This window comes from Bufo bufo, chromosome 4 (genome assembly GCF_905171765.1).
Source record: "Bufo bufo chromosome 4, aBufBuf1.1, whole genome shotgun sequence".
NCBI lineage: Eukaryota > Metazoa > Chordata > Amphibia > Anura > Bufonidae > Bufo > Bufo bufo.
Window position 1 is genome coordinate 447,938,166 of NC_053392.1, and position 852,056 is coordinate 448,790,221.

The 852,056-nt window shown below is 44.3% G+C and overlaps 2 protein-coding genes across 3 annotated transcripts in view; both read right to left on the reverse strand.

Annotated features, from left to right (window-relative positions):
- Window positions 1–171,261: 171,261 nt before the first annotated feature.
- SMOC2 (SPARC related modular calcium binding 2) lies at window positions 171,262–671,579 on the reverse strand. Its single transcript, XM_040429405.1, has 13 exons — window positions 671,120–671,579; window positions 566,255–566,426; window positions 514,884–514,990; window positions 490,829–490,928; window positions 439,324–439,371; window positions 430,450–430,497; window positions 424,686–424,760; window positions 400,588–400,774; window positions 359,012–359,094; window positions 305,204–305,306; window positions 254,678–254,925; window positions 205,832–205,878; window positions 171,262–174,116 (listed from the first exon to the last, which is right to left on the reverse strand). Exons 1-13 carry the CDS (start codon window positions 671,210–671,212, stop codon window positions 174,096–174,098), a joined length of 1,332 nt encoding a protein of 443 aa, XP_040285339.1. The 5' UTR covers window positions 671,213–671,579; the 3' UTR covers window positions 171,262–174,095.
- Window positions 671,580–847,016: 175,437 nt separating this feature from the next.
- The window catches only part of GALNT2 (polypeptide N-acetylgalactosaminyltransferase 2), a 121,835-nt gene continuing 116,795 nt past the window's right edge, over window positions 847,017–852,056 (reverse strand). For both annotated transcript variants that reach the window (XM_040429407.1, XM_040429406.1), the window contains 3 exons: window positions 850,563–850,689; window positions 848,642–848,761; window positions 847,017–847,851 (listed from right to left, as the gene is read on the reverse strand). In XM_040429407.1, coding sequence (XP_040285341.1) covers window positions 847,696–847,851; window positions 848,642–848,761; window positions 850,563–850,689 — 403 coding nt within the window. In that variant the 3' untranslated portion in view covers window positions 847,017–847,695. The remainder of the gene's footprint in view (window positions 847,852–848,641; window positions 848,762–850,562; window positions 850,690–852,056) is intronic.

The following is an 852,056-nucleotide window of genomic DNA, read 5'->3' on the forward strand; positions in this document are numbered from 1 at the left end:
GTAAAACAAATTCTCATCACCATATTCTAACCCCCATAAGTTTTTTATAGTTATTTCTATGGAAATGTGTGAGGACTCATTTTTTTGAGGGGCAATATAATTTTTGTTAATAACTAGGGTTGAGCGAACCCGAACTGTAAAGTTCGGGTTCGTACCAAACTTTAGGATTTTTGGACCCCAGACCCGAACCCGAACAATTCAGTAAAAGTTCGGGTTCGTTGTTCGGTGATTTCATGGCGCTTTTTGAAAGGCTGCAGACCAGCCAATCAACAAGCGTTTAACTCTGTGCCCTTAGAAGCCATCACAGACATGTCTACTAATGGCATGGCTGGGAATGGCCAGTGCAGCATGTGACCCAGCATCTATATAAGCTGGAGTCACGTAGCGCTGCACGTCACTCTGCTGTTACTAGTGAAGGGAGAGGTGTGCATTGCGCAACGCCATCTGTGGCCCATTTAGGGCAGAAATCATAATTTTGCAGCCTTCGCTGCATCTGTCATTGTGAGATACACCCTTTACATACTGCTGTGCTATTCTGGTATTAAAAAAACACCCATTTAGGGCAAAAAACTTAATTTTGCAGCCTTTGCTGCATATGTCATTGTGAGATACACCCTTTAGATACTGTTGTTCTATTCTGTTATTAAAAAAAACACCCATTTTGGGCAAGATCCTAAATTTGAGAAATATGAAGAGAGCGTCAAATAAGGGACGTGGCCTGGTCATGGTGCTGCTGGTGGAGCTCCTTTTGTAGGGAGAGGACAATGGTCGATCTGTTCCAGCTACACGCACAAGTGAAACCCCTTCCTCAGGTGCGAGTAGGCGACAGAACCTTCAGCGGTATTTGGTCGGGCCTAATGCGGCTCTACGAATGGTGAGGCCAGAACAAGTACAGGCGATAGTAGATTGGGTTGCTGACAGTGCCTCCAGTTCCTTCACATTGTCTCCCACCCAGTCTCCTGCTGAAAGATCAGAGTTGGCACCTGCAGCCGATGTCTATCAGTCTTTCACCTCACCACCTTGCAAATCAGCCAAGCAGTCTGAGCCCCAAGTCATGCAGCAGTCTCTTCTGCTTTTTGATGACTCTGTTAGCAGGGTTTCCCACGGCCATCCACCTAGCCCTGCCCGAGCAGTGGAAGAGATTGAGTGCACCGATACCCAACCACTTATGTTTCAAGATGAGTACATCGGAGGACCATCGCAGCACGTCTCGGATGATGACAAAACACAGGTGCCAAATGCTGTGGCTTTCGAAAGTGTGCAGACCGACAAGAAGGGCAGGGGTGAAGACTGGGTGGAAGATGATGTGGAGAACGATGAGGTCCTCGACCCCACATGGAATCAAGGTCATGCGAGTGACCTGTGTAGTTCGGAGGAAGAGGCGGTGGTCGCACAGAGCCAGCAGCACAGCAGAAGAGGGAGCAGGGTGCAAAAGCGGAACGGCTGTCCCCTAGACAGTACGGATGCTACTGCCCACCGCAGCAAGAGACCGAGCACACCAAAGCCAGCTCCAAGGAGTTCCCTGGCGTGGCAGTTCTTCAGACAATGTGCTGACGACAAGACACGAGTGTTTTGCACGCTGTGCAATCAGAGCCTAAAGCGAGGCATAAACGTTCTCAACCTGAGCACAACCTGCATGACCAGGCATCTAAGTGCAAAGCACGAGCTGCAGTGGAGTAGATAGAGATCATGACTAAGAACAACATCGTTCGAAACGCGTAGATCGTGGGGATAAGTGGGCTCCAGTGTCACTGTTGCTGTACACACCTGTATTTTGGTGATTCAAATAAAGACCGGGATTTTTTCACTATGTCCGTCTGGTGCCGGAGCTTCTTTCTATTTTGTGCATCTACCTCCGGACTGGCTTGAGTCCGCCCCGTGCACCGTCACACAGGATCGGAAGGTGAGCTGGCTGTAACCTTTACCATACAGTGGAGTAGATACCTCAAAAACCAAGAAAGGTCTCTGGCTCCTCCTGCTTCCTCTTCTGCTGCAGTCTCTGCCTCTTCATCCACCTCTGGAGTGACAGTGCCACCTGCCACCCCGCAAACAGAGGATCTGCTAGCAACACCACCATCTGGGTGACCAAGCTTTTCCACAATGTCACAGCTCTCCATCTCCCAAACACTTTAGTGGAAGAGGAAGTACCCCCCTACCCACCCACGATCCCTGGCCCTGAATGCCAGCATTTCAAAATTACTGGCCTTTAAAATGCTGTCATTCCGTCTGGTGGAGATGGAGAGTTTTAAAAGCCGTATGGCGTTGGCTGTCCCACAGTATGTCGTGCCCAGCCGCCACTACTTTTCCAGGGGTGCCTTCCCTTCCCTGCGCAACCAAGTGGGGTACAAAATCTGGTGTGCATTGCGCAACGCCATCTGTGGCAAGGTGCACCTCACTACGTATACGTGGACCAGTAAACACGGTCAGGGACATTATATCTCCATAACAGCACACTGGGTAAATGCAGTGGCGACTGGACCTGAGACGGATAGCAGTTTGGCGCATGTCCTTCCACAATCGATGATTGCAGGGTGCTTCAGTTTGCCTCCTGTTGCTTCCTCCTCCTACTCCGCTTCCTCATCCTCTACCGGCTCCTCATCCGGTCAGCGTAACACCTTCACCACCAACTTCAGCACAGCCTTGAGTAAACGACAGCAGGCAGTTTTAAAACTTATCTGTTTGGGGGACAACCTCACACCGCGCAGGAGCTGTGGACGGGCCTTGAACAACAGACCGATGAGTGGTTTGTGCCAGGGGGCAGTGGTGTAGGGATCGCTATAGCAGCCATAGTAATGGCTATGGGGCCCTACACCACTGGGGGCCCGGGCCGCCGGCTGAGGATTTAAAAAAACTAAAATTCATGTGGCGAGTGGGTGGCGGTATGATATGGGGCGGCAGGTGGCAGCGGCAGTTCCAATCAGAGTCCCAGCAGTGTAATGCTGGGGCTCCGATCGGTTACCATGGCAGCCAGGACTGTCTGCCATGGCCAGTTACTCTGCAGCAATCTACTTACATGCGCTGTGGCCACCCGGCGCTCCTTCTTCTTGTAATTCGGCACAGGTCTGTGCGGCGCATTGCTATAAGCATAAGCAATGCGCCGTACAGACCTGTGAGTTACAAGAAGAAGGAGCGTTGGGCGGCCACAGCGCATGTAAGTATGCTGCCCACCAATGATTTTAATACTGGGGGGTGGAGCACTGCCCAGCAATGATTTTAATACCAGGGAGGGGGGAGGGCGCACTGCCCACCAATGATTTTAATACAGAGGAGGGGGAGAGGGTGCACTGCCCACCAATGATTTTAATACCGGGGAGGGGGGTCGCACTGCCCACCAATGATTTTAATACCGGGAAGAAGGGGGGAGGGCGCACTGCCCACCAATGATTTTAATACCGAGGAAGGGGGGCACAATGCCAACCAGTGATTTTAATACCGGGGAGGGCGCACTGGGGGCTGATGGAGAGGGTACTGGGGGGCTGCTGGTGAGAGGCACTAGGAGCTGATTGAGAGGCACTGGGGGCTGTTGAGAGGCACTGGGGTTGATTGAGATGCACTGACTGGGGGCTGATAGAGAGGCACTGGGGGGCCGCTGGTGAGAGGCACTGGGGGCTGATGGAGAGGCTACTGGGGGCTGCTATGAGGCTACTGGGGGCTGCTATGAGGCTACTGAGGGCTGCTATGAGGCTACTGGGGGCTGCTATGAGACTACTGGGGGCTGCTATAAGGCTACTGGGGGCTGCTATAAGGCTACTGGGGGTTGCTATAAGGCATGGGGCTCTAATCTGAGGTCTGATTGGGGGTCATTCATATTGGGGTCTGAGCTGAGGTGTTATCTGAGGTCTTATTGGGGTCTTATTAACATTGGGGGTCTTATTGGGGCTGTTAGCTGAGGTCTGATTAACATTGGGGGTCTGATTGGTGGTCTGACCTGAGGTATAATGATTTTTTTTTTTTCCGGAGCAGCTTGGAGAAAAAAGGCCTCACAGTCTCCCACACTCCTTCTTCCTGGCCAAGCCTGCCAGCCCCCCTGAGGCCATGCCAGCCAGCAACCCTTAGGCCAAGCCAGCCAGCACCCTTGAGGCCAAGCCAGCCAGCACCCTTGATGCCAAGCCACCCAACACACCTGAGGCTAACCCAGCCAGCACCCCTGAGGCTAAGCCAGCCAGCACTCCTGAGTCTTCGGAACTGTAAGTAAATTATATATAGGGGAGCTTATAGTCTGAAAGAGACTAATTATGTCTGAACAGACATATAGCACAAATTCAAGTTTATCTTTATGTTGCACTGAATTTTCTGCGAAATATATATATATATATATATATATATATATATATGTATATATATTTTTTTTTGGGGGGGGGGGGGTCGGGGTGGCAGTGGATCTTGGATAAGTTCCCACACTTTTGTTTTCCCAGGACCTGACCCCTGGGGTGGTCCCGCAGTCCGGGCAGCAGTTCTGACTAGTCCTACTTTAATACACAGACATTTAGATTTATACATTTCCTACACTGGCACAAATGCGTTGCCAGTGACCAACTGTCTGTGCTCAGTCCTACGCGTAACTGTCGCAAGTGCATGAGGAGCTGCTATGGGGCCCAGTCATTTCTAGCTACGCCCCTGCCAGTGAGCCTCAAGCCCGCCTGGTGGTGTGGGGCCAGTCATTTCTAGCTACGCCCCTGCCAGTGAGCCTCAAGCCCGCCTGGTGGTGTGCGATAATGGGCGATATCTCCTAGCAGCTCTGGGACTAGCCGGTTTGATGCACATCCCTTGCCTGGCGCATGTGCTGAATTTGGTGGTGCAGAGTTTCCTTAAAAATTACCCAATATGTAAGAGCTGCTGCATAAAGTGCGGGCCGTCTGTGTGCGCTTTCGGCGTTATCACCCTGTTGCTGCTCGCCTGTCAGCGCTGCATCATAACATCGGCCTTCCCGCTCACCGCCTCCTATGCGACGTGCCCACAAGGTGGAACTCCACCTTGCACATGCTGACCAGACTGTGCGAACAGCAGCAGGCGATAGTGGAGTTTCAGCTGCAGCACGCATGGGTGCGTTGCTCTGCGGAACAGCACCACTTCACCACCAAAGACAGGGCCTCCATGTGAGACCTGTGTTCCTTGTTGCACTGATTCGAGTACTCAACCAACATGGCCAGTGCCGATAACGCCGTTCTCAGCGTTACTATCCCACTTCTATGCCTCCATAAAAAAAGCTGCTGGCGATGATGGAAGAGAATGTGGCATAGGAGGTGGAGGAGGAAGAGGGAATATTTAATAGGGTTTCCGGCCAGTCATTCACAAGTGGCTCAGAGGGTGGGTTCCTGCACCCATAAATGCCAGGTACACAATTGTCCAGCCAGGGCACAGTTCTGGAGGATGATGAGGTGGAGGATGAGGAGGAGGAGATGGAGGAGGAGGAACCATGTTCACAGCAGGGTGGCACACAGACCAGCAGCCTAGCACACATGAGAGATTACATGCTGCAGTGTCTCCGCAATGACCGCCGAGTTGCCCACATTCTAACTTGGTCTGATTACTGGGTGGCTACGCTGCTGGATCCCCGTTACAAGGACAACGTACCGTCCTTAATTCCCTCACTGGAGCATGATCGTAAGATGCGCGAGTACAAGAGCATGCTGGTAGACGCGCTGTTTGTGGCATTCCCACATGACAGCAGGGGCACAGTGGAAGCACAAGGCGAAGGCAGAGGAGGAGGAAGAGGTCGCCAACACAGCTGGGGCACCGCCAGCACCTCATAATGCAGGGTTAGCATGGCCGAAATGTGGAAAAGCTTTGTCAGCACGCCACAACAACCAGCACCACCAGCTGATATGGAACGTCTTAGCAGGAGGCAGCATTTCAGCAACATAGTGGAGCAGTATGTGGGCACACAGCTACATGTACTGAATGACGGGTCTGCCCCCTTCAACTTCTGGGTCTTCAAATTGGGCACGTGGCCTGAGCTTGCCCTTTACGCCTTGGAGGTGCTGGCCTGCCCTGCAGCCAGTGTATTGTCTGAACGTGTGTTTAGCACGGCAGGGGGCGTTATCACAGACAAGCGCAGCCGCCTGTCCACAGCTAATGTGGACAACCTCACATTCTTTAAAATGAACCAGGCATGGATCCCACAGGACTTGTCTGTACCTTGTGCAGAATTGACATGTATACCGGCATTAACCAGCCATTGTTATACTACAGCACAATTGCTCATTCTTGTATTTTGGATATTTCACACTATTTTGGAGTGTATCCTAATAAAAAATAAATAAAATTAAAACCAAAAACCAGTGTTGGCTACCTCGTCCTCCTCCACCGCTGCTTCTACCTACACCGCTACGTCTACCGCCTCCTCAAACTCCTACTCCATATGGACCTCCACCTCATAAATACATTTTTTTTTTTTTTTTTTACATATTTTATTTTAGGCCATTTTATGTAATTTGTCTGTTAAATTTTCGGGTGAAATTCACCAATTTTTAGGTGTAATATACCACTGCTATACCTAGTAGATAGGTAAAAAATATATATATAATTTGTCTGTTACATTTTCGGGTGAAATTCACCAATTTTGGGCTGTGATATATCCCTGCTCTACCTAGTTGATAGGTTAATAAATTTCACTAATTTTTCTGTTACATTCTTGGGTTGACATTTTACAGTTTTTGCCTTGAATAAACCATTAATCTGCATAGGTGACAGGGACCGAAATTTTTAAAAATAATGTGTTCCAATGGTGGGTGACATTAACCCATTTCTGGCAATGAAAAACCCCTGCTCAGCATAGTTGACAAGGACTTAAATTTCTAAAATTCGTCTTTAATTGGCCCATTCATTTGATCCTTCTGCTTTAAAAACTTGTCCACATTTCCGCTTCATCCCATTGCAGCCATTAGACTCTCTTGGATGAGGTCTCTCTTTCTCACGCTCCCTCTCCGGCGTGGAACCCTGATTTGCCGATAACCGTGATCAACATGGTAGGCTCAGAAAAGAACATCGAAAGTTGATAGAGAAGATATCCAAATGGATCGTGGACGTCACAGGGACGTGCGATCAGGCAGAAGTTATCTAGAGTCAACAAAGCGGCAGCAGGGCCTCTCCTGGCTAACGTTTCCAAATCCAAAATACCCCAATGACATTCCCTATAATTTTGTATTAATCATTCCAATAACAGGGCATCTTAAGAGTCCTGTATTGTTATTTATCGTCACTACCTCCTGAGTCGGGAGTGGGTAATTGCTGCACGCCCCCTCCTTAACTTGGAAGCTTATGCTTCAATACTTTGTCCCACATTTCCACTCGATTACATTTAATTTCATCCATTGACCTCCCTTGGATGTGGTATCCCTTTCTCAGGCTCCCTCTCCGGCCTGGAACCCTGATTCCCTGCCACCCGTGATCACCATGGTAGGCGCATAAAAGAACATCAAAAGTTGATATAGAAGATATCCAATTTGATCATGGACATCATGGGGACGTGCGACATAGTGGAGCAGTATGTGTGCACACGCCTACACGTACTGAATAATGGGTCTGCCCCTTCAACTTCTGGCTCTCTGCAGCCAGTGTATTGTCTGAACGTTTGTTTAGAATGACAGGAGGGGGTTATCACAGGTTATATTTCCCAATGTTTTGGGGTGTACCCTAACTTAAAAAAATATAAATAAATTTAAAACCAAAAAGCAGTGTAGGCTACCTCCTAATCCTCCACCGCCGCTTCCACCTACACCACCACATCTACCGCCTCCTCAACCTCCTACTCCATATGGACCTCGTCCTCCTAGATCAAGATTATAATTTTTTTGTGAAGTTCGGATGAACCCGTCGAACCCGAACATCCAGGTGTCCGCTCAACTGTATAAATAATACATAATTAATAATAAGTATAGTTGAGCGGACACCTGGATGTTCGGGTTCGACGGGTTCGGCCAAACTTCACAAAAAAGAACCCGAACCCTTTGAAGTCAATGGGGACCTGAACTTTTGAGCACTAAAATGGCTCTAAAAATTTATTTTAAAGGGCTAGAGGGCTGCAAATGCCAGCAAAATGTGGTTAAGAGCATGGCAAGTGCTCTGCAAACAAAAGTGGATAGGTAAATGACTTTAAATAACATAAAATATGTAAAAATAAAAAATAATAATCTTGATCTAGGAGGACGAGGTCCATATGGAGTAGGAGGTTGAGGTGGCAGTGTAGGTGGAAGCGGCGGTGGATAAGGAGGAAGTAGCCTACACTGCTTTTTGGTTTTAATTTTTTTTTTTTTTTTTTTATTAGGGAACGCTCCAAAACATTGGGAAATATAACCTGTGATAACCCCCTCCAGTCGTGCTAAACAAACGTTCAGATAAAACACTGGCTGCAGGGCAGACCAGCACCTCCAAGGCGTAAAGGGCAAGCTCAGACCATGTGCTCAATTAGGAGACCCAGAAGTTTCAGGGGATAGAACCATCAGTCAGTTCGTGTAGGCGTGTGCAAACATACTGCCCCACCATGTCGCATGTCCCCGTGATGTTCACGATCCAATTGGATATCTGCTCTATCAACTTTGGATGTTCTTTTCTGCGCCTACCATATTGATCACGGTTAGCGGCGAATCAGGGTTCCACGCCGGAGAGGGAGCGTGAGAAAGAGATACAACATACAAGGGAGGTTAATTGTTTCAAATTAAAAATTATAGAGTGGAAATATGGGACAAAGTATTGAAGCGCAAATTTGGGACAACTTGTTAAAGTTTAAGCATTGAATGAAAAGAGGTGGCGCGCATCAATTAAAGAAGAATTTCTGAAATTTTATTCCCTGTCACCTATGCAAAGCAGGGGTTTCTATCAGGCAAAATGTCACCTGACAATGTAACAGACGATTTTCTGAAATTTATGTTCCTGTCACCTATGCAGAGGTGCCCCAGTGACATCCACCATCCATTTGGATATCTTCTTTCGGTGTTCTTTTTTGAGCCTACTATGTTGATCACTGTTATCGGCAAATCAGGTTTCCACGCCGGAGAGGGAGCGTGAGAAAGAGAGACCACATACAAGGGAGATAAATGGTTGAAATTTTATTTTGATCGAGCGAAAATGGGGGAAAAGTTATTAAAGCAGAAGGATCGAATGAAAGGGCCAATTAAAGACGAATTTTAGAAATTTAAGTCCCTGTCACCTATGCAGAGTCCGTGTCACCTATGCCAAAGAGGGAGTGTGAGAAAGAGAGACCACATACAAGGGAGATAAATGGTTGAAATTTTTTTTTGATCGAGCGAAAATGGGGGAAAAGTTATTAAAGCAGAAGGATCGAATGAAAGGGCCAATTAAAGACGAATTTTAAAAATTTAAGTCCCTGTCACCTATGCAGAGTAGGTTTCATCGCCAGAAATGGGTTAATGTCACCCACCTATGGAACAGATTATTTTTTAAAATTTTGGTCCCTGTCACCTATGCAGAGCTGGGGTTTATTCACGTCAAAAATTGTAAAATGTCAAACCAAGAATGTAACAGAAAAATTAGTGAAATTTATTAACCTGTCTACTAGGTAGAACAGGGGTCTAATCACAGCCAAAAATTGGTTATTTCACCCGAAAATGTAACATAAAAATTAGTGATTATTATATATTTTTTTACCTGTCTACTATGTATAGCAGTGGTATCTCACACCCATAAATTGGTGAATTTCACCCTAAAATGTAACAGACAAATTAGTGATTTTTTTTTACCTGTCTACTAGGTATAACAGTAGTATATCACACCCAAAAATGGGTGAATTTAACCCGAAAATGTAACAGGCAAATTTGTGATTTTTTTTTTTACCTGTCTACTAGGTATAGCAGTGGTATATCAGACCCAAAAATGGGTTAATTTCCCCCGAAAATGTAATAGACTAATTTGTGAATTTTTTTAACCTATCTACTAGGTAGAGCAGTGGTACATCACACCCAAAATTTGGTGAATCTCACCCAAAAATGTAACAGACAAATTAGTGAAATGACATAAAATAAAATGAAATACGTACAAATAAAAAACATAAATTTGATTTCATTGATTTATGAGGTGGAGGTCCATATGGAGTAGGAGTTTGAGGAGGCGGTGGACATAGCGGTGTAGGTGGAAGCAGCGGTGGAGGAGGACGAGGTAGCCAACACTGGTTTTTGGTTTTAATTTTTTTATTAGGGTACACTCCAAAAGAGTGGGAAATATCCAAAATACAAGAATGAGTAATTGCGCTGTAGTATAACAATGGCTGGGTAAGGCCGGTATACATGTCTATTCTGCACAAGGTACAGACAAGGTTCATTTTAATGAACGTGAGCTTGTCCATATTGGCTGTGGACAGGCGGCTGTGCTTGTCTGTGATAACGCCCCCTGCCGTACTAAACACATGTTCAGATAATACACTGGCTGAAGGGCAGGCCAGCACCTCCAAGGCGTAAAGGGCAAGCTCAGGCCACGTGCCCAATTTGGAGAACCAGAAGTTGAAGGGGGCAGACCCGTCATTCAGTACGTGTAGGCGTTTGTACACATACTGCTCCACCATGTTGCTGAAATGCTGCCTCCTGCTAAGACGTTCCATATCAGCTGGTGGTGCTGGTTGTTGTGGCGTGCTGACAAAGCTTTTCCACATTTCGGCCATGCTAACCCTGCCTTCTGAGGTGCTGGCCGTGCCCCAGCTGCGTTGGCTCCTCCTCTGCCTTCGCCTTGTGCTTCAACTGTGCCCCGCTGTCAGGTGGGAATGCCACCAGCAGCGCGTCTACCAACGTGCGTTAGTAGTCGCGCATCTTACGATCACGCTCCAGTGACGGAATTAAGGACGGTATGTTGTCCTTGTAATGGGGATCCAGCAGCGTGGCCACCCAGTAATCAGCACAAGATAGAATGTGGGCAACTCGGCGGTCGTTGCGTAGACACTGCAGCATGTAATCGCTCATGTGTGCCAGGCTGCCCAGAGGCAACGAAAAGCTGTCCTCTGCGGGAGGTGTATCATCTGTGTCCTCTGTATCCCCCCAGCCTCGCACCAGAGATGACCATGAGCTGGTCTGGGTGCCACCCTGGTGTGAACAAGGTTCCTCCTCCTCCATCTCCTCCTTCTCATCCTCCACCTAATCATCCTCGAGAACTGTGCCCTGGCTGGACAATTGTGTACCTGCCGTTTGTGGGTGCAGAAACCCACCCTCTGAGCCAATTGTGAATGACTGGCCGGAAACGCTACGAAATGATCCCTCTTTCTCCTCCTCCTGTGCCACATCCTCTTCCATCATCGCCAGCAGTGTTTTTTCAAGGAGGTATAGAGATAGTAACGCTGAGAACGGCAATATCGGCATTGGCCATGTTGGTGGAGTACTCGAAACAGCGCAACAAGGAAAACTGGTTTTGCATGGAGGCCCAGTCATTTGTGGTGAAGTGGTGCTGTTCCTCAGAGTAACTCACCCATGCGTGATGCAGCTGAAACTCCACTATCGCCTGCTGCTACTCGCACAGTCTGGCCAGCATGTGCAAGGTGGAGTTCCACCTTGTGGGCACGTCGCATGTGAGGCGGTGAGCGGGAAGACAGAAGTTACGCTGCAGCGCTGACAGTCGCACACAGATGGCCCGCACTTTATGCAGAAGCTCTGACATATCAGGGTAATTTTTAAGGAATCTCTGCATCACCAAATTTAGCACATGCACCAGGCAAGGGATGTGCGTCAAACTGGCTAGTCCCAGAGCTGATATGAGATTTCGCCCATTATCGCACACCACAAGGCCGGGCTTGAGGCTCACTGGCACCAACCACTCATCGGTTTGTTGTTCAAGGCCGTCCACAGCTCCTGTGCGGTGTGGGGTTTGCCCCCCAAGCAGATAAGTGCCTGCTGTCGTTTACCCCTGGCTGTGCTAAAGTTGGTGGTGAAGGTGTTATGCTGACTGAATGAGGAGGCGGTAGAGGATGAGAAAGCGGAGTAGGAGGAGGAAGCAACAGGAAAACTGAAGCGCCCTGCAATCCTCGGTGGTGGAAGGACATGCTGCAAACTGCTATCTGCCTCAGGCCCAGCCGCAACTGCATTTACCCAGTGTGCTGTAATGGAGATATACTTATGCTTACTGGTCCACGTATCCGTAGTGAGGTGCACCTTGCCACAGATAGCGTTGCGCAGTGCACACCTGATTTTGTCCCCCACTTGGTTGTGCAGGGAAGGGATGGCTCGCCTGGAAAAGTAGTGGCGGCTGGGCATGACTAATGTGGGACAGCCACCACCATAAGACCTTTAAAACTCTCCGTCTCCACCAGACGGAATGACAGAATTTCAAAGGCCAGTACTTTTGAAATGCAGGGATCGCGGGTGGGTAGGGGGATACTTCCTCTTCCACTCCAGTGTTTGGGATATGGAGAGCTGAATGCTTCCGTGGGACATTGTGGAGATGCTTGGTGACCCATGTGGTGGCGTTGCTGACAGATCCTTTGTTTGCTGGGTGGCAGGTGGCACTGTCACTCCAGAGGTGGATGAAGAGGCCGAGACTGCAGCAGAAGAGGAAGTGTAAGACCGTGAACCGGGGAGGGACCCCCAGGATACAGCAAAGTCATGGAATAAGGAAAGCGACACGGACACAAGCTCCTGATGCAAAAACAGTAACTTTACTGAACAGGGGAATAAACAGTAGTATTAACAGTAATGACAACCGTGGTTACAAAGAGTATATATCACATATATATCAAATACAGTAAACACCTCACATTCCTTTCTCTTGCCCCCAAATGACACTGTTCATGTGCCCTGAGTACTCCCAGCCTGGACGCTGGAGTGGCCTTGTAGTGTAGCAACAGTGGAGTGTCCAGAATACCCTATACACCAGGCTCAGAGTCACGGTACCAGCCCAAATGAAAAACCGTACCCAAAGCGGCGTACACAGCAGAGCCCGCAAGTCGATACTGTGCCGCAGGGTAACGGACCTGACCACTGGCGCACACGGCATAGCCTACAAGTCAATAACCGTGCCGCTAAGTCACTGACCTGGGTATGTCCTATGTTTACTGGTTGCTCCAGACAGACAGCAAGTCCCTGCCACAACATGTGACCCTGCAGAAAGAACCTGTACTCTGACCCTCTGTTCCGATCAGCTTCCTGACGCCGATACTTATTCCTGCGAACAGAATCCGGATCCACACGGTTCTCTCATGCAGCTCACAAAATGGCAGACTAATTCTTCTCCAAGCTAAGCAACTCCACCTCTCCTGGTAGCTCCAATAGTTCCACGGCTCTTACAGCCTTCCAGGACCCAGACCTCTCTCTCTCTCTCTCTCTGGGAAGCCTTCTGGATTGCTGACCCTGGCCTGGTCCTTATCCGATGGGGACTTACACCAACTCGCAGGTCCTTCCATCCACCATGAGGCCTCACAGGGTCTATAACCACATTCCACAGTCCAACTGACCTTCTGGGAACCGATCCTTTCTCCCTTGGCAACATCTGCATTGCTGACAGGCATCAGTCACTTCTGACAGTGACTTTGACCGCTCTAAGTCCCACAGACCTGAGGATGGCCCTCAATCCCGTATACAGCCTCTGCACAAGCATGTCTCCTCATGTCACCATTTCCTGCTCAGTCTGGCACACAGCAGCATGAGTCATCATTAGAGTTGAGCGAACACCTGGATGTTCGGGTTCGAGAAGTTCGGCCGAACTTCCCGGAAAAGTTCGGGTTCGGGATCCGAACCAGACCTGAAATTCGTCCCGAACCCCATTGAAGTCAATGGGGACCCGAACTTTTCGGCACTAAAAAGGCTGTAAAACAGCCCAGGAAAGGGCTAGAGGGCTGCAAAAGGCAGCAAAATGTAGTTAAATCCCCTGCAAACAAATGTGGATAGGGAAATAAATAAAAATAAAATTAAATAAATAAAAATTAACCAATATCAATTGGAGAGAGGTCCCATAGCAGAGAATCAGGCTTCATGTCAGCAGAGAATCAGTCTTCATGTCATAGCAGAGAATCAGGCTTCACGTCAGCCAAAACTGGAACAGTCCATTGTCATATATTTAGGCCCCGGCACCCAGACAGAGGAGAGAGGTCCCATAACAGAGATTCAGGCTTCATGTCAGCAGAGAATCAGTCTTCATGTCATAGCAGAGAATCAGGCTTCACGTCAGCCAAAACTGGAACAGTTCATTGTCATATATTTAGGCCCCGGCACCCAGACAGATGAGAGAGGTCCCGAAACAGAGATTCAGGCTTCATGTCTGCAGAGAATCAGTCTTCATGTCATAGCAGAGAATCATGCTTCACGTCACCCAAAACTGGAACAGGCCACTGTCAGATATTTTTAGGCCCCGGCACCCAGACAGAGGAGAGGTTCATTCAACTTTGGGTTGCCCCGCAATATAATGGTAAAATGAAAATAAAAATAGGATTGAATGAGGAAGTGCCCTGGAGTACAATAATATATGATTAAGGGGAGGTAGTTAATGTCTAATCTGCACAAGGGATGGACAGGTCCTGTGGGATCCATGCCTGGTTCATTTTTATGAACGTCAGCTTGTCCACATTGGCTGTAGACAGGCGGCTGTGTTTGTCTGTAATGACGCCCCCTGCCGTGCTGAATACACGTTCAGACAAAACGCTGGCCGCCGGGCAGGCCAGCACCTCCAAGGCATAAAAGGCTAGCTCTGGCCACGTGGAAAATTTGGAGACCCAGAAGTTGAATGGGGCCGAACCATCAGTCAGTATGTGGAGGGGTGTGTACACGTACTGTTCCACCATGTTAGTGAAATGTTGCCTCCTGCTAACACGTTCCGTATCAGGTGGTGGTGCAGTTAGCTGTGGCGTGTTGACAAAACTTTTCCACATCTCTGCCATGCTAACCCTGCCCTCAGAGGAGCTGGCCGTGACACAGCTGGTTGGCGACCTCTTGCTCCTCCTCTGCCTTCGCCTTGGGCTTCCACTTGTTCCCCTGTGACATTTGGGAATGCTCTCAGTAGCGCATCTACCAACGTGCGCTTGTACTCGCGCATCTTTCTATGACGCTCCAGTGCAGGAAGTAAGGTGGGCACATTATCTTTGTACCGGGGATCCAGCAGGGTGGCAACCCAGTAGTCCGCACACGTTAAAATGTGGGCAACTCTGCTGTCGTTGCGCAGGCACTGCAGCATGTAGTCGCTCATACGTGCCAGGCTGCCCAGAGGTAAGGACAAGCTGTCCTCTGTGGGAGGCATATCGTCATCGTCCTGCGTTTCCCCCAGCCACGCACCAGTGATGGGCCCGAGCTGCGTTGGGTGCCACCCCGCTGTGAACATGCTTCAGCCTCATCCTCCTCCACCTCCTCCTCATCCTCGTCCTCCTCGTCCTCCAGTAGTGGGCCCTGTCTGGCCACATTTGTACCTGGCCTCTGCTGTTGCAAAAAACCTCCCTCTGAGTCACTTGGAAGAGACTGGCCTGAAAGTGCTAAAAATGACCCCTCTTCCTCCTCCTCCTCCTCCTGGGCCACCTCCTCTTCCATCATCGCCCTAAGTGTTTTCTCAAGGAGACATAGAAGTGGTATTGTAACGCTGATAACGGCGTCATCGCCACTGGCAATGTTGGTGGAGTACTCAAAACAGCGCAACAGGGCACACAGGTCTCGCATGGAGGCCCAGTCATTGGTGGTGAAGTGGTGCTGTTCCGCAGTGCGACTGACCCGTGCGTGCTGCAGCTGAAACTCCACTATGGCCTGCTGCTGCTCGCACAGTCTGTCCAGCATGTGCAAGGTGGATTTCCACCTGATGGGCACGTCGCATATGAGGCGGCGAGCGGGAAGGCCGAAGTAACGCTGTAGCGCAGACAGGCGAGCAGCGGCAGGATGTGAACGCGGGAAGCGCGCACAGACGGCCCGCACTTTATGCAGCAGCTCTGACATGTCGGGGTAGTTGTGAATGAACTTCTGCACCACCAAATTCAGCACATGCGCCAGGCAAGGGATGTGCGTCCAACCGGCTAGTCCCAGAGCTGCAACGAGATTTCGCCCATTATCGCACACCACCAGGCCGGGCTTGAGGCTCACCGGCAGCAACCACTCGTCGGTCTGTTGTTCTATACCCCGCCACAACTCCTGTGCGGTGTGGGGCCAGTCCCCCAAACATACGAGTTTCAGAATGGCCTGCTGACGTTTACCCCGGGCTGTGCTGAAGTTGGTGGTGAAGGTGTGTGGCTGACTGGATGAGCAGGTGGGAGAAGAGGAGGAGGAAGCCGAGTAGGAGGAGGAGGCAACAGGAGGCAAAGAATGTTGCCCTGCGATCCTTGGCGGCGGAAGGACGTGCGCCAAACAGCTCTTCGCCTGGGGCCCAGCCGCCACTACATTTACCCAGTGTGCAGTTAGGGAAATATAGCGTCCCTGGCCGTGCTTACTGGTCCACGTATCTGTGGTTAGGTGGACCTTGCCACAGATGGTGTTGCGCAGTGCACACTTGATTTTATCGGATACTTGGTTGAGCAGGGAAGGCATGGCTCTCTTGGAGAAGTAGTGGCGGCTGGGAACAACATACTGTGGGACAGCAAGCGACATGAGCTGTTTGAAGCTGTCTGTGTCCACCAGCCTGAATGACAGCATTTCATAGGCCAGTCGTTTAGAAATGCTGGCATTCAGGGCCAGGGATCGAGGGTGGCTAGGTGGGAATTTACGCTTTCTCTCAAACGTTTGTGAGATGGAGAGCTGAACGCTGCCGTGTGACATGGTTGAGATGCTTGGTGATGGAGGTGGTGGTGGTGTTGGTGGTACATCCTCTGTTTGCTGGGTGGCAGGTGCCAATGTTCCTCCAGAGGTGGAGGAAGAGGCCGAGGCGGCAGCAGCGGAAGAGGTAGCAGGGGGAGCCTGAGTGAGTTCCTTGTTTTTAAGGTGTTTACTCCACTGCAGTTCATGCTTTGCATGCAGGTGCCTGGTCATGCAGGTTGTGCTAAGGTTCAGAACGTTAATGCCTCGCTTCAGGCTCTGATGGCACAGCGTGCAAACCACTCGGGTCTTGTCGTCAGCACATTGTTTGAAGAACTGCCACGCCAGGGAACTCCTCGAAGCTGCCTTTGGGGTGCTCGGTCCCAGATGGCGGTGGCCAGTAGCAGGCGGACTCTCTTGGCAGCGGGTGTTCTGATTTTGCCCACTGCTCCCTCTTTTGCTACGCTGTTGGCTCGGTCTCACCACTGCCTCTTCTTCCGAATTCTGAAAGTCAGTGGCACGACCTTCATTCCACGTGGGGTCTAGGACCTCATCGTCCCCTGCATCGTCTTCCACCCAGTCTTCCTCCCTGACCTCCTGTTCAGTCTGCACACTGCAGAAAGACGCAGCAGTTGGCACCTGTGTTTCGTCATCATCAGAGACGTGCTGAGGTGGTATTCCCATGTCCTCATCATTAGGAAACATAAGTGGTTGTGCGTTAGTGCATTCTATCTCTTCCACCCCTGGGGAAGGGCTAGGTGGATGCCCTTGGGAAACCCTGCCTGCAGAGTCTTCAAACAGCATAAGAGACTGCTGCATAACTTGAGGCTCAGACAGTTTCCCTGATATGCATGGGGGTGATGTGACAGACTGATGGGCTTGGTTTTCATGCGCCATCTGTGCGCTTTCTGCAGAAGACTGGGTGGGAGATAATGTGAACGTGCTGGATCCACTGTCGGCCACCCAATTGACTAATGCCTATACCTGCTCAGGCCTTACCATCCTTAGAACGGCATTGGGCCCCACCAAATATCGCTGTAAATTCTGCTGGCTACTGGGACCTGAGGTAGTTGGTTCACTAGGACGTGTGGCTGTGGCAGAACGGCCACGTCCTCTCCCAGCACCAGAGGGTCCACTAACACCACAACGACCATGTCCGCGTCCGTGTCCCTTACTAGATGTTTTCCTCATTGTTACCGTTCACCACAATAACAAAAAAATTATTTGTCCCAATGTATTGAATTCAAATTCAGGCCTTTTTTTACAGGCACCTAACATTTTATTATTTAGGCGCTGGGTGACAGGTATACGTTTACGGACAGAATTAAACTTGGAAATGCACAGTAGCGTGTGAAGTTATTGAGGATGACACTATCCGCACCTTAAATCTAATGTACCCTTTTATGGATCGATTTAAACTTGGCCTGATACAGCAGAAAAAAATTATTTAGGGAATTGCTAAGTTGGGAATTGTATTCAACCCAGAACAAAAACTGTACTTTGGCGGACACTAAATGAATTGACCAGCCTCAGCAATAAACACAGATTTAGCTGAATATAAATTTTAGGCCTATTATTTAGGCGCTGGGTGACAGGTATACGTTTTCGGACAGAATTAAACTTGGAAATGCACGGTAGCGTGTGAAGTTATTGAGGATGACACTATCCGCACCTTAAATCTAATATACCCTTTCATGGATCGATTTAAACTTGGCCTGATACAGCAGAAAAAAATTATTTAGGGAATTGCTAAGTTGGGAATTGTATTCAACCCAGAACAAAAACTGTGCTTCGGCAGACAGCAGACAGTATTACAATTGGCTAGCCACAGCTGAAACACCAGATTTAGTGTACTGCTATTTTGGCAATTGTATTTTACCCCTCAATAAAATAGCAAGCACAGCCAAACCCCTGATGTAGGATATAGCAAAAAAATAACCACACTATTGATGGTTAAATGGACTTGGTGGCAGCTTGTGCTGGCGCACCACAAGAAAAAAGTGACATAAAAACACTCTGGGCAGCCTAAAAACGGTGAGCAATTAAATAGCAGCAGTTCAATGATCCACAGCTGTAGATCGGTCACTGAATTAAGTGTTTTTGCAGAGTTAATCACTGTCTAATATGGCCCTAACAGCAGCTGCAACCTCTCCCTACACTGATCAGAGCAGAGTGACGTGCGGCGCTACGTGACTCCAGCTTAAATAGAGGCTGGGTCACATGCTGCACTGGCCAATCACAGCCATGCCAATAGTAGGCATGGCTGTGATGGCCTCTTGGGGCAAGTAGTATGACGCTTGTTGATTGGCTGCTTTGCAGCCTTTCAAAAAGCGCCAAGAAAGCGCCGAACACCGAACCCGAACCCGGACTTTTACGAAAATGTTCGGGTTCGGGTCCGTGTCATGGACACCCCAAAATTTCGGGTTCGCTCATCCCTAGTCATCATCTGTTTTGCATATCTAGATCCGGCAGTAACTTTGCTATGTGGGGAAACAGCAGCCTCTTGTGGCAGAAAAAAACGAAATGACAGTCTCAGAAACAGCATTCAAGAATCAGTGGCTGTTTCCCCATCTTACAGAAGCAGGAGGAGCCAGAGACCTTTCTTAGTTTTTGAGGTGTCTACTCATGCGCAGCTCATGCTTTGCACTTAGATGCCTGGTCATGCAGGTTGTGCTCAGGTTGAGAACGTTTATGCCTCACTTCTGGCTCTGATTGCACAGCGTGCAATCCACTCGTGTCTTGTCATCAGCACTTTGTCTGAAAAACTGCTACCCCAGGGAACTCCTTGGAGCTGGCTTTGGTGTGCTAGGTCCCTTGCTGCGGTGGGCAGTAGCAGGCGTACTGTCTAGGGGACGGCAGCTCCGTTTTTGCACCCTGCTCCCTCTTTTGCTGTGCTGGTGGCTCTGTGCGACCACCGCCTCTTCCTCCGAACTACACAGGTCACTTGCATGACCTTGATTCCATGTGGAATCGAGGACCTCATCGTCCTGCACATCATCTTCTACCCAGTCTTCACCCCTGCCCTTCTTGTCGGTCTGCACACTTTCGAAGCCCCAGCAGTTGGCACCTGTGTTTCGTCATCATCCGAGACGTGTTGCGATGGTCCTCCCATGTACTCATCTTGAAACATAAGTGGTTGGGCATCGGTGCACTCAATCTCTTCCACTTCTGGAGCAGGGTTAGGTGGATGGCCCTGGGAAAGAGACTGCTGCAAGACTGCTTGGCTGATTTGCAAGGGGGTGAGGCGAAAGACTGATGGACATCGGCTGCAGGTGCCAAGTCTGATCTTTCAGCAGGAGACTGTCAGCAACCCAATCTACTATCGCCTGTACTTGTTCTGGCCTCACCATTCGTAGAGCCGCATTAGGCCCGACCAAAAACCACTGCAGGTTCTGTCGCCTACTTGCACCTGAGGAAGGGGTTTCACTTGTGCGTGCAGCTGGCACAGATCAAACACGTCCTCTCCCTGCAACAGGATCTCCACCAGCAGCACCACGACCTGGGCCACGTCCCTTATTTGACGCTCTCCTCATATTTCTCAAATTTAGGATCTTGCCCTTAATGGCTGTTTTATTAATTGCTGAATAGAACCACAGTATGTAAAGGGTGTATCTCACACATACAGATCCAGACTAGGCCGCAATTTAAGTTTTTTGCCCAAAATGGGTGTTTTATTAATAACGGAATAGAACCACAGTATCTTAAGTGTGTATCTCACACGTACAGATGCAAACTAGGCCGCAATTAAAGATTTTTGCCCAAAATGGGGTTTTTATTAATAGCAGAATAGAACCACAGTATGTAAAGGGTGTATCTCACACGTACAGATCCAGACTAGGCTGCAATTAAAGATTTTCGCACAAAATTGGTGTTTTATAAACCACCTCCGGACCGCCGAATGCAGCGACGCGTCCTGGAGGTGGTTGTTTCATTCCGCTTGGACGCGCCGGCGCGTCCTCTCGCTAGACGCGAGATTTCGGTCACAGCCGGCCCGCGCATGCGCATCGCGGGCCGGCAAAAGTTCGAGGACAATTGCATCAGCAACCTGCCAGCCAATGATAGTCGCTGGCAGGTTGCTGATTTTTAAAAAATCGAATCACAAGCCATATAACAGATCATATTAGTAAATATGATCTGTTATATGGCTTCTCTGCTCCTCTGCTGGTCCTTTTCGTCGGTTGGATCCAGCAAAGGAGCAGACTTCACAGTGAGTAGCACCAACACTACACCATAGCCCCAGATCACCCCCCTGCACCTCAATTAACCCTTTGATCACCCCTTTGATCGCCCCTGTCAATCACTAGTGAAAGACAAAAAGTGATCAGTGTAAACTGTCATAGTAACATAGTAACATAGTACATAAGGCCGAAAAAAGACATTTGTCCATCCAGTTCGGCCTGTCATCCTACAAGTTGATCCAGAGGAAGGCAAAAAAAACCCTGTGAGGTAGAAGCCAATTTTCCTCACTTTAGGGGAATAAAAAATTCCTTCCCGACTCCAATCAGGCAATCAGAATAACTCCCTGGATCAACGACCCCTCTCTAGTAGCTATAGCCTGTAATATTATTACACTCTAGAAATACATCCAGGCCCCTCTTGAATTCCTTTATTGTACTCACCATCACCACCTCCTCAGGCAGAGAGTTCCATAGTCTCACTGCTCTTACCGTAAAGAACCCTTTTCTATGTTTGTGTACAAACCTTCTTTCCTCCAAACGCAGAGGATGTCCCCTCGTCACAGTCACAGTCCTGGGGATAAATAGATGATGGGATAGATCTCTGTACTGCCCCCTGATATATTTATACATAGTAATTAGATCTCCCCTCAGTCGTCTTTTTTCTAACGTGAATAACCCTAATTTTGATAATCTTTCAGGGTACTGTAGTTGCCCCATTCCAGTTATTACTTTAGTTGCCCTCCTCTGGACCCTCTCCAGCTCTGCTATGTCTGCCTTGTTTACAGGAGCCCAGAACTGTACACAGTACTCCATGTGTGGTCTGACCAGTGATTTGTAAAGTAGTAGGAATATGTTCTCATCACGGGCATCTATGCCCCTTTTGATGCAACCCATTATCTTATTGGCCTTGGCAGCCGCTGCCTGACACTGTTTTTTGCAGCTTAGTTTGCTGTTTATTAAAATTCCTAGATCCTTTTCCATGTCAGTGTTACCGAGTGTTTTACCATTTAGTATGTACGGGTGACTTGCATTATTCCTTCCCATGTGCATAACTTTACATTTCTCAGTGTTAAACCTCATCTGCCACTTATCTGCCCAAGCCTCCAATCTATCCAGATCCCTCTGTAGTAGTATACTGTCCTCTTCAGTGTTAATTACTTTACACAGTTTAGTGTCATCTGCGAAAATTCATATTTTACTATGCAAGCCTTCTACAAGATCATTAATAAATATATTGAAGAGAATAGGGCCCAATACTGACCCCTGAGGTACTCCACTAGTGACAGTGACCCAATCTGAGTGTGTACCGTTAATAACCACCCTCTGTTTTCTATCATTGAGCCAGTTACTTACCCACTTACAGACGTTTTCTCCGAGTCCGAGCATTCTCATTTTATATACTAACCTTTTATGAGGTACAGTGTCAAATGCTTTGGAGAAGTCCAGATACACGACATCCATTGATTTGCCGCTGTCAAGTCTAGTACTTACCTCCTCATAGAAACTGATTAAATTAGTTTGACATGACCGATCCCTCACGAAGCCATGCTGATATGGCGTTATTTGCTTATTTCCCATAAGATGCTCTAACATAGCATCTCTCAGAAAACCTTCAAACAGTTTACCCACAACAGATGTTAAACTTACCGGCCTATAGTTTCCAGGCTCTGTTTTTGGACCCTTTTTGAATATTGGCACCACATTTGCCATGCGCCAATCCTGTGGGACATTCCCTGTTAGTACAGAGTCCGCAAATATCAGAAATAAGGGTCTGGCTATGACATTACTTAATTCCCTTAGGATACGGGGGTGTATGCCATCCGGTCCTGGCGATTTGTCTATTTTGATTTTTTTAAGTCGCTGTTGTACTTCTTCCTGGGTCAGACAGGACACTTTTAATGGCGAATTTATTTCAGCATTCAGCATTTCATCTGACAGTTTATTTTCCTCAGTGAATACATTGGAGAAAAAAATATTTAACAGCTTTGCTTTCTCCTCGTCGCTCTCTGCGACTCCCCCCTCATTACTCTTTAAAGGGCCGACACCTTCAGATTTATACTTTTTAACATTTATATAATTGAAGAACATTTTAGGGTTAGTTTTACTCTGTTTGGCAATTAATCTCTCGGTCTCTAGTTTGGCCGCTTTTATTTGTTTTTTACATGTTCTGTTTTTTTCCTTATAGTTTTTCAGTGCTTCCGTGCTACCCTCCTGTTTTAGGGTTTTATATGCTTTCTTTTTGTCATTTATTGCTTTCTTTACAGTTCTGTTTATCCACATTGGTTTCTTTTTGTTCCTTAACCTTTTATTCCCATACGGTATGTACCTCTCACAATGAGATTTTAGGATGTTTTTAAAGATATCCCATTTTTTGGCTGTATTTTTATTTTTGAGGACTTTGTCCCAGTTAGTTAGGCCTATGGCCTCTCTTAGTTGGCTAAATTTAGCTTTTTTGAAGTTTGGTATTTTTGTTTCTCCCTGTAGAAACGCTCTTTTGAATGATAATTGGAAGGTTATTACTTTATGGTCACTATTTCCCAGGTGTCCCCCAACCTGCACGTCTGTTGTTCTGTCAGGTCTATTGGTTAATATTAAGTCCAGTATGGCCGTCCCTCTAGTCGGGTCCTGAACCAGTTGGGAGAGATAATGGTCTTTGGTTATTGCCAAGAATCTGTTTCCTTTATGAGATATACAAGTTTCAGTTTCCCAGTCTATATCTGGGTAGTTGAAGTCCCCCATAATAACCACCTCATTATGATTTGCCGCCTTGTCTATCTCGTTTAGTAGTAGATTTTCTGTGGACTCTGGTATATTAGGTGGTTTATAGTAGACTCCTATTAGTAATTTATTGTTGTTTTTAGCTCCATGTATCTCTACCCACAGTGACTCCACATGTTCATGTCCCTCACTTATATCTTCACGGAGTGTGGGCTTTAGACAAGATTTTACATAAAGGCAGACCCCTCCACCTCTCCGGTTTTGACGATCCTTTCTGAACAGACTGTAACCTTGTACATTAACTGCCCAGTCATAGCTATCATCCAGCCATGTCTCAGTTATTCCCACTATGTCATAGTCCTCCTCACACATCACTAATTCCAGTTCACCAGTTTTATTAGTCAGACTTCTGGCATTAGTATACATACATATGAGAGGTTTATGTATATTTTTTACCCTACACCTTTCCTTCTGAACTGTTCTTGTCCCTCCTTCCATTTCTCCCCCAGTCCCACTACCTTGCCCCCGGTCTCTATCTGCACTATCTTCCCCTTCTATAGTGTAATTACCCTATGTCACTTTTTTTTTTTCACTAGTATTGGCTGTTAGGTTTTAGGGATAGTTTAGGCCCCTTGGTTAGGTAGTTAGCGTCAGTTAGCGCCCAGCCCACCGCACCGCAGTCACTTTTAGTCGCTGATTAGCGTATCGCTAATCAGCATTTGTACTTTTATAGTATCTGTAAGTGATCAAAACTGATCACGGTCAGATCTATAATTGTATTAGTGTCACCTTAGCTCGCCCTCCACCCAAAACGCAGTGTTTGCCCGATCAGGCCTGATCGGTCGCCCCCACACGTGCGTTCACCCCCGCCCGCCCCACCGCAGTGACAAAAATTATTTTTTTTTTGATCACTGCACATTCACTTTACACGCACTGCGGCGATAAAAAAAAAATCAGTTTTGATATTTTTTATCAACCGCAGCGGCCTCCGGTACTTCGCTAGCCTCCCCTTTGTAAGACAGGTTTGCTTTTTTTCTTGGGTAGTCTCAGGGAATACCCCTAAATTTAGTAGTCCAAAATGTCAAACAGGGGGTATTCTTCTGAAGAGGCCTACAGGATTCTGACCCAGTCGGATGAGGAATGGGAACCCTCATCTGACGAATCTAGCGGGTCTGAATATGAACCTGTGGAAAGCAGTGGCTCTCTGACCCAAAGTTCGGACGAGGAGGTGGAGGTCCCTGATAGAACCAGGCGTACCCGGCCCGGTGTCGCTAGACCACAGGTTACGCAGGATCAGCTTCAAGAGCAGCAGAGTGGGGCTGTCGCTGCCGGATCACGTGGTGAGGCATACACCAGCAGCGCAGCCCTTCCTGGACCTAGTACCAGCACTGCCGTACAACCTGGTGAAGTAGCGAGCACCAGAAGGGCAGTTGAAGCTGGTACGGTGGCACGTGCAGTAGTTACCCCGTCGCAGCCACCGCACAGACAGGCCCGTAGAGCCCCTAGAATCCCTGAGGTGCTGGCAAACCCTGATTGGCAGTCACCAACTTCAGCCGCACCATTAGTTCCCCCTTTCACCGCCCAGTCTGGAGTTCGGGTTGAGAGGGTTCAAATCGGTTCGGCCCTGGGATTTTTTGAGCTGTTCTTGACTGCGGAGCTCTTGGACTTAGTCGTGGCAGAGACAAACCGGTATGCCACACAATTTATAACCGCAAACCCAGGAAGCTATTATGCCCAGCCTTTCCGGTGGAAACCAGTCCAAGTTTCCGAACTTAAAATTTTTCTGGGCCTTCTCCTCAACATGGGTCTAACTAAAAAGCATGAATTGCGGTCATATTGGTCCACGAACCCAATTCATCACATGCCCATGTTCTCTGCTGCTATGTCCAGGACACGATTTGAGACCATCCTGCGTTTTCTGCATTTTAGCGACAACACCACCTCCCGTCCCAGAGGCCACCCAGCTTTTGACCGGCTCCACAAAATTCGGCCCCTTATAGACCATTTCAACCAGAAATTTGCAGATTTGTATACCCCTGAGCAAAACATCTGCGTAGACGAGTCCCTAATACATTTTACCGGGCGCCTTGGCTTCAAACAATACATCCCAAGCAAGCGTGCCCGGTATGGGGTCAAATTGTATAAGCTCTGTGAAAGGACCACAGGCTATACCCACAAATTCCGGATCTATGAGGGAAAAGATCAGACCCTGGAGCCGGTCGGTTGCCCTGACTACCTGGGGAGCAGTGGGAAGACAGTCTGGGACTTGGTGTCACCCTTATTCGGCAAGGGGTACCATCTTTATGTGGACAATTTTTACACAAGTGTGGCCCTCTTTAGGCATTTGTTTCTAGAACGGATTTGCGCCTGTGGCACCGCGCGAACTAGTCGCGTGGGCTTCCCCCAACGGCTCGTTACCACCCGTCTTGCAAGGGGGGAGAGGGCTGCCTTGTGTAATGAAGAACTGCTCACTGTGAAATGGAGAAACAAGCGTGACGTTTACATGCTCTCCTCCATTCACACAGACACGACAATCTAAATTGAAAGGGCAACCCGTGTCATTGAAAAGCCCCTCTCAGTCCACGACTATAATGCGCTCATGGGAGGGGTGGACTTCAATGACCAGATGTTGGCTCCCTATTTAGTTTCCCGCAGAACCAGACGCTGGTATAAGAAGGTGTCTGTATATTTAATTCAATTGGCTCTATATAATAGTTTTGTTCTCTACAGTAAGGCTGGGAGAACACGATCCTTCCTTAAATTCCAGGAAGAGATCATCGAGAACCTCCTATATCCAGAAGGTTCCGTGGCCCCATCCACCAGTGTAGTTAGCCGTCTACACGAGCGACATTTCCCCAGTGTCGTTGCTCTTACCTCAACCCAACCGCCACCCCGAAAAAAATGTCGTGTCTGTAGCAGGAGTGGAATAAGGCGTGACACCCGCTATTTCTGTCCTGACTGTCCTGACCACCCTGCCCTATGCTTAGGAGAGTGTTTCCGGAAGTACCACACACAGGTACACCTAGCATAGGGATTGCATCTCACAGGACAGGCACACAGGGCTATTAGGACCCTTTTACTCACAGCTGCTGCAAACCTCTCCTTTCACCTGGGATAAAGTGCATAACGTACTTCGCCACATCTTTGGGCGATTTGCGCTTTGCACATTGTCCCATGGGGAAGGAGAGGTTTGTTCTGTAAAGGTAAAAAAAACTAAACAAAAAAAAAATTACCGGTAAGTAAAAAAGTAAAAAAAGTTAAAAAAAGTTAATATGTTCTGTTCTGAAGTTAATAAATTTATTGCGTTGCGGCCTGGTTTTTTCTTTTTTGTTTTGTTTTTTTTACCTTCCAGGTGGACCAACCGATCGACTAGCTGCAGCACTGATGTGCATTCTGACAGAAGCATTGCGCTGCTGTCAGATTACACGCAAGTCGGTGTATGCGGCGCTGCAAGACGAGATTTCTCCTCTGCAGTAAAAGTTACGTTTGCCGAGGCATATGAGCTGAGGAGGTGGCGGTGTTCATATACTTTGGCAAACACTTTATATATATATATAAAAAAAAAAAATCCCGGCAAGGATTTATTCATCCACATCGATTGATGTGAATGGAGAAATCTGGTTTGCCAGGGCATACGAGCTAAGTGGGTATGGATGTTGGGCGGAGCTCCTATGTCCTGGCAGACACCTTTCCCCTCCTTTTTCTTTTTTTGGCAGAGATTTTTTCATCCACATTGATCGATGCGAATGAAGAAATCTGTGGCGTTCATTTTTTTCTTTCAGCCCAGAGGCTGAACGGAAAAAAAAATCTCATTACCCGTATGCTCAATATAAGGAGAATAGCAGAAACTCCTAATGCTGGGCATACATGTAATGATTGCGGAGACCCTCAAATGCCAGGGCAGTACAACCACCCCACAAATGACCCCAATTTGGAAAGAAGACACCCCAAGGTATTTGCTGAGGGGCTTATTGAGTCCATGAAAGATTGAAATTTTTGTCCAAAGTTTGCGGAAAGGGAGACTTTGTGAGAAAAAAAATCAATTTCCGCTAACTTGTGCCAAAAAATTTTTTTTTTCTATGAAAGTCGCCATGCTCCTCATTGAATACCTTGGGGTGTCTTCTTTCCAAAATGGGGTCACTTGTGGGGTATTTATACTGCCCTGGCATTTTAGGGGCCCCAAAGAGTGAGAAGAAGTCTGGTATCCAAATGTCTAAAAATGCCCTCCTAAAAGGAATTTGGGCCCCTTTGCCCACCTAGGCTGCAAAAAAGTGTCACACATGTGGTATCTCCGTATTCAGGAGAAGTTGGGGAATGTGTTTTGGGGTGTCATTTTACATATACCCATGCTGGGTGAGATAAATATCTTGGTCAAATGCCAACTTTGTTTAAAAAAATTGGAAAAGTTGTCTTTTGCCAAGATATTTCTCTCACCCAGCATGGGTATATGTAAAATGACACCCCAAAACACATTCCCCAACTTCTCCTGAATATGGAGATACCAGATGTATGACACTTTTTTGCAGCCTAGGTGGGCAAAGGGGCCCATATTCCAAAGAGCACCTTTCGGATTTCACTGGTCATTTTTTACAGAATTTGATTTCAAACTCCTTACCACACATTTGGGCCCCTAAATTGCCAGGGCAGTATAACTACCCCACAAGTGACCCCATTTTGGAAAGAAGACACCCCAAGGTATTCGCTGATGGGCATAGTGAGTTCATGGAAGTTTTTATTTTTTGTCACAAGTTAGTGGAATATGAGACTTTGTAAGAAAAAAATAAATTAAAAAAAAATCATCATTTTCCGCTAATTTGTGACAAAAAATAAAAAGTTCTATGAACTCACTATGCCCATCAGCGAATACCTTAGGTTGTCTACTTTCCGAAATGGGGTCATTTGTGGGGTGTTTGTACTGTCTGGGCATTGTAGAACCTCAGGAAACATGACAGGTGCTCAGAAAGTCAGAGCTGCTTCAAAAAGCGGAAATTCACATTTTTGTACCATAGTTTGTAAACGCTATAACTTTTACCCAAACCATTTTTTTTTTACCCAAACATTTTTTTTTATCAAAGACATGTAGAATAATAAATTTAGAGCAAAATTTATATATGGATCTCGTTTTTCTTGCAAAATTTTACAACTGAAAGTGAAAAATGTCATTTTTTTGCAAAAAAATCGTTAAATTTCGATTAATAACAAAAAAAGTAAAAATGTCAGCAGCAATGAAATACCACCAAATGAAAGCTCTATTAGTGAGAAGAAAAGGAGGTAAAATTCATTTGGGTGGTAAGTTGCATTACCGAGCAATAAACGGTGAAAGTAGTGTAGGTCAGAAGTGTAAAAAGTGGCCTGGTCTTTCAGGGTGTTTAAGCCATAGGGGCTGAGGTGGTTAATAGCAGAATAGAACCACAGCATGTAAAAGGTTAAAAATTATTGAAGTTTTTAAAACTTGTTTTTAACAATCACAGATGCAGCAAGGGCTGCAATATTAAGTATTTTGCAAAAAATTTTTTTTTTTACTAACAGAATATGAAAGCTGTATATAACGCTTAAATTTAACACGTACTGATGCAGCAAGGGCTGTAAAATTGTGTATTTTGCCCAAAAAGGGTGTTTTATTAATAGCAGAATAGAACCACAGTATCTAAAGTGTGTATCTCACACGTACAGATGGAAACTAGGCCTCAATTAAAGATTTTTGGCCAAAATGGGTGTTTTATTAATAGCAGAATAGAAGGCTGCAAAATTAAGTTTTTTTGTCCAAAAGGGGTGTTTTTTTAAATAACAGAATATAAAAGCTGTATATAACGCTCAAATTTCACAGATGCAGATGCAGCAAGGGCTGTCAAATTGTGTACTTTGCCAAAAAAGGGTGTTTTTAAAAACCCAGAAAATTATAGCTGTATTTCTAGCTTAAATTGCACACTGACTAATCTTGCAAAGGCACCAGATGTTGTATATTGCCAAAAAAGGGTGTTTTAAAAAAAAAAGATTATTATTGCAGTATTTCAAGCTTGGATTTGAATGTCACAAAAGCACAGATGCAGTGCTGGTGCATTGAGCTTGCATAAAATGGCCGCCGCCGCCCACCTAACTAACAGACGATAAAAGTTATTTTTCTCTGTCACTGGGCTCAGGGTAGGGTAAAAAAAGTGTTGTAACGACAGGGTACCAGATAAACAGAAAATAAACAAACAAATGTCTAGGCGAGAAGCTGGGGATCAAGGTCACCTCCTGACAAATCCCTACCAGCTCTCCCTATACTTCTGTGCCCACGTTCAGACCCTGAAGGAGGGAATAACGTGTCATCGTGCCTGGGCTAAAAATTCCCTAAAATCCCTAAGATGGTGAAAGGGGGATAGAGGCAGCCTGCTCCCTCAGAACCTGAAGGGGGCAGGCATCTCTCTAACAGCCTAGACAGCCAACCACAAGAAAACAAAAACCAACTTATCTTTTCTGAGCAGGAACAGCAAATCCTTCATTCCTTCCTTTCACAGAGCCAGACAGAAGCTATAACCCACACAGGACGTGGGTGTAATTTAAACTCAAACCAACGACCCCACCCAGTGCACCTGAAGGGAGGCGGATATAGCTCAACTCCAAAACAAAACAAAAGGCTACACACGTGCTGCTAATCTGGCAGACCTCCGCACATAGCCTGAGCAGGGCATGACAGTACCCCCCCTTCTACGGGTGACCTCCGGACACCCCGGCCCAACCTTATCCAGGTGGGATCTGTGAAAAGCCCTCACCAGTCGGCTGGCACTAACATCCAGAGCCGGAACCCACATCCTTTCCTCAGGGCCGTATCCCCTCCAGTGTACCAGTTACTGAAGGGAACCCCAAAGAACTCTTGAGTCGAGAACCCTGGAGATCTCGAACTCTAAATTTCCATCAACCAGAACAGGGGGAGGAGGCAATGGCGATGGTTCCACCGGTTTCACATATTTCTTCAGTAAAGACTTGTGGAACACATCATGGATCCTCCAAGTCTGCGGAAGATCCAGACGAAACGCTACTGGATTGACCACCGCAGATATTTTGTAAGGTCCAATAAATCTTGGACCCAGTTTCCAAGATGGTACTCTCAGTTTAATATTTTTAGTAGATAACCACACCAGATCACCCACACACAGGTCCGGACCAGTCATACGTCTCTTGTCAGCCATTCGCTTATACCTCTCACCCATCTTCTCCAAATTCACTTGGATCCCCCTCCAAATAGAATACAAGGCAGAAGAAAATCTCTCCTCCTCTGGCATCCCAGAGGAACTAGTCCCAGAAAAGGTACCAAACTGAGGATGAAAACCGTATGCGCCAAAAAATGGTGACTTACCCGTGGACTCCTGCCTACGGTTATTCAAAGCAAACTCTGCTAGGGACAAGAATGAGGACCAGTCATCCTGATTCTCAGCCACAAAGCACCTCAAGTAGGTCTCCAGGTTTTGATTAGTACGCCCTGTCTGCCCATTTGACTGTGGATGAAAAGTCGAAGAGAACGAAAGTTGAATGCCAAGCCGAGAGCTGAACGCCCTCCAAAACCTGGAGACAAACTGCGTGCTCCTATCAGAAACCACATCCGAAGGAATGCCATGCAATTTCACAATATTATCAACAAAAATCTGAGCAAGAGTCTTGGCATTGGGCAGACTGGCTAATGATACAAAGTGAGCCATTTTACTACAACGGTCAACAACCACCAAAATTACTGTTTTCCCGGAGGAACTCGGCAGATCCGTAATAAAGTCCATAGACAAGTGCGTCCAAGGACGAGACGGAATAGACAAAGGAAGAAGTGAACCAGCAGGTCAAGTATGAGCAACCTTTGACCGTGCACAGGTTTCACAAGCTGCTACGTAATCCTCAACACTCTTACGTAACCCGGGCCACCAGAACCTCCGGGACACAAGATCAAAGGTGGACTTACCACCAGGATGTCCAGCAAGGACAGTATCGTGATGTTTCTTGAATACTTTGCATCGCAGTCCATCAGGAACAAACAACCTCCCTGGGGGACAAGAACCAGGAGCCCCCTCGTGGTCTCCCAACACCTCCATCTCTAATTTGGGGTACAGAGCGGAGACCACCACCCCACCAGCCAAATTCGGAGCAGGATCCTCTGAATCACATCCCCCAGGAAAACTGCGAGACAACGCATCTGCCTTGACCTTTTTAACCCCTGGGCGAAAAGTAACCACAAAATTGAACCTGGTACAGAACAGTGACCATCTGGCCTGTCTAGGATTCAGACGCCTGGCAGATTGCAGGTAAGCCAAATTCTTATGATCCGTATATACTGTAACGGGGTGAGATGCCCCCTCCAACCAGTGACGCCATTCCTCAAAGGCCAATAGTGACGCCATTCCTCAAAGGCCAATTTGATGGCCAGCAATTCCATATCTCCCACATCATAATTCCTCTCGGTGACCGAGAGCTTCTTGTAAAAAAAAAAAGAACACGGAACCCATTTGCCAGGAGATGAACCCTGCGACAGCACTGCTCCAACCCTCACTTCTGATGCATCTACCTCCGCCACGAATGGCTGAGACACATCGGGCTGCACCAGAATGGGAGCAGACGCAAAACATTCCTTAATAGCCGAAAAGGCCTGCAATGCCTCATCCGACCAGACAGAGACGTCGGCGCCCTTCTTAGTCATATCGGTCAGAGGTTTTACAATGGTAGAATAGTTCAAGATACATTTTCTATAATAATTAGTAAACCCCAAAAACCGCATCAAAGCTTTCTGATTCTCCGGTCAGTCCCATTCCAGAACCGCCCGGACCTTTTCGGGGTACATACGAAAACCAGAGTCAGAAAGCAGATATCCCAGAAACGGAAGCTCCTGCACAGAAAACACACATTTCTCCAATTTGGCATATAATTTATTCTCCCGAAGCATCGTTAAAACCTGCCTCACGTGATCCTGATGGGTCTTCAGATCAGGAGAGTAAATTAAAATGTCATCCAAGTAAACTACCACGAACCTCCCCACAAAATGATGGAAAATGTCATTGACGAATCGCTGAAATACCACTGCCGTGTTAGTTAACCCAAAAGGCATAACCAGATTCTCGAAATGACCCTCGTGCATGTTGAAGGCCGTTTTCCACTCATCCCCTTCCTTGATTCTGATCAGATTGTAGGCCCCTCTTAAATACAACTTGGAGAACACCTTGGCTCCAACCATCTGATCAAAAAGATTTGAGATCAAAGGAAGGGGATACGGATCACGGACCGTAATACGGTTCAATTCCCGGAAATACAAACAAGGTCTCAGCGATCCATCCTTTTTCTTTACAAAGAATAAACCCACTGCCACCGGAGACTTAGATGGCCTAATATGACCTTTTGCCAAACTCTCGGCAATATACTTCCGCATGACCTCTCTTTCAGGTTGAGAAAGATTGTAAAGCTGAGACTTTGGCAATTTAGCCCCTGGGATGAGATTAACTGGACAATCATAGTCACGATGAGGGGGCAATTCCTGAGCTCCACCCTCCGAAAAGACATCCGCAAAATCTGAGAGATACTGAGGTAGAGCCGTAGTAGACACACCAGAGATAGATGTGCCAAGACAATTATCCGAACAAAATTCACTCCAACCAATGATCTGTCTTGCTTGCCAATCTATAATTGGGTTATGTTTTGTCAACCACAGTAACCCTAAGACTATAGGAGCGGGCAAGTCCTTCATGACAAAATAAGACATAATCTCAACATGTGAATCACCCACCCTTAACAGAATACCATGAGCAATATGAGTGAGACTCCTTTGAGAAAGAGGGGAAGAATCAATTGCGAAAACCGGAATCTCTCTTTCTAAAGTGCAAGTACTTAGACCCAGATTTTGAAGAAAAATGTTTACCTCAGCACCACAGTCAATGAATACTTCAACAAAAAAAAATTATGAGTCTAGCGCCACCATATCTGGAAGGAGAAAATGAGTATTACAGGGAGCTTGCATACCTGCTTGCTCCACCACTCTATTCACACTACCAAGAGTCAGGGATGTTTTTTTTTTTTCTTTAAGTAAACCTCTTAGTGATTCTTTCTCATCAACATGCGGTTTAACAAAAGGACAAGCAAAAATAAAATGACCACTTTTTCCACAGTAATAACATAGTTTATGCACCCTCCCAAAGTTCCTACTACCAGAACGGAAAGATACCTGACCCAGCTGCATGGGTTCCTCCCCTACCCCAGAGTTACATGTCATATCACCCTGGGGAGCAGGTGAGACGAAACCACTCACCGAAGGGATCCCTTGCGTGGAGGGAACCTTACACCTCTCTCTAATACGTCTATCTAACCGTACTGCCAAAGACATAGCATTCTCCAATGAATCCGGGTACTCATGAAAAGCGAGGGCATCTTTCAATCTGTCAGATAACCCCTGACAAAACTGACTACGGAACGCGGGGTCATTCCACTCTGACTCGGTAGCCCATCTCCTAAACTCAACGCAGTAAGCCTCTGCAGTATGTTCACCTTGTAATAAATTACGCAATTTAGGCCATCGAGATCCGATCTGGTTCATCATAAATTAATCCCAAGGCTTTAAAAAATTCTTCCACCGACCCGAGGGCCAGAGAACCGGATGGCAGAGAAAAGGCCCAGGATTGTGCGTCCCCTTTAAGCAGAGAAATGATTATCCCTACCCTCTGACTCTCATCACCAGACGAAGATGGACGCAGCTGAGAATACAACTTGCATGACTCTTTAAAGCGGATAAAGTCATTTTAAAATTTGACTTCCTCCTATTGCACCTGATGCCAGAGCATTCTGACACCGTGTGACCGAATTACGCAGATCCGCAACCTCTAGGGATAATCCCTGCATGCGATCAACTAGCGCATCAATTGACTCCATCTTAAAACCACTGAGCAATGGCAGTCAAAGTATTGGCGGGTTATAATGTCACGGCGGATAGGATACCAGATAAACTGAAAATAAACAAACAAATGTCTAGGCGAGAAGCTGGGGATCAAGGTCACCTCCTGACAAATCCCTACCAGCTCTCCCTATACTTCTGTGCCCACGTTCAGACCCTGAAGGAGGGAATAACGTGTCATCGTGCCTGGGCTGAAAATTCCCTAAAATCCCTAAGATGGTGAAAGGGGGATAGAGGCAGCCTGCTCCCTCAGAACCTGAAGGGGGCAGGCGTCTCTCTAACAGCCTAGACAGCCAACTACAAGAAAACAAAAACCAACTTATCTTTTCTGAGCAAGAACAGCAAATCCTTCCTTCCTTCCTTTCACAGAGCCAGACAGAAGCTATAACCCGGACAGGACACTGGGAGTGGGTGTAATTTAAACTCAAACCAACGACCCCACCCAGTGCACCTGAAGGGAGGCGGATATATCTCAACTCCAAAACAAAACAAAAGGCTACGCACGTGCTGCTAATCTGGCAGACCTCCGCACATAGCCTGAGCAGGGCATGACAAGTGTGCACTGCACCCACACAACTAAATCTATATAGATCGCTGAGTTCAATTGGAGTTCTGATAACAGATTCTGTCCTATTCTCTCCCTCACAGCAGCATTCTCTCCCTCACAGCAGCATCCTCTTCCTACACTAAGCACAGCAGAGTGAGGTGCAGTGCTACGTGACTCCAGCTTATATAGAGGCTGGGTCACATGCTGCACTGGCCAATCACAGCCATGCCATTAGTAGGCATGGCTGTGATGGTTTCGGGTTCGGGTCCGGGGTCCAAAAATCCTAAAGTTCGGCACGAACTCGAACTTTACAGTTTGGGTTTGCTCAATCCTAATAATAAGGCCTTTCTATATTGAGAATATATATATATTTTTTTTTTGTTTTGTTTACTAAGACTTATTATTGTTTTATTCATAAACACTATATATTTATAAAGAAACCAGCAATATTTATTAGCTTTCTAAAAAACATTATTCTCAATATGACAAGGACATAGAATTTTCTTATGGGATAAGTGTGGAAGAAAAAAAGTCTATTTTGAGATTGAAACCTAGGATCTCTAAATGTAAAACCAATAGCTTAACCTCTAAACAATAGCATAGCCACACCACATAGTAATATATTTATTTTCTATTTTGATAAGCTAACACAGTGGTGGTGTCTATAATCATATATTGTGCCTGTGAATAAAGCCGTAATATATAGATTATCTTTCTGAACAGATCTCAATGTGGTGAAGCTATAGTACAGTGTGTATAAAACACATACATACAGTAGAGATGTATAAGCCAGGACACAGCTCTGCCCTCAGCCTGATGTCTAGTCCTATCAATCAATGGGAGGGGAAAGTGTGTAGAGTACAGGGGGTGTTACAGAGCAGTGCTCAGAATATTAAACCCCACCTCCTAGTGCTCCAATTGCTCATTTGCATATGAATAAAAATGCAGTATGCTGTTTATTATACAGACAAAAAGGCATAGTTTTAACCAGCATTATGAGACCTAACAGCCAGTATGTCCAGTTTAATAGGGTTGATCCTGGCGAAAGAGCCTCTTCAAAGGGGTTGTCCCATTTCACTAAGTTGCTTATTATTATTATTATTATTATTATTATTATTATTATTATTATTATTATCAATAATTATGTATTATTTATTATAATATATCCTATTAACCACTTAAGGACCACAGGTTTATACCCCCCTAGTGACCAGGCCCTTTTTTACAAATCGGCACTTCACAAATTTAACGGTTTATTGCTCGGTCATGCAACTTGGCACCCAAATGAATTTTACCTCCTTTTCTTCTCACAAATACAGCTTTCTTTTGGTGGTATTTGATTGCTGCTGACATTTTCAGTTTTTCTGATATTAATCAAAATAGACCGCAATTTTCTCAAAAAAAGTGTATTTTTAACTTTTTCTGGTAAAATTGTTCAAATACAATTACATTTCTATACAAGTTTGTGTCAGAATTTATTGTGCTACATGTCTTTGATAAAAAAAAATCCAATAAGTGTATATTTATTGGTTTGCGCCAAAGTTATAGCGTTTACAAACTATGGTACAAAAATTTGAATTTCCGCATTTTGAAGCAGCTCTGACTTTCTGAGCACCTGTCATGTTTCTTGAGGTGCTAGAATGCCAGGATAGTATAAATACCCCCAAATGACCCCATTTTATAAAGAAGACACCCCAAAGTATTCGCGGAGGGGCATGGTGAGTTCATGTATGATTTAATTTTTTTTTTCACAAGTTAGCGGAAAATGACACTTTCTGAGGAAAAAAAAATATAATAAAGTTTCCATTTCTGCTAACTTCTGGCAAAAAAAATTTAAAAAAAAATCTCCCACGGACTCACTATGCCCCTCAGTGAATACCTTGGGGTGTCTACTTTCCGAAATGGGGTCATTTGTGGGGTGTGTTTACTGTTCTGGCATTTTGGGCGGGGCTAAATTATGAGCAACCCTGTAAAGCCTAAAGGAACTCGTTGGACTTTTGGCCCCTTTCACGCACCTAGGCTGCAAAAAAGTGTCACACATGTGGTATCACTGTACTCAGAAGAAGTGTTTTGGGGTGTATTTTTACATATACCCATGCTGGGTGAGAGAAATATCTCTGTAAATTGACAACTTTGTATAAAAAAAATTTAATAAGTTGTCATTTACAGAGATATTTCTCACACACAGTATGGGTATATGTAAAAATACACCCCAAAACACTTCTTCTGAGTACAGTGATACCACATGTGTGACACTTTTTTGCAGCCTAGGTGCATAAAGGGGCCCAAATTCCAATGAGTACCTTTAGGATTTCACAGGACATTTTTACGCATTTGGATTCCAAACTACTTCTCACGCTTTAGGGCCCCTAAAATGCCAGGGCAGCATAAATACCCTACAAGTGACCCTACCACATAGAGAAACCTGGTTTCTTCATGCTTATAAGCCATTGTGACGCTGACACTGACCAGTGAAGAAAGTCAGATATCACATCACTTGAATTTGTCTCTTATCTAGGGCTTAATAAAATGCTATTTTTTTTAAAGGGGTTTTTAACCCTGGAACACCACATATGAGGCAACTGCCTTACCACTGAGCTATAGGCTCGCCTAATGTTAGTTTGGGATTTTCTTCATCTATGTGATTTAGCATACAAAAATATAGTAATCCTAAAATTCATTGTGACGCTGACTAATCAGGAAAGTAAGACATCAGGGTCACACATCACTTGAATTTGTCTCTTATCTAATGTTTAAAAACAATTACTTGTTGTTTTAAGGTTGCTAATGGGTTTTGAAGCCAAAAACTCCAATGTACAAACCAGTAACCTAACCACTGAGCTATGCACCCATATAACACTATAACATGTTAGCTTACAGCATTTCAGACACGTAGCCAGAAGCTCAGCTATAGACTTTCTTTCTTTGGGTGATTTAGCATACAAATACACAGTACATCTTTAACTCATTCTAACTTTGACCCTGACCTATGAAGAGCATAAGTCAAACTCAGATATCAGATATCAAATATTAAAGTCAGAGTCAGGTTTCAGGGTCAGGAGTCAAGGTCAGGTGTCACTGTCAGGGTCAGGTGTCAGGGTGAGTATTTTGCCTCACACTGACATTTTTCTGATATGTGACTATGATAACTGACCATGTCCTAATGAACACTGTACTGTTGAGATAATTTAATCCCACTGATCAAGAGAAAAAGCCTCAGTACATCATCTACCCTCCTAAAATTGTAGCTGTGGTTCCTGGAAACACATATGTACCCAAGTCTAAAAGTCTGATTTTGTTAATGCAGTTTCCTTCTCCACTGTATTGGAGAGAGATATAGCTATATGGTTTTATACATTTATAAGCAAGGACAAATAAATAAGACATGTCTGAACCACTTCATGGGATTCACTGTCAGATCATTATGGGAATGAAGAGAGCAAGAGATCTATTGGTCATATAGTGTATGTCCACCATTGAAAGCACGAGAATGAGGACCAGAAATTTGACCACAAAAGAAAGGGATCACTACTAGAGAGAAGAATTGAAAATACATTAAAAAACTTTACACATATAAGCAATAAAGCTGAGAAATAGGGATCATTCTAAATTAAAGTGGTATTATACCTACTATAAATGGAAAAATGGAAACTCTTAGCGCACATTTTTGATCAAACGTGTGTCGGGCCCATCTACCAGGCGTCAAGGTGGCTTCCGCAGACGGGTACCTAACACTAATATACCGCCTCTCTTGGACTTACCTAAGCCTACATTTTCAGGGCAGTGTAGAAACCAGCTACATTTGTACGCTGCTCAGAAGCCCCAGGCAGATGGGCATTGCTCAGTCTAAAAAAGGTGCTACTCTCAATATATACAAGAAAATTTTGACTAGTATACATAGTCACAGGTGCATATCCATTAAGCAAACATGGTTGATAAAAAAAAAGGCTGCACAACTTTACACATACAAACAATAGAGCTGAGAAATGGGGATCATTCTAAATTAAAGTGGTATTATACCTACTATAAATAGAAAAATGGAAACTCTTAGCACACATTTTATTGTGTGTAATATTTCATTTGAAATACCCTATTCATTGCATAGTAACACTTTTCCTTTGATAAGAACCCCTTTAAAAAAAAAAATCCACACATGTATCTGCTGCAGTGCCCATCCCAGGTTTTTGACAGGAGTATTTCTCAAAGTAAATCTTGGAACTATGCATTTAACAGATGTGTTTGAGTGGTATCAATCATGGTGTCCATGTGAAAAACAGATACTGCACTATATATATATATATATATATATATATATTTTTTATATATATATATATATATATATATATATATACAGTCCTGATCAAAAGTTTAAGACCACTTGAAAAATGGCAAAAAATCATATTTAGCATGGCTGGATCTTAACAAGGTTCCAAGTAGAGCTTCAACATGCAACAAGAAGAAATGGGAGTGAGACAAAACATTTTTTGAGCATTCAATTTAATAAAAACAACGAATAAACTGAAACAGGCTGTTTTTCAGCTGATCGAACGTTTAGGACCACATGCCTTTAAAAGGCCAAATCTGTAAAAAGATGCGAATTCATTGTCATTTTCTTTCAGGTAGTCACACGTCGTGATGGCAAAGGCAAAAAAACTCTCCCTTTTTGAACGTGGTCGGGTTGTTGAACTGCATAAGCAGGGTCTCTCACTGCGCGCCATCGCTGCTGAGGTGGGACGCAGTAAGACAATCATTTGGAATTTCTTAAATTCTTAAATGATCCTGAGGGTTATGGAACAAAAAAGTCAAGTGGAAGACCCCAAAAAATTTCATCAGCACTGAGCCGGAGGATCCAATTGGCTGTCCGTCAAGACACTGGACGATCCTCGACCCAAATTAAGGGCCTTACTAGTGCTGACTGCAGCCCCATAACCATCAGACAGCATCTGAGACTAAAGGGCTTCAAAAACAAAAAACGTCTTCAAAGACCTCGTCTCCTTGAACGCCACAGAACTGCTCGTTTGGACTTTGCAAGAGAGCACTAAACATGGGACATTCAAAGGTGGAAGAAAGTTTTATTCTCTGATGAGAAAAAATGTAACCTTGATGGTCCTGATGGTTTCCAACGTTACTGGCATGACAAGCAGATCCCACCTGAGATGTTTTCTACGTGCCACAGTGGAGGGGGCGCCATAATGGTCTGGGGTGCTTTTTCCTTCAGTGGATCAATGGAGCTTCAGGAAGTGCAGGGGCGTCAAACGGCCGCTGGCTATGTCCAGATGTTGCAGAGAGCATTTCTCATGACTGAGGGCCTTCGTCTGTGTGGTAACGACTGGGTTTTTCAACAGGACAACGCTACAGTACACAATGCCCGCAGGACAAGGGACTTCTTCCAGGAGAATAACGTCACTCTTTTGGCCCATCCTGCGTGTTCCCCTGATCTAAATCCAATTGAGAACCTTTGGGGATGGATGGCAAGGGAAGTTTACAAAAATGGACAACAGTTCCAGACAGTAGATGGCCTTCGTGCGGCCGTCTTCACCACTTGGAGAAATGTTCCCACTCATCTCATGGAAACGCTTGCATAAAGCAGGCCAAAACAAATTTTTGAAGTGATAAACAATAATGGCGGAGCTACTCATTACTGAGTTCATGTTTGGAAGTTGGATTTATGTTTTGGGGGGGGGGGGGTTAGTTTTTTTTGGAGGTGTGGTCCTAAACTTTTGATCAGCTGAAAAACATCCTGTTTCAGTTTATTCATTGTTTTCATTAAATTGAATGCTCACAAAATGTTTTGTCTCACTCCCATTTCTTCTTGTTGCATGTTGAAGCTCTACTTGGAACCTTGTTAAGATCCAGCCATGCTAAATATGATTTTTTGCCATTTTTCAAGTGGTCTTAATCTTTTGATCAGGACTGTATATATACAGGTCCTTCTCAAAAAATTTGCATATTGTGATAAAGTTCATTATTTTCTGTAATGTACTGATAAACATTAGACTTTCATATATTTTAGATTCATTACACACAACTGAAGTAGTTCAAGTAGTTTTCTTGTTTTAATATTGATGATTTTGGCATACAGCTCATGAAAACCCAAAATTCCTATCTAAAAAAATTGGCATATCATGAAAAGGTTCTCTAAACGAGCTATTAACCTAATCATCTGAATCAACTAATTAACTCTAAACACCTGCAAAAGATTCCTGGGGCTTTTAAAAATTCCCAGCCTGGTTCATTACTCAAAACCACAATCATGGGTAAGACTGCCGACCTGACTGCTGTCCAGAAGGCCATCATTGACACCCTCAAGCAAGAGGGTAAGACACAGAAAGAAATTTCTGAACGAATAGGCTGTTCCCAGAGTGCTGTATCAAGGCACCTCAGTGGGAAGTCTGTGGGAAGGAAAAAGTGTGGCAGAAAACGCTGCACAACGAGAAGAGGAGACCGGACCCTGAGGAAGATTGTGGAGAAGGACCGATTCCAGACCTTGGGGGACCTGCGGAAGCAGTGGACTGAGTCTGGAGTAGAAACATCCAGAGCCACCGTGTACAGGCGTGTGCAGGAAATGGGCTACAGGTGCCGCATTCCCCAGGTCAAGCCACTTTTGAACCAGAAACAGCGGCAGAAGCGTCTGACCTGGGCTATAGAGAAGCTTTTTTCGGATGAAAGCAAATTTTGCATGTCATTCGGAAATCAAGGTGCCAGAGTCTGGAGGAAGACTGTGGAGAGGGAAATGCCAAAATGACTGAAGTCCAGTGTCAAGTACCCACAGTCAGTGATGGTCTGGGGTGCCATGTCAGCTGCTGGTGTTGGTCCACTGTGTTTTATCAAGGGCAGGGTCAATGCATCTAGCTATCAGGAGATTTTGGAGCACTTCATGCTTCCATCTGCTGAAAAGCTTTATGGAGATGAAGATTTAATTTTTCAGCACGACCTGGCACCAGCTCACAGTGCCAAAACCACTGGTAAATGGTTTACTGACCATGGTATTACTGTGCTCAATTGGCCTGCCAACTCTCCTGACCTGAACCCCATAGAGAATCTGTGGGATATTGGGAAGAGAAAGTTGAGAGACGCAAGACCCAACACTCTGGATGAGCTTAAGACCGCTATCGAAGCATCCTGGGCCTCCATAACACCTCAGCAGTGCCACAGGCTGATTGCCTCCATGCCACGCCGCATTGAAGCAGTCATTTCTGCAAAAGGATTCCCGACCAAGTATTGAGTGCATAACTGAACTTAATTATTTGAAGGTTGACTTTTTTTGTATTAAAAACACTTTTCTTTTATTGGTCGGATGAAATATGCTAATTTTTTGAGATAGAAATTTTGGGTTTTCATGAGCTGTATGCCAAAATCATCAAAATTAAAACAAGAAAAGGCTTGCACTACTTCAGTTGTGTGTAATGAATCTAAAATATATGAAAGTCTAATGATTATATATGAAAGTCTAATGTTTATCAGTACATTACAGAAAATACTGAACTTTATCACAATATGCTAATTTTTTGAGAAGGACCTGTATATATATATATACACTCACCTAAAGAATTATTAGGAACACCTGTTCTATTTCTCATTAATGCAATTATCTAGTCAACCAATCACATGGCAGTTGCTTCAATGCATTTAGGGGTGTGGTCCTGGTCAAGACAATCTCCTGAACTCCAAACTGAATGTCAGAATGGGAAAGAAAGGTGATTTAAGCAATTTTGAGCGTGGCATGGTTGTTGGTGCCAGACGGGCTGGCCTGACTATTTCACAATCTGCTCAGTTACTGGGATTTTCACGCTCAACCATTTCTAGGGTTTACAAAGAATGGTGTGAAAAGGGAAAAACATCCAGTCCTGTGGGCAAAAATGCCTTGTGGATGCTAGAGGTCAGAGGAGAATGGGCCGACTGATTCAACCTGATTGAAGAGCAACGTTGACTGAAATAACCACTCGTTACAACCGAGATATGCAGCAAAGCATTTGTGAAGCCACAACACGCACAACCTTGAGGCGGATGGGCTACAACAGCAGAAGACCCCACCGGGTACCACTCATCTCCACTACAAATAGGAAAAAGAGGCTACAATTTGCACGAGCTCACCAAAATTGGACTGTTGAAGACTGGAAAAATGTTGCCTGGTCTGATGAGTCTCGATTTCTGTTGAGACATTCAAATGGTAGAGTCCGAATTTGGCGTAAACAGAATGACAACATGTATCCATCCTCTGATGGCTACTTCCAGCAGGATAATGCACCATGTCACAAAGCTCAAATCATTTCAAATTGGTTTCTTGAACATGACAATGAGTTCACTGTACTAAAATGGCCCCCACAGTCACCAGATCTCAACCCAATAGAGCATCTTTGGGATGTGGTGGAATGGGAGCTTCGTGCCCTGGATGTGCATCCCTCAAATCTCCATCAACTGCAAGATGCTATCCTATCAATATGGGCCAACATTTCTAAAGAATGCTATCAGCACCTTGTTGAATCAATGCCATGTAGAATTAAGGTAGTTCTGAAGGCAAAAGGGTGTCCAACACCGTATTAGTATGGTGTTCCTAATAATTCTTTAGGTGAGTATATATATATATATATATATATATATAGTGTACAGTTGTGCTCAAAATAATAGCAGTCAGACATCACTAACCTGATCAGTCACTGTTTTTGGTAGTAATGATATTTCTACATGGCAAATAATTTACTTGCAGTTGTAGTAGTGTAATAGAAATCCAACAGACCCAACAGTCATAACATGCATGGTGCCGATTCTGTGTAATTGAATCATTAATTGAAAGGAGCATGTTCAAAATAATAGCATTGTGGAGTTCAAAGAGTGAGGTCATTCATTCTTTGAAAAGCAGGTGGCAATTATTGCCCTTATTTAAGGAAGGAAGGCAGCAAGGCATGCTGGTTACAGTGCATTTCTCTCTGAAATTCTGAGGAAAATGGGTCGTTCCAGACATTGTTCAGAAGAACAGCATACCTGTTGATTGGAGAGGGAAAAACATAAAGAAGAGCAGAAAATGATAGGCTTCTCAGCTAAAATGATCGCAAATGCTTTAAAATGGCAATCAAAACCTGAAAGACGAGGAAGAAAACGAAAAACTACCATTCAAATGGATAGAAGAATAGGTAAAATGGCAAGGACTCAGCCAACAATCAGCTCCAGGAAGATCAAAGAAGGTCTGAAGTTACCTGTGAGTACTGTTACAATTAGAAGACGCCAAGCTAATTGCAAGAAGCCCCCGCAAAGTCCCACTGTTGAAAAAAGACATGTGCTGAAGAGGTTACAATTTGCCAAAGAGCACATTTAATGGCCTAAAGAGACATTTTGTGGACTGATAAAAGAAAGATTGTTCTTTTTGGGTCTAGTGGCCAGAGACAGTTTGTCAGACGACCCCCAAACACTGAATTCAAGCCACAGTACACTGTGAAGACAGTGAAGCATGGTGGCGCAAGCATCACGATATGGCGATGTTTCTAATACTACGGTGTTGGGCATATTTATTGCATACCAGGGATCATGGATCAAAATACATCAGAATACTTGAAGAGGTCATGCTGCCTTATGCTGGAGGAAATGCCCTTGAAATGGGAGTTCCAACAAGACAACGACCCCAAACACACCAGTAAACATGCAAAATCTTGGTTCCAGCCCAACAAGAATTACGTTATGGAGTGGTCAGCCCAATCCCCGAATCCTAATACAATAGAAAACTTGTGGGGTGACATCAAAAATGCAGTTTCTGAGGCAAAACCAAGAAATAGAGAATAACTGTGGAATGTAGCCCAATCATCCTGGGCTGGAATACCTGTTCACAGGTGCCAAAAGTTGGTTGACTCCATGCAACACAGATGTACAGCAGTTCTCAGAAACAGTGGTTATACAACTTGTGTTGAGCACGAATATTCAAAAAGCAAATTTTTATCTCCAATTCGTGAATATTTAGAATATAGTGTTATATATTCGTTTTTCGAATATTCGTCATTTTTTCCATCTGAACACATGATTCCTCCCTGCTTCTTGCTTATGGGCCAATGAGTCAAGCAACTTAAGCAAGGAGGAATAATGTGTTCAGATGGAAAAAATGACAAATATTTGAAAAACAAATTTATAGCACTATATTCTATAGTGCTATAGATTTGTTTTTGACCCACGCCTGTATTGATTGCATAATATTAGCATATTACGCGATCATTACCTTGCCGATTTTCGAAAAAAAAAAAAAGAATGTACAGGGTGGGCCATTTATATGGATACACCTTAATAAAATGGGAATGGTTGGTGATATTAACTTCCTGTTTGTGGCACATTAGTATATGTGAGGGGGGAAACTTTTCAAGATAGGTGGTGACCATGGTGGCCATTTTGAAGGCGGCCATTTTGAATCCAACTTTTGTTTTTTCAATAGGAAGAGGGTCATGTGACACATCAAACTTATTGGGAATTTCACACGAAAAACAATGGTGTGCTTGCTTTTAACGTAACTTTATACTTTCATGAGTTATTTACAAGTTTCTCTTTGTTTACAGCCATTGACATGTCGCCGAGGTTAACACGTGAGGAGCAGATAGAAATTGTGTTGATGTCTGGTGAACGCAGTAACAAGGTCATTGCAGCAGATTTCAATGCAAGACACCCTACGAGACCACCCATCTCCCATGCTACAGTTAGCAAACTGCTTGCTAAGTTTCGTGAAACTGGTTCAGTGTTGGATTTGCCAAAATGTGGACGCATGAAATCTGTCTCTAATGAAGAAACATCAGTGGCTGTCCTAGCTTCTTTCAGCAAGAGCCCACAGCGTAGCACTCGCCGCATGTCACTGGAGAGTGGCATTAGTCGAACATCCCTTCGGCGGATATTAGCTACTCACAAATGGCACCCTTACAAACTCCAGCTACTGCAGCATCTCAACGAGGATGACCCAGATCGGCGCACTGAATTTGCAGAATGGGCAAAACAAAAATTGGAACAGGACCCTCAGTTTACGCAGAAGATTTTGTTCAGTGATGAGGCAAACTTTTATGTGAATGATGAAGTTAACAAACAAAACCACCGCTATTTTCTGACACTAACCCACATTGGATAGATCCCTCCAAGACTGTTGGAAAAAAAAATTGATGGTATGGTGTGGTATATGGGGTACAAAGATAATGGGGCCATTCTTCATCAATAGAAACCTCAAGGCCACTGGATATGCGAAATTGCTACATGATGATGTGTTTCCCTCTTTATGCACTGAAGCTGGCACGTTCCCTGAGTTTTTCCAGCAAGATGGTGCACCACCACATTATGGGTGTCAGGTCAGAGCAGATCGGCGCACTGAATTTGCAGAATGGGCAAAACAAAAATTGGAACAGGACCCTCAGTTTACGCAGAAGATTTTGTTCAGTGATGAGGCAAACATTTATGTGAATGGTGAAGTTAACAAACAAAACCACCGCTATTGGTCTGACACTAACCCACATTGGATAGATCCCTCCAAGACTGTTGGAACAAAAAAATTGATGGTATGGTGTGGTATATGGGGTACAAAGATAGTGGGGCCATTCTTCATCAATAGAAACCTCAAGGCCACTGGATATGCAAAATTGCTACATGATGATGTGTTTCCCTCTTTATGCACTGAAGCTGGCACGTTCCCTGAGTTTTTACAGCAAGATGGTGCACCACCACATTATGGGTGTCAGGTCAGAGCATTCCTAGACGAACAGTTTCCTGGAAAGTGGATTGGTCGTCGTGGGCCAGTTGAATGGCCCCCAAGGTCTCCCGATCTGACCCCCTTAGACTTTTATCTTTGGGGTCATCTGAAGGCAATTGTCTATGCTGTGAAGATACGAGATGTGCAGCACCTAAAACTATGGATACTGGAAGCCTGTGCTAGCATTTCTCCTGCAGTGTTGCTATCAGTGTGTGAAGAGTGGGAGAAGAGGGTTGCATTGACAATCCAACACAATGGGCAGCACATTGAACACATTTTATAAGTGGTCAGAAACTTGTAAATAACTCATGAAAGAATAAAGTTATGTTAAAACCAAGCACACCATTGTTTTTCTTGTGAAATTCCCAATAAGTTTGATGTGTCACATGACCCTCTTCCTATTGAAAAAACAAAAGTTGGATTCAAAATGGCCGACTTCAAAATGGCCACCATGGTCACCACCCATCTTGAAAAGTTTCCCCCCTCACATATACTAATGTGCCACAAACAGGAAGTTAATATCACCAACCATTCCCATTTTATTAAGGTGTATCCATATAAATGGCCCACCCTGTAGAATATAACGAATTTTTCGAATCCACGAATATTCGACGAATATTCTACAAAATATTCTCGAAATATCACAAATTCAAATATGACCCCTGACGCTCATTAACACATATACAACTAAATATTAGTTAAGTGATTCACAGGAAAGCAAAATCTTCAAACATTTTTTTTTTTCAGTTTATATAGTGAATGTTTGAGTTTGTAAAGAAGGATACAATCACTATTTTTTTCATCAGTCTAATATTCACTTTTCTTAATTTTTTTTAGAGAAACAACCCAAATTTATAAATTTTTCTTCATGTTTTGATTTGGAATAGAGTGTTTAGTGTTCACAATTAGAGTTGAGCGAACACCTGGATGTTCGGGTTCGAGAAGTTCGGCCGAACTTCCCGTAAATGTTCGGGTTCGGGATCCGAACCCGAACCGAACTTCGTCCAGAACCCGAACCCCATTGAAGTCAATGGGGACCCGAACTTTTGGGCACTAAAAAGGCTGTAAAACAGCCCAGGAAAGAGCTAGAGGGCTGCAAAAGGCAGCAACATGTAGGTAAATCCCCTGCAAACAAATGTGGATAGGGAAATGAATTAAAATTAAAATTAAAAAAATAAAAATGAACCAGTATCAATTGGACAGAGGTCCCATAGCAGAGAATCTGGCTTCAAGTCAGCAGAGAATCAGTCTCTTCATGCCATAGCAAAGAATCTGGCTTCATGTCAGCAGAGAATCAGTCTCTTCATGCCATAGCAGAGAATCTGGCTTCATGTCAGCGCAGAATCAGTCTTCATGTCATAGCAGAGAATCAGGCTTCACGTCACCCACCACTGGAACAGGCCACTGTCACACATTTAGGCCCCGGCACCCAGACAGAGGAGAGCGGTCCCGTAACAGAGAATCTGGCCTTATGTCAGCGCAGAATCTGTCTTCATGTCATGGCAGAGAATCAGGCTTCACGTCACCCACCACTGGAACAGGCCACTGTCACACATTTAGGCCCAGGCACCCAGGCAGAGGAGAGAGGTCCCGTAACAGAGAATCTGGCCTTATGTCAGCGCAGAATCTGTCTTCATGTCATAGCAGAGAATCAGGCTTCACGTCACCCACCACTGGAACAGGCCACTGTCACACATTTAGGCCCCGGCACCCAGGCAGAGGAGAGAGGTCCCGTAACAGAGAATCTGGCCTTATGTCAGCGCAGAATCTGTCTTCATGTCATAGCAGAGAATCAGGCTTCACGTCACCCACCACTGGAACAGGCCACTGTCACACATTTAGGCCCCGGCACCCAGACAGAGGAGAGCGGTCCCGTAACAGAGAATCTGGCCTTATGTCAGCGCAGAATCTGTATTCATGTCATAGCAGAGAATCAGGCTTCACGTCACCCACCACTGGAACAGGCCACTGTCACACATTTAGGCCCAGGCACCCAGGCAGAGGAGAGAGGTCCCGTAACAGAGAATCTGGCCTTATGTCAGCGCAGAATCTGTATTCATGTCATAGCAGAGAATCAGGCTTCACGTCACCCACCACTGGAACAGGCCACTGTCACACATTTAGGCCCCGACACCCAGACAGAGGAGAGCGGTCCCGTAACAGAGAATCTGGCCTTATGTTAGCGCAGAATCTGTCTTCATGTCATAGCAGAGAATCAGGCTTCACGTCAGCCACCACTGGAACAGGCCACTGTCACACATTTAGGCCCAGGCACCCAGGCAGAGGAGAGCGGTCCCGTAACAGAGAATCTGGCCTTATGTCAGCGCAGAATCTGTATTCATGTCATAGCAGAGAATTAGGCTTCACGTCACCCACCACTGGAACAGGCCACTGTCACACATTTAGGCCCCGACACCCAGACAGAGGAGAGCGGTCCCGTAACAGAGAATCTGGCCTTATGTTAGCGCAGAATCTGTCTTCATGTCATAGCAGAGAATCAGGCTTCACGTCAGCCACCACTGGAACAGGCCACTGTCACACATTTAGGCCCAGGCACCCAGGCAGAGGAGAGCGGTCCCGTAACAGAGAATCTGGCCTTATGTCAGCGCAGAATCTGTATTCATGTCATAGCAGAGAATCAGGCTTCACGTCACCCACCACTGGAACAGGCCACTGTCACACATTTAGGCCCCGGCAACCAGACAGAGGAGAGGTTCATTCAACTTTGGGTTGCCCCGCAATATAATGGTAAAATGAAATTAAAAATAGTATTGAATGAGGAAGTGCCCTGGAGTAGAATAATATATTGTTAAGGGGAGGTAGTTAATATCTAATCTGCACAAGGGATGGACAGGTCCTGTGGGATCCATGCCTGGTTCATTTTTATGAACGTCAGCTTGTCCACATTGGCTGTAGACAGGCGGCTGCGTTTGTCTGTAATGACGCCCCCTGCCGTGCTGAATACACGTTCAGACAAAACGCTGGCCGCCGGGCAGGCCAGCACCTCCAAGGCATAAAAGGCTAGCTCTGGCCACGTGGACAATTTGGAGACCCAGAAGTTGAATGGGGCCGAACCATCAGTCAGTACGTGGAGGGGTGTGCACAGGTACTGTTCCACCATGTTAGTGAAATGTTGCCTCCTGCTAACACAATCCGTATCAGGTGGTGGTGCACTTAGCTGTGGCGTGTTGACAAAACTTTTCCACATCTCTGCCATGCTAACACTGCCCCCAGAGGAGCTGGGCGTGACACAGCTGCGTTGGCAACCTCTTGCTCCTCCTCTGCCTTCGCCTTGGGCTTCCACTGGTTCCCCTGTGACATTTGGGAATGCTCTCAGTAGCGCATCTACCAACGTGCGCTTGTACTCGCGCATCTTCCTATCACGCTCAAGTGTAGGAAGTAAGGTGGGCACATTGTCTTTGTACCGGGGATCCAGCAGGGTGGCAACCCAGTAGTCCGCACACGTTAAAATGTGGGCAACTCTGCTGTCGTTGCGCAGGCACTGCAGCATGTAGTCGCTCATGTGTGCCAGGCTGCCCAGAGCCACGCACCAGTGAAGGGCCCGAGCTGCTTTGGGTGCCACCCCGCTGTGAACATGCTTCATCCTCATCCTCCTCCACCTCCTCCTCATCCTCGTCCTCCTCGTCCTCCAGTAGTGGGCCCTGTCTGGCCACATTTGTACCTGGCCTCTGGTGTTGCAAAAAACCTCCCTCTGAGTCACTTCGAAGAGACTGGCCTGAAAGTGCTAAAAATGACCCCTCTTCCTCCTCTTCCTCCTGGGCCACCTCCTCTTCCATCATCGCCCTAAGTGTTTTCTCAAGGAGACATAGAAGTGGTATTGTAACGCTGATAACGGCGTCATCGCCACTGGCCATGTTGGTGGAGTACTCGAAACAGCGCAACAGGGCACACAGGTCTCGCATGGAGGCCCAGTCATTGGTGGTGAAGTGGGTCTGATCCGCAGTGCGACTGACCCGTGCGTGCTGCAGCTGAAACTCCACTATGGCCTGCTGCTGCTCGCACAGTCTGTCCAGCATATGCAAGGTGGAGTTCCACCTGGTGGGCACGTCGCATATGAGGCGGTGAGCGGGAAGGCCGAAATTACGCTGTAGCGCAGATAGGCGAGCAGCGGCAGGGTGTGAATGCCGGAAGCGCGAACAGACGGCCCGCACTTTATGCAGCAGCTCTGACATGTCGGGGTAGTTGCGAATGAACTTCTGCACCACCAAATTCAGCACATGCGCCAGGCAAGGGATGTGCGTCAAACCGGCTAGTCCCAGAGCTGCAACGAGATTTCGCCCATTATCGCACACCACCAGGCCGGGCTTGAGGCTCACCGGCAGCAACTACTCGTCGGTCTGTTGTTCTATACCCCGCCACAACTCCTGTGCGGTGTGGGGCCTGTCCCCCAAACATATGAGTTTCAGAATGGCCTGCTGACGTTTACCCCGTGCTGTGCTGAAGTTGGTGGTGAAGGTGTGTGGCTGACTGGATGAGCAGGTGGAAGAAGAGGAGGAGGAAGCTGAGTAGGAGGAGGAGGAGACAGGAGGCAAAGAATGTTGCCCTGCGATCCTTGGCGGCGGAAGGACGTGCGCCAAATAGGTCTCCGCCTGGGGCCCAGTCGCCACTACATTTACCCAGTGTGCAGTTAGGAAGATATGGCGTCTCTGGCCGTGCTTACTGGTCCACGTATCTGTGGTTAGGTGGACCTTGCCACAGATGGCGTTGCGCAGTGCACACTTGATTTTATCGGACACTTGTTTGTGCAGGGAAGGCACGGCTCTCTTGGAGAAGCAGTGGCGGCTGGGAACAACATACTGTGGGACAGCAAGTGACATGAGCTGTTTGAAGCTGTGTGTGTCCACCAGCCTAAATGACAGCATTTCATAGGCCAGTAGTTTAGAAATGCTGGCATTCAGGGCCAGGGATCGAGGGTGGCTAGGTGAGAATTTACGCTTTCTCTCAAATGTTTGTGAGATGGAGAGCTGAACGCTGCCGTGTGACATGGTTGAGATGCTTGGTGACGCAGGTGGTGGTGTTGGTGGTACATCCCATGTTTGCTGGGTGGCAGGTGCCAACGTTCCTCCAGAGGTGGAGGAAGAGGCCGAGGCGGCGGCAGCAGCAGCAGAAGAGGCCGAGGCGGCAGCAGCAGAAGAGGTAGCAGGGGGAGCCTGAGTGACTTCCTTGTTTTTAAGGTGCTTACTCCACTGCAGTTCATGCTTTGCATGCAGGTGCCTGGTCATGCAGGTTGTGCTAAGGTTCAGAACGTTAATGCCTCGCTTCAGGCTCTGATGGCACAGCGTGCAAACCACTCGGGTCTTGTCGTCAGCACATTGTTTGAAGAAGTGCCATGCCAGGGAACTCCTTGAAGCTGCCTTTGGGGTGCTCGGTCCCAGATGGCGGCGGTCAGTAGCAGGCGGAGTCTCTTGGCGGCGGGTGTTCTGATTTTGCCCACTGCTCCCTCGTTTGCTACGCTGTTGGCTCGGTCTCACCACTGCCTCTTCCTCCGAACTGTGAAAGTCAGTGGCACGACCTTCATTCTATGTGGGGTCGAGGACCTCATCGTCCCCTGCATCGTCTTCCACCCAGTCTTGATCCCTGACCTCCTGTTCAGTCTGCACACTGCAGAAAGACGCAGCAGTTGGCACCTGTGTTTCGTCATCATCAGAGACGTGCTGAGGTAGTATTCCCATGTCCTCATCATCAGGAAAAATAAGTGGTTGTGCGTTAGTGCATTCTATCTCTTCCACCCCTGGGGAAGGGCTAGGTGGATGCCCTTGGGAAACCCTGGCAGCAGAGTCTTCAAACAGCATAAGAGACTGCTGCAAAACTTGAGGCTCAGATAGTTTCCTTGATATGCATGGGGGTGATGTGACAGACCGATGGGCTTGGTTTTCATGCGCCATCTGTGCGCTTTCTGCAGAAGACTGGGTGGGAGATAATGTGAACGTGCTGGATCCACTGTCGGCCACCCAATTGACTAATGCCTGTACCTGCTCAGGCCTTACCATCCTTAGAACGGCATTGGGCCCCACCAAATATCGCTGTAAATTCTGCTGGCTACTGGGACCTGAGGTAGTTGGTTCACTAGGACGTGTGGCTGTGGCAGAACGGCCACGTCCTCTCCTAGCACCAGAGGGTCCACTAACACCACCACGACCATGTCCACGTCCGCGTCCCTTATTAGATGTTTTCCTCATTGTTCCCGTTCACCACAATTTTGAGAATGGCAAATTTGGGAATACTTTTTCAACCCAGAACAAAAAGTCTGCTTTTACGGTCACTACAAATAACTTGACCAGCTAAAACTGTGCAGATTTGGTTGAATAGAGATGTGAGACCTGTTTTTTTTTTGCGCTGTGTGACAGTTATAGGTTTAATCACAGAATGACACTTCTATCAGCACGCTAGCGTGTGTCTTAGGTTTTTCTGAATGACACTATCAATACCTTCAATGTAAGATTTTCTTTTTGGGATAGATTTTAAGTAGGCCTCAAATACCACAAACTAGTTATTTTCAGAATGGTAAATTTGGGAATGCTTTTTCAACCCAGAACAAAAAGTCTGCTTTTACGGTCACTACAAATAACTTGACCAGCTAAAACTGTGCAGATTTGGTTGAATAGAGATGTGAGACCTGTTTTTTTTTGCGCTGTGTGACAGTTATAGATTTAATCACAGAATGACACTTCTATCAGCACGCTAGCGTGTGTCTTAGGTTTTTCTGAATGACACTATCAATACCTTCAATGTAAGATTTTCTTTTTGGGATAGATTTCAAGTAGGCCTCAAATACCACAAACTAGTTATTTTGAGAATGGCAAATTTGGGAATGCTTTTTCAACCCAGAACAAAAAGTCTGCTTTTACGGTCACTACAAATAACTTGACCAGCTAAAACTGTGCAGATTTGGTTAAATAGAGATGTGAGACCTGTTTTTTTTTGCGCTGTGTGACAGTTATAGGTTTAATCACAGAATGACACTTCTATCAGCACGCTAGCGTGTGTCTTAGGTTTTTCTGAATGACACTATCAATACCTTCAATGTAAGATTTTCTTTTTGGGATAGATTTCAAGTAGGCCTCAAATACCACAAACTAGTTATTTTGAGAATGGCAAATTTGGGAATGCTTTTTCAACCCAGAACAAAAAGTCTGCTTTTACGGTCACTACAAATAACTTGACCAGCTAAAACTGTGCAGATTTGGTTGAATAGAGATGTGAGACCTGTTTTTTTTTCCGCTGTGTGACAGTTATAGGTTTAATCACAGAATGACACTTCTATCAGCACGCTAGCGTGTGTCTTAGGTTTTTCTGAATGACACTATCAATACCTTCAATGTAAGATTTTCTTTTTGGGATAGATTTCAAGTAGGCCTCAAATACCACAAACTAGTTATTTTGAGAATGGCAAATTTGGGAATGCTTTTTCAACCCAGAACAAAAAGTCTGCTTTTACGGTCACTACAAATAACTTGACCAGCTAAAACTGTGCAGATTTGGTTGAATAGAGATGTGAGACCTGTTTTTTTTTCCGCTGTGTGACAGTTATAGGTTTAATCACAGAATGACACTTCTATCAGCACGCTAGCGTGTGTCTTAGGTTTTTCTGAATGACACTATCAATACCTTCAATGTAAGATTTTCTTTTTGGGATAGATTTCAAGTAGGCCTCAAATACCACAAACTAGTTATTTTCAGAATGGCAAATTTGGGAATGGTTTTTCAACCCAGAACAAAAAGTCTGCTTTTACGATCACTACAAATAACTTGACCAGCCAAAACTGTGCAGATTTGGTTGAATAGGAATGTCAGGTCTATTTTTTAGGCGCTGGGTGACAGGCTCAACTTGCCCCTGATGTAATATATGGCCAAAAAATAACCACACTGTTGATGGTTAAATGCACTTGGGTGACACAGGCTCAGCCTGCAGCTGATGTAGTATATGGCCAAAAAATAACCAGACTGTTGATGGTTAAATGCACTTCGGTGACACAGGCTCAGCCTGCAGCTGATGTAGTATATGGCCAAAAAATAACCAGACTGTTGATGGTTAAATGCACTTCGGTGACACAGGCTCAGCCTGCAGCTGATGTAGGATATAGCACAAAATAACCACACTATCGATGGTTAAATACACTTGGTGATAGCTCGTGCTGGCGCACCACAAGTCACAAAATGGCCGCCGATCACCCCAGAAAAAAAGTGATCTAAAAACGCTCTGGGCAGCCTCAAAAAAGTGAGCAAGTCAATAATAGCACTTCAATGATCCACAGCTGCAGATCGATTACAGAATGAAGTCTTTTGGAGGAGTTAATCTGCCTAATCTCGCCCTAATGTAGCAGCTGCAACCTCTCCCTATACTGATCATAGCAGAGTGACGTGCGGCGCTACGTGACTCCAGCTTAAATAGAGGCTGGGTCACATGGTGCACTGGCCAATCACAGCCATGCCAATAGTAGGCATGGCTGTGATGGCCTCTTGGGGCAAGTAGTATGACGCTTGTTGATTGGCTGCTTTGCAGCCTTTCAAAAAGCGCCAAGAAAGCGCCGAACACCGAACCCGAACCCGGACTTTTACGAAAATGTTCGGGTTCGGGTCCGTGTCACGGACACCCCAAAATTCGGTACGAACCCGAACTATACAGTTCGGGTTCGCTCATCCCTATTCACAATGCATTGGTGTGTATGGAAATAAAAGCTATTAGAAGGATTTTGAGCTTTATTCACTTTTTTAAACACTGCTATTATTTTGAACACAACTGTATATATATATATATATATTTTTTTTTTACTGGATGCCTCAGCATGGAAAAGCACATTCTGCTCGAATACAGTAAATGGAATAGCATCCCTGAGTAGTGATGGATGAACAACGGCCGGGACGGTTCGCGAACCGCAAGTTCACGGCGGGCCCCATTCACTTTAATGGCAGATGAACCTGAAAAACCTTCAGCTCATATTTGCAGCGACCAAATACTTAGTAGAAGTGTGCAAATAGACTCACAACATGGACAGTGACATACTAGAGGGGGATCAATGAAAAAAATTCCAACAAAAAATATGTATCTTAATCAGGGGACATATGCGTCTTAAAGGGAAATTCTCTGAAATGTGCCCTGTTGGAGCCTAGAAATTTTTTATTTTAGGCCACAGGAGTACGGGCCTTAAAAATTAGGCATTCACCTGACATAAAATACATTCTGATTATGTGGCTCGAGGTACATTATGCGGTTACTGAATAACAATTTTACTGTAGCCCACTTTTTTCACTTTTTTGGGGGGGCAACTGGTATATCACACCAGTAGAAATTATTTTTTCCAATGTAGTTTGTCACTATCTGTCGCTGAGGTAACGCAGCAAAACCGCTAACCAATGCTGCACTACCCAAATGCAATATATAGAAAGTATATTATTGGTATATCACACCCCTGCTTCAATCAGTTTTTTTGGGGGGCAACTAGTATATCACACCAGTAGATATTATTTGTTCCAATAGCGTTTGTCACTCTGTGAGCTGAGGTAACGCAGCTAAACCACAAACAAATGCTGCACTACCTAAATGCACTATATAGAAGTATAGAATTGGTATATAACACCCCTGCTTCAATACGATTTTTTGGGGGGGCAACTGATATTTAACACCAGTAGAAATTATTTGTTCCAATAGCAATTGTCACTCTGTGAGCTGAGGTAATACAGCAAAACTGCAAACAAATGCTGCACTACCAAAATGAACTATATAGAAAGTATATAATTGGTATATAACACCCCTGCTTCAATCAGTTTTTTTGTGGGACAACTGTTATATCACACCGGTAGAAATGATTTGTTCCAATGGCGTTTGTCACTATCTGTAGCTGTGGTAACACAGCAAAACTGCAAACAAATGCTGCACTACCTAAATGCACTATATAGAAAGTATATTATTGGTATATAACACCGCTGCCTCAATCAGTTTTTTTGGGGGGGCAACTGGTATATCACACAGGTAGAAATTATTTGTTCCAATAGCGTTTGGCACTCTGTAGCTGCAGTATCGCAGCAGAACCGCACACAACTTCTGCACAATATAAATGCACTATAATATACTTTCTATGTTAGAAAGTATAAGTATATCACACCCCTCAGTAAGTCACACCTATCAATAGCACACCTGTACCAGTCCTTAAAAGGACTTTTGTGGTCCTATTAGCTAGCGTTTGGTGTCCCTGCTCCACAGGCGGTCAGATCAGGTTTATTTATAAGGTGGGGGTATGTCCATGTGCTGAAACGTCTCAATTGGCTGTCCTGTACCACCTTATGGATATGTCATGGGTCAAAGTTCTTCGCAATGTAAAAGAATATGACGCCGGCGGACATCGCCAAATGTCCGCCCATTCGGCGAACCTCGAATGAGCAAAGTTTGCCACTAAACAACCGTCGGGCGAACCGCAAGGCCATCTCTATCCCTGAGGAAATGGGCCCAACAGAGGCCATTGTAGATATTTTAACACATGCATAGGGAGTTTACCCAAACGGATGACACAGAGTAAAAAGACCTTGCCTAAGACTATAGAATTTAAAAGATTAAAGATATTTGTTTTGGTACATTCAGACATTGTAAAAGAATTGGAATTGAATAACGCTAAAAAAAATACCTGTCATGTTAGGAAATAAACTAGTGACTGTCTTCCATCTATAGTGCTGCCCATAATTATTCATACCCCTGGCAAATTTTGACTTAAAGTTACTTTTATTCGACCAGCAAGTAATTTTTTGACGGGAAATTACATAGGTGTCTCCCAAAAGATAATAAGTCGATGTACAAGAGGGATTATTGTGGAAAAAATAACATTTCTCAGCTTTTATTTACATTTGAGCAAAAAGTGTCCACTCCAAAATTATTCATACCCTTCTCAATAATTAATAGAAAAGCCTTTATTGGCTTTTACAGCAATCAAACGCTTCTTATAATTGCAGACCAGCTTTTTGCATGTCTCCACAGGTATTTTAGCCCATTCATCTTTAGCAATGAGCTCCAAATCTTTCAGGTTGGAGGGTCTTCTTGCCATCACCCTGATCTTTAGCTCCCTCCACAGATTCTCAATTGAAACCAAGTCTGGACTCTGGCTGGGCCACTCCAAAACATTAATGTTGTTGTCTGCTAACCATTTCTTCACCACTTTTGCTGTGTGTTTTGGGTCATTGTCATGTTTCTCTGCAGACTGCCTGATGTTGTCCTTGAGAATCCTCATGTATTGCTCTTTTTTTCATGGTGCCGTTTACTGTGATTAGGTTCCCTGGTCCATTGGCTTAAAAACACCCCCAAAGCATTAGGTTCCTACCACCATGTTTGACAGTGGGGATGGTGTTCTTTGGGTTGAAGGCTTCTCCTTTTTTTACGCCAATTGAAGGAAACATCATTGTGACCAAACAATTCAATTTTTGTTTTATCTGACCATAACACAGAAGACCAGAAGTCTTCTTCTTTGTCCAGATGAGCTTTTGCAAAGGCCAAGCAAGCTTTTGTGTGCCTTATCTGGAGAAGTGGTGTCCTCCTTGGTCTGCATTGTGCAGTGTCCATTGGATTGACTGCCTTGAGACATTGCCACCAGCAGAGCCCAGATTCACCAGGATGGCCTTGGTGGTGATCCTTGGATTCTTTTTTACCTCTCTAACCATCCTCCTGGCCAGCACAGGTGTCACTTTTGGCTTCCGACCACGTCCTCTGAGATTTTCCACAGTGCGGAACATCTTGTATTTTTAGCTCAAATGTAAATAAAAGCAATAATTTTTTCCACAATAATGCCTCTTGTACATTGTCTTATTATCTTTTGGGAGACACCTATGTCATTTCCCGTCAAAAAATTACCCTGCTGGTTGAATAAAAGTAACTTTAAGTCAAAATTTGCCTGGGGTATGAATAATTATGGGCAGCACTGTACTTCACATTAAATAGTGATATTGGATGGTATAAGCTATTCTTCCATTTGTTACTTGCAATCAATTTGCTTACAGCGCTTGTCCAGTGTTCACCCTACTTATAAGCATAGCATCCAACATATTTGACATCCATATATTGTCCACATTCAACTACCAATCATATATTTGTAGAGTAAATGCAGATCTCTACAGGCAAGTCATTTAGCAACTCATCTAATAAATAAAATGCCTACTATGTTATAACTTACCTACTTAAATGTGTGATTTATCCAGAGACCACAGTATAAATATATTTTTTTTAAATCGGTGTAAGTAGCAAATATGTACAAGTACATAATATAAAGATTTGTCTGTATTTGTATAGCAGTTGAGCACTGGTTTCTGAGAAATACACACTTAAATAATTCCTTAACGCCAAGTCAAAGCAGTTTGTAAATAAAGTTATGCTTTAGGCCATTGATTTGAAAACTCCCTTGTATAAAGCAGGTGTACAAAGTCACGTGAAAACATGATTAATGCTATCCAAATAAACCTTCCTACACCAGTGCTTTCATTGCCCATGTTGGCATCACATTTGGTTGTAGCTATAAATGGCTGAGTGTGGAAAATAATCATTATATAAACAATATATAACATTCTGAGGTTTGGCCAGCTATTTAAAACTCGATTAAAAAAGTAACATGTTTAAACAGTTAATTGATTTCAGTACATTTTCAAAATCTTGGAAAATATGTAATATTTCATTATGATTCAAAATCCAGAAAGAAGGCTTGTAAATTGAAATCAAATAGTTACTTATGAGCTGTTCCCAGTGGTCAAAATAGGCCTCCTGCTATTTAATTTAGCTTGTTTGAAATTTACAAGTTTTGCAATACAGTTATAGCAGATCTGCAATGTTAGTGAAACACATGAAATTTGAATCCTATACACTTGTGTTTACAATGCCAGTATAGGCAGATAATCCACTTGTAGGGTAATCTGGCAATATGCATTGGATAAATGTTGCTTGGGCCCAACGAGTTTGACAGGACCAGCTATCTATTTACTATTTATAGAAGCCTCCTGACTCTCCTCCAATGGCAGATGTCAGAAAAAGATTGGGCAACTGGATTTCAACTGCCCATTCCTTTTGTTCTTGTGGGAATAAGTCAACACCTATCATGTCTGAGATGGCAGGTAACAGACGTGCGGCAGAGAGTGGAGGGAAGAGGAGTACCTTTCCACTAGGGAGAGGGAGAAGTGGTGACCCCAAGCTCACCTGGCACTGGCACCAGGCTGCCCTGACGTCTCTAGATGGGCCGGTAACCAGTACACCGATCACGTGCCTCATCCCTGGCTTACCCTGAAATAACCCCTCGGTAGCGACTAGGGCGGTGGGAGCACTAGTCCTCACCACTGATACCTAGGGTAAAAACAGGGAAAGGACAAAAAACACAACCACAATCAGCAATTCCCGGAGGGAGACAACAACAACAGGAGACAACAACAGGAGTGAACCGGAGAACCAACAGCTCCAGTTCCAACGGCTACACAGCAAGTTATCCATCTGAAGTCAGAATAGAAGATCTGGAAGGAAGGTCTATATCTGGCAACAAGAGAAGCAGAAAGGGAGAATATATAGTAGCTCAGAGTGGCTGACAGTGAACAGCTGAAAGGAAAAGCTACAGATTCCTACATGGGACAAAAAGGATCGTAAACCTAAGCAGCAAAACCTGGACCAGAATCCATTCTCACCATTTGGTCATGTAGCGATCCCTTGAGAAACTGAGCGCGTAGCCACCCGCTGCGACTTTCTGACCCCAGGTACAACAGGGTCAGCGATAGGTCATGACACCCTCGTGACAGTACCACCCTCTCTACGAGGGGCCACAGACACTCAGGACCAGGTTTCTCCCGGTGAGAAATATGGAAAGAACGAATTAACCTTTTGGCGTTTACTTCCAAAGCTGGCAACCACATTCTTTCTTCAGGACCGTAACCCCTCCAATGCACCAGATATTGAAGGGAGCGACGGACGAAACGAGAATCTACTATTCTTGCCAACTCAAATTCCAAATTGCCATCGACAATGAATGCAGGGGGCGGGAAAGTTGATGGAGGTGCAACATACTTTTTGAGCAGCGATTTATGAAAAACATTATGAATTTTCAAAGTTTGAGGTAGCTCTAGGCGAAATGCCACGGTGTTAATGACGGCGACTATTTTATAAGGATCTATAAACCTAGGACCCAATTTCCAAGAGGGAACTTTTAACTTAATATTCCTAGTTGACAACCACACATAGTCATTCAACCCTAGGTCAGCCATACGTTTATATCTGTCTCCCATATTTTTCAAGTTGCTTTGAATCTTTCGCCATACAGAAGAGAGTGATGACGTAAACAGTTCTTCTTCAGGGTTCCCTCAAGGGTCCCTGTCACTGAAAGTGCAAAATTGCAGATGAAAACCATATGCAAAAAATCGTGACTTACCAGTAAAGTTGAGCGGACACCTGGATGTTCGGGTTCGACCGAACTTCACAAAAAAGTTCGAGTTCGGGACCCGAACTTGACCTGAACTTGACCACGAATCTGAACCCCATTGAAGTCAATGGGGACCCGAACTTTTGAGCACTAAAATGGCTCTAAAAATGTCATGGAAAGGGCTAGAGGGCTGCAAATGGCAGCAAAATGTGGTTAATAGCATGGCAAGTGCTCTGCAAACAAATGTGGATAGGGAAATGACTTCAAATAACATAAAATACGTACAAAAATAAAATAATAATCTTGATCTAGGAGGACGAGGTCCATTAAGGAGTAGGGGGTTGAGGAGGCAGTTGATGTGGCGGTGGAGGTGGAAGCGGCGGTGGAGGAGGAGGTAGCCTACACTGCTTTTTTATTAAAATTTTATTTTATTTTATTAGGGTACACCCCAAAACATTGGGAAATATAACCTGTGATAACCCCCTGCAGCCGTACTAAACAAACGTTCAGACAATACACTAGCTGTAGGGCAGGCCAGCACCTCCAAGGAATAAAGGGCATGCCCAGGCCATGTGCCCAATTTGGAGACCCAGAAGTTGAAGGGTGCAGACCCATCAGTCAGTACATGTAGGCGTGTGCACATATACTGCCTAAACATGTTGCATGTCCCCATGATGTTCACAATCAAATTGGATATCTTCTCGATGTTCTTTTCTGCGCCTATCATGTTGATTACGGTTAGAGGCAAATCAGGGTTCCACGCCGGAGAGGGAGCGTGAGAAAGAGAGACCACATCCAAGGGAGGTTAATTGTTTGAAATTAAATGTGATCGAGCGGAAAAGTGGGACAAATTATTGAAGCGCAAATGTGGGACAAGTTGTTAAAGTTTAAGCATTGAATGAAAGCAGGGGGTGCGCGTCAATTAAAGAATATTTTTAGAAATTTATGTCCCTGTCACCTATGCAGAGCAGAGGTTTAATCATGGCAAAAATGGTCAAATGTCACCCAAGAATGTAACAGAAAAATTAGTGATTTTTTTTTACCTGTCTACTAGGTATACCCTGTAGCAGGGTTATATCACAGCCAAAAACTGGTGAATTTCACCCGAGAATGTAACAGACAAATTTGTGAAATTTGTTTACCTGTCTACTTGGTATAGCAGGGGTATATAACAGCCAAAATTTGGTGAATTGCACCGGAAAATGTAACAGACAAATTATTGAAATTTTTTAACTGTCTAAAAGGTATAGCAGGGGTTTATCACAGCCAAAAGTTGGTGAATTTCACACGAGAATGTAACAGACAAATTAGGGAAATTTATTTACCTGTCTGCTAGGTATAGCAGGGGGATATCGCAGCCAAAAATTTGCAAATTTCTCTCGAAAATGTAACAGACAAATTAGTAAAATGTTTTTAACTGTCTACTAGGTACAACAGTGGTATATCACACCCCAAAATTGGTGAATTTCACCCAAATATGTAACAGACAAATTAGTGACATTTTTTACCTGTCTACAAGGTAGAGCAGGGGTATATTACACCCAAAAATATTTATATTTCACTCGAATATGTAATAGACAAATTAATGAAATGTTTTTACCTGTCTACTGTCACGGGGCGCCAAATGCTCACTTGGTCTCCCATCAGCCGCAGACCTGCTGCTTAGCTTCGGGAGCGAGGATCTGTGTTTGGCCTCATTCCCAGGGCGGCTTTGCTAGCTGGGAGGCTCCCTGCTCCTAGGTATGCCTTGAGCACCGAGCTGATCACTCGGTGCTCGACTTGTCTGTCTGTCGGTCATGTGACGCTGGCAAAGTCTGTCTGTCATGTGAAAAAGTTCTCAAAATTTCAAGGCCGATAGGAGACGTTCAAGGGGGGTGAACTTTCATGTTGGGGATAAAGTATGGTTGTCCTCCAAGAATCTATCTCTCAAGGTAGCTTCTAGAAAGTTTGCTCCTCATTTTATTGGACCGTATAAGATCACGGAGGTGATTAATCCGGTATCGTTTAAGTTGGAGCTGCCCGATTCGTTCCACATTCATAATGTATGTCATAAATCTCTACTTAAAAAGTATTTTGAACCTGTTGTACCGTTGTAAGCCTTGCCTCCGCCGATTCTTGTTAGTGATGCTGTCGAGTATGTGGTGTCTAAGATAGTGGATGTCAGGAGAGTGCGTAATTCCTTACAGTACCTGATTCACTGGAAGGGGTATTGACCCGAAGAGAGATCTTGGGTACCCGCAAGGGAGGTTCATGCTCCTAGACTTGTTTGAAAATTTAATTTAGAACACCCTGAAAGGCCATCGCCTGATGTCTTAGGTCCGGTGGCTCCTCGTAAAAGGGGGGGTACTGTCACGGGGCGCCAAAGGCGCACTCGGTCTCCCGTCAGCCGCAGACCTGCTGCTTAGCTTCGGGAGCGAGGATATTTGTTTGGCCTCGTTCCCAGAGCGGCTTTGCTAGCTGGGAGGCTCCCTGCTCCTAGGTCTGCCTTGAGCCCCGAGCTGATCACTCGGTGCTCGACTTGTCTGCCTGTCGGTCATGTGACACTGGCCACGTCACATGACCCTCAGACCCCACTGTAAATACAGGCAGCCTGCTGGCCACAGGTTGCCTGTTAATTCTAGGTTCCTGGCTATTTGTTGGACTACTGAATACTCACCTGATCCTGTTCCCTGACGATCCTTTGCCTGCTCCTCCTGTACTGCGCATCCCTCCTGGTATTGTGACCTCGGCTCCCACCTGACTACTCTTTGCGGACTCCTCTGGTACTTCTCTACTCTCCTGGTATTTGACCCCGGCTTCTCCTGACCATTCTTTGCTTAACCCTTTGTACTGCGTAGCTCTCTTGGTTCTGACACGGTCCGTTCACGTTCCGTATTTTGTCTTGTCTGTCTTCCCTGCACATATCCTAAGTAAGGGACTGTCGTCCAGTTGTCCCCTGTCATCAGGACTCGAGAGGCAAGTAGGCAGGGCCATGGGTGAGGGTGGAGCGCAGTGGTCACTATCCTTCCCCCTGTGTGTGTGTGGACGTAACCGTTACAGATTAACAGGCCCAATAACCACTGTATCATGAATCCTCTTGTGACCCTGACTGACCATGTCTCTAACCTGACACAGATGGTGCAGGAGCTAGGAGAGAAACTCCGTTCTTTTGAGTTAGGGCAAGGTTCTTCCACTCCTCAGCCCCCCAGTCCACATTTTGAGCCTCAGATCAAGCTCCCAGAACCCTTTTCTGGAGACCGGAAGAGGTTTCTCTCCTTTAAGGAGAGTTGCAAACTCTACTTCCGTTTGCGTCCCGTGTCCTCCGGTCCCGAGAGCTAACGCGTGGGTATTATCATTTCTCTACTACAGGGTGATCCCCAGGACTGGGCATTCTCGTTACCTCCTGGGGTCAGTTGTCTAACTTCTGAGGAGGTTTTTTTTCAGGCCCTGCGTACCCTCTATGACAAACCAGACAGGGCCCTTATAGGCGAGACGGCTCTTAGGGCACTGGTTCAGGGCCATCTCCCTGCGGAGGAGTATTGCACCCAATTCTGACGGTGGTGTGTCCCCTCAGGATGGAATGAACCAGCCCTGAAGAGTCAGTTTAGGTCTGGTCTGTCTGATAATTTAAAAGATCTATTAGTCAGTTATCAAATTCCAGAGACCTTAGAGGAGATGATGACCCTAGTTGTCCGACTTGACCGACGAGTTAGAGAGAGACGACAAGAACGACAGTTCTGTTCTCAGATGGTGGTCCAGCCAGAGGCCTTTTCCAGGGACAACACTGAGGTCTCCACGAGGAACCCATGCAGGTTGGCATGACCCGGGGTAATCTTTGTCGCAGACACGGAGAGTGCTTCTACTGTGGAGATCCTGGCCATTAGATCAACAAGTGTCCTAAGAGCGTCCTCTCTGACAAGTCTCCTAAGGCAAGACAATCTAAAGACCAGGTACACCCTGATTTTTCTAAATGTAAGCTTTTGGTACCCATAACAATTTCTCTGGGGGTTAATAAGTGGCCGGGTAAGGCCTTTATTGATTCCGGTTCAGCAGCCAGTTTTATTGACTTTGAATATGCTAGTAAATTGGGTATTCCAATGTTTGCTTTACCTACACCTACCCATGTCATAGCTATTGATACTACTCTCCTGATTCGTGGTACTGTGAGGTCATGTACCTCTGAAATTTCTCTAACCGTGGGTGTGTGCCACTCTGAGAGATGTTCTCTTTTAGTCCTGTAGAACCTACCAGTTGAGGTGGTACTAGGGTTGCCTTGGCTCCGTTTACATAACCCCACAATAGATTGGTCCAAAGGAGAGTTGGTGAAATGGGGACCTAAGTGTGACTCATGCTTGTCCGTGGTCCAGGCTGGGGTTTCAGTAAGGGAAAATACATTACCCTCAGTTATTAAGGAATATTCAGATGTATTCTCACCCCCTACTCCAGAGGTTCTACCCCCCCCCCCCATAGACCTTATGATTGCATCATAAAGCTAATAGAGGGTGCCAAATTTCCTAAAGGGCGAATTTATAATCTTTCTAAGCCCGAACGCAAGGCTATGGAAGATTATATTTAGGAGAGCCTTGCTAAAGGGCATATTAGACCTTCAGTCTCTCCTATGGGAGCAGGGTTTTTCTTTGTTAAGAAGAAGGATGGTGGTCTTAGGCTTTGTATTGATTATCGGAGATAAAATAAAATCACTGTCCAAAATAGATACTCTCCCCCATTGATTCTGGATTTATTTAACCAGGTTCTGGGGGCAACCTGGTTTTCCAAGATTGACCTGAAAGGGGCATACAATCTAATCCGAATCAAGGAGGGAGACGAATGGAAGACAGCGTTCAATACTCCAATAGGACACTTTGAATATCAGGTGATGCCTTTTGGACTCAGCAATGCCCCAGCTGTGTTCCAAAACTTAATGAACGATATTCTTAGGGAGTTGTTAGGTGAATTTATTATTGTCTATCTTGATGACATTTTGACATTCTCTCCTGATTTCGAATCTCATGTGTCTCATGTCAAACAAGTATTAGAGGTGTTGAGGGAGAACCAGCTATCCGCTAAGCAAGAGAAATGTGTCTTTGGTGTACAGGAGATACTGTTTCTAGGGCATGTTCTGACTCCTCATGCCTTTAAGATGGATCCTGGTAAGGTTTTGGCAATTAAGGAATGGGTAAGGCCTTCATCCTTAAAGGCCTTACAACGTTTTTTGGGTTTCGCTAATTACTATCGTAAATTTATCATGAATTTTTCTGTAATTGCTAAACCATTGACCGACCTTACTAAGAAAGAGGCGGATTTGGAGAATTGGTCTACCAAGGCCATTTCTTCATTTGAAACATTAAAAAGGGCATTTAGTAGCGCTTCCATTCTGATCCAGCCTGATCAGGAGAGACCCTTTATTGTGGAGGAGGATGCGTCCGTGGACGGCGCAGGAGCAGTCCTTTCACAAGGTAATGCTAGCTTCACTAACCTGAGACTGTGTGCCTTCTTCTCCAGGAAATTCTCTCCCACGGAGAGAAACTATGACATAGGGAATAGGGAGCTGCTGGCTATTAAATGGGCATTTGAGGAGTGGAGGCATTTTTTGGAGGGGGCAAGGCATCGGGTAACTGTCACTGACCATAAAAACCTAATGTTTCTCGAGTCTGCTAAGAGGTGGAATCCCCGGCAAGCCCGATGGGCTCTGTTTTTTACCCGTTTTGATTTCTCCATTATGTTCAGGCCGGGAGGTAAAAATGTGAAGGCAGACGCATTATCTTGGAGCTTCCATGCTTTTCAACCCACTGAGGCACCGCCTGAATCCATCCTACCAGCAAACATCTTCTTAGCGGCACTAACCCAGGATATCTCGGCTCACATTAAGGCTGAACAACATTTGGCACCGGCATCCACCCCAACAGATAGGTTGTTTGTTCCCGTACAATTTCGTCTCTAGCTGTTGGGGAAGTGTCACGATTCTGCCTTTTGTGGACATCCGGGTTTTGAGGGCACTAAGGATCTGGTTTCTAGATCATATTGGTGGCCCACTCTGACCAGGGATGTCAAGTCCTACGTATCAGCCTGTGAGGTTTGTGCCAGGTCTAAGACACCTAGGACTCGCCCTGCTGGTAACCTACGACCCCTACCCATTCCCAGTAGACCCTGTTCCCATTTCTCGATGGACTTTATAACTGACCTACCACTGGTGGAGGGTAAGACTGTGGTTTGGGTAGTGGTCGATAGGTTTAGCAAGATGGTTCATTTCATTCCCCTGTCTAAACTTTCGAATGCAAAAACCCTGGCGTCTATTTGTGAGAGAGATTGTTCGTTTACATGGCATCCCGGAAAATATTGTTTCTGACAGGGGTGTGCAGTTTGTGTCCAAATTCTGGAGGGCCGTCTGTCAAAGATGTAAAATTTAATTGTCGTTTTCTTCCGCCTACCATCCTGAGAGTAATGGGCAGACTGAACGTCTTAATCAGTCTGTGGAACAATTCTTGAGGTTGTATGTTGCTGATGACCAGCAATTGTGGGTCAAATTCCTTCCGTTGGCTAAATTTGCTTTGAATAACCGTGTCAATTCTTCTGCTGGGGTCTCCCCTTTCTTTTGTAACCATGGTTTTCATCCCCGTTTTCATTCTGGGTCATCCGTCTCCTCCTCTAACCCTGAAGCGGATAAACTCTCCTACGAACTGTGCACAGTTTGGGTCCGGGTTCAATCGAACCTAGAAAAGGCTCAAAGTTCTCAAAAACTCAAGGCCGATAGGAGATGTTCAAGGGGGGTGAACTTTCATGTTGGGGATAAAGTATGGTTGTCCTCCAACAATCTATCTCTCAAGGTAGCTTCTAGAAAATTTGCTCCTCGTTTTATTGGACCGTATAAGATCACGGAGGTGATTAATCTGGTATCGTTTAAGGTGGAGCTGCCCGAGTCGTTCCACATTCATAATGTATTTCATAAATCTCTACTTAAAAAGTATTTTGAACCTGTTGTACCATTGTAAGCCTTGCTTCCGCCGATTCTTGTTAGTGATGCTGTCGAGTATGTGGTGTCTAAGATAGTGGATGTCAGGAGAGTGCGTAATTCCTTACAGTACCTGATTCACTAGAAGGGGTATGGACCCGAAGAAAGATCTTGGGTACCTGCCAGGGAGGTTCATGCTCCTAGACTTGTTCGAAAATTTCATTTAGAACACCCTGAAAGGCCATCGCCTGAAGTCTTAGGTCCGGTGGCCCCTCGTAAAAGGGGGGGTACTGTCACGGGGCGCCAAAGGTGCACTCGGTCTCCAATCAGCCGCAGACCTGCTGCTTAGCTTCGGGAGCGAGGATATGTGTTTGGCCTCGTTCCCAGGGCGGCTTTGCTAGCTGGGAGGCTCCCTGCTCCTAGGTCTGCCTTGAGCCCCGAGCTGATCACTCGGTGCTCGACTTGTCTGTCGGTCATGTGACGCTGGCCACGTCACATGACCCTCAGATCCCACTATAAATACAGGCAGCCTGCTGGCCACAGGTTGCCTGTTAATTCTAGGTTCCTGGCTATTTGTTGGACTACTGAATACTCACCTGATCCTGTTCCCTGACAATCCTTTGCCTGCTCCTCCAGTACTGCTCCTCCTGTACAAATTAATGAAATTTTTCTACCTGTCTACTAGGTATAGCAGTTGTATATCACACCCAAAAATTGGTAAATTTCACTCGAATATGTAACAGACAAATTAATGAATTTATTTTACCTGTCTACTAGGTAGAGCAGGGGTATATCACACCCAAAAATTGGTGAATTTCACCAAAAAATGTAACAGACAAATTAGTTAAATGTTTTTACCTATCTACTCAGTAGAGCAGGGGTATATCACACCCAGAAATTGGTGATTTTCACACGAATATTTAACAAATTAGTGATTTTTTTTTTTCCTGTCTACTAGTTAGAGCAGGGGTATATCACAGCCCAAAATTTTATCTGTCTGTTATATTTTAGGGCTGGCACATCTGCGCACATCGCCCTCTGAGGGGAACATTATGCACCGCTAATATATACATATATGCATGCCCCAGTAGGCATGCATATATATCTATGTATACCTGCCACCCTTCCTCAACAATCCCCCTGTTGTCGGTAATACGACAATATCCTGGGGGGAAGGGTGAAGGCATCTTTGCCCCCCCTCAACCCCATCCTCGGTGATGGTCCAGGAAAACCGGAGTGCACCCTGTCTCTTAGGTACCTAGACATCATCTAACCCAATGACTTCCTCCGACCTGCCCTTCACCGTAACCGACTCCTCCATCCACAGGATACACCGTCATCTTTGTTTCCCAGGAACTCTCTTCTGCCTTGATTGTTACGGTGTCAGCCCCTCCTACTGTCATTTCTTTCTGGACTTCCGGAGTGGCTTGACTCTCAGTCTTTGACTTGTCTTTCTCTCACTCTTCCAGTGTCGGTCACTCCTGATAAGTTTAGAATGACCACACCCTCGCTGTCTCTCGGCATTGCTGTCGATCTTCAGGTGTCGTCCACGCCCAAGAAATCTGGAGTGGGTCCACCCTTACAGTCTCAGTCTCTATTCTGCGCCAACTCTCCTTAAGCATGTCTTGTTCCATCTTGATCGAAGGATGGGTGCGGTTCTCCCATGGACAGCTGAATCGGTCTTTACAAGGCAGGTCAGATATATATATTTTTTTCAATAGAGGTGATGTCACGGTACCTAAATTCTAACAACGGGAATACCTCCGTTACACTACACATCCAGGTTATTCCCTTATGATCCTTACCGTTCAGGGGTCAAAGTGGCAAATGGCAACCATCGGGGGCCTATCCCTATCGTGCCCTAATCTTATCCCCATTCACACCACCTATTTACACAATAACCCCCAACCCCCCCTAAATCCAAGAGTTCAGTCCAATTGTCTTGTTCTTTGGGCGATTAGGCCTCAGGACTTTTTGTGACGTCAAGTCCTGAGCCTTCGGCGGTTGTTTTCGTGAAGTGCCGTCTGGTTCTGGTTTAGTTGGTCCGTTAGTCTCTTGACTCTCCGATACATCCACCATAGTCCAAGGTACATGAGTCCAACCAGAACCAGAAGCACTATCACCGGGTGAATCAATAAATTGAAAAATGACGTTGCCTTTGGACTGTATCCGAAAAGACTCTCCCACCACGAAACCTTTGAGTCCTTGTCCAATGCGGTGGCAACCGCGATAATCTTTGTTCGGTCATGGGTGAGTTGAATGGTGGCTTGCTTTTCCGTCTCCCGAAGACGTTGTATGATCTCTTCCTCTTGGCCGAAATCCATCAGGAGATGTCTAAGTTCTTTGCCGAAGCCAAGAGGAATCTTCTGAAGTCTTACAGGAACATCGGGGCGGATGTCAAGTCTTTTCTCTGGGGTAATCGGGGTTCTTCCCTGCTGCTCTGCGACGTTCAAACCTAAAACGGGACTAAGGGTGCAGTACGCTCCGGGGCGGAGTGTTCCTCGTTCGGTACAGTTAAGCCCAAAAATTGCATACGATGGGTCACTCCCTTGGTACCAACACCAATACCCCTGCCCCAAATATTTCAAAGAGGATGAGGGCATTGGGTTGGCCTTCATCTCACAGGACCCCTCGGTGTTCCAACACTGGTGTCTGAGCATCCGCTCCCGACTACCCTGACAGAGGATGACATTCTCCCTTATCCGACATCCCTCTGTATCAAACAAAGAGGGATGGCCCTCCTCATAGGTTAGAACGCCCGAGGGGAGCTGGGGATGAAGCACCGTCTGGTTGTTAATCATCGTTCCTAGATTGATGACACTGTATCCTTGTCTGATGCGACCGGATACAGGTGCCAGGGACGAAGCAGTGCAGGTTAAATTTTGACATCCATGCCACTGAACCACCCACCAGTTGGTGTGATTAATAGCAAAAGGAGAAATCAGTGGACTTATTCGCTGACGGAGGTTGAATGGGAAGTGGCCGTTGTGAAGTGCCGTGACAATATGTTTAAGGTTGTCCGAGAGTTCACTTTGGACCTGCGTACACGCCAGAGCAAGCTGAGCCCGATCCTGCTCCTCCAAAAGACCCACAACTAACCTCCTTAACTTCTCACGTATAGCAGAAGATAGAGAGGTAGTGGCATCAATGTGCGAGTGTTGTAAACCCTCTAAGACATGGTCTACATCAATCTGGGTCTTGAATCCTTCCCCGGCGTGTCGCACAACCTCCCCAAGCTTACTTCTCAAGACTTCCATGTCCATAGTGTTCAGGGCACCCACTCCCAAAGCACCTCCGCCAAGTCCCATAGCCACCAGGTCTCTCCTCCCCCTGTTCTTCCTGAGTCGAGAGTCATCTTTCCTGACCTCTTGACCCGCCTCTATCCAACCTCTTACCATGTCAATTTGGTTCCTAACGAACTCCTCACACCTGTGATCCCAGTGATCAACTCGGAAGTCATCTACGGAAATTCTCCAGGTAAACAGGATGAATTTTGCATCCGTGATGATCTTCCAGGGGGATGACAGTTGAGGAGCTACAGGGTCTGCCAATTGATGGATAGGGGTGGTGCAAGAGTCCGAATGTGGTCTTACTGGTTGGAGACCTTCTGTTTCGTAGGGGACCCTTACTATAGTAACACAGACCCGTCCCCGTCCTTTGAATGGATACCATTGATCATCTTCTCCAGCCTGTAACACTAGTTTCCCTACGGGTTTGGTTTGAGACAGATAGACCCATTGAGTAAAGGTCCAGCACCCTTCGTCGGCCTCCTCGCAAAAAGGCCACTTGAATGAACCATCTATATTGATGTCAAAGTTAATGTCCCTGCCCCTGGGGTCTGTCCAATCGGAAGGCACATACCTACCCCAGTATTCCTCAGTCATAGGGGTACCATCCATCCATACATCCACTGTAGGGGTGTCCACCCCATTGCACACTAAATCCCACCTCCAGGGATTCGTGTCCAACATCACCATCTGGGTATCCTGTTCCCAGTGGGCATAGGTGACGAAATAGTATCCTGTCACGTCAGGAACGCAGTTGTCTCTCATGATCGTGATCATGAAAGACCGTATGGATGGAGACCCCTCTAACTGCGCATACCTTGGGTCCTTGGCATCGGTCCGTACATTTAAAACTGTGGCTCGATACAAACCCTCCAGTTTTACCGGGCCACTCTGATCATTCCAAATAGCCTGATCAGAGTCACTGCAGTTTAACTTTAACATCATTATGCTGGTTCGCACGTAATCTGTGGATACATGACCCTGTACATAAGTGGATTCCCTGGTGATAATCATCTGGGAATCCCTCAACATACAATAAGCCTTTAGGGTGCCTTTTACCGGAATGGGCCTATCGAAATATGTCCTAACCCTCAACCCGTCTCTGCTATCCTTCCCTAGGAAGGTAGCTTTCAGGATATACCAACCGCTGTACTCTGCCCCAGTGACATCTTCAGGACTCAGCAAACCCTCCTTGGTACACAACACTGTGGTAGTGTTGGCTCTCACTTGCTGGTAAGGGTGCAAGTGTGGATTCCTAGACACCCATTTTAAGGATTTGCTAGGTACAGGGTCCAAGTCCTGAAAATGCCTGTATTCCTTGAGACAGAGGGCGTGCAAGTCATGTTGTATGGCAGACACATTCTCCACCGGGGTATAATGCTGAATTACACCATTGGCAAAACCCTCTCTCTGGAAACCATACAGATACCATTGACCTGGTGTAAAGGTAACGTTCTTGTATGGTTCCAGGATTTTGCCATCCAAACATTCCACCATTAAAAGGCCGGGTCCATCAAGTGATATGCTGGCCATACCAATATTAGTCCCCAGGTCCTCCCCTGAAGAGGCTGAGCCCGCCATCAACATGCTTACCACTAGTGTCACAAGCTAGATACGTATCTCATTCAGAGGATACCTAGCTCTTCTCTGGCAGTGTGGTCCCATGGAGTGTCTCCCTCTTGTGTTCTGCAATGAGATGGAATGTGTTAAGTGGATTGGATTCACACTCGACCCACCAAGCCCTCCCCCCCCCCCTCACCCAACTCGGAACGGTATGCGTTATTGAGTTGGGGAGGCTCGGGTGTCTTTGGCCTGGTCGATGTGAATCCCAAAAACTTCCTGGCGTCTACGGGATTTCTTCTTGCTCGTGATAGGCCTTTGTACCTTCAGCATGGTGTTGTCACAGCCAGACAGCTGAGAAGCGCTCACAGGAGCTTCTCAGATCCTCCTCCTTGAATTTCTTTGTTTTGGTTTAGTTTCTCATCTCGTTAGTCTATCTCAGCTGTCATGCAGTCAGACTGATCGCTACCCTTTAAGTTCCTCCCCATAATGCAGTAGTGTGCGGCTGATACAACTTCCTGGAGTGTGTGTGCATGCTGTTCCCAGTTCCCAGTCCCCAGTCCTCAGTCGTCAGTCGTCTGCAGATAAGTGCTGTTTATGTATTTATGTTTTTGTCTTTTCTGGATCCAGGTGACCCTGACTCCCTCCGTGTCAGTGTAGGGAGCCGGTGGTCGTGTCCCTTCACTATTGTAGGGTCTTCAGGTAATAGATAGCCGAGGAACGTGGATATGCGGCCATCCACCTTTGGGGTGTTCGCATAGGCTGAGCAGTGAGGGAGAGCGGCAGCTCTATTGCAGGGGTCTCCCTTTGTTCCTTAGTTGTGGATCCAGAGAGACATTGTTTATATGGTATTGTCTTGTTTCCTGTACACCATCCGTGACATTATCAGCCGCCAAAACCGTCTCAAGCATGGATCCGGTTTCACTTTTGGCTGAACGCCTCCAGGGTCTTTCATTGGAGGTAGCTGATCTCCGTAGGATTTTTTCTCAGTTTCAAGTGACCGGTTCAGCTTGCGTTCATGGAGTTTGTGCTGAGCCCAAGGTCTCGCTCCCAGATACGTTCTCTGGGGGTAGTGAGAATTTTGTGCGTTTTAAAGAGGCTTGCAAACTCCATTTTCGCCTTCTTCCCCATTCTTCTGGTGATGAAGAACGGAGGGTGGGGATCATTGTATCGCTGCTCAGGGGTAACGCTCAGTCTTGGGCCTTTTCGCTACCGGAGGGGGCACGGCCCCTCCGCTCAGTGGACGAATTCTTTTTAGCCCTGGGTCAGATATATGATGATCCGGATCGTATTGCTCTGGCTGAGTCTAGACTACGTCTGTTATGCCAGGGTAAACAATCCGCAGAGATATACTGCTCCGAATTTCGGAGATGGGCAGCAGATACTGGTTGGAATGATGCTGCACTCCAAAGTCAATTTTGCCATGGTCTTTCAGAGGGATTGAAAGATGCATTTTCTTTTCATGAGAGGCCTATCTCCTTGGACTCTGCTATGTCTCAGGCCGTTCGTATTGACAGGCGTCTTAGAGAGAGACGAGAGATCTCTCCTTCCTGTCCTACTCAGTCTCGGAACAGTGCAGCGGTCTCATTCTGTGCGCAGGAGTCTCAGTCGCTGTCAGCCCCTTCTGAGCAGGAGCCCATGCAGCTGGGGTTGATTGCCTCTGACAATAGAAGATTCAGCCCGCATGGGAGGGTTTGTTTTTGTTGTGGAGGTATAAATCATTTGGCAAATGTTTGTCCCTCAAGGAGATTCAGGCAGTTTTCTGGGAGTAATAAAGAGACAAAAAGGAAAAAATCTTTTAAAAATGTTCCGTCTGTTACTATTGGCAGGGTTGAGGCGGAAATTGAAGGTTTTCCGTTTGCTTGTAGTTCCCGTTTTGTCCTGCCTGCTAGGGTGGCGCTAGAGAGCAAGAGCATTTTTTGTGAGATTTTTATGGATAGTGGAGCAGCTGTCAACCTCATTGATAATCAATTTGCAATAACTCATGGTTTCCAGGTATGCACTTTGGGAAGGGATATTCCTGTTTTTGCTATTGATTCAGCTCCACTTTCTCAGAAATCATTAAAGGGCATAGTTCACAATATCCGTTTAATTGTGAGTGATGCTCATGTTGAGGATGTGTCATGTTTCGTCCTTAGCGGTTTGCCTACTCCTCTAGTGTTGGGGCTACCCTGGCTCACTAAACATAACCCCACCATTGATTGGCAAGCGAGGCAAATAAATGGTTGGAGTAACTTTTGCAGAGAGAATTGCCTCATAACATCTGTTTCTGAGGTTTCTACTAAGACTGTACCACCTTTCCTCTCTGAATTTTTGGATGTCTTCTTTGAGAGTGGAGTTCAGGGTTTGCCTCCGCACAGGGAGTATGATTGCCCTATTAATCTCATCCCAGGCGCCAAGCTGCCTAAATCTCGTTTATACAATCTCTCCCAACCTGAGAGGGTCGCTATGCGGGCTTATATCTCTGAGAGTTTGAGAAAAGGACACATACGACCCTCGAAGTCACCTGTTGCCGCTGGTTTTTTCTTTGTTAAGAAAAAAGATGGTTCTTTAACCACCTCCGGACCGCTGTACGCACAGACGCGTCCTGGAGGTGGTTGATTCATTCCTCCTGGACGCGCCGGCGCGTCCTCTCGCGAGACGCGAGATTTCCTGTGAACGCGCGCACACAGGCGCGCGCGCTCACAGGAACGGAAGGTAAGAGAGTTGATCTCCAGCCTGCCAGCGGCGATCGTTCGCTGGCAGGCTGGAGATGTGTTTTTTTTAACCCCTAACAGGTATATTAGACGCTGTTTTGATAACAGCGTCTAATATACCTGCTACCTGGTCCTCTGGTGGTCCCTTTTGTTTGGATCGACCACCAGAGGACACAGGTAGCTCAGTAAAGTCCCACCAAGCACCACTACACTACACTACACCCCCCCCCCGTCACTTATTAACCCCTTATTAGCCCCTGATCACCCCTGATCACCCCATATAGACTCCCTGATCACCCCCCTGTCATTGATTACCCCCCTGTCATTGATCAACCCCCTGTAAAGCTCCATTCAGATGTCCGCATGATTTTTACAGATCCACTGATAGATGGATCGGATCCGCAAAACGCATCCGGACGTCTGAATGAAGCCTTACAGGGGCATGATCAATGACTGTGGTTATCACCCCATATAGACTCCCTGATCACCCCCCTGTCATTGATCACCCCCCTGTCATTGATTACCCCCCTGTAAAGCTCCATTCAGACGTCCGCATGATTTTTACGGATCCACTGATAGATGGATCGGATCCGCAAAACGCATCCGGACGTCTGAATGAAGCCTTACAGGGGCATGATCAATGACTGTGGTGATCACCCCATATAGACTCCCTGATCACCCCCCTGTAAAGCTCCATTCAGATGTCCGCATGATTTTTACGGATCCACTGATAGATGGATCGGATCCGCAAAACGCATCCGGACGTCTGAATGAAGCCTTACAGGGGCATGATCAATGACTGTGGTTATCACCCCATATAGACTCCCTGATCACCCCCCTGTCATTGATCACCCCCCTGTCATTGATTACCCCCCTGTAAAGCTCCATTCAGACGTCCGCATGATTTTTACGGATCCACTGATAGATGGATCGGATCCGCAAAACGCATCCGGACGTCTGAATGAAGCCTTACAGGGGCATGATCAATGACTGTGGTTATCACCCCATATAGACTCCCTGATCACCCCCCTGTCATTGATTACCCCCCTGTAAAGCTCCATTCAGACGTCCGCATGATTTTTACGGATCCACTGATAGATGGATCGGATCCGCAAAACGCATCCGGACGTCTGAATGAAGCCTTACAGGGGCATGATCAATGACTGTGGTGATCACCCCATATAGACTCCCTGATCACCCCCCTGTCATTGATTACCCCCCTGTCATTGATCACCCCCCTGTAAAGCTCCATTCAGACGTCCGCATGATTTTTACGGATCCACTGATAGATGGATCGGATCCGCAAAACGCATCCGGACGTCTGAATGAAGCCTTACACGGGCGTGATCAATGACTGTGGTTATCACCCCATATAGACTCCCTGATCACCCCCCTGTCATTGATCACCACCCCTGTCATTGATCACCCCCCCTGTCATTGATCACCCCCCCTGTCATTGATCACCCCCCTGTCATTGATCACCCCCCTGTCATTGATCACCCCCCTGTCATTGATCACCCCCCTGTCATTGATCAACCCCCTGTCATTGATCAACCCCCCTGTCATTGATCACCCCCCTGTAAGGCTCCATTCAGACATTTTTTTGGCCCAAGTTAGCGGAATTATTTTTTTTTTTTCTTACAAAGTCTCATATTCCACTAACTTGTGACAAAAAATTAAATCTCACATGAACTCACCATACCCCTCACGGAATCCAAATGCGTAAAATTTTTTAGACATTTATATTCCAGACTTCTTCTCACGCTTTAGGGCCCCTAGAATGCCAGGGCAGTATAAATACCCCACATGTGACCCCATTTCGGAAAGAAGACACCCCCAGGTATTCCGTGAGGGGCATATTGAGTCCATGAAAGATTGAAATTTTTGTCCCAAGTTAGCGGAACGGGAGACTTTGTGAGAAAAAAATAAAAAATATCAATTTCCGCTAACTTATGCCAAAAAAAAAAAATTTCTATGAACTCGCCATGCCCCTCATTGAATACCTTGGGGTGTCTTCTTTCCAAAATGGGGTCACATGTGGGGTATTTATACTGCCCTGGCATTCTAGGGGCCCCAAAGCGTGAGAAGAAGTCTGGTATCCAAATGTCTAAAAATGCCCTCCTAAAAGGAATTTGGGCCCCTTTGCGCATCTAGGCTGCAAAAAAGTGTCACACATCTGGTATCGCCGTACTCAGGAGAAGTTGGGGAATGTGTTTTGGGGTGTCATTTTACATATACCCATGCTGGGTGAGATAAATATCTTGGTCAAATGCCAACTTTGTATAAAAAAATGGGAAAAGTTGTCTTTTGCCAAGATATTTCTCTCACCCAGCATGGGTATATGTAAAAAGACACCCCAAAACACATTCCCCAACTTCTCCCGAGTACGGAGATACCAGATGTGTGACACTTTTTTGCAGCCTAGGTGGGCAAAGGGGCCCATATTCCAAAGAGCACCTTTCGGATTTCACTGGTCATTTACCTACTTACCACACATTAGGGCCCCTGGAAAATGCCAGGGCAGTATAACTACCCCACAAGTGACCCCATTTTGGAAAGAAGACACCCCAAGGTATTCTGTGAGGGGCATGGCGAGTTCCTAGAATTTTTTATTTTTTGTCACAAGTTAGTGGAAAATGATGATTTTTTTTATATTTTTTTTTTTTTTTCATACAAAGTCTCATATTCCACTAACTTGTGACAAAAAATAAAAACTTCCATGAACTCACTATGCCCATCAGCGAATACCTTGGGGTCTCTTCTTTCCAAAATGGGGTCACTTGTGGGGTAGTTATACTGCCCTGGCATTCTAGGGGCCCAAATGTGTGGTAAGGAGTTTGAAATCAAATTCTGTAAAAAATGACGAGTGAAATCCGAAAGGTGCTCTTTGGAATATGGGCCCCTTTGCCCACCTAGGCTGCAAAAAAGTGTCACACATCTGGTATCTCCGTATTCAGGAGAAGTTGGGGAATGTGTTTTGGGGTGTCATTTTACATATACCCATGCTGGGTGAGAGAAATATCTTGGCAAAAGACAACTTTTCCCATTTTTTTATACAAAGTTGGCATTTGACCAAGATATTTATCTCACCCAGCATGGGTATATGTAAAATGACACCCCAAAACACATTCCCCAACTTCTACTGAATACGGAGATACCAGATGTGTGACACTTTTTTGCAGCCTAGGTGGGCAAAGGGGCCCACATTCCAAAGAGCACCTTTCGGATTTCACTGGTCAGTTTTTACAGAATTTGATTTCAAACTCCTTACCACACATTTGGGCCCCTAGAATGCCAGGGCAGTATAACTACCCCACAAGTGACCCCATTTTGGAAAGAAGAGACCCCAAGGTATTTCGTGATGGGCATAGTGAGTTCATGGAAGTTTTTATTTTTTGTCACAAGTTAGTGGAATATGAGACTTTGTAAGAAAAAAAAATAAAAAATAAAAATCATCATTTTCCGCTAACTTGTGACAAAAAATAAAAAGTTCTATGAACTCACTATGCCCATCAGCGAATACCTTAGGGTGTGTACTTTCCGAAATGGGGTCATTTGTGGGGTGTTTGTACTGTCTGGCCATTGTAGAACCTCAGGAAACATGACAGGTGCTCAGAAAGTCAGAGCTGCTTCAAAAAGCGGAAATTCACATTTTTGTACCATAGTTTGTAAACGCTATAACTTTTACCCAAACCATTTTTTTTTTACCCAAACATTTTTTTTTTATCAAAGACATGTAGAACAATAAATTTAGAGCAAAATTTATATATGGATGTCATTTTTTTTGCAAAATTTTACAACTGAAAGTGAAAAATGTCATTTTTTTGCAATAAAATCGTTAAATTTCGATTAATAACAAAAAAAGTAAAAATGTCAGCAGCAATGAAATACCACCAAATGAAAGCTCTATTAGTGAGAAGAAAAGGAGGTAAAATTCATTTGGGTGGTAAGTTGCATGACCGAGCAATAAATGGTGAAAGTAGTGTAGGTCAGAAGTGTAAAAAGTGGCCTGGTCTTTCAGGGTGTTTAAGCACTGGGGGCTGAGGTGGTTAAGACCTTGTCTGGATTTCAGGGAGCTGAACAGTATCACTATTCGTGATCCTTATCCGCTTCCTCTGATCCCGGACCTGTTTAACCAGGTTGTTGGGGCTAAAGTCTTTTCCAAATTAGACCTAAGAGGGGCATACAACCTGGTTAGGGTCAGAGAAGGAGACGAATGGAAGACGGCTTTCAATACCCCTGAGGGCCATTTTGAGAATTTGGTTATGCCTTTTGGTTTGATGAATGCCCCAGCCGTTTTTAGCATTTCGTCAACAGCATTTTTTATCATTTAATGGGAAAATTTGTATTAGTGTATTTGGATGACATTTTGATTTTTTCTCCTGATTTCAAGACTCATAAGGAACACTTACGTCAGGTCTTGCTCATTCTGCGGGAGAATAAATTATATGCGAAACTGGAAAAATGTGTGTTTGCGGTTCCAGAAATCCAATTTTTGGGGTTTCTTGTCTCCGCTTCTGGTTTTCGCATGGACCCCGAGAAAGTCCGCGCTGTGCTTGAGTGCTAGCTTCCTGAGAACCAGAAGGCGCTGATGCGTTTTTTGGGCTTTTCCAATTATTACAGGAAATTTATTTTGAATTATTCCTCTGTTGTTAAACCACTCACTGATATGACCAGAAAGGGGGTAGATTTTTCTTCCTGGTCGGTAGAGGCGCGTAAGGCCTTTTCTAATATCAAGGAGAGTTTTGCTTCCGCTCCCATCCTAGTACAACCTGATATTTCGTTACCCTTCATAGTTGAGGTTGATGCTTCTGAGGTAGGGGTGGGTGCGGTCTTGTCTCAGGGTTCCTCTCCTGCCAAATGGCAACCGTGTGCCTTTTTCTCAAAGAAACTCTCCTCCGCAGAGAGAAATTATGATGTGGGAGATAGGGAATTGTTGGCCATCAAGTTGGCTTTTGAGGAATGGCGCCATTGGCTAGAGGGAGCCAGACACCCTATTACCGTGTTTACTGACCATAAAAATCTGGCCTATTTGGAGTCAGCCAAGCGTCTGAAAGAGTATGCTTTCCCTTAGTGCTGAATGCGGTGTTTTTCACAAAAATAATAATAACTACTAATGTCCAAAGGACTAATATACACCTATTAATTCAGCACCTATTCCAAAGTACCTAATACTTAACTTTTATTGGTGTACTAGTAAAATAAACTGGTAACTTGATTAAATGTTAAAAATTCCAGTGCGTCGCAGTCCTCATTTGTCTATTACAGTTACTATAGTGTTATACAGCCTCCCCTTTCACAATGTGGGGTACAGGTCGCTCCTAATCATCAATGATGCAGCTGGCTGCGCGCTGCCAGCATGCTATAGACCTAGTGTTGCGATTCCCCTTATGCTGTTTGGGGCTGCACACTGCACTGTATTAAAACTGAAGCCTCACGCTGCCCCCCGACATGTTTCGCCGTGACCGGCGTCTTCAGGGGTTAGGGCAGAGTGCCCTAACCCCTGAAGACGCCGGTCACGGCGAAACATGTCGGGGGGCAGCGTGAGGCTTCAGTTTTAATACAGTGCAGTGTGCAGCCCCAAACAGCATAAGGGGAATCGCAACACTAGGTCTATAGCATGCTGGCAGCGCGCAGCCAGCTGCATCATTGATGATTAGGAGCGACCTGTACCCCACATTGTGAAAGGGGATGCTGTATAACACTATAGTAACTGTAATAGACAAGTGAGGACTGCGACGCACTGGAATTTTTAACATTTAATCAAGTTACCAGTTTATTTTACTAGTACACCAATAAAAGTTAAGTATTAGGTACTTTGGAATAGGTGCTGAATTAATAGGTGTATATTAGTCCTTTGGACATTAGTAGTTATTATTAGCCAAGCGTCTGAACCCGAGACAGGCCAGATGGTCTTTGTTCTTTTCAAGGTTTAATTTTGTTGTTACGTTCCGCCCTGGGGTTAAGAATGTGAAGGCAGATGCCCTGTCACGTTGTTTTCCAGGAGGTGGGAATTTTGAAGACCCGGGTCCCATTTTGGCTGAAGGTGTGGTGGTCTCTGCTCTTTTTCCTGAATTGGAGGCAGAGGTGCAGGCAGCCCAGTCAGAAGCTCCTGATCTTTGTCCTCCTGGGAGGTTGTTTGTGCCTCTCGCTTTGAGACACAAGATTTTTAAAGAACACCACGACACGGTCCTTGCTGGGCACCCGGGGGCAAGAGCCACACTGGATCTCATCGCTCGGAGATTCTGGTGGCCTGCGCTTCGTAAGTCGGTTGAGGGTTTTGTGGCAGCTTGCGAGACTTGCGCTCGTGCCAAGGTCCCTCATTCACGGCCATCAGGTCCTCTCCTTCCTTTGCCCATTCCTTCCCGTCCTTGGACACATCTGTCCATGGACTTCATAACGGACTTGCCTCGTTCCTCGGGGAAGTCTGTGATTCTGGTGGTGGTGGACCGTTTTAGCAAAATGGTGCATTTTATCCCTTTCCCTGGTTTGCCCAATGCTAAGACGCTGGCGCAGGCATTTATTGACCACATTGTCAAATTGCATGGGATTCCTTCAGACATAGTCTCTGATAGGGGCACACAGTTTGTTTCCAGATTCTGGAAGGCTTTCTGTTCTTGCTTGGGGGTTCGGTTGTCATTCTCTTCTGCTTTCCATCCGCAGTCGAATGGCCAGACAGAGCGCGTCAATCAGAATCTGGAGACATATCTGCGCTGTTTTGTGGCGGAGAATCAGGAGGATTGGTGTTCTTTTTTGTCCCTTGCTGAGTTTGCTTTAAATAACCGTCGTCAGGAGTCCTCTGATAAGTCACCATTTTTTGGTGCATATGGGTTCCATCCGCAGTTTGGGACTTTCTCGGGAGAGGGCTCTTCTGGTTTGCCTGATGAGGACAGATTCTCCTCGTCTTTGTCATCTATTTGGCAAAAGATTCAGGATAATCTAAAGAGCATGAGTGAGAGATATAAGCGTGTGGCGGATAAGAGACGTGTGCCTGGTCCGGACCTGAATGTTGGTGATCTGGTGTGGTTGTCTACCAAGAATATCAAATTGAAGGTTCCCTCCTGGAAGTTGGGTCCTAGGTTTATTGGGCCTTACAAGATCCTGTCTGTCATCAATCCTGTTGCCTACCGTCTTGATCTTCCTCAGACTTGGAAGATCCATAATGTTTTTCATAAGTCTTTATTGAAACCTTATGTTCAACCTATTGTACCCTCGCCTTTGCCTCCTCCTCCGATTATGGTTGATGGAAATCTTGAATTTCAGGTCTCTAGGATTGTGGATTCTCGTCTTGTCCGCAGTTCCCTCCAGTACCTCGTTCATTGGGAGGGTTATGGTCCTGAGGAGAGGATGTGGGTCCCAGTGACGGACATTAAGGCCTCTCGTCTCATCAGGGCTTTCCATAGGTCCCATCCTGAGAAGGTGGGCCCTGAGTGTCCGGAGTCCACTCCTAGAGGGAGGGGTACTGTCACAGCCAGACAGCTGAGAAGCGCTCACAGGAGCTTCTCAGATCCTCCTCCTTGAATTTCTTTGTTTTGGTTTAGTTTCTCATCTCGTTAGTCTATCTCAGCTGTCATGCAGTCAGACTGATCGCTACCCTTTAAGTTCCTCCCCATAATGCAGTAGTGTGCGGCTGATACAACTTCCTGGAGTGTGTGTGCATGCTGTTCCCAGTTCCCAGTCCCCAGTCCTCAGTCGTCAGTCGTCTGCAGATAAGTGCTGTTTATGTATTTATGTTTTTGTCTTTTCTGGATCCAGGTGACCCTGACTCCCTCCGTGTCAGTGTAGGGAGCCGGTGGTCGTGTCCCTTCACTATTGTAGGGTCTTCAGGTAATAGATAGCTGAGGAACGTGGATATGCGGCCATCCACCTTTGGGGTGTTCGCATAGGCTGAGCAGTGAGGGAGAGCGGCAGCTCTATTGCAGGGGTCTCCCTTTGTTCCTTAGTTGTGGATCCAGAGAGACATTGCTTATATGGTATTGTCTTGTTTCCTGTACACCATCCGTGACAGGTGTCCCCCATCACTTCAAGGACCTTGTACGGTCCCTCCCAGTTTGCGTCCCATGGGCCGACCCGACGAAAGACTTTCACCATTACCATTTCTCCTACAGAGGGCATAGGCGTTTCCCCCTGTAGATACGGTTTGTGTAACCGTATAGCTGCATGAGGCAGTAACTCCTTCAGGTTCTGCTGAACCTGTTGAAGAAACAAGTCTCTGGCGATGGCGTTCTTCGTGGGCTCCGACACTTGGGATTCGTTTGGTAGACATAGGGGCATCTTACGTCCGGTCATGAGTTCAAATGGGGAGATACCGGTACTAGAGGCCTCTGTGGCTCGGATACCCATTAGCACCGCTGGAAGGGAGATTACCCAAGAGGAACCTTTCTCCAGCAGTGCCTTGGAAAGCCGGGTTTTGATGGTCCGGTTCATCCGCTCCACGATGCCCGCTGACTGAGGGTGGTAAGGGACATGAAACCTTTGCTTTATGTCTAGGAGACCACAAAGCGCTTTCATGACCTTACCCGTGAAATGGGTCCCTCTGTCGGATTCTATCAATCTGGGGATCCCCCATCGTGACAGAACTTGTTCCCAGAGAACACGGGCAGTGGTGGAGGCCGAATCATTGACCGTAGGGATGGCTTCTACCCACTTCGAGAAGACATCCACTACCACCAGGGCGTAACGACAGTTACGACTCCCAGTTGGCAAAGGTCCGATGAAATCAATTTGGATAGCGGACCATGGACCATCAGCAGGAGGAACCCGCTGTAACACCGGCTTCAGGGCAGACGCCCTTGGGTTAACCTGCGCACACACCAGGCACTGTTGCGTGACGTCCTCTACTGTGTTGGACATTCCAGGCCAGTACAATTTGTCTCTCAGGAGAGGCAAGAGCTTATTCCGGCCAAGATGTCCAAACATTTGGTGGTTCAACCGTGTCAGCTCTGCTTGCAGATGCTGTGGAACCACCGGGAGAGGAAGCGACTGTGTACCGGTGTCGTAACACAGGATCCCTTGTTGTAAGGACCAGGGATGCTGTGGTACTTGGATGTGTGTCATTAGAAGAGGATCCTTAGCTTGTTCCTCCTCGAATGACACCGGGCTGTCACTCAGATGGGTATGCGCTGCAATCCGGTATGCAGGCAGTGGCTCAGTGCCTGGTTCCCTAAAGGTCCCAGACACTGCTGCTAGTTTTGCCAGTTCGTCTGCCTGGTTGTTACCTGCTGTCAAAGGTTCATCCCCTTTTTGATGCGCCGGGATTTTTATGATGGCTGCTTCCGCCACGTGTGCCATACCCCACTCCCACAGCTCCTTCAGGACTGACACATGAGCCAGAGGTTTGTTTTGGCTGTCCACAAATCCTCTTCTCTTCCAAACGTCCAGGTGCAATGTGAGGGAGCGAACTACATATGCGCTGTCGCTATATATAACTGAGGAAGGGGTGATAACAGACCCCGAAACGCGTTTGGTGCTAGGATCCCCCCTGATGGACATTGATTTTCCGTGCTAAAGTATCACAGATACCCGGATTAACTGTGTCTCACTGCAGACCTTATGTGCACTCCAAAAGGACTTTTCTGAGGAGTATCATACCCTCATCCACAAATCAAATCCAGCGCGGAAAAAGGAGCCTGCAATATCCATCGAGCGCCGGCTCTTCTACTGATAGAGCGGCGCCTACGAGACAGAGAGGGGAACGAAACTCATATGTGATATCCCTGAACTCAAAGTACCGGCATAGCAGCGGAATAAAGCATTTCAACTGAACAGTGAGTAATAGCGGGACGCCGCACAACTAAATCACTGTATTGAAAAACTGAGATTTCATTTCATTTGTGGAGGAGAAGTTATATTTGGGCTATCAATACCCTAAAGAATATTTCTACAGTATACCCAAACTCAAAGTTGGAGGAACATTTATTTACAAAGACTTTTTATCCCCGAACAATCAGAGGCGATCTTATTCCTATATATATTTTTAGACTATTAGGAATCTAGTTTTATATCTATATTTTAGTATATTTATCCGGATTTTATGTTATGGTGTTTTAATGGTATTAAATGAACTGTCTATATGTCTTATTGATAATAAATTGTGAGGTTCCCTGTATTCTAGAGAGTGCCCAGTATCTTTTTTCATTTGCACATTTTATCAAAGGAAGGGTGATTCCTTTTTACTGAGAGCACCTCTACCATAATCTGCTCCAGATCCAGTGCGTCACCTCTCTTTAGCTATATATAACTTGTTTCCCTGGAGGGTAGAGAAGCAGAGCCTGTTTAACAGCCTCCAGCTCTGCCCGCTGTACTGACATGTGACCTGGTAACCGGACAAGACTCTGGGTACCAGTGGTCTCGTCCAGCACAGCAAAACCTGTGACATATTCCCCATCCAGATAGAACCGAGAGCCATCAACAAAGATGATTCTGTCATCTGGATGCTTGTCAGTCCTGAACATCTGTGGAGAGTCGTCAATTACCGGTTGGCCACAGTCATGTTCAGTTCCAGTCAGGTTCAGCAACTGGGACAGAACATACTTGGCCTTGTGGTCCACCTGCAGATTCCGGCCGCTGAGATCCATGATCCATCTCCCGAATCTCTGTTGGGAGACTCCAGGGAGAGTATCACGGAGCAAAAGGGTCAGCGGTGAATGTGGAGTCTGCAAAGTGAGGGGCCGGAAGCCAACAATATGCTCTGTGGTCTTAACAGCATAGTGTATGGCTGCCAATTGTTTGGCGCATTCATCGAACCCTCGTTCGACGGGCGAAAGCAGCCAGGAGAAATATCCCAGCGGTCTGGTCTCGTAACCTACTTTCTGTACAAGGACCGCTGAGATAGACTCCATCCCTGCATGCGCCTGTATGGCCATTTCCCCATCTGAATGTGGAGTGGCCAACACAGGCGCCGAGGAGAGGTCCCTTTTCCGGGTTGAAAAGGCCTCCTCCTGTGCATCGTACCACCCTTTGATTGAGGGTTCCTCTCCTCGAAGGAGTTCGTAGAGAGGTTTCGCTTTGGCCGCGAAATCCTCTATGAATTCCCTCATGAAGTTGGCAACCCCCAGGAATTTTCTCAAATCCTGTAGGGTGCCAGGCCTGGGTAACTGTACCATGGCTTCCACGGGACATCATGATTCCTTTGGTTCCACAGGAAATTTGGACCCCAAGGAAAGTTACCTCCGCTTTAGCCAAATTTGCCTTATGGGGACTCAGTTTGAGTCCTGACTTTGCCAGGAGTCCCAGCAGCTCTTTCAACAGAACCAAGTGTTCCTCCAAGGTTTCTGTATGCAAAAGCAGGTCATCCACGTATTGTAGGAGGCATTCCGGCCGTGAGAACACACTCAGCACAGCCGCCAATGCCTGATGGAAATACGTGGGGCTGCTATGGAACCCCTGGGGCAGTACAGCAAACATGTACTGTTTGTCCCCCACCGTAAAAGCAAATTTGTACCGACACGACTCCGTGAGTTCGATGGAGAAGAACCCGTTGGCAACATCGATGGTCGAGAATACGCGGCTTTCGCCACTTATTCTGGCCATGATGTCGGGAGTTTGGGCCACCACTGGGGCTGACATTGGGGTGTATTTGTTAAGGACACGGAGGTCTATGGTCAGCCTCCATGCGTTTGTGTCCTTTTTCTTAACTGGCCAGAGGGCATTGTTGCACTTCGAGTTGCCCTCAATGACCACACCCCTAGTCTTCAATTCAAGGACAGTGTCCATAATTGAATGGGTGGCCTCTGGTGGAAATCGATATTGGCGTTGAGGTGGAGGGTCAGGACCCTGTATGTCCACCAAAACGCCAAGCAATCTGCCACAGTCATTCTTATTTTGGGCCCACAGATCAGGGTGCTTGTACACAATAGGCTCAAGGTCTGGATTGTGTGAGACTGTATCAGAACCGGGGTAATACCACATGGGTATCCTGAGGGTAGTGCACCTGGTAATCTGAACGATTACCTCATCAATTCTGTGGGCCTTCACCCCCCCCCCTTGCTTCAAATCCGATCACCACACACTGAGGGCTGTTGGGGAGTAGATCATGTTTGATATTGGTAATGGAAATTTCCGCCCCAGTATCAAGCATGATTTCCGTTTCTTTATCTTTTATCGTGGCTTTTATATGGGGTCTCCCTGAAGGATCCAGTATGATTGGACATACTGGTGCCAATTCTTTAGGGACCCCTAATCTTCAATCGATATCCACCAGACTCCCAGTAGGTATTTGTGTGGTACATACTGCCACTCTTGCGCTCTGTTCCTGATCCTTAGGTGTGGAATCTCTTGATTCCACGCCCCCTGGGACATTCATGACCGCCAAGCATTTTGGTGCTTGACCTGATGAATGTCCCAGATTCATATCAACCTGTTCCCCCACGGGCCTGGCAAAATTAGGTTTCATCCGGAAACCATTATTATTGCCATTTCTCTCCGAATTTGTCCGGTTAATCTTTAACCACTGTGGACAATTTCTTTTTATGTGCCCCTCTTGTAAGCACAGGAAACAACGAAAGTTTCCTGCCCTTTCCAACGGTGGGGCCGTGGGGCGGACAGTTGATGCATACCTCGTGTGTTGTACCCGGTCGTCTTGCGACCTACCGTATACAGGCACACGCTCCCTCACTTTCACAGACTTCTTACTGAGCAGTATGTCTTGTCTACACTGCTCAATAATCATGGCTGCGTCCGTGAGGGATGGCTCCCTAGCTGCACTCAGCCGGATTGCAGTATCAAGATATGGGAACTTTTCCACAAACATGCGCACCATGCCCTGTGGAATCCCAATACCCTGATCTTTGGTGACACTCCTGTACATCGCTTCAAGCCGACTACACAATGACAAGGGTTCATCATGTATAGTAGGCTTGAACTTTGACAGGACCTCTGGAGTGACATCCCAATGACCCGTGGCCAGTCTCGTGAGTATGGAGAGGCGCTCCTCCTTATCATGAAACTGGCCATTCGTGGGTCGCATCCTCCCCGTTACCTCATACCTTTGATTAAGGTGTGTTGGTAACCATAATCTGAACAGCTCCATGCGATATTCCGGAGCCACTGAATATTTGTCACAGTGACCTTCGAAAATATCGCATGAAGCAAACGGATCTACATGGGGATCATATTTCGGGATCTCCTTGCAGATCCATAACAGGAAGTTTATCCTTTCCATACTGGAATGGTTAGGATACACCTCTTCCTGTTTCTCCGGACGTGTTGGCGGATTGGAAGCGGAATATACCCCTCCACTTTCCTCTCCCCAACCGTTGTCCTGGTAACGGTTGCTACCCCTATTCTCCCCGGATGACGAGGTGAATTGTAGAGACCGTTCCACCTGTCCCCTAGTGTCTACCACTGCGGATGTATTATCCGTCGAAGACCCTGGCGCTGCCGCTGCTGTCTCCCCCTGTGCCGTTTCTGAAACACAAACTTGTTTCGTGGGCACCATACCGTTGGTACTAGTCCTGGACAAATTGGAGATTGCCCGCTGCAAGTCTGCAATGGCTTGCGTCTTTGCAGCCAGGTCCTCCCTCATCTGAACAATCAGGGAATCCGTAGATACCGTATTGTTCCTGTACTGATTAATCTCAGTGTACAGCCGGAGTAGCTCTCTGTCCATGTCAGAGTAGAGACTGTCCTTATCCGAGAGTCTCGACTCTAACACACAGATCTCTCTGCCCCTCTCGACTGTACACTGGGCTTCCTCTTGTAATTGAACCTCTAGTGTGTGAATTCTTCTATAGTTATCAACACAACAATTGCAGTGGAAGTTTGCTTTGTCCGCAACCTCCCCTGCCTTTCTTGTGCTGGCAAGTATCTCTGTGTGTTCCGCCCTCCAAATGGTATCCTCATAGGAAAGAACCAATTTGACTAGCATTTGGAGGCGTTTGGTGGTCTTGTTAAAGACACTCCTACTAATACAAACCGGGTCATGAGCGTACACCTGGTCCAGTAAAGCGGACCACAACAGCTCAGCGGATTTATATGTAGTAGGAACAATGGGATTAAAAGTGCTGTTTTTGGCTAAGTGTTGGAGTGTGGAGAAGTTCATACTCACATTTTTCTGAGCCTCCATCTTCTTGTTGGTGCTGTACTTTCTTGTCCCTTGCAGCTGCTTGAAAGAAGTCCTTTTCTTGCGGATCGCTTCTTTCCGACCAGCTGGACTTTTATGTACCTCCAACGAAGATGGATCTCTTTCCGTGATGTATCCTTCTTCTCTTACCCCAGCGACGGTGACCGTGTAAAGCAAATACAAAAATATTAATTCACAGAACAGATTATAGATTCTCTGCAAAAGATTTTGTTTTATTTCTGGTACTCTAAGGGAAGTATCGCTTCTCCTGTCCGAATTATCGGGTCCTAGACGCTCAGACACTCCGCTGACCGCGTCTCTCCTGCCCGCTAATTCACAGTACTAGCGACCCTCAGCCTTAAGACCAAAAATAAGCACAAAATCCACGCAGTGGGCCTGGCTCGCCAATGTAAAGGGGGAATATTAATCACCAATATTTATGCACATATCGATAATTAATATTCATAAATGGGAGGAGCAGTCTATTGATAACTCCGCCTATTTATGCCTTTATATAACAACAACAATACCTTCGCTATGCTTTACACTAGTCACTTATGCTAACTGCATGCGCCTTACTAACTAACTATCGCCAATAACTACACGTTACACAGATACAAATATAACTGTATTTATTAACAATACACTACGCAATACACTAACAATACAGCACTAAATATACAGTACTCAACTACACTACACGTTCCCAATTCCACCCATAAACTAACTATACGATACACACATTCAATATTAACAGCCCACCCACCTAGTACTATATACTATCCCTATGGGGTAGACGAAGGTTGACGGTGGTCTTACAAGGGTGTAAGCCAACCACAAAACATAAATATACCGTGGGAGGTGATTAGAGTAAATCAGGGATCAGGGCAACAAGGGGCGTAAAGGGTTACCAGGGGTGTAGGATTATCAGGGGTAATAGGTAGGGACCAGGGGTATGTAGGGTAGGGTTACCAGGGGTATATAGGGTAGGGTTACCAGGGGTATATAGGGTAGGGTTACCAGGGGTATATAGGGTAGGGTTACTAGGGGTGTGTATATCAGGGGAGCAGGGGATAGGGTTACCAGGGGATATATAGTGAGGGTTACCAGGGGATAGCAGGAGGGTATATAGTGAGGGTTACCAGGGGATAGCAGGAGGGTATATAGGGTTACCAAGGGATAGCAGGAGGGTATATAGTGAGGGTTATCCGGGGATAGGGTTACCAGGGGATAGCAGGAGGGTATATAGGGTTAGGGTATATAGAGGCTCAGGGAGGTATATAAAAGATACTTAGGGTATAATGCTCATTGTCCAGGGGGGCTCGTTGGTCCAGGGGATGATTCTTCTGGCCGGTGGTAAGCTGGACTCCTGGACGGAGCGCCGCCAGCCTATTTAAACTTGGCAGCGCCCACTCGCAGTCCCTCCATTGCCGCCGTGCGCATGCGCACCACCGGCCTGAACTCGTTGGCCGGCGCGGTGATATGACGTCACCGCGCCGGCCCGAGGATCTTAGAGCGCGCTTCCAGGAGGGGGGATCCTTTGATCCTCCCGCCTGTGAAGCGGACACCTACCTCCGGCACTGTAATTACAGCGCCGGAGGTCAGCCACTCACAGGGGCATGGGAACTCCTTGTTCCCATGTCTCTGTTAGGAGCATCATCTCCGGCGCGGCCGGAGATGGTGACAAAGGGCAGAGGATCTTATTGATCCTCTGTCCTTTGTAGAGGCCGACGCTGGACATAATTGTCCAACTGTCAGTCTCCTCCACCACCGCCAGCAGACGCATCTGAGCGGGGATTTGGGGCACCAGCAACTGCCATATATGTTTATGGATGCTTGAGGCACATCCATAAACATATATGAATGGAATCACATACATATAGGGGGCATATATATATCTATCTATATGATAAGGGGGCATATATTAAGGGGGCACAAACATATAAATCTGTATGATAAGGGGCGCATACATATAAATCTATATGATAAGGGGAATATATTAAGGGGGCACATACATCTATATCATATATTAAGGGGGCATATATTAAGGGGGCACATACATATGAATTCCCACAGGGGCATGAATGAGCCCCTGGGGAATATCAGAGGCGGATGGGCGCAGGTGCTGGGCACATCTGCGCACATCGCCCTCTGAGGGGAACATTATGCACCGCTAATATATACATATATGCATGCCCCAGTAGGCATGCATATATATCTATGTATACCTGCCACCCTTCCTCAACAATGGCGTTATCGGCAATGGCCATGTTAGTGAAGTACTCGAAACAGCGCAACAAGGAACACAGGTCTCGCATGGAGGCCTAGTCATTGGTGCTGAAGTGGTGCTGTTCTGCAGAGCGACTCACCCATGCGTGCTGCAGCTGAAACTCCACTATCACCTGCTGCTGCTCGCATAGTCTGGCTAGCATGTGCAAGGTGGAGTTCCACGTTGTGGGCATGTCGCATATGAGGCGGTGAGCGGGAAGGCCGAAGGTTACGCTGCAGCGCTGACAGGCGAGCAGTAGCAGGGTGAGAACGCCGAAAGCGCGCACAGATGGCCCGCACTTAATGCAGCAGCTCGGGGTAATTTTTAAGGGACCTCTGCACCCGGACCACAAAATTCAGCACATGTGCCAGCCAAGTGATGTGCATCAAACTGGCTAGTCCCAGAGCTCCTACGAGATTTTGCCCATTATCGCACACCACCATGACGGGCTTGAGGCTCACTGGCACCAACCACTCATCGGTCTGTTGTTCAAGGCCTGTCCACAGCTCCTGCGCGGTGTGGGGTTTGTCCCCCAAACAGATAAGTTTGAAAAATGCCTGCTGTCATTTACCCCTGGCTGTGCTGAAGTTGGTAGTGACAGGATGAGGAGCCGGTAGAGGAAGATGAAGCAGAGTAGGAGGAGGAAGCAACAGGTAGTTTAAAAAATGCTGGCATTCAGGGCCAGGGATCGCGGGTTTGTATGGGGGTACTTCCTCTTCTGATCCAGTGTTTGGGAGATGGAGAGCTGAACGCTTCCGTGGGACATTGTGGAGATGCTTGGTGACCCAGGTGGGGGTGTTGCTGGCAGATCCTCTGTTTGCAGGGTGGCAGTTGCCACTGTTACTCCAGAGGTGGATGAAGAGGCCGAGACTGCAGCAGAAGAGGAAGCAGGAGGAGCCAGAGACCTTTTTTTGTTTTTGAGGTGTCTACTCCACTGCAGTTTGTGCTTTGCACTTAGGTGCCTGGTCATGCAGGTTGCTCAGGTTGAGAACATTTATGCCTCGCTTCAGGCTCTGATTGCACAGCATGCAAACCACTTGTGTCTTGTCGTCAGCATATTGTCTGAAGAACTGCCACGCCAGGGAACTCCTTGGAGCTGGCTGTGGTGTGCTCGGTCCCGTGCTGCAGTGGGCAGTAGCAGGCGTACTATCTAGGGGACGGCCGCTCCGCTTTTGCACCCTGCTTCCTTTTCTGCTGTGCTGTTGGCTCTGTGCGACCACCGCATCTTCCTCCGAACTACACAGGTCACTCGCATGATCTTGATTCCATGTGGGGTCGAGGACCTCATTGTCCTCCACATAATCTTACACCCAGTCTTCACCCCTGCCCTCCTTGTCAGTCTGCACATTTTTGAAAGCCAAGGCAGTTGGCACCTGTGTTTCGTCATCATCCGAGACGTGCTGTGGTGGTCCTCCCATGTACTCATCTTGAAACATAAGTGGTTGGGCATCGGTGCACTCAATCTCTTCCACTTCTGGGGCAAGGCTAGGTGGATGACCCTGGGAAACCCTGTAGCAGAGTCATCAAAAATCAGAAGAGACTGCTGCATGACTTGGGGCTCAGACTGCTTGGCTGATTTGCAAGGGGGTGAGGTGAAAGACTAATGGATATCGGCTGCAGGTGCCAACTCTGATCTTTCAGGAGGAGACTGGGTGTGAGACAATGTAGAGAAACTAGAGGCATTGTCAGCAACCCAATCTACTATCGCCTGTACTTGTTCTGGTCTCGCCATTCGTAGAGCCGCATTACTCCCAAAAAATAATGCTGAATGTTCTGTCGCCTACTCTCTCCTGAGGAAGTTGTTTCACTTGTGTGTGCAGCTGGCACAGATCGACCATGTCCTCTCCCTGCAACAGGAGCTCCACCAGCAGCTCCACGACCGGGCCACGTCCCTTATTTGAGGCTCTCCTCATTTTTCTCAAATTTAGGATCTTGCCCAAAATGAGTTTTATTTAATAACAGAATATAACACCAGTATCTACCGCGTGTACCCCACACTTACAGATGCAGCAAAGGCTGCAAATTAAGTATGTTGCCCAAAATGGGTGTTTTTTAATAACAGAATAGAACAGCATTATCTAATGTGTGTATCTAACACTGACAGATGCAGCAAAGGCTGCAAAATATGATTTTTTTATGCCCAAAATGGGTGTTTTTAACACAGAATATTATTGCAGTATTTCTAGCTTGTATCTAACACTGACAGATGCAGCAAAGGTTGCAAATTAAGTATTTTGCCCAAAATAGGTGTTTTTTTTAAACCCAGAATATTATTGCAGTATTTCTAGCTTGTGTGTAACACTAACAAATGCAGCATAGGCCCCAGATGTAGGGTATTGCCAATAATGTTTGTTTTTTTTAAACCCTGAATATTATTGCAGTATTTCCAGCTTGAATCTCACACTGACAGATGCAGTCAAGGCCACAAATTTACTATTTGGCCCAAAATGGGTGTTTTTTTAATAACAGAATATAACACCAGTATCTAACGAGTGTATCTCACACTGACAGATGAAGCAAAGGCTGCAAATTAAGTATTTTGCGCAAAATGAGTGTTTTTTTATAACAGAATATAACACCAGGATCTAACGTGTGTATCTCACACTGACAAATGCAGCAAAGGCTGTAAATTTAGTTTTTTGCCCAAAATGGGCATTTTTTAAACCCAGAATATTAACATAGTAACATAGTACATAAGGCAGAAAAAAGACATTTGTCCATCCAGTTCAGCCTGTTATCCTGCAAGTTGATCCAGAGGAAGGCAAAAAAAAAACCTGTGTCACGGGGTTCCGAAGGTGCACTCGGTCCCCCATTGCCCGCAGAACTGTTGCTTAGCTTTTGGAATGAGGTTCTGTGTTTGACCTCATTCCCAGGGCGGCTTTACTAGCTGGGTGGCTCCCTGCTCCTAGTCTGCCTTGAGCGCCGAGCTGATCACTCGGTGCTCGACTGGTTGGTCTGTCGGTCATGTGACACTGGCCACGTCACATGACCCTCACTCCCCACTATAAATACAGGCAGCCTGCTGGCTACAGGTTGCCTGTTAATTTCTAGGGTCCTGGCTATTTGTTGGACTACTGAATATTTATTTGATCCTGTTCCCTGACGATCCTCTGCCTGCTCCTCCTGTACTGCGCATACATCCTGGTATTGTGACCTCGGCTCCCACCTGACTACTCTCTTAGGACTCCTCTTGTACTTCGCTACTCTCCTGGTATTTGACCCCGGCTTCTCCTGACCATTCTTTGCTTTATCCGTTGTACTGCGTAGCTCTCTTGGTTCTGACCCGGTCCGTTCATGTTCCGTATTTTGTCTTGTCTGTCTTCCCTGCACATATCCTAAGTTAGGGACTGCCGTCCAGTTGTCCCATGTCATCAGGACTCGTGAGGCAAGTAGGCAGGGCCAGGGGTGAGGGTGGAGCGCAGTGGTCACTACCCTTCCCCCTGTGTGTGTGTGGACGTGACCGTTACACCCTGTGAGGTAGAAGCAAATTTTCCTCACTTTAGGGGAATAAAAAATTCCTTCCCGACTCCAATCAGGCAATCAGAATAACTCCCTGGATCAACGACCCCTCTCTAGTAGCTATAGCCTGTAATATTATTACGCTCTAGAAACACATCCAGGCCCCTCTTCAATTCCTTTATTGTACTCACCATCACCACCTCCTCAGGCAGAGAGTTCCATAGTCTCACTGCTCTTACCGTAAAGAATCCTTTTCTATGTTTGTGTACAACAATATTATTGCAGTATTTCTAGCTTGTATGTCACACTAACAAATGCAGCATAGGACCCAGATGTAGGGTATTGCCAAAAATGGGTGTTTTTTTAAACCAATAAAATTATTGAAGTATTGCAAGCTTGTATTTCACACTGACAAATGCTGCAAAGGCACCAGATGCAGGATATTGCAAAAAATTTGTGTTTTTTTCTAAACCCAGATTATTATTGCAGCATTTCAAACTTGTTTTTCACACAGAAAAATGCAACATAGGCCCCAGATGTAGGGTTTTGCCAAAAATGTATGTTTTTTAAACCCAGAAAATTATTGCAGTATTTCAAGCTTGGATTTCACACTGACAAATGCGGCAAAGGCCCCAAATGTAGGGTTTGCAAAAAATGGGTGATTTTTTAAACCCAGATTATTATTGCAGTAGTTCAAGCTTGGATTTAAATGTCACAAATACACATATGCTGTGCGGGTGCACTGAGCTTGCATAAAATGGCCGCCGCCACTCACATAACTAACAGATGGATAAAAAATATTTTTCTCTGTCACTGGGCTCAGGGCAGGGTAAAAAGATTGTGCACTGCACCCACAAAACTAAATCTATGTAGATCGCTGAGTTAACAAGCACTTCTGATTAAAGATTCTTTCCTATTCTCTCCCTCAAAGTGTGAGTGACATGCAGCGCTATGTAACTCCAGCTTAAAAAATAGGGTGGGTCATATGCTGCACTGGCCAATCACAGCCATGCCATTAGTAGGCATAGCTGTGATGGCTTCTAAAGTCACAGAGTTAAACGCTTGTTGATTCTCTTCTCTGCAGCCTTTTAAAAAGCGTCATTAACTCCCTTATCACCGCCAGTTATTTAGCTACTTGTTAGGTAGTTAGCTCCCAGCCCACCGCACCGCAGTCACTGCTTAGGTCGCTGATTAGCGTCATCTCTGTCGCTAATCAGCACTAGTACTATATAGTATCTGTAAGTGATCAAGACTGATCGCAATCAGATCTATATCAGTACATTAGGGTCACCTTAGGCTCTACAAAAAACGCAGTGTTCGCCCAATCAGGCCTGATCTTGTGCGCACACTTGCGTTCAGTCCGCCCCACCGCAGTAACAGAAATATTTTTTTTCTGATCACTGCAAAAACACCGTAAAATCGGTGCGGTGCTATAAAGATCACTTTTGAGCTTTTTGGATCTTTATTAGAGATTGCAGTTTTTTTTTTTTTGGCAGAGATTTTTTCATCCACATTGATCGATGCGAATGAAGAAATCTGTGCCGTTAATTTTTTCTTTCAGCCCAGAGGCTGAACGGAAAAAAAAATCTCATTACCCGTATGCTCAATATAAGGCCTCATGCACACGACCGTGCCGTTTTTTGTGGTCCGCAAACTGCGGATCCGCAAAAAACGGAAGGCGCCGGCAAACGGAAGGCGCCGGCAATATAAATGGGACATGTTATATTTTTTTAGCGGGGCCGCGGAACGGTGCCACGGATGCGGACAGCACACGGAGTGCTGTCCGCATCTTTTGCGGCCCCATTGAAATGAATGGGTCCGCATCCGAGCCGCCAAAACGGCGGCTCGGATGCGGACCCAAACAACGGTCGTGTGCATGAGGCCTAAGGAGAATAGCAGAAACTCCTAATGCTGGCCATAAATGTAATGATTGCGGAGACCCTCAAATGCCAGGGCAGTACAAACACCCCACAAATGACCCCATTTTGGAAAGAAGACACCCCAAGGTATTCGCTGAGGGGCATATTGAGTCCATGAAAGATTGAACTTTTTGTCACAAGTTAGCGGAAAGGGAGACTTTGTGAGAAAAAAATAAATAAAATCAATTTCCGCTAACTTGTGCCAAAAAATAAAAATCTTCTATGAACTCGCCATGCCCCTCACGGCATACCTTGGGGTGTCTTCTTTCCAAAATGGGGTCACTTGTGGGGTATTTATACTGCCCTGGCATTTTAGGGGCCCTAAAGCGTGAGAAGAAGTCTGGAATCCAAATGCCTAAAAATGCCCTCCTAAAAGGTACTCGTTGGACTTTCGGCCCCTTTGCACATCTTGGCTGCAAAAAAGTGTCACACATGTGGTATCGCCGTACTCAGAAGAAGTAGGGCAATGTGTTTTGGGGTGTATTTTTACATATACCCATATTGTGTGTGAGAAATATCTCCCTCCCTCCCTCCCCTATATTTAACTCAATGGTGGCCAGTGCGGCCGCCCCCCCCTCCCCCCCTGTTTTTAACTCATTGGTGGCCAGTGCGGCCGGCCCCCCTCCCTCCCCCCCCTGTTTTTAACTCATTGGTGGCCAGTGCGGCCGACCCCCCCCCCCTCCCCTAATTAAAATGACGACCCCCCCATCATTGGTAGCAGCGGAGAGTTCCGATCGGAGTCCCAGTTTAATCGGTGGGACTCCGATCGGTAACCATGGCAACCAGGACGCTACTGCAGTCCTGGTTGCCATGGTTACTTAGCAATTTTAGAATCATTATACTTACCTGCGATGTCTGTGACCGGCTGGGCGCTCCTCCTACTGGTAAGTGAAAGGTCTGTGCTATAAGCAATGCGCCGCACAGACCTTTCACTTACCAGTAGGAGGAGCGCCGGGCCGGTCACAGACATCGCAGGTAAGTATAATGCTTCTAAAATTGCTAAGTAACCATGGCAGCCAGGAATGCAGTAGCGTCCTGGTTGCCATGGTTACCGATCGGAGTCCCAGCGATTAAACTGGGACTTCAATCGGAACTCTCCTCTGCCACCAATGATGGGGGTCGGTCATTTTAATTAGGGGGGGGAGGGGGGCCGGCCGCACTGGCCACCAATGAGTTAAAAACGGGGGGGAGGGAGGGGGGGTCGGCCGCACTGGTCACCAATGAGTTAAAAACATGGGGGAGGGAGGGGGGGCCGTACGCACTGGCCACCAATGAGTTAAAAACAGGGGGGGAGGGAGGGGGGCCGGCCGCACTGGCCACTAATGAGCTAAAAACAGGTGGGGAGGGAGGGGGGGTTTGCCCCCTGCTGCCTGGCAGCACCTGCCAGGCAGCAGGGGGCAGTCATGTACACAGTTCTTTTAGTATATTCTAACTTGAAGCGTCCCCATCACCATGGGAACGCCTCTGTGTTAGAATATACTGTCGGATCTGAGTTTCATGATCTAACTCAAATCCGATGGTGTATTCTAACATAGAGGCGTTCCCATGGTGATGGGGACGCTTCAAGTTAACATATACCATCGGATTGGAGAAAACTCTGATCTGATGGTATATTAATAGGAACTCCTGACTTTACATTGAAAGTCAATTGGGGACGGATCCGTTTGAAATTGCACCATTTTGTGTCAACGTCAAACGGATCCATCCCCATTGACTTGCATTGTAAGTCTGGACAGATCCGTTTGGCTCCGCACGGCCAGGCGGACACGAAAACGCTGCAAGCTGCGTTCGGGTGTCCGCCTGCTGAGCGGAACGGAGGCCAAACGGTGCCAAACTGATGCATTCTGAGCGGATCCGCATCCACTCAGAATGCATTGGGGCTGTACAGATCCGCTTGTGAGAGCCTTCAAACGGAACTCACAAGCGGAACCCCGAACGCAAGTGTGAAAGTAGCCTTACAGAGATATTTATCTCACCCAGCATGGGTATACAGGGAGTGCAAAATAATTAGGCAAGTTGTATTTTTGAGGATTCATTTTATTATTGAACAACAACCATGTTCTCAATGAACCCAAAAAACTCATTAATATCAAAGCTGAATATTTTTGGAAGTAGTTTTTAGTTTGTTTTTAGTTTTAGCTATTTTAGGGGGATAGCTGTGTGTGCAGGTAACTATTACTGTGCATAATTATTAGGCAACTTAACAAAAAACAAATATATACCCATTTCAATTATTTATTTTTACCAGTGAAACCAATATAACATCTCAACATTCACAAATATACATTTCTGACATTCAAAAACAAATCAGTGACCAATGTAGCCACCTTTCTTTGCAAGGACACTCAAAAGCCTGCCATCCATGGATTCTGTCAGTGTTTTGATCTGTTCACCATCAACATTGCGTGCAGCAGCAACCACAGCCTCCCAGACACTGTTCAGAGAGGTGTACTGTTTTCCCTCCTTGTAAATCTCACATTTGATGATGGACCACAGGTTCTCAATGGGGTTCAGATCAGGTGAACAAGGAGGCCATGTCATTTGATTTTTTTCTTTTATACCCTTTCTTGCCAGCCACGCTGTGGAGTACTTGGACGCGTGTGATGGAGCATTGTCCTGCATGAAAATCATGTTTTTCTTGAAAGATCCAGACTTCTTCCTGTACCACTGCTTGAAGAAGGTGTCTTCCAGAAACTGGCAGTAGGACTGGGAGTTGAGCTTGACTCCATCCTCAACCCGAAAAGGCCCCACAAGCTCATCTTTGATGATACCAGCCCAAACCAGTACTCCACCTCCACCTTGCTGGCGTCTGAGTCGGACTGGAGCTCTCTGCCCTTTACCAATCCAGCCACGGGCCCATCCATCTGGCCCATCAAGACTCACTCTCATTTCATCAGTCCATAAAACCTTAGAAAAATCAGTCTTGAGATATTTCTTGGCCCAGTCTTGACGTTTCAGCTTGTGTGTCTTGTTCAGTGGTGGTCGTCTTTCAGCCTTTCTTACCTTGGCCATGTCTCTGAGTATTGCACACCTTGTGCTTTTGGGCACTCCAGTGATGTTGCAGCTCTGAAATATGGCCAAACTGGTGGCAAGTGGCATCTTGGCAGCTGCACACTTGACTTTTCTCAGTTCATGGGCAGTTATTTTGCACCTTGGTTTTTCCACACGCTTCTTACGACCCTGTTGACTATTTTGAATGAAACGCTTGATTGTTCGATGATCACGCTTCAGAAGCTTTGCAATTTTAAGAGTGCTGCATCCCTCTGCAAGATATCTCACTATTTTTGACTTTTCTGAGCCTGTCAAGTCCTTCTTTTGACCCATTTTGCCAAAGGAAAGGAAGTTGCCTAATAATTATGCACACCTAATATAGGGTGTTGATGTCATTAGACCACACCCCTTCTCATTACAGAGATGCACATCACCTAATATGCTTAATTGGTAGTAGGCTTTCGAGCCTATACAGCTTGGAGTAAGACAACATGCATAAAGAGGATGATGTGGTCAAAATACTCATTTGCCTAATAATTCTGCACGCAGTGTATGTAAAAGTACACCCCAAAACACATTGCCCTACTTCTTCTGAGTATGGCGATACCACATGTGTGACACTTTTTTGAAGCCTAGGTGCGCAAAGGGGCCGAAAGTCCAACGAGTACCTTTAGGCTGCGTTCAGACCTGAGCGTACGGGATGGAGCGCTCTGTATGCGCGATTGTATGCGCGTTTACAGACGCGGCTCCGGAACAAGCGAACGCCCATTGTCGCACGTTCCCGCTGAAGTCTATGTACGGGAACGCGCGACAAGACGCCCCAAAGAAGCTTCTGTACTTCTTGGGGCGTCGAGCGTTTTACAGCGCGATCGTATGCACTGTAAAACGCTCAGGTGAGAACCATGCCCATAGGGAAGCATTGGTTCTTGCCTGTTGAGCGTTTTACAGTGCGTAGGAACGCGCTGTAAAACGCTCAGGTCTGAACCCAGCCTTAGGCTTTACAGGGTTGCTCACAATTTAGCCCCGCCCAAAATTCCAGAACAGTAGACACCCCAAGGTTTTCACTGAGGGGCATAGTGAGTCCGTGGGAGATTTTTTATTTTTTTTTGCCAGAAGTTAGCAGAAATGGAAACTTTATTTATTTTTTTCCTCCGAAAGTGTCATTTTCCGCTAACTTGTGAATTTTTTTTTTATCATACATGAACTCACCATGCCCCTCCGCGAATACTTTGGGGTGTCTTCTTTCTAAAATGGGGTCATTTGGGGGGTATTTATACTATCCTGGCATTCTAGCACCTCAAGAAACATGACATGTGCTCAGAAAGTCAGAGCTGCTTCAAAATGCGGAAATTCACATTTTTGTACCATAGTTTGTAAACGCTATAACTTTTGCGCAAAACCAATAAATATACACTTTTTGGATTTTTTTTTTATCAAAGGCATGTAGCACAATAAATTCTGACACAAACTTGTATAGAAATGTAATTATATTTGAACAATTTTATCAGAAAAAGTTAAAAATACACTTTTTTTGAGAAAATTGCGGTCTATTTTGATTAATATCAGAAACAAAAAATCTCAGCAGCAATCAAATACCACCAAAAGAAAGCTGTATTTGTGAGAAGAAAAGGAGGTAAAATTCATTTGGGTGCCAAGTTGCATGACCAAGCAATAAACCGTTAAAGTTGTGAAGTGCCGATTTGTAAAAAAGGGCCTGGTCACTAGGGGGGTATAAACCTGTGGTTCTAAAGTGGTTAATTTCACATTAATACACACAGGTCGATTATTGCTACACCTTGGGTATTGATGCAGAAATGAGGTATATATGCTTCTTAATTCATTTGAATGCCACAAAAAAAAAGGATTTCTATGGAAATGGGGGAAAATGAAAGTATTTGCTCGCAGGTAGCTGTGTTAGAGATCTGCGCTGCAGCACCTCCACTTCGGATAGCAGGTATAGCCAGCCACAGCTCTTGTTTTCTCTCTCCTTGTCTGTCAGCTGGCCTGCTTGACCCTATTCTACACAACATGCACAATTCTTCTTTGGAATCCTAGCTTTTCACTTCACTTTCCTTGGAAATAAGCTTGATTGATTTCGGACAGTCTCTTATTGATTTCTGACTCTCCATGACTGCCTAAGATTGTTTTCATGGCAGACACTATAACAGCCAACCACCCTCATTCATAGACCAGAACATAATGCTCATTCTGCTAGGGCACTTACCTGCCTTATGCATCATTGATTGGGTCATCAAGGCTGTCTGTCAGCCTGGGAGCCAATCAGGGCAATCCCTAACCCTCTCTTCCTCTCAGTGTTATATGAGAGCCCTTCTTCTTCCTCCCTAGTACTTTTATACCCCAACATGTGGACTAAAATGGCGCTATATGCAGTTTTAGTGAATTTGTCTAAAGTAAACCCGGAAAGATTTGAGTTTGTCTGCCATTCGAAAAATAGCAAATATGGACTTTGGTCCGAACTGGCTTGCTCATCCTTAGTCTCAGTGTATAGAGGATCAGAAAATTAAACAATTTGCACAGTTAAAATGTGACTTAGATATTGATACCAAAGATTTTTCAAAGTATTTTCAGAGTAAGCATACTATGGATGTCCAGTTAAAGGTGTTATCCAACCCCTATAATGACCACCCCAATGCCTGGGCATTATGTACCCCGCTACCTGGCACCCAAATGTCTCCTGCTCCCCGCACGGCCACTGTTGCATCTTACCGTCATGTGGATCAAAACATCCAGCGACGGGGGGCAGCCAATAGCAGGCCGCGTCGGGGACGAGCCTACCTACAGATGTAGCAGGGTTAGCACTCAAGCTCTTAACTCAAATTTCTTAACTCATCGCGTTATCTTGAGACAAAAGCCATTGAAAAGCAATTGAAGGTGTTTGCTTAGATTAGATAACAAATCTCAGAAAACAGGAGTGTTAACTCTACTCCATTCGTAGCATCGCAGGTGCAGTTAGGCAGGCTCATCCCCATGGTAGGTGAAGATTAGTGTTGATCACGAATATTCGAATTTCAAATTTTTATTGCGAATATAGGTACTTCGAAAATTCGCGAACATTTCAAATATAGTTATATATATTCGTAATTTCGAATATTCGAATAAATCTTTTAGATTTTTATTTATTTATTTATTTACAATTTTTTTTATTTATTTTTTATCAGTACACATGATCCCTCACTGCTTCTAGCTTGTGGACCAATAAGAAGGCTGCAATATACTTGACTTTAGGCCAGTGTTTGCGAATTTTGCTCTATATTAATTTTTTTTTAATATTCGCTATATTGCTAAATATTCTTGTTTTAGAATATTACGAATATTCGAAAAAACTAAGTTATAGCAATATAGAGAATATTCGAAAAAAATCTAATATAGAGCAATTTTGCTAATATAGTGCTATAATCTTCTTTGTCTAATAGTTGTAAGTTGAAAAATTCGCAATAAAAAATTTGAATCCGAAAATTCGAATTCCAAAAATTTGCATATTACACAATCATTACCTTTCCGATTTTTGGAGTAAAAAAAATCGCGAATTTTCGAATTTGACCCCTGCCGCTCATCACTAGTGAAGATCTCCAGATTTCAAGCTCCTGCAAGATTAAAGAAATTATATTTGGGCTTTAAGTATAATATTGGAAAAATTCGCTCATCTGGCCTCTTGGTTCCATCTTATGACAAAGCAAGCTATATTGGAAGATATAAATTGTAAGATACTTGGTATTGATTTTCACTTACTTTGGCAAAAAAGTTGGATATTAAGATATAAGAAATGCTGATTGAACCTTTTTTAAATCTTTTTCTTTTTTACCTCTATCACCAGTGGGGTGGTGGAGGGCTGTACTCATTGTCCTTGTTTGGTGTTTTATGTGTTGTATTTTGCAGTTCTGAAAAAAAAAATGTTTGGTACATTCATGAATGTGAGATACTTTGCCTAACTGTATATTTCTTTCTGAAATACTGTTACAAAGTTCAGTGCAACTATGACACATAAAAATACGGCAGCCAGTACATTTATGGATTTTTTATGATAATTTGGCTGGTAACTGGCTCCTACAAATTAATATAGTAACATAGTTTATAAGGCTGAAAAAAAGACATCTGTTCAACCAGTTCAACCTGTTATCCTGCAAGTTGATTCAGAAAAAATTGAGTAATGTAGCTTTAAATATTGACGTGCAGTCTCACTAAATGGCTGAAGGCTAGTGACGCACGCTACTACACTACAGTTGTATCCTGTCCCTGTCCTGTCCTTAAATTCCATTAACACTGTCCCTGTTTGACTATAAACTTTACTGTATTCTGTGTCTAAAGATAACAGACATCCTGTTACATTACTGTACAAGCTCAGAATATACATGGCTCCCCTGGTTAGGGTCACATATAGTGCCATAGTGCCTAGGACACATGTCAATATCGTCCCTCTTGATTGGCTGATGCTGATTGCAAGGCATTGTCGGCAAGCCCAATGGCAAGGACCCCACCCAGGCTCATGTGATCCTTCTTCTTCATCTTCCTTGTCCTGCTCTGCTGTCTTTTGATCTGTAAAATGACAGACACAATTTTGAGTAATTCTCCCCAATTAAATTGCCAAAGCTTTGGATTTGTTGGGAAGCCAAATGGGATATTATAGGGATTATAAACAAATTGGATTAATTAAGAATCCGTTCACATCATTTTGTTGACAATAGATATGTTTTAGCCAGCATTAAAGATCTGGCAATAGATGGCATAGCAATGAAACATAATACAATTAACTGGTTAATTATTCTGAGGTATCTATTTTTCTGGTGCATAACATAAAGTTTCTGAAAGAATCCAAATTGCTATTGTTTTTTATTTTCCAACTGCTCTCCTTCATTCTGCTATCAACACTCAAAGTTGTGTAATATAATAGTGATCTGGACTTCTTATTTTCAGTACTACTCATGTAGTACTACAGAAAATAGTCCTATTTGAGACAATAGTCTCCCTTTAGGTGCTCTACTTTGTAAGGGAACTGGACAGTACTAAACCGTTTAGACCACAATCATAAATCCTTCTGCTTCTGTTGTATAAAACTGAATGTTGTGACATTGATATTATTGATGGATGAGCTCGATACTGGAGTCGGATTAATTGTGCCATTATACCAACTGGCCATTTCATTGATTGGACTGAATGATCAGGTGTGCTAACTGCACTAAATGAACTGTGAGTGGGATTGTTATAGACATACACATATACAAATGTAATCTCCCCCAAGTCTGTGTGGGTAGTTTATTGGTGCCTTCTGTGACCGGCTGCCCAATAACTGAAGGGAGGGTTGCTCGTCATCAACGGAGCAATACATCCTTTATTGCATAATTGGGCTGTGTCTATGGACAGCCTGTCACAGGGGGCCTGAGTGAGGAATATCCGCATAAAGACAAAAGGACGTGGGCATGAAGAAGTTTTGTTCTAAGCAGTGATGCCAACCTACGGCCCGCGGGCCAAATGCGGCCCGCGAAGCCGTGTCATGCGGCACGCGCAGTGACCGGACTTTATCAGCGCAGGGCGCGCTGCGAACCGCACAGGCAGCAAAGCGATGTTGCCTGTGCCTGCAATCTCCCCGCCCAGCGCCGCTTCCTAGCTAATTTATTTACTGCACTTGCCTCTGTGAAATTGAAGAGAAGCGCCGTAATCTCGCACAGGTGCACTGGCAGAGGCATTGAAGTGCGCATGCACAGTCTTCCTGGCCTCTGCCAGTGCGCCTGTGCAAGATTACGGTGCTTCTCTTCAATTTCACAGAGGCAAGGCAAGTGCAGTGAATAAATTAGCTAGGAAGCGGCTCTGAATGGGGGGGGATATCTGTGGATGACACTGTTGGGGGGGATATCTGTGGATGACACTGATGGGGGGATATCTGTGGATGACACTGAGGGGGGTTATCTGTGGATGACACTGAGGGGGGGATCTGTGGATGACACTGAGGGGGGGATCTGTGGATGACACTGAGGGGGGGATCTGTGGATGACACGGAGGGGGGATCTGTGGATGACACTGAGGCGGGGGGGATCTGTGGATGACACTGAAGCGGGGGGGATCTGTGGATGACACTGAGGGGGAGGGATCTGTGGATGACACTGAGGGGGGGATCTGTGGATGACACTGAGGGGGATCTAGGGAGGGGTGTGGGGATGTTGGGGTGGGAGCTCTGGAAGGGGTGGGAGGTCCGATAGGTACGTGGGGGTGGGAGATCCGGGAGGGGTGCCCATAAATTTTTTTGCTATGGGGCCCAGTCATTTCTAGCTACGCCCCTGATTGGTAAGATTGGGTGGGCACTGGAGCGATAGAGCGCCCTGCTGTAGGAGAAGCCGGCGGGAGATGAAAGGATGAGGGGCCAGCTCCTGGTGGTGTTGGGCACACGGCGCAAGCATGGCGGTGGAGGATCTGACTGAAGCCTAAAGACCAGACATCAAGGTAGACCTGCAGAAGAAGGTGACAGCGCAGTATGTGATGTATATATGTGTGTAATGTATGTAGTGCAGTGTGTGATCATCACATACTGCACTACATACTTTACACACATGTATACATCACATGCCCCCTCACAGTAATAATGCCAAGATATGTGCCCTCTTCACAGTAGTAATACTCACACATGCCCCCTCACAGTAGTTATGCCCAGATATGTGCCCCTTCACAGTAATAATGCCAAGATATGTGCCCTATTCACAGACGTAATGCTCACACATGCCCCCTCACAGTAGTTATGCCCAGATATGTTCCCCTCACAGTAATAATGCCAAGATATGTGCCCTCTTCACAGTAGTAATGCTCACTCGTGCCCCCTCACAGTAGTTATGCCCTGATATGTGCCCTCTTCACAGTAGTTATGCCCAGATATGTGCTCCCTCACAGTAATAATCCCAAGATATGTGCCCTATTCACAGACGTAATGCTCACACATGCCCCCTCACAGTAGTTATGCCCAGATATGTGCCCCCTCACAGTAATAATGCCAAGATATGTGCCCTCTTCACAGTAGTAATGCTCACTCGTGCCCCCTCACAGTAGTTATGCCCTGATATGCCCTGGAAAGGAGTCAGTTCATTGAAGTAAAGAAAAAGTTGCGTTTACATAATGTACAATATTCAATAATGTTTCTAGCTAAGTTACGGGTTGAATGGGAGAACAGAACTTGGTTTTTTGATACTGCAGAGGCGGCGGGAGATTGGATTAGAGAAAAAATAAAGAGCTGAGGTGCAAAATGGACTGGGAGGGAGCAGTGCTAAGGAAGAGAGCCAGGGCTAAATGCCATTCTGGGTCATTCAGCAAGGGTGGGATAGGGGTTGTTTCAGCTGCTTTTCCCTTTATTTACTTTTTCTCTTCCACTGCCTTCTCTCTCCCCTTCCTCTCGGTTCTCCAGCTATACTTTGGATATGGATAAACATACAAATAGGCCTCTATGAGAATCATTTCTTGGAATATTAGGGGCTTGAGTAGGGGTGCAAAGAGAGTGGCGGTTTTTGATGCAATACACAGAGCCCTACCTGCTATAGTTTGTTTACAAGAGACACATCTGATAGGTGAAATGATAAATGGGTTGTTTAGACCGTGGATACAGCACTCCTTTCACTCAGTTTACTCATCATACTCTAAAGGCATGAGTGTGTTAATATACCGCGATATAGATATCAAAATAGGGGAAACAGCTATAGAAGGTGAGGGCTGATATGTCTTGATTGACTGCTTATTGGAAGGAAGACCATGGATAATAGCAAATATTTACATACCGCCACCTTTTAAAGTAGATGTCCTATTAAAAATTCATGATTTTGTGTTAAAGGTAGGGGATAAGCCACTTTTATTTATGGGTGATTTTAACAATGTTATGATAGTAAAATAGACAGATGTAGAGTAGGCAACGATCAAATTTTTTGCACGAGATCTAAATTAAAAAATGGGTTGGATTGATATTTGGAGAGTAATGCACCCTAAATTTAAAAAATGATTATGTTTTTCAAAGACCCATAGGAGTTTATCATGAATTGATTTAGTTTTCACTAACAATAAAGGTTTGTTCGATATTGAGCAGGTTAAATATGGACAGCGTGGGATTTCAGATCATAATCTAATTATTATTACTATAAAAATAAAAAAAAGAGGCATGCACATAAATATATATATATATATATATATATATATATTTGTGGGAGGAGCTGGGCGAGAAATGGAATAGGCATGCCTATAGACTGTCCCCACCCGACTGGCTGGAGTGTGCCCGATGCCAGCGACGAGGTAAGGCCTGAATAAGTGGGCCACCCAAGAGGAAGGAAAGAAGAAAGGGATGGGAGGGAGGGCAAGAACCGGGCGCCCTTCTGCTTGTGGGAGGGGGTTTAAATAAGGTAAGTGCGCCCCTCCCACAAATACAGGCTGCAAGCAGCCTTCAATACTTGTGGGAGGAGCTGGGCGAGAAATGGAATAGGCATGCCTATAGACTGTCCCCACCCGACTGGCTGGAGTGTGCCCGATGCCAGCGACGAGGTAAGGCCTGAATAAGTGGGCAAAAGAGAACCGGCAAGTGCAGGGTATAACATATTTATTGCAGTATGGTGCGACCTATAATGCCAAGGAACGGAAGGCTCGGGATACTTCTGCCCGTGGATTCGGGATGTACCTTGAGAAGCAGGATGACCTCCACCGACCCATCTTGCGGATGATGTGCGCTGGTACCTGGTGACCGGAAGCTGCGGACGCGGCCCCTATCCGAAATGAGTGCCCGGATATCGTGCTAGGGTTGTAACCCAAACCTGCGGCCAGGGTGCGGATGTTGGAGATGAACATGGTAGAAGACAGGGGTTTCCCGTTGACCGGGAGCAACAGGCCATCTAAGGCGGGAGATTGAAGGGAGGCCAGGAGGTCCTGGAGCACCTTGATAGGACACCAACAGTTAAATGTAGGGTAGAATTCCACCTCCGTGGGGAGACCGGTTTGACTGGTCTTGGAAAATAGAATAGACAAAATAAAGTGGTCGGAGTGCCATGCGAGATGTCGCCTTAGCAGGGTCGTTCGGGAGATGGTGCTGCAGGTGAATTCCCCGGGCCTGAGGAACCCATAGAACCCGAGATACATGGCTGCCTTCGTGACGATGCTTCGTGATTGGCCAAAAGGAAGACCATCCAGGGCTACGGATAACCTGCGGAAAAGCTCACCTGAGACCGGTTGCCTGCGCACCTGGACTGCCGTGCTGACTCTCTGAACACCCCTGAGGGTGGCTTTGATGGCTTGATTTGAAAAGATGGATCCGGCAGAGGGGTTGCTGAGCATCCGGTGGTGCTGGATGCCTGCCAAATACAGCTTGATGGTATTGTATGAGAGGTGGCGGTGGGAGTGGCAATGGGCTATGAATGCCATGATGAAGGTGACCTCGTCTATGTCCCCCTGCGGATGAGTGTCAGCAAAACGTCTAAACATGCTGAACCCGGTGTCATAATTCCTGGCGGTGTTGGTGGCTAGCGACCGCCGGACCAATGACTGCGCGGTTGCAATCAGGGGCTCTAGTCCAGCAGGAGGGCGCTGTAAGATGGAGCTGGGACGCCGACGGGATCTGCCTCTGGGAGTTCCTGGAAGAAAATATCGAGGTTAAAGCGGGACAGGGCGTCCGCCGCCACGTTCTGCGCTCCCTGGATGTGGACCGCAAAGACGTGGAAGTTAAACTCCAAGGACAGCCAGACAAGCCTACGTAACATAGACATCATCCTGAGATTTCTAGCCCTCCCCTTGGATATCACTTCCACCAGGACCTGACTGTCTGTCCTCAAGACGACTGATTTGTTTGCCCAGAGCGGACCCCCACAATGGGGTATAATTCTAATAGCGGCGAGGACCTCATGGCCCCTGCCTCGGACAGGAGCTCCACCGGCCAGCTGCCGACCAACTAGTGCGGATAGAAGATTGCCGCGAACCCACGGGAGCCCGCGGCGTCAGTGTAAACCGTGGGGGAAGCCGCATTTGGGGATGGCACGAACAAAGAAATGCCATTCCACCCAGTCAGGAAGGTTTGCCACATCTGCAGATCCGCCATGGCGGGACCGTCCAGCCGGACGGTGGAGTCCTGATCCGGAGCAGTCGGGAGGAGATTGAGAAGCCGCGAGATGAAGGACCTCCCCTGTGGCATGATCTGGAAAGGTACAAGTAAGGAATCCTAACAAGGACTGGAGCTCCTGCCTGGACAAAACTCCAGAAGAGGCCGCGGAGGAAACGGCGGCCCTGACCTTGGCCAGCTTGGTCGCGGGGAGGCTGGCCTCCATGCGGACTGAGTCCAGAGTAATGCCCAAGAAGGTAACCCCAGTGCCTGGACCCTCTGTCTTGGCGGATGCCACCGGAACCTCGAGCCTGGCGAACAGTTGGAGCAAGTTCCTTAAACCTGATGGGGGCCCCTGGGGCCTCTCGATGATTAGGAAGTCATCCAAGTAATGAATGACCATGTCCATCCCCCCATGATGGACAAGGATCCAGTGTAGGGCACAGGCGAACTTGTCGAACAACCACGGGCTGCTTTTGGATCCAAATGTGAGGCGGTTAGAAAAATAAAACCCGTCTGCCCAATGCAACCCATAATACTGCCATAACTGAGGAAGGATGGGGAGTAGCTTGAAGGAGTCCGCAATGTCGGCCTTGGCCAGCCAAGCCCCTTCCCCAGCCAGCAGGATGAACTGAATGGCCTCGTCAATGGATGAATAGGACATCGAGAACTCCCCTGATGGGATCAGGGAGTTGAGACTGGGGATCGGCGACATGTGTGGAGCAGACAAGTCGTATATTAGACGCTTTTTATTTGATGCCTGTTTGGAGACTAGGCCGATAGGATTGATCCTCCACTCGGCAAAGGGAATCATTTCAAACGGGCCTAGCAGGAACCCTTTGCGGACCTCGTCCTGTAACAGAGTGGTCACGGCCTCCGGATCCTGCATGGCCGACTGTAGGTTCCTTCCCTCCCAGGAAACCTGAGGGAGGGCAATGAGCCCTGTATTGAAACCCTTCTCGAAACCGGTGATGAGGAACTCCACCGACCGGCGATCGGGGTGATCCTGCAACAGGATGCCCAGGAGCTCGACGTTGACGTCGGTCAGTCATAGAGCCTTACGTTGCCTCTTCGGGCAGCTGGAGTGGGGGTGGGCCCTGAAGCAGAGGGAACACACATGCAAAGCTCTACAACTGTTGAAATTACAGCCCCCGGCATTAAAGTTGTTGCAGACCTGACTCTGGCCTAAGAAAGTAATGGGCCTGCCCAGCTTGTCAGTGGAACCCTGGGACCGTTGCGTGCCAGAGGGGCCTGGCTGGGAGCCTTCTCGGGCCGGGATGGGAAAGTTGGGGCACCAGTCGGCCGTGTGCTGGATGGACTGGCACGCCGCGCACGTAGGGGCCTGCAACCCGGCAAAATGGCGGCAGAACAGCTCCATGTCTATGTCCGCCCAGTCCGTGGTGAGCTGGAACTGAGCGAGGGCGGCTGCCGCTTTGGCTGAAAAAGACCTATGGTAGTCATAGAAGTTCTTTCCCCCGTATTTGTAGCCTAAGTCGGTAACTTGGTATAGGTAGGAGTCCAGCTCCTCCCGTCTGTGTGGCTGGACGCCGCAGATGGTATCCCGGTAGAGGCTGAATGCCAGGACGAACTCGGGGATCGACAGCTTCCGATTCAGGCGGGTATCCTTGGCCCGTAGGACCACCGAGACCTCCCCGCAATTGATGACCTTATTCTCTGCTACGTGTAGGGACGCAATGAGAAGGGACGCGAGGTTGACGTCCCTCCCCGCCAGGATGTCCTTTTTAAGGTTTTCTGGGATGTAGTGCGAGGGGGCAATCTTGGGTCTGACATGGACTGTACCTGGCGCCAAATCCCGGGACGTAGATGGCAAGACCGGAAGGGCTGGAGAAGGCAGGGCCGGAGGAGTCCGGGATTCCCACTCCCACATCCTAGTCTGGATGTCCGCGACCGAACCTGCCAGACTGGCGATGGTGGCCTGCAACTGCAGGAGGGTCAGCTGTATCGATGAGGGAGAAGGCTCCTCACTTGAACCCGCTGGTGCCGTCATCAGGAGCCGGTACAGTTCCGCCTTTCTCGCGGTGGCAGGATAGTGAATCCCTCTGCGTCTAAGCTCTGCTATCAGCTTCGGAATGGTCCAGCTCCTCAGGGAGGGGTTGCTGGTGCGGCCTGACACGGAGGTCCCGGGCAAGGACAGATTATCCTCTGACTCAGGGACCTGCGACATCTTCAAGCTGCATGGAGGAGGTATGAAGGTGACAGATGAGACTTCCTTCCCCCTCCCCCGGGTGCCCGACCGAGAGCTACAGGGGAAAATAGTTCTCTTGACCGAACGGTGTTGACCGCTACTTACCTTAAATGAAAGGGACCACGCTACCGACTTCTGTACTGAGGCAGAGACCTATGAACGGGAGCTTATGACAACGAATAGCTAACGCAGTGACAGGTCGCAGCACAGCCTTGGCTGTATCTTACCTGAACCGAGAAAATAGGCGCACCGACCGTGGTTTGCTTGAAGCTCTGGTGGACGCGGATCTGCTTTATAAAAAGATAAGCCGTGTTTTACCGATGCACGGCGAGAGCCGTGACCTGCTGGTCCCTTAGACAGTGATCCAAACAAAAACAAAACACCTGAGCGATTCAGGGAGGTATTGCCCTGAGTGGTTCAAGGCGACACTGTCACGAGCGATACAAGGAGACCTTGCCCCTGAGCGTTTCAGGGGCCATTGCGCTCGAGCGATTCAGGGAACCATTGCACCTGAGCGATTCAGGGCACCTGAGCGATTCAGGGAACCATTGCACCTGAGCGATTCAGGGAACTATTGCACCTGAGCGATTCAGGGAACCATTGCACCTGAGCGATTCAGGGAACCATTGCACCTGAGCGATTCAGGGAACCATTGCACCTGAGCGATTCAGGGAACTATTGCACCTGAGTGATTCAGGAAATTATTTGTGCCTGAGCGATTCAGGGACCATCTGCCTGATGGAATCGAGAACCATAGCACCAGAGCGACTTACGGACACTTGCACCTGGGAAACCCGAAACATTGCCCGTGAATAAACAGGGAAAACATTGCACATGAGAATCAGGAAAAACATTGCACATGAGTGAATTGAGGGACCTCCCTGGGTGATACCTGGACGAATTGTGACTGAGCGATTCAGGGACGACTTTGCGCCTGAGTGATTCAGGGGAGACATTGCGCCGGAGCGATCCGGGAAGACATTGCGCCAGAGCGAATCAGGGAAGACATTGCGCCAGAGCGAATCAGGAAGACATTGCGCCAGCGAATCAGGGAAGACACTTGCGCCTGAGCGATTCAGGGAAGACACTTGCGCCTGAGCGATTCAGGGAAGACACTTGCGCCTGAGCGATTCAGGGAAGACACTTGCGCCTGAGCGATTCAGGGAAGACACTTGCGCCTGAGCGATTCAGGGAAGACACTTGCGCCTGAGCGATTCAGGGAAGACACTTGCGCCTGAGCGATTCAGGGAAGACACTTGCGCCTGAGCGATTCAGGGCACCATTGGACAGATGCGGGGAAACTACCAACAGGGTAGCCGGGGACCCCACCCACAGAGTGGCCCGGGTAGGGGAAATGCTGTTGCTTCCGGTGCCCAGTCTTAACAGAGGATCAAAAGTTCCCCTTTAAATTTTTTTTTTTTTTTCACCCCCCCAGCCGGTATTTAGCAATGACACAGTGTTGAGCGGCAATTTAATAATTTGCAGTCTGACACGAAATGTAACTCCCCTTGTTGCTGGCAGCAACTTTAGACAGAGGGTGTACTCATATGGCAACGTAACACCCCCTGATGACCGTCCGTTCTGAGGCGCAGACCCAGGGATATTGCGGACCGCCCCCTTCCCGGTATGACACCACGGACACTGGCCGTTGCGCTGTGGCACCCCCCCTCCTTTTCCGGTATGACATATAGACACTGAAACCCCCCCCCCCCTTTTCCCGGTATGACATTGGACACTGTAACCCCCCTCCCCGCCCCACAACATGGTGACCGCCGTAATGTTTGCCACCTGGTGCGCAGCGAACCGCGTGGAGCCCATGTGAATAGCTGTGCGTATGGCGGCGCCGCCGCAGCTGCAGAGCGGGAACCGGCAGCCGCCGCGCTGTCAGCTCACCTCCCGGATGCGACGGAGTTGCCGGTAAGTGAGGGTGATACGAGGTGCCGGTGGCAAGCGTGTCTGGCCGGGCCGCAGAGCGGTGATATTTACGACGGCGATGCTGCTGGAGGCACGGAATGACGAACCGACGGAGACGCGACCGGAAGTGACGTCAGGCGCTGGATGCTGCAGAAGCAAGAACCGGGCGCCCTTCTGCTTGTGGGAGGGGGTTTAAATAAGGTAAGTGCGCCCCTCCCACAAATACAGGCTGCAAGCAGCCTTCAATACATATATAATGGGGATACAGGATAGGGTTTTGAAAGAGATAACAGAGTTTTTTTGACATGAATGAAGGTTCAGAGGTATTTAATATAGTAGGGAGGCCGCAAAGGCTTATATTAGAGGGATTTTTATAAAATACACAGAAATATATAAGAAAGGGACAAGAAAAAAAATTATGGATTTGGAACAATAGGTGGGTAAATATGAAAAAATGTATATTGAAAATCCCATAGAAAAAACTATGAGAACTGGATAGAGAAAGCTTCCAAATTGGAAGATGAGAGGCTCTTGATGGCGGAACAACAAAAAGAAAATTATGTGAGGGATAACTATATCTACGCTCATACAGTACAGACCAAAAGTTTGGACACACCTTCTAATTCAAAGAGTTTTCTTTATTTTCATGACTATGAAGGCATCAAAACTATGAATTAACACATGTGGAATTATATACATAACAAACAAGTGTGAAACAACAGAAAATATGTCATATTCTAGGTTCTTCAAAGTAGCCCCCTTTTGCTTTGATTACTGCTTTGCACCACTCTTGGCATTCTCTTGATGAGCTTCAAGAGGTAGTCACCTGAAATGGTCTGCCAACAGTCTTGAAGGAGTTCCCAGAGATGCTTAGCACTTGTTGGCCCGTTTGCCTTCACTTCACCAGTCCAACTCACCTCAAACCATCTCGATTGGGTTCAGGTCCGGTGACTGTGGAGGCCAGGTGATATGGCGCAGCACCCCATCACTCTCCTTCATGGTCAAATAGCCCTTACTTTCAAAGTTTTCCCAATTTTTCGGCTGACTGACTGACCTTCATTTCTTAAAGTAATGATGGGCACTCGTTTTTCTTTACTTAGCTGCTTTTTTCTTGCCACAATACAAATTCTAACAGTCTATTTTAGCAGGACTATCAGCTGTGTATCCACCTGACTTCTCCTCAACGCAACTGATGGTCCCAAACCCATTTATAAGGCAAGAAATCCCACTTAATAAACATGACAGGGCACACCTGTGAAGTGAAAACCATTTCAGGGGACTACCTCTTGAAGCTCATCAAGAGAATGCCAAGAGTGTGCAAAGCAGTAATCAAAGCAAAAGGTGGCTACTTTGAAGAACCTAGAATATGACATATTTTCAGTTGTTTCACACTTGTTTGTTATGTATATAATTCCACATGTGTTCATTCATAGTTTTGATGCCTTCAGTGTGAATCTACAATTTTCATAGTCATGAAAATAAAGAAAACTCTTTGAATGAGAAGGTGTGTTCAAACTTTTGGTATGTACTGTATATAGGGATAAGCGAACCCAAACTGTACAGTTCGGGTTCGTACCGAATTTTGGGGATTTCGTGACACGGACCTGAACCCGAACATTTACGTAAAAGTTTGGGTTCGGGTTTGGTGTTCGGCGCTTTCTTGGCGCTTTTTGAAAGGCTGCAAAGCAGCCAATCAACAAGCGTCATACTACTTGCCCCAAGAGGCCATCACAGCCATGCCTACTATTGGCATGGCTGTGATTGGCCATTGCAGCATGTGACCCAGCCTCTATTTAAGCTGGAGTCACGTAGCGCCGCACGTCACTCTGCTCTGATCAGTGTAGGGAGAGGATGCAGCTGCTGTTAGGGCGAGATTAGACAGGGATTAACTCAGCAAAAACACTTAAAGAAGTGATCGATCTACAGCTGTGAATCATTCCACTTCTGCTAGTTAATTGCTTACTGTTTTTAGGCTGCCCAGAGCGTTTTTCTGTCACTTTCTTCTGGGGTGATCGGCGGCCATTTTGTGTCTTGTGGTGCGCCAGCACAAGCTGCCACCAAGTCCATTTAACAATCAATAGTAGGTTGTTTTTCTTTTGCTATATCCTACATCAGGGGCTTGGCTGTGCTTATTGTCACCCCTAGAAACTCAGGATAGAATTTTCTATATTTTATTGAGGGGTGAAATTCACTTGCAAAAATAGCAATCCCCTAAATCTGGTGTTCCAACTGTGTCTAGCCAAGTGTAATACTGTCTGCTGTCTGGCAAAGGATATATTTTTTTATAGTGTCCGTCAAAGCATAGTTTTTGTTCTGGGTTGAAATTCAATTCCCAAAATAGCAATACCCTAAATCAGTGGTTTCTGCTGTTGCAGGCCAAGTGTAAATCTGTCCGTAAAAGGGTATATTACGCTCAGCGTGCATCTCCAAGTGTATTTTTTTCCGTAAAAGGGTATATTACACAAAGTGTTAAATTACAATTGCTGAAAGCATAAGCCTTTAAATTTGCACGCACTATTGTGCATCTCATAGTGTATTTTCTGTCCGTTAAAGGGTATATTACATTCAAGGTGCAAATTCAAGTGCTGATGGGGTCATCCTCAACAACTTCACACACTACCATGCATCTCCAAGTGTATTTCTTTCTGTTAAAGTGTATATTACAATAAGTGTTAAAATACAAGTGCTCAAAGCATAATCCTATATATTTTTTCACACGCTACTATGAATCTCCAAGTGTAATTCTGTCCGTAAAAGGATACCTTTCATCCAGGGCCTAAATACTAGGCCTACAATTGATATTCCCCTAAATCTGTGGTTACTGCTGTGCCTGTACAGTATTAGTGTAATATGGTACATAAATAGATAGCCAGACAGTGTTAGGTGCCTGTAAAAAAAGGCCTGAATTTGAATTAAATACATTGGGCCAAATAATTGTTTTCTTATTGTGGTGAACGGTAACAATGAGGAAAACATCTAGTAAGGGACGCGGACATAGTCGTGGTGGTGTTAGTCGACACTCTGGTGCTGGGAGAGGACGTGGCCGTTCTGCCACAGCCACACGTCCTAGTGAACAAACTACCTCAGGTCCCAGTACCCACCAGAATTTACAGTGATATTTGGTGGGGCCCAATGCCTTTCTAAGGATGGTAAGGCCTGAGCAGGTACAGGCATTAGTCAATTGGGTGGCAGACAGTGGATCCAGCACGTTCACATTATCTCCCACCCAGTCTTCTGCAGAAAGCGCACAGATGGCGCCTGAAAACCAAGCCCATCAGTCTGTCACATCACCCCGATGCATATCAGGGAAACTGTCTGAGCCTCAAGTTATGCAGCAGTCTCTTATGCTGTTTGAAGACTCTGTTGGCAGGGTTTCCCAAGGGCATCCACCTAGCCCTTCCCGGGCGGTGGTAGACATAGAATGCACTGACGCAGAACCACTTATGTTTCCTGATGATGAGGACATGGGAATACCACCTCAGCACGTCTATAATGATGACGAAACACAGGTGCCAACTGCTGCATCTTTCTGCAGTGTGCAGACTGAACAGGAGGTCAGGGAGGAAGACTGGGTGGAAGACGATGCAGGGGACGATGAGGTCATAGACCCTACATGGAATGAAGGTCGTGCCACTGACTTTCAGAGTTCAGAGGAAGAGGCAGTGGTTAGACCGAGCCAACAGCGTAGCAAAAGAGGGAGCAGGGGGCAAAAGCAGAACACCCGCCGCCAAGAGAGTTCGCCTGCTACTGGCCACCGCCACCTGGGACCCAGCACCCCAAAGGCAGCTTCAAGGAGTTCTCTGGCATGGCAGTTCTTCAAACAATGTGCTGTCACAAGACCCGAGTGGTTTGCACGCTGTGCCATCAGAGCCTGGAGCGAGGCATTAACGTTCTGAACCTTAGCACAACCTGCATGACCAGGCATCTGCATGCAAAGCATGAACTGCAGTGGAGTAAACACCTTAAAAACAAGGGACTCACTCAGGCTCCCCCTGCTACCTCTTCTGCTGCTGCCTCGGCCTCTTCCTCCGCCTCGGGAAGAACGTTGGCACCTGCCGCCCAGCAAACAGAGGATGTACCACCAACACCACCACCTCCGTCACCAAGCATCTCCACCATGTCAGACGGCAGCGTTCAGCTCTCCATCTCACAAACATTTGAGAGAAAGTGTAAATTCCCACCTAGCCACCCTCGATCCTTGGCCCTGAATGCCAGCATTTCTAAACGACTGGCCTATGAAATGCTGTCATTCAGGCTGGTGGACACAGACAGCTTCAAACAGCTCATGCCGCTTGCTGTCCCACAGTATGTTCTTCCCAGCCGCCACTACTTCTCCAAGAGAGCTGTGCCTTCCCTGCACAACCAAGTATCCGATAAAATCAAGTGTGCACTGCGCAACGCCATCTGTGGCAAGGTCCACCTAACCACAGATACGTGGACCATTAAGCACGGCCAGGGACTCTATATCTCCCTAACTGCACACTGGGTAAATGTAGTGGCGGGTGGGCCCCAGGCGGAGAGTTCTTTGGCGCACGTCCTTCCGCCACCAAGGATCGCAGGGCAAAATTCTTTGCCTCCTGTAGCCTCCTCCTCCTACTCGGCTTCCTCCTCCTCTTCTTCCACCTTCTCATCCAGTCAGCCACACACCTTTACCACCAACTTCAGCACAGCCCAGGATAAACGTCAGCAGGCCATTCTGAAACTCATATGTTTGTGGGACAGGCCCCACACCGCGCAGGAGTTGTGGCGGGGTATTGAACAACAGACCTACGAGTGGTTGATGCCGGTGAGCCTCAAGCCCGGCATGGTGGTGTGCGATAATGGGCGAAATCTTGTTGCAGCTCTGGGACTAGCCGGTTTGACGCACATCCCTTGCCTGGCGCATGTGCTGAATTTGGTGGTGCAGAAGTTCATTCACAACTACCCCGACATGTCAGAGCTGCTGTATAAAGTGCGGGCCGTCTGTGCGCGCTTCCGGCGTTCACACCCTGCCGCTGCTCGCCTGTCTGCGCTACAGCGTAACTTCGGCCTTCCCGCTCACCGCCTCATATGCGACGTGCCCACCAGGTGGAACTCCACCTTGCACATGCTGGACAGACTGTGCGAGCAGCAGCAGGCCATAGTGGAGTTTCAGCTGCAGCACGCACGGGTCAGTTGCACTGCGGAACAGCACCACTTCACCACCAATGACTGGGCCTCCATGCGAGACCTGTGTGCCCTGTTGCGCTTTTTCGAGTACTCCACCAACATGGCCAGTGGCGATGACGCAGTTATCAGCGTTACAATACCACTTCTATGTCTCCTTGAGAAAACACTTAGGGCGATGATGGAAGAGGAGGAGGAAGAGGGATCATTTATAGCACTTTCAGGCCAGTCTCTTAGAAGTGACTCAGAGGGAGGTTTATTGAAACAACAGAGGCCAGGTACAAATGTGGCCAGCCAGGGCCCACTACTGGAGGACGAGGAGGACGAGGATGAGAAGGAGGTGGAGGAGGATGAGGATGAAGCATGTTCACAGTGGGGTGGCATCCATCGCAGCTCGGGCCCATCACTGGTGCGTAGCTAGGGGGAAACGGAGGACGATGACGATACGCCTCCCACAGAGGATAGCTTGTCCTTACCTCTGGGCAGCCTGGCACACATGAGCGACTACATGCTGCAGTGCCTGCGCAACGACAGCAGAGTTGCCCACATTTTTAACGTGTGCGGACTACTGGGTTGCCACCCTGCTGGATCCCCGGTACAAAGACAATGTTCCCACCTTACTTCCTGCACTGGAGCATGATAGGAAGATGCGCGAGTACAAGTGCACGTTGGTAGACGCGCTACTGAGAGCATTTCCAAATGTCACAGGGGAACAAGTGGAAGCCCAAGGCGAAGGCAGAGGAGGAGCAAGAGGTCGCCAACGCAGCTGTGTCACGGCCAGCTCCTCTGAGGGCAGGGTTAGCATGGCAGAGATGTGGAAAAGTGTTGTCACCACGCCACAGCTAACTTCACCACCACCTGATACGGAACCTGTTAGCCAGAGGCAACATTTCACTAACATGGTGGAACAGTACGTGTGCACACCCCTCCACGTACTGACTGATGGTTCGGCCCTGTAAAGGGGGAATATTAATCACCAATATTTATGCAAATATAAAGATAATTAATATTCATAAATGGGAGGAGCCATCTATTGATAACTCCGCCCATTTATACCTTTATATATTAATTATACTTTCGCTATGCTCTACACTGATCGCTATGCTAGCTGCATGCGCCTTACTAACTCGCTACCGCTAACAAGTACACGCTACACAAAAGGGTACAAATATAACAGTATTTATTACACCACGCAATACATTAACAATACACTACGCACGCAATACTAACAATACACTACGCACGCAGTACACTACAATACAGCACTAAATATACAATCCTAAACTACACTACACATTCCCAATTCCACCCATAAACTATCTATACAGTTCACACATACAAGTATATAACAACCCACCCCACCTGACTATTCACTGTCCCTATGGGGTATGACGAAGGGTTAAAAATGATTGTTTGCAGAGCAGAGGCATGCTCTACAGAGGATTTGTTTGCAGAGCAGAAGCATGCTCTACAGAGGAACCAAGGCAGGGAACCAGGGCCACCAGGGTACAGGGGTCTATGGGGGGTGTACCAGGGGAGAGCAGGCACACAGGGAACCAGGGGTTAATCAGGGCTAACCAGGGGTGTGGGGTTCCAGGGGTCAATAGGGGATCAGGGTATTTAGGGTTTGGGTTACAGGGAACAAGGGGTGTATAGGGTAGGGTTTCCAGGGGTTCAAGGGTATCAGGGACCAGGACACACAGGGACCAGGGTCCATAATGGCAGGGAAGGGGTTATATCAGGGATGAACAGTAGGGGATAGAATACCAGCAGGGGAAGGGGTTAAGGACAGCACAGAAGGGGTATAAGAGGGGGAGGTTGATACTTAGGGTTCAGCCAGGGGGGGCGCTCCTGAGCGCCGATTGCGCTCTTCTTCAGAGGGGCCGGTCGGGGTCCTTCAGGAGGGGGGGGGGTCCGGACACGGCCTGAGCGCAGGATGCGCTCTCCTCTCCAGGTCAGTGGGGGTAGGTGCGGCTGGGTCCGGTCAGTGGCCTTGTGGGGGCCGCGTTGTCCAGAGCGCCGATGCGCTCTCAAGGTGGGGGCCCCGATCCTAAACTCCGGAGTGCCGGGGGGCCGCCGGATATTTAATCCCCGGCGGCCCGCAGTCCCGCGCCACCAGGGGGCGCGCGCGCGCGCACACACCACAGTGCAGGACATGTGGGCCGGCGCGGTGAGATGACGTCACCGGGCCTGCCTGCGCATCCCTGCACGCGCGCCGCAGGGCCGAGTGCACTTGCTGACAGGCTGGACATCCTTTGATCTCCCGCCTGTAGCTCTCAGCATTCCGGACATCGCAATGGTAATTGCGATGCCAGAATGCACATAACAGAGGGAGCGGAGGTATCTCCTCTCTCTCTATTATGCTTAATTATCTCCAGCAGGACTGCAGATAATTAGAACAAAAGGATTCAAATTCTATTGAATTTGAATCCTTTTGAGTTCACCAGAATGACCGGACCTTGTCCGGTCATCCTGGCGCCTTCACCCAGATTACATCAATGTAAATGCTTGGGGCACATTTACATTGATGCATCTGTGTCCAAGTAAGGGGGGGGGGGATTTATATGGTATGGGGATATGACAAGGGGGCATAATATGATACCTATATATCTATTAAGGGGGCACATACATATATATATATATATCAGGGGGCACAAGCCCCTACAATATAAGAGGGCACAAGCCCCTACAATATAAGAGGGCACAAGCCCCTACAATATAAGGGGGCACAAGCCCCTACATTATCAAGGGGCACAAGCCCCTACATTATCAGGGGGCACAAGCCCCTACATTATCAGGGGGCACGGCTCCCAGGGAACACATATTTCCCACAGGGGCCAACATGAGCCCCTGGGGATCACCATGGGCAGACGTGCGCAGATGCTGGGCACATCTGCGCACATCGTCCCATGATGCTGTGGTTGATGTATGCACATATATACCATACATGCCCGTACGTGTTTGCAGGCATGCATGGATATATATGCATACGTCTCAACCGTTCCTCAACAGGCCCCATTCAACTTCTGGGTCTCCAAATTGTCCACGTGGCCAGAGCTAGCCTTTTATGTCTTGGAGGTGCTGGCCTGCCCGGCGGCCAGCATTTTGTCTGAACGTGTATTCAGCACGGCAGGGGGCGTCATTACAGACAAACGCAGCCGCCTGTCCACAGCCAATGTGGACAAGCTGATGTTCATAAAAATTACCAGGCATGGATCCCACAGGACCTGTCCATCCCTTGTGCAGAATAGACATTTGTGGTCAGGACCTAAACGAGTGGAAGATGCCCAACCACCACCCCCCTACCTAATTGGCCTGAGGTGTGCCTTGGCCCTCACTAGGTCGTATGCCTGAAAAAGGGGGCATACCCTGAATGTGATGGTTGAATGACTGAATGAAGAATGGGAATGGGTGGGCAGGGGACGTCGAATGCCGACGTGCTGCCTGGGAGAGCCAGACTGCTTAAGACAGGTACCGGCCCCTCCCACAAATCCAGGCTAGCCTGCGGCCAGCCTTAACACTTGTGGTCAGGACCTAAACGAGTGGAAGATGCCCAACCACCACCCCCCTACCTAATTGGCCTGAGGTGTGCCTTGGCCTCACTAGGTCGGTATGCCTGAAAAAAGGGGGGCAAAAACCCACCAGTGAGGGAAGGATTGGCCTGAGGTGCTACTCTGCCAATGTACTGAATGCTTGGACCAGCTCCGCTTGTGGCTCCGGGATATACCGTACAAAGCACCCCGAGCGCCAGTGCCCCAAGTGTTTAATGATATGCACAGGGACTCCATGCTTGGACGCTGCGGATGCCGCACCGATGCGGAAAGAATGCCCCGAGAATTGAGCCGGATTCAATCCTACACTGGTCAACAGGATGCGAATATGTTTGATGAACTGGCTGGACGTCAATGGACCAACAGGGAATGGAAGTAATGGGTCGGTGAGGTTGTGAAGACTAAGGGCCAGCAAGAGGTTGTCCAAGACTGTCACTGGACACCATGCGTTTGTGGTCTGGAAGAACTTAACTACATGGCCGGGACCTACCTGCCTTGTTTTGTTGTGAGGCAACTGCGAATGAGTTACTGCCCATCCTGACTAAATCTCCCCTTGTGGGAGAGCCACCGCCCCTTGTCTGGCCTGTGTCACTTCACCTGGTCTTAAAAACCCGTAAAACCGCCAAGTACATCGCCGCCTTGATCACCAGGCTGGGAAGGACTCCGAATGGTGACAATGTGAGAACTTCCGACAGGCTACGAAACGTGTCCCCCTTAATAGGTCGACGGACCGACTTGACCGGTGACCTGGCTTTTTTGAATGCCTCTGAGGATGGCCTTGATCGGGTGAGCTGAAAATATAGAGGGTCTGTCTGGCTCTTGAAGTGCCAAAAAATGCTGCACCCCAGCCAAATGTAGCCTAATGGTGTTGTAGGATAAAGCCAATACCGAATGACAATAAGACACGAAAGCCACCATATACTTGACCTGACCTGTGTCACCTCTAGGATATGCCAACTTAAAGTTCGAAAAAACCACCCACGCTCGGCGGTACTACCGCAACGTACTGGCCGACAAAGACTTGTAATGAGTGAACTGGCGACCACCATCAGAGAGTCTAATCCAAGACCAGCAGCCGCCAGTCCGGTACCGGGGTGCCACTGAGTCTGCTTCTGGGGTTCTGTAAGAAAAAGCGAGAAAAATCAAAACAAGATAAAGCATCAGCTGCAACGTTGCTGCCCCCGTCCAAAAACAGGGCATGAAATGAAACCCCTGTTCCAGAGCTATCCAGGTCAATCTACGCATGAAAGACATGATGAGTAACGATTTAGATCTGCCCTTGTTAATGATCTCAGCGGTCGCCATGTTGTCAGTGTGGAAAACCACCGTGTGACCCGACCACCTATGCCCCCAGACTATAGCAGCTGCTACAATAGGATAGATCTCGAACAATGCCGACATCTGAGAAAAACCCCGGCAACTGTAGCACGTGTGTGGGCCATGAGCCGGCGAACCAATGTGAGCAAAATATGGCCGCGAAACCTACCGAGGCAGCCGCGTCTGAAAATACGTGTGGAAAATCAGAAGTGGCCCTCGGAATAAACATGGAAATGCCGTTCCACCCACTGAGAAATCTGTCCCACATGAACAGATCTGCTCGGGCGTTCGCATTAAGATGCACTGATGCGTCCAAATCACTGGTCTGTTGTAATAAGACTAGCAATCTTGAAATGAATGATCTACCCTGAGGAATGATCCTCATGGCAAAGTATAACATGCCCAACAGAGACTGCAATTCTCTCTTGGTGCAAACCTGAGACATGAGCAAGGAACGGACACCTGATTTGATTCTGTCGAGTTTGTCTTGTGCAGACTGGCTGACATGGCACGTGAATCCAGAGAGATCCCCAAGAACGTGACAACCTGCGCAGGCCCTTCTGTTTTGTGTTCGGCCACTGGAATGTTTAACTCCTTGAAGACCTGCAAGAGAACCTGAAAGTCAACAGGTGCCTGTGAGGGTTCTTCGATCAACAGAAAATCATCCAGGTAGTGAATGACATTCTGGCAACCCTGTTCCAACAAATCCATTCCAGTGCCTGCGCTAACCTGTCAAACAGACTGGGGCTGCTCTAGGAACCAAACGTCAACTTGGTGGCGAAATAGTACGCATCTCTCCATTTGATGCCATGCCACTGCCAGAGAGATGGGCTAATGGGCAGCAGTTGAACGCATCAGAGACATCTGCTTTGGACAGCCAAGCCCCATGCCTGTCTGAAGAATGACCTGGATAGCCTGGTCTACGGAGGTATACTTCAAGGAAATTCCTCGGACGGAATCAACGAGTTGAGACTAGGAACGTGGGAAGAATGTGGAGCAGACAAATCATAAATCAAACAAAATTTATTGGAATATTTTCCCTGCACCACCCCCACCGGCTCACCCTCCAAGTGCAGAAAGGAGGGGACTGGAAAGGACAATGATGAAACCCTTGTCCAGCTCAACTGCCAAGAGTGAATCCACCAGACCAGCATGTTTAGAAGCCGACTGCAAGTTTGGGCATTCATGAGTCTGCTGGGGCAAGGTGATGAGCCCAGTGTGAAACCCCCGTGAAAACCCTTCCACCAGGAATGTACGGAACGGCTGAACCGGATGAAGCCGCAGCAGCTGGTCTAGTGCCTCCACATTTACCCGACTCAGTCACGCCGGCTTCAATGTGCAGACAGTGACCGGATGTGCCCTAAAACATGTGGCACAGACATGCAGGAGCCTGCACTGGCTGAAGTTGCAGATGGCGTAGACCACTGCAAACACAACAAACATCACAAAACAACAACAACAAAAAAAAAAAAACGAAGAAAGAAAAAAAAAAAAAAAACGAGATTGAACGAAAAGCCTTCGAGGCTGACAGGGAGTATGATAGTCGTTTCCACTGACGTATGAAGCGAGCCCGAGTTTGTGTGAATCTGTGACGTGCAGATTAATTAAAAACGAATACTGCGGGCTAAAGAACCTACAGACGTGGTAGGTGATGTATGTAAGTATAGGATTTGTGGAAAACAGGACCGTATGACGTATGACACTAGTCTACGAGATGAAACGGGGTGTGTATGTTGTGCGAGCGTGTAGCTGTATTGGCGGATGTACCTATGCTAGAGGTGTATGGATGAAGCTTGGTGGATAAATTTTTTTTTTTTTCCTTTATTTGAAGAACCCACTCTTTTTTTTTTTAAACTTTATTTAACAATCCACTTGTACCCTTTTTTTTTTTTTTTTTTTTGTCAAACTGCCTGATGTGCGAACTTGTGTCTAAGGTATGTATGTAGTGTATGTGATGAGTGTCAAACATGTGCACAAGCAGCAACCTTGTAAGTAATCAACTCAGTAATGGCACCAGGACCCAGCTGCCAGAGTTTAACCTGCTGAGCCCAGATGACTCGCAGCCCCTGTATGAACTTAGATACAGGTTATGCTGAGACAGGCAATGAGCTCCAACTATGTGACAATGCTGCCCATTGGTGCCAAACTTGAATTGCATGTGCCTGAACGCAGTGAGGAGAAGCGATCCTCCGGCACACTTCCCCCTCTCTACACACCCTTCTACCCTCCTCCACGTTGCCACGCTCCCCAAACAAACCAGTTATCTTGGAAAACGACCTGAACAGCTTGCAGACTGAAGGGAAAGGTACACCCGGCTTCTTTGAGATCCGACTCGTGCAGGACGCTTGCTGATGACGTCACACCCGGAAGTAGCAGACGTCCGAATGCCGACGTGCTGCCTGGGAGAGCCAGACTGCTTAAGACAGGTACCGGCCCCTCCCACAAATCCAGGCTAGCCTGCGGCCAGCCTTAACACTTATAACTACCTCCCCTTAACCATATATTCTTGTACTCTACTTCTTCATTCAATCCTCTTTTTTTAATTTTACCATTATATTGCGGGGCAACCCAAAGTTGAATGAACCTCTCCTCCGTCTGGGTGCCAGGGGCCTAAATATCGTAAACTGGCCTGTTCCAATGGTGTGTGACATGAAGCATGAGTCTCTGCTATGGGACCTCTATCCTCTGTCTGGGTGCCGGGGCCTAAATATCTCACATTGGCCTGTTCCAGTGGTGGGTGACATGAATATAAATCACTGAAGAAAATGCACCAAAAGGATAAGGTCACTGACTATACTAGCTGGTCATACAAGCAGATATTAAAAGCTGAGACTTTCGCCAATATATTTCCTGTCAGGAAATATCGAGCCCATCATTGCACCACGTCACGGTCACTCAGCATGGCAAAGGTCCTACCACTACGCTAACTGTGGTGTGAACACGGTTTGAAGGTGATGTGATCCAGCTCACAGCCCAGCCTGCCCCCAAATGCCTAGCAGGACAGCCAGTGCAATGTGAACAAAGCAAGACTGTGAGCCCCACCCATATCAGACCATGTGATGGAGGATTCCAGGTGCAAAGGATTGTTCAATTGCCAAATGAAGGCACATTCAAGACATATAAAACAAAATCACTGTAGAATTGCAGTGACCAATATGCGGAACTGTTCAGACCCCAACACTGTAGCCGTGTTTCTCATTGAGCGAGCAGTCCCATCGCATGTGAACCACAGAAATATCGTGGCAGATATGGAGGAGCTGCTCAAACCCCAAACACTGTAACGTGTTTCTCATTGGGTGAGCAGTCCCACCGCATGTGGACCGCAGCAAACGACCATCCCGAGCAATTAATGCGTACAAAGGAGGACGCCAGCGCGGTCCACATGCATCACAAAAGCATCCTGCACAGGCCAGAGCATTGTGCGGATGAAAATACAATTATATAAATCACTGAAGAAAATGCACCAAAAGGATATGTCACTGACTATACTAGCTAGTCATACAAGCAGATATTAAAAGCTGAGACTTTCGCCAATATATTCCTGTCAGGAAAATATCGGAGCCATCATTGCACCACGTCACGGTCACTCAGCATGACAAAGGGTCCTACCACTACGCTAACTGTGGGTGTGAACATGGTCTGAAGGTGATGTGATCCAGCTCACAGCCCAGCCTGCACACAATGCCTAGCAGGACAGCCAGTGCAATGTGAACAAAGCAAGACTGTGAGCCCCACCCATATCAGACCATGTGATGGAGGATTACAGGTGCAAAGGAATGTTCAATTGCCAAATGAGGCACATTCAAGACATATAAAACAAAATCACTGTAGAATTGCAGTGCCAATATGGCGGAACTCCTCAGACCCCAAACACTGTAGCGTGTTTCTCATTGAGCGAGCAGTCCCATCGCATGTGGCCTAAATATCTCACAGTGGCCTGTTCTAGTGGTGGGTGACATGAAGCCTGATTCTCTGCTATTGACATGAAGCCTGATTCTCTGCTATGGGACCTCTCTCCTCTGTCTGGGTGTCCGGGCCTAAATATCTGACAGTGGCCTGTTCCAGTGGTGGGTGACATGAAGCCTGATTCTCTGCTATGGGACCTCTCTCCTCTGTCTGGGTGCCGGGGCCTAAATATCTGACAGTGGCCTGTTCCAGTGGTCGGTGACATGAAGCCTGATTCTCTGCTATGGGGACCTCTCTCCTCTGTCTGGGTGCCGGGGCCTAAATATCTCACAGTGGCCTGTTCCAGTGGTGGGTGACATGAAGCTGATTCTCGCTATGGGACCTCTCTCCTCTGTCTGGGTGCCGGGGCCTAAATATCTCACAGTGGCCTGTTCCAGTGTGTGGTGACATGAAGCCTGATTCTCTGCTATGGGACCTCTCTCCTCTGTCTGGGTGCCGGGGCCTAAATATCTGACAGTTGCCTGTTCCAGTGGTGGGTGACAGAAGCCTGATTCTCTGCTATGTGACCTCTCTCCTCTGTCTGGGTGCCAGGGCCTAAATATCTCACAGTGCCTGTTCCAGTGGCGGGTGACATGAAGCCTGATTCTCGGCTATGGACCTCTCTCCTCTGTCTGGGTGCTGGGGCCTAAATATCTGACAGTGGCCTGTTCCAGTGGTCGGTGACATGAAGCCTGATTCTCTGCTATGGGACCTCTCTCCTCTGTCTGGGTGCTGGGGCCTAAATATCTCACAGTGGCCTGTTCCAGTGGTGGGTGACATGAAGCCTGATTCTCTGCTATGACATGAAGCCTGATTCTCTGCTATGGGAACCTCTCTCCTCTGTCTGGGTGCCGGGGCCTAAATATCTTACAGTGGCCTGTTCTAGTGGTGGGTGACATGAAGCCTGATTCTCTGCTATGGGACCTCTCTCCTCTGTCTGGGTGCCGGTGCCTAAATATCTCACAATGGCCTGTTCCAGTGGTGGGGGACATGAAGCCTGATTCTCTGCTATGACATGAAGCCTGATTCTCTGCTATGGGACCTCTCTCCTCTGTCTGGGTGCCGGGGCCTAAATATCTCACAATGGCCTGTTCCAGTGGTGGGTGACATGAAGCCTGATTCTCTGCTATGACATTAAGCCTGATTCTCTGCTATGGGACCTCTCTCCTCTGTCTGGGTGCCGGTGTGTAAATATCTGACAGTGGGCCTGTTACAGTGGTGGGTGACATGAAGCCTGATTCTCTGCTATGGGACCTCTCTCCTCTGTCTGGGTGCCGGGGCCTAAATATCTCACAGTGGCCTGTTCCAGTGGGTGGGTGACATGAAGCCTGATTCTCTGCTATGACATGAAGCCTGATTCTCTGCTATGGTCCTCTCTCCTCTGTCTGGGTGCCGGGCTAAATATCTCACAGTGGCCTGTTCCAGTGGTGGGTGACATGAAGCCTGATTCTCTGCTATGGGACCTCTCTCCTCTGTCTGGTGCCGGGGCCTAAATATCTGACAGTGCCTGTTTCCAGTGGTCGGTGACATGAAGCCGGATTCTCTGCTAGTGTGACCTCTCTCCTCTGTCTGGGTGCCAGGGCCTAAATATCTCACAGGGCCTGTTTCCAGTGGTGGTGACATGAAGCCTGATTCTCTGCTATGACATGAAGCCTGATTCTCTGCTATGGGACCTCTCTCCTCTGTCTGGGTGCCGGGGCCTAAATATCTCACAGTGGCCTGTTCCAATGGTGGGTGACATGAAGCCTGTTTCTCTACTATGACATGAAGCCTGATTCTCTGCTATGGGACCTCTCTCCTCTGCCTGGGTGCCGGTGCCTAAATATCTCACAGTAGCCTGTTCCAGTGGTGGGTGACATGAAGCCTGATTCTCTGCTATGGGACCTCTCTCCTCTGTCTGGGAGTCGGGGCCTAATTAATCTGACAGTGGCCTGTTCCAGTGTGGGGTGACATGAAGCCTGATTCTCTGCTATAGGACCTCTCTCGTCTCTGTCTGGTTGCCGGGGCCTAAATATCTTACAGTGCCTGTTCCAGTGGTGGGTGACATGAAGCCTGATTCCTGCTATGGGACCTCTCTCCAATTGATATTGGTTAATTTTTTTTATTTTTATTTTTTATAATTCATTTCCCTATCCACATTTGTTTGCAAGGGATTTACCTACATTTTGCTGCCTTTTGCAGCCCTCTAGCCCTTTTTGGGTTATTTTACAGCCTTTTTAGTACTGAAAAGTTGGGTCCCAATTGACTTCAATGGGTTTCGGGTTCAGGGCGAAGTTCGGGGCGAGTTCGGTTCCCGAACCCGAACATTTTCGGGAAGTTAGGCCGAACTTCTCGAACCCGAACATCAGGTGTTCGCTCAACTCTACTCATATACCAGGCAAAAAGTTAGCTGCCTTGGTAAGCGACCCAGACAAAAAAAAACAACTATATCCACTGTCTAGTAGATAAATAAGTTTTTGGAGGAAATTACCATCTTTACCTAACATTAGATCAATGTTAAACTTTGGAAGCTCCTTTAATTGCTCTGGAAGTGGATAAAATATTATCCAGGATTACAAAGAATAAGACTCCAGGAATAGATGGTATTCGGTTTGAAGTCTATGTCCAAGATAAAGGAATATTAATCCCGAAATTATTGACAATGTGGGATGACTCAAGTATGGCCAGGGAAACTGCCAACTCTTTGAGAGAAGCCCTAATTACACTGATTTTAAAACCAGGAAAAGATCGAACTTTTTCCGGTTTCATATCGCCCTATCTCATTAATTAATACGGATAATAAAATATTGGCCAGGATTCTGGCAGCTAGACTCAGATGTGTGGTCTTGGGGGCTTGTTCATAAGGATCAGATGGGATTATGTCAGGCAAAACTACAACTGATAATATTATGCGCTATTTGTGAAACACCCAGCTTGAACCCACAAACTGCGGGAACGATTGATTGTTACCATAGACGCCTCAGGCGTTTTGATACTATAGAAGTGCCCTTCTTGATTACAACATTGAAGAAGATGGATTTTGCGACAAATTGTATCATGGGTAAAATTGTTATATACTGAAATCTCAGCAAAAGTGATATTAAATGGGGAATACGCTGATAACATAAAGATCTTCAGGGGGGTTGGACAGGAATGTCCTCTTTCCCCTCTGCTTTTTGCTATAGTTATGGAGCCATTAGCTGAGATGATCAGGCAAGATTAATAATTGTGGGGTTCAAGTTCGGTGAGCACCGGGAAAAAATTACTCTATACGAGGATGATTCTATGCTATTCATAGGCTCACATAGCTCACTTTTCCAGGGTATTTGAACAGTACAGCAAACATGCTGGGGCTCAATATAAACTGGTCTAAATCGCCTGTGTCCCGATTGATCCGTTGAACAAATTTTATACCAGGCGCACTGGAATTAAGAAGTTTAATGAACCTTTAAATATCTGGGTATTCAAATAACCCCAAATCCCAAGGACTATGTTGAGTTGAATGTGGTCCCTAAAATACAGGAAATTAGGAAGAAAATAGATGTATGGAAAAGACTACATGTCTCGATGGCAGGTCGTAGCTCTTTGGTGAAAATGTGTCTACTACCTTCCCTGAACTATACTATGCGGAATTCACCGGGTAATAATCCCCCCAAAAATATTTAAAATAATAGCTAGCCTCTTAATGGATTTGATATGACGAGGGAAGAAACCAGGATAAAAGCACAAATATTGTGTATTCATGAGAGGAGGGTGGATTTTCAGTCCCCAGATTTGGAACTCTACTTTATTTCTGGTCATATAAAAAATATGATAACACGGAGTAACACGCAAAGATACAAGTCTATGATTGCAGGGATAAATGTGAGGGTTAGATTATTGCAGCTGAGTAGAAGTGGGTGTCTTGGTACAACAGGGAGGCAGAAAGATACCGTTATTTGAGCTGATGGATAGGGGTTTGGAAGAAAGTAAGGGCATTGAGGAGCCGGGTTGAACTCCATGTTGACACCATATTGTGGGGAAACACCCAACTTACAGAATTAAAGTCAATCGAACAGAAAATTTGGTGGCAACATGGTGTCTACAATCTGGGCCATGTATGGAGACAGGGGGATATAATATTATATGAAGATCTTAAAAAGGAGTATGGACTGGGTAATATAGAACCAAGGTTTTTCTATTTACAATTAAAACAAGCACTGCGATCGTTGCTAGGAAAAGGTACACAAATCGTTACCCTTCCGCAGCCGTTGGTGAACATCTCCAAACTAACAGCAGGGGGGAAATTAGTTTCTAAAATGTATTAATGTCTGCTACATCAAAAGACTAAGGAAAGAGCAGTCAATAGCTTATTGTACAAATGGCAAGACGCTATAAACTCCCAGTGTGAAGAGTTTTGGGAGTTGGATATACAGGAAAAAAATAGGCTCACAAAGAACTTTTCTCATAGGATTACCCAATTTAATATACTATACCGACTTTACTACTCCCCTAAGATATTAATGAAGTGTTATAAATAGTGATGTCGCGAACATAAAATTTTCAGTTCGCGAACAGCGAACGCGAACTTCCGCAAATGTTCGCGAACTGGCGAACCGGGCGAACCGCCATAGACTTCAATAGACAGGCGAATTTTAAAACCCACAGGGACTCTTTCTGGCCACAATAGTGATGAGAAAGTTGTTTCAAGGGGTCTAACACCTGGACTGTGGCATGCCGGAGGGGGATCTATGGCAAAACTCCCATGGAAAATTACGTAGTGGACGCAGAGTCGGGTTTTAATCCATAAAGGGCATAAATCAACTAACATTCCTAAATTGTTTGGAATAACGTGCTTTAAAACATCCAGTGTGTGTATACGATCAGGTATGATGTTGGCACTGGCAGTGGGCACACTACAGTCAGTGGAAGAGGGCCTGACACACTGACTGGCAGCAGGCAAGCAACTGAATTTAGACTACTGTCTAAAAATTAAATGCCTTATTTATCGGCAAGCTACTGTGCCACCCGGTATCAGTGGTTGGCACTGGCAGTGGGCACACTACAGTCAGTGGAAGCGGGCCTGACACACACTGGCAGCAGGCAAGCAACTGAAATTACACTAAAGTGTAAAAATTAAATGCCTTATTTATCGGCAAGCTACTGTGCCACCCGGTATGAGTGGTTGGCACTGGCAGTGGGCACACTACAGTCAGTGGAAGAGGGCCTGACACACACTGGCAGCAGGCAAGCAACTGAATTTAGACTACTGTCTAAAAATTAAATGCCTTATTTATCGGCAAGCTACTGTGCCACCCGGTATCAGTGGTTGGCACTGGCAGTGGGCACACTACAGTCAGTGGAAGCGGGCCTGACACACACTGGCAGCAGGCAAGCAACTGAATTTAGACTACTGTCTAAAAATTAAATGCCTTATTTATCGGCAAGCTACTGTGCCACCCGGTATCAGTGGTTGGCACTGGCAGTGGGCACACTACAGTCAGTTGAAGTCGGCCTGACACACACTAGCAGCAGGCAAGCAGCTGAAATTACACTAAAGTGTAAAAATTAAATGCCTTTTTTATGCAAAGTCCTGTGCCAGCCGGTATGAGTGGTGGGCACTGGCAGTGGGCACACTACAGTCAGTGGAAGTCAGCCTGACACACACTGGCAGGCAACTAACCTTAGATTAAAGTGTAAAAATTAAGTGCCTATTTTTTAAGCAAAGTCCTGTGCCACTCGGTATGACAGGGGTGGGCACTGGCAGTGGGCACACTACAGTCAGTTGAAGTCGGCCTGACACACACTAGCAGCAGGCAAGCAGCTGAAATTACATTAAAGTGTAAAAATTAAATGCCTTTTTTAAGCAAAGTCCTGTGCCAGCCGGTATGAGTGGTGGGCACTGGCAGTGGGCACACTACAGTCAGTGGAAGTCAGCCTGACACACACTGGCAGGCAACTAACCTTAGATTAAAGTGTAAAAATTAAGTGCCTATTTTTTAAGCAAAGTCCTGTGCCACTCGGTATGACAGGGGTGGGCACTGGCAGTGGGCACACTACAGTCAGTTGAAGTCGGCCTGACACACACTAGCAGCAGGCAAGCAGCTGAAATTACATTAAAGTGTAAAAATTAAATGCCTTTTTTAAGCAAAGTCCTGTGCCAGCCGGTATGAGTGGTGGGCACTGGCAGTGGGCACACTACAGTCAGTGGAAGTCAGCCTGACACACACTGGCAGGCAACTAACCTTAGATTAAAGTGTAAAAATTAAGTGCCTATTTTTTAAGCAAAGTCCTGTGCCACTCGGGATGACAGGGGTGGGCACTGGCAGTGGGCACACTACAGTCAGTTGAAGTCGGCCTGACACACACTGGCAGGCAACTAACCTTAGATTAAAGTGTAAAAATGAAGTGCCTTTTTTTTAAGCAAAGTCCTGTGCCACACGGGATGACAGGGGTGGGCACTGGCAGTGGGCACACTACAGTCAGTTGAAGTCGGCCTGACACACACTAGCAGCAGGCAAGCAGCTGAAATTACACTAAAGTGTAAAAATTAAATGCCTTTTTTATGCAAAGTCCTGTGCCAGCCGGTATGAGTGGTGGGCACTGGCAGTGGGCACACTACAGTCAGTGGAAGTCAGCCTGACACACACTGGCAGGCAACTAACCTTAGATTAAAGTGTAAAAATTAAGTGCCTTTTTTTAAGCAAAGTCCTGTGCCACACGGAATGACAGGGGTGAGCACTGGCAGTGGGCACACTACAGTCTGTGGGCCTGCAGCTCCTCACACACAGGCAGGCCAGGCAACTGCAATATGTATATAAAGGAAAAAAAAAAAGCAGACTAATGTTGCAGCCCTAAAAAGGGCTTTTTGGGGTGCTGTCAGGACGCTGTCCTTACAGCAGAGATCAGATGAGTCTTTCAGGACTGGAGTGGACACTGAATTCACTAGCCTAGCTATCGATTTCCCAATTAAATCAGCAGCAGTTACAGTCTCCCTCCTCTCACTAAGACTGCAGCTTCAGAATGAATCTAAAATGGATGCTGTGCAGGAGGTGGGAGGGTCTGGGAGGGAGGGTATGCTGCTGATTGGCTGGAATGTGTCTGCTGACTGTGAGGTACAGGGTCAAAGTTTGCTCAATGATGATGTATAGGGGGCGGACCGAACATCGCATGTGTTCGCCCGGCAGAGGCGAACGCGAATGTTCGCCGGGAACTGTTCGCCGTCGGATAGTTCGGGCCATCTCTAGTTATAAACCTAAAGTTTTTAGTTGCTTAAAATGCTGGGAGGTAGGGGTGAACGATGTCCATATACTCTGGACATGTATAAAGACCCAATAGTTCTGGGGAAAGGTAAATGATAGAATAGAGCAATACCATCGGTTCAAAGTCCCCAGGCAATTTGAGATATGTATATTGGGGGTGATGGACAAAATAGACACCCCCCAACATTGAGAAATAGCATCTAAACTCCTTTTCCAAGCTAGGAAATGTATTATTGGACATTGGGGAGGTAGTGCTGTTCCCACGGTTAGGGAATGGGAGAAGCTTACTAGAACCTCACTTGCCAGAGAGGAATTTCATCTGGCAAATATTAACCACCTCCCGTCCGCCCATAGACTATAAACGTCCGGGAGGTGGTTCTCAATTTCTGAATGGACGTTCCAGAACGTCCGTTCAGAAAGTGCAGCTGCACGCTAATCGTGCAGCTGCTGATCGGGTTGCCCGCTGTCAGTGACAGCAGGGCAACCCAGAGAGAAGGCAGGGACAGTTCCCAGGTGTCTTTGCCTTCTGGATCGCTGCATACACAGCGCTCACCGAGCGCTGTGTATGCAGAGCAGGAAGCGCTATGCGCTTCCTGTTCTGGCCCGGCGGTCATGTGACCGCCGTGACCGGAGAGTGCAGGAGCTGTGTGAGGTCAATCAGCCCTGCTCTGAGGCTGTACAGCGCAGAATTATGCTGTACAGCCTCTCTGGGGGGTGTATTTCTCCTGTAACTGGGGCTACTATGTCCCAGTTACAGGAGAAATCAACAGTGAAAAAAAAATGAAAAAGTGAAGTAAATGTCCCCCAGAGGTCTTGTATGGCCTTATGGGGGACGAAAAGTGTAAAATAAAAAAAATAAAAATAAAGGGTTGAAAAAATAATAAAAAAAAAGGTTTCACATGTAAAAAAAAAAATTCCCAAAGCAAGGAATAAAAAAAAAATAGAAAAAATAAAATAAAATAGACATATTTGGTATTGCTGCGTCCGTAAAAACCAGCTCTATAAAAATATCACATGACCTAACCCCTCGGGTGGACACCGTAAAAAAAAAAAAAAAAAAACGGTGTCAAAACAAGCAATTTTTGTCACCTTACATCACAAAAGGTGCAACTCCAAGTGATCAAAAATGCGTATGTCCCACAAAATGGTACCAATAAAACCATCACCTCATCCCGCAAAAAATGAGCCCCTACATAAGAAAATCTCTCAAAAAATAAAAAAACTTTAGCTCTTAGAACATGGAGACACTAAAACATATTTTTTTTGGTTTCAAAAATGCTATTATTGTGTTAAAGTGAAACAAATAAAAAAAAGTATACATATTAGGTATTGCCGCGTCCGTAAAAACCAGCTCTATAAAAATATCACATGACCTAACCCCTCGGATGAACACCGTAAAAAAAAAAAAAAAAACAGTGTCAAAACAAGCAATTTTTGTCACCTTACATCCCAAAAGGTGCAACACCAAGTGATCAAAAATGCGTATGTCCCACAAAATGGTACCAATAAAACAGTCACCTCATCCCGCAAAAAATGAGCCCCTACATAAGAAAATCTCTCAAAAAATAAAAACATAATTTTTTTGTTTCAAAAATGCTATTATTGTGTAAAACTGTAATAAATAAGAAAAAGTATACATATTAGGTATCACCACGTCCGTAACAATCTGCTCTATAAAAATATCACTTGACTGAACCTCTCAGGTGAACGCTGTAAAAATAAATAAATAGAAACTGTGCTAAAACAGTAAATTTTTTGGTCACCTTGCCCCATAAAGTGTTATAATGAATGATCAAAAAATCATATGTACCCAAAAATAGTAGCAATTAAACTGGCACCTTATCCCCTAGTTTCCAAAATGGGATCACTTCTTGGGCGTTTCTACTGTAAGGGTGCATCAGGGGGCTTCAAATGGGACATGGCATCTAAAAACCATGTGGAGTTCCTTTTATTCTGTGCCCTGCCGTGTGCCCATACAGCAGTTTATGACCACATGTGGGGTATTTCTGTAAACCACAGAATCTGGGTAATAAATATTGAGTTTTGTTTGGCTGTTAAACATCGATGTGTTAAAGAAAAAAATTTATTAAAATGGAAAATCTGCCAAAAAAGTGAAATTTAAAAATTTGATCTCCATTTTCCTTTAATTCTTGTGGAACGCCTAAAGGGTTAACAAAGTTTGTAAAATCGGTTTTGAATACCTTGAGGGGTGTAGTTTCTACAATGGGGTCATTTATGGGGGTATCCGCTATGTAGGCCCCACAAAGTGACTTCAGACCTGAACTGGTCCTTAAAAAGTGGGTTTTGGCAATTTTCTTAAAAATTTGAAGAATTGCTTCTAAACTTCTAAGCCTTCTAACGTCCTAAAAAAATAAAATGACATTTCCAAAATGATGCCAACATAAAGTAGACATATGGGGAATGTAAAGTAATAAATATTTTATGAGGTATCACTTTCTGTTTTAAAAGCAGAGAAACTGAAATTTCGAAAATTGCGCATTTTTCAAAATTTTGGGTAAATTTTGGATTTTTTCATAAATAAAGGTGAAATATTTTGAGTCAAATTTATGACTGTCATGAAGTACAATGTGTCACGAGAAAACAATCTCTGAATGACTTGGATAAGTAAAGGCGTTCCAAAGTAATTACCACATAAAGTGAGATATGTCAGTTTTGCAAAATTAGGCCTGGTCAGGAAGGGGGTAAATGGCCCAGATGGCAAGTAGTTAAGAAAAAACATAGATTTGTTAGATTATCGCAGAAATGGCTAATATAGTAAATTCCTTTGAAATGATGGGTAATATGAGTTGGGGCAGTGGGGTGAAGGGGTGAGAGAGGGGGCATGGGGTTTCTATATGTATATATATATATATATATATATTTATTTATTGTTTCCTCTTTAGGGAGCAGCTAATGACTAAGGGAGGGGTTGGTATATAGAATGTTATAAAAATAAAAGACTGTCATGACTTTTTTGTATGATGTTAAAAAATAATAAAGATTTATGTATAAAAAAAAATATCCTTCTGCTGCCTACACCCATCCTCATAATGTTCTGTGACAGCCAATCAAGTGCTGCAATCCAACAAAGAACACCAAAGAGGGGCTATATAGTCACTGTTCTGCCCAGCAGGGTTAGAAAATCATTATAGTTCACTCTGCCAGAGTCAGGATATTTCAGAGTGTTTAGTGTGGTTATAGTACAATCTAGCGGAGTTAAAGTGTATTACAATTTGTTTTCTTGTTACAAGACTACTGCATTGTGGGTAGTGCATTGCATTGTGGGTTATTGCAAAGCATCCTATGAAAGAGTCTCCAGTATCACACAGCTATCTTATGTATGTCTCCTTATCAAAATCTACCATCCTTGTAAAATCATATCTGGTAAGAGATCTGATTTGTTTCAGGATATGATGTTATGCAGAACTGTTCAGTTAGTTGAAATTGTTTCTCAGGGAGTTGCCTTCACTGTTAATGTAATGTTATAGTACATGCTGTCCTATACTTAATACTTATATATGCTATTTGTATTCTTGTAGTTTTACCACACATATACAATCTCTCACTCACGCGCACCGCACAGAGAGTACAACCTGTTGACCAATAAACAAGTTAGACTATAAAGAACAGTGCTCATATTTGGAAGACAGGAAAGGTTTATGCTATATGTCAGACTGCACACTGTGTGAACGTGTAAGAAGACACAACAGTATCCATACTTTCCCTATACCATACCTTGAAACACTGTATACCCATGTCATACTTAAAAGGGTTTTCTCACCTTAGACATTGGAAACATATCTCTAGGATATGTGCCCAATGTCTGATAGGTGCAGGTCCCACCTCTGGGACCCACACCTATCTTTAGAATGGCACCCGCATAGTGAAAGAGAGTGTACCGTGCATGCGTGGCTGCCCTCCATTCATTCATATGGGTGCACTGAAAATAGCCATGCGGCTAGCTCGGCTGTTTTCAGCAGTCTCATTGAAATAAATGGGAAGTGCACCACGCGAGCATGGCTACCACTCCATTCACTTCTATGGGGCTGGCGGAAATATTTTTTGGTATTCCAATATGAATGAATGGAGGATGGCCGTGCATGTGCTGTGTGCTCTCTTTTAATTTTCAGGCTCTGTTCTAAAGACAGGTGTGGGTCCCAGTGGTGGCGATATGCCTCCAATGTCTGAGGTGAGAAAACCCCTTTAAGGGGCATGTATATTTGGTAAAACAGGACCTAAATTACATCTAGTTTTGTAAAAATTAAAAGTAGATCCACATTCAAATTTTATACATTTCTAAATGTTAGACTTTTTACCACATATTTTTCTATATACTTGTTACTTAGTAAAAAAAATATTAAATTTGTTGAACTGTCATTATATTTTTAACTACTTCTTACATATAAGGTACATTTTAATCTGGAAAAATATATAGTTTTCATTTTACATTTAATTTCTTTTATGTGTATCTTGTGATGATTCATTTTCATAATTATTTTCATTATTTATATAACTTCTAAATACCTGTTCCCTCTAAAATGTTTAAAGACGGATTAAAACTATGTACGCATGAATGTACTGTATTTCTTCCTATTACTTTTGTTCTAAACTAACAATGACATGCTTCATGGGAACCATGTGCACCTGGTCCAGGAACAGATGGCAGTATCAGTTTGTCAGCAATGCATCCTTCCTTGCATTCCATATTAAAGCTGGCCTCTTAATCCCTAGACTTTAAATAAACTGATAGGTGTGGAGAGATTAAAAAGATCTGGTTTAAATAGGTTTTCTAGAATGATAATGTATAAAACTTTCACATGAAATAAATGATATGATTTTGTGCTCTGCATTGTTTCTTCCACTCCAAGTTCTGTCTTACAAATACAGTTGCAAAATACTGACCAAAATACTGGCTTGTGAAAGTTGCCTAAGAATTTAAAATTTAGGAAAGTTTGAAAAAGTGTAAGTGAAAATGATCATTAATGTTTAGTTTAGCAAATTCCCAAATGTGTCACAAAGTGTGAATGTTTACAAAGAAGGAAAATCGGATTTTTAAAAATGTTTACTGTATTAAATTATGTAACTAGAAATAAAAATACGGATACCGTCCATGTTGCATCCGCATTTATTGTGGACTCATTGACTTCAATTTGTGGCTAAGTATAGAAAATTTTCTATTGTTTGAGAAACGGACATACAGATGAGCAAAGTACACAGATCATTGTTGTGTTTTCCACATCTGTATGTACATTTCACAAAAAGATTGAACCTTTGAGATGCATTCAAATTGAGTAAACTTAACGTATATACATCACAAAATCATGAACAGCCCTGTTTGTGATGTCACTAATAGACATGAGCGAATTTCTCAATAATTTGATTCGGAAGGTTTCGCAGAATTGTCAGAAAAGATTTGCTTTGATCTTAATTTATTTGTGGCGAATCATGCTAAAATGACTTTTTCCGGCCTGCAGAAAGCCTTTATAGGGGTGTAGAACACTGTGCCTTGCAGTAATACGCATAGGGAGTGTGCGGTGGTAGTGAAATAATACTGATGCAGATGACAGGCGTTGCTCTTAGAATCACTGCACACTTCACTTATTTGGGCAGTCATGGGGCCAAAACAGACAAAATAACTCAAGTATGAACTCAGCCTTACAGGTTGATGTTAGAGTCAAGAAGAAGTGCACTCCTTTTACACCATTGCCAGCTAATTACACATACAGTAGCAAGAAAAAGTATGTGAACCCTTTTGAATGATATGGATTTCTGCACAAATTGGTCATAAAATGTGATCTGATCTTCTTCTAAGTCACAGTAGACAATCAGTCTGCTTAAACTAATAGCACACAAAGAATTAAATGTTACCATGTTTTTATTGAACACACCACATAAACATTATTAGTGCAGGTGGAAAAAGTATGTGAACCTCCTTTGGCAGCAATAACTTCAACCAAACGTTTCCTGTAGTTGCAGATCAGACGTGCACAACGGTCAGGAGTAATCCTTGATTATTCCTCTTTACAGAACTGTTTCAGTTCAGCAATATTCTTGGGATGTCTGGTGTGAATCGCTTTCTTGAGGTCATGCCACAGCATCTGAATAGGGTTGAGGTCAGGACTCTGGCTGGGCCTCTTCAGAAGGCGTATTTTCTTCTGTTTAAGCCATTCTGTTGTTGATTTACTTCTATGCTTTGGGTTGTTGTCCTCTTGCAACACCCATCTTCTGTTGAGCTTCAGCTGGTGGACAGATGGCCTTAAGTTTTCCTGCAAAATGTATTGATGAACTTGGGAATTTATTTTTCCTTCGATGATAGCAATCCATCCAGGCCCTGACGCAGCAAAGCAGCCCCAAACCATGATGCCCCCACCACCATACTTCACAGTTGGGATGAGGTTTTGATGTTGGTGTGCTGTGCCTCTTTTTCTCCCCACATAGTGTTGTGTGTTTCTTCCAAACAACTCAACTTTGGTTTCATCTGTCCACAGAATATTTTGCCAGTACTGCTGTGGAACATCCAGGTGCTCTTGTGCAAACTGTAAACGTGCAGCAATGTTTTTTTTGGACAGCAGTGGCTTCCTCTGTGGTATCCTCCCATGAAATCCATTCTTGTTTAGTGTTTTACGTATCGTAGATTCGCTAACAGGGATGTTAGCATATGCCAGAGACTTTTGTAAGTCTTTAACTGACACTCTAGGATTCTTCTTCACCTCATTGAGCAGTCTGCGCTGTGCTCTTGAAGTCATCTTTACAGGACGGCCACTCCTAGGGAGAGTAGCAGCAGTCAGCTTTATGCAAGTCAACAATTCTTAATCGTAGGTCTTCTGAGAGCTCTTTTGTGCGAGGAATCATTCAAATCAGGCAATGCTTCTTGTGAAAAGCAAACCCAGAACTGGTGTGTGTGTTTTATAGGGCAGTTCAGCTGTAACCAACACCTACAATCTCATCTCATTGATTGGATGTCATTAGTCTAGGGGTTCACATACTTTTTCACCTACACTGTGAATGTTTATGTGGTGTGTTCAATAAAAACATGGTAAAATTTAATTCTTTGTGTGTTATTAGTTTAGGCCGACTGTGATTGTCTATTGTGACTTAGATGAAGATCAGATCACATTTTATGACCAATTTGTGCAGAAATCCATATCATTCAAAGGGTTCACATACTTTTTCTTGCAACTGTATGTGTTGAAAGTATGGCTGGGATTCAGAAGGGTGGCAGCAGTGGGAAGTCGGGAGCCAAACGTGCCTGGGGTAGATCATCAAAAAGATAATATGCCTTTAAAATTCATTTTGTAATGAAAGGTAATCTCAGTGACACAGCAGAAACAACAGAAAGTATAGTGTTAATCTGTTGTTGCTGGGCAGAAGTGTAGATCAATCACAGCCAGCTTCTCACACAGCAAGAGTTTTCACCAATCACAGCCAGCATCACACACAGACTGTCTGGGAATTCCCCCTGCTCCTAGAATCATTATTCGCCAGAGACAGGAGCTGAAGAGACATTCACTCCACTGAGAGTTGAGTTTTATGGGAACAAGAGGCCAATATAGGTATTTAAAACAGTTATATAATGTTCATATTGTTAGTATTGTGTTTAGAACTGTATACTGAACTATATATATATGTGTTTACTTACAGTTCCACCAATTGCAACCATACAATTGCAAAGTACAAATACAAGTTGCAAATTGCAAGCTGTGAACTACTACAAATACTATACAAACATATTGCAATCCAAATTGCATACAACCATACCAGATCATACTCAACTAATCTGCAAATAGTTACTGCTAACTGCATACCGCTATTTTGTGATATTTTTTCAACACGTGTTTTGTACATGGACTATCTGCTGTGGAGGCGGCAGTGTTATATATGAAGAAAAGTTCAAGTTAATAAAGAAATTATTTTTAAGTATTTGGTGTGCTCTTTAAACCTACTGTTTCCATAGAACGGCGCTAGAAGAATTACAGAGTAACAGACAGTCTGGTTAGATTAAAAGTCAGAGATATCAAAATTCTTCTAATGCCACAGCGCAAAAGGCACTTGATAGTGCTGCACCTGCCACAGTGGAACTATATTGCCCTCAGAGGGCGAAATGATAGCGCTACTCAACTTGTACAGTAAAGAGCGCATTAGAGCAGCGGAGTGCCAGCATATACCGCCACGCAGCAACTGTTCCCTGAGTGAGCAAGCAAAGACACCTCAACGGAACTACTATAAAGGCCATAGAACGTAGAATGTGCATTAGTCAGACTTCAGCTGACTCTTAAAGTGGCAGGACGGCAAAGGCAAAATAGTCAGAGAAAGAGCGCCAACCCTCCTGCGATCTCCAGAGAGAGATAGAGACCATTGGTGCGAGGCCAAAGTCCAGAGCTAGAGTGCCTGCACTTCTATCCACGGAGAGACCACGTACTGTACTCAGCTAGTTTCCCGCCACTAGGCCCAAAGCCTGCAGCAGTGTATACAAGCCAGGGCATCGCAAGTCAGCACAAAGCATCGCAAGTCTGCACAGAGCATCACAAGTCAGCACAAGCATCGCATCCTATCAAGAAAAGACACGTCTCACTTAAGATTGACATTTGTTCCTGCTTTTCAAAATAAGGTCAGAGCTTTCCTTTTATTACTTATTATTGCATATAGGCTTTGGCATAAAGAGACATTTTCGTGTTCAGGAATACAAGACAAAGGACAGTTTGTAATACATGGACTCTATTGCATTTAAAGTGAAAGTCATTTATTGCCTGCATTTATCGCTGTTACATTTAAGGTGAAAGTCATTTGTTTCTGCATTTGTCAATATTGCATTTAAAGTGAAAGGCATCTTATTATTCATATTGATTGTGATAGCATTGAAAGTAAAATGTCTGAGCCTAGTATTACCATGCCATTGTTAAAGGATGCAAAGATACATAGAGTAGAAGTTGAAGAGCAAGGGAACCTTTCTCAGGTAGAAGAGTCTGATGCAGCATTAGTCTTGCCTCAAACAAATATAGCCCAAACAGATGAACTAAGAAGTTCATCATGTGCCAAAAAACCGACCTCAAAGATGCTGTAAAATTTGGAGCAAGAAGCAGCATTAAAGGAGAAAGTTTTCCCGGATGTTTGATAGGTTGAAATCATACATTAAAGACATTTGTAGAAATCTAAAGCGAGAAAGTATAAAAAGGAACTCGAGTGATATGGTAGAGACGGTAGAAGAATCTGAATCGGAGCTTATGGCAACATATGTCAACCTGCGGTTTACAACACCTTCCCAGGGCATTGTAAGGAACATGGACACATGTACTGCGGTCACTAAAGATTTGGTAAAGCTTATGAGAGAACTAACATCTGCGGAAAACTATGATGAAGTTAAAGAAAGGAAGGAGAATAAATGAGCTTTTTATGAGAGATTATGCTAGGTCTTTAGGTGGAACCACAATCTCAAGTGTGACTTCTTTTGCTAGCAGAAGTGCCACCCATATATCAGAGTCCTCAAATACTTCAGCCAAAAGAAAGGTATTAGCTGAACAACTTGCTGAAAAGAGAGTAGAAATTGAGATGGAAGCTGCATTGAGGCGCAGAGCGCCACAGATAGCTCAAATGGATGCACAACGACATCAATGGAATCTGAAAGGGATGCACAGCGCCATCAAATGGAAGCTAAAATTGAGCACAGTGCCAACAGATGAAAAGTCTGGAAAGGCAGAAAGAAGTTAAGATCAAAGAAGCCAGACTCACAGTACACGAAGAGGATATGAATCAGAGTACTCTTAGGTTCAAATCTGTACTAAGTGTTAGAAACAGACACCTACTTTCCTACATAAGCCTCATATTTCCTACATATGCATGTAGTGAAGAAATAAGAGAGAGGCCTAGTCCAGTGTTAGGAAAGAGGTGTGTGAATTTACCTTCTATCTCTACTTAAAAATGAAGAAAAGGACTCCGCCGTAATTTAGAACTAAGTGAGAAAATAGAACCGGATGATTCTATTCCTAGATGCCATGGGCAATGCTCAGGGAGAATGTTACAACCATTGTCCCAGCAAGACCACAGAGAACAGTCCCTAGCTAGACTTCCCGTTCCGGAACCTACTGTATTTTGAGGAGACGTACTGAAGTTCATAGAGTGGAAGGCAAATTTTGAAATGATTATTAGCATCATGCTTCAGCCCAGTTGACAAGTTATTCTACATTCAGAGATATGTTGGTGGAGAAGCAAAGGAAGTTCTTGAAGGTAACTTCTATAGAAAAGACGAAGTAGCCTACAAACAAGCTTGGGAAAAAATTGAATACAAGATATGGTCATCCATTCTTAGTGCAAAGAGCCTTTAGGGAGAAACTGAATAACTGGCCTAAATAGGCCCTAAATAGGGTTGAGCGAACCTGAACTTTAGGATTTTTGGACCCCGGACCCGAACATTTCAGTATGGCGCTTTTTGAAAGGCAGCAGAGCAGCCAATCAACAAGCTTTAACTCTGTGCCCTTAGAAGCCATCACAGCCATGCCTACTAATGGCATGGCTGTGATTGCCAGTGCAGCATGTGACTCAGCCTCTATATAAGCTGGAGTCACGTAGCACTGCACATCAACTCTGCTGTTACTAGTGTAGGGATAAGATGCTGCAGCTGTGAGAATAGGACAGAATCTTTAATCAGAAGTGCTTGTTAACTCAGCGCTCTACCTAGATTTTGTTTGTGGGTGCAGTGCACAATCTCTTTACCCTGCCCTGAGCCCAGTGACCCCAGAAAAAAAACTTTTATCTGTCTGTTAGTTAGTTGGGCAGCGGCGGGCGGCCATTTTATGCAAGTTCTGTGCAACAGCACAGCATATGTGCATTTGTGACAGTCAAATAGAAGCTTGAACTACTGCATCTATATTCTGGGTTAAAAAAGTCACCCATTCTTGGCAGACCCTAGATCTGTGGCCTTTGCAGCTTAGTCAGTGTGCAATTTAAACTAGAAATACAGCAATAATAATTAAAAGAAAACACCCTTTTTGTGCAAAATACTCAATTTTACAGCCCTTGCTGCATCTGTCAGTGTGAAATTCAAGCGTTATATACTGCTGTCATATTCTGTTATTAAAAAAACACCATTTTTGGGGCAAAGTACTTCATATTGCAGCCTTTGCTGCATCTGTGATTGTTAAAAAACAAGCTTGAAATACTTTAATAATTTTCTGGGTTTTAAAAACAGGGGGCCTCTGCCGCATTAGTCAGAGTGCAATTTAAGCTAGAAATACAGCTAAAATTTTCTGGGTTTTAAAAAACACCCTTTTTGGGCATTATAATAAATTTTTACAGCCCTTGCAGCATCTGTCATTGTGAGATACACGCTTTAGAGCCTGCTGTTCTATTCTGTTATTAAAAAAACATCCATTTTGGGCAAAAAGCAAAATTTACGGCCTTGTCCTGCATCTGTCAGTGTGAGATACAATCTTGAAATACCGCAATAATATTCTGGGTTTAAAATAACACTAATTTTGGGCAAAGTAACTTAATATTGCAGCCCTTTGTCATTGTGAGATACACGCTTCAGATATTGGTGTTCTATTCTTTTATTAAAAAAAAACACCCATTTTGGGCCAAAATCTTAATTTGCAGCCTTTGCTGCATTTGTCAGTGTGAGATAAATGCGTTAGATACTGCTGTTCTATTCTGTTATTAAAAAAACAACCCATTTTGGGACGAAAACTAAATTTGCGGCCTTGTCTGCATCTGTCATTGTGAGATACATCCTTTAGATACTGTTGTTCTATTATGTTATAAAACAACCATTTTGGGAAAGATCCTAAATTTGAGAAATATGAGGAGAGCGTCAAATAAGGGACGTGGCCACGGTCGTGGCGCTGCTGGTGGAGCTCCTGTTGCAGGGAGAGGACGTGGTCGATCTGTGCCAGCTACACGCACAAGTGAAACACCTTTCATCAGGCGCAAGTAGGCGACAGAACCTTCAGCGGTATTTGGTCGGGCCTAATGCGGTCTGAAAGTACAGGCAATAGTAGATTGGGTTACTGACAGTGCCTCCAGTTCCTTTACATTGTCTCTCACCCAGTCTCCTGCTGAAAGATCAGAGTTGGCACCTGCAGCACTGTCCATCAGTCTTTAACCTCACCATCCTTGAAAATCAGCCAAGCAGTCTGAGCCCCAAGTCCTGCAGCAGTCTCTTCTGCTTTTTGACGACTCTGCTAGCATGGTTTCCCAGGGCCATCCACCTAGCCCTGCCTTAGAAGTGGAAGATATTGAGTGCACAGATGCCCAACCCCTTATGTTTCAAGATGAGCACATGGGAGGACCATCGCAGCACGTCTCGAATGATGACGAAACACAGGTGCCAACTGCTGTGGCTTTCGAAAGTGTGCAGACCGACAATGAGGGCATGGGTGAAGACTGGGTGAAGATGATGTGGAGGACAATGAGGTATGCCTGCTACTGCTCACCGGAGCAGTTCAATCAGAGCCTCAAGCTAGGCATAAACGTTCTCAACCTGAGCACAAACTGCATGACCAGGCATCTAAGTGCAAAGCACGATCAGCAGTGGAGTAGACACCTCAAAAGCAAAGAAAGGTCTCTGGCTCCTCCTGCTTCCTCTTCTGCTGCAGTCTCGGCCTCTTCATCCACCTCTGGAGTGACAGTGCCACCTGCCACCCCGTAAGCAGAGAATCTGCCAGAAACACCACCACCTGGGTCACCAAGCATCTCAACAATGTCCCACGGAAGCGTTCAGCTCTCCATCTCCCAAACACTAGAGTGGAAGAGGAAGTATCCCCCTACTTACCCGCGATCCCTGGCCCTGAATTCCAGCATTTCAAAATTACTGGCCTTTGAATTGCTGTCATTCCGTCTGGTGAGATGGAGAGTTATGGCGGTGGCTGTCCCACAGTACGTCATGCACAGCCGCCACTAATTTTTCAGGCATACCATCCCTTCCCTGCACAGCCAAGTGGGGACAAAATCAGTGTGCACTTCGCAACGCCATCTGTGGCAAGGTCCACCTAACTACAGATACGTGGACCAGTAAGCACGGTCACGGATGTTATATCTCCATAACAGCACACTGGGTAAATGCAGTGGCGGCTGGGCCTGAGGCGGATAGCAGTTTGGCGCATGTCCTTGCACCACCGAGGATTGCAGGGCGCTTCAGTTTGCCTCCTGTTGCTTCATCCTCCTACTGAGCTTCCTCATCTTCTACCGGCTCCTCATCCGGTCAGTGTAACACCTTCACCACCAAGTTCAGCACAGCCAGGGGTAAACGACAGCAGGCAGTTTAAAAAAACGTATCTGTTTGGGGGACAAACCCCACACCGCGCAGGAGCTGTGACGGGCCTTGAAAAACAGACCGATGAGTGGTTGGTGGCCAGTGAGCCTCAAGCCCAGCCTGTTGGTGTGCGATAATGGGTGAAATCTCGTAGCAGCTCTGGGACTAGCTGGTTTGACGCACATCCCTTGCTGGTGCATGTGCTGAATTTTGTGGGCAGAGGTTCCTTAAAATTTCCCCGATATGTCAGAGCTGCTGCATAAAGTGCGGGCCGTCTGTGCGCGCTTTCGGCATTCTCACCCTGCTGCTGCTTGCCTGTCAGCGCTGCAGCATAACTTCGGCCTTCCCACTCACTGCCTCATATGCGACGTGCCCACAAGGTGGAACTCCACCTTGCACATGCTGTCCAGAATGGGCGAGCAGCAGCAGGCGATAGTGGAGTTTCAGCTGCAGTGCGTACGGGTGAGTCGCTCTGCGGAACAGCACCACTTCACCACCAATGACTGGGCCTCCATGCGAGACCTGTGTTCATTGTTGCGCTGTTTCGAGTACTCCCCAACATGGCCAGTGTCAATAACGCCGTTCTCAGGGTTAATATCCCACTTCTATGCCTCCTTGAAAAAACACTGCTGGCGATGATGGAAGAGGATGTGGCACAAGAGGAGGAAGAGGGATCATTTCATATGGTTTCTGGCCAGTCATTTGCAAGTGGCTCCGAGGGTGGGTTCCTGCACCCACAAACGCCAGGTACACAATTGTCCAACCAGGGCACAGTTCTGGAGGATGACGAGGTGGAGGATGAGGAGGAGGAGATGGAGGAGGAGGAGGAACCGTGTTGACAGCAGGGTGGCACACAAACCAGCTCATGGCCATCACTGGTGCGTGGCTGGGGGGATACAGAGGACACAGACGATACACCGCCCACAGAGGACAGCTTTTCATTGTCTCTTGGCAGCCTGTCACACATGAGTGATTACATGCTGCAGTGTCTCCGCAACGACCGCCGAGTTGCCCACATTCTAACTTTTGATGATTACTGTGTGGCCACGCTGCTGGATTCCCATTACAAGGACAATGTACCGTCCTTAATTCCATCACGGGAGCATGATCGTAAGATGCGCGAGTACAAGCGCACGCTGGTAGACGCTCTGCTGGTAGCATTCCCAACTGACAGCGGGGGTACAGTGGAAGCACAAGGCGAAGGCAGAGGAGGAGGAAGAGGTCGCCAAAGCAGCTGGGGCACCACCAGCACCTCAGAAGGCAGGGTTAGCATGGCTGAAATGTGGAAAAGCTTTGTCAGCACGCCACAACAACCAGCACCACCAGCTGATATGGAATGTCTTAGCAGGAGGCAGCATTTCACCAACATGGTGGAGCATTATCTTTGCACACGTCTATACGTACTGAATGACGGGTCTGCCCCCGCCCCCTTTAACTTCTGGGTCTTCAAATTGGGCACATGGCCTGAGCTTGCCCTTTATGCCTTGGAGGTGCTGGCCTGCCCTGAAGCCAGTGTATTGTCTGAACATGTGTTTAGCACGGCAGGGGGCGTTATCACAGACAAGCGCAGCCGCCTGTCCACAGCCAATGTGGACAAGCTCACGTTCATTAAAATGAACCAGGCATGGATTCCACAGGACTTGTCAGTACCTTTTGCAGAATTGACATGTATATCAGCCTTAACCAGCCATTGTTATACTATAGCGCAATTGTTCATTGTTGTATTTTGGATATTTCCCACTCTTTTGGAGTGTACCCTAATAAAAAAAAATAATTTAATTAGAAAAACAAAAACCAGTGTTGGCTACCTCGTCCTCCTCCACCGCCGTTTCTACCTACACCGCTACGTCCACCACCTCCTCAAACTCCTACTCCATATGGACCTCCACCTCATCAATCATTTTTTTTGTTTTTCATTTGTACGTATTTTATTTTATGTCATTTCACTAATTTGTCTGTTATATTTTTTGGGGAAAATCACCAATTTTTGGGTATGATATACCCGGCTCTACCTAGTAGACAGGTAACATTTCACTAATTTGTCTGTTACATTTTCAGGTGAAATTCACCAATTTTTGGGTGTGATATACCACTGTTATACATAGTAGACAGGTAAAAAAAATATATTAATTTGTCTGTTACATATTCGGGTGAAATTCACCAATTTTTGGCTGTGATATACCCCTGCTCTACCTAGTAGACAAGTAAAAACATTTCACTAATTTGTCTATTACATTCTTGGATGACATTTGACCATTTTTGCCGTGATTAAGCCTCTGCTCTGCATAGGTAATAGGGACATAAATTTAAAAAAAATGATCTGTTACATGTGACATTTTAATCAATTTTATCAATTTTGCATAGGTGACAGGGAATTCATTTTCAAAAATAATTTTTAATTGATGCGCGCCCCCTCCTTTCATTCAATGCTTAAACTTAACAACTTGTCCCACATTTGCACTTCAATAATTTGTCCCACTTTTGCGCTCGATCATATTTCATTTAAAAAAATTAACCTCCCTTGGATGTGGTCTCTCTTTCTCACGCTCCCTCTCCGGTGTGGAACCCTGATTCGCCGATAACCATGATCAACATTTTAGGCTCAGAAAAGACCATCAAATGTTGATGGAGAAGATATCCAAATAGATCATGGACGTCACGGTAAACGTGCGATCAGCAGCATTTATCTAGAGTTAACAAAGCGGCAGCAGGGCTGTCTAACATTTCCAAATCCTAAATTCCCCAGTGACATTCTCTATAATTTTTTGTTATTAATCATTTCAATAACAGGGCATCTTAAGAGTCCTGTATTGTTATTTATCGTCACTACTTCCCCAAGTCGGGAATGGGTAATTGCCGTGAGCCCCCTCCTTTCCTTCAATTCTTCCGTTTTAAGTACTTTTCCCACATTACCGCTCGATCACAATTAAATATCATACATTGATCTCCCTTGGATGTGGTCTCTCTTTCTTACACTCCCTCTCCGGCGTGGAACCCTGATTCGCCGCTAACCGCACTGCTGCCAAGCGTTAAGATGACATACTTGAAAGATTAACCAGATGTTCAAAATGGAATGCAGTTATAAACGTAGTAGCTCAAATTCAACGTTTAGCAAAGGGAATCAGAAAGAAGGAATCATTGAATGTAGAAGAAAGACTGAAAGCTGAAGAAACAGTCATAAGACTCATTCAACAGAGATTCAACATGGTAGGTGCAGAAAAGAACATCGAAAGTTGATAGAGCAGATATCCAATTGTATCATGAACATCACGGGGACGTGCGACATGGTGGGGCTGTATGTGTGCCCACGCCTACATGAACTGACTGATGGGTCTGCCCCCTGCATCTTCTGGGTCTCCAAATTGGGCACATGGCCTGAGCTTGCACTTTACGCCTTGGAGGTGCTGGCCTGCCCTGCACGACTGGATCTCAATTATGATCATCTTCCAGTTCAGAACGTATTTGGATTGAGATGGAATGTAGAGAATGACAAGTTCTTCTTTGAAGTATCTATTGAATAGAAAGTTGCAACTCGACGAACCATTATTTCCGCAGTGGCTTTTATATTTGATCCATTGGGATTCTTGGCCCCAGTAATCCTCAGAACAAAAGAAATACTGCAAGAATTATGCAGACATAAATTGGGATGGGATGAGCCGATACCTGAAAATTTGAGGCCAAGGTGGGAGAGTTGTATAAGAGACTTGCAAAACTTGAGAGAAGTTGGGATACCCAGATGTTTTGTACCTCATGATTTCGGAAAGTACAAGAAAATAGAACTTCATCACTTTTCAGATGCCAGTAGTTATGGTTATGGTCAGTGCTCCTACATCAGAGTAATAGGAGAAGAAAATATATACTGTCCCCTGGTTATGTGGAAGGCCAGAGTTGCACCTACCAGTATTCAGACAATACCAAGACTTGAACTAAGAGCAGCTGTTGTTTCAGCATCAGTAAGCAAGTTTCTGAGAGAAAAATTCGAATTGAAAATAGATAAAGAATACTTTTGGACAAATTCACAAGTTTTCCTAGGATACATAAACAACGAAGCTCGAAGATTCCATATATTTGTCGCCAACAGAGTTGAGAAAATTCAGGAAATAACAAATCCGGAACATTGGCATCACATTGACACAAAGCATAACCCAGCAGATCATGCTTCAAGAGGCCTGAATGTAACTGAATTGAATAATTCAAATTGGTTCACAGGTCCAGAGTTCCTTTGGGAAAAGGAAACCACGCACAGTAAAGGTTACACAAAATTGTCTATGGGTGATCCAGAAGTAAAAGTAGTGCAAACAGTGAGCACTGCTGCCAAGCGTCAAGATGACATACTTGAAAGATTAACCAGATGTTCAAAATGGAATGCAGTTATCAACGTAGTAGCTCAAATTCAACGTTTAGCAAAGGGAATCAGAAAGAAGGAATCATTGAATGTAGAAGAAAGACTGAAAGCCGAAGAAACAGTCATAAGACTCATTCAACAGAGATTCTACAGTGAAGAGTTGAAGAGACTTAGTTAAGAAAAGGCTTCCAAACAACCACCCATTGTACAAGCTTAATCTTGTTCTGCAGGATGGTATACTGAAGGTGGGAGGGAGACTGGAAAATGCATAGTTACCTAGCAGAGTGAAGCATCCAGCAATTCTACCCAAAAACTCTACCTTCACAAGATTGATTATTGATCACTAACACAACATATCCTTGCATCAAGGAAGAAGCTTTACCCAAAGCTGTTTGAGAGAAATTGGCTAATGGATTGTGAAAGGAAGCAAAGTTATAGCAAAGTATATAAGTAAATGTGAAGTCTGCAGAAAGGCACGTAGACTTACCGAAGAGCAAAGAATGGCAGATTTACCGGCAGATCATGTAAACCCATTACCACCATTTCTTTATAGCGGAATGGATTGTTTTGGCCCATTCATCACCAAACATAGCCGCACTGAGTACAAGAGATATGGACTAATATTTACATGTCTGAGCTCCAGAGAAATTCACTTGGAAATGTTAGCGGATATGTCAACTGACGCATTCAAAGAATGAATTGAAGAAAGCTCTAAAAGAGATCGATAGGGAAAAAGTAACTGAGTATTTGTTAGAGAAACAGTGTGATTTTCATATGAATGCTCCACATGCAAGCCATACAGGAGGAGTTTGGGAAAGACAAATCAGAACTGTGAGAAATGTGTTAAGTTCAGTGTTGTAAAAGAACGCTGGAAGAATAGATGATGCCCTAGGACCCTATTCTATGAAGTAATGTCTATTTTTAACAGTCGTCCACTTACAGTGAATAACATCAACGATCCAACAAGTTTGGACCCTTTAACTCCCAACCATCTACTTCACTTTAAGTCAGATTACTCACAGCCACCGCCTGGCAAGTTCACCAAAGAGGATTTATATGCTAAAAGGAGATGGCGAAGAGTTCAATATATATCAGAACAGTTTTGGAATAGATAGAGCAAAGAGTACAATCTTATGCTAAGAAGTAAATGGCAAACACCCAGAAGAAATGTCCAAGTTGGTGACATAGTGTTAGTGAAAGAAGAAGATTTACCTAGAAGTCATTGGAAATTGGCCAAAGTTCTAGAAGTTCAAAAGGATGTTGTTACAAATAGGAGACTCAAAACTTGACAAAAAAGGAAAACGTCTCACTACTCCACTTAGGTTGGAACATCCTATACAGAAGTTAGTTGTTCTACTTGAGAGTGCTAAAAAATACTTGGAAGTTGAGAACCTGATGAAAAATTCCTCAAATTCATGTTCAAGTCCTACCACTAAGAACATAGAATTACAGGGAGTGCAGAATTATTAGGCAAGTTGTATTTTGAGGATTAATTTTATTATTGAACAACAACCATGTTCTCGATGAACCCAAAAAGCTCATTAATATCAAAGCTGAATACTTTTGGAAGTAGTTTTTAGTTTGTTTTTAGTTTTAGCTATTTTAGGGGGATATCTGTGTGTGCAGGTGACTATTACTGTGCATAATTATTAGGCAACTTAACAAAAAACAAATATATACCCATTTCAATTATTTATTTTTACCAGTGAAACCAATATAATATCTCAACATTCACAAATATACATTTCTGACATTCAAAAACAAAACAAAAACAAATCAGTGACCAATATAGCCACCTTTCTTTGCAAGGACACTCAAAAGCCTGCCATCCATGGATTCTGTCAGTGTTTTGATCTGTTCACCATCAACATTGCGTGCAGCAGCAACCACAGCCTCCCAGACACTGTTCAGAGAGGTGTACTCTTTTCCCTCCTTGTAAATCTCACATTTGATGATGGACCACAGGTTCTCAATGGGGTTCAGATCAGGTGAACAAGGAGGCCATGTCATTAGATTTTCTTCTTTTATACCCTTTCTTGCCAGCCACGCTGTGGAGTACTTGGACGCGTGTGATGGAGCATTGTCCTGCATGAAAATCATGTTTTTCTTGAAGGATGCAGACTTCTTCCTGTACCACTGCTTGAAGAAGGTGTCTTCCAGAAACTGGCAGTAGGACTGGGAGTTGAGCTTGACTCCATCCTCAACCCGAAAAGGCCCCACAAGCTCATCTTTGATGATACCAGCCCAAACCAGTACTCCACCTCCACCTTGCTGGCGTCTGAGTCGGACTGGAGCTCTCTGCCCTTTACCAATCCAGCCACGAGCCCATCCATCTGGCCCATCAAGACTCACTCTCATTTCATCAGTCCATAAAACCTTAGAAAAATCAGTCTTGAGATATTTCTTGGCCCAGTCTTGACGTTTCAGCTTGTGTGTCTTGTTCAGTGGTGGTCGTCTTTCAGCCTTTCTTACCTTGGCCATGTCTCTGAGTATTGCACACCTTGTGCTTTTGGGCACTCCAGTGATGTTGCAGCTCTGAAATATGGCCAAACTGGTGGCAAGTGGCATCTTGGCAGCTTCACGCTTGACTTTTCTCAGTTCATGGGCAGTTATTTTGCGCCTTGGATTTTCCACACGCTTCTTACGACCCTGTTGACTATTTTGAATGAAACGCTTGATTGTTCGATGATCACGCTTCAGGAGCTTTGCAATTTTAAGAGTGCTGCATCCCTCTGCAAGATATCTCACTATTTTTGACTTTTCTGAGCCTGTCAAGTCCTTCTTTTGACCCATTTTGCCAAAGGAAAGGAAGTTGCCTAATAATTATGCACACCTAATATAGGGTGTTGATGTCATTAGACCACACCCCTTCTCATTACAGAGATGCACATCACCTAATATGCTTAATTGGTAGTAGGCTTTTGAGCCTATACAGCTTGGAGTAAGACAACATGCATAAAGAGGATGATGTGGTCAAAATACTCATTTGCCTAATAATTCTGCACGCAGTGTATAGGTAATTTTGGTGGGAGTGTAGCTGGCCGGCTAAGACCTGTCTTCGGTCGCTAATATAGTTTGTATGTTTATACAGCTAGACCTGCTAATAACCTTAATACAGTCCCTATGTTTATGTGTTAAAGACAAAAGGAAAGTTATTTACTGTGCCTTCATGTTTTGAATGTCATATAACTGTTATATATGTTGTATTCACAGAAGAAGAAAAAGATAATATGCCTATAAGATTTATTTTGTAATGAACGGTAAGCTCAGTGACACAGCAGAAACAAGTTAATCTGTTGTTGCTGGGCAGAAGTCTAGATTAATCACAGCAAACTTCTCACCAATCACAACCAGCCTCACACACAGCCTGTCTGGGAATTCCCCCAGCTCCTGCAGCTAGAATCATTATTCACCAGAGACAAGAGCTAAAACAGTTATATAATGTTCATATTGTTAGTATTGTGTTTAGAACTGTGTGCTGAACTAGATATATCTGTGTTTACTTACAGTTCCACCAATTGCAACCATACAATTGCAAAGTACAAATACAAAATGCAAATTGCAAGCTACAGTTGCAAACTGTTAACTACTACAAATACCATACAAACATATTGCAATCCAAATTGCATACAACCGTACCAGATCATACTCAACCAATCTGCAAATAGTTACTGCTAACTGCATACCGCTATTTTGTGATATTTTTTCAGCACGTGTTGTCTATATTGACTTTCTGCTGTGGATGCTGCAGTGTTATATATGAAGAAAAGTTTGGTGTGCTCTTTAAACCTACTTTTTCCATAGAACGACACTAGAGGAATTACAGAGTAACAGACAATCTGGTTAGACTAAAAGTCAGAGATATCAAAATTCTTCTAATGCCACAGCGCAAAAGGCCCTTGATTGTGCTGCGCCTGCCACAATATCCACACTATGTCACCTTGCCACTCTGTGGCCTACTGATGCTGCTGACATATCCACACTATGTCACCTTGCCACTATGTGGTCTCCTGATGTGGCTGCTGTTACTGCCATATCCACATTATGTCACCTTGCCACTCTGTGGTTTCCTCATGCTGCTGCCATGTCCACACTATGTCACCTTGCAACTCTGTGGTCTCATCATGCTGCTGCCATCTACAGACTCTGTCATTGTGCCACTCGGTGGCCCTCTCATGATGCTGCTGCTGCATTCGCCACCTCCAGACTCTGTCATTGTGCCACTCTTTCAAAGTGTTTCGTTTCCGGTAATGTTGATGGGTGACTGCAAAACTCCTTTTGTTGTATGAACCGAATTACATAGTGGTGAAATGTTTTCTTTCAAATTAGATTTTTTTTTCGGTAAAAATGAGGGGTGACTGAAAAACTCCTTTTGCTATATGGAGCGAATGATGTCATGTGAGGTCATGTGACGGCTGAAAGTGTTAGGAAAATATACAGTATATTATAAAACAACAAATATATAAAAAGTACATGAAAACAATGCCAACCTCCTGATGCTGCTGCCACCTCCAGACTGTCATTGTGCCACGCAGTGGCCTCATCATACTGCTGCCATCTACAGACTCTGTCATTGTGCCACTCGGTGGCCTTCTGATGATGCTGCTGCTGCATCCGCAACCTAGAGACTCTGTCATTTTGACAATTGGTACCCTTCTCCTGATGCTGTTGCTGCATCTGCCACCTCCAGACTCTGTCATTGTGCCACTCGGTGGCTTTTCTCCTGATGCCGCCAACACCAGACTCTGTCATTGTGCCACTCAGTGGCCTCCTCATACTGCTGCCAACTCCAGACTCTGTCATTGTACTACTTGGTGGCCTCCTCATACTGCTGTCAAATCCAGACCCTGTGATTGGGCCACTCTGTGGTCTCCTCATGCTGCTTCCACCTCACCACTATGTCACAGGTCCACTTTGTGGACTTCTCATGCTGTTCCCACCCTCCCCAGTTCATGACTGGTCCACTATTTTGCCTTTCAGCCTAGCTGATATCATCATTTATTTGACTTTTCTTCTGATCTGTCAGAAGGGAAAAAAAATTAGATGCACAACAGATCCTGTCTGTGTAGCAGCTATAAGGCCTGTATGGTCCCATCAGAATTGGCTTGCGATTTGGTAACCAAAAGCAGGAGTGGGTAGAAAACACAGAAGACATGCAAATATTCCATTCATGTGTCATCTCTGTTTTACATCCACTCCTGTTTTTTATTGCATTAGCAATACTGATGGATTATTGAGCAAATTCTGTCCGAGTGAAGGTGAAGGCTCCACAGAAAGGATCCGTTTTTTGTGGGTTATTGTTCTGACGGATCAGAGGAAGGGCAAATTAATCAGTGACTCTGTCTGGGAGTCTCTACTTGTATACTAGTGTTGATCGAGCACCAAAGTGCTTGGCTGCTCGGGCCGAACACATCGGGATGCTCGGGTGCACAATGGAAGTCAATGGGAGAACCCGAGCATTAAACTAGGCACCCCCTGCTCTGAAGAGGGGAGGGTGTCTGGTTCATAAAAAAAGGCAGAAATTGATAGAAACACCACTGAAATGGTTCGGAAACAGCATGGGGAGGATGTCTGAATGCATCTTGGACTCCCAGGTCTCTGCTGGGAATGAAGTTGTCCGAGTAGTATGCCACTTTTACAGACTGACAATAATACGCACAAAACCGAAGATAAAATCGATTTTATCCTATTCTTTCCTATATATTTACTTATATATAAAGTGCAAGTGCTGCCAAAAATTACAAGGAAGAGGCACTCCAATACAACCTGTATATCACATAAAGGAGGGCCTCATTCACATTGTGGTACAATTGTTCAGGTAGTGGGACTCCTACACTCATAAAGCCTAAGCACTGAATGAAAGGGCTGCCAAAAATTACAAGGAACCGACTCTCCAATACACCCTTTATTACACATAAAGGAGGGCATCATACACCTTTAAAAATTATGATTGATGGCCTGCTGGTGAGCTCACCCTCTAAAACACTATATGCGAGGGCCTGCAGGTGAGCTGACCCAGTAAAAGATTGTAGGTGAGGACCTTCTGGTGAGCTGACCCTCTAAAACATTATATGTGAGGGCCTGCAGGTGAACTGACCCTCTAAAAAATTATATGCAAGGGCCTGCAGGTGATCTGACCCTGTAAAAGGTTTTAGGTGCCGGCCTGTTGGTGAGCTGACACTGTAAAACATTATATGCGAGGGCCTGCAGGGGAGCTGACCCTGTAAAAGATTGTAGGTAAGGGCCTGCTGGTGAGCTGACCCTCTAAAAAATAATATGCAAGGGACTGCAGGTGAGCTTATCCTGTAAAAGTTTTTAGGTGCGGGCCTGCTGTTGAGCTGAAACGGTAAAATATTATATGCAAGGGCCTGCAGGTGAGCTGACCCTGTAAAAGATTGTATGTGAGGGCATGCTGGTGAGCTTACCCTCTAAAAAATTATATGCGAGGGCCTTCTGGTGAGCTGACCCTGTAAAACATAATATGCGAAGGGCATGTATGCGAGGGCATTATATGCGACGAATAAGCATGTTAATATGATAGAAGAGGAGGAGGAGAATGAGAAAAGGAAGATTCAACCATATACCCTAGTTTGTGGAGGAAGGGGTGCATGGGAATACAGTGTATTAAGTATATTATAAATAACACATTTAAAGTGCCTGTATGTTCATCAGCTTTCCTCTGTTGGAGTCGAGAAGTCATGGTCAATCCAGGCCTTGTTCATTTTTTTAAGAGTCAACCTGTCAGCAACACTGGCAGCAGGGCAGGCCAGCACCTCCAAGGCATAGAGCGCCAGTTTGTGCCACATGTCCAGCTTGGACACCCAGTAGTTGTAAGGCACTGAGGGATCATTGAGGACGCTGACACGGTCTGCTATGTGCTCCTTCACCATCTTCCAAAATTTGTCCCTCCTTGTGACACTAGGCCATGCATCAGGATGAGGGTGCTGGCGGGGTGTCATGAAACTGTCCCAGGCTTTGGAGAGTGTTGCCCTGCCTCTGTTGGAATGGCTGTGTGTTGCCCTTGTCTCCCCTTCTCGGTTGCCCAAGGAACTATGGACTCTGCCGCCAGCGTTGCCAGAGGGAAATTTTTGGAGCAAATTTTCAACAAGGACCTTCTGGTTTTGCTCATCCTCTCCACCAGAGGAATGAGAGATAAGAAGTTCTCTTTGTATCGGGGGTCGAGAAGGGTGAACAACCAGTAATCCGTGTTGTCTAAAATGCGTATAACACGCGGGTTGCTGGAAAGGCAGCCTAACATGAAGTCAGCCATGTGTGCCAGAGTACCAACAGGCAAGACTTCGCTGTCGTCATCAGGAGGATGACTAACAATCTCCTCATCCTCTTCTTCTGCCCACCCACGCAGAACAGATCGAATTAAACTTCCATGGGTACTACCCTCTGTAGCGGAGGCAACCATCTCCTGCTCCTCTTCATCGTCCAATTCGCGCTGAAAAGATAAACTGAGGGTGGTCTGGCTATCACCCTGTGTACTTTCTTCCCCCATTTCCACCTCTTCCACATGCAAAGCGTTGTCCTTAATTGTGAGCAGCGAGCGTTTAAGTAGACACAGAAGTGGGATGGTTGCGCTCATAATAGCGTTATCACTGCTCACCATCTGTGTTGATTCCTCAAAGTTTCTTAAAACCTCACAGAGGTCAATCAATGCCCACTCCTTGCTTGTGAATAGCGGAAGCTGACTGGAAAGGCAACAACCATGTAGCAGCTGGTATTCCACTACTGCCCTCTGCTGCTCACAAAGCCGGGCCAACATGTGTAACGTCGAGTTCCAGCACATGCTCACGTGAAGCGTTGACAGACCGGCTAAAGCTGTCGATCACACGCGGCACCTTCACCAGTAGCTCAGGCAAATTGGGGTAGGTTTTGAGAAACCGCTGAACCACTATGTTTAAGACGTGGTCTAGGCATGGGATGTGTGTGAGCTTGCCGAGCTCCAAAGCCGCCACCAAGTTAAAGCCATTATCAGACACAACCATGCCTGGTTCTAGGTTTAGTGGCGAGAGCCACAGCTCAGTCTGGTCTCTTATCCCGTGCCACAACTCTGCGGCGGTGTGCTGTTTGTCCCCCAAGCATATTAGCTTCAGCACAGCCTGTTGCCTCTTCCCCACTGAAATGCAACCCTGCTTCCAGCTACATACTGATGGCTGACTGGTGCTGCACGTGGAAAATTTGGAGGTAGAAGTGAGAAGTGGGGGTTGGAGCCACTAACGTAGTGTCACTACGAGAGCTTTGAGACGTTCTCACAGCTCTGTTTCTCCACCCCTGTGATGATGTCACTACTAGAGCTTGGAGGAGTTCTCTCTGCTCTGTTTCTCCGCCCCTGTCTTGAGGTCTTTACTTTCTGTTTCCTTTCTCCCAGCTGTCCCTCCTGTGTTTGATTTCTCTGCCTTTAAATCACCCCTCCTCCTTTGTAGGGTGCGGATTATACTTTTCATTTGAGCTGTATCTCTCGCTTGAGTATCTTCACTTGTGTGATATCTTTCAATGGACCTGAGTTCTGCTGAAGCAAGTACTTCGGATATTGTCTGCTGACTTTGGATCTGTTTTCACTGCTGCTGCAGCTCCTTCAGTTAAGTGTGCAGACATTGTGTGTTTCTGTTTGTTTGCTGACTGGATCCGAGGCGACCCCGGTTCTGTCCATATTCTGAGCAGGGCACCGGTGGCCGTGCCCCTTCCACTATTGTAGGGGTTACAGTGGTCATCAGCTTTAGGTACGCGGGCATGTCTCGATCCACCATCTGGATCTGGACATGTGCTTAGCAGCATAGGGAGAGCTTTTAGGGTCTGACAGGGGTCACCCTTTATCCTCCCTAGTTTGGGTCCGGTCAGTAGCTAATTCACTGTGTATGCTCTTGTTGCTCACATACAGCCATGACACGTAGGTGCTGGCAGAAACCCTGATTGACGTAGGGCCCGCAATCCTTGGAGTCGGTAGCTCCCGACCTCCACAATGTTCACCCAGTGAGCGGTCAGCTAAATATAGCGTCCCTGGCCAAATGCACTTGTCCATGTGTCCGTGGTCAAGTGGACCTTCCCAGTAACTGCGTTGGTCAGGGCACGTGTGATGTTACGGGACACAAGTTGGTGTAAGGCGAGCACAGCACACCTTGAAAAATAGTGGCGGCTGGGGACTGCATAACGCGGGATGGCCGCCAATATCAGACTGCGGAAGGCCTCAGTGTCAACAAGCCTAAATGGCAACATTTCCAGAGCCAGTAATTTTGAAAGTTGTGCATTTAGTGCTATGGCCTGTGGGTGGGTGGCTGGGTATTTGCACTTGCGTTCAAAAGCCTGAGGTAAGGACATTGGGACGCTGCGCTGGGACACGGAAGTGGATGTGGTCGCTGATGGTGCTTGCGAACGTCCAGGTGCAGGGCGGGAGGCATCCGGGCCTGCGCCTTCAACAGGGCATTGGCCAGCACATAACACAGGGGAAGAGTAAGCAGTGGTGTTACCCGCAGACACAGATTGTGGACCCAGATGTTCGTCCAACTTATTACGGTGCTTGGATGCCATGTGCCGGCTCACTTTTGTACGGCACAGGTTGCAAACTACTATTCTTTTGTCATCCGCACTTTCCTCAAAAAACCGCCAGACTGAGAAACACCTACCCCTTGGCAAGGGAGATTTCCGCAAGGGGTGCTCCATGGAACAGTTGCAGGCCAGTTTGGTGTGGCCCGCCTTCTCCCTTTTTCCACCCCACTGCCTCTTCCAGCCTGTTGGGGTGCAGCAGATCCTTTCCCCTCTGTACTGCTGTCCTCGCTCGGCTTTCCACCTTCCCTGGTTGGGTCAGTGACTTCATCGTCCACCTCCTCTTCCACTTCCTCACTCTGCTCATCCTCCTGACTTGTTGACCTAACCACAACATCAGTGATTGATAACTGTGTCTCATCCTGTTCATCAACCTCTTGAGACAGTAATTGCCGTTGAGTTATTGGCAACTGTGTCTCATCATCATCCACCTCATTAAACAGTAATTGCCACTCCCCACCATCATCTTCTTGTGATTGTGGATGCTCAAGAGTTTGGGAATCAGGGCACAAGATCTGTCCCTCTTCAAGCGTGCTTGGCGAGAGGGCAAAATCAAGGAATGGCGCTAAAAATAGCTCCTAGGAATATCTGAGTGTGGGATCGCTTGTTTGCCCAGACTCTCCATGGTGGGAGGAAGGAGGATCATGGTGAGGATTGAGTTGAGCAGACTCTTGGCTACTGAAACTGGACTTGGTGGAAGACATGGTGGTGTTTAACCGACTGGAAGCATTATCTGCTGCAATCCAACCGACCACCTGGTTGCACTGGTCTGACTTCAAGAGTGGTGTCCTGCGCTGCCCTGCAAACTGGGACATGAAGCTAGGTATCGTGGATGATTGTTTTTCTTGTGCTCTGGCAGCAGGCACAGTCACCTCACCCAGGGCCAGGGCCACGGCCTCTGTGTGCACCATCAGCATCACAGCCACTGCCCTATCCCTTACTGCATGCCTTCTTTATATTAAGTATAAGCAAGATATTGCTGCATTTGTGGGAGGGGAGGCTGATTACAAGGCTATTCATACGTACCTGTGGGCCCAGGCTAGCTGATTACTAGGCTATTTATAGGCACCTGTGGGCCCAGGCTGACGGCGATTCAGCTGATTTCACCCACCCACCCACACCATCTTACAGTCACTTCACATTAGGGTGGCCCCCTTTAGGCTGCCCTACCACAGCAGTTATGGCTTAACTCTACTGCTTGTTGTAGATGGGGTTAGATAGGTTAGGTTTACCTTTCTGATAGCCGATCCGACCACAAATGTTATATATAATTGAAAGTCTGTCACACGTACAGTTGCGTAGGATTTGGAAGTGTATGTGCAAACAAACTTAAAAAGGTATTTGGGATGTGGAAACGTCCCACAGATAATGTCAATGCTGTCACCAGCAGCTAATATAAAATTACAGGGAATGTCACAGGTATTTGGGATGAGGAAACGTTATACAGGAGAGGTATCTCCGGTAATGTCACTGTCTGCAGTGTCTACGCAAAAAAGTACACTGTATGTCACAGATGCATTTTTTCAGCGCACACATTACACTGCAGATGTGGCTGGTAATGCCACTGTCCGCATCAGACACAGTCTACGGAAAAAGTACACTAGATGTCACAGTAGATGTCTCAATTTTTTTAAGCGTACACGTTACACTGCAGATGTGGCGCTAGTAATGTTACTGTCAGAAGCGGACACCGTCTATTGAAAAAGTACACTGGATGTCACAGATAAAAAAAATTAAGCGCACACGTTACACTGCAGATGTGGCACTAGTAATGTCATTGTCCGCAGCAGACACCGTCTACGGAAAAAGTACACTGTATGTCACAGATAAATATTTTAAGCGCACACGTTACACTGCAGATGTGGGTCTGGTAATGTCACTGTCCACAGCAGACACTGTCTACGGAGAAAGAACACTGTATGTCACAGATACATTTTTGCAACACTCACGTTACACTGCAGATGTTGGCCTTGTAATGTCACTATCAGAAGCGGACACCGTCTATTGAAAAAGTACATTGGATGTCACAGATACATTTTTTAAGAGCACACGTTACACTGCAGATGTGGCCCTGGTAATGTCACTGTCCGCAGCAGACACCGTCTACGGAAAAAGTACACTGTATGTCACAACAAAAAATTTTTAAGTGCACACGTTACACTGCAGATGTGAAACTGGTTATGTCACTGTCAGAAGTGAACACCGTCTATTGAAAAAGTACACTGGATGCCACAGATATTTTTTGTATGCGCACACTTAACACTGGAGATGTGGCGCAGCTAATGTCACTGTTCGCAGTGTCCGCAGCGGACAGTCTGTGGAAAAAGTACACTGGATGTCAGATATTTTTTGGATGCGCACGCCTTATATTTACTGCCTAAATAAAGTACGCTAAAAACAGTTTATTATTTTCATATATTAAAAATCTCCACAAAATAGGCTTGGTAGGGTGAAAGGGGATATCTCAGACTAATGATGCTGATCCCTACTAACACTACTACCACTAGAACTCCCAATTATAAGGAGTATATTGTGTTGGTATAATTCCTCTACCAGCAATGGGGATAGATGGACATCCAAGATCAGTATACCTGATTGAAACAGTATATAGTGTGTCAAGTCTCCTTGTGACTGGGAGAACATGCACAATACATAGTGTCAGGTTACACTGTGAGGATAGACCACCCCTAAACTGATAGCTTTCTACACAGGAATGAACCACTGGGCTCCACTAGTATCGGCAAGAGTCAGTCTGCATGCATGATTACAGAAATGTATTGCTCGACGCGTTTCTCTATCCAACTACTTGTTGGTTCATCAGGAGCAAATCACTAAGTCACTGTTACCGCTGAACATCACCCCCTCACACTGGGTGTGCAGCAAAGTAACAGAGAACTTAGAAATATCTGACTACAAATATGCGCACGCCTTACACTGGAGATGTGGCGCAGTAAATGTCACTGTCCGCAGCGAACACCGTCTATGGAAAAAGTACACTGGATGTCAGATATTTTTTGTATGCGCACACTTTACACAGGAGATGTGGCACTGTCTGCAGAGGCCTAACTATTGCATGCTATTTAGCGCAGGATGCGCTAAAAATAGATATTGCTGCCACACACAACAGTCCTTAAAAGGACTTTTGGGTCTTTAAAGTTTTAGCTATTTATCGCAGTTTGCGCTAAAAATATATATTGCTGTTGCCACACACAACAATAGTCCTTAAAAAGGACTTTTGGGTCGCTGAAAAGTTTTTCTACAAAAAATATTCATATATCACTCCCTACACTGTCTGTCCCTTCCTCAGCACAGCTCTCCCTGCCTAAGGGTCCATTCACACGTCCGCAGACCCATTCATTCTCTATGGGGCAGAAATGGATGCGGACAGCACACAGTGTGCTGTCCGCATCCGCATTTCCGGAGCGCGTCCCTGATCTTCCGGTCCGTGGCTCCGGCAGAAAATAGAACATGTCCTATTCTTGTCCGCAATTGTGGACAAGAATAGGCAGTTCTATGGGGGTGACGGCCGGGTGTATTGCGGATCTGTAATTTGCAGATCCTCAATACACTACGGACATGTGAATGGACCATAAGATCCATTCACACATCCGCAAATGGGTCCGCATCCGTTCCACAATTTTGCGAAACAGGTGCGGACCCATTCATTTTCAATGGGACCGGAATGTGTTGTCCGCATCCACATTTGCAGACAAGAAAAGGCATTTTCTATGAGAGTGCCGGCGGTGTGCGGTCTGCAAAATGCAGAACGCACATTGCCGGTTTCCGCGTTTTGCAGATCCGCAAAACACATACGGACGTGTGAATGGACCCTATGGCCTCTTGCACACGAGTGGGTTTTTTTCCGTTTAAGTTCAGTTTTTTGCTTTCCGTATACGGAACCATTCATTTCAATGGTTTTGCAAAAAAAATGGAAGGTACTCCATATGCCTTTCGTTTCTGTATTTCCCTTCCGTTCAAAGATAGAAAATGTCCTATTAATGTCAGCAAGGATGGTACTGTTCTATCAGGGGCCAGCTGTTCCGTTCCGCAAAAAAACTGAATGCACACAGACTTCATCCGTATTTTTGGCAGATCCATTTTTTGCGGACCGCAAAATACTGAAAAAGCCATACGGTTGTGTGCAAGAGGCCTAAGACTGAGCCGAACACGCGTCATCAGGTGCTATATAGCACCCGATGATGCGTTCCGGCCAGCCAATCACAGTAACCGACATTACACTGAGGGCAGTTCTTAACTGCACGTTTATTGGTTGCGTAGCAGCCAAGAAACGTGCGGGGAGAAGACTCGAGCATTTTGCTCGAGCACATGCAGTATTCGGCCGAATACCGCCATGTGCCGAGCATCGAGATGCTCGAGCCGAACTGGTGTTCGGCCGAGCATGCTCAATCAACACTATTGTATATGCGTTTAATAGAACAGGGTCTGATAACATCTATGTGGAATCAGCTGGCGACGGTGTAAAAGGAGTGTGCTTCTTCTTGCCACTAACATTGACCTGTAAGGCTGAATACATACTTGAGTTATTTGGTCAGTTTTGGCCCTGTGACTGAGCTAATAAGTGAAGTATGCAGTGATTCTAAGAGTGATGCCTGTCATCTGCATGTCATATGGACTCACAGTATTATTTCACTACCAAAGCAGACTCCATATGTGTGCAACTGCAAGGCACAGTGTTCTGCACCTCTATAAAGGCTATCAGCAGCTAGGTAATAGCCGTTTTTTAACGTGATTAGCGGCAAATAAATTTGAATCAAACAAAATTTCTCCCAAAAATTAGGTGAACCGGCTGAATAGAATTTTTGAAAAATTTGCTCATCTCTAGTCGCAACCATGGAAACAAGCAGGATATAATGTGATTTAAAAATGAAACCAGCCAGCAAAGGAGGCAATATGGATAATATCAATACATTATTAAGTGGTTTGTATTAACTTCCTCTACATAATAAATGCTATTTGCTGAAGTGAGATAACACTTTAATGTTTGCCAAGTCAGACATGACAGGTTTTAAAGCCTGTAAGAAAACCTTTTTTCAAAAAGGCCTTGGAGATAGGTGCTACCGCAGAGTCCTGCTCGCCATCCATTACACTTTCCATTTCTGAATCTTCGATTCGGTTCGATCTGAGTTTTAAGGGCATCACAAGCTCAATCTGACCATTTGGAAGCAAGTGCCATGCTCTGTGTTTTGGTTACCCTGTGCTTGTATGACGTAGTTTCAGGCTCATGCACCCATCAGACAGCGATCAGGCTCCATCCCCCTTTTTTGTGGCAGGTTTTGATGCATTTATTTTTTTATTTTTTTGAGCCAAAGCCAGAAGTTGATCTAACAGGAAGGAAAGGATTAGTCTTTCCTTTATAATTCTCATTCCACTTCAACCCAAATATTGAGGGGTTTTGTGTACGTATTTAGTTTTTTTTTATTGCTGGCTTTTCTCACTCCTGTGATTTTTAAGTGGAAAATGCCAGAGCCAGATGTTTCATGAAAGTCTATAAAAAATAACTGCAGGACAAACAAGAGTTTTCTTGTAGTGGTATGTTTTCACTGTTAAAAGGAAATTTTCAGTGTCAGTGGAATTTTTTTTCAAATTGCAGCAACAATTGATTCTCTTTTCTCTCTCTTATGCCGAATGCACATGGCCGTGGAACACGGCCGTGAGCGGTCCGTGGTATCCTGTCCTGGCATCATGCTGAGAGCAGGAGCGCGCGGCGTCATTGGTTGCTATGACGCCGTGCGCTTCATGCCGCCGCTGCACTACAGTAATACACTCGTATAGATCATACGAGTGCATTACTGTAGTGCAGCGGCGGCATGAAGCGCACGGCGTCATAGCAATCAATGACACCGCGCGCTCCTGCTCTCAGCAGGATCCCAGGCCAGGATACCACGGACCACTCACGGCCGTGTTCTACGGCTGTGTGCAGTCGGCCTTACCCTTTCCATAGTTATTTTTTGGTTTGTTTTACTGCTTAAAAAAGAGCAATTTGTGTTGGCATTTTCAATGCTTTTTTTCCTCAAACAGGTTTCCAGAGAAAGGGAAGGGGCATGTGAAAAGCACTATTCAAAAATAGCAGCTTCTTAAAAAAATATATAAAAATGCAGAGCAAGTATCATCATTCTTTTAAGCTTTTTAGGCCAAAAAAATAAAACACCAGGGACAAAACTTTATGTGAAGGAACCTTTACAGAAAGAAAAAAGGATGGCAACTCCTAAGACCTCTTCTACTTTTTAGTTTTTTACTAATGCGGGCTGACCCGTTGATTTGAATGTGTCTGTTCAACATCAAAATCATGGAGACATACACTACTTTGGTCCGTGATGCGGACCAAACACGGATCACGCAAATCACGGACACGGACACAACACGTGTTGCGTCCATTTTTCACTGAAGACTGATAGCAGATGCTCTGGAAATTAATTTTCAGCTGAGCAACATCCATGAATTATGGATGACAGAAACAGACCAAACACTGATCGTTCACGGACATCCTCCCGGATGAAACAAGGACGGCCTTTTCACAGACTCAATTTTTTTTATTTAAAAATAACATTTTGAATGCCGCGAATGAGAGAACTTAATATGTACTTCAGAGTAGGCATTTTTTTAAATCAATTTTTATCAAACAAGTTTAATAAAATATCACACAAAGTTAATGTAAAAGCATTAAAAAAAGAAAAGAAACAACACATCATAAAGCTGAAATGTACTGAATGAACATTTCTTTTTACGTTAGGATTACCTCTGTATTTAATCCTCTAAAAATGTTAACAATAGCAATGCATTTCAATGCACTTGATCCTAACAGCTGACAAACAATATCATGTTCTTAATCTCACTAATTACAAGTATAAAAAATATAAATGTAGAACCTAGAAGATATGTACAGAAGATACAAAAATAGGGTTTTCAGGTGACATATGGCTAGACATGATTTACACAGACAAGTCAAGATGAATGCTAAATGGCTACAATTATTACTGTTGCTGCTAACCATAAGCAGTATAAACATGAAGTTATGGTATTAGGTGTCTTTAGATGGAGCCAAAGGGCTGGTTCACATGAGCTCATGGAAAACAGTGAAAGTCTGGGAGTTTGTATTTGTTAATGAAAACAGTGCAATTAACGGCTTAGGTATTGCTGCAATGAGTTTTGATTTTAGTTTAAAGTACAATTTATTTGAACAACGTATACGTAATTTAGTATTTTGTGACAACTTTGTAGTTGTTTATGTGTTTCACTTTGTTTTGTGTTTATTGTCTCATTAGGGGACCTTATTTTACATTATGCTTGTGTATTATAATATGCAGAGGCATGTGACATAATATGTCAGGCATTATAACCTGTTATATACCTTAGCTGCCTGTATATTAATGTGAATAATCATAAAAATTCTACAGCAATCAGGAATCGATTTGAAACATCTCTGGATGTTGAAGTATGACTATTAGGGCTCATGCACATGACTGCATGTAGTTTGCGGTCTGCAAAAAACGATCTGCAAAAAATACGGATGATGTCCCTGTGCATTCCGTATTTTGTGGAACAGAACAGCTGGCCCCTAATAGAACAGTACTATTCTTGTCCGTAATGCAGACAATAATAAGACATCTTGTTCTATTTTTTTGCAGAACACACAGACATACAGAGTAACTTCAGTTTTTTTTAAGGACCCATTGAAATGAATGGTTCCGCATACGGTCTGCAAAAAAAAGAGAACGGGCAAGGAAAGAAAATACATTTGTGTGTATGAACCCTTAGGCTGAGTTCACAATTCAGTTATTTGGTCAGTTTTTTTTTTAACATATCCTATTATTGTTCACATTACGGACAAGGATATGACTATTCTATCAGGGGCCGGTCCATTTCGTTCTGCAAATGCGGAATGCACACATCCGGTAACGATGTTTTGTGGATTTGCAATTTGCGGGTCGCAAAACATTCGACAGTTGTGTGCATGAGCCCTTATTGTGAGCCAAAACTAGGCGTGGGTCAAAAACACAGAACTGAAGGAAATTTTCCTATTATATGTCATCTCTGAGCAGGCTTCACTACTGGTTTTGGCTCACAATAAGGACTCATTCACACGGCATCGGCCGTGTGCATTCTGCAACACGGATGCGGACCCATTCACTTGAATGGTTCCGCAAATCCAGAGATGTGAAACGGAACGGAACCACGGAACGGAACCCTACGGAACCACTACGGAGTCCTTCCGTGGGTTTCCTTTCCGTGCCTCCGCACCACAAAAAGATATAACTTGCTCTATCATTTTGCAGAACGGACGTATCGCGGACCCCATTCAAGTGAAAGGGGTCACGATCTGCATGCGGCAGCCCCACGGCCGGTGCCTGTGTATTGCGGACCGCAATTTGCAGTCCACAGCACGGGCACGGAGGGGCAACGGTCATGTGAACAAGCCCTTACTGGAAAGAACTGACCAAATAACTGATGTGTGAACTCGCCTTAGGCTACATGCACCGCGCAGTGTTTTGCAATCCGCAAAATACAGATGCCGGCTGTGTGCATTCTGTAATTTACAGAAATATATATTCTTGTTTGCAAAATGGACAAAAATGTTCTATTTTTTTTTTTTTTGCTGGGCAACAGAAAGGAGTGATGGATGCAGACAGCACAAGGAGTGCTGTCCCCATGTATTGTGGCCCCGTTGAAGTGAACCCAAAAATTGGTCGTGTGAATGAACAGCATGCACAGCAAAATTGACCGATGGTGCAAATTTGAAATGGATCATGCATAAAATAAAGAAAGAGTGGAGCACCTCTTGTGCAAGAATGTAATAAGGTATACGGAAAGTAAGGCATACGTGAGTGCATTAATTTACTTTGTTGTACAGATATGCACAACAGTTTATTAAGTATATAGGTGGTCATTTTTCATTTAAGGTTGTTTTTGTGTCAGTTTTATGTCTGGCTTTGCTAGGGTGCCTGCACCAAATTTATTAAGTGGTGCACCTTAAAGGGGTTTTCCAGGATTTTAATATTGATGACCTATCCTTAGGACAGGTCATCAATATCAGAACGGCAGGGATCCAACACCCCCGCTGATCAGCTGGTTAAGGAGAATGGGAAGGCTTGTAGTTACACCTGCTTACCACTGTGATGTCAACGGTGAGCAGATAAACAAAGAAGGGAAGGCTGCGCTTGCACGTAGTATGGCCTTCTCTTCAACCAGCTGATAGGCGGGGGTGCCGATCTGATACTGATGATCTATCCTGAAAATAGGTCATCAATATTAAAATTCCAGAAAATCCCTTTAATATTACATGTGATGTGAGTGTAATTCGGTTTACACACACAAATGTAAGGGCTCTGTATCTTGCGGATCACTGACCCATTCAATTCAAAGGGTCCGCATCCACAGCACAGAGTGCACACAGCTGGTGCCCGCGCATTGCCGACCTCTATTTGCGGTCTGCAGCACGGGCACCAGCTGTGTGCACTCCGTGCTGTGGATGCGGACCCTTTAACCTGAATGGGTCTGTGATCCGCAAGATACAGCAAAAGATGAGACCATGTCTGATGCGGAGGCACAGATCTGAAAGCCCATGGGAGCACTTCAGAGTGTCAAGTACTCATGTCCTCTGTCCTTTCATATATGTATATATATATATATATATATATATATATATATATATAAAAGGAAGCACTTCATTAACAATATGATAATACTGGATTTGTAAATGCATTTAAATGGGTTCTGTATGTTCTTGTCTATCTGTGATCTAACCATGCTTCAATGCAGCCATATAGTATTCATACTACATGAGTCTGGGTAATCATAGATATATCTAGAGCAAACCATAATAGCACATATCTTCATAACATTCACTGTGCCGTGCCTATATAAAGTATAGCATTTGTAATCTGCTACTAAGTTGCATAGTTATAAAGCTAAAAACACTGTAAAAAACAAGACTGTGTCTAGAGTGTGTGTAATGAAAATATGAAAAAAGCCTGCCCTGCTATTTATTGGCTGTTGAAAACCATATGTGAGTCAGTTTCTGCGTTTTTGCCATAGTAAAATGAAATCTAAAAAATGTTGCAGTTTTTCAGTGTCTATGAACTGTGTGCTCTGAGGTGGAGGTTGCAACAGATGAATATAATTTATTAAAGTCCAAATTCTTGAAAAGTGTTTTATGCACTGGGGCTATAAAGTTCACATCTGCAAATAATTTGTTCCTTAAGGCACCTCAAAGAGAATTAAGGGGAATGCATTAATGCCTGTTCAAACATCTCCCAGATGGTAAGGAGAATGCTCAAGGCAATACTTACACACTTTGCTCCTCCTGAAGGCAAATGTTTATAATTTGTTCAGGTGATAGCATTTGCTATATGCTGACCCCCAGGCACTGGGAGGAGGAGGAATGAATGGGTACATGAAATCTGAGCCAGGTGTAATGAAAAGATTTTGTTTTGACAGTCTTCTTTTAGGCTTATTAGTCTCACAACACAAAACAAATCTTTAATGATTGTATGACAAAGACTGTGTGCCTAGAGGCGTGGATGAATTAGTCAATTATTGGAAAGCTTCTCTTTGTGTTACTATTTCTATAAACACATCAGGTAATGCACGAAATGTAAAAAGAATAAAGGCCTGTTCACATTTCAGATTGTGACACTGGCAAAATCTGCCACATATACAGTGGCAAAAAACGGTGTAAGCGCACTTTGGAAGTTGCAGGCTTGCTTGTGGCTTAGCGCCATTGAATGGAGCTAATAAGTAAGTGGACACCCAATTGGAGGCAGAAACCACACGACCACCGCCGGAATGTTGGCGTGGTGTCCATGCCAAAAATTCTGACAGATAATTCCACCATGTAAACGGGCCCTAAGAGTCCTAAGCTCATTAACTTTGTGGTTGAAAACTGTCAAATCATCAACAGAAAAACAAATACATTGTTTTGATCAGCACAATTAAAAAATATGCAAAATAAAAACATATTTAAAAGACAACTATTAAAAACATCATTCAAGGATAGTGAACACAGCACATAACAAAAAACAGCTAAAGGATATAATGTGCTAAAAAAAATGAGTCATGATACATGAACATTCACCTACAAAGCATCTACCTACATTCAAAAAGAGGAAAAGAATAAAGAGAAAATGCCAACCGTTTACATCTATTATAGCTAGAGTGCCAGGCACATACATTGTATGTGTAAATTTCCACAAGTTCATTATGTTTCACAGATTCAAAAGTCTGCTTAAATATCACAATTCTACAAAGTGATTTTACATTTAAAGTACAAAGTGCAAATACTATTTCTGTATCACTGCCTACATGGCATTGAGCATCAGCTTCTCAAATAAGATTGTTGACGGTCTTAAAGCTTATTCATCCTTGTTTTCTGGAGATCTGTAGGAAACAAGCAGAAGAGCCATTTATTTAACACTGATGAAAAAACACATGTCAGTTATATACTGGAAATCTAGGTTAGCAATATTCACACGTTTTACAGCCAGTTTGCCTCCACTTTTTAATCAATTATTTAGTTCCTCTTGCTTGCGTAGATTTAAGCCATTTTCCAAGGAAAAAACTATGTGGAAAATAATAAATAAGCCAGGTTTGTCGGCCCACCTGCTTCCTCGCACACGCCATGCTCCCTTTTTGAAAAAGTGGCATGAGCGGGGAAAAGCCACATATTTTACCGCACATCACACCGGACGTCAAAGTTTGCAACCCATTTACGCCTCAAAAAGATTATAAATAGATTAGTAAATGTACCCCATAATTTAAATTAAAACCACACTTTCAACAGACAGTTTATATGCTGGGCAAATCTCACAATGTGCCTACAGAAATAGTAACATTTGACAGACTTCAACATGCAATCACAATTGTGTCAAAGGGGGTGGGTTTTTGGAGTTTTGAGCAGAGACAGAGGGACTACTGACTATGGCATATGAGGAGTTAAATAGCTGGTATTGGAGTTATCTATAATCATAACTAGAGATGAGCGAATTTTTCAAAAATTTTATTTGCAGGTTTGCTGAATTTTTTTCGAAACATTTGGTTCGATTCGAATATATTTGCCGTAAATTTTGTAAAAAAAAACGGCTATTTCCTGGCTGCAGAGAGACTTTATAGGGGTGTAGAACACTGTGCTTTGCAGTAAAATGCATAGGGAGTCTGCTTTGGTAATGAAATAATACTGTGTGTCCGTATGACATGCACATGAAAGGCGTCACTCTTAGAATCACTGCACAATTCACTTATTAGGGCAGTCACCGGGCCAAAACTGACCAAATAACTCAAGTATGAACTCAGCCTTACAGGTCAATGTTAGCGCCAAGAAGAAGCGCACTCCTTTTACACCGTCGTCAGCCGATTCCACATAGATGTCTGCAGAACCTGTTCTATTAAACGCTTATACAAGTAGAGTCCCCAAAAGAGTGGAGAGGGTGTCAGCAGTAAGTTTGTGTTGACGTCACTGATTATTTTGCCCTTCCTCTGATCGGTCAGAAACATAACCCCCCAAAAAACAGATCCTGTCTGTTGAGCATCCTCCTTCACTTGGTCAGCATTTGGTCAGCAATCCATCTGTATTGCTAATGCCAAAAAAACAGGAGTGGATCCAAAACAGAGATGAAACGTGAACTGAATATTTGCATGTCTTCTGTGTTTTGTACCCACTCCTGCTTTTGGCTACCAAATCATAAGCAAATTTGATGGAACCATACAGGCCTTACAGCTACTACACAGAGAGGATCTGTTGTGTGTCTCATTTTTCCTTCCTTCTGACAAATCAGAAGGAGGGTCAAATAAATGATGATGTCAGCCAAGCCAAAAAGGCTAAATAGTGGCCCAGTCATGAAGTGGGGAGGGTGGGAACAGCATGAGAAGTCCACAGAGTGGCCCTATAACATAGTGGTGAGTTGGAAGCAGCATGAGGAAGACACAGAGTGTCCCCATGACAGAGTCTGGAGGTGGCGGCAGCATCAGGATGCCACAGAGTAGCACAATGATAGATTGTGGAGGTGGCGGCAGCATGAGGAGGCCACAGAGTGGCAAGGTGACGTAGTGTGGAGGTGGCGGCAGCATCAGGAGGCCACAGAATGGCAAGGTGACATATTGTGTAGGTAGTAGCATCATCAGGAGACCACAGAGTGGCAAGGTGATATAGTGTGGAGGTGGCAACAGCATGAGGAGACCACAGAATGGAAAGGTGACATAGTGTGGAGGTGGCAGCAGCATCAGGAGGCTACAGAGTCGCAAGGTGACATAGTGTGTAGGTGGCAGCAGCATCAGGAGGCTTCAGAGTGGCAAGGTGATATAGTGTGGAGGTGGGTGGCAATACGAGTACCAGCTGAAGATGGTGGGTGAAAGAAGGAGCACTTGGCATCAGATGTGTTGCATCAGGCGGGTGGCAGCATCAGAATAGTAGCTGAGGCAGGTAGCCAGAAGAAGCTGGTCTCTTTTGTCAAAGTGTTGGTGTGGCACCATGGATGATCTAGTCTGATGCATTAGGCATTGGTCGGTGGAAATACTGGCTGATCCACGCCTGAATCATCTTGACAAAGGTCAGTCTCTCCACATTTAGGGTGGACAGACAAGTTCTCCTTGAGGTAACTATGGCCCCTGCCGCACTAAACACCCGCACTGATGCCACACTACTGGCTGGGCAGGACAGCTTTTCCAGGGCAAACTCGGCCAGTTGCGGCCACAAATCCAGTTTGTCTGTCCAGTAGTCTAGCGGATCTTCAATGACAGCTGGCAGGGTGCACTCCAAGTTTGCCACCACCTGCCGCTTCAAGTTCTGCTCTATGTCTAGCTGCTGGTGAGTAGTTTCTTCACTAGGCGGGTGAAGAAAGCTGCTCATCAGCGACTCTAGCCTCAGGCTGCTGCTGATGGAGCTGGTACTGCTCCTGTCACCCCACCCCTCCCCTCCCCAGCAGCCATGGCAGTGGAATGTGAGTTCAGAGGGCCCCACCGGTCAGACCTGCAAGAAGATGGGCGATGGCGCAGATAGGAGGCGGCCAACTGACTACATAGGATGTCTCAATAGTAGTTTAGTTTGTCCTCCCTCTCAGCGGGTGTAAAAAAGGCCCCCATTTTGGACGGGTAGCGAGGGTCCAACAAGGTGGAGAGCCGGAAGTCATCCTTCTGCCGAATTGTGACAATTCGGCTGTCACTACGCAAGCAAGTGAGCATGCAGCGGGCCATTTGTGCAAGTGACTTGGAGGGACTCCCTGCCTCCATCTCCACTGCATACTGCCACGGTGTGTCCTTTGCCTCGTCTTCCCCATCGCCCTGTAGCTCCTTCGGCTGCTCCTTCTCTCCTGTCACCTTTGTAGAAAAACCACCCATTTCACTACACATTACTTGTGCTCCAATGTCCTCCTCCAATTCAGCCCCCACAGGGCTCATGTGGCCGTGAGATGTAGGCGCCATGTCTCCAGTCCCCTGACCATCCATATTTGAAAGCATCTGTTCCAGGACATGAAGCAGTGGAATGACATTGTTTATCCCGTAGTCCTGGCAACTGACAAATAACATGGCCTCCTCAAAGGGCTTGAGCAAACGGCAGGTGTCACGCATGAGCTGGCACAGGCTGACATCGAAGTTACACAGGTGACTACTCCTGTCTACTTGGATCATCAAGAAATCGTTGATGGCCTTTCTCTGTTCGTATAGTCAGTCCAACATATGGAGGGTGGAATTCGAACTGGTGGAAACATCGCATATCAGCATATGTTGGGGGATGCCGTTCTGCCGCTGAAGCTCAAGGACAGTGTGTTTTGCAGTGTACGAATGGCTGAAGTGTATGCAAAGTTTCCTGGCCATTTTTAGGATGTATTGCAGATGGATGGAAGACTTCAGGAACCGCTTGACAACCAGATTGAACACGTGTGCCATGCAGGGCGCATGACTCGGCCCTTCTTGACGCAGTGCCGACACCATGTTCTTCCCGATATTGGTCACCATGGTTGCGATTTTGAGTTCTTGCGGAGAAAGCCAGGATTCAATTTCTAGCTGAAGGACACGGAGCAGTTCCTCCCCTGTGTGACTCCGTTCGCCCGGGCAAACCAGGTGCAGAACAGCGTGAGAGTGATGAGAGGGGTCGCACATGGCTTGCATACACTACATGCCTCCAACACAATTATTGGATCTCTACATGAAAATAATGTATTTGCTGTAAATCTCGAGAGGTACATAGTTGGAGACATTGAGTTTGCTTTGAAATTAAAAATTTCACCACTGCGTAATTCGGCCCATACAGCAAAAGGAGGTGTACAGTCACTCATCAATCTTCCAGAAAAAAATAATTTCACCGCTACGTAATTCGGCCCATACCGCAAAAAGGGCTTTACCACATATAATTGCACCTCTGAACAGCAAATAGGCCCTTATTTTTTTCTACTTTTACACTACACAAGGCTTTTCAAAATATAAGTGTAACGCTGAACGGCGAATGTTTTTTTCTTTTGCCTATGGAGTCCTTTTGTTATGGCTTTGCACAGGAAGCCAGAATGTTACACAAAATTCTGATGGTACTCCTTATCTTAAGAAACAGGACTTGGACTCCAAAGCAGAGGCTCTCCTGTCTTGTGTGCTGTGGAGGTCGAATACAGACAGAGCAGATAAAAACACATGAATATTTTCAACTTACTGAAGCTGCTTGATTTAATTGTGAATAGATGGTAAAGGCAAAGTCTGCTGGTGTGTTGTCATCAGCATCTTCATTATGTTTACTGCAGGACCCACGACGACGTATTTCGGCCCATACATCAAAAGGAGGTCTACAATCACCCATCAATGTTCCTGAAAAAAGTCTGTTTCACATAAAAAATTTCACCACTACGGAATTCGGTCCATACCGCAAAAAGGGCTTTACCACATAACTGCACCGCTGAACGGCAAATAGGCCCTTATTTTTTTTCTACTTTTACACTACACAAGGTTTTTCAAAATATAAGTGCAACTTTGAACGGCGAATATTTTTTTCTTTTGCCACTAATACAGGGCAAAAAGGGCTTTAGAATATATAACTGCGCTGCTGAGCTGCAAATATTTTTTTTCTTTTTCCACTAATGCACTTCACAAAAGGCTTTACAACAAATAACTGCACCATTGAGCAGCAAATATATTTTTTCTTTTTCCGCTAATACACGTCACAAAGGGCTTTTTAAACTGCACCGCTGAGCCCAAATTTTTTTTTCTTTTTCCGCTAATACATTTCACAAAAGGCTTTATAGCAGATAAATGCACCGCTGAGCGGCAAATATATTTTACTTTTGACACTAATACATGACAAAAAGGGATGTAATTTTCACACTTCACGCAACGGCTAATAAGCCATTTTTTCCCACTAATACAAGCCAAAAAATGCTTTAGAACATATAACTGCACGGCACAAGGGCATATAAGTCATATAAATATTTCCTTGTAATAAACCCTGTTAATGCCTGTATCAAACAGCACTTGCACCCCAATAAGAATAGTATGCTGGAATTACAGAGCTGTATAATGGCAATTAGAATCCCCAGTCAGTGCTGTAAGGTGTAATAGGAATTATCCAGGCTGCATCCTTCCCTACTGAACCCTTTTCAACATAAAAGCTGTGGAATGATTCCTCCCTATCCTTTCCCTTGAATAATCTTTCCCTGCACTTGTAAATCGTTTTTTTTAGCACAATGAAATTTTTTCTAACACTGTCCCTAGCGCCTGCAGACGTCTCTCCCTGCACTAAGTACACTGGTAAACAACAGAATCTAAGATGGCTGCCGCTATTTATAGGGCTGTGACATCACAGGTCTTGTTGGCTGCATGCATGGAATTATGAGTGATCCCGCCTTCCCAGAGTTCCTATCTCCATGTCCTCACACGTGCAACAGCCATTTTAGGAAAAAATGTGATTCGTTACCACGAAGCACGAGGAAATTCGGCTTCGGTGCGAATCAAATTTTTCCTGAAATTCGGATCAAATTCCACTTCGTCAGCTTCAATTTGCTCATCTCTAATCCTGACTGTTGCATAAGGGTGTTACATTTATAACACAGCTGACATTCGCTGAGTATTGAGTGTAAGGAGAAATTAAGAAAATAAACAACAGGAAATCTTCCTGTCACGGCCATGGCTATGACCGTGACTCCTCAACCGCATGCGGTTGTCAGCGGTTTAGTTTGATTGTCAATCACAGGTGAGGGCTGTGGTATTTGCCTCACCTGTGGTTGCCGCTGGCAACGGTATGTTGTGGCAGCATAGCACTCTGAGCTGTATTGTGGCAGCTTGCTATGTTGTGCATGCGGTTGCACCTAGCAATCTTTCTGTTAGATGTGTGTGTATGTATGTCTGTGTACACTCTGTGTTATGTGTGGTGTGCATTTTCATCTTCCCCTCACTGTGGTTGCCCGTGGCAACGTTTGGTCGTTGTGTGTACATGTGGTGGCAGTGTCCCGGCCTTCGGGCTGACTCCCCAGACATGAGTGCCACCCATGTCGTTGCCTGCGGCAACAGCCACAGTGTGTGTGTTGTTTGGACACTTCTCCTTTTAAGTGTGTGTTTCCCTTCTTTGGTGCTGGAAGGGTTAACTCCCTTCCCAGTGTGTTTGTGTTTCACTGGGTGTGTCCGATTGTGGGGTGTGGCTTCTTGGCCTATATAGCCTCACTGTTTTCCCAGGGCTGCAGGTTGCTTCAGCCATGCTTAGCTGTAGCAGCCTCCTGTGTTTTATACCTGCCAGTGAGAGCCACCCCTGTGGTCATAACCATATGTCAAAACCATAATGTCACATTTAAGTTTGTCTAGTTATGTGTGATGTCTATTTGATGTTTTCTTGTGATTTTGTGCAGCTATGGATCTGGGTCCCTGTGTGGGGATGCGTTGTGATCTGCACCCTGCCAGCACAGGGATCCAGTCAGCAAGGCTGTGGCAGGTAGGTGGAACTCCTTGTTCACCTGCCATATCCATAGAGCTGTTTATGTTCCCCCTTTTCCAGCAGCTGGGCCATTGAGACTCCTGCTCCTCCGTGCCTAGGAGGAGTGGGTTGTCTTACCCTGCTCCTTAGCCCAGGGACCGGACGGAGGGTAAGTCAGGGCTCCTAGGTTCCTGCGCATGGGTCCTCCTACCTTTAAGGTCGGCCCATGCAGATAGGAGTTAGGGTCAGGTTAGGGACGCTGTAGGAGGTGACCTGCTCCCTTATCCTGTCTTCCTGGCCGAGCAGCCTAACATCAACTGGCACCGCACGGCTGAGGATTTCCCCCATCCTCAGCCGTGATACTTCCCCTCTAGGCAGTGGCAGTCTTTACCAGCATGCAAACCACACAATTGTGTGGGGACCCCCGTCTCTTATCTGTGGTGCTACATAGGACTCCAGGAATCATCTACTACATTATCTGTACTCAGAAAGAAATCATTGTGATATCTGTGGTGTTACATAGGACTGCAGGTGACATCTACTACTTTATCTGTACGCAGAGAGTTACCACTGTGTTATCTGTGGTGTTACATAGGACTGTAGGCCACATCTACCACACTATTTGCCCCGATGCCGCAGATGATTGTTGGAAGGGAAGCGTTCCCTCCTAGTAATCGTCAGATAGCTAGTGGAGGATACCGCTGCTGTTAAATGCAGTGATGGCCTCCATGGCATGGGGAGGAGCGATCCCTATGCCATTGCTCTTCCCCATGCAGGGCAGCGGTGCATTATGTCAGTGTATGTAACTAACCAAATAACTGAAGTATGAACCATAGCTGATCAGGGGGAAGGTCTGGGTGTCAAAACCCCTAGATGTGATCTTTAAGATAGGCCCTTAATATGAAAGTCCCAGAAAAACCCTCAAACTCTCACATTACTTTTCTTGCAATGCTTCAGGCATTTAGCTAAACTATGTAGGATATGTCTGACAACATGGTTAATGACTCTAGTGAGAGCAGAATTGTTAATTTGGATTCTGTGTGTGTGTTTGTGTGTATGTGTGTGTATTTGTGTGTGCGCGAATAGATTTTAAATGAACCAGATTCATTCTGAATTTCACCCAAAAAAATCACCAAATGAATCAAAAGTTTTGTTGATTCATTTTAATCATATCAGACAGACAGGTGGCAATTAGAGATGAGCGAATTGAATCAGCCGAAGTGGAATTCGATCCGAATTTCAGGAAAAATTTGATTTGCAACTAATGCAAATTTCCTCGTGCTTTGTGGTAACGAATCTCAATTTTTCCTAAAATGGCAGCTACAATGGTGGCTACATGTGTGAGGACATGGAGCAAGGAACTCTTGGAAGGCGGGCTGACCCATAATGCCATACATGCAGCCAACCAGCAGTCAGCCAGCCCTGTAATGTCACAGCCCTATAAATACGACGGCCATCTTAGAGTCAGACATTTTCCAGTGTTCTGACTGCAGGGACAGACATGAGACGGTGCTAGGGACAGCAAAAGGAAAAACCTCATTGTGAAAAAAAAATATATAAAAAAAACGATTTAGAAGTGTAGGGAAAGGATAAGGAGGAATCATTTCACAGCATCTTCGTGCAGGGAGAGACGTCAGAAGGCACTAGGGACAGTGCCAGAAAAGCGATTTACAAGTGCAGGGAAAGGATAGGGAGGAATCATTTCACAGCGTCTCAGTGCAGGGAGAGATGTCTGAAGTCGCTAGGGACAGTGCTTGAAAAACCTCATTGTGAAAACAAAATAGCGATTTACAGGTGCAGGGAAACATTATTTGGGGATCCAAATAGCCATTCTACAGCTCTGGCATTCCAGCAATTTGTTCTTGTTATTGGGGTGCAAGTGATATGTTGAAAAGCCTTTAGTGGCCTATTTCAGTACAAAAAGGAAAAATATATACGCAATTCACTTCTGCAGTTAAATGTGGTGAAAGCGTTCAGTGTCCTATTTCAGTACAAAAAGGAAAAAAATATATGCACTTCACTGTTGCATTTATTTGTGGCGAAGGAGTTTAGTGGCCTATTTCAGTACAAAAAGGAAAAATATATACCCATTTCACTTCTGCAGCTATACTGTATGTGGTGAAAGCGTTCAGTGTCCTATTTCAGTACAAAAAGAAAAAAAATACTTACTTCACTGGTGCATTTATTTCAGCTAAAAGAGTTTAGTGGCCTATTTCAGTACAAAAGGAAAAAAATATATACGCACTTCGCTAATGCATTTATTTCTGCTAAAAGCATTTAGTGGCTATTTCATTACAAAAAGAAAAATATATTCTCAGTTCACTTCTGCAGTTATTTGTGGCAAAAGCGTTTAGTTGCCTATTTCAGTACAGAAAGAAAAATATATACGCACTTCACTGGTGCATTTATTCATGCTAAAAGAGTTTACTGGCCTATTTCAGTACAAAAAGAAAAATATATTCTCAGTTCACTTTTGCAGTTATATGTGTTGAAAGCATTTAGTGGCCTATTTCAGTACAGAAAGAAAAAAATATACGCACTTCACTGGTGCACTGATTTGTGGCAAAAGCGTTTAGTGGCCTATTTCAGTACAGAAAGAAAAATATACTGTATTTTTCGCCCTATAAGATGCACTCCCCCCCCCCCCCATTTTTACTCTGCTAACACTGATACATCGCCGGCCGCGATGCTGCACAGCGGGGAGGGAGGAGGGGCTGGAGGCCGGCAACTGGTGTTGAAATCGCGGCGGGGCCCGATGCAGTCACTGTACTCTATTACACCGGGCCCCGCTCATAGCAGTATTCATATGTAAGGTTAAGTCATGGGTTAAGCTTTGTTAAGGTATTGCAATCCTCTACAGCAGTAGCGCAATCCACGTAGTACTCACTATGAAACTCCCGTAGCAGGCAGGCTGGCCGGTCACTCATTTCGTCACGCGTCTGTCACTCCCACTTTATTCATGAAGCAGGCGGAGCAGGCATGTGATGAAGTGAGTGACGTTATGCTGCCGGCCAGCCTGCTTGCTACGGGAGTTTCATAGTGAGTACTACGTGGATTGCACTACTGCTGCAGAGGATTGTTATACCTTAACAAAGCTTTACCCATGACTTCACTTTACATATGAATACTGCTTTGAGCAGTTGCCGGCCTTCACCCCCTGTATTGGGGGTCACTATTTACACAGGGACACTGTTATGGGGGGGATCTGTGGATGACACATATATAGCATAAGATGCTACATATGTGTCATCCACAGATCCCCCCCAATAGCAGTGTCATCCACAGATCCCACCTATAGCAGTGTCATCCACAGATCCCCCCATAACAGTTTCATCCACAGATCTCCCCCATAACAGTGTCATGGAAAGATCCCCCCATAACAGTGCCATCCACAGATCCCCTCATAGCAGTGTCATCCACAGATCCCCCCATAACAGTTTCATCCACAGATCTCCCCCATAACAGTGTCATGGAAAGATCCCCCCATAACAGTGCCATCCACAGATCTGCCATAACAGTGCCATCCACAGATCTCCCATAACAGTGCCATCCACAGATCTCCCATAACAGTGCCATCCACAGATCCCCTCATAACAGTGTCATCCACAGATAACCCATAACAGTGCATCATCCACAGATACACCATAACAGTGTCATCCACAGATCCCCCATAATAGTGTCATCCATAGACCACCATTAGTTCAAAACCCACCAAAAGCACACCTTTTCCAAATATTTTTTTTCTTATTTTCCTCCTCAAAAACCTAAGTGCATCTTATAGGCATACAGTATACGCATTTCACTGCTGCATTTATTTCTGGAAAAAGAGTTTAGTGGCCTATTTCAGTACAAAAAGAAATAAATATATATACGCATTTCACTTCTGCAGTTACAGTGCCTTGCAAAAGTATTCACCCCTTGACTTTTTTCATATTTTGGTACCTCACAACCTCGAATTAACATGGATTATTTGAGGATTTGCATCATTTAATTTACAGAACATGCCCACAACTTTGAAGATGTTTTTTTTTTTTTTATTGTGAAGCAAACAACAAATAGGTCAAAATAACAGGTGCATAACTATTCACCCCCCTAAAGTCAATACATTGTAGAGCCACCTTTTGCGGCAATCACAGCTCCAAGTCGCTTTGGATAAGTCTCTATGAGCTTGCCACATCTTACCACTGGGATTTTTGCCCATTCCTCCTTGCAAAACTGTTCCAGCTCCTTCAAGTTGGATGGTTTGCGCTTGTGAACAGCAATCTTTAAGTCTGACCACAGATTTTCTATTGGATTGAGATCTGGGCTTTGACTAGGTCATTCCAACACATTTACATGTTTACCCTTAAACAACTCAAGTGTTTCTTTAGCAGTGTGTTTGGGGTCATTGTCCTGCTGAAAGGTGAACCTCCGTCCTAGCCTCAAATCACGCACAGAGTGGTACAGGTTTTGCTCAAGAATATCCCTGTATTTAGCAACATCCATCTTTCCCTCAACTGTGACCAGTTTCCCAGTCCCGACTGCCGAAAAACATCCCCACAGCATGATGCTGCCACCACCATGTTTAACTGTGGGAATGGTGTTCTTTGTGTGATGTGATGTGTTGGGTTTGCGCCAGACATAGTTCTTTCTTTGATGGCCGAAAAGTTCAATTTTACTCTCATCAGACCAGAGCACCTTCCTCCATACATTTTGGGAGTCTCCCACATGCCTTTTCGCAAACTCACAATGTGCCTTTTAGTTTTTAGCTGAAAGTAATGGCTTTATTCTGGCCACTCTACCATAAAGCCCATCTCTATTGAGTATACGGCTTATTGTTGTCCTATGTACAGATACTCCAGGCTCTGCTGTGGAACTCTGCAGCTCCTCCAGGGTTACCTTAGGTCTCTGTGCTGCCTCTCGGATTAATGCCCTCCTTGTCCGATCTGTGAGTTTTGGTGGGCTGCCGTCTCTTGGCAGGTCTGCTGTTGTGCCATGTTCTTTCTATTTGGTTATGATAGATTTGATGGGGCTCCTGGGGATCATCAAAGATTTGGATATTTTTTATAACCTAACCCTGACTTGTACTTCTCAACAACATTGTCATGGCAGTGTTTGGTTAGTGATGCCTCTTGTTTAGGTGTTGCAGCCTTTGGGGCCTTTCAAAAAAAGGTGTGTATATGTAATGACAGATCATGTGACACTTAGATTGCACACAGGTTGACATCATTTCACTAATTATGTGACTTCTGAAGGAAATTGGTTGCACCAGAGATTTTTATGGGCTTCCTAACAAAGGGGGTGAATACATACGCACATGCCAATTTTCTGTTTTCTACTTCTAAACAATAGTTTTATTTATATATTTTTCTCATTTCACTTTACCAATTTAAACTATTGTGTTTTGATCCATTACATAAAATTCAGATTAACAAAACATTGAACTTAAGGCTGTAATGTAGCCAAATACAGAAAAAGTCAAGGGGGTGAATACTTTTGAAAGGTACTGTATATGTGGTGAAAGCGTTCAGTGTCCTATTTCAGTACAAAAAGTAAAAAATATATACGCACTTCACTATTGCATTTATTTGTGGTGAAAGAGTTTAGTGGCCTATTTCAGTACAAAACGAAAAATGGTCTTACCCAACTCGGATGAATAAGCTGTGTAGTATGTCTGTGCCGGATGCTGTCCTTTGACTTGATTAAATCATCATCCGGCAGAAGATATGACTGGGACAAAAAAATCCTACAGCCTGGAGCCAGATGGATTTTTTATTTGAAAACAACATACCCTAATGGCCTTAATGAGCAACAATTGCTGTTTCATTTAATAGATAAATTGCCGGTATTTATCCCCATATTCTGCATGTCAAGGAGTGTGATCAATAAAATAGCCATTAAATATTGCATATGTTAATGTTGTAGAACTATTTGTACTGCATTGTGGCCGGCAAAATGCATAATACCAATACCTTCAATGGCATATGCAATAATTCTTTATTATCATTTTCATTATTTGCATAATTCCCTTTGCTTCAATTTCTAACATTCGCTAATTGATCAGATTACTTTCCCTTTTTATCCTGCCTAAATCTTAAATCAAATGGCTATTTAGCCTTTTTTCTACTTGCGCTACTATTTATCGGTAGCCAGTAGGAGCAGGCCGGGGTGTCCTTAGTTGCCACTCGACGCCTGGCTTCCACTCTTCCTGGGCGTCCTTGGTCGTCACGAGACGCCTGGCTTCCTCTCTTCGCCGTATGCACCAGCCCCCATTGCCCATGTGTCTCCTCCTTTCTTCCCCTCGGTGGAGCGCGCGCTCTCTGATGTGCGCTCCATGAGTGTTCCACGAATAAGCTGGGGGAGGCGGGGTTTAGTACAGGGCGCGTACAGGCGGTGTTTTAAAATGGAGTATGGAGCTTATGATTGCACTCCCCTCCCCATACTTACCAGCGGTGAGACTGTGGTCTAGTAAGGATACATCCTCCACCTTTCCACATTATATTAGGACCACTGTCTGTGGTCTATATTAGGACCCTGACTGTGGACTACTGTCCTTTTTTCTGGTGCTCGACTGGCAAACTAACTTGCATGTGTCTGGTCTTGGTGCTATTGCTTTACACACCTTAGCAGGCACTGTTTCTATTTATATTTTCTTTTTGCTTGTTTTCTTTTGTCCTTGTTGAGAATATAGTGTTCACTTTCACTGCCCCTGAAGAGTCCCCTTGTGGGACTAAACATGGCATGTCGGGATATTAGTGAGGGACAGATTGAATTTTAGGCCCCATTCAGGGACAGGTTCCTGACGGGGTCACCCCTATCGGGGCGGGTGCTCTGTATGTTGGCAGGCAGGGACCACTAGCCCCCCTTCCCTTTCATTAGGCAGGGACTTCAATTAGAGCTATTTAGGACTTGCCTCAATTCAAATTATCCTACCTTTGAACCTGCCTGCATCCAAGCAATTTTGAAAAGAGCACTTGACTACCTCTGCTAACAAAGGACAGCCTAGCACAGACATACTAGAAAGCTTATTCATCCGGGTTTGGTAAGACCGTTCCATTTAGTACCTTCCTGGAGCTATATGTCTGAAGGTGTATTCATTATTGGGGTATATGCTATTTTGTCTGTGAAGGTTCTCATTTATCCGGGTCATGGTATATCTTGTAAAGAATAAATCAAGGCAACTGGACTTACTGTAGATTTCTTGGAAACGTTTCACTCGTTCTTCCAACGAGCTTTCTCAATTCTGAGTGACTGTACAAGAATTCTCTGGGAATAAATATGTAACTGAATCAACATCTGGTAATTATACCCAGCATGGGGTCAGAGGTCATTATACCCAGCATGGGGTCAAAGGTGTTGATCCCATTATCCTAATTGGAGTCAGTAGGTGATAATGACCACCCAGAAAAAGGTGTCAAGATAGCATTGTATGTGGCAGACAATAGATGTCTAACCCCCACGCCTCGTTTGTACCAATCGGCCTCCTTATCCAAAACACATACTTGACTGTCTTCAAAGGTGTGACCTGTTTCTTTTAGATGTAAGTACACGGCTGAATCTTGACCAGAGGTTTTGAAGTGGTGTGAAGGAGGCCATCTACGTATAAATGGAGACGCCAAGCTTGAATAGAGGCGGGGGGGTTAGACATCTATTGTCTGCCACATACAATGCTGTCTTGACACCTTTTTCTGGGAGGTCATTATCACCTACTGACTCCAATTAGGATAATGGATTCAACACCTTTGACTCCATGCTGGGTATTATGAGCTCTGACCCCATGCTGGGTATAATTACCAGATGTTGATTCAGTTACATATTTATTCCCAGAGAATTCTTGTACAGTCACTCAGAATTGAGAAAGCTCATTGGAAGAACGAGTGAAACGTTTTCAAGAAATCTACAGTAAGTCTAGTTGCCTTGATTTATTCTTTACAAGATATATGCTATTTTGGTATTTTCACCGCGTCTTTATGTTTGAATTATGTGCACATGCATTTTAACCGAATTTAGTAAAAGTTATGCTTTAAAAATATAGCCCAGGTCTTTTTGTGGAGCATTGCATAAAATTGTAGAAAGACCATCTCCCCTTATAGTGCATCCTTAAATTGGGGTTTTCAGTGGTTGTTGACAAAACAAAAAATATATACGCATTTAACTTCTGCAGTTATTATTATTTCAGTACAAAAACAAAATATATTCAGCGTTCATTGTTGCAGTTATATTTGCCAAAACCTCTAGTGATGTATTTTGGTTGAAAAACAAAATATATTCAGCATTCAGCGTTGCAGTAATATTTGTGGTAAAATCTTTAGTGACGTATTTCGGTAGAAAACTATACATTTATTCTGCAGTCAGCGCCGCAATTATACATGGTAAAGCCTTTAGTTGCGTATTTCAGTAGAAAACAAAAAATGTATTGTTATAAAAATTTATCCTTATTAAGGAGGGGTCCAAGGTTTCCCAGAAAGCAGCGGTGGTAGCAGTCAGTCAGTGCGTAGTGTTGTCGGTAAAACCACCTACTCTGCTGTGTTTTTTGTACAGCCTCCAGAGGAGGTGAACATGGCCATATGTAGAATCTGTGTGCAGAAGGTGAAACATGGCCAGTGTGCCAATGTTGGCACCACGGCCCTGCGTTACCATATGCAGTGTCACCATAAAGTGGCCTGGGAGAACTGTGGCTCTGATGTGGTGGTCCAGCCTGCTGCAGCAACCGCTACATCACCCAGTGGCACGCCACACCCGATTTCAGGCAGTCAAAGCTCCACACCTCAGGCGAAGGGAGCTGGCTGTCATTCCCATCGTCTTCTGGTCCTTATGGTCCTGCTCCTCATATACATAGTTAATACGGTTGAAAAAAGACATACGTCCATCAAGTTCAACCTGGTCAATCATTTCATCAGCAATCGTTTACCGAAGCGATTGCCAAGAGACAACAGTATGCGTGCACTCATCCAACGGTGCAGAAGCTGAACGTGCTGCTGTCCAAGTTGCTGGTGCTGCAGTCCCTCCGTTTTCAAGTGGTGGACTCTGCACCTTTTAGAGAACTGATGTCTTGTGGCGAGCCAAGGTGGAGAGTCCCAAGCCTTTAGTGACGTATTTCGGTAAAAAAACGAATTTTATTCAGCGTTCAGAGCTGCAGTTACATGTGGTAAAATCTTTTGTGATGTATTTTGGTCAAAAAACAAAATTTATTCAGCGGTCAGCGATGCAGTTATATGCGGTAAAATCTTTATTGAAGTATTTTGGTAGAAAAACAAAATGTATTCAGTGGTCAGCACTGCGGTTATATGCGGTAAAATCTTTATTGAAGTATTTTGGTCGAAAAACTAAATTTATTCAGCGGTCAGCGCTGCGGTTATATGCAGTAAAATCATTAGTGACATATCTTGATGAACTTTGCGACTCTTCTAGGCTCAAAGCTATCTTGATCCTTTGTTTTCTCATTGTTCATGCCAGGCAAGTTCCCCCAGAAGTATCTGAATCGATGAGCAGCTGATACTGCACTTGCATCAATCTTGACAGGATTCATCTCCAGGTGGAGAGAAATTGTTTTTTGGAATGATTTCTCCATCGTAAGTAACCACATCGTTGAATAAACTGAAGACTGGCGGATTATTTTCTGTCTTAGGCAATACTTAATTTTTTATTATGGACCGCATGGTGGCTCAGTGGTTAGCACTGGTGCCTTGCAGCGCTGGGGTCCTAGGTTTGAATCCGACCAAGGACAACATCTGCATGGAGTTTGTATGTTCTCCCTGTGTTTGTGTGGGTTTCCTCCGGGTACTCCAGTTTCCTACAACACTCCAAAAAAAGACTGAAATGGAACTTAGATTGTGCGCACCATTGGGGAAATGTCTGTAAAGTGCTGTGGAATATAGTAGCGCTATATAAGTGCATAAAATAAATAAATAATTAAATATTGAATATTAACCCATTCCCGACCTATGACGTACTACTAAGTCATGGAAACCACTGCGTTCCCGCAATTTGACATAATAGTACGTCATAGTCATCACATGGGCACCGCAGCGGTGCTTGCACGATCACTGCAGGGGCCCGGCAGTCCGTGGTAGCCGGGCCCCTGCTGTATCCGCTGGCATCGCTGTAAAAGCCGATGCCGGCGGATTAGCCCCTTCTATGCCGCGATCCGCGCTGACCACGACTTAGAAGGGGTTTGTGTCGGATGAGTGTCATACACTAACAGGCAATGCATTACAATACAGATGTATTGTAATGCATTGCAGAGGGGATCAGACCCCCAAAAGTGAATGTCATAAATAAAGTAAAAAAAAGTGTTTTTAATAAAATTAATAAAGTAATAAAATTAATAACGTAAAAAAGAAAAATAACGCCCCTTTCCCCTTATTTTATAAGAAAAAACAAACAAAACCTACACATATTAGGTATCGCCGCATCTGTAATAACCGGCTCTATAAATATATCACATGATCCACTCTGTCCGATAAACACCTTAAAAAAAAAAAGGTGTAAAAAAAAAAGCAATTTTTGTCACCTTACATCACAAAAAGTGCAACACCAAGCGATCAAAAAGGCGTATGACCCACAAAATGGTATCAATAAAACAGTCACCTCATCCCGCAAAAAATGAGACCCTACCTAAGACAATCGCCCAAAAAATCAAAAAAACTATAGCTCTCAGAACATGGAGACACTAAAACATAATTTTTTTTGTTTTAAAACTGTTGTGCTAAAGTGAATACATAAAAAAATATATACATATTAGGTATTTCCACGTCCGTAACAACTTTAAAATAAAATGGTGTAAAAAAAAAAGCAATTTTTGTCACATTACATCACAAAAATTGCAACAGCAAGTGATCAAAAAGGCGTATGCCCCCCAAAATAGTACCAATCAGACCGTAACCTCATCCCGCAAAAAATGAGACCATACCTAAGAGAATCAGTCAAAAAAAAAAAAGCTATCAGTCTGAGACAATGGAGACACTAAAATATTTTTTGCTTCAAAACTGCTATTATTGTGCTTAAGTGAAAAAAAAAAAAAAGTATACATATTAGGTATTGCCACGTCCGTAACAACCAGCTCTATAAAAATATCACATGACCTAACCACTCAGGTGAAAACTGTAAAGAAAAAAAAAAAAGTGTGTAAAAAAAAGCAATTTTTGTCACACTATATCACAAACATTGCAACAGCAAGTGATAAAAAAAAGGCATATGCCCCCCAAAATAGTACCAATCAGACCGTCACCTCATCCCGCAAAAAATGAGACCCTACCCAAGAGAATCGGTCAAAAAATAAAAAAGCTATGGAGACACTAAAATATCATTATTTCGGTTTCAAAAATGCTATTATTGTGTAAAACTTAAATAAATAAGAAAAAGTAGACATATTAGGTATTGCCACGTGCGTAACGATCTTCTCTATAAAAAAGTCACATGACCTAATCTCTCAGGTAAACGCTGTAAAAATAAAAAATAAATAACAGTGCCAAAACATCTATTTTTTGGTTACGGTACCTTGCCTCACAAAAAACGTAATATAGAGCAATTAAAAATCATATGTACCCCAAAATACTACCAATAAAACTGGCACCTTATCCCGTAGTTTCCAAAATGTGGTCACTTTTTTGAGTTTCTACTGTAGGGGTGCATCAAGGGGGCTTCAAATGGGACATGGCATCTAAAAACCAGTTCAGCTAAATTTGCCTTCCAAAAACCATATGGTGTTTCTTTCCTACTGAGCCCTGCCGTGTGTCCGTGTTATGATCACAAGTGGGGTGTTTCTGTAAACCGCAGAATCAGTGTAATAAATATTGAGTTTTATTTGGCTGTTAACCCTTGCTTTGCTACTGGAAAAAATTGATTAAAATGTAAAATCTGCCAAAAAAGTGATATTCTGAAATTTCATCTCCATTTTCTATTAATTCTTGTGGAACACCTAAAGGGTTAACAAAATTTGTAAAAATCTGTTTTGTATACCTTGAGGGGTGTAGTTTCTAAAATGGGGTCATTTTTGGGTGGTTTCGATTATGTAAGCCCCACAAAGTGACTTCAGACCTGAACTGGTCCTTAAAAAGGGGGCTTTGGAAATTTTAAAAAAATTTCAAGATTTGCTTCCAAACTTCTGAGCCTTCTAACGTCCCCAAAAAATAAAATTTTATTTTCTAAATGATCCAAATATGAAGTAGACATATGGGGAATGTAAAGTAATTACTTTTTGGAGGTATTACTATATATTATAAAAGTAGAGAAATTTAAATTTGCAAATTTTTTACATTTTTGGTAAATTATGATATTTTCTTATGAATAAAAAAGATTTTTTTTTTACTCATTTTTACCACTGTCATGAAGTACGATATGTGACGAGAAAACAATCTCAGAATGGCCTGTATAAGTAAAAGCGATTTAATGTTATCACCCCATTGTCACTACCAGAGCTTTGAGACGTTCTCACAGCTCTGTTTCTCCACCCCTGTGATGATGTCACTACTAGAGCTTGGAGGAGTTCCCTCTGCTCTGTTTCTCCGCCCCTGTGTTGAGGTCTTTACTTCCTCCCAGCTGTCCCTCCTGTGTTTGATTTCTCTGCCTTTAAATCACCCCTCCTCCTTTGTAGGGTGTGGATTATACTTTTCATTTGAGCTGTATCTCTCGCTTGAGTATCTTCACTTGTGTGTTATCTTTCTATGGACCTGAGTTCTGCTGAAGCAAGTACTTCGGATAGTGTCTGCTGACTTTGGATCTGTCTTCACTGCTGCTGCAGCTCCTTCAGTTAAGTGTGCAGACATTGTGTGTTTCTGTTTGTTTTCTGACTGGATCGAAGGCGACCCCGGTTCCGTCCATATTCTGAGCAGGGCACCGGTGGCCGTGCCCCTTCCACTATTGTAGGGGTTTCAGTGGTCATCAGCCTTAGGTACGCGGGCATGTCTCGATCCACCATTTGGATCTGGACATGTGCTTAGCAGCATAGGGAGAGCTTTTAGGGTCTGACAGGGGTCACCCTTTATCCTCCCTAGTTTGGGTCCGGTCAGTAGCTTATTCACTGTGTATGCTCTTGTTGCTCACATACAGACGTGACACTATAATCCACCATAACCGTCCTTTTTGACATGGATCCGCTTTCTAACCTGGTTGACCGTATGCAGGGTCTTTCTTTGGAGGTAGCGGATCTCCGTCAATCTATGACTCAGCTTCATGCATTGGGCTATGCTCCGGCCCATGGAGTCTGTTGCGAGCCAAAGGTCTCACTTCCGGAAACGTTCTCCGGGGGCAGTGAGAATTTGTTCGCTTCAGAGAGGCATGCAAACTCCATTTTTGCTTGTGTCCCCATTCCTCTGGTAATGAGGAGCAGAGGGTGAGGATTGTCATCTCCCTGCTCAGGGGTAATGCTCAGACTTGGGCTTTTTTGCTGCCATTGGGGGACCCCTCCCTTCGATCCGTAGAAAGATTTTTTGTGGCCCTGGGGCAGATATATGATGACCCGGATCGTGTTGCTCTGGCTGAATCCAACTTAGTTTTTTATGCCAGAACAAACTGTCTGCGGAGCTTTATTGTTCTGAATTTCGGAGATGGGCAGCTGATTCAGGTTGGAATGATGCTGCACTCCGGAGTCAGTTCTGTCATGGTCTCTCAGAGAGATTGAAAGATGCGTTTGCTTTCCATGAGAGACCAACGTCCTTAGAGTCTGCCATGTCATTGGCGGTACGCCTTGACAGGCGTCTAAGAGAAAGAAACGAGACCTCTCTGTCCAGCCATTGTCAGTCTAGGGGCAGTGGTGCGGACTCATTCAGTGTGCAGGGGCCTCATCCTGTCTCGGTCTCCTCTGAGGAGGAGCCCATGCAGCTAGGTCGACTTGCCCCTGATAAAGGAGGATTTAATCCTCAGAGAATGGTGTGTTTTTGTTGTGGGGGCATAGGTCATTTGGCAAATATTTGTCCGTCTAGGAAATTCATGAACTGTACTAAGAGTGATAATAAGAGAAAAACCTCAAAAGGTAAATCATCAAACTCTGCTTCATCTGCTACTTTGGGCAAAGTTGATGTAGGAATTGATGCTTTTCCTCTGACCTGCAGTTCCTGTTTTCTCCTTTCTGCCAAGGTGGCGCTAGAGAGCAAAGTCATTTCTTGTGAAATTTTTGTCGATAGTGGAGCGGCCGTCAATCTTATTGACACTCAATTTGTAGCCATGCATGGTTTTCAGGTTTGCACATTAGAAAAGGATATACCTGTTTTTGCTATTGACTCTGCTCCACTCTCACAGAGATCCCTGAAGGGCATTGTTCACAATATCCGGTTAGCTGTAGGTGACACTCATGTAGAGGATATTTCTTGTTTTGTCCTTAACGGATTGCCTTCTCTTCTAGTTTTGGGGTTACCCTGGCTCACTAGACATAACCCCACTATTGATTGGCAAGGAAGGCAAATAAATGAGTGGAGTGAGTTTTGTAGAGAGAATTGTCTCACAGCGACTTTGACAGAGGTGTCTACTAAAACTGTGCCATCATTTCTCTCTGATTTCTCGGACGTGTTTTCCGAGAGCGGTGTTCAGGAGCTACCTCCTCACCGGGAGTTTGACTGTCCCATTAACCTCATTCCCGGTGCCAAGCTGCCAAAAGCACGCCTCTACAATCTCTCACAACCGGAATGAATCGCAATGCGAACCTATATCTCTGAGAGTCTTGATAAGGGGCATATTCGTCCCTCAAAATCACCTGTTGCCGCTGGGTTTTTTTTTTGTTAAAAAAAAAGATGGCTCTCTGAGACCTTGCCTAGATTTTAGGGAGCTGAACCGTATCACGATTCGCGATCCCTATCCCCTTCCTCTGATCCCGGACCTCTTCAACCAAATTGTTGGGGCCAAGGTTTTTTCCAAATTGGATTTGAGAGGCGCGTACAACCTAGTCAGGGTCAGAGAGGGGGAATGGAAAACGACCTTTAATACCCCTAACGGGCATTTCGAGAATCTCGTTATGCCTTTCGGCCTGATGAATGCTCCGGCCGTCTTTCAGCATTTTGTTAACAGTATTTTCTACCATTTAATGGGGAAATTTGTATTGGTGTATATTGATGATATTTTGATTTTTTCCCCTGATGTTCAGACCCATCAGGATCATCTTTTTCAGGTTCTGCGGATTCTGCGGGAAAATAAATTGTACGCCAAGCTGGAGAAATGTGTTTTTATGGTATCGGAGATTCAATTTCTGGGTTTTCTCCTCTCTGCTTCTGGTTTTCGCATGGATCCGGAGAAGGTCCGTGCTGTGCTTAAGTGGGAGCTTCCTGAGAATCAGAAGGCTTTGATGCGCTTTCTGGGTTTTGCGAACTATTACAGAAAGTTCATTTTGAATTATTCCTCTGTTGTCAAACCCCTCACTGACATGACAAAAAAGGGGGCAGATTTTTCCTCTTGGTCGGAGGAGGCGCTTGCAGCTTTTTCTAAGATTAAAGAGAGTTTTGCGTCTGCTCCCATCTTGGTGCATCCCGATGTTTCCTTACCTTTTATTGTTGAGGTGGATGCTTCCGAGGTGGGTGTGGGTGCGGTATTGTCCCAGGGCCCTTCTCCTGCCAAATGGCGACCCTGTGCCTTTTTCTCTAAAAAAACTCTCCTCGGCAGAGAAAAACTATGATGTGGGAGATAGGGAGTGTTTGGCCATCAAGTTGGCTTTCGAGGAATGGCGCCATTGGTTGGAGGGGGGCAGGCACCCTATCACCGTTTTTACCGACCATAAGAATCTGGCGTACTTTGAGTCGGCAAAGCGTATGAATCCGAGACAGGCCAGATGGTCTCTGTTCTTCTCCAGATTCAATTTTGTAATTACATTCCGCCCTGGGATCAAAAATGTGAAGGCTGATGCTCTCTCTCTCGCTGTTTTCCGGGAGGAGGAAACTCCGAGGACCCGGGTCCCATTTTGGCGGAGGGGGTAGTTATTTCTGCTCTGTATTCTGATTTGGAGGCCGAGGTCCAGGCTGCCCAGACTGAGGCACCTGCCCATTGTCCTTCTGGGAAGTTGTTTGTGCCTCCTGAGTTACGTCACAAACTCTTCAAGGAGCATCATGATACTGTTCTTGCTGGTCACTCCGGGAGTAGAGCCATGGTAGATCTCATTGCTCGGAGATTTTGGTGGCCGGCTCTTCGTAAGTCGGTGGAGGGTTTTGTGGCTGCTTGTGAGACGTGCGCTCGCGCGAAGGTCCCTCGTTCACGGCCTTCAGGTCCTCTTCTCCCGTTACCCACACCTGTCCATGGACTTTATCACGGATCTTCCTCGTTCCTCAGGGAAGTCGGTGATCCTGGTGGTGGTGGACCGTTTTAGCAAGATGGCTCATTTCGTACCCTTCCCTGGTTTACCCAATGCTAAAACGTTGGCGCAAGCTTTTGTCGACCATATTCTTAAATTGCATGGCATTTCCTCTGATATTGTTTCCGATAGAGGCACGCAGTTTGTGTCCAGATTCTGGAAGGCTTTCTGTTCTCGCCTGGGGGTTCGGCTGTCCTTCTCTTCTGCTTTTCACCTGCAGTCGAATGGTCAGACTGAATGTGTCAATCAGAATCTGGAGACATATTTGCGCTGTTTTGTGGCAGAGAACCAGGAGGATTGGTGTTCATTTCTCCCTCTGGCTGAGTTTGCTCTGAACAACCGTCGTCAGGAATCTTCTGATAAGTCACCATTCTTTGGTGCATATGGGTTCCATCCGCAGTTTGGGACATTCTCGGGAGGGGCTCCTTCTGGTTTGCCTGAGGAGGAGAGATTTTCCTCGTCTTTGTCTACCATTTGGCAAAAGATTCAGAGTAATCTTAGAAAGATGAGTGAGAAATATAAGCGTGTGGCTGATAAGAGACGTGTGCCTGGTCCGGACCTGAATGTGGGTGATCTGATGTGGTTGTCTACAAGAAATATTAAACTGAAGGTTCCCCCCTGGAAATTGGGTCCCAAGTTTATTGGGCCTTATAAAATCTTGTCAGTCGTCAATCCTGTTGCCTTCCGTCTTGATCTTCCACAGGTTTGGAAGATACATAATGTATTTCACAGATCTCTCTTAAAACCATATGTTCAGCCCACGGTACCCTCCTCTTTGCCTCCTCCTCCGATTTTGGTTGATGGCAATCTGGAGTTTGAGGTTTACAGAATTGTGGACTCTCGCATTGTCCGCGGTTCTCTTCAGTACCTCGTTCATTGGAAGGGTTATGGTCCTGAGGAGAGGATGTGGGTCCCGGTGTCGGACATTAAAGCCACTCGCCTCATCAGGGCATTTCATAGGGCTCATCCTGAGAAGGTGGGTCCTGGGTGTCCGGAGTCCACCCGTAGAGGGGGGGGTACTGTCACTACCAGAGCTTTGAGACGTTCTCACAGCTCTGTTTCTCCACCCATGTGATGATGTCACTACTAGAGCTTGGAGGAGTTCCCTCTGCTCTGTTTCTCCGCCCCTGTGTTGAGGTCTTTACTTCCTCCCAGCTGTCCCTCCTGTGTTTGATTTCTCTGCCTTTAAATCACCCCTCCTCCTTTGTAGGGTGTGGATTATACTTTTCATTTGAGCTGTATCTCTCGCTTGAGTATCTTCACTTGTGTGTTATCTTTCTATGGACCTGAGTTCTGCTGAAGCAAGTACTTCGGATAGTGTCTGCTGACTTTGGATCTGTCTTCACTGCTGCTGCAGCTCCTTCAGTTAAGTGTGCAGACATTGTGTGTTTCTGTTTGTTTTCTGACTGGATCCGGCATGTCTCGATCCACCATTTGGATCTGGACATGTGCTTAGCAGCATAGGGAGAGCTTTTAGGGTCCGACAGGGGTTACCCTTTATCCTCCCTAGTTTGGGTCCGGTCAGTAGCTTATTCACTGTGTATGCTCTTGTTGCTCACATACAGACGTGACACCCATAAAGTGAGAGCAAAAAATGGCCTGGGCAGGAAGGTGAAAACCAAAACTTGATTAAAATTATAAGAAAGTAAACTTAAATTTGCCAATATATTATCCCAATCTTCGAGGGAAATTCACAGGCAATCAATTTGCCAAGCCTTTTGTGCCAGAGTAGGTGTGTTATTAAATTGAGTTTTAACCCTTTCAACCCCGGCCCAGTTTTCACCTTCCTACCCAGGCCATTTTTTGCAAATCTGACATGTGTCACTTTATGTGGTAAAAACTTTAAAACGCTTTTACTTATCTAGGCCATTCTGAGATTGTTTTCTCATCGCATATTGTACTTCATGATAATGGTAAAATTGAGTTAAAAAATTTCATTTTTATTTATGAAAACTTTGGAAAAATTAGCAAATTTCAATTTCTCTACTCTTATAATAAGATAGTAATAACTCCAAAAATAGTTATTACTTTACATTCCCCATATGACTACTTCATGTTTGGATCATTTTGTGAATGACATTTTATTTTTTGGGGACGTTAAAAGGCTTAGAAGTTTAGAAGTAAATCTTTTTTCAGAAAATTTCCAAAACATTCTTTTTAAGGACCAGTTCAGGTCTGAAGTCACTTTGTGAGGCTTACACAATAGAAACCACCCAAAAATGACCCCATTTCAGAAACTACACTCCTCAAGGTATTCAAAACGGATTTTTACAAACTTTGTTAACCCTTTAGGTGTTCCACAAGAATTAATGGAAAATGGAGATGAAATTTCAGAATTTCACTTTTTTGGCTGATTTTCAATTTTAATCCATTGTTTTCCACTAACAAAGCAAGGGTTAACAGCCAAACAAAACACAATATTTATTGCCCTGATTCTGTAGTTTACAGAAACACACCATATGTAGTCGTAAACTGCTGTACGGGCATACGGTATTGTGCAGAAGAAAAAGAACGCCATATGCTTTTTGGAAAGCAGATTTCACTGGGATAATTTTAAGCTGCCATGTCACATTTGAAGACCTGATGCACATTTGAAACTCCAAAAAAAGACCCCATTTTGTAAACTATGGTATAAGGTGACAGTTTTGTTGGTACTATTTTAGGGTACATATGATTTTTGGTTGCTCTATATAACACTTTTCTTGGGGCAAGGTAACACAAAATAGCTGTTTTGACATCTTTTTATTTTTTGTTATTTACAATGTTCATCTGACAGGTTAGATCATGTGGTATTCTTATAGAACAGGTTGTTACGGACGTGTCAAAACCAAATACGACTACTTTTTTGGTTTGTTTCAGTTTTACATAATAAAGCATTTTTGAAAAAAAATATTTTTTTGTGTCTCCATATTCTGAAAGCGATAGATTTTTTTTTATATGTATACTTATTTATATTTTTTTTTACACAATAACAGCATTTTTGAATTAAAAAAAAATCATGTTTCAGTGTCTCCATATTCTGAGAGCTATAGTTTTTGGGCAATTGTCTTAGGTAGGATATCATTTTTGCGGGATGAAATTACGGTTTGATTGGCACTATTTTCGAGTGCATATGACTTTTTGATCGCTTGCTATTTCACTTTTTGTGATGTAAGGTGACAAAAAATTGCTTTTTTGACACCGTTTTTATGTAATCTTTTTTACGGTGTTCACCTGAGGGGTTAGGTCATGTAATATTTTTATAGAGCCGGTCGATAAGGAGGCAGCGATACCTAATATGTATACTATTCTTTTTTCCCCTATTTAAAAAATAATAATAATTTACTTTATTTTGGGAAAAGGAAGCTTTTATTTTTTTTTACTTGAAACTTATTTTTTTGTAAAACTTATTTTTTACCTCATTTTTTGTCCCACTCTGGAACTTCAACTTTTGGGGGTCTGATCCACTTTACAATGCATCAATATACTTCTGTATTGTGATGCATTGGCTGTAAGTGTATTACCAGTGCAATACACTTACAGCCTGCTTGCCTGTGAGATCCAGGGGGCTTGATCTCACAGGCTAAGAGGGAATGCAGCCACGATGCATCGGGGTGCCTTTCCTGCCATCGGGTCCCCGTCACAGCAGTGCAGGGACCCGATGGCTGCTCCCTCCCTCCCCATACATCGCACATGCCACGGTCAGCGCTGACCACGGCACATCAAAGGGTAATGCGCCGGCATCAGTGTTTTCACCAATGCCGGCGCATACAGCAGGGGTCCGGCTACTAGTCACTGCTGGACCCCTGCCGCTGATGCGGTGCAGGAGCTGCACCTGCCCGATCAGCCTGCCGCAATAGTACGGCGCTGGGCGGCAAGTCACGTCCCGCTGTGCAGTACTATTACGGCGGTGGTCGGGAAGGGGTTAAGCAACACTTTAGAAAGTTGAGACATTTTAACCTTCTGTTCTGTTCTATATTCCCTATAAATGAATAGACTAAGCGGCCACTCTGTGGCCCCCTCATGCTGCTGCCACCTCCAAACTATGTCACCTTGCCACTCTGTGGCCTCTTGATGCTGCCGCCACCTCCACACTATGTCACCTTGCCACTCTGTGGTCTCCTGATGCTGCCGCCACCTCCATATTCAGTCATTGTGCCACTCTGTGGCCTCCTACTGATGCTGCTGCCGCCACCTCCAGGCTCTGTCATTGTGTCACTCTGTGGCCTTCTCCTGATGCTGCTACTGCCACCTCCAGACTCTGTCATTGTGCCACTCGGTGGCTTTCTCATACTGCTGCCACCTCCACACTCGATCATTGCGCCACTCGGTGGCCTTCTCATACTGCTGCCACCTCCACACTCTGTCATTGGGCCACTCTGTGGTCTCCTCATGCTACTTCCACCTCACCACTATGTCATACATCCACTTTGTGGACTTCTCATGCTGTTCCCACCCTCCCCACTTCAGGACTGGTCCATTATTTTGCCTTTCAGCCTGGCTGACATCATCATTTATTTGATAGTTCTTCTGATCTGTCAGAAGAAATGAAAAATGAGATGCACAATGGATCCTGTCTGTGTAGCAGCTGTAATGCCTGTATGGTCCCATCAGAATTGTCTTATGATTTGGTAGCCAAAAGCAGGAGTGGGTACAAAACACAGAAGACATGCAAATATTCAATTCCTGTGTCATCTCTGTTTTAGATCCAGTCCTGTCTTTTTTGGCATTAGCAATACTGATGGATTATTGAGCAAATGCTGACCGAGTGAAGGCGTATGCTCCACAGACAGGATCCATTTTTTGTTGGTTATTGTTCTGATGGATACAGGGCTGTCTTTAATATTGATTGGATCCTGGGCAAGAATTTACTTGGGCCTCCTGGATCCTGCCTTCTCACACCCTAGCATGCAATCACGCCCTCCACTACAACACATACACACACACACACACAAAAAAAAGTAATCTATATAATATAACTTACAGTGAATTACTTCCATAATGAAAGCGCTGATTAGTATTCACCCCATAAGATGCAGGGGCCCTGCATTAAAGACGGCCATGGACGGATCAGAGGAAGGGCAAATTAATCAGTGACGTCAACACAAACTTACTGCTGACACCCTCTCCGCTCTGTCGGGGGGGCTCTACTTGTATAAGTGTTTAATAGAACAGGTTCTCATAACATCTATGTGGAATCAGCTGGCGATGGTGTAAAAGGAGTGCGCTTCTTCTTGGCACTAATATCGACCTGTAAGGTTGAGTTCATACTTGAGGTTTTTGGTCAGTTTTGGCCCGGTAACTGCCCTAATAAGTGAAGTGTGCAGTGATTCTAAGAGCGACGCATGTCACCTGCATGTCATATGGATTCACAGTATTATTTCAGTACCAAAGCAGACTCCCTATGCGTGTTACTACAAGGCACAGTGTTCTACAGCACTATAAAGGCTCTTAGCAGCCAGGAAATAGCGTTTTTTTTACATAATTCGCAGCGAATATATTCAGATCGAACCAAATTTTTACCGAAAAATTTATCGAACCGGCGAATTGAATTTTTGAAAAATTTGCTTATCTCTAATGTCAATATTCAGCTTGATCCTTCTGAATTGAAAGAGGAATCACTGTTCTGTGTTTAACTAGCTACCTAAAAGTATGCCTTGTAGAAGTCTCTGACAAAAAGTTATTTCACAGACACAAGCCACTAATCTAGTATGATAGTGAGACTGTAAGCAGAGTACAGGGAGAGAAAAGTGAGATATAATTGAGTATATTTTAGGGATTTTGATCAGGAAAAGAATATAAAGAGTGTGAGGGAGTTGAGTGTTTCATACAGTTTGCTGGGAACAGTTCTGCATTACAAAATCCTGCAAGAAAATCATATTTTCCTGCATGAACATGTATGAACTTTTTATTTTGTAAAACATTTTCTACAATTCATTGACTTACTGCCAACATCCCAGTAGCATACATTCTGCTACAAAGTAATTGAGCATTTTTTCCTAAAAACCTGTTTAAACTTACCGTTTATAATTATGCTTTTTAATGCGCTATATATGTGTTACTGATTGTATTGTATATTACTGCATGATAACTGGTAGTTACAGCAAAAACATTTTGTTGTAGTTCAAAGTAATTTTACTGCAAAAATTGCATTCTTATACCTTTGTTAGTAAAGGCATTATTGCAAACAACACGTAGTTAAAAGACATTTTACTGCAAATTTGCATTCTTATACCTGTGTTAGTGAGCATATTACTGCATCATACCATGTAGTTAAAAAACATTTTATGAAAAAAATCCATTCATATACTTGTGCTTGCAAACACATCACTGCAAGATACTGTTGTAGTTCAAAGATATTTTGCTAAAAAAAATTCCATTATTAAAACATGTTAGTGAATATATTATTGAATCTTTCCTGTAAAAAATAATGTTACTGAACGCATCACTACAAAAGATGTGTAGTTAAAACACATTTTACTGCAAAAATTATTGTTATACCCATGCTAGTGAATACATTACTGCATTATATAATGTATTTCAAAGACATTTTACTGCAAAGACTGCATTATTACCATTGTATGTTGTCATTACCAGTGCGCAATGTACATACATCACCAGTTTAAACTAGTGACAGATCACCTTAGCTAAATTCTGGGTCAGTTTTCTTTAATTGACTGAGCTATTTTAATAAACACTTGTGCTTAACAGCTCCAGCGCATGTCAAACAGGTTCCTTTATTCATGAGCACATAGCTCTCCCCATCTACCTGCTACTGATTCATATGGATATAAAAAACATCAAAGACATGTGGGAGGGGACAGCCGTGAGCTCATAAATATCAGGATTTGTTTGGCATGTGCTGGAACTGTTAGAACTAGCAGCATAAAACTGGTGACAGATTCCCTTTAACTGCACCTCTGTTGCTAAATTACAGTAAAAAATACTTGCAATTTTGCCAGTCACGTTTAATATTCTGTGTAACAAATCAGTGACTTTATTTTATGATAGCATTTGTGGAAAATAGAAGAATGCAAAATGAAAGACTGCCTCGTCATATATGAATCAGAATGTGGAAACAGCAGTAGCAACACCAACCATGCGGCTAGTAATACTAGTAGAAGCAGCAGACCACAGTTCTCCCTCGTTGCTGATAAGCACCACATTATTATTGAAGACAATAATGATGAGATTGTGGACTTGGTGGCTCACTCCCCCAGGGGGAGATGGGAGCCCCATGTATAGTTGTGTTGGCGGTGGTCATGGTGGCACTTAAAGTCATGGTGGTGGCAATAGGGGCTGTGGTAGCTGCAGTGACACTTGAGACAAATACAGAGCAAGGAATCATTGCAGTCTATCTAAAGAAGAGATCTAATGATTACATGTTAAAATCCCCTAGGGGGACTTAAACTGCAAAAAAAAAATATCTGATCACCCCCTTCCCCATATTAAACATAAAAATAACAAAAAAAAAAACAAAACATCATTAGCATTACCATGTCCTAAAATGCTCATGCCAGCAAAATATGTGTATTTATCGCCTAAACCAAACAGAAAAAAATGGCAAATTTGCATTTTATTTTGTAGCTTCAACTCCAAAAACACTGAATAAAACGTGATCCAAAAGTCATACACACTCCATATTGGTATCACTAAAAACTATAGATTGCCCCACAAATTACACAGCTCCATACACATAACTATACAAAAAGTTATGTGGGTCAGAATATAACGATGCAAAAACAAAATCGTTTTTTTAAAGTTTTTCTTTTTAACTATTAAAAAACAAAAACTAAATACATGTGGTATCATTGTAATTATACTGATCTATAGAATGAGGGAAATAGATCAATTTTACCACAAAGAGTACACTAAAACTAAATCCATAAAACTATGGAATTGCTTTTTTTTCCTAATCCCTTCCATTTGGAATTTTTTTCCTAGCTTCCCACTACATCGCATACTATATTTTATGATAGCACTAGAAATTACAACTTGTCCCGCAAAAATCAAGCCCTCATATGGCTATGTAAACAGAAAAATAAAAAAGTTATGGCTTCAGGAATAAAAAACATAAATGCGAAAATGGCAAATCACAGGGTTTTGAAGGGGTTAAAGGAATACTAAGCATCAATTCGCAATGAATTTCACAAAAATTTGTCCGCAAAACTAATATGAAGATTTTTTTATTTATTTCGGATGAATCGCATAAAATTGTGTGTTAGACAGAAGTCTAAGAGTCAATGTACGGACAAAACCTCAGAAAAACTGGGCCAGATCTGCTTCTCTTGTGGTCAGCTCGGGAACTAGCGATTCCGCTGATACTGTGGGCGCAGGGTCCAAACGCACCATACCTAGGCCAAGCTCAGCTGTCTCTAGTTCTGTGCAAGCACAAAGGTTATTTGCGCCGCAATCTGCAAATTTCCCCCCGCTCATGCCAGGTCTAAAAAAATGGTCTGAATTTAAGATAGCAAGGGAGCTGGCTTACATTTAGACCGGCTGTGGATACGTTGAAGTTATGTAGAGGCCTATGGCTCTACATAACTTCAGTGGAACCAATGCTAGCTAAAGGGCTTATTAAGACCAGTGTCTAAAATGCTGGTCTTAATAAATGACCCTCTTTATATTTTCGAACACAAGAGAAGTTATACATGTTACAAAGGAATGTAAGCATACTTAAATATTTTGGTGGGATTACCTTTGAAAACATTTCAATGAAAGCAGAAAGTGTAACTTTGATGGTATATATTGTACAGAAAACCACACAAACATTACAGCTCTCCTGCATTCAGTATGTTCTACATCCAGATGGGTGTATTGCACCCATATTTAACTTTCCATACCTGCTCACCTTGTATTCTACTATACTAAACAAATAGCTACAGTTCCCTCATATGAAGGCAGTAATAACTTTCTGACACCAGTCAGGGCTACCAAAAATGCAACAAGGAGCACTTAAATGGAACAAAAGACTGATATTACACTTGCCTGTTTATAAGATGAGGGATTCTCTCCAATACCTTTAGGAGTTGCGCCTAAAACAGAAAAGAAATCCATTATTTTTTGTGAAACATGGCTAAAGTCAAAGAAAAAGCCAAAATTTATGATTTTTTTTATACTGAATGAAAATTCCATTTGCAGATGCAGAGGGATACTCAGCTATGACAAAGATTCCAGAAAGAATATACTGATAGGGACCTTAGGCCAGCATAACAGATTGGCTCTGGATGAGTTCAGTGAAACTCAAACAATTTTGCAAGCAAGTTCAGTCAGTTTTGTCTGAGATTGCGTTCAGTTGTTAAATTTTTCCGCGCGGGTGCAATGCGTTTTGATGCGTTTTTCACGCGCGTGCAAAAAAACTGCGCAGACCGGAAGGACGGATCCGGCATTCCAGTATTTTGAATGCCAGATCCGGCACTAGTACATTCCTATGGAGGAAAATGCCGGATCCAGCATTCAGGCAAGTGTTCAGTTTTTTCGGCCGGAGATAAAACCGTAGCATGCTGCGGTTTTATCTCTATCCTGATCAGTCAAAAAAAACTGAACTGAAGACATCCTGATGCATCCTGAACGGATTGCTCTCCATGCAGAATGCATGGGGATAAAAATGATCAGTTATTTTCTGGTATTGAGCCCCTAGGACGGAACTCTATGCCGGAAAAGAAAAACGCTAGTGTGAAAGTACCATAACACAGTTAAAACTCAGTAAATAGTCTGAAATAGATTCTAAAACATTGAACGTCTCAGATAGCAGCCATTACAGCTGTCCTACTTTGCACTCTCTCTGAACCTAAGTATTGCATTCCTGTTTCTGACCACTCCACAAAGAAAAGGTCTCAGCGGAGCATGCAGCTGAGCAGAGTCAATTCATAGCTGGTGCTTTCAGTTCCATGAGAATAATGATAATTTCACATATTCTGAATGCTGAACATTTTTTCAAGGTGCCTTTTCCTAAACTTCAAGATTATGGTAGCACGTTTCTATGGTCATTTTGTGTAATCCTTTACATTTGCCTGAAAATGTTATTTAAAAAATCTATGTATTTATGCTGTAGACTCTTTCCAATGCAATAAAGTACTGACATTGCACTCACTCCATTTTACTGCAATCAGACTGTTTATATGCATTTGAACTGAAATAAATGTTAGCTGTGAAATGGTAGTCTCAGGAAACTACATCATATTTCTAGAGTATATAAGATAACATGACTCAGCAGTTCACTTTAATAAGGTTCTTTTTCTGTCTGTTTTGCTCTCCATTCCTGAAAGATTTCTCAAAAGAAAGTACAAAAAGACACTTTGAAGAGCTGGAATATTTCCAACTCAATATCCCAACCTTGCCTGGAGAATGTTTTCATCCACTCAATTACTGTTAGAGACTCATTTATTTGTGCCCAGTGTTAAATTTCTAATCCCTTCTAGGAATAAAAGGCATTAAGATAAAATGACCGTCTGGTTTTACCTTTTCAATATAAGCAATGCCACTAAGTGCAAGCCTGCATAACCATTCTACTGGGTGCTCTCCATGTATGGGTGTCACATTTAACAGAACAGGTTTACAGCAAGTGTCTGGTTTTACTTTAATTTGAAATTTAAAAAATTCTATTTTGCAAAACAAACAAACTATTTATTTTACAACAAACACACATTTATAAAACTACTTGTGTGTGAAGTGTAATAAAATTTTCATGGAACATTCAATAAAAAATGTAATGCAAGAGTAGATGATTTAAAGTGAACCCAGGAAATTAACTGTTAAACTAGGCACAATGACTAGTAGGCTAGCTCAGCTGAATGTAATGATACATTTCCCTTATTGATCATTGCTTCATTCTGGAGGAAAAAATAAAACTTTATATGCAAATTAGCAGTTATGTGAACCAATGGTGGGCCCCGTGCTCTCTTGCTCTTCCTCACATAAAAAGCAAAAAGATTTACTACTAAACTTGCTTCTCGTGCTTCCATTTCCAGCCCTTCTATGTCCTTCTTCATTGACTAGACTAGACATGAGTTAATTGATTCTAAATGAATTGGATAAAATCACAAACTCACAAAAATTCTTCAAAACTAATCCAATGTTTTGGAGATTTGCCTTAGGCTACTTTCACACTAGCGTTTTTGCTGAATCTGGCAGGGTCCAGCAAAAACGCTTCCGTTACTGATAATACAACCATGTGCATCCGTTTGAACGGATCCGTTTGTATTATCTTTAACATACCCAAGACGATTAGTCATGAACTCCATTGAAAGTCAATTGGGGACAAATCCGTTTTCTATTGTTGGCAGATTGTGCCAGATAAAACATCTCAGACGCATCCCCAGGACGGAAAGCAAAATACAACATATTGCGGTTTGCTCTACAGTCTGGGAATGCAACTAAACGGAACGGAATGCATTTTGGAGCATTGTGTTCTGTTTAATTCAGTTTTGTCCCCATTGACGATGAATAGGGAGAAAACTGAAGCGTTTTTTTCCGGTATTGAGCCCCTATGACGGAACTCAATACCGGAAAACTTTAACGTTAGTGTGAAAGCACCCTTAGACGAATCGCGCAAAACAGTCCCTGCCATTTTATATTTAAAATTCAGTACACTAGTGAGGGAAACAGAGCAGGAAACATGAAGACAGAAGAGTACATGACTCTGGAGAGGTTAGTGTACTGGTATATTTTGGTCAGACAGGAGATATAATATTTTTTTTCAAAACTGTTGAAAATTTTTGCACAAAAATTCTATTTAGCACAGTTACCATATTTATTTTTATTGATTTTATGCACTATAGAGCTACTATATTCCGCAGCACTTTACAGTTTACACTTTACTAACATTAGCATCAAGCTGTCCCCAATGAGGCTCACAATCTAAATCCGTATGTCTTTGTAGTGTAGAACAAAACCAGAGTACCTGGAGGAAACCTACGCAAACACGGGGTGAACATATAAACTCCATGCAGATGTTGTCCTTGGCTGAATTCGAAACTAGGACCCCAGCGCTGCAAGGCACCAGCACTAAACAATGAGCCACCGTGCTGCTCTGTATATAGTAATACATATTGAAATCTGGGACTCTAGCAGAAATTATGTGATTGTTGCTGGTGGGGAGCTCTGTGAGAACATCTGCCATGCGAATATTATTCCACAGTGCCAGCCATTATTGTATTTTCCAATTGCAACTTTTGTTTTTCTAAAAAAATTTATGCGAATTATCCTCAAGTTTCAGATCTTCATCAAAATTATTTGATGGTGGGGAGCTCTGTGAGAACATCTGCCATGCAAATTTTACTCCACAGTGCCAGCCATTATTGAATTTTCCAATTGCAATTTTTGTTTTCTAAAAAAAATATATGCAAATTATCCTCAAGTTTCAGATCTTCATCAAAATTATTTAAAATTGTCTTGTCCTTCAAAAAGTTTATGAAAATTGTCTTGAAGTTCTTGGCCTTCACCAAAATTGTTTTTAAATTCTCTTGTCAGAAAAAAATTATCCACATGACTGATTAGCTGCAGAATTTCTGCTTGTAAAAACTCATTCACTCTGTCGTTTCTGTACAACACTGTAGATTTGCCACATGAAAATCCATGATGGCAACTCCGGACCACAGCTAATCAGACATGTGTGGATATACTTTAGCTGCAAAATTGTGTTTGAGTTACTTGTCTTCACCAAAATTGTTTAAAATTGTCTTGTCTTCCCAAAAATCTGTTTTATAGATGGGCAAATCGATTCTGAACTATTCAGAACTGTTATGAATTTCACAAAAATTTGGTAGCCAAACGAATCTAAATCTTCAGACGAAACATGTACATAAAAACCGAACCCAGTGTCTTTTTACTGTTAATTTTGGCAGAAAAAAAACAACAAAAAACATGAGATATGAAAAAGACGGAGGATCACATGATATAGAGGAAATAGGGTTGGGTGAGGACTTGCCTTGATTGGCTGATTGACTCTACTGTGTTCAGTTTCTGACTAGGAAGGAGTGTGTCTGCAGAGTCACAAGCAACTATTAGTGTAGTGTGCTTAGGGACAAAAGCAAGGAAAGCATAGGAAAAGAATGGAAACATAATTATATATATTAGGGAATTAGATCAGGGAAAACTTTCAGTAAGTAATGGGGTAATAACACTGCTTAACCCCTTCAGGACACAACAATTTTTCACCTTCAGGACGCAGCCTAATTTTGCTAATCTGACATGTGTCACTTTATGTGGTAAAACACTTTTACTTACCCAGGCCATTCTGAGATTGATTTCTCGTCACATATTGTACTTCATGACAGTGGCAAAATTGAGTGAAAATATTTCATTTTTATTTATAAAAAATTACCAAATTTACCAAAAAATTTGAAAAATTGCAACTTTCCAAATTTCAATTTCTCTACTTTTATAATAGATAGTAATTCCTCCAAAATTAGTTATTACTTTACATTCTCCATATGTCTACTTCATGTTTGGATCATTTTGAAAATGACATTTTATTTTTTGGGGATGTTAGAAGGCTTAGAAGTTTAGAAGAAAATCTTAACCCAATTTTTTCAGGACCAGTTCAGTTATGAAGTCACTTTCTGGGGGCTTACATATTAGAAACCACCCATTAATCAACCCATTTTAGAAACTACACCCTCAAGGTATTCAAAACTGATTTTACTAACTTTGTTAACCCTTTAGGTGTTCCACAAGAATTAAAGGAAAATGTAGATGAAATTTCAGAATTTCATTTTTTTGGGCAGATTTTCCATTTTAATAAAAAAAAAAAATTTCAGTAACACAGCATGGGTTAACAGCCAAACAAAACCCAATATTTATTGCCTTGATTCTGTAGTTTACGACCACATAAGGGGTGTTTCTGTAAACTGCTGTACGAGCATACGGCAGGGCGCAGTAGGAAAGGAACGCCATATGGTTTTTGGAAGGCAGATTTCACTGGGATCATTTTAAGTTGCTATGTCACATTTGAAGATGTAAGGTGACAAAAAATAGATTTTTTCCGCACTTTTTATCTTTCACGGTGTTCACCTGAGGGGTTAGTTCATGTGACATTTTTATAGAGCATGTTCTTACGGATGTGGCGATACCTAATATGTATAATTTTTTTATTTATTTAAGTTTCACACAATAACAGCATTTTTTAAACAAAAAAAAATCATGTTTTAGTGTCTCCACATTCTGAGAGCCATATTTTTTTATTTTTTGGGTGATTCTCCTAAGTAGGGTCTAATTTTTTGCGGGATGAGATGACTGTTTGATGCGTATGACTCTTTGATCGCTTGGTATTACACTTTTTGTGATGTAAGGTGACAAAAAAAATAGCTTTTTTTTACACTTTTTTTTTTTTACGGTTTTCACCTGAGGGGTTAGGTCATGATAGATTTTTATAGAGCAGGTCGTTACGGACGTGGCAATACCTAATATGTATACTTTTTCTTATTTATTTACGTTTTACACATAACAGCATTTTTTAAAGTGTCTCCATTTTCTAAGAACCATATTTTTTTTTTTGGGTGATTCTCCTAGGTAGGGTCTCATTTTTTGCGGGATGAGATTACTGTTTGATTGGCATGATTTTAGGGTGAGTATGACTTTTTGAACACTTGGTATATTCAACAGTGCGGAACATCTTGTATTTTTTGCTCAAATGTAAATAAAAGATGGGAAATGTATTTTTTCCACAATAATGCTGCTTGTACATTGTCTTATTATCTTTTGAGAGACACCTATGTCATTTCCCATCCAAAAATTTCTTTCTGGTTGAATAAAAGTAACTTTAAGTCAAAATTTTCCAGGGTATGAATAATTATGGGCAGCACTGTATATAACTGAAGTACATTTTAGGGTTAATTTTACTTTCCTTGGCAATTTACCCTTCTGTCTCCAGCTTGGCTGCCTTTAACTGTCTTTTACATATTCCACATATGTCATTTTGCAGCTGCATTTTTATTTTTGAGGACATTGTCCAGGTTAGTGAGGCTGATAAACGCTCTAGGCTGGTCAAATTTGTTCAGTGTTTTTGTTCCCTATTGTTTATTATGTTATGGTCACTATTTCCCAGGTGTTGTCCAACCCAAGTCTATTGTTCTGTTGGGTCTATTGGTTAATACTATGTTCTGTATGACCTTACCTCCAGTGGGATCCTGTAGCAGTTGGGAAATAAATTGTCTTTGTTTATTGCCAATAACCTTTTTCCTTTATGAGATCTATAGGTTTCAGTTTCCCAGTCTATATCTGGGGAGATGAAGTCCCCCATAATAACATAGCATAGCAACATAGCAACATTATTATTGAGGTCCCCAAAGGATCACATTGTGGACTTGGTGGCTCCTCTCACAGTAGAATTATGTTGCAGTCATCTCTGAGTATGACACAATGCTTTGGAGCCAAGGGTCACAGCATTCCTCTTCCTTTTTTCACCAAGCAAGCACTACGATACTCAAGAGAATCTCCCTGTTGGTGGTGGTGGTAGCAGCACCCATAGCCACTGTGGCGGCAGGGACAATGGTACTTGGACAAATATAGAACAGGGAATTGGAAGGGTAGCCAAGGAGCCCACAATGACATATCTGTTAGGCTGGTGGCGTATGTCAGTCGCTGTCCTGTTTTCCTGGACAGGTGCAGTAATCGCTTCAATCACCACTAGTAACATAGTAACATAGTTTATAAGGCTTATAAAAGACATCTGTCCACCCAGTTTAGCCTGTTATCCTGCAAGTTGATCCAGAGGAAGGAAAAAAAAAGAAAAACTGAGGTAGAAGCCAATTTTCCTCACTTTAGGGGGAAAAAATTCCTTCCCAACTCCAATAAGGCAATCAGAATAACTCTCTGGATCAGCAACCCCTCTCTATTAGCTATAGCCTGTAATATTATTACATTCCAGAAATACATCCAGGCGCCTCTTAAACTCTTTTAGTGAACTCACCATCACCAACTCCTGAGACAGAGAGTTCCATAGTCTCACTGCTCTTACCGTAAAGAATCCTCTTCTATGTTTGTGTACAAACCTTCTTTCCTCCAGACACAGAGGATGTCCCCTCGTTACAGTCACAGTTACACTGTTAGTGTTAATCCTTCCAGCTGCTGACCAAGGTACTGATTAGCCTTCATATTTATCTGGGCTGTGGTTCCACCTCCTTGTTTGAGCTTTGAGGTTTTCTAATGTTTAGTAACTAGTGAAGGTGTGATCTCTTGTCTGACTTCCCCTACACCATACCTTGCCTACTAATTCTGCCCCTTGCCAACTGCCCTGACTAAGGAATTGCTATCTGTGCTATGCACGTACTCAGCCTGCCCTCACCTTGGACTGTGTTTAGACTACTCCTTTTTCCTGATCCCTTGGTGCTTCATACTGGTGTTCCTGACCCCCATGGGTCAGCTGCCAACTATAACAGCACTACTTCAAGAGGTCGTGACCTGGTTGGTTCCCTGTAAAGTCAACATCTGTCACGGACGTACCCGTGGCAGGTACGAGGAGATCAGAGAGACTGGCAACCCGTGGGTTAAATTGACAAGTTCACTGTGGATCTTATTGTGTCTTTGTTTTGATGAATGCCACACCCCTTGCTTCAGGTGTTGCTTATTGGTAATTTACTTTTCCCATAAGTAGCTGCTTCTCTCTCTTGGAAGTGCGGTTTATAGATTTTCTTCTTGCCTTCTAACTAGCTGGCCGGTTGTACTCTGTGGTGCTTCTGGAGTTGCCAGTTTTCTACTTTCAGATAAGTCTTGTCTTTTCTTATTATTTTGTGTTTGTTATATTCCCTGTTGTTTGTATCTGGGCCTGAGACAGTGACTTCCATTCGTCCATCTGGGGAGGAATGGGTTGTCTCATAAGGGCCTAGGTATCCAGCATATGAATATTCCTACCTTCAAGGTCGAATCATATTGATAGGTAGCTAGGGACCGGATTAGTGTTGTTTAGGAGGTGACCTTTTCTTTTCCTAGTTTCTAGGCCCAGTTACTGTTCCCCTTCCCTCCTGTGTTTAGTGTGGAGTTTTTCCCCCACACTGATCGTGACATTATAAACCGCTGAATACCGTCATTTTGTTGTCTGTATCAGTTCAGCCATGGATGTTATCGCTGCACTGACCGAACAGCTACAGGGACTGTCTCTGGAGGTGGTTGACCTCCGCACGACTGTCTCACAGATGCAGAGACCACTGTTGGCTGATCCTAGTAGTGGTTACCTGACCTGTCCTGAACCTAAAGTTGCTCTCCCGGATAGATTCTCGGGGGGAGTGATAATTTTATTCAGTTCAGGGAAGCGTGCAAATGGCATTTTAAGTTGCGTCCACACTCATCTGGGGACAATAGCCAGAGAGTGGGTGTGATCATTTTATTGCTTAAAGGGGACGCCCAATCTTGGGCTTTTTCTCTGCCGACCGGATCACAGTCTCTCCGATCAGTAGATGCATTTTTCTGAGCTTTAGGTCTCATCTATGATGACCCAGATCGAACCTCCCTGGCCGAGACTAAATTACACGGCCTGTGTCAGGGAGAGCGTTCGGCGGAGATCTATTGTTCCGAATTTAGTAAGTGGGCTACGGATACTGAGTGGAATGATCCAGCTCTCCGTAGCCAGTTTCATCAGGGATTATCTGAGAGGCTGAAGGACGCTTTGGCCTTTCATGAGAATCCTGAGGTTTTGGAAGCCGCTATGTCTTTGGCTGTACGTATTGATAGACGCCTGAGAGAGAGATATAAAAGTCCACTCTCTCATGACGTACTATTACATAACTTACCGCATTCCTTTGACTCTTTAGGTGAAGAGACTCCTGAGCTTATACCTGGAGATGAAACCATGCAATTAGGGGTAGCGACTCCGGGATCTGCTTGCAAAAGTAGGAGTCGCAAGCAGGGAGTATGTTTTTTCTGCGGTCAAAGGGGACATTTTGTCAATATATGTCCAAGCATTCAGAGGCAAAAAGAGAAACAAAAACGGGTGTCTAAATCCCATCTATCGGAGGTGTGAGTGGGGAGTCAGAGAATGTGCATTTGTCCTTTGCTGGTAGTACCCGATTTCCCCTGACTGCCGAGGTGGTGCTAGAGTCAAAAACTGTGGGAATTGTAGTATTTATCGACAGCGGGGCTGGGGTGAACCTGATTGATGCTCAGTTTGTCCGCATGCACGGGTTATCACCAAGTACATAAAAAAAAGACATTCCTGTATTTGCTATTGCTTCTGCCCCTCTTACTCAGAGGTGCTTGCCGCAAGTTTTGCATGATATCACATTAAGAGTGGGTGACTTTCATCAAGAAGTTATCTCATGTTTTCTATTGGAAGGTCTCCCTGCACCTATGGACCTGGGTTTACCATGGCTTGCCAAGCATAATCCAACTATCGATTGGCAAGCTAGGCAGATTCTTCATTGGGGGGACTATTGCATTGATAATTGTCTCAATACATCCTTTTCTGTGGTTACTACTAAGGCTGTACCCTCTTTTATATCAGAGTTTTCCAATATGTTTTTTGAGAGTGGATGTCAGGATTTAACTTCCCATCCGGAATATGTTTGTCAATCTTATTCCCGGGGATAAATTGCCTAAATCTAGGCCGTATAATCTTTCTGAACCTGAAAGGCAGGACATGAGAGAAAAAAATGAAGAAAGGGCACAAAAGACCTTCCAAGTCTCCAGTGGCTGCAGGGTTCTTTTTTGTAAAAAAAAAAAGATGGAGGTCTTCGGCCATGTTTGGATTTTTGTGAACTCAATCAGATTACTATCCGTGATCCTTACCCTCTTCCTTTGATTCCCGATTTGTTTAACCAGATAATTGGTGCCAAGGTGTTCTCCAAGTTGGATTTAAGGGGGGCATATAATCTGGTTAGGATCAAGGAAGGGGGTGAATGGAAAACGGCTTTTAATACTCCTGAGGGGCACTTTGAGAACCTGGTCATGCCTTTCGGGTTGACCAATGCCCCTGCAGGGAGGTTTGTGATCGTGTATTTGGATGACATTCTTATTTATTCTCCTGACATGAAAACATATTAGAATCATGTGAGACAGGTGTTACAGATTTTAAGGGATAATAAATTGTTCTCAAAATTAGAGAATTGTGTTTTTGTGGTACACGAGGTGCAGTTCTTGGGCTACATGCTGTCATCTTTGGGTTTTTGAATGGATCCCGAGAAAGTCTGTGCTGTATTGGACTGGGATCGAATCAAAATATCTGAAGGCTCTTATGCGTTTTTTAGGATTCACCAACTATTACTAAAAATGTATTAAGAATTATTCGACAATAGTAAAACCCTTAACGGAGATGACTAAGAAAGGGACGGATGTCTCTGTATGGTCTGATTCGGCGTTGCAAGCCATTTCTGCGATTAAGGAATGCTTCTTTTTGGCTCCCATATTGGTGCAGCCAGATGTGTCACAACCGTTTATTGTGGAAGTAAACGCATCCAAGGTGGGGGTAGGAGCAGTTTTGTCACAGGGCCCATCACCTGGTAAATGGTAACCATGTGCGTTTGTCTCGAAAAAACTATCCCCTGCTGAGAAAAATTATGATGTGGGTAACAGAGAGTTGCTGGCCATTAAATTGGCTTTTGAGAAATGGCGTCATTGGTTGGAAGGGGCGATTCATCCAATCATGGTATTCTCTGATCACAAAAATCTGACTCATCTGGAGTCGGCGCAACGACTAAACCCAAGACAAGCCAGATAGGCCCTGTTTTTCACCAGATTCAATTTCACTGTCACCTATCGTCCTGGGATTAAGAATGTCAAGGCGGACGCTTTGTCACGTAGTTTCCCCGGAGGTGGTGATTTAGAAAACCCGAGTCCCATACTGTCGTAAGGGGTGGCGATATCCACCATCTACCCTAACCTTGAGGCGAAGATGTTAGAGGCTCAGGGAGACGTACCGGACTCGTGTCCCTCTGGGAAAATATTTGTGCCATCGGAATTGCGTCACAAGGTTTTGGAGGAACATCATTGTACGGTTCTTACCGGACATCCTGGGAGTAGGTCCACTGCCAACCCTATATTTCGTAGATTCTGGTGGCCGGGGTGGCGTAAATGTGTGAAGTACTACCTGTGCACATGCCAACGTGACACATACTTGATCTTCTGGATCTTTACTTCCGTTACCCATTCCATCCAGACCATGGACTCATGTAGCCATGGACTTTATCACTGATCTACCTAATTCTTCAGGAAAGACAGTTATTCTGGTGGTAGTTGATAGCTTTAGTAAAATGGTACATTTTATTGCATTACCAGGCCTACCTAATGCTAAAACCTTTGCACAGGTATGGTATTTGTTGACAACATTGTGAAACTTCATGGCATTCCCTCTGACATGGTCTCAGATCATGGGACTCAGTTTGTTTCCAGATTCTGGAAGGCGTTCTGTACTCGTCTGGGAATTCAACTGTCCTTTTCTTCGGCTTCTCATCCTCAGTCGAACGGACAGATGGAGCACACTAATCAGAGTCTGGAGACTTACTTGAGATGTTTTGTATCTGAGAACCAGGAGGCGTGGTCTGCCTTTTTGTAATTTGCCATAAACAATCGTAGTCACTGGAGTCCACTGGTGAGTCGCCGTTTTTTGGGGCCTATGGATTTCACCCGCAGTTTGGCACATTTTCTGGTTCTAATACTTCTGTATCCCCGAGGAAGAACATTTTTCGTCATCATTGTCATCAATATGGCGAAAAAATTGAAAATAACTTGAAAAATATGGGTAACAAATATAAACGTGTGGCTGACAGGAAACGTATGAATGGTCCTGACCTAAGTGTGGGTGATTCTGTGTGGCTGTCCACAAGAAACATTAAGTTGAAGGTACCTTCCTGGGTCCAAGTTGGGTCCAAGGTTTACTAGCCCATATAAGATCACGACCATTATTAATCCTGTAGCTTTCCATCTTGAGTTTCCTCAGGCCCTGAAAATTCATAATGTGAATGTTTTGGTGAATGCCACACCCCTTGCTTCAGGTGTTGCTTGTTGGTAATTTACTTTTCCCATAAGTAGCTGCTTCTCACTCTTGGAGGTACAGCTCATAGATTTTCCTCTTGCCTTCTAACTAGCTGGTCGGTTGTACTCTGTGGTGCTTCTGGAGTTGCCAGTTTTCTACTTTCAGATAAGTCTTGTATTTTCTTATTGTTTTGTGTTTGTTATATTCCCTGTTTGTATCTGGGCCTGAAACAGAGACTTCTATTCGTCCATCTGGGGAGGAATGGGTTGTCTCTGGTCCTAACCTCATTCCAGGGCATTATAGGGATTATAAGGGCCTAGGTATACAGCATATGAATATTCCTACCCTTCAAGGTCTATTCATATTGATAGGTAGTTAGTGCCTTGATTAGGGTTGTTTAGGAGGTAACAAAATAATAGCAAAGACAGGTGCACTCTGCGGTCTTACTAAACCCTCAAACTGATTTTAAAATTGAGAGATTAGCCAACATATCTTACGGTGTAGGACATGTCTAAGCCCGAGCACCGCGCCAAGGTTTCACCTGTCTTTGCTATTATTTTGGTATATTGTTATATTGATTATCACATCCACATAATTGCTATCTTGTGTAGGATGTCTATTGTGGTACTTGTGGTTCACTGCGGTCATCCTCCACTGTATGCATTTTTGCTGGGGATCGTCATTAGCAACGGGCCACAAGTGCAGGATCTGCTCCCCTATATATATGCACAACTGCATGTGGGTTTGAGCACGTCCTGCTTGTTTAATACCACGCCATTCTTTTCAGTTTGTATATATTGTTTAGGAGGTGACCTGTTCCTTCTCTAGTTTCCAGGTCCAGTTAATGTTCCCCTTCCCTCCTGTGTTTAGTGTGGAGTTTTTCGCCCACACTGATTGTGACAACATCCCTGTATAACGCCCTTAGATTTAGCCCAAAGTCAAACTGGTTAGTTGGCACAATGGGTCCACAGCCACTGTTAATTACAGTAAGCTCAGGCTATGGGCCCCACTGACCCAAACCTGGGGCATCACTGAAATATTCCAAGAACTGTCTCAATGGGAATGTCAAGAACAAATACTGTTAAACTTGTATAATGTTAACACTTGTTTGAATACTCTGATAAGTACAGCAGCGGTACCGCAGTCCTCTGCAACACCCACAACACCACCACAGGCTACTTCTGTGGCAGGCACTGACCACTCCAAAGTGGTCTTTATGATGTCACATCTCTCAGAAAATGTGATGGCCTGGATAAACACTCCTTGGGAAATAAATGATTCAATTACTAACAACCAGTGATGGTCAGTTCGCTGTGTTCGCCAGCGAACACATGCGGGCTGCCATCTTGACTCACCTGTCCGGCGATGCACACGTAAGCCCTCACCTGTGCCTGTGGCGGGAGCCGCTCTGAAATCAAATGCGGTCACCGGGAGCAGGCAGTTCCGAGAACAGCCGCCGAGGGCCTTCATCGGGCTGTTCTCGGAACTGCCTGCTCCCGGTGACCGCAATTGATTTCAGACCGGCTCCCGGCACAGGCACAGGTAAGGGCTTACCTGTGCATCGCCGGACGGGTGAGTCAAGATGGCAGCCCGCATGTGTTTGCTGGTGAACACTGCGAACTGACCATCACTGCTAACAACCTGTTTTTTTTGGAGACCTTCTGAAGAGTGTTTGATGAACCAGGATGCACTACTTCTGCTGCCTCCTTCCTACTGTGTCTACATCAGGGCACTCTCCCTGTGGGTCAATACGCTATCCAGGGGTGAAAAAAAAGCTTTGGTCATCGCTTTTTAGAAGGTCTGGCAGGCTGAGTGAAGGTTGTGACATTCCTTTATGCCTAGATTCCTTGATTTCTCTGGTCACATGAATCAACCTGTGGTTACGGAAAGAATCCAAGAGGCGGTCAGGGAATGAAGACCCCTATGGCACTAAAGTTACAGAGGCCACTTTCGCTCTCTCCTACCACCTCCTCAGCTTTGGGAGCAGAACCTATGCAGGTAGACAGTCTCAGGCTAACGGAGAAGTAGTACATGCAAAGGTGCTCCAATAATCTGTGTATGTACTGTGGAAACAAGGGGCACTATGCCTGTACCTGTCCTCTCAAGTCAGAAAACTCTCAAGCCCACAGTCAGTAAAAGGAGGCTCCGTCCTCTCCAAGATTGGCATTAGGTGTTATCATGTCGTTCTCTGATACATAATTTATCTTGACAATATCCTGATTTTCTCTTCAGACATTAGCTCACATCTCAGACATGTCTGTACAGTGCTCCAGAAGGTAAGGGAGAAGTGACTATATACCAAATTTGAGAAATGTATCTTCGATAGAAGCTCCCTTCCTTTTCTTGGATAGTTTCAAAACAGTCCCTTAAAATAGATCCTGACAAAGTATCTTCTGTATTAAACTGGCCTTGTACATCAGGTTTAGGTGCAATTCATAGATTCCTGTGTTTTTTGTTTTTTTTTTCCCGGATTGGTTACGAATTTCATTTAAAAAATCTGCTACCATTGAAGCTTTTCAGGTTAGCTTCGGACACAGCTTTGTTTTACTGCACATGCTAGAGGGAAAAACCACGAGGGAGGAAAAAGGATCTTCACAAGACCCTTGGAGAGAAAAACAGCCTCATCAGCCAATCAGGCAGCAGGCAGGGAGATGACTGTGCAGAATGAGCAGACGTCATTCTGTGTTGAGCTGTTGATGAGGGTGGATGGGGTCTATGCACTTTTTTCATTTAAACAGAGATACAGTCCCCCCCCCCCCCCCCCCCCAAACCTCAGGTTTCTACATAGACTTACTGCCAGCTTATTGCCATTCTGCTGCTGAGCAATTCCACACTTTTTCTTGTAGACATCGTAGACAGAAATGTTACTACATTTCCTACATCTTAATATTGATGGTTTTTAACAGCAAAAAAAGGTGTTCTTTAAACCTGCATTTTTATAAACACAACAAGAAATCTTACTGGTATTTCCAGCATTATTATATTGGTGGTTTTGGGGGGAAATAAATGCATTACAAGTTTGCAACGTGTGCCTTAAAAGTGAAGAAAGATCTTTTTCCTAAATTGCATTTTTAAATGCAAATAACACACTAGGCAGGGATCTTAAAGCCAATACTGCAAATTTCCCAAAGTAAATTGTCACTAGCAGTAAGTGTTTTGTAGAAGTGGAAGGACACTTAATTGCACTACTGTCTTTAAATTACAAAAAACACACTTGCAATTTTGCTATAATCATACTATATGTAATGTGAATGTCAACCAAACCCATGACTTTTCATTTAGGAAAATCATTTTTCGCTAGTTTTCATATTTCAGACATAAATGTCCAGACATATTCAAGGCGTATCCCAGGCATAATAAAATGTCTGGAATATGGAAGAGTTCAAAAGGAAAGACCTAGTCCCTCTCCTCCCAGAGTCAGAATGTGGGTAGATGACAGCAGCAACCATCAAGGCAGTAGTAGCAATGATAGGCCACAGTTCCCGAACTTCTGAGAGGTGCAACATTATTATTCAGTACATTGTGGACTGGATGGCTCACTTTTCCTCTTCTCTGGCCACCTCTGAGTCGGAGACCGTGAGAGCAGTCATTGTTTGGACTGCTAGGGGGAGGAAGTTCAGAGGGGGGCAGGGGATTCCATGCACAGGTGTTGTTGGTGGTAGTGGTGATGGCACTTGCAGCCATGGTGGTGGCTGCAGTAACAGTGGCATTCTGAGTAAATACAAAGCAGGGAATCGGGAGGGGGGCCAAGGATCCCACCTTGAGATATCATAGTCTGATAGTGGCAGTGAGGGTGAGGACTGTAGTGATTATTGTGTGTTGGACAGTATCTGGGTGCTGAGGAGGAGACATCAGAGAAGGGAAGTGGCCACAGTGGCCGAGGCAATATACAGCCAAAACCTCCAAAGGAACTGGCAGGGCCAGATCTGTTTATCTTGTGGTCAGCAGGCTCACAACGTCACAGACCTAGGTCAAACTCTGATGCCTCTAGCTCTGTGCGAGCTACTATCATATGGCACAAGGTTGGCACACAAAACCACAGCTGTGTGTAGGATCTTCAGGAAAAAAATAAGCCATGGGCATTCAAAACAAAGGTATCAAGTCTGTCCTCCTTCCGGAGGACACAGTGGATTGGCCATAGACTCTATAAAGAAATTTCACAGTGGGCTGATACCCAGGGGGCTGCCTGAGCCCTCCTCAGCCAGCCCAGCCAAGTAATGATCTAACGCTAACAGTGTAATTTAACTTTGGGGGTGTCAAATACAGTTAGGTCCATATATATTTGGACAAAGACAAGATTTTTCTAATTTTTGCTCTTTACATTACCACAATGGATTTTGAACAAAACAATTCAGATGCAGTTGAAGTTCAGACTTTCAGCTTAAAATCAGTGGGTTGAACAAAATGATTGCATAAAAATGTGAGGAACTAAAGCATTTTTTTAAACTCAATCCCTACATTTCAGGGCTCAAAAGTAATTGCACAAATAAAATAATTGTAAATAAAATGTTAATTTCTAATACCGTACTTGGTTGAAAACCCTTTTGTTCGCAATGACTGCCTGAAGTCTTGAACTCGTGGACATCACCAGACACTGTGTTTCCTCCTATTTAATGCTCTTCCAGGCCTTTACTGCAGCGGTTTTCAGTTGCTGTTTGTCTGGGCCTTTCTGTCTGAAGTTTAGTCTTTAACAAGTGAAATGCATGCTCTATTCGGTTCAGATCAGGTGACTGACTTGGCCATTCAAGAATATTCCACTCCTTTACTTTAATAAACTCCTGGGTTGCTTTGGCTCTATGTTTTGGGTCATTGTCCATCTGTATTATGAAACGCCGACCAATCAGTTTGGCTACATTTGGCTGGATTTGATCACACAGTATGTCTCTGAAAACTCCAGAATTAATCTGGCTGCTTCTGTCCTGTGTCACATCATAAATAAACACTAGGGACCCAGTGCCACTGGCATCCATGCATGCCCAAGCCATCACACTGCCTCCGCTATGTTTTACAGATGATGTGGTATGCTTTGGATCATGAGCTGTACCATGCCTTCGCCAAATTTCTTTCTTTCCATCATTCTGGTAGAGGTTGATCTTGGTTTCATCTGTCCAAAGAATGTTCTTCCAGAAGTGTGTTGGTTTTTTAAGATATTATTTAGCAAAGTCCAATCTAGCCTTCTTATTCTTGAGGCTTATGAGTGACTTGCAACGTGCAGTGAACCCTCTGTATTTACTTTCATGCAGTCTTCTCTATATGGTAGATTTGGATATTGATACGCCTATATCCTGGAGAGTGTTCATTTGGTTGGCTGTTGTGAAGGGGTTTCTCTTCACCATGGTAATTATTCTGTGATCATCCACCACTGTTGACTTCTGTGGGCATCACCAGTGCTTTCTTTATTTTTCAGGATGTACCAAACTGCAGATTTTGCCACTCCTAATAGTGTAGCAATTTCTCAAATGGTTTTCTTTCTGTTTTAGCAAATGAAGGATGGCTTGTTTCACCTGCATGGAGAGCTCCTTTGACCGCATGTTTACTTCTCAGCAAAATCTTCAAAATGCAAGCACCACACCTCAGATCAACTCCAGGCCATTTATGTTCTTAATTTAGAATTAAATAATGAAGGAATTGCCCACAGATGAAGGATGGCTTTGAGTAAATTATCCAATTACTTTTGTTCACTTCAAAAACATGGGGGCCACATGTAAAGGAGCTGAATCTCCTAAACCCTTCATCCAATTTTAATGTGAATACCCTCAAATGAAAGCTTAAAGTCTGGACTTTATGTCCATATCCATTATATAACTATAACTTGAATATGTTTTAGTAAACAGGTAATAAAACAAAATATGACCTAACTGTAGTTATGTACCTAGCTGGTGACCTCCTGATTCTTGAATTCAGCTGTATTACCATCCTAAGGCAACTCAAGTAGGAAGACAGAACATGACAGCTGGCGCTGGCTACCACAGAGGGGCAACTTCTGAGTAGGTATTTTGTGCTACACTGTGGTTTTTGAGGCTGATTGGGCGGTTTATTGTGTTGCACTGCGGTATTTGGCTCTGATGGGGCAGTATTTTGTGCCAGAATATAATATTGCTGCTCAGCATACTTAAGTTGGCCATGTCTTCTGTCAATTTGAACCCTCTTACAACATGGGACCACTTTTAGTTTTTTTTTAATAGGGTCTCTAAGGTCCCAGTCCATCCCTGCTACTAGTCTTCTTTGTGGCAGCCAGCCACATCCCCAAGAAGTACAGTGTTATTGTCATCATCATCAGCTGCTTCTTCTCCTGCTCAGACTCCTCCTCCTTGTCCCCTGCTCCATCGTGAGACATCCATAACGGAATGTGTGGCAATGAGAAAACTATTCTTGACCATCAATTAGCTTACGTGAAAGCTGAACTTTCACCTGGCAAAGTTACTGGTTCAGTTGCTGTCGTACCATGTAGTTGTTAGTGTTGAGCGCGAATATTCAAAAAGCAATTATTTTTTTGCGAATATCAGCACTTTGAGAATTCGCAAATATTTATAATATAGTGCTATATATTCGTAATGACGAATATTCATTTTTTCTTTATAACACAGTACATATCAGGTAATCATCCCTCCTTTCTTCTAGCTTGTGGGCCAATGAGAAGGCTTTGTCACAGCTTAGCAACATCCCTAGCAACCAATGGAAAAGTTGCCTACCCCACGCTGGTATTTCGAGTGCATTACATGAATAATACATTGCCGATTTTCGCAATCAAGAATATAATCTCAAATTCACAAATATATGACGAATATTCTACTAAATATTCGCGAAATATCGAGAATTCGAATATTGCCCCTGCTGCTCATCACTAATAGTTGTGATAAATGTGGCGCACTTCCATGCCTTCACTTAAATTTGAATTTTTTGGAAATGTAGTTCGGGTGGAGAACGTTCCCCCTTATAAGACATTTGAACCGGAGTCCAAAAGGAGACTGGTTTTGTCTTGGGGACATCATTCCAAGGTAGTAGGGCATCATGGTAAATGTAGCACTGCAAATTTAATCTCTCGGTGATATTGGTGGTCTTCCGGATTGAAAATATCCATAATATTTTTTCTGCTTGCACCACATGAGTTCAAAACAAGACCCTGAAACTAAAATCAACTGGTCTTCTTTGTCCATTACCCATTCCTGAGGCTCTGTTGCAGCACATAGGTATGGACTTTATCATGGACTTGCCAGCCAATGGATGCCCAGTATCAGTATCTGGGTAGGTGTTGATCGGTTTTCCAAGGGCTCAGTTTGTCCCTATGACTGGATTACCCTCTGCCAGTAAGCAGGCTAAGAAATTTATTTATAAGACCTTCCAACTCAATGTATTTCCATTGCATATAGTGTCCGATTGAAGGGTTAAACTCCTGGATGTGTCTCTGGATTTTTCTTTCACATACCAACTACTGTCGAATGGTCAGGTTGAGCCTACCCATCAGTTCTTTACTTTACAAGAAGACTGGGCTGATCTGCTTCCTTGTGCAAAGTTTTGTCCTAATAATCATACCAATGAGTTCACAGAATGTGATGGACAAACATCGGCCAGGAGAATTCATGAACGCGATCAAATGTTCACTTTAATGGCAGGCGAACCTGAAAAACATTCAGGTCATATTTGCAGCAACCAAATAATTACTAGAAGTGCACAAATTGTCCCACAACATGGACAGTGTCATACCAGAGGGAGATCAATGGCAAAAATTCCCACAAAAAATATGTATTTTAATGAGGGGACATTTTTATGCGTCTTAAAGGGAAACTGTGAAAAATGTGCCCTGCTGGAGCCTAGAAATTTTTTATTTTAGACCACGGGAGTACAGGCCCCAAACATAAGGCATTCACGGGACAGAAAACATCAAGTGATTATGTGACTGGAGGTATATTAGATGGTCAATGGATATCAATTTTACTGCAGGCCAGTGGACTACAGGCCCCAAAAATTATTTATTCACCGTACAGAAAAGAACAATTGATAAGGTGGCTGGAGGTACATTAGGCAGTCACCGTATAACAATTTTAATGTTGGCCAGTTAGATTACAGGCCCCAAAAATTATGCATTCACCGTACAGAAAAGATCAAGTGATTATGTGGCTGGAGGTACAGTACAGACCAAAAGTTTGGACACACCTTCTCATTCAAAGAGTTTTCTTTATTTTCATGACTATGAAAATTGTAGATTCACACTGAAGGCATCAAAACTATGAATTATCACATGTGGAATTATATACATAACAAACAAGTGTGAAACAACTGAAAATATGTCATATTCTAGGTTCTTCAAAGTAGCCACCTTTTGCTTTGATTACTGCTTTGCACACTCTTGGCATTCTCTTGATGATCTTCAAGAGGTAGTCCCCTGAAATGGTTTTCACTTCACAGGTGTGCCCTGTCAGGTTTAATAAGTGGTATTTCTTGCCTTATAAATGGGGTTGGGACCATCAGTTGCGTTGAGGAGAAGTCAGGCGGATACACAGCTGATAGTCCTACTGAATAGACTGTTAGAATTTGTATTATGGCAAGAAAAAAGCAGCTAAGTAAAGAAAAACGAGTGGCCATCATTACTTTAAGAAATGAAGGTCAGTCAGTCAGCCGAAAAATTGGGAAAACTTTGAAAGTAAGGGCTATTTGATCATGAAGGAGAGTGATGGGGTGCTGTGCCAGATGACCTGGCCTCCACAGTCACCAGACCTGAACCCAATCGAGATGGTTTGGGGTGAGCTGGACCGCAGAGTGAAGGCAAAAGGGCCAACAAGTGCTAAGCATCTCTGGGAACTCCTTCAAGACTGTTGGAAGACCATTTCAGGGGACTACCTCTTGAAGCTCATCAAGAGAATGCCAAGAGTGTGCAAAGCAGTAATCAAAGCAAAAGGTGGCTACTTTGAAGAACCTAGAATATGACATATTTTCAGTTGTTTCACACTTGTTTGTTATGTATATAATTCCACATGTGTTAATTCATAGTTTTGATGCCTTCATAGTCATGAAAATAAAGAAAACTCTTTGAATGAGAAGGTGTGTCCAAACTTTTGGTCTGTACTGTATATTAGACTGTCACTGGATATCAATTTTACTCCAGACCAATGGACTTCAGGCCCCAAAAATTATTTATTCACCGGACAGAAAACATCAAGTGATTATGTGGCTGGAAGTATATTAGACGGTCATTGGATATCAATTTTACTTCAGGCTAGTGGAAAACAGGCACCAAACATTATGCATTCAACGTACAGAAAACATCAAGTGATTATGTGGCTGGAGGTATATTAGACGGTCAATGGATATCGATTTTACTGCAGGCCAGTGGACTACAGGCCCCAAAAATTATTCATTCACCGTACAGAAAAGAACAATTAGTAATGTGGCTGGAGGTACATTAAGCGCTCACCGTATAACAATTTTATTGCTGGCCAGTTAGATTACAGGCCCTAAAAATTATGCATTCACAGTACATAAAAGATCAGGTGATTATGTGGCTGGAGGTATATTAGACGGTCATTGGATATAAATTTTAATGCAGGCCAGTGGAATGCAAGCCCCAAAAATTATGCATTCACAGTACATAAAAGATCAAGTGATTATGTGGCTGGGGGTATATTAGACGGTCATTTGATATCAATTTTACTTCAGGCCAGTGGAGTACAGGCCCCAAAAATTATTCATTTAACGTACAGAAAAGAACAAGTGATTATGTGGCTGGAGGTAAATTAGACGGTCATTGGATATCAATTTTACTGCAGGCCAGTACAAATACATGTCAAATACATATGTTTAAAAGAACTAAAAATATAAAATTAGATTAAAAACATGGCTAACGAAATCCCCCCTGTTGAATAAACCCTAAATGATAATAGGTGAAATTCGATAACACTTGGTCGTCACAGGTGTTGAATTCCTCCGAGGCCCCCCCAAAAAAGTGGCCTACAGTAAAATTGTTATTCAGTGACCGCATAATGTACCTCGAGCCACATAATCAGAATGTTGTCACAGGTGTTGAATTCCTCCGAGGCGCCAACAATTAGGCATTCACCGTACAGAAAAGATCAAGTGATTATGTGGCTGGAGGTATATTAAACGGTCAATGGATATAAATTTTACTGCAGGCCAGTGGACTACAGGCCCCAAAAATTATTCATTTACCGGACAGAAAACATCATGTAATTATGTGGCTATTGGAACAAATAATTTCTACTGGTGTGATATACCAGTTGCCCCCCAAAAAAACTGATTGAAGCAGGGGTGTTATATACCAATAATATACTTTCTATATAGTGCATTTGGGTAGTGCAGCATTTGTTTGCGGTTTTGCTGCATTACCTCAGCTACAGATAGTGACAAATGACATTGGAACAAATAATTTCTACTGGTGTGATATACCAGTTGCCTACAGTAAAATTGCTATTCAGTGACCGCATAATGTACCTCGAGCATAATCAGAATTTATTTTATGTCAGTTGAATGCCTAATTTTTAAAGCCCGTACTCCTGTGGCCTAAAGTAAAATTTTTCTATGCTCCAACAGGGCACATTTCAGAGAATTTCCCTTTAAGACGCATAAAATTGTCACCTGATTACGATACATATTTTTTGTTGGAATTTTTGTCATTTATCCCCCTCTAGTATGTCACTGTCCATGTTGTGGGACTATTTGTACACTTCTACTAAGTATTTGGTGGCTGCAAATATGAGCTGAAAGCTTTTCAGGTTCGCCTGCCATTAAAGTGAATGGGGCCTGCCGCAAACTTGCGGTTCACGAACATCTGGTCGATGTTCGTCCATCACTAGTTCTGGACCCCGGGGTATTTGGCAACGAATTGCTGCATGACTAAGTTCAGGATGTGTGCCATGCATGGCACGTGTGTCATTTTGTCCTGTTTCAAGGCGCTCAGCAGATTGGCACTGTTGTCGCACACCACTTTACAAACTGTCAAATTGAGCAGGGCTAGCCACTGAACGGCCTGTGACCGCAGAGCCGAAAGGCGTGCAGGACCGGTGTGGCTCTCGGCTTCCAGGCACAACAGCAGCAGCACAGCATGGCAACGTCTCACCTGGCACGTCGAATAGGTTCTGGGAAGCTGGGGGGTGCAGCGTGTAGCGGATTGTATTTAGCCTGTCCTGTTTAACCACCTCAGCCCCTAGGGCTTAAACACCCTGAAAGACCAGGCCACTTTTTACACTTCTGACCTACACTACTTTCACCATTTATTGCTCGGTCATGCAACTTACCACCCAAATGAATTTTACCTCCTTTTCTTCTCACTAATAGAGCTTTCATTTGGTGGTATTTCATTGCTGCTGACATTTTGACTTTTTTTGTTATTAATCGAAATTTAACGATTTTTTGCAAAAAAATGACATTTTTCACTTTCAGTTGTAAAATTTTGCAAAAAAAAAGAGATCCATATATAAATTTTGCTCTAAATTTATTGTTCTACATGTCTTTGATAAAAAAAAAATGTTTGGGTAAAAAAAAAATGGTTTGGGTAAAAGTTATAGCGTTTACAAACTATGGTAAAAAAATGTGAATTTCCGCTTTTTGAAGCAGCTCTGACTTTCTGAGCACCTGTCATGTTTCCTGAGGTTCTACAATGGCCAGACAGTACAAACACCCCACAAATGACCCCATTTCGGAAAGTAGACACCCTAAGGTATTCGCTGATGGGCATAGTGAGTTCATAGAACTTTTTATTTTTTGTCACAAGTTAGCGGAAAATGATGATTTTTTTTTTTTTTCTTACAAAGTCTCATATTCCACTAACTTGTGACAAAAAATAAAAACTTCCATGAACTCACTATGCCCATCAGCGAATACCTTGGGATGTCTTCTTTCCAAAATGGGGTCACTTGTGGGGTAGTTATACTGCCCTGGCATTCTAGGGGCCCAAATGTGTGGTAAGGAGTTTGAAATCAAATTCTGTAAAAAATGGCCAGTGAAATCCGAAAGGTGCTCTTTGGAATATGGGCCCCTTTGCCCACCTAGGCTGCAAAAAAGTGTCACACATCTGGTATCTCCGTATTCAGGAGAAGTTGGGGAATGTGTTTTGGGGTGTTATTTTACATATACCCATGCTGGGTGAGATAAATATCTTGGTCAAATGCCAACTTTGTATAAAAAAATGGTAAAAGTTGTCTTTTGCCAAGATATTTCTCTCACCCAGCATGGGTATATGTAAAATGAAACCCCAAAACACATTCCCCAACTTTTCCTGAATACGGAGATACCAGATGTGTGACACTTTTTTGCAGCCTAGGTGGGCAAAGGGGCCCATATTCCAAAGAGCACCTTTCGGATTTCACTGGTCATTTTTTACAGAATTTGATTTCAAACTCCTTACCACACATTTGGGCCCCTAGAATGCCAGGGCAGTATAACTACCCCACAAGTGACCCCATTTTGGAAAGAAGACACCCCAAGGTATTCGCTGATGGGCATAGTGAGTTCATAGAAGTTTTTATTTTTTGTAACAAGTTAGTGGAATATGAGACTTTGTAAGAAAAAAAAAAAATCATCATTTTCCACTAACTTATGACAAAAAATAAAAAATTCTAGGAACTCGCCATGCCCCTCACGGAATACCTTGGGGTGTCTTCTTTCCAAAATGGGGTCACTTGTGGGGTAGTTATACTGCCCTGGCATTTTCCAGGGGCCCTAATGTGTGGTAAGTAGGTAAATGACCTGTGAAATCCTAAAGGTGCTCTTTGGAATATGGGCCCCTTTGCCCACCTAGGCTGCAAAAAAGTGTCACACATGTGGTATCGCCGTATTCAGGAGAAGTTGGGGAATGTGTTTTGGGGTGTCATTTTACATATACCCATGCTGGGTGAGAGAAATATCTTGGCAAAAGACAACTTTTACCATTTTTTTTATACAAAGTTGGCATTTGACCAAGATATTTCTCTCACCCAGCATGGGTATATGTAAAATGACACCCCAAAACACATTCCCCAACTTCTCCTGAGTACGGCGATACCAGATGTGTGACACTTTTTTGCAGCCTAGATGCGCAAAGGTGCCCAAATTCCTTTTAGGAGGGCATTTTTAGACATTTGGATACCAGACTTCTTCTCACGCTTTGGGGCCCCTAGAATGCCAGGGCAGTATAAATGCCCCACATGTGACCCCATTTTGGAAAGAAGACACCCCAAGGTATTCAATGAGGGGCATGGCGAGTTCAGAGAATTTTTTTTTTTTTGGCACAAGTTAGCGGAAAGTCTCCCTTTCCGCTAACTTGGGACAAAAATTTCAATCTTTCATGGACTCAATATGCCCCTCACGGAATACCTGGGGGTGTCTTCTTTCCGAAATGGGGTCACATGTGGGGTATTTATACTGCCCTGGCATTCTAGGGGCCCTAAAGCGTGAGAAGAAGTCTGGAATATCAATGTCTAAAAAATTTTACGCATTTGGATTCCGTGAGGGGTATGGTGAGTTCATGTGAGATTTAATTTTTTGACACAAGTTAGTGGAACATGAGACTTTGTAAGAAAAAAAATAAATAATTCCGCTAACTTGGGCCAAAAAAATGTCTGAATGGAGCCTTACAGAGGGGTGATCAATGACAGGGGGGTGATCAGAGAGTCTATATGGGGTGATCACCCCCCTGTAAGGCTCCATTCAGATGTCCGTATGTGTTTTGCGGATCCGATCCATGTATCCGTGGATTCGTAAAAATCATACGGACATCTGAATGCAGCCTGACAGGGGGGTGATTAATGACAGGGGGGGGTGATCAATGACAGGGGGGTGATCAGGGAGTCTATATGGGGTGATCACCACAGTCATTGATCACGCCCCTGCAAGGCTCCATTCAGACGTCCGTATGCGTTTTGCGGATCCGATCCATCTATCAGTGGATCCGTAAAAATCATGCGGACATCTGAATGGAGCTTTACAGGGGGTTGATCAATGACAGGGGGGTAATCAATGACAGGGGGGTGATCAGGGAGTCTATATGGGGTGATCACCACAGTCATTGATCACGCCCCTGTAAGGCTCCATTCAGACGTCCGTATGCATTTTGCGGATCCGATCCATCTATCAGTGGATCCGTAAAAATCATGCGGATATCTGAATGGAGCTTTACAGGGGGTTGATCAATGACAGGGGTGTAATCAATGACAGGGGGGTGATCAGGGAGTCTATATGGGGTGATCACCACAGTCATTGATCACGCCCCTGTAAGGCTCCATTCAGACGTCCGTATGCGTTTTGCGGATCCGATCCATCTATCAGTGGATCCGTAAAAATCATGCGGACATCTGAATGGAGCTTTACAGGGGGTTGATCAATGACAGGGGGGTAATCAATGACAGGGGGGTGATCAGGGAGTCTATATGGGGTGATCACCACAGTCATTGATCACGCCCCTGTAAGGCTCCATTCAGACGTCCGTATGCGTTTTGCGGATCCGATCCATCTATCAGTGGATCCGTAAAAATCATGCGGACATCTGAATGGAGCTTTACAGGGGGTTTATCAATGACAGGGGGGTAATCAATGACAGGGGGGTGATCAGGGAGTCTATATGTGGTGATCAGGGGTGATCAGGGGCTAATATGGGGTTAATAAGTGACGGGGGGGTGTAGTGTAGTGTAGTGGTGCTTGGTGCTACTTTACAGAGCTGCCTGTGTCCTCTGGTGGTCGATCCAAACAAAGGGGACCACCAGAGGACCAGGTAGCAGGTATATTAGACGCTGTTATCAAAACAGCGTCTAATATACCTGTTAGGGGTTAAAAAAAACACATCTCCAGCCTGCCAGCGAACGATCGCCGCTGGCAGGCTGGAGATCAACTCTCTTACCTTCCGTTCCTGTGAGCGCGCGAGCCTGTGTGCGCGCGTCTACAGGAAATCTCGCGTCTCGCGAGATGACACGTATATGCGTGATTGTGCGCAGCGCTGCCACCTCCGGAACGCGAATCTGCGTTAGGCGGTCTGGAGGTGGTTAATTCATGTAAAACGGCATTCGGTTAATTGTATTGCTATGTATTGTAAACTGTATATATCTTGCTCTTACTGTAATGTTTACTATGTTAAATGCCTTGCTTTTCTGTGCCGCTTCCCCTCCCCCTTTTTCCTGTCCCATTGTTTCCCCAGCAAGGTGTTGTCTCAGGGACACTGGGAGACCAGTAATCTAGCTGCTCTGTCCCTCCTCCATCTCCCATCAGCCCTGGCTATTGTCTGGCCCCACCCTTCCTTGTACCATAGTCATCTATGTGCCCTATTGTATGTAAATGGGGCTGTTGGGGGGTTTAAAGTAGGTGTGCTATGTCTAAATAAAGTTAGTTCTGCTCCTGATGCTGTGTGTCGTCCAGTCATTGGGATTGCTGTTGGGATATTATTGGATTATTTTGCCAACTGGAATTACTACTCTATGGATTTATAATACTTGTTCCTGAGCCTCACTGGGATCTTAAGTGGAAATTAGCTGTGGAATATCAGCTCTCCGCTACACAGCGGAAGAGGCGGTAGCAGTGGAAATGGAGGAGTCAGCCGAGGAGGAGACAGAGGATGGAGTAGGGGGAGGAGAAGAAGAGGCAGGTCTGCATGCAATCCGTGGCGGTAACATCAAATCCACACGAGTGCCACGGGTTGCATTCTTGACATCCATCAAAAGATTCACCCAGTGGGCAGTAAAAGTTATCTACCTTCCCTGCCCGTGTTTGCTAGACCACGTGTCTTTGGTCAGATGTATCTTGGCACCGACACTATGTACCAGAGATACATTCACTTGCCGCTGAACATGGCCATATAGCTCTGGGATGCCCTTCTGGGAGAAATATTTACTTCCGGGGACCTTACATTGCGGTGTACCAATGGCCACAAATTTTCTAAAGGCCTCCGAGTCCACCAGTTTATATGGCAGTGTTTGGCGGGCTAGCAGTTCTGACAAGCCTGCGGTCAGCCATTGGGCATAAGTGTTATCCGGCGTCATCAATTTTTTACGTTGGAACAATTGGGCCACGGAAGCCTGCCTTTTGCCAGATGAACGCGATGACGGCATGGTGGAAGGTGGAGTGGAGGACAAATCGAAGGAGAAGAGGCAGGACGTGGAGCACCAGGAGTGTGGCTTTGTGGGTTCTGATGCTGCTGCTCCCACTGGCAGTGATGGGAGGCCAGGTGTCTTCTTAAGGCGGTCGTCCCTAGGTGAGTGTTGGGCTTACCGCGACTTATGCGGTGACAGCACAGGCTGCAGATGGCAACACTATTGTCAGCAGCTGACACGTTAAAAAAAGCTCACACTGCAGAGCCATGGGCCAGCTTTCTGGGAGCGCCAGATGTGATCGCGCATGGTGGATGGCTCGCTCCAGATACATTTGCAGTCTGCTTTTTGCCCTCTGTGCACCGCACACAACTGCTGCACAATACATATTCCAATAGCGTTTGCCCCTCTATCTAGCTGCTGTATCTCTGCAGAACCGCACACAACTGCTGCACAATACAAATGCACTATAATATACTTTGTATGTTAGAAGGTATATTATAGGTATATCACACCCCTCAATCATTTTTTTTTTTTTTTGGGCAACAGGTATATCACACCAGGTGCAATTAGTTATTCCAATAGCGTTTGTCCCTCTATCTAGCTGCAGTATCGCATCAGAACCGCACACTAATTGCTGCACAATACAAATGTACTATAATATACAGTACAGTAGGTGAACCCGATTTTGTGTCAATCTCGCTGTATTTCTCGGCGAGATTGAGCACATACGAGCCCCATCGCGGGAGCCAGCGCCGAGCTGGCTTGCCGCGATGGAGACAGAGCCGTCATAGAAGCGACGGGAGATCCGACTTGGATTCCCGCCAATTCTACACGTGTGCGGCGTTTGTTATGAATCCTGAGGGGGAAGTCCCCGCCGGATTTTAAATAAAAATCCGGCCTGGGTCCCGCCCTCAGGAGCATACCGGGCCCTTAGGTCTGTTATGGGTTGTAAGGAGAGCCCCCCCTACGCCGAAAAAAACGGCGTAGGGGGTCCCCCTACAATCCATACCAGACCCGTATCCAAAGCACGCTACCCGGCCAGCCAGGAAGGGAGTGGGGACGAGCGAGCGAGCGCCCCCCCCCCTCCTGAGCCGTACCAGGCTGCATGCCCTCAACATGGGGGGTTGGGTGCTCTGGGGCAGGGGGCGCACTGCGGCCCCCCCACCTCAGAGCACCCTGTCCCCATGTTGATGAGGACAGGGCCCCTCCCCGACAACCCTGGCCGTTGGTTGTCGGGGTATGCGGGCGGGAGGCTTATCGGAATCTGGGAGCCCCCTTTAATAAGGGGGCCCCCAGATACCGGCCCCCCACCCTAAGTGAATGAGTATGGGGTACATCGTACCCCTACCCATTCACCTGCAAGAAAAGTGGTAAAAACACAAATAAACCACACAGTGTATTAAAATATTTTATTTTTCTGCTCCGGAGGCCGCCCCCTGTCTTCTTTATTAGCTCTTTTACCAGGGGGGGGCTCTTCTTCTTCCGATATCCCGACGGGTCTTCTCCGCTATCCGGGGGGGTCTTCTCAACTCTCCGGGGTTCTCCTTCTGTCTTCTCCTTCTGTCTTGTTGTCTCCTTCTGTCTTCTCCTTCTGTCTTGTTGTCTCCTTCTGTCTTCTGTCTCCGGGGTTCTCCTTCTGTTTTCGCCTCTCTCTGTTGTTGACTCGGCGCACCCCGGTTCTTCGTCTCGCGAGACTCGGCGCACCCTGATTCTTCGTCTCGCGAGACGTCTCGCGAGACAAAGAACCGGGGTGCGCCGAGTCAACAACAGAGAGAGGCGAAAACAGAAGGAGAACCCCGGAGACAGAAGACAGAAGGAGACAACAAGACAGAAGGAGAAGACAGAAGGAGACAACAAGACAGAAGGAGAAGACAGAAGGAGAACCCCGGAGAGTTGAGAAGACCCCCCCGGATAGCGGAGAAGACCCGTCGGGATATTGGAAGAAGAAGAGCCCCCCCCTGGTAAAAGAGCTAATAAAGAAGACAGGGGGCGGCCTCCGGAGCAGAAAAATAAAATATTTTAATACACTGTGTGGTTTATTTGTGTTTTTACCACTTTTCTTGCAGGTGAATGGGTAGGGGTACGATGTACCCCATACTCATTCACTTAGGGTGGGGGGCCGGTATCTGGGGGCCCCCTTATTAAAGGGGGCTCCCAGATTCCGATAAGCCTCCCGCCCGCATACCCCGACAACCAACGGCCAGGGTTGTCGGGAAGGGGCCCTGTCCTCATCAACATGGGGACAGGGTGCTCTGAGGTGGGGGGGCCGCAGTGCGCCCCCTGCCCCAGAGCACCCAACCCCCCATGTTGAGGGCATGCAGCCTGGTACGGCTCAGGAGGGGGGGGGGGCGCTCGCTCGTCCCCACTCCCTTCCTGGCTGGCCGGGTAGCGTGCTTTGGATACGGGTCTGGTATGGATTGTAGGGGGACCCCCTACGCCGTTTTTTTCGGCGTAGGGGGGGCTCTCCTTACAACCCATAACATACCTAAGGGCCCGGTATGCTCCTGAGGGCGGGACCCAGGCCGGATTTTTATTTAAAATCCGGCGGGGACTTCCCCCTCAGGATTCATAACAAACGCCGCACACGTGTAGAATTGGCGGGAATCCAAGTCGGATCTCCCGTCGCTTCTATGACGCGCTTGCTGGGATGTGCTGTCACTATCCCAGTGAGTGCGAGATCTCGGCACCATGTTGCCGAGTATCAGCGCTACGCTGTCGTGCTAAAAACACAATGTCAGAAACACCTACTGTATTTTCTATGTTAGAAAGTATATTATAAGCATATCACACCCCTCTGTATGTCACACCTATTGATAGCACACGTATACCAAGGATTTTTGTGGCCCTACTAGCTAGCATTTGGTGTCCCTAACAGTCTGTCCCTGCTCCACACAGCAACCTCTCCCTACACTGGCAAAAAACTGAATGTAAAATGGCTGCCAGATCAGGTGTATTTATAGGGTATGGGGTGTGTCTATGGGCTGTCCTGTCCCACCTGATGGATCTGTCATGGGTCAAAGGTCTGCACAATGCAAAGAATATGGCGCCGGCGGACATCGCATATATTTGCCTGTTTGGCGAACTGCGAACGAGCAAAGTTCGCCGCGAAACGATCGCAAGGCCATCTCTATTCACACACAAATCCCCTTTCTTGATTGTTTATTGCTAGGGATGAGCGAACCCGAACTGTATAGTTCGGGTTCGTACCGAATTTTGGGGTGTCCGTGACACGGACCCGAACATTTTCGTAAAAGTCCGGGTTCGGGTTCGGTGTTCGGCGCTTTCTTGGCGCTTTTTGAAAGGCTGCAAAGCAGCAAATCAACAAGCGTCATACTACTTGGCCCAAGAGGCCATCACAGCCATGCCTACTATTGGCATGGCTGTGATTGGCCAGTGCACCATGTGACCCAGCCTCTATTTAAGCTGGAGTCACGTAGCGCCGCACGTCACTCTGCTATGATCAGTATAGGGAGAGGTTGCAGATGCGACGTTAGGGCGAGATTAGGCAGATTAACTCCTCCAAAAGACTTCATTCTGTGATCGATCTGCAGCTGTGGATCATTGAAGTGCTATTATTGACTTGCTCACTTTTTTGAGGCTGCCCAGAGCGTTTTTAGATCACTTTTTTTCTGGGGTGATCGGCGGCCATTTTGTGACTTGTGGTGCGCCAGCACGAGCTATCACCAAGTGTATTTAACCATCGATAGTGTGGTTATTTTGTGCTATATCCTACATCAGCTGCAGGCTGAGCCTGTGTCACCGAAGTGCATTTAACCATCAACAGTCTGGTTATTTTTTGGCCATATACTACATCAGCTGCAGGCTGAGCCTGTGTCACCCAAGTGCATTTAACCATCAACAGTCTGATTATTTTTTGGCCATATACTACATCAGCTGCAGGCTGAGCCTGTGTCACCCAAGTGCATTTAACCATCAACAGTGTGGTTATTTTTTGGCCATATATTACATCAGGGGCAAGTTGAGCCTGTCACCCAGCGCCTAAAAAATAGACCTGACATTTCTATTCAACCAAATCTGCACAGTTTTAGCTGGTCAAGTTATTTGTAGTGACCGTAAAAGCAGACTTTTTGTTCTAGGTTGAAAAAGCATTCCCAAATTTGCCATTCTGAAAATAACTAGTTTGTGGTATTTGAGGCCTACTTGAAATCTATCCCAAAAAGAAAATCTTACATTGAAGGTATTGATAGTGTCATTCAGAAAAACCTAAGACACACGATAGCGTGCTGATAGAAGTGTCATTCTGTGACTAAACCTATAACTGTCACACAGCGCAAAAAAAAACAGGTCTCACATCTCTATTCAACCAAATCTGCACAGTTTTAGCTGGTCAAGTTATTTGTAGTGACCGTAAAAGCAGACTTTTTGTTCTGGGTTGAAAAAGCATTCCCAAATTTGCCATTCTGAAAATAACTAGTTTGTGGTATTTGAGGCCTACTTGAAATCTATCCCAAAAAGAAAATCTTACATTGAAGGTATTGATAGTGTCATTCAGAAAAACCTAAGACACACGCTAGCGTGCTGATAGAAGTGTCATTCTGTGACTAAACCTATAACTGTCACACAGCGCAAAAAAAAACAGGTCTCACATCTCTATTCAACCAAATCTGCACAGTTTTAGCTGGTCAAGTTATTTGTAGTGACCGTAAAAGCAGACTTTTTGTTCTGGGTTGAGAAAGCATTCCCAAATTTGCCATTCTGAAAATAACTAGTTTGTGGTATTTGAGGCCTACTTGAAATCTATCCCAAAAAGAAAATCTTACATTGAAGGTATTGATAGTGTCATTCAGAAAAACCTAAGACACACGCTAGCGTGCTGATAGAAGTGTCATTCTGTGATTAAACCTATAACTGTCACACAGCGCAAAAAAAAACAGGTCTCACATTTCTATTCAACCAAATCTGCACAGTTTTAGCTGGTCAAGTTATTTGTAGTGACCGTAAAAGCAGACTTTTTGTTCTGGGTTGAAAAAGCATTCCCAAATTTGCCATTCTGAAAATAACTAGTTTGTGGTATTTGAGGCCTACTTGAAATCTATCCCAAAAAGAAAATCTTACATTGAAGGTATTGATAGTGTCATTCAGAAAAACCTAAGACACACGCTAGCGTGCTAATAGAAGTGTCATTCTGTGATTAAACCTATAACTGTCACACAGCGCAAAAAAAAAACAGGTCTCACATCTCTATTCAACCAAATCTGCACAGTTTTAGCTGGTCAAGTTATTTGTAGTGACCGTAAAAGCAGACTTTTTGTTCTGGGTTGAAAAAGCATTCCCAAATTTGCCATTCTCAAAATTGTGGTGAACGGGAACAATGAGGAAAACATCTAATAAGGGACGCGGACGTGGACATGGTCGTGGTGGTGTTAGTGGACCCTCTGGTGCTGGGAGAGGACGTGGCCGTTCTGCCACAGCCACACGTCCTAGTGAACCAACTATCTCAGGTCCCAGTAGCCAGCAGAATTTACAGCGATATTTGGTGGGGCCCAATGCCGTTCTAAGGATGGTAAGGCCTGAGCAGGTACAGGCATTAGTCAATTGGGTGGCCGACAGTGGATCCAGCACGTTCACATTATCTCCCACCCAGTCTTCTGCAGAAAGCGCACAGATGGCGCATGAAAACCAAGCCCATCGGTCTGTCACATCACCCCCATGCATATCAGGGAAACTGTCTGAGCCTCAAGTTATGCAGCAGTCTCTTATGCTGTTTGAAGACTCTGCTGCCAGGGTTTCCCAAGGGCATCCACCTAGCCCTTCCCCAGGGGTGGAAGAGATAGAATGCACTAACGCACAACAACTTATTTTTCCTAATGATGAGGACATGGGAATACCACCTCAGCACGTCTCTGATGATGACGAAACACAGGTGCCAACTGCTGCGTCTTTCTGCAGTGTGCAGACTGAACAGGAGGTCAGAGATCAAGACTGGGTGGAAGACGATGCAGGGGACGATGAGGTCCTAGACCCCACATGGAATGAAGGTCGTGCCACTGACTTTCACAGTTCGGAGGAAGAGGCAGTGGTGAGACCGAGCCAACAGCGTAGCAAAAGAGGGAGCAGTGGGCAAAATCAGAACACCCGCCGCCAAGAGACTCCGCCTGCTACTGACCACCGCCATCTGGGACCGAGCACCCCAAAGGCAGCTTCAAGGAGTTCCCTGGCATGGCACTTCTTCAAACAATGTGCTGACGACAAGACCCGAGTGGTTTGCACGCTGTGCCATCAGAGCCTGAAGCGAGGCATTAACGTTCTGAACCTTAGCACAACCTGCATGACCAGGCACCTGCATGCAAAGCATGAACTGCAGTGGAGTAAACACCTTAAAAACAAGGAAGTCACTCAGGCTCCCCCTGCTACCTCTTCTACTGCTGCCGCCTCGGCCTCTTCTGCTGCTGCTGCCGCCGCCTCGGCCTCTTCCTCCGCCTCTGGAGGAACGTTGGCACCTGCCGCCCAGCAAACATGGGATGTACCACCAACACCACCACCTGCGTCAACAAGCATCTCAACCATGTCACACGGCAGCGTTCAGCTCTCCATCTCACAAACATTTGAGAGAAAGCGTAAATTCTCACCTAGCCACCCTCGATCCCTGGCCCTGAATGCCAGCATTTCTAAACTACTGGCCTATGAAATGCTGTCATTTAGGCTGGTGGACACACACAGCTTCAAACAGCTCATGTCACTTGCTGTCCCACAGTATGTTGTTCCCAGCCGCCACTACTTCTCCAAGAGATCCGTGCCTTCCCTGCACAAACAAGTGTCTGATAAAATCAAGTGTGCACTGCGCAACGCCATCTGTGGCAAGGTCCACCTAACCACAGATACGTGGACCAGTAAGCACGGCCATGGACGCTATATAGAGCTATTTGGCGCACGTCCTTCCGCCGCCAAGGATCGCAGGGCAACATTCTTTGCCTCCTGTCTCCTCCTCCTCCTACTCAGCTTCCTCCTCCTCTTCTTCCACCTGCTCATCCAGTCAGCCACACACCTTCACCACCAACTTCAGCACAGCACGGGGTAAACGTCAGCAGGCCATTCTGAAACTCATATGTTTGGGGGACAGGCCCCACACCGCACAGGAGTTGTGGCGGGGTATAGAACAACAGACCGACGAGTGGTTGCTGCCGGTGAGCCTCAAGCCCGGCCTGGTGGTGTGCGATAATGGGCGAAATCTCGTTGCAGCTCTGGGAAGAGCCGGTTTGACGCACATCCCTTGCCTGGCGCATGTGCTGAATTTGGTGGTGCAGAAGTTCATTCGCAACTACCCCGACATGTCAGAGCTGCTGCATAAAGTGTAGGAAGTAAGGTGGGTTTTGCGGATCCGATCCATCTATCAGTGGATCCGTAAAAATCATGCGGACATCTGAATGGAGCTTTACAGGGGGTTGATCAATGACAGGGGGGTAATCAATGACAGGGGGGTGATCAGGGAGTCTATATGGGGTGATCACCACAGTCATTGATCACGCCCCTATAAGGCTCCATTCAGACGTCCGTATGCGTTTTGCGGATCCGATCCATCTATCAGTGGATCCGTAAAAATCATGCGGACATCTGAATGGAGCTTTACAGGGGGTTTATCAATGACAGGGGGGTAATCAATGACAGGGGGGTGATCAGGGAGTCTATATGTGGTGATCAGGGGTGATCAGGGGCTAATATGGGGTTAATAAGTGACGGGGGGGTGTAGTGTAGTGGTGCTTGGTGCTACTTTACAGAGCTGCCTGTGTCCTCTGGTGGTCGATCCAAACAAAGGGGACCACCAGAGGACCAGGTAGCAGGTATATTAGACGCTGTTATCAAAACAGCGTCTAATATACCTGTTAGGGGTTAAAAAAAACACATCTCCAGCCTGCCAGCGAACGATCGCCGCTGGCAGGCTGGAGATCAACTCTCTTACCTTCCGTTCCTGTGAGCGCGCGAGCCTGTGTGCGCGCGTCTACAGGAAATCTCGCGTCTCGCGAGATGACACGTATATGCGTGATTGTGCGCAGCGCTGCCACCTCCGGAACGCGAATCTGCGTTAGGCGGTCTGGAGGTGGTTAATTCATGTAAAACGGCATTCGGTTAATTGTATTGCTATGTATTGTAAACTGTATATATCTTGCTCTTACTGTAATGTTTACTATGTTAAATGCCTTGCTTTTCTGTGCCGCTTCCCCTCCCCCTTTTTCCTGTCCCATTGTTTCCCCAGCAAGGTGTTGTCTCAGGGACACTGGGAGACCAGTAATCTAGCTGCTCTGTCCCTCCTCCATCTCCCATCAGCCCTGGCTATTGTCTGGCCCCACCCTTCCTTGTACCATAGTCATCTATGTGCCCTATTGTATGTAAATGGGGCTGTTGGGGGGTTTAAAGTAGGTGTGCTATGTCTAAATAAAGTTAGTTCTGCTCCTGATGCTGTGTGTCGTCCAGTCATTGGGATTGCTGTTGGGATATTATTGGATTATTTTGCCAACTGGAATTACTACTCTATGGATTTATAATACTTGTTCCTGAGCCTCACTGGGATCTTAAGTGGAAATTAGCTGTGGAATATCAGCTCTCCGCTACACAGCGGAAGAGGCGGTAGCAGTGGAAATGGAGGAGTCAGCCGAGGAGGAGACAGAGGATGGAGTAGGGGGAGGAGAAGAAGAGGCAGGTCTGCATGCAATCCGTGGCGGTAACATCAAATCCACACGAGTGCCACGGGTTGCATTCTTGACATCCATCAAAAGATTCACCCAGTGGGCAGTAAAAGTTATCTACCTTCCCTGCCCGTGTTTGCTAGACCACGTGTCTTTGGTCAGATGTATCTTGGCACCGACACTATGTACCAGAGATACATTCACTTGCCGCTGAACATGGCCATATAGCTCTGGGATGCCCTTCTGGGAGAAATATTTACTTCCGGGGACCTTACATTGCGGTGTACCAATGGCCACAAATTTTCTAAAGGCCTCCGAGTCCACCAGTTTATATGGCAGTGTTTGGCGGGCTAGCAGTTCTGACAAGCCTGCGGTCAGCCATTGGGCATAAGTGTTATCCGGCGTCATCAATCTTTTACGTTGGAACAATTGGGCCACGGAAGCCTGCCTTTTGCCAGATGAACGCGATGACGGCATGGTGGAAGGTGGAGTGGAGGACAAATCGAAGGAGAAGAGGCAGGACGTGGAGCACCAGGAGTGTGGCTTTGTGGGTTCTGATGCTGCTGCTCCCACTGGCAGTGATGGGAGGCCAGGTGTCTTCTTAAGGCGGTCGTCCCTAGGTGAGTGTTGGGCTTACCGCGACTTATGCGGTGACAGCACAGGCTGCAGATGGCAACACTATTGTCAGCAGCTGACACGTTAAAAAAAGCTCACACTGCAGAGCCATGGGCCAGCTTTCTGGGAGCGCCAGATGTGATCGCGCATGGTGGATGGCTCGCTCCAGATACATTTGCAGTCTGCTTTTTGCCCTCTGTGCACCGCACACAACTGCTGCACAATACATATTCCAATAGCGTTTGCCCCTCTATCTAGCTGCTGTATCTCTGCAGAACCGCACACAACTGCTGCACAATACAAATGCACTATAATATACTTTGTATGTTAGAAGGTATATTATAGGTATATCACACCCCTCAATCATTTTTTTTTTTTTTTGGGCAACAGGTATATCACACCAGGTGCAATTAGTTATTCCAATAGCGTTTGTCCCTCTATCTAGCTGCAGTATCGCATCAGAACCGCACACTAATTGCTGCACAATACAAATGTACTATAATATACAGTATTTTCTATGTTAGAAAGTATATTATAAGCATATCACACCCCTCTGTATGTCACACCTATTGATAGCACACGTATACCAAGGATTTTTGTGGCCCTACTAGCTATCATTTGGTGTCCCTAACAGTCTGTCCCTGCTCCACACAGCAACCTCTCCCTACACTGGCAAAAAACTGAATGTAAAATGGCTGCCAGATCAGGTGTATTTATAGGGTATGGGGTGTGTCTATGGGCTGTCCTGTCCCACCTGATGGATCTGTCATGGGTCAAAGGTCTGCACAATGCAAAGAATATGGCGCCGGCGGACATCGCATATATTTGCCTGTTTGGCGAACTGCGAACGAGCAAAGTTCGCCGCGAAACGATCGCAAGGCCATCTCTATTCACACACAAATCCCCTTTCTTGATTGTTTATTGCTAGGGATGAGCGAACCCGAACTGTATAGTTCGGGTTCGTACCGAATTTTGGGGTGTCCGTGACACGGACCCGAACATTTTCGTAAAAGTCCGGGTTCGGGTTCGGTGTTCGGCGCTTTCTTGGCGCTTTTTGAAAGGCTGCAAAGCAGCAAATCAACAAGCGTCATACTACTTGGCCCAAGAGGCCATCACAGCCATGCCTACTATTGGCATGGCTGTGATTGGCCAGTGCACCATGTGACCCAGCCTCTATTTAAGCTGGAGTCACGTAGCGCCGCACGTCACTCTGCTATGATCAGTATAGGGAGAGGTTGCAGATGCGACGTTAGGGCGAGATTAGGCAGATTAACTCCTCCAAAAGACTTCATTCTGTGATCGATCTGCAGCTGTGGATCATTGAAGTGCTATTATTGACTTGCTCACTTTTTTGAGGCTGCCCAGAGCGTTTTTAGATCACTTTTTTTCTGGGGTGATCGGCGGCCATTTTGTGACTTGTGGTGCGCCAGCACGAGCTATCACCAAGTGTATTTAACCATCGATAGTGTGGTTATTTTGTGCTATATCCTACATCAGCTGCAGGCTGAGCCTGTGTCACCGAAGTGCATTTAACCATCAACAGTCTGGTTATTTTTTGGCCATATACTACATCAGCTGCAGGCTGAGCCTGTGTCACCCAAGTGCATTTAACCATCAACAGTCTGATTATTTTTTGGCCATATACTACATCAGCTGCAGGCTGAGCCTGTGTCACCCAAGTGCATTTAACCATCAACAGTGTGGTTATTTTTTGGCCATATATTACATCAGGGGCAAGTTGAGCCTGTCACCCAGCGCCTAAAAAATAGACCTGACATTTCTATTCAACCAAATCTGCACAGTTTTAGCTGGTCAAGTTATTTGTAGTGACCGTAAAAGCAGACTTTTTGTTCTGGGTTGAAAAAGCATTCCCAAATTTGCCATTCTGAAAATAACTAGTTTGTGGTATTTGAGGCCTACTTGAAATCTATCCCAAAAAGAAAATCTTACATTGAAGGTATTGATAGTGTCATTCAGAAAAACCTAAGACACACGATAGCGTGCTGATAGAAGTGTCATTCTGTGACTAAACCTATAACTGTCACACAGCGCAAAAAAAAACAGGTCTCACATCTCTATTCAACCAAATCTGCACAGTTTTAGCTGGTCAAGTTATTTGTAGTGACCGTAAAAGCAGACTTTTTGTTCTGGGTTGAAAAAGCATTCCCAAATTTGCCATTCTGAAAATAACTAGTTTGTGGTATTTGAGGCCTACTTGAAATCTATCCCAAAAAGAAAATCTTACATTGAAGGTATTGATAGTGTCATTCAGAAAAACCTAAGACACACGCTAGCGTGCTGATAGAAGTGTCATTCTGTGACTAAACCTATAACTGTCACACAGCGCAAAAAAAAACAGGTCTCACATCTCTATTCAACCAAATCTGCACAGTTTTAGCTGGTCAAGTTATTTGTAGTGACCGTAAAAGCAGACTTTTTGTTCTGGGTTGAAAAAGCATTCCCAAATTTGCCATTCTGAAAATAACTAGTTTGTGGTATTTGAGGCCTACTTGAAATCTATCCCAAAAAGAAAATCTTACATTGAAGGTATTGATAGTGTCATTCAGAAAAACCTAAGACACACGCTAGCGTGCTGATAGAAGTGTCATTCTGTGACTAAACCTATAACTGTCACACAGCGCAAAAAAAAACAGGTCTCACATCTCTATTCAACCAAATCTGCACAGTTTTAGCTGGTCAAGTTATTTGTAGTGACCGTAAAAGCAGACTTTTTGTTCTGGGTTGAAAAAGCATTCCCAAATTTGCCATTCTAAAAATAACTAGTTTGTGGTATTTGAGGCCTACTTGAAATCTATCCCAAAAAGAAAATCTTACATTGAAGGTATTGATAGTGTCATTCAGAAAAACCTAAGACACGCGCTAGCGTGCTGATAGAAGTGTCATTCTGTGATTAAACCTATAACTGTCACACAGCGCAAAAAAAAAACAGGTCTCACATCTCTATTCAACCAAATCTGCACAGTTTTAGCTGGTCAAGTTATTTGTAGTGACCGTAAAAGCAGACTTTTTGTTCTGGGTTGAAAAAGCATTCCCAAATTTGCCATTCTCAAAATTGTGGTGAACGGGAACAATGAGGAAAACATCTAATAAGGGACGCGGACGTGGACATGGTCGTGTTGGTGCTAGTGGACCCTCTGGTGCTGGGAGAGGACGTGGCCGTTCTGCCACAGCCACACGTCCTAGTGAACCAACTACCTCAGGTCCCAGTAGCCAGCAGAATTTACAGCGATATTTGGTGGGGCCCAATGCGGTTCTAAGGATGGTAAGGCCTGAGCAGGTACAGGCATTAGTCAATTGGGTGGCCGACAGTGGATCCAGCACGTTCACATTATCTCCCACCCTGTCTTCTGCAGAAAGCGCACAGATGGCGCATGAAAACCAAGCCCATCGGTCTGTCACATCACCCCCATGCATATCAGGGAAACTGTCTGAGCCTCAAGTTATGCAGCAGTCTCTTATGCTGTTTGAAGACTCTGCTGCCAGGGTTTCCCAAGGGCATCCACCTAGCCCTTCCCCAGGGGTGGAAGAGAGAGAATGCACTAACGCACAACCACTTATTTTTCCTGATGATGAGGACATGGGAATACCACCTCAGCACGTCTCTGATGATGACGAAACACAGGTGCCAACTGCTGCGTCTTTCTGCAGTGTGCAGACTGAACAGGAGGTCAAGGATCAAGACTGGGTGGAAGACGATGCAGGGGACGATGAGGTCCTAGACCCCACATGGAATGAAGGTCGTGCCACTGACTTTCACAGTTCGGAGGAAGAGGCAGTGGTGAGACCGAGCCAACAGCGTAGCAAAAGAGGGAGCAGTGGGCAAAATCAGAACACACGCCGCCAAGAGACTCCGCCTGCTACTGACCGCCGCCATCTGGGACCGAACACCCCAAAGGTAGCTTCAAGGAGTTCCCTGGCATGGCACTTCTTCAAACAATGTGCTGACGACAAGACCCGAGTGGTTTACACGCTGTGCCATCAGAGCCTGAAGCGAGGCATTAACGTTCTGAACCTTAGCGCAACCTGCATGACCAGGCACCTGCATGCAAAGCATGAACTGCAGTGGAGTAAACACCTTAAAAACAAGGAAGTCACTCAGGCTCCCCCTGCTACCTCTTCTGCTGCTGCCGCCTCGTCCTCTTCTGCTGCTGCTGCCGCCGCCTCAGCCTCTTCCTCCGCCTCTGGAGGAACGTTGGCACCTGCCGCCCAGCAAACATGGGATGTACCACCAACACCACCACCTGCGTCACCAAGCATCTCAACCATGTCACACGGCAGCGTTCAGCTCTCCATCTCACAAACATTTGAGAGAAAGCGTAAATTCTCACCTAGCCACCCTCGATCCCTGGCCCTGAATGCCAGCATTTCTAAACTACTGGCCTATGAAATGCTGTCATTTAGGCTGGTGGACACACACAGCTTCAAACAGCTCATGTCACTTGCTGTCCCACAGTATGTTGTTCCCAGCCGCCACTACTTCTCCAAGAGATCCGTGCCTTCCCTGCACAAACAAGTGTCCGATAAAATCAAGTGTGCACTGCGCAACGCCATCTGTGGCAAGGTCCACCTAACCACAGATACGTGGACCAGTAAGCACAGCCAGGGACGCTATATCTCCCTAACTGCACACTGGGTAAATGTAGTGGCGGCTGGGCCCCAGGCGGAGAGCTATTTGGTGCACGTCCTTCCGCCGCCAAGGATCGCAGGGCAACATTCTTTGCCTCCTGTCTCCTCCTCCTCCTACTCAGCTTCCTCCTCCTCTTCTTCCACCTGCTCATCCAGTCAGCCACACACCTTCACCACCAACTTCAGCACAGCACGGGGTAAACGTCAGCAGGCCATTCTGAAACTCATATGTTTGGGGGACAGGCCCCACACCGCACAGGAGTTGTGGCGGGGTATAGAACAACAGACCGACGAGTGGTTGCTGCCGGTGAGCCTCAAGCCCGGCCTGGTGGTGTGCGATAATGGGCGAAATCTCGTTGCAGCTCTGGGAAGAGCCGGTTTGACGCACATCCCTTGCCTGGCGCATGTGCTGAATTTGGTGGTGCAGAAGTTCATTCGCAACTACCCCGACATGTCAGAGCTGCTGCATAAAGTGCGGGCCGTCTGTGTCAGCTTTATGTCAGCGCAGAATCTGTATTCATGTCATAGCAGAGAATCAGGCTTCACGTCACCCACCACTGGAACAGGCCACTGTCACACATTTAGGCCCAGGCACCCAGGCAGAGGAGAGGTTCATTCAACTTTGGGTTGCCCCGCAATATAATGGTAAAATGAAATTAAAAATAGTATTGAATGAGGAAGTGCCCTGGTGTAGAATAATATATTGTTAAGGGGAGGTAGTTAATATCTAATCTGCGCAAGGGATGGACAGGTCCTGTGGGATCCATGCCTGGTTCATTTTTATGAACGTCAGCTTGTCCACATTGGCTGTAGACAGGCGGCTGCGTTTGTCTGTAATGACGCCCTCTGCCGTGCTGAATACACGTTCAGACAAAACGCTGGCCGCCGGGCAGGCCAGCACCTCCAAGGCATAAAAGGCTAGCTCTGGCCACGTGGACAATTTGGAGACCCAGAAGTTGAATGGGGCCGAACCATCAGTCAGTACGTGGAGGGGTGTGCACAGGTACTGTTCCACCATGTTAGTGAAATGTTGCCTCCTGCTAACACGTTCCGTATCAGGTGGTGGTGCACTTAGCTGTGGCTGTTGACAAAACTTTTCCACATCTCTGCCATGCTAACCCTGCCCTCAGAGGAGCTGGGCGTGACACAGCTGCGTTGGCGACCTCTTGCTCCTCCTCTGCCTTCGCCTTGGGCTTCCACTGGTTCCCCTGTGACATTTGGGAATGCTCTCAGTAGCGCGTCTACCAACGTGCGCTTGTACTCGCGCATCTTCCTATCACGCTCCAGTGTAGGAAGTAAGGTGGGCACATTGTCTTTGTACCGGGGATCCAGCAGGGTGGCAACCCAGTAGTCCGCACACGTTAAAATGTGGGCAACTCTGCTGTCGTTGCGCAGGCACTGCAGCATGTAGTCGCTCATGTGTGCCAGGCTGCCCAGAGGTAAGGACAAGCTGTCCTCTGTGGGAGGCGTATCGTCATCGTCCTGTGTTTCCCCCCAGCCACGCACCAGTGATGGGCCCGAGCTGCTTTGGGTGCCACCCCGCTGTGAACATTCTTCATCCTCATCCTCCTCCTCCTCCTCATCCTCCTCGTCCTCCAGTAGTGGGCCCTGTCTGGCCACATTTGTACCTGGCCTCTGGTGTTGCAAAAAACCTCCCTCTGAGTCACTTCGAAGAGACTGGCCTGAAAGTGCTAAAAATGACCCCTCTTCCTCCTCTTCCTCCTGGGCCACCTCCTCTTCCATCATCGCCCTAAGTGTTTTCTCAAGGAGACATAGAAGTGGTATTGTAACGCTGATAACGACGTCATCGCCACTGGCCATGTTGGTGGAGTACTCGAAACAGCGCAACAGGGCACACAGGTCTCGCATGGAGGCCCAGTCATTGGTGGTGAAGTGGGTCTGATCCGCAGTGCGACTGACCCGTGCGTGCTGCAGCTGAAACTCCACTATGGCCTGCTGCTGCTCGCACAGTCTGTCCAGCATATGCAAGGTGGAGTTCCACCTGGTGGGCACGTCGCATATGAGGCGGTGAGCGGGAAGGCCGAAGTTACGCTGTAGCGCAGACAGGCGAGCAGCGGCAGGGTGTGAACGCCGTAAGCGCTAACAGACGGCCCGCACTTTATGCAGCAGCTCTGACATGTCGGGGTAGTTGCGAATGAACTTCTGCACCACCAAATTCAGCACATGCGCCAGGCAAGGGATGTGCGTCAAACCGGCTAGTCCCAGAGCTGCAACGAGATTTCGCCCATTATCGCACACCACCAGGCCGGGCTTGAGGCTCACCGGCAGCAACCACTCGTCGGTCTGTTGTTCTATACCCCGCCACAACTCCTGTGCGGTGTGGGGCCTGTCCCCCAAACATATGAGTTTCAGAATGGCCTGCTAACGTTTACCCCGTGCTGTGCTGAAGTTGGTGGTGAAGGCGTGTGGCTGACTGGATGAGCAGGTGGAAGAAGAGGAGGAGGAAGCTGAGTAGGAGGAGGAGGAGACAGGAGGCAAAGAATGTTGCCCTGCGATCCTTGGCGGCGGAAGGACGTGCGCCAAATAGCTCTCCGCCTGGGGCCCAGCCGCCACTACATTTACCCAGTGTGCAGTTAGGGAGATATAGCGTCCCTGGCCGTGCTTACTGGTCCACGTATCTGTGGTTAGGTGGACCTTGCCACAGATGGCGTTGCGCAGTGCACACTTGATTTTATCAGACACTTGTTTGTGCAGGGAAGGCACGGATCTCTTGGAGAAGTAGTGGCGGCTGGGAACAACATACTGTGGGACAGCAAGTGACATGAGCTGTTTGAAGCTGTGTGTGTGTCCACCAGCCTAAATGACAGCATTTCATAGGCCAGTAGTTTAGAAATGCTGGCATTCAGGGCCAGGGATCGAGGGTGGCTAGGTGAGAATTTACGCTTTCTCTCAAATGTTTGTGAGATGGAGAGCTGAACGCTGCCGTGTGACATGGTTGAGATGCTTGTTGACGCAGGTGGTGATGTTGGTGGTACATCCCATGTTTGCTGGGCGGCAGGTGCCAACGTTCCTCCAGAGGCGGAGGAAGAGGCCGAGGCGGCGGCAGCAGCAGCAGAAGAGGCCGAGGCGGCAGCAGCAGAAGAGGTAGCAGGGGGAGCCTGAGTGACTTCCTTGTTTTTAAGGTGTTTACTCCACTGCAGTTCATGCTTTGCATGCAGGTGCCTGGTCATGCAGGTTGTGCTAAGGTTCAGAACGTTAATGCCTCGCTTCAGGCTCTGATGGCACAGCGTGCAAACCACTCGGGTCTTGTCGTCAGCACATTGTTTGAAGAAGTGCCATGCCAGGGAACTCCTTGAAGCTGCCTTTGGGGTGCTCGGTCCCAGATGGCGGCGGTCAGTAGCAGGCGGAGTCTCTTGGCGCCGGGTGTTCTGATTTTGCCCACTGCTCCCTCTTTTGCTACGCTGTTGGCTCGGTCTCACCACTGCCTCTTCCTCCGAACTGTGAAAGTCAGTGGCACGACCTTCATTCCATGTGGGGTCTAGGACCTCATCGTCCCCTGCATCGTCTTCCACCCAGTCTTGATCTCTGACCTCCTGTTCAGTCTGCACACTGCAGAAAGACGCAGCAGTTGGCACCTGTGTTTCGTCATCATCAGAGACGTGCTGAGGTGGTATTCCCATGTCCTCATCATTAGGAAAAATAAGTTGTTGTGCGTTAGTGCATTCTATCTCTTCCACCCCTGGGGAAGGGCTAGGTGGATGCCCTTGGGAAACCCTGGCAGCAGAGTCTTCAAACAGCATAAGAGACTGCTGCATAACTTGAGGCTCAGACAGTTTCCCTGATATGCATGGGGGTGATGTGACAGACCGATGGGCTTGGTTTTCATGCGCCATCTGTGCGCTTTCTGCAGAAGACTGGGTGGGAGATAATGTGAACGTGCTGGATCCACTGTCGGCCACCCAATTGACTAATGCCTGTACCTGCTCAGGCCTTACCATCCTTAGAACGGCATTGGGCCCCACCAAATATCGCTGTAAATTCTGCTGGCTACTGGGACCTGAGATAGTTGGTTCACTAGGACGTGTGGCTGTGGCAGAACGGCCACGTCCTCTCCCAGCACCAGAGGGTCCACTAACACCACCACGACCATGTCCACGTCCGCGTCCCTTATTAGATGTTTTCCTCATTGTTCCCGTTCACCACAATTTTGAGAATGGCAAATTTGGGAATGCTTTTTCAACCCAGAACAAAAAGTCTGCTTTTACGGTCACTACAAATAACTTGACCAGCTAAAACTGTGCAGATTTGGTTGAATAGAGATGTGAGACCTGTTTTTTTTTGCGCTGTGTGACAGTTATAGGTTTAGTCACAGAATGACACTTCTATCAGCACGCTAGCGTGTGTCTTAGGTTTTTCTGAATGACACTATCAATACCTTCAATGTAAGATTTTCTTTTTGGGATAGATTTCAAGTAGGCCTCAAATACCACAAACTAGTTATTTTCAGAATGGCAAATTTGGGAATGCTTTTTCAACCCAGAACAAAAAGTCTGCTTTTACGGTCACTACAAATAACTTGAAACTGTGCAGATTTGGTTGAATAGAAATGTCAGGTCTATTTTTTAGGCGCTGGGTGACAGGCTCAACTTGCCCCTGATGTAATATATGGCCAAAAAATAACCACTCTGTTGATGGTTAAATGCACTTGGGTGACACAGGCTCAGCCTGCAGCTGAAGTAGTATATGGCCAAAAAATAATCAGACTGTTGATGGTTAAATGCACTTGGGGGACACAGGCTCAGCCTGCAGCTGATGTAGTATATGGCCAAAAAATAACCAGACTGTTGATGGTTAAATGCACTTCGGTGACACAGGCTCAGCCTGCAGCTGATGTAGGATATAGCACAAAATAACCACACTATCGATGGTTAAATACACTTGGTGATAGCTCGTGCTGGCGCACCACAAGTCACAAAATGGCCGCCGATCACCCCAGAAAAAAAGTGATCTAAAAACGCTCTGGGCAGCCTCAAAAAAGTGAGCAAGTCAATAATAGCACTTTAATGATCCACAGCTGCAGATCGATCACAGAATGAAGTCTTTTGGAGGAGTTAATCTGCCTAATCTCGCCCTAACGTCGCATCTGCAACCTCTCCCTATACTGATCATAGCAGAGTGACGTGCGGCGCTACGTGACTCCAGCTTAAATAGAGGCTGGGTCACATGGTGCACTGGCCAATCACAGCCATGCCAATAGTAGGCATGGCTGTGATGGCCTCTTGGGCCAAGTAGTATGACGCTTGTTGATTTGCTGCTTTGCAGCCTTTCAAAAAGCGCCAAGAAAGCGCCGAACACCGAACCCGAACCCGGACTTTTACGAAAATGTTCGGGTCCGTGTCACGGACACCCCAAAATTCGGTACGAACCCGAACTATACAGTTCAGGTTCGCTCATCCCTACTCAGGATTACCATTTTGGGGTACGGTATATCATGTGATATTTTTATAGATCGGATTGTCTCTATTATTTTTGTTTTACATGGTGTGGTAATGTGCAGGGTACCGTAATGGATGGCAGGTACGTGTCACAGAGGTTCCTGGCCTCGGTGAAGTAAGAGCCAGGTTTTGTGTGTTAACAGCAGAGGCTGTTGACACCTTTAATACTTAGTATGGCTGCAAAGCCAATCCGGGCCGGCTTTTATTGGGAGTAGGTAAAGAGTTGGGCGGGTGCCTACTCCCCACGTTCCAGAACCAGGTTTTGGAGCTGGGATTTAAATTCCCAGGCAGCAACCTCAGTTGTGGGTGGTTTTTGAAGTGTGTGGAGCTGAGGCCTGGACCCCGACACAGGCGTACAGAGCACCTAGCATCTTGTGTGAATACTTTATGTGGCTGTGCTATCGGCCAGTACAGGACTTATTCAAGTAAAGGCGTCAGGTGAAGCTCTGTTTTATTTTGTGTGTGAACTAACACCAAGTGACTGTTTTGCTTTTCTGTTTGAGCGTGAAAAATAAATGCTCTTTTGCTTCATTACCTGGATTCCATTTGCCTCTATACTGCACCCGCACCCCTGTCTACCGGAGTAATTGCCCACAATGGTAAAAACATTTTTGAAGAAAATAAAATCTTGTTTTTGTGTTGCCATTTTCTGAGAGCAATATTTTTTTTATTTTTGAGCGATTGTCTTATGTAGGGTCTCATTTTTTGTGGGATGATATGGTTTGATTGGTACCATTTTGGGAGACATATGACTTTTTGATCACTTTTTGTGAGTCAAGGTGACAAAAAAAAGTTTTTTTTGCAGTTGAATTTTTTTTACATCATTCACCTGTAGAGGCATAACATGTGATATTTTTATAGAGCAGGTTGTTATGGATGCGGCGATACCTAATTAGCGCGATTGTCTTATGTGGGGTCCCATTTTTTGGGAGATGAGATGATGGTTTGATTGGTACCATTTTGGGGTACATAAGATTTTTTGATTGTTTGGTATTACACTTTTTATGAGACAAGGTGACACTTTTTTTTACTTGGAACTTTCATTTTCTATTATGTAAAACACTTATTTTAACATTTTTTTAACTCTGTGGGACTTTAATTTTTGGGGGTCTGCTTGAATGATGGCGGAATTGCAAGGGTTAATGTGCCGGCATCCGTGCTTTCACCAATGCCAGCGCATACAGCAGGGGCTTGGATGTCAGTGACTGCCGGGCCCCTGCTGCTGATCGGGCAGGCGCAGCTCCTGCACCCGCCCAATCAGCGCATTGTACCTGTACGGCGCTGGTCAGGAAGTCACTTCTCGCAGCACCATACTATTACGGTGCTGGTCGGGAAGGGTTTAAGGAGCCTCTGTGTTATAGCTTGCAAATACAACTTTTTTTGTTAGCTAATAAAAGTATTAATGTTATAATAATTTTGAACTTTGTCTCTAAAGCATGACTAAGCATGGGACTTCTGGGTTCATACTGGGTTGCTCTATTACGGACTCTAAACTTATTAACATATAATCTCTCATATGTATAGGATATAAATGTTTCATACATTTATCAAAAATTTGATCTTACCTTCATCTTTTGTAACACCAAGACATCCCATTAATTCATGGACAGATAAAGACTTGTCATTATTCACATCACAGTATTCAACAAACTTTTTCACACATTTTTTGGGCTTCGATTTTTTCCGTAACAATCTCTTGAATGGCTTAATTTCCTTCTTTCCAATGTCCCCACTTGAATTTTTATCGAGTTGCTTGAAGTACCAGTGTACAACTCTTTCTTCCAAAGTATGGTTTGGATCCGGTTCTGAAACCCTAATATAAATGAAGAACACAAAAATAATATGTCTGAGACAGTATATAGTGGTGTAATGTCAAACTAATTTAATCAATTTCTATGAAGAGCTAAGTTCTAGACTTGACCGGGATGAGTCAATGCATGTCATATATCTTGACTTCTCTAAAACATTTGATACTGTGCCACATAAAAGGTTAGTATATGAAATGAGAATTCTTGGACTGGGAGAAAATGTGTGTATGTGGGTAAGTAACTGGTGTAGTGATAGAAAAGAGGGTACTTATTAATGCTACATACACAGATTAGGTCAATGTCACTAGTTGGGTACTTCAGAGGTTAATATTGGGCCCTACTCTTTGCCATACACTAAACTGTGTAAAGTAATTAACATAAAAGCGGACAGTATAGTGCTACATATGAATCTGGGTAGATTGGAGGCTTGGGCAGAAAAGTGGAAGTGAGGTTTAACACTGACAAATGTAAGGTTATGCACATGGGAAAGAATAATACAAGTCACCAGTGTCTTTTCTTGCATAATCCCCATTTAGTATGTTTTCATTATTGACAGCGCAGTCCAGTGCACATCTTTTCTAATGTATGCAGTCCTGGAACAGCCGTTTGAGGGTGCATATCTTTGTTTAAAATATGAGCAAATTGCCCGTTTGGAATCGCACATGGTGTATCTAACCAGGCGAGTTTCAACACTGAGAAGCATTGGCAATTTGGAACAGAATTTGCTGTTTACTGAGCAGACACTCTATAGTGTAGATGTGGAGGACGGTGGTAGCATGGAGGCTGAGGAAAGTGATGTAGCTAGCTGGGTAACAGTTAGAAAGCGGGGTAGAGGGAAGAGTGTCAGGGAGGCTAGCTCTGATCTGACACAACCCAACAAGATTGCAAGGTTGGCAGATGAGGGGGATGTCAGTTCAGGGAGAGCACTGCTGCAGCCAAGCGCTTCCTCTGCTAGTCAGGGGAATGTCAGCTCCAGTAAGGAGGGGACCAGGAGAGAAGGGCAGGCCAGACAGGTGCTGGTAGTGGGAGACTCAATTATTAGAGGTAAATATAGGGCGATCTCTCACAAAGACAGGGATCTTCGAACGGTGTGTTGTCTTCTTGGCGTTCGAGTTCGACACATCATGGATCGGGTTGACAGATTACTGGGAGGGGCTGAAGAAGATCCAGCAGTCATGGTTAATGTTGATCGAGCATGCTCGGCTGAACACTAGTTTGGCTCGAGCATCTCGATGCTCGGCACATGGCGGTATTCGGCCGAATACTGCATGTGCTCGAGCGCAATGCTAGAGTTTTCTCCCCACACGTTTGCTGGCTGCTATGTAGCCAATAAACATGCAGGTAAGTACTGCCCTTCACAATAATGCCATAGCCATGTTGGTTACTGGCATTACAGTGATTGGCTGGCCAGAACGCATCATAGGGTGTTATATAACACCCGATGACACGTGTTCGGCAAAGTGTTAGTCAGGGAGAGCTGTGCTGAAGAAGGGAAAGATAGTGTAGGGAGTGAAGTTTTTTTTTTTGTAAGTTTAAAAACTTGTCAGAGACCCAAAAGTCCTTTTAAAGGACTATTGTAGTGTGTGGCAGCAGCAATATATATTTTTAGTGCAACTTGCGCTAAATTGCTAAAACTTAACAGACCCAAAAGTCCTTTTAAGGACTGTTGTGTGTGGCAGCAATATCTATTTTTTGCACATCCTGCGCTAAATAGTGTGCAATAGTTAGACCGCTGCAGACAGCGACATTACCTGCACTACATCTCCTGTGTAATGTGTGCGCATCCCAAAAATATCTGTGACATCCAGTGTACTTTTTCCATAGACGGTGTACGCTGCGGACAGTGACATTAGCTGCGCTACATCTCCTGTGTAACCTGTACACATCCAAAAAATATCAGTGATATCCAGTGTACTTTTTCTGTAGATGGTGCCCACTGCGGACAGTGACATTACCTGGGGTACATTTCCTGTGTAACGTTTCCACATCCCAAATACCTGTGACATTCCCTGTAATTTTTTATTAGCCGCTGCTGACATCAGCGACATTATCTGTGGTATTTATCCTGTGTAACGTTTCCACATCCAAAATACCTGTGACATTCCCTGTAATTTTATATTAGCTGCTGCTGACATCAGCAATAGTTAGGCCGCTGCAGACAGCGACATTATCTGCATTACATCTCCTGTGTAACGAGAGCGCATCCCAAAAATATCTGTGACATCCAGTGTACTTTTTCCATAGACGGTGTCTGCTGTGGACAGTGACATTAGCTGCACTACATCTCCTGTGTAATGTGTGCACATCCCAAATACCTGTGACATTCCCTGTATTTTTTATTAGCCGCTACTGACATCAGCGACTTTATCTGCACTATTTCTCCTGTGTAACGTTTCCACATCCCAAATACCTATAACATAGCCTGTAATTTTTTAGTAGCCGCTGGTGACATCAGCGACATTATCTGCGGTATATCTTCTGCATGACGTTTCGACATCCCAAATACTTTTTTAATTTTTTTGCGCATACACTTACAAATATTATACTACTGTACGTGTGACATACTTTGAAGCATATATAAAATTTCATATGAAGAAGGCGAGCAGTAAGGGACAGGAAAGTGGCCATGATGCTGATGGTGCACACAGAGGCCGTGGCCCTGGGCGCGTTGAAACTGTGCCTGCTGCCAGAGCACAAACTCTTGAGCATCCACAGTCACAAGAAGATGACGGTGGGGAACCCAATTAGTTTTTCACGAGGTGGATGCTGATTATGAGAAACAGTTGCCAATAAGTCAAAGGCAATTAGTGTCTCAAGAGGTTGATGATGAGACACAGTTGTCAATAACTGAGGTTGTTGTTAGGTCAACAAGTCAGGAGGATTAGCAGAGTGAGGAAGTAGAAGAGGAGGTGGTGGACGATGAAGTCACTGACCCAACCTGGGAAGGTGTCAAGCCGAGCAAGGACAGCAGTACAGAGGGGGAGGGATCGGCAGCACCACAACAGGCTGGAAGAGGCAGTGGGGTGGCAAAAGGGAGAAGGCAGGCAACACCAAACAGACCCGCAACTGTTCCCCGGAGCACACCCTTGCGGAAATCTCACTTGCCAAGGGGTAGGTGTTCCGCGGTCTGGTGCTTTTTTGAGGAAAGTGTGGACGACAAAATATTGTAATTTGCAACCTGTGCCATACAAAAATGAGCAGGGGCGTGAAACACTAGCAACCTCACCACCACCAGCATGATCCGCCACATGGCATCAAAGCACCGTAATATTTGGGCCAAACGCCTGGGTCCACAATCTGTGTCTGCAGGTAACACCACTGCCTCCTCTTCCCAAGTGTTATGTGCTGGCCAATCCCCTGTCAAAGGCGTAGGCCTGGATGCCTCCCGCCCTGCACCTGGACCTTCGTAAGCACCATCAGCGACCATATCCACTTCCGTGCCCCAGCGCAGCATACAAATGTCCTTACCCCAGGCATTTGAACGCAAGCGCAAATACCCAGCCACCCACCCAAAGTCCATAGCACTAAATGCGCAACTTTCCAAAATACTGGCCCTTGAAATTTTGCCATTTAGGCTTGTGGACACTGAGGCCTTCCGCAGCCTGATTTCAGCAGCCGTCCCTCGTTACGCAGTCCCCAGCTGCCACTATTTTTCATGGTGTGCCGTGCCTGCCTTACACCAGCATGTGTCCCAGAACATTACCCGTGCCCTGACCAACGCAGTTACTGGGAAGGTCCACTTAACCACGGACACATGGATAAGTAAATTCCTCTTGCAGCACCAGTCAGCTATCAGTTGGTAGCTGCATGCAGTGTAGCACTGCAGTGGGGAAGCGTCAACAGGCCGTGCTTAAGCGGATCTGCTTAGGTGACAAACAGCACACCACCGCAGTGGCAGGGAATAAGAGACCAGACTGAGCTGTGGCTCTCGCCACTTAACCTAGAACCAGGCATGGTTGTGTCTGATAATGGCCGTAACTTGGTGGCGGCTTTGGAGCTCGGCAAGCTCACACACATCCCATGCCTAGCCCATGTCTTCAACTTAGCAGTTCAGCGGTTTCTCAAAATCTAACCTAATTTGCCTGAGCTACTGGTGAAGGTGCGCCGCATGTGTGCCCATTTCTGCAAGCCATCGACAGCTTCCGCCAGTCTGTCAACACTGTAGCAGCGCTTACAATTGCCAGCTCACTGACTGTCGTGCGATGTGACCACACTCTGGAACTCCACGTTCCATATGTTGGCCAGGCTTTGTCAAGCAGAGGGCAGTAGTGGAATACCAGCTGCAACATGGACGTCGCTTTTCCAGTCAGCTTCCGCTCTTCACAAGTGAGGAGTGGGCATAAATGTCTGACCTCTGTGAGGTTTTAAGAAACTTTTAGGAATCAACATAGATGGTGAGAGGCGATAACGCTATTATCAGCGTCACCATCCCACTTCTTTGTCTACTCAAACACTCGTTGCTCACAATTAAGGCCGATGCTTTGCATTTGGAAGAGGTGGAAAAGGGGGAAGACATTACACAGGGTGATAGCCAGACCACCCTCAATTCGTTTTCTCAGCGCAAATTGGATGATGATGATGAGGAGGCAGAGGAGGAGCAGGAGGGTAATACCCATGGAAGTTTAATTCCATCTGTTCAGCGTGGTTGTTATACACTTCAAGAGGCCTAATATATACACACTCTGTTTCTTATTATCATATGTATTTGAATATCTGGTTTAAGGATTAAAACTTTCAATGTGTCAATTTTAATGATTTGGTCAAGGTAATACCAGTGCTGTGTAAGGGACTGGGCACCCTCCACAAAATATTGCATTGTCCTGTGGGTTGGCGCATTAGCGTTTCATCACTACTGCATCTCTCGAGATGTCACACCCATTATGCACTCTTCCTGCTTGGGGAACGCACATTACTTTCCATTGTTTTGAGCGTGACTTTACTTCTTGGTGGAGCGCATTTGCGTTCCACTGACCGGATGTCCGGGATTGGAGCTGCACGTGTATCAGGCATGCTCTCCATTCCCGGGATGTTCCACAACCCGTTGCACTATAAAGTGGAGGTGCGACCCGATATGGTGTTGGACATCCAAATCGAGGTGGACCATGTCGCTATTGCTATGGCAGCTAAACATCCACTGTACACGTGAGAGGTCCTTGTGACCAGCAGTTTTCTTGGATCGGACTTTACCTATTGCGGCCTCCAAAATAGACCCTCGGCAATGTTGTTGAGCACTGTAGGGATACTCCATATACTTAAGGCCAGCAATTAAATACATGTACCGAGCTGAGATATATACCGGGCTTTCAGGCTACAACTTTTTATTTGTCCTGAGCTATGAATCAAATATACACTCACCTAAAGAATTATTAGGAACACCATACTAATACGGTGTTGGACCCCCTTTTGCCTTCAGAACTGCCTTAATTCTACGTGGCATTGATTCAACAAGGTGCTGATAGCATTCTTTAGAAATGTTGGCCCATATTGATAGGATAGCATCTTGCAGTTGATGGAGATTTGAGGGATGCACATCCAGGCACGAAGCTCCCGTTCCACCACATCCCAAAGATGCTCTATTGGGTTGAGATCTGGTGACTGGGGGGCCATTTTAGTACAGTGAACTCATTGTCATGTTTCAGAAACCAATTTGATATGATTCGAGCTTTGTGAGATGGTGCATTATCCTGCTGGAAGTAGCCATCAGAGGATGGATACATGTTCTCATTCTGTTTACGCCAAATTCGGACTCTACCATTTGAATGTCTCAACAGAAATCGAGACTCATCAGACCAGGCAACATTTTTCCAGTCTTCAACAGTCCAATTTTGGTGAGCTTGTGCAAATTGTAGCCTCTTTTTCCTATTTGTAGTGGAGATGAGTGGTACCCGGTGGGGTCTTCTGCTGTTGTAGCCCATCCGCCTCAAGGTTGTGCGTGTTGTGGCTTCACAAATGCTTTGCTGCATACCTCGGTTGTAACGAGTGGTTATTTCAGTCAACGTTGCTTTTCTATCAGCTTGAATCAGTCGGCCCATTCTCCTCTGGCCTCTAGCATCCACAAGGCATTTTTGCCCACAGGACTGCCGCATACTGGATGTTTTTCCCTTTTCACACCATTCTTTGTAAACCCTAGAAATGGTTGTGCGTGAAAAGCCCAGTAACTGAGCAGATTGCGAAATACTCAGACCGGCCCGTCTGGCACCAACAACCATGCCACGCTCAAAATTGCTTAAATCACCTTTCTTTCCCATTCTGACATTCAGTTTGGAGTTCAGGAGATTGTCTTGACCAGGACCACACCCCTAAATGCATTGAAGCAACTGCCATGTGATTGGTTGACTAGATAATTGCATTAATGAGAAATAGAACAGGTGTTCCTAATAATTCTTTAGGTGAGTGTATGTACCCAGCTTAATTATGTACCGGGCTTAATTGATTGAGGCTCTCTTGACTATACCTCAGGTAATCTGGCATTGTATACATCTATACCTGAAGGTTTCTCTATTTGTCTTGGGCCAGCTATCAATTTTAGGTGTATAGTTTTGAGTATTGATTTCTGAAACTATCAATTGATTGTCTCACAGATGTGTATTAACTGCCTATGGATTAAGAGCTACACGGTCTACTGGGTTCTTACACAATTTTCTATCAGATTGGGAACTGTTACAATCAATGTTTCTTGAGTTTTAGGCCTGATCACGTGTATTGATTGATGTGTGTGCAAATAGATGCTTCGGATATTTAATGTATTAACAACCAGATTTAACTGTATCGTTAGCTTTTGATGGTTTGATTATTAGTTTGTTACTGTGTAGTTTTTTCTGGACCAATTTGTTTAGTACTTTTCACTTTTTGCCCCATTTTTCCCCCTGATGAACCAGTTACTGGGGAAACGCGTCGGGAATATTTAGGGCATTGCGAGGGTGAGATAGGGCAGGAACGGGAACACAGGCCACCATCAGGGTGTTCCTATGGGTAAGGCATTAGTTAGGGACATATTAGGGATTTTTTCCCCCCTAGCGCACATTACCCACCCTCCCCTCTGCATACATTTGTATAGGTCTGTTTTTGTTTGGTCCATCATGATCAATGTTTGTTACACTTTAGAGGTCTACTTACACTCTGGCCTGTCTCTGGCGCATACCCTGACCTCATTGACCTCTGGGAAGGCATACGAACAGTGGCCCAAACTAGCATAGTGCGATCTCTTTCTTTATTGCCCAGCCTCCAGTGTCATTTTGGAAAGGGTTTTCAGCAATGCAGGGGCTGTGGTGACAACCAAACGGACCAAGTTGTCCTCTGCCAGTGTCCAAAACATCACTTTTGTAAAAATGAACCAAGCCTAGATTCGGGACAATTTTCACACTCATACGGCTGAGGATGATAAATAACTCTGGCATTGCTGATGGTGCCCCATCTTGCTACTGTTGCTCTCTGCCTGCTTTTCTGCCTACCATTATGTTGCTTACTTACCATCATGTTCAGTATGAACTTAGGTAGAGGGAGAGAAAAAAATATATAATTAAAAAAGAATGAAAAGAGATCACATTTTCCTTAAATTTCTGAGTCCTAGGAGACTAGAGCGTGTTATATAACAATTTCCAGGGCAACTGGAGTCAATTTGGTTCGGCCCAGCCAATACTACCTGACCTTGCCAGTGTCCATTGACTATGTTTCTCTGCCAGAAGAATTTACCACTAATGTGAAACTAGCCTTACCTCTGTAGCCCCTTCACAGTTTTCCACAATGAAAATCTATGTAAAAAGCATTTGCATTTGATTTGTGCTGCTGTTAGAAACCCCAAAACACATCTAACACAACCATAAACTCTAGCAATCTGCTTTTTTGCACATTAAAGTAATGTACCTGTTGTTTCCTGTATTTGAAGAGGACCACAGCATTGCCTCTTGTTCTACATTATAGATAACTTATAACATCAAGGTGCTCAGCCTACAGGCAAGCAAGACATCACAGCTAAGTGCACCTATCATCATCCCTGACAACTGCCTGCTAGTTGTACAGGTGTGCTAGTGCCTGGTGGATACCAAGCAGCTGAAGAGACAAGTCTGGTTGTCCTAGGAGAGTGAGTGCATCCACAGACTTCAATGTGTGCTGTAGCATTTTAAATTATTACTAGCCAGTATTACACTATACAGGATTATAAACAGAGATATGTATCTCTCCTATGGGACAGGACAGTATTATATGCACAGAAGGTGAACAACCTATCAAGTCTGCTATCTGGAAATGTAATTAACATCAACAGTACTATTATATACATTGGAGTCTATTGTGAGAGTATATATTGAAACAGCATTCATATTTGGGATAACATTTATGTGCCTTTTATGATTTCTTAGATGTTGTTTTATATTGTGTTTTTTGGATTTTTATTTTGATCCTTTTTATATTTTTAATAATAAATATTGCCAGATTTAATATACCTTGAGTGCTAACCGCAACAGTGTGCAGCTTCCTTTTCTTAAACTGTGACAGTGGCTGGAGGCATTCAAATGTCACCCAGCTTTCCTACTATCCTGCACATTCCATGTGCAGAGGCATGAGAACATGTGAGAACTGTAACTGGATTTGGTCTTTAAGAGAAGTCATGCTCATGCCATGGATACATCCCACTGGGCAGTCAACCTTTAAGCTGCAGCATTAAAGTGTTTCTTCAAAAATGGGCCTGTATAAAAGAATTTTAAAAAACATTACCTTTAAAATGTCCAACCGATCCCAATGGGCCTGCATCAGTCATGTGCTGTTCATCGTTCAGGTGATGCTGCTGCTAGTCATTGGCCTTAGCGAACAAATTTCCATTCATGAATAGACATCACTGCTGAAGCCATTGACTGGTGTAAACTATGAACATGATGTAACCACTCCAGGCCCAACAGGGACCGGACTGTCATTGTGGAAATAGAAGAAGATTTAAAAATGTGAATAGGGTTTTTCTTAATTTTACACAACCCCATGATCTCTGTCTAATTTTAAAAACTTTTGGGGAACCCATTGAATTGGTTATGTTACCATAACTAAAGTATGTGTTGATGTAAACTTGTTTTTTTTTACCATGTCTAGACAGCAAACATGGTTCTGTTACTGTATCTATGTAGTAAGCTTGGTTTGCTACCCTATCTATGCAGCAAACTTGGTCCTGATACCTTTTCTATACAGTAAGCTTGGTACTGTATCTATACATAAAGTTTGATTCTGCTCTATGCGATAAACTTTGTGTTGTTGCTGCTTTTGGCACTTGTGTACCTACAGTATGTATTTAGGGTTCATAGTAGAGTCAGTCGAGGACCTCCAGGTACAATGAGACTATCGAGTATGGGAATGTGAAAGCCAGGGTGACCAAATGGAGATAAACCTCAACCTAATAATATTATCCAAATCTGCAGAGTTGATTGACCTTATCTCTCCATTGCTGATGGATGGAGGGTCAAGTGCCCAGGCATCTCATTAGGGGTGAAATTGAGCTGTGGGAAGCCATAATACAATACAGTAGTTTCAGGTTGAACAGTTGTATTGGTGTTCCATATCATATTTATGTAGTTGGCAGTGCCATCCCAGAACTGAAAGATCCAGGGCAGGTAAACAGATAGGGAGATATGAGCACATCAAGCCTTCACACCTCAATTACACGATCATATTAACACAGATACACTTTAAGGAAAAGAGGTATGGACCATCTGTTGAGGAGTTTAAATAAGTATTGAATTCTAATACAATGTGAAAATCTGTGTGAATGAGAGTATAAGTTTAACTTCACTATCTGAGAACTGTTTCCCCAACTCATTTTCCCACTCCTGAACATAATATGGTTTTACTGGAAAGGAATGCAGGATGAAGAGAGAATAAATGTTAGAGACAGACAGGGCTTTAGGGGTGGATGAGATAGTTTTGCTAGCTAATGTAAATCTCTTAATTGGGTTTTAATAGTGTGAAAATAGTCTACAGCACCCTCAAAAGGTAAATAAGTACATAAAAGACATATATTTGCTTGTGTGTTTTGCGGTAATAAAAGGGAAATGTCTATCTGATGATCATGAGGTAAAATATTTTGTGGAGTGGAACGGAAGTGTGTCCATGGAGGGGCCAGGTCAATCAGTATATAAGAATGCCAGATAGGGCATTAGTGGAAAAGGTTTCTCTCAGAACCCAAAGTGGGATACATAGCCCGCTAAGCCTTAATTGTGCCCTGGGTGAGTATGCTAGTAATATCAGATTTTTTTTACTAGAGGTTTCAAGAGCCAGAGAAGAGCTTGTTGAGCAGGGATGAGCAAGTGATGTTCCAAATCAATATGTATGGAGGAAGTGAGCTTCTTAGGCAGTAAGAATAAATCTTAACCATCTAGAATCGCTCTACGATAACAATGTAGTCACAGGTCTCCTAAAAAAAAAGGATTGGGGTAAATTAATGAGAATAGTCTGCATTACCTATAGGAATCTAAGAAGAATATAGGATTTCAGGATATTTTTTGCATCCCATCCAGATGTATGGAATATGCATTTGCTTGATTTGCTCTTTAACCTAGAGGAGTAGAGGATGGAAGTTCAAGGAATTTGCAGGCATCTGCAACCTTAAAACTTTGAGGGACTAATTAGGACTTACAAAGGGAGTGAAGGGTTTAAGGGATTGAATTACTGCTGGGAGGACTGAAATATTTAGTGTTTCTGATTTTCTCAAACTAATCTTGAAGTTTTAAACATTTGCAAAATGTGCATAAATCTAAAGTTCTGGTAAAGTTTCAGTTGGATTTTTAATTAAGACAACTAAATTGTCCGCAAAGGCAGCAGTTGAGTGAAAAAAGTTACCTATCTGAAGGCCCTTGATTATGGGGAGGTGCAAATCATTTGTATAAGTGTTTCCATCACTAAAATAAAAAGGGCAGTGGAAAGGGGAAAACCCTGCCTGGTCCCATTCCCAATATGGAAGGGGCCAGACAGGGAGCCAATAATGCTCACCCGTGGACTAGGGTTTGTGTAAAGAGAAAATATAGCTAGAATAAAAGGTGTGGGGAAACCAAGTTTCTCCATTACTGCTCTAATTTAATCCCATGGCACTCTGTCAAAGGCCTTCTCAGCATCAGTACCGAGAAGGACCAAAGGGACATTGTGTTTTTTATTTTTTTAAAACAGTTAGTAATTTCCCTTCCTTACCAAGTCCAAACTTACCAAACCTACTTGTTCAGGTCCTATCAGAGTGTCAACAACTACTGCAACTTTAGTGGGCAGAAGTTTTGCCCGCCATTTCAAATCTGTGTTCAGTAGAGGGATAGTGTTAGCTGACGCAAGTTCAGGATCTTTTCCCTCCTTACAGATAAAAGTGATGACGGACTCCAGAGATTTTGTGGGCTATAGAGCACTTGAGAGGTGAGATATACAGACTCCAAGAAATCTCAGAAAAAACTGATCTTAGAATTTTTTTCAATAACTGATTGGGAAGACATCTGAGCCTGGGCTCTTGGTGGAGGGGATGAAGGTGAGGACCTTATAGAGAGCAGTGAAAGGAGCTGTAAGTGCACAACTGGCTTTGTCTGATAAAGTTGGGAGGTGCAGGGTGTCCAGGAAGGCCAAACTTGCTAATGATTTAAGAGGTCCTATTGGGAAGAAGCATTAGCTTGAAGGTTGTACAGAGCATCATAAATATCACAAAATGTATCAGCTATTTGTTTTGTGTCCTTTAAGCTATCTCCTGTAGAAGCGCTAATTGAAGAAATGTATGTTCTGTTCTTTTGCAGGTTCTGAAATAGAATTTATGAACCTCTATCACCATGGGCATAATGTTTGTAATGACATACAGTATACGTAGAACTTTGACAGTCTTAATGTTAAGAAAATGTTTGAGTTGGTTTTTAAAACATGCATAAACTTATAAAAGTGCCAAGTACCATAATACGGCTTTGTGCATTTCTTAGAGAATTGTCTCAGAAACGTTGGGAGTTGCGTTTATTTAAAAAAACGTATTTAGAGAGAGACAGGAAGAGAGTTTAAGAGTAATGTAATAAGCAACTGGAGGATGGTCTAAGATGGTTATGCTACTAATGTTCAAATGAGTTACTGTAGGCATCATTGGCTTATTAATAAAATGTAATCGAGCCTATGGTACAAGTAATGGCTATTAGAATAAAAAGTATATGTGTCTGGGTGTGCCACTCTCCAGACATCTGACATGTAACGCAGTTAGAGTGGATCTGAGTTTGTGGATTGATCTAAGTGAGAGAGAGGTAAAAGATTTTGAGGAGTCAACGAATGGGTATAGTTAGAGAGAAGCGAATCAAAGCTGACGAAGTCGAATTACAGATGTAGCAGGGGTAACACACACACTCTTAACTCAAATTTCTTTCTTTCTCATTTCGTTATCTTGAAATAAAAGCCATTGAAAAGCAATTGTCTAACTCATTTAGTTGCATTAAGTTTAGATAACATGTCTCATAAAAAACATGTCTCATAACATGTCTCGTGTAATGAATTGCAATTTTTACTAACATGGCGGCTACAATGGCGGATAAAATGGCGGCTACACATGTGAGGACATAGGGCAAGGAACTCTTGGAAGGCGGGATGACCCATAATGCCATGCATGCAGCCAATCAGCAGCCAGCCAGCCCGGTGATGTCACAGCCCTATAAATACGGTGGCCATCTTAGATTCTGCCATTCACCATCATACTTTGTTCAGGGACCGACGTTTATGCAGGCGCTAGGGAGAGTGAAAGAAAATCTCATTGTGAAATTAAAAAAAGCGTTTTATAAGTGCACGATAAGGATAAGCAGGAATCATTTCACATCATCTAAGTGGAGGGACAGACATTTCAGGCTCTAGGGAGAGGGATAAAGAAAACATTGTGAAAAACAAAGCCGTTTATAAGTGCACGTTAAGGATAGGGAGGAATCATTTCACAGCATCTTAGTGCAGGGACAGATGTTTAAGGGGCTAGGGAGAGTCGTACAGAAAACATCATTGGGAAAAAATATGATTTGCAACTGCAGGGAAAGATTATTTGGGGATCCAAAGAGCCATTATACAGCTCTGTCATTCCAGCAATTTGCTGTAGGGGTGCAAGTGTTATGTTGAAAAGCCTTTAGTGGCTTATAGCTGTGGAAAAAGAGAAATATATATTCTGTTCACTTCTGCAGCGATATATGGTGAAAGCGTTTAGTGCCCTATTATAGTACAGTACGAGATAAATAGATGCTGTTCACATTTGGTGTTATTTGCTCTAAAAACATATATTGTCAGTTCAGTACAATACGAGAAAAATAGACGCTGTTCACATTTGGTGTTATTAGCGCTAAAAGCATTTCTTGTCATATTTCTAGAGAAAAAGATATAGACATCTATGTGGAATCAGCTGATGAGGGTGTAAAAGGAGTGTGCTTCTTCTTTACACTAACATCGACCTGAAAGGCTGAGTTAATACTTGAGTTATTTGGTCGGTTTTGGCCCCGTGACTGCCCAAATAAGTGAAGTGTGCAGTGTGATTCTAATAGCGACACCTGTCATCTGCATGTCATACTGACTGACAGTATTATTTCACTACCCCAGCACACTATGCGTGTTACTGCAAGGCACAGTGTTCTACACCCATATAAAGGCTCTAAGCAGCCCAAAAATAGCAGTTTTTTATGCGATTCATCGCAAATTAATTAGGATCGAACTGAATTTTTCCGGAAAATTTGGCCATCCAGCCGTATCGAATTTTTGAGAAATCTCATCTCTAGGTATAGTGCAAGATTCAATCCCCATCAAAAACGTATGCACCTTCGAAAAAGAGGGACAAGTCATCTAAAACTGCAGTCGCCCACTTGGTTTGTGAGGAAACCATACATTGGCAAACGTAAAAGTCGTATTGGCAAAGGTAGCGGCCATCTGGTTCATGGAGTTCAGATTTAAATTGAAAAGGTACATGCCGTCAAAATCCTATACTAACCTCTATAGAGGCAGAAGAATAGGTACGGTGGAACCAGTATGGGAAGGAAGTATGAGAAAGTGAGGGCAGGTGATTGTGTAGGAAGTGCATTTTGTACAAGAATATGATGTCGGATTTAAGCTTTCTTAATAAGGTAAAGATCTACTCTTTTGTGGTGTGTTGAATTACCATATTTTAAAGGTCGTTATTCTAAGGGTACCCATCAGGGGTAACACACAGTAAGCTGTTTCAAGAAGTATCAAAATTCTCTTCGGAGTGAGTTTTCCTGATTTCTTCTTATTCTTTGACCCCTTGCCAGGGCCCACCTGTTCCCACTGTGTAGGAGGAGGAATAGATGGTAGCTCAGTAAGACCTTGAATTTTGACCCAGTCAGGGACTTGTAGATCTGATTCTTCTAGTTCTAGCATTAGGGAGATTAGTGTTGAGCGTGAATATTCAAAAAGCAAATTTTTATTGCGAATATTGGCACTTTGAGAATTCGCTAATATTTAGAATATAGTGCTATATACTCGCAATGACGAATATTCGTATATACACTGCTCAAAAAAATTAAGGGAACACTTAAAAAACACAATGTAACTCCAAGTCAATCACACTTCTGTGAAATCAAACTGTCCACTGTCCAGGAAGCAACACTGAGTGACAATCAATTTCACATGCTGTTGAGCAAATGGGATAGACAACAGGTGGAAATTATAGGCAATTAGCAAGACACCCCCAATAAAGGAGTGGTTCTGCAGGTGGTGACCACAGACCACTTCTCAGTTCCTATGCTTCCTGGCTGATGTTTTGGTCACTTTTGAATGCTGGCGGTGCTTTCACTCTAGTGGTAGCATGAGACGGAGTCTACAACCCACACAAGTGGCTCAGGTAGTGCAGCTTATCCAGGATGGCACATCAATGCGAGCTGTGGCAAGAAGGTTTGCTGTGTCTGTCAGCGTAGTGTCAAGAGCATGGAGGCGCTACCAGGAGACAGGCCAGTACATCAGGAGACGTGGAAGAGGCCATAGGAGGGCAACAACCCAGCAGCAGGACCGCTACCTCCGCCTTTGTGCAAGGAGGAACAGGAGGAGCACTGCCAGAGCCCTGCAAAATGACCTCCAGCAGGCCACAAATGTGCATGTGTCTGCTCAAACGGTCAGAAACAGACTCCATGAGGGTGATATGAGGGCCCGACGTCCACAGGTGGGGGTTGGGCTTACAGCCCAACACCATGCAGGACGTTTGGCATTTGCCAGAGAACACCAAGATTGGCAAATTCGCCACTGGTGCCCTGTGCTCTTCACAGATGAAAGCAGGTTCACACTGAGCACATGTGACAGACGTGACAGAGTCTGGAGACGCCGTGGAGAACGTTCTGCTGCCTGCAACATCCTCCAGCATGACCGGTTTGGCATTGGGTCAGTAATGGTGTGGGGTGGCATTTCTTTGGAGGGCCGCACAGCCTGACTGCCATTAGGTACCGAGATGAGATCCTCAGACCCCTTGTAAGACCATATGCTGGTGCGGTTGGCCCTGGGTTCCTCCTAATGCAAGACAATGCTAGACCTCATGTGGCTGGAGTGTGTCAGCAGTTCCTACAAGACGAAGGCATTGATGCTATGGACTGGCCCGCTCGTTCCCCAGACCTGAATCCAATTGAGCACATCTGGGACATCATGTCTCGCTCTATCCACCAACGTCATGTTGCACCACAGACTGTCCAGAAGTTGGCAGATGCTTTAGTCCAGGTCTGGGAGGAGTTCCTTTAGGAGACCGTCCGCCACCTCATCAGGAGCATGCACAGGCGTTGTAGGGAGGTCATACAGGCACGTGGAGGCCACACACACTACTGAGCCTCATTTTGACTTGTTTTGAGGACATTACATCAAATTTGGATCAGCCTGTAGTGTGTTTTTCTACTTTAATTTTGAGTGTGACTCCAAATCCAGACCTCCATGGGTTGAAAATTTGATTTCCATTTTTTTATTTTTGTGTGATTTTGTTGTCAGCACATTCAACTATGTAAAGAACAAAGTATTTCAGAAGAATATTTAATAATTCAGATCTAGGATGTGTTATTTTTGTGTTCCCTTTATTTTTTTGAGCAGTGTATTTTTTTAAACACAGTACACATCAGGTTATCATCCCTCCCTTCTTCTTGCTTGTGGGCCAATGAGAAGGCTTTGTCACAGCTTAGCAACATCCCTAGCAACCAACAGAAAGGTTGCCTACCCCTTACTATATAAGAACCTCCCCAGCAGCTATATTCTAAAGTTTATTGCAGTTATGAAAGAGACAGCAGTGTCTGTGCTTTGTGTTATTACATTAGACAGTTAACTTTTATATATTTATATATATATATATATATATATATATATATATATATATATATATATAATTCAGATAGTCAGTGTAGGTTAGATTGATCTATAGTGTAGCAGATATTGCCGAAAATTCGCAAGCGCGAACATATAGGAGCACTCTATCTACATATAAAGCTATTCTAATGTTCTGCTGTGCCAACCATTTTCTCCAGTCTCAGAAAACTTATACCAGCTTGAAAAATGTAGCATAAGTGACCCTGTATTTCGCGCGCATTACGCAAATATTACATTGCCGATTTTTGCAATCAAGAATATAATCTCGAATTCTCAAATATATGCCGAGTATTCTACAAAGTATTTGCAAAATATCTCGAATTCGAATATTGCCCCTGCCACTCATCACTAATGGAAATCAGAGTGATGGTGAATAAGGAAGGTCTGACTTAACACTTAAAATGAAAGTCCAAAAGGGAACCGCCATCAATATTGAATATTGCAGTTATGAAACATATTAGAGAGAGGTTGAATCTTCCTCCTTTTGGACAGAGTAACAGTGAAGAGATCTTGAAAAATAGACAATTGGGAGCCTTCAAATTTAAAAGCACCAGACTTTCCTATTTTGTCAAAATGTCATTTTGAACATGTGAACAGAAAAGATGGCAGATAATGTCCCTCGTATGATCCGAAGGGAAAAACCCTATGTGCTCTCTCAAGAACAATTTTCTCTGCATATGTATCCCCCAACAGTTGAATAAAGACTTGCTTCACAGTTGTAAGTAAGGTTTCAGAAAGGAAAACCTTTAATCCGCAGATTTACACCTCCCCCGTTGTCTTGATTTTCTAGCCAGTCGACCAAGCTGTTTAGATGGTTTTGACAGGTTTGAAAGGATCTGGATGACGCATCGACGCTTCAGTGTAAAAGATATTCTGACCGTTGGTGGTTTATAAAGTGTCCATTCTGCTTCCAATGTGTTTAACCTCCTGTTTAATGTTCTGCAGTTCCTTGACCACTGGTTTTAGAACCTTTGCTAAAGTCTTGTTTTCCATTCCTCTGAATAAGTGATAGGTTTCTAGATTTACTCTGTCAAATTTTAACCATGTTACTAGAATAGCTGAAGATTGAAGACCATCAGACCACCAGTAGAAGGTATAGGTGGATTACATTGTGGCTATAGGGTTTAGGGGGAGGCGTGGGCACAGACACCAAGGTATGCTTTGCTTTTGAGACAAAATATGATTTCAGCTCAGTTATCAAATCAGATTTTAAGGCAGTGAGAATTACAGATCTGAGGCATACTGTAGTAACGACCAATGAGTCAACTTGCATGGACACTCTGGGGGCTCCGTATTGTCTCTTGGTGTGGGATAAAAGCAACTCCTGTGAGGGTGTTGTGGAGAATGGCAGCTTTTCTGTTGGTCATTCAGGTTGTACAGTGAAGAACAGAAGTATTTGAACACCCTGTGATTTTGCAAGTTCTCCCACTTAGAAATCATGGAGGGGTCTGAAATTCACATTGCAGGTGCATTCCCACTCTGAGAGACAGAATAAATAAAAAAAATCAGGAAATCACATTGTATGATTTTTAAATAATTTATTTATCTTGCACTGCTGAAAAATCACACAAGAAAAGAGGTAATGCGATATCTATATAACAAATCAGTGATCAATTATTACACGAAAACATAACTTTTAATTCAACAATATTAAAATGATAGGCAATTAGGTGATATGATAGAACCAAGTAGCTACTCATAAAGAGTCACAAATGATAACAACTCAGGTAAGAAACTGAGTGCACGGCGGCACTTAATAAGGAAACCTTTGTTCCTACCGCTCTGTCAGGATCCAGAAAACAGCCAGTATCCAGGTAAGCAGGAATCAACTCCCTGATATGGCCCTATCCTAATCCCAGTACCTACATGCACGTTTCATATTCCAAAAGAACAATCATCAGGGGAATTAATCAGGATACTTAGGCAGAAAAACTAAGAGAAGATTGTGGTGAGGATAATAATGATCCCAGCTCAAACCACTAACCATCAACTGTTCCCTCTAAGGATGGCAAGATGATACCAGTTATAACACACCTATATGACCATTTAAAAACTGTAAGGAGAAGATATACAGTGGGATGCAAAAGTTTGGGCAACCTTGTTAATCGTCATGATTTTCCTGTATAAATCGTTGGTTGTTACGATTAAAAATGTCAGTTAAATATATCATATAGGAGACACACACAGTGATATTTGAGAAGTGAAATGAAGTTTATTGGATTTACAGAAAGTGTGCTATAATTGTTTAAACAATATTAGGCAGGTGCATAAATTTGGGCACCACAAAAAAGAAATGAAATCAATATTTAGTAGATCCTCCTTTTGCAGAAATTACAGCCTCTAAACGCTTCCTGTAGGTTCTAATGAGAGTCTGGATTCTGGTTGAAGGTATCTTGGACCATTTCTCTTTACAAAACATCTTTAGTTCATTCAGGTTTGATGGCTTCCGAGCATGGACAGCTCTCTTTAAGTCACACCACAGATTTTCAATTATATTCAGGTCTGGGGACTGAGATGGCCATTCCAGAACGTTGTACTTGTTCCTCTGCATAAATGCCTTAGTGGATTTTGAGCAGTGTTTAGGGTCGTTGTCTTGTTAAAAGATCCAGCCCCGGTTTAGCTTCAGCTTTGTCATTGATTCCTGGACATTAGTCTCCAGAATCTGCTGATACTGAGTGGAATCCATGCGTCCCTCAACTTTGACAAGATTCCCAGTCCCTGCACTGGCCCCACAGCATGATGGGACCACCACCATATTTTACTGTAGGTAGCAGGTGTTTTTCTTGGAATGCTGTGCACTTTTTCCTCCATGCATAACGCCCCTTGTTATGGCCAAATAACTCAATTTTAGTTTCATCAGTCCACAGCACCTTATTCCAAAATTAAGCTGGCTTGTCCAAATGTGCTTTAGCCCACCTCAAGCGGCACTTTTTGTGCTGTGGGCGGAGAAAAGGCTTCCTCTACATCACTCTCGCATACAGCATATCCTTGTGTAAAGTGCGCCGAATGGTTGAACGATGCACAGTGACTCCATCTGCAGCAAGATGATGTTGTAGGTCTTTGGTGCTGGTCTGTGGGTTGACTCTGACTGTTCTCACCATTCGTCGCTTCTGTCTATCCGAGATTTTTCTTGGTATGCCACTTCGAGCCTTAACTTGAACTGAGCCTGTGGTCTTCCATTTTCTCAATATGTTCCTAACTGTGGAAACAGACATCTGAAATCTCTGAGACAGCTTTCTGTATCCTTCCCCTAAACCATGATGGTGAACAATCTTTGTCTTCAGGTCATTTGAGAGTTGTTTTGAGACCCCCATGTTGCTACTCTTCAGAGAAAATTAAAAGAGGGAAACTTACAATTGACCCCCTTAAATACTCTTTCTCATAATTGGATTCACCTGTGTATGTAGGTCAGGGGTCACTGAGCTTACCAAGCCAATTTGAGTTCCAATAATTAGTTCTAAAGGTTTTGGAATCAATAAAATGACAACAGTGCCCAAATTTATGCACCTGCCTAATTTTGTTTAAACAATTATAGCACACTTTCTGTAAATCCAATAAACTTCATTTCACTTCTCAAATATCACTGTGTGTGTCTCCTATATGATATATTTAACTGACATTTTTTATCGTAACAACCAACGATTTATACAGGAAAATCATGACTATTAACAAGGTTGCCCAAACTTTCGCATCCCACTGTAGCTCCCTAGTCTCTCATAGGGGCATGATAGCAGCCGCAGGCAATGGATCGCAACCACGCTAATAAAGGCGCCAGCTTTTAAATGCTTACCAACTTCAGACCGAGGCCATGACTGCCGCGTACCCTGCGTCCTCACATCATCATGCGACCCGGACGTTGTCAGACTACAAATGCGCGAGGACGCAGGTGCCTGAATGAGAAGCGTGATGACGTTAGTATCAAATGAACACGTCCTAACGTCAGAACGCATTGAGTGACAGTGCGATCAAAGGTGAGTCAGGTTGCTGAGCAACCAGGGTGCGTCCCCAGCAACCTACACCAGCACGGTCCCAACTCAGGGCCATGTTCCATAGAAAAGGCATTTATAGCGTCAAATAAAAATCAGAGACCGGGTCTGGGGTATAGAACAGTCAGCTTGTATATACACAATACTACAACTGATTATTCATTGAAGGATGATTACTTCACAATGAAAAAAAGAAGACAATGGAATTTAAAGAGGAAAGAGGATTAACATATAAACCAGCACAACAGGATAAATATAAGGAAGGTTTCTGTTAATAATCCTAAATCATAAATTAGAGAAATATATCTTAGGGGGAATGTTCATATGAAGCAGCTAAAATTCAGCTGCTAATTTAATCCGGCGGGTGAAATGGTGCGCAAAATAAACGTCCACCGGGCCTCTCGTTCTACACCTACAACACTAATGCACCGCGAGTCTCCCTGATGATGTTCATGTACATGTCTCGACACTGCCGTGTCTCTCACCAAGGTGCTCTCCAACACGTCTTCGCAACTCCCTTCTCGTTTTGCCTATATACTCCATTTTACAGTCATATGTGATCTTATAGATCACACCACGACTTCGGCAGGTAATAAAGTCACGAATACGGAAGGTACGTTGTAGGTTGCTGCTGAAAAATGTCTTAGAGGTCCTCATTGTACCACAGGCAACGCAGCCACTACGCCAAAAACAACCCTCCGGTTTTCGATCTAACCAAGTACCGGATGTGGGTCCCGAGGAGTAGTGGCTATGTACCAAAATATCCCTGAGACTTTGACCCTTTCTAAATGTTATTTGTTGGTAATCATGTACAGTCTCACGGATATCAGGGTCCATAAGGAGAATTGGCCAGTGTTTTTCAATATATTCCTCACTATTAGAGATGAGCGAACCCGAACTGTATAGTTCGGGTTCGTACCGAATTTTGGGGTGTTCGTGACACGGACCCGAACATTTTCGTAAAAGTCCGGGTTCGGACTGGGTGGAAGACGATGCAGGGGACGATGAGGTCCTAGACCCCACATGGAATGAAGGTCGTGCCACTGACTTTCAGAGTTCGGAGGAAGAGGCAGTGGTGAGACCGAGCCAACAGCGTAGCAAAAGAGGGAGCAGTCGGCAAAAGCAGAACACCCGCCGCCAAGAGAGTCCGTCTGCTACTGGCCACCGCCATCTGGGACCGAGCACCCCAAAGGTAACTTCAAGGAGTTCCTTGGCGTGGCAGTTCTTCAAACAATGTACTAACGACAAGACCCGAGCGGTTTGCACGCTGTGCCATCAGAGCCTGAAGCGAGGCATTAACGTTCTGAACCTTAGCACAACCTGCATGACCAGGCACCTGCATGCAAAGCATGAACTGCAGTGGAGTAAACACCTTAAAAACAAGGGACTCACTCAGGCTCCCCCTGCTACCTCTTCTGCTGCTGCCGCCTCGGCCTCTTCCTCCGCCTCTGGAGGAACGTTGGCACCTGCCGCCCAGCAAACAGAGGATGTACCACCAACACCACCACCTCCGTCACCAAGCATCTCAACCATGTCACATGGCAGCGTTCAGCTCTCCATCTCACAAACATTTGAGAGAAAGCGTAAATTCCCACCTAGCCACCCTCGATCCCTGGCCCTGAATGCCAGCATTTCTAAACTACTGGCCTATGAAATGCTGTCATTCAGGCTGGTGGACACAGACAGCTTCAAACAGCTCATGTCGCTTGCTGTCCCACAGTATGTTGTTCCCAGCCGGCACTACTTCTCCAAGAGAGCCGTGCCTTCCCTGCACAACCAAGTATCTGATAAAATCAAGTGTGCACTGCGCAACGCCATCTGTGGCAAGGTCCACCTAACCACAGATACGTGGACCAGTATGCACGGCCAGGGACGCTATATCTCCCTAACTGCACACTGGGTAAATGTAGTGGCAGCTGGGCCCCAGGCGGAGAGCTGTTTGGTGCACGTCCTTCCGCCGCCAAGGATCGCAGGGCAACATTCTTTGCCTCCTGTTGCCTCCTCCTCCTACTCGGCTTCCTCCTCCTCTTCTTCCACCTGCTCATCCAGTCAGCCACACACCTTCACCACCAACTTCAGCACAGCCCGGGGTAAACGTCAGCAGGCCGTTCTGAAATTCATAGGTTTGGGGGGACAGGCCCCACACCGCACAGGAGTTGTGGCGGGGTATAGAACAACAGACCGACGAGTGGTTGCTGCCGGTGAGCCTCAAGCCCGGCCTGGTGGTGTGCGATAATGGGCGAAATCTCGTTGCAGCTCTGGGACTAGCCGGTTTGACGCACATCCCTTGCCTGGTGCATGTGCTGAATTTGGTGGTGCAGAAGTTCATTCACAACTACCCCGACATGTCAGAGCCAGGGCCGGTGCAAGGATTTTTGCACACACAAGCGAAGCTACATTTCGGCGCCCCCCCACACAACTCGGTGGGGGTGATGTAAAAAAGAGGGTGTGATGTGACATGGAGGGGGTGGAAATGTGACATGGAGGGGGTTGAAATGTGACATGGAGGGGGGAGAAATGTGACATGGAGGAGTGATGTGACATGGAGGGGGGAGAAATGTGACATAGGGGGGTGATGTGACATGGAGGGGGAGAAATGTGACATTTCTCGACCTCCATGTCACATCACCCCCTTTGTGTCACATTTATCCCCCCCATGGCACATTTATCCCCCCCATGTCACATCACCCCCCCAACATGGCACATTTCCCCCTCTATTAATGTTGTATAAAAATGTATGCTCCTCACCTGGGCCTGTTCCTGTCTGCAGCAGCTCCCCTTCTCCTCTGTGTCCTGGTATCTTCTCTCTGTGCTCCCGACAAGACTTTGAGGACCTTTCCCACTCAGCCAATCAGTGGCTGCAGCTGTGTCATGTGTCAGAACAGTGATTGGCTCATCGGGAAATCACTGCCCTGACACGTGACACAGCTACGGCCACTGATTGGCAGAGTGGGAAAGGTCCTCAAACAACTTGTCAGGATTCGGGAGCCCAGAGAGAAGATATGAGGACCACCACACAGTGGAGAACAGCCGTAGGAGGCCGGCGGCATGCAAGTGATTAATGAAAAAAAAAAGTTTCATTTTTCCGCCCCCCCCCCCCCCTACCCTTCTCAGTGTCCTAAGGCGGCCGCTTGGTCTGCCTTATTATAGCACCGGGCCTGGTCAGAGCTGCTGCATAAAAAGCGGGCCATCTGTGCGCGCTTCCGGCGTTCACATCCTGCCGCTGCTCGCCTGTCTGCGCTACAGCGTAACTTCGGCCTTCCCGCTCACCGCCTCATATACGACGTGCCCACCAGGTGGAACTCCACCTTGCACATTCTGGACAGACTGTGCGAGCAGCAGCAGGCCATAGTGGAGTTTCAGCTGCAGCACGCACGGGTCAGTCGCACTGTGGAACAGCACCACTTGACTGGGCCTCCATGCGAGACCTGTGTGCCCTGTTGCGCTGTTTCGAGTACTCCACCAACATGGCCAGTGGCGATGACGCCGTTATCAGAATTACAATACCACTTCTATGTCTCCTTGAGAAAACACTTAGGGCGATGATGGAAGAGGAGGTGGCCCAGGAGGAGGAGGAGGAGGAGGAAGAGGGGTCATTTTTAGCACTTTCAGGCCAGTCTCTTTGAAGTGACTCAGAGGGAGGTTTTTTCAACAGCAGAGGCCAGGTACAAATGTGGCCAGACAGGGCCCACTACTGGAGGACGAGGACGAGGAGGAGGTGGAGGAGGATGAGGATGAAGAATGTTCACAGCGGGGTGGCACCTAACGCAGCTCGGGCCCATCACTGGTGCGTGGCTGGGGGGAAACGCAGGGCGATGACGATACGCCTCCCACAGAGGACAGCTTGTCCTTACCTCTGGGCAGCCTGGCACACATGAGCGACTACATGCTGCAGTGCCTGCGCAACGACAGCAGAGTTGCCCACATTTTAACGTGTGCGGACTACTGGGTTGCCACCCTGCTGGATCCCCGGTATAAAGACAATGTGCCCACCTTACTTCCTGCACTGGAGCGTGATAGGAAGATGCGCGAGTACAAGCGCACATTGGTAGACGCGCTACTGAGAGCATTCCCAAATGTCACAGGGGAACAAGTGGAAGCCCAAGGCGAAGGCAGAGGAGGAGCAAGAGGTCGCCAACGCAGCTGTGTCACGGCCAGCTCCTCTGAGGGCAGGGTTAGCATGGCAGAGATGTGGAAAAGTTTTGTCACCACGCCACAGCTAACTGCACCACCACCTGATACGGAATGTGTTAGCAGGAGGCAATATTTCACTAACATGGTGGAACAGTACATGCAGTGTCGGACTGGGGTACCTAGGGCCCACCATACGGATACATTCAAATATAATAAATAATTTAACAAGTTTTTTATATGAACATAGGCTGGTTGAGGTGCTGTACATTGAATATATGTATGTAGTGCAGAAAAATCGAATGTGTTATGTTCCACTTGTGCAGGGGGTGGGAGAATAGGGGCCCACCTTGCTCAGGGGCCCACCGGGGGATTCCCCTGTACCCCTGTGGGCCAGTCCGAGCCTGAGTACATGTGCACACCCCTCCACATACTGACTGATGGTTCAGCCCCATTCAACTTCTGGGTCTCCAAATTGTCCACGTGGCCAGAGCTAGCCTTTTATGCCTTGAAGGTGCTGGCCTGCCCGGCGGCCAGCGTTTTGTCTGAACGTGTATTCAGCACGGCAGGGGGCGTCATTACAGACAAACGCAGCCGCCTGTCTACAGCCAATGTGGACAAGCTGACGTTCATAAAAATGAACCAAGCATGGATCCCACAGGACCTGTCCATCCCTTGTGCAGATTAGACATTTATAACTACCTCTCCTTAACCATATATTATTGTACTCCAGGGCACTTCCTCATTCAATCCTTTTTTTATTTTCATTTTACCATTATATTGCGGGGCAACCCAAAGTTGAATAAACCTCTCCTCTGTCTAAGTGCCGGGGCCTAAAAATATCTGACAGTGGCCTGTTCCAGTGTTGGGTGACATGAAGCCTGAATCTCTGCTATGGGACCTCTCTCCTCTGTCTGGGTGCCGGGGCCTAAAAATATCTGACAGTAGCCTGTTCCAGTGTTGGGTGACATGAAGCCTGAATCTCTGCTATGGGACCTCTCTCCTCTGTCTGGGTGCCGGGGCCTAAATATCTGACAATGGCCTGTTCCAGTGGTGGGTGACGTGAAGCCTGATTCTCTGCTATGACATGAAGCCTGATTCTCTTCTATGACATGAAGCCTGATTCTCTGCTATGCCATGAAGCCTGATTCTCTGCTATGGAACCTATGTCCTCTGTCTGGGTGCCGGGGCCTAAATACCTGACAATGGCCTGTTCCAGTGGTGGGTGACGTGAAGCCTGATTCTCTGCTATGACTTGACGCCTGATTCTCTTCTATGACATGAAGCCTGATTCTCTGCTATGGGACCTCTCTCCTCTGTCTGGGTGCCGGGGCTTAAATATCTGACAATGGCCTGTTCCAGTGGTGTGTGACGTGAAGCCTGATTCTCTGCTATGACATGAAGCCTGATTCTCTGCCATGAGACCTCTCTCCAATTGATATTGGTTAATTATAATTTATTTTATTTTTATTTTAATTCATTTCCCTATCCACATTTGTTTGCAGGGGATTTACCTACATTTTGCTGCCTTTTGCAGCCCTCTAGCCCTTTCCTGGGCTATTTTACAGCCTTTTTAGTGCCGAAAAGTTCGGGTCCCCATAGACTTCAATGGGGTTCGGGTTCGGGGCGAAGTTCGGGTCGAGTTCGGATACCGAACCCGAACATTTCCGGGAAGTTCGGCCGAACTTCTCGAACCCGAACATCCAGGTGTTCGCTCAACTCTACTCACTATGCCAAACATCCCATCAAATGTACCAATGAGGCGAATTTTGGGAGCCCCTAACATTTTCTCTTTAGGGGTCAGAAGTTCAGTATGAGGTGTTGATCTGGCCCTCTGATACGCCTGTCGCAACACATTATCTGGAAATCATCTAGAATGGAACCTTTCCATGAGATCCTGAGCCTGTCTCGCAAACTCAGAGTTCTCAGAGCAGTTCCAGCGGCGTACACGTAGGTACTGCCCTCCTGGAATACCCTTTTTGAGGGGGGTAGGGTGGCTGCTAGACCAATGTAAAACTGAGTTTGTAGAAGTGGGTTTTCTATGGATTGTGGTACAAAGTTCGTCCGATTGTCCTCTAGAATACAGATGTTCCATAATGGTAAATGAGTTGGGTCCACCTCATAGGTAAATCTTAGGCCAATTTCATTACTGTTAAGTTTTTCAACAAACTGTGTGAAGGCAGAACTGGAATCGTTCCAAATGATGAACATGTCGTCGATGTACTGGGCCCACAATAAAATGGCCCCAGTACTCGACGACATGCCCTCACCAAAAACAATGGTGGATTCCCACCAACCCAGGAGTGGGTTGGCATAAGATGGTGCACAAGAACATCCCATCTCTGTACCCCTGAGCTGGTGGTAAATCCTACTGTTAAAAAGAAAGAAATTGTGCGTGAGCAAGTATCGTAATAATCTTAGCACAAAATTATTATGCTCAAAGTATTGTTGACCCCTGATACTCAAAAAGCGTTGGACTGCATTCAAATCAGCTTCGTGGGGAATTAAGGAATACAACGCCTCAACATCAATGCTAGCCAGCATTGAATGTTTATCGATAATTATGCCGTCCAGCCTCTTGAGAAGATCCATCATGTCCCTCGTGTATGATGGAAGCAATGTCATAAAGGGCATAAGGATCTGATCGATATACATGCCTTCTGGATCCTGACGACAGAGCAGTAGGAACAAAGGTTTCCTTATTAAGTGCCGCCATGCACTCAGTTTCTGAGTTATCATTTGTGACTCTTTATGAGTAGCTACTTGGTTCTATCATATCACCTAAGGGACTATCATTTAAATATTGTTGAATTAAAAGTTATGTTTTAGTGTAATAATTGATCACTGCTTTGGATGGTTTTCTTGCACTACTGAACATAAGTATTTGAACACCTGAGAAACAGCAAGAATTCTGGCTCTCAAAGACCTGTTACTGTGCCTTTAAAAAGTCCACCTCTACTCCACTCATTAATCTAACTTAGTAGCACCTGTCTGAGCTCTTTAAAGACACCTGTCCACCCCACAGTCATTCAGACACCAACTACTACCATGGGCAAGACCAAAGAGCTGTCAAAAGACACCAGAGACAAAATTGTGGACTTACACAAGGCTGGAAAGGGCTACGGGGAAATAGTCAAGCAGCTTGGTTAAAATTTATCAAGTGTTGGAGCAGATGTTAGAAAATGGAAGAGGCTAAAGATGACTGTCAGTCTCCCTCGGACTGGGGCTCCATGCAAGATCTCACCTTGTGGGGTATCGCTGATGATAAGAAAGGTGAGGAATCAGCCCAGAACTACAAGGGAGGAGCTGGTTAATGACATGAAGAGAGATGGGAACACAGTTTCAAAGGTCACTGTCGGTAGAACACTACGCCGTCATGGTTTCCAATCATGCATTGCACGGAAGGTTCCCCTGCTCAAGTCATCTCATGACCAGGCCCGTCTGAAGTTTGCCAATGACCATCTGGATGATCCAGAGGAGGCATGGGAGAAAGTCATGTGGTCAGATGAGACCAAAGTAGAACTTTTTGGTCTAAACTTCACTCGTCGTGTTTGGAGGAAAAATAAGGATGAGTTGCATCGCAAGAACGCCATCCCTACTGTGAAGCATGGGGGTGGTAACATCATGCTTTGGTGGTGCTTTTCGGTGAAGGGGACAGGACGACTGCACTGTATTAAGGAGTGGATGAATGGGGCCATTTATTGTGAGATTTTGAGCAATAACCTCCTTCTCTCAGTCAGAGCATTGAAGTCATGGGTCATGGCTGGGTCTTCCAACATAACAACCCGAAGCACGCAGCCAGGATAACAAAGGAGTGGCTCTGTAAGAAGTATATCAAGGTTCTGAAGTGGCCTAGCTAGTCTCCAGACCAAAATCCAATAGAACATCTTTGGAGGGAGCTGAAACTCTGTGTTGCTCAGCGACAGCCCCGAAACCTGACAGATCTAGAGGAGATCTGTGTGGAGGAGTGGGCCAAAATCCCTGTTGCAGTGTGTGCAAACCTGGTCAAGAACTACAGGAAACATTCGACTTCTGTACCAGGCTTCTGTAACAAATATTAACACGGATTTTCCCAGGTGTTCAAATACTTATGTTCAGCAGTGTAAGGCTACTTTCACACTAGCGTTCGGGGCTCCGCTTGTGAGCTCCGTTTGAAGGGGCTCACAAGCGGCCCCGAACGCATCCGTACTGCCCTAATGCATTCTGAGTGGATGCGGATCCGCTCAGAATGCATCAGTCTGGCAGCATTCAGCCTCCGCTCAGCAAGCGGACACCTGAACGCTGCTTGGGGACGGATCCGTTTGAATTTGACACTATATAGCTCAATTTTCAAACGGATCCGTCCCCCATTGACTTTCAATGTAAAGTCTGGACGGATCCGTCTGAAGCTACTTTCACACTTAGAATTTTTTCTACAATATAATGCAGACGGATCCGTTCTGAACGGATCCAAAGTCTGCATTATATGAGTGGATCCGTCTGGGCAGACCCCAGACGGATCCGCTCTGAACGCTAGTGTGAAAGTGGCCTAAGACAAATAAATTCTTTAAAAATCATACAATGTGATTTCCTGAATTTTATTTTTAAATTCTGTCTCTCATAGTGGGACTGCACCTACAATGTGAATTTCAGGCCCCCTTCATGATTTCTAAGTGGGAGAACTTGCAAAATCGCAGGGTGTTCAAATATTTCTGTTCCTCACTGTAGATACCAGGAAAAGCAGCTGCCATGTACCAGTGTGAGAAAAGCACAATGGATGTTCTAATCGAGGCCCAGGCTTTGGCTTCAAACTGGACCTTGATAGATATTTTTCCAAAACCCCTTAGTTTGCTTTACGCAGACTTGGGGAGCAAGTGTTCTGCCATACAGGATCCTCATTTGCACTGACTGTGAGGGAGAAAGCAGGAGACACGTCCTTTCAACAGTGCACCAGGACATGCCCCTTTACACATTTTTTTTTAATTCTAAGGCATAGAGTGTTATATAGTTGACTATATTTATATTGACACAATATTTAGCAACACTATACAGTTTAAGAAGAAAAAAACAAGTACATTAAAAATAAGTCAAAACACAAGTGAAGAAAGAGACAAAATTATAGGGTCACCTGACCATCTAACTTACAGTTCATAAGATTGATAAACATCCCATTCCAAAACCATGGACAGTAATATGGTGGCCCCCCTTTTGTGGGAGGAGCCTGCAGCCTGAGTATCTGCTTGTTCTGCTCCCACACAGTGCTGCAGCGCGATATGTGTCTGCAGGGGAGAGCTGGATCTGAACATCAGGAACGGGACAAGGTAAGTAGGTACAATTTTTTTCTTTTATTAACACAGAGGAAGCACAGAGAGCTTTATGACTGTGAAGGGGGCACAATTGGCATTACTACTGTGAAGGGGCACAGAGGGCATTACTACTACAAATGGGCACAGAGGGCATTACTACTACAAAGGGGCACAATGGCCATTACTACTATGACGGGAGTACAATGGGCTTTATTACTATGAAGGGGGCACAATGAACATTACTTGTCACGCCCTGCCCTATGAGAGGCCTGAGAAGATCTGACAGACTTGCTACACGTGAGTCTATCTGACAGATTGTTCTGTTTCTATTTGTTGTGGTTTTGGGCAGGATCCCACTTCCCCACAGGTTCTAGCTATTTAGTGGTGCTATTTAAACCCTGCTTTCACTATAGCCCTTGCGGTTTATATTTTCTTCTGGAGTTCTCAGCTGGTGTTTGGTGGATCTCCTGCTCCCCGTCCGTCTTAAGCTAAGTCCTATTCCTTCCCTTTTGTTGTTTGTTCTGGCTAGGCCTCAGGAAGACGCTGGTTCCTGCACCAAGCGCTAGGAACCGGTTGTCGTATCCGCTGCTCCCTAGCTGAGGGTTTGGTTTCAGTTTCAGCTAGGCTTAGGATTCAGCGCATGAGCACTTCCACCTTTAGGATTTGCTCATGTTGTCAGCAGTCAGGGAAAGACTCAGAGATTGTCAGGTGGAGACCTTTCCCTGTTCCCTAGCTTTGGGACCTAGCCTGGTGTGTTGTTGCTCTTGTTGTATTTGGTTTACTTCCCTTCCCTCACCTACCATGACTTTATAAACCGCCCATAACGTCAATTCTTTTTCCTTGCGCTGTGCGAAATAGAAGCTGTTGATGCACTGGTGGATCGCATGCAGGAATTATCTTGGGAGGTAGCTGACCTCCGTAATTCTGTTGCACTGCGTCAGAAATTCCTGGCATCTGGCTCCACTGGTGGGAACCAGGCCAGCCTTGAACGTAAAGTCGCTCTCCCAGATAGGTTTTACTGGGGGAAGTGATAACTTTGTTCGGTTCAGGGAATCTTGTACATTGTATTTTTGTCTACGTCCGATCTCATCTGGAGACGAAAATCAAAGAGTGGGGATTATCATTTATCTGTTAAAAGGTGATACTCAGTCTTGGGCCTTTTCTCTGCCGATCGGTTCTCTGTCCCTCCGATCGGTGGGTGAATTTTTCAGAGCCCTGGGCCTGATTTATGATGTTTCAGACTGGCTGAATCTAAGCTGCATAGCTTGAGTCAGGGAGAACGCTCTGCTAATCCATATTGTCCTGAATTTAGAAGATGGGTGACTGACTCGGAGTGGAATGACCAAGCTCTCCGTAGTCAGTTCTGTCAGGGGCTGTCTGAGAGACTAAAAGACGACCTTGCATTTCATGAAAACCCAAATTCTTTGGAGGCGGCTATGTCCCTAGCCGTATGGATTGATAGACGCCATGTGGAGAAATTGTTCCTCCTGTCCCTCGAGGCACAGCAACACTTGAACCAATACCTGGGGATGAACCTATGCAGTTAGGTCAGGTCCCTTCTTGCCCTGGTAAAAGGAACTCTAGAGGTCAGAGAAGATTCTGTTTCTTCTGTGGTAAAGAAGGACATTTCATTAATGTGTGTACTTTTAGGAAGCTTAAAAGTGGGGGGAAAAAAAAAAGGGGGTTCTTTTTTTCTAATAAAACGAGTTCCATTACCCTTGGTAGCGTGAATGGGGAGTCAGAAAAGGTATATTTGTATTCCACCTGCAGTATCCGATTTCTCCTGCCTGCCATGGTGGTGCTAGACTCTGAAAATATTGAGTTAGAAGTATTTGTGGATAGTGGTGCAGGGGTTAACCTTGTTGATTATCAATGTGTTCAGAGTCATGGTTTTATAACAAGCACATTAAGCAAAGAGATATCAGTATTTGCTATTGATTCCACTCCTCTCTCGCAAAAGTATCTAACTCATATTGTGTAGGATTTTCATTTGAGGGTGGGTTATTCTCATGTTGAGTCCATTTCTTGTTTTGTTCTGAAAGGTTTGCCTGCTCCTCTGGTACTGGGTTTACCATGGTTGATCAAACATAACTGTACCATTGATTGGCAAACTAGACAAATCAGTAATTGGAGTGATTTTTGTGTGGACAACTGTCTCGGCACATCTATTTCTGTGGTTTCCACTAAAGTGTTACTTTCATTCCTTTCTGATTTTGCTGACGTTTTCTTTGAGGGTGGAGATCAGGAGTTACCCCCTCACCGAGAGTATGATTGTCCGATCATTATTATTCCCAGGGCTAAATTGCCAAAATCTTGGCTATATAATCTTTCACAACCCAAAACAGTAGCTATGTGGGAGTATATTGCCAAGAGTTTGACAAAAGGGCATATTAGGCCATCTAAGTCACCTATAGCAGCTGGCTTCTTTTTTGTTAAAAAAAATACGGGACCCTTAGACCATGTCTAGATTTCCGGGATCTGAATCTCATTACTGTCCGTGATCCTTATCCTCTTCCCTTGATCCCGAATTTATTTGATCAGGTTGTCGGAGCCAAGGTGTTTTCTAAATTGGATTTAAGAGGGGATTATAATCTGATAAGAATCAAGGAAGGGGATGAATGGAAGACGGACTTCAATACCCCTGAGGGCCACTTTCGAGAACATGGTCATGCCCTTTGGTTTGACCAATGCATCGGGCAGTCTTTCAGCACTTTATCAATGACATTTTTCATCATTTGGCGGGGATGTTTGTTGTTATTTACTTCGATGACATACTAATATACTCACCTAATATGGAGACTCATCAGGATCATTTAAGACAAGTATTATCGATCCTTCGGGAGAATAAATTGTATGCTAAGTTGGAGAAATGTGTGTTTGCTGTCCAGGAGCTGCAGTTTCTAGGTTACTTACTTTCTGCCTCAGGTTTTCACATGGATCCTGAAAAGGTCAGTGCGGTACTGGAATGGGATCGGCCGGAGAATCATAAATCTCTGATGCGGTTTTTGGGCTTTACTAATTACTACCGAAAATGTATCCTGAATTATTCTACTTTTGTCAAGCCTTTGACTGATATGACTAGGAAGGGTGTGGACTTCTCAGTCTGATCGGAAGAAGCATTACAGGCTTTTTCTGCTATAAAGGAATGTTTTGCTTCCACTCCCATTCTGATACAACCAGAGGTGTCTCAACCCTTCATTGTGGAGGTTGACGTGTCAGAAGTGGGAGTCGGAGCAGTTTTGTCGCAGGGTCCCTCTCCTAGCAAATGGCACCCGTGTGCTTTTTTCTCAAAGAAACTTTCTGCTGCCAAAAGAAATTATGATGTTGGGAATAGACAGTTGCTGGCCATTAAATTGGCCTTTGAGGAGTGGCGTCATTGGCTAGAAGGAGCAATTCATCCGATTACGATAATTACTGACCATAAGAATCTGGCTTACCTGCAATCAGTAAATCGTCTGAACCCTAGGCAGGCCAGATGGTCATTGTTTTTTACCAGATTTAATTGTGTAGTCCCTTATCGCCCTGGGGTCAAAAACGTCAAAGCGGATGCTTTGTCACGTAGCTTTCCTGGGAGGGGATTCGGAGTATCCCACTCTGATTTTGGCTGATGGGGTGGTTGCATCCGCTCTTTATCCCGAACTGGAGGCGGAAGTGTTGGGGACTCAAGGTAAGGCACCTGATTCCTGTCCTTCAGGGAAGTTGTTTGTTCCTTGTGAACTTCGACACAAGGTGTTTAAGGAACACCATGATATTGTCTTTGCGGGACACCCTGGGAGTAGATCCACGATGGATCTTATTTCTCTGAGATTCTGGTGGCCAGGTTTGTGTAAATGTGTTGAGGGCTATGTAGCAGCTTGTGAGACCTGTGCACGTGCTAAAGTGGCTCACACTCGGCCTTCAGGATCTCTTCTTCCTTTGTCCATCCCGTCTCGTCCTTGGACGCTTTCGTCCATGGACTTCACCACTGATTTACCGAGTTCCTCTGGGAAAACTGTGATTTTGGTGGTGGTGGACCGCTTCAGCAAAATGGCTCACTTTGTACCATTGTCAGGTCTGCCCAATGCTAAAACTCTTGCGCAGGTGTTTGTTGATAACATTATGAAATTACACGGCATCCCCTCTGATGTTGTGTCTGATAGGGGGGACGCAATTTGTTTCCAGGTTTTGGAAGGCGTTTTGTACTCATCTGGGTATTCAGATGTCTTTCTCTTCGGCTTTCCATCCTCAGTCGAATGGACAAACTGAGCACACTAACCAGAACCTGGATACTTATTTGAGGTGTTTTGTCACCAAGAATCAGCAAGAGTGGTCTTTGTTTTTGTCCTTGGCTGAGTTTGCCTTGAATAAGTCACAATTCTTTGGCACATCTGGTTTTCACCTTCAGTTTGGTACTTTTTCTGGGACTGAATCTTCTGGTATACCTGAAGAGGAGAGATTCTCTTCTTCGTTGTCTTCTATCTGGCGGAAGATTCAAACTAATTTGAAAAAAATGGTTGAAAGATATAAACGGATGGCTGACAAGAGACGTATGACTGGTCCAGACCTGTGTGTGGATGATTTGGTGTGGTTGTCCACTAAGAACATTAAGTTGAAAGTACCTTCTTAGAAGTTGGGCCCAAGATTTATTGGTCCTTACAAAATATCGGCCATTGTTAATCCGGTTGCGTTTCATCTGGAACTTTCGCAGGCCTGGAAGATCCATAATGTGTTTCACAGGACTTTGCTGAAGAAGTATGTTGAACCTGCTGAACCATCTCCTTTGCCACCTCCTCCTGTCTTGGTAGATGGTAATCTGGAGTTTCAGATCTCCAGAATACTCAACTCGGGTGTTCTTCGTGGCTCCCTTCAGTACCTTGTGCATTGGAGGGGATACGGCCCTGAGGAAAGAATGTGGGTTCCGGCGACTGATGTCAATGCTAGTCGTCTTGTGAAAGCCTTTCACAGGACACACCCGGATAAGGTTGGTCCTAGGTGCCCGGAGGCCACCCGTAGAAGGGGGGTACTGTCACACCCTGCCCTTTGTGAGGCCTGAGAAGATCTGACAGACTTGCTACACGTGTCTATCTGACAGATTGTTCTGTTTCTCTTTGTTGTGGTTTTGGGCAGGATCCCACCTCCCCACAGGTTCTGCTCATTAGCTATCTAGTGGTGCTATTTATACCCTCCTCTCACTATAGCCCTTGTGGTTTATATTTGCTTCTGGAGTTCTTAGCTGGTGTTTGGTGGATCTCCTGCTCCCTGTTCGTCTTAAGCTAAGTTCTAGTCCTTCCCTTTTGTGGTTTGTTCTGGCTAGGCCTCAGGAAGACGCTGGTTCCTGCACCAAGCGCTAGGAACTGGTTGTCTTATCCCCTGCTCCCTAGCTGAGGGTTTGTTTCAGTTTCAGCTAGGCTTAGGATCCAGCGCATGAGCACTTCCACCTTTAGGATTTGTTCATGTTGTCAGCAGTCAGGGAAAGACTCAGGGATTGTCAGGTGGTGACCTTTCCCTGTTACCTAGCTTTGGGGCCTAGCCTGGTGTGTTGTTGCTTTTGTTGTATTTGGTTTGCTTCCCTTCCCTCACCTACCGTGACATTACTACTATGAAGGGACACATTGGGCATTACTTCTATGAAGAGAATTGGCATTACTACTATGAAGGGGGCACAATGGGCAATGCTACTATGAAGTGGGTACAATGGGCATTACTATGATGAAGGGGCACAATGGGCATTAATACTAAGAAGGGGGCCCAATAGGCTTTACTACTATGAAGGAAATTGGCATTATTACTATGAAGGGGGCACATTAGGCATTATTATTATGAAAGGGCACAATGGGCATTACTACAATGAAGGGGGCACAATGGCCATTACTACTATGAAGGGAGCACAATGGCCATTACTACTATGAAGGGAACTGGCATTACTACTATGAAGGGGGCACAATGGGCATTACTACTATGAAGGGGGCACAATGGGCATTACTATTATGAAGAGAATTGGCATTACTACTATTAAGGGGGCGAAATGGGCATTACTACGATGAAGGGGGCACAATGGCCATTAATACTAAGAAGGGGTCACTATGGGCATTACTACTATGAAGGAAATTGGCATCATTAGTATGAAGGGGCACAATAGGCATTATTATTATGAAGGGGCACAATGGGCATTACTACTATGAAGGGGGCACAATGGCTATTACTACTATGAAGGGGGCACAATGGGCTTTATTACTATGAAGGGGGCACAATGGGCTTTATTACTATGAAGGGGGCACAATGGGCATTATTACTATGAAGGGGCACAATGGGCATTACTACTGTAAAGGTGGCACAGATAGGATTACTACTGTGAAGGGGCATAACTGTTATGGGGGCACAGTGAGAGCATAACTATTTTGAATGGGGGCACAATGAAGGGATAAGTACTTTAAAGCGAAATTTTCACCTGCATTTCACTTAATAAACTATCAAAAGTACCTTATTGATCATCCTCATTGTGTTATCATACAGTAGCAGTGACATGCCTATGCCCCCCCAATACTTAAAAAAATCTGTGCCACCTCACAGTAGCATTGCCCTCATTGTACAACCTTCACAGTAGTTATGTCCAGATATATATATGCCCCTTAATAATATCTACATCGTGCCCCCTCACTGTAGTTATTCCCACACTGTGCCCCCTTGCGGTAGATATGCCCACACTGTGCCCCCTCACAGTGTTTATCCCCTCATTGTACAACCTTTACAGTAGTTATGCCCTTATTGTGCTCCCTTAAAGCGAACCTTTCACCTGCATTTCACTTAATAAACTATAAAAAGTACCTTATAGATCATCCTCATCGTGTTATCATAAAGTCTTGTCCCGCTTTTCTGCCATTTATATGCATGAAAAAATCGCCTTATAAAGTACTCTTCTCCAGCTCCACAAGTCACGTTAGAAGTCAAGGGGGTAGCCCTTCCCTCACTCCAGGCTGTAACTCCCCTGCCCTAACCCCGCCTCTATACAGTCTAATTGACACCCGGATCAGTCGCCGGGACTACGCTTGTACAGGCGGCGCATGAGCCGTCGGACTCAAGCGCGATCCTGTAACTGAATCGTGCATGTGCCGTTCACGATGCCTGTACAAGCGCGGTCCCGGCGACTGAGCCAGGTGTCAATTAGACTGTATAGAGGCGGGGTTAGGGCAGGGGAGTTACAGCCTGGAGTGAGGGAAGGGCTACCCCCTTGACTTCTAACGTGACTTGTGGAGCTGGAGAAGAGTACTTTATAAGGCGATTTTTTCATGCATATACATGGCAGAAAAGCGGGACAAGACTGTATGATAACACAATGAGGATGATCTATAAGGTACTTTTGATAGTTTATTAAGTGAAATGCAGGTGAAAGGTTTGCTTTAAGGGAGCACAATAAGGGCATAACTACTGTAAACATTGTACAATGAGGGGATAAACACTGTGAGGGGGCACAGTGTGGGCATATCTACCGCGAGGGGGCACAGTGTGGGAATAACTACAGTGAGGGGGCACGATGTAGATATTATTAAGGGGCATATATCTGGACATAACTACTGTGAAGGTTGTACAATGAGGGCAATGCTACTGTGAGGTGGCACAGATTTTTTTTTAAGTATTGGAGGGGTATAGGCATGTCACTGCTACTATACATATCAATCTGCTCAGCTCCTCTTGATCTATAAGCTGGAACCTGTAGCTTACTTTGTATTTTCATGGTGACAGGTTCCCTTTAATTTTTCCCTGAAATGGAGGAAATAGCCAAACCCCTTAAAAGTGGCCCATACTACACACTTATGATATCTCTAGTCATTTGAAACAACAGGAATTTTCAAGCTTCATTTTAAGTTCCTTTTGTGCAAAAACCACATTAAAATGTTTCTTGTAACATTCTTTAGGGATCAAAACATAGACCAATTCAACAGACTGGCAGTTGAGCTGATTTTACTTTTAGGGCATATTTATAACCCCTTGTCCCCTGATGAAGCTGGTGAAACACGCTGGAAAGGAGGGGATAGGAGGGGATATGCTATACATTTTAGAGAATCAGTCACTTTGATAAAAATACTATTGTGTGTGGGTTTAGTGTGCTGTATACATTCTGCCTAATGCATCAATGATAGAAATGGAGTGAATGTACTGTGTGTAAAGGGAATCAACAATCTATTGTGAGTGTGTGGATCAGACTCAGAACCCCCCGAGGGGGATACCCTCTAACTCAAGCAGGAGGACAGTTCACAGTGCCTCTGATATACAGTAATATACGGTGGTTGTGAATCCACAGCTACAATATATATCAATGCAATCTCCAGCTATCACTGCGCCAGAGTCAAAAGCGGGTATCACCGCTGAAGTGGTTAGACCTAGATACTGTAGATAGATAAATGGCGATACCACTGGTTTCAAGACCAAATCAGTGTAATGCCAGGTATTGACAGTAGTGGCCCCATGAGAGAGTGGGGAGGTTGACAGCAGCAGTGGCAGTACAAGTGACAACAATGGCCCCATGATAGAGTGGGGAGGGTAGTAGCAGCAGCAGTAGCAGTGACAATGGTGGACCCATAACAGAGTGAGGATGGGGGCCAACAGCAGTGGCAGCAACATGGACAATAGTGGCCCCATGACACAGTGGGGAGTGAGAGCAGCAGCAGTAAGGCACACTGTTTATTGTTTATTTTTCTGTTCTTCAGACCCATCAGAATAACAGAAAACTAAAAAAAAAAAAACCTGTATTTTGAGCATCCATAAAGCCTCTTTCAGACGGTCATTATTTGAAAGCCAAAACCAGGAGTGGGTCCAAAACAGAGAAAAAATGTAATTGAAATATTTGCATCTCTTCTGTGTTTTGGACCAACTACTGCTTTTGGATTACAAATACTGATCAAACACTGATGCAAAATACTGACCGTCTGAAAGAGGCCTTATGCTCAATTTGCATCCATTTTGGTCATTTACATCTGAAATTAGTTATTTTAACAAGGAAAAAAAGTCCTGCATGCAAGACTTTAATGGCCTCTTTCACATGTCAGTATTTGGTCAGTATTTAGCATCAGTATTTGTAAGTAGAAACAGGAGTGTGTCCAAAACAGAGATAAAATATAATGGAAATATTTGCATCATGTCTGTGTCTTGAACCAACCCACTCCTGCTTTTGACTTACAAATACTGACCATGTGAAAGAGGCCTGATGAATGCTCAAAACACAGGTTCCTTATATATATATATATATATATATATATATATATATATATATATACACACACACACACACAGTATTTTTCACCCCATAAGACGCACCTTTTGCCCCCCCCCCACTTTTTGGCAGTGAGTCTTATGGAGTGAATGCTGCCTTTTTACCATGCAGTTGCGATGCTGCGATGTACAGTATTAGCGGGGAGGGAGGAGGGGCTGGATGCAACTCGCGGCGGGGCCCAGTGCAAACACTGTACTTTTACACTGGGCCCTGCACACACAAGTATTCAGATGTAAACTGTGGGAAATTGATATGTTAACTGTAGGCAATCCATATTTAAACTACAAGGCAGCGCAATCCGCGTACCTTAGTACTTACTATTGAACGCCCGTACTTGCAGTCAGGCTGGCCAGTCACTCACTTCCTTACGGCGCATGCTCCGCCCACTTTATTTATGAAGCAGGTGGATCATGCGCCGTGAGGAAGTATGTGACTGGCCAGTCACACGGGCATTCAATAGTGAGTACTAAGGTACGCAGATTGCGCTACTTTGTAATTTAAACATGGATTGCCTACAGTTAACATATCAATTGCCTACAGTTTACATCTGAATACTGGTGTGTGCGGGGCCCAGTGTATTAGAGTACATACATGTGCTCTACATACATTTGTCATCCATAGATGCCCCCATAACAGTGCCATCCACAGATGCCCCCATAACAGTGCCATCCACAGATCCCCCATAACAGTGCCATCCACAGATCCCCCTCATAACAATGCCATCCACAGATCCCCCTCATAACAATGCCATCCACAGATCCCCCTCATAACAATGCCATCCAAAGATCCCCCCATAACAGTGCCATCCACAGATCCCCCTCATAACAGTGCCATCCCCTTATATCAGATCCATAATAGTGTGTCATCCACAGACCACCATTAGTTCAAAACCCACCAAAAGCACACCTTTGGTTCAAAATATTTTTTTTCCTCCTCAAAAAATGTCTCATGGGCAGGTGCGTCTTAAAGGGCGAAAAATACAATATATATTATATTTTTTTATTTTTTTTATTGTTCTTCTGACATAAGAACAGAAAAATAAATAGTTATGTCAACAAGATAAAACAGGGACAATAGTTGCCCCATAACATGCTTATGAAAACGTGTAGAAATCTGAGTCTCATTTCCTTCTGGGATTCGCGTCCCCACCTATCCCTTGGTTGAACTGGATGGACTTATATCGTTTTTCAACTATTAACTATGTAGCAGCGTAGGGATGGAGGCCAACAATAGTGGCAGTAACAGGGAAAAAATTGTGGCCCCATAACAGAGTGGGGATGGGGTACAACAGCAGTGGCAGTAACAGGGACAATATTGGCCAGATGACAAAGTGGGGAGGGGAGGCAGCAGCAGTGGCATACAGCAACAAATGGTGGCAGATCTGTCACGGAACCATGAACCAGACGTACAACAAGAGATAAGTGAAAATAAGAAGGCTTTATTGAAAATAAAGCTGTAAAGCAAAAGTCCAAACGAATGGTGAAACCGAAGCAGAGTCTTTGAGAGGCCAGAGATCAGGAACCAGAAGGGTAGTCAGACGAAGCCAGGATCAGGAACCAGCAGGGTAGTCAGACGAAGCCAGGATCAGGAACCAGCAGGGTAGTCAGACGAAGCCAGGATCAGGAACCAGCAGGGTAGTCAGACGAAGCCAGGATCAGGAACCAGAAGCAGCAGCAGTCTTAGAAGCATGGGAACACAGGAGGACCAAGCAAGGAACTGAAGCCACAGACCTCCTATATATATGAGCTAGGCATCCAGCTCCTCCCAGAGGGAAGGAGGAGCCGCAGGGTGGAAGGCTACAAGAAACCCAGAAACCAAGATGGCCGCCAGCACATGTCAAACGAAGGAGAACAGCAAGAAGGTAAGACCATGACAGTACCTCCCCCTCAAGGGCCCCTCCTCCGCGGAGCAAAAAACGGTTTCTGAGGGAAGCGTGCGTGGAAGGCTCGGAGCAAGGCAGGAGCATGGACATCTGCGGAGGAAACCCAGGAACGCTCCTCTGGACCATAACCACGCCAATGGACCAAAAACTGCACCCGACCGCGGACCAGGCGTGAGTCCAGGATATTGCTCACCTCATACTCCTCATGATTGCCCACTCGGACCGGACGAGGCCGAGGAACCGAGGAAGTGAAACGATTACACACCAGTGGCTTCAACAGGGAGACATGAAACACGTTAGAGATCCGCATGCCAGGAGGAAGCGCAAGGGCATAGGCTACCGGGTTTACCCTGCGAAGCACTCAGAAGGGACCAACAAAGCGAGGCGCCAGCTTGGGAGTGGGCACTCGAAAGTTGAGGTTGCGGGTGGACAACCATACACGGTCTCCGACCTGGTAGGAAGGAGCAGGCGCTCGTCTGCGATCAGCCTGGAGTCTCTGGCGCTGCGCAGAGGCCTCAAGGGACTTCTGGATCTGTACCCAAGAAGCACGTAGGACGGAAAGGTGATCCTCCACAGCCGGAATATCCTGGGGAGAGAATACCTCCGGTAACACGGCAGGTTGGAACCCATAATTGGCCATGAAGGGAGACGTCCCAGAGGAAGAGTTCACCGCCGTGTTCCTGGCAAACTCAGCCCAAGGCAGAAGGTCAACCCAATTGTCTTGGTGATCGGAGACATAGCAACGAAGGAATTGCTCCAAGGCCTGATTGGATCGTTCTGCGGCCCCATTGGACTGAGGGTGGTAGGCCGAGGAGAAGGAGAGATGAATCCCCAACTGGGAGCAAAAGGCGCGCCAGAACCTGGACACAAACTGACTCCCCCGATCCGACACAATCTCCTTGGGCAAACCGTGCAACCGGAAGACCTCCCTGGCAAAAATCGTGGCCAACTCTTGTGCAGAGGGTAACCTCTTGAGAGGAACACAGTGGCACATTTTGGAAAACCGATCCACAATCATGAGAATGACCGTATGGCCTCGGGATGCAGGGAGGTCCACAATGAAATCCATCCCCAGGTGTGACCATGGGCGCTCCCCGGTGGCTATGGGTTGCAGAAGGCCCAACGGAAGGTGCCGAGGGGACTTACTCTGGGCACAAACGGAGCATGCCGCTACATATGCGGCGATGTCGGAACGTAGGGAAGGCCACCAGAACAGACGTGAAACAGCCCAGGACAGCTGATTCTTTCCCGGATGCCCCGCGGTCTTGGAGTTATGGTAGGTTCGCAACAACCGAGTGCGCAACTCCTCAGGCACAAAACATCTGCCGTTGGGTCTCCCAGAGGGAGCACCAGATTGAGCCGCCAAAATCTGCTCACCCAGGGGAGAGGTCAGGCTGGTGCGAATGGCGGCCAGGATCTGATTCGGAGGTATGACCGAAGTCAGAATCGACTCCTCCCTGGACAGCTCGGAGTACTGCCGTGATAGGGCATCCGCCCTGATGTTCTTGGAACCGGGTAGGTAGGAGACCACGTAATTAAAACGTGACAAGAACAGAGCCCATCTGGCCTGACGTGGTGTCAATCTCTTGGCCTCAGAAAGGTAGGTCAGATTCTTATGGTCCGTCAGGATGAGAACCGGAACCACCGAACCCTCGAGCAAGTGCCTCCATTCTTTAAGGGCCTGCACGATGGCCAATAACTCCCTGTCACCAATCTGATAGTTGCACTCCGCGGAAGACAGTTTCCGGGAGTAAAACCCACAAGGAAGCAGAGGACCCTCTGGTGTTCTACGCTGAGACAGAAGGGCGCCTACTCCCGTCTCAGACGCGTCCACCTCGAGGACAAAGGGCAACCCAGGGTTAGGATGCGACAGAATCGGAGCCGACACAAAAGCGGACTTTAGGGCCTCAAAAGCTCGGATGGCCTCGGGCGGCCAGACCTGGGAATTACTGCCCTTCCTGGTCAGATCCGTGAGAGGCTTGGCCAGCATGGAAAAGTCCCTGATGAACTTCCGATAATAATTGGCGAAGCCCAAAAAGCGCTGCAGGGAACGAAGACCACTGGGCTGGGGCCACTGTAAGACAGCCGAAACCTTCTCAGGATCCATGGAGAACCCCTCAGCGGAAATGATGTAACCTAAGAAGGTTACCTGGGATCGGTGAAATTCGCATTTCTCAAGCTTACCGAACAGCTTGTTCTCTCGTAACCGTTGCAACACTCGTCTGACATCCAGAATGTGGGCCTCCATGATTCAGAATATACCAAGATGTCATCCAAATAGACTACCACACACTGCTGCAACAGGTCACGGAAAACATCGTTGATGAATTCCTGAAAGACTGCGGGCGCATTGCACAACCCAAAGGGCATAACCAAGGATTCATAATGACCGGTCCTGGTGTTAAACGCGGTCTTCCACTCATCGCCCGCCTTGATCCTTACCAGGTTATATGCCGCCCTCAGGTCGAGTTTGGTAAAGATCGTGGCCCCTTTAAGGCGATCGAACAGCTCGGAAATCAAGGGTATCGGGTAAGCGTTCTTGATCGTGATGCGATTGAGACCCCTGTAATCGATGCAAGGCCTCAACTCACCGCCCTTCTTTTTCACAAAGAAAAATCCAGCCCCAGCCGGGGACGAGGATTTGCGAATGTGTCCGCGTGAAAGCGCCTCCCTCACGTACTCCTCCATGGCCTCATTCTCCGCTACCGACAGTGGATAGACTTTGCCACGAGGAGGAACGGCACCAGGTTGTAACTCTATGGCACAATCGTATGGGCGGTGCGGAGGTAGGGCAACCGCGCGCACCTTATCGAATACATCCCGGTACTCCTCGTATTCAGGAGGCAACAGAGAGTCCGAGGAAGTACACAGCAACTTGACAGACCCATGGATGCAACTAGCCCCACACTGCGGTGACCACGAGAGGATCTCGGCCGATCTCCAATCGAAAGTCGGATTATGCTTCTGGAGCCAGGGGTACCCCAAGACCACCGAGTAGTGTGGAGACGAAATAACCTGGAGGCAGACCGACTCTCTGTGAACGGCACCAATGGCTATCCCCACTGGAAGGGTCTCATGAGTCACGTGTGACGACAGAAGGGGTCTGCCGTCTATCGCCTCAAGAGCCAGTGGGGAACCTCGAGCCTGCAGAGGAATGGAATTGGCGGCAGCGAACACACTATCAATGAACAAACCACCAGCACCAGAGTCCACCAACGCCTGGGTCGTCACCGAGCCCCCGACCCAGGAGAGGACAACAGTGATCAGTGGTTTGTCAACACGGGAAACCGGGGACGAGGAGACTCCACCCAAGATCTGCCCCCGACAGGATCTCAGGGTACGAGCGTTTCCCGGACGGTTCGGACATGCCAACCGAAAATGCCCACCGAGACCACAGTACATGCATCGACCCTCGCGTCTCCGGAGTACCCTCTCCCCCTCGGACAGGCGAGCAAACCCCAGCTGCATGGGTTCACCCCCAGACAAGTCATCCCCAGGAGGCGTGGGAGGAGAGGGAGGCACGGGTGGGACAGCAAACGTAGGCGCCAATCTGTTAGAAGACCTCCGCAGGCTCTCCTTAAAGGAAGGTCTCTCCCTGAGTCTGGTGTCAATCAAAATCAGGAAAGAAATAAGAGACTCGAGCTCCACTGGTAGGTCCTTAGCTGCAACCTCATCCTTCAAGGCATCCGAGAGACCATGAGAGAAAGCAGCGACCAGAGCCTCATTATTCCAGCCCACCTCTGCTGCCAGGGTACGAAACTCAATGGCGTATTCAGCTACGGATCGTGAACCCTGTCTGATGGACATAAGGAGCTTCGCGGCAGAGGCAGCACGAGCCGGCACATCGAATACCTTCCGAAGAGAAGCAACAAAACCGGAAAACTCGGCAACCACCGGATTGTTGTTCTCCCATAAAGGGCTGGCCCAGGCCAAGGCCTTGTTCGAGAGCAGCGAGATCAAGAAGCCCACCTTTGATCTCTCAGTAGGAAAGGCATGTGGCAGCAACTCGAAATAAATGCCCACCTGGTTAAGGAAACCTCGGCACTGAGTTGGCTCTCCCCCAAAGCGCTGTGGAAGAGGGGCAGAACCGGTCATACCCCGAAACACCGCAGGCGCAACAACAGGTGTCGGGGTAGACTCTGGCGCAACAACCGGAGCGGCAGTAGGAGCGACAACCGACCCATCGGCAACGGGAGCGAAATGAGCCGTGCGTTCAAGCAGGGTTTGCAACGCCACAGCGAACCGACCCAACAGGTGATCCTGCTGATCAAGTCTGGCAACCAGCATGGGTAGCGAGGATGGCCCTGTACCGTCAGAACTCATGGCTTGGTCCTAATGTCACGGAACCATGAACCAGACGTACAACAAGAGATAAGTGAAAATAAGAAGGCTTTATTGAAAATAAAGCTGTAAAGCAAAAGTCCAAACGAATGGTGAAACCGAAGCAGAGTCTTTGAGAGGCCAGAGATCAGGAACCAGAAGGGTAGTCAGACGAAGCCAGGATCAGGAACCAGCAGGGTAGTCAGACGAAGCCAGGATCAGGAACCAGCAGGGTAGTCAGACGAAGCCAGGATCAGGAACCAGAAGCAGCAGCAGTCTTAGAAGCATGGGAACACAGGAGGACCAAGCAAGGAACTGAAGCCACAGACCTCCTATATATATGAGCTAGGCATCCAGCTCCTCCCAGAGGGAAGGAGGAGCCGCAGGGTGGAAGGCTACAAGAAACCCAGAAACCAAGATGGCCACCAGCACATGTCAAACGAAGGAGAACAGCAAGAAGGTAAGACCATGACAAGATCACAGTAGTTGAAGGACCCAATAACAGCAATTGATAGCAAGGTCCAGTGGCATGCATATTCTTTTAAAATTTTTATGTAAATGTAAATATCAGCAGGCCAAGAAGCCCCATTGTAGGAATGGCAGTCGAGGCAGCAGGTGTGTGGCATCAGGCGGGTGGCAGCAGCATGTGGCCAGAAGTAATGGCTCTTTTTGCAGAATATTCTGGTGAGGCAGCACACTACAGTATGATTATTAGTGACAGAATTACCTATTCTGTTGCATTAGGCAACGGCATCTGGAAATCCGGGTTGATCCATGCCTGATTCATTTTTATGAAGGTTAGTCTCTCAACATTTTGGCAGGAAAGGCAAGTTCTCTTAGGGTAACTATGTCCCCCGGCGAACTGAATACCCGTTATGATGCCACACTACTGGCTAGGGGCAGGAAAGCATGTCCATGGCAAACTCGGCCAGTTGCAGCCACACTTCAAGTTTGAATGCCAAGTAGTCCAAGTATGCCACCTCCTGCTGCATGTCCTGTTGCTGCTGGGTGGTTTCTTCAGTAGGTGGCTCATCAGAGACTCCAGACTGAAGTTGCTGCTTATGGAGCTGGTGCTGCTCCTGCCCCCCCTCCTTCCCCCACAAGTCATAGCCTTGGAGCATGAGCACAGATATTCCCCCTGGTCAGACCTTTCTGAGGACGCAGTGTGGGCAGCATTCGACTACACAGCATGTCTCTATCGTGGTCCATTTTTGCATCCCTCTCAGAAGTTCTAAAAAATGTCCCCACTTTTGACCGGAAGCGATGGTCTAACAATATGGATAGTCAGTAGTCATCCCTCTGCCGAATTACGACAATGCGTCTGTTAATACTAGAACATGGGAGTATGCATTCGGTTATTTGTGCAAGGGACTCAGGTGACAACAAGATTGAAGACATGCACCATGCAGGGCGCATGAGTCAGCCCTCCCTGATGCAGCGCAGACAAAATGTTCTTCCCGTTATCAGTAACCATGGTTCATATCTCCAGTTGGCAAGGAGACAGCCAGTGTTCAATTTCTTTATTGATGATGTGGAGCAGTTCCTCCTCGGTGTGGCCCTGTTCACCTACGCTGACGAGGTGTAGAAACATGTGACAACTCCTAGCTTTGCATAGGTGATATGCTGGTGTGAACTTTGCATAGATGGGAGAGTGAGTGCAAGGTGGAGAATGAGGAGGCAGAGGAGGACATTGGTGCTACAATCACAGCATGAGAATGTGAAGGTGGCATTGTCATCACCTGGCCAAGTTGCTGGTGTGTCTGGGCAGGAACAGCATTTACCCAGTGGGCTGTGAATTACATATATTGTCCTTTACCATAGTTACAACTCCATACATCAGCACTGGCATGCATTCTACCAGACACAGAGAGGCCCAAGGACTGGTCCACTTTCTGCTTATTGTACGTGTGCAGGGCTGGTACAGCTTTTTTGGAAAAGTAATATTGGCTTGGGACTCTTTACCTTGGGTAGAGACAAGCCATCAGTTATCTACATGGAGTCAACTACATGGAAAGGAAGGGACTGTAGTACCAGCAACTTGGCCAGGAGCACATTCAGCTTCTGCGCCGTTGGATGAGTGCACGCATACTGTTGTCTTTTTTTCTTTTGAGTAGCACGGTTTTCCTATGCCATTTTATGGTGATGCTCCATGCGTTGACGCAGGGCCATTGGGTCAACATTTGCACCCTGGCCACGCCTCACCTTCTGCACACATATCCTGCATATCCACACGACTTTGTGAAAAATTCCCACACTTGAGAGTATGGCATTTTCCCTCCACCACTGCGTGATGCCTGCCTGCCGCTGCTTTTATGAACCCATGCACTGCTAGTGTCTTCCTCACAGGTAGTCTCCTGAGTAGCAGTTTACCGCTTCCACATTTGTAACCAGATCTCCCACTGTCTCACGGGCACGCTGCCACCCTCGCCCCTGATGATGACGATGACCCATCTTCACCAGGCTCCCACGTACGATAGGCTACATCATCATCTACATCTGTTTGGTCGGCACTTGTGTTAACCTCACCTGTCTCTTGTTCAGGTCCCTGACCTCTCGCAACATGTGCTCCCACCTGACTGTCATCATCAGTAGTCACACGCTTAAAAGGGTCTGCAGCGGACCTCTTCCCTAAGTCTGTGCTGGCTTATAACTGCTAACTGTCCTCACAATTCTCATTCTAACTGAAAAGCAGAGCAGAGCTGATGGCATACATTACTTGGCTGGCAGAAGGAGCAGCAAAAGCAAGAGGCGGGTTCTGGAAAGGTGAGGGCACACCTGGACCATGCCAACTAAGTGTGGTCTCAAAGGAACCCACCGATTGCCAACTGTGTGTATCTGTTCTCAGTGGCAGCTCTGGTCTGTTGCCGCAGCTGCTGTTACCACCAGCCCTTCTTCTACTGTTACTTGTGCCACTTACAGCAACATTGTTGCCACTGCCTGTTTCTTTTGTCTGTTGGCCATAGTGTACATTAACTGTATCAGTAATGTAACAGATTAACTAAGAATGTGGCAGCAATTCAACAAGATAAATGTGGTGATATATTAGACCACCCTTTAATACTGAGGCACAGTAATTCTATGTATAAACTAACAGATTAACAGGGATTGTGGCAGCAGTTCAACCAGATACACATGGCGATATATTAGACAGCCCTTTAATACTGATGTACAGTAATTCTATGTAGAAACTAATAGATTAACTGGGATTATGGCAGCAGTTGAACAAGATACATATGGCGATTACACTCAACCTGCACTGTCCCTGCAGTCACCCTATAGTCTCTAAAAACTCTCCCTATGATCGCTCTACACTGTCCCTGCACTCTGCTGATTGGCTGTCTGCATGGCATTATGGGTCATATTGCATTAACAGGCTTCTTACTTTAACTTTTCATGTGCAGCAGCCATTTTAGAAAAAAAAATTGTTACCACAAAGCTCAAGGAAATTTGGATTTGCAGCGAATCTAATTTTTCATAAACTCTGTGTATGAATTTGGCCTAAACCAAAATTAAAGGCTTTTGAGGATTACAATTTTCTAAATCACATATTTCAAGACCTAAATTTTGAATGAATAGAAGTTATTGCAATTATTCTTAGAAATATACTTGGTAGTATTTAATTGTTTGGCTTTAGGGGGATAATAATGTTTTTCAAGGTCAAAACTTAGTTGCACAGGATTAGTTCAGAAGCTCATTTGCATTTACCTTATCTGTGTCTGTCTTTACCTCCCTATAAGCTGATGTTTTTCTGACTTTTTTTCTCATTTTGTTGACATCTTTTTATTAAATGTATGATACAGTATGTCTCAAATTGTTTTCTATTAAAAGGGAGAGGTCATCAGTATCTGATCTGTAAGGGTCCGACACCTAGGACCCCCACAGATCAGCTGTTTTGCGAAGGCAGCAGTGCTCCTGTGACCAAACACAGTGCCGTACATTGTATAATGGCTGTGCTTGGGATTGCAGCTACACCCCATTCCCTTGAAGTTCCCTCCTAGTCCACATGACCTATGTCATGTAGGAAAAGGCCTAGGAAAAGGTGAGAGAGAATTTCAAGGGAATGGAGCTGAGCTGCAGTACCAAGCACAGCTGCTACGCAATGTATGGCCCCGTGCTTTGTAAGCTGCAAGAAGGCAGCGACGCTCACAGATGCCCCGGCGTCCTTCTCAAACAGCTGATCGGCAGGGGTCCCAGATGTCAGACCCAAATGGATCAGATACTGATGACCTCTCCAGTAAAAAAAAAAATCTCAGAAAACCCCTTTAATTACCTCCAGGTAATGAAGAACAGCAATGATGATGGACTGACAGATAATGCCACTACCACATGTTGTTTATTATTGCATTAGTATACAACATAGTTGATACATCAGGAAGACATCAGTTCTTACTACAGATTGGGCAAGCATCCATAATTTAATGCTTTCCTTTAGCTTTTTGACATAACTGTTAAGTAAATTACTATACCATTACTATAACTTCATTTTTCCAGCTTGACAACTTTATATTTAGTACATTTCTCCCTCACCTTTCCACTGGCTGCCATTTTTGAATATTAAGCCAGCTGGACTCCACATGTTTTTTACCTTGACACACAGGCGCTCACTCTTAAGAGGCTCAACAGAATGATTCAGTGTCTTGCAGCAAAAAAAATCCTTCTGGCACTGAGTCTGTATTTTTCCATCCTGTCAGGATTACTTTTAAGATAGACGTCCCAAGCCAAATGCTTTAGCCTTGTTTATCTGTGTGTCTTAGTGAGGTGCTACAGGTTTACTTTTGCACCAGAGCATGACTTATGACAGTGTCTGCATTGTTACAATATTTATTTAATAAATCAATGTTTTAAATTAGAGAATGTTTTGGTCCACATGGATAAAACTCCCATATTTTTAGTCACTTAGTGTTGCGAAAAGCAAGAAAAGTTTGTAATTTATTTCACTCTTTTCCAGCAAATACCAAACTGTAGTAATGTTTGCAATGCCCACCCATCCAATCATAATATATACGTCTCTTATTTTTTTCTTTAAAGAGAATGTTCTGTAAGTCTGGCAAGTTTTGCTATAATATTCCAGAATGTTATATTCATAAAAATGAATGCTGTAAACTTTTATTTTAACAAATCTAGTCACTAGCTTACCTGCTGGAAGAGGATGTTAAGTCAGAAACCGCATGTACCATATCTGTAGTTAATGCATCCAATACACTTGTAAGGAATTCATTCTTTTTTGCTCCAGGACAACCTAAAATAAAATAATTAAATATTGTACAAGCATGTGTAAAATGTATGCACAAGCCACCATTTAAAAAAAAAAAAAAAAAAAGTATACCTGTATAAGCTCTTACGTGATCACAAACAATAACATAAATGTTAATGAAATTCTAACGGCATATGGTTTTTTTTTTCAGTTGATTATATATTAAATGAGCATTTTATGATTATATATTTTCAAAACTGTATAAAAAATCTACAATATATCTCTTAAAAGTGTAAAAAATAATGGCCCTTATTTATCATACCTTCACTCCCGAATTCTGGTGTCAAAAAGTCACAAAATAGGGCTTTTGCAACTTTTTTGCACTTGCTTATGCAAAATGTAAGCACTTGCGCAAAAAATTGCGACTTTTTACATGCACGCAAAAATTTTGCGACTTTTTGCATTTTTACACCACTCACTCCAGTTTTGTAATGTGGGTGGAAAAGTGGGTGTGGTTAGCTATGTTAATGAGTTTTACTCCAGATTTATCATTGCAACTTTTTTAAAAAGTCACAAAAAAGTTGCAATCTCATTCCAGGAGGAGGGTGGAATAGGAAAACAGGAGTAGCTTCTCTAGACAGAAGTGTTAGGTTTAAGGAAAAGCCAAATTTATCAAACAACCTGTGACATTTGATAAATATGGCACAAAGTGCTCCAAAACAGACTGACTTCAAATATTCTTCTCATGATAAATTCCCCCTATGAGTGCAGTATAAATATATTAAATATCTAAAAATCACATCACACAGAAAAACACATAGAAAACGCATATGTATTACACTATATTGTCATTTGTTTATATAGCTTGCATTATTATTTATCATTCATTGTACATGGTGGAGAACAATGTGAGATTATTATATAGAGTACACAATGGAGACTTCAGTCCGAGAGAAATTTATAATTGTTTTGAGCCACCTTATGGTTTGCACAGTCAAACAGTATAAAACAATGGAAGGAATTGATTACTGTATTTGATAGCCACTGAAGAAGAAGTAAGCTATACTCTGAAACGCATCTGCTAGATTTTACAGTTTGGACATTGAAACCACCAACTATACTCCTTCAACCACACAAAGATCAACCATACCGGTTTAAGTGAAAAGATCTATGTCTACACACAGGCACTCGCTCTAAATACAAACCGCGAATATATATCTGTGGAGGAGAGCCACGTGGACATTACACTAACAGAAGATGTTGCTACAACTTGCAGCCACCACTGGGGATTCAATTGATCATATTAAAATCAGAAGGTTTGGCAGACTTTGGTTATGTGTCCATAACCCATATCCATAGCCTTCCATGTCCATGGCAGCACATTTTGTTTAACAGAACCTGGCCTAGATTTAGCATGCAAATTACAAAACATGGATGACTAAATTATCATCAATAGAAATAAAATGTATACATAAGTGTTATACCCTACAAAAATATAGATAGTAGCAGATACAATCATCAGCCATAAAAACTCAGATTGATATTATGTGCACAAAGCAATTGACTGGCCATCGGTGATGCATTCCTATTCATCAGGCATGTCAGAGACAACAGAGTTTTCATTTTAAATTATAAGCTATAAGATTACAAAGCAGGCTTTAAAAAGGGATAAAATAGGAATGCTGGGAAGAATAGTTCAAGTATTTAATCAATGAGAGTAGAAATAATTAGATTCTCCCTCTACTTACATTTCGGGAGACTAATATAATGTTAAGAAGGACGTTTTATTGAGCACCTTGAGGCACATACCCTACACAGCTCAGTTGTCATGTTTTTCTAGAAATGAGTTTAGGGATTGCAGTCACTAGTTTTTACAGTCATTGCAATTTCAAATGTGCAGTTTCTAATATGTATAGATTACATGGAAAACCTACAAACCAAGTAAAGAAGACCACACAAGCTAGTTGGAGGAATTGGTTGTCAATCTTGGCATTCAAGACAGACATTCCATTGTAAAAACTGGTATGCAGAAACTGAGCTAAAATAATCATGACTAAACAAGGCTAGACGGCTGAGAAAGTTTTCTCAGTAGATTCACTTTTATTCCATTTCCTGCATGTTGACAAGAATTATTCTTAGCATCTGTGTAAATAACACAGAAAATGAAAAACATGATTCAAACAGCTAAAGCGGTTGTCCTGGTTCAGATCTGAACCTGGACACAACCCGATCTGCACTCATTCAGCATGAATGAGTGGAGCATCTAAGCAAGGGAATTTTCCTGAGATCCGGTGACGTACCAGGCTCTCCATGGGTAAGCTAGGCGGAGGCTTCCACCTAGCAGTGATCCCGGTGACCACACCAGCTCTGATGGGCGATCTTTAACGCAGCCCTAGCCTGTAAAAACAAGCCTCCATCTAGCTTACCCATGGAGAGCCCACTATGTCACTGGATCTCAAGAAAATTCCCTTGCCCGCACGATTCAGAGCAAGGGGGAGCATTGGAGTGTCAAAACACTCTGATGCTCCAATCATTCATGCTGAATGAGTGCAGATCGTGTTATGTCTGGGTTCAGGACTGAACCCAGATAACCCCTTTAATGTGATTGGCTGAGATTTAAGAGCGGGAAATGGTAGAAAATGAATGTTAATTCCCTCAACACTACAGTGGCCCTCACTAGTCCCTGCCAGTCTTGCATGTGACCACTATACCCAATCTCTGACCTAAACGATTACATAACATACATGCAAGCGTTACCACTGAAGCCAGTGATTGGCTGCATGATATATAATAATAATAATAATAATAATAATAATAATAAACAATAATGGTGGTTACATCCACACAGTTTGCTAGGTTAGTTGTTAGTTTGTGATACTTTTTCGCCGGTCTGTAGTAACTTGAAACACGCAATGGCCAATATCAGGTGGCTCACTTATCATGCACATGTATAGCCATGATGTGAAGTTTCACAAACTAACAAGTAAGGCTACTTTCACACTCGCGTTTGGTGCGGATCCATCATGGATCTGCACAGACGGATCCGCACCGATAATACAACTGCATGCATCTGTTCAGAATGGATCCGTTTGTATTATCTTTAACATAGCTAAAATAGATCAGTCTTGAACACCATTGAATGTCAATGGGGGACGGATCCGTTTTGTATTGTGCCATATTGTGTCATAGAAAACAGATCCGTCCCCATTAACTTACATTGTGTGTCAGGACAGATCCGTTTGCCTCCGCATCATCAGGCGAACACCGAAATGCTACAAGCAGCGTTTTGGTGTCCGCCTCCAGAGCGAAATGGAGGCAGAACGGAGGCAAACTGATGCATTCTGAGCAGATCCTTATCCATTCAGAATGCATTGGGGCTAAATTGATCAGTTTTGGACCGCTTGTGAGAGCCCTGAAATGGATCTCACAAACGGAAACCAAAATGCCAGTGTGAAAGTAGCCTAACCTAGAGAACTGTGGGGATGTAACTACATAATTAAATAACAACTAAAAACATTAATTACACATCCAAAGTAAGGAAACTGTGTTTTACATTAATTATTTTTCATGTACACCATTTTTTATACTGAATTATGAGTGAGCTCCTCATTTAAAGGGACTTGGTTCATGAAACAGATAAGATGAATTGTGTTTCTTAAATCATGTGTTTTTGAATTATGTGTTTTTGGAATCATGTGTTTAGCTTTTATAGGTGTATCTTTTAATGGATTGTGATATTAAATAGTGAAACTATACGCAAATCACTGTGAGCCAGCCATTATTGTTTATTATTATTATTTTGCATTATACTGAGAGGTGGTCAGTAGGCTGGGCTTCAGATATATATATATATATATATATATATATATATATAAAATATATATATAATAATGGCTGCAGAACCAGTGTGGACCATGTCAGTGATGCTGAAGGGTTTAACCTTTTCTATTCAGAATTTCACCTTTTTTTCTGCCCTTAAAGGGGATGTCCGAGTTATGAAAAAAAATAATATATAGCACTGTAACGCTGATGGGCAGCAATATATAATGGAACTAAGCAAGTTTTAGGTAAAAAAATATATATATTTCCTAATTTCCGTGGTTCTCTTCTGGCCCTTTGTTTACCTGCAATAACAACAATCTCTGCCCCTCCCCCTGCTCTGCAGAGGGAGAGAATACAAGTGCTGCCCTGAGTGACATGTCTGCCTGCTGGGAGACTCAGCACCATGTTGTATGTGTAGGACTACAGGTCCCAGCTGTACAAGGACACTGCTGATACACACAGGATCTTCTCCCTACCTGTTCTTCTGCAGAACTCCTCTAGTCTGTCAGCTCCTGTGCCCAGCATTTGTCTCCTCACTGCCTGCAGCTACTCAGTAAAGCCTTCAGCCCTGAGTCTGTGCTCCCGAAGGGGTTAATCTTTCCTGAAATATCCAGTGGGAGGGAGACACAGTGCAGACAGCAGCAGCTAAGCCAGTGCAGGGGGCGTGGCCAGCACAGTGATGTCTCATGTACAGACACAGATCTGCTTGCTCAGGCTTGCGCACAAAACATCATCAGAGCAGGGAGATAAGAAAACATCACAGGTCATGTGACCCTCAGTGAAATCTGAGAAAGGAGCAATTATAGATGCAGTAAGTGCATGGTAAAGCTGTTACATATGATTAGTTAGAAACATACAAACATACAAAGAACAAAAAATAACTCAGACAACCCCTTTAAAGAGAAATGCATATAACACCTTCTATAAAGAGCCATTATTTTCTTGCTGAATGATTAACATTGTCAATGGCCAATGTTATGTAGGCACTAATAGTCACATAGAGCTCACTTACATTCCTCTTGTGCTATATACTCTGTGCAGATCTTAGCCATTTGAGTGCTGGGATGCTTAACAACCAGTACAAGGAAGTCCAATAGTATGTAATGAATATAGTTTAAATCCCAGACATCTTGTCCATAAAAACATTCAGCTTTATTAAATATACATTCAAAAAGGTTACAGCATGTATCCATTTATCCTATACAAATTCTTAGTCATAGCATAAGTTAGGTTAGAATTCAAAGCACTAACACCCTATGTTACCCCTAAACATGATAGGTAAGTATTGCAAATATACGTGCTACAATGCACAGGCAATAAACTGGGTATATATTCTCCTACCTGTAGTCATGATTCCCGCTATGTTTCTTCTTGTTCAGCTATTGGTTTAGTTTTGTATACAAGGTGATGGATTTTCATCCATTATAGTCCACCATGTAGATCCAGTCTTAAATGTGATGAAGCATGGTCTCCTCAGAGCGTGCCCGGCCAGTAGCACTGCTCCTTGTACTCATATCCTCGCTCAAAATGAGCACTCAATGATGTCACTTCTTCAGTTACAGATACCTTCCAGGACCAAAAAGCATGATCCAACACGTTTCGGAAAGAGACGCTTTCCTTTTTCAGGGATGCACTCATGCTTTCAATCTCTTTTTATATACGCTCATTCACTGACCTACAGTACATATACATGGCTCACTATTATTCTCGTTTTACGTCCCCTCCCGCACTTTCCTACTCACCCTAATCTGCATCGTTCCCCAATATACCCTCCAGCCATCATTGTATTATTTGTCACTTCATCAGTTACAGAAGGAACGGTGAGGAGATTGGAAAAGGAAATGATAGGAAATGAGAGAAACATATTAGATTTTAATTAAATACTATGTATCCAATGAAATTAATATATAGAAATGACCTAATCTTTATTCACTAAATACTGTTCCTATAGAAAATCCATTTCAGGTTTAATTGGTAACTAATAGATGGTCCAAAAGTTACGTAACTGATGAAGTGGCAAGTAATAATGATTTCTAAACAGGTGTAAGCATATAATCTAATTCATACTATGACTAAGAACGTAACTGTTCAAAAGCGCAGGCTAAATGGAATCACCTTTTTGAAAGGTGAAAATTTATGAAAATTTCATAAAACTGAATTCATTCCACATTCCCAGATTACAGGGTGACTATTACAAGAGGGACAACCACCTAATAGTTCTATGTACCTAAAACCATATATCAAAACAAAATATTATAGGATACACAATGCATATACAATATAAATACATAAAACCTTCAACTTTATACATACAGCTCCTATACAGACCCACCAGTTTGCATGATGACTGACCCTAAACATGACCTGGCCTGAGCTACTGTTTATAGGAAGATGCCACATTCAACAGCAATTTACTTTATTCTGCATTTAACTCCTTCCTGACACTGCTATTATTCACCTTCTTGACCAGACCAAAGTTTGCAAATACTGTCATGTCCCACTTTATGTGGTAATAACTTTGGAATGCTTTTACTTTCCCAAGTCATTCTGAAATTTTAATCTCATGACGCTTCATACTTCATGTTAGTGGTAAATTTGGGTCAATATGTTTTACTTTTATTTATTAAAAAAATCTAAAATATACTAAAAACTTGAAAGAAATCGCAATTTTTTTTAAATTTGAACTTCTCTGCTTTTAAGACAAATAGTGATACGTACCTCAAAATATTTATTAACATTCACTATGGGGGTCATTTACTAACCAGAAATACACCAATCTGCGACTTTTCCCTGCTCACGCCAGGTCTTAAAAAGTGTGCGTGCGTGGGTGGGGAAGGGGGCAGGCCAGCAGCATGTATTTGTGTTCCCATTTTCTGAAAGCCATATGTTTTTAAATTTTCTAGCAACACTTTTATTGGTACTATTTTGGGGAATGTAGTACTTTTTGATGGCTCAATTTTGCTTTTTGTGAGGCGAGGTGATCATAAATGGCTATTTTTGAACCGCTTATTTTTTTTTTTACAGTGTTCACCTAATAGGGTAGATCATGTAATATTTTTATACAGCATCTCATAATGGACGCTACGATACCTAATATGTCTTTTTTTTTTATACACTAAAAGCATTTTTGAAAAAAATATTTTTTTTACTTTGCTGCTGCTTGTCTTATTTGAGGGCTTTTTTTTCTTTTTGCAGGATGAGTTTGCATTTTCATTGGTACCATTTCAGGGTACTGTACATAGTACTTTGTGATCACCCGACATTACGCTTTTTATGAGGTAAGGTGTAGAGATGAGCAAATGTCATATTTTTTAATTTGTTCACGCTTCATTTGGTGGTAAAAGCAGAATTGCGTTTTGGATTCCGTTACCAAAAGTAATAATCTCTGTGCTTCATATGTCCTAGGTGATGTAGCATGGGGAGAGTCACTTATAGAGAAGGATTTGGGTGTCCTTGTGGATGGTAGATTAAATTACAGCATACAATGTCAATCAGCTGCTTCTAAGGCCACCAGGAAATTGTCATGCATTAAAAGAGGCATGGACTCGTGGGGCAGGGATGTAATATTAGCACTTTACAAAGCGTTGGTGTGGCCTCACCTGGAATATGCAGTTCAGTTCTGGGCACCAGTACATAGAAAGGACGCACTGCAGCTGGAAAAAGTATAGAGGAGAGTGACTAAACTGATAAGGAGAATGGAGGGTCTTAGTTATGAAGAAAGATTAAAAGAATTTAATTTATTTAGTCTTAAGAAGAGATGTCTAAGGTGGGACATGATTAACCTTTACAAATATATAAGTGCGCCATACAAAAAATACGGTGAAAAGCTGTTCCATGTAAATGCACTGCCTCCGATTGGAGAGGAAAAAGTTCAGTTTTTCTTTCTCGTTTTTACAGGTTTTCATTTACTAATCAATTTTTTTATTTGTACGTTTCTATTGTTGTAATCCATTATTTTTTATTTTTTTTCCTTTTTCATATTTTGGCATCTTTTTCAGTTTTATTTATAGTCATTTTTGTCTATTTTTGTTTGGGTATTTCTTTGATTCATTTATATTTAACTTTTTCTGCAGTTCTATATTCGATCTTAGCATACTTTTTTCCTTCTATTTCTCTTTTTCCAAGTGACAGTTCTCCACTCCAGGACTCTTCTCTCTTTAACAACCAGAGATTAACCCCGTATTTCTTTTTACTTTATAAGCAGGAGATTGGACTAGAGGAGCCACATTGAGCTGGAGAAAAGCGGGTCTCATTTATTGGGTAGCCTTATCTGGCCAAACACAGGCATAGCTCAGCTATGTGTATAGCCTTTTAGCATACTGGGAATCCAGCAAAAGGAGCTTTGGCCTAAAGGCCCTGTGGGAGTGAAAATAAAGGCCCTGTGGGAGAGTAGCAATAGACCGCTCTCAGTGCATGAGATTTCTAGCTGTCCGACAAAGGCTGTGTAAAAGTCGGGGTCGAACAGACATACCGTAAGAAGGAATCATGCGGTACCCTTCATGTACGGTCAAAAGCGTGTCCCTGGACGCCAGCACTCGGCTATTTTCGGCGGCTCCATAGAAATGAATGGAGGGTGGCTACGCATGCGCAGTGCGCCCTCCTTCACTTTCTCCGCTCTCCTTGTAGGTGCGGGTCCCAGCAGTGGGACCCGCACCTATCAGACAATGGGGGCATATCCTAGCGATATGCCCCCATTGTCTAAGATGGGATAACCCCTTTAAGCACAGACATGATTTTCATCATATCAGTGACTGAGAAAAAAAACTAGGTGCGGGTCAACAACACAGAACATGCACAAATTTTCATTATACCTTCTTTATGTGGGCTTCACTCCTGGCTTTGGATCACAACCTCTGATGAAAATCACTGACCAAGCACTGACTGTGTGAAAGCGACCTTACACTGACAGTTCGCTTATGAGACCCAGCCTGGGGGCTGGGACTAATAGGACTCAATAGCTGGCAGGCCCCTAGGCCTTGCACAAGGTGGGGCTACCATGGCAACTAGTGATGCACAAAGTTTTAAAAATTCAATTTGGCTACTTCGCCGTGTGTGCAATGACAGGAATCGGCATTTGTGCCACTCCCCATCACTCTACCCCTCAGAGGCCGCATTTAGAGATGTGTGAATTTTTCAAACATTCTATTCTGCCGGTTCGCCAAATTTTCTGAATTTTTTTTGTTTGATCCGAATTTATTTGCGGTGAATCACAATAAAAAAACTGCTATTTCCTGGCCGCAGAGAGCCTTTATGGTGGTGTACCACACTGTGCCTTGCAGTAACACGAATAGGGAGTCTGCTGTGGCAGTGAAATAATACTGTGAATCCATAGGACATGCAGATGACAGGCGTCGCTCTTAGAATCACTGCACACTTCACTTATTAGGGCTGTCACAGGGCCAAAACTGACCAAATAACTCAAGTATGAACTCAGCCTTACAGGTCGATGTTAGAGCTAAGAAGAAGTGTACTCTTTTTACTCCACATAGATGTCTACAAAACCTGTTCTATTAAACGCTTATACAAGTAGAGCCCCCCGACAGAGTGGAGAGGGTGTCAGCAGTAAGTTTGTGTTGACGTCACTGATTATTTTGCCCTTCATCTGATCCGTCAGAACAATGACCCTCAAAAAGCGGATCCTGTCTGTGGAGCATCCGCCTTCACTGGGTCATCGTTTGGTCAGTAATCCATCAGTATTGCTAATGCCAAAAAAAAACAGGAGTGGATCCAAAGCAGAGATGACACGTGAATGGAATATTTGCATGTCATCTGTGTTTTGTACCCACTTCTGCTTTTGGCTACCAAATCATAAGCCAATTCTGATGGGACTATACAGGCTTACAGTTGCTACACAGACAGGATCCATTGCTTCACCTTCTGCCCACAGATTCTATATATGGTCATGTTCACCTCCTCCAGTGGCTTAACAACAAACTGCCACACCACAAGGAAGGTGATTTTACCCCCAACACTATGCACTGACTGACTGCTACTGCTGCTGCCTCCGTGATTCCGTGCACGGCTCCTGTGAAGCGGGTGGTCTACCCCGGGCATGTTTGGCTCCCGATCTCCCACTGCTGCCACCCTGCTGACTCCCGGCCACGCTACCAACATGCTGGCTCCACTGCTGCCTCATGGACAAGCTGCCACCCTCTTCTCCCAATGGTGATGAAGCCCCTTTGTCACCCGGCTCCCAAGTGTGATCAGCTACATCATCATCATTGAGTACTGTCTGCACGTCACTGATGTCCTTCTCAACCATCTCTAGGTCAGGAGCCTGACTGCTCGCAACACCAGCTCCCACGCCACTCTCCTCATCACCACTTTCCCGCCTAGTGGAGGAAGCGGGGGATGTCTCCTTCACATCTTGGCTTGCCAGTAGCTGCTGACTGTCTTCTACAGTCGTGGCCAAAAGTTTTGAGAATTACATAAATATTGGAAATTGGAAAAGTTGCTGCTTAAGTTTTTATAATAGTAATTTGCATATACTCCAGAATGTTATGAAGAGTGATCAGATGAATTGCATAGTCCTTCTTTGCCATGAAAATTATCTTAATCCCAAAAAAAACTTTCCACTGCATTTCATTGCTGTCATTAAAGGACCTGCTGAGATCATTTCAGTAATTGTCTTGTTAACTCAGGTGAGAATGTTGACGAGCACAAGGCTGGAGATCATTATGTCAGGCTGATTGGGTTAAAATGGCAGACTTAACATGTTAAAAGGAGGGTGATGCTTGAAATCATTGTTCTTCCATTGTTAACCATGGTGACCTGCAAAGAAACGCATGCAGCCATCATTGCGTTGCATAAAAATGGCTTCACAGGCAAGGATATTGTGGCTACTAAGATTGCACCTCAATCAACAATTTATAGGATCATCAAGAATTTCAAGGAAAGAGGTTCAATTCTTGTTAAGAAGGCTTCAGGGCGTCCAAGAAAGTCCAGCAAGCGCCAGGATCGTCTCCTAAGAAGGATTCAGCTGTGGGATCGGAGTGCCACCAGTGCAGAGCTTGCTCAGGAATGGCAGCAGGCAGGTGTGAGCGCATCTGCACGCACAGTGAGGCGAAGACTTTTGGAATATGGCCTGGTGTCAAGAAGGGCAGCAAAGAAGCCACTTCTCTCCAAAAAAAACATCAGGGACAGATTGATCTTCTGCAGAAAGTTTGGTGAATGGACTGCTGAGGACTGGGGCAAAGTCATATTCTCCGATGAAGCCTCTTTCCGATTGTTTGGGGCATCTGGAAAAAGGCTTGTCCGGAGAAGAAAAGGTGAGCGCTACCATCAGTCCTGTGTCATGCCAACAGTAAAGCATCCTGAGACCATTCATGTGTGGGGTTGCTTCTCATCCAAGGGAGTGGGCTCACTCACAACTTTGCCCAAAAACACAGCCATGAATAAAGAATGGTACCAAAACACCCTCCAACAGCAACTTCTTCCAACAATCCAACAACAGTTTGGTGAAGAACAATGCATTTTCCAGCACGATGGAGCACCGTGCCATAAGGCAAAAGTGATAACTAAGTGGCTCGGGGACCAAAACGTTGACATTTTGGGTCCATGGCCTGGAAACTCCCCAGATCTTAATCCCATTGAGAACTTGTGGTCAATCCTCAAGAGGCGGGTGGACAAACAAAAACCCACTAATTCTGACAAACTCCAAGAAGTGATTATGAAAGAATGGGTTGCTATCAGTCAGGAATTGGCCCAGAAGTTGATTGAGAGCATACCCAGTCGAATTGCAGAGGTCCTGAAAAAGAAGGGCCAACACTGCAAATACTGACTCTTTGCATAAATGTCATGTAATTGTCAATAAAAGCCTTTGAAACGTATGAAGTGCGTGTAATTATATTTCACTACATCACAGAAACAACTGAAATAAAGATCTAAAAGCGGTTTAGCAGCAAACTTTGTGAAAACTAATGTTTGTGTCATTCTCAAAACTTTTGGCCATGACTGTAGTAGCTCTCCCTCGCTGTATAGTGGAGCTGAGCCCACAGCATACAATACTTCTCTGGCTGAGGGAACAGAAAAGGACAGAGACAGATGAGGGCACAGGGCCTGCTCCCGGGCCATGCCAACTAAAAGTTGTGTCTGATGAACCCATTGACTCTTGGCTGGGGGTGTCTAATATCACTTGCGATGAAGTCGAAGATAAAGTCAACTATTCAAGAACCACTGGGTTGCTGGTCAAGACACCACTGCTAGCTGACACTGGGAGCTCAGGCCTCACAGAGTGACCCCTGCTTCCACGGCCCCTTACACTACTGCAACCTCTGCCTGCGCCAGAAACATTTAGGCCTCTGCCAATCACTGTGCAGGGCCTGGCACTTCTCTGTCTGACATACTGTTAGATCAAATAAATAAATAAAAAGGAATTTAAAACACTCCAAAAAAGTCAGCTATTTTCTCACCACACAACGGCTAATAAGCCCCTTTTTCACACTAATACACACAAAAAAGGGCTTTAGAACATATAACTGCACCGCTGAACGGCAAATATATTTTTCTTTTGCAACTAATACACACCACAAAATGCTTTAGAACATATAACTGCACCGCTGAACAGCAAAAATATTTTACTTTTGCCACTAATACACGACAAAAAGGGCTTTAGAACATATAACTGCACCGTTGAACGGCAAATATATTTTTCTTTTTTCCACTAATATAGGACAAAAAGGAATGAATATGTTGGTTTGTGGTGGCTCACCCTACTATTGTATATGGAATAGTGCCCAAACTGATATAGACACACCCCGTCTATACAAAAGGATCAATGTAGAGTATAGAGTAGTTGTGCACACCTCATTTGGAATAATACAACTAACGCATAGAGAAATATATTGATTAAAATTTAATCCAATAATTATATGGCAATATATAAGGAGTCTCAGAGATACTTAAGGGCGGGCCAGGATCAGGTAAGCCAATGGGTGTCTTAGATAGTCCCCATATGATTATATACCTCTAATCATTCAGAGAGAGTACTATAATGGATATTATTGTAGATATAAGGCAGTATATAAGGAGTCACAGAGACATTCAAGGGCGGACCAGGGTCAGGTAAGCCAATGGGTGTCTTAGATAGTCCCCATATGATTATAAAACTCTGACCATTCAGAAAAAGTACTATAATTGATAATGTTGTAAATATAAAAAATAAAAAGTAAATATGTAAAATATGGCAATTCTCTTCAAACACGTATGATCATTAATATGAATTCATCAATATAGTAATCGGAATTCAACCACAATTCGGCCAAGTGAAAACAATATCCACAATGGGACCACAAGATCAAAATAATTAAATAGAAACGTGAAAAATATAATAAATCATGAAATTATAATAATTAAATAAATATAGTGAGTCCACCTATAAAAATATATATAAAACGTTCATTTAAATATAGGATGTTTCCACCTATATATGGAGAGTTCCGCCTGTAAGATAAAAGGAAAAAGAGAGGGAGGATTCCACCTCTATATGATAGAATATTGTGTGAACAGATCCTTCATCCACAGTGGAGTTGCACTGGTAAAAATATAATAAAAAGTTCATCCACTATAAAAAACAGCAATAGCTATTGCAGTAAATGGCTTCAAATGATTCCAATTGTATAACAAGGTATCGCCACAGTATTGAAATTAAGTATCATAACCTGGAATACATTAGTGGTTGTTGCAACTTTCAGCGGTTCCTGCAATTGTAAGTAATCGGGCTAGGAGGCAATGTCCTTACTTACAGTTTGATGATTCGACTGGAGCACAGCCTGGCAGTATCGCAGTACAGCCGAGGCTCAGCCGATATACTATGTATCTGCCGCGGGTGATATTTTTGTAATCCCGGTGTTTGGAGCAGTAAGTTAATGTTGCTTATGCCTGTGGCCGCGGCGTCCCACGTGCCTACAGCGCTGACGATGTTCTGACTTTCCGGCGTCTCCTTCTGGTCAGGAGTAGTTACCGGAGTTGCAGGGTCCAAATGCTCGTGGTGTTGGATACCGCTTGAATAGTAGAAGTTAGAGCGCTCTAACAAGGAACTTCAAAATGATGAATAGCGTCTGGGGGTCCTCATCATACGCGTTTCAGAGATCTCTGTCTCCTTCCTCAGTGGTTAGGAGACCCCCAAATGTAAACAGACCTTATATAGTCTTATTCAATTGATGTCTTCAGTTTAATGGATAACCTGGCATGGAATCGGTATTCCATCGATCTTCATTGGTATTAATATAATGGAATCACCTTGCGTTTTTCATGCGTCTTTTCCAAATGGTGAATAATACTACATATCTTTTGGAATAGTTAACAGTCCTCCCGATTATTCAAATAGTAAATATTATTTTTCAGATACTAAACAACATTACATATATCATGACAATATATAGTGATATTATTAGTATAAATCTATAAGATTAGTATATGAATACATATGTGTCCATATGTATATTGTAATCATACCAAATTAATTACTATATGGATTTTCACAGTGTAACTTGACCATTGTGTTTTTCATGCGATTTAAATTTTAAAGAAAGTTTTTTTGCAGATAAATGTATGAAGGGGTAATTCTATACATGATGGTATATATGTCATTAAAAAAATATTTCTGCTAAGGAAAACATGTGATGGAGAACATGTAATTTCTGCTATGGAAAAAATGGCTATGGAAAAAATGGCTTCTACTGTGAAGTACGTATTTGATAGAAGTATGGATGTGTGCACTAGACGTCGAGGAGGGATAGCAGTGCTGGTAAAAAAACAGCCTGACTGCTATCCCGCATCGACGAAGAGCGCACCACATCCTAATCAATTTATAAGAAAGCAAAAATTTCAAGGTCAGCATTCAGTCCATTGGGGAGGAGGGTACCAAACTCATATATTCTTTTGGATTCCAATCTGGATATCCTAAGAATATGGTTGCCTCCTCTCCAAAGTATAGGAACTTTATCAAGTGCAGTAAATACAGACCCTGTGGGATCTTGATTGTGGGCCGTTTTATAGTGTTTTGATAAAGTGTGATTATCGTATCCCTTTTTGATATTATTCATATGTTCGGCTATACGCTTCTTAAGGGGCCTCTTGGTCCTTCCCACATACTGCATTTTGCATGGACATTGGAACATATATATCACACTACTTGTATCGCATGTTATGAAGTCTCAAATTTTATGTATATGACCATTAGTAGAAGATGTAATAGAGTAGGTAGTTTTCGGAAATTTGGTCAAACGACATCCCATACATCTCCCACACCGATGGAAGCCCGAAAGGCCCATCCATCCGCTTAGGGTGGGTGTCTTTATGCTTGTGATACTTTTCATTTTAACTGTTGGAGCTACTAATAGATTTAAATTAGGAGCTTTGGTAAATGTAATATTTGGTGTATTAGGCATTAGTGGTCCTATCACTTTATCAACCTGAATAAAATGCCAATGTTTTTGAATAATAGATTTAATTTTTTTATATTGAGGATTGAAAGGTAGAATTAATCTGATGGTGCTGTCCTCAACATTGGCTGTCAATTCATCATTTCTGTCTTCAAAAAAAGTCTGACGATCTAACTGGCATACTTTATCCACTGATTTATCTAATAATAGTGGCGGATATTTTTTCTTTTGAAACTGATCTTTCTTTTTTGTGCTTCTATTTAGAAGGTTTCAATGTGGGTACAGTTTCTTCTAATACGCCTAAATTAACCCTGTGGAATATTTAGCAGCCATTGTGGTAAGTGACAACTGTCAAAAAGTATATAATTGTTTTTGGAGACTTCTTTCTGATAGGTTTTATAGATCAGGCTCTTGTTGCCCACTAAAATTTCTATGTCTAAGAATATTACTGATGTTTGACTAGTAGTGGCTGAAAATTGTAAATTGTATATATTATTATTAATTTCCTCCAAAAAGGAAATAAGGGTAGTTACATCCTTTTTCTATACAAAAATCACATCGTCGATGTATCTATGCCAGAGTACCAGGTCCATCCCCAGCCTCAGTGTTATAACTTCATCCTCCCACTGAGCCATAAATAAATTGGCATAGCTGGGGGCGAACCTGGTACCCATGGCGGTCCCGCGTGTCTGCAGAAAGAAGTTTGACTCATAATAAAAATAATTGTTATTAAATATAAAGGACGCACATTCCATCAAAAAGTCAATTTGTTGGATGGGCAGATGACCTTCTTTCTGTAGTTGTTTTCCCATACATTGGATACCGGATTGATGTTTTATCACAGTATATAATGACTGAACATCTAGTGTTCCGATAATCCAATCTGGATCATAACTGATGTTTTCTAAAATCTGAATCACTTGGGTGATGTCTTTAATATACGATGGAATTTTCTTAACTGTGGGTTGAAGGATTTTATCGATGTATTCGGATAGATTAGCTGTAATAGACCCTATCCTGGAAACAATAGGCCGTCCTGGTGGGTTTATGGCGTCTTTGTGTAGTTTAGGTAAACAGTAAAAAACTGTGATGCGTTGTTGCGTAGTTTGAATGTATTTACCCTCCTGTTCTGATAGAATGTTCCCTTGTATACCCTTTTCACACAATTTTATGAGCTTTTTGTGGTATTCTTGAGTAGGATCAGTCAATAATTTTCTATATGTGTCTACATTGGATAACTGTCTTAGACACTCCTGATTATATTTCTCATACTCAAAAATGACTGTCGCACCTCCTTTGTCTGCCGGTCTTACAACTATATTGTTATCACCTTGTAGTTTTTTAATGGCGGCTATCTCGTTTTTCGATAAATTGTGGTATTGATATTTGTCTGTAATTTTCTTAACGTCATTGTCTACGGATTGACGGAAGGTTGACATTTCTACACTTTTCTTGTCTAGGGTATTTTTTTGTTTTGATCTTAAGGTTTGTATGTCTAAAATTATCTTCTATAGGTACATGATCTAGTACAGTAATTGGATTTTTCATATAGAATTTTTTAAGGCATAGTTTTCTTATAAATTTCTCGATGCTAATATATACTTCAAACTTATCAAGTTTATTAGTCGGCGCAAATTTCAAGCCTTGGTGTGACAAACTGCCATTTGCCACTGGGCATTGTAGAGGACTTATGGCTAGCCTCCTGCCCTACGACTATGGCCCGGGGACATATTACCCTTCAAGAACAGAAATATGCCGCATGTCTGGACTGTTATTAGGACCGAACGCGGTCAGCGGTGTATAGTAAAGAATCTATGGAACTGTTTTGGGCAGGAAATTGTGCTTGCGGTCGGTCATAAAGGACTTCACTTAACTTTTGATCCACTGGAGGGATTTGTGTGATTTTTGGAAGTGTTTATGTTTGATGTAAGCTGAGTTTTAATATGTAATTTTTATGGAGATGGAATGTATGGTTTTAAAGTTACAGTGTATGTTTAAAAACTGTATTTTTACTGTCTGTGATAGTTATGTTAATCCATAATTATATCACAGACAGAAAGGGAGGATTTTGTGTGTTTGGGTGGGGATTCCTGTCCTGTTGTCTCTCTGTGTGTATTGGCAATGTCCTTTGTCCTGAGAGATAATTGAATTACTTCTCGGTTGTCTCCAGGACAGAGGATATTGTGTATTTGTCTGTCTGTGGTGATTGCATCCACCCAGTGTGAGGTAATTCTATCACGGACAGAGGGGAGGATTTTGTGGGGATGTGTTGTAATATATTGATTGGTTGTATTTTAAACCCCTGTGGGCAGTACTATGTTTTTGGTTTGTGAATAAAAGAGGCTGTACGTGAAATACAGGGGGTTCCTGTTTTAACCCTTCAAAACGAAGCCTCGTCTCGTTATTGGAGGGAATTGCTGCATCACGCTGGGGATTGCTATGCTTTGCATATTCCCTGGAGGAGAGATCTTTCCCACACGGTCCTGAATGCTGGAGGTTCGTTCAGGGTGGAAGGAAGACGGCGCGGCTCCAGTTAAGCTACGGCGGTTGTGGAGTCTGCGAAGGTTGTGGTGTCCAGTGCGGTGCTTGTGGTCCTCGGCGCAAGCTAGGAAGCGTCCATTAACGGAAGCGGATCCGTTACACTTGGTTTAACAAATCAGTTTCTGCTGGAGTTAAAAAATTTTAACTTAAATTTACAATAGAGTTTGTTGTTCCATCTGTTAATATTGGTTATTTTGGTATTTTCCATCGTCTCCCTCTCCGTAATTTCTTCTTTCTCTGTATTGGTGGGGTGAGTGGATTCTCCTTGGTGTCTGGTAATGTGTCTTTGAATTTCTCATCCCCTGAGTGTTTGGATATTGTTCCGTATTGTAATGGGAATCTTGATTGTGGTGACGCTGTCTCAAATTGTATGGAGGATTGTGCCTTGGTGGTGTTTGTTGTATTCTTGTCTGTATTTGTAGTGTCGGGGATTGTCTCGATGTTTGTCGTGTCCGTGTCCTGTGATGGGGGGGAGTGTAGTCTAAAAAATGGTGCTCAGATAGATTCCCATTACAATACGGAACAATATCCAAACACTCAGGGGATGAGAAATTCAAGGACACATTATCAGACACCAAGGAGAAACCACTCACCCCACCGATACAGAGAAAGAAGAAATTACGGAGAAGGAGACGATGGAAAATACCAAAATAACCAATATTACCAGATGGAACAACAAACTCTATTGTAAATTTAAGTTAAAATTTTTTAACTCCAGCAGAAACTGATCTGTTAAACCAAGGCTTGAAATTTGCGCTGACTAATAAACTTGATAAGTTTGAAGTATATATTAGCGTCGAGAAATTTATAAGAAAACTATGCCTTAAAAAATACTATATGAAAAATCCAATTACTGTACTAGATCATGTACCTATAGAAGATAATTTTAGACATACAAATCTTAAGATCAAAACAAAAAAATACCCTAGACAAGAAAAGTGTAGAAATGTCAACCTTCCGTCAATCCGTAGAGAATGACGTTAAGAAAATTAAAGACAAATATCAATACCACAATTTATCGAAAAACAAGATAGCCGCCATTAAAAAACTACAAGGTGATAACAATATAGTTGTAAGACCGGCAGACAAAGGAGGTGCGACAGTCATTTTTGAGTATGAGAAATATAATCAGGAGTGTCTAAGACAGTTATCCAATGTAGACACATATAGAAAATTATTGACTGATCCTACTCAAGAATACCACAAAAAGCTCATAAAATTGTGTGAAAAGGGTATACAAGGGAACATTCTATCAGAACAGGAGGGTAAATACATTCAAACTACGCAACAACGCATCACAGTTTTTTACTGTTTACCTAAACTACACAAAGACGCCATAAACCCACCAGGACGGCCTATTGTTTCCAGGATAGGGTCTATTACAGCTAATCTATCCGAATACATCGATAAAATCCTTCAACCCACAGTTAAGAAAATTCCATTGTATATTAAAGACACCACCCAAGTGATTCAGATTTTAGAAAACATCAGTTATGATCCCGATTGGATTATCGGAACACTAGATGTTCAGTCATTATATACTGTGATAGAACATCAATCCAGTATCCAATGTATGGGAAAACAACTACAGAAAGAAGGTCATCTGCCCATCCAACAAATTGACTTTTTGATGGAATGTGCGTCCTTTATACTTAATAACAATTATTTTTATTATGAGTCAAACTTCTTTCTGCAGACACACGGGACCGCCATGGGTACCAGGTTCGCCCCCAGCTATGCCAATTTATGGCTCAGTGGGAGGATGAAGTTATAACACTGAGGCTGGGGACGGACCTGGTACTCTGGCATAGATACATCGACGATGTGATTTTTGTATGGAAAAAGGACGTAACTACCCTTATTTCCTTTTTGGAGGAAATTAATAATATATACAATTTACAATTTTCAGCCACTACTAGTCAAACATCAGTAATATTCTTAGACATAGAAATTTTAGTGGGCAACAAGAGCCTGATCTGTAAAACCTATCAGAAAGAAGTCTCCAAAAACAATTATATACTTTTTGACAGTTGTCACTTACCACAATGGCTGCTAAATATTCCACAGGGTCAATTTAGGCGTATTAGAAGAAACTGTACCCACATTGAAACCTTCGAAATAGAAGCACAAAAAAGAAAGATCAGTTTCAAAAGAAAAAATATCCGCCACTATTATTAGATAAATCAGTGGATAAAGTACGCCAGTTAGATCGTCAGACTTTTTTTGAAGACAGAAATTATGAATTGACAGACAATGTTGAGGACAGCACCATCAGATTAATTCTACCTTTTAATCCTCAATATAAAAAAATTAAATCTATTATTCAAAAACATTGGCATTTTATTCAGGTTGATAAAGTGATAGGACCACTAATGCCTAATACACCAAATATTACATTTACCAAAGCTCCTAATTTAAATCTATTAGTAGCTCCAACAGTTAAAATGAAAAGTATCACAAGCATAAAGACACCCACCCTAAGCGGATGGATGGGCCTTTCGGGCTTCCATCGGTGTGGGAGATGTATGGGATGTCATTTGACCAAATTTCCGAAAACTACCTACTCTATTACATCTTCTACTAATGGTCATATACATAAAATTTGAGACTTCATAACATGCGATACAAGTAGTGTGATATATATGTTCCAATGTCCATGCAAAATGCAGTATGTGGGAAGGACCAAGAGGCCCCTTAAGAAGCGTATAGCCGAACATATGAATAATATCAAAAAGGGATACGATAATCACACTTTATCAAAACACTATAAAACGGCCCACAATCATGATCCCACAGGGTCTGTATTTACTGCACTTGATAAAGTTCCTATACATTGGAGAGGAGGCAACCATATTCTTAGGATGTCCAGATTGGAATCCAAAAGAATATATGAGTTTGGTACCCTCCTCCCCAATGGACTGAATGCTGACCTTGAAATTTTTGCTTTCTTATAAATTGATTAGGATGTGGTGCGCTCTTCGTCGATGCGGGATAGCAGTCAGGCTGCTTTTTACCAGCACTGCTATCCCTCCTCGACGTCTAGCGCACATATCCATACTTCTATCAAATACGTACTTCACAGTAGAAGCCATTTTTTCCATAGCCATTTTTTCCATAGCAGAAATTACATGTTCTCCATCACATGTTTTCCTTAGCAGAAATATTTTTTTAATAACATATATACCATCATGTATAGAATTACCCCTTCATACATTTATCTGCAAAGACCTTTCTTTAAAATTTTAATAAATCGAATAAAAAACGCAATGGTCAAGTTACACTGTGAAAATCCATATAGTAATTAATTTGGTATGATTACAATATACATATGGACACATATGTATTCATATACTAATCTTATAGATTTATACTAATAATATCACTATATATTGTCATGATATATGTAATGTTGTTTAGTATCTGAAAAATAATATTTACTAATTTGAATAATCGGGAGGACTGTTAACTATTCCAAAAGATCTGTAGTATTATTCACCATTTGGAAAAGACGCATGAAAAACGCAAGGTGATTCCATTATATTAATACCAATGAAGATCGATGGAATACCGATTCCATGCCAGGTTATCCATTAAACTGAAGACATCAATTGAATAAGACTATATAAAGGTCTGTTACATTTGGGGGTCTCCTAACCACTGAGGAAGGAGACAGAGATCTCTGAAACGCGTATGATGAGGACCCCCAGACGCTATTCATCATTTTGAAGTTCCTTGTTAGAGCGCTCTAACTTCTACTATTCAAGCGGTATCCAACACCACGAGCATTTGGACCCTGCAACTCCGGTAACTACTCCTGACCAGAAGGAGACGCCGGAAAGTCAGAACATCGTCAGCGCTGTAGGCACGTGGGACACTGCGGCCACAGGCATAAGCAACATTAACTTACTGCTCCAAACACCGGGATTACAAAAATATCACCCGCGGCAGATACGTAGTATCTCGGCTGTACTGCGATACTGCCAGGCTGTGCTCCAGTCGAATCATCAAACTGTAAGTAAGGACATTGCCTCCTAGCCCGATTACTTACAATTGCAGGAACCGCTGAAAGTTGCAACAACCACTAATGTATTCCAGGTTATGATACTTAATTTCAATACTGTGGCGATACCTTGTTATACAATTGGAATCATTTGAAGCCATTTACTGCAATAGCTATTGCTGTTTTTTATAGTGGATGAACTTTTTATTATATTTTTACCAGTGCAACTCCACTGTGGATGAAGGATCTGTACACACAATTTTCTATCATATAGAGGTGGAATCCTCCCTCTCTTTTTCCTTTTATCTTACAGGCGGAACTCTCCATATATAGGTGGAAACATCCTATATTTAAATGAACGTTTTATATATATTTTTATAGGTGGACTCACTATATTTATTTAATTATTATAATTTTTAAAGGTGGACTCACGTTATAATTCTTTAAAGGTGGACTCACGATATGGATTGGTCACAATATTTAGGTGGTTTCACGATTTATAATATTTTTCACGTTTCTATTTAATTATTTTGATCTTGTGGTCCCATTGTGGATATTGTTTTCACTTGGCTGAATTGTGGATGATTTCCGATCACTATATTGACGAATTCAGATTAATGATCATACGCGTTTGAAGAGTATTGCCATATTTTACATATTTACTTTTTATTTTTTATATTTACAACATTATAAATTATAGTACTTTTTCTGAATGGTCAGAGTTTTATAATCATATGGGGACTAACTGAGACACCCATTGGCTTACCTGACCCTGGTCCGCCCTTGAATGACTCTGTGACTCCTTATTTACTGCCTTATATCTACATTAATATCCATTATAGTACTCTCTCTGAACGGTTAGAGGTATATAATCATATGGGGACTATCTAAGACACCCATTGGCTTACCTGATCCTGGCCCGCCCTTGAGTATCTCTGAGATACTGCCATATAATTATTGGATTAAATTTTAATCAATATATTTCTCTATGCGTTAGTTGTATTATTCCAAATGAGGTGTGCACAACTACTCTATACTCTACATAAAAGGGCTTTAGAACATATAACTGCACCGCTGAACGGCAAATATATTTTTTATTTGCCACTAATACACGACAAAAAGTGCTGTAATTTTAGCACCTCACCACACAATGGCTAATAAGCCATTTTTTCCCACTAATACAAGTCAAAAATTATTTTTAACATACAGTATAACTGCACCGCACAAGGGCAAATAAGACGTAGAAATATTTCCTTGTAATAAACCCTGTTAATGGCTGTAACATCCCAATATCAAAAACAGTTTGCTTGAATTACAGAGCAGTATAATGGCAATTTGGGTCCCCAGTCAGTGCAGCAAGGTGTAATAGTATTGTTCCTATTACCCACTCTGTAACCTCCCCTACTGAACCCTGTTCTACATAAATGCTGTGGAATGATTCCTCCCTATCCTTTCCCTACACCTTGAATAATCTTTCCATGCACTTGTAAATCGAATTTAAACCACAATGAAGATTTTTCTAGCACTGTCCCTAGCGCCTGCTGACTAGAGAGGGCCTTGCGGTTCGCCGGGCGGTCGTTTTGCGGCAAAATTTGCTCGTTCGCGGTTCGCCGAACAGGTAAACATATGGCAAAGTCCGCCAGCACCATATTCTTTTACATTGTGAAGAACCTTCACCCATGACACATCCATCAGGTGATACAGGACAGCCAATTGAGACATTTCAGCACATGGACATCCCCTCTACCGTATATATAAACCCGATCTGGATGCCATTTTACATTCAGTCTTTTGCCAGTGTAGGGAGAGGTTGCTGTGTGGAGCAGGGACAGAGTGTTAGGGACACAAAACACTAGCTAATAGGGCCACAAAACTCCTTTTAAGGACTGGTATAGGTGTGCTATCGATAGGTTTGATTTACTGAGGGGTGTGATATGCTCATAATATACTTTCTAACATAGAAAGTATATTATAGTGCATTTGTATTGTGCAGCAGTTGTGTGCATTTCTGCTGTGATACTGCAGCTATACAGAAGGGGAAACTCTCTTGGAACAAATAATTTCAACTGGTGTGAGATACCAGTTGCCCCCCAAAAAAAGTGATTGAGGCAGGTGTGTGATATACCAATAATATACTTTCTATATAGTGCATTTGGGTAGTGCAGCATTTGTTTGCAGTTCTGCAGATACACAGAGTGACAAATGCTACTGGAGCAAATAATTTCAAGTGGTATGATATACCAGTTGCCCCCCAAAAAAACTGATTGAGTCAGGGGTGTGATATACCTTCTTCCACAAATACTGCTTTTCTATAGGGACTTTGTCACAGGGTCATTTTGAAAATGACAGGCAGAGGAAGGGTCAGGCCATTCCGCAGGGGTGGTAGTGGTCAGGCAGGTGCACCAGGCAGGGGCCTAAGTGGGACTTTGCATAAGGACGCATCAGAGTTGGTTGAGTGGCATACTCAGCCTTCTGCTTCTGCACCCTCCTCATCCTCTCTATCTGCACCCTCTTCACTCTCTGCTGTGTGCATGACCAAAGACACCACCACCAACACAACCACCACCATATCACCTCCGCTCGAGTGAGAGGAATTATTCCAAGACCTTACCGATGCGCAGCCATTCTTGGCATCGGATCAGGAAGAGGAGGTATCAACGGTCACCAGCCAGTAGTCTGACTACCCAGATCAGCCCAAGGAGGGTGGCCCCCGCTTTGCTGCCTACTCCGAGATCTCTAATGTCATTGGTGGTGAAGGTGACGATGATGATGTGTCGATAGACATCACATGGGTGCCCACAATAGAGGAAGAGGAGGGGAGTTCAGAGGGAGAGACAGAGCAGCAGATAGAGAGGAGAAGGAGGAGAAGAAGGCAGAACTTACAATGCACAGGAGGCAAAAAGCAGACTGCTAATGTATCTGGAACGAGCCATCCACCATGCACGGTCACATCTGGCGCTTCCAGAACGCCGGCACATGGCTCCGCAGTGTGGGCTTTTTTTAACGTGTCCGCTGCTGACAATGGTGTTGCCATCTGCAGCCTGTGCTGTAAACGCATAAGTCGCGGTAAGCCCAGCACTCACCTAGTGACGACCGCCTTAAGAAGGCACCTGGCCTCCTATCACTAAGCCCAGTGGGAGAAACACAGTCAGAACCCACAAAGCCACACTCCTGGCGCTCCACGTCCTGCCTCTTCTCCTTCTCCTCCCATTTGTCCTTCACTCCACCTTACACTGTGCTGTCGTCCGGTTCATCTGGCAAAAGGCAGGCTTCCGTGGCCCAAATGTTCAAGCGTAAAAAAGATGATGACACTGGATAACCCTCTTGCACAACGGCTGACTGCCGGCTTGTTGGAACTGCAAGCCCGCCAACTACTGCCATATAAACTGGTGGACTCAGAGGCCTTTAGAAAATTTGTGGCCATTGGCACACCGCAATGTAAGGTCTCTGGAAGTAAATATTTCTCCCAGAAGGGCATCCTGGAGCTATATGGCCACGTTCAGTGGAAAGTTAATGTATGTCTGGCACACAGTGCCGAAGCCAAGATACATCTGACCTCAGACACGTAGTCTAGCAAACATGGGCAGGGAAGGTACATAACTTTTACTGCCCACTGGGTGAACCTTCCGACGGCTGTCAAGCATGCAACCCGTGGCACCCGTGTGGATTTGGTGTTACCGCCACGGATTGCATGCAGGCCTGCCTCTTCTTCTCCTCCTCCTACTCCATCCTCCGTCTCCTCCTCGGCTGACTCCTCCTCTTCCAATGCTACTGCCTCTTCTGCTGCGCCCCCCAAGCTCCCCAGAACCTATTCGATGAGACGTTGCCATGCTGTGCTGCGGCTGTTGTGCCTGGAAGACAAGAGCCACACCGGTACTGCACTCCTTTCAGCTTTGCGGTCAGAGGCAGATCAGTGGCTAACCCCGCTCAATTTGATAGTTTGTAAAGTGGTCTGCGACAACGGTGCCAATCTGCTGAGCGCGCTGAAACAGAGCAAAATGACACATGTGCCATGCATGGTACACGTCCTCAACTTAGTCATGCAGCGATTCTTTGCCAAATACCACGGGGTCCAGGACATCTTGCGCAGGCCAGGAAAATCTCTGGCCATTTTAGAAGATCTTACATGGGCATGGCTCGCCTTACTGACGTCCACCTGCCCGTCAGACGTCTGATTTGTGACTGCCAGACGAGCCACCTTGTATATGGTTTATACGCCTCTCCAGCAGAAACGTGCAGTTAACGACTACCTGTATGAACTCTGCGGCAGGACAGGTTCTGGGAGCTTGTTTTTTTTTCACCGCGCCAGTGGCTGCTCATGCCCGACGCATGCAGACTTCTGCGGCAATTTGATGAGATCACTAAACTGGTCAGTCGCAGCCAGGGCGCTATCAGTGACATCGTACTTTACGGCTTCTTTCTGGAGTGTGCATTGCATTGTGTCATTGATTAAACCGTCGAGGAGCAGCAGGAAGAAGATGAGGAATTTGCAATGCTTAATTAATTCCAAGGGTGGGCTACTCCATCTGAGACAAGTCAACAGGAGTCTGAAGAGGAGTCAGATGGTGCCGGGGCGAAGGAGGAGGAGGAGCAAGAAGAGCATGCTTTAGGCTGCGTTCACACGGGCGAGATTTCCGCGCGGGTGTAATGCAGTAGGTGAACGTATTGCTCCCGCACTGAATCCCGACCCATTCATTTCAATGGGGCTGTTCAGATGAGTGGTGATTTTCACGCATCACTTGTGCGTTGCGTGAAAATCGCAGCATGTTCTATATTCTGCATTTTTCACGCAACGCAGGTCCCATAGAAGTGAATGGGGTTGCGTGAAAGTCGCAAGCATCCGCAAGCAAGTGCGGATGCGGTGCGATTTTCACGCACGGTTGCTAGGAGACGATCGTGATGGAGACCCGATCATTATTATTTTCCCTTATAACATGGTATTATTTTTACACTAGTTTCACATCCCCGTTTCATTTTCCGTTCTTCTGATCCGTCAGAAGAACAGAAAAAAAAAGGAAACTTTATTTTTAGCATCTGTTGTATTCAGTTATGCTCATTTTGCATCTGTTTTAGTCATTTCCGTCTGAGATCCATTTTTTTATATGGAAAAAAGTCCTTCCAGAAGTACCTGCTTTCCCATCTAAAATAATGGATCTCAGATGAAAATGGCTAAAACAGATGCAAAATGAGCATAACAGACTCTCAAAATAATGGATCCTTTTTTTCCTTTGTTTTCTGTTCTTCAGATCAGAAGAGAAAACAAAATGTTGATTTGAATCTAACCTTAAGGCTACATAAAACAGTATTTATAAAAAAAAAAGTCAAAAAGTAACTAAATTTAAAATGTCAAAAAGTAAGTAAAGTGCCCATATAAAAATTATTGTCATTGTGGCAATACAAACAGTTAATACCTGTAGAAAATAATACAGTGAGTAGGCCTGTATAAAATCTAGCCCTGCTATCCATTTAGTATAATAGCAAGTAAAATTAAACACGCCAAATAAACAGTCCAAATAAAAACACTCATAGTGCCAATATGAAATAAAGAAACACATTCTGCATACAAAAAAGCAGTTATGTGGTGGACAAATTACTTGAATAAATATGTCAAGCATTATGCCCTAATAAAAACCCAGCAAAAGTCCATAAAATTCATACCCACCAAACTTTTTCATGCACCCCTGCTGCCCCATTTATTGACTATTTACATTCAGTATCCCAATCTTAGTTATTAGAGACTTGAACAGTGGGAGCTACCTTAGGCCCCTTTCACACGGGCGAGTTTTCTGCGTGGGTGCAATGATCCTGACGAAGCTTGAGGCGAATCCCGGGTCGGGCGTGCACAAGGCTGCTGTGTTTTACCTTTGACTTGCCTGTATTTTTATGGACGTTTGTGAGTATAATAAATACCTGTTTATATATACATTGGAGATGGTGCTTCACTATTAGAGCGAACTCCTTGTAGGATTACCTATGGGAAGGAGGACCACGAGATGAGCTTGTAAGGATAGCGCTGGTCTGATGTGTCTGCATACCAACGTGCGCTTGTGAGTATATTATCAGGAGTGCATGCAGCTAATAGTAGCAGTACTTCACTATCAGTGTGATTTTCTGACATTCCATAGGAACTAGTGGAGGAGGAAGACACCTGTGAAGACATCCTGATGCATTCTGAACGGATTGCTCTCCATTCAGAATGCATTAGGATAAAACTGGTCAGTTCTTTTCCGGTATTGAGCCCCCAGGACGGAACTCAATGCCGGAAAAGAATAACGCTAGTGTGAAAGTACCCTAACTTTTCCATAAAAAGACGCCGAATGCTCAGAAAGTGGAGCAAAAGCTTAAGAGGGAGGCAGGATCATAACTCCTCTACTCAGTAGTAAGGCAAGAACACCACTTGTCCCCTTGTCTTATGGACGGTGTCTATTTGGGCACAGTACATTTTGATTTATCTTAGTTTTACTAATTAAAGGGATTCTGTCACCTCGTTTTAGCCTATAGTGATGCGGACATGCACGGCTAGATCGCCGCTAGCATGTCCGCAATATACTTGTCCCATAGCGCTGTGTCCTTTTATTGTGTTTAAAAAATGATTTTATAGATATGTAAATGAGCTTTGTAAGGAGCCCAAGTGGCTGTACTAACCTTCTTGGAGCCCAGCACCGCCTGCGTCCTCCGAAAATCCTCCTTGCTCACAGTTAGATCGCCGTAATCTCTCGATGCGCGAGCTCGCGCATGTGCAGTTCCTTCCCTGAAGCTGATGCCAGCACAGGGAAGGAACACTATGCCGGCACTGCGCACGAGAGTACGGTGATCTAACTGTGAGCAAGGAGAAGATTCGGAGGACGCAGGCGGTGCTGGGCTCCTTCACTGGTATATTGCGGACATGCTAGCAGCGATCTAGCCATGCATGTCCGCATCTCTATAGGCTAAAACGAGGTGACAGAATCCCTTTAAGTTAATAATAACTAAAGTTTTACTGAACATTCTGTCCTTACAGTCATGTATTTTATCAGTAGTAGTGCAGGTGTAGGGCAGTTTCAGGACACCAGAGCACAAATGTTTTCTGTTTTACTGGCAACTAAAATAAATTGGCACATGGTCTTTTAAAGGAACAATAAACAACGTCATAAAAATTGCCAAGGTCCCTCTAAAAATGAACAGCTGGATGTTTATTTTATACCTTTATGTAGAAGGCCAATTTAACCTGCTAGGGTCAGTTAAAAGTGCTTATTCTACACGGTGACAAGAATTAGCTGGCATCTGGTTTATTTTTACAGCAACAACCCCAATACTCATAGGCAGAATGATAATATTCCTTATTTATTCTGCATTCAAAGATTCAATATACTACAGTGAGCCATCCAATGAGGTAAGTTTAACGTTTAAAGTAATACTTTATGTTTGAGCAAGCTTAGTAAATGAGTAATATAACAGGCTTTATTAACATATTAACAGTAAGCTGTTTGCGTATATGAGGTTGACATTATCCAAAATAAATCAAGAAAATCCAGCTTCCCATAAAAGCATAGTTCACCTTTATTCTTCAAATTAATAAAACCCAAAAGTGACACAATGCAGAAAAATTGCACTGTAGTCTACGCATTTGGTATATTAAACAAATGTGTAATCCTTACTTATGACATTTTCTTTTGGACACTGTTGAAATGCCAGATCCAGGCATATACGTGCCTCCCAAGCGTATACACAGGTGAGCGCCGCAATCTTCTCTCCTGATGTTATGAGTAAGGATTACACATTTGTTTGATATCCGAAACGCGTTGACTTTTTCTGCATTATGTCACTTTTGTATTTTTCTATTTTTCTATTTGAAGAATAAAGGTTAACTACGCTTTTATGGGCAGCTGGACTTTCTTGGTTTTTTTTGGACACTGTTGAGACACCAGATTCAGGCATATCTGTGCCTCCCAAGTGTATACACAAGTGAGCGCAGCAATCTTCTCTCCTGTTCATGGGGTTGACAGTAAAATGCTGGTATTTTTGATTAAAAGAAAAAAATTAACTGAAAATATGGGGAATAATTATTCCTTTCCAGGAGTAAGTACTAAAAAGATGCTAAAATGGAATTGTTAGAGGTGTGACTACTAGAGTTGAGCGAACACCTGGATGTTCGGGTTCGAGAAGTTCGGCCGAACTTCCCGGAAATTTTCGGGTTCGGGATCCGAACCCGAACCGAACTTCGTCCCGAACCCGAACCCCATTGAAGTCAATGGGGACCCGAACTTTTGGGCACTAAAAAGGCTGTAAAACAGCCCAGGAAAGAGCTAGAGGGCTGCAAAAGGCAGCACCATGTAGGTAAATCCCCTGCAAACAAATGTGGATAGGGAAATGAATTAAAATAAAAATGAAAAAAATAAAAATGACCCAATATCAATTGGACAGAGGTCCCATAGCAGAGAATCTGGCTTCACGTCAGCAGAGAATCAGTCTCTTCATGCCATAGCAAAGAATCTGGCTTCATGTCAGCACAGAATCAGTCTCTTCATGCCATAGCAGAGAATCTGGCTTCATGTCAGCACAGAATCTGTCTTCATGTCATAGCAGAGAATCAGGCTTCACGTCACCCACCACTGGAACAGGCCACTGTCACACATTTAGGCCCAGGCACCCAGGCAGAGGAGAGAGGTCGCGTAACAGAGAATCTTGCCTTATGTCAGCACAGAATCTGTCTTCATGTCATAACAGAGAATCAGGCTTCACTTCACCCACCACTGGAACAGGCCACTGTCACACATTTAGGCCCCGTCACCCAGACAGAGGAGAGCGGTCCCGTAACAGAGAATCTGGCCTTATGTCAGCGCAGAATCTGTCTTCATGTCATAGCAGAGAATCAGGCTTCACGTCACCCACCACTGGAACAGGCCACTGTCACACATTTAGGCCCAGGCACCCAGGCAGAGGAGAGAGGTACCGTAACAGAGAATCTGGCCTTATGTCAGCGCAGAATCAGTCTTCATGTCATAGCAGAGAATCAGGCTTCACGTCACCCACCACTGGAACAGGCCACTGTCACACATTTAGGCCCCGGCACCCAGGCAGAGGAGAGAGGTCGCGTAACAGAGAATCTTGCCTTATGTCAGCGCAGAATCTGTCTTCATGTCATAGCAGAGAATCAGGCTTCACGTCACCCACCACTGGAACAGGCCACTGTCACGTATTTAGGCCCAGGCACCCAGGCAGAGGAGAGAGGTCGCGTAACAGAGAATCTGGCTTTATGTCAGCACAGAATAAGTCTTCATGTCATAGCAGAGAATCAGGCTTCACGTCACCCACCACTGGAACAGGCCACTGTCACACATTTAGGCCCCGGCACCCAGACAGAGGAGAGGTTCATTCATATAATGGTAAAATGAAATTAAAAATAGTATTGAATGAGGAAGTGCCCTGGAGTAGAATAATATATTGTTAAGGGGAGGTAGTTAATATCTAATCTGCACAAAGGATGGACAGGTCCTGTGGGATCCATGCCTGGTTCATTTTTATGAACGTCAGCTTGTCCACATTGGCTGTAGATAGGCGGCTGCGTTTGTCTGTAATGACGCCCCCTGCCGTGCTGAATACACGTTCAGACAAAACGCTGGCCGCCGGGCAGGCCAGCACCTCCAAGGCATAAAAGGCTAGCTCTGGCCACGTGGACAATTTGGAGACCCAGAAGTTGAATGGGGCCGAACCATCAGTCAGTACGTGGAGGGGTGTGCACAGGTACTGTTCCACCATGTTAGTGAAATGTTGCCTCCTGCTAACACGTTCCGTATCAGGTGGTGGTGCAGTTAGCTGTGGCGTGGTGACAAACTTTTCCACATCTCTGCCATGCTAACCCTGCCCTCAGAGGAGCTGGCCGTGACACAGCTGCGTTGGCGACCTCTTGCTCCTCCTCTGCCTTCGCCTTGGGCTTCCACTGGTTCCCCTGTGACATTTGGGAATGCTCTCAGTAGCGCGTCTACCAACGTGCGCTTGTACTCGCGCATCTTCCTATCACGCTCCAGTGTAGGAAGTAAGGTGGGCACATTGTCTTTGTACCGGGGATCCAGCAGGGTGGCAACCCAGTAGTCCGCACACGTTAAAATGTGGGCAACTCTGCTGTCACTGCGCAGGCACTGCAGCATGTAGTCGCTCATGTGTGCCAGGCTGCCCAGAGGTAAGGACAAGCTGTCCTCTGTGGGAGGCGTATCGTCATCGTCCTGTGTTTCCCCCCAGCCACGCACCAGTGATGGGCCCGAGCTGCTTTGGGTGCCACCCCGCTGTGAACATGCTTCATCCTCATCCTCCTCCACCTCCTCCTCATCCTCGTCCTCCAGTAGTGGGCCCTGTCTGGCCACATTTGTACCTGGCCTCTGGTGTTGCAAAAAACCTCCCTCTGAGTCACTTCGAAGAGACTGGCCTGAAAGTGCTAAAAATGACCCCTCTTCCTCCTCTTCCTCCTGGGCCAACTCCTCTTCCATCATCGCCCTAAATGTTTTCTCAAGGAGACATAGAGTGGTATTGTAACGCTGATAACGGCGTCATCGCCACTGGCCATGTTGGTGGAGTACTCGAAACAGCGCAACAGGGCACACAGGTCTCGCATGGAGGCCCGTCATTGGTGCTGAAGTGTGTCTGATCCACAGTGCGACTGACCCGTGCGTGCTGCAGCTGAAACTCCACTATGGCCTGCTGCTGCTCGCACAGTCTGTCCAGCATATGCAAGGTGGAGTTCCACCTGGTGGGCACGTCGCATATGAGGCGGTGAGCGGGAAGGCCGAAGTTACGCTGTAGCGCAGACAGGCGAGCAGCGGCAGGGTGTGAACGCCGGAAGCGCGAACAGACGGCCCGCACTTTATGCAGCAGCTCTGACATGTCGGGGTAGTTGCGAATGAACTTCTGCACCACCAAATTCAGCACATGCGCCAGGCAAGGGATGTGCGTCAAATCGGCTAGTCCCAGAGCTGCAACGAGATTTCGCCCATTATCGCACACCAACAGGCCGGGCTTGAGGCTCACTGGCAGCTACCACTCGTCGGTCTGTTGTTCTATACCCCGCCACAACTCCTGTGCGGTGTGGGGCCTGTCCCCCAAACATATGAGTTTCAGAATGGCCTGCTGACGTTTACCCCGGGCTCTGCTGAAGTTGGTGGTGAAGGTGTGTGGCTGACTGGATGAGCAGGTGGAAGAAGAGAAGGAGGAAGCTGAGTAGGAGGAGGAGGAGACAGGAGGCAAAGAATGTTGCCCTGCGATCCTTGGCGGCGGAAGGACGTGCGCCAAACAGCTCTCCGCCTGGGGCCCAGCCGCCACTACATTTACCCAGTGTGCAGTTAGGGAGATATAGCGTCCCTGGCCGTGCTTACTGGTCCACGTATCTGTGGTTAGGTGGACCTTGCCACAGATGGCGTTGCGCAGTGCACACTTGATTTTATCGGACACTTGTTTGTGCAGGGAAGGCACGGCTCTCTTGGAGAAGTAGTGGCGGCTGGGAACAACATACTGTGGGACAGCAAGCGACATGAGCTGTTTGAAGCTGTGTGTGTCCACCAGCCTAAATGACAGCATTTCATAGGCCAGTAGTTTAGATATGCTGGCATTCAGGGCCAGGGATCGAGGGTGGCTAGGTGGGAATTTACGCTTTCTCTCAAATGTTTGTGAGATAGAGAGCTGAACGCTGCCGTGTGACATGGTTGAGATGCTTGGTGACGCAGGTGGTGGTGTTGGTGGTACATCCCATGTTTGCTGGGCGGCAGGTGCCAACGTTCCTCCAGAGGCAGAGGAAGAGGCCGAGGCGGCGACAGCAGCAGCAGAAGAGGCCGAGGCGGCGACAGCAGCAGCAGAAGAGGCAGCAGGGGGAGCCTGAGTGACTTCCTTGTTTTTAAGGTGTTTACTCCACTGCAGTTCATGCTTTGCATGCAGGTGCCTGGTCATGCAGGTTGTGCTAAGGTTCAGAACGTTAATGCCTCGCTTCAGGCTCTGATGGCACAGCGTGCAAACCACTCGGGTCTTGTCGTCAGCACATTGTTTGAAGAAGTGCCATGCCAGGGAACTCCTTGAAGCTGCCTTTGGGGTGCTCGGTCCCAGATGGCGGCGGTCAGTAGCAGGCGGAGTCTCTTGGCGGCGGGTGTTCTGATTTTGCCCACTGCTCCCTCTTTTGCTACGCTGTTGGCTCGGTCTCACCACTGCCTCCGAACTGTGAAAGTCAGTGGCACGACCTTCATTCCATGTGGGGTCTAGGACCTCATCGTCCCCTGCATCGTCTTCCACCCAGTCTTGATCCCTGACCTCCTGTTCAGTCTGCACACTGCAGAAAGACGCAGCAGTTGGCACCTGTGTTTCGTCATCATCAGAGACGTGCTGAGGTGGTATTCCCATGTCCTCATCATCAGGAAACATAAGTGGTTGTGCGTTAGTGCATTCTATCTCTTCCACCCCTGGTGAAGAGCTAGGTGGATGCCCTTGGGAAACCCTGGCAGCAGAGTCTTCAAACAGCATAAGAGACTGCTGCATAACTTGAGGCTCAGACAGTTTCCCTGATATGCATGGGGGTGATGTGACAGACTGATGGGCTTGGTTTTCATTCGCCATCTGTGCGCTTTCTGCAGAAGACTGGGTGGGAGATAATGTGAACGTGCTGGATGCACTGTCGGCCACCCAATTGACTAATGCCTGTACCTGCTCAGGCCTTACCATCCTTAGAACGGCATTGGGCCCCACCAAATATCCCTGTAAATTCTGGCGGCTACTGGGACCTGAGGTAGTTGGTACACTAGGACGTGTGGCTGTGGCAGAACGGCCACGTCCTCTCCCAGCACCAGAGGGTCCACTAACACCACCACGACCATGTCCACGTTCGCGTCCCTTATTAGATGTTTTCCTCATTGTTCCCGTTCACCACAATTTTGAGAATGGCAAATTTGGGAATAGTTTTTCAACCCAGAAAAAAAATGTGCTTTTACGGTCGCTACAAATAACTTGACCAGCTAAAACAGTACAGATTTGCTTGAATAGAAATGTGAGACCTGTTTTTTTTTGCACTGTGTGACAGGTTAAGGTTTAATCTCAGAATCAGACTTCTATCTGCACGGTAGCATGTGTCTTAGGTTTTTCTGAATGACACTATCAGTACTTTCAATGTAAGATATCCTTTTTGGGATAGATTTCAAGTAGGCCTCAAATACCAGAAACTAGTTATTTTGAGAATGGCAAATTTGGGAATAGTTTTTCAAACCAGAAAAAAAAATGTGCTTTTACGGTCGCTACAAATAACTTGACCAGCTAAAACAGTACAGATTTAGTTGAATAGAAATGTAAGGTCTATTTTTTAGGCGCTGGGTGACAGGCTCAACTTGCCCCTGATGTAGTATATGGCCAAAAAATAACCAAACTGTTGATGGTTAAATGCACTTGGGTGACACAGGCTCAGCCTGCACCAGATGTAGTATATGGCCAAAAAATAATCAGACTGTTGATGGTTAAATGCACTTCGGTGACACAGGCTCAGCCTGCAGCTGATGTAGGATATAGCACAAAATAACCACACTATTGATGGTTAAATACACTTGGTGATAGCTTGTGCTGGCGCACCACAAGTCACAAAATGGCCGCCGATCACCCCAGAAAAAAAGTGATCTAAAAACGCTCTGGGCAGCCTCGAAAAAGTGAGCAAGTCAATATTAGCACTTCAATGATCCACAGCTGCAGATCGATCACAGAATGAAGTCTTTTGGAGGAGTTAATCACTGCCTAATCTCGCCCTAACGTCGCAGCTGCAACCTCTCCCTATGCTTCAATCAGCAGAGTGACGTGCAGCGCAACGTGACCCAAGCTTATATAGAGGCTGGGTCACATGCTGCACTGGCCAATCACAGCCATGCCAATAGTAGGCAAGGCTGTGATGGCCTCTTGGGGCAAGTAGTATGACGCTTGTTGATTGGCTGCTTTGCAGCCTTTCAAAAAGCGCCAAGAAAGCGCCGAACACCGAACCCGAACACGGACTTTTACGAAAATGTTCGGGTTCGGGTCCGTGTCACGGACACCCCAAAATTCAGTTCGGGTTCGCTCATCCCTAGTGACTACCTTTCTAAAGTGGTGCATAGTGTACATGAGAAGTCTTGGAAACAGTGGGGAGAGACTGTGCTGGGGGATGACAGCCGTATATAATTGAAAAACTGGACAGTAAGAGTAGTTTTACTAGATGGTGGTCAAAGCTGATGTAGGTAGGCATAGGTATGTGGAATGGTTTGCAAGTGGTGAACTACAGCAAGAAGTAGAGTAGAAGAAGAGTGGAAGTGGGCTGCCACAGTGAAGGAGAGTGTGTGGCACAGTACATGCCACAATGCAATTTGCTATAATACAGAGGCGTGTGAACAACTCCTATTAGAAGAAGACCCATACTTTCTGTGCTCTAATTTAAGGTCAGAGCAACTAGAAAATGAATGAAAAAACTGCATAAAATGAAAAAGTACAGACAATGATGAACTTAAGATATGATTTTCAAGAAATATCTTGATGCTATTATTGAATTACTTCTGCCAGTACATTTCTAAAACTATAAAAATTAAGATAATGGGGGATATGAACATTTACATTATTTATACCTATACCCCAGTCTTGATCCCCTTGCACTGGAGTGAGATGTGTCAGATTTTTTTACGAGGCAGATGCCTTTTAATTTGTTGCATCTCTGCCCTGTCGTGCACCAGATACTGAAGTCTACACCAGCCAGGGGCAGGCACAGACTCCAGGTATAGCTTATACCAGTTTCTGGCAAAAGTTATAGTAAATCCAGCAGGCCTTGTGAAGCTCCACCCCTTTACCTAAGCCCCACCTTTCCTTGCAACTTCCGAAAAGTGGCAAGAAGCCTAAAAAGTCACCAAATATGGTGCTCATATGGCACGCGTCATCATGTGCGACTTTTTAATGCCACAATAGTGGTTTAAAGAGCTTAATAAATGCCCCTAAATGGGTTTTTCTCTTACTTACAGCATGATTATTCTGGCTCAGCCGGACCCATCATAGAACTAGAGAATCCTGTGTTGCTTATGCTCAATAATAAGTCCTATGAATAAGTCTCTCAGTAGTTTTCACCCTGCATAATTCCTAACAGCACTAGAAAGAGGCCAGGGCGAGGTGAGTAAACATACCTTCACAGTGAGGGAACGTGTGAGAGAGGAGGTCAACAGAATTAAACTTCCGTTTTTCAGCCCTGCCCCTGTCCAGCGCTGTCAGACATTTTGTGGGGTAAAAACTGCTGACAAACTCCCTTTAATATAACAAGGCTACACAGGTCCAGGAAACTTTGAGTAGGCCCATACATCGATCGTTTATCCTGGATAATAGATTAACATTTCTTCAATGGAGGGAATAATTTTCTCTCATCTTGATTATATTTTATTTATCTGTCTCTGTATCTTTATACCATTGGGCTAACAGATCTAGACTTGGGCATCTTTAGGGAATATCAACCCTTTCTACTTAAGGTCAGTTGCGCCTCAATGTACCTATTGCGTATGCACGCTTGCCTTCCGGATACCAAACTGATCCTCTTGTGGTGTCTGCACAGGTGAGTGTCTAACAAATAGACATTAAACATTACAAGAAAGTTTAGACTGGCATATTCTTATTCATAATCATAGTCATGGGTGCACATCCATAAGGCAAACATAATAAATAAAAAAAATAATAGCTGCACACACATATAAGCAGTAAAGCTGAGAAATGGGGATCATTCTAAATTCAAGTGGTACTATACCTACTATTTTGATCAATGGAAGCTCTTAGCGCACATTTTGATCAAACTTGTGTCGGGCCCATCCACCAGGCGTCAAGGTGGCTTCCGCGGACGGGTCACTATCACTAATATACCGCCTCTCTTGGACTTATCCAAGTCCACATTATCAGGGCAGTGAAGGAACCAGCTACATTTGTACTTTGCTCAGAAGCCCCAGGCCATCCGCGGAAGCCACCTAGACGCCTGGTTGATGGGCCCAACACAAGTTTGATTAAAATGTGCACTAAGAGCTTCCATTGATCCAAATAGTAGGTATAGTACCACTTGAATTTAGAATGATCCCCATTTCTCAGCTTTACTGCTTATATGTGTGTGCAGCCATTATTTTTTTATTTATTATGTTTGCCTTATGGATGTGCACCCATGACTATGATTATGAATAAGAATATGCCAGTCTAAACTTTCTTGTAATGTTTATCTGAGGGTGGCGCCTCTTTTAGACTGAGCACACGCCCATCTGCCTGGGGCTTCTGAGCAAAGTACAAATGTAGCTGGTTCCTTCACTGTCCTGATAATGTGGACTTGGATAAGTCCAAGAGAGGCGGTATATTAGTGATAGGGACCCGTCCGCGGAAGCCACCTTGACGTCTGGTGGATGTGCCCAACACAAGTTTGATCAAAATATGCGCTAAGAGCTTCCATTGATCCAAATAGTAGGTATAGTACCACTTGAATTTAGAATGATCCCCATTTCTCAGCTTTACTGCTTATATGTGTGTGCAGCCATTATTTTTTTTATTTAAATAGACATTAAACATCAGACGTCTAATTGACATGTCTGCCTGAGCAACCTATCCAAGCGCTCCTGCATTTACACGTCTATAGGAACATCATTTAGATTTTCTGACAGTAAAGGAGCCTCCACCATCCATTGGTTGGTACCATCATCTTTTTTCTAAACTAAATAACAGTAATTTTAATAATCTTTCTGGGTACTCTAAGTTTGCTGTCCACTAATATTTCTAAGTCCTTTTCCATGTCAGTGTTACCCAGTGTTTTACCATTTAGTATGTACTGGTTACTGGCATCGTTCATTCCCATGTGCATAACTTTACATTCGTCAGTGTTAAATCTCATCTGCCACTTCTCTGCCCAAGCCTCCAATCTATCCAGATCCCTCTGTAGTAGTATACTGTCCTCTTCAGTGTTAATTACTTTACACAGTTTAGTGTCATCTGCAAAAATTTATATTTTACTATGCAAGCCTTCTACAAGATCATTAATAAATATATTGAAGAGAATAGGGCCCAATACTGACCCCTGAGGTACCCCACTAGTGACAGTGACCCAATCTGAGCGTGTACCATTAATAACTGAGCCAGTTACTTACCCACATACATTTTCCCCAGTCCATTTTCCCCCAGTCCAAGCATTCTCATTTTATATACTAACCTTTTATGTGGTTCAGCATTAAATTCTTTGGAGAAGTCCAGATATACGACATCCACTGATTTGCCACAGTCAAGTCTAGAACGTACCTCCTCATAGAAACTGATTAAATTACGTAGGACCACTGTGACTCAAGGGCACTACACAAGGTCATATTATACCACTCACAAACCTCAACATGAATATACTGGGGCTCCCCAGGGTGTACGCTGCAAAAGGAGTGATGCGATCGAGGGTGAGGGAGTAAAGAAGTCATCACATATCTGTCAGGATATGGTCGGTGTATACCAGAAGTGATTCAGAACAGAGGCTATTTAAACCAATGCACACCCACACACTCGTGTCATTGCCCATATACCCTGAGGACACCAGGTATCTGGTGAAAACTTTAGGGGGCAATGCATGAGCACAATTTATTAGCGGACTAGCGTTATTGAAAGATAATATGTGAGAACAATCCACACGCAGAGAGTTACAGAGAGGCACAGACAAGGACTAGGCAGGTGAAATATGAATACCATTGACTCACCCTAGGAAAATGCAAGATAATTATTACCAAATATTCTGTCAATTGTTTAATAAAATATCAGATTTCTGTACTATGATAAAAAAAAAAGGTTTTCCAAACCTTTTGGGATAGTATAACATGCATGAAATGAGAAAGTATTCATGACCTAGAAATTACCTCTATCCACAATCTATTAATTTGAGAAATTGCATGCAGGCTTCCCCACAGCAAACCTAACACAGTGCTGTATATTGTATAGCAGCTGTGCTCTTCATGATCCAACTTAAATAAGCTAAAGGGTTCTGGAAGGTTCTAAGAAAGTTATGTGTTTTTGATGCAGCATGCATTTTATAACTACTGAAACTAACTGCTGAGGCGCTGCTTCTCATTCTGCCTTTCATCACCCCTGCATTTCAGTCGGCTTCTCATCTCCCTGCATGTGCTGTCTAAAATAATACTGCATGTGGCCCATAGTAATCAATCACAAGTCAGCTTTATTTTTGCCCATATCACAGCACAACTTTCATTCTACTAGCATACGTCTCAGCTACTTCTTATCTCCCTCCATGTGTTGTCTAAAAGATGAACTGTTTGTTGCCCATAGCAACCAATCACAGTGCAGCCTTTATTTTCCCATAGCAAGCAATAACAGCAGAGCTTGTATTTTCTTACAGAATGTCTCATTCTCCATGTTGTCATAAAATAAGATCCTTTGTGATTCAGTGTGGTGAATAATTTAGGTAAAAATATAGAGTTCGGACCGCGCATATCATCAAGGTCAGTATGCAAACAATTTTTCTTTCTTCCTTCTCCCTGTTGACAGGGAACCAAGGGCTGCAAATACCCTTTTGTATGGATATCCTGCAACTAATAAAAGTTTAAGATAGTGTAAGTCCGTATGATTAGGTGACCTGCACTGCACAGATTATACTTACACAGCGCTATGTCAACCAAGGTGTGTATATAATCCCTCCGTAGCTTGCTGCTCTTATTTTGGCGGAGATCCACGTTCTCATGCAATACCGCAGGATCTGCACACGGACTTAATTCAGATATACCCCAGGTGAATCTGCTGTTTTTTCTTTCGATTTCTTTTCCTAGCGGTTTCTGTGAATAAAAGTGGCTTCTGCAATAGTGAAGCTCCGTTGGTGTTTGATTAAAAAAAAATTATTTGCACATACTCACAAACACGCTCTTTAAAATTGGCATTTAAAAATCCCAGCGTCTTAAACTTTTGCCCGACCCGGGTTTCACTCCTTGAGCTTCGTCAGGGGCACACTTCATCTATCCCTCCCCCTTCTTTTTATTTGATAGACGGAGTTAATCAAGCATCAGATGTGCTACTCCAGACAACTTACCTAGTGCTACTTTAACCCTATACTTCTATCACCTAATCCTCAGGAGAGAAAACGGATGCTATTAGGTCCCAATTCACATGGACATAATTATTCTATCAGTTTTATATTCTAATTTAGCACAGCTTGCAGGTCAAAGTCTACATTCAGACCTCCTGGTTGTAATGTACCTAAATCATATCGAGTTACTCTCTTTTTTATTAATTTTTTCCAAAAAGCTTCCTCCCCTCTAGTGCTTTTGTACAGATTCTACCCCCATAAACTTTAGACCTTCTGAATTTTTTTGGTGATATTTTTTATAATGAACCGATACACCATGACTTTCAAGTCCTTTTTTGATGTTTCTTATATGCTCCTGCACACGGACCTTGAGGGGTCTAATTGTCCGTCCTACATACTGGAGGCCACAAGGACACTCCAGTACATATACAACCCCTTTACTGTGGCATGTCATCTCACCCACTAGTTCTAACTGTTTCTTTTTGCTGGTGCTCATGATTATAGTGCTCTTTTGTAACCTATCTGTTCTTTTCCTGTTTTTGCAAGCAATGCAAAAACCGCACCAGTTAAAACTGTTTTTTTATTTTTATTTTTATCTTCCAATCGGTTGGCACTGTGTACTAATTTATTTTGTAAATTGGGTGCTTTTTTATAGATAACTAATGGTTGTTCAGGAATCACCGGTCCCAGTACTGGGTCATTTTTTTAAATCGACCAGTTTTTTTTAATTGCGTTTTTCAATTCCCCAGAGCACTGTGTGAACTGGGTTATAAATGAAAAACGAAAATCCATGGTTCTTTTAGATGTTTTTGGTTTATTAGGGGTTCCCTCTCGTTGTTTGATTACATCTTATATACATCTGTCTAAATTGTCGTTCTCATAACCTTTTTCAAACCCACAGACGTTAACGGGTATATAGATCTAACGAGCTGCCACTATGCCCCTTGGTTGCATAACATACCGAAGGGACAAGTCCAGAGAATCCACCGAAACTGCACTGATCTAGCTATTTTCAAAAAGCAGAGTAATGTAATAAAAGAACGGTTTTTGGAAAAAGGTTATGAGAACGACAATTTAGACAGATGTATAAAAGATGTAATCAAACAACGAGAGGGAACCCCTAATAAACCAAAAACATCTAAAAGAACCATGGATTTTCGATTTTCATTTATAACCCTGGGTCGATTTTAAAAAATGACCCAGTACTGGGACCGGTGATTCCTGAACAACCATTAGTCATCTATAAAAAAGCACCCAATTTACAAAATAAATTAGTACACAGTGCCAACCGATTGGAAGATAAAAATAAAAATAAAAAAACAAAAAACTGTTTTGAATGGTGCGGTTTTTGCATTGCTTGCAAAAACAGGAAAAGAACAGATAGGTTACAAAAGAGCACTATAATCATGAGCACCAGCAAAAAGAAACAGTTAGAACTAGTGGGTGAGATGACATGCCACAGTAAAGGGGTTGTATATGTACTGGAGTGTCCTTGTGGCCTCCAGTATGTAGGACGGACAATTAGACCCCTCAAGGTCCGTGTGCAGGAGCATATAAGAAACATCAAAAAAGGACTTGAAAGTCATGGTGTATCGGCTCATTATAAAAAATATCACCAAAAAAATCCAGAAGGTCTAAAGTTTATGGGGGTAAAATCTGTACAAAACCACTGGAGGGGAGGAAGCTTTTTGGAAAAAAATAATAAAAAAGAGAGTAAGTGGATATATGATTTAGGTACATTACAACCAGGTCTGAATGTAGACTTTGACCTGCAAGCTGTGCTAAATTAGAATATAAAACTGATAGAATAATTATGTCCATGTGAATTGGGACCTAATAGCATCCGTTTTCTCTCCTGTGGATTAGGTGATAGAAGTATAGGGTTAAAGTAGCACTAGGTAAGTTGTCTGGAGTAGCACATCTGATGCTTGATTAACTCCAGTCTATCAAATAAAAAGAAGGGGGAGGGATAGATGAAGTGTGCCCCTGACGAAGCTCAAGGAGTGAAACCCGGGTCGGGCAAAAGTTTAAGACGCTGGGATTTTTAAATGCCAATTTTAAAGAGCGTGTTTGTGAGTATGTGCAAATAATATTTTTTTAATCAAACACCAACGGAGCTTCACTATTGCAGAAGCCACTTTTATTCACAGAAACCGCTAGGAAAAGAAATCGAAAGAAAAAACAGCAGATTCACCTGGGGTATATCTGAATTAAGTCCGTGTGCAGATCCTGCGGTATTGCATGAGAAGGTGGATCTCCGCCAAAATAAGAACAGCTAGCTACGGAGGGATTATATACACACCTTGGTTGACATAGCGCTGTGTAAGTATAATCTGTGCAGTGCAGGTCACCTAATCATACGGACTTACACTATCTTAAACTTTTATTAGTTGCAGGATATCCATACAAAAGGGTATTTGCAGCCCTTGGTTCCCTGTCAACAGGGAGAAGGAAGAAAGAAAAATTGTTTGCATACTGACCTTGATGATATGCGCGGTCCGAACTCTATATTTTCACCTGTTTAAACGTGATTGATCCCACAACACTTTTCGGACCTGCAGCACAGCATTGTTGCGGACTGGTGACTAATTTCTTTTATGGTGAATAATTTAGATGTCTGGTGGATCCGAAATGCCTCCAAAAATGGGAAACCAATTGGACAAGTGAAGTCCAAAAGTAATGAAAATAAAAAGTGAGTGACTGAGACAACTGAACAATATGACCAACGACTTAAGAATGAGAAGGAAAGAGTCAGGACATCAAAGGCAGCAAAACCCACAGAACAGAGTGAGGCCTGGCTTAAAACATTGTGGGAAAGACATCCGGTACATCAAGAGCTGCAGACAGGGGTGCACCTAGCCTTTCTGCTGTCTGAGGCAAATAATGCCAATTTCTTCCCATCATGCAATCACCTCACCTCGCCTCATTGGTGGTGAACCCCTGGCTGCAGATACTCCATAACAGCATCAGGACTGAAATCAAAAAGAGAGGGAAAGAAAAACAAAAATGGAAGCGCTCATTGCCCATGGCCCTTTCGCTGCCCTCCTACCTAGCGCTGCCTGAGGCAATCACCTCACCTCGCCTCATTGGTGGTGAAACCCTGGCAGCAGACACCCTGGAACAGCATCAGGCCCAAAATAAAAAAGAGAGGGAAAGATCCAAAGCATCAAGGGCTGTAGGGACACTGAAACAGCATAATGCCCGAGTTCACAAAGAAAAAAAACCCCGTCAAGGGTGACATAATTTGATCCTCACAAGGACTATGATCAAAATCCAAACGTTATTATTGGATGAATACATGAACTATGCAGCTAGTTCTGTAAGAGTGGAAGAAACAGTTCCATCTTTAGAATCACCATCAGTTTACCATCCAGTCTACATATCTGGAACTTCAGAATCAAGACATTTCCTAAAGAACATAAGAAGATACAGTTCATGTTTACAAATTACATCATTTTGCCAGATATACAGTATAGTTGAAGAAAGTGTCTTTCAATGTGCAAGGTCAGATATACCACAAGGCAGGAGAGGTAAACTAATGATGCAATTACATCCCTGGTGTGAGACATAATATTGAGTCAAACTTACAGTGGATGTTTCATCAACACAACCACCTTATAAACAAGTTCAAAACAGTATGAGAACGCATGCCGATGAATGCAAGGTACTTATCAGGCTTGATAAACGAGCACTGGGTGAACACAAACATTACTTTAATGTTCCTCAAATAAATGAAGTCGCAGTCTTTATAACAGGTGACACATTTCATCAATGTCATACCATCATCCAAAGGCAAAGTGATTCACCGCAAAGCATTTCAGAAACAAATCAGTCTTCAGTTTCATCAATGGACTTCAATGACAGATTAATCATCAGAGAAAGACTGGTGCAAAGGAAAACTGGCTAAGTATCCTATAGCAACCAATCAGATTGATCCTTTCTAGTGTTGATCGAGCACCAAAGTCCTCGGGTGTTCGGGTGCTCGTGTCGAACACCTCGGGATGCTTGGGTGCTCTACCGAGCACAATGGAAGTCAATGGGAGAACCCGAGCATTAAACCAGGCACCCCCTGCTCTGAAGAGGGGAGGGTGTCTGGTTCATAAGAAAAAGGTCAGAAATTGATGCAAACACCACCGACATGGCTCGGGAAAAGCATGGGAGGATGTCTCGATGCATTTTGGACTCCCAGGTTGCTGCTGGGAACGATGTTGTCCGAGTAGTACGCCACTTTTACAGACTCACAATAATACGCACAAAACTGAAGATAAAATCGATTTTAGAGGGAAAATTGTTAGGAAACATTCTTTCCTGTATATTTACTTGTATATAAAGTGCAAGTGCTGCCAAAAATTACAAGGAAGAGGCACTCCAATACAACCTGTATATCACATAATGGAGGGCCTTATTCACATTGTGGTACAATTGTTCAGGTAGTGGGACTCCTACACTACTAAAGCCTATGCACTAAATGAAAGGCCTTCCAAAAATTACAAGAAACCGGCACTCCAATACACCCTTTATTACACATAAAGGAGGGCATCATACACCATAAAAAAAATTATGATTGATGGCCTGCTGGTGACCCTCTAAAATATTACGGGCAAGGGCCTGCTGCTGAGCTGACCATCTAAAACATTAGGGGTGAGTGTCTGCTGCTGAGCTGACCACTGAAAAAATTATGGGCAAGAGCCTGCTGGTGAGCTGACCCTGTAAAACATTATGGTTGAGGGCCTTCTGGTGAACTGACCCTCAAAAGCATTATATACAAGGGCCTGCTGGTGAGCTTACCCTGTAAAACATTATGGTTGAGGGCCTGCTGGTGAACTGACCCTCAAAAACATTATATGCGAGGGTCTGCTGGTGAGCTGACCCTCTAAAAGATTAAAGGTGAAGACCTGCTGGTGAGCTGACCCTGTAAAACATTACGGTTGAGGGCCTGCTGGTTAGCTGACCCTAAAAAACATTATAAGCGAGGGCCTGCTGGTGAGCTGACCCAACAAAAACATTACGGTTGAGGGCCTGCTGGTGAGCCGACCCTCAAAAACATTATATGCGAGGGCATGCTGGTGAGCTGACCCTCTAAAAGATTGTAGGTGAAGGCCTGCTGGTGAGCTGACCCTCTACAACATTAGAAGCGAGGGCAGACTGATAAGCATGTTGATATGATAGAAGAGGAGGACGAGAAAAGGAAGATTGAACCATATACCCTTTTTTGTGGTGGAAGGGGTGCATGGGAATACAGTGTATTCAGTACATTATTAAAAACACATTTAAAGTGCCTTTATGTTCAGCCACTTTCCTCTGGTGGAGTTGAGAATTGAGGGGCAATCCAGGCCTTGTTAATTTTATGAGTCAACCTGTCAGCATTTTCAGTTGACAGGCGGATGCGCTTATCAGCTATTTTGCCCCCAGCAGCACTAAATACCCGCTCTGACAAAACGCTGGCCGCAGGGCAGGCCAGCACCCCCAAGGCGAAGAGTGCCAGTTCGTGCCACGTGTCCAACTTGGACACCCAGTAGTTGTAAGGCACAGAGGGATCATTGAGGACGCTGACATGGTCTGCTAAGTACTCCCTTACCAGCTTCCAAAATTTTTCCCTCCTTGTGACAATAGGTCGCGCATCAGGGTGAGGGTGATGGCGGGGTGTCATGAAACTGTACCAGGCCTTGGAGAGTGTTGCCCTACCTCTGTTGGAACTACTATGTGTTCCCCTCATCTCCCCTTCTTGGTTGCCCAAGGAACTACATATTCTGCTGCCAGCCTTGTTAGCTGAAAATTTTTGGAGCAATTTTTCCACAAGGACCTTCTTGTATTGCACCATTTTGCTCATCCTCTCCACCACAGGAATGAGAAATGAGAAGTTCTCTTTGTAGCAGGGGTCGAGAAGGATGAACAACCAGGAACTGGTGTTGTCCAAAATGCGTAAAACGTGTGGGTCACGGGAAAGGCAGCCTAACAAAGTCAGCCATGTGTGCCAGAGTCCCAACAGGCAAGACTTCGCTGTCATCATCAGGAGGATGACTCTCAATCTCCCCATCCTCTTCCTTCTTATCTGCCCATCCACGCTAAACAGATGGAATTTAACTTCCTTTGGTACTACCATCTGTAGCAGAGGCAACAGTTTCCTGCTCCTCCTCATCATCATAAACTGAGGGTGGTCTGCTAATCACCCTGTGTAATGTCTTCCCCTATTTCCATCTCTTTCACATGCAAAGCGTTCGCCTTCATTGTGAGCAGCGAGCTTTTCAGTAGACATAGAAGTGGAATTGTTATAATAACGGCATCGCCGCTCACCATCTGTGTTGATTCCTCAAAGTTGAGTAAAACCTCACAGAGGTCAGAGATCCATGCCTACTCGTCGCTTGTGAAGAGCGGAAGGTGACTGGAAAGGCGATGATCATGTTGCAGCTGGTATTCCACTATTGCCCTCTGCTGCTTACAAAGCCTGGCCAAAATGTGGAACGCGGAGTTCCAGTGCGTGCTCACGTCGCAAACAGTCGGTGGGCTGGCAATTGCAAGTGCTGCTGCAGCGTTGACAGACCAACGGAAGCTGTCTATGACTAGCAGAAATGGGGCACACACACGGCGCACCTTAACCAGTAGCTCAGGCAAATTGGGGTAGGTTTTGAGAAACAGCTGAACCACTAAGTTGAAGATGTAGGCTAGGCATGGGATGTGGGTTTTCCAGACTCACTAAAATATCGTGCCCCCTCAAAGAAGATTTTTTGTTGTGCCTTATCAGCTAAATATTTTTTTAGTGCAATTTTAGCCTCTTCTAGTTGATTCTCCAATTCCGGTAGATTATTCACAAGAAGTTCCTCCTGTATTTCCTTTATTTTATCTCGCAGCGCATTCTCCTTTTTAACAAACTCACGTTTCAGCCTCTTAATTTTACCGTTAAGGATACCACGCAAATACGTTTTGAACGCGTCCCACACGTAGCCTATCTGCATGGATCCTAAATTAATTCGCCAGTACTCCTTGATATCCGCATTAATGCCTTCATCATTATCAATTAAATTCAACCAGTGCGGATTCAATCGAAACTCTCGGCCTTTTATCCTACAACTTTTCTATTTGAATGTGAGGCTAATAGGGGAATGGTCTGAAATACTGTTAACCTCATACCTCATACCTGAGATCTGATGCAGCAGTTCCGGACTAACTAGTGCCAAGTCTATTCTGGACATTATTGTGCTTCCACGACTAAAACAAGAGAAAGCCCTTTTATTATCATAGAGGATCTCCAAACATTTATTAATGACAATTCATGGGAGATACTTTCAAGCAGTGTCTGTTGATTTGTATCATATTTATCATTGGAGGTAACAGAGAATCTATCTAACTTCATATTCATAACATTATTAAAATCTCCCATTATTAATACGGGGCATTTACTTCTGGAGTCTGCAAACTCAACCAGGCGATGTATAACATATAAGGAAAATGGCGGGGGTATATAGACAAAAGCCATAATACAAACTATACCATTCCACTGACAGTGAAGAAATACATATCTACCCCTCTCATCTATTTTCTGATCAAGCGGGAGGTAGTCTACGTCACGATGGATATAGACGCTGACCCCACATGAGTTAGTAGAGAAACATGAATGATACTGGTACTTAGCCCACTTCTTCATAAACAAATTCATCTTATCCTGTGTGTTATGTGTCTCCATCAATCCTACTATCGCCGGGAGATGTCTGGTAATAATATCAAAAACTATAACCCTCTTAACCTTATCTCCCAGTCCACGAACATTCCATGTCACAATCTTACTCATGCGGGCCTCCCACCTGATTTTTCACATATTTCTTCCAAACTATATATACTGGGTCCACCAAGACAACCATCCCACCCTTTTCCCCCCCTTCCTCCCCCCCTAGCCCCACAACTAGTCGGCAGAGATCGAACATCTCACCCACCTTTTACACTCCGCCCATTCCCGCCCCTTCCCCTTCCCATCCCGTGTCCTCCAATTTAATTTCATGAGCCTATCCCTTTAGCATCCAGCCACTCCACTGTTTCATCTGGGGAGCTAAAAAATAAGACTTGATCCCGATATATTACACGCAGCTTAGTCGGGTATATCAGAGAATATTGTATCTGGGCAGCGGCTAACCTTTTCTTTACTTCTCTAAACTCGCGTCTCTTTGCTTGAGTTGCTCTAGAATAATCTGGGTATATCTCTATATTACTTCCATTATACTCTATTGTCTGCATTCTCCTTTTAGATCTCATTATTACATCTCTATCCTTGGAGCTTAGTATTTTAACTAAAATTACTCTGGGCGGGCTACCTTTAGGCGGGGGCTTCCCCGGGATCCTGTGTGCTCTCTCAACTAGAAACCAGTGGGATAGGACCTCTGTATTAAAGCTATCCCTCAGCCATTGCTGAATGAACCCGGTTGTATCCTCTTTTTCCACTCCTTCTGGGAATCCCACTATCCAAATATTGGATCTCCGAGACATATCCTCCATTGTAGTAAGGAGGATTTTTCTTTCATTATCTATAACTTCAACTCTATTTTTTATTCCCTCAACATACTTTTTCATTCCTTCAGAGGATATCTGCAGCTCTTTAACTTTTTCCCTAATTTTGTTCATCTCTTCTTTAATAAGAGTGAGGTCCACCTGTGCTGAAGCAATCTTAGTAGTCAGCTCCTCCAAACTATGGTTAGATTGTTGTATCGCACCCAGAATTTCCATAAATTTTTTGTCTACTGAATTTATTCTTTCCTCCATACTTTCTCCACTACCTGTCCTTTCTACACCCTCTCCACATTCCTCTGATACCAATAAATCCCCACCCTCTTTCTGACTTTCTTTATTTCCCTTCTGTGAACTTTTATTTTTCTGGGGGGATTTAAGATATTTATCTAATTCAGTTATTGTACTATTTCCCCTTCCTCCACTTGGTGAGGAGATACCTGCGGATTTTCGATTATATGACTTTGGAGGCATATTTACGGCGAGGAGAATTCCGACTAAGAGGAAGAGGAAGGAGAGAGACAAAAAAAAACAACCCGGACTTGGATTTTCCAATCAATCAAAAAGCTATACCCCCACCTCCTCCCCCTCATTTCCCCCAAAGTCCCCCAATTCTCAAATCCTATACGGTCAATTTCCACAAAAACAGTAAAACAATAATTCTTCTATACTGGATCAGGTCACACTTATCCGTTTCCACAATTTTTCTTCGTTTTCCAAGTCCTGTATTATCCAATGTTCCAGGGGGAGAAACAAAAAAAAAAACAACTGAGGGATATCACAGTCCCAGTCTTTCAGACACAAAGCAACTGGAATCAAATAGCTCTTTACTCCTCATAAGGTATATCAGCCAGAGCCATTAATAAGACCGTGTAGTAGATCAATTAGTTCTGGGAGTGTTGCGCCCTATCTGTCGCGCGACTTATTGTCGTCGTGTAGACCTAGCCTAAGTCTAGATATTTACTGCCAAATATTATGGCCACCAGATATAAACACATTTAACTCCACATCTGATAGTCCTTTCTTCTGTTATACTTTAAGATAGACATACACCCATCTACTCTTGGTAGGAGTCCCAGCTGTTCATACGATGCCTTTTGTCAATTAGGTAACTTTTTTTTTTTTTTTTTTTTACCTTCAGATCTATAACAGCTTCAACCACTTCAGGCTAAAAACAGAGAGCGACTCCTTTCACAGGACCCTTTTCAACAAAACTTCAGACCCCTTTAATGCTTTTAATGGATTTGACGGCGTACAGGCCCTTTTAACAAACAGCGCACTGCCAGTCCCCTAGGCTGTAAAAACTGTAGAGGTACCTGCAGATCACCACCGTACCGCCATCCTCATCTTCAAGGTGAGAGGGGTCCCCTTGCTTCCACAGCGCCGCTCTTCTCATAGGGAAACACCCAGAGCACACGTGCGGTGACGCCGAGTCCTGTATGCCCCGACCCAGCACTGGAGCTGGTCCTCAGCCACTCCCGCTCCTGATCAAGCGAATCAGGTCTGTTTCATCCGTCTTACACAGAGGCGCGCCAGCCAAACATCCTACCAGCAGAAAAACTGTGGAGAACCGCTCACGACTACACACCGGAGCCCATAGTACACGGATGGGGAGGGAGGAGGGAGTGCGGCACGTCAGCGTCTTCACGTCATACCGCTACGCTCCTTCTCCAACACAAATGCAGACTCTTCAGATGAAAGCAATAGAAAAGGGGAACCAGCCCAGATGGAAAGGTGACTGGAGGGGGGCTCTCCTCCGCCGCTAAGCTTTCTGGATTCTGACCATGGGGAGTCAGCATCCTGATGGCTTACACTTACGTTCAGTTTTGGCATATTTTTATAAATTATTATATCACATTAATCTACAGTAGATGTTCTACTATAAAACATAGTAACATAGTATAATAGGCCAAAAAAAAATACATTTGTCCATCCAGTTCGGCCTGTTATCTTGCAAGTTGATCCAAAGGAAGGAAAAAAAACTAACTGTGAGGCACAATCCAATTTTCTCCACTTAAGGGGGAAGGACTAACTCCCTGAATCAACAACCCCTCTCTAATAGCTATAGCCTGTAATATTATTACACTCCTCAAGAAATTCACCCAAGCCCCTCTTGAATTCTTTTATTGTACTCACCATCACCACCTCCTCAGGCAGAGAGTTCCATAGTCTCACTGCTCTTACCGTAAAGAATCTGTAATAACATGCTTTTTTGTATTTTTAGCGATTTAGACACTATGGAGGTCATTTATTAAGACGCCGGTCTTAACAAACCCTATATGTGAGTTAGGGCTCATGCCCACGTAAGGGGCTGCAGCATGCGGATCGCTGACCCATTCACTTGAATGGGGTCTGCGATCCGCATCCCACAGTCAGCACCGCAAAAAAGTAGTGTTTCCGTGGGGTTCTGATCCATGCTTCCACACCGCATCTCTGGATTTGCGGACCCATTCAAGTGAATGGGTCCGCATCCGTGATGCGGAATGCATACGGCAGGTGATCCGTGTATTGCGGAACTGCCGTATGCGGTCCTCCACACGGGCACAGAGCTCTTACGTTCGTGGGCATGAACCCTTATGCAGAGGCGCAGGACCAGCGCCAGTCTAAATGTAAGTCAGTCGCCTAGCTGGCCTACATTTAGACCATTTTCTACGCCTAAAACAGGCATAGAATATGATGAATAAGACAGGACTGCCGGCCTGCCCCTTCCCCACCCATGCCACGCCCACTTTTTCAGACCGGACATGAGTGTAAAAAAGTTGCAGATTGTGGTGCAACTAACAGTCATCTGCACTTGAAATAGCCTAATATAGGTATATTGTAGTATAATAAATGACCCCCTATATATGTGTATATTGATACTGAAAGAATACTGCAATCCATTCCATGTTTTCCATTATGCTCTTTTCCCACTAAACCTGTGTATGTTTATGAATATAAACTTGTTTCTTATTCTGACATTTTATGCTATGACTAAGGGTGCTGTGGTCACCATTCTGGAGTAATGGACTGTCAATTTAATTTTCTGAATGGTAATGGCAGTAGGAGTAATTGAAGTAGTGAGATAGGCAGTGGGGAATTGCAGATGCGGCAGTGGCAGCAGCCAAACTGTACAGAACATGATGGTTGGAAGGCGACAGTGTAAGTGGCGTGATGCGTCCGGCAATAAATAGCCACTGTTGTAAATGGCAGATCTAGCCACCTGGTTCAGCACAAGGTGTGTGAAAATCCTCATGGCTCAATGCCTCATTCATTATGATGAAGGTGATGATTGGAACACTGGCAGAGGACAACTTTGTTACTTTGGGTATGACAATGTCACCTGCCATGCTGAAAACTCTGTGAGATGACACTAGAGGCTGGACAAGACAGTACAGAGAGAGCAAATTGGACCAGTTCTAGCCACTGTTGCCTTCCCAGAAGACCATGGGGTCAGGAAACATGGTATGTGCCGGAGAAAGGCCACAGTACAGGTAAGACTGAACCTGGCTGTCAGTATGTTGCTATTTGGTCAGCCTGGAGCGGCACAAATAAAAAACTGCTCCATCATGTTAATGACATTGAACTGGCTGCTGCTGCTTCTGTTGTTTGTGGTAACAGACAGTGGGAGGTGGGTAACTCAGAGGGAGGCAGAGAAAGACCCTTCAATGCAGGGGAGCCGCCAAGCTGCTACCACTTGGAATAGCCCCACTGTGGTTGACCCAAAGTGAGGAGATCAGAGACACTGGTGCGAAGCAACGAGGGGTAAGGCAATACTTGTAGTCAGGAAACGGGCTAAGGACATGGCAGGCAGAGTACCTGCAAATATGTGACACTAGTGCCAGGTTAGGGCAGGCACGAAAGAGTCAATACGTAATAGCCAGTAGTCAGATCAGGTGGCTGAGGGTCAGTCAGCAAACAGGCAGAGGTCGGTACATGGGCAGACCTTACGCAAGGAATAGCAAGATAGAAGCATCTATTACTGAGGCACCTCTCCCTTGGGAAAGATGCCGTAAGTACCCAGAGGTGGCAGCCATAGAACGCTGATTTGACACTTGGATTCTGCTTTCTGGCCACAATACTATTGTTCTGCAACAGAAATATGCAGGACATAGGTGATAAATTGGCAATGTATTTCAAAATGAAAGTGTATTGTTGTAGCATATATCAAAGACCTACCACTGTGAAGACCCCACTGGGCACCGGATTAAGGAATAAATGCAGTTGACTGGTATTTGGGAGGCATACAAAGGCGATGGGGTGACACACAGGGACAGTGATGGCACACAGGGAATAGAGTGGCATACCCGGGGGACAGTAAGACGTTTACAGAGAACAGTGATGACATCCAGGTAGCAATTATGCTATATTAGAGGACAGAGCTTTCTAGAGCTTGTTTAATTTTGTTTTCTTTTTTAATGAACGTGCTTTATTGAAAGTGCTCTAATGACGTTAGTGACGGGCAAAATATTATTTCACATAGATGCAATTGAGACATTTTTACCTTGAATTTGTCTTCCTTTATACATATCTTTTGTTTTGGTTGGATGGGCTCTCGCTCCATTGTCACACTTTGGTTGTTCATACCTAGGATAGCAAAAGGATTTCTTCCATTACAATCATTACTATATACCGGAGCAAATGTCCTTGTTCCCCAAGAACAGTACACAACCATTAGTCTTGGCACCATAAAAAAAAAAAAAGACACACATGCTTTTTAATAAATTTGTCACATATTATGTACTTCATGTCCACTAACTCACTATGACTGTTAACCAATTACCTGCCATTGAATTGCTGTTTTGTTTGTATTAGTTCTAACTAAACGGGTGCTGTGTGCTAAACTGCAGAGCCTAAAACACACCTTTATACAATGCCAGCAATAGGGATGTGTGTGTTTATTAGTAGAGATGAGCAAAGTTATCAAAAATTCGATTCGGCTGCCTCGCCAAATTTCACAAAGAAATTTGATTTGTTACTAATGACTTTGTCACAAATTGCATTCCATTGTATGTAGCGGGTGCAATGCCAGGTGAATGTTGATTCATTACCACGAAACGAAAGACAATTTGGCTTTGTGGCGAATCAAATTTTTCCTAAAATTATGAAATACTGTATGTTGCACTTTGATTCGCTCAACACTATTTATTAGCCATACCATCAACCAATCATCAACTTTTTTTTAGCAGGGAATGTATAAAGGAAATGTGTGCTGCTTAGCTGTTCTGTACACTAGCATGAGGAAAGTCCAGACCAAGTAGCAAGCACAAATTACAAAGTAGCAGTGAAATTATATAGCTTTCATATAGTGACTGGCTCAGCTACAAAGCTCTGTTTAAATCTTTTGCCATTCCAAAATTGAAACAGACACGCAACCATAGAGCTCTTGCAATCTCCACACCAAAAAAACCACACCAAAATAAAAAGTCTCTCTTAGATTCTAGACCAAACAACAGGGCAAAAGTGTCATCAATTCCATTCGCATTTTACAAGATTCTCTTGTAAAATTGATTTTGCTTTTGTGAAATCTAAGTGGATAGTAAAAAAAATTCTAGAGAAGCAAAGTCATCAATTTCCTCTGCTGTAAACAAGGACTGTGATGTAAAAGAATTAGAAACCACTGACTGATCACATTTTCAACTATCATTCCACTCTACTATATGCTGGCAATCTGACCACTCATTAAGAGTAGTGGTGAGTGAAGCAAAGTATCTTAAGCGGAATTCGGTACAAAGTTTAGGAAAACTTATTTTCTAAACAAATCTGAATGTCCTCGCACTTGTGGTAACATCATTTTTCTTAAAATAGCAGCTACATGTGTTAGAATGTGAAAGTAAGTATAGAGGAGACAAGCCCAGGAACGTGAGATCACCCATAAGGCCGTGCAACCAGCCAATCCGCAGGTAGCTATTAGTGTTGATCGCCAATTTTCTAATCCCAAATTTTAATTGCGAATATTGGGACTTCGAGAATTTGCAATAGCTAAAATATAGTGCTATATCTTCGTAATCGTGAATATTCTAGATATTTTTCCTTAGTACCCATGATCCCTCACTGCTTATTGCTTGTGGGCCAATCAGAAGGCTGTATAATCTTTGACTTTAGGAGTAGTGTTGATCGCAAATTTTTATCGTGAATTTTCCAATTGACGATTTTTGCAATCAAGAAAATAAAGACTGGAGATCACAAATTCGCGAATATATGACGAATATTCACACAAATATTTATGAAATATTGTGAATTTGAATATTGCCCCTGCCGCTCATCACTGGTAGCCATCACCCTGTGATGTCACAGCTAGGATGAGCTCTACAAAACCCTGATTCCACGTTGTTGCCGCCATTTTCCTGTGAGTTGAGCATAAGGAAAGATGTGACAAGATGCTCATGCACTAGGGACAGTGTTGGTGCAAACTGTTAACAGAGAGTGAAGGGCAATATTGGGGAGAGAGATGCAGGGAGAGTGGAGGGAAAGCATAGGAAACTGCTGAACTAAACTCTGCTACAATTTATCGCTGTGTACATAATTGTGCAGTGCACCAAGACTCATAGCTAATCCATTCTGTTAGCTGTAGAGATACTGTGCCATCAGTATTATAGGCAGGTCTAATTTATCACCAAGTACATAAGTATGCAGGTTGTCCGGGTTCAGAGCTGAACCCAGACATATCCATATTTTCACCCAGGCAGCCCAACTGATAGCATCGGAGCTCTTTTGTTTACAATAACACACTGCCTGGCAGAGGCTTCCGCCCGGCAGTGTGTTCGGTGATGTCACCGGCTCTGATGGGCCTGCTTTAGCGCTGCCCTAGCCATTTTACTGGCTAGGGCAGAGCTAAAGCCTGCACATCAGTGCCGGTGATGTCACCGGGCTTCCTGGCAGCCCCATGGAGAGCCCGGTTTGTCACCTTTGCCCTGCGCGATTTAGTGCAGGGCAAAGGAAAGCATTGGAGCATGAACTGCTCTGATGCTCAAGTCAGGGGGGCTGCCTGGGTGAAAATGGAGGTACTGTAGGTCCGGGTTCAGCTCTGAACCCGGACAACGCCTTTAATCCATACTGTTAGCTGTAGTGTTACTGTGCATCAGCATTATAGGCACTGTTAATTTTAGACAGATTGCCTGCATATACCTGATTTATAGTAATTTGAGATGAAGTAAGTCTCCATTTACTACACACACTATGAGCAGTCTATCACCTAAAGGGAAATACCAAGGGCATGACGGTCTACCCATCATGTAATACTGTTCATTTCAACTAACTTTTCTCCCATATTTACAGATGCAGAAGAGTTAACAGTTACACTTGGTGCATTATCACATCTAGTTAATGCGTTATGACTGTGACTGTTAAAGGAAATCCATTTTTCTAAAATCTTTTGTTAAACAGTTCCAGCGCATGCCAAATGAGTCCCCATAATCATGAGATGGAAAAAAAAAAACTGTCAATCAGATGCAGGTGGGCGGGGTGAGCAGTGAGCTCATGAATATGGGGACTCATGGCATGTGCTGGAGCTGTTAGGGACTAGCAGCATAAAGATGGTGACAGATTCCCTTTCTCTGCTACATCTATATTATTAGTTTGTAATCAATCTCTATCTAGCTCCCCTTTATCTACAGATATGACTAGAGCACATATTTCTCTAATTTCTAAGGAAGGAAAGGACCTAATCCAGTGCGTTAATTATCGTCCCATATCTTTACTCACCTTTGCTACCAGATTGTTGGCCTCTTTTAGTTCATAGAAACCAAGGTAGGGAGGGTAGGGATAACACATCTAGAGTTCTAAATATTATTTACCATTCTAAACATACAACTTGTCCCCTAGTCATTCTTGGCATGAATGCTGAGAAGGCTTTTAACAGAGTCAATTGAGATTTTATGCTTCAGATATTATGAAAATGTAACCTTAATGACCCTTATACTGGTGCTGTTTTCTCTATGTACTCTAATACTTCTGCATCTGTTTTGCTTAATGGGACACTTTTATCCCCCTTTCCTATTTGCAATGGTATCTGCCAGGTTTGTCCCCTTTATTATTTGTAATGGAATCTCTTTTACAAGTCATATGAAAAGATAACCTCATTAAAGGTGTTTTGCTTGGTGATCATGAGCATAAAGTGGCAGCTTATGCAGATGACTTTTTGAATATGACCACAAAACCGGTTGTCTCTGTTCCTGGAATATACTCTACACTGAAACATTTTCACACACTCTCCAACTTTAAAATTAATATGACAAAATCTTACGTTATAAGCATGAGACTCTCCCCTTCCAATATAATCTAGCTAGCAATTCTCCATTTAACTGGGACTCACCTTATATTACTTATTTGGGAGTGAAAATGTGCTCAGACCCTTCTGCTCTCTCAACTACACCCCTCTTCTGCATTCATTGTAAAAGAGTATAGGCAAACTGGATTTCCCCTTAGGCTACTTTCACACTGCCATTTCAGGGTCCGCCTGTGAGATGCGTTTCAAGGCTCTCACAAGCGGCCCCAAACGGATCAGTTTAGCCCCAATGCATCCTGAATGGATGCGGATCCATTCAGAATGCATCAGTTTGGCTCCGTTCTGCCTCCATTCCGCTCTGGAGGCGGACACCAAAATGCTGCTTGCAGCGCCATGGTTTGGCTGAAAGAACCTCATTACTTCCCTAATAATACCACAGTTGACTTACCTTCAAGAAGTATTATCTATTCCTGTCCCTAGGTTTTATTATATGGTCCTATTGAAGAAAATTTGCACTATCATCTGGGAAGGCAAAAATGCCTGAATTCTATCCAAGTTCTATCCAAACCTACACATCTAAGTGGTATTGGTTTACCTTATCCTGAACTTTATGGTAGGGCCATCTTCATGTCAAAAGTGGTGGACTGCCTAATATTCCTTGCACGCAAGTCCCGGGATGCTAAGGAACGATTATTACTTCACAGTTTCTTTTGTTCCCTTTTTCTTAGCGATGATACTCCTGAATATAGCTACATTATCTTTCAGTCCTATGATCAGGGCCATTGTACAGTATGGAGATGGTTTCAAACTTCCGTATGAGCAGTCCCCTTCCCCTCCCCACTGTTACAACTGTGAGATGCAATTAACATGGCCCCATGCACCCTTCGTGAAGGTCTACCTACATAGCTCTCAACACCACAATTTCTATTTCCCGACATTTTAACAAGGATGGCGATGTCCTTATTGCAAACAACCTTGATCCCCACCTGCAGCAATGCAGGTTTCAACTCAATATTGTTTCTTTTTTATGTTCCTATCTAACCTGACACATACATAAGAAGGACCTTATCTATCCTCTTACCTGGTTTGAAGGCTTAATACCTAACTTATTGCCTTCCTCTAAGCTCAGTTAACGATTATAAAAAAGGCTCAGCTCCCCAGTTCCTTTCCCGAAGCCAGCTTTTGTAGGTCTGTGGGACCAGGATTTGAATGTCATATGCTCACACAGACTTAACTCTACTTTTTCTCTCCCTGCATCATTCCTCCAAATGTGTGAGAATACAGGAGAATGGTAAGAAGGTTCTTACACCTGGTATACAACGCCGGACAAAACATGTTTATATAGTACTTCAGCTTCTGACACCAGTTGGCAGTGTGAAGCAGATTAGGAATCCTTCTACCATGTTTGGTAGACCTCACCATTAATTCAGAATAGGTGGTTCAAGATGTTCCAACAGAGCAATAAGATTTGTAACTTTTCTGTGTCCTAATTGAAAGCCTTGAAGACTTTCAGACATTTCTAATGTTCCTCCTTTCACTTACACATATTGTGACACTGGAGCTTAGGTTCCAAGTAGAGATAAGTGAATTTCATATTTTGAAATTCGTTCACGCTTCATTTACTGGTAAAATGTGAATTGCATTATGGATTCCGTTACCACGGACCATAACGCAATTCTATGCATGAATGCCTTTAGAGGCATTCTGTTATTCATTCCATCATAATAGAAGTCTATTGGCTGCATAACGGATCCGTCTCGTTTCCGTTATGCAGGGGAGTCCTCTCCTGTATAACGGAAACATATGGGTCTGTTATGCAGCCAATAGACTTCTATTATGACGGAATGAATAAAGAAGCGTGAACGAATTACAAAAAATTAATTTCATTAATTCATGGTTCCTAGGACTCTGTCCATTCATTTTCCATATATGTCGACACACACCTGTAATCATTATACTTGTACTGTTTATTTTTTTAACTGTTTATTGCATACAGTAACTTGATTTTGGCTATCACTAAAGTATATTTCTTCATAGGTTACTATGATATTGTGCGCATCGGGCCGCACAGGGGACTATTGTCCTGCACTCATATGATCACATGAGTGCAGGACAGTAGTCCCACAGGTGGCCCGATGCGCACAGTATCATAGTAACCTATTAAGCTGTGCGCTCCCGTGCGCACGATGTATGCTGCTCCGGGACATATGACCCGCTCACAGACCGTATGTTTCGGAGGGCATACAGTCGTGTGTATGAGCCCTTACTTTAAAACACATCAAAATGAAGATTTCAAACTGTCAAAAAGCATACCATACTGTACACAAGGTAGCTTTTGTGCAACAAAACACAACACACTAAATCTCCACGCAAAATACTCCACTAGATGTCACTGTAGAATAGTCTTTTTAATGGCTAGTTTATAAATATGTATATGCAGTTAGAAAAACCAAAGCATAATAAACAGTGCAGTAAGCAACTCTGAGCAAAGAAAGTAATGGTAAACAAGAAAAAAAATGGAAGAAAGATATCAGATTTAGTAGGTATTCGGCAATCTGCCAGTAACCACATTAGCACTCAATTTAGGGATTTTGCTTTCATTATAATCTTAAATAAAGAGGTCATCCATTAGGTATCAAAATACAAACCTAGCCCAACTGTAATAAAAGCAGCTTCTATTCCCATTATTGTGAAAAGATCTTTTTCTTCTTGAAGCTTTTTCCTCTTTACTGGCATTCTGCTTTGCATCACTTTAGTTTGTTTTTTTTTACAAAAAAAACAACATTTAAGCTGTTTGTAGGCCTTTGAAATTCTGATTTTGTTCTTATAACCCACAAATTTTTTTTGTAACTAACCTACTGTTATGGGCAGTGGGTGTGGAACTACACACCCACCAAGTGGATGTAGGGAACAAAGTTTCCATCCAAATACAGCAAACACAGATCTTGAAAATGGCAAGAGATTGAAACACAAAGGATATAAGAAATGTGGATAACTTTCATTACCTCAAGCAAAACGTGTTTTACTTGTAAATTGCTTTGTTTGCTCTCCCTAAAAAGTGCACAAATAATTACATACAGTATAGATGAAATAAAGCCTGATTTCCCCTTTTAACATTGTGTTCTCCTTTATATCCCTTTTTACATTTAGCCATCATTAAATCACACATTCCAAAGTAAGGACTTGGCTTTTGATCACATTTTATGTTTTGCCACATAATTTGAACTGTATGAAAAATAGAGACACTTCCTTTGACTCTAAGTCTTGGAATGTTTTAACTGTGCATCTTCCCTTGAATTGATTGAAATAAAAGTGTTGGTTTCTGAAATTCTTAGACGCTAAAGCAACGAAAGGAAACATCAGGGTGGCCACTTGGAGAAAAAGTGACAATCCCATATTTAAATTTTCTATTGCCAATCTTTCCAGATTACATAAAACCGGAAACATATGTGATTTAAATTAGTCTGGCTCTTCCATGTCATTTTAGAAGGAAGCTGGTTTAGGACTTAAAACTGTCCTGTGCTTTTTATGCTTACTCTTGTTATTATCTGCCAGGGCTAATATTATCTCTAAGAGCATGAAGAACAATGGGACAGATATATTGATGGGTTTATTCTGCGCCAGAATATTGTGCCCGCACTACTTTTATTTTGTACCAAATGTATTACGTTATTTGGATTGTTAAATGTGTGTAAATCTGTGATGTTGTTTTAGAAAGTGATAGAGGGAAGATGTCACACCTTGCACCACAGGGCATTATCAGAATGTTAACTTGTATTGTTCTAAACATGAGCCAAAAACCAAGATTGTGACAAAAGAAAGTGCAGAAAAAATCATGGCACCAAAATTGGCAAAAAACAAAACAAAACTTGGCTCTAGCATGTCGTAAATGAAAGACAATTATGGTGCATGCACTTTATATAGAGTATTAAGCATAGAAAGCATGTGCCAGAAATTCTGGGAAAATCAAGACACAAACAAGGCGTTGTTTATAGGGTTGAGCGAACCCGAACTGTAAAGTTCGGGTTCGTACCGAACTTTAGGATTTTGGGACCCCAGACCCGAACATTTCCGTAAAAGTTCGGGTTCGGTGTTCGCCGCATTCTTGCCGCTTTTTTAAATGCTGCACAGCAGCCAATCAACAAGCGTCTTACATCTTGCCCCAAGAGGCCATCACAGCCATGCCTACTAATGGCATGGCTGTGATTGGCCAGAGCAGCATGTGACCCAGGCTCTATATACAGTACAGACCAAAAGTTTGGACACACCTTCTCATTCAAAGAGTTTTCTTTATTTTCATGACTATGAAAATTGTAGATTCACACTGAAGGCATCAAAACTATGAATTAACACATGTGGAATTATATACATAACAAACAAGTGTGAAACAACTGAAAATATGTCATATTCTAGGTTCTTCAAAGTAGCCACCTTTTGCTTTGATTACTGCTTTGCACACTCTTGGCATTCTCTTGATGAGCTTCAAAAAGTAGTCCCCTGAAATGATTTTTACTTCACAGGTGTGCCCTGTCAGGTTTAATAAGTGGGATTTCTTGCCTTATAAATGGGGTTGGGACCATCAGTTGTGTTGAGGAGAAGTCAGGTGGATACACAGCTGATAGTCCTACTGAATAGACTGTTAGAATTTGTATTATGGCAAGAAAAAAGCAGCTAAGTAAAGAAAAACCAGTGGCCATCATTACTTTAAGAAATGAAGGTCAGTCAGTCAGCCGAAAAATTGGGAAAACTTTGAAAGTAAGGGCTATTTGACCATGAAGGAGAGTGATGGGGTGCTGCGCCAGATCACCTGGCCTCCACAGTCACCGGACCTGAACCCAATCGAGATGGTTTGGGGTGAGCTGGACCGCAGAGTGAAGGCAAAAGGGCCAACAAGTGCTAAGCATCTCTGGGAACTCCTTCAAGACTGTTTGAAGACCATTTCAGGGGACTACCTCTTGAAGCTCATCAAGAGAATGCCAAGAGTGTGCAAAGCAGCAATCAAAGAAAAAGGTGGCTACTTTGAAGAACCTAGAATATGACATATTTTCAGTTGTTTCACACTTGTTTGTTATGTATATAATTCCACATGTGTTAATTCATAGTTTTGATGCCTTCATAGTCATGAAAATAAAGAAAACTCTTTGAATGAGAAGGTGTGTCCAAACTTTTGGTCTGTACTATAAGCTTGAGTCACGTAACGCTGCACGTCACTCTGCTGTTACAAGTGTAGGGAGAGGATGCTGCTGGACTTGTGATTTCAGGGAGAGCATAGGAGAGAATCTAACTCAGCGATCTACAGACAAAAAGTTGTGGGGGTGCAGGGCACTATCGTTTTACCCTGCCCTGAGCTCATTGACCAAAAAATACTAAGTTTTAGAATTCTGTTAGTTAGGTGGGTGGCGGCAGCGGCCATTTTATGCATGCTCAGTGCACCAGCACTGCATCTGAGCTTTTGGGACATTGCAAATCACCATTTTTTGGGGGCAAACTACAACATCTGTATTAGTCAGTGCGTAATTTAAGGTAGAAATACATCCATCATTTTCTGGGGTTTGAAAAACACACTTTCTGGGGTTTGAAAAACAGTATTTTCCAGATCTGCAAGTGTTAAATTCAAGTTTAATATATACAGCTTTCATATTCTGTTAGCAAAAAAAGACTTTTTGGGCAATCTACAACATCTGTATTAGTCAGTGTGCAATTTAAGGTAAACACACTCTTTTGACAAAAAACACTATTTTCAGGCCTTGCAGCATCAGCACGTGTGAAATTACAGGCTTATATACTGCTGTCAAATTCAGTTTTTAAACAAACACTTATTTGGGCACAAACAATTTAGTTGGCAGCCTTTGATGCAGATGTCATTGTGAGATACACCCTTAATACTTTTGAGTTACATTCAGAGATTTTAAATACCGCCATTTGGTGCACCAATATTGAATTCAGGCCTACACTGGTTCAGGCCCTGTGAGATACCCCCTCTACATACAGGGGTTTGAATTAGGCATTTGAAATAGAGCCATTTGAAATACAGCCATTTTGTGCAAAGATATATTTACTTCAGGACTACACTGGTTCAGGGCGTGTGTGATCCCCCTTATACATAGAGGGGTTTAAATTAGGCATTTGAAATACAGCCTTTTTGTGCAAAGATATATTTCCTGCAGGCCTACACTGGTTCAGGGCGTGTGTGATCCCCACTATACATTCAGGGGTTTGAATTAGGCATTTGAAATACAGCCATTTGAAATACAGCCTTTTTGTGCAAAGATATATTTACTGCAGGCCTACACTGGTTCAGGGCGTGTGTGATCCCCCCTATACATTCAGGGGTTTGAATTAGGCATTTGAAATACAGCCATTTGTAATACAGCCATTTGAAATACAGCCATTTTGTGCAAAGATATATTTACTTCGGGCCTACAGAGGTTCAGGCCCTCTGAGATACCACCTCTACATACAGGGGTTTGAATTAGGCATTTGAAATACAACCATTTGAAATACAGTCTTTTTGTGCAAAGATATATTTACTGCAGGCCTACACTGGTTCAGGGCGTGTGTGATCCCCCCTATCAGGGCCGTCTTTACCAAGGGGCAAAAGGGGCAGCTGCCCCGGGCCCAGTTGCTCCTGGGGGGTCCAAGGCAGCTGCCTCTTGAGTCCTGCTAGCCACTGCCCCGGGTGTCAGGCTGTCAGTTGTGATCTAGGACCTTAGATGACATCATCACCATGTGACCAGTAACCTAGCAATATTACTGGTCACATGGCTATGAGGTCATCAAGGTCCTATCAGGAGTGTTGCAGGAGAAGTTTTTAACTGTGGAGCTTTTTTTGTGGAGATTACATCAGAAAAAGGTGACAGGGGCTGTTATGCTAATATACTGTAAACTACTGTATAGTGGGGTGCTGTATACTGTGGGGGGCCTGTATACTGTGGGGGGCCTGTATACTGTGGGGGGCCTGTATAGTGTGGGGGGCTGTATACTGTGTGTGTGGGGGGCTGTATACTGTGGGGGGGCCTGTATAGTGTGGGGGCCTGTATAGTTTGGGGTGCTGTATACGGTGAGGTGCTATACTGCTCTACTGTATACTGTGAGGTGTTGTATACTGTGGGGTGCTGTATACTATGGACTGCTATACTGCTCTACTATATACTGTGGGGTAATGTATAGTGTGGGGTGCTATACTGCATACTGTGTGGTGCTGTATACTATAGGGTGCTATACTGCATACTATGTGGTGCTGTATACTATAGGGTGCTATACTGCATACTGTGGGTTGCTGTATACTATAGTGTGCGATACTGCATACTGTGTGGTACTGTATAGTGTGGGGTGCTATACTGCATACTGTGGGTTGCTGTATACTATAGGGTGCTATACTGCATACTGTGGGGTGCTGGGGTGCACTGTAACACTAGGGTGAGCAGAGCCCTGGTCTCCTTCCTGCAGAGCGGTGCCCACTTCCAGCCTGAGCCCAGCTGCCCAGAGCACTGATCCTGAGCCGCTGGAGTCTTCAGAACTGGAAGTATTTATATCACTGTACTCTACCAGATGTGTGGATTTTTTGTTTGTGTGTTGTGGTGGAGGGCGTGATTGCCTGCTAAGGTGTGGGAAAGCGGGATCCAGGGGGCCCAAGTAAATTTTTGCCCAGGGTCCAAACAATATTAAAGACGGCCCTGCCCCCTATACATACAGGGGTTTGAATTAGGGATTTGAAATACAGCCATTTGAAATACAGCCATTTTGTGCAAATATATAATTACTTCAGGCCTACACTGGTTTAGGGTGTGTGTGATCCCCCCTATACATACAGGGGTTTGATTCAGCCATTTGCTATACAGCCTTTTTGTGCAAAGATATATTTACTTCAGGCCTACACTGATTCAGGGTGTGTGTGATCCTCCCTATACATACAGGGGTTTGAATTAGGCATTTGAAATACAGCCATTTGAAATACAGCCATTTTGTGCAAAGATATATTTACTGCAGGCCTACAGAGGTTCAGGCCCTCTGAGATATTACCTCTACATACAGGGGTTTGAATTAGGCATTTGAAATACAGCCATTTTGGGCAAAACAATCTTTTATTGAGGCCTAGTCTGGTTCAGGCCGTGTGAGATACATCCTTTACATACTGTCGTTATATTCTACTATTAATTAAACACCCATTTAGGGCAAGATCCTAAATTTAAAAAAATATGAGGAGAGCGTCAAATAAGGGACATGGCCCAGGTCGTGGTGCTGCTGGTGGAGCTCCTGTTGCAAGGAGAGGACGTGGTCGATCTGTGCCAGCTACACGCACAAGTGAAACCCCTTCCTCAGGAGCGAGTAGGCGACAAAACCTGGTATTTGATCGGGCCTAATGCTGCTCTACGAATGGTGAGTACACCAACCAACGAGAATAAACTGAGATTAAACGGGTATATCATCAAAAATAGATACTTTATTGAATAAATGACACATAAACAAGACATGAGACAACAGATAAAAAATGGCTACACCTGAGGAGGCATATTAGCACAGGTGAAACATGGGGGGAAGGGGTGAAGTATAAAAAGGAGGAGGTAGAAAAAAGGGAGTACAATACCTCACTAATTTCGCATTGTATTTCTGCAACCACAAATATTCAGTATATAGGGGCATAAAAGCCCCTTAAAAATACTAAAGTGAAAATGCTGAATGGTAAAACACCATATCAATAAATGGTTACAGACTACACCGCAACATATGGATGTGTGATGGTTCCAAATATGGGACCATACAACAACCAAAAGAAGAAAAGGTTAAAGTGCAAGTGCATGAGAAGTCACCATATCAATGGTCAAATATCACAATTGTAACTATGGTGACAACTTAAACCTCCATATACGTACAAATATGGCTCAGGTGCACAGCAACAACCATCTATGGATAACCCAAGTGGGTATAGCTAGACACCTAGAGCCAGTGAACACATCCCCCAAAGTTCACAAAAACAAAGCATATCTACATACCCATGATATGGGGATATACACCTCAGGAGAGCCACTTAACCCCGACGCGCGTTTCGGCGGATGCCTTCCTCTGGGGGTGAGGATCTCCTTGTGAATGCGCTTCTTATAAGGAGCCCTGCACACCTGTGTCACATTGAATTAATCTAAAGTTTAAAGGTAATTAATTTATCTGATCATCACCTCTCTGACACGGATATGTCTGTTTTACAGAAAGGATTGACCTTTTCACTTTGTTCTCTCCCTGATATATTTACAGAGGTAAAGGACCTCCATCTTTTTGGAAGCCTACTGGTTTTTAAAAAATGGTTCCATGTTTCTGAGGAGGATCCTGTTTTTAACACATCAACTGAGAAGGAGGCTCTCAATGTCTTGGAGAGCCTTTTACAAGAACAACAAACTGACACATCAGGTGAGATTCCTATGACATTGAGGAAATGCTCTGAAAAATTTCCCCCCTTGACTATCTGTCCAGCTGTGGATCTCTTTGTGAAATCTGTCACTAATGAACTCCACAAGCTACCTCAAAATAATACACGGAACAATTTCACATCAAAACAACGTGTAAGTTTGAGAAAATTACAGTTCCTATCGGACGTAATTTTCAAACCGGCAGATAAAGGCGGCAACATAGTTATCTGGCCCCGTAAAATGTACGAGTCAGAGGTCTACCGCCAACTTAGAGATACATCCTGCTATAAAAAACTCACGTTTAACCCTCTCTCATCCTACAGCAGCTCTCTACAGGATCTCCTAAATAGAGCAGTTGATGATGGTACTATCTCCAAACAATTACAGGAAGCACTAACTGTGAACAGTCCCACAATACCAACTTTGTACCTCCTACCAAAAGTCCACAAGAGTGTGAAGAGGCCCCCGGGCAGGCCCATCATATCTGGCTGTGGGGGACCATTTGAAAAGGTGTGTAAATTCCTGGATCATAAATTGAAACCAATGGTTGAGTGTCTCCCCTCATACACACAAGACACTCCTGATCTACTCGAGAAAATTGATGGGGTCCACTTAGACACGGATATGTTACTCGTAACATGTGATGTAGAGTCTCTCTACACTAACATCAGACATGTAGATGGAATAAAAGCTACATCCTATTTTCTGTCTATGAGTGACAATGATAGTGTGATGTCAGGATATCTCACAGACCTATTGCGGTTTGTGTTGACACACAACTTCTTCACATTTAATTGCTCCTTCTACCTGCAGCTCCAGGGCACGGCTATGGGGGAGGCCTTTGCGCCCTCGTATGCCAACTTGTTCCTGGGGCTGTGGGAGAGGGAGCTATTCATGTCAGATCATGGTGTGTCGATGGACCGGGTCATTTTTTGGACCCGGTACATCGACGACATCCTCTTGATCTGGCATGGGTCATTGGATGGGCTTCAAACCTTCATCAATGAACTTAACAATAATGGATATAATATCCATTTAACTTATAAGCATGACCCCAAGACAGTGGATTTTTTGGATGTTAAGATTAAAGTCGATGAATGTGGTTACTTACAGACGGATGTACACAGGAAAGAAACATCTGTGAATGTCCTGTTGCACGCCTCCTCGTCACACACTAAACAGACCGTTAGGGCAATCCCGACTGGCCAATTTATTCGAATAAGAAGGATTTGCTCCAGTGATGCTGATTTCGAACAACAAGCAGACACCCTGAGAAAACGGTTCCTCGAAAGGGGATATAGTAAGAGGTCCATTAAGAAGGCATACAACAGGGCCAGACACACACTACGGGAGAGCTTGGTACATCCGAAGCCAAAGAATCAACCTACTACTGAAATGGTAAGATAAATCACCAAATATCACTCACAATGGGAGGACATATATCAAATGTTAAAAAGGTTTTGGCCCATCCTTAGGACGGACCCAATTTTGGAAAAGTTTCTGTCCCCCACTCCATCACTGGTTGCAAGGAGATCAAGAAATTTGAGGGATCACATGGTGAAATCATACTATACTCCAGGGCGGGCAGGGACAATTTTTGGGTCAAGTGGACCCAAAGGGGGCTGCTCCCCATGCAGTAAATGTGTGGCGTGTCCTAATGTGGAGAAGGCCACGGATTTTCGGAATTCAGCCCAGACAAAAGCATATCCTGCACCACAAAAGCAGTGATTTATTATGCAACATGCCCGTGTCAAAAGATCTATGTAGGCCTCACTCCCAGAGAACTAAAAATGAGGATTAGGGAACACGTCTGGGACATAGTGAAAGCAAGGGATACTGAAGACCTGGTTAATTTAAAACCGATTCCCAAACATTTCAGGAAACATCATAAGGGCAATCCATCCCTCTTGAGGGTACGTGGCATTGATCACGTGGACTTGGGGATGCGGGGTGGTAATATAGCGAAAACCCTGGCTCAACGTGAGACCAGGTGGATCTGGACCACACACTTTTGTTTTTAATATAATTTTTTAAGTGTAGGTATCCTTGTTTTTTGCGTCTTAGTTTATTTCGTGATTACTCACATATGTGTTTTTTTATTCTTTAGTATATCTGGGTCTTTCCACACCCTTACCATATGGAGCTTTTAGGATATTCTGGGATGAGAAGATCCCCTTTGGACGTCCATCGACGTGGAAGATTTATCACTCATCTCTGTATTGTATATAGGATATATTGGGGGGATAAGAATCCTTTGGACGCCTGTCGACATAGAGAATTTACTTTATATTCTTTTACTATATATACCTTATGTATTTGTGCACAGTGTGCACTGTCACATTAATTCTACACATGTAACTTATACTTTGTCTTTGCATTATAATAATAGTAGTTACATATTTACCCATTCCTTTGGTTTTTTGTCAGTATTTGCTGTGCCCGACCGCGGCTAGCTTCCACCCCAATACTTTTGTTTTGGGGGGATGCTGTCCATGGTTGGACGTGGCTGACTGGCAATCTGACCTTGAAAGGAATGGATTCACATTTATTTTATTTAACACATTTTTTGATCATGTTTTCCCGGCTTATGTATTGACTGCTCACTTATATCACTATTTTTGCTTTCCCTTAATCATGTACCACAGAACTTATATATTATATATTACATAATATGTCACACCTTTATGACCCTTCACTTTTTGTTTAGATTTTTCTATATATAGTCCTCCCAGTGTAATATTAATATATATTGAGTATATACATGCTGTTGAATATTTCGACTGTTAGGGATTTCCATGGACGCATTTGCCTTCTCAGCTAAATGCTGCTTAATGATCTACTTTGTCTGAAGGACCTTCCTGGGGGAGTGGCTTACCGTCATGTGGGTGGAGAGGGGTGTGCAGCCTCGTGACTGGCCATCGGGGGGCCACGCCTACCTCCCTGCCTTTGTTTGGGCGCTGCCGGATACGCGATTGGCCGTCGCGGCTCTGACGCGTCACATGGGTGGGGCGAGATGTGCGGCCGGCTAACTGGCCATTGGCCGGCTATGCTACTTCGCCCGCCCCCAATTTTTCCTCCTCCCACAGTCCTGCTTACAATGGGGCGTTTTTAGATTAATTCAATGTGACACAGGTGTGCAGGGCTCCTTATAAGAAGCGCATTCACAAGGAGAGCCTCACCCCCAGAGGAAGGCATCCGACGAAAAGAGCGTCGGGGTTATGTGACTCTCCTGAGGTGTATATCCCCATATCATGGGTATGTAGATATGCTATATTTTTGTGGACTTTGGGGGATGTGTTCACTGGCTCTAGGTGTCTAGCTATACCAACTTGGGTTATCCATAGATGGATGTTGCTGTGCACCTGAGCCATATTTGTACATATATGGAGGTTTAAGTTGTCACCATAGTTACAATTGTGATATTTGACCATTGATATGGTGACTTCTCATGCACTTGCACTTTAACCTTTTCTTCTTTTGGTTGTTGTATGGTCCCATATTTGGAACCATCACACATCCATATGTTGCGGTGTAGTCTGTAACCATTTATTGATATGGTGTTTTATCATTCAGCACTTTCACTTTAGTATTTTTAAAGGGCTTTTATGCCCCTATATACTGAATATTTGTGGTTGCAGAAATACAATGCGAAATTAGTGAGGTATTGTACTCCCTTTTTTCTACCTCCTCCTTTTTATACTCCACCCCTTCCCCCCATGTTTCACCTGTGCTAATATGCCTCCTCAGGTGTAGCCATTTTTTATCTGTTGTCTCATGTCTTGTTTATGTGTCATTTATTCAATAAAGGATTTTTTTTTGATGATATACCCGTTTAATCTCAGTTTATTCTTGTTGGTTGGTGTATTCATGTACACTGAGTGGGTTTTTACTTACTCTTTCCGAGTCTATTTAAGATAGTATATTCAGTTACCGTTTATGTGTATGTCTATGTTTTGTGTAACCTAGTTGTAATAATCTACGAATGGTGAGGCCTGAAAAAGTACAGGCGATAGTAGATTGGGTTGCTGACAGTGGATCCAGTTCCTTCACATTGTCTCCCACCCAGTCTCATGCTGAAAGACCACAGTTGGCACCTGCAGCCGATGTCCATCAGTCTTTCACCTCACCCCCTTGCAAATCAGCCAAGCAGTCTGAACCCCAAGTCATGCAGCAGTTTCTTCTGCTTTTTGATGACTCTGTTAGCAGGGTTTCCCAGTGCCATCCACCTAGCCCTGCCCCAGAAATGGAAGAGATTGAGTGCACCGATGCCCAACCACTTATGTTTCAAGATGAGTACATGGGAGGAACATCGCAGCATGTCTCGGATGATGATAAAACACAGGTGCCAACTGCTGGGGCTTTCGAAATTGTGCAAACTGACAAGGAGGGCAGGGGTGAAGACTGGGTGAAAGATGATGTGGAGGACAATGAGGTCCTTTACCCCACATGGAATCAAGGTCATGCGAGAGACCTGTGTAGTTCGGAGGAAGAGCCGGTGGTCGCACAGAGCCACGAGCACAGCAGAAGGAGCAGGGTGCAAAAGCGGTCCTTCCGTCTTCTAGACAGTACGCCTGCTACTGCCCACCGCAGCAAGGGACCGAGCACACCAAAGCCAGCTCCAAGGAGTTCCCTGGTGTGGCAGTTCTTCAGACAATGTGCTGACGACAAGACACGAGTGGTTTGCACGCTGTGCAATCAGAGCCTGAAGCAAGGCATAAACGTTCTCAACCTGAGCACAACCTGCATGACCAGGCATTTAAGTGCAAAACACGAGCTGCAGTGGAGTAGACATCTCAAAAACCTGGCTCCTCCTGCTTCCTCTTCTGCTGCAGTCGCAGCCTCTTCATCCACCTCTGAAGTGACAGTGCCACCTGGCACCCCGCAAACAGAGGATCTGCCAGCAACACCAACACTTGGGTCACCAAGCATCTCCACAATGTCCCACGGAAGCGTTCAGCTCTCCATATCCCAAATAGAGATGTCGCGAACATAAAATTTTCCGTTCGGGAACGACGAACGCGAATTTTCACAAATGTTCGCGAACGGGCGAACCGCCATAGACTTCAATAGGCAGGCGAAATTTAAAACCCACAGGGACTCTTTCTGGCCACAATAGTGATGGAAAAGTTGTTTCAAGGGGACTAACACCTGGACTGTGGCATGCCGGAGGGGGATCCATGGCAAAACTCCCATGTAAAATTACGTAGTTGACGCAGAGTCGGGTTTTAATCCATAAAGGGCATAAATCACCTAACATTCCTAAATTGTTTGGAATAACGTGCTTTAAAACATCAGGTATGATGTTGTATCGATCAGATAGTGTAAGGGTTACGCCCGCTTCACAGTGACAGACCAAACTCCCCGTTTAACGCACCACAAACAATCGCAAACAGTCCATTTGCACAAGGATAGAAACCAAGCTAGCCATGTCCCGTTCCTTGTCCTCACTGACGTCATTGAAGGTCTCTTCCTCCACCCAGCCACATACAACACCAAGGGTCCCTGAAAGGTGACAACAAGCCCCCTGGGACGCCTGCTGTGGTTGGTCTTCCACCTCCTCAAAGCCACATTCCTCCTCTAACTCCTCTTCTTCAGACTCCTCGCTCTGCGTTGCCGCAGGTCCAGCAATCGACAACGACAAGGCTGCTTCTGGTGGTGATGTGACCACAACTCTTCCTTTTCATGCTCATCTACGGCCTGATCCAGTACTCTTCGCAGGGCACTCTCCAGAAAAAACGCATATGGGATGAGGTCGATGATGTTGCCTTGGGTTTGACTGACCAGGTTTGTCACCTCCGCCAAAGGACGCAAGAGCCTACAGCCATTGTGCATGAGCGTTCAGTAACGCGGCCAAAAAATACCCAGCTCCGCAGAGGCTGTCCACTTTTTTTTTTATTAAGAACCGGGAGATGGAAAAAGATACTTGGTCGGTCCTCTTACTTCCAATTCGGGGCACTGCGTGTACGCCTTGCAATGTACTGTGCCACCAGATATGAGTGGTGTGTTAAGTAGTACTATTCCTATCAGTTTAATCCCTGTTACATCCCCTATCAGGAGACGTGTATGGAATAGATTTTAGACAACCGCAAAGAGTTGTCAATAGTTGACACACTTATGACATAAATTTTATTCCTCTATGCGTCAATCTTGGTGTAGTGATGACTGTGCTCGTGCGCACGTTTGGGAGATTGCAAGCGATGGGGTTTTTTCAAAGTCTATGGTCGTGCTGACTGAGGTAGTTCAGTGACAGTTAAGTGACCCAAGAAAACAATGATTCTGCAGTGTGGGCCCATTGTTGGCCTAGTAGGATTTAATGATCACCTTAGATGATCACAAAGAAAATTAATGTTTTTTCTATGCAAAATTATCCAGCCGATCGCTTTTGGTCTGTTCACAATGAAGCAACGACCTTATCATCTGGGGTGTGCCAACATTGCCGTTGCCAACACACTCATAGAGGTGGTCGCTTCATTGTGATACGCAAGCCCCTTCACCACAACAAGGTAACAATCACGAAGGGGAATTGACACATGTATGTGCCTTTTTTTTTGTTTTGTTTTTGCAGCCACAGTGCAGCACCAGAGGCCAGAAAATTAGGCATGTACACATGCCTGAAAAATCAGGTATTGTTGAAGCCGCTGCTGTAGCAGCGGCCAGAAAAAATGATGTTTTCCAGGCAAAAAGTGCACTAAAACGTTTTGGCTTGAACCCTAGTTGGTGGCAGATAAGTCACGTAAGTCATCCGACATGCAGAGATAAAATACAGCAACGTGAGGACCATTTTTAGCCCAAGGCAGCTCATCTCATCACCAGGCCTTTATTAGTCAAATGTATCGCCCACTGTCAGTACCTTCGGGATCCATGCCTCATTCATCTTAATAAAGGTGAGGTAATCTAGACTTTTTTGACCTAGGCGACTTCTCTTCTCAGTGACAATACCTCCTGCTGCACTGAAGGTCCTTTCTGACAGGACACTTGAAGCGGGGCAGGCCAGAAGTTCTATCGCAAATTGGGATAGCTCAGGCCACAGGTCAAGCCTGCACACCCAGTAGTCAAGGGGTTCATCGCTCCTCAGAGTGTCGATATCTGCAGTTAAGGCGAGGTAGTCTGCTACCTGTCGGTCGAGTAGTTCTCTGAGGGTGGATCCCGAAGGGCTGTGGCGATGCGTAGGACTTAAAAAGCTCTGCATGTCCTCCATCAACATCACGTCTGTAAAGCGTCCTGTCCTTGCCGGCGTGGTTGTGGTAGGAGGATTACTTTCACCTCTTCCCCTGTTAGATTCCCGTTGTTCTGTGACATCACCCTTATACGCTGTGTAAAGAATACTTTTTAATTTATTTTGGAACTGCTGCATCCTTTCCGACTTGCGGTAATTCGGTAACTGTCACGAGGGTGTCGAGGACCACGCCTGACTCCGTTATACCCGGGGTCAGGAAGTCGCAGCGGTTGGCTGCACGCTCTATTTAAGATAGGGCTGTTTTCCTTATGGTAGCTTTCTGGGTTTGCTTAGCAAACCCTTTTGGCTCACTCAGGGATCCGTAGCTCCTTCTCCTCAGCTGTTCCTTGTCCAGCACTTCCAGACCTCCTTATATTTCTCTCTCACACTTCTCTGGTTGCCAGAGATAGAGCTTCCTGCCTGGACATCTATTCTGACCTTCTGGAGCTGTGTTGCTGCGTTCGCTGGTAGTTGGTCCAGTACGCTACCCTCCAGATCCCTGTTGGACCTTTTTGGTTTATTGTGGTCGCCCACCTGGGTGTATGTGTTTGTATGTTTTGTCTGTCCTCTCCCTGGTGTTTCCCTCTTAGTGATAGTGGTGTGGACTAGCGATCCCACCGGCCTGTTCACTATCCAGGGCTCATATTAGGGAAAGCCAGGGTTTAGGCACGCGATCGCCGCACGGGTGAGGAACCCGTCTAGGGACGTCAGGGCAGTTAGGTGCCAGCCGCAAGGTGAGTTAGGGGTCACCACCTTTCCCTCTCCCTTGGGCAGGGCTTTCCCTGTTTTCCTCCCTGTGCGTGTCGTCGGTCATTACATTATCTCTGGCCTTCTTTCCTCAGAAACAAAAGACCGTCGGAAAAACTACTAACCCCAGGCTGTGTGGAGGATGTCAGCCGGGGGGTATACGTTTCCTCCATACGTACATCGCAATTTGTGTTGCCAGCGGTTATTATTTTTGGTGATAAGACGGAGACTATTTCTTTCTTTCTAGACAGTGGAGCAGGGGTAAATTTGATAGATGCCCATTTTGCCCGCACTTTGGGTTTGTCTCTCTGTACTTTACAGAGACCCATTCCCATATTCGCTATTGATTCTGCTCCCCTGTCTCAGAGAAACCTCACGCACATAGTTCATAATTTACACCTTCGGGTAGGGGACCACCATAACGAGATGCTTTCAGGTTATGTTCTGGAGGGGCTTCCCACTCCGGTAGTGCTGGGTCTTCCCTGGTTGGTAGCGCACAATCCAGTGGTGGATTGGCAGGCCAGGGAGATATTGGAGTGGAGTGAGCAGTGCAGAGAAAATTGCTTAAATAGCAATTGCTTAGTCGCCTCCATAACTACCCTACCTACATTTATTTCGGACTTTGAGGATGTTTTTTCTGAAAAGGGTTGTCAGAAGTTACCACCTCATCGTCCTTATGATTGCCCGGTTAACCTTATTCCCGGCGCAAAATTACCCAAGACCAGGTTATATAATCTTTCGGGTCCAGAGAGACAAGCCATGAAAGATTATATCTCCGAGAGCTTGGCTAAGGGACACATCAGACCCTCTTCTTCACCCGTGGCTGCAGGGTTTTTCTTCGTTAAAAAGAAAGATGGGGGCCTGCGTCCTTGCTTAGATTTTCGCGAATTAAATCAGATAACCATCCGAGACCTATACCCTCTTCCTCTCATTCCTGACCTGTTTAATCAGATTGCGGGTGCTAGGTGGTTCTCCAAACTTGATCTTAGGGGTGCCTACAATCTGATTCGTATTAAGGAGGGGGATGAGTGGAAGACAGCGTTTAACACCCCTGGGGGGCATTATGAAAATCTAGTTATGCCTTTCGGTCTGACCAATGCTCCTGCCGTCTTTCAACATTTCGTTAATGACATTTTTAGTCATCTAATCGGCAGGTTTGTGGTAATATACCTAGATGATATTTTAATTTATTCGTCCGATCTGAAAACACATGAGGTGCATGTCAGACAAGTACTGCAGGTCCTACGGACGAATGAATTATATGCTAAAATTGAAAAATGTGTCTTCGCCGTTCAGGAGATACAATTCCTGGGTTATTTTTTATCTGCGTCAGGTTTCCGTATGGATCCTAGGAAGGTCCAGGCAATTTTAGATTGGGATCTTCCTGAGAACCTCAAAGCACTACAACGGTTCTTGGGCTTCGCGAATTTCTATAGGAAATTCATTAAAAATTATTCACTTATTGTAAAACCGCTTACTGACATGACTAGGAAGGGGACTGATTTTTCTAAATGGTCTGACGCCGCTAAAGTTGCTTTTTCCTCTCTAAAAGAGAGGTTTACCTCAGCACCTGTACTGGTCCAACCTGATGTCTCTCAGCCTTTTATTGTTGAAGTCGATGCGTCAGAGGTGGGAGTGGGGGCGGTGCTGTCTCAGGGTCCGTCTCCTGGCAAATGGCGTCCTTGTGCTTTCTTTTCTAAAAAACTATCTGCAGCAGAAAAGAACTACGATATTGGCAATAGGGAACTATTAGCTATTAAACTTGCGTTTGAGGAGTGGCGTCATTTCTTAGAGGGGGCAGTCCACCCCGTCACTGTAATTACGGACCACAAAAATCTTCTGTACCTCGAATCAGCTAAGCGTCTCACCCCTAGACAGGCTAGGTGGTCGCTATTTTTTACCAGGTTTAACTTTGTGATTACCTATCGTCCTGGGGCAAAGAACACCAAGGCTGATGCACTATCTCGTTGTTTCCCTGGAGGGGGTAATGTGAGTGATCCGGTACCCATTCTTCAAAGAGGAGTGGTTGTTTCTGCGGTACACTCTGTTTTGGAGGGGAAGGTGTTAGAGGCCCAGGGGGACGCCCCGGTCTCTTGCCCCTCAGAGAAATTGTTTGTACCGTTGAACTTACGTTTCGAATTATTAAAGGAACATCATAATTCGGCACTTGCTGGGCACCCGGGTAGTAAAGCAACCTTGGAACTATTGTCTCGTCGTTTTTGGTGGCCAAGGTTGCGTCAGGATGTATTGGATTTTGTGTCTTCTTGTTCTACCTGTGCGCGCGCAAAAGTTTCACATACACGTCCTGCAGGGTCTCTATTACCACTCGTCATTCCCAATAGACCGTGGACACATCTGTCAATGGATTTTATCACTGACTTACCTTTGTCTGCGGGTAAAACAGTTATTTTGGTAGTAGTGGACAGGTTTAGCAAAATGGTACACTTCATTGCGTTAGCCGCACTACCTAATGCTAAGACTCTTGCTCAGGTATTCGTCAGTGAAATCGTGAAGCTTCACGGGGTCCCCTCCGATGTTGTTTCGGATCGGGGTACCCAGTTTATTTCTAAATTTTGGAAAGCTTTTTGTTCTCGTTTGGGGGTACACTTGTCCTTTTCCTCTGCTTTCCATCCTCAGTCGAATGATGGAACCAAAACCTTGAGACATATCTAAGATGTTTTGTGTCTGAAAACCAAGAGTTGTGGTCATCATATTTACCGTTAGCTGAGTTTGCCATAAATAATCGTCGTCAGGAATCCACTGGCAAGTCACCATTTCTTGGTGCATATGGTTTTCATCCCCAATTCTGTACTTTCAAAGAGGGGGGGTCTTCTGGGGTTCCCGAAGAGGAACGGTTTTCGTCATCTCTTTCATCGGTATGGCAGAAGGTGCAAGCTAACTTGAAAAATATGGGAGGTAAATACAAATGCATGGCTGATAAGAGACGGTCGCCAGGTCCGGACCTAGGAGTGAATGACTATGTGTGGTTGCCTACTAGGAATATTAAATTGAAGGTTCCCTCTTGGAAACTGGGTCCTAGGTTTATTGGCCCTTACAAAATTGTAGCCATCATCAACCCTGTGGCTTTTCGCCTGGAGTTACCTCAGACTTTTAAAATTTATAATGTTTTTCATAAGTCGTTACTCAAAAAATATGTTCCACCTCTTGAACCATCACCGCTGCCACCCCCTCCTGTTGTCGTGGATGGTAACCTAGAATTTCAGATATCCAAAATTGTTAATTCTCGTCGGGTCCGCCGCTCTCTTCAATATCTGGTGCATTGGAGAGGTTACGGTCCCGAGGAAAAAATGTGGGTTCCTGCGTCTGAGGTAAACGCCGACAGGTTAGTTCGGGTTTTTCATGCCTCTCATCCTGGGAGACCTGGTCCTGAGTGTCCGGAGGCCCCTCGTAGAGAGGGGGGTACTGTCACGAGGGTGTCGAGGACCACGCCTGACTCCGTTATACCCGGGGTCAGGAAGTCGCAGCGGTTGGCTGCACGCTCTATTTAAGATAGGGCTGTTTTCCTTATGGTAGCTTTCTGGGTTTGCTTAGCAAACCCTTTTGGCTCACTCAGGGATCCGTAGCTCCTTCTCCTCAGCTGTTCCTTGTCCAGCACTCCCAGACCTCCTTATATTTCTCTCTCACACTTCTCTGGTTGCCAGAGATAGAGCTTCCTGCCTGGACATCTATTCTGACCTTCTGGAGCTGTGTTGCTGCGTTCGCTGGTAGTTGGTCCAGTACGCTACCCTCCAGATCCCTGTTGGACCTTTTTGGTTTATTGTGGTCGCCCACCTGGGTGTATGTGTTTGTATGTTTTGTCTGTCCTCTCCCTGGTGTTTCCCTCTTAGTGATAGTGGTGTGGACTAGCGATCCCACCAGCCTGTTCACTATCCAGGGCTCATATTAGGGAAAGCCAGGGTTTAGGCACGCGATCACCGCACGGGTGAGGAACCCGTCTAGGGACGTCAGGGCAGTCAGGTGCCAGCCGCAAGGTGAGTTAGGGGTCACCACCTTTCCCTCTCCCTTGGGCAGGGCTTTCCCTGTTTTCCTCCCTGTGCGTGTCGTCGGTCATTACAGTAACATTTCAGGCACTTTCTGCTTATACCGGGGGTCTAGTAGCGTGGCCACCCAGTACAGGTCGTTCTCCTTCAGCCTTTTTATATGAGGGTCCCTCAACAGGCACGACAGCATGAAAGACCCCATTTGCACAAGGTTGGATGCAGAGCTACTCATGTCCCGTTCCTCGTCCTCAGTAATCTCACTGAAAGTCTGTTCTTGCCCCCAGCCACGTACAACACCGCGGGTACCAGATAGGTGACAACGAGCACCCGGGGATGACTGCTGTGGTTGGTCTTCCTCCTCCTCCTCAAAGCCACATTCCTCCTCTGACTCCTCTTCCTCACACTCCTCTTCCAGCGTTGCCGCAGGTCCAACAAGTGATGCTGATAAGGCTGTTTCTGGTGGTGATGGTAACCACAACTCTTCCTCTTCACGCTCATCTACGGCCTGATCCAGCACTCTTCGCAGGGCACGCTCCAGGAAGAAAACAAATGGGATGATGTCGCTGATGGTGCCTTCGGTGCGACTGACTAGGTTTGTCACCTCCTCAAAAGGATGCATGAGCCTACAAGCATTGCGCATGAGCGTCCAGTAACGTGGCAAAAAAATTCGCAGCTCCGCAGAAGCTGTCCTAGCACCCCGGTCATACAAATACTCGTTGACGGCTTTTTCTTGTTGGAGCAGGCGTTCGAACATTAGAAGTGTTGAATTCCAACGTGTCGGGCTGTCGCCAATCAAGCGCCTCACTGGCATGTTGTTTTGCCGCTGAATATCTGAAAAGTGCGCCATGGCCGTGTAGGAATGCCTGAAATGGCCACACACCTTCCTGGCCTGCTTGAGGACGTCCTGTAAGCCTGGGTACTTATGCACAAAGCGTTGTACAATCAGATTCAACACATGTGCCATGCACGGCACATGTGTCAACTTGCCCAAATTCAATGACGCCAACAAATTGCTTCCGTTGTCACACACCACTTTGCCAATCTCCAGTTGGTGCGGAGTCAGCCACTGATCCACCTGTGTGTTCAGGGCGGACAGGAGTGCTGGTCCGGTGTGACTCTCTGCTTTCAGGAAAGTCAACCCCAAGAAGACGTGACACTGTTGTATCCGGGATGTGGAATAGCCCCTGGGGAGTTGGGGGGGTGCCGTTGATGTGGAGCAAGATGCAGCAGCAGAAGAGGACTCAGCCGAGGAGGTTATGGAAGAGTATGGAGTAGGAGGAGTAGAGGAGGTGGCAGCAGGCCTGCCTGCAAGTCGTGGCGGTGTCACCAACTCCTCTGCAGAGCCACGCATTACATGCTTGGCAGCCGTCAGCAGGTTTACCCAATGCGCAGTGTAGGTGATATATCTGCCCTGACCGTGCTTTGCAGACCAGGTATCAGTGGTCAGATGGACCCTTGCCCCAACACTGTGTGCCAGACATGCCATGACTTCCTTTTGCACAATCGAGTACAGGTTGGGGATTGCCTTCCACTGCGGTGTCCCAATAGCTACAAATTTTTGGAAGGCCTCAGACTCCACCAGCTTGTATGGTAAAAGCTGGCGGGCTAAGATTTCCGACAAGCCAGCTGTCAGACACCGAGCAAGGGGGTGACTTTGTGACATTGGCTTCTTACGCTCAAACATGTCCTTGACAGACACCTGACTGTGGGCAGATGAGCAGGAACTGCTCAAGGCGAGAGACGGAGTGGCGGATGGTTGAGAGCGGGCAAGGAGGACAGCAGTGGTTGACGTGGCTAAAGATGCTGGACCAGGAGGAGGATGGCGGCTTTGAGTTTGTGTGCTGCTTGTATGCGTTTGTGATTTGAGATCATGTGCCTTCGCAAAGCAGTTGTACCTAGGTGGGTGTTGGACTTCCCACGACTCCGTTTCTTTTGGCACAGGTTGCAAATGGCATCGCTGGTGTCAGAGGCAGAAAAAAAATGCCACACTGCTGATCTCTGCAATGACGTCATTCTGGTGGTGGCAACAGCATGCGTCGATTGGCGTGCTGTCTGGCTGACCCCGGGTGCCGATGCGTGCTGTCTGACTGTGCCACTAGCTCCTTGCGACGACCTCCCCCTGCTTCCAACTCCTCTCCTCCTCCTCTCTGTCTCCCCATCTGAACTTTCCCCCTGTTCTTCTTCTCTTCGAGCGGGCACCCACGTGACATCCATGGACACATCATCATCATCAACCGCTTCACTTGTATCTGACAACTCAGCAAAGGAAGCAGCAGCTGGTACAACATCATCATCATCACACCGTACGTCCATGTGTGTAATGTTGCCTGACTGAGACATATCCCTGTTATCTACATCCTCTGGCAATAATGGTTGCGCATCACTCATTTCTTCCAACTGATTTGTAAATAACTTCTCTGACAGATCAAGTGAAGAAGCTGTGGTGCTAGTGTTGGTGGTGGCGGCAGGCAGGCGAGTGGTAACTTGAGAGGTGCCCGAAGCTGAGCTGGAGGATCGTGCATCAAGGTTCCGAGCGGAAGCTGTAGAAGATTGGGTGTTCTGTGTTAGCCAGTCAACTATGTCCTCAGAACTTTTCGAGTTCAGGGTAAGTGGCCTCTGAACACTGGGCATTATTCTAGGGCCAAAGGGAATCACAGCACCACGACCACGACGGCCCCTGCGGGGTGGCCTGCCTCTGCCTGTCATCTTTTTTTAGATTTGTTTAGTTGTACTATGCGCGCAAGCTACTGTGACACCAGATTTGAGTTGCGCTGGTGACACTATGCACTTGCAGGGCCTTAAACACGTGCCGGCAACTGACTGCTATTTATTCACAGTCAAAATTATTTTATTTTTTTTATGCAATCTACTGTGACACCAGATTTGAGTTGGGCTGGTGACACTATGCACTTGCAGGGCACGAAACACACACACACACACACACACGTGCAGGCAACTGACTGCTATTTATTCACAGTCCAAATTTTTTTTTTTTAATGTAATCTACTGTGACACCAGATTTGAATCGCGCTGGTGACACTATGCACTTGCAGGGCACGAAACACACACACGTGCAGGCAACTGACTGCTATTTATTCACAGTCAATTTTTTTTATTTTTTTATGTCATCTACTGTGACACCAGATTTGAGTTGTGCTGGTAACACTATGCACTTGCAGGGCCTTAAACACACACACACACACGTGCAGGCAACTGACTGCTATTTATTCACAGTCAAATTATTATTTTTTAAATGTAATCTACTGTGACACCAGATATGAGTCGCGCTGGTGACACTATGCACTTGCAGGGCACGAAACACACACGCGCGTGCAGGCAACTGACTGCTATTATATTACAGTCAAAAAAGTTAGTTTTTTTTTTTTTAAATGCAAGCTACTGTCACACCAGATATGAGTGGTGGCACTGGGCAAGTGGGCACAGTATACGATGTGAGCCTGACACACACGCTGGCAGGAAACTGCAATTAGATTACACAGGAAAAAAAAAAAAAAGCAGACTGATGTTCTAGCCCTAAAAAGGGCTTTTTGGGGTGCTGTCCTTACAGCAGAGATCAGATGAGTCTTTCAGGACTGTAGTGGACACTGAATACACTAGCCTAGCTATCGATTTCCCTATTAAATCAGCAGCAGCTACACTGTCCCTCCTCTCACTCTGAATGCAGCTTCCGAATGAATCTAAAATGGATGCTGTCCAGGAGGTGGGAGGGTCTGGGAGGGAGGGTATGATGCTGATTGGCTGGAATGTGTCTGCTGACTGTGAGGTACAGGGTCAAAGTTTACTCAATGATGACGAATAGGCGGCGAACGCGAACAAGCTATGTTCGTTGGGAACTGTTCGCCGGCGAATATTTCGGGACATCTCTAATCCCAAACGCTGGAGAGGAAGAGGAAGTACCCCCCTACCCACCCGCGATCCCTAGCCCTGAATGCCAGCATTTCAAAATGACTTGCCTTTAAAATGCTGTCATTCCGTCTGGTGGAGAAGGATAGATTTAAAGGCCTTATGGCGGTGGCTGTCCCACAGTACGTCGTGCCCAGCCGCCACTACTTTTCAAGGCAAGCCATCCCTTCACTTCACAACCAAGTAGGGGACAAAATCAGATGTGCACTGCGCAATGCCATCTGTGGCATGGTGCACCTGACTACGGATACGTGGACTAGTAAGCACGGTCAGGGCCGTTATATCTCCATAACAGCACACTGGGTAAATGCAGTGGCAGCTGGGCCTGAGGCGGATAGCAGTTTGGCGCATGTCCTTTCACCACCGAGCATTCAGTTTGCCTCCTGTTGCTTCCTCCTCCTACTCTGCTTCCTCATCCTCTACGAGCTCCTCATCCGGTCAGCGTAACACCTTCACCACCAACTTCAGCACAGCCAGGGGTAAACGACAGCAGGCAGTTTTAAAACGTATCTGTTTGGGGGACAAACCCCACACCGCGCAGAAGCTGTGGACGGGCCTTGAACAACAGACCAATGAGTGGTTTGTGCCAGTCAGCCTCAACCCGGCCTGGTGGTGTGCGATAATTGGCTAAATCTTGTAGCAGCTCTGGGACTAGCCGGTTTGACGCACATCACTTGCCTGGCCCATGTGCTGAATTTGGTGGTGCAGAGATTCCTTAAAAATTACCCCGACATGTCAGAGCTGCTGCATAAAGTGCGGGCCGTCTGTGCGCGCTTTCGGCGTTCTCACCCTGCTGCTGCTCGCCTGTCAGCGCTGCAGTGTAACTTCGGCCTTCCCGCTCAACGCCTCATATGCGACGTGCCCACAAGGTGGAACTCCACCTTGCACATGCTGGCCAGACTGTGCGAGCAGCAGCAGGCGATAGTGGAGTTTGAGCTGCAGCACGCACGGGTGAGTCTCTCTGCGGAACAGCACCACTTTACCACCAATGACTGAGCCTCCATGCGAGACCTGTGTTCCTTGTTGCGCTGTTTAGAGTACTCCACCAACATGGCCAGTGCCGATAACGCCATTCTCAGCGTTACTATCCCACTTCTATGCCTCCTTGAAAAGACGCTCCTGGCGATGATGGAAGAGGATGTGGCACAGGAGGAGGAAGAGGGATCATTTCGTAGGTTTCCGGCCAGTCATTCTCAAGTGGCTCCGAGGGTGGGTTCCTGCACCCAAAAACCCAAGGTACACAATTGTCCAGCCAAGGCACAGTTCTGGAGGATGAGGAGGTGGAGGATCAGGAGGAGGAACCATGTTCACAGCAGGGTGGCACCCAGACCAGCTCATGGCCATCACTGTGCGTGGATGGGGGGATACAGAGGACACAGACGATACAGCTCCCACAGAGGACAGCTTTTCATTGCCTCTGGGCACACATGAGCGATTACATGCTGCAGTGTCTCTGCAACGACCGCTGAGATGCCCACATTCTAACTTGTGCTGATTACTGGGTGGCCACGCTGCTGGATTCGCGTTACAAGGACAACGTACCGTCCTTAATTCCGTCACTGGAGCGTGATTGTAAGATGCGCGAGTACAAGCGCACGCTGGTAGACGCGCTGCTGGTGGCATTCCCACCTGACAGCGGGGGCACAGTGGAAGCACAAGGCGAAGGCAGAGGACGAGGAAGAGGTAGCCAACGCAGCTGGGGCACCGCCAGTACCTCAGAAGGCAGGGTTAACATGGCAGAAATGTGGAAAAGCTTTGTCAGCACGCCACAACAACCAGCACCACCAGCTGATATGGAACGTCTTAGCAGGAGGCAGCATTTCACCAACATGATGGAGCAGTATGTGTGCACACGCCTACACGTACTGAATGACGAGTCTGCCCCCTTCAACTTTTGGGTCTCCAAATTGGGCACATGGCCTTCACGCCTTGGAGGTTCTGGCCTGCCCTGCAGCCAGTATATTGTCTGAACGTGTGTTTAGCACGGCAGGGGGCGTCATCACAGACAAGCGCAGCCGCCTGTCCACAGCCAACGTGGACAAGCTCACGTTTATTAAAATGAACCAGGCTTGGCTCCCAAAATACATGTCTGTACCTTGTGCAGAATAGATATTTATACCAACATCAAACATACATTCTTGTATTCAAGTCAAGTGCAATGATTCTTTGTTTTCTTTTTTTTTATTTGTCCCAATATTTTGGGGGCTACCTACCCCAATAAAATATAAAAAAAAATATTGTTGGCTACCTCCTTCTACTCCATTGCTGCCCCACCTACAACATCACAATCACCGCCTCCTCAACCTCCGACTTCATATCCACCTCCATATTGCTGGGTGACATGAACCCCCTTTTGCCGTGAATGAACCCTTGCTGTGCCTGGGTGACAGGGGCCTAAATCTCTCAAAATCCTCTGTTCTATTGCTGGCTGACAAGAACCCACTTTTGCCGTGAATGAACCCCTGCTGTGCCTGGGTGACAGGGACCTAAATCTCTCAAAATCCCCTGTTCTATTGTCGGGTGACATGAACCACCTTTTGCCGTGAATAAACCCCTGCTGTGCCTGGGTGACAGGGGCCTAAATCTCTCAAAATCCTCTGTTCTATTGCTGGGAGACATGAACCCACTTTTGCCGTGAATAAACCCCTGCTGTGCTTGGGTGACATGGGCCTAAATCTCTCAAAATCCTCTGTTCTATTGCTGGGTGACAAGAACCCACTTTTGCCATGAATGAACCCCTGCTGTGCCTGGGTGACATGGGCCTAAATCTCTCAAAATCGTCTGTTCTATTGCTGGGTGACATGAACCCCCTTTTGTCGTGAATGAACCCCTGCTGTGCCTGGGTGTCATGGGCCTAAATCTCTCAAAATCCTCTGTTCTATTGCTGGGTGACATGAACACCCTTTTGCTGTGAATGAACCCCTGCTGTGCCTGGGTGACAGGGGCCTAAATCTCTCAAAATCCTCTGTTCTATTGCTGGGTGACATGAACCCCCTTTTGCCGTGAATGAACCCCTGCTGTGCCTGGGTGTGAGGGGCCTAAATCTCTCAAAATCCTCTGTTCTATTGCTGGGTGACAAGAACCCACTTTTGCCGTGAATGAACCCCTGCTGTGCCTGGGTGACATGGGCCAAAATCTCTCAAAATCGTCTGTTCTATTGCTGGGTGACATGAACCCCCTTTTGCCGTGAATGAACCCCTGCTGTGCCTGGGTGGCAGGGGCCTAAATCTCTCAAAATCCTCTGTTCTATTGCTGGGTGACAAGAACCCACTTTTGCCGTGAATGAACCCCTGCTGTGCCTGGGTGACATGGGCCTAAATCTCTCAAAATCGTCTGTTCTATTGCTGGGTGACATGAACTCACTTTTGCCGTGAATGAACCCCTGCTGTGCCTGGGTGACATGGGCCTCGTTCTCTCAAAATCCTCTGTTCTATTGCTGGGTGACATGAACCCCCTTTTGCCGTGAATGAACCCCTGCTATGCATTGCTGACAGGGAACTAAATTTAGTGAAAACATCTGTTACTGATCGGAAGATGCGTGACTACAAGCGCATGCTGATGATGGCATTCCCACCTGACAGCGGGGGCACAGTGGAAGCACAAGGCGAAGGCAGAGGTGGAGGAAGAGGTCGCCAACGCAGCTGGGGCACCGCCAGCACCTGAGAAGACAGGGTAAGCATGGCCAAAATGTGGAAAAGCTTTGTCAGCCTTGGAGGTGCTGACCTGCCCTGCAGCCAGTGTATAGTGTGAACGTGTGTTTAGCAGGGCAGAGAGCATTATCACAGGCCGCAGCCAATGTGGACAAGCTTACGTTTATTAAAATGAACCAGGCATGGATCCCACAGGACTTGTCCGTACCTTGTGCAGAATAGACATTTATACCAGCATCAACCATCCATTCTTGTACTTGTTTTATTTTGTTATATGTCCCAATATTTTGGGGGATACCCCAATTAAAAAATAAAAAATAACACAAATCAGTGTTGGCTACCTATTCGTACTTCACCGCCGCTTCCACCTACACCGCCACGTCAACCTACACCGCCACATCCACTGCCTCCTCAACCTCCTACTCCTAGATCCAGATTGTTATTTTTAATTTTTCAGTATTTTATGTTATTTTGTCATTTCCCTATCCACATTTGTTTGCAGAACAGTTTCATGCTCTTAAGCACATTTTGATGCCTTTTGCAGCCCTCTAGCCCTTTCCAGGACTATTTTAGAGCCATTTTAGTGCCCAAAAGTTCGGGTCCCCATTGACTTCATAGGGGTTCGGGTTCGGGGTCAAGTTCCGGTCAAGTTCGGGTCCCGAACCCAAACTTTTTTTTCAAGTTCGGCCGAACTCGTCGAACCCGAACATCCAGGTGTCCGCTCAACTCTAGTTGTTTATATTTGTCCCCTAGATTTTGGCTTTGAAAGCAAAATGTACAACAGTTATATTCATAAATGTCTCATTTTAATGAATATATATCATGTATACTCATATACTATATTACATTGTCTATTATTAAACTTTTAACATTAGCATCCTACTGTGCTGTATATATGGACCAGATTTATGAAAATGTCTAAAAGAAATACCATCCTTATTGCCTTTAGCAATCAATCACAGCACATTTTCAAATTTTTCAAGAGCGGAGTATGAATTGAAAGCTGTATTGTGAGTGCCTGCCATGGGCAAGAAAGGCAGCTTTTCTTTTAGACATTTCATAAATCTCCCCACAATTGTTTCTGTTTCTAATAGAAACATGACACCTATGAGATCAGTGAAGCCTGGCTTCCTCTGACTTATAATGGGGTCCATCTGGTTTCTGGTTTGGTTAGGGACTATGCTACTCTTGCCATCAAAAATACTGGAACCCTTGACAGAACTGGGAAATGTGAATAGATCTTGTACTAGGCTTGGTTCTTCAAGCATTCTTGTCACTGGATTTTATAGCTCAAGATGTCCAACTTTAGTCAACAGAAAATGATTAGTATGAATAAGTATTATTATGAATGAATTAGTATAATTTGTATGAATATTTCATTGTTAAATGTTGTTTTCTATTGAAACAGTGTTGGGAACATTATCTAGCAAAATAATAGGAGGTTTCACAACAGAATAATCCCTTTCTATAATGAAGTCAAAGGGTAGATGTCCCAAGTGGGTGATCGTCCTCAATGACATCTGACTGTTCTAATAAAAACTTTCTAAATATATCTAAAGAGGTTGTCTGGGGGTTTAATATTGATGATCTTTCCTGTTGACCCGTTTTGCCTAATTTTTTTCTTTTCAATATATCCTTATTATATCCTTATTAGTTTTGAGCGAATCGGACTACGATCTGAATTTCAGCATAAAATTTGATTCACCGCGAAGCCGAATTTCCTTGTGCTTCATGGTAGCAAATTGATTTAACCGGAAATCGTGTTAAAAAAAAAAAACATACTTACCGATTCCACAGCCCAGCAGCCGCCATCTTGCTTGATGATCTCGAACTAAAATCCTATGCATGGTGACGTATGACGTCACCCCACTGGCCGGTGTGATGATGCCACCATGGGCCGTCTGAGATTTTGCGCCAGATCTTCAAGCAAGATGGCAGTGGCCTGCCTGTCGCAAGCAAATGGATCAGGTAAGTATGATTTTGCTAGTTTTTTATTTTCAATTTTACACACTGTTATTTATATCAGATGCCGCAATAATGTATGAACGCTGCATCTCAGGGGTACAATGAATGGGAGCTTCGCAATCATTGCTCCCTGTCATTGTACCCACTACTTACAAAGAAATGCGCTGCTTAACAAAGTAATTCGTCACAAAGCAAATATTTTTCTAAAATTCGGCGAAGCAGCCAAATCGAACTTTGCTAACTATATTTAATAATGGCTTGAAAAATGCTAGAAACTGTAAAAAAAAATCACTATACATATCAAAGGTTTAGTTTTTCTGTTTTATATTTAACTGTATGTTTTGCAGGGGTGGATTGGCCATATAGCATATAAGGGATGAGCTGTGTCGGGGGCAAATTTTTTGCGGGATGATCTGTAGTTTTTATTGATACCATTTGGAAGTGTGTGTGACTTTTTTTTATCACATTTGATAACTTTTTTTGGGGGGGTAAGAGAAGCAATGAAAAATTTTTATTTTTTTCGTTACGTTATTTGCTGTATTGGAAACATATCTTTATATTTTAATAGTATGGGCATTTTCAGATGCGGTGACGCCCATGATGTTTGAATTTTTTGTTATTTATGTATTCATTTTTTTATTCTATGGAAAGGGGTTGATTTAAATTTTTATATATTTTTATATATTTAACTTTTTTTATGGTTTTGTAGCTCGCGTCAGCGGGCGCTATGTTTACCCATTGCTCCAGCACCGTACGTAATAAGAGCAAGTATCCTCTGACTGATGAAGGAGAAAGGGGATAGATAAAAGGCACAGAAGTCCATGTTATCATCTCCCTGGGGTCATGCACTTTTTATTGGCTGTTCTTCTGATGGATCAAAAGAAGGGAAAAATAAACAGTGATGTCAACACATCCTTACTGCTGACACCCTCACCACTCTGTCTCGTGGCCACTACTTGAATCTTGGGCCACTGCATGGTTCAGTCCACACCGATAAAATAGACTTGATGCTAATATTGACCTATAAGGCCTTATGCACACGACCGTTGTGTGTTTTGCAGTCCGCAAATTGTGGATCCACAAAACACGAATGGCGTCCGTGTGCGTTCTGCAGTTTGCGGAACGGCGCAGGCAGCCATTAATATAACTGCCTATTCTTGTCCACAAAACGGACAAGAATAGGACAGGTTATATTTTTTTTGCGAACCACGGAACGGAGCAACGGATGCGGAAAGCACATGGAGTGCTGTCCGCATCTTTTGCGGCCCCATTTAAGTGAATGGGTCCGCATCCGAGCCGCAAATACTGCGGCTCGGATGCAGACTAAAATAACGGTAGTGTGCATAAGGCCTAAGGCTGAGTTCATACTTCAGGTATTTAGTCAGTTATTTCCATCAATTTTTGTGAGCCAAATTCAGGAGCCAAGCCTACTCTCAGGTTAGCTATCATGAATAGATCTACACTTGTTCTGTGGGTTTGACGTGCACCTGCTTTTGACTGAAAATAAATGATAAGAATAACCTACCAAATAACTGGTGTAAACGGAGCCTAATAGTGACGCACAGTCATTCTACAGATAACAGAAGGGATTCAAAAGCATGTGCCACAATATGGATTAAAACTGTGGCAACTTTTTTGGCGCTGTTTCCATGTCTTTATTTTGTTCCACAAAAGAGTTAGGCCCCTTGCACACGATCATGTCCGGATTAGGTCCGGAGGCGTTGCGAAGGCGTTCATTGGAAAATGCATGATTTCACAGGCAAAGTCATTTAGTTATGCCTGCGATCGCGTTCAGTTTTTATCGCGCGGGTGCAATGCGATTTAATGCGTTTTGCACGCGCGTGATAAAAAACAGAAAGTATATAAACATCACTTAGCAACCATCCGTTAAAAATGCATTGCATCTGCACTTGCTTGCGATGTGATTTTCACGCAGCTCCATTCACTTCTATGGGACCAGCATTGCGTGAAAATCGCTGAATATAGAACATGCTGAGATTTTCACGCAACACACAAGTGATGTGTTAAAACCAACGCACATGAACACAGCCCCATTGAAATAAATGGGCCTGGATTCTGTGTGGGCGCAATGCGTTCACATCACGCATTGCACCCGCGTGGAATACTCACTCATGTGAAAGGGGCCTTATTTGGACACAGCTCCTGTTTTTTTACTGTACTGAAGGCTGCTGTATGCTTTTCTTTTGGTGTAACAGAAGGGATTAGCTAGGACTGTTGGTAGCCTGCACAATGAAGTCCATATATGTGACCTGCCTGTCATTCTGATGCACAGTAACTGTTACGCTACCAGAAAGGACTAGCTAAGCATGTTGGTGAAATGCACACTGATGTACACTGAGATACACTCTCCCGCAAGTTCAACTGCAGGCTGGGATAGACTTGATTTAACATGCTTCGTGACTAATTGATTTGTAACAAACCAAATTTCTTGGAGAGAAGTCTTCTAATCTAATTTTCGAAAAATTCCCTCATCTCTACTTGTAATGTAACACATTATTTTTGTTTGCCAACTTGGAGAAGAATCTGCTCTCAAAATTTCCTCCATTCCCCAACAAAGTTATATTCAGATAATTCATGGTGTCACTATGGTACTCAAGGGACATTTCAGGAGTACCATGACAACTATTTAGGTATTCCATGATACATTCCAGGTTCTGCTCTGTCCCCTTTCACAAAAATACATCATCCACATACCTATGCCCAGTGGCGGATTACAATAGGGACGTTCGGGTCGGTGCTGGGCTGCGGCGGGGCACGGGAGCGCATAGCTCCCTGTCCCGTCGCCTATCACCGCCATAGGCTTCAGGCCTAGTAGGCCTTAGGCCTATGCAGTAGTGAAATCCCGGCGCAGGCATGCGTGATGACGTCATCACACGCCTGTGCCGGGACACAGCACATTGCCTGCCTCATCCCGTCTTCGTCTGCGATCAAGTGCCTGGCCCTGGACGGTGAGTATTTAGCTTTTAATTTTTTTTTCCATTTTTTTATTTTTTATTTCATGTGCCTACTTTGGGGACATGTGGGGGACGACACACAGAGGAGGACATATTAGGGAAGAGACCTCGAGTACATGGGAGGGGGAATGTGGGGGCTGTGTGGGGCAAAATTACTATGGGAGGGACGACTATGTGGGGGCAAATTATTATGGGAGTCGGACTACTATGTGGGGGCAAATTACTATATGGGGCAGTGTGGGGGCAAATTACTATGTGGGGGCAGTGTGGGGGCAAATTACTATGTGGGGGCAGTGTGGGGGAAAATTACTATATGGGGCAGTGTGGGGGAAAATTACTATATGGGGCAGTGTGGGGGCAAATTACTATGTGGGGGCAGTGTGGGGGCAAATTACTATGTGGGGGCAGTGTGGGGGCAAATTACTATATGGGGCAGTGTTGCGGCAAATTACTATGTGGGGGCAGTGTGGGGGCAAATTTCTATATGGGGCTGTGTGAGGCCAAATTATTATGGGAGGGACTACTATGTGGGGGCAAATTACTATATGGGGCAGTGTGGGGGCAAATTACTATATGGGGCAGTGTGGGGGAAAATTACTATATGGGGCAGTGTGGGGGCAAATTACTATGTAGGGGCAGTGTGGGGCCAAATTATTATGGGAGGAACTACTATGTGGGGGTAAATTACTATATGGGCAGTGTGGTGGAAACTATTGTGTGGGGGCAGTGTGGGGTAATTGCTATGTGGGGACAGTGTGGGGGCAAATTACTATGTGGGGGCAGTGTGGGGGAAACTATTGTGTGGGGGCAGTGTGGGGCCAAATTATTATGGGAGGAACTACTATGTGGGGGAAAATTACTATATGGGGCAGTGTGGTGGAAACTATTGTGTGGGGGCAGTGTGGGGTAATTGCTATGTGGGGACAGTGTGGAGGCAAATTACTATGTGGGGGCAATTGCAATGTGGGGGCAGTGTGCGGTAATTTCTATGTGGGGGCAGTGTGGGGAAATTGCTATGTGGGGACAAATTACTATGTAGGGGAAACTATTGTGGGGGGGGCAGTGTGGGGTAATTGCTATGTGGGGGCAGTGTGGGGTAATTTCTATGTGGGGGCAGTGTGGTGGAAATTACTATGTGGGGGCAAATTACTATGTGGGGGCAGTGTGGGGGAAACTATTGTGTGGGGGAAATTGCTATGTGGGGACAGTGTGGAGGCAAATTACTATGTGGGGGCAATTGCAATGTGGGGGCAGTGTGCGGTAATTTCTATGTGGGGGCAGTGTGGGGAAATTGCTATGTGGGGACAAATTACTATGTAGGGGAAACTATTGTGGGGGGGCAGTGTGGGGTAATTGCTATGTGGGGACAGTGTGGGGTAATTTCTATGTGGGGGCAGTGTGGTGGAAATTACTATGTGGGGGCAAATTACTATGTGGGGGCAGTGTGGGGGAAACTATTGTGTGGGGGAAATTGCTATGTGGGGGCAGTGTGGGGTAATTACTATGTGGGGGCAGTGTGGTGGAAATTACTATGTGGAGGCAGTGTGGGGGCAAATTACTATGTGGGGGAAATTACTATGTAGGGGCAGTGTGGGGCAAATTACTATGTAGGGGAAATTACTGTGTGGGGGCAAACTACTATATGGGGGCAGTTTGGGGGAAATTACTGTGTGGGGGCAAATTACTATGGGGGAATTACTATGTGGGGGCAGTGTGGTGGAAATTACTATATGGGGGTGTTGCTATTGGGGAGGCACTGTAGGGGCAATTCTATTATTTTTGGGGACACTATACAGGGATTATTGCCTAGAGCACAATAGAGGGTATTATTATTACTCGGGGCACTCTAGGGGACATTATAGCTGCTATGGACACTATAGAGGGATTATTGCCTGGAGCACAATATAGGGTGTTATTATTACTGGGGCACTCTAGGGGACATTATAGCTGCTGTGGACACTATAGGGACATTTGGGGTAATTTATCAAACTGTTGTAAACTAGAACTGGCTTAGTTGCCTATAGCAGCCAATCAGATTCCACCTTTCATATTTGACAGCTCTTTTGGAAATCCAGTTCTACTTTACACCAGTTTGATAAAGGACTCCAATTATGTCTATTAGGGTCACTATTTTTTAAGCAGTATAGTACCTTGGACATTGGGGGGCACAACGGGCACAGTATTAGGAGTGGCAGCAGGATGACACTGTGGGGACACCAGGATGAGGAGGTTGATGGAAAAATTGAGAAATCTAACGTGTCTGTGTTAAAAACTGTAGAGACGAGATGCGGCTGAAAGAATTTGCCATGGTGGTCTGGGTCAAATGGAGGTGAAGAGGAAAGAGAAGGTCTACATGACAGGAGATGTCACTGGATGTAAGAGGAATGTGGTGCTGTATTCTCCTCCATGTCTTTTTTATTATAATTATATGTATTTTAAATTTGGCGACCAAATTTTTCATTTTAGGACCCAATTTGGGGTATTTTTTTTTTGTCTGAAGATGTCATATGGCCTAAGAAGAGACTGTGGCGCTCATGAAGCACCGCAGCCTCTTCATACAAAAAAAAAACTAAACTAAAATGGGGGGGGGGGCCCAAGTTGGTTAGACAGCCCCGGGCCTATCATGCACTTAATCCGCCCCTGCCTATGCCATTTATACATCAAAGTCCTGTATGACTGTGATAACACAAAAAAGTTCTCTTCAAACACTTCCATGAAGATATTAGCTACACTTGGAGCCATGAGGGACACTGTGGAAGTCCTCCAAATTCACCCATTACACATGAGGAAGGGGGTATGCCCCCTGAAATGTCGTGTGGTGGATCCTGTGAGGGTTATACTTCAGCAGTCAGCATTTTCACGTACAAAGGAGTGGTATATGTTAGTTTAAATAAGGATTCGGTTTGATGGACTAGAAGAGAAGTGGGTGATCCAATATACTTGTTTACAGAACCAAGAAGATGCGGGTCTAAAAGCCCTTCGAAATAAGGCTAATTTTCAATATTTTCAGTTGAAACAAGTTATACAGAAATAATCAGGTTATTCAAGTTGTAGAGATCTAAAATTAGCAAACAAAAAGAAATGCTTTTTTTTTTTTTACAACTCTGCAGATTACTATTATATGAACTTCTGGGCAAGGAAGAGCCAAGGCATATTGCTAAGTGTACTAAAGAAATAGGTGAAATGGAGCATATTCCAACACATATATTTAAATTCTTTGAACAATGCTCAAAAAATTACAATTCTTTTACATATACAGAAAAGATAGAATTTCACTCCAACAAATTATGGTGATAGGTCATCTGAGTGTCCTAGATGTGGCACTGATTAAGCATAATTATTTAATATGGCCTGGAGATGCCCAAAGTTGAGTAGAGATACACAGGGTATTGAAAGATACGTTTAAGGGGGTTGTCCAGGATTAGAAAAACATGACTATTTTTTTTTCAAAAACAGCACCACACCTGTCCACAGATTATGTGCTGTTTATGGAAGAAAACAGAAATGATAGTTTTAATGTGGATATAAGAACCTGTATATTAAGTGTTTAAGAGATATGAGAGGGAATTATTATCTCAAATTAGCAGCGAATAGATTGGTAATAGACCCTTCAGTGAAATTATCCTCTCTGCTGCTGACTGGCTAAATAATGAGTTCTCAACAGTACTCATGTAGCCAACCAGCGACCACACATGACCTTCTGAATTCAACTGTTGTGGCCCTACCTCCTAGGCCCCCTGCTCCATAGACAACTGGAGGAGGAGGACAGAAGATGGTAGCTACTGATGGTCACCACAGAAGGCCAGTTATTGGGGCAGTATAGTGTACTACACTGTGTTATTTGGTTCTGCTGGGATGGTATTTTTCACTATGATATTGTTGCCTTCTGTTAATTTGGACCTTGTCCAGAGCAGATGTACATAATTTACATAAAATAAGTACAGTCATGTTTATGAAATAATAAATATTTTTACCTTGTGGATGTGCCAGGTATAGGTCGTCCAGTATCCACAAGGACACACCAGCAGTATCCTGTTGATGGGTGGCATTGTATGGGCTTGTATAACCCTCCATGTGCACATTCTGGAATGAATACATTGTCATTCTTTGGTTGTCTGGCTTCTTCTAGTGCAGACTGATGCTCTTGATCACAAGATGATACTGTGCAAAACAATAGTAACCATAACAATTTTAGAAATATTGTTTTTTTAATAATGAGACCTCATGTATAAATTCCAGTTCAGACAAAAAGTGGAAAAGACCTCCATAGCAAATGACTCTTGAAATTTCCAAGGGTCTGTTTACGTCACATGCTTTCAGCTGATTATATATATATATATATATATATATATATATATAAATTCAGCTGTGTACACAGATAAAGAGTCTGAATAGCACACCTTCAGTGGATAAACTAGCTAGCTAGGAACCTAAAGCACAGGCACCCTCCCACTTGGAAAGGTGCCTTGTATACCCAGTGACAGCAAGCCACAGGCTGGGGAAGAATTTAGATTTGCATGTGCAGGCCCATTAAGAGATCAAGCATGAGCTCACATGGAACACCTGTGGCTGGACCCACTGCAGGCAGCAGATAAGAGCACATGCTCTCATCTGCAGGGCAGGGTAAGAGACGCAGCACCCATACCCTCTCAGGGGAGCAGAGCAGACACTTGGTGAATCAGCCATTCTTTAAAAGAGCAGGGATATTATGTAGACCCCAATTTTCCATCTGGGATGGTGATCTGAGGGCAGATTTGGTACCCACTGAAAGGAAATATTTCTGTTAGTTGGAACTTTTGATAATTTAATTGCATTTTTCAAATGAACTACAGTAACTTGTTAATAAAAACTTTGCTAAAATTTCAATGTATAACAGTTATGCTATACCAGCAGTTCATGCCCACTTGTGACTCTTTGTTGGAGCACTAACTTCTCCTATAGTCCTGGCATGGCAGCAGTCCATGTCCGCCATCCTCTCTCTCTCCTGTCTTCTGCCTGATAGTCCTCTTTTGGCCTTTTCCTGCTGTGGTCTATACTTAGGACATGCACTATCCCTGGCTTTTAAAGTGCCAAGGTGATATAAGGTCCCTTTGCCTATAGAACGATGTCTGAGCTAAAAGGTTCCTTGTTGCCTAGTTTGAAGGTGATGTAGATTGATCTCCCATGCCTAACCTCTGCCTATTTTATATATTGTAACTGTTAAGCCTACCCTGACCTTTGCCTGTTTATGTACTGACACTATCTTGACCCTTCATCTATTTACCAGACTTAATGTACTCTCCCTGGGCTGACCATGGCTTATCATCTAAATATAATTCTGCCTGTCCCATTGGTCCCATGCATCAGTGTCGACCTGCCTGGTCAGCTCTCACTGAACTGAGACTGCTCCAAGAGGTAGCACCCTAGTGGTTCCCATGCAGCAGAGCCCAGATCCCTATACAAGGGGGAAAGGGTGAAGACGGTCACTTAAATAATAGAATTATAAATAAGGAATACAATAATAATAAATTCCTAACTGCTGCGAGCCTTTATAGTGGTGTAGAACACTGTTCCTTGTAGCAACACGCATAGGGAGTCTGCTTTGGTAGTGAAATAATACTGCGAGTCCGTATGACATGCAGATAACAGGCATCGCTCTTAGAATCACTGCATACTTCACTTATTAGGGCAGTCACAGGGCCAAAACTGACCAAATAACTCAAGTATGAACTCAACCTTATAGGTCGATGTTAGCGTCAAGAAGAAGCACACTCCTTTTACACCGTTGCCAGCTGATTCCACATAGATGATTACAGAACCTGTTATATTAAATGCTTATACAATTAGAGCTCCCCAGACAGAGTGGAGAGGGTGTCAGCAGTAAGTTTGTGTAGACGTCACTGATTTATTTGCACTTCCTCTGATCTGTCAGAACAATAACCCACAAAAAACGGATCCTGTCTGTGGAGCATACGCCTTCACTCGGTCAAAATTTGCTTAATAATCCATCAGTATTGCTAATGCCCCCAAAAAAAGGAGTGGATCTAAAACAAAGATAAAACATGAATGGAATATTTGCATGTCTTCTGTGTTTTGTACCGACTCATGCTTTTGGCTACCAAATCATAAGCCAATTCTGATGGGACCATACAGGCCTTACAGCTGCTGCACAGACAGGATCCATTGTGCATCAAATTTTTCCTTCTTTCTGACAGATCAGAAGAAAGGTCAAATAAATGATGATGTCAGCCAGGCCGAAATCCAAAATAGTGGCCCAGTCATGAAGTGGGGAGGGTGGGAACAGCATGAGGAGACCACAGAGTGGCCCTATGACAGGATCTAAAGGTTGCGGCAGCATCAGGAGGCCACATAGTGGCACAATGACAGAGTCTGGAGGTGGTGGCAGCATGAGGAGACTACAAAGTGGCACACTGACAGCGTGGAGGTGGCGGCAGCATCAGGAGGCCACAGAGTGGTACAATGACAGAGTGTAGAGGTGGCGGAAGCAGCAGTAGCAGCATCAGGAGAAGGCCACTGAGTGGCACAATGACAGAGTCTGGAGGTGGCAGCAGTATGAGGAGGCCACCGAGTGGCACAATGACAGAGTCTGGAGGTGGCAGTAGCAGCAGTAGCAGCATCAGGAGAAGGCCACCGAGTGGCACAATGACAGCGTGTGGAGGTTGCGGCAGTATGAGGATGCCCCCGAGTGGCACAATGACAGAGTGTAGAGGTGGCAGCAATATGAGGAAGCCACTGAGTGGCACAATTAAAGAGTCTGGAGGTGGCAGCAGTATAAGGAGGCCACTAAGTGGTACAATGACAGTCTGGAAGTGGTGGCAGCAGCAGTAGCAGCATCAGGAGAAGGCCACCGAGTGGCACAATGAAAGAGCGTGGAGGTGGCGGCAGCAGCAGCATCAGAAGGAGGTGTCACGAGGGTGTCAAGAACCACGCCTGACTTCCGTTATACCCGGGGTCAGGAAGTCGCAGCGGTTGGCTGCGCGCTTTATGTAAGATAGGGCTGTTTCCTTATGGTAGCTTTCTGGGTTTGCTTTGCAAACCTTTTTGGCTCACTCAGGGATCTGTAGCTCCTTCTCCTCAGCTGTTCCTTGTCCAGCACTCCCAACCTCCTTATATTCCCCTCTCACACTTCTCTGGTTGCCAGATATAGAGCTTCCTGCCTGGACATCTATTCTGACCCTCTGGAGCTGTGTTGCTGCGTTCTCTGGTAGTTGGTCCAGAACGCTACCCTCCGGATCCCTGTTGGACCTTTGTGGTCTATTGTGGTCGCCCACCTTGGTGTATGTGTTTGTCTGTATTGTCTGTCCTCTCCCTGGTGTTTCCCTCTTAGTGTCAGTGGTGCGGACTAGCGATCCCACCGGCCTGTTCACTATCTAGGGCTCATTTTAGGGAAAGCCAGGGTTTAGGCACGTGATCGCCGCACGGGTGAGGAACCCGTCTAGGGACGTCAGGGCAGTCAGGTGCCAGCCGCAAGGTGAGTCAGGGGTCACCACCTTTCCCTCTCCCTTGGGCAGGGCTTTCCCTTTTCCCTCCCTGTGCGTGACGACGGTCATTACAGGAGGCCACAGGGTGGCACAATGACCGAGTGTGCATGTGGCGGCAGCATCAGGAGACCAGAGTGGCAAGGTGACAAAGTGTGGAGGTGGCAGCAGCATGAGGAGGCCCCCGAGTGGCACAATGACAGAGTGTGGAGGTGGCACTATACGGACATCTGAGAAATGTACCACTGCTCCCGACAGGATTTCCTGAGAAGGTCATGGAGTGTTCCAGTAATCAGACATCTATTTGCCCTGCCGAAAGATAATTTGGAAAGTGTGTAGAAGCCACACGGGGCCCCCACGCTGCAGATTTATCATGGAGACATCATGGAGCTTTTACTGCATATAACCGCAGTGCTGACCACTGAATTAAAAAAAAATTTCGACCAAAATACGTCAATAAATATTTTACCTGAAATATTACTGCAGCTCTGAACGCTGAATATATATTGTTTTTCTACCAAAATGCATCACTAAAGGTTTTACCACATATAACTGCAAAAAAGAACATTGAATATATTTTGTTTTTGTACTGAAATAACTGCAGAAGTAAATGGCATATATATTTTTCTTTTTTGTACTAAAAATAGGCCACTAAACGCTTTCAAGACATATAACCGCCTCAGCTGTGAACTAAGAATGTATTTTTCTTTTTGTACTGAAATAGGCCACTAAACGCTTTCAACACAAATAACCGCCGACGTGAACTGAGAATATATTTCTCTTTTTGTACTGAAATAGGCCACTAAACACTTTCAACACAAATAACCGCCGAAGTGAACTGAGAATATATTTTTCTTTTTGTACTTAAATACAAAATAACACATATAACCACTGCTGCCACCCTGCTGACTCCCAGCCATGCTTTCAAGACATATAATCTCCGCTGACGTGAACTGAGAATATATTTTTCTTTTTGTACTGAAATAGGCCACTAAACGCTTTCAAGACATATAACCGCCGCCGACGTGAACTGAGAATGTATTTTTCTATTTGTACTGAAGTAGGCCACTAAACGCTTACAAGACATATAACCGCAGCCGACGTGAACTGAGAATGTATTTTTCTTTTTGTACTAAAATACAAAATAACACATATAACCGCCGCACTGACTGACTGCTACCACCGCTACTTCCGTGAACCCCTGCACCACTACTTCCCAAGTAACTAGGTTGCTGCGAAGCAGGTGGTCTACCCGAGGCACATTTGGTTCCCAACCTCCCACAGCTGACTCCCAGCCATGCTTTCAACACATATAACCGCAGATGTGAACTGAGAATATATTTTTCTTTTTGTACTGAAATAGGCCAGTAAACGTTTTCAGCAGAAATAAATGCACCAGTGAAGTGCATATAAATTTTTCTTTCTGTACTGAAATAGGCCACTAAACCCTTTTGCCACAAATTACTGCACCAGTAAAGTGCGTTTATTTTTTTTCTTTATATAATGCAATAGGACACTGAACACTTTTACCACAAATAACTACACCAGTAAAGTGTGTATATATTTTTCTTTCTGTACTGAAATAGGCAACTAAACCCTTTTGCCACAAATAACTGCACCAGTAAAGTGCGTATATTTTTTTCTTTCTATAATGAAATAGGCCACTAAACCCTTTTGCAACAAAAAAGTTCACCAGTGAAGTGCATATTTGTTTTTCTGTGCGTTTCAACACATATAACCGCCGACGTGAACTAAGAATATATTTATCTTTTTGTACTAAAATAGGCTAGTAAATGCTTTTAGCAGAAATAAATGCACCAGTGAAGTGCATTTTTCTTTCTGTACTGAAATAGGCCACTAAATCCTTTTGCCACAAATAACTGCACCAATGACGTGCGTATATTTTTTTATTTCTATAATGAAATAGGCCACTAAACGCTTTTGCCACAAATAAGTGCACCAGTGAAGTGCGTATATTTTTTTCTTTCTGTATGCTTTTAACACACATAACTGCAGAAGTAAACTGCGTATACATTTTTCTTGTTTGAAAATATATAAAGCACTAAAGGCTTTTCAACATAGCACTTGCACCCAAAGAACAAATTGCTGGAATGACAGAGCTGTATAATGGCTATTTGGATCCCCAAATAATCTTCCGCTGCACTTGTAAAATCGCTTTTCAAGCACTGTCCCTAGCGCCTTCTGACGTCTCTTCCTGCACTAAGATGTTGTGAAATGATTCCTCCCTATCCTTTCCCTGTGCAAGCCGTGTACTGGCTTGTAGAACAGACTTTGTTTTACTGTTACTGGATATCAAAAACACTCCCAAATGCAGTGAACATAAAATCTGATTACATACACTCAGCCCAGAGGCTGAGACCCCTGTGTCACACAACACGGCGCACTACGATGATACCCGGAAAACACTTGAGAAATTTACCTACTGCAAGCAGAGTTAACTCTGCCTCACCATACCTGTTATTACCCTGAAGAACAGGAACAATCGTGTGTGTGTGAAATACAGGCTAGCCCGTGGTACGACACAGCAGCTTACAATCTTACCAGACTATACAGTACTATCCCCTACCTTTTCCCAAACTGTAATGTGGCATGTGCCTAAAATATATCACTCCTGATAAACATCAACCTCTGGAATGTTCCCGGTGCATTGGAGAGACCGAATGGCATCCGGTTGAACTCATAGGGTCCCATAAGTAGCATGAAAGTCGCCTTTGCTTTGTCCTTCTTGGCAACTGGTCAATACCCACTGCTCAGGTCAAGAGTCGAGAAGAACTTCGCCTCGGTCAGGGCTGACAATGATTCCTCATTCCATGGGGGGGATAGGCATTCAGGGCGGTCTGGGCATTCAGTTTCTGATAGTCCATGCAGAACCGGAGGCTCCCATCTTTCTTCCGGACCAAAACTACTAAAGCAGCCTAAGGACTTTGACTCTCCTGGATCACCCGGTTTTCCAACATGCTGGCTACCATATCCTTCACCTTCTGGTACATTTTAGGTGGGATTGGCTGGTAACGTTCCCTAATCAGTGCAGCATCGCCGGTAGGGATTTTGTGTTCAATGGCGGAAGCACACCCGAAGTCCTCATCATGTCGCAAGAATGCCTCTTGAAATTTCCAGAGGGTGTCTTCCAGCAACTTCTGTTGTCCGGGAGTCAGAGTCTTGCAGTCTACCCCCATCCAAGCCATGATCACTCGACCATTCCACTCTGCTGTCAGGGTCTCCCTTTGATGAACCTCTACAGCATAGGTCTAGGCTGATCGTCTATCAGGCTGTAGCGTGAAGCTCCTTTCTTCGAGAGATATCCCCCTCGGACACAAACTTTTGGCAGCAAGGTGTTTCCGGGGACGGTTAAAGCACAGTCTTTAACATTTAGACAGCGTACAGGCACACAATGGCGAGGGCCTAGGCTCCCAGTGGGGAAGCCTGCGTTTCCTCTTGATAAGTGGGCTCGATCAGGACCTCCAGTCCATTCAGTCGTCATCCAGCCCCCACCGGCAGCATCAATATTTATTCTTGTCGAGGTGGGATCTTCACAGGAGTCCTCCACGGCACCTTCACATCTCCGATGGGCCAACCGGACATGTTACTCTTTTGCAGACTACAGCTTCCCACCATCTGTTGTAAAACCTTCTGGGTCGGCCGGTGTGTGTGGTGGCCCGTTTCCAATACTTTGGCCCTTCTTTGGCATAGAGTTAATAGTCTAGGTCTCTCAGTACATTCATACGTAAAGTCACGTCCATTCCTTTCCGGGACGGATGGTCCACCAGTATGACCGCCTTCTTGCCGACGTCTTATCCAAACGGTCAGACCCACATCCAGACTATCCCTTGGATGTCCATCTCTCTGTCATTGGCACCCGTCAGCCTGATGATGCTCCCGTCTTCTGGCTCCATCATAAGTCTAAAGTGTCTTTCGAAGAACTGCAGAGGCATGAGGGTGCACTCCGATCCTGTATCAACTAGGCAGCGTACCTTCTGGCCTTCCAACTCGGCTTCCATAATGGAGCTGCTGGCATACAGGTCGTGTTCCTCACGCATAGGGCTTAGCTTCTGGTGTACCGCCGCAGGACGCCCAGCTACTGTGGCGGTCGGAAGTTTAATGTTGGCTCGGACTCCATTCGTTTGGGGCACTCTCTGGCCATATGGCCGTACTGTTGACAAGCCCATCAAAGGGGCCCTCTTTTGACGTGCCCCCGCACCTGTGTCTTACTGGGTGAAGTGGCACGGGATGGGGATGCTGGGGTTATTTCCGAAGACCGGGTCCCGCCACCGTATTTCATTGAGCGTCTCCTGTAGGGCATTGGAGTACTGCATCAGTGTCTCGCCCTCTCGCTGTGGTCGGTTGAAGTGGCTCCGCAGCTGCAATACTTTAGCACGCCCCCCTGTGCTCTCTCCAGCAGGAAGAATATTTTCTCTAGGATATCCCTCGTGGATTCGGGCCTTACCATCACTGTCCGTCTAATGTCACCCTCTAGAGCTCCCAACACTTTTTGAAGATGACGCAACAGCGCCCCCAAGGGTATGTACCCTACTGGGGAGGGCATGGCGTTGGGCGCACCCTGAGCTGGTTCCTGATCCGGTGCCATTGGCACCGGGGGAAGGTCTCCCGCCAAGTTCCCGTCCATAATGGTCGCTGTATCCTGCCGACTACGCCAAGTTGTAAGCCATGTACCGGGATGGGCACCCCAGGATACAGCAAAGTCACGAACAAGGAAAACGACTGACACCAGCTCTTGTAGAACAGACTTTGTTTTACTGTTACAGGATATCAAACACACTCCCAAATGCAGTGAACATAAAATCAGATTAGAGACACTCAGCCCCCATTGCAGAGCATGGTGCCCTACGATGGTAGCCGGAAAACACTTGCGCAATTTACCTACTGCGAGCAGAGCTAACTCTACCTCGCCATACCTGTTATTACCCTGAAGAACAGGAACAATCGTGTGTGTGTGTGTGAGATACAGGCTAGCCCGTGGTGCGACACAGCAGCTTTCAATCTTACCAGACTATACAGTACTATCCCCTACCTTTTCCCAAACTGTAATGTGGCATGTGCCTAATATATATCACTCCCGATAAACACGCTGGTGTAACTGGAGATTATGGTGATGTGCTCTCTGTTCTCCGGAGTGAACCAGAACTTTAACTGATAAGTCCTTGTGATAAACAAGCAACAATTCTTGGTAGCCTGCCACTCAGCAACACTAACTACTGGCAGGTTTGATCTCAGTCTCTAGTATTTAGGCATCAATCTTATAATGAGGTGCGTGCATGCTCTGTCTTACCGACCCGGGTCTGCTCTGTCTCCACTGATGACTGCGAACTGAACAAAGGCTGATCCAACACACGTGCGGTACCGCAGGGTCCATTGCTTTGCTCTTCAGCTCTCATCAGCGATCCTGGCAGCTGTACTCCTTCTCCTAGACGGGAGCCGTGTTCTTGACACGATCAGCTTCACTTGGCTGCAGTCATGGTCGCAAAAGGGTGATTCTACACTTGGATGTTAATGGATTTCTTCCCTCACACTCTTTTCCATTCTGCAACTAAGATGGATGCCAGCTTGCTTCCTCTAGACACACAGCTCCACCTCCTATGAATATTTAAATCTGTGTCCGAACAGCAAAATAACAGTGTTTATGCAATAAGAGATTTTTCGCAATCTCACACCTGTACTTATAAATAGCTTTGATGGCACTGTTCCTAGCGCTTTTTGACGTCTCTACCTGCACTATGATGCTGTGAAATGATTCCTCCCTATTCTTTCCCTGCACTTAAAAATAGTTTTTTCAGGTTTTTTTCACAATCAGGTTTTTTAAATTGCTCTCCCTAGCACCTTCTCACGTCTGTCCCTGCACTCAGAACGATTGAAAATGTCTGACTCTAAGATGGCCGCAGTATTTAAAGGGCTGTGACATCACAGGGCTGGCTGGCTGCTGATTGGCTGCATGCATGACATTATTGGTCAGCCCGCCTTCTCATAGTTCCTTGCCCCATGTCCTCACACATGTAGCTGCCATTGTAGGAAAAATTGCCATTCGTTGCTAATCAAATTTTTCCTGAATTTCAGATCGAATTCCACTTCGTCTGATTCGATTCACTCATCTCTAGTTTCAATGTAATGCCCTTAGGAGTAGTCCTAAGCCAAGTCCATATAGTAACACATTGGGTCAACACCTGCTGCATTACAGTTTGCTCAAGCCATGGACCTTGCTAACCCTCCTAAAATTAGTTTATGACTCATTTAAGGAGCTGACTAATCAGCGTAGTCTCCAGCAGCCACTTCTGCAACACTTGAATATGATCTCTGCTCTCCTGGATTCTTTAACTGTCCCAGCTTCTGCTCCTCCTCAAGCTGCAATGTTTGCACCACATTCGCAGACAGTCCCTCATTCCAGGGGTATGGGATTGCATCAACCACTACAACTGCTCTATGAGGGAGATCCCAAGACTTGTGAAAGCCTCCTTTAGGCTGGCTGTTCTCCAGAAACATCCTGTGGAAGCTACGTACAACTTCGGGGGAAAATTTTTTATGATTGCATTTCACTCATTTTGGGCTAAAAATAATTTTTTCAATTGCTCTTTTTTAAAAATATTGAGCCATTCTGTCTGAAAGGGTTAGCTGTTATTTTAGCTGTGTGAATCCTATCACTTTCACTTTGTGTCGGTTATCTAAAAACCCTTACCTTTAAATTACCAAAAGGTCATAAACACTTATTTAAGCCACATTCTTATCAGAAGGGTACTTTCACACTTGCGTTAAAGTTTTCCGGTATTGAGTTCCGTCCTAGGGGCTCAATACCGGGAAAAAACTGATCAGTTTTATCCTAATGCATTCGGAATGGAGAGCAATCCATTCAATATGCATCAGGATGTCTTCAGTTCCGTCACTCTTACGGCATGCGCAGACCTTTAATACCAGATCCTTTTTTTCAGATGACACCGGAGAGATGGATCCGCATTTGCATCCGGATCCATCTATAAATGCTATCTGTTTGCACACAGATTTCCGGATCCAGCAGGCAGTTCCAGCGGCAACGCAAGTGTGAAAGTACCCTAAGATAAGGATTGAGCTTTAATGAGTTTTTATAATGTCAGAGATCAGACATAAGGAGCCTGTTAGCTCCCTGCCTGACTGAAAAGAGAGAAAATTCTGATCCTGATAATAGAGTATCTCAACTCTGTATAGAGAAAAGGATTCCATATTAAAAAAAATATTTTTTTTCCCTCACGAGTACAATGCAATAATAAAAAATGCCCCCAAAGCCTTTAAGAAAAGTCTGCAGAATAATGCAGGTAGGCCAGGAGCAGTTAATGATACATTTCAGTTCAAGACCATAAAAAGGAAAATTTTAATTTAAAATTTAATTAAATTGTGCACTTATGTTAGAAAGGACAGGTACACATTAAATATTTACATCCTGCCTGGGAGTGATTTTGTCTCGTCTTATTCTTCTCATGAAAAAGTGCTCCAAATTACCGTATTTAAACTTTATAAGATGCACTTTTCCCCCCCAAAAGTGGGGGGAAAGTGGTCGTGCGTCTTATAAACCGAATAACCATAATAGGCGAGCGTGGCAGCATGACGTGAACAGGGGTGTGCCGCGCTCTCCACCCTTACCGCCCACTGCTCCTGCTTGTCCGCCGGTCTGTGCCATTGCGATGCCTGGATCGCGGCTTGGTTCTGTCTCTGCCCCCAGCTGCTGTACCCTGTGTCTGCTCCTAGCCCCGGGACATCTGCAGTCACAATCCTCCCAGGGCTCGCTCCAACCTCCCCGAGCCGCCTACATACACCCAGACCACACTCTCCTCTGGCAGGCTTCCCCATTTCCATGGGAACCTCCGAGGACTAAAGTGTAGCATTGGATCCGAGGTTCGCGATCGCAGGGCTAAAGTGTAGTGTCGGATCGGAGGTTTATGATCACACAAACGCGATCCTACACCTCAAACTAAGGGCCTATATATTTCTTATTATTAGAGATTTCCCATCCCCAGTCAATCTCTATTTCATCATGGTATCTTATTTTAATATGACATATTATATGCATAGTGAGTACTGCAAATAAGCCATTACTGTTAGTTTAGCAAAGCAGCACTGCTAGGGGCTGCTGCATACACTTTATATGTGATGGCTGGGCTGCTATAATTGGGGCCCAATGTAATGGGGTCAGATCCCCCCATAACAGAGTCATCCAGTCATATGGTAATAAGATGATATTTTTACTCCACACTTTCATATTGCTAATGACTGACTAGGCTGCTGAAGAGCAGTCACCTTCTTGATGCCATTATCAGTGTTACCTTGGCTTTATGTTTGAAATCATTGTCCTGCCTTTTAGAAGTCACAACTTTTGTTCTTTTATGTTTACAAGTTGCACTAATTCTAATGGCAAATTTAATATTATATATGATATAGTAGGGAGTTTTAAAAACAATAAAAAAAAAAATTATATTTTTTTTTCTTTGCATCGCCAAATTCGAACCCTCTTTTTAATATTTATGTCTACAGAGCTGTGTGAGGGTTCCTTTTCTGTGGGGCAATTTATATTTTTCACTGATGCCATTTTGGGTGTGTGACTTTTTATTCAAATATTTTTTTGGGGGTGGGTGAAATGATCAAAAAATTGCAAATTGTTCATTTCTTTTCTGATAAGTTGTTTACCATATAGGATAAACACATATTTTAGTAGTGTGGGGATTTTGGAATGCGGCAATACTAAGGATCTTTATTTTTAATTGTTTATTTATGTATTTTTATAATGGGGAAAAGAGTGATTTGAATTATATATTTTTCCTGGTTTTCTATTTAAATTTTTTTTTACATTTATTTTTAGTCCCCCTAGGAGACTTGAATATGCAATCATCTGATTGCCTATCCCATAGACTTCAATTATTTAAAAATTGCAATCTATGGGAGAATCAATATGCCAAAGGCAGGGCTTGATATGAAATTCGCTATGACAGGCCTTGAAGCCTTCAAAATGCCTGAGGCTGCCATAGTGACTGAACGGCTGCTGTGATCTCATCATGGGGAAGTCATTTGGTCACTGGGTGCACAACACACTCAGTAAATGACCACTCAAATACCATGTCACAATTGAGGTGTCCAAAGTCCAAAAAACAGCCACAGTACAATATGGAACATGATGGACAAGATAGTAGATATGTGGCTGTGTGGAGATAGTAATAGTCGTAGTAAAAGCTGTGGCAGCAGCAGTATAACATGGAACCTGAATGACAGAATATGTGTGGCTATTGTGGGATTAGTAGAAGTAGTAGTAGTAGCAGTATCAGAAACAGTACAGTATGGCGTCTGACAGACAGGGCAGCAGATGTGCAGCTGTGTAGCTGGACAAAAAATATAAAAAACTAGGCCAGTTCCAGTCACTGCTCCAGAAGTCCATGGGGTCAGGGAACATGTAATACGTTGGAGAAAAGTCAGTCCATGTACAATTGAACCTGGTTGTTCAGGTAGTGCAACTAGTGCGTATCCATTTGCTGTTGTGCATTAGGTTGGTGGTGAAATAGAAAAAATAAATAAATTGTATAACGTTTAGAAAACTGATTTGGCTATTGATACTGCAGCTGCTGCTATTTGTTGTAGCACCAGCAGAGATGGCAGAAATTCAGTAACTCAGAGGAGATCAGAAGATGTGCGGGCAGCAGGTGTCTGCTTGGTGAAAGGTGTGGCAAGCTGGGTACATAGTGTATCCTGGTAATACAACATTTATGCCTCACTATTGGTGTCAGGGAAGCATTTTGCTTTTATAGTGTAGGTAAGCATGGCTATCGAGTAGTATCACTTTTTTTTATGCTAACAATACACTTGTCAGCATATAAGCAACCAAGCATGCATCTTGCCCTGCTCATCCACATGCCTGAAGACCGAGTTCTAACAGGCTTTACCCCACAATACAATGATTGGTCATGACCAGTGTTGTCATCATCATCGTCATCACAATAAGCAATCATCATCATAATCTGTAATAATGAGCTCCAGCCTCATCCCTTAGCTGTTCCTGGGAAAACTCAATTTCCCTCTGCACCCCCAACTCCTCCACCTCCAGTTGTAGCTCCTCAACCTCATCCAATTCATTGTCCATGCAGGTCCCCGACAGCCGAAGGGTGGCAAATAAGATGTGGAAGCTGTTCTTGCACCATCTCAGTGTGAGCATTTTCCCTAACATTGTTGATGCCACTGTTGTCGCTACTCTCAAATCTTATGGCATTTTCAAAGGGTCTAAGAATGTGATATGTGACCCTGATGAGCTGCCACTTCCTAAACTCAAAATAAAACATGCTCCCTGCTGTGATGGTCTTGTGCAATGTAATTATTGACCATTTTACACTGCTCATAGAGATGCTCTAGCTCATAGAGATGCTCTAGCAAGGTGGAATTCCAGCAAGTTGGAATGTCACGGATCAAGAAGCACCTTCTTCAATTCACAATACAAAAAAGCGCTGCACCATTAAAGTTAGAGAGCATGCTTTATTTTCCCCAAATGCAGCATAGCCAGGAAGTTCCTGCCATTATCACTGTCCATCTTGACCAGTTGTAGTTGGCAGTGGGAACCAGACTGAGACAAGCATGGAGGTATCAATATAATGTGGCATCGTTGCTGTCGCCACTGCCATGCAAAACATTGGACAGTGAACAGTGGACTGTGAAAGACATGTACCTCATCCATAACAGGTACTCCACTTGCTGAAAGTGGCCTGTTCCTTGCTACACAGCAACAATTCCAAGGAGCAGTCCATGTTCTCTGCCACATGAAAGAACAGGGCAGGAATAGCTTTTGTTGAGAGATAATGGCAGTTAAGTATCTTCCATTGAGGCTGAGCACATCGCAATGGTGTACCTCCAATAGAGGCAGACCATGTAGCTGCTATGGGGCCTGGGGGAAAGGGGGCCTGCAGTGAACCAAAGGCCCTACCCCCTAATTACACTCCAGCTCCCTTATAGTATCCCTTTCATCATTGGAAAAAACTAAAGGACCTGTGATGATGTCATCACAGGTTCTGTATATCTAGTAAAGGAACTGCACAAAGAATTGTGTAGTTCCCAGGTTAGTTCATTTGCCAGGACCTATCATGACATCATCTTCAGCATCACAGGTTCTATACATCTAGTAAAGGAACTGCACAGAGCATTATCGCAGGTCGTTCAACCCCGAAGAGCTTGGATGAGTTCTCCACTGAGACTAGAATGGATTGGTAAGAGGAACTAGAATGGATTGGTAAGAGGAGGTCCTCCTTCTTTTCTCTTCATTTGCACCCCATTCCTTATTTTTACTCATATCTCACTCATATATGTATATAGTGCTACAGAGCACAACCACTATTACTTCACACAATAACCATAATATTTAACTGACTAAATACATCTGTACCCACTGCATGTACAAACCGGATTCCAAAAAAGTTGGGACACTATACAAATCGTGAATAAAAACTGAATGCAATGATGTGGAGGTGCCAACTTCTAATATTTTTACATTCAGAATAGAACATAAATCACGGAACAAAAGTTTAAACTGAGAAAATGTACCATTTTAAGGGAAAAATATGTTGAAATCAGAATTTCATGGTGTCAACAAATCCCCAAAAAGTTGGGACAAGGCCATTTTCACCACTGTGTGGCATCTCCCCTTCTTCTTACAACACTCAACAGACGTCTGGGGACCGAGGAGACCAGTTTCTCAAGTTTAGAAATAGGAATGCTCTCCCATTCTTGTCTAATACAGGCCTCTAACTGTTCAATCGTCTTGGGCCTTCTTTGTTGCACCTTTCTCTTTATGATGCGCCAAATGTTCTCTATAGGTGAAAGATCTGGACTGCAGACTGGCCATTTCAGTACCCGGATCCTTCTCCTACGCAGCCATGATGTTGTGATTGATGCAGAATGCGGTCTGGCATTATCTTGTTGAAAAATGCAGGGTCTTCCCTGAAAGAGATGACGTCTGGATGGGAGCATATGTTGTTCTAGAACCTGAATATATTTTTCTGCATTGATGGTGCCTTTCCAGACATGCAAGCTGCCCATGCCACACGCACTCATGCAACCCCATACCATCAGAGATGCAGGCTTCTGAACTGAGCGTTAATAACAACTTGGGTTGTCCTTGTCCTCTTTGGTCCGGATGACATGGCGTCCCAGATTACCAAAAAGAACTTTGAATTTGCCACACTTCATTTTAAATGATCCCTGGCCCAGTGAAAATGCCTGAGCTTGTGGATCTTGCTTAGAAATGGCTTCTTCTTTGCACTGTAGAGTTTCAGCTGGCAACGGCGGATGGCACGGTGGATTGTGTTCACTGACAATGGTTTCTGGAAGTATTCTTGAGCCCATTCTGTGATTTCCTTTACAGTAGCATTCCTGTTTGTGGTGCAGTGTCGTTTAAGGGCCCGGAGATCACGGGCATCCAGTATGGTTTTACGGCCTTGACCCTTACGCACAGAGATTGTTCCAGATTCTCTGAATCTTCGGATGATGTTATGCACAGTTGATGATAGATGCAAAGTCTTTGCAATTTTTCGCTGGGTAACACCTTTCTGATATTGCTCCACTATCTTTCTGCGCAACATTGTGGGAATTGGTGATCCTCTACCCATCTTGGCTTCTGAGAGACACTGTCACTCGGAGAAGCTCTTTTTATACCCAATCATGTTGCCAATTGACCTAATTAGTCTTAATTGGTCTTCCAGCTCTTCGTTATGCTCAAATTTACTTTTTCCAGCCTCTTATTGCTACTTGTCCCAACTTTTTGGGAATTTGTTGACACCGTGAAAATTGGAATTAACGTATTTTTCCTTTAAAATGATACATTTACTCGGATTAAACGTTTGATCTGTCATCTACGTTCTATTACAAATAAAATATTGACATTTGCCATCTCCACATCATTGCATTCAGTTTTTATTGACAATTTGTTTAGTGTCCCAACTTTTTTGGAATCCGGTTTGTATTACACCTTGTATTTCTCACATCAGTACACTGCTCTATATAATATACATATTATACAGTATAATCGATGCAGTGGACACAGGTATGTAGTATACACAGCAGTGAACTTATATGTGAGGTACGGTGTATAATAGATGCAGTGTATTCAGATATATACTATATACAGGAGTGTACTGACATGTGAGGTACATAAGTTGTAATTTTTACCTCATACCTCACATATCAGTACACTGCTGTATGTACTAGCCAGGAAAGTGTAGTGGGAGGGTCTATGAATAGTCCTTGGGGGCCCAATTCAGATTCTTTCTATGTACACCCCTGGCACATGGCATAATTTTTCTAAAGGCAGTGGAATCCACTAAGTGGTACAGCATCAACTGCACTGCCAGCACTTTGGCTAGGTGGGAGTTTAGTTTGCACACAAGCGGATTACTGGAAGCGCATAGTTGTTTCCTAGCCACTTATTCCGTTATGGATGCCTGACGAGGAAGTGAAATCTAAGCAGGAGTTAGTGATGATGTTGATAGTAATGACAACAACACTGTACGGTTTGCAGATGTGGTCTTGTTGTTATAATGAACACCAGTAGAAGGACAGTCTTGTTCCAATTTTTGGCCAGTTTGACTTTTCCTCTAGATCTGGTGAGGCTGCCTCATTTCCTACAATAGAGTCATAATCTCTATGTTTCTGTTTGAATGCTCATGGCTTATTTTCATCCTGCAGATCTTACACACGACAATGCTTTTGTCTGCAGGCACTGTGATGAAAAACTGTCATACCGGAGCTACTAGCAACTGAACTTGGCCTAGGTTTGACACATTCTGAGCCTGCAAGAACAGCATCAGTGGCATCAACTGTTCCCGAGCTGATCACTGGCTTCAGAAGTGATGTGTTTCTTGTGAACAAGTCACTGCTAAAGCCAGTCATTGGCTGCAGTGAAGAGGGTGACAATGCCCATAACCTGAAGACCAGAAGATGACTGGAAGTAAACAAGCCAAAGACTAGGAGATGGACACATAGGAGCTAGCGCAAACTACCAGAGTATTGGGTTCAGATAAGTATAAATCTTTCAATAGTAGAGGCAGGCTGCAGGTATCAGTTAAAAGTTAGGTGGTTCCGGACAACTCCTTTATAGGTCCTCGATTAGTTGTGAACATTTATGGGGATTAGGATTAATACAAATAAATATATTTTGCTATTGGTAGATGCTGATGCTCTGGTCTGAATATTAAATTCAATGTAAAAATAAGTTTCCTATACCTACTTGGAGGTTTGTTTTTCCAGAGGACAGAAGAGTTTAAAAATGGCAGGTCTATTCATTGGAATCAGCCGAAGGCATATGAAAATCCTCAGAGATCCATGTTTGATACATTGTCACAGGCCCGCTGAGACAGGACTGTGTGATCCTCCTTTATCTTCTCATCTTTCCTGTATTCTGATGTGCAAACTTACCATGCCATTTTGATTAATTCATGTGGAGCAAGTCCAAAAAACTTTGGATTAGTTTGAAGCCAAAGTTATTGGGAATTTGTAAAGAATTTGATTCATTTGGAATATCAATATGCTCATCTACTCAATTCTACTATAGTTAGGTCCATATATATTTGGACACAGACACAAATTTTGTTTTTATTACCTTTTTTCTAAAACATATTCAAGTTATAGTTATATAATGGATATGGACATAACGTTCAGACTTTTAGCTTTCATTTAACCTCTTAAAGACATAGGGCGTACAGGTACGCCCTTGTGCCCTGGTACTTAAGGACACAGGGCGTACATGTACGCCCTGTGTATTTTCGATCACGGCCGCGCGGCGGGCGGTGATCGGAACCCCGTGCCTGCTCAAATCATTGAGCAGGCACTTGGGGCAAAGGCGCCGGGGGGTCCGGTGACCCCCCCATGTATGCGATCGCAGAAAACCACAGGTCAATTCAGACCTGCGGTTTTCTGCGTTTCCGGGTTGTTCGGGTCTCTGAAGACCCGATAACCCGGAACAGGATGGTGATGGTGGTGTGATTTCACCCCACCAATCACCATCCAGCGATCCTGAGTGGTGATGGTGACATCACCACTCAGGATCGCTTCCTGATTGGTCTGTGGGCGGTCCGGCGGCAAATTCAAAAGAGGCAGGCGCTCCTCTCTTCCTCCTTTTGTGTTCCGGAGCCGGAGGAGAGAGGAGCTGCCTGCACGTGTGTCTGCCAGCACCCCCAGGACCCGATCTGTGCCCCCAGGACCCGATCTGTGCCCCAGCACCCCCCATCAGGTACATAGGGACAGCATAGGGAAAGTTTGGTTTAGGCAGGGGAAAAAAAGGGAAAGTTAGTTTTTGAACTTTTCTAACTTTTATTGCATCACCCTAAGTTAGGGTGTCTGGGGTCCACAGCACAGCTGTGTGACCCTAGACCCCCCAGGGGTGCTGCCACTTTCCAGGTGTGGTCCCCCATACTGGAAAGAAGGGACGAACCCAAAAAAAGTGCAGAGTGTGTCGCAGGAGGGGGATACGGAAGGACACGACTACTCAGTGCGACACGTGCCCCGATCATCCGGGCCTCTGCATTGACGGTTGCTTCAGGGAGTATCACACTTCCATGGAGTACTAAATTTATATCCCAATTTAGCACTGACATCGGATAAAAAAAAATGGTTCTCAGACCTGAGACGCCCAAAAAAAAAATAAAAAATTTATTAAAAGTAGACATATTAGGTATCGCCGCGTCGGTAATAATCTCCTCTATAAAACTACCCCATGACCAACCCCCCCAGATTAACACGGTCAAGAAAAAAAAAAAAAAAAAGGTGCAAAAAAAGTTTTTTTTGTCACCTTACATAATAAAAAGTTTAATAGCAAGCGATCAAAAAGTCATATAGCCCCCAAAATAGTGCCAATAAAACCGTCCGCTCATCCCGCAAAAAATGAGCCCCCACATGAGATAATTGGATAAAAATTTTTTTTTAAAAATGACCCTTAGACTTTAGAGATACCCAAAAAAAGATTTGTATCAAAAAAGATAATAGTCAAAAACCTAAATAATTGTAAAAAAAAAGTAGACTTATTAGGTATTGCCGCGTCCGTAAGAATCTCCTCTATAAAAATATCCCATTACCTAACCCCCCAGATTAACACGGTTAAAAAAAAAAAAAAAAACGGTGCCAAAACCGCTATTTTTGGCACTTTTCCATTTCAATCCGTTTTTTCCGGTAACAAAACAAGGGTTAACAACCAAACAAAAGTTAAATATTTATTACCCTGATACTGCAGTTTACAGAAAAACCACATTTGTGGTCGTAAACTGCTGTATCAGTAAAAGGGAGGCCGCAAAAGGAAAGGACTGACATGGTTTCTGGAAGGCCGATTTTGATGGCCTTTTTTTATTGACACCATGTCCCTTTTGAAGCCCCCCTGATGCACTCTAGAGTAAAAACTCCCCAAAACTGACCCCATCTAAGAAACTACACCCCTCAAGGTATTCAAAACTGATTATACAAACTTTATTAACCCTTTAGGTGTTCCTCAACAGTTAATGGCAAATGGAGATGAAATTTCAGAATTTAAATTTTTGGTAACCTTGCCTCACAAAAATGTAATATAGAGCAACCAAAAATCATATTTACCCTAAAAATAGTCCCCAAAAAAATGCCACCTTATCCCGTAGTTTCCAAAATGGGGTCACTTTTAGGGAGTTTCTACTCCAGGGGTGCATCAGAGGGGTTGAAACAGGACACGGTGTAAATAAACCGGTCCATAAAAATCAGCCCTCCAAAAACCAAACGGCGCACCTTTCACTCTACGCCCCGCTGTGTGGCCGTACATTAGTTTACGGCCACATATTGGGTGTTTCTGTAAACGGCAGAGTCAGGGCAATAAAGTCAGGCAACACCTAAAGGGTTAACGACGTATGTAAAATCAGTTTTGAATACCTTGAGGGGTGTAGTTTCTTAGATGGGGTCACTTTTAGGGAGTTTCTACTCTAGGGGTGCATCAGGGGGCTTCAAATGGGACATGGTGTAAATAAACCAGTCCATAAAAATCAGCCCTCCAAAAACCAAACAGCGCACCTTTCACTCTACGCCCCGCTGTGTGGCCGTACAGTAGTTTACGGCCACATATTGGGTGTTTCTGTAAACGGCAGAGTCAGGGCAATAAAGATACAGTCTTGTTTGGCTGTTAACCCTTGCTTTGTTACTGGAAAAAATGGGTTAAATTGGAAAATTAGACAAAAAAATGAAATTCTCAAATTTCATCCCCATTTGCCAATAACTCTTGTGCAACACCTAAAGGGTTAACGACGTATGTAAAATCAGTTTTGAATACCTTGAGGGGTGTAGTTTCTTAGATGGGGTCACTTTTAGGTGTTTCTACTCTAGGGGTGCATCAGGGGGCTTCAAATGGGACATGGTGTAAATAAACCAGTCCATAAAAATCAGCCCTCCAAAAACCAAACAGCGCACCTTTCACTCTACGCCCCGCTGTGTGGCCGTACAGTAGTTTACGGCCACATATTGGGTGTTTCTGTAAACGGCAAAGTCAGGGCAATAAAGATACAGTCTTGTTTGGCTGTTAACCCTTGCTTTGTTAGTGGAAAAAATGGGTTAAAATAGAAAATTAGACAAAAAAATGAAATTCTCAAATTTCATCCCCATTTGCCAATAACTCTTGTGCAACACCTAAAGGGTTAACAACGTATGTAAAATCAGTTTTGAATACCTTGAGGGGTGTAGTTTCTTAGATGGGGTCATTTTTGGGTGGTTTCTATTATGTAAGCCTCGCAAAGTGACTTAAAAATTAAAAATTTAGTTTTTGTAAATTTCAGAAAAATGTCAAGATTTGCTTCTAAACTTCTAAGCCTTATAACATCCCCAAAAAATAAAATATCATTCCCAAAACAATTCAAACATGAAGTAGACATATGGGGAATGTAAAGTCATCACAATTTTAGGGGGTATTACTATGTATTACAGAAGTAGAGAAACTGAAACTTTGAAATTTGCTACATTTTTCCAAATTTTTGTTAAATTAGGTATTTTTTGGTGCAAAAAAAAATAATTTTTTGACTTCATTTTACCAGTGTCATGAAGTACAATATGTGACGAAAAAACAATCTCAGAACGGCCTGGATAAGTCAAAGCGTTTTAAAGTTATCAGCACTTAAAGGGACTCTGGTCAGATTTGCAAAAAATGGCCTGGTCCTAAGGTGTAAAAAGGCTGTGTCCTTAAGGGGTTAAGGGTATCCACATTAAAATTGGATGAAGAGTTTAGGAGTTCCAGCTCCTTTACATGTGGCACTCTGTTTTTAAAGGCACCAAAAGTAATTGGACAATTGACTCAAAGGCTGTTTCATGGGTACGTGTGGGCAATTCCTTCATTATTTAATTCTCAATTAAGCACATAAAAGGCCTGGAGTTGATTCGAGGTGTGGTGCTTGCATTTTGAAGATTTTGCTGAGAGGTAAACATGCGGTCAAAGGAGCTCTCCGTGCAGGTGAAACAATCCATCCTTCATCTGCAAAAACGGAAAAAATAAAACATCCGAAAAATTGCTACACTATTAGGAGTGGCAAAATTTACAGTTTGGTACATCCTGAGAAAGAAAGAAAGAAAGCACTAGTGACCTCAACAATGCAAAAAAACCTGGACGCCCACAGAAGACAACAGTGGTGAATGATTGCAGAATAATTACCATGGTGAAGAGAAACCCCTTCACAACAGCCAACCAAGTGAACAACACTCTCCAGGATATAGGCATATCAATATCCAAATCTACCATAAAGAGAAGACTGCATGAAAGCAAATACAGAGGGTTCACTGCAAGGTGCAAGCCACTCATAAGCCTCAAGAATAAGAAGGCTAGATTGGACTTTGTTAATAATATCTTAAAAAAACAGCACACTTCTGGAAGAACATTCTTTGGACAGATGAAACCAAGATCAACCTCTACCAGAATTATGGAAAGAAAAAAAGTATGGCGAAGGCATGGTACAGCTCATGATCCAAAACATACCACATCATCTGTAAAACATGGTGGAGGGAGTTAATGGCTTGGGCATGCATGGCTGCCAATGTCACTGGGTCCCTAGTGTTTATTGATGATGTGACACAGGACAGAAGCATCCAGATGAATTCTGGGGTTTTCAGAGACATACTGTGTGCTCAGATCCAGCCAAATGCAGCCAAACTTATTGGTCGGCGTTTCATAATACAGATTGACCCAAAACATAAAGCCAAAGCAACCCAGGAGTTTATTAAAGCAAAGAAGTGGAATAAGTCAGTCACCTGATCTGAACCCAATAGAGCATGCATTTCACTTGTTAAAGACTAAAATTCAGACAGAAAGGCCCACAAACAAACAGCAACAGTAAAGGCCTGGCAGAGCATTAAAAAGGAGGAAACACAGCATCTGGTGATGTCCATAAGTTCAAGACTTCAGGCAATCATTGCCAACAAAGGGTTTTCAACCAAGTATTAGAAATTAACATTGTATTTACAATTATTAAATTTACCCAATTACTTTTGAGCCCCTGAAATGAAGGGATTGTTCTTAAAAAATGCTTTAGTTCCTCACATTTGTATGCAATCATTTTGTTCAACCCACTGAATTAAAGCTGAAAGTCTGATCTTCAAGTGCATCTGAATTGTTTTGTTCAAAATCCATTGTGGTAATGTACAGAACAAAAATTGGAAAAATGTTATTTTAGTCCAAACCTATATGGACCTAACTGTATTTCTAAAACTATTAACGTTTTATTTACATATATAATTGCTGCACTTTCATGCATATTACCATAGTGTCAACATGTAAAGCTAATTAGTACATTTTTGTTTCTTTTTTTATCTTTTTATTTCAAGGAAAAATATTACGCTTTATTCTGCATAGAAACATAAGGATTTTCTAAAATCACTATTACATTAAATACACAGACGCTAGTATAATTTTCTAAATATTTTACAAATAAAACATATAACACATGAATTAAACAGCACAATGGGAAATGTTTATCAATACTGCAGTAAGAACATAGCACTCACTAGAAACTGTAATTTAATTTATTCCTCACAATAAGTGTCTTTGAAAGTTAAAACTTTACAGTAGGTATACATTCTTTATAGGATGTGTCATACAGTACTTGTGATCTATAATTCTAGACATAGATAAATATGTTTTACAATTTACATCAAAACATCCCTAATCCACATACCTGCACTAAATATTTGGAAAGAACAAATATGAAATATTAGTATACTATAGTGTATAGTATTTTTGAAGAATGTCTATGCTGTTTTATAAACATGCCATGGTATTTCTAGTCAGTAGAACATAAAATCACTCTGGGTTATGGACTAAAAGAAACATGGCCCCATAATGATATTCAAGTTATAGCTCTACTATATACTGGATTAGCACAGGTATACGGTTTACTAATATCTACTCTGATTCCCTTTATTGTCATAGAACAGAACACAGAATTCTCTACTAAACAACAAAGCTTTATTGAAATACAAAGCCAGGCTACATTTTCAACTTTTTTCTTATTCATAACTGTAATAGTAACATTGCAGCAAACTGTTTTGGACCCTCTTAATGGATTGGATAAATATAAAGTTTGCCTTACCTGAATTTCTGTGGGTTCTATTTTGTCTACTTTTAACTTGCTCCGTCCATAATGTAGGATAGCGAGATGCAAAATCTAAAGTAGAAGGTATCAAACTTAAGTATTTACCTTTTTCAAAGATATATGTTGAATCTGAAAAATTGTATAATCAATCAAAGGGATAGTCTGGAAATGTGCAGCAATACCAGACACAGCTTTGGTCACAAGTGCTCCTGTTCTGCTCATTTTTTTAAAAATCCCAAACAACCTATTAAAAGATTTTTTAATGGAACATATTTAAATATATGTCATAGTGAATATGACTCTTATGACTATAGGATTCCATATAATACTATGCATTAGAGATGAGTGAATGTTTGAAAATTTCGATTCGCTGGTTCGCTCAATTTTTTGGGAAAAATTTGGTTCGATCTGAATTTTTTTGCGGCGAATTACGTTAAAAAGCATGAGAAGTCCACAGAGTGGTCCTATGACATAGTGGTGAGGTGGAAGCAGCATGAGGAGGCCACATAGTGGCACAACGACAAAGTGTGGAGGTGTCAGCAGCATGAGGAGGCCAGATTAGCACGACAACGAGAAATTGTGGAGGTGTCAGCAGTATGAGGAGGCCACAGAGTAGCAGAATGACGAGAGATTGTGGAGGTGGCAGCAGCATGAGGAGGCCACAGAGTAGCACAACAGCGAGAGATTGTGGAGGTGGCAGCAGCATGAGGAGGCCACTTCGGCTCTGCACGATTTAATAATACATGTTCTCCAGCACAAAAGGCTTGGCAAATTGATTGTCCGGGAATTTCCATAGAAGATTGGGATATCTTGGCAAATTTAAGTTTAGTTTCTTATAATTTTAATAAAGTTTTGGTTCTATTTAATATTAAATATATAACAAATTTAATAAAAAAAAATATTAAGTGTTGCCTGAGACAGGAGAGAATTGGCCAGTCTTCTGGTTATTCGATGACGTGGTTGTGATGGAGAAAGCATTGCAACAAACAATATCTCTCCACCTGGAGACGAATCCTGTCAAGATTGAGGCAAGTGCGGTATCGGCTGCTCATCGAGCCAAATACTTCTGGGGGAACCTGCCTGGCATGAACAGGCTTCTTGTAGCTACAGACAATGAGAAGACAAAGCTTCAAGATTGCTTGGAGTCGCAAAGTTTATCAAGATTCAAACCATAACTACCATCCCCTGGTCTCTTCGTCAGGGAAAACATCACGAGTTCCCAGTCATAATGGAAAAAGCTTAGAATCAACATTGAAAAATATATGGCATCAGAGGTGTGTGAGGACGCCATCACAATAGGACGGGTACGCCATCCAGGGCAGATTGTATATGTGGGCGACATACAGAATAAATCCAGGAAACAGATTGAAGAATGGGGACAATTCGATCTGATAATTGGCGGCAGTCCTTGTAATTAAATATTTGTCGTTAACTGGCAGCGGAAAGACCTTTATGGGGGCAGTGGACAACAGTTTTTTTTTACTTTCCATGATTACTAAAGTGTTGCCTAAGACAGGAGAGAATCGGCCAGTTTTCTGGTTATTCAAGAACTTGGTTGCGATGGAGAAAGCATTCCAAAAAACAATTTCTCTCCACCTGGAGATGAATCCTGTGAAGATTGATGTAAGTGCGGTATCAGCTGCTCATCGAGCCATATACTTCTGGGGGAACCTGTCTGGCATGAACAGGCCTCTAGTAGCTACAGACAATGAGAAGACAAAGCTTCAAGATTGCTTGGAGCCCGGAAGAGTCGCAAAGTTCATCAAGATTCAAACTACCAGCCCCTGGTCTCTTCATCAGGGAAAACACCACGAGTTCCCAGTCATCATGGATAGGAAGGAGGACATCCTGTGGTGCACGGAGATGTAGAGGGTCTTCGGATTTCCCCCGCAATATACGGACGTCTCAGAAATTAACAGCTGCTCCCGACAGAAGCTCCTGGGAAGGTCATGGAGGGTCCCGGTCATCCGGCATCTATTCGCCCCACTGAAGGATTATTTTGAAAGCCCCCACACTGCAGATTTATCATGAAGACACCGGATTTTATAATATTACATTATTATATAAAGGAAAAAAAATAATGAAGCCCCTTCATCACCCGGCATCCAAGTGCGATCAGCTACATCATCATCATCGAGTACTGTCTGCATGTCACTGATGTCCTCCTCAGCCGTCTCTAGGCAGGAGCTTCAACGCTCGCAACACCAGCTCCCACGCCACTCTCCTCATCACTACTTGCCCGCCTAGTGGAGGAAAGGACAGAGGTAGGGGTGTCTGATGTCACTTGGGATGAAGTGGATGACCGAGTTAACCAATCAAGAACTGCTGGGTTGCTGGTCCAGACACGACCACTAGATGACACGGGGACCTCAGGATTCTCGTTGCGACCCCTGCTGCCACACTCTCTCACTCTGCTGTGACCTATGCCTGCACCATAAACATTTAGCCCTTTGCCACTTCTCTGTGCATGGCCTGGCACTTTTCTGTCTGACATACTTTTAGCTGAACTAAATAAATTAAAAGCAGATTAAAACACCCCTAAAAGCAACGACTAGATTTTTATTTTTGTACTGAAATAGGCCACTAAACGCTTTCACCCCAAAAAAACAGCTAAAAATGAAGTGCGTATATATTTTTCTTTTAGTAATGAAATACATCACTAAACGCTTTTACCGCAAATAACTGCCCCACCCCCTTACTCAGCTGTGACCTATGCCTGCGCCATAAACATTTAGGCCTCTGCCACTTCTCTGTGCATGGCCTGGCACTTCTCTGTCGGACATACTTTTAGCTGAACTAAATAAATTAAAAGCAAATTAAAACACCCCTAAAAGCAACAAATATATTTTTTCTTTTTGTACTGAAATAGGCCACTAAACGCTTTCACCCCCAAAAAAACTGCTAAAAATGGTGTATATATTTTTCTTTTTGTACTGAAATAGGCCACTAAACGCTTTCACCACATATAGCTGCAAAAGTGAATTGAAAATGGCTTTTCTAGCAATGTCCCTAGCGCCTTCTGACGTCTCTCCCTGCACTAAGATGCTGTGAAATGATTCCTCCCTATTCTTTCCCTGCACTTAATCTTTTTTTCAGTTTTTTTTCTTCACAATTAGGTTTTTCCTATTGCTGTTCCTAGTGCCTTCTCACCTCTGTCCCTGTACTCCGAATGCTGGAAAATGTCTGAATCCAAGATGTCCAACGTATTTATAGGGCTGAGACATTACAGGGCGGCTGGCTGCTGATTGGCTGCATGCATGGCATTATGGGTCATCCCGCCTTACCAGAGTTCCTTGCCCCATGTCCTCACACGTGTAGCCACTATTTCAGCTGCCATTTTAGGGAAAATTGCAATTCGTTACCATGAAGCGCGAGGAAATTTGCATTCTTTGCAAATCAAATTTTATCTGAAATTCGGATCGAATTCCACTTTGTCAGCTTCAATTCACTCATCTCTACTATGCATATATATTATTGCTATTGCTTATATTATTACTATAAAAGTTACTAATTCTAATAGTAGGATTTTTCTAAATAATATAGCCTGGCAAATTCAGTATTACCACAATGAAGATTACTGTTTTATTTTCCACTACAGAGTTAAAGAGGACCTGTCATTTCTCCTAACTTGCCTGTTTTAGTAAATTCTTGTTTTTGCCATGCAATAACAATGTGCCATTCCTTTGTTATTCCTACTATACATTTATGAATTAATTGCCAACTGGGTGTGTCCCTGCACAGTCTGCAACTGCCAGCAACCCTTAACTAGCAACAATCTGGTGTCAATTTATTCATAAACTTCTAGTAAGAAGAACAGAGGAATGGTGCAACATAGAATCATAAGGAAAGATGCACAAGATTTGTCATTTTGCATAAAATGCAATTATTCACTAAAATGGACATATCAGGAGTGGTACCGGGTCTCCTATAAGAACAATTTCTTAGTAAACCAATTAAAGGGGTTTTCTTGCCCCTTGAAATAATTTACAAACAGATGACGATGCTATAAAATAACAAAAGGAGTAATACCTTACCAATCCACCTGACACTCCCATCTGGTGTTTCTCTGATCCTACACCAATTTCTGGTTACTGGGCTCTAGCAATGACAAGAGCTGTCAACACATGACCACTGAAGCCAATCATTGGTTGTAACAGTGTCCATCATTGGAGCCAGGTAAATAGAGACTGGCAGAGCCAAGGGAAGTATCAAGGAGGGAGTGGCAAGGGATTGGCTAGGTATTAAGACCCATTTATACAGGCCAACTAAGCTTGCAATTATCTAGACTGAGAGCAGCAGTCACCTCCACTGCATGGGAACAAGTGATTATTACTGTGATTGCTTATCCCCATACAGATTGTTTCTGGGCATTAGATCATGCTATGTAAACAGGGATCTACTGCCCAGAAACAATGATTTAAGTGTCAGCAAAAACAATAATGCATTTGTTCATCCATCAATTGATCATCATGGCACCTTTTCTTAGACTGATTATTGGGAATAAGGCCTCTTTCACATGGGAGAGATTTCCGCTCGGGTGCATTGCGTGAGGTGAACGCATTGCACCCGCACTGAATTCGGACCCATTCATTTCTATGGGGCTGTGCACATGAGCGGTGATTTTAACGCATCACTTGTGCGTTGCCTGAAAATCGCAGCATGCTCCTCTTTGTGCGTTTTCTACGCAACGCAGGCCCCATAGAAGTGAATGGGGCTGCGTGAAAATCGCAAGCATCCGCAAGCAAGTGCATGGTTGCTAGGAGACCCGATCATTATCATTTTCCCTTATAACATGGTTATAAGGGAAAATATTAGCATTCTTAAAACAGAATGCATAGTACAATAGGGCTGGAGGGGTTAAAAATTTTTTTTTTCAAATGTAACTCACCTTAATCCACTTGTTCGCGCAGCCCGGCTTCTCTTCCGTCTTCATCTTTGCTGTGCACAGGAAAAGGACCTGTGGTGACGTCACTAGGCTCATCACATGGTCCATCACATGATCCATCACCATGGTAAAAGATTATGTGATGGACGATGTGATGAGCGCAGTGACGCCATCAAAGGTCCTATTCCTCAAAGAAGAAGACAGAAGAGAAGCCGGATTAAGGTGAGTTAATTTTTTTATTTTTTATTTTTAACCCCTCCAGCCCTATTGTACTAAGCAGTCTGTATTAAGAATGCTATTATTTTCCCTTATAACCATGTTATAAGGGAAAATAATACAATCTACACAACACCTAACCAAAATCCGAACTTCTGTGAAGAAGTTCAGGTTTGGGTACCAAACATGCCGTTTTGCATTACAATGTTTTGCACTCGCACGGAAAAATCATGCATTTTCCCGCGACGCACCCGCATCTTATCCGGGCCAAAAACATGACGCCCGTGTGAAAGAGGCCTAGGTGTTCATATGAACATTCGTTCCTAATAACTGGCCTGATAATCAACCTGTGTAACTGGAAAGTTTCTCCATTTGTTGCATTACAGGCTGTAACCAAAGGTTATGTTTGTGATAATGCTTATAAAATGGGACACTCAAACAGAGAAAATATTTCTCATCTTATTTTCAAGCTGGAAAAGTTAACATTGCAAGGAACAAATGACATTCAATGTATTTAAAAAGAATAGTTTAATAAAAATATAGAATACGAGGAATGAGTGTTCATTGTGATACTCCAGTCTTACGTGAGACAAATACAAATTTATTATAAAACCAGATTTAAAAATATAAAGCATTTACAGCATGAAAATAATTTTTTACCTTCTTCATCTCCTTGAGGTTGTGTTTCTAACACAACAGACACATCATCTACATAAAAATAAAAAATGTAAATATGAACACAAAGACTAAATTGACAGTAAATATAGTAAACAGTAAATATAAATACGGTACAGTAAACACAGAAAAAGTACAGTAAATATAAATTATAGTATAAAACAAAGGCGTACTGTACTAAAAGTCCTAAGGTATTACAATTTAGGAGTGACCATAATTGTAACAAGTGGTTCACAATGTTAAAATTTAAATAAGCAATATTTTTTAAGACTTTGTAAAATGAAAACTGATTTTACACTAATATGTATACTTTTTCTTTTACTGAAAAAGCTTAACTGAGATTGCCTTAAACAGTCAAGTCACATTGTTATGACCACTAGAGATGGCCTTGCGGTTTGCCCGGCGCTCTTTTCGCGGCAAACTTTGCTTGTTTGCGATTCGCCAAACATATGGCGATGTTCGCATGCTCCATATTCTTTTGCATTGCGTTGAACTTTGACCCATGACACATCCACAAAATACTGATTGAGGGGTCGGATATACCTGCTATTACAAATTACTGATAAAGGTGTTCTATATACTGGTTTCCACAAAATACTGATTGAGGGGTGCGATATACCAGCTTCCACCAAATATTGATGCAGGTGTTCAATATACATTTTTCCACAAAATACTGATTGAAGGGTGCGATATACCTACTTCCACAAAATACTAATTGAGGGGTACGATATAACTGCTTCCACAAAATACTGATTGAGGGGTGCAATATACCTGTTTCCACCAAATATTGATTCAGGTGTTCTATGTTCTATATATCCCTGTTTCCACAAAATGCTGATTGAGGGGTGCGATATAACTGCTTCCACCAAATATTGATTGAGGCCTGTGATACACCGTCTTCCACAAAATACTGATTGAGGTGTGCGATATGCCTGCTTCTACAAAATACTAATTAATGAGTTTTTTCTATACCTGCTTCCACAAAATACGGAGTTATGGGTGCGATATACCTGCTTCCACAAAATATTGATTAAGGCGTTTGATATACCTTTTTCCAGAAAATACTGATTGAGGGGTGCGATATACCTGCTTCTACAAAATACTGATTAAGGGGTTCTATATACCGCTTCCCCAAAATACTGATTGAGGGGTGCAATATATTTGCTTTCACAAAATACTGATTGAGGGGTGCGATATACCTGCTTCTACAAAATATTGATTCAAGTGTTCTATTTACCCGTTTCCACAAAATACTGATTGATGAGTGGGATATACCTGCGTCTACAAATTACTGATTCAGGTGTTCTATATACCTGCTTCCAATAAAATACTGATTGAGGGGTGCAATATACCTGCTTCCACCAAATATTGATTGAGGCCTGCGATACACCGTCTTCCACAAAATACTGTTTGAGGGGTGGGATATACCTGCTTCTACAAATTACTGATTCAGGTGTTTTACGTATATACCTGTTTCCACAAAATTCTGATTGAGGGGTGCGATATACCTGCTTCCACCAAATATTAATTCAGGTGTTCCATATACCTGTTTCCACAAAATACAGATTGAGGGGTGGGATATACCTGCTTCTACAAAATACTGATTAAGGAGTTCTATATACCTGCTTCCACAAAATACTGATTGAGGGGTGCAATATATCTGCTTTCACAAAATACTGATTGAGGGGTGCAATATACCTGCTTCTACAAAATATTGATTCAGGTGTTATATATACCTGTTTCCACAAAATACTGATTGACGGGTGCGATATACCTGCTTCCACCAAATATTGATTCAGGTGTTCTATATACCTGTTTCTACAAAATACTGATTGAGGGGTGCGATATACCTGCTTCTACAAACTACTGATTAAGGGGTTCTATATACCTGCTTCCACAAAATTTTAACTAAGGCCTGCGATATTATACCTGCTTCCACAAATACTGCTCTTCTTTAGGGACTTTGGCACAGGATCATTTTGAAAATGACAGGCAGAGTAAGAGGCAAGCAGTTCTGCAGGGGAGGTAGGGGTCGGGCAGGTGCACTAGGCTGGGAAGTTGGAGAAGGTGCGTGCAGTTACGTAAAAGGACGCACCAGAGTTGGTCGAGTGGCTCACTCAGCCTTCCGCTTCTGCACCCTCCTCATCCTCTGTATCTGCACCCTCCTCACTCTCTGCTGTGTGCACCTCCAAAAACACCACCACCACCACCATATCCCCTCCAATCGAGTCAGAGGAATTATTTTCCCATCCATTCCCAGACCTCACCGATGCGCAGCCATTTTTGGCATCAGATGAGGAAGAGTAGGTAGCAACGGCCGTCACGCAGCGGACCCAGATCAGCCCAAGGAGGGTGGTCCCTGCTGTTGCTGCCTACTCCGAGATCTCTAATGTCAGTGGTGGTAAAGGTGACGATGATGACGTGTCAATGGACATCACATGGCTGCCCACAAGAGAGGAAGAGGAGGGGAAATCAGAGGGAGAGACGGAGCAGCAGGAAATTAGAGGGAGAGACGGAGCAGCAGATAGGGAGGAGAAGGAGGAGAATCAGGCAGAACTCGCAGTGCACAGGAGGCAAAAAGCAGACTGCAAATGTATCTAGAGCGAGCCATCCACCATGCACGGTCACATCTTGCGCTTTCAGGACGCCAGCACATGGTTCCGCAGTGTTTGCTTTTTTTAACGTGACAGCTGCTGATAATAGTGTTTCCATCTGCAGCCTGTGCTGTCAACGCATACGTCGCGGTAAGCCCAACACTCACCTAGGGGCGACTGCCGTAAGAAGGCACCTGGCCTCCCATCACCGAGCCCAGTGGGAGAAATGCCGTCAGAACCCACAAAGCCAAACTCCCGGCGCTCCATGTCCTGCCTCTTCTCCTTCTCCTCTCTCCTCTCAGTTGTCCTCCACTCCACCGTGCCATCGTCGCGTTCATTTGGCAGAAGGCAGGCTTTTGTGGCCCAAATATTTGAACGTACAAAGTTGATGACGTCAGATAACCCTCTTGCCCAACGGCTGACCGCTGGCTTATCGGAACTGCTAGCCCGCCAACTACTGCTATATAAACTGGTGGACTCGGAGGCCTTTAGAAAAATAGTGGCCATTGGCACACCGCAATGGAAGGTCCCCGGAAAGAAAAATTTCCCCCAGAAGGGCATCCCAGAGCTATATGGCCATGTTCAACTGCAATTGAATATATCTCTGGCACACAGTGTCGGCGCCAAGATACATCTGACCACAGACACGTGGACTAGCAAACACTGGCAGGGAAGGTACATAACTTTTACTGCCCACTGGGTGAACCTTCTGACGGCCGTCAAGCATGTAACCCGTGGCACCCGTGTGGATTTGGTGTTACCGCCACAGATTGCATGCAGGCCTACCTCCTCTTCTCCTCCTCCTACTCCATTCTCCATCTCCTCCTCGGCTGACTCCTTCTTTTCCACTGCTACCGCCTCTTCCTCTGCTACACCCAAGCTCCCCAGAACCTATTCGACGTGCCAGATGAGATGTTGCCATGCTGTGCTGCAGCTGTTGTGCCTGGAAGCGAAGAGCCATACTGCTTTCAGCTCTGCGGTTACAGGCCGATAGGTGGCTAACCCCGCTCAATTTGACAGTTGGTAAAGTGGTGCGCGACAACAGTGCCAATCTGCTGAGCGTGCTGAAACATGGCAAAATGACACACGTGCTGTGCATGGCACACGTCCTGAACGTAGTCATGCAGCGATTCTTTGCCAAATACCCTGGGGTCCAGGACGTATTGCAGTAGGTCAGGAAAATCTCTGGCCATTTTAGAAGATCTTACACGGCCTTGGCTTGCCTTGCTGATGTTCAGTGGCGACACCACCTGCCCGTCAGACATCTGATTTGTGGCTGCTTATGTGTGACGCATGCAGAATTCTGCGGCAATTTGATGAGATCACTATACTGGTCAGTCACAGTCAGGGCACCATCAGTGACATCGTACCTTATGCCTTCTCACTGGAGCATGCATTGCGTCGTGTCATTGATCAAGCCGTCAAGGTGCAGGAGCCGGAAGATGAGGAAGTCACAATGCTGAATTAATTCCCAGGGAAGGCTACTCCATCTGAGACAAGTCAGCAGGAGTCTAAAGAGGAGACAGAGGAGTATGGTGGCTGGAGGAAGGAGGAGGAGCAAGAAGAGCAGGCTTTGAGGGGGAAATTTTCAGGGATCCCTGGTGTTGTCCATGGCTGGGGGGAGGAGACCAAGGACGACATTCTCCTGGGCGATGAGCAGGAGCCAGGGCGCTCCACCACTTCCAATTTAGTGTAAATGGGGGCCTTCATGCTCCAGTGTTGGAAGAGGGACCCCCATATAAAAAGCATAAAGGGCAAGGACCAGTACTGGGTGGCAACGTACTTAGACCCCTGGTACAAACACAAAATGGCGACATATTACCAGCATCACAGAGGACTGTCAAAATGCAGTCTTTCCAGGCCTTTCTGTGAGAAATTCAGCATTCTGCTGTTGCGGGTGCTGTCAGAGGACTTTCCACCCACAGAGAAATAGGTACGGGTACCAATCCTACCACACCTGCAAGAAGAGGGCGGGTTTGAAGTTGTGTTGGTCACTTCGGATATAAGATCATTCTTGCAGCCAACCCCTTCGAGAGCTGCCCTCCGGATCCAGCCTCAGGGAACGCCTAGACCGACAGGTGTCCAACTACATTGTGTTAACAGCCGATGTGGACGCTCTGAGAAGCAAAGAACCCCTGGACTACTGGGTGTGCAGGCTTGACCTGTGGCCAGAGCTGGCACAATTTGCAACGGAACTCTTGGTTTGACCCTCGTCGAGTGTCCTGTACGAAAGGACGTCCAGCGCAGCAGAGGGGATCCTGACCGATCAGCGCACTCGCCTAGCTCACAACAGTGTGGACTACCTCACATTTCTAAAAGTGAATGAGGCATGGATCTCGGAGGAATTCAACACCTGTGTCGACCTCGTGTAATTGAATTTCCTCTTGCCAGCCCACACATATCCACCACCACCGAGAACAAAGAATGGTCCTTGTCTTATATATATACAGCGGCATAAAAGGCCTTTTCTGTCATGTGAATGCCTAATTTTTGGGGCCTCTACTCCAGTGGCCTACAGTAACATTTTTATCCAGTGACCGCCTATTGTACTTCCAGCCACATCATCACAAATACTTTTCTGTTAGGCGAATACATAATTTTTGGGGCCTGTACTGGTCTACAGTAAAATTGTTATTCAGTGACCGCCTAATGTACCTCAGCCACATAATCACTTGTTCTTTTCTGTCAGGTGAATGCCTAATTTTGGGGCCTGTACTGACCTACAGTAAAATTGTGATCCACTGACCGCCTAATATACCTCCAGTCACATAATCACAAGTTCTTTTCTGTCAGGTGACTGCCTAATGTTTAGGGCCTGTACTCCACTGGCCTGCAATAAAATTGTTATCCACTGACCGCCTAACATACCTCCAGCCACATAATCACTTGATCTTTTCTGTCAGGTGAATGCCTAACGTTAGGGATCTGTACTCCACTGGTTTGCAGTAAAATTTTTATCCACTGAATGCCTAATATACCTCCCAGCCACATGATCACAAGTTCTTTTCTGTCAGGTGAATACAAACTACAAATTGGCGTGGTATTACAAAGCAGGAAGTGCTCAACCCCATATGCAGTGGTGCATCTATACCGGGGGGGGCAGATCCTGCACTTGTGGCCCGTTGCTAATGGCAATCCCCAGCAAAAATGCATACAATGGAGGATGCCTGAAGCGGACCACAAGTACCACAATGGACATCCTACACAGGATAGCAATTGTGTGGATGTGATAAGCAATCAAAATGACATAACAAAAACAAAGACAGGTGCACTCTGCGGTCTTACTAACCCTCGTACTGGTGTAAAATTGAGAATTAGCCAACATATCCTGCTTGGAGGACATGTCTGAGCCCGAGCACCGCGCCAAGGTTTCTCAAGTAGCTCGGGCTCAGACATGTCCTCCAAGCAGGATATGTTGGCTAATTCTCAATTTTACACCAGTACGAGGGTTAGTAAGACCGCAGAGTGCACCTGTCTTTGTCTTTGTTTTTGTTATGTTATTCTGTCAGGTGAATGCCTAATTTTTGGCGCCTATACTCCACTGGCCTACAGTAAAATTGTTATTCAGTGAAGGCCTAATGTACCTCCAGCCACATAATCACTTGTTCTTTTCTGTCCGGTGAATGCCTAATGTTTGGGGCCTGTACTCCACTGGCCTGCAGTAAAATTGTTATCCACTGACCGTCTAATATACCTCCAGCCACATAATCACTTGTTCTATTCTGTCAGGTGAATGCCTAATTTTTAAGGCCCATACTCCCGTGGCCTAAAATATAATTTTTCTAGGCTCCAGCAGGGGACATTTTTGAGATATGTCTGTGAAGGTTCTCATTTATCTAGGTCATGGTATATCTGTAAAGAATAAATCAAGGCAACTGGATTAATCTACAGTAAGTCCAGTTGCCTTGATTTATTCTGTACAGATAGACATTTTTGAGAGTTTCCCTTTAAGATGCATAAAAATGGCCCTGATTAAAATACATATTTTTTGTGGGAATTTTTGCCTCTGATATGTCACTGTCCATGTTGTGGGACTATTTGTGCACTTCTAGTAAGTATTTGGTGGCTGCAAATATGACCTGAATGTTTTTCAGGTTCGCCTGCCATTAAAGTGAATGTGGGCCGCCGCAAACGCGTGGTTTGTGAACATTTGATCGCAAAGGCAAATTCGCGAAACATCCTGGCAGCTGTTGGGCCATCACTAATGACCATGCCCTTTAGACACCAGCAGTGCATACCTCAAGAAAGAGGTCACGTGTCGTAAGCTAGCTTGGTGGGTGTATAAGGTGTGCGGTTGACAGTCTGCACACATATTCCTCGTTGTTGTCATGGGTAACAAGGGTGATTTATCAAAGTTGCAAAAAGGGCCAACTATTGGCTTTCAAGCCAAGGGTGCCAGTATTCCTGTAACTGTGCAGTTTGTGAACTGTTTGTGAACTTCTGTGGTGAAAGTGTTTCATAAGTGGGCAAATGGCACCATCTGCTCGGCAAAAGCAGTGGCAAGTTCTATACAGAAGGCATCTTTGTAATACAACCATTTTTTTTTTATTTTTTTTTGCATTAAGAAAACACTCCCCCATTTAGCTAGGGACTAAAAGCATGGCTATCCAGTAGTCATCTATTTGCTTGATGCTAACAATATGATTGTCAGCATGTGAGCAAGCCAGGTTTGCCACCATGCCAGATGACCTGGCCAGGACTGATGATCATGATCATGGCTAATGGTGTCATCAGCATCATCAGCCTCATTCCCTCCACCACCAATTCCTTCTCTGCTGTATGGCTTCTCTCAACCTGGCTCATCAGTTCTAAGTCAGCATGGCAACGCTTCAGTTTTCACATGATAGGAGGGAGGGAGAATGGAATTCAAACTCTGCCTTGTTTCTGTCAGGGTGCGAGGTTGTCCATTGAGAAGTGTGCAGAGGAGGTGGATAATCACCTGGCATAGGACAATCTAGCTGCACAGCCAACAATGCTAAGGAGTGCCTCCTGTTCTCTGCCACATAAAAGTACAAGACAGTATTTTATTTTTAGAAATAATGACAGCTAGATATCTAGAAAGACTGAGCGCACTCCATCAGTTTCTTAAAAGCAATGGAATCCACTATCTGTTATGGCAGCAACTGCACAGCCAGCAGTTTAGCCAGGTGGGAGTTTAGCTTGCACACAAGCTGGGTTCCTGGTATAAGACACTTAGTTTTTCTTTTCTTTTGAAAAAGAGACTAGCTTGCATGTCTCTTTTCAAGAGAAGCATTATGGGGAGGCAGAAGCACAGCAATAAATACAAAAATCTTATTATGAAAAAGCACTGATTGAACAGTTTTCATGTTCCAATTTTTGGACTCTGCCTTGAAAAACTTACTGCATTAACACGTTCGTATTCAATGGACTTTCTTTAGGTAGCACATGAAAACTCACTGCATAAACCCATTAATATTCATTGGACTTTCTTTAGGTAGCATATGAAAATGCGATACCTTAGGCTACTTTCACACGAGCGTTCGGAGCGGATCCGTCTGATGTTTCATCAGACGGATCCGCTCCGATAATGCAGACGTTTGCATCCGTTCAGAACGGATCCGTCTGCATTATTACTTAGAAAATTTTCTAAGTCAGAAAGTAGCCTGAGCGGATCCGTTCAGACTTTACATTGAAAGTCAATGGGGAACGGATCCGCTTGAAGATTGAGCCATATGGTGTCATCTTCAAGCGGATCCGTCCCCATTGACTTCCATTATAAGTCTGGACGGATCCGCTCGCCTCCGCACGGCCAGGCGGACACCCGAACGCTGCAAGCAGCGTTCAGGTGTCCGCTCACTGAGCAGAGCGGAGGCTGAGCGCTGGCAGGCGGATGCATTCTCAGTGGATCCGCCTCCACTGAGAATGCATTAGGGCCAGACGGATGCGTTCGGGGCCGCTCGTGAGCCCCTTCAAACGGAGCGCACGAGCGGACACCCGAACGCTCGTGTGAAAGTAGCCTAAAAAATACTGATTTTTTAAAATGGCCAATGACCCAAAAAGTCAAAATGTCACATAAAATGCAGCTTTTGTGGTGCATTTTATATTTTCTTATTACATTTAAGCTAACATCTGGTTGAAGTATTTTGTGAAAAAAAATTTAAAATGTTGGAAATATCAGGTAAATACTAAAAGAGTCAGAATTACTCCCAAATTAAAAATTGCAATGGAAAAATTCCCTGTAGTAAAATAATGGATACATATTTTTACTCTAGCTCTGCTGGGTGTAAATAAAACTAATAAATACCTGCTTTTCCTGTCCCTTCTCTCTGGGAAACTTTTTCTGTTAGTGATCCTGAAAAAAACAAAAAACATTAAATGAAACTTTTTTGCTTAAATCTCATAGTTTTCATATGTTCTGTGGTAAGTACAAGTATTATTGTGTGATAAAATATTTGTTTTCTTGGTGTAGTGTATTATTAAACACATATATACATATTACATACATATAAGATCCAATACTGACACTACTCTCCCCAGTCTCAAGTTAGCAAATGCAGGTTCAATAAAAATGGTCCCTGGCTTCAGCAATACAGTTTATTTTGATATCAGTAACTCATCATCATAATTGTGAACATCATAACTAAGAAAAAAGAAAAAAACATTAATATCACTGAGCTATCATTTAATTAATGTCAAGTGACAAGTTATCTTTAATGTGATAATGGAAATATTGAGGGTCATTTATGACCAGATTTTGTGGCGTATATCTGGAGAAGATTCTGTCGTACCCCATGGTGTTTGAAGAAGATGGGTCGGCACTGCGGTTTGCAGGGGAGGGCATCCCACTAGTATATAGCGAAGAAGGACCGGCACTCACTTTCTTGATGATATGACTAGGCGATTATTTAAGGCATAATAGCATCATTAGTGACTAGTTTCAGCTCAAGCCTGAGCCTTTTTCAAACTGCAGTTGAGCCGAAACTAGTCACTGATAATGCTATTATGCCTTGAATAAACGTCTCTTCATATCATCAAGAAAGTGAGTGCCGGTCCTTCTTCACACGCCATGGTGTGGCAGAATTGGAGACTTCTTTCCAGCTCACGTCAGACCTAAAAAAAGCGGGCGTAGTGTGGGGGCGGGGAAGGAGGCGGGTCAGTAGTCCTGTCTCAGTCATCATTTTCAATGCCTGGTTTAGGAGTAGAAAATGGTCTAAATGTAAGACACTAGCGCCTCTGCATAACTTTGGCGATCCACCGACAGCTATAGGGATTATTAAGACTGGTGTTTAAAACGACGATCTTTATAAATGTACCCCATTGTTCTTATTGTTCACAGTTGATTATTTATGTCATACGGTATTTAAAAGAATTCACAGCTCTGGGTCACATAGCACAACATACTGTAGTGAGTGTAAATTAAGCAATACTGAAAATATTTTTTACCTAGTTCTTAAAATGTAATCTCTACACCAATAACGCAGGAGAATGACATGAAAGTCATTTAAGAAAATACATGTTTCTTAACTTCTTCTACTCCTACTGTACAAAAATACAGCTAAAGGCAAATACACTGCCTGTCCAAAAATAAAGTCGCCACCTGGATTTAACTAAGCAAATAGTTATGAGTCTTGTATTGGATAATTTCTGCATGGGCGATTATCTTTCAGCTGGCAACAAGTTATTTAACCCAAACTGGTGCAATGAGTTGCTTCTCATTTCTTAAACAACCATGTCGAAAGACACATCTTGTGGTCGTGAAAAAGATGTTAGTCTGTTTGAGTCAAATCATTGGCATGCATCAAGCAGAGAAAAAATGTCTAAGGAGATTGCATAAACTGCTAAAATTGGGTTAAGAACTGTCCAACGCATTATTAAAAACTGGAAGGATAGTGGGGACCCATCATATTTGAAGAAGAAATGTGGCGGGAAAAAAATCCTGAATGATCGTGATCGGCGATCACTTAAACGTTTGGTGAAATCAAATTGAAGAATAACAACAGTAAAACTCAGGGTTATGTTTAATAGTGAAAGTAAGAGCATTTCCACACGCACAATGCGAAGGGAACTCAAGGGATTGGGACTGAACAGCTGTGTAGCCGTAAGAAAACGACTAATCAGTGAGGCAAACCAGAAAAAAAGGCTTCAATTTGCTAGGGAGCATAAAGATTGGACTATGGAGCAATCGAAGAAGGTCATGTGGTCCGATGAGTCAAGATTTACCCTGTTTTAGAGTGATGGGCGCATCAAGGTAAGAAGAGAGGCAGATGAAGTGATGCACCCATCATGCCTCGTGCCTACTGTACAAGCCTGTGGGGGCAGTGCTATGATCTGGGGTTGCAGCAGTTGGTCAGGTCTAGGTTCAGCAACAGTATGTGCACCAAGAATGAGGTCAGCTGACTACCTGAACATACTGAATGACCAGGTTATTCCATCAATGGATTTTTTCTTCCCTGATGGCACGGGCATATTCCAAAATGACAATGCCAGGATTCATCGGGCTCCAATTGTGAAAGAGTGGTTCAGGGAGCATGAGACATCATTTTCATACATGGATTGGCCACCACAGTGTCCGCACCTTAACCCCATTGAGAATCTTTGGGATGTGCTGGAGAAGGTTTTGCAAAGCAGTCAGACTCTACCATCATCAATGCAAGATCTTGGTGAAAAATTAATGCCACACTGGATGGAAATAAATCTTGTTGCAGAAGCTTATCGAAACAGTGCCACAGTGAATGCGTGCTGTAATCAAAGCCAAAGGCGGTCCAACAAAATATTCTTGGTGGCGACTTTTTTTGGACAGGCAGTGTATAAAGACTGTGTCCTCAGTAGTTGATCCCATTTAATGGTTAAAGGAGTTTTAAAAAAAAATAAAAGCACTGTAAATCTGATGGTCAGCAATATATATATATATATATATATATATATATATATACATATATACACACACACATACATAAACATATACATATACATACTTTATATATATTTCCCTAGTTCTGTTCTTGCCCTTTGTTGACATGCAGTTGCACAGCTATGGGGGTGTGTAACAACAATCTCTGAGATTTTCCTCATGAATCTTTGTGGGTGTCAACAAAGACTGGTTTTCTCCTCCCTCTGCTATGCAAAGGGAGTGAAAAAAATTATTGCACTTAGTGCAGTCTGACTGCTGGGATGCTATGTGTGGGACTACAAGTCCAAGCTGTACATTACAAGGACTCCCCCTTCCTGTTCTAGTGCAATACTCTGCAGACACCTGCAGCCAGACAGCCAGAAGAAGAGTACAGAGGAGAGACCTTCTTCGGTCTTTGTCACCTTTGTGTTTGCAGGTTGAGAAGGGAGGGAAGATCCTGTGCACAGCATTCATCTTCTCAGTCCCTGGAGAAAAGGAAACCGTGCAACTGCTCAGTACCTGAGGCAGAGCCTCCAACCCCGAGTTTGTGCTGCTGATTGTAGAAGGGGTTAAACTGTCCTGAAGAATTCAGTGGGAGGGGTGACACAGGGCAGACAGCTCAGCCAGCAGATCGGGCAGTGCCGGGGGTGTGGCTTATCACTACAACTACCACAGCCTTCGCAGTGAAGTTCCTTGCACAGAGGCAGACCTTTTCCTCCTGTTCCATCAGGCTTGTGCATTGAACGTCAGTGCAGGGAAAGAAGCTGTCATCACAGGTCATATGATGCTTAGCTAACTAGAAGAACAGGGCCACTGTAGATAAAGTAGATGAATTGAAAGTCCCTTACATTTGATTCAAATTTTATGAATATACAACAAACAAAAAAATAACTTGGACAGCGGTTTACCCAAAAAGATGCTAAAAATTGCAAGCATGCAAAATTACTTAGAATATCTGATACTGTCACGGATGAGGTAAAGGAGTAAACACCACACACAGGGGGGAAGGTAAAAGCCACTAGGCCTCAACACTAGGGAAGGGAAAGGGTCACCACCTAATGAACCATACTCCTAGCCCTGACTCCTAACTGTATAGGCACCCCTTGAAGGTAGAAATACCCATACACAGGAACCTGGAAGCCCTGGAGACCCTGAGGAGCCATAAATATATTGGCAGGGCTGAGACAACTCTTTCCTTTCCAGATGAAGGAACAAGCGTCTCCCTGAGGCCTAGTAACAACAACCAAGGGGAAAAGACAAAATACAAACAAGCGAGACACTTAGCTTCTGTTGTAGAAGGATGAGGAGAAACTCAGGGAGAACCACACTCCAGCTCTTTCAAAAACCAAATGAAGCAATCTACCGCATAGTCAGAAGGGTGGGGTCAGACTATAAAGGGTAGAAGTGATGACCACTGAGCAACAGCTGAGACAAGGGAAGTGGTCCTTAACCCCATCAACACTGAATCAAGAGAAATCAAGAAGGCTGTTAGATTCCTCCACGCTCAGCCAGTCTCCTTGATTTCCTGACATGTCACCTGAGGGACCGTGACAGATATATACAGTACTGTGCATCTGTAGCCCAAGAAACTACCTACTTGTTCAGCCTTGCTCTTGGATTGACCAGCAATGTTCTCGTAAAGAAGGGCAGCAGGATGTATCATGAGCTACCAAATGCACAGCTTGCATCAGGGAGTCTGAGAAGCAGTGCAGCCATCTTGTATGGCTGAAGAGGAGCCCAGGAAGTGGCAGATCTCAGGCTCAAAAGATGAAAAGGAGGGCATCAGGTAACTATAACTGAAACTGATAGATATTTATACATACAGTATAATACATATAAAACATAACTTGTATTATGCACACTTAAAAACAAATGAATAGTCACTAGAGATGAGCAGAGTTTTTAAAAATTCTATTTGGAAGCTTTACAGAAGTTTGACCAAAAATTTGATTTGTTACAATTTAATTTGTCATGAATCATGTTAAAACCCTATTCAGCCTATCAATGCCTAATAATTATGCACACCTGATATAGGGTGTTGATGTCATTAGACCACACCCCTTCTCATTACAGAGATGCACATCACCTAATATGCTTAATTGGTAGTAGGCTTTCGAGCCTATACAGCTTGGAGTAAGACAACATGCATAAAGAGGATGATGTGGTCAAAATACTCATTTGCCTAATAATTCTGCACGCAGTGTACTGTGGTGATGTGTACGGTAAAGTGGTGGAAGGTGTGTAGATCTCACCCAGATACCTCAGCTGGATGAGATAACTGAAATCCAGAAAGCTGCAGTGGTTTCAGCAAAGTGTAGTTTGCTGAGACAGGTTTTGTTTAGATTCTGTTCTGGGTTTTTGCTGTTTTAACCCATTCACTACCAACGCTGTACATGTAACACAGGCAAACAGCAGAGACCTGCCGCTATTTACCGTGACCGGCAATAATGCTGATCGCTGTATTTAAAGGCTTTAGAAACCGTGATCAAGTGAGATCACGGCATCTAAATGGGCAAAAAAAAACTACGGCCAATGGGCTGTCGGTAATTGCTTTTAATGCTGTGAGTCTCGCTGACGTGGCTCACAGCCAGTGATGGCCAGTTCGCATTGTTCGCCCGCGAACACATGCGGGCTGCCATCTTTTCTCACAAGTCCGGCGAGGCACAGGTAAGCCCTTACCTGTGCCTGCGTCGTGAGCCGGTCTGAAATCAAATGCGGTCACCGGGAGCAGGCAGTTCAGAGAAAAGCCGTCGGGGGCCTTCATCGGGCTGTTCTCGGAACTGCCTGCTCCCGCTGACCGCATTTGTTTAAGACCGGCTCGCGGCGCAGGCACAGGTAAGGGCTTACATGTGCCTCGCCAGACTTCTGAGAAAAGATGGCAGCCCGCATGTGTTCGCGGGTGAACAATGCGAACTGGCCATCACTGCTCACAGCATTCATGCTGCAATTCTTATTTTGGCCACCAGATGGCCGGCCAAGATAAGAAATGAGCAATTTACAATAATAAAGTCATTTTAAAAATACATGATGGTTCAAAATGAAAAATTAACAGATTTTATAGGCTCATATATGAGCTTCAAAATCATTACGAAAAAAAAGTTAAAAAATATATAAAAAATAAAAAACTAAAGTTTAAATCACCACTTTCCGTATAATAAAAAAATAAATACCTAAATAAAAAAATATATAAACATCATGGGTATCAACACAACCGAAAACATCCATACTATTAAAATATAAAAATATTTTTCCAATACGGAAAATGGCATAACTGAAAAAATGGTCAAAATGGCCAATTTTCCATTTTTCATTGCTTCTCTTATCCAAAATAATGTAATATAGTGTAATCAAAAAGTCACACACACCCCAAAATGGTATCAATAAAAAGCACAGATTGTCCCTCAAAAAATGAGCCCCTATACAGCTCAGTAGACATAACTATAAAAAAAAGGTATGGGGTCAGAATATAGTGATGTAATTTTTTTTATTTTTTTTCAAAGTTAACATTCGCCCCCCACACACATTTAGACATAAAAAAAAACTATACATATGGGGTATCATTGTAATGGTATTAACCCAGAGAATGAATTGCATGGGTCAGTTTTGCTGCACACGAAAAGCCGTGGGAACAAAACCCATAAAGCGGTGGAGGAATTGCATTTTTTTTCCAATTCCACCCCATTTGGAATTTTTTTTACTGCCTCCTACTACACTGTATGGCATAATTAATGGTGACATTAGAAAGTAGAACTTCTCTCGCCAAAAATAAGCCCTCACATAGCTATGTGAACGGAAATATAAAAAAGTTTCCGGTAGTGAAAGGGTTAAAGAGCAGAGACCCAGGGCTAAAATCTGTGATTAGCCATAATGTTGATCTCCGGGAATTAAGAAAATGAAAATACCAAAATATTTCTATATTATAAATATATTCCCAAATACCTTTCATTAGTAATAATGGCTCATTTTGTCTGGGGAGCAATAATTAGGAGTAGAGATGAGCGAATTTCATATTTAGAATTTTACTTGCGCTTCGTTTGGTGGTAAAAGCAGAATTGTGTTATCGATTCCGTTAGCATGGACCATAACGCAATTTTATGACTGAATGTATAACTAAATGCCTTTAGAACCATTCCGTTATTAATTCCGTCATAATAGAATTCTATGGCCTGTATAACGGATCCGTCCTCTTTCCGTTATGCAGGGGAGACCTGTCCTGCATAACGGAAAAAGGACAGATCCGTTATGCAAGCCATAGACTTCTATTATGACGGAATGAATAACGGAATGCCTCTAAAGGCATTCCGTTATACATTCCGTCATAGAATTGCATTAAGCGAAAACGAATTTCATAACATGAAATTCGCTCCTCTCTAATTAAAAGAAATAAATGGCCGCCATCCTATTAGTACACAAAACCTCTCCTAATCACACAGGAGGACAAGTTACTTCACAACACTTTGCTAAAGAGCTGCACAGCCTCCGCTCTGCTCTGCTTGTCAGGGACTATGATCTGGAATACAGATGAGAAGATCTTCAGCTGAATCTCTGTAGGAATGGAGTTCATGAGGAGACATGAAGTACAGAGATGGTAATTGAGACTGCATACAAGTGCTGTTGCTCATTATCCACATCCCCACCCTCATGTCTCCTCCATTCCTACAGAGATTCAGCTGAAGCTCTTATCATCTGTATTCAGAATCATAATCCCTGACAAGCAGAACAGATAGGAGGATGAGGCAGCTCTTTAGCTCTGAAGTAACTTGTCCTGCTGTCTGATTAGGACCAGTTTTGTGTGTATTAATAGGACGGTGGCCATTTTATTTCTCCTAATGATTGCTCAAGAGACTAAACAAGCCATTAAAACTACTGAAAAGTATTTGGGAATATATTTATAAAAAAGTAATATATAAATATTTTCATTTTCTTAATTCCCAGAGAACCCCTTTAATCCTCAGATGCCATGATTTTTGTAACCATGGCATCTGAGGTGGATTTCCCCAAGAGTGCTGCACCACAAATAGTGGTCCACAATGCACAGGTACCGCTGCAGGCAGTTTGCAGATGTGGACCCTTTCACTTCAATGGGCCTGTGATCCGCAAGATACACTCCGCACTGCAAAAAAAATGTTTCCCTCTTTCTTCAAAATAAAGGTAAAAATAAATATATCAGTTTTCTCTGCCACAATTGAAAACGGATCCATCCTCTATTGACTTTCAATGGAGTTCAAAACAGATCCGTTTTGGAAATGTTAAAGAAATGTTAAAGATAATACAACCAGACCCGTTCATAACGGATGCAGATGGTTCTATTATCAGTAATAGAAGCATTTTTGCTGGACCCTTCCAGATCCAGCAAAAATGCAAGTGTGAAAGTAGCCTTACACTGTACCCCATTTGGATTTTTTTTACAGCTTCACACCACATCAAATTCAAAAGTAGATGGTGCAAATAGAAAATACTATTTATCTCGCAAAAAAAAAAGAAGCTATAATGGAAAATTATGTTATGGCTCCGGGAAATCCAAAAGTAAAAAAAAAATGGAAAATAGCCTCGTCCTGAAGGGGTTAAAAAGCTTGTCCTGCCATATACATTCATGACCAATCATCAAGATAGGTCATCAATATCTGTTCAGCAGGGGTCCGACACACGGCACCCCGCCCATTAGCTGTGCGAAGAGGAGGCGCCGCTTTCTGGTCATTACACTATGCAGGGGCTCAGGAGGGTTTGCTTGTAGGGAACTTCAGGGAAGCACATCCTCCTTCTTCACTAGCTGCTAATTTCTAACAGACTCGGAGGGCACCACTGATGGGAGCAGGCTGTACATGCTCTGCTCTTACAGGTGAGGGAGAAGAGTGCAGGCACAGATAGACTGCACAGATCATCTGGCATGGACGAGCTTGCTGTGATGCTCCTCCATGTCGCGTGCAGCCATGGACGAAGTCGGCTGCAGGGCAGAGCAGGGCTCAGGGGGCGTGGCTTCAGATTATAGAAAAAAAAAAGGCATATCTACTTAATGACATATATTAGAAATGGACTTTTTCCCTGCCTCCTACAAAGTAGTAGAAAATACATGGAGCATGGCCAACCCCTTTAACTGTCGAAAGAAAAAATGACTCATCTGCACAAGCTTCCACAAATTAGGTCTTAATGGGAATGCTTGCCCGTATTTATACATGGCACACACAATTGTTAATTGGCAGAAGAAAAAGTTATTTTTTAAGGACAAGCATCCAAAAATTAGTCCTTTATGGGGGCAAAATGCCTGACCATATTTGTACACGGCATGCACAAGTGTTTAGTTGTCAGAAGAAAGAGTGACTTGTTATACACAAGCGTCCAAAATTATGCATTATGGGGCCAAGTTCCCTGCCCTTATTTATACAATGTAAATTCATAAGAACATAGAAGTTATACTAGTAAGAAAAAAAGAGCCTGGAAAAATTCCTTCTAATTGGGAACAGCAGCAGTACAGTGTGAAAACACCCTCAAGGTATTCAAATTAGGGAAATTTGGAAGTTTTTTGCATTTTTTTTTTTTAGGAACATTTTCACCATACTTCCAAAACAGATATTGTCAAACATTAATAGAACCTCAAAATAATGAACCCTCTTCAACCACCCACCCACTCTTCTTTGTGGAAGAGAGATATATTTATTGTGATTGTGTGACAGTAAGGAAAAAGTTTCATCACCACATAATTATGACACAATGGAATGTTTTGGGCCAAATAAAGGGAATGATTTATTTTGTGTTTTATGGCAATATATAAAAATTTGGGGAAAATATGCTACATTTAGGCTAATAATGTAAAGATGTGTGTGTCACGGATGAAGTTGCAGATAGCTGGAAGTTATGAATAAACGTCCGACTGGCTTGATCCCAAACTAAGAAACATATAGGTGACCCCTATAAAACCCTAAGAGCTCACCCTGACTGCTAAGCACATACAAGGGTCTCAAAGGTAGACGATTGTATGCCCCCGTACCTAAAACTTTGTGTCACCTGAAAACTCTATAATAGTGAGGGGACACGACCACCGGCTCCCTGCACTTCATACGGAGGGAGTCAGGGTCACCTAGAATCAAGCCAGTAAGGAAACACAATACATGAAAGGACTTATCTGAACAAGCAGCAGCAGAAGACTCCAGCAGTGAACACTTCAATCCAGGAAGTAGTATAAACCGCAAAGTGAGGCAATATGGGATGGAATATAAAGGAAAGAGGATTAGTCTAAATAGGTGACACCTGGGAGAAGAAAATGAGATGAGAAAGTGAAACCAAAACAAAGAACATCATGCAAGAGGTAGAGAAGGACGTCTGTCAGACCTTCTCACAGAAGTGGCGGTGACAGTACCCCTCCCTCTACGGGTGGACTCCGGACACTCAGAACCCACCTTCTCAGGATGAGACCTATGGAAAGCCTTGATGAGACGAGTGGCCTTAATGTCCGCCACTGGGACCCACATCCTCTCCTCAGGACCATAACCCTCCCAATGAACAAGGTACTGGAGAGAACCACGGACAATGCGAGAATCCACAATCCTAGAGACCTGGAATTCAAGATTACTGTCAACAAAAATCGGAGGAGGAGGCAAAGAGGAGGGTACAGTGGGTTGGACATAAGGTTTTAATAGGGACCTGTGAAAAACATTATGGATCTTCCAAGTCTGAGGAAGATCAAGACGGAAGGCAACGGGATTGATGACGGACAAGATCTTGTAAGGCCCAATAAACTTAGGACCCAACTTCCAGGAGGGAACCTTCAGTTTGATATTCTTTGTAGACAACCACACCAGATCACCCACATTCAGGTCCGGACCAGGCACACGTCTCTTATCCGCCACACGCTTATATCTGTCACTCATCCTCTTCAGATTACCCTGAATCTTTTGCCAAATAAATGACAAAGACGAGGAAAATCTCTCCTCATCAGGTAAACCAGAAGACCCCTCTCCAGAGAATGTCCCAAACTGCTGATGAAACCCATATGCACGAAAAAATGGTGACTTATCAGAGGACTTCTGGCGACGGTTATTTAAAGCAAACTCAGCAAGGGAGAAAAAAGAATACCAATCCTCCTGATTCTCCGCCACAAAACAGCACAGATATAGGTCTCCAGATTCTGATTGACGCGTTCGGTCTGACCATTCGACTGCGGATGAAAAGCAGAAGAAAATGACAACTGAATCCCCAAGCGAGAACAGAAGGCCTTCCAGAATCTGGAAACAAATTGCGTGCCCCTATCAGAAACAATGTCTGAAGGAATGCCATGCAATTTAACAATGTGATCAACAAACGCTTGCGCCAACGTCTTAGCATTGGGTAACCCAGGAAAGGGAATAAAATGCGCCATTTTGCTAAAATGGTCCACTACCACCAGAATCACAGTCTTCCCCGAGGAACGAGGCAGGTCCGTAATGAAGTCCATGGACAGATGCGTCCAAGGACGGGAAGAAATGGGTAACGGGAGGAGAGAACCCGATGGCCGTGAATGAGGGACCTTGGCACGAGCGCAGGTCTCGCAGGCTGTCACAAAACCCTCAACCGTCTTACGAAGAGCCGGCCACCAAAATCTCAGAGCAATGAGATCTACTGTGGCTCTACTCCCCGGGTGCCCAGCAAGGACAGTATCGTGGTGCTCCTTAAAAACCTTGCCTGAACCTCTGCCTCCAAATCAGGATAAAGAGCAGAGACGACCACCCCTTCAGCCAAAATGGGACCCGGGTCTTCAAAGTTCCCCCCTCCCGGACAGAAACGTGACAGGGCATCCGCCTTCACATTTTTAACCCCAGGGCGGAACGTGACAACAAAATTAAACCTAGAAAAGAACAAAGACCATCTGGCCTGTCTCAGGTTCAGACGCTTGGCTGATTCCAAGTAGGCCAGATTCTTATGGTCGGTAAACACGGTAATAGGGTGTCTGGCTCCCTCTAACCAATGGCGCCATTCCTCAAAAGCTAATTTGATGGCCAACAACTCCCTATCTCCCACATCGTAATTTCTCTCTGCAGAGGATAATTTCCTTGAGAAAAAGGCACACGGTCGCCATTTGGCATGAGAGAGACACTGAGATAAGACCACACCCACACCCACCCCAGAAGCGTCCACCTCAACAATAAAAGGTAGAGAGACATCAGGTTGTACCAAAATGGGAGTGGAAGCAAAACTCTCTTTGATACTAGAAAAGGCCTTAAGCGCATCTACCGACCAGGAGGAAAAATCTACCCCCTTTTTAGTCATATCAGTGAGTGGATTAACAACAGAGGAATAATTCAAAATGGGCAAAACCCAAAAACCACATCAGCGCCTTCCGATTCTCAGGAAGCTCCCAATCAAGCACAGCGCGGACCTTCTCAGGGTCCATGCGAAAACCAGAAGCGGAGAGAAGAAAACCAAGAAATTGAATCTCCGGAACCGCAAACACACATTTTTCCAGTTTAGCGTACAATTTATTCTCCCGCAGAATCAGCAAGACCTGACATAGGTGGTCGCTATGAGTTTTGAAATCAGGAGAAAAAATCAAAATGTCATCTTGATACACCAGTACAAATTTCCCCATTAAATGATAAAAAATGCTGTTCACAAAATGTTGGAAGACGGCCAGAGCATTCATCAAACCAAAGGGCATAACCAAATTCTCGAAATGACCCTCAGGGGTATTGAAGGCCGTCTTCCATTCGTCCCCTTCCTTGACCCTGACTAGGTTGTATGCCCCTCTTAAATCCAACTTAGAAAAAACTTTAGCCCCAACAATCTGGTTAAACAGGTCCGGGATCAGAGGAAGCGGATATGGGTCACGAATTGTGATACAGTTCAGCTCCCTGAAATCCAGACAAGGTCTTAAAGAACCATCTTTTTTCTTAACAAAAAAAAAACCCACCAGCAACAGGTGACTTCGAGGGTCGAAAGTGTCCCTTTCTCAGGCTCTCAGAGATATAAGTACGCATAGCGACTCTTTCAGGTTGGGAGAGATTGTATAAACGTGATTTTGGCAGCTTGGCGCCTGGGATGAGATTAATAGGGCAGTCGTACTCCCGGTGCGGGGGCAACTCCTGGACACCACTCTCGGAAAACACATCCGAAAATTCAGAGAGAAAAGATGGTACAGTCTTGGTAGAAACCTCTGAAAGAGATGCCGTAAGGCAATTCTCTCTGCAAAACTCACTCCAACCATTTATTTGCCTTGCTTGCCAATCAATGGTGGGGTTATGTTTAGTGAGCCAGGGTAGCCCCAACACTAGAGGAGTAGGTAATCCGCTTAGGACGAAACATGACATATCCTCAACATGAGCGTCAACCACAGTCAAACAGATATTGTGAACTATGCCCTTTAACGATCTTTGAGAAAGTGGAGCGGAATCGATAGCAAAAACAGGTATATCCTTTTCCAAAGTGCATACCTGGAAAGCATGCGTTATTGCAAATTGATTATCAATGAGATTGACAGCTGCTCCACTACTATACAAAAATCTCACAATGTTCTTGCTGTCTAGCGCCACCCTGGCAGGTAGGAGAAAACGGGAACTACAAGCAAACGGCAAACCTTCAATTTCCGCATCAACCTTGTCAATAGTAGCAGTCCTTGGTGACCATGTGGCGCCAGGGGTGGTGTGGAGTGGGCCCGGCGTGCATGCTGGTAACGGCTTTCCCTGGATATAATGGAGGCCATTTTGGCACAGAAAATGACGGAAATTCAGGCGGATCCAGCATGTAAGTGGAACCTACACTTTCTGAATTTTATGATAGCTGCTATGGCACATAACAGGTATATTTAGTGTTAGGAACCCGTCTAACTAGAGATTGCCTTGACGTTCGGCAGACGGGCTCAAATAATTTTGTACAAAACGATTTGCCAAGTATCTCTAACTTATTAGTTCAGCATTTGCTATTATGATGCAATTTTGTACCTTATTTGATTTGCAGTGAGCTGTTGCATTGCTTGTTTTGTTTAACAGTCTTGTTCTCAGCCATAGCAACGTGCCCCTGCGCTTTGGGATGTGCTGACTGACCCCCTTTTTCTTTGCAGTTCTTCAATAGTAGCAAAAGGAAAGTTTTTAGAGGTTTTTTTTCTTTTTGTTTCTTTTTTATTACCCTCAAAACTCCATGAATCTCCTAGAGGGGCAAACATTAGCCAAATGATTTATACCCCCACAACAGAAACAAACCCTCCTCTGAGAGTTGAATCCTCTACTATGCGAGGCAAGCAAACCCAGCTGCATGGCCTCCTGCTCAGAGGGGATTGAGAGAGACTGAGACCCCTGTGTACTGAATGAGACCTCCCCACTGTCCTTGGGCTGAATATGACAGGAAGTAGTGGTCTCTCCTCTCTCTCTAAGACGCCTGTCAATACGAACAGCTAGAGACATGGCAGACTCCAACGAGGCAGGTCTCAAATGAAAAGCAAATGCATCTTTCAATCCCTCCGAAAGACCATGGCAAAATTGACTTCGGAGTGCAGCATCATTCCAACTAGTATCAGCTGCCCATCTCCGAAATTCTGAACAATATATCTCTGCGGACTGTTTACCCTGGCATAAAAGACGCAGTTTAGATTCAGCCAGAGCAAAACGATCCGGGTCATCATATATCTCCCCCAGGGCTACAAAAAATTCATCCACCGATCGGAGGGGCCGTGCCCCCACCGGCAGCAAAAAAGCCCAAGACTGAGCATTATCCCTGAGCAGCGAGATGATGATCCCCACCCTCTGCTGCTCATCACCAGAGGAATGGGGAAGTAGGCGAAAATGGAGTTTGCAAGCCTCTCTAAAACGAACAAAATTCTCACTACCCCCGGAGAACGTATCCGGAAGCGAGATCTTAGGCTCAGAACTAACTCCATGAACGCAAGCAGAACCGGTCACCTGAAACTGAGACACAGTTTTACGGAGATCTGCTACCTCCAGTGAAAGACCCTGCATGCGGTCAATCAAGGCTGAAACCGGATCCATGCTTAAGACGGTAATGGCAATTTATAATGTCACGGATGAAGTTGCAGATAGCTGGAAGTTATGAATAAACGTCCGACTGGCTTGATCCCAAACTAAGGAGCATATAGGTGACCCCTATAAAACCCTAAGAGCTCACCCTGACTGCTAAGCAGATACAAGGGTCTCAAAAGGTAGACGATTGTATGCCCCCGTACCTAAGACTTTGTGACACCTGAAAACCCTATAATAGTGAGGGGACACGACCACCGGCTCCCTGCACTTCATACAGAGGGAGTCAGGGTCACCTAGAATCAAGCCAGCAAGGAAACATAATACATGAAAGGACTTATCTGAACAAGCAGCAGCAGAAGACTCCAGCAGTGAACACTTCAATCCACGAAGTAATATAAACCGCAAAGTGAGGCAGTATGGGACGGAATATAAAGGAAAGAGGATTAGTCTAAATAGGTGACACCTGGGAGAAGAAAATGAGATGAGAAAGTGAAACCAAAACAAAGAACATCATGCAAGAGGTAGAGAAGGACGTCTGTCAGACCTTCTCACAGAAGTGGCGGTGACAGTGTGATATTCCCATAAGCAATCTTTTATACAGAAGCCAGGGTTTGACAGATAATGGGGACAATAATATCTCGTGTCTCTTAAGGAATAGACTCAGAGAAATGCCTTTCACTTAGTCTACTGATAGACTAGAACCAAGAGCTCCCAGGGATATCATCTGTCAGGTACCGCAGTGAGGTTATAATTTACTCTTGAAAAATGAGGAAAGAAGCCTGATTTCTAGAATCTTTATTTACCACATAGGAACTGTATACTGCCAACTGCAGCAGATACAGAGACACCTTTTTAACCAGTGGTTGGATTACCATAGCGTCAGGTATGGTTTCATCATTTGGTCATTGAACTCTATTGCCCCCATGTACTGATTATATTCAAGGACGTTGCTTTTCAGTATTTTGTCAATTCTTATTCACTTTGCTGGTACTGTATTGCGCTGTGGTTTTTCTGAATGAAAATCTGTGCAGAAAAAACATGCAAAAGGAGGAGGGACATGAAGTTGGTGCAACAGTCTGCCCTGTTGTTGTTGGGGATGGGATGATGTCCATTGAGAAGAATGTGGAGGAAGTGAATAAACAACTGGTGTGGGAACCAGACCGACACAACTGTCGAGGTGTCAATAGGACCTGGCCGTGCTGTGGTGCCTCATCACCACTTCTGCGCAAAACATTGACCTAGTGGGCTGTGAAAGACACATACTGTCCCTGCCCATATGAGATACTACACATAATTTCACTGAATGAAAAATCCCAAGGAGTGGTCCATGTTGCCACGTGGGAATACAAGGCAGGGATGAATTTATATTTTTTTGAGAAATAACGGCAGCTGGGTATGTTTCATTGAAGCTGAGTGAATGCCAACAATTCCCTAAGGGCAGTGGAATCCATTATTGTGTAACTGTCTTTTTTTTGTAATGTGTAGGCGGAGTGATAGTGACCATTTTTGTAATATAGTTTAATTACTAAAATCATACATTTCTATTAGAAAAAATGGCTCTAAACTGGCCCATTTTGAGCCTTAACAACACTCCGTGTCTTCTGTTTACATGACACAGTCAGTGTTGAGCAAGTCTCCACAATTAAGTAAATTGAAGACAGAGAACGTTGCTTTAGACCTATTTTTCTGATAGAAATTTAAGATTTCAGTAATTAAAGTATATTACAAGAATGATAGTTATACTTTAAATGTATGGCAGCGACTGCACCTCCAGCAACTTGGCAAGCAGTTTACTGGGCTTGTACTGTTGTTTCCTGCCCATACATTCCATTATAGATGACTGACAATGAAGCAGAGGTCACAAAGGAAGAGGAGTCTGAGCGCAAGAAGCAGTAGCTAATGGCGATGACTACAGATGTGCAAAGTTTTTAAAAATTTGGTTTGGAAGCTTCGATGAATTGAAAAAAATTTTTGTTCTTAATTAATTTGTCACAAAGCATGTTATAAATCAACTATTTCCCTGCCTGCAGGAAGAGTGTATCTCAGTGTACATCACAGAAATATGCATAGCTCGTAGTAATGAGCGGCAGAGGCAATATTCGAATTTGCAATATTTTGCTAATATTTAGTAGAATATTCATCATATATTTGAGAATTCGCGAATTCGAGATTATTTTCTTGATCATGAAAAATCGGCAACGTAATATTCATGTAATGCGCTCGAAATACAGGCGTGGGTACCTATAGCTACATTTTTCAAACTGCTAGAAGTTTCCTGAGACTGGAGAAAATGGTTGGCACTGCAGAACATTACAATAGCTTTATATGCAGAAAGAGTGCTCCAATATATTCGCGATTGCAAAATTGGCACCAATGATGCGAATATGTTGGCACAATATGTGCAACTCCACATTTTAACAGGTCAGACTACTTATTAGTGATTTTTACACATACATACATACATACATACAGCACTATCAGCTACACTATATCACTAACCTACACTGACTATCTCCCACTAACTATCTGTATTATATATATAAGCTAACTATCTAACGTAATGACACAGGAAGGCAGAGAGCACAGTAATAACATTGCTGTCTCTCTCAGATCAGCAAAATACTGCATACAAGGGCTGCTGGGGAGGTTCTTATATAGTAAGGGGTAGGCAACTTTCCTATTGGTTGCTAGGGATGTTGCTAAGCTGTGACAAAGACATTGCAGCCTTCTCATTGGCCCACAAGCAAGAAGGGAGGTTACTGTTGAAAAAAATTATCTAGAATATTCGAAATTATGAATATATATCACTATATTCTAAATATTCGTGAATTCTTAAAGTGCCGATATTCGCGATTAATATTCGCTATTCGAATATTCGAGCCCAACACTAACAGCTAGTCTGTTGTGGACAGGCAGGTGACAAGCATCACTCTTAGACAGGCATTACTTATTTGGTCAGTTGCGGGTCAAAAAATGACCAAATAACTCAAGTGTGAACTGAGCCTTACAGGTCAATGTTAGCATCAGGTATAATGTACTTAATCATGCAGTGGCCAAAATTCTACTACAGATTGAAAGAGCGCTCTCCTTTTAAACCATTTGCTGATTCCACATAGATTGCTAGAGAACTTGACCATCTTGGCCGGAAACTATAGGCCGGTAAGTTTAACATCTGTTGTGGGAAAACTGTTTGAAGGTTTTCTAAGAGATGCGATCTTAGAGCATCTCAATGGAAATAAGCAAATAACATCATATAAGCATGGCTTCATGAGGGATCGGTCATGTCAAACGAATTCAATCAGTTTCTATGAGGAGGTAAGTTCTAGACTTGACAGTGGTGAATCAATGGATGTCATATATCTGGACTTCTCCAAAGCATTTCACACTGTACCACATAAAAGGTTAGTATATAAAATGAGAATGCTTAGACTGGAAGAAAATATCTGTATGTGGGTAAGTAACTGGCTGAGTGATAGAAAACAGAGGGTGGTTATTAATGGTACACACTCAGATTGGGTCACTGTCACTAGTGGAGTACTTCAGGGGTCAGTATTGGGCCCTATTCTCTTCAATATATTTATTAATGATCTTGTAGAAGGCTTGCACAGTAAAATATAAATTTTTGAAGATGACACTAAACTGTGTAAAGTAATTGACACAGAAGAGGGCAGTGTACTACTACAGAGGGATGTGGATAGATTGGAGGCTTGGGCAGATAAGTGACAGATGAGGTTTAACACTGACAAATGTAAGGTTATGCACATGGGAAGGAATAATGCAATTCACCAGTACATACTAAATGGTAAAACACTGGGTAACACTGACATGAAAAAGGACCTAGGAATTTTAACAAACAGCAAGATAAGCAGTAAAAACCAGTGTCAGGCAGCTGCTGCCAAGGCCAATAAGATAATGGGTTGCATCAAAAGGGGCATAGATGCCCGTGATGAGAACATAGTCCTACCACTTTACAAATCACTAGTCAGACCACACATGGAGTACTGTGTACAGTTCTGGGCTCCTGTGAACAAGGCAGACATAGCAGAGCTGGCGAGGGTTCAGAGGAGGACAACTGAAGTAATAACTGGAATGGATGGACTACAGTACCCTGAAAGATTATCAAAATTAGGGTTATTTACTTTAGAAAAAAGACGACTAAGGGGAGATCTGCTTACTATGTGTAAATATATCAGGGGACAGTACAGAGCTCTATCCCATCATCTATTTATCCCCAGGACTGTGACTGTGACGAGGGGACATCCTCTGCGTCTGGAGGAAAGAAGGTTTGTACACAAAGATTGAAAATAATTTTTTACGGTAAGAGCAGTGAGACTATGGAACTCTCTGCCTGAGGAGGTGGTGATGGTGAGTACAATAAAATAATTCAAGAGGGGCCTGGATGAATTTCTGGAATGTAATAATATTACAGGCTATAGCTACTAGAGGGGGATCGTTGATCCAGGGAGTTATTCTGATTGCCTGATTGGAGTCGGGAAGGAATATTTTCCCTCTTAAGTGGGGAAAATTGGCTTCTACCTCACAGTTTTTTTTTTGCCTTCCTCTGGATCAACTTGCAGGATACCAGGCCAAACTGGATGGATAAATGTCTTTTTTTCGGCCTTATATACTATGTTACTATCTTATAGAGGCCTCATATTCAATTTGCATGAGTTTTGGCCATTTGCCTATGAAATTGGTTTTATTCAGATGGAATCGATGTCCTGCATACAGGAGTTTAATGGCCTCTATGTCACGGAACCAAGGCTTTATTGAAAATAAAGCTGTAAAGCAAAAGTCCAAACGGATGGTGAAACCGAGCAGAGTCTTTGCGAAGCCAGAGGTCAGGAACCAGAAGGGTAGTCAGACGAAGCCAGGATCAGGAACCAGCAGGGTAGTCAGACGAAGCCAGGATCAGGAACCAGCAGGGTAGTCAGACGAAGCCAGGATCAGGAACCAGCAGGGTAGTCAGACGAAGCCAGGATCAGGAACCAGCAGGGTAGTCAGACGAAGCCAGGATCAGGAACCAGAAGCAGCAGCAGCAGCAGTCTTAGAAGCATGTGAACACAAGAGGACCAAGCAAGGAACTGAAGCCACAGACCTCCTATATATATGAGCTAGGCATCCAGCTCCTCCCAGGGGAAGGAGGAGCCGCAGGGTGGAAGGCTACAAGAAACCCAGGACCCAAGATGGCCGCCAGCACATGTCAAACGAAGGAGAGCAGCAAGCAGGTAAGACCATGACAGTACCTCCCCCTCAAGGGCCCCTCCTCCGCGGAGCACAAAACGGTTTCTGAGGGAAGCGTGCGTGGAAGGCTCGGAGCAAGGCAGGAGCATGGACATCTGCGGAGGGAACCCAGGAACGCTCCTCTGGACCATAACCACGCCAATGGACCAAACACTGCAACCGACCGCGGACCAGGCGTGAGTCCAGGATATTGCTCACCTCATATTCCTCACGATTGCCCACTTGGACCGGACGAGGCCGAGGAACCGAGGAAGTGAAACGATTACACACCAGTGGCTTCAACAGGGAGACATGAAACACGTTGGAGATCCGCATGCCAGGAGGAAGCGCAAGGGCATAGGCTACCGGGTTTACCCTGCGAAGCACTCGGAAGGGACCAACAAAGCGAGGCGCCAGCTTGGGAGTGGGCACTCGAAGGTTGAGGTTGCGGGTGGACAACCATACACGGTCTCCGACCTGGTAGGAAGGAGCAGGCGCTCGTCTGCGATCAGCCTGGAATCTCTGGCGCTGCGCAGAGACCTCAAGGGACTTCTGGATCTGTACCCAAGAAGCACGTAGGACGGAAAGGTGATCCTCCACAGCCGGAATATCCTGGGGAGAGAATACCTCCGGTAACACGGCAGGTTGGAACCCATAATTGGCCATGAAGGGAGACGTCCCAGAGGAAGAGTTCACCGCCGTGTTCCTGGCAAACTCAGCCCAAGGCAGGAGGTCAACCCAATTGTCTTGGTGATCGGAGACATAGCAACGAAGGAATTGCTCCAAGGCCTGATTGGATCGTTCTGCGGCCCCATTGGACTGAGGGTGGTAGGCCGAGGAGAAGGAGAGATGAATCCCCAACTGGGAGCAAAAGGCGCGCCAGAACCTGGACACAAACTGACTCCCCCGATCCGACACAATCTCCTTAGGCAAACCGTGCAACCGGAAGACCTCCCTGGCAAAAATCGTGGCCAACTCTTGTGCAGAGGGTAACTTCTTGAGAGGAACACAGTGGCACATTTTGGAAAACCGATCCACAATCATGAGAATGACCGTATGGCCTCGGGATGCAGGGAGGTCCACAATGAAATCCATCCCCAGGTGTGACCATGGGCGCTCCCCGGTGGCTATGGGTTGCAGAAGGCCCAACGGAAGGTGCCGAGGGGACTTACTCTGGGCACAAACGGAGCATGCCGCTACATATGCGGCGATGTCGGAACGTAGGGAAGGCCACCAGAACAGACGTGAAACAGCCCAGGACAGCTGATTCTTTCCAGGATGCCCCGCGGTCTTGGAGTTATGGTAGGTTCGCAACAACCGAGTGCGCAACTCCTCAGGCACAAAACATCTGCCGTTGGGTCTCCCAGAGGGAGCACCAGATTGAGCCGCCAAAATCTGCTCACCCAGGGGAGAGGTCAGGCTGGTGCGAATGGCGGCCAGGATCTGATTCGGAGGTATGACCGAAGTCGGAATCGACTCCTCCCTGGACAGCTCGGAGTACTGCCGTGATAAGGCATCCGCCCTGATGTTCTTGGAACCGGGTAGGTAGGAGACCACGTAATTAAAACGTGACAAGAACAGAGCCCATCTGGCCTGACGTGGTGTCAATCTCTTGGCCTCAGAAAGGTAGGTCAGATTCTTGTGGTCCGTCAGGATGAGAACCGGAACCACCGAACCCTCGAGCAAGTGCCTCCATTCTTTAAGGGCCTGCACGATGGCCAATAACTCCCTGTCACCAATCTGATAGTTGCACTCCGCGGAAGACAGTTTCCGGGAGTAAAACCCACAAGGAAGCAGAGGACCCTCTGGTGTTCTACGCTGAGACAGAAGGGCGCCTACTCCCGTCTCAGACGCGTCCACCTCGAGGACAAAGGGCAACCCAGGGTTGGGATGCGACAGAATCGGAGCCGACACAAAGGCGGACTTTAGGGCCTCAAAAGCTCGGATGGCCTCGAGCGGCCAGACCTGGGAATTACTGCCCTTCCTGGTCAGATCCGTGAGAGGCTTGGCCAGCATGGAAAAGTCCCTGATGAACTTCCGATAATAATTGGCGAAGCCCAAAAAGCGCTGCAGGGAACGAAGACCACTGGGCTGGGGCCACTGTAAGACAGCCGAAACCTTCTCAGGATCCATGGAGAACCCCTCAGCGGAAATGATGTAACCTAAGAAGGTTACCTGGGATCGGTGAAATTCGCATTTCTCAAGCTTACCGAACAGCTTGTTCTCTCGTAACCGTTGCAACACTCGTCTGACATCCAGAATGTGGGCCTCCATGGATTCAGAATATACCAAGATGTCATCCAAATAGACTACCACACACTGCTGCAACAGGTCACGGAAAACATCGTTGATGAATTCCTGAAAGACTGCGGGCGCATTGCACAACCCAAAGGGCATAACCAAGGATTCGTAATGACCGGTCCTGGTGTTAAACGCGGTCTTCCACTCATCGCCCGCCTTGATCCTTACCAGGTTATATGCCGCCCTCAGGTCGAGTTTGGTAAAGACCGTGGCCCCTTTAAGGCGATCGAACAGCTCGGAAATCAAGGGTATCGGGTAAGCGTTCTTGATCGTGATGCGATTGAGACCCCTGTAATCGATGCAAGGCCTCAACTCACCGCCCTTCTTTTTCACAAAGAAAAATCCTGCCCCTGCCGGGGACGAAGATTTGCGAATGTGTCCGCGTGAAAGCGCCTCCCTCACGTACTCCTCCATGGCCTCATTCTCCGCTACCGACAGTGGATAGACTTTGCCACGAGGAGGAACGGCACCAGATTGTAACTCTATGGCACAATCGTATGGGCGGTGCGGAGGTAGGGCAACCGCGCGCACCTTATCGAATACATCCCGGTACTCCTCGTATTCAGGAGGCAACAGAGAGTCCGAGGAAGTACACAGCAACTTGACAGACCCATGGATGCAACTAGCCCCACACTGCGGTGACCACGAGAGGATCTCGACCGATCTCCAATCGAAAGTCGGATTATGCTTCTGGAGCCAGGGGTACCCCAAGACCACCGAGTAGTGTGGAGACGAAATAACCTGGAGGCAGACCGACTCTCTGTGAACGGCACCAATGGCTATTCCCACTGGAAGGGTCTCATGAGTCACGTGTGGCGGCAGAAGGGGTCTGCCGTCTATCGCCTCAAGAGCCAGTGGGGAACCTCGAGCCTGCAGAGGAATGGAATTGGCGGCAGCGAACACACTATCAATGAACAAACCACCAGCACCAGAGTCCACCAACGCCTGGGTCGTCACCGAGCCCCCGACCCAGGAGAGGACAACAGTGATCAGTGGTTTGTCAACACGGGAAACCGGGGACGAGGAGACTCCACCCAAGATCTGCCCCCGACAGGATCTCAGGGTACGAGCGTTTCCCGGACGGTTCGGACATGCCAACCGAAAATGCCCACCGAGACCACAGTACATGCATCGGCCCTCGCGTCTCCGGAGTGCCCTCTCCCCTTCGGACAGGCGAGCAAACCCCAGCTGCATGGGTTCACCCCCAGACAAGTCATCCCCAGGAGGCGTGGGAGGAGAGGGAGGCACGGGTGGGACAGCAAACGTAGGCACCAATCTGTTAGAAGACCTCCGCAGGTTCTCCTTAAAGGAAGGTCTCTCCCTGAGTCTGGTGTCAATCAAAATCAGGAAAGAAATAAGAGACTCGAGCTCAACTGGTAGGTCCTTAGCTGCAACCTCATCCTTCAAGGCATCCGAGAGACCATGAGAGAAAGCAGCGACCAGAGCCTCATTATTCCAGCCCACCTCTGCTGCCAGGGTACGAAACTCAATGGCGTATTCAGCTACGGATCGTGAACCCTGTCTGATGGACATAAGGAGCTTCGCAGCAGAGGCAGCACGAGCCGGCACATCGAATACCTTCCGAAGAGAAGCAACAAAACCGGAAAACTCGGCAACCACCGGATTGTTGTTCTCCCATAAAGGGCTGGCCCAGGCCAAGGCCTTGTCCGAGAGCAGCGAGATCAAGAAGCCCACCTTTGATCTCTCAGTAGGAAAGGCATGTGGCAGCAACTCGAAATAAATGCCCACCTGGTTAAGGAAACCTCGGCACTGAGTTGGCTCTCCCCCAAAGCGCTGTGGAAGAGGGGCAGAACCGGTCATACCCCGAAACACCGCAGGCGCAACAACAGGTGTTGGGGTAGACTCTGGCGCAACAACCGGAGCGGCAGTAGGAGCGAGCCCAGGAGCGACAACCGACCCATCGGCAACGGGAGCGAAATGAGCCGTGCGTTCAAGCAGGGTTTGCAACGCCACAGCGAACCGACCCAACAGGTGATCCTGCTGATCAAGTCTGGCAACCAGCGTGGGTAGCGAGGATGGCCCTGTACCGTCAGAATTCATGGCTTGGTCCTAATGTCACGGAACCAAGGCTTTATTGAAAATAAAGCTGTAAAGCAAAAGTCCAAACGGATGGTGAAACCGAGCAGAGTCTTTGCGAAGCCAGAGGTCAGGAACCAGAAGGGTAGTCAGACGAAGCCAGGATCAGGAACCAGCAGGGTAGTCAGACGAAGCCAGGATCAGGAACCAGCAGGGTAGTCAGACGAAGCCAGGATCAGGAACCAGCAGGGTAGTCAGACGAAGCCAGGATCAGGAACCAGCAGGGTAGTCAGACGAAGCCAGGATCAGGAACCAGAAGCAGCAGCAGCAGCAGTCTTAGAAGCATGTGAACACAAGAGGACCAAGCAAGGAACTGAAGCCACAGACCTCCTATATATATGAGCTAGGCATCCAGCTCCTCCCAGGGGAAGGAGGAGCCGCAGGGTGGAAGGCTACAAGAAACCCAGGACCCAAGATGGCCGCCAGCACATGTCAAACGAAGGAGAGCAGCAAGCAGGTAAGACCATGACACTCTATCACACGGTCAGTATTTGGTCAGTATTTTGCATCAGTATTTGATCAGTATCGGTAAGGCAAAAACAGGAGTGGGTCCAAAACGGAGATAACATAAGATGGAAATATTTGCATCTCATCTGTGTTTTGGACACACTCCTGCTTCTGGCTTCCAAATCATGAGCAAATCCTGATGCTAAATACTGGCCGTGAGAAAGAACCCTTATGGATGCTCTAAAGACAGTCTCCATTGTGTTTTTTATTTTTCCGTTCTTCTAACAGATCAGAAGAAGGGTAAAATAAACAGTGATGTCAACAAGGCCAAACAGGGACACTAGTGGCACAGTCACAGAATGGTGAGGGTAGCAACAGCATGAGGAGTCAAAAAAGTGGCCCTGTCACATAGTGGAGAGGGTGGCAACAACATGAGGAGTCAACATAGAGGGCCAGTCACAAAGTGGTGAGCGTGGCAACAAGCATAATGAGTCAATATAGTGGCCTAGTCACAGACTGGGAAGGTGGGGGGGGAACAACCGTGGCAGTAACAGCACAAGATGGTGAGTAGCAGTAGGAGAAGATGGCAGCAGAACTGTGGCTCAAGCACATGGCCAGAAATAACAGGCCATTTTTCACAATGTTTTGGTGTGGTAGCACACTGAAGTCAGAACATTACTGCCAGAATGATCTAGTCTGATGCATCAGGCACCAGTGTCTGGAAATCCTGGTGGATCCATGCCCGATTCATGTTCACAAAGGTCAGTCTCTCCACATTTTGGGCGGAAAGGCAAGTTCTCTTTGGGGTAACTATGCCCCACACCTCACGAAACACCCACTCCTATGCCACACTACTGGCTGGGCAGGAAAGCTTGCCCAAGGCAAACTCGTCCAGTTGTGGCGACGAATCAAGTTTGGCTGCCCAGTAGTCCAGGGTATCTTAACTCTGGAGAGGCAGGGTGCAGTCCAGGTATGCCACCACTTGCTGGTTCAGGTTCTACTCCATGTCCTGCTTCTTCTGCCGCTGGGTGATTTCTTAAGTAGATAGTCTACATCATCATCCACTACTGTCTGCTCATGATTTATGACACATGACAGTTATTCAATGTCAATGTGGACACTCCATTAACAGTTATATTGCACAGGTTATTCACAACAATATGAGAATGGAATTGCTTATCTATTAAATCAGGTGGACACTACACTAACGGTTATATTACAAAACGTATTCACCGCAATTTGAGAATAAAGGCATAATAGAATTACTTATCTATTAAACAAAGTGGGCACCATTCAATTAGACAGGGGATTGATGCAAACTGCACCGTCTCCTAATCCCTTATAGAGCATGCTCTGTGTTGCAGTATCCCTATGCTCTCCCTTTGCCCTCCCTACAGTGTCTGAAAACTCTCTCTACGATCTCCCTACATTGTCCCTGCACTGTCCCTATCCCAGATTATACTATTAAAAGCTTTTTTAAAAACACTTTCCCTAGAACTTGGTCACATCTGTCCCTATTCTCAGATCACTGTAAAATGGCGGACACCTGGCAGGATGAGGTTTTTTATAGGACTGTGACATCACATTGGCTGGCTATCTGCTATCTTGGAGAATAAGGACACTCTTGTTCCAATTTCTGTCCACAGAGCTGCCATAAGGAATTTTAGGGTACCACATAGAGAGACTGGTTCCATATCATCCCTCCCCCAGCCCTTTTCACATTCATATACATAACATTTTTTGGTGTCAAGCTATTTTACCAAAATTTTAATTTCTATGAACTTTTATTTTGGATATAATGAGGGGAAAAATTGCACCATTTTTATTTATGCTGTCTACCAATCGCCATAAATAATGTGCTTAGTATATTCTAAAGGTTATTAAGATTATAGGTAGAGATCAGTGAATCGAAGCTGCCAAAGTCGAATTCGTTCCGAATTTCAGGACAAATTCGATTCTGAACTAATGCGGATTTCCTCTCGCTTCATGGTAACGAATTGCAATTTTCCCTAACATGGCGGCTAAAATGGCGGCTACACGTGTGAGGACATGGGGAAAGGAACTCTGGGAAGGCGGGATGACCCATAATGTCATTCATGCAGCCAATCAGCAGCCAGCCAGCCCGGTGATGTCACAGCCCTATAAATATGGCGGGCAGCTTAGATTCTGCCATTCACCATCATACTTTGTTCAGGGACCGACGTTTATGCAGGCGCTAGGGAGAGTGAAAGAAAACCTCATTGTGAAAAAAAAAGCGTTTTATAAGTGCACGATAAGGATAAGCAGGAATCATTTCACATCATCTAAGTGGAGGGACAGACATTTCAGGCTCTAGGGAGAGGGATAAAGAAAACATTGTGAAAAACAAAGCCGTTTATAAGTGCACGATAAGGATAGGGAGGAATCATTTCACAGCATCTTAGTGCAGGGACAGATGTTTAAGGGGCTAGGGAGAGTCGTACAGAAAACATCATTGGGAAAAAATATGATTTGCAACTGCAGGGAAAGATTATTTGGGGATCCAAAGAGCCATTATACAGCTCTGTCATTCCAGCAATTTGCTGTAGGGGTGCAAGTGTTATGTTGAAAAGCCTTTAATGGCTTATAGCTGTGGAAAAAGAGAAATATATAAGCAGTTCACTTCTGCAGCTATATATGGCGAAAGCGTTTAGTGCCCTATTATAGTACAGTACGAGATAAAGAGATGCTGTTCACATTTGGTGTTATTTGCGCTAAAAGTGTTTCTGGTCATATTTCCATAGAAAAAGAGAAAAATACACACCTTTCACATTTGATGTTATTTGCGTTAAAACCATTTCTTGTCATATTTCTAGAGAAAAATATATAGACATCTATGTGGAATCAGCTGACGACGGTGTAAAAGGAGTGTGCTTCTTCTTTACACTAACATCGACCTGTAAGGCTGAGTTATGACTTGAGTTATATGGTCGGTTTTGGCCCCGTGACTGCCCAAATAAGTGAAGTGTGCAGTGTGATTATAATAGCGACACCTGTCATCTGCATGTCATACTGACTGACAGTATTATTTCACTACCCCAGCACACTCCCTATGCGTGTTACTACAAGGCACAGTGTTCTAGACCCATATTAAGGATCTATGAAGCCCAGAAATAGACATTTTTTAATGCGATTTGTCACAAATTAAGGCTACTTTCACACTTGCGTTAGGAGCGGATCCGTCTGGTGTCTGCACAGACGGATCCGCTCCTATAATGCAAACGCTTGCATCCGTTCAGAACGGATCTGTTTGCATAACTGTTTATTTCAGATCTGATTTTTCACTTCGGAAAACTCAGATCCGACAGTATATTCTAAACACAGAAGCGTTCCCATGGTGATGGGGACGCTTCAAGTTAGAATATACTGAGAACTGTGTACATGACTGCCCCCTGCTGCCTGGCAGATGCTGCCAGGCAGCAGGGGGCAGACCCCCCTTCTCCTGTATTTAACTTATTGGTGGCCAGTGCGGGCCCCCCCTCCCTCCCCAGTATTAATTGTAACCAGTTCGGCCCCCCTCCCTCTATATTCATCGGTGGCCATGGTAACCGATCGGAGCCCCAGCGATTTAAACTGGGACTCCGATCGGTACTCTCCGCTGCCACCAATGATGGGGGGGGTGATTTTAATTAGGGGGGGGGGGAAGAGGGGAGGCCGCACTGGTCACAATACTTGGAATCCGCACTGGCCGGGCCACCAATGAATATAGAGGGAGGGGGAGGCCGCACTGGTCATATTTAATACTGGGGGGGAGGGAGGGAGGGGGAGGCCGCACTGGTCATATTTAATACTGGGGAGGGAGGGAGGGGGAGGCCGCACTGGTCATATTACTGGGAATTCGCACAGGCCACCGATGAATATAGAGGGAGGGGGGCCGCACTGGTTACAATTAATACTGGGGAGGGAGGGGTGGCCGCACTGGCCACCAATAAGTTAAATACAGGAGGGGGGGTCTGCCCCCTGCTGCCTGGCAGCATCTGCCAGGCAGCAGGGGGCAGTCATGTACACAGTTCTCACTATATTCTAACTTGAAGCGTCCCCATCACCATGGGAACGCCTCTGTGTTAGAATATACTGTCGGATCTGAGTTTCACGATGTAACTCAAATCCGATGGTATATTCTAACATAGAGGCGTTCCCATGGTGATGGGGACGCTTCAAGTTAAAATATTCCATCGGATTGGAGAAAACTCCGATCTGATGGTATATTAATAGGGACTCCTGACTTTACATTGAAAGTCAATGGGGGACGGAGCCGTTTGAAATTGCACCATATTGTGTCAATGTCAAACGGATCCGTCCCCATTGACTTGCATTGTAAGTCTGGACGGATCCGTTTGCCTCCGCACGGCCAGGCGGACACGAAAACGCTGCAAGCTGCATTCGGGTGTCCGCCTGCTGAGCGGAGCGGAGGCCAAACGGTGCCAAACTGATGCATTCTGAGCGGATCCGCATCCACTCAGAATGCATTGGGGCAGTACGGATCCGTTCGGGGCCGCTTGTGAGAGCCTTCAAACGGAACTCACAAGCGGAGCCCCGAACGCTAGTGTGAAAGTAGCCTAATTCGGATCAAAGCTAATTTTTTCGGAAAATTCAGCCAAACTGGCCGAATCAAATTTTTTTGAAATTTGCTCATCTCTAATTATAGGGAATCCAAACACTATATTGTGATAGTTAATAGTAAGTATGCTACAAAAACACATTTACCGTAATGGGTTTTGCTGTTAGTTTTTTTATAACACTTTTTTAAAATATAAAAAAAAGTTCAATTTGTGTGTAGTGATGAGCTGCATAGGCAATATTCGTTTTCACGATATTTCACAAATTTTTGGCCTAATATTTGCCATAAATTTTCAAATTCGTGATCTCCAGTCATTATTTTCTTGATTGCAAAAATCGGCAATGTAATATGCGCGTATTGCTCGCGCAGTACAGGCGTGGCTCACTTTTGCTAACTTTTTCAAGCTGCTAGAAGTTTCCTGAGACTGGAGAAAATGCACAGTACAGTAATTCCTATCACACTACCTAACACCCTGCATTAGAACCAGTCAGCTACACTATATCACTATCTAACCTACACTGACTATCTCCCACTAACTATCTGTATTATATATATAAGCTAACTAACTAATGTATTGAATAAGGATCCAGAGGACTCAGCAAAGCACAGCAATGACACTGCTCTCTCTCTCTCTCTCTCTCTCTCTCTCTCAGAACTGCAAAAAACAGCAGAAAATGGCTGCTGGGGAGTAAGGGGTAGGCAACTTGCCTATTGATTGAGGTTGTTGAGCTCAGATAAAGATATTGCAGCCTTCTCATTGGCCCTTAAGCAAGAAGCAGTGAGGGTACTGATTAAAAAAATCTAGAATATGAAGATATAGCACTATATTCTACAATTCTTGAAGTGCCTATATTAGCGATAAAAATTAGCGATTAGAATATTCACAAACCACACTATTTGTATGCTATAAAAAAAAAATTATTTCAGAGATATGTACTGGGAGTTGAACCCCACGCCTCCTGTATAGCAGGCAGCAGCGTTACCCACTACTGTATAGAAACACTCCAATGTTGGAACAAAATTTTCTGTGTCTAGAAGCAACAAAATCCATTTGTGAATGTGCCCTAAATGCATTTTTGGAACATACTATTAGAGGGAGTGTGCCATCAGAAAATAGCCTAGTATTTAAATCACGTGTTATGTATATTTTTTATTAGAAGTTTATTTTTATTTTTTTCAGTTTCTACTCCATATAAAATATATATATATTATATAATCCTGCAATTTTCCCATTGGCCACTAGGTCTAATAATAGGTCATGATTTCCTGTTATATAGAGGTAACTTAGCAGTAGTTATTATCAATATCACCACAGGCAGTATTATAATGACAAGTAACACCGCTATATAAATAACACAAAGTCCATAATTTACAATAGGTGATACCAAAGCTAATCAGAAAATTCCTGACCTCTGGCGAAGTCACAGAGCATGACTAGAGAACTCTGTCATAAAAATATGGAATGTGGAAATAAATAAATCGCCAAAACTTAAAAAAAAATTGTTTAAAGTAACATGATTTAAACAATAGGTAATTTTCTGATGACACATTCCCTTTAAATATCACAATACAGGATTGGTATTCTTGTAATCATAAAATCCTTTGCAATACAGCAAACACATTATTTACGCTGATCGGTAAACAGTGCAAATAAAAATAGAGAAAATTATTTTAGTTATTTTCCTTCATTTCAGTAAAATAATATTTTCTATCATGTCTGAAAAGAAAACAGCTTATTAAGCATAGAAAACCTTATCTTTTTAGTATGGTAAATAGCATAATGTTAAAGGGGTTGTCTGGGTTCAGAGCTGAACCCGGACATACCTCCATTTTCATCCCGGCAGCCCCCCTGAGATCAGTTCATGCTCCGATGCTCTCCATTGCCCTGCACTAAATCGCGCAGGGCAAAGGCATTTTTTGGAGATCCGGTGATGTACCGGGGCTCTCCATGCAGCTGCCAGGAACCCCGGTGACATCACTGACACTGATGGGCGGGATTTAGTGCTGCCCTAGCCAGTAAAACGGCTAGGGCAGCACTAAAGCCCGCCCATCAGAGCCGGTGACATCACCGAACACACTGCCAGGAAGTTACCACCAGGCAGTGTGATTGAAAACAAAAGAACCCTTGCCCTGCGCGATCTAGCGCAGGGCAAGGGAGCGCATCAGAGCATGAGATGCCCCGATGCTAGCCTCAGGGGGTGAAAATAAGGGTATGTCCGGGTTCAGCTCTGAACCCAGACACCCCCTTTAAGTCTTCTGCCTGCCATACAGAAGGTCTAGGGTTCAATTCAATATGGAGCAAGAGACACAGCTTCATTAATATTCACTCAACTGAAATTAATATTAATGAGGCTGCTGTCAGAGACCCAGACCCGTGACGGTGGCCCTGGCTGGCCAGTTTGATTTTTCCACTAGATAAGGGGATGTCACCTCATGTGCTGCAATAAAGCCATGGTGCCTATTAGTGTTGAGCAAAGTGAAGCTTTCAAAGCGGAATTCGGTCCAAAGTTTAGGAAAACTTTGATTTACAACTAAGGCTACTTTCACACTGGCATTTTGAATTCCGTTTGTTAGATTCATTTCAGGGATCTCACAAACGGTTCAAAACGGATCAGTTCAGCCCCAATGCATTCTGAATGGATAAGGATCCTTTCAGAATGCATCAGTTTGCCTCCGTTCTGCCTCCATTCCACGATGGATGCGGACACCAAAACGCTGCTTGCAGCAGTTTGGTGTCCGCCTGGAAATGCGGAGCCAAACGGATCCATCCTGACTTACAATGTAAGTCAATGGGAGCAGATCCGTTTTCACTGACACAATATGGTGCAATTGAAAACGGATCCGTCCCCCATTGACTATCAATGTTGGTCAGGACGGATCAGTTTTGACTTTGTTGTTCATAATGCAAACGGATCCGTTCTGAACGGATACAATCGTTTGCATTATAGGTGCGGATCCGTCTGTGCAGATACCACACGGATCCGCACCTAACGCAGGTGTGAAAGTAGTCTAATCCAAATTTCCTTGCGCTATATGGTTACGACTCAAGTTTTCCTAAAATGGCAGCTGCACATGTTACAATAGAAAGCAAAAGTTAGAAGTGGAGGAACGCGAGATCACTCATAATGCTGTGCAGCCAGCCAATCAGCAGATAGCCATTCCCTGTGATGTCACAGCCCTATAAAACCCTTATCCCGCACGATCGCCACTTTTTCACTGTAAGCTGAGCATTGGGAGAGATGTGGCTAAGCGATCATGCGCCTTTTTAAAGAGAGGGAAAATTCAGGGAGAGTGCAGAGACGATGCAGGAAGATCATAGAGAGAGTTTTTTTGAGTCTTGTAGGGAGAGCATAGGGAGACAGTAGATTGAGTGTATGTCACTCACCGCAGTGCCGAGAAAAGGGGGCGTGGTGTGCATGTGCAAAAGGGTGGGCCGCCAGGCCCATCTCTTTTATTCTTTTCTATCTGAAAGGAACTGAATCTCAAAAGGTTCACTTATCTCTAGCTAGGATGCGTTCCTTCCATTCTTTTTGAAGACCAATAGAATTTTTAAGCAGAACATACACATGACCAGCGTATTGTCAAGTCGTTTTACCTCCCACTCTCCCCTCCTTCCCCAAATAAAGACACAACTCCACCGGTGGATTTTATTGGCCACAGCAGCCATTTATTCATTAATAATAATAATTTAAGCATAAATAACATATAACATAACTAATCCAAGGCCTTCCCACCTGAAGGCCCCCCGTCCAAGAAAAAACTTCCAGACCACAGAGAAACATGCCCAGCACGGAGAGGGTTCTTGGAGCCCCGTAAAACCTGATGGATAACAGCCCGTGCCCTCAATTAAATTACCTCCAGCCGATAAACGCCAGCTCGGTACACCCTCTTCGGTACAACCCCCAACGGCGATACCCGCAAATCCGGCATCGGCAGATCCTTGAAGGGGCCTGCCATGTGACCCAATGCCACCTCTTTTTTTAATTTTTCCGTCACCACCCCTGGAAGCTCCCTCGCCGACCTTAAGTTCTTAGACTCTTGCAAAATTTCCCCCTCCACGAACGGGATACAAAAACCTTCTTCAAAACCCGACAACAAAAAACCCGCCGCTGCCACATTCGGATACCTATTTAGGAAGGGCGCCATCTCGGTTACCCGGATGGGCGTCTGCCCCTTTTCCAGCCGAATCGCTCTAACCCTTCCCTTTTCGACCCCTGAAGCACCGCTGTGCTCCATAACTCCCTCCACATGAGGAACATTCGTGCTTGAACTTGCACTTGTCCCCATACTTACATCCCCCTTCATTGAACAGGAAGCATAAACCCTATTGTGAGGCCGCCAAGCGCTCCGCTTGCCCAGAACCCCCAGCTCCCCCTGGAAAGGACTGCCCACCCCTGACCGGAGCCATCACCCTCATCCACAATCCGATGTCCTTATGGTCCCACCGGATGGTGGACCGAGCCGCTTTTCGTTGTCTAAATTGCTCATCGTACCGCAACCATCCCATCCCCCATATGTCCGATAAGCCTCTCCTATTGCATCCAGGTAACAGAAAAGCGCGGAACAATTTTCCTGCGCCTTTTCCCCAATGACACTGGCCAGGATCAGGAACGCCTGCATCCAGTTTGAGAAAGTTCGCGGAATCAAACGGCATCGCCGCTTGTCCTCGTCCTCCTTCCTCTTATCCTCCCTCCTAGCTCTATCCAAATTAAACCGTTCTAGCGGGAGCAATGAGAATATGTCCACGTAATCCCCTTTCCATATTTTTTCCTTCAACTCTGACTTAAGGTGGGCCCCCAGCGGCCCTTCAAAACAAACGTACACCTCCCCTCTCGCCCCATCGTCCAACCGTGGTTCCACCCCATCCTTTTCCGTATTCGCTTCCTTATCTCTACCACCGGCCTTGTCCGCCGGACCTGCCACTGGAACCTCCAATGACCCACCACTGCCTGCACCCGCGATCCCGCCGTCCCCCGGCCCAACAGACCCAGCCGTCTGCCCCTGACCCCCGGACCCTGCCCCTTGTATACCCCAGGCCGCCACCGGTGACCCTGTCTCTGGCCCCACATTTACCAACCCCTTCACTAAATCCCTCAACCCCCCTAACAATGCCTCTAACCCCCCTGCAACAGACCCCTGTGGGCCCCCCCCGACCCCAGGACCCCCCCCCAATACAAGCCACCGCTAATGCTGATTCCCCTTGAATCTCACCTGGCTGCGTGGACGCTGTGATTCCACCGGCCGGAACGTGATGTCGTGGATCTTGACCGCCGCTGATCTCCCCTCTGGACAATCTCCAATCTTCAGCATTACCAGTGACCACTCTTGCTGCTTGAGATCCCAGAGCCTGCAGTTCTGCAGCTAGCCCACTAGAGGCCGCCATTTCCCCGGCTGAAGCGGACACTGGTGCCTGCAATACTGCAGCTCGACCACTGGAGGCCGCCATTTCCCCAGAAGACGTCGATGCTGGGCCAGCTCCGCGCTGCCCGATCAGAGAATCCTGCTCCCGGCCGCCATCTTGACCACGCCGTCCCCCACATACATCCCGGACTTCACTCCCACGGCATGCCAGGTGAGCCCGCCCTGGCCCAGCTGCCGATCCTGGTCTCGCTCCCACGTTGCCTGATTTAGGGGTGGAGATGTCAGGTCTCTCCTGCCCAGGGCCCCGCCGTAAGACCGGATTCCTCCCGACACGCGACCGCCCGGCTCTACTGCTCTTACTTGCGGCGCGTGCCGGAGGGTCCCTGGTGGGGCTCCGTACTCGGCACCGGACCCTCGGGGTCTCCTCCGGACTTAGGCGCGCCAGAGGCCTGGTCCTCCGTGGCCGGCGAATAGGGAGGGCTGTGGAGGCCGAATCCCCTGACCCTGGAAGCAAGCCTTGGACCGTCGCCTTGAGCCATTCGGGTCCCTTGCTCTCAGCTGCCGCCCGGAGCTGCGCCAGCAAAGCATCAACAGAAGACATCTTCGGGAAAAAAGGTCAGTCACTAAAGAAGTAACGCAGCAGCAGGACAGGGGCTGCTGCAAGACTGTTGTCCCACACGAGATGACCCTGATCCCGTCTCCCGCTGCCCTTTTTAAACCCTACACTCCTCCCCTAACGTCCCCCCAACCCCCATCCTTGCAATACCCCTTAACCCTAAGCCTCCCAACTCACTCCCTCCAAACGCCTGTCATGCCAGGCCTACCCCCAGTCTTGCAGCCTTAAGTCCGGCCTGTGCTAGAGTGAATGATATCTATGATACTCACAAATGATCTCATGCGTATGGGCGTCTGGCATGTCAGGAGAAAGAAGGATTGGACATTTTGGAATTGAACCTAATCCTTCGTTCTGGTGAGAGATATGCTGCTGCCAAAGGCATATGGCTGTTGCTTGTGTCCCTCTTTCCCTTTAAAGAAACATGCACATGCTTTCAGGCCAATTGATACCTCATGTGCATGACTGGAGCAGTGTGCTGGGCCATGGGGGAGGCATGGTGGATGCAGGAGCTGGTGAGGATGGGAGTTATGGCAGTGGCAATGAGGGTAGTTGTACTCCTTATGGTGTCTAATCTTTCTAGCACTCTCCAGGCCACGTACGCACTGGTTGAAGGGCACTCCTTACTTCCATACGGGTGTACCCTGGGTTTTTTAGTGGCTCCTGTCTGGTGGTGGATGGAGTCCCCTAGATGTTAGGTAGATGGGTACAAGGCAGCAGGGAAGATGTAGGGAGGTGGCAGATGATGGAATCAATGACCAGGACTATATGGTTATATTAAATAGAGTCTTTTTCTTTACTGTCTGTGAAGGTTCTCATTTATCCAGGTCATGGTATATCTGTAAAGAATAAATCAAGGCAACTGGACTTACTGTAGATTTCTTGAAAACGTTTCACTCGTTCTTCCAACGAGCTTTCTCAATTCTGAGTGACTGTCACTCAGAATTGAGAAAGCTCGTTGGAAGAACAAGTGAAACGTTTTCAAGAAATCTACAGTAAGTCTAGTTGCCTTGATTTATTCTTTACAGATATACTCTTTCTCTACTGCATAGACGATGGGAGTTCTGAGGTGTATAACACAGCATGTCAATTATGGTAGTAATACTCCCCAAGTCTCTCTCTAGATACACTTTTCAGTCTTCCTAAATTAATCACAGACATCCAATTCTGTGATTATTAACACTTTCAACAATGCCCAGTCTGCGGGATGTAGCCCATCTCTGAAGTGTTGTTGGTGAAGGAGGTAAATAACCCTTTCCACATGCAGTACATACTATTGCTAATGACCCAACTGTTTGTCTTGCATGGTCTTTACGTGGTTCTCAACCAAACAAAATGGTATTCTCTCAGTTCAGTTGCTTCTCTAGCAGTTTTCATTCTCATGGATCTTCTTGGACTATGCCTAGTTAGGAGCAGCTACCAACAGGCTGCTGTCAGTCTCATATGCACCTTTTCCCATGCAGGCTCCAGCCAGGCTGTTCTGTAAGATGGCAGAAATTAACCAGACTGTAAGTGTCAACTGCTAAATACCTATAAACAACCATTTGGGATTCACAATACACAAGAAAAATAATAATTTAAATATTTAAGTACCGTATAAAAAAATAACTTACCTCTCATGCTCTTGGACGCTGCCGCTTCTCACCACCAGCGCTCTCTTTCTTCTTTCTGGTTCTCAGCTTTCAGCTGTGAAGACTGCGCACGGTGAGGTCACATGGAGCGCAGCCCTGCACAGCAGACAGCCGAGCGGAGGACCAGGAAGCGGCGAGTACAGATCCTTCACCGCTTCCCGATACTAATGAAGCGCTTCCAAAATGGTCCACTGAGAAATTCTGTGAGGATTTCTCAGCCACATTCCCAACATTCTCCTCCACAAGTATACAAAGCTTCACATTGATCACATTTAATGAGGCATGGATCCGTGATGATTTTTACACCCCTCCGTTAGGCAAATGAATAGATTTGTCATTGTTGATTGTGGGCATTCATTGCCAGCCTAAATATGCCACTGTGGCTGTCTGCCTGACCTCATGTTCTGTACTGTATGGCTGCTGCTACTATTCCCCCTACCACTACACCAACACAGGCGCATATCTACTGCCTTGACACTACTACTACCCTTACACAGCCAAACATCTACTGTATTGTCTGTTATAGTTCCATGCTTTACTGTTAACTGCTGCTGCCATTATTACCCCTACACAGCTTACCCCTTCCACATTCACACTGTACTACTGCTGCTCATAAGACAAACAGAATTTATGGATGTTTGTTGTGAATAAGCTACTTCTTTCAATATTACTGTGTGTATATACACTCACCTAAAGAATTATTAGGAACACCTGTTCTATTTCTCATTAATGCAATTATCTAGTCAACCAATCACATGGCAGTTGCTTCAATGCATTTAGGGGGGTGGTCCTGGTCAAGACAATCTCCTGAACTCCAAACTGAATGTCAGAATGGGAAAGAAAGATGATTTAAGCAATTTTGAGCGTGGCATGGTTGTTGGTGCCAGACGGGCCGGTCTGAGTATTTTACAATCTGCTCCGTTACTGGGATTTTCACGCACAACCATTTCTAGGGTTTACAAAGAATGGTGTGAAAAAGGGAAAAACATCCAGTATGCGGCAGTCCTGTGGGCGAAAATGCCTTGTGGATGCTAGAGGTCAGAGGAGAATGGGCCGACTGATTCAAGCTGATAGAAGAGAAACGTTGACTGAAATAACCACTCGTTACAACCGAGGTATGCAGCAAAGCATTTGTGAAGCCACAACACGCACAACCTTGAGGCGGATGGGCTACAACAGCAGAAGACCCCACCGGGTACCACTCATCTCCACTACAAATAGGAAAAAGAGGCTGCAATTTGCACGAGCTCACCAAAATTGGACTGTTGAAGATTGGAAAAATGTTGCCTGGTCTGATGAGTCTCAATTTCTGTTGAGACATTCAAATGGTAGAGTCCGAAACTGGCGTAAACAGAATGAGAACATGTATCCATCCTCTGATGGCTACTTCCAGCAGGATAATGCACCATGTCACAAAGCTCAAATCATTTCAAATTGGTTTCTTGAACATGACAATGAGTTCACTGTACTAAAATGGCCCCCACAGTCACCAGATCTCAACCCAATAGAGCATCTTTGGGATGTGGTGGAACGGGAGCTTCGTGCCCTGGATGTGCATCCCTCAAATCTCCATCAACTGCAAGATGCTATCCTATCAATATGGGCCAACATTTCTAAAGAATGCTATCAGCACCTTGTTGAATCAATGCCACGTAGAATTAAGGCAGTTCTGAAGGCAAAAGGGGGTCCAACACCGTATTAGTATGGTGTTCCTAATAATTCTTTAGGTGAGTGTATATAAACACAGGCAGACAATTGCCTCTGTTAAGGCATAATTTTTGGATGCTTAGGCGGAAGCAACTGCTTCCTTCGCTACTACCGTGTGCCTAAAAATACGAGCAGGCATCTAATCCTGTTAAAGCATGATTGTTGAATGTTTGTTCATAACAAGCCACTGCTTTTCTGACACTACCATGTATTTCTATAAACAAGGGCAGACATCTGCTCACATTAACCCCTTAGTGACCACCCATATGTGTTTTTACAGCGGACACTAAGGGGCCTTAGGCTGGGCCGCCTCTTTTTTAAGGCGGCCCAGTCTAAGCGCTGCTTGGGTCCCCCGTGCAGCGGGGAGCTGGAACCTGGCTCTCACATGAGAGCCGCGGCCCTGCTCTAAAAGCCCAGACTGGCAGGAGTGCTGATCCAGGCTGTTTAACACTTTACATGTAATGTGCTAACAGAGGGAGCGGAGTGCGATTGCGGGGTGCCGATGTGTGTGAATGCTGCCTGGGGTCTGATGAAGGTCCAAGACCAGCCTTCAGTAATTTCCAGCAGGCTGCACCTCTCTGGCACAGCCTGATAGTCAATGTCAGAATTGAATTGCCATTATAATGCAATGCACTATAGAGATAGTGCATTGCATTTTAAAAAGCAATCAAGAGGCTGTCTGTAATAGTCCCCTTGTAGGACTATCAAGTGGTAAAAAAGTAAAAAAAATTGCAAAAAGAAAAAAAAATCATCCCCATATTATTGGTATTGCCGCATCCGTAACAACCTGGATTACATAAATGGCATGCAAATTATCCCCTAAGGTGAATACTGTAAAAAAAATTATAAATAAATAAATAAATAAAAAAAACACAGAATTGCTCATTTATTCTTAGTTGCCACCAAAAAAAACCATAATAACAAGCGATCAAAAAGAGCCATTTACTCCATAATTATACCAATTAAAAATACAAGTCGTCCTGCAAAAATCAAGCCCTCACACAACTCCATAGAAAGAAAAGTAAATAAGGTATGGGTCTTGGGAAGCGGCAATGCAAAAACATTTTTTTTCTTTTAAAAAAAGGGGTTTTAGTGCAAAAAAATGTAAAAATATGTATTTGGTATCACTGAATCATACTGACCAAGAGAATAAAGATATTATGTTATTTATATCGAAAAATGAATGCCGTAAAATTTAAAACGTAAAAACGCAGTGGCAATATTGCTGTTTTTCCCATCTCACTCCCAGAAAGAGTTAATAAAAGTTAAGCGACTTAAAAAAGATTAACAGCGACTTAAAAAGAATAGACAAATCGCCAGGACCGGATGGCATACACCCCCGTATCCTAAGGGAATTAACCACCTCCGGACCGCCTAACGCAGGATTGCATTCCGGAGGTGGCAGCGCTGCGCAGAGTCACGCATATACGCGTCATCTCGCGAGACGCGAGATTTCGCTCAAAGCCGGCCCGCGCATGCGCATCGCGGGCCGGCAAAATTAAAAGAAGTATTTCGTCACCAGCCTGCCAGCAACGATCATTGGCTGGCAGGCTGGCGATTTTCAAAAAATCCAATCCAAAGTCATATAACAGATCATATTAGTAAATATGATCTGTTATATGGCTTGTCTGCTCCTGTGCTGGTCCTTTTCGTCGGTTGGATCCAGCACAGGAGCAGACTGAACTGTGAGTACACCAACACTACACCTTAGCCCCAGATCACCCACCTGCACCCCAATTAACCCTTTGATCACCCCTTTGATCGCCCCTGTCAATCACTAGTGAAAGGAAAAAAAGTGATCAGTGTAAACTGTCACTTTTTTTTTTTCACTGGTATTGGCTGTTAGGTTTTAGGGATAGTTTAGGCCCCTTGGTTAGGTAGTTAGCGTTAGTTAGCGCCCACCCCACCGCACCGCAGTCACTTTTATTCGCTGTTTAGCGTATCGCTAATCAGCATTTGTACTTTTATAGTATCTGTAAGTGATCAAAACTGATCACGGTCAGATCTATAATAGTATTAGTGTCACCTTAGCTCGCCCTCCACCCAAAACGCAGTGTTTGCCCGATCAGGCGTGATCGGTCGCCCACACGTGCGTTCACCCACGTCCGCCCCACCGCAGTGACAAAAAATATATATTTTTTGATCACTGCACATTCATTTTACACGCACTGCGGCGATAAAAAAATCAGTTTTGATATTTTTTATCAACCGCAGCAGCCTCCGGTACTTCGCTAGCCTCCCCTTTGTAAGACAGGTTTGCTTTTTTTCTTGGGTAGTCTCAGGGAATACCCCTAAATTTAGTATTCCAAAATGTCAAACAGGGGGTATTCTTCTGAAGAGGCCTACAGGATTCTGACCCAGTCGGATGAGGAGTGGGAACCCTCATCTGACGAATCTAGCGGGTCAGAATATGAACCTGTGGAAAGCAGTGGCTCTCTGACCCAAAGTTCGGACGAGGAGGTGGAGGTCCCTGGCAGCACCAGGCGTACCCGGCCCCATGTCGCTAGACCACAGGTTACGCAGGATCCGCTTCAAGAGCAGCAGAGTGGGGCTGTCGCTGCCGGATCACGTGGTGAGGCATACACCAGCAGCGCAGCCCTTCCTGGACCTAGTACCAGCACTGCCGTACAACATGGTGAAGTAGCGAGCACCAGAAGGGCAGTTGAAGCTGGTACGGTGGCACGTGCAATAGTTACCCCGTCGCAGCCACCGCAAAGACGGGCCCGTAGAGCCCCTAGAGTCCCTGAGGTGCTGGCAAATCCTGATTGGCAGTCACCAACTTCAGCCGCACCAGTAGTTCCCCCTTTCACCGCCCAGTCTGGAGTTCGGGTTGAGACGGCTCAAATCGGTTCGGCCCTGGGATTTTTTGAGCTGTTCTTGACTGCGGAGCTCTTGGACTTAGTCGTGGCAGAGACCAACCCGTATGCAATTTATAACCGCTAACCCGGGAAGCTATTATGCCCAGCCTTTCCGGTGGAAACCAGTCCAAGTTTCCGAACTTAAAATTTTTTTGGGCCTTCTCCTCAACATGGGCCTGACAAAAAAGCATGAATTGCGGTCATATTGGTCAACGCACCCAATTCATCACATGCCCATGTTCTCTGCTGCTATGTCCAGGACACGATTTGAGACCATCCTACGTTTTCTGCATTTTAGCGACAATACCACCTCCCGTCCCAGAGGCCACCCTGCTTTTGACCGGCTCCACAAAATTCGGCCCCTCATAGACCATTTCAACCTGAAATTTGCAGATTTGTATACCCCTGAGCAAAACATCTGCGTAGACGAGTCCCTAATACATTTTACCGGGCGCCTTGGCTTCAAACAATACATCCCAAGCAAGCGTGCCCGGTATGGGGTCAAATTGTATAAGCTCTGTGAAAGGGCCACAGGCTATACCCACAAATTTCGGATCTATGAGGGAAAAGATCAGACCCTGGAGCCGGTCGGTTGCCCTGACTACCTGGGGAGCAGTGGGAAGACAGTCTGGGACTTGGTGTCACCCTTATTCGGCAAGGGGTACCATCTTTATGTGGACAATTTCAACACAAGTGTGGCCCTCTTTAGGCATTTGTTTCTAGAACGGATTTGCGCCTGTGGCACCGCGCGAACTAGTCGCGTGGGCTTCCCCCAACGGCTTGTAACCACCCGTCTTGCAAGGGGGCAGAGGGCTGCCTTGTGTAACGAAGAACTGCTCGCGGTGAAATGGAGAGACAAGCGTGACGTTTACATGCTCTCCTCCATTCACGCAGACACGACAATCCAAATTGAGCGAGCAACCCGTGTCATTGAAAAGCCCCTCTGTGTCCACGACTATAATGCGCTCATGGGAGGGGTGGACTTCAATGACCAGATGTTGTCTCCGTATTTAGTTTCCCGCAGAACCAGACGCTGGTATAAGAAGGTGTCTGTATATTTAATTCAATTGGCGCTCTACAATAGTTTTGTTCTCTACAGTAAGGCTGGGAGAACAGGATCCTTCCTCAAATTCCAGGAAGAGATCATCGAGAACCTCCTTTACCCAGGAGGTTCCGTGGCCCCATCCACCAGTGTAGTTAGCCGTCTACACGAGCGACATTTCCCCAGTGTCGTTCCTGGTACCTCAACCCAACCGTCACCCCGAAAAAGATGTCGTGTCTGTAGCAGGAGTGGAATAAGGCGTGACACCCGCTATTTCTGTCCTGACTGTGCTGACCACCCTGCCCTATGCTATGGAGAGTGTTTCCGGAAGTACCACACACAGGTACACCTAGCATAGGGATCACATCTCACCAGGACAGGCACACAGGGCTATTAGGGCCCATTCACTCACAGCTGCTGCAAACCTCTCCTTTCACCTGGGATAAAGTGCATAACGTACTTCGCCACATCTTTGGGCGATTTGCGCTTTGCACATTGTCCCATGGGGAAGGAGAGGTTTGTTCTATAAAAGGTAAAAAAAACTAAACAAAAAAAAAAATACCGGTAAGTAAAAAAGTTAAATGTTCAGTTAAAAAAGTTTAAAAAAAGTTTCTATGTTCTGTTCAACAGTTAATAAAGTTATTGCTTTGCGGCCTGGTTTTTTCTTTTTTGTTTTGTTTTTTTTACCTTTCAGGTGGACCAACCGATCGACTAGCTGCAGCACTGATGTGCATTCGGACAGAAGCATTGCGCTGCTGTCAGATTACACGCAAGTCGGTGTATGCGGCGCTGCAAGACGAGATTTCTCCTCTGCAGTAAAAGATACGTTTGCCGAGGCATATGAGCTGAGGAGGTGGCGGTGTTCATATACTTTGGCAAACACTTTGTATATATAAAAAAAAAAATCCCGGCAATGATTTATTCATCCACATCGATTGATGTGAATGGAGAAATCTGGTTTGCCAGGGCATACGAGCTGAAGTGGGTATGGATGTTGGGCGGAGCTCCTATGTCCTGGCAGACGCCTTTCCCCTCCTTTTTCTTTTTTTGGCAGAGATTTTTTCATCCACATTGATCGATGCGAATGAAGAAATCTGTGCCGTTCATTTTTTTCTTTCAGCCCAGAGGCTGAACGGAAAAAAAAAATCTCATTACCCGTATGCTCAATATAAGGAGAATAGCAGAAACTCCTAATGCTGGGCATACATGTAATGATTGCGGAGACCCTCAAATGCCAGGGCAGTACAAACACCCCACAAATAACACCATTTTGGAAAGAAGACACCCCAAGGTATTCGCTGAGGGGCATATTGAGTCCATGAAAGATTGAAATTTTTGTCCCAAGTTAGCGGAAAGGGAGACTTTGTGAGAACAAAATCAAAAAAATCTATTTCCGCTAACTTGTGCCAAAATTTTTTTTTTCAATGAACTCGCCATGCCCCTCATTGAATACCTTGGGGTGTCTTCTTTCCAAAATGGGGTCACATGTGGGGTATTTATACTGCCCTGGCATTTTAGGGGCCCCAAAGCGTGAGAAGAAGTCTGGTATCCAAATGTCTAAAAATGCCCTCCTAAAAGGAATTTGGGCACCTTTGCCCACCTAGGCTGCAAAAAAGTGTCACACATGTGGTATCTCCGTATTCAGCAGAAGTTGGGGAATATGTTTTGGGGTGTCATTTTACATATACCCATGCTGGGTGAGATAAATATCTTGGTCAAATGCCAACTTTGTATAAAAAAAATGGGAAAAGTTGTCTTTTGCCAAGATATTTCTCTCACCCAGCATGGGTATATGTAAAATGACACCCCAAAACACATTCCCCACCTTCTCCTGAGTACGGAGATACCAGATGTGTGACACTTTTTTGCAGCCTAGGTGGGCAAAGGGGCCCACATTCCAAAGAGCACCTTTCGGATTTCACAGGTCATTTACCTACTTACCAGACATTAGGGCCCCTGGAAAATGCCAGGGCAGTATAACTACCCCACAAGTGACCCCATTTTGGAAAGAAGACACCCCAAGGTATTCCGTGAGGGGCATGGCAAGTTCCTAGAATTTTTTATTTTTTGTCACAAGTTAGTGGAAAATGATGATTTTTTTTTTTTTTTTTCATACAAAGTCTCATATTCCACTAACTTGTGACAAAAAATAAAAATTTCCATGAACTCACTATGCCCATCAGCGAATACCTTGGGGTCTCTTCTTTCCAAAATGGGGTCACTTGTGGGGTAGTTATACTGCCCTGGCATTCTAGGGGCCCAAATGTGTGGTAAGGAGTTTGAAATCAAATTCTGTAAAAAATGACCAGTGAAATCCGAAATGTGCTCTTTGGAATATGGGCCCCTTTGCCCACCTAGGCTGCAAAAAAGTGTCACACATCTGGTATCTCCGTACTCAGGAGAAGGTGGGGAATGTGTTTTGTGGTGTCATTTTACATATACCCATGCTGGGTGAGAGAAATATCTTGGCAAAAGACAACTTTTCCCATTTTTTTATACAAAGTTGGCATTTGACCAAGATATTTATCTCACCCAGCATGGGTATATGTAAAAAGACACCCCAAAACACATTCCTCAACTTCTCCTGAGTACGGGGATACCAGATGTGTGACACTTTTTTGCAGCCTAGGTGGGCAAAGGGGCCCACATTCCAAAGAGCACCTTTTGGATTTCATAGGTCATTTTTTACTGAATTTGATTTCAAACTCCTTACCACACATTTGGGCCCCTAGAATGCCAGGGCAGTATAACTACCCCACAAGTGACCCCATTTTGGAAAGAAGAGACCCAAAGGTATTCGCTGATGGGCATAGTGAGTTCATGGAAGTTTTTATTTTTTGTCACAAGTTAGTGGAATATGAGACTTTGTATGAAAAAAAAAAAAAAAAAAAATCATCATTTTCCACTAACTTGTGACAAAAAATAAAAAATTCTAGGAACTTGCCATGCCCCTCACGGAATACCTTGGGGTGTCTTCTTTCCAAAATGGGGTCACTTGTGGGGTAGTTATACTGCCCTGGCATTCTAGGGGCCCAAATGTGTGGTAAGGAGTTTGAAATCAAATTCTGAAAAAAATGACCTGTCAAATCCGAAAGGTGCTCTTTGGAATATGGGCCCCTTTGCCCACCTAGGCTGCAAAAAAGTGTCACACATCTGGTATCTCCGTACTCAGGAGAAGGTGGGGAATGTGTTTTGGGGTGTCATTTTACATATACCCATGCTGGGTGAGAGAAATATCTTGGCAAAAGACAACTTTTCCCATTTTTTTATACAAAGTTGTCATTTGACCAAGATATTTATCTCACCCAGCATGGGTATATGTAAAAAGACACCCCAAAACACATTCCTCAACTTCTCCTGAGTACGGGGATACCAGATGTGTGACACTTTTTTGCAGCCTAGGTGGGCAAAGGGGCCCACATTCCAAAGAGCACCTTTTGGATTTCACTCGTCATTTTTTTCAGAATTTGATTTCAAACTCCTTACCACACATTTGGGCCCCTAGAATGCCAGGGCAGTATAACTACCCCACAAGTGACCCCATTTTGGAAAGAAGAGACCCCAAGGTATTTCGTGATGGGCATAGTGAGTTCATAGAAGTTTTTATTTTTTGTCACAAGTTAGTGGAATATGAGACTTTGTAAGAAAAAAATAAATAAAAAAATCATCATTTTCCGCTAACTTGTGACAAAAAATAAAAAGTTCTATGAACTCACTATGCCCGTCAGCGAATACCTTAGGGTGTGTACTTTCCGAAATGGGGTCATTTGTGGGGTGTTTGTACTGTCTGGCCATTGTAGAACCTCAGGAAACATGACAGGTGCTCAGAAAGTCAGAGCTGCTTCAAAAAGCGGAAATTCACATTTTTGTACCATAGTTTGTAAACGCTATAACTTTTACCCAAACCATTTTTTTTTTACCCAAACATTTTTTTTTTATCAAAGACATGTAGAACTATAAATTTAGAGCAAAATTTCTATATGGATCTCGTTTTTTTTGCAAAATTTTACAACTGAAAGTGAAAAATGTCATTTTTTTGCAAAAAAATCGTTAAATTTCGATTAATAACAAAAAATGTCAGCAGCAATGAAATACCACCAAATGAAAGCTCTATTAGTGAGAAGAAAAGGAGGTAAAATTCATTTGGGTGGTAAGTTGCATGACCGAGCAATAAACGGTGAAAGTAGTGTAGGTCAGAAGTGTAAAAAGTGGCCTGGTATTTCAGGGTGTTTAAGCACTGGGGGCTGAAGTGGTTAAGTAATGTCATAGCCAGACCCTTATTTCTGATATTTGCAGATTCTATACTGACAGGGAATGTCCCACAGGATTGGCGCATGGCAAATGTGGTGCCAATATTCAAAAAGGGTCCAAAAACAGAGCCTGGAAACTATAGGCCGGTAAGTTTAACATCTGTTGTGGGTAAACTGTTTGAAGGTTTTCTGAGAGATGCTATCTTGGAGCATCTTAACAGAAATAAGCAAATAACGCCATATCAGCATGGCTTCGTGAGGGATCGGTGATGTCAAACTAATTTAATCAGTTTCTATGAGGAGGTAAGTTCTAGACTTGACAGCGGCGAATCAATGGATGTCGTGTATCTGGACTTCTCCAAAGCATTTGACACTGTACCACATAAAAGGTTAGTATATAAAATGAGAATGCTCGGACTGGGAGAAAACGTCTGTAAGTGGGTAAGTAACTGGCTCAATGATAGAAAACAGAGGGTGGTTATTAACGGTACATACTCAGATTGGGTCACTGTCATTAGTGGGGTACCTCAGGGGTCAGTATTGGGCCCTATTCTCTTCAATATATTTATTAATGATCTTGTAGAAGGCTTGCATTGTAAAATATCAATTTTCGCAGATGACACTAAACTGTGTAAAGTAAATAACACTGAAGAGGACAGTATACTACTACAGAGGGATCTGGATAGATTGCAGGCTTGGGCAGATAAGTGGCAGATGAGGTTTAACACTGACAAATGTAAAGTTATGCACATGGGAAGGAATAATGCAAGTCACCCGTACATACTAAATGGTAAAACACTCGGTAACACTGACGTGGAAAAGGATCTAGGAATTTTAATAAACAGCAAACTAAGCTGCAAAAACCAGTGTCAGGCAGCTGCTGCCAAGGCCAATAATATAATGGGTTGCATCAAAAGGGGCAGAGATGCCCGTGATGAGAACATATTCCTACTACTTTACAAATCATTATTCAGACCACACATGGAGTACTGTGTACAGTTCTGGGCTCCAGTGAACAAGGCAGACATAGCAGAGCTTTTGCTGGGCGGCAGGTGCCAAAGTTCCTCCCGAGGTGGAGGAAGAGGCCGAGGCAGCAGCAGAAGAGGGAGCAGGAGGGGCCTGATCCCTTTCTTGGTTTTGAAGGTGCTTACTCCACTGCAGCCCGTGTCTCGCATGTAGATGCCTGGTCATGCAGGTTGTGCTAAGGTTCAGAACGTTAATGCCTCGCTTCAGGCTCTGATGGCACAGCGTGCAAACCACTCGGGTCTTGTCGTCAGCACATTGTGTGAAGAAGTGCCATGCCAGGGAACTCCTTGAAGCTGCCTTTGGTGTGCTCGGTCCCTGTTGACGGTGGCCAGTAGCAGGCGAACTGTTTTGGCGACGGCTGCGCTGCTTTTGCACCCTGCTCCCGCTTTTGCTACGCTGTTGGCTCGGTCTCACCACTGCCTCTTCCTCCGAACTCTGAAAGTCAGTGGCACGACCTTCATTCCATGTGGGGTCTAGGACCTCATCGTCCCCTGCATCGTCTTCCACTCAGTCTTCTTCCCTGACCTCCTTTTCAGTCTGCACACTGCAGAAAGACGCAGCAGTTGGCACCTGTATTTCGTCATCATCAGAGACGTGCTGAGGTGGTATTCCCATGTCCTCATCAGGAAACATAAGTGGTTGTGCGTCAGTGCATTCTATGTCTTCCACCCCTGGGGAAGGGCTAGGTGGATGCCCTTGGGAAACCCTGCCTGCAGAGTCTTCAACAGCATAAGAAACTGCTGCATGACTTGAGGCTCAGACAGGTTCCCCGATATGCACGGGGGTGATGTGACAGACTGATGGGCATGGGTTTCAGGCGCCACCTGTACGCTTTCTGCAGAAGACTGGGTGGGAGATAATGTGAACGTGCTGGATCCACTGTCGACCACTTAATTGACGAGCGCCTGTACTTGCTAAGGCCTTACCATCCTTAGAACGGCATTAGGCCCCACCAAATATCGCTGTCGATTCTGGCGGCTACTGGGACCTGAGGTAGTAGGTTCATTAGGACATGTAGCTGTGGCAGAACGGCCATGTCCTCTCCCTGCACCAGAGGCTCCACCAACACCACCACCACGACCACGACGCGTCCCTTATTAGATGTTTGCCTCATAGTTATCGTTCACAAAAGCAAAGTAAAAAGTGGTTAAGTATGTTAAAAATAATTTACCGCCAATATTAACCCTGATGTAGGGTATTGCACTCTATTTGTTTTTTTAAAACTCAATATGACAGCGGTATTTGTGGCCTAAATGTAACACTCACTTATGCATGTCTTATCCTAGATGTGCAGTATATCAGAGGGTTTTTTCACCCCAGTAACCAAAAAGCCGTATTTCTGGCCTAAATGTGACAGTCACTTATGCACGTCTAATCCTAGATGTGCAGTATATCAGTGGCTTTTTTCACTCCAGTAACCAAAAAGCCGTATTTTTGGCCTAAATGTGACAGTCACTTATGCTTGTCTAATCCCAGATGTGCAGTATATTAGAGGGTTTTTTCACCCTAACCAAAAAGCTGTATTTCTGTCCTAAATGTGACAGTGATTTATGCACGTGTAATCCCAGATGTGCAGTATATGAGAGGCTTTTTTCACCCCAGTATGCCAAAGCCGTATTTATGGCGTAAATGTGACAGTGACTTATGCACGTGTAATCCCAGATGTGCAGTATATGAGAGGCTTTTTTCACCCCAGTAACCAAAAAGCTGTATTTCTGTCCTAAATGTGACAGTGACTTATGCACGTGTAATCACAGATGTGCAGCATATTAGAGGCTTTTTTCACCCTAACCAAAAAGCTGTATTTCTATCCTAAATGTGACAGTCACTTATGCTTGTCTAATCCCAGATGTGCAGTATATTAGAGGGTTTTTTCACCCCAGTATGCCAAAGCTGTATTTCTGGACTTGCAGATAGCCTATGCTGGTGCACTATCGTTGCATAAAATGGCTGCCGATCAGGTATTGATATTGATGAAATGAAGAAAAAAAAAGTTTGTTTTCAGCAGTAGTTGGCTCAGGGCAGGCTTAAAAAAATTGTGCACCGCACCCACAAAAAACTTTTTCTGTAGATCGCTGAGTACATAAACCAGTTCTTGATAAGATTGCTCCCTGATCTCTCCCTCACAGCAGCTGCAGCCTCTCCCTACACTAATCCGAGCAAAGTGACAGGCGGCGCTAAGTGACTCCAGCTTAAATAGAGGCTGGGTCACATGCTGCAGTTGGCCAATCACAGCCATGCCAATAGTAGGCATGGCTGTGATGGCCTTTTGGGGCAAGTAGTACGACACTTGTTGATTGGCTGCTTTGCAGCCTTTCAAAAAGCGCCATAAAAATCGGCGAACACCGAACCCGAACTTTTACGAAAATGTTCGGGTCCGGGTGCCGAAAAGCCTAAAGTTCGGTGCGAACCCAAACTTTACAGTTCGGGTTCGCTCAACTCTACCCATGACACATCCATCAGGTGGTACAGGACAGCCAATTAAAATGTTTCAGCACATGGATATACCCCCTACCTCATAAATAAACCTGATCTGGCCGCCATTTTACATTCAGTCTTTAGCCAGTGTAGGGAGAGGGTGCTGTGTGGAGCAGGGACAGACTGTTAGGGACACCAAATGCTAGCTAATAGGGCCACAAACTTCCTTTTAAGGACTGGTATAGGTGTGCTATCAATAGCTGTGACTTACTGAGGGGTGTAATATACTTATAATATACTTTCTAACATAGAAAGTATATTATAGTGCATTTGTATTGTGCAGCAGTTGCGTGCGGTTCCGCTGTGATACTGCAGCTACACTGCAGTGCCCAACGCTATTGGAACAAATAATTTCTACTGGTGTGATATACCAGTTGCCCCCCAAAAAAACTGATTGAAGCAGGGGTGTGATATATCAATCATATACTTTCTATATAGTGCATTTAGGTAGTGCAGCATTTGTTTGCGGTTTAGCTGTGTTACCTCAGCTATAGATAGTGCCAAACGCTAATGGAACAAATAATTTCCACTGGTGTGATATACCAGTTGCCCCCCCAAAAAACTGCTTGAAGCAGGGGTGTGATATATCAATCATATACTTTCTATATAGTGCATTTGGGTAGTGCAGCATTTGTTTGCGGTACCTCAGCTACAGATAGTGACAGACGACATTGTAACAACGTACTCCCGTGGCCTAAAATAAAAAATTTCTAGGCTCCAACAGGATACATTTCTGAAAAATGTCCCTTGATTAAGATATATATTTTTTGTTGGAATTTTTGTCATTGATATGTCACTGTTCATGTTGTGGGACTATTTGTACACTTCTACTAAGTATTTGGTGGCTGCAAATATGAGCTGAAGGTTTTTCAGGATCACCTGCCATTAAAGTGAATGGGGCCCGCCGTGAACTTGCGGTTTGTGAACATTTGATCGTGTTCGCGAACCGTCCCATGGGATAGGCATAATAAGGCCATCCTTCATATAAGATAGGGCTAGGGGCTAGTCATAGTATTCAGTATATTGGACAGGCTAGATGGGCCAAATGGTTCTTATCTCCCGACATATTCTATGTTTCTATGTCCCGGACGATGTTCGTCCATCACTAATCTCTACTGCTAATTCTTGAGATAGGTTGATATCTATATAAGTTAATTGCAGCTAACTGTATACATTTCTCATATTCTTTCTTTCATGGCTTGTTCCTACTAGTTTTAGTTTAGTCCTTAAACTAATCAGGTTACAATTCCTGCTAAGCACAGCAATGGAGTGTATATTTGTTCAAACAGTGATTTTAATAACCACAGATTTTCCTTTCCTGACCAGCTCTCCCTATTGACATGACATAAACAGATGCATTTTCTCACCTGGACACCGAGGAGTTTTGTGTACAACTGCAGTCCCACTGAGTGGCCGACCATTTGGAGATACACACCAACAGTATCCTGTGTAACTGTGACACTGTACCTGTAAACATACCAAATGATTATGTTATTATATTTCACAACTAAAAAATAATACCATGACTGTTGTAAACAAAAACTCATAAGAAACACTGTGATTGAGCAATTAAAAAAGTTAGCATTTTTTTTTAAGCTCATATCTTAAAATCCTATGTCACACAAGTTTTTTGAAAGAACTTACAGTATTTTAACCTCTTCAGGACACAGCCTAGTTTGGTACCACATTTCACAAGTCATAACTGCATTTCAAAAGCAATAACTTTTTCAATGTTTCATTGATATAGCTTGTTCTAAATGGAACAAGTTATCGTTTTTAATGGCACCATTTTGGGTATATCAGGTGAATTGTATAACAAAAAAAATAATAATTGGGGGTAAAAAGTAGGAAAAATCAGCACCGTTCTGCCATTGTTTTTAGGGTTTTGTTTTTATGGTGTTCAACGCAGCCAATAAACGTGCAGGTAGGTTCTGCCATTCACTGTAATAACATAGCCATGTTGGCTACTGGCATTACAGTGATTGGCTGGCAGGAACGCGCCATCGGGTGCTATATAGAACCCGATGACATGTGTTTGGCTCAGTCTTAGTCAGGGATTGCTGGAGAGCAGAAGGGAGAGGTAGTGTAGGGAGTGAAATAGGAATATTTTAGTTTTTATACTTGTTAAAGACCCAAAAGTCCTTTTAAGGACTATTGTGTGGCAGCAATATATATTTTTAGTGCAACATGCACTAAATTGCTAAAACTTGTAAGAGACCCAAAAGTCCTTTAACGACTATAGTTGTATCTGGCAGCAATATATATATTTAGCCAGGGCCGGACTGGCCTGCCGGGATACCGGGAAATTTCCCGATAGGCCAGCAGGCCTGAGTGCCGCAAGGCCGCGGGCCTGGTGACAAGTGGGGGGGCGGGCGCTGCCGGCGGCAGGGCAGAGCAGGAGATGAGCGCTTCCATTGTGGAAGCGCTCATCTCCATAGTCATCTGTATTGCCGTCCTCAGGACGGCGATACAGATGCCTGTGCTGCGGCAGGGGAGGGAGAGGTGTGTCTCCTCCCGTTCCTCTGATAGGCTGCCGGCCTAGTGCTGGCAGCCTATCAGAGGCCGGTACAGGCGGCGCGATGACGTCATCGCGCCGCCTGAGCCGTATAGCGAGGGACACAGGCCGGAAGAGGCCTGCATCGCATCGCATCACTGGAGGTAAGTATAAGTGTTTTCTTTTTTTTTATATATAGGTACAATACTGGGCTGGCACATGATAAGGGGGACTACTGGGCTGGCACATGATAAGATGGGACTACTGGGCTGGCACATGATAAGGGGGGACTACTGGGCTGGCACATGATAAGGGGGGACTACTGGGCTGGCACATGATAAGGGGGGGGACTACTGGGCTGGCACATGATAAGGGGGGCTACTGACACATAAGGGGGCTACTGGCACATGATAAGGGGGACTACTGGCACATGATAAGGGGGACTACTGGCACATAAGGGGGGCTACTGGCACATAAGGGGCGGCTACTGGCACATAATAAGTGGGGCTACTGGCACATAATAAGGTGGGGCTACTGGCACATAATAAGGGGGGCTACTGGCACATTATAAGGGGGGGCTACTGGCACATGATAGGGGGGCCACTCTGGCTACTGGCACATGATATGGGGGGGCTCTGGCTACTGGCACATGATATGGGGGGGCTCTGGCTACTGGCACATGATGGTGAGGGGGCTCTTATTAGTGGCACATGATTGGGGGCATCTATGGGGGCACATCTTACTGGCAGATTATTGGGGGGCACTATAGGGGCATCTACTGAGGCTAAAAAGAAGGGGTATTTTATATGGGGGCTATGTATAGGGGCATTTTATACTGGGACACATTATGGTGGGTACTATGGGAACGGGGGGGAGCACTATGGGGGTCATCTATGAGGGCACTGAGAAGGTGTATATTATATTGGCACATTATGGGAACATTAGCTCAACTCGGGGCATTACAAAGGGGTATGTTTTGCACATTATAAGGAGAATTATTACTAGTGGGGGGGCATTATGGTGGGTTTTATTACTCCCCCATGGTATGACCCCCTAGTAGCAGCACCAGCCTCTCCCTGCTCTGCTATCCCTCTGCCCCTTCTCCAAATCCTTATTATGAAATCTCTCTCATTAGGATAAAACACAACATCAGCTCCGCCGAGCCCCCGGCCAAGTGTTGAAGTGGTGTCCGAGATCCCCAAGGGCCAAGCCAAGTAACTGTAAGTTTTTATGGGGGTTCTACAAAAGAGCCATTCGTGGGGCAAAGTTCATATTCGTGTTTACACACGTGTTTTAAAATGAATGCTTTCTCCTATTATAAACAAGTAAATAATGACGCAATGCTGTGGGGCTGGTGTGCAACTTTTTCCAGGGCTGGTTTTTATCCCCAGTCCGGCCCTGTATTTAGCGCAACCTGCGCTTAATAGCTTGCAATTGATTGGCCGCTGCAGACAGCGACATTATCTGCGCTACATCTCCTGTCTAACGTGTGAGCAGCCTAAAAATATCTGTGACATCCAGTGTACTTCCCGTAGACTGTGTCCGCTGCGGACAGTTACATTACCTGCGCTACATCTCCTGTATAACGTTTGCGTATCCGAAATATCAGTGACATTCAGTCTAATTATTTTGCTGCTGGTGGCAGTGACATTACCTGCGCTACATCTCCAGTATAACGTTAGCGCATACGAAAGATCAGTGACATTCAGTCTAATTTTTTTCGCCGCTCGTGACAGCGACATTATCTGCGCTACATCTCCTGTTTAACGTGTGTGCAGCCTAAAAATATCTGTGACATCCAGTGTACTTTTTATGTAGACTGTGTCCACTGCGGACAGTTACATTCCCTGCGCTACATCTCCTGCATAACGTTTGCGTATCTAAAATATCTGTGACAGTCAAATTTTTATGCTGCTGGTGGCAGCGACATTACCTGCGCTAAATATCCTGTATAACGTTTGCCCATCCTAAATATCAGTGACATTAATTCACTGTAATTTTTTATTAGCCGGTGGTGACAGCGACATTATTGCGCTATACCTACTGTATAAAGTTTGTGCATCCTAAATATCAGTGACATTCATTCAGTGTAATTTTTTATTAGGCGGTGGTGACAGCGACATTACTTGCGCTATACCTCCTGTTTAACGTGTGTGCATCCTAAAAATATCTGTGACATTCTGTGTACTTTATTTGCGCATACACTTACAAAACCTGCTCTACTGTACGTGTGACATGCTTGCAAGCATATATACCATTTAATATGCGTAAGGCGAGCAGTAAGTGACAGAAAAGTGGCCGCAGGCAGAGGCCGTGGCCCTGGGAGCGGTGAAACTATGCCTGCTGCCAGAGCACAAGAAACACACTCATCCATGATGCCTAGTCTCATGTCCCAGTTTGCAGGGTGGAGCAGGACACCACTCTCGAAGTCACACCAGTGCGACCAGGTGGTCGGTTGGATTGAAGCAGAAAATGCTTCCAATCGGTTAGGCATCACCCTGTCTTCCACAAAGTCCAGTCTCAGTAGCAATGAGTCTGATCAACAGAATCTTCACCCTGATACTCCTTCCACCCACCATGGAGAGTCTTGGCAAACAAGTGATCCCACACTCAGATATGCCAAGGAACTGTTTTTATCGCCATTCCTTAATTTGGGCCTCTCGCCAAGCCCGCTTGAAGAGGGACATGAGGAGATCTTGTGCCCTGATTCCAAAACTCTGGAGCATTCACAGTCAGAAGAAGATGACGGTGGGGAACGCCAATTAGTGTTTCACGAGGTGGAAGATGATGATGACACACAGTTGCCAATAAGTCAACTGCAATTAGTGTCTCAAGAGGTTCATGATGAGGATGAGACATAGTTGTCAATAACTGAGGTTGTTTTAGGTCAACAAGTCAGGAGGATGACGAGAGTGAGGAAGTGGAAGAGGAGGTGCTGGACGATGTAGTCACTGACACAACCTGGGAAGCTGGCAAGCCGAGTGAGGACAGCAGTACAGAGGGGGAGGGATCCGCAGCACCGCAACAGGCTGGAAGAGGCAGTGGGGTGGCAAAAGGAAAAAGGCGGGCCACACCAAACAGGCCTACAACTGCTCCTCGGAGCATCCCCTTGCGCCAATCTCCCTTGCCAAGGGGTAGGTGTTTCACAGTCTGGTGCTTTTTTAAGGAAATTGTGGACAATAAAAGAATTGTCATTTGCAACCTGTGCCGTGCCAAAATGAGCAGGGGCGTGAACACTAGCAACCTCACCACCACCAGCATGATCCGCCACATGGCATCAAATCACCCTAATAGGTGGGCCGAAAACCTTGGTCCACAACCAGTGTCTGCGGGTCACACCACTGCCTCCTCTTCCCCTGTGATATGTGCTGGCCAATTCCCTGTCTAAGACGCAGGCCCGGATGCCTCCTGCCATGCACCTGGACCTTCGCAAGCACCATCAGCTAGCACATCCACTTCTGTGTCCCAGCGTACAGATGTCTATACCCTAGGCCTTTGAATAAAAGCGCAAATACCCAGCCAGCCACCCACAGACCATAGCACTAAATGCACACCTTTCCAAATTGCTGGCCCTGGAAATGTTGCCATTTAGGCTTGTGGACAATGAAGCTTTCCGCAGCCTGATGGCGGCGGCTGTCCCACGGTATTCTGTCACCAGCCGCCAATATTTTTCACAGTGTGCAGTCCCAGCCTTACACCAGCATGCGTCCCGTAACATCACCCGTGCCCCGACCAACGCAGTTATTGGGAAGGTCCATTTAACGACTGACACATGGACAAGTGATTTTGGCCAGGGACGCTACATTTCCCTGAGGGCACACTGGGTGAATGTTGTGTAGGCCAGGAGCGAGTCGTACCCTGGGATGGCACAGGTGCTACCGATGCCAAGGATTGCAGGCCCTACTTCCATCAGGGTTTCTGCCACCACCTACGTTAGTGGCTGCAACCCCCCTTCTCCTCCTCCGCCGCCTCCTCCTCCACTTCCACCTCTAAATTATCATCTTGCAGCAACAGTCAGCCATCAATTAGTAGCTGGAAGCAGTGTAGCACTGCAGTGGGGTAGTGGCAACAGGCCGAGCTTAAACTGATCTGCTTAGGTGAAAAACAGCACACCACCGCAGAGCTGTGGCAGGGGATAAGGGACCAGACTGAGCTGTGGGTCTCGCTACTCAACCTACAACCAGGCATGGTTGTGTCTGATAATGGCCGTAACTTAGTGGCAGCTTTGGAGCTTGGCAAGCTCACACACCTAGCATGCCTAGCCCACGTGTTTAACCTAGTGGTTCAGCGGTTTCTCAAAGCCTACCCCAATTTGCCTGCGCTACTAATAAAGGTGCGCTGCGTGTGTGCCCATTTGCGCAAGTCATCGACAGCTTCCGCCGGTCTGGAAACGCTGCAGTTCCACATGTTGGCCAGGCTTTGTGAGCAGCAGAGGGCAGTAGTCGAATACCAGCTGCAACATGGTTGTTGCCCTTCCAGTAAGCTTCTGCTCTTCACAAGCTTTGAGGAACCAACACAGATGTTGAGTGGCGATAATGCTATTATCAGCGTAACCATCCCACTTCTGTGTCTACTCAAATGCTCGCTGCTCACAATTAAGGTGGACGCTTTGCATGTGGAAGAGGTGGAAATGGGGGAAGAAAGTACACAGGGTGATAGCCAGACCACCCTCAGTTCGTCTTCTCAGCGCAAATTGGATGATGATGATGATGATGATGATGATGATGATGAGGAGGAGGAGCAGGAGATCGTTGCCTCCGCTACAGAGGGCAGTACCCATGGAAATTTTATTCCATCTGTTCAGCGTGGATGGGTAGAAGAGGAGGAAGAGTATGAGGAGATTGAGAGTCATCCTCCTGATGAGGACAGCGAAGTCTTGTCTGTTGGGACTCTGGCACACCTGGCTGACTTTGTGTTAGGCTGCCATTCCCGTGACCCTCGCGGTGTACACATTTTGGCCAACATCGATTACTTGTTGTTCACCCTTCTCGACCCCCGTTACAAAGAGAACTTTTCATCTTTCATTCCTGTGGTGGAGATTGCGAGCAAAATGGTACAATACCAGAAGGTCCTTGTGGAAAAATTTTGGAAGATAGTGAAGGAGTACGTAGCAGACCGTGTCCTCAGTGATCCCTGTAAGCCTTACAACTATTGGGTGTCCAAGCTGGACACGTGGCATGAACTGGTGCTCTACGCCTTGGAGGTGCTGGCCTGCCCTGCCGCCAGCATTATGTCAGAGCGTGTATTTACTGCTGCTGGGAGCATAATAACTGGTAAGCGCATCCGACTGTCAACTGAAAATGCTGACCGGTTGACTCTTAGAAAAATTAACAAGGCCTGGATTGCCCCTGACTTCTCTACTCCACCAAATGAAAGCGTCTAAACATAAAGGCACTCTAAATGTAGCTTTTATGGTGCATGGAATACACTGTATTTCCATGCACCCCTTCCACCACTAAAAAGGGTAAATGGTTCAATCTCCCTTTTCTTGTCCTCCTCCTCCATCATATCAACATGCTTATTAGGCTGCCCTCGCTCCTAATGTTATAGAGGGTCGGCAGTGGGCCCTCATCCATTTTTAGATGGTCAGCTCTGCAGCAGGCCCTCGCCCACAATTTTTTTTAGCTGGTCAGCTCAGCAGCAGGCCCTCACCCACAACATTTTTTAGATGGTCAGCTCGGCAGCAGGCCCTCGGCCACAAAATTGTTTTAGATTGTCAGCTCGGCAGCAGGCCCTTACCCACAACATTTTTTAGATGGTCAGCTCAGCAGCAGGCCCTCGCCCATAATGTTTTAGATGGTCAGCTCGGCAGCAGGCCCTCACCCACAAAATTTTTTAGATGGTCAGCTCGGCAGCAGGCTCTCACCTACAAATTTTTTTAGATGGTCAGCCTAGCAGCAGGACCTTACCCACAAAATTTTTTAGATGGTCAGCTCAGGAGCAGGCCCTCACCCCTGGCCCTGTTTTAGAGAGTCACCAGCAGGCCATCAATCATAATTTTGCAAGGATGTGTATGATGCCCTCCTTTATGTGTAATAATGGGTGTATTGGAGTGCCGATTCCTTGTAATTTTTGGCAGCCCTTTCACTTAGTTCATAGAGTGTAGGAGTCCCACTACCTGAGCAATTGTACCACAATGTGAATGAGGCCCTCCTTTATGTGATATACAGGTTGTATCGGAGTGCCTCTTGCTTGTAATTTTTGGCAGCACTTGCACTTTATATACAAGTAAATATACAGGAAAGAATGTTTCAGTCTGTAAAAGTGGCGTACTACTCGAACAACATCGTTCCCAGAGGCGACCTGGAAGTCCAAGATGCAGCCAGACATCCTTCACATGCTGTTTCTGAACCATTTCAGTGTTGTTTCCATCAATTTCTGGCCTTTTCCTATAAACCAGACACCCTCCCCTCTTCAGAGCAGGGGGTGCCTGGTTTAATGCTTGGGTTCTCCCATTGACTTCCATTGTGCTTGGGTGCTCAGTAGAGCACCCGAGCAACCTGAGGTGTTCTACTCGAGCACCAGAGCACTTTGGTGCTTAACCAACACTAGAGATAAGGTAACCAAAAAAATACAAAAACAAAAAAAAACACAATTCTGCCATTGTGATTTACTTTTTTATAACTTTCACTTTTTGAGTTAAATAAAAGGATACTTTAATATTTCTGGTCGCTGTGGATGAAGCAGCAGGACAACAACCTCAAACATACAGTCAATGTCAGGGCTGTATTTAATAATGTAATTAAGGGCTGTATTACCAACAGATTATCTGACAGATTTTCTGACCAGTCAGATTGCCGATTACACACACACACACATCTTTGGGCTGTATTTAATAATGTAATTAAGGGCTGTATTACCAACAGATTATCTGACAGATTTTCTGACCAGTCAGATTGCTGATTACACACACACACACATCTTTGGTTTTACACACCAACTATTGGCCTGATTGGACAGAAATTAGTCAGATAATCTTTGGCAAAAAGTCAGAACTATCTTTGGCAAAAAGAAGAAAAAGAACCCTGGAAGTCATGATATGACCCATACACATACAACATTATTGAGTTTGTCTGGGTTTACATGAAGAAACAGAAGGATTTGAGCAGCCACAAAAGATATGTGGTTAGTTCTTAAAGATGTTTGGGACAAACCTGCCGAGTTCCTTCAAAAAGTTTGTGTATGCCAAATATTGATTTTATTTAGATTTATTTTTTGTTCATTCACTTTGCATTTTGTTAACTGAACAACAAACATAAACATATAGCACAGACAGACAACAGACAGAAATTAATTTATATAAAAGAGATACCATATTTTTCGCCCCTGCGTCTTATGGGGCGAATACTAATCAAGTGCTTCCATTATGGAAGCGCTGAATAGTACTGGTGGACCGGGAAGCGGTGAAAGCGCTATACTCACCTCTTCCTGGTCCTCGGTGCTCTGCTGTGAAGGCTGCACACATGTGAGGGCGCATTGTGACCTTACACTGTGCACGCCACACACAGCAGACTGAACAGGAGGATTACCGAGCGCTGGCGGTGAGGAGCGGCGGCGTCCAGAGCAGGAAAGGTACCGGTAAGTGTTTTTTTTTATTTATTTCAGGGATGGAGGCATATGGGGGCTGAAGAAAGGCTTATGGGGGCTGAAGAGAAGCATATGGGGGCTAATGAGAGGCATGGGGCTCTTATCTGAGGTCTTATTGGGGGTCATTCACATTGGGGTCTGAGCTGAGGTCTGATTGGGGGTCTGATCTGAGTTCTTTTTGGGGTCTTATTAACATTGGGGGTCTGATTGGTGGACTGACCTGAGGTGTAATGAAAAAATAATAATTCTTATTGTCCCCCTCTAAAATCTAGGTGCGTTTTATGGGCCAGAGAGTCTTATATGCCGAAAAATATGGTATCTATGTTTTTTTGTTTTTGTTTTTTTATATTTGTTTTCTTCTTAAGATTTTTAAAAATGTAGACTTTTTTTCCAATTTTTTTGGTCTTCTTTGGAGACTTGAACCTACGATCTTTTGACTGCTTGTACTATACACTGTAGTGCTTCTATTCTGTATTACAGTGCATAGTCACTCTAACAGGTACTCTGTTATATCCTGCCAGGATATGTCAGCCCTGGGGGCCTTTAGAAGTTTTTTGGCTGCCATGCAAACTACTTGGTACCCTGTGATTATATGTCACCGCCAGATCTCTGAGAAGTTCTGATAGACGTTCTTCAGTACCTACTGCATGATGTTCTTTTGTTTTGCTTTCACTTTGACATCTCTTCTCCCTCTCCCAGCTGTCATCTATTAGCAGTGATTGCCTCCCTATATATCTCCTCCCATACTGCTTCACTTTGCGATTTATACTACTTCCTGGATTGGTTTCACTGCTTGAAGTTGCTACTGCTGGCTCCTCAAGATAAGTCTATTTCTGTATTTGTGTCTTCCTGTTGGCTTTATTCTAGATGACCCTGACTCCCTCCGTATTGAGTGCAGGGAGCCGGTGGTCGTGTCCCCTCACGTCTTAAGCATGGATCCAATTTTAGCCTTGACGGACCGCATGCGTGGTCTTTCACTGGAGGTCGCAGAGCTCCGTAAAACTGTATCTCAGTTTCAGGTGACCGGTTCTGCTTGCGTTCATGGAGTTTGTTCTGAGCCTAAGATCTCGCTTCCAGATACCTTCTCTGGGGGTAGTGAGAATTTTGTTTGTTTTAGAGAGGCTTGCAAACTCCATTTTCGCCTACTTCCCCATTCCTCTGGTGATGAGGAGCAGAGGGTGGGGATCATCATCTCACTGCTCAGGGATAACACTCAGTCTTGGGCCTTTTCGCTGCCGGTGGGGGCACGGCCCCTCTGATCAGTGGATGAATTTTTTGTAGCCCTGGGTCAGATATATGATGATCCGGATCGTGTTGCTCTGGCTGAATGTAAACTGCGTCTTTTATGCCAGGGAAAACAATCTGCAGAGTTATACTGTTCAGAATTTCGGAGATGGGCAGCTGATACTGGTTGGAATGATGCTGCATTCCGAAGTCAATTTTGCCATGGTCTTTCAGAGGGATTGAAGGATGCATTTGCCTTTCATGAGAGACCTACCTCCTTGGAGTCCGCCATGTCTCGGGCTGTTAGTATTGACAGGCGTCTTAGAGAGAGAGGAGAGATCACTCCTTCCTGTCATACTCACTCCAAGGACAGTGGGGTGGTCTCATTCAGTGCGCAGGGGTCTCAGTCTCTCTCAATCCCCTTTGAGCAGGAGGCCATGCAGCTGGGTTTGATTGCCTCTAACAACAGAGGATTCAGCTCTCAGAGGAGGGTTTGTTTCTGTTGTGGAGGTATAAATCATTTGGCAAATGTTTGTCCCTCTAGGAGATTCAGGGAGTTTTTAGAGAATAAGAAAAGAAACAAAAAGAAAAAGTCCTCTAAAAATGTTCCATCTGTTACTATTGGCAAGGTTGATGAGGAAATTGAAGGTTTTCCGTTTACTTGTAGTTCCCGTTTTGTCCTACCTGCCAGGGAGGCGCTAGAGAGCAAGAACATGGTTTGTGAGATTTTTGTAGATAGTGGAGCAGCTGTCAATCTCATTGATAATCAATTTGCTATAACATATGGTTTCCAGGTATGCACTTTGGGAAAGGACATACCTGTTTTTGCTATTGATTCCGCTCCACTTTCTAAAAAATCATTAAAGCGCTTAGTTCACAATATCGGTTTGACTGTGGGTGATGCTCATGTTGAGGATGTGTCATGTTTCATCCTAGGCAGGTTACCTACTCCTCTAGTGTTAGGGGTACCCTGGCTCACTAAACATAACCCCACCATTGAATGGCAAGCAAGGCAAATAAATGGTTGGAGTGACTTTTGCAGAGAGAATTGCCTCTCGATGTCTCTTTCAGAGGTTTCTACTAAGACTGTACCATCTTTTCTTTCTGAATTTTCTGATGTGTTTTCTGAGAGTGGTGTTCAGGAGCTGCCCCCTCACCGGGAGTACGATTGCCCTATTAATCTCATCCCAGGCGCCAAGCTGCCTAAATCTCGTTTATACAATCTCTCCCAACCTGAAAGGGTCGCTATGCGTTCTTATATCTCTGAGAGCCTGAGAAAGGGACACATACGACCCTCGAAGTCACCTGTTGCCGCTGGTTTCTTTTTTGTTAAGAAAAAAGATGGTTCTTTAAGACCATGTCTGGATTTCAGGGAGCTGAACAGTATCACAATTCGTGACCCTTATCCGCTTCCTCTGATCCCAGACCTGTTTAACCAGATTGTTGGGGCTAAAGTTTTTTCCAAGTTGGATTTAAGAGGGGCATACAACCTGGTCAGGGTCAGAGAAGGGGACGAATGGAAGACGGCCTTCAATACCCCTGAGGGCCATTTTGAGAATTTGGTTATGCCTTTTGGTTTGATGAATGCTACAGCCGTCTTCCAACATTTTGTGAACAGCATTTTATATCATTTAATGGGGAAATTTGTACTAGTGTATCTAGATGACATTTTGATTTTTTCTCCTGATTTCAAAACTCATAGGGACCACCTACGTCAGGTCTTGCTCATTCTGCGGGAGAATAAATTGTACGCTAAACTGGAGAAATGTGTGTTTGCGGTTCCAGAAATTAAATTTTTCTCCCTCTGTCAGCTGTCATCTATTAAGCAGTGATTGCCTCCCTATATATCTCCTCCCATATTGCTTCACTTTGCGGTTTATACTACTTCCTGGATTGGTTTCACTGCTTGAAGTTGCTACTGCTGGTTCCTCAAGATAAGTCTATTTCTGTATTTGTGTCTTCCTGTTGGCTTCATTCTAGGTGACCCTGACTCCCTCCGTATTGAGTGCAGGGAGCCGGTGGTCGTGTCCCCTCACTATTATAGGGTTTGCAGGTGTCACTCAGTCTAAGGTACGTGGACATGCAACTTTCTATCATTAAGATCTTTGCATGGGCCGAGCAGTGAGGGAGAGCTCTAGGGCATTAATAGGGCTCACCCTTTTGTTCCTTAGTTTGGGATCAAGTCAGCCGGATCTTTATTTGTTACATATTGTTTCCTGCTACACCATCCGTGACATTCATCCGTGACATTATATTAATGGGGTTTCAATTGGAGGACAGACGGAGTTCCCTCCCTATGTATAACTGCTTAGATGCTGCAATCACTATTGACTGTGATAAATAAGAGCCAAGTGCCAGCTGTATAATATAATTGGCACCTGCAAATGATGGTGTGGACACAGCTCCTGAGGCCCTGCCACCACCATGACATACTATTATAGCAGAGTTAACTACCAGCATTCGTCATGTAATAGTATATCACAGAGCAAAGTGGGGTTAAAGGGAGACATAAAAAAATAATGTTATTTAAAAGGAACCTATCATGTTTAACAGCCCAGCATGTTATAGAGCAGGTGGAGCTGAGTAGATTGATATATAGTTTTATAGTAAAAGATTCAGTCCTATCAGTGATATACAGCCTTCCTGCTACGACTGTGCATACAGCGATAGCTGTCCATTACTTATAGGCAGGGGCGCACCACTAATGAGGCAAGGTGAGGCAGTTGCCTCAGGCGGCACCATGTTGGTGGGAGTGGGGGGCGGCAGCGCTGCACAGCTGATCCTTTACATAGTGACAGTGCACAGAGTACCGATTAGGTCAGTACTCTATGCGCTGTGTTAGGGAGGAAGATCAGATTAGGACCTTCCCCTCACTGCTACTGAGGCACAGTACTCATACTCTGCACTCGATGTGTCACTGCGTAAGACCAGCTCAGGACGTGTCAGTGCTGGCCCTACTCAGAGCTATTGAGGAGAAGTCGGCATGTCCTGAGCTACATCTGTGGGGATGGGTGAATATTTCATAGATGTGTTTGTGGCAGTCCTGCAGCATGTGTGAACTCTGCAGGCAGGTAGCGGCTGTCAGGTCCAAATGCCACTAAGAAGGCACCTCGTCCTTGTTGGGAACCCATGACAGTCTAAGTGCTGCGTTCTTTTCACCCCTCTTTCTTGATGTGCGTGTATGGGGGAGGTGAAGCCCTTGACTGTAGGAATTCTTTAACTTGGAAGCAAACACTGCAACATCTCTTGTGATTTATGACTATGACTCTGGTCTGTAAGTTTCACTCTTAACTCTTACATCCTGGGGTCGTTTCTGAGGCTGCTGCTTTTGTTCTGTACCAGGGGCAGCTTCAGTTTTGTGACTTGTATCATCCACCTTTCCCACACAAGATAGGAAAGGGGGGCACACAATCTGCAAGAGGTCCTGGGGAGAAGAGGGACCTGTCTCCTCACTGCCGCTAACATCGCCCCTGCCACCTTCTATCTCCTCCCTGCCCCCAACATCGTCTCTGACACCTTGTGTCTCCATTATGCCCCTGGGTAGAAACCCTTCCACCCTGTGTCTCCTCTCTGCCCCTAAATCCAACTCATACCTTGACAAATGTCAGATATTAAAATACTTATGTCACACATAGCCATTGGCTAGCAAACACCTGGGTTCACATTTCTCACCAGTAACAGCGGCTGCATCGTTGCTCTTGGTAATGTCTATGCCCGTCTGACTATGCTTGCACTTCTGGTACCTACTCAGGTACCTCCTGGCCCGCCCAGACCAGCTTCCACTGACTCAGGGATTGCTCTGGAGTAGCCCCTGGAAACTACCCTAACGGCTCAAGTCTATCCTTACCATCAGAGGCTCTAGTGAATACCAGGTAGTTGCTTAGACACGCCTCTCCAGAGTATAGCCAGTCAGTGGCACATTGGGTTCACACCCGCTGATCCGTGACATCACCTACATTGTGTTGTCTGTCTATCTATCTATCTCATATCTAGCTATGTATCCATCTACCTATCTCATATCTATCTATTATCTATCTATGTAGCTATCTTTCTATCTATCTCCTATCTATCTATCTATCTATCTCCTATCTATCTTATATCTATCTATCTCCTATCGATCTATCTATCTATTTAAAGTGAGGAACAGAAGTATTCGAACACCCTGCGATTTCTCCTACTTAGAGATCATGGAGGGGTCTGAAATTCACATTGTAGGTGCATTCCCACTCAGAGACAGAATAAAATTAAGAAAATCTGAAAATCACATTGTATGATTTTTAAAGAATTTATTTGTCTTGCACTGCTGAACATAAGTATTTGAACACCTGAGAAACAGCAAGAATTCTGTCTCTCAAAGACCTGTTACTGTGCCTTTAAAAAGTCCACCTCTACTCCACTCATTAATCTAACTTAGTAGCACCTATCTGAGCCCTTTAAAGACACCTGTCCACCCCACAGTCAGTCAGACGCCAACTACTACCATGGGCAAGACCAAAGAGCTGTCAAAAGACACCATAGACAAAATTGTGAACCTGGAAAAGGGCTAAGGGGCAATAGTCAAGCAGCTTGGTAAAAATAGATCAACTGTTGGAGCAATTGTTAGAAAATGGAAGAGAATAAAGATGACTGTCAGTCTCCCCCAGACAGGGGCTCCATGCAAGATCTCACCTCGTAAGGTATCACTGATGATAAGAAAGGGGAGGAATCAGTCCAGAACTACAAGGGAGGAGCTGGTAAATGACATGAAGAGAGCTGGGACCACAGTTTCAAAGGTCACTGTCGGTAGAACACTACGTCGTCATGGTTTCAAATCATGCATTGCACGGACGGTTCCCCTGCTCAAGTCATCACATGTCCAGCGAAGTCTGAAGTTTGCCAGTTACCATCTGGATGATCCAGAGGAGACATGGGAGAAAGTCATGTGGTCAGATGAGACCAAAGTAGAACTTTTTCGTCTAAACTTCACTCGCTGTGTTTGGAGGAAAAAGAAGGATGAGTTGCATCCCAAGAACGCCATCCCTACTGTGAAGCATGGGGGTGGTAACATCATGCTTTGGAGGTGCTTTTCTGCGGAGGGGACAGGATGACTGCACTGTATTAAGGAAGAGAGGAGGAATGGGGCCATTTATTGTGAGATTTTGAGCAACAACCTCCTTCCCTCAGTCAGAGCATTGAAGATGGGTCGTGGCTGGGTCTTCTAACATGACAACGAGCTGAAGCACAAAGCCAAGGAGTGGATCCGTAAGAAGCATATCAAGGTTCTGGGGTGGCCTAGCCAGTCTTCAGACCTAAATCCAATAGAACATCTTTGGAGGGAGCTGAAACTCTGTGTTGCTCAGTGACAGCCCCCAACCTGGAGATCTGTGTGGAGGAGTAGGCCAAAATCCCTGTTGAAGTGTGTGCAAACCTGGTCAAGAACTACAGTAAACGTTTGACCTCTATAATTGCAAACAAAGGTTTCTGTACCAAATATTAACACATTTTTTCAGATGTTCAAATACTTATGTTCAGCAGTGCAAGACAAATAAATTCTTTAAAAATCATACAAATGTAATTTCCTGAAATGTTTTTTTAAATTCTGTCTCTCAGAGTGGGAATGCACCTACAATGTGAATTTCAGACCCCTCCATGATTTCTAAGTGGGAGAACTTGCAAAATTACAGGGTGTTCAAATACTTCTATTCCTCACTGTATCTATAAACTATCTCTCATATCTATCAATCTATTTCTATCTCTATGATCTATCAATAAGGCATATTTACTAAGAACAGCTTTTTATGACGGTCTCAGTTCCCCACTCTGTGCTGCAGTTAGATTTTTGTAATCTATAACAAGTGTAGGAAGGCTCAAGGGGTCAGTCATTGATGAAAGGAATGTGTCAACGAGGTTCCTGGCCTCAGTGAGATAAGAGCGGGTAGTTTTAAGTGTCAGCGGCAGCTATTGCTGATTGACAATGTTTGTTGTTAGTATGGCTGTAAAGCCTATCTGGGCCAGCTCTTACTGGGAGTAGCCAAAGTGCTGTGTGGGTGGCTTCTCCCCATGCTCCAGGCCGGGTCTTTATTGGCCTATATAAAACCCAGTGTCACGGAACCATGAACCAGACGTACAACAAGAGATAAGTGAAAATAAGAAGGCTTTATTGAAAATAAAGCTGTAAAGCAAAAGTCCAAACGGATGGTGAAACCGAGCAGAGTCTTTGCGAAGCCAGAGGTCAGGAACCAGAAGGGTAGTCAGACGAAGCCAGGATCAGGAACCAGCAGGGTAGTCAGACGAAGCCAGGATCAGGAACCAGCAGGGTAGTCAGACGAAACCAGGATCAGGAACCAGCAGGGTAGTCAGACGAAGCCAGGATCAGGAACCAGAAGGGTAGTCAGACGAAGCCAGGATCAGGAACCAGAAGCAGCAGCAGTCTTAGAAGCATGTGAACACAAGGGGACCAAGCAAGGAACTGAAGCCACAGACCTCCTATATATATGAGCTAGGCATCCAGCTCCTCCCAGGGGAAGGAGGAGCCGCAGGGTGGAAGGCTACAAGAAACCAAGATGGCCGCCAGCACATGTCAAACGAAGGAGAGCAGCAAGCAGGTAAGACCATGACAGTACCTCCCCCTCAAGGGCCCCTCCTCCGCGGAGCACAAAACGGTTTCTGAGGGAAGCGTGCGTGGAAGGCTCGGAGCAAGGCAGGAGCATGGACATCTGCGGAGGGAACCCAGGAACGCTCCTCTGGACCATAACCACGCCAATGGACCAAAAACTGCAACCGACCGCGGACCAGGCGTGAGTCCAGGATATTGCTCACCTCATATTCCTCACGATTGCCCACTTGGACCGGACGAGGCCGAGGAACCGAGGAAGTGAAACGATTACACACCAGTGGCTTCAACAGGGAGACATGAAACACGTTGGAGATCCGCATGCCAGGAGGAAGCGCAAGGGCATAGGCTACCGGGTTTACCCTGCGAAGCACTCGGAAGGGACCAACAAAGCGAGGCGCCAGCTTGGGAGTGGGCACTCGAAGGTTGAGGTTGCGGGTGGACAACCATACACGGTCTCCGACCTGGTAGGAAGGAGCAGGCGCTCGTCTGCGATCAGCCTGGAGTCTCTGGCGCTGCGCAGAGACCTCAAGGGACTTCTGTATCTGTACCCAAGAAGCACGTAGGACGGAAAGGTGATCCTCCACAGCCGGAATATCCTGGGGAGAGAATACCTCCGGTAACACGGCAGGTTGGAACCCATAATTGGCCATGAAGGGAGACGTCCCAGAGGAAGAGTTCACCGCCGTGTTCCTGGCAAACTCAGCCCAAGGCAGGAGGTCAACCCAATTGTCTTGGTGATCGGAGACATAGCAACGAAGGAATTGCTCCAAGGCCTGATTGGATCGTTCTGCGGCCCCATTGGACTGAGGGTGGTAGGCCGAGGAGAAGGAGAGATGAATCCCCAACTGGGAGCAAAAGGCGCGCCAGAACCTGGACACAAACTGACTCCCCCGATCCGACACAATCTCCTTAGGCAAACCGTGCAACCGGAAGACCTCCCTGGCAAAAATCGTGGCCAACTCTTGTGCAGAGGGTAACTTCTTGAGAGGAACACAGTGGCACATTTTGGAAAACCGATCCACAATCATGAGAATGACCGTATGGCCTCGGGATGCAGGGAGGTCCACAATGAAATCCATCCCCAGGTGTGACCATGGACGCTCCCCGGTGGCTATGGGTTGCAGAAGGCCCAACGGAAGGTGCCGAGGGGACTTACTCTGGGCACAAACGGAGCATGCCGCTACATATGCGGCGATGTCGGAACGTAGGGAAGGCCACCAGAACAGACGTGAAACAGCCCAGGACAGCTGATTCTTTCCAGGATGCCCCGCGGTCTTGGAGTTATGGTAGGTTCGCAACAACCGAGTGCGCAACTCCTCAGGCACAAAACATCTGCCGTTGGGTCTCCCAGAGGGAGCACCAGATTGAGCCGCCAAAATCTGCTCACCCAGGGGAGAGGTCAGGCTGGTGCGAATGGCGGCCAGGATCTGATTCGGAGGTATGACCGAAGTCGGAATCGACTCCTCCCTGGACAGCTCGGAGTACTGCCGTGATAAGGCATCCGCCCTGATGTTCTTGGAACCGGGTAGGTAGGAGACCACGTAATTAAAACGTGACAAGAACAGAGCCCATCTGGCCTGACGTGGTGTCAATCTCTTGGCCTCAGAAAGGTAGGTCAGATTCTTGTGGTCCGTCAGGATGAGAACCGGAACCACCGAACCCTCGAGCAAGTGCCTCCATTCTTTAAGGGCCTGCACGATGGCCAATAACTCCCTGTCACCAATCTGATAGTTGCACTCCGCGGAAGACAGTTTCCGGGAGTAAAACCCACAAGGAAGCAGAGGACCCTCTGGTGTTCTACGCTGAGACAGAAGGGCGCCTACTCCCGTCTCAGACGCGTCCACCTCGAGGACAAAGGGCAACCCAGGGTTGGGATGCGACAGAATCGGAGCCGACACAAAGGCGGACTTTAGGGCCTCAAAAGCTCGGATGGCCTCGAGCGGCCAGACCTGGGAATTACTGCCCTTCCTGGTCAGATCCGTGAGAGGCTTGGCCAGCATGGAAAAGTCCCTGATGAACTTCCGATAATAATTGGCGAAGCCCAAAAAGCGCTGCAGGGAACGAAGACCACTGGGCTGGGGCCACTGTAAGACAGCCGAAACCTTCTCAGGATCCATGGAGAACCCCTCAGCGGAAATGATGTAACCTAAGAAGGTTACCTGGGATCGGTGAAATTCGCATTTCTCAAGCTTACCGAACAGCTTGTTCTCTCGTAACCGTTGCAACACTCGTCTGACATCCAGAATGTGGGCCTCCATGGATTCAGAATATACCAAGATGTCATCCAAATAGACTACCACACACTGCTGCAACAGGTCACGGAAAACATCGTTGATGAATTCCTGAAAGACTGCGGGCGCATTGCACAACCCAAAGGGCATAACCAAGGATTCGTAATGACCGGTCCTGGTGTTAAACGCGGTCTTCCACTCATCGCCCGCCTTGATCCTTACCAGGTTATATGCCGCCCTCAGGTCGAGTTTGGTAAAGACCGTGGCCCCTTTAAGGCGATCGAACAGCTCGGAAATCAAGGGTATCGGGTAAGCGTTCTTGATCGTGATGCGATTGAGACCCCTGTAATCGATGCAAGGCCTCAACTCACCGCCCTTCTTTTTCACAAAGAAAAATCCAGCCCCTGCCGGGGACGAAGATTTGCGAATGTGTCGGCGTGAAAGCGCCTCCCTCACGTACTCCTCCATGGCCTCATTCTCCGCTACCGACAGTGGATAGACCTTGCCACGAGGAGGAACGGCACCAGATTGTAACTCTATGGCACAATCATATGGGCGGTGCGGAGGTAGGGCAACCGCGCGCACCTTATCGAATACATCCCGGTACTCCTCATATTCAGGAGGCAACAGAGAGTCCGAGGAAGTACACAGCAACTTGACAGACCCATGGATGCAACTAGCCCCACACTGCGGTGACCACGAGAGGATCTCGACCGATCTCCAATCGAAAGTCGGATTATGCTTCTGGAGCCAGGGGTACCCCAAGACCACCGAGTAGTGTGGAGACGAAATAACCTGGAGGCAGACCGACTCTCTGTGAACGGCACCAATGGCTATCCCCACTGGAAGGGTCTCATGAGTCACGTGTGGCGGCAGAAGGGGTCTGCCGTCTATCGCCTCAAGAGCCAGTGGGGAACCTCGAGCCTGCAGAGGAATGGAATTGGCGGCAGCGAACACACTATCAATGAACAAACCACCAGCACCAGAGTCCACCAACGCCTGGGTCGTCACCGAGCCCCCGACCCAGGAGAGGACAACAGTGATCAGTGGTTTGTCAACACGGGAAACCGGGGACGAGGAGACTCCACCCAAGATCTGCCCCCGACAGGATCTCAGGGTACGAGCGTTTCCCGGACGGTTCGGACATGCCAACCGAAAATGCCCACCGAGACCACAGTACATGCATCGGCCCTCACGTCTCCGGAGTGCCCTCTCCCCCTCGGACAGGCGAGCAAACCCCAGCTGCATGGGTTCACCCCCAGACAAGTCATCCCCAGGAGGCGTGGGAGGAGAGGGAGGCACGGGTGGGACAGCAAACGTAGGCACCAATCTGTTAGAAGACCTCCGCAGGTTCTCCTTAAAGGAAGGTCTCTCCCTGAGTCTGGTGTCAATCAAAATCAGGAAAGAAATAAGAGACTCGAGCTCAACTGGTAGGTCCTTAGCTGCAACCTCATCCTTCAAGGCATCCGAGAGACCATGAGAGAAAGCAGCGACCAGAGCCTCATTATTCCAGCCCACCTCTGCTGCCAGGGTACGAAACTCAATGGCGTATTCAGCTACGGATCGTGAACCCTGTCTGATGGACATAAGGAGCTTCGCAGCAGAGGCAGCACAAGCCGGCACATCGAATACCTTCCGAAGAGAAGCAACAAAACCGGAAAACTCGGCAACCACCGGATTGTTGTTCTCCCATAAAGGGCTGGCCCAGGCCAAGGCCTTGTCCGAGAGCAGCGAGATCAAGAAGCCCACCTTTGATCTCTCAGTAGGAAAGGCATGTGGCAGTAACTCGAAATAAATGCCCACCTGGTTAAGGAAACCTCGGCACTGAGTTGGCTCTCCCCCAAAGCGCTGTGGAAGAGGGGCAGAACCGGTCATACCCCGAAACACCGCAGGCGCAACAACAGGTGTCGGGGTAGACTCTGGCGCAACAACCGGAGCGGCAGTAGGAGCGAGCCCAGGAGCGACAACCGACCCATCGGCAACGGGAGCGAAATGAGCCGTGCGTTCAAGCAGGGTTTGCAACGCCACAGCGAACCGACCCAACAGGTGATCCTGCTGATCAAGTCTGGCAACCAGCGTGGGTAGCGAGGATGGCCCTGTACCGTCAGAATTCATGGCTTGGTCCTAATGTCACGGAACCATGAACCAGACGTACAACAAGAGATAAGTGAAAATAAGAAGGCTTTATTGAAAATAAAGCTGTAAAGCAAAAGTCCAAACGGATGGTGAAACCGAGCAGAGTCTTTGCGAAGCCAGAGGTCAGGAACCAGAAGGGTAGTCAGACGAAGCCAGGATCAGGAACCAGCAGGGTAGTCAGACGAAGCCAGGATCAGGAACCAGCAGGGTAGTCAGACGAAACCAGGATCAGGAACCAGCAGGGTAGTCAGACGAAGCCAGGATCAGGAACCAGAAGGGTAGTCAGACGAAGCCAGGATCAGGAACCAGAAGCAGCAGTCTTAGAAGCATGTGAACACAAGGGGACCAAGCAAGGAACTGAAGCCACAGACCTCCTATATATATGAGCTAGGCATCCAGCTCCTCCCAGGGGAAGGAGGAGCCGCAGGGTGGAAGGCTACAAGAAACCAAGATGGCCGCCAGCACATGTCAAACGAAGGAGAGCAGCAAGCAGGTAAGACCATGACACCCAGCCAGCAATCTCAGCTGGGTGTGGTTGATCCTCAATCTGACAGGGAAGCTGTGAAGACTCTGTGTTGGGATCTGTGAATTGGTGCCATGCTAAAGGCTTGAAAGTCGCATGCTGGAAAAAAGGCACCTAAAGCCTGTTGTGGACGGCTGGGGGAAAGACTGCTAACCAGGTGAAGATTTTCTTCTCTGGACATTGCATGGTGTAAACAAACACCAAGACTGAACGGTCATTTTGTGTTTCCTTATGTGTGAATAAACACCGAACTGTTTAAGTTAAAGACTTTGTGATTGCCTCTATACTGCGTCCGCTAGCCTGTCTACCAGAGCAAAACTCCACAATTGGTGGAGGATGCGGGCAAACTCAGTGAGGCTGGCCTGAAGGCTGAAAGGTTTTTGTTTTTCCCGGGCTCAAATGCATGTCTTATATTAAGCCGGCAAGATACGACCCGTGTCCCCTGACAAAATGGAGTTGGTTGCGAAAGCCCTCGTGGAGGTTAACTTGCAGCAGCAGGAGGCTAACAAGCAGCAGCAGGAAACTAACCAGCTGCTATTACAGCATGTAATAGCATTGCAAGCTGCCGGAGCCTCCCAGATCGTCCACAATACCCGGAAAGCTGTCCGTGTGGTGATCCCTAAGATGTCCCCCTCGATTGACGTCGAGACCTATCTGGCGATGTTCGAAAAGGTGGCCGTGAGGGAGAAGTTACCCCGAGATCAGTCGTCGCTCCGTTCCTGGCATCTGGGCCCCAGCAAGTGTTTTTTGATAATCCGGATGTTCAAGCGGCCGACTACCCGACCGTAAAAGGTGAGATCCTGACGAGACTGGGGGTGAATGTATTGGTCCGTGCTAAGCGGGTGCACCAGTGGGAATTTAACTCGGCTGAACCCGCCAGACCATAATATTATGACCTGCTGCACCGGTTGCAGAAATGGCTGCAGTCTGACATATTGACTCCCACTGCTATGCTGGACCGTCTTTTGGAGGGCTTTGCCGTACCCTCACCAGCACTGGATCGGCCAGGCATCTCCTGGTAATGCCTTAAATATGGTCGACCTGGTGTAGCGCTTCGAGGCCACCAGAAATCTGCAGGTGGGTTCTTGTGGGAGGGGGCCAGTCAATCCCCGGAAATATCTACCCCAGACTCGGCGGCTGATGCCAGCCAAACCCGCCCGGGAAGTATCCCCTGCAGACCCAGCCCCGGTGGTTTGCTGGCAGTGTGATGAGCCTGGACACATGAGGGCCGACTGTCCCCATCGAGGTGAACCCATGGATACCAACTATGGCTACCGCCACTCATTGTATGCCAGGAACCTGTGTTCCCCAGGTACCTCCGAGACTGTAGCCAATAGCCACCTGTGCCAGGTGCAAGAGGGGGACACTCTGGTGGTTCAGGTAGCCTGGTGTCCCTGGTAAGAGCTGCCCTGGTGAGGCCCATCGAGTATACTGGGTGAAAGGTCGGCGTTGTGTGCATTAATGGGGACTTAAAAGACTATCCCACCTCCCTGGTCTCTCTATCAACGGTGGCCCACAGGTGGACTCATGAGATGGCAGTTGCCACAAAGTTATCGTATGAACTAATAATTGGAAGAGACTTCTCTGGTTTCCCTGCATTATGGTCGGATACGAAAGTTACCGTTCCCCGTGAGACAGATGTAACCCTAGCAGAGTGACCCAGCTCAGGGGGGACACCAGAACCCTGGGAACCTGAGTCTGAAGGGCCAGCTGTAGGGGTGACTGCCACTTCGGTGGAAGAGGGGGAGACAACCCCGCTAAGTGTGATGGTGGGAGACAGGGAGGACTTGCCGGCAGGTCCAGAACTAGCCGACCTCAATGTCTCCTGGGATAATTTTGGTACTGCATAACACCGGGACCCAACCCTATCCCGAGCCTGGGAAACTGTATTAATAATAGATGGGGAACCCCAACAACAGGGGGCACAGCCGGTGTTTCTCCCAGGGACAATCATTTAATCCTGTTCTTGTAGTTCAGTGGCTGACATAAACCCATTTTTAAAGTCCATCTGCACTGTCTGTGAGTTCAGGGACCCAGGGGGTGACATATCCTAATTTTTTTCTGTAAAGTACCCCTGTGCTGCATTTCTGAGAGTGAAATATAAATCAGTTAAATCCATCTGTTCCATTGTGGGGTGACATATAGGGTTGAGCGAACCCGAACTGTAAAGTTCGGGTTCGTACCGAACTTTTACTGAAATGGCGATTTCTTAGCGCTTTTTGAAAGGCTGCAGAGCAGCCAATCAACCACCGTTTAACTGTCTGACCTTAGAAGCCATCACAGCCATGCCTACTAATGGCATGGCTGTGATTGGCCAGTGCAGCACGTGACCCAGATCTATATAAGCTTGAGTCGCGTAGCGCTGCACATCACTCTGCTGTTACTAGTGTAAAAAAAACGTTTACATGTAGAAAATCTATTAGAGCCCTGGAGGCATTTAGTCTAGTGATTAAATGCTCAAATTGCTAAAACATTTACTCTCTCCACCAGGACTATAATTACAAATAAGTCTAAATCTGTGGTTATGTGATTTATAATTTATTTTGACTCATGGCTTGACTTAATTACTGCTATTGTAGACTAATTACAAAAGCGCATATATGCAATTGATAAATAAATCAAAATGTCCAACCTCACTGTATGTGCCATCATCATTGCACTCTGGGATAAACACTTGCTGAAATTCTTTGCGGGCTTGTTCTTGAGTGTATTTCCTCTCTGCAACACATCTGGAAACATCTTAAAATAAATAATGGGGAAAAATGATGTTGTTATTATGTAATAGAAAAGCCTACATCTCCAACATTTACCATCTCAAGTTGACAGTCTAAGGGTGGGTTTACACTAGCGTTAGGGATTTCATTATGGCTTTCCGTTATAACATGGTTATAACGGAAAATAACGGAATGCCCAGATAGAATGCTTTCAGTCCTAATAGGAGTCAATGGGAAAGCACAATGGATCAGTTTGGATCCCGTTATGCAAGACGGAAAACCAAGTCCTGTCGACAGGACATTGTTTTCAGTCTTGCATAACGGGACCCAGACGGATCTGTTTTGATTCCCATAGACTTCTATTAGTACGGAGAGCAAACGGAATGCAATTTAAAGGCTTACGCTTTGCATTCCGTCATAATACAAGTCTATGGGCAGAAGAACGGATCCGTCCTTCCGTTTTATGGATTCCGTTATTTTCCATTATAACCATGTTATAATGGAAAGCCGTAACAGAATCCCTAACGCTAGTGTGAACCCACCCTAAACCACAAGCTTATACTTCGAGCTTCACAATTTATAGTGAAAATGTTTTTACAATACATATACTAGTGTTCACAAATAAATTGGGATGTAACCTGTAGCTAAAAAAACAAAGTATTAATAGTCTCAGACTAGCGTACCCTGGGCCCTTTGTGATACCGCACAGTCCCTTCAATGGTCTTTACTTCCTAGTTTTCCTTGACACACATAGAAAATGACAACTAAACCAATCAGTGGCCATAGAAATGACCACCAAAGCCAGTGATCGGATAAGCAGTGCACACATTTTCTGTGTGTTAAGAGGGAGCAGGAACCAGCAAACAGCCTGTAAAGAGAATCTCCAGGATCGTTTTACTCAAGGATGATATAAGGAAACAAGCAGAGAAACGTAACTTGGAACAACAGCTCCACTGATCTCATGCGGAGTAACACAAACTTCTCACAAGAGGAAACTGGCTTAGAGGTTAAAACAGTCTCTCACAGTGGGCATAGTCTTCGTGGCAAACACACAATCTCTCATGGTTTCTTTTTGGGGGACACCGGCTTACTTTCTCACACACTCTGTCTCCTCTGATGACAGGTTCCAATCTGGCTCTCTCTTTCTCTTCTGGTTGTGCTGAGCTTTAATGAGCAATGACAAACTTGCCATGGCGTCTCCTTCTCAGTACCATTAATAAAGATGGCAGATGCTGTTTGTGACAGGCCATAGCAACACTCCAAACAGTGCACTCTGAACACTCTACTAAGGTGTTTCTACAGGCTGTGGATCCTTTCCATCCAGCACACCAATGTATAATCTGTACACATCTAAACAAGTTGCAGTATTCCTTTTTGCCATACCCACCACACTCCCTGTATCTGAACTTCAGATGGTCTCTACTTGGCACAGCCACACTCTATATTGATTTTTCAAACTTGTAGAAAACTGGCTGGACTATACTAGCTGACCTGGCTATTCAGAAGTCTATTTATGATCCAGCCTGTGAAGACTATAAAGTTTGTCTACCCTGATTTGTGTCTTGCTGCCATGTCAATCCTTTCTGGGTCCTTGAGTGGTGTGCCAATTGACAAGTGTCACTCACTTCTATTTTAAAACTACAACTCCTCTCTCCACTAGGGTAGCATTTCCCAGTTCATTTTCTGCTGCGTGCTAACAACCATGAGGTCTTTCCTCAGATGTGCTACACAGTATGAGGATACCTTGTGTGTGACCGCTATTCTGATCCTTTACTCAACCCAGCTTTGCTGCATATCTGGCCTTAACCCATTTATGGCTAACAGCAGCACATTTCTCCTCAATTCACAGTTTGTTTTATCAAAGTAACAGTGCGGTCTCCATCACAAAAAACTGCTGTAGCTATTAACATTCTGCCTGAGGGTTTATGACTCAAATGGTTGTTTCACCTTTATCACAGACATACTTTGCACACTCTAATAATACTTTTGTGTAAGTTTATGATTCTCTCCAAAAAGGACACAATGCACATTCTGCACTGGCAGTTGTACAGGTTGTAGTATCCCTCTTTGTGACACACTCCACGTTCACTGTATATTTACTGCCTTTACTTAGAGTCGGTATACCACACTATGAGTGTTTCACACTCTCAGCAAGCTGGCTGGTCTGTACTGGTTGACCTGGCTACTTACAGGTCCACTGCGGTGGCTACCCCTGGTCCAGGCTACCTTTCTAGAGAGTTGTAGAGATAGTTACACAGAGGTCTTCTTAGTGGTCCAAGCTACCTTTCTACAGAGTTGTAGAGATAGTCACACAGATGTCTTCTTAGTGGTGATTACTGCTGTAATACTTCAGTACTGCTCATTATTATATGGCTCCATCCTAGGCATTCCATGCCTAAGAGGTTTTAGGACCGAAACATCATGTATATGTTTTCACTTCTGTGGATTACAATTAAATAAATTTACAAGCATCATATTTACTTTGAGTGACAAGTATTTATTATTGAATCTAATGTGTATGGGGAGCTCCCGTCTCTTCCCCAACAGCTGATGTTGGGGGAGAAAAGGTTTGGGAGAATTAAATTTTTTTTTGCTGTTTGGTTCTCCTAAGAGATAAGCCACAGCCAGGTGTCTTACAGTGTCCTTATCCTCTCTCCCTATAGAAAATATATACATGTTCAGCTGAACTGAGCATGTATGTGCCTGAGGAAGTCAGAATAGATAGCTATTGGCTGACAGCCATTAAAGGCTGTCAGCCTTCTGTGCCCCCCACCCACCTCTAGGAAACAGCAAGCAGAAAATTATTACGCTGAAACCAAAGAATAATCTTAAAATAAAATCTTCCTGTAGTTCCAATGATAATCTGGCCCCTGTTTTAAACTAATTATCCCCTGAAAGCCTTCATTTTTAATCTCAGATGCCGCAATCAGCGATGAACACGGCATGTAAGGGGTTTAATGACAAGGGCAGCGCAATCGCAGTTCCCCCTCATTGCATCCACTACATATAAAGAAATGTGCTTCGTGACAAACTAATTTGTCACAAAGCAAATTTCTTTGTAAAATTTGGTGAAGCGGCCAATCTGAATTTACCATAACTTCGCTCATCTCTATTTTCCACTTCAAAAAAGGTTTAAAATAAGCATATGATTGATTTAAATTGCAATTCACATTGTAGTTTACATGTGGTGTTGGAATCAGTATTCGTAGGTGGGGTTAACGATGACAGACTTCACATGCACCAATACTTCCAAATTAGTTATTTACATCCATAACAAAATAATGGAAGCCAAACCTTAGTCTTGACTTTGAGAAAGTTCACAATCAAACATAGAAAATACGTGCCTGTCTGGGCACTAACTAAACAATGGTTTCCTCACCTATACTCAGCAATAACATTAAATCAGGCTTTGCACAACAAGCAAGTCTTTCAGCTTCCAGGCACTTAACACTGAATGAGCATTTAATGAATAGTGATGAGTGACAGGGGCAATATTCAAATTCACGATATTTTGCGAATATTTGGTAGAATATTTGTCATATATTCGAGAATTCGCAAATTGAAGATTATTTTCTTGATCGCGGAAAATTGACAATGTAATATTCATGTAATGTGCTCGAAATACAGGCGTGGGTCACTATAGCTACATTTTTCAAACTGCTAGAAGTTTCCTGAGACTGGAGAAAATGGTTGGCACGGCAGAACATTACAAATAGCTTTATATGCAGATAGAGTGCTCCAATATATTTGCAATTGCGAAATTGGCACCAATGATGTGAATATTTTGGCGCAATACGTGCAACTTCACATTTTAACAGGTCTGACTACTTATTAGTGATTGGTGCACTAAGTATTGTTGTGAACTTGTGACATCACAGCACTAAGTATTTATGTATGTATGTAGCATAGATACATACTGTAGATTCACAATGAAGGCATCAAAACTATGGCATCCACACATGTGGAATTATATACATAACAAACAAGTGTGAAACAACTGAAAATATGTCATATTCTAGGTTCTTCAAAGTAGCCACCTTTTGCTTTGATTACTGCTTTGCACACTCTTGGCTTCAAGAGGTAGTCCCCTGAAATGGTTTTCACTTCACATGTGTGCCCTGTCAGGTTTAATAAGTGGGATTTCTTGAAAAATATTTGTAAACTGGGATTCAATAAAACGTAACCTTTACTAGGTCATTTTAAATGACCTAGTAAAGGTTACGTTTTATTGAATCCCAGTTTACAAATATTTTTCAGCTATATTTGGGTGAAACTACATACCACGTACATGCACCAGTCAAGTGGTATAGATAATTGTTTTTAAGTGGGATTTCTTGCCTTATAAATGGGGTTGGGACCATCAGTTGCGTTGAGGAGAAGTCAGGTGGATACACAGCTGATAGTCCTACTGAATAGACTGTTAGAATTTGTATTATGGCGAGAAAAAAGCAGCTAAGTAAAGAAAAACGAGTGGCCATCATTACTTTAAGAAATGATGGTCAGTCAGTCAGCTGAAAAATTGGGAAAACTTTGAAAGTTAGGGCTAGTTGACCATGAAGGAGAGTGATGGGGTGCTGAGCCAGATTACCTGGCCTCCACAGTCACCGGACCTAAACCCAATCGAGATGGTTTGGGGTGAGCTGGACCGCAGAGTGAAGGCAAAAGGGCCAACAAGTGCCAAGCATCTCTGGGAACTCCTTCAAGACTGTTGGAAGACCATTTCAGGGGACTACCTCTTGAAGCTCATCAAGAGAATGCCAAGAGTGTGCAAAGCAGTAATCAAAGCAAAAGGTGGCTACTTTGAAGAACCTAGAATATGACATATTTTCAGTTGTTTCACACTTGTTTGTTATGTATATAATTCCACATGTGTTAATTCATAGTTTTGATGCCTTCATAGTCATGAAAATAAAGAAAACTTTTTGAATGAGAAGGTGTGTCCAAACTTTTGGTTTGTACTGTATATCAGCTAACTAACTATCTAATGACACAACAACGATGCACAGAGCACAGCAATAACACTTCTGTCTCTCTCAGATCTGCAAAATACTGCATACAAGGGCTCTTGGGGAGGTTCTGATATTGTAAGGGGTAGGAAACTTTCCTATTGGTTGCTAGGGATGTTGCTAAGCTCAGACAAAGACATTGTAGCCTTCTCATTGGCCCACAAGCAAGAGAAAAAAAAATCTAGAATATTCGAAATTACAAATATATATCAATATATTCTAAATATTCGCGAATAATATTCACTATTCGAATATTCGAGTCCAACACTTGTCCGCAATTGCGGACAAGAATAGGGCATGTTCTACAAACCGGATTCCAAAAAAGTTGGGACACTAAACAAATTGTGAATAAAAACTGAATGCAATGATGTGGAGATGGCAAATGTTAATATTTTATTTGTAATAGAACGTAGATGACAGATCAAACGTTTAATCCGAGTAAATGTATCATTTTAAAGGAAAAATATGTTGATTCCAATTTTCACGGTGTCAACAAATCCCCAAAAAGTTGGGACAAGTAGCAATAAGAGGCTGGAAAAAGTAAATTTGAGTATAACGAAGAGCTGGAAGACCAATTAACACTAATTAGGTCAATTGGGGAAATTGTGGAATGATTGGATGTCTCATACTCATATTGTGTTATAAACTATGACAGAAGTTTTCTTACTCCTTTTCATGGGGGGAGGGGGGGATGGGGTGGGAAGGGAGGGGGAAAGAGCGTTAATTGGATATGCTTTGTGCCATAAAAAGTGTTTGGGGATATATCTTGTATTGATGTTGTATATTGTATACATTTTCAGGTACCCATGATTGATTATTCCTTACTGCTGTAGTTGGCATTTTGCCTGATGATGCAATTTATTATTGTATTTTGTATTTTATTTTTGTATGTTCCATGGTAAAATGTATAAGTGTCTACAGAAAATGATTATATCATAAAACAATAAAAACGATTTGATTCAAAAAAAATTAGGTCAATTGGCAACATGATTAGATATAAAAAGAGCTTCTCAGAGTGGCAGTGTCTCTCAGAAGCCAAGATGGGTAAAGGATCACCAATTCCCACAATGTTGCGCAGAAAGATAGTGGAGCAATATCAGAAAGGTGTTACCCAGCGAAAAATTGCAAAGACTTTGCATCTATCATCATCAACTGTGCATAACATCATCCGAAGAGCCAGAGAATCTGGAACAATCTCTGTGCGTAAGGGTCAAGGCCGTAAAACCATACTGGATGCCAGTGATCTCCGGGCCCTTAAACGACACTGCACTACAAACAGAAATGCTACTGTAAAGGAAATCACAGAATGGGCTCAGGAATACTTCCAGAAACCATTGTCAGTGAACACAATCCACCGTGCCATCCGCCGTTTCCAGCTGAAACTCTACAGTGCAAAGTAGAAGCCATTTCTAAGCAAGATCCACAAGCTCAGGCGTTTTCACTGGGCCAGGGATCATTTAAAATGGAGTGTGGCAAAATGGAAGACTGTTCTGTGGTCAGACGAGTCACGATTCAAAGTTCTTTTTGGAAATCTGGGACGCCATGTCATCCGGACCAAAGAGGACAAGGACAACCAAAGTTGTTATTAACGCTCAGTTCAGAAGCCTGCATCTCTGATGGCATGGGGTTGCATGAGTGCGTGTGGCATGGGCAGCTTGCATGTCTGGAAAGGCACCATCAATGCAGAAAAATATATTCAGGTTCTAGAACAACATATGCTCCCATCCAGACGTCATCTCTTTCAGGGAAGACCCTGCATTTTTCAACAAGATAATGCCAGACCACATTCTGCATCAATCACAACATCATGGCTGCGTAGGAGAAGGATCCGGGTTCTGAAATGGCCAGTCTGCAGTCCAGATCTTTCACCTATAGAGAACATTTGGCACATCATAAAGAGGAAGGTGCAACAAAGAAGGCCCAAGACGATTGAACAGTTAGAGGCCTGTATTAGACAAGAATGGGAGAGCATTCCTATTTCTAAACTTGAGAAACTGGTCTCCTCGGTCCCCAGACGTCTGTTGAGTGTTGTAAGAAGAAGGGGAGATGCCACACAGTGGTGAAAATGGCCTTGTCCCAACTTTTTGGGGATTTGTTGACACCATGAAATTCTGATTCAACATATTTTTCCCTTAAAATGGTACATTTTCTCAGTTTAAACTTTTGTTCCGTGATTTATGTTCTATTCTGAATAAAATATTAGAAGTTGGCACCTCCACATCATTGCATTCAGTTTTTATTCACGATTTGTATAGTGTCCCAACTTTTTTGGAATCCGGTTTGTATTTTTTGGGAACGAAAATGCGGACTCGGAAGTGCGGTTCCGCATTTACGGATCCGGGCCACACATCGTGTAAAATGAATGGGTCCACAATTCCGTTCCGCAAAATGCGGAACGGAATTGCAGATGTGTGAATGGACCCTAAGGGGAAGAACTCAATGATGTTGAGATCAGAGTTCTGTGGGGGTCATATCACCACCTCCAAGACTGTTCTTTATGCTGAAGATTGTTCTTAATGACATCAACAGTATGCTTGTTGTCCTACTGCAGAATAAATTTTAAGCCAATCAGATGCCTCTCTGATGGTACTGCATAAGTAGCTGTGTGTTTCTCTGCATTGTGGACACCATTAAGCCTTGTTATGCTGGCAGCCAGTGTCCACTGCTGTCCTGCTTTCCCGGTCGGGCATGGTTGCTGCATTCCTCAGCCCCTGTCTTTTGTAGCTACAGCACTCTAACAGCAGGCCAAAGTCTCAGTGTCCTGTGTGTATTGGGACTTGTATTCCTAGAAGCTGTCTGCAACACTGCAAGGGTTCATTTTCTCCTGCTTTGCGAGATGCATGGCTGTGTCCAATTGCTAATTAGCTGCTCCTATATATACCTGGCTGTTTCCTTTAGTGGTTGCCTGAGCAATAGGTCTCTACAGATGCTGTCAGGTCCTCTGCTCTGCTTGACCCTGTAAAGAGCTACATTCGTTTTTCCACCTGTGTACCAACTTCTGCCTGTTTCCTGGACTCTCTGGATTCTCTGCTGCCTTACCCATGTCTGTTCACTGTGCTGATTCCTTGGTGCATTGCATCAGTGTCTCTGACCCTTGTTGTTCATCTGCAAGCTTTACCAGGACTATTACAAGAAGTAGTGGCCTGGTGACTCCCCTGCAGCAAAGACCAGATCACTGTATAGGGGTTAAAGGATGAAAACCAGGGGACTTCCAGGACATTGCCCTCAGGAATGGCCCAAAGTGAAACTGGGTAGTTCCCACAGTGGTTCTGTACTATCCCAGACCTGTGGTTACTGCAAATTGTTTATTGTTGTGTGATATGTTTTATTGTTTGCTTCTAACTGTAGCTACAGTAGGTGTTTGTGATATTGTGCTTTTAGCACGACAGCGTCGCGCTGATACTCGGCGACATGGTGCCGAGATCTCGCACTCACTGGAATAGTGACAGCACATCCCAGCAAGCGCGTCATAGAAGCGACGGGAGATCCGACTTGGATTCCCGCCAATTCTACACGTGTGCGGCGTTTGTTATGAATCCTGAGGGGGAAGTCCCCGGCATGGGTCCCCACCTCAGGAGCATACCGGGCCCTTAGGTCTGTTATGGGTTGTAAGGAGAGCCCCCTCTACGCCAAAAAAAACGGCGTAGGGGGTCCCCCTACAATCCATACCAGACCCGTATCCAAAGCACGCTACCCGGCCAGCCAGGAAGGGAGTGGGGACGAGCGAGCGCCCCCCCCCCCCCCTCCTGAGCCATACCAGGCTGTATGCCCTCAACATGGGGGGGTTGGGTGCTCTGGGGCAGGGGGCGCACTGCGGCCCCCCCACCTCAGAGCACCCTGTCCCCATGTTGATGAGGACAGGGCCCCTTCCCGACAACCCTGGCCGTTGGTTGTCGGGGTATGCGGGCGGGAGGCTTATCGGAATCTGGGAGCCCCCTTTAATAAGGGGGCCCCCAGATACCGGCCCCCCACCCTAAGTGAATGAGTATGGGGTACATCGTACCCCTACCCATTCACCTGCAAGAAAAGTGGTAAAAACACAAATAAACCACACAGTGTATTAAAATATTTTATTTTTCTGCTCCGGAGGCCGCCCCCTGTCTTCTTTATTAGCTCTTTTACCAGGGGGGGCTCTTCTTCTTCCGCTATCCCGACGGGTCTTCTCCGCTATCCGGGGGGTCTTCTCAACTCTCCGGGGTTCTCCTTCTGTCTTCGCCGCTCTCCGTTGTTGACTCGGCGCACCCCGGTTCTTCGTCTCGCGAGATCTCGGATTTTAAATAAAAATTTAGCGAGACGAAGATCCGGGGTTCTCCTTCTGTCTTCGCCGCTCTCCGTTGTTGACTCGGCGCACCCCGGTTCTTCGTCTCGCTAAATTTTTATTTAGAATCCGAGATCTCGCGAGACGAAGAACCGGGGTGCGCCGAGTCAACAACGGAGAGCGGCGAAGACAGAAGGAGAACCCCGGAGAGTTGAGAAGACCCCCCGGATAGCGGAGAAGACCCGTCGGGATAGCGGAAGAAGAAGAGCCCCCCCTGGTAAAAGAGCTAATAAAGAAGACAGGGGGCGGCCTCCGGAGCAGAAAAATAAAATATTTTAATACACTGTGTGGTTTATTTGTGTTTTTACCACTTTTCTTGCAGGTGAATGGGTAGGGGTACGATGTACCCCATACTCATTCACTTAGGGTGGGGGGCCGGTATCTGGGGGCCCCCTTATTAAAGGGGGCTCCCAGATTCCGATAAGCCTCCCGCCCGCATACCCCGACAACCAACGGCCAGGGTTGTCGGGAAGGGGCCCTGTCCTCATCAACATGGGGACAGGGTGCTCTGAGGTGGGGGGGCCGCAGTGCGCCCCCTGCCCCAGAGCACCCAACCCCCCCATGTTGAGGGCATGCAGCCTGGTACGGCTCAGGAGGGGGGGGGGGCGCTCGCTCGTCCCCACTCCCTTCCTGGCTGGCCGGGTAGCGTGCTTTGGATACGGGTCTGGTATGGATTGTAGGGGGACCCCCTACGCCGTTTTTTTTGGCGTAGGGGGGGCTCTCCTTACAACCCATAACAGACCTAAGGGCCCGGTATGCTCCTGAGGGGGGGACCCATGCCGGATTTTTATTTAAAATCCGGCGGGGACTTCCCCCTCAGAATTCATAACAAACGCCGCACACGTGTAGAATTTGCGGGAATCCAAGTCGGATCTCCCGTCGCTTCTATGACGGCTCTGTCTCCATCGCGGCAAGCCAGCTCGGCGCTGGCTCCCGCGATGGGGCTCGTAGGTGCTCAATCTCGCCGAGAAAGAGAGCGAGATTGACACAAAATCGGGTTCACCTACTGTACCAGCAAAAAATGATGCCAAAGATTAGCAGAAACAGGGTTAACCACTCTGTTCCTCACGTCTTGGTAGGAGTAGGCTGTTTCTGCTTCATGCCAATAGGGGAGTTCCTGTGCAGAGACAGAGAGGAAAGGAAGCAACCAGCAAAGCTCCTGCTTTTGTTAGCTAATCTACAGAGATAACTGCTCCAATTGTTCTCAAGTAAAGCCGTGAGATTACAGACAGCAGTGTGAACTGCTATTTCCGCAACTACAGACACTGCTGTAAGGTGAGGGATTACAGCCAAGCCTCCCATCACCAAACAACCACTAGGCCAGTATAACCTAAGTGTGGAATTGCAGCCATCCAACCTGCCTCCAGATTTCTTGCTGGTGCCAGACAACAATTGCACTTAAAGCCTGCTGCTACTGTATGTACTTCAAGTTCTACGTTGCACTTAGTAAAAAAAATAAAAAATAAAAATTCATTCTTCAGTACTATATTTCCAATGCACCAATCATCAGAAAGAAATGGTCTGAGGGAGTACACCATGACAATACTTCATCAGGGCCGCTACCACTCCTATCCTCTAAAGTAGCTCCTCAGGAGATCGCTGAAGTTCCACAACCATTGTTCATAACCATCCTTACCAAGCTGCAGGCAGCGACTATGCACATGGGGCCCTTGTTCCTTTCACTAAGGCTGATATGCGAGACTGGTATCTGTTGTATCACTAACTAGTATGCCTTTGTATTGCTTTTTTGCAGCACTAATCTTTGTACAGTATATGTTGTTGCATTTTTTTATTTGCAGATAATTAGTAAGTGACATTAATGTAATTTAGAGTTTTTGCACTTTTTTCATTTGGTTCTTTGTCTCACTGCACTTTAATACCCTATTAGGGGCTGATTGTGTGGAAGGTGGAAAATGTGGGTTTAAATCATTTATTTTTTTCAACACCTTCCATGGTACACTGTTTTAATTATTTATAATATTTTTCTGATCATGTTTGGGATATGAATAAACATTTGGTACTTAATCATGTGATTTCCTGGTGTGCACCATCTTTTCATGTGCCCTTTTGTAATATATTGTTGTAGTGTTTTGCAAATGGGCAGCACCCTTGTTTCTAATTAGTACTGCAGTGCCTGCCTTCTACTATTATTTAACAACCCTGACAAAATCCCCAACTCCATTTTACAAAATTCAGCCCCAAACTTTCAAAGAACTTCTATTATGCTTCACTGTTGCCTGCAGACACTCGTTATTTTATCATCCTCCAGCCATTCAGCAAATAAACTGCATTCTGTTACAGCCAAATATTTCTAATTTTGACTCATCAGCCCAGAGCACCCGTTGAGATTTTTCTGCACCCCAGTCCCTATGTTTTTGTGCATAGGTGAATCACTTGGCCTGGTTTCCAAGTCGAAGATATAGCTTTTTAGCCGCAATTCTTCCATAAAGTCCACTTCTGGCCAGACTTCTCTGAACAGTGCATGGGTATACCTTGGCTCCACTGGTTTCTGCCAGTTCTGAAATCATGGCACTGTTGGACATCTTCGGATTTTGCAGGAAAGTATGTACAGTATAATGTGTCTTTCATCTGCTGCACTGTTTCCTTGGTTACATCTATGGTCCTTTCTTTGTGCTTCTTCAAAAGAGCTTGGACAGCACATCTTGGCCCACCAGACTGCTTTGAAATCTTTATCTGACCTTGCTTATGCAGTATAAGGGCTCATGCCCACGAGCGTAAGCGCTCAGTGCCCGTGCTGTGGACCGCAAATTGCGGTCCACAATGCACGGGCACAACCATGGGGCAGCCGCATGCGGATGGCGGACCCATTCACTTGAATGGGATCTGCGATCCGCATCAGACGGTCCGCACCACAAAAAAGTAGTGCATACACTACTTTTTTGCGGAACGGAAGCATGGAACCCCACGGAAGCACTCTTTAGTGATTCTGTTTAGTGGTTCCGTTCCGTTCCACACCACATCTCCGTATTTGCTGACCCATTCAAGTGAATGGGTCCGCATCCGCGATGCGGAATGTACACTGCCAGTGCCCCGTGTATTGCGGACCCGCCGTATGCGTGGGCATGAGCCCTAACTACCTTGTGTCTTGTGTGTTCAGTTTTGCTATGATGTATGGCCTGTGACATGAAACAGTCTTCCACAATCTCACCTTTGTAGCAAAGTTTGACTGTTCCTCACCCAGACTCCTACACAGTTGTTTCTATTTCAGTTAATGACTTTCAACCTACATATGTATCAAAATGAAGATCATTTTTCCCTGTTTGGTGTAGGCAATCACATAGCTGACTATAGTCCTACAAAATCCCTGACTTTGTGCAAGTGCTACTAGAAGGAGTTGTGCAGTTTTGAAGGCTAGTCACAACAAATATTGATTTGATTTAGATTTCCCTTTTGTTCATTCCACTTTGCATTTTGTTTATTGATAGAAATTATTAACACTTCTATTTATGAAAGCATTTTTCCACACCTGTCTAAAACCTTTGCACAGTACTGTACGTAATCTGAAAACTTCTATGTAGAATGTCTTTCATGTTAAATAACTGGCATAGTTCTGTGCATATGTTTCTCTTTGCTATGTGAACCTTAGACTGAAGATAGCACAATTGTTATGTCTATCTTTTATCTAAAAGAATGCCATGAATAAACAACCAGTTTTGCTAGGGCAATATAGGAGGATGATGTAAAAACTGTTTTCTACATGATACATACAATATGCCCTTACTTAAAATGTCATCATGGTCTTAGTAAAAAAAAAAAACGAATGTTCACATTTTAAATATTTTATGTCAGTCTAACAGCACTCAATAAAGAAATAGGACTGCCTCTTTCACACTTGCGTTGTCCGGATCCGGCGTCTACTCCACTTGCCGGAATTACACGCCGGATCCGGAAAAACGCAAGTGTACTGAAAGCATTTGAAGACGGAACCGTCTTCCAAATGCGTTCAGTGTTACTATGGCACCCAGGACGCTATTAAAGTCCTGGTTGCCATAGTAGGAGCGGGGAGCGGGGGAGCGGTATACTTACAGTCCGTGCGGCTCCCGGGGCGCTCCAGAATGACGTCAGAGCGCCCCATGCGCATGGATGACGTGATCCATGTGATCACATGATCCATGCGCTTGGGGCGCCCTGACGTCACTCTGGAGCGCCCCGGAAGCCGCACGGACGGTAAGTACACTGCTCCCCCGCTCCCCGCTACACTTTACCATGGCTGCCAGGACTTTAGCGTCCCGGCAGCCATGGTAACCACTCTGAAAAAGCTAAATGTCGGCTCCGGCAATGCGCCGAAACGACGTTTAGCTTAAGGCCGGATCCGGATCAATGCCTTTCAATGGGCATTAATTCCGGATCCGGCCTTGCGGCAAGTGTTCCGGATTTTTGGCCGGAGCAAAAAGCGCAGCATGCTGCGGTATTTTCTCCGGCCAAAAAACGTTCCGTTCCGGAACTGAAGACATCCTGATGCATCCTGAACGGATTTCTCTCCATTCAGAATGCATTAGGATAATCCTGATCAGGATTCTTCCGGCATAGAGCCCCGACGACGGAACTCTATGCCGGAAGACAAGAACGCAAGTGTGAAAGAGCCCTAATATATACCTGTAGTATAGTTTACCAACCATAAAAATATGCACAGCCTTCAGCAGTTTGTATTGCTTTCTGGTTTAACTCAATAGCAAAAGTATTTGATAGAAATATACTGCAAAACGCTGTTTAAAAATGTTTTTAGTGTTTCTGATTGATCTGCATGCCTGTCTTTGATTAACCGCCAATATTATTTATCATATTTTGCAGTTTAATGCATCCTTTTACAATCTGTATAACAATTTTGCTGCAGCTCATACCTTTAGACACAGAGTACAAAACAGTACATTATGGGGCACTTAATAAAGCCCTGTACTGGCGGTGGATGTGCCGAAGTTTTGTAGAGGCGCTGGCCTCTCCATAACTTCGGCGGATCCACCACCGCTTCTAAATATAAGACAGCTTCCTAGGTATTTTACATTTAGACCATTTTCTATGTCTAAAACAGGTGTAGAAAATGGTAAATGAGATGGGCCATGCCGGCTTCTACCCGCCCACGCCTCACCAAATTTTTTAGACCTGATGGGAGTAGGGCAAAGTCGCAGATTTCCGGTGCAAAGGACTTTTGCACCACAATCAGCGCCAGAAATATGCCCAATATAGGCGCATTTCTGTTTAATAAATGACCCCCTATGTACCTAAAGTACAAAGCAGAGATAGATAAGAACAATAAATCAATACAACCAAATCAATGCTACTAATAGCAACCAAATTCCTGCTTTATTTTTCTGGAAAATGTTTACAAGTCAAGCTGTGATCTGATCTGGTTGTTATAGACAACTCTGACGCTTATTAGAACTGTCTTTGAAGGCCTTAACCACCTCAGCCCCCATAGCTTAAACACCCTGAAAGACCAGGTCACTTTTTACACTTCTGCACTACACTACTTTCACCGTTTATTGCTCGGTCATACAACTTACCACCCAAATGAATTTTACCTCCTTTTCTTCTCTCTAATAGAGCTTTCATTTGGTGGTATTTCATTGCTGCTGACATTTTTACTTTTTTTGTTATTAATCAAAATGTAACGATTTTTTTGCAAAAAAATGACATTTTTCACTTTCAGTTGTAAAATTTTGCAAAAAAAACGAGATCCATATATAAATTTTGCTCTAAATTTATTGTTCTACATGTCTTTGATAAAAAAAAATGTTTGGGTAAAGTTATAGCGTTTACAAACTATGGTACAAAAATGTGAATTTCCGCTTTTTGAAGCAGCTCTGACTTTCTGAGCACCTGTCATGTTTCCTGAGGTTCTACAATGGCCAGACAGTACAAACACCCCACAAATGACCCCATTTCGGAAAGTAGACACCCTAAGGTATTCGCTGATGGGCATAGTGAGTTCATAGAACTTTTTTAAGTTGGGGAATGTGTTTTGGGGTGTCATTTTACATATACCCATGCTGGGTGAGATAAATATCTTGGTCAAATGCCAACTTTAAAAAAAATGGGAAAAGTTGTCTTTTGCCAAGATATTTCTCTCACCCAGCATGGGTATATGTAAAATGACACCGCAAAACACATTCCCCAACTTCTCCTGAATACGGAGATACCACATGTGTGACACTTTTTTGCAGCCTAGGTGGGCAAAGGGGCCCATATTCCAAAGAGCACCTTTCGGATTTCACTGGTCATTTTTTACAGAATTTGATTTCAAACTCCTTACCACACATTTGGGCCCCTAGAATGCCAGGGCAGTATAACTACCCCACAAGTGACCCCATTTTGGAAAGAAGACACCCCAAGGTATTCGCTGATGGGCATAGTGAGTTCATGGAAGTTTTTATTTTTTGTCACAAGTTAGTGGAATATGAGACTTTGTAAGAAAAAAAAATCATCATTTTCCACTAACTTGTGACAAAAAATAAAAAATTCTAGGAACTCGCCATGCCCCTCACGGAATACCTTGGGGTGTCTTCTTTCCAAAATGGGGTCACTTGTGGGGTAGTTATACTGCCCTGGCATTCTAGGGGCCCAAATGTGTGGTAAGTAGGTAAATGACCTGTGAAATCCTAAAGGTGCTCTTTGGAATGTGGGCCCCTTTGCCCACCTAGGCTGCAAAAAAGTGTCACACATGTGGTATCTCCGTATTCAGGAGAAGTTGGGGAATGTGTTTTGGGGTGTCATTTTACATATACCCATGCTGGGTGAGAGAAATATCTTGGCAAAAGACAACTTTTCCCATTTTTCTTACAAAGTTGGCATTTGACCAAGATATTTATCTCACCCAGCATGGGTATATGTAAAATGACACCCCAAAACACATTCCCCAACTTCTCCTGAATACGGAGATACCACATGTGTGACACTTTTTTGCAGCCTAGGTGGGCAAAGGGGCCCAAATTCCTTTTAGGAGGGCATTTTTAGACATTTGGATACCAGACTTCTTCTCACGCTTTGGGGCCCCTAAAATGCCAGGGCAGTATAAATACCCCACATGTGACCCCATTTTGGAAAGAAGACACCCCAAGGTATTCAATGAGGGGCATGGCGAGTTCATAGAAAAAAAAAATTTTGTCACAAGTTAGCGGAAATTGATTTTTTTGATTTTTTTCTCACAAAGTCTCCCTTTCCGCTAACTTGGGACAAAAATTTCAATCTTTCATGGACTCAATAGGCCCCTCAGCAAATACCTTGGGGTGTCTTCTTTCCAAATTGGGGTCATTTGTGGGGAGTTTGTACTGCCCTGGCATTTGAGGGTCTCCGCAATCATTACATGTATGGCCAGCATTAGGAGTTTCTGCTATTCTCCTTATATTGAGCATACGGGTAATGAGATTTTTTTTTTTCCGTTCAGCCTCTGGGCTGAAAGAAAAAAATGAACGGCACAGATTTCTTCATTCGCATCGATCAATGTGGATGAAAAAATCTCTGCCAAAAAAAGAAAAAGGAGGGGAAAGGCGTCTGCCAGGACATAGGAGCTCCGCCCAACATCCATACCCACTTAGCTCGTATGCCCTGGCAAACCAGATTTCTCCATTCACATCAATCGATGTGGATGAATAAATCCTTGCCGGGATTTTTTTTTTTTATATATATATACAAAGTGTTTGCCAAAGTATATGAACACCGCCACCTCCTCAGCTCATATGCCTCGGCAAACGTATCTTTTACTGCAGAGGAGAAATCTCGTCTTGCAGCGCCGCATACACCGACTTGCGTGTAATCTGACAGCAGCGCAATGCTTCTGTCAGAATGCACATCAGTGCTGCAGCTAGTCGATCGATTGGTCCACCTGGAAGGTAAAAAAAAACAAAACAAAAAAGAAAAAACCAGGCCGCAACGCAATAAATTTATTAACTTTTGAACCAAACATATAAACTTTTTTTTTACTTTTTTAACTGAACGTTAACTTTTTTACTTACCGGTATTTTTTTTTTGTTTAGTTTTTTTTACCTTTTATAGAACAAACCTCTCCTTCCCCATGGGACAATGTGCAAAGCGCAAATCGCCCAAAGATGTGGCAAAGTACATTATGCACTTTATCCCAGGTGAAAGGAGAGGTTTGCAGCAGCTGTGAGTAAAAGGGCCCTAATAGCCCTGTGTGCCTGTCCTGTGAGATGCAATCCCTATGCTAAGTGTACCTGTGTGTGGTACTTCCGGAAACACTCACCAAAGCATAGGGCAGGGTGGTCAGGACAGTCAGGACAGAAATAGCGGGTGTCACGCCTTATTCCACTCCTGCTACAGACACGACATCTTTTTCGGGGTGACGGTTGGGTTGAGGTACCAGGAACGACACTGGGGAAATGTCGCTCGTGTAGACGGCTAACTACACTGGTGGATGGGGCCACGGAACCTTCTGGATACAGGAGGTTCTCGATGATCTCTTCCTGGAATTTGAGGAAGGATCCTGTTCTCCCAGCCTTACTGTAGAGAACAAAACGTTTGTACAGAGCCAATTGAATCAAATATACAGACACCTTCTTATACCAGCGTCTGGTGCGTCGGGAAACTAAATACGGAGACAACATCTGGTCATTGAAGTCCACCCCTTCCATGATCAAATTATAGTCGTGGACTGAGAGGGGCTTTTCAATGACACGGGTTGCTCGCTCAATTTGTATTGTCGTATCTGCGTGAATGGAGGAGAGCATGTAAACGTCACGCTTGTCTCTCCATTTCACCGCGAGCAGTTCTTCGTTACACAAGGCAGCCCTCTCCCCCCTTGCAAGACGGGTGGTAACGAGCCGTTGGGGGAAGCCCACGCGACTAGTTCGCGCGGTGCCACAGGCGCAAATCCGTTCTAGAAACAAATGCCTAAAGATGGTACCCCTTGCCAAATAAGGGTGACACCAAGTCCCAGACTGTCTTCCCACTGCTCCCCAGGTAGTCAGGGCAACCGACCGGCTCCAGGGTCTGATCTTTTCCCTCATAGATCCGAAATTTGTGGGTATAGCCTGTGGCCCTTTCACAGAGCTTATACAATTTGACCCCATACCGGGCACGCTTGCTTGGGATGTATTGTTTGAAGCCAAGGAACCTGGTAAAATGTATTAGGGACTCGTCTACGCAGATGTTTTGCTCGGGGGTATACAAATCTGCAAATTTCTGGTTGAAGTGGTCTATGAGGGGCCGAATTTTGTGGAGCCGGTCAAAAGCAGGGTGGCCTCTGGGACGGGAGGTGGTGTTGTCGCTAAAATGCAGGAAACGCAGGATTGTCTCAAATCGTGCCCTGGACATAGCAGCAGAGAACATGGGCATGTGATGAATCGGGTGCGTGGACCAATATGACCGCAATTCATGCTTTTTAGTTAGACCCATGTTGAGGAGAATGCCCAGAAAAATTTTAATTTCGGAAACTTGGACTGGTTTCCACCGGAAAGGCTGGGCATAATAGCTTCCCGGGTTGGCGGATATAAATTGTGTGGCATACCGGCTTGTCTCTGCCACGACTAAGTCCAAGAGCTCCGCAGTCAAGAACAGCTCAAAAAATCCCAGGGCCGAACCGATATGAGCCGTCTCAACCCGAACTCCGGACTGGGCGGGGAAAGGGGGAACTACAGGTGCGGCTGAAGTTAGTGACGGCCAATCAGGGTTTGCCAGCACCTCAGGGATTCTAGGGGCTCTACGGGCCTGTCTGTGCGGTGGCTGCGACGGGGTAACTATTGCTCGTGCCACCGTACCAGCTTCAACTGCCCTTCTGGTGCTCGCCACGTCACCATGTTGTACGGCAGTGCTGGTACTAGGTCCAGGGAGGGCTGCGCTGCTGGTGTATGCCTCACTACGTGATCCGGCAGCGACAGCTCCACTCTGCTGCTCTTGAAGCGGATCCTGCATAACCTGTGGTCTAGCGACACGGGGCCGGGTACGCCTGGTTCTATCAGGGACCTCCACCTCCTCGTCCGAACTTTGGGTCAGAGAGCCACTGCTTTCCACAGGTTCATATTCTGACCCGCTAGATTCGTCAGATGAGGGTTCCCATTCCTCATCCGACTGGGTCAGAATCCTGTAGGCCTCTTCAGAAGAATACCCCCTGTTTGACATTTTGGACTACTAAATTTAGGGGTATTCCCTGAGACTACCCAAGAAAAAAAGCAAACCTGTCTTACAAAGGAGAGGCTAGCGAAGTACCGGAGGCCGCTGCGGTTGATGAAAAATATCAAAACAGATTTTTTTATCGCCGCAGTGCTTGTAAAGTGAATGTGCAGTGATCAAAAAAAAATTATTTTGTCACTGCGGTGGGGCGGGCGTGGGTGAACGCACGTGTGGGCGACCGATCAGGCCTGATCGGGCAAACACTGCGTTTTGGGTGGAGGGCGAACTAAAGTGACACTAATACTATTATAGATCTGACCGTGATCAGTTTTGATCACTTACAGATACTATAAAAGTACAAATGCTGATTAGCGATACGCTAATCAGCAAATAAGTGACTGCGGTGAGGTGGGGTGGGCGCTAACTGACGCTAAACTACCTAACCAAGGGGCCTAAACTAATCCTAAAACCTAACAGCCAATGCTAGTGAAAAAAAAATGTGACAGTTTACACTGATCACTTTTTGTCTTTCACTAGTGATTGACAGGGGCGATCAAAGGGGTGATCAAAGGGTTAATTGGGGTGCAGGGGGGTGATCTGGGGCTAAGGTGTAGTGTTGGTGCTACTCACTGTGAAGTCTGCTCCTCTGCTGGATCCAACCGACGAAAAGGACCAGCAGAGGAGCAGACAAGCCATATAACAGATCATATTTACTAATATGATCTGTTATATAGCTTGTGATTCGTTTTTTTGAAAATCGCCAGCCTGCCAGCCAATGATCGTTGCTGGCAGGCTGGTGACTAAATTGTTCTTTAACTTTTGCCGGCCCGCGATGCGCATGCGCGGGCCGGCTTTGAGCGAAATCTCGCGTCTCGCGAGATGACGCGTATATGCGTGACTCTGCGCAGCGCTGCCGCCTCCGGAACGCGATCCTGCGTTAGGCGGTTCAAGGGGTTATCCGAGTTATGGGAAAAAAAATTAAAACCTCATAAAATTCATTAGGACATACATATACATTGGTTAAGCTTGATTTCTTAAGAGAGAAACCCATATGTCCACCTTCTCATGGTTCTGTTATTGCTGTGTTTACATGCTGACAGGGCTGCCATCAGAAATTTTGGGGCCCCTTACACAACTCAAGGCCTGGGCCCCCCCTCCTACCGCGCCCCTTTAGAATCCGTCCTGACTCCGCCTCCCGGCCCCCCTCTACCCCCAAGGACCCACCCCCAATTTCATATTTTTTTTACAACTACAAAGACAGTAAAAAGTGATAATCTGTGATTTCAGTAAGGAATTATTTTTTGACCAAATAATATGAAGCCTGCTACCACGACAAGGTAGACCCTTTAAAGGGAACCTGTCATGTGGATATTTGATTATAATCTAACTAATTATATACAATCATTAACTACTAAACAGTGCCTTAGATGTATTCACTTACTGGTGTGACAGATGGTTACCTCATAATATACACACAAAGATGCCGCATGCTAATGATCTGATTGGAGTCCGGCGTGATGTCATTGAGTCCAGCGTATATTTAATTCAGACCTATAGCCACTCCCCTGCCCACCAGCTGCTGGTTCATATGGAGAAAAAACTGTCAATCAGCAGCAGGTGGGCGGGGAGAGTCAGGAGCTCATGAATATTCAGGACTCATCATTATCAGCTGGAGCTTTTCAATAGAAGATGTTGGCAGATTGACTGGGTCAATTAAAGAAAGTGACCCAGCATTGTGCTAAGAGAATCAGTCACTTATTTATGTTGCCCTTAGTTAGGACACCATAAAACTGGTGACAGTTTCCCTTTAAGCAGGACCCTACACTAACACTAACTACACTACCTGTTCTAATCTTCCCCTGGCACATTTGAGAAAAAACACCTGAAAAGCACAAGGTTTACGGTTACAGTGTTATGGGGGGGGGGGGGGGAATCTGTGGATGAAGCACTGTTATGGGGGGAATCTGTGGATGACACACTTATGGGGGATCTGTGGATGACACATTTTTATTGGGGATCTTTGGATGACACATTTTTATGGGGGATCGGTGGATGACACTCAACCACTCTCAAACCCAACTGGTCAAACTTGTTAAAGGGGTTGTCCGGGTTCAGAGCTGAACCCGGACATATCTCCATTTTCACCCCGGCAGCCCCCTTGACATGAGCATTGGAGCAGTTCATGCTCCGATGCTCTCCTTTGCCCTGCGCTAAATTGCGCAGGGCAAAGGCATTTTTAGGAGTTCCGGTGACGTACCGGGGCTCTCCATGGGGCTGACAGGAACCCCGGTGACGTAACCGGCACTGATGGGCGGGATTTAGCTCTGCCTTAGCCAGTAAAACGGCTAGGGCAGAGCTAAAGCCCGCCCCTCAGAGCTGGTGACGTCACCGAACACACTGCCGGGCGGAAGTTACCGCCCGGCAGTGTGTTATTGAAAACAAAAGAGCTAAATCGCGCAGGGCACGGGAGCGCATCGGAGCATGAGACGCTCCGATGCTAGCCTGAGGGGGGCTGTCTGGGTGAAAATAAGGGTATGTCCGGGTTCAGCTCTGAACCCAGACAACCCCTTTAAATGGATCCCAAACACAATATGCACATATATAACACCCCCTCCAACACTTAATTAACCCCTTCATGGTCTAAACTTTTTTTTCAAAGCAGAACACACAGCTAAATGGGGCTGGGTGGGCTGGCAAGGGAGGGGTTAATAACAATAAGTGATGGAGGATCATGGCCCTGTGGGATAATTCAGAAAACAGCTTTGCATTTTACCCCCGAGCAAAGACCAGCAAAGACCGAGCAACATTATCCAGGGCCATGATGATCCTCCATGATCCATCACTTATTGTTATTAACCCCTTCCTTGCCAGCCCACCCAGCCCCTTATGAAAACAAGTCAAGTAATAACCTAACCTAATGGACCTTAATGAATAATTAGGTGGGTCCATCAAAGTCCAAGTCCAACAACATGTGTGTGATGGAGGGGCGAGGGCACTAGGGCAGCTGGGCAGGCTTCCACAACCTCCACAATTCTTTCCAGATTTGATTCCAGGGCCAGGCAGTCCGTCCCCCCACTCCCAGCCAGAGGCCAGAAGAGAAGTTCCTGCCACGCTAATCTGAAGGCCGGCGGCGTCACGGCGTGAGGCAGCAGCAGGCAGCGACAGCTTCTGACGTCACCTGCCGCTGCGCAGCTACGTTCCTCTGCGCAGTGGCTCAGAGCCTTTTAATGGGGAATGCAGCCGGAGCCGGATACCATCCGCAGGTTAGGTTGTTGGTTGGTATAAATGATACAGGAATCAGCGGAGCGGGGGCCCGGGGGGTCGGGCAACGGGGCAAGGAATAATCAATTGCCCCCCTGCTGACAAATGGAAGGAGAATTTTTTATTTTTTTATTGGAACTGGCCGGGCCCCCCCGGGGTTCGGGCCCCTTACTGGGGTATCGGCTGTACCCCCCTGATGGCGGCCCTGCATGCTGAGGGGGGCGTATAACAACAATGCCTGAGTTCTCCCTCATGAATATTTGTGGGCGTGAACAACCTGACCTTCCCCTCACCCTGCTCTGCACAACCTAAGTTTGCATTTTAAAAAACAGTCACATGATCATCTCCTAGCTCACACAGGCAGATCTTCCTGTGACATTGCAGATACAGCTACGGCTCAGATACAGCTACGGCTCAGATACAGCTACGGCTAGGATGCAGCTACGGCTCAGATACAGCTACGGCTAGGATGCAGCTACGGCTAGGATGCAGCTACGGCTCTATCTATAAGATGGACATATAGCTGTATCTAAGCTATTGCTGTATCTAAGCTATCACTGATTCTAAGCCACCGCTGTATCTAAGCTACCCCTGTATCTAAGCTATCGCTGTATCTAAGCCACAGCTGTATCTAAGCTACAGCTGTATCTAAGCTAACGCTGTATCAAAGCTACAGCTGTATCTAAGCTACTGCTGTATCTAAGCTACAGCTTTATCTAAGCTACAGCTGTATCTAAGCTACCGCTGATTCTAAGCTACAGCTGTATCTAAGCTACAGCTGTATCTAAGCTACAGCTGTATCTAAGCTATCGCTGTATCTCAGCTACCGCTGTATCTAAACTATAGCTGTATCTAAGCTACCTCTGTATCTAAGCTATCGCTGTATCTAAGCTACAGCTGTATCTAAGCTATTACTGTATTTAAGCTACAACTGTATCTAAGCTACAGCTGTATCTAAGCTATTGCTGTATCTAAGCTATCGCTGATTCTAAGCTACTGCTGATTCTAAACTATCGCTGTATCTAAGCTACCGCTGTATCTAAGCTATTGCTGTATCTAAGCTACCTCTTTATCTAAGCTATTGCTGTATCTAAGCTACAGCTGTATCTAAGCTATTACTGTATCTAAGCTATAGATTAGATAAAGATATATCTTGGATGCAGATATAGCTATATCTAAGCTATATGATGGACAATTATTTCCTTTTTTCCCGGGAGGGGGGGTATTAACCGTATAATGGGGACTTGTTGAGGGGGCCAGGGGTGTAATAACAATCCCCAGAAGCGGGAGGGGAACGTGTAAACTGACCCAAGTGAGGGAAGGAGCCAGACACATACCCTGCTGCTGGAGAAAATCTATCACCTCGGCTCTGGTAAGTATCGCACATGAGCGATCGCTTACCATCACCGAGGCTGTGTGAGGAGAGGGAGAGAGGGACGGGCACCAAAGGCTATGACGTCTCGTTTACAGAGCCGGGCTACTCCCTCAAGCAGGGAGACGGCTGTAAACGAAACGTCATCAGCAGAGCAGAGCCGAGGCAGTGTGAGGAGAGCTGGAGGGGGGAGGGGGGAGGGCACCAGAGGCTCTGACGTTTCGTTTACAGAACCTGGACACTCCCTCAAGCAGGGAGAAGCTTGTAAACGAAACGTCATCAGCAGAGCAGGGTTACTGACGTCAGGTGTAACATGACCCTGAACTGAACTGGCCAAACAGAGCAAAATAGCTAATGTAAGTGATTTACAAAATAGTTTCATATAATACTATAAGAGTTATTAGCATAAATGTATTTAACTCGGATAACCCCTTTAATACATAAACTGAGGGCTCATGACTGCATGCAGGTGTTGCCTCTTTAAATTCAATTCTGACTGGTGGTGGCCCTGCATAGTTGCTTTCCCTAACTAGTGCAAAATTGGTGGCCGATGGCAATTTATTGTGGCTGGTCGGGAGGGAGCAGTCAGTCAGCATGTCTACAGCTCTCACCATCCCTCCCTTCTTTGGCAACAGGTTATTTTGCCATACCATATCTTCTGATTTCTATGGAACTTTCACAGTTGACGGGTATTGCACCTGATGGAGCTTAAATCTAATTTTGGACTACATGCCTTTCATTATCAATGTCTGGCATTTGGTCAGTTTTTTCTGATTTTTGGGGATGTTTTGACAACCTATGATCATTATGCTTAATAACTTGCTTTATTACTGGTTTATTAACAGTTATTGATATTTATTCATATATTTAATAAAAGATCTGACCCCAGTATCACCCCAACTGTCTCTTTATTTTATTAGTTTAAAGTAGAGATAAGTGAATTGATTATAAACTAATCAGATTCATCACAATTTTCACAAAAATTCCTCTTCCAAATAAATCCAAAGTTTTGGAAATGCTCTCAGATAAATTGTGCAAAATGGTTCCCACCATTTTACATTTAAAATTTAGTACACTAGCTAGTGAAAACAGGACAGAGAAGATGAAAAATGGAGGATCACATGACCCCAGGTGGGGTCCTGACAGGCAGGCTTGCCCACAATGCTTTGCAGTCAGCCTGGGAGGGAGTACGGTATATTGGCTGGTCTATCTGGCTCGTATGCACTGATGTAATAGTGTATTGTGTGACAGACACTCCAATTAGACACATAAGCCAGCCAGGGTCTTGCATGGACAGTGTAGCCTTTGGAGATTATCTGTCATTCAGGAGTCATGTGTTTAATTAACCCCCTAATGTACAGTACATTGTATTGGACTGGTTTCAAGTGCCAATTTAAAAAAAACGTAATTAAATTATAAATATTGTCTTCCAAAAAGCTATGTACAATGTATTTGGAAAGCCTCCAGACCCTTTCACTTTTTTCTTATTTTGTAATGTTGCGGCCTTGTGCTAAAATAAATAAAAAGTCAACTTTCCCCCCATCATCCTGCACTAAATACTCCATGACAAAGTTAAAACTGAATATTAAAATTGATGAGGAAAAGCTTGATTTTTTTTATTTATCTTTTTGCACCAGACCATAACATAAGAAAATGTGTAAAAAGTGAAAGTGGCTGAAGAAATGCTAGTCGTGTGCGTGACCTGTCATATATTGTACTGGACTTTGTCCAATTGAGAATTTTTTTATAACAAAAAAAAATATTGAAAATTGTCTTGGCGGGGGGGGCGTGGCCTGAGAGCGCATGGAGTAGGTCGCACCGCACTGAGCTCCTGCAGACATCCTGATTTTAGAGTGGTAGCAACCCCTTATATCGCAGATCCTTGCCTACCTGGTGGTTGAGAGGAGACTGGAGAGTGTGGTGCTGATCTTTTGAGTCCCGACATGCCTAGAAAGTCCGGTAAAGGGCCGCGCTGTGACAGGCCAGAGGAGAGTCGGCATGGCGCCGAGGAAGAAGAGGGGCCGGCCTTACAGCCCAAGACGAGACAGACGGCTGCCGCAAAGCTGAGCAGGTTTGCTCGCACGGAGAGTGCTGGGGGAGACTGGGCTGAGGAGAAGGAGATGGACGCTCAGGTTTCCTCTGGACAAGAGGATGAATCCACCGACGGGGAGACCCTGGACGCGGTAAATTGGCCGCCATTAACCCCTGCACGGCCGGCAAAAGACGCGGTAGGCCCTAAAGTTGTGGATGGAGCAGAGCCTACTCTAAAAGATATTATGGCCGCTGTGGCCAGTTGTAACAGCACACTGAAGGTGCTTACAGTACAGGTTGGCAGTCTGAGGTCAGACGTGTCTTTAATTAGGCATGACTTACATAAAATCACAGAACGCACCTCTGAATTGGAGAAGAGGGTGTCCACTATTGAGGACGTTATCCAGCCTATGCAAATGGCGGCAAAATCATCTGCTAAAGATATAGCGGCGTTATACGCCAAAACAGATGACCTGGAGAACAGGTCCAGAAGGAATAACCTGCGGATTGTGGGTGTGCCAGAGAAGACGGAGGGGGATAATGCCACCGAATTTGTGGAAAAATGGCTGCACCAATTATTTCATGAAAAAGGTCTATCCTGATTATATGCGGTGGAGCGGGCGCACAGAGTCCCCATGCGGCCGCTTCCGCCTGGCAGACCTCCCCGTCCCATACTGGCGAAGATACTCCATTTTAAAGACCGGGACACTATCCTGCGACAATCTAGGGACAATGAGGAGATGGTCCTGAATGGGGTGAAAGTATCCATATTTCCGGATTATTCCAACGAAGTGCAGCGGAGGAGAAGCAGATTTATGGATATAAAGAAAAGGCTGAGAGCTTTACAAGTCCAGTACGCTATGCTGTTTCCTGCTAAACTGCGTGTGGTGGCATTGGGATCCACCAGATTTTTTGAAGATCCGGAGGAGGCGACGCAGTGGCTGGACGTCCACGAGCGACAATTGAGAAGTGGGGCCCTGGACACTTGAAGGAGGCAGATATACGTTTCTTATGTTCAAGTTATATATGCATTTACACTCTAGGATTGCTTTAAATGTTGCACCAGTTAGGGAGTGTATTATGTAATGCTACCAAATGGTAGTTCCTGAGGAGGGAGCAGGCGGTAATGATAGTAAAATGTATTTCTCAGTTGTGGGGAGGATTCTCTACCTGAGGAAAAGTGTTATAAATTGTTATGCTTATTGTAGGTTGAAGGGCATGTTGCTCTCGGATTGCCTTGTTTTAATGTGGGAAGTGGATAAGGAAGGGAAAGGTTTCCCCAGCTACAGTAACCTGAGTACGAGAGGGAGGGAGGTGGGTGGGGGGGTAGGGAAAAGGTTGGGGGGGAAGGTTAGGGTCTTGAACTATGAGCGAGTGTTATCTGAATGGGGTGTGAGATTCAAATATGGTTTAAAATTTTACCATGTCACAGGCGATTAGAATCTTAAGCTGGAATGTGAGAGGGATGGCTGAAGCACGGAAAAGACAGTGTATTTTTCAGTATCTGGGGCGGTTTCAGCCGGCTATATGTTGTCTTCAGGAAACGCATTTGACAGGAGAAAATTTACACTGGATGAATAAAAATTGGGTGATCCATGCGTTACATTCAACTCATTCCTCTCATTCTAGAGGTGTAAGTATGATTGTGCATAGGAGTATCAGGTATGAACATATGCAGGAATGTGTGGACGCTGAGGGCAGGTATGTGTGTGTGGTGTGTAAGGTGGATGGAATACAGCTGGTGCTGGTGTCTGTGTATGTGCCTCCACCGTTTGCTTCCCCATTAATAAGAGAGATCATGGGCTTTGTGGCGGACTTCCCTGGGCTGCCGTGGCTGTTGGTTGGGGACTTTAATTGCACGATGAATGACTCCCTAGATAGATGCCGGGTGGAGGGAGCAGGTGGTTCACCGGGGAGTGCGGCTCTCAGGAATATTTTGGGTGAGGTAGGAGTGCAAGATGTATGGAGACGGCGTAACCCGGATAAGCGTGAATATTCATGTAGATCCGCCACGCACCATTCACTATCGCGTATAGATCTGGCCCTTGTTAACGACATAATGCTACCACTAGTTAGGGATGTTGTTTATCATCCTCGGTCGTTGTCTGACCATTCTCTGGTGCAGATTGACTTGTGCCTGGGGGTGCTCAGACAGGGACCGAGGCTGTGGAAGTGTAATCCTCATTGGTTGAATGTGTTGGGTGACCTATCTGGGATTTCTATGGAAATTAAGGAATTTTTTGATATCAATACAGGGTCGGCTTCGATACCAGGTGTATGGGACGCCATGAAAGCATTTCTGAGGGGAGTTCTGATGAAAGAAATCAACAAACATAAATCCAGGACCAGAGAGGCGGATGTCAAGGCGCATGTACTAGTGTCCGAGGCTGAGAGAGAGTTTAGTAGATCCCCCACCATGGTTAGTAGTGAGGCGCTGGAGGTTGCTCAGGAGCAGCTGAGATGTCATCTGGTACAGGCCGCAGATAGAAAGAGAAGCTTTTACCGTCAGAGATCTTTTGAGGAAGGAGAGAAGGTGGGTCATTTGTTGTCAGTGGTCTCGCAGGCTCAGAGAGGCTCCTCTTGTATTCAGGAGTTGAGAGATGACAGGGGGAACAGTTGTCAGGACACAAAAGGAATATTAGGAATTTTAAAAAGCTTCTATGTATCTCTATATACTTCCACTGGATCTAGTTCTGATGAGGCCCTGAAGGATTTCCTAGAGGAGGCGCAGTTATCGGTGCTGTCAGAAGAAGATAGAGAGAGGCTAGAGGAGCCGATTACACTCGAGGAACTGGAAGCTGCACTTGGGGACATGGCAAGTGGTAAGGCCCCTGGAGCTGATGGTCTCCCAGTAGAGATATACAAAAAACTACAGGGGATATTACTCCCTGAATTACTTAAGGTGTTTGAGCACTCATTGGAGGCAGGTTCGTTACCACATTCGATGCAGGAAGCTATAATTGTGGTTTTGCCTAAGCCTGGGAAGGATCCTAAAATACCGGATTCCTACAGGCCAATTTCACTTCTCACGGCTGATGTTAAGCTACTGGCGAAGGTGTTGGCGAACAGGCTGTCCAAGGTAATTCTGACCATAGTACATCCGGATCAGACGGGATTTATGCCAGGTAAATCAACGGCTATTAACCTTCGTAGGCTGTACACTAGTTTAAATATTCCGGCGGACAATGGTGGTGACAGGGCCTTGCTTGCGCTTGACGCCGCTAAGGCGTTTGATAGTGTGGAATGGAGGTATTTGTGGGGGGTCCTGAGAATTATGGGCTTTGGTGAACGGTTCATTCAGTGGGTACAGGTTCTGTATTCTAGCCCTAAGGCGAGAATTAGAGCTAATGGAGGATTATCAGACTGTTTTCCCCTCGCCAGGGGTTCCAGACAGGGATGCCCACTGTCGCCCTTATTGTTTGCTCTTGCAATAGAGCCGTTGGCGGCGCATATTCGCTTATCTACAAGTATAGAGGGGTTTAGATATGGTGAACTGCATAATAAAGTGGCTATGTACGCTGATGATACCCTACTTTTCTTGGGCGATACTGGTGCGTCCCTGGATGCGGCCCTGGCATTGATTGACAGATTTGGTAGCTTTTCCGGACTACGGATAAACTGGCAGAAATCCTCTTTGATGCCAATTGACGGGCAGGCCCTGGTAGGCAGACAAGTAGATAGTGTGGTGCCCTGGGTGGATAAATTTAAATATCTGGGATTACATATAACACCGAGACTAGCGGATTTTGAAGAACTAAATCTATCCCCTTTGCTAGCTACTTTTAGGCTTAAAGTGATGTCATGGTGTAGGCTCTTTCTTTCGGTGGTAGGTAGAGTTAACCTTTTAAAAATGGTTATGATGCCCCAACTGTTATATATACTGAATAATGCTCCAGTTTGGATCCCTCTGGATAGATTTAAGAAAATTCACTCTATATTTAGAGATCTTACTTGGAAGTATGGACAGGCTAGGATCAAACTGGAGACATTGCAGTATTCTAAGTCGGAAGGGGGCTTAGCTGTCCCTAACGCATGGATTTATTTTTTGGCCTCCCAATGTCAGCATTTTAAGGGATGGATTGATCTACAAGCACCGGATATGAATGGGCAGATATTGCAGCATTGGCTGGGCAGTCGTGACCTCATGGGCATTCTGGAAGGTTTAGGAATGCATGCAGGGAGGGAAAAACTTCCTCTGATTGAACTCATGAAAAAAGTTTGGGCAAAAGTGAAGCTGCTAAGAGGAGTGGGAGGTATTAGTGAACTTTCACCTATTGGAAAGAACCACTTGTTGCCAGAACTATTGGCCATACCAGGACTTAGGAACTGGGAAACTTATGGAGTGACGAGAATTGGACAATTAATTAAGGACAAGACATGTAAGTCATTTCAAAACCTGCAGCAGGAATTTAATATCCCCAAGGAGTGGTTTTATAAATATCTTCAAATAAGACATGCCCTTGGGGTCACGATGCGGAAGGGATGTGTGATAGCTCAAATGGAGGTGGTCCATAAGCTTGTTCTTCCGTCGGGAGGGGGAAAAAGAGGGTTAATATCACAGGTGTACGCTCTTCTAATGGAAAAATTCTTAGAGGGATATCCGCTTTCAAGAATGAAAAAGTGGGAGGCTGACGTGGGGGATATGTCTAAGGATATGTGGGAAGATATTTTAGAAGCAGTCCCCAAGGTGTCTCTAAGTGAACAGGGCAAACTGTCCCAACTATTTATTATACACAGAGTGTACAAAACACCGGTGTTCCTGAAAAAGATAGGAGTAAGAGGTGATGACAAGTGCCCAAAGTGTATGGAAGATGGTGCAGACTTGTTACATATGTTGTGGTCTTGTCCAGTAGTTGCTAATTATTGGGAGGAAGTTGTAGAGATGATTAATAGTAAATTGACATTAAGAATTCAAAAAGATCCTAAGGTGTGTATTCTGGGGTATGTGTCTGAAATTGGAGGAAATGAACCGGTTAGGGTAGCTGCGGGGAGATTGCTATATGTGGCCAGGAAACTGATCGCTATGAGGTGGATCCAGGGGAGTCCGCCCACACTGAGTGAGTTTGAACGGAAGGTGCATGACATGCTGGTACTCGAAAAAGGGGTGTTTGTGAAGAGAGGGTGCCCTCAGAAGTTTGAAAAAATGTGGACTGAATGGTTATCTCATACCCATGTGGTTATATAGTCGGGTGATGGTCAAGACCAATGTTAGGGTTGGGGGGTTAGGGTAGGGTAAGGGGGGGGGGGAGTTTGGAAAGGTCAAGTTTCTGGTAATTTTTTTTTTGCCCATAATATGTTTTAGCAAAGGTATATGTATTGTATGGATTCATGATAATACTGAGTGGTGATATACTTATGAGTATTGTTGTTCACTGAATCTGCATAGTGGATAATGTAAAGAAAGAAAAAGTCAACATATTGTATTATGTTATAATATGTATTTATTGTTTAATAAAAACGATTTGATTCAAAAAAAAGAAAATTGTCTTGGCTTTGCTTCATTACCAAATCATCTCCATCTGCAAGCTCTTCAGGCCAAGAATAAGACATGTCCATTTAGGCACAAAAGGTGACTATAGGTCTCCAACACATGAATTGGCATCACAGGCTCACGTGGCAAAATCAATTTACACAGTTGCTTACCTGACTTGTCCAATTGTGATTTTTTTTTTCTAGAAAAAAGGTTTATTGTCTTATCCACAATTGTTATCGGGGCATCATCAAATTTGTTCAAAATTGTCTTTGTGTTGTTGAAATGCTGTGGATTTCAATCTCTGCACTGGAAAGGATGAAAGTCGCAATGAAAATCCACGATATAAATTGATATATTGCCGATTTTAAATCTGCACCACTGGTCAGTTTCCACCTGGTACTTTATAATGCTGCAGATTTGACACAAAAATCTGCAATGGCAAATCCAGACTGCAGCTAATCAGTCACTTGTGGATGTAGCCAAAAAATTGCATGTCATCCCCTTTATGCTGATGCAATAAATGATAGTGGAAGAAGAACAGCTTTCGTATCTTGTTGCCAGCCCTGAATATGTAGGGAACCGACACAGGAGGAGGAGGGGGTACAACTAAAGGAGGAGATTGTGGTTCAGAAGGATGAGGCTGATGATAAGGATGACAATGGCTATGACCAATCACGGCTGTGGGGATGGAGCCTGATAGAACTGGGCCCTCTGGCATGCTGGTAAGCATGGCAAGCTGCATGCTTGCTTACGAGCTGACAGGTATATTGTTGCCAATAAAATTGCTATTGTTTGTTTTAACAAGATGAATTGAAATTCAGAGAACATTTGCAATTTTACCAAGTGCTGGATTATTTTATTACATTGTTCAAGTGAATGCCGCAGGCCTGGCGGTGTCCATGCACTGGGAAGATGCACTTTCCTAAGGAAATCGGTGAGCTGGTGTTTGTTATTTGTTCATTTTTTCGGTAATTTAAAGACAGAGGTGAATGCCCTTCTTCTACAAACACACTGCACACTGGTATTGACAATTTACAATGGTAATACAATGTGTGGAATGAAATTGGTATATAAATGCTGTTATTGCAGCACAACATGTTCACTAACAATGCACATTAACTTGATGTAATACAATGTGTGTAATAAGACAAGTATAGAAATGCTTTTATCTCAGCACACTAATAGTGCAAGCTATCTTGACACAATACAGTGCGTGGAATGAAACCAGCATATCAATGCTGTTATATCAGCACAACACATTCACTAATAATGCCTGGTATCCTGATACATTACAATGTGTAAATGGTTAACTGGTAGATAAATACACTACTCACAAAAAGTTAAGGATATTTGGCTTTCGGGTGAAATTTATGGAAAATGCAAAAAAGTTAACACTACAGTTATATTATATAATGAAAATAGGGCATTTAAGTAGAAGCATGCAATGGTGATTTCCTCATTTCAAACAATTTATTGAAACAAAAACCAACAACAGTAGTGGGTATACCCCCACAAATAATGTCAATGTCTCAAAAATGTGTCATGTGGCCTTGAGCATCAATTGCAGCTTGACAACGAAGTCTAATCCTGCTAACAAGTCGACATATTGTGTGATAAGGCATGGCATCCTGCTCTTCTTGATGGGCAGCCCTCAGGTTATTGAGGTTCTGGGGTACAGAGTTACGAGCCTCTACACGGCGACTCAGCTGATCCCATAAGTTTTCAATGGGATTCAGTTCTGGAGAAAGTGCAAGCCATTCCATTTGAGGTACCCCAGTCTCCAGCAGCCGTTCCCTAATGATGTGACCTTGATGAGCTGGTGCATTGCATAGCACTCTCCTTGAAGTCTCCATCATTGGCGGCCATCATTTCTGGTTAACGTGAATCGACTTTCATCAGTGAACAGCACTGAGGCCCAGTGGTCCCCTGTCCAGAGTAGATGCTCCCTGGCCCATGTAAGACGATGTTGCCTGTGCCTGGTGGTGTGGTCAGGTACCCTTACAGGTAGTCTAGCATGCAGACCACGCTGATGAAAAAGATTTTGAATGGTCTGACGTGACACTTTGGTGCCTCTCACCTCCCTTAAATGTGCCTGGAGTTGTGTGGCATTCATCATCTGGTTTTGCAAGGCATTGTTCACAGTGAAGCGATCATCAGTGTGGGATATGGCCAATGGATGTCCACTATGCCTTTCTGTGACTCTTTCAGTCTCTCTTACCTGCTGATGTTCAGTGGTCACTTAGGTCTGAGAACATCCTGCTTAAAGCCTTGCAATGGCGAAGTACTTAAATAACAAGAGGACTTAAATAACAATTCTAATTGAACCAAAAAATTCATGGGGTTATTCATGGATGAAACACCTGTTGTGAATTTTGACGTTAAGCTCCATGTTAGAGAACAACAAGTTGTGCAAAAAGTACTAAAACATTGAACAGTTGGACACATGCATTCAAAGAGCTAGAGAAGGTCACATTAAGTTCACCTGTGAAGGTTAGAGTGCAATTTAGGTTTATCCAGAAATTTCACCCACAAGCCAAATATCGCATACATTTTGTGGGTAGTGTACTCTTATTGCAGCTCAACATGTTTACTAATAATGTATGGTATGGTTTTTAGAAAAATAAATGAGGCAAATGCTCAGCGTTCACAACATAATATATTGCTATTGATGCTGGCAATAAGCCTACAAACTGTAGAAACTTTTTTTTTTTAGGTTGTTACTGAATTTTGAGTTTCAATTGCAGATTTTTCACTGGAACTTGAAGTTTTCACTAATGACATCCTTATACTCACCCTACCACACCTAGATCAGTGGCTTGTGTCTATAATAGCTTTTTGCCAGACACAGCCAACACACATGCTCCAAGATCGCAAGCCGTGCACATAATGGCTTCTCTCCAACCTGGATACCAAAATCCTGCTCCTGATTAGCTTAAAGCCTTTCAGTCAATCAAGGCAAGCCGCTTGTTGGTCTTTCCCTTTCTTCCCTCCCAGGGTCATGTGATCCTCCATCTTCATCATCTCTCCGTTTTTTTGCCACCAGTTTTCACTGTAGATTTTTCTGTGTGTAGATTTTTTATTTTATTTTCTGAACATGATTATGCTTCTGCAACCTTGCCTGAGCTGTTCTGAACAGCATTTAGAAAGCATTAAGAAAATTGCTTAAAGGCAGCGACATGGCCCACAGACAGAGTGGTCTGGAGGGGATCCTACTGACTTATATGGGAGAGTTTTCTGTGACCTATGCAGAGACCATTGTACAAGTAAAGATAGATACATTTTGACAATCACCTATTGTGACAGGTAAGCAAGTAACTGCAGTAAAGTGATCTGTACACACCAAGAATTGGCGCCTATTAGGCCTAGTGGCCAGTGTGAAAATTGCAGGATTTTAAGGAGTTCTACATGCAAGCTATGTGGGCCAACATCACACTTAACAAGGCCAGTCTCTTACCCATGTCTCAAGGACTCTTTGGAGGAGACTTATCAAAACTGTTGTAAAGTAGAACTGGCTTAACCTTTCATTTTTTAGAGCTCCTTTGGAAAATGAAAATTTTTCTTTACACTAGTCTTAATAAATGCCCCCCTTTATTTCTTCATCTTAGCATAAGTGGAATGCACGGCCTCTTTAGGATCCTCGGTAGCAGTGCTTCTGCAATGCGGTCCGCAATGCTTAAGTCGGCAGCAACGGCTGTGGATTCAGGTGGCAGACAAGTTGCAGAACAACGGAGCTCTCTGACAGTCACTGATGTTTCTGGCTCAGGCTGCACAGGAGTAGGCACTGCAGAAGCTAGGGAATTCAAAGGCACTGGATTAGGTTTCTTGTAGCAAAGGTGCAATGGCATTCTTCACCTAGCTCCCTCCTCTGGATCTTTGATAGCTGTCCGTGCGCCACATATGATAAACCCTGTCTGACCTTAACACTAATGACTGCTACTGATGACTACTGCATTGCTAGACCCCACTGTGGTGGGTGATGATTCTGGTAGGGTGATTATTTTGGGCTCCAAGCAGCTTGGCTCCTATACCCAAACTCTGAACTGGGAGAGGGGTTCAAATTTAAAGTCACCTCCCGGTGTCTCCGGATGCTGCCATAGCACCAACAAGTGTAGATCCCGATAGTTGTGCATGTTGCTGGTCTCAATGAGTGATTTTCCAGTCTTGTTGGTCTTTCCCCTTTTTTTAAATGGGGGTTCAGCTGAAGGTCTTTCTTCCCCAGGAGTAAGGAGCAGACACTGTATTTCCTTCCCAATCTGTACGGGGCATACAATGCAATCTTCCCATGCCTGGTGGGGCAGAATTACAGAGTCATGTGCCGGGGATCCCTTTCCGCAGGTGGACAAAACAGACATGAACGGAAGCAGAGTAAACTGCCACAAACAAGAACAGAAACAGATAACGAACACAGTTACGCACCGCTAGGCGCTCAGATGCAGATACGCTCTTCTAGGCGATAGATAGAACATCGCATACAAACAGGACAGATACAACACAGAAACAACAACACAAAACAAGGCAGAACCACACCAAGGTATGGCAGGCAGGGTGCCCAAGGGTCAGCAGTATGGGGCAAGGCAAAACAGACAACAGACCTACAGACAGACAGAACAAAACTGAACCAAGGAAGACTGACCCAGACACTGAAGGAACACAGGAATAAATACCAGCCCCATGAGTGCAGCTGAGAAGTCACGCCCACCGAACCAAGCAGGGAAGATTAACCCCATCAGAACTACTCAGGGGAGTAAACCCTTACAGGAAAGGGAACAGAAACTACAGTGCGGAAAGCTGCAGTATGGGCGTTGCCCATGGCAACCAGACACAAGAAGGTCAGGATACAGAAACAGGACTACAAATACAGATGTAGTCAAAGGGGTACACACGTACACGGGCAAGTTCACACGTGAAGCCGCAGCCAGCATGCAGCCCCTGGCAACCAGCCTTGCACGGAGACACCCGCAGCCAGTACGCCAGGGGATGTGCAGCCAGCCTACACGACAACACACGTCATGGTGAACCACACCGTGACATACAGCACTGATGGCGCAGCTTCAGTTTGGGTAGTTAACCCCTTGTGTGCCAGCATGTGGCCTAAAACTTGGCTTAATTCAGCGGCTGCAAGCATAGTTAGTGACAGTACCTGTGACAACACTCTGCTGCACACTGTGGCTGGCAAATCCATAATACAGTGACTTTCAGCCACTTTAGCATAATAAAATCTCTTTAGTATTCTTGATAGCACACAGAGGTACTATGCAGTTTGTGATGCTAAATTGATGCAGTGAGTCGCAGGGGAGGCAAGGATGGGAAAAGTGGTAGTGGTTCAGATGGTTATAGTTGTACTCACAGTTCATGGTGGCAGTCCTCATCCTGGCTCTCCGTGGGCTGTGCAGTGAATGTAGGGTGCACCATGCTTCAAGGCAACTCCCAAAAACTTTCCAAGTCGACCGGGAGGGTGCACGTTCACAATACATACAATATTTCCCACACTGTGGTGTAGATCCTCCATCGAGTAGCTATTCCATGGTAAAAGCATGGTGGGTTCCTGAGGCAATGTCCCCTTTCCACTAGTAGTAAGGCCTGAGGCTATAGAAGAGTGTTTGCACTTACTGTCTGCACCAGTCCTTTAAAATGCCCCTGAACAATCTGTATAATCTGGCCTTCTTTCTCTCAGGATGGTGGTAGTTGGTAGGGATGCAAGGATAAAGGTTCCTTACATCAAGTCTCACTTCTGCACAGGCACAAGTAGTTGCTTCCTCACTCTTAGACAGCTGGCACTCAACTCACAAGCTCCTGTCCCAGAGGGTAAGGGCCCACCTCTACCCCCTGAGCGGGCAACCTAACAAAACAGTGTTCCCATTTCATTTCTTCGGATTACAAACTTCACAGATCTGCACACAAATCTGTACTGCACAAATCCGCAAGAAATCTGCACCAAAACCACAAATAGTACATAAATCCACACTATTTATTGCAGCATGTAAAGACCCTCTAACCACTGATGAGCCGATAAAAGAGCAAATGCTCGTTTATGTGCTGATTCGCATCTTTCATCAAGATGAAAGATACACAATTATTGGGCAGCATATCCCCCTGTGTAATCAGTGATGTGCTGGCAATTAATGGAACTGAAAGAGGTAGGAACAAGAGCAGTAGTAATCATTTCCCCACATTCACATAAGCCTGTGCAATAGGGTGGCGCTGATAGATATTGTGAGGGATCGTGTACTTGCAGTGACCGACTCTGACTTAGGGGGTTAAAAGTCTAAACAGTGCTTTATTTTCCACTCAGCACAATTGAGGGCATCCAAGTTTTCCGTCCCTTGGGAGAAGCCACAGCACATAATACAAAACGTCAAAAAAAAAAAAAAAACACCTGCCCCTCAAGTCTATAAGTAATACAGAGAACATCTCTCTTTCCTACACCTTCAGCATGACCAGGCATCACAGATTCTCACAGTCAAACAGCCACTATACTCTGACACTGACTGAGGTTCTGAGGCCTCTATTTATTCCCTCTTCAGGCTAGGGGAAATAGTTGTACTGGAGTAAGGGTGTGGACTGGTAGGTAGGTCCCACTTCCAAACCTATCTACCAGTCCAAAAAATCCAGCCCGGTACAAAGGCCTAAATCAATGTTCCTCAACCCCAGTCCTCAGGGCCCACCTGCCGGTCATGATTTGAGAATATCCCACAGAATAAATACCTGTGGTAAGTGCCGATACATTGACACTAATTATATCACCTGTTCAATACTGAGGAAATCCTGAAAACATGACCTGTGGGTGGGCCCTGAGGACTGGATCTGAGGAACACTGGCTTAAATAACCTGCCTCAGCAAACTATGCTTTGCTGAGACAACAAAGCTTTATTTCATCCAGCTGAGGACTTTGGGTGAGATATATACCCCTTCCAGCACTTTACCACACACTTTGTTACAACGTGTTTATTGTCCATCTGCGCTTGTCCTCCTAAAACACAGGGCAGTGTAATAGAACCCTTACACAAATAATGCTGTCACTGATAGGATGGGCCCCATGTACAATTGAGCTGAGAAAAGCAGAGACTTAGGGCTCATGCACACAACCATGTGTCGGCCAGGGCCATATTGCGGCCCGCAATCAGCGGGTCTGCAAAATAGGGTCCCCGGATGTTTTTGTACCGCATCACAGATAGGACCCATTCACTTGCCTCCGCACTGCAAAAAAAATGGAACATGTTCTATTTTTTGCGTTGCGGACGGATGACGGACCCATTCAGGTTGCAGTTCCCAATGTACAGGACGGCCAATCAACGGATGTGTGCATGAGCCGTTAAATGTATAAATTACATGTAGTGTTGAGCGAACTGTTTTCAAGTTTAGCATACAAGGTTCAGGTTCGGGTTATCTAAGAATTCTGTTATGGATTCCACTACCACGAACCATAACTTTTGGTCCATGGAAGCAGAATCCATAACAGAATTCTTAGATAACCCGAACCCGAATTTGAAAACAGAAGTTCTTTCATGCCTAATTACATGTATTACTGAATATTTTCCCATAAAACTATACTGTTTAGCTCTTTTTGCTCTATAACATGCTGCCTGCAAATTGCACTACATTTTGTTATGAAAGGTTATCCTTAATGCCATTTTTTTCAGAGAGGAGGAAAAAAATGCCATTGCTTCAACATGCTACATTAAAAACAAAACAAAAAAAACACCATAAGTTCAGTGGCAAAACACTTGTCCTGCATATAATTCTACATTTTTTCCCTAGAAAAAAAGAAAAGAAATGAAAAAATGCCCAAAAAAAGCAATCCCCACATTTTTCTTGAATAAAAGGCAAAAAATTATCATAATGCAAAAAAAAAACACAAGCAGATTTCATGGTTTTTTTTTTTGTGGTGTTTACTGGTTAAAAAAAGGCAGAACAAATGTGTGTGTTAAGGAAGCCTATGTGCTATTTCACATAGTGGGCATATTGACTACTGTGAGGGCCCCTAGATATATGGCATAAATTATACCATAATGTGGCACAATCTTGTACATTTACCAAAATCAGGGCACATTTACATCAGAGTTATTTTTCCATTATCGTGAGCATCAGTTTTGAACATTTGGCATTCGTTTGAGCCATTTCATGCAGGACTCTTTTTTTTTTTTCCATCTAAATTAACGGATCTCTGACAGATATGGCTGAAACGGATGCCAAATGTGGATAACTGATGCTCAGGATCCATTGTTTTCTTTACTTTTCTGTTCTTCTGACAGATCAGAAGAACAGAAAGATAATTGTGATGTGAACTTATTTGCACCTAGTACATCAATGGGGGCAAGAAAAGGGATGTGGCTTCACAGGAAAGGGAGCACGCCCTAGCCAACATGCAACACTTGGCACATTCTGGTGTAAAATTCAAACTAAGCCAAGGAATAATTAGTATGAAGTTAGACAAAAGTGGCATAGTGAGCCACTTTGATAAACGTTGTGCATATCTAGACAGGCTGTCAAGTTTATTCCATCTATATGGTTAAAGTGTACAATTTGGAAATTATCAAAAATGGTGACAAGAACTGGAAAGGAGACCTTGGGGTTAGAGGAGATAATAAGAATGTCATCTGCAAAAGCTGCAGAGTGGTAGGTGAAGCCCTTTACTGTAAGGCCTTTTACTTTTTGGTCTTGACATTTGTGTTGTATTAACGTTTCAATAGACAAATCAATCAGGACTGGGGAGAGGGGGCACTTCTGTCTTGTGTCGTTAGATATAGTAAAGTAGGAGGATAAGGAGCCATTGACCCTGGTGGCCTCAGAGGGAGAACTGCATAATGCCATAACATTACTAATGAAGGAGGTTTCCGAGAATACAAAAAAATTGGAGAAAGAACGCTTGTCTGGCGCTGCTTGGAACAATTCAAACTTGCATCGAGGATGGGATGAAATAAAAGCTTTTATTATCTGTCAACGCATTTCGAGGGTAGGAAAACCCTCTTCGTCAGGACAATATACAGAAGGTACAAACACAGTGTTTAAAAAGATACCTGTTATTCTGAAGATTCCTCCTAGTGAGGCACTACAGAAGAAACCACGGCTGCAGTTTGACCTATACCGTCGCTAGTCAGTGAGAAAAATTACCAGCAAGACCCTCTACAGTGGTTGTGACTCTTCACAACCTCCTATGGTAAGCGTACCCTAATATCTACCTTTTTATGTGACCAACTGACACTGCACATGTGGTGCTGCCTCCTCTCTCTTTTATTTTATATAATGAAGGAGATTGGAATACAAAATTTCCACAACACCAAGTTCATGAAAGTCCAGTCCACATGGTCAGACATTGTTCTAATGTATTTTTTTAGCTTTCCTAGCAAAATAGGCACCTGACGTTCAGGTGCCTATTGCACTTTAGAATCTGTACTCTTATATATCACTGTGCATTGGAGTACGGATCCCCCTGTGGTCGCACTGAGCACAGTACAGTCCGGAGCATCACTGCTCCTGCTTGTACCAGCACTTCTCTGCTAAAGCCTGGCATGCATGTGCTTTGTAAGGCTCTAGCAGAGCAGAGCAGGCAGAGGAGCAATATGTTATGTGAGCTCATGCTCTGTACTCACTCCTCTCTGCTAATAGCCTGTATATGATAGAGGTTATTAGCAGAGTTGAGCACAGGAGCTCACATAAGACATTTCTCCTCTGCCCGTTCCGCTCTGATAAAGCCTGATATAGCCCATGTATGCCAGGCTTTAGCAGAGCAGTGCTGGTACAAGCAGTAGATGCAATGCTCCGGCCTGTACTGTGCTCAGTGTGGCCATAAGTGGATCCATATTGCAATACATAGTGGTTATGGGAGTACGGATTCTAACGCGCAATAGGAACCTGAACTTGAGGTGCCTATTTTGCTAAAAAAAATAAAAATGTACGTTATAAAATTTATTTTCAGCACATTTACGATCTGTTTTAAGAAAGTTGTCTTTTTGATGCACTTTTAGAGCTAAAGACAGAAAGGGATTCAGAAGCACTCCATTATTTTACTCCTTCCCTTTGAATCTGTAGTGTCCCACTAGGTAAAGGTGGGCACTACACAAGGGTTAACATTGTCTTTTGCATTAATGTGATGTTTAATATGTATTTCCCTGTGTTATCTGGGTGTCAGGCCTGTTAGGGTGTAGTTTAGCCTCCTAGACGTTAGAGGGAGCTAGAGAGCCCTAAGTATATATAGGTAGGCCCAGACAGGGGAGAGTAGTTCATTCCAGGTGGCTAGAAGAGTAATGTAGTCAGCCTGAAGCTCCTGAGGCTAAGTTAGCTCAGTAGAGTCACCCCAGAAGAAGGATCTACCTCCTGGGAGAAACCTGCAGTTACCCACAAACCAAGCAGCGTCCTTGCATCCAACTAAGATAAGTAACCTGATGAATCCAACTAAGATAAGTAACCTGATGAGCAGAGGTACTATAAGTTACAGTCAAGATTCAATACTGGAGGAAGAATTTCTACCAAGGATTAAAGCCAGCATTTAGGCATCCGGGCTTTGGGATCCAGCCAGCTAGAATAGCTGATAGGATTAGTGCAGCATAGGTCTGCTAAGCATTAACTGTTTACCCTCCAAGTATCTTGAAAGATTAATACCTGCCATTATTGAAAGTAAACCTGCTGTGGCATTTGTGATATAAGGGACTGCATCATTATCAACTGTAAACTGTCTGTACAAAGTTGGACTGTTTTCCAAAGTAAAGCAACGTTTGGTTCACTATACCACCTGTGTACCTCAATTACTGCTACTAGAGAACCGGTGTGCCACCGTTACAGGCACTGGCGTCACGATCCTTAAAGGGACCTTGCCTCAGGCACTCAAAACACCTGCAACATCCAGGGCACCTCACCCAACATCAGGCCAGGTCTCTCCATACAGAGTGTGCCCCAGAGGAACTTGTGTCTACCTCTCATTCACTGCCGCATGCCTGCCCAGGGTCCTCCAAAAAGTGAGTAACCCTCGATTGCCCATAACCGTGACCTCACTGTCGCAATACCCTGCAGGTCTGGCGTGCTGCAAATCCACTCAAAAAAATAATAATTTGAAAAACTGCTACAAAAACTGTAAAGTTTTTTCTAAAAACACTGTGTGTAATAAAACGATAAAGGTCAGGAATTTACCCAGCCAAAATACAGAACTATACATGGCTGTGCTGGGAGGCTTGCCATGCTGACCAGCCAAGTACTGGCTGTGTAAACTCTCAGTGAGAATGGAAGCTGAGCCAATCAGCATCCAATCACAGAGCTAGACGGCCAATTTAAGAAATTTTCAATTGTATCCTGGTTCCTGTATTTTGTGCTGCGTTCTGCATTTGAATTCCTGTTATCTAACTGTAGCTTATTTCGTAGATTACCTCTTTTGTCTGCTGTTTTGGATTCTACTGATTCTCCTGGTAGTCGGACTGTGGCCAGTTTTCTAGATTAACCCGCTCGTCTGCTGTTTTAGCATTATCTGAGTTTCTGAGCAGCTTCTGAGTTTGCTGGCTCTGGTTCCGGACAGTGAGCATAGTACTGCTTAACGATAAGGCTGAGTTTACAGTTTGCTTTTCTAAGGGGTTAAAGGGGTTATCCCATGACTAATGTAAAAAATGAAAATCAGACATCCTATAGTACACAACAATCTCTTTCTAACAAAGCTAGAACCAGCCCTGTACCTCACATGGATCCAGAGATTTCCCCATTCATTGCTCTGCTAGATTTATATCAAGCTGAGAGCTCAAGGGGAGTGTCTTATGTGCTGCAGCTAAAGGGGGGGGGGGGGCGGGGGGAGGTCTCCATGCTCTCCCTATCACAGCTCAGGAAGCAGTTGAAGGATGGAACGGAGCATGTGCGGTCATCTGAGTGAGCAGGACAAAGAAATAAGAAAAGAAACAAACAGCAGGTGGCGCTATACATATACATTTTATTGATTAACTCAGTGGCTCTGTAAAAATTTTAATTGCATGCAATTACAAAAAGGTATTAAGATCCAGGTGCTGGTTTGAAAACTGTAGAATATTTTTGTGGGACAACCCCTTTTATTTAAATTCAAAGTTTTTTGGGAAACAAAAACTGACTTCAAAACAGATGATGCAAAATGAAGCAACAAGATTCAACAGGATCCTATCATGTAGCATCCTGGTACCATAGACTGCATTGTACAAAAACATATATAAATACAGATCTGCTGGGATCCTGTTGTTCAACAAGACAAAACAATTAAACAGTTTCTGTTTGTTCCATTGAAAAAAATGATCCATGCAGAAACTTGTGAAATAGGGACAGAGACGCTTTTAAACATGACAGAAGCCTAATTGAAAACCTATGTTAAAAAAGTATTCCGGTTTTAATGATTACATTTATTTGTTTAGTGAAAATAGAACAAAAGTTGGCATGAGATAGAGGACAAATAAATATAGCAATGTATTAAATGTAGACAAAAAAACAAATCAGGACTACAGTTAAAAATAATTAAAAAGATAAATCTCGCTATTATGCAGACAAAAAAAGGGCATGCACCATGATAAGTACTGCTCCATAAATAATAGGTCTAGGGCTACACAGCTACATTTGGACGTAGCTGTATGTCCAGACTGCATGCAAGTTTCTGCAATCAGAGATATAGCTATGTCCAAACTGTTAGAGACAGCAGAGACAATGGAGCAGGCAGCAAGGGACCAATCAGAGTGGTCCCTTGCCGGTGATTGCTCTGATTGGCGACTCTGTACTGTTTGTGACAGTGGAGATCAGAGCCTGAATAAAAGTAATGGTTGTCCCCTCTTTGCCTCCTTCAGTGCTTCCTTTGTGCCCCGACTGTGACCCCATTGTGTCCCCTGTGTGCCCCATTCTTGCGACATACCGCCCCCCAGAGGATTGAGATGGCAGCGGCTCAGTAACTGAGCGCTGCCGTCAGCAGAAAATGTCAACTGTAACATACAGCTGACACTCTGCTGTAACGGCTGAAACCGATGCTGGTATTAATCCCAGCCATTTAACCTTTTAGCCACCGCGGTATCAATGGGGTTAACATAAGGACAAAGATCCCTGCTAGTGTAACGTAAGAAAAAAGGGGAAAAACTTCAATAAAAAGAAAAAAAATGCTTTTTCCCATATCTGCTCAGTTATAATTGGTAACAGCCTGGTGGTTTTCCTTTAGAGATGTCCAGATCCCTGTACGGGGGTTAAAGAGTGCAAACCAGGGGACTGCCAGGATAATGCCATTAGGATTTGCTAGAGATGAGCGGAGTTGTGAAAAATTCTATTTGTCTGCTTCGGCGAATTTCACAAAGAAGTAATTTGTCACGAAGAGTACTCCTTTGTATGTAGCGGACACAATGATGAAGAACAGCGATTGTGCCGCCCACAGTCATCGAACTCCCTAGATGCCACATTAATTTCTTATCGCGGCATCTGAGATTAAAAGTAAGGCCTTTCAGGGGTTAATCCAAATAAAAAATAAATAAATAAAACCATACTCGCCTTATCCATTTGATCGCAGAGAGGCCGTCACGACCATCTTGATTGAAGACAACAAGTGTCATCATGAGCATCTTAAATACCCTTTTTGCATGCCTGGCCTCCTTGACCACTACCACTCCTGTACCACTACTTCCTACTCCATCACCTCTACCTGTCACAGTCTCTAGTCTGCATCTTCCACATTTCTCAGGCTATGAAGGAATCCAAGTTATGCGGATTTTAGAACCAGTGTATCGCACACTTTGAGTCACGAGCCCATCAGCTTCCTTCAGACCAGTCCAAGGCTGTGTCTCTGGTTTTCCTCCTCCCCAGTGAAGCACTCGCCTGACCCACTCCTCTCTGGGAGCAAAGTGGCCAACTAACCTATACCCTTTGTGACTCTTTGGCTACCTTCTGCAAAGTTTTTGAGATAACTGGTTGCACAGTTTCTTCACTTCTGCGTCTCCACCAGAGTAACCTCACTGTGCTTCAGTATGCCATACTATTCTGTACCTTTGCCCTCATGGAACAACGAGGTCTTAGTGACTGCTTTCTAGGAGGGTCTGACAGGGCGTATTAGGGATAAGTTAACAGGTTTTGATGTACCTACCACACTGGATAATCAGCTCGCCCTTGCCACCCACATTGACCTCCATTTCCGAGAACACCTCAAGGAGAAGGGACTTCTTAGACTGGCACAATCATGTCAGAAGCCAATAGCTCTTCCTTCTTTGACTACCCAAGAACCCATACAGGCGGACAGACTTTAATTGTCAGAACAAGAGAACCAACACAGACGCAGTAACAATTTTTGTATGTACTGTGGTGGCAAAGAGCATTACATGAAGACATATCCTCTCATGTCCTCTGAGCTCTTTGATAGGGTCTGTGAAACAAGGATCTTAACAAAATTGGACTTCCAAAGGACCTTACAATCTGATCCTGATTCAAAGGGTGATAAGTGGAAGACTACTTTTAACACCCAAAGATGGTCATTATTAATATATCTCATTATATCCTTTGGCCTCCGTAATTGTCATGTGGTTTTTCAGGAATTTGTTAATGATGTCTTTCATAATCTTCTCTGTATCTACATAGTGATCTATTTGGGTGATATCTTGTTCTTCTCTCCTGATCTGACCACACTGGAGATATATATGCATCGTGCTACAGCTCTTAAAGAGTAACTAAACTTTTATGCAACTTAAAAAAAAAAAAAAAAATGTCCCTAATTATCTTTTTAATAAATAGACACCAAAGTCCTGATTTGTACCGCACTTTAAATTCACTATATTTGCACATCGCTAATTTCTCTGCAGTGTACAGAGTTCTTGCACTGTACCAATGGTGACGCAGCGACTGCTGTACAGGAAGGAGCACACATTGCTGATCCTGTCTGTGCCCCCTGAGCTTGGCTAAAAGCTGGCATAGCACATGGGTACCATGTAACAATGTGCTATGGCAGGATTAGCTGAGTGGAGTGGGCTCCTGCCTGTGCCTGCTCTACTCAGCTCAAAGAGGACTTTTCTTTTCTGGGGTTATAAAATCTTCTGATCGTGGTATTGAGATAGATTCTGAGAAACTAACTGCAGTTTTGGACTATTCCCATCCTACAAGCCTGTGAGCTTTCCAGTGATTCTTGGGCTTTGTCAGGTATTACAGACTAGAGATGAGCGAACCAGTTCGAGATTCGTTTCAGGTCCAGTTCTCGGAATTTAAAAAAAGTTTGGTTCGGACCCAAATCAGTTCGGGCCGAAACTAAGTTGCTCCAATTACCCTAAAATTTGGTATACAACCCCTGTAGCTTCCTAGGACTCATAATTTTTTGTAAAACTTGTTATTTATTTTTTCTCCTTTCCCTTCCCCCTCCCCAAGCTCTGGAACGCAATGACAGCAATAGTAAATGATGTGCAACACTGACGAACATAGCTATTGGTAAACACACATTTGCGCTGGCACATGCCTTATGCTTTTTCATATTCTAAAGCTTTAAAAAATTGTCCCAGGTGATGTTTAAACTCAAAAATTGGGGGAACGCGATGGTTGGAAATTGACAGCAACAGAGACAAGATGGGCCACCGACAGCAAGGGGTTGAGTATTTATTGCAATCAGCCTGAGTTGTGACAAAATGTTGGGATTGATTCAGTAATGATGTATGTGTGCTGCTTAATTAAATTTAAGTTTTCTCAGCAGGCCACAGCCTGCTCCTTGCTGGAAAGGCCTCTGCCCTTTGCCCGTAGTGCATGCAAAAGCACCTCCCAGCTCTTAAAGGGCCAGCAAATGCAAACCCTAATTCACACTAGTCAATAACTGGTCACTTTTGGGTACTTAAGGCACCTTCCCCTTTGGAAGGCTGCCAGAGAAATAGGTTTTCTAGCACATTAGTATATGGCAAACGTGTGCTATTTGTGTTGTGTGCCCATGTACTGACTTTCTGCATGTTTCCTGGATTCTGACCATTCTCTGCATTGATACTTCCACTGCCTAAGGTTTTGCCTGATTTCTCGGTACTCTGCACAGGTGTCTCTGATGCCCAAGGGTAAGCTGATGACAATCATATAGAGACTACTCTAGGTTTTATGGTGGCAATTAGCATTAACTTGAGAGTAATACGATGAACTGCAAAGTTATTCCTTTCCATTAAATCTAATTTAATAAAAAAACTAATTTCCACTGCATTTCAGCCCTGCCCCTAACCTCAATTCATTGATCGTATTATTAGCTCAGGAAGAACGTGTTAATGATGACAAGGCAGTTGACTGAATTAGAAGAGCAGACTGGTTAGTTAAAATGGGGATGTTCCATGAAATTGTCTTCTTCTGTTAACCATGGTTAACTCCAAGGAAACACATGCAGTCACTATTGCTTTGAATGAAAAGGGCTTCACATATAAGGATATTGCTGCTTGTAAGATTGTACATCAATAAACCTTTTATCAGATCATCAAGAACTTCAAGGAGAGATGTTCACTTGCTGTGGTGCCCAAAAAAGTCCAGAAAGTGGCAGGGGGAGGAGCAGAAGAAATGAAAACAACAAATCAACAGAAAGACTATTTTTCATAGCACCCAGGGTGCTAAAAAGGATTTGGCTACGGGATTGGATTACCACCAGTGCAGACCTTGCGCATGCAGATGTGAGTGCAACTGATGATGGCTTTTAAAGGATGGTCTGCTGTTATGAAGGGCAGCAAACAAACCACTTCTCTCATAGAAAAACACCAAGGACAGACATTCTACAGAAAGTAATGGGTGGATTGGACTCCAGAGGAGGGGTAAAGTTATTTTCTCTGATTAAGACCCCTTCAGACAGTTTGGGACATCTGGAAAAATTATTATCCAGAGAAGAGAACGTGGGCACTATCATGAATTGTGCTAAATTTCAAGCACTGTTTAGGCAAGAATGGATTGACATTAGTCAGGATTTGGCCCAGAAGCTGATATCCAGTATGCCAGGGTCAATTGCAGTTACTAAAGTCTTAAAAAAGAAGGACCATCACTGTAAATATAGAGTCTTTGCATAAGGTTGATGAAATTTGTAAATAAAAGTGAAAAATAAAACTTATGAAATGCTTAGAAATGTACTTCAGTATACCATAGAAACATATGGCAAAAAGATCTAAAAACACTGAAGCAGCAGTTTCAAAACTTTTAGTCGTGACTGTATATGTTGACTGTGATCCTGAAAAATACAGAACATCCAGTCATGCTTGGTACACTTATTAATTTTAGAAAGTTTTTTTAAGGGAGAAAATGTGCATTTGAACACAGTCCAGTGCAACTACAATGCATAAGCCAGTGCATTTATGATTTTTCTAGGCTAATTAAACTGCTAGTTGACTCCTACACTGTAACAAAGCAGATGTGGATACACTGTCTACTGAACATATTTGTCTTGGGGCTACTCTTTATGGTGCTAGGTGGTCCCCCTGGTCTTCACCCTTTAACCCCTATACCTAGATCTGAATTCCGCTGCAGGGGAACCATTAGGCCACTAATTCTTGAGGTGGTCTCTGTTCAGTAGACTGCTGACCATTGGAGGTCAAGAGACACCTATGCAGAGCACCAAAGCATCAGGCAAAATCATAGTCAGGAATATGCTGAGGTTGGAGAAGGCAGAATTTGTGCAATCCAATAAAACATACAAAAAGGGACAGGGCTTCCAGGCCAGGGTCAGAACACAGAACAGGCACAGGTCAGGTCAAGCAGTGAAGAGTCAGATCCAGAGATCAGGAAGAAGTCAGTACACAGGAAAATGAGAAACAGCGCATCTTTGCAGTACACTAGAGAACTAGAACCTATAGCTCAGGCAGCCATTGACTAGAGAAGATTAGGCAGCATGTGCCCTGGGCCTTTATGAGCCAGGGGAAAAACATGTGTGCACCTTATGGGCACAGCAGGAAGTGGGTTGTGCTACTCCATATAGGCCTTGCCAGAGACCAGGAGCCATGGAGTGGTAAGGATGGCCATGCCCATCAAGAGGATGTAGTAGTAATTGAGTACTATAGCTTTAAATATTGATGTGCAGTGCAACCAGAGCCTCAGTAGATAGAAATGTCTGTAGCCCAGTAAAAGACACATTAAAAGACACACTAACCCTATCCTTTCCCTTGCTAAAACCTATTACCGTTCCTGTTTGACCCTAAATTAACTGTATTGTGCATCAAAGGAGGAGAATTTAGTAGCTGTCTCTCTGACAGATGTCCTGTCAATGTAAAAGCTAAGAGTACACATGACTTCTCTACTTGGAATCTTTAAATGACTCATGTTAATATATGCCCTCCTGATTGGCTAAGGCTACTTTCACAACTTGTTTTTGATGGATCTGTCATGCATCAGCGAAAAACGCTTCCGTCACGATAATACAACCGTCTGCATCCGCAATGAATGGATCCGGTTGTATAATCTTTAACATAGCATGATGGATCCATCATGAACACCATTGAAAGTCATTGGGGGACGGATCTGTTTTCTATTGTGACACAGAAAACTGATCGGTCACCTTTGACTTGCATTGTGAGTTATGCGTTTTTCTGTCCACGATGGGGACGCAACCAAACGGAACGGGATGCTTTCTGGTGAATTCTGTTTCGTTCAGTTCAGTTTTGTCCCCCTTGGCAATGATTGGGGACAAAACTGAAGCGTTTTCCCTTGCTATCGAGATTCTATGACGGATCTCAATAGTGAAAAGGGAAAGCACAGATGTGATAGTAGACTAAGGCTGGTTTCACCCAGGCGTTGCGGGAAAAGGTGCGGGTGCGTTGCGGAAACATGCGCAATTTTTCCGCGCAAGTGCAAAACATTGTAATGCGTTTTGCACGCGCGTGAGAAAAATCGGCATGTTTGGTAGCCAAACCCGAACTTCTTCACAGAAGTTCGGGTTTGGGTTAGATGCTGTGTAGATTGTATTATTTTCCCTTATAACATGGTTATAAGGGAACATAATAGCATTCTTAATACAGAATGCATAGTACAATAAGTACAAAAATATTTTTTTAACTCACCTTAATCCACTTGCTCGCGCAGCCCGGCTTCTCGTCTGTCTTCTTCTTTGCTGTGTACAGGAAAAGGACCTGTGGTGACGTCACTCCAGTCATCACATGATATTTTACCATGGTGATGGACCATGTGATGACCGGAGTGACGTCACCACAGGTCCTTTTCCTGTACACATCAAAGAAGAAGACAGAAGAGAACCCGGGCTGCGCGAGCAAGTGGATTAAGGTGAGTTAAATTTTTTTTTTTTTTAAATTTAACCCCTCCAGCGCTATTGTACTAAGCATTCTGTATTAAGAATGCTATTATTTTCCCTTATAACCATGTTATAAGGGAAAATAATAAGGATCGGGTCTCCATCCCGATAGTCTCCTAGCAACCATGCGTGAAAATTGCACCGCATCCGCACTCTATGGGGCCTGCGTTGCGTGATAAACGCACAATATAGAGCATGCTGCGATTTTCACGCAACGCATAAGTGATGCGTGAAAATCACCACTCATATACACAGCCCCATAGAAATGAATGGGTCCGGATTCAGTGCGGGTGCAATGCGTTCACCTCACGCATTGCACCCGCGCGGAAAACTCGCCCGTGTGAAAGAGGCCTAAGGCTGACTACAAGTCATTATGGACAAGCCTGCTGTCCAGGACCACACCCAGGGTCATGTGATTCTCCTAATTTGATTTGTTTAGAATCGATTTGCTCATTTCTAGAGATAATTAATTATAAATACCATATTTTCTAAGTCAAATATACAAGCCCGCAATTTTAACTGTATTAATAAAATATACAAAAAAATATTGGTTTACCTTTACAATTTCCTCTGTATGCAATCTCCAACTGAGAATCTTTACATTTAGCTCGTTGAAACTCACACCTGGAAAGGAACGTTCTGCCATCGGATGCACACAGAAGTTTGGAAGGAGAGCCTGCACAATCCAAATTACATTCTTTGTCCTTGTCTTGATCCACTCTTAGAAACTGGTAAAAAAATAAAAATCACAAAAATGAACAGAATATTTATAGTTAGATAAAGATACTAAAAGACCAAGGTACAGTAGATTTGATTTATGAGATTAATAGATTTTTTTCAATAAGAAGTATACACAATACAGTAGTATAATCCTTAGGACTACACTGTGGCTTTTATGTAGCGCTACTGATTTTAACTATAACCACAGCTGCAGTCCAAAAAATTGCATACGGTTGTGTGTAATCTTGTGGACTGCAGTTATCACACAATATTTAAAAATTTTCAGTAGTTCTACAAAAAGTCACAGTGTAGTCCAGGCTTCAAACCCACTGGGTTATGTGATTTATCACATGATCCTTTGAAGTCTATTATAGGCTACAGCTGATACAGTGTCATTACTCCTGCTCTGCTGACAGGGAAAAATATATATTTACAGGTCTAATATGCATCAGAAACACACCGCACAGAAAACAAAATAATTAACTGTGAAATTGTAAATATATGTAAAAACAAACAAAGCAACCACCAACCTAACTCAAAGTGCTATCTCCACTCCAATGACCCAAAACTACATTCAGAATGCATTAAAGGTAAAACTGATCCGTTTTGGACCGCTTGTGAGAGCCCTGAACGGATCTCACAAACGGAAAGCCAAAACACCAGTGTAAAAGTAGCCTAAGCCTAATAATAGGCTCCACTTCCTGAAGTGTTGCAATCACTTCTCAGTATATATATATATATATATATATATATATATATATATAACACGGGATCCACCGTTTACAATAGATAATAGTAGCATTTTAGCTATTTCTTACTGAAAAACCACACAACCACTGCCAGACTTTGTGCTAGGTGCTTGGTTCAACCAATTTATATAATAGTAAAAAAGCCTCAAAAAGTATGTTGCCTAATAGCGGATTTGATTTTAGAGCAAACCTGATGTTTGATATAGAAACCGCTTTCTCTGTAAAGGAGGATTTAAAAACGAATAATATGCTGGAGGTCCTCTTTTCTGATCTGGAGCGGGACCTGATTAAGGAACTCCGAATCACCTGGGACATTGCATCTCTGGAAAAATACCTTTGTGAAGGAAAAATTCCTGAAGGTCTGAGGTGGCAATTACCATTGAATTCAGATGACCCAGGTGATTTAGGAGAATGGGAGCAATTAATGAATGATTGCGGCTTTAGAGCCATGCGGTTTATTATTTCAAAGAGGAAAAATAAATAGCAAATGATTAAAGCTAATATAGATTCTCTGCAGAACAAACTGGAACCTTTTAAGGATCAGGAAGAGTATGCTTTGTTATGTGAGAAAAGTAAAAATGTTATAATGAAAGTTGAGAAAGATGTGATTATGAAAAAGCAGAAAAAGTTTTTTAAAACATGTAATGATTATAAAAATAATAGAATCTATAAGTGGAAGATAAAAATGGAGGAACAGAAAACCACAATAGAGAAGCCAGAGGATAAGGATGTCGGTTTACCGACTCAGGAATATAGCACGGGTAACCAAAGGAATTTGCAAACAAAGGTGACAGGAAATAATAATTATTATTATAAGGGATATAAAGAAAGAGAGGATGACTATAGGTATAATCAGAGGGAGGGTTATAATGCCTATAGACCGCAACCATGGATCTATACCTATCAGAATTCTGAATATCGTGGAGCCCCATATGGGCAATATAGACCACAACACTATAGAAATTTTAATTATAATAGGAATCATTACCCCCCGCAGCAAGGAGGTTATTACCCTCCCCGACGGAATAACTATTATGGTGGAAGAAACTACTCCAACCCCTCACACTTTAGGAATTATGAGAATTCGGGGAAGTTTCCCCAACAAGTCGAACAAGTGAATAGAATAGAAGATAGGGAACTGCCGAATGCGGAGCATAGCTGTACTTCAGATAAATAAAATTTTCCCCACCAGGCAATGAGGGTCGTCCAAAGAACTGTAATAGGGACACAGGGTACCCCACAGAAAAGAAGTCATGCAGAGGAAAGCGAGGGGGAAAGAAACACAAGTCCAACCCCCCAAAAAAGCAGGGGGATATAAATTTGTGCGTAAGTTGAATATCGCCAAATATTGTTTAACGAATCAGGCTCCATGTAGAAATTTTGAGGAGGAAGGCAATATTGTACATACCCAACTTAGGGAGAAATCAAAATTTTTTCCAAAAAATAAAGAAAATTAGTGTATAGAGGCCTTTAAAAGGGGAGTCCAGTAATGATAGGACAGCAGGAGAGTTTTATTCTTGAGTGTGTGGATTTTTGTTTGAGTTATAATTATTTCTGGTATAAGGAGCAATATTATCTGCAACGGACTGGCACAGCAATGGGGGCGAAATTCGCCCCCAGTTTCGCTAATATATTCATGGGGTTCTGGGAAAGTGTGACCATCAAGCCTGTATTAAATAGGATCACGGAAGCTGGAGAATTACCGTATTTTTCGCTTTATAAGACGCACCTGATTATAAGACGCACCTAGGTTTTTGAGGAGGAAAATAAGAAAAATAATATTTTGAACCAAAAGGTGTGCTTTTGGTGGATTTTTAACTAATGGTCTGGGGATGACACGGTTATGGGGCTCTGTGGATCACGCACTGTTATCGGGGATCTGTGGATGACACACTGTTATGGGGGGGGGGGGGAATCTGTGGATGATGCACTGTTATGGGGGGGATCTATGGATAATGCACTGTTATGGGGGATGTGTGCTGTGACACATAGGGCCATGAGGGGGGCCAGGATAAGATGCTATATGTGTGGATGACACACATATAGCATCTTATGCTGGTCCCCCTCATGGCCCTATGTTTCACAGCATTACAGTACTTTATTCTTTGTATGTAAAATCTTTAATCCTGAATCAATCGCTCTCCTTTTGATAAACTAGCTGACACTGATATATCGCCGGCCGCTATGCTGCACAACGTGGCCGGCGATACATCAGTTACAGTGCGGGGAGGGAGGAGGGGCTGGAAGCAACTCACAGCGGGCCCGGTGCAGTCACTGTATTACACCGGGCCCCGCACACAGAAGTCTCTTTGTATGTAAAATCTTTCATTATTCCTGAATCCATCGCTCTCCTATTGATAACCTAGCCTAATCGCCTGGATCAGTACTCACTATGAATGTAGCGTGAGGTCCGGTCGGCGTGTGACTGACGTCACTCAGTCAGTCACGCTCCTCCCACTTCATTAATGTAGCAGGAGCAGGATGAAGTCATGCGCCGGAGGGACCGCAAGCTACATTCATAGTGAGTACTGATGCAGGCGATTAGGCTAGTTTATCAATAGGAGAGCGATGGATTCAGGAATAATGAAAGATTTTACATACAAAGAGACTTCTGTGCGCGGGGCTCGGTGTAATACAGTGACTGCACCGGGCCCGCTGTTAGTTGCCTCCGGCCCCTCCTCCCTCCCCGCACTGTAACTGATGTACCGTATCGCCGGCCACGCTGTGCAGCATAGCGGCGGGCGATATATCAGTGTCAGCCCTGTAAAAAAAAAGTCAACCATCGGTTTATAAGACGCACTGTCATTTACCCCCTCTTTTGGGGGGAAAAAAGTGTGTCTTATAAAGCGAAAAATACGGTAATAGTGTGGAAGAGATTTATCGATGATTGTCTGGTTCTATGGAAGGGGGAGAAGCAGGGCCTGCTAGAATTTATTAAAGGGTTAAATGACAACCAGTGGAATTTATCCTTCACCAGCACAGTTAGTGACACTTCCATAAATTTTTGGGATCTGACACTTTGTTGAAGATAATCAGCTTAAAACGAAAACGTTCTTTAAAGAGGCGGATGTCAACGGCTATATAGATTCCTCCAGCTGTCACTACACACCGTGGTTGAAAAACATTCCTAAGGGGCAAATAAAAAGGGTCTTTAGAAATTGTACCAAACTGGAGGATTTTAGAACACAAAGTGAGATCATTATAGAACGGTTCATGGAAAAAGGATATCAGGTAGAGGAATTAGCCCAATGCAGCAGGGTGGTAGAGGAAGAAAAAAGAGAAGAAAGGAAAAAGGCGGAGACTGAGAAAGATTTTTGCTTCTCCTTTTTAACCCGCAAGCACGCTTGATAAAGGGTGCGATTAGGAAGAACTGGTCCACTTTGAAAAATGATCCTGTGCTAGGGAAGGATATTCCACAGCAACCTGTTGTGATTTTCAAAAAGGCACCCTGTCTACGTACTAAATTAGTGCATAGCTCCAATCACCAAGAGAAAATAATAAAAGGGAATAAGTTTAGCTGGTGTGGGTTTTGTTTGCCATGTAGAAATCGAAAAAGGGAAGATAAGAAAATGAACACTTAATTTGCTCACTCAAATGAAAAAAACATGGATATAAAGGTTAAAGGGCAGATCACCTGTGAGAGTGTAGGAGTTGTTTACATGTTGGAGTGCCCGTGTGGCCTCCAATATGTGGGACGGACCCTAAGGAAGCTCAAAGTAAGAATTCAGGAACACGTGAGGAACATTAAGAAGGGGCTGGAAACCTACAGTGTTTCGATGCACTTTAAAATGGTGCACCAAAAAAATCCAAGGGGCCTATTTTTTGTGGGGTTGGAACAGGTTAAACCATATTAGAGCGGAGGAGATGGAGTTAAACAGATAAACAAGCGGGAGGTTGAATGGATATACAGAATGGGAACGCTACAGCCAAGAGGTCTGAACGCTGAATTTGATTTAAAACCTTGCCTTACCTGAATGATGTAGTTTACCCTGTTGATCTAGGACCTTCGAGAGTGTAGGATTGAATTGGCTGAATAATATCATGTGATGTGGGGGAGTTGCCGTTTTTATGAATGGAGAAGGGCGGTCCAAGGAATGTGTAACCTGTGATTGGTTAGGATGTACATCAGAGAAAGAAGGTGGATAGGAGTAATGTGGTCATGTGTTAAATGACGTAGAAGGAGTAGAATGAAATTGGTTGCAGTGTGATACGTGTGGTCTAAGATTGGTGTAGAAGTTTATGTATCGATATATGGTAGCTTAATGTGAAATGTCCTTGCTTTTATGTATTTATAATTTTTATGTATTTGACATGGTATTGATGGATATGTATTTATATTACTGGATGTTTTAAATATTAAATTTTATAATGATTTGGATTATGTGTGAGCGGGGAGGTGGGTGTGAACCAACCTGACCCCTTATAAGACCGCCCTGGAAGGGGCGGGATGAATATCCCTGACGAAGCTCGACTGAGCGAAACCCGGGTAGGGTGATTGATCCTTTGTACATTGCTCGTTTATACCTGTATATTGTGAGTATAATGAAACCAGTTTTATTCCAATTTGCATGACGGTACTTCACTATTGGCTGCATTTTCGGTGTTCCATAGAAGCTTGGAAGGGAGAGGAGGAGAGGCTTTGATTGGCCTGTTTGCTTTCCCATGTCCGCGATTATTTGACTGGCTTCGAATGTGGAATTTCTGCGACATCTGAGGCAGCGGGGTCCAACAAAAAGAAACGCTTGGTTCAACCAAAGCTGAAAGGGAATAATGAGCTATGCAGTAAATAAAAAAAATGCTCAATTCATTTATCTGAAAAGAAACTAATAGCGTGGTAACAGAACTGCACCCAAGTCTACTTTTTTTGTAACTGATCATTGCATTGGGGACTTCTGTAATATATATTTTTTAATTTAGACCGATACATTTACATTTAAAAAAATTTCAATGATTATCCTAATATTCCTTTAATATGAAATGGGGCATATACTGCATAATCTCCCTTACAGTAGTTATCTATCTTTGTCATTATTATTTAATAGGTATTATTAAATAATAGCCCATTAACTTCAGCCTCCGAAGTTTGGTCACCATTTAAAATGATTGTTTCCCCTGCCTCGTCTTGAGGACGGCTCAAATTCACTGGCCCCCAAGACATGCGTGCACTGGCTTATAGCTCCATGGGGAACGCTCTGTGCTCTCTGACCTGGGAGATATGAACACGTAGTTGGCCTTTCCAGTTCTCATTTCCCCACATGCCCTGCCACAGCTGATAGAGACGCACCACCTAGAATGGCACAACTCTGCAATCTTACCACCAGCTGAACTGGGCATCGGTTCAGGGTCACAGGGATCAGTTACAAAAAAGGGGACTTAGCTGCAGTTCTGTTACCGTGGACCAGCAAACCAAGCAATTCATTTCATTTCACATAAATGAACTAGAAATCCTATTTATTTACCACATCGCTGATTAAAAACCCCTTTAAGCGACAGGCAGTTTGGACCAAATGCTGGAGCCCCATTTTTCAAATCTGACATGTGTCAGTTTATCTGGAAATAACTTTGGACTGTTTTCTTGTGACACATCATACCTCATGTTAGTGCTGAATTTGAGTTAATACGTTTTACCTTTATGCATAAAAAAAAAATCCAAAATTTGCAGACAGACAATTAGGAAAAATTCGCTATTTTCAAAACTAGAATTTATCTGCTTTTAAGACAGATATTGATACTTCATAAAATAGTTATTATTTTACATTCCCCATATGTCTTTTTTTCATCATACAGTTATGTCCAAATGCGTGAAGGGGTTAAACAGTTGACCCGGAAGTATTGAATTGCTTTGTATACACCATTATGAATTATTTATATTCTTGAATGAGTGTGCATTATTCATGGCTCCACTTGGAAGAAATTGTAAAGCAGATATACACAGCATTACTGAGATTATTTATACAAAGTAAGAATGTTATGAACTTGTGCACATTGACCTTAAACCAAGCAGTCAAACAAATAACTGGGCTATATAAAGGAAACTTCCAGTGTGTGGGTTATGGCCTAATTCTTAGACCTGATGAAAAAGTATGTTTGCGGCAATTCATTTTGTTTAGTTTTATTCCTGCTTTCTGTAAAAAAAATGTTTAAATATTTTATTTTCCTGACTACATCTTCAGCCTTCTTCCATTGGGGCACTGGGGGCACACCATTTCTGCATTTTGTGATATACTGTAGAAGTACAAGGCCCAGCTGGCTTTTTTAAAGAAATAATGCAAGACAATTTTTCAGAAGCAAAAATTCTCAGTTGGACAAAGCAGAGTTTGCAGATGGTGATGGTTTGGTATATGCAAGCACACTGGGAGAATGGATTTTTTGGAGGACTAGACAATGTTAAACAATTTTGGTGAAGACAAGGAACTCAGTGACATTTTTAAATTTTGTGAAAACAAGACAAATTTTAAACAATGTTGGTGAACATTAGAAGCAAAATTTTGACAGCAATGGTTTGGTATAGCACATTAGAGAAAATTATTTTTCTGGAAGACTAGAGAATGTATCCATGGTGAGATGGGACTAGACGCTGGCCCCAGGTGGCCAGTCTTACGGAAACAGCCGAGCGGGCTGGCACTCAACTGTTTTGGTAACTCCAATGCTGCTTTTACATATAGATCTTTTGGAAGACAAGACAATTTTTTATATTTTTTTTTAGAAAAAAAATGTCTCAGTTGGACAAAGTCCAGTACAATATATGGCAGGAAAACAATTTACTTTACTTTTTTTTTTAAAAAGAAACCTCACATTTGTCCAATAGAATGTACATTTAGGGTAAGGCACACAATTCTGATACATGGATTTTTATGGATAACAAGTTGCATTACTTTTTAAAGAAAAAAAATTGACCCTTGGACAGATTCGAATTCAATGTACGTTAGGTCAGGCACATAACTTGGATAAACATATATTTTAGAACACAATTTTCATAATTTTTTTTTTGAAAATGTGTACTTGGACAGAGTCTAATACAATAGCGGATGGCACTCTGGAGACAAAGACTACCCCAGCTTGCCCTAGGTCTGACACAGCTTTGCAGACCAACAGAGTCCACTATTAGGGCTCATGCACATGGCTGTAATCATTTTTGTGGTCCACAAGTTGCAGATCTGCAAAACAGATACCGACCGTGTGCATTTCCCCATTTTGTAGAACAGAACATCCTGCCATCTATAGAAAAGTCCTATCCTTCTCCATAAAATAGACAATAATAGGACATGTTCTATTTTTTTGCGGGAGTCGCGGAACGGACGTACAGATGCAGACTGCACAGCATGTGCTGTCCGTATCTTTTCCGACCCACAAAAAATGCAGATCGGTTGCAGACAAAAAAAGCCTTTACTACATGCAGCAACTGTGAGGCAGACCAATAAAACAGGTTAGGTACACTAGTGTGTAAAAAATATAATTTTTGTAACAGGATTTTCAATAGTTAAAAAAAAAACATGCATAATTGGACACAGTTTGCAAACTATATGCTACACGTGATGCTGGAAAATACGCCTATTTGTACACTTCTAAAGTGTTGAAGCGTTGCAACAGGTTTGTGGGAAAACATAGACAGGTGCAATTGGATGGCCTGAGGAAGGTGCTGTTTCAGTGCTGAAATGCAAAGCTAATAGAGGCAAACTTCATTAAACAACTTCTGGACCAGCTTGAAGTACCTTCTGCTATCAGTGCCAAACCATTATCTGTTTTCCCTGGTTCCATATACAATTTCTCCTGTCAGCCCAGGGTACGTTGTAGCAGCTGGATCTTCCAATCTACCTGCCCTAATGAGTTGTACCTGGAATATGCACAATTCCAAAATGTGAGCACAATACCTACAGTGCCCTTCCACCCCCTACTGGTGTATTGGCATTATTGTGCTTGCAATGTCGTGTTTTTTTCTTGTTATTAAAGTGATTGTTTTTGCCGGGTGGACTTCTGGTTTATTAGGCTGGGTATCCTTCTACTTTCTGGGATATGACCTCCTTATACTGGCAGATGCACTTCCCTACACTGCAGCAAATCTCATTATCTCTGATGACCTATGTGAGTAAAGAGCTCTGCTTCTGAAACACTCTGAGCCTCTGGAACATTTACAAATTGTACCTATGACCATTCTATATCCTCGCATCTGGAATATATCTTGCATCTAAACTGCAGTATGATCAGTTTCAAGGCCCTAGATACCTTGAAATCAACAGATGACTGGAAAAAACTCTTCTTCTACACCATCCATGAACGGGAGTACATCTTATTCTAAAGAACAGACTAAAAGTATGACCAATACCTTTCTGTTATTTGAAAATCTTTTGAAACTTGAAGCACAACAGAGCACTGAATGTCGTTTTCTTGATTTGTATCCGTCTAAAAATATTTCCCCCAGGAGTCTGCATTTGGTATTTAAATCACCATTTATGTAACAAATGGGAATATTATCTTGAGATATGGTCGGCAGGAGTAATGCAGCACATTCTAGAAGAAGGAAAATGATTTGAAATGACTTTACAGTTAAAATCAATTACTTATTACACACCTTGTATAAATACCATGATCACCTAGATTATCATTTCCTTACCAAAACCACTGGAAATGATGTTAAAAAAATTGATTATGAACTAATTAACAAAAAAGCTGGTAAACATAAAAGTGATACAATTGATTACAAATGAGGAAAAAGCAGGGATTGGTCTGCCACTTCCCAATTATGGCCCCACTGAATATTCATCTCATCCTGAATCAGAACATGCTAGGGGTCACCATATATATCATATATGTACTCTTACGAGAGAATAAATCTCTTGTAACAAAAAAAAACAATGTGATAATGATCATAATAGTGTCATGGTCCCTCAGGTGACTGGTGTCAGGAGATCAGGGAGACTGGCTGAGTGTGGAGGAATCTAATAGACTCCTTGATTTCTCTTGATTCAGTGTTGATAGGGTTAATGACCACTTCCCTTTTCTCAGCTGTTGCTCAGTGGTCATCACTTCTACCCTTTATAGTTTGACCCCACCCTTCTGACTATGCGGTAGATAGCTTCATTTGGGTTTGGCTGAGCTGGTGTGAGGTCATCTCTGGTGTTCCTGTTCATCCATCTTTACAGAAGTTAAGTGTCGCATTTGTTTGTGTTTGTTATATTCCCTGTTGTTGTATCTGGGCCGGAGACAGAGCCTTCCATTCGTCCATCTGGGGAGGAATGGTTGTCTCTGGTCCTTACCTTATTCCAGGGCCTTATAGGGAAATCAGGGCCTAGGTTTCCTGCATATGAATATTCCTACCTTCAAGATCTATTCATATTGATAGGTAGTCAGGGCCCAGATTAGGGTTGTCTAGGAGGTGACCTGTTTCTTCCCTAGTTTCCAGGACCAGTTACTGTTCCCCTTCCCTCCTGTGTTCAGTGTGGAGTGATTTTGGATTTGTTTAATCAAATTGTCTGTGCCAAGGTGTTCTCTAAATTGGATCAGAGGGGGGCATATAATTTGGTAAGGATCAAAGAGGGGGACAAATGGAAGACGGCCTTTAATACCCCTGAGGGTCATTTTGAGAATCTGGTCATGCCTTTTGGGTTAATCAATCCTCCAGCGGTTTTTCAACACTTTATCAATGACATCTTTCATCATCTGGTGGGGAGATTTGTTGTTGTATATTTGTTGTTGTATATCTGGATGACATATTAATTTATTCTCCAGACATGGAGACTTATCAGGATCATGTGAGACAGGTGTTACAGATCCTAAGAGAGAATAAATTGTATGCGAAGATGGAAAAATGTGTTTTTGCAGTTCAGGAAGTGCAATTCCTGGGCTTAACTGCTCTCTTCCTCAGGTTTTCTTATGGATCCCGAGAAAGTCCGTGCAGTGTTGGACTGGGATCGACGCGAAAATCTGAAAGCACTTATGCGGTTTTTGGGATTCACCAACTACTACCAGTAATTCATCTTGAACTATTCAACTGTTTTTAAACCTTTAACAGACATGACTAGGAAGGGGGTCGATTTCTCTGTTTCGTCTGAGGCGGCATTACAAGCCTTTTCTGCTGTAAAGGAATGTTTTGCTTCAGCCCCTATTCTGGCGCAACCGGACGTGTCTCAGCCATTCATTGTAGAGGTTGACGCATCTGAGGTGGGAGCAGTTTTGTCGCAAGGTCTTTCATCTAGTAAATGGCACCCATATGTTTTTTTCTCTAAAAAACTCTCAACTGCTGAAAGAAATTATGACGTGGGTAATAGGGAATTGCTGGCCATTAAGTTGGCTTTTGAAGAATGGCGCCATTGGTTGGAAGGAGCAATTCATCCTATTACAGTAATTACTGATTACAAAAATCTGGCTTACCTTGAGTCGGCTAAATGATTGAATCCAAGGCAGGCCAGATGGTCGCTGTTTTTCACCAGATTTAACTTCATTGTCACCTACCGCCCTGGGGTTAAGAACGTCAAGGCGGAGGCTTTGTCGCACAGCTTTCCTGGGGGGGGTAATTCTGAGGATCCTAGTCCTATTTTGTCTGAAGGGGTAGTCATATCTGCCTTATATCCTGATCTTGAGTCTAAAGTGTTGGAGTCCCAAGAGGATGCACCGGACTCTTGTCCTCGAGGGAAATTGTTTGTTCCTTCAGACTTATGTCACAAGGTATTTGAGAAACATCACTGTACTGTCTTGGCTGGACACCCTGGAAGTAGATCCACTATCGATCTCATCACGCGCAGATTTTGGTGGCCGGGGCTGCGTAAGTGTGTTGAGGACTATGTGTTAGCCTGTTGTACCTGTGCTTGTGCTAAGGTGACACATACTCGGCCTTCTGGATCTCTTCTTCCGTTACCCATCCCGTCCAGACCTTGGACGCATTTGTCCATGAACTTTATCACTGATTTACCGAATTCTTCGGAAAAAAACGTGATCCTGGTGGTAGTTGATCGGTTTAGCAAAATGGTACATTTTATAGCATTGCCTGCTCTACCTAATGCCTTGTACAGGTGTTTGTCAATAACATCATGAAACTACATGGCATTCCCTTTGATTGGGGGACTCAGTTTGTTTCCAGAATCTGGAAAGCGTTCTGTACTCGACTGAGGGTGCAATTGTCCTTTTCTTTGGCTTTTCGTCCTCAGTCGAACGGACAGATGGAGCGCACCAATCAGAATCTGGAGACTTACTTGAGATGTTTTGTTTTGGAGAACCAGGAGGAGTGGTCTTCATTCTTGTCGTTAGCGGAGTTTGCCATTAATAACCGTAGACAGGAGTCCACTGATAAGTCGCCGTTTTTTGGGGCATATGGATTGCATCTGCAGTTTGGCAAATTTCTGGTTCTCAAACTTACATTATTCCTGAGGAGGATTGATTTTCCTCTTCTTTGTCTTCGATTTGTTGAAAAATTCTGAAAAAGATGGGCAACAGGTATAAGTGTGTGGCTGACAGGAGACGTATGAATGGTCCAGACCTGAGAGTGGGTGATTCTGTGTGGCTGTCCACAAGAAACATTAAGCTTAAGGTACCTTCTTGGAAGTTGGGCCCAAGATTTATTGTTCCATATAAAATCACTGCCATTGTTAACCCTGTAGCCTTCCGTCTTGAACTTCTTCAGGCTTTGAAAATTCATAACTTATTTCATAAGTCTTTGTTGAAGAAATGTGTCAAACCTGTTGAGCTGTCCTTCTTGCCTCCCACTCCTGTCATGGTGGACGGTAATTTAGAATTTCAAATCAGAATGATTGTGGACTCCTGAGTTCTCCATAGATTTCTCCAGTATCTCATCCACTGGAAGGGTTACGGACCAGAGGAGAGCATGTGGGGTCCAGCCGCCGATCTTAATGCGAATTGTCTGGTGAAGGCCTTTTGCAAAGCCCATCCTGATAAGGTCGGTCCTGGGTGCCCGGAGGTCACCCGTAGAAGGGGGGGGTACTATCACGGTCCCTCAGATGACTGCTGCCAGGTGATCAGGGAGACTGGCTGAGCGTGGAGGAATCTAACAGACTCCTTAATTTCTCTTGTTTCAGAGTTGATAGGGTTAATGACCACTTCCCTTTTCTCAGTTGTTGCTCAGTGGTCATCACTTCTACCCTTTATAGTCTGACCCGACCCTTCTGACTATGCGGTAGATAGCTTCATTTGGGTTTGGCTGAGCTGGTGTGAGGTCGTCTCTGGTCTTCCTGTTCGTCCATCTCTACAGAAGTGAGGTGTCGCATTTGTTTTTGTTTGTTATATTCCCTGTTGTTCTATCTGGGCCAGAGACAGAGACTTCCATTCGTACATCTGGGGAGGAATGGTTGTTTCTGGTCCTTACCTTATTCCAGGGCCTTATAGGGAAATCAGGGCCTAGATTTCCTGCATATGAATATTCCTACCTTCAAGGTCTATTCATATTGATAGGTAGACAGGGCCCGGATTAGGGTTGACTGGGAGGTGACCTGTTTCTTCCCTAGTTTCCAGGCCCAGTTACTGTTCCCCTTCCCTCCTGTGTTCAGTGTGGAGTTTCCCTCCCACACTGATCGTGACAAATAGCCACCCAAAAATAGGACCATCAGAAGGTTAGTGGATCAAGGTTCCTACCACAGTGAAGTTCATACATCCAATAGAATGGAATTGGCTCCATCTGTTCCAGCTACAAAAAAGACCAATACCAACAGAGACACAACCCCAATTGGAACCATATCTCTCCATTCTTTCAAATCTTATGATTTATCCAATGTGTAAAAATTATTGGATGAGATGATGTCTTCAGGACAGCACCCTAACTTACAATCCATTGGTAAGGAGTACTCTGACAACTACCTTTACGACAGCAGTTGGTTACAATTTTCAGTTTATGATGTATCCACTTATTCTGAAACAGCCTGTGGGGTTCCTATATTTATTCTATCACTGCCCATACCACCTTTGACCACCTTTAACAGACCCACAGACACCAGACTGCACCTCCACAGAAAGTACCTCCTCCACAATTTCTATTTTAGGGTTTCCCACCAGCTTATATGACGACATGATGGCCACAATGACGTTACACACACGTTACACACCACCACAACTTTGATACCTTTTATCACATGTCGAAAATGCAAAATGGATCCATCCTACACGTAGAAAAGCAAATATAAAAGGTGATAGAGAAGGGAGGAGCATAACTCGCCACTAGAGATGAGCAAAGTGTTGAAAAATTCAATTTGGCCGATTCGCCGAACATCGACAAGAAATTCTATTTGTTACAAACTAATCGCAATAAATCAGGTATACCCAGGTCACTCTGCCTAATCATATTCATCCCACTTGGTGGCTCAATCTCAGTGTGAAGGCTTGTAAGTTAAGCTGCAGGGAAAGTGCAGGAGAGTGTATCGCTATGTGCATTACATTCTAGTGCATCCACATTCATAGTTAATCGCCGTCTACATCACTGTGCAGTGCACCAAGGTTCATAGCTAATCCCTTCTGTTAAACAAAAAGTAAAGCATACAGCACCCTTCAGTAAAGCCAAAAACTTGTACACGCCTGTGCAGGAGTTGTGTCAAAATGGCTCCTTAGTGGAACAAAATAATGAAATGGAGGCAGCGCCAATAAAGTAGTGGAGAAAAAAGAAGTTATTTCAAAAAGGACCTTTCATGCGTTTTTATTAAGGGAGATATATACCTGTACTTGCAGGGTACCCCCGCTGATGCTGCCACCCTGCTTGATTTTTTAAATAGCATACTGAGCAGGAGAAATCCGGTGGGGCATAGGAGGCATATTTTAAAAAAATCAAGCAGGGTGGCAGCATCAGTGAGGGGGTACCCCGCAAGTACAGGTATATATCTCCCTTAATAAAATCGCATGAAAGGTCCTCTTTAATGCATGTTGTAGCAGTGCAAACACATGCTTTTTAATTCAGGTCACTGTTACCGTCAGGTCTAATTTACCGCCATGGACTTAACCGTGCAGTGCCCCAAGATTCAAGTTGTGGCCCCATGACACAGTGGGGAGGGTGGCAGCAGTAACAGTGACAATAGTTGTCCTATGACAGAGTGGGGAGTGTGGCAGTAGTGGCAGTACCAGTGACAGTACTGGCCCCATGACAGAGTGGGGAGGGTGGCGGCAGCAGCAGTGGCATTAGCAGTGACAATAGTGGCCCTATGACAGAGTGGGGTGGGTGGCAGCAGTATCAGTGATCATAGTGGTCCCATGACAGTGTGGAGAAGGTGGAAGCTACTGAGCTGGCAGTTTCAGTGACAATAGTGGCCCCATGAAAAATTGTGGAGGATGGAAGCAGCAGCAGTGGCAGTAACAGTGACAATAGTGACCCCATAACAGAGTGGGGATGGGGGCTAACAGCAGTAGCAGTAAGGCTGTGTTCACATCACTGTTTACTTTTCCATTCTTCAGATTCGTCAGAACAGAAAACAAATAAAGTCCTGTATTGTGAGCAACAATAAAGCCTCTTTCAGATGGTCAGTATTTTGCATCAGTATTTGATCAGTAATTGAAAGCCAAAACCAGGAGAGGGTCTAAAACAGAGATAACATGTACTAGAAATATTTGCATCTCTTCTGTTTTGGACCCACTACTGCTTTTGGCTTACAAATACTGATGCAAAATACTGACCCTGTGAAAGAGGCCTTGTGCTCAATTTGCATCTGTTTTGGCCATTTATGTATGAAATCAGTTTTGTTAATGAGGAAAAAAGTCTTGCATGCAGCCTTTTTTACACGGTCAGTATTTGATCAGTATTTTTCATCAGTATTTGACCAGTATTTGTCAGCCAAAAAACAGGGGTGAGTCCAAAACAGAGATAAAATGTATGGAAATATTTGCATCTCATCTGTGTTTTGAACCCACTCCTGCTTTTGACTTACAAATTCTGATCAAATACTGATGCAAAATGCTGACCAAATACTGACTGCGAAAGAGGCCTTACAGATCCTCAAAACACAGGATCCTTTTTTTTTTCTTCTGATGGAAGAAATGGTGAGGTCAACAAAGGCAAATAGGAAGATCAGGTACAACAGCAGTGGCAGTAACAGGGACAATAGTGGCCCCATAACAGAGTGGGGAGGGGAAGCAGCAGCAGTGACAGTGACAATGGTCACCCCATAACAAAGGCAGCAGCAGTTGCATACAGCACAGATGGTGCATGCCCAGTAGTCCAGGGGATTTTGGAATAGATTTTACAGGGTGCAGTCTAAGTATGCCACCACCTGCTGGTGATTTCTTTAGTTGGCGGCTGAAGAAAACTGCTCATCACAGACTTCAGACTGAAGTTGCTGCATATGGAGCTGGTGCTGCTCCACAGTCCCACTGGTCAGACCTACCTGAGGACGGGCGATGGTGCTCGTAGGCAGTGACCAAACCGACTACATAGCATGTCTCCAGGGCAGCCGCCTAGGGTGCAATTTAGCAGGGGGCGCCGGTTTAAAAAAAAAGCGTTGCCGCAAGGTTTTTTTTTCTTTTTTTTTTTTTTTTTTTAAGTACAGCGGCGGGCCCTCCCCCACACCGGGCGGCTGCCGCACTGCTCGGGCTGCTGCGTATATGATTGTGCACCGCCCGGGCGCAGCCTGAAGAGAGGGACTCAGTCACAGGAGGGAAGCGCCTCTAATGTAGTGTGGCCGAGCTCTGCTCGGTCCGCGGTACAGGAGCTTTTGTTTCCTGTACCCGGCCGGACTGACAGGAAGTGCTCACTTAGTGTGCACTTCCTGTCGGTCCGGCCGGGTACAGGAAACAAATGCTCCTGTACCGCGGACCGAACAGAGCTCGGCCACGCTACATTAGAGGTGGGGGGGAATGAGAGTGACAAGGAAGGGGAGTAAATGAGAGTGACAAGGAAGGGGAGTAAATGAGAGTGACAAGGAGGGTAGTAAATGAGAGTGACAAGGAGGGTAGTAAATGAGAGTGACAAGGGAGGGGGGGAGTAAATGAGAGTGACAAAGGGAGGAATAAATGAGAGTGACAAGGGAGGAGGGGGAGTAAATGAGAGTGACAAGGGAGGGGGGAGTAAATGAGAGTGACAAGGGGGGTAAATGAGAGTGACAAGAGAGGGGGGGTAAATGAGAGTGACAAGGGAGTGGGGGGGGAGAAGAGAGTGACAAGGGAGGGAGGGGGAGAAGAGAGTGACAAGGGAGGGAGGGGGAGAAGAGAGTGACAAGGGAGGGAGGGGGAGAAGAGAGTGACAAGGGAGGGAGGGGGGAGAAGAGAGTGACAAGGGAGGGAGGGGGGAGAAGAGAGTGACAAGGGAGGGAGGGGGGAGAAGAGAGTGACAAGAGAGGGAGGGGGGAGAAGAGAGTGACAAGGGAGGGAGGGGGAGAAGAGAGTGACAAGGGAGGGAGGGGGAGAAGAGAGTGACAAGAGAGGGAGGGGGGAGAAGAGAGTGACAAGAGAGGGAGGGGGGAGAAGAGAGTGACAAAGGAGGGGGGAGAAGAGAGTGACAAGGGAGGGGGGGAGAAGAGAGTGACAAGGGAGTCCCCAGAGCCAGACAAAGAGCCAGACTGCAGCCAGAGACCAGATCATCTTATTGTCCTGGTGGTAAGTAGACAATGCAATATGTTTATTATGTAATTGTTTACTTATTAATACTACATTGGAAACTAATTTACCTCACATTAAGGCTCCATTCACACGTACGCAACATGTTTTGCGGATACACGGAGCCGCGGAGCCGCAAAACACAGAAAGCGGCAATGTGCGTTCCGCATTTTGCGGACCGCACATTGCCGGCACTAATAGAATATGCCTGTTCTTGTCCGCAATTGCGGACAAGAATAGGACATGTTCTAATTTTTTGCGGAACGGAAGTGCGGACCCAGAAGTGCGGATCCGCAATTCCATGTCCGGGCAGCACAATGCAGAACGAAATTGCGGACGTGTGAATGGAGCCTAAAAGGACACTATAGTTCCAGAACCAATACAGTTTAATGTAGTAGTACTGGTGTTTATAGCCTGTTCCTGCAGAGAACAGACACTGTGCAGTACTGGTGTTAAAGGAGCACTATAGTGCCAGGAAAACAAACTCATTTTCCTGGCACTATATAGTTAGGAGTGGGGCACCCTCGTGTCCTCCTCCCACTGGGCTGAAGGGGTTAAAACCCCCTCAGCCACTTGCCTTTCTCCAGCGCTGTCACTGGGAACTCTTCTCCCCGATCCTCCTCTCAGCTGCGAATGCACACACATTCAAAACTATGTTCCGCGTCTTCCCACTGTAATTTTCACAGTGAGAATCGCGGAAGCACCTCTAGCGGCTGTCAGGGAGACAGCTACAAGAAGCTTGATTAACCCTAAGGGCAACATAGCAGTTCTTTTAATTTAAATGAGAAAGGGGTGGAACATATGTGATGTCATGATATGGGCAGATCATCTGATAAGGGGGGGGCGGCAAAAAAAAATGCTTGCACCGGCCCTGCATTTCTCTATAGATATCGCTTGAATATTCGTCTCATATTCGTCAAAATCTAATATTCGTCATTATTCTAGTTATCACGATTAATATGCGATTTAAATAATCGCGTATTGCGATTTTAACTTAAGGTAACTTTCCTATTGGTTTGATATCTAGAATTAGCGAAGATGACGAATGTATTCGTCATATTCCTCAAAACGAAGATAACGAAGTATTCTCCATCTTCGTTTTAGCTCCATATTCGGCAACTTTTCTAATTCTAGCAATCAAATAGGAAATTTGACTAGAGACAGCTAAGTTTCTAATTCGCTATGCGATAATATTACTTAACTTTTTTTTTAAAATAAATAAAATAATTATAATACTTGATAATTATTATAATTATAAAATTTATTTAAAAAAAGCTAAGTACTATAATCGCATAGCGAATTAAGCACAGCTGTCTCTATAGTCAACCTTCCTATTTGATTGCTAGAATTAGCGAAGTTGATGAATATGGAGCTAAAACAAAGATGGAGAATACTTTGTTATCTTCGTTTTGAGGAATATGACGAATACATTCGTCATATTCGTCATCTTCGCTAATTCTACCAAGCCAACCATAGTAAACCAGGTCTAAGTTGAAATCGCAATGCGATTACTTCAAGTTATAATAATCGAATTGCGATTTCAACTTAGAGCTGTGTTTCTAATGGGTCTGCTTGCTAGAATTACCGAAGTTAACAAATATGGAATATAGCAGTGCTAAGTTGAAATCGCAATTCGATTAATTAAAGTTATAATAATCGAATTGCGATTTCAACGTAATTCTCAAATCCGACAGTACATTCTAGTATGGAGGCGTTCCCATGGTGATGGGGACACTCCAGGAGCACGGAAGTCGGCAGAAGCGGCAACGGGCACTGACTGGAGCAGCCAGGAAGCCTCAGGACAGGTAACAACTACTTTTGTGAAGTGGGAAAGAAAAAAATATAACAATAAAAAAAATTAAATAAAAAAAGAATATTCGAAATAGAGAATTTATAGTGCTACATTCGAAATATTCGCGAATTAGCGAAGTGCCGATATTCGCAAAAAGAATTCGATATTCGAATATTCGCGCTCAACACTATTCATGTCTTCTTGCTCTGCCAGTTCATACTCCTCAGGGCTCAGGTGGTCTTGAGATGTAGGCACCACGTCTTCTGTCCCCTCGCCAATCAGATTTCTTAGCATCCTCTCCAGGACATGAAGGAGTGGAATTACATCATTCATTCTGTTTCTGCCGACTGATAAATAAACTGGCCTCCTCAAAGGGCCTGAGCAAACGGCACATTTTACGCATGAGCTGCCACTGTATAACATGGAAGTTACACTGGGAGTATACCTGTCCGTCTGCTACATCAAAGGGAGTCTGTCACCTCTTTTTCACCAATATATCTAAGAGCACTGTACCATAGAAGATTGCAGACACATTCTAAGCATACCTGTGTGCACCTGCTTTGGGCACTTGGAGCAGCAGAGCTGGGCACTTGGGAGCTGTTTTTCAGCAGAATAAAAGTGCTTTTCCTGGACATGGAATACAGACACATAGTACACACAGGTATGCTTCGAAAGCATTTGCAATCTTGGCAGTGTTGTATTGGTGAAAATGAGGCGACAGACTCCCTTTAAAAAATTGTTGACTGCCTTCATCTGCTCGTACAGGCAGTTTAACATATGGAACGTGGATTTCCAAGGGGTGGAAATGTCTCACATCAAGCAATACTAGTGAAGAGCATTTTGCCTTTGCAGCTCAAGGAGGGTGTGTTTTGCATGGTAAGTTGCTTCTGTGACACGTTGAGGCCCAAGGACTGGCCCACCTTCTGCTCAACATACGTAGGCAGGGCTGGTACAGCTTTTTTGGAAAAGTACTGATGGCACAAGCCATCAGTTCTCTGAAATGTGCATAGTCAACTACATGGAAAGGGAGGGACTGCAGATCTCCAACTGCTTCCACCCTGCTGTCTCATGGCACGCTGTTTCACAGGCACGCTGCCACCCTCACCCCCTGATGATGACGATAAACCCTCTTCACCTGGCTTCCACGGCAACATCATCATCTACGTTTGTTTGGTCATCGCTTATGTCACCCTCACCTGTCTCTTACACAAGTTCCTGAACTCTCGCAAAATATGCACCCACCAGACTGTCATCTTTGGTAGTTGCATGCCAAGAGGAGTCCGCTGTGAACCTCTCCTTCAAGTCTGTGCTGGTCTGTAACTGCTGACTGTCCTCACATAGCTTATCCTTGCTGAAAAGCGGAGCAGAGACAGCGGCATAAATTACTTAGCTAGCAGAGGGACCAGCAAAAACAAGAGACAGGTTCAAGGACAGATGAGGGCAGAGAGGCAGGTCCTGGGCCATGCCAACTAAGTGTAGTTTCAGAGGAACCCACTAATTCCTGGCTGTCTGTATCTCGTGTCACTTGAGATGATGTTGAAGAGCAGGTCAACCATTCCAATACAGCTGGATTGCTGGTCAAAACACGAATACTGAATGACAGTGACCGCTCTGGCCTGTTGCTGCGGCTGCTACCCTTCCTCCCCCTTCTTTTGTTGCAACTTGCGCCATCTACAGCAACATTTTTGCCACTGCCCATTTCTTTAGAGGACCCAGGCAACTATCTGTTGGCCGTAGTGTACAGTAACTGTATCAGTAATGTAACAGAATAACTATGAATGATGCAGCAGCTGAACAAGATTCACGTGGTGATATATTGGACCGCCCTTTAATACTGATAGATTTGTAAAGTGCGTGAGGTGCCAACTGTTCAGAAAGATATGACAAGTCACACAGATGTTTAACTTGAAGGTTTGCTAATGGCTGCTGATATAATTTTCAATAGAGGACTAGAATAGAATTAACTAATGGAGAGCCTGCAACTACTAAGCAATCACAAATACATCAGCTTAGCAGTATAAAATACTTTAAATATAAGTCAATAAGATCAGTGTTATAAATACAGTGTAAAAGGTGAACGCTATGTGTCCCAGGTGAAAAGGGTTACTTACTTCACCAGGGAGGTGGGTGCGCAAGAAAAACTCAAAACACTTGCCACCCTTACCTCCCTCGCCAAGGTCACCATTTTTTAAAATTGGCATTTTTTTAAATAATATTTATCTCTTAAAATCATTTCTAGGGACCTATGAATAGCCTTCAAACCTGTTTTTTGCCAACAATATTATCTTTAGTGATAATTGGTACAATAAAATAGATAAATGTTCCCAATCTTTGATGACTGCACACATCACTAAACGTCAGTTAATTTGTCATGAATCAATTTGAACATTAAATGAATATTTAAAGGGAACCTGTCACCTAAAAAACACCTCCCAAACCACCAGCATTACCTTAAAGTAGCCAGCAGTATGTTCCTAAAGATCCTTTTCTTCCTCTGGCCAGATGCACCAAAATCTTGTAAAACGAACTTCAAACCACTGCATGCGTTATGTAACAGCAGAGTTGGAAGTCAAGGGGGCAGCGGCCTCCTCGCCTGAAGTCAAGATAACCATGTGCCTCCTTTCCCTGCCCTTTCGCTTTTGATTGACAGACGATAGCTTTCGGCTGTTCAGCAAAGCCGGCCGAGTGCGAGTCAGATGCGCGGCTGTCAATCAGAGGTGAAGGGGCAGGGAAAGGGGACATGGTTATCTAGACTTGAAGCGAGGAGGCCACTGCCCTCTTGACTTCAAACTGCTGTTACATAGCGCGTGCAGGGGATTAAAGTTCGTTTTACAAGATTTTGGTGCATCTGGCCAGAGGAAGAAAAGGATCTTTAGAAACATACTACTGGCTACTTTAAGTTACTGCTGGTGGTTTGGGAGGCGTTTTTTTAGGTGACAGGTTCCCTTTAAGGAACAGCACCAATCAGGAAAACATCACAACTAAAATCACATAACCCACAAGACACTACTTCCAGAGGCTAGAGTATAATGAGGTCACTAAGAAATGTAGTAAACTCCTTACCAATCCAGACAGATAAGAATATGGGAATGTAGAAAGACAGCCCAGACCCATTCACATCTTAGGGGTAACAATGAAAATGCACACTATAGAAATCCAGGTCCACCACATTCTAATACACAAATAAGTAGCTACTCAGACGTAGTTAAGTATGGGGTAAGAATTTATACAGGAGTAATTATGCTGCCAAGAAAACCCTGACTATTAGAGCCCAACACATACAGTATGTTCTACCTAGTAAATTGTTCTGGTGTAGATTTCGCTATTCCCATATTTATAGTAGTAGTGGGGCCACCAGAGTGTTTTGGAGAGAGGTTGGATACCTTGGTATTACTGGGGGAAGACATAAAAAAGGGGTGTGGATCAAGGGGTGAACCAGGGAGACTAATGAGGTCAGTCATCAGAAGCAGAGACAGAGAAGAATGAGTGGATACATGGAGCTGAAGTACTGGACAAATATTTGATAAGTGAATGTCCGAGTCGTGGTTGATTTATGTTGGTAAGGAGTATAATAGAGCAATGTTTAGATGTTGGTTGGTTTGTGGGCCTTTTGGGAGAAGGGGCTTTGCTTTTAGTCTCATTCTATGTTAATATTTTGGACTCTTTTCCTTTTTAAATGAAATCATAGAGAGATTTCTTAAATTTTTCTGTGGGATCTACTCCAAGTGTTTCGTAATAGTCAGTATCTGATAGTATTTGCAGAGACTCTTCATTGTAATAGTTGAAGTCCATGATGGCTATATCCCCCCTTTGTCTGCATTCTTAATTACAATATTTTGGTTTGAATTCAAGGTTTTGATAGCCTTCCGTTGGGTAAGTGGTAAGTTATGTGGAGTCTTTGGATTGCTATCTCTTGGGGCAGTTAGCTTACTGAGGTCCTTGAGAACCATATTGTAAAATGTTTCTAGATGGGGTCCTCTATTCTCTAATGGATAGAATGTGGATTTTGGTTTGAATTGTGAGGGGATTGGGACATTTTCCAGCACATCCAATAATGTTTTGATATCCTCTATGCTATTGTCCATTTGGGATAATTGGGTGATTGGGCCCGGATCGGGCATGGATGGACGAAGAGAAAAATGGAGTTTAAGGGTTAGTAGTAGTGGGGCCACCAGAGTGTTTGGGAGAGAGGTCGGATACCTTGGTATTACTGGGGGAAGACATAAAAAAGGGGTGTGGATTAGGGTTGAGCGAACACGAACTGTAAAGTTCGGGTTCGTACCGAACTTTAGGATTTTTGGACCCCGGACCCGGACATTTCCGTAAAAGTTCAGGTTCGGTGTTCGCCGCTTTCTTGGCACTTTTTGAAAGGCTGCACAGCAGCCAATCAACAAGCGTCATTCTACTTGCCCCAAGAGGCCATCACAGCCATGCCTACTGTTGTGGAAATTTTATTAGGATGTGTATTTAATATATTGTGTATTGTCATCATGTCTCTCAGTGTCATGGTAAACCATTGGAGTGGATATCTTCCTGTGTATGTCCTGGCACAGCTGCTGGGCGCAGAGGTCTCCGTCGGCGAATGGTCCATGTGCTAAGCACTGGGCTGTGGGCCGGGGGAGACTGATGTGTTCAGCAGAGCAGTGTTTTGTTGGCTGATGTATGGACGCCGGCTAGGGCCCCCGCGCAAGACACAGATTTATTGGCTTGGCGTGGATGCATTTGTTAAGAGAGCAATATATGAAAGGAACGTGGGTTTGTTGTCTCTAGTGCGCCTGATCAGCCGCTGGAGATAATGACGTTGTCCTGTAGATAAACATGCATGAGGATCATAGTAATTTTATCTGGCATTGATCACTGAGCAAGGCTGGATAAAATTAGCTCCAGTGGTAATGGTAGGTTATAGTATACATGTGTTTGTTAGCTAGCTAGGTTATTCTAAATGATGGTGTCTTGTCTTCCTATGTCATCACTTCCTGTATGTCATCACTTACTGTATCCTTGTTATGGGCCAGCCCCTTTTACACCTTTTGTTAGTAAATAAAAGACACAAACTGAGCAGGGCGGGGAGAGTTGCTCAGCAAGAATTTCAATCAAGATGGTAACACCTGGGTTTGGCTCTGACTGTGACTGAGGGAAGAGAGATTCACCTATTTCTTTACACAAAGTTTGATACGAGCAGATTACAACTATTAATATTTCTACAACAGATGGGGAGCTCAGTTAAGGAGATAATTTTTTTCCCCGTTATCAGCAGAACTTAAAGGAGACACAGCTTAATTTTCAAAAAGCAAAAAAGGCCGGCATAAGGTAATATCCTTTTCCTTACTCTCATTTTTGAGAAAGTTTTGCTCTTTGTGAACTGAAATCTGTGTTCTCCAATCTGCTGATACCAGAAAAAAATCTATTTAAAGAACCTTTTGGTGTATGTGGTTGTTGTCTGCTGCGTCAAGGGGTGTAAGGATAAGGTAAGAGTTTTTCCGTTGTGTAGTTTTTGGTGGATCTGAGTTGATTGTACAGAGATTGTATGATGAGATTGTGTGCTGAGCAGTACAGGGTATTGTGTTTTTTTTGTAACTTCTTAACTTTTATGTTATTGTGATTTTGTAAGAGGCTATTTTATAGAGGTTTATAGAGGCAGCAATTGGTTTTAGTGTTTGTACATTAGAGACAGCATTTAGAGAGTATTTTTATATTGTTAACCTGTAAATCACCCACAGTGTGGAGGTTTTGCTCTGGTTTCGGGGGTAGGGAACAGGAAATATAGAAACTGTTTCTATGGCTGGATTTTGTAGACACTATCTTGATTTCCTTTGTGTGATGACCATGTGGCTTGTCGGCCATCTTTATGACCATGTGCTCTGTCGGCCATCTTAGTTAGTTTGCTATGGAAAGCGATTTGATTGTTTTTGCAACCTTTCTATGTACAGTTTGATTTTGTTTTGATAAGTTTTGTGCTGGATATCAGTTGAGTGTTCAGTTATGGTATAGCGCAGTGACCAGTCTCATACAGGAATCATTATGTGAACATTAGTGGCAGTTTAGTGGTGAAATCGTCCTATAGTTGATGATTCTGCTTAATGTTTGTATATCTGTGGCTGTTACACTGAATTGTAGACTTGTTTGGCATAATTAATAAGGGTATTACAGTGAAGAAAGGAGGTGCTTGGTACCAGTGTTTTTTTTTTGTGCAATGGAAAGTATTTTTAAAGAAGTAGCAAAGTTAAAGGACACGGCGGCCATTCTTCAGGCTATGCAGGGATCTACTGATCCATGGCTGCAGGCTCAGAATTGTGTAGCAAACCTGATCGGTACCAGGCAAGTACCAGGCAAGTATGCTCTGATTTTTGCTGCTGGGTGGAGAGCGGAAAAATATCAGGAGTCTTGTAGGCTGAAGCGGAGTTTGGAAGGAGAAGTGGAAGATTTAAAAGTGGAAATTGTTAAATTGTCCAGCAGGCAGCTGAAGCTAGCGCTAATTTTAAATGTACTGTCAGGTGTAATACTGAGCTGCGCAAGGAAAATGAATGTTTATCTGAAAGCCTGACGCATGCACAGGGTGCTGTAAGGGAATTGCCAGAGTTATTGAAACAACCGTTGGAGAGTAATGTGTCTGGGATTAGAGGAAATGTATGGGCTGTAAGCATGGATAAGTCTGAGGACTGTGGGTCGCATGGTGGATCTGAATCAGGGATGGAGATGGACAATGTGTCTGACCCTGGAGTTGGACGTATTAACACAAGGCCAGAAGATTCCTCAGATGAGTCTGTGGTAAGTGGACTCAATACAGATAGTAGTGTGGGATCTAGTCATGCTAGGATGGTTAATGTTGTGCGCCAAGTCAAATCGCCATGTGCCCAGACAAGATATTGTGCAGGGAGGGGAGCTATCCTTTGTTTTGCATGCAGGGAATACGGGCACATTGCATGATATTGTGACGTTGCTAATGGCAACAGAAACAGGTATGTTAAGTACCCCAGAACCACACCTGGAAGTGAAGTAGTTTATTCAGCAAGGTGGGGTAATGGTCCCAGACATGCTTCTTTGCAAATGCAGAGAATCCAGGGACAGCCAAGGTCTTTGATCAATGAAGCAGATTTTAAATCACAATATGAACGGTTAAAATGTGAAAATGTGAAGCTCAGAGAGGAAAGAGATCGGTTCTTGGGATTCAGTAGAGTTTCAAATTTTTGTGTGCCAAAGAAGGGTACATTAAGGTCCTTGTAAACCATTTTAACTCTTAATACCTAATTTGAATAGAATCCCTTCCCCTAGGAAAAAACGGTTTTGGGACCTTGTAATGTTAATCCTGCTTCTCTGGTAAAATGAATCTGAAGCTGTTTGGGGCTGGGCAAATTAACATTTTAATGACTGGGTGGGTAGAAATTCTCCTGTACGGTTTCAGGGGAACCCTCCAAGACATTGATTTGTTAATTCAGTCCTATACAATTGTATGTGTTCCTAAGGTTTTAGGTTTTGTATTTGAGTTTTGGGTTTTAAGTTAAAATCAACTTTTTACTGAATCTCAATGTATGTAACAAGACTGTCTGTAACTGAAGTTTTCTATGTTGTTTGTTTTTCTCTCCTGTTTACAGGTCTTCTTCTACTAATCCATTTTTATTTTTTAGGTTTTTATTGAAGTTTCTTTCAGTTTTTCCTTATTTACCAACCCATTTTTATTTTTAGTCTATCATAAATTTTTTACTTTTTATAAATTTTTTCCTTTTTCATATTTTGGCATCTTTTTCGGTTTCATTTTTTTTGGTCTATTTTTGTTTGGGTATTTCTTTGATTAATTTACATTTACATTTTTCTTCTTTTACTAATCCATTTTTATTTTTTAGGTTTTTATTGAAGTTTTTGTCAGTTTTTCCTTATTTACCAACCCATTTTTATTTTTAGTCTATTATAATTTTTTTTTCCTTTTTCATATTTTGCCGCTTTTCTCTTATTCTTTCTTTCCCTCTCTTTTCTCTGTATATTTGGTTAGGAGTACTGGGGGTCTCATGATATTGTGTGGGAACTACTGTCTCAATTCAAGGGTTGCTGCTGAGTGAGAGGTTTTTGATCAGTCACTGCAAAAAGGGCTTTGTGTGCTGTTCAGCTTGACTATATAGAATTATATCGGCAAAGGAAAGTGAGTTGATTTGTTTTTTTTTAAGGAGACAAGGTGATAAATATCACCCGGGCATACCAATAGCTATGCGAGTAATCCCATTCCCCACAGTACTGTGTGTTTGTTTCCTGTGCACCCTCGTCCCCACAGAAGGTACTGTGTGTTCTCTGTGCACCCCTCGTCCCGACAGAAGGTACTGTGTGTTCTCTGTGCACCCCTTTTTCCACTCCAGGTCAATTGGAAGCCCTATCCTGTGGTCAGGTCACTATTCAGAGCCAAAATGGAGGCTGGTATATCTCATTAGGAGACTCAGAGGGCCGCCGTGTGTCGGCGAGAGCCCTTTTCCTCACACCGATTACTCTTTTTTCCTGAGGTCTAACTAGGGTGAACGGAGTCCGTGTGTCGGTGCCAGAAACCCTAGGGCAACTCAGAGGCGAACGAAGGGGAGTAGCAGCCGTGCATGGGAGTAGGTCGCGGGACAATTCCTTGCGTAGGTCGCGGGACAATTCCTTGCGTAGGTCGCGGGAAACTGTATGATGGAGGCATCTGCTTTTAGAAGGCTCGAGCATGGGTTTAGGGAAATTTAGGGAACAGAAGGGTACCACTTCTGACTATAGGACAGCCAAGCAGTACATGAAATCCATCTATGGAGGAGGAGTTGTTAAGCCCCTCAAAGATTGTCACCAAGGGACTGTAGGTTCAGAGTGGACCATCCCCAAAGAAGGGACCTTTGAGGTCTGGATTGGGAAAAAGTTTGTCCGTAAATTCCCCACTAGACTCCAAAGCCATGGTTCCCTCCAGAAAGCAGAACTGTGGCTGCACGAATCCATCGATCTCCAGCAACAGGGCATTCAAAAGTCCCAGACAATGCGAACTAACACTGTCATGTGCTCTCGTCCCGCTAAAACTGCAGAGTCCAAGAGAAGCGCTTTTCTCTTTCTCCTTTTCTCTTTCTCTCTCTCATCCCTCCCTCATCTCTCCATCTAACCTTGAGACGATGCACCATGTTTAATCCAGCTTCTCTTCGTCCTGATTTTAAGGATGATGAGAAGGGGGGAAAGTGGTGCAGAAAACAACGATCTTCAAACTTTATATTTCTAACCTCTCAAATGTCAAATCAATTTCTAACCTAGTAAGGAATTACGTTTAGAACCATCACGACTGCCTTTTCTTTGACGGTACTTGGGTCCGATTTTTGCAAAGTAGGTAAAAATCACGGCCAATCCATGGCCTGAATGTTCCGCTGTAACCCTTTTATTCCATCAGGTATGCCCCCAGGCAGCCCCACAGGTTATCACCCGATGTCCACCACCGGGTTCGGGAGTTTCTCCCGGACCCAGACTCAATAACTAGTGTTCATTCTGGTCAACCAGGTGATTGGGTCGTGCTAAAGAAACATCCGAGGACGGGACTAGAGTTGAGATATCTTGGGCCATTCCAGGTGCTGCTGATGACGCCAACCTCTCTGAAGTTCGAGGGACGAGACAACTGGATCCACACCGGTCACTGCAAGAAGCTGCTCAACTAAGTCAAAGAATGCAGAGTATCACTTTTGTTTATTTGTTACAAGGAGGCATTTGTTGATAGACGATACATTCCTAGATGGTAATATTAATATTAGCTCTGGCTCCTGCTCCTCGTTTGTTAATCCTGTATGGGTGTCCGGGCAGCTAGGTGACTAGTAAATGTGGGATCCTCCAGTTGTGAGGAAGGTATACGGTTATGCCTGGCTAGCAGACACCATTGACAAGGGTCAGGCCCATACTGACAGGAGCAGGGCAGAGGCGGAGCTATGACTAGTGAGGGTCAGAATCCTTTTTAAAGCTTTGGGAGGTCTTGGGGCTCACTGGTTTTCCATTGGATCCGGGCGAAAGGAAATAGGACATGTACTTATGTTTTTTGTTTCCATTCCTTCTATACGCCGGAGTGAGATGTTCCTGATGTCTAATCGACTGAGTTACCGAAGCCCGAACAGACAAGACGCCCTGAAGACCAAACCATGGACCAGATGCAGAGGATCCCAAACCAGCTGGCGACCAACGCGAAACGCCACCTCAGTCACCTAAGTCACCTCCCGAAGAAAAGAAGCTACGTGTCAAGATTAACTTTCTGTTTTCCATCATCTGTTTTGTTTTACTTTTCGTAGACAAGACTGTTTTTTTCAAAGAAGAAGATCGAGATTCGTCGAGGGACACTGGGGAGCATATGACAAAGAGGAGGGACTGTTGTGTATTTAATATATTGTGTATTATCATCATGTCTCTCAGTGTCAGGGTAAACCATTGGAGTGGATATCTTCCTGTGTATGTCCTGTCACAGCTGCTGGGCGCAGAGGTCTCCGTCGGCGAATGGTCCATGTGCTAAGCACTGGGCTGTGGGCTGGGGGAGACTGATGTGTTCAGCAGAGCAGTGTTTTGTTGGCTGATGTATGGACGCCGGCTAGGGCCCCCACGCAAGACGCGGATTTATTGGCTTGGCGTGGATGCATTTGTTAAGAGAACAATATATGAAAGGAACGTGCGTTTGTTGTCTCTAGTGCGCCTGATCAGCCGCTGGAGATAATGACGTTGTCCTGTAAATAAACATGCATGAGGATCATAGTAATTTTATCTGGCATTGATCACTGAGCAAGGCTGGATAAAATTAGCTCCAGTAGTAATGGTAGGTTATAGTATACATGTGTTTGTTAGCTAGCTAGGTTATTCTAAATTATGGTGTCTTGTCTTCCTATGTCATCACTTCCTGTATGTCATCACTTACTGTATCCTTGTTATGGGCCAGCCCCTTTTACACCTTTTGTTAGTAAATAAAAGACACAGACTGAGCAGGGTGGGGAGAGTTGCTCAGCAAGAATTTCAATCAAGATGGTAGCACCTGGGTTTGGCTCTGACTGTGGCTGAGGGAAGAGAGATTCACCTATTTCTTTACACAAAGTTTGATACGAGCAGATTACAACTATTAATATTTCTACAACGCTACTAATGGCATGGCAGTGATTGGCCAGAGCAGCATGTGACCCAGGCTCTATATAAGCTTGAGTCACGTAGCGCTGCACGTTACTCTGCTGTTACAAGTGTAGACGAACAAAGGATAAACTGAGACTAGACGGGTATAGTAGCAAAATATACATATACTTTATTAGACAATACATAAAAAAGTTAATTTATATGTGATGCATCACATCAAATAAAAAGGTGGACTACACCTGAGGGGACATAACATAATTGATTACTATTAGAAAAAGAGGGCAGTGAGGCTAACACTCAGCTAGAATTCACAGATGTCCAGAAAAAGTGCAGATGCATATCTCCAAACTTGTACACATATATACACGCACTTAGGACCTATTTCACATGTAAAAAGTTCTGGGGGATGAAGAAGGCATTCCAGCCGAAACGCGCGTCGGGGTACGTGGCTCGCCTGAGTTTGGACTGTTTCTCATTATATGGGTATGTAATTACATAGTGTGAGGCTACTCCTTGCTCTGCAAACCAATGTCTTTGTAATATAATTTAGTTACTCTTGGATTGGTTGCAGGGATTGATCTCTTTGATTTTTCTATCTATTTAGATACAGTTATTTAGGTGATCGATTCCTGTGTATATGTATCTGTATATGCATATGTACCCATACATGGCTCTATTCTTAGGGCACTGGCAGTAATCTCATTTGCCCTTAAGGTGATATGTACATATATGTTCACGCATCTCTATGGGACCTGGTTTTGTATCTCTATTTTTATAATGGATGATAATATGCACATACGCACTTTTTTGCTGTGATTGAGGCATTAGTTTTTTTTACAAGTGGATGGGACTTTTTGTTTGTCCAGCTGCTATACACGTGTATGTCCCAACTTGATGCACTGGCAGCCTTTTTTCGGAGATACATACGTGTACACCAGTAAAATTGTGGATACTTGTGATATAAAAAACTTTTTACATGTGAAATAGGTCCTAATATGCGTGTATATATGTGTACAAGTTTGGAGATATGCATCTGCACTTTTTCTGGACATCTGTGAATTCTAGCTGAGTGTTAGCCTCACTGCCCTCTTTTTCTAATTGTAATCATTTATGTTATGTCCCCTCAGGTGTAGTCCACCTTTTTATCTGATGTGATACATCACATATAAATTAACTTTTTTATGTATTGTCTAATAAAGTATACAGTACAGACCAAAAGTTTGGACACACCTTCTCATTCAAAGAGTTTTCTTTATTTTCATGACTATGAAGGCATCAAAACTATGAATTAACACATGTGGAATTATATACATAACAAACAAGTGTGAGACAACTGAAAATATGTCATATTCTAGGTTCTTCAAAGCAGCCACCTTTTGCTTTGATTACTGCTTTGCACACTCTTGGCATTCTTTTGATGAGCTTCAAGAGGTAGTCCCCTGAAATGGTCTTCCAACAGTCTTGAAGGAGTTCCCAGAGATGCTTAGCACTTGTTGACCCTTTTGCCTTCACTCTGCGGTCCAGCTCACCCCAAACCATCTCGATTGGGTTCAGGTCCGGTGACTGTGGAGGCCAGGTCATCTGGCGCAGCACCCCATCACTCTCCTTCATGGTCAAATAGCCCTTACTTTCAAAGTTTTCCCAATTTTTCAGCTGACTGACTGACCTTCATTTCTTAAAGTAATGATGTTGGCCACTCGTTTTTCTTTACTTAGCTGCTTTTTTCTTGCCATAATACAAATTCTAACAGTCTATTCAGTAGGACTCTCAGCTGTGTATCCACCTGACTTCTCCTCAATGCAACTGATGGTCCCAACCCCATTTATAAGGCAAGAAATCCCACTTATTAAACCTGACAGGGCACACCTGTGAAGTGAAAACCATTTCAGGGGACTACTTCTTGAAGCTCATAAAGAGAATGCCAAGAGTGTGCAAAGCAGTAATCAAAGCAAAAGGTGACTACTTTGAAGAACCTAGAATATGACATATTTTCAGTTGTTTCACACTTGTTTGTTATGTATATAATTCCACATGTGTTCATTCATAGTTTTGATGCCTTCAGTGTGAATCTACAATTTTCATAGTCATGAAAAAAAAGAAAACTCTTTGAATGAGAAGGTGTGTCCAAGCTTTTGGTCTCTACTGTATGTATATTTTGCTACTATACCCGTCTAGTCTCAGTTTATCCTTTGTTCGTGTATGCTTATGTACACTGAGTGGATACGTCACTATAGGGTTTTTTCCATCACATAGGATCACTAAATGTGAACGCAAATCTGTGTGCATTCTGTGACTGTTGTATTCTAATCTTCCTGTTACAAGTGTAGGGAGAGGATGCTGCTGGACTTGTGATTTCAGGGAGAGCATAGGAGAGAATCTAACTCAGCGATCTACAGACAAATAGTTGTGTGGGTGCAGGGCACTATCGTTTTACCCTGCCCTGAGCTCATTGACCAAAAAATACTAACTTTTAGAATTCTGTTAGGTAGGTGGGTGGCGGCGGCAGCGGACATTTTATGCATGCTCAGTGCACCAGCACTGCATCTGAGCTGTTGGGACATTGCAAATCACCATTTTTTTGGGGCAAACTACAACATCTGGATTAGTCAGTGTGCAATTTAAGGTAGAAATACACCCATCATTTTCTGTGGTTTTAAAAACACACTATTTTATTCAAAAAAACAGTATTTTCCAGATCTGCAAGTGTTAAATTTAAGTATAATATATACAGCTTTCATATTCTGTTAGCAAAAAAAGACTTTTTTGACAATCTACAACATCTGAATTAGTCAGTGTGCAATTTAAGGTAGAAATACACCCATCATTTTCTGGGGTTTGAAAAACACACTCTTTTGACAAAAAACACAATTTTCAGGCCTTGAAGCATCAGTACGTGTGAAATTACAGGCTTATATACTGCTGTCAAATCCAGTTTTTAAACAAACACTCATTTGGGCACAAAAAATGTAGTTGGCGCAGCCTTTGATGCAGATGTCATTGTTAGATACACCCTTAATACAGGGTGGGCTATTTATATGGATACACCTTAATAAAATGGGAATGGTTGGTGATATTAACTTCCTGTTTATGGTACATTAGTATATGTGAGGGGGGAAACTTTTCAAGATGGGTGGTGACCATGGCGGCCATTTTGAAGTTGGCCATTTTGAATCCAACTTTTGTTTTTTCAATAGGAATAGGGTCATGTGACACATCAAACTTATTGGGAATTTCACACGAAAAACAATGGTGTGCTTGGTTTTAAACGTAACTTTATTCTTTCATGAGTTATTTACAAGTTTCTGACCACTTATAAAATGTGTTCAATGTGCTGCCCATTGTGTTGGATTGTCAATGCAACCCTCTTCTCCCAATGGCCGCCATGGTCACCACCCATCTTGAAAAGTTTCCCCCCCTCACATATACTAATGTGCCACAAACAGGAAGTTAATATCACCAACCATTCCCATTTTATTAAGGTGTATCCATATAAAATGGCCCACCCTGTACATTAGGGTTACATTCAGAGATTTTAAATACCGCCATTTGGTGCATTAATATTGAATTCAGCCCTATACTGGTTCAGGCCCTGTGAGATACCCCCTCTACATACAGGGGTTTGAATTAGGCATTTGAAATACAGCCATTTGAAATACAGCCATTTTGTGCAAAGATATATTTACTGCAGGCCTACACTGGTTCAGGGCATGTGAGATACCATCTCTACATACAGGGGTTAGAATTAGGCATTTGAAATACAGCCATTTGAAATACAGCCTTTTTGTGCAAAGATATATTTACTTCAGGCCTACACTGGTTCAGGGCCTGTGAGATACCACCTCTACATACAGGGGTTTGAATCAGGCATTTGAAATACAGCCATTTTGGGCAAAAAAAACTTTTATTGAGGCCTAGTCTGGTTCAGGCCATGTGAGATACAACCTTTACATACTGTCGTTCTATTCTACTATTAATTAAACACCCATTTACGGCAAGATCCTAAATGTAAAAAATATGAGGAGAGCGTCAAATAAGGGACGTGGCACAGGTCGTGGTGCTGCTGGTGGAGCTCCTGTTCGATCTGTGCCAGCTACACGCACAAGTGAAACCCCTTCCTTAGGTGCGAGTAGGCGACAAAACCTACAGCGGTATTTGGTCGGGCCTAATGCTGCTCTACGAATGGTGAGGCCTGAACAAGTACAGGCGATAGTAGATTGGGTTGCTGACAGTGGATCCAGTTCATTCACATTGTCTCCCACCCAGTATCCTGCTGAAAGACCACAGTTGGCACCTGCAGCCCATGTCCATGTCTTTCACCTCACCCCCTTGCAAATTAGCCAAGCAGTCTGAGCCCCAAGTCATGCAGCAGTCTCTTCTGCTTTTTGATGACTCTGTTGGCAGGGTTTCCCAGGGCCATCCACCTAGCCCTGCCCTAGAAGTGGAAGAGATTGAGTGCACCGATGCCCAACCACTTATCTTTCAAGATGAGTACATGGGAGGACCATCGCAGCACGTCTCGGATGATGATGATGAAACACAGGTGCCAACTGCTGGGGCTTTTGAAAGTGTGCAGACCGACAAGGAAGGCAGGGGTGAAGACTGGGTGGAAGATGATGTGAAGGACGATGAGGTCCTCGACCCCACATGGAATCAAGGTCATGCGAGTGACCTATGTAGTTCGGAGGAAGACGCGGTGGTCGCACAAAGCCACCAGCACAGCAGAAGAGGGAGCAGGGTGCAAAAGCGGAGCGGCCGTCCTCTAGACAGTAAACCTGCTACTGCCCACTAGTGTTGAGCTCGAATATTCGAATAGCGAATATTAATCGCGAATATCGTAACTTCGTAAATTCGCAAATATTACGAATATAGTGCTATATATTCGTTATATTGAATATTCGTCATTTTTTAACATCTGAAAACATGATTCCTCCCTGCTTCTTTCTTGTGGGTCAATAAGCCATTGGCCCACAAGCAACTTAAGCAGGGGGGAATCATGTTTTCATATGGAAAATAAAATGACCAATATTCTAAAAATTTATTTACATTTTCGGGTGAAATTAACCAATTTTTGGGTGTATAGTACCACTGCTATACCTAGTAGGCCGGTTTAAAAAAAAAATTGTCAGTTACATTTTCGTTTGAAATTCACAAATTTTTGGGTGTATAGTACCACTGCTATACCTAGTAGACCGGTAAAAAAATAAAAATAAATTGTGAGTTACATTTTCTGGCGAAATTAACAAATTTTTGGGTGTATAGTACCACTTCTATACCTAGTAGACATGTTAAACAAAAAAAGAAAATTGTCATTTACTTTTTAGGGTTAAATTAACCTATTTGTGGGTGTATAGTACCACTGCTATACCTAGTAGGCCGGTTAAAAAAAAAATAATTGTCATTTACATTTTAGGGTGACATTCACCAATTTTGGTGTGTATAGTAACACTGCTATACCTAGTAGACAGGTTAAAAAAAATATTAAAAAAATTGTCAGTTATATATTCTGGTGAAATTCACCAATTTTTGGGTGTGATGTACCACTCCTATACCTAGTAGACCGAAAAAATAAATAAATTGTCAGTTACATTTTTTGGTGCAATTCACCAATTTTTGGGTGTAATATACCCTCCTCTACCTAGTTGACAGCTTAATAAATTTCAATAATTTTTCTGTTACATTCTTGGGTTGACATTATACAATTTTAGACGTGAATAAACACCTGCTATGCATAGGTGACAGGGAATAAAATTTTATAAATTATTCAGTAATTAATGCGCACCACATCCTTACATTCAATGCTTAAACTTTGAAAAGTTGTCACACTTTTATGCTTTAATAATTTCTCCCATATTTCAACTCTAATTTTAAATTAGAAAAAATGGATCCTCCCTTAAGTTTGGTCTCTTTTTCTCACGCTCCCTCTCCGGCCTGGAACCCTGATTCCCCAACACCCGTAATCACCATGGTAGGCGCATAAAAGAACATCGAAAGTTGATAGAGCAGATATCAAATTGGATCGTGAACATCACGGGGACGTGCGACATGGGGGGCACTAAGTGTGCACACGCCTAAACGAACTGACTGACAGGGGTCAGCCCCTGCAACTTCTGGGTCTCCAAATTGGGCACATGGCCTGAGCTTGCCCTTTACCCCTTGGAGGTGCTGGCCTGCTCTGCAGCCATTGTATTGTCTGAACGTGTGTTTAGCATGACTGGAGGGGGTTATCACAGGTTATATTTCCCAATATTTTGGGGTGTACCCTAATTAAAATTTTTTTTAATAAATTGAAAACCAAAAAGCAGTGTAGGCTACCTCCTCCACTGCCACTTCCACCTACACCGCCACATCCACTGCCTCCTCAACCTCCTACTCCATATGGACCTGGTCCTCCTAGATTATTATTATTTTTTATTTTTACGTATTTTATGTTATTTAACCCCTTAAGGACTCGGCCCTATTTCACCTTAAGGACTTAGCCATTTTTTGCAAATCTGACCAGTGTCACTTTAAGTGCTGATAACTTTAAAACGCTTTGACTTATCCAGGCCGTTCTGAGATTGTTTTTTCGTCACATATTGTACTTCATGACACTGCTAAAATTGGGTCAAAAAAGTAAATTTTTTTGCATAAAAAAATACCATATTTAAAAAAAAAAATTGAAAAATTAGCAAATTTCAAAGTTTCAGTTTCTCCACTTCTGTAGTACATAGTAATACCCCCAAAAATTGTGATGACTTTACATTCCCCATATGTCTACTTCATGTTTGTAGCATTTTGGGAATGATATTTTATTTTTTGGGGATGTTACAAGGCATAGAAGTTTAGAAGCAAATCTTGAAATTTTTCAGAAATTTACAAAAACCCAATTTTTAGGGACCACTACAGGTCTGAAGTCACTTTGCGAGGCTTACATAATAGAAACCGCCCAAAAATGACCCCATTCTATAAACTACACCCCTCAAGGTATTCAAAACTGATTTTACAAACTTCGTTAACCCTTTAGGTGTTGCACAAGAGTTATTGGCAAATGGGGATGAAATTTGAGAATTTCATTTTTTTTGCCTAACTTTCCATTTTAACCCATTTTTTCGACTAACAAAGCAAGGGTTAACAGCCAAACAAGACTGTATCTTTATTGCCCTGACTCTGCCGTTTACAGAAACACCCCATATGTGGCCGTAAACTACTGTACGGGCACACAGTAGGGCGTAGAGGGAAAATTGTGCCGTATGGTTTTTGGAAGCCAGATTTTGCTGGACTGGTTTTTTGACACCATGTCCCATTTGAAGCCCCCCTGATGCACCCCTCGAGTAGAAACTCCATAAAAGTGACCCCATCTAAGAAACTACACCCCTCAAGGTATTCAAAACTGATTTTATAAACTTTGTTAACCCTTTAGGTGTTGCACAAGATTTAATGGAAAATAGAGATACAATTTCAAAATTTCACTTTTTTGGCAGATTTTCCATTTTAATATTTTTTTTCCAGTTACAAAGCAAGGGTTAACAGCCAAACAAAACTCAATATTTATGGCCCTGATTCTGTAGTTTACAGAAACACCCCATATGTGGTCGTAAACCGCTGTACGGGCACACGGCAGGGCGCAGAAGGAAAGGAATGCCATACGGTTTTTGGAAGGCAGGTTTTGCTGGACTGTTTTTTTTTACACCATGTCCCATTTGAAGCCCCCCTGATGCACCCCTAGAGTAGAAACTACAGAAAAGTGACCCCATTTTAGAAACTACGGGATAGGGTGGCAGTTTTGTTAGTACTAGTTTAGGGTACATATGATTTTTGGTTGCTCTATATTACACTTTTTGTGAGGCAAGGTAACAAGAAATAGCTTTTTGGCACAGTTTTTTTTTTTTGTTATTTACAACATTTATCTGACAGGTTAGATCATGTGGTAATTTCATAGAGCAGGTTGTCACGGACACGGCGATACCTAATATGTATCCAATTATTTTAATTTATGTAAGTTTTACCCAATGATTTTATTTTTAAAACAAAAAAAAAGTTTTAGTGTCTCCATAGTCTAAGAGCCATAGTTTTTTCAGTTTTTGGGCGATTATCTCAAGTAGGGTTTTATTTTTTGCGGGATGAGATGATGGTTTGATTTGCACTATTTTGGGGTGCACATGACTTTGATCGCTTGCTATTACACTTTTTGTGACGTAAGTTGACAAAAAATTACTTTTTTTACACCGTTTTTATTTTTTTACGGTGGTCACCTGAGGGGTTAGGTCATGTGATATTTTTATAGAGTCGGTCGATACGGACGCGGCGATACCTAATATGTATACTTTTTTTAAATTTATGTAAGTTCTACACAATGATTTCATTTTTGAAACAAAAAAAATGATGTTTTAGTGTTTCCATAGTCTAAGAGCCATAGTTTTTTCAGTTTTTGGGCAATTATCTTAAGTAGGGTCTCATTTTTTGCGGGATAAGATGACGGTTTTATTGTTACAATTTTGGCGTACATGCGACTTTTTTGATCACTTTTATTACCTTTTTTTGGGAAGTAAGGTGGGCAAAATTTCAATTGAATCATAGTTTTTTATTTTTTATTTTTATGGCGTTCCCCGTTCGGGTAAAGTAACATGACCGTTTTATAGATCAGGTCGTTACGGACGCGGCGATACCAAACATGTGTAGGGAATTTTATTTTTTTCATTTTTAATCAGTGATAAATGTGTTTTTTGATTTTTACCTTTTTTTCACTTTTTTTTTACTTTTTTATTTACCCAGACCCACTTGGTTCTTGAAGATCCAGTGGGTCTGATGTCTGTATAATACAGTACAGTACAATATATATTGTACTGCACTGTATTTTACTTACACTGAACAGATCTATGCCTTTTAGCACAGATCTGTTCAGCACCATGGACAGCAGGATGCCTGAGACGGCGTCCTGTTGCCATGGGAACCTTCCCCGTCTGCCACAACTTCGCAGACGGGGAAGGGTGAGGACGGGGCTGGCGGGGGGCTGTCTGGGAGCTCTCTCCCTCTCCATCGGGGGCTGCAAAGGCACAGCAGCCCCCCGATCGGAGAGGGAGGGAGCTCCCTGAGCTGTTAACCTTTTCCATACAGCGGTCCATACGGACCGCGGTATGGAAAGGGTTAAACGGCTGACATCGCATCACCGCATCACCGATGTCAGCCGTTTATACCAGGGTGCCAGCAATGTGCTGGCACCCTGGTATACCCACTGTACACCAACGAATATTCAATGGGAGGCGGGCGGGGGATCGCGATCCCGCCTGCCGCACTGCCCGCCTCCCGCACTGCCCGCAACCCTCCCCCTGCACCTCCCACCGGGCTAAAATCACTCGGGGGTGCAGGGGGGGCTACAGATAGATTTTGGGCATTATAAAGTTTCTGATCCTCGCGGTCAGGGACCGCGGGGATCAGAAACTGCAGAAATCGCAACAAACCGCAGGTCTGAATTGACCTGCGGTTTGTTGCGATCGCCGACATGGGGAAGTCACGGGACCCCCCCGCGCATTTAGCCTAGGTGCCTGCTCAATGATTTGAGCAGGCACCGTGTTCCGATCACAGCCGGCCGGGCGGCAGTGATCGGAACAACACATGACGTACCGGTACGTCATGGGTCCTTAAGGACTCGGGAAACATGCCGTACCGGTACGTCATGCGTCCCTAAGGGGTTAAAGTCATTTCCCTATCCACATTTGTTTGTAGAGCACTTGCCATGCTCTTAACCACATTTTGACGCCATTTGCAGCCTTTTAGCCCTTTGACATTTTTACAGCCATTTTAGTGCTCAAAAGTTCAGGTCCCCATTGACTTCAATGGGGTTTATGTTCGGGGTCAAGTTTGGGTCCCGAACTCGAACTTTTTTCCAAAGTTCGGCTGAACCCGAACATCCAGGTGTCCGCTCAACTCTAGTGTGGATCAAGGGAGGAACCAGGGAACCAGTCATCAGAAGCGGAGACAGAAAAGAATGAGCGGATGGGGACTTGGTACATAAAGCTGAAGTACTGGACAAATATTTGATAAGTGAATGTCCGAGTTGTGATTGAATTATGTTGGTAAGGAGTATAGAAGAGGAATGTTTAGATGTTGGAAGGTTTGTGGGCCTTTTGGAAGAAAGAGTTTTGCTTCTAGTCTCATTCTGGACTTTTTTCATTTTAGTAAATAGGTTAAAAAAATATACATTTCCATCCATACAAGCACATCTGGAAAAACTGCTCAGTTAGTAAAACCTTTCACCCCAGGTCAAAATTTTAACTAACAGATTTCGGGAAAAGCATTACCGCAGGAGCCTCATTAAAGATTCTCTCAAGAAAGCATCCTCTCTTACCCAGCAATAATGCCTGAAACCCTCTATTAAAATGATTTTAACTTACCAAAACAAATTGAGTTTTGTCCCCAATTTAAGCAATGGAAATAGAGACATCAGGGGTATTCTCCAGCGACACTGGCATGTCTTGCTAGGGAACCCCTATATAAAGGATGTCCTCCTAACCAAGCCTAAATGTACTTTTCTTAGGACCTCCACACTAAGAAACTACTGGCCCCGAGTAGGCCGCACAGTAATAAGATCACTTCCTAAGTTTTTTTCCCCATCTATTATTGGAGCCTACAGATGCAGTAAAGCCTGCCTGTGCTGTAAGAAATTCAGACACAGATCTTCTTTCACTTCTACAACCACCGGGCAAACCTTTTATTTCCATAATTGTGGGTCTGAGTATATGATCTACCTATTGGTGTGTCCATGCCAACTACAAGACATTGGACGCACTATCCAGTCATTTAGGAGTAAAATGAACACACATCGGTCCAGCACTGATTTCTCAAACACAAACACAGTGTTTCATCTCAGTGTTCCTCTATACATGACTGTGACTTTGCTCAGATTAAGGTTCTCCCAATTGAGCAGATCCTGGTTTCCACCTCTAATACAGTAGATTCCAGAAATAAAACCGATAATCTTTCTTGCTCTATAAACTCACAGGTTTGCAGCCTAATAGCCTAAATGAAATAATAGAAACTTCCTTTTAATGGCCTAAATGAGATAATGATTTAGGCACCATTTTAAAATTACTGATTTTATTTATTTTTACATATGTATTCACGTGTATGTTTGTATGCATCTGAGTATACTGTATGTGGATATAAATACACAAATGTATGCATATTGTGTGGTGCATGCACTGAATTAGTTTTGACTTTAAAATGGTGCTCTGTTATATTATTTTTGCCCTTTTATGTAATCATCCTCTTTTCTACTATTTAGTAACATAGTATATAAGGCCAAAAAAATACATTTGTCCATCCAGTTCAGCCTGTTATCCTGCAAGTTGATCCAGAGGAAGGCAAAAAAAAAAAAAATGAGGTAGAACCCAATATTCCGCCACTTAAAGGGGGAAATATTCCTTCCCAACTCCAATCAGGCAATCAGAATAACTCCCTGGATCAACAACCCCTCTCTAGTAGCTATAGCCTGTAATATTATTACACTCCAGAAATTCATCCAAGCCCCTCTTGAATTCCTTTAATTGTACTCACCATCACCACCTCAGGCAGAGAGTTCCATAGTCTCACTGATCTTACCGTAAAGAATCCTTTTCTATGTTTGTGTACAAACCTTCTTTCCTCCAGACGCAGAGGGTGTCCCCTCGTCACAGTCACAGTCCTGGGGATAAATAGATGATGGGAGAGATCTCTGTACTGCCCCCTGATATACACTGCTCAAAATAAATAAAGGGAACACAAAAATAACACATCCTAGATCTGAGTTAATTAAATATTGCAAATAAATAACAGATGGCTCCAGCACTCACTTTTTTTGAAGTGTCACTTCCAAAAAAATGAGTGCTGGAGCCATCTGTTATTTATTTGCTGCATCCCTTCAAGGAGGTTGAAAAACCAGGCACCGTGCACACGGGTATATTTGATCCGTCAATTTGAGTGAGCTGGTAACTGCACTGTATTAATTAAATATTCTTCTTAAATACTTTGTTCTTTACATAGTTGAATGTGCTGACAACAAAATCACACAAAAATTTAAAAATGGAAATCAAATTTTTCAACCCATGGAGGTCTGGATTTGCAGTCACACTCAAAATTAAAGTGGAAAAACACACTACAGGCTGATCCAACTTTGATGTAATGTCCTTAAAACAAGTCAAAATGAGGCTCAGTAGTGTGTGTGGCCTCCACGTGCCTATATGACCTCCCTACAACGCCTGTGCATGCTCCTGATGGAGGTGGCGGACGGTCTCCTGAGGGATCTCCTCCCAGACCTGGACTAAAGCATCTGCCAACTCCTGGACAGTCTGTAGTGCAATGTGACGTTGGTGGATAGAGCGAGACATGATGTCCCAGATGTGCTCAATTGGATTCAGGTCTGGGGAACGGGCGGGCCAGTCCATAGCATCAATGCCTTCATCTTGCAGGAACTGCTGACACACTCCAGCCACATGAGGTCTAGCATTGTCTTGCATTAGGAGGAACCCAGGGCCAACCGCACCAGCATATGGTCTCACAAGGGGTCTGAGGATCTCATCTCGGTACCTAATGGCAGTCAGGCTACCTCTGGCGAGCACATGGAGGGCTGTGAGGCCCTCCAAAGAAATGCCACCCCACACCATTAGTGACCCAATGCCAAACCGGTCATGCTGGAGGATGTTGCAGGCAGCAGAACGTTCTCCACGGCGTCTCCAGACTCTGTCACGTCTGTCACATGTGCTCAGTGTGAACCTGCTTTCATCTGTGAAGAGCACAGGGCGCCAGTGGCGAATTTGCCAATCTTGGTGTTCTCTGGCAAATGCCAAACGTCCTGCACGGTGTTGGGCTGTAAGCACAACCCCCATCTGTGGACGTCGGGCCCTCATATCACCCTCATGGAGTCTGTTTCTGACCGTTTGAGCAGACACATGCACATTTGTGGCCTGCTGGAGGTCATTTTGCAGGGCTCTGGCAGTGCTCCTCCTGTTCCTCCTTGCACAAAGGTGGAGGTAGCGGGCCTGCTGCTGGGTTGTTGCCCTCCTACGGCCTCCTCCACGTCTTCTGATGTACTGGCCTGTCTCCTGGTAGCGCCTCCATGCTCTGGACACTACGCTGACAGACACAGCAAACCTTCTTGCCACAGCTCGCATTGATGTGCCATCCTGGATAAGCTGCACTACCTGAGCCACTTGTGTGGGTTGTAGACTCCATCTCATGCTACCACTAGAGTGAAAGCACCGCCAGCATTCAAAAGTGACCAAAACATCAGCCAGGAAGCATAGGAACTGAGAATTGGTCTGTGGTCACCACCTGCAGAACCACTCCTTTATTGGGGGTGTCTTGCTAATTGCCTATAATTTCCACCTGTTATCTATCCCATTTGCACAACAGCATGTGAAATTGATTGTCACTCAGTGTTGCTTCCTAAGTGGACAGTTTGATTTCACAGAAGTGTGATTGACTTGGAGTTACATTGTGTTGTTTAAGTGTTCCCTTTATTTTTTTGAGCAGTGTATTTATACATATGTTTCAATAAATGATATTACCTAAATCATGAGTGTTTTGAGCTTATTGTTTTACGCAAATTAGATTATGGTCAAAACATATGCCACCTTTTGTGTTTACTTTTTCCAGTTTCTTTTATTTTATTTGATAATGCAGCGTACTCAAGTTGTGTGCAATAGGTGTTTCTGGGTGATGTAGTGCAATATACACTAACCTGGTACAGCTGACTCTCTGCAAGGGCAGGTATAGGTAGGGAATAGTTCGTGACGCCAGTGCCAAGTAAACGGTGGCACGCCGTTTGCGGATGCAGGAATAAATTGAGGAAACGTAGTCTTAAACAGAACTTCAACTTTAGTAGTTTGCAGGCAGAGACAATATTGGAAACGCAGTTACTCAGCATACAGTCGATTTTGCAATTCGGTCGATGCAGGCAATTCAGTACAGCAGGGTAATTACAGAGTGTTGAACACAGGACTTGCAGCACAGGAGCTAGCACTCTAATTCTGTCTGATCCTGGAACATAGCATATCTTCACCAAGGCCCATTAACCTAAGTCTGGCTTTATATCCTTGGCTATAGCTTAGATAAGTACCTCCTCTGTCTTTCTTAGTACCTCTGGCTCCTCTGATCTTTGCCTCAGTCTCTCCTAGCTTCTGAATGGTTCCTCAGGCCCTTAGGCTAAGATGTTCCTGCTTCTGCATATGGGTATTCAGGAGGGAATCTTCTCCTGAACAGCAGGCTTCAGGCCTGGACTTGTCTCAGACATAGTCTAAACTCCAACTGTAGGTTACAGATACTAGACTCCGTCTCCCTTGCACTTCCCTGACTGGCCTTATATAAACTAGGGCTCCCTAGCTCCCTCTATGGACTAGAAGTAGGAATGACACCCCCAGCAGGCCTGTAAGTGCAAGTTTCAGTGACAGGAAAATACACACATTACATTACATTTTATAAAACTGACATATAGCAACTTCCCATAATTAGGAGGGACGACAGCACACCAAGTGACCTTTGGTAGTAACGGGTATTACAGTTCCCGTACACTACAAATTCATCTGCATTTACATTTACATCAGGTCCAATTGGCAAAAGTGAAGTGTGGTGACAAGGGGCGTCGTTCTCTTCTCTCAGGATAGTGAATGGAACGGGGGCGCTGACCTGGCACAGCGTAACATTATAACCAGGATAGTCCATGACAATGAATAAGTCCATGATAAAACAGTAGAAAACGGTATAAAAGTTCTTGGAGGCTCAAATAACAAACATGAGTCCGTACCCAGGTTATTTCTCATTAAATCACAGAGGCTCTCATGCGGTGGAGTCCATCTCTGGGCACAATACTTTTAAAAGAATAAGAATCTCAGAGGCTCAGGTACTTTTGAGTCTGTCTCCGGGCACGGTTCCTTAGTATGAAGTTGCACAACAAACGGACAGCAAAGACAAGTGCTGTAATACCCCTGATCAACCTGAAAAGGGGGTGAAGGGTAAAAGGTGCAACAAAGGAACAGGCACAACTTGGCGTGGGGTAGCAAAAGCAGGCAGGAGGTCCTGGAAACAAACGCGGCCTTGCTGACTTTGTGATTTCAGTGGTCAACACCTACCACTGAGCCGTGGACAAACTGGCAGCTGCAACAAAGGACCAGCAACATAGGACTCCTGTCCTGGAAGGGTTAACATCACCTTCTGAAGAAATAAATCAAAGGCCTAGCAGGCTGATCACAGTGGCATATTGTAGCTGCTTGGCTCTGCTGGCAGGTATCGTCTGTAGTAGTCCTCCACAGGAGGATGTGCCCACATAACAGTATCAGGGGGCAGCTGCAGGGTAAAGGGGCCCCTAATAGGTATTGGCCCCATAGGCCTAGGGGTGAACCCTCTGGTGGGCCGTGCCGGCCCTGGCATAATCACTGCAGGGTGTGACATGCTTGGCGCCGCCGCAGCAAGCGGTCCGGTGCTCTGGGTGCAGCAATTCACGGCAATCGCGGGTCCGGTCTGGGGCACTGACGGAGCGGTGACAACAGAAGGCGGTCGGCGGGTGGTGACAGGCACCCTTACCTCATCCTTCCCCGGCGGTGTCTGGATCCTGGCGGTGTAGGTCTTACGCAACTCCCGCAACTTCTCCTCCAGCCGGACGATCTGCTCACCGATACTCTCTGTGTCAGAGTCGCTGTTCTCTGCTGGCGCCGCCGGCGCAGGTACAGTCACCGATGACGCAGACTCGGCCTCTTCAGGTTCTGGACTTGCATCTGGTCTCCGTCCCATCCGGATGTTCTCAAAGGTAGCACTAAGTCCTTTTAACTGTTCCAGCTCAGATATTGTCTTCTCCCGACGAGGCAGCTCGGGGGAAGGATAGGGGCTCACCCATTTCTCCAACACGGTTGGCTGCCAGAAGACGTTCGGCCCGATGAAGGAGCTCCGCTCCTGAAAGGCATGATGGGCCGGCTCTGGAGAGCGTTCCGGTTCTCGCTCGCAGCCAGAGTAGTCTTCTCCTTCTTCTGCCTCCCAATCCTCAGGTCCTCGCTTCGGACGGGTCACAGCAGTCGCATAGGGGCCTCGCAGGCCCTCGGCAGGGGTGTACTCCACTTCCTCTCCCTCGCGGAGGCTGTGCTGGTACGAAGGGAGGTAGTCTCTTTTGACAGACCTTCGATTGACATAGAGGTCTCTGCCAGTAAGATAGTCCTGAATAAACCCGTAGCCACGGGATTTGTCAAACGACAGCACCACTCCCTTTCTCCTTTCCAGGCGGGGTTGGGTGTGCGTATGCTTCTCGTGGATGGTCTTGGTCAATTCCTCATACACGATCTTAGTCTTTATGTTCCGCTTGATAGCGGCCTCTCGGATCTCCGCCATCAGGGAAGACCATTTGAACGATGGCTGAAAAAAGTCCCTCCATGAGCCATAGTAGGGCTCGGGTTCTTTCTCCCTGGTGCGGCAGGCGGGTTGCTCCGGTCCCGGAGCGTAGGCCGGTGGAGCCTCTTCTGGCTCTACACCGGTGTCAGTCATCTTTTCAATCCTTGGTGCGGACGCTGCAGCAACACTCTGCTCACAATCCAACATGCTCGATCCTTCTGAGGAGAGCGATAGGGTCGCGTCAATTACAGCAGCCAGCTCCTCCCATTGCACTGGGAGGCCGCCCCCCAGGTATTCCAGTATATGGAGGGCGGTGTCCATGCTGGCAGACATGCAAATGTCCAGATAAGCCGTGGCGCCTGCCCTTGACCTTCTTCCCGCTTTTTCCTCAGAAAGGCGCCAATTTTTCCCGCCTTTTCGGGATGAAGGTGACGCAGCAGTAAATTCAGCAAGCCCAGCGGCCATCTTTAGGTACAAACGCTGTCTATTCACTGACGGCAAGCAGGAATGTTTAAAGTCCACAAAACCACACTCCAATGCGGCGATTTTCTTCCTCTGTGCAGCGCAATACTGTACAGCGCTTTTTAGAAGTTTTTGACACACTTTGGGTATGATTTTTAATCCACAAAGTCCACTTGAATAAAACAGGAAAATGTCACTTTGGTCACAGGGCAACGGTATAAGGCACAAAGTTCACGCTTCTTGCACTAGAAAGCGTGCGAATCCTGTTCGTGACGCCAAAAGAGAGGTGCAGCGTACTCAAGTTGTGTGCAATAGGTGTTTCTGGGTGATGTAGTGCAATATACACTAACCTGGTACAGCTGACTCTCTGCAAGGGCAGGTATAGGTAGGGAATAGTTCGTGACGCCAGTGCCAAGTAAACGGTGGCACGCCGTTTGCGGATGCAGGAATAAATTGAGGAAACGTAGTCTTAAACAGAACTTCAACTTTAGTAGTTTGCAGGCAGAGACAATATTGGAAACGCAGTTCCTCAGCATACAGTCGATTTTGCAATTCGGTCGATGCAGGCAATTCAGTACAGCAGGGTAATTACAGAGTGTTGAACACAGGACTTGCAGCACAGGAGCTAGCACTCTAATTCTGTCTGATCCTGGAACATAGCATATCTTCACCAAGGCCCATTAACCTAAGTCTGGCTTTATATCCTTGGCTATAGCTTAGATAAGTACCTCCTCTGTCTTTCTTAGTACCTCTGGCTCCTCTGATCTTTGCCTCAGTCTCTCCTAGCTTCTGAATGGTTCCTCAGGCCCTTAGGCTAAGATGTTCCTGCTTCTGCATATGGGTATTCAGGAGGGAATCTTCTCCTGAACAGCAGGCTTCAGGCCTGGACTTGTCTCAGACATAGTCTAAACTCCAACTGTAGGTTACAGATACTAGACTCCGTCTCCCTTGCACTTCCCTGACTGGCCTTATATAAACTAGGGCTCCCTAGCTCCCTCTATGGACTAGAAGTAGGAATGACACCCCCAGCAGGCCTGTAAGTGCAAGTTTCAGTGACAGGAAAATACACACATTACATTACATTTTATAAAACTGACATATAGCAACTTCCCATAATTAGGAGGGACGACAGCACACCAAGTGACCTTTGGTAGTAACGGGTATTACAGTTCCCGTACACTACAATAACACTTTCTAAAAAAAATTTGGCAAGAGATGCAATGAAAAGAAAATTGCCAAATTTTACCCTTTTTTTCATTACGCCATTCATCATATTAGAAACATATTTTAACCCCTTAGTGACCACCCATAGGCCTTTTTACGGCAGTCACTAAGGGGCCTTAGGCTGGGTCGCCGCTTTTTTATGGCATCCCAGTGCAGTGGGGAGCTGGGACCCGGCTCTCACATGAAAGCCGCGGTCCTGCTCTAACAGCCCAGACTGGCAAGAGTGCCAGTCTGGGCTGTTTAGCACTTACATGCCATGGGCAATGGCTCCCGCAGCATGTAAAGTGCTGACAGAGGGAGCGGACTCCCTCTGTCTCCCATTGGCACCCCGCAAATGTGATTGCGGGGTGCCGATGTGTGTAAAGGCTGCCTGGGGTAGGATGTATGCCCCAGACCAGCCTTGAGTAATTTCCAGCAGACTGTGCCTCTCTGGCGCAGCCTGCTGGTCAATGTCAGAATAGCATTGACATTAAAATGCAATGCACTATAGGGATAGTGCATTGCACTTTAAAAGCAATCAAAAAGCTGTCTGTTATAGTCCCCTTGTGGGACTAGTAAGTGGGGAAAAAAAAAAGTAAAAAAAAAAAAAATGTATTTCGATAAAAATAAAAAATCTTATTAAAAAAATTACGCTTTTTTTCCCCATTGAAAATACGCTTTTCAATGAAAAAAAATGAAAAAATGTTTGGTATTGCCACATCCGTAATGACCCGGACTACATAAATATCACGCAAATTATCCCCTATGGTAAACGCCGTAAAAAAAAAAATTAAAACACAGAATTGTTCATTTATTCTTAGTTGCCACTGAAAAATCGTAATAACAAGCGATAAAGAAGTGCCATTTACTCCAAAGTTATACCAATGAAAAATACTAGTCGTCTCCCAAAAATCAAGATCTCACACAACTCCATATAAAAAAAAAAAAAAAAAAAGTTGTTATGGGCCATGGGAAGTGGAAATGCAAAAACATTTTTTTCTTAAAAAAAAAAAAAATAGGTTTTATTGCAAAAAAGTTGAAAAACGTAAAAGAAATACATATATTTTGTATCACTGTAATTGTACTTACCCATAGAATAAAGATATTATGTTATTTATACCAAAAAAATTAACGCTTTAAAATTTATAACATAAAAACCCAGTGGCAGTATTGCTGTTTTTCCCATCTCCCTCCCAAAAAGAGATAATAAAAGTTAATGAGAAATTTACGTGTACCCCAAAATTGTGCCATTAAAAACTACAACTTGTCCTGCAAAAAACAAGCCCTCATAAAGCTATATAGATGGAAAAATAAAAAAGTTATAGCTCTTGGAACATGACGATGAAAAAAAGAAAAACGCTTAGTCATTAAGGCCCAAAACAGGCTGGTCACTAAGGGGTTAATAGTACAGGCGTTTTCGGATGCGGTGATGCCCATGATGCTTATATTTTTTGTTATTTATTTATGTATTTATTTTTTTAATTCCATGGAAAGGGGGGGGGCGATTTAAACTTTTATATTTTTTCTTTTTTTATATATTTAACTTTTTAATATTTTGAAACTCGTATTTGAGCCTACAAAACCCTAACATTCTGAACCCTCATGGGTATTTTAGACACATGGTTGTACAGAATTGCTCATTTCTTATGTTGGCCTGCCATCTGAGAATTGCAGATTCAATACCCTGGGTCTATTCAGAGAGACCCAGCATATTGAAACCAAGCGTGAGCTTCTGTGTTTTTTACCCTTTAGATGCCATGATCTTACTTGATCACGGTATCTAAAGGCTTCAATGACTGCGATTGGCATTATTGCTAGTCACCGTCATTAGCCGGAGGTCTCCGCTGTTTCTAACAGCAGAGACACGTCGGCCATGACATCTGCTGCACATGCGAACAGGTGCCTTGTTTGCACTTCACTCCAGCGCCGTACATGTAGCTAGTACTGCAGCCTCTTGTTTGGAGTCAACCTATATCAGTTTTTTTGTGCTTTGATCCTTGACCTCATTAACTGATTTAATTTTATTTTCCCATTTTATCATGTTTTATTCTATATATAAATTTTGTTGTAACTGTTTTATGACCTGAAGAAGGCACTTGTTCAGTGCCAAAATGGTAGCCAATAAAGATCGTCTTGAAGTACCTTCTGTCAGCAGTGCCCAAGCATTGTCTGTTTTCCTTTGAACCTGATTCCATATACAAGTGGTGGCTCTCCTACTGTCAGCCCAGGTTAAGGTACAGCAGCTGGATTTTCTAGTCCAGAGTTGTGTACAACTTCTAAAGGTGAGCACAATACCTACAGTGTTCTCCCACACGCCTACTGGTGTATTAGGGTTAAAAAAAAAAAAACTGGATTTGCGGGCTCAAAAAATATAGCCTGATATATAGTGATGGACGAACATCAGATGGGACAGTTCGCGAACGCGATCGCTCAAACTCGCTTAAATGTTCGCGAACCGCCGGTTCGTGGCGGGTCCCATTCATTTTAATTGCATGCGAACATGAGAAACCTCCAGGTCATATTTGCAGCCAAAAAATACTTAGTAAATACGCACACATAGTCCCACAACATGGACACTGACATACCAGAAGTATTAAGCGATTTTACGATCTACAAGCATTATTTTTTTTTTTTTAATCGGCGAAATTTCGGCAAAGTATCAATCGCAAGAGCACATGCGTTCTGAAGGCGTGACCTACAGCAACTGGTTTGCACCGGCTAGCAAATAGATGGATGCGATGGTTGGAGCGAAGTTCAACGAGGAAGAGGAAGAACTGGTGACTGTAAGTAATCTAACATTAAAGTAGTGTATTTGATTACATTTCATTTCATCTGCATGTCTGAACAATCGCTTTATATGCATAAAGAGTGTTATAAAAAAAATTAAAAATAAATCGCCAATTCGACCTTCTGCAATTCTAATTTTTCTTAAGTGCACCAAACTTCACATTTTATAAGGTCTCACTAGATATTGATTTTTGCACTAAGTATTCCTGTGACATTACACCCACTATGTTAGGTTACCCTGCAGAGTGGCCGAGCGCACGGCGTCATTAGTTGCAAATGCTAACTCGCTATGACGCCCTGCGCTTCTTGCCGCCACCACTGTACAGTAATACACTTGTATAGTGTCACGAGAGTATCAAGAGCCACGTCTGACTCCGTTATACCCGGGGTCAGGAGGTCGCAGCGGGTGGCTGCGCGCTCTATATCTAAAGATCACGTTGTTTCTTAGTGATTGTTTTCTGTGTTTGCCTTGCTATCCTTTTTGTCTCAATCAGAGATCCGTAGCTTCTCCTCCTCAGCTGTTTCTTGTCTGCCACTCCCAACCTCCTTATATTCTCCCCTCACACTCCTCTAGTTGCCAGTTATAGAGCTTCCTGCCTGGACATCTATACTGACCCACTGGAGTTGTGAATCCTGGTTGTCGTTCCAGAGTGCTACCCTCCGGATCCCTGTTGGGCTTCTTGTTGTCTCCTGTTGTCGCCCACCTGGGATTATATGTTGAGTTTGTATTGTCTGTCCTTCCCTTGGTGTTTTCCTTTAGAGCTAGTGGTGCGGACTAGTGTTCCCACCGCCCTGTTCACTATCTAGGGCTCAGCTTAGGGAAAGCCAGGGCTTTAGGCACGTGATCGGCGTACGGGTGAGGAACCCGTCTAGGGACGTCAGGGCAGCCAGGTGCCAGCCGCTAGGTGAGTCAGGGGTCACCACCTTCCCTCTCACTTGGGCAGGGCCTTCCTTGTTCCCTCCCTCTGTGTCACGTATGTGATAGTCACGCCGACCGTGATATTATAACTGGCCATTACTTTTTGAGAAAAAAAAAACAAAAACATTTTAGTTGCGCCCTTACTCCTCAGGTAATGAAGAACAGCGGGTAGAGATTGTCATTTCCCTGCTTCAGGGGGACCCACAATCCTGGGCGTTCTCGTTACCCCCTGGTTCCCAGGCTCTCCGGTCAGTGGAGGGATTTTTTGGGGCTTTGGGTCTCATATATGATGACCCTGACCGAGTCGAAGTTACGGAGACTCCTACAGGGAGATCGGTCAGCAGAGGAATATTGCTCAGAGTTCCGTAGGTGGGCTACGGATACTCAGTGGAACGACCCGGCTCTCAGGAGTCAGTTCTGCTCTGGGTTATCTGAAAGGGTTAAGGATGCACTGGCGCTGTATGAGACCCCCCTTTCCCTTGATGCTGTTATGTCCCTCTCTATCAGAATAGATAGGCGTCTTAGGGAGAGATCGAAAATTCCTGAGCAATTGGTTACCTCTCCCAAGCAACAATTAGTCTGTACTGACTTAGATGAGCCTATGCAGCTAGGCGGAACTTCTCGTCAGGTCCGTCCTCCTGAGGTTCGCCGTAGGGGGGGGGGGCTTGTTTTTTCTGTGGGGGGAAGGGTCATTTCATTAATGTCTGTCCCTCCTTTCTCAAAAACAAAAGACCGTCGGAAAACTACTAACCCCAGGCTGTGCGGAGGATGTCAGCCGGGGGGTATACGTTTCCTCCATACAAACATCTCAATTTGTGTTACCAGCGGTTATTGTTTTTGGTGTTAAGACGGAGTCTATTTCTTTTTTTCTAGACAGTGGAGCAGGGGTAAATTTGATAGATGCCCATTTTGCCCGCACTATGGGTTTGTCTCTCTGTACGCTGCAGAGACCTATTCCCGTATTCGCTATAGATTCGGCTCCTCTGTCTCAGAGAAACCTCACCCACATTGTTCATAATTTACACCTTCGGGTAGGGGACCACCATAATGAGTGTCTTTCATGTTACGTTCTGGAGGGCCTTCCCTCTCCTGTGGTATTGGGTCTTCCCTGGTTGGTAGCGCACAATCCAGTGGTGGATTGGCAGGCCAGGGAGATATTGGAGTGGAGTGAGCATTGCAGAGAGAATTGCTTAAATAACAATTGCTTAATCGCCTCCATAGCTTCCCTACCTACATTTATTTCGGACTTTGAGGACGTTTTTTCTGAAAAGGGTTGTCAGAAGCTACCACCTCATCGTCCTTATGATTGCCCGGTTAACCTGATTCCCGGTGCAAAATTACCCAAGTCCAGGTTGTATAATCTTTCGGGTCCCGAGAGACAAGCCATGAAAGATTATATCTCCGAGAGTCTGGCTAAGGGACACATCAGACCCTCTTCTTCACCCGTGGCTGCAGGGTTTTTCTTTGTTAAAAAGAAAGATGGGGGCCTGCGTCCTTGCCTAGATTTCCGTGAGCTAAACCAGATAACCATCCGAGACCCATACCCTCTTCCTCTCATTCCTGACCTTTTTAATCAGATTGCGGGTGCTAGGTGGTTCTCCAAACTTGATCTTAGGGGGGCCTACAATCTGATTCGTATCAGGGAAGGGGATGAGTGGAAGACAGCTTTTAACACCCCTGAGGGGCATTATGAAAATCTAGTTATGCCTTTCGGTCTGACCAATGCCCCCGCTGTCTTCCAACATTTCGTTAATGATATTTTTAGTCATCTCATCGGCAGGTTTGTAGTCATATACCTAGATGATATCTTAATTTATTCGGCTGATCTGAAAACACATGAGGTGCATGTCAGGCAAGTACTGCAGGTCCTACGGACGAATAAATTATATGCGAAAATTGAAAAATGTGTCTTCACCGTTCAGGAAATACAGTTCCTGGGATATCTATTATCTGCTTCAGGTTTCCGTATGGATCCTGGGAAGGTCCAGGCAATTTTAGATTGGGATCTTCCTGAGAACCTTAAAGCCCTACAACGGTTTTTGGGTTTTGCAAATTTCTATAGAAAGTTCATTAAAAATTATTCAGTGATCGTTAAACCCCTTACCGACATGACTAGGAAGGGGACTGATTTTTCCAAATGGTCTGACGCCGCTAAAAATGCATTTTCCTCTCTAAAAGAGAGGTTTACCTCGGCACCTGTTCTAATTCAACCTGATGTCTCCCAGCCTTTTATTGTTGAGGTAGATGCGTCAGAGGTGGGAGTGGGGGCTGTATTGTCTCAGGGTCCGTCTCCTGGCAAATGGAGCCCTTGCGCTTTCTTTTCCAAAAATTTATCTTCTGCAGAGAAGAACTATGATGTTGGAAATAGGGAACTGTTGGCGATTAAACTAGCGCTTGAAGAGTGGCGTCACTTCTTAGAGGGAGCAATCCACCCCGTCACGGTGATTACGGATCACAAAAACCTTCTGTACCTCGAATCAGCTAAGCGTCTCACCCCTAGACAAGCTAGGTGGTCGTTATTCTTTACCAGATTTAACTTTGTAATCACCTATCGTCCTGGGGCAAAAAATACCAAGGCAGACGCGTTATCTCGTAGTTTCCCTGGAGGGGGTAATGTTAGTGATCCGGTACCTATTTTACAAAGAGGAGTGGTCGTCTCTGCTGTACACTCTGTTCTAGAGGGAAAGGTGTTAGAGGTCCAGGGGGACGCCCCGGCCTCTTGCCCCTCAGAGAAATTGTTTGTACCGTTAAACCTGCGTCTTGAATTATTAAAAGAACATCATACTTCGGCACTTGCTGGGCACCCGGGTAGTAAAGCAACCTTGGAGCTATTATCTCGTCGTTTTTGGTGGCCAAGGTTGCGTCAGGATGTAATGGATTTCGTGTCTACTTGCTCTACTTGTGCACGCGCGAAAGTCTCTCATACACGTCCAGCAGGGTCTTTATTGCCACTTTTTATCCCCAATAGGCCATGGACACATCTGTCAATGGATTTCATCACTGACTTACCGTTGTCTGCGGGTAAAACAGTTATTTTGGTAGTAGTAGACAGGTTTAGCAAAATGGTACACTTTATTGCGCTACCTGCACTTCCTAATGCTAAAACTCTTGCTCAGGTGTTTATCAGTGAAATCGTGAAGCTTCACGGGGTCCCTTCCGATGTGGTTTCGGATCGGGGAACCCAGTTTATTTCTAAGTTTTGGAAAGCTTTTTGTTCCCGTTTGGGGGTACACTTGTCCTTTTCCTCAGCTTTACAAACTAGGAAGACAGGTTGGCATTAGCAGGAGCTGCTCAAACCCACATGCAGTTGTGCATATATATAGGGGAGCAAATCCTGCACTTGTGGCCCGTTGCTAATGGCAATCCCCAGCAAAATGCATACAATGGAGGATGCCCGCGGCGAACCACAAGTACCACAATAGACATCCTACACAAGGTAACAAGTGCGGATGTGATAATTAATATAACAATATAACAAAACAATAACAAACATAGGTGCACTCTGCAGTCTCACTAATTCTCAAACTGATTTTAAAATTGAGAGATTAGTCAACATGTCCTACGGTGTAGAACATGTCTTAAGCCCGGACACCACGACAAGGTTTCTCAAGTAGCCCGGGACCCTACACTCTCCTACCTGAGCCATATGGGCAATACCAGGAGCCAGTGGGCAAATTACAGGAGCATAGGGCCTATTGTGGTACTTGTGGTTCGCCGCGGGCATCCTCCATTGTATGCATTTTGCTGGGGATTGCCATTAGCAACGGGCCACAAGTGCAGGATTTGCTCCCCTATATATATGCACAACTGCATGTGGGTTTGAGCAGCTCCTGCTAATGCCAACCTGTCTTCCTAGTTTGTATATATAGATTCCTGGAGGTGTATAAACCCCTATTTAAATGTGCCTGTTTTCCATCTACAGGTCACATTTAGGTGCACCTGTGAAGCCTGGGCTATATCAGCAAGTCTTGAGTGGGACTCACAGACTCCTCCCTCCTCCCATTGCAAGCATGGCCACATGCTGGAGGTAACTGGTGAGTTGTTTGCGAGTCGGCCCTATGCTCCTGTAATTTGCCCACTGGCTCCTGGTATTGCCCATATGGCTCAGGTAGGAGAGTGTAGGGTCCCGGGCTACTTGAGAAACCTTGTCGTGGTGTCCGGGCTTAAGACATGTTCTACACCGTAGGACATGTTGACTAATCTCTCAATTTTAAAATCAGTTTGAGAATTAGTGAGACTGCAGAGTGCACCTATGTTTGTTATTGTTTTCCTCAGCTTTCCATCCTCAGTCGAATGGACAGACTGAGCGTACTTACCAAAACCTAGAAACATATTTAAGGTGTTTTGTGTCTGAAAACCAAGAGTTGTGGTCATCATATTTACCGTTAGCTGAGTTTGCCATAAATAATCATTATCAGGAGTCCACTGGCAAGTCACCATTCCTTGGTGCATACGGTTTTCATCCCCAATTTTGTACTTTCAAAGAGGGGGGGTCTTCTGGGGTTCCCGAAGAGGAAAGGTTTTCTTCATCTCTTTCATCGGTATGGCAGAAGGTGCAAGTTAACTTGAAAAAGATGAGTGGTAAATATAAATGCATGGCCGATAAGAAACGGTCGCCAGGTCCGGACCTAGGAGTGAATGACTGTGTGGTTGTCTACTAGGAATATTAAGTTGAAGGTTCCCTCTTGGAAACTGGGCCCTAGGTTCATTGGTCCTTATAAAATAGTAGCCGTCATTAACCCTGTGGCTTTTCGCCTGGAGCTACCTCAGACTTTTAAGATCCATAACGTCTTCCATAAAATCGTTACTCAAGAAGTATGTTCCACCTCTAGAACCATCACCGCTGCCACCTCCTCCTGTTATTGTGGATGGTAATCTGGAGTTTCAAATAGCCAGAATTGTTGATTCTCGTCGGGTCCGCCGCTCTCTTCAGTATCTGGTGCATTGGAGGGGTTACGGTCCCGAGGAAAGAATGTGGGTTCCAGCGTCAGAGGTAAATGCCAACAGGTTAATTCAGGCTTTCCATACCTCTCATCCGGAGAGACCTGGTCCTGAGTGTCCGGAGGCCCCTCGTGAAAGGGGTGGCACTGTCACGAGGGTATCAAGAGCCACGTCTGACTCCGTTATACCCGGGGTCAGAAGGGCGCAGCGGGTGGCTGCGCGCTCTATATCTAAAGATCACGTTGTTTCTTAGTGATTGTTTTCTGTGTTTGCCTTGCTATCCTTTTTGTCTCAATCAGGGATCCGTAGCTTCTCCTCCTCAGCTGTTTCTTGTCTGCCACTCCCAACCTCCTTATATTCTCCCCTCACACTCCTCTAGTTGCCAGTTATAGAGCTTCCTGCCTGGACATCTATACTGACCCACTGGAGTTGTGAATCCTGGTTGTCGTTCCAGAGTGCTACCCTCCGGATCCCTGTTGGGCTTCTTGTTGTCTCCTGTTGTCGCCCACCTGGGATTATATGTTGAGTTTGTATTGTCTGTCCTTCCCTTGGTGTTTTCCTTTAGAGCTAGTGGTGCGGACTAGTGTTCCCACCGCCCTGTTCACTATCTAGGGTTCAGCTTAGGGAAAGCCAGGGCTTTAGGCACGTGATCGGCGTACGGGTGAGGAACCCGTCTAGGGACGTCAGGGCAGCCAGGTGCCAGCCTCTAGGTGAGTCAGGGGTCACCACCTTCCCTCTCACTTGGGCAGGGCCTTCCTTGTTCCCTCCCTCTGTGTCACGTATGTGATAGTCACGCCGACCGTGATATATAGATCATACAAGTGTATCACAATACAGCGGTGGTGGCCCAGAAGCGCACGTTGTCATAGCAACCAATGACACCGTGTGCTGGTCCACTCTTCAGGATGTCAGGCTGGGTTTGTACGGTCCGTAGTTTTGAAAAAACACGCCCGTGTGCATGCGGCCTTACTGTTACGGTTAGAAGATGGGATTGTATGTGGGTGGGGTCTGAGCTATCAGATATTGTCCAGCTAAGCAGAGAGGTACCTGTCTAGTGAAGTGACGGTACGGCATGGGGTGTACAGCTGGTTCGTCTCCCCAGGATGCACCCTGGGTAACTGTAAATGAACCAGCAAATACTGGCAAATACTGGCGGTGCATGCGGCCTAAATCTAATATTTCCACCTTAAAGAATTAAAGAATTAAATACTTTTTGCAGTTTAGGCTACTTCCACATTAGCGTTTTTCTTTTCCGGCATAGAGTTCCGTCACAGGGTCTCTATACCGGAAAAGAACTGATCAGGCATATCCCCATGCATTCTGAATGGAGAGTAATCTGTTCAGGATGCATCAAGATGTCTTCAGTTCAGTCATTTTGACTGATCAGGCAAAAGAGAAAAACGTAGCATGCTACGGTTTTATCTCCGGCGAAAAAAACTGAAGACTTGCCTGAATGCCGGATACAGCATTTTTTTCCATAGGAATGTATTAGTGTATTAGTGCATTCAAAATACCGGAATGCCGGATCCGTCCTTCCGGTCTGCGCATGCGTAGACCTTTAAAAATGAGAAAAAAATAAATACCGGATCAGTTTTGCCTGATGACACCGGATAAACGTATCCGGTATTGCAATGCATTTTTCTGACTGATCAGGCATTTTTCAGACTGATCAGGATCCTGATCAGGCATTTTTCAGACTGATCAGTAAGAAAAAATTACATGCGTTTGCATGCAGTTTGCCTGATCAGGTAACGGAACTGCCTGCCGTAATCAAACAACGTAAGTGTGAAAGTACCCTAACTTGAGTAAATTCTTTTCAATACTATTATTGTTAAAAATGGGGATTATATGCTTGCATTTTTCTCTTGCAGCAGATGTTGGTTCGGGGCTACGACCGCACCCGATCCCACGCCGAGAAACAAAGGATTGTGCGGGAGTTGGCCTGTGAAGGAAAATGGGTCGCAAACACCGCCGTCTGGCCATTATAAAGAAATGGTCAGACATGAAGAGAAGGCAACCCCGTTTCAATAAAAGAATCCGGGACGAAAAATGCCCGGGTACATACGTAAATAACTTTTGTATGTTTTGCCAACACTCTGTAATGTATACAGTGCTAAGCAAAAGTATTCACCCCCCTTGAGTTCAGTCTATTTTTTGTTGCCTTACTCCCTGGAATTAACATGGATTGTTTGAGGATTTCCATCATGTAATTTGTAGAACATGCCCACAACTTAGGCCTTCTTTTAAATTGGTTAATTGTAAAGCAAACAACTAATAGGACTCAATAACAGAAAAGGTCAATGTGCATAACTATTCACCCCCTAAAGTCAATACTTAGTAGAGCCACCTTTTGTGGCAATCACAGCTCCAAGTCGCTTTGTATAAGTCTCTATGAGCAACTTGACACATCTTACCACAGGTGTTTTTGCTCATTCCTCCTTGCATTACCGATTCTGCTCCTTCACATTTGATGGTTTGCGCTTGTGATTGTGAACAGCAATCTTTAAGTCTGAACACAGATTTTCTATTGGATTGAGATCTGGGCTTTGACTAGGCCATTCCAAACATTTATATGTTTCCCCTTAAACCACTCAAGTGTTGCTTTAGCAGTGTGTTTGGGGTCATTGTCCTGCTGGAAGCTGAACCTCCGTCTTACCCTCAAATCACGCACAGAGTGGTACAGGTTTTGCTCAAGAATATCCCTGTCCATCTGTCCCTCAGCTCTGACCTGTTTCCCAGTCCCGGCTGCTCGAAAACATCCCCACAGCATCATGCTGCCACCACCATGTTTCATTGTGGGGATGATGTTCTTTGGGTGATGTGATGTGTTGTTGGCTTTATGTCAGACAAGTGACGGACTGAACCATCACTGTGTCTGCAGTAGAAGCCTGAGGCCTAGCCTCCTTCCTACAGGCTTTGTACACAGGACTATGGAGACCCCCACTCTGACCTATTTGGTTTAGAGGGAACTATAAACCATTCATTTTTGGTTGAGTTTTTCGGCCACATTTTTCGTATTACCCATTAAAGTAGCATGGTGTGAATCCATAAACGCAATAATGGTTAACTCTGCTCTGAGACTCCAAATTAATGTGTTAGTTTATTTGTCCCTTTGTCCTATTGTGTTAGTGATGGGATTAAGAAGTAGCCGTCTCTGGTGTAGAGAATTAGATCATCCTATGATACCCTGAGGAGATAATCCCATCCCACGGGTCTCCTCTTGCCCTATTGTTCCATCAAGACACTGTGGAGGGGATGTCTTTTTTCATACTGTTAATTTTGGATTGAGTTATGCGTCATAAAGCTGGCAGCCACTGCAATTATATATAGATCCCTCCATATTGGAATATCTTTATATCAAATGTTCTTAAGATTTTGGAGTTGTTTATCTAAAATCTGAACATTTTGTTATCACAGACGTTCCTATTCCCTCCATTCGGGGAAGACGACCAGTGGAGGTTGTGGAGGTAGTGGAGGCCAGACCATCCCAGCCTATTGAGCCACCCCCACCAGGTGTAGGAGAAGTGAAGGAGGTGGAAAGTGCTGTACCCTCCAGCACCACCCCATCTCAGGACTCGGAGGAAAAGGAGGTGATCACCAGCCCCCGGCAGGAGGGTAAATATGTGCACATAGCAATATGTTTATGTATCCATAACATGTACATAAACATTAAAAGGGGGCCGATCATGAGGCGACAACATACACTCTAGTAATCCAAAAAAAGAACACTGGACAATAACTCTTTAATCTACATAAAAACATTAAACTCAATTGAACTATCATTAACAAACAAAATAAAATTATATATATACTGAAATATCACTAAACTAATAAACCATATAATGATAATAAAGATCACTAACTAACGTATTGAGATTTAAATCGTCAATGTGTATAAAGACTTTAAAGAAAAAAAAAAAAAAGGTAAACAATAGACAAAACAGACATATTTTGTGCAGTCTCTATTAATATATCCTATGATATAACCCCTCCGGTGAACAATTTTAATAAAAAAGAAAAAATTAAACGAAAATATGAATTTATTCAACCTAACATCACTAAAAGTGCAACACCAAGCTATCAAAATAGGCATATGCCCCCCAAAATAATAACAGTCAGTGCATTCTGCTAAAAATGAGACCCAACCGTTATACAATGGCCACATAAAATCAATAATTTGGCTCTCAAAATATGGAGACAGTCAAACATGAATTTTTTTTTGGTTCAATAATGCTTTTATTGTGTAAAAGACAATTAACTATAAAATAAGGAAAAATAGTAAGTTTGGCCGCACCTGTAACAATGAGCTGTCTAAAAATATCATACCAAATAACCCCTTAGTTGGACACCTTTTTAAACAAAAATTTAAAACTGTTAAAAAAGGCAATTTTATGGACAGCTTTTCTCACAAAAAGGTGCAATAGCAAGCGATCATAAAGTCATATGTACCACAAATTAAAGGTTTAATAAGAGTTGCAAATAATGTTAATATTTTTTTTTTCAAACAGGAATGAATACCTTGAAGGCAAAATTGGCCAAAATGCAAAGGGCGCATCTCAATGATATGCGGGCCGTTCATGAGCTCTTGAAGACCATGGAGGAGAGGTAACGCCAGGCCATGAAGGGGGTGCATGAGATGATCATGCTTTTGGAAAAGTTGCCATAATTTTTTTATTTTTTTTATACTAAGTTATATAAATCGTTTGTACAGTTATAACGTGTATTGTGTTTTTTTTCTGCCTGTGAATGCAAAGCTGAAAAGGAGTACAGGACTGGTGTGGCTCTTGGCTTCCAGACACAACAGACGCAGCACAGCAAGGCAACATCCAACCTGGCATGTCGAATAGGTTCTGGGGATCTTGGTTGGCGCAGCGGAAAAGGAGGAATCAGCCGAGGAGGAGAGGGAGGATGGAGTAGGGGAGGAGAAGAATAGGCAGGCTTGAATGCAATCCGTGGCGGTAAAACCAAATCTACACGGGTGCCACGGGTTACATGCTTGACGGCCGTCAGAAGGTTCACCCAGTGGGCAGTAAAAGTTATATACCTTCCCTGCCCGTGTTTGCTAGACCATGTGTCTGTGGTAAGATGTATCTTGGCACCGACACTGTGTGCCAGAGATACATTCACTTGCCGCTGAACGTAACCATATAGCTCTGGGATGCCCTTCTGCGAGAAATATTTCCTTCCTGGGACCTTGCATTGTGGTGTTCCAATGGCCACAAATTTTCGAAAGACCTCCGAGTCCACAAGTTTATATGGCAGTAGTTGGCGGGCTATCAGTTCCGACAAGCCAGCGGTCAACCGTTGGGCAAGAGGGTTATCCGGGGTCATTATTTTTTTACGCTCGAACATTTGAGCCACGGAAGCCTGCCTTTTTCCTGACAAACGTGAGGACGGCATGATGGAAGGTGGAGTGGAGGACAATTTGGAGGAGAGAGGAGAAGGAGAAGAGGCTGGACGGTGAGAGCCTGGAGTGTGGCTTTGTGGGTTCTGACGGTGTTGCTCCCACTTGTGTGATTTGTGGCCAGGTGACTTCTTAACGCGGTCGTCCCTAGGTGAGTGTTGGGCTTACCGCGACGTATGCGTTGACTGCAAAGGCTGCAGATGGCAACACTATTGTCAGCTGCTGACACTTTAAAAAAAGCCCACACTGCGGAGCCATGTGCCGGCGTCCTGGGAGCGCCAGATGTGACCGTACATCGTTGATGGCTCGCTCCTGACACATTAGTAGTCTGATTTGTCCCTCCTGTGCAATGTAAGTTCGGCCTGCTTCTTCTCCCCACCTGCTGGTCCATCTCTCTTTCTGAACTCTCCTCCTCTTCCTCTCTTGTGGGCACCCACGTTACGTCCATAGACACGTCATCATCGACGTCACCTTCCCCACCACTAACATTAGAGATCTCCGAGTAGGCAGCAACAGCGGGAACCAACCTCCTTGGGCTGATCTGGGTACTGTCATCAGACTGCTGAGTGGAGGCTGTTGCACTTGCTACCACCTCTTCCTGATCCGATGCCAAGAATGGCTGCGCATCGGAAATGTCTTGTGATGGATCGGAAAATAATTCCTGTGATTCAAGTGGAGGGTATATGGTGGTGGTGTCTTTGGGGGTGCACACAACAGAGAGTGAAGAGGGTGCAGATAGAGAGGATGAAAAGGGTACAGAAGTGGAAGGCTGAGTGAGCCACTCAACCAAGTCTGGTGCGTCCTTTGACAAAATTGAACGCACCTTCTGCAGCTTCCCACTTTGGCTCCGACCTGGTGCTCCTGCCCTACCCCTACCACCCCTGTGGAAGGGCCTGCCTCTTCCTCTGCCTGTCATTTTTTAAATGACCCGGTGACAAAAGTCTATAGAGATGCGCAGTGTATGTGGAAGAAGGTATATAACACCCTGCTTCAATATGTCGTTTTGGTGTCAACTGGTCTATAATCACACCAGCTTAAAAAAAAAAAAAATCTTTTAAATTCTATCATTGTGTGTAGCAGAGGTATCGCAGTGAAAGCGGATACATTTCTGCAGCACACAAATACACTATTTGAGTAGTATATTCTTAGATAACACCCCACTTCAATATGTTGTGTTGGGGGCCACTGGTCTTTCACACCAGTTATAAAAATGTTTTCCTTTAAATTTTCTCTCTGTGTGTAGCAGAGGTAACGCAGTGAAAGTGGATACATTTCTGCAGCACACAAATACACTATTTGAGTAGTATATTCTTAGATAACACCCCACTTCAATATGTTGTTTTGGGGGACACTGGTCTATCACACCAGTTATAATATTTTTTTCTAATTGCGCTTGTCACTCTTTGTAGTTGTAGTATTGCTGCAGAACGTATAAAGTATATTATAAGCGTATTACACCCCTCTGTTCTGCACACCAATCAATAGCACACCTATACCAGTCCTTAAAAAGGACTTTTGTGGACCTATTAGCTAGCGATTTGTGTCACTATTAACACTCTAACCTCCTGTCCCTGCTCCACACAGCAACCTCTCCCTACACGGACAAAAGACAGAATGTAAAATTGCAGCCAGATCAGGTTTATTTATAAGGTAGGGGGTATGTCCATGTGCTAAAAACGTCTTAATTGGCTGTCCTGTACCACCTGTCGGATGTGTCATGGGTCAAAGTTCTCACAATGTAAAAAAATATGGTGCCGGCGAATATCTCAATATGTTCGCATGTTCGGCGAACCGCGATTGTGTAAAGTTTGCCGCGAACCGACCGCTGGGCGAACCGCAACGCCATCTCTACTGATATATATAGTCTGATTTCTATGAAAACTAATCAGGTCACTTCCTTTATTTCTCAAAAGGCCTCAATTATAGCTGGAATCTGACTGGTTAATATAGATAACAACTGAGGAAATGTATCAAAACAAATGCAATTAAAAAGAAGAGAGTTAACTCATTGTATGCTCCATAGTAAAGCTTCTTTCACACCACGGCCCAGATTTACTAATGTATCTGCACCAAAATTCTGTCTAAAAATGTTGCCCATCACAAAATGGCACAATTTGGTGCATCTATCATTTCTATACTTTTTTCAATTTGCCTGAAAAGGATGAAACTAATATATCAGATATACTTTTTACATGCAAAGCGAGATATTTCAAGCCTTTATTTGTTATAATTTGGATGAAAAGGGGCTCAAACCAAGTACTGAGTACATATGCATGATTATACTTTGTAATGTAGGTCCTACATTTTTCTATTTAACATCCTGTTTTTATTGATTTCATGTAAATATTCTAATTTTCTGAGATTGTGAATTTGGGGTTTTCATAAACTGTAAGCCATAATCATCCAAATTATAACAAATACAGGCTTGAGATATCTCGCTTTGCATGTAATGAGTCTATCTCATATATTAGTTTCACCTTTTAATTTGCATTACTGAAATAAATGAACTTTTGCATGATATTCAAATTTTTCGAGTTTCACCTGTACATAGTCTTCCAAAGAAAAAACATATGCCAAAACATATATTTTTCTAGTTTCCATTCCGGTCTGCTTTTTTTTTTAGCTGGATGGTAAAGCACTGGTGTCTTTGCTATTCCAATTAGCAAAAAACTGATGTGACACTTTCCATCACAGCCCAGCAAAAAAATCAATCTATTAAATGGAATCAATAGTATTGATTTGTTTCCATCCATTAAACCAGTTCAAGCCTGGGCTATTTACCCCCTTCCTGACCGGGCACATTTTCAGTTTTTTTCATTACATGCATTTTTGAAAGCCAAAACTTTTTTCCTTTCAATTACGTAAATAATTTTTTCACCTTTTTTTCTGATACTTGAGGCTTTATTTTTATGTATCTTTCTGTTTTTATTTTTTTTTAACCAGAAAACTGTAACAAAAAGGGGAAAAATAGTATGTCACATTTTTTTTGTTAATAGCAGATCGTCCAACTAAAATATTTTTTTTATTATGTCTCCTTGTTTTGGTATGTATATGTCATGGTGGCTGGGGCAGGGCTAGGAACTGCGATGCAACATGTGATGGCTTTTTTTTATTACTTATTTCTTTTTTCAATTTTTTCTTAATTTTTTTAAAAATTTTGTTCCCCCTATATGGTCATATTAGACCTTTGGGAGACATTTTTTTTATTAATTTTTTTAATCACTGATTTCTACTGTAAATGGGGGAATCACAGCTCCTAGAGAGGCAGCACATCACTTCACTGTTTCAGTGCAGAGCTGATCTGAGTCTCCTAAGACCCAGCAGCTCACACAGACTCATGGCCCCAGGCAATAACATGACCTCTGGGACGAAGTGGGATACAGAATTTGATCCCTAAACACAGCTCTCGTTGATCAATAGGAAAGGCAGGAATGAGTTATACTGATCCAGCCTTCTCTATGGGGAGCCCTGTTGTCAATGACTAATAATGCAGCTGTGGTTTATGCAGGGACATTTTAAAACATTCATACAGATATATATGCTGACCGCCCGGATGTATATAGTCAACTGGTGGTTGACTATACAGATCTCAAAATCCAAACCAGCTTTTTTTTTTCTACATTTACCTTCCTTCCAGGAAAAAATGATCTGGCATAAAAATTGACATGAATAGCACAAATGTGCACCTTGTTGTCATCACAAAATGAATAAAACATTTATCCACTAAATTGTGCATTTGGAGTAATATTGTATTAAGGATTGATATGTCATATGTAGCAAAAATAGCATGGTACTGTGTTAAATATATGTCATGGCTAACCCAAAAAAATTCAGTTTGCAAGGCTTCAGAGCACAGAGGCTCCTTCATCAGACAGTATACAAATGAATGACTGTGAGAAAGGCAAAACAATTAAAAAATGTTAGGCTGTGTTCACATCTGCATTATGATCTGGTCACTGTTTCTGGCAGATGGGCTGGCTTTCAGCCAGACAAAAAAAAACTACATGCAACAGTGAATGGGGATCCAGCATTGCATGGTGGTATCCAGCTATTTGGAATACAGTGAACAGACTGCCGGAGTTCACAGCACATATGTGAAAGTGGTCTTTCAGACATTTGTACATGGGGTACATCATCAAGATAAGACAGAACAATAAAACTGCAGTTCTTGTTACAGAAGGACAGACAAGTCTTAAAAGTCCCCTTACGTGGGACGACAGAGCAGCAGATTGTCAGGAAGGCAGTGCTCCTTCCTGACAATCTGCTACTCGCTGGTGGAGGAGACCACTACATTTACATGCAGCGATCTCCTCCAGAGTATAGGGAGGAGCGATCACTAATGCCATCGCTCATACCCATACAGACTCATCAGGTAACTGGCTGTGCATTTACACTGCCAGATAATCGTTAACAAGTCTTCCTATGAGCACTCGTTAGCGATTATTTTTAGGAATTTTCTCCCATGTAAAGAGCCTTTAGGACTTAGGAATTGAGAAGATCTAATGGGGAGGGGGAGAAAGAGTGTCCATGCAGTGGATCATAAACCCATCATCACATCGAGTCCTCTTCTTAATGACTGAAATGTTAGTTTGAATTCCCAAATTTGTAACTCCCTGCTGGTCTTAAAATTGTATTTCAATATAAAGACAATTAAGTCCATGATATTGTGGTCTCCCCACAGGGTGCCCTGCCCTTTATTGTGTGCCTATGTAAATTTATCCTTGAAGGGAGATTTTGCATGGTTTAAACACTATAGATGCCAATATTGGGGAACTTTGTGCGTTGTATCATGTACACCACATTGGAGGATGCACATGAGATAGTGACGGTGATTTTGTAGTCCCATTGTGTATTGGGTACATGGACGGTGTCTGTTGGTAAGATGTGACTACAGTTTTTGTATTTTTTTGTGTTACAGGGGAATGTACCCTTTTAATAGTGATGACAGGGCACTCCAGGAAAATCCTTTGGTGGTTGTTTGAAGGAGAGGTCGATATTTTAGGCTGTTATCTTAGTGAAATATTGGTTGAAGAAATGAAGAAAGTATATCTATAAAGATACACAAACACAATGAACATGCATACATAAAGATGCAAAAATTGCACATGCATTGTTCTATTCTTAAACCTAGTGACCTACAGTATAATGCCGCTATTCCATATGCTAGCTCACGGCGATAAATATGAAACCACTCTTTGTGACACCCATTTCCTTATAAAATTCCAAGCTTTTATGATCTAAGAATAGTCATATGGAAAATCTAATGAAAGAGGAATGTTGAACTTGAGAAGGTTTTGTAAAACTCCACTGACTATTAAACCATGAATGCTTTTATAAATCCAGCCCTCTGGATATTATCAGTTCATGAAAGGTGGAATTGTCATACCTTACTTCATTTTAGGTGCTTTATAAGAAACATGTTGTAAAGTAATGGTGAAAAGTACTAAGGATTGATTTTCAGATGACTAGATCTAACTTTTGTTACATTAAAAAAAATAGGACTGAAAGTAAACAGTAAAATTGAACATTATAATATGAAATGATTGCTATTCACACATGATCCTATTTCAGAGACTATTTCTTTGGGGTGCTTTATTCTCATTTGCTAGCTGAACAACATTATATTCAAGAATTTTCTAAGCAAAAATTAAAAATTCAACTGACCAAGCACTTCCTACAGAAGGAAGCAGGCAACATTCCCCCAGCGTCCACAAAAGTTTCCAAGTTATTTTATTATTATTTCTAGTGGCAAAATATTCTGGAGTATACACTGAAACTATTAATTCACAATCTCTGTCCTAAGAGAGAATCTACTGTAAATTCCCTTTCTCAATCACTTGAATATATATATATATATATATATATATATATATATAAATTAGATGAGCAGCACACAAATCTCAGGCGGTGCAATTCCTTGAAACGGACCACGGACTTTGATCCAGCTGAGTATATGTAAAGAAGAATCCAAGGCAGTACACAGATATCCGTTAAAAAAAAAAGGGTATTTTATTCACCCATGTGTAGACAGCAACGTTTCAGCTCACTCTATGGAGCCTTTGTCAAGCCATAATACAAGGTGCAAAATCAGGTGCTTATAAAGCATACATAGTTAACCAAGTGATTACAAAAATTATATCTCAATTAATACAAAAAACATTAATAAAAAGCAGTAAATCTAAATTATCCATGATTATATTGTAAGAAACAGAATCAAATATCAAGAAAGTGCTGTGTGCCACAAATATTAACCATCAATACATACAGTTAAAGTGTATAGCAACATCAATTGATACTCTCTTGCAGGTGTGCATAATTGTGTTGATTAAAAACATAATTCATTCAATATGGATTTCTCACATGTCTCTGGAGACTGCAGGACTCAGTCGGTGTCCGGAACTCAGCATTGCGCAGGGAATGTTACATCCCGCGAGACTACCCATAGTATACATCAGCCAGCGGCCCACAGTCAAGATGGCGACACGGCATCGCACACCGACTGGGCATGCTCATACCCAAAACAAGGCGTGCCCGATTAGGCAGGCATGGAGATCATGTGTCTGGTCACCTGACACTCATACATAGCAACAGACCGCTTACATAGATCATTTCCTGGTTACTCCTACATACGGAGCGGGGTCAAGCAGTGTCAAATGGGCTAATGGCAAACACCACTATCACCCTAAAAACACCTAATCCCTCTATTATATACTATCCACAGGTCATACAAACACCCACAATTTGTGTCAAGATCTATGTAAGCGGTCTGTTGTTATGTATGATTTTGCACCTTGTATTATGGCTTGACAAAGGCTCCATAGAGTGAGCTGAAACGTTGCTGTCTACACATGGATGAATAAAATACCCTTTTTTTTTCACAGATATCTGTGTGCTGCCTTGGATTCTTCTTTACACACATATATACAGTACAGACCAAAAGTTTGGACACACCTTCTCATTCAAAGAGTTTTCTTTATTTTCATGACTATGAAAATTATAGATTCACACTGAAGGCATCAAAACTATGAATTAACACATGTGGAATTATATACATATCAAACAAGTGTGAAACAACTGAAAATATGTCATATTCTAGGTTCTTCAAAGTAGCCACCTTTTGCTTTGATTACTGCTTTGCACACTCTTGGCATTCTCTTGATGAGCTTCAAGAGGTAGTCCCCTGAAATGGTTTTCACTTCACAGGTGTGCCCTGTCAGGTTTAATAAGTGGGATTTCTTGCCTTATAAATGGGGTTGGGACCATCAGTTGCGTTGAGGAGAAGTCAGGTGGATACACAGCGGATAGTCCTACTGAATAGACTGTTAGAATTTGTATTATGGCAAGAAAAAAGCAGCTAAGTAAAGAAAAACGAGTGGCCATCATTACTTTAAGAAATGAAGGTCAGTCAGTCAGTCGAAAAATTGGAAAAACTTTGAAAGTAAGGGCTATTTGACCATGAAGGAGAGTGATGGGGTGCTGCTCCAGATGACCTGGCCTCCACAGTCACCGGACCTGAACCCAATCGAGATGGTTTGGGGTGAGCTGGACCACAGAGTGAAGGCAAAAGGGCCAACAAGTGCTAAGCATCTCTGGGAACTCCTTCGAGACTGTTGGAAGACCATTTCAGGGGACTACCTCTTGAAGCTCATCAATAGAATGCCAAGAGTGTGCAAAGCAGTAATCAAAGCAAAAGGTGGCTACTTTGAAGAACCTAGAATATGACATATTTTCAGTTTCACACTTGTTTGTTATGTATATAATTCCACATGTGTTAATTCATAGTTTTGATGCCTTCATAGTCATGAAAATAAAGAAAACTCTTTGAATGAGAAGGTGTGTCCAAACTTTTGGTCTGTACTGTATATGCACTATAGTTATTTCAACTGCGGATACTGAATGTAGATTTTTATATTTGTAGGAAATATTACATCATGTTAGACTGGTGTCTCACACCCATTGCCGTGAAGTGCTTACCTGCTCTCTCCGATGGTGCAGAACCACTGGCATCCTGTTGCTTCCTCTTGTTGTTTCTGGCCACTAGGGCAGTACTTCACTGTCCACTCCATGCAGGCTGAGGCCAATCTTTTGCCTGCTCTGCCTTTAACTACCCGTAGGACTGTGCATTCCCTTCATCTCAGGGTATTCAAGGCACTTTCCTCTGTGGGAGGTTGCCTGAGCAATAGGTTCTAGTAGTCTAGTTTCCTGCAAAGGTATACTATTTGTCTTGTTTGCTCTCCAGTGTACTGAGTTATGCCTGTCTCTAGATTGACCCTTCTCTAACTGACCTCTGCCTAATCTCTCTACTGACCCTGAGTTTCCTGTCTTGACCCTTGGACTGACTGGATTGCACAAGCTCTGCCTGCCCTGATCTCTGCTTGTTTCTGGCTATAATTATGTCTGACCCTTAAGTGTCTGGCACTGGTGTCTCTTGACCCCGTTGGTCACCAGTCTACTGAACAGAGACTAATGCAAGATGTAACAGCCTGTTGGTTCTTCTGTAATGGAGCCCAGATCCCTGTAAAGGAATTAAAGGGTGAAAACCAGAGGGGCAATTAGAGTATGTCCTTAGGAGTAGCCTATCTTCAGAGCTATGCTGGAACAACAAGGCCTTGGGGCTGCCTTCTGGGAGGCTCTGTCAGAGTGCAGATTGGATGAACTTGCAGGTCAGGATATACCAGCTACCTTGGATGATGTGATGGCACTTGCTTTCCAAACAGATTAGATTTTAGGGAGCAACTAAAAGTTCCACAACTGGCCCCGTCGTTCCAGAAGCCCTTGCTCACCTTTTCTTCAGCCATTCCTGAAGAACCATCCAGTCAAGTTATTAGAGGAAAAGTGTCAGCATAGATACAGCAGTAATGTGGCTTTACTATAGCGGCAAGGGTCATTACGCACCGACTTGTCCATTTTGGCATGGAAAATCCAGTGCCTAGGGTCAATTGGAGAGATGGCCCTAGGTGAAGATGCTCTCTCTCATCTCCAAAACTGATAATTCCTGTTGTCTTCTCCTGTGGCAGCATCGTGTTCACTGTATAAGCCTTCTTGTACCCCAGTACTGCTAGCAATTTCTTGCATCAGGCCTTAGTGATCCACTACAGTATACCTACAGTACATTTAAAAAGGTCCTTGTCTATAGTGTCAACAGGGTACCTGTTCCAGAACCTATCATCTATGCTACAGTACCCATGGATCTTCATGTGGGAGTCAGGCATATGGAGATGGTCTCCTATGTTCTGAATGAGTCGATCAGTGTTCTGCTGATTGGATTACCATGGCTCGATCTTCATACACCAGTCATCAGATACTGCATGTCACTCAAGATACCTGACTTCTGTTTCACCTGGAGACCCCAAGTTCTGCAGAATTTATATCGCTGGTCTCAATTTCTATGGCAACCATGCTGACTTGCCTTGTAAAATACATCGTAGCATAGTACTGAACACTAAAAAAAAAGACATCAAACTCTTTCCCCGCTCCAATCAGGCCATCAGAATAACACCCTGCATCATAGACCAACGACCCTTCTCCAGAATTCTAGTAACTATAACCCTTGTTGAACTAAGTTCTTGAAACTTTGATTCGGCTGCTTTGCAGAGTTTCATAAAGAAATGATTTCGTCATGAAGCAAATTTCTTTGTATGAAGCAGGAGCAATGACAGGGAATGGCAATTGCAGTAACACCCCCCCCTTCAGATGTCGAGGCACCCGAGATTAAAAAAATGAGGGCTTTCAGGGGTTAATCAGTCAAGATGGCAGCAGTGGGCTGCTTGAATGCAAATGGAGGCGAGTATGTGTTTTTCTTTTTTTTACTTTGGATACTTCGATTCTCTTAACACTAACCTATAACCTGTAATATTATTACACTCCAGAAATGCATCCAGGCCATTCTTGAACTCTAAGTCAGTCCCCATTCACCACCTCCTCTGGAAGAGAGTTCTATGGTCGCACTGCTCTTACAGTAAAGAATACCCTTCTATGCTGGTGTAGAAACCTTCTTTCCTCTAGTCATAGTGGATGTCCCCTTGAACCAGTCACAGTCCGGAGTATAAATAGATCATGGGAGAGAGCTCAATACTGTCCTTTGGTCTTTGGAATGCCGCCACTATTCCGCGACCTGCTTTATGTCTGTGTGATGATATCCTCTCTTAACGATATCCTGATTTACTCATCACACCAGAGACATGTTTGCACAGTCCTCCAAATCTCAACATACTTTGGATGTGGTGCTTGTTACATCAGTTTCTGGCTTTTTTGTCCCATGGACATACATTATTTGTCAATGTGTGTTGCATTTTATGGCATTTTAAATTTGTTTCTTTTTTATACCATGGCTTTTTTATATTGAACTACAGGAAAATTATATTAGGAGGGGAACATATGTAGTCTCCTGTAGAAAACTGACTTGCAAAAACACGCTATAAAACGCATATTAAAAAAGCCACAAAAACAACAAACAAGAATTCTACTAAAAATGGCAAAACAATGCAGCATAAGGCTGGTGTTTTTCAGGCGTTTTTTCTTTTTTACAAAAAAATTGTAAAGCAAAAAAATAAAATGTGACATAGCCTAATAGTAGTCATGGAAATTTATATCCATCCTGTTAACAAAATAAAGAAACAAGCAATCAATATTACAACTTTTCTAGCATAAAAGTTTGTTTTTAATGCTGGTAAGAACTTTTGCAGCTGAAAAAACATAAATCAGTCATAAGCCAGGAACAATACAATTGAAACTCTCACACAGGCACACCTGCTTTTCCTTTTAAGAGGACACTGCTCAAGGGCATTTTTCTGGGAACAGATCGTGCTAATCATTGAATATCTGTTGAAGCTGAACTTTGACCCCAAATTCTCAGATGTTTTTCAAACCCATCTGTCCAATCATTTGCTAGGCCACTTTCATACAGTCAGTGGTGTAAAAGAAACCTTAGTCTTAGTTGCCCAAAGCAACCAATCAGATTCCTCCTTTCATTTTCCAAAGAGGGAATCTGCTTGGTTATTATAAGCAACTAAGCCAGATTTAATTTACACAGGTTTTGATAATTCTCTCCCAGTGTTTGGTCAATGATTTCCATCAGTGAGTCTGAGCCAAACAACGTGCAGGTCTAAAACACAGAACAGGAACAAATCCTTTTATTATATCTTATCTCTGTAGGCCTCATTCCTGGTTTTGGCCCACAATCATTGATGGAAACCATTTACCAAAGCTTGCTTGTGTGAAACCGGCCATATATGTGGATCTAGTTACACAATTCACCTCTGAAAATTGACCTCGGAATTCATAGCACAACACCAATAGCTGTCAAATTACAAGGAGAACGTTTATCTTTTTCGGGCACATGATTGGAGCAATTTTCAACAACATAAATTCATAAGTCTTAGGGTACCTGCACATGGGTGCAGATTTCAAAACCAAAATTCCTGTACCAAAACTGCTTATGTTATTGTGGTTTTGCTGTAGATTTGATGCAAATTTGCTGCAGATCCTATCCCTTCCATTTCAAAGGGTGAAATACAGACAAAAAAAATCTTCCCAACAATTGACATGCTCCAGATTCCCAAACCTGTACGGATGGCCTATTACTGAATTGAAAAAATCCATGTATACTAATATTTGTCTAATCTCATTCACTTTGCTGGTACTGCATTAGGTCACATCACACGACCGTAGGAGGACCGTTCCCGTGTTGCAGTCCGCAAACTGTGGATCCGCACAACACAGGCACTGGCCGTGTCCACTCCACATCACAGTGAGGACCCATTGACGTAAATGGGTCTGGAATCCACAAGATGCAGCTGAAGATAGCAAATGTCCTATCTTTTGAGGTGCAGAGGCATGGACCAGGAAGCACACGGAAACCCTTCCATGTGTTTCCTTGTGCTTCTGGGTCCGTGCCTCCATGCCTCAAAAGATAAGACATGTCAGTTGAAGTCAATGGCTCCACATTGCGATGCAGAATGCACACAGCTGGTGGCTGTATTTTGCAGATCCGCGTTTTACTGTCCGCAACACGGGCGCGGCTCTCCCACAGTCATGTAAACGCGGCCTTAGGCATGTGAGGGTGAACACACATAAAATCCAGATTTCTACACCTCATGTACACCTAAACCCTCAATGTCTAATTGCGGATTTTGATGTGGATTAGATGTAGTTTGCCACAGTTCTCATCCATTAAAAAGGGTAAAATCCGCAGCTAAAACCACAAACATACCGTAAGTGACATTGTGTGAATTTCCACACAGTGTACACTTTGATGGTACTGGAATACACTGCATTTTTTCTGCACAGGAATGTGGCCGAAAAATGAATGTATTCTGCAAAGTGTGCAGATGGCCTTAAGCTACAAAATGCAGTCCCCAATGCACGGAACGTCCGAGCAACGTCCGTGTGCACGAGGCCTAACACTGACATGGAAAAGGACTTAGGAGTTTTAGAGGACAACAAACAAAGGGCTCATGCACGTATTTTCTTTCCGTGTCCTTTCCATATTTTTGCGGACCGTATGCGGAAATATTAATTTCAATGGTTCCACAAAAAAAAAAAAAAAAAAAGGAACTTACTCCATGTGCATACCATTTCCATATGTCTGCATGGCTGTTCCACAAAAAAATAGAATATGTCCTATTATTGTCTGATTTACGGACAAGGAAAGGACTGTTCTATTATGGCCAGCTGTTCCATTCTGTGGAATGTACATGGACGTCATCCGTATTATTTGCGGATCCATGTTTTGCGGACTGCAAAATACATATGGTCGTGTGCATGAGCCCTAAACTGTAGAAACCAGTGTCAGGCATCTACATATAATACATATAGAAAATATAATGTTCAGCGCATGTTAGCGGCAGCCGAGCTTGGCACTGATATGGAAAATTTTTAACCTGCACCCACAGTATCAGCTGCATCACCAGTTCTCAAGCTGACCACAATCGAAAGAAATCTTGACTTGGCAGTTTTTTTTGGGCCATACATTATTCTTTATTGCTTCCTTAGCCAACAAACTCCCTCCTCTGATATCACCTCCTCCTCAGCACCCTGATCCAGTTCCCAGATCTAATCCAATACACAATCATCATCGTAGTCCTCACTTTTCCTACTATTTTTATCAGACCGTGATATGTCACCATGGCTACCACCACCATCATGGCTACAAGTGCCAAGACAGAGATGATGCAAGTGAAAGGCTTCTCTGGGGCAAGGAGGAGGAGCAGGAGTAATGCTGTGACCTCTGGCTTGAATGCATGGTATCAGACTCAGAAGTAACATCAACATTATCCTGCTGTGACTGAGAGGAGAAGTTAACCATCAAGTACACAAGGTCATCCTCTTTGTCCTCAATAATAATAAGGTGCCTATCAGAAGTGAGGGAGAACTGTGGCCTGCTGCTACTACTACTGGCCAGGCTGCTGGTGTTGCTACTGCTAGTTACACTACTACAGCCATCCACATTTTGCATCTCGGAAGACGAAGCATGCATCTGATTTTACACTCTTCCGTTTACCAGATATTTTATTCCTATAGTCCTATAAATAAAAAATCGAAAGTTTGGTACACAGATTCTTAAATGTTTTTTTCTGTGATTTAAAAAAAATAAAAAAGGGAATTTAAATGTCTCTTCACTTCTACAAACACACTGCACACGGGTATTGACAATATTACAATGGTAATACAATTATATATTAATGCTATATTAATGCAGATACTGCAGTACAATGCATTCACAGTTCAATGCTATAAATTGCACCACAAATAGTCACAATACAATTAATTAAACGGATATATTAATGCAGTTAGTGCAGTAGAATACGTTAAATAAAACTGTGCAGAAGTAGATTTTAGCTGCTTTTCCCATTGAAGTAAATGGGGAAGGATAAGTAGCAAGTTTTTTTATTTTTTTTTTATTTATACATTTTTGCCAGCATTTCCACTGTCAAAATCAGCCTACTGATCTGTATATTTTTGCCAAGTGAACATACCCTGAGAAAGTGACATATTACTTCCTTGAAGCAAGAATTAATTATGGATCTTTTTTTTTCTATCTAAAATAACAGATCTCAGATGGAAATGGCTCAAACGGATGCCAGATGTGCATACCTGAAGCACACGATCCATTTTTAATAGGATCTGTTTTTATCTTTATTTTTCTGTACTTCTAATGGACCAGAAGAACAGAAAAATAACGGTGATGTTAACTCGTCCTTATATAGATTCGTTACACACAGAGTAATCCATTTCAAGCATTTCTTTCTTTTAATGTTCATGATTATGGCTTACAGCTAATGAAAACTCAAGTCAGTATCTCAGAAAATTAGACCAATATAAGACCAATTAAAATTTAAGTATGTACAGTATATGCATTCAATACTTGGTCGGGTCTTCTTTTGCATGAATTGCTGCATCAATGTGGAATAGCATGGAGGCGATAGGCCTGCGGCATAGCTGAGGGGTTATATAAGCCCAGGTTGGTTTGTTAGCAGCTTCCAGCTCGTCTGAATTGGTGGGTCTGGTGTCTCATCTTTTTCTTGACAATACCCCATAGATTCTCTAAGGCTGGTTTCACACGGGCGTTGGGGGAAAATGTGCGGGTGCGTTGCGGGAACACGCGCGATTTTTCCGCGCGAGTGCAAAACATTGTAATGCGTTTTGCACTCGCATGAGAAAAATCGTGCATGTTTGGTACCCAAACCCGAACTTCTTCACAGAAGTTCGGGCTTGATGATCGATGTTCTGTAGATTGCATTATTTTCCCTTATAACATGGTTATAAGGGAAAATAATAGCATTCTGAATACAGAATGCATAGTAAAATAGCGCTGGAGGGGTTAAAAAAAATAAAATAAAATTTAACTCACCTTAATCCACTTGATAGCGCAGCCGGCATCTCCTTCTGTCTCCTTCACTCCAGTCATCACATGGTCCATCACATGATCCATCACCATGGTAAAAGATCATGTGATGGATCATGTGATGACCGGAGTGACGTCACCACAGGTCCTGTTCCTACAATCAGCAAAGAAGGAGACAGAAGGAGATGCCGGGCTGCGCTATAAAGTGGATTAAGGTGAGTTAAATTATTTTTTATTTTTTTTAACCCCTCCAGCGCTATTTTACTATGCATTCTGTATTCAGAATGCTATTATTTTCCCTTATAACCATGTTATAAGGGGAAATAATAATGATCGGGTCTCCATCCCGATGGTCTCCTAGCAACCGTGCGTGAAAATCGCACCGCATCCGCACTTGCTTGCGATTTTCAAGCAACCCCATTCACTTCTATGGGGCCTGCGTTGCGTGAAAAACGCTGAATATAGAGCATGCTGCGATTTTCACGCAACGCACAAGTGATGCGTAAAAATCACCGCTCATGTGAACAGCCCCATAGAAATGAATGGGTCGGGATTCAGTGCGGGTGCAATGCGTTCAACTCACGCATCGCATCCGCGCTGAATACTCGCCCGTGTGAAAGGGGCCTAAGAGGTTTAGGTGAGGCGAGTTGGCTGGCCAATCAAGCACAATGATACCATAGTTATTAAACCAGGTAATGGTAGTTTTGGCAGTGTTTGGCAGGTGCCAAGTCCTGATGGAAAATGAAATCGGCATCTCTATAAAGTTTGTCAGTACAGGGAAGCATGAAGTGCTTTAATATTTCCTGCTAGATGGCTGCACTGACTTTGGACTTGATATAACACAGTAGATCAACACCAACAGATGACATGGCTCCCCAATCCATCATTGACTATGGAAACTTCACACTAAACCTCCAGTAACTTGGATTGTTTGCCTCTCCACTCTTCCTGCAGACTCTGGGACCTTGATTTCCAAATGAAATGCTAAATTTACTTTAATCTAAAATCAGGACTTTCGACTAGTGAGCAATAGTCCAGACTCCAGTCCCTTTTCTCCTTAGCCAGCTAAGGCCAGTTCACACTTCATTTATTTGATCAGTTATTGTGACCCAAAACCAGGTGCTAGTCAAAAACACAGACCAGGTGTAAATCTTTCCACTATACCTTCTCTGAGTAGGCTTCACTACTGGTTTTGGCTCACAATAACTGATTGAAATAACTGACCAAAAAATTGAAGTGTAAACTCAGCCTTAGACAATTCGGACACTGTCTCTGGGCATGAGTGACACAGGAAAGGTGACAAGAAATGTGACAGTTATAACCCATGTCCTGGATACGTCTTTGTGTGGTCGGCAGTAGAGATGGCCTTGCGGTTCGCCTTTGCGTGTTCGCAGAACATGCGAACATATGGAGAAATTCGCGCCCGCCATATTCTTTTACATTGTGAAGAACATTGACCCATGACACATCCATCAGGTGGTACAGGACAGCCAATTGAGACATTTCAGCACATGAACATACCCCCTACCTTATAAATAAACCTGATCTGGCCGCCATTTTACATTCAGTATTTTGCAGGTGTAGGGAGAGGTTGCTGTGTGGAGCAGGGACAGACTGTTAGGGACACCAAACGCTAGCTAATAGGGCCACAAAAGTCATTTTAAGCACTAGTATAGGTGTGCTATCGATATGTGTGATACACAGAGGGGTGCAATATACTTATAATATACTGTATATTCCTGCGTATAAGACTACTTTTTAACACATGAAAATCTCTTTAAAAGTCGGGGGTCGTCTTATACACCGGGTGTTGTCTTATATGTCGGTATACGGCATGCTGAAACTTACTTCCCAGCAGGACTGGAGAAGCTGTCCTTCACTGGGCACTGTATAGTGCATTTGCGCATGCGCGAAAATTATATTGCCGATATTTCGCATTGAAAACAAAAATGAATGGAGATCGCAAATTGGTATGTCACTGTCCATGTTGTGGGACTATTTGTGCACTTCTAGTAATTATTTCTTGGCTGCAAATATGAGCTAAAGGTTTTTCAGGTTCGCCTGCCATTAAAATGAATGGGAGCTGCCGCGAACTTGCGGTTCGCGAACATTTGATCGTGTTCGCGAACCGCCCCGGCAGATGTTCGGCCATCACTACAATCAGACCCGTGAGTCCTTCACAATTAGTAATCATTTAGATTGTAGCTCCATCTATTTATGTACTAGAGTGCCTGTGTGGCCTTCAATACGTAGGTCAGACCATGCAGACTGTACACAATAGACTAAACAAACATAGATCTAATGTAAAGAAAAAATATACAAAACACAGCATATCCAGGCATGCAGCTGATTTCCATGAGCTTTGGTGGATTCAAAACTGTACCAATCGAACAAGTAGCCAAACATCACCTTAAATGGTATAGAATCTCTAAAAGGAAGTGAGATGTTCTGCAAATGTAAATTAAAGGGAACCGGTCACCGGTATTTTGTGTATAGAGCTGAGGACATGGGTTGGTAGATGGCTGCTAGCATATCCACAATACCCAGTCCCCATAGCTCTGTGTGCTTTTATTGTGTAAAAAAAATGATTTGATACATTTGCAAATTAACCTGAGATGAGCCCTGTCCCTGACTCGTCTCACATACAGGACTCATCTCAGGTTAATTTGCATATGTATCAAATCTTTTTTTTTTGCACACAGAGCTATGGGGACTGGGTATTGCAGATGTGCTAGCGGCCATCTAGCAACCCATGTCCTCAGCTCTATACACAAAATCCCGGTGACAGGTTCCCTTTAAATAATCTAAAACCATATGGCCTCAATAAGGCCTTTGAAAGCAAACTCGGGTAAACATAGAGGTTACCGTAAATGGTGATGGGACAAGTGATACCTTTATAGGTTTAGTTTCACCTCCAAATTTCACAATTAAAGGTAAATTAGATAAAAATGGCTACATTTAACTTTTTTGTAACATCATGCATACATTATTTTTTGCATTAATTTTCTTGTGTAATTTTATTGTGATTATTTTTATATATTTATTTATTCATAAAGATATTTATTGTAATAATTTTTACATTCATTTTATATATGGTTGATCAAGATATTGTGCCATTCAAATGTGGCTGTTTTTTTTTTTATCTCATTGACCTATATACCCTGCTCAAAAAAAATAAAGGAAACACTTAAACAACACAATGTAACTCCAAGTCAATCACACTTCTGTGAAATCAAACTGTCCACTTAGGAAGCAACACTGAGTGACAATCAATTTCACATGCTGTTCTGCAAATGGGATAGACAACAGGTGGAAATTATAGGCAATTAGCAAGACACCCCCAATAAAGGAGTGGTTCTGCAGGTGGTGTTTACAGACCACTTCTCAGTTCCTATGCTTCCTGGCTGATGTTTTGGTCACTTTTGAATGCTGGCGGTGCTTTCACTCTAGTGGTAGCATGAGACGGAGTCTACAACCCACACAAGTGGCTCAGGTAGTGCAGCTTATCCAGGATGGCACATCAATGCGAGCTGTGGCAAGAAGGTTTGCTGTGTCTGTCAGCGTAGTGTCCAGAGCATGGAGGCGCTACCAGGAGACAGGCCAGTACATCAGGAGACGTGGAGGAGGCTGTAGGAGGGCAAAAACCCAGCAGCAGGACCACTACCTCCGCCTTTGTGCAAGGAGGAACAGGAGGAGCACTGCCAGAGCCCTGCAAAATGACCTCCAGCAGGCCACAAATGTGCATGTGTCTGCTCAAACGGTCAGAAACAGACTCCATGAGGGTGATATGAGGGCCCGACGTCCACAGGTGGGGGTTTGTGCTTACAGCCCAACACCGTGCAGGACGTTTGGCATTTGCCAGAGAACACCAAGATTGGCAAATTCGCCACTGGCGCCCTGTGCTCTTCACAGATGAAAGCAGGTTCACACTGAGCACATGTGACAGACGTGACAGAGTCTGGAGACGCCATGGAGAACGTTCTGCTGCCTGTAACATCCTCCAGCATGACCGGTTTGGCATTGGGTCAGTAATGGTGTGGGGTGGCATTTCTTTGGCGGGCCGCTCAGCCCTGTGCCATGTGCTCGTCAGAGGTAGCCTGACTGCCATTAGGTACCGAGATGAGATCCTCAGACCCCTTGTGAGACCATATGCTGGTGCGGTTGGCCCTGGGTTCCTCCTAATGCAAGACAATGCTAGACCTCATGTGGCTGGAGTGTGTCAGCAGTTCCTGCAAGACGAAGGCATTGATGCTATGGACTGGCCCGCCGGTTCCCCAGACCTAAATCCAATTGAGCACATCTGGGACATCATGTCTCGCTCTATCCACCAACGTCACGTTGCACCACAGACTTTCCAGGAGTTGGCAGATGCTTTAGTCCAGGTCTGGGAGGAGATCCCTCAGGAGACCGTCCGCCACCTCATCAGGAGCATGCACAGGCGTTGTAGGGAGGTCATACAGGCACGTGGATGCCACACACACTACTGACTCATTTTGACTTGTTTTAAGGACATTACATCAAAGTTGGATCAGCCTGTGGTGTGTTTTTCCACTTTAATTTTGAGTGTGACTCCAAATCCAGACCCCCATGGGCTGAAAAATTTGATTTCCATTTTTTTATTTTTGTGTGATTTTGTTGTCAGCACATTCAACTATGTAAAGAACAAAGTATTTCAGAAGAATATTTAATTAACTCAGATCTAGGATGTGTTATTTTTGTGTTCCCTTTATTTTTTTGAGCAGTGTACATATAGTACTGATTATTTAATAGCTTAACTATAAATCACAGTCAACTTTATTAGGGATAGAGTCATTTACAGCTCTCCCCTCTTCACCTGCCAACCCCTTTTAACAGCCCATTTTTTTCAGCGCTTTGAGAGTCGTATATAATAGTTGGCTCTTCCTCCTGAACAGCTGGCTGAGTGGTACTGTCATGTGACCACTGCCAGGGTATTTTCTACTACTCCACTTATACTGAATCAGGCACAGTTTACTGTTGGCCTGATGATCGGCCAAGTGTTTTCATGGTCATGTGACCACCACTGGACATTCACAGGTATTTCCTGCTGTTCAGCATCGCATTTCCATAGTGATAGTTCATGTGACTAAGTCAGGTGACCACAAGAATGCGGTCATGTGCCCACCTAGCAACGCTCAGTCTGAAGCATGGAGGGGCATTCTATCTCCTGGATAACTGATCACATGACAAGGTCAGGGGATTGCATAGCAGCGATCACATGACCACACCACTGTCTGTATATTTTTCTAACAGATTGTTCTTTTTAAGAATTTCTTTATTAAATACACCAAACCTAGTTTGACTTATAGTTATATACAGCATCTGTTCTAGGGATGTAACATCCTGTGTCTGGTGGGTGGTATATATATATATATATATATATATATATATATATATATATATATATATATATATATATATACACACACAGTACAGACCAAAAGTTTGGACACACCTTCTCATTCAAAGAGTTTTCTTTATTTTCATGACTATGAAGGCATCAAAACTATGAATTAACACATGTGGAATTATATACATAACAAACAAGTGTGAAACTGAAAATATGTCATATTCTAGGTTCTTCAAAGTAGCCACCTTTTGCTTTGATTACTGCTTTGCACACTCTTGGCATTCTCTTGATGAGCTTCAAGAGGTAGTCCCCTGAAATGGTCTTCCAACAGTCTTGAAGGAGTTCCCAGAGATGCTTAGCACTTGTTGGCCCTTTTGCCTTCACTCTGTGGTCCAACTCACCCCAAACCATCTCGATTGGGTTCAGGTCCGGTGACTGTGGAGGCCAGGTCATCTGGCGCAGCACCCCATCACTCTCCTCCATGGTCAAATAGCCCTTACTTTCAAAGTTTTCCCAATTTTTTGGCTGACTGACTGACCTTCATTTCTTAAAGTAATGATGGCCACTCGTTTTTCTTTACTTAGCTGCTTTTTTCTTGCCATAATACAAATTTTAACAGTCTATTCAGTAGGACTATCTGCTGTGTATCCACCTGACTTATCCTCAACGCCACTGATGGTCCCAACCCCATTTAGAAGGCAAGAAATCCCACTTATTAAACCTGACAGGGCACACCTGTGAAGTGAAAACCATTTCAGGGGACTACCTCTTGAAGCTCATCAAGAGAATGCCAAGAGTGTGCAAAGCAGTAATCAAAGCAAAAGGTGGCTACTTTGAAGAACCTAGAATATGACATATTTTCTGTTGTTTCACACTTGTTTGTTATGTATATAATTCCACATGTGTTAATTCATAGTTTTGATGCCTTCAGTGTGAATCTACAATTTTCATAGTCATGAAAATAAAGAAAACTCTTTGAATGAGAAGGTGTGTCCAAACTTTTGGTCTGTACTATATATATATATATATATATATATACACACACACACACACACACACACATATATACATACACACACACACTATGTATATGTAATCTTAACCTGAAGAAAGGGAACTTTAATTCCGCGAATCGTGTTGTTTACTGGCTTGTCTTTACAATAAAAGATTTCCATTTATCTTCAAGTTGCAATGGTTTTTGCGCCAAACATTATTGTTTGATGTATGCACTGCTCTTTAGCTAGAGAACCTGGGAACCTTGTCTGAAGGCACCTACACTGAGGCTGCATATCTGGGACCTGTATTCTCTTTCTAAGAAGCATAAAATAGAGTTGTGCCTCCACTTGCAGACCATTGGTCTATACTAGTAAATTGCCAAAGATGTACTTACCCTATATGGCTCTTTTTCTGTTCCTGATACAGTAATCACCTGCCTACCATGTGAAATTGATACTGCCATAACATAACATTATCTGTTAAATCTTTGAAAAATTGCTGTGTGTAAAAATGCCTCAGGAATGTTAGTAGCAGTACCAACAAACAAAGGAAAGATTTTCTTAGACAATCTGATAATTAACTGCAACAACTATTCAGGAAATGAGGTGCATCCTTTTCTTAGCTGGAGGTGATTTGCTAATGTAGTTCTAAAGTCATTCCATCACATACAAATGCCTATGTCTACTACGCAGTCACAAAGAAAGTGGCCTAAAGCAATGTTAAACATACCATGAGATAATATATGTGGCTAGAATTTAAGAACACAAGCAGTAAGTGATAAAACACTAAAGTTCAGGTTAAAACGATTCTACCTTTTAGGCCTCTTGCACACAAATGTTTTTTTTTCCGTTTCCGTTCCGTTTTTTGCATTCCGTATACGGAACCATTAGTTTCAATCGGTCTGCAAAAAAAAAAAAAAATGGAAGATACTCCGTATGCCCTCCGTTTCCGTATTTCTGTTCAGTTCAAAGATAGAACATGTCCTATTATTGTCTGCATAACGGACAAGAATAGTACTGTTCAATCAGGGGCCAGCAGTTCCGTTCCGCAAAAAACGGAATGCAAATGGATCAGTTTTTTGTGGACAGCAAAATACTTAAAAAGCCATACGGTCATGTGCAAGAGGCCTAATTGTAGACAAGACTTTGAAGACGTGTTCTTGTTAATTAAAACAACATTAATAAACATTGCCTTAAAAGGGGTTATCCAGTAAATTATATTGATATAACAATATTAGTTCGGCTGGAGTCCGCCAATCAGCTGGTTAGAAGAGGTCAGGTGCTCCCTGAGCACCGCAGCCTCTTCCTAAGCCATGTGACATCACATTGGTCACATGACCTAGTTGCAGCTCAGCCCCATAGAAGTAAATGGGGTTGAGTTGCAATACCAAGCACAGCCACCGAGCTATGTATGGCGCTATCACATTGGTCACATGGGCCATTTGCTGCTCAGCCCCGTATAGGTGAGTGGGACTGATCTACAATACCAAGCACAGCCGCTGTACTATGTATGGTGCTGTCCTATGTATGGTGCTCTCCTTGGAGGGATAGCAGGAGCTGGCTGCGCACCCCATAGCTCAGAGGAGCATGACGGCTCCCTGAAACCGCCGATAGTCGGGGTGCTAGGATTCAGACCCTCACTGATGTAATAATGATGACCTATCCTGATGATAGGTCATCATAATCATTTGCTGGATAACCCCATTAAATATTAGTGATGAGCGGCAGGTGCCATATTCGATTTCGACGAAATTCGTGAATATTCGATAGAATATTCGTTTTATATTCGTCGAAATCGAATATTCATCATTATTCTTGTTGTCACGATTAATATGCGATTTAAATAATCGCGTATTGCGATTTTAACTTAAAAGGCTACTCTCCTATTGAAATAGCAATGCGATTAATTCAAGTTATAATAATCGAATTTCGATTTTAACTTAGCACTGCTATATTCCATATTCGTTAATTCTAGCTTAATATGGAATATAGCAGTGCTAAGTTAAAATCGAAATTCGATTATTATAAAAAAAATTTTTTTTTTTTTTTTTTTTTATTGTTATATTTTTTTCTTTCCCACTTCCCTAAAGTTGTTCTTACCTGTCCTTTGGATTCCTGGCTTCCTGGCTGCTCCAGTCAGTGCCCGTTGCCGCTTCTGCCGACTTCCATGCTCATGGAGCGTCCCCATCACCATGGGAACGTCTCCATATACTAGAATGTACTGTCGGATTTGAGAATTACGTGAAAAATCGCAATTCGATTATTTCAAGTTATAATAATCAAATTTCGATTTTAACTTAGCACTGCTATATTCCATATTAGGCTATGGAATATAGCAGTGCTAAGTTAAAATCGAAATTCGATTATTATAACTTGAATTAATCGAATTGCGATTTGAACTTGGACCTGGTTTACTATGGTTGGCTTGGTAGAATTAGCGAATATGACGAATGTATTCAACATATTCCACAAAACGAATATAACGAATGTATTCGTCATATTCCACAAAACGAAGATAACAAAGTATTCTGCATCTTCGTTTTAGCTACCTATTCGTCAACTTCGCTAATTCTAGCAATCATATAGGAAAGTTTACTATAGAGACAGCTAAGTTTAATTCGCTATGCGATTATATGACTGCTTTTTTTAAATAAAAAAATAGAATAATTATAATACCTGATAATTATTATAATTATTCTATTTATTAAAAAAAAGCAAAGTAATATAATCGCATAGCGAATTAAACTTAGCTGTCTCTATAGTAAAGTTTCCTATATGATTGCTAGAATTAGCGAAGTTGATGAATAGGTAGCTAAAACGAAGATGCAGAATACTTCGTTATCTTCGTTTTGTGGAATATGACGAATACATTCGTTATATTCGTTTTGTGAAATATAACGAATATATTCGTCATATTCGCTAATTCTACCAAGCCAACCATAGTAAACTAGGTCCAAGTTGAAATCGCAATTCGATTAATTCAAGTTATAATAATCGAATTTCGATTTTAACTTAGCACTGCTATATTCCATAGCCTAATATGGAATATAGCAGTGCTAAGTTAAAATCGAAATTCGATTATTATAACTTGAAATAATCGAATTGCGATTTTTCACGTAATTCTCAAATCCGACAGTACATTCTAGTATATGGAGACGTTACCATGGTTATGGGGACGCTCCATGAGCACGGAAGTCGGCAGAAGCGGCAACGGGCACTGACTGGAGCAGCCAGGAAGCCAGGAATCCAAAGGACAGGTAAGAACAACTTTAGGGAAGTGGGAAAGAAAAAAATATAACAATAAAAAAAAAAATAATAATATTCAAGTTATAATAATCGAATTTCAATTTTAACTTAGCACTGCTATATTCTATAGCCTAATATGGAATATAGCAGTGCTAAGTTAAAATCGAAATTCGATTATTATAACTTGAAATAATCGAATTGCGATTTTTCACGTAATTCTCAAATCCGACAGTACATTCTAGTATATGGAGACGTTCCCATGGTGATGGGGACGCTCCATGAGCACGGAAGTCGGCAGAAGCGGCAACGGGCACTGACTGGAGCAGCCAGGAAGCCAGGAATCCAAAGGACAGGTAAGAACAACTTTAGGGAAGTGGAAAAGAAAAAAATATAACAATAAAAAAAAAAAAATAATAATATTCAAGTTATAATAATCGAATTTCGATTTTAACTTAGCACTGCTATATTCTATAGCCTAATATGGAATATAGCAGTGCTAAGTTAAAATCGAAATTCGATTATTATAACTTGAAATAATCAAATTGCTATTTTTCACGTAATTCTCAAATCCGACAGTACATTCTAGTATATGGAGACGTTCCCATGGTTATGGGGACGCTCCATGAGCACGGAAGTCGGCAGAAGCGGCAACGGGCACTGACTGGAGCAGCCAGGAATCCAAAGGACAGGTAAGAACAACTTTAGGGAAGTGGAAAATAAAAAAATATAACAATAAAAAAAAAAATATAAAAAAAAAAAAACGAATATTCGAAATATCGAATTTATATCACTATATTCGAAATATTCGCGAATTAGCGAAGTGCCGATATTCGCGAAAAAAATTCGATATTCGAATATTCGCGCTCAACACTATTAAATATGAATTTGGACCATTCTTTAACCTATCACCATGTAAATACAGTGCTATATGCAGGGCTTTTTTTCTGGCGAAACGCACCGTAACGGCGTTCCGCCACCTTTTGACATCGCAGCCTGCCATGCTCCAGCATCGCAGGCTGCGATGTATCAGCGGGGAGGGACTGGGAGGAGGAGCTGGGGGCCGGTGTGTTCACTGTGCTCCGGCCCCGCCGCTCCAGTACAGTTATAAAATGTGTAATTCAATTAATAACGATTCATGCTGCCCCCTCTGTAGTATAACATTCAATATATCCTACTCACAGGGCTACTGTTATATCGTAATGCAGGCCGGCCGGGCAGACGAGCGGCAGCGTGACTGACTGACGTCACGTGCCTGCGCCGCCTGCTTCATTCATAAAGTAGGCCGGGCAGGCACTTGAAGTCAGTCAGTCACGCTGCCGCTCGTCTGCCCGGCCGGCCTGCATTACGATATAACAGTAGCCCTGTGAGTAGGATATATTGAATGTTATACTACAGAGGGGGCAGCATGAATCATTATTAATTGAATTACACATTTTATAACTGTACTGGAGCGGCAATGGGGGGTCTGTGGATGGCACTGTTATGGGGTGGGGGGGTCTGTGGATGGCACTGTTATGGGGTGGGGGGGTCTGTGGATGGCACTGTTAAGGGGGGGGTCTGTGGATGGCACTGTTATGGGGTGGAGGGGGTCTGTGGATGGCACTATTATAGGATGGGGGATCCAGTGCCATCCACAGATCCTCCACCCCATAACAGTGCCATCCCCAGATCCCCCATTAACAGTGCCATCCCCATCTGGGGGGTTTCTTTGCTGGGCTGGACTTTTATAGCCCCCCCAAATTTTACTTGCATCCCTGTTCTCTAAAGGGGCGGTTTTAGGGGGCGGTCCTAGGGGTGGTTAGGGGCGTGGCCGGGGGGTGAGTTCCACCACCTTTTCTCTGAGAAAAAAAGCCCTGGCTATATGCAGACAGAATGATGCAGAGTAGGGGGAGTTGAGCAAATTGCTAACTGTTATAATGGGAAATACACTAATTAAGCAAAACTTGTAATATATTCCTTTATATTTCTGCTTATTCTGGGCACAGGACTTATGTTCAAGACATTTGTTCGACTGTCCCAACTAGAATGGATTTTTAGATGCAGAAAGTCCTGTAACAAATTTATTATTAGTGACTATATCCTGTCTGTCAGGTTGGAAAAACACAAATATATATCTCCAAAGATACTGTAAGGTAGCACTCCAATAAATAAAGTGAAAAAGGTGGACCTTTTGATTTTTTTGTTATATATATATATATATATATATATATATATATATATATATATTACAGGTGAAACTCGAAAAATTTGAATATCGTGCAAAAGTCCATTTAATGTATTTCAGTAATGCAAATTAAAAGGAATTGCATTAATGCAGCTTAAAATTAGGATTTTGTGAAAAGGTTCAATATTCTAGGCTCAAAGTGTCACACTGTAGTCAGCTAATTAATCCATACACCCTAAGCAAAGGGTACCTCAAAATTGTGACTTTGGGGTTGCATAAGCTATAAGCCATAATCATCCAAATTATAACAAATAAAGGCTGTTAATATCTCGCTTTCCATGTAATGAGTCTATCTAATATGTTAGTTTCACCTTTTAAGTTGGATTACTGAAATAAATGAACTTTGCACGATATTCTAATTATTCGAGTTTCACCTGTAGAGATATTATAATAGAGATCTGTATATATATATATATATATATATATATATATATATATATATATATATATATATATATATATATATATATAATGAAATCCGCAGCACATCCAAGAGGTCAGGAAGTAAAAAGAAGCTTTATTCACCAAGCATGCGACGTTTCAATCCTCTCAATGGGATTTTTCTCAAGCAGTGACATAGTGGGCAGTGCAAAGTACATATTTAAACATATTGACACAATTAAACAATCACTGAGTAAATTACAGACATTTAAAGAAATATCATAAAAAGTATAGCAAATAGCAAAGTTGTCCTTGAAAAAAAGACATTTTATAACATTACAAGCAGTGTTACAATACAACCAATATCTGTATCAGATCCAGTATACAGTGTATAGGCAAAACATTATAATAACAATCATGACTAATTCAGGTGCACCTGATATCCCAACTTTAACCACTACTACATTGCCTCTTGCCATTGAATACAGTCTCAGTTATCTTCCTTCAAACCACTACATAGAAATGGATCTCCAGATAATCCACAGGGCTTACACTGGGGGTCACAAGTAGGGAATATTCCCCACAGACCAGTGTTTTCGATGTACAGCGGGATAGCAGACATATATCACTGTCTTTGGGATTGCCTGGCATGCAGCAGTTCTGGCAAAGAATCTCAAGTTAGCTTCCACACACCTTGTCTTATTTGTTCCCTTAAACCACACATGGGCAATATTCGGATAGGACAACTTTCCTTGCACACTGGGTAGCAGAAGACTCCCTCACATGAAAGCGGCAGCAAGAGTTAAGACTATCTTATATCAGTGGATTCACCCTGGGACACCCTCATTCAAACTGTTCTTGGATAAATTATCATTAATTATGAAGATAGATTGGGTGGAGGCATCCTCCAAAAAAGAGTCACACACAGAAAGATCTTTTGAAGTATGGAAAAGCTTTATTACACTTCTCCCTTTACGCCTACAATTAATTAAAAAAAAAAAGCATAATAAATGAGATGGTGCAGTGTGTTTTTAAAAAGACAATTTGAGCACTTTCTATTTGGGTAAAATTGATTCAGACCCGAATTTTTCTACAAATTTGTTCAAATCGGAACTGAAACAAGTTTCAAGTATATATACAGGTGAAACTCGAAAAATTAGAATATTGTGCAAAGTTCATTTATTTCAGTAATGCAACTTAAAAGATGAAACTAACATATGAGAGAGACTCATTACATGCAAAGCGAGATATCTCAAGCCTGTATTTGTTATCATTTGGATGATTATGGCTTACAGCTTATGAAACCCCAAAGTCACAATTTTGAGTTACCCTTTGCTCAGGGGGTATGGATTAAGTAGCTGACTAGAGTGTGACACTTTGAGCCTAGAATATTGAACCTTTTCACAAAATTCTAATTTTAAGCGGCATTATTGCAATTCCTTTTAATTTGCATTACTAAAATAAATGGACTTTTGCACGATATTCAAATTTTTCGAGTTTCACACATTATATATATATATATATATATATATATATATATATAATCACTGTGCAACTTGAATTAGTATTTTCCTATAAGGATGTCTATGACAACTTGACTATTCATAGCAGGTACAAAGCCCCAAAGGCAAGAAAGGATTGCAATGGGGTGAGGTACAGCATTCCAAAAGGTAGGGTGCATGGCAAGAGAGATCTTGCACTCTACATAGAATTATAAGAGGTGATGAGAGATAATGCAATACGTTTGTCAATGGTTATAGAGAACAGACTGTCAAGGAGGATTTTTAGAGATTATGTTTGACCTGTAACTTGGCACAACAAAATCTAGGGATTTTAGTTTATGAGTCACACATTTTAGCCAGACTAGTTTACAAACAGCCATTTTAATAAGGGTCTTGCACATTTAAAGATGGTGGGTGCAACTATTTGAATTAATTAATATACAGTAAATTAAAGTTATTACAAAATTTGTAGTCTTACATTTAAAAACAGAGCAGCCAGTATCTACCAATTTGCTTAGTGACCCACCTCAGATATTAATCAGCTGACTGTGCAGTCCAAATCATGTCGAGTCAGGTGCAGGAAGTGAAGAGGAGAAAGAACCGAAGAACTATTGGAACAGTAGCCCCAGGAGATCAATAAGGTAAATAATAAGGTATATAATGATTTTTTTTACCCCATTCCACATTTTTGAATAATTCCAATAAATAAAAACCTTCCCACACCATGCCATAAATATAGGACGTGGCAAACCAAATGTTAGTGCACCATGCCAGATATTTATGGCATGAACTTAAACTGTCACTGTTAAAAATGACAAGTGACCAGAATGTGACTGCTGCAGCAATGTAGCAGAAAAAAGGCTGGTTTATTTCTGTGCATGTGTGCCCACCTCATTCCTGTGTGAGGCAATTAGAGCGTGAGCTCTGAAGGCGTGCTACAGCTTGGTGGTAAAAAAAAATATTTTTAAGCCCTTGATATCTCCAGACTTCACCCAGTTCCAATTGATCCCCTGTGTTTGCTGATGCTGCGTGATCGCCCATTGCAACTAGGTACCCCCGAGCCCAGTTTTTATTTAATTTCAACTTAATATTTTATAGTGCACTTTACCTAATTAGTGTCTCACAAAGCTAGTTAGCATGTACTGTATTTTATGGCGCACAAGTTACCAAATTGGTGCATCGCAAAAATAGTGTGCCCCATTTTTGTGCCCAGTTGGTGCATCACAGTTTTTTTGTCTAAATGATGTGCTGCGACACACAGGGTGAGAGCTGAGAGGAGTTGTAGTAGTGGCACCGATCAGAGTTGTAGTGGTTCACAGTGGCTGTCCTCACTCCAACGCTTCCTGCAGTGAATGGAGGGTGCACCCTTTCTTCCCAAGGGGCACACCCTGGGCATCTCGGGGACTCCAGCCTGGTGATAGTTAAGGTGCCGTTGATGGCGTAAGGTTGGCAGGGTGCAGGGCCGACAAAAGGATGGAGTCAATAAATTGCAAAAAATAAAGTCTGTCTTTACTGGATAGATAATGGGAGTAGTAGTTCATAAGCAGTAAAAGGAACAGTTAAGAGTTAATATAGCAGCAAAAGACAGAGTTCTGAAGAATGTTACAAAGTAGGATTATCTCAACAGTTGTGCATAGGCAGTAGTGAAAATTAGTTCTCCCAAAGTCTCACTCTACACACACTTTGCAATCTTTCCAAATATCCACAGGCATGCATTTCCATTCTCATTTACTACTTCTGTAATTCCCAGGCTGAGGGGTATAGATCTTAGATTCAGGCAATTAACCCTTTCCACAAGCAGTAAGGTCTTAAAAGGCATATCCATACCATATCCTCTGGGCCCTGCTCCTATCTCCAGACCCATCTATACCTATTTGACGTTGAAGGCATATCCTAGAAATATGCCATCAAAGTCCCAGCTGATACAACTCTTTTAATGCCATAAACGAACAGTACCTTATTGTCTGGTTCTAGTGCACAGCCTTGATGGCTCTAAACCTTCTATGGAGGTCCAAAGAAAAAAAAAGGGGTCAGTCAGCACATCCCAAAGCGCAGGTGCACATTGCTATGGCTGAAAAACACAACATAGAACAAAACATACAATGCAACAGCTCTCTGCAAACCAAATAAAGTACAAAAATGAATTATATTGCTTATGCTATGCTTATAAATTAGAGATGCTTGGCAAATCATTTTGTATAAAATATTTGAGCCCATCTGCCGCACGTCAAGGCGATCTCTGTAAGACGGGAACCTAACACTAAATTCTACCTGTTATGTGCCATGACGGCTACCATACAATTCAGGGAGTGTAGGCTCCACATGCATGCTGGGCCCACTTTAATTTTTACCATCTTTGGTGCCAAAATGGCCTCCATTATATCCAGAGAATGCAGGTACCAACATGCATGCCGAGCCCACTCCACACTTCACCTGGTGCCAAATGGCCACCAACGAATGCAATGAGAGTCCACCCTGTTCTCTGGCAGCTGTTCAGTATCAGAAATGGTGTTTCCTGGATGAGGCTTCTATTTGGGTCTACTTGGCAGGAGCTCACACATGTAGGTCTTGTCTCTAGCTCTGCCCAGCTAATACTAGTCAGAGGAGGCCAGACCAGCCAGTCTCCATGGCAACCTAACCAAGACTGCCCGAGATAGACAAGTGTGTTTAGCATTGAATAACAATATTACATTTCTACAAACAATTAAAAGGAAATCTTCACACTGAATTTGGACTTTTATGTACAGTAATACACGCATAGTACTGCAGGTAAAGAGTCCAGATCCTTATTTTTTATTTTCCTACTGCCCCCAGTTCCCTGATTTTAGCTGTCAAAGCTGCACTGAAACGAACAGTCCGGACTGCTGTTCTGTTCTAACATAATGGAAAAGACTCATGTGCGCATGCATGGCAATCCTGACAATGTATTTCAATACAGCTGACAGTGCTGACAGGGGGGAATGGGAGGCAGCAGAAAAATCTAAAATAGTGAGCTCCATATTTGCAGTATTATGCATGTATAACTGTAGATAACTGTAAAAAATCAGGGTAACAGATTCAGCAGTGATCCGCAGGGTCACCGGAGGCACATTATCATTTTTTGGGCCTAGCAATTTATGAGCTAATTTCTACACAATTTTTATATCTAAATTTGAAGTCTTACCCTGCACGAACTACAGCACATAAATAATTTTTTTTAAATGACCTGCGGATTTTAAAAACTCACTACACCGCAAGATAAATTCCTTGAGGGCTGTAATTTCCTAAATAGGGTCACTTCTCAGAGTTTTATGTAACCTTGGCACAGCGTAGTAAATATTACCGAACTAGGCCTCAAATTTGGATTATGTTGTTTCTCTTCTGAGTCATACCATGTCACCAGGCAGCAGATAATGGCCACATATAGGGTAATACCTTACCTGGGAGAACCAGCATAACAATTTAGGGGGTGAATGTCTCTCGTAACACAAGTTGGACACAACATATTGGGCACCCAAATGGCATAACTGTGAAAAATTAGCAAATTTCACTCTGTGTATGAAATTTTGGAAAACACCAGTCAGGTCAATATCCACACTGCATCGCTAGATGGATTCCTTGAGGGTTGCTGTTCCCAAAATGGTGTCACTTAGGCCTCATGCACACGACCGTTTTTCGGGTCCGCATCCGAGCCACAGTTTTTGCAGCTCGGGTACGGACCCATTCACTTCAATAGGGCCGCAAAAGATGCGGACAGCACTCCATGTGCTGTCCGCATCCGTTGCACCGTTCCATGGCCCCACAAAAAAAATATAGCATGTCCTATTCTTGTCCATTTTGCGGACAATAGGCATTTCTACAATGGGCCGCCCGTTCCGTTCATTGAGGAAGGCACACAGGCGGCTTCTGTTTTTTGCTGATCCACGGTTTGCAGACCGCAAAAAACGGCACGGTCGTGTGCATGAGGCCTTATTGGGAGTTTCCACTGTAATGTTACATGCTACTTAATAATCATTTCAGCAAAATCTGTGCTGCAAAAGCCAAAAAGTGCTCCTTCCCTTCTGAACCATGTGGTGTCCTCATTTAGCAGGTTTACGACCACATATGGAGTGTTACCATATTCAGGACAAAAAAGGGTAAAAAATTGTGAGGTGCTTTTTCTCCTGTTACCCCCTGTGAAATGAGAAATTTGGGGCTAAAACAGCACTTTATTAGAAAAAAATTTTTTTATTGTCACAGCCACGTTTCTAAATCCTATTGGGCAATGCGCTTACTATACCCACTGAAAAATTCCTTGAGAGGTATAATTCCCAAAATGGGGTGACTTTTTTCCACTGTAGGGGTACTTTAGTGTGACTTCAAATGTTAAATGCAACAGAAAATCATGAGAGAGAGAGAGAGAGATTGATTAATTCATCAAGGAACTGCCTTGATGAATCTTTTGATCCACCTATGGTCTGCTAAAGGAATGTCTAAATAACAATCTGAACTTTGAGCGTGCTGGGTTTTAAACCTAGATCAAACCCTTTCTGAAGGAAATCTAGTATGTAACCTACAGATGGCGTTTCGGTTCCTGGGTGAGTCTGGGATAACCAGGATGAAAACCTTTTCCATATTTTAGCATATATGGCAGAGGTTACGGGTTTACGACACTGTTGCAGAGTAGAAATTACCTTATCCGAGAGACCCTTCTTTCTCAGGGTCTGCCTCTCAAGATCCAGGCAGTCAATCTCAGTTTGTTGAGACTTGGATGTTCCAGCGGCCCCTGTAATAACAGGTCTTTCCTGTATGGAAGGGGAAACGGATCTCTGATCAACATTTCTCTTAAGATAAGGTACCATGCTCTATTGGGATAGTCTGACGCTATTAGGATTAGAGTCATAGAGCTGGATCTCATCTTTTTCAAGATTGTCGGGATCAGAAGCAATGGGGGAAAGGTGTATGCAAGGTGCATATCCCACTCCTGAGCTAGGGCATCCACTGCCACAGGATTTCCACTGGGGCTTAGAGAAAAGAAACAGTCCAGCAGTGAATTTTATTTTGATGCGAAGAGATCTATCTCTGGCAGGCCCCATTTCAAGCAGATCTGTTGGAATACTTGTTTGTTCAGACTCCATTCTCCTAAGTCGATTCTGCGACGGCTTGGGAAGTCTGCCCTGGAGTTTTGGGATCCTTTCAGGTGAGTTGCTGAAATGGACCGGACTTTCTGACCAGCCCATCTGAAAATTTGCTCCGCTAGACCCTGAAGCAATGGCTATCTGGTCCCGTCTTGTCTTTTCAGATAACACACCGTTGTTATATTGTCCGACAAGATCCTGACATGCTGCCCCTGGAGAAGGTGCTCGGCTGCTTTCAATGTTTTTAGTACCGCCTTTAATTCCCTGTAATTTGAGGACCTTAGCCTGTCCTGAAAGGACCATGTGCCCTGGAAAAATCTTTTTACATGTCCCCCCCCCCCCAGCCTCTGAGACTTGCATCCGTAGTGACTGTCATGGCTGGAGTCGTATTCCAGGGAACCCCTTTCTCCAAGTTTTCGGTAGTTGTCCACCAGGATAGAGAGTTCAACACCCTGTATGGCAGCTTTACTTTGAGGTTGAGGGAGCGGTGGTCTCTGTCCCAAGCTCTCAATACTGTTTCCTGAAGGGTCCTTGAATGGAATTGAGCCCAAGGCACAATCAAAATACAGGAGGTCTTTAGCCCCAGGATCTGCATCGCCTCTCTTAATGAGTGGGATTTCTTCTCGAATAACTTGACCTTCCCTTTTTATGTTGACCTGTTTCCGCACGGGAAGAAATGAATATTGTGTCACCGTGTCCAGGAGAGTACCCAGGAACTCTTTCTTCGTGCCAGGTAGAAGGCACGCCAAAACGCGCGTTGGGGTAGCGCCACCCTGGGTCTCTTTGCACACGGTTTGTTTAGGTGAGCTTCGGTCTCCTGCTGCCCCCCTCTGGCTATATGATCTTGCTGTTTACCTACACTTGGTCTTTTTATGTAACATACTTCCATCTTTACTTGTGTTTGCATTTTTTATGCCATTGGGGGTGCATGTGTTGACCCTGCTTTACCTGGCACCTTACGGTTACATCATTTATTTATTACATGGGTTGGGCATTGTACCCAGCACTTTCTTTTCCCATGTTATATACTCTATATACTTTATTATTCCATTCTTCCATCCGTGTGTTTTTCCTCTCGGGGTGGCGCTCTTTTTTGTTCTCTGCTCTCATCATCATGTTTTACGGCATCTTATGTATTAGCTTTCTCTATTTCTGTTTTTTTTAATCATGTCCTAATAAAATTTATATATTTTTGGTACTATGAGCTCTGTTTCTCTTTGTTTCTGGTGCCTGGTAGAAGGTCTGATTTTTTGTAATTTATGATCCACCACAGGTCTTTGAATAGAGACAATGTTTGATGGATGTCTCCCTCCAGCTTCTGTACTGAATCTGCGATGAGCTGGAAGTCGTCCAGTTAGGGTACAATTGTATTTTGACTCTGACGAAGATAGGCCATGATTTCCGACATCACCTTTGTAAATAGACGGGGAGCGGATGAAATCCCGAACGGCAAGCACTGGAATTGGTAGTGGAGAATCTTCCCGTTGCTTTTGATTGTGAACCTTAGGTACTGTTGATGTTGCTGATGTATGGGGATGTGATAATACGCATCCTTGAACTCTAATGTTCAAAGAAGAGCCCCTGGGGTGATCAATGGAGTTGTGGACCTTACCGATTCCATTTTGAATCTGTAATAAGTCACATACTTGTTTAGAAATTTCTAATTGATTATGGTCCTCACCGACCCATCTGGCTTTTTTTTTTTACAAAGAACAGTCTTGAGTAATGACCCCTGAACTGTTGAGAGGGAGGGACTTGTGTAATAGCTCCTAGGTCTAGTAATTTTTGCACGTCTGACCAAAGCTGATGTTGAAGGTGAGGAGACTCGAAGTGTGTTAACTGGAAGGTCTGGGAGGAGGACTCCGAAACTCTATCCTGAAGCCATCTCTGATAGAATCCAGGATCCACTGATTCTGGGTAATCCGTTTACAGTTTTGCCAAAAATTTTGCAGTCTCCCCCCCACAGGCCTGGCGTCATTGCTTCCCTGTGTTAGTATTGGGGTTGAAGAGGAACCCCCTTCATTTCCCCCCTTTGGGGTAGCTCCATCTACCCGATTTCCCTTTTCCTCTATAAGACCTGGTCTGACTTTGACTAGAGGCCTTACGAAAGGGCTGCGGTTTCTTTGTCTTTTCCTCAGGGAACCCTTTTTTATTATTATCTGCTGCATTCTGTAAGATGGAGTCGAGGACTGGGCCGAACACAAAGGATCCTGTGAAGGGTATAGAACAGAGTCTATTTTTAGACGCTGTATCTCCAGACCAAGATTTTAGCCAGAGGGCACGTCTGGCGGAGTTTGTCTGAGACTGTGTTTTGGCTGCTAGAAATCCTGAAGCCATTTTTAATAGGGGAAGTGACTCCAGGATGTCCCCTCTGGAGGTCTGATTGATCCATAGTACTAAGGCTCTAGATACAGAGGTGGCTGCAATATTTGTATTTATTGTAGCCCCCCGCTGACTCCCAGGACCTCTTCAGTAAGCAGTCCATTTTCCGATCCATGGGATCCCTCAGCTGTGACGAATCCGCAAACAGAATTGAGGACTTTTTCACCACTTTTGCCACCTGGATATCCACTTTTGGGATCTCTGTCCGTAGGATCAAACAGCAGTCTGCTTTTAAATTCCCTCAGCCCACTCCTCTGTAATGAGGTCTTTTAGGTTTTTATTCACCGGAAAAACCTTCCTTTTCTTAAACTTCAGGCCTCCAAACATCTCGTCTTCGACCGAGCGTGCCTGTTCTTCCTCCTCAATAGCTATGGCTTGTCTTACGCTGGGTTCACACCAGAGCGTACGCTCTGTATGCGCGATTGTACGGGCGTTTACAATCACGCCACGCAGACAAGCGAACGCCCATTGTCGCGCGTTCCCGGAAGTCTATGTACGGGAACGCGCGACACTACACCCCAAAGAAGCTCCTGAACTTCTTGGGGCGTCGGGCATTTTACAGCGCGATCGTACGCGCTGTAAAACGCCCAGGTGAGAACCATGCCGATAGGGAAGCATTGGTTTCTCCTTGTTGAGCTCAGGTCTGAACCGGCTGTTATAGAGGTGAGGAGGGGGTCTAAATCCTCGGATAAAAAGAAAAATCTTCTCTGTTCCTCCAGAGGATAGGAAGCTGAGACTTCATCTTCCATCTCGTCCGAGCAGTATAACCCTTCCTCTTCAGAGTCAGAGTCTTGCAGAATTCTGGGTGATTAGAGGGAGGGGAAGATGGCACCGGATCTAGGGTCTGGCCAGAACTTGCCGCCTGCACTTCTTCCCTCACAATAGCTCTCAATTCAGAAAGTAGAGACGACCGCTCCTCTTTAAGAATTTTTGATAAGCTTTCCAGGCATAAGGATTTTTTATATGAATCCAGAAGCTTTGTCTGGCAGGTTGCACACTTTTTCCCCTTCTTTTTCAGGTCTCTATGAGACTTGTGCCCTGACTCCTTTCCAGTAGCGACCTGGACGGGAGAGTCTAAACAAGCCTCCTGCTTGGTAGACGCCTGGACCTCCATGATGCAACCTCCACAGGTTGTCAACAGGGATTTAAATAGGTTTCCCCCATTTTTTATTTTATTTTTTTCTTACCGGTCCGCCCGTCGCCGCGTAGCTCTGCCTCCTCCTGCTCTTCACGGGGGGACTCATTCTTAGGAAGAGTCGACCCCCAAACATGCGAGACCTCATTGTTCCTGAGGTCTCCAGCATGCGATGCGTGCCGCCATCTTGCTTCCGGTGACGTGTCCGAACTTCCGGTCACATGAGCGCATCGGCAATCCCAGCCTTCCGTGCGCAGGGGAGTGCAGGAGCTGCTGCCGAGCCCAGAGCTCCCGGAAGAAGAAGCGGCATCGGCGTCCCCGAACCCACGCTGCCATCAGCATGTAGCAGGTACAGGGACAAACCAGGGGACCACTTCAGGAGGGGTACTGGTTATGGGGGCTGCACGAGTCTGAAGAGGAGAGGCGGGAGAACCCCCCGACCAGACTCGCCCCTTCACCTAACCTGTCCCTATAGTCAGGACGTCTCTCTCCCCCTATCCCCGTAGGGACAGGAAGAAGACTGGAGAGAGGGGGTGGGGAGGGGCCTTTTAATCTCTCTCTCTCTCTCTCTTCCTGTCCCAACAGGGACCAATAGGACATCCTCCATGGGTGCTGTCATGGAGAACATCCTAGAAAAAAACTTGCAGGGAAACATATTCCTCTGTCAGCCCCCATCTGAACCATAAATCTATAATCCAGTGCTGGGTTTGTGTAGCCTCTTCCTCTAAGAGACCAGAAGTGCTAGTGGTGTGAAATTAGCTGAAACAGGTCTTTATATGGGCATGGACATTTGGGAGTTTCAACTACAGCAATGACATTATGAAAATACAACAGAGTACTCCAATGTAACAATTTGACAATTGGATAAGCACAGATAATGCAGTATCTGTAGCTGTATTGTTGGGCTTTATTACAGAGCCACTATAATTGGTAATATTATACAGGGGCTGTGGCTAGAAAAGTTCACTTTCACTTTGGCATTACTACATGGTCACTGTTACTGGCATTTATTGTATGAGTAACTAAGGCTGCCACTACTCTTTGTGCACTGAAACTTATAGATCATATTTTTGGAGGCTGCTGAGGGTTATTACTTACACACAGTGTGGGTATATTATTTATAAAATTATGGTTTTAGGCATATATCACCGTAATGGAATAAAAGGCATTTTGATGCTTGTTTTTTCTTTGGTGTCGAAAAAAAAGCATCTTAGGGACAATGACTGTGTGCTAGAGGCTGCTCTGAAACAGCAGATTTACCTAGTTATCATTGGCGGACTAGGAACTTAAAGTGGCCCTGGAAAGAAAACTAAAAATGGCCCCAGGTTGTAGGCGAGTCCAAACGGACTGAAGACAGGGCAACACAAGTAGGCAGGGCCAATACAAGGCAGAAATAGGCAGGGACAACAGAAGTGGGACCAGCAGTACCATACTGTAGCACAAATACCGTCCCAGCAAAACCAAATACCACAATGCAACATAAAATACTGTCCTATCACCATAGTGAGAACAGTGATACAGTTGAATTCAGAAGTAATGCTGAGCGCATCAGATCATTATGAAAACTGGCCATCAAACGTGAGGAGGGCTCAGATGTCCTCCTGGGCATCGGCCCACCAGGAAATTTCCATGTAGGGTCTATGGTCAGTCCACCCCTGCTAGCTATGCAGTTTTTACTGCATAATTATGGAGTATATTGTCGATTCAGAAGTATGTGAAATCTATGAGACAACCAGTGCTGTTACTATAGAGGCAAAAAATTACAACCAGGCCCGGCCAGTCTATAGTCCACTCAGCCGCAAAAATAAAAAATTACCAGAAGGTGGTGCATTGAGGCGTATTCTCCATGCAGAATAGTGTAATCATTCTAGTTAGAACTTTCACTATCCATATTAATATATTATACAATATACATAAGACACTAAATACCATAGGTGAAGGGGCTGAGTATGGCTGCATCCAAACTATGTAACAAGTTCTGCAGGAGCTGAAATGTAAACCACATTAGGCTAGGTTCACACAAGCGTTTTTAGAACCGACAGGAGCAGTGAACAGCCTGCCGGACCTTTCTGCGTTACAGCACTGTCGGAAACTAAAATGTCGCCATCTAGCCCCTTTATCTATAACCGTGACCTGGCTGCAACCCGGCAACTACGCACATTGGTTTTCGTCCGGCCAAGAATTGGCATGTTTGCCGGGTTGTGGCCAGTCCCCATTATAGATAATGATGTCGGCAGGCATCAGGTAGTGTCCGGTAATGCCGGATCCAGACATCTGCTTCCTGTCGGAACTGCCTGCTAGAGATGTCTACCATTAGTGTGGAGCTAGCCTTAGTTGTTAAACTTCTTGCAGAAAATTGCGCACACCAATATTGAGATTAGTAGTTTTATCATCTGCTTCCCTTTCAGTAGGCTATGTGTACAGGAGATTGTAATGTTGCAGGAGACCAAAGCTAAATTCAACCAAACATTATAAATCATTCTGCAGAAAACAGTGGCCAAGGCTTCTTGGAACTATGTTTCATAAACTCTTTAAGTACACAGGGTAACATAGTCAGCAGAGGAAGCTGCCAGAAACCTTCTGTTACAGTTTTTGATGTTTTCTAAGAACCAGTGAGGCTTCATGAACCATACAGCCCTAGGTAACATAAAGCTAGGGTGTTGTGGAAGTAAAGCTCTATAGCATTGTGATACTTGAAAATGTTTCTTTTCCTTTGAGGTCAATGTGATGTGGCTGCGAGCAATTGTGAGGTATTTGTGGTAAACTGATAAATGTAGCGGCTTTAAATATTTCCACAAGAACTGACGCTTCAATTAGAACCGTGCATCCCACACAGAGATAGCAGCCTATGAAGCAAAGCAGGAACACCACACCCCTTCAGAAGAATTCCAGGTATGAACAGAGACCTCTCTACCTTATCCTTTTCCTGACCATGTGGAATAATGAAGAATTTAAATTTTACATTTGGTCATTTTTGCCATAACGATTAAATAGATTTGCAATATCTTGTTTTCAAGATTTAAAAATAGAGCCAACCTGTGGTCTCCTGCGGTTTTTGGACTAACTGCAATAAAGGATGTGTAAGAACTTGTCTGATAACTGTGTGTGGGATAAGGAAGAATATTTCCACTTCATGAGTAGATTACAAATATACTGTATGAAATACGGTTAAGGAGTTAAAATGTTCCAGTTGGAGAAAACTACTACACAGGGAAATGGGGAGGCAGGAGGCCAACTCCTGATACAGCATATGCACAGAAGATAGTTCTATTTCAATAACCATTCACACAAGTTACATTTCATTGTTTAGAGGAAGGCATATTGTATCAATTAGAGTTAAACAAATACTGGAAAAGCAAAACTAAAGAAAGGATACGTTATTAGCTGTAAACCTCAGAATGGTGTCATAGACATGACCCACCCTGGAATGAAATACATTGACTAAATTCTCACCATACTGAGCTAGTTTATAACTATAATGGCCACTTAGGATGTTCTTTCCATGTACTGCACAAAGGGCGAGACTGAAATCCCACAATGCAAGTGACACACCAGAAACCTTCATAGAAAACATTTTTAAAGATGATCACTATGGCTTCACACGTTTGCTTGTTAGGAAATTGTAGGAACACACAAGAAAAGAGACTTTGCTGCAGATTAACCAAAGGTGTTCACTGTGCATACACTGTATGGTTTGATGATGTTTGCATATCTTTTATGAACTCTAACCAGTAGCTTCTGTACATTAGGGCAGTCGATGGTATATAGACAGCGCACAACAGAAATTGTCTTATAGTTTAAATATATAGCACAGTATGGATACATTCTGCTCCACTGGTGACAATTATTGTCCAGTAACCAATTAAGTCATAGGTTAGAAAATTGCACTGTGCAGCAGCCTCAGTTTATTAGCACAGTTTTAAAAGGGAAAATATAATATTTTATGTTACATATTAACAGATAAAGACATGATCAAATGACAAAACCTTTCTGTGTATCACATATACATGGAGCAATTATCATTGGAGGGGTTGTTTGAGACATTTTAATTGATAACCTATCTTCTAGAAAGGTCATCAGTATCTAATCAGTGGGGGTCTATCACCTGGGACCCCACCAATCAGCTGTTTGAAAAGGGAGTGGCGCTTGCAGTAGCGCTCCAGCCTTCTTGCAGCTTTCCCTAGGCCATGTGATGTTACATTCATCGATCATATGCCCTAGGCAGTGAAGTGAATGGGGCTGAGCTGCAATACCAAGCACAGCCACTATATAATGTATGGTGGTGTGCTTGGAGAGCTGAGAGAAGTCCACAGGGCTACTGTGAGCACCGATGCCTTCTCAAATAGCTGATTGGTTGGGGTTCTGGGTGTTGGACCCCCACGAATCAGATACCGATATGATCCTGAGGATAGGTTATCAGTTAAAATATCTCGGAAAATTCCTTTAACCCTTCCCAGCATCTGCCATACATGAAGGTTCTGAGGGCTGTCACAGCAAAGTTCCTAGGAACACACTGAATCTCAAATAGGCTGCAATTTTAAATTGTTGTAGTCCATGGGAGAAGTGATCAAACAGCTGCATATTAAACTTCCCTAGAGGGACTTAAAGCAAGTGTAAAAAAAAGGGGGAAAGTTTTTAAAAATCACCTCTATACAATATACTTGTATGTGGCTCAGGGGTTAGTACTGACACTTTGCGCGGATTTCCTCCCACACTCCAAAGACATACAGATAGGGAATTTAGATTGCGAGTTCCATTGGTATCAGTCAGTTATGATAATGTCTGTAAGGCGCTGTGGAATATGTCAGAGCTGTATACGATGAGATTGTGTAAAATTATATTATATATATATATATATATATATATATATATATACACACACACTTATGTACAATTTTATATTCCTTATGCATCCAAATATTTAGCGAGCTCTATTCTAACTTTGGTTGGAAAAAAAAAAATAAGCAGTTGCCAAGATGGAGAACAATAGAAGATTGGGACACATGGTTGTGTAATTTATTTTGGCAGTTACCTTATAAAAATGAATTTAGACTGGAAGCAGAGTATTTTAGTACTTGAGACAGCACTTGGATAGCAGGGGCTGTGGCACAGGTAGCCATGATCTGGTGCACCCTCTACATATGGGAGGCAGCAGCTGTGCTCACACAGGTACAGTAGGTCATTCATTACTATTGTTAATGCTAGGATCCGCAGTGAAATCTGAGCAGTGCACAGATCAGCTCCACACAAGGTGTGGGGGGAGGGCAGATTGCAGTGCACAGTCCTGTGCCATGTGATCATCAATACCACTAAAGTCCGAGAAATCAGATTATAGAGCGAAATGCCATCTTACCGTCAGGGCTGAGAACTTCTGCGCACCGGCGAGTGGTCCTACAAAGACGATCGCAAGCACAATAAAGTTCGAAGGTAGCATCCTCCTGCTCATAGGGTGCTAGCTAGAAGGGACTTTAATGATTAGGCTCAGTCCTCAGCCTGCCTTAGTGCTTAGACTGCACCAAATCCGCCTCCTGCTGTCACTTTCTCGAAGAACCTTGAGATGAATCCTCAGTGTCTTGTGTCTAATGGAACTTCTCGGCAGCCTGGCACCACACGGCTCAGTCTTCAGCTGCTTCCTCCCTCTCTTATCTGATCCCAGCGCTGACGATTTCCCTCTCCTTTAGGAGATCTGTCTTCTGATGATTGTTTCTTGCCAGGAAGAGTGAAGAGAAAAGCTGCCTACCGCCTGTATGGCTGCAGGCAAGAGATGGGGCTGCCTCTCCTTCTCAAGGAAGGTGCTGCTTAAAGTCACTTCAAATGACCAGATGATGGCAAAGCCCCTGAGTTCTCCTGAGCCTGCAGAGTCCAGCCTTCATGCTTTCTCCTCCCAGACCTGCTGATTAATTAACCCCCTGACACTTAGATATAAGAAAATATCCCTATAGTCAGCACACAGGGAAACTGGGAGCCTGGGCTAAGAGCTCCTTCTGCAGTCTATGAAGTGTGCACCAAAATCGAATCCATGCAAACAGAAGAATGAACATCTACAGCCAGGCTATAAACTGGCAGGTGTCAAAATCCGAAAGCAATAAAGATGGCTCTACTGGGTTTGAACCATGAGGTTGTATGTTCTCCTGTATGGATTTGAGGGTCTCTACAAACATAAACTTGATCTGGCGATTTTGCTTGTGTTTTTTCAAGCCACAAGCGTTTTTATAGTTTTTTTTAAGCAAATATGTGGATGGCTGTTTTTTTCAGGAATTTTGAAAAAGATGCCATTCCTTCAACATGCTGCATTTTTTATAATAAAAAAAAAAACTGACACTAAAAATGCCACTAGCCAAAAAAAAAAAAAAAAACATTTTTGTGTCCTGTATTTCATATTTGCCATAAACTTTCAGCTAACATCTTCAGCAACAAAATTACAAAAAACAAAAGTAAAAAAAACACACAACAAAATGCATACGTGTGAATTCACCCTTAGGGCACCTGCACCCAAGTGCAGAAGATTGCACATAAGATCCACACAAATTTCTGTGTGGATTTATGTGCTTTTCAGCAGCATATCCGCCCCAAAACCCACAACTTCTAATTGTAGATTTTAGTGTGGATTAGATGCGGTTTTGCCACAGATCTCATCCTTCCATTGAAAAGGGTGAAATCTGCAGCTACAACAGCAAATATTATTAACATGCTGCAGATCTGGACATTTGCACGGCAGGTCAATTTCCACACAGAAAAAATGTAGTGTTCATTAGATCTGTGTAATCGCATACAATTTGCTGATGCTGTACTACGCTGCGGTTTTTCCACATTGGAATCCATGCAGAGAAAAATCAGCACATATTCCACAACATGTGCAGGTGGCTTTAGGGTGCGGTTCCTTCACAAGCTGCGGATTTTGTTTTTGAAAACTTCTGCAACTGAAATAATTTCCATTCGTCTGACTGGGGCTGTTTTTGTGGCCAGCGCATGGATCTCTGCATTTAGATGAATGAATCAATTTTCAATTAAATAAATTTTCTGTAACAAAATCTGTTTCATATCCAGATACTCCAGTTTCCTTCCACATTTCAAAAACATAGTGATGGATTAAAGGGGTTGTCCTCAGGATAGCTAGCTGTGGTGAAGGTCCCACACCTCTCAGCCTCGGAAGTAGACATCTGTGTGTACTTTGTAGTGGACTGAGTTTGTCATTGCAGTGCTGCTCCCAATAGATCTGGAAGCAGACAACTGTCTGCTTCTGGCACCATAGCCGAATAGCAGATCTTCAGGGGCATGGGTTTTCAGACCCCCACTGATCAGCTAGTGATGGCCTATCCTGAGGATAAGTTATCACTTAACAAAAGGTGGATGACCCCTTTAATGTGGAATTTTGGAGTCTGAGCCCCAGTGCGGACCGGGATTGATGTGAGTGATGACTATTGCTGTAAAGCACTACAAATAATGGAGCTATATAAGTACATAAAATAAAGTGGCAATCGCATTTATTTCACATTTCCATGTTATGCAGTGCATTCAGAAAGTCTTCAGACCCTTTCACTTTTTGGACATTTTGTCATGTTGCGTCTTTTTATAAAAATTTTAAAAAGTTTAAATTTGTCCCCACTCATAATGACAGTGAAAACAGAATATTAAAAATCTTTGCTAATTTATTGTGAAGGAAAAACTAAAATTTTGCATTGATGTAAGTACTTAGGCTGGGTTCACATTACATTTTTGCCCTACGTTTAACATATATAAGTTTGGGGAAAAAAGGGTACAAAAACATAGTACACTACAATTTTGTACCTGCAGAGTCCAGTAAAAAAGAACGTATACGTCAATGTAAATGTTTTTCTAACTCTGTGGTGAAGCATCCTTTTAACATACCCGTATATACATCTTTTTTGTATATGTTAAACATAAGACAAAAACGTCATGTGAACCCACCCTTAATTGAAAGATCTTAGTCTAGTCTCACACCTCTGGCAGCAATTCTGGCTGGTTCTCTGCTTGAACAGCCTGATGAAATTATCTGGATTCGGCACTGCCGGATGCAACCAGAATGCCCGCTGACCCCATTAACTATGATGGTGTCCGGCTGAGAGCTGGCTGCTATGCAGTAAGAATGCAGGGGATCGGCCGGACAGAAACCTCTGCATGCTCTGGTTTCTGTCTGGCTGATTAACAGCATTCTCTGCCAGAACTGGCTGATGGATCACAATGCTGGAGATGTAAAAAATATCCTTAGGCAGTGTTCACAGCCAGTCTTCTGGTGTATAATGCCCCAAGTTTTGCACACCTGGATTTAGGGAATTTCTGCCATTCTTTTCTACAGATCTCCTCAAGCTCTGCCAGGTTGGATGGGACCATCCGTGCATAGCCATTTTCAGGTCTCTCTAGAGATGTTCAATTGGGTTCAGGTCAGGGCTGTGGCTGGGTCACTCAAGGACATTCACAGAGTTGTCCCTAAGCCACTCCTGTGTTGTCTGGGCTGTGTGCTTAGGGTCATTGTCTGGTTGGAATGCAAAACTTCAGCCCAGTCTGAGGTCCACAGCACTCTGGATCAGGTTTTCATCAAGAATATCTCTGTGCTTTGCTCCATTCAGCTTTCCTTCTGCTCAGATCTTGTGAAACCTTTATTTATTTATTAATTTATTAATTTACTTATTTAAGGACAGGTTTCTATCAAAATCTGAGCTTCCCAACAAGTTTGTGGAAGTGTATCCTGGCATAAACAAAGGTTATTTTTGAGGGCCTTAGGGCTCTTTCACACTTGCGTTGTCCGGATCCGTCGTGTACTCCATTTGCCGGAGGTGCCCGCCGGATCCGTAACACCGCAAGTGAACTGAAAGCATTTGAAGACTGATCCGTCTTCAAAATGCTTTCAGTGTTTCTATGGCACCCAGGACGCTATTAAAGTCCTGGTTGCCATAGTAGTAGTGGGGAGCAGTATACTTACAGTCCGCGCAGCTCCCGGGGCGCTCCAGAATGACGTCAGAGCGCCCCATGCGCATGGATGACGTGATCCATGCGATCACGTCATCCATGCGCGTGGGGCGCCCTGACGTCACTCTGAAGCGCCCCGGGAGCCGCACGGACGGTAAGTATACTGCTCCCCCGCTCCCCACTACACTTTACCATGGCAAACAGGACTTTAGCGTCCTGGCAGCCATGGTAACCATTCAGAAAAAGCTAAACGTCGGATCCGGTAATGCGCCGAAACGACGTTTAGCTTAAGGCCGGATCCGGATTAATGCCTTTCAATGGGCATTAATTCCGGATCCGGCCTTGCGGCAAGTGTTCAGGATTTTTGGCCGGAGCAAAAAGCGCAGCATGCTGCGGTATTTTCTCCGGCCAAAAAACGTTCCGGTCCGGAACTGAAGACATCCTGATGCATCCTGAACGGATTTCTCTCCATTCAGAATGCATGGGGGATAATCCTGATCTGGATTCTTCCGGCATAGAGCCCCGACGACGGAACTCTATGCCGGAACAGAACAACGCAAGTGTGAAAGAGCCCTTAGAAGTGTTCTTGATGATCAACAGGCTGGAAAAGGTTACAAAACTATCTATAAAGAGTTTGGAGTCCACAAGTCCACAGTCAGACAGGCTGTGTACAAATGGAGACAATTTAATGTTGCACAGCAATTGTAGACTCAGTGTGTCACTTGAACAGATTTGACTTGGGTCCGCATCCATGGGCGTTATCAAGGTAGCCACCTGATTTCAACTATTGAGGGTTTAATTACTTTTACAATGCATTATGATACATGCTATATTCCAGGGCCGTACTGGCCATCTGGAGGTTCTGACAAATGCCAGATGGACTGGTGAGCAGTGTAGCAGGCTAATGGATGCTCATACAAACAGCATCAGGCAGCTTCAACATCAGAGTAGCTGCTGCCCCCTAGTGTTCAAAATTATATCTTACTAGAAGATTCTGTGCTCTTTGTAATAATGCTATGGAGCAGTGCAGAAATCAACCAGTCCTTGCAATTTATGATACTAGTAGCTGAAACAACAGCAAGTTTATGCATGTTGAAATGTGGGCAGGTTGAGGGGCTTATTTTCAGTGCCATGAAAAATAATTCATACCCTTTTTTCCACATATTTTCACATTACACCGACAAACTTAAATGTATTTTAGTGGGATTTTATGTGATAGACCAACACAAAGTGGCATGCATTTGTATTCAGTGTGACCGATTGCCTTCAGAAGTCACCTAATTACACCTATGTGTAACGTATTCTGATTATAACTACAGCTGTTCTGTTATGGCCTCAGAGGTTTGTTAGTGAACATTAGTGATCAAACTGCATTATGACAACTAAAGAACACACCAGACAGGTCAGGGATAAAGTTGTGGAGAAGTGTAAAGCAGGGTTAGGTTATAATAAAAATTTCACATCTATTTGAACATCTCACAGAGCACTGTTCAATCCATCATCTGAAAATGGAAGGAATATGGCACAACTGCAAACCTACCAAGACATTAACGCCCACCTAAACTGACAGCCTAGGCAAGGAGAATACTAATTAGAGAAGCAGCCAAGAGGGCCACGGTCACTCTGGAGTAGCTGCAGAAAACCACAGCTCAGGTGAGAGAATCTGTCTACAGGACAACTATTAGTTGTGTATTCCACAAATCTGGCTTTTATGGAAGAGTGGCAAGAAGAAAGGCATTTTTGAAATCAAGACATAAGAAGTCCTGTTTGCAGTTTGCCCAGCCATGAAGGGGACACAGAAAATACATGGAAGAAGGTGCTCTGGTCAGATGAGACCAAAGTTGAACTTTTTTGGCCTAAATGCAAAACACTGTGTGTGGCAGAAAACTAAGGCCTCTTTCACACGGGCGTGTCCGGATGCGTCCCGGTGCATTGTGGCAAACCCGCGCGAGTAGGAATGCAATTGCAGTCAGTCTTGACTGCGATTGCGTTCCAATGTTCAGTTTTTATCGCGCAGGGGCAATGTGTTTTGCACGCGCGTGATAAAAAACTGACTGTGGTACCCAGACCCGAACTTCTTTACAGAAGTTCAGGTTTGGGTTAGTTGTAGTGTAAATTCTATTATTTCCCCTTATACCATGGTTATAAGGGAAAATAATAGCATTCTGAATACAGAATGCATAGTGCAATAGGACTGGAGGGGTTAAAAAAATAAAATAAAAATTTAACTCACCTTAATCCACTTGTTCGCGCAGCCCGCATCTCTTCTGTCTTCATCTGTGAGCAATAGGACCTTTGATGACGTCACTGCGTTCATCACATGGTCCATCACATGATCCATCACCATGGTGATGGATCATGTGATGAGCGTAGTGACGTCATCAAAGGTCCTATTGCGCACAGATAAAGACAGAAGAGATGGCGGCTGTGCGAACAAGTGGATTAAGGTGAGTTAAATTTTTATTTTATTTTTTTAACCCCTCCAGCCCTATTTTACTATGCATTCTGTATTCAGAATGCCATTCTTTTCCCTTATAACCATGTTATAAGGGGAAATAATAATGATCGGGTCCCCATCCCGAGGGACAGGGAAGCTGGTATGGCTGCTGTATATGTGCTGCTTGATATGGAACACCATAAGGATGAGTGAACCAGTTCAGACCGAACCCTGTTCAGTCTGAACTTTGCTATTTTTTGGATGGCAGATGAACCTGAATCTTTTCAGGTTCGCTTTGGATGAATCCACAAGCCATTTTAGTGCACATGGCAGGAATAAAACACTCGGGAGGAAGAAGAAGGGCTCTCACATGACCCTGAGAGGAAGTGGTGGGGGAGGCTTGCCCTGATTGGCTCCCAAGCTGACAAACAGCCTGGATGAGTCAATCAATGTTGCAGCAGGCAAGGAGATGCCCTAACAGAACGTCATCCTGAGCTGGGCTGTGAGAAATAAATCAGGGACAGTCAGAAATAAATCAAGCTTTTATTATATTGCCAGGGACAGTGAAGGGGAAGGTTAGGATTACAAAGAAGAATTGTGTGTGTAGAATAGGGACAAGCAGGGAAGCTGAAAGCCAGGGGGAGAGAGAACAGAGCTGTGGATGGCTGTGCCTCCTAGCAGAACTGCAGCTGCTTCAGTGCAGACCTCAAAAGCAGCTACCTGCAAGGAAATACTTTTATGTTTCCCCCATTTTCACAGAAATCCTTTTTTTGTGGGGTTCAATTGAAAAGGGCAGAATATTTATGCGCTTACTACAGCAATACACGTTATAGCAGCAATCAACCTGTGAGTGTCAATGTGAAATTGAGTGTCAATCCTCAGTCGTATGGCTATATTTATCCAGTTTCCACACGGTTGAAATAATTTTTTTTAGAGGGTTCAATTTAATTAACCAGTATATAGGTGATCAGTACACCAATACAAAGGCTAGGGCAGCAATCTACCTGCGAGAGTAAAGACTCAATAGTCTGTTTATGTTTATTCAGTTTCCACATAGTTGAAATTACATTTTGGGACTTGTTAAATTTAATTAAACCAGCATATAGGTGATCAGTACACCAGTACAAAGGCTAGGGCAGTGATGGCTAACGTCCGACACTCCAGCTGTGGTGAAACTATGACTCCCAGCATGCTCCATTCATTTCTGTGGAATTTTGAGGATAGCCAAGCAAGTGTACATCATGGGAGTCATAGTTTTACCACAGCTGGAGTGCTGGAGGGTAGCCATCACAGGGCTAGGGTAACAATTTACCTGGGAGTGTTTACGTGATATTAAGGGTCAGGCCTCAATTGTCCATTTCTGTATATTCAGTTTTCACACGGTTGGAAAGAAACTATATATTTTATTAAGACTTGTTCAATTTAATAAACCAGCATACATATATGTGATTACTACAAGACACAAGGTAGCGCAGGAATCTACCTGTGAGTGATAATGAAAAATTGATTATCTGGCCTCAATCGTCTGTTTCCGTGAATTCCATTTCCACATGGATGGAATTAAAAAAAATTTTTTTTGGGGGGGGGGGGATTGTTCAACTTCATTAAACCAGCATACATATGTGTCACAAACGTACCCGTATGCTGACGGATACTGCCCGGGACAAGTTTGGTTAACTTCCAGTTAACCTTCTACAGGCACAATTCAGTATACTGCCACCATGTGTTTTAACGGCAAAAGAACTGATTACCGGTCACTCACCCTCACGCAGAGCAGGGAATGAACCAGCTACCGCTTGCTGACCGATTACAATCATTCAGCCAAGCAACAAGCAAAATGGCATTTTCTCACACCAATGGTAACGTTACTCCCCTCAGAGGCAGAATTAGTTAATTCCTTTGCTTAGAACACGGAAGACTTAGCAATTAAGATTTTTCAATCTTTTTAATAGAAAGGTGAAAAGAAAAAAACAACAATGCATATATACAGTATATTTACAGAAAAAATGACTTTTCAAGACAATAATTTACGACAGTTAAAATAAACGGGATAACAGATGAAAAGTATGCTTAAGTTTCTCTGGTTCAGTCCTTGAAGTCTTTGCACAATATCCTGCCAGCATCTTTTAACAGTTCTCAAACAGGAGGTGCCAGAAATTCTGCCCACCAATTGTACCAACGTGTGGGCAGGGCCCAGGAGGTGTCATCAAGGTTGATGACCCAGCTAGGGCCAGCCCAGAATGTCATTATTCTGGCGGAGCCCACAACTCAGTGAAGCCATTAAACACAGATATGACATTCAGGTATTAATGACCGTTATGATTTTACAAGTCTAACAAGACCAAACTTGACACTGCTGGGACTTATGGTTCCCCAGGACGGCTTAAAGCTGACTTTTCAGCCTTTCAAAGGCACAGGGATGTACTGTTCGGTACCTCCGTGACCGTAATGGTCCACCAAGGCTGAATCCGGCCTTAGTCAGCGCAGATTATGCATGCAACCCGAGATTTGAAAAATTACCATGTTTGAGTACCTAAAAGGTCACGGGAGGTATCTTTATGACCGAGAAGTGTCGTTTTCAATTAACTAGGAAGCAGCTCCAGCGAGAGCATATTTCTCTTTTAAAACAAAGTAAGGCTACTTTCACACTAGCGTTCGGGTGTCCGCTCGAGTGCTCCGTTTGAAGGGGCTCACGAGCGGCCCCGAACGCATCCGTCTGGCCCCAATGCATTCTCAGTGGAGGCGGATCCACTGAGAATGCATCCGCCTGCCAGCGCTCAGCCTCCGCTCCGCTCAGTGAGCGGACACCTGAACGCTGCTTGCAGCATTCGGGTGTCCACCTGGCCGTGCGGAGGCGAGCGGATCCGTCCAGACTTACAATGGAAGTCAATGGGGACGGATCCGCTTGAAGATGACACCATATGGCTCAATCTTCAAGCGGATCCGTCCACCATTGACTTTCAATGTAAAGTCTGAACGGATCCGCTCAGGCTACTTTCAGACTTAGAAATTTTTCTAAGTTATAATACAGACGGATCCGTTCTGAACGGATGCAAACGTCTGCATTATAGGAGCGGATCCGTCTGATGAAACTTCAGACGGATCCGCTCCGAACGCTAGTGTGAAAGTAGCCTAAAGGGGACCTCTAGGTATGAGGGTGTGTGTGTGTGTTTAAAGAGGGGCTCTACTTGGGGTACCATCATCACACCTCTCCCCTTTAAGAGGTTGCATGGGGAAAAGGCCACACGCCTTTTCTACTGCTACCTAACCCGTCTCTTTTGCGGACTCCCCCTGTCGGGACAACCCATCAGCATTGCCGCATTCACTTCCTTTCTTGTGCTGCACGGTGAAGTTGTACTGTTGCAAAATTAAGCTCCACCTAAGGAGTTTTGAATTCTCCCCTGCGATACGGTTCAACCAACTGAGGGGATTGTGATCTGTGATCACAGTGAAACTGCAGCCGTACAGATAGTGTTGTAACTTCTGTAGTGACCATAAAATTGCTAAACAATCTTCTCTATGGTGGAGTAACTTGTCTCTCTGGGAAGCAGCTTTCTGCTCAGGTACAGGATAGGATGCTCCTCTCCTACCTGGTTTATCTGAACCGCACCCAGGCCAAAGGTGGAAGCGTCTGTCTGGACTACAAACTTTTGTGTGAAGTCTGGCGCCTGTAGCACAGGAGCACTGCCTAGTGCATCTTTCAAGGCCTGGAAACCTTGCTCACATTCAGGTGTCCATGACATCATCTTGGGCAGCTTCTTCTTGGTCAAGTCTGTCAGAGGCTTGGCCAGGGCACTATAGTTCTGGATAAACTTTCTATAGTACCTGGCTGTTCCCAAGAAAGACATAACTTGCTTCTTGGTGATAGGGGTGGGCCATTTCATGATGGCTTCCACCTTATCTGTCTCAGGCCTCAGTGTGCCTCCTCCTACTCTGTGTCCTAAGTAGTGGACTTCCTTCATACCCAGCTGGCACTTGCTGGGCTTAACCGTCAGTCCAGCCACGGCAAGTTTGTCCAGCACTTGTGACAGGTGCACTAGGTGCTCTTCCCACGTGGGGCTGAACATGGCGATGTCGTCTAAGTAGGCGACCGCACATCCTTCTAGTCCTTCCAACAAGTCATTCACAAGCCTCTGAAAGGTGGCTGGAGCATTGAAGGCCGACTTCTACTGAGCCTCAGAAGTCAGGGGAATCTGCCAATACCCCTTGCTCAGGTCCATGATTGTCAGGTAGCCGGCGCCTGCCAACTTATCTAGCAATTCATCGATCCTGGGCATGGGGTAAGCATCCAAAGTTGTGATGGCATTCAGTTTCTGATAATCCACTGTAAGGGATCGCCTCTTATTTGGGGGTCATTCTCACAGATATCTTCAGGACACCAAGTTTAGGATCCAAACACGGTGCTTTATTGAGGCACATCCGCATAAACATAAACAATAATACAAAATAATAAACACTCGCCCGGCTGGGCTCTAACTAAACAAACAGATCCCTGACTCACCTAAGTCCCTGTTCACACCCTGTGAACACATGCGGCTTTCTGAGCCAATGTCCCACAGCCTCCTGGCTGTACAGAGCACAGTATGCCCATTGTCTCCAGTCCAGTGTCTCTTGGGGAATCGTGGTCTCTCAGCCCTCCTGGCTGTACAGAGCACAGTATGCCCACTGTCTCCAGTCCAGTGTCTCTTGGGGAATCGTGGTCTCTCAACCCTCCTGGCTTGGACCACACTGACAGAGCCTCCAGGCCTCTGTCCACAGGAAACACACTCCCCCCTTGCTGACACCCTGGGAGGTGCTTTGTGCCAGCCTGATTACTTCCAGCTGGTCTTGCCTGTGGTGGAATAGGGGTGTGGACCGAACAATCCACCCCTTCCTTGACTCTAACCTGCGTGAGACCTGTCACTGTCTCACACCACACAGAACCTGGTTTTCCGATCTTTCTTAGGGACCAGAACCACCAGGGAGGCCCAAGCGCTGTGGGATTTCTGAATAACCCTTAACTGCAACATCTCATCAATTTCCTTCCTGATGTCTGCCTGAACCTCTATAGAGACGGTAGGCAGACTGCTAGGTGGGAGAATGTGTACCTGTGTCCACAGGTTTTTCTGTGAAAGTGTTCTGGTGAGCGGTCAGCACTTCCAAAAGCTGGGATTTCTGTTGGGGTGAGAGTTGTGGGTTGACGTTTAAACCAGCGCCCAACTCTCGAGTGTCGACTAGCAAGTCCAGCAAGGGGTCCGCCTCCTCCCTCTCAGGCAGGCTGCAGACTGGCATGACATGTGGGGCTCTCTCATGATGCTACTTGAGCATGTTTACATGAAATGTTTTCTTTCGACTACCTCCTTCTCCAAGGCTCACCACATAATTCACTTTGTTCAGACACTTACAATTGGGTATAGCTCCTCGCATGCGGCCTGCAGTTTGTTCTGTCCCATAGGAAGCAGAACATATACCATCTGATCCTCCTGGTATATCTGCTCTCTAGCAATGCGGTCATACCACTGTTTCTGCTTACTCTGGGCCTGCGCAATATTCTCTTTGACCATACCAACAAGTGTCTCCATTTTGTCTCGAAATCCGAGTACATAGTCTACCACAGAGACCACAGTTCTGGTAACCTTACCTTCCCAAGACTCTTGGATTAGGTATAGGGGGCCTCTTACTCGTCTACCATACAGGAGTTTGAAAGGCAAAAACCTGGTTGACTCCTAGGGGACTTTTCTGTAGGCAAATAGTAAGTGAGGCAGATACTGCTCCCACTCCCTCCCTTGCGACCCCACAAACGTCTTTAGCATCTGTTTCAACTTGCCATTTTTTTGCGGGTGGTAAGGGCTGGCCATAATATGATTCACCTGTATTTTTGTAAGATTCTCACCTGTCTTGCACTCCGGTGTGACCAAAAAGGGTCCTCGTGGAGCGGTGGGACAGGTTACGCATGTCTCCACTGATACACCAAATCCGACCCCTTTGCGAACCGGAGGAAAAGACCGCCAGGGTCTCGGGGACAGGTTGGTCAGGCTAGTGGCAGTACGCCGCGGCCGGGCTTGTCTCCGGTACCTCTTGCGGATTCTACTTTAGTGTCCATATCGACGCGCTCGCGTACTCTCACCAAGCCTGTCATGCGTCCGCGTGTACGCTCGGGATCGGGTTCGCAAGGAGATGCGCGGTCGCGTGTATGCGCTTCTTATGCGCTTTGCCGACCTATGATGAGAATAGCACCTCGCCACAAATTCAAAGTAGATTAGAGGGGCCGGCGTTGGGTTAATTGCCAATGACCGGCCAAGGCTGTGTACACAGGTGTAGGGCAGTTCATGACCTATGAAGAGTGGACACTTGGTGCCCTGGGATTTGTTAGCAGGCACATAAAAAGTGGTCTCCCCGGTCGGTCACTGCCCACTGTTATCCTTCCCTTTCCAGATACAGGTCATACTACTTGTGCTAGTGACTGAAGGTTGTCTGGACTCCGTCCTTTCCAGTGGGACCCAGGATCCGGAATTCCCCGAGATGAATCCTTTCGTCTGTGCACAGCGATTTAAAGCATGAATTGGGACTTTCCCTGGCTTCCATTCGTTTTGGTATTCCTGTTATTTGTTACCAGTGAAGTTTGCCTGGACTTTGTTTACTTTATTTTAAATAAAACCCCTTGCTTTTGAAAGGGTGCAAAGCAGCCAATCAACAAGCATTTTACTCTTGTGTTCTTAGAAGCCATCACAGCCATGCCTTCTAATGGCATGGCTGTGATTGGCCAGTGCAGCATGTGACCCAGCCTCTATATAAGCTGGAGTCACGTAGCGCTGCACGTCACTCTGTTCTGATTAGTGTAGGGAGAGGATGCTGCTGCTGTGAGGGAAAGAATAGGACAGAATCTTTAATCAGAAGTGCTTGTTAACTCAGAGATGGCAATACCCTACATCTGGGGCCTATGCTGCATTTGTTAGTGTGAAATACAAGCTTGAAATACTTCAATAATTTTCTGGGTTTGAAAAAAAAAACCATTTTGGCAATACCCTACATCTGGGGCCTATGCAGGATTTGTAAGCGTTAAATATCAGCTTGAAATGACTTCAATAATTTTCTGGGTTTAAAAGAAACTCAATTTTTGGCAATATCCTACATCTGGTGCATTTTCAGCATTTGTCAGTGTGAAATGCAAGCTTGCAATACTTCAATAATTCTCTGGGTTTGAAAAAACACCCATTTTGGCAATACCCTACATCTGGGGCCTATGCTGATTTGTTAGTGTGAAATACAAGCTTGAAATACTGCAATAATATTCTGGGTTTAAAAAAACACCCATTTTTGGCAATATCCTACATCTGGGGCCTTTGCAGCATTTGTTCGTGTGAAAAAAAAGCTTAAAATATTGCAATAATATTCTTGGTTTAGAAAACACCCATTTTGGGAAAAATACTAAATTTGCAGCTTTTGCTGCATCTGTCAGTGTGAAATACACGCGTTAGATACTGCTGTTATATTCTGTTATTAAGAAAACACCCATTTTGGGCCAAATACTAAATTTGCGGCCTTTGCTACATCCTTCACTGTGAGATACAAGCTTGAAATATTGCAATAATATTCTGGGTTTAAAAAAATCACCCATTTTTTGCAAGACCCTACATCTGGGGCCTTTGCATCATTTGTCAGTGTGAAATCCAATCTTAAAATTGTGCAATAATAATCTGGGTTTAATAAAACACCCATTTTGGAAATACTCTACATATGGGCCTATGCTGCATTTGTTAGTGTGAAATACAAGCTAGAAACAAATCAATAGTTTTCTGGGTTTAAAAAAAACACCCATTTTTGGCAATACCCTACATCGGGTGCCTTTGCAGCATTTGTCAGTGGGAAATACAAGCTTGAAGTACGTCAATAATGTTCTGGGTTTAAAAAAACACCCATTTTTGGCAATACCCTACAGTCATGTGAAAAAATTAGGACACCCTTTGAAAGCATGTGGTTTTTTGTAACATTTTTAATAAATGGTTATTTCATCTCCGTTTCAACAATACAGAGAGATTAAAGTAATCCAACTAAACAAAGAAAACTGAAGAAAAGTCTTTTCAAGATCTTCTGTAAATGTCATTCTACAAAAATGCCTATTCTAACTGAGGAAAAAGATAGGACACCCTCACATGTATTCCCTCTTAAATTGGCTCAGATCTCACACAGGTATATCACACCAGGTGCACATAATTAGTAGATCGTTACTCTGCATGTTGAATGAGGCTTGCCCTATTTAAACCTCAGACATTTAGTTTGGTGTGCTCCTGACTGTTGAAGTGAGAGTGAGCACCATGGTGAGAGCAAAAGAGCTGTCAGAGGACTTCAGAAAAAAGATTGTAGCAGCCTATGAGTCTGGGAAGGGATTTAAAAAGATCTCAAAAGATTTTGAAATCAGCCATTCCACTGTCCGGAAGATAGTCTACAAGTGGAGGGCTTTCAAAACAACTGCCAACATGCCCAGGACTGGTCGCCCCAGCAAGTTCACCCCAAGAGCAGACCGCAAGATGCTAAAAGAGGTATCCAAAAACCCTAAAGTGTCATCTCGAGAACTACAGCAGGCTCTGGCTACTGTTGATGTAGAAGTACATGCCTCTACAATCAGAAAGAGACTGTACAAGTTTAACTTGCATGGGAGGTGTGCAAGGAGGAAACCTTTGCTTTCCAAGAGAAACATCGAGGCCAGACTGACATTTGCCAGCGATAAAGTTGACAAAGACCAGGACTTCTGGAATAATGTTCTTTGGACAGATGAGTCCAAAATTGAATTATTTGGACACAACAGCAGAGGACATGTTTGGCGTAAACCAAACACAGCATTCCAAGAAAAGAACCTCATACCAACTGTGAAGCATGGAGGTGGAAGTGTCATGGTTTGGGGCTGCTTTGCTGCAGCAGGACCTGGTCAGCTCACCATCATAGAATCCACGATGAATTCTACTGTGTATCAGAAGGTGCTTGAAGAACATGTGAGACCATCAGTTAGAAAATTAAAGCTGAAGCGGAACTGGACCATGCAACATGACAATGACCCAAAACATACTAGTAAATCAACCAAAGATTGGCTGAAAAAGAAGAAATGGAGAGTCCTGGAATGGCCAAGTCAAAGTCCAGATTTGAATCCCATTGAGATGCTGTGGGGTGACTTGAAAAGGGCTGTACGTGCAAGAAACCCCTCAAACATCTCACAGCTGAAAAAGTTCTGCATTGAGGAGTGGGGTAAAATTTCCTCAGACCGATGTCGAAGACTGGTAGATGGATACAAGAACCGTCTCACTGCAGTTATTTCAGCCAAAGGAGGTAACACTCGCTATTAGGGGCAAGGGTGTCCTATCTTTTTCCTCAGTTAGAATAGGCATTTTTGTAGAATGACATTTACAGAAGATCTTGAAAAGACTTTTCTTCAGTTTTCTTTGTTTAGTCGGATTACTTTAATCTCTCTGTATTGTTGAAACGGAGATGAAATAACCATTTATTAAAAATGTTACAAAAAACCACATGCTTTCAAAGGGTGTCCTAATTTTTTCACAAGACTGTATATCTGGGTCCTATGCTGCATTTGTTAGTGTGAAATACAAGCTAGAAACATTGCAATAATATTCTTGGCTCAAAAAAACACCCATTTTGGTCAAATTACTAAATTTGCAGCCTTTGCTGCATCTGTCTGTGTGAAATAAACACGTTAGATACTGCTGTTATATTCTGTCATTAAAAAAAACACCCATTTTGGGCCGAATACTAAATTTGCGGCCTTTGCTGCATCTGTCAGTGTGAGAAACAAGTTGGAAAACTGCAATCATTTTCAGGGTTTAAAAAAAGAAACACCCATTTTTGGCAATATCCTACATCTGGGGCCTATGCTGTATTTGTTAGTGTGAAAAACAAGCTTGAAATATTGCAATAATATTCTTGATTAAAAAAAACACCCATTTTGGGCAAAATACTAAATTTGCAGCCTTTGCTGCATCTGTCAGTGTGAAGTACACGCGTTAGATACTGCTGTTATATTCTGTTATTAAATAAAACACCCATTTTGGGCCAAATACTAAATTTGCGGCCTTTGCTGCATCTGTCTGTGTGAGATACAAGCTTGAAATACTGCAATAATATTCTGGGTTTAAAAAAACACCCATTTTTGGCAATATCCTACATCTGGGGCCTATGCTGCATTTGTTAATGTGAAATACAAGCTTGAAATACTGCAATAATATTCAGGGTTTCAAAAAAATCACCCGTTATTTGTAAGACCCTACATCTGGAGCCTTTGCAGCATTTGTCATTGTGAAATCCAAGCTTAAAATAATGCAATAATAATCTGGGTTTTAAAAACACCCTTTCTTGGCAATACCCTACATATGGGGCCTATGCTGCATTTGTTAGTGTGAAATACAAGCTTGAAATTCTGCAATAATAATCTGGGTTTAATAAAACACCAATTTTGGCAATACCCTACATATGGGCATATGCTGAATTTGTTAGTGTGAAATACAAGCTAGAAATACGTCAATATTTTTCTGGGTTTAAAAACACCCATTTTTGGCAATACCCTACATCTGTTGCCTTTGCAGCATTTGTCAGTATAAAAGACAAGCTTGAAATACTTTAATAATTTTCTGCGTTTAAAAAAACACAAATTTTTGGCAATATCCTACATCGGGTGCCTTTGCAGCATTTGTCAGGGTGAAATACAAGCTTGAAGTACGACAATAATGTTCTGGGTTTAAAAAAAACACCCATTTTTGGCAATACCCTACATCTGGGACCTATGCTGCATTTGTTAGTGTGAAATACAAGCTAGAAACAAAGCAAAAAATATTCTTGGCTCAAAAAAACACCAATTTTGGGCAAAATATTAAATTTGCAGCCTTTGCTGCATCTGTCTGTGTGAAATAAATGTGTAAGATACTGCTGTTATATTCTGTTATAAAAAAAAACACCCATTTTGGGCCGAATACTAAATTTGCGGCCTTTGCTGCATCTGGCAGTGTGAGAAACAAGCTTGAAAACGGCAATAATTTTCAGGGTTTAAAAAAAAAAATACCCATTTTGGGCAAAATCGTACATCTGGGGCCTATGCTAGATTTGTTAGTGTGGAAAAACAAGCTTGAAATATTGCAATAATATTCTTGGTTAAAAATACACTCATTTTGGGCAAAATACAAAATTTGCAGCTTTTGCTGCATCTGTCAGTGTGAAGTACACGCGTTAGATACTGCTGTTATATTCGGTTACAAACCGAATTCCAAAAAAGTTGGGACACTAAACAAATTGTGAATAAAAACTGAATGCAATGATGTGGAGATGGCAAATGTCAATATTTTATTTGTAATAGAACGTAGATGACAGATCAAACGTTTAATCCGAGTAAATGTATCATTTTAAAGGAGAAATATGTTGATTCCAATTTTCACGGTGTCAACAAATCCCAAAAAAATTGGGACAAGTAGCAATAAGAGGCTGGAAAAAGTAAATTTGAGCATAACGAAGAGCTGGAAGACCAATTAACACTAATTAGGTCAATTGGCAACATGATTAGGTATAAAAAGAGCTTCTCAGAGTGGCAGTGTCTCTCAGAAGCCAAGATGGGTAGAGGATCACCAATTCCCACAATGTTGCGCAGAAAGATAGTGGAGCAATATCAGAAAGGTGTTACCCAGCAAAAAATTGCAAAGACTTTGCATCTATCATCATCAACTGTGCATAACATCATCCAAAGATTCAGAGAATCTGGAACAATCTCTGTGCGTAAGGGTCAAGGTCGTAAAACCATACTGGATGCCCGTGATCTCCGGGCCCTTAAACGACACTGCACCACAAACAGGAATGCTACTGTAAAGGAAATCACAGAATGGGCTCAGGAATACTTCCAGAAACCATTGTCAGTGAACACAATCCGCCGTGCCATCCGCCGTTGCCAGCTGAAACTATACAGTGCAAAGAAGAAGCCATTTCTAAGCAAGATCCACAAGCTCAGGCGTTTTCACTGGGCCAGGGATCATTTAAAATGGAGTGTGGCAAAATGGAAGACTGTTCTGTGGTCAGACGAGTCACGATTCGAAGTTCTTTTTGGAAATCTGGGACGCCATGTCATCCGGACCAAAGAGGACAAGGACAACCCAAGTTCTTATCAACGCTCAGTTCAGAAGCCTGCATCTCTGATGGTATGGGGTTGCATGAGTGCGTGTGGCATGGGCAGCTTGCATGTCTGGAAAGGCACCATCAATGCAGAAAAATATATTCAGGTTCTAGAACAACATATGCTCCCATCCAGACGTCATCTCTTTCAGGGAAGACCCTGCATTTTTCAACAAGATAATGCCAGACCACATTCTGCATCAATCACAACATCATTGCTGCGTAGGAGAAGGATCCGGGTACTGAAATGGCCAGTCTGCAGTCCAGATCTTTCACCTATAGAGAACATTTGGCGCATAATAAAGAGGAAGGTGCAACAAAGAAGGCCCAAGACGATTGAACAGTTAGAGGCCTGTATTAGACAAGAATGGGAGAGCATTCCTATTTCTAAACTTGAGAAACTGGTCTCCTCGGTCCCCAGATGTCTGTTGAGTGTTGTAAGAAGAAGGGGAGATGCCACACAGTGGTGAAAATGGCCTTGTCTCAACTTTTTGGGGATTTGTTGACACCATGAAATTCTGATTCAACATATTTTTCCCTTAAAATGGTACATTTTGTCAGTTTAAACTTTTGTTCCATGATTTATGTTCTATTCTGAATAAAATATTAGAAGTTGGCACCTCCACATCATTGCATTCAGTTTTTATTCACGATTTGTATAGTGTCCCAACTTTTTTGGTATCCGGTTTGTAATTGAAGAACATAACCACAGTATCTAAATGGTGTATCTCACACCGATTGATCCAGACTAGGCCGCAATTAAATTTGTTTGCCCAAAATAGCTGTATTTCAAATAACTGAACAGAACCACAGTATCTAAAGGGTGTATCTCACATGAACTGATCCAAACTAAGCCGCAATTTACGTTTTCTGCCCAAACTGGGTGTTTGTTCAATAATGGAATATGAGAGCAGTATATAACCCTTGAACGTGCTGATGCTGCAAGGGCTGTAAAATTGTGTATTTTGGCAAAAAAGGGTGTTTTTAAAAACCCAGAAAATTATGGCTGTATTTCTAGCTTAAATTGCACACTGACTAATCCTGCAAATGCACCAGATGCTGCATATTGCCAAAAAAGGGTGATTTTTTAAAACCAGATTATTTGTGCAGTATTTCAAGCTTGGATTTGAATGTCACAAAAGCTCAGATGCAGTGCTGGTGCACTGAGTTTGCATAAAATGGCCGCCGCCGCCCACCTAACTAACAGACGGATAAAAGTTATTTTTTTTCTCTCACTGGGCTCAGGGCAGGGTAAAAAGATTTTGCACTGCACCCACACAACTAAATGTATGTTGATCGTTGAGTTAGATTCAAGTTCTGATCACAGATTCTGTCCTATTCTCTCCCTGAAATCACCAGCAGTATCCTCTCCCTACACTAGTATCAGCAGAGTGACGTGCAGCTCTACGTGACTCAAGCTTATATAGAGACTGGGTCACAAGCTGCACTGGCCAATCACAGCCATGCCATTAGTAGGCATGGCTCTGATGGCTTCTAAGGTCAGACAGTTAAACGCTTTCAAAAAGCGCTAAGAAATCGCCGAACCCGAACTTTTACTGAAATGTTCGGGTTCGGGTCCCGGTTCCAAAAATCCTAAAGTTCAGTACGAACCCGAACTTTACAGTTCGGGGTCGCTCAACCCTATTTGTAATATGTCTCCAAATGCAAAATATTTATGTATGAAAAATATTTCAACCTGATTTGGTAATCCTCTCCAAATCTAGTGTATGCTTTTTTGGAGTAAAGAACACCCGGAGAACTCATCACCAGAATTCAACAAGAGTTATATAAAAACTGAATAATGCTTTTTATTATCGGTCATCATAAAAGATGATTACTTGCAAAAATAGTTTAGGAAAGGTCTTAAATAAAACAAGATACGGGTACCGCGCTATATCTAAAGCAGTGTATGAAAGTGATTGTTACTTAGAACCATAAAAGCAGAAAGCCGAGTTCATATTCTGCTACAAAGGTGGCTGTCACAAGTCCGTGTTACGCATGTACAGAGACAGATGTCACAAGTCTATACTCCACACGTGAATTTTCAGCAACACTTTGCTTCGCTTTGCATATACAAAGGCAGCTGTCTCACGTCTATGTTCCACATGCGATGAACCTGTTATCCGCCTCCAACATGTAGTCAGATCTCGCCTTGAGCCACCAACCGCTCCAAACCGGTCGGGATTACCTTTATAAAGGACAAAGAGATGGTGCAATACCCTCAAGACTTAGAGGTAAGAAAGTTTTATTCTACTCACAAATTTCACAGTTTTCACATGCGTATAAAATTGCCCGACCCGGGTTTCGCACTTAGCTTCGTCAGGGGCTGCGGTGCAAATGCAGCTGAAGGTCAACAGGTATATAACAACCTTTAACCCCGGAACAAGTACGGACTTCCGTTGTCCGGCAGTATGTTAAACATTATAATTATAATACCATAAATACAAATACTAAAAGGATGGCTCTAATAACTTACATACAAAACAATCCATCAATATTACAGAGTTTCATTAAAAATATGTTAGATATAAAAATTAAAATTATAATAAATGTATATAATATTCACAAAATTTGCTTATGGATAGAAGCTGAATATATTCTAGAGGATCAAACCATGCAGACCGATTTAATGTCCCATTCAATGTTGTGTCCATATGGCTGCAATGTGTTCATTTCATAAATCCATTGAGCCTCTCTTTTGTTAATCTGTGTGGCGGGGTTACCTCCTCGCCAATGGCGTTTCACAAGTTCCACGCCACGAAATTTGAGACCAACGGGATCTTTTTGATGGAATTTTTTATAGTGTGCAGAGACACTGTGGGTCTGTCTCAAGTCTCTTTCTAATATTCTTAATATGTTCGGCAACTCGGACCTTTAGTTTCCTCAGTGTTCTCCCAATATACTGGAGACCACACGGGCACTCCAGCATATAAATAACTCCCATCGACTCACATGAAATATTTTCACTGACTTTTTTTTAGGTAGATTTAGAGGTAGACACAATATCTTCTGTTTTACTCATTTTTTTATCCTCCCTTGAGCGGTTTCTGCAGCATAAACATAAGCCGCACCAAGTGGGTGTGTTTGAAACCTCTTTCACATAACTATGTACGATGCGGTTTCTGACAGTAGGGGCTCTTTTAAATAGAAAGGGCGGTTTTTTGAGGATGAGTTCTCCTATGACTGGATCATTCAACAGGACATTCCAATTTTGGTGGATTATTCTTTTGATTTGGGGGCAGTTAATGGAGTAGGTAGTTGAAAATGCAAATTTATATTTTTCTTTATTTTGTATTCTCTGTTCTTCAGACATCTTCTCTTTTATACTTAGGTTTTCTAACTTGATTTCCTCCTTCTGATTTTGTAAAACTTCCTTTTTGTATCCTTTTTCTACAAATCTATTCACTATAATATCACTTTGTTTCTCATAGTCCTCAATATTGGTACAGTTTCTTTTTATACGTTTCAGCTGTCCCTTCGGTACATTGCAGATCCATGGTTCATGATGACAACTACTTCTTTCAATATATCCGTTATGGTCAGTTGGTTTAAAATAGGTGACAGTTTTAATCTTTCTTTCATCTACCCTGATCTCAAGATCTAAAAAATGTATGATACTTCTACTCACATCCTGGGTAAAATGGATGTTCCACATATTTGAATTAATTCGGGATATAAATCCCGTTAACCCTATCTCTGTCCCATACCAGATACCAATGCAGTCATCTATGTACCTTCTCCAAAGTTGGAGACTGCCACCCTCCATCTCTTCCTTTATGATAGGATCAATATGCAAATGTTCCCAATAAGACATGAATAAATTGGCGAAGCTGGGTGCGAATTTCGCACCCATCGCCACGCCAGACACTTGTAGAAAATAACTCTCATCATAACAAAAGTAATTATGTCCCAGACAGTACTGTATACAATCCTAACTAATCTACTATCTTATTAGGCATCCTTTTCTCTTCATCTTCCTCTGGTCTCGTCATGATCTTGATTCTGTAATTTCACTTATTCATCTTAAATTTGACTCACAAAGTCTATGATAAGATTGATAGAACTGTATGTGGATGATGTGCAGTCCTTCAATCGAATTTTATTATATTTTCCAATGATGTTCATGTACAAGATCTATCACCTCTGACAACTTGTGGTAACACAGCTTTCCCAAGCACAGATTTTGACTTGCAAACATATCAGGAATTCCTTGGTCTCCAGAAGAATCTGTGAACAGCTATAACTTCTTCTTTGTCATTCTCCTTCTTTCTTACCAGTTATAATTTGGTAGAACTTTATAAGGAATTTTAAGTAACTGTCCATAGAGCCTCATATAAAAGAATCTCACGCTCTCAGCATGATTGTTGACAATCAAGTAAAATGAATGTAGTCCTTTAACAAAGCATTTAGCTTTAGTATCAAAAGTAGCAGATTCCTGAACTTCACAGAGGTGTTTATGGCAATCCAATGGAATAGCTCTTTCAGAAAAACAAACAAACACCCTAGGCCATACATAGGCGCTAAATATCTCACTTCTGGAACCTTAACTATTCTAACTTTAAATCACTTACTGAAGCACTTCAGCACTCGCTCTCCTTGAGCTCAATTCTCCATCTTGGATGCTAGTCCTTCTGTCACAGACCTCCTTTCTGTGTGGACAGAACTTTCTTTCTATGAACTTTACCTCTGGAGTTGACAGGTGTGCTTCAGGTACTCTTCACCCTTGTTTTGGGTCACTCTCCAGTGCCCCTTATCTTCACTCCTTTCCCAGAATATGACACAGATTTGTTTACCTCCAAGTCTTTTCCTGGGTCTCTGTGCACATCAGTCTTTATGTTTATAGACTTCATGAATATCACAGTCTCTAGAAAACATTACATTTCCTGTTGACTTTAGTCTTGATTGAAGATATCTTCACCTTTCCTATTACTACACCAAAGTTGATGATTATAGCTAACCTATATTATCACAGTGTACCATATCATTCATTTATTACCATATTATATTTCAAAATAATATAGATGTTTATATATTATTGAAAGTATTATCCTAATGCAAAATCTTTTATGTAAGTGTAGCCTTTTTATCTTTATTCCTTCAGTCATATATCTTTGTGTATGTTTGAGGGATTTTTATAAATAAAAATTATTTTGATAAATTTAATTGACCAAACAAAATATTTCTTTCTACAGTAAAACCAAATCTTTACCTTTTTTAATATAGTAATATTCTGCATGAGATATGATATATTACTCTATTAAATATCATTGTATTCTTCTTCTTTAAAATATAACTATAAATATAAACCTTTGTTTAGAAAAGCAACAAATATGTATTAACATACTTCACATAGCTGAAATGCTTTCAAATATATTTGACCATTATATTTAAATGACGATTTATGAGTTTTAATTCCCATCAGTGATCCAGAATTAACTCCTTTTATATTTAGACCCTCTCTAGAACACAATATCCCAAATAATTACAGGAAATCCATGATCACCATGTAGTTCATTAATGTCATACTCACATATCCTGATTAGAGGATTCATACAATTGCGCAATAGATATCTACATAATATTTAATTATACCCTTGTATTTGCATACTTTCTTACATATACCAATACTTATTGACTCAAATTAACTAAATTTGACTATTATCCTTAGACTTTAACTCTTGAGAGACATGAGTCTGCCTTGACCGTCTGTGACCATTACTTCTGTATAAACAAAACATGAGTGCTTTACTATAAGGTAACCTAAGAATGCTGAAAACCTTACAAATGTTCAATTGAAATATACACTCACCTAAAGAATTATTAGGAACACCATACTAATACGGTGTTAGACCCCCTTTTGCCTTCAGAACTGCCTTAATTCTATGTGGCATTGATTCAACAAGGTGCTGATAGCATTCTTTAGAAATGTTGGCCCATATTGATAGGATAGCATCTTGCAGTTGATGGAGATTTGAAGGATGCACATCCAGGGCACGAAGCTCCCGCTCCACCACATCCCAAAGATGCTCTATTGGGTTGAGATCTGGTGACTGTGGGGGCCATTTTAGTACAGTGAACTCATTGTCATGTTCAAGAAACCAATTTGAAATGATTTGAGCTTTGTGACATGGTGCATTATCCTGCTGGAAGTAGCCATCAGAGGATGGATACATGTTCTCATTCTGTTTACGCCAAATTGAATGTCTCAACAGAAATTGAGACTCATCAGACCAGGCAACATTTTTCCAGTCTTCAACAGTCCAATTTTGGTGAGCTTGTGCAAATTGTAGCCTCTTTTTCCTATTTGTAGTGGAGATGAGTGGTACCCGGTGGGGTCTTCTGCTGTTGTAGCCCATCCGCCTCAAGGTTGTGCGTGTTGTGGCTTCACAAATGCTTTGCTGCATACCTCGGTTGTAACGAGTGGTTATTTCAGTCAACGTTGCTCTTCTATCAGCACTCACTATATACACTCACCTAAAGAATTATTAGGAACACCTGTTCTATTTCTCATTAATGCAATTATCTAGTCAACCAATCACATGGCAGTTGCTTCAATGCATTTAGGGGTGTGGTCCTGGTCAAGACAATCTCCTGAACTCCAAACTGAATGTCAGAGTGGAAAAGAAAGGTGATTTAAGCAATTTTGAGCGTGGCATGGTTGTTGGTGCCAGACGGGCCGGTCTGAGTATTTCACAATCTGCTCAGTTACTGGGATTTTCACTCACAACCATTTCTAGGGTTTACAAAGAATGGTGTGAAAAGGGAAAAACATCCAGTATGCGGCAGTCCTGTGGGCAAAAATGCCTTGTGGATGCTAGAGGTCAGAGGAGAATGGCCCGACTGATTCAAGCTGATAGAAGAGCAACGCTGACTGAAATAACCACTCTTTACAACCGAGGTATGCAGCAAAGCATTTGTGAAGCCACAACACGCACAACCTTGAGGTGGATGGGCTACAAAAGCAGAAGACCCCACCGGGAACCACTCATCTCCACTACAAATAGATAAAAGAGGCTACAATTTGCACGAGCTCACCAAAATTGGACTGTTGAAAACTGGAAAAATGTTGCCTGGTCTGATGAGTCTCGATTTCTGTTGAGACATTCAAATGGTAGAGTCCGAATTTGGCGTAAACAGAATGAGAACATGTATCCATCCTCTGATGGCTACTTCCAGCAGGATATTGCACCATGTCACAAAGCTCGAATCATTTCAAATTGGTTTCTTGAACATGACAATGAGTTCACTGTACTAAAATGGGTCACCAGATCTCAACCCAATAGAGCATCTTTGGGATGTGGTGGAACGGGAGCTTCGTGCCCTGGATGTGCATCCCTCAAATCTCCATCAACTGCAAGATGCTATCCTATCAATATGGGCCAACAGTTCTAAAGAATGCTATCAGCACCTTGCTGAATCAATGCCACATAGAATTAAGGCAGTTCTGAAGGCAAAATGGGGTCCAACACCGTATTAGTATGGTGTTCCTAATAAATCTTTAGGTGAGTGTGTGTGTATATATATATATATATATATATATATATATACAGTACAGACCAAAAGTTTGGACACACCTTCTCATTCAAAGAGTTTTCTTTATTTTCATGACTATGAAGGCATCAAAACTATGAATTAACACATGTGGAATTATATACATAACAAACAAGTGTGAAACAACTGAAAATATGTCATATTCTAGGTTCTTCAAAGTAGCCACCTTTTGCTTTGATCACTGCTTTGCACACTCTTGGCATTCTCTTGATGAGCTTCAAGAGGTAGTCCCCTGAAACTCCAACAGTCTTGAAGGAGTTCCCAGAGATGCTTAGCACTTGTTGGCCCTTTTGCGTTCACTCTGCGGTCCAGCTCACCCCAAACCATCTCGATTGGCTTCAGGTCCGGTGACTGTGGAGGCCAGGTCAACTGGCGCAGCACCCTATCACTCTCCTTCATGGTCCAATAGCCCTTACTTTCAAAGTTTTCCCAATTTTTCGGCTGACTGACTGACCTTCATTTCTTAAAGTAATGATGGCCACTCGTTTTTCTTTACTTAACTGCTTTTTTTCTTGCCATAATACAAATTCTTACAGTCTATTCAGTAGGACTATCAGCTGTGTATCCACCTGACTTCTCCTCAACGCAACTGATGGTCCCAACCCCATTTATAAGGCAAGAAATCCCACTTATTAAACCTGACAGGGCACACCTGTGAAGTGAAAACCATTTCAGGGGACTACCTCTTGAAGCTCATCAAGAGAATGCCAACAGTGTGCAAAGCAGTAATCAAAGCAAAAGGTGTCTACTTTGAAGAACCTAGAATATGACATATTTTCAGTTGTTTCACACTTGTTTGTTATGTATATAATTCCACATGTGTTAATTCATAGTTTTGATGCCTTCAGTGTGAATCTACAATTTTCATAGTCATGAAAATAAAGAAAACTCTTTGAATGAAAAGGTGTGTCCAAACTTTTGGTCTGTACTGTATATATACATATATATACATTATTCATTCACATTAAGACCAATATATTACCATCATGCAAAAAATATATATCTTCCTGTATATTAGGTTATAGTTCTGTATATAAGGATATAGTTGTGTGTGTGTGTGTGTGTAATATCAATAATAAATCATCACTATAAATAAATAAAATTACTTTAAGAAACCAAAATAAAACGTTCTTATATAAAGTAAATCCCATAAAAATTACCATGAAACATTTGTAAATGAAATTGAAAAATTTACCTATGAATCTTTATCATTCTACACACTGAATCATCAAATATTTAACTTAATATTACTTATAATGTTATAGAACATTTAACCTGTAACAATAGGATTAAGTGTCTTCTTGGACATGTGTGTCACATTACTATTATAAGGCCTCAAAATTATCCTTATTCTTAACACAATTTAGACAAATTTCCTTTATCTGATTTCCAGTATAAATGCTAGATATATGCCGTATTTTTCGACCCATAAGACGCACTTCCCCACGCCCAAAAGTGGGGGGGAAATGGCAGTGCGTCTTATGGGGCGAATGCTGCCATTTTTACATCGCTAACACTGATACATCGCCGGCTGCGATGCTGCACAGCGCGGCAATATATCAGGGGAAGGGAGAAGGGGCTGGAGGCCGGCAACTGCTGGAATCGCGGCAGGGCCTGCTGCAGTCACTGTACTCTTACACCGGGCCCCTCCTCTCACAGCAGTATTCATATATAAACTGTAATCTTTGACCTCTTCTTAACTTTAGTTAAAGTAGCGCTATCCCGTGTACTACTACTCACCGTATTTTTCGCCCTATAAGACGCACCTAGGTTTTTGAGGAGGAAAATAAGAAAAAAATAATTTAAACAAAAGGTGTGCATTTGGTGGGTTTGGAACTAATGGTGGTCTGTGGATAACACTGTTATGGGGGATCTGTGGAATTTGATTTGCTGAACTTACTCTATTACCCTATGAGCGCCTTTCTCCATCCTATTGGCCACTATTTGCAGCATTGTTATGGGGAGGGGTATCTGTGGATGGCACTGATATGGGGAGGAAAATAAGAAAATAAAAATTTAACCAAAAGTTGTGCTTTTGGTGGGTTTTGAACTAATGGTGGTCTGTGGATGACACTGTTATGTAGGGGATCTGTGGATGACACTTATGTGGGATATGTGATTGACACTATTATGGGGGATCTGTGGATGACACTGTTATGGGGGACTCTGTGGATGACACACTGTTATGGAGGATCTGTGGATGGCACTGTTAGGGTCCATTCACACGTCCGTAATTTGGGTCCGCATTCGTTCCGCAATTTGCGGACCCATTCACTTTCAATGGGGCTGGAACGGATGCAAATCCACATTTTCGGGATCCGCATCCGTTTTTTCAGGATTTGTTTTTTCGGGATCCGCAATTTAGTTCCTGGAAAAAATAGAACATGTCCTATTCTTGTCCGCAATTGCAGACCAGAAAATGCATTTTCTATTATAGTGTCTGTGATGTGCGGATCCGCAAATTGCGGATCGCACATTGCAGGTGTCCGTGTTTTGCGGATCCGCAAAACACTTACGGACGTGTGAATGGACCCTTATGGAGGGGATCTGTGGATGATACTGTTATAAGGGATCTGTGGATGACATTGTTATGGGAGGGGGATCTGTGGATGACACTTATGGGGGATCTGTGAATGACACTGTTATGGGGATCTGTGGATGACACACTGTTATGGGGGATCTGTGGATGACACTATTATGGGGGATCTTTGGATGACACTGTTATGGAGGGGATCTTTGGATGATACTGTTATGGGGGATCTGTGGATGGCACTGTTATGGGAAGGAGGATCTGTGGATGGCACTGTTATGGGGAGGGGGATCTGTAAATGGAACTGTTATGGGGAGGGGGATCTGTAAATGGAACTGTTATGGTGAGGGGGATCTGTAAAGGGAACTGTTATGGTGAGGGGGATCTGTGGATGGCACTGTTATGGTGAGGGGGATCTGTGGATGGCACTGTTATGGTGAGGGGGATCTGTTGATGGCACTGTTATGGTGAGGGGGATCTGTGGATGGCACTGTTGTAGCATAGTACATAAGGCTGAAAAAAGACATCTGTCCATCCAGTTCAGCCTGTCATCCTGCAAGTTGATCCAGAGGAAGGCAGAAAAAAAAAAAACTGTGAGGTAGAAGCCAATTTTCCCCACTTTAGGGGAATAAAAAACTTTTTCCCGACTCCAATCAGGCAAATAGAAAAACTCCCTGGATCAACGACCCCTCTCTAGTAGCTATAGCCTATAATATTATTACACTCCAGGAATACATCCAGGCCCCTCTTGAATTCCTTTATTGTACTCACCATCACCACCTCCTCAGGCAGAGAGTTCCATAGTCTCACTGTTCTTACCGTAAAGAATCCTGTTCTATGTTTGTGTACAAACCTTCTTTCCTCCAGACGCAAAGGATGTCCCCTCATCACAGTTACAGTCCTGGGGATAAATAAATGATTGGATAGATCTCTGTACTGACCCCTGATATATTTATACATAGTAATTAGATCTCCCCTCAGTCGTCTTTTTTCTAAAGTGAATAACCCTAATTTTGATAATCTTTAAGGGTACTGTAGTTGCCCCATTCCAGTTATTACTTTAGTTGCCCTCCTCTGGACCCTCTCCAGCTCTGCTATGTCTGCCTTGTTCACAGGAGCCCAGAACTGTACACAGTACTCCATGTGCGGTCTGAATAATGATTTGCAAAGTGGTAGGACTATGTTCTCATCACGGGCATCTATGCCCCTTTTGATGCAACCCATTATCTTATTGGCCTTGGCAGCAGCTGCCTGACACTGGTTTTTGCAGCTTAGTTTGCTGTTTATTAAAATTCCTAGATCCTTTTCCATGTCAGTGTTACCGAGTGTTTTACCATTTAGTATGTATTATTCCTTCTCATGTGCATAACTTTACATTTGTCAGTGTTAAACCTCATCTGCCACTTATCTGCCCAAGCCTCCAATCTATCCAGATCCCTCTGTAGTAGTATACTGTCCTCTTCAGTGTTAATTACTTTACACAGTTTAGTGTCATCTGCGAAAATTGATATTTTACTATGAAAGCCTTCTACAAGATCATTAATAAATATATTGAAGAGAATAAGGCCCAATACTGACCCCTGAGGTACCCCACTAGTGACAGTGACCCAATCTGAGTGTGTACCATTAATAACCACCCTCTGTTTTCTATCACTCAGCCAGTTACTTACCCACATACAGACGTTTTCTCCCAGTCCGAGCATTCTCATTTTATATACTAACCTTTTATGTGGTACAGTGTCAAATGCTTTGGAGAAGTCCAGATATACGACATCCATTGATTCACCGCTGTCAAGTCTAGAACTTACCTCCTCATAGAAACTGATTAAATTAGTTTGGCATGGAAAAAATTTTGGGAATTGAGTCAGCACAACCTGTATATAGGTGCAGATCACTATGGCGAAATACATATACAAACGGAGAATACAAATGTGATCGCACTCTATATCCAGCATTCTGCCCTGCCTCCATGCTGGATGAGACATTGGTGTACATTTTGGCCAAAGCGTAATAAGCCACTCACCGCGTCAAGGTTGCCTCCATTTGAGTGGTCCCTATCACTAGTTCCTACCTGTTCATGGGCCATGACAGCCACACAAAATCCAGGGAATGCAGGTCAGCGTGCACGCCAAGCACACTCTGCTTTTAACCCCGTCCGGTGACCGATCCCTTATGAAGCCATGCTGATATGATGTTATTTGCTTATTTCCGTTGAGATGCTCCAAGATAGCATCTCTCAGAAAACCTTCAAACAGTTTACCCACAACAGATGTTAAACTGACCGGCCTATAGTTTCCAGGCTCTGTTTTTGGACCCTTTTTGAATATTGGCACCACATTTGCTATGCGCCAATCCTGTGGGACATTTCCTGTCAGTATAGAGTCTGCAAATATCAGAAATATGGGTTTGGCTATGACATTACTTATTTTCCCTTAGGATACAGGGGTGTATGCCATTCGGTCCTGGCGATTTTTCTATTTTAATCTTTTTAAGTCGCTGTTGTACTTCTTCCTGGGTTAGACAGGACACTTTTAAAGGGGAATTTATTTTTACATTCAACATTTCATCTGACAGTTTATTTTCCTCAGTGAATACATTGGAGAAAAAAATATTTAACAGCTTTGCGACTCCCCCCTCATTACTCTTTAAAGGGCCGACACCTTCAGATTTATACTTTTTAACATTTATATAATTGAAGAACATTTTAGGGTTAGTTTTACTCTCTTTGGCAATTAATCTCTCGGTCTCTAGTTTGGCCGCTTTTATTTGTTTTTTACATGTTCAATTTTTTTCCTTATAGTTTTTCAGTGCTTCCGTGCTACCCTCCTGTTTTAATGATTTATATGCTTTCTTTTTGTCATTTATTGCTTTCTTTACAGTTCTATTTATCCACATTGGTTTCTTTTTGTTCCTTAACCTTTTATTCCCATACGGTATGTACCTCTCACAATGAGATATTAGGATGCTTTTAAAGATATCCCATTTTGTGGCTGTATTTTTTTTTTTAGGACTTTGTCCCAGTTAGTTAGGCCTATGGCCTCTCTTAGTTGGCTAAATTTAGCTTTTTTGAAGTTTGGTATTTTTGTTCCTCCCTGTAGAAACGCTCTTTTGAATGATAATTGGAAGGTTATTACTTTATGGTCACTATTTCCCAGGTGTCCCCCAACCTGCACATCTGTTGTTTTGTCAGGCCTATTGGTTAATACTAAGTCCAGTATGGCCGTCCCTCTAGTCGGGTCCTGAACCAGTTGGGAGAGGTAATTGTCTTTGGTTATTGTCAAGACCCTGTTTCCTTTATGAGATACAGTATACAAGTTTCAGTTTCCCAGTCTATATATGGATAGTTGAAGTCCCCCATAATAACCACCTTATTATGATTTGCTGCCTCGTCTATCTTGTTTAGTAGTAGATTTTCTGTGGACTCTGGTATATTAGGTGGTTTATAGTAAACTCCTATTAGTAATTTATTATTGTTTTTAGCTCCATGTATGTCTACCCACAGTGACTCCACATGTTCATGTCCCTCACTTATATATTCCCGGTGTGTGGGCTTTAGACAGAACTTTACATAAAGGCAGACACCCCCCCCCCCCCCTCTCCGGTTTTGACATTCCTTTCTAAACAGACTGTAACCTTGTACATTAACTGCCCAGTCATAGCTATCATCCAGCCATGTCTCAGTTATTCCCACTATGTCATAGTTCTCCTCACACATCACTAATTCCAGCTCCCCAGTTTTATTAGTCAGGCTTCTGGCATTAGTATACATACATTTGAGAGGTTTATGTATATTTTTTACCCTACACCTTTCCTTCTGAACTGTTCTAGTCCCACAAAATAAAGGTTTAAAGGTTTAATAAGAGTTGCAAATAATGTTCATATATATTTTTTTTCAAACAGTACTGAAGACATTGAAGGCCAAATTGGCCAAAATGCAAAAGGAGCAGCGCAACTATATGCGGGCCTTTCAGGAGCGTGTGAAAGCCATGGAGGAGAAGCTAAGCCAGGCCATGAAGGGGGTGCAGGAGATGATCATCCTTTTAGAAAAGTTGCCATAATTTTTTATTTATTTTTCTAATAAGTTATAACGTGTATTTAGTTTTTTGTAATATTGCTCGGTTTTAGTGTAATAGCTCGGCCTAAATCAGCCAAAACTGACAGCAGCTGGTAAATACATGTCAAATACATATAGGGTCCATTCACACGTCTGTAAAATGTGTCCGCATCCTTTCCACAATTGAGAGGAACATTTACAGACCCATTGATTTTCAATTCCAGTCTGAAAAATTAGGCTTTCACAGGATACAAAAGTAAGTGTTGGCCATTACAGGCCCCAAAATTTAGCCGACAGGCGTTCCCCTGACAGCAAATAAATTAGTATTCTGTGGCTGGTGGTACATTAGGCATTCACAAGATACAGAAGTACGTGTTGGCCATTACAGGCCCCAAAAATTAGCCGCTTGGCGTTCCCCTGACAGCAAATAAATTTGTAATCTGTGGCTGGTGGTACATTAGGCATTCACGGGATAAATAAGTGTCGGCCATTACAGGCCCCAAAAATTAGGCATTCAATGGACATAAAAGGCCTTTTATTCCATTGTATTTACTGAAGACAGGGACCATAAATTGTTATGGGTGGTGGCGGATATGGGCTGTCATGAGGAATTTGAATCAAACATGGTCTACTGGTCACGTGTTGAATTCCTCCGAGATCCATGCCTCATTCATTTTTAGAAATGTGAGGTAGTCAACACTGTCGTGATCTAGACGAGTGCGCTTATCGGTCACGATCCCCCCTGCTACGCTGAACGTCCTTTCGGACAGGACACTTGACGAGGGGCAAGCCAACAGTTCCATTGCAAATTGTGCAAGCTCTGGCCAAAGGTCAAGCCTGCCCACCCAGTAGTCCAGAGGATCATCACTTCTCAGAGCATCCAAATCGGCCGTTAACCCGATGTAGCCGGACACCTGCCGGTCTAGGCATTCCCTGAGGCTGGATCCGAAGGACAGCGGTCGATGGGTCGGCTGAAAGAATGTTCTCATATAAGAAGTGACCAACACATCTTCAAACCGCCCTCTTCTTGCAGGCGCTGTTGGATTGGTACCCGCAACTGCCCAAAAAAAGCAGAATGAAGCATTTCTGTAAGCAAGGCCTGAAGTGCTGCATTGTGACAGCCCTCTGTGATGGTGGTAACATTTCCGCCATTTTTTTTTTGTAGCGGGGGTCTAAGTACGTTGCCACCCAGTACTGGTCCTTGCCCTTTATGCTTTTTATACGGGGGTCCCTCTTAAAACACTGGAGCAAGAAGGCCCCCATTTGCACTAAACTGGAAGCAGAGTAGTGGCCTGGCTCCTGCTCATCATCCAGGAAAATGTCGTCCTCCTCCAACCATCCACGGACAACACCAGGGATCCTAGAAAGGTTTAAAGCATGCTCTTCTTGCTCCCCCCCTCCCCGGCACCATCCTCCTCTGACTCCTCTTCAGACTCCTCATCTTCCTGCTCCTGCTCCTCGACGGCTTGATTAATGACACGATGCAATGCACGCTCCAGAAAGAAGGCAAAAGGTACGATGTCACTGATGGCGCCCTGGCTGCGACTGACCAGTTTGGTGATCTCATCAAATGGCCGCAGAAGTCTGCATGTGTCGCGCATGAGCAGCCACTGGCGCAGTGAAAAAAAAACAAGACCCCCAGAACCTGTCCTGCCGCAGAGTTCGTACAGGTAGTCGTTAACTGCACGTTTCTGCTGCAGCAGCCTATCGAGCATATACAAGGTTGAGTTCAATCACGTCGGGCAGTCACAAATAAGACGTCTGACAGGCAGGTTGTGTCGCCGCTCAATGCCAGCAAGGCGAGCCATGGTGGTGTAAGATCTTCTGAAATGGCCCGAGAATTACCTGGACTGCCGCAAGACGTCCTGGACCCCAGGGTATTTGACAACTAATCGCTGCACGACCAAGTTCAGGCACATGTGTCATTTTGCCCTGTTTCAGTGCACTCAGCAGATTGGCACCGTTGTCGCACACCACTTTACCAACTGTCAAATTGAGCGGTGTTAGCCACTGATCTGCCTGTGAACGCAAAGCTGAAAGGAGTGCAGGACCGGTGTGGCTCTTGGCTTCCAGGAACAAAAGACGCAGCACAGCATGGCAACGTCTCACCTGGCATGTCGAATAGGTTCTGGGGATTCTGGGCGGCGCAGCGGAAGAGACGGTAGCAGCGGAAAAGGAGGAGTCAGCCGAGGAGGAGAGGGAGGATGGAGTAAGAGTAGGAGAAGAAGAGGCAGGCCTGCATGCAATCCGTGGCGGTAAAACCAAATCTACACGGGTGCCACGGGTTACATGCTTGACGGCAGTCAGAAGGTTCACCAAGTGGGCAATAAAAGTTATATACCTTCCCTGCCCGTGTTTGCTAGACCACGTGTCTGTGGTCAGATGTATCTTGGCACCGACACTGTGTGCCAGAGATATATTCACTTGCCACTGAACGTGGCCATATAGCTCTGGGATGCCCTTCTGTGAGAAACATTTCCTTCCTGGGACCTTCCATTGTGTTCCAATGGCCACAAATTTTCAAAAGGCCTCAGAGTACACAAGTTTATATGGCAGTAGTTGGCGGGCTATTAGTTCCGACAAGCCAGCGGTCAACCGTTGGGCAAGAGGGTTATCCGGCGTCATAATTTTTTTACGCTCGATCATTTGGGCAACGGAAGCCTGCCTTTTTCCTGACAAACGTGAGGATGGCATAATGGAAGGTGGAGTGGAGGACAATTGTGAGGAGAGAGGAGAAGGAGAAGAGGCTGGAAGGTTAGAGTCTGGAGTGTGGCTTTGTGGGTTCTGACGGCGTTGCTCCCACTGGGCTCGGTGATGGGAGGCCAGGTGCCTTCTTAAGGCGGTCATCCCTAGGTGAGTGTTGGGCTTACCGCGATTTATGCGTTTACTGCAAAGGCTGCAGATGGCAACACTATTGTCAGCAGCTGACACATTAAAAAAAGCCCACACTGCGGAGCCACGTGCCTGTGTCCTGGGAGCGCCAGATGTGACCGTACATGGTTGATGGCTCGCTCCTGATATATTAGCAGTCTGGTTTGTCCCTCCTGTGCAATGTAAGTTCGGCCTGATTCTCCTCCCTATCTGCTGGTCCATCTCTCCGTCTGAACTCCCCTCCTCTTCCTTTCTTGTGGGCACGCACGTTACGTCCATAGACACGTTATCATCGACGTCACCTTCCCCACCACTAACATTAGAGATCTCGGAGTATGCAGCAACAGCGGGAACCAACCTCCTTGGGCTGATCTGGGCACTGTCGTCAGACTGCTGAGTGGCGGCTGTTGTTACTTCCTCTTCCTGATCCGATGCCAAGAATGGCTGCGCATCGGAAATGTCTTGTGATGGATCGGAAAATAATTCCTGTGACTCAAGTGGAGGGTATATGGTGGTGGTGTTGGTGGTGTCTTTGAAGGTGCACACAGCAGAGAGTGAAGAGAGTGCAGATAGAGAGGATGAGGAGGATGCAGAAGCGGAAGGCTGAGTGAGCCACTCAACCAAGTCTGGTGCGTCCTTTGACATAATTGAACGCACCTTCTGCAACTTCCCACTTTGGCTCCGGCCTGGTGCTCCTGCCCTACCCCTACCACCCCTGTGGAAGGGCCTGCCTCTTCCACTGCCTGTCATTTTTTAAATGACCCGGTGACAAAAGTCTCTAGAGAAGCGAAGTGTATGTGGAAGAAAGTACATAACACTCCACTTCAATATGTCGTTTTGGGGGGACACTGTTCTATCACACCAGTTATAGAAAAAAAAATCAAGGAAATTTTTTCACTGTGTGTAGCAGAGGTAACACAGTGAAAGCAGATACATTTCTGCAGTACCAAAATACACTATTTGAAAAGTATATTCTTATATAACACCCCGCTTCAATATGTGGTTTTGGGGGCCACTGGTCTATCACACCAGTTATAAAAAATGTTTTCCTTTTAATTTTCTTACTGTGTGTAGCAGAGGTAACGCAGTGAAAGTGGATACATTTCTGCAGTACCCAAATACACTAATTGAAAAGTATATTCTTAGATAACACCCCGCTTTAATATGTTGTTTTTGGAGCCACACCAGTTATATAAGGCTAATTTCACACTGCCGTTCCTGGGTCCGCCTGTGAGATCCGTTTCAAGGCTCTCACAAGCGGCCCCAAACGGATCAGTTTAGCCCCAATGCATTCTGAATGGATGCGGATCCATTCAGAATGCATCAGTTTGGCTCCGTTCCGCCTCCATTCCGCTCTGGAGGCGGACACCAAAACGCTGCTGGCAGCGTTTTGGTGTCCGCCTGGCGGTGCGGAGCCAAACGGATCCGTCCTGACTTACAATATTGGTGCAATTGTAAACGGATCCGTCCCCCATTGACTTTCAATGTAAAGTCAGGACGGATCCGTTTGACTTACACTTACACTTTTTTTTAACTAAGTGTATGCAGACGGATCCGTACTGAACGGATACCATCGTTTGCATTTATAGGTGCGGATCCGTCTGTGCAGAGACCAGACGGATCCGCACCTAACGCAGGTGTGAAAGTAGCCTAAAATGTTTTCCTTTAAATTTTCTCACTGTTTGTAGCAGAGGTAATGCAGTGAAAGTGGATAGATTTCTGCAGTACCCAAATACACTATTTGAAAATTATATTCTTAGATAACACCCCGCTTCAATATGTTGTTTTGGGGGCCACTGGTCGATAATCACACCAGTTATAATACTTTTTTCTAATTGCGTTTGTCACTCTTTGTAGTTGTAGTATCGCTGCAGAACCGATCACCAGTCACAATGCTGCACTATACAAATCCACTATAATATGCTTTCTATATTAGAAAGTATATTATAAGTGTATTACACCCCTATATACTGCACACCAATCAATAGCACACCTATGCCAGTCCTTAAAAGGACTTTTGTGGACCTATTAGCTAGCGATTTGTGTCACTATTAACACTCTAACCTCCTGTCCCTGCTCCACACAGCAACCTCTCCCAACACTGACAAAAAAAAAAGTAAAATGGCAGCCAGATCAGGTCTATTTATAAAGTAGGGGGTGTGTCCATGTGCTGAAACGTCTTAATTGGCTGTCCTGTACCACCTGATGGATGTGTCGTGGGTCAAAGTTCTTCACAATGTAAAAGAATATGGCGCCGGCGAATATCGCCATATGTTCGCATGTTCGGCGAACCGCGAATGAGCAAAGTTCGCCACGAATCGACCGCCGGGGCTAACCGCAAGGCCATCTCTAGCAAGCCTCACAAAGTGACTTCAGACCTGAACTGGTCCTTAAAAAGTGGTGTCACACCTGAAAGACTGACTGCACATGAGTGATCTGACAGCCTCTTTTGGTTTTACTTTGTGTGTTGCTGGTATGTCCACACCTCCTGTTCAGGTGTGGATCATGTGACCCTTACCTATCTCCATTTAGTCTGACTTTAGTCATCACTCCTTGCTCTGGATAGCTTCATTTGGTTTTGGAAGAGCTGGAGTGGTTCTTGTTGAAGTCCTGTTCATTCATCATCCTCAGAAGTTAAGAGTTCCGCTTGTTGTGTTTTGTATCCCCTTCCCCCCGGTTGTTTACTAGGCCTCAGTGAGATGCTGGTTTCTTCACCAGGGAAGGAATGGGTTGTCTCTGCCCTGTCATTACCTTTAGGGCATCCTAGAATTACCAGGGTTTTCCAGGTTCCTGTGTATGGGCATCTCTACCATCGAGAGGTGCCCATACTGATGGGAGTTAGGGCCAGGAGCAGGGTTTTATAGGTGGTGACCCTTTTCCTTCGCTAGCGGTGAGGCCTAGTGTCTTTCCTCTTCCTTCTTGTTGTCTTTTGGTGTTCTCCCCTACTACATCCGTGACATTATCCAGAGCCAATACCGCCATTTTTGTTCTTATCTGTGCCGCTATGGATATTATGTCTGCACTGGTCGAACAGCTGCAGAATCTGACTTTGGAGGTAACAGACCTCCGCGCGATGGTCTTGCAGATTCAGAGTCCACAAGCTACTAGTTCCAGTGGTGGGACCCAGGCCTGCCCTGAACCGAAGGTGGCTCTCCCGGACAGGTTTTCCGGGGGTTGTAACAATTTTATCCAGTTCTGGGAGTCATGTAAATTATACTTTAGGCTGCGTCCATACTCTTCTGGGGATGAGTGTCAATGTGTGGGTGTGATTATTTTGTTGTTTAAAGAGGACGCCCAATCTTGGGCTTTTTCTATGCCGACTGTATCACCGTCCCTCCGGTCGGTAGATAAATTCTTTAGAGCCTTGGGTCTTATCTACGATGACCCGGATCGGATCTCTCAGATCGAGACCAAGCTACAGGGTTTGCAGCAGGGAGAATGTTCCGCGGAGACCTATTGCTCTGAATTTAGGAGTAGGGCTACCGATACAATGTGGACCGATCCTGCTCTCCATAGCCAATTCTGTCAGGGTCTTTCTGAGAGACTGCAGGATGCGTTGGCTTTTCATGAAAATCCAGAGTCATTGGAAGCAGCTATGTCCCTTGCTGTACGTCTTGATAGCCACCTGAGGAAGAGATCTAGGGGTCCTCACCTTCAGGACGTACTGTCCAACAAGTGTACTGCTTCCTTTGACACTTATGGTGGAGAGACACTGGTGGTTGCGCCTTGTGATGAGCCTATGCAGTTTGGAGGAACTACTCCTGGAACTACTGGCAAAAACTTGGGTCATGTGAAAGGAGTCTGCTTTTGTTGTGGCAAGAAGGGATGTTTTGTGAATATTTGTCCGTACTTGCAGCATCAAGATGTAAACAAATAGAAAAAGACGTTTAATCCCCAAATTACCATTGGTGGTGTGGGTGGGGAGCAAGAAAACCTACTTTTGTTTTTTACTGGTAATACTCGTTTTCACCTGTCTGCCGAGGTGGCACTAGAGTCCAAAACTGTGAAAATCGAAGCATTTATCGACAGTGGGGCAGGAGTTAACTTGATTGATGGACAGTTTGCTCGCATTCACGGGTTGACTACTAATGCATTAGAGAAAAGTATTTCTGTCTTTGCAATTGAGTCAGCACCTCTCACCCAAAAATGCCTGTCGCAGGTAGTGAATGACATTCATTTAAGAGTATGTGATTTTCAGCAGGAATCTATCTCCTGTTATGTGTTGGAGGGTCTGCCTGCTCCATTGGTGTTGGGCTTACCATGGTTAAGCAAACATAACCCTAACATCGACTGGCAAGTGAGACAGATTCTCGATTGGAGTGATTTTTGCATGGACAACTGTCTTAATGCATCGTTCTCTATGGTTACCACTAAAACTGTTCCCTAGTTCATTTCAAAATTTTCTGATGTGTTCTCCAAGAGTGGAAATCAGGAGTTTCCTCCGCATCGGGAGTATGACTGTCCCGTCTATCTTATTCCTGGAGCTAAATTGCCCAAATCTCGGTTGTATAGTCTTTTGGAACCCGAAAGAAAGGCCATGCGAGAGCATATCACCAAGAGTTTGGCAAAGGGGCATATTAGACCATCCAGGTCCCCAGTGGCTGCTGGATTTTTCTTTGTAAGGAAAAGGATGGTACCCTGAGGCCATGTCTGGACTTGAGCTCAATCGAATTACCGTCCGTGATCCTTACCCCCTTACTTTGATTCCGGATTTGCTTAGTCAGATTGTTGGTGCCAAGGTGTTCTCTAAATTTGATCTGAGGGGGGCATATAATTTGGTAAGGATCAAGGAGGGGGATGAGTGGAAGACCGCATTTAATACCCTTGAGGGTCATTTTGAAAACCTGGTCATGCCCTTTGGGTTAAACAATGCTCCTGCGGTTTTTTAACACTTTTCAATGACATCTTTCATCATCTGGTGGGGAGGTTTGTAGTTGTATAGATTGATGACATACTAATTTATTAGCCTAATATGGAGACTCATAGGTGTTACAGATCCTAAGAGAGAATAAGTTGTATGCTAAGATGGAAAAGTGTGTATTTGTTGTACAGGAAGTGCAATTTCTGGGTTAGGCTACTTTCACACTGGTGTTTTGGCTTTCCGTTTGTGAGATCCGTTCAGGACTCTCACAAGCGGTCCAAAATGGATCAGTTTTACCTTAATGCATTCTGAATTGCAAAGGATCTGCTCAGAACGCATCAGTTTGCCTCAGTTTGCCTCCGTCCGTCTCCAATCTGCTTTGGAGGCAGACACCAAAACGCTGCTTGCAGCTTTTTGGTGTCCGTCCGATTAAACTGAGCAAAATGGATCCGTTCTGACACACAATGTAAGTCAATGGGGACGGATCCGTTTTCTCTGGCACAATAGAAAACAGATCCGTCCTCCATTGACTTGTAATGGTGTTCAAGATGGATCCATCTTGGCTATGCTACAGATAATACAAACGGATCCGTTCTGAACTGATGCAGACGGTTGTATTATCTGAACAGATAAGTCTTTGCAGATCCATGACGGATCCGCACCAAATGCGAGTGTGAAAGTTGCCTTATCTGCTCTCATCCTCAGGTGTTCGTATGGATCCCGAGAAGCTCCGTGCTGTGTTGGACTGTTATTGACCCAAAAATTTTAAGGCGCTTATGCGGTTTTTGGGGTTTACCAACTACTACCGTAAATGTATCTTGAACTATTCAACGGTGGTTAAACCTTTAACAGACATGACTAGGAAGGGTGCTGATATTTCTGGTCTGATGCGGCATTATAGGTCCTTTCTGCTGTGAAAGAATGTTTCACTTCGACCCCTATTCTGGTGCAACCCACTTATTGTTGAGGTTGATGCGTCTGAGGTAGGGGTAGGAGCAATCTTGTTGCAGGGTCCTTCACCCAGTGGCGCCCATGTGCATTTTTCTCTAAAAAACTCTCGACTGCTGAAAGGAATTAGGATGTGGGGAATAGGGAATTGCTGGCCATTAAGTTGGCGTTCGAGGAATGGCGTCATTGATTGGAAGGAGCAATTGATTCTATTACGGTAATTACGGATCACAAGAATCTGACCTACCTGGAGTCGGCTAAGCGACTGAACCCAAGGCAGGCCAGATGGTCATTGTTTTTTACCAGATTTAACTTCATCGTCACTTACCGCCCTGGGGTTAAGAACGTCAAGGCGGATGCTTTGTCACGTAGCTTTCCTGGGGGGGGGTGAGTCTAATGACCCTAGTCCCATTTTATCTGAAGCGGTAGTCAAATCCGCTCTTTATCCTGATCTCGAGGCCAAGGTGTTGGAGGCACAGGAGGATGCTCCGGACTATTTTCCTCTGGGAAAATTGTTTGTTCCCTCCGAATTACGTCACAAGGTGTTTGAGGAACATCACTGTATGGTGCTTGCTGGGCACCCTGGGAGCAGATCAACTGTCAATCTCATCTCTTGCCAATTCTGGTGGCCAGGGTTGCATAAGTGTGTTGAGGACTATGTGTCAGCCTGTGGTACCTCTGCACGTGCTAAGGTAACACATACTCGGCCTTCCGGATCTCTGCTTACATTGCCCATCCCGTCCAGACCTTGGACCCATTTGTCCATGGATTTTATCACAGATTTTCTGAATTCTTCGGGAAAAAACGTGATTCTGGTAGTTGTTGATCGTATTAGTAAAATGGCACACTTTATTGCATTACCTAGTCTACCCAATGCTAAAACTCTTGCACAGGTGTTTGTCGACAGCATTGTGAAACTACATTGCATTCCCTCTGATGTGGTGTCCGATAGAGGGACTCAGTTTGTTTCCAAATTCTGGAAAGCGTTCTGTACTTGTCTGGGTGTACAAATGTCCTTCTCTTTGGCGGACAGACGGAGCGCACTAATCAGGATCTGGAGACTTACTTGAGATGTTTTGTTTCAGAGAATCAGGAAGATTGGTCTTCATTTTTGTCATTTGCTGAGTTAGCTAAAAATAACCGTAGACAGGAATCCACTGATAAGTCGTTTTTTGGGGCATATGGGTTCCATCCACAGTTTGGTACATTTTCTGGTGCTCAAAGTTCCGGAATTCCTGAGGAGGAACGATTTTCCTCTTCTTTGTCTTCTATTTGGCGGAAAACCCAAAATAACCTAAAAAAGATGGGCAACAGGTATAAGCATGTGGCTGACAGGAAACGTATAAGTGGTCCGGACCTGAGAGTGGGTGATTCTGTGTGGTTGTCTACAAGAAATATTAAACTTAAGATACCTTCTTGGAAGTTGGGCCCAAGATTTATTGGTCCATATAAGATCACTGTCATTGTTAACACTGTAGCCTTCCGTCTTGAACTTAGTCAGGCTTTGAAAATCCATAACGTATTTCATAAATCATTGTTAAAGAATTGTGTTGAACCTGTTGATCCGTCCTCCTTACCTCCCACTCCTGTCATGGAGGACGGCAATTTAGAATTTAGCTCAGCAGGATTGTGGATTGTCCAGTATCTCGTTCATTGGAGAGGGTACGGACCAGAGGAGAGGATGTGGGTTCCAGCGACCGATGTTAATGCTAGTCATCTGGTGAGAGCATTACACAGAGCTCCTCCTGATAATGTCGGTCCGGGGTGCCCGGAGGTCACCTGTAGAAGGGGGGGGGGTACTGTCACACCTGTTATAAGGTCTGAAAGACTGACTGCACATGAGTGATCTGACAGCCTCTTTTGGTTTCACTTTGTCTGTGTGTTGCTGGAATGTCCACACCTCCTGTTCAGGTGTGGATCATGTGACCTTTACCTCTGCCTATTTAGTCTGACTTTACCCATCACTCCTTGCTCTGGATAGCTTCATTTGGTTTTGGAAGAGCTGGAGTTTGGTTCTTGTTGAAGTCCTGTTCATTCATCATCCTCAGAAGTTAAGTGTTCTGCTTGTTTTGTTTTGTTTCCCCCCCCCCCCCCCCCGGTTGTTTACTAGGCCTCAGCGAGATGCTGGTTCCTTCACCAGGGAAGGAACGGGTTGTCTCTGCCCTGTCATTACCTTTAGGGCATCCTAGAATTACCAGGGTTTTCCAGGTTCCTGTGCATGGGCATCTCTACCATCGAGAGGTGCCAATATGGATAGGAGTTAGGGCCAGGAGCAGGGTTTTATAGGTGGTGACCCTTTTCCTTCCCTAGTGGTGAGGGCTAGTGTCTTTCCTCTGCCTTCTTGTTGTCTTTTGGTGTTCTCCCCTACTACATCCGTGACAAGTGGGTTTTGGAAATTTTCGGAAAAATTTCAAGATTTGCTTCTAAACTTCTAAGCCTTCTAACGTCCCAAAAAAAGAAAATGTCATTTACAAAATGATCCAAACATGAGGTAGACATATGGAAAATGTAAAGTAATAACTATTTTAGGAAGCATCACTATCTGTTTTAAAAGCAGAGAAATTGAAATTTTGAGAATTCCAAATTTTTCCAATTTTTTTGTAAATGTGGTATTTTTTTATAAATAAAAATGAAATATTTTGACTCAAATTTACCACTGTGCAGAAGTATAATATGTGACAAGCAAACAATCTCAGAATAGCTTGGATAAGTAAAAGTGTTTTAAAGTTATCACCACATAAAGTGACACACGTCAGATTTGCAAAAAATGGCCTGGTCCTAAAGGTGAAAAATGTCAGGGTCCTTAAGGGGTTAAACAATAACTACCTTATTTACAGTTGTCCAGGCAACACGTTTCAGGGCTAGACTAGCCCCTTTGTCAGGCAGAAACAACTTTAACATGTGCAGGTAAGTCCCTTACATTTAAAAGAGATTTAAATGAAAACTAAAACTGAACTGTAAATCTGAATCAATGAACACACTTGATATTATTTTATTTCTACTAGCCATCAGTCCTCCTTAGGCACTCTTATTTTGTTTTATTAAGGAAGTTGTTTTTTTATAGTTTTTATCATTTTTATACTTTTGTCATAGGACGTCCCTGACCTCTTGTGGCCATTCTCATTATTGCATAGACTTCCCAATTTTAAGGTATTATTGTCTCATCCTATTAATTATTGTTAATATTATTATATTTTTATGTAGTTTTTTTTTTGTATTTGTAACTACAATGTTTTTATCCTACAGGGATTTCATAACTAGAATTTTTTCATTTATTATCACTATATATTTTTTTACATTCATTTAACACTGTTGTCTTTTTTAAAACTGTCTTCCGGCACCATTATAAGTTCAATGAATTTACCTGTATTCATGCAGTGACTTACCTGTACCTGTTAAAGTTGTTTCTGCCTGACGAAAGGATATGTCCAGCCAAAAAACACATTGCCTGGACAATTGTAAATAAAGTATTTGCTGTTTAATCAGTAAAGACTTGCTGTTACCTAGGCTGTGCTGATGTCCCAACTCATCTTCTCCTTATTTAATCAGTGAAGACTTTCTGTCTTACCTAGGCTGTGCTGCTGTCCCAACCCATCTTCTCCTCCTTCTTCAGTCGTTGATCTGGGACTACAAGCAATGCAAAGGGAGTGACTGGCTGCACCTCGGCCCTTCTTTCTGATTATCTGGATGGCAAGTTGTTGCTCCCTCAGTCCAACACCTTCAGGTAAGAATCTCTGCAACTGATGTGTGGGCACACAGTAGGGTTGAGAAGGGAATTTTGGAGACCAGATTTCGCTAAAATGGTTTTCAGGTGCGATGTCAAATTTGAAGAGACCATTAGGTACCCCTCAGGGGCGTAGCTATAGTGGGTGCAGAGGTAGTAGTCGCTACCGGGCCCAGGAGCCTGAGGGGGCCCAAAGACCCTTGTGGTGCATAAGAAGACAACAGTATTATAGAAAGTGCATGCTGGTAAAGTTACACCTCTGGCTTTAGGGAAGGAGTTAGGTAAAACATTTGGCATTGGGGGGTGCCATTTAAATTTTTGCCTCAGGGAGCATGAAGACCATGTGCTTCCCTGTCCCTGGCCACAAAGCATTGAGGGAAGGGAGACCCAAGCTGAACTCTTGCACAAGGGCCCATGATTCTTTAGCTACGCCCCTGATACCCCTGCAGTGGAAACCATCAAGAACTGACCCCATTTTCATTTTTTTCAAATGCTGTAGTGAGCATTCTGACCCAGAGGTGTTTCCCAGAAATAAATGTGTAGTGGATGGTGAAAATTTAAAATTACATTTTTTTTACCACAGATATGACATTCCTGTGCCCAATTAGTGTCTCTGACGCCAATAATATGCAATTGCAATGGCTGGGTCAGGTGTAAATGATAGTTTATAGTTTTGTTTGTGACACCAATTGCAGCGTGCGCAGGGTAATAAGCAGGGCCCTTTAAGGTGTTGTAACTCACGTACCAGGTTAGAAATATAATGTCTCTGTGTGGTAATGGCAATAGTGTCAACGGTGTCTCCTACCTGGGTACGGCTGGACTCCTGGATCCTGGCTCACTTGCAATAAAATGAGTGTGTTGATAGTAGGAGTAATTGAGGGATATGCAGCAATAATTGAGATCCAGACTTGGAATAAAGTTCAAACTTGTCTTTACTAGATGCAGCTTTCATCCAAATGAGATACAGCATTAGTCTGAAGTCCAAGCAGGTATTGGCAATGTGTGGCAGGAATCTATCTTCTGCTCTATCATGTGCCTAAAGCTCTTTGCAGGATAAGTCGTCTGCTTGTGGCTCTGTAATGTGACAGGAATTTATATCTTCTGCACTATCTGTCTTCTGCTATCTTGATGACTGACTAGCTGAGGAGGAATTTGGCTTCTCCTGGTCTCTGGGCGGGACACTCACAGTTGCGCTCACAGGGTATGCTTCTTCCTGGAGTTCTGGAGGTGGCTGCTTGCTTCTACCAGCTGAGGCTGCAAGGCTCAGGCTGGGAATGATGATCAATTGTCTCAGCCGAGACAAGTTCCTGGCTTTGGATCCCTAGAACTGGGAGCTCCTACACGCACATCGTACCCCTAGCAGGGGTGGGTTACACACTAACTCTAACTTCCTTCCCTCCCCATGAGGCAGGATGTGGGAACATTCATTCCACACCTCCTAACAGAGGGGGGCTAAACTGGAATGTACTATTCCAGCTCAAAATACTAAACTGGCTCTAAGTCCTTGCTAACATTGCTGCCACCTGCTGGTGAACATGGAAATAACAGCAATATATACTTTACAAGGCTTATAATGCACATTTGTTTCGAGAATGTGATGTAAAATTACACAGGATGACAATGTTAATGCCCTTAACTGGTTGTAGCGGGGTAAAAAAGTTTTGTTACATAACTCTGGGATGTTACATTCCCCCTTACTTCGAGTTAAGCCGCTCTCGGCTTATGCTTAGGAGGGAGAGGAACCAGCTCTGGGGTACCCAAATAAGTACAAAGTGCTGCATGTATTACATATAAAGACATACAAAGACAAAACATAAAACGGCTATCCCATGGTTCCTGCCCGCATGAGTAGGGTGTCCGAGTTAACAGTTTCCCTCTCTCGGTATAACCAGTGAACCAAATACTGCACTAAGCAAACATTACTGACTGACTTTGTAGTGTCCTGGCCTCTAGACACCAAAGAAAGCATGGGGGTGTCTTTACTCCGTAATCCCACCATTATGTAATGGAATGCCCGCAAATGAAAGGGTGGCTTTATCCTGTATTCCCTTCCCTGCACCAAAGTCTGAAAAATACTTTACAAGGCATATAATGCACATTTGAGAGAATGTGATGTAAAATTACACAGGATGACAATGTTAATGCCCTTAACAGGTTGTAGTGGGGTAAAAAAGTTTCGTAACATAACTCTGGGATGTTACATAAGTTAATTATTGTACTTTGTTTCCTGATTGTAGAAACCCCGACATTCACCCCCAAAACTTAAGTCTGGATATATGACAGGGCTCAACAGTAAAAGAGCACCATGTGCATTTGAGGCCTACATTTCGTGATTTAGACAGCAATAGCTGACAATTGCTGAGGATCTGATGTGAAAAATAGCCCCCCAAGAAATGACCCCATTTTGGAAACTACACCCCTCAAGGATTTATTTTTCAATACATTTTTTATTGTTTTTCACAAGTAACAGTCATACAATACATTCAACATCCATTTGTCCTGTGGAGGAATGTAATAATCGTGACATAATTCCAATCAACAATATCAGTGGTAAATATACTGAACAAAGAAAAGTTTCAATAAAGTTAAAAGACAACAGTGTACAGTGTTTTTTGATATGTCAGAGTTGGGGCTAGTGTGAAGGAGAAATGTTTAATGTCCATGGGATAGAGGTGGATATAGTGTGTAGGCATCATGCTGACCATTGACATTGAAAAGAGCTGATCGTTCCTTTCTGATCAGCCAATATCCTTTCTAAGATATGCAGATGGCCCCCTTGGGAGCTGGGGGAAGAGGATAGGAGTGGTAGTGGCCCTGATGTAGTGTTGTTGTGGCATGGTGTCCTATGCTCAGGCCAACGTTCCCTGGGGTCCATTGTAATGAAATCTGTAGCACTGAAGAATGAGGCCAGAGTTGAACGTAACAAAGTCTTGTTTACTAAGTGCAACGTAGAACTTAAAAATTCATACAGTAAAAGCAAGATTTAGTGCAATTATTCTCTGACACCAGCAAGGATATTGAGTCAGGTTGGTTTAATGGCAATTCAGTGCGCAGGTGATACTGTCCTAGTGGTTGTTTGGTGATGAGGGTGTCTTTGGCTGTTTTCCCTCACTTCACAGTGGTGTCTGTTGAAGCTTAATATAGCAGTTCACTCTGCTGTCTTTATCTTCTCAAGGCTTTACTTGAGGCAATTTAGTAATGGAAAATTCTCTGGAGGAGGAGGAGCACTACAATCTGCATCCTCCCACTCTGTCTCTAGACAGGAACTTCACTTCCTGGCAGGAAGCAGGATCAGCCCACTCCTACTAGGAGGGGAGGAACAGGGTGGCTAACTCTGTTCCTGCCAACCTTTGCCATACCTTCCTTGCTGATAGTAACAGCCAAGAAACAAACAATGAAATTCAATGCATAATAATGGAAAGTTTGTAGTACCTCCAGGTCTGGGGCACTACAAATGGCATTTTGACTGACCATTTATTTAACCTTATTAATTGTCAGAATAACTTGGGATTTCCAATTCCTAGTGTGGGGATTCGCTCTGGTAGGCATGGTAAGCGGACACAGAACAGAGGCAAAAAAACAGTTTGTAAAACAAAACTTCAGTGTTTATTCACACACAAGGCAAAAACAAAGCAAAATTTTTCAGTCTTAGTGTTCGTTCACACAAAGGAAAGTCCAAAGAACAAAACACCTTGTTAGTAGGTTTTTCCAGTGGTCCACAGCAGGCTTTAGGGGGCCTGTTTCCCTGCATGCGGCTCTCAGCCCTCTAGCACGGCACCATGCCTCAGATCCCAAAACAGAGACAACTTGCTGCTGAGCCCAGCTGTCTTTTAACCCCTTTAGGACACAGCCTTATTTCACCTTAAGGACCAGGTCATTTTTTTCAAATCTGACCAGTGTTACTTTAAGTGGTGATAACTTTAAAACGCTTTGACTTATCCAGGGCATTCTGAAAAAAATACCAAATTTACCAAAAATTTGTAAAAAAATTGCAAATTTCCAAGTTTCAATTTCTCTACTTCTATAATACATAGTAATACCTCCAAAAATAGTTATTACTTTATATTCCCCATATGTCTACTTCATGTTTGGATCATTTTGGGAATGAGATTTTATTTTTTGGGGATGTTACAAGGCTTAGAAGTTTAGAAGCAAATCTTGAAATTTTTTCAAAATTTTCAAAAACCAAATTTTTAGGGACCAGTTCAGGTCTGAAGTCACTTTGCGAGGCTTACATAATAGAAACCACCCATAAAAAAAAACCATTCTATATACTACACCCCTCAAGGTATTCAAAACAGATTTTATAAACTTTGTTAACCCTTTAGGTGATCCACAAGAATTAATGGAAAATAGAGATACAATTTCAAAATTTAACTTTTTTGGCAGATTTCCCATTTTAATAATTTTTTTCTAGTTACAAAGCAAGGGTTAACAGCCAAACCAAACTCAAAATTTACGGCTCCGATTCTGTAGTTTACAGAAACACCCCATATGTGGCCGTAAACCGCTATACAGGCACACGGCAGGGCGCAGAAGGAAAGGAATGCCATAGGGTTTTTGGAAGGTGGGTTTTGCTGGACAGTTTTTTTTTTACACCATGTCCCATTTGAAGCCCCCCTGATGCACCCCTAGAGTAGAAACTCCATAAAAGTGACCCCATCTAAGAAACTACACCCCTCAAGGTATTCAAAACTGATATTACAAACTTTGTTAACCCTTTATGTGTTCCACAAGAACTAATGGAAAATAGAGATACAATTTCAAAATTTCACTTTTTTGGCAGATTTTCCATTTTTATACTTTTACAAAGCAAGGGTTAACAGCCAAACAAAACTTATTATTTATGGCCCTGATTCTGTAGTTCACAGAAACACCCCATATGTGGTCGTAAACTACTGTACGGGCACACGGCAGGGCGCAGAAGGAAAGGAATGCCATATGGTTTTTGGAAGGCAGATTTAGCTGGACTGTTTTTTTTTACACTATGTCCCATTCGAAGCCCCCCTGATGCCCCCCTAGAGTAGAAACTCCAAAAACAGTGACCCCATCTAAGAAACTACACCCGTAAAGGTATTCAAAACAGATTTTACAAACGTTGTTAACCCTTTAGGTGTTTCACAAGAGTTATTGGCAAATGGAGATGAAATTTCAGAATTTCAATTTTTTGGCAAATTTTTCATTTTAATCCATTTTTTCCAGTAACAAAGCAAGGGTTAACAGCCAAACAAAACTCAATATTTATTGCCCGGATTCTGTAGTTTACAGAAACACCTCATATGTGGTCGTAAACTGCTGTACGAACACACGGTAGGGCGCAGAAGGAAAGGAATGCCATACGGTTTTTGGAAGGCAGATTTTGCTGGACTGTTTTTTTTTTTTTACACCATGTCCCATTTGAAGCCCCCGTGATGCACCCCTAGAGTAGAAACTCCAAAAAAGTGACCCCATTTTAGAAACTACGGGATAGGGTGGAAGTTTTGTTGGTACTAGTTTAGGGTACATATGATTTTTGGTTGCTCTATATTACACTTTTTGTGAGGCAAGGTAACAAGAAATAGCTGTTTTGGCACCATTTTAATTTTTTGTTATTTACAACATTCATCTGACAGGTTAGATCATGTGGTATTTTTATAGACCAGGTTGTCATGGACGCGTCGATACCGAATATGTATACTTTTTTTTTTTAATGTAAGTTTTACACAATTATTTCTTTTTTGAAGCAAAAAATAAATCATGTTTTAGTGTTTCCATAGTCTGAGAGCCATAATTTTTTCAGTTTTTGGGCGATTACCTTGGGTAGGGTATGATTTTTGCGGGATGAGATGCCGGTTTGATTGGCACTATTTTGGGGTGCATATGACTTTTTGATCGCTTGCTATTACACTTTTTGTGATGTAAGGAGACAAAAAATGGTTTATTTAGCACAGTTTTTTAAATTTATTTTTTACGGTGTTCATCTGAGGGGTTAGGTCATGTGATATTTTTATAGAGCCGGTCGATACGGACGCAGCGATACCTAAAATGTATACTTTTTTTGTAATGTAATTTTTACACAATAACAGCTTTTTTAAAACAAAAAAAATTATGTTTTAGTGTCTCCATATTCTGAGCCATAGTTTTTTTTATTTTTTGTGCGATTGTCTCAGGTAGGGGCTCATTTTTTGCGGTGAGGTGACGGTTAGATTGGTACTATTTTGGTGGGCAAACGCCTTTTTGATCGCTTGCTGTTGTACTTTGTGTGATGTAAGGTTACTTTTTTTTTATTTAGCACAGTTTTTATTTTTTATTTTTTACGATGTTCATCTGAGGGGTTAGGTCATGTGATATTTTTATAGAGCCAGTCGATACGGACGCGGAGATATGTATACTTTTTTTTCCCTCCTATTTTTTACCCATTTTTTTTTACTTTATTTGGGGAAAATGACTTTTTTGTTTATTTTTACTTGAAACTTTTAATTTTTGGGGGGGGAAACTTTTTTTTTTCAACTTTTTTTTCACTTTATTTTTTGTCCCACTTTGGGACTTGAACTTTTGGGGGTCTAATCCCTTTACAATGCATTCCAATACTTCTGTATTGGAATGCATTGGCTGTATGAGTAATAAAGTGTGTATTACTCATACAGCTTCCGGCCTGTGAGATCCAGGGGGCTGGATCTCACAGGCTTGTCACCGGAAGGCAGCGCGATGCCTTCCTTAGGCATCGCGTTGCCTTCCATGCCATCGGGTCCCCCCTACAGCCGCATTGGGACCAGATGGCACCGCCGCCAGCTGCCGCAAACCGCAGGTAAAAGCCGCAAACCGCAGGTCTGAATTGACCTGCGGTTTGCGGCGATTGCCGACATGGGGGGGGGGGAACACGGGACCCCCCCGTGCATTTAGCCAAGGCGGTGATCGGAAATACACATGACGTACCGGTACGTCATGTGTCCTTAAGTACCAGGACAACATGCCGTATCGGTACGTCATGTGTCCTGAAGAGGTTAAGGACAGCTAGGTGTTGTCAATACCTGGACCGGCACTTAAAATCTAGCCCAGCGTTTGACCCCACCTGGCTGCAAATCAGCCCAGCAGCACACACTGGGAAGAAAATGCCTGTCCTTCCAGACCATACCCTTCACTGTCACACATACACCCCCCTCCCTTTGTTTAACCATGAGGAAAGGTTAAAGGACCTTAATATGTATAGCTTGGAAGAAAGAAGAGACAGAGGGGATATGATAGAAACATTTAAATACATAAAGGGAATCAACTCGGTAAAGGAAGAGAGCATATTTAAAAGAAGAAAAACTACCACAAGAGGACACAGTTTTAAATTAGAGGGGCAAAGGTTTAAAAGTAATATAAGGAAGTATTACTTTACTGAGAGAGTAGTGGATGCATGGAATAGCCTTCCTGCAGAAGTGGTAGCTGCAAATACAGTGAAGGGGTTTAAGCATGCATGGGATAGGCATAAGGCCATCCTTCATATAAGATAGGGCCGGGGGCTATCCATAGTATTCAGTATATTGGGCAGACTAGATGGGCCAAATGGTTCTTATCTGCCGACACATTCTATGTTTCTATGTTTTTATGAGGTGGTGAACACTCGCCAGACAATGTGCTCGGGACAGGGCAGGGCTCAAGTCCTGTGGGAACGGCGTTCCTGCACTTTTTTCATAGCAGGAACGCCGTTCCCTTTCAGGGCCGCCAGTCTTTAACGCCAGGCAAAAGGACCAGTGAGGCTTTGTACTCAGCGCTTCCTGGTCCTCGGCTGTCAGCTGTGCAGGGCTGAGCACAGGCATGAGGCGCTCTGTGACGTCACGCTGTGCGCAGCCTTCACAGCACAGCTGACAGCAGGATCATCGCGTAGGAGGAGAGGAGCGGCGGGGCTTCCAGGAGCAGGAGAGGGTAAGTGTTTTTTTATTTTATAAGGCAGCTGATGGAGAGGCATTGACTGGGGGGCCTGGGGGCTGATGGAGAGGCACTGACTGGATGATGGAGAGGCACTGGGGGCTGGTGGAGAGGCACTAGGGGCTGGTGAGAGGCACTAGGGGCTGGTGAGAGGCACTGGGAGCTGATGCAGAGGCTACTGGGGGCTGATGGAGAGGCTACTGGGGGCTGATGGAGAGGCTACTGGGGGCTGCTATGAAGCTACTGGGGGCTGCTATGAAGCTACTGGGGGCTGCTATATGGCTACTGGGGGCTGCTATATGGCTACTGGGGGCTGCTATGAGGCTACTGGGGGCTGCTATGAGGCTACTGGGGGCTGCTATGAGGCTACTGGGGGCTGCTATGAGGCATGGGGCTCTTATCTGAGGTCTGATTGGGGGTCATTCATATTGGGGTCTGAGCTGACATGTGATCTGAGGTCTTATTGGGGTCTTATTTACATTAGGGATCTTATTGGGGCTGTTAGCTGAGGTCTGATTAACATTGGGGGTCTGATTGGTGGTCTGCCCTGAGGTGTAATGAATTTTTTTTTTTCTGGAGCAGCTTGGAGAAAAAAAGGCCTCACAGTTTCCCACACTCCTTCTGCCTGGCCAAGCCAGCCAGCACCCCTGAGGCCAAGCCTGTCAGCACCCCTGAGCCTAAGCTTTCCAGCACCCCTGAGGCCAAGCCAGCCAGAACTAGAGATGTCGCTAACATAAAATTTTCCGTTGGCGAACGCGAATTTCCGCAAATGTACGCGAACGGGCGAACCGCCATAGACTTCAATAGGCAGGCAAATTTTAAAACCCACAGGGACTCTTTCTGGCCACAATAGTGATGGAAAAGTTGTTTCAAATGTGTGGCGAAACCAACCTTGCCACTGGGTTTTGGAGGGGCCTGGCTACCAGCCTCTTGCCCCAGGATTATGGGCCCTCTCATCAGCCCATGCAAAACTTAAACCCCATGGCGATTTGACTGTGTTTGTGGCATCTGAGCGCTCAGATCCAAGCCATATGGGGACATGTGGGGTTTTGAGATGTGTGACAGAACTATCTGTCTGTGTAATTGTATGGTATGTTATGTGAGGGTACCCAGTTAGCTCATTTTATTGTATTCATGTTGTCTGAGTGCCATTCACCTAATAATATGCACTCAGACTTGAGCTGTCTGGGAATGTGTTAAATGTCTATGTGTATTGTAAAGGGTGGGACATTGTATGTTTGAGTAAGTGATGTCTGTTCCATTGTCCCCACGTGTGTATTGGCCATTCCCCTTTGTCCTGAGAGATAATTGGATTACTTCTCGGGTGTTTCCAGGGCAGAGAGGAGGAAACCATGATGCATTGTGGGGATGTGTTGTAACATATTGATTGGTGGTATTTCAAACCCCTGTGGGCAGTACTATGTTTTTGGTTTGTAAATAAAAGAGGCTGTACGTGAAGTACAGTCAGTTCCTGTTTTATCCTTCATCATGTTGAGGCTGATGTTTGGGTAACTGATCGACGCTGGGGATTGCTATACGCTGGGAGATTTGCTATACTCCGCTGGCTATAACTACTAGCTCTTTTAAGAGCTGTTCCTGCTCTCTGGTTTTAGGAGAGGTTCACCCACTGGATCCTTGTCGTAGGTCCAGGGTGGGTAGGAGACGGTGAGACCTCAACCAAGCTTCGGCGGTTCGTGGGGTCTGCAGTGCGTACGGTGTCAAGTGGAGTGCTTGGAGTCCTCGGAAAGCACTAGGAGCAGCTATCAACGGAGGTACCTGGTCGGGGTCATAGGCGTTCCGTTACATTTGGTGGCAAGCAGTGGGATGGCGTCCTAGTGTGAGGAGAAGCAGCGCGGAGACACCGTTCGTGGATTTACTAAATTGAGGGCAACGCTAGTATCCGTACAGCGCCCCTAGCTACAGTAGGATGGAATCGGCTAGTCTTCGGACAGCGTTCTATGATGAGGAGGAGGAGGCAGCCGCAGACTACAGGGATGCAGACAGAAAGGAAGTCTGGTATGATGCCCTGGAAAATGCCCAGCGGCGGCGAGGTGAGAGTCTCCCCAGTTATGAGCAGCGGCTACAGAAGCGTGTGGCGATGCGGATGGGTCTCTTGGGAGAGCAGCCCCTGGATGAGTGGGTAACAGAGCTCCAGAACCTGGTATGTAAGGAGCTTTGGCTAGAGGACGCTTACCAGGCCCTAAGGTGGCATGTCATTCAACATTCCCCCTGGATGGCTGAGCACGACAGACCCGAGGGTGAGGAGTTTGATGGACCGGGGTTACTATGGGATGCCTTGGAGGAGGACATTGATCTTGGCAGCACGGAGGAGTCTAGGTTTTGGGATATCTACGACTACCGGATGGGCATGCATGTTTATGCTGACGGAAGGGAGGTGAGCAAAGACATGACCCACCTGGTAACAAGGGAGTGGGAGCTGGAGCAGACCTACCAACACCTGCTCAGCTCCATTCATCCCCAACCTACTCGACAAGCAGAGCCACATCTGCCCTCCTCTATCATCTTATCCAGAGCCTGACTTTCCACAGGCTACCCCAGTGGAAGCGCTGGCATCTGGGCAGAGCACAGTTGGCCTCTGCCCTCCCCTATCCTCTTCTCCAGAGCCGGACTTCCCACAGGCAACCCAAGCGGAAGAGCTGGCATCTGGGCAGAGCGCAGTTGGCCTCTGCCCTCCCCTATCCTCTTCTCCAGAGGCTGACTTTCCACAGGCTACCCCAGCGGCAGAGCTGGCATCTGGGCAGAGCGCAGTCAGCCTCTGCCCTCCTCTATCCTCTTATTCAGAGCCTGACTCCCCACAGGCTACCCCAGCGGAAGAGCTGGCATCGGGGCAGAGCGCAGTCAGCCTCTGCCCACCAAGTACCTACAGCTCCAAGCTAGAGAGCAACAAGGAAGCAAGGAGTAGCAGATGCCCCCTCAACAGCTGGGGACATTCAGAACAGAGCCAGGCCCCAAAATTCAACAGGTCCAGTATTGGGTTGTTGGAGGACTGCCAGACTAACTCAGGTACTGACCGTGAGGTCAGGTATCTGGTTAGTCTTCCCTGGGAGGGGGAGATATGTGGCGAAACCAACCTCGCCACTGGGTTTTGGAGTGGCTTGGCTACCAGCCTCTTGCCCCAGGATTATGGGCCCTCTCATCAGCCCACGCAAAACTTAAACCCCATGGTGATTTGACTGTGTTTGTGGCATCTGAGCGCTCAGATCCAAGCCATATGGGGACATGTGGGGTTTTGAGATGTGTGACAGAACCATCTGTCTGTGTAATTGTATGGTATGTTATGTGAGGGTACCCAGTTAGCTCATTTTATTGTATTCATGTTGTCTGAGTGCCATTCACCTAATAATATGCACTCAGACTTGAGCTGTCTGGGAATGTGTTAAATGTCTGTGTGTATTGTAAAGGGTGGGACATTGTATGTTTGAGTAAGTGATGTCTGTTCCATTGTCCCCACGTGTGTATTGGCCATTCCCCTTTGTCCTGAGAGATAATTGGATTACTTCTCGGGTGTTTCCAGGGCAGAGAGGAGGAAACCATGATGCATTGTGGGGATGTGTTGTAACATATTGATTGGTGGTATTTCAAACCCCTGTGGGCAGTACTATGTTTTTGGTTTGTAAATAAAAGAGGCTGTACGTGAAGTACAGTCAGTTCCTGTTTTATCCTTCATCATGTTGAGGCTGATGTTTGGGTAACTGATCGACGCTGGGGATTGCTATACGCTGGGAGATTTGCTATACTCCGCTGGCTATAACTACTAGCTCTTTTAAGAGCTGTTCCTGCTCTCTGGTTTTAGGAGAGGTTCACCCACTGGATCCTTGTCGTAGGTCCAGGGTGGGTAGGAGACGGTGAGACCTCAACCAAGCTTCGGCGGTTCGTGGGGTCTGCAGTGCGTACGGTGTCAAGTGGAGTGCTTGGAGTCCTCGGAAAGCACTAGGAGCAGCTATCAACGGAGGTACCTGGTCGGGGTCATAGGCGTTCCGTTACATTTGGTGGCAAGCAGTGGGATGGCGTCCTAGTGTGAGGAGAAGCAGCGCGGAGACACCGTTCGTGGATTTACTAAATTGAGGGCAACGCTAGTATCCGTACAGCGCCCCTAGCTACAGTAGGATGGAATCGGCTAGTCTTCGGACAGCGTTCTATGATGAGGAGGAGGAGGCAGCCGCAGACTACAGGGATGCAGACAGAAAGGAAGTCTGGTATGATGCCCTGGAAAATGCCCAGCGGCGGCGAGGTGAGAGTCTCCCCAGTTATGAGCAGCGGCTACAGAAGCGTGTGGCGATGCGGATGGGTCTCTTGGGAGAGCAGCCCCTGGATGAGTGGGTAACAGAGCTCCAGAACCTGGTATGTAAGGAGCTTTGGCTAGAGGACGCTTACCAGGCCCTAAGGTGGCATGTCATTCAACATTCCCCCTGGATGGCTGAGCACGACAGACCCGAGGGTGAGGAGTTTGATGGACCGGGGTTACTATGGGATGCCTTGGAGGAGGACATTGATCTTGGCAGCACGGAGGAGTCTAGGTTTTGGGATATCTACGACTACTGGATGGGCATGCATGTTTATGCTGACGGAAGGGAGGTGAGCAAAGACATGACCCACCTGGTAACAAGGGAGTGGGAGCTGGAGCAGACCTACCAACACCTGCTCAGCTCCATTCATCCCCAACCTACTCGACAAGCAGAGCCACATCTGCCCTCCTCTATCATCTTATCCAGAGCCTGACTTTCCACAGGCTACCCCAGTGGAAGCGCTGGCATCTGGGCAGAGCACAGTTGGCCTCTGCCCTCCCCTATCCTCTTCTCCAGAGCCGGACTTCCCACAGGCAACCCAAGCGGAAGAGCTGGCATCTGGGCAGAGCGCAGTTGGCCTCTGCCCTCCCCTATCCTCTTCTCCAGAGGCTGACTTTCCACAGGCTACCCCAGCGGCAGAGCTGGCATCTGGGCAGAGCGCAGTCAGCCTCTGCCCTCCTCTATCCTCTTATTCAGAGCCTGACTCCCCACAGGCTACCCCAGCGGAAGAGCTGGCATCGGGGCAGAGCGCAGTCAGCCTCTGCCCACCAAGTACCTACAGCTCCAAGCTAGAGAGCAACAAGGAAGCAAGGAGTAGCAGATGCCCCCTCAACAGCTGGGGACATTCAGAACAGAGCCAGGCCCCAAAATTCAACAGGTCCAGTATTGGGTTGTTGGAGGACTGCCAGACTAACTCAGGTACTGACCGTGAGGTCAGGTATCTGGTTAGTCTTCCCTGGGAGGGGGAGATATGTGGCGAAACCAACCTCGCCACTGGGTTTTGGAGTGGCTTGGCTACCAGCCTCTTGCCCCAGGATTATGGGCCCTCTCATCAGCCCACGCAAAACTTAAACCCCATGGTGATTTGACTGTGTTTGTGGCATCTGAGCGCTCAGATCCAAGCCATATGGGGACATGTGGGGTTTTGAGATGTGTGACAGAACCATCTGTCTGTGTAATTGTATGGTATGTTATGTGAGGGTACCCAGTTAGCTCATTTTATTGTATTCATGTTGTCTGAGTGCCATTCACCTAATAATATGCACTCAGACTTGAGCTGTCTGGGAATGTGTTAAATGTCTGTGTGTATTGTAAAGGGTGGGACATTGTATGTTTGAGTAAGTGATGTCTGTTCCATTGTCCCCACGTGTGTATTGGCCATTCCCCTTTGTCCTGAGAGATAATTGGATTACTTCTCGGGTGTTTCCAGGGCAGAGAGGAGGAAACCATGATGCATTGTGGGGATGTGTTGTAACATATTGATTGGTGGTATTTCAAACCCCTGTGGGCAGTACTATGTTTTTGGTTTGTAAATAAAAGAGGCTGTACGTGAAGTACAGTCAGTTCCTGTTTTATCCTTCATCATGTTGAGGCTGATGTTTGGGTAACTGATCGACGCTGGGGATTGCTATACGCTGGGAGATTTGCTATACTCCCCTGGCTATAACTACTAGCTCTTTTAAGAGCTGTTCCTGCTCTCTGGTTTTAGGAGAGGTTCACCCACTGGATCCTTGTCGTAGGTCCAGGGTGGGTAGGAGACGGTGAGACCTCAACCAAGCTTCGGCGGTTCGTGGGGTCTGCAGTGCGTACGGTGTCAAGTGGAGTGCTTGGAGTCCTCGGAAAGCACTAGGAGCAGCTATCAACGGAGGTACCCGGTCGGGGTCATAGGCGTTCCGTTACACAAGGGGACTAACACCTGGACTGTGGCATGCCGAAGGGGGATCCATGGCAAAACTCCCATGGAAAATTACGTAGTTGACGCAGAGTCGGGTTTTAATCCATAAAGGGCATAAATCACGTAACATTCCTAAATTGTTTGGAATAACGTGCTTTAAAACATCCAGTGTGTGTATACGATCAGGTATGATGTTGTATCGATCAGGTAGTGTAAGGGTTACGCCCGCTTCACAGTGACAGACCAAACTCCCCATTTAACGCACCGCAAACAACCGCAAACAGTCCATTTGCACAACTGCAAACTCCCCATTTGCACAAGGTTGGACACCAAGCTAGCCATGTCCCGTTCCTTGTCCTCACTGACGTCATTGAAAGTCTCTTCCTCCACCCAGCCACGTACAACACAAAGGGTCCCCGAAAGGTGACAACAAGCCCCCTGGGACGCCTGCTGTGGTTGGTCTTCCACCTCCTCAAAGCCACCTTCCTCCTCTGACTCCTCTTCTTCAGACTCCTCCCTCTGCGTTGCCGCAGGTCCAGCAATCGACGACGAGAAGGCTGCTTCTGGTGGTGATGGTGACCACAACTCTTCCTCTTCATGCTCATCTACGGCCTGATCCAGCACTCTTCGCAGGGCACGCTCCAGAAAAAACGCATATGGGATGAGGTCGATGATGTTGCCTTGGGTTTGACTGACCAGGTTTGTCACCTCCGCAAAAGGATGCATGAGCCTACAGCCATTGTGCATGAGCGTTCAGTAACGCGGCCAAAAAATACCCAGCTCCGCAGAGGCTGTCCTCTTTTTCTTAAATTAAAAAAAAATCTGTTCTTAACAGTTTAACCTCTGTTTTGTCCCCTATCAGGGGCCGGTGTATGGAATAGATTTTAGGAACCGGGAGATGGAAAAAGATGGTTGGTCGGTCCTCTTACTTCCAATTTGGGGCACTGCGCGTGCGCCGTGCAATGTACTGTGCCACCCTATATGAGTGGTGTGTTTAGTACTATTCTTATCAGTTTAATCCCTGTTACGTCCCCTATCAGGGGACGTGTATCGAATAGATTTTAGACAACCGCAAAGACACTCATGACATAAATTTTATTCCTCTATGCGTCAATCTTGGTGTAGTGATGACTGTGCTCGTGCGCACGTTTGGGAGATTGCAGGCAATGGCGGTTTTTCAAAGCCTATGGTCGTGCTGAGGTAGTTGTAACGGGGTTCCGAATGTGCACTCGGTCCCCCATTGCCCGCAGAACTGTTGCTTAGCTTTGGGAATGAGGATCTGTGTTTGACCTCATTCCCAGGGCTGCTTTACTAGCTGGGTGGCTCCCTGCTCCTAGTCTGCCTTGAGCGCCGAGCTGATCACTCGGTGCTCGACTGGTTGGTCTGTCGGTCATGTGACGCTGGCCACGTCACATGACCCTCACTCCCCACTATAAATACAGGCAGCCTGCTGGCCACAGGTTGCCTGTTAATTTAGGTTCCACCTGCGATTTTGTCTTTCCTGGCGTACTGACCCCCTGCTGAATTCCTGACGATCCTCTGCTGACTCCTTTGGTACTTCACGACTCTCCTGGTATTTATGACCCCGGCTTCTCCTGACTATTCTCTGCTTGCTCCATTTGTACTTTGTAGATTTCCTGGTATTGACTCGGTCCGTTCACGTTCTGTTTGTCTGTCTGTCATCCCTGCACTTATTCCAAGCTAGGGATTCCCGTACAGTTTCGTCTCCAACTGCTGGGTGAGTGTCATGACTCAGTTTTTTGTGGACATCCGGGCATTGAGGGCACTAAAGAGCTGGTTTCCAGATCATTCTGGTGGCCTACTTTAACTAGAGACATCAAGTCTTATGTGTTGGCCTGTGAGGTTTGTGCGAGGTCTAAGACCCCCTAGGACTCGCCCGGCTGGGGACCTACGACCCTTACCCATTCCCAGTAGACCCTGGTCTCATATCTCGATGGATTTTATCACTGATCTGTCACCTGCAGAGGGTAAAACTGTGGTTTGGGTAGTGGTCGATAGATTCAGCAAGATGGCTCACTTTATTCCCCTGCCTAAACTCCAGAGTGCGAAGACCCTAGCATCTTTCTTTGTGGAACAAATTGTACGATTACATGGCATTCCAGAAAATATTGTATCTGACAGGGGTGTGCAGTTTGTGTCCAAGTTTTGGAGGGCCTTCTGTCTGAGATGCCGGATTTCTCTGTCCTTTTCATCTGCTTATCACCCTGAAAGTAATGGACAGACTGAGCGCCTCAATCAGTCGGTGGAACAATTTCTCAGGGCATATGTTGCAGATGATCAACAGTTGTGGGTGAAATACCTTCCATTAGCCGAGTTTGCTCTGAATAACCGTGTTAATTCCTCTGCTGGGGTCTCTCCTTTTTTTTGTAACTATGGCTTTCATCCTCATTTTCTTTCTGGGTCATCCGTCTCCTCCTCTAACCCTGACGCGGATAGGCTCTCCTCTGAACTGTGCACAGTATGGGCTCGGGTTCAATCGAACCTGGAAAAAGCTCAAGATACTCAAAGAGTCAAGGCCAATAGGAGACGTTCCACGGGGGTGAACTTTCAGGTGGGTGATAAGGTGTGGTTGTCCTCTAAAAATCTTTCACTCAAAGTTGCTTCAAGGAAGTTTGCTCCTCGCTTTGTAGGGCCGTACAAAATCGTAGAGGTGATTAATCCTGTATCATTTAGGTTAGAATTGCCCAACTCGTTCCACATTCACAATGTATTTCACAAGTCCCTACTAAACAAATACATCGAACCTATTGTACCGAAGGGCTGTGGCGATGCATAGGACTTAAAAAGCTCTGCATGTCCTCCATCAACAACACGTCTGTAAAGCGTCCTGTCCTTGCCAGCGTGGTCGTGGTAGGAGGAGGATTACTTTCACCTCTTCCCCTGTTAGATTCCCGTTGTGCTGTGACATCACCCTTATACGCTGTGTAAAGCATACTTTTTAACTTGTTTTGGAACTGCTGCATCCTTTCCGACTTCCGGTAATTCGGTAACATTTCAGCCACTTTCTACTGAAAGGTCGTTCTCCTTCAGCCTTTTTATACGAGGGTCCCTCAACAGGCACGACAGCATGAAAGACCCCATTTGCACAAGGTTGAATGCCGAGCTACTCATGTCCCGTTACTAATCCTCACTGATCTCATTGAAGGTCTGTTCTTCCCCCCAGCCACGTACAACACCACGGGTACCAGATAGGTGACGAGCACCCTGGGATGCCTGTTGTGGTTGGTCTTCATCCGCCTCAAAGCCACATTCCTCCTCTGACTCCTCTTCCAGCGTTGCCGCAGGTCCAGCAAGAGATGCTGATGTTTCTGGTGGTGATGGTGACCACAACTCTTCCTCTTCACGCTCATCTATGACCTGATCCAGCACTCTAAGCAGGGCACGCTCCAGGAAGAAAACAAAATGGGATAATGTCGCTGATGTTGCCTTCGGTGTGACTGACTAGGTTTGTCACCTCCTCAAAAGGACGCATGAGCCTACAGGCATTGCGCATGAGCGTCCAGTAACATGGCAAAAAAATACCCAGCTCCGCAGAGGCTGTCCTAGCACCCTGGTCATACAAATACTCGTTGACGGCTTTTTCTTGTTGGAGCAGGCGGTCGAACATTAGGAGTGTTGAATTCCAACGTGTCGGGCTGTCGCAAATCAAGCGCCTCACTGGCATGTTGTTTCGCCGCTGAATATCTGAAAAGTGCGCCATGGCCGTGTAGGAACGCCTGAAATGGCCACACACCTTCCTGGCCTGCTTGAGGACGTCCTGTAAGCCTAGGTACTTATGCACAAAGCGTTGTACGATCAGATTCAGCACATGTGCCATGCACGGCACATGTGTCAACTTGCCCAAATTCAATGCCGCCAACAAATTGCTTCCATTGTCACACACCACTTTGCCGATCTCCAGTTGGTGCGGAGTCAGCCACTGATCCACCTGTGCGTTCAGGGTAGACAGGAGTGCTGGTCCGGTGTGACTCTCTGCTTTCAGGCAAGTCAACCCCAAGACGGCGTGACACTGTCGTATCTGGTATGTGGAATAGCCCCTGGGGAGCTGGGGGGGTGCAGTTGATGTGGAGCAAGACGCAGAGCAGCAGAAGGACTCAGCCGAGGAGGTTAGCGAAGAGGATGGAGTAGGAGGAGTAGAGGAGGTGGCAGCAGGCCTGCCTGCAAGTCGTGGCGGTGTCACCAACTCCTCTGCAGAGCCACGCATTCCATGCTTGGCAGCCGTCAGCAGGTTTACCCAATGCGCAGTGTACGTGATATACCTGCCCTGACTGTGCTTTGCAGACCAGGTATCAGTGGTCAGATGGACCCTTGCCCCAACAATGTGTGCCGGACATGCCATTACTTCCTTTTGCACAATCGAGTACAGGTTGGGGATTGCCTTTTGTGAAAAGAAATTTCGGCCGGGTACCTTCCACTGCGGTGTCCCAATAGCTACAAATTTTTTGAAGGCCTCAGACTCCACCAGCTTGTATGGTAAAAGCTGGCGGGCTAAGAGTTCCGACAAGCCAGCTGTCAGACGCCGGGCAAGAGGGTGACTCTGTGACATTGGCTTCTTATGCTCAAACATTTCCTTGACAGACACCTGACTGTGGGCAGATGAGCAGGAACTGCTGAAGGTGAGAGGCGGATGTTTGAGAGGGGGCAAGGAGGACAGCAGTGGTTGACGTGGCTGAAGATGCTGGACCAGGAGAAGGATGGTGGCTTTGAGTTTGTGTGCTGCTTGTACTCATCATGTGTTGATCCCATAGGCGTTTGTGATTTGAGATCATGTGCCTTCGCAAAGCAGTTGTACCTAGGTGGGTGTTGGACTTCCCACGACTCAGTTTCTTTTGGCACAGGTTGCAAATGGCATCACTGTTATCAGAGGCAGACACACAAAAAAAAATGCTACACTGCTGAGCTTTGAAATGACGGCATTCTGGTGGTGGCAACAGCATGCGTTGATTGGCGTGCTGTCTGGCTGACCCCGGGTGACGATACATGCTGTCTGACTGTGCCACTAGCTCCTTGCGATGACCTCCCCCTGCTTCCAACTCATCTCCTCCTCCTCTCTGTCTCCTCATCTGAACTTTCCCCCTGTTCTTCTTCTCTTCGAGCGGGCACCCACGTGACATCCATGGACACATCGTCATCATCAACCGCTTCACTTGTATCTGACAACTCAGCAAAGGAAGCAGCAGCGGGTACAACATCATCATCATTACACTGTACGTCCATGTGTGTAATGCTGCCTGACTGAGACATATCCCTGTTATCTACATCCTCTGGCAATAATGGTTGTGCATCACTCATTTCTTCCAACTGATGTGTAAATAACTCCTCTGACAGATCAAGTGAAGCAGCTGTAGTGCTAGTGTTGGTGGTGGCGGCAGGCGGGCGAGTGGTAACTTGAGAGGTGCCCGAAGCTGAGCTGGAGGAGGATGGTGCGTCAAGGTTCCCAGCGGAAGCTGTAGAAGATTGGGTGTCCTGTGTAAGCCAGTCAACTATGTCCTCAGAACTTTTCGAGTTCAGGGTACGTGGCCTCTGAACACTGGGCATTATTCTAGGGCCAAAGGAAATCACAGCACCACGACGGCCCCTGCGGGGTGGCCTGCCTCTGCCTGTCATTTTTTTTTTGATTAGTTGTACTATGTGTGCAAGCTACTGTGACACCAGATATGAGTGGTGCAACTGGGCACTGGCAGTAGTGGGCACAGTACACACTGTAGGCCTGACACACAGGCTTGAAAGCAACTGTAATTATATTACAGTGAAAGAATTGTTTTTTATTTTTAAATGCAAGCTACTGTGACACCAGATATGAGTGGTGGCACTGGGCACCGGCAGTAGTGGGCACAGTACACGCTGTGGGCCTGACACACACGGTGGCAGGCAACTGAATTGGATTACAGTGGGAAAAAAAAAAAAGCAGACTGATGTACTAGCCCCAAAAAGGGCTTTTTGGGGTGCTGTCAGGACGCTGTCCTTACAGCAGATCAGATGAGTCTTTGAGGACTGGAGTGGACACTGAATACACTGGCCTAATTATCGATTTCCCTATTAAATCAGCAGCAGCTGCACTGTCCCTCCTCTCACTAACACTGCAGCTTCCGAATGAATCTAAGATGGATGCTGTCCTTGCTTTTTGACAGGAGGTGGGAGGGTCTGGGAGGGAGGGCATGCTGCTAATTGGCTGGAATGTGTCTGATGACTGTGAGGTAGAGGGTGAAAGTTTGCTCAATGATGACGTATAGGGGGCGGACCAAACATCACATATGTTCGCCCGCCGCGGCGAACAAGCGATGTTCGCCGGCGAATAGTTCGGGACATCTCTATACAGAGGGACAAACAATATTGGATCAATTAATTGTAACTGGTGTGATATACAAGTTGCCCCCTAAACAATCGGATTAAGGCAGGGGTGTGATATAACTATAATATAATTTCTAAATAGTGCATTTGTATTGTGCAGCATTTGTGTGCGGTTCTGTTGAGATACCGCAGCTATACAGAGGGATTAAAGCCATTGGAACAACTAATTGCAACTGGTGTGATATACCAGTTGCACCCCATTTTTTTTTATTGAGGCAGGGGTGTGATATGCCTATAATATAATTTCTATATAGTGCATTTGTATTGTGCAGCATTTGTGTTAAGTTCTGCTGAGATACCGCAGCTATAAAGAGGGACAAACAATATAGGAACAACTAATTGCAACTGGTGTGATATACCAGTAGCCCCCAAAACAATCTGATTGTGGCAGGGGTGTGATATACCTATAATTACTATATAGTACATTTGTATTGTGCAGCATTTGTGTGCGGTTATGTTAAGATACTGCAGCTATACAAAGGGACAAATGCTATTGGAACCACTAATTGCAACTGGTGTGATATACCAGTTGCCCCTCATCAAATCGGATTGAGGCAGGGGTGTGATATACCTATAATATAATTTCTCTATAGTGTATTTGCATTTTGCAGCATTTGTGTGCGGTTCTGCTGAGATAGCGCAGCCATACAAAGGGACAAACAATATTGGAACAACTAATTGCAACTGGTGTGATATACCAGTTGCCCCCAATTTTTTTTATTGAGGCAGGGGTGTGATATACCTATAATATAATTTTTGGATAGTGCATCTGTGTTGTGCAGCATTTGTGTGCGGTTCGGCTGAGAAACCGTAGCTATAGAGGGACAAACAATATTGGATCAATTAATTGCAACTGGTGTGATATATACATTTGCCCCCTAAACAATCGGATTAAGGCAGGGGTGTGATATACCTATAATATAATTTCTAAATAGTGCATTTGTATTGTGCAGCATTTGTGCGCGGTTCTGTTGAGATACCGCAGCTATACAGAGGGATAAACGCCATTGGAACAACTAATTGCAACTGGTGTGATATACCAGTTGCACCCCAAATAATCTTATTGAGGCAGGGTTGCGATATACCTATAATATCATTTCTATATAGTGCATTTGTATTGTGCAGCATTTGTGTGCGGTTCTGCTGAGATACCGCAGCTATAAAGAGGGACAAACAATATAGGAACAACTAATTGCTACTGGTGTGATATACCAGTTGCCCCCAAAAAAATCTGATTGAGGCAGGGGTGTGATATACCTATAATATATTTTCTCTATAGGTCATTTGTGTTGTGCAGCATTTGTGTGCGATTCTGCTGAAATACAGTAGCTATACAGAGGGACAAATGCCATTGGAACAACTAATTGCAACTGGTGTGATATACCAGTTGCCCCCCAAAAAATCTGATTGAGGCAAGGGTGTGATATACCTATAATATAATTTCTGTATAGTGCATTTGTGTTGTGCAGCATTTGTGTGCGGTTCTGCTGAGATACCGCAGCTATACAAAGGCACAAATAATATTGGAACAGCTAATTGCAAATGGTGTGATATACAAGTTGCCCCCAAAACAATCTGATTGAGGCAGGGGTGTAAAATACCTATAATATAATTTCTATATACTGTAGTGCATTTGTATTGTGTAGCAGTTGTTTACAGTTCTGCTGAGATACAGCAGCTATACAAACATACAAATGCCATTGGAACAACTAATTGTATGTCACGACCGCTACCCCAGCAGCAGTCGTGTCGCACCAGACGGAGGGGAAGGGGGACCCTTATCTACGGATGGGAATAGTATGGCCACCCCTGACTAACCCTAAGCTGGCACCTGTCTGCCCTGATACTCTAGACGGGGTGTGAACTCGTGCGGCGAGCAGGATGCCTAAACCCTCAGTCACCCTAAAAAGGCCTAGAGTGGGGAAAGGCCGATGGGAGCACTAGTCACCATCACTCATGTCTAGGAGAACAGCAGGGGAAGACAGCAACAAACAAACTATATCAGAGATAGACTTATCCAGTCACGAGCAGAGAAGGCGATCCCAATCACGACAGTCCACACCGGACAAGAGCTCCACAGCAACACCATCAAACGATCTCCTTCAAAGGTCAGAATAGAACTGGAAGTAAGGACTATATCTGGCAATGACTGCAAGTGAAAGTGAAACTAATATAGTAGCTGGGAGTGGCAGACAGGACTCACCTGAGAAGGATGCCTACAAACTCCCAGTCAGGACAAAAAGGTTCACAAGGCAAAACCCAGATTACATACCCTGAACCACGGAGCAAACTCACAAGCTATCGCGAGTAGCAAGTCGCTGCGACCTTCTCCTCCCAGACCTGTCTGGATCAGTCACAGTCGTGACAGTACCCCCCTTTCTATGAGGGGCCCCTGGACCCTCAAGACCAGGCCTCTCCGGATGGGAGCTATGAAAAGCCCGAATGAGTCTGTCCGCTTTTATCTCTGATGCTGGAACCCACATTCTCTCTTCGGAACCATAACCTTTCCAGTGCACCAGGTACTGAAGAGAGCGGCGAACATATCGTGAATCAACAATCTTTTCTACCTGAAACTCAAGACTGCCATCAACTACCACCGGTGGAGGCGGTAGTGGCAATGGTTCAGGAGGTTCTACATATCTCTTAAGCAGAGATCTGTGGAAGACATTATGGATCCTTAGAGTCTGAGGTAGCTCCAGACGAAAAGCCACCGGGTTAATGATCTTAATTACCCTATAAGGACCAATAAATCTCTGGCCTAATTTCCACGAGGGAACCTTCAACTTGATATTTCTGGTAGACAACCACACCAAGTCATTCACCCCAAGGTCCGGACCTTCAGAGCGCTTCCTATCAGCCGCACGTTTGTATCTACCACCAATTCTCTTCAAACTTTCTTGCACACTCTGCCACACTGAAGAAAGTGAAGACACAAATCGTTCCTCCTCGGGAATCCCAGACGGCCCCCCCTCACTAAACGTACAAAACTGAGGATGGAAACCATACGCACCAAAAAATGGTGACTTATCGGTGGATTCTTGACGACGATTATTAATGGCAAACACTGCTAACGGTAAATAAGATGACCATTCCTCCTGATTTTCGGAAACAAAGCATCTCAAATATGTCTCTAGGTTTTGATTGGTACGTTCAGTCTGACCGTTGGACTGTGTATGGAAAGATGAAGAAAACGACAGATAAACACCTAAACGAGAACAAAAAGCTTTCCAAAATTTAGAAACGAATTGGGTACCACGATCCGAAACAATATCGGAAGGGACCCCGTGAAGCTTCACGATGTGGTCAATAAAAACCTGAGCCAGTGTGTTAGCATTAGGCAATGCGGCAAGAGCAATAAAGTGCACCATTTTACTGAATCTGTCAACAACTACAAGAATAACAGTCTTCCCCGCTGATACTGGTAGATCCGTAATGAAATCCATTGACAGGTGCGTCCAAGGCCTGTTGGGGATGGCCAGAGGTAAAAGACGCCCTGCCGGACGAGTATGATCTACCTTAGAACGAGCACAGGTAGCACATGCAGACACAAAATTCAACACCTCCTGGCGCCATTTAGGCCACCAGAACCGACGAGACACTAACTCAGAGGTTGCCCTACTACCTGGGTGTCCTGCCAGTGTGGAGTTATGGTGTTCTTTTAGTATTTCCAGTCGTAAATTTTCTGGCACAAACAGTTTTCCCGAGGGGCAGGAGGCCGGGGCGTCCCCCTGAGCTTCCAACACCCTCCCCTTTAAACCTGAGTGTAATGCAGAGACCACCACCCCCTTTTGCAAAATGGGCTCTGGTACCTCAACATCACCCCCTCCAGGAAAACTTCGAGACAATGCATCTGCCTTAGTATTTTTTGCCCCCGGGCGATAGGTTATTACAAAATTAAACCGAGTAAAAAATAATGACCACCGAGCCTGTCTAGGTGTGAGACGTTTAGCAGACTCCAGATATAATAAGTTTTTGTGATCAGTAATCACCGTGACGGGATGAACCGCCCCCTCCAAGAAATGACGCCACTCCTCAAAAGCCAACTTAATAGCCAAAAGTTCCCTGTTGCCAATATCATAATTCCTTTCTGCAGTAGACAATTTCTTCGAAAAGAAAGCACACGGACGCCATTCACCAGGGGACGGGCCCTGAGATAGTACCGCTCCCACCCCCACCTCTGATGCGTCAACCTCTACAATAAAAGGAAGCGAGACATCTGGCTGTACGAGAATAGGGGCCGAGGTGAATTTCTCCTTCAGAGATGCAAAGGCAGTTTTGGCTGCATGTGACCATTTGGAAAAATCGGATCCCTTTCGGGTCATGTCCGTCAGTGGTTTGACCACCAAGGAATAGTTTTTTATAAACTTTCTATAAAAATTGGCAAACCCCAGGAAGCGTTGCAAAGCCTTCAGGTTCTCAGGCAGATCCCAGTCTATAATCGCCCGGACTTTCTCTGGATCCATGCGGAAACCTGAATCTGACAACACATACCCCAGAAATGGCAGTTCTTTTACGGCGAACACACATTTTTCTAACTTAGCAAACAATTTGTTGGCCCTTAATATCTGCAGCACTTGTCTCACATGGATCTTATGTGTATCCAGATCCGGGGAATAGACCAGGATGTCATCAAGATATATCACAACAAATCTCCCGATAAGGTGACTAAAAATATTGTTGACAAAATGTTGGAATACTGCAGGCGCATTAGTAAGACTAAATGGCATGACCAGATTTTCATAATGCCCTTCCGGAGTATTAAAAGCCGTCTTCCACTCATCCCCCTCTTTGATGCGAACCAGGTTATAGGCTCCTCTGAGATCCATTTTGGAGAACCATTTAGCACCAGCAACCTGATTAAAGAGGTCGGGAATGAGAGGAAGAGGATAGGGATCTCGGATAGTTATCCGGTTTAATTCCCGGAAATCCAGGCAAGGACGTAGGCCCCCATCTTTCTTTTTAACGAAAAAAAAACCTGCAGCCACAGGTGAAGAAGAGGGTCTGATGTGTCCCTTAGCCAAACTCTCCGAAATATAATCTTTCATAGCCTTCCTCTCCGGGCCGGAAAGATTGTATAACCGGGTTTTAGGTAGTTTGGCCCCAGGTAGTAGATTAATCGGGCAATCATATGGACAATGAGGTGGTAACCCCTGACAACCCTTCTCAGAGAACACATCCATAAAATCTGACAGAAAGGCAGGTAAAGATGTTACAGAGAGTGTAGAGCACCTACTACTCAAGCAGTTGTCCTTACAATGTTCACTCCACTCCACAATCTCCCCGGCCTGCCAATCCACCACTGGATTGTGAGTCACCAGCCAGGGAAGCCCCAATACCATAGGAGCCGGAAGACCGTCCAGGACATAACACGAGATATGCTCTTTATGGAGGTCCCCTACCTGCAGATGGATATTATGAATGATCTGAGTTAACTCTTTCTGAGTAAGAGGGGAGGAGTCGATGGCAAAAACAGGAATAGTTCTGCGTATCGGTTCTGGAGTAAAACCCAGAGCCTGAGCAAACCGTGAATCCACCAAGTCGACCCCCGCCCCATTGTCCAAAAAGACGGAACAGATCTCAGTCTTATTGCCCGCCTCAACGGTAGCGGACAACAAAAACTGAGACATGCGTATGGAGGAAACGAATACGCCCAGACTGTTATCCTCCGCACAATCTGGGGACTCTAGTTTTCCCGGCGGCTCCTTTGTTTGTGGTCTCTTGGGTTCTGAGGGACAAACCTTTACAAAATAACCCCTCCCCCCACAACTAAAACAAACCTCTGACCTACAGCGGAACTTAGGAGGATTCACCCGTCTAGTGGCGCCCCCTATTTGCATTGGTTCGACTGGATCATAACAAACCGATCCCTGCCCTATAGAGGCCTCCGTAAAATTTAATAGTCTCTCCCTGAGTCGTCTGTCGATTCTTATTGACAGAGACATAGCAGCCTCCAGAGACCCAGGGACCTCGTATACCGCCAGCGCGTCTTTTAATTTTTCAGACAACTACTGGCAGAACTGACTCCTAAGGGCCGAGTCGTTCCATAACGTATCAGTAGCCCACCTACGGAATTCGGAACAATATAGTTCAGCAGACCGGTTCTCTTGCCGAAGTCTACGTAGCTTAGACTCAGCCAGTGAGACCCTGTCCGGGTCATCATATACGAGACCCAGGGCTTCAAAAAACTCCTCCACTGATCGTAAGGCCAGAGAGTCTGATGGTAGGGAGAAAGCCCAAGCCTGCGGATCTCCTTGCAGGAGAGAAATTACAATACCCACCCGTTGTTCCTCACCGCCGGAGGATCTAGGGCGTAACCTGAAGAACAATTTGCAAGCTTCTCTGAAGGTTACAAATTGGTCTCTCCCTCCTGAGAACCTATCAGGTAAAGCCACTTTTGGCTCAGGAGTACCTTGGTTTCCCGTAGCAACGGTGGAACCCAAGGATGGCTGCTGCTGCTGCAGCACTGTTGCTTTTAATCCTGCCACTTCAAGGGATAATCCCTGTAATTGTTTCGCCAAAACCGTAACCGGATCCATAGTGGAACAGAAAAATACAAAGCAAAACAGCAAGCAAAAAAAAGAAAAAAAAAAAGAAATGTCACTTTATTTTTTTTTTAAAAGGCCAGATATACTGTCACGACCGCTACCCCAGCAGCAGTCGTGTCGCACCAGACGGAGGGGAAGGGGGACCCTTATCTACGGATGGGAATAGTATGGCCACCCCTGACTAACCCTAAGCTGGCACCTGTCTGCCCTGATACCCTAGACGGGGTGTGAACCCGTGCGGCGAGCAGGATGCCTAAACCCTCAGTCACCCTAAAAAGGCCTAGAGTGGGGAAAGGCCGATGGAAGCACTAGTCACCATCACTCATGTCTAGGAGAACAGCAGGGGAAGACAGCAACAAACAAACTATATCAGAGATAGACTTATCCAGTCACGAGCAGAGAAGGCGATCCCAATCACGACAGTCCACGCCGGACAAGAGCTCCACAGCAACACCATCAAACGATCTCCTTCAAAGGTCAGAATAGAACTGGAAGTAAGGACTATATCTGGCAATGACTGCAAGTGAAAGTGAAACTAATATAGTAGCTGGGAGTGGCAGACAGGACTCAGCTGAGAAGGATGCCTACAAACTCCCAGTCAGGACAAAAAGGTTCACAAGGCAGAACCCAGATGACATACCCTGAACCACGGAGCAAACTCACAAGCTATCGCGAGTAGCAAGTCGCTGCGACCTTCTCCTCCCAGACCTGTCTGGATCAGTCACAGTCGTGACATTGTAACTGGAGTGATATACCAGTTGCCCTCCAAAAACCTGATTGAGGCAGGGGTGTGATATACCTATATTATAATTTCTGTATAGTGCATTTGTGTTCTGCAGCATTTGTGTGCGGTTCTGCTGAGATACCGCAGCTATACAGAGGGACAAACAATTTTGGAACAACTAATTGCAACTGAAGTGATATACCAGTTGCCCAAAAAAAAATATGATTAAGGCAGGGGTGTGATATACCTAGAATATAATTTCTATATAGTGCATTTGTATTGTGCAGCATTTGTGTGCGGTTCTGCTGAGATACTGCAGCTATAAAGAGGGACAAACAATATAGGAACAACTAATTGCAACTGGTGTGATATACCAGTAGCCCCCAAAACAATCTGATTGTGGCAGGGGTGTGATATACCTATAATTACTATATAGTGCATTTGTATTGTGCAGCATTTGTGTGTGGTTATGTTAAGATTCTGCAGCTATACAAAGGGACAAACGCCATTGGAACTACTAATTGCAACTGGTGTGATATACCAGTTGCCCCTCATCAAATCGGATTAAGGCAGGGGTGTGATATACCTATAATATAATTTCTCTATAGTGTATTTGCATTTTGCAGCATTTGTGTGCGGTTCTGCTGAGATAGCGCAGCCATACAGAGGGACAAACAATATTGGAACAACTAATTGCAACTGGTGTGATATACCAGTTGCCCCCAAATGTTTTTTATTGAGGCAGGGGTGTGATATAAATATAATATAATTTCTGTATATTGCATTTGTGTTGTGCAGCATTTGTGTGCGGTTCTGCTGAGATTCCGCACCTATACAGAGGGACAAAACAATATTGGAACAACTAATTGCAACTAGTGTGATATACAAGCTGCCTCAAAAACAATCTGATTGAGGCAGGGGTGTGATAAACCTATAATATAATTTCTATATAGTGCTTTGTATTGTGCAGCAGTTGTTTGCAGTTCTGCCAAGATACCGTAGCTATACAGACAGACAAACGCCATTGGAACAACTAATTGAAACTGAAGTGAAGTGAAGTATATACCAGTTGCCCCCAAAAAAATCTGATTGAGGCAGGGGTGTGATATACCTATAATATATTTTCTCTATAGTGCATTTGTGTTGTGCATTATTTGTGTGCGGTTCTGCTAAGATACTGCAGCTATACAGACAGACAAACTCCATTGGAACAACTAATTGCAACTGGTGTGATATACAAGACAAAAACACAGAAATATAGTGGCAATTCTGTAGGAGCTGCTCAGCCCCTAACACTGTGGCGTGTCTTTTATTGGGGGAGCAGCCCGACCGCATGTGGACCGCAGTAATCGACTATCCCCAGCAAAATATGCATACAATAGAGGATGTCGGCGCGGTCCACATGCACCACAAGAGCAAACTACACAGAATGTAGCAAATAATCATATAAAACACAGAGAGCGAATGCACCAAACAGAAATGCTACTGACTATACTGGGAAGTCATAAATGCAGGTATTAAAAGCTGAGACTTTCGCCAATATATTCCAGTCAGGAAAATATCGGAGCCCATCATGCACCACGTCACGGTCACTCAGCATGGCAGAGGGTCCTAACCACTGCTCTAACAATGGTGTGAACAAGGTCTGGGGGTGATATAATTCAGCTCACAGCCAAGCTTCCACACAAAAGCCCAGCATGAATACTGCGGTAGTAAAATGTGAATGAGGCCAGACTGTGAGCCACACCTATACCAGACCATGTGATGGAGGTTACCAGGTGCAGAAGAGTGTTGAAACACACTCAAATCTAACAAGACAAAAACACAGAAATATAGTGGCAAGTCTGGAGGAGCTGCTCAGCCCCTAACACTGTGGCGTGTCTTTTATTGGGGGAGCAGCCCGACCGCATGTGGACCGCAGTAATCGACTATCCCCAGCAAAATATGCATACAATGGAGGATGTCGGCGCGGTCCACATGCACCACAAAGCAAACTACTCAGAATGTAGCAAATAATCATATAAAACACAGAGAGCGAATGCACCAAACAGAAATGCTACTGACTATACTGGGAAGTCATAAATGCGGTCGGGCTGCTCACAGTCTGGCCTCATTCACATTTTACTACCGCAGTATTCATGCTGGGCTTTTGTGTGGAAGCTTGGCTGTGAGCTGAATTATATCACCCCCAGACCTTGTTCACACCATTGTTAGAGCAGTGGTTAGGACCCTCTGCCATGCTGAGTGACCGTGACGTGGTGCATGATGGGCTCCGATATTTTCCTGACTGGAATATATTGGCGAAAGTCTCAGCTTTTAATACCTGCATTTATGACTTCCCAGTATAGTCAGTAGCATTTCTGTTTGGTGCATTCGCTCTCTGTGTTTTATATGATTATTTGCTACATTCTGTGTAGTTTGCTCTTGTGGTGCATGTGTACCGCGCCGACATCCTCCATTGTATGCATATTTTGCTGGGGATAGTCGATTACTGCGGTCCACATGCGGTCGGGCTGCTCCCCCAATAAAAGACACGCCACAGTGTTAGGGGCTGAGCAGCTCCTCCAGAATTGCCACTATATTTCTGTGTTTTTGTCTTGTTAGATTTGAGTGTGTTTCAACACTCTTCTGCACCTGGTAACCTCCATCACATCGTCTGGTATAGGTGTGGCTCATAGTCTGGCCTCATTCACATTTTACTACCGCAGTATTCATGCTGGGTTTTTGTGTGGAAGCTTGGCTGTGAGCGGAATTATATCACCCCCAGAGCTTGTTCACACCATTGTTAGAGCAGTGGTTAGGACCCTCTGCCATGCTGAGTGACCGTGACGTGGTGCATGATGGGCTCCGATATTTTCCTGACTGGAATATATTGGCGAAAGTCTCAGGTTTTAATACCTGCATTTATGACTTCCCAGTATAGTCAGTAGCATTTCTGTTTGGTGCATTCGCTCTCTGTGTTTTATATGGTGTGATATACAGTTGTCCCCAAAAAATTCTGACTGGAGCAGGGGTGTAATATACCTATAAAATAATTTCTATATAGTGCATTTGTATTGTGCAGCATTTCTATGCGGTTCTGCTGAGATACCGCAGCTATACAGAGTAACAAACGCAATTAGAACGACTAATTGCAACTGGTGTGATATACCAGTTGCCCCCAAAACAATCTGATTGCGGCAGGGGCGTTATATACCTATAATATAATTTCTATATAGTGCATATGTATTGTCCAGCATTTGAGTGCAGTTCTGTTGAGATACCACAGCTATACAGAGGGACAAACGCAATTGGAACTAATTGCAACTGGTGTGATATACCAGTTGCCTCCTAAAAAATCTGATTGAGGCAGGGGTGTGATATACCTATAATATAATTTCTATATAGTGCATTTGTATTGTGTAGCATTTGTGTGCGGTTATGTTGAGATACTGCAGCTATACAAAAGGGACAAACGCCATTGGAACGACAAATTGCAACTGGTGTGATATACCAGTTGCCCCCAATCAAATCGGATTGAGGCAGGGGTGCGATATACCTAGAATATAATTTCTATATAGTGAATTCGTATTGTTCCGCATTTGTGTGCTTTTCTGCTAAGATATTGCATCTATATAGACAAACGCCATTGGAACAACTAATTGCAAATGGTGTGATATACCAGTTGCCCCCCAAAAAATCTAATTGAGGCAGGGGTGTGATATACCTATAATATAATTTCTATATAGTGCATTTGTATTGTGCAGCAGTTGTTTGCATTTCTGCCAAGATACCATAGCTATACAGACAGACAAACGCCATTGGAACAACTAATTGCAACTGGTGTGATATACCAGTTACCCCCCAAAAAAATCTGATTGAGGCAGGGTTGTGATATGCCTATAATATAATTTAAATATAGTGCATTTGTATTGTGCAGCATTTGTGTGCGGTTCTGCTGAGAATCTGCAGTTATACAGAGAGAAAAATGCTATTGGATCAACTAATTGTAACTGGTGTGATATATCAGTTGTCCCCAAAAAAAATCTGATTGAGGCCGGGGTGTGATATACCTATAATATAATTTCTGTATAGTGAATTTGTATTGTTCAGCATTTGTGTGCAAATCTGCTAAGATACTGCAGCTATACAGACAGATAAACACCATTGGAACAACTAATTGCAACTGGTGTGATATATCAGTTGCCCCCTAAAAAATCAGATTGAGGCAGGGGTGTGCTATACCTATAATATAATTTCTGTATAGAGTATTTGTATTGTGGAGCATTTGTGTGCGGTTCTGCTGAGATACCGCAGCTATACAGAGGGACAAACACTATTGGAACAACTAATTGCAAATGGTGTGATATACCAATTGCCCCCAATTTTTTTTTATTGAGGCAGGGGTGTGATATAAATATAATATCATTTCTGCATATTGCTTTTGTGTTGTGCAGCATTTGTGTGCGGTTCTGCTGAGATACTGCAGCTATACAGACAGAAAAACGCCATTGGAACAACTAATCGCAACTGGTGTGATATACCAATTGCCCCCCAAAAAAACTGATTGAGACAGGAGTGTGATATACCTATAATATAATTTCTATATAGTGCATTTGTATTGTGCAGAATTTGTGGGCGATTCTGCTAAAAAAAAACTGCAGCTATACAAAGGGACAAATGCCATTGGAACAACTAATTTTAAGGCCTCATGCACACGAACGTTTTTTTTTGCGGTTCGCAAAAATGGGTTCTGTTTTTCCGTGATCCGTGACCTTTTTTTCGTCCGTGGGTCTTCCTTGATTTTTGGAGGATCCACGGACATGAAAAAAAATTTCGTTTTGGTGTCCGCCTGGCCGTGCGGAGCCAAACGGATCCGTCCTGAATTACAATGCAAGTCAATGGGGACGGATCCGTTTGACGTTGACACAATATGGTGCAATTTCAAACGGATCCGTCCCCCATTGACTTTCAATGTAAAGTCAGGAGTTAATATACCATAGGATCTGAGTTTTCTCCAATCCGATGGTATATTTTAACTTGAAGCGTCCCCATTACCATGGGAACGCCTCTATGTTAGAATATACCATCGGATTTGAGTTACATCGGGAAACTCAGATCCGACAGTATATTCTAACACAGAGGCATTCCCATAGTGATGGGGACGCTTCTAGTTAGAATATACTACGAACTGTGTACATGACTGCCCCCTGCTGCCTGGCAGCACCCGATCTTTTACAGGGGGCTGTGATCAGCACAATTAACCCTTCAGGCGCCGCACCTGAAGAGGTTAATTGTGCGTATCATAGCCCCCTGTAAGAGATCAGGGGCTGCCAGGCAGCAGGGGGCAGACCCCCCTCCTTTCCCAGTTTGAATATCATTGGTGGCCAGTGTGCGGCCCCCCCCTCCCTCCCTCTATTGTAATATCATTGGTGGCTAGTGTGCGGCCCCCCCCATTGTAATATCATTGGTGGCCAGTGTGCGGCCTCCCCTCTCCCCCCCCCCGCCCGATCATTGGTGGCAGCGGAGATTCCGATCGGAGTCCCAGTTTAATCGCTCTGGGGCTCCGATCGGTAACCATGGCAACCAGGACGCTACTGCAGGCCTGGTTGCCATGGTTACTTAGCAATATTACAATATTAAAAGCATCATACTTACCTGCTGGCTGCTGCGCTGTCTGTGTCCGGCCGGGAGCTCCTCCTACTGGTAAGTGACAGATCATTAAGCAATGTGCTGCACAGACCTGTCACTTACCAGTAGGAGGAGCTCCCGGCCAGACACAGACAGCGCAGCAGCCAGCAGGTAAGTATGATGCTTCTAATATTGTAATATTGCTAAGTAACCATGGCAACCAGGCCTGCAGTAGCGTCCTGGTTGCCATGGTTACCGATCGGAGCCCCAGAGCGATTAAACTGGGACTCCGATCGGAATCTCTGCTGCCACCAATGATCGGGGGGGGGGGGGGGGGGAGGCCGCACACTGGCCACCAATGATATTCAAACTGGGGAGGGAGGGGGGTCTGCCCCCTGCTGCCTGGCAGCCCCTGATCTCTTATAGGGGGCTATGATATGCACAATTGTGCGGATGACAATTGTGCGGTTAATTGTGCGGATGACAGCCCCCTGTAAGAGATCAGGTGCTGCCAGGCAGCAGGGCGCAGTCATGTACACAGTTCGTAGTATATTCTAACTAGAAGCGTCCCCATCACTATGGGAACGCTTCTGTGTTAGAATATACTGTCGGATATGAGTGAAAACTCATCTCTGAAAAAGCTTTTATGCAGACGGATCTTCGGATCCGTCTGTATGAAAGTAACCTACGGCCACGGATCACGGACGCGGATGCCAATCTTGTGTGCATCCGTGTTCTTTCACGGACCCATTGACTTGAATGGGTCCGTGAACCGTTGTCCGTCAAAAAAATAGGACAGGTCATATTTTTTTGACGGACAGGAAACACGGATCACGGATGCGGCTGCAAAACGGTGCATTTTCCGATTTTTCCACGGACCCATTGAAAGTCAATGGGTCCGCGAAAAAAAACGGAAAACGTCACAACGGCCACGGATGCACACAACGGTCGTGTGCATGAGGCCTAACTGGTGTGATATACCAGTTGCCCCCAAAAAAATTTGATTGAGGCAGGGGTGTGATATACCTTGAATATAATTTCTATATACTGCATTTGTACAGGGAGTGCAGAATTATTAGGCAAATGAGTATTTTGACCACATCATCCTCTTTATGCATGTTGTCTTACTCCAAGCTGTATAGGCTCGAAAGCCTACTACCAATTAAGCATATTAGGTGATGTGCATCTCTGTAATGAGAAGGGGTGTGGTCTAATGACAACACCCTATATTAGGTGTGCATAATTATTAGGCAACTTCCTTTCCTTTGGCAAAATGGGTCAAAAGAAGGACTTGACAGGCTCAGAAAAGTCAAAAATAGTGAGATATCTTGCAGAGGGATGCAGCACTCTTAAAATTGCAAAGCTTCTGAAGTGTGATAATCGAACAATCAAGCGTTTCATTCAAAATAGTCAACAGGGTCGCAAGAAGCGTGTGGAAAAACCAAGGCGCAAAATAACTGCCCATGAACTGAGAAAAGTCAAGCGTGCAGCTGCCAAGATGCCACTTGCCACCAGTTTGGCCATATTTCAGAGCTGCAACATCACTGGAGTGCCCAAAAGCACAAGGTGTGCAATACTCAGAGACATGGCCAAGGTAAGAAAGGCTGAAAGACGACCACCACTGAACAAGACACACAAGCTGAAACGTCAAGACTGGGCCAAGAAATATCTCAAGACTGATTTTTCTAAGGTTTTATGGACTGATGAAATGAGAGTGAGTCTTGATGGGCCAGATGGATGGGCCCGTGGCTGGATTGGTAAAGGGCAAAGAGCTCCAGTCCGACTCAGACGCCAGCAAGGTGGAGGTGGAGTACTGGTTTGGGCTGGTATCAGCAAAGATGAGCTTGTGGGGCCTTTTCGGGTTGAGGATGGAGTCAAGCTCAACTCCCAGTCCTACTGCCAGTTTCTGGAAGACACCTTCTTCAAGCAGTGGTACAGAAAGAAGTCTGCATCCTTCAAGAAAAACATGATTTTCATGCAGGACAATGCTCCATCACACGCGTCCAAGTACTCCACAGCGTGGCTGGCAAGAAAGGGTATAAAAGAAGAAAATCTAATGACATGGCCTCCTTGTTCACCTGATCTGAACCCCATTGAGAACCTGTGGTCCATTATCAAATGTGAGATTTACAAGGAGGGAAAACAGTACACCTCTCTGAACAGTGTCTGGGAGGCTGTGGTTGCTGCTGCACGCAATGTTGATGGTGAACAGATCAAAACACTGACAGAATCCATGGATGGCAGGCTTTTGAGTGTCCTTGCAAAGAAAGGTGGCTATATTGGTCACTGATTTGTTTTTGGTTTGTTTTTGAATGTCAGAAATGTATATTTGTGAATGTTGAGATGTTATATTGGTTTCACTGGTAAAAATAAATAATTGAAATGGGTATATATTTGTTTTTTGTTAAGTTGCCTAATAATTATGCACAGTAATAGTCACCTGCACACACAGATATCCCCCTAAAATAGCTAAAACTAAAAACAAACTAAAAACTACTTCCAAAAATATTCAGCTTTGATATTAATGATTTTTTTGGGTTGATTGAGAACATGGTTGTTGTTCAATAATAAAATTAATCCTCAAAAATACAACTTGCCTAATAATTCTGCACTCCCTGTATTGTGCAACAGTTGTGTGCAGTTCTGCTGAGATATTGCAGCTATACAGAGGGACAAACAATATTGGAACAACTAATTGCAACTGGTGTGATATAATAGTTGCCCCCAAAAACATCTGATTGAGGCAGTGGTGTGATATACCTATAATATAATTTCTATATAGTGCATTTGTATTGTGCAGCATTTGTGTGCGGTTCTGTTGAGATACCACAGCTATACAGACAAACGCCATTGGAACAACTAATTGCAACTAGTGTGATATACCATTTACCCCCCAAAAAAATCTGATTGAGGCAGGGGTGTGATATACCTATAATATAATTTCTATATATTGCATTTGTATTGTGCAGCATTAGTGTGCGGTTCTGCTGAAATACCGCAGCTATACAGAGTGACAAATGCCATTGGATCAAATAATTGTAACTAGTGTGATATACCAGTTGTCCCCAAAAAAAATCAGATTGAGGCAGGGGTGTGATATAACTATAATATAATTTCTATATAGTGCATTTGTATTGTGCAGCATTTATCTTTGGTTCTGTTGAGATACCGCAACTATACAGTGGGACAAAAGTCATTATAACAACTAATTGCAACTGGTGTGTTATAACAGTTGCCACCAAAAAAAAATGGATTAATGGGTTCTATTTACCTGCTTCCACAAAAACTGCTCTTCTACAGGGATTTTGTCACAGGGTCATTTTGAAAACTACAGGCATAGGAAGAGGCAGGCCATTGTGCAGGAGTGGTAGGGGTCGGGCAGGTGCACCAGGCCGGAGCCTAAGTGGGAAGTTGGAGAAGGTGCATGCGTTTATGTCAAAGGACGCACCAGAGTTGGTTGAGTGGCTAACTCAGCCTTCCGCTTCTGCACCCTCCTCACTCTCTGCTGTGTGCACTCCCAAAGACATCACCACTACCATAGCCTCACCACTCGAGTCAGAGGAATTATTTTCCCATAAATTCCCAGATCTTACTGATGCGCAGCCATTCTTGTCATCGGATGAGGAAGAGGAGTTAGCAACGGCCGCAACCCAGAGGTCTGACGACAGTACCCAGATTAGCCCAAGGAGGGTGGTCCCCTCTGTTGCTGCCTACTCCGAGATCTCTAATGTTAGTGGTGGTGAAGGTGAAGATCATGACGTGTCGATGGATGTCACATGGGTGCCCACAAGAGAGGAAGAGGAGGGGAGTTCAGAGGGAGAGACTTAGCAGCAGATAGGGAGGAGAAGGAGGCGAAGCAGGTAGAACTCACAGTGCACAGGAGGCAAAAAGCAGACTGCAAATGTTTCTGGAGCGAGCCATCCACCATGCACGGTCACATCTGGCGCTTCCAGGATGCCGGCACATGGCTCCGCAGTGTGGGCTTTTTTTAACGTGTAAGCTGCTGATAATAGTGTTGCCATCTGCAGCCTGTACTGTCAACGCATATGTCGCGGTAAGTCCAACACTCGCCTAGGGACGACCGCCTTAATAAGGTGCCTGGCCTACCATCACTGAGCCCAGTGGGAGCAACGCGATCAGAGCCCACAGAGCAACAAATGCTGAACACTGAGAACCCCCGGGGTTTAAATGAAGCAGTAAGTTATAGGTCTTTAATTTAAATGGTGCTTTTTTTTATTGTTGATTTGTGTATGTAGGACATGATGTGTCTAGGTGTGGGGTGTTTCCCTAGTTGTTGGTTTTTCTAAATAACTTTGATTGTAAATTATCTAATTTTATGTACTTTTTTTTTTTTTTTAAATAGCACCTGTGAGGCTGGTATAATCTTCGAAGCCATGTTGTATTATCTTTATGGAAGAGAGACTTCAAATGGGGAGGATATCCTCTATGTTGTGCATAAGACACCTTAGATTATATAACACTTTTTATTGTGTTCCCCTTATGGATTAAAATGGTCACGTATTTATGAATTGATAGTTGTAATATCCCTATTTTAATAGACAGTGTGTTTTTAGTATGTATTCTTCACGTGTGACTTATTATTATTGATAATATAGTGCTTTTTGCATAAATTTTTTTCACATCTCACCTTATTCCTTGGACTTTATATTCCTAATTAATTATATGTTTTTTATGTATTTATTTCTAGTAATGTCACAGTGTTGGTTTTAATTGGTATCATTATAAAGTCATGGTTCACACTTTGTAGCGTTTTGGTATAATCACAGCTGTTAAATGTACACAGATTATATTATTCTGTACACAATCTGCTTATAGTGCACAATAGGGGGCAAATTCCAAGCTCTAATATTTAGAGTTGAGCGAACCCGAACTTTAGGGTTTTCGGCACCCGGACCTGAACCCGAACATCTACGTAAAAGATCGGGTTCGGATTCGGTGTTCAGCGATTTTTATGGCGCTTTTTGAAAGGCTGCAGAGCAGCCAATCAACAAGCGTCCTACTACTTGCCCCAAAAGGCCATCACAGCCATGCCTACTATTGGTATGGCTGTGATTGGCCAACTGCAGCATGTGACCCAGCCTTTATTTAAGCTGGAGTCACGTAGCGCTGCCCGTCACTCTGCTTGGATTAGTGTAGGGAGAGGCTGCAGCTGCTGTGAGGGAGAGATCAGGGAGAAATCTTATCAATAACTGTTTTTTGTAATCAGCGATCTACAGCAAATGTGTTTTATGGGTGCAGTGCACAATTTTTTTAAGCCTACCCTGAGCCAACTACTACTGAAAACGAACTTTTTTTTCTTCAGTTAGTCAATATCAATAAATAATCGGCAGCCATTTTATGCAATGATAGTGCACCAGCACAGGCTATCTGCATGTCTGCAAGTCCAGAAATACAGCTTTTTGCTTACTGTGGTTAAAAAAATACATCTGTTAAATATAGTGCACATCAGGGATTACAGGTGCACAAGTGATTGTCACATTTAGGCCAGAAATACATCTTTTTGCTTACTGGGGTGAAAAAACCCTCTAATATACTGCACATCTGGGTCACATTTAGGCCACAAATACCGCTGTCATATAGAATTAAAAAAAAAAAATTGTGCAATACCTTACATCAGGGTTTATATTGGCGGTTAATTATTTTTAACAGACTTAACCACTTTTTACTTTGCTTTGTAAACGCTAACTATGAGGCAAACATCTAATAAGGGACGTGGTCATGGTCGTCGTGGTGGTGGTGTTGGTGGAGCCTCTGGGGCAGGGAGAGGATGTGGCCGTTCTGCCACAGCTACACGTCCTACTGAACCTACTACCTCAGGTCCCAGTAGCCGCCAGAATCTACAGTGAAATTTGGTCGGGCCTAATGCCGTTCTAAGGATGGTAAGGCCTGAGCAAGTACAGGCGCTAGTCAATTGGGTGGACGACAGTGGATCCAGCACGTTCACATTATCTCCCACCCAGTCTTCTGCAGAAATCGCACATGTGGCGCCTGAAACCCATGCCCATCAGTCTGTCACATCACCCCCGTGCATATCTGGGAACCTGTCTGAGCCTCAAGTCATGCAGCAGTCTCTTATGCTGTTTGAAGACTCTGCTGGCAGGGTTTCCCAAGGGCATCCACTTAGCCCTTCCCCAGGGGTGGAAGACATAGAATGCACTGACGCACAACCACTTATGTTTCCTGATGAGGACATGGGAATACCACCTCAGCACGTCTCTGATGATGACGAAACACAGGTGCCAACTGCTGCGTCTTTCTGCAGTGTGCAGACCAAAGAAGGAGGTCAGGGAGGAAGACTGGGTGGGGGACGATGAGGTCCTAGACCCCACACCGAAAGAAGGTCGTGCCACTGACTTTCAGAGTTCGGAGGAAGAGGCAGTGGTGAGACTGAGCCAACAGCGTAGCAAAAGCGGGAGCAGGGTGCAAAAGCAGAGCAGCCGTCGCCAAAACAGTTCGCCTGCTGCTGGCCACCGTCACCAGGGACCGAGCACACCAAAGGCAGCTTCAAGCAGTTCCCTGGCATGGCACTTCTTCACACAATGTGCTGACGACAAGACCCGAGTGGTTTGCATGCTGTGCCATCAGAGCCTGAAGCGAGGAATTAACATTCGGAACCTTAGCACAATCTGCATGACCAGGCATCTACATGCGAGACACGGGCTGCAGTGGAGTAAGCACCTTCAAAACCAAGAAAGGGCTCAGGCCCCTCCTGCTCCCTCTTCTGCTGCTGCCTCGGCCTCTTCCTCCGCCTCTGGAGGAACGTTGGCACCTGCCGCCCAGCAAACAGAGGATGTGCCACCAACAACACCACCTCCGTCACCAAGCATCTCCACCATGTCACACGGAAGCGTTCAGCTCTCCATCTCACAAACCTTTGAGAGAAAGCGTAAATTCCCACCTAGCCGACTTCGATCCTGGCCCTGAATGCCAGCATTTCTAAACTGCTGGCCTTTGAAATGCTGTCATTCAGGCTGGTGGAGACGGACAGCTTCAAACAGCTCATGTCGCTTGCTGTCCCACAGTACATCGTTCCCAGCCGCCACTACTTCTCCAGGAGAGCCGTGCCCTCCCTGCACAACCAAGTATCGGATAAAATCAAGTGTTCACCTCGCGACGCCATCTGTGGCAAGGTCCACCTAACCACAGATACATGGACAAATAAGCACGGCCAGGGACGCTATATTTCCCTAACTGCACACTGGGTAAATGTAGTGGCGGCTGGGCCCCAGGCGGAGAGCTGTTTGGCGCATGTCCTTCCGCCGCCAAGGATCGCAGGGCATCATTCTTTGCCTCCTGTTGTCTCCTCCTCCTACTCGGCTTCCTCCTCCTCTTCTACCACCTCCTCATCCGGTCAGCGACAGACCTTCACCACCAACTTCAGCACAGCCAGGGGTAAACGTCAGCAGGCTGTTCTGAAACTAATGTGTTTGGGGGACAGGCCCCACACCGCGCAGGAGTTGTGGCGCGGTATAGAACAACAGACCGACGAGTGGTTGCTGCCAGTGAGCCTCAAGCCTGGCCTGGTGGTGTGCGATAATGGCCGAAATCTCGTTGCAGCTCTGGGACTAGCCGGTTTGACGCACATCCCTTGCCTGGCGCATGTGCTGAATTTGGTGGTGCAGAAATTCATTCACAACTACCCCGACATGTCTGAGCTGCTGCATAAAGTGCCGGCCTTCTGTGTGCGCTTCCGGCGTTCTCATCCTGCCGCCGCTCGGCTGTCTGCTCTACAGCGTAACTTCGGCCTTCCCGCTCCCCGCCTCATATGCGACGTGCCCACCAGGTGGAATTCCACCTTGCACATGCTGGAGAGACTGTGCGAGCAGCAGCAGGCCATAGTGGAGTTTCAGCTGCAGCACGCACGGGTGAGTCGCACTGCGGAACAGCACCACTTCACCACCAATGACTGGGCCTCCATGCGAGACCTGTATGCCCTGTTGCGCTGTTTCGAGTACTCCACCAACATGGCCAGTGGCGATGACGCCGTTAGACGCCGTTATCAGCGTTACAATACCACTTTTATGTCTCTTTGAGAAAACACTTAGGGCGATGATGGAAGAGGATGTGGCCCAGGACAAGGAGGAGGAAGAGGGGTCATCTCTAACACTTTCAGGCCAGTCTTTTAGAAGTGGCTCAGAAAAAGGATTTTTGCAACAGCAGAGGCCAGGTACAAATTTGGCCAGCCAGGGCCCACTACTGGATGACGAGGAGGAGGAGGAGGATGAGGAGGAGGATGGGGATGAAGCATGTTCACAGCGGGGTGGCATCGAACGCAGCTCGGGCCAATCACTGGTGCGTGGCTGGGGGGATATGGAGGACGCAGACGATACGCCTCCCACAGAGGACAGCTTGTCCTTACCTCTGGGCAGCCTGGCACACATGAGCAACTACATGCTGCAGTGCCTGCGCAACGAAAGCAGAGTTGCCCACATTTTAACGTGTGCTGACTACTGGGTGGCCACCCTGCTGGATCCCCGTTACAAAGACAATGTGCCGTCCTTAATTCCCTCACTGGAGCGTGATCGGAAGATGCGCAACTACAGGCGCACGCTGGTAGACGCGCTCCTGAGAGCATTCCCGACTGACGCCGGGGGACAAGTGGAAGCACAAGGCAAAGGCAGGGGAGGAGGAAGAGGTCGCCAACGCAGCTGTGTCAGCGCCAGCACCTCAGAAGGCAGGGTTAGCATTGCAGACATGTGGAAAAGCTTTGTTACCTCGCCGCAACAACCGGCCCCAACTGCTGATATGGAGCGTGTTAGCAGGAGGCAGCATTTGAACAACATGGTGGAACAGTACCTGTGCACACGACTACCCGTACTGACTGATGGTTCGGCCCCATTCAACTTCTGGGTCTCCAAATTGTCCACATGGCCAGAGCTTGTCCTGTATGCCTTGGAGGTGCTGGCCTGCCCTGCAGCCAGTGTACTCTCTGAACGTGTATTTAGCACGGCAGGAGGCGTCATTACAGACAGACGCAGCCTCCTGTCCACAGCCAACATGGACAAGCTCACGTTCATTAAAATTAACCAGGCTTGGATCCCTCAGGACTTGTCTGTACCTTGTGCAGAATAGACAGTTCTAACCAGGGCTTTTTCTCTGGTGGAACGCACCGGAACTGCGTTCCGCCACCTTTTGACATCGCAGCCTGCGATGTATCAGCGGGGAGGGACTGGGAGGAGGAGCTGGGGGCCGGTACGTTCACTGTGCTCCGGCCCCGCAGCTCCAGTAGAGACTTATAAAATGTGTAATTAAATGAATAATGATTCATGCTGCCCCTCAGTAGTATAACTTTCAATATATTGTACTCACAGGGCTACTGTTATCGTAATGCAGGCCGGCCGGGCAGACGAGCGGCAGCGTCACTGACTGACGTCACGTGCCTGCCCGGCCTACTTCATTCATAAAGTAGGCGGTGCAGGCACGTGACGTCAGTCAGTGACGCTGCCGCTCGTCTGCCCGGCCGGCCTGCATTACGATAACAGTAGCCCTGTGAGTACAATATATTGAAAGTTATACTACTGAGGGGCAGCATGAATCATTATTCATTTAATTACACATTTTATAACTGTACTGGAGCGGCAATGGGGGGTCTGTGGATGACACTGTTATGGGGTGGGGGGGTCTGTGGATGGCACTGTTATGGGGTGGGGGTGTCTGTGGATGGCACTGTTATGGGGTGGAGGGGGGTCTGTGGATGGCACTGTTATGGGGTGGGGGTGTCTGTGGATGGCACTGTTATGGGGTGGAGGGGGGGTCTGTGGATGGCACTGTTATGGGGTGGAGGGGGGGGGTCTGTGGATGGCACTGTTATGGGGTGGGGGGGGTCTGTGGATAGCACTGTTATGGGGTGGAGGGGGGTCTGTGGATGACACTGTTATGGGGTGGGGGGGTCTGTGGATGGCACTGTTATGGGGTGGGGGGGTCAGTGGATGGCACTGTTATGGGGTGGGGGGGTCTGTGGATGGCACTGTTATGGGGTGGGGGGGTCCGTGGATGGCACTGTTATGGGGTGGAGGGGTGTCTGTGGATGGCACTGTTATGGGGTGGGGGGGTCTGTGGATGGCACTGTTATGGGGTGGGGGAGGTCTGTGGATGGCACTGTTATAGGATGGGGGGGTCTGTGGATGGCACTGTTATAGGATGGGGGATCTGTGGATGCCATCCCCCAGATCCTCCACCGCATAACAGTGCCATCCCCAGATCCCCCATTAACAGTGCCATCCCCAGATCCCCCATTAACAGTGCCATACCCATCTGGGGGGTTTCTTTGCTGGGCTGGACTTTTATAGCCCCCCCTCCCCCCCCCAAATTTTACTTGCATCCCTGTTCTATAAAGGGGCGGTTTTAGGGGGCAGTCCTAGGGTTGGGTAGGGGCGTGGCCGGGGGGGTGGGGAGTTCCACCACCTTTTCTCTGAGAAAAAAAGCCCTGGTTCTAACAGCCTCAACCATCTATCCTTGTACTCAAGTGCACTTATTCATTTTTTTTATTTTATTTTTTGTCCCAATATTTTGGGGGATAGCCCTATGTAAAAATACAAAATAACACACATCTGTGTTGGCTACCTATTCCTCCTTCGCCGCCGCTTCCACCTAGACCGCCACGTGAGCCTACACGGCCACATCCACCCATTCACCACCTCCTCAACCTATTCCTCCTACATCATTCCTAATTTTTTTTTTTTTAAGGTCTTTTATGTTTTTTTTTATTAATTTCCCTATCTACATTTGTTTGCAGAGCATTTGCCATGCTCTTAAGCACATTTTGCTGCCTTTTGCAGCCCTCTAGCTCTTTCCATGACATTTTTACAGCCATTTTAGTGCTCAGAAGTTCGGGTCCCCATTGACTTCAATGGGGTTCGGGGTCAAGTTCGGGTTACGAACCCGAATTTTTTTTTCAAGTTCGGCCGAACCTGCCGAACCCGAACATCCAGGTGTCCGCTCAACTCTACTAATATTGGTGTAGTCTCAGCAGCATTTTAGTCTTTTTACCTAACGTTGGATGATTCCCGCACATGCGGCGCTCCGTGCGGCTCGTTCCCTTGGTGACGGGCATGGGCGTTTCCCTGCACTACACGTCATCCACTTCTTGGCTGTACGTGCTGTGGTGCGTGGGAGCTCCCGGCATCAGTCGCACAGTGACGAGCCTCGCTCTTTCATGATGCAGTTCGCCTAACCATGCCGGGTAAGCGATCTCATTAACCTCAGGTGCGATTTAGATATTTATACACCAACAAGCACAAGCGTACCGTAGCCTCCTGACGAAGCCAGTGAGTTGGCGAAACGTGCGTCGAGGTAACAGCAGTGCCGGGGCCTCGGTCTTTGTATCCAACATGGGTAATTGATTATTACTATTTGTTCTTTACTACTGCTACCAATGTGTGTGCCATTTGTTATCAGGGCTCAGCCTTGGCAATTGGCTTTCTATTGTTTTGCCAGTTCTGCATTTAATTATGTTTTCTTGAAGCTCTCAAGGTTTTTATGCTCACAAGTGGCTAGCAGTTAGACACCATTTTGTCTTTCAATCCTGAGAGGATTGATTTTAGCCTTTGGTGTACACGATTTGTACTGTGATTTATATCTGGTGGGTACTTGTTTTCTGGGATCCTCTGGCCCGTCATTGTAGAGAGGGGTTTGGGTGGGTTTGTCATCTTCCCCCATTGTTTGTTTTCACCTTAACATGGATTAATATATGTCTAATAAACTTTTGTACTATATTTTATAGATTATGTCTCATGTGTATTTGTATGGGGCTATTGGTTGATTCAAGTGTTCTTGTATTATGGACTAGACTCCCTAGGGAATTATTTTATATTGTCTGATGTAATGTTTGGTTCTACCCACAAAGCCACACTCCTGGTGCTCCACATCCTGCCTCATCTCCTTCTCCTCTCTCCTCCAATTTGTCCTCCACTCCACCTTCCACTGTGCCGTCGCCACGTTCATCTGGCACAAGGCTGGCTTCCATGGCCCAAATGTTCGAGCGTAAAAAAATTATGACGCTGGATAATCCTCTAGCCCAATGGCTGACCGCTGGCTCGTCAGAACTGCTAGCCCTCCAACTACTGCCATATAAATTGGTGGACTCAGAGGCATTTCAAAAATTTGTGGCCATTGGCACACAGCAATGGAAGGTCCCTGGAAGGAAATATTTCTCCCAGAAGGGCATCCCTGAACTACAGTTGCAAGAAAAAGTATGTGAACCCTTTGGAATGATATGGATTTCTGCACAAATTGGTAATAAAATGTGATCTGATCTTCATCTAAGTCACAACAATAGACAATCACAGTCTGGTTAAACTAATAACACACAAAGAATTAAATGTTACCATATTTTTATTGAACACACCATGTAAACATTCACAGTGCAGGTGGAAAAAGTATGTGACCCCCTAGACTAATGACATCTCCAAGAGCTAATTGGAGTGAGGTGTCAGCCAACTGGAGTCCAATCAATGAGATGAGATTGGAGGTGTTGGTTACAGCTACCCTGCCCTATAAAAAACACACACCAGTTCTGGGTTTGCTTTTCACAAGAAGAAGCATTGCCTGATGTGAATGATGCCTCGCACAAAAGAGCTCTGAGAAGACCTACAATTAAGAATTGTTGACTTGCATAAAGCTGGAAAGGGTTATAAAAGTATCTCCAAAAGCCTTGCTGTCCACGGTAAGACAAATTGTCTATAAATGGAGAAAGTTCAGCACTGCTGCTACTCTCCCTAGGAGTGGCCGTCCTGTAAAGATGACTGCAAGAGTACAGCGCAGACTGCTTAATGAGGTGAAGAAGAATCCTAGAGTGTCAGATAAAGACTTAAAAAAAAGTCTCTGGCATATGCCAACATCCCTGTTAGCGAATCTACGATACGTAAAACAGTAAACAAGAATGGATTTAATGGGAGGATACCACAGAGGAAGCCACTGCTGTCCAAAAAAACATTGATGCACGTTTACAGTTTGCACAAGAGTACCTGCATGTTCCACAGCAGTACTGGCAAAATATTCTGTGGACAGATGAAACCAAAGTTGAGTTGTTTGGAAGAAACACACAACACTATGTGTGGAGAAAAAGAGGCACAGCACACCAACATCAAAACCTCATCCCAACTGTGAAGTATGGTAATGGGGGCATCATGGTTTGGGGCTGCTTTGCTGCGCCAGGGCCTGGACGGATTGCTATCATCGAAGGAAAAATGAATTCCAAAGTTTATCAAGACATTTTGCAGGAGAAATTAAGGCCATCTGTCCACCAGCTGAAGCTCAACAGAAGATGGGTGTTGCAACAGGACAACGACCCAAAGCATAGAAGTAAATCAACAACAGAATGGCTTAAACAGAGGAAAATACGCCTTCTGGAGTTGCCCAGTCAAGCTCCTGACCTCAAGCCGATTGAGATGCTGTGGCATGACCTCAAAAAAGCGATTCACACCAGACATCCCAAGAATATTGCTAAACTCAAACAGTTCTGTAAAGAGGAATGGTCAAGAATTACTCCTGACCGTTGTGCACATCTGATCTGCAAATACAGGAAACGTTTGGTTGACGTTATTGCTGCCAAAAGAGGTTCAACCAGTTATTAAATCCAAGGGTTCACATACTTTTTCCACCTGCACTGTGAATGTTTACATGGTGTGTTCAATAAAAATATGGTGACATTTAATTCTGTGTGTGTTATTTGTTTAAGCAGACTGATTGTCTATTGTGACTTAGATGAAGATCAGATCACATTTTATGACCATTTTGTGCAGAAATCCATATCATTCCAAAGGGTTCACATACTTTTTATTGCAACTGTATATGGCCACGTTCAGCAATAAGTTAATATATCTCTGGCACATAGTGTCGGTGCCAAGATACATCTGACCACAGACACGTGGTCTAGCAAACACGGGCAGGGAAGGTACATAACTTTTACTGCCCACTGGGTGAACCGTCTGACGGTCGTCAAGCATGTAACCCGTGGCATCCTACTCCATCCTCCGTCTCCTCCTCGGCTGACTCCTCCTTTTCCAACTGCTACTGCCTCTTCTGCTGCACCCCCCAAGCTCCCCAGAACCTATTCGACGTGCCAGGTGAGATGTTGCCATGCTGTCCTGCGGTTGTTGTGCCTGGAAGCCAAGAGCCGGTCAGTGGCTAACCCCGGTCAATTTGACAGTTGGTAAAGTGGTGTGCGACAACGGTGTCAATCTGCTGAGCACGCTGAAACAGGGAAAAAGGACACACGTGCTGTGCATGGCACACGTCCTTAACTTAGTCGTGCAGCGATTCGTTGCCAAATACCCCCGGGTCCAGGACATCTTGCAGCAGGCCAGGAAAATCTCTGGCCATTTTAGAAGATCTTATACTGCCATGGCTCGCCTTGCTGAAGTTCAGCGCTGAAACCACTTGCCCATCCGACTTCTGATTTGTGACTGCCCGACACGATGGAACTCCACCTTGTATATGCTTGATAGGCTTTTCCAGCAGAAACGTGCTGTTAACGACTACCTGTACGAACTCTGCGGCAGGACAGGTTCTGGGGAGCTTGCTTTTTTTTCACCGTGCCAGTGGCTGCTCATGCGCGACGCATGTAGACTTCTGCGGCCATTTGATGAGATCACCAAACTGGTCAGTCGCAGCCAGGGCGCCATCAGTGACATCGCACCTTACGCCTTCTTTCTAGAGCATGCATTGTGTTGTCATTGATCAAGCCGTCGAGGAGCAGGAGCAGGAAAATGAGGAAGTCGCAATGCTGAATGAATTCTCAGGGGGGCTACTCCATCTGAGACAAGTCAGGAGTCTGAAGAGAAGTCAGAGGAGCATGGTGCCTGGGGGGAGGAAGAGGAGGAGCAAGAATAGCAGGCTTTAAACTTTTCTAGGACCCCTGGTGTTGTCCGTGGATGGGGGTAGGAGACAGAGGACGACATTCTCCTGGGAGATGAGCAGGAGCCAGGCAGCTCCACCGCTTCCAATTTAGTGCAAATGGGGGCCTTAATGCTCCAGTGTTTTTAGAGGGAACCCCCGTATAAAAAGCATAAAGGGCAAGGACCAGTACTGGGTGGCAACGTACTTAGACCCTCGGTACAGACACAAAATGGCAGACATGTTACCAGCATCACAGAGAGCTGTGAGAATGCACCACTTCCAGGCCTTGCTTCGAGAAATGCTGCATTCTGCTTTTGCGGGCGCTGTCAGAGAAATTTCCACTCACAGAGAAACAGTTGCGGATCCCAATCCAACAGCGCATGCAAGAAGAGGGCGGTTTGAAGATGTGTTGGTCACTTTGTATATGAGATCACCCATCGACAGCCACCCTTCAGATCCAGCCTCAGGGAACGCCTAGACCGACAGGTGTCCGACTAAATCGAGTTAATGGCCGATGTGGACGCTCTGAGAAGCGAGGAACTCTTGACTACTGGGTGTGCAGGCTTGACCTGTGGCCAGAGCTGGCACAATTTGCCATGGAACTCTTGGCTTTCCCCTCGTCAAGTGTTCTGTCTGAAAGGACGTTCAGCGCAGCAGGGGGGGGTCGTGACCGATGAGTGCACTTGCCTAGCTCACGAAAGTGTGAACTACCTCACATTTCTAAAAATAAATGAGGCATGGATCTCAGAGGAATTCAACACCTGTGGCACCACGTTTAATTGAATTTCCTCATGACAGCCAACAAATATCCACCACCACCCAGAACAAATAATGGTCCCTGTCTTAGGCCTCATTCACACGAATGGATTTAGTTTCTATGTCCGTTCCATTTTTTTTGCAGATAGGATGTAGACCCATTCATTTACAAACCGGATTCCAAAAAAGTTGGGACACTAAACAAATTGTGAATAAAAACTGAATGCAATGATGTGGAGATGGCAAATGTCAATATTTTATTTGTAATAGAACGTAGATGACAGATCAAACGTTTAATCCGAGTAAATGTATCATTTTAAAGGAAAAATACGTTGATTCCAATTTTCACGGTGTCAACAAATCCCCAAAAAGTTGGGACAAGTAGCAATAAGAGGCTGGAAAAAGTAAATTTGAGCATAACGAAGAGCTGGAAGACCAATTAACACTAATTAGGTCAATTGGCAACATGATTGGGTATAAAAAGAGCTTCTCAGAGTGGCAGTGTCTCTCAGAAGCCAAGATGGGTAGAGGATGACCAATTCCCACAATGTTGCACAGAAAGATAGTGGAGCAATATCAGAAAGGTGTTACCCAGTGAAAAATTGCAAAGACTTTGCATCTATCATCATCAACTGTGCATAACATCATCCGAAGATTCAGAGAATCTGGAACAATCTCTGTGCGTAAGGGTCAAGGCCGTAAAACCATACTGGATGCCCGTGATCTCCGGGCCCTTAAACGACACTGCACCACAAACAGGAATGCTACTGTAAAGGAAATCACAGAATGAGCTCAGGAATACTTCCAGAAACCATTGTCGGTGAACACAATCCACCGAGCCATCCGCCGTTGCCAGCTGAAACTCTACAGTGCAAAGAAGAAGCCATTTCTAAGCAAGATCCACAAGCTCAGGCGTTTTCACTGGGCCAGGGATCATTTAAAATGGAGTGTGGTAAAATGGAAGACTGTTCTGTGGTCAGACGAGTCACGATTCAAAGTTCTTTTTGGAAATCTGGGACGCCATGTCATCCGGACCAAAGAGGACAAGGATAACCCAAGTTGTTATTAACGCTCAGTTCAGAAGCCTGCATCTCTGATGGTATGGGGTTGCATGAGTGCGTGTGGCATGGGCAGCTTGCATGTCTGGAAAGGCACCATCAATGCAGAAAAATATATTCAGGTTCTAGAACAACATATGCTCCCATCCAGACGTCATCTCTTTCAGGGAAGACCCTGCATTTTTCAACAAGATAATGCCAGACCACATTCTGCATCAATCACAACATCATGGCTGCGTAGGAGAAGGATCCAGGTACTGAAATGGCCAGTCTGCAGTCCAGATCTTTCACCTATAGAGAACATTTGGCTCATCATAAAGAGGAAGGTGCAACAAAGAAGGCCCAAGACGATTGAACAGTTAGAGGCCTGTATTAGACAAGAATGGGAGAGCATTCCTATTTCTAAACTTGAGAAACTGGTCTCCTCGGTCCCCAGACGTCTGTTGAGTGTTGTAAGAAGAAGGGGAGATGCCACACAGTGGTGAAAATGGCCTTGTCCCAACTTTTTGGGGATTTGTTGACACCATGAAATTCTGATTCAACATATTTGTCCCTTAAAATGGTACATTTTGTCAGTTTAAACTTTTGTTCCGTGATTTATGTTCTATTCTGAATAAAATATTAGAAGTTGGCACCTCCACATCATTGCATTCAGTTTTTATTCACGATTTGTATAGTGTCCCAACTTTTTTGGAATCCGGTTTGTAAATGGGTCCGCAAAAAATGTTGACAGCACACAGTGTGTTATCCGCATCCGTATGTCCGCTCCGTAGCCCCACAAAAAAAATATAACATGTCCTATTCTTGTCCATTTTAGGCAATGTTACAATGGATCCGCAAAAAAACAGATGGCATACGGATGTCATCCATTATTTTTTTTTTGCGGATCTGCAATTTGCAGAGCGCAAAACACATACGGTCGTGTGCATGTAGCCTTAGGTAAATACAGCAGCATAAAAGGCCTTTTCTGTCCGGTGAATGCCAAATGTTTGGGACCTCCTTGGAGGAATTCAACACCTGTGACGACCACTTGTTATCGAATTTTAACTATCATCATTTGGGTTTTTTTTAAGAGGGGGGATTTCATTAGCCATGTTTTTAATCCAATTTTATATTTTTGTTCTTTTAAACATATGTATTTGACATCTATTTGTACTGGCCTGCAGTAAAATTTATATCTAAAGACCGTCTAATATACTTCCAGCCACAGCCACTCCTTGTTCTTTTCTGTCCGGTGAATGTCTACTGTTTGGGGTCTGTACTACACTGGCCTGCAGTAAAATTGATATTGAACGGCCGTCTAATATACCTCAAGCCACATAATCACTTGATCATTTATGTATGTTGAATGCATATTTTTTGCGGCCTGTAATGTAACTGGCCAACAGTAAAATTATTATACTGTGACCGCCTAATGTACCTGCATCCACATAATTACTTGTTCTTTTCTGTTCGGTGAATGCCTAATATTTGGGACCTCTGAGGAATTCAACACCTGTGACGACCATGTGTTATCGAATTTTAACTATTATCATTTGGGGGTTTTTCAAGAGGGGGGATTTCATTAGCCATGTTTTTAATCCAATTTTATATTTTTGTTCTTTTAAACATATGTATTTGACATCTATTTGTACTGGCCTGCAGTAAAATTTATATCTAAAGACCGTCTAATATACTTCCAGCCACAGCCACTCCTTGTTCTTTTCTGTCCGGTGAATGTCTAATGTTTGGGGTCTGTACTACACTGGCCTGCAGTAAAATTGATATTGAACGGCCGTCTAATATACCTCAAGCCACATAATCACTTGATCATTTATGTATGTTGAATGCATATTTTTTGGGGCCTGTAATGTAACTGGCCAACAGTAAAATTATTATACTGTGACCGCCTAATGTACCTGCATCCACATAATTACTTGTTCTTTTCTGTTCGGTGAATGCCTAATATTTGGGACCTCTGAGGAATTCAACACCTGTGACGACCATGTGTTATCGAATTTTAACTATTATCATTTGGGGGTTTTTCAAGATGGGGGATTTCGTTAGCCATGTTTTTAATCCAATTTTAAATTTTTTGTTCTTTTAAACATATGTATTTGACATCTATTTGTACTGGCCTGCAGTAAAATTGATATCCAATGACCGTCTAATATACCTCCAGCCACATAATTACTTGTTCTTTTCTGTCCAGTGAATGCCTAATGTTTGGGGCCTGTAGTCCACTGGCCTGCAGTAGAATTGATATCCAATGACCATCTAATATACCTCCAGCCACATAATTACTTGTTCTTTTCTGTCCAGTGAATGCCTAATGTTTGGGGCCTGTACTCCAGTGGCCTACATTAAATTTTTTATCTATTGACCGCATAATGTACCTCGAGCCACATAATCACAATTTCTTTCATGTCAGGTGAATGCCTAATTTTTAAGGACCGTACTCCCATGGCCTAAAATAAAAATTTTCTAGGCTCCAGCATGGCACATTTCTGAGAATTTCCCTTTAAGAACCATAAAAATGGCCCCCGATTAAAATACATATTTTTTTGTGGGAATTTTTGCCATTGATCCCCCTCTGGTATGTCACTGTCCATGTTGTGGGACGATTTGCGCACTTCTTGTAAGTATTTGGTGGCTGAAAATATAACCTGAAGGTTTTTCATGTTCACCTGCCATTAAAGTGAATGGGGCCCACAGCAAACTTGCGGTTCACGAGTCGACATTCGTCCATCACTAGTATTCTTAAGGATAATGGGGGGTATTGAGAGACTGAACCATAATTGGTGTTTATTGGTAGGTGTTTATATTAAATCTATATATTGTATACTGTATATCTATATACTAGATGTTTTGCTCCCCAGTAAGCAGTACTTTCAGGCCCATTTAACCCATGGTGCTCGGTCAGAAGCTGAGCAGACACCAAAGCTGCTGGGTTTCTGTTGTTTCACACTGCAGACACCTGGACATTTAACCACTCAGATTCCATGGTTGCAGTTGACCGCAGCATCTGAGGGGTTAAACATGGGAGTGCTGCACCCCCATAGACTGCATTGGAAATTATTTGCAGTATAGTGAAGAAGCAATCAAATGATCACATGTTTAAGTCCTCTAAGGAAACTTAATATGTGTATAAAAGTTTAATAAAATACATAAAAATTCAAATCACTCCCTATCTAGATATGAAAAACAAACAAAAAATAAACATCATAGGCATAAAGTCCCAAAACACACGTAAGGTTAAAATATGAATGTATTTAACCTATATGGTGAATGAAAATGAAGACAAAAAAAATCACCTCCTTCAAAAAATTTTATAAAAACAGATCAAAAGGTCAGACACACCACAAAATTGTATAAATAAAAACAACAGATCGTCCCGCAAATAATTAACGCTCTCACAGCTTTGTAGACATAACTATAAAAAAAAGTTTTTGGGGGGTCAGAATATGGTGATGAAAGAAAAATGCTTTCCCAAGTTTTTAAAACACAAGAAAAACTATATAAATGTGGTATCACTGAAATCATACTGACCTGGAGAATGGAGGGAACACACATGTTCACATATTCGTTTTCATTTATGGAATCGACGGAATGTGACTGTGTTGTTAGCCCATTATTACAAGATTTGGGGCCCCACTTTTGATTTTGCCCAGGGCCACATTTTGTCTAAAACCGGCCCTGTACACAATAACCCCAGAGTGTAGGTGTTATACTGTATATTGGTATAGAAGGGTTAGTGGCTGCACCTATAGGAAACAGTGGTGTGGTGCTCTCCCCACGCGACTCACCCCTGTGTTGCAGAAAATGGATAAATAATGCAAAAATATAGATGTGGGGGGCACTCGGTATCCGGGTTAAATATGTGCGGTTAGCAGAAGTGGTGGTTGTACCGTACTGATGAATTTGGGTAGGTGCACTCCCTGACGACTGTATGGGTTTTGCTCTTGAAGTAATATATAATGATCACATCATAGTTGTTGCAATTAAAAATGTATTAATTTATTGATATTTATAAAATTGTTGTTGATAAAATATATATATATATATATATATATATATATATATATATATAAATGAAGATGAAAAAAATATAAAATTATAAAGAAGAGGAAAAATTATCTTAGGTCCACTTGATATGGAGTGAGAAATAAGAGTGTATTAGGACAAAGTTCACATAGTCAATGCTGCTACAGTCTTCTATTTAATGTTGTTGTCCAGTAGGGGGAGCTGTTGTAGCTAAAGATACAGTGGGATGCGAAAGTTTGGGCAACCTTGTTAATCGTCATGATTTTCCTGTATAAATCGTTGGTTGTTACGATAAAAAATGTCAGTTAAATATATCATATAGGAGACACACACAGTGATATTTGAGAAGTGAAATGAAGTTTATTGGATTTACAGAAAGTGTGCTATAATTGTTTAAACAAAATTAGGCAGGTGCATAAATTTGGGCACCACAAAAAAGAAATGAAATCAATATTTAGTAGATCCTCCTTTTGCAGAAATTACAGCCTCTAAACGCTTCCTGTAGGTTCCAATGAGAGTCTGGATTCTGGTTGAAGGTATTTTGGACCATTCCTCTTTACAAAACATCTTTAGTTCATTCAGGTTTGATGGCTTCCGAGCATGGACAGCACTCTTTAAGTCACACCACAGATTTTCAATTATATTCAGGTCTGGGGACGGAGATGGCCATTCCAGAACGTTGTACTTGTTCCTCTGCATAAATGCCTTAGTGGATTTTGAGCAGTGTTTAGGGTCGTTGTCTTGAAAGATCCAGTGTAAAACATGACCGGTGAAATCCGAAAGGTGCTCTTTGGAATGTGGGCCCCTTTGCCCACCTAGGCTGCAAAAAAGTGCCACACATGTGGTATCACTGTACTCAGGAGAAGTTGGGGAATGTGTTTTGGGGTGTCATTTTACATATACCCATGCTGGGTGAGATAAATATCTTGATCAAATGCCAACTTTGTATAAAAAAATGGGAAAAGTTGTCTTTTGCTAAGATATTTCTCTCACCCAGCATGGGTATATGTAAAATGACACCCCAAAACACATTCCCCAACTTCTCCTGAGTACGGAGATACCACATGTGTGACACTTTTTGGCAGCCTAGGTGGGCAAAGGGGCCCATATTCCAAAGAGCACCTTTCGGATTTCACCGGTCATTTTTTACACATTTTGATTTCAAACTTCTTACCACACATTTGGGCCCCTAGAATGCCAGGGCAATATAACTACCCCACAAGTGACCCCATTTTCGAAAGAAGACACCCCAAGGTATTTCGTGATGGGCATAGTGAGTTCATGGAAGTTTTTATTTTTTGTCACAAGTTAGTGGAATATGAGACTTTGTAAGGGAAAAAAAAACAAAAAATAAAACATCATTTTCCGCTAACTTGTGACAAAAAATGTAAAATTCTAGGAACTCGCCATGCCCCTCACGGAATACCTTGGGGTGTCTTCTTTCCAAAATGGGGTCACTTGTGGGGTAGTTATACTGCCCTGGCATTTTCCAGGGGCCCTAATGTGTGGTAAGTAGGTAAATGACCTGTGAAATCCTAAAGGTGCTCTTTGGAATGTGGGCCCCTTTGCCCACCTAGGCTGCAAAAAAGTGTCACACATGTGGTATCACCGTATTCAGGAGAAGTTGGGCAATGTGTTTTGGGGTGTCATTTTACATATACCCATGCTGGGTGAGATAAATATCTTGGTCAAATGCCAACTTTGTATAAAAAAATGGGAAAAGTTGTCTTTTGCCAAGATATTTCTCTCACCCAGCATGGGTATATGTAAATCGACACCCCAAAACACATTGCCCAACTTCTCCTGAGTACAGCGATACCACATGTGTGACACTTTTTTTGCAGCCTAGGTGGGCAAAGGGGCCCACATTCCAAAGAGCACCTTTCGGATTTCACCGGCCATTTTTACAGATTTTGATTTCAAACCACTTCTCACGCATTCGGCCCCTAAAATGCCAGGGCAGTATAACTAACCCACAAGTGACCCCATTTTGGAAAGAAGACACCCCAAGGTATTTCGTGATGGGCATAGTGAGTTCATGGAAGTTTTTATTTTTTGTCACAAGTTAGTAGAATATGAGACTTTGTAAGGAAAAAAAAAATAATAAAAAAATCTACATTTTCCGCTAACTTGTGACAAAAAATATAAAATTCTAGGAACTCGCCATGCCCCTCACGGAATACCTTAGGGTGTCTTCTTTCCAAAATGGGGTCACTTGTGGGGTAGTTATACTGCCCTGGCATTTTCCAGGGGCCCTAATGTGTGGTAAGTAGGTAAATGACCTGTGAAATCCTAAAGGTGCTCTTTGGAATGTGGGCCCCTTTGCCCACCTAGGCTGCAAAAAAGTGTCACACATGTGGTATCGCCGTATTCAGGAGAAGTTGGGCAATGTGTTTTGGGGTGTCTTTTTACATATACTCATGCTGGGTGAGAGAAATATCTCGGCAAAAGACAACTTTTCCCATTTTTTATACAAAGTTGGCATTTGACCAAGATATTTATCTCACCCAGCATGGGTATATGTAAAATGACACCCCAAAACACATTGCCCAACTTCTCCTGAGTACGGCGATACCACATGTGTGACACTTTTTTGCAGCCTAGATGCGCAAAGGGGCCCACATTTATTTTATGAGGGCATTTTTAGACATTTGGATCCCAGACTTCTTCTCACGCTTTAGGGCCCCTAGAATGCCAGGGCAGTATAAATACCCCACATGTGACCCCATTTTGGAAAGAAGACACCCCAAGGTATTTAATGAGGGGCATGGCGAGTTCATAGAATTTTTTTTTTTTTGCCACAAGTTAGCGGAAATTTAGATTTTTATTTTTTTTCTCACAAAGTCTCCCTTTCCGCTAACTTGGGCCAAAAAAATGTCTGAATGGAGCCTTACAGAGGGGTGATCAATGACAGGGGGGTGATCAATGACAGGGGGGTGATCAGGGAGTCTATATGGGGTGATCACCCCCCTGTCATTGATCACCCCCCTATAAGGCTCCATTCAGATGTCCGTATGTGTTTTGCGGATCCGATCCATGTATCAGTGGATCCGTAAAAATCATACGGACATCTGAATGCAGCCTTACAGGGGGGTGATCAATGACAGGGGGGTGATCAGGGAGTCTATATGGGGTGATCACCTCCGTCATTGATCACTCCTCTGTAAGGCTCCATTCAGACGTCCGTATGTGTTTTGCGGATCCGATCCATCTATCAGTGGATCCGTAAAATTCATACGGACGTCTGAATGCAGCCTTACAGGGGGGTGATCAATGACAGGGGGGTGATCAATGACAGGGGGGTGATCAGGGAGTCTACATGGGGTGATCACCTCCGTCATTGATCACTCCTCTGTAAGGCTCCATTCAGACGTCCGTATGTGTTTTGCGGATCCGATCCATCTATCAGTGGATCCGTAAAATTCATACGGACCTCTGAATGGAGCCTTACAGGGGGTTATCAATGACAGGGGGGTGATCAGGGAGTCTATATGGGGTGATCAGGGGTGAATAAGGGGTTAATAAGTGACGTGGGGGGGTGTAGTGTAGTGGAGTGGTGGTTGGTGCTACTTTACTGAGTTACCTGTGTCCTCTGGTGGTCGATCCAAACAAAAGGGACCACCAGAGGACCAGGTAGCAGGTATATTAGACGCTGTTATCATAACAGCGTCTAATATACCTGTTAGGGGTTAAAAAAAATCACATCTCCAGCCTGCCAGCGAACGATCGCCGCTGGCAAGCTGGAGATCCACTCTCTTACCTTCCGTTCCTGTGTGCGCGCGTTCACAGGAAATCTCGCGTCTCGCGAGATGACGCACGGATGCGTCCAGGAGGAATAAATCAACCACCTTCCGGACGCATCCGTGCGTTAGGCGGTCGGGAGGTGGTTAAAGGGGTTGTCCGGGATTGGGGACATTTGTTTATTAGTAATCTAATAACATAAACATTACAAACATGCATGTGGTACCTTTAGAACATATTGCTGAAGCCCTGTTTTCCTGCTTTCAATTCATGGCCGGAAGTAAGTGTTTTCTTATCTTCAGTGACGTACTGGGTCCCTGGCAGGCGAGCAAAGCCTCCTCTTCCTCTGCTCAGGGAGCCCGGTGACGTCACTGGCAGTCTACATAATTATACAGAGAGGTTGGAGGGGCGGTAACTTGTCCGGCCGACATCGCGCTAAGCCCCGCCCAAGTCAGCGACGTCACCGGGCCTTCAGCATTACAATGAATGGAGGAGGATTACTATGCTTGTTAACAGTGTGACTGTATCCGGTATGTTTATGGATGCATGTGGGAGCATGCCCCTTAGGCCCCCTGCACATGAACGTGTGCTTCCCGTTGCCGTATTGCGGACCGCATTCCCGATCACGGATGCGGACCTATTCACTTGAATGGGTCCGCAAATCCGGAGATGCGGAATAGTACGGAACGGAAGCACGGAACGGAACCCTACGGAAGCACTACGGAGTTTTTCCGTGGGGTTTCGTCCCGTACTTCCGTTCCGCAAAAAGATAGAACATGTCCTATCTTTTTGCGGAACGGCCGGATCGCGGACCCATTCAAGTGAATGGGTCAGCGATCCGCTGTGGCTGTCCCATGGACTGTGTTCGTGCATTGCGGCCCGCATTTTACGGGGCGGGCCTTACAGTGTGACTGTGTCTGGTATGTTTATGGATGCATGTGGGAGTGTGCTTCTTACAGTGTGACGGTGTCCGGTATGTTTATGGATGCATGTGGGAGCGAGCTCCTTACAGTGTGACGGTGTCTGGTATGTTTATGGATGCATGTGGGAGCATGCCCCTTACAGTGTGACAGTGTCTGGTATATTTATGGATGCATGTGGGAGCGTGCCCCTTACAGTGTGACAGTGTCCGATTGTCTCTAAGGCCTCTTTCACACTTGCGTTGTCCGGATCCGGCGTGTACTCCACTTGCCGGAATTACACGCCGGATCCGGAAAAACGCAAGTGTACTGAAAGTATTTGAAGACGTCTTCAAAATGCTTTCAGTATTACTATGGCAGCCAGGACGCTATTAAAGTCCTGGTTGCCATAGTAGGAGCGGGGAGCGGTATACTTACAGTCCGTGCGGCTCCCGGGGCGCTCCAGAATGACGTCAGAGCGCCCCATGCGCATGGATGACGTGCCATGCGATCACGTGATCCATGCGCTTGGGGCGCCCTGACGTCACTCTGGAGCGCCCCGGGAGCCGCACGGACGGTAAGTATGCTGCTCCCCGCTACACTTTACCATGGCTGCCAGGACTTTAGCGTCCCGGCAGCCATGGTAACCATTCAGAAAAAGCTAAACGTCGGATGCGGCAATGCGCCGAAACGACGTTTAGCTTACGGCCGGATCCGGATCAATGCCTTTCAATGGGCATTAATTTCGGATCCGGCCTTGCGGCAAGTCTTCAGGATTTTTGGCCGGAGCAAAAAGCGCAGCATGCTGCGGTATTTTCTCCGGCCAAAAAACGTTCCGTTCCGGAACTGAAGACATCCTGAATGGATTTCACTCCATTCAGAATGCATTAGGATAAAACTGATCAGGATTCTTCCGGCATAGAGCCCCGACGACGGAACTCTATGCCGGAGGAAAAGAACGCAGGTGTGAAAGAGCCCTAAGCTCTGCAAACACTGAGCACATGACAGATGCCAGAGATAGAGTTTATGGGCGTACATATGGGGGAGGAATATAAGCCAGGAGGATGAATATGTATGAGGGGTCGGATCGAAGGAGGAGTGGAGGCTGTGCAGGATGCATGAATATGTATGAGGGGGGCGGGTGCAGGGACATGATGTTAGACAGGAGAAATCAGCAGATGCCGCCCTGCACTGGGACCCACAATGCAGTGTGGCAGGAAGTGAAGGAACAGATAAACAGATATGTAAACAATGTGTTCAGGGCTGTAGGAGCCATGCTCCAGTGTAAAAGATACCTCAAACCACCTTGGGAACATAGACTTGGCTACTAAAGGTGAGTAAGATGTTTTAAAAAAAATAAGTTTGATCCCGGACAACCCCTTTAATGCAGATGCGCCCTCTTGATGTTACGTTACCCGTTCTGCTGCTGTGTTGTTCACTGGCCCTGCTCTACCTGCCCGTGACGTGGCATCCCACGTGGGCGGGAGCGGTGGCTTGGAGTTTGAAAAAAGAGCGGGTATCAATGCGAGTCCTCGGGTTGATGCATTCCTTAGAAAGATCGGCAAGTGTCTGTTTATCCTTGTCTCCAAGTTCTGTTTTGCGATCTGAAGGGTGGCGATGCTGCAGGATACCAGATGCGCTTCAAAGCACGATGCTTCTTCCTCAGTGGTCTGCAGCAAAGTGGTATGTCTTGGCTTTTGAAGGGAGAGATACTTCACCCCAGGGGGGGGGGTGTTACCAATTAGGAAAAAGTGGAAGAGACTGACAGCAAAAACATAGAGTGGATGCTGCTGTTTGCAGGATATGGTAGTCCATGTTTTTATATATTCATTTATAAGTGTGTTGTTGGTTTGCCGACTTCTCAGTGTGTGGTGTGTGCAAATGTGGCAGGGGGTGAGCAAGTGTGCATTCAATGAGTATTTGATGAGGTTGTCATATCCATCATATATATAATTTGGGATGGTGCACTGGTGCGGTACAGGTGCGGAATTGGTGCGTTATGTGGTGAATGTGAGATTTTTTTTAACCCCTTAGGGACGCATGACGTACCGGTACGGCATGCTTCTCGAGTCCTTAAGGACCCATGACGTACCGGTGATCGGAACATGGTGCTTGCTCAAATCGTGTCAGCAATCGCCGCAAACCGCAGGTCAATTGAGATCTGCGGTTTCAGGCTTTTTATTGTGCGGGCGGCGGTAGTCGGCGGTGCCATCGGGTCCCCCTGGGGCTGTGGGGAGGGACCCGATGGCATGGAAGGCAGCGCGATGCCTATGGAAGGCATCGCGCTGCCTTCGGGTGAAGAGCCTGTGAGATCAGCCCCCTGGATCTCACAGGCCGGAAGCTGTATGAGTAATACACACAGTATTACTCATACAGCCAATGCATTCCAATACAGAAGTATTGGAATGCATTGTAAAGGATTAGACCCCCAAAAGTTCAAGTCCCAAATTGGGACAAAAAATAAAGTGAAAAAAAAAGTTGAAAAAATAAAGTTTTCCCCCCAAAAAATTAAAAGTTTTAAGTAAAAATAAACAAAAACGTCAAACGTCAAATAAAGTAAAAAAAAAAAATTGGTAAAAAATATAAAAAGTATACATATTAGGTATCGCCGCGTCCGTATTGACCGGCTCTATAAACATATCACATGACCTAACCCCTCAGATGAACACCGTAAAAAATAAAAACTGTGCTAAATAAACCATTTTTTTGTCACCTTACATCACAAAAAGTACAACAGAAAGCGATCAAAAAGGCGTTTGCCCACCAAAATAGTACCAATCTAACAGTCACCTTATCCCGCAAAAAATGAGCACCGACCTGAGACAATCAACCAAAAAATAAAAAAACTATGGCTCAGAATATGGAGACAGTAAAACATCATTTTTTTTGTTTTAAAAAAGCTGTTATTGTGTAAAACTTACATAAATGAAAAAAATATATACATATTTGGTATCGCCGCATCCGTGACAACCTGGTCTATAAAAATATCACATGACCTAACCCCTCAGATGAACACCGTAAAAAATGTAAAATAAAAACTGTGCTAAATAAACCATTTTTTGTCACCTTACATCACAAAAAGTGTAATAGCAAGCGATCAAAAAGTCACACGCACCCCAAAATAGTGCCAATAAAACCGTCATCTCATCCCGCAAAAATCATACCCTACTCAAGGTAATCAACCAAAAACTGAAAAAAATATGTCTCTCAGACTATGGAAACACTAAAACATGATTTCTTTTGCTTAAAAAAGAAATCATTGTGTAAAACTTACATAATAAAAAAAAAAGTATACATATTAGGTATAGCCGCATCCGTGACAACCTGGTCTATAAAAATATCACATGATCTAACCTGTTGTAAATAACAAAAATAAAAACGGTGCCAAAACAGCTATTTCTTGTTATCTTGCCTCACAAAAAGTGTAATATAGAGCAACCAAAAATCATATGTACCCTAAACTAGTACCAACAATACTGCCACCCTATCCGGTAGTTTCTACTCTAGGGGTGCATCAGGGGGGATTCAAATGGGACATGGTGTCAAATAAACCAGTCCAGCAAAATCTGCCTTCCAAAAACCGTATGGTATTCCTTTCCTTCTGCGCCCTGCCGTGTGCCCGTACAGTAGTTTATGACCACATATGGGGTGTTTCTGTAAACTACAGAATCAGGGCCATAAATATTGAGTTTGGTTTGGCTGTTAACCCTTGCTTTGTAACTGGAAAAAAATTATTAAAATGGAAAATCTGCCAAAAAAGTGAAATTTTGAAATTGAAATTTTCCATTAATTCTTGTGGAACACCTAAAGCGTTAACAAAGTTTGTAAAGTCAGTTTTGAATACCTTGAGGGGTCTAGTTTATAGAATGGGGTAATTTTTGGGTGGTTTCTATTATGTAAGCCTCGCAAAATGACTTCAGACCTGAACTGGTCCCTAAAAATTGGGTTTTTGAAAATTTTGGAAAAATTTCAAGATTTGCTTCTAAACTTCTAAACCTTGTAACAACACCAAAAAATAAAATATCGTTCCCAAAATGATCCAAACATGAAGTAGACATATGGGGAATGTAAAGTAATAACTATTTTTTGAGGTATTACTATGTATTATAGAAGTAGAGAAATTGAAACTTGAAAATTTGTAGATTTTTCCAAATGTTTGGTAAATTTGGTATTTTTTTTATGCAAAAATTTTTTCTTTTTTGACCTAATTTTAGCAGTGTCATGAAGTACAATATGTGACGAAAAAACAATCTCAGAACGGCCTGGGTAAGTAAAAGCGTTTTAAAGTTATCAGCACTTAAAGTGACACTGGTCAGATTTGAAAAAAATGGCCTTAAGGTGAAATAGGGCTGAGTCCTTAAGGGGTTAAATAGTGGGGTGTGGGTTGAATAGTGGTATTATCCAGGTGCTGAGTGTGAACTGTATTTAAAGATAGTTGAAAAGTATGGTGGAAGGATTAACCACTTGCCGTCACGGTAACGCCGATAGGCGTCCGGACGGCAGCGCTCTGAGGTCTCAGTGACGCCTATTGGCGTCATCTCGTGAGACCTGAGATTTCCTGTGAACGCGCGCTCACAGGAGCACGCGTTCACAGGATTGCGCAGTATTCAAGTTTAACTACAGCCTGCCAGCACTTATCATTGGCTGGCAGGCTGTAGATTTTTAAAAGAACCAATCAAATTGGTATATCAGACGCTATTTTGTAAATAGCGTCTGATATACGTGCTACCTGCTCCTCTGGTGGTCCCTTTTGCTTGGATCGACCACCAGAGGACACAGGCAGCTCTGTAAGTAGCACCAAGCACCACACACACATTACACCCCCCCCGTCACTTATTAACCCCTGATCACCCCATATAGACTCCTGATCACCCCCCTATAAGGGTCCCTTATCACCGCCAGTTAGTTAGCTACTTGTTGGGTAGTTAGCACCCAGCCCACCGCACCGCATTTGCTGATTAGCATCATCGCTGTCGCTAATCAGCACTAGTACTATATAGTATCTGTAAGTGATCAAGACTGATCGCAATCAGATCTATATCAGTACATTAGGGTCACCTTAGGCTCTACAAAAAACGCAGTGTTCGCCCGATCAGGCCTGATCTTGTGCCCACACTTGCGTTCAGTCCGCCCCACCGCAGTGACAGAATTTTTTTTTTTCTGATCACTGCAAAAACACCGTAAAATCGCTGCGGCGCTATAAAGATCACTTTTGAGCTTTTTGGATTTTTATTAGCGATCGCAGCTTTACTTCGCAAGCACTCCCTTTTACTAGGCAGGTGTGCTCTTTTTCCTGGATAGTCTCAGAGGAATACCCCCTAAATTTAGTTAGCCCAAAATGTCAAAAAAGGGGTATTCCGCTGAAGAGGCCTACAGGATTCTGGCCCTGATGGATGAAAGCGATTGGGACGCCTCACCCGCTGAATCCAGTGGTTCAGAATATGAACCTGTAGACAGCAGTGGCACTCTAACCGCTAGTGAAGATGACAAGGTTAAGGTCCCTGCTATGGTCAGGCGTACCCGAAGCCATGTCAGTGTTCTGCATACCCCGCATGATGAGCCTCATTTGCAGCAGAGTGGTGCTAGCGCTGACCTTTTTTATGGTGCGGCATACACCAGCAGCGCAGCACATCCTGGACCTTCTACCAGCACTGCCGTATTCCCTGGTGAAGTGGCGAGCACCAGAAGGGCTCAAGCTGGTACGGTGGCATGTGCAGTAACTCCCCCGTCTCAGTCACCATGTTCACAGGCCCTTAGAGCCCTTAGTCTCCCAGAGGTGCTGGCAAACCTAAATTGGCAATCCCCTGCTTCTGCCGCACCCGTATTGCCCCCTTTCACCGCCCAGTCTGGAGTTCGCGTGGAGACAGCTCATTTAGGATCAGCCCTGGAGCTTTTTGAGCTGTTCTTCACCGCGGATCTCTATGACTTAGTTGTGGCAGAAACCAACCGCTACGCCACACAGTATATAACCGCCAATCCGGAAAGCTTCTATGCCCGGCCTTTCCGGTGGAAACCAGTCACAGTTTCCGAATTTAAAATATTTTTGGGCCTTATCCTCAGCATGGGTCTAACTAAAAAAAAATTATTGCGGTCCCATTGGTCTAAAGACCCAATACATTACATGCCCATGTTCTCTGCTGCTATATCCAGGGCACGTTTTGAGGTCATCATGCGCTTTATGCATTTTACTGACAATAAAACCTGTCATCCAAGAGGCCAGCCTGCTAATGACCAGCTCCACAAAATTCGGCCCCTCATAGACCATTTGTCATCCAGGTTTGCAGATGTGTATACCCCCAATCAGAACATCTGCATAGACGACTCCCTTGTACATTTTACCGGGCGCCTTGGCATCAAACAGTACATCCCCAGCAAGCGTGCCCGGTATGGGGTTAAACTGTATAAGCTCTGTGAAAGGGCCACAGGCTATACATATCGTTTTAGGGTCTATGAGGGGAAAAGACTCAAAACTGGAGCCGGTCGGATGCCTTGACTACCTAGGGAGCAGTGGCAAGATTGTCTGGGACTCGGTGTCACCCTTACTCCACAAGGGGTACCACTTATATGTGGACAATTTTTACACAAGCGTGGCCCTCTTTTGGCACTTACATATAGTCGGAATTCAATGCTGTGGCACCGCGCGACCTAGTCGCCGGGGCTTCCCCCAACGGCTCGTTAATATCCGACTTGCACGGGCGGAGAGGGCTGCCTTGTGTGACCAAGAACTGCTCGCAGTGAAGTGGAGGGACAAGAGGGACGTTTACCTTCTGTCCACCATTCACGAAGACACAACTGTACAAATTGAAAGGGCAACTGGAGTCATTGAGAAACCCCTCTCTGTCCACGACTATAACCTTCACATGGGAGGGGTGGACTTCAATGCTCCCTATTTAGTGTCCCGCCGCACCAGACGCTGGTATAAGAAGGTGTCTGTTTATTTAATTCAATTGGCTGTGTATAATAGTTTTGTTCTCTACAGTAAGGCTGAGAGAACGGGATCCTTCCTAAAATTCCAGGAAGAGATAATTTCGAAACTCCTGTATCCAGGAGGGTCTGTGCCCCAAGTCCCTGATGTAGTTAGCCGGCTACATGACAGACACTTCCCGAGTGTCTATCCTGGTACCCCAACTCACCGTTCCCCAAGAAAAAGATGTGTCTGTAGCAGGGCTGGAATAAGGCGTGACACCATTGTTTTTTGTCCTGACTGTCCTGACCAGCCTGCCCTATGCATAGGGGAGTGTTTCCGCAAGTACCACACACAGGTACACTATTAGTGTAGGGATCGCGTGACACAGGACAGGCACACAGGGCCCGTATGCTCAATATAAGGAGAATAGCAGAAACTCCTAATGCTGGCCATACATGTAATGATTGTGGAGACCCTCAAATGCCAGGGCAGTACAAACACCCCACTAATTACCCCATTTTGGAAAGAAGACATTGAGTCCATGAAAGATTGAACTTTTTGTCACAAGTTAGCGCAAAGGGAGACTTTGTGAGAAAAAATAAAATAAAAATCAATTTCCGCTAGCTTGTGCCAAAAAAAAATCTTCTATGAACTCGCCATGCCCCTCACAGAATACCTTGGGGTGTCTTCTTTCCAAAATGGGGTCACATGTGGGGTATTTATATTGCCCTGGCATTTTAGGGGCCCTAAAGCGTGAGAAGAAGTCTGGAATCCAAATGTCTAAAAATGCCCTCTTAAAAGGTAATCATTGGAATTTGGGCCCCTTTGCGCACCTAGGCTGCAAAAAAGTGTCACACACGTGGTATCGCTGTACTCAGGAGAAGTAGGGCAATATGTTTTGGGTGTATTTTTACATATACCCATACTGTGTTTTTTAATTTTTAATTACTAAGTTGTCAATTTACAGAGATATTTCTCTCACCCAGCATGGGTATATGTAAAAATACACCCCAAAACACATTGCCCTACTTCTCCTGAGTACAGCGATACCACATGAGTGACACTTTTTTGCAGCCAAGATGCGCAAAGGGGCCCAAATTCCAATGAGTGCTTTTAGGATTTCACAGGGCATTTTTACGCATTTGGATTCCAAACTACTTCTCACGCTTTAGGGCCCCTAAAATGCCAGGGCAGTATAAATACCCCACAAGTGACCCCATTTTAGAAAGAAGACACCCCAAGGTATTCCGTGAGGAGTATGGTGAGTTCATGTAAAATTTTATTTTTTGTCACAAGTTAGTGGAATATGAGACTTTGTAAGAAAAAAAATAAATAATCAATTTCCGCTAACTTGTGCCAAAAAAAACAAAAAAACTTCTATGAACTCGCCATGGTCCTCACGGAATACCTTGGGGTGTCTTCTTTCCAAAATGGGGTCACTTGTGGGGTATTTATACTGCCCTGGCATTTTAGGGGCCCTAAAGCGTGAGAAGTAGTTTGGAATCCAAATGCGTAAAAATGCCCTGTGCAATCCTAAAGGTACTCATTGGAATTTGGGCCCCTTTGGCATCTTGGCTGCAAAAAAGTGTCACTCATGTGGTATCACCGTACTCAGGAGAAGTAGGGCAATGTGTTTTGGGGTGTATTTTTACATATACCCATGCTGGGTGAGAGAAATATCTCTGTAAATTGACAACTTAGTAATTAAAAATTAAAAAACACAGTATGGGTATATGTAAAAATACACCCCAAAACACATTGCCCTACTTCTTCTGAGTACGGCGATACCACATGTGACCCCATTTTGGAAAGAAGATACCCCAAGGTATTCCGTGAGGGGCATGGCGAGTTCATAAAAGATTTTTTTTTTAGGCACAAGTTAGTGGAAATTGATTTTTTGTTTTTGTTTTTTCTTACAAAGTCTCATATTCCACTAACTTGTGACAAAAAATAAAATCTTACATGAACTCACCATACCCCTCACGGAATACCTTGGGGTGTCTACTTTCCAAAATGGGGTCACTTGTGGGGTATTTATACTTCCCTGGCATTTTAGGGGCCCTAAAGCGTGAGAAGTAGTTTGGAATTCAAATGCATAAAAATGCCCTGTGAAATCCTTAAGGTACTCATTGGAATTTGGGCCCATTTGTGCACCTAGGCTGCAAAAAAGGGTGTCACACGTGGTATCGCCGTACTCAGAAGAAGTAGGGCAATGTGTTTTGGGGTGTATTTTTACATATACCCATACTGTGTGTGAGAAATATCTCTGAAAATGACAACTTTAAAAAAATCTTTATACAAAGTTGTCAATTTACTGAGATATTTCTCTCACCCAGCATGGGTATATGTAAAAATACAATATAACAAAACAATAACAAAGACAGGTGCACTCTGCAGTCTCACTAAACCCTCAAACTGATTTTAAAATTGAGAGATTAGTCAACATGTCCTACAGTGTAGAACATGTCTAAGCCCGGGCACCACGCCAAGGTTTCTCAAGTAGCCCGGGACCTAACACTCTCCTACCTGAGCCGTATGGGCAATACCAGGAGCCAGTGGGCAAATTACAGGAGCATAAGGCCGACTCACAAACAGCTCACCAGTTACCTCCAGCATGTAGCCATGCTTGCAATGGGAGGAGGGAGGAGTCTGCGAGTCCCACTCAAGACTGGATGATATGTCACAGGCCTCACAGGTGCACCTAAATGTGGCCTGTGCACCTAAATGTGGTCCACAAGTGCAGGATTTGCTCCCCTATATATATGCACAACTGCATGTGGGTTTGAGCACCTCCTGCTAATGCCAACCTGTCTTCTTAGTTTGTATATGTAAAAATACACCCCAAAACACATTGCCCTACTTCTTCTGAGTACGGTGATACCACATGTGTGATACTTTTTTGCAGCCTAGGTGCGTAAAGGGGCCGAAAGTCCAATGAGTACCTTTAGGCTTTACAGGGTTGCTCACAATTTAGCCCCGCCCAAAATGCCATAACAGTAAACACACCCCACAAATGACCCCATTTCGGAAAGTAGAGACCCCAAGGTATTCACTGAGGGGCATAGTGAGTCCGTGGGAGATTTTTTATTTTTTTTGCCAGAAGTTAACAGAAATGGAAACTTTATTATTATATTTTTTCCTCAGAAAGTGTCATTTTCCGCTAACTTGTGAATTTTTTTTTAATCATGCATAAACTCACCATGCCCCTCCGCGCATCTTCTTTCCAAAATGGGGTCATTTGGGGGGTATTTATACTATCCTGGCATTCTAGCACCTCAAGAAACATGACAGGTGCTCAGAAAGTCAGAGCTGCTTCAAAATGCGGAAATTCACATTTTTGTACCATAGTTTGTAAACGCTATAACTTTTGCCCAAACCAATAAATATACACTTATTGGATTTTTTTTTTTTATCAAAGACATGTAGCACAATAAATTCTGACACAAACTTGTATAGAAATGTAATTATATTTGAACAATTTTAGCAGAAAAATTTAAAAATACACTTTTTTTGAGAAAATTGCAGTATTTTTTGATTAATATCAGAAAAACGAAAAATCTCAGCAGCAATCAAATACCACCAAAAGAAAGCTGTATTTGTGAGAAGAAAAGGAGGTAAAATTCATTTGGGTGCCAAGTTGCATGACCGAGCAATAAACCGTTAAAGTTGTGAAGTGCCGATTTGTAAAAAAGGGCCTGGTCACTAGGTGGGTATAAACCCGTGGTCCTTAAGTGGTTAAAAAAAATAATAATAATTTGAGCACTATTTCCCCCCAAAAAATTATAACATTTTTTGGGCAAAGATTGGAAAATTGGTGGTGTTAGGGAACTGTTTCATTCCCTATATTTGTATTATCTCTCAAATTAGTGTGATCTGTATATTTGTGACTATTATATTTAGGGTTGTGTTAGTGATCCATTGTGAATATCGTTTCTCTATTTATTTTGTTCCACTAGTTTTTGGAGCGATGCTTCCATGGGAAATGTGAAGAAACATCTGGGAGGAATCTAGAAAGGTAGGTGGAATGAGAACAGGGGCCTACCCGGAAGAGGAGATTGAGGTGCTGGTAAGCAGCCGCACCTAGATTTCCCGTCCAAGGTTGGCCACCGTCCCTTTGATAGTAAATTATAAGAAGCCGAAGAGCTCTATTTCCGAGTTCAAACCGGCTGGGATGAGGGTATCGAATTCAAAAATTATTTTTGATTCGGTTTTGGACATGTTAATGATATGGTTACCCCCTCTCCAATGCCTTCTAATCTTCTCGATGGCCACAAATTTGAGGGTGGATGTGTCGCTGTTATGGTGATCTTTGTAATGTTTGGAAACTGTATGTAATTCAAACCCTTTTCTGATATTGGCCATGTGTTCTGAGACTCTTTTCTTGAAGGTGAGTTTAGTGCGTCCGACATACTGCTTGTGGCATGGACATTCCAGAACGTAGATGACGTCTGTTGAGTCGCAGGTGAGGCCATCTTTTATTTGGAATGTATATGAGTTCTGTGAAGATGTGATTTCCATAGTTTTTTAGGGAAAGAGGTGGTTTTGCAGTTGTTGCATCTGCCACACCTATGAAACCCCTTAAATGACAACCAATTACATGGATTAGATGTGATTTTGGTCTTGATAGTTGGTGCTACCTTTAATCCTAAATTCACTGCTTTGGTGTATGTGATTTGTGGTCTCTCCTTGAGTGGGTCCTATGACTTTGTCTTTTAAAAGGTGTGGCCAGTGTCTATTTATTATTTGTTCTATTTTTTTGTGTTGAGCGTGAAAGGGTAAAATAATACAGGGATTGTCTTCCTGTTTGCATGCTTTTTCTGTAGGTACGAAAAAGTCTGTTCTGTTCATGGTCCTAACTTTTTCGAGGGAGTTTTCTATTGAGTATGTCGGGTATGCTTTTGTAATGAATTCTTGTTTTAACTTGGTTGCTTCCAGTTCAAATTGGACATTGTTAGTGCAGTTTTGTTTTATTCTCCTAAATTGGCTCGTGGGGATGTTCAGTAGCCATCTGGGCAGGTGGCAGCTGGTGTAGCGGATGTAGCTGTTTCTCATCACTGGATTGTGATATGTTTGGCATACTATTTTATTTTTCTCTATAACGATAGATGGATCTAGGAATTCCACATGGATTTTGCTTGTGGTTCTAGCGAACCGGAGATTTTTGTCATTCGTATTTATTTCTCGTATAAAGTTGTTGAGATTTTCCTCGGTGTCTCGCCAAATGAAGATAATGTCATATAAATCTTCTCCATAGCAGCAGACTTGTCCCCAGCCTAGAACTGATGACGTCCTCCTCCCATTGTGCCATGAAGATGTTGACGTAGCTGGGGGCAAATCTGGTGCCCATGGCTGTGCCTTTTTCTTGTAGGTAGAATTTTGTATCGAATGTGAAATAATTGTGCGTCAGGATGTATAGCACGCCTTCTAATATGAAGTCTATCTGTTCTTTTTTCAGTGTGTTATTTGAATTTAGTTGTCTCTTGAGGGTGTCTAGGCCTTGTTGGTGATCAATGATGGTATATAATGAATTAACATCCATGTTGCCTATAGTCCAATGATCCTCGATAATCAGTTGTTCTAATGTGATTATGATGTCTGTGGTGTCTTTAATATACAATGGTTTTTTGTAACAATGGGTTGTAATATTCTGTCTATATATTGAGATAAATTTGGCGAGATAGAGCCAATGCCGGATATTATAGGTGGTCCCGGGGGATTTTTTTGGTCTTTATGTATTTTTGGTAGACAGTAAAAGACTGGTAGGCATTTTGGTGTTTCTACTATATATCTGTGTTCTTGTTCCAACAAGATCTTCATCTCATATGCTTTGTTTCAGTATTCCACCAGTTTATGGAATTTTTCAGTAGGATCCTGTTTTAGAGTGCTGTATGTTAAAGTCTCTGAAAGTTAAAATACAAATGCTAATAAAAAGGCGCACACAAATCTTAGAAGAAACCTTGAGCAAATTAGAAAGCCTAAAGGAAACAATTGACAAACTACCACAAGACTAAATAGTCATAAAATGGCAAGTGAAAATATGCAAAGGGATAGACCAATTAGAGCAAGAAATAACAAAACAAAAAACACAGATATAACACCCACCTAACATCAACACAAATAGAAGCATGTGCCATCTCGCTTCCAACACCTGAAAAAACATGAACGGAAAATATAACAAGGAGAAACAGAGATGAAAATCAATACAAAATCTCAACATCGAATAGATTCGAAACTTTATCCTCTCCCCATTTTTTAGATCAAACCCCCCACACCACCGACCACGATTAAGACGAGAGTACCCACCAACCCCAGAAAAAAGACACCCGCGAACCTAACAACAACCCCATCACATCAGTACGACCTAAGACAGTGACACTACAATCAAAGACAAGACACAATGAGGAAATCATCAACTAGACAAGACTACAATCAACAATACAAATCGAACCACTACCACCCCAGATCACCAATCAAAACATGCACACAAAGACACATAAACAGATACGAAGAGGGAGACACAAACACAAAAAACAATGCAACCAGCCAATATCGGATGCGACCCCAACAGAGAGCTTAATAGTGAACCTAAGTCAGGTGAACCTAACGGAAGCACAAACCTCATTACTCAACAAAGGCTTGAAATATGCACCCACAACTAAAATTGATAGATTTTCCACTTACATAGGAATAGAGAAATTTATCAGAAAATTATGCCTGAAAAAATACTATATTAAAAATCCTATAGTGAAAGACACAATTGACCCTACAATATACAAGTCTAAAAAGTACCTGAGACAAGAAATCAGCCAAGAGATTCACATTCAGACAAAACGTAGAAATAGAAATCAGGAAACTGAAATGCAACAAGACCCCAAACTATATCACCAGGAAAGACAAAGATGCAATACTACAACTGCAATCCTGAGAGTAGAATCACAATCAGACCAGCTGACAAAGGCGGTGCAATAGTCATCCTAGATACAGATCAGTATGAACAGGAATGCAATAAACAACTATCAGAGACTTTAACATACAGCACTCTAAAACAGGATCCTACTGAAAAATTCCATAAACAACTGGTGGAATACTGCAACAAAGGATATGAGATGAAGATCTTGTTGGAACAAGAACACAGATATATAGTAGAAACACCAAAACGCCTACCAGTCTTTTACTGTCTACCAAAAATACATAAAGAACAAAAAAATCCCCCGGGACAACTTATAATATCCGGCATTGGCTCTATCTCTCCAAAATTATCTCAATATATAGACAGAATATTACAACCCATTGTTACAAAAAAAAAACTCGTATATTAAAGACACCACAGACATCATAATCACATTAGAACAACTGATTATCGAGGATCATTGGACTATAGGCACCATGGACATTAATTCATTATATACCATCATTGATCACCAACAAGGCCTAGACGCCCTCAAGAAACAACTCAATTCAAATAACACACTGAAAAAAGAACAGATAGACTTCATATTAGGAGGCGTGCTATACATCCTGACACACAATTATTTCACATTTGATACAAAATTCTACCTACAAGAAAAAGGCACAGCCATGGGCACCAGATTTGCCCCCAGCTACGCCAACATCTTCATGGCACAATGGGAGGAGGACGTCATCAGTTCTAGGCTGGGGACAAGTCTGCTGCTATGGAGAAGATTTATAGATGACATTATCTTCATTTGGCGAGACACAGAGAGAGAAATAAAAATGAAAAAAATCTCCGGTTCGCTACAACCACAAGCAAAATCCATGTGGAATTCTTAGATCTATCTATCAACATAGAGAAAAATAAAATAGTATGCCAAACATAGCACAAGCCAGTGATGAGAAACAGCTACATCCCCTACACCAGCTGTCACCTGCCCAGATGGCTACTGAACATCCCCACAAGCCAATTTAGGAGAATAAAACGAAACTGCACTAACAATGTCCAATTTGAACTGGAAGTAACCAAGTTAAAACAAGAATTCCTTACAAAAGCATACCCAACATACTCAAAAGAAAACTCCCTCGAAAAAGTTAAAAAAGCATGCAAACAGGAAGACAATCCCTGTATTATTTTAACCTTTCACACTCAACACAAAATAATAGAACAAATAATAAATAGACACTGGCCACACCTATTAAAAAACAAAGTCATAGGACCCACTCTAAAGGAGAGACCACAAATCACATACACCAAAGCAGTGAATTTAGGATTAAAGGTAGCACCAACTATCAAGATCAAAATCACATCTAATCCATGTAATTGGTTGTCATTTAAGGGGTTTCATATGTGTGGCAGATGCAACAACTGCAAAACCACCTCTTTCCCTAAAAAAACAATGGAAATCACATCTTCACAGAACTCATATACATTCCAAATAAAAGATGCCCTCACCTTTGACTCAACAGACGTCATCTACGTTCTGGAATGTCCATGCCACAAGCAGTATGTCGGACGCACTAAACTCACCTTCAAGAAAAGAGTCTCAGAACACATGGCCAATATCAGAAAAGGGTTTGAATTACATACAGTTTCCAAACATTACAAAGATCACCATAACAGCGACCCATCCACCCTCAAATTTGTGGCCATCGAGAAGATTAGAAGACATTGGAGAGGGGGTAACCATATCATTAACATGATAATTTTTGAATTTGATACCCTCATCACAGCCAGTTTGAACGCGGAAATAGAGCTCTTCTGCTTCTTATAATTTACTATCAAAGGGACGGTGGCCAACCTGGGATGGGAAATCTAGGTCCGGCTGCTTACCAGCACCTCGATCTCATTTTCCGCGAAAGGCCCCTGTTCTCATTCCACCTACCTTTCTAGATTCCTCCCAGATGTTTCTTCACATTTCCCATGGAAGCATCCCTTCAAAAACTAGTGGAACAAAATAAATAGAGAAAAGATATTAACAATGGATCAAACACATCCCTAAATATAGTAGTCACAAATATACAGATCACACTAATTTGAGAGATAATACAAATATAGGGAATGAAACCGTTCCCTAACACCACCAATTTTCCAATCTTTGCCCAAAAAATGTAATAACATTTTTGAGGGAAATATTGCTCAAAAAGTTTCTTTTTTTCTTTTTTTTAATCCTACCACCTTTTTTTCAACTATCCTAAAATACAGTCCACACTCAGCACCTGGAAAATACCACTATTCATCCCACACCCCCATTATTTAAAAAAATCTCACATTCACCACATAACGCACCAATACCGCACCTGTGCACTATCCCAAATTATATATATGATGGATATGACAACCTCATCAAATACTCATTGAATGCACACTTGCTCACCCCCTGCCACATTTGCACACACGACACACTAAGAAGTCGGCAAACCAACAACACACTTATAAATGAATATATAAAAAAATGGACTACCATATCCTGCAAACAACAGCAGCATCCACTCTATGTTTTTGCTGCCAGTCTCTTCCACTTTTTCCTAATTGGTAAGAACGTGGTAAACGCTTTATTCAGGGCAGTGACATCAGTGTGTTTCAATAAAATCTGGAGCAATTGGAGGGGGTAAAGCAACTTAGAGAAACTCATCATTTTGATGAGCTGACATCTGCCAAGGAGAGACAAGGGAAGCGAATGCCATCTCTGTAATTCTGATATTATTTTTGCTATGAGGGGTGGGTAATTTAGCTGGTATAGTGACCCAGGGAGCTTACCAATTTTCACCCCCAGGTAAGTAATATGTCGCTTAACAGCTGATTGGGAGAAACCCGAGGCAGTCCAGAAATGGGGGGGGGATTCGTGGCGTGCAGCTCCAGGATCTCACTCTTGGAAGAATTAATTTTATATCCCGAGAAGGACCCGAAAAGATGTAGGAACTCCATTAAGGGGCCTAGATGTCGTCAAAAGGTCATCGGCATATAAAGCCAGCTTGACCTCCTTCTTGCCTATAGTGATTCCCGAATACAGCTCAGTCTTCTAAAAATCTAGCCAGGGGTTCGATGGCCAGGTCAAAAAGGAGGGGGGAGAGCGGACACCCCTGCCTGGTTCCTTTCTGGAGGGGAAAAACGGGGGATAAAAAAAACACCTGTGTGGATGTGTGCCGCGGGGCTAGTATAGAGTCCCTTTAAAAAAGTACGTATATCCCAGTATATCTTGAATTTGTCTAGTACCACCCCCAGCCAGTCCCATCGCAGTGAATCAAAAGCTTTTTCCGCATCCAAAGCCAACAAAATAGGGGCCGTGTCTGGCTGGGGGCGGCGCCAGACCCAATCCAAGTTTGCAAAGACCTTTCTGATATTTGCTACCCCCAACCTCCCCTTTATGAAACCCACTTGTGATGGGCCTATCAGGGCGGGCATTAGGAGGCTTAGTCTATCAGCCAGGATTTTGGTCAAGGAGCGGCGGAGCTAAGCGGAGCATGTGAACGGCAGCACGCCGGCTGAGCTCCTCTGCACCGTGAGTCTTTTTATCCTGAAACCCCATAAAGAACCTCAGCAAACGGTGGGGGAAGGCTCCGGACTGGCCCCTGAGTATACCGCTGGCCTGTAAATCGTATCGGCGGCGGTGGATGCCCACAATGAAGCTCAAAAAAGACGGGAGAGTGGTGGACAGGGAGGCCCAAGATGGCGCCGGCGCGGCAACCCCGGGCAGACAGAGCCGAGTGACGGAGGCGCAGCGGGACGCTGCGACCAGGCTGGAAAGATTTGCCAGATCCTCTGTGGAAGCGGTGAGCAAAGGGCCCCAAAAGAAACAAGCGGCTGTAAAGGGAGACATACCAATGGACTCTGATCCTGAGCTAGGGGAGTTATCTGAGGAATCCATTGCTCAGAACAACAGGTTTTCCCCACTACGCCCTGACAAAAATGCAAATACTATGGGGGCCACAGAGTCTGACGTGGATGAACCCACTCTAAAAGATGTGATGGCGGCCATAACAGGCTGCAGCAAGTCGCTGGCTACTCTTACTGAAAAGGTGGGAGCCATAAAGGAGGACGTCACCATTGTTCGCCATGACATGAGAAAACTGGCAGAACGCACCACGGCCCTGGAAGACAGAATGAGCGCGGTGGAGGACATTTTGCCCCCCCTGAGAAGGGATTTGAGGGAGCATGCTAAGAGAATGGATGCAATTGCTGCCAAACAAGATGACCTGGAGAACCGGGCCCGCCGGAACAACATTCGGATGGTTGGCGTCCCTGAGAGAGCTGAGGGGAATCATCCGGCAGATTTTCTTGAAACCTGGTTCAAAAATCAGTTTGGAGTGGAGGTGCTGACACAGTTCTTTGCTATTGAGAGAGCCCATAGAGTTCCCACCAGGCCGCTGCCACCTGGGGCGCCCCCGAGGCCCATGTTGGTGAAGTTGCTGCACTACAGAGACCGGGACATTATCCTGAGGAAGGCCAGGGAGATGGAGGATCTAAAAATTGATGGCAACAGAGTGTCCCTATATCCGAACTTTTCTCAAGAGGTGCATCGGCGGAGAGCAAAGTTCCTGGACATAAAGAAAAGACTGCGGTCCCTGAAGGTTGCGTACTCCATGATGTACCCTGCCAAACTGCGGATAGCGGCGCTGGGGTCTACAACCTTCCATGATGATCCGGAGGAGGCGAGGAAATGGCTGGACCGGCACGAGAGACAGCTGGCGGCAGAAGAGAATTGATGACCAGAAGAGGCGGTGATAACTGGCACAGTCATTGATACGAATGTGTGATGTGCTGGATGATATGTGTGATAGTGCGAGCGGTAAAACTGATATTATAGCTAAGGGGGCAAATGGGTAGAATGTGATGCCTCATGTCTAGAAGTGGAATGATGAGGAGGGAAGTATACTATATGGGGTTCATTACCTACTGTTGTGAAAGGTGCGGAGGAGGAAGGTGTATGTCATATATTTGCTAAGTTTAACGTACACTTTAAAGTAAGGAGGGGGGAGAGAGAGTTTTTACCACTGGGGGGTGTAGGCCTTTTATGGGTTCTTGGCCTCGACAGCGGGTGTTAACTGTATCCCACGTGCCTGGTAACACAGGTGTTTTTAGTGGGGCCCCGTTGTGGTGGCTAAAGTGCCCTTTCCGACCTAGTGGGAAGGGTATAGTTTGGTTCTTTGTTACAGGGGGGAGGGTTTCTATATTTTTATTTTATTTTTGATAGTCAGAGTCTGAGAGGTGTGACCATGTTTTCTCAAAGTTCTACAGAAAGAGTCCTAAAACATGAAAAGCGGAACTTATTGAGCCATTTCATAATAGATTCTCTAGGCTACATCAGTTATACTGACCTGATGACTACAATAATACTATGGCAGGGATAGTTCATTTCCTTAGCTGGAATACCAGAGGAGTGAAGGAGTGTATTAAAAGAAGGGCTATTCTAGATAATGTCAAGCAACATTACCCCGTGATATGCTGCATCCAGGAAACGCACTTGTTAGAGGACCAAACAAAACTGCTTAGTCCGCATTGGGCCGGACATTGCTATCATGCTACATACTCTACGTATGCGAGGGGAGTAAGTATTCTGGTACACAAATCCATAGCATTTAGGTGTATCTCAAATAAGATAGACAGGGAGGGTAGGTATATATGCTTATACTGTACGATATATAATGTCTCATGTGTGGTAATAGGGGTATACATCCCTCCGCCTTACTCTCCGCAAGTGCTTAAGGCTATTTTGGGATATCTGGCGGAAATACCAGACGTCCCGGTCATAATTATGGGAGACTTTAACAATATTGTCAATCCTGCGCTGGATAAGATGGGAGGGGGATCACACCCTTCTGGGTGTGGCCTCTCACCGTTTGGAAGGCTTCTGCAGGAATCCCTCTTGTTGGATTTCTGGCGATTGAAAAATCCATTGGCAAAACAATATTCGTGTGTCTCTTCTACTTATGACTCCCTGTCAAGAATAGACCTCATATTGGGAAATGCTAGCATGGGGCATTATATTAGAGATGTCAAATACCTAACTCGTAACTTATCGGATCATTCTCCGGTTCTGGCGGTCGCTGATTTTCGGCCCAGCAGGATACGGAGAAATATGATTTGGAAATTGAATCCGCACTGGCTATCTGTGTTACCAGATATGGGGGGAATAGGGGATAAACTGAAAGAATATTTTGACATTAATCTTCCATCGGCATCAAAATTAGTGGTATGGGACGCCATGAAGGCCTATCTTAGAGGGCTACTAATAGCGGATATCAATGCCAAAAAACCCGAAACTAAACTAACAGTGCAAAAACTGACTACCGCAGTGGAACTCTTGGAGGCAGCGCATGTTGCTGCTCCAACAGCAGACACTGAGACGCAGTGGAAAGAGGCACAGGAAAAGTTGAATGAGAAATTACTACAGAACGCGAAGAATAAGAGATTCTTTCAAAAACAGTCCTACTACGAGGAGGGCGAAAAGGCGGGGAGACTGCTGGCTCTAATCTCTAAAGCCCAACAGCAGACGTCATATATAGCGGCACTTAGGGACTCAGAGGGAATAATAAGGGACGACCCTAACATGATGGTTCATATTATGCAATCCTTCTATTCCTCATTGTATGAATCTAAAATAACTGCCTCGAATGCAGAAATTCGCGAGTTTCTACAACAGCTGCCACTGCGTACCCTGTCGAGAGACCATAGGGACATGTTAGATGCTCCAATAACTGTTAAGGAACTGGAGGGGGCCCTAGGATCAATGTCCAACAATAAGGCACCAAGGAGAGATGGGTTGCCACCTGAACTGTATAAGAGGTTCTCGGCCATACTTTTGCCGCAGTTGCTGGAGGTCTGTAAAGAAGCGAAGGAAATGGGGCGCCTACCTGCCTCAATGAGTGAGGCTGTCATTGTGCTCATCCCGAAACCCGGTAAAGATGATAAAGAAGCTGATTCCTACAGACCTATCTCGCTCCTGCAGACTGCGGTAAAACTGCTGGCAAAAGTAATGGCGAACAGATTGAATCAGGTCGCTTATCCATACAGACCAAGCGGGTTTTATGCCAAATGCTTCCACTGCTGTTAATGTCAGAAGACTTTTTATGAATATTCAGGCGAGTCAGGTCCACACCTCGTGTGCGGCGGTCGCATCTCTTGATGCGGCCAAGGCATTCGACAGTGTGGAATGGCGATATTTATGGCTAGTACTGGAGAGGATGGGCTTTGGGCGCCAGTACATTGAATGGATACAGCTCTTGTATACGGCCCCAAGGGCTGTGCTGCGGATTAATGGGACATTATCGGATTCCTTTGAATTACATAGAGGGACGAGACAGGGGTGTCCCCTGTCCCCGCTATTGTTTGCGGTGGCAGTGGAGCCCTTGGCGGAGGCTTTGAGGCAGGCAAGCTCGGTGAGGGGTTTTCGGTTTGGGGAATTGACTGAAAAAGTCGCTCTCTATGCGGATGACCTTTTACTGTTCATGGAGGATTGGAGAAACTCCTTTAAGGAAGCCATGAAGATTATAAATGATTATGGGGCATTGTCTGGTCTCCGTATTAACTGGACAAAGTCTGTAATAATGCCACTAGCTAAAAGGGATGTCCCAAGCCTGGAGGACGCCATGGGCCTGACGATAGTAGCTTCCTTTAAGTATTTAGGGGTCCAAATAACCCCTGACACTAGGGATTACGAAAGCCTAAACCTGACGCCACTACTAAGCAGATTCAAAGATAAAGTGAACACGTGGACTAAGCTACCACTTTCCATGGTGGGTAGGACCAATCTTATAAAAATTATTTTGATGCCCCAGTTGCTGTATCTTCTACACAATGCTCCTTGTTGGGTACCGATCCGATTTTTCTATAAAGTGAACGCCCTGTTTAGGGACTTAATTTGGAAGAAAGGAATCCCCCGTATTAAACTTGGCACTCTACGGCGACCAAAAACGAGCGGAGGTCTGGCCGTACCGGACCCGTGGCTATATTATCTGTCGAGTCAGCTACAACATATCAGACGATGGGGAGATATAGAGAAAGTGAACACGGTAGGAAAAGTAGTGAGATTTCTGATAGGACGGACATGCTTGATGTCTGCACTAGAGGACGGTACCTTTCGTAGTAAAGGGGAACGGTATGGAGTACTGAACACCATCCACAAGGTGTGGTGGAAGGCCAGGGAAGTCACAAAGGTCATAGGGTATACGGCGTATACTCCAATTTGGCCTAATTATATGTACAAAGAGTTGGATAAGCTTGCGGAATTACGGGTGTGGAATTCGTATAACCTGAATAAAATGTCTCAGTTGTACTCTGAGGGTGTATTGAAAGAATTCGCACAGCTACAACAGGAATTTAATATCCCTAAGAAATTCTTCTATTTATACTTACAGCTCCGACACGCCGTAAAAATGCAAGACAAGGCTGACAAAGTTGCCCCTGCTCCAAAACACAGTATTATAGACCAGCGACAAGTGGTACCACTAATGGTGTTATTTCCCTTCACTACAGTGTATTTATTGATATGCAAGTTAAAAATACACCTTTACAACTATTTGATAAATGGAAGTCGGACATATCAGACCTCACTGAGGAACAGTGGGAAAAAGTGTTGGAAGACTGCCCGTCGCTGGCTGTCAGCGAAGCGCAGAGAGTTTCCCAATTGTACTTATTACATAGGGTTTACAGGACGCCAGTAGTTTTGAAAAAAATGAAGTATAGGGACAATGACCGTTGCCCAAGATGCGACACATCTAATGCGGATTTAATCCATCTCATGTGGAATTGTCCGAGACTGAGGCGGTATTGGACAGGGGTCATTGAAATAATAAACGCTGTGTTCGAGGTACGCCTTGATGTTACACCTTTGATATGTGTGTTGGAGTTTTTTGAGATACTGCCGGGCATGGCAAAAAAGAAGCTGGCTATTGGACGAATACTATATCAAGCTAGAAAAAGCATAGCTTTCCATTGGATAGATATACTGCCACCGACGGTGAAGGAACTGGAGGCTAGGGTACACATTCTGGTTCAAATGGAGAAATATGTCTATCAAAAAAGGGGGTCCATGAAAAAGTTTGAGACGGTGTGGTTTTCCTGGATGCAGCATTACAATGGAATATTTAGCCCGTAGGTCAGTTATGATGTAAAGTATTGTCTGGATACTTCTAGTTAATATGAGCAGGGATGTTATGTGTATGAAGCGCTTGGATGAGAAATGGTGATGAGATATATATGAGTAAGAGATGGGTATGCGATGTATGGCCAAGAATATGGAATGCGAAATATGCATGATATGTGTAAAAGGATCTACTGTCGGACTTATTGCACGTTCCACGGACTCTGGACTCATTTGGTCACGGGACTCTGGGTAGGGAAGGGGTGGGGTAGGGAGGTGGGAGGGTAGGTTGGGTTGCTTTTGTTCTCAAAAATGCTTGTGAAAATCAAATAAAAATATCTGATTTAAAAAAAGGATTTTGGTCAAGATCTTAAGATCCTGGTTGATGAGCGAGCTAAGGCGATATGCGGGTCTTTGTTAGGCTTTAGTATCAGCTTAATGTAGGCCACATTTACGTGGGCGGGTAAACTACCCGTGTGCAGGAGGTGGTTAAAGTATTCCACTAGTGTGGGGGCAAGATTATCTTGTAGCATTTTATAAAATTCCCCTGAGAACCCATCAGGGCCTGGCGCTTTCCCATTATGTAAAGAGCGTATTACATGTAATACTTCCTCATCTGATATTTCAGCATTTAGAGTCCCCCGTTGTTCCTCCGTCAGGGACGGTAATTTAATGGCCGATAAAAAAACGTTCACCCTTCTCCGGTTCGCCTGGAGTGTCCCTATAAAGCCGCTCATAATATTTTCCTAACAGTTCATTTATCAGCTTAGGGTTCGTTTGAATCTCTCCATCCTCACCTTTCAGAGCAGTGATAACAGTAGGAGCCCTCCTCCCCTTAGCTAAATTCGCCAGCATTTTACCCGACTCTAAAAAGATCTGCCTGAAATTCTGATCTGTGCATGGCTTCCCGTCTATCCGCCCACAATTCAAAAAGTGCTTCTAGCTGCCATCCAGGCCTCCTTGTGCTGAGTGGAAGCTACTTGGAGAAACCTAGTGTATGTTTGTCGGAGAGCCGTGCTAGCATCCTGATATTGTTTGGCCACCACTTTTCGTAGATTACTGACATAACTGAGTATCCGGCCCCTCAGGACCGCTTTAGCCGTCTCCCAGTGAGTCGAAACACCTGATGCACCTCGAGGATTATCCCCCTGGAATTCCCACCACCAACGTTGTAGTGTATCCTTGAAGTTGTCATCCTTGGCCAGGAATGAAGGAAAACGCCACAGAAAATCTGTCCCCCTAGGGTATGTATTCTGCAGGCAAATGGAAATAGCTGAGTGATCAGAAATAAGTAAGTCATGGATTTCAGCGGAAACCACCTTAGAAGACATATGTGAGGGTATAAAGATAATCTATGCGAAACCAAACATTGTGCGCATGTGAAAAATGCGTGTATTCCCTATCATCAGGGTGTAGAGAGCGCCAGGTATCATATAATCCAGGGGTGTAGATAAAGGCTCATGGGCCCTGGTGCAAAAGTTCAGCTTGGGCCCACTACTTTGTGGCAAGGGACAGGGAAACACATAGCCTTCGTGCCACCTGAGGCAAAGATTAAAACAGCACCCCCCCTCAATCCAAATTCTTGACCTAACCTCTTCCCTTCAGCCAGAGGTGTAACTTGACCAGCATGTGCTTTCTATAATACCAGTGTCCTCTTATATGGCACAAGGGACTTTGGGCCCCCTCAGGCTCCTGGGCCCGGTAGCAACTGCTACCTCTGCACCCCCTATAGCTACGCCCCTGATATAATCCCGTAGAGGCTAAAGGGGCGGTATAACCTTGTCGGAAAGCCTCTGCGTACCAACCATCCCTTCAGCCCTTTTACGATCTTCCAGAACAGATGCGACCGAGTTAAAGTCACCACCTACAATTCTGTTATGGGTTCCGTCTGCATGTAGTCTGTTCTCAAGAAGAGCGTAAAAGAACGCATTTGCATCATTTGGTGAATACACATTGTGGATGCTATAAGATGTCCCCTCAAATTCAACCAGTAACCTATCCCATCTGCCTTCACTGTCATGAGATTCTGACAAAACTTTCCCTGAGAAATTCTTATGGAGCAGTATGAGCACTCCTGCCTTGCGTACCCTGGCCGAGGATCCGTATACAAAACATACCCAGAATTTCTTCAATCGAAAGAAATCCAAAATTTTTGGGCGCTTTTGTGGGGAGTGTAAACCCTTGACATTCCAGGAGATGATTCACATTTCAGCTCTTATATTCACGGATCCCCGGACAGATAAAGTGTGGGGGGGGGGGGGGGGGGGGGGGGGAAGAAAGGGAGGAAAAGAGGAAAAAAACAACAAACAATGCAAATACAGTGAAGAACACTGCATATAAATATAGCAGGTAAAACCCGCTAGGCAAAACTAGGCTAGATGGTGTCAGCCTTCCCTAAACCTAGGTGTTGACTTCTCTTTTTTCCGCCATGGCAGAAAAATTTATTAAATCCCTGGCCTGGGGCACCTGGACACATCTTGTGCACTGCCCACTAAGATTGAGCACCACTCAAGATTAATGCCTTTCATAGTCCCCTTTTGGAGTATCTTCCTGAGCCGTTCCGTGAGCGGTCATTTTCTCGTCGAGTCGTTGGCTCCGTTGACCTCTTTGGAGTGGGCCGCTGAGGAGATAGGGCGACGTCACGCAGCTCTGAATCTAGGATCTCATCCAAGGCTTCCTCTGCCTCAGAGCGGAATCTGAAAGTGATAGTCCCTTCCTTGTGCACGATGGACCTTTAAGACTGCCGGGAAAAGTAGCTGGAAGCGAATGTCCCTTTGATAGAGTGTGGTGCAAATAGGGCGACATCCGCCAAGAAATCCTCAAAAAGTAAAATCCTGTGACCCCTGATAGTTATCTGATGCTGTCTCTTGCGAAAACTACGGAGCAGGGCCACCTTATCGTTAAAGTCCAGCAACTTAAAGATGACTTGACGAGGTCATCCATCCCCGTCGCGGGGAGACGCTGTCTTAGATTCATTGGCCGGGCCTTTTTCCGGACCTATCCTGTGGGCGCATTCCACCCTACAGAAAAAGTTTAGGCCGAGGGCCTCAGGTAATTCCCTTTCACATAGGTCCAAGAGTTCAGGTTGTTTAATGGACTTGGGCAGACCCACCACCCTCAGGTTGTTGCGGCGGGACCTGTTTTCCAGATCATCCACCTTAAAGCGCAAATATTCTAGGGCGTGCTGCTGTGATTTAATGATAGAATCAGAGTCCCCAACTTGTTGCTGAAGAGAGTGCAGCTCTTTCTCCAGGGTCCCTACTTGTATGCTGGTCTGATTTACTTCCTCCCTCAGGGAGTTAAAAGAGGCCATTATTGTTGTCTCCAGCGTTTTCTGGATATCTGGCATGATGCGTAACGCCACTTCTATGGCCAGCTGTTTATAGTCCAGTGGGACCGAGCTACCCAGGGGAGTCGCATCTCCCTGAAGACTCTGGGAGCCCTCCTCTTGGAATATCAGCGGCTGGCTATCCCCCATCTTAGCCGCGTCCTGTGAGGCTGCTTGCTGCGCACTTGTGATTTTCTGGCCGCTCCGGAGTTGGTACCTTTCCATCGGCGCCCAGGTGTGAGTGAGTGGTGTCAGCTGGACTTCCCTCGGGGTTAAAATCACCTCCCCGCGCTGCGAAATGAAAGCAGTGGTCGGCGGTAAGCGGGAGCTCCGTGCGATGCTTCCTCACATGGCGGCGCCGGAACCGGAAGTCATTTTATTCTATCTTATCGGCATAGCTACACACAGGAGTGAACACCTAACCTGTATTGCCACAAAGTTACGAATATAGGGGTAGTTCATATGTTTATCCTGCTACATATGCACTTATATTTTACTCCCAGCAAATCTGGCACATCAGTTTTTCCAGCTGCAATCATCCTCAGCTGTAACTATCTTTAGCTACAACAGCTCCCCCTACTGGACAACAACGTTAAATCGAAGACTGTAGAAGCATTGACTATGTGAACTTTGTCCTAATACACTCTTATTTCTCTCTCCATATCAAGTGGACCTAAGATAATTTTTCTTCTTTATATTTTTTTCATCTTTTCATCTTTATTTATTTATATATATTTTTTTTTATCAACAACAATTTTATAAATATCAATAAATTAATTAATTTTTAATAGCAACAACTATGATGTGATCATTATATACTACTTTAAGAGCACAACCCATACAGTCGTCAGGGAGTGCACCTACCCAAATTCATCAGTACGGTACAACCACCACTTCTGCCAACTGCACATATTTAACCCGGATACCGAGTGCCCCCTACATCTATATTTTTGCATTAGTTATACTGTATATTGTACGGCATCGTGTATGAACTATACTGTATATTGAACGGCAAGGCTTATAGATTATAATGTATACTTTACAGCATGGTGCAGGGATTATAATGTATATTATACAGCATGGTGCAGGGATTATAATGTATACTGTACAGCATGGTGCAGGGATTATAATGTATACTGTACAGCATGGTGTATGAACTATACTGTATATTGTACGGCATGGTTTATAGATTATAATGTACATTGTATAGCATAGTGTAAGCCCCAGCAGCGCCGTGATGAAAAATAAAAAAGTACCACATGCAAGTGGTCAGGTGACAGTGAGGCGCCTGCTGGGAAGACATACAGAGAGATGCGGTGTGCGACTTCTGCCGGAGGACGAAGAGGAAAAGTAGCCCCGTGGCGCAGAACAGGTAAGTATTGGGGCCTGAGGGAATGGGTATCACTCTGGGCTGCCACCGCTGATTGATGTGAGCCAATGGGAGCTGAGTGGGGGTCTTCGGGCTGATCTGTGAGGTCCGATGGAGGCTTAGTGGGGGTCTGATGGGGGTCTTTGGGCTGATCTGAGGGTCTTTGGGCTGATCTGAAGTCTGATGGGGCTGACTGGGGGACCTGGGGGTCTTTGGGCTAATCTGAGGTCTGATGGGGTTTTTTGGGCTGATCTGAGGTCTGATGGGGGCTGACTGGGGGTCTTTGGGCTGATCTGAGGTCTGATGGGGCTGAGTGGTGGTCTCATGGGGGTCTTTGGGCTAATCTGCGGTCTGATGGGGGTTGAGTGGGGTTTTTTGGGCTGATCGGAGGTCTGATGGGGGCTGAGTTGGCTGATATGAGGTCTCTCTGCAGTGGCAGAGAGACTCACTGAGGCCAGCAGCAGCCATTTTAGTCAGATTATAGCCACTCTGCAGCTTAGGCTTTAATCTGACTGAAATGTCTGCTGCTGGCCTCAGTCTCTCTGACACTGCTGCTCTTTGGGTGACCAGACGTCCGGTTATTAGACTCCTGGTCGGGTGCAAGGCCAGGACGGACGGCCAGAAGTCCCCCTTTTTTGTTGTTATGGATGATGGGACAGTGGGTCCGGCTCAGGCATGGTCACTTAAAGTACCAATGGCAGGGGGCAGGGCCTGGCAGCATGTCCGGATCACATTGCGCGCTTATGTGACGTCACAAAGTTATCAGCGCTGCAGGTCTGGCAGGAAGTTGGGAACAGAGGAGCGTGGGAGCCACTGCTAGTCTGCCACTGCCCACTTGCCCAGTAGTCTGACTCTATACTACAGTCACCTCGTTCGTTCTCTCTCTCTCTGCCAGCCTGAGCCAGTCCCAGGAGCAGCACTCATTCAGCCAGCCAAAGCCCACACTAAGCCCAGCCAGCGTCCAGCATTCAGCCTTGCCAGTTGCCACAGCAGGTCGATTCAGCAGCTTTCAGCCAGAGCCAGCTCAGGTAAGAGTTACTATCTGGCCTTGGTATATTCTGTATATTATTAGATGTGAGCTGGCCTGGTATAAGTTATACATCTTCTGGTATATTAAGATGGATAACTTATACCAGCTGTACATATATAATCATATAAGGAGATACCAGGTTATACCAGCATGCTCCATATCACTATATACAAGATGTATAACTTAGACCAGCTGTACATGCATAATCATATACAGGAGATACCCAGGTTATATCATCAGCGTGGTCCACTATATCACTATATACAAGATGTTATAACGTATATCATCCTCTTGTATATAGTAATATGCAGTATATAAGGATGGGGGGGCCCCATGGATCAGTTTCGCACCGGGGCCCCATGGATTGTGTGTACGCCACTGGTCACGCTTATTTATTATACTTACAAAATTAAAACAAATCAGTGCATACAAAATCACATAGAGTACTTCTGATTTTTCACCTGCCCGACCATGGTTTCGCTTTCGCTTGCTTCGTCAGGGGCAACTAGTTTTTACAGGATCTGTTTTTTTCTTTAATTTTCTGAAAAATAATGGTGATGTGAACTCAGCCTAACTAATGTAAAGTGTAAGTAAATAAGGAACCTCAACCTACCAACTAGACTCCAATAAAGGAACAAGCAAATCCTGGTATAGAGGACCCTGGTGGCTGCTGCTGGCCACAGGAGTGGACTCTGGACTGGGAATCTTCTTCAAATGTCCATAGGCTGCAAGTGATCGAGGCTCAGACTCCAGGGAGGGCACTAAACAACAGGCTCAGCAGGTGTCTCAACTTCCACTGCCTGCCATCGCCACCAACAAATGAAGGACACAGAACTGAATATAAGTAGGGGCTGGCCTGGCTGTCTCACTCTGAGACAGCCTAGTAATGTAGTGACAGTGTAGATTTAATCCCACTGTCAGTATTTGAAGAGGTGCTCTGTTTACAGCTTTGGCTCTGCCTAACATGGCAGTGGCCGCTGGCCATACTCTTTCTCTGGCTGTCGCTGCTGCTCTGCCCTGCCTCTTTTTCACAGGCACCCAGCACGCCACGAGGTGAAGAAAAAGCTGGCGCTGGGATGAATATTCCATTGAAGATGAAGCGGAGAGGGGCGGGTACGACGAGAACTTAGCTGCCACCTGATTGGAGGAGCTGTGCAGTGACGTAAGTCCCTCCCCTTACTCTCCTTTCCCCTCTTCCTTCCACTCTTGCCCAGCAGCTTTTATCGCAGCATTAGAGCTGCGTATACATGTAAAATTGGGAAAAAATTATGTAATGGCACATGGACATTTGGGACTGAGTGGGCCTGCAGAGGTCCTGAGTGGAGGCACAAAGAAAGCCGTGCACCCGCGCAGCTTACAGGGAACGCTGTTCGTAAGGTGCCTTTGTCAGACCATTGAGAACCGTATTAAGGTCCCATTGAGGAACGCATGGATCTGTAGATGGCCTCAGTCTGGCTGCAGCCCTCATAAACCTCCTTATCCAAAGATGGTCAGCTAGATTAGTGTAAAAAAAAAAACTCAGTGCAGATATCTGGACTTTAAGGGTACTTGGCTTCAGGCACAGATCTAGATGCTGTTGTAAAAAGTCCAGCAATATCTGTATTACTGGTCTAGATCTATTTGGAGAGTCTTCTCCTAACCAGGGCCGGTGCAAGGATTTTTGCCGCCCTAGGCAAGATAAAAATTGCCGCCCCCCCTTCCCCCCCCCCCTTTATCAGATGATCTGCCCATATCATGACATCACATATGTTATACCCCTTTCTCCGCATTTAAATTAAAAGAACTGCTATGTTTCCCTTAGGGTTAATCAAGCTTCTTGAGCTGTCTCCCTGACAGCCGCTGGAGGTGCTTCCGCGATTCTCACTGTGAAAATTACAGTGGGAAGACGCGGAACATAGTTTTGAATGCATGCGCATTCGCAGCTGAGAGGAGGATCAGGGAGAAGAGTTCCCAGTGCCGGCGCTGGAGAAAGGTAAGTGTGCAGCGTCCCACTACGTGTGTGTGGGCACTGCTTAAAAGTACTTTTTGATCTCAACAATTGCATTGTACAGTATGGTATAACTTTGCATTTATGTATCTGCGAAATCCCTGTTAACAGGCCTATTAGGTGTAATTTATACATCCCACCACTAGATGGGGATAAAGTTCAGGTCATATATATACCTAGGTCAGGCCTAGTGAGGCAGATTAGAGCAGTTGAATAGAGTGGGACCAGAGGTCAGTGTGGAGATCAGTAAGTAGACTGATACTGAGAGAGTGAATCCAGCACTTCAGCTCTGAAGAAAAGTTTTAGTCCAGCAAGGGAAAAAGGACAGACTTATATACATCCAAAGGATAAAATCCGTAAACCAGGCGTGAAAGACACTATAGCCTCCGGCAACCTCACCAAAAATTGCACTGACATTGAAATAACCCACTGCTGACAAGCCTAAAAACAGTGGATTTGCACAATTAACTCTGTACCAACTAAAGACTGCATATTTGTACTGCTGCAACCTAAGATATCCAAAGTAAAAGTTGTGAGTTGCATTTCACCACTGTCTACCTCATTATTACCACTTATGGTTGTACCACCATTAACGGTACTGGCGTCATGACAAAAACCATCAAGGGACTAAGCCGCAACAAGCACCCTAAGCACCCTTAACATCAAGGGCACCTCAACCACCATCTTGGCTGATGCTTCCCTACACAGAGCGTGCCCCGGAGGATTTCGTGCTGTCCACCTCAACACTGTGCTGCCAGCCCAGGGAGGCATTCTGCTAACCGTGAGTAAACTGATGAACTGTGTGTTATACTATTTAGCCCCTCATCGGTCCACCGTGCACCTCACGTGTTGCCCCTGCGACTGGCTGGCTGCAAGTGGCTGAAGGGGGACACGAGGGTGCCCCACTCCTAACAACTATATAGTGCCAGGAAAATGAGTTTGTTTTCCTGGCACTATAGTGCTCCTTTAACACCAGTACTGCACAGTGTCTGTTCTCTGCAGGAACAGGCTATAGACACCAGTACTACTACATTAAACTGTAGTGGTTCTGGGACTATAGTGTCCTTTTAATATGAGGTAAATTAGTTTCCAATGTAGTATTAATAACTAAACAATTAAATAATAAACATATTGCTTTGTTTACTTACCACCAGGACAATAAGATGATCTGGTCTCTGGCTGCAGTCTGGCTCTTGGTCTGGCTCTGGGGACTACCTTGTCACTCTCTTCTCCCAATCTTACCAATACCCAAACCAAGACGTTACCAGACAATTAGGGGACAGAGGAAGAAGGGAAAGAAACAGAAGGAGACATTAGGGACTAACTCTGATTCTATAGTCAAGTTAAGTTCAATCATACTAACAGAGGCACAGAAAAAACTTCTAGATAGGGGATTAAAGTTTGCACCAACAATGAAATTGAATGTTTAATACATACATTGGGTTGCAAATTTATGAGAAATTTGTGCCTGAAGAAGTACCATTAAAAGAACCCAATAGAATCTGAACCCCAAAGAGAGATAGACGAAACAATAAAACACACAGGGTTGAAAAACAAATAAAAATAATTACCTAGGAATGAGATCAGCCATGATATGGCCACGTTCCAGAGATCAATCAGTATAGAATGACCTGGGAAAAATTAAGGAGAAGTGCAGTCAGAGTAGCAATCTGACAGGGAGGGAAATTAGAGCCATAAAAGAATTACAAAAACAAGAAAATCTGACAATAAGACCTGCAGATAAGGGAGGGGCCATAGTGGTCCTAGACACTACACAATATAATGTGGAGTGTCTGAGACAGCTGATGGATACCACTACTTATCAGAAATTAAAGGGAAATCCAGAACAGGATTTTAAGAAAATCCTGACCAAATACTGTGACGTTGGTTTGAAAGATAGGATTATATCGGAACATGAATGTAATTTTATCTTAGGCACACAGGGAAGATTACCCATCTTCTACTGTTTGCCCAAGATACACAAATGCCTGGAAAATCCTCCAGGCCGTCCGATAATATCTTGGATCGGATCACTGACATTGAATCTCTCCCAGTATATCGACACCTTATTACAACCTGTGGTGAAGAAAACCAGATCATATATTAAGGACACCACAGAGATTATTGGTGTCTTGGAGAGCCTGGACGTGCAATCAAACTGGATTATGGGAACTTTGGACGTCCAGTCCCTCTATACTAGTATTAGACATGACCTGGGAATGTCGGCTGTAAGGTCCCAACTTGAGTCAGATGGTACTATATGTACTCGACAGATAGATTTCCTGATGGAGGGGATAAAATTTATACTCCACCACAATTATTTTTTCTTTGGGGACAGTTATTTTTTGCAGCTCTGTGGGACGGCCATGGGGACCAGGTTTGCCCCCAGTTATGCCAACCTTTTTCTGGCACAATGGGAGCATGATGTTATTGGTACCAGACTGGGGACGGACCTGGTCCTCTGGTGTTGCTACATCGACGATGTACTTTTTGTATGGGGTGGAGATGTACAACAACTGCAGCCTTTCCTAGAGGGTTTAAACCTTAATAACATCAATCTGAGCTTTGTGCCCACAGTAGGACAAGAGTACACAGAGTTTCTAGATATAAAGATCTCAAGACGGGAAAATAAATATGTTTGTAACACCTACAACAAACCGACCGACCAAACAGCTTCATACCCTTCACAAGCTGCCACCTACCACAGTGGCTCCTGAACATTCCATTGGGGGAGTTCCGGCGGATCAAACGGAACTGCACCAAGGTGATGAGCTTTGAGGATGAAGCAATTTAGAAACAAAGACTATCCTGAAAAAGTTATAGAGGGAGCTTTAGAAAAAATAAGGAAAACCGATAGGAAGACATTTTTCCAACCGAGGATACAAAAGGGAGAGACTAAAGAAGGAGAAGTCAGAATGATCCTACCATATAGTGTACAAGCCAAACAAGTGCGTCACATCATTTAGCAACATTGGCATTTCCTACTGAGGGACAGGACCATTGGCCCTATGCTCCATACCTCCCCCTTGATTACATTCACCAAGGTACCCAATTTAGGGCTAAGGGTTGCACCCTCCATTAGAAATCAGACAAAACAGGTTCTTGGCAATAACCAAAGACAATTACCTCTCCCAACTGGTTCAGGATCCGACTAGAGGGACGACCATAATGGACTATAAAGTAATAACCTTCCAATTATCATTCAAAAGAGCGTTTCTACAGGGAGGAACAAAAATACCAAACTTCAAAAAAGCTAAATTTAGCCAACTAAGAGAGGCCATACGCCTAACTAACTGGGACAAAGTCCTCAAAAATAAAAATACAGCCACAAAATGGGATATCTTTAAAAACATCTTAAAATCTCATTGTGAGAGGTACATACCGTATGGGAATAAAAGGTTAAGGAACAAAAAGAAACCAATGTGGATAAATAGAACTGTAAAGAAAGCAATAAATGACAAAAAGAAAGCATATAAAATCACTAAAACAGGAGGGTAGCACGGAAGCACTGAAAAACTATAAGGAAAAAAATAGAACATGTAAAAAACAAATAAAAGCGGCCAAACTAGAGACCGAGAGATTAATTGCCAAAGAGAGTAAAACTAACCCTAAAATGTTCTTCAATTATATAAATGTTAAAAAGTATAAATCTGAAGGTGTCGGCCCTTTAAAGAGTAATGAGGGGGGAGTCGCAGAGAGCGACGAGGAGAAAGCAAAGCTGTTAAATATTTTTTTCTCCAATGTATTCACTGAGGAAAATAAACTGTCAGATGACATGCAGAATGTAAAAATAAATAAATAAAAACAGAGCCTGGAAACTATAGGCCGGTAAGTTTAACATCTGTTGTGGGTAAACAGTTTGAAGGTTTTCTGCGAGATAAGGAAATAAGCAAATAACGCCATATCAGCATGGCTTCGTGAGGGATCAGTCATGCCAAACTAATTTAATCAGTTTCTATGAGGAGGTAAGTTCTAGACTTGACAGCGGCGAATCAATGGATGTCGTATATCTGGACTTCTCCAAAGCATTTGACACTGTACCACATAAAAGGTTAGTATATAAAATGAGAATGCTCGGACTGGGAGAAAACGTTTGTATGTGGGTAAGTAACTGGCTCAATGATAGAAAACAGAGGGTGGTTATTAACGGTACACACTCAGATTGGGTCACTGTCACTAGTGGGGTACCTCAGGGGTCAGTATTGGGCCCTATTCTCTTCAATATATTTATTAATGATCTTGTAGAAGGCTTGCATAGTAAAGTATCAATTTTTTCGCAGATGACACTAAACTGTGTAAAGTAATTAACACTGAAGAGGACAGTATACTACTACAGAGGGATCTGGATAGATTGGAGGCTTGGGCAGATAAGTGGCAGATGAGGTTTAACACTGACAAATGTAAAGTTATGCACATGGGAAGGAATAATGCAAGTCACCCGTACATACTAAATGGTAAAACACTCGGTAACACTGACATGGAAAAGGATCTAGGAATTTTAATAAACAGCAAACTAAGCTGCAAAAACCAGTGTCAGGCAGCTGCTGCCAAGGCCAATAAGATAATGGGTTGCATCAGAAGAGGCATAGATGCCCGTGATAAGAACATAGTCCTACCACTTTACAAATCGCTAGTCAGACCACACATGGAGTACTGTGTACAGTTTTGGGCTCCTGTAAACAGGGCAGACATAGAGCTGGAGAAGGTCCAGAGGAGGGCAACTAAAGTAATAACTGGAATGGGGCAACTACAGTACCCTGAAAGATTATCAAAATTAGGGTTATTCACTTTAGAAAAAAGACGACTGAGGGGAGATCTAATTAATATGTATAAATATATCAGGGGTCAGTACAGAGATCTATCCCATCATCTATTTATCCCCAGGACTGTGACTGTGACGAGGGGACAACCTCTGCGTCTGGAGGAAAGAAGGTTTGCACACAAACATAGAAGAGGATTCTTTACGGTAAGAGCAGTGAGACTATGGAACTCTCTGCCTGAGGAGGTGGTGATGGGGAGTACAATAAAGGAATTCAAGAGGGGCCTGGATGTATTTCTGGAGCGTAATATCACAGGCTATAGCTACTAGAGAGGGGTCGTTGATCCAGGGAGTTATTCTGATTGCCCAATTGGAGTCGGGAAGGAATTTTTTATTCCCCTAAAGTGGGGAAAATTGGCTTCTACCTCACAGGTTTTATTTTTTGCCTTCCTCTGGATCAACTTGCAGGATAACAGGCCGAACTGGATGGACAAATGTCTTTTTTCGGCCTTATGTACTATGTTACAAAGAAAGAAGACACTACTCTTCAGAAATGGTTGAACATGAATGGTTTCTATAGGTGTGGGAAATGTTTGGGATGTAGGAGCACAACATTCCCGAAAAAAAAACAACTAAAGTTCAATCCACTCAGAATGATTTTATCCTAGACATTAAGGGTTGTCTGACATGCGATTCCTCCAGTGTCGTCTACCTTGTCCAGTGCCCCTGCCGAAAAAAATACATTGGCAGAACGAAGAGACCCCTGAGAGTAAGAATTTCAGAACATCTGAATAATATAAAGAAGGGCTTTGAGAATCACTCACTATTAAAGCACTTCAAGACTATGCATAATAGTGATTTCAGGGGGATCTCGTATGTGGCCCTGGAGAAGGTGGACGTACACTGGAGAGGAGGCAACCACATTGTGAAAATGTCGCGAGCCGAGTCTAGGAGAATCTATGACTTTGGTAGCCTTCTTCCAGCAGGCCTGAACTCTGACCTAGAGATTTTTGGATTTAATTGAATGTTTGACTCATATCACAGAGAATATAGAGGTTTATACATAGCACTATACGTCACATTGTCACGCATAATCAACGTTTTCCATCACAAGGAATACATGATCTTATATTATTCACGTCACTTTAATGGCATTAAATAGATTTATTTTAGGTTTTTGGAAAAATCTCACATACAGAATACTAAACAATAGTTTCTGCACAAATAGCATAAAAAACGCACTAAAAACAAAGATATGAGTCAGGGAATCAAAAAAAATCGAGAAAAATGAAAAGATCGAATGAGTTCGATTGATCGGCAGGAACGGCTGATTTGGGTTTAGTTCGAGAAGCGTGAATAACGCAAGAATTGAAAAATACTGTAATGTGGAACTGTATGTTGCTATAATCAGTTATGATCATTATCCTCAATGTAGATATTATAGATATCATGTACAATATCCTTTATATATGTTATACTCTTCCCTTGTACTCGCTAAATCTGGCACAACATCTATAAGTACAGAGACCGCAGAAATAAAAAAAATCGGATATCTCTGAAAATTCGCAGACCCTCGCTTTAAAAAAAAAAAAAAATCGGGCATCAAAACTACTTAACCAAATTATTAACACATGTTGAAACCCAATGTGAATAATCAAGGGTGGATGAGGAGAGGTTAAAAGTCGAGAGATTCAGACCACAGGTAACCCACTGAGGAAGAGATAAGTTATCTCGAAACGCGTCTGGTCGGAATACCTGTGCGTGAATTTGATTGCGAACTATACATGGCCATGTATTAAAACCTGACTATTAAGGAGGAAAAAACTTCGCTCGACTCACAAAAACCTACAGACGGATCAAGTCCCACGAGATTTGAGACTAGATCCTGAGAGCCGCTGAAAAGAGAAACCAACACTGCTGGACTGGGACGTGAATGGTGGGACACCACCTGTAACAACTTCCATACGCAGGAAAGAATCCCCTGATCAGCGCAAAAGTGTGAGTAACCAAAATATATATTCACCATTGAAAGCGGGTCATATTGATTGAATATGCAAGCCTGAAATGCAGGCGAAACTGTGCCCTTTATACAAGGACTGAGGGCCTTATATATCTTGATATCTGCCACTGGGACGCTCCCATATGTATGGGTTTTCTGTACTGGGACTTTTACCGATACACATAGGTCTCCAGCAGCAATTTAACAGTCATTGATTTAGAATATTACATTTTATTTTTATGTCATGTATTTTATTTTATTCGATCGATTCATTGGAATCGATTTTTTATAATCGACATTTTATTGATATATTGTACTATCAATGACAGTATTGAGATTGCATTATTTTATTGTGTTAAAATAAATTAGTTTGGTTCCACACCATTGACGTATGGTCTAAAACATTTTTATATGCTGTCTTTGAACAGATTTTTTATGTTTTCAGACCGCCTTTAGCTACCTGTAATTTGATGATCTGTTGCTTATTCTTTTTGGCCATGTTCCTTGGAAAAAGTGGTTCCCTACTTTCGCTCCCAATCCTGACTTGCTTGCGTCAGTCTAAATCTGAATTTGTGGGTTCTTTTGTGAGGGGATTTCCCAATGCAGGTTTTGTTTCCTCTTCCACCAGTTTAGGTTGAGTTTGACTCTTAGTGGAATGATGATCTTTCAATCTAAGGCTACATGCACACGACCGTATGTGTTTTGTGGTCCGCAAATTGCGGATCCGAAAAAAAACAAAAACGGATGACATCCGTAACAATACCTAAAACGGACAAGAATAGGACATGTTCTATTTTTTTTTGCGAGGCTACAGAACGGACATACTCACCAAAAAAATGAATAAAACTAACTTACATATGTATGAAGATCCAAAAAACTTTATTGTAAGTATATATAAACATATAAACAATACATACATATATAATAAAACAGGCAGCACAAGGCGGGACACACAGATGAGTAGCAGGACCCAAGGAGAGGCCGGGAGATCAGTGCACGAAATAACAGGGAAAAAAGAATGCTAGCTGAAAAAGCAGATCTCAAAGCCTCATAGCAGCAACGCCCCCAAACAAAGTGCAAAGGAGGCAATTGTGGAGATTGAGGTTGGAATAAAAAGGACAAAGTATAAACATACCCTGACTGGTGCAAAGATCTCTCGGCCGACTCCTGACCCAACGCCGTTTCGCCAGTAGACCTGGCTTCTTCCGGGGATACGTAAACACATAAAAACATCTCCCCTATATAGTGCCCACACAGGTGTGTAGAGGAAAATTAAAATTGCAGGACCTGAATGACATCAGCACCAATGGAATTGGAGCCCCAGTACCTAAGGGCCAATCAATAGAACCAAAAGCACCTAATGGAGGCAGGACTAAGATGACAGAGCGAGCATGTGAGCAAGCACATGACCGCAGTGTCAGAGGTGCATCATACGACACACTCTTACCATCCCAGGAAAACCAGGCGGACACCCGAACGCTGGAAATTGCGCCCGGGCGTCCGCCTGCCGAGCGGAATGGAGGCCAGGCGGAGCCAAACCGCTGCACTCCGAGCGGATCCGTATCCACCCAGAATAAACCGGGGGTCCACGGATCCGCTCGGGGCCGCCCGCGACAGCCCCAAAAGCAAAACTCACAAGCGGAACCCCGAACGCCAGTGCGAAAGCAGCCCAAATGCGGATACACATACCAGCCCACAGACTCGTCTAAAAATGGGCAGATGGTCAGAATGCATAGAAACTTGTTAAATATAGGTCAGGGTAAAAAGTACCAGGTCAGTGGCTGGGAACTGGACATGACATAAGAGACATAGAATACGACAACACACAGTTAACCCCTCTTAATCCAAATGGACGGCAGATAACTACATTGCGCTGTGGACAGGTGGATTACACCCCACCACACTGCGATGTTTTGTTAAGAGACCATGTTCAGACTCATTATCATCGCACCGTGTACAGTATAAAAAGTGCGTACCATATATAATAGAGAGGAATAATGGCAAAAAATGGCAGTATTCCAAGACAACAACTGACTTAGGGCTCTTTCACACCTGCGTTCTTGTCTTCCGGCATAGAGTTCCGTCGTCGGGGCTCTATGCCGGAAGAATCCTGATCAGGATTATCCCAATGCATTCTGAATGGAGTGAAATCCGTTCAGGATGCATCAGGATGTCTTCAGTTCCGGAACGTTTTTTGGCCGGAGAAAATACCGCAGCATGCTGCGCTTTTTGCTCCGGCCAAAAATCCGGAACACTTGCCGCAAGGCCGGATCCGGAATTAATGCCCATTGAAAGGCATTGATCCGGATCCGGCCTTAAGCTAAACGTCGTTTCGGCGCATTGCCGGAGCCGACATTTAATTTTTTCTGAATGGTTACCATGGCTGCCGGGACGCTAAAGTCCTGGCAGCCATGGTAAAGTGTAGTGGGGAGCAGCATACTTACCGTCCGTGCGGCTCCCGGGGCGCTCCAGAGTGACGTCAGGGCGCCCCAAGCGCATGGATCATGTGATCGCATTGGACTAATCATCCATGCGCATGGGGCGCTCTGACGTCATTCTGGAGCGCCCCGGGAGCCGCACGAACTGTAAGTATACCGCTCCCCCGCTCCCCGCTCCTACTATGGCAACCAGGACTTTAATAGCGTCCTGGGTGCCATAGTAACACTGAAAGCATTTTGAAGACGGTTCCGTCTTCAAATGCTTTCAGTACACTTGCGTTTTTCCGGATCCGGAGTGTAATTCCGGCAAGGGGAGTGCACGCCGGATCCGGACAACGCAAGTGTGAAAGAGGCCTTAGTTTGACAAAGTGCTAATGCATAAACCAGAAATAATATATATATACATATACATAAATATTGACAGGAGCATCCAACCTGGGGGGCTGAATTATTACAATACACAATTGCTGAGAAAATAAGTGCCAATGGAGTACAAATTCAATTGTAATAAAACACACGCAAGATAATTATATACTAAGAAGGGGAAGAGAGGCGCACGTGACAATCAAGTGAAAAGAGTGCTCGGTGCAGTGATTGAAAGGAAAGGACAGATGAAAACTATAGAAATTATTATTATACATCATGGTGAAAATATATGGTCGGAACATCTCGAGAAAAGGGGAGTTGTTGTGTAATATTGATGGAACAAGCGTAGTTGTATAGCCAGCATATGGCCCGGGGAAGTCCAGAATGTATCCAAAAGGCACCATGCACACAGACATAACCCAGTATGGAACCATGACTCCACTGGAAGGCGGACGCCCGGGCGCAATTTCCAGCGTTCGGGTGTCCGCCTGGTTGCGCGGAGCCAGACGGATCCGTCCGGGCCTGCAGTGTGGGTCGGTGGGCGCGGATCCGTTTGAAGTTGACACAATGTGGTACGATTTCAAGCGGGTCCGTCTCCCGCTGGCTTTTCGGTGTGGGGTCTGGGCGGGTCCGTCTGGTTAATTTGCACACTTGGAACTCCTCTGAACCATGGTGCAGACGGATCTGTCTTTGAGCGGATCCCTATGTCTGCATTGTGGGAGCGGATCCGTCTGTGCATCCACTAGACGGATCCGCTCTGAGCGCGGGCGTGGGAGCGGCCTCAAATGTGCCGCCGCGGTCATGTGGCGCATCGCGTGACCGCTTCGTCACTAAGGCTTGCCTGCGTTGCTGGGGTGGGGCGTCCACCACTGCTTGTGGTGCTGCAGTGGGGGCGTTGCCTCAGCGACGTTCGTGACATTGCGGTCGCGTGCTGTCATGTGATCGCCGCATAACTAGTCCTCCGCCCCTTGGAGTCTGAGGCCTTATGCTCCGTTGATGCTGCTGTCATTCAGATGTTTGGCCGCACCTACTGCACTGCCCTCGGCTCCTCCTACATATGACTACATGGGCTACTGATTGGTTTTCCTGGGATGGTCAGAGTGTGTCGTATGATGCACCTCTGACACTGCGGTCATGTGCTTGCTCACATGCTCGCTCTGTCATCTTAGTCCTGCCTCCATTAGGTGCTTTTGGTTCTATTGATTGGCCCTTAGGTACTGGGGCTCCAATTCCATTGGTGCTGATGTCATTCAGGTCCTGCAATTTTAATTTTCCTCTACACACCTGTGTGGGCACTATATAGGGGAGATGTTTTTATGTGTTTCCGTATCCCCGGAAGAAGCCAGATCTACTGGCGAAACGGCGTTGGGTCAGGAGTCGGCCGAGAGATCTTTGCACCAGTCAGGGTATGTTTATACTTTGTCCTTTTTATTCCAACCTCAATCTCCACAATTGCCTCCTTTGCACTTTGTTTGGGGCGTTGCTGCTATGAGGTTTTGAGACATGCTTTTTCAGCTAGCATTATTTTTTCCCTGTTATTTCGTGCACTGATCTCCCGGCCTCTCCTTGGGTCCTGCTACTCATCTGTGTGTCCCGCCTTGTGCTGCCTGTTTTATTATATATATATGTATTGTTTATATATACTTACAATAAAGTTTTTTGGATCTTCATACATATGTAAGTTAGTTTTATTCATTTTTTTTTTGGTGATTATCATGACTCCTTGGGGGTCCGATGTTTTTGATATTATTCTGTCCGGTTAATATTGGTTGACAGAACGGACATACTGATGCGGACAGCACACGGTGTGCTGTCCGCATTTTTTGCGGACCCATTCAAATGAATGGGTCTGCATCCTATCCGCAAAAAAACCGGAACGGACACGGAAACAAACAACGTTCGTGTGCATGTAGCCTAAGGAGGAGTTTTTTTGTCCAATTTTTTTTTAAATATCCATTTTTGAATATTCCTGAAACAGAGATTATGTAGGATGCTAGAAGGCCCAGAATGCTCATCGCATCTGTGATGGAGCAAGAAAGTTGAGAGTGGCACCTTGTTATCTTCTCCTTTAGTGCTGTTATTCTTTTTTGAGGGAGAAAGGATAATTGGGACGCTGAATCTAACAGTATGCCCAGAAATTTCCTAATTGATGCTGGCTGTAGATTTCGGCAGATTTTTAATCCATTCCAGGTCTGTTAGCTTTTCTAGGAAGTGGCTTGTATCCTCACCATTTTGGTGTTTCCTATGATCAAGAAATTGTCCAAGTATAGAATGATTATCATACCTTTTTTTCTGAGAAAAAACTATCACCTCCACAATCAACTTTGTAAATATTCTTGAAGCTGACTATATTCCAAAGAGGAGGGCTGTGAACTGGAAATGGCGCATTTGACCTCTTGTGTCTTTTATCGAAAACCTTAGGGATTTCTGGGAGCTTTTGTGTATAGGCACATCAGGGCCTTCTTTAATATTGATTGGACCCTGGGCAAGAATTTACTTCCCACACCCTAGCATGCAATCATGCACTCCACCACAACACACACACAAAAAAAAATAATCCACACACCTCGCAGAGTAGTAAACTTTTATAATGATGAGTGGCCACTAGAGGTGTTCCTTGGCAGTAATGTAAATACTGCCTTTTTTTCTGAAAAGGCAGTGTTTACATTAAAAAGCTTGCAGAGACATGCTATAAACACCAGAACTACTACGTCCGAGTGTAAGGGGTTGTCTGAGACAGCGAAGCGTTTGGCTCCGCTGTTTTGGTCATCCCCCTACAGTCAGAGGGACAACAGTTATCTCCGTCTTAGTGTAAGGAGCTGTCTGAGACAGCAGAGTGTTTAGCTCCCCTGTTTTGGCCAGCCCCCTAAGGTATAAGGTAGACATAGCATAGAACATGGATGTTTTATTTAAAGGACAATTCTTTACTTTACTTTTTTTTTCTCCTACAGACGTGCCAGCAGCACTTGGGAGCCTGAACAACCTCCTGAGGCGGAACCGGAACAGATCACCAGCCCTCCTGTCCCTCATGTATCGGCTCAGGATAATCAGGGTCCCCAACCGGATCCCTCCGCTCATCAGAGGCTCTTTGGTTTTCGCCAAAATTCGAGAGCCCTGGCGAGCAGGCAGAGATCCGGTAGGACAAATCGAACTGATTATGCGAACCTTGTAGAGGTCGTTTCTGACGCTCTAGAAGGTTTTGCCTTATATCAGGAGTTTAGTGCTGACTTGATTCGCCGCTGGGAGGGGGCGGAGTTGGCGATTCAACGCAGCCCAAACTACCATTATGGGCTAAGCATGATCAGTTTGATGGACTCAATGACGCCCGAGCAGTTGCATCAGTTTAAGATCATGCTAGAGAACGGGTCATGGGAAATCATGCACCGCCCCCAACCCCCACCCCCACCCCACACCTACCCCCCATCCTACACCAGTGGACAGTACCGCCAATCTTTCCCTTCCCACCCCCCCTACCCGAGCATGTGTTGCCTTCTGTCTCTTATTCTTTTCCTGCCCAGTATTTTCCTTCTACTTCTTTTCAAACTCCCTCCACATGCTCGGGTCCCCTCCTCCTCAGACCCTTCCTTTCTCCACAGCCCACAATTACGCCCTGCATCCTTTCCTGTGCCCGTAGTTTAATCTCAGTAGATCAACAGGACAGGGGGGCTACCATTGCCAGACCACCAACCCCACAACAGTCCACCTCCCCTCACCATTATGAACAATTGTAAAAAAATTAAATAATTATGTTTATATTTATTTTATTTTTTGATTGTTTAAAGGGACACTGACAGGCCTTCTGAGCATAATTAGCTCTTTATATGCCCCTAAAGGTCTTATAATAAGTTCCCAATTCATATAAGTATTATCCCTGTGCGCATTATAAAACGTTAAAAATAATCTTTATAATCACCTCCCCTTTCTGCCCAAGGGGCGTTCTTTGTGGCGCATTTGTGCCCAGCCGCGTCCCTACTGCCGGGTCCTTAGACACGCCCATCTCATTAGTATTCACTTGGCGCAATGTGATCCCGGCGAGCGAGGGTGCCGGGCGCATGCGCATGATCTCCGAATGTCGGGGACTGAGAAATACCGCCCAGCGAAGTGAATACTAATGAGATGGGCGTGTCTAAGGACCCGGCAGTTGGGACGCGGCTGGGCACAAATGCGCCGCAAAGAACGCCCCTTGGGCAGAAAGGAAAGGTGATTATAAAGATTATTTTTAACGTTTTATAATGCGCACAGGGATAATACTTATATGAATTGGGAACTTATTATAAGACCTAGGGGGGGCATATAAAGAGCTAACTATGCTCAGAAGGCCTGTCAGTGTCCCTTTAAAAAATATAAAAAAAAGTTATAGTTTATTTCACTGTGTCTGTGTTTTTATTGTCCTGTACAAAACCTTGGCGACTACAGCTGCGTGGAAATTAAAACTACCCTAGTCTCACTACTGTGCGTTTCTTGTAACACCCTTGGTAGTTTTTATTTCAAAACAGCATTAGTGCCAATGTTGGAAGAAGCATGAACATGACCATCAATAATCAGCTATCTTTTGGCTCTTTTTTGATCGTAGACTCTATGATTGGCATAATGAACAAGCAAATGCTTGTTCATTGTTCAATCTTGTGCCCTTTTTCATATGAGCCCTTGTGGGAGACACGGTCCATCAGCATCATCAGGAATTCATTAATAAATTGTAATTTTACAGTTTAATGATTTTCCGATGACGCTCTAATATAACCGGCAGCATCTCACATCTTCCAATCTTTTTATTGCGACCCCCAGACAAGTAAAAACAGCAACGTTTCGGCTGAAACTCAGCCTTTGTCAAGGCTTGACAAAGGCTGAGTTTCAGCCGAAACGTTGCTGTTTTTACTTGTCTGGGGGTCGCAATAAAAAGATTGGAAGATGTGAGATGCTGCCGGTGCCATTTTTTCTACATTTACTATATGGCCTGTTGGATCAAGGGTCGACGGTGAGGATGCTGCATTGTTTGTACACATCGACGAAGGATCGCATAGTGCTGCTTCTATTTATATTTATTGCTCTAATATAACTAGTGTGATTACCATAAAGGGACACGCAAGGGACATACAGTTGTTAAAGGGGTATTCACATAGACAATGGGGGGATTTCGCTTGAATATGCCCCCATTGTCTGATAGGTGTGGGTTCCATTGGTAGGACCCGCACCTATATCGAGAACGGAGCGGGGAGCACTGTTGCTGGAGGACCACAAATTTCCCGTGGTACGTCCACCACCAAGCGCTAATCGCTGCCTCTCCCATAGAAATAAATGGAGGGCGCAGTGCGCCCTTATCCACTTTCTTGGCTCCGTTCTCAATATATGTGAGGGTACCAGCGGTGGGACCCGCACCTATAAGACAATGTGGGCATATCCTAGTGGAATGCCCCCATTGTCTGAGATGAGAAAACCCCTTTAAGGCCTCTTGCACACGACTGTATGCCCCCAGAGACATAGGTCCGTGAGCGGGCCTTATGTCCCGTAGTGGCATTGATCGTGCGCACAAGAGTACACAGCATCATAGTGTACAATGATTCTGTGCAAGTCGAGCTGCCCGCGGGGATATTGTCTTACACTAATAGATCATAAAAGTGCGGGACAATAGCCCAGTGTGCGGCACAACATGGTCAGCATCATGATGCTCTGTACTCCCATACGCACGATCAATGACGATCAGGGACATATGGCCCGCTAACGAACACTATACATCTTTAAGTGCATGTAGTCGTGTACAAGAGTCTGAAGAGGTGTGGTCCATGATCAAAGCTAAAACCGGACCATCTTTAAATTTCAACAAGATAGCCCTGGAGAAATTTTAGGAGCATGACAACCTTGGGGATCTGAATACATGAAGAGGGGGGAACCTAATTGCTACTCATTCCAAAGCGGAACCGCTAAACGGATGCAAAAATGTAAACGAACGTGACAAACGGATCCGCAATACAGACGGATCCGGTCTGAATGGCTTCCGTTTGTCTCCGTTTAGACATTTTATTGACTGATCCGTTTCAAACAGATCCGTGAAACGCCAGTATGAAAGTAGCCTTAGCTGTTGTGGTTCAGGTGACTATAGTGTCCCTTAATAGAGAAGAAAAAGAGAATCAGCACAAAAGTATCAAATAAATGGCTGTATCATTATTCTAAAAATCTATTTTGCAGATTCCTTTTTTTTTTTACAATGTGCAGATAGTACTGTACTACCAACCCCTTCATCCACCCCTACATAAAGGGTAATACAGCGCCACATACCTCTTACATCCAGTGACGTCTCTTTGATGTAAATGTTCTCTTTCCTCATCTTCTCCTTTCATACCTTCAGACCAGACCACCATTTTTCAGCCATTTCTCATCTCTGCAGTTTGACAAACAAAATCTTAGTTTACTACTTTTCTATCATCCTCCCATCTTCTGGAAAAATCATCCCACCACCCCCAATACTGTGCCGCTGTGCTCCCTACTATACTGCAGAAACAGATAAACCCCCTGGTAATAGTAGTACTGTAATGCAAGGCACCAATGAAACCGACCAGTGAGGATGAAGTAAAAGGGGTTTATTTACATAATAAAGTCCAGGTAAACGTCACTGGGCAAAACAAAAAACGAAGGAAAGCCAGGAGTAGTCCCGATCCGTGCACAAGTCTCTGTGCAACTTGCCAGGTAAACGGAACGGACGGAGTCCCAGCAAACTTCAGTCAGTAGCTAGCAGTACTGACCTGCACCTGGATAAGGAAGGATAACAGTGGGCACTGACCGACCTGGGAGGCCACCTTTTATGTGGCTGCTAACAAATCCCAGGGCGCCAAGTGTACACTCCCATAGGTCATGATCCTGCCCTCCACCTGTGTACAAGGCTTTGGTCGGTCATTAGTCAATTAGGACCAATGCCGGCCCCCCTAATCTGCTTTGAACTTGCGGCCAGGTGCTATTCCCTTCGCTCATCGGCGAAGCGCATAAGCAGCGTGTACGCGCGACCGCGTATACCCTTGTGAACCCTTTTTCGAAAGTAAATGCAGATGCACGACAGGCTCTGCAAGAGTGAGCGAGCGCGTCGACATGGACACCAGAATGATGTTGAATGCGGTCTTCCATTCATCACCTTCTCTGACGCGTACCAAGTTATATGCACCCATCAATTCGAGTTTGGTGAAGATCCGGGCCCCTGCCACCTGAGAAAACAAATCGTCAATCAGAGGCAGAGGGTACCGGTTCTTCACCGTGATCCTATTGAGGGCATGAAAGTCGATGCAGTGACCTCCACAGTGCCCGCTCCTTCAATAGTGACCTCCACAGTGTCCGCCTCTTTAACAGTGACCTCCCTAATACCCACCCCCGTTAACATTGACCACCCCTTTAACAGTGACTTCCACAGTGCCCACCCCTTTAACAGTGATCTCTGCAGTGCCTGCCCCTTTAACAGTGAACTTCACAGCACCCGTCCGTTTAATAGTGGCCCCTGCCCCCCATGCATGTAGCAGTGTAGTTGTGCCGTCATACATCATGACTGAATATTTAAGGACCTGCGAACTGCTAAAACCTGTGATCAGTTGTTATGGCAACCTGGAGTAGGATTGCAAGCTTCTATTGGCTGATATGGGACATGTGACCGTGTAAATGGCAGTTCGGATTTAAATGAAAGGCTTGCTGGCTTGTATTGGCGAATGTGGGTCATTTTTTGGGAATATCTCAGGAACGGTACTTCCTAGAGAGCGGAGACCTGGTCTAAAACATTCCCGTACACCTGATGTACCTGTGTGCCAAATTTAGTGAAGATCAGTCCAGTTGTTTGGTCGCACATAAAGAACGTCCAGATAGACAGAAACTCATTTTTATAATATGAGATATTATGTACTAATAAAGTCGATTATATTTACAAAGGATATACTGTGTGTGTGATTCTATATTGGAGTGACATAATAATGCAGGAGCATGGCATTTCCTTTTTTTGCCCACTGGGTAAATCACGCAGAGTGTAACTTAGGGAGGGTATGAGCCATCCATGTAGGTCCCTGGAGTCTCCGATGCCACTGACATGCTTGTGAAAAGACAGACCTCAGATTAGCCATTTCTTGTGGTCGACCTGCGCTATATCAACTAATGGCATCTGAAGTCATCGGGAGGTATGGCAGTACACTTTCAGATGTGCGTATGGCACCCATCTCCACCCCCTGACGTGATTACATATGATGTCATTGGGAATGTTGCAGCACACTTCCAGGTGTGCATACAGTGCATGACTTCCGTGACTATGTAGCACATAGTCACCGGCCTGTTTCCTGTTAGTGAAGGAAAGGAAGGCCGCAACTGACCCAAAAATGTGACCTAACGCCAAGCACAGCGTCTGATCAACAGGAGTGAGCTCGTACGAAATGCTGCGGCCCTTGCCGAAGTAAAGAGTGCGTGCTGACGATACTTCCATAGAAAATAAAAAACACAAAATCTTCACCTCCCTGTTCAGGGAAGCCACTCTCTGCCCTGACCCCCGTAGAAATAGGAAACACTGATGGGAGGGGGGGGGGTGAGGGTGCAATTTAAACTCCCTCTCTGTGTTGCTGCTTCTACAGAGGTCAAGGGTTGGTTGTCATGGTGAATGAAATGGAAAGATTACTTGCTTCCCTGTTCCTTCGCCTCGAGGCCTGCAATGTTCTGCTGGGCTCCTAGTTTGACCTCACCACAGCCAATCACTGACTGTGCTGTTGATTAGCTCCCCCTACAACATGAAAAATGGTCACATGATACAAAGGGATACGTTCTCTGACGAAGCCAAGTACTGAATGTTGACATGAAGGGAGTCCAGCAGGTCTGGAGGAGGAGTGGGGAGGCAGCGCCGGGAAGCAGAGAAGTAATCTATCCTTTTCAGAGAACGTATCCCCCCATTCTTCCACAACCCCTTTAAGGAATAAAAAAAAAAAAAATGTATGTGCTCCTGGTACTCTAGTATAAAGATCTTGCCTCTTTTTGGATGACTTTGAAAATCCAATCAGCTTGATTGCAAGAATTAAATTCAGAGAAAATGATCAGCTGAACAATTCCTGAGCTGAAGGCATAAGTATATCATGACAGGTAATAAACTTGTACTTGGCTGAGGTTTTCAAAGCTAAGAACTCCAGTCACATGACACTGTCAAGTAAATAATACAGAGCTTTCACCAACACACACGCCCACTTCTCTTTTTCTGTCTATCAGTCTAGAGAGTAAAATCACCAAGGGCCTTCAAGTTGTGCAGACAACTGCAGCAGACAGGCCAACGGCAGTAGGGGTCCCTTTAAGGTGTTATAAGAGTTTTTTGTCGTGACGCTAGATGCATTTCAACAACGAGGGACGGAGTCTCCCTAAGTAGATAGTGTGGGTGGTACCCAGGTGTAGGAATGTCAGAGTGGTGTAAAGGTTAGCCTATAATGTCCCTTTAGATGTGTCTGTACATGTGTCACGGTGCTCCTACCTGGATATCCTGGAACCCCAGGTGTGGTCGTCCGCTGCAGAAAAGATGATAGTTGATAAAGGGAATGGAGTCCAGACTTGTATTAAAGTTGAAAACAGCTTTACTTGAATAAACTTGCATCAGGGAACAATCTTCCAACTTTATCTTGGTCACCAGCAGGCTTTGGCTTTAGTTTTGGCAGCCAAACACATTCGGCTATGCTATATCGGTCACTCTTTAGCTTTGCTGTGCTACCAGGATTAAATTGAAACTTTTCCTTCCTGCTGAACTTAGCCATCTGTAGTCTGACTGTCTTTATCTTGAACTTTATCCAGGGAACCTTTCCTCCTGGCTTCTGAGGCTCTTGGCTCCTTTCTCTTGTTCCAGCAGAGCTGATGGTGCTCTGCTGGCCTTGGCAGGGCCCGTCCAGAAGGGACGAGGGCCTGTGCACACCCTTCCCCTTAGAGGGGGTAGACACAACTGCATCTAGCTAACTAAAACTCCTCCCTCTCTAGAAAGGACTAGAATGATTAGAAGGTTCCGTTCCAGGCAAACTAGCTCTGCCAAGCTTGCTGCCACCTGCTGGTGAACCAGGCAATTACATGTCAACATAACATTTACATGAAAATGGAAATACACATTTGCAGGCCTTGGAATAAATACACATGATGACGTTATATTAACCTTAGCAGAGAGTAGAGAGGTGTAAGATGGTAATGCCACTGAGGCGTTACAAAACCTTCCGCTAGCCATGAAGCCAAATTTGTAAAAGGTTGGCTAATATCTTACAAGAGCATGACTATTAGAAATGAAGGGGGGGGGGGGGGGGAGGGAAGTATCATTTGCATCTGATTTAAGTTTTCTGGCGTTGCACCAAATTTATGAATTGGTGCATGCTAGTGTTAAATTCAATGCATTTGCAATGTGGCTGTGCCTTTTTAAATGATAGAACGCCAGGGGGTTATCTGTACCTGGCTGTTGCACATTATAAAGCTCACTAAAAGTTGCAAGGTTGTAGCGATGGCTGTCCCCTCTAAAAGCACTGTAGCCGTGCCTCTGAGCTCCCCTGGAGGCCTTGAACAAGTACATGCGGCTCCTCAGGCAGAGAACGCTAATAGTATGCCTGCTTCACACTGTGAACATACTGATGGGGGTGAACCTACTACAGGGAGTGCAGAATTATTAGGCAAGTTGTATTTTTGAGGATTAATTTTATTATTGAACAACAACCATGTTCTCAATGAACCCAAAAAACTCATTAATATCAAAGCTGAATATTTTTGGAAGTAGTTTTTAGTTTGTTTTTAGTTTTAGCTATTTTAGGGGGATATCTGTGTGTGCAGGTGACTATTACTGTGCATAATTATTAGGCAACTTAACAAAAAACAAATATATACCCATTTCAATTATTTATTTTTACCAGTGAAACCAATATAACATCTCAGCATTCACAAATATACATTTCTGAAATTCAAAAACAAAACAAAAACAAATCAGTGACCAATATAGCCACCTTTCTTTGCAAGGACACTCAAAGGCCTGCCATCCATGGATTCTGTCAGTGTTTTGATCTGTTCACCATCAACATTGCGTGCAGCAGCAACCGCAGCCTCCCAGACACTGTTCGGAGAGGTGTACTGTTTTCCCTCCTTGTAAATCTCACATTTGATGATGGACCACAGGTTCTCAATGGGGTTCAGATCAGGTGAACAAGGAGGCCATGTCATTAGATTTTCTTCTTTTATATCCTTTATTGCCAGCCACGCTGTGGAGTACTTGGACGCGTGTGATGGAGCATTGTCCTGCATGAAAATCATGTTTTCTTGAAGGATGCAGACTTCTTCCTGTACCACTGCTTGAAGAAGGTGTCTTCCAGAAACTGGCAGTAGGACTGGGAGTTGAGCTTGACTCCATCCTCAACCCGAAAAGGCCCCACAAGCTCATCTTTGCTGATACCAGCCCAAACCAGTACTCCACCTCCACCTTGCTGGCGTCTGAGTCGGACTGGAGCTCTCTGCCCTTTACCAATCCAGCCACGGGCCCATCCATCTGGCCCATCAAGACTCACTCTCATTTCATCAGTCCATAAAACCTTAGAAAAATCAGTCTTGAGATATTTCTTGGCCCAGTCTTGACGTTTCAGCTTGTGTGTCTTGTTCAGTGGTGGTCGTCCTTCAGCCTTTCTTACCTTGGCCATGTCTCTGAGTTTTGCACACCTTGTGCTTTTGGGCACTCCAGTGATGTTGCAGCTCTGAAATATGGCCAAACTGGTGGCAAGTGGCATCTTGGCAGCTGCACGCTTGACTTTTCTCAGTTCATGGGCAGTTATTTTGCGCCTTGGTTTTTCCACACGCTTCTTGCGACCCTGTTGACTATTTTGAATGAAACGCTTGATTGTTCGATGATCATGCTTCAGAAGCTTTGCAATTTTAAGAGTGCTGCATCCCTCTGCAAGATATCTCACTATTATTGACTTTTCTGAGCCTGTCAAGTCCTTCTTTTGACCCATTTTGCCAAAGGAAAGGAAGTTGCCTAATAATTATGCACACCTAATATAGGGTGTTGATGTCATTAGACCACACCCCTTCTCATTACAGAGATGCACATCACCTAATATGCTTAATTGGTAGTAGGCTTTCGAGCCTATACAGCTTGGAGTAAGACAACATGCATAAAGAGGATGATGTGGTCAAAATACTCATTTGCCTAATAATTCTGCACGCAGTGTATAAAGGACATTCTTGCTGCTATGCAACACTACAGCAGCTCATTAACCACTCTTAACACCCATATGAGCAGCTTGCAGGAAAATGTCTCCCTCATTATCGCAGGATCTCAGAAAAGTCAATGAGAGGATCATGGACGTGGATGAAAGAGTGAGCAATGTGGAGCATCAGTTACCCCCAGTGAAAAGGGATCTCGGCAGGATTATACATAATGTGTCTTTATTGATGTCCAAAACCTATGACCTGGTAAATAGGTCACACAGAAATAATCTCAGATTGGTGGGGTCCCTTAAAAAAGCAGAGGTGTCTGACCCGTTGGTGTTTTTTTTTTTTGAAGACAAAGACTTGGTTTTGTTTGGCAAAGACTCACTATCTCATGTATTTGCTATTATAAAGGGCACACAGGGTACCATTCCGAGCTCCACCATCAGGGGCCCCTCCTCGACCAATTTTGATGAAACTTCTAAGCTTCAGGGACAGAGATTATATCCTTAACTCCTTAAGGACACAGCCTTATTTCACCTTAAGGACCAGGCCATTTTTTGAAAATCTGACCAGTGTCACTTTAAGTGGTGATAACTTTAAAACGCTTTGACATATCAAGGCCATTCTGAGATAGTTTTTTCGTCACATATTGTACTTCATGACACTGGTAAAATGAAGTAAAAAAAAAATTGTAAAAAATTGCAAATTTTCTAGTTTAAATTTCTCAACTTCTATAATACATAGTAATACCTACAAAATATCATTTTGGGAATGATATTTTATTTTTTGGGGATGTTACAAGGCTTAGGCCTCTTTCACACTTGCGTTGTCCGGATCCGGCGTGTACTCCACTTGCCGGAATTACACTCCGGATCCGGAAAAACGCAAGTGTACTGAAAGCATTTGAAGACGGAACAGTCTTCAAAATGCTTTCAGTGTTACTATGGCAGCCAGGACGCTATTAAAGTCCTGGTTGCCATAGTAGGAGCGGGAAGCGGTATACTTACAGTCCGTGCGGCTCCCGGGGCACTCCAGAATGACGTCAGAGCGCCCCATGCGCATGGATGACGTGTCCAATGCGATCACGTGATCCATGCGCTTGGGGCACCCTGACGTCACTCTGGAGCGCCCCGGGAGCCGCACGGACGGTAAGTGTGCTGCTCCCCAGCTCCCTGCTACACTTTACAATGGCTGCCAGGACTTTAGCGTCCCGGCAGCCATGGTAACCAATCAGAAAAAGCAAAATGTCGGCTCCGGCAATGCGCCGAAACGACGTTTAGCTTAATGCCGGATCCGGATCAATGCCTTTCAATGGGCATTAATTCCGGATCCGGCCTTGCGGCAAGTCTTCAGGATTTTTGGCCGGAGCAAAAAGCGCAGCATGCTGCAGTATTTTCTCCGGCCAAAAAACGTTCCGTTCCGGAACTGAAGACATCCTGATGCATCCTGAACGGATTTCACTCCATTCAGAATGCATGGGGATAATCCTGATCAGGATTCTTCCGGCATAGAGCCCCGACGACGGAACTCTATGCCGGAAAAAAAAGAACGCAGGTGTGAAAGAGCCCTTAGAAATTTAGAAGCAAATCTTGAAATTTTTCAGAGATTTTCAAAAACCCAATTTTTAGGGACCAGAAGTCACTTTGTGAGGCTTATATAATAGAAACCACCCAAAAATGACCCCAATCTAGAAATTACACCCCTCAAGGTATTCAAAACTGATTTTACAAATGTCGTTAACCCTTTAGGTGTTCCACAAGAGTTAATGGCAAATGGAGATAAAATCTCTGAATTTAGATTTTTGGGCAAATTTTCGATTTTAATAAAAAAATTTCCAGTAACAAAGCAAGGGTTAACAGCCAAACAAAATGCTATATTTATTGCCCCGATTCTGTAGTTTGCAGAAACACCCCATATGTGGCCGTAAACTACTGTATGGGCACACAGTAGGGCGTAGAGGGAAAGGTGAGCCGTATGGTTTTTGGAAGGCAGATTTTGCTGGACTAATTTATTTACACCATGTCCCATTTGAAGCCCCCCTGATGCACCCCTAGAGTAGAAACTCCATAAAAGTGACCCCATCTAAGAAACTACACCCCTCAAGGTATTCAAAACTGATTTTTACAAACTTTGTTAACCCTTTAGGTGTTGCATAAGAGTTATTGGCAAATGGGGATGAAATGTGAGAATTTCAATTTTTTGGCAAATTTTATATTTTAATCCATTTTTTCCAGTAACAAAGCAAGGGTTAACAGAAACAAAATGCTATATTTATTGCCCCGATTCTGTAGTTTGCAGAAACACCCCATATGTGGCCGTAAACTACTGTACAGGCACACAGTAGGGCGTAGAGGGAAAGGTGCGCCGTATGGTTTTTGGAAGGCAGATTTTGCTGGACTGGTTTATTTACACCATGTCCCATTTGAAGCCCTGCTGATGCCCCCCTAGAGTAGAAACTCCATAAAAGTGACCCCATTTTGGAAACTACGGTAGAAGGTGGCAGTTTTGCTGGGACTATTTTTAGGGTACATATGATTTTTGGTTTATCTATATTACATTTTGGTGAGGCAAGGTTACCAGAAATAAAAATTCTGAAATTTCATCTCCATTTGCCAATAACTCTTGTGGAACACCTAAAGGGTTAACAACGTTTGTAAAATCAGTTTTGGATACCTTGAGGGGTGTAGTTTCTTAGATGGGGTTGCTTTTATGGAGTTTTTACTCTAGGGGTGCATCAGGGGACTTCAAATGGGACATGGTGCCAAAAAAAAAAAAGGCCATCAAAATCTGCCTTCCAGAAACCATATGGCGTTCCTTTCCTTCTGTGCCCTGCCGTTTGGTCATACAGCAGTTTACGACCACATATGGGGTGTTTCTGTAAACTGCAGTATGAGGGTAATAAATATTAAGTTTTGTTTGGCTGTTAACCCTTACTTTCTTATTGTAAAAAAACGGATTAACCCCTTAAGGACGCAGGGCGTACCGGTACGTCCTAACTTTAAATCGCAATTCCAGCGCCGCGAGGGTTAATCGGAACGGGATGGCGGCTGAAATCATTAAGCCGGCATCCTGTCACAACGCCAGGGGGGGTCATGTGACCCCCCCGTATCGGCGATCGCCGCAAACCGCAGGTCAATTCAGACCTGCGGTTTGCTGCGCTTTCTGCAGTTTCTGATCCCCGCGGTCCCTGACCGCGGGGATCAGAAACTTTTGTGTCCCTAAAATATAGATTTTGCACCCCCCCCTGCACCCCTGCATGATTTTTTGCCAGCGGGTGGTGCAGGGGGGGGGAGTTGTGGGCGGTGGGGGTGGTGCGATCCCCCGCCCGCCTCCTCTTGAAAATTCGTTGGTGTTCAGTGGGTATACCAGGGTGTCAGCACATTGCTCACACCCTGGTATAAGCGGCTGACATCTGTGCAGATGCCAGCCATTTAACCCTTTCCATACCGCGGTCCGTACTGACCGATATATGGAAAACGTTAACAGTAAGAGGGAGCTCCCTCCCTCTCCCATCGGGTGGCTGCTGTGCCTTTGCAGCCCCCGATGGAGAGAGCCCCCAGACAGCTCCCCTCCTTACCCTTCCCCGTCTGCGAAGTTCTGACCACTACTGAGCAGACGGGGAAGGTTCCCATGGCAACAGGACGCCTTCTCAGGCATCCTGCTGTCCATGGTTCTGAACAGATCTGTGCTAAAGGCAGAGATCTGTTCAGACAAAGTGTAAGTAAAATACAGTACAAAACACTATATACAGTGGGATGCGAAAGTTTGGGCAACCTTGTTAATCGTCATGATTTTCCTGTATAAATCGTTGGTTGTTACGATAAAAAATGTCAGTTAACCACCTCCGGACCGCCTAACGCAGGATCGCGTTCCGGAGGTGGCAGCCCTGCGCAGAGTCACGCATATATGCGTCATCTCGCGATGGGCGAGATTTCCTGTGAACGCGCGCACACAGGCGCGCGCGCTCACAGGAACGGAAGGTAAGAGAGTTGATCTCCAGCCTGCCAGCGGCGATCGTTCGCTGGCAGGCTGGAGATGTGTTTTTTTTAACCCCTAACAGGTATATTAGACGCTGTTTTGATAACAGCGTCTAATATACCTGCTACCTGGTCCTCTGGTGGTCCCATTTGTTTGGATCGACCACCAGAGGACACAGGTAGCTCAGTAAAGTCCCACCAAGCACCACTACACTACACTACACCCCCCCCCGTCACTTATTAACCCCTTATTAGCCCCTGATCACCCTGATCACCCCATATAGACTCCCTGATCACCCCCCTGTCATTGATCACCCCCCTGTCATTGATTACCCCCCTGTAAAGCTCCATTCAGATGTCCGCATGATTTTTACGGATCCACTGATAGATGGATCGGATCCGCAAAACGCATCCGGACGTCTGAATGAAGCCTTACAGGGGCATGATCAATGACTGTGGTTATCACCCCATATAGACTCCCTGATCACCCCCCCTGTCATTGATTACACCCCTGTCATTGATCAACCCCCTGTAAAGCTCCATTCAGACGTCCGCATGATTTTTACGGATCCACTGATAGATAGATCGGATCCGCAAAACGCATCCGGACGTCTGAATGAAGCCTTACAGGGGCGTGATCAATGACTGTGGTGATCACCCCATATAGACTCCCTGATCACCCCCCTGTAAAGCTCCATTCAGCTGTCCGCATGATTTTTACGGATGCACTGATAGATGGATCCGATCCGCAAAACGCATCCGGACGTCTGAATGAAGCCTTACAGGGGCATGATCAATGACTGTGGTGATCACCCCATATAGACTCCCTGATCACCCCCCTGTAAAGCTCCATTCAGATGTCCGCATGATTTTTACGGATGCACTGATAGATGGATCCGATCCGCAAAACGCATCCGGACGTCTGAATGAAGCCTTACAGGGGCATGATCAATGACTGTGGTGATCACCCCATATAGACTCCCTGATCAACCCCCCTGTCATTGATCAACCCCCCTGTCATTGATCAACCCCCCTGTCATTGATCAACCCCCCCTGTCATTGATCACCCCCCTGTCATTGATCACCCCCCTGTCATTGATCACCCCTCTGTAAGGCTCCATTCAGATATTTTTTTGGCCCAAGTTAGCAGAATTTTTTTTTTTTTTCTTACAAAGTCTCATATTCCACTAACTTGTGTCAAAAAATAAAATCTCACATGAACTCACCCTACCCCTCACGGAATCCAAATGCGTAAAATTTTTTAGACATTTATATTCCAGACTTCTCTCACGCTTTAGGGCCCCTAGAATGCCAGGGCAGTATAAATACCCCACATGTGACCCCATTTCGGAAAGAAGACACCCCCAGGTATTCCGTGAGGGGCATATTGAGTCCATGAAAGATTGAAATTTTTGTCCCAAGTTAGCGGAACGGGAGACTTTGTGAGAAAAAAATTAAAAATATCAATTTCCGCTAACTTGTGCCAAAAAAAAAAAATTTCTATGAACTCGCCATGCCCCTCATTGAATACCTTGGGGTGTCTTCTTTCCAAAATGGGGTCACATGTGGGGTATTTATACTGCTCTGGCATTCTAGGGGCCCCAAAGCGTGAGAAGAAGTCTGGTGTCCAAATGTCTAAAAATGCCCTCCTAAAAGGAATTTGGGCACCTTTGCGCATCTAGGCTGCAAAAAAGTGTCACACATCTGGTATCGCCGTACTCAGGAGAAGTTGGGGAATGTGTTTTGGGGTGTCATTTTACATATACCCATGCTGGGTGAGAGAAATATCTTGGTCAAATGCCAACTTTGTATAAAAAAAATGGGAAAAGTTGTCTTTTGCCAAGATATTTCTCTCACCCAGCATGGGTATATGTAAAATGACACCCCAAAACACATTCCCCAACTTCTCCTGAATACGGCGATACCACATGTGTGACACTTTTTTGCAGCCAAGGTGGGCAAAGGGGCCCATATTCCAAAGAGCACCTTTAGGATTTCACAGGTCATTTACCTACTTACCACACATTAGGGCCCCTGGAAAATGCCAGGGCAGTATAACTACCCCACAAGTGACCCCATTTTGGAAAGAAGACACCCCAAGGTATTCCGTGAGGGGCATGGCGAGTTCCTAGAATTTTTTATTTTTTGTCACAAGTTAGTGGAAAATGATGATTTTTTTTTTTTTTTTTTTTTTCATACAAAGTCTCATATTCCACTAACTTGTGACAAAAAATAAAAAGTTCCATGAACTCACTATGCCCATCAGCGAATACCTTGGGGTCTCTTCTTTCCAAAATGGGGTCACTTGTGGGGTAGTTATACTGCCCTGGCATTCTAGGGGCCCAAATGTGTGGTAAGGAGTTTGAATATGGGCCCCTTTGCCCACCTAGGCTGCAAAAAAGTGTCACACATCTGGTATCTCCGTAATCGGGAGAAGTTGGGGAATGTGTTTTGGGGTGTCATTTTACATGTACCCATGCTGGGTGAGAGAAATATCTTGGCAAAAGACAACTTTTCCCATTTTTTTATACAAAGTTGGCATTTGACCAAGATATTTATCTCACCCAGCATGGGTATATGTAAAAAGACACCCCAAAACACATTCCTCAACTTCTCCTGAATACAGAGATACCAGATGTGTGACACTTTTTTGCAGCCTAGGTGGGCAAAGGGGCCCACATTCCAAAGAGCACCTTTCGGATTTCACAGGTCATTTACCTACTTACCACACATTTGGGCCCCTAGAATGCCAGGGCAGTATAACTACCCCACAAGTGACCCCATTTTGGAAAGAAGAGACCCCAAGGTATTCGCTGATGGGCATAGTGAGTTCATGGAAGTTTTTATTTTTTGTCACAAGTTTGTGGAATATGAGACTTTGTATGAAAAAAAAAATTAAAAAAAAAATCATCATTTTCCACTAACTTGTGACAAAAAATAAAAAATTCTAGGAACTCGCCATGCCCCTCACGGAATACCTTGGGGTGTCTTCTTTCCAAAATGGGGTCACTTGTGGGGTAGTTATACTGCCCTGGTATTCTAGGGGCCCAAATGTGTGGTAAGGAGTTTGAAATCAAATTCAGGAAAAAATGAGGAGTGAAATCCGAAAGGTGCTCTTTGGAATATGGGCCCCTTTGCCCACCTAGGCTGCAAAAAAGTGTCACACATCTGGTATCCCCGTACTCAGGAGAAGTTGAGGAATGTGTTTTGGGGTGTCTTTTTACATATACCCATGCTGGGTGAGATAAATATCTTGGTCAAATGACAACTTTGTATAAAAAAATGGGAAAAGTTGTCTTTTGCCAAGATATTTCTCTCACCCAGCATGGGTATATATAAAATGACACCCCAAAACACATTCCCCACCTTCTCCTGAGTACGGAGATACCAGATGTGTGACACTTTTTTGCAGCCTAGGTGGGCAAAGGGGCCCATATTCCAAAGAGCACCTTTCGGATTTCACTGGTCATTTTTTACAGAATTTGATTTCAAACTCCTTACCACACATTTGGGCCCCTAGAATGCCAGGGCAGTAGAACTACCCCACAAGTGACCCCATTTGGAAAGAAGAGACCCCAAGGTATTCGCTGATGGGCATAGTGAGTTCATAGAACTTTTTATTTTTTGTCACAAGTTAGTGGAATATGAGACTTTTATGATTTTTTTTTTTTTTTTTTTTTCTTACAAAGTCTCATATTCCACTAACTTGTGACAAAAAATAAAAAGTTCTATGAACTCACTATGCCCATCAGCGAATACCTTAGGGTGTGTACTTTCAGAAATGGGGTCATTTGTGGGGTGTTGTACTGTCTGGGCATTGTAGAACCTCAGGAAACATGACAGGTGCTCAGAAAGTCAGAGCTGCTTCAAAAAGCGGAAATTCACATTTTTGTACCATAGTTTGTAAACGCTATAACTTTTACCCAAACCATTTTTTTTTTACCCAAACATTTTTTTTTTATCAAAGACATGTAGAACTATAAATTTAGAGCAAAATTTCTATATGGATGTCGTTTTTTTTGCAAAATTTTACAACTGAAAGTGAAAAATGTCATTTTTTTGCAAAAAAATCGTTAAATTTCGATTAATAACAAAAAAAGTAAAAATGTCAGCAGCAATGAAATACCACCAAATGAAAGCTCTATTAGTGAGAAGAAAAGGAGGTAAAATTCATTTGGGTGGTAAGTTGCATGACCGAGCAATAAACGGTGAAAGTAGTGTAGGTCAGAAGTGTAAAAAGTGGCCTGGTCTTTCAGGGTGTTTAAGCACTGGGGGCTGAAGTGGTTAAATATATCACATAGGAGACACACACAGTGATATTTGAGAAGTGAAATGAAGTTTATTGGATTTACAGAAAGTGTGCTATAATTGTTTAAACAAAATTAGGCAGGTGCATAAATTTGGGCACTGTTGTCATTTTATTGATTCCAAAACCTTTAGAACTAATTATTGGAACTCAAATTGGCTTGGTAAGCTCAGTGACCCCTGACCTACATAGACAGGTGAATCCAATTATGAGAAAGAGTATTTAAGGGGGTCAATTGTAAGTTTCCCTCCTCTTTTAATTTTCTCTGAAGAGTAGCAACATGGGGGTCTCAAAACAACTCTCAAATGACCTGAAGACAAAGATTGTTCACCATCATGGTTTAGGGGAAGGATACATAAAGCTGTCTCAGAGATTTCAGCTGTCTGTTTCCACAGTTAGGAACATATTGAGAAAATGGAAGACCACAGGTTTAGTTCAAATTAAGGCTCGAAGTGGCAGACCAAGAAAAATCTCGGATAGACAGAAGCGACGAATGGTGAGAACAGTCAGAGTCAACCCACAGACCAGCACCAAAGACCTACAACATCATCTTGCTGCAGATGGAGTCACTGTGCATCGTTCAACCATTCGGCGCACTTTACACAAGGAGATGCTGTATGCGAGAGTGATGCAGAGGAAGCCTTTTCTCCACCCACAGCACAAAAAGTGCCGCTTGAGGTGGGCTAAAGCACATTTGGACAAGCCAGCTTCATTTTGGAATAAGGTGCTGTGGACTGATGAAACTAAAATTGAGTTATTTGGCCATAACAAGAGGGCGTTATGCATGGAGAAAAAAGAACACAGCATTCCAAGAAAAACACCTGCTACCTACAGTAAAATATGGTGGTGGTTCCATCATGCTGTGGGGCTGTGTGGCCAGTGCAGGGACTGGGAATCTTGTCAAAGTTGAGGGACGCATGGATTCCACTCAGTATCAGCAGATTCTGGAGACCAATGTCCAGGAATCAGTGACAAAGCTGAAGCTGCGCCGGGGCTGGATCTTTCAACAAGGCAACGACCCTAAACACTGCACAAAATCCACTAAGGCATTTATGCAGAGGAACAAGTACAACGTTCTGGAATGGCCATCTCAGTCCCCAGACTTGAATATAATTGAAAATCTGTGGTGTGACATAAAGAGAGCTGTCCATGCTCGGAAGCCATCAAACCTGAATGAACTAAAGATGTTTTGTAAAGAGGAATGGTCCAAAATACCTTCAACCAGAATCCAGACTCTCATTGGAACCTACAGGAAGCGTTTAGAGGCTGTCATTTCTGCAAAAGGAGGATCTACTAAATATTGATTTCATTTCTTTTTTGTGGTGCCCAAATTTATGCACCTGCCTAATTTTGTTTAAACAATTATAGCACACTTTCTGTAAATCCAATAAACTTCATTTAACTTCTCAAATATCACTGTGTGTGTCTCCTATATGATATATTTAACTGCCATTTTTTATCATAACAACCAACGATTTATACAGGAAAATCATGACGATTAACAAGGTTGCCCAAACTTTCGCATCCCACTGTAGTGTACTGTACTGTATTATACAGACATCAAACCCACTGGATCTTCAAGAACCAAGTGGGTCTGGGTCCAAAAAAAAAGTAGCCAGGCTATGAGCTGTGCGCTGCGATTGGCCAGCGCTGCAGCAAGGGACACGCCTCATACAAAAAATCAGTCAGCGCAGACACCGGAGCGCAGACACCGGAGCCTATACCGGGCGAACGGAGCGGCGCCCAGACATACTAGTAAGTGCAGGGGGACCCCTGGGCGCAGCTCTGCCCACTGATATAGATGGTTTTTAGTTTGTATACAAGTGAAAGGTCCTCTTTAAGGTGAAATAGGGCTGAGTCCTTAAGGGGTTAAAATGGAAAATTTCCCCCAAAAATTGCTTTTTTTGCTTTACCGTGTTCATCTGAGGGGTTGGGGGGGTATTTTTTTAGAGCAGATTCTTACGGACACAGCAATACCTAATCTGTCTACTTTTTTCTTGATTTTTTTTTTATGTTTTACATTATATTATCTTTTTATTAACAAAAAAAAAGCATTTTAGTATCTCCATAGTCAGTCATTTTTTTTTTTTTTTAGCTGATTATCTTAGGTAGGGGCTCATTTTTTGCGGGATGAGCGGACGGTTTTATTGGTGGGCATATGACTTTTTGATCGCTTGCTATTACAATTTTTGTGATGTAAGGTGACCAAAAAAAATTTTGCCCCGTTTTTTTTTTTTTTTTTACTGTGTTCAACTGAGGGATTGGGTATTTTTATAAAGCAGAATATTACGGACGTGGCGATACCTTATATGTCTACTTTTTTCTATTTATTTTAGTTTTACTAAATAATATTTTTGAAAACTTTTCATTTTAGTTTTAGTGTCTCAAGTCTGAGAACCAGTTTTTTATCCGATTGTCAGTGGCTAAACTGGGATATAAATTTAGTACTCCATGGAAGTGTGGTACTCCCTGAAGCAACCAATAATGCAGAGGCCCGGATGATCGGGGCAAGTGTCACATTGAGTAGTGGTGTCCTTCCGTATCCCCCTCCTGTGACACACTCTGCACTTTTTTTGGGCCCGTCCCTTCTTTCCAGCATGGGGGACCACACCTGGAAAGTGTTGGCCAGGGACGATCCGGGCGCCTACAGTTCCTGAGGTACTCCGGCCTGCTCTTTCCCGGTCAGAAAAGATCAGGGCCTTGAGGACTGCCTCATAGAACTGAAGGAATGTCCCTCTGTACCAAGTAGACCGCAACTTTTTTGTACCATGCCCGGGTTTTGTGCATGGCGTTATATGGCTTGAGGACTTGATGAGAGAGATCAACTGCTCCCATATACCGATTGTAGGCAACGATACAATCGGGCTTGAGGACCGTTGCCGTGGTATCTCGCACAGGGACAGGGGTGATACCGTTACCACGAATTGTGGACAGTACAAGGACATCCCTCTTGTCCTTATATCTGACCAGCAACAGGTTTCCAGTGGTAAGGGCACGGGTCGCACCCCTGGGGATAGTTTACCTGGAGGGGGTAGGTAGGGAGGCCGCGTTGATTTTTCGGCACGGTCCCACAAGCGGACGTGGATCTGGCGGCTAGGGACTGGAACAAGGGCATACAACAGGAAAGTGGGGTCATCCTCGTCCTCACTGGGACTCTCGGACTCGATGGCAAGCTGCGCATATGCCTCCTCGGCCGAGAACATCCGGCGGGCCATAGGGGAGTGTGTGTCTGCGTGTGTGTGTGTGTGTGTGTGCGCGTGTAAATCTTTATTTGGTGTGCGTGTGGGCACGGGTGTTCGCAAACTCACCCTAAACCTAACAAAAAAAAAAAAAAAAAAAAAACGAACTAAAAAATTGTGAAAAAATTTGCAGAAAATTTAAATTAATTATTTAAATCGCTGATCAACCGTCCGAAGTTGATCAGCGGTGGGGTGTGCGATGCGCTAACAGTGGCCGGACGCTAAGAGTGCCGGCCACAGTCAGCGTACGCACAAAAAAAAAAAAAAAAAAAATTCCTGTACCCCAAATGACGTGCCTGATAAGTGTCATATCTTTTTCCTTCCTTTTGATTATTATTTTTTCTCGGTTTCTCTCCTCTCCCTCTGTAGGGATGTCGTACCATTTCCTTTTTATGTATACAGTTTAGAGAAACTATGCTGTCTAGTACAGGTTTAACTAAGAATATGTCCAGTTGAGGAGTCCTTTGTATACTGTTTTTGTTAGTATGATGTCCACTGCAGAATGTACCTTATAAGAGCTAGCCTAGTGGGGTCACTTTGATGCATGTTTAGGTACAGTTTCTTGCGGTCATCTTTTTTTACTTTTTTTATGGGTCAAATACCTGAAAGACATCCATATGTTTGAATTCTATGTTCGGTTGGGGGGGATGGGAGGGTCTAGGAAAGAGACGGTTACACCAACAGTCCAGATTTAGGGACAGATGTGTAAAGTGTCCCATGATTAGCGGTCTGTTTATTCTGTCGCAACATACCACTACGTGGACTGTGGCGGATAAGCTTAGTACTGTGGGCTGGAACGTAAGGGGGTTGGGTGACGCAACAAAGCTCACTGCGGTATTTTTCACAACTCCAGAAATGTCAGCGGCCTATTGTGTGTCTATCCAAAACACATTTGGTGCCTGCCACTACTCGCTTGCTGCACAAACACTGGGTGGGACAATCATACCATTCTACATTATCCACGCACTCTCGGGGAGGACGAGTGTCCTCATAAATAAATCTATCCCATTTGTTTGTCATTCCTCATGGCTAGACCCTATGGGACGATGTGTGCTTACAGTGCACTTGTTACTACTTTTCTTTTATCCTCGTTGCAGTGTATATTCCTCCTCTTTATAATAGTGAGCTCTTGAATGAGGTAATGGCGTTCATTGAGGTGCTCCCCTCATCCGATCATATTAATAGATTTTAACACAAGCCCTTCACTACATTTAGGCTGGGGACGGCGGGCATGGATGGGGCAGATAGAGAAACGTTATTTGCAAAATTACTACAAGAATTAGATTTATATGATGTCTGGCGTGGGAGAAATCCCGATGTGCATCAATTCTCTTGTTTCCCCAACTCCCAGCATTCTCTCTCCATGACTGACTTAGCTATAGGGTCATCAGATCTGTTGTACTTTGTAACGAATGCTGCATATCTGCCCAGGAGCCTGTCTGATCACTCCCCTATACTTCTGGCTGCAGCTGGTGGACAGTGGGGAGGGTATCATGAGTGAATTACTGGGATTATTTGCTAATAATTTGGGTTCGGCACCTATGAGAGTTGTGTGGGATGCTTGTAAGGCTTTTATGCAGGTTGTACATACAGCGGATTAGCAGACATAAAACGAAGTCTAGGGATACACAGAAGTCGCTCCAAAACTCTGTTGCGGAGGCAGAAATGCGGCTTGTTGAGTCTACCTGTGAGAATGAAGCTTCTTGGATAGCGGCGCAGGCAGCTTTAAAGGAACATTTACTGCACACCGCTGATAAATGCTTTTTTCTCAGGCAGAAATATTTTGAAGCTGGGGAGAGTTCTGGCAGGCTAATGGATACAATAAAAAAAAAAGAAAAGTGAATGGGCACTCTGATAGATGGAGTTGCATGAAATCAATTTGTTCACATAAAATATAACATTTAATATTGTCCAATAAAATCAATATGAGTGTTATCCACAGAAATGCAATACAATAAATGAAAATAAAAGAATAAAATGTAGTAAATCGGTAACAATAAAATATCAGGTCAACTGGTGAACTGTTCAATAATACAGTATATCATATATTAGAATGAGGTAGGTCCAAATCATATAACGCCTTGAGAATATGCCCCACAGGTAAAAGTGGTGCTTTTATCACCTACTGTGGTGGCCTAATGCGTGCACCAAATATTGAACGGAACAGGTGTGTCTCTTTAAGAAGTGATGAGAGGAATTGATGTATTCCAAGAAGTGCAAAAAGAAAATGTAAAAATAAGAGAAAAAGGGCATATGCCTGTGTATCACAAGTAAGGTTTAAAAAGGTGATGGTAATCCAAAAGCATTAATAATTCTGTGTAAGTCTCTGTCACTCAATAGAAACTTACAACTTCATCTGTTTCTTCTATTAAAAGGTCTCCCTGGTAAATGTCTTTGATACAGTGTTTCTAGTTGCCACACATTACACAGAAGAATTATCGATATGCTGTATCTATGTCTTGCTCCGCTGTTGATTCATTGGTGAAGATACATATTCAGGATATTTTTGCAGACTATGTATAATGAGGTCATTGGGTACTCACGTTTGTAGGTTGAGTATTCGTTCGTGGCGTCCCACGTGGGGTGACTGAACAGTAAGCTTACCTCTATCTGTATTCTGATGACAGGAGCGCAGTATTAGATAGTGCCTTGCTTGAATTAATCTGTAAAGAAGGTGAAATAGGCTGTGTCTTTTAATCGATGTAGTACTGTGTCTAGCTGTATTCGCTGTAGCGGTTCCGCTCTCTCAGCTGTAAGCTCTGTGTCTTGGGCGTCCCACGTGTCTCAGGTAACGCAAACACAGGTAGTAGGAGTAGATTGGCTCAATGCTACTTCCTGTAGCAGGCAGGCTGCAAGCTGTAACTCTTGCTAGGTACCTTTCAGTGAAGCGCTTCACTAGATGTCATATTCATCGGTATTTGTCATCATATTGCCAGTTGTTGCAACACAGGATCAAGTGTGTCATCCACGCCAGACGCGTTTCAGAGACTCTGCTGTCTCCTTCCTCAGTGGCCGCACTAAAGTGCTGCAAAAAGTAATCCCGACTATCATGGTGACCAAGCAGGTTTTTTGCCTGATAAATCTACATCAGTTAACCGCAGGTGGCAATTTCTTATTATTCAGAGGCGGTCAGGAATTGGGCTATACTATCCCTTGATGCGGCTAAAGCCTTCGATAGTGTTGAATGGCAATATTTGTGGGAGGTATTGAGGGTTATGGGCTTTCGCAATAACTTTATTTCCTGGGTTCAATCGCTGTATCAATGTCCTGTGGCTAGGATTAGGGCAAATGGCAGTACTTCCGAAGTTTTTGAGCTGAAAAGAGGCAACCAACAAGGCTGCCCCCTTTCTCCTCTACTCTTTGCTATAGTAATTGAACCGCTTGCATGCCTGCTTAGGTCATTAGGCAAATTGTGGAGTTTCCAGTGGGTGCTAGTAAAGAACATGTCTCCCTATATGCGGATGACATGCTAGTATACATAGAGGATTTAGAGGGATCACTTGGTCCCATAATGTCCCTCATACATGATTTCGGTGAAAAAGCTGGTCTCCGAATAAATTGGAATAAATCTATTCTGTTCCCACTGGATCCAACTCCCCCTGGTTTCGTTAGATATCGGCCATGTGAAAGATAACATTGATCCGCTTCTAAATAGTATGATTGGCAGTTTGCACCATGCATTAATTTTGTCAATGACTGAAGTGGGCAGAAGTAATCCATGTACGTTCTGCATAACTTCCCAGTGTGGATTGTTTTTATATACAAGGTCTGATTAGAAGCTTGATTTGGTGTAAAAAAAAAAACAGCTAGGATTAAATTGCAAACCTTGCAGAGGGGAAAGGATTCAGGGGGATTATCTATTCCAATCCTTGGCTGTATTGTTTGTCAGTTGCAACATCTGAGGGGCTGGAGATAGGCTCCTGGGGAGAATACATCAGCAAAACTAGTAGCCTGCGTTATAGGATACAAATCCCCTATAGATTTGCTGGAACAGGGGGACCTCTCCACTGAGGTTGCAGGATTGCCTACAATTAATTTAATCTGCAAGGTGTGGTGCAAATGCCGAGATCTGCTGTCCATAAAAGGTTTCACTCAGGTTACTCCATTGTGGAGAAATCCTCAGCTATCTGAAATATTCCGCCTGGAAGGGTTCTCCCCATGGGAAGAGAAAGGAGTGGTATTTTTGTATCAACTTCAGAGGGATGGGGAGATTAAGTCATCTGAACAAATTAGGGATGAGTTTGCCCTTCCTCCTACTGCCTTCTATCAATTTTTACAGCTGAGACATGCATTCCAGGCACAAGCAAAATCCATCTCGGTAACCTGTGAAGTGGTTCCAATTATGCAGCAGATTCCACTAGGACCTCTACAAAGGGGTTAATCTCTCTAATATATAGGAACCTTCTCACAAAGACTTTGGGAGAGGAGACACTTCCGGTCAGACAGAAATGGAAGAAAGATGTCGGCTATATATCAGTAGAGCAGCAGAATGAGGTACTGGCACTAACGACGTAGCTATCAGTCTGCGACGGTCATCGCATGTCTCAACTATTGCTGGTCCACAGAGTATACAGGACCCCATCCTTCCTATTTAAAATTGGGGCTAGTTATGACTCCTCCTGCCCGTGGTGTGGAATGGGTCCTGCGTCTATATTACATATGTTCTGGGAGCGTGCAAGGCTATTCGAACTTCTGGTCTGGTGTGCTACGAAATATAAAGGATGTATACCACAGAGTGCCATCCAATCCTAGAGCCTGCGTCCTAGGAATGTTAGATATTACAAACCATAGTAAACGCTTGCTATTCCAGGCCGGAAGCTAATAGCCCAACATTGGATTCGTTCACAACCTCCTTTCCTCTCCTCCCCGGCATGTCTCGACTCCCCTCGTGGTGGTCAGGGGCAGTTGGGGTCGAGTGCTTGGATAGTCGTCCATGTTTGGGGACTCGCTATGTAAGGGAACTAGACAAGGTGTTATGGAGAGTGGAGGGGGTGCCCTAATTGAATATGGATACTGGTGAGACCTGGACATGTTGGATATGTAACGCTAGCTGTGGCGGGGTATAGTATTCATGGTAGGATTCGCATAACCATCTCTTCAAAGGGGGTTGGGGGTTCTGGGACTCAGCTACCAGCTATATAGGTAATTTTCATCTCTTGATGTAATGCTATTTGAGCTATCCGAGTCCCTAATGTTTGTATAATTTTTAAATAAAGTTTAATAAAAATTATTTGATTTAATAAAAAAAAGTTGCAAGGTTGTGCAGGTAAAGTTGCACGTAATATCACTTGCACCTTTTTCATGCGATAAGACTGGCATAACAGTCTTGATAAATGTCCCCTGAAACTTTCATTTTTTCCTTATTATATATATTTCAGAAAGGAGGCTTGTATATAAAACCTACTATATTATGAAGTTTCCCAAGGACTCACAGGCATAATTAATTTCAGAATGCCTGAAGTAATATGGCTTCCACTGCTTTTAAACAACCGATATTGCACCAACAAGCCAGCTTTCCCAGCACAAAAATGCAAGCTATTCAGATACTCCTGTGGTTCAAATATTAAGGTTAATGCAGTTAATTTGCTAAATATTTCTGTAAACAAAGATTTTATTTATGCCCATCAGAAAGAAAAATATATTGAATTTATAATATTTACTGGTAAGTAGTTCGCCATAAGACAGAAATCCCAAAGATGATTTAGAGTGCAACATTTAGAAAAATGGATTTTACCTAAATTAATGTAATTAAGTTCATTATTCATAGGGTGAGCAATTAGTTTGAAACATGAATAACATTTACTAAATTACAAAATGAAATACACAATACCCATCAAATAAAATCTGAGTAATTAAGTAAAATACGTGAACACAATTTATTATCTATAAAGAATTTATTTTCTTTTAAGTTAAAGAATTTTCAATGATGCTTTGAATTTATAAAATGAACACATACAGGCCCTGTACAACAGACACCGTTGTATTACTATAGCCAGTTAAGAGAATAGTCTTCAAAAAAACATAAGTATATAAAAAAAACTGGTCATTATGTCATTGTTATATCTGAAATAATAAGAATGCATTGCAATAGACATTTAAAAAATTTGCTCACAGCAGTGGGAGTCTAGCTTGTTTTTTCCTTATTAGACTGAAATCAGAATCTCAAAAGAAAAACACTTTGGCACATGATATCATGTAAACATCCGAGACATCTAAAGGAATCATCTCGCTTAAAATAGTGTATATTAAGTAGAGAGATTTACTATAATTAAATGCTTTTGAAAGCGTAAAGGGGTTATCCAGGTATACATTTTTCCTTGTGCTTCTCATGCAGCTTACTATTGTACTTGCACTACTTTTTCTGTCTCATTTCGGAGATCGGGAGAGTGGTCATGTTCCTCTGTTGGATACTGTAGTTCCTCTGACATCACAACCAGGCCTCCGTCAGAATCCATGCCTGAATGGTCATGATGTCAGACCCATGTGATCTTGGAATGGGCTGGTTGATGCTCTCAATCCACAAGCAGGGCACATGGAGAACACTGCTTGTCATATTAAGGCTGTGTGGGAGGAAAGACTAGGAGGAAGCAGGAAGAGGATGATGGAGGGTGTAGTGGGCATCATTTTCAGCTCAGGGAAAGGTGTAGTGTTCGTTTACATTTCTGGCTGATCTTGCACATAGCTCTATGGGAAATGTTGTGGCAGAAGCTCATCTACGCCCACAACCTGGAAGTCCAGGCTGTAAATAATGGGGCGCAGCAGGAGCATGGAGATTAAACATGCTATTAAATCACATGTTTAGGATCCTGAACAACCCTTTAAGCATTCCAGATATCTGACAGAGGTTTATAAATTCTGGACTGCTCAAGCCAATGCAGCAACATTCTACAGGGTTCCGGCCTGCCACCTGACTGTCACAAGTCTATTATTTGGAAGCTCCTGTAAATTACAGTCAATTCAAAAGATTAATGCCAACCAAAATTACCCAAATGTGAGGAACATGTATAAAATAAAAACCATTTGCTGGAAATATAAATCATATATTAAACTTCAGTACATGTCACCCAGCTACATTATGATAACCTAAAAATCTGAAAATGTAGTGTGTGACTGCATCCTTTTGGAATAGAAAAATATTAACTAATGGCTGGCTAATCTCTCCAAACAGATTGGATAAAACAAACTTATGCACAGGCCCTGTAAATAACATTCATTAGTAATCATTATAAAATTATTGTCCTGGTCAAGAACGACATACAAATATTAAAGATAAAACAGTATATAGGACAGATAAAAAGTGGCTAATGCCACACCACACAAAGCTATTGGGAGTGCTTTGATTTCCAACAATTTTGTAGATGAAATATTGAAAGCTGCCCACTCACTGGGCAAATCAGTTGACAATCTAATCAATCAGTGGGAACAGCCTGACCATTATACACATCTGCTACTGTGGGGGGGAGATTGAACACGTTTCCAGGTTTCTAGCAGGTGCTCATCACCCACCCATAAGGTAGTAACCATGCATGCTTGGCTGCTCTGAGCATGCATATTTAGGAGGTTGGGGGAGTGAGTTTTGAGTGAATGAGTGTTCACAGCTATATTACGTTTATGCACAACTTAGCAGCACTGGCAAGTTGAAGCGAAAATGGACAACCGAAGGTTCATTCATTATCTATCTGTGCCTACCTCAGCGTTGAGTAACTTGTGATGTAACTGATGTCAAATTCTAAGATGCAGGCTTCATACTGAACTAAAAACACAGCCCAGCAGGTTGTAGTTGACATTTAAATTTTTTTTTTAAATAAATCTCCTACTCTTCCCCCCCCCCCCAAACTTCGACTGTGACCACTGTAAAGTGCATAACACAACAGGCACTGTACAAAAATGTGAAAAATTATTACAAACAATAGGCCCTTGTCACTCGGTGCCTTTGTTAAAAAAAAAATATATATATGACACTAATGACAGATGGTAATTGCAGCATAAATGAATAATAAAGAGCATGAGGATGTAAAAATTTTTACAAAAATAAATAACTGCACTCATGACTGGCAATACATCTTATAGTACCCCCAAATAACTTATCTAGTTTTTTAAATATCTAATTATACACGTTATCCTTCAGGGTCCATTTTGATTAAAAGAGCTAAGCAGGGGGGGGAAGGGGTGTAAGAAAATGGTATATAGTAATGCCTTGCATTTTTCTGTACAATGGACTTGTAATTTTGATCCGTAGACTAGTTAGAAAGACAGTTTTTACTGAACTCTATGGTTAATACCATTAAAAAATATAAACTTACCTCAACACAACTGAATGCACATACATTCAAAGTTCAACTCAATAGAAAACATCTTCCTGCAACATCGCTAATCAGTACTTTAGATCTTATTTTAATAAAAGTTAAGTGACACGCAACATAAAACATTTTCAGTGTTCAGATCTGCAACCCTAACAGTATTTCCCACACCTTCCAAAGGGCTATTGCATTGCTTCGGTCTTGTAATGGTTTTTGTTTGTGATAAAGTACCCATTCCAATAAGGGTCCATTCACAGGTCCTTAGTGTATTGCGGATCCGCAATACACCAGGCCAGCACCCCCATAGAACTGCCTATTCTTGTCCGCAATTGCGGACAAGAATAGAACATGTTCTATATTTTTCGGAAGCCGCGGACCGGAAGATCGGGGCCACGCTCCGGATGTGCGGATGCGGACAGCACATTGTGTGCTGTCCGCATCTATTCTGGCCCCATAGAGAATGAATGGGTGCGGATTCGTTTCGCAACGTTGCGAAAAGGATCCAGACCAATTCTACGGACATGTGGATGGGCCCTTAAGGAACACAGACATGAAGAGAAAATGAAACAAACATTGCATGAACACTTTGACACTTTTTAGCGCTGAAATATTGAAATGGGGGAATAAAAGCAAGAGCAACCAAACAAACTGTGTGTCCATGGGAACCTATTTCTTACACACACGAACAGATAGATATGATGTTCCATTCCTTGATCTTTTCAAGTGTATACCTCCATTCCTGCGTATTCTAAAGTAGAAAGTTCTGCAGTTTATCCTGTTTGGGGGGCTGGACCTCTATGTGCAACATTTAAATACTTCTCATACAACACAGACTTGTAGAAGGCCCTTGTTTTGATCTCTCTCACACTCATTGTTCTTCTAAAATCCAAGCCAAGATGGAATACTGAGGTATATAAATCCGCAGAATGTTTAACATATACATCTGCAATGCATTCATAATTTATGTCCATGAAATTATGGTCATTCCCCCACCCATTATTCCAACATTTGAGACTTCTACTGTTGTAGATTGAGTGAAAACTTCCACTGCTGAGATAAAGAAGGACTGCAAGCTTCTACTGTTAGACCACCGGTTTTGGCATTTCGACTGTCTAGGCAAAAGTTACTTCCGACATGCCTCAATTTGGAGTTGTTTTCAATTTGCTCCCATTTCTAAAATAAAATAAAACATAGAAAAATAAGAAAATACCACAGATAATAGTATCCATTTATGATTTCACATAGTTGAAGAAAGGGAAGTTAAGACTATTTAGAAGAACTGTTGAAAATGGTAATCATGAATCCTGCCTTCTATGAGCTTTCGTTAAATTGAAAACATATGCAAGTACTACAAAAGAGTGGGGTTCAAAAATGAAACTTTGCTAACTGGCACTACCAACAAAACTGTAGCTGGTCTGAAGGGGGCAAAGAGATCTTGGCTGTAGTAAAGCCCAAGGTATAAAGCATGCATTGGGAGGGAATATAATACATGTGCACCAAAAATATATTTTCATTTTACTCCTAAATAGGTTGTTAACCTTGTAGAACTCTGTCCAGCAATAGTGGAGAACCATTAAAAAGACTGACTGGCTTGGCTGTGCATTATACAGAATACTTATTAATTCTTCTGGGAAACATGCATTTCTCATGCAGCAATGAAAATCAGTACCACAGCTGCTTCCCTAAACCCCCCAAAAAACACCCCCCATGATCAGTTTATCATTGGTGGGAGAAATTAATAGTCCTCCCCAGTCAATTCACTTAAAACTGTAGTAAAAATGTGTAATCGCTAAGCATTAGTTTTAAATGTCACTATTTTAATATCTCACTGCTGGGACCCCTAAGGGTCATCTTAAGGCAGTCTATATTGATGACCTATCCTCAGAATAGGTCAGCAATATCTGAGGACAGGTCATCAATATAGACTGCCTACATAACCCCAAAATACAAACTGAGCTCTTACTTGTCTGCTGTCATTTTCTCTGCAGCCTTGAAGTTTTATAAGTGAACCTGGTGCTCTTTCCACAACAGTAAGACAAAGATCCATATGCTTCACAGATTTATCCTTTGTTAAAGCCCATTCCTGAAATGAAAGGGAAATTGGAACAGCAATCTGAAAACTATGGCTGCTGTTGGGGGTGCCTTTACATGGGGAAATGATCAGGGCAATTATCGGGAAGAAGCATTCGTAGCAGTCATTCCATGTCCCCATACATGTAAGGCTACTTTCACACCTGCGTTTAGGTCGGATCCGTCTGGTATGTGCCCAGACGGATCCGCACCTTTAATGCAAACGTTTAGATCCGTTCAGAACGGATCCGTTTGCATTACCATGAAAAAAAAAAAAAAATTTTTTTTTTTTTTTTTGTTCATGATAATGCAAACGGATCCGTTTTGACTTTACATTGAAAGTGAATGGGAGACGGATCCGTTTGAAAATTGAGCCATACTGTGTCAACTTCAAACGGATCCGTCCCCATTGACTTCCATTGTAAGTCTGGACGGATCCGTTTGCCTCCGCACGGCCAGGCGGACACCTGAACGCTGCAAGCTGCGTTCAGGTGTCCGCCTGCTGAGCGGAGGACAAACGGAGCCAGACTGATGCATTCTGAGCGGATCCGCATCCATTCAGAATGCATTAGGGCTGGACGGATCCGTTCGGGGCCGCTTGTGAGCCCCTTCAAACGGAACTCACAAGCGGAGCCCCGAACGCTAGTGTGAAAGTAGCCTTAATGCAGCTCTCACCTCCTCAGACCCCGAACATTTTTATTTTTTTGACATAACCATGTGAGGGCTAATATATTCAATTACTCGCTAGTGATAATCGTTATCGTCATTACCGTAGCATGTAACAGTTATCACTAGTGGTCTGCATATTGTCTGGTAAATATTGGCTATAAACAGAAGGAACAGAGTAAAATGGAAACCTTATTGATGTTTACGTGCGGAGGGGTACAAGTGTTCGGTGTGACTTATTTGCCAAAATGATCTGGCTGCTGGTAAATGTCTGGGTCATAGTGTCAATAAATGGCCTAATTATTAGATGGGCAATCGCTCATCTTCACTCCTTTCCAGGAAAAAAAAGTCAAAACGGACAAGAATAGGACAGGTTATTTATTTTTTTGCGGACCACAGAGCGGAGCAAAGGATGCAGACAGCACACGGAGTGCTGTCTGCATATTTTGCAGCCCCATTGAAGTGAATGCGGCTCGGATGCGGACCAAAACAATGGTCGTGTGCATGTAGCCTAAGTATGCGGTCTGATTGATGGAAGAGAGGGGGATGAGTAACATGGCCTGACGTCCAAGTTACCATCCTCGTGGGGGGCACAAGAGGATATTTTTTTCTCTCCTGAAATCAGTCAGCTCCCCAACTGGTCCCCCAGGCTGGCTGAGATCACAGCCAGCTGAAGGGGGAAGGGCTGCTTTAAAGCCTTAGATCTTGGGTTTTGTAGCAGGAAGAGATGTGGGCCTGGCCTTGTTTCAAAGCTGAACCTGCCTTCAACTGCTATAATTTCCAAACCGATTTCTAAAGGCTATATGTCCCTATATAGGCTGATGCTGTGATTCTGGTCTTGCCTAGATTGTCAGCTTTCAAACAAGACCAATGATGAAGAGTCTGGAAGTGTGTTCTCTTTGACCTTTTATTGACAATGCAAAATAGAACTCGTTTTGGGACGGAACTAGTGCATTCATCAGGCATTCCACAACCCTGATACCTGATGAAGGTATCTTTGCTATTTACACTGTTAATAGAAGGTCTAAACTTTTCCTCATTGGCAGTGCTTGGCATAGGGCTTCCTCGTGGTATGTCCAGTATCAGACATTTATGGCATATTCTATTGAAACTAAAAACTACAATAGAATAATACTTTTTACACTTACCTGATTGCCGCCAGCATTATGGCACTCATAAACACCAACAACTCCATCTGCAAAATGACCAAGTGTATCAAGGCAGTTTGTACCTTGCTGCAAAGCTCCAAATGCAATATCTTGATGGTCAGGAACTCTGGAGAAGCAGAATACATTTTATAAAGGGTTCTAAAACATGTAGGTACCTGTATAAACTAAGACTAAGTCTACTTTCACACTCGCGTTTTGGCTTTCCGTTTGTTAGATCCGTTCAGGGCTCTCACATGCGGTCCAAAACGGATCAGTTTGCATTCTAATGCATTCTGAATGGAAAAGGATTTGCTCAGAATGCATCAGTCCAGTCTCCATTTTGCTTCGGAGACTGACACCAAAATGCTGCTTGCAGCGTTTTGGTGTCCGTCCGATGAAACGGAGCCAAAAAGATCCGTCCTGGCACACAATGTAAGTCAATGGGGACGGATCAGTTTTCACTGACACAATAGTCAATGGAGGACGGAACCGTTTTCTATCAATGGTGTTCAAGACGGATCCGTCTTGGCCATGTTAAAGATAATATAAACCGATACGTTCAGAGCGGATGCAGACGGTTGTATTATCTGAACGGATTAGTCCATGATGGATCCGCACAAAACGCGAGTGTGAAAGTAGCCTAAGACTGAAGATATATATTGGGTACACAGTAAGGTCCTACAGTATTCTCAGCATCAGAATATCTTACTACAAGCCGCCCTTCAGCCTATGAAAGAGTACATACATTTAAAGAAAACCTGTAGCCTGTGTTCTAAACAGAGTTCAAGGTTCATTATAGTGGAATTAGATTTTTAGATTTTATGTAATGGGCTTGACAAAATAGTCCATAATGATACAACAGAATGAAAAAAATATACATGTAGAGGGAAGGAGTATTATGCAAATATATGTATCTATGCCCCATTTATTGCATACATCTGTATATATAGGGTGGGCCATTTATATGGATACACCTTAATAAAATGGGAATGGTTGGTGATATTAACTTCCATTGTGTTAGATTGTCAATGCAACCCTTTTCTCCCACTCTTCACACACTGATAGCAACACCGCAGGAGAAATGCTAGCACAGGCTTCCAGTATCCGTAGTTTCAGGTGCTGCACATCTCGTATCTTCACAGCATAGACGATTGCCTTCAGATGATACAAGATGTGCAGCACCTGAAACTACGGATACTGGAAGCCTGTGCTAGCATTTCTCCTGCGGTGTTGCTATCAGTGTGTGAAGAGTGAGGGTTGCATTGACAATCTAACACAATGGGCAGCACATTGAAGACATTTTATAAGTGGTCAGAAACTTGTAAATAACTCATGAAAGAATAAAGTTACGTTAAAACCAAGCACACCATTGTTTTTCTTGTGAAATTCCCAATAAGTTTGATGTGTCACATGACCCTCTTCCTATTGAAAAAACAAAAGTTGGATTCAAAATGGCCGACTTCAAAATGGCCGCCATGGTCACCACCCATCTTG

Excerpts from the sequence above, each read along its gene's own strand:
- SMOC2 (XM_040429405.1), bottom strand. The coding sequence starts at position 671,212 with ATGAGCAGGAGGATGCTACCTTCGAACTTTATTGTGCTTGCGATCGTC. Across the intron at positions 490,929-514,883 it reads ATGATGGCACATACAGTGAG|GTACAGTGTCACAGTTACAC; the intron begins GTTGGACATTTT and ends GTATGTTTACAG. Across the intron at positions 430,498-439,323 it reads AGAAGGGACAGGAAAAGCAG|ATGATGTGTCTGTTGTGTTA; the intron begins GTATTTATTAGT and ends ATTTTTATGTAG.